At 43.4% G+C, this 1029009-nt stretch overlaps 2 protein-coding genes across 2 annotated transcripts; one reads left to right on the forward strand and one right to left on the reverse strand.

Moving 5' to 3' along the window:
- Positions 1-166331: 166331 nt before the first annotated feature.
- On the forward strand, positions 166332-750702 carry LOC144783390 (inter-alpha-trypsin inhibitor heavy chain H3-like). The gene is made up of 25 exons (XM_078662386.1): positions 166332-166470; positions 178844-178867; positions 185044-185210; positions 190958-191062; positions 208920-209082; positions 214467-214577; positions 215071-215196; positions 231198-231314; positions 269766-269934; positions 339307-339432; positions 347592-347773; positions 389960-390145; positions 454301-454440; positions 471903-472060; positions 496064-496344; positions 522189-522288; positions 541979-542017; positions 576337-576369; positions 578901-578939; positions 624709-624741; positions 628752-628865; positions 659037-659241; positions 718632-718804; positions 736299-736410; positions 750418-750702. The coding sequence occupies exons 1-25, from the start codon at positions 166345-166347 to the stop codon at positions 750554-750556; spliced, it is 3168 nt and encodes a 1055-aa protein (XP_078518512.1). The 5' UTR covers positions 166332-166344; the 3' UTR covers positions 750557-750702.
- A 52442-nt stretch (positions 750703-803144) lies between these two features.
- On the reverse strand, positions 803145-1009728 carry LOC144783434 (contactin-3-like). Its single transcript, XM_078662414.1, has 14 exons — positions 1009622-1009728; positions 1008145-1008295; positions 954945-955072; positions 932226-932401; positions 894744-894861; positions 890067-890225; positions 889823-889972; positions 863375-863445; positions 858933-859167; positions 851593-851708; positions 829319-829505; positions 828384-828496; positions 807492-807657; positions 803145-805894 (listed from the first exon to the last, which is right to left on the reverse strand). The coding sequence occupies exons 1-14, from the start codon at positions 1009719-1009721 to the stop codon at positions 805800-805802; spliced, it is 1965 nt and encodes a 654-aa protein (XP_078518540.1). The 5' UTR covers positions 1009722-1009728; the 3' UTR covers positions 803145-805799.
- Positions 1009729-1029009: the final 19281 nt, after the last annotated feature.

A 1029009-nucleotide genomic window follows, 5' to 3' on the forward strand; every position in this document is an offset into this window, starting at 1 on the left:
CCTGCCTATACAACGCAGTTTTTACATCGCATACCATTACAACGCATAGTGCTTTTGGGTGCTGGATAGTGAATAGTTTAATTTACTATTCCAACTCCAGTCCCCGTGGACACTAGGGAAGGTTATTGGATAGTAAATTAACCTATTCCCTATCCTATAGCGCCCCCCCGGAGCAATGCGTTGTAATAGTTTGCGTTGTAATGGTTGCGTTGTAATGGTAGTGCGTTGTAAACGTTTCGTTGTAAGTGATGTTTACCTTGTAATAAACTTATATTATTGTTAAATATATTTCCGCGACATTGCGTTGGGTGCGTGCTGGTGACGCGCTGGTTGCGCGACTCCCATGTGACTTTGAAAGAATCAATTTCATTGGTTGCCAAGGGTTTCCATTCTACAACTTGGAGGACCCCACCCTCTTTCGTCATTCTCTCAGCTAGATCAGAGGAGAGATACCTGCTGTGTTTTTATGAGCAATACTGAGAGTTTTTTTGGTGTTTACTTCAAAAACTTCTGCAATGGCTTCTTCTACTTCACCAATAGACCTTCCATCTGATGATGACGATTTGGGACCATCTCCAAAAAAAACAACAAAGTCTATTGTTTGGAAATTCTTTATGTTTCCGGAGGGAGAAAGAAAAGTAAATGTAAGCAAGGTCAACTGCACACTCTGTCCCAGAGTTCTATCAAGAGGCAGCGAGAAGAAGTACTCCTATGTGACTTCCAGTATGTGTAAGCATCTACAGACAATACATCCGAGACAACTTGCACAAGAACAATTGCGACATGCTCAAAAGGGCACACAAACTGACCAGGGAGCTGGTCCCAGTACTTCTGGAGGCTCAACCTCTGCATTTCGCGGTCCGGATATTTGTACAGAATTTGCGACGCTCAAACAACATTGTGTAAAATACAATGCCATTTTATGCTGTGCAATTGACGCTGTATGTTCAGCAGCAAGAAATCATCGCTGCTAAAAAAAAAAAGTTGGAATGGCATTTTGACGCTCTACAAAAAAGAAGAATAAATACAGGGCCCGATTCACAGAATGAACTTAAGACTTAATCCTAAACGTACTACTATTTTGGTATTCACAGAATGCACTTACTACTTTTGGCATTCACAGAATGGACTTACTACTTTTGGTATTCACAGAAGTTAGGATTTTGTCTTAAGTTTGTCTTAAGACAGACTTAAGACAGACTTAAGACAGATTTAAGACAAAATCCTAACTTAAGTCTGTCTTAAGTCTGTCTTAAGTCTGTCTTAAGTTTATCTTACGTCTGTCTTAAGTTTGTCTTAAGACAAACTTAAGACAAAATCCTAACTTCTGTGAATACCAGAAGTAGTAAGTTCATTCTGTGAATACCAAAAGTAGTAAGTGCATTCTGTGAATTCCAAAAGTAGTAAGTGCATTCTGTGAATACCAAAATAGTAGTAAGTTTACGATTGAGTCTTAAATTCATTCTGTGAATTGGGTCCATTGTTCTCTTCAAAACTACCTTATTTGGTTAAAAAAGAGAAATAACTGCATGCTAACATCTGGGTGATTGCTAGAGTACATGTGTAGAGCATGATTGATTCCAAGAGTGCATGGGTAGTGACAGGGAGATAGATGGCTGAACTGCATGATTAATGCACAGTTTGCATGTGTTACTGCCAGTGTTACTGTAGGAGTACATGGGTACTGACTGGATGATTACACGACTGCAAGGAGAGTGTATGGTGATTTTATAAGTGTTTAAGATTTGATTTGGCTGAGTGATTGGATTAGGACATGGGATTGGCTGGGTAATTGAAGGAGTACATAGGTAGTAACATGGAGATCACTAAACTGTAAAACTGTATAACACTCAAAGGATTGTAAAAGTGCAAGAGTTTGTTCCTGGGTAATTGCATGAGTACTGACTGGATGATTGGAGTACTGCAATGTGTGTGCATAGTGATTGTATAAGTGCCTGGGGTTTGGCAGAGTGATTGGATAAGTACATGGGACTGGCTGAGAAACTGAAGGAGTGCACTGGTAGTAATAGGGAGATTGGTAAACTCTATAGGTAGCAGTCAAAAGAATGTAGAAGTGCATGAATAAGTGCCTGTGTAATTGCATGAGTACATGAGTACTGACTGGATGATTAGAGTACTGCAATGTGAGTGCATGGGGAATGTATAGGTGCTTGGGTATTGGCGCAGTGATTAGATAATGACATCGTACTGGCTGAATGACTGGAGGAGTTCATGGGGAGTGACAGTGTGGTTTCTGGACTGCATGGGTACTACCTGGGGAATTGAAGGAGCGAATGAGAAGTGTGGAGGTCGTTAGAGGACTGCATGGATAGTACACATTTGATTGTAGCACTGCATGTCATAATGCCTGAGTCATTGTTCAAGTACATGGATAGTGACTGGATACTTAGAGTGCTGCAAGTTGACAGCATGGTGAATTTATAGGTGCTTGGGTTTTGGCGCATTGATTAGATAACGACATGGTACTGGCTGAATGATTGGAGGAGTGCACGGGGAGTGACAGTGTGATTGCTGGACTGCATGGGTACTACCTGGGTAATTGGAGGAGTGATTCAGTTCTGTGGAGGTATTTAGGGGACTGCATCGATAGTGCACATTTGTTTGTAGCATTGTACAAGTACATGGATAGTGACTGGATACTTAGAGCGCTGCAAGTTGACGGCGTGGTGAATTTATAAGTACTTGGGTTTTGGCGCAGTGATTAGATAAGGTCTTGGTACTGGCTGGATAATTAGAGGAGTGCGCAGAGAGTGACAGTGGTGTGATTGCTGGACTGCATGGGTACTACCTGAGTAATTGAAGGAGTGAATCAGTGCTGTGTAGGGGGTTAGGGGGCTGCATGCAAGTGCATATTTGATTGTAGCACTGCATGTCGTAATGCCTGCGTCATTGAACAATTACATTGATAGTGACAGAATACTTAGAGTGCCGCAAGTTGACAGCATGGTGAATTTATTAATGCTTGGGTTTTGGCACAGTGATTAGATAAGCGCACGGTACTGACTGGATGGTTAGATAAGTGCACAGAGAGTGACAGTGTGGTTGTTGAGTGCATGGGTACTAGCTGGGTAAATGGATGAATGACTCAGTACTGTGTAGGTGGTTATGGGACTAAATAGAATGTATGGGTAGTGCTTGTATCCTAACTGGGTGATTGCACAATATAGAATCAGTAAATAATTTCTCATGTACATATAAAATCACATAGTCACTACTTTTGCACTATAAATACCATTTGAACACATACATGAGTCATTCGAAACCTTCTAATTAAGTAGATACCTACAACATAGCAGAAAGAGTGAAATGTGGTGGTTTACTTTTGAGCTACACTTTGACCATTAAATATAGAAATATGCGACATCATCAAACTTTACCTCTCAACAGACTTAAGGAAGAAGACTAATAAACAACACCTTTTATGAGCATTTCTAAAACCAAACTTTAATAGTACATCTTCAGCATTATATCTAAAATTATATGGCATCATTCAACTATACCTTAGCTCAAACTACAAAAAGAAGCATAATTGACAACCCCATATTTCACCATTCTATCTTAAAACATATGGCATCATTTCAATTTACCTTCTGTAAAAACTAATAATAGAAACTTAATTATTAACACCATATATGATCATCTTTCAAACAGCACTGTTGTGCTACATTTTACAAAACTATCTATACCTATGCAGTATCATTAAACTATACCTTTGTAGAAAGAAGAAGAAATGATGCCTAATAAACCACACCCTATATGAACATCTTTGAAAACACACATTTGTAGTGCATTTTCAACCAACTATCTAAAAATAAGAATCATCATTCAGCTATACCTTTGAACAGACTTAACAATATATATCTATTACTGTACATACTGTTTTTTAAACAAACTTCAAGTACAATACCAATAATCCCAATATACATCTCTATATTTAATATTATATTTCAAGCAACACAGTTGGAGAATTGATGTTGCCTTTCCCCAAACTGCCTTTGAAATAGAAGTGGTCCAATGAATTTTGACAACAGATTGAGAAAGCTAGAAAAAATGTAAATAAAGCTGTTTCTGCTTCCCTCAGAGAACATAGAATGGGCTCCATATATAACAACAATCTATGTTCCCATATGGAGGGCATCTACAGGAGTGATGGAGTACACTTCACTGATGAAGATTCTCAACAACCTAAAGCTCTGCATCCGCACTTACATGTAGCTGCAAGAAACTCATATTAAACACAAGGGCACTTTATAAAGCCTCCCAATAACCCAACATATACCCTAGGTTTATATAAAAAAAATCTTAATTATTCTTGCTAGGAGTCGCACATCCAGCGTGACTTAGAGCTGCGCACTCATCACGTTCACACTGGGGGCCCGTGCTGAGCACTGCGCACCCCTCGCATTCACACCATATGCCCCACTGGGAGCCGTGCTCCCCTCGTGTTCACACTAGGGGGGGTCGGGCTGAGCACCCTGCACCACTGACATTCACACCATTGGCCACGCTGGGAGCCAAGCGCCACCACGTTCACACTAGGGGGCCACACTAAGCTCCATGCTAGGGTCGCAACTTCAATTTTTTTTAATTTTCCATTTTCATTATTTTACATTCCCCCAGGGACCCCATCCCCTGGACCCTGACCTCATAGTTAGGGATCGTGGGGGGGAGCCCCAATGCCCCCACAGCAATGCACTGCTGATGATGTCACATATGACATCACTCATGACATGTTCAGTGACATCACTCATGACATCACTCATGGCATTTCAAATGACATCACTGATGACATCACTGATGACATCATCTAGTGAATGTGTCTTTCTGATTTTTTTTTATTTTTTATATATGTATATCTAGTATATCTAAAGGTCGATGGAAGAACAAATGGGTAAATAAGTGTCTAAATTGATTTTTTTTTGTAAAGGCAAGGCAGCTCCCTGGGGCGTTTGCAGAGGGGCAAAAAATTCCCCTTGAATAATGGGGGTCCCTGGGGCCAACTAGCCCACCAGGAAACTTCAATATGCGCCAGGGGGCTGTGTTGCAGAGAGGTGTAAAAAAGGGCGTGGCCTCTTTACACGTCTCTGCAAGGCAGCCCCCTGGCACATTTGCAGAGGGGGAACTAATTCTCCTTGAATACTGGGCGTCCCTGGGGGCCAACAAGCCCACCAGGAACCTCCAGTATGCACCAGGGGGCTGCCTTGCATAGAGGTGTAAAAAGGGGCGTGGCCTCTTTACACATCTCTGCAAGGCAGCCCCCTTGCGCATTTGCAGAGGGGGAACTAATTCCCCTTGAATACTGGGGGTCCCTGGGGCCAACAAGTCCACCAGGAACCTCCAGTATGCGCCAGGGGGCTGCCTTGCAGAGAGGTGTAAAAAGGGGCGTGGCCTACGTCTCTGCAAGGCAGCCCCTTGGCGCATTTTCAGAGGCGGAACTAATTCCCCTTGAATAATGGGGGTCCCTGGGGGCCAACTAGCCCACCAGGAACCTCCAGTATGCGCCAGGAGGCTGCCTTGCAGAGAGGTGTAAAAAGGGGCATGGCCTTTTTGACACGTCTGTGCAAGGCAGCCCCCTGGCGCATACTGGAGGTTTCTGGTGGGCTACTTGGCCGCCAGGGACCCCCAGTATTCAAGGGGAATTATTTCCCCCTCTGCAAATGCGCCAGGGGGCGCGTTTGCAGAGTGGTGCCCTCATTTTTGGGGGGATCGACAGGGTATGCGTACCCTACGTGTATCCCGGGATTTCCCCCCCCCAACATTTTTTTTGGGCCTTGGGGGTCCTTGTAGGACCCCCTTAGCAGGCCTAAGGGGTCAGGAACCTCCAGTATGCGCCAAGAGGCTGCCTTGCAGAGACGTGTAAAAAGGGGCATGGCCTCTTTACACATCTCTGCAAGGCAGCCCCCTGGCGCATTTGCAGAGGGGGAACTAATTCCCCTTGAATACTGGGGGTCCCTGGGGACCAACTAGCCTACCAGGAACCTCCAGTATGTGCTGGGGCTGCGTTGCAGAGAGGTGTAAAAAGGGGTGTGGTCTCTGTAAGGCAGCCCCCGTGCACATACTGGAGGTTCCTGGTGGGCTACTTGGCCCCCAGGGACCCCCAGTATTCAAGGGGAATTATTTCCCCATCTGCAAACGTGCCAGGGGGCGCGTTTGCAGATTGGTGCCTTAATTTTTTGGGGGGGATCGGCAGGGTACGCATACCATACGCGTATCTCGTGATTTTTTCGAGAAAAAAATGTTTTTGGCCTTGGGGGTCCTTGTGGGACCCCTTAAGCAGGCCTAGGGGGTCAGGGTGTTTCTACCCTGCCCCCTTTTTGTGTTTTTCTCGTTTATTTTTCTGTTTTCTTGTGCCTCGGTTGTACCGACGCACAAGATGGCTGCCAACACTTCCTGGTTTCATGTGTTGACAGACAGTTGACAGCCTATCAGCATGCAGCTCCTGCTTGTAATTGTACTTTTACGGTACGCTTACCGTAAGCGTACGGTACTTCGTCTATAGATATATCTATGATTTTACTTTTGATTTTCTCAGGAACTACTGAGCGGATTTACACCATTTAACAAAAAGCGTAATCTGTAAACCGAACTCTACCATTTTGCCAAATTTTGTGTAATTCCGATCAGGTGTTCGGGCTGTAGCCCTGGCTAAAGGTCCTATGGAAAATTGCATGGGGAAAACACGTTTTGGGACCCCCCCTTTTTTCTCAGTCCCTGCTTCACAAATCACCCACAAACTTTCAGGAACGGAGCGGAGCAGAGCAGGCTATTTTCTTGGAGATTTTCACGTGTATTCGTCGACCGGCGCCAAAGTTATTCCAAATAGAATGTTGCTGATTGAAACTAGGTCCTAACTATATCTACCTACTGGCGACTACCAGTAGATAATATATATATATATCAAGTGAGTGGAATACTAACATTTCGAACTGTGCAATGAAGCTGACATTATTTTTTTCGCTTTGGAAAGGGCATCAATATAAGAAAGTTGGAGCATACAAATGTTCTTTTCATTTAACGCCTTCAAGTTTTCCATTGCGCACTCTGGAAGAGAATACGGCCCACGCTGTTCAAAAGCAGACCACGTGGGTGCAATTCAAAATACAGAGACTGCCTCCCGTGACCAAGGCCTTTACAAGCAGAAACGTTGGGATAAGGAAGCCTCTTGCCTTCGTGTTATTTCACTTAATAAATGAATTTACTGCAACCCAGCCGGTGCCTGTGTGCCTCTTTGAATGGAAAAGGGGGATTGGAGTTTATGTTTTCCTGGAAGCCTCGCACCAGCATCACTGGCTACCTTGCTAAGGTCCAGGTCTATTTGCGTGGCACTGAGGATTGATTTACTGGTTGAACCTGACCTGCTTGCCCCCTGTTTTCGGCGAGTGGCGAGTTTGGGAGCAGAAAGATGTATATCCGAAAATGCAGGCTGGGGCTGCTTTGAATCAAGTGAGTGGAATACTAACATTTCGAACTGTGCAATGAAGCTGACATTATTTTTTGCGCATTGGAAAGGGCATCAATATAAGAAAGTTGGAGCATGCAAATGTTCTTTTCATTTAAAGCCTTCAAGTTTTCCATTGCGCACTCTGGAAGAGAATACGGCCCACGCTGTTCAAAAGCAGACCACGTGGGTGCAATTCAAAATACAGAGACTGCCTCCCGTGACCAAGGCTTTTACAAGCAGAAACATTGGGATAAGGAAGCCTCTTGCCTTCGTGTTATTTCACTTAATAAATGAATTTACTGCAACCCAGCCGGTGCCTGTGTGCCTCTTTGAATGGAAAAGGGGGATTGGAGTTTATGTTTTCCTGGAAGCCTCGCACCAGCATCACTGGCTACCTTGCTAAGGTCCAGGTCTATTTGCGTGGCACTGAGGATTGATTTACTGGTTGAACCTGACCTGCTTGCCCCCTGTTTTCGGCGAGTGGCGAGTTTGGGAGCAGAAAGATGTATATCCGAAAATGCAGGCTGGGGCTGCTTTGAATCAAGTGAGTGGAATACTAACATTTCGAACTGTGCAATGAAGCTGACATTATTTTTTGCGCATTGGAAAGGGCATCAATATAAGAAAGTTGGAGCATGCAAATGTTCTTTTCATTTAAAGCCTTCAAGTTTTCCATTGCGCACTCTGGAAGAGAATACGGCCCACGCTGTTTAAAAGCAGACCACGTGGGTGCAATTCAAAATACAGAGACTGACTCCCGTGACCAAGGCTTTTACAAGCAGAAACGTTGGGATAAGGAAGCCTCTTGCCTTCGTGTTATTTCACTGAATAAATGAATTTACTGCAACCCAGCCGGTGCCGGTGTGCCTCTTTGAAAGGAAAAGGGGGATTGGAGTTTATGTTTTCCTGGAAGCCTCGCACCAGCATCACTGGCCGCCCTGCTAAGGTCCAGGTCTATTTGCGTGGCACTGTGGATTGATTTACTTGGTTGAACCTGACCTGCTTGCCCCCTGTTTTCGGCGTGTGGCGAGTTTGGGAGCAGAAGGATGTATATCCGAAAATGCGGGCTGGGGCTGCTTTGAATCAAGTGAGTGGAATACTAACATTTCGAACTGTGCAATGAAGCTGACATTATTTTTTGCGCATTGGAAAGGGCATCAATATAAGAACGTTGGAGCATACAAATGTTCTTTTCATTTAAAGCCTTCAAGTTTTCCATTGCGCACTCTGGAAGAGAATACGGCCCACTCTGTTTAAAAGCAGACCACGTGGGTGCAATTCAAAATACAGAGACTGCCTCCCGTGACCAAGGCTTTTACAAGCAGAAATGTTGGGATAAGGAAGCCTCTTGCCTTCGTGTTATTTCACATAATAAATGAATTTACTGCAACCCAGCTGGTGCCGGTGTGCCTCTTTGAAAGGAAAAGGGAGATTGGAGTTTATGTTTTCCTGGAAGCCTCGCACCAGCATCACTGGCCGCCCTGCTAAGGTCCAGGTCTATTTGCGTGGCACTGTGGATTGATTTACTGGTTGAACCTGACCTGCTTGCTCCCTGTTTTCGGCGTGTGGCGAGTTTGGGAGCAGAAGGATGTATATCCGAAAATGCAGGCTGGGGCTGCTTTGAATCAAGTGAGTGGAATACTAACATTTCGAACTGTGCAATGAAGCTGACATTACTTTTTGCGCATTGGAAAGGGCATCAATATAAGAAAGTTGGAGCATGCAAATGTTCTTTTCATTTAAAGCCTTCAAGTTTTCCATTGCGCACTCTGGAAGAGAATACGGCCCACGCTGTTTAAAAGCAGACCACGTGGGTGCAATTGAAAATACAGAGACTGACTCCCGTGACCAAGGCTTTTACAAGCAGAAACGTTGGGATAAGGAAGCCTCTTGCCTTCGTGTTATTTCACTTAATAAATGAATTTACTGCAACCCAGCCGGTGCCGGTGTGCCTCTTTGAAAGGAAAAGGGGGATTGGAGTTTATGTTTTCCTGGAAGCCTCGCACCAGCATCACTGGCCGCCCTGCTAAGGTCCAGGTCTATTTGCGTGGCACTGTGGATTGATTTACTGGTTGAACCTGACCTGCTTGCTCCCTGTTTTCGGCGTGTGGCGAGTTTGGGAGCAGAAGGATGTATATCCGAAAATGCAGGCTGGGGCTGCTTTGAATCAAGTGAGTGGAATACTAACATTTCGAACTGTGCAATGAAGCTGACATTACTTTTTGCGCATTGGAAAGGGCATCAATATAAGAAAGTTGGAGCATGCAAATGTTCTTTTCATTTAAAGCCTTCAAGTTTTCCATTGCGCACTCTGGAAGAGAATACGGCCCACGCTGTTTAAAAGCAGACCACGTGGGTGCAATTGAAAATACAGAGACTGACTCCCGTGACCAAGGCTTTTACAAGCAGAAACGTTGGGATAAGGAAGCCTCTTGCCTTCGTGTTATTTCACTTAATAAATGAATTTACTGCAACCCAGCCGGTGCCGGTGTGCCTCTTTGAAAGGAAAAGGGGGATTGGAGTTTATGTTTTCCTGGAAGCCTCGCACCAGCATCACTGGCCGCCCTGCTAAGGTCCAGGTCTATTTGCGTGGCACTGTGGATTGATTTACTTGGTTGAACCTGACCTGCTTGCCCCCTGTTTTCGGCGTGTGGCGAGTTTGGGAGCAGAAGGATGTATATCCGAAAATGCGGGCTGGGGCTGCTTTGAATCAAGTGAGTGGAATACTAACATTTCGAACTGTGCAATGAAGCTGACATTATTTTTTGCGCATTGGAAAGGGCATCAATATAAGAAAGTTGGAGCATACAAATGTTCTTTTCATTTAAAGCCTTCAAGTTTTCCATTGCGCACTCTGGAAGAGAATACGGCCCACTCTGTTTAAAAGCAGACCACGTGGGTGCAATTCAAAATACAGAGACTGCCTCCCGTGACCAAGGCTTTTACAAGCAGAAATGTTGGGATAAGGAAGCCTCTTGCCTTCGTGTTATTTCACATAATAAATGAATTTACTGCAACCCAGCTGGTGCCGGTGTGCCTCTTTGAAAGGAAAAGGGGGATTGGAGTTTATGTTTTCTTGGAAGCCTCGCACCAGCATCACTGGCCGCCCTGCTAAGGTCCAGGTCTATTTGCGTGGCACTGTGGATTGATTTACTGGTTGAACCTGACCTGCTTGCTCCCTGTTTTCGGCGTGTGGCGAGTTTGGGAGCAGAAGGATGTATATCCGAAAATGCAGGCTGGGGCTGCTTTGAATCAAGTGAGTGGAATACTAACATTTCGAACTGTGCAATGAAGCTGACATTATTTTTTGCGCATTGGAAAGGGCATCAATATAAGAAAGTTGGAGCATACAAATGTTCTTTTCATTTAAAGCCTTCAAGTTTTCCATTGCGCACTCTGAAAGAGAATACGGCCCACGCTGTTTAAAAGCAGACCACGTGGGTGCAATTGAAAATACAGAGACTGCCTCCCGTGACCAAGGCTTTTACAAGCAGAAACGTTGGGATAAGGAAGCCTCTTGCCTTCGTGTTACTTCATTTAATAAATGAATTTAATGCAACCCAGCCGGTGCCGGTGTGCCTCTTTGAAAGGAAAAGGGGGATTGGAGTTTATGTTTTCCTGGAAGCCTCTCACCAGCATCACTGGTCGCCCTGCTAAGGTCCAGGTCTATTTGATTGGCACTGTGGATTGATTTACTGGTTGAACCTGACCTGCTTGCCCCCTGTTTTCGGCGTGTGGCGAGTTTGGGAGCAGAAGGATGTATATCCGAAAATGCAGGCTGGGGCTGCTTTGAATCAAGTGAGTGGAATACTAACTTTTCGAACTGTGCAATGAAGCTGACATTATTTTTTGAGCATTGGAAAGGGCATCAATATAAGAAAGTTGGAGCATACAAATGTTCTTTTCATTTAAAGCCTTCAAGTTTTCCATTGCGCACTCTGGAAGAGAATACGGCCCACGCTGTTTAAAAGCAGACCACGTGGGTGCAATTCAAAATACAGAGACTGCCTCCCGTGACCAAGGCTTTTACAAGCAGAAACGTTGGGATAAGGAAGCCTCTTGCCTTCGTGTTATTTCACTTAATAAATGAATTTACTGCAACCCAGCCGGTGCCGGTGTGCCTCTTTGAAAGGAAAAGGGGGATTGGAGTTTATGTTTTCCTGGAAGCCTCGCACCAGCATCACTGGCCGCCCTGTTAAGGTCCAGGTCTATTTGCGTGGCACTGTGGATTGATTTACTGGTTGAACCTGACCTGCTTGCTCCCTGTTTTCGGCGTGTGGCGAGTTTGGGAGCAGAAGGATGTATATCCGAAAATGCAGGCTGGGGCTGCTTTGAATCAAGTGAGTGGAATACTAACATTTCGAACTGTGCAATGAAGCTGACATTATTTTTTGCGCATTGGAAAGGGCATCAATATAAGAAAGTTGGAGCATACAAATGTTCTTTTCATTTAAAGCCTTCAAGTTTTCCATTGCGCACCCTGGAAGAGAATACGGCCCACGCTGTTTAAAAGCAGACCACGTGGGTGCAATTCAAAATACAGAGACTGCCTCCCGTGACCAAGGCTTTTACAAGCAGAAACTTTGGGATAAGGAAGCCTCTTGCCTTCGTGTTACTTCATTTAATAAATGAATTTAATGCATCCCAGCCCGTGCCGGTGTGCCTCTTTGAAAGGAAAAAGGTGATTGGAGTTTATGTTTTCCTGGAAGCCTCTCACCAGCATCACTGGCCGCCCTGCTAAGGTCCAGGTCTATTTGCGTGGCACTGTGGATTGATTTACTGGTTGAACCTGACCTGCTTGCCCCCTGTTTTCGGCGTGTGGCGAGTTTGGGAGCAGAAGGATGTATATCCGAAAATGCAGGCTGGGGCTGCTTTGAATCAAGTGAGTGGAATACTAACATTTCGAACTGTGCAATGAAGCTGACATTATTTTTTGAGCATTGGAAAGGGCATCAATATAAGAAAGTTGGAGCATACAAATGTTCTTTTCATTTAAAGCCTTCAAGTTTTCCATTGCGCACTCTGGAAGAGAATACGGCCCACGCTGTTTAAAAGGAGACCAAGTGGGTGCAATTCAAAATACAGAGACTGCCTCCCGTGACCAAGGCTTTTACAAGCAGAAACATTGGGATAAGGAAGCCTCTTGCCTTCGTGTTATTTCACTTAATAAATGAATTTACTGCAACCCAGCCGGTGCCGGTGTGCCTCTTTGAAAGGAAAAGGGGAATTGGAGATTATGTTTTCCTAGAAGCCTCGCACCAGCATCACTGGCCGCCCTGCTAAGGTCCAGGTCTATTTGCGTGGCACTGTGGATTGATTTACTGGTTAAACCTGACCTGCTTGCCCCCTGTTTTCGGCGTGTGGCGAGTTTGGGAGCAGAAGGATGTATATCCGAAAATGCAGGCTGGGGCTGCTTTGAATCAAGTGAGTGGAATACTAACATTTCGAACTGTGCAATGAAGCTGACATTATTTTTTGCGCATTGGAAAGGGCATCAATATAAGAAAGTTGGAGCATACAAATGTTCTTTTCATTTAAAGCCTTCAAGTTTTCCATTGCGCACTCTGGAAGAGAATACGGCCCACGCTGTTTAAAAGCAGACCACGTGGGTGCAATTCAAAATACAGAGACTGCCTCCTGTGACCAAGGCTTTTACAAGCAGAAACGTTGGGATAAGGAAGCCTCTTGCCTTCGTGTTATTTCACTTAATAAATGAATTTACTGCAACCCAGCCGGTGCCGGTGTGCCTCTTTGAAAGGAAAAGGGGGATTGGAGTTTGTTTTCCTGGAAGCCTCGCACCAGCATCACTGGTCGCCCTGCTAAGGTCCAGGTCTATTTGCGTGGCACTGTGGATTGATTTACTGGTTGAACCTGACCTGCTTGCCCCCTGTTTTCGGCGTGTGGCGAGTTTGGGAGCAGAAGGATGTATATCCGAAAATGCAGGCTGGGGCTGCTTTGAATCAAGTGAGTGGAATACTAACATTTCGAACTGTGCAATGAAGCTGACATTATTTTTTGCGCATTGGAAAGGGCATCAATATAAGAAAGTTGGAGCATACAAATGTTCTTTTCATTTAAAGCCTTCAAGTTTTCCATTGCGCACTCTGGAAGAGAATACGGCCCACGCTGTTTAAAAGCAGACCACGTGGGTGCAATTCAAAATACAGAGACTGCCTCCTGTGACCAAGGCTTTTACAAGCAGAAACGTTGGGATAAGGAAGCCTCTTGCCTTCGTGTTATTTCACTTAATAAATGAATTTACTGCAACCCAGCCGGTGCCGGTGTGCCTCTTTGAAAGGAAAAGGGGGATTGGAGTTTGTTTTCCTGGAAGCCTCGCACCAGCATCACTGGTCACCCTGCTAAGGTCCAGGTCTATTTGCGTGGCACTGTGGATTGATTTACTGGTTGAACCTGACCTGCTTGCCCCCTGTTTTCGGCGTGTGGCGAGTTTGGGAGCAGAAGGATGTATATCCGAAAATGCAGGCTGGGGCTGCTTTGAATCAAGTGAGTGGAATACTAACATTTCGAACTGTGCAATGAAGCTGACATTATTTTTTGCGCATTGGAAAGGGCATCAATATAAGAAAGTTGGAGCATACAAATGTTCTTTTCATTTAAAGCCTTCAAGTTTTCCATTGCGCACTCTGGAAGAGAATACGGCCCACGCTGTTTAAAAGCAGACCACGTGGGTGCAATTCAAAATACAGAGACTGCCTCCCGTGACCAAGGCTTTTACAAGCAGAAACGTTGGGATAAGGAAGCCTCTTGCCTTCGTGTTACTTCATTTAATAAATGAATTTAAAGCATCCCAGCCCGTGCCGGTGTGCCTCTTTGAAAGGAAAAAGGGGATTGGAGTTTATGTTTTCCTGGAAGCCTCTCACCAGCATCACTGGCCGCCCTGCTAAGGTCCAGGTCTATTTGCGTGGCACTGTGGATTGATTTACTGGTTGAACCTGACCTGCTTGCCCCCTGTTTTCGGCGTGTGGCGAGTTTGGGAGCAGAAGGATGTATATCCGAAAATGCAGGCTGGGGCTGCTTTGAATCAAGTGAGTGGAATACTAACATTTCGAACTGTGCAATGAAGCTGACATTATTTTTTGCGCATTGGAAAGGGCATCAATATAAGAAAGTTGGAGCATACAAATGTTCTTTTCATTTAAAGCCTTCAAGTTTTCCATTGCGCACTCTGGAAGAGAATACGGCCCACGCTGTTTAAAAGCAGACCACGTGGGTGCAATTCAAAATACAGAGACTGCCTCCCGTGACCAAGGCTTTTACAAGCAGAAACGTTGGGATAAGGAAGCCTCTTGCCTTCGTGTTACTTCATTTAATAAATGAATTTAAAGCATCCCAGCCCGTGCCGGTGTGCCTCTTTGAAAGGAAAAAGGGGATTGGAGTTTATGTTTTCCTGGAAGCCTCTCACCAGCATCACTGGCCGCCCTGCTAAGGTCCAGGTCTATTTGCGTGGCACTGTGGATTGATTTACTGGTTGAACCTGACCTGCTTGCCCCCTGTTTTCGGCGTGTGGCGAGTTTGGGAGCAGAAGGATGTATATCCGAAAATGCAGGCTGGGGCTGCTTTGAATCAAGTGAGTGGAATACTAACATTTCGAACTGTGCAATGAAGCTGACATTAATTTTTTGAGCATTGGAAAGGGCATCAATATAAGAAAGTTGGAGCATACAAATGTTCTTTTCATTTAAAGCCTTCAAGTTTTCCATTGCGCACTCTGGAAGAGAATACGGCCCACGCTGTTTAAAAGGAGACCACGTGGGTGCAATCCAAAATACAGAGACTGCCTCCCGTGACCAAGGCTTTTACAAGCAGAAACATTGGGATAAGGAAGCCTCTTGCCTTCGTGTTATTTCACTTAATAAATGAATTTACTGCAACCCAGCCGGTGCCGGTGTGCCTCTTTGAAAGGAAAAGGGGAATTGGAGTTTATGTTTTCCTAGAAGCCTCGCACCAGCATCACTGGCCGCCCTGCTAAGGTCCAGGTCTATTTGCGTGGCACTGTGGATTGATTTACTGGTTAAACCTGACCTGCTTGCCCCCTGTTTTCGGCGTGTGGCGAGTTTGGGAGCAGAAGGATGTATATCCGAAAATGCAGGCTGGGGCTGCTTTGAATCAAGTGAGTGGAATACTAACATTTCGAACTGTGCAATGAAGCTGACATTATTTTTTGCGCATTGGAAAGGGCATCAATATAAGAAAGTTGGAGCATACAAATGTTCTTTTCATTTAAAGCCTTCAAGTTTTCCATTGCGCACTCTGGAAGAGAATACGGCCCACGCTGTTTAAAAGCAGACCACGTGGGTGCAATTCAAAATACAGAGACTGCCTCCTGTGACCAAGGCTTTTACAAGCAGAAACGTTGGGATAAGGAAGCCTCTTGCCTTCGTGTTATTTCACTGAATAAATGAATTTACTGCAACCCAGCCGGTGCCGGTGTGCCTCTTTGAAAGGAAAAGGGGGATTGGAGTTTATGTTTTCCTGGAAGCCTCGCACCAGCATCACTGGCCGCCCTGCTAAGGTCCAGGTCTATTTGCGTGGCACTGTGGATTGATTTACTTGGTTGAACCTGACCTGCTTGCCCCCTGTTTTCGGCGTGTGGCGAGTTTGGGAGCAGAAGGATGTATATCCGAAAATGCGGGCTGGGGCTGCTTTGAATCAAGTGAGTGGAATACTAACATTTCGAACTGTGCAATGAAGCTGACATTATTTTTTGCGCATTGGAAAGGGCATCAATATAAGAACGTTGGAGCATACAAATGTTCTTTTCATTTAAAGCCTTCTAGTTTTCCATTGCGCACTCTGGAAGAGAATACGGCCCACTCTGTTTAAAAGCAGACCACGTGGGTGCAATTCAAAATACAGAGACTGCCTCCCGTGACCAAGGCTTTTACAAGCAGAAATGTTGGGATAAGGAAGCCTCTTGCCTTCGTGTTATTTCACATAATAAATGAATTTACTGCAACCCAGCTGGTGCCGGTGTGCCTCTTTGAAAGGAAAAGGGGGATTGGAGTTTATGTTTTCCTGGAAGCCTCGCACCAGCATCACTGGCCGCCCTGCTAAGGTCCAGGTCTATTTGCGTGGCACTGTGGATTGATTTACTGGTTGAACCTGACCTGCTTGCTCCCTGTTTTCGGCGTGTGGCGAGTTTGGGAGCAGAAGGATGTATATCCGAAAATGCAGGCTGGGGCTGCTTTGAATCAAGTGAGTGGAATACTAACATTTCGAACTGTGCAATGAAGCTGACATTACTTTTTGCGCATTGGAAAGGGCATCAATATAAGAAAGTTGGAGCATGCAAATGTTCTTTTCATTTAAAGCCTTCAAGTTTTCCATTGCGCACTCTGGAAGAGAATACGGCCCACGCTGTTTAAAAGCAGACCACGTGGGTGCAATTGAAAATACAGAGACTGACTCCCGTGACCAAGGCTTTTACAAGCAGAAACGTTGGGATAAGGAAGCCTCTTGCCTTCGTGTTATTTCACTTAATAAATGAATTTACTGCAACCCAGCCGGTGCCGGTGTGCCTCTTTGAAAGGAAAAGGGGGATTGGAGTTTATGTTTTCCTGGAAGCCTCGCACCAGCATCACTGGCCACCCTGCTAAGGTCCAGGTCTATTTGCGTGGCACTGTGGATTGATTTACTTGGTTGAACCTGACCTGCTTGCCCCCTGTTTTCGGCGTGTGGCGAGTTTGGGAGCAGAAGGATGTATATCCGAAAATGCGGGCTGGGGCTGCTTTGAATCAAGTGAGTGGAATACTAACATTTCGAACTGTGTAATGAAGCTGACATTATTTTTTGCGCATTGGAAAGGGCATCAATATAAGAAAGTTGGAGCATACAAATGTTCTTTTCATTTAAAGCCTTCAAGTTTTCCATTGCGCACTCTGGAAGAGAATACGGCCCACGCTGTTTAAAAGCAGACCACGTGGGTGCAATTGAAAATACAGAGACTGCCTCCCGTGACCAAGGCTTTTACAAGCAGAAACGTTGGGATAAGGAAGCCTCTTGCCTTCGTGTTACTTCATTTAATAAATGAATTTAATGCAACCCAGCCGGTGCCGGTGTGCCTCTTTGAAAGGAAAAGGGGGATTGGAGTTTATGTTTTCCTGGAAGCCTCTCACCAGCATCACTGGTCGCCCTGCTAAGGTCCAGGTCTATTTGATTGGCACTGTGGATTGATTTACTGGTTGAACCTGACCTGCTTGCCCCCTGTTTTCGGCGTGTGGCGAGTTTGGGAGCAGAAGGATGTATATCCGAAAATGCAGGCTGGGGCTGCTTTGAATCAAGTGAGTGGAATACTAACTTTTCGAACTGTGCAATGAAGCTGACATTATTTTTTGAGCATTGGAAAGGGCATCAATATAAGAAAGTTGGAGCATACAAATGTTCTTTTCATTTAAAGCCTTCAAGTTTTCCATTGCGCACTCTGGAAGAGAATACGGCCCACGCTGTTTAAAAGCAGACCACGTGGGTGCAATTCAAAATACAGAGACTGCCTCCCGTGACCAAGGCTTTTACAAGCAGAAACGTTGGGATAAGGAAGCCTCTTGCCTTCGTGTTATTTCACTTAATAAATGAATTTACTGCAACCCAGCCGGTGCCGGTGTGCCTCTTTGAAAGGAAAAGGGGGATTGGAGTTTATGTTTTCCTGGAAGCCTCGCACCAGCATCACTGGCCGCCCTGTTAAGGTCCAGGTCTATTTGCGTGGCACTGTGGATTGATTTACTGGTGGAACCTGACCTGCTTGCTCCCTGTTTTCGGCGTGTGGCGAGTTTGGGAGCAGAAGGATGTATATCCGAAAATGCAGGCTGGGGCTGCTTTGAATCAAGTGAGTGGAATACTAACATTTCGAACTGTGCAATGAAGCTGACATTATTTTTTGCGCATTGGAAAGGGCATCAATATAAGAAAGTTGGAGCATACAAATGTTCTTTTCATTTAAAGCCTTCAAGTTTTCCATTGCGCACCCTGGAAGAGAATACGGCCCACGCTGTTTAAAAGCAGACCACGTGGGTGCAATTCAAAATACAGAGACTGCCTCCCGTGACCAAGGCTTTTACAAGCAGAAACTTTGGGATAAGGAAGCCTCTTGCCTTCGTGTTACTTCATTTAATAAATGAATTTAATGCATCCCAGCCCGTGCCGGTGTGCCTCTTTGAAAGGAAAAAGGTGATTGGAGTTTATGTTTTCCTGGAAGCCTCTCACCAGCATCACTGGCCGCCCTGCTAAGGTCCAGGTCTATTTGCGTGGCACTGTGGATTGATTTACTGGTTGAACCTGACCTGCTTGCCCCCTGTTTTCGGCGTGTGGCGAGTTTGGGAGCAGAAGGATGTATATCCGAAAATGCAGGCTGGGGCTGCTTTGAATCAAGTGAGTGGAATACTAACATTTCGAACTGTGCAATGAAGCTGACATTATTTTTTGAGCATTGGAAAGGGCATCAATATAAGAAAGTTGGAGCATACAAATGTTCTTTTCATTTAAAGCCTTCAAGTTTTCCATTGCGCACTCTGGAAGAGAATACGGCCCACGCTGTTTAAAAGGAGACCAAGTGGGTGCAATTCAAAATACAGAGACTGCCTCCCGTGACCAAGGCTTTTACAAGCAGAAACGTTGGGATAAGGAAGCCTCTTGCCTTCGTGTTATTTCACTTAATAAATGAATTTACTGCAACCCAGCCGGTGCCGGTGTGCCTCTTTGAAAGGAAAAGGGGGATTGGAGTTTGTTTTCCTGGAAGCCTCGCACCAGCATCACTGGTCGCCCTGCTAAGGTCCAGGTCTATTTGCGTGGCACTGTGGATTGATTTACTGGTTGAACCTGACCTGCTTGCCCCCTGTTTTCGGCGTGTGGCGAGTTTGGGAGCAGAAGGATGTATATCCGAAAATGCAGGCTGGGGCTGCTTTGAATCAAGTGAGTGGAATACTAACATTTCGAACTGTGCAATGAAGCTGACATTATTTTTTGCGCATTGGAAAGGGCATCAATATAAGAAAGTTGGAGCATACAAATGTTCTTTTCATTTAAAGCCTTCAAGTTTTCCATTGCGCACTCTGGAAGAGAATACGGCCCACGCTGTTTAAAAGCAGACCACGTGGGTGCAATTCAAAATACAGAGACTGCCTCCCGTGACCAAGGCTTTTACAAGCAGAAACGTTGGGATAAGGAAGCCTCTTGCCTTCGTGTTACTTCATTTAATAAATGAATTTAAAGCATCCCAGCCCGTGCCGGTGTGCCTCTTTGAAAGGAAAAAGGGGATTGGAGTTTATGTTTTCCTGGAAGCCTCTCACCAGCATCACTGGCCGCCCTGCTAAGGTCCAGGTCTATTTGCGTGGCACTGTGGATTGATTTACTGGTTGAACCTGACCTGCTTGCCCCCTGTTTTCGGCGTGTGGCGAGTTTGGGAGCAGAAGGATGTATATCCGAAAATGCAGGCTGGGGCTGCTTTGAATCAAGTGAGTGGAATACTAACATTTCGAACTGTGCAATGAAGCTGACATTATTTTTTGCGCATTGGAAAGGGCATCAATATAAGAAAGTTGGAGCATACAAATGTTCTTTTCATTTAAAGCCTTCAAGTTTTCCATTGCGCACTCTGGAAGAGAATACGGCCCACGCTGTTTAAAAGCAGACCACGTGGGTGCAATTCAAAATACAGAGACTGCCTCCCGTGACCAAGGCTTTTACAAGCAGAAACGTTGGGATAAGGAAGCCTCTTGCCTTCGTGTTACTTCATTTAATAAATGAATTTAATGCATCCCAGCCCGTGCCGGTGTGCCTCTTTGAAAGGAAAAAGGGGATTGGAGTTTATGTTTTCCTGGAAGGCTCTCACCAGCATCACTGGCCGCCCTGCTAAGGTCCAGGTCTATTTGCGTGGCACTGTGGATTGATTTACTGGTTGAACCTGACCTGCTTGCCCCCTGTTTTCGGCGTGTGGCGAGTTTGGGAGCAGAAGGATGTATATCCGAAAATGCAGGCTGGGGCTGCTTTGAATCAAGTGAGTGGAATACTAACATTTCGAACTGTGCAATGAAGCTGACATTATTTTTTGAGCATTGGAAAGGGCATCAATATAAGAAAGTTGGAGCATACAAATGTTCTTTTCATTTAAAGCCTTCAAGTTTTCCATTGCGCACTCTGGAAGAGAATACGGCCCACGCTGTTTAAAAGGAGACCACGTGGGTGCAATCCAAAATACAGAGACTGCCTCCCGTGACCAAGGCTTTTACAAGCAGAAACATTGGGATAAGGAAGCCTCTTGCCTTCGTGTTATTTCACTTAATAAATGAATTTACTGCAACCCAGCCGGTGCCGGTGTGCCTCTTTGAAAGGAAAAGGGGAATTGGAGTTTATGTTTTCCTAGAAGCCTCGCACCAGCATCACTGGCCGCCCTGCTAAGGTCCAGGTCTATTTGCGTGGCACTGTGGATTGATTTACTGGTTAAACCTGACCTGCTTGCCCCCTGTTTTCGGCGTGTGGCGAGTTTGGGAGCAGAAGGATGTATATCCGAAAATGCAGGCTGGGGCTGCTTTGAATCAAGTGAGTGGAATACTAACATTTCGAACTGTGCAATGAAGCTGACATTATTTTTTGCGCATTGGAAAGGGCATCAATATAAGAAAGTTGGAGCATACAAATGTTCTTTTCATTTAAAGCCTTCAAGTTTTCCATTGCGCACTCTGGAAGAGAATACGGCCCACGCTGTTTAAAAGCAGACCACGTGGGTGCAATTCAAAATACAGAGACTGCCTCCTGTGACCAAGGCTTTTACAAGCAAAAACGTTGGGATAAGGAAGCCTCTTGCCTTCGTGTTATTTCACTTAATAAATGAATTTACTGCAACCCAGCCGGTGCCGGTGTGCCTCTTTGAAAGGAAAATGGGGATTGGAGTTTATGTTTTCCTGGAATCCTCGCACCAGCATCACTGGCCACCCTGCTAAGGTCCAGGTCTATTTGCGTGGCACTGTGGATTGATTTACTGGTTGAACCTGACCTGCTTGCCCCCTGTTTTCAGCGTGTGGCGAGTTTGGGAGCAGAAGGATGTATACCCGCAAATGCAGGCTGGGGCTGCTTTGAATCAAGTGAGTGGAATACTAACATTTCGAACTGTGCAATGAAGCTGACATTATTTTTTGCGCATTGGAAAGGGCATGAATATAAGAAAGTGTGAGCATACCAATGTTCTTTTCATTTAAAGCCTTCAAGTTTTCCATTGCACACTCTGGAAGAGAATACGGCCCACACTGTTTAACAGCAGACCACGTGGGTGCAATTCAAAATACAGAGACTGCCTCCCGTGACCAAGGCTTTTACAAGCAGAAACGTTGGGATAAGGAAGCCTCTTGCCTTCGTGTTATTTCACTTAATAAATGAATTTACTGCAACCCAGCCGGTGCCGGTGTGCCTCTTTGAAAGGAAAAGGGGGATTGGAGTTTATGTTTTCCTGGAAGCCTCGCACCAGCATCACTGGTCGCCCTGCTAAGGTCCAGGTCTATTTGCGTGGCACTGTGGATTGATTTACTGGTTGAACCTGACCTGCTTGCCCCCTGTTTTCGGCGTGTGGCGAGTTTGGGAGCAGAAGGATGTATATCCGAAAATGCAGGCTGGGGCTGCTTTGAATCAAGTGAGTGGAATACTAACATTTCGAACTGTGCAATGAAGCTGACATTATTTTTTGCGCATTGGAAAGGGCATCAATATAAGAAAGTTGGAGCATACAAATGTTCTTTTCATTTAAAGCCTTCAAGTTTTCCATTGCGCACTCTGGAAGAGAATACGGCCCACGCTGTTTAAAAGCAGACCACGTGGGTGCAAATCAAAATACAGAGACTGCCTCCCGTGACCAAGGCTTTTACAAGCAGAAACGTTGGGATAAGGAAGCCTCTTGCCTTCGTGTTATTTCACTTAATAAATGAATTTACTGCAACCCAGCCGGTGCCGGTGTGCCTCTTTGAAAGGAAAAGGGGGATTGGAGTTTATATATATATATATATATGTATGTATATATATATATTCACTGAAAAAACCATAGGTTATAGACCATATATAGTTAGGAATTAGCATTTACAAAACCTTGAAAATTCACTGAAAAAACCATAGGTTATACACCATATATAGTTAGGAATTAGCATTTAAAAAACCTTATTTTACTCACACAAAACCAATGAAATTCCATATATAGTTAGTTGTACTAACCATATATCGCGCACCCGCAATCCACTGCTGATCATGTCACATATTACATCATTCATGACATGGTCAGTGACATCACTGATGACATCACTGATGACATCTCAAATGACATCACTGATGACATCACTGATGACATCTCATTTGACATTACTGATCACATCACTGATGACATCATTCATGTGATAATACGATGAACCTCTTCAGACTCTATTATAACCTTAGATACACTCAGTGTAAACAGACACTCACAGACTGTCACTCATCCATGGAGTTACTTACACACCTAGTCAGTCATGCAAAGAATCAATCATACCTCCATTTTCACAACTATACAGTTATACACACCTTACTTATTCAAACATATACTAAAACATATTTACTCACTTATACAATCCTGGATACAAGTTCACAATGATCCATACAGCCACTCACACATTCACTGGCTCTTATGCACAGACACTAGCGGACCTCGCTAGTGTCATCAAAGCATACGGGATGGGCCTGACCTCATACGCCGACGACACCCAGTTGGTTCTGGCCATAAAGGGAGATGGACAGGAAATGGCGGAGAGATTTCAAGATGGGATGATTGCCATAGGAGAGTGGATGGCAAGAAATTGCCTGAAACTTAACTCCGATAAAACGGAGGTGGTTATCTTCGGCAATCTCTCCCCAGCCTGGTCGGCAACTTGGTGGCCAGCGGCCATGGGCACTCCTCCTTGCCCCACGGCCAAAGTTAGAAACTTGGGTGTCACTTTTGATAACCAGCTCAACTTCATGGCCCATGCGAATAAGGTGGCTGCCAATGCTCACTTTAAGCTGCGAATGGTAAGGAAAATCACTCCTTACTTGCCAGAATCAGCAGCAAAAACACTGGTCTCCTCACTAGTGTTGTCTTCATTAGACTACTGCAACGGTCTGCTGCTCAATGCCCAGAACAGAGTCATTAAAAAATTACAGACAGTGCAGAATGCCGCCGCCCGAGTGCTTTAAAAAAAAAACCAGATTTGCACCCATTTCGGACACGCTTAAACAATACCACTGGTTGTCCATTCACAACCGGGTCAAATTTAAAGCTCTGTGTATTGTTTTTAAATCTCTTCAGGACCTAGGACCCAGATTCCTTAGAAAGCAACTGATCCCCTACAACCCCCCGAGAACGCTCAGATCTACCTCTCTTAATCAACTGGTGATTCAACGCAGTCGAACAGCCTCCTGGGGCGATCGCCGCTTTTCAATTGCGGCCCCTAGACTCTGGAACACCCTGCCTATCCACATAAGAACCAGTCCCACTCTTCTTCAGTTCAGAAAAAACCTGAAGACTTGGCTTTTTAATCAGTAATTTTTATCTCTGCATTTCCTGTCTAGGGTGAAACTCTAATGCAATTTCAGCGCCGAGACGCCTAAGGGTAATTGTACGCGCTCTATAAATGGCATTAAATAAATAAATAAATTAAATAAATAAATATATGTCAACTCTCACATGTACTGTATTTTACATATGTACTTACTTTGACATGTAGCACTGAGATATCCATTCACTCACCAATACACTCATGCACACAGTCAACCACCCATCCAGCTGTTTCCACATGCACTTTTGAACCCATACATCTATGCACAGAGTCATACACCTCCCAGCCACCCACACACACACTCAGTCTCCCATACAAATGCTTGGGCAACCAATCAATAACCCATATAGTTACTCATATAGCTACTGATCAACACATGCAGCAGTTTACAGAAGAACAGACATAATGATGCACAAATTAAGACAGTTTAGTCACTAACCCATGCACTCAGTGAGACACATTTAACCACTCACTCATACAGTCAGTCATGCACCTACTAAATCCTTCATCCAGACACTTATACATCCACTCATTCTTAAATATGTAAGACATATTTTAACTTTACAGAAAAATACAGTCACTGGATGTTGTCATCAGTGATGTCATCAGTGATGTCATTTGAGATGTCATCAGTGATGTCATCAGTGATGTCATTTGAGATGTCATCAGTGATGTCATCAGTGATGTCACTGACCATGTCATGAATGATGTAATATGTGACATGATCAGCAGTGGATTGCGGGTGCGCGATATATAGTTAGTACAACTAACTATATATGGAATTTCATTGGTTTTGTGTGAGTAAAATAAGGTTTTTTAAATGCTAATTCCTAACTATATATGGTGTATAACCTATGGTTTTTTCAGTGAATTTTCAAGGTTTTGTAAATGCTAATTCCTAACTATATATGGTCTATAACCTATGGTTTTTTCAGTGAATTTCATTGGTTTTTTAAAAGCTAATATCTATAGCTGTAAAATGTATTCTTCTTTAAATCCAAAAATATATTTTATATGTTTATTAATATTTTTTTTTAATATTTTTTTTGTTTCGCTCCCGGTCCGCGAACCGGAAAGCTTTCCGTTAGCTCAAATTGATGCCGCGACCCGGTCCGCGAACCGGTAAGAAATCAACATCGTGACGGTATCGCGTTGCCGCGTAATGCGTCTTATGACGTACCGCGTTAGCGCACCCGGAAGTGCTCCGGGGCGCGGACCGAGGCGCGAAACGAAGCTCCCCGGAAGCGATCCGCGACGCGTCGCGAAAGCGCGACGTATCGCGTTGCCGCGTAATGCGTCTTGTGACGTACCGCGTTAGCGCACCCGGAAGTGCCCCGGGGCGCGGACCGAGGCGCGAAGCGCAACGACCCGGAAGCTAACCGGGGCGCATTCCGCAGCGCGTAACATGAGCGTGAGAGGTCATGTGACTTGTTAATAAAACTTTTCATTGGTTCATTTCACTTTTGGTTTCATAATGATGTAAGGCTAGGTCAGGGGACCTAAAAATAACACTTTTCATTGGTTGAGAACTATTGTTTTTCCCAAATGATGAAAACCCCTCCTTCTTTCCTCACTCTGACTTTCATCATTGTGAGAGGAAGACCTTTATTACTACTACTTCAGAAATGGCTTCAGTAGTTGCTTCAGCTGGTGCACCCCCACCACCACCTCCACCTCCTCATGGGAAGAGAGGACCACCTCCCCAGGTCATGACCAACACAGAGGAGGAAGAGGAAGAAATGGAGGAAGAGGAGGGAGAAGAACCACAGTTCTTGGAAGAGGTGCCCCGGGTTTCCCATAAGAAAGCCAGTTTCATCTGGCAGTTTTATTCAATCCCTCCTGGCCAAAAAAAAGTGAATGCGAGGTATGTCACCTGCCTCATCTGTAAAGAAAAATTATCCAGAGGGACGGATAAGAAATATAGTTATGGGAACTATACTATGCATAGGCATATGACCAGGAAGCATCCACTCAATTACAGCCGGGCGGAAATACGGGATTTGCAGAAAAATCCAACATCAACTCCTGTGGCCAGATCAAGATCAACAATTTCATTGACACCAGCAGAGGCACGGGAAACTGTGCCAAACATACAAGAGAATTTTGGCCACATGAAACACACTTGTATGCACTGTGGTGCGTTGATAGCATGTGGCAATATGAGTATAAATGCTATCAACCTGGCTTATGAACATCATAATTGCCCTAACCGCCCCCAGTAATTTTTTTTTTGCTCCTGTTGAGCCCTTTTCAATGCCTGTTTTTTGTTGTTTCCCCCCTCCAAAAAAACCAAAAAAAATATAAAATCGTTCAAAAAATACAAAAAAACAAAAAATGTTCAAAAAATAAAAAATATATAAAACAACAAAAATATATTAAAAAAAAGTTATTTTCAGAACTACCTTCCCTTTCAAAAAAATTGCTAGAATGTTTAGCACTCTGGCAAGCTCTATTTCTTTTGGTTCGCTTAAGGTTCGCGAACCGGGGCGCTCCCTGGGAAGCGCACCATCAAAAAAGGTGGGAAAGTAGTTTACAGAAAAAATTAAAATTAAAAAATAATCAACAAAACCAACAATCAATTAACATACAGTATTTGAAAAGTCTATCATTCATTTTTCATTGCAGTACGCTGCCCAGAACGCTTCCCGGTTCGCGGACCGGGCGCTACCCACGCAAAAAAACAAACAAAATTTTTTTTTTTTTGCCCCGCGGGGCCCTTTTAAAGCCTCCACTTTAAACCTAGGGGGTCAGGGAGGATCTACTATGCCCCCTTATGGTTATTTCCCCCTTTGTTTTGGCCTCCTCTTGTCTCTCAATCCTACCGAGAGACAAGATGGCGGACTGTTTAGAATGTTGACAGACACCGGAGAGCCAATCAGCTTCGCTACGCGAAGTTCCGTTACGCGTAAGGTCCGCGAACCGGGGCGCTGCCCGGTCCGCTGTTACAGATATATATCTTTTTTTAAACGTTAATTTCTCAAAATCCACTGGAGCACATATATTGAGACCTACAAAAGGCACATCGGGCTACCAGTCCCTACAATTTTGCCAAGTTTCGTGCAAATCCATTCAGCCGTTCGGGCTAAAAGTGAGGCCAACCGCCCTATGGAAAACTCAATGTTAAAAACACGTTTTGGGACCCCCCTTTTTTCTCGGCCCCCCCTTGACGAACCCCCCCCAAATTTCCAGGGGCTGCTCAGAAACAAAATGTTCCATTTTCCAGAAAATTTCAGCCAATTCCGTCCACAAACGCCAAAGTTATTAGACATAGAATTTTCAAAAATCCCATAGGGAAAAAATCCTAACTATATATACCTACTGGCGACCGCCAGTAGGTAATATATATATACATATACATTTTGATAAAATCAAAATAATCAAAATAATTTCACTATCTTGTTTGTTCCAGCGAACCTTTCAGTAATTTAAACATGAGCTCAATCCCTGGGAGTGTTAACTATTAAAAGTGCCAAAACATTAAAAAATAAAAAATAAACACACACACACAATAAAAATGCTGCTTCAATTTATAGCAATAAGCAGAAAGTTAATGGACAGGCGACCATATGTACGTATAACTGGTTACCAGATACTGTTTGCAATTTATGACCAGTATTGTTGTGTCTAATGTGGTAATTTGCGAACTAAACTATGTACTAATTGGTCAGTTTGAATACGGATTTGTAGTGGGTCGCAATTTGACCTACCTCACAAGTAATATTGAGATAGGCTGGTAACTGTGACCCTGTAGGAATCACAACCTTCACAGACAAAGTAACCTGCTGGGGCCAGCAGACTACTGAGTCTGTGATTGATTTTAAATAAAACATTGTTTTTTTCTTTAATTGCCACCCAGTTTCCTTAATGGAAAATGAGAAGAGCTTAAATTTTTTTTTCTAAAGTGTAATTTTCATTTTTTAAGAGTAGGCAGTGGTTCATTGACCTACTCCTAAAAATTATTATTTGTAACATTCACAAAGGGGAAGGGGTCCCTTTGGAGCCATGTTCCAACAAACAGAAACACCTTCCAATACCAAGCCTTTGTATCCTGCTCTCAGAGATGTTTTTATACTTCATTGAAGGCTATGTACTCAGACGGTCACAGCTGTAGGTTAATGCAAATTAGCCTCCACGGGCAGTAGGCAGAGAAAAGTTAACTTTCTAAAAGTACATGTTCCTTAATATTTATTAAAAGTTCATCTTTGCAAGTTAATTGGGCTTTTAAATAATATTACAGAGAGTCCAACAATGGAATTTCTAGTTATTTCCTACCGGAGATAGCATTATTTAATATAAAATTGCATTATAGTGTATTCCTATGAAGCAAAAAATATCTTTTGGGGCCAGTTCACTGTAAGGGCATGTGTAGTATGTACTATTTTTAAAAGTGATACACCCTCCCTTATGGGCAGTTAGGCCTTGTTATGGGTCACCAATCAATATTTAATAAGAAGGTTTAGACCTGTCAAAGGGGTTTATTGTAACCGGTTAAAGTGCAGTTTCTACACTGCCATAGTCAGGGTACAATGGTAGTCCTGAAGCCAATTTCCACACTGTCACTGTAGCAGATGTCACAATATGTGCTGCAGTCCAATAGTTACATTTAGCTAACAAGTTCTAGGTACATGTTGAACCATATACTATGGACTTATAGGTAAGTTAAATATGTCATGTTAGGAGTATAACACATTTCCACACATTTTAAGGGGTCAGAGCTCGTGCCCTGGAGCCTGGTTAGCAGACTCCCATTGCACAAAAACAGCATCAATAGCCCACCACAAATGGGAGTGAAAATGCAAAAAGAGGAATTCTCCTACACACATGAACACACATACATATGTGTGTGGGGAGTTGGGTGTGCATGTTTAATTAGGTGAACAGCATTTTAGGTATGACATTTCTGTAGCATGATATTTAAAAATCAGTATTCTGGTACAATACTGTGTCTAAGGCAACTGGATAACCCTTTTGAAGCGGTTCTCTATACTACTATAGTTCCACCCATTAGCTTTTGTGGATGTTAGGGACATTAAATCCCACAGTTGGGACCTCCCTCTCAATAGCAAGTGTTATCACAGTAGATTAGGGAGGCCCTTGTGGCTAAGGTATTGTGGCCTCAACTTTCTCCAGACTTACTGACACACAAGTTTAGAAGCAAGAGGAGGATGTCTAGTCTAAAACAGGGATGTCCACAGTGGTGTATGTGGTGTTTTTAGTTTGTCCACTGTTGGTAGTTTTGAGGGTAAGTGTGATAGGAAAGTGTGATAGGAAATGACAATGTGGTCATAGAGCTGACACAAATGTTTTATGTCATTGTTTAACATAGGGGCCAGATATGAGTTATGTTGTCATATTTGTTTTACTTGCTTGCCTGTAGATACACATTAGTCTTACCTGACAGTGTTTTTGGAGGGGTCATTTACTCTGTCTCCTTGTGTGAGGGAATATGTGGTGTGTGGCGTTTCTTTCCTGACAATTGTTTGGACAGCAAACTAGGGGTCCACCTAACTGTTTGGCAACAATTGGATTACACCATATTTCCAACTGTCCGTTCTGCCTGCAATGCCAACCATGCCTTTCATATGCTGAATCTTCAAAACCTTCTCCTCCCAGGGCGTGAAGTTGAGTACCTGGGAGTGCCACCTACCTGTCCCAATAGAAATTTAGTAAGACCAGGAATAAAGGAAAATGTCTTTTCACTGGCAAATTGTATCAACTCTTGTGGATAACATCCTCCAAGTACTGAACATTGGACAAAGCGCTCACTGTCTCCAAAAGTCTGGCCTATTTTTTCCTATACTTACTTCTGGTTGTAATCTGAACCTATGCTCCTAACACCTGCGGTGCAACCTTCATTATTTCATCCATTATCATTTGCAGATCATTCTGCTAGCCATGGAGGATGTTTCTTTTGCATGTCAACTGTCTGTAACGTGATTGGTAAATGATTTGGTTTGGGCAGCTTTTTCAGGATACTCATCATTTGTTGGTATTTGATTGAACTTGTGCAGATGTGTCTTGCAAACCATCAGTCACATTATTACAGACATCTGCTGTGTTGAAATGGGCTGTTGGTTTAGTGCAGTGCAAGCCCTTCTCAAGCAGCAGATACAATCCTTGTCAGGGTGAGCCACAAAAGTGACTAAATTAACCTGTGCTTAACCCTCTTGTAGCTTGGCATAAAATCAGTCAGGCTTAACTTAGAGTCAATGAGTAAATAAATTATATAGCACTTAAAAGTAATAAAGTGAGAACAGAGCTGAAGAAAAATCCCACACCAGTTTAGTAAATTAAGAGAATGAAAAAAATATTTGACATCAAAACAACGAGTAGAGCAAGAGATATGCAATTTTAAAGATATAGGGATTGCATAGACTGTAAAATCACAAAGCAAAACCTGCGGTTATCTGGTTGTGCGAGCTGGGATGAAAGTCACAATTTCAGGCCGACCACAATGCAGTGTAGGCTGTATTCAGGCACTATATTAGTCCTGCTGAAAACGGTACCTACTAAAGTCCAGCGTGAAGAGTCCAGTTCATGATGGAGGAGGTTGCAAGTAGCAGCGAGAGCATCGCTGAGAAATTCGTCATAGTAGTGTGAAGATCCTGTCAGTCATCACCAACAGTCATGGCTGGAGCTTCTCATTGGTGGTAACCGGAGGCTGGCCATGCAGTAACATGAAGTGCAGAGCTCGCATTGCCAGTCATCTCTGGTGGTCACTTTAGTGCGAAGAGTCGGGTTGACCAGAGCTCTGCTTTGGCTGTTAGCACAGGTGGCAAGATCTTAGTGCAAATGGAACAATTTGCGATCACAAAGAGTCCAAAACTTCAAGACTTTTACGTATCCTCCAGGAGAAAGTCAACTGATACCACACCAATTATCCAGGACCTGGAAGACACCTCTCGGGGATCAGGAACTCATTCCAGTAGATGCCAACAGGGCTCAGGTAGGTCTGATTGAAGGTCCAGTCAGGTTCAGTGCAGCAGATCAACTGGACAGTTGCAGAGAGAACTCTAGAGCTTGTTGTTTCTCTGTAACATAAAACGGGAGGTCAGTCAGCTGACCCTTGAAGTCACTTCAGCCTGCGATGAAGGGGCCAGTCCAGTTTTCCTTCTCAGATGGCAGGCAGGCCTCAAGCGGCACAACAGTCCTCTTGCAGAAAGGCAGTCCTTCTTCTGTAGTATCCACAGGCCCAGTAGTGTACTGAAGAGTAGATCTGAGGGTCTTATTTTTGTACATGGTGCTAACTTTGAAATAGGAGAAGCTTCTGGGGTATTCCCCCCATAGACATGATAGGAATTTCCTACCTCTCTCTCCTGGTCCCTGTCTGTCTGCAGTAACAATAGGCTAGTGGTGTTCTTTGTGAGTGAGTGAGTTTGCTGAGTTAAGAGAGTGCCTTGGAAGTATGAATAGGGCTGTGCACAGCTCCGCCTTCATTGTGCCTTGGATAGCCCATCTTGCTAATACCCACGCTCTCCATGTGTGGCTGTCTGGGAAGAATACACAGAGTCTAACTGCCATTACACCTAGTCATGTGAGCCAGGAAACAGTCTGCAGGTACCAAGTAATTAAGACAAGAAAATTACAACTAAAAATCCAACATTACCATTGAAGAGGGTTTTAAATTACAAATCCTCATACACTAAACATGACTTTCCTATCTCCTTCCAAACAAAAGTTATCACTTATGAAATGTAACAAACCCGATTGGAACTGCACCACAATGAAACAGAAAAGTCCATAAAAGGTTATCATTGAAATTTGAAGAAAAACACAATTTTATGAAGAAAGTTGCTGCTAAGGCAAGATGTGCGATGTTTCTTTTCTTTATTGTTCATTTCATACAAAAACCATCAGCCAAAGGACTTCTTCAGGGCTGGAAATTAAAAAAATATATAGACAAGACATAACACCAATGTTGTGATCAAGTTTCACCCTCAGCAAACATTGGTACGACCCATTAAGCAACCACACCCAAAATGACATGTACACAATGTAACATAAATATTAGATTTGAAATCAAACCAAACGTTGTCATACAGATGTTAAAGCTAGACCGAAGGAAGGAGAGGGAGAGTAGAGAAAAATATCTTGAAGGGGAGTGAACAAAAGTATAAGATTCCAAAGACAATTAAGATCAAGAGGAAACATAATGCGGCGACTGATAGAAACGATAGCTGGCAAAACCAAAGGGCCATAGGTGAGTGGCAAACATCACTGCAGAGTGACCCTTATGTAACCACAGCGGGGACCTACCGATGTCGTTATATTGTAACAGACCATCCACTTGGTTGTGGCCTGGGTCAAGGGAATATATTGCTTCAAAAGATTATATCGCCTGGTTTCTGTGAAAGTAAAGCCAGAAGCCATTGTCACATAACATTATTGTCACGTCCACAATCTTGTTTGAAGCCAATGGTGAAACACATATTGAATGTTATACCTATCTATTTCCAAACTCTTAAGTTGGCTTTCTGCAGTTTAAAGTTCCTCTCAGACCTCCAACTCATCTGATGACAGACCACAGGAAGGCGCATTGCTCTCTGCCCTGATAATGGGTTCCACTCCTAGGGATGAGTTGTCCTTCTCCTACGAGTGCTGCAGCTGTGCCCAGGTCCTCTTCTTATTCCCCAATGGGATCTCTCTCATCCTCTGATGTTGCCAGCAACTGATGAGTTTTCTCATAGGCCTGGAGAGCCTACTGGACCTCTTCCTTCTTGTGGCTCCTTTTGGACAGAAGCCCGCTTTTCTTGCCGAATCATCTGAACTCAGCTGTAGTTTAGCTCTCCGGGTTGCTGAGCTCAAGCTCCATCCTCGCGCGTATGGTCACAGGCACAGTTAGTCAGGTAGAATGGGAATGAGTTTAGAAGAAGTAACAACATCCAATCAAGGTGAATTTAAAAAGAAGTTAAACCTGATATCAACTAATTGATATGGGATTTTTGTGTTACATAGCTCACCGTATGGTCCTGCACAAACATAAGTACTGGATACAACTAATAATCACCAATGTCACTAAATTAACCTCTTCTTAACCTTCTAGTAGCTTGGCAGAAATGCAGAAAGGATTAACTTGAAGGCAATGTGTAAATTATGTATGCAACACTTAAAAAGGAATAAAGTAAAAACACAACACAAGAAAAATCATTTGAATCCAAAACAACAAAGATCTAAATAGCAAAACCAGGCATATGCAATTTTAAAAGATTTGGTAAACATTGAGCTTAAAAGCACAGAGTCAACTGATGTTGTCTGGGTGTGTTGAACCTGCACAAAGTCACAAGTTCAGGCCAACCATGATGGAATGCGAGTCAGATACAGAAACAAGGTTAGTCTGTTTTCTATTCTTTTAGTAATGGACGAGTCCTACGTTTCTTTAAATTGACCTAACCAATGGCGGGTGGAATTGCATGCGAGCAGGAATCATGTGAGCACGTTACTTAACTGATGAGTGCAGCTGAGAAAAGTCTGACCTGGTGAAGGACAAACTGTTTAAAACCCGCCAAAGCCAGTGTCATAATGGGAACGGAACCCGTAGTCCCTGAATTTAATAAACTGTATAATATATTGTAATATGTGTACTCATGAGAGAGTAGCTGTATTGATGACTGTATAAAAAATTATTTAGAACAATTGTGTAGTCAAAAGTAGGTGATTTCATAGTGGGCTGACACCGCCCTCCTAGAACTCAACTAATCCCTTAGCTAGAAATTATGAATTTAGCAATTATTGTGGGACAGACATGTACTTTTAGGGTATAAGAATAGGTGCTTTAGGGGTGTGGTTTAGGCCGCTTAGGCTGAAGGTGTACAAAAGCAGGGTGCGTCGCTGTTCGTTGGTATCCTGAGAGGCCTAGCTGTTGCTGTCCTGTTCCTGTCCCGGCGCTTGAGTCTTTGATCCCTGACTCTTGGTTCAGGGGTCCCCCACTGCTACCTAGGCCTGGGTGGTTGTTTTCCCTTACAGATCCTTTGGGTTTGTATTTGATCTAACTTAGCATTGTAGAAATTATTTTGCAGTCATATTCTTGTCTTCATATCTTTTGTCTCTTCTTCATCTGTCCCTCCGATTTGATGGTATAAAGGTCGATATATTTTACTTGTATCTTATGTCTCTTCATCTATCCACTCTTTTCAACGTATATTTGAAATGATAACTTTGTTGTTGTTGTGATTAGATTTTTGCTCTCTCTCATGAGGTTACCTGTATTTCAATTTCTGTAAGATGTCGATATGAGCAATTATTATTACTAGATAAAATTATCAAATCTTACAGAGAGTCTGTGGTTATTTAGTCTGTTTTCTATAATGATTTATGTTTGAGAAATACCATTACCATCACCTTTTCAACTAATTGGTTCATCGACCAAATACATAAAAAGTCGATTATCATTTGTTAAATAGGTAAGAAGCACAGGATGTTCATACTTTGTGCTTGAGTGACAAGAGAAAGTAAAGTGAATAAACTTGACCCCAGCACATCAGGGATTTGGGTGAATGCGTTTGGGCCAAAGTATGTGATTTTTATTGAATATTTATCGCTGATCAAATATTGAGTTTGCTCTGGATCACTAGTTATCTCAAAATGATTCCCAAAGTTTTTATTTTGTCTATACTCCTTCCTTGCAGGTGAATTCCTAACATGAGATCTTTATAATTCCTACAGTTTTATTGACATTTTGCAATCAGAAATTATTTCTCTTAATGTTGATCTTACAGAGTAGAGATGCTTTTTAGCTGGAAGACAATCGCAGCAAAACACGTCATGTTTGCTGTTACTGAGCAAAGTCTGCGTTGGCAATCGTTATTTGACCTTCAGTACGGTCATCAAATAGAACAAATCTAAAGCAAATATGCAATTCTACATAAACCACTTCCACTGAAGTTCACTTAATGAGTAGAAGTTCATGCTTTACTATCTGTTATCAAAATGGTGTACTATTTATATGTTTCACTGTCGCACTGTTTGTGTACCACTGTTGAGTGACTATACTGGACAGTTTTATTACAAGGCCAATTAAATACATTTTAATTGATAACCTTATTGTTCAACATAGAAAAATACAAGCTTTCTCCACGTTCATAGCTACTCATTTGTGCAGCTTTAGTTTTTCATACATCATCGAATGCTGTCCGCTACAAAAAATATATGTGATTTTTATAGAGGTCTTGTGTTGCACAGCAATTACATCAATATCTGTACCCTCTAGTTAGATATATTATTTTATTCCGACAACAATATGATAATTTACTTCATGAAAAAAAACAATTTCTAAACATAAAAAAACTGTTATAATTTTACATTGCAATATATCATAAAAGAATATATTTTAAAAACAAGCTATCAGGACTGTCCAGCAGTATTAACATTTTGCATTGAGTCCAGCTCTTGCAGGGTAAGTTGGAGTAAGCTTTTTCAATTTTCCTGAGAAAGTTTGTTAATAAAATTCATGGTTCTATTCGTTAAGATCAAATTGGTGTGCATTTTCATATCAAATTCTCTGAAACATTTTTAATCATTTTTGACCTCTTCCACCAGGCGAAGAGCAGATATCTCGAGATTGCAAATACTAGCCACCTTGTGGTATCTTACCTAAAAATACCTAAAGCTTTACTAGGGCGTGTAAAAGATAATAAATGCTGGCAGAAATTATCCAGGTTTTCCGAAGGTCAACATAAGAGGGACAGAAGAAAAGAAAGTGATCAAGGGTCTCGGGGGAAGTATGACAGGTGGGGCACAGTGGTGTTACAGATACATTTTCCCAGGTACTTCTTTTTGAATTTAAGGGGAGAGCTCCATATCTAAATTGGATATTCAGAGCTCTTGCATGGGGGGGTTCGATGTCATCCAGAAACATTTTGAAACCAAACCATCCTTTAAGGTTTAAAAACTAGAGGTTAAAGGGCCATGTGCTTTACCTTCAATACTTTGGGCCCGATTCCCAGAACTAACTTAAGACAAAATCCTAAACTTACTACCATTTTGGTGGTGGTGTGGCTCACTGGTTAGAGGCTAAAGACAAAAAATGGTTCCGTCGGGTCAATCAATTGCTTTTACGTGAAGGCTAGGTTAGCTCATAACAGAAGGGAACAAATTTTAAGAAAAAACAAATTTTAAGAAAATTTTTTTTTAAGAGAAACCTCTCTGACAACAAATAAAATTCAAAGTATTTTTATGAAAAAACAAAGTCACATTAAAACACCGGAATTACTTCATTCCATTTCAATTCCAATTATAAGTGAAGAAGTGACTATTGGTGAACAAAGTGAATAGTGCAACAATTTCAGTGACACTTATTTACAAGTATATACAAAATTATACATGGGAGAATGGGCAAGGGGAAATATTTTGGCGGTCAGAGTTCTGATTTAATATTCCAAGGAGACAGATGGTGACTGTGCCTGTTCCCGGAGGGTTCTTGACCAATATTATGCGTCGACGTTTCGATCCTAGTGTGCCCCGATTGGTGGTCACGCGGATCTTTATCAAGACAAGGGAGGGGGGGAGAGATCTGGAAAGAGAGGTAAGTGTTGTGTCAGAGAGGGAAATAACAGTTAAGTCTAGTTATGCAGTGTGACGAGTGCATTATACTTACACAAGGGGAAGGGGGGGGGTTTGTTGTGTTGAATTCCGGATACACAGGTTAGAGGCGGCAGACCCGGAGGCAGAGGTCGGCCCGGGACCAGGGTTCGATTCCCGACGCGGCAGGGTCTTGGGCCATGGTCAGCGGACTCGATAATTCTCACCTCGGTGCTTACTCCAACCATGGGTCCCACTCAGCAACTCTGGGCATATGGCCGGGATGCCCGCCACCCCCTCCCAACACACATCCCCAAGGATGGGAAGTCGGACAATAGTTGACTGTTTTGGAAGACGGGAGGGAGTCACCCTCCCGGCCGTATTTATTAAAATATGAAACAAAATTTAAAACATTAAATTAAAAGTTTCATCATTATGCATTATGTACAATTTGACATTTATTACATTTCGATGCTGTCATGTACTTTTGGCTAACATCCTGAAAATGCATACACTCTAATTCAAATTGTACATCCTAGCATTAAGGGCCAACGGCAAGGTCTTAACCGGTGTCAGATCCCTACTACCAAACTCCCGCCTTCACCGTGTGAGCGGCGCATGCGCAGAGGGCTCTACCCTCATTGCCAACTGTAACTTCCCTTGTCCTGGTGGGGGCCCCCTTTCTACTCGACGCCATCTTAAGGGTCGTCCGAGTTCCCGTATCAGGTCTCCGTAGGAAGGACAGCGTGGACTCTCCACCCCACCCCATACTCTCTATCCGCCGTCGCGGATATCCGGCCCCCGGGAAATTAGTCAGGAGGGGCATTTAACCGCCTCCCCCCCTGGGAGGGGCCGTCTCCCCCTAGGCGCCCCATCCTTAGTGGGTGCTGCCTCCCCGTGGAAGGGGCCAATGGCCGTCTTCCCCCGGGCGCTCCCATCCATTGTGGGTGGCGCCCCACTCTAGGGACCTTTAAATTCCTGCTCACCGATTATGACCTTACCGCCACAGACCGGATAGTTGACCGACTATCCGGTCCCCCCCAACTCCTCCTATAGGTCATGCTTCCTCAAACTTCTCAACCATGCAACTACATCTCCTATTAGTAAGTCATTCCCCACCCTGGACAGGTGAACCCCATCGTTCAGATACATCTGGTCACCCCGGATACACCCATGTGGAATAACATGCAACTGTGCAGAACGGAACAATCTACCAATCTTATTATTGACCCGTTTAACTGAATGGTTCAGAGCTGACACCGAAAGGCCCCCCTGCCACCTCCTTCTAGGAATCATGTAGGACCAGGCAATCGTGCACCCCGGGACTCTTTTAGCCAACCAGCTAACAGTTGACAAGATTCGTTCAAGTAACACTCGTCTACCCAGTGTCACCAAATCGTTGCCACCCAGGTGTACTATGACTATAGATGGCGGTGACCTATGCCGCCCTAAAAGTCCCTCGAAAAATGACTCAAATTTGTCAAAAACGAGCTCACCTTTCCCATGGAAAGCCACTCTGAACCCGTATTCCCCAGGTGCGTGAATCGCGTCACCTTCTTTGAATACGTCACCGGCGCGCCTCACGTATGAGTGGCCCACGACCCATACCATCCTCTCCCCAGTCGGTGATCTCTGACCGCTGGTCACTTGATGTAGGGTCGACCTCCAATTCCGCCCTGCATGGCAGGCCCGCGAAACTGCAAAGTAAACAAAAGACAGAAAACGTGAGTGCATGTCAATTGATTACTTACAACATGTGCAATCGCACATACCTCTTAAAGCAATTCGAGGACCAACGGCCCAACTGTTTCACTTCCTCGGCACTCTGACCCCTGGCTGTAGCCTCAGTAGCAGCCCCTATCCTAAAGGAGTGGGTCCCAAAATCGCACGGGTTCATGCCCGCGTCAGCGATTGCCAGTGCCAGCACCCTCTGAAACTGAAATCTCGTCAGTGGGGTGCCATCCTTGTGTCGGAGCAAGCTCCCCCCCCAAGTGGCCGCTCTTAGCGCCAAAAAGTCTTCCACACACTTCAACGGGCAGACGGGGGACCCACGCTTGCGCTGCACGACCACACTATCTCCCATAGCCCCCTGGTCGGTCTTGGACCTGGCTATCATGATCACCATCGAATCACCCCTTATCTGGATGTGATCCCTGCACAAACCTCCCTCCATATCTCTCTTGTTCCTTGCGACAAGTTCGCTCACCCTCATGGCCCCATGGAATGCCAATGTGAACGCTGCCCGGAACAGAACTGCTTCGTAATGGGAGGAACACGTCTCATCCAGCTTTGCTAAAAGCAGAGACAATCTGTCTAAGCCGATCGGGTGCCTCGTATCTCTCTTGCAACCCTCAAGGCGCTGCCAGCCGCGAAGGGCTTTCTTCACCAAAAAAGAACCTGTAGGGTCTTTTATGCCGTGTACCTGGGCCATGAAGGAAATGGCCGCCCTATGCCTACCAGCCGTAGCCACTGATCGGCCCTCCGTGCGTAGTGCAACCAGGTACCCCAGGAAGGACTCCTCCTGACCCCAATGCAGACTCCCCACAGGACCCAAATATGTGCAATAAGAACGAAACGCTCCTTCGTATGCTTTCCTTGTCCTGGGGGCTAGACTCGCTGCCACGAGGTCTTGTAATCCGAGGCACCGATAAGCCACATTGCTTCTGGGAATGGTGCTCTAAGTCTGCTGTGGGCAGATAACCCCTGAATGCCTGCATATGTGAACGAGAGAGTGCATCAGCCGCAAGATTCAGTACACCTGGCACATGTTTTGCCCTGAACAGTACATTTAATCTCATGCACAGCAGCACAATCTCTTTCAACAATCTCAAAATCATTTTGCAGCGTGCTGCCTGTTGGTTAATGCAATCTACGACAGTCATATTGTCGGACCAAAACACCACTGAGCGGCCCCTGAAATCATCAGCCCATGTCATCAGAGCCACCGAAATGGGGAATAACTCCAGGAACCCAATGTTACCTGTGAGGCCGTCGGAGTGCCACCATGTTGGCCATGTTTGTGCCGACCATCGATCACCTAAGATGGCGCCAAAACCCACACTCCCAGCCGAGTCGGTCCATAGACCTAATTCCACCGAAGACTCTGGCGGGGAACTCCAGACGACTCGCCCGTTGAAGTCCGCCAGAAATGCCAACCAAATCCGCATATCCTGGCGAACCTCTCCAGACAGTCTCGTACGGTGGTGTGCCTCTTTGAGACCACCCATAGCCTGCGCGATAGAGCGCGAAAACGGGCGGGCCATAGGAATCACCCTCAGGGCAAAATTAAGCTGACCCACTGTTCGTTGTAACTGGTGCAGGGTCACTTTCTCCCCACTCAGGCATTGCATCAAGGAAGCCCGGAACTTGGTCACTTTGTCTACTGGTAGTCGGAAACACCCCTCCACAGAATCGAGCTCAATACCCAGAAACTCCAGTGAAGTAGATGGTCCAACCGTCTTACCTGGTGCCAATGGGACACCGAATTCATTCATGAGGATGCAGAAATCATACAGCGCCTGTGCGCAATTCATATCATTGGCTGCCCCCAAAAACAGAAAATCATCCAGATAATGCATAACATGTCTATGCCCTGTGGCCTCTGTAAATGCCCATTCCAAAAAACAGCTAAACATCTCAAAATATGCACATGAAATGGAACAACCCATGGGCATGCATTTATCCATGTAATAATTTCCCTGAAATGCAAAACCTAGCAGGCGCTGATCCTGCGGGTGCACCGGAAGCAACCGGAATGCTGATTCGATATCACATTTCGCCATCAGCGCCCCGGGGCCTAGGTGGTTCAAAATGGCCACGGCATCGTCGAACGATGCGTATCGTACCGAACAAACTTCTGGGTCTATGGCATCATTCACCGAGGAACCCCTGGGAGCCGAAAGGTTATGTATGAGTCTAAACTCCCCCGGATCTTTCTTCGGGACCACCCCTAACGGGGAACATATGAAATCGGCCACCGGCAGGCAGGAAAAGGGGCCAGCCACTCGTCCTAAACTGACTTCCTTAGCTATTTTCCTTTCTGCCACGCCTGGGTTGTGCCGTACCGATAACTGATTTCTACAAAAGGAGTTCCCCCGAACTTCCCCCACCGGGATGTGGAAGCCATGTAAAAAACCCTTCCTCAATACCCCAGCGGACACATGATCAGGGTACTTGTTTAACCACGGAATCATAACCATTAGATCAACGGGTGTAGGCAATCGGTCACAAAGGTCCACCTCACTCCTGCTTAGGTCCTCCTTTTCCACCCGCCCCGACATTCTTTGATCTACAAGCACTTTCCGGGTGTGAGGAATTCCCACAGCCGGCACACACATGCTTAAACTTGCATGTCCCCTGTGGTCTGTTACAATTGCCTCGATTGAAGCCCCAACAGACCTCTCCTTGTCCGCCCTTCCCGCCAACTCTAGGCTGATAGCCCCCACCTGTGCCTGCTCGAAAGGGCACCCCGGGCTTTTTGCGGACAACCCCGGACCCGCTCCCGCCTGGCGAGGACGTACCTGTCGCCCCTGGCAGGAGTTGCTTGTGCCATGACACCGAGTCCAAACAATCCCAAGACAGAGAAGAATCAAATTCTTTTGCTTTACGGAACTTCATGTCATAGCCTTTCCATTCTTCCCCCTCGTACATTGAATAAAAATCCATAATGCGATTCTGATAGCAAACCAACTCCGTCATAACCTCAGGTTTACGTTCCCCCATAACTGCGGTAAATACAGAGAAGGCCTTAACCCAATTCGTCACTGTCTCTTCCACCCTGAACTCGGCCATCTTGGCGCGCCATACACTAGGGTGCCACAAATCTTTCTGCGTTTTAGCATACTCCATCTCACGATGGTCCGTTAACAATGAAAACATGTTGACATACTTGTCTCCCCATATTAACTCTTTCGTGGCCAAGGGAACGTGCTGTACAACTTTTTCCCGCCTTGAGGGTATCGAGCTCTCCCCCACCATTGGCAATGCGAGCTTACCCGGATCGGCTATTGCTGCCGTCGCCTTCTCTTGACCAGCTGCTGGTACTCCTGGCGCCACCTGTGGGGGAATAAGAGGAACACTCGCCCTTGCGACATCTCTCGATTGCCGCAACTGCTTCATTAACACTCTGGCCTCTTCGGCCGGATCTCCCGGGGTCGCTGTGCCCCCCACCTTTGTTTTCAGCCATGCGGTCAACTGTGCGGCCAATTCTGGGGGCATTTCATCGTCCTCGGTCGAGGTGATCACCACTGGGATAGGCTGGCCTAAAACTGGTTCCTGAACCGGGTTACCAGCCGGTACTAGGGGGACGATGGGCGGCACCTCCGGTGCCGGGACACCCCCCGAGACTGCTCTTTCTTTGACCCGCTTCCCTCTTAACCCGGGAACCACTCCCGGCAAGGCCGGGCCTATTACCTCTTTTGGCTGACCTGGGTCGTTCATTGCCGCCAATTGTTTCTTTACCTCCGCCAAACCTCTACCGAGCGATTGGACTTGACCGAGCTTTCGGTCCATACACGCCATCCGGGTCGACAACAGGCGTAACATCTTCTCCATCTCGGAACCCTTTCCTGCTTGCTTGCCAGGCATGGTTTCGAGTCCTCCGCCTTAGGTCGATCCACGAGGTCCTGAAATCAAGTGTCGAAACTGAAAGATAAAAAACAAGATTACCACGTTCAAAATTGCTGCTTGTTCCGTCGAGGGCTCACGAGCAACGAGTGGGTGCAGCCTTCCGATCCGAGAAACAAGAGGACGATCTTCAGGGTTCCTGCTCTTTTATCCTTCTGCGGGAGGGCGTGTACCCGTCCCCGATACGCCTACTGGACGTGGTCTTCCTTCAAGGTGTCTAGGACAACCCCTCTCGGGCGGGGGGAAGGCGCGCTCTGGCTACGCCGCTTTGGGCATACCAGCCGGGCCACGCCCACCCCGCCCAAAATGGCTTCCCGGGAGGTTCGGGCCCCCATCCATACGTTCGGGGGGACCTAGCGGTCGCCCCTTTCCAATAGCTTGCTTAATCTCTACTAACGGCCCCATCAGTGCCGGGGATGCTTGTCTTCACCTTGGAGATGCCCAGGAGGGATCATCTCACAGAGAAAGCCAGGATGGGTTCCCCAGTGGTATACAGCGCCGGGACGCCCCTTTGCTGGGGCAGCTGTGCGCTTTACAAGTATACAACATTTAACATTTAACATTTATTCACAAAAGACACTTACTCCTTTTGGCATTCACAGAAGGTACTTACTCATCTTGGTTTTCACAGAAGGCATTTACTCATTCATGAGTAAGTGCCTTCTGTGAATACCAAAATGAGTAACTTACTCTTTTTGAGTAACGTACTCATTTTGAGTAACTTACTCATTTTGGTATTCACAGAAGGCACTTCCTCATTGATGAGTAAATGCCTTCTGTGAATACCAAAATGAGTAACTTACTCATTTTGAGTAACTTACTCATTTTGGTATTCACAGAATGCACTTACTCATCGAGGAGTAAGTACCCTCTGTGAATACCAAAATGAGTAAGTGTCGCCTTCTGTGAATACCAAAATGAGTAAGTGTCTTCTGTGATTACCAAAATGGTAGTAAGTTTAGGATTTTGTCTTAAGTTAGTTCTGTGAATCGGGCCCTTTGTACCCTCTAGTTTATTATGCGGAATCATTGAATAAGGTGCACCACTAACTTAATGACAGATGCAAACTTTCTGAATATGTGTATTTTAAAATGTATTTATGACATTGTGCAATTCTCTTACAGCACACACCTAAGAAACATGATAGTAAGAAACATAGCTACTCACGTTTGTCCCTGGCAATAGGCCATAAAATACATTTACATCCATGACCTCATTGTTCAACATTCAAGGCTACTTATTTTGTTTAGTTTCCGTTTGCACACGAAGACAGAAAATAACATTTGTTTTTGTTTATTTTCATACATTACCAAAAGCAAATTTGCGTTTTCTTTTTCATAGCCAATAAACTATGATCTGTACATATTAGTATATAATTGTAGAATCACTAATTATGATACACCATTCATTTGTTGGCAGATGAGATCATTCGAGAAATTCGTTTTTTTAATTTATTCATGTGATTGTGCAATTCTCTTCTAGATCTATCACTAGAAATATGCCAGTGGTAAAGACATCTTTGACCCAATGCACTATTATTGTGAATTGTATTTGGAAAGTGCGACTTTGAGCAAGTGGATTATTAGTTAGGATGGGTGGCAATTCCAAACCAGTAAATATGTCACTCTTTTTGCTAAGTCCTGTAAAGATTTCAGTAATTTAAACGTCTGGTTCAAACCATGGTTACTATAGAGCAGAGCAGATAGGCATAACTTACGAAATGTGCAAAGCCTTTATAAGTACCATAAACAGTTAAAAAGTGAAAAACACAACACAATAAAAAAAATCCAATTCATAAAAGTAAAAAATAATTTATTGAACACAATGATACCAAGAAAACCAAAACTCTAAAAAGAAAAACGGCAGATTTGGGTTTTTGAACTGTAATTTTAAAAATAGCAGCATAACCTAAGTGCCTTTCACAGTTCTCTGGTTACGCTTGACCGGGACCAAGGTGCGATTTAAGGCCTACCACAATGGAGCTTGGTCAAATACAAACACCAGGTTTGTCTTAGTGGGAAGTTTTACCTTCTGACTTAGGGCCTGATTTATATGTTATCGGTAATGATCCTCCATTGCAACTCCTCGCAATATCCTTGCCGCCAACATAATGATCCATCCGTCTGATTTAAATGCATAACTAAACCTCTCTGACAACCTGATAGAATGGCTATATGTCTGCCCACCCAAACATTTTCAAAAATAAATTCTTGTTTAGGGATAGAAAAAAAGAAAGCTGCTGACATAGCTCTGCGCCAAACAGCAACATGCATTGGAAGGAACCACCGTGACAGAGGTACTTGCCGATGCATTATAAGTAATCTACTGCTTGACAGTCGATTATAAATTTGGCATGGGGATGTAGTAATTTACTCTGCCCTACTGCTGGAACGATGGGCCTCTCACTAAATACAAAATCAGGCCCTTAGTCTCTGAAATTGAAGTAAAAAATCCAAGGCAGCAGGTTGTGTCTGAGAAGGGATCAAACTTTGCTTGCTGAACTTCTTAGTGTCAACCTTTAGTAATATGCCCCATTGTGTCTCTTCACAGGGCAACACCCAAAGTAGAGATTTCAGGAGCAAGCCCACACTACTCTCAAGTTCAGGAGCGGCCAGTGCAGGTGAGAACAGTGGGCTGGGTTGTGGGGGGGATTCAACAGACAACCAAGAGGGAAAATTAAATAGATAACTTTCCTTCATCATTGTCTGTCAAAATACCCCCACCCGGCCCCACCACTCTTACCTGAATGGGCCGCTGCTGCTCAAGTTTGAGGAAGCAACAGTTTCTTATACAGAGATAGTCTTCTAATATTATGATAATATGATAATTGCACACATATCCTTTTATGTCGCTCTGTTTCAAGGTACCTTGTTATGCTTTCTAATATGCATGTGCACTGTCATGACAAAGAAACATTGCAAGATAGAGAAGTAGATAAACTTTAAAAGATTGCAGAACACTAATACCCTCATATTTATAGAACTAGCAGGTTTATTTATTGAAAGGCTGTCAGTCAGGTTATCAGGGAAAGGTTCCAGATTTTCATTAAATGTGGCATTATCTTCTGAGCAATTTGAAGAGAATGAAGCAAATACTGACACACACGTTCCTTTGTGGATATGCGTTTTCTACCACTGCAGGGAAACCCCGAAACTAAGCACTAAAGAGAATGGTTCAGAGAGGAACACATAACCAAAGCTCATTTTCATTACTACTCAATGTCTTGCTAATCAAGTGGGTTTTCAACCTGGCTGGGGCATCAGACGCTGAGGGACTGGGTGTGGGTGAACTGAGAGTTACTCTTGCAAGCCATGTTCACAGTCTTTGATGACAAGAAGAGGGCAAATAAATAGGCATAGGTTGACCAAGAAGGTGATACATGGGGTGGGGGGGCGCTAGAGGGCGCACTGCGTGATGGCTGCTCTTTGAAGCTGCTCCGCCTGTCAGGGACAGAATCGGGCATTTATATGCTCCTATGGGTGCTTTAATCTGCTAAAATGCGCTGCATTATGTGTCGGAGTGGCTGAGTGATGAGCAGAATACACTGGCTTCATAAATAAAGCAGTACACGGTGAGAAACAGACCTGACTTGTGCCCCGGCAGGGGCTGTGCTCGGAGATCCTAAGATGCATTCACTGCGGCTCGTTCTGGCGTAGCTGAAGATCTTGCAATATCGGGCAAGTACGCGGAACGCTGCAACTGCATGAAATTGAGAGCTTGCTGCTGTGCCAAGGGTCTCGTACTCGCTCTCTGATGGAACTGCAATACCGCGCCCAGCGTAGTATCGGCGACATGAGCAAAATTGCGGGCTCGAGCTCTAAATGCGCTGTTGGTGCATACATGTGGGTATGAGGGCGAGTAGTCAACCGGGCCTGATCTGATGCCTATCCACTACCTACGTCAGACTCTCTACTAGTGCATATCCCTTCTGCAGCCGCTTTCTGGTGAGATGCCAGGGGGAAGCATCCTTTACAACGCAACTTTTACTTCGCACTACCATTACGACGCAACTATCACAACGCAAGTCATTACAACGACTTGTGCTGGAGGGCGCTCTAGGATAGGGAATAATTTAATTACAATCCAACACCTTCCCTACTATCCACGGGGACTGGAGTTGGAATAGTAAATTAAACTATTCACTACCCAGCGCCCCCCACGCAAGTTGTTGTAACGACTTGCGTTCTAAAAGTTGCGTCGTAATGGCATGCGGAGTGAAAGCATGCGTTGTAATGTCATACATCCATGCCCGGATACCGCCTTGCTTGTTGAACTCAGTGCCCCTCATGATCTGAAGAATAGGCACCAGCGCATCAGATTGCCGTTTTTCCCTCTTTGAGCGGCATCTGCTATTGTTTAAGATCCCTGTACTTTTGGCGAGAACGGGTGACCTGCACTGTAGATGCACCTCAATATAGACGGCCACGGTGGTGATATGTGCAGGTTGTGCTAATCTTGATATGACTGGGTGCCCACTCTCAATATTGGCACATGGGAGCTGGCCTGCGCTTTGTGATACCTTTGAAGTACAAAATTGATGCCTCAGGTTGTGTGAATGACAGCGCAGATACGGGGAATATTCCTACATCGTCAGCACTATTAAACAAGTTGATTGCATCTGTACCACTTTCAATTACTGGAAATTGAGATTACGCGGTGACGCTGGGCGTTTGTTGTGACTGCTTATGTGGGATCCGAGACGAGCCACATACACTGAATCACCTGATACCGTGATTGTCCAACAGAACAGAATTTGAAAATACAGCGTGATCTGCAACTCCGTGTTACTTTCATTCATTCCACCTCTATGGGTAAACCGGACAAACAACAGTCAAAGTTGTCCTTTGACACCAGACGCAATCGAAAGGGGGCGAATGCCCACTCAGATACGGAAATGGATGCAGAGCAAACCACGAGCACAGTTATGGAGAGGGCTCTTCAGGCCATACAGCAAAGTCTTCAGGCCGTTAATGGGAAGCTAGACTCTCTCACCCAGTGAGTGGACAGCATATCGAGGAAGTTGGACAGGCAAGGCGAACGGATTGATGCAGAGGAGGAGCGAATATCTGCGGTGGAAGATGAGGCCCACAGCACATCACACAAGTGTGCGGGCATGGAGAAGAACCTGGAAGCGATCCCAAGTAAAGCTGAAGATTTGGAGGCAATATTGCGACGCAGTAACATCCGCATAGCAGGTATTCCTGAAAGTACGAACACAGGAAGACTGGAAACCTATTTGGAAAATATGTTACGTGACATATTTGGAGCTGACAACTTCTCCCCAGTACTGATCATCAAGCGAGCGCATAGGTCATTGGCACCCTAGCCTCCGCCGGTCACCCCGCCGCGGCCCATAATTGCCAAGATTCTGAATTATAGGGACCGCGACACCGTTCTGAGACTTGCCCAAGAAAAACAACAAAACAATTACCAAGGCAATGATCTGGCGTTCTATCTGGACTTTACCATGGCGTTACAAAATGCTCGGAGGGAGTTTAACTCTGCCAAAAAGAGGTTACGGGAGATATCCGGCCAGATTGCGGGTGCCCTGTGAGGGACGTGTCTCCATCTTGCGATCTCCGAAAGCTGCACAGGATTTCATCAAAAAAACACTAACCAGATGAAAGAGACAAGGCGGCAGGGAAACGGATCAGGACTCTGATTAGATCACCTTCGAATATGACCTGCTAACCCGGTACAAGTATCCTTAAGGTTCAGACTTTGGTGGAATGGGGGAAAAGTGGAGCGACAACTCACGGTTGTGTCATACTCAAGAGGTTCGTTACGTTGGATGTTTAGACATAGAGTGGCTTAGATGAGACGTTTTTTGATGAACTCACGATATAGCACAGGAGCCCGGTTGTTGAATAGTTCTTGTGCAGCGTAACCTGAAACCTGTCCATAACAAAGATCTGTTCAGACGCTCATGGGCGGTAAGTCATCACCTGCATGTGTGGGAGACAGCCCTGACTATGTGACACACCTGGCTGGACTATAACCCTAATAATGGGTAGACTTTTCCAATATTCCCAGAACTGCAGTATTTGGCTGCAGGCTGGACGTGACTGTTAAACTATGGTGCCATTCGACAGGTGGAATGCTATATGGGCATTGTTGTCTGTTGCCACTATGTGTTGACCACAAGATGAGTGATTCATTGCAGACTGAGTTGATAGCACACAGATAGATAATGTTCCTTTGATGTTTGACATTATTATCGTGCGATCATATGCACCCAGTTAGTTAATGCAATACCTGACCACATCTGCCTAGGTGGATGTCGATGCATGTACTCGGCGAATCACCCAATGAGGGTGCTCCCCAACACAGTTTCTTGTTTCTTTCACTAATGTTGTTATGGGTATGGCTTTGGTATGATTGGGATGCCGAAGTGGGTGGGGGTGGGGAGAGTGGGGAATGTTTGCTGTTTTCCAAGCTTCCTATTCTGCAGGACACTACAAGGTTTCACAATTTCTGGTTCCAATTCTCCGACATACTACTCACTGTCATAGTATACGTCCAAAGCCTCCCTGTTCGGGGCGCTCATTCCTCAGGCATAGCTAGAAATATCGCAGATGGATACTTTGCAACCCTCACAATTGAATCTACTGTCCTGGAATGTCCGGGGGTTGAATAACCCCAGAAAGATATGTCAGATCTTCGCATACTTGGACAGATTGCACATACATATTGCTCTTATACAGGAGTCGCACTTAGCCCCCTCCGCTAACAGTAAAATAGGGCGAAGGTGGGTGGAGACGACTTTGACATCCTCATACTCTTCTTAGTCCAGGAGTGTATTGATTTTAGTAAAAAAGGGAATGCACTTTCATGTAGAGCATACCATGACTGATACTATGGGCCAATATATTATTTTGCTGGGGCTCCTTCGCGGACACCGTATAGGTATAATTAACATATAAGGCCCTAATGTTGATGACCCTGGGTTTTTTAAATCTTTGTGGAACAGACTGGAGGGTTTCCCTGACATAACAATACTGTGGGGCGGAGATCTCAAGTTATCGTTAATTGACCACCTAGATAGATCAGACGCCTCTAGAGAGCTGCATAGGCAAGCAGTAAATGTGATGCAGGCTATTACGTCAGAAGCCAAATTGGTAGACATTTGGAGAGCAAGATATCCACATCTTAAAGAAGCCACGTATCACTCGACCGCCAGAAATTGCTGGTCTCGAATAGACTATTGGATAGGAATGGAGGGGATTATGAATTGGACCAAGCAAATGAAACATTTGCCAAAACCCTGTCTAACCACAAGCCAGTGATGCTAAGTATTGACATTCCTCATTACACGCCACCACAATATGTGTGGAGATGAACTCTGAGGCTATAGCGCAGGCGATTACTGAATACTTCAATATCAATCAGACTTCTACAGAAGATCCTAGCTTGCTGTGGGAGGCTTTTAAAGCTACTATTCGGGGGGTCTGCATTAGTGTGAAGGCAGGCCTTCTCAAGCATATCCGCACTCAACTAACACAACTAGAAAGCAGATTAAGTGCTCTAGAGCAAGAATATGAGCAGACGAATTACATGTCCATTCTCGGTGATATTCGGACAATTTTGGCAGAGTATCAGAACTTCGCAGAGGATGAACTCAAATATATCTCAAAACGTCACGAGGCACCAACATATGGTGAGGGAGGTAGACCGGGGCACACTTTAGCTAGAAAAATTTGTGCAAAACCAATTGCACAAGGCGCAATCGGTATTTTCTATAACAGATGAGGAAGGCGTGTCCCATTATGATACACAAAGCATACTCACTGCGTTTATGGACATATATGCTGATCTTTATAAATCAAGTTAAACGGCTACACCAGCAGAGGGGATGTACGATGTTACGACGCATGGTTTTACCACGCGTACCTTTACAACGCGTTTTTACCACGACTTACGTTGGAAGGGGTGCGGACTTAGGAATTTTTTAATTTAATATTTCAACACCAGCCTACGTACAGTAGGGAAGGTTTTGGATAGTAAATTAAATTATTCCTTGTCCTGTAGCGCCCTCCAGCGCAAGTCGTGGTTATGACTTGCGTTATAAAAGACCTGTTGAAAGGGTACTGCGGAGTAAAATTCGCGTGGTAAAGGATTGTTCCCCCAGCAGAGGTTATGGCATATCTGGAAGATATAGAGCTAGCCTGGCTATCGGATGACCAGAGGGAGTATCTAGCGCAACCAGTGACTGTTGAAGAAGTCATGGACATAGTAAAGTCTCTGCCCAATGGTAAGGCCCGGGGCCAGATGCTTTACAAGCAAATTTTATAAGGCATACATTGATCTACTTGCACCCCATCTTGTCCGAATGTATGGAGATGCCCACAGTAATAACATTCTTCCCCCCCACGCTATCAGAGGCCATGATTATTGCTTTATTGGAGCCTAATAAAGACCCAGAGAAGTGCAAATTATATAGGCCATTATTCCTCATAATCACGAATATTAAAATGTTGGCAAAGACAAAGGCAAAGACTGCAGCTGTTATTACCCAACCTTGTCCTGCCGGATCAGTCCGGCTTCATTCCTGGTCGGTCCACCGCACACAATACTTGAACACTCTTTTCACTCTCTCACTATTTGGCCCAGAATATACTGGTGAGTGCTGTTTTGTTGGATGCAGAAAAAGCTTTTGACTCCATTGAATGGTCGTATCTTCATACTATATTATGCAGGATGGGATTCCACCCTATTTTCTTACCATGGATTCAAATCTTACACACAAAACCAACAGCGCATATACAAGTTAACAAATATGTGTCGGACCCCATCACCATTGAACGAGGTACTCGGCAGGGCTGCCCCCTATCCCTTTTACTAGTTACCAAAGCCCTAAAACCACTGGCCTGTAAAATACGTCAGGGACATAGATGTGCTGCTATACAATTTTTACAACGGCCACTAAATATTTCACTATATGCAGACGATATGGTGTTATATGTTAAAAATCCGGCTACTACTCTGTACCCACTGTTTCGGGAATATATTAAATTTGGGCACTATTCTGGTTTGTAAATTAATTGGTCTAAATCTCTCATTGTTTCTCTAACGGACTCTACTCTTCCTCATCAAGTAGAATACCCTCTTGAATGGCGCTCAGATCCAGTCAAATACCTGGGGGTGTAGTTTCATCGTGATCCAGAAACGGTTATTCGATCAAATTATGGTACGAAAATTAGTAGTCTGGAAGACAAAGTAGTTCGATGGATGCACTTACCCTTATCATTGACGGATCAACTGGCTATTGTGGAGATGTTCATACTTCCTAAGCTTTTGTACCTTTTTAATAACATTCCTATTACCCCGCCCAAACAGTGTTCCAAAGATTGACTGCTGTTGTTAATCGTCTCATATGGGCATTTAAACAAGCCTGCATTGAATTGCGTGCTCTAACACTGCCATTTGCTAAGGGAGGATTCAAGGCTCCTGATTTCCTTCTCTATTATTTATGTGCCCAGGTGCAGTATGCACACTTTCGGTATCCATTCCATATATGCCGCATATTGCTATAGAGGACGGTGATGCCTATCCTATCCCACTGAAAGCTATCCTCCCGCATCAGTGAGCCCGCATACATTCCCGTGCCATTAATACAATTGATACGACAAATGCGGCCTAGCACAAGATGGGGAAATTAGCAAAGAACCTACCACCATATGTACCAGCAATGCCACTATTGTGTCACCCTGAGTTATCAGTTACGCAGGAAAAAGTGGGACCACACTTGCTACATCGGGCGGGTATTTATAGGTTGGGAGACCTCTATCCTTCATCCTGGACTCCTCCTTCTTGATGACCAGACAAGTCAACGCCGTCTCCTCATCATGCTTTCACACCCTACGCATGCTTCGCAAGATCTTCCGATGGATCCCGACCGAAACCAGGAAGACAGTCACCCAGGCCCTCGTCACCAGCCGACTGGACTACGGAAACACCCTCTATGCTGGAACCACAGCCAAGCTACAGAAAAGCTCCAACGAATCCAGAACGCCTCTGCCCGACTCATCCTGGACATCCCCGTCGCAGCCACATCTCCGGCCACCTGAGGGACCTGCACTGGCTCCCCGTCAACAAGAGGATCACGTTCAGGCTCCTCTCCCACGCACACAAGTCTCTCCACAACCTGGGCCCCAAGTACCTCAACGACCGCCTTACCTTCTACACGCCCACCCGCCAGCTACGGTCTACAAGCCTCGCCCTCGCCGCCGTACCACGCATCCGAAGAGCCACCAAGAGGCAGATCCTTCTCCTACCTGGCGGCCAAGACATGGAACTCCCTCCCCATCCACCTTCGGCTGACCCCAGGACCATCTCGCCTTCAGGAGACAACTCAAGACCTGGCTGTTCGAGCAGTAGCGGACCCCTTCCCCCAAGCGCCTTGAGACCCTTCCGGGTAAGTAGTGCGCTATACAAGTGTTATGATTGATTGATTGATTGATGCTAACGGTACCTTTGTGGAGCCTCAAGAGTTGATGTATATTACTAACCAAACTCTTCTTTTTCAGTTCACCTACCATAGATTGCAGGGCGCCATTAAGAAACTGTACCCAGACTACCCTAGAGAGCCAAAGTCTCTTCATACACTACAAATGCTTATTACAACGTCAAGTAGCTCCCAAATGGTAACTCGTTTATACTCCTGTCTTCAAGAAGACGTAGATGACACTACACACAAGGCATTGGCAAGATGGAATGCTCTGCTGGATTCGCCTCTCACAGAGGAGGAGTTGGCGATATGTTGTAACATAACTAGTATGTTAACGCAAAATGGTAATTTGCGTATACTTCATTATAAATACCTACACCAAACATACTACTCCCCAGGGCAGCTATATAAACATGGGCTCCGTGCAGATTCCAGGTGAATGAGGTGTGGGGTAGAAGATGCTTGATTTATTCACCTGGCATGGGCCTGCAATTCCATTAGGACATACTGGAACGAGGTTATACAACTTTTGAGTGTCATGCTGGAAGTGTCGCTTGAGTGTTCAATTCGTATATGCCTACTAGGCTTGGTCCCTACTGTAAAATCTACGAAGCATCAATTTTGTAGCATTGCACTTCTTCTGGCCAAACGCAGAATATCATTGTGTTGGGCAAGCAAGGTTACTTAACAGGTTAAATTGTGGATTAAAGATATGGCCTACTGTAAAGACACTCTTAAGACATATGAAAAAGAGCTGCCAATGGGATCTAAACCGAGAGATTACTAGATGTATCTGGTAAATTATCTCTGAACAAACTTATTTGTATAGATGGGGGGTTGAACTGTATGTTGGAAATGTATGATCACTGCTAAGACGACTGATGAGTACTGTAATATGTACCTGTGTACTGTAAATGGAAGCTTGTGTTTTTTCTTTGTATTTATGCATTTTATGATTTCAATAAAATTCTATAAAAAAATAAAACGAAGGTGATACATGTGCATATCTTTGATTTGTACCCAGCCCTAGGTCAGGGGACACACATAGGCAAAACCTTTCCTATGCATTTTCAAACCCTATGTTCACTGCATCTTCCGGACTAAGGCACTTTCAAGGGTATGGGGGCCAAAGCAGGTTGGGTGTCACTGAGTGCACTATTCAGTTTTTTCCATATGTTCCTAGATGCCATGTTGTCAAATATCAACACATACATTGCCCACACCAAGATTGATTAGGAATTAAAAAACACAAAGGGATAATTTTAGAGGACTTCACAGTTCCCTTAGCTGATAGCTTACGTACATGAGACGCATATCTCGATCTGTCTACCCTGATGTCACAAACATAATCATGAAACAATCAATCTATGTTCAAAACAAAGTGCATCAATGAAGATGTGGACATACACAAGAGTGTTGCATGTTCAGACACAGGAGACTAAGAGGTGCTTTAGAGATGGTGTCATACAGGGTAGATCATGTTGTATGTGACATTATTCCATAACAGCCAACCTGCTAGCATGTCAGAATATTGTCACAAAGATTGACTGACATAAATGCTGTGTCCACAATATTGGCCCATTGTCTGTGAATTTTCTGCAGTACAATGGGACAATGCTTTTGTAAATGATATTTAGGACATGTTTCACATGACGTTGTGACAACTGTATCCTGGAACCATCCCTTACAGATGGAAACTATTGGTAGGTATAAACTACTCATAATCTGTTTGGATGACATTGTAGATAATGATTGTCCCCACCATCCCAATTATTTTTTAACACATGCTTACCCTATTTTAAACCTCTCTTACTTGGAATAAAACGATCACTGCAGGTAACGACCCACACCATCTATTTCCCATTTCAGAATCAAATAAGGAATCTGTCAAAGGATTAATTATCTATGTTTGAAAATAATAAGGGATCCCAGGGGACCCCTTCCCCTTTGCAAATGCAGGGGAAAATATTTTTTAGGGGCAGGCATGTGTCCCAGGGACCACTGCCTGCCCTGATAAAATGAAACCAATTTATTTTTTGTTAAATGCATCCTGGTTTCTTTTAGAAAAAACGGGCTGCATTTAAAAAAACTGCTTTATTTAAAAGCAGTTCCAGACATGGAGGTCTGCTGAGCCCAGCAGGCCACCATACCTGGGAGGGCCTGCCATTCTCAATGGGGGTCCCAAATTGCGAGTGCATCATGCATATTGATGAGGCATGCAATTTGCGACCCCTTTGAGAATTGCAAACAGTGTATCTGACATTGCTGTACATTTCAATTAGCGAGTCGCAAATTGTGATTCGCAATTGAGCACAATTTGCGACTCCCAATTAACATGGTCATACATCTGGCCCTTAGTCTTCTAAAAATACTACATAAAGATAAGCTGATCCGAGCACCCCGGCCTCGTACTACTGCAACAGTCAAATCTGAAACTAGTACTCTAATGTTTTGCCAGATTACATTTTTACTAACCTTGGAGTAGTCGAGTACAGCAGGAGGGATGCTCTCACATCTTGCCACTTACCAATCCTCAGTGAGACCCCAAAGGAACAATCCCAACCTGGGCTCCGACAAGGGGAAAGGGTCCCTAACAACCGTCTTAACCTGTATGTCTCGGGACTGGATTTATTGAGGTCAGCTCTTGTCATCTAAAACACAAATAAATTAATTCACCATGCCTCAGCCATCCAGTAATCAGTATGAAGTTAATCTTTACTGTGCTCAATTGAAACTATTCTCTTCAAACATTATGTAGTTATCTGACATACTGTATCTCACTGGAAGAGTTAGGCATTGTTTTTTACCCTGCAAAGTAATATACACAAGTTGCACTGCAAGGTACAAACACGTTGTGCAATAATCATACATAATTAAAGGTTTAAGAGTTAGGCACCTGAATTGACTTTGGTGCCTTTCTAGTTTGTTTTCTTTCATCTGGAATTTGTTTCTGTCATTGGCCTATTGCCTCATCAAAGAAACCCCATTTAAATGCTTACTCTCATAATGCGACTCTTCATTTTCACAAGGGCTTTTCTCAACCAAATTCGAATACACTATCCAGATTTTCACCTTAAAACAAAAAACTTGGATTGTGCAGTTCTTAACACTGTTTACAATATATTAGATACACTGTGGCTTACTTTCTCTGCTGCCATTCTACGTTATCTTATGTAATGTTATAACACTTTAGGGTGCGCACTACTACCCGGAGGTGTCTAGGCGCTCACGGTCTACCAAGCTGTGTCAGGCAAGCTAAATTCTAAAGAGCCATGTCTTGAGCTGTTTCCTGAACTCAAGCAGGGATGAAGTCTTCCTAAGAGAGAATGGAAGGGAGTTCATTCCTTTACTGTGTTGTAGCTGAAACTCCTCCCCCCCTGCCAATTAGTCCTTTAGACTCTGGGGGTGGGCATCAGGTAGGCATTGGCTGAATGAAGCGATCTGTTGGGAAAATACCAGCTAAAAAGGTCCTGAAGAAATCGTGGTCGTTCTCCATGCAATGCCTTGTGCACAATGCAGAGAGCCTTAAATTTGACCTGCTGACCTAGCTAATGCAGTTTCTGAATGCCTGCTCTGATAGACTGGTATTTGGGAACATCCAAAACCAGTCTAGCCACGGCATTTTGTACTGCCTGCAACCTTCCAAGCAAATTGGATTGTAAATTAAGATACAATCCATTACAATAATCCAATTTGGATTAATCAAAGGAGGTCAGTACTGTTTTTCTGGTATTTATTCTACCATCATTTGTAAAAAAAAAAAATTCCAGTTCTTACTGCAGGCTATGGGTGTAGTCACAGAAGCTGAAATGATATCTGTCAGATTAAAAGATTCTCATTGTGGGAGACGCGCAAGCGCGCGATTCAAGATGGCTGCCGCCCTCTGAGCTCCGTCGCGTTTTAAGCCCGTTTTTGCATTAAAACGCCAATTTTTAGTCAGCATATAGGCGCCAATGAGGTCGCTGCAACATTAAAGGTGTCACCTACATTGTGAGGAGTTTTGGAGTCCCTGTAGATGCCGGAAGTGTTGTTTCAAGCCCCCTTGATCCTACTCCCAGCCTTACAGCAAGGTAGTGCCTGAACTGTCTGTCAAGGGGCGGAGTGTTCATCAGGAAAGGGCCTGGCTTGGGCCTAGCCACACCCACAGTCCTTTTTAGCTGCTGCACCAGTACTTTTGTGGATTGCTTAGTATCTTTTCCTTTATTAACTCTGATATTGCTCATTTGACGTCAAATTCAGTTTTTTTTCTTTTCTTCAAAAATGGAAAATAAAAATCCTGTTAACAATAAAAGGAGATAGCAGGTTTCACCTCCTCCAATACATTCAAAAGCGGTAGAGGCATCTGAACCTTCACGGTCTTTAATTTTAGAAGAAATTCAAGCACATTGTGCTAATACTGAGACTATTGCGACAGAAGTTAAAAATGTGCGGAAAGAAATGGCATGTTTGTCTATGAAAATCTCTGATAATTGAATCAAGATACAAGATAATAAAGCCAAAGTGGATGCTTTTACTCCACTGGTGGTGAAAATATCTCCTATGTGCTCACATCTTTTGGATATGGAAAATCGCAATAGGCAATACAACTTTTGCATATTTAGTTTACCAGAAGAAGTTGATTATATTTGGAAAATCTAATTCCTAGTCTTTTTAAATATCAAATTTCCAGAACAATTTGAAGTTGACAAAGCTCACAGAATCCCTTCTCATCGCAACCCTCAGCGTACCAAACCAAGACAAATGATATTTAAAGTTTTTCGTCATCAGCATTTGGTTCTGATTAGAAAAGCAGCAAGAGAAATTCCCTCACTGATGGTCAATGGCAATAAACTCTTCATTCAACAAGACTTTGCTAAAGAAACTGTTGCAATACGTAAGGAATTTACTGACCTTCTCCCACGGTTAAGAAGGCTTGGTTTCAAATACGGCTTTTTTTGATCCATCTACAATGCGCATATGGAAAGATAACTTCTCAAAATCCTTTCACTGACCAGAAGACCTGAGACATTTTCTTGATCAACAAATACAACATTCAATGGACACTCATGACCTTACTACTTGACTTTTTTCCAGTATGATTTTTGCTGAAAAATTTATAAGTAATTCATCAATTTTTGGGCTCCAACAGTTCCAACCATGCTTGTAGAGCGGGTGTGCGTTTCACGATTCTTATTTATGTATTTTGTTTGTCTTTTTTTCTATGTTTTACATTCTCTGCTACCTTTTATATTCTCTGGAGCTACTCACTTCTTATTATATGTGCTTATTCTTACTATCCTCTTCTTACCTTTTTCTCTCTTCTTCTTCCAATTTGGCTAATATTAAAGTAATTTTATTAAATGTTAAAGGTTTGCGCCATCCAGTTAAGCGTACTAAAATTTTAGATTATTCAGGCAGTTCCAAAGCTGATTTTTTGTTTTTTACAAGAAACTCATGTTGATGATAAAATCTTAGATTATATGAAAAGAAAATGGGTTGACAATATTGTTTCTTTTCCTGCTCATGGTAAGAAAAATGGTGTGGCTATACTATTTGCAAAGAAATCTCATTGCCAAATTTTGAGTACATTTAATGATGCAGATGGGAGATATTTAATTGTTAAAGTTAAAGTTCACGACTATTATATTTTTATTAAATGTTTATGGGTCCACTGCAGATGATCCTGTTTTTTTAGAATAATCTTGCAACGGAGGTGTTAAAAATTGGGAATGCCCCTTTATTTATTGGTGGTGATTTTAATGTTATCTCAGATCCTCTATTAGATAGATTATCTCATACGAAATTCCAACCCCCTAAGGTTTATTTTGCTTTTAAAATATTTCTTCAAACTACTAAGTTAGTTGATATCTGGCGTCTCCATTTCCCTACAGAAAAAACTTTACTTTCTTTTCAAACCCACACAATTCCCATTCTAGAATTGTTTATATATTAGTCACAAGACAACTTATTAATTCTATCAAAACCACTATGATTGGAAATATTGATATTTCTGATCATGCTATGATTTCTTGTATTTTAAACCTAAGTGTAACATTGGAGAATTAATTCGGGCATAGCTCTCAATGAACATAATAAGCCAAATTTGTATCCGCCATTAATGATTATTTTCTACTGAATCCTGAAGGCTCTACTTCTATGGTTAAAAGATGGGATGCTTTTAAAGCTTATATTAGAGGAGCTACTATATCTATTATGGCTCACGAAAATAAGACCTATAATGCAAATATTAAATGTTTAGAAAACCAAATAGCGAAATATGAATGACTCTTTATTACGTCTAATGATCCACAATACAGGCATAAGTTACAAAAGCTCCGCTATGATTTTAATACAATTCTTAGTAAAAGAGCTGGCATTCAGATTTCTAAGGCCAGCTACATTTAGTTTCAATGCAAAAAAATCTAGAAAACATTTAGCAAAATACCTCAGTATTAAAAAAGATAAAACTCAAATCACTTCTATTCATGGCCCCAATGGTAAAATTAATTTATCTCATAAAGATATTGTTAACGAATTTTGGGATTTTTACTCCAACTTATATAATAAACCTGATTTTATTGATGATTCTTTGGTAGATTCTTTCCTATCCTCATGTGGTCTACCTAAGATTTCTCAATCAGATAAACTTGGACTGGAATTACCCATTACTAAGGACATTTTTTTATCTGCTATTAAATCTCTTAAACAAAATAAATCTCCGGGTCCTGATGGTATACCTGCAGAGTTTTATAAAGAATTTCAATCCCAACTCTCACCTTTATTACTTCAACTTTTTACATTGTTTGGCTCATCAGGAGTTATGTCTGGTTCTTTTACGGAGGCTTTAATTATTGTTCTTCCTAAACCAGACAAAGACCACACTCTTGTTCCTAATTATCAACCTATTTCTTTAATTAATCAGGATTGTAAATTATATGCTAACATTTTGGCCACACGCTTATCCCATGTATTAGATTCTATCATACATCCAGATTAATCTGGGTTTATGAAAATTAGATATTCGGCTAATAATACAAGAACTTTGTTACATGTTATTGAACAAGGTCATACGTTGACTAGTCCTTCAGGAGTCATGGATTTGGATGCTGAAAAAGCCTTTGATAAACTTCATTGGTAATTTTTATTTCATACTTTATCATCTTTTAATTTTGGTGACACTTTCACTCGCATGGTTTACGCTTTATATTTTACTCCTACTGCTCGTTTATTTATTAATGGCCAAATTTCAAATCAATTCTCCCTTTTTAGAGGTACACGTCAGGGGTGTCCCCTTTCACCACTATTGTTTTTAATCAGTATTGAGCCCTTTCTTGCCACTATAACAAAATGTGATAATATTAAAGGAATCAATGTTAAGGATGTTATTATTAAAACCTTAGCGTATGCTGATGATGTACTTTTATTTATCAGTGATCCATTATCCTCATTTCCTTCTTTAACACCTTGGGTGCTCATGACGAGCTCAGCTCGTCATGCGGCACAGTGGCGCTGTGCTCATGACTGAGCTCGTCATGACTGCCGCGGAACGCCCACGCGGGGATAATTCCCCTCCTGTGCGGGGCATTCCATTGAGTGGGCGAAGTCATGACGAGCTCTCCTCATCATGAGCACAGCGCCACCGTGTTGCATGATGAGCCGAGCTCATCACAAGCACAGGGGCGCCACACGCGGCCCCCCTCCCTCCCGCGTCGTGGGGGAATTAGCCCGCGGCGAAGGGGTTAATAGAAATAATAACAAAATATTCAATGGTGTCTGGGTACAAATAAAATATTAACAAAACTGGATTTTTTCCTTTAAATGTTTAAATGAAAATCTCTGGGTATTTTATTCTCTTCTTCTATAAAATCAACAATAACTTTAAACAGTCATTTTGTTTTGGATTATATTAAAGATAAAATGTCTAAACGGTCTTTATTGCATTTTTTATGGTGGGGTAGAATGGAATCTATTAAAATGAATATTGCTCCAAAATTCTTTTACACCCATGCCATGATCCTCACTCAATTTCCATTAAAATTTTATAAGGATGTTGATAAACTTCTTTTCAAATTTCTTTGGAACAAGAAAACACCGTATTAGTTATAACAAATTAAAAATGTCTAAATGTAATGCTGGATTTGATATCCCAGATTTTCTTCTTTATCATAAAGTGTTTATTTTAAAACAAAGTGCCATATGGTTTAATCAATCCTTTTTACATAATCCACCTCCTTGACCCCACATTAAAAAATCCATTGTGAAACCCTTTCCACTTCCCTTTCTGCTAACAATGTCTAACAAATCTTCATTTTTTTATAAATCTATGGTCCTCAAATCCACTTAAATGATTTTCAATGATATCGATTACATTTTTCAATATCCCATGTGTAGTACTGATGAATTATCTTTATGGTATAGCAATGTTATTAAATTGAATAGAAATATTAGTTTTGGTTTTCATGGATTAAAGCTGGTATTTTTTATCTTAAAGATGTTTATTCTAATATCGCTTTTATACCATTGGAGAATTTACAAGCAAAGTTTGGTTTAGCTAATTCTGAACTTATAAAATATGAATATTTAAGTAATTCGATTTTGGATTCTTTTTCTCAAGTTATTCCATCTAATATTCAAGCTGATTTATCCATTTATATCCAAACAAGCAGTCCGTCCCGACGTTTCCTGGAGCAATCATGGCTCAGGGCCACCGCCCGCCCTGACGTTGTGCAGCATTATGCCTCTATGTTTACTTTGTACGCTTTTGTAACCTGCCCACGTCATTGCCCACGTCACTTTTTCCTCCTGTAATGCCCCGTTTGGTACCTTCTCCCGATTGTCATTTTAGCTTTAAGCTGACCGCTCCACTTTGTACGCTTTTGTAACCTGCACACGTTTCTTTTTCCGTTTGGTACCTTTGGCTCGCTCACCGCTCCTCTCCGCCGCCGCTCCTCCCTCACGTTTGCTTTGCTCACTGCTTACTTGGCGCCATACCTCATCCGCCGCTCACCTCTCCTCCCCGCCGCCGCTCCTCACTGCCTGCCCGCCGATCCTCACCGCCTGTCCCCCGCTCATGTCCGCTGCTCCTCCGCTCGTCACTGCTCCTCCCCGCGCTGATCTCCGCCGCTCCTCGTCACTGCTCCTCCCCGCGCTGATCTCCGCCGCTCCTCGTCACTGCTCCTCCCCGCACTGATCTCCGCTGCTCGTTTATTTATTAATGGCCAAATTTCAAATCAATTCTCCCTTTTTAGAGGTACACGTCAGGGGTGTCCCCTTTCACCACTATTGTTTTTAATCAGTATTGAGCCCTTTCTTGCCACTATAACAAAATGTGATAATATTAAAGGAATCAATGTTAAGGATGTTATTATTAAAACCTTAGCGTATGCTGATGATGTACTTTTATTTATCAGTGATCCATTATCCTCATTTCCTTCTTTAACACCTTGGGTGCTCATGACGAGCTCAGCTCGTCATGCGGCACAGTGGCGCTGTGCTCATGACTGAGCTCGTCATGACTGCCGCGGAACGCCCACGCGGGGATAATTCCCCTCCTGTGCGGGGCATTCCATTGAGTGGGCGAAGTCATGACGAGCTCTCCTCATCATGAGCACAGCGCCACCGTGTTGCATGATGAGCCGAGCTCATCACAAGCACAGGGGCGCCACACGCGGCCCCCCTCCTTCCCGCGTCGTGGGGGAATTAGCCCGCGGCGAAGGGGTTAATAGAAATAATAACAAAATATTCAATGGTGTCTGGGTACAAATAAAATATTAACAAAACTGGATTTTTTCCTTTAAATGTTTAAATGAAAATCTCTGGGTATTTTATTCTCTTCTTCTATAAAATCAACAATAACTTTAAACAGTCATTTTGTTTTGGATTATATTAAAGATAAAATGTCTAAACGGTCTTTATTGCATTTTTTATGGTGGGGTAGAATGGAATCTATTAAAATGAATATTGCTCCAAAATTCTTTTACACCCATGCCATGATCCTCACTCAATTTCCATTAAAATTTTATAAGGATGTTGATAAACTTCTTTTCAAATTTCTTTGGAACAAGAAAACACCGTATTAGTTATAACAAATTAAAAATGTCTAAATGTAATGCTGGATTTGATATCCCAGATTTTCTTCTTTATCATAAAGTGTTTATTTTAAAACAAAGTGCCATATGGTTTAATCAATCCTTTTTACATAATCCACCTCCTTGACCCCACATTAAAAAATCCATTGTGAAACCCTTTCCACTTCCCTTTCTGCTAACAATGTCTAACAAATCTTCATTTTTTTATAAATCTATGGTCCTCAAATCCACTTAAATGATTTTCAATGATATCGATTACATTTTTCAATATCCCATGTGTAGTACTGATGAATTATCTTTATGGTATAGCAATGTTATTAAATTGAATAGAAATATTAGTTTTGGTTTTCATGGATTAAAGCTGGTATTTTTTATCTTAAAGATGTTTATTCTAATATCGCTTTTATACCATTGGAGAATTTACAAGCAAAGTTTGGTTTAGCTAATTCTGAACTTATAAAATATGAATATTTAAGTAATTCGATTTTGGATTCTTTTTCTCAAGTTATTCCATCTAATATTCAAGCTGATTTATCCATTTATATCCAAACAAGCAGTCCGTCCCGACGTTTCCTGGAGCAATCATGGCTCAGGGCCACCGCCCGCCCTGACGTTGTGCAGCATTATGCCTCTATGTTTACTTTGTACGCTTTTGTAACCTGCCCACGTCATTGCCCACGTCACTTTTTCCTCCTGTAATGCCCCGTTTGGTACCTTCTCCCGATTGTCATTTTAGCTTTAAGCTGACCGCTCCACTTTGTACGCTTTTGTAACCTGCACACGTTTCTTTTTCCTCCTGTAATGCCCCGTTTGGTACCTGCCCACGTCACTTCCCACGTCACTTTTTCCTCCTGTAATGCCCCGTTTGCTACCTTCTCCCAATTGTCATTTTAGCTTTCAGCTGACCGCTCCACTTTGTACGCTTTTGTAACCTGCACACGTTTCTTTTTCCGTTTGGTACCTTTGGCTCGCTCACCGCTCCTCTCCGCCGCCGCTCCTCCCTCACGTTTGCTTTGCTCACTGCTTACTTGGCGCCATACCTCATCCGCCGCTCACCTCTCCTCCCCGCCGCCGCTCCTCACTGCCTGCCCGCCGATCCTCACCGCCTGTCCCCCGCTCATGTCCGCTGCTCCTCCGCTCGTCACTGCTCCTCCCCGCGCTGATCTCCGCCGCTCCTCGTCACTGCTCCTCCCCGCGCTGATCTCCGCCGCTCCTCGTCACTGCTCCTCCCCGCACTGATCTCCGCTGCTCCTCCCCGTGCTGATCTCCGCCGCTCCTCGCGCTCGTGTACGCCGCTCCTGATGTAAGCACGCACTGACGGTGCTACTATGAAGGGACTACTTTTTTTTAACTTATATTTTTTAAATAACGTATTTATTTTAAGTTATATAGCCTATGTCCATCTAGACACCCTGAGGATTACAACGATGTATCGGGTGTGTGGATTGGCACTGTGGTTCCCGAGTTTACCCGCCTCAAAGCCTCAAAGTTCTTTCTTTATAATAGTAGTATAGACTATATCAACGAGTGCTCATGGTGGTTCTATTTTATATAAGAAATTGTCCAATACTCTAGGTAGTAACATAAATATGATTGCAACGTTCTGGAATAATGAACTATCGCTCTGCTTGTCTAATGATACATGGGAAAATATTTGGCTTAGTAATATATCTGAATGATTACCTGTTTCACTTTTCCAAACTTAGGGCCCTATTAAGATGGTGGATGGAAAACCACCCCGACCGCCATGGAGGCCGGAATCAACTGCCGGCCAGGACCGTGGAGAAACCAGTGGTCAGATTAGGAACAACCACCAAAAAAGACCGACTGCGGCGGTAACGGGCCAACAAAACCACCCTACGTGGGCGGTGATGTCCAAAATCCGACGGCGGCTGAAAAGCTACAATCCGCCACAAGAAAAGTGGAGACACCGCACAGAAAATTAGTATATCCCCGATGGTCTCGCGGTATGAACCGCTGTTTCCGACCGCCGCGGTCGCACACTGCAGTGAATAGGAGAGCCAACGGGAGAGCTGCAGCATGGCCACTGCTGCGGACAATCCTCATAAAACATGGCGGACGAAGCAAAAACACCACGACAAAGGCAAACAGTACAAACAAAAAATGTAGCCAGGCCGCCCAAATACACAAAACACTTCCAAATGAAAAAAATCTCTAAATGCCAAACAAAAACATACAAATTCCAGGACAACTCCCACAACACACCTGACAGCAATACCCCATTATGACACACCCACACAGCTGAGTATTAAACCAGCTCCTTCACTGACCACAATTCTTTGCAACACTCCAGAAGCGAAGGGCACACACCAGACCTGACAGTAGAGGCAAGACAACACAGAACACCCACCACCACCACCAACAATCCCACACCTCACACAAAAACACCACACCCACCACCTACACTCTGCACCCACAAACACTTCAAACACCACACACCATGGCACCACAGAAAATGCCCAAATTCACAGAGAGTGAGTTGACAGTCATGGTAAATGAGTTAGTGAGAGTGGAGCCACAACTGTTTGGTAGCCTGGTCCAACAGACACCATTAGCCACAAGGACACAAATGTGGGACAGGATAGTTCAAAGGGTCAATGCAGTAGGGACCACCCCGCGATCCAAGAAGGAGATCATGAAGTGGTGGCATGATCTGAAGAGGGTTGTCAAAGAGAGGAGGAGCAAGAACTGGGAGCTGCCTAACGGGACTGGCAGTGGCCCTTCCATCCCACAGAAAACATTCACACCATGGGAGGAGAAGGTGCTTGCCATACTGCATCCTGAGAGTCTCACAGGAGTATCCGGGGGAGTGGAGGCTGGTAAGTACAAATAAATGTTAACCAACACACCGATATGTACTGTCTTGCACAAACAAAAACCCACACCACCCAAGACAAATCCCACCACACACCCACCAAAAACCTGTCTCACAGATCCAACCTTCACTCACTCTCATTTACCCTAAACATAGCCACCAATATTACCATGGGAGCATTACCACTACTCCCACCATACTCCCTGGCCCACACCCCATCAGGAAAGAGCACTCCTCGACCCACAAGCAGTTGGAAGCCATTGCAGTGTTTACCCTCACCTAACAGGTAGGTAGCCATCATGCCTTGGAGGCCTGCATGTGGGAGTGAGGCCTGCACTACTACTCTCACCATGCCCTCTGTCCCAACCCCAGCAGGATAGAGCCCTCCCCCTTCCAGGAGCACTTGGAAGCCATTGCATTCCATTTGAATACCTTGAGTTGCAATCTATTAGTATGTAAGCACCCTAAATGTATTATTTATACATATACTATATATTTTGTTAGTGCAATATACGGGTACCTGATGAAGGCTTGTATGCCAAAACGCGCGTAGACATCTGCCGCACTGCCTGCACCAACTTTACGTCAACCATCATGTATCTGTGCATACTATTGTTGGTCAATGAAATTAATCCTATGTAGTTATCATAATGAATCCTATATGCACAATTTGAATTTTTTGATCTATCAAATGAATTATGAATATAAAATATAAAATAAGTAAATAAATCTTTTTGATAATTTATTATGTGTTTATTTATCACTTTGAATAGGGTGGCTTATCTCTCACATTGCAATATTCTATACATATAGAGGTATTCTAACCAAATAAGTTTCTGTTGATATCAGCTTCTAGCTATAATATTTTCTTACACTATGGACGGCTGGGATATGCAGAGTCACCTGTGAATGACAAACACACATTGTAATGTTGCACAGGCAGAGGGCAGCAGGTCACGCACTCAGAACGGCACATCACTAGGTATACTCACCCACAATCCTAGCACGTTCGGGAAGCAGATTAGCCATCAGCCTGGGCACAATGCTGTTCCTCAGAATGTAGGAGTCATGGGCTGTGCCGGGGAATCTCGTTCCCACATGCAAGGCACACCACCTGCACATTAATCGAGTGATAATGTTTTCCTTTCCTAAAAATGTGCTCACTCGCCTGTGGTGGCACCACACCAACATGGATGCAATCGATGGCAGCAACAACATTGGGGATGTTCCCAAGTGGATAGAAGTCTCCCTTCACAACGGCCAATTCTGCTCCCCATGGGAAATGTATGTATCTATCCTTATAGATCATCATGGCTGCAAATACATCCCTCAGCACCAGGCTGAACATGGGTTGCGACATCCCTGCAGCACTGACCACAGTCTCCTGGAAGGAACCTGTTGCAAAAAAATGGAGGGCTGCCATCACTTTTTAGGTTGGTGTGAAAGCAGTTGGGTAGTGGCGACGAGGCTGCAGGTGGGGCTCCAACAGATCACAAAGGGTCTTCAGGGTGGGTCTGTCATGGCGGAATTTTCGAATGATTGCAACATCCTCCAAGTTCTCCAGCAGTGTCAAGTGACGTAGGAGATTAGGCCTCCTCCTAGTCGAGAAGAACATGGACACATGTCAATGACAACCTTCATGAGATGCCCACAGCACATCCCGTCAAGGATGTCACGGAAAAAGAAAGTTGCCATGTGAAATACGTGACACTCCAGGTTACATGGTGTACATTTGTGACACACAGAGGGCACACCTCTCCATTTACCATGCACAAGTGCCGCAAACAACACATAGGTCAATGTGAATGCACACATACTGAACCCCACATTTCACATGTGCATGCCTCGTAGTGTACTATCCAGCCAATGTGTGTAAAATTAACATGACTGTCTCATATTCATCGCCTGTACCTGTCGCACCTCAATGCATCATGTAAACTTGGCACACATCCACAACACAATGATCACAGTAGGAGGCGAACTGTCATTTGTGTGCATGATCAGATATGAAAGCACAAGTAAGTAACAACACCATACAGTGAGAAGAGCCTTGCCAAGGTCAGCAATGACACACAACACATTGATTTGTTACACATTGTTGAGTCCACTACAACACTGTCATGCAGTGTCAAGGGACCACAGACCAATGTACATCACACATAGCTAACCATGGCACGTGCGTCAACCTGTGGATTTGATGGAATAATGGCATTGTGTGCACGATGATGTGCACTTAACCATGTCTCCGCTGTGTACTGTAGAAGTGTTCATGATGGACATTGCCATTGCATGTGACCAAAATCGCGGTAGCTACCGCCTGGCCTCGGCGGTGTGACACCAGCACCACCCCCTTCACAATTGCGGTAGTCATTGACATGGAGACATGGGTAGATGGCGGTGGGCATGCTCCGCCACTCAAATCGCGGTAGCTACTGCCTGGCCCCAGCGGTGTGACACCAACACCACCCCCTTCACAAGAGCGGTAGTCATTGGCATGGATACATGGGTAGATGGCGTTGGGCATGCTCCGCCACCCAAATCACGGTAGCTACCTCCTGGCCCCGGCGGTGTGACACCAGTACCACCCCCTTCACAAGTGCGGTAGTCATTGGCATGGAGACATGGGTAGATGGCGGTGGGCATGCTCCGCCTGGCCATGGCAATGTGACACCGCCATGGGGCATTGCCTACAGCCAATGGGAGGGACAATTGTGTTGGCAGGATGCAGTTTTGAATATCGCGGCAGGCGTGCTCCGCCACCACGGAGGCGGTCATTGGATGGGTTTGAAAGATGCACCATCGCGGTAGCGCACCCCGGGCCCCTGCGGTGCATCACTGCCATTGAGCATTGCCTACAGCCAATGTGAGTGATGATTGTGGTGGCAGGATGCAGTTTTGAAAATCACAGGAGGCGTGCTCCGCCACCGTGGAGGCGGTCATTGGATGGGTTTGAATGATGCACCATCGCGGTAGCCCACCCCGGGCCCTGCGGTGCATCACCACCATAGAGCATTGTCTACAGCCAATGTGAGCGATGATTGTGGTGGCAGGATGCAGTTTTGAAAATCGCAGAAGGCGAGCTATGCCACCGCGGAGGCGGTCATTGGATGGGTTTGAAAAAGGCAGACCTGGACAACCAATTTTTGCAGCTTGGCACCTAAGAAACGATCCCAGGGGGCTATAAATCTGTAGGAGTGAGTCTCACATTTCCACTGCTCACAGAGCGTGCTGCTTTCGACCCTCTCCTGCTGCCTCCAGAGCGTGCTGCCTTGGACCCTCACCTGCTGCTGCCTCCAGAGTGTGCTGCCTTGGTCCCTCTCCTGCTACTGCCTCCAGACTGTGCTGCCTGGGACCCTCTCCTGCTGCTGCCTCCAGAGCCTGCTGCCTGGGACCCCTCACCACCCACTTCCACCACAGGTGTTTCATGTCCACAGTCCATTCACAAGCAAGGAGCTGGAGGTCCCTGTGGACGAGGTGCTGGCACAGTACCCAAGGCTGTATGGGGCACCCAATGTTGTGGTAAGTCATCGTAAAGGGAGGAGTATGGCAGGGGGGTCAGAGATGTAGTTGTACTGCTGCAGTATATGCCTGAGGTTGTGGGGTTTTGTCATACACTAACAAACATGCTATCTCCAGGGCGAGGGAGTGTGTGTGTCCCAAAGTCACGGTCACCCTGCCTGCAGTTGTATGTCTGAGTGGAATGTGTATATATGCTGCTTGGATTGACAGTTTGGCCAACCGCACTCTTTTGAGAGAGTTACCTCTTGTGGGGTCCTCAATGGTTAAATTCAAGTTCTTTGTGAATAAATGTCAACGCTGTATTCCAAAGTTCAATTTATACATTGATCTTTTATTGACTGTAGTTCACTTCGTGAAAGGTAACGTTGTTGCATCACAACTATAAAGAAGTTCATAAGTTATTCTTTTGAAAATGTACATGTCAAATGATTCACATCAAATGATTAATCCACATGCCCAATGCATTTCGTGCTTGGAGGCACTTCATCAGGGGAAATACATTTCTGTGAAGTGAATAAAACATGGAAAAAATTGGTGGAGGGAAGCAGGTCACAGTCTGCGTTAAAACCAACAATGCAATACATTCAAAAATAGCTAAACAATGAATCACAATATATTGGATAGAATCAGGATTAAATAATGCTCAAATGTGGCTTAAATTGCGAAAAACGTCTAGGTTAATCAAAGGATGCAACAGTTAACCCAAATTCAGGTGTAGTTCTGAACACATTACTAAATGGAAAATACGCGCTGTCCTTAAGCTGCTGCATGTCAGTTACGCGGGTTGTTTACAAGAATTCCTAGTTTCAGCGTCTAAACTTTGCATCACAACCGTGCTGTGAACAAGAATTGTTCACTCATTCTTAACGTTACAGGTCGCTGTGTTTGCACTCACCGGGTAGTCGGATTGTAAAGGCGTCTAATTCAAAACCGCCATTCTCAGCTTCTGCCGGGTTAGGATGTTCGCGCATGCGCATTGTGCGCGTAATGTATACTTATCGGGCATGTAACGTCAGTGAATGTAAAGTGGACACACTCTGCCATGGGAACCCAATGTTCACAATCGAGTAAAGGGAAATATTCAACGTGCTTGGTATAAAGTGCTTGCTGGAATACCACAAATAAAACTTCATTAAAACCACGTTCATGTGTGTGATTTCTCAGTAATGCGCGCGGCCATCTTGAGATGGTTACTTGTGCTTATGGTGCCTATGTAAGCAGCTAATATAATGCTATCAGGTGAAATGGCTGAGTCCTGTTGAAGCTTGTAAACTCCATCCTTATAACATAAACTCCTACTCAAACCTATTGCTGAATTTTAAATGCAGAAAAAACATGATATTAGAAATTCAATAAAATTAACATAACACAACAAATGTCAAAAAGTCAGAGTTCATGATATTCCTGTAGGTTTACAGGAAACAACTGTATTCAAGTCGTTCATTAAGCCCCATGGGGTGGCAGGAATTCAACTTTTTGATCCAAAACATCTCACGTTGGATCAATCTTTTTTTGTTATCGCAGCCTTGTTTAGCAGGAACACACTCCAAAACCAAAAAGCGAATTTGGCTGATGTTGTGACCGTTGTTGATAAAATGTACAGCTACTGGTGCCTTTGTGGATTTGTTCCTTATGGTGCTCTTGTGTTCTGTCATTCGAATTTTAATTTTTCTCTCCGTTTTGCCCACATAGGCCAATCCACACGGGCATTTTACTAGATAAACCACGTTTTTTGAATCACATGTGGCGTTTGTATGCAAGTTTATGATTTTACCTGTGGTTGGGTGGTTCACAGTGTTCCCACGGATAATGTTATTACAATGCCCACAATTGGCACATGGGATTGTGCCCGAAAATTTCTCTTTTTTGTTTGATGTCTCTCTTTCAATAAGGTCTTTTATATTCCTTGATCTTTGGTAAGCGAATAGTGGTTTGTTGAAAATTCCTTTGAAATCAGGCTCTTTTTCGATCATATCCCAATTTTTCAAAATAGTTTTCTTGATTTGGTTACTTGAGTTTGAAAATTTTGATACAAATACTGGTCTGTTCTGGTTTGTTTCCTTATACTTAATTTTCAACAATTCTTCTCTTGGGATAGCTTGTGTTCTGACTCTTGCTTCTTCTAGAATTGTCACTGGATATTTCCGTTCTCTGAATTTTGTGATCATTGATTCTGCGTTCCTTTCAAAAATTTGGTCGGTTGATGAAATTCGTTTCACTCTCAGAAGTTGGGAGTGGGGTAAATGACGTTTAAGTGACAGCGGATGACAGCTGTCAAAAATCAGTAAATTGTTTCTGTCAGTCTTTTTGGAATAAACATCAGTTTGGAAACAATTGTCTTGTTTGGATACTAGAACATCCAAGTAAGGGATAGAGCCTGTACTGATGCTGTGGGTGAATTGTATATGATCATCAATGCTGTTTATGTCATCCATGAATTCCATCATGTCAGTTGGTGGACCTTTCCATATGAGAAAAATATCGTCAATATATCTCCAATATTTTTGAATCTTATGTTGCCATCTGGGATTTTTAAGAATGTGGTCGAGTTCCAGTCTGTGCATAAAGAGATTTGCGTAGCAGGGCGCTGCGCAATTCCCCATTGAGGTACCTGCCAATTGTTGAAAATGGTGATCGTTCCATGAAAAATAGCTATGATACAATGTGAAATGTAATAGTTCTAACAGAAAGATTTTTAGTTCTTGATTGATGTTGTGATTGACTAAGAATGACTCGAGAGCTTCAATGCCTCTATTATGGGGAATAGAGGTATATAGTGAACATACATCTATGGTGCAGATGGTTGTTTCTGTGGTGTCATCCAGTTCTGTCTCTTTAAGCTTAATTAGAAAATCGGTGGTGTCCCGCACATAGGTAGTCATTTTCTGGACAAGTGGTTGAAGATGCTTATCTAGATATTTTCCGATAGGTTCGTGAATGGAACCCCTTGTCGACACAATCGGTCTGAAGGGGGGTGTAATCGGATCTTTATGAATCTTCGGAAGCATGTGAATGCTAGGACATTTGGGATGGTCTTGGATCAGAAAACGTCTGTCCTTTTCAGTTATGGTGCCCATCTCGACAGCTTTATCAATGATGGTAGTCAGAGTTTCCTTAAAGATGTTAGTGGGATCATTGGGAAGTGTCATGTAAAGGTTTTCATCATACACGTGTTTCTGCACACTGTCTGTGTAATACTCCATGTCCATTACAACAATTGCACCTCCTTTATCAGCTTTGCAGCATTTGATTCTGGGATTTTCAGAAATTTGTTTTATAGCTCGAATTTCATGTACAGATAAGTTTGAACGCTTTGAGCTAGGTTTTTTGAAAAGTTCTTTTATTTCATTCAACGTGATTGTTTCATAAGAATCCAAGATTTTGTGGCTCACTGGCGCTTGGTACGTACTTTTGCTTCTTAAACCTAGTAGGGTGTCTTCGGTTTGTGAAACGGGTGTTTGTTCAATTGCTACGTTTGTGAAAAAATGCCTCAACCGCAGGGTCCTCATAAATTTGAAAAAACTCACTTCAACCTCAAGTTCAGTTGCTTTATACGTGGGTACGAAAGTTAAGCCATGTTGTAATACTGAAATTTGATTCTTGGATAATTTCTCTTTTGAGATGTTAATCACTAGGTTGTTTTGCTGCGTGTCGATTGGGCAATTGACGGACCTGAGTCTTTTTGTGTTCTTGCTCCTCCTGGTTCGACGTGTTGGCTTGGGCCTCTCCCTAAAAAAGGCCTTTCAGTTGTGGTTGATGTGGAGGTACTAGGAGAGTCAGTTCTATTGTCCTGTTGTTTGCCCCGTCTGTCAGTTCTCTGTGTTTCTCTTTGCATGGAATCAAATGATGTTGAGCTACCTTCATCCGAGGAAGGATTTTGGGATGGCCTTTGTTGTCGTCTCTGAGCATAAACCTCTGCCCAGTTGTACACTTCCCCAAGTTTATAATCAACAGTATCCCGCTTATATTTGCGAATCTTTCTGTCGTTTATTTCTCTTGTATACTTGTCGAGTTGAATGGATATGTCTTCTAGCGCCTTATCTAAATCTTCCTTTGATAGGTTATTCTCCAAATTGGTTTGAATGCGTTTGATATCTTTGTCAAGATCTTCGATAATTCTGGATAATTCTTCCACGATCAGAAGGATTAAATCCAATGAACATTTGTTCAGTATCTCAAACCACCGTTCTGTGAATCATGTCAGTTGGTGGACCTTTCCATATGAGAAAAATATCGTCAATATATCTCCAATATTTTTGAATCTTATGTTGCCATCTGGGATTTTCAAGAATGTGGTCGAGTTCCAGTCTGTGCATAAAGAGATTTGCGTAGCAGGGAATATGAGGACATTCGGAACATTACTGAGAACAGAGCAAACACGTTTGCATTTTCCACGGAGGAAACGAATAGGATTTACTCCTTGATACAGGAAGCAGACCCCACAGCTGCGGGCACTTTTTCTTCACAGAGTTTATTGAAACAATTGTTATACACTTCCAAGAGAATTATCAATCAAAAACTCCACGCAGGAACATTAATTAGATACCACAAAGATCAGAGAATACCGAGAGGGTTACGAATTGCCCTAAAGCCAACGTTGTGCAGGAACAACCCAAAATTCACAGAACGGTGGTTTGAGATACTGAACAAATGTTCATTGGATTTAATCCTTCTGATCGTGGAAGAATTATCCAGAATTATCGAAGATCTTGACAAAGATATCAAACGCATTCAAACCAATTTGGAGAATAACCTATCAAAGGAAGATTTAGATAAGGCGCTAGAAGACATATCCATTCAACTCGACAAGTATACAAGAGAAATAAACGACAGAAAGATTCGCAAATATAAGCGGGATACTGTTGATTATAAACTTGGGGAAGTGTACAACTGGGCAGAGGTTTATGCTCAGAGACGACAACAAAGGCCATCCCAAAATCCTTCCTCGGATGAAGGTAGCTCAACATCATTTGATTCCACGCAAAGAGAAACACAGAGAACTGACAGACGGGGCAAACAACAGGACAATAGAACTGACTCTCCTAGTACCTCCACATCAACCACAACTGAAAGGCCTTTTTTAGGGAGAGGCCCAAGCCAACACGTCGAACCAGGAGGAGCAAGAACACAAAAAGACTCAGGTCCGTCAATTGCCCAATCGACACGCAGCAAAACAACCTAGTGATTAACATCTCAAAAGAGAAATTATCCAAGAATCAAATTTCAGTATTACAACATGGCTTAACTTTCGTACCCACGTATAAAGCAACTGAACTTGAGGTTGAAGTGAGTTTTTTCAAATTTATGAGGACCCTGCGGTTGAGGCATTTTTTCACAAACGTAGCAATTGAACAAACACCCGTTTCACAAACCGAAGACACCCTACTAGGTTTAAGAAGCAAAAGTACGTACCAAGCGCCAGTGAGCCACAAAATCTTGGATTCTTATGAAACAATCACGTTGAATGAAATAAAAGAACTTTTCAAAAAACCTAGCTCAAAGCGTTCAAACTTATCTGTACATGAAATTCGAGCTATAAAACAAATTTCTGAAAATCCCAGAATCAAATGCTGCAAAGCTGATAAAGGAGGTGCAATTGTTGTAATGGACATGGAGTATTACACAGACAGTGTGCAGAAACACGTGTATGATGAAAACCTTTACATGACACTTCCCAATGATCCCACTAACATCTTTAAGGAAACTCTGACTACCATCATTGATAAAGCTGTCAAGATGGGCACCATAACTGAAAAGGACAGACGTTTTCTGATCCAAGACCATCCCAAATGTCCTAGCATTCACATGCTTCCGAAGATTCATAAAGATCCGATTACACCCCCCTTCAGACCGATTGTGTCGACAAGGGGTTCCATTCACGAACCTATCGGAAAATATCTAGATAAGCATCTTCAACCACTTGTCCAGAAAATGACTACCTATGTGCGGGACACCACCGATTTTCTAATTAAGCTTAAAGAGACAGAACTGGATGACACCACAGAAACAACCATCTGCACCATAGATGTATGTTCACTATATACCTCTATTCCCCATAATAGAGGCATTGAAGCTCTCGAGTCATTCTTAGTCAATCACAACATCAATCAAGAACTAAAAATCTTTCTGTTAGAACTATTACATTTCACATTGTATCATAGCTATTTTTCATGGAACGATCACCATTTTCAACAATTGGCAGGTACCTCAATGGGGAATTGCGCAGCGCCCTGCTACGCAAATCTCTTTATGCACAGACTGGAACTCGACCACATTCTTGAAAATCCCAGATGGCAACATAAGATTCAAAAATATTGGAGATATATTGACGATATTTTTCTCATATGGAAAGGTCCACCAACTGACATGATGGAATTCATGGATGACATAAACAGCATTGATGATCATATACAATTCACCCACAGCATCAGTACAGGCTCTATCCCTTACTTGGATGTTCTAGTATCCATACAAGACAATTGTTTCCAAACTGATGTTTATTCCAAAAAGACTGACAGAAACAATTTACTGATTTTTGACAGCTGTCATCCGCTGTCACTTAAACGTCATTGACCCCACTCCCAACTTCTGAGAGTGAAACGAATTTCATCAACCGACCAAAATTTTTGAAAGGAACGCAGAATCAATGATCACAAAATTCAGAGAACGGAAATATCCAGTGACAATTCTAGAAGAAGCAAGAGTCAGAACACAAGCTATCCCAAGAGAAGAATTGTTGAAAATTAAGTATAAGGAAACAAACCAGAACAGACCAGTATTTGTATCAAAATTTTCAAACTCAAGTAACCAAATCAAGAAAACTATTTTGAAAAATTGGGATATGATCGAAAAAGAGCCTGATTTCAAAGGAATTTTCAACAAACCACTATTCGCTTACCAAAGATCAAGGAATATAAAAGACCTTATTGAAAGAGAGACATCAAACAAAAAAGAGAAATTTTCGGGCACAATCCCATGTGCCAATTGTGGGCATTGTAATAACATTATCCGTGGGAACACTGTGAACCACCCAACCACAGGTAAAATCATAAACTTGCGTACAAACGCCACATGTGATTCAAAAAACGTGGTTTATCTAGTAAAATGCCCGTGTGGATTGGCCTATGTGGGCAAAACGGAGAGAAAAATTAAAATTCGAATGACAGAACACAAGAGCACCATAAGGAACAAATCCACAAAGGCACCAGTAGCTGTACATTTTATCAACAACGGTCACAACATCAGCCAAATTTGCTTTTTGGTTTTGGAGTGTGTTCCTGCTAAACAAGGCTGCGATAACAAAAAAAGATTGATCCAACGTGAGATGTTTTGGATCAAAAAGTTGAATTCCTGCCACCCCATGGGGCTTAATGAACGACTTGAATACAGTTGTTTCCTGTAAACCTACAGGAATATCATGAACTCTGACTTTTTGACATTTGTTGTGTTATGTTAATTTTATTGAATTTCTAATATCATGTTTTTTCTGCATTTAAAATTCAGCAATAGGTTTGAGTAGGAGTTTATGTTATAAGGATGGAGTTTACAAGCTTCAACAGGACTCAGCCATTTCACCTGATAGCATTACATTAGCTGCTTACATAGGCACCATAAGCACAAGTAACCATCTCAAGATGGCCGCGCGCATTACTGAGAAATCACACACATGAACGTGGTTTTAATGAAGTTTTATTTGTGGTATTCCAGCAAGCACTTTATACCAAGCACGTTGAATATTTCCCTTTACTCGATTGTGAACATTGGGTTCCCATGGCAGAGTGTGTCCACTTTACATTCACTGACGTTACATGCCCGATAAGTATACATTACGCGCACAATGCGCATGCGCGAACATCCTAACCCGGCAGAAGCTGAGAATGGCGGTTTTGAATTAGACGCCTTTACAATCCGACTACCCGGTGAGTGCAAACACAGCGACCTGTAACGTTAAGAATGAGTGAACAATTCTTGTTCACAGCACGGTTGTGATGCAAAGTTTAGACGCTGAAACTAGGAATTCTTGTAAACAACCCGCGTAACTGACATGCAGCAGCTTAAGGACAGCGCGTATTTTCCATTTAGTAATGTGTTCAGAACTACACCTGAATTTGGGTTAACTGTTGCATCCTTTGATTAACCTAGACGTTTTTCGCAATTTAAGCCACATTTGAGCATTATTTAATCCTGATTCTATCCAATATATTGTGATTCATTGTTTAGCTATTTTTGAATGTATTGCATTGTTGGTTTTAACGCAGACTGTGACCTGCTTCCCTCCACCAATTTTTTCCATGTTTTATTCACTTCACAGAAATGTATTTCCCCTGATGAAGTGCCTCCAAGCACGAAATGCATTGGGCATGTGGATTAATCATTTGATGTGAATCATTTGACATGTACATTTTCAAAAGAATAACTTATGAACTTCTTTATAGTTGTGATGCAACAACGTTACCTTTCACGAAGTGAACTACAGTCAATAAAAGATCAATGTATAAATTGAACTTTGGAATACAGCGTTGACATTTATTCACAAAGAACTTGAATTTAACCATTGAGGACCCCACAAGAGGTAACTCTCTCAAAAGAGTGCGGTTGGCCAAACTGTCAATCCAAGCAGCATATATTTTCATTGTAACAACTCCCCAAAGGGCAGAGGGAGCAGACCGGCCAGCACCTAAAGTACCAAATAGTTTGAACTTTTGAACACTAATATTGAGTGCCACGCCACCCCCCCCCCCCCACTGAGTGGAATGTGTTACATTGTCAGCCATACAGAGCCACAGGATGTTGGACATGCAGGCGCCAGGACAGTAATTGCTTGGGTGATTGTCTCTGTGTGCCCCTGTTGTCCGACTCAGCGTGAACCCAGAGACTATGCCCAGTGCCCACCAACCAAGACGAGATGACATCACTGTACTTACTGTGTCCTTACTCTTGTTCATTCACACCGAAATAAAGATATGCACCATCGCAGCCCTGTAAAATTGCACACAACCACACTTGTGTAGATGGCTATTTTGTTGGTGAGTCCATGTACCCCGATGTCACACACATTACATACACATATGTTCACAGGCCATGCTCATTGAATGCTGCCCAGTCATGCACACAGTAATTCTACACAGAAACAGGTAGATATGTGGCGTATGTAGTGGCCAGACGTGCATAGGACTGGAGATGTGTGCAAGCCACTGAGGGGGTTCAGTGCAGTCATCCTGCAAGTGTGAGATTATCAGGGACCCTCTACGCCCTCATGTATGCATGCTATCACATCTGTTTGGCCCATGCAGACTGCCCTTGTGAGGTGTCCCCCAGTTTGGGATGGAGGGAGATTATAATAGGTCATGAGTCTGTGTCTTGCTACTGTACTGATAGATATTGGTCCATAACACTGTCTCACTGATCATTTCCCCTTCTCTACTCCCATGCCTGCAGCTCAAGGTACATCAGCGTAAGGCTATGTGGAGGGTCATTGCAGCAAAGGTGCGAGCCCTGGGGGTATCCAACCAACGACGCACCCACTGCTACAAGAGGTGGAATTACATCATCCGGCTGGCTAAGAACGTGGCAGAGATGATATTGGGGCTGCTACCACGCACTGGGCGTTTGGCACGGCGCAACATAACACCACTGATGGGCCGCATATTGGCAGTGACTCATCCTGAGCTGGATGCACGTCTGAAGGTGCACCGGCAGCAAGGCAGGGGTGAGTATTTGGGGAGGGTGACTTTGCCTGGGAGCGGGTGCATATGTACAGGGCCTGTGGCAGGGGTGGCACATGTGATGTTCATGGGGTGGTGCTGTGCTGTGTCATGTGAGTGGCTGCTGGGATGGGTGCCAGTGTCATGCATTGGCCCAAACTGCCCGTACAACGGTGAGCCTCCCTGCTGTGCTTTCCCATTGCCAGATGTGTTAGCATCTACATGGTCATTCAGCATTGGGATGGTGTGGGGAATCTATTAGGAGGTGAACAGCAGTGTCCACTATCTGACTGTGACTGCATGTATGGCTACTTTGCATGCACCATGATCGGTGAGGCACACACATCAGACAAGAATGTGCCCCAGAGTGCCACATGGTCTTTGTTATGGCCTACTTGCCAATGTGGACTGTCATGTCCTAATAGGTGTGTGTGTTGTCTCCTCCTGTTCCCTCAAGGTCTGTCAGTGGTAATAAGTGGGGTCCCCACATCATGTCACCAGGTGTGTGCAGAGCAAGTTGTGTGTCTGGTACACTTCATACACGGGCAGGGTATTGTGCTGTGTGGCTTCAACATGGCAAATATTCCGGGTTACAGGCACTTTTGTGGTCTATGTAGTGTGTAGTTGTGATTTGATTGCAGGGTGTGGTGGTCACCATGTAGATTTGGGCATCTCCTGGACTGCATTAATTGGTTTGCTGTGTCCTGATGAAGACACTAACACAACCCTGCATCACTCACTCATGTAGAATCAACAGTGGACATGGAGGAACAGGAGCCGGAAACCAGTGGTGGCAAGGTTAGCACTACAGCTGCACTGGAGGCCAGTGACACAGAGCCCACCAGCGCATCTGAGGGGGACCGGAGTATGCAGGAGAAATCCCTGCCTTAGACACAGAGTACAACATCATCTGATGCCAGTGTGGATGCATCCATGTTGGAAGGCACAGGAAATGGGGACTCTGCATCATCTACTACCACACAGTGGCCAGTGCCCACCCCCCCCCCACTTCCTCTGGTGCTGCCTGTGTCCGTGTCAGCAAGAGAGGACGAGTTAGATTCACACCTGGCACTGCTGAGCCTGCACCTGTCCCCCCTGCTGCCCTCAGTGCTGAGTCTGTAGAACTCCTACGCCAGCTTTGTGTGGGCCAGACAGCCCTGCTCAATACCTTCAGTGACCATGACAATAAAATTAGGCCAGATGGTTGCCTACATGGAGGGCATACACTCTGACGTGGGTGGGCTACACCGTACAGTCCAGGCTTTGTCGTCCACAGTGATGTCTGCCCTTCAACAGGCACATGCTCCCATTCCTGCTCCAGTGCCTTTGTCCACCCCCCAGTCAGTGGCCACATCAGATGATAGTGACCACGGTTCCCAGTCACGATACAGCACAAGAAGCACCCAGCAGAAGGAACCCAAGTGTTCCCACCCAAAGACACCATCCCCCCAGAAGATCAGAGCCAGTCCAGAATGCAAAGACAAGAGCCCATCAGGAGGGAGCAGGGCAGAAAAAGCAAGGAAGCAGGCATCAGTCTCCAATGCCTCAGAGGCATCACCAGCCAAGAACTCTTCAGGCCCTAAAACTTCACGCAGAGCTGGGCGTGCAGTGTCTATGCCCACTGAGGGGGTGTTGTCTGGCAAGGGTATACTTAGGAAGGGCTCAGGGCCACATATCCCCGTCACATCAACTCTATTTTCAAGCTCAGTGAAGCAGGTGAAGGAGGGCACTGTAGGGGCTACCCCTGACAAACAGGCAAAGGAGGGCACTGTAGGGGCTTCCCCTGACAAACAGGCAAAGGAGGGCACTGTAGGGGGGACACCTGGCAAACAGGGGAAGGTGGTCCAGAGGTGTAGCCAGACAGAGAGTGCCGCAGGATCCAGCACATCACCAGAGGGAGTGCCAGTGTCTGCACCTGAAGCAACTTTGTTGGTGTGTGTGCTTGTTGTGTCCCAACCAGTTCCCATTAACCCCAGTACAGGAAAGCCATTTTGCATTCCCAAGAAGTGGAAAGGCACCCCTCCAACCTCTCCTACCCACACTGTGTCACAGGTTTGCATGACTTGGCCTCCACGCGCCCCTAGACCACCTGGTCCCAATAGCCCTCCAGCTTGCAAAGCCACTGATAGCCCTACATCACTTGGGCCTCTGTCTCCCCAGTGAAGTGGTCCCACACACACAGCCAGCTCCAAGTCTGCCTGACAGCCAAGAGTGAGTGTTAGTCCCCCTCATACACCTGTCTCTCATACAGGTGTGGTATTCCTCCTGCCCATTGATTACAACCTGGGTGTGTTGCTGGCCATGGAAGGGTACAGTCAAACACACTCACTGTGCAGCTGCTCATGCCCTGACTCCACACTTTGCCATGCCCACTGCCCTTCCTGTTCTTGCCTTGCCTGTGCAGCTTCTCATGTCCTGACTCTGCACTTCTCCCTGGCCACTGGCCTTGTCATTCACTACTGTTCTGGCCTTGCCTGTGAAGCTTCTCGTGTCCTGGCTCTACGCTTCCCCCTGGCCACTGGCCTTGTCATTCACTGCTGTTCTGGCCTTGCATGTGCAGCTTCTCATGTCCTGACTCTGCACTTCTCCCTGGCCACTGGCCTTATCATTCACTGCTGTTCTGACCCTGCCTGTGCAGCTTCTTATGTCCTGACTCTGCACTTCTCCCTGACCACTGGCCTTGTAATTCACTGCTGTTCTGGCCTTGCCTGTGCAGCTGCTCATGTCTTGACTCTGCACTTTGCCATGCCCACTGGCCTTCCTGTTCTGGCCATGCCTGTGCAGCTACTCATGTCCTGACTCTGCACTTCTCCCTGCACACTGGCCCTGTTGCTCTGCTGTGTTGTACTCTCCCCTGTGCAGCCTCTCGTGTACTTGATGTGCCACCTGCCCTGAACACTGGCCCTGTTGCTCTGCAGTGTTGTACTCTCTCCTGTGCAGCCTCTCATGTACCTGCTGTGCCACCTGCCCTGGACACTGGCCTTCCTGTTTGGAGTTTGCATGTGCAGATTATCTTGCATATGATCAGCATTTTGTGCCTTGCTCTTGTCTACGGGTGTTCTACTGTCACATTTGTGCAATATGTGAATAAAGACAGTTACTCCTGGTGTCTGTTTTGTCAGTGTCCTTGCTGATTAAAGTTATTTTGGTGTGTGCATCTGGTTGCCTGTGCCCCATGCTCTATGTGTCACTTCAACATTGCCAAGATCTTTGCCTGCATCAAATTTTTATACAGGGGTGACAGGGTCTTCAGGCCATTCAGACACTGATACTAGTGTTATCTGTGATGGGTCTTTACCTGTCATGCAGTTCTCTTCTTAGTGCTTTGCTATTGTTGGGTACATTGTTCACATGTCAGGTTGGGGTACACTGCCAGCACAGGGTGTGATGCTTTGCACAGGTGTGCATGCAGGCTGGGCACTCTCATGATGTATGTGTGTTATTCCTTTATGTGTGCCCAGCTTTTTATGTGTATGGTCATCCTGTGTTGGCCCTTAGTCCTGGGCCCATGGCCGACACGAGATGTGTGCTCTTGGGTAGTCAAGAGGTGTGCAGTGTGAAGGGTGTGACTTTGTAGTGGGTGTGGATGTGTGTGTGTGCCCCTGGATTGTGTAAGACACACATGTGTCACCCAGGAGTTATGTGCCTGTTGTTTGTATTGTTGTGCCCTGTGGATATGGTTGTATGGACATGTGTAAGTTGTCTGTTGGGCACTGTACAGTGTGTTGGTGTGTCCGTGCTGTTCTGTGTGACTCCTCCTTGTTGTTTTGGTCACTTATGAGTGTGCAAAGTGTGTGACTTGCACATCAGTGATGTGTTTGGTTGATCATCAATGTGACTTGAGTGTGTTTGTGTGGACTGTGTGGCCCTGCTGCTCCACACTGCCATTGTGGTTGTGTTTCTCATGTATTGCATGCACATGGTGCATTTTCTCCTCCTGTGTGGCATAGTGTGTGTGGTGTGATGCCATCCCTATGTGTGCAGCTTGTGGCTACCCATTGTGGGTCTGCACCCCTTCTTTTTGTCTATAGTACACCCCTTCCATGTCTACTACTGACAAGCAAGAGAGTTCACTTTGATGTCAACTGACCCCTGGTTTACATGTGTGTGTGCCTCCCCGTCACTTCATTTGTGACACTGTGCTTTGTGGTGCAGTTCTTGGGCCAGGGCAAATGTTTAAGTCTGGACATTGCCCCAATGGTTTATGTGTTGTGTTCTTGTGCTATTGATCAGTGAGGATTGCTCATGTGCACTTAAGCTGTGTGTGATTCCCAGTGCTCCGGTCAAGAAGGTTCTGCTCTTGTGTCCCAGAGTGATTCATCTGTTGTTGTTGTGCTGGATGTATGTGTGTTGGCTGTGGTATTGCTTCACTTCCTGGGTGTGCTGTTGTGTTTGTGCTGTGCTGATTAGTCTTGTGTTTGTTAAGTTGTGTCAGTCATGTCTGTGTGTGACTGTTCTGCTTGTTGTGCACACACTGTTTGTTGTGCATACAGTGCTGTGTGTATGTGGCCTTGACATGTGCATCCCCTGATGTCCTGTGGTGTTCGTTCATTTTTGATTTGATGTGCATCTGTGGTTTGTTTCATGTGGCAGTGTAGTTCTGTACTGGTGCTCTTCTTGTGTGATTTGTGGTATGTTGTGTGTGTTGTGTTCCTGTGTGATGAGGTTGTGCACTCCAGTTGTGTCTGCGCTCCCATTGCCTTTCCACAGTTTGGCTGACAGGGTCTTTTTCTGATGTGGTTCTGTGTGTGTTCCTGTAGTGTTTGTGAGTGGTTTTTGGGCAGGCATCTGTTCAGGCATCCCTGTGTGTGTGTTCTGTTTATGGCTATACCCAGGGTGTGTGTTAGTTTGTGTGTGTATGTGCTGGCAAGTATTGGCAGCCTTCAGTGTGTGAGGCACAGGTGTTGTGTGTTCCTTGTCAGCCACTCCTGCAGTGGCTGTCTCCCTGGTTGGTTGTTGTGTGGTGCAGGGTGTGTATTGTTCTTGCTTGTTGGTGTGCTTGTTGCTTGTTGCTGTGCATGGGGGTGCACAGGATGGGCACCAGGCCTGTGACTTGATGGGGTGTGTTAATGTGTAGTTGGGGAGGTGTGTCCCTGTGGTGTTTGTGCCCTGCCCATGACTTGGACTGGCCCTGCCTTGTTCATTGTGCGCATGTGTTGAACGCTGCGGTGACGTGACCGGGACAGGGACGTTGTTGCAGGTTCGCGGCCAATGTGTGTCCAGGATGCAGTGGGGTGACATGGTGGCGATGGGTCATGTGTGGGTGCCCTTGTGGATGTGTTGTTGCCCCCAGCAGGGTGTCTGTTAAGGTTTTGGACCTGTGTCAGCCTGTGTGTTGTGCGTTGTATATTTGTGTATTTTTTTTCTACCTGCGGCGGCGTCCGCGGTGGCCCATTAAATGATAGTGGTGTAGTAGGTACAGCACCCGAAACAAATGTAGAGCTGGGTCCATGGCGGTTGTGACCGAGTGGTGTGGACCGGGTCTCTGCTCTCGCGCTCCGCTGCCGAGTTTCCGCCGTCTCTGGTTGGGTGGTGTCTCCGCTGCGATGCGTCTGCCTGTTTTGGGCCATCCTAATTTGTGGAGCGTGGCGGACGTCATTCAGCACGGCAGAGAGACTACATTGGCTCCCCCCGCCGCGGTGGCAGGCGCACTTTGAAGGCAGTGTGTGGCACTCCGCGGCAGACGGGAAATTACCTATGTTTTGCTATACTAATATGGCGGACATGAGTATCGCTGCTCGTGGGTGGAAAAAGGCGATTTCCGCCCCGCCAGCACCCCGGTGGTGCCACCGCCCGCCATCCTAATGGACCCCTAAATCTTATATTTTACTTAATTGCATAAGGACCCCAATATGTCTATTTCAAGCTAAACTTCTTCAATCGGATATATGTTGGCATTGTAATTTACACCCTGGCTCACTACAACATATGCGTTTTACGTGTCCTTTAATTTCCAAATTCTGGACAGAAGTTGGGATATTATTAAAAAGATTCTAAATATTCATGAAGACATATCATTTAAAATGTTAATATGCAAATCTGTTACTTTACCACAGGATTTAAGTGATCTTGAATGTAAACTTTTTAATTTCTTAATCTCAGCTGTGTTAAAATCCATTACCTTCTGTTGGAAAGATGTTTCAAAGTTATCAGTTCATGCTTGGTGGTCATGGGTTATTTTTACAAGAAGAGGTGCACAGTTATCATTGTCTGGCGTTTGTCATAATTCTATTTCTTATTCCTCATTTTGGATTCCTGTTGATATTTATTTATCAAATTAATTATATATTTATTGCTTATTCCCCTTTTACTGTTCTTTGTAATATTAATTAATATTGCATAGTAGCTCTATTTATACATTAATACTAATTTGATATTTAATGCTTCCCTCTCCCTCCTTTCCCTTTTTAGTTTTTCTATGAATACGTTTATCCTCATATTTATTGAAATGAATACGAAAATATTGTCTTATATGTATTGTAATGGATTTTTCGAATTATTAATTTTTTCTGTATGTCTTTGCTTATTGTTTATTATGACATTTTTTTAATAAAATATTTTGAACTTAGAAAAAAAAATAAGATTCTCATTGTTGCCTATGAAGTTCTGGATGGAGCCTTCTCCTTGGAGATATTGCCTGCCGACTGAGACTTTCCTTCAACTAAAGACACATTGAAATGTAGGGTAGTGTGGCTCATGTGGCTCCAGTAGTCTCTCTTATCCAACATGCCCAGTAAGTGTTAAAACTATCCTTTAGAACGTCACAATTTCCATTCAGTTTCCATAGGGGGGGGGGACACATTGTTTGAGTCTGGGTTCAGCAAGCAGCCATGGAATCCTATCAAACCTGGACATTTCAGAAAGCTATAGATCAACCGAACTGATGGTTGTATGGCTTACATGGATCTTCAACATGTTTGGTCACTCAATTCAATAATCTTTATTCGGTTTAAAAAACCATAAAAGATACACCATAAAAAACAAGTAGACATTCAGAAAGAGAAACACCACCAGTTCAATAATCGTTTCTTTCAGCAATCGTTTTGTGCATATTCAGTGTTTGTTCTGTATAAAAACCAGACTCTTAGCAATTTAAAATTTTCTAAAACAAGTAGATCATTTACGAGTTCAAACATAAAAAAAAAAAAAAAATTTAAAAGAAGTCGTTTAGACTTCTAGGCTAGGTTTTAGGCTATGAAATGCTTGTAAAGACAGAAGAGAAAACAACTCAATGTTGGGGTCTCGACATAGATAAAGTGCAAATGCGTAAGGTGCCAAGGATGTTTACAGTTCCTTATTTCTGCAAGCAAGCCCCTGTGCAGACATATAATATATGGCTAACAAGTCATTGATTAAAATTAGAATGTACCTTGGTTAAAGTGCAAGCGTGTGTAGTGTGCAAAAAGCTATATGCTGCTCCAATGTACTACACATTTTCTCTATCAAAGAGAAGAGTCAAAACACGTATACTATATAATTCCAGAGGTATCTAAACTTCCTTAATGTTACAGGTTAGCCTCTGCTCAGGGGATTAGAGAGAGTGAGACTGCATAAATGCTAAGGCCTTATTACATGATGCTATGTTAGAATTGTAAACCTTTCTTTGTTCGTATTAGGTTAACAGAAAATAAAAATCTACTGACACTAAATACAATTTTCTGTGTAGTATCACTTTTTAAAATTCTGGTTGCATCAGAACATGATCTAATTCCCAAATTTCGGCATAGTGGTTTAATTCATTTGCTCCTAGGAACACCATATGCTGGACAAAAAAATAGTATGTGGGAGTCATTTTCTGGTGTGTCAGGTTCGCACAGCGAATAAGTTTAATTGTTTGACTCACCATTTATACATCCCCACTTAGCTGTATTGGTGCGAACTTGCAGAATGCCATACCGGAATTTCAAATGCAGAGATTTTGCTAGTTAGAGTTGGACTTCATCCAGATATGGTTCTTATAATGGGAGAGTTTTTGTTAACATAAACTGGTATGTCAGCCTTCCGTTTGCAGAGGTTAGGGAAACACTATTTTGCATGTACGCCCAAAAAATACTTTTAAGAGTCTTTTTCACATATAGTGTCATTAAAGAAGGAGTTTCCCAAAGATGTTTGAGCCCCAATTTGCAAAACCATGTTTGGTTACTCAGAATGCCCTGCAAGCATCAAAAAGTATTCCTAAAAAAATATTTCACTAATTTTCCATGGGGATAGCTGTAATATTTGGGCCTGATGTCAACCAGCAGCTAGGGAACCCCAAGGAACCTGGGCATTTCTGACAACTAGATAACCAAGGGAATTCAGGAATGAATGGCGGAGGTGGATTCCCAACAAGTTTACTTATCCAGATTAACATGCATACATCACAAATATGTCTTCAAAACCCAATTTCTACCTACTTTCCATCAGGAATGGCTATGGTATTTATGCCTCTGGTTAGCCAGCAACCAGGGAATTCTATATTCCCTGGTTGTTTCTGAAACCTTCAGACTAAAAGCATTCTAGAGTCATGTGGCTTACATGGATCCCTACAGTCTGTTTTGCCTAGAATGTTATGTTGTCACAAAAATGTGTTTGTTCATTCAAAGTTTGATGCTTGCTGGAGATTTTAGATATGAAAATATAGTGTTGCCTATTCATGTTTCAGCTTCCTGGACTGCCCCTTTCTCTATGTTTCAAAGTTTCATGTGAATGGTAGATGTCCCTCACTGTGAAGTGGCTGACATTGAGCTAAAATACAACAAATACCGACATCCCATAAAATGGTATTTGCCATTAACTTACTTGACTTTCGTTAATTACGTGTTCTGTCCCACACGATCGGCTAACCCACACCTGCTGTTTAGCATTTTTCATCCAGGGGTGTGGAAATGCTAGTTAGTAGGATTGTTTGCCATCCCCAAAGATTCCAGAAATTAACTTAACAGAATTAGGAGTAAATCTGATTTCTTATCACCAAAGTTTGATATTTACAGGGTATTCTGTGTAAGAAAAAATGTAGTGGGATACACACATGTCTCACCACCATAGGTTCCCCTCCATCCCTGTAGTTTAAAAAAATATCTGGGGTTTGTAGGTTTAGCAGCACGTATTGAAATGCTGGGTGGTACACAAAGTTGCCAATCCCTGCAAGTTCTAGTACTTCCCATCATACGAGAAGATTATTTGGTTAACCAACATTTTAATTTTAAAGGCCATTTTGTGTAAGAGAAAGCCACATCATTAACTATTTGATATTTCTATTCTTCTTTCAGCTCCCTTGGGAAATCCTTGAGCAATCTTTACAAATTGCGCTCTTGCTGAATTTAGCATTTAGTCTTGTTTTCAGAAATGTTTAGCTTTCTTCGTTTACATCTGGGTTATGGACTTTTCCCCAGTTATAGGGGAGGGGGGTAGAGCACAGCAAAATAGGCAATATTTAGCACTGCTTGGAAAATTGCAAACATTTGGTGAAAACATTATTTTGCCTACCTTGACTCTTTCTGAAAGCTGAGAAAAGGGTGATGCTAGCACAACAAATATTTTGTTGGTCATTTTAAAAAAAAAAAAACTTTTTAGTGCAACACTTTTCCCCTTTATTGAAAAAACATTCTGACTATTTCCTCATCCAGTATAGGATAAACCACACACCCTGAATACCATTATAATCCCTAACATGTGAGGAAGCTATTTTTCGTGCTAAAAAAATATGAAGTACGACCTGCCACAAATGTAAAGCATGCTAGCATTACAAAGGGGACATGGGAAAATAGAAATTAAAGGATTCTTGCTCTTTTCTCACAATGTATTTTTTAATTCCTACAACCGGCTTCCGGGAGTGAAAACATTTCGACCCATGTGGCCCACAGTGTGTTCAAAATTAACTTCTGGAATGATCCCATCTGAATCACAGGCCAGATCTGCTGCACTCTAATCCGGAACTATTTACACTCCAAAGTGTAAGTCTAAAGTTTGGTTTGAGCAGCGCAAGTGTCATTGAACTCAGCAAACATGCTTGCAATTTATCTGGTTTACCGGACGCTTTCTCTTATTTTGTTTAATGTTTAGGCTGCCCTCTCAACATCGGTTATTGATTTAATGGACTGGAAATATAGTCAGTATTAGAAGATGTTCCCCTACAGGAGATCTGTATTTGCCAACATGAATCGCCTGCTGCTGGTTTGCGCTTCATTGGCATCTCTCACAGCTTTTGTCACTTCTGATTTTTTGATTAAAGGGCCTGGGAACATCAAGGTAAGTAAACCCCCCTTTGCACTATCTTTCAGTCCACTGTAGTTATTCTTTCATCGGGATGATCCTACTAAAATACTACTAACATCTACAGACCTGACTGCAGTGTCTCATATCTGGGGAAATTAAGTAGATGGTTGCAGCCATTTTATACTAAGATGGTCAATAAAGCCCAACCATACCACTGATGGTATTATGTTTAAGGCACTGCCAGAGCATTAACGAGATACCAAATTAAATCACCTATGGCCAGATTCATCAAAGTAAAATAGGCTCGCAAAGGGCCAGATTTTGAGAATCTGGCCCTTTGCGAGCGCTATTTTTGCATTTGGGATTCATCATCCCAAATGCAAAAATCGCAATTACAGAACTCGCTAAATTGCGAAGATTCGCATTTAAGGAATATCAATTAGAGATTCCTTAACTGCTATTCATAAACCTTTTTAAAATTGCAAATTCGCAATATGGGGGCGCTATTTACCGCGAAGTGTAACTTCGTGGTAAATAGCGAAAACTTAGAAAAATGAACTTTAGTGCATTTTTCTAAGTTGTATGTTACACACACATGTCCTTTGGACATGTGTGTGCGCAACACCTGTGTACATTTGTATTTCAGGGGTGCTACAGGGTGTCCTTTGGACACCCTGGCACCCTTGAAATCGCTTTCTTATTTGCGAATCGCTAATTGCTAATCGCAAATAAGGAATGACTCCCCATTCATTCCTATGAGCCTTTAGGCCCATAGGAATGAATGGGAAAGCCATTCCTTATTTGCGATTAGCAATTAGCGAATCGCAAATAATGAAGCAGTAGAAATCGCAAAATTAATTGAGATTTCTACATGCACCCCGTTTTGCGAGTCTTTAATAACGATTCCTTAATAATCGCAATTAAGGACTCGCAAAAGAGGACGATGATGAATCTGGAGGTTAATTCCCCAAAGTTGGGAACAAATTGCAAATACAGTAATTGAGTGTGTAGCAGGAAAAGAGAGCTGCTAGAATATCTAATAAGGTCAACAGAATATCTCTTCTGAGTCATGCTCCACAAAGACCTAAGTCCTTAATAAACGAATAAACGCAGGGCTGGTAGAATGTCTGCTTGCTATGGGGGCAGATTAATCACCTCCATGGAGGTAGCGGAAAACAATCTGGCATATTTGGGGTTTTCGGCCATGACAATGAGAGGTTCGTCAAACTAGGTAAACTTGATATGGCATAAGCCTTTTAGCCGGGAATTGCCAGTATCTACTGGTTTATCTCTCCCAGATAATGTAATCACAGTAAAACTGCAAACATTTACTGCATCTACATATTCAGTCTCCCTTACCTGTTTAGGGGTGGTCCTGAACCTGTGCCGGAACCTATATTACCTTTACTTGAAATATCGATGTCATTTATGGGTCACCATGGGTCATATCTGTGACCCCTGGCTTTCCCCTTATGACCCTTGGCACTGCCTTTGTGACCCTTGGCCTCAGGGATGACAAAATGAGTGCCAGGAACACAGTGGCAGCTGCTTATTATGGACATCGGTTGGGGCTTCACTCTCAATTTTTTTTATTACACTAATAGTGAATAATGTTTCATTATTCACCATTAGTGTAAAAGAAAATGGAGTACTATTAGCTCAAATTACCTTTCCTGACAGCCAAGGTAAGTAAAAACAAATACTTTTAAATGTATGTTGTGTGCATGCTTGCGAGTGAGTCTCTGTTTACATAAGAGAGAGAGAGTGTGTGTAAGTGTGAATGTGTATCTATGTGTAACCATATGTTTGTGAGTGAAACTGTGGGGGATATTTTCAAGAACATGCGCTAAGCATAGCCAAAATAGGTCTACGTAATTTTTCATAGTGCCGTCTATCGCAGGAAATTAGCGCTGTGTTAACGTCGTATTTACAACACAATGGTAACATGCTATAGTGTCCCGATAACGCGTCAAATGTCCGCGATAAAACTACCGGGACGGCGATAACAATCTAAAGCCGAATGTGAAGAAATTGGTGATGGGCCCAACCCCAATAAAAAAATCGGCAACAAGCTGCACCAGGCCTGCAATTCACACACGTCAGGTGGGAAAAATCACTATAAAAGCAGAAAACAAAACCAAAACAACTGCGAAGCACAATGGAGGTAGCCAGAGCAAATACAGAGGACAACCAGAACCCCACAAGCCCCACAGAGGACCAGCCTGGGCCTCGCGGTCAGGGAAGGGCAAGGGTAAGAAGAAGAGGAAGACGCAGTTCAGTCCACAGGAAAATGGGATCCTGATAACGGAGGTGATAGAACACCATTAACTACTGTTTGCCACCTCCACTGTGTCATTGGCAACAAAAAATTGAATATGGCAGTTCATCGTGGACAAGGTGAATGCAGTCGGAGTACTGAGAAGGGCAATTGAAGAGGTCAAGAGGCGCTGGAATGATGTGAAGCGCAAAACCAAGCAGAAACTTGGCAACATCCAGAAGGCAGCAATGCAGACTGGAGGTGGGAGCCAGCCCCACAGGAGGAGCTGGATGAGAAGGAGATAATGATGTCCACAGTCATCAGTGTGGAGACGGTGGAAAGAGTTGGGGGACTGGACACTGCTCAACATGACCTGATACAACAGCAACAGGGCGAGTAACAACCAGGGACTGGGGGAACTGGGGGAGATGGGCACAATAGCACACATGCATGATTAAGTATAGCAAAGTGCACACCCACAATGACTCTGGATCATGTCCCTGATCCCCTTGGCACACTGCAGCACACCTAGAAACAGCAAGTAGGCCCATCGACTATGTTCCTAGAGGGGGCACTTCCCACACATCACCAATCTCACAACCAACCCATGCACATGTGCCAAACCCAGCAAAGCGGCATGTCTGTGAGCCACACTGACAAAGCAAGTGAGACTGCATGACGAATAGCATGGCTGCAGTCAATATATCATGACATGTTGCACGCAAAGGTGGCTGAGTGTGGACCACATCCATAAAGGAGCAGGTCACACTCTGACACATCCATGTGCACAAACAACCCCTGACGTCAACAACACATCTGCAGACAAACCATGCCCCAGAGTCCCAACTCCCACCAAGAGCCCAATTTACCCAAGTATGCAACATCTCACCACTGTATAGGCACAGAAGTCAAAGGTACACCGCCTGAAAGGGATAAGGGGCAGCAAAATCAGAGCTGCAGGGGCAACTCTTCCAATATGTAGCACACACACATAACATTCAGAGCACATCAACATTGACAACAATGTGGTACAAACTGCAACACGTTCACATTAGAACAGAGGACACAACTGGTGCCGCTTGTGTGTAGAAACTGGCCAATCACATTTGGCATAGCAGAAAAATGTGAGATGATAATGTACAAGTAGAAACACACATCCGGGATGTTGTCGAAATGTCCACTGTCCTGCATCAAATAGGTAGCTCCTCTCAAACAGTCACAATGTACATTGTATGTAAACCTGTACAATGTGTCAACATACATGTGAACATAATGTTAAACTGCATCTCCCCTTCACATTGCAGAGGGAAAATCAACACCTTCTGCCGAGCAGACCGAACATCTCTTCACTGATGACGAAGAGGACCTCCACACCTTCGACACTGAAGCCCTCCAAGAGCTCATGGACAGCTTCAGCACCTCACCTCCAGGAGCAGGGCAGCACCCCTGCATCGAGGAGACCTCACCCCCTGCACAGACCACACAGCAGGAGGCAACCACCACCACATCTGTCTCCCAGGACCCCCATGAAAACACATGGCCTTCCAACGCCGTGTGTTGGGGTGCCAGGAGATGACTAATCAGGTGCGGGTGGGATTCAAGCTCATGGCAGCCAAACTATATGCCAAACGTGGGTGTCTAAGTCCCATCAGGGACCACTTACAGTCCCTAAAGGACACCCACAATCCGCTCCATGCTCTCCAACGATCCATAGCTGACATCGCTGGAGTCCTGATGCTGAGACAAGAACAACTGTCTAGTCAGAGTGGCTCCAACAATGTCAGCCGGGAGTTGGGACACATGCGGAGGATCATGGAGAACATGGAGTGGATGCAGGCAGAAAGAATGGCTGCCACGGCTGCACACCAGCGAGATGTAGCTGGGTTCTTCCATGCCCTGCAGATCCTCATCATGGCATTGCTGCCACAAGGCCTGGCGCGGATGAATGCTGCTGCTAATACTCCACCCACATCTCCGCCCCTGAAGTGTCAGTGACACACAGTGCTGCAGACAATCCACCTCCAGCCACTGATGTGTCACTGCCACACAGGGATGCGGACAAAACAACAACACCCACATGTGAGGCACATGAAACATCAGAGGACGAAGATGCGGATGATTCTGCCTTAGTGGAAAGAAGAAAGAGGTGGCATTCATCTCTGCCATATGGCCTGTTTCTGCTTGGTTCTGCCCTCTGCATTATCACCTTCCACTGTACACTATGCGACACTCAACCTGGACCTCGTCATGGACTGCCATATTCTGTTTGGTTACCAAGGGCACAGCAATCAGACTTCAAACTGAACTCTTCCTCTAGCAATGAACTTGTCAATTTCTAAAAGACTCTGCCTGGCCCTCCACGGGGCAGCAAAGTAAAGTGGGGTTTGCTTGGCCCTGTATTGCTCCAGCTTCAACACTCCACCGAATGTGAATAAAACATTCTAATTCACACAGATGTGTCATGTCTATGATAAATCAAGCATGAAAGTATGGATGAATGTAGAGGCAGTGATTCCCTCTCACATCCACGTTGCTAATGTTGTGGGACTTGAGTCACAGGGTGCAACTCTCTGCATCATGGTGGTACATATTTGACCACAAAAGACACCCTGTTGTCTTTTCTTGGTCACAAATGACAGTCTTTATGTTAGGAATTTGGACACATGTGATACGCTGCTGAGTGGGATTATGTACTATCTTTGACACCCTGAAATGACATTTTGAATACGTGACACTCAAAACAGCCTCTCTGTACAGAGGTGACACACCTACCATATACTTGCCATTTGTGAGATTGTTAGCACTAAATGTTGCACTTACACTTGTCAGAGTGATGTGCTTATGCAGAGGAGTGACATGTATTCAGGGAACGTGTTGGAATGAATGTATTTGCACATGCTGAGCCTGTGGTCATTTTGTCCTGTCACATGATTGCTAAGGACAGTCACAATGTGACGTGCTCATGTGAAGAAATTGTTAATGATTGTGTTCTTTAAGGCTATTCCTGCTGCAGCGGCACTAGGGTGTGGTCCACCCGCCTGATCTTCATCATCATTGTCCGGTGCATCTGGTACTTGGATCCATGTGGCATTGGTGCGCACACAAGGGCTGTGCAACACACAATATGCAATGATCATCTTGCACACTATTTCCGGGCTGTACAGGAGTCTTCCACCTGTAATGTCCAGACACCTGAAACGTGACTTTAACACGCCAAATGAGTGCTCCACAATGCCCCTGGTGCGTTGTTTGTGAGCCGCATTGTACTGCCTCAGGGCCTGGGTGTTCGTGCCTTGAGGGGTGTCATTATCCACAGGCAGAGTGCGTATCCTTGATCACCGGTGACAGGGTAGAGAGATATGTGTCAATCGGTGGTTCTGCATTCTGTGTTGGCAGGCTTATTAGTTTAGTGGTGTGTGATGTGTGCAACTTTGGGATTCATGTTTGACATGTATTGCTTGTGGCAAATGAGCAGCATCCATGTGTATTACGTTGCCTCACAGCTGCTCCTCACTCCCCCAACCTTATTTACTTGTGTGCGCTGCACAGTTGCATCACTTGCACTCCTAAGACACACCATTGTCATGACTCTCTGCGCATTTCCACAAGCCTGAAAACGACACTGTGATATTGGCCATTGAAGGTGGTCGTCCACATGGGTGTAGGCCTATGTTCAGGATATGGCGGACACAGAGACACACACAGTATTTACTTGGTGGCCATCCCAGAAGTGAACCATGGCCAGAACCCCGGGCTATTTATCCCCACTCTTATGCTAGACTGACGTGGGCCGGCCCAGCCCATTCCGCTTACGCTTACATGGGAGGACAACATAGCTACATGTCCAAGGTCTTCTCCACTGCCTGAGGTAACATGGTTGCGTCCACTGTCCACAACACTACAGACCCCAGAGTATATGTCCACATGGACATGTCTGTGCTCTGCATACTGAAGTCTGTCCAGCACATCACCGCCACACTTGGCATTGTGTACATGCTTATTCATGGGTCACTTGCCTCCTTTGCACAGACTTGGTTCCCACCTCTCCCCGCATTCTGCAATTGTGTGTCAGAGGTGCCATGACATGGATGGTTTGTCTACATTGCTGGCCACGGTTACCACAGTTACTTGTGTTGTCGTGTCTGGTAGGTGGACATGTTGTTTGGCATGTTGTATGTGATTTTGTAGCATGTGCATTCCCACATTTGGGAGTTGAATGATTGTGGAGTTGAGGTGTGTGGTGTGTTCATTTGGTACTTACCGACGAGAAGTGCATTTCCATAGGCGTCATTCTGGAAGCGCTGGTTGATGATGGACTGTCAGAAGATGTAGTAATCATGTGCACTGCCTGGATAATTGTCGACGACGTTGATGAAGAGTCCCCGGTGGTCCACTGTTGCCTGCACATTGTTGGAATGCATGTCCTTTCTGTTGCGGTAATTGTGTGCAGTGTCGGCAGGGGGCACAAGTAGGAAATATGTGCAGTCAATTGCCCCCCACATGTGCGGGAAGCCAGCTATGTCGTAGAAGCCTTGCTTGGTCTCCAGCTGTTCCTGCGCAGTGTGGGGGAAGTGAAGGTGCTGGGGTACTCAGCTGATGATGGCTTCCAAGACATGTGGGGGGAACTTTGATAGGGCTGGGTGTGAGACTCCTTCGACTCTGGCAGTTGTTGGTTGGAAGGTACCAGAGGCCAACAGGTGCAGCAAAGCCAGCAGCTTTGTCTGCGGAGGGATGTTGGTTCTCCGCTGTGTTGGTACCGTCAGCCTGTGGCAATGTGGGTCAGGATGCGGAGGATGGTTGTCCTTTTGAGCCTGTAGTGGGCAATGACATCCTCTGCCGTTAAGTCTGGTGCATTTTTGGAAGGTCCGCTGTCTTGTTCTGTGCTGCCTCTGTGGTTGTCCGGGGAAGTGGTCCGGGGGGGTCTGGGGGTGGTGGCGGTGGGTGTTGTGGCCCTCTTGGGTCTCTGAGCTGCATGATCAGTAGCTCCATGACATGTGTTGGTCATCAGATGTGACTCCTGGCTGGGCTCCCGTTTATACTGCAGTTTGTCGTCCTGCTTAACAGCAGTAGAACAAAAAAAAAGGGGAGTGAAGAGGTTCTGCTCACAGGAGCAATGGAGGTGGATACATCCACCTCACGTCAATAGATGCAAAACATAGAGATCCACCCTCAGATAGCTGTAGAGCTGTGTACTCCCAGACTGTGCGTGATTCCTACAGTGGTGGAAAACACACAGTTTTGGTAAAATACCCTCTCACACACCAAAAGGGCCCTTGATGTCATGCTTCATCATAGGGGTCTTCCTGCCTGCTGTGGGACGGGGCGTGCTGCGACCTGCGACTACGTGGGAGCACTGTTTTTGGAGAAACAAGACTATGGGCCAGATGTAGGTAGCCTAATACCGGTCGGTAACGGCCGAAAATCGGTAATTTCGGCCGTTACCGACCGGTATTTGGACATTGAGATGTAGGTCGCCTAAAATCTACAGAATCGATAAAAATACCGATTCGGTAGATTACCGGCTCAGAAATATTTCCGAATCGGTAAAAAAAACGAATCGGAAAAGTTACCGATTCGGAAAATATACCGAGTCGCTAAATGTTCCGAATCGGTAAAATTACCGATTCGGAATTGATACCGAGTCGGTAAATGTACCAAATCGGTAAAATTACCGAATCGGAAAATAAGAAATAGAAAAAACAACACCATTTAGATGTAGGTGACCCATAAATTACCGAATTTAACGAAAATTCGGTATTTATAATTCGGTATTTAACATGGATGGAAAGCAGGTGGTAATCAGGTGCAGCCTATAAAAAAGGGCCCCAAAATGCAACACTGGAACCAGAATGGTGGGTTTCTACGTCATAGCAAGACTGCTAAGGCTACAGGCAGCAGGTGAGAGGGAATGGAGAAGGGATGAGCAGGTCTACGGGCAGAGGATCACACTCTTCCAATTGACAGAGACAGAGATACTGCAAAGATACAGACTGCACCCCCAAACCATCATGGACCTATCCAGGGACCTGCACCCACTCCTGGACCACCCAAAACCAAGGGCCCACGCCATCCCACCCCATGTGCAGGTCCTCTGTAGCATACACCTGCTTTCATCTGGGAGTTACCAGAGTGTTGTTGCTGTGGTAGGTGGGGTGTCCCAGAGCTGCCTGTCGCGTATCTTCAGAAAGTTCCTGGGTGCCATGATACAAAGAATGGAGCATTACATCCACTTCCCAGACACTGATGCGGACTTGCTCAGGACCAAGACTGACTTTTACCTCATGGCAAATTTCCCACACGTGATTGGCTGCATTGATGGGACCCACATCCCGATATGCCCCTCAGCTGCCACTGAGCACATATACAGGAACAGGAAGTCATCACACACAATTAATGTACAAGTAATCTGTGATGCCACGTACATGATCACAGATATAGTGGCCAGGTACCCAGGAAGCACCCACGACTCATACATATTCCAAAACAGTGGGATCTACACCCTCCTGACAGCGGGTGAATTCGGGGAAGGATACCTGCTAGGTAAATAACTGTGTGACACTCCCTTGATAGATAATGCAGACATATGTCAATGTGTGCCTGTGAGTAATGTATTTTTCTCTGTCACATTAGGGGATAGTGCATATGCACTCCGTTCCTTTGTCCTGACACCCTACCTCAACCCCACAACCCCAAGCCAGAGACGATACAATGTGGCACATAAATCCACCCGGAACATCGTGGAGCGCACCTTTGGGCTCCTGAAGAGCCGGTTCCACTGCCTCCACAAAAGTGGTGGGGCACGGCAGTACTCACCAGTAACATGCTGTAAGATCATTGCAACCTGTGCAATGTTGCACAACCTCGCAACTAAGAAGGGCACAGAGGTGGAATTGGAGGACTATGAAGACCATGATGATGAGCAGGCAATACCAGCTGCCAACACAGTAGGACTACCTACACCCACAGACGGAAGACAGAGACGGGCAGAGATCACACACAACTGCTTTTGAGTAAGTATATAGACAAACCACGTGTTGTACTACAATGCACGTAGTTTATTTGGCACTAAGTTAAATGTCTGAAGACACAATTGTAACATACTAGTGTGCCTAGCACTACTGGGTGGACGGGGGTTACCTCACCCTCACATGTCCAACTGAATGTGGCTGACTCACTGCTTGCGCCCCTGACCAGCACTGCGTGATGCGTGAGGTTGGCTTAGTTCCAAGTCTGCCATAGCAGCGCCGGTAGTCTGGCGTCTGCTGCTCCTCCTTATTTCTGGGATAGGGGTGCTGCTCCTGCTACTGGAAATATCTGTCTCCGCCACACCTTCTGCTCCTGTGGTGGCTGCCTGGTTTGTCAGCATCACCTCCATAGCTGTAGTGACTCTCCCCATCCCCCTCGTGAGGTCAGTACAGCAGTGCACCAGCCCCTCCTGCATCGCAACTGAACAGCGATACAGCAGTGAAGTCGTAGTTGCAAGACAGTGCATGCCCCTTGTCTGCTGTTGCAGGCAATGCCTCGCCCTGCGCCTTTGGACGCGGTCCTCACGTAGTTCCTCACAGAGTGACATCACACACTGTGACATGTCCCTGACTTCTTCGGCCATGTCCCACATGCTGTCCGCCATTGCTGTTATTCCCTTGTTCATGTTGTCCAGATTTGTGTTCACATGGCGCATTTGTCTGTGCACTGCACTAATACCTTTTGCTTGCAGACGCTGCACCTTGACCATTGTGGTCTCAAGACCACGGAATACACCCTCATCACGGCGACTCTCGCTTGCCTCCCGGACCCTACGACATCTTGTGCCACCAGATCGACTGACAGGTGTGGATGTAAGACCTGGTGCATTTCCAGTAATTGCCTCAATTGACTCCACACCCTCCCTTTCCTCATCCGAGGATGTTTGAAAGATCCTTAGCGGGGGAACATCATGCCTCCTGGGCCTGCAGATGTCTGACACCTCTGTGTCCGCTGGTGTGTCAAGTAGTTGTGACTCATTTTGTGGAGAGTCTAGGAGCACAGGAGATGCTTCAAGTAGCATGGTGTCTGTCTCTGGTGTGGCAGCTGCTTGTGTGCAGGGTGCTGTAGGTGTTGCAGTGCTGGGCCCTGCATCCCTGCCTTCTTGCTCACTCCTATCTCTGTGGGGATGTGTCTTCTCCCTCTCCTGCATTGACTTGCGTGATGTCTCTCCTGTGGACAGATATGGACAGTGTCTTAGTGGTGCTTTCACCGTGTAAATCACTATTAAATCACATTGTTATATCACTATTTCCTGCTCCTCCCATGTCTCTATTTGTATTGTGTGGCAGACCTGACATTATTTCATGTTTACTGCTCTGATGGGTATTCTTATGCCTACCACTCCCATAATGCATTGCAGGTGAATACTGAAGTCTGTACTGGATTTCCTCAACACACATAGCCACATTGGGGGAGGGACACAGGCAAGGGGTGAGGAATGATGGACACGTCCCTTACCTTTCTTTGATGCAGCTCGGGCTGAGCTGTCTGCATCACCAATCCCCACAACGCACTCTGGCTCCAGTGTGGACTCCACCAGCTCTTCCAGATCCGTGAGAGCAGGTGCCCTGTTCTTCCCTCCACCTGTAGCATTGGTCTCTTTACTCCTTGCTGCCAATTTCTTCTTGGTTATGATCCTTAGATCATACCATCTCTTCGTGAGATGGTCCATTTCCCTGGTTGTCACTCCTATTGCATTGACTTTGGTTTGGATCCCCAGCCAGGTGTTCCTCTTCACAGCCTCTGGTACCTGCAGAGACTGCTTTCCGAAGATTTTGGGGTAGTGCTTGACAACCTCCTCCACCAGCACCTGAAGTTCACCTGTGCTAAACTTCATCTTCCTCTTCCTATCTCCACCTTCCCTCTGGGAGTCTTGGGGATCCATGTGTTTGTCCTGCAGAGCTCAGCTTCACAACAGCCTGTCTCTGTGTAACTGCTCTCCTGTGTGATCAGGTGCTCTGCACCTGCATGGGTGTGGCCACTTCCTGGTTGTGGGGTGGGGGGGATTCACAGGATTGGTAGATTGCTCTGTTGGTTGGCTGAGGGGAGTGGTGGAGGAACCTGATTGGTTGATACATCAACTGCCTGATATTTTGTATCCCCGACTTGGTATTTACCGATTCGGTATTTACCGAATCGGTAAATACTGAATCGGTAACTTCAGTTCATTCCTATGGGCATCCGGGCCCATAGGTTTGAATGTGTATTTCTGAATCGGTATTTGCCGAATCGGTAAATACCAAATCGGTAAATAACGGGTCGGGGTTTCCGAATTGTACCAAATCGGTATTTTTTACCGATTTTTTACCTACATATCATTTCCCTTTTCTTAAATACCGATTCGGTAAAAATCGGTATTTAAGAATCGGTAAAAATGTGTTACCTACATCGGGCCCTATGTGTCATGTAGGAGTGTGAGTAGAAGGGTCAGGAGTGAATGAGAGAGTGAATTAAAAAATACCTGGCTCTTTGGACTAAAAAACTTTAATATTTATTTGAGCTGGTATTATTAAAGGTGGAGAAACAGGGTTGGAGGTATATTGCCTAAATAAGCAGTCCCTCCTATGTCTGTCTACATGTTTCAAAGTCCTCCCCTGGCCTCTGCTTCAGGACCAAGATGATCCCTTCTACACTCACCATATAATAAGGGGCGATGTCTATAAGGTAACTAAAAAGTAGTGTATGTACATGTAGTATTTACTACGTGATGAGCATGCTAAATAACCATGCACAGTAAACAATACCTAAATTGGTATACTACTTTGTAATCTGGAAGAAAATCGACATAATATTAAAAAGCTCAACATAGTCATCATCCATCATGATTGGTGGTGACCTGCAAGGAAAGTGATATGTGATAATATATTCCTTATCCGTACTTGCTGAAGCCAAAATTGGTGATGTGACCTGCTGTTAAAAAATGACAATACAAAGACAAACACACATTGAACAGAAATCACAGGCTCTACATCAAAGGACTGGTAATAGCGAGTCCAAGAGATGGGAAGTGCATCCTTAGAAACAAACTGTATTTGTAAATATGTATAGTGCCAAGAGAGACCGGTATAATTGGTATTTAGGTTGTCAACCTACTTGATCCCTTAGAAGATAATGCCCCAAGAGCCTTTAAACGGGTGGGAAGGGTGCCTATAGTCACACTCTCGAAATGAAAAAAGAAAATGGAAAAGCCGGTTATAAGGAATTTCTATCGACTGTTGGTCTTGTCCTCATGTAACCTGCTGGTGCTAATTGGCTATGCCTCACTGTGTCCAGCCTCCCCGCGGCCCTGTTGAACAATGTGACTGCGTGGGGTGTGCCCTTAAGTAGTTAGATTAATTAACGTTCCCTCCCACCAGATAAGTGTTGAATCGTGTGACCTATTGAAGGTACCACAGAGGTAGTTCAGATTATCTGCTTCCTGTTGTGGGGACTGTGCTAGAGTGAGGAAGGGTAGAGTGCCAACCTCACTGGTGCCGATAGTAAAGAGACTGCTCTCTCTCACGGTCAATGCTGCCAAATCTTAATCCAAATGCGTGTGCCTGTTCAAAGTCCCCAGGAAGTAGTTCAGAAGAAACACTTCCTGTAACAGGTCTTTAAGGAGTCTAACGAAGGCCAGACTGCCAACCTCTTTGGTGCCTAAAGAAGAGAGACTATTCTCGTTTGTGGCCATGGTTCATGTACACACCTGTTGGGAAAGATGCCCTCCGTACTTCCAAGGAGTCATGTTACACAGTCATGTTACACACATCCTGTCTTTTTCCTGTATTAGGAAATTAATTTTTAAAAAATCCTTATTTGTGCAGACTGGGGAATTTGCATGTTAAATAACCATCGATATTCTTAAGATCGATTTATTAACATAATATAATACAAAATGAATCATCAGCCAACGTGTGCTCTGTGGGGGCCTGTTAGACCTGGGGATCTCTAGTTGGAAGAGGTAGGTACCAATGTCCAAATAGGCACCCTTGCTTCTAGTCAGGGTAGTGGGGATACACTCTTTGGATAACCCCTGCTCACCCCCTTGGTAGCTTGGCACGAGCAGACAGGCTTATCAAAGGCAATGTGTAAAGTATTTGTACCAACACTCACAGTAACACAGTGAAAATACCACAAATAGACTCCACACCAGTTTAGAAAAATAAAGTACCTTTATCTAAACTACACAAGACAAAAACAACAAAAATCCAGCTTACACTGTTCCAAAATAAGTCTTTAAAAGGGGTTCAAAGGGTTGCACCAAAATAATCCACAGTTTGGTCACTTTTCAGCCCAAAGTACCTGTAGATGCGATAAAAGTTCCTAGCGTCAACTGCAGTGTCGAAAAACAAGCAATGCGTCACTCCTGAGACCCTGGGGAGACGATGCGACAGCCCTGCTGCATGCAGCGGGCGTGTTGTGACGAATCCGGTCTGTATGGGGAGGGATGTGATACCTTGTATGGATTTCCGAGGCGCAGGTTTCTCCGGTAGAAGCATCTCGCAAAGGCACGATGCAACGATCTTCGGGACGGCGCCGATCTTTGGTGCGGCGGCGATGCGCGGTGCAGTGTCGATCTTCTTCTCTCACTGCCCCTCGATGCGCTGACTCTGCGTGACTCTACGACGATGTTAACAGAAATGGGATGCGGTCTGCAAGCAAGTGGTGCAATGATTTCTCACAGCGACGACAGGCTCTGCAACAATACTCGCAGCAACAGGAATCTTCCATCACTGGGTGATGAGCTCCACAAGCAAACGATGCGTCGGTTCTTGACGATCTTTGCAGCGATAGGAGTTTCCTCTCACTGTTGACAATGCGCTCCACAAGCGAGCGATGCATGCAAATTGTAGATCTTCTTCTTTTCTTCTTGTCCAGCTCCCCAAACAGCAGGAAACAACTTCCAGAGGCCCCACAATTGGATCAAGCACTCTGGGAAGGGCAAAACTCACTCAGCAGAGTTCAGGGGGGAAGATGGGGGTGAAGTCCTTTTGTGCCTGGGACTTCTTAACAGGAGGCTACTCTTCTCAGGCCTTGGAGATCTCTTCAAGCAAGGGGACACAGCAACAGCAAAGTTCTTCCCCTCTCCTTGCAACTGCAGGTGAGCCTTACAGCAGGTCAGTCCTTCTTCTTCAGTCTTCCAGCTTTCTCCTTGGCAGAGGTTCCTTCTTGATTCCAGAATGATCTAATTTTCTGAGATCTTGGTAGTCCTTTTTATACCAATATTCTCTTTGTTCTTTGTGGGGAGAGAAGCCTTGGCTTAGTCAGAACCTGTTCTGGTCAGTCCTGGAGCACTTTGTTTACTTGATTTCTTCTTTCCTTTGAGAGAGAAGGGCAGGGTCGTCAGCCGCCTAGCAGGAGATGGAGCCAGCATTGTGGAAGGCAGGCACAGCCCTATTCAGGCCCAGGTGCTATTCCCTCCCACCACTCAAGATGCAGATGGAGCTATTCAGCCTAGGGATGACTCATTCAGCCTCTGGGAGCCACCCCAGCCCCTGTCACTCACAAACCAGACAGTCAATTTACAAACAGGCCAAGGCACACGGAAAGGTCAGACAAGAAAACAGCCACTTTCTAAAAGTGCTGTTTTCAAACACAGGATTTAAAAACCATCCTTCCTAAAAGATGTGTTATCAAATTCTGAGTTCAGGGATACCAGACTTTAATGTTCTATCTTGCTCCTATGGGAAGATATGCAGGTAAACATTATACACAGCATTCCCCATTATAAACTATGGGCAAGAGAGCCTTTCAATAGTGAAAAACGAAAATGGCTGTAATTCACTACCAGAGCATGTCACCCACACTAGTACATGCTCTACCTTTCACATACACTGCACCCTGCCCAGTGGGTACCTAGGTGCTTCCATAGGGGTGTCAAATGTGTACAGAAAGAGAACGGATAGGCCTGGCCAGTGTGGACACTGGTCAGGTCAGCACGGCAGTTAACAACTGCACACAGGCACTGCGGTGGCAGGCCTGAGACACCATTTTAGGGCTACTCCTGAGGGGGCACAATCAGTGCTGCAGGCCTACTAGTAGCATTTGAATCACCAGCCCTGGCACACTCAGTGCACTTTACTAGGGACCTACTGGTAAAACAAATATGCCAATCATGGATAACCAATCACAATAACAATTTACAGAGGGATCACTTGCACTTTGACACTGATCAGCAGTGGCAAAGTGCCCAAAGCATCTAAACCAGCAAAAACGAAATCCAGCACAGCGTCAAAAATAGAGGAGGTAGAGGCAAAAAGTCAAGGGAAACCACGCCAAAGATGCAAGGTCTAACAGGGTCATAATGTAAGAGGCTCCTGAGTTCTTTTAGGAGACAAGCGAAATAATATCCCTGTCTCTATAGAGTTGGTCTGTTCTGTACACTCAGAAAAGTGTATGGCACCATTGTTGAACGTGTATGGGATGGGAAGGAAACATTTCCACTATTCAGAGTTTGGTGGACATAATACCCTGACAAAGAGTGACTGAAGCTTTATTACAATTGTAACATGATGGATGGATATCTGCCCTGTGTGTGATAGAGTATCCCGTCCGCCGAAATCTAAATATGATCCTGTGACTAGAAACTGTTCAGCACCTGCACACTGTCATGGTTAAGGCGCTTTACAAATGACATGCACTGGCCTAAACATTTGTGTGACATCTTTCACTGCCTTCTCTGTCTTAATCCGAGTTTAATAACTGAAAAGCACTGTATTTCTTCCCGATCTAGCACACTCCTCCTCAAAATCATGATCTTAATTGTTTCTCCATGAATGCAAAGATGATTTTATAAACCACAATATTGTTGAATAAAAGCAATATATAACAACGCACCTAAAATCGGTGACCTTGCTAACGGAGAACAAGGGATGTGTCCTGCCGTGCCATTAATAAAAGACCAGGACAATTCACGGCCACCTTTGTAACATGCACCTGCTTTAATGCAGTATGCTACAGATGTTTAGAGGCTGTCCGTCTTAAGAGTAATTATCCAGTTTACTAAACTGTCTAAAGCAGAAGGAGACTGTATACAATTGCAGTTTTTTTAATCTCATTCATAAAGTGCACTTTAATAAGCTGTGCCCAAGGTACTGGCTTCATGGGCTTACAATTGAATTATTTGTAAATACATTTAAAGCAAGAATTTGCATAGCCTGACAAGCTGGTGCGATGGATAAAGGTACTTTTATTGCAAGTATGTACCACAAAAATTAAAGAACAAAAGAAAACGTTCTCAAAAGGTGGGGGACATATCTTGCAATAAAGCTGTATTTAAAAAAAAAACAAATAACTAGTGCATATCAATTTAATGTGTCCTCTAAGAACAAATAAAGAAACTCTTTTTAGTTTTAATAGACCTCACTGAAAATATGATTCTTGTTGGCGCAAAGAAAAATCAGTATTATCATTGATTTAGTTTGATCCGAAAGCATATTTAAAACAGTTGAGGAAGACTAAAATTATAAGCAACAATAGTACCCATCTTCAAAAAGGGAAACAGAGAGGAGGTGACATGCTATCGTCCAATCTCCCTCCTGGACTCACTGGGGAAAGTACTGGGCAGAGTGGTTCTCCAGCGTTTACAGGAGTGGATAGACGATACCGGGACCCTCTCTGATATTCAGTATGGTTTCCGAGAGGGCCATGGAACAACGGAACAGGCCCTGAATCTGTCCCTATTGATGGGGAAGTATGTCTCGGCAAAACGTGAGAGGTTATATATGGTATACGTTGACCTCTCCGCTGCCTTCGATTGTGTTAGCCATGCAAAACTTTGGTCAGTGCTGACTAAAATGGGCATGGATGAGGTTCTCGTGACCTTTCTCAGAGAACTTTACTCTAACGCATCCGCGAGGGTCTGTTTTGGAGTACGGGGTGAACTGTCAGATTCCTTCTCTGTAGAGCGTGGTGTTAGGCAGGGATGTGTTCTTGCCCCCTTCCTTTTTTCCCTCTACACCAATGGCCTCGAGGTAGAGATGCTACAGGGGGGGTTAGATCTACCCCGGGTAAAAGAGCGATTGGTCCCTGCGCTTTTGTACGCAGACGATGCGGTGATCATAGCACGCACCCCTCGACAGCTACAAAAATCTCTGGACAACTATGCAAAGTTTATGAGTGATTTAGATCTCCTCATAAACGTAAAGAAAACCTTTGTCATGGTAGCTGTAAGGGCTAAGAGAAATGCAAACGCAATTTTTCTAAATAATGAAAAGCTAGAATCCACTCCCCAATATCCTTATTTGGGAATCATGATAGATGAGAAGCTCAAGTGGAGAGCGGCCATAGAAGCTCGCAAGCACCAACTTCTGCGATCCATCGCCGCTCTTATGAAATTTGCACAGAAATTAGGTAAAAAATTCCCAGTTGAGCTACTCCAAATCTATAAAGCAAAGTGCCATTCAATCGCACTTTACGGGGCGGGCTTGTGGGGCCATAGACACACAGAGACCCTACAGGTTGAAGAGAATACCTTTATAAGATTTTTACTGTCAGTCCCTAAAAGAGCATCAACTTTTGCCTCTCATGCAGAACTGGGATTACCATACATTCAGGACCTGGCTAAAATTGAACCCATACTCTTATGGCGCAGAATTTGGGTCTCAACAAAGAACTGCCTCACTAAAACTATTGTTGCAGACTGTATGTCCTTAGATCATGCAGACACCATAGAGTGGCTAAGATACGTAAAGAATGTGTTCACTGATCTTGGAATGCCTCAGTTCTATTACCACCCGGAATCTATTAATGGAATTTCTAAGAAAGACCTTAAGGCAAAGGCGCTGAGTCATTTCAAAGAACTACGCATTACCGTGGAGGTTAAGAAACCGTCCGTACAGCATTCTCTGGCGGTTATAACAACAATGCAAATGGAACCATACTTAACCTATGTTGACTCGCAGTTTGAACGATTCTTACTGGTAAGATTTAGGCTGAATATTTTCCATAGGGTTGTAACATTCCCCAATAGAAACAGCTGGGAAGAGACTTTAATTCCCTGCCCCTGTGATGAATCATCAGTGCAGTCAACGATGCACACTGTCCTGTTTTGTAAATATTATTCCGCCCACCGAAGGCTCTGGCTATCTCCACTATTGAGAACCCTAGGCCTTAGACAATGTCGTCCTGCCATGATGTGGTTACAATTTTTAACGTCAGAGTATATCTGCAAAGTTGTCAGTACTTTTTTAAAATGTATTTTTAAATTAAGGATGAATCTTCAGAACAATAATCTTTTAAATTAATGTGTACGAACCATCATTGCTATACATTTTTAAATGGATTGATAACATGTTAGTATTGTTAAATGTTTTACAGATGTATTGTACAAATGCTTTTATGGTAACTCATGGAAATTGAATACCGAATAAAGATTTTACTACTATAAGCATTGACAAAGCCAAAAGATGTGGCTTTCACAGATTAAAATAGACATTCACTGGTGTGCACTTATGCTGCGGTGGTGACAATGGTGAAGGTGGTAATGATAGTCAATCAATCAATCAGAAATCTTTATTTCGGCCGCTAGGGCCATAAAAACACATAAAAACAATACATCTCTTCTAGACGTCCTCGGGCAAAGGGGTGTGCAATATACATGCAATACATTGCCGCAAGGTAAAGGACAATAAAGTGCATGTGCATAAACAAGAAACTAATTTTAGACGAAAGATCAATTTGATTCTGGTATGATATCTTAGGGAGACACATAAGTATTACATTGTATAGCAAAATGTGGAAATGTAGAGGAGTAACAATTTCATTTAAAAAGACAATAACAATATCAAGATAACATGTAGGAATAAAAATCCTTTTTTTTTTAAAGCTCTTATAAAGACTAATTATATACAAAGTTGAGGTATACCGGAGGGGCAATAGTTAGATATATTCAGTTTAAAAGGGGAGAGTACATAATCGTTCACTACCCTTACTGCATCACACGTAGAATGCGCAGTACACGATGAAACTTCTTTCCCAGTCAGGAGCCTGCTGAGTGCTGCTTTTCTATTAGTACTCACAATATAGCTGGGTGTCGGTCATTTGTTCCATCAGCTTTATTCAGCCTTCTTATTGGGCCTGGGGCGATGTTGCAAAAAACGCGTCAGCGCCCGATCACGCTCCTATGTATAGACATGGGGCATTGTTTTGAGCATGCGCTGCAAGTCTATGGAGTTGTGAATGTGTGAGAAGGCTGAAACGAAAAGCGCCCCTCAGGCATGCACAATTCAGAGATGGAACCCTGCAAATACCCCCTTCCCTCTACTGCTGACATGCGCAATTTGCCTGTTAGCAGCACAGGAAGTCACAGTCACAGATATAAAAAAACGAACAAAGAGACAATTTAGTTCATACTTTTCCGACATCGAAGCTTCAAAGAGCAGGTTCACTTTCTGTCAGTGCTGAAGCTTGTGGGGCGCCGCTCTTCCGCCCTCTATGCACCAGCCGCCGCTGCAAAAAGACGCATTAGCAACTGTTGGTCTCAAATTGACCTGTGAGCTCTTCTTTAGAATGGCTCTACATGTATACCACATAGAATACAAGAAGCGCGAGATGGAAAACACAGTGGGCCTATCAGTAAATGTAAATTGATACTTGTACAGCGCACTACTCACCCGCAAGGGTTTCAAGGCGCATGTACAAATACCGCTGTGGAACCCATCCTGGCTTTCCCTGTGAAGTGTCCACTCCTGGGCACCCCCAAGGTGGAGGCCTGGCATCCTTAGCGTTGTGGGGGCCGTTGTGGAGATTAAGCAAGCTATTGCCCAGAGTTGCAGAGTGGGACTCCATGATTGGAATAGGCACCGAGGCGAGAATTATCAGGTCCATGGAATTTTGAGCCCAAGACCCGCTGAGGCAGGGAATTGAACCCTGGTCCCGGGCTAGACCTCAGCATCAGGGTCTGCCGCTCTAACCATTGAGCCACACTTCTCCTCAGTGTCATACTTGAGCAGCCTAAAGACCTCTGAGCAATGTCTAGACCCCATGTTCCTGCACGGCTGTAACAGCCAGCGGGACCTCGACCTCCTGTAAGCAGGGCAGAAGAAAAATACATGCATTTCAGTTTCCTCTACATTCTCGCAAGCAGGACAATCCAGACAGCGGGCACCCAACCACTTGATGGTAAAAGATCAGAGAGGGAGTGCCTTGTGTCTGAATTGGTGAAATAGCTTCTTTGAAAGAAGCGGCTGGATGTCATCTAGCGCCAATTCTAGCCTATATTCCATTTTGACTTCCAAAAACCTAAGGGATAGGTGCCCAGGTGAATTACTCCATAGCTGGGCCAATTTATATTCTCTATAGGTCACAAGGAGAAAGCAAGTTTCTTCAGAAGAATTCCACACATTTGCCATCCCCAGAGCCTGGCAGGTGTTCCTAATATATGCCAACCATGGGAGTTTTCCCACATCCTGAAGGCTCATAACTTCTCTCAACTCATCCCTATATGAGGCTAGTTCAGGAGTACTCCAAAGGTGTCACCAAAATAAGAGGGGTCTTAAAGTTACTTCATCTGCAATAGGGCTAATCCCAAGGTCCATTCTAAGGGGAATTAAAGGGGAACTAGAGGGGAGACTCAAAAGTTGCCTGAAAAAGGAGTTCTCTATAAGCAATAAGGGGGTAGTTTGACAATGACCGCATAATTCTGCTCCGTACAAGGCAGCGCACCTTGCCTGTACCTTGAAGAGTTCAGCAGCAGGGCCTATCACTTTGTGTGCCCACTTATTATATGCCTTTGAGATACCCCCTGTGGACTTGGCTAGCTTTCTTTATTTGAGCCCCCCATTCCATTTTCTCAGTTAGTGTAATCCCCAAGTACTCAAAAATAGACACCCTCTCTAGTGCACTTTCATCTAAGCAGGGGTTTGGGCGAGTGCTGTTATTCGCATTAAAGACTATGGGCCTCATTTATGAAAAGTGACGCATCGCTGTGTGAAAACAGCGATGCGTCACTTTTCACTGCGCCCTCCTTGCGACACCAATGATGCGCCATATTTACAGTATGACGCATCATGGCGCAAGGAGTTACAGATACGGCAGTATTTCTGACGTATCTGTATGGTGCAAAAGTGACGCATTGCTGGAGTGTGTCACAAAAGTGACTCAACTCCAGCAATGTGTCCTTTCACATGGGGCAAGCCCCATGTGAAAGGGCCTGCGTCAGTCTTACGCCTGCTGTGAGGCAGGCGTAAGAAATTGACGCATTTGTGTCCTAGAAGTGGCGCAGTGAAATCTTATAGATTTCACTGCGTCACTTCCATGACCCTTTCTTGCGTCAAAACCCCCCCCTTGCATACATTATACCCGGCGCAGGTATAATGTGGCGCAGGTATAATGTGGCGCAGGGGTTTACAAAGTGACGCATCTACCTAGATGTGTCACTTTGTAAATATGGCGCAACAAGGCGCATTTTTTACGCCACTGGTGCGTCACAAAAAGTAACGCTCCGGCGGCGTAAAAGTGAGGCACAGCCTCATAAATGAGGCCCATGTACTTCGTTTTCTGAAGATTAAACTCCAGACCCCTGTTTCTACAAAAGACACTGAATGCATCGAGAACCCTTTGCATGCCCATAGGAGATTTCGAAAGCAAGAGGGTGTCGTTTGCGAACATCAAGGCAGGTATTTTGTGGTTCACTAGCCTAAGGGCACCAATATCTTTTCCAGCCAGCGATGACTCTATTAAGTCATTAATAAAAAAGGAAAAAAAGAGTCAGAGCCAAGACTCAGCCTTCTCTACTGAGAAGGGAGCTGCGAGTTCTCCATTTTTGCCATACCTTATTTGTGCAAAATTGCTTTGATGTAGGCGTTTCATCTCATGGCAAAGGTACTCTGGAGCTCTTATATCCAATAATATTCCCACAATTTATCCTTCAGGACTATATCAAATGTGGATTTAAGGTCCAAGAATATAAGATAGAGGCTGCCATCCTCTATAGTAACAGTTTTCCAATATAGGAGCTGCAATCTAAAAATGTAGTCAATAGTGGAGATCTTAGCCCTAAATCCAGCTTGGAGGGGAGTGAGTACATTACAGTGGAGAAGTGTGGCTCACTTGTTAGAGGAGGCAGACCTGGAAGCAGAGGTCAGCCCGGGACCAGGGTTCAATTCCCGGGTCAGCGGGGTCTTGAGTCCTAAAATGTCCATGGACTCGACAATTCTCGCTCCGGTGCATACTCGATTCATGGGTTCACACTCTGGGCAATAGCTTGCTTAATCTCCACAACGGCCCCTCGTGGCGGGATGCCTGGCTTTCACCTTGCGGATACCCTGCCGGGGTTATCTCACAGGGGAATACCAGGATGGGTTCCCTAAGCAAGCGCTTAGAAACCGCCTGGTGATTTGCGCTATATAAATTCCTGTACATTTACATTTACATTACACTATTCTATCCAGGACTGAAGTTGCCCCAAAAGTGCATGTGCAAATATTTTCTGACTTACCTGCAAGAGACTAATGGGGCAAAAATTGACAGGATTAAGCGGTAAACCCTTTTTGAATATTGAAATAATTTCTGCCCTGGCCCAAGTGGTGGGAATCGCCATACTCTGAAGGATGGCATTAAATGGGGACCACAAATAGGGAGCCCAAACAGAAGGCTCAGAGCAAAAAATGTCACCAGGAATCTTTTCCAACCCTGGTGCCTTTGTTGGTAATATCTTGCCCAATGCTTCTGTGATCTCCTTTAGGGAGAACAGGGCGTGTCTCAATTGGTTGGCTGTAGGTAAGGAAGGGGGGCATCCCCACAACCTGACTTGCTCCTCTGCCATTGCATATATGGATTTAAAATGGGCTCTCCAAGCTTCCTCCCCTATATTTACTGAAATGGACGATTTACCTTCAGTGGATCCTGTATTAATCAGGTTCCAGAATGACCTCATATCATGGTTATCCAACACCGTTCTGAGTGTATCCCATTTTTCCCATTCCCAGCTGCTTTTTGCCTTAGCTATGGCCGTTTTGTTGCCCTAGTTTCCCTAATTTGTGGCCTATCGTTTGTTTTAATGACAACTAAGCGGGCTGACTTTGCTGTCCTACAGTGTTCTTTGTACCATGAATGTCATGGTTTTCTGGTCAGCCTAGTCTTTTTGCTAGTGTGGAAAAAATATGCCAGGATGGAAAGCAAGTCTTGGTGGTTGTTTGGGAAGTTGGAGTACCATTAGTTGCAGAGAGTTGATACGCTACAGCAAGAAAGGGAATAATTTGTTGGTATAAGGAAGCCAGCTTGTCCTGTGATTGGGAAAATTCCCCCCAGCGTACTCTCCTCTCTACGTTGGCCAATATTAGACTGGAAACAGGTTATGATGGTATATGAAGAGAACCTCCGAAATGCGGTGGAGTTACATTTAGCACATGGGCATTATGATCACTCTTGTGGCGAGGGGTGATCTAAACATCAAGGACCCTATGCCACGATTTAGTGTCAACTAAGATGTAATCTATAATCGATGCCTGCCCTAATCTATTAAAGGTGGGCTTCCCAGGGCTATCCGATGCCAAACGGCCATTACATGCCCTTAAAGAGAAACTCAATGTAAGTGCATGCATCTGTCAGGCCAGCGGAGTCCAAGCTCGAATGGGCGGAATGTTAGGCTCTGGAATAGCCCAGAGTGAATCCTCCTCACTTGAGATACTTGTGTTGTAAACGTATCTAGGACCCTATTTAAATATTCCCGATTCATGCCCTTATGTGGTTATAACAAATCATGTCCTTATAAAGGCATAAGAATCATATCCATATTAAGTCATAGCCAATGCAGTCCAAATACGGCAAGGCTACTCCCATAGACTCCTAGAAAGCACAACGTGTTCTTAAACAAACCAAGCCTCCAGCAGCCTGGGAATTCCCCCTGCTTCTGTATTGATTTGTCCTAGAACTACTGGAGTCCTGAAAGAACTGCGAGTTCTTAGTGACGTCTTATGTCCAACGTTACGTCAGACTCGGCACCTTCCGGGTATAAATATACCAACATCTGCCCTAGCAAACACACCGTGGTTCAGCTATCTACTTGCCCGACGCCCTGCTGTGGCAAGTGCCGAAGGAAGCCAACCCTCCCATTGACGCACTGAGAGAGACGCTGTCTTTTCTCCTGCCGAAAAATCCAGCCCTAGTGTTTCCTGGTCACCCTTGCGGGTTGCTGGGAGACCGAGTCCTGAGAGAGAGATACAAGACCTCCTTCATTCTATAACCAAGGTACGGAGCTGATTAGACCCTTAGAGAATTCTTGAGTCAGATTCTTGGCAAAAACCTATCTTAAAATTAAACTGCAGCTCACTTACTCCTTCCCACGTACCAGGCTTAGGTTAGGTAGACCGGGGTAGGCGTATCTTAGAAGCACCAGTTGAGTACGTTTAGTCATGGTTTTATCTATGTATATATTTGATCTATTTTAAACACCGTATGGCTTAGAAACCATACCATGCTTTTACAGTATTATTTCATAATACTCTTTTTACTGTACGCTACTTTATAACAAGTATTGCAATTGTGGCAACTCACTTCTCTTGCATGGAAAAGAAGACTGTTCAATAAATAACCTCTTTTATTGAAAACGCCCGTCTCTATTTCCCTGCGATTCTGGTGAAACTAAGCATGCACGATTGACTGAGTGAAATAGTTATCTATTGTTTCCGCGACTCTGGAGGTATACTCCATATTCTGGCGGGAGCAAAGTTGTCATGTTTATGCGGTTGTCAGAAACTAATCCCTTCTTGTCTATTCAGGAAAGTTAACACCTTCTTGTTTACTCAAGAAAGTTTCTAGTGACCTCTGAGCTAGCTGGCATTCATAAGTAAGTCTAACATATTCAATAGAGACCTAGTCCTATCGTTTATGTTATTCCAATGTGCAGAGCCTATTGGGAATATAGGAACTACATTACATGGCGCCCAACGTTTGGTAAGGCGGTAATTTAACGCTAGATACTAGAGTAACTCAGTCGTGCTTTTCACACAGACCCCTTTTTCCCGTAAATACTCCAATAGACGTCTGGAGTGGGTGAAAGGTTAATATCCGCCAAAACTTAGTAGGAAGAGATTCCTATGTATTAGTTTTTGGTTTCGTCAACGTTGAAGGATACAGTGTTCCAAAATATTGTGCACCTAATCTTTGTTTTCTTGAAACTTGCTCTGCAAACTTTCTGCAAACACAACAATGATGGACAGAATGTGGATCAATGTCACACATTCACCCCAGTCCAAAGATCTGGGCCCAAATCCATCGTTTTTCCACTCCACACCACCCTGGGTTAGACAATGGCGATATGCAAATCAGCGCTGACCCTGTGCCCCATGGGAACAGTCCAGTCCGAACTACAAAAGCCATGTCCTTCCCAGAACGGAAACAAGCATCCGAGGACCAGCCCGGTTTCGAGGTAACACCTCTCATCAGCCTGGCTAGCTTGATTCCAGTGGTGTGGAGTGCCTGGGACTCACGTCTGAGCATCCCCAGTACACTTAGAGCGGTACCTGCAAACACAACAATGATGGACAGAATGTGGATCAATGTCACACATTCACCCCAGTCCAAAGATCTGGGCCCAAATCCATCGTTTTTCCACTCCACACCACCCTGGGTTAGACAATGGCGATATGCAAATCAGCGCTGACCCTGTGCCCCATGGGAACAGTCCAGTCCGAACTACAAAAGCCATGTCCTTCCCAGAACGGAAACAAGCATCCGAGGACCGGCCCGGTTTCGAGGTAACACCTCTCATCAGCCCGGCTAGCTTGATTCCAGTGGTGTGGAGTGCCTGGGACTCACGTCTGAGCATCCCCAGTACACTTAGAGCGGTACCTGCAAACACAACAATGATGGACAGAATGTGGATCAATGTCACACATTCACCCCAGTCCAAAGATCTGGGCCCAAATCCATCGTTTTTCCACTCCACACCACCCTGGGTTAGACAATGGCGATATGCAAATCAGCGCTGACCCTGTGCCCCATGGGAACAGTCCAGTCCGAACTACAAAAGCCATGTCCTTCCCAGAACGGAAACAAGCATCCGAGGACCGGCCCGGTTTCGAGGTAACACCTCTCATCAGACCGGCTAGCTTGATTCCAGTGGTGTGGAGTGCCTGGGACTCACGTCTGAGCATCCCCAGTCCACTTAGAGCGGTACCTGCAAACACAACAATGATGGACAGAATGTGGATCAATGTCACACATTCACCCCAGTCCAAAGATCTGGGCCCAAATCCCTCGTTTTTCCACTCCACACCACCCTGGGTTAGACAATGGCGATATGCAAATCAGCGCTGACCCTGTGCCCCATGGGAACAGTCCAGTCCGAACTACAAAAGCCATGTCCTTCCCAGAACGGAAACAAGCATCCGAGGACCGGCCCGGTTTCGAGGTAACACCTCTCATCAGCCCGGCTACCTTGATTCCAGTGGTGTGGAGTGCCTGGGACTCACCTCTGAGCATCCCCAGTACACTTAGAGCGGTACCTGCAAACACAACAATGATGGACAGAATGTGGATCAATGTCACACATTCACCCCAGTCCAAAGATCTGGGCCCAAATCCATCGTTTTTCCACTCCACACCACCCTGGGTTAGACAATGGCGAAATGCAAATCAGCGCTGACCCTGTGCCCCATGGGAACAGTCCAGTCCGAACTACAAAAGCCATGTCCTTCCCAGAACGGAAACAAGCATCCGAGGACCGGCCCGGTTTCGAGGTAACACCTCTCATCAGCCCGGCTAGCTTGATTCCAGTGGTGTGGAGTGCCTGGGACTCACGTCTGAGCATCCCCAGTACACTTAGAGCGGTACCTGCAAACACAACAATGATGGACAGAATGTGGATCAATGTCACACATTCACCCCAGTCCAAAGATCTGGGCCCAAATCCATCGTTTTTCCACTCCACACCACCCTGGGTTAGACAATGGCGATATGCAAATCAGCGCTGACCCTGTGCCCCATGGGAACAGTCCAGTCCGAACTACAAAAGCCATGTCCTTCCCAGAACGGAAACAAGCATCCGAGGACCGGCCCGGTTTCGAGGTAACACCTCTCATCAGCCCGGCTAGCTTGATTCCAGTGGTGTGGAGTGCCTGGGACTCACGTCTGAGCATCCCCAGTACACTTAGAGCGGTACCTGCAAACACAACAATGATGGACAGAATGTGGATCAATGTCACACATTCACCCCAGTCCAAAGATCTGGGCCCAAATCCTTCGTTTTTCCACTCCACACCACCCTGGGTTAGACAATGGCGATATGCAAATCAGCGCTGACCCTGTGCCCCATGGGAACAGTCCAGTCCGAACTACAAAAGCCATGTCCTTCCCAGAACGGAAACAAGCATCCGAGGACCGGCCCGGTTTCGAGGTAACACCTCTCATCAGCCCGGCAAGCTTGATTCCAGTGGTGTGGAGTGCCTGGGACTCACGTCTGAGCATCCCCAGTACACTTAGAGCGGTACCTGCAAACACAACAATGATGGACAGAATGTGGATCAATGTCACACATTCACCCCAGTCCAAAGATCTGGGCCCAAATCCATCGTTTTTCCACTCCACACCACCCTGGGTTAGACAATGGCGATATGCAAATCAGCGCTGACCCTGTGCCCCATGGGAACAGTCCAGTCCGAACTACAAAAGCCATGTCCTTCCCAGAACGGAAACAAGCATCCGAGGACCGGCCCGGTTTCGAGGTAACACCTCTCATCAGCCCGGCTAGCTTGATTCCAGTGGTGTGGAGTGCCTGGGACTCACGTCTGAGCATCCCCAATACACTTAGAGCGGTACCTGCAAACACAACAATGATGGACAGAATGTGGATCAATGTCACACATTCACCCCAGTCCAAAGATCTGGGCCCAAATCCATCGTGTTTCCACTCCACACCACCCTGGGTTAGACAATGGCGATATGCAAATCAGCGCTGACCCTGTGCCCCATGGGAACAGTCCAGTCCGAACTACAAAAGCCATGTCCTTCCCAGAACGGAAACAAGCATCCGAGGACCGGCCCGGTTTCGAGGTAACACCTCTCATCAGCCCGGCTAGCTTGATTCCAGTGGTGTGGAGTGCCTGGGACTCACGTCTGAGCATCCCCAGTACACTTAGAGCGGTACCTGCAAACACAACAATGATGGACAGAATGTGGATCAATGTCACACATTCACCCCAGTCCAAAGATCTGGGCCCAAATCCATCGTTTTTCCACTCCACACCACCCTGGGTTAGACAATGGCGATATGCAAATCAGCACTGACCCTGTGCCCCATGGGAACAGTCCAGTCCGAACTACAAAAGCCATGTCCTTCCCAGAACGGAAACAAGCATCCGAGGACCGGCCCGGTTTCGAGGTAACACCTCTCATCAGCCCGGCTAGCTTGATTCCAGTGGTGTGGAGTGCCTGGGACTCACGTCTGAGCATCCCCAGTACACTTAGAGCGGTACCTGCAAACACAACAATGATGGACAGAATGTGGATCAATGTCACACATTCACCCCAGTCCAAAGATCTGGGCCCAAATCCATCGTTTTTCCACTCCACACCACCCTGGGTTAGACAATGGCGATATGCAAATCAGCGCTGACCCTGTGCCCCATGGGAACATTCCAGTCCGAACTACAAAAGCCATGTCCTTCCCAGAACGGAAACAAGCATCCGAGGACCGGCCCGGTTTCGAGGTAACACCTCTCATCAGCCCGGCTAACTTGATTCCAGTCGTGTGGAGTGCCTGGGACTCACGTCTGAGCATCCCCAGTACACTTAGAGCGGTACCTGCAAACACAACAATGATGGACAGAATGTGGATCAATGTCACACATTCACCCCAGTCCAAAGATCTGGGCCCAAATCCATCGTTTTTCCACTCCACACCTCCCTGGGTTAGACAATGGCGATATGCAAATCAGCGCTGACCCTGTGCCCCATGGGAACAGTCCAGTCCGAACTACAAAAGCCATGTCCTTCCCAGAACGGAAACAAGCATCCGAGGACCGGCCCGGTTTCGAGGTAACACCTCTCATCAACCCGGCTAGCTTGATTCCAGTGGTGTGGAGTGCCTGGGACTCACGTCTGAGCATCCCCAGTACACTTAGAGCGGTACCTGCAAACACAACAATGATGGACAGAATGTGGATCAATGTCACACATTCACCCCAGTCCAAAGATCTGGGCCCAAATCCATCGTGTTTCCACTCCACACCACCCTGGGTTAGACAATGGCGATATGCAAATCAGCGCTGACCCTGTGCCCCATGGGAACAGTCCAGTGCGAACTACAAAAGCCATGTCCTTCCCAGAACGGAAACAAGCATCCGAGGACCGGCCCGGTTTCGAGGTAACACCTCTCATCAGCCCGGCTAGCTTGATTCCAGTGGTGTGGAGTGCCTGGGACTCACGTCTGAGCATCCCCAGTACACTTAGAGCGGTACCTGCAAACACAACAATGATGGACAGAATGTGGATCAATGTCACACATTCACCCCAGTCCAAAGATCTGGGCCCAAATCCATCGTTTTTCCACTCCACACCACCCTGGGTTAGACAATGGCGATATGCAAATCAGCACTGACCCTGTGCCCCATGGGAACAGTCCAGTCCGAACTACAAAAGCCATGTCCTTCCCAGAACGGAAACAAGCATCCGAGGACCGGCCCGGTTTCGAGGTAACACCTCTCATCAGCCCGGCTAGCTTGATTCCAGTGGTGTGGAGTGCCTGGGACTCACGTCTGAGCATCCCCAGTACACTTAGAGCGGTACCTGCAAACACAACAATGATGGACAGAATGTGGATCAATGTCACACATTCACCCCAGTCCAAAGATCTGGGCCCAAATCCATCATTTTTCCACTCCACACCTCCCTGGGTTAGACAATGGCGATATGCAAATCAGCGCTGACCCTGTGCCCCATGGGAACAGTCCAGTCCGAACTACAAAAGCCATGTCCTTCCCCGAACGGAAACAAGCATCCAAGGACCGGCCCGGTTTTGAGGTAACACCTCTCATCAACCCGGCTAGCTTGATTCCAGTGGTGTGGAGTGCCTGGGACTCACGTCTGAGCATCCCCAGTACACTTAGAGCGGTACCTGCAAACACAACAATGATGGACAGAATGTGGATCAATGTCACACATTCACCCCAGTCCAAAGATCTGGGCCCAAATCCATCGTTTTTCCACTCCACACCACCCTGGGTTAGACAATGGCGATATGCAAATCAGCGCTGACCCTGTGCCCCATGGCCATATCGCCATTGTCTAACCCAGGGTGGTGTGGAGTGGAAAAACGATGGATTTGGGCCCAGATCTTTTGACTGGGGTGAATGTGTGACATTGATCCACATTCTGTCCATCATTGTTGTTTTTGCAGTAACCGCTCTAAGTGTACTGGGGATGCTCAGACGTGAGTCCCAGGCACTCCACACCACTGGAAGCAAGCTAGCCGGGCTGATGAGAGGTGTTACCTCGAAACCGGGCCGGTCCTCGGATGCTTGTTTCCGTTCTGGGAAGGACATGGCTTTTGTAGTTCGGACTGGACTGTTCCCATGGGGCACAGGGTCAGCGCTGATTTGCATATCGCCATTGTCTAACCCAGGGTGGTGTGGAGTGGAAAAACGATGGATTTGGGCCCAGATCTTTTGACTGGGGTGAATGTGTGACATTGATCCACATTCTGTCCATCATTGTTGTTTTTGCAGTAACCGCTCTAAGTGTACTGGGGATGCTCAGACGTGAGTCCCAGGCACTCCACACCACTGGAAGCAAGCTAGCCGGGCTGATGAGAGGTGTTACCTCGAAACCGGGCCGGTCCTCGGATGCTTGTTTCCGTTCTGGGAAGGACATGGCTTTTGTAGTTCGGACTGGACTGTTCCCATGGGGCACAGGGTCAGCGCTGATTTGCATATCGCCATTGTCTAACCCAGGGTGGTGTGGAGTGGAAAAACGATGGATTTGGGCCCAGATCTTTTGACTGGGGTGAATGTGTGACATTGATCCACATTCTGTCCATCATTGTTGTTTTTGCAGTAACCGCTCTAAGTGTACTGGGGATGCTCAGACGTGAGTCCCAGGCACTCCACACCACTGGAAGCAAGCTAGCCGGGCTGATGAGAGGTGTTACCTCGAAACCGGGCCGGTCCTCGGATGCTTGTTTCCGTTCTGGGAAGGACATGGCTTTTGTAGTTCGGACTGGACTGTTCCCATGGGGCACAGGATCAGCGCTGATTTGCATATCGCCATTGTCTAACCCAGGGTGGTGTGGAGTGGAAAAACGATGGATTTGGGCCCAGATCTTTTAACTGGGGTGAATGTGTGACATTGATCCACATTCTGTCCATCATTGTTGTTTTTGCAGTAACCGCTCTAAGTGTACTGGGGATGCTCAGACGTGAGTCCCAGGCACTCCACACCACTGGAAACAAGCTAGCCGGGCTGATGAGAGGTGTTACCTCGAAACCGGGCCGGTCCTCGGATGCTTGTTTCCGTTCTGGGAAGGACATGGCTTTTGTAGTTCGGACTGGACTGTTCCCATGGGGCACAGGGTCAGCGCTGATTTGCATATCGCCATTGTCTAACCCAGGGTGGTGTGGAGTGGAAAAACGATGGATTTGGGCCCAGATCTTTTGACTGGGGTGAATGTGTGACATTCATCCACATTCTGTCCATCATTGTTGTTTTTGCAGTAACCGCTCTAAGTGTACTGGGGATGCTCAGACGTGAGTCCCAGGCACTCCACACCACTGGAAGCAAGCTAGCCGGGCTGATGAGAGGTGTTACCTCGAAACCGGGCCGGTCCTCGGATGCTTGTTTCCGTTCTGGGAAGGACATGGCTTTTGTAGTTCGGACTGGACTGTTCCCATGGGGCACAGGGTCAGCGCTGATTTGCATATCGCCATTGTCTAACCCAGGGTGATGTGGAGTGGAAAAACGATGGATTTGGGCCCAGATCTTTTGACTGGGGTGAATGTGTGACATTGATCCACATTCTGTCCATCATTGTTGTTTTTGCAGTAACTGCAAACTTTCTGTCAGCAAAATGTCAGAAGGTGAAGAGGAAAGAGAAAGAGAAGCGTTAGCAGCTCAACTTTTAGCGGAGGACACAAGTCTCCGACAAGATGACCTGGAGGCTATAATCATCCCAGTCAATGTAAGGAAGAGTGTAACTTACAAACTTATAAATAATGGAGTATCACCAAGAGGTGGCACAGTCATATTTGTGGTAGAGGCCCATGAATATCGGCAGACAGAGGCATTCTATTCCTGGATAAATTTTGCAGCAGCACATGCTGTGACACACAAGTTCCACTACTATAAAATAGAGGTATCTCCAACGGAATACATTCCATTCGAGGACATTGAAATTCCACTAACGTACCAAGAGCACCAGCTCTGGTTTAAAACATCAAAATCACTTCACCAGGCTCGGTCCACTAAGTAGACCAGGAGCCACATGGCCGGTTTTAGCCGGCTATACACCACATCCTGACATCGAAAAAATGTCAAGCGGAGAACTTTTAGTTCAGCTAAAACAAGTAATTAAAATACATAGACAATTGGTTCATTATGTCATGCGGACTTTAACAGTCCAACCAGCAATAAAAATTCCACAGCACACCCCTCACCAGGGGAACACAAATAAAATTACACCACAGACTATACAATCAGTCATTGGCAAATTACCCGCAAAACGGGAACAAATTCCGTTCTGGTTAGCTCAAAAAATTACTCAAATAGAGGCAGTATTTCCTGATACTACACCTCATGACAAACACAGAATTCTGACTATCTGTCTTCCAATGGGGATCGCACCACATGTGGAGGACTGTGACACTTGGGGCACAGTCTTTGCTTCGATATACACAAAAACACATGGTGTTCCTTCTATGGCAGTTATACCAGACGTACTAAGACAGATTCAAAATGAATACGGTCCAGAGCCTGCTTTAAATCTAGGTATGAAATTATTGAAAGACTTTAAGCAAGTCTCGGCTATACTATTAGCCAACATAAAAGGAGACGCAGCATCTGTGGCGCTCCGCCAAAAATTGAAAGAAACAGATATAGCAGAACAACCTTTTGAACTTGCCAGAATAATTGAAAATCCTATGAAGAATTAGGTAGAGATAGTTTGGGTGGGAAACCACTAAAACCAAAACTAACTGAAAATACTGAAAAGAGCTTTATTAAAGATAATCTCATTACTTCAAAAAAGAAGTGGGAGGGTAATAAACAACATACAAAAACGTGTCGCACTCCATTTTTTCACAATTATTTATCCACATAGTACTCAAAAGTGTTTATCTTCCGCGTGCTCACTGCAGACGTGCTAAGCCCGAAACAGCACGTGAACGAACAAAACAACATCAACGATCGGGGCTACCTTTGCCCCAAACTCAGTGGCGACAGCTTTTTTCTTTGTTTCGCATTTGCGAACATTTTTTTTAAAAAGTCTTTTCACTCTTAATTTTTCAACTTGTTTTCTTCGTTAATTTTCATATTCTTAAAACGTTTTGCTCCTCCTGCAAGATAGTGCAATTTTCAAGGTTTCTCATGTTATGGCCGGCCGTCCGAACCTTTCACCAATAACACGTACTGAGGCAAAGTTCATTAAAAACGCAGTTTATTTAACCCAATGCATTTCAGACCACTGGGGTCCTTCGTCAGGGGTAACTGTAACAACAATAAAACATGTTTTTTTCAGTAAATCAGCAATGTGTATACTCATTATTAAACATTATCATTTCACGAAACACGCTATTTCTTCCATTTCTTACCCTAAGCTATCTGACTCCTTTCAAAACTAGTGAACCTGAATCCTTCAATGCCTACACTCACCCTTCCCCCTCTATTTTCCATTATATACCTTTCGTTTCCCAACATGTCGTTAGCACTTTCTCCCGACCCTTAAGATGAAGCCTCTTTTTCCCCATTTCCTTTCTCACACTCTCTCCTCACTGACTCATCTAAAACTTCCTTCCGTTTCAATACAAACAGTATCCACATTTCCTATGCCCCTTCGCTCTTTCAATCGGCTTGATGGTTCGCCTTCACGCTAAAGCCTTTCTCCTACCCACGCTCCCTCTCCATGTCTCACCCCGCCTACCTGCTACTCCATCTTCGTTCTCCTTACTTCCACTGTCTCGAATGTTACCTATTCTTGCTAACGCCCGTGTTTTTAAACCCTCCTTACTCATCCATTTCCTGTCACTCCCTCCTCCCATCAACTCTCAGCCACCACCCTCTCCCCTGAATACTACAACTCCCATAGTGCACTGTAGTTGCGTTGATAACTTGGTGAACAATGCAATTATTTCTTTTCAACCAACGAGTTTCCACTTTACAATATACCGAACGTTAAGAGTCTGAACTCTCCAATGTCACTTAATAACCATCTGACTCGTTTTCATATAAACGTGTAAAAATGAACCAAGATCTTCCGTCTTGCAGGGAGGCTCCTGAATGCATTCTTCAACTTTCACATTTGTTTTTCCAAAGTGGGTGCGATACGGTGGGGCTAACAATTAGAACATCATACAAAAACGTGTCGCACTCCATTTTTTCACAATTATTTATCCACATAGTACTCAAAAGTGTTTATCTTCCGCGTGCTCACTGCAGACGTGCTAAGCCCGAAACAGCACGTGAACGAACAAAACAACATCAACGATCGGGGCTACCTTTGCCCCAAACTCAGTGGCGACAGCTTTTTTCTTTGTTTCGCATTTGCGAACATTTTTTTTAAAAAGTCTTTTCACTCTTAATTTTTCAACTTGTTTTCACCCCTGACGAAGGACCCCAGTGGTCTGAAATGCATTGGGTTAAATAAACTGCGTTTTTAATGAACTTTGCCTCAGTACGTGTTATTGGTGAAAGGTTCGGACGGCCGGCCATAACATGAGAAACCTTGAAAATTGCACTATCTTGCAGGAGGAGCAAAACGTTTTAAGAATATGAAAATTAACGAAGAAAACAAGTTGAAAAATTAAGAGTGAAAAGACTTTTTAAAAAAAATGTTCGCAAATGCGAAACAAAGAAAAAAGCTGTCGCCACTGAGTTTGGGGCAAAGGTAGCCCCGATCGTTGATGTTGTTTTGTTCGTTCACGTGCTGTTTCGGGCTTAGCACGTCTGCAGTGAGCACGCGGAAGATAAACACTTTTGAGTACTATGTGGATAAATAATTGTGAAAAAATGGAGTGCGACACGTTTTTGTATGATGTTCTAATTGTTAGCCCCACCGTATCGCACCCACTTTGGAAAAACAAATGTGAAAGTTGAAAAATGCATTCAGGAGCCTCCCTGCAAGACGGAAGATCTTGGTTCATTTTTACACGTTTATATGAAAACGAGTCAGATGGTTATTAAGTGACATTGGAGAGTTCAGACTCTTAACGTTCGGTATATTGTAAAGTGGAAACTCGTTGGTTGAAAAGAAATAATTGCATTGTTCACCAAGTTATCAACGCAACTACAGTGCACTATGGGAGTTGTAGTATTCAGGGGAGAGGGTGGTGGCTGAGAGTTGATGGGAGGAGGGAGTGACAGGAAATGGATGAGTAAGGAGGGTTTAAAAACACGGGCGTTAGCAAGAATAGGTAACATTCGAGACAGTGGAAGTAAGGAGAACGAAGATGGAGTAGCAGGTAGGCGGGGTGAGACATGGAGAGGGAGCGTGGGTAGGAGAAAGGCTTTAGCGTGAAGGCGAACCATCAAGCCGATTGAAAGAGCGAAGGGGCATAGGAAATGTGGATACTGTTTGTATTGAAACGGAAGGAAGTTTTAGATGAGTCAGTGAGGAGAGAGTGTGAGAAAGGAAATGGGGAAAAAGAGGCTTCATCTTAAGGGTCGGGAGAAAGTGCTAACGACATGTTGGGAAACGAAAGGTATATAATGGAAAATAGAGGGGGAAGGGTGAGTGTAGGCATTGAAGGATTCAGGTTCACTAGTTTTGAAAGGAGTCAGATAGCTTAGGGTAAGAAATGGAAGAAATAGCGTGTTTCGTGAAATGATAATGTTTAATAATGAGTATACACATTGCTGATTTACTGAAAAAAACATGTTTTATTGTTGTTACAGTTACCCCTGACGAAGGACCCCAGTGGTCTGAAATGCATTGGGTTAAATAAACTGCGTTTTTAATGAACTTTGCCTCAGTACGTGTTATTGGTGAAAGGTTCGGACGGCCGGCCATAACATGAGAAACCTTGAAAATTGCACTATCTTGCAGGAGGAGCAAAACGTTTTAAGAATATGAAAATTAACGAAGAAAACAAGTTGAAAAATTAAGAGTGAAAAGACTTTTTAAAAAAAATGTTCGCAAATGCGAAACAAAGAAAAAAGCTGTCGCCACTGAGTTTGGGGCAAAGGTAGCCCCGAGGGTAATAAACAAACCATTCCCAGAGAAAAACAGCTCCAGTCCAGAGGAAGGTCTCCCCAAAGGAGAATTAGATCTCCAGAACGGGGGGGGGGGCAGGTCTCCACAACGGGAGGCCTCTGAAAAAAGATACAACCTTAGAAATAGGGATGATTTAAGAAAACCTGACAGATATCAAGATAATGATACACGTCCCTCTCGATCTTTTCAGACTTCCTCACAGAAATCGGAAAGAAGAGGACGGTCAGAACATAAAGAAGAGCGCGTCAAGTGCAAAGACAAGGAACCTGCTCATCAAAGTAAAAAATTACAATTTCCCAAAAAGAAGGTAACCAGTATTAAAGTAAAACATGCCGAGGATTCTGAGGACACAACTCAAGAACGGAGAATGGGCCCAGACAATGCTAGACAGCGCAGCGGAAGTGACCATAGCTCGCAAGATCCTGATGAATACATTCAGGTGGAAACTGCAGACACCAGATTTAGTGTGCCCCATAAATTATATGAAATAACATTTCATATAGAGGGGGACAAAGCTAGGAAAATAAAAGGTCTCTTTTGGGAGAACCTATCTAAAGGCTATGATATCCTGCTAGCAGAGAAAGACTGGCCACCAGAGTTTGTCAGGGAGTGCCCACATGGTGAAGAAATGATTATGCCTGCCTTCTCAAATCACATTCCAATTCATAAAAAATACACATATGCTAGAAAATGGTCAGTGGCCCAAGCCCCTGCATTATATAAAAATCATGTAGGATCGGATGAGGATTCTCCTCACAATAAAATTCAGTAAAAAAATCAACCTACTGCACAGAGGCAGTATCCTGTTAAGCAAGAAGCTAAAAAAACAAGTCAGGGAGATCTTAGATCAACTTGAATATCATGGGGTGATTGAAACATGCACCTCACAAATGAACAACCCATTGTTTCCTGTCTCCAAACCAGACGATTCATATCGTCTAGTTTTGGACTACAGACACCTAAACTCTTGTTGCAAAACATTTGCAGTACAAAACTCACACAGTGCAGCACTGATGAATAACATAGTGCGCAAAAAATATCAAACGACATTAAATATTTCGAATGGTTTCTTTTGTTAAAATATAGCACCAGAAAGCAGGTATTTGACCCCTTTCTCAAGTATGGGGGCCCAGAGGCAATTCTGTCGTCTCCCCCAGGGATTCAAGAAAAGCCCAGGATTATTTTCAGCCAGGGTAACAGAATTACTACAAATGTATGATGATGAGGCATTATCTTATGTCGATGACATCTATCTTACAGACGAGGACCTGTAGACACACTTGAAAAGAGTAAACACCATAATACTTGGGTTTGCATCTGAAGGGTACAAATTCAACTTTATAAAGTCACGAATTGCCCACCTCACTGTCCTATTTTTAGGATATGAGTTATCAAGTGAAGGCAAAAGCCTAGCTGACAACTTCTTAGAGAAGTTTGCAGTTCTGCAAGCTCCAAAAACGCTGAAAAACTTACAATCAATTCTAGGTTTCCTGAATTTCGGAAGAACTTACATTCTAAACTATGCAGAGAGGGTTAAACCTCTATACAAATTAATAAAACCTGATTTCAAACCAATCAATTGGACTCAGAAACACACAAAAATTTTAAGATCAATACAAACAGATATGTTAACTAAAACAAAACTGCAAACACGAGCAAATAAACGCTACCTTGTAATCCGAGTCATCCCAGGAAGATGCGGATTTACGTACCTAACCTCTAATGAGGGAGAAACGGTACCAATAGCTTATAAATTACACTTGTACACTCAAGCTGAAATTAAATTCAGTTCTACTGAAAAAATTCTGACTGCGGTCCAAACTGCTGTAGCAAAAGAAAGAGCCCTAGCCCAAGGGAAGAGCATATCTGTTTTAACAGCCGTATCAGCCCTTGAGGCAGTAACAAGACCAAGCATTCCGAATGCTAAAGCTTTAGATCCAAAATGGATACAATGGGAAAATTCTCTTGCTGCAACTAACGTGAAACACGCATTTGATCCCAAAATGAAAAAACTAGAACATCTAGAATACGAACATGAATGTCCTCTGTCAACCGAAATTCTGCCTCTCAGACAATACACCTGTGTAATCTACACGGACAGATTTTCACAACACTACGTTGTGGAAAAACACGTTTACAATGCAGCATGCGCGATTGTTAAAGGTCTCTGGCGCTTAGGTAAATTCAGACCGATGGTCACTAAAACTGAATCACTCAGAAACTGTACAGTTGAGCGAGCTGAAATAAGATCTTTAAAGATGGCGCTTGAGAATGCCGATCGCGAATTCCCCACACTAATAGTGTGCGGTTCGTATTATTGCGTACAGTCTTACAACGAATACTTGCAGAACTGGGTACAAAACGGTTTAAAAGATGCAATAGGTGGCACAATCAAGCATAAGTTGCTTTGGGAACAAGTAGTTCTTTTACAGAAAGAACTACGAAAGACTCATGTGCTACATACACAGAGTCTTCAACGTGATGGCGTTCACGTTGCAGGGAATTCATTGTCTAGCAGAGCCAGAACGGCAGCGGTTCAACCGGCTTCCATAGCTACAAAAAAGCATTCTAAAAAACAAATAGATCGAGAAACCGCGCTGGCAGTAAAAGCCTCATTAAAAGGCGACTATGCAGCATTACCTCTCAACTATCCACTCAACAATACATACATAATTTTTTTTTTTTTTTTTGCGATTTCTAAAGCTCCTGGTGACCCAAGGGCATCCCCGCGCTATGTAACTTGAATCCCATTGAGAGGGTAGGTAGCCGAGGGGTATTATTTGGGGAACAGATGGGTCTTTAGTTTTTTTCGGAACGCAAGGAAGTTGGATTCCAGTCTGAGGGCGCGAGGGAGTGCGTTCCAGCCCTTGGCCGCCTGAACTGAGAATTGACGACCTCCTGTTCGGGCTTTTTTGAATCTGGGGATGCGAACTCCGTTCCTTTTGCTCGAATCCCTGGAGTGGGGGACAGAGTAATTCCAAACATGAACCGGAGGGCTTACGTGATTCAAGAAGCACACATGGGAATGGGTCTGAGGCACCAAGAGATCTTGAAATCTCTAATAGAATTACAATCACAATACTGGTGGCCGGGGATGAGCGTGCAAATTTATAACTTTGCAATGGATTGTCAGGACTGCAACTGAGATCGCAGTTGTGAACCGGACCAGACACCAGCCAAGACATTTCTATTAGACAGCATTAGGCTATCTACACGCAGACATCCACACGGAAAAATGCGATCCCATAAATATTAAGATGAGATTCATTTAGATGTGGCCCAGCGCTCGGCTGACGCCAGAACTGTACTAAAAGATTTGCGAGTCTTTATCGGCACATATGCAATTGGCATGCTACATTCTGACCAGGGTCCTGCGTTTAGCTCTCGAGCTTACAAGGAGGCCATGGCCAGCTTGGGCATTGCATTGAGGTACTCTAGTCCATTCCATCCCGAGGGAAATGCGGTAGTGGAGAGAAAAAACCATGACATAAAGCAATCTATAACAGCGAGGGTATTAGGTTCGGGTGTTGGGTGGGTCAAACATCTAACAAGTGTCCAACGTAGTCTTAATAATATGCCAAGACATTCTCTGGGGGAATCACTCCGTATGAACTTTTGTTTGGTACTAGAATGATAATCGAAGATCTGGATTGTCAGACTTCAGTGGTAGAACAAAAAACCTTTGATATCAAAGATCGTTTGGCTGTTTTACAGGACTTAAATGAAACGAGAGGAAGTCTAAGTAACATAAAACTAAAGCCAACGGCCACTGAAGAAAAACCACCGGTCCCAGCAAGACCTGTCTGGATTCCAAAGATTGGGGATCTGGTCAGAGAAAATATCGCGGTGAAGAAGGAATTTGGGCCTTCTTACAAAAAAGCAGTACCTGTCTTAGCTGTCAGCGGAACAAGATCAGTCGTACTACCGCCACTTGCTGGTAAAAAGGAGAACAGAGTTGTATCAATCGACCTGGTAAAACCACAATCATGTGGCCAATAATAAGTAGTAGGCCCAGTGGACTCCCAAGAAGTAGCAGAAGACCAAACCTTGCTACAATTCAAGAGGTTCAAACTGAGAGACTAATCACATTTGATAAACCTGCAGTGAATAAAAAAGGACTATGCAACAAAGCCATGGAACTTGTACCTCTTGAAACCCAAATTGCAACAGTTCGTCAAGAAACACCAATCTACAATGATTTTGCCCCTGACTACACAAATGCAAAGATTAATGAAAATCCGGAAGCAATTCCAACAATTGACAGAAGTGCATCTGGCTACTTCATCAATTTCGATGACTTTTCTGAAGATCCACGTGAACATGAAGAAACGCCAGCAACTAAAACTTTCAAAGAAAAAATGACTGAACTCTTTCATCAACTCAAAGAAACATATCTGATTTCGCCATGGATTGAATTATGGATTGTGTTAGGTGTACTTTTCCTCCTACTCTGGCTCATTTTGGTTTTAAGCTTGGGAAGAATGATTGAAGGAAAATACAGTACAATGGACACAGCGAGTCAGAACATCAACTTGGTCCTAAAGCCTCCCAGATCTTCTCACATTGAAAAAAGAGAACTATCATCAGTAAACATCACAGCCATTCCTATACCTGGTGGTGTAGCATGGGACGCTACTGATTACGACATATATGGCCCGGTTGAACTATATCTACATCAGTTCAAGGTTTCATTAAGTGACTTTGTATCACCTAGTACTTTCTCTGATGATTGGGACTTTGAAAATATTAATAATATGATGTCAGATTTAGAAATGTCAGCAAAATTTACAGAACATGAATATTTAGAAGGCTCATCAAACTATGAAGAAATGTATTGCTTTAATCATTATGGGCATCACTATTTGCATAAATCTGCTAATCCTAGAAATGTTTTTGCTTATAATCAATGGGAACATTGTCCAACACCGCCAAAAGGCAGCTCAAAAACATTTTATGAGAAATTCCCATACTTCTTAGTGTTTAATATCACTGATCCAGAAACGTTTTATTTTAAAATGTTAAATAAGACAGCAATGAAAAACATGTTGACAAACACTAAATTGATACATTCCACAAAATTTTATGAAAAAATGTCTACATTTGGTTTTGAATTTTGGAAAAACAACATTGAAACAAAAACCATCTGGGGTACAAAAGATTGGCAGGTACAAGGTCTAGAATCATTATTCAGAGCCTGCATGATCCCAGAACAAATAATGTTCCTGAATGACACCATTCAACAAACAACCTGTCTTGGCGTAGCCAAGATAAAGGACTTAACCAAACCGTCTATACCAAAGCCCATACCTGATAGTAATAGCTCTACAGATACGGAAATAGACGTATCCCATATTTTACACCAAAACAGAACAAATCCTGATTGGAGAAAATGTTGATCTGGCCCACAGACACTAATACCTGTCAAGATAGATTCCTGAATAAAAGACAGGGGTTCAAACAGAACAGGCCCGACCCAAGATATTCTCAGAGACAACATCCAGGGATAATTACAACATACAGGGGCTGATTCCGATTCGGGAAAAAATGCTCCGAATAGCCGTACGGAGCGTTTTTCCCGTACGAATCGTACCCTGCAATGTCCCCCGTACGTACGACGAAGTACGATTCGTACCAGGAGCCGTACTCCGTACGAGTCGTACGGAGACCGTACAACTCTAATCTCCGTACGATTCTCCCTCGGAACCCGCTGTACGCGACATCTGTACGGTTTGCGGCTGGTTTGTACAACCCAGCAAGTACGATACGTGTCTTGTACGCACCGTATGACCATTTTTCTACGGGAGCTGAAAACAGCCGTGAAAGCAGAGTTCGCGCCGGAACAGGTACGGAACAGCCCCCCTAGGTAGGGTGCGTACCCCCATGATCGCAGGTGTACGCATCGTGGGGTGTATGAGCCGTACCCCATGTACGATGGGTGTACTAGCTGTACCCCATGTACGACGGGTGTACGAGCCATACCCCATGTACGATGGGTGTACCAGCCGTACCCCATGTACGATGGGTGTACGAACAGTACCCCATGTATGAGCAGTAACCCATGCACATGAGGTACGACCCTCCCATTGACGCACTGAGAGAGACGCTGTCTTTTCTCCTGCCGAGAAATCCAGCTCCAGTGTTTCCTGGTCACCCTTGCGGGTTGCTGGGAGATCGAGTCCTGAGAGAGAGATACAAGACCTCCTTCATTCTATAACCAAGGCACGGAGCTGATTAGACCCTTAGAGAATTCTTGATTCAGATTCTTGGCAAAAACCTATCTTAAAATTAAACTGCAGTTCACTTACTCCTTCCCACGTACTAGGCTTAGGTTAGGTACACTGGGGTGGGCGTATCTTAGAAGCACCAGTTGATTATGTTTAGTCATGGTTTTATCTATGTATATATTTGATCTATTTTAAACACCGTATGGCTTAGAAACCATACCATGCTTTTACAGTATTATCTCATAATACTCTTTTTACTGTACGCACTTTACTTTATAACAAGTATTCCAATTGTGGCAACTCACTTCTCTTGCATGAGAAAGAAGACTGTTCAATAAATAACCTCTTTTATTGAAAACGCCCGTCTCTATATTTCTCTGCGCTTCTGGTGAAACTAAGCATGCACGATTGACTGAGTGAAATAGTTATCTATTGTTTCCGCGACTCTGGAGGTATACTCTTTATTCTGGAGGGAGCAAAGTTGTCATGTTTATGCGGTTGTCAGAAACTAATCCCTTCTTTTCTATTCAGGAAAGTTAACACCTTCTTGTTTACTCGAGAAAGTTTCTAGCGACCTCTGAGCTAGCTGGCATTCATAAGTAAGTCTAACATATTCAATAGAGACCTAGTCGACCTAAGTCCTACGTCTAAACTATCGTTTATGTTATTCCAATGCGCAGAGCCTATTGGGAATATAGGAACTACACTACACTTGTGGCCAGACTGTTCAGAGGTTCGAACTGGCAATTAAAATCCCCACCTATAATTACCCAATAGTTATCCAGGATTGTTAAAAGAAAGGTAGTCAATTGGTCAAGGATGGGTAAACTTGGTCATAAGAGACCGACTGTGAGTAGATATTAATCATAGCAATTCTAACTTGTAGTAAAAGATTAAACGATACAAAGAATATCTCATGATGGAGTCTCTATCTGTTTAACCTCACAGCCAAGGTGCACACCAACCCAAATACATAGTTCCCCAAATGGTCTACCCCCGCCCCCCAGTGTGGCTAGAGTACTATATGCCACGTAGCCCAATCTGTGTGTGTCCGGCTTTGCCCAAGTCTCCTGGAACATGCATAACTCATGTTGGTCTATAAATAACCACCAATCTGGAATATCCAGTTTGGAGGTGAGTCCTTCTATGTTCCAGGATAATAGCCGCATGCCTGGTGGGCCCACTTCTTTGGCTATAGTGGTCAGAAGATGGGAACAGGTCCTTGGATAGACCTTTTGTAGGTCGTTGGTCCTCACCCGCCCTGTCAGACTTTGATCGTTACCCAAGCTGCGACTGCTAACTGAAGCCGGAGGGTACTTTGCGATGTATGGTAAGATGGTCTAAGTTGCCTGTGAATTCAGTCGGGATTTATGGGACGGTAGGTAGCCAGTGGGGGCCTTTCTCCATAATTTTACTATATACGTCTCTCGCTCGTCCCCCAAACACCTTCTCCAGATATCCTTTCTGCTTCATACAACCTCCCTGGTGTACAAGCTCAGCCTGGTGCAGTGATCTGGCACTGGTCTCTATTTGGTGACTGGGACTTGCATATAAGGGCCCAGTAAGCGTTAGTCAATCAATTGAATCTAGTGGGCTATATCTATTTGAAATAGGGAAGTTATAAAAGGGTGGTCTAGGGAGATCCTGGTTCATTCTAACAGATGGCCTATTCTGATTCCTCCTCCCCCTACCAGTGCCTGCTCTTCTTTTGTTATGAGGGATAATCCATGGTGGGAAAGAAATATCCCAAGGGGGGGGGAGCTATACCCCTATCTCCCTCTGGTAGCCCTATCTAAAACGGTTTGTGCAACCTGTGTATCTCTAAAGTTTATCACTATACAATCCCCAGGGACATCTTTGTCTCCATCCCACTCACCCTACCCTGAGCATGAAAATGATTTCATTGGCGTCTTTGTAGGAGATTTGACTACGGTTGGCCGGATTCCCTACATCCCCTATTCAACTTTGGTACTCTTGTTAACACAATACCATGGGGAGTTGAGGCTGGGGGGGGAGATTAATGCATGGGAGTCCTTATTTTGGGGTGGTTCTTCACAGGGTACTGACCTCACAGGGTACTGAACCTTGTTGCTGGATAACTGGTACTTGCGTTCTTACCAGAGGAGGCCTAGGGGTGATTTCTGTTAGTTGCCCTTTTGAGGGCCCCTGGTGATGGTTACTTGGGTCTGGTCTCTGAGGCAGTGAGATTCAAAAAAACAAGGTTCTACAGCCACCTGATTGGTTAAATTAGGCCTAGTATAAATAGTCAGGGTGTTAAGTGCGGGGGATACTTGCTTGGTAGACTGGGGTGCAGTTTGTAGAACAAAAGTTTTTGTTGACTCAACCCCCTTAAGAATTGACTCTTCCTTGCCCACCCAATGGTCAACCAATGTTATTAAATTGTCAACCCGGACGATTAAAATATTGAGTTCATCCTTTACAATGGACCTAAATTGTACTTGGAGGTCCATCACCAGGTTAGTCACCCAGGGTGGTCGCTTGTGTTTTACCTGTGTTAGATCCCCTAATCCGGCTACCACCATATCACTGTTCATTACTTTGTTCACAGTTTACTTTTTCTGCTTAGGACTCAAGTTTGTAGCGGGTTTATGTCTCTCTTTTTTTTTGTTGGCGCTCTCTGAAGGCATCTCAAAAGAGTGTTTTGCACAGACCTTTGCGCATGACCTTGGGAGTTCTGGTGGTGAATCCAGCGTTAGGGTTAAAGGCGAGGAGGGACTGTCAGAATCCTGAGTGGTAGTGCATGGGGCTATGATCGGGGTTAGTGAAAGATACCTTTCCGTCCGCTCAATTTCCATAGCAACAGCTCAAATTGCCCTTTGTAGCATTTTATCAATTTAAGTTGGTTGTGAGGGAGGTCAGCAGAATTTCTCACTGTGCATGTGCGTTTACCCATGACTGCTGATGGCAGTGGCTCAAAATAATTAAGAAGAGAAAATTGGCCAAAATATTGCTTCCCAGTAGTTCGTGTTAAGATGTTGCCTAGAAGTTAGATTATTTTTTGGACTATACCAGGCTGGAAGAATACTGGCCACAGAAAGGGGAATACTCCATAGAGCTTCCAAGGATGGCAAACACACTGTTGTATCCTGCCTTTCTTTCCAGCCTTGCCACCTCTTGGTGTCTTCCTCTCTACCCCCTCCGCTTACTCCCTGGTTGAACATACCTAGATTGTCATGAGTGTACTAAGCTGCACTCCATGCGGCAACAGATTTTCCTCTCTGTGGGTTATGGATATTGGTTATTTTTAACTCATGCTTAATAAAGTTACTTCATATCTACATGCGTTTGGATTATTTCATTGGCGACGAGTTGTTGGGCGGAGGACAACGTTCTGATATCCCCTCCTGACGTTACCCATCAGAACTACATGATATTGAAAAGAAGTACACGATCTCAAGAAAAATGGGAAGAACAAGCAAGTATTTACATTTTATACAAACGAGTGAATAGAAAAATAAGGGAAAACTTACACTCGCTTCCTCTAATGAGTGCTGTTTCAGCGCATGTACTTCACCAATTTCCCTCTTAGAATGACGACTAAGTTGGCGGCTAGTGTTTTCTTTCCACTCTGTGAGGTTATTCGATGTCTTTGGGTTGGGTGGAGTTTGATCATCGCTCATGCGCTGAGGAGATTTCCTGTATTTTGCGGAGGAAATGAATCATTACCGACCCACAGGTTATTCCGTTTGGGAGCCACAACGAGAGTCAACATCAATCACCTCAGTATACAAGAAGGGCGGAACTATCATTACCGCTCATGCGTTGAGGATATTTTCAATCTTGCTGAGGAAAGTGTCTATCATTACCGGCCACAGGTTATTCCTATTAGGTCTGCAACATCCAAGTAGGTATATTCATGTCAGGAAGTACTTGCGCCGACTCACAGCATGTTCTTCTTTGTCCGTTCCTAGTGTCACAGTGTTTTTGTTTCACGAACTTACAGAAAGATACCGGTGAGTGGGGTACTGCTATGAGCATTTTTTCAGTGCGCGGAAATTCTACTGTGCAAGTAGGTATCTAGCAGCAGCTAGCATGAATCAACCCCCACTTTTCCTCTCAGAAGCTGGGGAACCTGTTGTCGTTTTTTAAACTTATCTTATTGCTATAGGTGCAAGTGGGTTTTCAGTTATAAGGAGGCAACATGTACTCTTGCATAACCTAGGAGCAGAGGGTTGGAAAGTTTTTGATAGCCTCCCTGAGTTATATGGAGAAGAAGTTGAAAAAGAGGGAAGGGATGTTTATGTTTACAGCATGAAAAAGTTAGAAATACAATTTGGCGAGAAGATAAATGTGGTTTTGGAGAGACATACATTTTTTAGTAGGGTCCAAGGAAAAAACGAGAAGGTAGGAAATTGCATTGCAAGTTTAAGGGGACTAGCAAATTCTCGTGAATTCAATGAGGTAACTGATTCATTGATTCTTGATCAGTTAGTGTGCTGTACCAATACTAAGAAGATACAGGAGAAATTACTTGTGAGAAATCCTGATCTAAAAAATTCTATTGGCATTGCGAAGAGTGTAGAACGCACTGCGGAAGGTATTGAGGAAATTAATGTAACTGTTGAGGGCAGTGTTAATGTTAATGTTCATGTTATTTGTATTTATAGAGAGCAAACTGCTACCCAAAGGTGTCCTGGCGCTATGAGAAGACCTGCTGTGAGTTGGAAGCAGAGGCATCTAGTTAGTTAGAAAAAAGCCATGTTTTTAATGCCTTTCTAAAAGGCATGAGGTTCGGTATATTTCTGATCGTTAGCAGTAGAGTTCCACCACTTAGCCGCATTGATCGTGAAACTCCTTCCGCCACAGTTAGCTTTTTTTACTCGAGGAACGCTGATAAGTTTTTGGTCGGCTGACCGTAGTACTCTCTTAGGTGTATACCAGGTAAAGAGACGTTGAAAAAATTCTGGTCCAATACCATGAAGAGCTTTAAATACCAGGCACAGGGACGTGAATTGAGTATGTTTATTGACTGTAAGCCAGTTAATTTTTTTTTTTTGGTTTAGATAGATATGTATTTAGGTGTAGCTGTTATAAGTCTGTGTAGAAAAGCAGCGTTTCTCTTGTAAATACCAAAGCTGCCCCTGCGCAAGACGCCTCTAATTCACTTCAGTAATAGTTACCAAAATAAAGAGGCAGGCGCTGGTAACTGGAAGGCAAGAACAGGTTTATTACTCCAGAGGAGAACACGTCAACTTGGACACGCAGAATGTCTTTGGGAGGTGCTCTGACAACTTCTCCGCTGCTTTCTCTTTTATACAGTATTACAGACATTTTATTGGTGGTCAAACATCCTTGGAATTCCTGCCTCCAGCCGGTTCCCACACAGACCCACCAGCTGTCGTCCCCCCTCCCGAATCTAACAGATGATTGCTATCTTGCAGCCGGACATTCTGACAGGATCTAAAAGTGTGTGGGATCGGTCAGATCTGAGGGTTCGTGTTATTGATTAAATCAGACTTCTTTGTTAGTGCTACAAGTCCTGCTGTGTGGGGGCAATAAACTATGTCTGCAGGGGTCAGTTAGTGCCTGAGACCGGATCGGTGTCCAGGTGCGGTCACCGGGTTATCAGGAGGCCTTGCTCATGTGCAGGGGATGAAATGACAAATGTGTTTTAGGGCGGGAAGTGGCTCCGGGGTTTTATCAGGCTGACAAGATTTTATGACCCTAGTACGTGTGTTCAGACTTGGTCAGAGTGCTTGGGGTTTTGATTGCGAGGTCAGGGTGAATCAAAGATGACTAATAGTGAATGAAATGGCTGCAATATCTAAAATGGTTGCTGCTTACGCGCACGTAGTGGCTCTTGTTAAGCAAGATGGCACCGGCAATGTTCACGTCTGTCGATTATATTTTAACATCTGGCTACAGCATTTTGCAGCATCTGTAGCTTATTCATCAACTCTTTATGTACCGAAAGATATAGACTATTAAAATAATCAAGTCTGGACATTATAATGGCCGAGACTACCGTTTGTTGTGCTTCCTTCGGCAACAGGGGCATTATTTTTTTGCAGGATTTGAGATTGTACGAGGTGGTGGAGGCAACATGGTTGATTTGATCCTTAAAGCTCAATTTATAATCAATCAAGATTCCTAGGTTCTTGACCTTTTTAATTGGCACAGACAGTGGTCCCAACTCATCTGGCCAGCAACTAGGAGTCCAGAAGGTGGGGTTGTTTCCAAAAAGAACAACTTCCGTTTTACCGGAATTGAGCTTCAGACAGTTCTGAAACATCCAGTCTCCCACCGCTTTCATACATTCCTGCAGTCTTGTTGTGGTTTTCTGTATGTTCTCTGGTAGTAATGTCACGACAATTTGGGTGTCGAAGGTGTAGGAGGTAAGGGTAAAACCAAAGCACTGAATTAGGGGAGCTAAAGATGACACATAAACATTGAACAACGTTGGGGCTAATGACAAACCCTGCGGCACCCCGCACATTAGGGAGATAGATTTAGGTTCAAATCCATCTAATGTCACTGTTTGGCTTCTGTCAGTGAGAAATTATTTGAGAAGCTTCCACAGGTTGGGTTTGATCCCTAACTTATTTAGTCGGTCCATCAACAACGTGTGATGGACAGTGTCGAAAGCCGCTGACAGATCCAGCATAATCAATACAGCTTTCCCTCCTTGATCCAGAATAGTGTAAATGAAGTCTGTGAAAAATTAAAAAATGTGTGTGCCATCAAGAGTGTTAGGACAAATGAGATCCCAAGAGAGTTCACAAAAGAAAGAGTTTATTCAGAAAACAGACTAAAATGCTTCCGATGTGGAAGTACGGGGCATTTAGCCAACAATGTAAATTACCTTGCAAGAACAGCCATGTGTAGACATTGTAACCGGAAGTGTCATTTTGCGCGTGCATGCAAGGATATGTTAAGTAAACCTGTTTATGCCATTGATACTAGCAAAGAAAATAGGTGCACATATGTTTTACAAGTTGATGTTGATGAAAACTGTAAGGTACATAAGATTGAATTACCAAAGTGTAAAATTGGTTTGGATGGGCTTAAACTGGAAGTCTATGCTGACTCATGTTCGCCATTTACGTTTATCAATAGCGAAACGTTTCATGCAAACTTTAACTTGGGGGAGTTATCCCTAGACAAACCAAATGTGATCCCTGTTAGATATAATAAAGACCCCATTCCACTAGAAGGAGTGGCTACTATGAGGATGACATTTAAAGACAGGAGTACTGTCGGTAAGGTGTACATAGCAAGGAATGAATTAAATCTTTTGGGATGGGCTCATCAAAAAGATCTAGGTGTGAAACTTGATCCCACAGCTGAGGTTCCCATCATGCTTGTGGAAAGAACTGTTTGTGGGTTGGAGCTGATAGAAGAGTTTCCAGAGGTATTTACAGATAAGTTTGGTTGTTTGAAAGATTACCAACACAAAATTAGATTAAAAGAAGATACCAAATGAGTGGCACATAAATGCAGGAATATTCCTCTGATGATGAAAGAACCCCTAAAACAGGAATTAGATAAATTATTAAGCCAAGAAGTCATTGAAACTGTAGAATGTGCTGAATGGGTTGCACCCAATGTCATTACTTCCAAAATCAATACCAAGAAAATTAGGCTATGCATAGATTTGATGGAGTTTAACAATAATATGTGGATCGACAGGCATCAATTGCCAAACATGATTGAATTGTTGAGTCAAGCCAATAAAGCAGAGGTCTTCACAGTGATTGATTTATCATCAGCTTACCATCAGGTGAGGCTCCATCCATCAAGCAAGGCACTAACTACTTTTATAATACCTTTTGGGTGCTTTTCGATTTCACAAGATGCCTTTTGGTTTAGCGTCCGCTGCCGCGGTTTTCCAAAGAGGTATGCAGACATTTTGGAAGGGATTGATCACGTATTGTGCTTCCAGGATAATTTGCCAGTCTACGGAAAGGATGAGAATGAGCACAATGAAACCTTCCGCAGGCTATTGAACAGAATAAGAGATGCTGGACTAACGTTAAAAAGAGAAAAATTCCAAGTTGGAGTTTGTTCAGTCACCTCCCTAGGGCACATAATTTCCAGGGAAGGTATCAAACCAAAGGTAGATTTAGTTGATGCCATCAAATTTGCGCCTACGCCCAATACTAAGGAGGAAGTGAAATTGTTCCTTGGGTTATCAGAATATTATTCGAAATTCATTAAAAATGTTGCGGACATTACTTATCCCTTGAGGAGTTTGTTAAAAAAGGGAACAACATTTGAATGGAACAAAGTATGTACAGGAGCATTTGATAAATTAAATTATCACATTGCTAATGCACCCTTTTTAGGATGATTTTACAGAGGAAAGCATACCATAATCCCCACTGATGATAGCACAAAAGGTATTGGAGCCACCCTCAGCCTAGTGGTAGAGGGGGAGGAAACAGTTGTAGCTTTCACGTCAAGAGCTTTGACGGAGGCTGAATTCCACTACTCAGTTGTTGAAAGAGAAGCACATGTATGCTTTTGGGCAGTGAAACATTTCTGAGTGTTTGTTTGGGGTATGCCGTTTACCATAAGGACGGATCACAAGCCTTTAGTAAGTGCGTTCTCTGTAAAAAAAAACTTAGAAAGAACCACACCCAGGATCTCAATATGTTTTCTTGGTCTTGAAGGGTTTAATTTTAAACTTTTACACATACCTGGACAATTAAATCAGGCAGCTGATTGACTTTCCAGACCACGCTTAGAGAACAAAGAGCCAGAGAGCAATGTTGGGGAGGAGTATGTGGTGGCGACTGTTACTGAAGGTATAAGTAAACAGGAATGGGATGAGAGTATGCAAAGTGATCCTGTATTTCCTAGATTGAAGCAACTTGTATTGAATGGTTGGCCGAGTAGGTGTTCTGATCTCAAGAGTGATGAGAATGGGCTTTGGGAAGTAAGGAACAAACTGTACTTCTGGGATCAAAATCTTTATAGAGGAAACAAACTGGTACCTCTGGAGAGTCTAAGACAAAAAAAGTAAGATTGGCACATGAAGGCCATCTAGGTTGTAGCCTTACTAAGAGTAAAATACGCCTTGATTATTGGTGGGAAATCATGGACACCATGGTTGAGAGGAATGTAAGACAGTGTTTACATTGTGCTGTGAGTGATAAGAGCAAACATGTTAGCAAGGGCCTACTTTCTGATGTGGATGTTCTCTCTGTTGCTTGGAACAAGCTGGCCATGGACAGTATTGGCCCCCTACATGTGAAGGGACTAGGAGGGAGATTCATACTCACCCTAGTAAATTACCGTTAAAAATAGATAATCTTCAAGATAGAGGACAATGTTATCACTAGTACAGTTATCTCATTCTTGCAAGAGGTATTCCACACTGAAGGAGTACCTCAGACCATAGTTACGGACAATGGCGTCCAATACATCTCCACACTCATGAAAGAATTTCTACACAAATTTTCAGTCACTCATTTGCAAACTGCATTGTATTGCCCAAGGGTAAATGGACTTGTTGAACATGTTAATCGTATGATCAAGGATTGTATTCAGCTCACTGTAAGCAATGGAACCAATGTGAGAAAAGCTCTGGATGAAATGATCTGGTCTTACCTTGTTACCCCATACTCTGTCACTGGTGTATCACCATTCAAGTCCCTCAGAGGTAGGGAACCAGGTACCAAACCCAAGCCCTATGTGGTTGGCTGGAAAAAAAAAAGGAAGGGTCGAACGAGGGAAAATTATAGAAAGAGTGCATGATCACCAAAGGAAATATGTAGACAGGTACAATGGAAAAATACAAAGACCAGTAATATTGTGGGAGGAAGGAGTTGTTCTAAGAGTTAAGTTACCTATGTTTGTACGATCAGGTTGCTCGAAGTTCTCAGACAGAAAAGTGATACGTAAAGTTTTCAAAAATGTTGTATTACTTAATGGTGGTCAAGCACTGACAGAATTGACAAGCACAACACCGAAGGTGTACTTGACACCATTTGTGCGCAAAGAGTTAATGTAAACAACAAAAAAGGCACTCCTAACGTAAGGGAGACTTTGAGAAATGTTCACCATAAACCATTATGGCATAGAGACTACGGTATGTATTCATTTGTTGCTCCTCTGTACCCCTGCCTTCCTTCTTTTCCTTATTCCCTTTATTTCCCCTAGGGAATGAGATGTGTTGTATCCTGTCTTTCTTCCAGCCTTGCCACCTCTTGGTATCTTCCTCTTTACCACCTCTGCCTACACCCTGGTTGAACATTCCTAGAATGCCATGAGTAGTCTGAGCTGCACTCCCTGTGCCAACGGTTTTTCCTTTCTGTGGTCTATGGATATAGGTTGCTTTTAACCCATGCCGAATAAAGTTACTTCATCTCTACGTGCGTTTGGATTATTTCACACAAATTAAGTGATGATAGAACTAACCTTATGTGAACAGTCCAATATGGTTAATCGCACTGTTGAATCCCTGTAGAGCCAAGAGGGGTGGCCCAGTCTCGCTGAGGGAGCCCTGGTCAGTTTTGAAGCGACTGCTAGCGCGTCCCGAATGTGAGCCTGGCGTCCTTGCCGCAAGGTATGCTGGGAGGTGTAGTCTCCTGTCCCCAGTGGTAGCAACAGTGATGGCGGCGGGGATTAGGAGAACACAGGCTCTGCGGGCTCCCCTGTGGTGGCGGCTGCAGTCAGGAAAAGGCACCCTAAATGATAGCTGTAACCTTGTTGTAGTGGTGTTAATAGTATTAAATGGTTGTGGTAGTAAAGTTGGTTGTAATGACTAGCACTTGAATCCTGACAAACTCCTTCAAAATAGAGTGGAAAATGTTACCAAATTCTTCATTCTGAGTTGACACCCAAGGTCCAACTCCTAATTCATAATGGGAATGATTTTTCAAACTTTCAGATTATTGATAGCACTAGCATCGCTAAATCCGGGGGTGGGGAAGATCCCGTCCATTTACCAAGCCACTTTTATTGAGATCCTATAGCCTATATCATTAAAATATACAATGGTTTGCGGAGTAAATTGAATTTTTAGAATCAAGAAGCCACATGTATGATTATTCTACATAGATGTCACTTGTCAGCATGATTTGTAATACGTTGCAATTAGTGCCTTCAAATTCCAATGCAATTCCAAGTTTACAGTTGTGTTTTATGGTGTCCAAATGCTATCTTACCAAATAAATGATTTGCCATTAACTATTGCACCTGCCTGGAACAGTGTTCATATAATGCTCAGCATTTTGATAAGAAGGGACACTACTTTTCATTTGGTCCACTAGAATGGGTGCTAGTGGGGTAGATTTATTATGATCCTACTTACCCCATTATCTGTCTCGAGTCATCCAGTTGATCCCTTCAAATGGCATCCACTTTTCAAGTATATTTCTAGCTTAACAATTATACCTTTTAAAATGTGCATAGACCTTTTCTGAAATCTTCTAGTAATTCACAGCATCTTCACCCAAGAGCACACTGTTGACACCCGTTGAAATCTGAGGGAATTGTATGTGGATGACGTGACAAGTAGGGTTACTGGTGAGGGGTAAAAACCCTCCTCAAGCAGCAACCACAATCCTTGTCAGGTTGAGGCACAAGCAAACCCCAAATTAACCTGTGCTCAACCCTCTGGTAGTTTGAACAAAAGCAGTCAGGCTTAACTTAGATGCAATGTGTAAAGTATTTATGCATTAAGTATCTAGGGAGAGTAAGGATTAGAGAGCTAGCCCTTATCCCCTGGGTTTAATATATTAAATCAATGAGAACTAGTCTATCATGACGTGATATGAGACTCAAAGCTGTGTGTTGTTAACGGTAAAAAGAAAAATCTTTTTTATTTTTATGAAGCCCTCAACCACCAACCTAGTTGGTGGCATGTTTCATCATTGGGCCCACCTGGTGACACTGAATGACTCCCGGGTGTGCTACAAAGCCTGTGTTACAGCGGAGCAGATATATTGCTGAGTGTGCCGTGATGGTGACGTGAAAGTGAAATTTAAAAACTGTCCAGTGGTCCCATTACCCGAAGGGATTATCTTTCATGTTTGGGCCTCTGGAAGTAGTAAAAGCAAGGCAGTGGATGTAGGTGGAGTAGTGTTAAGGGACTCCTGCATCCAGTGGGTGGTCTACATGTTTCAGCCAGGCCTTAGTGTTTAACTGGCTTTCCTCAGGACCTAGAAATATATGTGAAAAGTGTGATTCATAGTCAATATTCTGTGTAGATCAAAAAATGTGTTGCACATGCTAAGGTGCCTTATATGTGAGTAGGGAGTTCCCTCTCAAGGCAATCCTGTACATACAAACAAAAATATGACAGACAAACACACAGGTTTGGATATTTAAGCATGGTTGGCAAAATCACATCAATAAGTATGAGCCGTAGTGTCCGTGATAAAAAATGGGAAAATAATGGCAAGGTGAAACCGTCATGGTAATTTCAGAGTGGTGATTACATGTATATGTGCTACTGTGTGTGGTAAAACACATATTAGATGAGAAAAGTAGTCAGAAAATTATTCTCACACTAGCGATTAGCTGTGAATGCCCCATGAGATTCCGGCAGGGGTTCTGGCTCTAAAGAAGGGAGAGAGAAGAGAGGGGGCATCGAAGCCCTTTGTAAAAGCTGCAAAGGAAGCTCTTACCATGTCTGTAGTGGGGAAGCTGTGCCTCGTGGTCAACTTACTACATTTGTGCTCAGAACCCTCGTGAAAACCTGTGTTGCTGCATCGGTTCTCCCTTGATAATGGGTCCAAGCAGGTGTGGCTCTTAAGTACCTTGGCTGTCGGTCAGGTGTTTTTGCATTACTGGGTTCTGCATAATCAGTTTCTGCAAGTAGCATCTGTTAGGAAAAAAGACATAGACCACAGACCAAGTCAAAACTATAGTAACATCTAAACATGAATAATATGGGGCTTCTACTAAGCATTGAATCAAGTGGTGAACAACTAATAGAACATTTACAGACCTGGGTGAGCGCGAGATGGGCAAGAAGATGTAACATAATGATTTAAGTGGAGCAAACACAGTAATCATGAACAGGATTTATAAACACTACCAAAATAATAATCATATACAGGGATGAATCATACTATACAATGTCTGATGCCTTTCGGGCGGAAAATAAAGTACAAGAAAGGTATATATATTGTCCCTCCTATTAAGGTAAGAACTTCTTCATAAGGAATTTTTTTGCTTTCAATTTGAAAGCGGCCATGTAAGAGATCCTCCGAATTTCGGGTGGAAGAGAGTTCCAGATTTTAGGAGCAGATCCAGAGAAAGCTCGGAGGCAAGTTCTTTATTTGCGGAAGATCTGTGGATTCAGGAGGAGCAAATTGGCACTCCTTGACGATCTACCTCCTCCAGATAGTTCTAGTTTTTGTGCAAGGTAGGTGGAAGTTTTGAAGTGGAGGGCTTTGTGTGAAAGGCAGGCAATCTTCAGATGAATTCTAGCTTCGTAGGGTAGCCAATTTAGTGATTTTAAAACCAGAGAGATGTGTGTATTCCCCTTGGTGCCCGTGATCAGTCTGGCCGCTGCGTTCAGAGAGGCCTTTAGGGGGGCCAAAGAGTATTTAGGGAGTCCACATAGCGGGGCATTGCCGTAGTCAAGTCTCGGTAGGACAAGCGCTTGGACCACTTGCTTGAAATCTGCTTGCGGTAGGAAAGGTTTTAGATTCCTGAGTGTTCTTAGAAGGTGGTTAGTTACCTTGCACACGTTGCTGATGTGAGACTTCATGTGCTTGTCCAGAGTAATTCCTAGGGATTTAGCTGAATCGATGATGCGAGGGGGCAGCTGAAGGCGGTTAGTTGGTTCATCCATAGGTCGATTTTAGGAGAATATTTCGGAGGAGAAATGAGGAGGAATTCTGTTTTGGAAGTGTTTAGCAGGAGGTGGTTCTTGGTCAACCAATTTTGGGTAGTCAAGAGGGTAGAGTTGAGTGAAGTGATGTCCTCCGGAGAGGAGATTTTCAGATAGAGTTGGATATTGTCTGCAAACATGTTGAACCTAATGTCCAAGGAATTTAGAACGTTAGCTAATGGTTCCAGGAACAAATTGAAGAGAAAGGGAGATAAGGAGGATCCTTGGGAAACCCCCATGCTGACAGGGGATGGCTGGGAGAGTGAGTGGTTCACTTTAACTTTTTGGGTTCTGTGTTGCAGTAAGGACGTAAACCAATGCAGCACCTGACCTGAAAAGCCCATTCTATGCTCCAGAATGAATAGGAGGTTGTAATGATTGACAGTGTCAAATGCGGAGGATAGGTCAAGTAGGATAAGGAGGCAGGATTCATTTCGATCAAGCATGGTTAAGTTATCATCAAACACGTGAGTGAGGGCAGATTCAATGCTATGTCCACTACGAAAGCCAGATTGAAGTTGGTCCAGGAGGTGGTACTTTTTGATGTGTGCACATAGTTGTGACTAGACATATTTTTCCAGGAGTTTGGCAAGGGTAGGTATACTGGAGATAGGTCGGAAGTTGTTAAGATCTGTACTATCGGCTGTGTTTATTTTTTAATATAGGTGTTACCTGTGCCTCTTTTAGGCATTCTGGGATCATACCTTGTGATAAGGAAGCATTGACTATCTTTGTCCAGAAGGGGGTGATTTCGTTCTTAACTAATTTGAAGATGTTAGGTGATAATAGGTCATTGAAGTGATTAGAAGGGTTGATAATCCACAGTACCTTTTTGATATCATTTTCATTGAGGGGGTAAAGGTGTCCCAGGAAGCGTTGTTCTTGATACCCCAACTAATTGGTGTTGTCTTGTCAATAACTGCCAGTAGGGGTGTGGATTCATTGGGTGGCAATAGTGTCTTCCTGGCTTCCAGATCAGTGTTGATAAGCCTAGTTTTCTCCGTAAAAAAGGTAGCCAAATCAACACAAGAGGGAGGTCTGATGTCTGAAGCTGACTGGTTAGGGGCTGCTACCAGTCAGTTTAACCAGTTGTCGTTTAACCAGCGCGAATAGTTTCTTGGGTCGATTCGCCGCTTGGTTAAGTTGGGTTCTGAAGTACTCCGCCTTGGCTATCTTGATTTGTTTGTTATATGCAGTTCTTGATGCGCTAAGGTTTTTTAGATTGTCAGCAGATAGGGTGGTTCTCCAGGACCATTCAATGGCTCTTAGATTACGCCGTTCAAAGTTTCGGTTGCCATTGAGCCATGGTTTGGAAATTTTTGCAGGTGCATATTTTTGTTGGAGTGGGGCCATAGAATCCATGATATTGGAAGAGTTGTAGAAGTTGGTGAGAGCATGAAATTCAGATAAGTCCGAATGTGGAGAGGGCCTGATTACAGCGGGTTGCTAGTTTAGCTGTATTGAAATCTCTGAGATCCCTTTTCCAGATCTTTGGTTCAGCTTTTTGTGTCTTACTCCGGTGAACATCCGAGTTGATATGGAAGAAAATGCTATGATGGTCAGACCATTCACATGGTATAATGGAATCCACTGAGATGGATTCACCTTTGGAGATGATGAGATCTAAGGTTTGACCTTTAGTGTGAATAGGCTGGTCACAATGTTGAATCAAATCGTGGTCGAGGAAGAAGGATTGTAGGCATGAGACTGCATGATCGTTAGTGTTAGACTAGTGAAGGTTAAAAACTCCCAGGTAGATGTGTGACTGGGCTGAATCCACATTGCCAGAGATGATTTCCATTAATTGTTCATTGAAAGGGAGATTGCTGCCTGGGGGGTGGTAGAATGAGTGTAGTTTGCAAACCAGCTGATTGTGAGAGGAGATGCTGAGACAAAGGTATTCGCATGTTATCGGTGAAGATGACTCTGAAAAGGAGACCGCATGCGTACTCCGGTATATACAGGCTAGGCCACCACCCAGCTTCTTGTCTCTGTCAAGGCAAATTATGTCATGGGTGGGGGGTACCAAGAGGTCGAGAATTGGAGTGGCGAAGGGTTGAGCCAAGTTTCTGTAAGGATAATGATGTCTATCTTATTCTGTTAAATGAGGTCGAAGATCTCGGAGGCGTGCTTGCTAGCAGACCTACAATTAAGTAGTATGCATTTGAGTGGAGCCGCACTATGGGGGGGGAGGGGTCTGTGAGATATTGACTTGCTTGAGGTTATCTTTATTTATGAATCTGCAGTTGAGGTAGGATTCTCTGTTAGGGTTAGAATGAATGGTATGGATTAATTCGTTTGGGTTTGTGTTAAGGACCGCATTGGACGAGTAAGATTTGACCAGATTGTCGATTTCATTGGGTGTGAGACCGGACGTGCTTCTTGGACGATAGGCTGTGGTAGGTAGAGAAACAGATTTGGAGGTGCTAGGTGACAGGGGATGGTCGCAGGGAGGTGTGCCAGTGGCCTTGGCGTGGTCTTTGGGCCGGATCGGACTAGCGAGGAGGGGGCTTAAAAAGGGGAGATATTCAAGTGAAAGAGTTTTCATACCGTGGAGTTCGAGGGAGAGACAGTGCAATTGTAGGGAGATATCGTCCAAGCTTGCCAACAGGTCTGGGTGTTGGGAGAGGGGAGGAGGGTGAGTGTGGAGACCTGAAGAGGAGGGTGGGTGACTAAATGTGTTAGAGGGGTCCGAAGCGGTAGTGGGGGATACACTGGGAAAGGGTGTGTCCCTGAATATGGGCGGTGTTCCGGGGAGCATGGACCAGGAAGTTGATTAGGTGTGGAGAGCTGCGTAGGGTGATGGGTGCTGATGAGTGTTACCGGGGCTAGTGGCAATAATGGGAGAATCATGATGGGGAGTTGGTCACTGAATGTTAGAGGTGTGTCAGACATTATTGATAAGGAAGTTGGAAGTTGTGATGGTGATAGGGTTAGTGATTGCAAAGTAAGATTCACCAATGATTCGAGCCCTTCTGCAGCCTGCAATGGCAAGGGAAGGGTGGTGAGAGAAGAAGGAAGTGAATCTGAGGGGGGAGTGGTAGCATTGAATTGGAGTGACCTTGGAGTGGTTAGTGTGGTATCAAGTCGCCCTGGGATTGAATAGTTAGCTACCACGCTTTTGATCTTCAGAAAGAGTTTGTCAAACTGTTTTAGGTTTCGATTTGCAGCTTGAATGAGAACGATCCTGTTATTATAGAGGGTAATGGTGAGTTCTATTTTGTGGATCGTGGAGGGAGAGATGGCGAGACTAAAACCATGGGGTATTTTCCTTATCTGTGTGCCCTGGAAAAATGAAATGAGAGTTTTTCTCCATTGGGCTCTCTTAATCACGAAGAAGATTAGATCAGACATGGTGTTACCATTATACATACAGAAGTATGTATCTGTTATAAGAATTTCCGTTTTATTTTTAATTAGATTATGTTTGAATTGTTTGACGCATTCTTAGTGAGGTTAGTTGGTTAGGTGAACTTAAAGACACTGACTCCAACTTTACATAGCGAACCTTCCGTTAGATTGCTGTTGTTGGCAGCCATGGTGAGAACTGAGCTGGTAGGGATGTACTTAGTCGCTACAGAATTGACAAGGGGGGAATGAATGCAATAAAATTACCAGTGAATAAAATTCGATAAAGGTCAATCAAAGTCATACACCAGCCATCATAACAGTGTTGACAAGGGGGGAATGAGTGCAATAAAGTTTCCAGTAAATGCAGTAAAGTTATCGCCAGCAAATGACATTCAATAAAAGTCAATAAAAAATAGTCAAGAACCTTTAGTGCATTGTCACTAGACCTTTTGTAGTCCTTTTTCAAGTTTTCAGTCTTTTTGTAGTCCCTTTTCTAGTTTTAACCCTTTTTGTGGTCCTAGAACCTTTTTTTGTAGTCCCTTTTTAAGTTTTAGTGGTCCATAACAAGACCTTCACCCATGTCGGGTCTTGGTTTAGGGTTAGCTGCCATTTTGGTCTTCCCCTCCAGGCTAGAAGGGAGCCTCCCTTTTGTGAATCATTTATTGGTAATAGGGCTGGGAGTGATATAAAGGTGAGCACATCCGTGACGTCGGTTTTAGATGTGTATATGGCAAATATGATGGTTTTAGCAAAAGTTAGTGAATGGCTAAATTCAGTTGTGCGGACCCTTTAAGTACATTTTTAGCCTGTCTTCACTCTCTGCGAGCGCTGTATAGGGGAGGGCCACATTTTCTAGCGCTGTCCCTTTAAGTGCATTTCTAGCCAGCCTCTACTCTCTCTGCGAGCGCGGTATCACATCTACAGCCGAGGCACGCAGAGAGAAGCGTCTCTCTTGATGCACCCCCCTCCCGCGGGATCTCAGGTACTAGACAACCTGGGCCGCTGACTGGGACTCACCGGTAAAGTGCGCGGTGCGCTCCGAGCCTCGCCGCTCCGTTGGTCAGCCAGGGGGACCCGGCGAGGAGTTACCGGACCTGATCCGGCTCCACAGGAGTCCGATCAGAGGTCTCCGTATCTAGAAGTAGAGCCAGGCCCACCTCTAGGGCCATAGCTTCACAGAGCCACAGCACTACTGAGGGCTCGATGCGAAGGGCTCCATATTCCAGGCTTGGGTCGAGGACTCCAGCCGGTGCAAGTTCTCCGTCATCGGCTGTTGAGGCTTATGGGGCTTCTTGGAGTCGCAGCACCAACTAGGTTGGTGGGTGAGGGCTTCATAAACAGAAATAAGATTTTTCTTTTTACCATTAACAACACATAGCTTTGAGTCTCATATCATGTCTTGATAGACTAGTACTCATTCATTTAATAAAGTATTTATGCAGCACTTCAAACAGTAATAGAGTAAAAACACAACACAAAATCAATTTAGAAACATAGAGTGAAATTCAATAAATAAATCAAGACCAGAACAACAAAAATCCAATCAGTAGTACTAGAGATATAAGATTTTAAAGGTTTGATTGAAAATTGCACCAAAAAGAAAAGCCCAAAGAGCTACTCGTGGCAATCTGGTCATGTGAGACCAGGCGAAAGTCACAGGTTCAAGCAAACCACAATGGAGTGTGGGTCGGATACATGGACCAGGTTAGTCCCACTGAAAAGTTACCTTCTTAGTTTAGAGCAAACAGCCCCGTTTGTGGTGGAGGGGGCTGCAAGAAGCAGAGAAGCATCATGGGCAGTCCTTATTGCAGTGTGAAGAGAAGGCCTGATTCCTCGGATGGGCTTCGCTGTACTGCGAAGGTCCTGGTATCATCTCAAATGTGCGGGCTGGACCTTTGTAATGTGCACTCTGTAAGCAGTCAATGCTGAAGTGTGAAGAGTTGGTTTGATTGAACTTCGTGTGACTGACTGTGTGAGCAACAAGGTTTTGGCAGCAACGGGCCCGTTCACGGTCACGAAGAACTTAAAAACTTCAAATCAGCCTCTCCAAGGCCACCCCAGTGATCCAGGACCTGAAAAGCACCACTTAGGTTCAGGGGCTTGCTTGAACTTGATCTGGGTGCTGGTGCAGGTGGTTGGGAGCCTGTTATGTCCCTGTGGCTCTGAACAGGAGGCCAGCACTCTAGCCTCTTTATTCACTATAGGAGTCCTATATTCAGGTGCAGAACCAATCCCTCTGACTAAGGCAGGAAGGCAGCAATCCAGCTAGGCAGCAGTCCAGCAAGGCAGCAGTCCAGCAGGGCAGCAATCCAGTAGAGTGGAAGTTCTTTCAGCAGCACAGCAGTCCTTCTACCTGGCAGAGTTTCCACAGATCGAGACGTGTACTGAAGAGTTGGTGTCTGTGGTCCAATATTTATATATTGGCCTTCCTTTGAAGTGGGAGAAGCTTCTAGAGTTTTCCTTCTTAAGTGCACTGGTTTCCTGCCCTCCCTGCCCTGGCTCCAGACTAACTACAGGGGTTATACAGCCCTTTGTGTGGAGGCAGGACACAGCCTATTTAAGTGTAAGTAGGGATGTGCCCCGCTCTGAACTCCCAAACTGCCAGTGATGGCCCATCCAGGCACACCTAAGCTCTCTATTATGTGTGGATGTCTATGAGGATAACACAATACCCGACTGTCAGCTACACCCAGTCATGTGACCCAGAGACAGGCTACAGGCACTATATGGATAAGGCACAAAAATGCCAACTTTCTAAAAGTTATCAAAGACAAAGGGGGGTACCTGACTCCTTTGAAACTTTCTGCTTTATCTCTTTATAGCATCAATCAAACCAATGCCTTTTATGTTTGATTGGGTTATTTATTAAACCATTTCATTTGAGATTTTTTCGTATATATTTTTGGCGAAATTCGAAAGTAGGAAAAGAAGAAACACATAAAGTTCAAATTACATAAACATATAGCATATTAAACAATTAACAAAATTACATTCATGGACCAAACATTGAAGTGTGCCATCACTTATATGCGACAATAAAAAAAAAAGAAGAAACATTAGTTTTTACACCATTTCATTTAACACACAGCAAACCTTGGGGCTTTCAACTAGACCAAAAATCAAGGAAACGCCTAACAAAGGGAACTACTTTCTGCATGTGGGGGTAAATTAATTTTTCAGTCCGATTCCCTCGACCGCAAAAGTATAATTTGAAGGTTCCTCAGTGTTTAAAATGGCATTCAAAATTATACCTTGATTTCTGGTCTAATTGAAAGCCCCAAGGTTCGCCGTGTGTTAAATGAAATGGTGTAAAATCTTTTTTAAATTTTTTTTTTAAATTGTTGCATATAAGTGATGGCACAGTTGAATGTTTTGTCCATGAATGTAATTTTATGAATTGTTTAATGTACTATTTGTTCATAAAAATAAATGGCTGATAACCAAGCAGGTCAGGGCGCTCAACTATCTACAGGGATATTAGTAAAAAAAAGAGAATACTCGCAATGGTTGGTGCAGCTAGGCGAGAAGAGGGTGGTTACCAGACTACCCTAAGAGGCCAAAATGGCCATTTAATTTATAGATAAAGTATCTCACCTGCGCTCCCAAAGGTATACAATTGAGTGTACTAATCATGTACTATAATAGCTTAGAATTCAGAAGAGACTGATAATGTATCAAAAATTACAAATATCAAAATAATGGTGCAACCATAAATCATTGGTTACGAATATATCAACAACATTTCTCAAGTCCACTGATATTAATAACACCGTTGTCCACAAGCAGTTGGTTTCCAGTAGAGTTCTTCTTTATTTTCTTAACAAAAAGTTCATTACATTTCCAAAGCAGCCAACACATGTTTCGTCTGGCATATCACAGTTGCCAACGACTTCATCAGGGCTGTATATAAAAGACATCAACGAAAACTAATATCAAAGACTATTTGATAAAAGCAAGAATTCTTCAATAAAAGAGACTTCAAAGAATAGAGGGAAGGTAATTGTAAAGGTATATATGGTGAACAAGAGAAATGGTGAGAAAAGAAGAAAAAAAGAAGTGTAGTTGAGGTTCAAGGTTCTCTATTATATCCACCTTATAGCCCCAGAAAATAAGAAACAAAGAAGAAAACAGGCCATAATCACCTTAGCTCATGTAAATATATATTTGGTCCTTTTCAAATTATCTCTACGAAATATGAGACTGAACCTAAAAGGAATCATGATACCAAGAGAACAAGTCATTAGGTATATATACTAACAATAACTCATACCTCATCCGACTATTACACCTCCAATCTGGTGTTAAAAAGTTAATTGTGCTAGTGAATCATCGACTACAAGACTCACCACTAAAATATATCCTCTTTTCTTTCAGTATAAGTTTCAAAAAGCACCCATCCAGGTCGCACGCACTAAGGTCATATAGAAATTGCTCGAATCTGTATTAAACACAATCAGACCATCAGATACGAATAGACGTTATTAGCACCAACATTAGTGTAAAGAGTATATACTTCCGTCTCTTACCCTGTATATTTAAGACAATCCTGATTTCAGTATAGTACTGCTAATATCATGTAGAAGGTCTCTATAAATTCATCAATATCTAAAAGTAAATCATAGATACTGATAAACAATATTTACTCAACTAGTTCATATTACTTAAGTCTGTCAGACTACTAATGTCACTTACCTCACAGTGTCCAAAAGTAATTGCTACCCTATAAGTTTTGAAAGAAGACTAAAATAAATCATCTATAAGAGGTCATGGTTCAAATATATAGTCACATCAAAAAAAGCCAGTATCAAGCTCACCTTGCTAAGTATTCATATTCACGTATCCTAACAGAAAAACGAGAAAGAAAGATATAGTCGGGCAATAAATATAGCGCATATTAATATACGCTAAGAGACAGTAGTTTCAACAGTGTGATCGCCCCCAAACATGTTAGGTTATCCCATTCTTACCGTATCACAACGTCATTCCTATCGAAAAAATTGGCGTGCTAGTTAGTCGCCATCTTAGTACACCCTTTTATAGTAAACCGTGTGGTCGCGCCATCTTGTAGTGTGTAAAAACGGTATAACTTCTAAAAGTTTTAAAGCCCCTCAAACTCGCCAAGTTGCTGGAAATCTCATGAAGATCTAATGTTCAACTTTACATTAGTCTATTCAATCCGTAGTTCTGAGTGTAGTCGACAACGAGCGACAACGAACGACACATAGCGAGAAACGCGGAAAATTATCGCGCTCCTCTAGATATTCTTAATAACCATCAATCCTGAAATTAATTAAAACATTTTAATGATTATCCTTATTTAGAGAAAAGAAAACCAACTCTATTTGAACCAAAATTTAAGTCAAAATCTTTAATAAAAATTAAACTTATCTTATACAAGTCTCGAACCGGCGATCTCCTCGTACGTGACCGGGTCTCCTATCCATAGCGCTATCTAATAGTTGCATAAAAAGGAAGCAAAAAAGCGCTCTTGTCTATCTTATGGGATTAAGATTTATCAGAACTAGGTGAAAAATATAAAGCATAAAGTAAAGGTTAAAGATGAGGTAGAGTCTCACTAGATATATACATAGTGAAAATATAAGACAAAGTAAAAAAAGAAAAGAAAAATAAATAAATATCATCAGACCAAGATATAAGGATTGCAAGGGCAAAGGGGAGAAAAAAAAATAAGGAATTATTTTTCTACACAATTTTATACATTATTGATACAAACACTTGTTCATACAATACAACAAAGTTATTTCAGTCAATTTTTCAGTAACCATACATTAAGAGCCTCAGGAAAATACAATTATTGTTGACGTTACAGCATATTTCTGATAAAGTTATACAAAGTATGGCTTCAAAAAATGTATACAGACAGATCATCGGCCCAAAAAATACTGTAATTCAGAGTCTAAATTGAGCCCATCCTCAACCGCTTCAGTCTCATAATCCATATACATTCCCTACGTCTCAATTGAAGTGTTCTATCACCACCCCTTTTATCAGCCTTGACTACATCAATCCCATGATACTTGAATTGGTGTTTAAATTTATCATGCTGAGTCCTGATAAAGTGTGAAGCAATAGGGTATCTTGTATCACCATTTTTTAGAGCTCTAAAGTGTTCAGACATCCTATCCCTGAGTCTTCTGGTTGTACTACCTACATAGATCTTAGAGCATGAACAAACTATTACATAGACTACAAATGTTGTCTCACAGTTAATAAAGGAGTTGATCGTAAAAACACCCATATTATTGTAGTTAAATTCTTTAATTTTCCTGACGGCCCATCTGCATGAACTGCAATTCCCACAATAGTAAAAACCTTGTGGTTGGCGACTAAGCCAATTGGATTTGTCTTGAACATACAGGTAGCTAGAGCAGAGTTTATCTGAAAGGGAACTGCCTTTCCTGTAAGTAATACTAGGTTTGTCATTCAACACAGGCTTAATATCAGTATCACTTAATAGTAGATGCCAATATTTATTGAGAATCCCATATAACTGGTGATTCCCTTCTCCAAAGTTGGTGACTAGTCTCACCAATCTATTGGAATCCTCACCAATCGTTAGGCTTGCTTTTGGTTTCAATGTATCTGATCTCGATATTCTGCTAACTTTCTTTTTAGCTATTGTGATGACCCTATTCGAATATCCCCGGGCTCTGAACCTGTTCGTCATGTCTACCAGGTTATTTACAAACTCCAACTCCTCTGAACAATTTCTGCGAGCCCGCAGCATCTCCCCATATGGGATAGAATTTATCTGGCATTGAGGATGGCAGCTTTTTGCTGACAAAATTGCATTGCAACTAGTGGGTTTACGGAACATTCTACTGCAAAGTTTATCATCTTTGATGAATAGTTCTACATCTAGAAATATCAGTTTTTCATAACTAAATTCAGTTGTGAATTTCATATGTACACCATTACTATTAAGGTGATCAAAAAATTCCTGTAACTCCATAACAGTACCCCTCCAAATCATCAGGCAGTCATCGATGAATCGACCCCAATAGTAAAGGTGGTCAACCCATTTGCTGTCCTTCGGGCCCCAGATCCACTCCGCCTCAAACCAACCCATAAATAGGTTGTCAAAAGACGGAGCAAATCTGGAACCCATCGCAGTCCCATGTTTTTGCCTGTACCACATGTCTTTAAAGAGAAAATAATTGTTCTCAAGGACAATTCTCGTCATCTCCAATAACATCATAATATGGTCATATAATTCTGCTGGTCGTTTTCTCAAAAAGCTTGCAATAGCTGATATTCCTAAATCATGGTCTATATTACTATATAAAGAGACGAAGTCCAGTGAAACCAAAATCATACCACTCTCCCATGTGATATCATTCATTAAATTTAGAACATGTCTGGTATCCTCAATATGGGAAGGCAAATTATGAACAAATGGCCGTAAATAAATGTCTATAAACTGGGACAATTTCTCAGTCGGCCCATCAATACCAGAAATGATGGGTCTTCCTGGTGGTTTATCCTTATTCTTATGGATTTTTGGTAAGCAGTACATGCAAGGGGAACGTGGGAATGCGATCTTCAAATACATATATTCATCAAAGTCAAGTAACGATTTCTCGTACCACATTTTCAATTTATCATTAATCATTGAGGTTATTAATTGTAATGGATTAGATGCCACCCTTTCATAGTATTGTTCATCATTCAGTTGTGATAAAACCTCTTGTTCATAATCCACAGTATTTTGAATAACAATGTTGCCTCCCTTGTCCGCCATTTTGATAACTATGTTAGGATTAGTGGCTAGTGATTTAAGGGCTAGGCATTCTTTAGCAGTCAAATTATTGCGTCTTGGATATCTCTTATTGTTCTTAATATCCTTCCGAATTAACCTGTCAATCTCTAGATTGACTCCTTTAAAGAATGCATCTATTACATTACCCGAGGATAATTATGGGGTCCATCGTGATTTGCTCTTTAAACCACTCGATTCAATTACACTTTGGTTAATCTCCAAGTCAATAAGCAATTTTGACATAGTTAAAGGGTCCTCCTCACTCTCAGTCAATGATAGTAAAAGTTTAGTGTCTTGTATTTCTTGTATTGACAGACAATTTAATTCTGGTCTAGTGACAGAACTCAATAGCTTCGGATGATTTGCAAAATGTTTCTTTATTTTTAGCATTCTGGTAAATCTATACAGATCAATTTTAACCAAATTCCAATCCATTTTATTAGCTGGACAAAAGCTTAAGCCTTTCTTAAGTAAGGAAATCATATCTACTGTTAAATCCAATGCAGACAAATTAACAATCTGAATTTCATTCTTATCATCCAAATTCTCTACTGATTCTTCCAGGACCGAGTCCTCATGCCCTGTCTTACTTTTGTTTCTCCCTTTGCCTCTGCTTCCTCTCCTGGTCTTGTATTCCCTATGTCTCGTCTGTTTCCAATCCTGATTCGACGCACTTCTTCTAAAAAACTGTTACCCGCAACTGCAGTTCCTGTATTATCTGTAAGATCCTCATTCTCACTAGTGGCTATATTACTTGAGGAGGAGTAAGGGTCACTAACACTAGAGGAATCTCCTTTCTTTTTAGTCAATACATTCTTCCCCATCAAATGGTCAAAACGCCTGGCAAAGGTGAAAATACGACCTGTGCGGTAATCATTCTCATCCCTTTTTAGCTTCTTAGCTTTCCTTCTCTTAATATCAGTTTGTAATTCAATTAGGATTTCATCCAAAATCGCATAATTCTTCATAGTAGATTCTGGGATATTCAAAAGTTTAATCTCATCCTCTATTGCTTCAATTTCCATTAGTAGTTTCTTAATTTTTCTCTCTGCATTTTCAATCAAAATGTTAATGAGGTTCCTTGAGCTGCTAGTAAGTTCCTTCTCCCATGTGTCCAATAAATCTGGCTCTAGGTCTTCATAGGTGGGCATAATTTGAGACCTTAAACCCCTGGGGATTCTATTCAACACTAAATACTGTTTCAAGGTGGCGGCATCCCACCATTTGTTAAGTTCTGCTCTTTTGAGCCATTCTAGTTTGATGAATTTGGCTCTTAAACCTTCATTTTTCTGCTCCTTACTCGAGCCCACAGCTGTACCTATGGAGGAGCCTGCATTAAGATTAGAAAAAAGATCCTGAGCTTCATTGTCCCTATTCATTTAGAATCCCTGTGGCTGCTCCTAAGCTAGACTAGAAATTACAAAAATAAATGGCTGGTAACCAAGCAGGTCAGGGCGCTCAACTATCTACAGGGATATTAGTCAAAAAAAGAGAATACTCGTAATGGTTGGTGCAGCTAGGCGAGAAGAGGGTGGTTACCAGACTACCCTAAGAGGCCAAAATGGCCATTAAATTAATAGATAAAGTATCTCACCTGCGCTCCCAAAGGTATACAATTGAGTGTACTAATTATGTACTATAATAGCTTAGAATTCAGAAGAGACTGATAATGTATCACAAATTACAAATATCAAAATAATGGTGCAACCATAAATCATTGGTTACGAATATATCAACAACATTTCTCAAGTCCACTGATATTAATAACACCGTTGTCCACAAGCAGTTGGTTTCCAGTAGAGTTCTTCTTTATTTTCTTAACAAAAAGTTCATTACATTTCCAAAGCAGCCAACACGTGTTTCGTCTGGCATATCACAGTTGCCAACGACTTCATCAGGGCTGTATATAAAAGACATAAACGAAAACTAATATCAAAAACTATTTGATAAAAGCAAGAATTCTTCAATAAAAGAGACTTCAAAGAATAGAGGGAAGGTAATTGTAAAGGTATATATGGTGAACAAGAGAAATGGTGCGAAAAGAAGAAAAAAAGAAGTGTAGTTGAGGTTCAAGGTTCTCTATTATATCCACCTTATAGCCCCAGAAAAAAAGAAAAAAAGAAGAAAAAAGGCCATAATCACCTTAACTCATGTAAATATATATTTGGTCCTTTTCAAATTATCTCTACGAAATATGAGACTGAACCTAAAAGGAATCATGATACCAAGAGAACAAGTCATTAGGTATATATACTAACAATAACTCATACCTCATCCGACTATTACACCTCCAATCTGGTGTTAAAAAGTTAATTGTGCTAGTGAATCATCGACTACAAGACTCACCACTAAAATATATCCTCTTTTCTTTCAGTATAAGTTTCAAAAAGCACCCATCCAGGTCGCACGCACTAAGGTCATATAGAAATTGCTCGGATCTGTATTAAACACAATCAGACCATCAGATACGAATAGACGTTATTAGCACCAACATTAGTGTAAAGAGTATATACTTCCGTCTCTTACCCTGTATATTTAAGACACTCCTGATTTCAGTATAGTACTGCTAATATCATGTAGAAGGTCTCTATAAATTCATCAATATCTAAAAGTAAATCATAGATACTGATAAACAATATTTACTCAACTAGTTCATATTACTTAAGTCTGTCAGACTACTAATGTCGCTTACCTCACAGTGTCCAAAAGTAATTGCTACCCTATAAGTTTTGAAAGAAGACTAAAATAAATCATCTATAAGAGGTCATGGTTCAAATATATAGTCACATCAAAAAAAGCCAGTATCAAGCTCACCTTGCTAAGTATTCATATTCACGTATCCTAACAGAAAAACGAGAAAGAAAGATATAGTCGGGCAATAAATATAGCGCATATTAATATACGCTAAGAGACAGTAGTTTCAACAGCATGATCGCCCCCAAACATGTTAGGTTATCCCATTCTTACCGTATCACAACGTCATTCCTATCGAAAAAATTGGCGTGCTAGTTAGTCGCCATCTTAGTACACCCTTTTATAGTAAACCGTGTGGTCGCGCCATCTTGTAGTGTGTAAAAACGGTATAACTTCTAAAAGTTTTAAAGCCCCTCAAACTCGCCAAGTTGCTGGAAATCTCATGAAGATCTAATGTTCAACTTTACATTAGTCTATTCAATCCGTAGTGCTGAGTGTAGTCGACAACGAGCGACAACGAACGACACATAGCGAGAAACGCGGAAAATTATCTCACTCCTCTAGATATTCTTAATAACCATCAATCCTGAAATTAATAATTTTTTTTTAATGATTATCCTCATTTAGAGAAAAGAAAACCAACTCTATGTGAACCAAAATTTAAGTCGAAATCTTTAATAAAAAATAAACTTATCTTATACAAGTCTCGAACCGGCGATCTCCTCGTACGTGACCGGGTCTCCTATCCATAGCGCTATCTAATAGTTGCATAAAATGGAAGCAAAAAAGCGCTCTTGTCTATCTTATGGGATTAAGATTTATCAGAACTAGGTGAAAAATATAAAGCATAAAGTAAAGGTTAAAGATGAGGTAGAGTCTCACTAGATATATACATAGTGAAAATATAAGACAAAGTAAAAAAAGAAAAGAAAAATAAATAAATATCATCAGACCAAGATATAAGGATTGCAAGGGCAAATGAGTTAAGGTGATTATGGCCTTTTTTCTTCTTTTTTTCTTATTTTCTGGGGCTATAAGGTGGATATAATAGAGAACCTTGAACCTCAACTACACTTCTTTTTTTCTTCTTTTCTCACCATATATACCTTTACAATTACCTTCCCTCTATTCTTTGAAGTCTCTTTTATTGAAGAATTCTTGCTTTTATGAAATAGGTTTTGATATTAGTTTTCGTTGATGTCTTTTATATACAGCCCTGATGAAGTCGTTGGCAACTGTGATATGCCAGACGAAACACGTGTTGGCTGCTTTGGAAATGTAATGAACTTTTTGTTAAGAAAATAAAGAAGAACTCTACTGGAAACCAACTGCTTGTGGACAACGGTGTTATTAATATCAGTGGACTTGAGAAATGTTGTTGATATATTCGTAACCAATGATTTATGGTTGCACCATTATTTTGATATTTGTAATTTGTGATACATTATCAGTCTCTTCTGAATTCTAAGCTATTATAGTACATGATTAGTACACTCAATTGTATACCTTTGGGAGCGCAGGTGAGATACTTTATCTACTATTTGTTCATGTCATTTGAAATTTATGTGTTTATTATTTTCCTACTTTCGAATTTCGCCCAAAAATATACATACAAAAGGCATTGGTTTGATTGATGCTATAAAGAGATAAAGCAGAAAGTTTCAACTGAGTCAGGTAGCCCCCTTTTTCTTTGATAAGTATTACGGCCTACCTGACTCTTGTCCAAACCCCTTTAACGATTTCAACTTTCTAAAAGTGGCATTTTCAAAAGTGTAATTTTAAATCCGACGTGACGATTTTGTGTTACAATTCCAAAGACATCAAAAATTAACTGGTAACTTGTTGCCATTTGAAAGGTACAACATATGAAATGTAATAAGGTACCTCCAATGTTTTCAAATGGGAGAGGTAGGCCTTGCAATAGTGGAAAACAAATGTAAGAGTTTTTCACTCTCAGGACATGTGGAACTTAAAAGTACATACCCTACTTTTTAAATACACTGGAAGCTGCCCTCTGGGCAGTGTAGGGTCTACACTAGGGTTGATGTACATGCATCAAAAAGAAAGGGCTGGCAATATGTTTTCTTGTGCCAGGTCGACATGGCAGTTTAAATTATATTATTATTATTATTATTATTTAACGATTTGTAGAGCGCCTGGTGACCCGGAGGCATCCCCGCGCTGTAAGGACTTGTGATGACCAAGGGGGGAGAGGAGGTCCTATTTGGGAAACAAGAGAGTTTTCAAATTTTTGCGGAAGAGAAGGTGGCAGGGTTCCAACCGCAAGCAGCGTGGGAGCGAGTTCCAGCCTGAGGATGCTTTCACTGTGAAGCGTCGACCGCCAGTGCGAACCTTCCTGAATCTTGGGACGTTGGCCAGGCGCTCATTGTCCGAGCGCAGGAGTCTGGGTGCCTTGTAAGGAGTGACCATGTCTCTCAAGATCGAAGGGCCTAGGCCGTTGAGGAGTTTGTGGGCGATACACATAGCCTTAAATTCTATCCTCTGTCGCACTGGGAGCCAGTGTAGGGCCTTGAGTGCTGGTCTGGCAGAGGTTCTGTTGGGAAGGCTCATTAGTAGCCGAGCAGCCGCATTTTGAGTGCGCTGAAGTTTTGCCAGGGTAGATTCGGGGGCTCCTAGATAGACGGCGTTACTGTAGTCCAGACGCGCAAGGATCAAGCCTTGGACCAGGAGTTTCCTCGATGGGGGAGGGAGTAACGGAAGGATCTTCCGGATGGAACGCATGAGTCCGAAGCAGGTTCCTGCTGTTTTAGCTGCCTGGGTCTTCATGGATAGTTCAGGTTCGAGCCAGACTCCTAAAGTCTTAATTTCCTTCTTCGGGGTGGGTACCTCGCCAAAAACATCAGGCCAGACCGAAGGAGGAATAGTCGCCCATTTCTTGCCCATAAGCATGACTTAGGTTTTAGATCCGTTGAGCTTAAGTGATGAATCGCTCATCCAGTGATGGATTTCCTGGAGGCAGTTCAACAGATTGTCTGGGCGGTGGTCAAGATGTGAGAGTGAGATGACCAATTGCGTGTCGTCCGCGTAGCTCACTATCTTGATCGCGAATGGGGCAACTACATCCTCCAGCGGGGCCATATAGGCGTTAAACAAAGTGGGGCTTAGCGAAGACCCTTGGGGGACTCCGCTAGAAAGAGGGAGTGAGGCTGAGCGGGAATTGCCGTCCCAGACCTGGAACGAGCGGCCTGATAGGAAAGATTCTATCCAGGCAAGCGCGGTGCCCCCGAGTCCTGCCCTGGCCAGCCGGTGGATCAAAACACGGTGATTCACCGTGTCAAAGGCTGCACTAAGGTCCAGGAGGATCACTGCCACTGACCCTCCTGAATCTAAGATGCACCTTGCCTCCTCGATGACTGCAAGGAGGGCGGTGTCCGTGCCGTGGCCAGGACGAAACCCAATCTGGGACCGACGCAGAAGGTTGTTGGATTCAAGGAACTGGGACAGTTGGACATTGACCAGTTTTTCGGCCATTTTGCTAATGCCCGGGAGGAGCGAGATCAGCCTGTAGTTTGCCAAATCGGAGGGGTTCAGTTGAGGTTTTTTAAGAAGAGCTTTGACTACTGCACCCTTCCAGCTCGGGGGGACAGAGCCTTGGGACAGCAAGATGTTAATCAGCTCTGTGATAGGGGACACTATAACAGGGGCCACTGTTTTCAGAAATCTCATGGGGGCGGGGTCGCCGGGGGACCCGCTTTTCATCTTGGCCAGAGTCTTTCCCACTTCGTCCAGAGATACTGTACTAAACGCGGTCAGCTGTGGATGTGGGATGTTTCCTGTGTGGGTAGCGGACACATCAATGTTGCTGTGGTTTGACTGGCTGGGGTGAGGGAGTGAGGCCAAGATACCGGAGATTTTAGAGTCCAAGTAGGTTGCCAGTTCATCGCTTCTGCCTGAAGAGGACCTGTTGGCGGAAGGGGGAGCTGGTATTTTCAGAAGCTCTTTGGCTATGAGATAAGACTCTCTTGCCGAATTAGTGGCCTTTTTTATTCTAGCATCGTAGTATGAGGCTTTAGTGAGTTTAAGGGTGGCTTTATAGGTTCTCACCGAACTACGGTAGGCGTCCTTACTGGAGTGGAGCCAGTCCTTTCTCCACAGTTGTTCCGCTTTTTTGCATTCTTTGCGGAGAGTTCTGAGTTCCGGGCTGAACCAGGGGCCTGATCCTATCTTTCCGTTTTTATCCTCACGAGTTTTTATAGGGAGGATAGAATCAAGGGAGGTGGTAATCCACTCCCTGAAGTTTCTGTCCGCTATGACAGGGTCCTCTGAGGGGGTAGGGGTCGTAGAGTTTAAGGCTCTGATCCAGTCCTCTGTGGAGAGTCTGGACCATGCCCTGTCCCTGGTGTAAGTGGCGGGCTTGTGGGGCTTCCTGAAGACTCCTGGTAAAAAGAAAGGGACCAAAAAATGGTCCGTCCAAGGGAGGGGAAGGGGCACTTTGGTTTGGAGGGAGTGGACATTGGTAAAGACTGGGTCAAGTAGGTGGCCCTTGATATGGGTGGCTCCAGAGTTGGTCAGTTGGAGACCGTAGACCGCCAGGTCTAGAATCAAATCGACGGCCCCTATATCTAGGGGGTCGTCAAAATGAATGTTGAGGTCTCCTAGTATAGTAAAGTTGGAAGTAGAATGTGCCAGTGAAGATATTGATTCTAGGAGAGAACTAGCAAAGGGGCCAAAATGGCCGGGAGGGCGATATACTAGGAGGCCTGACAACGAGCTTGTCGGTGCTAGCTGGATGGAAAAATGGCAGCTTTCAGAGTCCGAGATGTGGGCATCATTAATTCTGCAGGAGAGGTGATCCCGGTGGAGGATAGCTAGTCCGCCTCCTCTGCCGGAGGAACGTGGTTGGGACTGGATGAGGAAGCCTGGGGGTAGGGCTAAGACCACGTCCGAGTCCGAGTGAGCAGTGAGCCACGTTTCCGTGAGGAATAGAATGTCGAGGTCGTGGTCAACAAAAACTGCACACATAGGCTGTAATGGCAGGCATGAGACATGTTTAAATAAGAGCTACTCAAGTGGGTGGCACAATCAGTGCTGCAGGCCCACTAGTAGTATTTAATTTGCATGACCTGTGTACACATATTCCACTCTACTAGGGACTTGCAAGTAAATTAAATATGCCAATAGGCTATAAGCCAATGTTACCATGTTTTAAGGAGAGAGCACATTCACTTTAGCACTGGTGAGCATTGGAAAAGTGTGCAGAGTCCTAAAGCCAGCAAAATAAATTCAGGAAAACACGAGGATTGATGACAAAATGTTAATGAGAAAACCCCACCAAGGATGCCAGATATAACACATGCACCCCCTCCCAGCAGAAAGTGGGGAGAACTAACCAACCCCCTGCAAGTTCTCATCGCTAATGTGGAAAAACATTGGGAGACCCTCAGCAATGGTGTGGTCTGTTTCAGGACGGTGTTTCACCACAAAGTGCAATTACTGTGTGGTGATGGACCACCTCACCAGTTTGGGACTCTGGCCCCTCATCTCCATTAGCCATCTGTGGGGCCTGTGGTGTGTCTGAACCCAGAAGTGAGCACCAAAAAGGTATGGTCTCAACTTCATTAGTGCCCAGATCACTGCAATGACTTCTCTTTCAATTGCACTCCACATCTGTTTCGTGGGTAGTAACCTCCTACTGATGAAGAATACAGGTTGATCCGGGCCCTCTTAATTTAGCTGTGAGAGTACAGCCACTATGCCAAACTCTGAGGCATCTGTCTGCACAATGAATTTTCGGGAGATGTCTGGGCCTAGAGTATGGGTGCTGTGCATGTGGCCTTCTTCATGGTGCCAAAAACATTCTGCCACACCTCCTAGATAGATCACCTGTTTGGGCAGCTTCTTAGAAGTCAGCTCTATCAAGTCAGCAACAATAGTGTCTGAGTCTTGGGGGGAGTCTTGTGGGGTGCCCAATCCAGATGATTTGTATTTTGGCCTGGAGGGGCAGCACCTTGCATCCTCCAACTTGGTGTCCCAAGTTGGCCATGGAAGCCTGCCCTATCCGGCACTTACTGGCCTTCATAGTCAAGCCTGACCCCCTAAGCAATTAAACACTTTATTAACAATTAAGAATGAATGGTTAATTATTGCTTAAAACATGACTAAAATACATCATGTTACACAATGTACGTACATAATAGTCAATTAACTAATTATTAATAAATTATGAATTAATTGCCAAATAGTTAATATTTCATCAACTTCCCACCCTTTACCCTACACAACAAAAATATATAATGGTTACACATTTTATATAATGAATAATCAATAAAATACTTTTCAATAGAATTATTATAGTTGTTAAATAGTTATTACTTAAATACCATGGATATCGCCATACATTGCATGAAGGAAGGGAAAATTTGGAGGTCCAATCATTTTCATTTCCAACTTCTACACTACCACCTGTGATGCAGGTAACCCTGCTTGTGCTCATATATGATCCTCTGGTAAGCTGGTCACCCTTCAGCGGTGCCAGAGCGATTCTTCCTCATAAAGGTTTTTGAACATTGTAATATTACCCTAGATGGATCATATATTGGGTGTTAGTGGCCAGCATACAGGTGGAAAAGAAATAGAAACGAATCTCTTGTTTTTCGTTATTTTGTATTTTTTTAATTCCTACAAAAGGCTCGCTGAAGTCAAAACATCTTGACCCATGTGTCCCACAGTGTGTTCAACATTTATTTCTAGAAATTATTCCAGCTGAATCACTGGCCAGATCTGCTGCACTCAAACAGAACTATTTTAATCTCCATAGAGTAAGTCTAAAGTTTAGTTTGAGACACCCATGTGTCATTGACCTCTGCAGACATGTGTGCAATTTATCTGATTTTCGCGTTTGTTTAATGTTTAGGCTGCCCTCTGAAGATCGGTTATTGATTAACGGACTGGGAATTTAGTCAGTGTTAGAAGATGTTCTCTGAAAGGGGGTCTGTACTTGCAACCATGAATCGCCTGCTGCTCGTTTGCGCTTTATTAGCATCTCTCACAGCGTTTGTCACTTCTGATTTTTTGATTAAAGGGCCTGGGAACATCAAGGTAAGCAAAACTATCATTTGACAATATCTTTCAGATTACTGTAGTTATTCCTACATCGGGGTGAACCTATTCAAATCCTACTAACAGCCACAGTTCCAGATCTTCAACCCTGTATTTAACTGAGTAAATTAAGTTATTGTTGCAAACATTTTATACTGAGATGGTCAGGAAGGCCCAACCATACCTCTGATGGTATTATGGTTAAGGCACTGTCAGGGGAATAATAAGATACCAAATTAAATCACTTCAACAAATTGCAAATATAGTAATTTAGTGTATAGTTATCAACGAGAGCTGCTAGAATAACTAAGAAGATCAGCAGAATATCTCTTTAAATCGAGCTCCGTAAAGACTTACGTCCTTAGATAGATCTTGGCTGGTAGAATGCCATAGAGTTTTCTGCCATGACATGGAGAGGTTCCCCAAACGGGGTAAACCTAGCATTGCATAAGCCTTTTGGCCGGGAAATGTCTGTTTCTATTCGTTTATCTTCCCCAGTTAACGCAGGCATAGTATGTGCATATTTACTGCATATGTATTTTCATTCTCCCTTACCTGATTAGGGGTGGCCACCAACATATGCAGGACCCTATATTACTTTTCCTTGAAAGTGTGTCATGTTTCTTGACACAGTTGTTCATGGAGGTAGCTGGGTTGTTATGGTGTTACACGAGTCACTTTAGTTGTAGTTGTTTACCTCCGCCATTTTTGCCAGAATACCTCCTGCACATTGGCGGAGAGGGTGATGAATGTAAAGGACATATTCGTCTTATTTAGAGTTTGGTGGACATGATACCCTGGCAAAGAGTGGCAAATACCTCATCGTTTTTGTATTACAAGTGACAAAAGCTTTAATACACTTGTAACATGATGGACGGATATCTGCCAGGTGTGCGATGGAGTATCCCCTCCTCTGAAATCTAAATAAGATCTGGTTTCTAGAAACTGTTCAGCACCTGCACACTGTGATGGTTAAGGTGCTTTATAAATGACAAGCAATGGCCTAAAACTAACATTTGTGTGACATCTTTCAATGTATTATCGATCGTTATCCTAGCTTAATAACTGAAAAACACTGGGCCCGATTCACAAAAGTAATCTGACACAAAATTCTAACTTTATGACTTTCGGTATTCACAAAAGGCATTTAGGAGTAGTAAAGTTAGGATTCCTAACTTTACTACTCCTACATGCCTTTTGTGAATACCAAAAGTCGTAAAGTTAGGATTTTGTCTCAGATTAGTTTTCTGAATCGGGCCCACTGTCTTTCTGACCAGTTTAATAACAGCCTCCTCCAGATCACACCTTTTATTTTTTCCCTATGAATCCGTATCCTGGTTTTATAACCCTCGGATAAAAACAATATTAAACAACGCACCTAAAATCGGTGACCTTGCTAAAGTTGTATAAGGGATATATCCTACCATGCCATTAATAAAAAATAATTCAATACCACCTTTGTAACATGTACCTGCATTAATGCTACATGCTACAGATGCATAGAGGCTCTACTTCATATGAGTAATTATGCTATTTACCAAATTGTCTAAAGCTTAAGGAGACTGTAGACAATTGCAGTTTTGTTTTACTCATCCATAAAGTGCACTTTAATAAGCTGTGCCCCGGATACTGGCTTAATGGACTCACAATTAAATTACTAGCAAATACATTTAAAACTAGAATTTGCAAAGCTAGTAGATCTGGCCTTGACAAGCTGGTGAGATGGATAAAGGTATTTTTTATTGCAAGTATATGCCACAAAATTAAAGAAGAAAATATAACGTCGGCTAAGCATGGGGAGCATACTCTTGCAATCAAAATGTATTTTGAAAAAAACAAATTACTAGTGCATATCATTTTGATGTGTACTCCAAGAAATCCTGTGACTGTTACACCTGTCACAAACAAATATGCATGCTCTACATACTGACATCCCCAGACTGATTGCTAGACTAGACTTTGGAAGGGTCAAGATTTTGGCAAAGCTTCAAAATGCCCCTACCCTTAAAACTGGGGTTTGGTTCTGAAAATAAAAAAAAAGCAGGGGCCGTGAGCACTGTGCTGCAAGGTTTTCGCCTGGAGTAGGACTCCATTTTCTTTTCCAGTTCATGACTGCTTTCATTTACATGGAGGCCTTGAAAAGGAAAAAGTGCATTTGAAGGTGACTTTATCTAGGGCATGCCATTGAATGCTCTTGACCTGGTGATCTTGTGGCAAAGGGGCAACTAGCTAAAGTCAGATGAACCTCCTATGACAGAAGCCAAAGGTGTCCCCATATACAAATGAAATGTGGCAATTGCAAGTGTGGGGAGTAAGGGTCATCCTTAATATACAATATGTCTCCTCCGTTAATACACTCTAAATTAGGTCTTTAGTCCTGCTACCCATACTTATAGCAGAGACATAGGCCTGCATATAGGGAGCTATGCCTGCAGATGGGGAGCTACATCAGACCTCTTCCATTATTTAGACTACGGCAGGTGGAATGTAAACCAGTAAAATAAGCCTATAATTGCAATGTGACCATCCACCCACTATTGTTGGAGTCCTCCATTACATGTCAGAGAATTCTCACCACAGTGCTGTAACTAAAATTACAGGAGCAATCTTGACCAAAATGTAATGCCAGCGGCCACCATGACTTAGCTGCTGGATGCTATTTCTTTCATGCTAAAAATTCCCAAAACCTGATTTTGTTTTCTACATAACAATATTGCAATGACTCTAATGGATTGTTAGGCATCTCACATTGCTTTTTTCATGTTTGTGACCACAAGATAGGATAGGACCTCTGACACTGAAATGCTAGTGGCACTATGATGGATGGGCCTCTGGCTAAACATTTCCATTGGGGGATCAGCTGAAGCTCTGCCAATGAATTTAAAGTGGATAGACTAAATGGGCAGAGGAAGCACATAATTGGCAGTGAAACCCCGTTATCACCATCCCTTAAAGGAGTCCTTTAGTAAATCACATTTTTACAAAAAACTGCTGTATCTAATATTTCTTTCAATACTGATAATATTGAATGCTTAATGAATCTTCTGTTTCTAACTTGGAACATAAGTAAGGAAATAATTTATTCCACGCATTATTGCGGGGGTTTGTTTATTTTGATTTACTGCTTCAGTGCATATTTTTGTATGTCATAGGAGAATTTATAATGTTCTCGTCTAAAATACAAAATTGCTTATTGACACTGATAGTTTGATTTTGGTACAAGCTGCCACTAGAGGAATATGTGTCTGTCTTACTCTAATTGTATTTGTTTTAATGTTGCTGTAATAGTACTCTGTATTTTATCAGTGTGACAAAAATGAGAAAGCATGTCTCTTCATGTATGAGCTTTGGTATATAGGGGCATATTTAGGAGCCCTAGTGCATCACTCTTGCACCACGCAATGTAGTGCAAGAGTGATGTAACTCAAAAAAGAGATGTATGGCGCCATGTAAGGCAGCTTTTTGGGGCCCTGCATGACTTCTTAAATCTTGAGTAATGTAACACAGCGCAAATTGCTGCATTGCATCGCCAGGGAGCCTTTTCTATGGGTGTTCCCATGCAACATCGATGGATTTTGACAAAGTCCCAGATTTACTAGAACAGGTAAACCTCGGAATGCACCAAAAAGATACAGGTACCACGCACCAAAAAGAGAAGCGTAAGGAGGAGAAATATCTTTATTTCTCATGATTCTTTTCTCTGTGTTCCATTCCGCTGCACAAATAGAAAGAAGAAAAAGCCTCTCAGGATTGTCTTTGTGCAGGAAAGTGCCCCTTCATGCACAAAAACAATCCTGCATGCAACACAGGCACCCTTGCAACATTGTGCAAGGGTAACTGTATTTATGCTAGGCAGGCCATTGTGCCCCAGTGTAAGGTAAAGGACAGGAAGGCATCATATTCTTTATATTATGGTGCATTACTGCCCTTTTACTGTCACACAGCACAGCAAGGTGACTTGCTGCATGACTTTTTTGTAAATATGCTCCATAGTATATTTGAAAGATATGGCAAGGCCTTTCAAAGTGAGTGTACTTATAAATGTTGGAGTTTGCCAGGTTTCGTTGCAGTGAGCAAAACATCCTATAGGCAACAATTCTTAGAAGATTAGCCAAATATGTGGAAAGAAAGACATACATATCCCTTACTGTGGTTAAAATCATAAACAGAGCAACCTATGAGTCCATTTTACTACTACTACTAGATGCAATGTTTGTAATAAAAATGTAGTACACATCATTGATGCAACGTAAGTGTAAGAAGTATACACTGACCTTGTATTGTTCGGGATACATCTATTTCCACCCTTTTATGGTTGAGGCTCAAGCTGTAACACAGTCCAAATTAATCAGGTCTCCATTTTTATTATCTATCTAATAGCAAAAAGCAAACTATTTCAGAAAAGCGTGCTCAAAGCCATGTTGAGGACACCATGAAGAAAATAAATATTTGTTTAGAGTGCTGAAACCTCTCTGTTATGTGGAAGGTATTGGTAAACACTTGGTGATGGCAGGCTCTGTACTGAGCGGAAGTGAGAAAACTGATGCTTCTTTGGTTTGTTATTTCGGCTGGGCATCTGCCCACCAAAACGAATAATCACAGCTCTTGTCAATGTGAACTGTTTACACCACTAAATTAACTTGAGCTGAAGCACTTGCTACTCATGACAGAGCAGACACGCGTAATATAGGACAATGTGTAACGGGTTTATGCAATTCCAAAACAGTGATAAAGCAAAGCACCAAACAATAAAAATCCCAAACCAAATAAAAAGAATTAGAGTAACATTCAATTAAAAAAAAATGACACAAAACAACAAAAAAATCCAATAAGGAGAAACAGAGAATGTTTTAGGGATTCATTTTAAGTACAAAAAGCACCAAGAAAAGGTAAACCACTGCTGACAGTCAATGGACAGACTAGTCAGGACCAAGGTTTAATTTCAGGCCAACCATGATGGAGCCTGGGTGGAATATTCCTAGTATTGGTCCCGATGAAAGGCTGGAAGTCAAAAAGTTATAATAAGTTTCTACGTCCTCCTGGTCAGAAGGAAATATTTTCAAAAGTTTGTTAACCTTGTTTTCGTGGCAAAACAACCACAGGAGTACACGTTTAAAGGTTCCAGGGTCTTGGGGGTGTGGAAACTCACAGGTGGTAGAAGGCGAGTACCAGAGTCCAGAAAAGTCCAGTTACCACTGATCTGCTGTGTACTTCCAGGAGAAGGCCTCTTGCAGAGAGTTGTGTCCCTAAATTCACACAAGAGGTCAGTCAACTGACCCTTGGAGACAACTTATTTTTCCTGGGTACAAGGGAGAGCAGGTCCAGTCCTTCAGGGGTCCTATCAGATCACAGACAGCATGTCCCATCCTCTTCTGTTCTTCCACCGGCAGGATTAGTATCTTCTCATATCTAACACTAAACTCCAGTTTCAAGCAGGCACTGTAATTACAACAAATCCAGAGACAGAAGTCTGGATGGAGAACCACAGCGTTCTTCAGTAACCAGAGAGGGGATACACATGAATTGTGATAGCATCCTATTTTCTCCTTTTCAAATGTAAGTGTTACATGTTGCTCTAGAGAACTGTCAAGCAGGATTTGACACTGGACTGTCAAATGAATGCCCACAGCCCACAGCCCACACTGTGTTCCAAGGAGTCATCTCTGCCCATTCAGGTCAGCCTAAACCTCTTTCACACTTATTTTCAGACTGAGAACAGGAAAGTAGCTGCTAGAGAGTTAATTCAAATTATCCTCAGGAACTTCAGGCAAGGGAAGAGGTAACTTTTTTAAAATAACTTTTTTTTATTATTGATTAAAATTAATACCACCATTAAATCGGAATTTTATTAGCTATTGAAAATTGTTGTTTAATTATTTTTCCAGCTGATCCCAATCCCAGGTTATAGTAATAGCATTTTAATCAATATGTTTTCTACAGCTTGGACTGCCACAGTGAAAATAGCTTTATGTGCCTTTTCACAGTAGGAACATGGCAATAATATATTGTGTGTTACTTACTAATATTTAAAAGAGAAGTTTGAATCTGACAAAACGGGTTAGGCACTGAAGAGGTTAGGCTACACAGGTGAGACCTGTAGTCATGTGTGCACCGCCCATGTAGTGGATGGCACATATGTGCTACAGTCCACTGTGGCATTCAACTTTTAAGCCATGGCTGCATTCTCCAGACCATATACTATGGAATTACAGTCAAATTAAAGTGCCAATCAGGATTAGGATATTTAACCCTAATTAAAGGGGAAACACGTGAACTTTATCCCAGGTTAGCAGGAATAAAGTATATAGAATTCTAAACTAGCAAAAATAGTGTCCTATAAAAGATGACCATGAAGAAAAGGCACATTTGCTACACTTATTCTTCAGGTAGTACTGGTTGACCACCCACCACACACACTGCTGCATAAAGCTTTCATCGATGCAGGCCTTCTCACTGCCATCCCCTAGTTGACGCCCTCCACAACGACGATGCAAGCCTCCACAATGTAGGACTCTGCATCACAGCTCCACAGCTCCACAGATCCTCTGGTGCATGAGGTATCTTTGGCACAGGACATTGCATCGCAAGCCCCTTGTCTATGCCATCCTCCACAACAATACACAACCTTGCATCGCAACCTCAGCTCCTTTGACTCACTGCTGCCTTATGCATCCTCGGCGCGGGATCTCGTAATGCTACACAACCAGGATTTAACATACTATTGTTGAGTGAGCCTAACTAGGTCCCTGTACCTGGCCGCACTCCATCACGGTCAAGCTAATATTGTCACTTTGTCCTGGTGGAGTATGACCAGATAACTATAATAAGCGCTTTGTGCTTCTGGGGACTATTCTTACCTAAAACTTTAACATTTCATATCTCTGACTTTACTGATTTTTATTGTTTTGATCTCAAATAATTTATAAAATTATACTCTATTTTTCTAAATTGTTGTGGGACTTTTTTGTTTTGTGTTTTCACTTAATTACTGTTTGACGTGCTGCATAAATACTTTACACATTGCCTCTAAGTGAACCCTAGCTTCTTTTGTGCCACACTGTGTTTAAGTACAGGTTACTTTGGAGTTTGTGTGTGTTTCACCTGACAAAGATTGTGGTTGATGCTTTAGTAGGGTGTCATACTTCTCAACCAGTAACCCAATTTCCCACACTAACTCGTAACAATAAGGGAAAAGAATTGCATCAAAAATTTGCATAGTGAAAAAAGGTGCAAATATTTTGCACAATTCTAAATACAATAAACCATCAAACACTCCCCTCCCAGAAAAGCTATAAGCGAGGTTATGGTATTCCGACCCAACAGAGGCTGCGATTGCTGCAATTTGGCAGGAATCAGCACAGAAGAAGGTCACGCAAAAATGTGCAAAATGAGAATGACACCTGGGGAGATGACTGATCAAAGTTGGTGACTAAGCAGTTACATTTTATTGAGGGTCTTTACGCACTTAATTTCAGTGTTGCGTCTAATGCCCCAGACCCCTTCCAAAACATACATGCTGAAAATCTGGTGTGAATCAAAGCACATAACCTGCATTATTGCCATGTGTGTTGAAAACATTCTTTCCCACCACAGCACCTCATGCCTCCCAACATTACCACAAAAAGTCAGGCATATGCCATTGCCATTTCCCACACATCATTTGTGCCCCTGACTGAAAGCATGTGTTGGAAAGTGGATTAGTAGTGGTGGCAGATATGCATTTACCACTGGCAATAATACCACTAACACAATATAGGTATTAGAAAATTATTTCCATGCTCAACACTTGGCAGCTTGGCTGCGAGCACACAGGCTTAACTTTAAATGCATTTATGTAAAGCATTTAAAAACATCAATTCAGTAAACAATTAGGACAAAACTAACAAAAAAAAATACAACACCAATTTACAAAAATAGGACATATTTTTATCTTTAAACTGACATCCAAATGAAAAAGATCCAATGTAGGGAACCAGGGTTATGATTTTTTTAGGATTTAGCACTATAGGGCACATTGAAATCTATAGCACTGATTGGCACATCTGGTCGTGCAAGACCGGGATGAAGTCAAAGTTGCAGGCCAACCACGATGGAGCCCAGCGTGGCTACCCCTCCTGGTAAGTCTTGGTCAAAGTTTTTACCTTCTGTCTTAGAAACTTTTCTGAAGTCTGGATTCGTTCAGGGTTTGCCGGCTTGCCTTGCGACGAGCTAGTGATCAAACTTATGGAAGTCAGACTTACAGAGCTTTCCAGCGGGATGAACCGGAGATCCTGGCCAGCTTGCGGTTGAAGGTGGGCGGCTTGACTCTCGTGGTTGGTCCGGGTCACTACTCCTATGTTTGGACTTGGAAACTTTTACAGAACTTTTCCTTGTGGGGTCCCTCAATGCTCGTCACCAGGCAGAATTCGGTGAGGGTTCGCCGGCTTGGGTTTCAACTCCTGGTCAAACTCTGGAAGTCATAACTTCATAACTTTTCATTGAGATGAACCTTGACAGCAGGCAGGATCGCAGTAGAGGGTTGCTTGCTTGGCCGGCCAGGTCAAGTCGGTCCACTTAAGGAGCTTTGTTTCAAAGTTGCTTCAAAGTTCTCCAAACTTCTAGAACTTCTTCCTGAAGTTTCCCAAAGGGTTCCAAGGTGTCCAGCACTTACTCCAAGGGTCTGGAAGCTCTAAGTTGGTCCTTGAAAGTTTGGGACTTCAGTTCCCACAATCAACAAAACCCTCACAAATCCACTGGTAGTACTCCAGGCTGAGGATCTTGGTGGTGATGTTCCTGTTGAACTTTGTTAACCTGTAGCTTGCAGTGTGTCCACTCTTTAGTCATTTTGAAGCAAAGTAATCCACAGGGCTGTAGTTCTAGATTGTGCCATAGGCACAATCTTCAGAGTGCAGGGCCTGGTTGGTGCAAATCAAACTTCTCAGCATGGACACCTCTTCTTCCTTAAGTTTCAAGCAGCAGCTCTGAGAGGTTCTGCCCTTCTCAGATACTTATTCCAAGTTCTCCGGGTCCAAGCAGAATGGCACTCCTGTCCAATGAGGTGCAGGACAACACCCCAGGGTATGACCACATCCTCCAAGTGTATCAGTATTTCCTCCCAGAGAGCAGCATTCACCACCCCAGCGCCTTGAGACCCTCACGGGTGAGTAGTGTGCTTTACAGATGAAATGATTGACTGATTGATTGATGTCTCATTTTCCAGCAGGGGGAGAATGACTAGCTAAACACACCTCCAGAATGGCTCTCCGTAGTCTCTTCCCCTTGAATCTGTCCATTCCTTCCTTAATCCTACCATCTGCCTGGGATCAAAGAGCAGAGGTGTAAATGAAACAGGCTTCTCCTGCCTTTCTCCTCCTTCCATTGAAGAATATTGTTTACAACCCCTCCCCCTGCTCTTTCATTCTCCTGGCCGCCCAGAACAGCTTTCTAACCCCATGGGCTATTTTCACCTCATTAAATGAGTCTGGCTAATCTACTTAACTCTGACCAATCAGGTCAGACCATTGGAAGGCTGACGTGTGGCTTACAGACAAGAAAGCCTTATAACTTCTTGTCTGTACACTTTAAGAGAAAATCAACAATACCATATTGTTGAATTTATCAATACCATTCTAGGAAGTCCTTGAATGGTATTTTTATGATTCTCCTAGCGGAATTATTAATTAATAATGTCTTAACCTTTGTAGCAGGGGATTTGCACTCAGAAACATGACTTGGGCCATTTTTTCCAATGCCAGGGCATATAAAAACATATTTTATAAGGACCCTGTCTAAATCTACAGGACCCTCCACCCCTGGCACACCTAGGGGAGAATTCATGGGTTCAAAATATGTAAAAATATTTCAGAACCTCACTCCACAGGGATCCTAGTACAAAAGTTGACTTTGGGAAGCACTTTACCACAATGCTGGAAGTGAAATGTGCAATTTTACCTAACCAAGGGCATCTAAAATTGTTTTTATAAGATAAGGTTCCTCCTTATAAATACCTGACCCCCATATCAGGGGAGCCCCTGGGGGTACCTAATATGCCCAAACATTGTAGTTTATCAATTTTTAAGTGTCCCAAACACCTAAGTCGAATCTGGGCAAGATCGGCGCCAAGTGATCACACTGGGACAATATAACTCAGAAGGAAAAGGAATCATATCAGGGATTACTCAGGGATTGAGCTTGAGCCCGACCCTCTTCAATCTATATATATTTCCCCTGATTAAGCTAATATTGTCCTTCAAGATCAATACCATCTAATATGCGGACTATACAGAGCTTATTCTGGTCCTGGATAATGACACTACTGAGGCAGAAGAAAACCTCAGAAAGTGCCTCTCAGCAAACTTCAAATGGATGAATAACAACCATCTGAGGTGTAATTCGGAAAAAACAGAGACCCTGCCACTTGGCAAACAAAACCCCTTTGTGCCTAAGTCTTGGTGGCCAGAAAATGCCACCCGCCCTCCTAATACAATAAACGCAGCCCAAAACTTAGGAATAAAGTTTGACTCCACCCTATCCTTCAAACAAAAATCCTTGGCAGTTGCGGGAACATGTTTTCATATCATAAAAAGTCTAAAGAAATGTTTTGACTTGCTCCCCTACTCAGCTAGGCAAACTGTTGCTGTCGCCCCTCATTACATCTAGACTGGACTATTGTACTAGCCTTCATGCAGGAACTAACAAATCAGTCATGCATAAGCTTCAGATGGTCCAGCATGCAGCTGCTTGGCTAGTATTGAAGTGGCCTTGGAAATCATCCGCCTCTGCTGCATTAGACACCTTGCACTAGCTGACAGTTCACAAACAGGTTCTATTTAAGGTCCTTATTATTACCTTTAGGGCCTTTCATGCATGTGGACCACTATATCTTCAAACTGGTTTTAAGCGCTATGTTCCCTCCCGTAGCCTAAGATCATCCAACGCAAATCTGTTGACCATTCCAACTTTTAGATTGGTGTGGAAGGGAGAAAAATCACTGGCAGTTTTGGGATCAAAGGCATGGAATCAACTGCCACCTCAGCTCCGCCAGATTGCTTCTGAGTCGGTATTCAGAAAGGCCCTTAAAACCTGGATTCAGATATACTGTGCAAAACTCTGATCTGAAGACCTAATTTTTATCTGTTATGAGCAGTAAACCAGTGTTTCCTCCTCCTCTTGTTCCGTATCAGCGCCAAGATGCTCCTTGGAGTGATAGTAGCGCTATACAAGTTTGCTTTTACATTCAATTACATTATAATGGGCATTTTAAAAGCAGTCCTGCAACCCAGGGCTGCTTTTAAACGGACCTCAGGCTTCAGCAGTGCACGCATGCAAGTGCAGAAAGGGATGCTGGCTTATAAACTGACAAGGCCTATTATATACTATGGATTTAAAGGTAGTTTTATTCCCCCATCCTATTATGTACTAGGGCCTTATAGAGGAGGTAATGACAATTATTGGGGTGCCCTAACCCATAGTGTACCCTAGCGTATGTAGGTGTTTTCACAGTATCTAAATGTCTCTTTCAGCACAGCTCTGTCCCTAGGCCTGGCTAGGCAAATTCTAGGATCAGTCAGAGTCACTCACCACCAGTATCAGTCAGCAAATCCAGCATATTGCAATGATAGGGGGTGCACAGGGGGGCACGATGATTTTGCAACAGCATATCAAATGTAATAGACACAGAAGGGCACACTTTTGATATATAAGGTTAATCAGTGATGGCAAATACTGCTTTCCACTACTATAGACAGGAAAAGAGGCAGTACACATGGTAGTAGCATCAAACAACTCTTTGAAAGTGGTTTCTATGGACAATGCATACTAGCTTGCATTCCTTAAAGAAATACCCTGAATACAACCAATACAAATTAATCTACCAAGCCTTGTTCTAAAATGTGCTCATGACAATAATTTGTGTATGTTTTATGAAACTATATATAACCCAGGAACATAAACTATTATTTTATTTATCCTTTCGCAGACTAACCTCGCCGATACATTTACACATTCTCCAACATTTTGTGGAAAACGCACTAATTGAATATACAAATCCACTTCTCTGGCTGCCAAAACACTCTAAAAAGGTCGCTGGAATTCATCTACACCCTATAAAGATATGGTTGAGTGCTCATTGTAAATCTAGGTTATCTGGCATAAGATACCACAATAAAAGTATAATTGAGCTTTTTAAAGTTTTCCAGATGACCCCAGTTACGTTCAATTTTACCCCGGGAAAATTAATCGCATTTCCTGACATCGAGTGAATAAAATAGTTTTCTTTCCACCGAAACCGTAACACCAAATGAACTGTAAACATTAGAATGTATTAAACTTCGATGAGAGTAACTTATTTGAACAGATTTTTTATAACATTCACGTGTTTTCTTTCTCCTTACAGAAACGAAGTGTTGCTCAAACAGTGGTGAGTTATTGTGGTTCTCGATTTTCCTTTTTTAAATAATTATTTTTTAAAAAGGAATGCTTTTGCATTTGTGTTTTGCATTACTAAGTAAGATTCGAGGATAACATTTCAAAGAAACAATTTTGAAGATGTGAGTGTGATCTGAACGTGTAACGCTTTGTTTCTGTGAAATGCACACACATGATGTTTGGTATAGTTGTATATAATACTCTCCTACGACTTTTGTTTCTTACTAGAAGCTGAAGTTAATTACATTGAACAATATTAAAAATCAAGGGGGAAATAATTTTTATTTCAGGCTTTGATTTGGGTAGTGTTTGGTTGTTAGTGTATTTAGAGAAATACATTGTGGAATATTTAGGACCTGTGCTAAGGAGATATAGTTAATTATGACCAGGAAACCAAAACAGATTTGTAACTGACTGTCTTGTTTAGAAATGTTTCTGAATATATTGATCTCTTACAAATGAAGCTATATCATAATTGTCATCAACTGAAAAAATAGAATGCAAAAAATAGTTGTAGTTGCGTACGTGTGCTGGGAAGTGGGGCGAGAGAACATACTCCTGCTAAAGTTGAGAAGAGATTGTACAGTGAGATGGGAAAGAGGGTGCCGGACTAGTTAGGGTTTTGATTTGGATTGAGGGAAAGGTAGCCTTAATGGATAGTAAGAGGTTCATAGGGTTTAGTAATTACCAGCGTTAGGGAGTAGTATTTTTTTAGGCTTCAGGGAAGGGTAGAGGTAAGGGATGATATAGAGTTCTTAGATTTCAGTGAGGTGTTGCATAAGGGGTAGATAAGGGTGTATATGGCTCAGCAATGGGTGGCATAAAAGGTAAGTAAGGGGATTTAGAGGTCATGGAAGGATAGCTTTAAGGAATAGTAAGGATTTTTGTTCAGGTAATGATACACTTAAGGGGTTTTAAATTGTTTTTTGGGTTCAGGGTGGTTGGAGTTAAGGGTAGTAAGGGGATTTTAGGGTTCAAGGAAGGGTAGCATTAAAGTGTAGTCATGCGTTTTTAGGCAAAACTACCTTATAGTTACCCTTAGTAGTATGCAGCAGAGAAGATAGGGATATGAAGGGCACCCCTCATATGAGCAAGCCGCACCAGCCTAATTTCAGCTGCTTCCACCCAGTAAGAGAGAGCCACCAAGCACTTACGCGTTCACCACCTCACAGTCTCACTGCCAGCATTCTACTCCCGACCTTCACACCTCCACTGCCTCCACCTCCACTTTCCTCTTCGCAGTTTCACAGCTTCGCCTCCATGCCAATTTTTTTAGCAGGATGTAATTTGTACCTGAAGTGAAATACAGAATGCTCTAAATGTACTATCGACTTCTGCTAAATTCAGGAGCTGAGGAAACCTAGCAAGTGTTTGAGTAAAGCTTTACTGACACATCTAAAAGAGGAATTAGTGGATAATTCCCATGGCAGTAAATTGGACCAATCTTGGGAATAAGGAAGTAATACTGCCACAAGAAGACTTTGGAATGCAACATAAGGTTATGAAGTCTTGTAGAGGGGTGCAAAAATACTGGCTAATTATTCCTGTCCCTTAATGATTACTGTTACAGGTACCTCATTGGGGCATTGCTCCTGTGAGAAATTTGCAGAGGATATAAGAAATGCTATTTAGACAACCGTTATTAAATGTATATGTTTTTTTTCTGATTTAACCCCCAGAATTTAATTATTCACCTATATTTGTTGAACTGGTTTATATACGTGCCTCAGAAATGAGTGCCAGTTATTCTCAGGCATCGGAACTGATACCCACTTATTTGTTAAATTTGCACTTTTTGGTATAATTATATTTTTCATTTTAAATTGCTCTTTATTGAGTTATTACATGTACGTCATACATGATGAAACTACATAGAAATGTAAAATGTTTATGCCCCTCACATCGGGAGCATACCGAAGAGTGCAAGAATACAGGGCTAAATCAAAAAATGAGACAGCAGACAGGTGAAACAGAGGGCTGGGCTTATACCCCGCTGAGGTTAAAAACAGCTCAAGAAGCACTGCAAGAGTGCCTCAGTTCCTTCCCAGGGGGCTTTCTAAGGGTATTGGTAGTGCATACTTAAGTTGTACGTGGTGTGTGGGTGGCTTCTTTGGTGATTTAGGGCCATGGTGGGTCATGGTAGTGTACGTTATCATATCAGTAGCTTATTGTTGTTTCATGTCTGACCCGGTAGCCAGTGCCAGCAAGACAGCTTCACACCTTGTGATTGATGTGGGTTTCCCAGCCTTGTGCCTTAGCCGTCTAACCACATCATCTTCAGCCTAGGCCTATTTCATGACTTCCAGCTGTCAAGTATGCATGGATAGAGGCGGCCTGGATTTCCAGTGCAGTCACACATTTTGCAAGTGAGAGTGCAAGATCAATACATTTGCTATGGGCTATGTCTGTCTTTGTACAAGGCATTCATCTTAGGAGAGACATGCTGTAGGCGTGAAAATGTGAAGCCTACATTTTATGCACCTAACTAGCTTACACATCTTGCTAGAAAGGCTTGTGTGCATTGTACTGCCCTATTTGAATGGATATCTTTAACACCTTTTTAAGCCTTTATATTTGATAGTATTAGTGAGCAACAACCAAAACTCATCTTATCTTTTCATACAAGCTTGTAGTCATATTTTATGTAGCTTGTTTCATAGGCATCAAATACATTTTTGTGTTCAAAACAAATTATCTAAATAATTTGAATGTATAATCTTAGTCAGACACCTACTTAGAAATCTCTCCTCTCTTGAGAGTGGAGACGTTTTTCCATTTATCTGTAACCTTTTACTGAACAGGTTACCTGAACTTGCTGTCTGGTAAGAAGTGAAGGATTCAATAAAAAAAATAAAACCATTAGTTCATAGTTGCTGGTAAAGTGTCAATTATAGATTCTAACTCTTCTTCTAGAAACTCACTCAGCAGCACAGCATGCCCCTGTGACCACTTGAGCTTCCTACAATTCTCATGCACACTTAACTCACCATAACAAAAGTTCCACTTATTGGTTTGTGTGCATTCTTAATCAAATTGACATTTTAGTACAAGATAGTCATTCAGTTCTGATTGCCTCCATACTTATACCTCAAGGAAAGAGTTCAAATTTGAAGATTATGAATTCCAGCATGGCTATAGAGGAAAGACTATTAGGGGTGAGGTTCAGTGGCACATCGCCTTTTTATTTTTCTGTTCAAAAATATGTATCAAAATTTGAAGAGAGCATTCATTAAAAAGTTTCCCTTTTCTTTATTGTTTTTTTGATAACCACAGTGTAGTAAAGGTGCCTCTCTTTTTTCTGTTCCTTTCCTCTCTTTAGTCAAGCTGTCAGCTCACCTATCCTGGCATTGAAACCCCCTTGGATATTTATGTTTGGTTCAATTCTCTTTTGCGTCAATTACTTTCTCTACCATGCTATCATTACTTGTGCCCCTTTAAATAAGTTAATTGAAAACCAGGATGTAGTGACCATAAGTATATTCTTAAGAACCATACTTGAAAGTTAAGACTGGTTAAGGATGTCAGAGTTTGTATTTTTAGCTACAAATGCCTATGCACACGTTCTTTTGTATATTGCAGAAACAGTACTGTGTAATCTGAATTCACAAAAAAATCAAGAAACATTTTACTATCCACACATCAAAAAAGTGAAATGACAGCAGAACATTCCAGGTGTATTGTGTTCTTATGATTTAATGAGGATCGATTGCCCAGCCAACACGTGTTTCGTCAGGGTGTGAACCCACAACTTCTTCTGGGCTTGAAGATGTACAATAGCAAAGTTTCAAAAACTCAAAAAACATGTTTTAAAATTCAGTCGACAAGTGACTTTAGTGTAATTACACTCTGGGTGACAACCCAAAATCTTGTGTGCCACCAATTCTGATGTATCGGTCCTATAAGTGATCAGAAGACATGTGATGAAGGGGTTTAAGTGACATCCTAGTTTGGTTTACAAATTTCCTAGTGCAAAGACCTTACTTTAGCTATTTCTAGTAAAGCAGTTTGGTGATTGATCTAAAATCAACATGCACATGGAAAATCAATGGGTCTAATTTCGCCAAACTAAAAGATTACATATAAGTGCAGAGTGCTAATCAACAAACATTGTGACATATTTATGCACCTAAGGAATAGGTTTGTTCGAGGATTAAGAGACAGAGAAAATATATAAATGAGATTAGGAAAAGAGAGGAGAGGGAGAACATGAAAGAGAAAAGACCCATAGTCAGTCCAGGCTAAGGATCACTTGCTAAAAGATTAGAGCTACCGATAAGAGATCTGAATCTTACCTCTATGGCAAAATACAATGAAATATTTGATCTTCAAAACAAGGAGTAAGAAGGTGTGGATCAAAATTATGTCCATACCACTGGGTTACGTTTTAAGCAAAAACCGGAGCCTGCGCAAAAAACTAAAAAACAGTATGGGGAGGCCTAACACTCCGCCGGTTGTACTTCCATTCCAGTTGGCGTATAAAGGAAATACTCAGTTTTTGTTAGGGTGCCTTGCTTAGGTGAATTGAGCATGGCCCTAATTTTGAGCATGTCACTGCCGAAGGTGTAACAAAATCCTCCTTGTAGACGTATCAACACAGGACACTGCTAAGGACAGCAATCTCTGCAACAATATTAAAATTTATATTTTCTGAGAGACAATATAAAGTCCTTGAACTGTGAATATTCTGCACAAATTGTTTTATTTTCACGGATGAAGGTTCAATTCCAGAAGTGCATTTTCATTTCCAGAGATGAATATTTAATTCACCATGATTCTTCATACAAAACAATACATGACAACCATATTTCTTCATGCAGATTAATTGATAACAGCCAACATTGTTTCTCGAATAATCACTTCTTGGGTGCTGTTCCAAAAAATGAAAAAGGAATAGAAAACCAAAACAAATAAAATAATAGAATACCATCCAATTAGTCATGACAACATTAACTGTTGTAAAATACCATTATCAATAATTAACATTGAAACGTTATATTAGCTTCCCATTGAACTAACATCTTTCTTTAGCGATCACCAAATTGTGCCTTTATTTCTATCCCATATACTACAGAATAGGTCACAGAAAATCCTATGTCTCAAGGGGCAGGTTCTGGTGTGAACCCGGGCTTCTGTGGGAATTCACAAGAGCATATTATCAAGCCCATTATCGCTGCTTTAGCGGCATCTTCCTGCCGCTAAAGCGGCGATAATTTTAACACGGTTCTTGATAATATACCCCCAAATCTTTAATGATATTCATTATCAAACATATCGAGACCATATTCTCTCAGGCTACTATTACCCTTAAGTCATATCACATTTCAACCAAGTTAATCACTGTGTCCTAAAAATAATGTATTATTATGTAGGAAGAATCATGTTGAATTGATTATGCATCTGTGCCAATAAACGGAAATTTCTGGAATTTATAATTCGTCTGTAACGATAACATGACATTGCTACAAAATATTTACAGTTAAAGGACTTTACATTGTCGCTAAGACAACCAATTATATTTTGTTGTCTGCTACATGGGGTTTTGACACTGGAAGGTGAACACTGACCTGAGATGCTTATGCCGGACGAGATATTCTTTACCTATTTATGTTTGTTATACACATAAACATTGTTGACATTTTTGCATGCGCTACCTAAACGTGATGCAAATAGTCAGAAAAGTGTAGATGTAATCTAAAAAGTTTGACGGTATGTGTTCAAAGCCGTATACTTCTTATGGTTCAGAAGATGTGGTGATTCACAGAATATTGTGCACTGCTGTTGAAACCGATACCACAGTATCAGAACTGTGTGGCTATTCACAAACAGGTGTAGTGCATTTCCCCAATTTATGGGCACTTTTTAAATTATAAGCAAATGAGCCTGGTATAAGTGGTGCTGAGCATGTGGGAAAGTGCATCAATATGCATCTATTTGTATGGCTTTAACAAATCGAACATTCTACACATATCTACAAAGGTGGTTTGAGAATAACACGACAAGTCAACTGAAATCCAAAGGTTTTTGACTACTTTTGTCACTTGGGCCTAAAATATCTTATCATCTGATATACATTTTCAGGTACAGCAAACATTCTTTAATTCACTATAGAGCCAAATGGGTAAATAGTAACATTCTCATCATTTATGTACCAATTTATGTTTTTTACAGACTCGGAATGAAGTGGAAGTCTACAGCGTGAAAATTGATTCCAAGGTGACCTCCCGCTTCTCTCACAATGTCATCACTAGTCGAGCTGTCAACCGTGCCAACACCTCCAAAGAGATCTTTTTCGATGTGGACCTTCCAAAGACAGCCTTCATCACCAATTTTAGCATGTTAGTGCCTACTTCAAAATGTTTCTTTTCTTTGTATTTTAGCATTTTGTTTTAACTACAATTCAAATGATTTTTTCTAGAAGTAGCCTTCTCAGCGTATTTGCATTTCAAATCTTAGTTCCGAAAATTTCTCTGCAATCCTAGCATTAATTTTTTTAATGTTTTTTATATGGTTATGTAAACAAAAGGCACAAACAGGGGGCAGTGTAGAGCTCAAATAATCACAGTGTTCCCAGACTTACCTTACAAACAGCGTGTTACATGCTACAACACTCGTGTGATTATGTGAGACTTCAGTGCTGATAGCCCATCAGGGACTCACCTCTATCATCCAGTGTAACAACATTTTTCACATACAAATCAATGCAAAACAGTTGCGATTAACTGGAGCAGGTCAGTGTAAAAGACTACAACAAGTAAGCCAAAAGACCAAACAAGAAAACAAGCAATAAAATAATAGTCCCTAATAAACATTGTTCCCATCCAGAGTTGCATCATTATGCCATCCTTCAACTCATGTGTACTTGTGTATCTATCGAGATATGTGTGTCATCAGGGGGTGTATCTATGGTGAAGCTGAAGAGTAATGTGTGGAGGCCCTTCTTGCATGTGGTAGGATACTTATTTAATTAGTGTCGCTCACATATCCTACCTGCTTCAGGGAGGGTGTATATCCAACTTCACTCCGACCTCTTCCAGATATGTGTCCGTAGTGTAAATCACTCATCTCTACTGCCTATACCGGTGGGACCCAACAACACAACTGTCTCCGCATTGGCCCATTTTGATACATCTATCCATCAATCACGGATAAAGGGCACGGCGGTTTGCCTTCCAAAACAAAGCAATACGTATTTTTTCTAAAATCAGAGCTAGATTTATAAAGGATCATGCACATTTAGAATGCTTAGGATGAGCCAGCATAGCAAGAATCCACGCTGTGGGTTCTTTCAGTATGAGCCTACCCATCACCTCAGTCACAACACCCTGTAGCACTTTGTCCCAAAATAGAGACACTGTGAGCAGTGCCATAACATATGCAGAAAATTCAGCATCGCTCTCATCACCTCTAGGGCAGTTAGTAGACGCCCCTGGGTACATGTGACCTACCGTGGTGAGATATGCATGATAAATATGGTTATATTGTGTAAGTCAAAACCTAAAGCTCAGCATACCCCAGACATCTTGCCCAGTTTGTCTCACTAAACGCAGTTCCCAGTTGTGGTTCCCAACAATCTTTCAATGAGCTTATGTTCACGCCAACAAGTGTAGAAGCGTTGAGTACAGGCATGTAACCATCTTCCTGAGGGGGCCACGTGTCAGCAATACTTGTAGCAGCTGTGAGGTAGTGGTCTCTACACCCCCTTATTTGCCTTACCAGCGCAGCATAATGCATACATTAACTGGGGCCCACCCTATTAGTCCTACCCCATTAGGCTCATGCAAACTAACAAAAGTCTGCAGTTTCTGTTCCTCGTACATGTCATCCCATGTCCCCAGGACCACCTCGGTCCATGGCAACTCATCTTACACACATTTTACATTATGGACAGAGTGACAGCCTTTGAGAGTCCACTAGGACTGCTCTGGGGCATAGGGTGGGGTGTGGGAGTTCTTCTATATGCACAGTTTCCAACACCAGCCTTCCCCCGGCAGTAAAATATTGTCTTTTTCCTGACTCCCATCCCTTCCACTCCAGGATTGAGGTGCCCAACAATTGTTGTGACAAGTCCCTATTCTCGGGGTCTGGCGTGTTGGGGGTCCACTATACTGTCCAACGTAGTTGCCCTGCTGCATAGTACAATGAATAATTGGGGCCCCCTAGCACACCCTCCATTATCGGGACATATAGTTGAATGATTACCGCTCGACATCTAACAGGGCCCACAATCACTAAAATGAGCAGGGGCTGTAAGTCTCAAAAGAATGGGTTTTTTAGAATCAGGGGCAAGTCTTGAAAAGGAAAATAATAACCTTGGTAGGATTAAAAAAGTTGAGATTCCGACTCTGTCCACTAAAAACACTAGTATTGATAATATGCTTGTACATACATAGACAATACTTGATCTCATATTAAATACCAGTAACCAACAAGCCGTAACAAAATCAGCAGAACTCAAGCAAGCATTCATGTCCCAGACCATTAAGCTTTCAGGCCTCAATGGACACAGCCCTCTTGGCAGCAAAATGCAAGGGAAGGTGCATCAGCAGAACATATGATTATGCATTATAGTGGACTCAAAGTGAAATTTTGCAACAAGCATTAGGGCCTCATTGTGTAATATTTAGGATCACATATAGATTTGCACCAAGGGAGCATTAGTGATGTGTATGATGTAAACACTCATATGGTTCTAAAGATGCATATTAGAGGAGCACTGGGTGGGGCACCTCAAGCACATGCCAGGTTATGTGCTGCTAAGGTGTACAAGTTCAGTGAATCATGGGAGCATTAGATGCCGTTCAACAGGGGTCGCTTAGTGATGTGCCTCACCGGAGCACTCTGTGATGTGTTTCCCTGTAGCACTGGGTTCTGTGAAACACTGGAGTTCAGTATGACACACTTGTATAAACACAGGAAGTCCCTCTTTGTTGTATTGATTGACTTAAGAAGGCATACACGCAGTTGTCCCAATTTTTGCCATCTTGTACAACTGGAGTACTAACTGTGGAGGTCAGTGGTGAGACAGCCTCTAATTCCAGCCCTTTCTTGACAAATGTTTCTGCCAGTACTACTTCGAAGCTAACCGGAGATACTATTCTGATTGCTCATGAACCCCCACCTGGCACCCCTGATCTTGAAAACTATCCTCTCCTCATTGTCAAAAATAGACCTGCAATTACCACCTCGACTTAAGTGGCTTCAATAAATGGCCCTTCTGCTCCCATTGTCTCGTAAGAGAAGGATCCTGTATGCTCCGCCCAAGATGGTGTTTTCAAATTTGAATCCACATACCAGTCTAACTTGTTGTATTCAGACAATCATATTCCATAAAATATTGCAGAGCACTTTCCGATACTTATTTATTGGCAAATTGCAGGACTAAGTGCAGCTCGCCACCTAGCTCAAGTAGTTGAAGCAACTTGCGATGTAATGCCACGCGTGGTAACAACCCGGTCGTTGTACCGACCGCTTTGTTACCTACCGTGTAGTAACAGTACACATTGGAACGTCATACATTTGCTTTTTAGTCATCAAGTGGAGGACTGTAGATCTAGAAAATGGGAGATTTTTTGCGGCCTTCGTGGACGTGAGATCTTGTTCCAAGGCCGAAACTATGAGAAACCCTGCTCAGAATACGGGTCTCAAGAGGCTTATTGATCCTAATCCAGGCACTATACACATACAATTATGCCAGGGTCAGGTGGGTACCTGCAGGAGAACTGACAGATTAAATATCAATTCATAGAGGGGTGCGCCAAGGGTGCATATTGGCCCCCGCGCTCTTCCTCTTATACATCAACGAGTATTTATCATACCTTTTCAACTGTGAGAATGATTCCCCCAAGATTAAAGATACACAGCCACCATGTTTTTTATTTGCTGACGAGATCCTGTTATTTTCTAAAAGTCCCTGGGGCTTATCTACATTGCTTGAGAGGATTTCCCTATTCTGCATAGACTACAGGTTAGAAATAAATAAGAACAAAACCAAGTACATGGTGTTTGGAAATTACAAGGGCAAAAGAAGAAGAACGATATTATTAGATGGGGAAGCCCCTGAGAGGGTCTCAGAGTTTGATTATCTGGGTGTGTGTTTGGAAGATTCACATAGGTGGCTAGCTAAATTGAGGAAGAGCACTCTGTCCTTAAAATAGTCTGCAGGATCTATAATAAGGTTTGCAAACAATGTATCTTCTTTTACCATTTCTCCTCCTTGGAAATCTATAGAAGCCAAGCTTGTGGGGTGGTCCCTTTTGGAGCAGACATCTGGGCCACTGCAACATAGAGATGCTGGAAAGTGCAGAGAACAGTTTCCTCAAATAGCTGTTAAAAATTCCCCTGAGCCCCCCCACTATCCTCAGCCCACCTGAAAGACCTGTACTGGCTCCCCGTCAACAAGAGGATCACCTTCAAGCTCCTCATCCACGCTCACAAAGCCAGACCACTCCACAACACTGGACCAGTGTACCTCATTGTACGACTCACCTTCTACACCCCGAACCGCCAGCTTTGCACCGCTGACCTCGCCATCGTTCCCCGCATTCCGTCGATCAACCGCCGGCGGCAAATCATTCTCCCACCACACCGCAAACACCTGGAACACCAGCCCCATCTGCCTTCGACAGACCCGACCTACTGGCCTTCAGGAGACTCCTAAAGACCTGGCAGTTCGAGCAGTAGCAGCACCCCCACCCTGCCCAGTGCCTTGAGACCCTCACGCGTGGCTACAAGGCTTACTAGAGGGTTCATGTGCCATTAGGATCCCTTGGTGTGCTTACATAAAGACTTGGTTATATCAGCTTGGACTAGGGTTTTTTTGTCAAACCCCAGAGATTTACCGCACAATGCCATTGAGAAGTTGAAAATAGCCTAATGGGACTATGCACTTGGTGAAATATTTTCTAAGACCGTTTTGGGTAGCCTGTCTGTTTTTTTTCCATTGAAATGAGGTTTTGAGTTTGACATATACTTAGATAAGGTTACTAAAACCCTTTACACAAGCACTTTTTTTATCAAGTTTAGAATGGGCACATTACCAATAGCTTTCTTCACATGCCTTTGAAAGAAGAAGTCAGGCATATCAAGTTGTGTTTTTAAATGCAAGGCTGTGAAGAGTGCTGGTGGAAACATGAACTGTTTAAACTTTTGCTTTTTAGATGCAAGTGGGGAAATATGCTCTTCCTGCCTGCATCCGTTAATTCTACTTGCAACTGCACAAATATGTTCTCAACAATCGCTGTCGACTTACCAAATTGTCAATTACGTCAGCCTTTGGGTAGAACTAATGTGGCTGGACCCTATTCAGCAGACCACAACTGCTTCAGGGGTTACATATTAGATGTTCAGAGGAAACAATTAGTCAAAAGGATGGATGTTGTATCTGCACAGTTATTCCTCATTATTTGTATTAGCACGAATTCAGACACTGCCTGGTGCAATAAATTCTGGCAGCCAGCAATCTCCGCATAGACTACCTCTGGGCTTATAATAGGGGTCTTTGTGGCTGTACCACTTTTGACTCCACTGTTGACTGCCAGCAATCAAATTCCCAAATTCAGAAACCTAGTAATAAAAAAGAAAATGTCATATGTTTATGTTTAAAAATGTGTTTTAATTCGGGAAATTAAATATGCATCCATTCATATATTAGATGGGTGAGTTGGAGTTGTTATTGCACATATGAAATAATGCTAGATTGTTCTGCTAAAATATGAAGGGTGATTTTAGTGATGTCTTGGAACATTGGGATGGTGGGAGCTCCACTGTGGACAAAGGTATGGTGGGGAAAACATGAAGATATAACATGCCAGGTATTTTGACTTCAATGGATGTAATGTTTAAATATTCGGGTATCCCTTTTGCTGAGTGCTAGAAAAGTAATTGATTGTCCTCCTTTAATACACGCCTTTGCCACACTTGGGAGAGGACATGTTAAAGACGATTATTAGCCCATAGCAGAGTAGTGTAATCCTACAGTGTACACTGTAAGTAGATCAACCACTTCTGTGCTAGGGTCCCTGTAGCAAACTCATTATGAGAAATCTGTAGTTTGTTGTTAATTGTTACTGTCCATTTTATGCAGGACAATTGATGGTGTCACCTATCCTGGATCAGTTAAAGAAAAAGAGACTGCAAAAAAGCAATATGACCAAGCCGTTTCTCGTGGACAGACTGCAGGACTCGTGAAGTAAGGATGCAGAACACAGTCGACATTTTTTGCAACAATTGTGTTTAGTTCAACGATAATTGCCATTTGGGAGATGGGGTGCAGCACATATCACAGACCTCTTTGTAATGGGAAAAAGCTGCTTTATGGAAACAGGCGCACATCACAAATGTTACCTGGCAAACCACTTTACAAAACTTAACCTCGATAGACATCAGATGCAACTAGCCAATGCCCCTCATCCTACAGTCCTCCCCACAAGCCCACCCCTCAGCTATTTCCTATCACTGTAGTGCATTACAACTTTTAAAACTCTCCTACAGCCTATGACTGCAATTCCGAACTTCTAAGCAACCACGCTTCCTAAAATGAACCTTGAACTACCTGCCAACCCTCCCATTTGTCCTGGTTCCATAACTGTCAACGTTTTTTTTTTTAGAGTTTTATATAGCGCAAACTAGACCCAAGACATCGGGTATCAGAGTGCTTTACATGAGCACCAGTTTTGTTGCAGAAGTATACATTAATTTTTTTTAGGCATGGGAAGATTAAGTGATTTTCCCAGAATCACAGGATGTTGGGCTTCATTGCTGATGCTCGAACCCGGTTTATCGGCTATGAGGTTGACCGCTCCAGCCGTAAGGCTACATCCTCTCCCCTAATTAACCAAACTTCTGGCAAGTTCTGAACAACTTTTAAGATACCCACTAGCACCTGTTCCAAGTAACAGTGATACAGATTTATAACCTCTTTGCACCAATCCCAACAACTAAGCCTAAGAAAGAAACCCATTAAAAGGAGATAAACCCCCTCCCCAACCTTAAAGAAAAGGGAGCGGGTTGGGAAAATGCCTAAGAGCTCCTTGTCACCAGCTTCTGGGTCACATGAACCTAAAATGATGATAGGGAGCCCAGCGTAAAAAGTACTTACTTTGGGCTGCATTGGGCTACAAATGTAGCCCAAACACAAAATGTCAGCTCATGGGCTGCACCAACTTCCCAATCTGTCCGAGGGGCAGACCTCCCAGTGGTCGGCCGCCCCCTAGATCTCCCTTTTAAATGTAAACAGTAATAATGTTTTATAAGTCCTTGGTAATATATTAATTGGAAATGCTACAATGCACTGGTTTACAAAAGTATGTCCTTAGGATGCAACCAGTGGTGTTGTAAAAGTGTTTTTCTCGGATAACATCCCAAACCTACCAACCACCACCAAGTAAGTGGAGAGTTTATTTCTTGACTGGGGTATTCTATTTTTCATACTCCAACGTGTTTTAAGTTCCAATAAGCAGTGGCAGTTTGAAAGTCTGCTGATTAGAGGGACGGTAAAAGGGTTAATACATATAAGGAAATACATAAATACAATTAAATACCTAAAATAAAAAAATAAAAAGGCACTTACCATGCTTTCTGGAGACATGTCTTGCTTGTTCCGGTTGTCTTCTTCTCCTGATATCGCGTCCAGCTGGGCTGAACCAATCCTGGCGCTACGTGAGAGCCGCTCCCGAGGACACTGAAGGTGTGTGTAGGGTCCCAACCCGGCGGTCTAAGGCAGTTGAGTTGAGAGATTTATAGTGCACATGTCAGGCTGGTTGTCGCAAGACAGCTGGCCAAAGGGACATGCACACTACAAATTAGTGCACCGTCAGGAAGCCCACCACTGCTGCCACTCAACAGGCCCGACCATGTCCAGACAATTGGTTCAGGACGGGTTGACAGAAAATAAAATGGTAATTAATTAACTTCATTACCATTTTATTTTTAGTCTCTGGGGCAATTAAATGGGGCGACACTGCTCTGCTCGGATGGATGACAGTACAACGCGATCATTTTGATCGCGGTACTTTACATTGCGGTTTTTACAGCGCAACTCATTACAACGACTTGCATTTTTGTTGGAGGGCACTGAATTGAGGATTAATATGATTTTCTATTCCAACTCCAGCCCACGTAACAGTAGGGAAGGTGTTGGAATAGAAAATCACACTATTCCTTAACCGAGAGCGCCATCCAGCGCAAGTGGTAGTAATGACTTGCGTTGTAATGGCAGTGTGGTAAAGGTCGTGCGGTGTAAACACTGTGTTATAAATGATGTTTCCCACTCTGCTCAAACAGAGGAGCCGCCTTTGCCAATAAGGAGTATTTGTGGGACGTGCTGGGTTTTACAACACCTTGGGCCAGTGACATTGGTCAAAACGGAATTGGGGTTGAGGATCATCTCTCAGTGAATTCTTCAGGCAGTGGCACATTTTTAAGCACACAAGACTAGATGCTGATAAAAACTCAGATGTGTGTACATTTATGATGAATGAACCAAGGGAGCACTATACCTTATATCAGGGGTTGGTACACAATCTACAAGATCGTGTACATGGAGTGGGCATTTCACAAATTCATTTTAAACATAGGAAGATAAAAGTTTCTGACAAGAGTCACACTGGGTTGAATCTAGCACAGGGGCTTGGATTCAAACCTATGTCTACAAGAGCCAGTGGGTCCATCCCATAGTCCTCATCTTCTCCCATATGGGGACCTTCAATGGGAATTTTGTGAGATGTTTCAAAAAAAGGGTTATTTGTATATTTGCGAAATTTTAAAGAATACTCTGGAAATTGCCATCCAAAACAGGATAGGCTTTAGAGATATTCTTAATGCTGTATTAATGTACGTATACTGCATCTGCTGTGGTTTTGTTGGTAACATGTTAGTTGTATTTTACCTCAAGATGTGGTATGATTAGTAATGCAATCGAAAAGTGTAAAAGATAATTATTGGAATGCTTGCTTTGGCATAGAAAAGGTTTTACAGGTTGATAACTCTACATGCACAGCTATCACACATAAAGAATGTTTTGGGTCATCTGTATCTTTCACTTTGGTAACCGCACATACAAGATGCTCCAAATAACTTTCTGCAAAGGGAGGCAATGGGTTCTAAGACTGTTTTGTCCAGCAACGTGTCAGTTAGTGGATCAATATTCTATGATTTCAGTTACCACTCTTTTTTGTTTATTATATTACAGTTATGTGGTTTATGTGCCACCCACAAAGAAGTCTTGTGCATGGGTTGGGGAATACCCACGTAAATGGGCCTTCTTGGATCATTAGACAGGTTTGAGGACTCATTCTGAGTTTGTTTTTTCGTCTCACTCAAGTCACTAGTGCTGGCCTGAGGCTCCAGTAGGCAGGGAAGATCAAAGGAAGTGACCACGCTACTAATACCTAATTTGACAGCTCAGTATTTGATATACCATGCAAGAGGGCATGCAGAGTACCAGGGTATTCCATAAGGCATATGTAAAACATGTTAGTGGTAAGAGGAGTGTAAATATGAAGATAAACTTTCCAGATAACATTTGTAATTTTATGTGCTTAAAAGTAATAGCAGAGAGGATGTTCTGAGTGATTCAAATATCTTCCCTGTCTTCCCAGCTGGCCCTGCATTTGAAGTTTGTAGAGACTGTAGGAGTTGCACTCGTAAATTTAGATTCACTCTAATATTTAGCTTAAAGTCTATTCTGATGAATGTTAGATTGTCATTTTGTCTTGCTTTTGGAGAATGGTGGAGGATGGAGGCAGTTTCTGGTAGCATATGAAATGCTCAGGTGTTCAGAATCCTACCAGTGGCGAAATGGGGCAATAAATAGGCCTGGGCACCAAAATAAAAACGGCCCCCATTGGCAAACCAATAGCTAAACAAGCATTGGCAAAGCCAATAGGTCTTGTCTTTGTGGGAGATATTGGCTTTGTCAATGTCTTTTAGCCATGTTGTACAGCAGAGTGGCTACTGTGGTGTGGTGTAGATGAGAGTGCAATAGAGTGCTGTGATGTGGAGTGGAGTGGCTTAGAGTGGAGTGCAGCGGAGTGTCATATAGTAGAGTGGCTTAGGGTAGAGCAGCATAGAGTGGAGTGGCATTCAGTGGAATGCCATAGAGTGATGTAGAGTGGAATGGAGTGTGGCATACAGTGAGAGGTAAAGAGTGGAGTGGCATGGCACGGAGTGCAGCAGAGGGGCTTGGAATAGAGTGTCATAGATTAGACTGGTAAAGAGTAGTGTGGTGTAGAGTATAGTGGACTGTTGTAGAGTAGTTTGGAGTCGAGTGGCATGGAGTCGAGTGGCGTAGAGTGGAGTAGACTGGCAGTATGGAAATTATTTGTAATTAAGATCATCAAATAAATGAGAGTATTATTGTTGTGTTTGTAATTACAGAAGTTATATCGAGTGTTTAAATAACTAAGACAGGTTGCATCTAGTAGATTTGATCTAAATGCAATGTGTCTGTATAATTGGAAAACGCCTACATAAAATATAATTGTATTTCTGTAGAGAAAATGTACTATGGATTTTTTCTTGCGTTGCCTAAGGATCGCAGTGGATACACAGAAGTGCTTGTTACAGGTGCCCAACCATCCCACCCTCCTCGGTCCTGGAGCAGGTGAGCTTTGTGGACTTCAGGAGGAAGGACAAGGACACTGCTGTTGTGCTGCAGGGAACGGCAGTTTCAGCAAAAGGATCTGAAGAGCATCTCCTAGAAGGTGGTCAATATAGAGCTGCACAAGTGCGCGAGTGCACAGGCCTCTCGAAGCAGTGTACAGGCTGACAATGCAGCTACTCCCACAAAATCAGAGTGCTGCCATCAGTCACTGATAGTGCAAGTATTGATTTATTTTGCAGCATCAAATACATATCACATCTACTACTAACAACCACTGCAATTTTAGCCTCCCTTCATTGATCAGACATTTACCTTGAAGTATTCAACCCAAAGACGGTGCTCAGACTACTTAAGCAGCTATAACTCAGTGATAGGGAAAACTCACTCCTAACCCTAACGCAGGCACCAATGCACGATAGTGCAAGGATGCCTGTTTTGAGGGGAAGATTGTTTATGTGCAGGAAGGTCCCCCTTCCTTCTCATACACAATATTGAAATGCCATTTTGTAACTTCTATTTGTGTTGCTTAATGCAGCGCACGTAGAAATTGCCAAACCGCTTTTATTTTTTCAAGTTATTGTTTATATGCAGGAAGGGGGATCTAGGCAATTTGCTGTTTTTATGTGTGCTGCACACAGAGGAGAAATAAAGCATTTCTTCTTGTTTCGCTTAGTTAAGACCAGGTTTTCCCTCGTCTTAATTATGGGCTCTGTCTCCTATTAATGCTGCCCTTGTAAATAGGAGGCAGGGCAAAATCAATGGGTGTTGTAGTGGAACTCCCACCACAACACCCATTGATCTCCCCTTTCACGCTAAACACAGCGTTAAAGTGTGCCTTATTTATAAGGCAGCATTAAGCTATGTTAAGTGGCTTAACGCTGTCCAGTAAATAAGACCAAGCCCTTATCGCCATCACAACGTCACTGAAAGTTATGTTGTAGTGTCGATAGGGGCTTGCAAATAAGCCCCTTTGAGTTACAATAGGTGTGTAGTGTTCCCAACTGAGGTATTTTTTCACTTTGGGTGCTGTTGTTTCTCACCGTTGATTGATTGAAATTTCAGTGTCAAAAAATAACCCATTTATTTATTTATTCTGAAACTCCAACTGAAGCAAGCATATGGTCTTAAATATTCTAAAGGCACAAAGAAGAAATATTACCAAATGGGCTGTTGCCAGAGAAAAAAGGAGGCACTGTTGAAAAGAGACAAACAATAATATCATTTGCGAAAGCAACACTAGCAACTTCTAGCCTTCTGTTAGTACACACATATAGCAAGTATTTTTATGAAAGAATTACACTGCATTTTGATACCATTGCTGTGCTTTTGGTTCCTATGTCCTAGTGCTAAAAGGGACATGGTTCCAAAATGTATTTATCTGACCTTGTTGAGGAATAATGAAGCTTTAACAAGAGGTATAGGGCAAGACTGAACGTGAAAAAGTAAGGCAGAGATTAAACAAATTAAAGGTTTCAAATTGTTTTTAAACATATATAAAACAGGATAGGAGTCTGAAAGTTAATTTCCGTTGTATATAAAGCAATGAGCACGAGTTACAGCGCACTAACGTCTAGAGGTAACTTTATTTCCGAGTTATGCATTTGTTAGAATTGACAGAATAGGCTTTTCAAAATAAGACAAAAACATTGTCAAAAGCAATGAATTTTGTTTGCATTGCTGTTGCCCTTAGCAGTTTTTTAGCTACGTTATACAGTAGTAAGGGTAAGATGCCACATGACTAAACGTATGCAAAAAATGTGCTATGGCTCTGTCTTTTTGTTCTACGTTTTTAAAAGGGAGAAGAAATTGTGAAAGTGACAAAGGAAGCATACAGTAAAGTGGGAGGGTGCATGCTGTGAAGAATTAGGGGAGAAGCAACAGCAGGCGGGGTGTGGAAAAAACAGGCATCAGCCAATGACCTTGTGGCAGGAGTTCTCTTCACTATAGGCTTTTAGTGTAACGATAACTATAAACAGTCTTATATGGATCTACAGTTCAGTACGCAATAGAATAGGCATGATAAGAAAAAAAGTAGAAGTTAGTATCCCAGTGTAAAGTGTTGAAGTCAACTAAAGCAACATGATGTGACAATGTTTTTATTCAAACATCTAAAGAAGAACCAACTATTCATGCTTTTGGGCAAATACCTAACATATGCTTCTTGGTCGGTTCATCTCTATCCCCCACTATTGTAGAGGGTTGCAATGCCTAAGTATTAATTAATAAGTCCTATTTGTAAAGCACAAACATATCACCCCTTAAGGCCTCAGGGCATCCGGGAAATTAAGTGAGCTATTGCCCAGAGTCTTATGATGCTGAGCTCCGCGCTCCAAAGTCAGCCACTATGGCCACTGCGCCACACCTCTCCCTAGGTACAATGTGTTAGTACAGCTCTCACCATTGGTCTTAGATTCAGGATCTTAAAACAAGAATTGCAAAAGGAGCAGGAAGGGACCAGCACAGGCATTCTTTCCGGGTCACAGGCATCACTTATTTACCCAAAGCAGCGTTCAAGATAACCTTTGTCACCCATCATTATTACAAGTATGTTAATTTTGAGGATGCAGCTTTAAGGACGCAGCTGTTGATATTAGAACTGTGGAGAGGTAGGTTCGAATCCCGGTGGCATCGACTCAACATACTGTTTTTCTGGGCAAATCAATTAGGGCTTGATTATGACTATGACGGTCCATTGGACTGCCATAGTTGCAGTAGCTTCTCTGGACTGCCAGACTGGCGGTCCACCTGCTGTATTCCGCCTTTGGTGGTTGGACCGCAACAGGACCTCTGCTACTGCCAGGTCAGAGGCAGCAATATGCTAGGCACCACCAAGCATATTACGAGTTGCCTCACTACCTTCTTTTCCATGGTGGTGAGCCCACCATGGAAAGGATGGTGGTGAAGGAACTCTTACATTCTTATAGGGCCCCCTGTTGCCTCTGGGCCTAGGGATGCATGCAGGGGAGCACACGTTGTGCCCTCCTGTATGTTTGCACCCCAGTTCAGCAAGGACTGCACAACATGGTACATTCCATGCCATGCAGGAACGTACTGTGTCAGTCCCACAGCGGTGTCTTTCTAAGGCTCTCCTAACATGCAAGCAGAACCACAAAAGAACGCTGTACGCAGCAGAAAAAAGCACTATGGAGGAAGCAACAGGCAGGGCAAGTGGGAGGGGAAGAAAGAGTACTTGAATCACGTTGGCAGCAGCAGACGGGCACTGATTTAGTTATATTAATCTGTACTTTGTCCCTGCTCCTCATAAGGGGTCAGAAATGACATTTGACACTGGCCAAATAAAGTGGATGCAAAGAAGAGGGACTCTGCCAACAAATGGTAAGCAATGAGTGGGCTTCAATCCATTTTCAGTATGCAATAGTTTCTCTAAAGCGAGATGCTTGAGCTAGCGTACGCTCTCGCAGGCTCAGCCCTAAAAAGTGGCCCACATTTGCAAATCAACCAGTTTTGGACTTGTAAAGACAAGCTATATAATTGGTTTTGAAAGCTATAGAAGACTGAATGGATTTATGCATGCTGCAAGCAATGCTTGAGGTAATATCAGGGAAATAAATAAAAAATGAATCTGTGCACTTGGCAAAAAACAGGCACACAAACTGTGGAAAAAAACGCCCCATAGGCTGATCTGTCAGGCCAGCCCACCAGGGACTGCCTGATTGCCCTATAGGCCATTCCTACCAACAAACTAGAGAACAGTTTCCTAAGATAAAATATACCTATTTTTGTGGGAAAGTCGACAGCTCTCGCCGTTAGGCCACATCTCATCTCTACATGTAGTAGGCTGTTAAAGAATATCTCAGTCACTCTGTAGTTGACCCTCCATGATAGACAATGTTTATGGCTGTTAGAAATGGAGTTTCTGAGCTGCATCTAGCTAGGCAGTACCTACCACTCTAGTCAGGGCAAATAAGTTACACACCAAAGGTAACCTGTGCGCAGCCCCTTGGTAGCTTGGCACAGGGCAGTCAGGCTTTTTCCCAGAGGCAATGTGTAAAGCATTTGTGCAACACAATAAATACACCACAAAAGAAGCTCCACACAGAATTATATACAAATATAAAATATATTGCACATAAATCAGAGACCAAGAACAGTTCACTAACAGAATATCAATAATAGAAATATTGTCATGCATAAATATTGTGTCCAAAATATCGAAGACCTGCTGGCAGGCTGCTTGTAAAGGTAGAAGGCCAGGCACACAATGGTGCTAGTGCACACAAAGCACTACACTCAGAGGGGGGGAATCGACAAGCCAGGCTCACAACAGTGTGAGAATATCCCAAAAACATCACTTTAAGGCACCCGCTGATAATTAGGAGTGCCCCCAAAGTGAATCATCGGTGCTTCACATACAGTGCAGGGGAATTAGATACAGGCAGCTCACAAGGTCTTATATGTTCCTGAGACCTCAGGGAAGAACAGGGGGTAAGCCAACAAACCCTTGGAGTCACTCTGGAGTGGAGTAGTGCTTGCAGCAGGGCAGAGCTCAGCAGGTATCAGGGCATCTCACACAGGCAGGACCTGGAAACAGCACAGCAAGATTGCAATCCTTTAACACAGCAGCCTTTACTCCAGCGCAGGTCCCTTCACATCCATTAGTATACTTAAAATGTGGGGTCAGAGCCCCTGTACTTATACTGAAAATGTCTTTGATCTTGGGATAACTTCAAAAGAAACTTTAGAAGTGAACAACACCTGCTTTCAACCCCATCCCTGGCTCCAGATATTAGTAGAGGGTCAAAGAGCCCTTTGTTTTAAGGCAGGACACAGCTTATACAAAACTGAGGTGCACCCACCCACCTCCCTCTCTCTCGCAGCCCAGGAAGATTATCAGTATGCCGGTGTGTCTCTTGTCACACTCAGCCTTTCCTGCGATGTGGCTGTCTGGAAGTATGCACAAAGTGTACCTATGGCTGCCCTAGACATGGATTGGAGTCAGGTTCCAAAACAAAAATTATAGCATAGAGAATATTCATTTTCTAAAAGTGGCATTTCTAAAATAGTAATAAACAATCCACCTATACCAGTAAGCGTGATTTTTCGCTACCATTCTAAACAGACTAAACATGGCAGCCCTACTCCTTTCAGATCAGGAATCACCACATAAACATATTTAAAGGAATTACCAATGCTGGTCTATAAGAGGAGCTGTACTCACAGTAGTGAGAAACAAAATAGAGTGTTTGGCCCTACCAAAACATGCCACACCATTAAGGCATGTCTCCTGCATTTTTACATGCACAACACCCTGCCCATAGGGCTAGCTACCAAGGACCTACCTTAGAGGTGACCTATATGTAGTAAAAGGGGAGTTTAAGGCTTGGCAGGTAGTTTTGCATGCCATGTCAATGTGGTAGTAAACTACGCATGCAGGTACTGCAGTGGCAGCCCTGAGACATGTTTGAAAGTACACTTTTGTGGGTGGTGCAATCTAAGCTCCGTGCCCACCAGTAGCATTTAATTTCCAGGCCGTTGGTATATGGAATACCACTGTACAAGGGACTTCAGCATACATTAAGATTGCCAAACAGGTGTAAACCAATCATACCATGTTTTAGTGTTGAGAGCACATGCACATTAGCACTGATTAGCAGTGGTAAAGTGGCCAGAGTCCTAAAGCCAACAAATAGAGAGTCAAAAAACTAGAAGGAAGAAGGCAAAAAGTTTGGGGATAACCCTGCAAAAAGGGCCAGGTCCAACAATAGCACCCAACTGATCATCTTTCCGCAGTAAGCACCAATGCAATAAGGACCAACTGGCTAAAAATAGCAAAGATTAAGGGCCTCATTTAGGCCTTGATTACAAGTCTGGCGGGCCAAGGACAGCCAAACTCGTGGGGGTGCTGTGGTGGTGGTCGCAGGACCACCTGATTACAACTTGAGTGGTCGTAACTCCATGGGACCGCCGCTACCACCAGGGAACCACCATTCCCTGGAGGTGGCACTGTGGTCCTGAGGCCGCATTAGGCTTGGTGGGACTAATGTGGTCCCACCAAGCATAATATAAGGTTTCTCTTCACCAGGATTTTTCCTGGTGGAGGGGAAACAAAGAGAGCCTTACAGGCCCCTTTTGGGGCATCTGCACCCTGTGTATGCATGGATTGCGGCTAAACATGTGCCCCCAGGTGTGCATGCATGCTAGTTCCTGCACGGCATGGGCTTTTGAGTTTATGATGTGCAGGAACTGGTTTTGGAGGTGCTTGTTTTGAAAGGCACTACCATGGGAACACCCCCAAAAAAACGCCAGACACAAGATTACCTCGTAATCTGGCAGGTGGCTGACCATAGGCTTGGCAGTGCAGCGGCAGGGCGGACCCAAACTTCTTATCAGGGCCTTAGAGTGGCACAGATGTGATACATCTGCCACAAATTGGTGGATATCATGCCCACCACACTTGCGGTTCTCTGTCTGAATTAGAGGTCAGAAAACCATCTGGGTGTAAATATTAGACACTCTTGTTGCTTTGCTATGAGAACGTTTTAGCCCATCTGCCCCAGAGCTGCACTATTTACAGCTTCTGAAAGCAATCTGCATGTAGGGCATGCCTTCTTGCACTTTTTTCTGTACATGACCACAGCGTAAGCCACAGCACTAGGGAGGAGTCAAAAACCTACGATTCACTTAAATCTGCTGCATCATAATCCCAGTGCCAATGAAGCTATGCAACAATCAGCCATAAGCTATAAATACCAATGTCCTTGAACAGCTGCTGTGCACTAGCACATAACACTTCCTTGTTGATATGTGTCCAGCATCCTCACATGTAAGTACTGTGGACTGACAGATACCTAATGGGGTTCTATGGGAGTTCCTTGGACACTCAGGATTCTTGCATTAGTTCATGCACACCAATGGTTCCTCTTCCTTCTGTGGGCCTTGGAAACACATGTATATCACTGGGCCCAACCACAGCAGTCTTCAAAGAGGAAAGAGAGAAATAGCAGGTGCTGATTCAAACAAGCTACCCTGAGCAACAAAGTGACAACATCTTGGGCCAGAATGATGTTTATTGTTAATGCAGTTGAACACCATTACATATCACTTTGACTGAACTATCTTTGAGGTGTTTTTCAGGTTTTTTGGTACAGGAGGAGTGCAGCTTTTCTTCTTCCCCTGCATTAGGTGGGGGGTTCCTCCTCATGGATATGCCTGCATTTCTCATTATGTTTTACAAATGGCCTGTGTCACGGATGGATATGGAATACTTAACAACATGAATTCTGGCTTTCAGAAGCATTTTACTGTTAGTGGAGGAGCAAGGTTGCATGAGTCAGTGACACTGAATTTGCAGGTAATTGATCTGATGGGTGTAGTTGACAGAAGAAAAGTGTGTCTTTGGAGTAATTGCCAGTGTTATGTTCAGAATATAGCTTTAAGGTCCTTATTGCTTTTATTCGGAATCTTTTGGAGCTGTAAGGGGCAGAGCAGGCAAGGTTTTGCATGAAGGTGCAGTGAGAATCTTTGGGAAAGCTGAGAGCTATGACAGACTTTTGAAGCCTACTTTATCCCTTGTATTGTTCACTAGGTGCACATATCGGTAACTTAATTTGTGGTGTGTTGAAGTCTCATTTGCTCTACATTTTGCAGCTTCCATCCCCAATGCTCTAATTGTTAAGGTTGATCTACATTTCTCTGTTAATTGCTTGCTTGATGCGGTGTCACACGGCCTTTGTTAGTTTGGATATGGCAAATAGATAAGCAGTGTCATATATGCATTATAGATGCATTCATTTGCTGCATGACTTCCACCTGGACATATGCATGCGTCTCTGATCCTGAGTGCACCAACTGGTGTGTGTGTGTGCGTGTGTTTGAGTGTGCGTGCATTTGCGTGTGTGTGTGCATGCGTGTGTGTGTTAAAAAGAAAGGAATATAAGTCTTTTTTCAGCAGAACAAACAAGGCTGTCCCTCAAATGTTCTGTGAAATAGGGGAAATAAGGTACAAAACAACAAGGTACAGAATAACTAAAGTTTAACTCCTTCGCTGCGGCGGCTATTCTGCCGCAGTGCTAACGGTCGCGGGGGGCGCGCGGCTCACCTGCGCTGGTGACAGAACCGTTCCGTCACGGCTCGCGGGTGAGCTGTGCTTGTGACAGAGCGGTTCCGTCACGGCCCCGCCCGCTTAATGAAACGCGCCGCGCAGGCGCGAAATCAGCGCCGCGCAGGTGCGAAATCAGCGCCGCGCAGGAGCGGCGGCCGGGCCGTGACAGAACCGTTCCGTCATGTGCACAGCCCACCCGAGGGGCGTGACGGAATGGTTCAGTCAGTAGCATCGAAGGCGCAATGTTTACAAATCCTGACATGCTTAATAAGGATACTAAGGAAATTATAAAAAAAACGTATAGTCTCAATTTGGGTTCCCTAAAAAAGAATGAACATGTATTACGTGTTCGGGGAAGACTAGTGCGACCCTTTTATTTAACATATATTATGAACACGCAAGGGCGTTTCTATCTCACAAGGTTTCGTCTCGGTACTTTACACTTCCTTTTTGCTTTTCCAAAGCAGGGGGGTTGGAGGGAGAAGTTACCCTGTTGCCCCTGTAATAATAAGGTTTCGCAAAATACCCTGCACCTTATCCTTTTTTGCACTTTGTATGAGGACCCAAGAAATACCTTTACTAGACCATTACTATTATCCCTTGGAACATGCTATTATAAAGAATGTTATGAATTTTTGTTATCACTGTCAACTGTAAATATCTGTAATGCTGTATTGAATTTTATCAGATCAGCCCTTGTAATCAGAAACCGATATTGAATATTTTCGATAATCAAATTTGTGTAATTATGTATTGTGGTTTTACTATAGAATCATGTAGAAATGTATTGTGATTTTATCGCAGTTCTAGTGATTTTTAAATTGATGTATACTTTTATGATTTCCTTGAGGAATCGAAATAAAGTTATTTGAATTGAATTGAATTGCATCGAAGGTGTTAAGTATATTACCCGGGTACTGAACTATTTTGCCAAAGAACATAAAAAAACTCCTCTGCTGTACAACTGCCGGCAATAGGCAACTCATATGGTTGCTGCACTTTTCAATCTATCAGGGCACTCTGGTGTAGGGATTTTGAAATGATGGAGCTTGTACACAAAGGTACAATTGGTTGTACACCTACATTTATGACCACATTTACATTTTAAGACTGTTAGGAATTCAAAACGTGATTCCTTCAGGCATAACCAAATTACATGGTGGAGATCACTACCACTATTGTAGAGATTGCATCAGCTGTAAAGTCCACACAAGGGATGGGAAGGACGCATGGGTTGTGCCTTTTGCATTTGACATGTACATTTGTTGACATTCTCAAAATCTGATCCATCCCCTTTCTACCATGTAAATGGTCAGAAATGTAGTCTAACCAAGATCTGGCATAACTCCCCTTCTGGGATTTAGGGGAATGGGATTGCCCAAAATTTGAATAAAAGAAATGTGTATTTGCACAGGAACAGGATCCTATTTCTGTTATGAGGCATACTCTGCTCTGGAGAAACCCTCATTGCACACATGAAGTGTCAAATGACCTCCCCAGGAGTTCAACTGGAAACCTGTTACAGCTTTCCAGGTACATTCCATGGAATGGTTGGGAACAGACAAAAGTAGGAAAAGCAAGTTTAGGATGAGGCCGAGATTCCCGCTCCTACCTTTTTATTCGTGATTCAGGCTTGTGCCAAAAACATATCTTTACAGCCAAATGTACCTTTTTCACACCTGCCAGATGTTCTCTAAGTGAGTTCTGGTAGGAAGTTAACCGATTTGTTGTGGTGGATCTCTCTAGCGCAGGTGCAAATATCTGTGCAGCCATAAATCCAACTCAAGGCTTGGGTAATAGGCATTCAAAGGTTTGGCATGGCTTGGAAATCAGTGAACACCCTCAGACATTTCTTTTTGGGAGCATACACCTACACCTAATAGGAACCCACATGAAAGTTACATGGCCTTCTAAGGCATATACCTGTAAATATGCACCTGCACATGAAGAACTTCAGTCTTCAATCTCAGGGGTCTCACTAATACAAAGAACTTGGCACAGAAGCTGAAATATGAAAAGACATCTTTATTAAACTTAAATGAGTGAGACTACGTCACACAGAAGCCTTAGCAACTGAATGAGGCAGTCTGAGGAGTACAGAAAACAGAGGCCTTATATATGCTTAGGGTTACAAACTCAGCATAAAATTAAGGGGCAGTCCTTGCTTTTGCAAACATGCAAAATGCCTAACATGGACTGCAAGATCTGCCAAATATTAGCCAATAGAAAAACATTTTCAAACAAAGTATCACATGACAGAAACCTCAGTTTGTAATAACCCAACCCAAAGTAAATTATTAAGAATGTCCCAAATCCAATCTCCACAAGCCGGACAAACCCATAATTGAAAGCACAATGCATGTAATGAAGAAACATAGAAATGAAACAATGACAGATAACAAGCAAGATAAGGCATGTGTAGAGAAGCTAAAAGTTAACGATGTCCTGAACTTTGACTAGCAATCTCAGATAACAATCAACCAAGGAAATTGGCTTAGTGAGGTCAGTTTCAGATAAAGGGGTCAGTTCCTTACAATGCACCTTAGAGTCAAGAAAAGGCTTAGTTAATAAGTGCATGAACAACGAAGCCCATGCAACTTTGTTCGTTTGGTTACCTCCACAGGCCTACGTGATGGCAACACAAAATGGAGGCACGAACAAAATGGAACCCATATTCGGGACAAAGTCTCTGAATACGTAATGAACTCGCTAGTTAACATGACAAATTCACTCCATATTAGCCGTACTTACTAGATATGGTACAACATCTCTAAAATTGTGACGGAACTATAACCTCACCGGACAAGACAGAATTTACAGAACTTCACACAGCTTTCCAGATATGCTCCTGTGACTATTTGGTGAATAGAAAAAAGTAAGTTCGGAAGGAGGCTAAGATTTCTGCCCATGCTTTTCATACTATTTTTGTGAATTGAGCTCAAATGTTTCGGTATTTGCTCCTGTGTCTTCGGTTGTGTCATTTGGTATCTCGGATCAGTTACAATTTAGTTGATGGAGCAGTGATCATGTCCAAACATGATCTAATATATTTCGGTTTTATGTATGATAATGTAATCTGAGGGACAGGGGTGGTTCCTCCATAAGGGTGAAGGAGCCTCAGCCCCTCCTCCCCCCCCACTGCGAGCAGGGCAAATCTAAAATTAAAATAGTAATACAATTACTTTATTACCATTTTATTTTTCATGTTGTCAGCCCAAGCTGGGTCTGAGGATGCAGCGGGTCCTTGATTCTGATTGGCACCACCAGGGAGGAGTAATAGAACTGGTAACCACTCCATGTGTGCATTTTGGTTTGGCTGGCTTGTGATGGGCAGCCCAACATGTGCAGTTTCTACCTCTCCAACCCAAGCTGTGTTACAGAGCCGGGTGGGGAGCAGAAGCAGGCAGACATTGTCTCAAGAAGAGCAGAGCCAGCCCAACACATCCAATCCTAGTGCTTTTCTCATGCTGGTTAATGCATGCCGGTTAACAGCATGAGAGGTGAGTCTGGATTGGTAGGGGGAGTTGGCTCTAGGAGTCAGCGCTCAGAGCCATGAACTGTTGGGACCAGAGATGAATACCGAGGCAGTGGTAAGTATAGTTGTTCATAAGACATGCGAGAGAGGAGGAGGTAAGCCGCCGTACACCCTCCCAGGAAGCCCAAGTTACCACAATAAGTACGGCAGCTATAGGTAGAACACGCAATTAGTAGGGCGGTGGAATGAGAGGAATGACTCACACCACCGGAAAAAGTCAGGCAAACATGTTTCTGCCCACACTAGAAGCTCATACTGCTCTGGGGCATTCCTCAGGTCCCAGGATCCCTAACTTCCTCTTGGGGGCCTATTTTCTGGATATTTGGTGAGAAGGGAAAATAGTGAAAAGTAAGAAAATACGAATGAGCTGAGGTGAGTCTTACCTGAAATGCAGAATGAGAACAACACCAGATCGTAGGGGATACCGACTTGTTAGTGAGGGGGACGGTGCCTTTGTAGTCACAGATTCATAAAAAGTCCCTCCATTATGGTTAACCAGCTCGGCAACTCCCTTCCACCACTAGTACCACAGCCCCAGCAGTTTTTAACCTTACCGACTGTACCCACTAATAAATGCAAATAGCGGGATACATGAAGCATTTTAACTAACTTATCTGGATCCCCCTATTGTCCAGTAGCTTTCATGAGAGAACTCCAGTCCAACAGGAGGTTGAGTCTGCCCAGGAGGCCTTGTCCTTCCAAAGTGGGGAGAGGTTGCATATGATGAAGCATGACACAATTTAGTGTGTAAGGCTTCCTCTTCCATAACGATGACCCTCCCTCCCTTTAGCACTTACACAGGGATCCTGCGACCATCCAAGTGGGACCTTTAGGTTGTTTATCACAAGGTAGGAATACCATTTGCATATTCTACCTATAGCTCACATACTTATTGTGGTAACTTCATAGCTACTGTTTTATCCTTAAGTACAAGTTTATTTGACCTCACCGACAGCACTTTGAGAAGCTCGCACTGCCTTAAGCTTCAACGCTAGAGCACTCAAACACGGCCTGCTATAAACACTGTTTAAAACGAACCACGAACTACAATTGAGAGCTTTGGTGTTGAGCCCATGGACGTCATTTAGAAGTCGCCAGGGGTTGCATCTGCAACACTTGGCTTGTCCCGTGCGACCCTTAGCACTACCTTTGCGAGCTCTAGCCTCAGAGGTGGCCAAATCAATGCCAGGAACACAAGGCAGCTCGCCCTTATGGGCGTTAGTCCTGCACTTTCCTTACTTTCTGTAAAACAAAATATTACACTAGTGAATAACAAAAAATAAACTATTATTCACTATTAGTGTAATTAGTTAGAGTACAATAAGCTGGAATGTGATCCTCCCTAGCATCTGTGCTAAGTAAAAATGTTTTTAAATATAACGTGTGTGTGCTTGCAGGTGAGAATGTGTGTGTGGGCAAAGAGTATGTATGAATGTTTGTGTATGTCTAAGCATGTGGGCATGAGTTAAGTAAAGATCCAGTGACATGTAATGTGGCTTCTGTTACGTGAATTGACGCCCATGGTTGAGCCTAAGGGCATTGGTGGATTCTACTGGTGCCTGTCAGAGGGTCAGATGTTCGTCCCACCACTTTCATTTGTCAGCAGCCACCTCTGCTGAGGGGTGTGTTTGTGGTTGTGTTATTGGGTAGTAGTTACTGTTATTCGCATAACATGTGCAAACATTTAGATGTTGTCGATGCTATGCTTGCTCTATTGACTCACGCCTACTTTTGGATGCATGTCGATATTGGGGACCTTCATCTTTGCATGTTTCAGAAGGTTTCAAGGTCTCAAACTCTGCCATGCATGGTCCGTTGTATTTATTTGCTTTCTTTTGGATTTGAAGGGCCTCTGGGAGGAAGACCGAAAAATTTACTGTCTCTGTGAATGTGGCATCAGAAAGCAAAGTGACCTTTGAGCTGATCTACGAGGAGCTGCTAAAGCGCCATCTCGGCAAATATGAATTGATCCTAAAAGTCAAACCCAAGCAGCTTATAAACCACTTCGAGGTAAGTGATGCTGCAGTTTCTACTTTACATTGGTCTTATCAAATTCACCAGGGTCACAGGTTTGTGGGGAAAAACATGATTTAGCCATTGATGTGTCTTAATGCCATATAAACAATACATTGGGTGCCCTGGTTCCAGTTACCCTTGTGAAATGGGTTTGGCGGCTATTACAAGCTCATCCTTCACATGCTTGACACACACATGGGACCACATTTTCAGACAAACTTGTACAATATAATCTCGGTGATCTCAGAAAGTAACCAAGTCTCTCTTATGGCAGAGGCCCACTTAGCCTGCTTACATTGAGCATAACAAAACAACCAGAGGTGCCAGTACTGATAATTATTCGGGTGACTTTACCAGACACAGAAGCTACTAGTCAGTCTATGTCTCGATTAACCAATAATCTTTATTTCATTGAAAAGCACAGTCAATATTTTAGTAAACTTTTTTCAAAAGAGACAACGCCAGTTTTAACAGGAAATGTAAAAAATTGTTAGACAAGTATAAACACCACACCTGGTGTAGAAACCAAATTGATCTATGTACAAGGAAAAAAGATCTGAAATATCATCTTGCAGCATCTCGAAGAGTCATGCCATATCTATAAAACACAGCTCCTCAAAAACACAAAGCGACACGAGCACGACTTTGGCAACCACGCACTCAAAATGCTGTGCCAACAATTTCGCCATTAAGAAACAAGGTTTTCCAATAAAACTACGTGAAACCAACTGGCTTTGCTTGCCCGACGCCCGACAAGATTAGATACAATCCGCAACTTGAGGAAGCGCAACTAATCTATAAATCAGCTAATCTGACCACTACATGACGCCACTCTGCTGAAAATTGAATTCACCACGCCCCCTTGGTAGAACTATAACTTTATTGATCATAAGGGGATCTTCTAAGTAGTTACTTCCGGTCCTGAGGAGAACCCCCCCCATAAATTAAAAGGGGTTCAAAACGCGTAGACCCTTTGGTTTTGTGTTGTATATCAAACAAATGCTCTGTCTTGACAGTTAAGGCTGGTTATGAGTTTTCAAATGGTTTTTGAATTCATCATTGTTATGTAAGAATCTGTGCACAGCCAAGCCTTTATATTGAATCTTTGCATTGTTTGGTTGTTGACCCCCCAGTTCGTTTACATTTTTGGAAAACTTCCCCCTTTGTTCTATGGGGTCATGAGTATGTGTGTGAATGTTGAGTAGGATGATTGAGGAAACGTGGTATGAAAGATGAAATTTCAGGGTGAATGAATTTGTTTTGATCTTTCAGATCTTTTTTCTTGTACATAGATCAATTTGGTTTCTACACCAGGTGCGGTGTTTATACTTGTGTGACACTTTTTTTACATTTCCTGTTAAAACTGTCGTCGTCTCTTTTGAAAAAAGTTTTATTACAATATTGACTGTGCTTTTCAATGAAATAAAGATTATTGGTTAATTGAGACATAGACTGACTAGTAGCTTCTGTGTCTGGTAAAGTCACCCGAATAATTATCAGTACTGGCACCTCTGGTTGTTTTGTTATTTACGGGCTCAGCCTTACTGATTATTTTGTGTTTTGTAGAGCGCCTGGTGACCCGAAGGCATCCCCGCGCTATCGAGTTGTGAGATCCTAGAGAGGATTAGAGCCATACCCATTGTTGTTCTTGTTTACATTAAACATAAGCACCAACAAGAAGACAATGTTTCATGCCAATTACTCCTATTTGGTTAGTCCTGAGCTACTAATATAATTCATGTAAATACTGAAACTTTGACACCTTGTGACAAGTATGCCTTTCACACGCAACCCAAGGAAATGCCAACTATCACCCCATCCACTGTGTTTGGCTCACTGCAGGCTTGAAATCCAGCCATTATATCTCACCATGCTCGTAGAGCCCGCACCACATTCCTATTAAGGACAGGACACAGTGGAAGAGAATATACCTTACTCAGGAGGCATTTAACAGCTGCAAATTACGTTTTTTTCCCCAAGGTCTTTCAGTTGTCAGAAATCCAAGCCCTACATCCAAAACCAGCTTGTCCTCTGCACTAGAAAATTCTAAATATTTGAACTCACCTTCCCTCATGTACAAGAAGCATTCTTTTAGAGCACCCTACTCATCCATTTGAGGTTGAAATGTGACTACCAAGGCCCAAGGCTATTTTCAGACCTTCTACTTTTGATGAGATTAGATCAGAAACACAGCATGCACCTCTAAGTATAATCTTTTCTGTGTTATTAAACTATCAGGGGGTTCTCCTGTATGTCTACTATTCACGTGCTCTTTACTTTGCCTGACGTTTTTGCTGTATGTGGGTTTGCCGGGTATTATCAACACATGATCTAGTCCATCGTTATAATATGTTCCCATTAAAATATAGATACTCCTTATTATGCCCAAACTTCACCTTAATATCTATCCCCAGGTACTTTGCTTTCCTAGCCTGACACCACTGCCCTACTACAGGATAACTCTACCTGGTCCCGGGAACTGACATCCTATGTCACAAACTGAAATTGAAAGGCTAATTTGCATCATCGAACGACAACGAAAACAGATCAAATGCCCCAAAGGTGCCCTTTCTATTGAAGTACAGCTATGTTTCCAAGTATTGCTAATATATGTTCAAACACTGACCTCATGTATCATTATCCACACACGATAGGGCTTAATGACCCTGCATTGTCACTTCTGCCAGTTTGGAGCCAGGACATGGGAGGCAGGGCATATTTGTACTTCTTAAAGGCATGCTTCTAGTAGCTTCTCCCCACTTCATAGGCACAACTGGGTATATGTACTGGACCTCAGACACCAGCATCTCAGTACACTTCTGGACCTGTGGGTACTCTGCAGGAAGATGGACTTGTGTGCTACTGATGGATTGCCGGTCTGCTGTCCTGCTGCTCTGGAAGAACTGCGGGGCATATTATCAAGGGGTTTTATCTCCGCTTTTTTGGCTTTAAAAGCCAAGAAAGCGGAGATAAAATTATCTCCCTATTACCTAGCTGTCGCTAACACCAGTTAGCGACAGCTAGTAGGAGATAGCGACCATCTTGGGCCCCGCTTTGCATGTCAGTGATATTTATCACTAATGACATGCAAAGTGGGCGTGCCAAGATGTTAGTGACTGGAAACAGTCGCTAACATCGCTATCTCCTATTACCAACTTTTGGAGATATTCGCTCTAAGCTAAGCGCGAATATCTCCAAAAGCTAACACCTGCCCTGAGCAGTTCTTAGCCATGTTATCCAATGGGAGGTGGATAACATGGCTAAGAGCATTAGCTCGGTAATGCATGAATATCGCTGACTTTTCAGCGATATTCATGCATTGCGGCCGTTTTTTATCCCATTTGCTATAAACCTTGGTAATACCAAGGCTTATTTGCGATAAAAATCGCCACAGGTCAGCGGTAATTTGTTGTCTCTAACCAAGCAATAGCGATAATTATCGCTATTGCTTGGTAATATGCCCCTGCTTTCCTTCTGTTCTGACCTGCTGCCCTCCTTGCCTGGGTGAGAAGTACTGGACGCACATCACTTGAACCCAGAACCAGAGTGACTGCAAGGGCTTGCCAGCTTGCCTCCTGATTGAAGTCTCAGGGACTTAAAAGACTTCCAACTCACTTGCTACAGCACCTGAACTCTGCCAGCTGTGAGTCTCCCCTGCCACATGGTGCCAACCCAGTCATGGACCCTTGGAAGTGGGTTTGAAGTGTTTCTCCAGCGTTATCCACTCATCACTTTTGATTCAAAGGACTCAGAACCACCAGTGCATCTTCTCAACTGTGGATGCATCGCCACTGTTATGAGGATCGATGTTGATGGTTTTGCCGACAGTGAAGCGCTCAACTTCATTCTCAACGTATCATCCTCGTTGCACAGCTTGGAACTGACACATTGCCTGCCTACATGTGTGGGTAGACAACAATGCATCACCTCCTCTGCACCCCGCACATTGTCTTTGACATCTAGGCAAACAAGGTACTTTGCTGCAGGCCAAGCAAGTTCCCTCTATCCAACCCGCACTCTGGTGCAGTAGGTCTGAACCTGTAAATTTGACCCGGTCTAGAGTGACCAGATAACCCCTGTTAGCACTTTCTGCGTTTAAGCACTACATCTCAGGTTATTATTTAAAAATCATACCTCCGGATCTACTTATTGGGTTTTTGTAGTTTTGCTCATTAAATTAAGCACTACTTTTCTAACCAGGTGTGGTATCTTTTTGTGCAGTGGTTTCACTGTTTTACTCTTTGAAGTGTTGCACAAATACTTTACACATTGCCTGTAAAGGTAAGCCTGATTGCCCTGTGCCCAGCTACCAGGAGTGACCGCAGGTTAATTAAGGGTGTGTTTGTGACTTACCCTGACTAGGATTGTGGTTTCTGCTTGGATAGGGTGCATACCTCTGCCAACCAGAAACCTAATTTCTAACAGCGTGTCACTGCGAATAAACACTGATAAAACTAATAACATAACTTTATCAAAGCAGAGATTTCCCAATGCTTGTTGATAAAGTTCTTGGGAAAGGCCCCACAGCCCAGAGGCAGATGCAGTTGCACACTTCGCTTTTTTACCCTTCTTAAAGATGGATAATCATGCCCCACAACATTCAAAACTCACAAGTTGCCAACAGTCTGTTGTCTGCGTGTATTTGTCTATTGATCTGCTTGCTTGAGCATCAGTATATCTTTTGAGATATAGGCACCTGTTCACCTCTGTGCATGTCTGTATGAATATGTGCCTATACGATTTCTGTCTCTGTGCACACGCTATACAAAAGGCTAATATATTGACAGTGTTTGCATTCCTTGTTATATTTTGTCTTCACTTGCAGTTATTATCGTTTACCATTCAGGAATTCAATTCACAATAGGATAATGTGTCACATTTTTCGTTCTTTGTAATGACAGCAATTTCAGGAATTATCATTCTAACTATTTTACTATATGACTCTCACACCCTGCTAGTGTTGGTGTTACTGTCTGGAGGGCAATTAACCTTGCAATTCCAAACATTTTTAATTTCTATTGTTACAATATACACAAAAACGACCACATATGCTCTATTGTTACAATATACACAAAAACGATCACATATACAATAAAAAAAGTTATTTAAAGATAGTAATGTGGATGTGCTTGCAAATAACTTAAATCGTATAAAATACTATTTTATGATTAAAACAGTTAGCTGATGCAACCTGCCTAGTGCCGGAAATTGAGATGCAGAATACTCTATAACTATCTACTTTATAATTTATACTTTATGCTTTGGAATCATAGAGCTTTTTCGCAAGGTTCAATGCAATCTATTGAATAAGCGTACAGCTATCCGAGTCATCCCACTTTCGTTTGATCTCTGAATATTTTTTCCTTTAAATATTTCAGATTGAAGCAAATATTTATGAACCCCAAGGAATCAAGTCATTGGATGCTCGTGGAACCTTCATCACCAACGATTTGCAGGAGATCACTAAAACTTCTTTTTCAGGAAACAAGGTCCTGTTTCTGCTTATATTAAATGATCTAGGGATTTGACTGTGAATAATAACTAGAGCAGGATTGTGTAACTTTGGTCCTGAAGAACCAAATTCATTCCAGTGTAGCAAGATAATCATGCCATACCATTTCTTAATAAACATTTAATCATTATAAACCTTTAACAATAATAACCATTTGAGAGATTTCGCAAACAAAAAATCTAAAAGAAACTCATTTATATAGTCAGTGGCTCTTATGAAAATCTAGTATGATCACCCTGTCTCATTAAGATTCAGTACAGTTGTAACCCAGATAGTAGTAAACAGTTGGTTTTCCACAAATGTTTAATTTATCCTGGGCTGTTTATTCATGAGCTGCGGAGTGGTGCTGACGTGATCAAAGTAAAATAGGTGCCTGACGGGTATTTTAATTCTCTTTTTTGCAAAACGTTTGCACTGTATTTTCTGTACCCTTTCTTTCCTTGTCATGTTCATTGGTTTTTCGATTTTAGGGTCACGTGTCTTTCAAGCCATCAGTTGACCAACAGCGATCATGTGCAAATTGCTCCACGACATTGTTGGATGGAGACTTCACAATTTCCTATGACGTGAACAGAGAGTCACCAGGAAATGTACAGGTAACCTGCATTTCTGTGTGCCGTATAATTTTTCCTACATCTATGAATATTTTCTACACAAACCCTTTGTTTCCAAAGCCATTAGTTACAAAAACAAAGAATGCCTTCACAGGATTTGTTTCATACTATTTAAGTTGATACAATTCAGTCACCAAACAGTGATCTTCAATCAACAAAATGCAGTAAATATAATTTATCGTGTTATTTATTCACAATTTAAAAAAACTGAAATATGGCAACATATATACTACTCCAATATTCACATTTCATTATCAGTAGTATAAAAACACTTTTCGCTCCTTCATATGGACCAATCAAAAGACCATATATCACATTCAATTTTGAATATCAATAAACCAGTTTGAGGTCATAGTAATGATCTTTATATTTGCGAAACAGTGTTTAACTGTCGACGTTTCGGTCCCCCGTTGGTCTATACAATCCTTGGGACCATCATCAGGACGGACAAGTTGCACATCAATATCTATAAATAAATACAATCAATAATAAGGAAAACCTTAAATTCCCTGCATAAGAGGTATCGTCTACTCACTTTAAAACCAACCAAGTGATCAGCACCCAAAGTGTTCCCAAATTTACCCATCTAAATATGTGCAGGGTGTGCTCTAAACCAAATGCTAATCAAACTAAATTAAATAATAATGATACCATTACCAATCACTTCCAGCCGGAAGTTCAGATTCTCCACGTCACTTTAAAATCTTTTGGTCTACTGGACATAGGGAATATAACGCAATACCAATATCAGTATCCTCAGTAGTGGTACAACACTAACACAGCCCTAGGAAAATAGCCTCTCAATACTTACACAAATCACCAATGTCTTTTAATATGATCTGTAAAGGTAAAGCAATCTTCAATCTACTACTTATATCTACAGATTCAGCAGGAGCCTTGCGTTAAATCCACTTACTTTAGTAGTTGGAGTGCTCCACGTACTCTGTCCGTGTGCTGCCAGTAACAATCAGGCGAATACACCGAAACCGGCTAACTGCGACCCTTAATCTCACTTTAGAGGAGGAAGGGGACACAATACACCTTCTTTTTTAGCCAGAGGCCATCCACCACATAGAGGACGTGCACGGAACACCAGGAGAGGGTGGTTCAGAAATCAATACACCCCGGGGTTCCGCCAGACCCGGAACAGCTATTACGAGTGGTAGACACCACGTCTGCATCATCAATCATGAACAATCCTAACATGGAGATTCTTCCAATTTTCAATTTATCATCGCACACTTTAAGCTCAAGGGAGCTTGAAGTTTTGAGCCATGGCTTATCCTTTGTCCCTACTAATCGGAATGACATTTTTCAAACACTGATGGAACTACACAGATTTTTTAGAACTATACGCCTGAGGTACTTTTTTGTCAATAAACCTGAAGTCTATATGAATAACATTAGTGGTCTCAAATGTCCTTCGACCTTTTTTCCACCAACAAATCTAATGCATAAAGACCTAATTACTTTTGAGAATGTAGTTTTAAATGAAATTCAACAACTATTCCTTGATAGGAAATATGTTAAATTTAATTTCTCGAAAGAAGACCAGACTATTCTGAAATCCTTGTCTAACCGGGATGATCTGATTGTGAAGCCAGCAGGCAAGGGTGGGGGAATAATCCTACAAGATAAGGTGGATTATGATCGTGAGACACTTAGACAACTGAATAATCCGGCACATTATAAGTCAAAAGTCAAAGTCAAAAAAAGTTTATTTGTAACGGTACTCTTTTGAGGACCACAAAATAAAATATGTGCTTTATACATTCTCATTTAATACATTTTCAGTGAAATTTTCAGAAACTTAAAAATTCTATAACAAACATATTCATTTGGGGGGTTTTTGCAAATTAATAAAAAGTCCTTTGAGTTTACGATCCTACATGACCGATAAATGGGCGTAAGACATATTAACCTTGCCTTTACTATTTCTATGTTAGGACATATAAAAAGAAGATGTTCCAAATTCTGATTGCCCCCTTGACAAAAGGTACAAAGAGCTGTCCTGTCTGATCTCCAGGAAGAGGTAAAAGTTAGTACAGGAAGTGTTCCCAGGCGCAGCATCATAATTGCACGCCTAGCACCGTGTATAAGAATATAATCTAGATAAGGCTGATATTGCTTGTATTCATGGGAGTCTACATAGGTCTTATACGAGGATAGACTAACACACTGTAAGTGGTCAATATCATAACTCAGTTTAGGGGTGAAGTTTTTTAAGAATAGTTTGAGTTGGGCTGGAGACCACGTAGACAAAATCTCCACACTAACTTTTGCAAGCTGAAAAGCCTCTCGCATATTTTTTGAAAAAGTGAGATAGGTAGAACCGATGTTAAATGTCTCAACTTTTAGTAAACTTCGTAGAGTGCCTTCTTTAGAGTGGAGAAGGTTATAGGCCCACCTTATGATGCTAGCTACAGCTGTAGCATAGGCACTCGTGATGTTACATTCCAGTCTCAACGCCTGTACTGGGGTAGATGTAGAGATTTTCAGTAAATTTTTTTGTATTTTACCTTCAGTTAAGTTCATATAGGTTCATTGATTAATAGGAATGTATTCCGAAGCATAAGACATGACCGGTGGAATCTTGGCTCGGTAAACTTGTATTAGTGCAGAGAAATGCCTATGTCCAGTAGCAGAATATAGGCGAGACAAAGCCCCAGCATGTAGGTCACTTTTCCTTTTTAAGTGATTAATTTGACTGTTGTTACTCATATTTTGTGAGAAGATTCTGCCCAGGTAAGTATATTCCTTTACCTGCTCTAGCTTCTCACCTCCCAACTTCCATTCGTATCTCACCCTTTTCTTCTGATTTGCGAAGGCAACCACTTTGGTCTTATTTATGTTTGGGAGTAAAAATAATTTCCTAGAGTACTGGTGTAAAATGACTAGGAGATTTTGAAGTCCAAAAGGTGTTAGGTCGAACAAGACTATGTCGTCCGCGTACAGCAGGGAGTGAATATACTCATTGGCTATCTTTGGCGGAGTACTTAGCCCTTGTTGTAATTGGGATGGTAAATCACTTAAATACAAAGAAAATAAAATTGGAGCCAAGAGGCACCCTTGTTTTAAGCCATTTGTTGTACGAATTACCTTTGATAGACCCTTATCTCTCCCCATTTGGACACGGCACCAGGTGTCGCTATGTAGATTCACTATTAAAAGCAATAGCTGTTCCGAAATGCCCATTCTTCTTAATTTTGACCACAGGGTCGGTCTATCTACTCGGTCGAAGGCTGTCGAGTAGTCTATGAACGCTGCATAGATGGATTGCTTTTTCCCTGATACATACTTGTCTAAAATGGTTTGGAAGATCGCTACATTGTCGGTCACTGCATGGTTTGGACGAAATCCAGACTGAAACTTAGGAATTAAACCCAGTGAAAATGCCCAAGTTTTCAGCCTATCCAGTATTTCTGCTGCAAAAATCTTCCCGGCAGCGTCCATGAGGGCAATTTGCCTATAATTTCCCGGTATGCTTCTTTTTCCTTTTTTGTAAATCGGGATAATTATACTCCCCTTCCAGGAGTTTGGCATTTTGCCACTATCGATTATATAGTTAAATAGTGGCGAGAGCAACCGTCCCCACTCTTTATGGTCGATTTGATAGGCCTTGATAGGTATCTGATCGGGGCCCGACGCACCCGTGCTTCTTGCCTTTCTAATGATCATAGAGACAGACACTGCCGACGTTATGTTGATTTTTGTATCATTCGTTCCCAAAATTTGTACTTCAGCCTCACCATTATTAGTAGACTTGTTCGGTCTATATAGCTCACGAAGGTAAATTTCCCAGTCTTCTTCTGTAACAGGAGTTGCTTCCAACTTTTTCTTGGATCCAGTCATTATTGCAATCAGGGCCCAATATTTGCGCTGGTTGTTTTGTTTAGCTGCTTGTTGGATTTCAATCCAATTAGAGTCCTGCTTCAGTTTTTTCTGTTTAGTTTTTTCTCGTCGTATTTGGTTCTTTAATCTGTTGATTTCCTTTTTATTTGTAAATGAGAAATTCAGATACTGGGCACGTATCAACCTATTAAGTTGTTTTACGACTGGTTTATTTGAATTTTTATGTTTACTACTTCGTCTGCTTTTTGCTGATTTGGTATGTTCTAACTTACTTTGTAAAGCAAATTTGAGCTTGTTTAATATGCAGTCAAAGTTCTTTATAGGATCGACTGAGTATGTGGTAGTCAACAGATTAGTTTGGGAGATTAGTAGCCTCAAATGGTCCAGATTTTCTGTCCCCCAATAAATTCGGCCCCTCGTTGCGTTTACTTCCATTTTGGTTTTATGAAATATCGGCTGGTACTGGAAAGTGGACTGTGCAATCCATTCAGTTGATAGATATAAGAGAGCATGATCACTTTCCTCATTGAATGTAATCGAAAGTTGACTCATTTGTTCTTTTTCTCCGATCCCACATATGAAGTAATCAAGGATAGAGGGAGATCCGTTTCCCTGCCTAGTGTACGATGCTGGTTTATCACCATGGATATTACCATTTAAAATTGTCCCATTAATACTAGGGAGAAATGATAGTAGTGCGCGACCTCTCCTGTCTGATTTCATTCCTTTTGGGAGTACAGGGAGTGATGTTTCCAAAGATTCCTCTTTAAAGAGAAGAGCCCATTTCTTTATTTCGCTGTTTGACATTTTTGCATTCATGTCTCCCATTATAATATATGGCAAATTAAGTTGGTCTTCAATAATGTGAGAGATGGTCTCCATTAGGCGTTCGAACAACAGATCACAGCTGTTACTGGGAGGTGCATAGACGTTAAAAAGCAATATTTTTTCAAATGTGGCTGATATTTGAGTTTTAAGAGATACCTTTAGACATTGTAGATTCTCTGTATTTGTATTGATTGTTTCCTGTAACCAAGAGTGATCTTCTTTTAGTAAAATTGCTAGACCACCCTTGGCATGCCCCCTTCTAGATCTTTTTGCCAGAGTTTCATATACGTAGTATCCTTTTTGTTTAAAGGGATTAATGGACCACGTTTCCTGTAAACTAATAATATCTGGGAAGATTTTAGTTGCATACTTCATTTTTTTGTCAGTCTTCCCAGCCAAATTCCAAGACAGTAGCGTCAGACCTTTGCTAAACTTGATATTGTTGGGGTTTAACAGATTTTTTACTATTTAAGGTTTCTGATAACCATGTCCAAGATTTTATTGAGTTCTCATTATTACTAGAGCTTGAGTCCCGGGACCATACTGACCTCTCACCTTGCTTTACTTGTATTTTAAGTGAGTCTTTTCTCGTGAAATTTGATACTGATTCTCCCCAGAGTGTACTGATATTTTCATTTCTTCGATTAGTTTGTCCTAGGATACCTTTGTTTAAATTATTGGTTATGGGATCAACTACAGAGATTACGTCATAGCCATTCTTATGTAGAATTTCCTTCTCTCTGAGTGTTATTCCAGGCAGAACTGGCGAAAAAAAGGATACCTGTACTATTTTATTATTTTCTTTTTTTGGAAAGAGTACTAGATCGATTTCTTTGCTTGTCAGAGAGATCAGGGGTGGTATTTCTTGTAAAAGGTTAAGTATTCTACCACGATTCAATGGCATCTTGTCTGTAGGAAACAATTCTTCAATGATTATATGCTTAGATGGAATTCCTTCCCATGGTTGAGAGATGATGTCATTGGGTTCTTTAATATCCTTGGTATTTCGTACTGTTGTTCTATTTTCTACCAGTGGACAGAATTCTTCAGCTTTTGGGTTCAGAAGTGTTGCCAACGGAGTTTTTTGAATTTCTGGAGAGTTCACCGAGATTATGGGAGTAGATTTTTGAAATTTAAGTTTATTCCCTTTTTTTCTCTGTATTCTCCTTAGTGGTTTTCTCTTCTTCTTCCCCCTAGCATTTTCCCTATCATTACTTTTTTCAGACATTTCTAGTTGACTACGTTTCTGTTCAGCAGTAACTCCCGATGACTCTGCTTTATTGTCCCCTATACCCTGATCTCGGTTGTTGTCTGATACTTTGTACGAAAAGATAGGAAAATGCTTATTATTTTTTCCGGTGATGTTTTCCGATTCTTCTTTAAACAGTTTTTTAAGAGAATATGTAATGAGAGGTTTTTTCTTCTTTCTTAATTCCTTAGTTTTAGTCTCGTTTTTTGCTATGTTATTCGTTTGCGTACTTGCTTCTTGTTGTTTTGGAGTCGTATTTCCATTTTTTTGGAGATCTTCAGTTTGTAATGTTTCGACTAGATCAAGTTTTTTTGATGTATCTTTATTTTGATCTTTTTTCTTTTTTTCTTCAACCAGGAATTTCAATATTCCTATTTGTACGTCTAAAGTATCGTCAGAATTAGCTAGAATTTGACCAAGATGAGTAAGTACTGATTCCAAGATTTCCTGCAGCGTAAAAAGTGCTTTTGACAAAGGAGAAGTAGTATTTCCAAAATTTAAATGTGAAAAAATTGGGTCAGTAAAGTTGGCCTGATTAGGATATAGGATAGGGGATTTTTCTGGTGAACTGGTTAAAGGATGTATTTGGCTCAGTAATATTTCTGATTTTTCTTGTACTATCTTCGTATTGTCACTTATAGACACGTCAAATGGTAAATCGTTATCCTGGATTCTTATTGGTGTTATAGGTGTTATTTGTGCCGTATCTAGGGACGATTTTTGACGTTCCCCAGTGAGGGAGATATTTGCCAAATTACTTTCAGTTATTGTCTGTCCTTGTTTGTCGATATTCTGGTCGAAAAGAGGTAACGAATCATAATCTTCCTTATTTGTAGAAAGTTCCAGCTTGTTTTGGTCTTCAGTTGAAAATGAAGATAGGGTTTTTTTCTTGGAGAGGGTAGAGAAATATGTGTTTATAGCTGGAGTACTTGATATTTGACCAGGTTTCAGTGATTTATCTGCCGACTTTCTAACAGCTGCATCAGTCCCCATGCGCCTCATATAGATTGTTCGTGAGCGAAGTTTTTTTACAGCTCTCATAATTGGGATCGGAGATCTACTTTTTGTTATATTAATCGCAGTTAATTTTATGTAGAAGTAGTGACTTTGTTTCAAGGTCTGCGATAAAGATTTGATCCGTAAAGCTTGAGATATATTTTCAAATTGGTTTCAAAGTGTGGCTTTGGTAGATCCTCAATAGCTAAACGTAAGTGGGGTGGCCCGTCCCGTCCTCGGTCGTCCCCGGACGGCCACAGACGGCCCGCCCTTTGCCCGGGCTTGGCCCCGCGCTTGGTCCCGCGCGCGTCCCGCTGCGCGTTGATCCGGATGTAATTTATAGTTATATCGCCGATGGGCGTGTCGCCTGGGGGAAGAGGAACCAGCTGGTCCCAGCAAGGGTTGCTGGTCCTCGCAGTCCCCCGGGCTGAAAGCGCTGCTCCGCCTGGCCTCTACCCTGTGGACTCTAGCTGGGAGCGGATGACAGAGCCTGCCGAATGCAGCTCTCGCTCTCACCAGCGAGTCCCCGGGGAGGCAGCAGCACGGAGTGCAGGGCGCTGTTGATTTGCGCGATTCCAGCCGCTTACAAGACCCTGGAGCAAGGATTCAGTCTTTCCAACTGTCAAAGGAGACAACAGCAAGTCCTGGTGAGTGGCGCCCGCGAAGCGGGGGTCACGAAGCTTTATGCTAATTAGGCCTGCTTCCTCATTCGCCGGTGGGCGTGTCCGTGGGCGTGTCGCCTGGGGGAAGAGGAACCAGCTGGTCCCAGCAAGGGTTGCTGGTCCTCGCAGTCCCCCGGGCTGAAAGTGCTGCTCCGCCTGGCCTCTACCCTGTGGACTCTAGCTGGGAGCGGATGACAGAGCCTGCCGAATGCAGCTCTCGCTCTCACCAGCGAGTCCCCGGGGAGGCAGCAGCACGGAGTGCAGGGCGCTGTTGATTTGCGCGATTCCAGCCGCTTACAAGACACTGGAGCAAGGATTCAGTCTTTCCAACTGTCAAAGGAGACAACAGCAAGTCCTGGTGAGTGGCACATTATAAAAAACTTGCATGTGACCCAACATCTAGAATACAGAAGGAGATACTATCTCTGACCACATTAGGCCTAGATGGGTTGTGGCTAAGTAAAAAGGAGTTCGAATATATGAATTAAAAAGATTACACCATTCCAGCGTTTTATACGCTACCTAAAATTCATAAGCACAGCGAACACCCTCCAGGTAGACCAATTGTGGCCGGTTGTCAGTCAATACTTCAACCTTTGGCTGAATATGTTGACCACTTCATCAAACCTTTTGTTGCTTTGACAAAATCATATACTCAGGACAGTAGGGATGTAATTGTAAAATTGGAAGGCCAAATGTATGATCCACTCTCTAATATCCTAGCTACTATGGATATAGAGAGTCTCTATACAAACATCCCTCAGAGGGAAGCTCTGAAGGTCATAAGTGATGTCTTAGAAGAACGCACACGTCCACATCAGGTCCCCACTGACTTTATAGTTGGGTGTGCAAGAATAGCGCTTGAAGAAAACTATTTTCTATTCAGAACTGATTTCTACAGCCAACAAAAAGGTGTGGCCATGGGCGCAATTTTCGCGCCTGATATAGTTAATCTATATGTGGCTAATTTCGAAGAAAGGGTGATCTACAACAATAACCCTTATGAGATCTATTTGAAACAGCATCTTAGGTATATAGATGACGTGTGCATGATATGGAATGGAACACATGAAACACTGCAAGAGTTCCACCACTAGCTGAATGCACAAGATGAGAATTTACAATTTACATTGGAATGTAACAACAAAATCATCAATTTCCTAGATCTGTCCATTCAAAGTAGTGACGGTACCCTATTCATGAGTCTATATATTAAACCTACGGTGAGGAATACCCTGTTGAAATATAGTAGTAATCACCCTCGCAATCTCCGGGATAACCTCCCTTTTGGCCCGCTTGCGTCGTAACTGCACCAAAATGGAGGATTATTTTCGTGAAGCAAGAACTTTACAAACTAAGTTGATCATGAGATCATATCCATACAGGCTGGTTAAGAAAGCAATGGAGCGAGCCTGGTATTATGATCGCTGCGCTCTACTTAGTACAAAAGACAAATCTGGCACAGAATCTCCACAACCACTAACTTGTGTGATGACCTTTGGGTCTGAATCCAATCAAATAACAAAAATCATCAAACACAACTGGCACCTGATACAAAAAGTGGAGCCGCAGTTAGCTAAGCCCCGCTTTGCTTTCAAAAGAGGGCGGAATTTACGTGATCATCTGGTGCGGGCCTATAAAGAACCAGCACCCATTACGATACAGACTCAGTGGGGTTTGCCACCTATTACAGGTCACTACCCTTGTGGAAGCTGCACCGCATGCGCCACAACTAGTGCAATGAAGGTCTGGAACTTAAATGGTAATGAGATAAAACTGTACCATCATTCGAATTGTCACACTAAAAACGTGATTTACTGTATACAGTGTCCCTGCTTGTTGATTTATATCGGTAAAACTACGCAAGAGGTTAAAAATAGAGTGTTACAACACCAATCCCGAATAAGATGTAATATACTTACTGCACCGCTTGTCGAACATTATCAACAAATGTCACATACACCACAAGATATGAAATGGTTTGTACTAGAAGCAGTGAAATGTACCAAACGCCATCATAATGTAGATCGCCTACTCACTTTGAAGGAAAACAAGTGGATCTGGAAGTGTAAATCAGTAGAACAGGGATTGAATTCTGTAATTCAATGGCATACTTTGGCCACACTATAATCAGAACATCAGATTCTGGGTGTTTATTTCGGTCCTGTGCTACATGAGTTGTATTGATACTTGAGGGCTGGTATTTCATCAAGGTACAGCTAGAGTTAGTGCCTGTTGTAATATCTGTCTAGGTAGGGAGAAAATATATATTTTTTTATAAACAAATCCTTTTGCTATGGATCCTTTAGGGTATGGTTCGATATAGGAATAATCCGTGTTAACAATAACCTATACACCGTTCCAAAATGGCCATTTTTACGATGTTTATACTAGGTTCGAATTTGACCGTTTTGAGGGTGTAAACAGTACGAGCTGAATGCTATTGGCCCAGTATTGAAATGGCTCTCAAGATTACGGGATTTACCAGATGTGGAAAGACATTAATATGATGAATGAATATGACCGCTATAGCAAGATCGACATTCAAAGTTGGCCGTGAGGTTTACAGTATGTCTCACGTGATCTTCTTCAAGTGAGTTTAAGGGTCGCGGTTAGCCGGTTTCGGCGTATTCGCCTGATTGTTACTGGCAGCACACGGACAGAGTACGTGGAGCACTCCAACTACTAAAGTAAGTGGATTTAACGCAAGGCTCCTGCTGAATCTGTAGATATAAGTCAAGTGTCTGTCAGGCTACTTAGAGTTAACACCTCGATACATTTTTGTTTGCAGGTGATTGATACGCTATTGTGGAGCTTTGATGTAAGTATGGTTACCAGACCTCGCTCATGCATTGATTTAGGTTGTATGTACTTTGGCAAGTTAGAGAAGGGTTACATTGAAGATTGCTTTACCTTTACAGATCATATTAAAAGACATTGGTGATTTGTGTAAGTATTGAGAGGCTATTTTCCTAGGGCTGTGTTAGTGTTGTACCACTACTGAGGATACTGATATTGGTATTGCGTTATATTCCCTATGTCCAGTAGACCAAAAGATTTTAAAGTGACGTGGAGAATCTGAACTTCCGGCTGGAAGTGATTGGTAATGTTATCATTATTATTTAATTTAGTTTGATTAGCATTTGGTTTAGAGCACACCCTGCACATATTTAGATGGGTAAATTTGGGAACACTGGTGCTGATCACTTGGTTGGTTTTAAAGTGAGTAGACGATACCTCTTATGCAGGGAATTTAAGCTTTTCCTTATTCTTGATTGTATTTATTTATATCAATCAATCAATCAATCATTGCATTTATATCGCGCACTACTCACCCGGAGGGTCTCAAGGCGCTTCAGGAGGGGGGGTCCGCTACTGCTCGAACAGCCAGGTCTTGAGCTGCTTCCTGAAGGCGAGGTGGTCTTGGGTCAGGCGGAGGTGGGTCGGGAGGGAGTTCCAAGTCTTGGCGGCCAGGTGGGAGAAGGATCTTCCTCCTGTTGTGGCTCTTCGGATGCGGGGGACGGTGGCGAGCGCCTGGTTGGTCGATCGGAGGTGGCGTGTGGGAGCGTAGAAGTTGAGGCGGCTGTTGAGGTAGCTCGGGCCTTGGTCGTGTAGGGCTTTGTGTGCGTGGGTGAGGAGACGGAAGGTGATTCTCTTGTTGATGGGGAGCCAGTGCAGGTCTCTCAGATGTCCGGAGATGTGGCTGCGTCGGGGGAGGTCGAGGATGAGTCTGGCTGAGGCGTTCTGGATCCGCTGGAGTCTCTTCTGGAGCTTGGCGGTGGTTCTGGCGTAGAGGGCGTTGCCGTAGTCCAGGCGGCTGGTGACGAGGGCCTGGGTGACCGTCTTCCTGGTCTCGGTGGGGATCCACCGGAAGATCTTGCGTAGCATGCGCAGGATGTTGAAACAGGACGAGGAGACGGCGTTGACTTGTCTGGTCATGGAGAGGGAGGAGTCCAGGATGAAGCCCAGGTTGCGTGCGTGGTCTGTTGGTTTGGGTGCGGTGCCCAGGGCGGGTGGCCACCAGGAGTCGTCCCAGGCGGAGGGCGAAGGGCCCAGGATGAGAACTTCCGTCTTCTCTGATAGATATTGATGTGCAACTTGTCCGTCCTGATGATTGTCCCAAGGATTGTATAGACCAACGGGGGACCGAAACGTCGACAGTTAAACACTGTTTCGCAAATATAAAGATCATTGCTATGACCTCAAACTGGTTTATTGATAATCAAAATTGAATGTGATATATGGTCTTTTGATTGGTCCATATGAAGGAGCGAAAAGTGTTTTTATTCTACCGATAATGAAATGTGAATATTGGAATAGTATATATGTTGCCATATTTCAGTTTTTTAAAATTGTGAATAAATAACAAGATAAATTGTATTTCCTGCATTTTGTTGATTGAAGATCACTGTTTGGTGACTGAATTGTATCAACTTAAGTAGTATGAAACAAATCCTGTGAAGGCATTCTTTGTTTTTGTAACTGATAATACCCAGCCTTGACGGGAATATTGGGTGGCTCTGTCTTGTTTGAGATCCAATGCCATTAATCATGGACTGTGAACAGCTACCACAAAATGGTAAAGATCAAAGTGGCAAATTACGAGTCTGGCGATTGTAAGACCTCCGGACTCGCGGAGGTCCGTCCACTGCAACACAACTTCAAAAGTAATGCAGAGAAGAACCACCCGAAGCGCCAGGGAAAAGTAGTTCCCTGGTGGTGACGGAGATGCACCACAATGTAAGATGCTCAGTCGGACTGGTGCAGTCCCTCTGAGCATATTACAAGTTCCGCCAACCCCGCCAATTTATGGCAGGAGCCCGGCCATTAAAAGGCAGGTGGTGGGGGTTCAAAGAGGTCCGTACAGGACTCCCATGCCCCCCTATCCATAGGTATACATTCAGGGAGGCACAAAATGTGCCCCCTGTCTGTATATCCCCAAAGTTCCAGCACAACATGGACGTCACCATCCATGCCGTGCTGGAACTTTTTGGCTGTTCCTATAGCGGTGCCTGTTTTCCAGGCACCTCCATGGGAAAGGCAAAGGACTGTCCGTCTTACACAAGTTCAACTCCAAATAAGGTAGATGGTGCTTCCGCGGATTTGGCACAGCTGTGCCAGCGGAGAACCGGTGCAACTACACCAAAGTAGTGAGATGATTAAAGGGCAGTTTTACTTACATTCCACACAATGCAGGGTAGCAAGCAACGCTGATGTGCTCCATTGTGTGGAAGGGATATGTTGTATTTCTGCTGCCTTCTATCACTGGTGCAATGTGTGCTGCCTAGCGCCAACACAGGCACCCTTGCACCATGATGTAAGGGTGTCCGTGTTAGAGGATGGGTTATTTTTATGCAGGAAGGAATATCTTCTTGCACAAAAACATAATTAGAGGCATATTTCTCTTTCCAAGTGTGCTTCATAATGCATCATGCATAGAATGAGGAAGTAATAAGGAAAAATTAGGATATTCCTCCTTGTTATGCCTCTTCAGGGAGGTGTAGCGTTATGTTACATTCCTAGGTGTATTAGCTTTAGTAAATCTGTGAACGCATCATATCCACCCATGGAATGCCTTCTCAATACAAGGTAAAGCAAGGCTGCGCTGTGTGCTGCCTTGCATTACTTTGTTTACTAAACCATGTAAAGCCAGGCAAAATGGGTTTGCATGGCTTAGTAAATGCCAAAAAGAATTTTGGTTTGGGGCAGCGCCATAAAAAATACATAACCCACTGCAAAACCTTTGTAAATATACCCCTAAACTTCCACAAAGTGCATTATAATAGCTCTGTTAGGAACCTGGAGTTTTTCTGATGATGTACTATAAGTACTACATGCAGTTGAATGTTCATTTGTAGCCAGCTAGACAGGGTTTTGAGAACAAAAGTTTGCATTTCCTGCTTGCTTATAAGCCCTTCACAAATGAGCACTCATTTCATCTGTTTATATGTCGTATCTTCTAACCAATGCCCTTTGCAAAGGTTTGATATCATTTACAGATAATGCAACAGAGAGTGAAGGGACCTTTTCCCTTCAAGGTTGAGTAGAACACTTCAGTTCTGGTTTCTGGTTTCCACTTTACCATCCTGGTGCATTGTGATACCCATACTTCCTTCTTCTTTTTGCTAAACCATGCCCAATTAATGTCCTGTTGATTGTGCTCTGTTCCACATATGGGTTACTGACTCCCATAGATATATAGACACCTTCGGACTTGCTCCCTTGACTAGTTGCACTCACAACTCCACTCCTGGTTTTCCTCATTGTGCCTACTGACTTTCATAGTCTTTTTTTTTTAATCAAGGTTACTATGCAACTTTCCCTTTATTGGTGGTTCTACTGTTTTATGACTTACAGCTACTCACCCCCAGCACCTGTGATCCTCCCCTGAACTTCAAGCTATTTCTACCCTGTGAGCCCTGTGAGCCCTGTGTGTGGTGGTTTGCAACTGACTCTGCTGTTAGGGCTCCGCTTACTCACTCTGTGCTGCTCCTTTGGTTTCAGGCTTGCTACTTAATGCTGTGAGCCAGATGTATATACATTGGATTTCCTAACAGTGATCCTAATGTATGCACTAACTTATAGCGAATTCAACAGTATTTACCAAACCAACCTATTCATAATAGGTTGGCTCACAAAATACTGAATGAAAGTGTGTTGCAAGTGGACCTATCTCATGAATGTTAATGTGGTAAGCCAAAAATTGCAATCTACTATGATTCCCAGGGATGGTGGCCTACTGGGCTCAGTATACCAACATGTCTGTGACTGCTTTCAAATAAAGCAAACTTTTTTTAAATGCAATGTGTTATCCTTGGAAGAAAGCAGGATATGTATTGAAAATAGTTATCTATTTTTAAGAGTAGGTAGAGGTCCCACGGACTACTGCTTAGTTCTAAAACATTTTTCTGACTCTTCATAAAGGGAAGGGTGTTCCCTGGGGATCCCTTCCAAATTGCGAATGAGTTACCATCACCTTTGAAGTAGCAAATAAAATATTAATGTTTTGCGTCCGTATTTTGTTTGCATAACATTAATCCATACCATACAAAATCACGATTTGGAAGGGACGTCCTAAATTTGTCTCTTCTAAATAGCAGTTCCTTATGATTTCACAAAGCATTCAGCCATTCTGTAACATGTTACCGAATGGCTTAATAGGTTCAGTACATTTGAAAACTGCATTTTCTTGTCACAAACTCAGCGATTTACCAAATCACAGGCTTTGCAATAAAAACATTGAGCAGTACATCTAACCGTATGTGCCTTAGTTATCCCTATTACTTGTTTGCCATTTTCTATTTTGCTTCTTTGGCATATCTGTTTCTGTTCTTTGCTGTTATAGCCCTTTTTTTCCCTGTTGTATGCAAACGTTTCTAGTGCGGTCTGTATTCTTCCATCCAGCCCTTGTTTGTAAGCAGAATTCTTAGGCAATCATTACGAGTTTGTCGGCTAGAGTGAGGTATTTAACAGATGCAATACATCTCATTACTCCAGGGTGAGGTGTTTACCCCACATATTGCAAATACCTCCTATTCCAAGTTCCTAAAAGGAAATTGAAACATAACATGCAGAATCATTTTTTTAACATGGCAAATTCTGCATGTTTTGCCATTTTCCCAGGCCTTTCTCCCAAAAACCTTCAGCAGACTTGACCTTTCGGAATTTATCAGGGAAAAACTGTGAGGGTGTGATAATTATCACTCATCTCGTAACTTCAATTCCTGTGCAAACGTGTTTGCACATGGATCAGAATTTAGCCCACATCTCATAATGAGGGCCTAAGTTTCTATTTCTGTGTCATTAGTTTAAGTTCTCACCTTGAGTGTGTGTGGAATCCTTTGTCCTTTATTTGAGTGTTCCTTGATCTACATACATATAGTCTAGTCCGATTCCTGTTCTTTTAATTCATTGCTGCATTCCCTGAGCCTCGTTCCTTTATTTAGTGTTTCTTACTCTATACCTTTTATTGTCTCTTGTGTTCGTGTTGCGATCTTGATAATTGTTACAAAGAGAACTAGTGAGATTCTGAGGCTTTGTGTCACTTGCACAGAGGCTTACCCAGCTCTTCCATAAGACCAGCTGGGTGCCTTGCAAGAATCTGAGAGACCCTCACAGAAAGGTCTCTTTCCACACAGTGTACGAACGCAATCTCATCCGGGTCAATGACTGGTTGGTATACCATCATAATGAATGACTCACTTCCCTCTTTACTAAAGAATGTTTTGTTGACATCAACTCCTAAATTCTCATTTGCTGCTTTTCAGATTTATATTATTACTTATTAAACAAAAGTTACCTCATAAAAACTCAGGTATTTGTTGATTCCTCATAAATATGTTTTGTATCCTGCACTAAAATGTAGTAATTTTGTTTCTCTTTATAATTTCTTTTAGATTGTAAATGGATATTTTGTTCATTTTTTTGCACCTGCCAATCTTCCAACTGTGCCAAAGAATGTTGTCTTTGTCATAGACAAAAGTGGATCCATGTATGGTCGAAAGATGGATCAGGTAACTAGCACATCTCTAAAGTAAAAATGATTATATCAGCAAATACACAAGAATATACCGGGGTTCAAATGAATGGTTCCAGACTGTATTTCCACTTGACTTAATGGGGAATTATTCAGGATGAGGAATATACTGAAGGACCTGGAACAGGCAGGTTTTCTCTATGTCAGTGGAGAATAACAGTGATATTTACTACCTGTATTGAGTGAATAGGGCATCTGAGGATTATGAAGCTGTGACCTCATGGGGTGGGGCCTTGTCTGAGCCCCCTTTGTGCTGGAGGGGAGAGCCTCTGCAGACAACCCCTTCTCCTTTCCCAGTCTTTGTTTTTATTGGTGAAGATACACACCCGGTAAAACGAGGTCCAGTCTTTCCAGGCCTTGCAATTTATAGAGCACTAGTACAGGACGTTCGGCATTGCCCAAGGAATATGGCTCCGGGTAACTTGTATGGGTCCTAAAATTACTTAAATGTTAAACATTAAACCTTTGAAAATGCAATTGGTCTTTTTTCATTGTTGTGCTGGTTCTGAGTAAATGCCTTGTTTTTAAGCTGCATTGGCCCATCCTTATGTGTATCCTGAAGTATTCTGTGTTCCGTTCCCTCCCTAGAATTACCATTACCTCGTGTTCTGGTAATTCTGTGTGAGAAAATAGAAATTCCTTTGGGTAACTTGTGTTCCAGAGTAGAATCTATTTTCATACATCACATATCCCTATATACTCTATCTCACTATCCACACATACTAAGATTGGACCATATATAATAGGGAAAACAACTTGAATACTTCATATAAAAAAAATCACATATATTTATTGTTTATATAAACAATAAATATAGGTGATATATATATATATATATATATATATATATATATATATATATATATATATATATATATATATATATATATATGAAAATAGATTCTACTCTGCAACACAACTTACCCAAAGGGATTTCTCTTATCTCAACGCTACTACTTTCGGTAAAGCCAAAACACAGTGTAATTATGTCTCACAGCTACTTGAGGTTAATCTTGCTTTTTTTTCTCGGGCCATATAATCTTTATGACTGCTTATTTTAGAACAGTGAATAATCATCTTGAGTAAGGTTCCAGACTTCAGCTTGCTCTTGATTTGTCTAAAAAATAGGGTAACATTTTATTCATAAGGTTCAAAAATACCTGTTTTAATTTGACCCCCACTTAGTTATACAAACCTAAAATTTTATTTGATCATATCAGAAAGGGTAATATAGTTGGTGGAGATCCAACGGCAAAGCATCATCTGAGTGGTGAGAATGGACATCCCTTTCTTGTGCCTCAGCTATATCAATTTCCTTGACTCTGAAAACATTCAGAATTGGACACACCCATGCCCTGCTGCATAAACCTGGAATTCTGCCTGATGGACTGGGTGGGGATCTTCCTTCTATTACGGAGGGCTCATAATACATCCCAGATCAACAGGTGATAAGCCTCCTCTTCTAAAAACAGAATTTGGCCACCAGCTGGTTTGTCTGAAATATAGGAAAAGGCTTCAATAAGAAACTGTGTCTGGGGTACCCATTGGTTGCCTACCAGGATCCCAGCTCACCAGGATCCCGACCACTTGGTCCAGTTGAGCAGCAAGAATTTTCATAAATATCTTATAATCTGACCTTAGAAGCTTGGTGAGTCGATGTCAGCTACATTGTTTCAGGTTTTTTATATGAGTTTTACCAGGCAAAGTTGCCTGTGGTTAAAGGTTTTGCAGTAGTACTTTGTGCTCCAAATATAATTACACAGAATAAATAAGTTTGAGGAATTGGCCTCTCTATGAAGACTTTATATAGTTCAATCCCAAAGCCATCAGGACTGCATCCGTGGCTATTTGATCAGAATTAATGTAAGGAACTTCTAGATGTTGCAGAAAGTTCCCTATGCTGAATATTGTGGAGCCGAACATTTCTATATATAGCGTGGAAATGTAATAATGATTTTTTTTTTTTTTTTTTATTATCCGTTATTTTTATTCCTGCGATTGCTTTTATATTTTTTTAGCTGCCAAGCTCAGAATCTTTTGGCCTGATGTTGGAATTTTCCATTTAAAAAGTGGTTGCAAGTTGTGCACTAACTTTTAATGAATGGAAAGGAATTTTGTGTACCTATCTACTAATTGGACAGTTCACAAAATTCTGAATCGTAGTAGGATGCAATTCTACCTACCTCTGTAATATGCATGAGACAGATTGCAAATTGCAATCTAGTACGGTTGGTTCTAGTCACATGCATGGTGGCTTGCTGGGATAAGAAGGCCACTATGTTTGTAATTGGTTTAAAAAAAGGCAATTTTTTAAAAATGCAATCACTGTACCTAAATGGAAAATGTTATGTGTTTAAAAGAAAAATGAAAAAGAAAAATTGTTTTAGGAGTAGGCTGTCTCCCATGGATCAACATTCTCAAAGGGGAAGGGATCTTCTAGGTACTCCACCCACTTTACAAAGTGCTTACTATAAAATTTGAGTTGGGGGTTAAATATTAGTCTTCTACAACTGAATTTCAGTCATTATTGTGTTATGAAATGTTATATCGGTTTATAGAGTCCACTAATCATGCACAAGGGTATCCAAGCATTTGAGCGAGTGTGTAGGTGTGTGGTTCCTGTAGAATTTTTTGAAGAACCAAGTCTTCAGCTGCTTGCACGATTCAAGTTGTGAGAAGGAGTCTCTGATGTGTTGTGGAGGTTGTTCCATGTTTTGGGTGCGATGTAAGAGAACAAATGGCTACCTGTTCTGCTTCTGTGTATTCAAGGGTTGTGTGCGAGTGAGAGCAAGGGTGGACATAGCTGTCTTGATGGGTTATTTCTGTGCAAGCAGCTGTTGAGGTACGCGGGTCGTGGGTTGTGTAGGGCTTCGTCAGGGAACTGGGACCCAAACCGACTGGGAACCAAAACCCGCCCTGGCAAAGTGCTCGGCCGGCCCCCCTCCCCACTCGGGGGGGGGGGGTTGGAGGTGCCGCCGAGCGCTTTGCTAGGGCCGGTTTTCGGCCGATTTTGATGCAGGGCCGATTTTGCAGCTATGCTGCAAAAACGGCTCTGTAACAAAATCGGCCCCCAGGGGCTCAAAACCGGCCCCCACCCTTGCGGCGCACCGGCGGATTGCCCGGTGCCCGCTAAGGCCAGTCCGGGCCTGGGCTTCGTACATCTGCATGAGGAGTTTGAATTGGCAGTGTTTCTGAATGGGAAGCCAGTGGAAGCTCCCTGAAGTTAGATTAGGTGTCAATACAGTGAGGAAGGTTGAGTATGACTTTTACTGCAGTGTTCTAGGTGGTCTAAAGTCAGTTCAGGAGATTCTTGGAAATTTCTGCCTACACTCCATTGCTACAGTCAAGTCGGCTTGTGATGAGTACTAGCGTGATGGTTTCGTGTGAGGTCTTATGTGAGCCACTTGAAGATTTCCCATAGCTTTCGCAGGTAATTAAAGCAAAGCAAAGCTCATTGCGTTGACTTGTCCTGTCATGTTCAACTTGTCATCCTGGATAATCCCCAGATTTCTGGTGTGGTTGGTGGGTGTTGGTGTGGGTCCTAGTTCAGTCTGCCATCTGGGGGTGTCCCATTGGAAGTGCTTGTTTCCAATGGCTAACACTTCAGTCCTGTTGTAGTTCAGTTCCAAGCAGTTGGTTCTCATATATTCAACAACCAGGGTCCTGCGTATGGTGAAACTTTTTCTGGTGGTGGGTGTTTTGTCTGTTATGTAGATGATGAGTTGAGTGTTATCTGCGTAGCAGATGATGCTGATGCCTTAGGACCTGATGATATTGGTGAGTGGTGTCATGTGGACACTGAATAGGGTGGGCTGAGGGATGAACCCTGGGGACTCTACCTACAGGGTTAATGGCCTCAGATGTGAAGGAAGGCAGTCTGACTCTTTGGGTTCTCTCTGTAAGGAAAAGGAGAAGAGAAAAGGAGCAGATCCAGCTGGTCCTTGGATACTGGGGAAGCTGGGATTCTTATCTAAATTTTCTTAACAAATTCTAGAATCCCAGGTCAGGTCGACTGAACCTTTTTCCCTGTCTGAAAAGCATGGAGGGAAGATCTTTGTTATCATAACATTAAACAACGTTACAATCCAAATTCAACCTGAGCTCAAAGCACCTCTGACTACGAGGTGGAAATCTTAAAGATTTATTACATAGCCAAAAATAATTGGATGTACAAACATCTCAGCAAAAGATTCAGGAAATATACCGGAACTAATACATACATGATCCTACGCAGGGGGCTCAGATGACTCAAGATGAAAAGCAAAATCAATTCAAGGATCATTAGACAAAGAATGACAATCCCAACTTAAGTCTGAGACTGCATTTACAAAAAGGAAAACAAATTTTGGTTAGACTGTCCCTACACTGACTCTAAGGTGACATCCCTACTTAGCATTGTACCCAGGCAAGAATAAAGGTGTCAGCAGTGATGACTTCCTAAGAAGTACATTCACTTTTTCTTAAGTAGCCTCTGCTACCGAGCTCGTTCTAAGACGCTCTTTCCTACACCTTTCCCTGCCTTAAGTTCACAATCTCCCTACATCTTGCCTTTCCTAAAGCCCACTCTCTGTCTCAAGTCTGCTCTCCACATTCTTTGCCTGAATTGCTGAGACTCTTTCCTCTTGAGGCGAAAAGCCGGAAGGGAAGAGCACGTTTGTTTTTTAAAGTGTGTTTGGCTGATTGTCGAATTAGGACAGGAAGCCTTTTTAAAATTGTACATTTTGAGTACCTGTGCATGACTTCATTCCCGGTGCCCAAAGACCTCTGCTGGTCCCCCGCAGCCGAATCACGGGCTGACACGGGCCGATATCGAACGAACACACGCCATCTTGGGGGTGGTTGAAGGGGAGCGTTCCAGCTGCCTGGCCCCTCCCTCCCGCTGATGAGCAGATAAAAATTCACCACCGTAAGTGCGCAGCACTGAATTTCTGAGACTCTTTCCTCTTGAGGCGAAAAGCCGGGAGGGAAGAGCACGTTTGTTTTTTAAAGTGTGTTTGGCTGAGTGTCGAATTAGGACAGGAAGCCTTTTTAAAATTGTACATTTTGATTACCTGTGCACAACTTAAGTTCCCGGTGCCCACAGACCTCTGCTGGTCCCCCGCAGCCGAATCACGGGCTGACACGGGGCCGATATCGAACGAACACACGCCATCTTGGGGGTGGTTGAAGGGGAGCGTTTCAGCTGCCTGGCCCCTCCCTCCCGCTGATGAGCAGATAAAAATTCACCACCGTAAGCTCGCAGCACTGAATTGCTGAGACTTTCCTCTTGAGGCGAAAAGCCGGAAGGGAAGAGCACGTTTGTTTTTTAAAGTGTGTTTGGCTGATTGTCGAATTAGGACAGGAAGCCTTTTTAAAATTGTACATTTTGATTACCTGTGCACAACTTAATTCCCGGTGCCCACAGACCTCTGCTGGTCCCCCGCAGCCGAATCACGGGCTGACATGGGGCCGATATCGAACGAACACACGCCATCTTGGGGGTGGTTGAAGGGGAGCGTTCCAGCTGCCTGACCCCTCCCTCCCTCCTACACTTACATCGGAGGCGCAGCGGACGGGCGCAGCGGGCGCGCTGGAAGCACGAAAAGGCGCACCAAAGGCGAGCCCATCTGTGCCCGTCTGTGCCCGTCTGTGCCCGTCCGTGACCGAACGGGACCAGGGGCAGGGACCCCTGGGGGTATTAAGTTTCGAAAGAACTACAGCTCTCTTGAACTTAGAAACATTTGTCCTCCGACTGACAGCATTTGCCGGCACAGTATTATTATTTAGAATGGAGACAAAAAGTGTGCACACTGCCCTTTCATGGTCAACAGACATCTGGGGTCTCGACACAAGGGTAAAATATTAAACCTTGCCCTGCTAAACTGCCGGTCCCTGGGGAAACATAAGCTGGAAATACACGAATACCTGACGGACTATCAGGTGGACGCCCTTTTCCTCACGGAAACGTGGCTAAACTCCGCGTCAGCACCAGATGTTCTGGCGGCTCTCCAACCGGGATATGACATCAAGAGAGTCGACAGGAAGAAGGGTAAGGGGGGGGTTTGTGATGAATCATAAACAAGAACTTGTATGCACCTTAGAAGAGAGGGACATTGGAAAGAGCGAGACGGGCTTCTTTTCCCTAGCAGTGCCCCTTGGATACTGTCCTAAGGGATTTTTAATATACCGCCCACCGGGACCAGGAGCGAGTTTTCCCACGCAACTGATGGACACTCTCATGCTCTCTGCCCTTACTCATGAAAGACTCCTCCTCCTAGGGGATTTAAACGACCATTTTGATGACCCCTTGAATACTGATTACAACAATGGGTGGTGATGGACAGAGTCTCTGAATTAAGCAGAATACTCTCACCCAGTCAAGAGATCAGGGCTAGATCCAACACCGTTTTTTATCTCATTGCACCATCCCAGTTTCAGAACCTGGCTGTATGCAAATTAGTCTGTCCCTGGCCCAGTGCATCATGGGAACAGGGCAGACCAGACTACAAAAGCCAATTCTTACACTGGGAAGGAAACAAGCTTCCGGGGACCGGTTTCTGGCATTTCAGCCGTCTTCGGCCCGGCTTGCTTGAATCCTGATGGTGCAATGAGCAAGGGACTCACATCTGAGTATACCCTTCCACGCTTAGGGTGGACAAAATTAATTACAACAATGGGTGGTGATGGACAGAGTCTCTGAATTAAGCAGAATACTCTCACCCAGTCAAGAGATCAGGGCTAGATCCAACACCGTTTTTTATCTCATTGCACCATCCCAGTTTCAGAACCTGGCTGTATGCAAATTAGTCTGTCCCTGGCCCAGTGCATCATGGGAACAGGGCAGACCAGACTACAAAAGCCAATTCTTACACTGGGAAGGAAACAAGCTTCCGGGGACCGGTTTCTGGCATTTCAGCCGTCTTCAGCCCGGCTTGCTTGAATCCTGATGGTGCAATGAGCAAGGGACTCACATCTGAGTATACCCTTCCACGCTTAGGGTTGACAAAATTAATTACAACAATGGGTGGTGATGGACAGAGTCTCTGAATTAAGCAGAATACTCTCACCCAGTCAAGAGATCAGGGCTAGATCCAACACCGTTTTTTATCTCATTGCACCATCCCAGTTTCAGAACCTGGCTGTATGCAAATTAGTCTGTCCCTGGCCCAGTGCATCATGGGAACAGGGCAGACCAGACTACAAAAGCCAATTCTTACACTGGGAAGGAAACAAGCTTCCGGGGACCGGTTTCTGGCATTTCAGCCGTCTTCGGCCCGGCTTGCTTGAATCCTGATGGTGCAATGAGCAAGGGACTCACATCTGAGTATACCCTTCCACGCTTAGGGTGGACAAAATTAATTACAACAATGGGTGGTGATGGACAGAGTCTCTGAATTAAGCAGAATACTCTCACCCAGTCAAGAGATCAGGGCTAGATCCAACACCGTTTTTTATCTCATTGCACCATCCCAGTTTCAGAACCTGGCTGTATGCAAATTAGTCTGTCCCTGGCCCAGTGCATCATGGGAACAGGGCAGACCAGACTACAAAAGCCAATTCTTACACTGGGAAGGAAACAAGCTTCCGGGGACCGGTTTCTGGCATTTCAGCCGTCTTCGGCCCGGCTTGCTTGAATCCTGATGGTGCAATGAGCAAGGGACTCACATCTGAGTATACCCTTCCACGCTTAGGGTGGACAAAATTAATTACAACAATGGGTGGTGATGGACAGAGTCTCTGAATTAAGCAGAATACTCTCACCCAGTCAAGAGATCAGGGCTAGATCCAACACCGTTTTTTATCTCATTGCACCATCCCAGTTTCAGACCCTGGCTGTATGCAAATTAGTCTGTCCCTGGCCCAGTGCATCATGGGAACAGGGCAGACCAGACTACAAAAGCCAATTCTTACACTGGGAAGGAAACAAGCTTCCGGGGACCGGTTTCTGGCATTTCAGCCTCGTCGGCCCGGCTTGCTTGAATCCTGATGGAGCAGTGAGCAAGGGACTCATGTCTGAGTATACCCTGCCACACCTATAGTGGCCAAAAACGATTCAGAAAAGGGGGTGGTGATGAACAGAGCTGGGATGGGGCAGTGAGCTAAATAACGGTGATGGATCAAGCCCTGATCTTTGGACTGGGTAAGAGTGGTCTGCTTAATTCAGACACTCTGTTCATCACCACCCCCTTTTCTGAACCCTTGAATACTGAAGCGCAGGAAATCAGACAGGAGCTAGCAGGCATACAGATGCTGCTAACATCAGAAATGCCTACTCACTGCCAGGGTCATCTTTTGGACCCCATCTACGCTAATTGGGACACTTTGACTGTAGCACCCCCAACTCCTATCATTTGGTCTGACCATTTTCTAGGCTCATTTTGGGTAGCGGTCCCAGACAGTGGACTTCAGAATGGGACAACCATCTCTAATAAACGCAGGAAATGGGCTAAGTTCTGCCCAGAGGAATTTAACAAATTAATAGAATACGAAGGCCCTCTTGAGGACGAGGAAATTGAATCCGCCTGCGAAACACTAAACCTACGGATACAAAAGGCACTAGATCATACAGCGCCATGGACCCAGAATGCGCCAGTTAGAAAATCCAAATCTGCCCCCTGGTTCGATACTGAATTACGAGGACAAAAAGCCACATGTAAAAACCTAGAGAGGAAATGGCGGAGGTTCTATTCGGAGACAGATAGACCCGAATATAAGAAAGGCTTAAAAGAATATCATGCCCTGATCCGAAGAACGAAAAAACATACTATTGCACCAGAATTAAGAATGCGAACAATTCCAGGAAGGAACTGTTCCTAGTATATAGGGAACTGTCTGACCTCACCCCACTGGCAGCCCCGGTAGCTGGATCAGTGAGAGCTTGTAATCAAATAGCAGAGTTCTTTGCCAGTAAAGTGGATAAAATCTATGCTGCATTTCCTGAGGCAGCTAGAGTAGGGGATGGGAGCGGGGAAACTCCCCTAATTGCACAGAATAGCAACTGCCTCTCGGAATTCCTAGTGCACTCACAGGAAGCAACATGCCAGATAGCAGGTAGCATTAAATCAGGATCACCGAATGACCCAGCCCCCCCAAAAAAACTCTATGGCAGCTTAACCACTCTGGAGCCATATATTAGTCACTTACTCGCTCTCTCATTTGCATCAGGACAAGTACCTGCTGCATGGAAGAAAGCAATAGTTCTCCCTTTGAGGAAAAAGCCGAACATTAGCCCTGCTAACCTGGAAAACTTGCGACCTATCTCCCTTCTCCCCTATTTTGCCAAAATCGCGGAGAAAGCTGTTAATAAACAGCTCTCTGCATTCGCGGAGACCAACGGGCTGCTCCACCCCTCTCGGTCGGGATTCCGGGCTCTACACTCTACGGAGTCGGCCCTACTGGCCTCAACGGAAACCCTACGGAGATATGCGGATGAAGGCCAGACAGCGGCACTGATCCTATTAGACCTCAGTGCCGCTTTCGACACTGTAGCACATCACATAATGCTACAGTGTCTTAAAAAGGGAGGAGTGAGAGGCAAGGCATGGGAGTGGTTGGAATCATTCCTTACTGGCCGCAGTTTCCAGGTTGCAAAAGGACAGCTCAGGTCTAATGAAATAAAACTCAAGCAGGGAGTCCCACAAGGCTCCAGTCTCAGCCCCACTTTATTTAATCTGTATGTGGCTTCGGTTGGAGCGATCACAGACAAATTTGGGGTTGAGACAGTAGCGTACGCCGACGACACACAATTATTGTGTCGCTGACGCAACCAGAAGAGCAGCTAATTTCAAGAGCTGCATGCAGGAACTGGCCAAGTGGATGGCGGAAAACTGCCTCCGTCTTAACGGAAACAAGACGGAGGTACTGATCATGGGCAAATCTCCTTCAGTGTGGACCTCAGCGTGGTGGCCGGACAAGCTGGGTGAACTGCCCACTCCCAGCAATCTAGTGAAAAATCTAGGAGTTTGGCTGGATAAAAATTTATCCTTCGACCACCAGACCAAACGAGTGGCAGGCACCTGTTTTCGCACACTACGGGTCCTTAGAAAACACTAGACCTTATGCCCACGCCGGTGCGCCAGACCCTAGTCCATGCGTTGATAACATCTAGGCTGGACTACGGAAACGTACTATACCTAGGAGCCAGCGAAAAATGCGTCTCTCGACTGTAACGCATACAAAACGCGGCGGCCCGCTTGATTCTTCAACTACCCAGAATGGCATCATCACAAAAAGCCCTGAGAACACTCCACTGGCTCCCTATTAGGGAACGGGTGAAGTTTAAAGCCCTCTGTATGGGACACAGGATCCTTCAGGGGAAAGGCCCTAGGTACCTGCATAACTATCTCAAGCGGTATGAGCCAACACGCCAACTAAGATCCTGTGGCGTGGGGCTGGTACAGGTCCCGAAGGTGAAAAGAGCAAGAATGGGGGAATATCCTTCAGAGCCTCGACTGCTAGGCTATGGAACAAGCTGCCAGAAAAGCTGCGCTTGGAAAACTCGGAGCTCACATTCCGCAAAGAACTTAAAACAATCCTGTTCCCCAAACTTTAGTGCTCTAAATAGGCCCTTGCTCTACAACCAGCATCAAAGGCACAATGGGAAACAACAGCAGCTACTAGCGCGGGGACACACCTGCTGGTGTAACCTAGCGCTTTTTAAAATCTATAATAATAATAATAATAGAACCCACTTGATTACATTTTCTACAATATGCAAACTCTCATTTATGATTAAGGCACTATTTTGTCTATGATTAATAAACACTCCACTTCATATTGCACTAATCCCCGGCCCAACATTACATTTCTAAACTACCTTAGTAAAAGTCCTCTAAATATGTGGGTGCTGAATACGAGTGATTATGGTGCACCGCTACAATTTCAAAGTGGTATGGCGCTCTCTCAATACCACAATCGTGGAGTCTTCTTATTAGTGTGTTGTGGGAGTCTGTGTCAAAAGTGGTGAAGAGGTTGGGCAGGATAAAGGAGTCTGTTTCTCCTGGGTCAAGGATTGTCCTGATATTGTTGGTTTCTGTGATGAGTGCTGATTCTATGCTCTGATTCTTTCTGAAATCTGATTGAAAGATGGTTAGTAGGAGGTGGGGCTCGAGGTTGCTTCTGAGTTGTTTGTTGATGGCATTTTTGAGAATTTTGTCTGGGTAGGTAATCAGTGAAATACGTCTGAGGTTGGTCAATTGGCTGGGGTCAGCTGGAGGTTTCTTGAGGCGGGCATTCACTGCTACATGATTCTAAGCTTCTGGGAAGGTGGGGGAGGAAATGGAGGTGTTCATGATGTGGGTGGGAGCTGTGCTGATTGCTGATGTGACAAGGTGACAGATCAAGGGTCTCCAACCTTTTCCGTAGTGAGAGCTACTTCTAATCAGCGAAAAATATTGTGAGCTACTGAAGGCTAAGCAACTCACGCATTGTTACCAGATGCCCCCACTCCTAGGTTAATTGACTTTATGCCAAATATCCATAGAGTCAGATACTATGATTTGGACAAAATACTTTGACTAGGAGCACTATGACTGGGGTGCCATGTGAGTAAGTGAGAGTGTGGTTCATTGGGATGTATGAACATGTGTGCATATGACTGATAGACTGTATCATATGTACTTGTGACACAGGGCATACCTTTCACATATTTGTCAATGGTACATGTATAACCCAAATGGGAGAAGCATAAAGTGCAGAAATATGTTCTGCAAAAATGTTAAGGGTATGGAACATTTTTCTGCACTTTAAATTTCACCCATTCAAAATAATGACTGTATTTTTCACTTATAAATATGGCACTGTGTTGAGAAAGCTAAACTGAAGGGTTAACTTCGTATATGATTTCTATAAAACTCATCATTTAAATATTCTCTTATTTTAAAGTGTTACATTTACAAACATCAAGCATCTTGCTTCCAGTTCCTGGCAGACTTGGTATTATATTTATAACAGAAAAATACATTTGTTTAAATTTTAAGTGAAAAACCATGCTTCATTAAACATTTAGAGATAATTGGCTTAATTGAAAGTGGAAAAAGACATTGAGACTTAGGGACCCATTGGGATGGTGGGCGGATCACCCCAGCTGGGCATGTGGTAGCCACATTTCAGCCATTTTTCTGCTTTTTGACTGTTGCCCGGTGGAGCTACCTTGATAGCTATAGTGGAGATGGACTGTGGACCCACTCCACGGCCGTCACCTACCCAGCTAGTCATTGATCAGACTTCCTTTCGTCTCTCCTGCCATTATCTCCCTCCTTCCCTCTACACCCCTCCCCCTTACCCACTATTTTTCCTTCCTCTATGCTCATTTAATGTTTTTGTATAACTGATGTAACCTGTATGTGTAATAATGTGAAACCTAATGTAAAGCGCTCTGATACCCACGGGTCTAGCCAGCGCTACATAAAACTCATTAAATAAATAAAATAAATAAAAAAATCCATGCCTGATTGACCCTCCGCCATATTAGATTGGCTTGGGGGTCCATGGCGGACGGAAAGACCATCCGCCGCTTTTTCGCCGGTCGACTCGTCGACCGGGCAGAAAAGGTGCTTAATATGATGGCGGTATCTGCAAGACACCGCCATCCATATTATGATGTAGGCGGAGATTAGCCTTTCCATGGTGGCGTTGCCGCCATGGAAAGGCATGTGGTCTTTTATGTTGTGGCCCGTTATGGGCCCCCGGGGTGTTTGGGGAATGGGGGTGCACTTGGGGGGTACCCATCGTACCCCCTACGTTTGCAAGCCACAACATGCATTTTTCACATTGTGGCAGGTGCTGCTTACAGACCCGCCCGCCGCAATGTAAAAAATGCGGGATGAGACCGCCATGCTGGGGCTCACATCCATTTTGGCATGGCAGGACTGCCGCACCTATGGCAGGCGGTCCCTTTTGCCATTGCGGTGGCGGGCGGGCTTTGTCAATCAATCAATCAATTAATCAATCAATCAATCTATCATTTGTAAAGCGCACTACATACCCGCAAGGGTCTCAAGGCGCTGGGTGGGGGGGGTCGCTACTGATTAAATAGCCAGGTCTTGAGTATCCTCCTGAAGGTCAGCAGGTCTTGGGTCTGTCGTAGGCTCAGTGGGAGGGTGTTCCATGTCTTGGTGGTGAGGTGGGAGCTCCCACCAGTGGTTGTTCTTTGGATGCGCGGGACGTTGGCGAGTGAGAGGTCGGCGGAGCGGAGCTGGCAGTTGGGGATGTAGAAGGAGAGCGTCTGTTGAGGTAGGCTGGGCCAGTCTTGTGGAGTGCTTTGGTGCGTGGGTGAGGAGCTTGAAGGATATCCTCTTGTTGACGGGGAGCCATTGCAGGTTTCTCAGGTGGGGGTGATGTAGCCGTCGCGTGGTATGTCGAGGACCAGTCGTGGACAGCCTTCATTCCTTCGTGGAAGTTGGCTTTGGCGGTGATGGGGTCCTTGGTGAGGGAGTGGATCAGCTGAGTTGGCGTAGGAGATTATGTTGAGGTCGTGCTGTCGGGCTACGTGTGCGAGCGGGCAATGTAAATGTTGAACAGCGTCAGGCTGACGGAGGATCCCTGGGGTACGCCGCAGATGATCTCGGAGGCTTTGGAACAGAATGGGGGGAGGTGGACGCTCGGGGTCCTGCCGGAGAGGAAGGAGGTGGTCCAATCTAGAGCCTTGTCTCGAATCCCTGCGTCGTGGAGGCGTGGCGTAGTGTGTGGTGGCAGATGGTGTCGAGGGTGGCAGAGAGGTCTAGGAGGATGAGTGCTGCAGTCTCGCCGTTGTCCAGCAGGGTTCTGATGTCGTCGGTGACGCCGATGAGGACAGTCTCAATGCTGTGGTTGCTGCGGAACCCTGACTGGGAAGGGTCCAGGATTTTGTTTTCTTCGAGGTATCGGGTTAGCTGTCTGTGGACGGTTTTCTCGATGACCTTGGCCGGGAAGGGGAGCAGAGAGATGGGCCGGACGTTCTTGAGGTCTCTTGGGTCTGCCTTAGGTTTTTTGAGTAGGGCGTTGATCTCTGAATGTTTTCAGATCTCTGGGAAGGTCGCGGTCTCGAGGGAGAGATTGATGATGTTGCGCAGGTGGGGTGCGATGGAGCTGCTTGCTCTGTTGAAGACGTGGTGCAGGAATGGGTCTGACGAAGACCCTGAGTGGATTGTGCGCATGGTCTTGATGGTGTCATTGATGCTCACGCTGGCCCAGGCTAGCAGGGGGTCGTGGTCGATGGTGTGCGGAGGGTCTGTTGTCTTACTGTCTGTTGGGGCTGTCTGGGTGTTGAAGCTGTTGTGGATGTCTGCTATCTTGTGGTGGAAAAAGGTGGCGAGGGAGTCGCACAGGGCTTGCGATGGCAGGATGTCGTTGGTGTTGGAGCTGGGGTTGGAGAGTTCTTTCACGATGTTGAAGAGCTCCTTGCTATTGTGTGCGTTGTTGTCAAGGCAGTCTTTGAAGGAGGTCATCTTGACCACCCTGATGAGGTGGTGGTGGTTGTAGATGGCGTCCTTGTGTGCTGCGTGGATGTCCTGAGTTTGTTCACTGTGCCATTTCTTCTCTAGTTTCCAGCAGGCTTGCTTGGAGGCTAGGAGTTCTGGGGTGAACCAGCTGGCGCTCTTGCTGGTGTCTCTGTGGGGGGGTTTCTTCAGTGGGGAGAGGGTGTTGGCACAGTCCTCGATCCAGCTTCTGAGGCTGTGGGCAGCGTCGTCGGTGTTGGAGGGTTCGGTGGGTGGGCTGAGAGCGAGGTTTGCGTGTAGTTGGTCTTCGGTCATTTTGCTCCAGCTGCAGGTGTTAAAGTTGTTGATGTCCTTGTTCATGTTGTCCACAGGGTTAGGTGGGTATGTGTGGCGGTTGTTGAGCCATTCTACTTCTGAGATTTTGCTCCAGCTGCGGCTGGGTAGGTTGATGTTGTTGGCTGCTTTGGTCTGTGGTGTGTTGATTTAGAAGTGAATGATAGAGTAGTCAGTCCATGTAAGGGGTGAGGTGGAGGGAACTTGATGTCATTGAGGTGGTGAAGGTGTGGTACAATGTGTGGCTGGCGATGTGTTTGGGCTCTGATGTGAGCTGGGTTAGTACAATGTTGGCTTAGCAATCTTAAATGCTGATGTTGGGCTGACCCAGGTTACCTTGAGCAAGAGGAGGTCCGGTACATGGTTTCTCAGCATGTCCAAGATTTTGGTGGCATGTTTGCTGACTAAGCATTACTTTCATAGCATGCACAAGAGTGCGGTTTAGCCTGTTGGTTTGCGGTTGCATGAAGTGATGAGTGGGAGAGTTTCTGTTGGGGCTGGATTCCGCATGGGGTATGAGGGTTGGTAGTTGCTGGAAAAGCAGCAGTGGGCTCAGGTGACGCAGTGCGTTTGCAGCAGGGAGAGAGACATCCCGGTTTGAGCGAGCGGAGGAGCGCTGTGGTGCATCACTGGGTGGTAGTTGGGCCAGAGTTTGTGGCACCGGTCTCGGTCCTGGTGTTGATGGGTGCAGAGGGGCTTGCCTTTGTTTGCCAGCAGCACATGCACGTCAGAGTGGGATGAAGATGCAGTAGAAGAGGTAAGGAGCGGGGGAAGATGGAGATGGGAATGAGGTGCAGTCACACAGAGAAAGAGATCTGAAGAGCAGAAAGAGGTGAGAGCAGGAAAGAGATTAAGACAAGAGCAAAATGGGCAGGAAACCGGGGAAAGAAAAAAAGAGCAAAGCAGCTCAAAGAGAGCTAAAGTTAAAACAGAAACTGGCGTGCTGAGCAAAAGAGGAAACAGTTTAAAAGAGGCTAAGGAAAAAAGCAGAAAATGGGGAGGCATCTGGCAATTAGGATCCCAAAACCACCACACATGTTTACAGTTCCTGGTGAGTAAATGAATGTACCAGTGTTACTGTTGAGGTCAGTCGATATAGCTGCATTTTTCTGATTGATTTGGGTTTCAGAGAATGTATTTTTGAGAGGTGACAATTACAATGAAAGCATTCATTCATGTAGATCGTTTTATTGCACATGCTAGGGAAACAGGTATTAGAGTCTATGAAGAGGTTGGTCTCTAGTGTATTTATTATGTTGGATGTTGAAGTATGAAGTGTCATAACGTTGTGGGGTTAGGTGTTGCTGGGGTGCTTCTGGAGAATTGCGGATCACCATATGTTCAAGGTCAGTGTCGATATATGGTGTAATTAAGTGTTTTGGGTTGACTCAAACATTTTGTAGGTCACCCGTGGCCCTGGGAGAGATACTCAGAAGAGGAGGAGAATAATCGTTGAAGGAACTATTGTAGCAGATGGTAGCACAGTGAATTTTAAATGTGACTTGGCCTCCCTGAGAATGTGAGTGCAAATGAGGTGTGGATAATACAGGTAATCACAACTCACGTGAAATTCAGGAGAGGCAATGCTTTTAACATTTCACGGAGGAACCCTCACTCAATTGTCACCTATATTGTGTGGACAAATGGACCACAAATGATACCATGGCGGAGGCACAGATAATGATGATGCTGCAAAGTTGGCATGGGCACTAATACAAGTGAGGAAAACAGACAATATTTGGGCTACAGAGGGACCCTCCATGCATTTGGCCCTCTTTATAATACCACCCACTGCAATAATAACAGCAATGCTCCAACCTAAGCTGCAGACAGAGGAATGTGTGGCATGAATCACTTAGGGCCCGATTCACAGAACTAACTTAAGACAAAGTCCTAAACTTACTACTTTTGGTATTCATAGAAGGCATTTAGTAGTAGTAAAGTTAGGATTTTGTCATAAGTTTGACTTAAGACATACTTAAGACAGACTTAAGTTAGTATTTTGTCTTAAGTCTGTATTAAGTTTGTCTTAAGTCAAACTTAAGACAAAATCCTAACTTTACTACTACTAAATGCCTTCTGTGAATACCAAAAGTAGTAACTTTAAGATTTTGTCTTAAGTTAGTTCTATGAATCGGCCCCGATGTGGTGCAGGTCTCTCTTTTTTTTTTTAATTAAAATTTATGTCAGCAGACAGACACATAGCAAATCATCCTGAGAAAAATACAAAAGAAACCAGAAGAAAACATCAGCGTACATTATCTTCAGAACATTATACAGGTTACATACATCCATCGCCTAAACACTGTAAGGTAACATTGTGAGCAGATGATTACGTGAGAAGAAGAAAGACACGTTGGCTCATATCCACATATTGCTTCATCTTAAGGACCTATTCACTTAGCGATAGGATGCCACAATTCATTCCCCTGAATTTTCCTTCTGATACCCTTAGTTCTATATAACGCCATCTCAAGATGATAAATAGACAGCAGTCTGGTTTGCCAGTTGATAAACGTTGGTGGTTCACTGTCCAGCCATTGGGATGTAATGCATAAACGAAACATAGACATGCAGATAAAAACAAACCCATGCTCAGCGGCCGAACAGCCGTACGCTGTATTTTCTTGACAGCCAAAAATCACAAGCGTGGCCGATAGTTGCAATCGTATACCCAAAATAACCGTGATGAAGAGTTCAACATCCCTTATAAATTTAATAAGCTTAGGGCAAGCAAAAAACATATGAGGGGCATCGGCAGCATACTGACCACAGCGACTACATCCAGTTCCCCGCTCAGAGTTCCATTTAGCCAATTTCCCAGGCGTATATTATATGCCGAAAATTTACATAAAATGCTGACTCTTTAAAGGACCATTAAATAAAACATTTGTTGCAAGTTCTATACTTCTTGCAAGACTGACACACTTAGTCCCTAATGTATTGGTCCATTTTGCCTCACAAGCTTCTAAGTCATCCTCAAATTTTTCCATAAATAGGTGATAAAGGTGACCCATTTTAAACCTTAATCTCAGTGCTTCAATGATCTCGATTTTTATTTTAATATAATCAAGTTCTTATTAAGTTTCTAGTCACAAAAACTACGCAACTGTAGATATATAAAGAAATCCTTTCGAGCTAGATTATAGTTCTTCTGTAAAAATTCAAAAGATACAAAATGAGTCCCCTAAAATAAATCCCAAGTTTACAGATTGCCAGAGTATGCATTTTTAACATTACTTGATCACAAAAAATCTCAGGTAATAAAGGGCAGTTTTGAAAGGGGGTATATAAACTCAAATTCGGGCCGATGCCTAATTTCTTTTTTGTTTTCCTCCATATTACATATGCAGCAATGACAGCCTTAAATTTTGTTTTCTTATAACTTGGCTCAATTATGCGATTTAAACATTGTTTTGTTTCTGAGCCCAGAAGCATCTCATAGATTGAAGGGGCAGCAAAATCTAATGTTGGATCTTCCGGCAAAATTAGCACCCCCATATGTTGCAATATAGCTATCCAGTGGTATAATTGAAAATCAGGAACACCCCAGCCTCCTCTCTCTCTGGGTAAAACACACCTTTTCAAGGCTCACCTGGCATGGCGATAGCCCCAAAGAAACTTAGAGCACATTCTCTCGATTCGGGAAAAAAATATGGCAGATATTAAAAATGGAATAGCACAAAATATATAAAGAAATTTAGGAAAAATAAGCATTTTTAAAACGTTACTACAACCAGAAAGTGATAGGTGTAAGTTGTTGATCCTTTCTAATGTTTTATTAGAAGAAGCAATAATAGGATCGAGATTTATAGGAATAATATCCTCAACTTTAGGTGTAATCTTAATACCGAGATAAATTGCCTCAGTCTTGAAATTAATGTTTTCTGGCCGACCAGCCTGTGAATGAATCAATTGCGTCTTGGCGACGTTTAATTTATACCCAGAGAGCCTCCCAAAGACTCCAGCATCCTCAATAATCTGGGGTAGTGCTTCAACCATATCCGACGTAACCACAGCAATATCATCTGCGTATGCAAAAACTTTATATAGCCCGCTATTTATCTGGACGGGTTTTATTAGACTACTAGCAGCCCATCCCGACATTGTCCGGGGGCAATGAGGCTTCCAGGTAGCAGGAACTCCCTTACCTCGCGTCATCCTCGGGGGCTGTCTCAGCCCCACGGCCCCACTGTCGGCGCCGCTGTCTTCCGTGCTCCTCCCGCCGAACACCGCATTCGTTTTCCTCCCCACGGCTCCGCACTTCAGCGAACCGGGTGTAGGTTCCGCTTCTCACGCTGAACGCCGCGTTACTTTTCCCTCCCCACTGCTGTCCGCCGCTTCTCCTCGCATGATGTCAGCACGTTAGCGCACACGACGGCCGGAAGTTCCGCTCCTCCCGCTGAACGCTGCGTTACTTTTCCCTCCCCACTGCTGTCCACGCTCCTCCTCGCATGATGTCAGCACGTTAGCGCACACGACTGCCGGCGCTACTTCCAAGGGACTACTTTTTTTTTAAGGTATAGTTTTTAAAGAACGTATTTTTTTGGGGGGTATATAGCTAATGTCACTCTGCAGACCCTGCCAATTCCAATGATGTATTGGGTGTTTGGATTGGCGCTCTAGTTCCCGAGTTTACCCGCCTCAAAGGTTCCCACTTCTTACTTTATAATAGTAGTATAGATCTTTCTCCAATGTAACTATAAAAGGATCGATATATAAAGCGAAAGCAAGGAGGAACAGGGACAGCCTTGTCTCGTCCCCCTTGCTATCGCAACCTCCCAAGAGACCTCCCCGCTTACCCGAATTACCGCCGCTGGATGGGAATACAAAGTTTGTACAGCTGTGATACATTCCGCCGGAAATCCCTTCCATGCCAAGACTGCCCACAGAAACCGCCACGAGACCCTGTTGAATGCTTTTTCAGCATCCAACAGGACCACGCCGACGGGCTATTTAGTACACTGTGACCAATCCAGCATGGAGACAATCCTTTTGATGTGATCTGTGGTATCTCTACGTTGAATAAACCCATGTTGCCTTAATGAGACTAACCATGGGATCAGATCATTCATCCTATTGGCGATAATTTTAGAGTATATCTTACTGTCTGTTTTCAATAATGAAATTGGCCTATAAGATCCCATTTCCGTTTCTTTTTTCCCTTTCTTTTTAAAAACCACAATCGTTGCTTTGGACCATGAATCCGGTGCCTTCCCCAAAAAAGCCTGTTGACACACTTCGACCAGTTCATTCTTTAGTACATTTCTAAACGTCCGGTAAAATTTTAAAGGGATACTATCGGGCCCATTGCCTTACCCTGTGCCAGGCCTAAAAGTGCCAATTCCACCTCGGTCCAATCCGGAGGAACAGATAATGTTATTTTATGATGCTCCGGCAATAACTCGGAGGTCAACTTACGTAAATACTCCCACTCTTCCCCTCCAGCCGTCTCACACCCGGATTACTATATGGTGCTTGATAAAATCCTTGAAACGCTTTAAGGACGCCCTCTTTAGTTTCTTGCAAAATTCCTTGTAAATCAATGATTTTTGGGATATCGTTATAAACTAGCTTTCTCCCTTAGCCTTTTTGCCAACAATCCGCAATCTGTTCGGCGATATTGGCGTATGCGGACGCTCTACTAATAGTAAGATCCTGTTGAACCTTTTGAACTAAAGCCGACTCCTTGCCTAAACGAATCGTTTCAGCTAACTTCTGTTCAGCGATAAAATCTTGTTGGTGCTTAATCCAGACCTTCCTACATTGAAATTTGTAAAAGCTGAGGGTTTCTCCTCTGACAACTGATTTGAACGTGTCCCAGACTATCTCCTGTGAAGCCGTGCCCTTATTAACATAAAAAAATTCCTGAATAAATTTAACCATGAATTGGCAGTACTCCTCATCTAATAATAATTTCCTGTCAAAAGACCAAGGTCGAGTACGTACTTGAACTCCAGAATCCAAAGCCAACTCTAAAACCACCGGATTAAGATCAGAGACCAGTTTAGGCTGGATAGACATGTTAGCTTTAGCTAACAAAGCTGAAACAATAAAAAAAAATCTAATCGAACGAATTTAGTATGAGGAGTGGAAAAAAGTAGTAAAACCAGGGTTATCGGGGTACAATGCATTCCAGACATCATGGAGACCATGTTCTAGCATTAGGCCCCGTAGTGCGGTGTACATTAACCGCTTTCTTCCTGTATACACATGGCTTGCTCTAACATTAACTTCAGCTGCAATATTTATGTTAAAATCGCCACACATTACCACGGGTTGCGGCCATTGGGCTATTTCAACATTCACGAAATTCAATAGTTCGGCATCGTCCAAATTAGAACAATAAATGTTACATAGTGTAAATGTAAAATGCCCAACCTTAAACTCTCCAATAGCCCAGCGGCCCCAACTATCTGCCACAGACTTAATACAAACTCCCACTCCTCGTTTTATAAGAATTGCAACCCCTCTTTTTACCCCGGTTTGTTTAGAGCAAACTACCAAGTCCATACCTAAATTTTTCAAATATCCCCTTTTAGCCCACGCAACATGCGTTTCTGGTGCAGGTCTCAGAGTAACTCTACACTCAGTTATGATGGTGCCAAAGTGGACAGGGCGTTGTTTCCTCGGAGACTAGGTCTCAAGATGCAGAGTGCATGGTACACTTTGGGGCAGGAGGCGTCAATAAATCCAATGCACAGCTATCAAGGTGCAGTGAGCACCAATTACTCCAAGGGACAGGAAGCAGGGGTGAGAGCTCTAGCTAGCTTATTAGCATGCACCCAATACCTTTCACACTGCTTTTTTGATCCCTGAAACATAGCTTGAGTGCAAGAAAAGGTTGGACAGGATAAGCCATATTGAATGTCCACCAAAGTTGAAATATATAGAAACACTTGGCACAGACATGTGCTGGTGTGTCTACCAGCTTTGAAATTAAAACTGTTCTTTCAAACAACATTCGGTGGAAATCTGTGGTGCATTAGAGTGCTATAAGGCAACTGTTAGTCGAATGGAGGTAACTTTCCCAACTAAAACAACCAAATGTATCTTGAAAGCGGGCCTAAGCACCGTTAGCTGTTATCCTTTTTGTGGTGGAGTCATTTGATAACTCTCAGGTAGCAAGATACCCTTGCTTCGGTATGGTAATCTGATACACTCAGATGTTCGTTCTGGAAGCGCCTAGCAGAAGCCTGCCTCTAGCAGGGTTTTAAAATCCTCTGACAATGCTATCTCGCATTTGGTTGGTAGAGTAGCACTTTGCTCTTGTAAGGAATTAGAAAGCTTGCACTCGGACAATTTACAGTGAAAGAAGAATGAAGAATGGAAGTGAAATCTATGGTCTGCTGCTTTTCAGATTACAGATTTGTTGTGTAATGAGGAACAGTCAGGCTTGATAGACAAATATGTTCCTAAATGTGTGCTATGAGGATCGATTAGACCAAGGATTTTATTGATTTCAGACCTTGTAATGAAAAGAAATGTCTATTTGTATTTTCCTTCTTGCAAACCGCCATTTTGTAGGGCTCATTATTTCACAGGAAGCTTAGCAAGTGTTATCAATAGTTTAGAACAAAATTAATAACAGTGTTCCGTAGTTCAAGTAAACACTATTTGTGGGATAAGAACTGTACTATAAGGTATTAAAAGTCACAAGGAAGTTCCTTAACCTTCTAGTGGCATGAGGCTGTGTACCGTCTTCAGGGTACCGATGTGACGTGCAAGGGGGTGGGGGGGGTGTTATTCCTCTACCACAGTACACTGATCACAGCCTGTCAGTGGGTAACCTGTAGGATGGATTGCCGGACAGGCCCAGGGATGCACATCAGGGTCTTGTCCTTGAGAGCAGGGCAGGCCTTAAGCATGTGCAAGCTGTGCACCTGCACAGGGTCGCCAAACCCCAGGGGCTGCCACGCCAATATATATCCTTAATATAATAATCCTCTGAGGATGGATACATATTTGCGTGGTGTCCCCAGTGGCAGGGATTTGGCAACCTCCAGCTCTGTTCCACTTCCAAACACCCTGACCCCCTTCCTGAGCTCCGGTGGGCTCCGCCCCGCCCGGACCCCCTCTTCCAGGGCCCCCTACCTATGCTCCCTGCCCAGGGCTGCTATGAGCCTAAAGCCGCCCCTGTTGAGAGGGGCTGTCTCTGAGAGAGGCTGCTGGGTAGGTGCCGATATTTACCCGCATGCGACGTTACCACACGTTACTTTACCACGTAAGTAATTACAAAGGCATGCTATAGGGGGCTATGAAAGAATGGATTGGAGGCAAGAAAAGAATAATTAAGTGGATTTACTCTACCATAAATGCCCATGACAGAGCATGCCCTGCTGGCCTGGATCCCAAGAGCTGGCTGTCGCTGTAACAGTATCCATGCCCGCAGTAGTACTGTGCGCGTGAAAAAATTGCTCAAAACATAACAAGCATGTTAAAGCGCAACATGACATGATGAACGTGGGCGTTTATCTCATGCTTACAGTGAATGCAATTTACAATTGAAAATATACAATCCATCACAGCCTATTCCCCCTTTTTTTTTTTTTTGAAACAGAAATAATATAACTCCTAAGGAGGAACCTGTTGGAAAGGGGGTTTAGAAAGTACAAAATCATCAAATCTTTTGGGAACTCCCCTAGCTTGTGGCGCTACCAAATTAGTATCTGATTTCTCAGAGACAGAGGTCACATGTTTACACACAGTACCTTCATTACTGCTCATGGGCCCTCGAACAGCCTCCACATCTTTGTCAATTGAAGGCTGACAAGGAGATTGAAGCCACTGTGCCCAATTTACATTATCTACCTGATCTCTCCTATTTCACATGATGCTAACTTGGTCTGGAGAAAGCTTTACCATCTGATGTTTGTTCCACCAACCCTTGCCCTGAATGAGCACAGCGCCCTTGCTGACTCTGTCTCCCTGCACGGGTACAAAGAATTTTGACTCACCCTTCTCTTTTATGACTGGATTTCTGATCATTACCCAATCACCATCTCTCACATCCACAAATTTAACTGCGCCCTTTCTCAAATCTCAACTTAATTTCCGCTTGCTTCAAAGTCACCAGAGCAAAACCACATCCTTGGAAGGTACTGTTTCATAACCTTTGTGTGACTTATCACACAACCACGGACACAAAGAAGTTTGCGCTTTCCTACCTCTTAGTTTAGAGAAAGTAGTAAAACTCGTCGTACAATGTAGGGATGTATTTTAACTCCATACTTTCGGGTCCACAAGTGTTGCAACATCCAGACCTGAAGCCAATGGTGTTTGAACGCCCTCTTTGATGACTCTATTGGTGCGCTCAACCAGACCATGGGAAGATGGAGAGCATAAAGCTACTTTAAGGTGCTTAACATCAGTGCTAAATACAAAAAGAACAACTGATGGACAGAATGCAGAACAATGCCATACATTCACCCCAGTGCAGAGATCTGGGCCTACATCCATTGTTTCTTTGCTCTCCATGCCATTCCAGTTTTAACCCAGCCATATGCAAATAAATCTTGACCTTGCGCCCAATGGGAACATCCCAGCCTAAACTGTCAGGCCAGGTCCTCCCAGGACTGGAAACAAGTATCTTAGGACCAGTTTCGGGGTTTCACCCCTCATCAGCCAGGATAGCTTGGCTCCAGTGACATAGAGAGCACGGGACCCACGTCTGGGCATACCCGTCCTACTCGGCGTGACAAATGCAAAAAGAACAATCGATGGACAGAATGCAGAACAATGTCATACATTCACCCCAGTACAGAGATCTGGGCCTACATCCATTGTTTCTTTGCTCCCCATGCCATTCCAGTTTTAACCCAGCCATATGCAAATCAATCTTGACCTTGCGCCCAATGGGAACTGTCCAGCCCAAACTGCCAGGCCAGGTCCTCCCTGGACTGGAAACAAGCATCCTAGGACCGGTTTCGGGGTTTCACCCCTCATCAGCCACAATAGATTGTCTCCAGTGGCATGGAGAGCACAGGACCCACTGCCAAGTACTCCAAGCACTTCGCAGAGGCAGTGTCGATGCTAGTCCCAATCTCCCTCCAACCGGTGTCTCCGCTTCTAGGAGTGAAGAACACCAGCCTAAGGGAAAAGGGGAAGTGGAAGAAAAAGATGAGACACCTTGAATTCTTCTGATACTCTCACTGGCTTTTGGACGCTGAAACTTCTTTCTGCAGCCCAGTTGTAAGCCTAATGCACAGATTGGAGATAAGCATAAGACAACAACCCACCTCTAAAACTTCACTCTATCGGACATTATAAAGCGTATCCTACCAGTGATGTTCAAGGCAATTGCTACTCTTCATGTAAGGTGTAATATTCAGCAGGAAGTTTTCAGACTGCAAGAAATAAGGGAGGCTACATTAACAGATTGATAACTCTAATTGCAATAAACTCTGGACCTTGCTTTGCTATATTATGTACCTGAAAAGCCTCCTTTTCATGACCTGAAAGTGGTTCTTATTATCCAATGGTTCTCCTTGTAATGAATTGCAGAGTAGTTCTTGTAATCCTTAGGCGCGCAAAAAGGGAAAAGAAAGGAGAAAAGGGGAAGGTAAGAATGGGAAAAGCGCAATTGGTAAGGTACAATAACTTTTACGCTGCTGGAAAGTCTGTTGCTGCAGGACTGAGAACCTCTTATGAAGCGAGTTCAAAATTAACTTGGAAGATTCCTTTCACGATAGAAGTTCCGAAAATGTCACTTACTGCAAGATGATTCATCTACAAATGTTTATCAGGTTGTAGAATTCAGCTTTCTGTAGCGTTACGTCGAGGCGACTCCTCGCTCTGACTGAAGTATGCCACAGCGGAAAATACAGGAACTCTGACTAAAGTCTTTATTATAGGCGGAGGACGCCTACCAAGCTTACTGCGGAACTTTGAATTACCCAAAACAGAATACCGAAGCTCCCGTCAGAAACGATAATGCGGAGCCTCAGAATTCACTTGCGGTTTCTTGAAGAGCTTCGTTGAAGTGCGCAGTTAGTTACTCGCGCGCTTCTCAAACACTAGCCCTAATCCCCTACTGGGAAACTAGAGGCACAGCGGCGGCCATCTTGAGCAGAGAAAATAATACCAGTTAACAAGGGGAAACACTATGTACAATGTGGTTAGCAATTAATTTAGCCTTGACAGGGGAACCAAACATTTACCTGTTTGGTTTTAAAGGTAGAGCAAGAACCTTTCTTTCTATTGGGCACACTAACACTGGCTATGCTAAGGTTCCTGACACCCACGTCTGGGCATACCGTCAGTGCTAGACAAGAAATTCTTCATGTGGAAATGGAGTATAGTCTGGAGTAATCTTATCCTAACTTCTCCCACACTTTCTCAGGGAATGGAGAGGGGCAAAGAGGGGTATTAACACTTCTCCAATATTTGTTTGATAACAGACATTTAGGGTATTTTTGTAACAACTGACTTGACCTGACTGTCCAAGGCGGGCCACCAGTGATGCAGTTTAATCTCCATGCTTGTTTTGATGCTATCTAAATGACTTCAATGGGCCTGTGCAATAATGGCATTGCATAGCTTCAAGGAAGGAACACAATGGTCACCCTTAAGAACCAACCTATTCTCCACAAATATCTCTTCTGATATTTGTGCAATAGTCTTCAAATCTCCTGCCAAACACCTCACTTCTGGTCATCCAGACACAGTGTACTCCATCCTCATCAGAGGCACTAATCCAGTCTTGTTAACGAACCACACTGTTACATTCTGCGAGAGCATCAATTAAAATAACACATTCTACATCATCAGGCCAAATGCGATGCAGCGCGTACAATGAAATTCATTTTATTTTTTTATTTGTTTACTTACCTCTGTGGGGCCTTATTCCATAGTTTACTACCCCCCACCCTGCTCCACCCCCGCCCGCCTCACCGCCCGGCAGCACTCCCACCACCGTCCGCTACTGTTCATCGGTCATTGTAATGACAACGTTATCAATCAGAAGTTGAAGTCCATAGGAAACTCTTCTTTGGAGGAGTGTGTCAAATTCCAAAAGGAACTATTCAGCAAAAGTGACATATGGTATTGATGAAACTAGTCAGATTAGTAATGAGAAACTGAAGAATGATTTGCATGACATGGTTATGGTTGTCAGTTGTCAAGGGGTTAAAGAAGGAAACTAGAGTGAATAAATCTATTGATATTCGAGTAGGAGACACATTATTGAATCTGGTTGTCTATTCTTGTGCTTGTATTAAAAACATTACCCCAGAAGTATACAAGAATAAGTGGGGCACCACACCTCTGCACCCTCCTGATCATTCACAAGTTTCATTTGAAGTGCAAAGAATTGACTTCTTTGGGATTCTTGAGGAAATATTGGAATTGAAAGGCAGAAAGACTTTTGGCAAAATGGATGTAGTGGTAAAAGGTCTTCACATATTAGGATGGTTTCACCAAGGCTTGGTTGAAATGGTTTTAAAACTACAAAAATTGTTGATTGTGAGATGATGGAATGGAGGATATTATGAATACACCTCCACATATTTTGTTTTTGAGAGTTGGGCAAACCTAAACATTTTGTTCACAAATTCAAAGTGAAGGATGGGTCTCAACCGGTAAAAAGCAAGATGAGAGGGGTCCCTTTCAGTAAACGCAAAGAGTTGGAGAATTAACTTCATTTTTATGTTCTAAAGCAATATTTGAACTGATTGAATTATCTTTGTGGTTATTACCATTAGTGGTAGCCCATAATCAGAGTGGAGAATTGAGAGTGTGTGTAGACCTTCATTGTCAGAACAAGGACATTAGGGTGGACTCAAATCTTTTGCCTAATATCACAGAAATATTGTCTAGCTTAGAGGAAGCTAAGTAATTTAAAAAGTTAGATCTGGCATCAGCCTATCATAAGGATGACTTAGGTTCTGAATTAAAACATTCCAGCATTTGAGTGACAGACATTTAAATTTTCCAAAATACTGTACTTATTTATGCTTCTAATACTGAAACTCATGATAAGATTCTTGATGAGGTTCTAGAGATATTTTACCAGTGTAGGGTAATGCTATGATATGAGAACTGTGTGTTTCTATTGGCTAAAGTGGGACATATAGGTCACATATAGTATCTCAAGAAGGTGTAAAACCTAAACCCAGTTTGCTCAAAGCATTGTTGTTGCTATTCTTCCTCATTACAGGGCTGCATCAATGTCAATTCAAGGTCTTTGTGAATTTTATTCAGGATTTCTACTACATTTTGCAGAAAAATTAAGACCTTTGTTCACTATTTTGAAGAAATGTGCGTTGTTTAAATGGAATGAAGAATATCAATGCATTTATGAATGGGTGAAGAGTCAGTTTATAGGGTCAAATGCATTAAAACACTTTGGTCCTGAATTGCCATGTTTAGTTACAATTGATGCCAGCGATGTAGGACTGAGGACTGTTACTTAAGTTTAGAGGAAGTGTCGACTATCAGTTATGCATTGTGTGTCTTGGAAGATGCATAGATTCTAAGAGTAGGCGGTGAACTCCACTCCGCTAAGGGAGTTTGCAGAGTTTTGCCACTCCACACTCTGCTTGGAACACAGGGTTTGGCAAAACTCTGCTGACCGCCAGCAGACCGGAGTTTACTGGCATGCTCAGACCCACCTAAATGCCATCTTTGCCTGTGCTTTGTTCTTGATCTTGCACTTCATGGTAATGACAACAGGATGGCAGCATTGACTTGTGCATGAAATGACAATGCGCTTTCCACAGCAAGTATTTCATGAAGCTCGTTTCAACCAGCGTAACCCCTATTTAAATGGATAAAAACAAATATGACATTTGCAATTAGGAATGATTATGAGATTTTGATAATATGATTTATACAAATTTGCAGTTAGACAACTGGGAAGTGGTCAAAATGTCAGTCCTAATAATACCTGGACAGAGAGCATCTGTGTTTAGCACTAGCAGCAACTCCAGTAAATGCTCAGTGACTTATATAGTTCTGAATATCAGCATTTAGCTACTTTCTAAGCAATTCAAGTTCTGTTAGATAAGTGAACGTTCAACAGCGACACAGTGAAGGGATTTGTCTAAGATCACACACCATGGTCAAGTTCGGAACTCGGATGATAACTCAAATCTCCTGAAACCATAATGATGTGAGCTGTGATCTGTGAGACATTATTCCCACTGTCTCCCACCCATAATCACCCATAATATTAAACTAACAAAGACTGTGAGGGATAGTCCAACTAAACAACAAATGTATGGAACTTTCTTCTACTACTTTACGAAAGACCAACACTTTACATCCTAATTAATCTAGCTAAATAATAACTATGCCTATATATTTTAACATTTAGAGCACATTAACAATTATTTTGAGTATGTGGGCTATTTCATTATGCGGGCTCTGTATGTAACGTAATGTCAATAAGTATGCAGTCTCCGCATGTTGTTTCTGTTTGCGGGCTCTGGCTCCTTGTGTGGGCTCTGTACTGTGTTTGTGTTTGCAGGCTCTATATGCTGTCTTCATGTGATGACTCTGTACATTGTTTCCAGGGCTTACTCTGGTCCGGCTCCTTTGAAGTCTACTCATGTACATATACTCTGTAAAGGACATTCTCCGACTGGATGCACGGCTCTCTACACTGTTCTTGTGCATCAGACTGTGTCAGTCTCTGTACCTCGGTACTTAATTCTTTCCCTGCCCTCTTGTTCTTATGGACTGTGGATCAGTGATGCATTCCTATGATATGTTCTAGGGTCCAGGCTCTCTGGTGGAGGGTGATGCCTAGGCCCTGTACCAAGTCTCAGTACCTGGGCATTTGGAGGAATGATTATAGCTTTCCCATCGGGTTCCGTAAAACCTGTATAGTTTAAAGCTGCTTTACCTTGGTCAGCTGTAGTTCCCCCGGTTTCGGTGTTATTGGTGTCATTGGCCATTGTTTAATGAAAGTTGCAGAGCAAGTTTCAAGGGAACAAAAATAAGGTGCACAATATTTTGGTACACTGTATCCTTCAGCGTTGAACAAACTAAACAGCTAATACATAGGATTATTGTCCTACTCAGCTATGGCGGATATTATCCCTACCCACTCTAGATGTCTTATGGAGTATTATGAGTAGGGGTCTCTGAGAAAAGCACGACTGAACTGAGTTACTTCAGTATCTAGCGTTAAATTAGTGCCTTACCAAACCATTGGGCGCCTTATAGTGTAGTTCCTATATCCCTGATAGGCTTTGCACATTGGAATAATATACACCAAAGTTTTGACATAGGGCTGAGGTCAGTATGTCTCTATCGAGTACATTAAACTTAATTACTTGTGTGTGCCAACTAACTCAGAGGTCACTAGAAACTTCTCGAATGAACAAGAAGGGATTCGTTTCTGACAACCGCATAAACATGACAACTTTATTTCCCTTAGAGTCAGAACAATATCTTCAGAGTCGTTGAAACAATAGATAACCGTTTCGCTCAGTCAATCGTGCATGCTTCATTTCTACAGAGTTGCACAGAAATAGAGAGACGGGCGTTTCAATAAAAAGGGTTTATTGAACAGTCTTATTTCTCTTGCAAGAGATATGAATTGCTATAATTGTAAGACAGAATGCAAAGTACAATATGTACAGCGTTTGCAGTAAGATAAAATAATACTTTAATAGCATTGTTTATAGCAATGACATATATTCATAAAAACACATATATAAATAACACAGGCTAAAATACTCATCTGGTGCTTCTAAATGAATCCTACCCCAGTGTACCTAACCTAAGTGCAGTACAAGGGAAGAAGTAGGTGCTGTTTAGTTATAGTCTAGTTTAGCTATTGTTGCCAAGAATCCCTCGAGTTTCTAGTCTGCTCCATACCTTAGAATGAGAGAGGGTTTCTTTCCCGGGTCTCGATCTCTAACACCCCGCAAGGGGAGTCAGAAACGCTGGATTCTTGGTGAGGAGGATGGCAGCATCTGGTCAGTGCGTCATTTGGGGACTGGACTTCGTCAGGAGTCGTGCAAGTAGGCAGTCGAATCGTGGACCGAACCATGGTTTGCAATGGCAAGTGAAGGCATATTCATACCTTGAAAGTGTTTAGAAATGCCAGTATTGATGTAAAGGTTGGGCATAAGAATGTCATGAATGAAACCCTAAGGAATAGATGTTCATGCATAATAAATGAGTTCTTGGAGAAATCAATATCCAAGCAAGGGCAAGTCCTAAAGGCTTAAGAGTCTGGTTTTCCAAGAACTTTTTGTGATGTAGATGAATGGATGTAGGTGGCCATGCCTGTATTTGGTTAGCATGAGCAATGCCTAAATAAGGGCTGGATTTATATGCCTAAATATGGGCAATGTGAATTGTACCTATATAAGGGCATGATTCGGTAAATTCATACGGAATCTAAAGCGACACACAACACAAGACAACATAACTGTGTGTCTCTGCCCCCGTCCCACCAAATCTCGGTACCTGAGTAACGTACTGGGGCTTCATAACTAGACCTGTACCTGCGCACTGTTTCAAACACTTGTGTTCTCTCTGACGCACACCCCTCATATCTGCCCCTATTTTGCGTACTTGAGCTCTGTACCTAGACTGTACCTGCACTGTATATGTTTTTTTTTACCCTGCTCTGTCCACCTTTACTCTGTGCTTGCGTGCAGTACTGGCTTCCATGCCTAGACTTCGGCCCCATACACAGGCTGTATGCCTCTGCCCTGACTTTGCTCCTGTGGTTCTGTGCCGTGCACCTAAGGCCTCATGTTCATTGTTCACTCACTTGGCTTAGACTCAAGAGTGCCCTGTGATCGACTAGCCAGGGATGGGATGGTGGGGACAGGCAATGGAAGCAGAGACATCATGGCCGCTCCTAGGGACAAGTGTCTTGGTTGGCAGTCAAAGCCAATGACACTTCAGGCTCTGCCGGTACCACATCACCTGCCCCCTGACCGAAATACATCCTCTTAAGTGAGACCACACTAACGCTGAATGGCAGACTTTGAACTAGAATCCTACTTATGAGCAACAAAGGTTGAAAGTCAGAATACGGAACCACTCAAACCGTACCCCCTTTGCCCTCAGTAACCACATATTCAGTGAGGACATTTCTTTTAAGGAGTTTAGTTGGTAAAAGACCATAATTCTGGATACACTTTGTCTCTGGGGCTGAAGCAAACAGAAAAGTATACAAAGGGGCGAATAAATGTAGTTAGTCCCGCATATCAACGAAGGCTTATGAAATAAAGTCTAACATCGAGAATGTGTCGCACACTCGAGGTAATGCATTGATTCTGAGGAGATATGAAGCTGCAATGCAAAAACCTGCAAATTTGTCTAAGCTGCAGTCGATGGGGGACTTTTGATGCAAGGGCCTGCTTCAGGAAAGCTTTCTAAAGATAGCAGTTTGGATATGAGCACTGAGTTTGATGTAGAGTCCTTGTGTTGAGAGCCCCCTCACTGCAGAGAATATCCATTGGTTCTGCTTGGGATTGTGCCACCCAGCAGAGGGGATTCATTGGTTCTGCTCGGTCCACAGATGGGCTGGCAGAGCACCGTCAGGCCCACTTACAAAAGGTCCAGGAGTGGGGCCAATTGGCATGGTAGGATTCAGATGTCAGAGTCCAGGTGCTGGTTGCATGTTTGTTGGAGATTTCTGTCCCTGGGCCCTAGTCAGGAGGCCAGTGAGGCTGTGATGTATTCCTATAGGTTCTGAATCGATCCCCCTATTCCTGACCCTATTCTGGTTAACAAACCAACAAGTTAACTAGCAGTCAGCCCATGAGGCAGCAAACCCCCATGATGCAGATACCGTTATCTGACGAAGCCACACTACGGCACAGGAACGTGTTATCTGATTAGGTCATAACGCTTGCGATCTAATTAGACAAGCGATATTCCTCCAGCCCCTGATAAGGCATACGGAGTTCTCAAAACAAATCAAACCTATGACAACCTGGAAAAACCCTGCGGCCATTGTTTTGATTTCATCGAGAACTTCAGCAAAAGAATGTGCTAACGACCTGGTCGTATGACATCTTTATTGACGTATCTATGTCCATCCTTACGTCAATCTCGGCACCTTAAAGGTATAAATATTACCGATATTGCCCTATGCAAACACACGCGGTGGTGACGAGGACGGAGCAGCCACACTTGCCGAAGCCCAGAGCAGAGCAGACCCCGCTGGCGCAGCCCCGCCTTCCTGACGCGCTGAGAACGAGACGCGCTGCTTTCTCCTGCCGAGAAATCCAGCACCGGCGTTTCCGGGTAGCCCTCGCAGGCAGCCTGGAATATCGAGAGCAGAGAAGAGAGATACCATCCCTCATTCATCCTAACTTCCAGGTACAGAACTGAATAACCCCTCACAGAGAATTCTTTAGTCAGTCACTTGGCAAAACAAACTTAACTTAAACTGTAACTTTCTATTCCCGCCCACGTATTAGGCTTAGGTCAGGTACACGGGGTAGGCGTATCTAGAAACACCAGTTGAGTACGTTTAGTCAAATGTATATGTGTATGTAATATATTTTATTCATTTTAAACCTTCATATGGCTTAGAAACCATATCAATGTTTTTACAGTATTATTTTATACTTCTGCTTCTAATGTATGCACTTTACTTAACTATAAGTATTGCAATAATATCGATCCATTTCTCTTGTACGAGAAAAGAGACTGATCAATAAATAACATCTTTTATTGAACACGGCCGTCTCTTCCTTTTCTCTACAATCTGATGAGACTAAGAATGCACGTACTGACTGAGTAAAATAAATTGCCTTTTGTTCACACGACTCTCGAGATACACTCTTGATTAGGGGAGAGCAAAGTTGTCATGTTCTATGGTTGTCAGAAACTAAATCCCTTCTTGTCTAATCAGGGAAGTTAATTCCTTCCTGAACATTCGAGAAAGTTTCTAGTGAACTCTGAGCTAGCTGGCAAACCCAAAACTTTAAGTCTAATATCGACAGTAGTAGACCTAGTTAACGTCTGGTCTAGGCCTATACTATTGAAGGTATTATTGCAATGCGCAGAGCCTATTGGGATAATAGGAACTACACTACAAGGCCAGCTAACTAGCCCTTGGAGTCACTGTGGGTTCCTGGCTTCAACAGATGGAGGTCAGGTCCATCTTAGCTAGGCAAGAGGTCAGCAGGCAGCAGGTCAGCACGGCGGGACAGCAGTCATTCCGAGCAGCTAGCTGCTCAGCAGAGTGGCAGTCTTTTCAGGAGCACAGCAGTCCTTCTTCCTGGCAAAATATCCACAGGTCCTGAAGTGTGCTGAAGAGGTGATGTCTGATGGCCAATATTTATACCTGGTGCCCTTCATCTGGAAGGTGGGAGAATCTTCTGGAAATTCTCTTTGATGTGCACAGGTTTCCTTCCTTCCTTGCCCTGGCTCAGGACTATCTACAGGAGGTGTGTCATTTGTGTGGAGGCAGAACACACCCTATTCAAGCATAAGTAGGGATGTGCCCAGCTCTGCTCTTCCATCCTCCCAGTGATAGCCCATCCGGGCATACATAGGCTCGCTATTGTGTGCGGCTCTCTAGGAGGCAGCTATCAGCTAAACCCATACAAGTGACCCATAGACAGGCTAGAGGCACTAAATAGCTAAGGCAGGAAAATGCCAACATCCTAAAACGCACAATTTATGACCAACAGAGGATTAGTCAGAGTTATAAATTGTATAGCAATTGAGGGAAAAACTTTTTTCAAATTAGATATCCTCTCTTGCATGAAATGTTAATACCCCCGTTGGATGGTTTCCCGAGTGTATTCCATTTAAATGGTGTTGACGGATATACGGGTTACCTCATTATCGCTCCTTTTTTGACTGGTAGCGGCTTTAATTGATTTGTATGTGTTTCATTCTTGATGTGATATTTTCACTTTATTTTGTCACTTGTGAATTGTCACCTTGTGAAATCATTCATGGATTGTGTTATAATTGCACTTGTGGTTTGGAACTTATGTAAATTATGAAATGTTGTAATATCTCTACTTTGTGTAGTTCTTAAATGCATAAAAATCTTCCAGAAAAAGAATCATTAAATGATGCGACCATCTTATTAGTGATTGTGGTCTTATTCTGTTTAATAGTTGACAGCACAATACCTGGTCAGCTAGATATTTTATTTTTTCAGTAACGTACTAAAAGTGGCATTTTCAAAATTGTAATGCAAAATCCAACTTTCCCATGTGAGAGAATTTTTCAATACAATTCCAAAGGCACCAAATGTGAACTGAATACCAGCTCCAATTTGAAAATTATAGTTTATCAAATATAACAAGTTAACTCCAATGTTAACCTATGGCAAAGGTCCTTGTAGTACTGAAAAACTAATATGAGAGTGTTTCATTACCGGGACGTTTAAAACTGAAAGGTATATATCCAGCATTTTAAATGCACTTCACCATGCTCTCTAGGCTGTCTGGGACCTACCTTAGGGGTGAATTATATGCATTAATAAGGAAAGTTTGTGCCTGACCAAAGGTTTATTTGGCCAGGTCAAAATAGCAAAGTAAAACTGCACACACACAGGCTTAAATGGCGGCCTCAGACATGGTTAAAAGGCTACTTAATTTGGTGGTGGCACAATGAGTGTTGCAGGCCCACTAGTAGCATTTAATTTACAGGGTCTGGGTTCATGTAATATCACTTTACTAGGGGCTTATACTTGAATTAACTATGCTAGTAGGGGGAGGTAAGCCAATGTTATCATGGTTTAGGGAGTGAGCACATGCACTGTAGCACTAGTTAGCAGTGATAAAGTGCACAGAGTCCTAAGGCTAGGTAAAACGAGATCGGCAAAAAAATAAGGAGAGGAAGGCAAAAGGTTTAGATGATGGCCACCCTTCAGCTGACATGTCTAACTGTTCCCAATAAAAGGGACACACTGAGATGGTTTAGAAAAGGAATTTAATGAACATTTGGAAGATTGCATAACAAAAACAGCAGTTACATTTGATGAATTAGTTAATTTTAAGAATGAAGATGAAGTTCTTAACAAAGTTATGCAATATTCTAAACTTGGTTGGCGAAAGGAAAGAAATGTGGACAGGAATCGTCAACCATTTGTTAAAACTGCAGATTGAATTACAGTGGAAGATGGATTACTATTAAGAGATGCTAGGTTTACTCCACCATCAAGTTTAAGAAAGGGATTTGTAGCTAAGGCACATTAGGGACAGTTCGATTGTCTGTAAACAAAACAATGCATTAGAATGTTTTTTTGTGGCCTCCTATGGATAGAGAAATTGACTATTATGGAACATTCCCAGAAGTTAAATCTGTTAATGAAGCCAGATCAGAGCTAGCAATTACATTTTTAAAGGAAACATTTTTAAAAGAAGGTTTCCAGCAGCGTTTGTCTCAAATAATGGTATCAAAAGACGTATCGGAATTTCTCACAGCAAATGATATTACTCACCTTAAAAGTTCCTAATATCATCCTCTTTTTGGTTTAAAGGAAGAAGAGAGTGTTATGTGATTGTATTCAGTGGGCTATAGTTAATAATTGTATTATAGTAAAGGAAGAAGAGAGTGTTATGTGATTGTATTCAGTGGGCTATAGTTAATAATTGTATTATAGTATATGCTATAGTACATACAATCAAAGTACCCCAAATTCTTCAACAGGAGTCTTGCCTTTTTATTGATTGTTTGAGAAGAAGGAAGCCTGCTACTAGTTTGGCTCTAGCTTGGATGTTAATACGGATAAGAAAAGCAAAGTCCATAAGTGAGCTTGATAAAAGTGTAAGAGATAAAGTAAAAAATGCCCGGGAGGAACAAAAACAAATATTATGATAACAGGCATAATGCAAAATTGTGTACATTTCAAGTGACTGATGTTGTTTGGGTGAAAAAAGAAGGACAGGTTTGGAAAGGAGATTCATAGTTTAGGGCTCCAGGTAGGATTGAAAAAGTATGTGTCCAGCAGTAATAGTGTCTAGAGTACAATGGTGGAATTTTGAGAGAGTAGTAAAAGTAGATGATGATGTAGAACGGGAAGGTGTGAAATGTGAAGGAAAACTAATTATTTGGGAAGTAAATATCCAACTATGTTGAAGTTAAAGAGAAGTTCACACACTATATTCAAAACTGCTTGTTTTAGGTAAAGACGATTAGTTAAAAAATATTCTTAATATGGTGGGTTATTTATAACCTGTTAAAGTTTTACTATAGTTTTTTGTTTATTGACTTTAGTGAATTCATGAGTTGATAATTGTATAGGTTGTTTCAGTTTATAATCATTAAAAATAGAATTGTAGGGACCTTATTACTATGTTGAGCTTTTTCTGTTTTCATCTCCTTTATTTGAAGCACCTTATTGTTCTTTCATTTTATATAAAATGGAATGATTTGTAATAACCTGTAAGCATACAATGCTCATATTTGAGTAATATATGCATCTTTAAAATGTTAGGTACAGCCTTGGCATGGTAGGGTTTGAAGTGGGGAGGTCAATTGGGGTTCTGTGACTGAGCAATGTGGTTGTAAAGCAGCTCATCTGTTCTGAATTGGAAAAAAATATTTTCACCAATAAACGCTGTTGTGTGACAAGATTACTACAGAGAGGCAGTGAATTAACACCTTCAATGCTAAGGCAATTCCCGCTGGGCGCTGAGCATCCTGGAAACCCATTGTTCATGACAAGGTCAGCTCGTTATAAGCACAGCTCCAGTGTACTGCATGACGAGCTGGCCTTGTCATTAGCATGGAAGTGGTTAAGGAAGAGGTGAGGCCAAAGGCAACATCTTAAATTAGCAGCTGCACTGGTAACACCTAAGTAGTGTGTGCAAGGGCTCAAATTGGAATTGCCGACCCACTATGCAGTCAGCTGACAGGTGTTAAGTGATTGTAGAAAAACAGTCAGGAGCACTATTTGCACTCATATCTTAATATACAGAAGCACTAAATCAGGCACCAATACTGTTTGTGTGTGTGTTTTTACCACGTGCATCGTAGCCCCCATTACCCTCTTTTGGATTTTATGACCAACCTATTATATTGGATTTTGGTTGGTGAATCTAGAGTAGAAATTCTGTGGACATTTCAATGAATGCAGAGTAACACATAAATGTAAAATTATGTGAATTTATTTTAGTAGTCTGGTGAACAATTGTTGCCTCCTGAAATTGGCATACACAAAAAATGTACAACTAAATGAATATGAAGAACCAGCATTGTATACAGTTTCCCAGGTATTGAAAAATATGGTTTGGCACTGACATACACCAACTGTGGCTGCAGATAGTTTGTCAAAGTCGATGTGTATGTTCCAATATTATGTATGACACGGTAACAAGACACAGTAGAATTAGTTGCTTCAGAAGTCAAGCCACATGATTCTATATCCCTAATAGTTTTAAAATTAAATTGGTTGATTTGTTAGGACCTAACACTTTTTGAGATTTTAATTATATTCAAGAAAACACCATAATCATATTGTCTGGCTAGTATAGATAGATTCATCATTTTTTAATGGGTGACACATACAATTTAGCAACCTAATGCCATCACGGAAAAAAATCTATTGAGTTCAACCGAAGTTGGATCTAAACAGGCATCACAGCAAGGAGATGCCTGGTTTAGATGAGAACCCCAACAACATGTTTGATTTAAAATTTTGAAAATGCAGTTATAAAAAGAAAAACTATTTGGTTTTAGTAAAGAAGTGTCATTAAGTACTCAGCAGATGCTGTGCTATAGCTGATAACAATGATAATGTGTTTGTTCTCCAGACAAAGGAAGCTCTTCTTAAGATACTGGAGGATATCAAGGAACATGATCATTTCAATTTCATACTGTTTGACGACAGAGTTGAACCATGGAATCATTCGTTGATACAAGCAACAGCAGAGAATGTAGAGAAAGCAAAGGCCTTTGTGAAAACCATTAGAGATCAAGGATGTAAGAACAATTATATTTCATTATTACGATTGTGCCTTTTTCACCTTGTATGTACAAGGATGATTCTTGAGGTATGGGGAAATCATGCATCTCACTAGATGATGTGATTTATACCTACATGTTTGAAAAATGTTTAAAAAATCAGGACACTCCCTAACCGTTGTTAGCATAAATATATATTTTTAATTCTTTAGAAAGTTATTATCATCAGTACATAAATCATGTGTTCTTGCCTTGTTTGCTTTAATTTACCAATCTTTCTGGGAGTTAAGATTTAGCAATTTATCATTACTAGTTCAATGTGTAATTCTCGCTCTGTAGTGGCTCCGACTTGAAGAGAGCCATATAAAAAAATCTTTCTTACTGATGTGTATACAGTTTAATGAAAGTTAGATTAAAAATGGTTAGTACTGGTGGTTTGGTGACATTAAAAGTGGAGACATTCTAAAAATTATAGCACTGTGTATACATTAATGGATTTCTTCTTGGAAAGGAAATGTGACTTTTTATCAATCTACTTTTGATTTCTAAATCGGTCGGTGTGTGGAGTTATAAAGATTGTCAGGGCAACTTTAGTAAATGTCCTTTTTTATTTGAGTACTTATTTCTACATATGGTTTTATGAAACATCTATGCTGACTACCGTATGACAGTTTTAGCTGTGTAGTTCAAATTTACATATGGGCATATAATGTTTTCCCTTAGGTTAAAATCATTTATTGAAAATGTCCAAGAAATATTAGTAAAGCAGCAAGATGCTGAGTATGTGGATAGCCAAGCCATTGTCTCAGCTACTTACGCCATGTAAAGCACATTATTGAATAACTGTCATCCTACTTGATTCTGAAACTTCATTATTGTGGATATTATTGTACATCTTTGTATATTATGAAATGTGTAAGCCAAAGTAATGTAATCACTCGTCATTCCCAATACTGACAAACAGCTCACAAATTTGAAACCTAAAAACTAGCAAAACTTCATACAGGCTAAATATTGTACGAATGACTTCTGCATTTTTTTTTGCACAATTTAAAGGCATCACAAAACTTCCTACATCAGTATTAACAACACAGGATTTAAATAATTATTGCACTTGAGTGTGAATAATAAACAGGTATAAAGGCAAACTGCTCCGTAGTTTTCAACGTGAGGCTAAGCACTGGCCTTTTTTTTGTTAGTATCAGGGCCGGCGCTCGGCATGGGCAGTATGGGCAGCTGCCCAGGGCCTCGCGCTCAGCTCAAAAACATGGGGCCTCGCTGGGGCCTCGCTTCGGCCTCGCTTCCATGTGAAAGGCTTCATTAAAGTCAGGCCACCTGCTCCTTCGGGGCCCCCTCCCCCCTCCCCTCTGATCACTGCAATTTTACATGTAGCTAATGAGGTGCCAAAGGCGTGGTGTCAACCCTGGGATTACAGGCATGGGGGATTGAAAGAATGGCCGGGGGTCTTGGGACAGCAGGGAAGACTATTGTGTGTGAGCAGGTCAAGGACGGGGCTGTGCTCTGTTGAAAAGGGCCATTTGTGTTTCCACGTAACAAATGGCCCTTTTGTGTTCAGGATCGGCTGAACAGTAATAGGTGAGGAGAGGCGGAAAAGTAGAAGAGGGAGAAGCTGTGGCTGAGCAAAGTTTATAGTCAGAGCTACACACCTCTTCTAAGCCCTGGGCTTCCATGCTTTGGATCATGGCCCAAGTGTGGGGCCCCCTTCTCTTGGCCTCACATCTCTTATCCAGCGCAAAGAGGCCCGGGTAGGAGAGGCCCCTCTCTTGTGCTGTGGATCAGAGCTCTAGGCCCAAGCGTGGGGCCCCCTGCCCTGTGACATACAATCATTATTCAGAACGGTGACACCGAGGGTAGGGATCCCCGCCCCATGGAACTTTGTAGCACTAAAGTATGGCTCTGAAGCCCATGGGCTTTGTGCGCATCGCGCAGCTTAATAGAACGGAGGAACTAGGTTAGTGTCCCAGCGTCTGCTGAACATCCTGTGATTCTGGGCATATCACTATTTCCACATGCCCAATAAATTAAAATATCCTTTTGTAAGGTAACTGGTGATCATGTAAAGCTCTCTAATGCCTTAGAGCTTAGTTCACATAATATAAAACTGCAAATCCCCTCACGTTCTGGAACTGTGAGTCATGCCTGACTTTACTGCCACAGTCCATGTAACACAGCAGAGTTCTAAATAACCCTGCTGTTGTTCCAAAGGTAAAGGAGCAATGAAGATGCTTTTGAAAAATTGATTTTATGTTGTCACATTTGTTGTGTGTGTTGACATCTGGGTCTGTGTTGTACCCTGCGCTTTAGGAGATAAGTGGATGGGAGCGTGCGGAGTGAAAGTGTGAAGATAACATATAGTAATGGAGGGAAAGTGGGAAGACTTCAAACGTGAGACAATATGTGTTAAGAGGACAAAGGTGATGAAGAGACATGATGTTGGAGGGAGGCTGAGAGAGGAAAGCAAAGGGGATAGTTGAGAGAAGTAATAGGAGCAACACACTCTGACTTTGGGGAAACAGTGTGCTTAGACCAGGTGGAGACAAGGAAAAGTGTAAAGAAATAAGGTACATGCCGTATAGGAGATAAAGAAGGATATAGGTGCTGGAAGTAGGAGTGTGGGGGGGGGGGGCAGCTGCAGTACCCCTAACTTTAAAATGCTGGAGTTTGGAAGGTGAATAAGCAATAAAGATGCCTGTAAATTTCAAAGACAGACATCAAATGTCAGAGGATGTGTTCTGACCAATTGCTGCCTATTCTTTTAACATAGAGATTGTTTTCTTTTCTTTGAGTGCAAACTGAGGGGACTTTACAAATTGATCTATGTGACAATCTTGCTGATGTAAAAGGAAAGGCTATAGGAAGTCATTTTTTTCTAACACACAGTCAAATTTAAATATATAATAGTGTCAGGTGAGAACAGGCTGGCTTGGAGGTTGGTTGTATGTCACTAAGGGGCTACCTGTCAAATTTCCCTGGTCCATGCAAGATGTGCTACTACAGCCAAAGTTTTTATTTTAATTTCTGGTACTTGTAGTTGTGTTTATGCCATTATAAAGCAAGACAACAAGCCCCAGAAATCAAAGAGAAAACCTGGACTGGAACAGCACATCATGCAGTGGCACCATTTTAGTTGCCAGGTCTGAAGTATATAGACCTCTGGGCCGCATGTGCCAACAATAACGGACTCGCTCAGAGATGGTAATACAAATTCTCGTGTCGAGGGTTATGGTCCGTAATCTCGCCACTGTGTGGTGGGCTTTTGTTTTACAGTGGGGAGGAGGCGGGCCCCGGAGAACGTGGCCAACAGCGCAAATTACACCATTCATCATATTAACAACATCACCGCCGGCTCTGTAGCGAGGAAGGAGTGCACGCAAAGTGGCGTGAGAATTTAGCTGAAAAGGGAATGTAAGCACGGGAAAGCCTGAGAGAGGGTAATTATGGTAGGTGACAGAGTAGGAGAAAAGTAAATATGTGGATGTGAAGCAAAGGAAAAATACCAAGGGAAACAGGAAAAAGTGGGTAACAGCTCAAGATATAATAGGGTAGAAGAGAAGTTGAGCATTTAGCAAATATAAGGAAGAGAAGCTGAGGAGGTTGTGAAGATGACGGGGTGCACACTGAAAGGAGAGGGTAAATGTAATGGACAACTAAGTAAATGTTTGGGCGGTGGCACCAGGACCGAGGAAGTGAAGGACACACTGCACATTATTTATGGTCGTCTTTAACGACCCAACCATGGGGCGGGGAACACTTTTCTTAGCTTTCGTTATGGCCCATCGAAGAATCACTGCACCACTGTGAGTGAGCAAGTGATGGATGGAGGGTAGCATGAGCGAGAAGAGGATGACGTAAGGAGAAGAGAAAGTGTGGCCAGGCCAGGGCATCTTGAGGAAGAGAAGAGGGGAATGTGATGGAGAGAGAGATGTTGGAGAAAGCCAGTAAGGAGGTAGTGAGAAGAGAAAGTCCAGAAAAGTAATCATGTGGATGAACTGGGGAGAAAGAGAGCTGGAAAGAGAGGGCAATTAGGCAAAGAAAAGGGGGAAAGGCTACTAAGGGGAAGTGAGGACGGATATTGAGATTAAGGGAGAAGAGGGTGTGAGAAGAGAAAGATATTTGGGGAAGGTTGAGCGAGAGGAAAATGTGAAGGGAGAAAACTAATAGGGGAACTGATGGAAGAAACGCGAGAGGGAGAAAACTTATGAAGAAAGGAAAGTGACTGAGAGCTAATATGAGAGGAGAAAGTGAAGTAAAAACAAGGGTAACAAATAACAAGCATTGGCCGTGCGGCTGTTAAAGTAACGCGGCTTGCACTGGCTTCAAGTGGAGGAAAGGGTAGAATTCAAGGCACTTTACTTGGCGCATAGGGGAATCAACTTTAATGGACCCTCCTCGATAGTGGCTCTTCTGATACCTTACACTCTTAGCAGTACCTTAACATCCTCCAATGATTGATTGCTAAAGGTCCAAATGATCAGATTGGGGGTTGTATCCTTCTCGCATTTGACCCCTGTGCTTTGGAATGCTATGCCCACTGAGCTCAGAAACTAAATGAACAAGACCCGATTAAAAAAAATCCTTAAAACATGGCTTTACCCCCACTTGCTCTAGGCATGTACCACCTCAGAATCCCGCTAGTGTACACAGTGATCCACTCACGCAGTACTGGGAAGCCCCCAGGCAGCTATCTGCTTAATAAATCTCCATAGAATAAATCTACATAGCATAACTTGTGGAACACTGTTACAGGGTGATAGTGAGGGAATTCATCGCGAAGGAGCTCATTGGCGAGGCGACCAACTAACATTGTCGCACCGACGGCCACCAGCACTAATACCGGCACTGGATGTCCCAAATTAGAGGGGCCTCACATCTTCCCTTTCGCCCAGGGCCCCAAAAGTCCTAGGACCGGCCCTGAATAGTATAATTCCTTCACCAAAGTCTGAAGCTTAAGTCATAATAGCATTGCATTCTGTATTGAGATTCTAAGTTTTGGAATATCTATAGGGATATTATTTGCCATTTGAGATTTTTGGCACTTTACAAGTCATCCTTCATTAGCTTCATCACTGCGGCGCGAATTCCGTTAAACTGATGTATTCCCTCACTCAAGTAACTGAAACCACTGACATTGATTCAGTAAATGTCATGACTGTAGGAAGTAAGAAAAGACACATTAAGTCTTTCTGTTCCCATCACAGCAAGTTTTTTCATATTGAATGTGATGCTGAAGCCATTGCAGGATGTGAGTTCAGAAAGCATTACAAAAATATGCTGGTTTTGGTTTCCTCCTATGAGGCACATTTGTCAGTATTACTAGAACGACATTGTGAGCCCTGGCCAAGCAGCAACAAGAATGCTTTTTAGGGTGAGGTATATATGAACCCTAAATTAACCTGTGCTCAACCCTAGTAGCTTGGCACAGAGCAGTCAGGCTTAACTTAGAGGCAATGTGGAAAGTGCATGTGTAATGCTTCAAACTGTAATGAAGTGAAGCACAACACAAAAAGGATCCCATACCAAGTAAGAAAACAGAACTTTCCTTAATAAATAAAACAAGGACAACCCCCAAAAAATCAAATTAGTAGAACCAGCGATATTCCGTTTTGAAGATTTCAGTGTAAACAGCACCAAAAAGTGCAAAGCCCCAATTATGGATATCTGCTCATGCAGGAATGGGACAAAGACACAAGTTCAGGCCAGCTGTTAAAGAGAACAGGCCAGCTACAGGGACCCAGTTAGCCCCACTAAATAAAATACCTTAAATCCTGGTCTGTGGAGCATTGTGTGGAACTGCGTCGCTGATGAGTCCTGCAGCTGAAGAAATGTGTTGGTTCTGAGATGTGGTAAAGCTGCAATGTGAGGGCTTGTGTCATTATCGAGCATCCCGTTAACAGGGCTTGCGATCCAAAGCCTGGCATTGGGAATGCAGCAAGAACTTGGGGTGAAGCGTCAGTTCTGAAGAGGTGCAATGGAGAGTCTGGCATTGTTGTCAATGCTGCTATTGATGTGTGATGTTGGGGCAATGCACCAAAGATGCGTTGCACAGTGGTGGTCCTGATGGACTGCATCAGCAATGTGGGTCTTTGCAACGGGTCAAATGCATGCAACAGTAGGAATGCATCAGTTCTGCTAGGGTTTGCTCCACGCAGCAGAGAAGATACATTGGTTCTACTGGGACCAGAGAGGCTGGCAGAACATCTTAAGCCCACTTCTATGGGTCAAGGACTGAGGTGGCAGCACTTGGCAGGGTAGACTCCTTAGGCCTCATATCAGTAGGCTAGGCAACTAGCGCTTGAAGTCACTCTGGGTTCAAGGGAGGCAGTTCCTGTCCTTCTCACCAGGCATATATATATATTGACAGATTGCTGGCAGAAATTTAACACGAAATGAAGCACCGAAGAAATGAGCACTTAACTGTGGTTTCGCTCTGGCGTTATTTTGGTTTCCACTGCTAAGGGGAACACGATGGATGGCGTCTTTCGACATATATATATATATATTCACTGAAAAAACCATAGGTTATAGACCATATATAGTTAGGAATTAGCATTTACAAAACCTTGAAAATTCACTGAAAAAACCATAGGTTATAGACCATATATAGTTAGGAATTAGCATTTACAAAACCTTGAAAATTCACTGAAAAAACCATAGGTTATAGACCATATATCGTTAGGAATTAGCATTTAAAAAACCTTATTTTACCCACACAAAACCATTGAAATTCCATATATAGTTAGTTGCACTAACTATATATCGCGCACCCGCAATCCACTGCTGATGATGTCACATATTACATCATTCATGACATGGTCAGTGACATCACTGATGACATCACTGATGACATCTCAAATGACATGACTGATGACATGACTGATAACAACATCCAGTGATTTTTTGTTTCTGTAAAGTTTAAATATGTCTTACATATTGAAGAATGAGTGGATGTGTAAGTGTCTGGACGAAGGATTTAGTAGGTGCATGACTGACTGTATGAGTGAGTGATTAAATGTGTCTCACTGAGTGCATGGGTTAGTGACTAAACTGTCTTAATTTGTGCATCATTATGTCTGTTGTTCTGTAAACTGCTGCATGTGTTGATCAGTAGCTATATGAGTAACTATATGGGTTATTGATTGATTGCCCAAGTATTTGTATGGGAGACTGAGTGTGTGTGTGGCTGGCTGGGAGGTGTGTGACTCTGTGCAGATCAATGTGTACTTGTATCAATGATTGTATAAGAAGGTAAGTATGTGTTAGTATATGTTTGAAAATGTAAGGTGCTCTATGTTTAACTGTATAGACAAGAAAATGGAAGTGTCATTGATTCTTTACAGGACTGACTAGGTGTGTGAGTAACTCCATGGATGAGTGGCAGACTGTGAGTGGCTGTATAGGTGTATGAGTGCATATGATAGTGTTGTAAAGATGAGTGATTGTATGTATGAATGATTGTATGGGTGAATGAGTGAAGGTGTGTGTAGACGTAGGAATCAGTGAGTGCGTATGTAGTAACTAGTATTGGTGTGTCAATGGTTTCAAAAATTATACTCTGTATTTAACACTGGGTGAAACAGAGGTTATATTAAAATGTGAGGAGATGCATTGTATTGTCACATGAATGATATCATCAGTGATGTGGTCATTGATGTCAAATGAGATGTCATCAGTGATGTCATCAGTGATGTCATTTGAGATGTCATCAGTGATGTCATCAGTGATGTCACTGACCATGTCATGAATGATGTAATATGTGACATCATCAGCAGTGGATTGCGGGTGCGCGATATATAGTTAGTGCAACTAACTATATATGGAATTTCAATGGTTTTGTGTGGGTAAAATAAGGTTTTTTAAATGCTAATTCCTAACGATATATGGTCTATAACCTATGGTTTTTTCAGTGAATTTTCAAGGTTTTGTAAATGCTAATTCCTAACTATATATGGTCTATAACCTATGGTTTTTTCAGTGAATTTTCAAGGTTTTGTAAATGCTAATTCCTAACTATATATGGTCTATAACCTATGGTTTTTTCAGTGAATTTCAATGGTTTTTTAATAGCAAATATCATAAGCTGTCGAATGTCAAGTACGTGGTAAGTAAAAACATTTTCGTGTTTATGCACACTGATCTGCTTTGAATGCTGCCCCCCCCCCTCATTTCTATTAGGAGTACTCTCTCTTTGCAGATAGTGAAGGGTAGTTAACGCAGGCCTTTGCCCCCGTTGTAATACGTCGTGCCTGCTTCTCTATCCAAGCATTTACTGTTTTAGAATTGGTTCTCTTTGGTTCATTCTCTATTTACAAACAAACACAGAGTCGCAATACTCTGTTTAGTCTTTGCAGATAACGAAAAATCCTGTAAAAAAACAAAAGGAATCGAGCAAAATCAGTAGGCCACTAATGGGATCTCTTTTTGACCTCGCTAAAATAGAAACATTAGGAACAACCCCTCATGACAAATACGAAACTAGTGAGATGAACTGAACTCCACACCATGATGGCTGCAATACAGCTCGGCTCCGCCACCCACACCGCCCAAAATAACGATAAAGAGCGGCTGCCATGATTGCTCGCGGAATGGCCACGACGGAGCTACGAAATGGTGGTGCTCTCATGCTAACCCCAGCTTCAGTCTGAAACATCCAGAAACACTGTAGACTACCAATTCGATCAGTTCCGGTAGCGCCCCAATGTAACCCGGTAGAGAAGAACTAGCCCTCCCCTCTTTGACTGATGGTTCTTGTTGCCTGTCCCTTCTGTTGTCATTTAACAGAACTATTTAGCCTGCTGAAAGGGGTTGTGTTCCGACCGCTGGTTGGTGGAGACATTTTGACTATATTCTGGACCTGCGTTGTCGCGTAATGCGTCATATGCGTTAGCGCATCCGGAAGTCATCCGGGGCGCGACGCGCAGCGCGTAACGTAAGCATAACAGGTCATGTGACTTGTTAATAAAACTTTTCATTGGTTCATTTTACTTTTCTTATTCTAATGATGAAAGGCTTGCTCATATGACCTAAAAATTACGCTTTTTATTACTTCCGAACATTATTTTTTCTTAAATATATGTTATAATGTTCCAGGCTAATGTACGTTCCCGGAAAATTTACAACTGTTCTGCAAGTAAAATATATTCTTTTTTCGAGAAAAAGGGCGTTTCTTCGTCCCATGACGGAGCCGCGAGCAAAAGAGGGTCGACCTGCTGTCTTAGTCGCCGATACGCCTGAATATGAGATTCTTATCGATCACTTTATGTTGCAGGAGTAGAAAACACAACAGCCCTTGACCATTTATCTTTACTGCGTTCCTGCGTATTATACCTTTTACCCTTCATGTAATTGGTCTGCTTTATTTCACTTGCCTTTTAATGATTCTAAAACAGTGACTATTATTAAAAACTTTACCAATGTATATACTACTACCATGTTTTCTTTTAAAAACCTTTATTGTGAAAATTTCATTATACAAATACGAGCCTATAACCACGTGGGCCGGCCACGGAGCAAACTGTAATCGTATATGATGAGTAGACATTTACACTGTAGAGGAACGTAACGGGCGGGCCATTAGGTTGCAAGAACTAAGGTGTCTAACAGTTGCGGAATCGGTGGACGTACATTTTATAATTAAAATACGACAGGGCCAGTTACAATAAAATTATCTAGATATACATTTGCGGGCAAGTACCATGGGTGACGTTAATTCGAACTTTCAATAGTACAGTAATCAATAACACATCAGAACTTAATATCAATAGGGATGTCGAAATATTCAATCAATTCTCGTCCCCGCCCGCCATGTGCTTCAAAACTGCATACGTATCTCGTGATTTCAAGGTTCTGCAACCAGTACACAACAAGGAGTTACGAGTCCCATTTATTCCGGCGCCATTTTGGGCGAGGACGGGCAGGTCCAGGATATAGTCAAAATGTCTCTACCAACCATCGACTATGATGATGTTCATATGCTGTATTTATTAGAGTAACACTCATCTGTCCACATGAAATTAATTTGCCACAATCTAAACATGTCATTTTAATCTTTCCAAAGTTCTTCTAAATATTTGGGACCGTTTCCCTTGCCTCTGATGCTGTCAGTGCCACTTCTTTGATGAATGTACTGGCAGGTCGGGGGTTCTCCTCCAAATCTCTCTTTTATGCAGCACTATAATTAATTGGTGCCACCTCTCCATATGACGATGCATGGTATAGTTACCATAACTATATTTTTTTTCGGTTCCTCTGGAGAGTACATCGTGGCAGATGAAGCGTGTAACGTACCGGGCATTTACCTTTTTTTGCATGTAGAGGAAAGGAAAAAAAAATCGAGCGTCCGAGTTCTAAGGTGTCCCAGGGCCATTTTAGTGGACCAGGCCCAAATCCAAAGAACAGGCCGCCATTTTGAGAGTCCTGTTGCAGCCGCCTGTCGCTGTAGCATCAAGAGCGGCCGAAACTCAGCTGAATGGCAACTGAAACGGTAAAGGGGCGCCCCACTACAGCAGACGAGCCTCCACCTAGGAAGGCCCGTTCACGCCGCCTCCCCCCCCCCCCTTCGGGCACCCCACGCCGTTATTCGGAGCAGTATTGTAGGATGGCCACACCAGTGCGGCAACTTGCTAGACATCACCTCGGTGGTAACCGAATCTCAGCGCCTTGTGGTGTCTTCTATTCAGAAAATATTGTTGCGCTGCCTTTGGCCCCATTCGCACATCGGTCCGCTACTGACGCCATCTCACAGGCTAATGGGGCGCCCCACGCCGACTTTCAGCATTGTAGGATGGCCACACCAGTACAGCAACTTGCTAGACACCACCTCGGTGCCATCCGGATCTTGGCATCTCAGCGCCTAGTGGTGTCTTCTATTCAGAAAATATTGTTGCGCTGCCTTTGGCCCCATTCGCACATCGGTCCGCTACTGACGCCATCTCACAGGCCAACGGGGCGCCCCACGCCGACTTTCAACATTGTAGGATGGCCACACCAGTGCGACAACTTGCTAGACACCACCTCGGTGCCATCCGGATCTTGGCATCTCAGCGCCCAGTGGTGTCTTCTATTCGGAAAATATTGTTGCGCTGCCTTTGGCCCCATTCGCACATCGGTCCGCTACTGACGCCATCTCACAGGCCAACGGGGCGCCCCACGCCGACTTTCAACATTGTAGGATGGCCACACCAGTGCGGCAACTTACTAGACACCACCTCGGTGCCATCCAGATCTTGACGCGTTGTGCTGCCTTCGGCCTATTCGCACATCGGTCCGCTACTGACGCGAACTCACAGGCCAACGGGGCGCCCCACACCGACTTTCAGCATTGTAGGATGGCCACACCAGTGCTGCAACTTGCTGGACACCACCTCGGTGCCAAACGGATCTTGGCATCTCAGCGCCTTGTGGTGTCTTCTATTCAGAAAATATTGTTGCGCTGCCTTTGGCCCCATTCGCACATCGGTCCGCTACTGACGCTCTCTCACAGGCCAACGGGGCGCCCCACGCCGACTTTCAACATTGTAGGATGGCCACACCAGTGCGGCAACTTACTAGACACCACCTCGGTGCCATCCGGATCTTGGCGCGTTGTGCTGCCTTCGGCCTATTCGCACATCGGTCCGCTACTGACGCGAACTCACAGGCCAACGGGGCGCCCCACGCCGACTTTCAGCATTGTAGGATGGCCACACCAGTGCTGCAACTTGCTGGACACCACCTTGGTGCCATCCGGATCTTGGCGCGTTGTGTTGCCTTCGGCCTATTCGCACGTCGGTCCGCTACTGACGCCGCCTCACGTGCCAACGTATTTTCTCCGCATTTTATACCCTATGCCGCATAACAGGTCATGTGACTTGTTTATAAAACTTTTCATTGGTTCATTTTACTTTTGGTTTCCTAATGATGGAAGGCTTGATCATATGACCTAAAAATAACACTTTTCATTGGATGAAAACTTATTTTTTTTCCCAAACGATGAAAGCCCCACCTTGTTTCTGGATGTTTCAGACTGAAGCTGGCGTCAGCATGAAAGCACCACCATCTCGTGGCTCCGTCGTGGTCATTCCGCGAGCAATCATGGCAGCCGCTCCCCACCAGAAGCCTGCAGGAGTCGGGGGCCCCCAAAACTTTTGTTGAATCCTCAAGGCGGAGGGGACGCTTTCGAGAATGGGGTCCAAGACCTAGCAGACAAGCGTCCGATTTCCAAGGTGTCCCAGGGCCATTTCAGTGGACCAGGCCCAAAAAGGAAAGAGACAAAAAAAATTCTTTTTTTTATTTTTTTTTTTATAGAAGGAATTGTGCAAGTAGCGTCACTGGTCACATGCTTAGGCGCTGCCCTCTGATTGGCGGATGAACGCCGTGCTCGCTCTGACTGTCGATAATACAATAGAAATCAAATCCATCAGAGTTGGCCCGTGAATGTTTGATGCGGGCAGGCAGCTATCCACAAATGGCAATTGTACACAGGTAAATTCAATAGAAAGAGGGATCATAAGTATTTTAAATAGAACCCGTCAAAATAGATGAAAAAAGGGGGGTTTAGGTTATATTTCAAAAAACCTTGGTTGGTACTGATATGTTGTCTTACGTCCTGACTCAAAAAACACAGATCATTTTCATTTGGTTATAGCATTCCACGGAATATCGTCATTAAGCCCTACATGGTGGGTGCCCAATCTGTAGACCCACCTTTGTTCCTTTTCGAAATGGAGAGTAGGAAGGTTCTGGGTGCCAGTTACATGCTCAATTATAGTCCAACGCAGATCGTTGGGAGTGTGATTTTGTTCCAAAAAGTGGCGGCTCATTTTGGTAGTCAATTTCTTGCACCTGATGTTGGAACGATGTTCCCCTATCCTTTGTTTCACTTTTCGGGTCGTCATTCCCACGTATCGTAGGTTGCAAACACAGGTGATGAGGTAGATCGTCGGGGTCCAGTTCGAGGCAGACGTAGGTACACTACGGGTGCCGAGCGTCGAGGGCGGTGTGCCGAATACGCTCCCACCCCCTCCTGAGACCCATGGTGTTTATTTACAACACCAAAAAAGTGCAGAAACGATCAGTAGAAGCCTCCTAAACCAGGAGTAATTAGGAATAAGTCTCTATTCCTAATTTTTGGCACTTTTTCACTTTTTTAAATTTTTTTTCACTTTCACGTCCCTAGGTTAGGGTGGGCCTTAGCGTGCCCATACCGCCGGGGTTTTCTGTACACCCAGTCCTGATGAATTGCCGGGTAAATTAACACCGTTTCAATGGCAAGAAACATGTCGACCACTTTGTAGGAACCCACCACTCAATTAAAGTGGACTGGTCCCTCACATTCCTTTTAATCTATTGTCTTTAGTGATCATTTAATAAAGCATTAATTCAGATACACTACTGACATTTTTTAACCTCCATCACTCACTAATTTTCATTTGCACACAACACGCCCTCTACTCACCATCCTGCTCCGCAGTATTTCTGGCGTCGCAGCACACCAAAGAGACATTCGGTCTCTTTGGTGGGGCCCGATGATGAAGCATGTCATCACTAGGTGGTGAGTGAGGGCCTTCCTTAACATCCCAGTGTGGTTGTTCTGATGCTCCCGTGAACGGCTTAGACCTTTTTTCATGGACACTCTTCTTTTTGTTAATCCAAAAAGGAAAGAGCCTGCCGCCATTTTGAGAGTCCTGTGACAGCCGCCTATCGCTGCACCGCAAGAGTGGGTGCAACTCAGCTGAATTGCGGCTTTTGACACAGTGGACCAAAAGCGGACGGAATGGCAACTGAAACGGTAAAGGGGCGCCCCACTACAACAGACGAGACTCCACCTGGAGAGGCCCGTTCACGCCGCCTCCCCCCCCCCCCGGGGCGCCCCACGCCGTTATTCGGAGCAGCATTGTAGGATACCAAAACCAGTGCGGCAACTTACTGGACATCACCTTGGTGCCATCGTTCTGCTGCCTTGGAACTATTCGCACAACAGTTTGCTACTGATGACCCACCCTCCGCGACGCCCCACACCGGATACCGAAATCAGTGCGGCACCCAGGCAACATCACCTGGGTGCCGTCCAGAAATCTGGACGTTGTGCTGCGTTGGGACTATTCGCACAACCGACGGCTACTTCCTTCTTTTTCCCTAAAATTTTTTAAATGTTTTTACTGTTTTTGTTTTGTTGTATATATTTATAAGTTATTAAAGTTTTATAATCCTACTACTTTGTTGGAGTGCTATATATTTTTAATGTGACACATAATTGTAAAAACTTTGATGTACAAAGAGTCATCCCTGGAATCTTCCGCTTCAGGCTCGGTCCCCTCCCCAATCACAATACAGGATGGTTTTCAGATAGTAGGAACGCGTGTGCTGTGACGGATCTCATCGAGTGTGGGCCTTGATCTACTATAACTCCTTTGAAGAGGGGTGATTCTTTACAGCTGGGGCCATAAACTACATCTGCAGGGCTAGCTGATAGCCTAGGACCGGCCTGGACCATCGGACACAGAGGAAAAGGAGTGTCAGAGGGTGCGGTAGTGAATAGGGCGAAAGGGAGGTGTCGGGCGGGCACAGGGTGTGATTCTCAGGGAAGAGCAGCGCAGATGGGGGAGGTTTATTACCCATGCATAAGACAGAGAGCGGGGGTGACCAGTGCCTGGGGGAGATGCTTGCGAGGGTGGGGAGCCATGCTAAGGATCGACAGCGTGCAGAGAGTGGGTCTGGTCAAGGCATCTAAAATGACTGCCGTGCACGACAAAAGTGTGGCATTTGAAAAAAGGCAAGATGGCGCAGACAATGTTTTTCAACACTTCCTGATTTCCTTCGAATCGAACGTTAACAGACGTTGGGGCATATTACCAAAGTTAAGCGATATTTATCCCTAACGATGCTTAGCAACGAATTTTTTACCGCTAAGCATCGTCAGAAATTATCGCAGATAAACCTTGCTATTATCAAGGTTTATCGCAAATGCGATAAAAAACGACCGCAATGCATTAATATCGCTGAAAAGTCAGCGATATTCATGCATTACCGAGCTAATGCTCTTAGCCATGTTATCCACCTCCCATTGGATAACATGGCTAAGAACTGCTCAGGGCAGGTGGTAGCTTTTGGAGATATTCGCGCTTAGTGCGAATATCTCCAAAAGTTGGTAATAGGAGATAGCGATGTTAGCGACTGTTTCCAGTCGCTAACATCTTATGCCCACTTTGCATGTCATTAGTGATAAATATCACTGACATGCAAAGTGGGGCCCAAGATGGTCGCTATCTCCTACTAGCGGTCGCTAACTGGTGTTAGCAACAGCTAGGTAATACAGAGATAATTTTATCTCCGCGAAGCGGAGCGCTGTTACAGATATATATCTTTTTTTGAACGTTAATTTCTCAAAATCCACTGAAGCACATATATTGAGACCTAGCAAAGGCACATCGAGCTACCAGTCCCTACAATTTTGCCAAGTTTCGTGCAAATCCATTCAGCCGTTCGATTATTATTATTATTTTTTTTTTTTGCCCCGCGGGGCCCTTTTAAAACCTCCGCATCAAACCTAAGAGGTCAAGGAGGATCTACTATGCCCCCTTATGGTCATTTGCCCCTTCGCTTTGGCCTCCTCTTGTCTCTCGATCCTACCGAGAGACAAGATGGCGGCCGCTACAGACTGTTTGCAATGTTTACAGACGCCGGAGAACCAATCAGCTTCGCAAAGCTCCGTTACGCGAAAAGTACGCGAAGCGGAGCGCTGTTACAGATATATATCTTTTTTTGAACGTTAATTTCTCAAAATCCACTGGAGCACATATATTGAGACCTAGCAAAGGCACATCGGGCTACCAGTCCCTACAATTTTGCCAAGTTTCATGCAAATCCATTCAGCCGTTCGATTATTATTATTATTTTTTTTTTTGCCCCGCGGGGCCCTTTTAAAACCTCCACATCAAACCTAGAGGGTCAGGGAGGATCTACTATGCCCCCTTATGGTCATTTGCCCCTTCGCTTTGGCCTCCTCTTGTCTCTCGATCCTACCGAGAGACAAGATGGCGGCCGCTACGGACTGTTTGGAATGTTTACAGACGCCGGAGAACCAATCAGCTTCGCTTCACAAAGCTCCGTAACGCGAAAAGTACGCGAACTGGAGCGCTGCCTGGTCCGCTGTTACAGATATATATCTTTTTTTGAACGTTAATTTCTCAAAATCCACTGGAGCACATATATTGAGACCTAGCAAAGGCACATCGGGCTACCAGTCCCTACAATTTTGCCAAGTTTCGTGCAAATCCATTCAGCCGTTCGGGCTAAAAGTGAGGCCAACCGCCCTATGGAAAACTCAATGTTAAAAACACGTTTTGGGACCCCCCTTTTTTCTCGGCCCCCCCTTGACGAACCCCCCCCAAATTTTCAGGGGCTGCTCAGAAACAAAATGTTCCATTTTCCTGAAACTTTCAGCCAATTCCGTCCACAAACGCCAAAGTTATTAGACATAGAATTTTCAAAAATCCCATAGAGAAAAAATCCTAACTATATATACCTACTGGCGACCGCCAGTAGGTAATATATATATATATATATATATATATATATATATGTATATATATATATATATATATATATATATATAAACAAACCCCTCCATTGCCGAAGGGAAAAGAGGCCACACGGGGAAATTTCCAATGGAAGCCCTTTATTTTAACAGTTGTCTCGCACAATGCATTTCGGCTGATTTGGCCTTCCTCAGGTGCCGCTGTTCTACCAGGTTGCTTCCCCACCTGTGTTTAAGATAGTCCTGCATCCCTTTGGTTGGTGGGAGCGCACAGTACTCCAGGTCATGTGCTCGCCCCTCACGGTGCAATGCATCTTACACTACATCTCCCAGGATTCCTCTTGCCTGGGTGGAGGTTGCGCGGAGCTGGATTCGGAGACAAAACTCCCTTCTCTGATGGTGCCTTGCAGGAAAAACACAGGTGACTGAGTGAAAGTGTCCTGGTTGCCGTATGTATTCACAAAGTGCTTCCTCGGGTCCCCTTACGCTCGAGCCTCATGAAGTTAGTGTCCACCGGGCTGTGGGCTTTCATTTCAGTGAATGAAGCCCCTCGTGAAGTCACAAGCTGCATTTAACAGCAGCCCACGTATATCCCACTTGCTGAGGCGGGCTGGAGAATGTCCGATATCTCGGGTGAAGAAAGGAGCGTTAAAAACGCAGGAGCCAGCTATATATATATATATATATATATATATATATATATATATATATATATATATATATATATATATATATATATATATATATATCCAACTCCTACGTTTGGCGCGAAGCATAAGTGGCCGCTTGCAGCAGCGGGCCAGGACGGGAGCGCCACTCCCTACGATTTCACAGCACACGTTCTCCAGTCTCTCAAGAACGACGTCCAGGCCAGCTTAGTTTTCAAAAAAACGGTGTTTATTTCACAGCCCACTCAACGTTTCGGGAACCACTTCCCTTGCTCACGATATTTAAACTTCACAGAAACAAAAAATCACTGGATGTTGTTATCAGTCATGTCATCAGTGATGTCATTTGAGATGTCATCAGTGATGTCATCAGTGATGTCACTGACCATGTCATGAATGATGTAATATGTGACATCATCAGCAGTGGATTGCGGGTGCGCGATATATAGTTAGTGCAACTAACTATATATGGAATTTCAATGGTTTTGTGTGAGTAAAATAAGGTTTTGTAAATGCTAATTCCTAACGATATGGTCGATAACCTATGGTTTTTTCAGTGAATTTTCAAGGTTTTGTAAATGCTAATTCCTAACTATATATGGTCTATAACCTATGTTTTTTTCAGTGAATTTTCAAGGTTTTGTAAATGCTAATTCCTAACTATATATGGTCTATAACCTACGGTTTTTTCAGTGAATTTCAATGGTTTTTTAATAGCAAATATCATAAGCTGTCGAATGTCAAGTACGTGGTAAGTAAAAACATTTTCGTGTTTATGCACACTGATCTGCTTTGAATGGTGACCCCCCCCTCATTTCTATTAGGAGTGCTCTCTCTTTCCAGATAGTGAAAGGTAGTTAACGCAGGCCTTTGCCCCCGTTGTAATACGTCGTGCCTGCTTCTCTCTCCATTTGATTGATTGTTATCCAAGCATTTACTGTTTTAGAATTGGTTCTCTTTGGTTCATTCTCTATTTACAAACAAACACAGAGTCGCAATACTCTGTTTAGTCTTTGCAGATAACGAAAAATCGTGTAAAAAAAACAAAAGGAATCAAGCAAAATCAGTAGGCCACTAATGGGATCTCTTTTTGACCTCGCTAAAATAGAAACATTAGGAAAAACCCCTCATGACAAATACGAAACTAGTGAGATGAACTGAACTCCACACAATGATGGCTGCAAAACAGCTCGGCTCCGCCACCCACCCCGCCCAAAATAACGATAAAGAGCGGCTGCCATGATTGGTTGCGGAATGGCCACGACGGAGCTACGAAATGGTGGTGCTCTCATGCTAACCCCAGCTTCAGTCTGAAACATCCAGAAACACTGTAGACTACCAATTCGATCAGTTCCGGTAGCGCCCCAATGTAACCCGGTAGAGAAGAACTAGCCCTCCCCTCTTAGACTGATGGTTCTTGTTGCCTGTCCCTTCTGTTGTCATTTAACAGAACTATTTAGCCTGCTGAAAGGGGTTGTGTTCCGACCGCTAATTGGTGGAGACATTTTGACTATATTCTGGACCTGCGTTGTCGCGTAATGCGTCATATGACGCGCCGCGTTAGCGCATCCGGACCGCGACGCGCAGCGCGTAACGTAAGCACAAGTCATGTGACTTGTTAATAAAACTTTTCATTGGTTCATTTTACTTTTCTTATTCTAATGATGAAAGGCTTGGTCATATGACCTAAAAATTACGCTTTTTATTACTTCCGACCATTATTTTTTCTTAAATATATGTTATAATGTTCCAGGCTAATGTACTTTCCCGGAAAATTTACAACTGTCCTGCAAGTAAAATATATTCTTTTTCCGAGAAAAAGAGCGTTTCTTCGTCCCATGACGGAGCCGTTGAGCAAAAGAGGGTCGACCTGCTGTCTTAGTCGCCGATACGCCTGAATATGAGATTCTTATCGATCACTTTATGTTGCAGGAGTAGAAAACACAACAGCCCTTGACCATTTATCTTTACTGCGTTCCTGCGTATTATACCTTTTACCCTTCATGTAATTTGTCTGCTTTATTTCACTTGCCTTTTAATGATTCTAAAACAGTGACTATTATTAAAAACTTTACCAATGTATATACTACTACCATGTTTTCTTTTAAAAACCTTTATTGTGAAAATTTCATTATACAAATACGAGCCTATAACCACGTGGGCCGGCCACGGAGTAAACTGTAATCGTATATGATGAGTAGACATTTACACTGTAGAGGAACGTAACGGGCGGGCCATTAGGTTGCAAGAACTAAGATGTCTAACAGTTGCGGAATTGGTGGATGTACATTTTATAATTAAAATACGGCAGGGCCAGTTACAATAAAATTATCTAGATATACATTTGCGGGCAAGTACCATGGGTGACGTTAATTCGAACTTTCAATAGTACAGTAATCAATAACACATCAGAACTTAATATCAATAGGGATGTCGAAATATTCAATTAATTCTCGTCCCCGCCCGCCATGTGCTTCAAAACTGCATACGTATCTCGTGATTTCAAGGTTCTGCAACCAGTACACAACAAGGAGTTACGAGTCCCATTTATTCCGGCGCCATTTTGGGCGAGGACGGGCAGGTCCAGGATATAGTCAAAATGTCTCTACCAACCATCGACTATGATGATGTTCATATGCTGTATTTATTAGAGTAACACTCATCTGTCCACATGAAATTAATTTGCCACAATCTAAACATGTCATTTTAATCTTTCCAAAGTTCTTCTAAATATTTGGGACCGTTTCCCTTGCCTCTGATGCTGTCAGTGCCACTTCTTTGATGAATGTACTGGCAGGTCGGGGGTTCTCCTCCAAATCTCTCTTTTATGCAGCACTATAATTAATTGGTGCCACCTCTCCACATGACGATGCATGGTATAGTTACCATAACTATATATTTTTTCGGTTCCTCTGGAGAGTACATCGTGGCAGATGAAGCGTGTAACGTACCGGGCATTTACCTTTTTTTGCATGTACAGGAAAGGAAAAAAAAATCGAGCGTCCGAGTTCTAAGGTGTCCCAGGGCCATTTTAGTGGACCAGGCCCAAATCTAAAGAACAGGCCGCCATTTTGAGAGTCCTGTTGCAGCCGCCTGTCGCTGTAGCATCAAGAGCAGCCGAAACTCAGCTGAATGGCAACTGAAACGGTAAAGGGGCGCCCCACTACAGCAGACGAGCCTCCACCTAGTAAGGCCCGTTCACGCCGCCTCCCCCCCCCCTTCGGGCACCCCACGCCGTTATTCGGAGCAGTATTGTAGGATGGCCACACAAGTGCGGCACCTTGCTAGACATCACCTCGGTGGTAACCGAATCTCAGCGCCTTGTGGTGTCTTCTCTTCAGAAAATATTGTTGCGATGCCTTTGGCCCCATTCGCACATCGGTCCGCTACTGACGCCATCTCACAGGCTAATGGGGCGCCCCACGCCGAGTTTCAGCATTGTAGGATGGCCACACCAGTACAGCAACTTGCTAGACATCACCTCGGTGCCATCCGGATCTTGGCATCTCAGCGCCTTGTGATGTCTTCTAGTCAGAAAATATTGTTGCGCTGCCTTTGGCCCCATTCGCACATCGGTCCGCTACTGACACCATCTCACAGGCCAACAGGGCGCCCCACGCCGACTTTTACCATTGTAGGATGGCCACACCAGTGCCACAACTTGCTAGACACCACCTCGGTGCCATCCGGATCTTGGCATCTCAGCGCCTTGTGGTGTCTTCTATTCAGAAAATATTGTTGCGCTGCCTTTGGCCCCATTCGCACATCGGTCCGCTACTGACGCCATCTCACAGGCCAACGGGGCGCCCCACGCCGACTTTCAACATTGTAGGATGGCCACACCAGTGCGGCAACTTACTAGACACCACCTCGGTGCCATCCGGATCTTGGCGCGTTGTGCTGCCTTCGGCCTATTCGCACATCGGTCCGCTACTGACGCGAACTCACAGGCCAACGGGGCGCCCCACGCCGACTTTCAGCATTGTAGGATGGCCACACCAGTGCTGCAACTTGCTGGACACCACCTCGGTGCCATCCGGATCTTGGCGCGTTGTGTTGCCTTCGGCCTATTCGCACATCGGTCCGCTACTGACGCCGCCTCACGTGCCAACGTATTTTCTCCGCATTTTATACCCTATGCCGCATAACAGGTCATGTGACTTGTTTATAAAACTTTTCATTGGTTCATTTTACTTTTGGTTTCCTAATGATGGAAGGCTTGATCATATGACCTAAAAATAACACTTTTCATTGGATGAAAACTTTTTTTTTTTCCCAAACGATGAAAGCCCCACCTTGTTTCTGGATGTTTCAGACTAAAGCTGGCGTCACCATGAAAGCACCACCATCTCGTGGCTCCGTCGTGGTCATTCCGCGAGCAATCATGGCAGCCGCTCCCCACCAGAAGCCTGCAGGAGTCGGTGGCCCCCAAAACTTTTGATGAATCCTCAAGGCGGAGGGGACGCTTTCGAGAATGGGGTCCAAGACCTAGCAGACAAGCGTCCGATTTCCAAGGTGTCCCAGGGCCATTTCAGTGGACCAGGCCCAAAAAGGAAACAGCCTGCCGCCATTTTGAGAGTCCTGTGACAGCCGCCTATCGCTGCACCGCAAGAGTGGGCGCAACTCAGCTAAATTGCGGCTTTTGACACAGTGGACCAAAAGCGGACGGAATGGCAACTGAAACGGTAAAGGGGCGCCCCACTACAACAGACGAGACTCCACCTGGAGAGGCCCGTTCACGCCGCCACCCCTCCCCCCCCCCCCCCCCCCCCCGGGGCGCCCCACGCCGTTATTCGGAGCAGCATTGTAGGATACCAAAACCAGTGCGGCAACTTACTGGACATCACCTTGGTGCCATCGTTCTGCTGCGTTGGAACGATTCGCACAACAGTTTGCTACTGATGACCCACCCCCAGCGACGCCCCACGCCGGATGCCGAAATCAGTGCGGCACCCAGGCAACATCACCTGGGTGCCGTCCAGAAATCTGGACGTTGTGCTGCGTTGGGACTATTCGCACAGCCGAGCGCTACTTCGTTGTTTTTCCCTAAAAATGTTTATATGTTAGTACTGTTTTTGTTTTGTTGTATATATTTATAAGTTATTAAAGTTTTATAATCTTACTACTTTGTTGGAGTGCTATATATTTTTAATGTGACACATAATTGTAAAAACTTTGATGTACAAAGAGTCATCCCTGGAATCTTCCGCTTCAGGCTAGGTCCCCTCCCCAATCACAATACAGGATGGTTTTCAGATAATAGGAACGCGTCTGCTGTGACGGATCTCATCGAGTGTGGGCCTTGATCTACTATAACTCCTTTGAAGAGGGGTGATTCTTTACAGCTGGGGCCATAAACTACATCTGCAGGGCTAGCTGATACCCTAGGACCGGCCTGGACAATCGGACACAGAGGAAAAGGAGTGTCAGAGGGTGCGGTAGTGAATAGGGCGAAAGGGAGGTGACGGGCGGGCACAGAGTGTGATTCTCAGGGAAGAGCAGCGCAGATGGGGGGTGGTTTATTACCCATGCATAAGACAGAGAGCGGGGGTGACCACTGCCTGGGGGAGATGCTTGCGAGGGTGGGGAGCCATGCTAAGGATCGACAGCGTGCAGAGAGTGGGTCTGGTCAAGGCATCTAAAATGACTGCCGTGCACGACAAAAGTGTGGCATTTGAAAAAAGGCAAGATGGCGCAGACAATGTTTTTCAACACTTCCTGATTTCCTTCGAATCGAACGTTAACAGACGTTGGGGCATATTACCAAAGTTAAGCGATATTTATCCCTAACGATGCTTAGCAACGAATTTTTTACCGCTAAGCATCATCAGAAATTATCGCAGATAAACCTTGCTATTATCAAGGTTTATCGCAAATACGATAAAAAACGACCGCAATGCATTAATATCGCTGAAAACTCAGCGATATTCATGCATTACCGAGCTAATGCTCTTAGCCATGTTATCCACCTCCCATTGGATAACATGGCTAAGAACTGCTCAGGGCAGGTGGTAGCTTTTGGAGATATTCGCGCTTATCGCGAATATTTCCAAAAGTTGGTAATAGGAGATAGCGATGTTAGCGACTGTTTCCAGTCGCTAACATCTTGGCATGCCCACTTTGCATGTCATTAGTGATAAATATCACTTACATGCAAAGTGGGGCCCAAGATGGTCGCTATCTCCTACTAGCGGTCGCTAACTGGTGTTAGCAACAGCTAGGTAATACAGAGATAATTTTATCGCTGCGAAGCGGAGCGCTGTTACAGATATATATCTTTTTTTGAACGTTAATTTCTCAAAATCCACTGAAGCACATATATTGAGACCTAGCAAAGGCACATCGAGCTACCAGTCCCTACAATTTTGCCAAGTTTCGTGCAAATCCATTCAGCCGTTCGATTATTATTATTATTATTTTTTTTGCCCCGCGGGGCCCTTTTAAAACCTCCACATCAAACCTAAGAGGTCAAGGAGGATCTACTATGCCCCCTTATGGTCATTTGCCCCTTCGCTTTGGCCTCCTCTTGTCTCTCGATCCTACCGAGAGACAAGATGGCGGCCGCTACGGACTGTTTGCAATGTTTACAGACGCCGGAGAACCAATCAGCTTCGCAAAGCTCCGTAACGCGAAAAGTACGCGAAGCGGAGCGCTGTTACAGATATATATCTTTTTTTGAACGTTAATTTCTCAAAATCCACTGAAGCACATATATTGAGATCTAGCAAAGGCACATCGGGCTACCAGTCCCTACAATTTTGCCAAGTTTCGTGCAAATCCATTCAGCCGTTCGATTATTATTATTTTTTTTTTTTTTGCCCCGCGGGGCCCTTTTAAAACCTCCACATCAAACCTAGAGGGTATGGGAGGATCTACTATGCCCCCTTATGGTCATTTGCCCCTTCGCTTTGGCCTCCTCTTGTCTCTCGATCCTACCGAGAGACAAGATGGCGGCCGCTACGGACTGTTTGGAATGTTTACAGACGCCGGAGAACCAATCAGCTTCGCTTCACAAAGCTCCGTAACGCGTAAAGTCCGCGAACCGGAGCGCTGCCTTGTCCGCTGTTACAGATATATATCTTTTTTTGAACTTTAATTTCTCAAAATCCACTGAAGCACATATATTGAGACCTAGCAAAGGCACATCGGGCTACCAGTCCCTACAATTTTGCCAAGTTTCGTAGAAATCCATTCAGCCGTTCGGCCTAAAAGTGAGGCCAACCGCCCTATGGAAAACTCAATGTTAAAAACACGTTTTGGGACCCCCCACAAACGCCAAAGTTATTAGACATAGAATTTTTTAAAAACCCATAGAGAAAAAACCCTAACTATATATACCTACTGGCGACCGCCAGTAGGTAATATATATATATATATATATTACCTACTGGCCTCAGCAAGTGGGATATACGTGGGCTGCTGTTAAATGCAGCTTGTGACTTCACGAGGGGCTTCATTCACTGAAATGAAAGCCCGCAGCCCGGTGGACACTAACTTCATGAGGCTCGAGCGTAAGGGGACCCGAGGAAGCACTTTGTGAATACATACGGCAACCAGGACACTTTCACTCAGTCACCTGTGTTTTTCCTGCAAGGCACCATCAGAGAAGGGAGTTTTGTCTCCGAATCCAGCTCCGCGCAACCTCCACCCAGGCAAGAGGAATCCTGGGAGATGTAGTGTAAGATGCATTGCACCGTGAGGGGCGAGCACATGACCTGGAGTACTGTGCGCTCCCACCAACCAAAGGGATGCAGGACTATCTTAAACACAGGTGGGGAAGCAACCTGGTAGAACAGCGGCACCTGAGGAAGGCCAAATCAGCCGAAATGCATCGTGCGAGACAACTGTTAAAATAAAGGGCTTCCATTGGAAATTTCCCCGTGTGGCCTCTTTTCCGTTCGGCAATGGAGGGGTTTGTTTGTATATATATATATATACACCTCTATTTGCCACCGGGATGGGATCAAAGCGGTTGAACATTATCTTAATCGCAGACCTGCATGCTTTTTGTTACATAACAAAATGTTGATTGATATGATCAAAATGTGTTTGGAACATAATTACTTCACTTTTGAAAATACTGTCTTCCAGCAAACCAGGGGGGTAGCTATGGGGGCCTGCTTCTCCCCGAGCTATGCCTGCTTGCACATGGGCTTGTGGGAGGAGCAGGTTCTTAAATTACAACATGAAGAAACTCTGAACACACATGTCCCCCTATGGCTCAGGTACATAGACGACCTCTTCCTCTTGTGGAGGGGGCCAGAGGATCTGGCCTGGGAGTTCATTAAGAAATTGAACATCAATCAACTAAACTTGGAGTTCACAGCACAAATGAGTAAGACATCAGTAATCTTCCTTGATGTTGAGGTTTACATATGTGACAATAAGATCTGTACCAGACTTTTCCGCAAACCTACCGCTGGGAACTCATTATTACATGCATCCAGCCACCATCCCCAACATTTGATCAACAGCATCCCCTACGGGGAGATGTTGAGGATCAAACGTATTTGTAGCAACAGGGAGGAATGTAAGCTAGCACAGCAAAGCTGCAAGGAGAGATTTCTCCAAAGGGGTTATAGCAACTCCATTATTGAGAGAGCTATTCATAAAACTGAGTCCTTGACTCGTGACACCACATTGACCCTTAAAATCCCTATTGTACCCAGTGACATTTCCAATAAAGTGAGAGTTATTGTCACTTACAGCAAACAACAAGGTGCAATTAGGAAGATATTGAGGAAACACTGGGATCTATTACTAAAGGACCCGGTCATTGGGGGTGAATTAATTAAGAACAATCGCACTCCTCAAATGACCTTTCGGAAAGCTAGATCCATGGGCAATTGTTTAGTAAAAAGTAACTCTGAAATCAGGCAGCCTTCCAACTGGCTTTCAAAACAAAAGGGTTTCTACAAATGCTTTGTTTGCAAAGCGTGCAAACATGCTAAAAACACTAAGGAATACACCACTCCGTTCCTGCCCCGGCCAGTCAAAATTAAACACCGTATCACATGTAAAACTGAATACGTTGTTTACATTTTGGAATGCCCATGTGCACTCCGATACGTCGGTAGCACAAAGTTACCTGTACATATGAGGATTTTACAACACCTCAGGGCAATCACGAATAAAGATCAATCATATCCGGTTGCCAGGCATTTTGAACATAAGCATGGCAGTGACAATACCCTTCTTTCCTACTTTGCCATTGACTGTATTTTGCCGACACGTAAGGGTGGGGACAGAGAAAGTGCTTTACGCATGTTGGAAACTAAATATATCCTGGAACTGAATACCAAGTCTCCGATGGGCCTGAATGCCACGGAAGACTTACACACATGTATATGAATCAACTCCTTGTGTACATTATGTCTGTTGGGAGATTCCCAAGTAACCCATGATAGAGAGTCAACTGTTTGCTTAATATATATGTGTTAATGTTTATCTGCTATTTGCCATCTTACACATTTTTGAAACGACTTGCCAAGCATTTAACGCATTATCAAATGAATTGAGATGAAGCGCCTTTCCTTTTAATATGAAGCTATGCATTTGTTTTTAACAAACACATACTTATACATTTTGTTCATATTGGTATAATTTATTTTGGATCATTTTAGATCCAACACGGGGTTCTCTACTTGTAATACACTTTTTATGTTATGCATTTTACAATTTATGCCATTGGCACCTTTGTAGTTTATGCATTCGACCACTAAATTTTTGGATATAGGTTGCCTATTTGCAGTGCTTGCCCACTTGGGCTTAATTTTTCTCTTTAATGATATACAGACTATATATGGGGCACAAGATTAACATGGTTAACTCAAATCCTGTATAGCACTATTAGAACCGTCTTTTTACTAACATTATGTTATTAATTGGTTGCATATGTAAATTATTATGCACTAGGTTCATTGTTATAATGGATATTCTAACGTTTTGTGCTTTTCCAGTTTTAAACATTTGAGCAACCACGGTATTGCTTATTCTGTGTTACTATATGTAATAATTATACCCCATAGTCTGTTTTCCAGCTTTATTGTGTTTACACACAGCTGCTGTTAATTTTGGCACTGTTCACTTTAAATGTGGCGCCTATCCATGAGTAACGCGTCATGTGATCAAGGTCCAGGTCGGACCGAAACGCGTCATGGCGGCATTAGATGCAGGGCAATAACTTTAAATAAAGAAAAGCACAAAGAATTGGGTCCGCGTGTCTATCCTGTTCCGTTGTGGCAGTGGATTTTTGTGGATAGAGTACTGCAATATATATATATATATATATATATATATATATATATATATATATTACCTACTGGCGGTCGCCAGTAGGTATATATAGTTAGGATTTTTTCTCTATGTGATTTTTGAAAATTCTATGTCTAATAACTTTGGCGTTTGTGGACGGAATTGGCTGAAATTTTCAGGAAAATGGAACATTTTGTTTCTGAGCAGCCCCTGAAAATTTGGGGGGGGTTCGTCAAGGGGGGGCCGAGAAAAAAGGGGGGTCCTAAAACGTGTTTTTAACATTGAGTTTTCCATAGGGCGGTTGGCCTCACTTTTAGCCCGAACGGCTGAATGGATTTGCACGAAACTTGGCAAAATTGTAGGGACTGGTAGCCCGATGTGCCTTTGCTAGGTCTCAATATATGTGCTCCAGTGGATTTTGAGAAATTAACGTTCAAAAAAAGATATATATCTGTAACAGCGGACCAGGCAGCGCTCCAGTTCGCGTACTTTTCGCGTTACGGAGCTTTGTGAAGCGAAGCTGATTGGTTCTCCGGCGTCTGTAAACATTCCAAACAGTCCGTAGCGGCCGCCATCTTGTCTCTCGGTAGGATCGAGAGACAAGAGGAGGCCAAAGCGAAGGGGCAAATGACCATAAGGGGGCATAGTAGATCCTCCCTGACCCTCTAGGTTTGATGTGGAGGTTTTAAAAGGGCCCCGCGGGGCAAAAAAAAAAAAATAATAATATTCGAACTGCTGAATGGATTTGCACGAAACTTGGCAAAATTGTAGGGACTGGTAGCCCGATGTGCCTTTGCTAGGTCTCAATATATGTGCTCCAGTGGATTTTGAGAAATTAACGTTCAAAAAAAGATATATATCTGTAACAGCGCTCCGCTTCGCGTACTTTTCGCGTAACGGAGCTTTGCGAAGCTGATTGGTTCTCCGGCGTCTGTAAACATTCCAAACAGTCCGTAGCGGCCGCCATCTTGTCTCTCGGTAGGATCGAGAGACAAGAGGAGGCCAAAGCGAAGGGGCAAATGACCATAAGGGGGCATAGTAGATCCTCCCTGACCCCCTAGGTTTGATGTGGAGGTTTTAAAAGGGCCCCGCGGGGCAAAAAAAGTAATAATAATAATAATCGAACGGCTGAATGGATTTGCACGAAACTTGGCAAAATTGTAGGGACTGGTAGCTCGATGTGCCTTTGCTAGGTCTCAATATATGTGCTTCAGTGGATTTTGAGAAATTAACGTTCAAAAAAAGATATATATCTGTAACAGCGCTCCGCTTCGCGGAGATAAAATTATCTCTGTATTACCTAGCTGTTGCTAACACCAGTTAGCGACTGCTAGTAGGAGATAGCGACCATCTTGGGCCCCACTTTGCATGTCAGTGATATTTATCACTAATGACATGCAAAGTGGGCATGCCAAGATGTTAGCGACTGGAAACAGTCGCTAACATCGCTATCTCCTATTACCAACTTTTGGAGATATTCGCGCTAAGCGCGAATATCTCCAAAAGCTACCACCTGCCCTGAGCAGTTCTTAGCCATGTTATCCAATGGGAGGTGGATAACATGGCTAAGAGCATTAGCTCGGTAATGCATGAATATCGCTGACTTTTCAGCGATATTAATGCATTGCGGTCGTTTTTTATCGCATTTGCGATAAACCTTGATAATAGCAAGGTGTATCTGCGATAATTTCTGACGATGCTTAGCGGTAAAAAATTCGTTGCTAAGCATCGTTAGGGATAAATATCGCTTAACTTTGGTAATATGCCCCAACGTCTGTTAACGTTCGATTCGAAGGAAATCAGGAAGTGTTGAAAAACATTGTCTGCTCCATCTTGCCTTTTTTCAAATGCCACACTTTTGTCGTGCACGGCAGTCATTTTAGATGCCTTGACCAGACCCACTCTCTGCATGCTGTCGATCCTTAGCATGGCTCCCCACCCTCGCAAGCATCTCCCCCAGGCACTGGTCACCCCCGCTCTCTGTCTTATGCATGGGTAATAAACCTCCCCCCATCTGCGCTGCTCTTCCCTGAGAATCACACCCTGTGCCCGCCCGACACCTCCCTTTCGCCCTATTCACTACCGCACCCTCTGACACTCCTCTTCCTCTGTGTCCGATTGTCCAGGCCGGTCCCAGACTATCAGCTAGCCCTGCAGATGTAGTTTATGGCCCCAGCTGTAAAGAATCACCCCTCTTCAAAGGAGTTATAGTAGATCAAGGCCCACACTCGATGAGATCCGTCACAGCACACGCGTTCCTACTATCTGAAAACCATCCTGTATTGTGATTGGGGAGGGGACCGAGCCTGAAGCGGAAGATTCCAGGGATGACTCTTTGTACATCAAAGTTTTTACAATTATGTGTCACATTAAAAATATATAGCACTCCAACAAAGTAGTAGGATTATAAAACTTTAATAACTTATAAATACGTACAACAAAACAAAAACAGTAAAAACATTTAAACATTTTTAGGGAAAAAGAAGGAAGTAGCCGTCGGTTGTGCGAATAGTCCCAACGCAGCACAACGTCCAGATTTCTGGACGGCACCCAGGTGATTTCGGTATCCGGCGTGGGGCGTCGCGGGGGGTGGGTCATCAGTAGCAAACTGTTGTGCGAATAGTTCCAAGGCAGCAGAACGATGGCACCAAGGTGATGTCCAGTAAGTTGCCGCACTGGTTTTGGTATCCTACAATGCTGCTCCGAATAACGGCGTGGGGCGCCCCGGGGGGGGGGGGAGGCGGCGTGAACGGGCCTCTCCAGGTGGAGTCTCGTCTGTTGTAGTGGGGCGCCCCTTTACCGTTTCAGTTGCCATTCCGTCCGCTTTTGGTCCACTGTGTCAAAAGCCGCAATTCAGCTGAGTTGCGCCCACTCTTGCGGTGCAGCGATAGGCGGCTGTCACAGGACTCTCAAAATGGCGGCAGGCTCTTTCCTTTTTGGGCCTGGTCCACTGAAATGGCCCTGGGACACCTTGGAAATCGGACGCTTGTCTGCTAGGTCTTGGACCCCATTCTCGAAAGCGTCCCCTTCGCCTTGAGGATTCAACAAAAGTTTTGGGGGCCCCCGACTCCTGCAGGCTTCTGGTGGGGAGCGGCTGCCATGATTGCTCGCGGAATGACCACGACGGAGCCACGAGATGGTGGTGCTTTCATGCTGACGCCAGCTTCAGTCTGAAACATCCAGAAACAAGGTGGGGCTTTCATCGTTTGGGAAAAAAAAAAAGTTTTCATCCAATGAAAAGTGTTATTTTTAGGTCATATGATCAAGCCTTCCATCATTAGGAAACCAAAAGTAAAATGAACCAATGAAAAGTTTTATAAACAAGTCACATGACCTGTTATGCGGCATAGGGTATAAAATGCGGAGAAAATACGTTGGCACGTGAGGCGGCGTCAGTAGCGGACCGATGTGCGAATAGGCCGAAGGCAACACAACGCGCCAAGATCCGGATGGCACCGAGGTGGTGTCCAGCAAGTTGCAGCACTGGTGTGGCCATCCTACAATGCTGAAAGTCGGTGTGGGGCGCCCCGTTGGCCTGTGAGTTCGCATCAGTAGCGGACCGATGTGCGAATAGGCCGAAGGCAGCACAACGCGTCAAGATCCGGATGGCACCGAGGTGGTGTCTAGTAAGTTGCCCCACTGGTGTGGCCATCCTACAATGTTGAAAGTCGGCGTGGGGCGCCCCGTTGGCCTGTGAGATGGCGTCAGTAGCGGACCGATGTGCGAATGGGGCCAAAGGCAGCGCAACAATATTTTCTGAATAGAAGACACCACAAGGCGCTGAGATGCCAAGATCCGGATGGCATCGAGGTGGTGTCTAGAAAGTTGTGGCACTGGTGTGGCCATCCTACAATGGTAAAAGTCGGCGTGGGGCGCCCTGTTGGCCTGTGAGATGGTGTCAGTAGCGGACCGATGTGCGAATGGGGCCAAAGGCAGCGCAACAATATTTTCTGAATAGAAGACACCACTAGGCGCTGAGATGCCAAGATCCGGATGGCACCGAGGTGGTGTCTAGCAAGTTGCTGTACTGGTGTGGCCATCCTACAATGCTGAAAGTCGGCGTGGGGCGCCCCATTAGCCTGTGAGATGGCGTCAGTAGCGGACCGATGTGCGAATGGGGCCAAAGGCAGCGCAACAATATTTTCTGACTAGAAGACACCACAAGGCGCTGAGATTCGGTTACCACCGAGGTGGTGTCTAGCAAGTTGCTGCACTGGTGTGGCCATCCTGCAATACTGCTCCGAATAACGGCGTGGGGTGCCCGAAGGGGGGGGGGAGGCGGCGTGAACGGGCCTTCCTAGGTGGAGGCTCGTCTGCTGTAGTGGGGTGCCCCTTTACCGTTTCAGTTGCCATTCAGCTGAGTTTCGGCCGCTCTTGATGCTACAGCGACAGGCGGCTGCAACAGGACTCTCAAAATGGCGGCCTGTTCTTTGGATTTGGGCCTGGTCCACTAAAATGGCCCTGGGACACCTTAGAACTCGGACGCTCGATTTTTTTTTCCTTTCCTCTACATGCAAAAAAAGGTAAATGCCCGGTACGTTACACGCTTCATCTGCCACGATGTACTCTCCAGAGGAACCGAAAAAAAATATAGTTATGGTAACTATACCATGCATCGTCATATGGAGAGGTGGCACCAATTAATTATAGTGCTGCATAAAAGAGAGATTTGGAGGAGAACCCCCGACCTGCCAGTACATTCATCAAAGAAGTGGCACTGACAGCATCAGAGGCAAGGGAAACGGTCCCAAATATTTAGAAGAACTTTGGAAAGATTAAAATGACATGTTTAGATTGTGGCAAATTAATTTCATGTGGACAGATGAGTGTTACTCTAATAAATATGTATGATGACGAGGAACGTCGACGAATTTACTCACTCATTGAGGAGGACATTCCCTTAACTTCCACTACACGCAACAAAGAGCAATGCTATAGACAATTACTCTATTTATCGAAACGACACATAAATCAGAAGCTCCACGCGAGCACGTTACTAAAATACCATCGGGCACTCAGAATCCCTCGAGGCCTAAGGATCGCACTGAAACCCTCCTTGTGCAAAAACTCTAAAACCTTCAAAGAAAAATGGGAAGGAATTTTAAACAAATGCAGTTTGGACCTAATTCTCCTTATCGTGGAAGAACTATCAGGCATTCTGAAAGACCTAGAATCTGAAATCAAAGATATTGACAAAGAATTAAGAGAGATGTTAACACCCGAGGATTTGAACACCACACTTGAGGATCTTAAAACCACATTGGATAAACATCAGAAAGAAATAAACGAACGCAAGATCAGGAAATTCCGTAGGGACACGCTTGATTACAAGCTCGATGAAGTTTATTCTTGGGCCGACATTTATGCCCAACGACGCCGTAACAGGCCACCCAACACCCAAACGGACACCTCATCCTCAGACAGTGACAGCCTAAATCGCCAACCAAGAAGAACAACAGCTCAAAAATCCACGGACGACCAAGCAAGTACTTCTACCATGGCACAAGATTCATCCTCTGCGGTTAATTTTTTAGAGACGGGCCCAGAGATTACCGAAGACGCAGGAGGGGCTCGAGCAAAAACAAAAGAAACAACCGCTCCAAATACACGGAGCACCACCACGAAAAAGGATCCGAAACCCAGGAAAAACACTTAGTTATCAACATCTCTAAAACTCCCATTTCACGATACCAACTGAATTTACTTGAAAAAGGCACTTCCTTCGTTCCCACTACACGTACCAATCAGCTTGAGTTAGAAGTCAGCACATTTAAATTAGTAAGAAAACTCAGGCTACGTCATTTTTTTGAGAACATTGTACCTCCAACAACAATTAAGACTGACGAACTCAGAGGTCTAAGACCATCAAGTACCTATCAGGCTCCCAGCAGTCATAAGTGCATTGATTTATTCGAAAACCTGGTTCGCAATGAGATTTCTAAAATCAATTTTCAGAAACACCCCAGGAATCAAAATCTTACCCGCAAGGACCGTGATACCCTTCATGCATTGGCCAACAATGACAGTATTAAATGCGTCAAGGCCGACAAGGGCGGCGCATTAGTGATCGTAGACACCATCATGTATAACCAAAGGCTTCAGGAACACATACGTGACACATCCACATATATGCTTCTGGATCATAATCCGACTAAGGAGTTTCAAAGTATACTTAAAGACTTAGTCATGAAAGCATTCCAAAATGGCATTATACAGGAACGTACAAAGAACTACCTATTACTAGAACATCCCAGGAGCCCCACTATCCAAATGTGTCCTAAAATCCACAAGGATCTCAACAATCCACCTTTCAGGCCAATAGTTTCAACTAAGGGTTCCATCCATGAAACACCTGGGAAATTCATTGACAAATACATGCAACCACTCGTAACCAAAGCAGCTAATTACATCAAAGATACTACTGAGTTCTTGTTAAAGCTAGCCAGCATCAAAAAAGATGAAAATTGTCAATACACACTTTGTACAGCTGATGTAACCTCATTATATACCTCCATTCCCCATCAGGGAGGCATCGAGGCCATTGAGCAAGCTCTCCTCAACAGTGACGTGGATCCAAACATGCAGACATTTCTCATGGAATTAATGGTATATACACTATACCATAGTTACTTCCAAGTTGACAATGAATGGTACCTCCAACTCACGGGAATGGCGATGGGAAACTGCGCTGCCCCTTCGTATGCTAATGTATACATGGAGAATTTTGAGAACATCAATATCTATGGCAACAGCGACATTCACAAGAAAATCACAATGTACGTCAGGTACATTGACGACCTGTTTTTCGTCTGGACAGACACCAAAGAAACCCTCAACCAATTTCTCGTTGAGCTAAACTCCAAGGATGAACGTATCAAACTTTCATGGCAAATCAGTGACACTGAGATCACATTCCTGGATGTACTCATTCACAACACTCCCAAGGGATTCAAAACCGATCTTCATCGGAAAACAACCGACCGCAACAACACACTACACTTCAGTAGTTTTCACCAAATGGCACTAAAGAGACATTTACCATTTTCTCAGATGTTACGAATTAAACGTATAGTATCAGATGATTCCATACTCAATGCACGCATGAAGGAGATGCATGATCGCTTCCTCGACAGAGGCTACCCCACAAGGATTGTCACCGAGGCACAAACAAGAGTGACACATATCACAAGACAAAAAGCTCTAACTAAAACTCTTACCAAAGAGCAACAACGCATTGTTCTTGTTTCTAAATTTTCCACCTTAAGCCCTGTGTACAAGAAGATCATTTTAAAACATTGGCCAATTCTCCAAATGGAACCCGATTTTCGGGACTTGTTCTCTAACCCTCCCTTGTTTGCCTATACTAGGAGCAAGAACATTCAGGAAATATTGGCAAGACCGACCACCAACTTGAAACATTACAAAGGCACTCAACCTTGTTTAAATTGCAGTCACTGCAATTCAGTAATCAAAGGCAACACCATCCGCCATCCTATGAAGGGCCATGCCATCAACCTCCATGTCAACGCCACATGCGACTCCACCAATCTGATTTACGCATTGAAATGTCCCTGTGGTAAACTATACGTCGGGAAAACTGAAGGAAAAATTAAAACCCGGCTGAACGAACATAAATCAAACATCAGACTTAAAAATGAGAAATCGAACATTGCCACACACTACCATGAATCTCGCCACACCATCGCCCAGTTACAGTTCATTATCCTGGAGATAGTAACCAAAAGAGAAGGAATTGATAACAACAAACTCTTACTCCAAAGAGAACTGGAATGGATATTTCGTCTTCAGACGCAGAAACCTTTTGGACTAAATGACCGAATTGAATACAGCTGTTATCTGTAATTGATCTAGCATTGTCTCTTTCACGTTTTCTTTAATCTCTTTAACTCCTATTAATTTCTTTGCTTGTGCACTTGCTCACTTTCTTCACAATCTTATCCGCACCACGGTCACTCTTTACCACTCTAAGATGGCCACCGCTGTACCACCGCACCTGTTGGTTTAGTCCTACCACTATTTCCACACTATTCACTTTACCGGCTCACAGTCACCTTTTCGCCAGCGTCTTCAATCAGACCCTGGACTTTTGAAGTAACGCGCTGCGTTACAATGGAATAGCAGTAAGTGAAATGATAACTCTCACATGGATTGCATGATGATTTTACTTTGGTTTAATGCGTCACCCCGCGACCTTGTAATATTATGTGCACTTTTCCGTTAGCTTCGCTAACATTGAATCAGTTCAGTTTCCACCAGAGCCATATACACGTCCCGTGTTTGTTTCTGTAGCACCTATTGATCGACACTTAATGGTTTTACACGGCACGCCCTCATTTGAGCATTTGTTCACACGGATATATAGTGCCCTTCTTCTCACCCGGTATTGTTCTTCTTTCCAGCGCTCCTTGAAAAAGGGCTACGCCCGAAATGCATCGGAGCCACTCATGTCGTCTATTCCTCGATAAAGTTGTTGTTGATATGAATTGAATATCGATATAATCTTGATGACACCTCGCTGAATAAAAGCATTCACAAACTGAACACAACTTGGATGAACTTTGTCTTGAGTGCCTCGTGAGGGGATGTATTTGCATTTAAATATGCATACACAACTTTAGTTCTATTCTCCTGTGTTCTAGACGGGAACACAACCCCACGGGAGCACCCCAAACTTCTTTTGCACATTATTGTCAACCACTTCAAATCGCTGTGCACTAACCCCATTTCTTAGTACTCTAATAAATACAGCATATGAACATCATCATAGTCGATGGTTGGTAGAGACATTTTGACTATATCCTGGACCTGCCCGTCCTCGCCCAAAATGGCGCCGGAATAAATGGGACTCGTAACTCCTTGTTGTGTACTGGTTGCAGAACCTTGAAATCACGAGATACGTATGCAGTTTTGAAGCACATGGCGGGCGGGGACGAGAATTGATTGAGTATTTCGACATCCCTATTGATATTAAGTTCTAATGTGTTATTGATTACTGTACTATTGAAAGTTCGAATTAACGTCACCCATGGTACTTGCCCGCAAATGTATATCTAGATAATTTTATTGTAACTGGCCCTGTCGTATTTTAATTATAAAATGTACGTCCACCGATTCCGCAACTGTTAGACACCTTAGTTCTTGCAACCTAATGGCCCGCCCGTTACGTTCCTCTACAGTGTAAATGTCTACTCATCATATACGACTACAGTTTGCTCCGTGGCCGGCCCACGTGGTTATAGGCTCGTATTTGTATAATGAAATTTTCACAATAAAGGTTTTTAAAAGAAAACATGGTATTAGTATATACATTGGTAAAGTTTTTAATAATAGTCACTGTTTTAGAATCATTAAAAGGCAAGTGAAATAAAGCAGACCAATTACATGAAGGGTAAAAGGTATAATACGCAGGAACGCAGTAAAGATAAATGGTCAAGGGCTGTTGTGTTTTCTACTCCTGCAACATAAAGTGATCGATAAGAATCTCATATTCAGGCGTATCGGCGACTAAGACAGCAGGTCGACCCTCTTTTGCTCAACGGCTCCGTCATGGGACGAAGAAACGCCCTTTTTCTCGGAAAAAAAATATATTTTACTTGCAGGACAGTTGTAAATTTTCCGGGAAAGTACATTAGCCTGGAACATTATAACATATATTTAAGAAAAAATAATGTTCGGAAGTAATAAAAAGCGTAATTTTTAGGTCATATGACCAAGCCTTTCATCATTAGAATAAGAAAAGTAAAATGAACCAATGAAAAGTTTTATTAACAAGTCACATGACCTGTTATGCTTACGTTACGCGCTGCGCGTCGCGCCCCGGATGACTTCCGGATGCGCTAACGCGGCGCGTCATATGACGCATTACGCGACAACGCAGGTCCAGAATATAGTCAAAATGTCTCCACCAACAAGCGGTCGGAACACAACCCCTTTCAGCAGCCTAAATAGTTCTGTTAAATGACAACAGAAGGGACAGGCAACAAGAACCAAGAGTCAAAGAGGGGAGGGCTAGTTCTTCTCTACCGGGTTACATTGGGGCGCTACCGGAACTGATCGAATTGGTAGTCTACAGTGTTTCTGGATGTTTCAGACTGAAGCTGGGGTTAGCATGAGAGCACCACCATTTCGTAGCTCCGTCGTGGCCATTCCGCGAGCAATCATGGCAGCCGCTCTTTATCGTTATTTTGGGCGGGGTGGGTGGCGGAGCCGAGCTGTATTGCATCATGGTGTGGAGTTCAGTTCATCTCACTAGTTTCGTATTTGTCATGAGGGGTTGTTCCTAATGTTTCTATTTTAGCGAGGTCAAAAAGAGATCCCATTAGTGGCCTACTGATTTTGCTCGATTCCTTTTGTTTTTTTACACGATTTTTCGTTATCTGCAAAGACTAAACAGAGTATTGTGACTCTGTGTTTGTTTGTAAATAGAGAATGAACCAAAGAGAACCAATTCTAAAACAGTAAATGCTTGGATAACAATCAATCAAATGGAGAGAGAAGCAGGCACGACGTATTACAACGGGGGCAAAGGCCTGCGTTAACTACCTTTCACTATCTGCAAAGAGAGAGTACTCCTAATAGAAATGAGGGGGGGGGGCAGCATTCAAAGCAGATCAGTGTGCATAAACACGAAAATGTTTTTACTTACCACGTACTTGACATTCGACAGCTTATGATATTTGCTATTAAAAAACCATTGAAATTCACTGAAAAAACCATAGGTTATAGACCATATATAGTTAGGAATTAGCATTTACAAAACCTTGAAAATTCACTGAAAAAACCATAGGTTATAGACCATATATAGTTAGGAATTAGCATTTACAAAACCTTGAAAATTCACTGAAAAAACCATAGGTTATAGACCATATATCGTTAGGAATTAGCATTTAAAAAACCTTATTTTACCCACACAAAACCATTGAAATTCCATATATAGTTAGTTGCACTAACTATATATCGCGCACCCGCAATCCACTGCTGATGATGTCACATATTACATCATTCATGACATGGTCAGTGACATCACTGATGACATCACTGATGACATCTCAAATGACATCACTGATGACATCACTGATGACATCTCATTTGACATCAATGACCACATCACTGATGATATCATTCATGTGACAATACAATGCATCTCCTCACATTTTAATATAACCTCTGTTTCACCCAGTGTTAAATACAGAGTATAATTTTTGAAACCATTGACACACCAATACTAATTACTACATACGCACTCACTGATTCCTACGTCTACACACACCTTCACTCATTCACCCATACAATCATTCATACATACAATCACTCATCTTTACAACACTATCATATGCACTCATACACCTATACAGACACTCACAGTCTGCCACTCATCCATGGAGTTACTCACACACCTAGTCAGTCCTGTAAAGAATCAATGACACTTCCATTTTCTTGTCTATATAGTTAAACATAGAGCACCTTACATTTTCAAACATATACTAACACATACTTACCTTCTTATACAATCATTGATACAAGTACACATTGATCTGCACAGAGTCACACACCTCCCAGCCAGCCACACACACACTCAGTCTCCCATACAAATACTTGGGCAATCAATCAATAACCCATATAGTTACTCATATAGCTACTGATCAACACATGCAGCAGTTTACAGAACAACAGACATAATGATGCACAAATTAAGACAGTTTAGTCACTAACCCATGCACTCAGTGAGACACATTTAATCACTCACTCATACAGTCAGTCATGCACCTACTAAATCCTTCGTCCAGACACTTACACATCCACTCATTCTTCAATATGTAAGACATATTTAAACTTTACAGAAACAAAAAATCACTGGATGTTGTTATCAGTCATGTCATCAGTGATGTCATTTGAGATGTCATCAGTGATGTCATCAGTGATGTCACTGACCATGTCATGAATGATGTAATATGTGACATCATCAGCAGTGGATTGCGGGTGCGCGATATATAGTTAGTGCAACTAACTATATATGGAATTTCAATGGTTTTGTGTGGGTAAAATAAGGTTTTTTAAATGCTAATTCCTAACGATATATGGTCTATAACCTATGGTTTTTTCAGTGAATTTTCAAGGTTTTGTAAATGCTAATCTAATTCCTAACTTTATATGTTCTATAACCTATGGTTTTTTCAGTGAATATATATATATATATATATATATATATATATATATATATATATATATATATATATATATATATATATATATATATATATATATATATATATATATATATATATATATATATATATATATATATATATATATATATATATATATATATATATATATATATATATATTACCTACTGGCGGTCGCCAGTAGGTATATATAGTTAGGATTTTTTCTCTATGGGATTTTTGAAAATTCTATGTCTAATAACTTTGGCGTTTGTGGACGGAATTGGCTGAAATTTTCAGGAAAATGGCACATGTTGTTTCTGAGCAGCCCTTGGAAATTTGGGGGGGTTCGTCAAGGGGGGGCCGAGAAAAAAGGGGGGTCCCAAAACGTGTTTTTCCAATGTTAATTTCCATAGGGCGGTTGGCCTCACTTTTAGCCCGAACGGCTGAATGGATTTGCACGAAACTTGGCAAAATTGTAGGGACTGGTAGCCCGATGTGCCTTTTGTAGGTCTCAATATATGTGCTCCAGTGGATTTTGAGAAATTAACGTTTAAAAAAAGATATATATCAGCGGACCGGGCAGCGTCCCAGGACGCGTACTTTTCGCGCAACGGAGCTTTGTGAAGCGAAGCTGATTGGTTCTCTGGCGTCTGTCAACATTCCAAAAAGTCCATAGCGGCCGCCATCTTGTCTCTCGGTAGGATCGAGAGACAAGAGGAGGCCAAAACAAAGGGGGAAATAACCATAAGGGGGCATAGTAGATCCTCGCTGACCCCCTAGGTTTGATGTGGAGGTTTTAAAAGGGCCCCGCGGGGCAAAAAAAATAATAATAATAATAATCGAACGGCTGAATGGATTTGCACGAAACTTGGCAAAATATTAGGGACTGGTAGCCCGATGTGCCTTTGCTAGGTCTCAATATATGTGCTCCAGTGGATTTTGAGAAATTAACGTTCAAAAAAAGATATATATCTGTAACAGCGCTCCGCTTCGCGTAACGGAGGTTTGCGAAGCTGATTGGTCATTCTGTCACTGGGCTATAGTTGGGCTACATCTGGCTGATATTTGGGCTACATTTGTTTTTTTGTGTGTCTGGCGGCCATCTTTGGGCTACATTGGGCTACATTGGGCTTCATTGGGCTACATTGGGCTACATTTGGGCTCCAACATATATATAGGCCAATGTAGCCCAATATATATTTTTCAAAGTTAATTTTCGTAAAAACCACTGGAGCATATATCTTGAGACATAGCAAAGGCACATCGGGCTACCAGTCCCTACAATTTTGCCAAGTTTCGTGGAAATCCATTCAGCCGTTCGAGCTAAAAGTGAGTCCAACCGCCCTATGGAAATGAAGGAAATGAATGGGTAATTTGTAATTAGCAAATAGCTAATCGCAAACTAGGAATGGTAAAGAATCGCTATTTATTCCTTAAAGTTCGCTATTTAGGAAATGCAAAAAACTTTGATGATACATATGGCGGTTCATCTCTAACAAGATAAGAAGCATAGGGATACATTTATGATGACTGGCGCATCACCAGGGATGTGTTAGTCATTCTGTGCCGCTGTTCCGTCACCTATGGTGTGCTACATTTACAATGCGGCGCATCATGGGGCAAAAACAGCACAGATGCGTGATGTATCTGTGCCGTCAAGGTGGCGCATTGCTGGAGTTGTATCGCAAGTGTGATGAAGCTCCAGCAAGGGTTGGGGGTGCCCCTGTCGCAGGGTTTCTGTTCTCACACAGAACTGTGGACAGAGGATTGGAACCTCGGCGAATTAGGGTGTCCCAAAACTCACGTTAGTAATCAAAAACTCCTTAGCAAGCTAGGTACAGTGTCACATTGGATATAACAAACTCTCAATGTTTAGACAATCCAGAATATGAACTTATAGTACCTCAGGATACGTGGAACTCATGAACAGTCGGTCGTTATATATTTCTTAGAAACCAGAACATGGAGTTAAGAAGAACACATGTGTATTTGAAATGTTTATTTACTAATGCCGTCTTCTCAGGCGTAGTATCTTAGATAATACAAGTACACATATTATCAGTAGCAAAATTACCAGCATAGTTACTAGTACATAAAAAGCGAATGGTGATAGTATGTTAACATGCTGTAAATGAATAAGAGTTAGCAACACTTATAAGCAGCCGCGGGCCGTGGAGGGAGTTACGGTGAGGCAGGGAGGCGGGGAGGGGGAGAAGCAGGGTGGAGAATACAAGTACACATATTATCAGTAGCAAAATTACCAGCATAGTTACTAGTACATAAAAAGCGAATGGTGATAGTATGTTAACATGCTGTAAATGAATAAGAGTTAGCAACACTTATAAGCAGCCGCGGGCCATGGAGGGAGTTACGGTGGGGCAGGGAGGCGGGGAGGGGGAGGGGCAGGGTAGAGAGGGCTCCACCCTGCTTCTCCCCCTCCCCGCCTCCCTGCCTCACCGTAACTCCCTCCACGGCCCGCGGCTGCTTATATCTCACCCTCCCTAATACACATATTATATTATTTGCTAAGAAGGTCTCTTTGTGTTGGTTTAGGGCGTGCCCATACTTTAGTGTCTTAGATTTGAAGGAATCACATCAGCATACACCAGCTCTCTCTTCATGTGAACCGCATCAACTGTTGTGTATGTGTGTTCGGCAAAGCAATATAAAACCCGCCTCATGCCCAGAATTGGCAGAAGTTGCACTTATGTTATGAGTATGAAGTCGTGGAGATCAGACCTCATAACAATTCTGTATCGTGTTGTTCTTGAAACTTTAGCACTCGCTGTACAGATATAGTTTAACAAGCAAAGCAGATAGTAGAGCAATAACATATTATTCTCATGTAAACCACGATGAACTACTAGGTGGAAAGCTAAAGCAACAACTAAGTGTCGTGTGCAGAAGTTGCAAAAAAGGAAAAATGGCGTTTGTGAGCCCATGCTAACTTAACACGGTGTAAAGATATCCAGGACCTAGATGACACCTCCCCATGATCCGGAAACGAACTGAATAAGATAATAGAAGTGCCATCTCATGAGAGCAGATTGCAAGTTTATATGTGGACGGTCCGCAAGGTAAAGCATTAAAAACTAGGAAAATTTAATGCTAAAGAAAAATAAAACAGCCAAGTACTTTATCGAGTCTTAAGCCAATAGGCAAGGTAAATAATAAAAACTTGACAAATAAGTCAATGAATTGTCAATGAAATGCTAGTACTCAGCATATCAAACATGAAAAAGGTCTATGACATAACTGTGTATGCAAAATAAGCTGCAACAGCCTCCAATAGGAAGTCACCGTCTTCATCCGAAAACAGTTCAGCCATCCAATTTAAAAGCGGAAAAGAACATACGTGCTCTCCCAGCACCGGATCCTCTATCACCATCAGAGGACAGCTCGGTGGGTTTTCAAGAAAGCTCTGTTCCAAGAAAGACTGTGCTGCCGGCAGTAAATTCCAGGGACCAATTAGTCCATGCATCAATGCCACAGCCATAATCCTTTCGCCAGGACAAACCAACTCGTGAGTAATGATAGGAGTCATCAGCTGATTAAAGTCGACGTCAGGAGAAACCGGTCCGCAGAGACACAAATCAATGGCCCAATCGAAATCACAGGTCAGGCAGTGAAATACAGGCTGGACACAGGTGAAGTAGGAGAATCGAAAAGATAATCCATATGCCGTGCTTAATATCGCCAACAGCATTGTGCCATAATATTCTAGCATGCGATTGCGGAACAGTGTCAGCAGCTGCAGGGTGGGAGGTTGCATAGGAGGGACATCCATATTTAAAAATGTAAAAAAGCACAAGAGCGTCCGCTGGTAATGCAAGTAAAAATGCCAATCCACGAAGCAGAGTGGAGAAAATAGAAAGAAAGAAAGCAGGGATGACTCCAAAGATTTTCTCAAATGAAGTCACGAGACCACTGGTAACAACTTTAAAAAAGTGCGCCAGGGCCTTTGTGGAGGATGCGTTAAAGATAGTCCGAACCATCTTGCTGAAATTGAAAGGCAAATCTGAATTGAAAAGGGTCTACACCTCTGTACGGGTGTTCGCTATGTGAAGCACGAAAGTTTCACGGGCCGAACTCAAGGCCACCTCTCTCTGAGACAAAAGAGCTCTTATTCTTGCCATGCCGTTGAAATCTCTCCCAAGGTTGGTATTTGTGGCCAGATTGAAAACTCCCTATGTTCATGTGTGGGAGGAAATAGAACATTTCTGCAGCAAATAACCCGTTCACTTACTGTTACGATAAAAGGAATACTTTTAATTAACTCAGAACAATCTTCATTATTGAGCATCAAATAACTACCATTTTCCAACAACTTGAACGTGGGGATGATAGCTGGAACTGGCGTGCCTTGCAACACGCAAGCCATATTTGGTCGGTGTTTGTTGCATGAACCGTGTAACTGTATGTGCCTACACATTAGTGAATGATCTGGCGTCTCAGTGCATTCCTCTCCATTCAGATAAACTTCTTGATCATCTTTGAAACATCTGTATGTGTATGGAAGCGACCAGACCTCATGAAGAAAAGCACTACCTAAAGGTTCATAACGACCTATTGGTATATATTTCATACAATTTGAAAACTTATATAAAGCAAAAGGCAGCGTTATTAAACCGTGGATAAGGCACGTTGCCAAAAAACCCGCAATCCTCTGCTGATGATGTCACTGAGCATGTCATGAATGATGTAATATGTGACATCATCAGCAGTGGATTACGGGTAATAGTATCTCTAGTTTACTCCCCTATAGCTGTCTTTCTTTTAACATAAGTGTCTGTTTCCTTCCCTTATACTTACTGTTTTTGGTTCGCTTCCGGTTCGCGTACCGGCGAGCGAACTGGGAAGCGAACTAAGAGAAATAGAGGTTGGCACAGTTCCAAATATTGTACCAATTTTTTAATAACGGGGAGGTAGTTCTGAAAAGAACTTTTTTTTTATTGTTTTTGTTGTTTTATATTTTTTTTAATTATTTTTGAATTTTTCTGAACAGTTTTATATTTTTGGGGGTTTTTCTTGGAGGGGGCAATGAAAACGATTCATTGTAAAGGGCTCAACAGGAGCAACAAAACAAAAAAAAAGTATTTATTATTTTGGGCGTTTCGTACAAACTTGCATATGATAGTCAATAGCTCTGTTGATCAGAGTGATGCTTCTTTCTCCGTAGCAAATGAATCCATCGCAAAATACGCAGATGTGTTTTACTTCACCAAATCTCATTTGTATATTTGGCACCATCTCCCTGCCCTCTGGTCCCGTTACTTCCGGTACAACAGATCTTCTGGCCATAATAGGGAGATTATCTAGGTCGTTCCGAAACTGTGCAGCACTGTAGTTGTTAGGATGCCACCTAGTCATATGGCGATGCATTGTGTAGTTTCCGAAACTGTATTTTTTCTCGGTTCCTCTGGACAGTCTATCTTGACATATAAGGCAAGTTACGTATCTTGCATTTACTTTTTTCTGACCTTTGGGAATTGTAAAAAATTTCCAAATGAAGTTTTCTTTCCGGTGAGACGTCCTGGGTTCCTCAGGCAAAAACTGCCTCTCTTCCTGCTCTTCCTCGTCTTCCTCTTCTTCCTCTTCTTGCTGAATTATAACTTGAGCAGGTGGTCCACTCTTCCTTGGATGTGGTGGAGGTGGTGGGGAAGCACCAGCTGAAGCTACTAAAGAAGCCATTGCTCAGTGATCACAAAGGGTCTTTCTCTCACAATGATGAAAGTCAGAGTGAGGAAAGAAGGAGGGATTTTCATCATTTGGGAAAAACAAGAGTTCTCAACCAATGAAAAGTGTTCATTTTAGATTATATGACCTAGTCTTACATCATTAGGAAACCAAAAGTGAAATGAACCAATGAAAAGTGTTATTACCAAGTCACATGACTTGCTGTGTTTACGTTAAGCGCTTTGCAGGGCCTCCCGGTTTGCTTCCAGAAACCTGCGCTTTGCGACTCGCTTCGCGTACCAGTTCGCTAACGTAGCACATCATATGACGTATCACGCGACAACGTGAAACGTCATGCGGACGGGAGGCGTCACGATGTTGTTTTCTAACGCGCCACTTGCGGTAAAGAAACGTTTACCGGCTCGCGGTCTATTTCGCGGCATCAAGGTCAGCTAACGGGAAGCTTCCCGATTCGCGAAGCGGGAACGAAGAAAAAAAAATATTAAAAAAAAAAAATTATTCATAAACATATAAAATATATTTTTGGATTTAAAGAAGAATACATTTTACAGCTACAGATATTAGCTGTTAAAAAACCAATGAAATTCACTGAAAAAACCATAGGTTATAGACCATATATAGTTAGGAATTAGCATTTACAAAACCTTGAAAATTCACTGAAAAAACCATAGGTTATAGACCATATATAGTTAGGAATTAGCATTTAGAAAACCTTATTTTACTCACACAAAACCATTGAAATTCCATATATAGTTAGTTGCACTAACTATATATCGCGCACCCGCAATCCACTGCTGATGATGTCACATATTACATCATTCATGACATGGTCAGTGACATCACTGATGACATCACTGATGACATCTCAAATGACATCACTGATGACATCACTGATGACATCTCAAATGACATCACTGATGACATCATGACACACCAATACCAGTTACTACATACACACTCACTGATTCCTACGTCTACACACACATTCACTCATTCACCCATACAATGACTCATACATACAGTCACTTATTATTACAACACTATCATATGCACTCATACACCTATGCAGACAGTCACACACTGCCACTCATCCATGGAGTTACTCACACACCAAGTCAGTCCTGTAAAGAATCAATCACACTTCCATTTCTTCATCTATACAGTTAAACACAGAACACCATACTTCAGTGACATCACTGATGACATCACTAATGACATCTGAAATGACATCACTGATGACATCTCAAATGACATCACTGATGACATCATGACACACCAATACCAGTTACTACATACGCACTCACTGATTCGTACGTCTACACACACATTCACTCATTCACCCATACAATTACTCATACATACAGTCAGTTATTATTAGAACACTATCATATGCACTCATACACCTAGTCAGTCCTGTGAAGAATCAATCACACTTCGATTTCCTCATCTATAGTTAAACACAGAACACCATACTTTTCACACATATACTAACACATACTTACTCTCTTATACAATCACTGATACAAGTACACATTGATATGCACAGAGTCACACACCTCCTAGCCAGCCACACACACACTCAGTCTTCCATACATCCAGTCATTCTTCAATATGTAAAACGTATTTAAACTTTACAAAAACACACAGACACTAGATGATGTCATCAGTGATGTCATTTGAGATGTCATCAGTGATGTCATCAGTGATGTCACTGACCATGTCATGAATGATGTAATATGTGACATCATCAGCAGTGGATTGCGGGTGCGCGATATATAGTTAGTGCAACTAACTATATATGGAATTTCAATGGTTTTGTGTGAGTAAAATAAGGTTTTCTAAATGCTAATTCCTAACTATATATGGCCTATAACCTATGGTTTTTTCAGTGAATATATATATATATTACCTACTGGCGGTCGCCAGTAGGTATATATAGTTAGGATTTTTTCTCTATGGGTTTTTTGAAAATTCTATGTCTAATAACTTTGGCGTTTGTGGACGGAATTGGCTGAAATTTTAAGGAAAATGGCACATTTTGTTTCTGAGCAGCCCCTGGAAATTTGGGGGGGGTTCGTCAAGCGGGGGCCGAGACAAAAGGGGGGTCCCAAAACGTGTTTTTAACATTGAGTTTTCCATAGGGCGGTTGGCCTCACTTTTAGGCCGAACGGCTGAATGGATTTTCACGAAACTTGGCAAAATTGTAGGGACTGGTAGCCCGATGTGCCTTTGCTAGGTCTCAATATATGTGCTTCAGTGGATTTTGAGAAATTAACGTTCAAAAAAAGATATATATCTGTAACAGCGGACCAGGCAGCGCTCCGGTTCGCGGACTTTACGCGTTACGGAGCTTTGTGAAGCGAAGCTGATTGGTTCTCCGGCGTCTGTAAACATTCCAAACAGTCCGTAGCGGCCGCCATCTTGTCTCTCGGTAGGATCGAGAGACAAGAGGAGGCCAAAGCGAAGGGGCAAATGACCATAAGGGGGCATAGTAGAGCCTCCCTGACCCTCTAGGTTTGATGTGGAGGTTTTAAAAGGGCCCCGCGGGGCAAAAAAAATAATAATAATAATAATCGAACGGCTGAATGGATTTGCACGAAACTTGGCAAAATTGTAGGGACTGGTAGCTCGATATGCCTTTGCTAGGTCTCAATATATGTGCTTCAGTGGATTTTGAGAAATTAACGTTCAAAAAAAGATATATATCTGTAACAGCGCTCCGCTTCGCGGAGATAAAATTATCTCTGTATTACCTAGCTGTTGCTAACACCAGTTAGCGACCGCTAGTAGGAGATAGCGACCATCTTGGGCCCCACTTTGCATGTGAGTGATATTTATCACTAATGACATGCAAAGTGGGCATGCCAAGATGTTAGCGACTGGAAACAGTCGCTAACATCGCTATCTCCTATTACCAACTTTTGGAAATATTCGCGATAAGCGCGAATATCTCCAAAAGCTACCACCTGCCCTGAGCAGTTCTTAGCCATGTTATCCAATGAGAGGTGGATAACATGGCTAAGAGCATTAGCTCGGTAATGCATGAATATCGCTGAGTTTTCCGCGATATTAATGCATTGCGGTCGTTTTTTATCGTATTTGCGATAAACCTTGATAATAGCAAGGTTTATCTGCGATAATTTCTGACGATGCTTAGCGGTAAAAAATTCGTTGCTAAGCATCGTTAGGGATAAATATCGCTTAACTTTGGTAATATGCCCCAACGTCTGTTAACGTTCGATTCGAAGGAAATCAGGAAGTGTTGAAAAACATTGTCTGCGCCATCTTGCCTTTTTTCAAATGCCACACTTTTGTCGTGCACGGCAGTCATTTTAGATGCCTTGACCAGACCCACTCTCTGCACGCTGTTGATCCTTAGCATGGCTCCCCACCCTCGCAAGCATCTCCCCCAGGCAGTGGTCACCCCCGCTCTCTGTCTTATGCATGGGTAATAAACCTCCCCCCATCTGCGCTGCTCTTCCCTGAGAATCACACCCTGTGCCCGCCCGACACCTCCCTTTCGCCCTATTCACTACCGCACCCTCTGACACTCCTTTTCCTCTGTGTCCGATTGTCCAGGCCGGTCCTAGGCTATCAGCTAGCCCTGCAGATGTAGTTTATGGCCCCAGCTGTAAAGAATCACCCCTCTTCAAAGGAGTTATAGTAGATCAAGGCCCACACTCGATGAGATCCGTCACAGCACACGCGTTCCTATTATCTGAAAACCATCCTGTATTGTGATTGGGGAGGGGACCGAGCCTGAAGCGGAAGATTCCAGGGATGACTCTTTGTACATCAAAGTTTTTACAATTATGTGTCACATTAAAAATATATAGCACTCCAACAAAGTAGTAAGATTATAAAACTTTAATAACTTATAAATATATACAACAAAACAAAAACAGTAATAACATATAAACATTTTTAGGGAAAAACAATGAAGTAGCGGTCGGCTGTGCGAATAGTCCCAACGCAGCACAACGTCCAGATTTCTGGACGGCACCCAGGTGATGTTGCCTGGGTGCCGCACTGATTTCGGCATCCGGCGTGGGGCGTCGCGGGGGGTGGGTCATCAGTAGCAAACTGTTGTGCGAATAGTTCCAAGGCATCAGAACGATGGCACCAAGGTGATGTCCAGTAAGTTGCCGCACTGGTTTTGGTATCCTACAATGCTGCTCTGAATAACGGCATGGGGCGCCCCGGGGGGGGGGGGGGGAGGCGGCGTGAACGGGCCTCTCCAGGTGGAGTCTCGTCTGTTGTAGTGGGGCGCCCCTTTACCGTTTTAGTTGCCATTCCGTCCGCTTTTGGTCCACTGTGTCAAAAGCCGCAATTCAGCTGAGTTGCGCCCACTCTTGCGGTGCAGCGATAGGCGGCTGTCACAGGACTCTCAAAATGGCGGCAGGCTGTTTCCTTTTTGGGCCTGGTCCACTGAAATGGCCCTGGGACACCTTGGAAATCGGACGCTTGTCTGCTAGGTCTTGGACCCCATTCTCGAAAGCGTCCCCTCCGCCTTGAGGATTCATCAAAAGTTTTGGGAGCCCCCGACTCCTGCAGGCTTCTGGTGGGGAGCGGCTGCCATGATTGCTCGCGGAATGACCACGACGGAGCCACGAGATGGTGGTGCTTTCATGGTGACGCCAGCTTCAGTCTGAAACATCCAGAAACAAGGTGGGGCTTTCATCGTTTGGGAAAAAAAAAAAGTTTTCATCCAATGAAAAGTGTTATTTTTAGGTCATATGATCAAGCCTTCCATCATTAGGAAACCAAAAGTAAAATGAACCAATGAAAAGTTTTATAAACAAGTCACATGACCTGTTATGCGGCATAGGGTATAAAATGCGGAGAAAATACGTTGGCACGTGAGGCGGCGTCAGTAGCGGACCGATGTGCGAATAGGCCGAAGGCAACACAACGCGCCAAGATCCGGATGGCACCGAGGTGGTGTCCAGCAAGTTGCAGCACTGGTGTGGCCATCCTACAATGCTGAAAGTCGGCGTGGGGCGCCCCGTTGGCCTGTGAGTTCGCGTCAGTAGCGGACCGATGTGCGAATAGGCCGAAGGCAGCACAACGCGCCAAGATCCGGATGGCACCGAGGTGGTGTCTAGTAAGTTGCCGCACTGGTGTGGCCATCCTACAATGTTGAAAGTCGGCGTGGGGCGCCCCGTTGGCCTGTGAGATGGCGTCAGTAGCGGACCAATGTGCGAATGGGGCCAAAGGCAGCGCAACAATATTTTCTGAATAGAAGACACCACAAGGCGCTGAGATGCCAAGATCCGGATGGCACCGAGGTGGTGTCTAGCAAGTTGTGGCACTGGTGTGGCCATCCTACAATGGTAAAAGTCGGCGTGGGGCGCCCTGTTGGCCTGTGAGATGGTGTCAGTAGCGGACCGATGTGCGAATGGGGCCAAAGGCAGCGCAACAATATTTTCTGACTAGAAGACACCACAAGGCGCTGAGATGCCAAGATCCGGATGGCACCGAGGTGATGTCTAGCAAGTTGCTGTACTGGTGTGGCCATCCTACAATGCTGAAACTCGGCGTGGGGCGCCCCATTAGCCTGTGAGATGGCGTCAGTAGCGGACCGATGTGCGAATGGGGCCAAAGGCAGCGCAACAATATTTTCTGAAGAGAAGACACCACAAGGCGCTGAGATTCGGTTACCACCGAGGTGATGTCTAGCAAGTTGCCGCACTGGTATGGCCATCCTACAATACTGCTCCGAATAACGGCGTGGGGTGCCCGAAGGGGAGGGGGGAGGCGGCGTGAACGGGCCTTCCTACGTGGAGGCTCGTCTGCTGTAGTGGGGCGCCCCTTTACCGTTTCAGTTGCCATTCAGCTGAGTTTCGGCTGCTCTTGATGCTACAGCGACAGGCGGCTGCAACAGGACTCTCAAAATGGCGGCCTGTTCTTTGGATTTGGGCCTGGTCCACTAAAATGGCCCTGGGACACCTTAGAACTCGGACGCTCTATTTTTTTTTCCTTTCCTCTACATGCAAAAAAATTTAAATGCCCGGTACGTTACACGCTTCATCTGCCACGATGTACTCTCCAGAGGAACCGAAAAAAAATATAGTTATGGTAACTATACCATGCATCGTCATATGGAGAGGTGGCACCAATTAATTATAGTGCTGCATAAAAGAGAGATTTGGAGGAGAACCCCCGACCTGCCAGTACATTCATCAAAGAAGTGGCACTGACAGCATCAGAGGCAAGGGAAACGGTCCCAAATATTTAGAAGAACTTTGGAAAGATTAAAATGACATGTTTAGATTGTGGCAAATTAATTTCATGTGGACAGATGAGTGTTACTCTAATAAATACAGCATATGAACATCATCATAGTCGATGGTTGGTAGAGACATTTTGACTATATCCTGGACCTGCCCGTCCTCGCCCAAAATGGCGCCGGAATAAATGGGACTCGTAACTCCTTGTTGTGTACTGGTTGCAGAACCTTGAAATTACGAGATACGTATGCAGTTTTGAAGCACATGGCGGGCGGGGACGAGAATTGATTTAATATTTCGACATCCCTATTGATATTAAGTTCTGATGTGTTATTGATTACTGTACTATTGAAAGTTCGAATTAACGTCACCCATGGTACTTGCCCGCAAATGTATATCTAGATAATTTTATTGTAACTGGCCCTGTCGTATTTTAATTATAAAATGTACGTCCACCAATTCCGCAACTGTTAGACACCTTAGTTCTTGCAACCTAATGGCCCGCCCTTTACGTTCCTCTACAGTGTAAATGTCTACTCATCATATACGATTACAGTTTGCTCCGTGGCCGGCCCACGTGGTTATAGGCTCGTATTTGTATAATGAAATTTTCACAATAAAGGTTTTTAAAAGAAAACATGGTAGTAGTATATACATTGGTAAAGTTGTTAATAATAGTCACTGTTTTAGAATCATTAAAAGGCAAGTGAAATAAAGCAGACCAATTACATGAAGGGTAAAAGGTATATTACGCAGGAACGCAGTAAAGATAAATGGTCAAGGGCTGTTGTGTTTTCTATTCCTGCAACATAAAGTGATCGATAAGAATCTCATATTCAGGCGTATCGGCGACTAAGACAGCAGGTCGACCCTCTTTTGCTCAACGGCTCCGTCATGGGACGAAGAAACGCTCTTTTTCTCGAAAAAAGAATATATTTTACTTGCAGGACAGTTGTAAATTTTCCGGGAAAGTACATTAGCCTGGAACATTATAACATATATTTAAGAAAAAATAATGTTCGGAAGTAATAAAAAGCGTAATTTTTAGGTCATATGACCAAGCCTTTCATCATTAGAATAAGAAAAGTAAAATGAACCAATGAAAAGTTTTATTAACAAGTCACATGACTTGTTATGCTTACGTTACGAGCTGCGCGTCGCGCCCCGGATGACTTCCGGATGCGCTAACGCGGCGCGTCATATGACGCATTACGCGACAACTCAGGTCCAGAATATAGTCAAAATGTCTCCACCAACCAGCGGTCGGAACACAACCCCTTTCAGCAGGCTAAATAGTTCTGTTAAATGACAACAGAAGGGACAGGCAACAAGAACCATCAGTCAAAGAGGGGAGGGCTAGTTCTTCTCTACCGGGTTACATTGGGGCGCTACCGGAACTGATCGAATTGGTAGTCTACAGTGTTTCTGGATGTTTCAGACTGAAGCTGGGGTTAGCATGAGAGCACCACCATTTCGTAGCTCCGTCGTGGCCATTCCGCAACCAATCATGGCAGCTGCTCTTTATCGTTATTTTGGGCGGGGTGGGTGGCGGAGCCGAGCTGTATTGCAGCCATCATTGTGTGGAGTTCAGTTCATCTCACTAGTTTCGTATTTGTCATGAGGGGTTGTTCCTAATGTTTCTATTTTAGCGAGGTCAAAAAGAGATCCCATTAGTGGCCTACTGATTTTGCTCGATTCCTTTTGTTTTTTTACACGATTTTTCGTTATCTGCAAAGACTAAACAGAGTATTGCGACTCTGTGTTTGTTTGTAAATAGAGAATGAACCAAAGAGAACCAATTCTAAACCAGTAAATGCTTGGATAACAATCAATCAAATGGAGAGAGAAGCAGGCACGACGTATTACAACGGGGGCAAAGGCCTGCGTTAACTACCTTTCACTATCTGCAAAGAGAGAGTACTCCTAATAGAAATGAGGGGGGGGGCAGCATTCAAAGCAGATCAGTGTGCATAAACACGAAAATGTTTTTACTTACCACGTACTTGACATTCAACAGCTTATGATATTTGCTATTAAAAAACCATTGAAATTCACTGAAAAAACCATAGGTTATAGACCATATATAGTTAGGAATTAGCATTTACAAAACCTTGAAAATTCACTGAAAAAACCATAGGTTATAGACCATATATAGTTAGGAATTAGCATTTACAAAACCTTGAAAATTCACTGAAAAAACCATAGGTTATAGACCATATATCGTTAGGAATTAGCATTTAAAAAACCTTATTTTACCCACACAAAACCATTGAAATTCCATATATAGTTAGTTGCACTAACTATATATCGCGCACCCGCAATCCACTGCTGATGATGTCACATATTACATCATTCATGACATGGTCAGTGACATCACTGATGACATCACTGATGACATCTCAAATGACATCACTGATGACATCACTGATGACATCTCATTTGACAGCAATGACCACATCACTGATGATATCATTCATGTGACAATACAATGCATCTCCTCACATTTTAATATAACCTCTGTTTCACCCAGTGTTAAATACAGAGTATAATTTTTGAAACCATTGACACACCAATACTAGTTACTACATACGCACTCACTGATTCCTACGTCTACTCACACCTTCACTCATTCACCCATACAATCATTCATACATACAATCACTCATCTTTACAACACTATCATATGCACTCATACACCTATACAGACACTCACAGTCTGCCACTCATCCATGGAGTTACTCACTCACCTAGTCAGTCATGTAAAGAATCAATGACACTTCCATTTTCTTGTCTATACAGTTAAACATAGAGCACCTTACATTTTCAAACATATACTAACACATACTTACCTTCTTATACAATCATTGATACAAGTACACATTGATCTGCACAGAGTCACACACCTCCCAGCCAGCCACACACACACTCAGTCTCCCATACAAATACTTGGGCAATCAATCAATAACCCATATAGTTACTCATACAGCTACTGATCAACACATGCAGCAGTTTACAGAACAACAGACATAATGATGCACAAATTAAGACAGTTTAGTCACTAACCCATGCACTCAGTGAGACACATTTAATCACTCACTCATACAGTTAGTCATGCACCTACTAAATCCTTCGTCCAGACACTTACACATCCACTCAATCTTCAATATGTAAGACATATTTAAACTTTACAGAAACAAAAAATCACTGGATGTTGTTATCAGTCATGTCATCAGTGATGTCATTTGAGATGTCATCAGTGATGTCATCAGTGATGTCACTGACCATGTCATGAATGATGTAATATGTGACATCATCAGCAGTGGATTGCGGGTGCGCGATATATAGTTAGTGCAACTAACTATATATGGAATTTCAATGGTTTTGTGTGGGTAAAATAAGGTTTTTTAAATGCTAATTCCTAACGATATATGGTCTATAACCTATGGTTTTTTCAGTGAATTTTCAAGGTTTTGTAAATGCTAATTCCTAACTATATATGGTCTATAACCTATGGTTTTTTCAGTGAATTTTCAAGGTTTTGTAAATGCTAATTCCTAACTATATATGGTCTATAACCTATGGTTTTTTCAGTGAATATATATATATATATATATATATATATATATATATATATATATATATATATATATATATATATATATATATCTATATATTACCTACTGGTGATAGCCAGTAGGTATATATAGTTAGGACCTAGCTACCATAGGAAATCCGCATCATTCTATTGGGAATAACTTTGGCGCCGGTTGAGGAATTTGTGTTTAGTTTTCCAAAATTTTGGCCAGCTCCGCTGCGCTCCTTCCCTGAAAGTTTCGGGGAGATTCGTGAAGTGGGGGCTTAGAAAAAAGAGGGGGTCCCAAAAGGTGTTTTCCCCATGTTAATTTCCATAGGACGTTCTGACAAGGCTACAGCCCAAACTGCTGAACGGAATTGCACCAAACTTGGCAAAATTGTAGGGACTGGTACGCAGAAGTGCCTTTGCTATATTTGGTGAACATTGCTCCATTGGTTTTTATGAAAATTAACTTCAAAAACACATATATATCTGGGGTGGCGCCTAACCACACATCTCATCGTCAGATCTGATTGGCTGTCAGCACTGCATCCAAGAAGTGTTGGCAGCCATCTTGGGACCAATATACATGATAGCACCTCATTAAAAATCATTGTAGTTAATAGAGGGTTTTAGGACTTTAGTTACATTATAAATCATTTGTTGATGGTACCATACTCATTTTAGGAATTGTGGTGTGTTCTAAGGTGATTTTACCATGTGAAAAAGCCTTCTGCTGGGATATCAAGAATCATGTTTGAAAGAAAACTATTATCTCATGCTTTTCCCACAGTGGTTTGGAAGGGGATCTATAAGCTAAACTGAAAGCATATTTTCTGTAAATTCACATTATCTTTCTCAGTCATGTGAGAAGTCTGACATTCTCAGTAAAACATGTACATCCGACAAGGACAGAGACTGTCAGTTGATTCCTTTGTGTTCTACTGCAGCCTCCTAGAGTGTTCTAAAGAACAACTAGAGCGCTAACAGTCCTACTTATTATAAAGGTATGGCACACCTGAAGCCAACTTGATTGGAATAAAGTGGTAACTCTTAAAACATTTAATTTAAAAAGGCACAAAATGAGGGGGTATATTTTGCCCTAGAAAGTATGATTAGTGCTGCAGAAAGAAAAATTAGGGCATATTTTCAGTGACTTCCCAAATCCTCTTCTATTTCATTAAAAAATTCTGACATGCAGTCTCCCAAGATGGCCACCAGAGACAAAAGAGCCCAAATGTAGCCCAAAAATCACCCAGATGTAGCCCAAGTATAGCCCAATGACAGAATGTCCCAGAGTGTTCTAAAGAACAACTAGAGCGCTAACAGTCTTACTTATGACAAACGTATGGCACACCAGAAGCCATCTTGATTGGAATGAAGTGGTAAGTCTGAAAACATTTAATTTAAAAAGGAACAAAATGAGGTGGTTCATTTTGCCATAGAAAGTATGATTAGCAGCAGACTTCCCTGGTGAGCAGTAGCTTTACTACAGTGATATAATGAGCAACTAGAGTGCTAACATTCAGAATTTATGGCAAATGTGTGACACATCTGAATGCCTTCTTGATTGAACCAAAGTAAACAAGCATTGAACATGCAATAGATCTCACCTTCGTTTAAGTTAAAGCCATTCTGTTTGTAATGAGGTGGCTTTTTAGCTTTGCTATTATTAGTGTTTTTAAAACTTTCATGTAAATACCATTTATGCATATATGTATTCACTGAAAAAAACATAGGTTTCAGGCCTTATATAGTTAGGAATTAGCATTTAAAAAACCTTTAAAATTCACTCAAAAAACTATAAGTTTTAGGGGTTTTATAGTTAGCTGGACATTTCACTCATACAAAACCATTGAAATTGCTCCTATATAGTTAGTTGTACTAACTATATTTCGCGCACCGCAATCCACTGCTGATGATGTCACATATTACATCATTCATGACATGGTCAGTGACATCACTGATGACATCTCAAATGACATCACTGATGACATCATCCAGTGAATGTGGTTTGCTCCGTTATTTATATATGCATTATATATATAGCAATTTGCATTGAAGAATGAGTGGATATATAAAAATAAATATTTGGATGGAGGATTTAGTAGCAGTGTAATTGACTGTTTACTTGACCAATTTATAGTGTCTCACTAAATATAGTGGATAGTGACTAAACTGTTCGAATATCTGTATCACTTTGTCAGTTGTTGTGTAAACTGGTTCTCCAGTTGGTTACTAGCTATGTGAAAGTATGTATTAGTTATTGATTTGTTAACTGAGTATTTGTATGGGAGAGTGAATGTGTGTGTGGTTCGGTGGGGGGGTGTGACTGCCCAAAGATGTGTGAATAGTTGATTCACTAGATATATGAAGTTAAAACTACATGTTCTAACAGTTGTTTGGGTGAGTGAATATCTTTATGGGTGTGGTGATGAGCAAATATATTTCTCAATGGTACATGTCCAACAAACTAGAAAAATAAAAGGCAGTGTATGTGCCAGTTGTTGTATATTAATAAGTATACATAAGACTCAATGATTGTGTGAGTGACTGTATGGATAACTTTATACTTGTAATAATGATTTTATAATTCACTAAGTATGACTTACTATCTAAATGAATATATGAAGTTGTGTTTGTATAAGTGTGTAGCTAAGTAAATATGTAAGTATGATCCATTGTTTGCATAAGTGAGTAGGATGACTTCATATGTATAGGATGTGTGCTGGTGTGTAATGTCGATTTAGGTGTATAAGTATTTTTGATAGTGTTCTATTGTTCATTGACAGCATGTATGAGTGAATCTACTGGTAAGTGATTAGATGTGTGTATACATCTATGAATCACTGAGTGGGTTTTTAGATACTTGTATTGCTGTAACAATGGATTCAAATATGATACTCTGTATTTTACAAAGAGTGATGAAAGATTTTACTAGTGTATGAAAAGGTGTATGTGATTGTCACGTGGATGATGTCATCAGTGATGTCATCAGTGATGTCATTTGTGATGTCATCAGTGATGTCACTGACCATGTCATGAATGATGTAATATGTGACATCATCAGCAGTGGATTGCGTGTGCGCGAAATATAGTTAGTACAAATAACTATATAGGAGCAATTTCAATGGTTTTGTATGAGTGAAATGTCCAGCTAACTATAACACCCCTAAAACTTATAGTTTTTTGAGTGAATTTTAAAGGTTTTTTAAATGCTAATTCCTAACTATATAAGGCCTGAAACCTATGGTTTTTTCAGTGAATTTCAAAGGTTTTTTAAATACTAATTCCGAACTATATAAGGCCTGAAACCTATGGTTATTTCAGTGAATATATATATATATATAAATCCAAAACTGTTGCAGGAACCCTTTCGGGGAACAGCCACACACAAACAAATCCTTTATTTTTCAGCTTGCTGGCAGGGTTTCAACACTGGTGTCCTCACAAGAATGCTGCCAAACGCGTTTTGAGACCCCAGGCTCTCTTCGTCAGTGGCAAAGTTCATCAGTCTCTGAAGCTACCCCATATGTAATGAGTCCCCGCCCCCTGGGCGTGTGCTATCAGGGCGGCGTTTCTGGGATCTGTAGTCCTATATTCTGGAAGAGGTTCTTTTTGCTTGAGGTAATGCTCAATAAAAACCACAGTGGGTGTGAAAGTACATCTCTGTTGTCTGCCTGCCCTGCTTCTCAGCTGAAAACGGAGTATGATGGGACACCCCTGCAGAGCCCCAGCACGTTTCATGTCCATGGTAGTCCTCTTATGGTGTCAACCTCGGTTCTGCCTCAAAGCAGCAGGCTACATCCCCACGACTGGAACGGCCGTTACATCAAATCCAAAACTGTTGCAGGAACCCTTTCGGGGAACAGCCACACACGAACAAATCCTTTATTTTTCAGCTTGCTGGCAGGTTTTCAACACTGGTGTCCTCACAAGAATGCTGCCAAACGCGTTTCGAGATCCCAGGCTCTCTTCGTCAGTGGCAAAGTTCATTAGTCTCTGAAGCTACCCCATATGTAATGAGTCCCCGCCCCCTGGGCGTGTGCTATCAGGGCAGCGTTTCTGGGATCTGTAGTCCTATGTTCTGGAAGAGGGGCTTTTTACTTGAGGTAATGCTGAACAAAAACCACAGTGGGTGTGACAGTACATCTCTGTTGTCTGCCTGGCCTGCTTCTCAGCCGAAAACGGAGTGTGATGGGACACCCCTGCCGAGCCCCAGAACGTTTCGTGTCCATGGTAGTCCTCTTACGGTGTCAACCTCGGTTCTGCCTCAAAGCAGCAAGCTGCATCCCCACGACTGGGACGGCCGTTACATCAAATCCAAAACTGTTGCAGGAACCCTTTGGGGGAACAGCCACACACGAACAAATCCTTTATTTTTCAGCTTGCTGACAGGTTTTCAACACTGGTGTCCTCACAAGAATACTGCCAAGCGCGTTTCGAGAGCCCAGGCTCTCTTCGTCAGTTGCAAAGTTCATTAGTCTCTGAAGCTACCCCATATGTAATGAGTCCCCGCCCCCTGGGCGTGTGCTATCAGGGCGGCGTTTCTGGCATCTGTAGTCCTATATTCTGGAAGAGGGGCTTTTTGCTTGAGGTAATGCTGAATAAAAACCACAGTGGGTGTGAAAGTACATCTCTGTTGTCTGCCTGCCCTGCTTCTCAGCTGAAAACGGAGTGTGATGGGACACCCCTGCAGAGCCCCAGCACGTTTCGTGTCCATGGTAGTCCTCTGACGGTGTCCTCCTCGGTTCTGCCTCAAAGCAGCAGGCTGCATCCCCACGACTGGGACGGCCGTTACATCAAATCCAAAACTGTTGCAGGAACCCTTTCGGGGAACAGCCACACACGAACAAATCCTTAATTTTTCAGCTTGCTGACAGGTTTTCAACACTGGTGTCCTCACAAGAATGCTGCCAACGCGTTTCAAGAGCCCAGGCTCTCTTTGTCAGTGGCAAAGTTCATTAGTCTCTGAAGCTACCCCATATGTAATGAGTCCCAGCCCCCTGGGCGTTTGCTATCAGGGCAGCGTTTCTGGGATCTGTATATATCCAAGACTCAGTCCGCCGTGAATGCGTGTCAGCCGACACAAACAGGAGCAGACCGCAAGTCTGTGAAAAAATATTTTATTTCATATATTGAAAACCCCACTCCAGCATTTCACACACACACACACATACACATGTAGAGACCCTATGACCCGAAAACCCATACCCACCCTAGACACTAAAAACCTATAACACCCAAAAACCCATGTCCACACTAAACCCTAAATCCTTAAAGCCTTTAGCACCCAATAGCTTATAACCATCCTAAACCATACAAACCCCTTACCACCCAAAAACCCATACCCACCCTAAATTCTAAATCCTAAAAATACCCTGGCCAACCAAAGACCCATACCCACCGTAAACCCTAAAATCCCCTTACCATACAAAAACTGATATACACCCTAAACTTAAAAATTACTCATGCCACTCAAAAACCCCTTAGCGTCCAAAAACTCATAACCTCCCTATGAAGCAATACAACAGCCTTGGGCCTGTCTGAAAGGAAATCACTACCATAGGTGGGTTATGTGACTTGTGTGAAAGTAAACTCACCAAAGTTTACAATAGCGAGGGAAGAAGTATCTTGATCATAGAACTTCTGTGATGATGTCTCATTTGTAACCACTCACAGATGCAGAACTATAAGAATTAAGTGAGTTACTTCAATACATAAGGAAAAATGTACCGCTCATCTACATTACATCAAGACTATTAATCTGGCTTGACTGTGCACATTTAGTGCAGGAGAAACAGATAGCTTTTAAGGGAATAAAGTAGAAAATGAGACAAGCTAAAAGATGCTTCATAATATTGCTGTCCTTTTATGGATTGACAGTGATCCACTATAACAAGAACTTCTTCTTTGACAGCCATGTTGAGATGAAGGGGTAGCATGAGCTCATGGGAGGGAGTACAAACACCCAGCCCTCGTTCAGGACCACACAGAGACCAACACAAGAACTATCTTCCTTAAACAGAATTAGCAGCATGATGAATCACACTCATCTACACTGTGTACTTCTTTCATAATAATCAAAACTATCTGCACAGATGATTACCTATTTAATACTAGCCAATTAAAAAAATAAGAACCGTCAAGCTAGTTTTGTCAATGTATTCAAGAGGAGTATGAGGTTAATAAGCGGGTGCCTACTTTAAGCGATAGCCATGACTGCAGCCTTTCAAGGGATCTGTACTTTCGTATGATCCTTCATGAGTTTCATCCAGCCAAAAACTAAGATATTTATATTTAGTTTTTATGATGTTCAGTTAGCTTCATTGCAAAGGCGAGACAATAGTTGAGGGGGTGATCTGGGATCGAATGTGAAATTGTTGGTACTAGTCTGAGGAATAGTTGAGGGGCTGAGTTGGGATAGGGGAGTGGCGAATTCTGTGGAAATCCTGGTCTGTGGAAATCCTGGGCTGGTGTAGTCGGGATGCGGAAGAGAGAATAACTGTTACAAGTAAGAAACGTTGATGCCATAAAACTAGACATATACAACAAGGCAATGGTGATAGATGTTAGAAATCTGAATTACATATTGCACCTTTGATAGACACATAAATGCTGCAGATTAGATGAGTTATGTTACATATTTGTAAAATAGATAGAAAACCAAGCACACTCATTTAAAAATGTGCCTTGAATGAAGAATACTCGTTTTCTGAGGGAGATGCCCATAAAGAAACAGAAACAAGAAAGTTTAACAAAATAGAGAAAGTGAATATAAGGCTTACTCAGCATATGCCAGAGGAGTACCATTCTGAAATCTGATATCAAACTAAATTACACATACTCTGTAGGTGTTTTAGATTATAGATTAATGGTATAAATAACTAGATTTGGATAGTTTAATGAAAAGCTCAACTCCAGGAATTGTTTTAAAATTCTGCAGCTTATTAGGGCATGTGGCAATAGTATACTGATATGGATATTTAATGTAAATCTCATTACAATATTGGAATGTGGGGAGCTTTAGAAGGGAGCTCCATTTAGAAGAGTCAACAACAGCTGTTAAAAAAATAAACCTGCTTCAGAATTCTAATGCTTTCGGTCTGTTGCATTCTTGTTTCAGTTTAAACATTAATCCTTTAGTAAATGGATTGCTCTTTTGCCACATTGATCGCTAAAAGCCATCTCCTAATTACAGGCCCTTGTCTGTGGCTTGAGCCTTTTTAATAGGAGAGTACTGAATAACTCACTTAGACCCTCATTAGAAGGTCCCTGTTATTTCCGTGAGGATATATTCAGTCTGGGGTTAAAGTTCCAATATTGGGGATTAACCTTCTGTGCCCAGAATTACTCTGTCCTTCACAACAGGTTTTAGTCATTCTGGATACTTTAACAGAATACTGAACGCCTGCTCTGTGCAAGTGGTCAATATATGAGAGGGGACTTGTTGAGGTTGGTTGGTTTTGGATCGTGGATCAGGGAGGGCTTTTGGGATGGGGTAGAAGTTGAAGAGACTCTGAGGGGGGCATTGACCTCTCCTCCATGATGATGGAGGGTCAGGTAGAGGCTGCTCTGTCCTTTGGTCTGCAGCCCCTATCCGCCTGCACCTTTATATTCACTGGGTTAGCATCCTCAGCTGTTAAAACTGCTCTTGTGATCCAGAAACACCAGAAAACCCACATTTTCTATGTTTATTTTTTTTGTTAAGTCAATAAATGGCATACATATACAGAATTTAGAATTAAAGATAATATTTGGAGCAGATTCTGAAAAAAAACATCCAAATAGCATTCCAGCATTAATACATAAAGTTCACATGATGTAGAATTCATTCATTCTGCGTGAACATAATAGGATACAAACAGGTTAAAATATAGTAAGAAAAAACAATTTTCTTCTGCAGTATGTATACTGTCACTTCATCCTACATGGTCTAGCATTGTGCCCCAGATTTCTATACCAAGTCTACGTTTTTGCAGCCCTTTAAGGGCGTACAGACTCTGCTGTAGATTGCATATTAGTATCACACGAAATGCCAATACTGCCAAATAACTTCAATGTACTATTTTGTGTCTTGCATCTGAATTTAAACTAAATGCAACGTAGACTTTTTCCATAGAATTAATCCATTAAAGATTTGTTTTTTATTTACAAATATTTCTCTTTTTCATATTTTTCAAACCAACATATTTTTCTTTACAAAACCATTTTTTAAAGCACAAAACAAAAACAACACATGGACATTGATTGTGAAACAATTTCCTTTCATACTTCATTCATACTGGGGGACATGATCCATCATACTCAACAAACACTCAGCCAATTATCAGTCTAAAAGATCATACAGTTTATACAATTTATATACACTTTGTTCTATAAAGCCATAGATTCTCAGTTATAATTTGACTTTCTATTTTCAGAGAGAATACATTCAAAATATCTTGTGGCTTCCACGTGTGAAACGTGATCTGTAAGGGTCTACGCGTTTCGAATTCCTAAATTCTGGAATTCTCTTCAGGACCGTAGGCTGTAAATGACAAACAGGGGACCTGTATTAATATGGGTTCTGTCGAAACTGCCTTTAGTTCAACACCCATTTCTTTGTATCTTAACCCCCTGAGTACACCGCTAACAGGTGATATACAATCTCTTTCAGAAACAGAATAAACAAGACACATTTGCAACAGTGAGTATGATTTCATGCATGTACATATAAATCTGAGAGGTGCTTTAGACTATCTGATTAAAACAAAGTCCATGTATATGTCACATAGGTGGTCCCGCTCCGCGGATTATGATGAATTCACTGAGGCACAACTAGCTGCAACTTAGAGAGGTAAGATACAAAGAAATGGGTGTTGAACTAAAGGCAGTTTCGACAGAACCCATATTAATACAGGTCCCCTGTTTGTCATTTACAGCCTACGGTCCTGAAGAGAATTCCAGAATTTAGGAATTCGAAACGCGTAGACCCTTACAGATCACGTTTCACACGTGGAAGCCACAAGATATTTTGAATGTATTCTCTCTGAAAATAGAAAGTCAAATTATAACTGAGAATCTATGGCTTTATAGAACAAAGTGTATATAAATTGTATAAACTGTATGATCTTTTAGACTGATAATTGGCTGAGTGTTTGTTGAGTATGATGGATCATGTCCCCCAGTATGAATGAAGTATGAAAGGAAATTGTTTCACAACCAATGTCCATGTGTTGTTTTTGTTTTGTGCTTTAAAAAATGGTTTTGTAAAGAAAAATATGTTGGTTTGAAAAATATGAAAAAGAGAAATATTTGTAAATAAAAAACAAATCTTTAATGGATTAATTCTATGGAAAAAGTCTACGTTGCATTTAGTTTAAATTCAGATGCAAGACACAAAATAGTACATTGAAGTTATTTGGCAGTATTGGCATTTCGTGTGATACTAATAGTTAAGGCAGGGTTTGGCCTTACTGCGTGGGAACCCATACCCAGTGGTGATTGTAGATTGCATATGGCATAAAATCTGCCTCTCCATATTTCAAATGACGGGGGTTCTTTTTGCAGCTAAAATGAGGCTATGCACAGCAGAGTCACTGCTACAACCATAAAAATCAAATACTTACATTGATACAACTCCCGCCTAATCATAGACTCATCCAGCACACCAGAACCTGGCCTTCTATGGGAATTCACGAGGGCATATTATCAAGCCCATTATCGCTGATTTAGCGGCAGTTTACTGCAGCTAAAGCGGCGATCATTTCAACGCCGTTCTTGATATTATGCCCCCTTATGTATCCACCAATATCATATATGATATAAAATAGTGGTATCTTGATTTCTATTCTACATCTGCACAAATTGAAAGAAGCTGACTGTGAACAAAACTTTGACTGAGTGTCTCGCTTGTCCCCATATTCTTGTCATTTTGTGTACAACAAAATAATATCGTACGTGACCAGAGGGCAGATTTACAAGCCCCTTGCGCCTCTTTTGCACCACTTTTGTGGCGTCGCGGCGGCGCAAAAGATGCGCCATTGTGCGGGGTATCAACAACGTGACGCATCTGCGAGATGCGTCACGTTGTAAAGCCCTGCGCCACAAGGAGGCATTCTGCCGCGGGGGGTTGGGGGGGGGGGGCGCGCAGGAACGCCTCCTAAAAGTGGCTGAGTGAAATCTACAAGATCTCACTCAGTCACTTTTAGGCCAATGCTGCGTCAAAACCCTACGCCTGCTTGAAGCAGGCGTAAGGCTTGACGCAGCATTGTCCAGATAGGGTCCCCAAAAGCATTGCTGGAGCTGCGTCCCTCGGGATGCACCAGTTATTGTAAATCTGCCCCCACGTGTGTAGCCAGCGTGTTGTGAGCGCTAGTGCATGGAAGGAAATTAGATGGCCACTGTATGAATAGCAAAATACATCAATAATCAGAGTTCAGTGGACCGTCAGGGCTCTGGGCCCTGGTGCCACTGCCCCTGCTGCCCCAATGGAAGTTACGTCCCTGTATGCAAGAGGTTTGGTATTCTGAGTGACAAAGACATTGGATACTTTAGCCGTAAAGAAAATGCATCCTCCTCTGCCTGCTTGACTCTCTTGGTTTATATGGGTGAGAAATTAAGGACTAGCACCAAAAAAGAGGTATGCAAAGAATAGAACAATTATCACAGTTGCAATATACGTGATAATGAGTTGTTAATGTTGGAAGCTTTTGTAAAGACACTGCTCGTTAATACGATCTGGAAATATATAGGTATTTTCAAAGTAAAATTATGTTTTGAGCAATAATATTTACACTGCAATCAAAATGCAGAAGTAAATCAGGGCTCTTGTTTGTGCACAAAAAATGCTTACCCCAGTCACTAAATGATTCTGAACACTTGAACAATCCTGAAACACACACAAATATAAAACAATGCAATATTTTTACACACACATGTACAGGTGACTGTCACCACCCGCTTGACAACACTGTGCTTTAAAATACAAATCCTACTAGGAAAGCTAATTATCATATAAGATGTCTACAAACCATTTCAGTATTAGATCCTGTAGATCGTGTACATCAACAAAATTTAAAGCAAGAGAAAAACATTTATCTGGAACATAAAAGGGGGTTTGTCGCTTCCCACTGAGTCTTATGGATGGCCACTAAAGCAACTATCCGGGTCCAGCTCATAAGAAATGCACCCATTTCAAACACTGCAGTTTTATAAGTGGGCGGGCGAGAATGTGGTGGACTCCCTCTATGAGGCCTTTTGAGAGGCCGATCAAACAGATTCCCTCGGCTCCATCTCAAATGGGGAGTAATAGCGTTCCTTCCTATGCTGGGGAAAGACCCCCTACTGTGCGGGAGCTACAGGCCCATCTCCCTGCTTAACTGTGATAACAGGATGCTGGATGTTTTGTTAAAGGCTCACCTCCAAGCAGTAATCCTGTCCTTTATCCACCATACACAGGTAGGGCTAGTTCCTGGTCGCTCCTTCAGAAATCACCTTTGCACACCTGCTCATGCCCTGGGGTCGGGCTATGACCTACAGGATGATGCCCTTGCCCTTTCACCGGATGCTTTGAAGGCACTTGATAGGATTTAGTGGGAATACCTCTTTGTGACCCTCGGACGGTTTGGTCTGGGGCAGGACTTTATAACCAAAATTCTATAGCTCTACGATTCCCCTGCTGCATAAGTTAACTGTGGGGGCTTTCTCTCAGACCCATTCCCAGTCTGGTGGGGCCCACCTGCCCTCTGTCCCCTTTGCTGTTCCTTTTTGCCCGTGCTGCCACTCTATGCTAATCCCTGCACCTCACTGGTATTACCATCCCCGGTGGACTGTCCACCATTCATCTTTATGGCAATGACATATTGCTTACTCTCTCAGATCTCCCTAATTTCCTACCGGACCTTTTTTACATCCTCTCTGCCTTTGGTGTGCTCTCAGGGTATAGGGTTAACCGGGACAAAAGCAAGGCACTACACGTGTCATGAGTGACCACCAGTACAGCAGTACTTGGCACAACTCGCTTACATGCTTCCCGGACTCAGGATCCACTGCAGTGGTGGAGCGCATCCTACTGAGTTGCACCCAGTGACTGCATTCACTCTACAAGAGTGGCACACCTCTGCTGAGCTCCACCAATCTAATGCAGCAAGCCAAGTTAAAATCAAAGGGCCCCCCAGCACTTCGTGGTGGATCCTCTTCTTCACCAACATGGACCTTTATGGGGTCACCCTGGCATGCGTGTAGGTGGAGAGATGTTGGACTGGGAGGCGTGGCATTCTGCAGACATCTACAGCCTCCATCAAGTCCTCCAACCAGGTGCCTATAAGTTCTTTTTGGCACTCTGCAAAGAATTTGGTCTCACATCTCATCAGTTCTGGCAATTGTTGCCTGGGTGCACAAACCTGGGTCCTTCAGCCCTCTTCTCTAGTCGCCTACCTTAGAACGGGTCGTCACCCCTGCGGGGTGAAGTCTGCCCTCTGTAGCCTCTTGAGCCATCATCTTTTCTCTCTGCCCCTTCTAAATAGACTCCATATCACATGGAAAACCAGACATCAAAAAGAATATGAACGGAGGATTGGTAGGATCTTCTGGAGGCATTGGATCATGCAGCCCGGAGACATGATTGATGTTCTGTCTCTTTTAGTCACTGCATGACTAGCACTGGGCTACCATAAAACCATGGGAGTGGACGTCGTACCTCATGCTATTGCTGCTGCTGTTCCCACAACCGATGCAACCTGATACATGTCCTCTGTGATTGCCATTGGGTAGAAACTTCTTTGGAGGCAGTTGGCACCATACTGAGCAAGACCCACTGATCATGTCACCCATGCCTCACCACCTGATCCTTCTTCTTGATCATGCGACCTCTCTGGATATTTGTCACCTTCAGGGCCATCTATTACATATGGCTTTAGCCATGGCTAAAATCTGAATTCTCCACCATTGGCGTACCCACAACCCTCACCTCCTATGATGAATGGATCTTGACAATGTACTAGACAGCTTCCTATGAGTGGGTCATATATAACCTACAGGATAAGATAGAGACCTTCCTCCTCACCTGGGCTTCTTTTCTCTGGGATGAAGCCCATTAGCCCTTAATTAAGATTGTCCTTGTCCCCTAAAGAATGACCAAATATTATATCACACTGACACTGCCCTTGAGATTCCATCTGGTCATGACACTTGTGGGTGCATGCCTACTTCCCCACTTTCCTCTTCCACTGTTACCTTTTCTACATCTTTCTTCTTCTTTGTCTCTCATCGTTTTCCTCTCTTCCCTCTTCTTTTCTTAAACACTCCCATTCTCTCTCTCCCCACAACCCCCAGGCGTGTGAATGCGAGTATAGATCACCTGTTTGCTTTTCCTCTAATTGTTTTTTGGTCATGTTATATTTTTCTCCCCCTCCCCCACCCTACTGACCATTCTGTGTACAGAGGAGGACTTGTGTGTCTTCATTCATATAGCGCTTCTTTATATTTCAAGGGCCCCTGCCTCACAGGAACACCACATATTATGCACCTAGCACTCTGCTTCATCTGGCCCTGCGTTTGTTTCATATAGCATTACTATTTCACATATGGTACCTTATGTTCTCCATCCTTCCTTCCCATATACACTGCTTAGTTTTAATCTTCCAATAAAGAATTATGAAACAAAAAATAAGTAAATGCAGCGGCAAGTTGTGAAGTAGCTGTACAGTAATTCTGAAAAGGTAATGCAGTGGCACAGAGTTGTGATCTTGAAATTAGGAGATTAGGAAAATCTGCTTAATTCTTGTTTTGGTTTTGGAGCGATGGTCTGTTAGATTATAATCTCTATCAGCATCTGGGAGCATAAGTGTTCTGAAGTGAAGCTGTATGGTTCTAGCACATTTTTCGTCAGAAAAGGAGAGGCACTTGAGCAGGACCGGAAGGTGCCACATATGTCTTAAGAGTCAGATGTGATGTAATGATAAAACTTAAAATGAAAGCACAGGTACCCAAAGGACAATGAAAAAGTATCTCAAGAGCGATTTGGTAGTGGCTGTGATATATTGAATAAATATTTTAAGAAACAAATAAGTAATAATCTTATTGGCTCTTCTGAATGTCACATGCTTTACGTTCATTATATGTAACCTCTGCAGGATATTTAGGTTCTATGTCTCACCTGAAGTGCTCTTCGTATGAGAAAGCATTGTGGGTGCAAGCGTGGAGCTCAAGGTATTATCAGTATAATGATTTCCACAGAATCTAAATACTTTTTTCTCTGCAGCGACGAACATAAATGATCCCTTACTCAAGGCGATAGAAATGCTAAATGAAGCTCACGAACGTCAGCTGGTACCTGAAAAAAGCGCTTCGATGATCATCCTCTTGACTGATGGTGAAGCTAATGAAGGTAAGTGAAATTGACGAAAAAGCCTACTAGAAATTATACAGGGTGGAAAATGTGTTCACATATGTTAGAAAGAAAGACCTTACATTTAATAATTATTATCAACAGGATAGTGCATCAATGACTTAACAAGCAAGTTACAATTTTAATACACATCACTACTACCAATCACATTTTAAGGATTATGGGCTCCTCAGGCTAAACATAAATATGGGCATGCTGCTCAGAACATCTCTAATTTTGTATCTGTTTTTATCCCCTTTACTCACTCTGTGACTTTGATCTGATCACTTACAACACTCTCCCTTGGCAAGCCTACATCTGGACACAACACCGAATCAAATAGTCTCTCTCCAGTGCCAGAAAAAAACAGGGATTAGCAGCCTGAACAAGCCTGCTGCTTGTGATGAAGTAGACTAGTGTCTGTCATTTTGGGACTGAGCATATTTTATTTTGTTTACTGCACTCCAATCCCTGTTATTTGCGTAACAGGGACTCTGAGTGAGGTGGCAATAGGCTGTGACCGCACCAGCACAGCAGTGACTCCACATGGATGGTGCAAGCATGGGGGGAGGGTATAATGCAGCCCTGCACTGCTCATTGATACGTGGCCTAACCTGTCAGAAAAGGAAAAAGTGTGGTGATTCGACTAAGCATTCTCCACATAATGATATGATAAATGGAATTTGTAGAGCGCGCGTTCACCAGTGGTTTCTTGGCGCTTTGTGGAGGTTGCGTGAACATGTGCAGCAGAAAGGCCATTAATCGTAGGCCTGGGAGAAGAGCCACGTCTTGAGGGATTTCCTGAACATGGAGTAGGAAAGGATTTGGTGTAGTTCGGGGGGTGGAGTGTTCCAGAACTGAGGTGCCAGGAATGCAAAGTCCACCATGTTTTTTCCGTTCAAAAGAATGCGTGTTCAGGAGATTGGAGCTAGCAGAGCGAAGGGCACAGAGGGGAACATAGCACTGAATTCTATTGGCGATGAAAACTGGCCCGTGGGATGACAGGGCTCTGTGGATCAGACAGCCCAGTTTGAAAAGAGTCAGAGACCTCGCTGGGCAACTGGGAGCCAATGAAGGCTCTTTTACATGGTGCGATCTGGGTTGACCGTACACAAGTCTGGCTGCTTGGTTCTGCACCAGTTGAAGCCGCTGTAGCTGATAGGCGGGGATTCCGGCATAGAGTGAATTAGCATAATCAATGCGTGACATAACTAAGGCCAGGGTGACTTGAATAAGGGCCTCAAAGGAAAGAAATCTGCAAATTTTCCGGATCCTGCGTAAGTGGAAGAAGCAAGAAGAGACTACTGAGTTGATCTGAGTCTTCAGAGTAAGGTCGCTGCTAATTGTAACACCAAGGCTTTTGACCACACTGACTGGAGAAGGTGGAAGACCCATGGAGGGCGGGCAAAAGTTGGGGTTCCAAGGGTTGACTGAGGTCCTTGTGAGGACAAGCTCCGTCTTATCTGGGTTTAATTTTAACTGATTTAGGTTCATCCAGCTTCTGATGAGCGTCATGGTAGACCGGAAGCTCTCCATTGCGGGGCGAGATGAATCAATGGTGAAAATGAGCTGGAGGTCATCAGCGTAGTTAAACATGGCTACATCTCTCCTCCGTAGATCTAAAATCACCTGCAGGATGTAGATTGAAGAGGAGCGGGGAGAGAGAAGAGCCATGGGGAACCCCACAAGTGAGTCTCTTTTTCTTCGAGAAGAAGTCAGAAAGGCGGACAGCTTGATGGCAGTTGTTAAGGAAGGAAGAAATCCATTTTAGTGGGATGCCCTGGATGCCGGCGCTCTCGACCCGCTCAACCAATAAGCTGTGGTCGACCGTGTCGGAGGCCGCCGACAAATCCAGGAGCACCAGAGCCTGCAAGATGTTTTAGTCCGCCCTTTCCTGAGTTCATCATGAACTGCCAAAATGATGGATTCTGTGGAGTGTTCGGGTCTAAATCCCGCTTGGTGTGGATCTAGGTAGTGTGAGTGTTCCACAAATGTACTAAGGCAACTTGCGACATGAGCCTCCAGAATTCTACCCAGAAAGGGTAAAAGCGAGATAGGTCGGAAGTTGCTGAGTACAAGGGGGTCTGCACCTACTTTTTATAAGATGGGTCTAACTTCTGCGGTCTTGAAACAATTGGGGACGATGCCCGTGGCAAGGGAATTGTTGAGGAGGGATAATATGGGTTCGGGGAGCTGGAGAAAGATCTCCCGGGCAATGTGGGGGGACAGCTGTCTTTAGGGGAGCCAGATTGGACCCTTTTAAGGAGGGAAAAAAGGCCTCATGAGTGATTGGTGGAAAAAGATTGAAAGAGAGAGCGTTGTGATGCACAAGGGCAGGCTCTGGTGGAGAGAAGGTCCTGGGGATGCTGGCTTTAATGCTGGTAATTTTGTCGAAAAAGTAAGTGTTAAGGGAGTCACAAGTTGTTGTGAGGGGACGAGTCTGGTGATGATGCGGTCGGGTTTCACAAGTTCATCCACGATGGAGAAGATGTCTTTGGCTTTATTGGTGGAATTAAGGACTTTCAATGAGAAGTAGTCTGATTTAGCTTTTAGGATGGCACCTTTGTACTCTTTGAGGGCCTGCGTAAAGATGGATTTTTTCATGGGGCAATAGTCCTGTCTCCACTTGCGCTGTGATTGGCGCAAGGACAGTTTCATTTCCTTGAGGTTGTTGGTAAAACCAGCGCTGGGCGTCATTTTGTCTCCTACATTTGACCTTCCTAAGGGGAGCCAGTCTATCTCTTGCTGCAGCCAGCCAGGCGTTGATGTTATCTGCCTGGACATGGAGGGATGCCAGGAGGCTGTTGGGTAGGGAGGCGGGAGGCTTAGAGGTGGCTAAAAGGGAGCAGAGCTCAGAGATGTCGACCCGGCTCCAATTCCTGGCCAGGCCAGCACCTGGGGTGGGGGGGTTTAATGATAGAGCTGGTAGGGATGGAGAATGAAATAAAATGGTGATTCAACCAGGTGCAGGGAGTGACCTGTATGTCTGAGATCTCCAAGTTGGATTTCCAGACCTGGTCCAGAATATGCCCTTTGGTGTGAGTGGCTGCCTTAATGTGCTGGGCAAAATTCATCCCGGTCAGTAACTCCGAAAAAGCTACCGAGCAGGTACTTTCATGTGCATCATATGGCCAGTAATTAAAATCAATAACCTAGCATGATTTATGGCTAGTTCGGCATAATAGACAGCTACAGTTACTATCTCAGAACGATATGGTAATACGGTGGAGACGGTTGCTTTGGTTTACTGCACTGCCTAAGCTGTAAGTTACTGGTAGGTTGGGAAGCAGCAAGCTGTTAGCGTCCTGCCTGGCAAAAGGTCCACAAGGACAGTGCAGTCACAGAAGGACCACACCTTTCCAAACTTTAGTGCACAGAAGGTGGCCCAAGCTGAATAAAGATGATGGTGTGTGCATCAGGGTGGGGACTAGGCACTTCAAAAGGCTAGAATGCTTGCTTCATCACACCCGAATCAAATAGTTAATTTGTCATAGCTTTCTCTAACTCTCAGGCAGAGGTCTTATTGACGGAACAGCCTAGGCTGGTTAAAAAAAAAAGAGAAATTAAACTGACTAATTACTTTATAGTGCTAGACAGGGTTGCAATGTTGAGAAAAGTTAACAGTGAACCTCTTTATAGGTGGGGATATTGGGCCAGAGTCTTATTGCCCATGCATTAAAATGTCTCTGATTACTAATGATATACATCAAAAACAATATGCCCGAGTGGCAAGATGCCCTCCTGTGGCCAACATCTGCAGCAAAGGCATCAGCACTACAATTAATGTAAAAGGACATGTGGCTTGCAAAATTGTTGAGGGCTACCATCTTTATACTGCCGAAAACAACCTCAGTAACCTTCTGAGGAACTCCTCAACATCATAGGAATACTCAGCCCAGCAGACTCAACCACACCAATAAGTCCAAAAAGTCTTCCTTTGTTCTTCTGTTTTGGGTCTTCCTGTTGAGTATCTGAAAGAGTGGTCCCTGTGGTAAGAATGTTTCAAATAATAATGTCAACTTTTTGTTCAGCATTTCCTCCAGGATAATTGTGCTTGGTCCTGTTAGTGAATGGTGGACATTACAATGGTATCATGTGATGATGCTCATGTGTGGAGATATAGATCTTTGAGCAAAATCATCGGCATAATGTAATGCACAAACATTGCCCATCTGAATCATGAAACCTTAGGACTGTCAAAAGAGCTACATATCAATCAGACATCAAGCCCAATAATTATGTTCCACATCCAGCACACAACACTAAAGCACCACACCATGGTTTCCTCATCCACTCACTGTCCCTCTCTTTGATCAGAACCGGCTTTATAAGCAAACATGCAGCTGCATAACAGGCCCCATAAATAACAGTACCCTTCACACACTTCCTAAAAGACACTTCTCCAACACACAACTCATCACTTATCTTCAACAAACATGTTAATGTTGAGAACACCTATGTTTATCATAACTAAGGCTCCCTGTTTTCCGTTTTTTGACTGATTTTTACAGATAAATACAGACAGAAAACCATGTATTTTCTTGTCTGCATTTATTTTTAAATGTGGATAAAATCGGAAATTGGGTGCTTTTCGAGTTTTTCTAAATACACGTTTCCATGACTGCCAGGCTAATAACTGTAGCTTGATAGTTAAGGGGGTTAAAAAAGAAAGGAATCTTGGTAAAGAGGCTTAAACAGCAGTAGCTATGCACAAGGCTGATACTGACATGTGCATATTTTCATATAAGTGGATTAATTTATCTTCTGCAGATGTTTATACCACTGAGACATGGCAGGCATTCAAGCATGAAAGTATATTTATTGGTTACATAAATTTGGAAATATACCAGTTTCAGCTTTACTTTTTTAACAAACCCCTAATAAATATGGATAAATACAGATAAAGTTGACAAAAAATAATAATGGATAAATACAAACGGAAATGACAAAAAAATAAATACCCCTAAACGGGAGCCTTAATCATAACATCTCTCACAGACTTGTAGGTGCCCTTGTCCTTATAAATATAATATTTTAATCAACCATGCTTCTCTTCAACTAACCCATATCTTCAATTTAAACCTTCTCTGCTCATACTTTTCCCAAGGAACCATTTTTAAATCCCAACATAAATTTCACATACTATTTCCATAACTCTGCAGTTACGTGCACAGTATGACACACACACACACACATACCACCTAACTTGGTGCTATCAATTACACAGGAGATACAGGTTCTTTCTACAGTTTGGAGGAATATTCACATCCATCACAAATATATATGGTATGTCCTGTCTTCTGTACTACAAGTGCATTATAGCCTATGTCAATTTTGATATGGGGGACTGGGTACCTGACACATTTTCAGGGTGTATCCCTTTCACCAAACTCTAAATAAAGCTTTTAATTTCCAAGCCTCAGTTTCACCATTAAACTTACCTCCAATGTAAATTCTCCTGAATTTCATGACAGCAATTCCATTCACATAATCATCTCGTCCTTGTAATATTTTAAATGAAATGCAATTTTCTCACAGTTAGCCTAAATATTGGGCGGTTCTTCTTTCACACAATCTTTCAATTGCAGATCAGATGAGCCTGTCCTTGTTGGGGTCAAAATAGGAATACAGAACAGTGCAGTGAAAATTATTGGATTCAGGCAGAAGGAACACTAAAAATTAGATTAGTTAATATATCAAGGATTTGGATGGCTGAGACAAGGGATTCATAAAAAAAAATATTTTACTTTTCCTTTCAGGTTGAATGTAGTGTATTTGGTGGTCATGGTTGTATTCTTTGAGTAGATGTACAATCCTCAGCATTATTGTCAGAAATATCTTGAGTTAGACAAGATATTACAGTGCATGAGGTCACTTTCACTAATGATTGGTTCTCGACTGGCCAGTTGAACCCTCATGTCAAATGGGACTTTATGACCTTTGCTCAGTGCTTTTTCCACATAAAGATGAAACAGTATTATTAAGACAGGCTTGCCAAACTTGGAGGATTCTCTTCTCTAGTATGAAGGATATTGAGGATTTTTTGTTCACCTCTAACTTTTCCACGGGGCATGATTTCAGGGATAATAATACCGAGAGCACTTCAGGGAGAGCTTCTTGTCTCCTGAACTTATCTAGATGAATGGTATCTTGATTAAGTTAAGGGTAGCTCTTTTTTAAAGTGGTGAATATTCTCAGATGCCCTGGCAGAAACAGAGAAAGGACTAAAATGTTACAGCCCAAGTTGATGTAGGTCAATTGCTTTTGAAAAATTGTACAAGAAACAGACCCTCATTATAAGGTTCAAACATCTGTGAAAAAGGTGTGATTTCATTCTGTTACTGAGTTTCATCAGATCTATCTAATGGTAAGTGGGGAGAGGGGCAGATGTTGATTTAAAATATCCCCGCAACTGTTGAATTGTACCCTTTTTACATGAAGTTTTACTAAGAGAGCAAACAATCTGTTTTAGGTACCTGATATGTGTCCGGTTCACTGCTTTGACACCAGTCAGGTCTTTTGCCAAAAGAACATATTCTTTTTAAGACATTAGGCATTGTCTACCTCTCATGTAATGCCTCCCCACATGATGCACTGGGTTGCATTACTTTTTAGGGGAAATGTGTTGCAAAGCCATGCAAATCAAGATTTGAATTGCTTTTTAAATATCAACTAATATTTTGCGTTGTGGATGAACAAAAGAAATGGTGTAACCACGATGCAGAATGTCAGTACATTTGGGCGAGAGTCTTGTGTCAGTAAGGACACTCCAGGGATTTGCCATTATGTTCCACTTTGGTTTGTTGTAAGTAATTCTCTTTGTATAGGCATATCTCTCCTGTTGCCTGGTTATGTACTTATTGAAAGTGGATAGTGCCATGTGTGTTGGCAGCCGCATTTGTTAAGAGATTAGACCCGATTTTTTTCTTAGGAGCCATCAACTCACTCAGTAGCTATTTTCTTTGAATACTAATTTGTGCAAGGGGTCCTGATAATAGAATACTATTTGCTACTTATTCTCAGCATCATCACCCTCCTAACTGCATGTTTGATTTGTTTCTCGGATCTGTTGTTGAATTGTGCGACTATTGGGCATATTTAATACAGGGTTTAGCACTATGACAAAGTATGGATGCATGACTTCTTCCTTGTCTGTTTCCCCTGTCAAGACTGAATTAGCAGATGAATAACTCATAGATCTTCTTACTCTTCTGAACAAAATTTGGGTATCAATATATATTGTGCAGTTAACCTATTTAGGTATCACTAAATTGGACCAGTGTAAATGCATTTAGTACTTGTGCTCCAATCTAGGTCTGATCTGGGCTGCTGGTGTGACTGTACTATCCACATTGGAGCAGATCAAGTTTGATTGAAACATGGCCCATTGTCCTCTGTAGTGATGTAGTGTTTACCTATGTTCTCTGTGTGTCAGTGCGATGCCCTCAGTGCAACTGACTCTGGTCTCAGGCCTGCTGTGCCATAATCCTGAAATCAGTATAAACCTTATATGTTTTCATTTTGAAGGGCTGAGGCATAGGAGTTAGAGCTGGGCTTTTCCCATTGAAGCAGAATTGGGTTTGAATTCCATACAGATAGTGCCTGTGTAGAGTGGTACAGTGACCAAAAGATGATAGCATGGAAGGAAGCCTTAAGTAAGTGCCAGTGGCTGACCCTTTTCCCAGAATTCCATCGGTAATCTGTGTATTATAGCCTACGTTGTGCACATTCACAGTCAGTGTAATCCCAAAGCTATAGAATGTATTTAGGTTGAAAGGCAATAAACGTTGGTCAGATGAATGGGTGGCAGATTAATTAGCTTAATTCATCCTTTTTTATTGCCTACCTGTTGTAGTTACAAAATGTTTCCTGCACTTTGGCATAGGTTTTGTATCCAGTCTAACCTGGCACAAAACATTGGTGTAAGCATCAGATAAATAGGTAATGATACATTTAATGTAATTGAATAGATCTTTGTTTAAGTTGCAATGTCTGTGAAAATATCCCAACTACCTAAGTATTCCAATATGGGTAAAAGAGTTTCCAGTTGTGTAATGTCAAGTTTGTCTTAAACTCAAGAAAATACTGTTTTTTTTATTTTTATTTAAGTGCATTGTTTTATTATCTCTATAATTTATTTTTCTTTTGTTTTCATGTAGGTGAAACTAATCCAGAGAAAATCCAAATGAATGCAAAAAATGCCATTAAAGGAAAATATACTCTTTACTCTCTTGGTTTTGGTAGAAGAGTTGATTATCAATTTTTGGAAAAATTGGCACTAGAGAATTCAGGAGTAGCTCGACGTATATATGAAGATTCAGACTCCTCTCTGCAGTTACAGGTATCATGGTAACCTAATTAACACAGCTTGTTTTTTTTAAACATTTGTTTATTGGTATTTCTATCACATGTTCATAGCTTCATAGTTCTTGCATCTCAATCATTACCTCTGATTACATCATTACAATAGTTTTCAGTGTGGCTTGACAGTAAATAGGCATTCAATATTTGCTTCACAACATCCCTCCACTTTGTGTTTGATGGATACCCACATCATAGGATATTTCAGCTGGGGCCGATCACTTCCTGTATTATTTGTACATTGATAGCTCGTTAGTGTGTACGTTTTGCTATCAGTTATATAATCACACAAATGAACAGAAATGAATAATAAACTTTAAGAAAAGATAACCTGTCATGACAATGTATAGAGTGTGCCAAACCTATCTCTACAGTTGGGTGTCCTGGTGTTATACTAGTGTTATTTTTGGAGGTGTGGTGGGTGGGGGGCAGGTAGGTGCTCGGAGCCTGTAGTGAATGTGACATAGCTATCTTTGATGATTCGTAGTGACCATTTGGGGTTCAGGCCATGGTATATCGGTTGCTGTGTGTCTGCACGGTGTTGGGGTATATTGGGTGCTTTTTCTAATTAACAAAGCTTGTTAATGTAACTGGCATGCATTGGGGCATAATATTTTGGGCTATTCGAACCTTCAATTTTGAACTGTCAGCTCACTAGTTAAAATTACAACTCCAAGGTTCACAAGCAATGAGGGCCCAGACAGAGTGAAAGAGAACTATACATCCTAGTACAACTAGATGCATTGTTGTTTTTATAAAGTACTGTCACAACACTCATTCATCAACTGCTGACTCATAAGAAGTGAACTTTTTTTGTTAAATGTGTTTTATTGTAATTTCAAATACAAATACTAATAACATTCCTATACATAGGCATACGATAACAGAATTGCAAATATAAGGGATAAACATATGTTTTAAGAGGATACTTTTATTTTATATGAAAAAGAGAGTGGAAAAGCAGAAAAAAAGTTGGAGGAAGAAAAGATGGAAAAGAAAAGTAACAGATAAAAAGTAATAAGAGAGAGAGAAAGAAGGGATTGGGGATTTAATGAGTTTGAGGAGAGAAATGTAGCAAACAGTAATCAATATAGATCACATTTGATTTTTTGGTGCAAATTTGAAGATGAAACTTTATGAATTAAATGTTGATCAGATATGAAAATCCACTATGTAAGTATTGACAGTTTAGAAAATTCTTATCAGCATGTTAATTACTCTTATACATTAAAGAAGTTATTGTGTAATGTGAGCAGCTTCAGAGGCGTGAATAATTTACACCAACTCTTATCCCAGAAGAATAAAGAGAATGAGAGAGATAAATCAGCCTCCCATCCCCATTCCAGAGGACTTTTAGTTCTAAGGGAATTAGAGGATAACAATAATTTTTATATGTAGGCAACCATGGGAATGGTATCTCACAAAACCATATAAAAAGGGGTAACAGGTGCAGGTTTGGCTAAGCCAAGGTCAATCGGATGCTTACAAAAGAAACATTGGATTGAAGTGAAAATCTGTTGATATTCCTTCATGAATGATTCGGGTAAATGAAGAGGTAGTTTTAGGAATTAAGAAGATAAAATAGTCATTATCCAAAAATTGTTGAACAAACATAATACCATTCTCCTTCCAATGTTTAAAGTAAAAGATCTATTATATACTTTAAGAAATTTATTGTACCAAATAGCGGAGTACAAAAAGCAATGTTGAAAGTTGAGGATAGCACAAAATAGTTTGCAGAGTAAAAAGTGTGAATATTTTAAAATAGAGGCGCAGATTTACAAGAAACTGATGCATCTTTACAGATGAGTCAGTTTCCCTTTGCGTCCTTACGAAACCCTTGCGCCACCATGGATGCGCCTTATTTACAATATAAAACCAAAGGGGATGATGGACAGAGTGTTGAACATTGCAAGTACTCACCCCCAGTCAACTGATCTGGGTTTAATCCATCATCATTCTTTAGCCAACCCCGTTAAGACATGGCCATACGCAAATCAGTCTGACCCTGTTCCTCATGGGAACAGTCCAGCCTGAACTGCCAAGCCATGTCTTCCCTGGACCGGAAACAAGCATCCTGGGACTGGTTTCTGGCTAATCAGCCGTCATCAGCCACACTAGCTTGAATCCAGTGGCCAAGTGAGCAAGGGACGCAGGTGAAAAGGACAGGAATGCGCTGTATCTGAGAGATACAGGGCATTTCAGCCCTTTTCTTTTACCATAGGGCAGTGAAGCAGGAAGGCCTGCGGTGCTATCCTATGGTAAACCCTCATATTAAAGGTAACATAGATATGGTGTAAAGAATATGCAAAACAATCATTATTTTTATGGTATTAAGTATCTTCCACCATGATAAATGTAATGGGGACCATGATAGTAGTAATGCTTGTAAAATGGATTTCAGCATTGTGAAATTGTGACAGAGTGTGTCCTTTATGGTGGGGTAAAATCAAACAGCAAGGTATTTCATTTTTAAGGAACATCATGTGAAGCTGGAATTAGCAAACATGTATTGATAGCAGAGGGAGTTCAATGGTAAAATTCCAGTTTTAATAAAATTAAGTTTGCATCCGGTGTGTCTAGAGTATAATGAGATCTCTTGTAAAAAGAGAGGTAGGGAGGACAAGGGAATAAATTAGAACATCATCCGCATATGCAAATAGTTTAACTTCTATAGAATCCTGTCAGAAGTCAGATATTAGGGTATTACTTTGTATGAATTCTGCAGTACACATAGCAAGAGGAATATGGCTCTCAGGATTGCTTATGTGAAGGAAGATGTCCCTTTCTGTGTGAATACACTCCTGCATGCAACATAGGCACCCTAGCAACATGGTGGGAGGGTGCCTGCATTGGCTCTTGGCAGCCAGAACATTGCCAGCACAGGGACAAAGGCAGGAATGCACCGTTTACTGGAGCATTCCCGCCCTTTTTGGAAAAGGGGGGTGGTGATGGACAGAGTTTCTGAATGATGCAGAATACTCTTACCAAGTCAAGAGATCATGGTTTTAATCCATCACCGTTTTTTAGCTCACTGCACCATCCCAGATCAGAACCTGGCTATATGCAAATTAGTCTGTTCCTGTCCCAGTGCATGATGGGAACAGGGCAAAGCTGGGATGGTGCAGTGAGCTAAAAAACGGTGATGGTTTAAAACCATGATCTCTTGACTTGGTAAGAGTATTCTGCATCATTCAGAAACTCTGTCCATCACCACCCCCCTTTTCCAAAATCGGTTTTATCCACACTATGTGTGGGCGGGTATACTCAGACGTGAGACCCTTGCTCATTGCACCATCAGGATTCAAGCAAGCCGGGCCGAAGAAGGCTGTGATGCCAGAAACCGGTCCCCGGAAGCTTGTTTCCTTCCCAGTATAAGAATTGGCTTGGTAGTTTGGATTGCCCTGTTCCCATCATGCACTGGGACAGGAACAGACTAATTTGCATATAGCCAGGTTCTGAGCTGGGATGGTGCAGTGAGCTAAAAAACGGTGATGGATTAAAACCATGATCTCTTGACTTGGTAAGAGTATTCTGCATCATTCAGAAACTCTGTCCATCACCAGCCCCCTTTTCCAGAATCGGTTTTATCCACACTATGTGTGGGAGGGTATACTCAGACGTGAGTCCCTTGCTCATTGCACCATCAGGATTCAAGCAAGCCAGGCCGAAGAAGGCTGTGATGCCAGAAACCGGTCCCCGGAAGCTTGTTTCCTTCCCAGTATAAGAATTGGCTTGGCAGATTGGTTTGCCCTGTTCCCATCATGCACTGGGACAGGAACAGACTAATTTGCATATAGCCAGGTTCTGAGCTGGGATGGTGCAGTGAGCTAAAAAACGGTGATGGATTAAAACCATGATATCTTGACTTGGTAAGAGTATTCTGCATCATTCAGAAACTCTGTCCATCACCACCCCCCTTTTCCAAAATCGCATTCCTGCCCTTTGCCTGTCACACAGCGCAGCACGGTGGCTTGCTGCACTACATCAGAATCTTATAGATATGCCTCATACTGTTTTATAAAAGAATTGAAAGGCAGTAGATGCATCAGTATTAAATATTGAAGAGCAGATCATTGATAACAGGGCCAATGGTTTTACATTCAGCTTCTATTGTTAAGTAGCGAGACCCTCATGAAACTTGGATAATTGTAAGGAAAAGTAAAATATTACAGGCATCAATGGTAGCAATTGTGTTAATAGAATTAGCTTTAACCAAATCATCAAGCATATGGGAAGATTTTGAGGTGAAGGAGGCAAGTTCGACTGTGTTAATATGTTAGAGTAGAAGTGAATATTAAGCATTTATATTCTTCTTTCTTCTGGCAAAAGTAAGTTATGGTGAAAGCTGAAAAAGAAGCCTTAAAACCATCCCAGTAATTAACACTAGATGTGTCCGGGGGGCGATGTTTGGACGTCGGCGAAGATGGCGGCGTGAGCTTTCACCTCCTCCCATGCCACAGCCTATATTCATCTTTTTGGGCACTTTTTTTTATGCAGCGATACTTCTACTGCCTGGAACGTGTGGCGGAACATGAGGTGAATCCATGGCACCTGTTTCTAAAGAGAAATCCCTGAGCTCCTGGCTTCTGCGGGCGACGGCCAATGCGATCCTGATCGCTCCGATCGCTCCGGAGCCTATTTGCATAAGCGGCGACAGCGGATGGGAACTCCTGCATCTATGACGGACGAGAGGAAGACTCTGTAATGCACTATTGCAGCTGTGTTGAACTCCACAAGGGCGGTGCTGCTCGGTGCCATCTAAATCATCGGGCCGACATTCTGGTATGTTGCGCACAAACGTACTTGCACCTAAGATGGGGGACATGGCGGTCTCCCTCAAAGCTCTGCAATGATCACGCTGCACTCTCCACTAAATCAGAGCACTTTTTCTTAGTAGAGGCAAGCGATTAACATACGCTGAACCCCGCTGCGGCGGCATTTAATGCATATTTCATGAGGTGATGCTCAATTACCAATGCCTTAAAATTGATATGAGAGATCATCTATAAGGACATTTGACCATTCTCTACCCTTCCTAGCTCTCATTAAGAATCAGATTTTAAGCGTTCATGCCCTCAAATAGGTCAGCACATCAGACAAGGATTTATGCAAGACTACAATCTTTCCAAGCAGCTACACATTACCCTGAACGGTATCCTGGAACCCATAGTTGCCACATAGCTGCCATACACAGCTGCCATATATGATTCTGACAGAATCCCTGTGCTTGTGAACAGTATTGTGATAGTGGCAACATACTTTGCTTACTGATCTCTGCATGATTGTTTCATGATGCCTGTACTTAAAATGGCCGTTACCTAAGTCTTCCTATTTCCAACATCAGCTATGCCTGACCTTAAGATGGCCGCAGAAATGCATACTTCAAGCTCCTAACACTGCTTTTCCTACATCTGCTATCAGCTTAACAGAAAGTGTCCACTAAGAATCCAGTGTTATATCCCTTAGGAGTTCTAAGGATACTCTACTAAATCCACGTAAGGAGAAACTTACTCTCAGCGACCCACTATTTGCATTACAGCTCAATTCCTGCAGTCTTCATACTACAAACTTCCTGCAATCTTCAAACTACAAACTACACAAGCACTTTGTTCATCGCGTACGTGTAAAATGGGAGAAAAGGAAGCAAAGAATCTCAAGAGACTTAAGGCAGACCCTCCAAATACTGACTCACCTACTAAAGGGAAAAGAGACATTAAGTTAACAATCGACACTATACTGAATAAGTTGGCAGAGGTACATGATCCGGCAAAATCGACTAGGATAGAAATCTCTGCAATCAGACAGGACATCAGGGATACCAATTTTAGACTATCTGAAACGGAAAATAGAATAAGTCACCTGGAGGACACAGAGGCTAAAGTCTGTAAATCCCTCAAACAAATGTCTATCACAACAGACTCTCTGAACAGAAGAATGTCGGAACTTGAAGACAGAAATCGAAGGAGAAATCTACGTATTTTTGGAATTCCTGAAGGATCAGAGGATTCCGTTGGCTTGTGCATCTCCTTCCTGGAATCCAGGTTTACTCAAGCATCTAACCGTTCCTTTAGCAACCCTTTAGAATTTCATCGGGCCCACAGAGTCCCTTCACGTATTACGCCAAACCAAAAAGGTCCAAGACCAATTGTATGCAAACCCCTGCGTTACGAACACGTTGAGCAAATCCTGGCCTTTATGCGCAAGAACAATCACATTCTCTGGAAAACTACCATGATCTTTATCTCCCAGGACTACAGTAAAGAGACGGTGGTTATCAGGAAAAGTTTCCTTGCTCTCAGGCCTAAGCTACGTTCCTTGAACTACCAGTTTGGGTTTGTAGGGCCAGCAAGATTCCAAGTAACAATTCAAGGGATACCTCAGGTCTTTACGGGCCCTCTGCAGCTGAAAAGGTTCCTCGATGATCCAGATTATCCCTCTATGGACACTGTAACACCAGGGACATCAAGTACAGGCACCTGAATCCCTATCCAAGTGCTTCTCTTAATCAAGCTAAACACTTGTTTACTGTTCTAATGTTTCACATAGATCATATTACTGTTCATTTGTAGCAGTCATGTGAAACAATTCGTTAAGGTTCATTGTAGGATTTGTTCCCGCAGGTGTACCTGTTTAGTTTAATTCTAAGGAATATTTCTTTATGCAGTTCGCAGTATGCATGTTTGAGTCATTGGTGAACTACCACTAACTCCTGGCTAATGGCTCACTATTGTCTAATGGCCGTCTACTAGCTCACCTCTAGACTACCTACAGCCTACTACTAAATCTCTTCTTTTAGGAGATTTTCAAAGTAAACGCTCATTACTTGCTTCTTGTTAATGTTCATATTACACTCAATTAGGTCAACCTCAGAATTAACGTAAAATGGCCCTACATTAGAGTACATGGTACCGCTCCTAACACAAATTTAACTCTTGTTAAGTACTTAATCTAGCTGTGGTTATGCAGTCAAGCTCGCTGTTCTCGGAATAGTTTTCATTTCATATGTTTAACATGACTTTGTTAGCTGTCATGGGAGGGGACCTATTTTCCCCTTGTCACCATGTCCACTGATTACTTTCTGGGTGGGTTGGAAGGGTCTGGGGAAAGGGTGGGTTGGGGTCTTACTTGTGATTTTTTATTTTTTATTTCTTTTTATGATTTACTACCAGAGTTTATCCTTGTATTGTTTCTCTCTGTGCTCTAGTAACAGATTTTAGTCCCAGACATTAACTCTGTACGTTGGCTCAGGAGGTCTCACTTACACAAATGTCATCCTCATGGTTATCAAAAAATTACTCTTAAGGTTAACACTCGCCTTGCTGCAAGCGGTCTTATGTGGTCAAGTGAAACTGCTTGATAGGATATCAAGTATCTGCAATCTTGCACAGAGACGCACACCTTGGAAGTGTATGAATTGTAGCCCGGTATACAGTACTCCATTCACGTCTAATTACAATGCCAGAGCCACATACTGCATGTACATAACAATTCCCTGTCAACACTAGTCTCTTCTGGTACCATGACACACAAAAAAAACAATCATAAAGTTTTCTTACGAAATGTAAAAGGCATTAACCATCCGATCAAATGGAGGAAGATATTTGATTATCTTTATAAACAGAAAGGAGACATTATTTTACTCCAAGAGACGTAAATCGACTCAACACAATTCAATGCACTTAGGAACAAATCATACAGTGACGTTGTGGGCTCTGACTCGCTAGGGAAAAAGAATGGGGTTCTGACTTATTAGCAAAGAAATCTGACATACTAAATAGTACTGCAGATACTAAGGGGAGATGGATCTCCACAAAACTATGAAAAGACAATAGGGAGTTTTATGTAACTAATTTATATGCCACTAACAAGGACGAAAAGAGTGATCTCCTGTATCACGTTGTCTCTAGCCCTGCTGAATAATTTCAAGAGAACAAATCTCTGGAGACTTAATAATGCAGTATTAGAGAAAGACATCCACAGGCAAACCATTGAGAAGGCAATACAAGATTACCTAATGTCCATTAGAAAGTGGAATACATCTGATCTTATACGATGGGAAGCTCTTAATAGTACCACCAGAGGCGAATTCATTAAAATAAGTATGGCTATGTACAGGGACGGTAATAACAACCTTGCACATTTGGAACAAGAAATAGCTACACTAGAGAAGAGACATGTAATCTCTAGAAACTCCCTCGTCTTGAATGAAATAATGAATAAAAAATATGAATACCACAACATAGTCAGTGAAAGAGCAGGGATATGGCTAAAAACTCAAAAGAATGCCAGATTATGTGAATCCAATAAAGCAGGCAAGAGCCTTGCCTCCTATATGAAATTTAAACTGCAGCAATCAGCAATTAAGAGCTTAACAGATCAGTCTGGGATGTCTCAGTCTGACACTGCTAAAATCGCAGATGTTTTTAAGAATTTTTATAACACTGTATACAGCAAAAACAAAGATCTTGATAGCTCTAAAACAAAAGACTAGGTAAACAGTTGCCCGTTTCCCTCGCTATCGGCCCAAGATCAATCAGAACTTAACAATCCGATCACTACCCCGGAAATTGAAATTGCAATAAAAGCACTTAAATCCGGGAAAGCCCCCGGCCAAGACGGGTTTAATGCAAAGTTTTACAAATGCTTCACTCCGCTACTGACTCAACCTCAACTCCTGCTGAAGCTATCATAACGAAGATTCCCAAAGAAGGAAAGGACCCGTCACTTCCCAAAAAATTACAGGCCGATTTCGCTAATTGAATTAGACTGTAAAATCTACGCTATGATTCTTGCGAAGCGTATCCAGAAATCCTTACCCAAACTAATCCACCCCTCACAAGTGGGCTTCTTAAAAAACAGACTCTCTAGCGATAATATGCTTATCCTAGCTCATATACTAGAAACAGCTAAATTTGCTGACTCCCCAACAGTTGCAGTCACCCTAGACGCTGAAAAGGCTTTTGATAAAGTAGACTGGTCTGTCCATCAACTGTTGTTTTTGCATTTGTCACCCCGTGTGGGACGGGTATGCTCAGACGTGAGTCTTGTGCTCTCCACACCACTGGAGTCAAGCTATCCTGGCTGAAGACGGCTGATAGCCAGAAACCGGTCCTAGGATGCTTGATTCCGGTCCAGGGAAGACATGGCTTGGGGGTTCAGGCTGGGCTGTTCCCATGAGGCACAGGGTCAAGGCTGATTTGCATATGGCCATGTCTGAACTGGGGTGGTGTGGTGAGCAAAAAAAAAACATGGATTAAGGCTCAGATCTCTGTACTGGGGTGAATGTATGACATTTTTCTGCGTTCTGTCCATTAACTGTTGTTTTTGCATTGGTCTTACTTGGAAGCAGCGCTAGATAAATTCAAATTGGGAGAGAATTTCATTTGCATGGTGGTGGCACTCTACTCCAATCCCTCAGCAAAAGTTAGAGCGGGTGGCTGCCTCTCATCCTCATTCAAACTAGAACAAGGCACGAGACAAGGCTGTCCCCTTTCCCCCTCTCTATTCCTGCTCGCTATTGAACCTTTCCTTTATCATCTTAGGAATAATGAACGGATTAAAGGGATATGATTTGGTGATTGCACGGTCAAAATTACGGCCTACGCGGACAATGTCCTAGTGATATCTGAAAACGCAGAGGCTGCTATACCGGCTCTAATGTCCTCAATAGCGGACTGCTCCATAGTGTCTGGTTATAAAACTAAATAAAGATAAGACGGAAGTAAAGCTCTTGAACAACATTGGTGACAAAGACATTATGGGTAATTCAGGCTTACTTTGGCAACCTAAATGCTTCAAGTACCTGGGACTGGAATTTGAGAGAGATCTAATCAGCACCCTAAAAACTATTGAAAACTCCCTTCACAAAAAGATATCCACCCTGTTGGATGGTTGGTCTCAGAAATTTTTATCATGTTGGGGTAGGGCGGAAACTTTGAAAATTATGATAACCCCATTAGTTAATTATCTTGTCTGCATCCTACCAATGCTACTATTGAATGTATTCATGAAGAAGGTTTATAAACTTTTCAATACATTTCTATGGCAGGGTAAGAAACCTAGAATCTCATTGAGTAAACTTCAGCTACCCAAAGACAAAGGAGGCATACGTCTCCCGAATTTCAGGAACTACCAGACTGGATATTTATGTAAATAAGGGTCTAAATGGCTTCTCCCACAATTACACTATATCCTTGTCTGGTTGGACATAGAAAAAGCGATCATTAATAACATGCCTCTCTCCGCTCTCCTCACAACTGATGTCTCTGCCTTTCCTCATTCCAAGTACATTCTGCTCAATAACAAGAGAGCCCTGCTGAGTCTAGAATGGGTATCAAAGGACAAGTTCTAAGTTAACAAGTCCAACCTAGCCTCTTTATGGTATAATTTGAGTTTAAAGGTAGACGGCAAGTCACTCTACTGGGATCACTGATCTAAAAACGGGGTAAATCTAGTCAAAGACCTATTTACAGGGTCATTGCCTCTACCCTTCTCCGACCTACAAATCCGACACGGACTTAAACCTCTGGATTTTTATAAATTTCTAAAACTCAAATCGCTCATCTCATTACGATCCATTACTCCCTCTGAACCTTCGTTAGTTAGCGAGCTTATTCAACTTGTGAAAGCTGGGCATACTGTTTCCAGGATATATAAACTCCTCTCTCCCAACTCACAAAATTGGCACAGGAAATGCGAGACGTCATGGGAAAATGAGATAAACTCTTCTAAGATCCCCTTTGATTGGGAGAAGATCCACCTGACCTCTTTCTCTAACAAAATTTCGCCTATACTCTCACAAACCAAAATAATGTTAATTAACAGATCGTATTGTACCTCGGAGAACATTTTCAAGCTTAAACTCAATGACAGCCCCACATGCTGGAAGTGTAAATCTCACATAGGTACCTTGGCCCACATGCTCTTTTATTGCCCTGCCTTACAATCCTTCTGGGATATGATCTATAATTACATACACAACAAATTTCACTACCGACCACTGAGAGATTTGTCTTACATTTTACTGGGTGCTCTAGATCCTCACCTTGCAAACATCCAAGTTCGGCACCTGATGGACCTCATGCTCACTCTAGCATGCAAGGTTATTTTAAGCAAATGGAAAGTGTCAATGAAGTCTCCTTCAGAATGTGGCAGGAGTGGCTATTTTCTTTGAGAGGTGTAGATTACGACTCCTCCGTACTTCTCCATGACGTAAATCACACTGGAAACTGTGGGGCTCCCTCGATTCTTTGCACTCATACTATGACCCTCCATAAGCCGCAATCACTGTTATGCCTAATAGGTCTCATACTCCTTACAACTTAGGAATACTTGCTTCTACCTACACATGTGACTTGGCTGTACTGACCACTTAAATGTTATCAAGCTTGTGCCCAGCGTAGCAAATTGCTTACTTCTAGAGCACTGTCAATCATTATTGTTATCATTATTATTATCGTCGCTGTTATTATCGTCCTCTTTTTATTATTATTTTCTTTGTCACAATGAGTATTATTTTACTTTAACCATTCTCATTCCTGAATAATACTAGTATCATTATTGTCATGCACTGTTTATCGTGATTAGCAATATGTCTATTACTGTCACTTTTATGTCTTTATGTATTGTACTGTTTGTTCTTGTTTTCTCTCAATAAAAATGATTTGAATTTAAACAATAGATGTGCCCTTAGGGTTGTTGAAGCAGAAAAATCTTATATAGAGTCATTAGTTTCAGTAATACATTGACTTTCAAATAACAAGGAGTTATTATATTTCCATCTTCCCCTTTTGGAATCAGTTTTAGAAAAAACAAAAGATGACAAAACAGGGGCATGATCAGAAGGAAATATGGAGCCAATTTCACAAGAGGGTAAAGAAGGAAGCGCTAATTTATTGACCAAAATATGATAAATTTGCGACACTGTGTGATGAACATTAGAGAAAAAAGAAAATTCTGAATTATCTGGGCTATTGTTGCGGATAATTGTTGAGATGAGATAGCCAAATGCTTTATATGATTTTTCTGGTTTAAATTTGTATTTAGACTTTCTGGCCAAAAAAGGATCAATTTATTAAAATTCCCTGATATAATGATATTGGAATTAGAGATATTGATTAGTTCTACCTTATTAGAATACTAACATCCTTGATCAGAATTCACAGGATGATACACATTAAACAAAGTAACATGTTTTTTATGAATATTAGCATTGACCAGCACCCATAGGCGTCAGTAGGACAATGAGTAGGACATTCAGTGGACATAACCTGTAGTGCCAGAGCTTTATGACATAAAATAGCAACACCACCCTTACGATCAGCAGGAGGAGAGAAACACCCTGCCCCATTGTCTTTTCAGTCTAACCTCTTTGCTGAGTCATTCCCCCCTTGCTAAGCCTTTTTTGGGCAATTTGGGGCTGTTTGCAGTTAGGCCCCTGTAACTTTCTCTCCAGATAAGGTATCCACGTCAAATTAGTGTCCTTTTTCCCACACCCTGAGGATTCTGCAGGTACGCAGGCTTTGTATATTTCACTGGAGAGGGCTTAGAAATTAGCCAGAATACAGCAAAATTATGTTTTTCCCTGAAAATGAAATCAACAAAGGGTTTATGATACTGAAATCACCATCATCTCAACTTTCAGGGCCAGGCAGACGTTTGTCAGAAAAACACATTTACATCTACACAGTTTTGCTATTTTACTGGCACATAGCTTATGTTTGCTGTTTTTGTTCTTTCAACCTGGGTATGGAAATGGGTATTAAAGCAATAATGGAAAAGGGTATTAAAACAATAATGGATCCCAGACAGTTATACATTTCTGCAAAGTAGACAGAATTCTGTATTCAGCAAGGGGACATTTGTGTAGATCCTTCACGTTTTTTTATAGAAACTAACAGTTGAAAATAAAAGGTATTTAAATTAGGTTGAAAAAAACAGCCATTTTTGCCAATGTTTTCACCTGTAACTTCTTCTCAGTATGACCATTAATTTTTTTTAAGCAATAACCTATTACATTTGCTGGATCCTTCAGGTTGTGGGATATATAGGGCTTTTAGGTTCACCAAGAACTCGAAGAAGCCAGAGCTAATAATTGAGCTGCGTCTAGAATGGTTTTTCATTGTGTATCGGGTATACTTCAGTTCATTTGTTAAAATATAAAGAGTGAAAAATATGTACCAAGGAAACCTATGTATTTCCAAAATGGGAATAAAATATAGAGTTTAGAAGCAATGGTTATTTGCACATCTCCAAAAGTGGGGGTATAGAAGCATGTGAATTAGAGGTAATTTTTCAAAATGACTTATTTGTTACAAATGTTCTTACATTTGGAAGGCAGAAATTCAAAGAAAGTGATTCGGTAATACCACTTGTTCTACTATTCTGTGATCCTCCTAGTCTCCCAATAAAAATGGTACCTCACTTGTGTGGGTAGGCCTAGTACCCGCGACAGGAAACATCCAAAAATGCAATGTGGACACATCACATTTTCTCAGTGAAAACTGACCCTTTTTCTGCAACATGCCTAGCTGTGAATTTTGGACACAAGCTCAGCCGGTACCCAGGGAAACCTAGAAAAACTATACATGTTTTAAATCTAGACATCCAGGGGGATTTACGATAGGGGGACTTCTTCTCCCACCAGGTTCTGTTACCCAGAATCCCTTATAAACAACAAACTTTGTAAAAGAAATACATTTTCCTCACATTTCTGTGATGGAAAGTTCTGAAATCTGTGGAGAGCCACACAATTCCAGCCACCCAGCATTACCCAAAGTCTCTCAATAAAAAAGTACCTCACTTGTTTGGGTAGGCCTAGTGCCCGCGACAGGGTATGACCCCCCAAAACATACTGTGTAGACTTTTCAAAAGACTGTGGTAACTTTTTTTGGGGTGGGGCATCGGCATGCCCATTCTGGGCAGCCCACACTTCTATGTATAATAAAAAGAGTTTCCCCTTTCCAATGATACTTCTCCCATTTGTTTCGGTGCTCGGGTTGAGATCGTCCCACGAGCACCGAAACAGTGAAACTGAAACTAAGCTTCAGTTTCAATTACAATCTAATGATGTTAGAGATCATGTGGGAGATCGTCATTAGATTGATGGAAAAAAAGTGCCTTGGAGGTTGGAGAAGCTTGTGCACATGACGGAATGGGTCCATCACGAGCACAGGAGCACTGGTGCTCATGATGGAACCATTCTGTCAAGAGCACAGAAATAATTAACAGATTCAATAGCATTACAGTGAGTTTCTTGTGAAAAGACAATTTGAGACTCAAGCTTAAATAAGTAAGAGATATTCACTTTAATGGTTCACTGGATGAACAAGACCTCGAATATTCCATGAGACAATGTTAAACATACTGGATACAAGAGGGTGACAGTATAGAAAAATGGGCGACAAGCTGCAATTGAAAACACAGGATGAGAATCAGAATATAAAAAAACATTAACAAATATCATCTGAGCACTAACAAAGAACAGAGATTAAACACAGTAAGAGAGTAGATAAAAGAACAGATCAAGGATAAACATTCTGATCTGAAATGTAAATATTAAGCAGTAGTAAGAGACGTGTCAGTCCCATTACAAGAGCAGCAGTGGAGAGGAGACAACTATGCTAATAGAATGAAAAAATCTGAAGACAACATTAAGAAAGGAATAAAAGACAACTGCTTAGAAGCAGCTTAAGACGTCTGAACAACAATATCCCTAACATGTGATAATATGCTCTGGAGAAACATTTTCAATTTCATATGAACATAAAAGGATGTAGATGTGCCTTTGTAAGTTATCTTGTATAAGTAAGGGTAAAGAATACTGTATCATATATTCAGATGTCGCATTTGAGTCCTCAAAGCCATAAACTCCTTTCTTCTGGCTTTCTTAACATTGGAAATGTCCTGAAATATAAATATATCATGTCAGACCAAACTAGATGCTGTTTGTCCTTAGTAGCTTTCAAGACACGGAGAAGGTCTGGAAATTCAAGTAAGAGCATAATTTTACCTGGAGGCTTGGAAGAATGATTGTTTAACAGACCCAGCTCATTAGAAATTGAGAGGAGGAGCGGCAGGGAGTCCCAGGAGTTCTGGAAGAAATGTCTTCAAAACTACAAGGAGGTCAGGACTTTTGAGAGCTTCAGGAAGGTCACATAGGCTTAGGTAGTTCCAATGATTTCTGTTCACCAAATCTTCTGTATGAAGTTGAAGTTTTAAGATATCCTGTTCTAGTGAAGAAACTTTAGTGGGCATGTCCTGGAGGGAACTAACATGTTGTTCCATTTTGCATCATCCTGCCCTCCATAATGATCCATGGGGCATATTATCAAGGACCTGTGTTAAAATTATCGCCGTTTTATTGGTAGGAAACTGCCGATAAAACGGCGATAATGGGCTTGATAATATGCCCTTGTTAATTCCCTTAGAAGGCCATGTTAACATCAGAACATGGGCGTCTATGGGAATTAACAAGGGCGTATTATCAAGCCCATTATCGCTGTTTTATCGGCAGTTTCCTGCCGATAAAACGGCGATAACTTTAACACCGGTCCTTGACAATATGCCCCTATCTCTCTTCAGTCTGATGCAGTTTTTCTAGTTGAAAGTGCACATAAAAGGGTGTAAGACTCTAGCCTCATCAGGAATACTATTCAAAATTGGATTATTAGAATATATGATAGCTGAAAGAGGGTCATTTTTCGCCCATTTGGACTTCATTACAGCAAGTAAGTCACTGGCTATCTTGACTTGATGCGCATTACTGTGAATACCCCCATGAGAGGATTTTAGTCTGCCCATGCAATAGTCTTGTTTTTTGTTTTTCAAAGATGTTTTTGTTTCAGAAGAAACAAGAAAACGCATGGTGATAAACAGGTGTTTGCTGTGCAGTGACAAAGCATAAGCATGTATTGGTGAAACCCTATCCCACTCTTGATAACCCTCAAGATCCGCCCTCCCCCCACCCGTTCACAGATTAGCAACAAAGTTCAGGTGATATTGGCCCAAGCATCATTGTGTATACCAGTTATAGGAGCACATAGGCCTCCACCAAATGTGTTCCAGATCCCGCACATTTAAGCCCACTTGCCCAGACAGCCTCTGCTCTCATAGATCACCCTCTCTGCCTTCATAGACCAATCCATATCTTTCTTTGAGTTGCTCAGGTTCAGTGGTGACTCAGCTTCCCAGAGTTGTGCCACATTACGTTTAGCTACCATTAGTCCCAGTGTGAGACAGAGGCAATCCATGCATGGGAGATCTCTTTCGTCTAAGATTCTTAGGAGGCACCACTTCGCTGACTTCTTCAATACACTACTACACACATTGTTGATGCAATCAACAACCACCACCTAGTGAAAACAGATCCGATCTCAACCAAACTTCTTAGGACAGAGTGCAGTGTGGTTCAACAATAATGACACCTTTAGAGAACCTTAAGCTGCATCAGGCAGAATCTTGACCTGATAGCCACCTCCCGAGGGGATGTCAATGCCTCTAGCCACTCATTGTCCTTGAGTCTTCCCAAGTCACGCTCCAAGCTTTCCTGCAAGCAGGTCGAAGGGTCTGGGAATTATTTAAAAGTGTTTTATATGTGAGTGAGATCCCTTTTCTGGGTAGTCATCTAACTATCTGTCTTCAAGTGGGGATGACTCTGGGATCTCCTCGCCCCACTTTTTGGAGAGCATGATGGATTTGTAAATAGTGGAATGCCTCAGTGGGTGCCATTTAACATTTGCTTTGCAACTCCTTGAAGGTCAGTACCTTGCCTTCTTTCCACTAATCCCCCAACCTGAACAGACCTATGAGGTCCCATTCATCAGAGTCCCCCTGTAAGGCCTGAGTACCCAATTATGCGGGCCTGTGTAATCATTCCACGCCAGACCAACACATTCAATGCTGTGTGCCAAAGTAACAGTCGCAGAGGGCTGAAGTGCATGATACCCCCATAGATGGCCTTGAGATATCCTCTGGGCTGCAGGATCCTCCTGTCCATTCTATAGGCTGGCTCATTCTCCAGCAGGTGGACCCAGTAGTTGATGACAGTGATTTGTGACACCCATTAGTATTTTTGGAGATCAGGTAGAGCTATCCCTCAATCATACCGTCCTCTTGATAGTTTCTGGATTGCTTGACGGGTAGGGGCTCAGCCGAAAAAATTGTGCTGAGTGTACTGTCTATTGCCCGAAAGTAGGGCTGCTGGACTGGGTAGGGAATGTTTGAAGTATGTGAGGAAAGGGTGGGAGGGCCATCATTTTAAATAAGGCTGCTTTCCCTAGTAGAAATAGAGGCAAGGTCCTCTACTGTTTTAAATCTCCTCACTATCGTGTACATGACAGTTCGAGATTGTGTGTGTGTAAAAAGTGTCAGGTTGGTGGTGACAAAGAGCCCCAAATAATGGAAACCACAATCTTTAGGTATGTGCGGTGCAGGCCTATGGAGGATATAAAACAGCATCTTGTTCCAATTGATGGTACAGCTAGAGTACTGGCAAACGTTTGTGAACATATTCATGACTGTATCCAGGGTAAAGGATGGATGAGAACCATAGAGCAGGATGTCATCTACATAAAGGGAGATTCTATCCATTGCACCCTAACCAAAGGGTCACTTCGAATCCAGGCTACAAATGGCTCTTGGACTAGGGCAAAAAATAGGGACGAGAGGAGGCATCCCAGCCTTGTACCCCAACGGAGGGGAATATCCCAGACATGCCTCAATTCACTGTTACTTGGGCGAGGGGGGTCAGAGTAGAGGAGCCAAATTAAGGGGACAAATCAAGGAGCCGAGACCCAGATTCTCCAAGACTGCATACATAAAGGACCATTCCACTGTGTCAAATGCCATCTGAGTGTCAAGGTATAGCTGAAGAACATCCTCACTGATATTAGCCAGCCAGCCCAGGCCTCCATGAAGTTTCCATAGATTTTGCGCATTATTCCTACCCGGCATAAAGCTGGATTGATCTGGATGGATCAAGGAGCAAATCACCTTGGCCAAACATGTAGCTAGGAGCTTCCCAGGATACATCCACAGGAGGTAAGGTGGCATTGTAGTCTCTGTGAGTTTGTAAAGCATTTGAATATCAGAAATAAGTTCACTGGATTCCTCCTCTGTGGCTATGTGAGGCAGTGAGTACAAGCAGGTATGGTAGTCTGCAAATACATCAGCCATCCCCTGTCTGTCTTTGGCACACTCACATTATTGTTCAGGATCTCCTGAACCAATCGAGACAATGCTTCCCACCTAGCTAACCATGCCAGAAGTCTCCCAGCCTTATTGATCACCTGTGTCAGGAGGTGGCAAGCCCTTGGGGCCTCTGTTGCAATATTTTTATACTCTTATTGCCTCAAGGATAACATTAATTTTATGGTTCCCTGATCATTTTTTGTGAGTTGAGATTCTAGTGCCGGGATCTCTCTGTCAATCGTTTCCAACTGGGCTCTCTTTTCCCTCTAGTGACTAGCTATCAGCCCCAGGCCCTGGCCTCGTATAACCATTTTATATGCCTCCCATAGCACCCTAGCTGAGTCCACTGAACCCTTGTTTTCTTCCCAGTAAACTACCCACGTATCTGGAGCTGGTCGTGAATCCCACAAGAGCAACCAATTTATACCCCAACCTATCCACGGCACGATATGGGTTTCTCTGTAAATGTGTCTCCTGCAGGAGAGAACCACGTCAGACGATTGAGTCTTCAGGTATTGAGGTACTGCCACCCTCTTAATTTGAGCTCCCAATCAATTAACACTCCAGGGGAGGATCTTAAACCTAGGATTTAGTAAGATGGTAGCTATAAGCAATTAGTGGGACGACAGAGTGAATAAAGCCCAGGGGTGCTAGTCCCCTGTGTATTGTTAGGCTGTACAATCTGCGATAATGGTACCAGTAACTTGGTTTCGTCTTCCACTGGGAATCATATACATAGGTGGGAGCCAGGACCTCTTTAGCCATGAGGGCAAGCCACAGGAGCAACACCAGAGCTATTGGTGTGAGTTGGTGCCCTATCAGCGGGATAATGTAACCATGATACTGAAAACTCAAAAAAAGAACAAGCAGATCAACATAAACTCCAGACGTATCCTCCTATCCTGCCTCCCTGCATGACGGACCTAATACTGCCCACCTCCCAACTCTGCAGAGTACCTGTCATCCCAAACCGTATTGCAATTAAAGAGAGGATGTGGATCCCATCAAAGAGTCATCCTGCTAGCCCCCCCCCCCACCACGGAAGCAGTCAATAAAAGGACAAACATCAGTCACAATTGCCAATGCACAGTGTCTCTTCCAGCAAGGAGTCACTGCCCCATCTGTTGCAGTAACAGGATAGATCGTGTTCGTGGAAACCTGGAATAGGCCAGAACAATTCTGTTGCATGTCGCTTGGCAGAGCCCCCAAAGAGAAGCCCGATAGACGTCCTAATCATTGCCTTGTGATATCATTGCAGCTAGCCCGGTGAGTCTTGCAATTTTTTCCAGAGTTCCTGCTAAAGAGTTTTGTCTTCCTTGGTGAAACATGGAACCCTTGCCCCTAGTCGTTCTCCAGCCACCCAGCCAATCTCGAGCCTACTCTGGGGAGCTGAAGAACTACTTTTGACCTTCTGCCACCACTCGCAGTTTTGACGGAAATAACATGGAGTATTTTATGTTGCACTCCCTCAATGCCCTCTTGACCATGAGGAAGGAGCGCCACAGTCTCTGCACATGAAGGGCGAAATCTGTGAAAAAGGGAGTGGTGGCACTGGGGCATCAAACTAGTGGCTTACTGTCAGAAGATTGCAAGATGGCAGCCCTATCTTGGTAGTTAAAGGTTCATGCCACTATGGGATGCGGAGGTGCACCTGGTCTCGGTGGAGCGCCTGGAACCCTGTGGGAATGCCCTACAGAGAAGCTTTTTGAGAGTCTCCACAATTTTAACTGTTTTAGTATGAGGTCTTCTACAATTAAGTCAACTGCTGGCCCGTCTGGTCATTCCAGGATGCCAATGATACAGATGTTATTCCTCCTAGAGCAGCCATCAACATCTTATAGCTTGGCCTCCAGGTCCTTTAGTAACAGCATGCAGTTTCCCAACTTGGGTTTTGAGGGCTTTAGTGTCTGTTTGAAGGGTGGTGATTGAACTTTCAGGGCCCCAGGTAGCGGATATCAGCATGCATTAGGGTAACCTCGTTGGAGACCAAGACTATTTTGCCCATCAGAACCGCTCGTATTCCTTGTATTGCAATGAGGGTCTGTGTTTCTTGTGTGAGAGGGGTCTGAATTAGTTGAGTTTAATGTCTCCCCACCATTTGAGTCACAGCAGTCTTTTGGCTGAGTGTATTTATCCAATTTATTCTGGTGGACTGTGCAGGATCTTGCCACCAGTCATTGTTGGTGGGTTTCTCTGAGTTCCTCTGCCAGTGTACAGAGAAGTGACAATGGAAGGGTTACAGTACTTGTCGCTGCCTGCCAGGGAGTCAGTGACGAGTCCCCCTGTGGCCTGTAGGTTTTCCTTGTCCATCTCCTCTCATCCCAGCAGATTGGAGTGGTGCAACTTGCTTGGATGAGTGAACTGTTGAAGCACCCTTTTTCTCTCACTGCGACACCATCGGTCCTGGTGTCATTTCTGGAAGTGGCAGGGCACTGTGAGGTTACCTTACTAGTGGCAGCTAATGGCATGGGAGGCAGAGTCACGGACTGGGGATGGCCCTCCCTGGATATCTTTTGGACTGTAGGTCACATGGGTTCAAGTGCTGCTGTAGTAGCACGTGGGGCTAGTTCAAGTAGTGTTGCACCGTGGTCCCTCATGTGGCCTATCAAAGAGTGCCCAGGAGGCACCTTCTTCCCCACTGCAAAAAAAGTGGATGTTGCATTTGGGGGACACTGATATGGAAGGCAGTCACTCACCAGCCACTGTTGCCGAAGGCACCTCCGGCCCAGCTCTGTATACCAGTTCAGGTGGTTGATCCCCCAACTAAGGATGGGGCATTCCAGGGAGTAGGTGGGCAAGTTTGAGGGAATAGGAGCGCATAAGGCAGTAGGTTTTATCTGGTCCTTGAACAACAAGAACTATTCACAGGGACCATCTTCGGGCAAGTGCCTTCTCGCTGGAGGGGTTTTTTCACCACAGCTGTAGTGGGGCCAATGGTACATCGGGTGCCCCACACTCTCCTCAAGTCAGCCAGCAGCGATGTCAAAGTAGCCTCAGGGTAGTAGGGTCATGGCAATCTCTTTAGCCAGGTGGGAAAATTAGAGGCCCGGCTAGACCCTCCCAGAACATCTCACCTCCAGACCCCTGCCAGTTTCAAGTCACTGTTGGCTTTGAACCCCTGGTAGCATCACAGCTTGGTCAGCGGCTCTGATGGGGTGACTCCAGGTGAGAGTGATCTTGCACCACACGGAGATTGACCCTACTTGCCCTCTCACCTTCTCGCCACTGGTGGATACAAGGCTGTGGCTTCACCATGCCCCTAAGGCGCAACAGCAGCTGCCATAAAGCTTAAGGGACACAGGCAGTGGGTTATATTGTCATGGCAAACAGATAATTGTGTGGATGGTGGGGAACAAACCAGCGGGTGGCTGGAGCCGCTTCAGAAAACAGCCCTCTTTCTTGGCAGTTTGCCATGCCCCCCTGCAATAATCTTATGATGACCCAAAAGTATAAGTAAGTGCAGAACAAATTCGGTTTGCGATAATATTTTGAAAACAGTATAAAGCAGAAAAGTTGTCATTCAATTATGTTTAGGAAATGGGGATCTTTGAACAACTATGTAGCATGAACATAAAGAAAGCAAGAAACTAACAATAGCAAAATGACGTGCTGAGTGGAGCACCTCTGTCACAACTTGGAGGGAGTGCGTGGACAAAGTCTCACAGAAAATTGTTGTCAAACAGCATCAATGTAAACGAACATTTGCAGTTCAATAGATCACACCTTTGAGACTGTACGTTTTTAGCTATGAAGCACATTATCCTGGGCGATGAGACTCTGGTGTTTTACTAACCTCTACTGGTCGTTTTCTATCAGGACAGTTAAATTGAGGCAGTTGCAAGAAAAAACAAAAAAAGAAAGTCACTAAGGAGTCCCAATGCAAAAGTGGAAACAGACAAGTCCTGGGGCATTGCTCCGAATCCCACACAAAGTGCATACAACAGATCTCCCAGACAGTGCAAGCACTGTCTAGGCTCGACCTAAAAAGGAGGAAACTTTTAATGTCAATTAAGAAAAATAAGCTGATATGTATGGTAAAAGGGAGTCATTGGCCTTCCAGCTAAGGAGCATGAAGTAGAAGAGGATCCAAGCAGTGCATTGAAAGAAAGGCACCCGCTGCCAGACTGCATCACTGAGCAATGCAAATGTGCAGAAATGAAAACTGACTGTAACTCATAAGAAGAAATATTGTGATAGGCACTCTGACAGAATGGCTGCAGCTCAATATCTAAATACACTTCACCGCCTCCTCCCTCAGAAGGAGAAAAATTAAGTAAATGGACAGCGTACCGCATCAGGGAGGTCAAACGGCATCTGCAGGCATAGTTTAAAGATGAGTAAAAGTCAGCTGGTGTTTTTTTTAGAAGAAATATGCCCCGCTGGATGTCTGAGCTCATGAGTCCGTTGACATTTTGCTCTGGGTGTAAGCCATGCCCCTATAAGAAGTGAACTTTAGGTATCATGAAAGAACACAACAGTATTGAGCTCTGGCATGTTTGGGTCAGGTTCATAGTAGTGGGTTGTGTACTGAGAGAAAAGAACAATACCATTTTATAAAGCACATGAGCCCAAATAATGATAACAGAGACCCAAATGCTGATAACCTCACAGTATGGTGAATGTATCATTAGACCGTTCCCATGATGCTTGTTTCTGGTCCTGGGAAGACCTGGATTGGCAGTTCGGGCTGGACTGTTCCCATAAGGAACAGTGTCAAGACTGATTTTCATATAGGTCGGTCCCAAATGAGATGGCATGTTTTGCAAAATAACAATGGACTATAATACGTAGTTCCCCATGGACAATTTCAGAGGGAACACATTTTTATATATTGAATTAAGATGAAACTACTCTGTCTAATTGCACCCATACAACTGGATGTGTCTGTCAGTTGACCACATATAACATTAAATTGATGACAAAATTAGACACTGTATCATGTGTCTTGCATGACACTGAGCGGCACTTCATAATTATAAACTGTAATAAAGGAGATAATTAATTTGGGTGGAAGACTTCCTATCTCAGGGAATAGTCACAACTGTTGTCAGGGAGAACCTTCAAAATCACTAATTTAACCAGAGCTCAACCCAATGGCAGGTAGGGCACAGAGGAGACAGGCCTGACTGTGTAAAATATTTTGAGCACCAAAACAGTAACTGTGTAAAATATTTTTCAGAACCAAAATATCCATACAGTCAAGTCATTACACAAGAAGAAATCCAAACCAATTTTTGAAAAGTAAAGGGTATTGTATTAAATTCAATGACTCCAAAAGGAGAAAAATGCAAAAAGAGATACTAAAGATATACATTTTTAAAGATTTGAGTGAGAATAGCGCCAAAAATAACAATGCACCAATGGTAGTCAGTGGTCCTGGTGGACCTGCACCTTAATTTGAAAGACTGGATTTCAAAAGTTCGAAAAAGTTTCAAAGTCCGAATCCAAAAAGGTGTCTTCTCATTTTAAAAAAAACAGACTCCATGTAGGACAAAACTGAAATTATGGACACTGATGTGGATCTTCTGACCGGATACTGGTCACAGGTGGTCCTGGTAATTCCCTGCTTCTTTTGCAGTTTTTGCTAGAAACCATTTCAAAGTGCTAAAAAAAGAAAGGGACTTTCAGCCACATGCATCAAGCTGTTTTGCATTCGCAAACGGTGCGAATCGCAAAATTCGTCCGTTTGCGAATGCAAAAACCTTATTTGGGATGCATCATTTTTTTTCTTTTTTCGCAATTTAAGAAATCGCAATTTTTTGCGATTTCTCAAATTGCGATAGCATTTATGAAATCACAAATTTTGCGATTTCTTAAATGCTATGCGTGATTTATTTTAATTTGCGAATTCGCAATTTGGAAGGGAAAAATTACCATGAAGTAAACCTTCATGGTAATTTGCGAAAAGTTTCAAAAGTGCAAATAAATGCATTTTTGAAACTGATATTTTACACACACACCTGCCCTTGGGACATGTGTGTGAGTAAAATGTACTTACATGACATTTCAGGGGTGCAGGGGGGGGTCCTTTGGACCCCCCCCGCACCCTTGAAATTGCATTCTCATTTTGCAATTCCTTAATTGCGAATTCGCAAAATGAGAATGCCTTCCCATTGATTCCTATGGGCCTCTAGGCCCTTAGGAATCAATGTAATGCAATTCCTTAATTGCGAATCGCAATTAAGGAATCGCAAATAAAGAAAATTAAGGAATCGCAAAAAAAGTTTTGCTATTTCTTGATGCATAGGATTTTGCAATTCCTAAATTGCAATTCCTTAATTTTCGCAATTTAGGAATCGCAAAATCCTATAATGATGCCTGTACCTGTTTGTCAATTTTGTTAGGAATACCTGAAGCCTTTCAGGGTAATGATTTGAGAAATGTAATCCAATGCCGTGGAACTGATGATCAGGTACTTTTTTTAGAGGACCCTTCGGCTCTGGAGCTCTGCGACAAAAGTGTCCACCATTTTTCCTAAAGGTTTTCCTGGTGCTCAGGCATCCATAGGATTACACTTCTATAATCCCAGGACCTCATGGCAGCACGTTGAAACTCTCTGGGTGCCACAAAGTCCAGTCCAAGTTTCAGTTGCCACTGGTCAGTGGGAAGTTCTGGGGAAATGGCCACTAGTAGCGTTTTGTGTCCCTGTAGCCACACAGCATGTCAGCCAACTGACTCTTGGAATTTAACTCAAGAGGATAAAGCAGGTTCAGTCCTCCAGAACTCCTCAGAGATTTTAAATAACGTGTCCAGTGTTCTTCTTTTCTTCTGCAGGTCCAGAAAGCTTTTCAAGGTGCCTTGGTGTGACATATTTATGCCTGGCATTAGTTAGTGTGGGAGGAGGTGATTCTTGGGCACTCCATTACCAATGTAGTAAAAGGTCCTGGGGGGAATTCTACCATCTTTTCAGCAGTTCCTGTTTCCATACCTGCAAACTGGCCCACAATGCCATGTGACAGGGCATGTTCATGATGGCAAACCTCTTCAGCCACATTAAGCTTTGGGTCTTAGAGTTACTCGGAACACTGTGGTAATCAATAGCAGCCACCTGCATCTAACACTGAGATCCATTTTGAAGAAAGGGTTGTACCGACAGCAAACCTAGAGACAGAAGTCTGGGAGAACAATATCCAGGCACTTCACCAACCAGACAGGAGAAACACAAATATTGTCCTCATGTCCTGTTCTCACCTTTTTAAGTGCATCCAAGTGTTACATGTGGCTCAAAAGAGATTTCATGGAGGATTTTGCACTGTGATGTCAGCAGAATGCCTACAGCCCCACCGAGAATTTTCTATAGAGTTCAGAGGAGTGATATCTGCCCTAGTTGCTTTCCCAATATGCAGTAGTAGTTTTGTAATCTGTACTTCTGATATTCTACGTACGACATAAGTAATAGTCATCACGGGGACATGATAATATTAGCTTTCTACCTGCCCCACTTTTAAATACCATGCACCCTGCTCTGCGGGTGACAAGACCAACATAGTGGTGACTTCATAATATTTATAGGGGGAGGCCTTTTTCTTTTACCTATAGACATATTTCCACTTCTACTGTAGTGAGTGGTACAACAGGAGCTGTAGTCCACCAGCGGGTCCAGCCCTTTGCGCACTGGCTGCACCATAAACTAGGGACATACAGGCAAGTTAACAGCAGCGGTGCGTCCATTGGGGCGTAGGGGCGTAGACCCACTAAGCCCCATGGACCCACCGCGTCGTCACGTTGTCACTATAATAAAATAAAAATATAGAATGATCGCGCTACCTGCCGACCGGGAGACACGTCTCGTGACCCGACTTTTCCGGAGTGCGCAGGGGGCTGGGCCTACTGCAGCTTGAGTGACAGTCCACTCAGCTGCAGCAGTCCTGCGCAAGTGAATTTTAGGGCAGAAACGTGCCCGCGCATGCGCAGATACTTTCCTGCTGAAGTTCCCCTTAGAGAAAGGACCAGGGGGCGGGCCGCAGCCCCCGGGGTTGCAAAGGGTCGACCGGGCGAGCAGTCATGGTGCCCTCCTAGGCGCCAGGATTGGCTGGTCCAGTGGTCCACGTGTGCAGGCCAATCATCGGGAAGCCCGCCGCTGTGACGTTGTGACTGTGACTGACTTCGATATGGAATGACTCCCGCCTCAAGTCACCGACCGTCAAGGTACAGGTGAGGTCTCTCCCACCCGCTGGCATCCCGGCTCCCAGGCTCTCCCAGCAGTGTCTGCCACTCGCCCTGGTCTACACGGGCCCGGCTCTCGGCTCTGAGGCATGGGGCAGTAGCTGCTGGTTGAAGCAGATCCCGGAGAGAGCTCCCCCTGCCCCCTGCTTCCCGGTGCCATGCCCATGACCCCCAGGGCCCCCTGGCGGGAGTGCGGCTGGCTGCTGCAGGGCTTCCTGGCACTATCTCTGGCGCTGCACCTTGTCACCCTCGGGGGCTACCTTCAGCTGCGGGCAGAGCTGCGACTGGAGTTGAGCAGCGGGGGCCAGCACAGCAGCCCCCCAGCAGCGGGACCCTGGCGCCGCCGTCAGGTGAGTTCCTGCAGCCACCTCTCTCTCACTCTCACACACACACACACGCACGCACGCACACACTGTCTCATACAGAGCAAAAAAGTCTAAACTGGACAATGTCTTAAGCCTGCAGCAACTTGCTGACACCTGTCCTACAGATCGTGTTGATTGGGAAACCCTTGAACAGGGAAAAAGCACAGGTGTGCCATGTATCAGCCATCTGCAAATTAATTGTTGCCTCAGCTAGCAAATGACCAGCAGATGTGTAACTGTCTCTTCTGTAGGGAAGTGGCGACTCCTCATCTCTCTGCAAGTTCACCAAACAACCTGAAATGGAAGCTCCCTTCTCAATAAAACATGGTGGCTTGCTTCTGTTTGCATAATTATTCCCAAATCGCTAGGCATGGCCTCTGTTTTGACTATTTGGATATTCCCACCGCTCTCAAGAAGGCTTCTTATAAATAAAGATTGTGATGAGAGGATTTAATAATGTATCACAACATATTCATATTCAATAATGCACATTGGAGAAAGAAATATTTCCACAATAGTATGTCTCCCTGTGTCATATGCATGCATGTGGGTCACATGTGTCTAAGCTGTCAAGGTCTTCGGTCCTTAATGAGAGAAATGTGTGAGCTTGAGGCCTGGGGAGGATGGAGTGGGAGGATGTTTAAAATCTGATGATTTTGAGTGGCACTTTATTGAACCTTGAAGACAGGTAGGTTAGCAAGGAGCAAACCTGTCTCCAAGAGGTGCTGAATGGTCTTAGCTAACCACGCAATACTTGGAGTACTAGCCATCCTGTTTTTTTAAGGAAAGGATTTTTCATTTTACAACTGTAGATTAGCAATGGTACAATTTCGTTGATGTGCTGAAGGATTTATCCTTAGTGAACACACAAACATGTTATGTAAGACAATTTCAGAACCCCTTTCAAGCAGGGGTACTGGGCCCAACCCTGGGGTGGAGGTCAATTACTACTGATGTCCCAGGGTTCGATTTATTATGGATTGTCGTGAGAAGTGAGTCATGACTCTTGTCTTCTTAGCACACCACAAGACTGTAGCCCCTTTATCCTCCCCAGTGTGCAGTGTGATCATTCACTAAATATTTTGTTTCCAAATGTCTTTTTCAGGCATTATTCTACTGTACTATTGCTCAAGTACTTTTGTCCATGAGTGTTCTGCTCTGTTTCCCTATATCTGTGTTTTGCTCCTTGGAAATTCCCCTACCGCCTTATGGCTAGGTTCTTGCTATATAAATACCACGTATCCATAAATAAATAAAATGATAAATTAGCACACACTTTCTAGTCCTAATCCGCCACCTCCTCCAGTTTATATGCTATACTGGGCGCTGAAAATCTTGGTGGACGTATCTGCTGCTAGCAAAATATCTTTAAACGAGGGCAATTTGTCCTGTGATTACATATTCTACGGCTAGAAATGGAGGATGGTTCGCCTCCTGTAGTAGGGCGCAAACTGATGCATTATTTGCATTTTCCAGGAGAAGTCGTGCTGTTTTTTGCTAATGAAGGGTGGGGAAATGGGAATAGGGAATTCAGATATGTTCTTAATATTCATCCCACCGACCTTTTTCAAACTCCCGTAGCCCCTCCCCCAACACACACAGAAAAGCCACAGTGGTGAGAAAATAATAACCGAAGGAAAATGAGCAAAATTGCACTGATTCCTCTGATTAAAGCTGCTACATTCACAGCCTCACACCTAATCCCGTTGCGAACAAGTGAAGATTAGAACGTCACTCTGTGCAGACAACTCATTTCTACAGCAGGCTACGGTAGATTTCCCAGCTGTCAATCACGCGCTCACACCATAACACACACACTTCCCCTCTTACACACACACATGCACCCACTACGCGCTTTCCCACCCTTTTCAAATTGTCACCTTCACAATGTTGTACCAGCAATTTCCGCAGCAAGAAGTGCACACAACACTAAGTCATGGAATCTTCGGCAGCACGAGGTGGAATTAACATGTTTCAACAAGAGTGCATGTTTTCCCTAGACATTAAGCTTTTCATTTAGAGGTTTACTTTTGAGTAATCAGGAAACTGCAGTGACATTGTATTTCCATAGAAGTAATCTGCGGAAACAACGTTTCACTAATCTTTGCGTTTTTCCACATTAATAAGTATGCAGTTTACATCCACAGTTTGCTGGTTCTAATGGGCCTATATTTAATGTGTTATTATGTGGTATAGGGGCCTCCCTATTGTGCTTCTTTCCTCCCTCTCTGCGCTCCGTTTTACACTCTCTCGTGACCGTTTGCTTCTCCCCTGCCCGCTCTCATTGCTCGCTCCCACTTTTACTTTTCCTCCTCCACTATACATTGCTCTTTTTCCCTACTGGTTTACTTGCCTCCTCCTGGTGCACTCTGTGTTGCATCCCCCCACCCTCGCCTCCCATGTCGCTCGCTACCGTTCCTGTGCCTTTCTGTTGCTTCTCCCAACTCCGCCTTGATTGCGCCCTGCCCTTTCAGTTACTTCCAGCACCACCTCCACGTTCCATGTTTCTCTCTGTCTCTCCCCATTAGATTGCTTCCATTGCCGCACCTTCCCGTTCTGGTTCTCCCCACCCATGACTCCCATTACGTTTCCCTCGTGCCCTCCTGATGCTTCCCCTACCTCCAGCCACTACGATTGTGCCACACCCCTCCTATTACTTTCACCCCCCATGCTACATGTTACTCTCGCCTTTCTCTCAGTTAGAGTGCTTCTCTCCCGCGCCCTCTGTGTTGCTTCCTTCACTCCGTGCCTCCCATTACGCTGATCATACAACTGTGGAACTTGTGTTGCATTTTATTTTGCCATGTTTTTATTCATGTATGGTTGGACTCTGAGGCGCATGCCAGTTTTGAGTGGCGGTTCCTTTGTTGAATGCATTTGTTAATTTTTTCCTGAGGAAAAGTGTTTGTATTCTAGGTATGCTTAGTGAGTGATTCAAAGTAGCTTGTAACCAATAGGTAACCAATATAAGCCTGGGGAGATGTGGGTGTGTGACTTGGCCGACACATAACATCACAGACTGTCGTGTTGTGTAAATCAAGTGTCCTGTTCAACGATCACATACAGGAATTTTGGGGGTATAGCACAACTGGTAAGAATGAGCCAGGAACAGGCCGTCTGGACATTCAGGGTTACTGATTTAGTTTTAGACAATGGCGTTTGAGTAGCTAACATGAAGAAATCACTATGGCTACCTCAGGGATTCAAATGGAAAGTTTGTGGGCTGTTTCCTGTTATACAGTACAGAGGTGAAGTCAGTGTGAATTCCATGAAGGGGTTGAGATGGCGTGGGCTAGGGAGAAGCAGTAGCTTAATTTTAATTTTCATGTCAGCAATTTTCTACGCCTCACTGTCTTCTGGGTTACTGTGTTACACGCACCCTGTTCCTGGAAGCCTGGCATCAGCCTCACATCCTGTCCTGTCGGAACCTAAATACACTTAAACACTATTATGTTAATGTTAAAGCACTTTAATCTGACTAAAGAGCACACAATGGCTGCCACAGTGCCACCATATTTTTGTGGGCCCGCTGCTTCCATCTTTCCCTTAGCCTGTAAGACTACACTGCTTCAGAGTTGGCCTTGCTACAATATTTATGGTTTTGCGGTTTTGCTGGTGGGATGTGCTCACTTTTGGGGTACATCCAAGATGTAAAAAAAGACGGACTGTAAAAACTGGCTGCAAGTACTTAGGCCTCGGCTCAAACAGCCTGACAGCAAGCTCCCTGCAGGAACACAATCTGCATGAGTGTGTGTGTGTGTGTGTGTGTGTGGGGGGGGGGTGTCTGTGTGTGTATGCTAGATCCTTTATTTGCCTTTTCAAAAGAATAGGCATGTGTGGTAGCGAGCTGGCACCTCATGTAGTGACTGTGGAGAGTGGAATCTATCTAGATATGTGTGTGTGTGTGTGGGGGGGGGGTGTCCGTGTGAGTGTGTGTGTGGATTGATGTGTGGGTGTGTGTGTGAGTCTGTATGTGAAAGCATGTCTCTGTGTGTGGGCGTGTGTTTGTAATGTAATAACTGCACTTTCACAATTGCTTTATTAACCTTCCTGCTTTCTCAAATTTGCTTGAAAATGCACGATTTTCTTCTCTTTTTTCAAAATTTTCCGAACCCCCCCCCCCTTATGGGCAGAAAGGCACAAAAAACGAGTGGGACAGAGGGCAGAAGGGCACAAAAACGAGTGGAACGGGGGCAGAAAGGTACAAAAAGCAAGTGGGACAGAGGGCTTTGTAAAGGCTGTCTCCCAACTGCTGTGCAACTTCTACTCTTAGAGCTGAGATTTTCATGCAAGTCTTATAGTCTGAATTCAGCAGCGTAATAGGACGGAATGTATGAAGCTCTGTGGTTATACTGTATAAGCAGCTACCTATGTTATGCCATCTATTTATGTAATAACTGCACTTTCACAATTGCTTTATTAACCTTCCTGCTTTCTCAAATTTGCTTGGAAAATGCACGATTTTTCTTCTCTTTTTTCAAAATTTTCTTGGGGGGGAAATCACCCCGAACCCCCCTTAAGGGGTTCGCGCGCGCTCGCTGCGCTCGCAAGCTACGGTGTTGTATGCAAATCACCCTGCGCATCACCACTTTCAAATCTCACCCACCGCACCTGCAAGTTAAATGTGCCAATCAATAATAAGACAATTTAACCTTTCTTGAAGGGGTAGCAGAGGCTCTTTGCTCCTGTTTAGCAGGGGCAACCTGCACAGAATTCTAAAGCCAGCAAAAATAGGGCCTTGAAAAAGGCAAAAATGTGAGGTGACCACACAGAAAAGACGCATTTCCGTCAAAAGATGAACTGGAATTTTTCGTTCTGGAATTAGATATTTGCCATGCTAAATGCACAATATCTCCGCTAATCTTTAAAAATAGAATGCAATGAGCTGGTAAGAGTTACAAATCCACATAAGACAGATATACTAATGTAATGTGAGATGACTTTGTGTGAAACGGTAGTGCCAGATGAAATCAGGCTGAAGCAATAAAGAAGCCAAATGTTGTGACATAGTTGCACATGTAAAAAAGCAATTTCAGCGAAAATTGCATATTTTACATGCCAGACTTTCAGACAGTCTTTTGGGTGTAGATGTTTTTCTTGATTGGTGTGCCTTGAAAACAAATATAACACAAAATATTATTCAATCACATTTACAATGTACCAAAACTCTTAGGGGCTTATTTACAAGGCTCTTTCACCACCTTTGCGTCATTTTTAATATGGGAAAAGTGACGCAAAAGTGACGCAAGGGCCTTGTAAATCTGCCACCTAGTATTTTACCAAAAGGGCATTTTTTGCGAAAACTTGGTTGCGTCTCTTTGAAAATATGAACACTGCACATTTATTTTTATTACGTGCAAGGCAGAATTATGGAACATCACACAAAAATGTGCGCCCAACTTTCAGTACATATGGGCTCGTGTTTCCACACTATAGAGCACATTTACTATCAGTTCTTGCAATGCAAAGCAGCAAGGGAACTTGCTGCGCAAACTCATGCAAAAAGGAGAGAGCAAAAATGTTCCATATTCCAAAGATATGGAGCATTTCTCCACTTATCCTCTCTCCTTGGACTGTGCACTACCTAGAGCCAATGCAGGCACCTTCCCACCTTGATTCAAGGGTGCCTGCATCATGTGCAGGATTATTTTCGTTCAGAAAGTAACACCTTAGTGTACAAAAACAATACAAAGATGCAGTAAAAAAAGAGGAAGTAACTAGGAGAAATAAGTATATTTCTACTTGTGCATACAAATGTGCAATGCGCCACCAACATCAAGAAATGATTATGTCCATCCACTGTTCTTTTAGTACAAAAAACATCTCTATTCTCCACAATCAGTAAAATGACAGCCAAACAGCCAATTCGTTTTGTCCATCCAGTGTGGACTTCATCAAGGCTTTGCAATTCAAAGAACAGTGGATGGACATACTCGTTTCTTGATGTTGGTGGTGCATTCCACATTTGTGTGAATTTGTATACTGGTCGTGGAGACTGCTCCTTCGAAACAGCAGGAGTGGTGGATATTCACACCTTTTGAGCAAAAATAGGCTCACAACTTGGAACTTTCTTTTTTGGGAGGTTGTGTGGGGAGGTGCGTCACAAATATACAGAAGTATAATTGTTATGGCTTGCTGTTTCATGTTCTGGGAGTATATTTCAACTTGTTGCATCTCTTTTGAGTAGGAACACTATTGTGACAAAAATCCATATTTACAAGTCTGTGTAAATCTGGGTTTGCATCAAAATGCATCGGTGAATGCATGGGAATGTTCGTGCTCAACCCATGTAATGCCCACTCAAAGCAAGGTATCACAAGTAAATGCCAAAAAGGATTTTGCCTTAGAGTTGCATCGCAAACGTGATGCAACCATGATGCAAATCACTTCAAATCTAGGCCTATGTGTTTTGCAAATGTTTGTGCTGTCCTAGAACTATCAATGTGGCACAGAGTAAAGGGGGTATTCACAACTAGTGGCAGTGAGCCTACCTCCTGAATGTTATTGGTGAGGAATAAAGTTTGTAAACGCTTGTGAATGACAGCAAGTTCAGAGATGAAAGTCCTCCATCTCTTCAATTGCATTCACAATATGCCAGTATCACCAACCTTGTTCCTTGACGAAGCAAGAATTATAACCCCAAATATGAAGTGGCAAAGCCAATATGTCTGACCTTCGCATGCTTGTGCAATGATCAGTATTTGCATTTATTATGCAAGAATATGGCACAAAATAATTTTAAAAAAAGCAGGCTGCCACTTATATCTTCTCAGAAGAATTGATCACCCAAATTAGCAATTATATTGCAGGCTGCTACATTGTTACAATGGCACTTAAACACATTATAACATTGTTAGACCTGTCAGCCTTAGTGTGGTCTTTCCCCAAACTTGTTGCCTTCCTCCTCCATTTCTTGCTGGCCTTAGGGCTCTGTGCACTTTACTACTGATAACTGGTGCTAAAGTACATGTGTGCACTTCTTAAAACATTGTAACATAGGCATATTCAATTTACCTCTAAGTACCTAGTAATGTTGTACTACATGTACCAAGGACCCGTAAATTCAATGCCACCAGTGGGCATGCAGCACTTATTGCGTCACCCACTTATGTAGCCCTTTAAAGATGTCTCAGGCCTGCCGCTGTAACCTGTGTGTGCAGTTTTAAACAGCCATTTCGATCTGACAGAAGGAACCATCTTCCAGGCTCAACCCTTACTTTTTAATACATATGTCTCACACCAAGGATATGCCCTGGACAGTTCAGAGGGCTGGGTGCAGTGTATGTTAAAAGTAGAGCATGTACATTTTAAGTTTTAAAATGATGCCAAGGTTGCAGACAAAGGGGCAGATTTATGAAGGCCTTGCGCCGCCGGTGCGTCACTTTTTCCCATGTTAAAAATGACGCACCGGCGGCGCAAGGCCTTCATAAATCTGCCCCAAGGTCTTTTGGTGTGGGGATGGGGCCCAAGTTCCGCAGGCTACCAGGTGTTATTCCAGAGGGTGGTATGGTTGCAAAAGATCAGCACTTTGGTCTTGTCCGTATTGAGTTTCAGGCAGTTGCCCTTCATTTATGCCTCAATGTTCTTCGTGCAATTGTGGTAGTTGGTCTTCATTGTATTGGGGTCTGCTGAGAGTGAGACGATGAGCTGGATGTCATCAGCATAGGATATGATGTTGATGTTGGGGTTTTGACAGTGTCGATTAGGTGCGTCATGTAGATGTTGAAAAGGGTGGAGCTGAGAAATAAACCTTGGGAGATGCAGCAGATAGCACTCTTGGATTGTGAGGGGAAGGGAGGGAGGCAGATTCTCTGCGTGCACCTCGTGAGGATTGATGCCGTCTTTTCATGAGTGTGTGGTAGGAAACTGTGTCGAAGGCTGCGAAGAGGTCAAGAAGGATCAGTACGGTTGATTCTCCTCTTTTGAGTAGGGTGCAGATGTCGTCAGTGGGCAACTATCCGGGTGGTCTCATTGTTGTGGTTGACTCTGAAACCTGATTGGGAGGGGTCTAGCAGGTTGTTTCTCGCCAGGTGTTCAGTGAACTGACGGTTGATGGTCTTCTCCAGGACCTTGGCGGGAAACGGGAGCTGGGAGATGGTTCAGTAGTTTAGAAAATCGCTGGGGTCTGCGGAGGATTTCCTGAGGAGAGGTTTGACCTCAGCGTGTTTATATGTGTTGGAAGAGGTGGCTATGGTGATGGATGCATTTACGATAGTGGTGAGTTGGTGGCTGATATTGTTGATTCCTAGGCTGAAAAGGCGATGGGGTCATGGGTCGGTGCTGAGTGGATGGAGGTCATTACCGCTGTTGCTCCCAGTGTGTTAAGCTGTTTCCATGCAGTGAGATGGTGGTCGAATGAGGTTTCCATAGGAGTGGCGAGGCTGAGGAAGATGGTGGGCCAGGGGTCGTAGTTCCCGTAGATGGTAAATATCTTGTTGTGGAAGTAATTTGCTAGAGCCTTGCAGCATTCCTGTGAGGAAGGGATCGAGTTCTCGTGGCTGCAGGCCAGGAAAACTCTCTGATGATGTTGAAGAGTTCCTTGATGTGGTTGGTGCTAGTCTCGATACGGTTCTCAAGGGCCTCTTTTTTGTATCTTTGAGTCGGTGGTAGTATTTGATGAGGAATTGAAGGTGGCTCAGTCTGTGTTATCTCTGCTGGTGTGCCATTTTCTTTCTAGATGTTTGCACCTACGTTTCATTGCGCTGAGTTCCGGCATGTACCAGCTGGCTTGTTTGGTGGATCTGTGAGTTTTGGCTGGTTTGATGTGGGCAACTCAGTTGGTGGCATTGGTGATCAAGGTGTTTAAGTCCTTGACTACTTGTTTTAGATTGGGTACAGCATCGGGATGGGTGGTGTTGTGGGGGTGCAATCATTGGTTCTTTGTTACTTTGCTCTAGCTGTGGAAGGAGGTGCTGGAAGGTTTGGGAATGTGGTGAGGTTGTCCTGTGATGGTGAAGTGAACGATGGAGTGATCAGTCCAAATGAGTTAAGTGCATAGCTGTATTTGACTCACTTGGATGTGAAAATAGGGTCTAGTTTGTGTCCTGCCCTGTGTGTGGGGTCTGTGACTGGCTGGGTGAGGCTGATGTTGTCCATTCATTCCAGAAGGTTGGCGGAGTTCCTGTCTATATGCTCACCCAGATGAAAGTTGAGGTCTCCTGAGGACGATGCAGTGCTTGGATTCTATAGCGAGTGGGGCAATAAAGTCTGTGATGGTGTTGCAAAGTCCTGCTCATGGTCGTGAGGGTGTGTAGTCGAGGATGCCTTTGATGGTAGTTTTGTCATCAGTGTGGAGCTGGAAATTAAGGTGTTCCATGATCAGCATGGTTTCACTTTTGGTGGTTGTGCAGCAGATTTATTGTTTGTGGATGATGGCAATACCACCTCCGAGTTTGTTGTTGTGGTCCTGGTGTTTCATTATGTGCCCATTGGACATTGCAGTGGTGATGATGGGGGCCGAAGCAAGGGTTGAGCCATGGCTGTGTAATGAAAGTCACATCTGGTGTGAGGACGGAGATGGCATCCCAGACTTCATTGTTGTGTTTTGAAAGCAATTTGCCGTTGATCAGGAGGCATCATAGAGGTTCCAGGAAGATGTCAGCCAGAGGGGTGGGTGTGTTGTGGGATTCTATGAGGGCCGGCAGAAGAACTGTCCTGCTGTGGAGCGAGGCAATGGGAGGCAGCATTTGTTGCGGTATCCAAGGTCCTAGGTTCAGAGATCTGCAGTGGAGTACCTGTGGGTGTCTAGAGGGCCCGAGTTTCTGGTGCTGGGCGCAGTCCAGGCACGGACGGTCACAGACAGGCTTGCCTTTGGTGCACCTTCGGCACGTTGGTGGTGGGGCTGCACTGCAGCCTCCATTAATAGGTCATGGAAGGGGAAAGGGCGCTGGGGACGCAGGCAGTGAGAAGCGTGTGGTGGAAAAAAAGGAAGGCAAAATAGCACTGTAGTGCAGAGGGCTGTGAGAGCCCAAACTGAAGTAACAGAAGGCTCCAATAACCTTAAAACCAGCACCTGCACTCTGCTAACTGTGGGTCCTACCCTGCCAAGTCATGCCACCCAAGTCCTGGACCCTAGAAAGTGGGCCCGAATGTGCTCTACTAGGCCAGTGCCTCATCAAGGTGGGCCTGAACTTGTGACTTTGTCATGGTCTGGCACTACCAGATATCCACAGGTGGCACTTTGTGTTTTTTGGTGCTAGTTTACATTGAAATCTTGAAACCTACATATCTTGGTTCTACTGATTGGACTTTTGTTGATTTAGTCTTGGTTTATTTATTATAAGTTTCTTTTTTTTCAAAAATGGTGTGGGATTTTTTGTGTATGTTTTCACTGTTAATGTTTGAAGTTTTGCGCAAATACTTTGCACATTGTCTTGAGTTGAGCCTGACTGACAAGCTACCTGAGAGTTGAACACAGGTTAGTTTAGGGTTTGCTTTTGACTTCACCCTGACAAGAATTGTGGTTTCTGCTTGAGCAAGGCTTCACCTCCTTCAACCACTAACCCAAATTTTATAAACATTAATTTTAAAAGGAGACAGAAAATAGCTCACTATTTTACTGGGCATCTGAAGCGCAGCAAAATAAGTAGCTGTTTTCAGAGGTAATTTCTGGTCTGACCATCCCGCTTTTCAATCAGATTTACACACAGTCCAACGTCCCTGTTTCCTAGAAAGGGAATATAATCCAACCAATATTTAAACAGGGAGATCATCCTAATCCTGGAAACTACAGATTGATATCTCTGATTGATGTAGAGGACAAGATTTATGTTTCTTGTCTCCTAGTCCAGCTTCAAGATTGGATGGACGAAAAGAACATAATTCCCAAGTTCCAAACGGGTTTCAGGCAAGGGAGGGGCACAATAACTAATTTGGCCATCTTGGCGCTCCTAACCGAAAAAGCGGTAAAAAAGAAAACACGGCTGTACGCATGTTTTGTTGATATAAAATCCGCCTTTGACCGAGTGAGTAGGAAGCGTCTCTGGAAGAAACTAAATGCATGGAGACTGCCGAGTTCACTACTGAATGCAATAATTGCCTTATATAGTGGTATCTGGGCAAGAGTGAAACTGGGCGACGGGTGCATTATAACCTGATTGCCACCCGCAGAATATGGCCAACGAGTTAATTTCCTTTTTACAGTACGCCGACGACATCGTTGTGTTGAGCCAAACCCCCATTGGATTACAAAGAGCAATAAATAGCCTTGTAACCTATTTGGATCAGGAAAACTTGGAACTAAACAACGAAAAAACTAAAATTGTTTGCCTAGTGGATTCCAAAACAACTGAGTTTAAATGGTCGTTGAAAGGGGCAACGTTGGAAGAGGGAGGGTCCTACAAATATGTAGGCATAACAATAGGGCAGGGTATAACACACAAGGAACATAAATTGGCCATAAAAGCTAAAGCACAATCGCTAATTTATGCATACAGCTTAATACGCAAAAAATTAGACTGCCCGAACTATAACTACCTGTTAAAAATAATGGCCGCGCAAATTCAGTCCATTCTGTCATATGGTTTAGTCACTTGGTGTGGCAAGGAAGCAGATTTATTAAACAAACTTCAGATGAAGGTTTATAAGGCTGTTTTTAACCTGCAAAGTCTTCCTCCCCAGCTTAGGCCGGGCTGGAATTCGGCCTCCAGAATCAGAACATCCGGGCCATGAGCGGCTTTGTTAAAGTATGTTATAAATTCCGCTCCTCCAATCCAGAAACAATGAACAGGTTATGCTGGGAAGAAATCAAGCACCAGATTGATCACGAAACACCGAACTCACTGGGAAGTTATTTGAGAACATCACTGGCTGAGTTGTAAATACAAACAGCGTGGGAAAACAGAGTAGATGGAGCAAGCGTCAGTAAAGCTGTCAATGATGCAGCTAAAAAGAAATCTTTGCTGTAAGATATAAAAGCAATTTCCAAACGCCGGCATGGGTGGACTGTCATCAACTCTTAAAACTCTTTAAAGCCACAAGCATACTTAACTGCTCATTTCAGCATGCAGTTAACAAAAAGCTTCATAGACTATTGAATGGGCTTGCATGAATCAAAATACCTACAGACTTCTTGAAAAACATCTTCCAAACTGCGCATTGCTGATTATGTGGCTTTCATAAAGAATCTTTAACTCACCTACTATGTGTATGTCTAGTAGTCACAGACCTGAGGAGACAATATTTAAAATCCATTCTCAATGAACTGAATATTTGCACGTGCAGACAAGCCGTGATATGCTGGTTGGAGTGTTCCTCCATAATCTTGGCCTGCCAGGGAGTCAAATACCTGACAGAGGTTAGAAAACTTTTACGGCAAGCCGACCTGGAGAAAAGTAAAGAAATATGACCTACTCGGCATGGCCCCAGCTGACCCATCAATGCAATAAATGGACTGAATGTAAAACATACTAAGAGACTTTTTTTTTATTTAGTAGGACACAGAAGTTGGTTTTACACATTATACTTTTCGGAATAACCACGCTTTCTCCAAATGAACTTGCCATCTTTTAGGGCTCACTAATTATTCAGCTGGTTGTTTTTTTAAATCTTGATGTTAGTAGTACATATTTTAATTCCACATTGTGCTGACTAACCGATAGTTCGTCTTTCATGTTTACCATTCAGTAGAGTGGTAGACACTACACAACAGTAAGCTTAAAGCACCCTCATGGTTTTAGCTAAGAAAAAGATGTTTTTAGCAAGTATCTTAACAATGCGTTTCATAACATTTTGTGCCGATGGATAAGCACCTGCACTTTAGCTAAACAACTAATGGGATTGTGTTAATGTTATTTGGTTTTAAATAGTGGATGTAATGATAGACCTTTATCTTTTAGTGAGGTGGGGGGAATTTGTAAAGATTTTAATTAATCATACAATAAACTATGACAATGTCAGAGGTAATTTCCAAAACTGAATAAAAAAGAAGCAAATGTAACTATTTTTAGGCAGATGTGCACAATGTGCAGAAGCTTTGTGCTACTACTTTGTGCTGTGCCATGTGATGGTCTGTAGTGGGATGAAGAAAACTGAATGAGAATTCAAAAGACCAATGAGTGAATCCAGTTGTCCAGAAGCCCCTCAAAGTGTATATAATAGTTATGTTATTTATGTATATTTTTGGAAAACAATAGTTTGAGGGCGAGCTAAAGCTGTCTCCAAATCCAGACCTATAAGAAGACATGCTGTGAAGTGCATGATAGGGAGCTTAGCAAGTGGTCCACAAGACCACTGTCGTCTTTGGCAAATACCTACAGCTGTCACTTAAGAACAGCTTCCACTTTGCAAATGTTTAGTGACTAACAAAGGCAATGAGTATACATCTAAAGCCAGATGTTTTAAATGCTGGCTGCAAAAACCTGGTCGGAATTTGTGATCCGTATCTTTGCATTCAGTGTGGTATTTTGGGAACCAACTTACTTGCTATTGGGTTGCTTCGCAAAATTCTTAATCATAGTGGGTCGCAACTTGCACTACCACATGAATATTGTTGAGTTAGATCGTAAATTGTGAACCACTATGATTGCAAGCCATCACAGTAATCATGTCGGTGATCGTTTTTTAATAAAGTGGTCGGTTTTCTTCAAAGGAAATTGGACTGTGTTTAAAAAGAAAAGCCTTTTTTTGTTTCTGAAGACTGCCTTCACTTAAACAAATGTGTTTTTTAACATTCATATTGTCTTTCTGCCTCCTCTGAGGTGTCTGTAAATGATCAATGGTTTGTGAATGTTTTTTGATTGCATAGCATTGCTACATAGAATATTGATTCAGTATCTGGAAGAGATGCCTATAATATACACCTTCCAAATACTAAGGGCCCAATTCTCAAAGGATCTTACGTGTAGTAAAGTTACAAGTGCGAAGTCTTTGCATTTGTGGTGGAGTCTCCACTCTCGTGGTGTAATCTCTGTGCTCAGGGCAAAATCTCCATATGCCACACTCTCTGCAGTGCACCTTAAGGAGATTTCGCCCCTTGTGTTGAGATTCTGTCATGAGTGCAGAGACTCCACACTTTACTACACGTAAGTCCCTTTGTGAATTGGTCCCCAAATTGATATCAATTTCTGAACACATTTCAGATTCAGAAACACTTTTTTAACTATTAAACATGTTTAGCAAATGTGTAAATGCAAACTCTATGATTTACAGCATTGTGCCTAAAGAAACCTTTGGAACCATTGATATATTTTCTTGTGAATTACAAGGATGAGGTAAAGTTGATTTGCCTTCCTCAAAGTACTCTGCTTCACAAAGTATTGTAATGTTGAGCTTCTGCAAGTCTCAGAAATGTTTGTCACTTACTGTGCCACTTTAAGAGGTTGGGGCTTTTTTTTGAGAGCCCTGCATCACTTGTGCACCATGCACAGTGGTACATGTGTGATGCTTTCAGTGGCCTCATAAATATTGAGTAAAGCAATGCAGCACAAATATTTGCGTTGCCTTACTCTACGCCCAGGAGGCGTTCCATGGGCATTGAGATGAGTTTCCTCATGCAACACCAATGGAATTTGGCGCTGCTCCAAAATTACGAAGTGATGTAAGCCTGGGAAAGCACCAAGTCCATAGGCCTCCCTAGGTGAGGCATAAGGAGGAGAAATATGTTTATTTCCCCACACTTTTCCCTCTTTTTGGGAGTGCTGCATTCTGCAGCACACATAGAAGGAGGAAACACCTCTTAGGATTGTTTTTGTACAGGACGGTGCCCTTTGCATGCAACGGAGGCACTCTTGCACTATCCTGCAAGGTTGCCTATGTTGGCGCTAGGCTGCTGACACATCGCCAGGGCAGGGAGAAAGGGCAGGAATGCACCCTATTGCTTAAATACGGTACACTCCTGCCCTTTCACTTTGGCATAGGGCTGTGCAGTAAGGTGCCGTGCTGTGCTGCCCTATGCCAAAATCCCATAAATAAGCCCTGTTGTGTTTTCATTTTCATCCCTACAAAGCCAGAAAATGCGTACAGCGCAGGCTTTGTAAGGTTAAATGAGTTTTTGGTACATTAGGCCCACTGTGTTTTGGTTCATCCTTTTCAAACAATTGTAAAACTTTAATTGTGTTATATTGGTATATAAAATAGCACACTGTACGCCCAAAGTTATTATGATTTGATGGTATAAAATTAGTTGCGATGCAATGCATAAATGTGTCTGCAATTTCTTTAAAACACAATGGGAAACAAACCATATAGCAGTTTAACAAATAGAAACCTATCAAAGTTATTTAAATTATGCTCCTTAAACTATTCCCCACTTTACTAAATAACGCGATGGACAATGGCAGCAAAATCAATTGAGCAGTCAAAAAGAACATAACAATCGCACCATCAACATAACAATAACATATTTTGTTAGATAGGAATGGTAACAGGCACATTAACAGATTTGCTAGATATCAAAGCTGATATTGTCATGCTTCTTCATTTGCATCCTGTTATTACTTCTGCAGGGATTTTATAATGAAGTCGCCAACCCCCTGCTGGTGGACGTCCAGCTTCAGTATCCTGAAAACGAGATATCTGACCTAACACAGAACATCTTCAAGAACTACTATGATGGAAGCGAAATAGTGGTTGCAGGACGAATCATTGACAATGACCTGAACACATTCACTGCTGAAGTGAAAGGGTTGGGAGTAAGTTGCAATTTACTTTATTTTCAACATATTCCTTGCTTGTGTTAACAACATCTGGAGTATATCAAGAGGCTTATTTGCAAGCCTCATGTGCCGCCGTTGCATCACTTTTAATATGGGAAAAACTGAAAACCAGTGGCCAAGGAGCTTATAAATAAGGCCCCAATTCTTCAAAAAAACAGCAGATATATTTACAAGCCCTGTGAGCCACCGTAACGTCACTTTTTTCTGACAGCATGGCACAGAGAGCTTAGCCATTTCTACAAGGCCACGTAAAGTCACTCTAAATGGCTTTTCATGGCATTGTAGAGATGGGGTAAGGCAAAGCAGTGCAAGTTGCTGCCTTGCCTCACTTTGCGGCAAAGAGGCGGTCCATGGGTGTTGCTGTGGGTGTTCCCACACAAGACCCATGGACTTTGATGCTGCCCCAGATTTACAATATCTTTTAAATCTGAGTCAGCACCAAAACCCTGGGCCTCATTTACTATATTTTGGCCTAGGGCAGCTCTGCAAGCCTTCCTGTCACGCTGCCCTAAGTGAGAAATGGTGCATTCATGTCATATTCCACAGTGCTGGTGCACAAATGGCTGCTATGTGCCAACGCAGGCACCCTTTCACTATGGTGCAACGGTATCAGATTGTTTTTGTGGAGAATGAACACCCTCACTCACACAAATTACCATTAAGCCACCCCTGGGGAGACATACGATTTTGATGCATTCCCAGGTGTACAGATTCTTGTCAATCTGGAAATGTTTCAAAAACCATGGGTGTTAGGTGGGAACATCCACCGTAACACCCATGGTGCGCCTTTCCATCGCAGTGTGAGGCAAAGCAGCAACTTGTGCTGCGTTGCTTCACACCATAATGACAGGGCCATGAAAAGCCATGCAGAGTGGCTTTACTTGGCCTTGCAGATATGGCTAAGCCCTGTGCTCCACTGGAACGTCTCAAAAAGTGACGTTGCAGTGGCTCACAGGGCATGTAAATAAGCCCCCTTTGCCGTTTTCACCTCCTTAGAGTAGTGTAATGAGGAGAAATGTTTACCTTTCTCCTTGATTTGTCCTCTTTCCACGTGTGCTGCATTTTGCAGCACACATAGAAAGAGCAAAACGTCTCTCTTGATTGTTTTTGTGCAGGAAGTTGTTCCTTCCTGCACAAAAACAATTATGCCAACAAAGCAGACACACTTGCACCATGGTGCAAGGGTGCCTGCATTGGCGCACAGCTGCTAATTGTTTATCAGAGCTGGCTGATAGGACAGGAATGCACCTTAGCTTGTAAATATGGTGTAGTCCTGCCCTTTTGATTTGGCATAGGGCAGCACAGCAAAATAATGTCGAGATAGACCGCTTACTTGGCCCAAAATATAATTCCTCACAAAGTGCTTTGTAGTGCCTGATATTGGAAATGACAGGAGGTTGGTATTTATTTATTTGTTTAATTATCTATTTCAATGCAACTTTCCCTAATGGAGTGGGTGAGTGAGGTGTACCAAATCACTTTGCATAATATTAGGTATTAAAGTTTCAATGATTCAATGAAAGATCATCAATTACAGTGCCATATGTGAAAAAATAAAAAATACATTACTCAAGTGGATAAGTGTGGCTCAATGGTTAGAGCGGCAGACCCTGATGCAGAGGTCTAGCCCGGGACCAGGGTTCAATTCCCCGCCTCGGCGGGTCTTGGGCTCAAAATTCCACAAACCTGATAATTCTCGCCTCGGTGCCTATTCCAATCATGGAGTCCCACTCTGCAACTCTGGGCAATAGCTTCCTTAATCTCCACAATGGCCCCCACATCGCTAAGGATGCCTGGCCTCCACCTTGGGGGTGCCCAGGAATGGACACCTCACAGGGAAAGCCAGGATGGGGCCCACAGCAGTATTCGTACAAGCGCCTTGAGACCCTTGCGGGTGAGTAGTGCGCTATACAAGTATCAATTTACATTTACATTTACTTGAAGAATTCCTTATCAAGAATATTCTCATATATCCAATTCAATGAATGTCGAAGTCATCTGCCCTTCATCAAGCAGTAGCCTGAAGAGGCAGGTACATTATATCTTTACAAGACGCAGGAATAAACAGCCTTTCAAGCATTTTCTGTATTATCCAGATACGAGCTATGTCCCAAACCTGGATGAAATATAGGACAAAGTTTTTGCAGCACTTCCTGTGAAATATTAAGTTTTTTCCGAAAGAGAAGATTTTCCAGACAGAAGGAGGGAGTTGGAACTTCAAAATTTGCAAAGACCTCTAGAGGGAGTCAGTCGTTGTACTAGGTAAGTCAGAGTACAAGAGCGAAGAGCTTTGGTGACAATACAACACAACTTGGAGATACTCTTAGCATCAACAGGTAATCACAGAAGTAGCCACAGAAATAAAGTGGATAAGCAGATCCCCTTGTTAAGTCTGGGTTGGACTGCAATTCTTTTGAAATCCAATTTGAGAGGCAGAATGTTGTATTAATGTTAATGTGTGTTTGTGGAATATGTTTTTATGTTTCCATTTGTTTTATGAAAACCTTGAATATAGAGCAGTCGGCAAGTAACTGCATGCAGCCTGTCATTTTAAGCAAATCAAGCCACACTTGAGCTAGCTTGAATCAGTGAGGAGGGGCGAGGGATAATAATTAAAAGAAATTCAGGGCCAGTCTTATGAAACTTCCATTTGCAAAAAATTGCCTCAAATTCGTCAATAAAAAGAACTTTGCAAACTGACTTATGAACTAATAGGCCTGTTCAAAAAGTTCCAAATTATTATGGGTCACACTCGAATTTATCTCCTCAATATTCATGTGGTATGTTGTGACTTTGCGCAACGAAAATTTGATGCAATCACAGGGATTGTGGCCTGCTGGAGTCAGGAGACCACCAAGTTTCTGATCGCATTTTAATAAAGAAAGTGTTTGTAAGAATTTGTGTTGAATATTGACTGGGATGTAAACCCTGGTCAAGTAGAAACCACAGTCCTTGTAAGGGTAAGGCACAAGCAAACTCAAAATTAGCCTGTGTTTACCCCTTAATACCTTGGCACAGAGCAGTCATGCTTAAGTTGGAGGCAATGAGTAAAGTATTTGTGCAACACTTCAAACAGTAAAACAGTGAAAATTCACAACGAAAGCAGTCCACACCCGTTTTCGAAAAATAGAGTAGGTATTAAAAAATAATACAATACCAAAAACCAAATTCAAAGAATTGGAAATATCGAAGTTTAAAGTTTGTAGTGAAAATAGAACCAAAAATCAGCAATTTGGGACATCTTGTTGTGCCAGACCTGGACAACGTCACAAGTGTAGTCCAACCACGATGGAGCGCAGACTGGCTACTGTGACCCAGTTAAACCAACTGAAGACAGTACCTTAAATCCTGGTTGCGGAGTGTTGGGTGGATCCGTGTCTAAGATGCACCGCACAGCCAAAGGGATGCTTTGGAAATGAGATGCGATGAAACTGCAGTGCGAGGTCCTGTTGTGTTGTTATAGAGGTACCAGTCGATGGAGCTTGCGATGTGTAGTCCAGCATCTGGGATTTGGGGTACAGCTGGTGATGTGTTAGTTCTGAGGAGCTGCGAGGCTGTGATGCAGAGCCAGCGTTTTGTGGTTAAAGCTGCTGTTGACAAGAGATGTGAGGACCTGGGCTGTGGATGCACCGCCAGGTGATGTTTTGGTTCTGAGCACTGCAGTGGGTGATGCAAGTCTTTGCTACTGGTCCATTCCACGCAGCAGCAGCGATGTGTCAGTTCTGCTCAGGTATGTGTTGCTCAGCCAAGGAGATGCATTGGTTCTGCTCTGGGATGTGCTGCTCAGAAAAGAAGAAGGATCGGTTCCACTGGCAGGTGCCTTAGGCCCACTTCCAAGTGTCCAGGATGGGGTGGCAACATTTGTCAGGGTAGACTCACAGACAGCAGAGTCCAGGTTCAGGTGCAAGGTAGTTGGAAGCCTGTTATTTCCCTGTGACTTCTGGTCAGGAGGCCAGCCAATTAGCCCTTGGAGTCACTCTCGGTTCTGGATTCAAGAGATGAAGGTCCAGTCCTTCTCACCCAGACAAGAGGGCAGTAGGTCATAACAACAAAGCAGGAGTCCAACAGAGTACAATCCAGCAGAGCGGCAGTCCTTCAGCAGCACAGCAGCCCTTCTTCCTAGCAGAGTATCCATGTGTACTGAAGAGGTGGTATCGGAGGTCCTTCTTTTATATACATTTCTGCCTTTGAAGTGGGAAGATGCCTCTAGAGGCATGCCTTTAAAGCGCACAGATGTTTGTCCTGGCCTGCTTTGACTCCAGACTAACTACAGGGGATATGCAGTACTGTGTGTGGGGACAGGACACATTTTATTCAGGTGTAAGTGAGACTGGTCCCAGCTCCTCCCTGCCATACTGCCAGTTATGGGCCACACATTCACACCTAAGCTCCCATTCTGTGTGGCTCTCTAGGTGAAATACACAAAGATGTCAACTACACCCAGTCATGTGACCAAAGACAGGCTGCAGGCATCAAATAGCTAAGTCAAGATAACGCTAACTTTCTTAAAGTGGCATTTTCAGAATTGTAACTTAAAATCCAACTTCATCATGTACTAAGATTTTAAATTAGGACTCCAGAGACACCAAACCTAAAAATGTAATATGGTCATCTCAATGTTATCAAATGGGAGATATAGGCCTTGCAGTAGTGAAAAAGAAATTTCACTTCCAGGACATGTAGAACTTAAAAAACTACATTCTCAGCATTTTAAATACAGTGCACTCTGCTCTCTGGGTTGTCCAGGACCTACCCTAGGGGTGACTTATATGTATTAACAGTGAAGATTTAGGCCTGGAAAAATGGTTATTTTGCCAGGTCAAATTGTAGTTTACACTGCACACACAATGGCAGGCTTAAAACATGTTTAAAGTGCTGCTTATGTTTATGGGATTTATAGAGCGCGTGACTACCCTAGGGCATCTCAGCACTGCTTCGGAGCATGACACATTAGTGCTGCAGATCCCCTAGCAAATGCAAAAACAGTTGATGGACAGGATGCAGAACAATGTCATACATTCACCCCAGTACAGAGATCTGGGCCTAAATCCATAGTTTTTTTGCACTCCACACCACCCCAGTTCAGACATGGCCATATGCAAATCAGCCTTGACCCTGTGCCTCATGGGTACAGTCCAGCCCGAACTGCCAAGCCATGTCTTTCCTGGACCGGAATCAAGCATCCTAGGACCGGTTTCTGGCTATCAGCCGTCTTCAGCCAGGATAGCTTGACTCCAGTGGTGTGAAGAGCATGGGACTCACGTTTGAGAATACCCACTCCCACTCGTGGTGACAAATGCAAAAACAACAGTTGATGGACAGAATGCAGAACAATGTCATACATTCACCCCAGTACAGAGATCTGGGCCTAAATAATGTTTTTGCAGATCCCCTGGCAGCATTTAATTTGCGGGCCCTGGCTACATTTAGTGTCACTTTACTAGGGACTCATAAGTAAACTAAATATGCCAAGTGGGTATGAACCAACATTATCATGTTTAGAGGAGAGATTACACACACTTCAGCACTCGTTAGCGGTGGTAAAGTACTCAGAGTCCTAAGGCCAACAAAAATGAATTCAGCTGGCCCTGGGAACCGCCACCCCTCAGGGCCAGCTCCTGCTATCTCCTGAGGTGTCCACCCACAGGACAATGCTGTTTACTTTTGCTTGTACAAAAGGGAGTGGTGATGAACGGAGCATCTGAATCAATCAAACACTCACACCCAGTCAACAGATCTGGGTTATATCCATCACCGTTCTTTAGCCCACTCTGCCACCCCAGTTCAGACATGGCTATATGCAAATCAGTCTGACCATGTGCCTCATGGGAACAGTCCAGCCCGAACTGCCAAGCCATGTCTTCCATGGACTGGAAACAAGCTTCCGAGGACCGGTTTCTGGTTTACTTTTGCTTGGCAGGAGCTGAGACAGCAAACACTAACTCCGCTTTAAGAAAGCTCGAGCAATCAAAATTCTCATGCTTGCAGGTAGCAGGTTTTTCATCTGTTTCCCTCTCCTCTGTCATGCATGCAGGGAAACAGATGAAATATTGCTCCTGCGTGCATTGAGCTGCATATTTAGCTGCCCCCTGCATGCAGTCGTAATGCCGGCTCCCGCAGGAGGCGGAGAGCAAGCTGGGACTGCAAGTTGATTGAGGTTTCCCCAGCAGTCCCCATCAAAGCAAAATAGGTGCCCTGGGTGGGGCCAGGGCATGAAGATAGATGTAGCTGGGCCCAAGAGGATGCGGCCCCCACCCCATTGAATTTGCCCAGGCCCCAGGGGATGGGGTCCCCTGGACTGCAATCAGCCTCAGAAGAGGGGCCACGCGGTCCCCCACCTGCCTTACATTTTTGGCATGGCTGTTCTGGCCCTGATGCTCATTTCACAGTAATTAAACCTTAACAAGAAGCACTTCCGTAAGCTGGCACAATGCATAAGAGATTGGATCATAAATATGCAGCTCCGTGATACATGGCGCAGTAACCATCCTCTAACACGTACATACTCACACTACTCAGCGCTGCACGCCTTGTATACTAGGATAGATAATACATACTGTTCAGATAATGCCCTGCATAATGTCTCCAAGGTGGATTATCTGCCACGAACATTCTTGTACTACAACCCATTAGTGATCAGTCTATCCTGGGGTGCGCAAAGACCTGATATATCGACTTGGCAGCTGCCATGCATGGCTCTCGCTGACTCATCCTACCGAGATCAGCAGATAATGGACCTGCTAAACGCTCACACATTGGTATCGAGACTGCGGGTTTATTGGTCTAAATCGGTGGTGTTCCCAATGACACCAATGTCAATGGACCAGAGACAGACCACGCCAGAAACGGTATCGGAATAGGCATGTGACACATTTAAATATTTGGGGACACAGATATACCATTCGGGGACGGATACTATAGACGGTAACTTAGGGCGTGCTATAACTTGAGCCCGGTCGACTCTCCGTTCTGGTTAAGCCTCCCTTTATCCCTATGGGTTGAGTGGTGATCTCCAACAAGCTGATCCTTCCTCAGCTATTATATTTCTTCTATCCACTCCCCTATACCCTGTCACGAAAACTATTCAGAGACCTGGAATCTCTTCTGATCTTCCTCATATGGGGACACTCTAGAGCCAGGGTGGCTTTGCATAAATTGTATCTCCCGTTATTGCCCCAAACTATGAGCGCTATTAAGTTGCAGTTCAGTTGCTATGGCCCCTCAGACTCGCCCGCATGTACCCAACATCTGTTGACAGGTGCCCCAGATGCCATAACTCAGAGGCCACATTTACACATATGGTATGGACTTGCATAAGTATACAAATATACTGTAGCACAATAGCAGCCATACTCACGGAAGCAGTAGGGGCTCAGGTATCACTGCAACCCACTAACTTCCTGCTCGGTGCTACTAGGCACTCTGCATCGCGTAAAGCTCTGAATACATTTCTGGCCCTCGCTCTGGTCCTCGCCAAATGCAAAATAGCTTAGATGTGGAAAGCCCAAGCGGGCCCCAATGTACACTCATGGCTGTTGGAACTTAGGAGGGCACTGGTATCAAAGCATACAAATCAGCTAGCACAGGCCTCGCGGGCGCTGGCACCACCGCGAAGGCCTGTTACCCAATGGAGGCAATACCTGTCGCTGGTTGAAACTAAGTTAGTCAAAATGGGCCCCCCTCTATAGGCGGGATCCGTGCCCCTTCGTCCCCCTCGCCTTCGCCCCCCATCTATCCCTTCACGACATGTTACGACATTCTCTTTTCCTCCTCTGTCTATATCCTCTCCGGTCACCCCCCTCCTCTTCTCTGTGTCATGCACCCCCCTCGTTGCTCTCCCTATTGATGCAGCCACGATGGGTGATGCATTGGGCATGGTTATCCACATCTGAAACACCCACTGACACGTTTTATTAGCTGGTACACTGTGTCTGGTGCCCATAAGTAGAGTTTGACTCATAGTTTTGTTACATTCTAAATCGTTTTACATTGATGCCTGCCTGTGACTACAAGTCGGACAAGCATTGAGTTTACACGCGAGACCATTTGTTGAACAGTAATTTGGTATGTGAGTGTGTAGGTGAATGTACTCTAATATGTACATGTGTATAATTACAAATTATACGATGGTCCTTCCTTAACGGTGGCGGGAGTTCTCCGGACATCCAACCCAAGCCATTCAAGTTACTGTTCTTGTAATATCAGTGTAACAAAAAGTAAATTGTTGTAATCCGAAAGCAAACAATATTCTGTTGTGGAAAATCAATAAACATGATTAAAAGAAACAAAACGAGAAGCACTCCCATATCTAAACATAACAGGTGCCCCAGTTGAAGTGCCACTTATGTAAAGGACACATGTTCTTGACCTCCTGGGCTTGATGAAGGCAAAGCAAGTGTGTTTTCTCAGCAATTCCACATGAAGGATAATCTGAAATGGTTTGTGGAGGTGAATGCATTATTGATCTATTGCAGTCCAATCTGTAGTGACTGTGACAAGTGGGTTCTTTCCTGTCCTTACCTGGTGGGAGATGAGACGATGTGAGTGGTTTTATGGGTCTGTGAATGTGTATGTGAGTGGATGTGTGGGTGTGGGTGTGTTTGTGGGTGTGCGAGTAGATGTGTTGAGTGGTTGTATGGGTCTGTGAATGTGTATGTGAGTGGATGTGTGGGTGTGGGTGTGTTTGTGGGTGTGCGAGTAGATGCGTTGGTTTGTTAGTGGTTCTGTGGATGATATGATCAGTGATGTCATTAGAGATGTCATCACTGATGCCATCAGAGTTGTCACTGACCATGTCATGAGTAATGTAATATGTGAGGTTATAACATAAGCAGTGCCTAGCAGGGGAAAAAATATATAGTTGTCCCAGGTAACTGTAACTACTTGATTCCACTGTTTTTTTATGACTGAAAGCTAAGCCTAACTGTAACATCCCTGTAACCTTTGTTTTTTTCTGTGAATTTCTGAGTTTAAAAAAAATCTATTTCCTGACTATAAAGTATGCATAACCTTTGGTTCTTTGAGAGAAAATATAAACACACACACATTTTGATGCTACATTTATACATCTACCAGCTGCCAAAATAAACCGCTGAGTGTAACCCAAGCATGTAGAGTCCTGTTTTATGGAGGAGGAACGGGATGTTGATGAATATATACATCTATATATACAATACCTACTAGCGGTTGGCAGTATGTAGTTATAGTTGGGATGTAGCTTCCATAGGAAGAGTGTTTTTTATTTATTTACCAATAACTTTAGCATTGCTTGATGAATCCTCGTGAAAGTTTCAAAACTAGTTTAACACACACTTCAGCTGCTGCCTTGAAAAGTTCAGCGTGATCCGTCAAGCGGGGCGTGAGGAAAAGGGGGTCTAAAAACATATTTTCCCCATGTTAATTTCCATAGGAAATTTCAAACAAGTCTTTGGCACAAACTGCTGAACGGAATTACATCCCATTTAGCAGAAAGATATCTGTAGGCCCTAAAAATTACCTTTTTATTAAATGGTGTGAATCTGTTCAGTATTTTTTAGTTATTTAAAGAAATGTAAAGTTATATATGTATGGACGCTGTAGAGCCGTAATACCCTCCCAATCTCCTGCTGAAGTCTGATTGGCTGCCAACACTTCAAACCAAGAAGTGTTGGCAGCCTTCTGGTGACTTAGTTGAACCGAGTCACTGAAAAACCATTTAAAGAAAAGAAAAGGGGGAGGGTAAAAACACCCTGACTCCCCAGGCCTCTTGGGGGCATCCCACTGGGTCCACGCAGTGCCAAAAAAGCATTTTTTTTTAGATGGGAGTCGCACTGGATCTGTGAATCCCACTGAAAATTTTAAAAAAGCGAAGACTCCCTTGCTTCATTTGTAATCAGCCCCTGGGTGGGCCAGGTTCTGGAGACATGTGTATAACATATAGGAGGGGGCGCACAGGGCCCACCTCCTTTGAGCCTTAACCACTTGGATGCTAAGCCTATTTGTTGATTCCCATGTAATTTCCATTGAAACCAATGGAAACTCCATGACGAGCTGGGCTCGTCATGAGCGTCGAAGGGGTTAAAGAAGCAACACCTCCAAGGGGCATGTTGAGCAAATTATACAGGGGTTGCCCTAGGCAACTCCTGTGCCCTGAGGACCGCCACCTCACCATGGCAAATGTAATATTTATGTGGGGGGTCCGTGTAACCCCCCCAATGCTCCTGGGGCCACCACATACCTGGGGCTAAATAAAATAATAATGTGAGTGGGAGAACAGCATTTACAATGCTGTCTCCACAACGCAACACCGTTACAATATGGTCGTTACAACGACGGCATTGTTAGTATGCAATAAAATTACGTAACAAGTCATTACAACGACTTGCTGTAGGGGGTGCACTAGTATTGGATTTAAAATCCAAAACCAACCCTGCTGTTGCGCAAACTAGAGTAGGAATAGTAAATAAGTCATTGTAATGACTTGCAATGTTATGGTGTTGCGTACTAACAACGCTGTTGTTGTAACAACTGCTTTGTAATGGTATGTGATCAAATCGCATGTGTTGTAAGGAGCTATATTTATGAGAGAGGGCTCTGGCCCTTGCAGCCCTGTGGACCACCACCTCCCCAGGGCTGTGTTCTGTAATGGAGGGGAGCTGCACGACATCCCTCCTGGAGCCACACATGGCCCTGTGGTCCTCCACCCCCAAAGTCTGTTTTCTGGAATGTCTCAGGGTACCCCACCCTGGGACACTGCAGTTTGCTATGGCAGTGCTCCTACTAAGCCATAGCAATTTCTGCACCCGCATCATGCAAGAGAGGAGAAAAATGCTGTCACTTGCACAATGTCGAGCAGAATTGCTTTTCGACAGAGGGAGCTGCATGTTCAGCGCCTCTCTCTGCCCAAAAGCAATTCTGGTTCCTGCTGGAGGGGGGAGCCAGCAGGGACTGCGGGGGACCTTTAGGCTCCCCCGTGGTTCCCAATATGAAAAACTGGGTGCCCTGGGCATCAGGGTACTCAAACTAGAGGCCGGGTCCCAGGAGATGGGGTCCGTGAAGGGTGTTGTGTGACCGCCTGCCAATATTATTATTATTTTTATATTTAAAAAAGATGCTGGGCCCCTGGTGATGGGGTCCCTGGTCGCAAATTTGGCCTGGGACGAGGGTTCTTTAATTACTTTTCTTAAAAGGCCAGGTGGCAGGCAATGGGGTCCCCGGAGAATGTGGTCCCCGGGGCCCAAAACGGGTCAGGGAACGGAGGCCACGCCTCGCTCTCTTCCTCAAAAGTAAAATAAAAATCTACGGGCAAGTTTCTGGATGCCCCGCCCCCTTTCTCCACCACTCTGAAAATGTGCCTCCTGGTGCACTGCTGGTGGGGGGAAGAAGAGGGTCCCTGAGGGCCAAAAAGCCCGACTGTTACCTCCAGTAATTCCCACACTGCGGGATTGCTGAGAGGTCTTTGGAGGCCAAGCATCCTTTCCCCACCACTCTGCAAACATGCTTCTCGAATGCACTAGTGGTTGAGGAATGTACATATATATGAATATAAATTACCTACTGGCGGTCGCCAGTAGGTAGTTATAGTTAGGACCTATTATCTAAAGGAAATCTGCAACATTCTATTTGGAATATCTTTGGCGCCGGTTGACGAATCTTCGCAACATTCTCAAAACCGGTGGGGCGCTCTGGCCTGCTCCCATCCTTAAAGTCTCGGGGTGATTGGTCAAGCGGGGGCTGACAAAAAAGGGGGGTCCCAAAACATGTTTTCCCCATGCAATTTCCCATAGGAACCTTTAGCCACAGCTACAGCCCGAACTGCTGAACGGAATTACACCAAATTTAGCAAAAAAGAAGCCCTTGGTTCAGAGTTGTGCCTTTTTGTTAAATGGTGTAAATCCATTCAGTAGGTCCTGAGAAAATGAAAAGTAAAATCACATATATATCTATGGCCGCAGAGGATCCGTGCACCCTACGCGCACCCTGCTGAGCACGAGCTGTATGCTAATTGGCTGATATCACTCCAAATCAGGAAGTGTTGGCAGCCATCTTGTGCCTCGGAAGAACCGAGGCACAAGAAGCCTAAGAAATAAACACGCAAAACGCAAAAAGGGGGTAGTGGTTTAGGGTAGTGCAGTAGTGTTTGGGTAGTGCAGGGGGTTGTGCTGGGGGTAGTGTTTTAGGGTTTAGAGTAGTGATGTGGTGTTTGGGTAGTGCAGTGGTGTTTGTGTAGTGTAGGGAGCCGTCCTGGGGTTAGTGTTTTAGGGTTTAGGGAAGTGCATTGGTTTTTGTGTAGTGTAGGGGGTCGTGCTAGGGTTTTGTTTTAGGGTTTAGGGTAGTGCAGTTGTGTTTGTGTACTGTAGGGGGTCGTGTTTTAGGGTTTAGGTAGTGCAGTGGTGTTTGGGTAGTGTAGGGGTTCGTGCTGGGGTAGTGTTTTGTGGTTTAGGGTAGTGCAGTGGTGTTTGGGTAGTGCAGGGGTAGTGTTTTAGGGTTTAGGGTAGTGCAGTGGTGTTTGTGTAGTGTAGGTGATCGTGCTGGGGTAGATTTAGGGTTAAGGGTAGTGCAGTGGTGTTTGTGTAGTGTATGGGGTAGTGATTGGGGTTGTGTTTTAGGGTTTAGGGTAGTGCAGTGGTGTTTGTGTAGTGTAAGGGGTCGTGCTAGGGGTAGTGTTTTAGGGTTTAGGGTAGTGCAGTGGTGTTCGTGTAGTGTAGGGGGTCATGCTGGGGGAAGTGTTTTAGGGTTTAGGGTACTGCAGTGGTGTTTGTGTAGTGTAGGGGGCAGTGTTTTAGGCTTTAGGGTAGTGCAGTGGTGTTTGGGTAGTGTAGGGGGTCGTGCTGGGGTAGTGTTTTTGGGTTTACAGTAGTGCAGTGGTGTTTGGGTAGTGTAGTAGGTCGCGCTGGGGGTAGTGTTTTTGGGTTTAGAGTAGTGCCGTGGTGGTTGGGTAGTGTAGGTGGTTATGCTGGGGGTAAATTTAGGATTTGGGTGCAGTGGTGTTGGGTAGTGTAGGGGGTCATGCTGGGGGTAGTGTTTTAGGGTTTAGGGTAGTGCAGTAGTGTTTGGGTAGTGTAGGGGGTCGTGCTGGGGGTAGATATAGGGTTTAGGGTAGTGCAGTGGTGTTTGGGTAGTGTAGGGGTCGTGCTGGGGGTAGAGATTTAGGGTTTAGGATAGTGCAGTGGTGTTTGTATAGAGTAGGGGTTTGTGCTGGTGGTAGGGTTTTAAGGTTTAGAGTAGTGCAGTGGTTTTTGTGCAGGGTAGGGGTCGTGCTGGGGGTAGTGTTTATTGGTTTAGGGTGTTCGGGTAGTGGAGGGGGTCGTGCTGGGGGTAAATTTAGGATTTAAGGTAGTACAGTGGTGTTTGTGTAGTATAGGTGGTCGTGCAGGGTGTAGAGTGTTAGGGATTAGGGCAGTGCAGCGGTGTTTGGGTAGTGTAGGAGGTCGTACTGGGAGTAGTGTTTCAGGGTTTAGGGTAGTACAGTGGTGTTTGGGTAGTGTAGGGGTCATGCTGGGGGTAGTGTTTTAGGGTTTAGAGTTAGTGCAATGGTGTTTGGGTAGTGCAGGGGTCATGCTAGGGTAGTGTTTTAGGGTTTAGGGTAGTGCAGTGGTGTTTGGGTAGTGTAGGGGGTTGTGCTGGAGTAGTGTTTTAGGGTTTAGGGTAGTGCAGTAGTTTGTGGGTAGTGTAGGCGGTCGTGCTGGGGGTAGATTTAGGGTATAGGGTAGTGCAGTGGTGTTTTGGTAGGGTAGGGGTCGTGCTGGGGGTAGGGGTTTAGGGTAGTGCAGTCGTGTTTGTGTAGTGTAGGGGATTGTGCAGGAGGTTATTGTTTTAGGGTTTAGGGTAGTGCAGCGGTGTTTGTGTACTGTAGGGGTAGAGTTTATTGGTTTAGGGTAGTTCAGTGGTGTTTGTGTAGTGTAAGGGGTCGTGATAGAGGTAGTGTTTTAGGGTTTAGGGTAGTGCAGTGGTGTTTGGGTAGTGTAGGGGGTCGGGTTTTAGGGTTTAGGGTAGTGCAGTGGTGTTTGGGTAGTGTAGTGGTACAGGATGGGGGTAGTATTTTAGGGTTTAGTGTGGTGCAGTGTTGTTTGGGTAGTGCAGGGGATCGTGCTGAGGTAGTGTTTTAGGGTTTAGGGTAGTGCAGTGGTGTTTGGGTAGTGTAGGGGGTTGTGCTGGGGGTAGTGTTTTAGGGTTTAGGGTAGTGCAGTACTGTTTGTGTAGTGTAGGTGGTCGTGCTGGGGGTAGATTTAGGGTTTAGGGTAGTGCAGTGGTGTTTGGGTAGTCTAGGCGTAGTGCTGGGGGTAGTGTTTTAGGGTTTAGGGTAGTGTGGTGGTGTTTGTTTAATGTATGGGTCGTGCTTGGAGTAGTGTTTTAGGGCTCAGGGTAGTGCAGTGGTGTTTGTGTAGTCTAGCGGGTCATGCTGGGGGAAGTGTTTTAGGTTTTAGGGTAGTGCAGTGGTGTTTGTGTAGTGTAGGGGTAGTCTTTTAGGCTTTAGGCTAGTAGAGTGGCGTTTGGGTAGTGTAGGGGATCGTGTTTTAGGGTTAGGGTAGTGTAGTGGTGTTTGGGTAGTGTAGGGATAGCCCTGGGGTTAGTGTTTTAGGGTTTAGGGTAGTGCAGTGGTGTTAGTGTAGTGTAGGGGGTTGGGCTGGGGTAGTGTTTTAGGGTGTACGGTAGTGCAGTGGTGTTTGGGTAGTGTAGGGCGTTGTGCTGGGGGTAGTGTTTTAGGGTTTAGGGTAGTGCAGTGGTGTTTGGGTAGTGTAGGGGTCATGCTGGGGTAGTGTTTTAGGGTTTAGGGTAGTGCAGTGGTGTTTGGGTAGTGCAGGGGGTCGTACTGGGGGTAATGTTTTAGGGTTTAGGGTAGTGCAGTGGTGTTTGGGTAGAGCAGAGGGTCGTGCTGGGGTAGTGTTTTATGGTTAAGGGTAGTGCAGTGGTGTTTGGGAAGTGTAGGGGGTTGTGCTGGGGTAGTGTTTTAGGGTTTAGGGTAGTGCAGTGGTGTTGGATACTGTAGGGGTCGTGCTTTAGGGTTTAGCATAGTGTAGTGGTGTTTGGGTAGTGTAGGTCTTCATGCTGGGAAACATTTAGGGTTTAGGGTACTGCAGTGGTGTTTGTGTAGTGTAGGGGGATTTGCAGGGGGTAGTGTTTTAGGGTTTAGGGTAGTGCAGTGGTGTTTGTGTCGTGTAGGGGGCCGTGCTGGATGTAGTGTTTCAGGGTTTAGGGTAGTGCAGTGTTGTTTGTGTAGTGTAGGGGTAGTGTTTTAGGGTTTAGGGTAGTGCAGTGGTGTTTGTGTAGTGTAGGGGTCATGCTGGGGGAAGTGTTTTAGGGTTTAGGGCAGTGCAGTGGTCTTTGGGTAATGTAGGGGGTCGCGCTGGGGTAGTGTTTTAGGGTTTAGGGTAGTGCAGTGGTGTTTTGGTAGTGTAGGGGGTTCTGCTGGGGTTAGATTTAGGGTAGTGCAGTGGTGTTTGGGTAGTGTAGGCGTAGTGCTGGGGGTAGTGTTTTAGGGTTTAGGGTTGTGCAGTGGTGTTTGTGTAGTGTATGGGTCGTGCTGGGAGTAGTGTTTTAGGGCTCAGGGTAGTGCAGTGGTGTTTGTGTAGTATAGCGGGTCATGCTGGGGGAAGTATTTTTGGTTTTAGGGTAGTGCAGTGGTGTTTGTGTAGTGTAGGGGGTAGTCTTTTAGGCTTTAGGCTAGTGGAGTGGCGTTTGGGTAGTGTAGGGGGTCATGTTTTAGGGTTTAGGGTTGTGCAGTGGTGTTTGTGTAGTGTATGGGTCGTGCTGGGAGTAGTGTTTTAGGGCTCAGGGTAGTGCAGTGGTGTTTGTGTAGTGTAGCGGGTCATGCTGGGGGAAGTATTTTAGGTTTTAGGGTAGTGCAGTGGTGTTTGTGTAGTGTAGGGGGTAGTCTTTTAGGGTTTAGGGTAGTGCAGTGGTGTTTGTGTAGTGTAGGGGGTTGTGCTGGGGTGGTGTTTTAGGGTTTACGGTAGTGCAGTGGTGTTTGGGTAGTGTAGGGCGTCGTGCTGGGGGTAGTGTTTTAGGGTTTAGGGTAGTGCAGTGGTGTTTGGGTAGTGTAGGGGTCATGCTGGGGTAGTGTTTTAGGGTTTAGGGTAGTGCAGTGGTGTTTGGGTAGTGCAGGGGGTCGTGCTGGGGTAGTGTTTTAGTGTTTAGGGTAGTGCAGTGGTGTTTGTGCAGTATAGGGGTAGTGTTTTAGGGTACAGGGTAGTGCTGTGGTGTTTGTGTTGTGTATGGGTTCATGCTGGGGGTAGTGTTTTAGGGTTTAGGGTAGTGCATTGGTGTTTGGGTAGTGTGAGGGTCATGCTGGAGGTAGTGTTTTAGGGTTTAGCGTAGTGCAGTGGTGTTTTGTAGGGTAGGCGATCATGCTGGGGGTACATTTAGGGTTTAGGGTATTGCAGTGTTGTTTGGGTATTTTTTTATTGTATTTGTTTTTTTGGTGCTTGTAAAGCGCATCAATCATCTCAAGGGACATCAGGGCCTAGGAAAGAATGCAGATGCTAGACGGTTTACTCTTGGCCTAAAATATTGGTAGTTTCAGTATCTAGGAAATAAGGTGGTTCGAGGCTGTTCCCTAAAGAGTATATTGTCGTCTGTAAGGCAAAGATTGAGTGGGAGGTGTTTTCCATAGGACCGCGGCTGCTTTAGAGAAAGATCTGTCACCCATTCTGACCTTGTTTGTGCGCTTGACTGAGGCAAAAGCCTGATAGCTTGATCTTAAGTTCCTTGAAGGAACATGGAATTCTATCCTATCTCGGAGCATGTAATGGCCTTTTTTATGCAGTGTTCTGTGTGCAAAACAAAGGAGTTTGAAACTAGCTCGCTCTTTGTCTTACTGGTAGCCAGCCAGTGAAGCTCTTTTAGGCAGCTGGTAGCCAAGCTAAATTTAATTTTATTGCAAATTAGCTTGGCGGCAGTGTTCTGAATCACCTGAAGGCAGAAGAACAGATAATTGGCCACGCCAACATAGAGTGCATTTCCGTTGTCCAACCTGCTCAGAAACAGTGTTTGAGTCACCAACTTTCTACAATTTAGGGAAATCCAAGGAAAACGTCTTCTGAGAAGTTTTAGGATAGCGCAGCCTTTTTCTTCAGAACGTGTGGAGTTGTCAATGCATAGATCCTAAGCATGGGCGGATTTTGCGGATCCACGATTCACGAATTTGCGGATTCACGGATCGTGGATCCGCAAAATCCGCGGATTTTGCGGATCGGCGGATTTGGGGGCGGGGCTTCCTCGAGTGTGTGGGCGGGGCCAAACGGACGGGGCTTCCATGCGAGCGCGCATGCCTCTTGTGTATACAAAAGGTCAGAGACCGATCAGAGCAGCAGATTAAGAGACAGAAGCCCCTGGTCACAGGAAAGGCACGGGGATTGCGCTCGTGAAAGTCAAAGATGCAAATGTCTCTGGCCAGCATCACGATTTTTTTTGACCTGATGAATGAGTCACTGCATTTGCGCTTCAACTAGTTCCAGCGACCAAGTGTGTGTTGCTATGCAATCGTGCCGAAGTGAGCAGGGGTCCCTTGATTGAAATGTCCATCATAGTGGGTAAATGGCGGGAAGACGGTGCACACCTCGAGTGTGTGGGCGGGGCCAAACGGACGGGGATTCCATGCGAGCGCACAAGGCACACCTGCCCAGCCTCCACAACGCTCACGATTATTTTTTGGCTGATGAATGAGTCACTGAATTTAAGCTGCAACTAGGGCACATGCGTCGTGCCAGAATGAACCCTGCCCTTCAGACACCATGTAAATAATTTACGATGGCGCCGGCAAGCTGCCAGCGCCATCCTGCAAAAGTTACTTAATTAGCTTCACCAGGAAGCTCCAACTGATAAAATAAAGCAGGCGCTCGAGCCCCTGCTTTATCTTATCTGTTAGAGCTTCCTGTCGAAGCTAATTAAGTAACCATTTGAGGATGGCGCTGGCAGCTTGCCGGCGCCATCGTAAATTATGCAGGCTTGAACTTTTGACCGCAAAATCCGCTCCGATCGCGGATTGCGGATTCTCGGTAAATCCGCGAGAGTTCGCGGATCGCGGATTTACCGAAAATCCGCAAAATCCGCGATCGGAGCGGATTTTGCGCTCATGCTTAATAGATCCCTGATTTCTTGCAAACTGCTCAGGTACAGGGGCGGTGCCCAAGGCCTGGGCCAACCATCTATCGTACCAGATTGTATGGGCCCCTCCGAAAAGTAGGACTTCTGACTTTTCAGCGTTTAATTTTAGGCAGTGTTTGGACATCCAACCTGTGAGTTCAAATAGGCAGTATGTGAGATTATTCTTAATATCGATATTCATCAGACGATTTGTAAGCGTAATCACCAATTGGGTATCATCGGCATATGAGCGAATTTCAAATCCCCATTTCCTACTGAGGTCAGCCAGCGATGAAACATAAGCTATAAAAAGGGTGAGGCTTAAGGTGGCTCATTGGGGGACCCTGTGTTTAATGCTTTTTGCATTAGAGGAGCAAGATCCCATTTGCATTCTTCGTGTTTGGTCTTTCAAAAATGATGCGAACCATGCCAGGGCTTTATGGCAGATCCCTTTTGTGTGCAGGATTTGTATTAGATTGGTGTGGAAGACAGTATCGAAAGCCGCACTATGATCTAGTAGGACCAATGCTATGGCTCTTCCCTCGTTGACAAGAAGTCTGATGCTGTCTGATATGGCTAACAGGGTGGCCTCAGTACTGTTATTGGTCCTGAAACCCGTCTGAGAAGGGCCTAGTAGGTCCTTAGGGGGTCACGCTGTGGTTATAGGGCAGTGCAGTAATGTTTGGGTAGTGTAGGGGGTCATGCTGGGGGTAGTGTTTTAGGGTTTAGGTTAGTGCAGTGATGTTTGTGTAGTGTAGGGGGTAGTGCTTAGGGTATTGTTTTAGGGGTTAGAGTAGTGCAGTGGTGTTTGTGTGGTGTAGTGGGTCATGTTGGGGGTAGTGTTTTAGGGTTTAGGGTAGTGCAGTGGTGTTTGTGTAGTGTAGGGGGTCATGCTGGGGGAAGTGTTTTCGGGCTTAGGGTAGTGCAGTGGTGTTTGTGTAGTGTACGGGGTAGTGTTTTAGGGTTTAGGGTAGTCCAGTGGTGTTTGGGTAGTGTACGTGGTCGTATTTTAGGGTTTAGGGTAGTGCAGTGGTGTTTGGGTAGTGTAGGGGTAGTGCTGGGGTAGTGTTTTAAGGTTTAGGGTAGTGCAGTGGTGTTTGGGTAGTGTAGGTGGTCATGTTTTCGGGTTTAAGGTAGTGCAGTGGTGTTTGGGTAGTGTAGGGGGCAGTGCTGGGGGAAGTGTTTTAGGGTTTAGGGTAGTGCAGTGGTGTTTGTGTAGTGTAGGGGGTAGTGTTTTAGGGTTTAGAGTACTGCAGTGGTGGTTTGGGTAGTGTAAGGGGTCGTGTTTTAGGGTGTGGGTAGAGCAGTGGTGTTTGGGTATTGTAGGGGATATCGCTGGGGGTAGTGTTTTAGGGTTTAGGGTAGTACAGTGGTGTTCGTGTAGTGTAGGGGATCATGCTGGGGTTAGATTTAGGGTTTAGGGTAGTGCAGTGGTGTTTGGGTAATTTTTTATTGTAATTGCATTTTTGATGCTTGTAAAGTGCATCAATCATCACGAGTGACATCAGGGCGCTAGGAAAGAATGCAGATGCTAGGCGGTTTACTCTTGGCCTAAATTATTGGTAGTTTCAGTATCTAGGAAATAAGGTGGTTTCAGCTGTTTCCTAAAGAGTACATAGTTTTCTATAAGGCAAAGATCGAGTGGGAGGTTGTTCCATAGGACCTGCGGCTGCTTTAGAGAAAGATCTGTCACCCATTCTGACCTTGTTTGTGCGCTTGACTGAGGCAAAAGCCTGATAGCTTGATCTTAGGTTCCTTGAAGGAACATGGAATTCTATCCTATCTTGGAGGATGTAATGACCTTTTGTATGCAGTGTTCTGTGTGCAAAACAAAGGGGGCTTGAAACTATCTCTTTGTCTTACTGGTAGCCAGTGAAGCTCTTTTAGGCAGCTGGTAGCCGAGCTAAATTTCTTTTTATTGCAAATTAGCTTGGCGGCGGCGTTCTGAATTACCTGAAGGGGGGATAACAGATAATTGGCTGTGCCAACATAGAGGGCATTTCCTTTGTCCAGCCTGCTCAGAAACAGAGTTTGAGTCACCAACTTTCTACAATTTAGGGAAATCTAAGGAAAAAGTCTTCTGAGAAGTTTTAGGGTAGCGTAGCCTTTTCCGCAAAACGTGTGGACTTGTCAATGCATAGATAAGGCATCATCAAAGATGATGCCCAGATTTCTTGCAAACTGCTCAGGTACAGGGGCGGTGCCCAAGGCTTGGGGCCACCAGCTATCGTCACAGATTGTGTGGGCCCCTGCGAAAAGTAGGACTTCCGACTTTTCAGCGTCTAATTTTAAGCAGTGTTTGGACGTCCAACTTGTGAGTTCCAATAAGCAGTTTATGAGGTTATTCTTAGTATCAATATTCGTCAGAAGATTTGTAAGCAGAATCACCAATTGGGTATAATCGGCATATGAGTGAATTTCAAATCCCCATTTCCTACTGATGTCTGCCAGCGATTAAACATATGCATTAAAAAGGGTGAGGCTTAAGGTGGCTCATTGGGGGACCCCGTGTTTAATGCTTTTTGCATTAGAGGAGCAAGATCCCATTTGCATTGTTTGTGTTTGGTCTTTCAAAAATGATGTGAACCATGCCAGGGCTTTATGGCAGATCCCTTTTCTGTTCAGGATTTGTAATAGATTGGTGTGGGAGAAAAGTCGCACTATGATCCAGAAGGACCAATGCTATGGCTCTTCTCTCGTTGACAAGTAGTCTGATGTTGTCTGTTATGGCTAACATGGTGGCCTCAGTACTGTTATTGGTCCTGAAACCCGTCTGAGAAGGGTCGAGTAAGTCCTTAGGGGGTCGTACTGGGGGTAGTGTTTTTTTGGTTTAGGGTAGTGCAGTGGTGTTTGGGTAGTGTAGGGGGGTTGTGCTGGCGGTAGTGTTTTAGGGTTTAGGGTAGGCAGTGGTGTTTGTGTAGTGTACGGGGTCTTTGGGGGTAGTTTCAGATTTTATGGTAGCGCAGTGGGGTTTGGGAAGTGTAGGGGGTCGTGCTGGGGTAGTGTTTTAGGGTTTAAGGTAGCACAGTGGTGTTTGGGTAGGGTAGGTGGTCGTGCAGTGTAGATTTAGGGTTTAGGGTAGGGGGCGTGCTGGGGGTAGTGTTTTAGGGTAGCGCAGTGGTGTTTGGGTAGTGTAGGTGGTCATGCTGGGGGTAGTGTGTTAGGGTTCAGGGTAGCGCAGTGGTGTTTGTGTAGTGTAGGGGGTCGTGCTGGTGGTAGATTTAGGGTTTAGGTTAGCGCAGTGATGTTTGTGTAGTCTAGGGCATTGTGCTGGGGTAGTGTTTTAGGGTTTAGGGTAGCGCAGTGATGTTTGTGTAGTGTAGGGAGACGTGCTGGGGGCAGTGTTTTAGGGTTTAAGGTAGCGCAGTGGTGTTTGGGTAGTGTACAGGGTCGTGCAGCATTAGATTTTGGGTTTAGGGTAGCGCAGTGGTGTTTGGGTATTGTAGGGAGTCATGCTGGGGTAGTGTTTTAGGGTTTAGGGTAGTGCAGTGGTGTTTGGGTAGTGTAGGGGTTGTGCTGGGGGTAGTATTTTAAGGTTTAGGGTAGCGCAGTGGTGTTTGGCTAGTGTAGGGAGTTGTGCTGGGGGTAGTGTTTTAGGGTTTAGGGTAGTGCAGTGGTGTTTGGGTAGTGTAGGGGGTTGTGCTGGGGTAGTGTTTGAGGATTTAGGGTAGTGCAGTGGTGTTTGGGTAGAGGAGGGGGCTGTGCTGAGGTAGGGTTTAAGGTAGTGCAGTGGTGTTTGGGTAGTGTAGGGGTTTGTGCTGGGGTAGTGTTTTATGGTTTAGGGTAGTGCAGTGGTGTTTGTGTAGTGAGTAGCGCATGCGCTGCGTCACTAAGCGAGAGCTAAAAAGCATTGCACCAAAATGGCTGCCAACACTTCCTGGATTGAAGTGTTTGCAGCCAATTAGAGCCAAGCTCGTGCTTGTGTAGTTAGGTCTCACCCAGATATATAAAAATATTTTTCCTTTAATATCTGTCCAGGGATTCGATGAGGACTGTCGTGCACGCCCTCATCACATCCCACCTGGACTATTCTAATAGCCTCTATGTGGGGGCTCCTGCATACCTATGCCATCGATTGCAGATTGTCCAGAACGCGGCGGCAAGATTGATATGCCACGTCCCCTATCGCCATTCTATCTCCCCTTACTTAAAGAACCTGCACTGGCTTCAGATCTCCCACCGTATCCAGTTCAAAGCCCTGGTTCTGACTGTCAGGGCATTGAATGGGAAGGGACCAGGCTATCTCAGAAACAGATTGAAGCAGGTCCATTCATCTCGTGCACTCAGATCCAACCTCCTCCGTCTCCTGCTCCCCCCACCCTGTTTCCATTGCTCGAGAAGAGGAGGCAGAGCTTTTGCGGTGGTCACTGCTAAGCTGTGGAATTCCCTCCCGCTAAACCTCAGACTGATCGAATCAGAATTTCAGTTTAGGTCCATATTGAAAATATGGCTGTTCTCCAGCTACTAACCTCCATGGTCACTACCGCTGCTGTGCACAATGCCGGGACACCCCCGGTGGGGGTAGCTGTGCGCTTAACAAATGTCATAATAATATTATTAATAATATCTCAAAAACTACTGAACGGATTTACACCATTTAAAAAATAAGGTCTCTTTCTGAAACAAGGGCTACCTTTTTGCCAAATCTGGTGCAATTCCGTTTAGTAGTTCGGGCTGTAGCCGTGTCTAAAGTTTCCTATGGAAAATAACATTGGGTAAACACTTTTTGGGATCCCCCTTTTTTCTCGGCCCCCGCTTGTCAAGTCACCCCAACACTTTCAAGGCACAAGCTGACCAGAGCGGGCCACTAGTTTTGAAAAGTTCGCCAAGATTCGTCAACCGGCGCTAAAGTTATTGGTAAAACAAAAACGCTTTTCCTATGGAAAGTAGGTCCTAACTATAACTACCTTCTGGCGACCGCCAGTAGGTAATATATATATATATATATATATATATATATATATATATATATATATATATATATATATATATATATATATATATATATATATATATATATATATATATATGTATATATATATATATGTACATAAATGTGTATATTATATACATATATATATGTGGGAATTTGTCAGTGTTAGTAGAATTAACTATAACTTGCACCACCACGACGCGCTGCTGATTTCCTCATTTCTGACATCATGACGTGTTCTTTCACATCATTCATGTCATCACTGATGGTATTATCCAAGCTTCTTTTGTACATTTTGCTCTATAAAATCTATAAATAAATGGGTATACCATTAGAGCTATGAAAGTAAGCTCAGGATATTATGAAATGTAATCACTGCTATCATTTGTACAGCGGCGATAAGTAAAGCAACCTTATGTTACGGGCAACATTGACCCTGCACCATACATTTAATAGATGACCAAGTTCATGTTGACTGTGAACCACATATGAAAGGGTAACCTATCCTGCACACAGCTGTTCAGGGAAAACCAAGTTCCTCCAGATACCGAAGCCCTGTTACATAACTAGTGCCCCAATATTGAGAATCTTTACCTGTATAAAATGTCTGACTGTCACTGAGCCTACATTGAATAAATAAGAAGAAATAAGTAGAAAAGAGGGTATTATTGACACTATTTAATTTACAGAGAGAGTTTACTCCATGCCAGTCTGCTTGCAGACAAAGGAACTCTCATGATTAATAAGCCACAGAATAATAAAAAGCATCTACTAAGAACAGTACACATTCAATGCAAAGCTTGTCCAAAGAACAACAATTCACTTAAAATAACTGAGGTCTGAAGGTGCTAACGCTCGTGCTACCTGCAGCTTTTATACAGTGGTGAAAGTTTACAGAGAGCCCAGCTTCTGAAACAAAGCAAGCACATGTACCTCATTTACACAGTCTACTACGTTAAGTAACATTTGTAATGCTCAGACCATTCCATCTGACTACTCAAGACTCCTACAATACTTAGGGGCTCATTTACAAGCCATTGCTCCACTTTTATCATGGGAAAAAAGTGACGCAAAAGTAGCGCAATGGGCTTGTAAATCTGCCCCTTAGTATTTACTACGTAAAAGCTTTGCCCTCCTGCAAACTCTTTTTGCAGAACCAGAAAACTTGAGTGGAACATAGTCAACACAAGTCAACTGTCACCTGCCCACAGAGTTACTTTTCAGTACAAAGATTTACAACATGTGCAATTCCTAGGAGGACATGCGTTTTGTAGAAACTTATACTGATTAGCTTGACACACGCTGAACAAAATAAGGTAAAAAAGTAATTTGTTAGTTATCCGCCAATATGTAAACTATTAAACAAACTAGCACACTAATTGAATGTTGTCATCGGTGATGTCACTGATGATGTCATCAATGATGTCATTTGAGATGCCATCAGTACTGTCATAAATGATGTCATAGAGCATGTCATAAGCGATGTCATATGTGATGACAAGCAGGTCATGGCAGGGCCAAAAGTTATAGTTAGCTCTGCTAAATATAACTGGTGTGAGTGTTTTTTTAGTTCAAGACATTAATGTCACTAACAAAATCACCTAACTATAACATTAATGTAATCTTTGTTTCTTTTTTTGAATTGCTAAGTGTTGGACTTGACCCTTTTTGCAGGGTCATCCCTGAACTTTTTGCCTTCCTCCTATATTTCTTCTGACCTGTTGTTGGCTATTTTATGACTCTGGACACTTTACCACTGCTGATCATTGCCAAAGTGCATATGCTCTCCCTATTGTAAATTGATGTATGGATTAGTGACTCCATGATTGGCTGATTTGGTTTACTGTTCAGACCCTAGTACAGTGCACTGAGTGTGCCCAGGGCGTATAAATCAAATGCTGCTGGTGGGCTTGCAGCACTGGTTATGCCACCCACAGAAGCGGCCTTGTAAAATGTATCTAAGGTCTGCCATTGGAAAGCCTGCGTGCAGGCTGGTACTGCCATGTTGACTAAGCAAGTGCACCCACTTGCCAGTCCCTAAACCATCCTTTTTCTTCATATCAGACACCCCTATGGTATACCCAAGGGCAGGGTGCATTGTAAGTATAAGGTAGGATAAGCCATGTTGTGTGTGGCATGTCCTAATAGTGAATTACAGCCATTTTCATTTTTCACTATTGCAAAGCCAACTGTTCTCCATAGGCTAGAAAGGGCAGTTAGATTACCACATTCTTATAATCCTAACTGACTCAGAGAACATGGTAGAAATTCAAGTTTAGTATGCCTGGACAATAAAATGCATCTTTTAGTGAAGTTGGTTTTAACATTCTGTGTTTGAAAATACCACTTTTAGAAAGTAGGTATTTTCTTGTCTAATTATCCAAGCCTGCCTCTGCCAGGCTGTGTATTCCTTATCTTGAGTTTGAGTTACGGGGCTGGGAAATTCCAGTAGACAGAATGAGTCAGCACAATGGTGAATAGAGAGATCTGCATCTAGATGGGAGGGAGGAGTTGCACCTGGGACCTGAATAGGACTGTGCCTGCCCCCCGCAGTGCTGGCTCCACCCCCTGTGTTGTGTCTGATGTATCTGCCCTGCACTGTGAAAGGAGAGAAGGAATCATGTCAGCAGAGTGCTCCAGGGATGTGCCTTTCCTCCACAATGGTGGCTCCACCTCCTGTTGGGTGTCTGATGTTTCTGCCCTGCACTGTGAAAGGAAAGAAGGAGTCATGTAAACAGAGTACTCCAGAACTGGTTTGGACTGGGCAAAGACCCCTCTGCCTTCAGAGGACAAAAGATTTTGGGGTATAAATATTGGGACCCTGATCCCAAGAAATTAGATCACTTTTATACTACAAGAAGAAAGAACCTCTGCCTGCTGAGGAGAGGAACCTGAGGAAACTGAGGAGAGACTATTCCTAAACTGAAGTGCTGCTTAGGGGATTGGCCTGCAGTGGTTACCTGACTGCCAAAGAGAGGAGAAAGAACTTTGTGTGCTTTACTATCAAATTGTGAAGGATCTCCAAGGACTTGGAAAAGAGCTTGCCTCCTGCTGATGTCTCAGGGACAACAGACTTCACCCCCCAGCTCCCCAGAGTTCCTTGAAAGTGTCTGCTGCTGTTTTGGGCCTTCTGAGGGACTGCGTGTCGCAAGGTGCTGGAAGCGCAACTCAACGAGGAAGACGCGTGTCGTCGTCGCTGCTGCTGCTGTCGCATCTCTGAACAAGGGTGTCGCTGCTGGAGCTGTCGTATTGCACCGCATCAAGAGAAGTGTCTCGCAACGTAGAAGAAGCGTGTCACCTTCGCTGCTGCTGCCGTGGCATTTCTGAACAAGGGTGACGCCGCTGTAGCTGTCGTATTGCACTGGTTCGAGGAAAGCGCCTCGCATCCCCGGAGAAGCACACCTCTGTCGGAGCTGCTACCGTCGCATTTCTGAACAAGGATGTCACCGCTGTAGTTGTCGCATCAGGCAGAAGCTTCTCGCAAACGTCGGAGAGGAGTGTCGCAGCTGAAGCTGTTGCCGTTGCATCGCTGAACAAGGGTGTCGACGCTGCAGCTGACGCATCAAATTGAGAATTCTCAAATCATCGGAGAAGCGTGCCCCATCTCGAAGATCTTCACATCTTTATTTCTTTGCACCAGAGCTTTGCCGCATTTCCATTGCTGCAACATTGCCTGTTGTGGAAGCGCAACGCATCGTAAGGTACATTGACGCAAAGTGTTGCATCTTCAGAACTGAACTGAACTAAGCTAAAACTACCATCTTAAGTATAGTATTGTGTGTTTTTGTCGTTTATGGTCTTTTGTTAAATCTATATAAAGAATACTTATTTTTAATATCCAACTGTGTGGTGTCCATCTGTAGTATTGTCACTGGGTTACTGTATTTGGTCACAAATGCTTTACACACTGCCTCTGAGATAAGCCTGTCTGCTCGTGCCAAGCTACTAAGGGGGTGAGCAGGGGTTATTTTAGGAGTGTACCCCCTTAGCCTGACTAGAGGCAAGGGTCCCTATTTGTCACACGTACCTAGCTGTGCCAACTAGAGTCCCCCAAATCTAACACTAAGGTTTTTTTTATAAACAAAGACAGATCTTTTTTATTACACTTAACTATAATTTTACTTAAATCTTTCTTTTTCTAGTGAATACCTATTGTTTTATTAACATAAAGTAATATTTAATTATCATATGTGAAGCCAAAACACTTCTTCCACATGCAGCGAGGGGTTGTCCAGCCTTTCGGCTAACCCTAATACAGGCCTTTGGCCGTGCACAGTAGGGGGTTGTCAACAGGGCCTGTCCTGCGGTCAGCCCTGTGGCCAGCCAACCTAGAGCCAGCACTGTTGCATACTGCTAACGTGGAAAGGGCAGGGCCAAACAGATGAGGCTTGTAGGTGATTTGGCACCTTTGCATACTCAGCAACAATTAAAAGGGGTAACTGTATTAACAGCAATGATGGCATTTCAGATGTAATGTTATTAATGTAGTCAATGAATATGTCATAAGTGATTTAATTTGAATGGGTAAAAGCAGGACAAGGCAGGGGCACATCATATAGTTACTTTAGGTTACAGGTTATAATTACTTAACATAGGGTGGCAAATTGAACCCCATTGTTTGGGGTGCCCCCATCTTCCCAGCCCAGAATCTGGAATAAATAGGGAATAGCTGAAATGCACCTCAGATCCCTGTTTGGAAACATCCAAAGAAGAAGGACTGCCCTGTTGAACCCGTGAGATGCACAAGAGAGGACTGTGCTCATAATGACTGCACCTGCTGCACTCTCAAGGCTTCACAAATGGAGGACTTTTCCTGGCTTCAAAGAGTGAACTCCCTGATTAGCAACAGAAAGAAAGGTGCTGGAAGAAGTAATTTGCATCATCTACAAGAACAACCCAAGTTGACCAGCTTCACCTGGACTTTACTGGATTTGAACAGGTATATTGTGGGTGTTGCAGTTTTAAACCCCAAGAGGCAGATTAGAGCTTCTGGACCCTTGGCTGGTGCCATGAACTCTCTGGACCCTCAAAATACCTTTCAGAAGACGATTAGCGAGCTTGGGAACACGTTTTTGGAAAAGGTTCCATAAGGTGACCTACCTTGATGACTAGAGTCAAGCCGGCAACTTCGAACTGCGACTCGGACTGGCTGTGTAGGTTTTCCCCACTGAGAGCTCTGGAGCTCTTCGTCATCGATGACAAAGACAAAGATCTCCATGACTCACTAAGGCATTGCACTACACCAGACCGCCGTTGTCAAACTGAAGTCCAGAACACCGAAGCTGATTGCTCAACATCAAGGAAAAAAGCTCCAAAAAAGAGGCTACTTTTGAAGGTAGAAACATGACCGGCCCCAACCACTTGATGTAACCATCCTGGCCAGCCTGAAAGTTTTTTCGTGTCATCATTTGTTATTGGTTATCGAACACAGTAGTACAGCAAATGCACAATATGGTAGAAGATCGGAATTACAGCATGGTTGATACAGCATTAGGGGTCTGGGAAAGAGATGGAGAAGTTGGAAAGGTGTAGGGGGCAAGAAAGAGGGATGCAACAATGAAGAAAAATATATAATCAACATAAACAGTGCAGTAGATCAAGCAACTTGATGTGCGGCGCTAGACCCAGTACAATGGGTGTCAGATAGAGTGCAGTGATCATTCCCCCTGCCAGCAGCGAAAGTAGTGCCCTGGATTGTGGACATCCAGAACAAGGGGGGAAAGGGATTACATGTCTGTAAGAACATCTTTGCAGCAGAGGAGGCAGGAGGGCTAGAGGGGGAATGTGGGGGGTACAAAGTTCGGGTCGGGGTGGAAAGGGCATCATGAGTCTCGAACACCAGCGGTAGGCATAGAGGGAGGAGGCATGGTGTGCTGCGGTTGGAGGGATAGTTCTATGGGTTGGTATGGGGGAATGTCAGGTGGCATTGGAGGAACAAAATGGGCAGTGTCCCTTGGGAGGAGATCTATGTGCAGAGTTGTGAATGTGCTGGGGAAAATATTTGTAGTGAGTAGGGAGGGTGTGTGCCTGACTACATGTCTGTGGAGGCAAGGGTGTGGGGGAGGGGGTGGCAGGTGAGAGGGAAAGAATAGCTTTGGAGGGGGAAGGAGGGGTGATGCGATGAGGGTGAGAAGGGTTTAAAGGAGTGTGAGAGGTGCAGGAAGTGGTGTGTGTGGAGGGGGTAGGGAAGGAGCAAGAGGGGATAGAAAGGGGGTGGGTGGAGGTGGCCAGGAGTTTCTGCAGGAGGTGAAAAGCTGGGGAGAGGAGGCCCAGCTGACTGGCTTTTGCCGCAATCAGGGCATTCAGCCACATGGCTGCTGGAGAAGACACTAATGAGGAAGCTCCTGCCGGAAGGGGCACCACACCTGGTCCAGGGTCTGAATGCCCACTTCTATACATCGGGCCGAAGGAGTGTCTGGGCGTTTATACGGATGCTGTCATTGCCCCATATTGGTGCCTTGATGTGTAGTTGGTGGTACATGCTGTAGGAAGGTGGGTATCTGACTATGGTTACCCCCAACTTTTTGCCTGGTGTTTTGCTGGTTTTTGACTTAGTTGGCCTGGGATCCTGCTATTCAGGACCCCAGGCTTCCTGCTCTCTCTGTTAAAATGGACTCCATGTACCCTAGGTACATATCTAATTGGATACTGAGTCACCTTATCAGTCCCTGTACAGTATACCTTAGGTATCCTGGACATAGGTGTACCCAGGGCCTATCAGGGGCTGAAGCATGTATTATGCCACCCCTGGCTGGCCATCCAAAACTGACACAACTGGCTGCATGACAGCTGGTGCAAGGTGGTGTAAACACCCTTTGCTTTGGATATAGTATTCCTATATCTAACCCTAAAATGGACACATATATTCCTATCAGTCACTCCTATGGCAGGCCTTATCAATCCTGAAGGCAGAGTGCTTGTAATTATGTGAAATGGTGCTCTGGCATGAGCTGTAAGCATGGGCGGATCTAGCGGATCTCGCGTACGCGAATTTGCGGATTTACGGATTCGCAATCCGCGACAATACGCGAACTCTCGCGGATTTGCGGATTTTCCCGTTTTTTGTGTTGGCGAGCGTTCGCGCGGATTTTGGGACAATTTCGCAATTGCGAACTTACTTTTCGGCTCGCAACGGCCGCGACTATGTTGTTTCTACGTCTGGTTTATCATCACAGGTTCACAGCACCCTCTGTTTCACCACTGCCACCCTCTGGGACACCCATGCCACCCTCTGGTACATCCTCACTGCCACCCATTAGGTTTGTTTATCACTGTAGTTTATGGGGGTTGAAAAAAGCAAGCACACCTCCCCTACTTCAACTGCCATGAATTAATTTGGGGTTGATTAATGTGTCAGTTATTTTGAAAGTTCCAGTCTGGCTGGCACCTGCTTCCTTCCTTATCTGTAATTTGCTTTCTGTTGCAGTGCAATTTTTTTTCACAGGACCTTTATGGTCTACTTGTAGCTATTCTATGAGCCTGCTGTTTGGGTCATAGCAGGGTCATAGAATAGGAAGCACTAGAGTGAATGTTACTAATGTTAAGTTTGAACTTTTGCACCTGCTCATTGCTTTCAGTTTAGCAAAAATCGTTTTTTCTGCAATTTCGCGCGTTTTTTGGGGCGCGAATCCGTGCGAGATCGATTTCGGAAGCCGCGATTTTGTGCGTGTTCGCGAGGCGCTTGTAGCTATACGTTAGCCAAGTTACCCTAGCGGTCGTACACGGGCGCGGCCATCTTGTTTGCGTGACGTAATTCCGTTTCCGGCCGCTATGTGTAATCTCGCAAACTGTGCTGCTCGCTAGTACAATTTTGCACGTGCTCGCGAGGAAAATCTCGCGCGAACTTACCCACGCGGTCGTGAACGGGCGCGGCCATCTTGTTTCTCATTCATTGCTATGGTTCTGGGCATGCTTTCTGTATCCTCTCTGAATCTCTGCCATCCTTTGCTTGTTTGAAGTTTATTTGATCTATTTTACTTATTATCTATCCCTCTATTTTTCTAGCTCTATATTTTTGTGTTTTCTGCTGCTTTTAGTTACTTTTAAACTACTTTTTTAAACTCTTTTCTTTTCTTCTTCACTATTCTATTTCTTCTTTATCATTTAACTTTATTTCTGCCCAGACCATGGTAAAGGGAGCCGGGAAGCACCCTGAGAAGGGGAAGGGTCCCGCACCCCGTGCCCGGCTCCCGTGCGGGCGTTTGAGGGGGGAGCAAGTGGTGCCACGGGAGATCTTTAGCGCGGAGGAGGTGGCCGCACTCATCTTCCACGTCCAGCGCCGCCTCCCCAAGACGATCCTGGGAGGCGGCAAGATCGCAACCGGCTATGGCATCCGGGAGCGCCGGAAGCGGTGGGAGAAGGTGTGCCGGGCCATGTTTAAGCTCTCTGGGGTCCGGCGCACATATAACCAGGCCACCCACCGCTGGACAGATGTCATGGACCGGGAACGGGACTTGCTGGACGCGCTCGGCGTAGAGGTCCCCGGGCTTGGTGAGTAGTAGTAGCTATTCATCACTACTCTGTTTTATCCGGCTCTGTTATTTGCAAATCTTTGTTCTTTACAAAGAGCAATAATGCTGCCGATTACATTGTAGGTAAATTATATTTCAAAATCTTCTATGCATTTCAGGTGCACTGCTCTCCTTCTCAGTAGCCTTGCTTGCTACTATGCTTATTTGTTTTGTATTTTGTGTTCATTTCATTGGCCTGAGAAATTATGTATGAGTGTAGTGTAAAGATAAGAACTGCGTAATGCTAGACACTAAGGGTCATATTTTCAATTACCGGCGCACCCCTGCAAAGTAGCAGGGGTGCGGCAGTAATTGTGTGCCATGCCACCACCACCCATTGGCCCAAAACGTCACAGAAGCCTTACGCATCTGTGCCGTAAAGGCGGCGCATTGCTGGAGTTGCGTGCCAACGATGGCGCAGCTCCAGCAATGCTCTGGGGTACCCTATCTCCCCAATGCTGCATCAAGCCGTACGTCGGCTTCAAGCGCGCAGGGTTTGAGTCATGCATCATTGTCCTAAAAGTGACCGATTGACATCTTGTAGATTTCCCTCAGCCACTTTTAGGATTCGTTCCTGCGCAGGTACGCCCTCCCTTGCGCCGGAACGCCCCCTGATGGCGCAGGGCTTTACAACTTGATGCATATATACGCCGCACCAACACCATGGCGAGTCTTTTGTTCTGCCGCTGCGTCACAAAAGTCTCGCAACAATGGAGGAAAATGAGCCGCAAGGGACTTCTAAATCAGCCCCAACAGACTGAAGTCCAGTCCTTCCTTTAGACACATGGCTATAAGAAGAAATAGTGGCCGTGGTCGGTGGATTGATAGTTTGAGTATTCACTGATCTGCAAGCAGGATAGACTTTGTCTGTCACTTCGCGTGCTACGGACTGCTGCCTGCCAGGCCTAGGCAAACCTCTTTAGTAGTCTGTTTATTGAGTTACATAGGAACTTTCTAAGTCAACGGTCTGCAAATCAGGCAATACGAATAACGTAGTATACCACATGAGATAGATCCCGTGGAATAGTTGTCTATCTATTTGCTATTTCTCCAAAATATTTTGTTATTGTTCTTTTGAAATGTTTGATTTGGTTGACAAATCTCATCCATGTTTTCTGGTCTTTCTTTCTTTCATGTTGTACATCAGCTCCCCCCAAGGGCAAGAGGAGTCGGACACAGGAGGAGGAGGAGGGTGCTGTTCAGGAGGATGCAGGCCAGGATCGGGCAGGCGAGGGCTCCTTCGCTGGCCCCAGTAAGTTTAAATTTTAATAAAGAGTACCTATTTTTTCCTAGCGTTCCTCATTCGATTTTTTCTAAATCGTCTTTGATCTTCTTGTAGACTGGATATAAATTCTTATCCTGCCTCGAATATGACTCCCTGTGGTATTACTAGATTATTCTTATTAGTCTGTCTGTGTAGCTAACTAAGATTGGACATTTGGCAATTCCATTGGACTCCCATTCTATTCAGCAATAGCTCTATGCACTGTCTCCTTACTGACTAGATAGTGTGGCAGAGTCATTTAGCTCCCGAAGTCACCGATGATTGATCCCCAATGATCTTTAGATTATCCTACGCAGGACAAGAGTACGGAGTCACAGTCAAGAAGTGTCAGAGGCACTCATGCTTGCAAAAATTCCAAAACCTTTAGCTCATCCACTCTAGTCTGGAGGACCAAAAACCACAGAGTCTATTTAAGTTTAAAAGCTTTATTAAAAGTAAACACATTTATTAAAATCAACTTTGTCATAAAACTATTTAACTGAAAACGGAAAAGTGCTTAGTGCTGACGATTAATTGGACACATTTCTTGTGGTCGAGCCGAGCTCTCACCTGGTTTGAACTTGATCCTGGACTCGTGTTCTTAGAAGTCAAGCTTCTGTCTGTTAGGAGAAAAAGTGGTGCGTGTTAAAAATAAAAAGCAAGCATGCATCAGTTGTGCATAAAAGTGCAGCAAGACAACAGCCTTCCCTGGAAAAAGGGACATTTTTACTTTAGAGTAGACAGTCACAAATTATTAGATTGTATTCTGTTTTTTTAACATTTCTTTATTACTCCTAGACCAAATATTATATAGTAGTGAGTGGTGTATTCTAACATTCTTAAATGTACTTTGTAGGTGGAACATCTGGTGGCGGGGCCAGCGCGGTGGTGGCGGTGTTGGGCGAGGACTCGGAGGACTCTGGGGAGGATGCGGTGCAAGAGCCGGCGGACAGTCCTGTGGGGGTTCGCACGGTGGTGGCGGGAACAGCTAAGCTATATATTCCTTACTTATTGAGATTGAAGACTGCATAGTGTGCTTTCTGCACGGGTGTATTACAAATCAACCAGGTAGTAGCCTCCTCGAAATGTACTCCGACTTAGCTGTGAAGTTTTTGGTGAGAAGAATCCCAATAAGATCTTATATGAACGTGATGGATGGGATGAACGAAAAGCGAAAGAAGGGTGTAAGTAAGTGGGACGCGAAATTTTATGATGGCTGGCAAAGAAGAACGATATGTGTTTGCTTGGCCCCCGAGGTGGCTGGGAAGGAAAGAATATGGTATGGTGCATGGCTGGGTCATTGATGAAGCAAGGATGGGTGGAAGGACAGCAGCCTGGGTGGGTGAAACAGAAACTGTATGTGTGCGTATACTTTGAATGAATGGATGCCTGGAGCATGGTATTCTCTGACTCTTAGATAGCACATGTGTATCTAGAGAGAGTAGATGGTCGCTGGATGAACTAAGTGTTACCTTGAAGAGCATGTACCACCGCACCCGCACGTCCGTTCCAGTGTAGGGAAGGCAAGGAAAAGAAATTGTAAATGTGTCCAATACTACCATGAATAGTAGCAGTACTTTGTATTGCAACTGCAAGCACAGCATATATCCGGTTATTACGGTGGACACTCCGTACCTCTCTTAATAACTTTAGTTTAGTTGTAGTACGTCATTCATGTGTGGGTGTATCACTGTTCACTCAATATTAAGCAAAGCACCTAAAGTCATCCCATATGTCATCAAATACGTCCCATGTGAAGTGATAGATAATCAAATTATTTAGCTTCTTCATTTTCCTTTTCTAGTACTCATTTGCACTGTAGGGTGAAAGGTAAATTAATTAAGCAGTAGCCCTTGTAACAGAGTATTCTCAGTGCCACCCGTAATAGAAAAGTAATAGCTTCACCACCTGCATGTACTGGACCGGTACAGTAACGCCAGTCTGTCTCACTCATCATGGTGTGCAACTGTTTTTCTCGGGTGCAAGTTCACTGTGCTGCCATTCTGCCGGCTTGCATAAGATAACGTACCAATTTTCCTAAACAAGAGAGAAGAAGAAGAATAAGACTGGTGTACTGTCATAGTCGACTGTAATGGAAGTCCATAGTGGTCGTAGAATTTGTTCATTAAACTACCACTAATGTTAGAGCAAGGATGCAGAAGTGGGAGGTTACATAGATACTGTCCTCAATAGTTATGTACTGTGCTTTCAATTTGCTACTTGTACTGTGACCCAACTTTCGGCTCAATCACTTTGTGTTATTAATGCTAAGGAGCATTGGTTACAGACTATGTCTTTCTTTCTTCATATAGTTGCTCCTTCCAAATCGACATCACGGAGGGAGCAGGCTCGAATGGCCCGGCAACGGAGGCTGGATGCCACTGTCGCCGAATATCGGCGGCTGGTGGCCCTGGAGGAGGAGGAGGACACGCAGTCGACTGGTGCAACCACAACATCCTCGACTGGGACAGCTGCATCCTCCTCCGTGACCCCACGGGCCGCCAGCATGCGCAGTGCTCCAGCGGTACGGAGCCGGGCTAACAAAGCCAACCGCCACCGCCAAGCAGCAGAAAGACCAGCTGCCCCCCACAGGAGCTGCAAGGCATGCCAGCGCCGCCTAGGAGTCCGAATGTCCTACCTGGAGTAGGAGGTCCTTAGGTACAAGAACTTGGTGGAGGGCCTCCGCTTCGACCTTGCCACCCTCCGCAAGGAGTATGATGCCCTGGCCGCAAAATTCACCAGCACCCTCCAGTAGTGGAGTGTCCCTTGCCCTTTTTTTAGAGACTTTTGGGGGGTGGGATTTGGGAGTTGGGTTCTTTTTGGGACTTTTCAAAGACAATCGTTGGGGTTAGGGAGGGTCTTGAGGGAGATTATTTTGTTAGGGCTACATAAATATACTTTTTTGAACTTTATCTGACCATACCTGTTTTTTACTGCTTTTCAGTCTGGTGGGTGGGGGACGGGGGTGTAACAGTAAGTTTGTTTTCCTGAACAGTCGTAGGACTTTAGTAGTACTACCGTCAATCTCTCGTCTAGTCCTAATACTCCATTATACTACCTCCCACCAAACGCTTATCTTACCTGTAATTTGTGTTAGAAATTAGGGCTAGGCCCAGGGCTGGCTCCACGTGAAATGGGGATTAACGTTGGCAATCCTGGGCAGGTGAAATTTCCTCATTGCGGTGGTACTAGTGGTGTGACACAGTGGCAGTTGCATGCCTATGGAAAAAAAGAAAACGTTTCCTGGTTTGTCCTTACTGTAGCATTACAACAGTTACGGTACGATCGAGAATATAGCAGGTGACAGTACACTAGAACAGTGCCATAATGTAGCCTAACAAATGGTAAAGTATTTGCTTGCAAGTATAACTAGTACTTGCGTTGAATTTATTTGACATTGGCTACTACTACTAGAAGAAATAGTACTGAAGCTGAGTAAGTCTAGAAGATATCCTCGTATTCCTTCACCAGCCTGTTGCTATGACCTTATCCTCCCCAGCAAATGTGTGGAATTATTGATGTCATTTTAGTCAGACATCAAGCAAAACAACACAGCCCGGGGGAAGAGGGTTAGGGTTTGGAAAATGGATGGGAATGGGGGTTTCTTTTTGGGTAGGTTTTGTTGAGAGAAGAAAAAAAATGCACAGCCTGGACAAACAATAATTGAAGATAAAGAAATCTTTGGGTACAAACTAAAGCTAAGCACATGCAGTCACACTCATAGAAGAAAACAATGGATACTGTATCTGTATTCTGTATGTTGTTGGAGTTGTCCTGTTGAATTTGGTAAGTAAGTTGCATGCAGCAAACAATTCCTCTTATTAGCGGCACTCCTCCATTCCAGCTGACGCTTCGTCCATCAATGTTGGTGACCACTGACAGAAGACACCCTGTCCACTGCCTGCCTGGCGGATGTTGACTGAAAGCCGGCCTGTAATTATTGAAAGGAAAACAGGAAGTGCTATTACAATACCACTGATAAATAAATAAAAGGTATGTACGCTGTGTGGTGCAAAAAGTCACACTTTGATTTCCCTAATAGACAGTACAATATTTTTGAAATTGCGTGCTCTGTCTGAGTCACCTTTTTAAGGATAAATAAGTATGGCCAAAATATTATAGCGGATCTTTCCCCTCAAGGTAGGTGTACTGTAAACTGTGTTTTAGAACACAATTTGACCTTCCCAGCAATGCTCCCACCAAGACCCTTACTAAAGCCAGTCGCAAAAATGTAGAAGACCCCCAATCAGATCTCCAAAAACGATGGCTAGCAGAAAAATGGTGACAAAACGTACTTTGAAAGTAACAGTAGGCCCAAATACACCCTTACCGACCGTGGATTGTATTCAAACCACTTGCAAGCAAGCAAAAGTATCCATAGCCAGCATCGCTCCAACAGTGCTCTAAAACCCCAGAACTGCATTGCAATAGAACACCCCGAAACACATGCAATCCTGCTGCTAGGGCTAACCCTAACGAACCCTAACTTACAAAAAGTGCCAAAAGGTGTTTCCTTATGGATTTTGTCCAAAACACTTCTATCCGGTATTAGACCTTCCAAGGAATGCCCCAGCCAAGACCCGCCAACCCACCCGCAAAAAAGCACGCGACAACACCCCCAAACAGCGAAAAAGCTAAATCTCATACTTACTATATCTCTCGGCCTTCGGTCCAAACGCGCTGTGCAGCTAGGTCATCATCATAACTCCTGTTTTCCACCACGGATTTCCTGAAAAGCAAATACAATCAAGATTAGACTGTCGCAGCAGTGCTTCGACAGAGACCCCGGCCGCAACCCACCCACGAACAGCAGGAAGCCCCCCAAAACGCTACATTGAGCAAGATGTCAGAAGAAATAGCAAAAAAAAGGCTTTTCCTTAAGGATTTTGTCCAAAACACTTCTATCCGGTATTAGACCTTCCCAGGAATGCCCCAGCCAAGACCCGCCAACCCACCCGCAAAAAAGCACGCGACAACACCCCCAAACAGCGAAAAAGCTAAATCTCATACTTACTATATCTCTCGGCCTTCGGTCCAAACGCGCTGTGCAGCTAGGTCATCATCATAACTCCTGTTTTCCACCACGGATTTCCTGAAAAGCAAATGCAATCAAGATTAGACTGTCGCAGCAGTGCTTCGACAGAGACCCCGGCCGCAACCCACCCACGAACAGCAGGAAGCCCCCCAAAACGCTACATTGAGCAAGATGTCAGAAGAAATAGCAAAAAAAAGGCTTTTCCTTAAGGATTTTGTCCAAAACACTTCTATCCGGTATTAGACCTTCCCAGGAATGCCCCAGCCAAGACCCGCCAACCCACCCGCAAAAAAGCACGCGACAACACCCCCAAACAGCAAAAAAGCTAATTCTCATACTTACTATATCTCTCGGCCTTCGGTCCAAACGCGCTGTGCAGCTAGGTCACCAATCATCATAACTCCTGTTTTCCACCACGGATTTCCTGAAAAGCAAATGCAATCAAGATGAGACTGTCGCAGCAGTGCTCCCAGACCCCAAAACTCACCCACAAACACCCGGAACCCCGCCAAAGAGCACCTCAAAGGCAAGCAAGTCAGCAAAAACGGCAAGAAATTTCCACCTCATATTTGGTCCAAAACACTTTTATCCATTATTAGAGCTTGACAGCAATGGGCCCAAAGCCGTCAACTCACCCGCAAAGAAGTAGAACACCCCCACAAGTGCTGAGTCTTTCTTCATTGGGCGTAATCCAGCACTCTGCTTTGAGGGAAATCGCAGTCTGGAGGAGGAGGATAGAGGAGCATGTTCTTCAGAACTTGTGAACCTGAGGAATGTAGACTGCGGCACCTTCAAATCAATAAGCAAACAAGTGAAGACAGTTCTGCTGATGGTCTTGTTTTTGGGATTAGGTGATTAAAGTTTGAATTAAATTAACTGTGCAAAACAAAGAAAGAGAGACACACAGGAATAAAAGTGAATAAGGACGAAAAAGAAATTATTGATTCATTGTCTCATTTTCAGGGCTCGGTGTCAGGGAATAAGAAGAAGATTTCGTCATCATACTCTGCGAATTCAGGCAGGATGAGGTCAGTGCCACCGAACAGAGAACAAATCCCCTCATCTACGTTGCCGTCCTCCTCGTCTTCATGCGGCGTGCTTTCTCGAACTTTGTAATCTGGTGGTATGAGGTGCTGATTTATCTTGATCATTGTCAGCCGCTCCACATTTTTGGGCGAGAAGCGGCTCCGTTTGGGAATTACAATGCCACCAGCAGCACTGAAAACACGTTCAGAAGACACACTTGCGAGTGGGCAAGACAAATAGTTTATAGCCAGGTTGGAGAGCTGTGGCCACAATTGTTTTTTGCCATGCCAATACAGCAATGGCTCATCATTAAGAAAGACCTCTGTTGAGTCATTCAGATAGTCCTGCACCATCGACTCAAGGTCATCAACGGTTCCTCCAGTTTGCTTACTTTTTGCTGTGCCTGTGACTTTTTTTCGAGAACCATACCCAAGCAAACTTAGCCAATCCTCTACAGCAGCCACTGTTAATGTTGTGTGTGGTGCAGATGATCCAGTTGCCGGTGTCTTTAACGGCTGAGAGGTCACTTGTGCCCCAGCCACAGGTGCAGAAGTGGATTCTTGTGACTGGGGATGGCCTGCTGATGCTGATGCTGATGTACTGCCTTCTCCTTCAATAACCTGCCGTTCTTTTTCAAACCTCTTGGCTGACCAGGCTAGCCAATGTTTGTACTTTTGAACATCTTCATCAGTAAAAGGAAAGAATGCTTCGCCTGCCAGCGCCTTTTTGTAGCGTGGATCCAGAATAGTAGCACAAATGTAATGCTGTTCTGACTTGATGTTTTGAAGACGTTCATCACCACGTAGGCGCTCTAATAACTTCTCAGACAAAATAAAAGGGTCTTTTTTTTTTTTACATCTTTTTCAAACTCAGAAGACACCGCCATCAGTTGGTGCTCCAGCATGCACAACAATGGGATAGCTTTTCCCAAATTACAGTCCTCCTGGCTGACTGCACGCGTGAAGAACTCAAAAGGACGAAGCATGTCTGTCAGGCTTTTAACTATGTCCCATTGCGCCGCACCCATCCGCAGGTCCTCCTTCTGAGATGTACCCTCTGTTAAGAAATAGTGATCGAGTACCGTATACTGCTCATACAGACGCTCAAGCATGTAAAAGGTTGAGTTCCAACGTGTTGCCACCTCCTGGATGAGTGCTTTCACTGGTATTCGACTTTGAAGTAGCAGCCTCCTCAGATGCTTCCGGGCCTTAAAAGAATGGCTGAAATGGTTGCACATTTTGCGGCAGGTGGCCATTACCGCGAACGCTGCACTGTCTCTATCACTCAAGAATTTTTGAACTACCAGGTTGATACAGTGCGCCAAACACGGCACTCTGAAATAGCCACCCAGCGACATGACCTTAACTACATTGGCGCCATTATCCGTGGAAACAACCAATCTGGCGTTTTTTTGGGGATAGCATTTTCGAGACCTTTTTGTTAAACTCGTCCAAAATGTTTTGGGATGTGTGACTTTTCTCCAAGCCAAACATGGCTAGTGTTGCATGTTTCCGAGCAGCTTTGAAAACTTGGTCCGGGTCAACACCTGCGTTTAGCTTTGCTTTAACACCTGAAAAAGAGACCCAGTGTGCAGTGATGCACATGTAATCAGCGCCTGCGCCACTGGTCCACATGTCTGTTGTCAGATGTATTGTGTGAACAGCACTCTTCTGCAAAGCTGCCCCAATCGCCTCCAGCACATCTTCATGTAGTGATGGAACCGCAACTCTGGCAAAATAGAAGCGGCTAGGAACCTTCCATTTAGGGCAGAGCGTTGCCACTAATTCTAGAAAACCTACCGCTTCTACAAAAGAAAAAGGGAGAAGGTCCACAGCTAGCATTTTAGCCAGCTTAGTGTTATACAGACGCGTCAGTGGGTGGTTACGTTCATATGGCACGTCTGAAGAAAACATGGTTCTAATGTTGCCCTGGACCAAGCATTTACGGGCTGATAATGACTTCGTTGACCCAATTTTGCTCGCTGGTGAACTTTTGTGTGTTGGTGTCTCACTCGCTCCAACACTCTTAGTGTACCTCACATTGGGTGTGCTGCTGACAGGGGTACTGGGTGTAAGGGAAGTGTTTGACACGTCTTCTTCCTCCTCGTCATCATCAGATGCAACATCAACGTTTTCTTGACTTCCAATTCGGGCTTCCTTGATCGCATCTAGGTGCGCAAACCATTTGACAGTGTGCTTTCTCTCAAGATGACCTCTCTGGCCTCCGGTACCATAGTTGGTACCTGACTTACCACGACTAACTGCAAGCTTACAAAGGGTACAAATGGCAAACTTTGGATTTTTTTGGCAAACAGTAAAGAAGTCCCAAACTTGGGACTTGAAGTGTCTGTGGGGCCTGGAGGAGCCGGCGATACTGGTGGTGGTGGTCATGAAGTAATGCCAGATGAAGTGGAGGATCTGGATTGCCCAACTTTTGTACGTTGTGCACTTTCACCGCCACTAATTAAGGTCGAGGTGGATGGAGGTCCCTTCTAGCCAGAAAGAAATATGGAAGCGGGACGAGTTGGTGTACTACTTAACTCCAATGATTGTGGTGTTTCCACTGCCTCCTCATCGACAACATCATCATCATCACGCTCAGCAGCTCTTCGGGCTAGGGTCAAAATGTCTGTTTGCTGCATGCCCGCTGGGGCTGCAGTGACCTTTATGATGACTGGGTCGTCGTTGGCAGAGTCTTCATCAGCAGCAGTATCCGCCACTTCTTGTTCAGCCTCATCACACTCCATAACTCTGAGACTTTGGACGAGCTTCCTTTTACGCTTAACTACCTTTGTCAGATCATGGTGTGCCTCACTCTCAGACGGCAGTGGTACTGGTTCCCAAGTTTGATCCGTATCATCAGAAGGAGGTGTGCTTGAAGAAGATGTAGACACCACCCTTGATCTCTTCCTTGCTAGGGGTGTGGAAGACAATGAATGATCATCAGGAGGAGTGGCTTCCTCAAATGATACCTCGCCTTGATTGTCGATTTCCTGATGTGCCCCTACTTCGGGAGGAACAACTATTGTGGGCACTTGTGACCCTCCATGCACCTCTGCTTGCGCATCTCCTTGCGCTGCCTCTCCTTCCACATGTACTTGGGCCTGTACTTGCACATGTGATTGTTGTTGCGGCTGTGGTTGTTCAACACTCGTCAGATGAGCTACAACAACCTGTGTTGATTGAGGGACATTGCTGCTGCTTTCTTGCGATGAGCCAACATCACTGGTCGATGGTGATTGAAGAACTATACTGGCTGCCTCTGCAGCACTCAAGGGCTTGGACTTAAGTTGGCGTGGTGGTGGTGGTGGCACTGAGCCCAATGGAGCGGGGGTGCTGCTGCCAGCTTGGTCCCCAGCAGATCCCGCTGCTGCTGCAGGCATACTTTTTTTTTTACTCCCAAAAAAAGGGGCGGGCGGCACACCAGTCTCCTTGGTAACTTGCTTCTTCTGCTCCTTACTGGCCCCTTTCTTGCTAGAGGAGCTACGGGTAACTTTTTTTGGGGCCATCTTCTTCAGAGCAGGTCAGAACAGCAGGCAGCAGTTGCACGAGTTGCAGAGTTGTCTGTGTCCAGACGTGACGTCGCGTGACGTTATGCTGCACACACACACCGCTGCAGGACTTCTTCCTGGCACTGGTGGTTCTCTTGAGTCTTGTGCACCTAAAAGCAATGGAAGACAGAGGAACATCAGTTCAGTTATACACCCCAAAAAATCGACAAAACACAGAAAAATCAGCACAATCCCATGCCATCCATGATGTTTACAATGAAGACACCCCACAGAAAGACTAGGGCCATGCAAGTATGCAACACTCACTACCCCTGGGCATAATGGATGAAAAGTAGGCAAAATAAGTGCAGGCCTCAGACACTGCCTCTCTTCAAAATGGCCCCTTACACCCCAAGCCAGTCCACATCAACAGTACACCCCAAAAAAACAGAAAAACAGCCAAAAATCACCACAATCCAATGCCATCCAGGATGTTTACATTAAAGAGAGTGAGACCACACTACATGCACACTCAGTCCATGCACCACTACCCCTGGGCAAAAGGCCACACCAGCAGCCCCAAAAAAACGACAAAAAACAATAAAATCAGCACAATCCCAGCCCATCCATGGCCTCAATGGTGTTTAAATTCAAGAAGACATCCCTCAGAAAGACTAGGCCCATGCAACACTCACTACCCCTGGGCATAATGGATGAAAAGTAGGCAAAATAAGTGCAGGCCTCAGACACTGCCTCTCTTCAAAATGGCCCCTTACACCCCAAGCCAGTCCACATCAACAGTACACCCCAAAAAAACAGAAAAACAGCCCAAAATCACCACAATCCAATGCCATCCAGGATGTTTACATTAAAGAGAGTGAGACCACACTACAGGCACACTCAGTCCATGCACCACTACCCCTGGGCAAAAGGCCACACCAGCAGCCCCAAAAAAACGACAAAAACAACAAAAAACAGCACAATCCCAGCCCATCCATGGCCTCAATGGTGTTTAAATTCAAGAGGACACCCCACAGAAAGACTAAGCCCATGCAAGTCACCACCCCTGGGCAAAGGGCCCCACCAGCAGCCCCAAAAAACGACAAAAAACAATAAAATCAGCACAATCCCAGCCCATCCATGGCCTCAATGGTGTTGAAATTCGAGAAGACACCCCTCAGAAACACTAGGCCCATGCAACACTCACTACCCCTGTGCATAATGGATGAAAGGTAGGCAAAATAAGTGCAGGCCTCAGACACTGCCTCTCTTCAAAATGGCCCCTTGCACCCCAAGCACATGTTGCCTTTACCAGCCAGCACTCAAGATGGCCACCACCACCACCCACATGGCCAGTCCACATCAACAGTACACCCCAAAAAACCCGAAAAACAGCCAAAAATCACCACAAACCAATGCCATCCAGGATGTTTACATTAAAGAGAGTGAGACCACACTACAGGCACACTCAGTCCATGCACCACTACCCCTTGGCAAAAGGCCCCACCAGCAGCCCCAAAAAAACGACAAAAAACACAATATTCAGCACAATCCCAGCCCATCCATGGCCTCAATGGTGTTTAAATTCAAGAAGACACCCCTCAGAAAGACTAGGCCCATGCAACACTCACTACCCCTGGGCATAATGGATGAAAAGTAGGCAAAATAAGTGCAGGCCTCAGACACTGCCTCTCTTCAAAATGGCCCCTTACACCCCAAGCCAGTCCACATCAACAGTACACCCCAAAAAAACAGAAAAACAGCCAAAAATCACCACAATCCAATGCCATCCAGGATGTTTACATTAAAGAGAGTGAGACCACACTACAGGCACACTCAGTCCATGCACCACTACCCCTGGGCAAAAGGCCACACCAGCAGCCCCAAAAAAACGACAAAAACAACAAAAAACAGCACAATCCCAGCCCATCCATGGCCTCAATGGTGTTTAAATTCAAGAGGACACCCCACAGAAAGACTAGGCCCATGCAAGTCACCACCCCTGGGCAAAGGGCCCCACCAGCAGCCCCAAAAAAACGACAAAAAACAATAAAATCAGCACAATCCCAGCCCATCCATGGCCTCAATGGTGTTTAAATTCAAGAAGACACCCCTCAGAAACACTAGGCCCATGCAACACTCACTACCCCTGGGCATAATGGATGAAAAGTAGGCAAAATAAGTGCAGGCCTCAGACACTGCCTCTCTTCAAAATGGCCCCTTACACCCCAAGCACATGTTGCCTGTACCAGCCAGCACTCAAGATGGCCACCACCACCACCCACATGGCCAGTCCACATCAACAGTACACCCCCAAAAAACAGAAAACCAGCCAGAAATCACCACAATCCAATGCCATCCATGATGTTTACATTAAAGAGAGTGAGACCACACCACAGGCACACTCAGCCCATGCACCACCACCCCTGGGCAAAAGGCCACACCAGCAGCCCCAAAAAAACAACAAAAAACAATAAAATCAGCACAATCCCAGCCCATCCATGGCCTCAATGATGTTTAAATTCAAGAAGACACCCCACAGAAAGACTAGGCCCATGCAACACTCACCACCCCTGGGCAAAGGGCCACACCAGCAGGCCCAAAAAAACGACAAAAATCAGCACAATCCCAGCCCATCCATGGCCTCAATGGTGTTTAAATTCAACAAAACAGTTTTATCATGCACCCCTAACCAACCCTGGTCCTACTGGATACTGTGGCTACCCACAATATAATTTATTTAATGCTCTGAAAAAGTTCCAAAATTGTACTTGCAGCAACTGTAATGCCCCAAACAAACTTACTTGTGAAAGTTGATTTCTAATCCAAAAGTGATCCAAAGACAGTCAAAAAGGCCTCAAATCCAAATATCCAGCAGCACCCACAAAAAGTAATCCTTCCAGCTCCAGATCCAAATGAAAGTGACCAGGAGATGGACAAAGCACTGGGAGGAGCCTGCTGGACAGGAACAGGAAGTTGGAGACTGTAGGGCACTTCCTTCCTCCCCCCCCCAAAAATGGACTCCTTGCAAAAAAAAAGGCCATGCAAATGTCAACCTGAGGAGTGATTCTGATAAAAATCATAATTTTCTGAAGGTTTATCCTGTTTGCTGGTGATTTTCTTGTGCAGAATTGCAAAATCTCTATTTCGCGAGTGCGAGATTGTTCCTTTCCGCCGCAACTACGTGTTCGCAATTGCGAACTCTCGCGAGGTGTGCTGTGCAAGGTGGCAAGCCGCGATTACGTATTCGCGGGCGCCAAACTCCCGCGGGATCACGCAGCAAGATCTAAAATGGAGCGGCACTCGCAAAATATGATCGAGAAAAACAACTCGGCAAACGCTTAATGACGGAAAGTGAACGCCGTGCACCACGCCGCGCGCCGCAACCAAGCAAAAAATCCGCCGCAAGCGGATTCACGGATTTTCGACAAATTCGCGAGAGTTCGCGGATTGCGAATTTGCCGAAAATCCGAAAAATCCGCGAGCGGAGCGGATTTTACGCCCATGCTTAATGAGCTGAGCCCGTTTGCAGCTTGCAGAACCAAGTCCTTATAGCTGTTCCATGATAATGCTATACCATATACTCTTAAGTGCATTATAATCCTCGCGGTTAAATGCTAACTTTGGCATAGCTTTATCAAAACATGTCGAATAAGGTGTCATACGAATTGGAATACTAACCCCTCGCCAATTCTGGCGACGGGGTTAGCATTCCACCCTTCTAGAGGGACACGACATGTAGGTAACTGTAAACCCCGATTAAAGTTAACTCAAGCCTCAGCATCACAAAATGGATGCTGCCACCACAGACACAAGTCTGACCTCCTGCTGCTGGGAGTCCTTCCAGCGAGGGTGGCTTGGACAAAGGGTTCCTGCCTTGGGAGGTGCTAGCACCACCCCAGACAGGATTTTGTGTATTAGGTAGGGCCAGGCTGAAAGGAATGAGACATGCCTGGGGCACACAAGGTGCCCTGTGCATACACCGGTTCCAACCAGTTGCTGGGGCACTCCAGCCCCAGCTCTGGTGGGAAACTGGACAAAGGAAAGGGGGTGTAGCCACCCCCCTTCCTGGTCCCACCCAGGGGAGGGACCTAGTCGTAGTGCAGCCCCCTTTAGTCGGATAAAGGTAGGAGCTGGTCCCATTCCAGATTAGATTAATCTTGACAACCTTCCACGAAGAAACTCTTGACCTTCGACCTCCTGATCCATCAGAAGACTGAAGAATCTCCCCTATGGTCAGGGAGTGACCATCCTGCTCCGCAGGCACCATCAAGCTTCTGTGCGGTTTGCTGCAAAGTCCTTCCAGCCCGGAATCCGACGATCAGCTCGACAAGACCCAGACCTACAGACCTCTCTGACCTCTACCCACATCCACAGCACAGCTGGGACCCGTGGGTGCAACGAGCAACGTTGAGACGGCCATCTTGAAGAAACCTGCACATCGCTTCCTGCACGACCCCTGAGGGTTCCTCAAGTGAGTGCATTGGGGACTGAGAAGCCCCACACCGACGCAGCTCCTGCACCAAAGACCAGCCCCCCAGCATCCCCGTGATCTGCGTGGGGCCCTTTTGCCTGGTTGCTGCACTTCCTGTTGTCTGGTCACTTGCCGGCTGGCTTGTGCCCTCTGAGACGACGACCCAAAGAATTCGACTCTGCTAGTCTGGTCCCCCAGACTGGCCCTTGCTTCTTTGTAAAAGAGGAGCACCCCGGACCCTCCTGGTCCACACCAGACGCCATCTTTGTTCCACCGCGTGGCTTGCATTAGCCAAGGCCTGTTGTCCAGATCGACGATCCGACACCGCCAACAGCAGCAGACTACGTGGGACAGCTCGTGCCTCCAGCCTGGTCATGAAGAGCAGCTCCTGGCCTCACAGCTACAGAGAGAAGCGACCCCTCCTTCACCTGAACGCGGCGACAGCATCTGGTTCCCTCCTGGTTCCAACACCGTCACTGGCTAGTGACCAAGACTCTGTCCCTTTCCTTTTCAGGACTTCCTTCTTCCTGGTTCCATCCTTGGAACCACCGGACTCCTCCATCTGGCTGCCTGCCAGCAACTTCTTGTTTCAGGCATCACCGGGATCAACGCAGCAAACCCGACACTACTTCAGCCCTATGCACCCGCAGCCTGTGGGTTAGGTAACTAAAGCTTCTAGGTCCTGAAGTCTGTGTTCACTCTCCTAGTGTCCAGGTCCACTGTTGTTTTCCCTCCATCCAGCCGGGTTCGTCCGGAATCCGTAACTTTGTAAACTGTTGTATCCATAGACGTTGGTACGCATCCCGCCTGAGAGTTTCCACTCTGCACGTGAGTCCCGTGGGCCTCCTGCTCCGTACTTCCCTAGTTTTTAGCGTAGCCCCACCGATCCTCCAGCCTCTGGATCTTCTTACAGTACTTTCTTTCCTCGCATTCCATTGTTTTGAGTATATGGTTTGTCGTGCCCCTAAGGCACTTGTGTAAATATTGTGCGAACTCGTATTTCCTTTTTAGTATTGTCATGTGCTTAGCCCTCTGATCTCATAAAGAGCTCAGAGGTGTTGTTATTAATAAATAGACTGTTTATTTTCATAACAACCTGTGTGGTGTCCTGTCATTTGGTATTCAAGGGGTTATACTATGGTAAAACAGCTGGCTTCACATGCCAAAAGAGATTAGCCTAAAAGACTGCTTTTGTCCATGCTACTAGGATAGCTGGTCTATACGGTTGACTTTACAACCAATCACCATAAGGGTTGTTTGGACTGATACAAGGTGATCACTAGAACTAGTGAGCATCATATATCAGGCCACCTTCTCACATTGGTGTGCAGCGGTTGGGATTTGAGCTTGCTGTTGTTTTACCACGCATAATCTTGAAAATATCATTTGAAAAATCACATAGGTACCTAGGTACATATAACAAGCTTAGAAATACTCTGAGTTCTACTGAACCAGCTGTTGTAGTAGAAAGGGCCTAGCAGACCCTGACTACAACTCTTAGCAAGGGTTCAGTAGGTAAACCCATAGTGTAGGTAGGTGCATCACTTACACCACACTAGAAGCATGTCTACCCATGGAGAGTCTTCAGAGACTCCCCTTGTGGTTGTTGACCCTCCACAGGTCACTTCCAGATATGCAGCCCTTAGCTTCCAGGAGATGAGACAATTGTGTACCTCCAGGAAACTAAAACAGGGTTCTAACCCTACCACTCCTTTTTTGTTAGGTCTCTTAGAGACTTATGATGCTAGAAGAGCTACTCATACAGATGGGAGCATTTCAGCCTTAGAAGGTACCCTTGGTGATCCTGACCTCCCTGAAACTGAGGAAGTAGAGGAGGAAGAGGATGAAGAGGTTATTTCTGGGGATGAGGCAGACAATGGTCCTGAGCTAGTCAGCAGACTTACTAGGGCCAACTTAGACCTACATAGGGAAGGATCTGGGGGACCCCCAGTACTGACCCTAAGCAGGCCTAACTTTGGAGTTAGAAGAGATAGGTCTCATTCTAGGGACTCCAATAGATCTGTGCACTCTCATGCCTCTGCTCAGAGGAGAATGACTTCTCCCCAGAGGAGAATAACTTCCACTCAGAGAAGAGAACATGAAGCAAGGATGAAACAGGCTAATCTGAGGATTCAGAGGGAAGAACTTGCCCTTGCCAAGGAGAAGCTTGCCTTTGCTAGAGAGCAACAGTTAAGTGGGGTAGTCCCCACTGGTGGCAGCAATATCCCTAAGGATAAAGACAGGAGTTTTGATACTAGACACCTGAGTAAAATAGTGCCCCCCTTTTAACAAGGGGATGACATCCACAAATGGATGACTGCTTTGGAGAGGGCCTGCACTGTCCAGTGCATCCCCCAGAGTCAGTGGGCAGCTATATTGTGGCTCTCCTTTGAAGGTAAAGGTAGAGATAAGCTCCTCACTACTAGAGCTGAGGATGCTAACAATTACCAAGTCCTGAAGAATACACTGATTGATGGGTTTGGCTTAACAACTGAGCAGTACAGGTTGCTGTTCAGAGACACCCAGAAAACTCAGTCTCAGGATTGGGCTGACTTTGTTGATTGTGCCACTAAGGCTTTTGAAGGCTGGCTACTGGGTAGTAAAGTTACTGATTACAAAGGATTGTATAATCTAATTATGAGAGAGCAAGTCTTAAATAATTGTCAGAACCAGTTATTACACCAGCACCTGGTAGACTCTGATCTGACCTCTCCACAAGAATTGGGTAAGAGGGCAGACAAATGGGTCAGGACCAGGATTAGGCCTAAGAACCAAGGTGGTGACCAAAAGAAGGAATCAACCAAGCCTCAAGAGAAGGGTGGGAATAAATCTACAGATCAAACCACATCAGGGCCCCAAAAATCCTCTGAGGGGGGTGGGTCCCAGAATCCTTCCAATGCCCAGAAGAAGCCTTATTGCTATACATGCAAACAGGTAGGCCACTTGAAAACTGACAGCAGTTGCCCAAGCGCCAACAACAATAAGGAAAACATACCCCCAAAGTAACACTTCCAAGCCTCCTGTTACTACTAGTAGTAATCCCCCAGGTGGTGGGATGCCCCCAAGAATTTGGGTGGATTTACTTTGGGAGTTCCTGGGGACTCTGGCCTAACCAGGTCCCCTAACTCAGATACTCTTGTCTGTGAGACTGGCATGGGGTTTGCCAACTTCACTGATTGTCCCAACACTTTGGACAAGTACAGACAGGAGCCCCTCATCAATGGACTGAAAGTTGAGGCCTATAGAGACACAGGGTCTAGCATCACCATGGTGACTGAAAGCCTAGTCCCCTCAAGGCAACTTATACCTGATGCCACATACCAGGTGACAAACATTGATGGAGTGAAGAAGAGTCATCCCATAGCCGTGGTAAATCTCAGCTGGGGAGGTGTCGCTGGCCCCAAGAGAGTGGCAGTGTCATCAAACTTGCCTGTAGATTGCCTACTGGGGAATGATTTAGAGATCTCAGCCTGGGCTGAGGTAGAACAAGAAACCCATTCTAAAATGGTAAATCATCCTGAACAGGTTAGGAGGGCTGTGCCAGGCTCAGCCCAATCCCAAATAGATTCCTTCCCTGAAAAGGTTAGCAGGGCTGTGATGGTAACAGCCCCTACCCAAACTGAGTCCCTTCCTGAAAAGGTTGGTGGGGTTGTGATGGCCACAGCCCAAACTCAGACTGATAATAGTGTTGTGAAGCCTGAAACTATGGATCACTCCACTCAAACAGAGAGCATTGAGGAGGAAGAGAAATCTCCCTCCCACCAGACTTTAGGAAAGGATCAGCCTCCTCAGGGAACTGATCTTACCCCTTGTGAAGAAACTGCCCCAGAGGTAGTCAGGCCTAGCCTGGCAGAGCCCCTGATGTCAGTGGACCCTTCCAAGGTGGGACCCAGTCTGGAGCAGGTAACCTGCCCCTCTCTACCCTGCCTCAGTCAGCCCAGGGCTGTGGAGGTCAGGAAGGCCAGTGGTGGACCCCAAAGGGCCCCCTGTCCAAAAGAACTCCCCAATCAGCAGATTAAGGGCACTGAAGCTAGTAGACCTAGCCAAGTGAAAATAAAACAAACTCCTGAGAGATCCCCCTTAAGATTAGTTAGGGACCTCCCACAGATGGACACTGTTGGGCACAGCCAAACCTGGGACCTAAGGGCCCCAAGCCTGACCTGTCCCTCCAGTTAGCCAAACAGAGGGACCCAGCCTCCAGCTTTAGGTAGCCAGACGTTGACCCTGAGAGCATACAGCAACTCAGTCATGGAAAGAAAGGCATGTATGGTGGATAGTGATTGGAGGAAGCTGAGCCCAAAATGAGTGGAGCCTCACTTCAGTACTCCATATCAGCACCAGCCTTTTTCTTTACCAAAACACACCACAGGTAGAGATTCTCTATGGTGGAGACCCTCAGATAACCTTAGGGTGAGGGATTGCTTAGTGGACCATGAGATAGGGGGTAACCATGCCAGTGCATGCACCTCCTCATATGGCCACTCAGGCAATATAGGCTTACCTGGTCAAGGATAGCCTTATCTCCTTTCGTTTGGGGGGGTTATGTAGGAAGGTGGGTATCTGACTATGGTTACCCCCAACTTTTTGCCTGGTGTTTTGCTGGTTTTTGACTTAGTTGGCCTGGGATCCTGCTATTCAGGACCCCAGGCTTCCTGCTCTCTCTGTTAAAATGGACTCCATGTAACCTAGGTACATATCTAATAGGATACTGAGTCACACTATCAGTCCCTGTACAGTATACCTTAGGTATCCAGGGCATAGGTGTACCCAGGGCCTACCAGGGGCTGAAGCATGTATTATGCCACCCCTGGCTGGCCATCCAAAACTGACACAAGTGGCTGCATGACAGCTGGGGCAAGGTGGTGTAAACACCCTTTGCTTTAGATATAGTATTCCTATATCTAACCCTAAAATGGACACATATATTCCTATCAGTCACTCCTATGGCAGGCCTTATCAATCCCGAAGGCAGAGTGCTTGGAATTATGTGAAATGGTGCTCTGGCATGAGCTGAGCCCGTTTGCAGCTTGCGGAACCAAGTCCTTATAGCTGTTCCATGATAACGCTATACCATATACTCTTAAGTGCATTATAATCCTCGCGGTTAAATGCTAACTTTGGCATAGCTTTATCAAAACATGTCGAGTAAGGTGTCATACGAATTGGAATACTAACCCTTCGCCAATTCTGGCGACGGGGTTAGCATTCCACCCTTCTAGAGGGACACGACATGTAGGTAACTGTAAACCCCGGTTAAAGTTAACTCAAGCCTCAGCATCACAAAATGGATGCTGCCACCACAGAGACAAGTCTGACCTCCTGCTGCTGGGAGTCCTTCCAGCGAGGGTGGCTTGGACAAAGGGTTTCCTGCCTTGGGAGGTGCTAGCACCGCCCCAGACAGGATTTTGTGTATTAGGTAGGGCCAGGCTGAAAGGAATGAGACATGCCTGGGGCACACAAGGTGCCCTGTGCATACACCGGTTCCAACCAGTTGCTGGGGCACTCCAGCCTCAGCTCTGGTGGGAAACTTGACAAAGGAAAGGGGGTGTAGCCACCCCCCTTCCTGGTCCCACCCAGGGGAGGGACCTAGTCGTAGTGCAGCCCCCTTTAGCCGGATAAAGGTAGGAGCTGGTCCCATTCCAGATTAGATTAATCTTGACAACCTTCCACAAAGAAACTCTTGAACTTCGACCTCCTGATCCATCAGAAGACTGAAGAATCTCCCCTATGGTCAGGGAGTGACCATCCTGCTCCGCAGGCACCATCAAGCTTCTGTGCGGTTTGCTGCAAAGTCCTTCCAGCCCGGAATCCGATGATCAGCTCGACAAGACCCAGACCTCCAGACCTCTCTGACCTCTACCCACATCCACAGCACAGCTGGGACCCGTGGGTGCGAGGAGCAACGTGGAGACCGCCATCTTGAAGAAACCTGCACGGCGCTTCCTGCACGACCCCTGAGGGTTCCTCAAGTGAGTGCATTGGGGACTGAGAAGCCCCACACCGACGCAGCTCCTGCACCAAAGACCAGCCCCCCAGCATCCCCGTGATCTGCGTGGGGCCCTTTTGCCTGGTTGCTGCACTTCCTGTTGTCTGGTCACTTGCTGGCTGGCTTGTGCCCTCTGAGACGACGACCCGAAGAATTTGACTCTGCTAGTCTGGTCCCCTGAGACTGGCCCTTGCTTCCTTGTAAAAGAGGAGCACCCCGGACCCTCCTGGTCCACACCAGACGCCATCTTTGTTCCACCGCGTGGCTTGCATTAGCCAAGGCCTGTTGTCCAGATCGACGATCCGACACCGCCAACAGGAGCAGACTACGTGGGACAGCTCGTGCCTCCAGCCTGGTTGTGAAGAGCAGCTCCTGGTCCTCGCAGCTACAGAGAGAAGCGACCCCTCCTTCACCTGAATGCGGCGACAGCATCTGGTTCCCTCCTGGTTCCAACACCGTCACTGGCTAGTGACCAAGACTCTGTCCCCTTCCTTTTCAGGACTTCCTTCTTCCGAGTTCCATCCTTGGAACCACCGGACTCCTCCATCTGGCTGCCTGCCAGCAACTTCTTGTTTCAGGCATCACCGGGATCAACGCAGCAAACCCGACACTACTTAAGCCCTATGCACCCGCAGCCTGTGGGTTAGGTAACTAAAGCTTCTAGGTCCTGAAGTCTGTGTTCACTCTCCTAGTGTCCAGGTCCACTGTTTTCCCTCCATCCAGCCGGGTTTGTCCGGAATCCGTAACTTTGTAAACTGTTGTATCCATAGACGTTGGTACACATCCCGCGTGAGAGTTTCCACTCTGCACGTGAGTCCCGTGGGCCTCCTTCTCCGTACTTACCTAGTTTGTAGCGTAGCCCCACCGATCCTCCAGCCTCTGGATCTTCTTACAATACTTTCTTTCCTCGCATTCCATTGTTTTGAGTATATGGTTTGTCGTGCCACTAAGGCACTTGTGTAAATATTGTGCAAACTCGTATTTCCTTTTTAGTACCGTCATGTGCTTAGCCCTCTGATATCATAAAGAGTTCAGAGGTGTTGTTATTAATAAATAGACTGTTTATTTTCATAACAACCTGTGTGGTGTCCTTTCATTTGGTGTTCAAGGGGTTATACTATGGTAAAACAGCTGGCTTCACATGCCAAAAGAGATTAGCCTAAAAGACTGCTTTTGTCCACGCTACTAGGATAGCTGGTCTATACGGTTGACTTTACAACCAATCACCATAAGGGTTGTTTGGACTGATACAAGGTGATCACTAGAACTAGTGAGCATCATATATCAGGCCAACTTCTCACACATGCCTAATAGGCATTGCACATAATGCCATGCTTTATGTCTGGTCTGTATCACAGGATGAAGAAGAGGTAGTTGAGGGGTGTGGTCCCTGTAAAGGGGGGCAAAACCATCGCCGCCGGCGAGGAGCGAGCGTTTCATTGTAACCCACTGCGGAGGTCTGGTGTGCCCAATAGTAGGTAAGCGAGCTGGGAGAGATGAAGGGCTAAAGAGTAGTGCCCTACAGATGGGAGGGCCAGACCACCACAGGAGCGACGAGTTTAAGTTTGGACGTGACTAAGCAGGGGCGACCAGAGCCCCAGACAAAGGCCCGTATCCCGGTGTCAATGAGGTCTGGGGCAGTTAGAGGCACTATGAAGGGTAGCATTCCCAATGTGTAGGTAAAGCACAGCAGTGTTACCATTCTTACCTCCTGCACTCTGCCTCACATGGAGAATCAAAGAAGGGACCATTTGTCAAAGTCCGATTCCATCTTTGCGATCGGGGCTGTCAGGTTATCCATGACCATTTGTTCCAGGCCTCTGTTAATCAGGACACCAGCTATTTGAGCCTTGAGGATTTCCATTGGAAGGGGTATCCTTGGATTGCCACCTTCTTGATGCCTAAGGAGAGCTGGAGGGCTTTGCTTTTATCCCAATTCACCTTGTATCCCGATAGGGCAGTGAAGTCTTTGATGACTTCTAGTATGCCGGTAAGGAGTGTGGGAGATCCTTGTGGGTAAAGAGAATGCCGTCAGCATTTAGGTACACTTTGAAAAGGCCTCCTCCAAAGGGTGTGCCCACTATGAGTAGCCATTGACAAATGGCAGAGACCAGGGTTCCATGGACAGAAAAAACATAAGGGGAGAGAGCGGGCAACACTGATGGATGCCTCTCCATATCTGAAAGGTATACGAGAGAAACCCTCCACAGTTGACCTGGGCCATGGGGCAGTAAATAAGTAAGCGCACCTTTGAGATAAACTGTTCTCCCAGGTGGAATCGTTTCATAGTGGCAAAGAGGTTGCAGGGTAGCGGAATTCGATGCAGTTGAATGATTTTTCTGCGTCTAGTGAGAGGGCTACCACATCCTCCGGTAGGTCCTTGGCGATCCATATAGTGTGAACCAGAGGCAAATCCTGGAGGAGCTGCCCTGACAAAGACTGACCTGTGTGTGTTAAATGAAGGAGGTGATGGGTGATTTTAATCTTCACATGGATAAACACAAAAACCCTAATACTACCTCCCTGTTTGAAATCAGGGCGGTGTGCAATTTGACACCGTCCATCACTGCTCCCACCCAACATTTGGGACATACTCTCAATCAGATTTTCTGCAGCACAGAATTAAAAACTGATCTGCTGCTTCCCGTCAAATGGTCCAACCATTTTCTTATCAACTTTAAGATACCTAATCCAGACCTTGGCTTCCCTCTCAGGCCTACTAGGAGAAAGCACAAATATAGATCTTTTCACAAAATATCTCTGCCTATGCTGGGTGAGGCTTTGGAATCATCAATTCCCATGCTGTGCGGTGATCTCAAATGCGATATCACCGCTCTAGAATGCTGGTTTAAGTCCAACCTGGAAAAATGCCGCTCCCCTGTCCTCACGGATCTCTAGGAGGGCTCTTCACTCCGCTCCTTAGTTTAATGAACCACTAAGAGCAAGTAAAAGGACCTGCAGGGTTCTAGTGAGAAAAAAGGTGTAAACACTATCTATTGGATCATAGGAAAATCTATAAAAGTGCACAGAAATCCCGCTACCTTCTGGTAAAAGAGGCTAAGATGAACTATCTATAAGCAAAGATGACACAGCTTAACATCTTTACTATAGTGAAATCCTTCACCTCTCCTGTGGCAACAAAGAAAGAATTCTTACAATCTGCAGAATAGACCCAGCAGGTTGCTCTGTCCCTCCATAATAAGATTACCTTAATTCAACAATCCTTCATGGAAACTATGGAAGAGAACATAGTGTCTGACAATCTCTGTCTTATAGGGCTGATTTTTGGCCGACCCCTACGTTAGTGGAGTTTCCTAACATACTATTACCCGACTCGCTTCACTATCTTAAAGGTCTTCCATCTGGCTATCCTAGTGATGACTACCTGGCTAAACTATTTGCCTCCCTTGCACCTACGATCAATACCACAGTTAACACGGTATTAAACTCCTCTCTCTCTTCTGGTAAAGTTCCACTCAGCCGGAAACAGGCGAAAATCCTTCAGCTATTAAAAGAACCTTCGGCCGACTATACTGATCCAGCCAACTATAGGCCAATATCTCTCCTTCCGGCTCTTTCTAAAGTTCTGGAAAAACATGTTAATAAAGTTATTCTAAACCATGCAGAGAGCCATAATCTGTTGCATCCTGCCCATTCGGCTTTTAGGGCTAACTTTAGCACTGAGACTGCCCTATTGGAAGTAACGGAGTACATTAGAGGAACACTGGATCAGGGTGGAAGGGCTGTCCTGATATTGCTCTATCTGTCTGCAGCATTTGATACTGTCCCGCACAAGAGACTAATTGACAGATTGAGGAATCTGGGAATCGGCGGGACAATATTGACCTCGCTTTCCTGAACGATAGAGCATCCCCTTTTTTCAGCCCCTATGCTAGCCATGGGGGTCGGAGTTCACCAGGGCTCCATTCTTAGCCCTACTATTTTTAATTTGTACTTGTCCCCCTGGCACACATAGCTGAGGCAAATGGTGCAAAGATCATATCCTACGCAGATTACATGCAACTGATGTTCACCTGCGAAAAATGATCAGACTTCAACTGTGTTAGTATCAGGGTTTGTCTCTCTAAGGTTTTTCAGTGGCTTGAGGTGAATCAGCTCAAATTCAACTCAGATAAATCCGAAATTGTGTTCTTTGGTGAACCTGCTGCCAGTAATTGGAAGACTTGGTGGACTGAAGAATATTCGCCACCGCACACCAAGCAGTCAATTGTATGAAACCTCACAGTGTTGGTGGATAAAGACTTGTTCATGAAGTCCCAGGTTTAAGCATTAGTGGGCACCTGCTTCGGCATCCTGCGTATGCTGAAAAGATTCCTTCCTCTTTTGGCACTAGAGTCTATGAAAATAGTGGTCCAATGCCTTGGTGACATCAAGACTGGACTACGCAAATGTTTTGTATCTGGGCCTTCCCTGTTACCTTGTACAGCGTTTACAGGTAGTTCAAAATGCCACAGCCAGGGCGATCCTCCAACCCAAACAAAGGTCTTCAATGTCCCCCATTCCTAAAACACTTCATTGGTTGAGACTGAAGGGGAGCATCAAATTTAAAGCTCTCATTGTCTTTTTTAAGGCTTACCACGGGAAAGGAGCTGGCTACGTTTGTAGAAGAGTCATTCATTACATCCCGGCTCGTTCTCTAAGATCTTCCTCCTACAACTGCGGCTTTTCAAAATGTACCGATGTTCTCCATGGTTTCCCCTAACTGCTTATCTGTTAGCACCGGGACACTCTTTCCGAGTAGCTGTTTGGCACTTAACAAATGCATTTCATTCATTCGTTCATTTATGACATTGCTCAGGAGTGCTACCAAGATGCTGACAAGGATTGTAATATCTCACTTTATCTCACTTTAGGAGGAATATGGGGCAATAGCTGCTGCACAGTAACGGGTCTCTCCCCAGTTTGGGCAGGACCGTGATCACCACTCTGTTAGACCGAGGTCCCAAGGAGCCCGTTCGTTCCACATCTTGCAAGGCAGCATGTAGGGTATCGATTGCCTCCTCTTCTGACCATTTATAGAATTCTGTGGGGAATTCGTCCTCGCCTGGGGCCTTGTGGAAGGGCAGCTTGGAGATGGCTGCTGTGACCTCCTCCCTACTGATGTCCCCTGCTAAAAGCTCCCTGCCCTTGTCCGTCTAACGAGGGAGGTCAACTCTCTCAAGGAACGTGGATACCCGCTCTACGCTGGCCGGCACCTATAGGTTGCAAAGCTGTTTGTAAAATGATGCAAATTATTTGATGATGTCTTGGGGTCGATTGAGAATCCCCATCTGCAGATTGGATAACGGGAATGACCTCCTGTTGTCTCAGTTGTGCCACTAGCAGGTGGCCCGATTTCTCCCCCTGCTCATAGTGCCTCTCTTTTAGACGCTGGTGGGCGTATTCGGCTTTGGAGGTGAAGAGACCATTAAGGGCCATGCAGGCTTTTTCTAGATGGCGACGGTTTGGTATGGAGGGATGTGAGGAATAAAGGCAGGTGAGGGAGGCAATTTGGCCCTCTAGCTCAATTTGCCGAAGGTACACCTGTTTGTTGGCCACTGCTCTCGTCAGTTGCCCATGGATGGTTGCCTTTGTGGCCAGCCTTAGTATTCTGCGGGAGTCTACGGATGCCTTATAGTCTGCTAGGTAGGCGGATAGGTGGGCCCGTAGCTTTGTCTTGTCCTGGGGTGAACGGCTTCTCTGCACTTTCAGGCGCCATGGTGTTCAATCCGGGGAGACAAAACCCAGGTTGAGATACAGCAGAACAGATGAGTGTTTGGAGAGAGCAGCATCCAAGATATAGGAGTCCCCAACGAGCACAATTGTGGACTGAGAAATGAGGAAGTAATAAAGTCTGGTTCAGGTACCATGGACCGAGGTCAGGAAGGTGTATTCCCTGTCTGACGGGTGTTAGAGGCGCCAGTGATCCATGAGGCCATGGTACGAGATGATATCTCCTAGCAGGGCTCTGCCTGCATCGTTCCCCCTGTCCAAGGGTCCCATCCTAACTAGCACCGCATTGCAGGCAAAATTCCTGTCTCGTCCAATGATGTGCCTTGATGCTCCAATATCGACGAGCAGGTGGTTCAGGTGAAGGCAGAAGGGGTGTTTGGTCCCTGTCGGGCATACACTGAGCCTACACATATAGGAATCTGCCTCCACTCTCAGCTTGGAAAATATGTATCTGCCATCCTGATCGGACCACAACAGCGATTTACAGAGAACTATCCCACACTGCATTTTTCGTGGTCTATGCTGAGACACTGCTGTGGAACACTGTGCCCACCCAGTCACAGTGTAGCTTGTTGTATTCTAGGGCATACAGGTGCGTCTCCTGTAAGAGGGCCACATCAGCTTTCTTTGCCTGGAGATAGGAGAGCACCTTCTTCCATTTAATATAATGCACAAGGCCATTGACATTCCATAAAAGGACATGTGGAGCGTGGGCAGTGGGCCAGGGGTCTGTGGGGCATCTAGCTGCTTGCAAAGGGGGCGTAGGAAGGGAGAACCATGGTATGCTAGGGGGTGAGGTAGGGATGTGTGCCGGGGTGCAGAAACTGTATAACTGTATAGACTGGAGGGTGATGTGGGCAGGGCAGGGAGTCTGGATGGGGCAGGTAGGGGAACGGGTGGGAGGAGGAAGGTGAGGATGGGTTTTGGGCTAGATGGAGGCTCAGTAGGGGAGGGAGTGGGGGATAGGGAAGGAAGGGAGAAAAAGACAAAAGGAAAAAGAAAGGGGTTAGAGGGAGAAGGTGAGGGGGGATGAGGAGTGAATGGACAAGGGGGAGGGGATGTAGGTAAAGTGACTACTGGTAGGCAAATGTCAGTGCTGAGCATGAGCTGGCAAGGAGCACCAAGAGCCATGTTAGAATGGGGCAGTGGAGAGGGTGAGAGTAATATAGGGAGACATGTGGGGTAGATTGAATGTAAGGAATGTGGCGCTAGGGACTTTGAGCTATACGCTGTGGGTCTAAGTTCACAGGCTGTGATGCACCAAGGGGGGGCCTTTGGTAGGCAGGGCAAACCAGGAGGAGCACTATTGCATCGGTGCAATTGTGACAAGAAATGGTATCACAGTTATGTGAGGGGCAGAGAGCAGGCACTGGAGTCTGTCAGAGGGAGCAGGGGTGGTAGGGCATCCCCGAATGTACATCTAATGGGAAGAAGGAAATGGGGAGCCCGGACAGATGGACAACTAGGAACCTGGGGATCCATCAACCCCATCTGGTGGTGATTGGCACCCATGCTGGCGTAGTGCACTTGGTGACGTAGTGCACTTGGTGAGTAATGGTAGATGTGGAAGCGAGGGACAAAGGGTCAGAGCCTTATCGTAGGCCAAGGAGCATGAGAGCAGGAGGCCTCCATCTGGGCCCCGGGAGGCTCTCTGGGGTGGGTCTGGGTGAGTAAGTGGGCATGCCAATGATTGGGGGTAAGCCCAGGTCACGAGAAAGAAGGAGTAGAGGAGGAGGACATCTAGGCCTTGAGTGGGTATGAATAAGATGGAGCATAAAAGAGATATGCATATCCAAGTCCCTCAAAGTCTAGGGAGTGTGTCATCAGCCTCGCTCGGGGTCACAGTCACTGCCAGGCCGCAGGAGGCATGGAACTGTGAAGGACAATGCAATGGGAGCACTGAGACGGAGATAGCATGGGCCATTCCCAGCCACAGGTCCCTTGCTACTGCTCACCCGTGCTTGATGGTCATTGGAGGTGTCAGCCTAGGAGGAGGAGAAAAGGGGTCTGGAGTTGGTCGGCCTGCAACGTGCAACACACCTAGCAGATAAAATACATGCATACGGCAATCGAACAATGAGAAGATAAACATTGAAATATACAAAGAAAGTCTATAAATGACGTAAGCCGATACTCAGCCATCCATCTTCCTCCACCTCCCACCCACCCCGCGCTGCTTTCCTCCCAACAGGTTTATAAGCCTGTTGGTGGTGATCTCCTTGGCCAGGGGTCCACAACAAACCCCCACATTTAAGTAAAGTATGCCCTGGGGAGGTGGTGGTGCCCGGGGCAGTGTGGAGGCTCAATCCCTCCACACTACATTTAAAACAACAGCCCGGGAAGGTAGCATTCCCCGACGCTGTGGGGGGGCCATGTGCCCCTGGCCCTAATGATTTAAGCCCTGGGGAGGTAGTGGTCCCAGGGCTTTGTCGGGGAGCTCAAGTCCCTTACACTTTCATTTATAATAAATGCAGCCATTATAAAAGCAAAAAATAATACAACATAGCAATGAAAGCAAACACCAAGCAAAAAATAAATACTAATACATTTTATATTATAAAAGATCTGGGCAGCCTGTAATAACATATGTAAACAGTTTAATTAAAGGGCTATGTGATTAATCAAGGCACATTAAATGCTTGGAAATCCCTACTGCCCTAAATGTTTCATTGTCAAGCATCTATTTCAAAAAAATAAATGACTACATGTAATTTACCAAGTCTGTAGGTTTGGTGAATGACATTAAAAACATTTTAGCTAGCTAAAAACAGGATAAAAAGAGTAAAAAGGCAGCTCATAAAATTCAAGTCATATAGCATGTTTTACATAATCAGGGAGTTTTAAGCACGCTACTCACCCGTGAGGTTTTTCAAGGTGCTGGTGGGGGAGCAGCTGCGGTCAGTCGAAGAGCCAGGTCTTGCGGGTCCTCTTGAAGATGTTTAGGAGGGGGTCGGGGGGGGCTAAATCTGATGTCGATTGGTAGCTCGTTCCTGGTCTTGGCCGCGATGTAGAAGGTTTTTCCACCTGTTCTTGCTCTGCAGATGCTCAGGGGTTCTGCTAGGGCGAAGTTTGCGGATCGGAGGTTCAGCTTGGGTACATGGAAGAAGATTCTGTCATTGAGATACTGGGGTCCGGTGTTGTGGAGGCATTTGTAGGCGTAGGTAAGTATCTTGAAAGTTACTCTCTTCTCAACGGGGAGCCAGTGGAGGTTATGCAGGTGTTGGGTTGTGTGTTTGTGTCGCGGGATGCTGAGGACTAGTCTAGCTGCGGTATTCATGTAGCTTTCATGGCTCTGGAAAAAAGGAAGTTGTCCACCCACGACTGTGTGTTTACCTTCTGGGTGTCCTTGAACGTTACCCTGTTCTTTTCTGGGGTCAGACCAAACTTTTTGACTGATCATTCCCTCATGTGTGGGTATGACCTTGCCACATCCCCCTGTAGTGTTTAGAGCCTATCCCTCCCAGCTGCTGGGAAAAGTTCCGACAAGAGTGAACCCAAATACATGGAGTGGGCCCCTCTCATCCCAAGGCAGTCGGCCATTTGCCAATGTCATCCCCCTCTGTGTACATGGAAAATATTCACTTGGGAAGTTTGGGAGCAATCCCATAACCCCTGGACATCTCGGAATCATCGTCATTGTCCCTGCCACCATTTCATCTCTATTGTTCCCTTGCCTACTTCTTCACAGTTTGGGCCAACTTCCTCCAGAGACATGAAAGCTATTCGAGCCTACAGCTGTAAAAAAAGAAGCTCCCCTGCTTCCCCTAACTGGAATCATGTACCTAGTTCTGGAAGCGATGGAGGAGCTATCATCATCATCCTCCGCCTGGAGGTCATTGGAGGAGTCACCCTACACTTCACTTTCTGGATATGTCTGTGTCCAGGCCTTAAGGGATCTAATTAACTCTGCCTTCCTAATCTGATTGTGAGCAGGTATCCCCCTAGACCTACACTGAACCCTAAGGTGAGCCACAGTATCCATTGTTTTGGGTCACATACACTTTACAAAGCAGTAATAGATAACATTTGAAAAATCTAAAATATCGATTAAAAATCAGTTTAGTAAAAGAGTAAAAAATCTAAAGTTTTGCTCTAAGTCAATTTAGAGGATTTTTACATATCTTATATTAATTTACTGTATGGTGTAATTTAAACACAAGTATGTATCCTTACCGCTGACCACCAAATGTTAGAAAGTGGATGATGAGTAGTGCCTTGCCACTAGAAATAAGGCCACAAACAAAATAAAAGGGCCAATCAAGGTCTCAATAAACGATTCCCTTGCTCAACCCTTGGTAGCTGGCAATGAGCAGGCAGGCATAACTTTGGAGACAGGTGAGTAAAGCATTTAAAACACCAATGCATTAAATAAGTAAGAACAACACACAACAAAAATATAACTCAAATTTATAAAAATAGGTCATGTTTTAATGAACAAATAGACACCAAATTGACAAAAATCCAATGTAAGGAATCCAATATGTATTTTTAAAGAATACACACTTTCTAGTGCTTCAAAACCTACAGCGCCAAATTAGGACATTTGCTTACACTTCACTGGAACAAAGCCAAAGTTTGAGGCTGACAGCCATGAAACCCAGGTAGGCTACACTAAGCAGAAGACCTGAGTTGAAATTTCACCTTTGCAGTCAGTCGTTTTTCTGGAGCGTTTCCTCTCAATGTCGAGCAAGGCTCATCTTCAGGCATGATTCATGTTGATTTTGTCGGCTTGGTTTTCTACAAGGCCCCAGTCAAAACCTGGAAGTCTGGAGCTCCAGAGCCTTCAGTGGGATGAACCTAAATTGCAGATCGTGTCCAGTGGCGTAATGAAAGTTGAGGGGGCCACCCACATGGAGGGGCCCGCTCCATATTTAACCTTGAGCTATTGGGCCTGGGTACTGTGCTGATTGGGCACCTGCAGCTCAGGGGCCCCCACGCACCACGGGGACTCTGGGGGCCTGTGTTAAACCCGTGACCGGGTCGCAGTTCTGCATTTTGCAGCTCACATAGAAAGAGGGAAAAGCATCTTAGGATTGTCTCAGCTGTCCCTTCGTGCACAAAACCAATCCTGCTTACAACACAGGCATCCTTGTACCATGGTGCAAGGGTGCCTGTTTTGGTGCTAGGCTGCCAAAACAGGGCCAGCGCAGGGGGAAAGCACAGGTATGTGCTGCATTGGATAACTATGGCCCATTCCTACCCAAGGTAACATGCTGCACTGTGCTGTGGCAATAATTTCAGAAGTATGCCCTAAAATATTAAATGTTTTTCCAGCACATATTTCAGGGAAGATTTTATCTCTTATAATTTAGGTGCTTAAACAATGCACTATTGTTATAATAATCATAGCCTTTATCTTGATTTGGATGAATAACACTCATTTGTGGTGCTTAGCATTGAGAAACACCTGCCTGGGTATTTTCTTTTTCAAGCAGCTCATATCACACCTATTGTGCTGGTCAGTTAATTTTACAAATTCACAATGATTATTTCAGCAGACATTCCATGTGCTTATAACAAACCTTAACTTTATTTATTAGACCTGTAACAACATGTTTGTGACTTCAGAATGACAATCTCACTACCTTTTAAATAGTTTTTTTTGCTTTCTTTACAGGCTAACACTTCCATGGCATTTCCTGAAAAAATAAATATTGCAGAACGAGAGGAAGCACAAAAACAGCAAGAATACATTTTTGGAGACTTCACTGAGAGACTGTGGGCCTATCTTACTATCCAGCAGCTCCTGGAAAAAAAGTAAATTACCGTATAGCCAAATATTTCTTACAATTAGCTTTTTTTATTTTTTTGAAACTGAGATATATGAACATGGCATCTATTTTCATCAAGAATACTTCAGAAAAACAAAGGGAAATGCATGTCCTTATTTAAGAAAAATAAACAGTGATTAACGATATCCTTGAGGGATATAGTATGTTACAACATGTGTTATTACCAAGCGTGGCATTACATCGCAAGTCGTTGCGCTGGACCTACTCCAGTTAGCGCAACAACAGGGATGATGTTGGATTTAAAATCCAACACATTCCCTGGTGTTGCACGCCACCTAGTGCAAGTCATTGAAATGTCTTGCGATGTAATGCCATGCATGGTAACAATGCGGTTGTTGTAAAGACTGTGTTGTTACCTACCTGTGTGGTATTGACAGCTTTGTAAACACTGTTTCCCATCCTTGAGTTATGCACTTCTGTGGCACTGACATCTATGGAGGTGAGTCTTGCTTATATAAGAATACTATTGCATGTTCTTTTGTTTTGTCTTGATACATTTTTTGATTGCTTCATGGGTTTCTGAGTGCTAGGACTCAATAGTAGACTTATGCAATCAGAACATATGAGTTTCTTTGCAGGCCATGTTGGAGAATGGTCCAGGGTTGTTCTTGACTGTGCCTGACTCTAACATGGATGGCACTACACTCCCACATCTCACCTCTGAGCTGGAACTCCTTATCACTGCAATGACAACTTCTCCATTGCATTATATCCATTAAAGAGGGTGCAAATTGTAACTCTCTCTGATTGCCTAGCTATCAATGATGTTAGCCTGAAAGGGGCAGTAGACCACCATCCCTGTGAATGTATTACCGAATGGATTTTTAAAGTAGCCCAAGTTTCTTAAAAAAACCAAAAATAAATGGCAGTGGTTCCCAGGACTACTCCTGGCTATCCCTGAAGCTACCACCATGCCTCACAGATTGTAAGGAGTCCAAGGGGGACCCTTTCAAATTTGCAAATCAGTTACCACTCCAACACAAAAATCTGAAATTTAACAATAGCTTGAGACTAGAACTACGGTCATGACCCATTAATACATTAGATACCAATTCAGAATTTAGAAGGGATGCCCATGGCACACTCCTTCAAAATTGCAAATCGTTACCATTTTCTAGGCTCTTGGATTTTGAGGTATGGAAGGTTTTTGACTGTTAAAACATTTGTACTTCTGACTCCAGATGCCTATTTAGACTAATGTGCGTGAGTCATAAATTCCCTACACCTTGACACTTTCACTCAGTGTAGGAAAGTGGGTTAATAGTTAAAAGTTGGAAGCCCCACTCAAAAAATTAACTCAATCTTTGTCAATGTAAGCTGTGCTTAATTAACCTTCTGTTAGCTTGGAACAAAAGCAGTCCGGCTTAACTTAGAGGCAATGTGTAAAGTAGTTATGCAGCACTCAAACAGTAATAATGGGAAATCACAACATAAGAAAAATTCCAAACCTATTTAGGAAAATAGAGTCAATTTAAATAAATAAAAATACACTATAAATAGCACCCAGAAGCACAAACAACCACTGGAGGTTATCTTCTGGTTGTTCTGGACTGGGTCAAAGTCGCAAGTTCAGGCTGACCATGATGAAGCAGATATCAGATGAAGAGACCATGAAGAGACCATGTTTGTCCCACTGTAGAGTTTACCTTCTCAAGCCCAAGTCCATGTGAGGAGCTGTATGTGGAGTTTTGCTTTGGTGGGGGACGCAGCGAGATCCATGTCCGCATGTTATATGGTTCCCACTAAAGAAAGTAGGACTGCTTATTGGGATAACACTACTTCAGACTGTCCATTCATATCTTCATATCATCAGAAAGTGTTGGCCCAATTCTTAGCAAGCTCGGAGTGCCTCACCCAAACCCCTATCCTTCCTGGGGTGGCAGATAATTTTGACAACCTCGAGCATGACACTCCGATCCCCAAGGGAATTATGGAAACAGATCTTACCCCTTCCGTTGTTTTCTTATGCATACCAATGGTAAACACAAGAGAGATATAAATAAAGGTTTTACTACATTTATTGAAACAATTGTAGTCTTGCATAGAGAGAATGAACTGCAATTATTAATCATATAAAACAAAGCAATGTTACCCGCATGATGACCATGGTGACAAGAATAAACAATCCAACCATGACAATCTGATTACTGTATATTTTATCCTATCACTACCCCTACTCTGAGAGCATAGTGGGTGTACCCTCTTCTCATTCTCTTAGGCTAGCCTGAACTCCACCTAGATAACAGGGAATCAACTTGAATTGTAACTGCAAATCCTTCTCTGCAGGATGGAAGATCAGGGTCAGCACACCTGCATTTCAAACACAGGATTTGTTCCAGGACATTCAGGACTATCTGTGTTCCTAGCTTTGAGCGGAGTAGACTGGTTACACAGCGAGGAAGACTTTCAAAAAACACATGTACAGTGTATTCTCAGAATAATATTGTAAAAGCAAAACATGTAAACATAACATTAGTAAAACACTGTCTGCTAAAACATGCACAATATAAAACTAAAATGAAGACCCAAAGTGGAGAAGGTCGGGAGTCATGGATGGTCGATGTGGTGGAGTGAACAGCCGGTCTTCACTGTAGCTTCCAGGTGGTGGTCAAAACGTACTGTCACAGTTTATGTGGCCTGTTGTGGCTGACGTAAATATCACTGGTAGCTGCAGGTTCATTTCGGCAGGCATTCCACGAATTGTGGTTTTTGGCATGAAAAATCTGCTTCACCGGGGCAAGGAGCACAAAACTCTGTATTTCATCTGGAGTTCAGGAGAAGTACACTATGGTGGAGAAGTGTGGCTCACTGGTTAGAGGCGGCAGACCCGTAAGCAGAGAGCGGCCCGGGACCAGGGTTCGATTCCCGACGCGGCAGGGTCGTGGACCAGGGTCAGCGGACTCGATAATTCTCGCCTCGGTGTCTACTCTAGTCAGAAACCACACTCGGCAACTCTGGGCATCAGCTTGCCTCATCTTCACAACGGCCCCCCCAGACCGCCGGGGATGCTTGGTCGCACCTTAGAGATACCCATCAGGGACCATCTCTCAGGGTGAGCCAGGACGGGTTCCCCAGCGGTCGTAGCGTGGAGATACTCCTCCGGGAGTCGATTCCTAGCGCTATATAAACCCACAATTAAATTAAATTAAATTAAATATGGTACAATCCAAGGGTCCAGGACTTTGTGGGGGGCACCTCTTGTAGATCTGGACTTATGGCCACAGAGGTTACCCCAGGCGGAAAGCATTTTCAGGTAGGTCCAGTTGGTCCTGATTAGGTGGGCATTTGCAGGGAGCTTTTTGAAAGAAGCTTGTTGTGCTTGTGTAGCTCAAACATGAGGCCAGCCAACAGACCCTTGACATCACTACAGGCTTTACATGGGAGAAATGCCTGGCCTACTCCCAAAATTGTTTTAGGTCAGTTCTTCCCCTGAGTTTGGCTCTGAACTGTCATGGGAGACCAAAGCAAAGGCAGGTCTGTTGTCAGGTTATTTTGTCTGTACTGCAGGCATGGTCCTTTGAAGTGTAATCAGGTACTTCTCCTCCCCAGCCATTCTATCAGGAAGACCACTCCCTTGATACCCAGGTCTCTTTTGTTCCCAATTCTGTTAGGAACACCTCAGGAGAGCCATTCACAGACATGTGAATGTGACCCTGGACACTGGCATAATGACACATTTGGTTAAGGCAGAAGAATTCAAACTTACTGAAAAATTGGCATTTTCAATATAGTAACTTACAATCTGACATTATCATTAAAGAGGATTTTAAATTGCAATTCAGGTGAGTGCAAACTGTAGTTACGATGTAATGAGTGTAATACAGTAAGCCAGTGTTATTCTACAGGAAAGATAGCATTACAACTTTAGGAGTTTTTCACAGCCACTACATGTAAAACTGAAGTACACAATTCCTACTTTATAAATACGATTCACCTGCCCTTTGAGGCTTCAGGTCATACCTTAGGGGGAATTATAACTGCTGAAATGGAAGGTGTAGGTCTGGAAAAATATTTATTTTGTCAGGTCGAAAATGTGGTTTAAAACTGCACTACTGTCTGCAGTGTTTCACAGTGCTACTTTAGTGGGAGACACAATGAGTCCTGCAGCCTTCTTGTAGCATTTAATGTAGAGTCCCAGGGTACAGGTAATACCATGTAGTAGGGACTTAAAAGTAAATGAAATGTGCCAATTGTGTGTTACCATGTTTAAGGGAGAGAGCACAAGCACTTTACGACAAGTTAACAAGGATAAAGTGCACAGGGCCATATTGCCAACAATAATTAGTTCAGCAAAAGTCGACAAGTGAAGGCAAAAAGAAAGTCTAGGCAAATACCAAACCAGGAATGACAGGTCTAACAAACATCACCATAGCTGAAAAAGGGGAGTTCACATAACTAAGACAAAAAAAACTAGAAAGACTACCGGCTTTGGTGTGATCTGTTCCAGGCTGACGTTTCATTGAAACATCCATTTCCTGTAGAAAGGTAGACCATCACAACAGTTTGTTGATTGTCATCCCTCATCAGCCTCAGACACCTGAGGGCTTCATTGTCTCCCTGAACCAAAATGTTTGGTCTCCTAATCTTCAATGCCAAAACCACTGCATCTGACTCCAATTTAATGTACTCAATCCTTGTACCTGTGGAAGTAGCCTCCTGCTGATGAAGGTTGCAGATTGGTCCATTAAGTGATGTCAGTCTCTTTGTTGCCATCGGTTCAGAATAGGGGAAAGAACAACTCTTGCGAATGGCGCATCTTGCTCCTTGGAAGATAGGGGGTCAGGGAAGGGCTCGCTCTCCTCCTCCTCACCACCACCAGGAGCATGGTTATTTGAGACTCCTTGAAGTGGGCTTGAGGTGGCTCCCATATAATACCCTACAGTCTTGCTAGATGTCTTGATGCCGACCAGGTCGGTGACCTTCCCGGTCCACTCTCTGACCTTATGCGGTCCGGTCCACCGGTTCTTAAAGGCTCAGTGCTCCACATGTGCCATGACCACTTTTTTTAGACAGGTTGATACTCTACCACAGAGACCTTCCGATGTACCAGTGCTTCATCACTTCCTGGCTCGAGTCCAGGTTCTCAGTGGCCTCTTTCCAGAGGCTCTTCATCTCAGACCAGGGGGCCAACATGCAGTTCCCTACATCCTGAGAAAGGTTATTGGGCGATCACTCTTACACCTCCTTGAGAGGTCCATGCACATGGTGGCTAAACCGAAGAAGAAATATACTAAATCCCACTCCTTTCTTCGGAACCTTCCTGTAGGCAAAGAGAAGGAATGGCAAGTGGACTTTCCACACACTTCACATGGGGTCTGGTTGGCCCAACGGTCTGTGGTTGGTATGGAGAGTTGAATTTGTATGTGCCCCACTCTCCTCCCACATAGACTTCAGACAAGAAGACATGAAGCTGATACCCCAGTCAGACACAGCCTTCTTTGGAAAACCCACATGGGCAAATTTCCACATCAGTGCCCTGGCTATTGTGGATGGAGTCACTGCCTTAGAGAAATAGACTCAGGTTACCATGTGTCACAATCCACCAAGACTGGGGTGAAACCGTTGCCTATGGCAAACTTGGGGTCCAGAGTACCAATAATGTCTTTACCTACTGTCTCAAAGATGTTTTTACCAATAGGAATGGAAGCAGGGAGGCCTTGTGCTTTGCTCCAAACTATCCACTGGCTTGGCAGGTTACACAGGATTTGCTGAATACACACAACTACATTCTCATCTTAGACCAATAGAAGAGGGTTACCAGTTGCTCAAAGACTTTCACCTCCCCCAGATATCCTGCTGAGGTATATCATGAGCCATATCCAGTAAGAAGTAGTACTAGGGGGAAACATGGCGGCCGCAGGCTAGAGCGGTGCGCACGTCTCTGTGAGCAGCCGATCCGGAGCCTGCAATGTTGCCTCTGTGATTCGATCTGAGCGGGGGAGAGTGAGAGTTGGCTTTCCCGGGAGCATTTCAGGAGCTTTTTGGGGGTTTTTTCCGTCGCTTTTTGGCAGCTTCGTGCCCGGAGAACCAGCGAGGAGCGGGGCGGAGCCCTTCCCGTTTACCTGCCTGTGACCTGCCGGCGAGGAGCGGGGCTCGCACTGAGGGTTTCGTGCTCGGGGTCAGAAAACGGAGCGGAGCAGAGCCTTTCCCGTTTGCCGGTATTTCTGGTATTTCCCGGCTTTTAGACGTGTCATGCTGTGTCCTGTCTTTCTGCATCGAGAGCTACAAGATTGACGGGCTGAAGTGCTGATTTAGCATTCTTCTTGGTGACTTCCCGTATTTACAAGCTTGTTTTTTGTTTCCTTGTGGATGTGCCCACCGGCAAAATTCGTTCAGCCGTTCCCTGCGTCCCGTTTATGTTGGGGGCGCGCTGCTGCGGGAATCAGACGCAGTCGTGCAGCCGCAGCACGGAGGGTGCACACAGTGTACACGGTGGTGGTGAGCGGTGGGGGGAGCAGGAAGTATCAGAGCAACCCGATTGTGAGAAGGGGGCACACAGGACGGTCCATAAGGTGCTGGATGGTGAGAGAGCAGTGGGGGCTGAGAGAAAGCTGGTCGAGCTGGAGGTTCAAGGCAACATCGACGCTCAAACAAGTAAGGTGGAATCAATTGATGCTAAGGGGGTTGTGAAAAGTGCCTGCAACACCGATTCTTACAGGGGGTTACAAGGGAGAGTAACAAGGAGTAAGGCAAGAACCTTAGTAAACGAACTACAGGGCCCAGGTTGCACCTGGGACGAGGTTCAGAGGAAAGCACAGGAGCTAAAAAAAAATCTGAATTAGCTATAAACACAAGTAAAAAACATCAAAAAAACAAGAATAAGAGTAAACCCAAGAGCAAAAGCTTAAAAGCCCCAGGGGATATAACTCCATCATTACGCTCTTACTTCAGAGCCTTACCCCAAGTGTTGCAGATCACGCAGATCACGCAAGATATGGCAGCAACTGCTATGGACAGCAATATGCAACCGCAGAGCAAGCCTGATTCACTATCAATTTCAGTCGCTGCGCCATCAAATGTGGGGGATGGGCCCGAAGCTCCAGATACCTCTCTCACACCAGCAGTCTCAAAAAACCCAACAGAGAAGGGCAATCACAGTGCAGTATCTTTAGAGGAACTGCCCTTGGCCGCATCAGCTGGAAGGGGGGCGGAACAAAATGCAGCTCTTGGTTTCGGAAAATCGCTCGAGGCTATAGTCTCCTCCATTGCAACAATGCGAGAAGAGATCAGGCAAGAATTTGCAGTCTCCAAATTAAATCAAAATGAAATAAGAGCTACTTGCGAGGAACTAGGGCATAAGGTCGATGGCCTTTTTGAAAGGACAGAGACTCTAGAAAGCTCTGTAGGATATTTAACCACTAACTTGGAGTCTGCCAGGTCAAAAATACATAGCCTCCAAAGAGATGGCGAGAATATGAAAGAACGAATAGAAGTTTTGGAGAACTTTTCCAGACGTAACAACATTCGATTGTTAAAGATTCCGGAGGGGAAAGAGAGCGGAGACCTTAAGGGATTTATAATAAAACTATTAAAGGAAACACTTAATCTGGAGGAGACGTTCGAAGATCTCAATAAAGACATTGAGCGGATACATAGAGATCCCTTTCGCTTGAACCCTGCAAGGACTAAACCTAGAAAAGTTCTAATTAATTTCTTGACGTATGCTCTTAAATTTTGCTCTGAAAGCAGGCACAATAAAAGGCCCTGACTTTTCTTTTGAGATCCGCTCTGACCTATCAAAAGCCACACTGGACAGGCAGTGGGAATTGGGTCAGCGTATGGAAAGATTCAGGTCATACGGGGCCACAGTGCAGATGAGATTTCCTGCATTTCTTCGCATCATGTACAATAATAAGATGCATAACGTTCGTACCATACAGGATGCAGATGAGCTGTTAGATTCCATCCGAGATCATGCTCAAGCTCAAGCCCATGACCAGGCTCACTCTCACAAAACTTAGGAGGAAATAGAAATAAAAGTAATCAAATAAAACTAGATATCGATGTAGATAAGATAGTTGGATCTTCCCGATCTTTCCGAGAAAAGATTGGAGAACCTAAAATAAGGGTTAAACGAATAAAACAAAATAAATGGGGGAAAAAAAAAAGAGGGGGAATGATCACATAGGTGGAAGCGATAGCATAAAATAACGGAAAAAAAACCCCATATATATATATATATAAAACTTCACTTATTATATAGACATACTTCAGAAGTATACTGGGAGACCAACCCAACCCACAAAAAAAAAAAATATATATAGTGGAGATAAAATAAAGAAGAGTATCCCCCAAAAAAAAAAACAAGAAAAAAGAGAGAAAGGGAGAAAAAAAACACAAAAAAACAAAAGAAGGAAAACAAAGAGAAAACAAAGATAGGGAAAGGGAGAAAAAAAAAAAAGGGAACATAAAAATAACATATAGCTCCTGCCCAGAATCAACTAAATACAGTTTGATAAATTTGGTATTTTTTGTTTGATCCTTTCTCACCCGCTCATAGATTAGCATAATTTTTGTTCAACCAGGTAGCAGTTGTGGCTCATGGATGGGCTGTGGACAGGCCTCAACCTGGCTAAAGATCAAGCCAGAGTAAATAAGGGGGGGTTTCCCGGGGTAAGGGTAGGGGGGGTGGTGGTAGATTAGCAAAAAAAAATCCTCATCTGTGCTCCCGTTTTGTTGTTTTAACTACTCAATTTTTACAGCTTCTACAAATGCTAGGGTTAAAAAATGTCCACATAATTTGCAAAAGAGAAAAGGTGATTGGGAGAGAAGCTACTACATGACAAGTATTACATTTTTGTCCTGGAACGTGAATGGTCTGCGCGTGAGAGGGAGACGTGAGCGCATACTACAATACTTGAGAGACTCACGGGCGCAGGTCATAGCGTTGCAGGAAACACACCTTCTTAGAACAGAGGCAATCACTATACTAAAAAAACATAGGTGGATCGACAAAATTTGCACCACAGACCATAACGCTAACATAAGAGGGGTAGTGTTCATTTTTTAAAAATCAGCAAAAGCAGAAATACTAGATTGTAGGGAGGATCACACAGGGAGATGGCTAATAGTAAAAGCTTCGCTGGATGGCCAGATAAGAACCGTGGTAGGTTATTATGGCCCAAACACGGACAATCCATCACATCTAAACGAAATAAGGAACCAACTAATAACTGTGCAGGAGCCAATAATCTGGATGGGAGACTTTAATATAGTCCTAAATCCCAAATTAGATAAATCAACAAGGATTAAAACCGCAGGCTCTATCAAATCTAGAGAAACACTTAAAATAATAATGATAAATCTGGGTCTGGCAGATTGTTGGAGAGAAAGAGTGGGCAATAAACTGGGGGTGTCATACAGGAACAGCCGGTTTAAACATAAATCCAGAATAGATTATGCCTTTTTCAGTTACTGCCTAAAAGATAATCTCAAATCGATAGATTATTTACCTTCACATCTATCAGACCATTCGGCGCTAGAATTCTCTCTTAAGTTTGACACTACAGCCAAACATCCTTCATGGTCCTTCGATAGGACACTCCTGCTTGAGGAAGACGAAGTCAGCTTCCTAGCAAAAGAATCTATAACTTTTTTTGAAATAAACAAAAACTCTGCAAATCCAACAGTCATATGGGAGACATATAAAGCTTTTTTGAGAGGACAAATTACTAATAAAGCCTCCTACAGGAAGAAGACATACTTCGATAAGATAAATAGATTAGAACAAGACATGAAGACTTTAGAGTTAAAAATGGTCTCCCCGTCAATAACAACTGAAGAGCAGGAAAAACTAGCTGAATTGAAAGGCGAATTAGAGAACACCCTGCAGGAGAGAATAAATAAGAGGTGGGAAGCAAGTAAAATTTCTCAATTTGAGTTTGGAGAGAGTGCAGGGAAAATTCTGGCCTGAAAAATTAAATCTGACAAAGCATCAAATTACATCAGGGAAATTAAGATAGATGGTGAGTTAGATACAAGAACTACCAGTCTTGAGATAGGGAGCGCGTTTCTTGAGTTTTTTCAGGATATCTATAAAGAGGATCTCCCCAACGACCAAAACGCAAGAGACAGATGGAACGATGCCATTACACTTCCTACTCTCTCATCAACCCAGACCAAATCTCTAGAGTCAGACATTACAGAAGAGGAGGTGAAAAAAGCCATTAGTCAAACCAAGAAAGGGAAGGCTGCAGGTCCGGATGGATTGCCGGGAGAAATCTATAGAGCCTTGGAGAACATCATTACACCGGTACTAACTGAACTCTTCAACGGCATTTTAATGGAAGAACAGCCAATGCCTAAGTCTTGGGGTGAGGCCACAATAGTTCTCATTCCAAAACCAGGGAAATCCCCATTAGAGTGCGGGTCATACAGGCCAATATCGTTACTTAACAACGATTATAAAATTTTTACAACTATAATTGCCACAAGATTGGCTAGCGTTATTGGTACTGTAATCCATCATGATCAGAAAGGGTTTATAAAGGGGCGACAACTAGCTGAGCTAACGCGGGAGCTAATTGGGGCTATAGATATCGCTACTGCTTTCTCTTTGCCCTTCGCCACTTTGACCCTGGACGCAACTAAGGCGTTTGATAGAGTCAATTGGCTCTACCTAAATGACGTCTTAAAAAAATTTAATTGTGGGGAAGTGTTCTGCAAAACCATAAAGCAGCTATATAGTGCACCATCTGCTAGGTTGCTGATTAACGGGTCCCTGACTGAAGCATTTAACATCACACACGGAACAAGGCAGGGCTGCCCGCTTTCCCCTCTCTTATTTGATATGTACATCGAGCCCTTTGCCCAGGTGTTAAGGGAAGAGGCAAACATTCCATCTTTTTGTTTCGGAGAGTGGGAAAGACGGATAGCACTATATGCAGATGATATTCTAGTGTTCACATCCGATCCAGGTAGGGCATTCCCAGTGGTAATACAGCGGGCTGAAGAATTCGGCCATGTCTCGGGCTATGACATAAATTCGAGCAAGAGCGAGATCATGGTATGGAATCTACCCAACTTAGATGTTGGGATAAACATCTCATCCTCAATGCGGTATCTGGGAATCAAAATAACCCAAGATGTGGGCACCCTCGCACAAACTAACTTGGAAAGAATACTTAGTGAAAGCAAAAGACTTATGAAATCGTGGATACATCTGCCTCTCTCGATAACTGGAAGGGTAAATCTAATTAAAATGTGCATTCTCCCAAAATTCACCTTTGTATTTAACACTATCCCAATTGCTATGGAAACAAAAACGATGGAAAAATCCCAAAGAGAAATTAACTCTTTTATATGGAACTATAAGACCACAAGAATAGCATGGAAGAAGCTTAGAAGAAGGAGAGAAAAAGGGGGCCTTGCATTGCCGGACCTAATGTACTCTTCATGGGCCTTTCAGATGTCCTATTCTAGAATGCTTCTCAAAATGCCATCCAATCTTCCTAATACATCCATGTACGGGCCATGCTAGGGGCGACGAACTTAGCAGCAGACGGCTTTATGTTTAAATATGGAAGTCAGACATTTTTCAAAAACATCAAACTGAAAATATTATACTCATGGGCCAAAAACTGGCTTAACATCAGAAAAAAACTGGGCTTATCTTACTATTCAAACTATGCCCCAATTTGGGACTCTCCCGGTTTACCCCCATGTCTTAGAGACAAATTGTCTACCATATTACAACATATTACAACAAGTAGGCATTATCAAATGGGCCCAATTATTTAAAGAAAAAAAACTGATAACTTGGGATGAGCTATATGATCTAGTTGGCCCGGGGCTTTCTAGGTTTAAATACGTTCAACTGGACACTTGGGCAAGATCTGAAACCTGTACAGATGGTAATATCGGGAAGATAAGTGAAACAGAACGACAAATGGTGGAACAACCAACAGGGGGAAGAGAAGTAGCCAAATGGTATTGGCTCTTGCTGGAGGAAAGCGAAGGGGAGTTTCAACTCCCGGACGAGTTATGGGGGGCAGAGATAGTGCTTCTTTTGAATTACTACGCAAAATTGTAAAGCCCTCATGGCTAGTAAGAAATCATATCTTCACGGCACATCGGGCATATTTAACACCACGAAAACTTTCCAAATACCAACCGGATAAGAAATGTAACAAATGTAATTTAGCGGACGCATGTGATATACACATGTTCCTAGAATGTCCGAATATAGCAAAATTCTGGGCAGACGTGAAAAACACTCTAAACTCCATACTAAAGACATCCCTCTCAATAACTCTCCCTTTGGTGATCTTTGGGATAGAAGACAACATCATTGGTAAGGAGAAATCATTTCTGTTCTACGCAATTCTATTAGCAAGAAGACAGATCTGTATACAATGGGTAAAGAAGACACCTCCCTTACATTGTTCATGGCTAACATCTTTATACGAGACATCCAAAAGTGATTTAAAAAGATCTGTCGGCAAGAGAAACCTGGCGTTCTGGGACCTTTTGTCCAACTGGAGATGATCCGGGTTTTTTTTCTTTTTTTTTTTTCTTTCCCCGGGTCCGATGATTATGCCAGTTAACTCTCTTGGACCAGGGCCTAGGATAGATTCGAGCAAGGTCCGGCAGGTTGAAAGATACCTGGTTGGAGTTAAAAGAAAGCACCCCATATTTTTGGTGTCGATATTTCTCTCCCACGAATAAAATGCATCACGTCAGCAATGCCGTGCACGGTGGGTGGTATTATCCGCCTAAAGGGGAAGGCAGATGAGGACCAAAAAAAAACACAAAAAACCCCCCAAAAAAAGTAGTACTAGGTGACCACCAGCACTGGGGTTGCTCCTGGCTCAGCTATCTTAACCTCACTATACATGAGATAATTTCCCAGTAATCTCCAGGAAAGTCTCCAACTGCCTGTGTCTCGGCATGCCATCAGAGGATTTTGAGAGTAGGGCACTACCTCAGTGATATCTAGGACTTTCTAAGAGATGGCCTCCCTTCAATTCGCCACCCAGTCACCTCAGAAAGGTTCAAGCAGGGCAGGAAAGTCTTCCTCTATAGGTTCCAGGGTCTCACATTGAAGATCAGGCTGAGCCCGGGCAGTGGTACTTTCAGTGGCGTGTTTACCCATACCTCATGCCCTTCATTCCCTTGCGAGGTACCTGGGCTATTTTTTCAGGCTTCGATTTCTTTTGATTCTCCAGATGGGCTGCCATGGACTGTGTGGTAAGGCACACCCACTCAGGCAATCCCAACATCTCCAAGGTGAGGGTGTTCCAGGTCCTTATCTAACAGACAGTCGACAGGGGTGGCCAGACTCATACCTACCTTTAAGGAACCTGAAATCCATCCCCATTCAAAGAGATCTAGAGCTGCTGGATAGTCGCTTAACTTGTTGTCTGGTGTCACAACCTGGTGGGCTTCATCAAGGACTACCTCCTCCGAATACAATAGATTGCACCTGACAATTGCCATACAAGTGGCGGTGTCTGTTAGAACTTCCACTGTCTGCCCCTTGATGAAGACCCAGTTCTGTATATTGTTTGGTTTTGTCACGCACAGGAGCCTTTGGCACAATATTGTTGTCTCCCTTGGACACTATTGTAACCTCTGCACTCCCTTCAGTAGTAACTGTGGCAAGCTTCTCCCTGAGCATCATAAGCGCCATTCCATGAGTCTGCCTAGCAGTGTGGGGCTGCTTCTTGCGCTCTCAGAAGGGATCCCCTTTAAAGAGCCCATACTGGCAACACTCATGGCACTTGAGCTTAAAGTAGTTTGGAGGCTTCTTCCCACAAAAACACCCTTCTTTTGTTTGGGATTGGATTTGGAATCAAGTTAGCTTGATGCATGTCCCCCTAGGTCTCTTGCGACTTGGATCCACAATGAAGATAGCACTGGGCTTTTCCACACTATGTGAATGAATCCTACTTCCACTTGGTTGAAGCTAGGGTAAATCATGTTGTCAGAGTGTGACATTTTATCAAGTCTGTGGGGTGTAAGGTATGTGTTTTGCAAGGAATTAAAATAATTAGATTTGAAGCAGATGCTACTTGAAACTGTGTGAACACGTTCCAGGGCCTGTTCCCTTTCGTTGCCCTGGAACTGCCTACTAATCGCCTCCTGCCATGTGGATGACCTTTTGTTTTTATTGTCCCTGCCTTCAAGCAGCAAATTGCTATATGAAGAAGTTTGGGTTGCGGCATGAACTTAAGTTGGGTCCCCAGTAGCAATGTCACCAGGGCTCCCTTCCATCTCCCCGATCTCAGCTAGACACAACCCAGCCAGCCAATGCACCTTCCATTGCAATTGTGCAGAAAAGTAGTACAACGGATTATCTGGAACCCCCAACCCCCCCCCCCCCACCTGGTTGGAAAACATAATGTGTGCAGAGAGAAACAGCTGAAGCCCACCCTCTCAATTCAATTCCCGTAGCAGTGAATTAAGTGCCCTGAACCAGCTTTGAGGTACCCAAACCAGTAGGTATGCAAAGAAATACAGCACTACAGTGAGAATTACCATCTTGGAGAGAGCAATTCTGGTCATCAATGGTAGATGCAGTGTGCACCAAAATGATGTGCTCCCCTTGAGTAACAATGGTGTTCTTCCTGAATTGCCTTTTATAGAGTCTGTCTCTGAGTAGTAGACTCTTGAGCCGAGATCTTTAAGGGTTCAGGTCTTCCATGTGATACCAAACCATGCCACCTCTGCTGGCATCTGCTGCCTTTCAGATGTCATGGGGGATGCATAGGTATTACGCCAATTTGTACACAAACCAGATACCCTTCTGAATTGTCCAGCAGTCCCACAATCCAGGGGATCCCAGTTTCGGTGTTTGGTAGGCATAGGAGCATATTGTCTGTGTACAGTGATATCATGCGGGTGCCATCCTTCAGAGGGATACCACTGTCCTTAATGTTCCCGCTAGTATACTTCCAAACGACTCTGCCACAATAGCAAAGAGCAGTGAGGGCAGTGTACAGCTTTCTCTGGTCCCTCGGCACACCACAATAACTACTGAGATACAGTTCACAACCATGTCCAAGAATCTGTAAACAGCAATGCCATCCATTTAGCCCATACCATGCCAGATTCAAACATTCCATGACAATCCTGAGACACGCCCAGTGTAGTCTGTCAAACAACTTACATGGATCTAATGATTGAACCACAGCATCTGGGTGTTGACTCATCAACGTTTCATCTAAGATTCAATAGTGTTTCCTAATATTAAAGGAGATGCTATGATGGAGCATAAATCCATTCTAATCTTCATGCACCAGTACCTGGAGGTAAGGATGTAGGTAATTTTCTAGTGCCTTTGTGAAGGATTTCATAGTCAGTTTTGAGCATGAACTGTGGCATTTATGGAGATACACTCAATGTATCACCTCTACACTTCAGAATTGAGATGATTAGCGCCTCTCCAGAAGTAGCAGACAGGCAACTATGATCTAATACTTATGTGTAAAGTTTGACTAACTTTGGGGACAGCTGGACTACATAGGTCTGATTAAACTCAACAGGCAGCCTGTCAGTGCCTGGAGTTTTTGCCCTGCACCAGTCCTTCAATGGCTTCAGCTTGGGCTCTGTAAACGGGCTACCAAGAATGTGGCATTCATTCTCTGCTAATCTAGCCAGCGATGCTGTGTCCAGAAAAGCGTCAATTGTAGACTCTGAAGTGTGCTCTTCACTCTGCACAGTGCCTCCTAGTGTTGGGTAAACACATAATGTATTTTGTGATGGGCAGTTCATGTTTAATTTGGGTGATCGTGGTATAGATCTCTTGAGGTTAATATCGGCAACGCAGTTATAATCCCCACCGGTACCAGTAGTGTCTCTGTTTTCAGGGAGAGGATGTGAGTCAGAGGCTCCAGATACTGCATTTAGCCCATGATTCGAGCATATATACTGCCTATAGTAATCAGTACCCCATCCAATGCCCCACCCTGTATTAGGGCATAAGGCCTGTCTGCATCAATATGAACTGCTGTGTATCCTAAAGAAATGCTTGGCTTGACCCAAACCAGAGCATCCTGGCATAAGAGGAGAGACTGGCAGCAAACATCTGTCCCCGCCATCGCTGTTTAAGTGTGGCAACTTTCCCCGCTGTCAGGTGTTTCTACTCGAAGGAGCGCCACATCTACACCCTTTTTGAATTTCCTCCCCTACTAAGATAGCAGTACATTGTAAATGTTGTAGTTAATTGGCCACTAATGAGGTGTGAGTAATTTTTGTGGAAATATTTTGGCATTACAAACGACCTACTGCATACCTCCCACCATTGCATTGCATATTATGTCTGTGGTTACCAGAATATCTTGGGCCAAAATATTGACATGTTAGTATGTATATATGTTCTACTTCTAACTTCACATCTTTGGACCTTGGCAATATTTATATGTAGTCATTGTACAGAGGTGTGAAGTTGAGAATAATACACCTATACCTACCTAATTCCTCCTCAATATTTTGGTTTTCGATATATTGGTCACCATATTGTGCTAAAATTATGTTCCAGACTACACCCCCTAGAATCCAGTAACTAAATTTTTTTTTTCTGGTGTCAGTATACATCCGAAGAAATATTGTTAGTATAGTGAAGATCATATGGAAAGAAAGAAACATGTTTATCAGTTATGAAAATGACATGTTACTCAGTAAAGAAATTAATACAAAACTACAGAACAATATTATTTTATGATTTGTTGTAATGTATTAAATTGAACTTTTTATTTAGGGTCAATTACGATGTTTGTCAGAAAGCCTTCAACGGCAGTCGGAGGCTTTCCAACTGACATCTCAATTACCAATACGACAGTGTTACCCTTGTCGGGATGATGATGTCGGTTGCCAACAGCTTTTCCGTGCCAGCCTTCCGACATCAAAAGGATGCGGGAAAGTGACTTTGAAAACCCCTAGCAGGGCCCACTTGCCTCTGGGGCCTATGGTTGTGGGCCTGGGGGTCAACTTTGGCGCCCCCCTGTAAATCCCAGCACCTTGTCACAGGCACCTTAAGGTGCAGAGATTTACACAAATTCCCATTTCTCTATGGTAGCTTGTGCCACGGCTGGTTTAGAACTTTAACTCAAGCTCCCATAGAGAAATGGGACTATGCAACCGCACTGTGTGCAGTGGCATTGTAATCATGTGGTCGGGATTCCGCTACGGTCTCCGACATCATAATCGACCCCTTAGTGTTTTTCTTGTGTACTCAGCTCCAAATTGACAGAATACCTTCCCCTCTCTACATAATATATACACCACAGCCTGTCGTTTGTCATGTGCAATGTTTAATAACAACATATAAAACTGAATGCATTACAAAGAGGTCATTAGATTTACTACACAACATTTTCTAAATGTATTTCTACATTATTTTACATATTGCGACATTTCTATTTTGTTTGAAACATTGATCAGTGTATGTATGATATCTTGGCTTTCTTTTAAAATGTTTTAAATTAGGATTCAAGCCAAAGGGGAAGAAAAGGACAACATCACTGCTCAGGCCTTGGACCTCTCTCTGAAATACAATTTTGTGACACCTTTGACTTCCATGGTGGTGACAAAACCTGAAGATGATAAAAAGGATGAACCTTTAATTGCTAATAAACCAAGTGAAGGTATCACAATGGGGATGGGCAAAATTAAACATATTCCTGTAGTATTGTATAGAATTGACAATTCCACAACTTTCTGTTGTTGTAATACAGGCAACATTTTAGTACAATGTGTTTGATTCTCTCACAAAAAGAAGGGAGTGCTTGTTGAGCATGTGTTGTATTGCTCTCCCCCTCTCTTCCCTGTGCATGGCTTTCCCCATCTGCTTCCTCCTAATTTTACAGGCACACTCATACCCTCCCCTGGATCTTCTGTTGGTTCCCCTAAACTCCCCATACTACTTAGATGTTTTAAAAACCTTCATCTATTGTATCGCTGCTACTCCGTGTTCACCACCTCTACTTATCAGCATTTATTTGATCACCCTATGCCCCCGCTCATCCATCACTGCAAAGCCTCTCCCCACCTTTTGTGCCTTCTGTTAATTTTCTAATTCATCATTTTAAAATGTTGAGGAGGGCCTGCAGCTGCAATTTGCTACCAGGATGTCATTTTCTAAAAATACTCAAAGAAAGGCGACGGCCATCTTGAATTTGTCAATTAAAAATAGGTGTTTCTGTAAAAACATATGCCTGTGCTTATGGGGTGATTCATACACATGTATATGACATCATATCTTTGCTGCTGTTTCGTCATAAAACATGCAGACAATACAATGTGTCATGAAGACTGAACACCTTTTCATCAACCCAGTGTTTTTTGGTGCTGTTGATGCTGTTCAGCATCAGTAAAATATATATCGTTTTTGGCGAGGTTGAGCAGTATCATCAAAAACTGTCAGTGCCAAAAGGCGAGGCATATTAACTTTGCAATGGTTATTTACAAATGCTAACAGTGAAGATCCCTAAGTCACAACAGCTTTAAAAAAAGATGCCTTAGTTGGTGGAAGTGAAGCTTGTCAACTTTACCCACCCCTTGCCAGCATGTAATAAATATTATAGGTGTATGTTGCAGGCCCAAATCCAAACAGAGACTGATTATGAACCAGAAACGATGTATTCAATTAATATCACATATTCCGCATTATTTAGGTATTTTTGAGTTTGAGTTTAAAATATTTCTTGAGCGCACGTACACCGAGCGGTTTCATGGCGCTGTGGAGTGCTACAAATCCTGAGGGACAGAAGAAACGGGGGCGCCTAAAGTGCAGTTAGGAAGGGAAGGCTTGGGTAAAAAGAAAGGTTTTGAGTGCCTTGCGAAAAAGAGAATACTGGGTGCAAGATCTCAAGTGAGCCGGGAGGGAATTCCAAAATGTGGGAGCGATTGTCGAAAATTTGGAGCCGCCCCATTTTTTCCTTCTAAAATGGGGAACTGCGAGCAATTGTTGAGTAGACGAACGCAGCTCCCTGGAAGGAACATAAGAATGAATTTCGGAAGTGATAAAGGCGGGGGCTGACCCAGACCGGGTATTGAAAATGATGCAACCCAGCTTAAACTGGGCTCGTTCCGGTATAGGGAGCCAGTGTAGGGACTTGAGGAGGGGAGTGACGTGGTGTGATTTGGGTAGATTAAAAACCAGACGGGCCGCCTGGTTTTGGACCAGCTGAAGACGTCTCGCGATGTACGCAGGCATGCCACAATAAAGGGCATTGCCATAGTCCAGGCGGGAGATAACCATCGCCAGGACTATGAGTTTGAGTGCGGAGGAAGAGAAGAAGCGAGAGACTTTGCAGATGGTACAGAGGGAAAGGAACGATGAGGAAACAACAAAACTGACTTGGGAATGAAGAGAGAGTTGGTCATTGAGTTTGAAAGCGAGGGTTTTTACAGAGGAAGATGGGGTGGGGTGGGGACCTAGGGAAGGGGGCCAGAAGCAAGAAGACCAAGGACTGGAGCAACCACCCGTCAGCACCAACTCCGTTTTGTCTGGGTTTAGCTTCAGGTGGTTGTGATTCATCCAGTCTTGGATGAACGTCATGACTGAGTGGAAATTGGATATCGACTGGGGGGAGGAAGATAGGGAGAAGATGAGCTGGAGGTCGTCCGCATAGTTGTAAACGGAGACCTCCAGCTGTTGAAGGGCAGAAATAAGAGGGGCGATGTATAAATTAAATAGCAGTGGGGAAAGGGAAGATTCCTGGGGTACCCCGCATTGAACTCCCCGGAAATCCGCAGAATAGTCACCCAATTGCACAGCTTGGGAGCGGTCGTGCAGGAAGGAGGACAACCAGACCAAGGCCGAGCCCTCGATTCCCGCCGCTCTGACACGGGAAAGTAAGATGGTATGATCAACCGTGTCAAAAGCGGCGGAGAGATCGAGGAGGACCAAGGCCTGGGGATGGTTGGTGTCCATGCCCTCTCTGAGATTATCAAGGACCGATATGACTACGGATTCTGTGGAGTGAGCGGGGCGGAACCGGGCCTGCCTAGGGGCCAATACGTTGTTCATCTCCACAAAGGTGCTCAATGTACTGGTTACATGACGTTCCAGTACCTTCGCCAGAAATGGTAAGAGTGAAATGGGGCGGTAGTTGATGGACAGCGAGGGGTCGGCACCAGGTTTTTTAAAAATGGGTAGGATAACGGCCGATTTAAGAGAAGAGATGACAATGCCCTGTGAAAGGAAGCTGTTAAGAAAGGTGAGGGGTGGCAGAGCACAGGTGGAGTAAATTTGTTTGAGGATATGTGCTGGACAAGGATCTAGGGGGGAACCAGATTTAACCAACGGCAGAAGAGATAAGAAGGAATCTTCCGTAAGAAGAGGAATGGATTCAAGGCGAGCTTCAACTGGGGGACACTGAGGGCTAACAAAGGAAGGGGAAGGGGGGGGGATGTTTGCTTTAATGGCAGATATTTTATCAAGAAAGAAGGAGTTGAGGGAATCACAGAGGTGTTGTGATGGGGAGGGTTTGAGTGTGGCCCTATCAGAATATGCAAGGTCATGCACAATGGTGAAAATTTCTCTGGGACGATTTTCGGCTGTGTGGATCCTGGACGAGAAATAAGCCTTCTTAGTTGTCAAAATAGAATTTTTATACGAGGCCAGGAGAGTGACATACTGATTCCTAAGAATTGGGCAATAGTTTCGCCGCCAAGATCGCTCAGCCCGACGGGCGCTGAGTTTTTGCGCCTTCAATTCCTCATTGAACCAGCGATTAGCGTCATTAAGGCGCCTGGAGGAAATACGCCTAAGTGGGGCGACTGAGTCACAGCCTGCTCGAAGCCACACGTTGATGGAGTCCGCTTGGCTGAAAGATGAAAGTCCGCGGAGGTCCGGGCTGGATGTGGAAAGTGTGGCAGACAGGGAGGCCACATCCACACGGTTCCATGAGCGCAACCAGATGTTTTTAGTGAGAAGGGGCTTGGCCGCTGAACTGAGGGATAAGGAAAAGGAGATAAGGGAATGATCGGACCAAATACAGGGGGAAATAAGCAGTGATGTGACCGGGCAGTTGAGGGACCAAATCTGGTCAAAGATATGGCCCTTGCTATGGGTTGGGGCATGGACAGCGGAAGTGAAGTTAAGAGAGCGGAGAGTTTCCGAGAACTCTTTGGATGTTGAGCATTTGGCCGGGTCCGAAGGCCAGAAATTGAAGTCCCCCAATACCACAACGGAGGCGTTGTTTACTGTTAGGGTGGCCAACAGGTCTAGAAAACACGAGAGGCAAGATTGAGGGGAAGAAGGAGGACGGTAGATAAGGACACAGGTGAGTGGGCATTTGAAAGAAAGTGAGCGAACCACTAGGCAGTCGGATGATCCAAAGGAGGGGCAAGTTAGTGTTTGAAAGATGATTTCCCTGCGAGCAATCAGAGCGACGCCACCACCCGATTTACCCGGGGTACGGTCGGCTCGAAGAGCATAGTAAGATACAGGAAGCATGGCCAGTAGGGAAGGGAGGGAGCTGTCGCAGAACCAGGTTTCTGTAAGAAATAGAAGATCTGGTTTGTGTAGGTCGAGTAAGGTAAAGAGTTCGTGATGATGCTTGACAGCTGATCTGGTGTTAAGGTAAAAGGCCGAGAGAGCGACGGGGGGTGAACAAGCTGGTGAAGCAGCGGGCGGGCAGAAGGCGGGGGGCGGGGATGCGGAATGGGGATGGGATGAAACAGATGAGGGAGACAGTCCCAGCCTGTTGATACGTGCTGTAATGATATCGTCCAGCGGCCACGGGCCTTGGAGACTAGTCAGTTGCGCAGAAGAGTATTGAGAAGGAGCGGCAGAGTAGCCTGCCCCTAGCCCCGGTCGGACGTGGACGGGCGCAGACGGGCTTTCCTTAAGCGCGCCTTTGGCGCGCAAATGTCGCGCCCGCTGCGCTCGTCCGCTGCGCGCCCGAGGAAAACACATAATTTGTGGAAGGAGGGGGCAGTGGGCGTGGCCTCCGGTAAGGGGCGTGGCCTGCGACCTTGGCGAGGCGCTCGCAAAGGAGTGTCTAGCACGGTTGTCAAACAGCGCTAAGTCCGCTGATGGAAGCAGGAAGGTAACAGAGGGTAGGTGATTTTAAAAACACAAGAAATAACAATGAAATCAATGGTTAAAAATGAGGAAACTCCCGGCTTCCGCCTCAGGAGTGTAGCACAATATAGATGGCGGCGCTAGCAGTCAGCGTCGCTTTATAGAGTGTGGCGGTGGGCATGGCCTCTGGTAAGGGGCATGGCCTGCGACCTTGGCGAGGCGCTCGCAAAGGAGTGTCTAGCACGGTTGTCAAACAGCGCTAAGTCCGCTGATGGAAGCAGGAAGGTAACAGAGGGTAGGTGATTTTAAAAACACAAGAAATAACAATGAAATCAATGGTTAAAAATGAGGAACCTCAACATTTTATAAATAATAAAGTCACTACATATCTTTCCTTCAGTTGAAAAGAGCTGTTCTTTCTATACAGTTGTGCGATGAAGTTCTCTATAGCGGAGGGACTGTTAACATAGGAAGCAAATATAAGGGTGTGCTGGAAATATATTTTAACCAGTGGTGGCTCCTCTGATAACGTGGAGAAGCATTGCCTCACTGCTTTTAAGCAGTGTAACTAAAGAAAACATAAAATGATAATAACTAAGGTATTATCATTATATTTTATCCTTGTTGCAGCAGCTTTTCGGGCGGGGAAGGTCTGCTCTGCAGGCAGAGCAGGGGAGGAGTGGTTTGCACCCCCTAAAGTGCACATGAATGTACACTTTGCATGTCCTCCACCCAGGCTGCATTACATGCCCAGGCCCACAGTCCCGGTCTGAGTGCCAAACCACATCACGCAGACCAATCCCCACACTGCATTTCAGGGTTTTGAAGCTTCAGGGGGACCTGGGTGCTTCCTGGGTGCTCTGTTCCTGTTCTGGAGATGACGGTGGAGAGAGCGACGAAACATGGCAATACACGGTAAGGAGGTTCTCTTTTTGTTTACCCCCTCCCCTGACCTTCCCGCCATCCGCCCTCCCACCCCCAATCTGTGGCAGCCACCACTGATTTTACCCGAGTCAAATATGTTGTAGTCAGAGATGACCAATTTTATTCTGAGAATTTGACAGAAAATTCATGCTTTGATTGCATACAGTACAAAAGGGGGTGGTGATGAACGGAGCATCTGAACCAAACACTCACACCCAGTCAAAAGATCTGGGTTTGATCCATCACCGTTCTTTAGCCCACGCTGCCACCCCAGTTCAGACATGGCTATATGCAAATCAGTCTGACCCTGTGCCTCATGCGAACAGTCCAGCCCGAACTGCCAAGCCATGCCTTCCCTGGACCGGAAACAAGCTTCTGAGGACCGGTTTTTGGCATTACAGCCGTCTTCAGCCCGGCTTGCTTGAATCCAGTGGCAAAGTGAGCAAGGGACTCACGTCTGAGCATACCCTGCCACATTTATGGCGGCCAAAGCGGTACAAAAGGGGGTGGTGATGGACGGAGCATCTGAACCAATCAAACACTCACACCCAGTCAAAAGATCTGGGTTTGATCCATCACCGTTCTTTAGCCCACTCTGCCACCCCAGTTCAGACATGGCTATATGCAAATCAGTCTGACCGTGTGCCTCATGGGAACAGTCCAGCCCGAACTGCAAAGCCATGCCTTCCCTGGACCGGAAACAAGCTTCCGAGGACCGGTTTCTGGCATTACAGCCGTCTTCAGCCCGGCTTTCTTGAATCAAGTGGCAAAGTGAGCAAGGGACTCACGTCCGAGCATACCCTGCCACACTTATGGCGGCCAAAGCGGTACAAAAGGGGGTGGTGATGGACGGAGCATCTGAACCAATCAAACACTCACACCCAGTCAAAAGATCTGGGTTTGATCCATCACCGTTCTTTAGCCCACTCTGCCACCCCAGTTCAGACATGGCTATATGCAAATCAGTCTGACCGTGTGCCTCATGGGAACAGTCCAGCCCGAACTGCAAAGCCATGCCTTCCCTGGACCGGAAACAAGCTTCCGAGGACCGGTTTCTGGCATTACAGCCGTCTTCAGCCCGGCTTTCTTGAATCCAGTGGCAAAGTGAGCAAGGGACTCACGTCCGAGCATACCCTGCCACACTTATGGCGGCCAAAGCGGTACAAAAGGGGGTGGTGATGGACGGAGCATCTGAACCAATCAAACACTCACACCCAGTCAAAAGATCTGGGTTTGATCCATCACCGTTCTTTAGCCCACTCTGCCACCCCAGTTCAGACATGGCTATATGCAAATCAGTCTCATCCTGTGCCTCATGGGAACAGTCCAGCCCGAACTGCCAAGCCATGCCTTCCCTGGACTGGAAACAAGCTTCCGAGGACAGGTTTCTGGCATTACAGCCGTCTTCAGCCCGGCTTGCTTGAATCCAGTGGCAAAGTGACCAAGGGACTCACGTCTGAGCATACCCTGCCACACTTATGGTGGCCAAAGCGGTACAAAAGGGGGTGGTGATGGACGGAGCATCTGAACCAATCAAACACTCACACCCAGTCAAAAGATCTGGGTTTGATCCATCACCATTCTTTAGCCCACTCTGCCACCCCAGTTCAGACATGTAATGCTAGAAACTGGTCCTCGGAAGCTTGTTTCCGGTCCAGGGAAGGCATTGCTTGGCAGTTCGGGCTGGACTGTGATGGATTAAACCCAGATCTTTTGACTAGGTGTGAGTGTTTGATTGGTTCAGATGCTCCGTCCATCACCACCCCCTTTTGTACCGTTGATTGCATACAAGCAGTCTTCATTATTCCAAGTCCTACTTTTCTTCTAAGATGGTAGTCCACTTCTTATCTGTCAGCTCCTTCCCCAGGTCTCTGGACCATTTCTCATGTAGTTCATAAGGGAGGTTCGTTTGTGCGCCCAGGTTCCCTGGTATAGTATTTTATGAGATGCGCCCTTCCCCCATTGAGTGCATAGCATGTATGAGGTAATGTGGCAGTGGTTCATTCCTATCTGGAACCCCATGTTTCCTCACATAGAGGAGTATGGAAACATGTTTCATAAACAGATTACTTGGGACCCTATTCTCCTGGGCGAAGTTCTCATGATCCATTAGGACACATTTGTTAAACAACCCCCCTAATGTGGTAACCCCCTCCTTAGACCAGCTGAGGATGTTCCATTTTGTAATCAGGCCAGGGGGCGTGGGGATTCCTAATAAAGGAGTGTGATTGGTATATGGGGAGCGCTAATGCAGTGCCTTTTTCCAGTAGTGAGTGCTTTAAACGTAGAAGCTTTGGGGCTGCTTGGGGAACCATGCTCTGGGGCAGTTGTAGGGTGTGTAGGGCTCCTCTGTTGATGGCTTGTGTTGTATACTGCAGCTCATGTAGGTTGCACCCGGCGAGCCAGTACGACACCCATTGAAGATGGTTTGCTTAACAGTAGGTGCAAAAGTCCGGCACACCCAATCCCCCTCTGTCTGCCTCCAGTTGCAGATTGGTGAGTGCCACCCATCTGCGGGCAGTATCTCAGATGAGGTCTGATACTATTATATCTAACTTTTTAAACAGGAAGGTAGGGATCAATATCGGCAAGTTTGTAAAGAAATATAACAGATGTGGGAGTACCACCATCTTAGAGATGGCTATACGGTCCATTCCAGAGAGCGGTACAGAGGTCCGGAAGATTGTCTGGGAGCGTAGCGCCCTTACTGCCCTGGTCAATTTGCCCTCTAATAGATCCTGCAAAGTCCTATACATTTGAATGCCTAGTTATTTGAATGTGTTTTTGGCTACTGAGAGAGAGAGCTGCCCGAACCGGATCATGTCTGGTTGTTCTCCAGGGAGAAAGAAGAACGCTTGGGATTTTGTTTCTTTTATGGCGAGGCCCGGGATATATTCAAAGTGTTGAAAAATGCTTGGCATCAGCTCTAGGTTGCCAGTCAGGTTGTGGGTGTATGCTATTCGGTCACCTACATATGCTGACAGCACATATGTAGTGTTTCCCATTTTAATTCCTGTTTGTCCTGCATTCTTCCACAGCCTGGTAGCTATAGATTCTAGGGCAAGTAGAAAGAGTAGTGGCAACAGGGGGCATACTTGGCGAGTCCCCATGCCCACCAGGTATGAGCGCGAAATGTGGTTTCCGGTGCAGACTTGTGCCACGGGGGCCATACACAGGAGCTTTGACCATTTGCAGGTATGCCGATGATATGCCAAACTTTTCCATGGTCTTTACCATGTACTCCAATTTGAGGGTGTCAAAGGCCTGTCTCAGGTTCAGAGAGATACATCCTGCATTCAGGCGTTCTATTGGAGTGGCCTCTATGATATTGTACAGGTTGTCTGATATTCAAAGATGTGCTGGCTGCAGGGACGAAGCTGCATTGGTCCGAGTGAATTAATTTTGGTAGGTAGATGAGTAGTCGGCGTGCCAGTATTCTGCTCCATATTCTACATTCTGTTGCAAGGAGCAACAGTGGGTGGTACCCGAGATGTCTGAGGGTGCTCGGCCTGGTTTGGGGAGGGACACCACCAAGGCCTGCATAGTAGAGAGTGGGAGGTTTCCCACGTCTAGAGCAGTTTGGTAAAGCTCTCTAAATGAGGAATCAGTTTGTCTGAGAATATGTTGAAAAACTCCATTGGCAGGCCATCTAGGCCTGAAGCCTTGTTGAATGGTGGTTCCTGGATGGCCTCTTTAATTTTAGCCCCGGTGATAGGGCCTGACAAGTCCTCCTGGGCTGCCTGTGTAAGTTGGGGACAGGTTAGGTCATCCAAAAAGACATCCGTGGACTTGTTCGCTATTCTTGTCAAGGTTTGGTATTGGACATCGTAGTACTCACATAATGCCTTGTTTATTTCTGCTGTGTGTTTGCAGTGTCTCCGCCAGGCATAGTTATTTTGTGTATTGAAGTTGGGGAGGGGAGCATTACGCAATAACCTTGCAAGGAGCAATCCTGACCTGTCTGCCTCAGCATGTTTTATCTGAATATAGGAGCTGTAGTCCATAACACAGAGATGCTCCAACAGGTCGCGTGCTGTATGTGTACCTCCTGCAGTGGTGCTATTTTAGATGTGTCACTGGCTGCTTCTTGCTCTAATTTGTTCCTGCTGTTTTCAACAGATTGAACATTTTAGTGTATTTCTTGTCTTGCCCCTGCGGTGGTACTGATAGCAGTGCCCCATATGACTGTTTTAAACGTGTTAACTATGGATACTCTCCGTGCACTGCGTTGTTTTTTTGATGATTTTTAAGGCGTATACCGTGCTCATGAGGAATACTCCCCGCTCGGGAGTATGTGACAATAACTCTAGACCGCACTGACACAAACTGTGTCAGTGTCTCCTATGGCACTGGTAGGTGATTGCTAGAAACACCAGCTGATTCTTGTAGAATGAAGTTTTCAAACAAAGGTTGTCGATATGCTTCTCGATTTTGCAAGTATTTTATTCATACTCATGACATCAGTTCAATGCAATTACTCAATTGTATTTTATAGTTATCCATCGAGTATCATAACTATTCGACTGATTGAATTTTCATATATCCAACACAATTATGTCTTCCAATGCATTTCGTCCGACTGACCTTCATCGGGGAAGTCTGTGAAACAAATGATGTAACCATCACTATTTTGTGCAACATTAAATGATTAACGTGTTACAATTATCAACTCTATGCGGTATAACATCGGTGCGTTAAATGAACATCAACAAGTTAAATAAAAACAAGTTAAATAAAAGATCACTTGTGCAATCACCAACATTGTTTATCCAACTCCTAACACTATCCTTCACTTTGTATGCCATAATGTGTCATATGTCCAACCTTATCTGGTATCTATAGCAGTCGTCCGAAATGCATTGGAAGACATAATTGTGTTGGATATATGAAAATGCAATCAGTCGAATAGTTATGATACTCGATGGATAACTATAAAATACAATTGAGTAATTGCATTGAACTGATGTCATGAGTATGAATAAAATACTTGCAAAATCGAGAAGCATATCGACAACCTTTGTTTGAAAACTTCATTCTACAAGAATCAGCTGGTGTTTCCAGCAATCACCTACCAGTGCCATACCAGTGCGGTCTAGTGTTTTAAACGTGTCCCATTCTATGAGGCGCGCTGACGTTGAGTTAGTGTTCTACGTAAAGTAATTGGTGACCACAGATGCCATACTATCCCGAAAGACAGGATCTTCCAGCAATTGGGGCAAAAGTTTCCAGGTGGGGACCGGTGTGGAAACCCTGCACCATGTAAGGGTGATCTCTAACAGGTTGTGATCTGTGAAGGTCTTCCCCAGGTAAGTGTTGTGAGTCACTTGTGTAGTGAGGGAGAGAGAGCAGAGTATTTTATCTATCCACGGGTGGAGTTGGTGGGTCGGGGAGTAGAAGGAGTATTCTCGACTGTTTGGGTTCTTTAAATGCCACACGTCTCCCAGTGCCCAGCCTCCGGACCATCTGTGCAGTGCCTCCAATTGTCCAATGGACCCTGCTTCCTGAATTGGGAGGTGAGGGCTCCATTTGGGTGTCCAGTATGTCATTGTAATCTCCTCCCAGTAGTCATGAGTAGCCCTCCCAGTCTGCTAATGTTGTGTTGAGTCTTGTGAGAAATGTATCTTGCTCAAAGTTCAGGCATATAGGGTGCCTATTATTATGTGTGTGCCATCTAGCGAGCCATGAACCAGGATATATCTGACCTTAGGATCTATACGCTGCTCCAGTGCCTCAAACGGGACCCCAAGCCTGATCCATATTGTCGCTCCTCTAGCAAAGGCTGAGTATGATGTGGTGAACACTTGTCCTCTCTATTTTTTGCAGCATTTTGCTGCTTTGGAATCAGTAAAGTCGGACTACTGCAGAAATATTACCTGTGCCCTATTCCTATTTACTTGTGCATGTATTCTGTGGTGTTTATGAATGAGTCCAGCCCTAGGTTATTTTGTTATCCGTGCCCAGCATGTGCTGGTGGTTCAGTGCGTGTTTCCTAAGCCTGCCTTATGTAGCGAGGTAAGCAGTATGCGTTGTGTGATGAGGGTACGCCAGTGATCCCAAAAACCCCTGTAACATTCAACACTAGGTCCAGCTCTGGAACTATGCTGGTCCAAACTAAGAACACAACTGTGCTAATGTTTACCAAAGTCTGGTTTGCTTTCGCAGTGAGGGGGGTGTTTCTTGTGCTGTGCATGGTGGGATAGGCAATGTGTCAGTCCCTTAGTACCCACATCATGTTAAATTGTTGCCGTTTGACTGAAGCTGGGGGAAATACATGCGCCACTGCTGGCGGTTACCTCCTTTGTCCCTATTATGTACAGTTCAGACAAGTCAGGGCACCACGGCCAGGCTCCTTTTCAGTCCAAGAAGTCGTCAGCTGTTTGGGGGGTCACGGTGTGGGACAAGGCTCAATTCTCAGTCTGAATGCATAGTGTTTTCTTCTGACGATTCCGCCGTGGAAGGGGGGATTGCAATCCCTGAACGTGGCTGCCGCAACAAGGGCCAGTTCCCTTCCTTTTAGGGCATACTCCGGTGTGGGGCTCTTCGCATGGGACTTAAAGCACGTTTTGGTGCGGCTTGACCTTCTACCTGTTGCGCTTTTGAGACTCAGGTGTGCTCTTTGCGACGAGTTCGCAGATGTTGTTGAGGGGGCGTGACTTCCAACCATTCATCCCCCTCTTCTGGGCTATTAGAAATGTACGTCTTTTGATCAAGGATGACCTTTAGACTGGCAGGGAACAACTGGGCATACTTGAGGTCCAGGGCTCTAAGTTTCTTTTTGGTTGCTTTTTTTGCATTGAACAAGGATTATATAGTCTGGAAATAGCAAGATCCGTTGATTTTCATATTGGATTTGAGATCTTTCCCTGGCCAGCTGTAGTAAAGTGTCTCAGGCACTTTAGTTTAGTATACAGGCGATCATGGGGTGCGCCTCCCCGTGGGAATCCTGTGGGCCCACTCCACACAGCAAGGCCCTCGGGGCCACATGCTCACAAATAAAAAAAATAATAATTATATTTGTAAAGCGCCTGGTTACACTGAGGCCAGTGTGTCCCCGTGCTACGGAGCAAAAGACAACAACAATCAACAGTCAGCTCAACAGATCAAATTCAGATTAGGAGGCAGGAAACAGATGCGTTTTAAGACCCTTCCGGAAGGTAGATTCAGAGCACTCTAGCCGGAGTGCCTGAGGGAGCGAGTTCCACAGCTGAGCTGCCAGATAACGAGCGGTCGCCCATTCTTGCTCTCCGGATTTTAGGAACATACACCTTCCCTTTCCCACTTGACCTTAAAAGTCTAGACGGAAGATAGGGGGTTAAGAAATCATGCAGGTACCTTGGCCCCTTTCTCTGTAAAATCCGATGGCTCACGCACAATGCCTTGAACTTTACTCTTTCCCTGATGGGGAGCCAATGTAGAGAGACCAGCGCACCAGTGGCAGAGGCCCTTTTCAGGAGCATAAGAACTAGCCTTGCTGCTGCATTTTGAATGCACTGCAAACGTTGCAAACATTTAACATTTGCGCCCAGGTACAGCAGGTTGCCGTAATCTAGGCGTGAGGTTACCAAAGCATGCACAAGGATTTTTCTGGATGACGTGGGTAGGGTGTCCAAGGTTTTCCGTAGTCCCCTCAGAATATCAAAACAGGCGCCTGCCACCCACCTGGTGTGGTAGTCGAAGGACAACTTATTGTCCACCCAAATCCCAAGATTCCTAGCTTACTCACACGGGGTAGGAGTGGGGCCGAGTGACTGCGGCCACCATGCCGAGGACCATACTGATGGAGCCTTCCCTATTACCACTACCTCGGTCTTGCTGCCATTCAGTTGTAGGCAATTATTTGCCATCCAAACAGCTAAAGGCTCATAGGGCGGGTGGCATGATATTTAAAATGTAGGACGTGTACTTAAGGTTTACATGTCCTGTCAGCAAAAAATTCCTAAAGTTATTTTTAACTGCTTTAAGGCTATTTTCCCATAGAATACCACGGAGTTACCTAATTACACTCAATGAGTAATACATTTAGATTGGGAATTGTAATTTAAATTATTTTTTTAAGGTAAACATGGATTTTACTATTCTGAAATTGACATTTTTAGAAAGTTGTCATATTTCTGCCTAAACCAACTGTGCTTTCTGCCTGTGTCCAGAAGTCACATGAGTTTGAATTGCTCTCCTCAGCAGTGTTGTGTATTTCTTACAGACAGGGGGAATAAAGGGGCCTGGGTATAGAGGCAGTGGGCTGTCCTGACAGGATGGCTGATGACGAGCAGGTCCTGCCCTGATTACACTTAAAGGGGCCCTGCCTGCAACACACAGAAAGGAATTGACACCAGGCCTCACCTTGCTTTTGTCACCCCGGACAGTCTAGATCCAAACTCGGGAAGGGGAAGAACTGACCTGAACCGGTTTTGAGAGTAGGCCACTAATTTCCCCCCTACAATGCCTGACACTAGGTATAAATGTGTATATGTAACAAGGACCCCCTGTATTCAAAAAGAATAAGATTCCTAGACCAGGGATAAACAATGCTTGAGAAATAACAATCTAGGCAATCATAGAGAACATAGATCAATGTCAATATTAAACAAGGAAATTAAGCTACAACAGTGAAGTAAAATTCAGTATTTTATTGGGAATTAAGCAAAGAATCACATTTCAAGACTTGAGAAAAGGTTCTAACTAAAAAATTCTACATTTAGAGAATTGACATAATAATAAAAACATTTTATGTATTAAAACATTTATTTTGGTAAACAACAAGTAAGGGGAAAATGAGTGGCAAGTTGGTGCTCTACGCGCGTTTCGGCGACCAGCGCCTTCTTCTGGAGCAGCCACGAATGATTATGATCGGAGTTTTTTTGGATGTGTTGAATAAGTTGTTTTGATAAGGGGATCTTTGATTAAAGAAAACTTTTTTCTTTTTGCACTTACATGAGGTGCTTCAGTCTTGGCGGCAGGACAGCGACTTCTCACGATCAACGCGGTGATGGAAATGACCATGGCGTTGATCGTGAGAAGTCGCTGTCCTGCCGCCGGAAATTTGGAGCCCTGTTATATCTTTTTGGACAGGGAGTTATTTTAATCAATAAATACCATTACCTCGCCAAGACTGAAGCACCTCATGTAAGTGCAAAAAGAAAAAAGTTTTCTTTAATCAAAGATCCCCATATCAGGAGGATACATCATTTTCACGTCTTGTCAAGATATCCTTATCTGACTCCAACAATTTAAAGGTTCCGGACGGCAGAAGTAACCTCACTTCTTTTTAGTTTATCAGTACAAACCCTCAAAATAAAGAATATCGATGTGGGTTCAGTTTTATCAAAACAACTTATTCAACACATCCAAAAAAACTCTGATCATAATCATTCGTGGCTGCTCCAGAAGAAGGCGCTGGTCGCCGAAACGCGCGTAGAGCACCAACTTGCCACTCATTTTCCCCTTACTTGTTGTTTACCAAAATAAATGTTTTAATACATAAAATGTTTTTATTATTATGTCAATTCTCTAAATGTAGAATTTTTTAATTAGAACCTTTTCTCAAGTCTTGAAATGTGATTCTTTGCTTAATTCCCAATAAAATACTGAATTTTACTTCACTGTTGTAGCTTAATTTCCTTGTTTAATATTGACATTGATCTATGTTCTCTATGATTGCCTAGATTGTTATTTCTCAAGCACTAGGTATAAATGTGGCACCTTCTGAATCTCTAATCAGAATATCACAGGACCTGGGAAAGATTTATGAGAAGAAATGCCCAGCTATCAGAAGAAGGAAGATTGGACCTGCTTTTCTTGAAACCACTCCAAAGGTCTGTTATCTGACCTCATGTTTGAGTTGCAGAGACACTACAAGCTTCCAGAGGTTTATCCTCAACTGTCTGGCTGATCTGCAAAAACTGGACCTTCCTGAGCCCTGCTGCTGACCTTTTCTGGAGTGTGTCCTGATCCTCAAGAAGTGCTCCTACATCTTGGGCCTTTAACAGGCACAGGCGTATACTCCTCCTGATCTCCAGGTGAAAATCAAAAAGTTTTAAGCTACTTACAACAGAGCAGACTGTTTGTGTAAAACAATGACTGTCTACAACACCCTCTAATGCAAATCTCCAGTGACGACTGCTGTTTGCAATCCCCGACAACTACCAAGACAGACCTCCAGTTCCTCTCGCCACAACAGTGACCGTCCTCGACACATGACTGGCTTCACCCACCGACAATAATTTCCTTGCAGCCACTGACAATGCGAAAATGCACCTGCAACTCCTGGCGTGGTCCTGAGAAGGTGAACTTTGCACCAGGACGTCCTGGTACCTGTATCTGACCCACATTCTATCACAGTCGGCTGAAACTTGTGGCTTGGACCTCGTCCAGTGCAACCAGATCACCGCAGTTTGTGCTTTGTGCATCCTGGTGCTATTTTTACCAAGAAATTGAAAAATCATAACTGAGGTTCTGCTGATTTGATTTTTTTCATTTTATATAATTTTATTCATTAGAATGTAACCCTATTTTTCTAAATTGGTTCTGGATGTTTCTAATGTTGTGCGTTACCTTTATTAATGTTTGAGTGCTACATAAATATCTTACACAGTGCCTCTATGTTAGGCCTGCCTGCTTCCATCCCAAGCAACCAGATGGTTAAGCACATGTTTATTTTGCAACTTTTGTGATTCATCCTGACAAGGATTGTGTTTATTAATAATCCAGTTTCTTGCATTGGTGTTCAGTTCTTGGAGGCAGGATACAGAGTTGGAGGCAGCATCCGACCGGGCCTGGGTCAGAGAGACCACCAGCTGAGTGTCATCTGCATAGCACAAGGCATTAATCCCAAAAGTATCTGAGATCTTAGCCAGAGGGGCAACGTAAAGATTGAACATTGTAGGGCTCAAAATAGAGCCCTGCGGCACGCCCTGTGTCAGCTTGATGCTCCTAGAGTAGTGGCTACCCTGCATGACTTGGAAGCTGGGCCCAGATAGGAAGGATTCCAGACACTTTAATGCTCTACCACCTACACCCCCGCTCTCTAAATCATGCAGCAAGGTATGGTGGGTGACAGTGTCGAAAGTGGCACTTAAATCTAGAAGAATTAAGGCCGCTGTCTGCCCCTCGTCCACAAGCTTCCGAATGGTCTCGGTGGAGTAGAGTAGGGGCGATTCAGTAGAATGAAGAGCTCGAAAGCCAGATTCGGAGGGATGGAGAAGGTTAATATTCGCAATATGTGCGGTAAGTTGGGTGTTCACAATCTTTTCTGCCACCTTGGCAAAGTATGGGAGCAGAGAAATGGGACGCAAATTATCCAGCTGATCGATACTAATATGATGCTTCTTCTGTAAAGGAAGAACCACAGCCTCCTTCCACATTTCCGGGACCACTCCTGAGATAAAAGACAGCTCCACAAGTAGTCTAATATAAGGCTTAAGTACGTCAATACTACCTCTGAGCAGCCTAGGGGTGGCTGGGTCCCTGGGAGAGCCTGATTTGATGCTAATGGCAATCTTTTTGAGAGTATCCTGGGTGGGCACAATCCATTCAAACAAACCCTGTGCTTCGGAGGCATCAATGGATTCCTTTTCCCCTCTTATTCCAGCACGTGCAGAGACAGGGAAAGAGGAGCAGATCTTCTCGACCTTCTCTGCAAAGTACTCAGCCACTCGATGGCATGCCTCATCAGAGCTAACAATAGGCACTGCGATGGATGCCAAGGAGGAGATTTCCTTAAAGATCTTAAACAGCTCTTTATTAGAATTTTCCGCAGTTTGAATCCTACCATTAAAATAAGCTGACTTTGCCTTCCTAATGAGCAAATGGTATATCTAGACTAGTTTTATATTCTGCTTCCAGATGGACTTTAGATAGAAATTTTTTCACCAGCGCCTCTCTAGGTGTTTGCAGGAAGATTTAGCGGTTCGTAGCTCTTCTCTAAACCAAGGTGCAGATTTACCTCTGTTAATAGATGTTTTGATAATCCAAAGTGCGGTACAATCCAAAGCGTCAATTATACGGCTCTCAAGATCTTTACACACCCCATTTGCATCATGACCAAAGGGGGGACCTCTTTTTAGAAAGGCCAGATCAAAAGCTCCCTGTGAAAAACCCGCCCACCTCCTTCTTTTTTGACTGGGCTTAACTTTTTCCTGTGTTTTAGACTGGGACAATGTTATTCTATATGTGATCAGAAAATGATCTGACCACAACACCGGAAGCGGAGGCTCTAATTCCAGCGCATCCCAGTTGGCAAAGATAGGGTCAAGTAGATGACCCAACTTATGGGTAGGTAGTACAGATTTAAAAATAAGTTGCAGTACTTCCAATACCTGGCGCAGCTCTTGTGCCCCCGGGCTAAATGCATCGTCAAAATGCAAATTTATATCGCCTAGCACCAATAATTTTTCATACCGCAGGGCTGGATGGACAAGATAGTCTATGAGGCTAGGTGTAAACCTTGAGTGATGTTCCGGGGGTCTGTAAACCAAAAGCCCCTTCACAACATGGTTAGTGGCAGTTCAGATAGTAAAAAAACCTGCCTCACCATCAGCTATGTCAGCTGGTGTGAGAGAGCATTAAATGTCATGCTTGTAAATGATTGCGATGCCCCCTCCCCTCCCAGACTGTCTATCGACTCTCATTATCCCATAACCTTTTGGGACTGCCTCCAGGATTTCAGGCGCAGTAATCCCAAAAACCCCAGAGTCAGTGTCCAGCCATGTCTCCGTGAGGAACATGGCATCTATTTTACCTGCCGATAGTAGGTCACATAACTCAAATCTATGCTTCCTCAAGGATCTACAGTTAATTAAGGATAGCCTAAGTGAGAGACCTCCCTCCCCCATTTCTGTTTGTGCAACCGCCCCGAACGAATAGTGGCTGCATTGCCAGCTCTCACTGTCCACCCTAATACTGTGTTTGCATTTACCCATCAGGCTAGGACAAAGGGCCCGAAGCCTCCGGGGACTATAGTGCTGCCTTTATTTAAAACCAGCAGAGGTTCTGGCCCCTAGCCCCGGTCGGCCGTGGACGGGCGCAGACGGGCTTGCCATTGTTCCATGAAACTGGTGTTGTTGGGGCCCTCACAGAGTTCTGGAAGACCCATGGTCGGAATGTTGATCCTCCTTGTTCGCCCCTCGGCATCTTTGACGCTGTCCTGGAGCCTAGACACTTGCCGCTGCATCTGTGTTATTTGTTCCGTATGTGCTTTATTTTGTGGCAGTAGCTCTGTCAAGGTTGATTTGTTGCCCTTTACTGTAGTTGCTAATTTGCTGTGATCCACTTTTAGGAGGGTAAAGCCGATGGTCAGTGAGCCAATTTATTGTTCTATTGCTTTTTGTAAGTCTCTGACCTCCTATAGGATTAAGTCCAGCTTATCCAGGGCTGACTCCATATTTGTAGGTGGGATGCAGCCTAGTCGAGCGGCTTGGGTGTTGTTGTCTGCTTCTTCTTGCTGCTGCGTATTTGTGGTGGTTGCCTCTGTCAACTTTCCTTTGGGGCTCCCCATGGTGCGACAATATCCGGTTCTGTTTAACTAACAGGCTCTGTTAGGCTTTCAGGGTAGCTGTGACATCCTGTGCACGGTCTCTTGTTTCAGCGCTCGGTCGTACTCCTTGTCACTCCAGTATTTCTGGGGGTTACTGCACCAGGAACCCCGTCACGTGTACCTGCCCTTCTAGCACATGCGATGTAGGGGGACTGCAAGATTTACTTATAGTCTTGTCTCCACTGATGCACTGGGGTGCAGCTCCGGTTCCCGGTCACACTGTGAGCATATGGCCCATTGGTGTGCATAGGTCTGCACTCCGTCCGCCTCTTTACACCTGAATACAGCACATCACTGCTTTAGTTGAGGTTTCTGGGTTTGATGTCTCTAGGACGCTCCAGTGCAGGGCTACGATTGTGATTGGATAAGCAGCAGCTGCCGCTACTTCCTGCCAGCTGGCACACTGTGTGGATTGTGCCCTACCACCCAGCAGGATCCGGTGTAAGCCAGGGGGTCAACTTATGTCGTCGGTTCACGCAAGCTAATTATGGCTCAGTTGCAGGCCTCCGTACGCTGCAGCCGTACCTCTTGCCTGCTGCTCTCAGGAGGCACCCATCTGGTTTGCTTTGTAGGCCACAGTGTGGGATCTATGCTTTGGGATCTAGTCTCAGTCCAGGTCCTGCTCATGTCCGGGCCGTGGGGCTCAGGATGGGTTTGAGCTGGCTCGCCGCACCTCTGGGTATCACCCTCAGTCCTAGATCCTCTGGCGGTTGTGGTGATTCTCGGCAGGGTGGGTATGCTTACAGCCTAGGCTGATGCTCTCCTCCACCACCCCAATAGTGCTCCGCGCTCAGTGGCACCTCTCGGGGCCTTCTTGGGGTGCTAGGGTGTTGATCCGCAGAGTGAGGCTCTGGCACCAGGAGACCGCCTCGGTTCAGGCCTCACTCCAGTTGGGGACCTAGGCTGCACTGCGGGTGGAGCGCATCAGCCGTCCCCCTGTTCCACCAGACTCACTGCACCTCAGGTTAGCTCCCCTTGTCCAGGGTCATCAAATGGCTCCTCCCAGTAAGTCTGCAAGTGGGCCAGACCACGATCCGTCGGGTCCGACCCACGGCAGATGATGGTCTGTCTCCCAGGCTAGGCCTAGTCAGGGCCAGGAAGATGCCCCAACCTCACAGTCTGCAGCCACAGTCTTTAGTTGGAGCATAGGGTACTCGCCAGATAGGTAGGATCCCGTGGTGCTGCAGCGCAGGGCAGGAGGGAAGCAGGATGCAGGTTTGCTCCGACGGGGGAATTTGGGGGCCTCCACTGGTCTGGCACCCCACCTCGACTCCCAAACCTCGGGGAAGACTAACGGCCATGCATCCCGGCATTGAAGGTGGCAGCAGAAATCATCCTCTATCCTCGCCAGTGGCGTTGTACTGCTCCAGGGCGGCACTGTCAGACCACCCCTGAGCACGTCCGCTCCAGTGCGTGTGCAGCACCTGACCTAGGCTTTTCCTCAGTATATGCCGGTGATTGATAGGACACTATGGTTGGTCAAATGACCGTTCAATGCCCCTTTTGTACTGCTACAGTATTGTGTTAGTGGATGGCCCCCAGCTTCGCTTAGTATCTCAGGATTTCTGGTCTGGGCACGGAGCTTGGCTAAGTTGTGACTGCCATGTTCGGCAGTTAGCCACGCACCCCCAACACTAATTTGTCCAATGGCACTTAAATAATCAGTGTATTTCCTAAAAAGCTCATTATACTTATACTATCCACCTCAAAAACAAGAAAGGGTAAATTAGCTGTGTCTGAATTTTAACATTGTGACCTGTCGTAGTATTTCAGTAACCATCTATGCTATCTAGTAGTCACATAATAAACCAAGCTTTGTCTCATCTCCTGCTCTACTCTTTCTCAAAAGTATATTTACTTCTGCAATAAGTGAGGCTGAATGGATAAATATGCTGTTGCACTTTGTACTCGTAGGAAAAAAATTTTTTACTTTGGAAATGTTTTATAAAATCTTTCTGAACTGGCTGAGAAAGTAGATCTAAGGGCCACAATTATCATTAGTTCAAATATCGATAACCTTTTTGCCATCCTCTATGAATCGCAATGAGGTAATCATTATTTGAATGTACAATCAATCAATCACATGTTTGTTAAGTGCGACTACTCACCTGTAAGGGTCTCAAGGCGCTGGGGGGCAGTGGGGGGGCTGGGGGTTCAGGTTCCAGTCCATCAAGGAGGGGGTCTGTTGAAGAACCAAGGGGCATATTATCAAGGGATTTATCTCCGCTTTTTTGGCTTTAAAAGCCAAGAAAGCGGAGATCAAATTATCTCCCTATCAGCAACAGGGTGCTAACTCGCAAATTCGCATGTTAGCACCCTTTTTCTCTACGTTTCCCCTTGCATCTCTAATGAGATGCAAAGGGGGCGTTCCAGAGAAAAATAATAGGAGAAATGTTGTTAAGCGACATTTCTCCTATTATCTAGGATTTTGCTAACCCTGTTAGTGATAAAAAAAAAGCAGTGCTAACCGCGGTTAGCACTGCTTTTTTTACACCGAGGGGCATATTACCAACAACTAGCGATAATTTTTGTCTCTAACTTGTTTAGAGACAAAAATTATCGCCGCACATCGGCGATTTTTATCGCAGATAAACCTTGCTATTAGCAAGGTTTATCGCAAATGCGATAAAAAACGGCCGCAATGCATGAATATCGCTGAAAAGTCAGCGATATTCATGCATTATCGAGCAAATGCTCTTAGCCATGTTATCCACCTCCCATTGGATAACATGGTGAAGAACTTCTCAGGGCAGGTGTTAGCTTTTGGAGATATTCGCGCTTAGCGCGAATATCTCCAAAAGTTGGTAATAGGAGATAGCGATGTTAGCGACTGTTTCCAGTCGCTAACATCTTGGCACGCCCACTTTGCATGTCATTAGTGATAAATATCACTGACATGCAAAGCGGGGCCCAAGATGGTCGCTATCTCCTATTAGCTGTCACTAACTGGTGTTAGCGACAGCTTGGTAATAGGGAGATAATTTGATCTCCGCTTTCTTGGCTTTTAAAGCCAAAAAAGCGGAGATAAACCCCCTTGTTAATATGCCCCCTGGTATTTTCCTGACTTAGCCATGATATTCTATGGAAGGTGGATATCATGGCTAAGTTTGTGAGCCCCCATCATCAAGCTAACACCAAACTTCGAGAGATTATCGTTGGTTTTCCAGCGATAATCTCTCATTTGGCAGTTAGCGTGAGGATTTTTATCACTTCTGAGATAAACCTTGCTAATAGCAAGTTATCTCTGCGATAATTTCTTGCGATGCTTAGCGTTAAAAAATTTGTTGCTAAGCATCGTTAGCGTTAAATATCGCTAATCGTTGGTAATATGCCCCCAAGTTTTGAGTTTTCCCGTGAAGATGGGGAGTGATGTTGTCTGTCTGAGGTGGAGCAGTAGGGCGTTCCAGGATCTGGCCGCAAGGTAGGAGAAAGATCGGCCAACCGATCTTGTCTTTCTGGTGCGGGGGACTACGGCGTAGAGAGAGCTGGGCTTATCGTAGGGTCCTATGGGAGCATGAGTTTAATTTAGCATTTCCTAATGGATCACAAATTGACCTACCTCATTAACATTAATGAGGTAGGTCACAATTTGTGACCCGTGAGGGATCGCTACAATCACAGGGATGGTAGCCTGCTGGGGTAAACAGCTCACCATGTCTGTGATTGCTTTTAAATAAAGCAATTTTTTTTAATGTAGCCCGTTTTTCTTATAGAAAAACAGGCTGACTTTTAAAAACAAAAATGAAAAGTTTTCTTTTCATTTTTCAAGGGTAGGCAAGTGATCCGGGGGACCTCTATTTGCAGTAAAAAACATTTTTACGAAAATTCACAAAGAAGAAGAGGTCCCCGCAAATTGAGCAGTTTGCAACCATTAAAAAGCATGACACATGTGGCCTTAAGCTCGGAAAGTCAGTCTCCAAAATGCCTGAAAGTAGATCACACGTGCTTGGGACTTGGACTTATTGCTGATTCTGTATCAAAATGATCAGAATTGCACCACTATATGAGTCCTCCTCATCTATGGTTTCCGATTGTTGAGCACCATTCACTGGGCACTGGTATTTTGCGAAGTCAAGCGGAAATGCTTCTCAATGGCTCATAACATTGATCTGGTAAGAACAGACATTTCGGAAGTGTTGTACATTATTAAATTGAAGCATCCTCTCTAAATTTGATTGTAGCCACCATACACAGCCCCAGAGGAGGAGACAAGCCCCTCTCAAGCTCTTAAGCACAGCATGCTCTTGCGGCTGGTGTAGCCTCTATTCACAGGACCGCTACTGTTTTCTGTCCAGTCCGGGAGAGGACCACAGCAACGGAGGAGGACACACGGACCTCTTGTGCTCTTAAACGCAGTGTGCTCCCATGGCTGGTGTAGCTGCAGTGGCAAGACCCCTGCTGTTTTCCATACCGGCCAGATGAGGACCACAGCAACCAAAAGCCCACTGATTAGAAGACACACCCTTCTCGCGCTCTTAAACAGAGTGCTCCCTTGGCTGGTGAAGCCGCTATTCACAGCACCCCTGCTGTTTTTCGTCCCATTCCAGGAGATCACCACAGGAACCAGGAGCCTATGGAGGAGGAGACAATTCCCTCTAGCACTCTTAAGTGCAGCATGCTTCAGCGGCTGATGTAGCCGCCATTCACAGGAACCCTCCTGTTTGTGGTCCCGGTCCAGGTGAGGACAACAGCAACCAGAAGCCCACGGAGGAGGAGACACGCCGCTTTGACACTCTTAAGCACAGTGTGCTCCTGCGGCTGGTGTAGCTGCTATTCACAGGACCCATTCTATTTTCTGTCCCAGTCCATTAGAGGACAACAGCAACCAGAAACCGACAGAGGAGGTGACACGCCCCTCTTGCACCTGTAAATGCAATATGCTCCCTCAGCTGGTGTAGTTGCCATTCACAGGAACCCTGCTGTTTCTTGTCCTAGTCCAGGAGAGGACCACATCAACCAGGAGTACATGGAACAGGAGACACACCTCTCTCACGCTCTTAAGCACAGTGTGCTCCCACAGCTGGTGTAGCTGCCATTCGCAGGACCCTTGCTGTTTTCCATCCGAGTCCAGGAGAGGACTACAGCAACCAGGAGCCTGCAGAGGAGGAGAAATACCCCTCTTACGCTCCTAAGCATAACATGCTCCCTTGGCTGGTGCAGATGCCATTTACAGGACCCCTGTTGTTTTCGGTCCCGATCCAGGAGAGGATCACAGCAACCAAGAGCCCATAGAGGAGGAAGCACTCCCCTCTCACGCTCTTAAGCACGAGGCAGACCCCGTCTGTGCCTGTTGGAATCCAGAGGAGGCTGATCTACAGAATGTTAAATCTAGTTACCAAGGGGTCAAGCCCTTCAACACCTTGGGCTCATTTCTTACCGGAGCTGTGGACACCATGTTCAAAGAGAATGAGCTAACTGGACGCTGGCTATCCGTAGAAGAGGTGAGACCCCCGCTACAAATTGCAGACAGAATGAACAATGTACTAATGTCTATAAGTGATGCGAGCCCTCCTCCCTACCCCCTTATGTTAACATCATAGCACAATTCCCTAATCATTTACAGGTATATGCATCAAAGTAAATACCGGTAGCAAATGGGCAGATTCTCGGAATCTGCCCCTTTGGAACCGTTATTTTTGCATTTGGGATGCATCATCCCAAATGCAAAAATCGCAATTTAAGGAATGTCTAAATTGAGATTCCTTAAATGCAATGCATGAAAGTAAAAAAAAAATGCGAATTCGCTAATAGGAGTAGCAAATTACCATGAAGTTAAACTTCATGGTAATTTGCTAAAACTTTGAAAAAAGCACTTTTGTGCATTTTTCAAAGTTTCATGTTGCGCACACACATGCCCTTAGGGCATGTGTGTGTGCAACATATGTGCAGAGATCAATTTCAGGGGTGCAACAGAGTGTCATTTTGACACCCTTGCACCCTTGAAATTGCATGAGCAATTTGCGAGTACCTACTGGTACTCGCAAATTGCTCATGCAATCTCCAATTCAAGTCAAGTCAAAAACCACTTTATTCGATTTAGTTAAAAATCATAAAAGCATTCTACAATCACAAAAAAGGGGCAATACAAATTTATGAGAAGTTGACAAGATCAATGGATCAATAGTATTTACATATTCACCTATGGGCCTGTAGGCCCATAGGAATGAATGGTACAGCATTCCTTAATTGCGACTAGCAATTTGCGAGTAGCAATTAAGGAATGTTTAGGAATTGCTATTCTAATAGCGAATCCTACATGCATAGGCTTTTGCTATTGCTAATAGCGATTCCTTAAAAATCGACATTTAGGAATAGCAAAAGGCTATGTTGATGCATCTGCCAGATAGCTTCCAGTAGAGGAGATCATGGTTCACCTAAGGAACTGCCAATTGAAAAACAGGAGGAGGAAGGAGGTTGTGCAAACCCTCTGCAGTGGATACATATGCTAGGACAGGCTCCAGTTTTGATATACTTACTGAGAACGAGACCCATTACGCTGAGATAGAACAGACTATCTCCCAGTTCCTTCAACCTTTACTTCATAGACTAAAAAGGATCGAAGATAGTTTAGCCCTGATTAGCATGTGAGGGACTGGTACACATGAGAGGGTCATTAAAGCACCAGAGGTCACGCAGGATCTATCCCTAAACTTACTAAACTGCAACACTAACTGAATTGCTACATCTCAGCAACTGGCAATGTGTGAATGTCCAGCATCTCTTCACCAGAGACAGGGTGGTTTGGGTGACTCTGTGTGGGGGGTGATTCTATTAATTTTACCCCCAGATAATATCAGTGAATTCTGTAAGATCTCTGCCTACCCTATTACCTAATTGCTGTCCCCATTTCCCTCAAAATTGCCTCACCTCCTCTCACTAGCGGCGAGGCCCCACAATCTGCTTTGGCCAGGCAGGGTCGTAAGGCCCCCCTTTGTAATTGGAACCGAAGCTACGAATAGAGTGGGGCAGTTATGATATGGGGAAACTTGGGAGGGCGCACATTGTCAGAAGACCCATTTAAATACAAATCTCCCCCCAGCAGCTTGTCCTCATGTAGTTATCTTGGCAAACACCCCTGAATTGAAATATACTCAGAGTCAACACAGCAATTGATGTTTAACGCTTTACACTGGATATCAAAGTACGATCAAGGCAGACATGACGTTTCAAATCATATATTCATGGCCAGGAGAGAAATGTGGGTGGGTAATTCTGCAAAATTGCTCACAAGGGATTGTATAGTATTACATTTTAATGATCATCACCTTGTGTGGCACTTGCTGGGCATACTCCCCAATTGCTCTTTGACTGTAACTCATATCCCTGTTTTGCCTTTAGGATTCTTTTATAAACCGTTAGGACTAAACACAAATGACACTGGTTATGGTAGTACCATCATTCCCCCCCTTCCATATATCCAAGATGTATATAGGCTTTCCTGTTTTCAGTTTCTCTTTTTGGTAAATTCTGGTGGGGTTTTTGCAGCGTTTTCAAGTGATTTCAATACCTTAAAAAATGGTGGTTATCAGTGGTTACACACTTTCACGCCATTAAAAACAACAGAAAGTGTTTTTCCGGTGTTTATGGAACATTTTGCTTTTATTATTGCTTGCGTTCTGCACTCATATTGCATGGTCTATGGCAGTGTACTCACAGTGTATACGAGGTCCAAATACATTTTTGCAAATCAAACATTATAGTACACCATAGAATACTTCTTCAGTGAGTCTTCGGTCATGTGCGCTCGCTCTTTCCTTCCCATTTAAACTTTTTTTCTGTGAAAAGGCGCTCTCAACATTTGAGACAGGCAACCCCAAAACAGCCAATATACAATTTACTAACACTGCCCACTGACATAGCTTTCCATGCCAATACTGGTGCACTTGAAGATTCAATTCTCTGGGCAGGTTGTGCAACATTTGCCTTGAACTGGGCGCTTATGCCCTCAGAGTTATTGAAGCGGTCAAAAATGAAGCAGCACTTTTGAAACTACAGAGAAGATTCCCTTTACGGAAGGGACCTAGAACTTGTACAGAGTACCGCAGTAAGGTTTCATTGACTTCAAATGCCATGGTTGGAGAAGGGACATTTCTATGCATCATTGCAAACCATTTCTCATATATTTTACGATAAAAGTTCCTGAATTTCTCTTCAACATTGCTTTGCTTACAAAGTGGCAAGCACTCTAACATGGAACATGTTGCAGTACCAACATTCACTAAAGGTGTCACCCAGCCTACTTTCAATGAGATGTTTCACATCTACACCAATAATGCTGAAAACTTGGCAGACAAAGGTGTTTTCATACTGTAGTTTTTTTAATTTGTCCACTACAGCAGTTATGTTTTCCTGTACAAATCTAAGAATGGGATGTATGACGTTACAACGCCTGCCTTTACAATGCGGTTTTTACATCGCAAACCTTTACAACACATAGCGCTTAGAGGTGCTGGATAGTGGTAAGTATAATTTTCTATTCCAACTCCAGTCCCCGTGGACACTAGGGAAGGTGTTGGATAGAAAATTAAACTTATTCCCTATCCTAGAGCGCCCCCCAGCGCAATGCGTTGTAATGGTTTGCGTTGTAATGACCGCGTTGTAATGGTAGTGCGTTGTAATAGTTTCGTTGTAACGGTTGTTCACCCTAAGAATGCAATAGAGTTGTTTTTTTCACATTACTCTCAATATGCGACCAAAGATCATCACATTTCTTGCCTTTGGCATCATCACTCAGCAAAAACTCTGTAAACGGTTGCCACATAGATAATATAGCATTCACAGCCCCTGCCCTTAGAAAGAGAATCATCAACTAAGTGACACAGTAGGGATGACTCTTTGATGCCACACAAAGTACAAAATGAGAAATATTTGGCGTTGTAGATCCCACGCATAACAAAACAGTGCATCAAAATGGACTAAAAAGCCTTCCTCATTAAGTCTGAAGATTGTAATGATGCTTTCAGCATACAATCTAACAAGTGGCAAAGATCTCTTACAGGGAAGCACTTCAGCTCAGGTATCGATTTTGACAGGTCATCACACAACGTTTTCATGTACGTAGCTGAATCACTGCAAATACAAACAATATCACTTCAATCTTTGTTGAACTTGGAAAGAACCTTTTTGCAGCAGCAGTTCAAGTGACTCGTTCCATGTTTTCCAAAAGTCTGGTGTCATGTTTTCAACACGATCCCAGTTGCTTGGTAATAGCACTCCTTTCACATATACTTGTCACTATACCTTGCATTGAATGTTTAAAGACTGGGGTGTTGGCAATCACCTACTATCAATACTGACTCACTAGAAACTGGGGGCTGGTGTATCAAGGGTTTTTACCCATTCTCTGTTGGTAGGTAAATGTGATGGCACATATTGGGAAAGCTGGTTTTGAAACCAGCCATTTTACATATCAGTGAAAGAATCAAACACAGCCAAAACATCAAATATGATTTTGATATTTCCTGATTCTATACAGTTTATAAAATAATTAAACAAGACCTAAAACATGCTTCTAACCCCTGCATCTTTAGACCAAAGACCACAAAGCTGAAAAAAGCAAAAGCTAGAAAAAACAATATTTTAGTGACATCTCTATACAACAAAACTCAAACAGAATAATGTTAGCCAGTCCTTCTTGCTGCTAGCTTATATAAGAAAGTTACATTGTATTGGCCCCTTCAGGGAGAAAAAAAAATATTCTTTCACTCTCCTTTAACGTTTTTTTATTGAGATTTAGTTTGTGCAAGTGTTTTTTCAATGTTTATATATTTACACTGGTGAGGGCTATTTCCCTTTTGGTGGGGTTTTATCAGTTTTTATAGGATTAAACCTAAAACCGGACAGCCTAGATATATATTATAGCATGGCCATACCCACAAATAACCAAATTGCTGTCTTGGAAGGACTCAAAGCATGTGATTTGCAGGGGGAAGATACGTTGGCCCAACAACCTCCCATCTATCCTGTAGCCAACCCCAATGGTTAGTGACACATCAGATTCCGGTATTGACATGAAAAGACTAATGACCTGGAATATATCGTGGTTTAAGTTGAAGTTAGTTGACCCTGAATGAATTAGGTTCATCCTTCGATGTAATATGTCTACAGGATATCCGGAAAATTGGCACAACCTATATACATGGATTTCGTTCCTTCTACACACCAGCTGTGCCTTTAAGAGCAGGAAGAGCAAGAGGGGGTCTACTTACACTGATCATAAACACTTTAAGATTTTATAATCCCTTGCATGTGGCTCAAATTCTGCCACGATGTGGGCGATTTGAATAGTGGGCAGGATTCAGCGCCCCCTGGCTGTCATCCGCACATGCCCACCGTGACGCTTGATGGCCCCTGGCCGTCCCAAGCATGCAAGGGGTTAGTACCATCTCTTAGTGGGGGGAGGCCCTGGAGGTAATGATTTGCTAATAATAAACCTTTGTAATAATAATTTTATAATAACAATTTTGAAGGAGAGATGTCACATCTCACTTACTCGCTTGAGAAGGTCATTAATACTGCCCTGACAGCACATCATCATCCACTTTTTTTACATAATTCTTATGGTATTTCATTGAACAGACTTCTGACCATAAGGAATTTGAATATTATTAACCCGATTGATGAGATAACTGGTCTCCTTGAAAAACATTTGGGACTAGTATACAGGGTTCTACTATCGATTATCTGGTGGTCTCGGCCCCCCAAAATCCTTCTTTAGCAAAATTAAAACTCTCATCACAGCACTTAGTGACCATGCTACTATAACCTGCCAACTCAAATGGAAAGAAAGCTCCATTCTTCCACTGAGGAGATTCCATGCACCCTATATAACAAGAAAGAATGGTATAGTCCCTAAATGGGTAAAGATAAATAAAGACAAACTGATACCTATAGTTGTAGGAACCACTCAAAGGGATATCATGATTTGCCTTGACCCGTGTATCGATCCTTTTAGTATATTGCAGGCCTTTTAGACAATTTTTGGGTGAAATGAGAAGCAAGCTAATACACCCCATGGCACGCACAATCTTGGCTCCTAAACCTGTGTAACCACGTTGGTTCAATGCTGCTTGCACTAAGGCACACAGCAATTTAAATGTGGCACTTAGAAGCAAACCAAGAGACACCAATATAAGGAAACTAGGAAGGCAGGTTTGAGATCTTTAAAGAGGTGGATTGGGAAAATCTTCAACACGCAGCATCCTCTAAAAATATAACAGAGTTTTGGGCTCCCTTTTTGAAACTGGAATCAGGCCCAAACCTAGATGTTCACATGGATGAGGACACTTGGGTCAAACACTATCTTAGTATATTTGGAATCCCCCCTGAAGGGGAAAGTCATCCTCCCAATGTTGAAACAAATGTCCCTCTATGCCCTTTAAAATTCTCTATGACTTAGGTGAGAAGCGGACTACTGCAATGTAGCAGCGCTAAGGCCTCAGGGGCTGATGGAGCTCCTATGGATTTCTTATTTGACAACCCTGCCCTTTGGGTGCCTCTGCTTAACTAATATGTTTAGTGCAGTAGTGGTGGTGGGCCCACCAGAATGATGGGAAAAGACTATCGTTCTTCCCATCTAGAAAAAATGTGATAATTCATTGCCTATAAACTACCAGCCTGTCCTCCTTTTGGATGGCACAGTTAAATTAATAGGCCATCTATTACTAAATAGATTGGAGGATTGGGCCAAGGCAAAGAATCTTTTAATTCCAGTACAGTACGGCTTTAAAAAAGGGAAAGGGACTCTGGACCAATGCTTAAATTTTAACCTGATTGCAGCTAAGTGCACCCTAGCTGAAAAGGGTAACATTTATATGGCATTCATAAAACCTATCAGTAGCTTTTGATTGTGTCTCGCTTTACAAACTTGGAGAATTATGAAAGGGATGGGTGTAGACAAGGCAGATATATATTTTATTTGTCAACTGTATTGCCTAGCATCGGTGTTTGTGCGATATGGAAGTCAGGGGGAATGTACACAATGGTTCCCCATCCACAGGGGAGTTAGACAGGGTTTTGTCCTGGCCCCCTTTTTATTTTCAATCTACACTAATGGTGTTGAAACAGCTCTGGCAAATTCTATAACAGATGTCCCTACGGTAAACAACATGCAAATTCCTATACTATTATATGCAGATGACGCAGTGCTAATAGCAAAACATTCAAAAAGATTTCCATATTTTTATAGAGCAGATGATATTACTCAAACTTTTTTCTTTGTAGGTGTCTTATTTATTAGCATTGCCACATGGACCAATATGGTAGCTAACAGATGTCTTTTGCTTGTAAAAAAAATGTTGTACTATATTCTCTATTATAAAAAAAATTAGAATCCAAGCCATTGGAGACCATTCAAAACATCTACTTAGCAAAAGCTATATCTGTAGCCACATATGGGGCAGGGGTATGGGGCCTGGCAAATTTTGATGTCCTACAAAGTATAGAAGACTCCTTCCTCAAAAAACTTTTAGTTGTTCCTAGCAGTTACTCTAATTTGAATACCTACCAAGAGTGAAATGCCCCTTATATATCAGATGTAGCTCGTCTAGCCCTGATTCTATTATAGCACTCACTATAGAGAAGGAAAGCTGTGGCCTTCACAAAAAGCATCATTAGGGACGTATTAACCCTTGACCAGGTACAGAAGGTTCCCTGCATTCAATATGTTATAAAGATACATTGTCTTGCAATTTTTGTTTACAAATCCAATCAGTTGCCTATCAACCCCGAAAGCACAAATCAAAAAACTCTTTTTAGCTAAAAGGTGGAACAATAGACAGGAAAGCAACCATAAAAAATGTATGGTAATGTCATATTCGAAGATATCTTTTACCTCGTTTGATGTAAACTCATACCTAGTGTTTGTCACTAATTCACAACCTCACTTTGTATTTGCAAGATTTCAACAACATTTTATTCCGCGCATGTTGGGCCATCCTAAGGGAATTTCGGGCCAGATGTAGGTAAAATCAATTTAGCGAGTCCTTAATAGCGAATTTTACCAATTCGCTATTAAGGACTCGCTAAATTGAATGTAGGTAGGAATTGCTAAAATGTTAGCGATTCTTTAATATTCCTTAATAACAAATCACAAATTAAGATTTGCTAATAAGGAATACCTACACATTCATTCCTATGGGCTAGGAGACCCATAGGAATAAATGGGAAGATATTCCCTATTTGTGATTCGCTATTAAAGAATCGCAAATAATGAGCGCTATTTCAAGGGTACCAGGGTGTCAAAAGGACACCATTTTGCACCCCTGAAATGTGCATGTGTGCACATGTGGCGCACATACATGCCCTAAGGGCATGAATGTGTGCCACATGGCACTTTTAAAAAAGCAAAAAAGTGCTTTTTTTAAAGGAAATCGCTAATTACCACCAACTTGAAGTTGGTGGTAATTAGCGATTCCTTAAGGTTAAAGTGCACTTTCTTTTGTGCTACATACATTGCATTTAAGGAATCGCAATTTGCGATTCATTAAATGCAAGAGCAAAATAAGGAATCGCAATTTTGCGATTCCTTATTTTGGTAGTAGGTTTAAACTCACCTACGTTGCTCGCAGCCCAATAGCGATTGCAAACGCTGAAATTCTGCGAATTTCAGCCTTAGCGCTCGGTATTTGGCAACCTACATCTGGCCTTTATTCCCCAAACGCACTGTCAGTTTGCCATTGCGAAAGAATTAAAGAACTTCACCACAATCTAATTTGCGCCTCATTTGTTCCTGTAAATTTCATACGGTGCATCGTAAAAAAAATATCCGTCCCCCTTACACAATGTCGGCCTGCCTTATATTTCTTCCAAATGCTGTCTGATCATCTTGTATGCCATTGCCTTGCTTCTTATCTATGTTTGTCAATAATGACTAGGAGATAAATTGACCCTCACTGATAGTAATTTGTAGACTTTTTCTTATTTTCTTCCATATTATCAACTGGACGAATGTTTTACTGTAATTGGTTTTATAGATAATATATATAAACTTACTAAGGCTTATTTTTAACGGAAATATGTATTTTACAATACGAATTTAAATATTATTGAAAGACTGTGACACTGTCATATTAACGTATGATATTCTGGAGTGATTGGCAGACCCCCGTATGAGGTTTTAACTTCCATGTTAATAGTCGTGTTTTAATTCTTTTTAACTATTCATTATCGAGTTTTGATGTAAATTTTGATCTGACACTTTAACCATGTCTTTAAGTATACACACTGACACTTTAAGAAAATGCACTCCATATTGTAATGTACTTTTAATCTATATGTTGATTAGATCGAATAAAGTGACTTTGACTGACTGATGTACACCAATTTAAACAATATAAAAATATTGTCACAGGAAATACCAACATTTCCAGTATTACTTGTTGTGCTTCCTTTCCTTTTGCAGGCCTTTTAGATTCTACCTTGGTAAATCTGGTTAACATGTACTAACTGTGTATTTTGGTTTTCCTTTTTTTTTTCCTCCTTCTGTCTTGGCGTCTTCTCTTCTTCGAGAAAAGATGAAGGTAGGGTAAAAGCTATCCATATTACAATTGTCACAAAAGATTCTTCTTTACATGTGTTTGAAAAGTGAGCTGCTAAAATGATGTATGCATTGTTTTCGCATCTTTTTTAATGCATGGCAGAATATTACTTTGCAAAGTCGGTCACTCCCCATGCCAACATGTAGTGCACTACTAAAATGTTTTTCTTCAGCTGTCAGTCAGCTGCTTTTATTCAGCAGCTAGCCATAACAAGATATATGTCAATTGTTACAAAAATATCGATAAAAGGATTTAAAAACATTAGATAAAATACGATCGTAAGTAAAAATGTATATGACAGTGACTCAGCAGTGTTATCACATTCAACGAGACACTAATTTAAGCAGGGTTGAAAATATTAATCAAAGGTCCATTCATTATTATAGACCACGGTCTGGGAATAAAACTACATTTCATAGATTCTCAAGAGTTTTTACAATTCACAGATCTTCCAATTGTCTTTGAGCAAATTGGTGCAATCCTTTTGGAAATCATAAACACTGGCAAAGCCAATAGGTCTCTACTTTCGAATTTATTGGCTTTGCCAATGCTATTTGCCAATAATTGCTACTGTCTAAATGCCATATTGTAATTGTTTTATTTTGTTTTCATATAAAAAAAATCTTGATCAATGAAGGACATTTTGACGAATTTACTTCCATGACCTTATACTTTGATGTCACTAATACAGAAAAAACATTGCCATGTCAGTTTTTTTCTCACTGGAAAGAGTTGTGTGGAATTAACTTCTCAACGTGTGTATGCCCGTAGTGGTCTACTATACCATAAGTACCTAGGTACTGAATTATTTACAGCTCAGGGACTAGAAGAGCCTTCTTTATTCAACAACTAGGATAGCCTGTATTACTCAACCCCTAAGCCAGCCTTTATTACTCAAAGACAGGACAGCAGAGGTCGTGGCTCACCAAATTAAACCAAAGATCTCAGTTTGGCGAGGTTGCTGCTTAATAACAGTGAGCATCAGTTAGCTTTATGGATAGCCTATAAATTAATCCACTTTATGCTTAGAAACTGAATCAAAACACAATTAGCTTTTTTTTACAGTATAGTTCTCAACCTGGTCCCACCCACTACTTTTGTAAAAATTGTAGAGTTTGATGTTTTCCCAATTTCTGAGTCAGGTAGAGGAGAAATTATGATCACCGGGGTTGAGGATCCAACTGCCCAACACATCGATGGGATCCACTGGTGTAATGAAACTTGAGGGACCCCCTGCTGAGTACATGGAAGGGCCCCCTTCCACACTCATTCAGGAACTCACAGGCCACGCTAATGTGCTGAAGCATAGGGCCCCCGCACTGCGGGTGCCTTTGTTATGCCACTGATGGGATCAGTGGGATATTTAGCAATCTGTCCTGCCGGTGTGTTTTAAAATAATACTGCATCACCCTGACCTTCCCATGAATACTAACTCAGTAAATAACATTACATTTCTATTTAGAATAACATAATTAGGAATACGTGTTCCACACTCACTTAGGGCCTCATTTACGGGAAATTGGCATAGTGCAGCCCTGCAAGGCTTCTTACTGTGCTGCCCTATGCCAATATGAATGGACAGGAATGCACCGTATTTATGAACTAGAGTGCATTCCTGTCCTTTTCCCCTGCGCTGGTGCACAATTGGCTGCCTAGCACCAATGCAGGAACCCATGCACAATGGTGCAATGGTGTCTGTGTTTTTTAGTAGATTTGTTTTTGTGCTGGAATGGAATGGACACCTTCCTGCACAAAAACAATTCTGAGTGGCGTTTTCCTTTTTCTATGTGTGCCTCCGAAATCAGCACATATGGAAAGAGGAAAAACGAGGAAAAATGATAATATTTCTCCTTGTTACGCCTGCTCTAGGGAGGTTAAGGTTTTGGCACTGCCCCAAGTTTACGTGATTTTTTAAATCTGGGGCAGCATCAAAAGTCATGGGTGTTGCACGGGAACACCCACTACAGCACCCATGGAACTCCTCCTTTAACACACGGTAAGACCTTACTCTATATCTATGAGGCAATGCCTATGCTTATCATTCTGTGCAGACTGATCTTAGGAAGTTCAGAGTACTCTAAGTGCTGAAAACAACAGAATAATAAGTAGATTGCCTTCAACCTTACCCTACAGCTGTTTAAAGCTGCCATGGTACTGCTCTTGATTCCTACCTTCAGATCAATGTGCTACAAGTCGAAACCCCCCGGTTCTAGGGCATCTCTGCTTTCCTCATTAAACACACACCCATGCTGCCATCTGACTAATTGTATTCTGATATCACTACTAACTCACTTCCCCTCCAATCGCTCCTATTTTTCCTTCCCTGGTGACCTATACACCTTCAATACTCCCTTTACACCACAACACTGCCAACAGCCCCCCACTTCCATCAACATGCCTACCTTAATTATTCTTCAGATCTTCAAACTTTCTTACATACTACATCCCCACTGAACCCCTTTTTAGGTTTCGCCTATTATCATTCGCTTGCGAATGTAATAGGCGAAAATTCAAGGGCTTGATCCGACTCGTGAAACCACTGGCGTTTCTTCACAGTGCATGTGAGTCAGAGTCAGTCACGTGACCACGTGACCACACAAGCACGCGCATTTCCCTCCCCACATCAAAGGCATCAGCTGCCCTCCCACAGGCTTTCCCAGCGTGCGCTCGGCCGGCCTCTGCAAAGTTCTCCTCCCCTAATTAATCACATCACTTTTTCACGGCCGCAGGCCATGACTCGACAGTCCTGCCCCGCCCCGCCCCCTGCTTCACGGCCATCTGTTCACTCAGATTTCTCCTCCCCCTCCCCAGCCAGCTTCCTCCAGGCCGTGTTCCCTCCCACCTTTCCTCCTCTCTGTCCCTCTCTCTCCGTACATCCTTTAACTTTCTTTGAAGGAATCTGGCTTTCTTCATGAACGTATATTCCTACCTTCGTTTAAGCTTTCATCGTCCCTTAACCGTGACTGTTTTTTGCTGATCTTTCATCCAAGTACTACTCGTACTTTTGGCTAACTCAGATTGTTGCCCAGTGACTCTTTGTCACACTTTCTGCCTTTCTCTCTGCTCTTCCGTGACCCGTGTAGACTTTTTTTTTGCTCTTTGCTTTTGCAGGCCGTGTCTCTTTTTTTTTACTTTACACGTTTACTCACTTCTTGTTTTTTCTGTCTTCCTTCTCCTACACCTTTTGCCTCTGTGTGTGCCTTTTTATCATGCTTGCCAGTCGCTCCTTGCTCCTTTCAAACTGCTTTCATTCAGCTCGATCACTCTCACTCTCACTCGTAATTTTGGCTAACTCAGATTGTTGCCCAGTGACTCTTTGTCACACTTTCTGCCTTTCACTCTGCTCTTCCGTGACCCATGTAGACTTTTTTTTTGCTCTTTGCTTTTTTTCTTCTTGTTGCCTTTTTTCCTTGCCTCCTTTGCTGCCTTTTTGCTCTCCATCATCCCCTTTGGTATCGCCTTTTTGCTCTCAGCACGGAGCCTTCACCTGCTAATTCCCTCCTTCTGCTTTCCGTGTTTTCTACTGCCCCCTTTTGCCCTGTCCAGCTCTGCCAACACCACAGATCCTCCTTCTACCCCTCCTGGACCTTCTTAATGGTGCCTGTAGTGCAGAAGTGCAGTGGTCACAAGCAGCGTACATGTGCAGGTGGCATGTGCAGCGAGCAGCTCATTGGATACCAAATGCATGCTGAAGGCAAGTCCAGCTATGCCTATCCACACCCCAATCTTGCCCAGCACAAGGAGCCCTGGTCCAACACCTACCCACCGCACCACAAGGTGCTACTCTGTTGTAGCTCTCCACGCAATAAACCCTGGATGCTCCTCCCCAAGCTGCACCCGAACCTCCCCATGCAACAGACAAGCTGGTACATGGACGATCTCAAACCATCCAAATACCACTGCAGACAGATGGAACGCCATTGGTGACACACCCATACCGACGCCAACAGAAATATATATATATATAGCAGCTCTGCAGATCTACCACCAATGGCTTAAGACTCACAAGTGCACTGCAATAACTGAACTAATCGAAACTGCTCGAACAACGCAAAAGTAATATTCGCCATCCCCTTGCCGTCAGCTCCATGACAATCACTGCATCAAAGGAACTCTGCACCCGTCAATTTACTCCCTCAATAGCATTGACGTCTTTGCACGTTGTAAATTAGACATTGCATATCGCAGGATCCATTGTTGTCTGATTTGAGACTGTATCATATTCACAGCACCGGGTACTTTGCTGTCAATCAAACCTCACTTCTTTGTGCTAGTGTCGGGTGTTATGTAAAGAGCGTGGCTCAGTCTCACACTTTCTGATTCCAACCACACCGCCCTTTTCCTGCGAAAATGTTCTAAAGGAAAAATACAAGAGCATACGGAACATTTTCCCCCTGAAGGCACCTGACACTTGTCGGCTTAGCTGTACACAGTGAGAGGCCTTCTGCTTTTCACAGTGTGGCTTGTACCAGCTCTCCCATGCATGTGCTTTGTATCTGTACCGATCCGCGCATCACAGATAATCTTTAACCGGCTCCGATTTACCTAACACTTAACCATGCCAGCCCGATAAAAGGACAGCCTCGCGCAGTGCTTATTAAAGAGCCTGACATTTAACGGCATGTACATGTGCGCTCTCTCGTAAAACGAACAGCAATTGCTGGCAACAGTAATTTAACTGAAAACATTCTGGCAAAGGAAATTTAATAAAATATGAATTATAACACGGTTATACTTCATACTTTAGTGTTTCATTATATGAACAAAGCTGAATTCTGCAACGATAACCACAAATCATAAGAACATTGTTTGAATGGTTCATTAGAGTCTTTCATCTGTCAAGAAAGTTATGTTTTGTGTGTGATAATGAGTTACTGGCTTGATGCTTTTTGTTAATTTTTTTGTATTTGGACAGGTGATTAATGAAAGTAACAAATGTTCTGTTAAAAGCTGGCTATTAGACTTCCGAGCAGAGTATTCGCTCTTGCCAGGTTTTCCGACACTCACCAGTCTAAATAAATTGGTCTCATCAGAACAACTCCAGATACTCACATTACAGCTCAGAGCTGCAGAATTACACAGGCCACGAAAAGCCATTGCACGATTCATGCAATTTCACATACTAAAGCTTCGTGTGGTATCCCCTGGGAGTTGTGCTTCACAGCGCACGGTGTGATCCTCTGCAGATTCACATTTGATGCTCAGGAGGGGCTTTCGAGTGTGGTTTTGACCGCAGAGCACACTTCATCTTCCTGCCCTTGTGACTGACCCTGAATTCTCCTCGATTGCAACCATACAGTAGACCACTGTGAACATGTATATCAGACATCTAGATTTCTCCCAAATAAGCCCTAACTTGTTAAGAAAGCTAGATGTGTGATAAACTAAATGCATTCTACAAACAGAGCGGCAGCCTCCCCTGGAATTGATTGCCCAACGTTGTGCTGCCTGGGAGCAACATATGCTGAAAGAAAACAAAACATTAATTGTCTCAAACTCTGTCAGAAGTATTTCTCTCTTGCCAGGGCACGGCATTGTTAGCCGACAGTATGCAAAATGCATCTCTCACCTGAAGCGCTGTGGCTGCAACACAATTTCCATAGTACCGCATATCTATGTGTTACTAAAGATTGAAGTATTTCACTCGTAAATTTCGGGCATGCTTTCTCCCCACTAACCTGAATGATAACATTTGAATGGAGCATGGGTGGAACCAGTTTGAAACTGGAATGCCTGCATTCCTATGGGGTGGAAGATCTTAACCCAGGGAGGCGTGCCGCCCGGGGAAGAATTGTTTGTGCGAGGCATGGTTCCCTAGTCAGACTCAAATGTTGCAACTCAGCTGAATAAACAAGCACTGGCGTTGCCAATAGGTTTCGCATTTAGAATGTTGGAGCTATTGGTTTTGTAAATGACATTTTATATTTATATATCATTATTGGCATTGTCAATAACAATATATAAATATAGGGCTATGCCAATGCCAATAACGATATATAAATATAAAATGTTATTTACAAAACCAATAGCTCCAACTTTCTAAATGCGAAACCTATTGGCAACGCCAGTGCTTGTTTCTCTGCTAGTTTCTTCCCAACACTCCTAATATTCCCACTTGACCCACCTTTGTCTACCTTGCCATCACTGCGTACTCTCCCACACATGCCCCCTGATACTTCCCCATGCACAGACACTCCCTTCATGTCCGCTGCCCTTCCAAAACCTCCTACACCCAATGCCACTGTTCCCTGACCCCTTAGCTAATTTGTTCAAACCCCTTTGAAGTGTAGGCTATATCTTCCACAGGTCTCTAGCCTGCACAATTGCTTCCTTCCCCATCTTCTCCCACTATTACTCCTGACATAAAGTCCCTAAGGTCCGACTCCATCTAATGTGGGTCCGAACTCCATCATAGTTCATGGAGCCCACCATCTTCTTTAAATTAGGCAGTGGAAGCCACCATGTTCCCTGTTTTTTGCAGAATCATTGTGATGCCTGCCTTTGAACACAGACCTTATATTTCTGGGAACTATGATAGCGTCAAGTTCTTTGATCAACATATAATGCAACATTCCTCCAGGTCAAATGTCTACTCCTCATCATGTCATGGTTGAATTAGAACATATACGGACATATAACCAAAATAATGTAGTCTAAATTGACATCCTTTTTGCCTTATATCAGGCCTCGGCATGAAATTCAGCTCTGTTGCAGAGTTTTTCCCACTCCACGCTCTGCATAGCGTGCAGAGATCTGAAAATCTCTTGCTCCGCCAAGCAAAGCAGAGTACTTACCTCACTCACTCATGCACACCATCGTTAGGTTGGTGAGCGTGAGCGAGGAAAATTTTACTACAGACCACCTCCTGGCAAGATTTCTCAATTTGGGTTCAAGTAGGACATCTACTCGAGCAGCAGAAAGAAGCAGCGCCCTCTTGTGCTGCACCTGGTGCCATTTGTGCTGATTTTCCAGCATGGGACAAACACCCTGTGCTCAAAATCAGCACAAACTTCGTGACCTAATGCTCTCTGCCCCTTGCAGAGTTTTTGAGTCACTTTGCGGAGTTCCGCTTAGCGGAACTCTGCCAACTCCACCCAGGCCTACCTTATATGTAACTAAGTAAACATCTGGGATGGATATCTTGATGCACATACTATATGTCAGACATTCCTAAACTTATGTCTGGAATTCCAGTTTCTGAAAAGATTTAGAATATAAGGACTGCCACTTGACCACTTGTCAAGAGAGGTTCTAAGCCCAGATTATCACATGTGATTTTGCCAGAGATGGTCACACCTGCTGCCAGCGCACTTTGCACTTCACAACTGATATATTTTGCCTGGATAATAAAGCTGATAAAACCAAGTTCCAGTGGAAGACCCACTGACTGCTACCGCAGTGGGTGTTTGCCCTTCATGAGGAACACTGTCTTCATGCCTCCACTGATCAAGATAGCGTTTGCCATTAACAAGAAATGCAGTGCATCTCTTCTCCCTAAGAAACTCTAGAATGCAAGTTGCTCTTCCTTTCATGCTCTCATAGTTTAGCGCATAGAAGTTGGCCTTAGGGTGTTAGGTTCTAGATAATTATGTAAATTACATTTTAATGATGCTGGAAGTGTTCATTTTATTCTCATTATTTATAATGTGTATTTATTACTAGATTGTCCCTCTAGTAATAAATACTGTTAACGTAAAAGTGGCCATTCTTCCTAGTATAGTGTGTGTGATACTGTGAATAGTCCCTTTATGGGATTATTACTTACCCTAAAGCAGTACTTATAACTCATTGAATAGTATTTTGCAGGGCTACAATAACTTGTCTTTCAAATTTATTACTTGTGCATTGAATTAAGTTCACCTGTGTCACCCGTGGGTGGGAAGGAACCCTGTGTAGTGTTACACCAAAGTCATAGGCTACGCAACAGTTGGTGACCAATGAGGGGCACGTATCTTGTCGATTTGGCTTGAGTAGTTTACACTGATTACATAGATTTGAACTATTTTATGCAATTTTTGGAGACGTCTGTAGTAACCATGGTTACATCCTAGTGGGAATAAGGCAGCACCTTATTCTGTTGATTTGTCATGCTTGACTCATAAAAGGGTATTCTCCATTCTGTGGGTTTTCTGACTCTTTGATTCTAAATTCATATTGAATCCATTCATCATGGTAGCACCTATTGTTAGATGCAGTGCATCTGTTCTATCTAAGAAACTCTAGAATGCAAGTTGCTCTTCCTTTCATGCTCTCATAGTATAGCGCATTGAAGTCGACCTCCATTGTGATCTTTTAGTGTCAGTTAGGGTTACACAGGAGGGGAGATGCACTAGCCACTTTAGTTCAGAGAAGGGGGTCAGGCAGGGGTGTATTTTGGACCCCCTTCTCTTTATGCTATACATAAACACCCTGGAATCAGCCTTAGGTGAGGCCTCTTTGGATGTTCCGCGTATAGGAGATACTGTAATTCCGGTTTTCCTATACGCGGACGATGCCGTCCTATTAGCCCGTTCTGGGGTAGGATTGCAAACATTATTGGATTCTTTTGGTAATTTCTTGGAGTCCCTGGACTTGAAAATAAACATTAAAACATCTCATGTTATGATTGTAGGGGTGCTACAGTGCGGCTCCAGAAATCATTTCTAATCAATACTCACCATTTCCCTGAAACCTTAAAAACACACAAATCATGCATCAGTGGGGCCCATGACACTGCGCATTTACCCTGTTCACTTACACTTGGCTTCAAGGATTCTGGTGAATCACACTAGAGAAATGCTGTAAAATTTGGTGGAGCGTCTAAACCTATTTAACTATTCATTATTTACACCTGCAGATTTAAACATTTAATCATAGTTTTATTCAAACTTTAAATTATTCAGACACACCACCATAATGGCAATGGATGTGCTAGAATGAAAATTAGGCGTAGGAAGAATTCAAAGACCAGCTCTTACTTCTTCATTTCTTTAATTTTTATTCTGAGCAACCTTTATCATGTCTGACATTTTATGCATTAGTAAATCTTTAATAGGTAAAACTTAAACTTTATTTCAAATGATCATTTTATTTGAGCTCAAGAAAAATCGCTTTATTTAGAAGGACAGTTAAAGATTAGCAAAGAACAGATAGTTCCAAAGTCATTCTCTCCTAACTTCCCTAACTAACACCCTCATCTTATCCTTCAAACCTGCAAAGCAAACTAGTAAAAATCATAAGAGTCTTACATCCAGGAATCGGTCAGCAATCGGGCATTATCTCCGATGGAAATGGAAAAACCGACCCCAACTAGACAAATCCAGGGGTTTTTATACCTTAATTCCCTAACTTAATCTATCTAAAAAGTAACTAACATCTCTTATTCGGTTTCTCATTGGACAATTTCGGGGTGGGTGAGCATCATCTCACCATTACAACATCGATTTAACAACGTGTCAGCGAAAAAAGAAAGGGGCTTTGTTTTAGGACAGTCTTTGGCCTAGGCATTTCCTTGAGTGGCAACATCCATACATCTTCCCAGGCTCTGAGCACAACATCATCTATACTTGGCACTCATCCTAGGTTCCGGGCCGTATCAGCCTTGAACTTTCTCAAGCACAGGCAGTTCACTCTGACTTGCAGGTTTTGGCGCGCCTGCGCAGTTCAGCTCTTGCTCACAGTTTACCCGACCGTCCATTTTCTGATTAGGCCTCAGAGGCCACTTTTGGAACTATTGCAAAAACAAACACAAATTAGTGATAAATTATGAATTTAAACCCATTCTGTTTACCTCCCACCTTAGTAATGTTTCCCCATTAGTTGTTACCTAGCAGATAAGCCACATAAATGCGTTTTATACTTACATTTCGACCTCTGCATCACATAAACGAATATAATAAGCACATTTAAATTGCGTTTGTTTACGAATAGTCTGCACATTAGTTCACAGCACAATAACAATACATATTAGCTGGGTTAATTTGCACCATGTAAGCAAATTAGTTCTCCCCATGTGTAAAAATAAAAAATAATGTGTGCACTTTACTCCATGGTTGGTTAATTTCACAAAACACGCAATCAGTAATTGTTATTGTTATTGTTATGGGACATTAATTTCACGAGGGGTACACAAAATCTTGCGTTTGCCACCTCACTCCATCAGGGGAATACAGTAGAAAAAAGAAAATGAAAACTTTCTTTTGCTGTGGTGCTGAGGTCAAGAAGGCAGCCATTTTTACATATTTAGGGGTCCTCTTTGACGAAAGAGGAACTTGGGGCCCTCAGCAGAAGTACAAAAGTAATGTGGTAGCTAGATCCACCCCAGACCTTATGGGATTTGCAAAGCGCTTGGGCGCCAGACCAATGGAGGCAATTATAAAGGTGTATACATCTAAATGTTTAGCAAATGCTACATAATATGCCTCTGCAATCTGGGGTTATACACCCCAAGATAGGATTCAAGTTGTTGAAAATAAATTTTTAAGATCGCTCAGTGCCACAGTCCACCCCTACCTTTTCAATTCACAATGAGCAGGGGTTGGGTTATGTTACAGACCTATTGAAAATTGCCCCACTGACTTGCTGGCTAAAGACCTGGCTTAACCAGGAAATTTCACTGAATCACTTGATCATGAAGGATTGTTTAGCCTTGGATAGAGCCAGTAAGATCCCTTGGTTGGCCTACATTAAAACAATGTTTATAAGACTAGGGTGCCCTGCGCTTTATTCCTCCCCTGATTGCATTAAGAGAGAGGACGTGAGCTGGACAAAAATTGCTCTTTTAAATATGTTTGTAATAGAAAGGGAGGAGCAGAAGTTGAAAAAACCCTTTGTAAAAGCTAACTATGTGTTAGTAACTTTTCCTGCACTTGAGCCCTACCTAAAATTGGTAGCTAGACCCTTCCATTGGTATCTCTTCACTAGATTTCGTTTTAATCTAATTAATTTAACATTGGGCTTTTTTCCGACATGGGGTAAACCAGAACATTCTAACCCCTGCAAGTGTGAACATTTTTCTGTACAAGGCACTTTACATTTTATTATGTTCTGCGAGCACTACTCAGAGATTAGGAAACACATTTTGTTGCCTATTTTGAGGGAGGCGGGATTCACACAGGTCAGGCCTGCCCTCTTTTATCTGCAAATGATAAGTAGTATCCGTGATATATTCCATGTTGCAAGTTTATTAGTGGTTGCGGTGCGGATTAAGACGAAGAGTTTATGTTCCCCGAATATCCCTGTCTGATTTTAATCATATTAGAGGATGAACATATGTATAACTTGATGATCTGTTCCCCTGTCTCAGATGAATTTAGATGCATTTTAAAGTTTTTAATGTTAAATATCTTTTGTATATTTGATATGAATTGTTAGTACCTGTGTCTTATTATGATTTTAAATAATCGAATAAAAGTGTTTTGACTGACTGACTGACTGAAGTCGGTCTTAGGGTGTTAGGTTTTAGATAATTATGTAAATTACATTTTAATGATGCTGGAAGTGTTCATTTTATTCTCATTATTTATAATTTGTATTTATCACTAGATTGTCCCTCTAGTAATAAATACTTTTAACGTAAAAGTGGCCATTCTTCATAGTACAGAGTATGTGATACTGTGAATAATCCCTTTATGGGATTATTACTTACCCTAAAGCAGTGCTTCTAAGTAAATTACTCATTGAATAGTGTTTTGCAGGCTACAATACTTGTCTTTCAGTTTCATTACTAGTGCATTGAACTAAGTTCACCTGTGGATGGGAAGGCACCCCGTGTAGTGTTACCCCAAAATCATAAGGTATGCGACAGTTGGTGACCAATGAGGGGTACGTATCTTGTCGATATGGCTTGAGTAGTTTACACTGATTACATACATTTGAAATATTTTGTGCCATTTTGGAGACGTCTGTAGTAACCATGGTTACATCCTAGTGGGAATAAGGCAGCCCCTTATTTTTTTGATTTGTCATGCTTGACTTTTAAAAGGGTATTCCCCATTTTGTGGGTTTTCTGATTCTTTGATTCCAATTTCATATTGAATCCATTCATCATGGCAACACCTATTGTTATAGGGACAAATTGCACTAAAGCAGTTCCTGAACGCCTCAAAGCTCAAGGTGTCAATGATAAGGGGAGCAGTTACTTTTGTAACTGCCTCACATCCAGCCTGTGCTTTTCAGACTTTTTACTCCTGGGTGGAGTTCAAACCTATTGATGCTTCATCAGGGCAGTCTCATGAATATAAGGTGGTAGATTCACCGGCGCATTACAGGGCATTTGGGAATTCCTTTAAATTTCCAAGAACACCAAAATTGGTTTGGTGGTTAATTGCCATACATGCAGAGACTTGTTCATTTGCAGCCTCTGAGCAATAATGGGCTATGTGGCCAGTCTTGGCTGGTTACACTCCAATTTCCTGCCCTGAAACTCTATCCCATGCAGAGGTAATAGGGGTATTAAATAACACAATAGCCTTATACAGAAGACTTGCGCAGTTTGTGCAATGTACTTTTAGCACCAGACCTTTTATCTCAGCAGGATCTGCTACTCCCATACAAATACATAACATTAGTCAAGATACCATTAATGCCATCATGAGAAAAGTGCCTGCGAAGCATTATGAAATGGCATTCTGGATTGCTTGCAAGACCAACCAGTTAGAAGCGATATATACGTACACTATCCACCAAAACAAACACAGCATACTGACTCTGTGTTCTTCTTGAGATGGTGACTCAGGTAGAGGAGTGTAACTCCTAGGTAAGCATCATAGCATGCATTTATACCAGTAAACATGGTACGCCTTCATTGTCGGTCATCCCTGATATACTTAGACAAATAGAAAACTAACACAGAGCTACCACAGCTCTGGATTTAGGAATGAAGTTAATAGGAAACGTATCTACAGTTTACTCTATCATTTTAATCAACAAAAAAGGAGATGCTTTGGTTCCAGCTTTATATCAGAGACCTGAAGAAGTTCTGGTTCAAGACCATGACTGAGAACTACCAAAGTGATTGTGGAAGTTTATACCTCTGTAGGTTGAGATACACTAGGTGCTTGTCTTGTTAAGAAGACACATTTAAATCCTAAAAATGATACAAAGGGTTCCAATAAGCAGTAATCTGCATTAGAAGGGGAGAAAAAACAAAGATAAAGGACTGACTGGGTCACCCATTTTTCAGGAATCCAGCCGGGTCAATTATAATTTAGGAGATGGTAAAAAAGTCTGAACAGTATCAGTATTCTGATAGCTGCTCTTCACGTTCTTTTCAGGACACTGAACGTAAAAGTACTAGAAGGGTGAGCCAATCCGAGTATTGAAGAAGAGTCAAGCAATCAATCAATCAGGTGGCTTATAGATTGCAACTACTCACCAATAAGGGTCTCAGGAGCTGGGGGGGAACTGTTGGTCCGTCGATAGAGCTGTGGTTCAGTCGTAGAGCAAGATCTACAAAGAAAAGAGGAGTACAGTAGGAAAAGTGAAGGCGGACATGAGACTGACATTTTAGTGTAAAGAAGTAAGAGAACAGATTGAACTCTAAACATTAGGTAAGAGGAAGAAAGTAGCAGGACTTTCCAAAGAACATGCAGATTCAACTGCAAGTTCTCTTGCCATGCAGGACTTGGGCAAGAGCATGTCTAGACAGTGCCACAGAAGTCATGATAGTACATCAGAAGCTTCAGAAGTTTCCGGATGCTTCATACAGATCGAAACTCCAGATCAACATTGAAATTCTCCTGATGGGGTTCCAACTTAAAAATTGAAGGGGACGTACCACATATTTTCAAAGCAGCCTTCTAGACCCAAGTTTATGACATCCTAGCAGAAGAAGACTGTCCTCCAGCCTTAATCAGGAAAACACCTGGGAGGAGAAAGTCATAAGGGTGGCCTTCTCTCCCATAGGTACCTGAACATATCAGGAAAATGTGTGCTAGTGAATGGGCCAAAAGACAAGCACAAGCCCTACACATAAATCATTTGGGTTGGGACAAACACTAATTCACATGTTATTCCTCTATGTAGTGAATCATGACCACAAGCTCAATAGCCCTTAAAACTAGAAGTAAAATGTGGTGTTGAAGCATTATTGGACCAATTGCAGTATCAAGGCATAATAGAACCTTGCCTCTCATCCATGAAAACACCCCTTTTTCCCGTTTGTAAATCGGACAGATCCTTTGGAATCATGTTAGACTATGGAAATTAAAAATTCACATCCATGAACATATGCAGTACAAAACACCTACAATACAGGTTTAATGATGAACCTGGTATGGAAAAATACAAAACAACCCTCAATATTTCTAATGGGGTATTCAGTCAAAATATACCACCAGAAAGTGAATATCTACCTACTTTTAGTTTTGACAGAGTGCAGTTTTTATTCTTACATTTGGCTATGGGCTATTAGAATAATCCTGGCTTATTTACAGCATGATTTATAGAGATCTTACAACCAGATACTGAGTTATTGTTGTACATTGACGATATCTACTTAACTAACGACGACTCCAATCTACACCTTACCAGGGCAGACACAGTAATGACAATGTTAACAAGGTTACTAAATTAATTTAAAAAATCGGCTATCTGATGGTGACCTACATTAAATGTGAAATATCCAGCCAGGGCACGGGACTAGCTCCAGATCTCCTCTTGAAGTGTGCTAACTTGCAGCCTCCCGACAAACTGAAAAAGTAAGAATACCTGTCGGGTTTTCTTAACTTTGGACATACTTATTTGCCTCAGTACGCAGAGAAAATGAAGTCTTTGTATGACCTGATTTCTCCCACTTTTTCTTCTAAACGGGGGCTGAGCTAACATACTGATAACTTACATGCTCTACAAGCAGACATGCTTGAGACTAAATATTTACAAACTAGGGACAACAAAAAAACAACCTAGTTATGAGAGTCATACTCAGTCACTGTGGTTACACCTATGTGACATACAAAGAAGGACAGACCTTACCCTTTGACTACAAGTCTCACTTGAATTCCCAGGCTGAAGTACAATTTGCTTCCATTGAAAAAACCCTAATGACTCTAAAAACAGCTTTTCTAAAAGTGCACCGTTGGTGCAGGGAAAACATGTCATTATTGTTTCTCCCATACCTGCACTACAGGGGGCCAGAAAAGCAAGAATTCCTAATGCTTGAGTGCTATGCACAAGGTGAGTAAAGTGGGCCTCTTATTTAAGTTCAGTGGCTGTAAGGTTTCAGTATGATCCCTCTGTCTGTACATAAGCTTTTCAGCAATATGAACAGGAAATTGTTCCGACTCCAGATATGTTTTTCTCAGAGCATAATTTTTACACGGATGGCTCTATCCACCCTGAGGTAGGAACCAAATGTGAGTACTCTGAAGCTTGTGCAGCAATGCACGGTGTAGTGAAAGATGGTGAGTTCATCCCACAACGCGCACACACACCAAACTCTTATGTGATAGTACTGCACAAAGTACAGAATTTCATGCTCTTCTACTTGCAATACAGAAGACTAACTCATCATTTCCCACACTCATTGTGTACGACTCTGCCTTCTGTGTGCAAGGTTACAATGGTGATTGAATTGATTCAAGGACTCAAAGGCAAAGCCCACAAAAATAAACAGCTTCGGGGAAAGGTATCTGTCTTACAAGACACGCTTCCCTTGGTCCATGTGAAGCACACATAGGGCCATCAGCACAGTGGTATTCACAGTAAAGGGAACTGTGCTGCTGACAGCACAGCAAAAGCTGCAACTCCAACTGCCCAAATAGTATTCTTAACTAGATCTCAAACGAAGATTGACACAGAAATTTTAACAGCCATAAATGCAACCAAGCAAGTTGGGAAACCTCCTGCAGGTTTTCCTCCCAGATACTGCCACACCCTTATTTCAGATAGCATTCCGGTAGGTACAATGCCAGAAGTGGGAGACAGAATATTACCTAATATTCTGTTCAGATTAGAATTAATGAAAAAAACAAATGCGGGAATAAATGCAACCGTAGCAATATAATAGCAACGCTATTGGTACCTAGTTTATTTAAAGAAACTAAGGACTATGTGAGACAGTGTGAAACTTGTCAGCAGACTAAACCCTCCACTGTCAAAAGACAATTGCCAACTTTACTCATGAGCTCAAATATCCCCTTGTGGGTGATTTATTTGGACCATATCAGTTACCTAAATTCAGCTAGCCTATATAAGTACATATTGGTGGCTATTGATTCATGCTCTTGATTACTATGGGTTTTGCCACACAGAAATGCAAATGCTTCAGTAGTCTTCAAAGATTTGCAGTGCCTTACTTAAAGTAGATAGTTAATTTTTTTCATTTAGCTAATGACCCTGCATTTGCCTCCAAGGCTTTTAGGGATTCAACGTTTGCTGTTGGAGTTTGTCTGCAATTCAGCACCCCATTCAAAGCTGAATTGAACTGCATTTTTGAGTTGACCATGACATGATTAACCCCTTCGATGCTCATGATGGAACGGTTCCGTCATGAGTGTCGGTTGGCCTGTGCTCATGACGGAACCGTTCCATCATGAGCCGGTAGGCTCATTAGAACCTTCAGCCCAGCACAAACATTTGCACCGCGCTGAAGGTGTTAAAGAAGCTTTGACTGCTAGTATGATAAGTTCAGGTCTTACTTGATACCATAATCTGTATCAGGTTCTGAGATCACTGAAAAACTTGTCTAGATGAGCACTAGGAGGAGCACTGCATATGAGGTTCCCTTCGGAATTCCCATGTATATACCTGGCTTAGATAATTGTGTAAAGGTGGCAGATGAAGACAAATTCTACAGAGTTTCCAAGAAGTCGGAGACAAACCACTCTGATGCCAACACCTGTGAAGAGAAGGTTATTACTGCTGCTGACGGTGGGTTCCCAAAGTTGGGGACCTTTTTTGAGAGAATATCCATGACAATCACGCTTTTGGACCATCCTACAGACCACCCATCACTGTTCTTGGGGAAAAGGTAACATAATTGTTATCCTGCCTCTGCTGCCTAGATCAAGAAGAAACAATCAGGTGTATATTCACCACATTAAAAAGCATTATGTGGCCATCCCTCTACAGCCAGATGCCGCAGACACCAAGAAAGATTCAGAGTAGTGCCTCTCAACAGCTCCCTACTCTGAATACCATACCCCAAAAAAACAGTAACATTTCTAGTGCAGGGATGATTGAACTTAACACTGTATACACTGTATACAATACAGAACACTGAGTGCAACAAACACAGTTGATGCTGCTGACAGTGGCTGCTGTCCAGCGTAATTCCATGGTCTCTAATGAAATTCCATATGATGCTACGCCATTTGAACTGGTCACTTTTTGAGCATCCTGAGGGACCAAAAATGCTAAAATTTTCAACCCCTTTCACAGTTACTCTTCGCCAAAGACTGCTTCACACTTGTCGATGTTTCTTGACAAATATATGATTCCTCCATTGTCATATGCCTGGATCACTCTGGAAAAGTGTCTTTCATCATGTGGTTGGCAATAATATTTGCCATTCTACTGCCACTCAACAAACATTTTGTCTGTGCAATAACAAATGCATCACATGTAGTTCGTGGACTACAGCCCCAGTCATCATCCTACAGAGCCTGAAGAGGTTTATATGCTGCAGACATATTATCCTGTGCCCAAGGACATAGCTTGGGAGAAATTTCAACATCTTATTATGGGACCCACAGGGACATTGTACTTGCCTTATGTGATAAAAATTTGAATGAATGATGTTAGAATACCAGGTTCACTTTCAGATGATTGGGACATTGAGGCTGTTAAAACAATAATGTTTGATTTGCAGGTGTATGGTACTTTGAATAGTGAGGATCCTTATTTGAATTCAGCAAACTACAAAGAAATGTATTGCTGTCATCACTATGCACAATATGTCATACATAGGACTAGTTATACTAGAGAAATACACAATTACACACAATGTGAACATTGTGAGGCTCTGCCTCCCAGGAGCAATTCTAATTTCTTGAAGAGATTCGCTTATTTTTAGAGTACTTACAGGTCACACTCTTCAATCTCCTGTTTCACACAGAAGCCCCAGCAGCTTCTGAAAAACCTAATCACTACCAACAACTTGATTTACTCCACTGAGTTTAGTCAAAACCTGGCTATTCGAGGATATGAGTATTGGAAAGCAAATGTTGAAAGGAAGAGATTTGGGGAACCAAGTTCTGGCAGATTTAAGGTAAATAAACCTTCTTTCGAGCCTATGCAATACCAAAAGAAATGATTTAAAAAAAAACAACTATCCAGCAGGCTATGGTCAGAGATTAGGAACAATGAAGGTTTTAAAGAAACCTTCTATCCCATAAGTCAATCAGACTATGTTAAATAATTGGCAATTGTCAATTAGGGTTGAGCATAGCTCACCGTGTTGTAGTACATGTGATTACACCCAGTTATATAAAAACTCTGTGAAATTCCGCAGAGTTCCTCCTTCCTGGAGTCACTTGTAGAAAATGCTTCTGAGGAGCCAAAATGTGTGAACATGGTTGAACACTAGTGTGAAGCCGTTGTTTATAGCTTTTGACTTTGTGCATTGCCTCCAAACATTTTTGTCTTGAATAAATCATCCGCTGGGCAAGGAGGGGTGTGAAGCTAGACTGTCAGAGACTTGCTGTCCTCATGGGGCCAGAAGCACCCAAAGAAATGATGCACACGTGGTTGTACTGGCACTCTTATGAAGTCTGGTCACTGCACATGCACTGGTTTTTCCACCAGCAGAGAATTCTGCGTCTTAAAGCACCAAGTGGTTTTCTTTTAATGACACACGAGGTGTATTTTTGGAAACAACAGTCTTGCAGGTTTTGTTCAATTCAATGATGTTGCCTCACATATCTGCTACAGTCCCCACACCACTCTTTAGTGCACACTGAGCGCCTGCATGATACATTTAAACTGTATGGAGGTGAACGCGCCAGTAAACTCCACTCTGCTGGTGGTTGGCAGTGTATTTTTGCAGAACTATGCACTCTAAACGAAGCGTGGCGTTGGCAAGCTCCCGGAACTCTGCCAGCAGAGCGGAGTTTGCCGCCCACCTTTATTTTCAATGAATATGCCTGAATCAGATCGAAACTATATGATGCAGACTGAAACCTCTAATTCAACAGAATTTCCTGTTGAAGGTTTGGCCTTATGGCCTTATAATTCTAAAACATGTGTGCAGTGTTTCCTTTCCAACACTCCTAGATCCCAACTTAATCTCTCTGATCCACATTACACTAAACAAACACCTGTAGTGGCCACTACATACGGTGTAGCCAAGTTATGCCAACTATGACTGGGGCACTGTATTCTCCCAGCCATGAAGAAACAATTCTTCTCCATTAATGAAAAGATGGATTTGTTTTAACTTTCTTCTTTGGCTACGTATTCAAAGAAACAAAAGATTTGTTGCCACAGCAGTATATGCCATCTACAATGAATTGAATGAATATTCTGACAAAGAAGCTGCAGAAAGAATTAGACAAATAGATAACAAAAACAAGCAAACAGTTTTTAAAGCTATTGAAAATGGAATGCACAAACTTTCTAAAAGAGTTTAGTTGCTAAATTGTCTTATACCTCATGAAATGAGATCTGAAATTGTTACAAAGCTGGCAGGCTCAGTTAAGAATGATTATACAATTAAATTGGTCTTTACAAACACTTAGATCAGGTTTCGTGCCTTTTCTACTTCTTAATGCTACAGCCTTATTTGAATCATGTAATTTGACACTGACACAATAAACAATGGCAAAGAAAGACTCAACATATACCCTACTAAGTATAGATTAAGTTGAAGATGAACCATTTATAGTCAGTGACACAGCGGCCATTACCTGATTAATCCATGGTATTATTTATTTACCCATAACAACCTTTCATTTTCGTTACTGTCAAAAATATAATTTGTATTTGTATTTGTAGACATACTTATAGAGCGCGACTGTCACCCAAAGGGTATCCTGGCGCTTTGACCACAAGCATTCCTACAGATGTTAATTACACTGCCCTCGGGAAAAGATACGTTTTAAGATCCTTTTTAAAAGACGAGAGATCCTGCTTGCACCTTAGGGCCAGAGGTAGGGAGTTCCAGAGCTGAATGAGCGGCCTCCCATCCTCACCCTTTTTATCTTGGGAACTGTCACCAAAAAAGCCGAGGAGGATCTCAAAAGTCTGGCAGCAGAACACCAGGAAAAAAGATCTCGCAGCACCACTGGGCCCAGCCCATGCAAGGCTCTAAAGACCAAGCAAGCAGATTTGAAACAGATCCGTTTTTGAACCGGTAGCCAGTGTAAGTCCGAAAGGGCAAGAGAAGATGAAGCAGACCATGGCCGCGAGAGCGCCAGTTAAGCTGCCATATTCTGTACCCGCTGTAGCTTCATAATTAGGGTACTGGGGGCCCCCAGAAGCAGTGCGTTACAGTAGTCTAATCTACTGAGGATGATACTACGCACCGCTTCCGTCCTCGCTGAATGAGGGATTAGTGGAAGAATCTTCCGCAGCATACGTAACAGCAGCATGCAGGTCGCCGTGGTTTTGTTCACGAAGGCGTCCAGCTGGAGACTAGGCCCGAGCAGGACACCTAGGTTACGGACAGAATCTGCCGCTGCAACAGTGCCTAAGGTAGAAGAAGGCCAGAGCCCCTCTGGCAGAGGACGAGGCGTTCGGTCTACCGAGCAATAAAGAACTTCAGTCTTTGCCCCATTAAACTGTAACGAGTTCTGACGCAGCCAGTCCGCAGCTGCGGCCATGCATTGGTGAAAGGATTCCAGGGAGACCGCATCCCTGCCCTCGATGGAAAAAATAAGTTGAGTGTCATCGGCGTAATTGATGACAGACATACCAAATGACTTGATCAAACTTATTAGAGGGCGAATATATAAATTAAAAAGGATCGGGCTGATTGCAGAGCCCAGCGGCACTCCCTGTTTTACATCTCTCACCGCCGAACGAAACGGCGGCACGGCCACAGATTGCTGCCTGTTACAGAGGTATGATGCCAGCCAGTCATGTAAATGTAAATGTATGAAACTTATATAGCGCAGGACTTACCCTGGGGCATCTCCGCGCTTGCTTAGGGAACCCGTCCTGGTATTCCCCTGTGAGAAACCCCGGCAGGGTATCCACAAGGTGAAAGCCAGGCATCCCGCCGCGAGGGGCCGATGTGGAGATTAAGCAAGCTATTGCCCAGAGTCGCAGAGTGTGACCCCGTGAGTCGAGTAGGCACCGGAGCGAGAATTGTCGAGACCGTGGAATTTATGAGCCCGAGACCCGCCGAGGCGGGGAATCGAACCCTGGTCCACGGTCGATCTCAGATTCCGGGTCTGCCGCCTCTAACCACTGAGCCACACTTCTCCACTCCAAGGCTAAGCCGGTTACCCCGGACTCCCGGAGCCTGCCTAGTAGAACCGTATGGTCAACCGTGTCGAACGCGGCCGACATGTCAAGCAGCACCAAAAACGCTGCTCCTCCCATGTCGACACGCGAACGCAGGTCGTCCAAAACGGCCACCAAAGCAGACTCCGTACCGTGGGCCGGCCTGAAGCCAAATTGGGCCACGTCCAAGAGGTCGTTAGATTCAAGGAAGCTGGACAGGACCCTAGTGACCAATTTCTCTAAGATTTTTACTGAGAAAGGCAGGAGTGAAATAGGCCTATAATTGGTCGGGCATAAAGGGTCCAAGGTGACCTTTTTTAGCAGTGGGGTAATCACTGCCAGTTTCCAGCTATCCGGGACCATGGCCGTGGTCAGTGACTGGCAGCAGATGGAATGGAGCGGAGGAAAGTGCTCTGCCTGGAACACCTTCCAGAACTTGTGTGGCAAGGGGTCTAACGGGGAACCAGATGACACGCCATTCGCCAGCAGACAGAATTCCTCCAGGGAAGGAGTGGGAAAGCAGGTCAGCCGAGGTTGTACTGCTTCCTCCACCGTCACCTCCCGAGCTGCTCCGCTGACTAATTCCAAGGAGCAAGAATCAGGATGGCTAAGTAGGTTGGGGGCCGAAAGTCCAGTCAAGATGGTATTGATTTTTTCCTCAAAAGCCGAGGCTAATGAGTCGCATAGTTCCTGTGAGGCCGGGATGGCAGATGTAGCACAGGCTGGGTTGGAGAGATTTTTAACCAACTTAAACAAGGTTTGCGACTTGTTAACTGCTTTAGTCAGTGTGGCCTCAAGAAACTTAGCTTTAGCCAACCTAATCTGAATCTTGTACTCCTGCAGTTTTTTTTTATAAAGCAGTCTATCTGTTTCTGAATAGTGTCTTCTCCAGACCCGCTCCGCCTGTCTATTGGTTGGTACAAAACAATCCATAATTCATCACTGTACCATTCATGGAAATTCCCTTTTATCCACTTCTGTTTAAATGAAAAGGAGGATGACCCTGTGTATGTCAGTACAGCACATTACAGAAATTCTCTTGGACAATCTCGTCTGTGTGACACCATATCTTTGCATGGAATGTTTAGTGCTTTGATGCAGGGTTAAGTTGTATCTTATCTGTTTTCCTCATTGCATTTAATTCTACACATCATGAACTGTTAAATAACAGCGCTGATTTATTTTTAACAAATGTTACATGCTGTGGGTGGAACCTGTCCAGCCATACCTGATAACAGTGTTATGGAGGGAGACACCTAGAATGTTATTAGGAACATCTCTTTGCCTAGTATAAGTATATAATCTATGCCTTTTGGAAGACTTGAACAAACTATTGTCTGTTCTCTTACAAAAAGAAGTTCCTTTGACTTCAGCGGTCGAAGTTTATAATCTGCAAACAGCAAGAACTGCTTCATAAATTCAGTCACCATTACACACACAGGGCCCGATTCACAGAACTAAGACAAAATCCTAAACTTACTACAATTTTGGTATTCACAGAAGGCACTTACTCATTTTGGTATTCACAGAAGGCATTTACTCATTTCGGTATTCACAGAAGTTAGGACTCCTAACTTTAGGACTCCTAAATGCCTTCTGTGAATACTGAAAGTCCTTCTGTGAATCACCGCCCGTGATCCTCAGGCCCTGATGACACCGGCACAACTAGGCGCACCTTAGGCTGGCAGCCTGCGCTGATCTGTGGCCTACCCCCAGGCGGTGTCCCACATCTTACTCTTGTCTCTGCCCGGAGTGGCTTTCGCCTGACCCCCACCAGTGGACACTACCCCTGGATAGCACACATGCCAGACGGGACGCACTAGTTGGGTCTCACAATCAGTTGGGCCTCTGCCAGCAAGCTCCATGAAGAAGTGGATGCTAGACCTGGGCGGTAAATTCCGTTCCGCTCACGGACTTTGGCTAATTTTGCGTTCCTCGGAGAATGCGAAATTGCCCAAAATTCTGTGTTCTGATCCTCCGCAATTTTTTTTGCTTGTTTGCATTCTCAAAGTGCGTGTTCACGAGATATTTCCCCCCGAGCACGCAAACATCGATTGCGAACAGTAAAAAAGCATCGCGAACAAGCAATTCCACGTGTTCGCGGAATTTCTGCATGTTCGCGGAGATTTTTTGCTGTGATTACGCAAATTCTGCCCACCCCAATGGCCCACAGCCAGGTTGGCAGCAGATGGCCCCAGGGTGCAGAGTGATGAGGGGGCACCTACTGGTTGCTGTTACTGTGCCCCCCTTACTTCTTTAATCAACCAATAAGATTCTCCCCCTATTCCTGTCAAACTGATGGTTTGTGGATCTCTGCTGCCTGTGTTGCCCCCACACCCTGGTCTGTCCCTCTCTTCCCCTGACTCGCTCTCACCACCCACTCTTGTCCCCGCACAATCACTGCCACCCTAATGGGACCCCAGACTCCACATGACTGCACCCGCACTACTCTCCCTTCAACCTTTGCACGTTCTTTTCTGGAACGTCCAAGGCTTCACACACTTTTAATAAGAAAAAGGTGCTCTTGTACCTGCAGGCCAAAAGACCGGATGTGTCTCTCCTACAGGACACCTGGACGACCTAGAAGCCAACAAATTGCGTTGCGACTGGGTAGGTAGAGTAATACTCTAACCCTGGGCGTAGTGGACGTAGCGGGGCTATGCCGAGGTCCACGGAGTTGCGAACATGGAACTCCATGGAACTCCGCTCCGCTATACCACCGGCCTCCGCCCACGCATGCGCATTTCTTGCAAGAAATGCACATGTGCAGGCGCATTTTTCTCAAGGATTACCCAGATAGCGAGTAAGAGGAGGAGGGCAGCCCAGGGATTCCGCAGTACAGGTACATGTTTTAAAGTTTTAAGTAATGTAAAATTACTTGTTAATATAGGGGGGGTGAAGGTGGGGGCTGTCCAACTCCGCTCTGCTGCAGAGTGTGGGGAGAATTGCCTTCTCCGCAGAAAGCGGTGAGGGCAAATCACTGCACACTCCATGGGCGGATCGGAAGTCTCTGCCCGGGCTTATAATACACAGCAGCACTTCAACGCTATCCACCACCACAAATAGTCCACAGCTTACATGTGGAGTAGCGCTACTTCTCTGCAAATTGTTGCCTGCCATGGTTGTGAAGACATGGTCCAATCTAGGTAGCAGATATGTGATTGCAGAGCTGACGATGGGGGATAGGTCTTTGTGTGTGGGTTCGGTGTATGCACCGACGGGGTACAAACTCGATTTCCTCCTTTAGCGAAATCGCCTTCTTGTGGAGATCAGCGCATCTAAGTACAGCATCGGTGAGGACTGGAACCTTGCTTGCGATGCGGTACTAGATTGGACAGGTCCCCTAGACCTGGGATAGAGCCTTATTGGCGGATATTACCTTTGACCACGGCCTTGTTGATCACTGGCGTCTCTTCCACCCAATGGATGAGGAGTATACCTTTTGGTCCATGGTGAATGGCAAAAAATCCAGATTAAACTACGTTCTCTTCTCCCACTTGGCAGTGGCACTCTATTGGGAATCCTGTATACTAGAAACTGCCATGTCTGGCCACTCCCCGGTTCTACTGTCTTTAGATGTGGGCCTGGCCTCCCCGGGCCACAAAACATAAAGCCTGAACGTACAAAGATACTGCTCTCCCCAGGGCAAGGGCCAACTACGGGCCCATGTCTCTGCATACATGGCGGACAACAAGCACTCCATAGACTCCCATAGAGTGCTCTGGGTGGCCTTGAAGGCAACCATCTGTGGCCAATGAATGAGGGACACCACAGTGGCCAATAAGCAGGCTTCTATTCGTAGGCAGAAGTGGAGGCACAGATCACCACCCTCAACCACCTCAACTCCACCACCCCACTGTGCCCAATCAATGTCACCTGGAGCAGGCCCATATTGCCCTGAACAATCTCTACACCTCTAAGGCAGAGTATGTCGTTCAGCGCATGAAAGGGAGACACCGGGAACAGGGGGAGAAGGCAGGCCACCTGCTAGCTGTCCAGCTGCAGCAAAGGGAGGCTGCCATGGCCATTCTGTCTATCCACTCGATGGGCGGGGATGATACTCACTGAACCACAGGCCATTGTTAATGAGTTTGCATCATTTTATTGCACACTCTACACCCTGGAGGTACCGGCAAGTGTACATCGAATCACGACATTCCTTGAGAAGGTCGACCTCCCGCATTTAATTTGACAAGGGCCCAGAGCTTCTAGCAGGGGACATTGGTAAGGAGGAGATTGTGGTAGTCATATCCAAACTACCCTACCACACAAACCTGGAAGAGAACAGTTTCCGAATTCTACCAATGGTCAGGGGAGGAGGTAATCAACCCCTTTCATGCCGCCTTCCAAGAGGCAGAGTCAACAGCCTCTTTGGGAACCCTTTCTAATAGGATGGTGATCATGGTTCATTGCTGTCTGTTTGGTACCAGTTTATCTCTAAGGTACGGTTGCTACATGGCTGCCTGACATGCAGGTCAACTGCGGAGGGTTCATCTCCAACCCCTTCCACATCTGGATGGGGCACACACCAAGGCTTCCTGCTCTCTCCACTCCTATTCTTACTAGCAATGGAACCCTTGGCCTCTATCATTCGCCACTCACTGCTCATAGCCAGCATACCCATCAGGGGAGGCATCTCCAAAGTATACCTGTATGCTGCCGATATCCTGCTCAGCCTACGAGATCTCAGCAACTCCCTTCCAGCAATACTGGAAGTTATAGACATCTTTGTGGCACTGTCTGGTTACCAGGTAAACTGGGACAAGAGTGAGGCCCTCCCACTGTAACCTGCACCACAAAGGCGGCAATCACGGATACCCCTTCCACTGGAAAACTTATCGGTTTAAGTACCTGGGGATCTTGGTCAACAAGGGCCTAACCGAGATGTTCATGGATAACCTGACTCCCTTCATTAGGTAGATGAAATGGGACTTTGATAAATGGTGCCTGCGTGTTTCTCTACATGCGGTAGGGCACATGCAGTGCAGATGGTCATGCTGTCGCACTTTACCTATACGCTCGGCATGCTCCCCGTAACGGTGCCCCTCGCCATGCTCCATCTCATAGACTCCCAGATCCAAGCCTTCGTGTGGGGATTCATCTGAATGCGACTAGATACAGGCAATCTTATGGCGTGTTGCTCCTGTGGTGGTTTGAGCTTACTATTGGTGGAACACTACTCTCTGGCCCTACATCTTTCTCAACTCACCTACTTTTTACCGGGCCCTCCACGATGAGTTCAAACTGAACGATTGCTCCTCGCTTGTGACAATGGAAATGACCTTCTCTATGGGGTCTATGCCCTACAACTGTCACACTTACACTCAGGCCACATCCAAAAGTCTGGCACTGTGCCCACAGCCTCTTCAGAGTGGATCATCGACAACATAACAGGACACCACTGTGGGGCAATGACAGCCTCCGCATTGACTGCCGGGCCCTTCAGTGGCCATGCTGGGTGGAAGACGGCATACACACCTTGGACCAGGTACTAATGGACAGTGACCTGAAACCTTGCAACCATTTGAAGAAGGAATTTGGCGTCTACCCATGATTGGCCTGGAGGTACCTACAAGTGTAACACTGCCTGCGCTGTTGCCTGGGTCCCGCCCTTGGCACTTACAACCCTTGCCGGAGGTTGAATACTGTTCATGTGGGGCCGGCACAAGGGTATGAGATTGGGGCTGTACAGAACACTCACAAACCACCTCTTCTCACAACCCCTCCCCCGCAGCCTCCACACCAAGTGACCGGACCGCCTTCAGGTTATCATTGAGGAAGAGGACTGACATGAATTTCTGGAAGCCCTGGACAGAGGTGCCAGTGAATCCTGATAAAAATTCTGCCTGTTCAAGACGCTTCAAGAGTGGTATTGAACGCAACAAAAGCTGGCCTTTTACCCCGCTTGAACTGCTGGAGGTATTCGGCTGCCCAAGATGACCTCTCCCATATCCTATGTGATTGCCCTTCATGCCAGTCCTTTTGGGCTTACGTAAGGTACACCCTGGGGGCATCCATGCCTCTCCAGCTCCCCTTTACTCCCTCCGTTATCCTCCTACACAATCTCAGAGGCGCCCCTGACTTGCCGACCACAGTGCCGCCTCCTGCATGCAGCACTGTCCACAGCCAGTTCTGCATCCTCCGTCAGTGGCGTTCACATGCACCTCCTTCTCAGAAAAGCTGGATGGTGACAATAATACAGATGGCGTCCCATGAACACGTCATCTATGGCATGCAGGATCAGGTGAAGGGGCTGACATGGGCGCCCTTCTTCCAAGATGCTCCCTAAGGTTGATCCTACCAACACTGACTGCCATCCCTGACAGGTGCAGAGGGCAATCTGACCCGACACAGTTGCATAGGCCCCTCCCTTCTTCCCTGCCTCCAAAGGTTAGGATTCCCGCATCCACACCAGTCACAGCCTCCCTCACTTACCCGTCACCTTTCTCCCCTCCTTACCTCCCTGGGCTGTTCTCACCTCCCTCCCTCTTTCTCCCTCTCCTCCATCCCTACACCTCTGCCTTCCCCTCAACTCCCCCGCTGGGCACGCTGATGTGCAGATCCTCCCCACTCAGCATGGATCCCCGACAAGGTACACATGCCTCTTTCTCAAGAACACTGTAGGCACCAACAAACTGGTAGCCTAGGACCCCCTCTCCCCCCAGCCCCGAGGTCAGCTCCCTTACCCTCAATGCAGCATTTTCTTCCTGGTTTGGGGCTTGCGGTCCACCACACCTTATGGCATAGCCGAGGACCTTCCCCCTCCATGGACTGCCTGCTCCTCCCCCCACCGGCCCCATGCAGAGACCCCCAGACACCAACTCATTGCTCCCTCCCCCCCTCTCCAGAGACATCATGGCACACAGGTCTCAATGCTGATTGTAATGTGAGAAATGCCTATGCCCACTGCACTGCAACCATTGCCCGGGGTCGGGCACACAGCGATAGGATGAAAGATCGGATGCTCTGTCTCCACTTCTGACCTGAGCCCTCACCCTTGCACTCATGTTTCTCCCCCTCCTGCCTCCCCATCCCGCCCTTCTTCCCTAAACCTCCCCACCCCTCCCCATTTGTTTGTTACTGTGCTGTTCAATCTTTATTACTGTTGCAATTATTGCATTGTTCGCTTTTAATTCAATAAAAAATATGACACAAAAAAGAAGCAATGTGTAAAGCATTAATACAACACTTAAAACAGTAAAAATAGTGAAAGCACCATACAAATAGATAACACACTTATTAGAATAGTAGAGCTTAATTTGATGGACAAAACAAAACCAAAATAACAAACATCCAAATAAGCAGAACCGGAGTTATGAATTTCTAAAGAAAATATCGGAATATAGTGCTTAAAAGCATGAAACACCAACCGGGGCAATGTGATTGCACTTCACAGAGACAAATCCATAATTTCAGGCCGACCAGAATGGAATGCGAGTCAGATACTGGGACCAACCTTGTTCTGCAAAGCACCTAAAATGTGTCAACGACGGAGCTGCGATGAGACAAGCAAAGAGGCGATGCATCACACCACAGGTTTGTGGGCGATGCATCATCAAGCCTCGCAAGACGAGCATGCATTGGGAATGGAGATGACGTGCTGCGCAGAAATCAAAATAATGTACTCTATGTTTGCGATGCATCGTTGTCAGAGATGTGCTGGTTCTGAGGGGTGCAATATCATCGATGCATGGATTTTCACTGAAGCAGCATTTTATATCCACATCCAGGGATTCAGCACTAGATTGGCAGCATATGGCAGGCCAAGACGCTTAGATCAATCAATCAACCAATCAATCAAGTAATTTGTAAAGCGCACTACATACCCGTGAGGGTTTCAAGGCGCTGGGGGGGGGATCTGCCTCCAGAAGTAGTTCTACGGATGCGCGGGACCGTGGCCAGGGCGTGGTCAGCAGAGCGGAGTTTCCTGTTGGGTACGTAGAAGGAGAGCCGATTGTTGAGATAGGCTGGGAGCCAAAATAGAGGAACTTCCCACCCACACGCATTTGTCAGCCGCGAAGGATTCTGCAGTTAATTGCGTTTACCTTTTATGGTACTTGTGGAGTGCCTTGTGTGCGTGGATCAGGAGCTTGAAGGAGATTCTCCTGTCGACGGGGAGCCAGTGCAGGTTCCTCAGGTGGGGGGTGATGTGGTCGCAGCGCTGGACATCGAGGATCAGGCGTGCAGAGGCGTTCTGGATTCTCTGCAATCTGTTGATGAGCTTGGACAAGGCTCCGGCGTGAGGGCCTTTCCGTAGTCGAGTCTGCTGCTGACTAGGGCCTGGGTGACTGTTTTCTTTGAGGTTGTCGGGATCCATCTGTAGATCTTGCGGAGCATGCGGAGGGTGTTGAAGCAGGTGGAGGAGACTTGTTTGGTCCTGGTGAGTTTCGAGTCGAGGATGACTCCCAGGTTGCATGCGTGGCAGAGTCTAGATACTGTAGGTGGATGATTGAAAGTCTTTGTTGTCTCTGAGACTTCAAACAAGCGAGGCGGTCCTGCAAGTTCTTGGAGTCACTTTGGTTCTGGATTGGAGAGAGGCTAGTATCATCCTTCTCATTCCCAGGGAAGGAGTACAACAGAGTGCCAGTCCTTTCAGCATCACTGCAGTCCCTCCTCTTCCTGGTAGAATATTCTTAGGTACAGAAGTGTTCTAAAATGGTGGTGTCTGAGTTAAAGTACTTATATAAAGTTGTGCCTTTGAAGTAGGGGAAACTTCAAAGAGGCTTTTGGAGTGTACAGAGTCCCTGCCATTCCTGCCATGGCTCCAGACTCACTACAGGAGGTATGCAGCCCTTTGTGTGGGGACAAGATAGAGCCTATTCAGGTGTAAGTGTCAGCTGGCCCATCAGTCACATCTAAGATCCCTTTGTGAGTGGCTGTCTAGAGAGAATGCAAAAAACAAAACTGTCACCCATCCCAGATGTGTATTCAGAGACAGGCAGAAGGCTCCTATGGTTAAGGAAAGAATGTGCCAAATTTCTGAAAGTGGCATTTTCAGAATTACAAATAAAATCTAACTTCACCACAAGTTGCAGTTTTAAATTGTGATTCCAGAGACACCAAACGTGGGGTCCTATCTTTTTCCAATTGGGAATTACACTTATAAAATATAATACGGTAATCCCAATGTTATCTTATGGGAGAGATAGGCATTTCAGTACTGACAAATGAGTTTAAGAGACATGTCCTACTTTTTAAATACATTGGACTCTGCTCTTGGGCTGACCAGAGCCTACTTTAGGGGTCACCTCTATGTTTTAAAAAGGAAGTTTGGGCTTGGCAAGAGGTTGACTTGACAGCTCAAACCTGCAGAAGACAAATGCTCAGCAATGGCAGGCATGAGACATGTTTAAAGGGCTACTTGTGGATGGCACAATCAGTGATGCAGTCCCTCTAGTGGCATTTAATTTACAGGCCCTGGTCAAATGAAACACACTTTACTAGGGACTAATAAGTGAATTAAATATGGCAATTGTGGATAGGCCAATGTTATCATGTTTTGGGCAAAGCGCATATGCACTTCAGCACTGGTTATCATTGGTATAGTGCCCAGAGTCCTAAGGCCAGCAAAAACAAAGTCACCAAAAATTAGAGGTCTGAAGACAAAAAGTCAGGGGAATACACACCACGGATGACAGGTCTAACACCGATAATGCCAAGAGCGACTGACTGCTACCTTAGTGGGTGTTTGGCTTTCATGAGGAACACTGTTATACAAAGCCTTTGCTTTCAACAAGGTATGCAGTTAGTCTCTTCTCCCTGAGTATCTCTCGATTGCAAGTTGCTCTTCCTTTCAGGCTCTTATAGTATAGCGCATAGAGGTAGGCATTAGGGTGTTAGGTTTCACATAATATTTTAAATTACATTTTGATAATGCTGGAAATGTTCATTTTATTCTTGTTACTTATAACTTGTCTTATTGCTCTTTTTTTGATATTCTGTGCAGTTGCTTTTTAGTACTGAGAAATAGATTATCCCTGTGGTAACAAATAATTTTAACGTTAAAGTATTCATTCTTCTTAGTCCAATGTGTGCGATACTGGGAATAATGAAATAAGGGTTCTTGTTGTGTCAACGATGCCCCTGATCCCTTTATGGGATTGGTAGAAACCCAAAAGCAATGCTTCTATGTAAATGACTCTTTGAATAGTGTTTTGCAGGGCTCCAATAAATTCTTTCACATTCACCGCTGGTGCTTTGGTCCAAGTTCACCCATGTCATCTGTTGGTGGGAAGTCACCTGTTGTAGAGTTGCACCAAAGTTGTAACTCATGCTACAATCCCCACACAGTCACAGTCCTCAACATCTCTCCCCTGATTTACTCCCTTGATTTCTACTACACTATAAAACCTTGGGCCTTATTTGGTATTTGGTGGATGTATGACATCTATCAAAAATAACAGATGCCCCATTTAGCCTACTTAGAGAATTTAGAGGCACTGAATACTCGAAATGGAGCTGAAGAGATATCCACCAACTTTTTTATGAAACTTCTGATTCTTAAATGTTCTGATAAACGTCCTTTGTTGTTGATTCCCCTTCATTCTGTCCTGCAATTATTATATAAACATCTGTGCCCAATTTTCCCAGGCACATCCTCTTAATATCACTAGCTCCACAGTCACCTAACATAGCCCACCTTCCAAACTATTCTGCTCTACACTATCTCCAGGCCCATAGTTCCCCAGCACAACCAATACTTCATAACCCCTCCGACCTATCAGTTAATTCATTTACTCCTGTCTCTAACAACACCCCACCCCAGTTCACCAGACCATCAGTGCCTTACTCTTCCTCTCTAATAATCTCTGCCTCGCTAGCACACTTTTACTACTTGGAATTTTGAAAAGTTCTGCTAACTACTTTTTTTGTGGACTTAGACTCCTCTTGGGTGAAAGTTCTCATGGAAGTGGAAAATGCAGCTGGTTTCATTTTGTAGGGAACCAGGGTAGGGATCCAAAGGATCATCAGAACTGGGACGACGACCGATGGAAGATTACGCAACAGAATATGGCCCCAACAAGTTAAAAAAAAATCTTCCAGAGAGGCAAATGTCCTGAGAGCACAGCCTATTCACCAGTAGGAGGGTAAATGTTCATATAAGGTCAGGGTGAAGGTAAATAAAGACAGCTTTGGGTGGATCTTCTCAAATTGTGTATTTTTATGATGAAAACTAAAAATGGTTTGCTCCATCAAGATAAGATCAATGACTTACACAAAACAGCAGTGACTGGCAGGCCTTCAAAGGAAAAGATGAAAATTACACTGAGAAATGGGTAGTGTGTGCAAAGGTTTCCAATCAAAAATGGGAGATTGATCACTTTTAATTTTTGTTAGAATACATTACTGGATCTTTGGTATAGAAGCTATTCAAGAGTTACACAATCATTTCAATTATTTCTTATGTATTTGTTTATTTATTTATGTAATCATTAATAAAACATAAACCATTGTCCACTTGACACAGTAGAGAAAAAGAGACAACACTGCACAAACATGTAAGAAGGCTAAGACCCAATAATACTGAGAAAAAAAAGAAGAAAATTAACTGAAATACCAGAAATCTCAATTTTAGAGACACAAATATTAAGATCCCAGAATATAAAATATCTCTAGCCAAACAGCAAGGTTTTGAGTCTTTTCCTGAACGGTAGATATTCAGTAGTATGTTTTAATTTAATTAGATAATGTGGAAGACAGTTCCAAAATTCAGGACCCACATCTCCCAGTGCTCTAACTCTAGTTTTTCTGTTTATGAAATCAAGAAATTCTGAAATATTTGGAGTCAATAGACCTTACAGTTTTATTCAGATATACTTAAAAAAATTACTTGCTAGTGGAGACTTTCCTAGATCACAGAAAGTCCTGCGATTAGGCTCAGACTATTTAATATAATCATCTGCTTGATAGAGGTCAGTGAAGACCTTTTCTAGCTCCAGAAACACTTTATTTCCCATTCATACTGAATACAATATTCAACGCATAATTTTGTATAGATTGGAGAGGTTCATAATAGTTACAGACATTTAGTAGATTACAATATTCTAGCCTAGGCAGAATGCAAACTCATTATTCAACTATGGAATTTGTGTGGGGGAAAAAACATAAAGCATTTTTCAAAGTTTTGGGCTGGAAGAAACACAGAGACAGTTAATTATCTGTCTAAAAGCCCAATCATTTTTCAACTTTTAAAGATGGCAGGGGTGGATTGGGTTACTAGATTTCAACTTGTCCAAACAACTCAGGACAGAACTGTACTCTCAAAAGATGGCCTCCCAATCTTCCTTTTGTTTAGGGGCAGCTTAGTCATGCAGGCCATGCCTAGATCATAGGTATGGGAGTCCATGTTGAGATGAAATACAGAATACCACAGCTGTCATGGCACAATAATGAATGAATGTCAAGTCATAGTTGTTTGGTAAAAAATAAATGTGTGTGAGTTAATTGCTATGAACTAATAGAATACAGCAATAGAAATTATTCAAGTCAATAAAGCACTCAACGTACAGTCAATATATAATGTATGCATTCATTATTTGTTCATTAACACTGAAAAGAACACTCATAGTGATGATCTTTTGTTTGCTATTATCAGCTAATAGGGATCTGTGTTTATCTTGTCAAATTGGTGCTCCAAAGACAGAGATCGAATGTCAGTCCAAATCTTCTGATAAATTGCTAATTATTCTTTTAACATGGGCATTAGCTTTTACTTTATTTTCTGACAGCAAAGTGAGAGGAGTTTTTAAAGTGAATTATGTGACAATCTTGCTGGAGTACAGGGAGTGGGAAAGGAGAGGCTATATGATGTCTCTTATTGCAACAGAGAAAAAATGTAAATGCCAGTAAATTAACTATATGCATTCAACAGTTAGTAAAGCAAAAAAAAAGCATATTTATTTGTAATTCTGAATTGCGCCAAAAACAGACATTTTAGTATGATCAAAACAAATCAAGACACTTTACTTGTCAAAACACAAATAAATAATCACAGAAAACATATTTTCTCATATTATTATTTTAGTGCTATGTAGTGTTATCAGTAAAACTGTATGTCTGTGCAAATAGAGTGTCATTTCAATAGAAAAAGGGTCTGTCTTTAAATTGCAGTGCGCTACAAAATAATGCTTTAATTACATTAAAAAATAGTCCCACCTCATGTCCATTGGCTCCTCAACTACAGAAGCTTTTCAACCCAGTGATGAACCCTTTGTTGACTATTTAGGGTAGTTTGTCCTTAGGACCCACAACTCAAGGTTTTTGGAAAGAAAGCAACTGTTGAAATGAAACGTAGAATAGTGGAAGAAGTGCGGAATGGGCTGACCCTGTGGTTTCTTTGTGAGAAGCAGCCTCATTCCATCTCACATGTAACTTTCTTGGGAAACATGTTCTCGATCATCTAAGGGTAACCTTTGATGGTCATCATGATCAGCGTTGCCTCTATATTCAGTCCGATGTTTACACATCTATCCAGATTACATTCACAAACATTAGCAGTATATTACCCAAAAATAAACACAAAAGGGTAATTGTATGAGACGTCTCTGCACATAGATTATACAGAGTATGAACAATTCCATGGAGGAGCTCTACATGATTAAGAACAGCGTAGGCCATTTATTTGTCTTCATTGTCCTTGTTTACAACCAAGGTATACTGGGTAGTGCTGGATTTGGAGTTCTGAACGTCTCCTGAGAGTAAGAGCCACTTAGATGAAAGTTTGCTGGAACATCAGTACCACAAGCAAAGAAAATGGTAAGGATTGTAATGGTGCCATCAGTCGTGGACTATCTTTGATTTTGTATCCAGATGTTCAGGCACACATTTCTGCAGAAAGGTTTAGCACTACACTGCAACAGATTAGGTGAGGAAGTGCTGCACAGCTATCAAATACCGAATCACCATGCATCACTGTGTTTATTGAGCAGTCATTTAATTTGTTAGTGTCATGTAGTTCCATTGAGTAAATACCCAGAATACATACATTGCTCCTATGTGGTATCTAATTCATTCCTGTTGCATACTTCCAGCATGTATGGAGCATATCAACATGAGCTTATGTATTCAGAGTTTTGATAGGATACTTGTAATCTATATCATATACTCATGTACTGCCTAGTGTTGTAATGCAAGGCGAATTGGCTTGTATCTATAATATGGTACAATTCCAATGCATTTTCTCTCACGTCTTCACTGATCATTGACACAGTTTCTCAATATGGCTGTGAAAATTCCTATAAAATAGCATATTTATCGTTGAGAAAACTTGTCTCTGCACCAAGGCTGCTGAATGAAAAGAAAAACGGATTATCATTAAAAAACAACTTGTCCTCGTGTGCGACAGACTGCCTGCCTTGACTGTCAGATATGCTATGACTGTGATGCATCCCTCACTATGGAATATATTACGGTGCTAATGATTGCCTGTCAAGGAATTCATAAAATATATGTTACCTGCTTTCATAATATTAACTGATTCTTCTTTTATAATTGCCACATTTCTTTTAATATGTGTTGCAATGTTATTGCATATTTACTACACTAGAGCGGGTTCTCACGAAACCATGTAAAATGCTAGTTCTGTGTTCTAGTGTGTGTTGTGTGTTTTCTAGTGAGGAGAAAGGGTGAAGGGGACCTCAATACGTGTTTCTCTGACAGCTCATGTCATGCTCCTAATGTGAATTCCCTCTCTTTGTTTTTATTGGAGTTTCGTGAGATGAAACATGTCTGTCGGTCACACTCTGGAAAGAAATGAGTGTACATGTCTTTCCTAAAAGCCATGGATAATCTACTTAGAGTGGTCTAGAAAGACCATGTTGTGCAATGACAGAGTGTGGTGGTAACACTCTGTTACCACCACACTTGAATGTTGATATGTTCTTTGAACTATAATATTTGCTGTATCCTTAAACACGTGTGAGGTCAAAAGACTTCAAAGAACTGGTCTGTTGATGTAGCAGTTACTGGAGAATGATTTTCATTTTGATTGTCAAATACATCAAATATTTTATATATCCTCTGCTGACATTGCCACCCCAAGTATATTAGTGTGTGTCTAAAATGAGTTTAGGCTAGTTTTCTTGCAGCAAATAATAGTTTGGAACAGAAACATGAGCATATGTTACATTAGATCAGGATGTCAAGAACATGATTTTTTTTTTTTTTTGCTTTACAGTTGCCGATCAAACCGTTGTGTCTAGGTCATCTATCCAGAGTAAGTTTCTTCACTTTTATATTTCTTCACCTGCATGAAAAATATAAGCCGCTGAAGGGAGTGAGCTGTACACCTTTACAGTAGAACTTACAACATGAAGGCAATGACTTTCAGAGGTCATTTCAATTTAATGACATGCTTAGATCAAAACACATAATCAGTTGCGTTATTGAGGTAGACAAAACTATGTTTCCACATAGTGTTCAAATTTAGATTAAAAACATGTATGAATTTTTTTGTTTGAAGATCTGTGGGATCTTGTTTAGGAGCCTTTACCATGTTTGTCATGTTTTCATTTGATGATCTGAATGTCCTCACAAGATTTATTAAGGTGGATCTTGATTTGAGCTTCTAGACTACTACGATGTGATTTAAAATTTGAGCCAAGATGGACTTGTTTAACCAATATTAATCAGAGTAATATAAAGTAGAAACATCTCTCAATTTTCAACTGTTTTAAGTATCAAAAACTTCACAGGGTTTGCATTGTGTGAAGCTCCTAATGATTCAAAAATGCGTAGGTGATATCAATGGTTGTGGTTTCAAAGTGCTAGCACAAGCAAGCACAGACAACATAGCAGTTGAGTTACTACAGCAAGTGTAAACTTACACAAAAGTTGACCTTTATGAATCCAGCCCTCATCAATGAGAGGTATCATTACATCATGAACCTGTACTATGTGTCTAGCTCTGTTGACTTTGTCCTTTAGTTATGTGATTGTTGTACTTGCTTCTGTCCGTGTTGCCCCTTCAAAGTAGAAACTCAATTACTTTCTGATGAAGCTAGATGGAAAAAGACAGGTGCTATATATGTTTTGAAAAGTGATTGGCATTTGAGATAGTGTAACCAGATTTTTTAACTGACTGTAATATATATATATATATATATATATTACCTACTGGCGTTCGCCAGTAGGTAGATATAGTTAGGACCTAGTTTCCATAGGAAATCCACAACATTCTATTTGGAATAACTTTGGGGCAGGTTGATGAATCTTCGCGAATTTCTCAAAGAAGATGGGCCCCTCCTCTCCGCTCCTTCCCTGAAAGTTTTGGGGGGATTCGTCAAGTGGGGGCTGAGAAAAAAGGGGGGTCCCAAAGCGTGTTTTCCCCATGTTATTTTCCATAAGACTTTTAGACACGGCTACAGCCCGAACAGCTGAACAGAATTACAAGAAATTTGGCAAAATAGTAAAGTCTGATTCGCAGATCACACTTTTGCTTAAATGGTGTAAATCCCTCCAGTAGTTCCTGAGAAAATCAAAAGAGAAAAAATATATCTATCGATAAGCGCGCACCGTACAAATATGGTACGTGTACCCGCGATTTTTTTCAACAAAAACAATTGGGGGGGCCTTGGGGGTCCTTGTGGGACCCCCTGAGCAGGCCTAGGGAGTCAGGGTGCTTCTACCCTGCCCTCTTTTTGAGTTCTACACGTTTTTTTCCTGCTTTCTTGTGCCTCAGTCTACCGAGGCACAAGATGGCTGCCAACAATTTCTGTTTTGGAGTGTTGACAGACAGTGGCAGCCAATCAGCACGAGCTGCATGCTCATTGGCTTTCAACACTTCAAACCAGGAAGTGTTGGCAGCCATCTTGTGCTCGGTAGACCGAGGCACAAGAAATCAGAAAAACAAACGTGTAGAACACAAAAAGGAGGCAGGGTAGAAACACCCTGACCCCTAGGCCTGCCCAGGTGGTCCCACAAGGACCCCCAAGGCCCCAAAAATGTTTTTTAAAAACCCGGTCTGTTTTTTTCAAATTACCCCCCGGGGGGACCAAATCGCGGGGGCATAGTGATAAAGAAGTGTGGGCGGGGGCCCAATCCCCCCCACACTGCCCTGGGGACCGCCGTCCCCCGGGGCAAAGCAACGCAGCCCCCTGGCGCATAGTGGAGGCTCCTGGTGGGCTAGTTGGCCCCGAGGGACCCCCAGTATGCAAGGGCAATTAGTTCCCCCTCTGCAAACGTGCCAGGGGGCTGCGTTGCAGAGAGGTGTAAAAAGGGGCATAGCCTCATTACACGTCTCTGCAATGCAGACCCCTGGCGCATACTGGAAGTTACATGTGGGCTAGTTGGAACCCAGGTAGCGACAGCATGCAAGGGGAATTAGTTCCCCCTCTGCAAACGCACCCCGGGGCTGCGTTGCAGAGAGGTGTAAAAAAGGGTGTGGCCTCATTACACCTCTCTGTAATGCAGCCCCCTGGTGCATACTGGAGGTTCCAGGTAGGCTAGTTGGCCCCCAGGGACCCCCAGTATGCAAGGGGAATTAGTTTCCCTTCTGCAAACGTGCCAGAGGGCTGCGTTGCAGAGAGGTGTAAAAAGGGGCATAGCCTCATTACACCTCTCTGCAATGCAGCCCCTTGGTGCATACTGGAGGTTCCAGGTGGGACAGTTGGCCCCAGGGACCCCCCAGTATGCAAGGGAAATTAGTTACCCCTCTGCAAACACACCAGGGGGGCTGCGTTGCATAGAGTTGTAAAAAGGGGCATAGCCTCATTACACCTCTCTGCAATAGAGCCCCCTGGCGCATACTGGAGGTTCCAGGTGGGCTAGTTGGCCCCCAGGGACCCCTAGTATGCAAGGGGAATTAGTTCCCCCTCTGCAAACGCTCCCGGGTGTTGCGCTGCAGAGAGGTGTAAAAAAGGGTGTGGCCTCATTACACCTCTCTGCAATGCAGCCCCATGGGGAATACTTGAGGTTCCTGGTGGGCTAGTTGGCCCCCAGGGACCACCAGTATGCAAGGGGAATTAGTTTCCCTTCTGCAAACGCGCCAGGGGGCTGCGTTGCAGAGAGGTGCAAAAAGGGGCATAGCCTCATTACACCTCTCTGCAATGCAGCCCCCTGGCGCATACTGGAGGTTCCAGGTGGGATAGTTGGCCCCAGGGACCCCCAATATGCAAGGGGAAATAGTTACCCCTTTGCAAACGTGCCAGGGGGCTGCGTTGCAGAGAGTTGTAAAAAGGGGCATAGCCTCATTACACCTCTCTCCAATGCAGACCCCTGGCGCATACTGGAGGTTCCAGGTGGGCTAGTTGGCCCGCAGGGACCCCTAGTATGCAAGGGGAATTAGTTCCTCCTCTGCAAACACGCCCGGGGGCTGGTTTGCAGAGAGGTGTAAAAAAATTTTTTTTTAAATTATATTAAAAAATTTAATGTAATTTAAAAAATAAAATATCTAAAAATAAATAATTTAAAATAGTGTAGTAAATCAGTATACAAAATATAACAATTAATACATTTAAAGATTATCATTTACAAAACCATTGAAATTCACTAAAAAAACATAGGTTTCAGCCACGTTATAGTTAGGAATTACCATTTAAAAAACCTTTGAAATTCCCTCCTTATAGTTAGTTGTACTCACTATAATTCGCGCGCCCGCAATCCACTGCTGATGATGTCACATATTACATCATTCATGACATGGTCAGTGACATAGGGAAAGAGGTGTGGCGCCGCGGCCAGGGCGACTGACGCTGGAATCTGGGGACCACGGTTCGATCCCCGGCTCCGGCGGCAGGTTAGCCCAGCACTATGTGACTCTGGGCAATAGCTCGCTTAATCTTCCCGACGGCCCCCAGCGCCTAGAGACCCTTACGGGTGATTGAGCGCTTTACAAATGTGGACTTTACTTTACTTACTTTACATCACTGATGACATCACTGATGACATCTAAAATGACATCACTGATGACATCATCCTTGTGAAAGAGTGGTAGATCTCCTCTCAGCATAATATAACCCTTTATACACACATTCAAAAATAGAAACTAAAATTTTCAAAAAAATTGAGATACCAATTCCAGTTAGAACAACCTATTCAGTAATTCCAAAATCTACATACACATCCAGTCATTCACTAACAGTTCTATATGGGCACTCATACATATACTCATTCATCATATGTACTCATACACCTATACATCTTATTACAAACGGACACTCATCTATAGAGTTACTCACACACAAACTCAGAAGAATCCTGTGGCTGCTGTTCTGCCTTTTTGATATGAAAAAAGCTGGAACAAGGCAGAGATCCTTCTCTCAGGAAACCAAAAGAGATAGTGAGGGAAGTGGGTGGGGTTTTTCAAGATTCTGGAAAAGAAACTACTATAAACCAATCAAAAGTGTTGTTTTCATGTCACAGGACTTTACGTGCATGCAACGTGTGCGCACGCATGCGTGCACGTTGCGCGACCATCGCATATAAATGATGTTTTACATGATTTTCGTAAAAGCTTTTAAAAATGTGAAAAGGAGACTCCTAGACTCCCTAGGCCTTCTCATGGGGTCCCTGAAAAACATTAAAAAAAAAAAATTGTGAGGTGCGCGCACGTTGCTCGCACCCTCGAGGCAGAACTGAGTCAAAAACAATAGTGGAGAACGTGAAAAGGGGGAAGGGTAGAGACTCCCTGACCCCCTAGGCCTTCTCAGGGGGTCTCTGAAGGACCACAAAGGGCAAAAAAAAAAGTTTAAAAAAAAATCACGAGGTGCGCAAACGTTGCGCGCACGTTGAAAAAAAAAATAATTGACAAATTTGACTGTTTATATTTTGATTGAAGATGTAGACTATACTGTTTAACTTTATCCAAATCATAAAAACTAGCTGTGCCGTTGCATATTACAGGATACAGTCAATGTATTACAATTTACAAAGGCAGTTTGTTGGAAAATAAATATATAAAAAATATAAAAATTGATACAGAAATTAGCATTTTAAAAACCTTGGAAATTCACTGAAAAACCATAGGTTTCACACACGTTATATTTAGGAATTAGCATTGAAAAAACCTTAGAAATTCCTAGAAAAACCATAGGTTTCACACACATCATAATTAGAAATTAGCATTTAAAAAACCTTGCAAATTCACTGAAAAAAACATAGGTTTCAGGCTTGATATAGTTAGGAATTAGCATTTAAAAAACCTTTGAAATTCACTGAAAAAACCATAAGTTTCAGGCCTGATATAGTTAGGAATTAGCATTTAAAAAACCTTAGAAATTCACTGAAAAAACTGTAGATTTTAGGGGTGTTATAGTTCACTCATTCAAAACCATTGAAATTCCTCCGATATAGTTAGTTGTACTAACTATATCTCGCGCGCCCGCAATCCACTGCTGATGATGTCACATATTACTTCATTCATGACATTGTCAGTGACATCACTGATGACATCTCAACTGACATCACTGATGACATCATCCACGTGATGCTACACCTCATCATACACTAGTATAACCTTTCGTCACTAACTGTAAAATACAGAGTACCATATTTAAATCCATTGACACACCGATACAAGTTTCTAAAAAACCACTCAATGATTCCTAGATCTATACACACATCTAATCACTTACCTACAGATTCACTCATACATGCAGTCAATGATCAATAGAAGACTATCAAATATACTTATACAACTATATCGACATTACACACCAGCACACATCCTATTCACGTATAAAGCCATCCTATTCACTTATGCAAACAATGGATCATACTTACATTTACTTAGCTATACACTTTATCTATTCATATAGATAGTAAATTTTACTTAGTGTGTCACTATTACAAGTATACAGTCACGCATACAATCAGTGAGTCTTACGTATACTTATTTATAAACAACAACTGACACATACATTGCCTTTTATTTTTCTACTTTGTTGGACATGTACCATTAATAGAGATATTTGCTCATCACCACACCCATAAAGATAATTACTCACCCAAACAACTGTTATAACATGTAGTCTTAACGTCATATACCTACTAAATCAACAATTCACACATCTTTGGGCAGTCACACACCTCCCACCAAACTACACACCCATTCACTCTCCCATACAAATACTTAGTTAACTAATCAATAACTAATATAGACTTTCAAATAGCTAGTAACCAACTGGAGAAGTAGTTTTTACAACAACCGACAAAGTGATACATATGTTCACACCGTTTAGTCACTATCCAATATATTTAGAGAGACACTTTAAATTAGTCAAGTAAACAGTCAATCACACTGCTACTAAATCCTCCATCCAGATATTTATATTTATATATCCACTCATTCTTCAATGCAAATTGCTATATATATATATATAATACATATTTAAATAACAAAGAAAACCACATTCACTGGATGATGTCATCAGTGATGTCATTTGAGATGTCATCAGTGATGTAACTGACCATGTTATGAATGATGTAATATGTGACATCATCAGCAGTGGATTGCGTGCGTGCGAGATAAATATCGGAGGAATTTCAATGGTTTTGTATGCGTGAAATGTCCAGCTAACTAAAACACCCCTAAAATCTACTGTTTTTTCAGTGAATTTCTACGGTTTTTTAAATGCTAATTCCTAACTATATCCGGCCTGAAACCTTTGGTTTTTTCAGTGAATATATATATATATATATATATTCACTGAAAAAACCATAGGTTATAGACCATATATAGTTAGGAATTAGCATTTACAAAACCTTGAAAATTCACTGAAAAAACCATAGGTTATAGACCATATATAGTTAGGAATTAGCATTTACTAAACCTTATTTTACTCACACAAAACCATTGAAATTCCATATATAGTTAGTTGCACTAACTATATATCGCGCACCCGCAATCCACTGCTGATCATGTCACATATTACATCATTCATGACATGGTCAGTGACATCACTGATGACATCACTGATGACAACATCCAGTGATTATGTGTTTCTGTAAAGTTTAAATATGTTTTACATATTGAAGAATGAGTGGATGTATAAGTGTCTGAATGAAGGTTTTAGTAGGTGCGTGATTGACTGCATGAGTGAGTGATTAAATGCGTCTTACTGAATGCACGGGTTAGTGACTAAACTGTCTAAAAGTGTGCATCAGTATGTCTGTTGTTGTGCAAGCTGCTGCACGTGTTGATCAGTAGCTATATAAGTAGCTATATGGGTTATTGATTGGTTGCACAAGTATTTGTATGGGAGACTGAGTGTGTGTATGGCTGGCTGGGAGGTGTGTGACTCTGTGCAGATCAATGTGTACTTGTATCAGTGATTCTATAAGAGAGTAACTATGTGTTAGTATATGTTTCAAAAATGTAAGGTGTTCTGTGTTTAACTGTATAGATGAGAAAATGGAAGTGTGATTGATTCTTTTCAGGACTGACTAGGTGTGTGAGTAACTCCATGGATGAGTGGCAGAGTGTGAGTGTCTGTATAGGTGTATGAGTGCATATGATAGTGTTGTAAAGATGAGTGATTGTATGTATGAATGATTGTATGAGTGAATGTGTGTGTAGACATAGGAATCAGTGAGTGCGTATGTAGTAACTAGTATTGGTGTGTCAATGGTTTCAAAAATGATACTCTCTATTTAACACTGGGTGTAACGGAGGTTATATTAGAGTGTGAGGAGATGCATTGTATTATCACATGAATGATATCATCAGTGATGTGATCATTGATATCAAGTGAGATGTCATCAGTGATGTCATTTGAGATGTCATCAGTGATGTCATCAGTGATGTCACTGACCATGTCATGAATGATGTAATATGTGACATGATCAGCAGTGGATTGCGGGTGCGCGATATATAGTTAGTGCAACTAACTATATATGGAATTTCAATGGTTTTGTGTGAGTAAAATAAGGTTTAGTAAATGCTAATTCCTAACTATATATGGTCTATAACCTATGGTTTTTTCAGTGAATTTTCAAGGTTTTGTAAATGCTAATTCCTAACTATATATGGTCTATAACCTATGGTTTTTTCAGTGAATTTCATTGGTTTTTTAACAGCTAATATCTGTAGCTGTAAAATTTATTCTTCTTTAAATCCAAAAATATATTTTATATGTTTATGAATAATTATTTTTTTAAATATTTTTTTTTCTTCGTTCCCGCTTCGCAAATCGGGAACCTTACAGTAAAAAAATGTTCAGAAAAATAAAAAAAAAAGTTCTTTTCAGAACTACCTCCCCGTTATTAAAAAATTGGTACAATATTTGGAACTGTGCCAACCTCTATTTCTCTTAGTTCGCTTCCTAGTTCGCTCGCTGGTACGCGAACTGGAAGCGAACCAAAAACAGTAAGTATAAGGGAAGGAAACACACACTTATGTTAAAAGAAAGACAGCTATAGGGGAGTAAACTAGAGATACTATTACCCATAATCCACTACTGATGATGTCACATATTACATCATTCATGACATGCTCAGTGACATCATCAGCAGAGGATTGCGGGTTTTTTGGCAACATGCCTTATCGACGGTTTAATAACGCTGCCTTTTGCTTTATATAAGTTTTCAAATTGTATGAAATATATACCAATAGGTCTTTATGAACCTTTAGGTAGTGCTTTTGTTCATGAGGTCTAGTCGCTTCCATACACATACAGATGTTTCAAAGATGATCAAGAAGTTTATCTGAATGGAGAGGAATGCACTGAGACGCCAGATCATTCACTAATGTGTAGGCACATACAGTTACACGATTCATGCAACAAACAGCGACCAAATATGGCTTGCGTGATGCAAGGCACGCCAGTTCCTGCTATCATCCCCACGTTCAAGTTGTTGGAAAATGGTAGTTATTTGATGCTCAATAATGAAGATTGTTCTGAGTTAATTAAAAGTATTCCTTTTATCGTAACAGTAAGTGAACGGGTTATTTGCTGCAGAAATGTTCTATTTCCTCCCACACATGAACATAGGGAGTTTTCAATCTGGCCACAAATACCAACCTTGGGACACGTTTCAACGGCATGACAAGAATAAGAGCTCTTTTGTCTCAGAGAGAGGTGGCCTTGAGTTCGGCCCGTGAAACTTTCGTACTTCACATAGCGAACACCCGTACACAGGTTTGCCTTTCAATTTCAGCAACATGTTTCCGACTATCTTTAACGCATCCTCCACAAAATCCCTGGCACACTTTTTTAAAGTTGTTACCAGTGGTCTCGTGACTTCATTTGAGAAAATCTTTGGAGTCATCCCTGCTCCCTTTCATTCCATTTTCTCCACTCTGGTTCGTGGATTGCATTTTTACTTGCATTACCAGCGGACGCTCTTGTACTTTTTTACATTTTTAAATATGGATGTCCCTCCTATGCAACCTCCGACCCTGCAGCTGCTGACACTGTTCCGCAATCGCATGCTAGAATATTATGGCACAATGCCGTTGGCGATATTAAGCACGGCATATGGATTATCTTTTCGGTTCTCCTACTTCACCTGTGTCCAGCCTGTATTTCACTGCCTGACCTGTGATTTCGATTGGGCCATTGATTTGTGTCTCTGCGGACCGGTTTCTCCTGACGTCGACTTTAATCAGCTGATGACTCCTATCATTACTCACGAGTTGATTTGTCCTGGCGAAAGGATTATGGCTGTGGCATTGATGCATGGACTACTTGGTCCCTGGAATTTACTGGCGGCAGCACAGTCTTTCTTGGAACACAGCTTTCTTGAAAACCCACCGAGCTGTCCTCTGATGGTGATAGAGGATCCGGTGCTGGGAGAGCACGTATGTTCTTTTCCGCTTTTAAATTGGATGGCTGAACTGTTTTCGGATGAAGACGGTGACTTCCTGTTGGAGGCTGTTGCAGCTTATTTTGCATACACAGTTATGTCATAGACCTTTTTCATGTTTCATATGCTGAGTACTAGCATTTCATTGACAATTCATTGACTTAATTGTCAAGTTTTTATTATTTACCTTGCCTATTGGCTTAAGACTCGATAAAGTACTTGGCTGTTTTATTTTTCTTTAGCATTGAATTTTCCTAGTTTTTAATGCTTTACCTTGCGGACCGTCCACATATAAACTTGCAATCTGCTCTCATGAGATGGCACTTCTATTATCTTATTCAGTTCGTTTCCGGATCATGAGGAGGTGTCATCTAGGTCCTGGATATCTTTACACCGTGTTAAGTTAGCATGGGCTCATTACCGGTTTAAACGCCATTTTTCCTTTTTTGCAACTTCTGCACACGACATTTAGTTGTTGCTTTAGCTTTCCACCTAGTAGTTCATCGTGGTTTACATGAGAATAATATGTTATTGGTCTACTATCTGCTTTACTTGTTAAACTATATCTGTACAGCGAGTGCTAAAGTTTCAAGAACAACACGGTACAGAATTGTTATGAGGTCTGATCTCCACGACTTCATACTCATAACATAAGTGCAACTTCTGCCAATTCTGGGCATGAGGCGGGTTTTATATTGCTTTGCCGAACACACATACACAACAGTTGATGCGGTTCACATGAAGAGAGAGCTGGTGTATGCTGATGTGATTCCTTCAAATCTAAGACACTAAAGTATGGGCACGCCCTAAACCAACACAAAGAGACCTTCTTAGCAAATAATATAATATGTGTATTAGGGAGGGTGAGATATAAGCAGCCGCGGGCCGTGGAGGGAGTTACGGTGAGGCAGGGAGGCGGGGAGGGGGAGAAGCAGGGTGGAGCCCTCTCTACCTTGCCCCTCCCCCTCCCCGCCTCCCTGCCCCACCGTAACTCCCTCCACGGCCCGCGGCTGCTTATAAGTGTTGCTAACTCTTATTCATTTACAGCATGTTAACATACTGTCACCATTCGCTTTTTATGTACTAGTAACTATGCTGGTAATTTTGCTACTGATAATATGTGTACTTGTATTCTCCACCCTGCTTCTCCCCCTCCCCGCCTCCCTGCCTCACCGTAACTCCCTCCACGGCCCGCGGCTGCTTATAAGTGTTGCTAACTCTTATTCATTTACAGCATGTTAACATACTATCACCATTCACTTTTTATGTACTAGTAACTATGCTGGTAATTTTGCTACTGATAATATGTGTACTTTTATTATCTAAGGTACTACGCCTGAGAAGACGGCATTAGTAAATAAACATTTCAAATACACATGTGTTCTTCTTAACTCCATGTTCTGGTTTCTAAGAAATATATAACGACCGACTGTTCATGAGTTCCACGTATCCTGAGGTACTATAAGTTCATATTCTGGATTGTCTAAACATTGAGAGTTTGTTATATCCAATGTGACACTGTACCTAGCTTGCTAAATAGTTTTTGATTACTAACGTGAGTTTTGGGACACCCTAATTCGCCGAGGTTCCAATCCTCTGTCCACAGTTCTGTGTGAGAACAGAAACCCTGCGACAGGGGCACCCCCGACCCTTGCTGGACCTTCATCACACTTGCGATACAACTCCAGCAATGCGCCACCTTTACGGCACAGATACATCACGCATCTGTGCTGTTTTTGCCCCGTGATGCGCCGCATTGTAAATGCAGCACACCATAGGTGACGGAACAGCGGCACAGAATGACTAACACATCCCTGGTGATGCGCCAGTCATCATAAATCTATCCCTATGCTTCTTATCTTGTTAGAGATGAACCGCCATATGTATCATCAAAGTTATTTGCATTTCCTAAATAGCGAACTTTAAGGAATAAATAGCGATTCTTTACCATTCCTAGTTTGCGATGAGCTATTTGCTAATTAGCCGAATGTAGCCCAATGAAGCCCAATGTAGCCCAATGTAGCCCAAAGATGGCCGCCAGACACACAAAAAAACAAATGTAGCCCAAATATCAGCCAGATGTAGCCCAACTATAGCCCAGTGACAGAATGACCAATCAGCTTCGCAAACCTCCGTTACGCGAAGCGGAGCGCTGTTACAGATATATATCTTTTTTTGAACGTTAATTTCTCAAAATCCACTGGAGCACATATATTGAGACCTAGCAAAGGCACATCGGGCTACCAGTCCCTAATATTTTGCCAAGTTTCGTGCAAATCCATTCAGCCGTTCAATTATTATTTTTATTATTTTTTTTTGCCCCGCGGGGCCCTTTTAAAACCTCCACATCAAACCTAGGGGGTCAGCGAGGATCTACTATGCCCCCTTATAGTTATTTCCCCCTTTGTTTTGACCTCCTCTTGTCTCTCGATCCTACCGAGAGACAAGATGGCGGCCGCTACGGACTGTTTGGAATGTTGACAGACGCCGGAGAACCAATCAGCTTTGCTTCACAAAGCTCCGTTGCGCGAAAAGTCCGCGAACCAGAGCGCTAACCGGTCCGCTGTTACAGATATATATCTTTTTTAAAACGTTAATTTCTCAAAATCCACTGGAGCACATATATTGAGACCTACAAAAGGCACATCGGGCTACCAGTCCCTACAATTTTGCCAAGTTTCGTGCAAATCCATTCAGCCGTTCGGGCTAAAAGTGAGGCCAACCGCCCTATGGAAAACTCAATGTTAAAAACACGTTTTGGGACCCCCCTTTTTTCTCGGCCCCCACTGGACGAACCCCCCCCAAATTTTCAAGGGCTGCTCAGAAACAAAATGTGCCATTTTCCTGAAAATTTCAGCCAATTCCGTCCACAAACGCCAAAGTTATTAGACATAGAATTTTCAAAAAACCCATAGAGAAAAAATCCTAACTATATATACCTACTGGCGACCGCCAGTAGGTATATATATATATATATATATATATATATATATATATATATATATATATATATATATATATATATATATATATATATATATATATATATATATATATATATATATATATATGTATATATACACACACACATTTTGGGGAAACTGTGGTGAAAGTACTCACATTTTCACTGTATTTTTGAGGTTGTCATAAGGATGGTGAGACCTAACCCACCTGTTGATTGGCAAGCTTGCCTGGCAAAAAACAAAAATACTGGAAGAGTTAATTCAGAATTCTGTATGTAAGGTTCCCTCAAGGGTGAATCTCTCAAGTATCTTGCACACTTGCTTTACTTATTTAGTATTCTTTAAAGTGTGTTTTTATGACCTACCACTTTCAAAGTTCATCAACCTCCACTGGATCAAAAGTGTTTAAAGAATAAAGACCAGTGCTGGTTCCTTCAGCAGATGTAGCCTTGTAGGCAGAGAAGGGATGGAAGTGAGTGTCAGTGGATTGGACTGCTACGAGCAAACAGATTGGAAAGGTGTGAGCTTCCTTTACATACATATTGATACCAGCGTGCCTGTTTGGAGGTTTTCCCTGAGTGACACATCACTCAATTCTACCTCAGACTGCAAAATACTGCGAGACCAGATGTCTGAAGAATACCGTATATCACAATGAGTATTTGCCAGAGATGCCTTTGGGGTCCTCTCCTAGATTCAAGCAGGTGGAGTCCACAGTTAATTACATTCAGATTCTCATCATACCAACAATTAAAAGAATTGGAGGGTACAACTGAACAAAAGCAAGTTATTTGATGATAGAAGGTCAATTTGTATTGAATTCCTTTATTTTGTGAACTACCTGGAATGTGTGGTAACAAAACCACCATTCTGCCAACATTTTAAAAAGATTTTCCTGCAGAATGAGCCAACAAAAACCTTTGGTAAATGTTGTAATTGCCTGGCAAACAATGAAAGTAGTGAAATATTACATTTAGAATATATTGGTTTTAATTGACTTGTTTTAAAATTGTATTGTAATATTGACTATTGGGGTAGAACCTGTGCCAACAACCTGGGTAAAGATGAGCTTGTTAATTCACTCTTTGCAGTTTGAGTTCTATGTTTGAGTCTCATCCCTTTCAAGCTTCATCAGCTGCAACTGCCAAAGTCTTGTGTTTTTCATGTGTTAGTCTACTATATTTTCATTGGGGATTTACTGGGGTTTCTTCAATTCACAATAAATGTAGTTAATCATCTAATAAACATTTAAGTATGTTTGTTACATGCGTAAGGTATTTTTTTGTGTATTGTTAATGGATGGAAACATGTGATTGTTCAGAATGCTAAAAGGTGATTTCTTACCTTCGTCCAGGTGAGATAGCATGTTCTCTAAAACCAAGGATGAGTCTACAGTGTTTGAGTTAGATGAGCTGAATCTATTATTGCTTGGAAATAATCTTACAATTCCCCAGTAGGTTATGTGGAATGCAGTTGGCTTTTACATAAATATCGGGTTGTAGTTCCTAATTACATATTTCCCATTAGGTATTTATTTTAATTATTTTATATTAGAAAAAATGAGTATTACAAAGTAAATTATCATTTGGAAATGTAAAATTAATCCACATAATTAATATCTTTTTTTTTTATTAATTCACAGAATCAAAAAATAGTATGTAGAGAAAAGTTTAAAATCAATAGATTTCTGGGACTCCTCACAGTACACATGTTGGAAAGTCCACTAAAATGCACATGCATGAATTTTCCAAAGCAATTGTTTGTGAATAGTCTCAAACTTGTGAGTTGTGCATTGCACCAGAATCACCACATTTTCAATTACCTCTCACATTAGAATGATCACCTTTTGGCACTTGTCCCTTCTAGTAAAACCATAGATAATCCTCTTGGTACCTCTCAATCTGTTGTACTTTTCTGAAAGAACTACATATTTTTAACTGTAGAGTACCATATACATTTGGTAATATGGTGTACAAGCTTCTATAAGATATGATTTTATTTATGAATGAAATTATATTGGATTTTTGTTGAGATTGGATTAGAAAATGATACTCTTTTAAAGCCCTACTTAGGGGCCGATTATGATCGTGGATAATCCGCATCCTCCGGGCCGGCAGAAGCCACCGCCGGGCCGGAGAATGCGTATTAACCGCTGCAGACTGGAAAAATACCCCCTCTCAGATTAGGATGGCTGGGGGATATTTTTTCCGTCCGCAGCTTTTCCGCTGCGGTCGCCTTCCGACACCGCCAGACATATTAGGATGACGACGTTCCTATGCCTTTCCACAGCAGCATTTCCGCCGTGGAAAGGCATTCGGTCTTTTTGTTGGGGGCCCGTTGCGGGCCCCCAGGGGTGAAGGGAGGGTGGGGGGCGCACATGGGGGGTACCTATGGTACCCCCCTGCCTTTGCGTGCACGAAGCGGCAGGTACCACGAGATGCCTGCCGCTTCTTGCATGCAAAGGTCAACATGCACTGTTTACCCTTGCGGCGGTTGCTGCTTGAAGCAGCATCCGCCAAAATATTAAATGTAGGGGATGTGACCGCCAGGGTGGCGGTCACATCCTAATTTTCGTGGAGGGACCGCCGCTGCCCATGGGGACGGTCCCTCTTCCTCGGGGGTGGCAGACGGACGCAGGTCCGTCCGCAATCCTAATGATTCCTTTAGTCCCAAATAGCTTTTTACTATAAGGTCAAGCAGAGCCAGCAGCAGTCTGTGCAGGTAACAGTTGTGGGGCGGTGAGGTCACATGGAGGGAGTTTGATGGACGATGCAGAGGGAAAATAAATAAATAAATAAGTAATGTTCCCTCTGCATCGTCCATCGAAAACCCCCTAACTCAGCCCCACCACATCACCGCAGTTACTGCACGGTCCGCGGCTGATGATAGCTCGGCTTCATCTCTCCAATTTTGTGAATCTATACATTCAATACAACCTAATTTGCCAGAACAGGCTTTGGCAAAGCCAATGGGTCTGGCTTTTTATCAGGAGAAGAGTTTGTTAGTAGTGAGGAGATTATGTGTGTGAGGCTCCCCATTGTCCAAGAAGAAAAATCCCATAATGGAGCAGCATTTTAGACTACAGAAATGTGGTAGCTGGGGCAAGGTTCCTTTACTTAAAAAACAACATTAGTAGAGTTAAGCTAAATCCTCAAATAAATGTAATGTGAAAGAGTCATAAGAAGAGTGTGTACACTACACATGGAGAAGTTAAAATAGTTCTTCATATGTACTTTGGACTAAGTGTCATTGCAGGTTTAAAAATGACCATATGCCAGCATGCCCATACTTTGTGAAACAATGAATGGCATGAATTCTAAACATGCTATAATGACAGCAAACTAAAAAAAAATGATTGTGAATAAGTAATCAGTGATTATCACTCTGCCTTAACGGCATCCAAACTGCTTGAACTTCCTGCACAAAAAAGGGCTGCTCGATCATTGGGACCCCATCAGCAACTCGTACTTGGATCGTAAATGGGACTGTGTTACTGCTTTTGAAATGCTGAGGATTTGATGGACAGTGTAAGAAATTATGGTATTGGTTGAATGAATGAATGAATGAAATAAAACTTATAAACGCGCGACTTTGCCCGGAGGCATCAAGGCGCCGTTGAGAGGGGTTGAAACCCCACTCAGGCAACAACCACACTCCTTGTCAGGGTGAACTATAAAAAGTCACTAAATCATCCTGTGCTTAACCCTCTGGTAGTTTCACACAAAAAGTCAAGCTTCACGTAGAGGCAATGCATAAAGAATATATGCATCATGTAAACAGTAGTAAGGTAAATACAAAACACAATAACAATTCTAAACCAATTTATAAAAATAGAGTAAAGTTTAATAAATGAAATGATAGCAGAACAACAAAAATCCAATCCGTAGAAAAGGAGATATTCAATGTTATAGATTTAAGTGCAACTCAGGGTCATCTGATCGCATTGGACGGGGGGAAGTCACAAGTTCAGGCTGACCTCAATGGATCGTGGGTCAGATGAAGGGGCAAGTTATTCCTGTTGAAGTGTTACCTTCTGAGTCTGGCACAAAGAGTTCCATTTACAGTGGAGGAGGACGAAAGAGTAGCACAAAGGGCAGGCCTGGCATCATGGGTTGTCATCGTTTTAGCACAAAGATCCAGTCGGGTGTTGCATTAGGTGAAGGTCAATTTTTATCAGGGCACAGACTACTAAAGCCTCGAAAAACTAATTCAGCAAACTAGAGGATAGAAGGCAACACTGTTTTGGGAAATACCATGCCAAGAATGGCAGGCCTGAATGACAGCACATTCATACAATGTCAACCTTGATAACCAGTGGTTGAAGGGAGATAACCCAAAGCCTCCTCCTATTTTCTATCTACTTCTTATTTTGTCACTTTAGTTTGAGTGATTGACTAACAACCCTGCTTGTTAGACACCGTTTAAATATTTTTTGTAAAAACTAGTTTTATGTAGATAGTTGGTGCTAAGTGAGCAAATGGATTTTCCACTGAAAGAATTAACAAAGTTACCACTTATACTAAACAAACCCTCACACATGTATGAAAACCAATGTCTCTTGTGCAGTACACATACAGATTGTCAAAACACAAAGGGACAGATTTACTAGGATTATGTCTGAGTTGTGTCATTATGTGGCACAGTTCAGACCCCAAATTATTTTTCGCATTTACTAAGCCGTGCAAGGACATGTTAGGCTCGATTCCGATGCGGTTAGACAAGCATTTCAACCTAGGGCCTGATTACGATGCGGTATGAAGGCCTCCTAACGGCATTTGCTCCTTTGAAATCGGATCGGGAACGTGTTTTCTTAACCGAGGGCCAGATTACAATGCCGTTAGGAACAGAGGCTCCCATAGAAGTCAAGGGGAGTCCACCTAAATCGTATCTGGAAGCAAACGGATGCATCATACTCGGTTAGTCGGACTCTCTTGATCTGAGTCAGTCGAAAACCATTTCCAAACTGATTTGATCAGGAAGATTTCCTAACCGCATCAGAATCGGGTCCTTAATGTGGCTTTGTGGATTTAGTAAGTACAATGTAACACACGTCATTACATAGCACTGCCTTGCATTTCTTAAAATAGGAAGGCATTCCATTGGTGTCACACAGGGATTTCCATGTATCCACTCATGGATTTTGCACATTCCAAGATTCACAAACACTTGTAAATCTGGGAATGCATCAAAATGCTATGCCTTACCCAGTGATATCTTTATTTCTCCTTGTTTTTTCCGCTTTCCACATGAGATGCATTTTACAGCGCACATAGAACCTAATTATGAGTGGTTCATTAAATTCCCCTGTTTAGGCATGTTAGACCAGGCATCCTTGGTGTGGTTTCCCAACACACAGGAAAGCACTGCCCCATGCACCTGATGAAACTGACGCAGAGCCTGTCATCGGACCAAAGAACCGCTGCACGGCATGTTCGACGCACCTTACGCACCAGTCTATGGAGTCCAAGACACCACACCAACTCCGACAAAGGCCCTGCTGAGCAGCTAAAACAAATGAAGCATCATGTGACCACAGCTGAAGAAATTGACACAGCACCTGTTTGCGCTGCCCCATGGACCTCCAGTGCATCCCAATTTCCATGCATCGTACCTGTGCCGTGTTTTTCCAACGCCACACACGCAGACCAGAACTGTTTTGGAGTCGATGCATCACACCCCTCTACAGTCCAAATTTGATGCATCACTTCATCTGCGTGCAGTATAACTGTTGCACTGCCCCCCCCAAAAAACTCAGGAACTGACACATTGCTGTGCTTCTGGTTCTTCCCTCCTTGGAAGCTGTTTTACCTTGTTGATTTTGATGCATTTGAGGTACTTTGTGGAAAAATCACACAACTATAGAACATTTGGACACAATTGCTTGAAACCTTTCAAAGTCATATGAGTTGTGTATGTCTGATTTTTGTAATTTTGGTATTGTTTGGTTTACATAAAGTTACTTTATTTTTTTATATGGATGTGGTGTCCATTTGATGTGTTTTCACTGTGTTACTGTGTGTGTTATGTACAATTACTTTACACATGGCCTTCGAGATGGGTTTGCCTGCTCGTGCCAAGTTATCCTGGGTGTGTTTCCTCTTATCCTGCCTAGAAGGAAGGGTCCCTTCTTGGACAGGGTTTATACCTCTGCCAACTAGAGCCCCCATTTCTAACATTGGTGGCAGTGGTAGTATTAGGTCTTGTGTTTGTACTTTGACATATAGTGATCAGTTTGCACTACTACTGAGTGCAGAATATTACACAACCAATACTGCTTTGTGATAAGCTTTGAAGTATCCACGCACTATGTCCCTACGTGGCGAACCAGCAAGCGAGATTACAGAATTAGTTTTTCAGATTAAAATGTTGCAGTCTTACAAAGTAGATCAGCCCAAAAAAGTTTGCAATGTTGCAAGGATCCTGTAAGCTTTGATAGGAAGGAGGAGCGGCAGATGCCCTGTGTGCCTTGTGGGAAGCAAGAGAAGCTGGGATGGCTGAGAATGGGAATATGGATGTACAAAAACAGCAGGGATATTTTTTCGCTCAGGATTTGCTTTTTGGACCATCTACTAGGAATGGCAGCAGTATGTCTTCCAGTAATCTGTCCCCAGAGGAGTTGGAGGAGTTGGAAGACAGTAGACAGGAGAGGGAGTATGTGAGAGAATTTGAGAGGCTTAAATGTGGGAGGAAAACATTTGAAATAGAGCAAAAACATTGGGAGAAAGAGATGGAGAAGGCCCTTGCTCTAGAGGGGACACCCCTTACTCTGGAAGTGAAGAAACTATTGTTATCTTATGAGTTAAGTTTGAAGGAGCTTGTCATCAAGGCCAAGCAGGCAGATTCTGGTTCAAATTATGCCAGTGTGCAGTCAGTGTAGACTGGGGAAGGGTGCACATTCCAAAGAGTTTGGTAGAAGATTTTAATAAAGGGGATGGCATGCATTCTTGGTTTGCAGCATATGAGCTGCTTGTCACATGAATGAGTTCCCTGAGAGGCAATGGGATGGGAGCCTGTGTAAACCCTTTGAGAAGGAGAGGAGGGACACGTTGACATCCCTAGGGGGAACAAAAAATGTCTTCTACTCTATCATGACAGAGGCCTTGTGTGGCAGGTATGGGCTCACCCAGTGCAGAAGTTTAGGTCTTTTAAGAAAACTGATTCTCATACTTGGTTGGAATCAGTCAATTCCTTTTGAAGAGCACTGGATAATTTGATAAAGGGCAGTAAGGTAACTGACTATCAGGGGTTGTATGACTTGGGAGTACTTATATAGCCTTTGTGTGCCAGAGTTACACCGGCATCTGATGGATAGCAAGTTGACTGACCACAGGAAGCTTTCTTAGGAGGTGGACTGCTGGATGAGTACCAGGGTCCACAAGGAGTATGTGGGAGACTCAACTAAGGGTGGGCAGGTTCCCAGCAGAAGAGTGGGGCATAAGGAAAAACAGAAGCAGTTCTCTATAGGGTCCCATTGTAGATCCCAGGGTAAAGGTTCCCATTCCTCTAGTGATAAAAAACCTTGTGTCAGTATTCCTGCCACAGATCACCTCTCTTGACTATCATTATACGGCCATGATTCATAATATTCCTCAAAACACTTATGTATGAACAAACGCCTTGTACCCTGACGTTTAACCATATTACATGCTGTTGGTAATAGCTAACTGCAGCTGGTGCTCCCCGGTTTGGTTAAAGAGGCTTAACAGCTATTACAAATGTTTTACTATGCATATGCGAGGTAAAGTTTCAGGTGCCACAGAAGCATCCAGAAAATCCACCAGAATGAGTAAACAAGCAACCGGCATAAATGACCTCAACTTGAACCTTCAGGAGAACAGCCCTCTTCAAATTGATCACGAGCACATGTTCCTTGCTATAAGCAGATAGAATGCAACCTTTGTGAGCATTCTAAAGCACCTGCTAGAAGACAGCCTCATATAATTAATCATCTGTACCTGTTCCTTTCTTGAAGCAATTAGAACACATCCTTTGTGAACATTCTAAAGCAGCTTCTATAAGGTAGGCTCATCAATATAATTATATGGACCTATTCCTTGTTACAAACCAATAGAATGCGACCTTTGTGATCTTTCCAAAGCTGTGCAGTTAACACTTACATGCAGCACAAAGACAAGCTGTCTTATTTAAAGACCGTCCACATTTTCCCCGTTCGCTTAGCCTCTTTGACAGTCACTTACCTGTTTCCCGGCTTCCAGGACTCTGACTTGCCAGCTCCCTTGTTACTCCTGCTTCGCGCCTCACAGCAAAGAATGTCCCGCATTAGTCTCGCACCTGGATGGAAAAAAACAAGAAAAAAAGGAGAGGCACATTAACAGACTTGATTTTCTCTACATGCTGAGCTTGGTCGCATCATTGTGCCGTAAACAAAGGTAACCAGTGACTTTGTTCAATTTGTACATACTTTTGGCAGGGCTCTGCCAGAGAGGACTGTGGTGAAGCTAACCTCATCCATTGTGGGTATGATGCTGAAATCATACTCACTACAATTTCGAAACTTTGATGAAGGGGCCTCTACACACTATCTAAAAAACAAACAACAAGAGAACTAAAGGTTGGTTGAGATTTTAAAGCTTTCGTGAGGTGATACCTTAAGATATACAGTTAATCTCGAATAAACCCTTATTATGTGTTTGTTTAGAGGCACCATATCTGCTGGTACCATTCATCAGTCTGGTGTGAATGCTTGCTGTAGTGTTGCTGTTAAGTTGATGAGCCGCCGCATCTTTTGGCTCTATATGCTCTACATGCTCTCTTCATCCCAACCCCCTTCTTCCTGGGATTTGTCACTGGAGCAGTGTCTTCTCCTGTAAACCTAGGACTAGTTTTAGGAAAATTCAGGAACTAGTGTCGCCACCCCATTGGACTCACCTGGGAACCAGGTAGGTGGCTTATGACAGAAGGCTAAGTCACAACACTTACCATTCCTTTCGGGCAGCACCATGACCAATCAAGATCATATATTCAGAGTCAATCTAGGACATGCCTTATCAGGGTACCTCAATGATGCCAAACATCTTCCTAAGTTAATGTCCACGGTTCCGCAAGACCAGCACTGGAGGAAGATCCTTCTTCTACCTCAACACCAAAAACCGGAACATGACCCTCCATCTCAAGCTCTCCCCATCTCTGACAAAATTCAGGAAGGATCTCAAGACTTGGCCCTTCAAATGAGCCACAGCGCCCAGTAAGACCTGCAAACCCCCCAAGCGCCTTGATTCCCTCATGGGTGAGTCGCCACTGATTAATTGATTCAATGCATTCATTAGATGCAGCAGTTGCAGCAAATCTGAATAGGTAAAAGCAGAAAATGCAACACTTAGGGAAGAGTTGCAATGAGAGAGGAAACATTTCACGCAATGGAAGGATACTAAACCTAAGGATAATCTCCCAGCCTTTACCCATCCTGCGTTTGGAGAACCATTTCAGAGAGGGGTGTTTACAACTATTGACCAGAATCTGCAGAATCTACATAAATCTGTCTCTACACTCAGTCCTGTGCCCTTAGCAGCTCCAGAATGCTTTCATGGCGATAGTACTAAATGTGCATCCTTCATTAGCCAGTGCCAATTACATTTCCTAGCTCGTAGCTGCTTCTGTGCGCTTGTGTTGCAGAATCCTCTCTAGCCCACTGATCATCTGCTGCCTGTTGTTCCAGGAATCTAAGGAGACAGGCTCCGTCACCTTCACTCGTCGGAGGCTGCCTGACAGGGGACGGGACTGCGAGACCCAGGGTACTGCGCGTGGAGACCTGAGCGCACCTGGAGTCTCTTCCCGCCCCTGCTCCGCCTCTACTGATTGCCTGCTGACATCTGATTGGACGAAAGCGCTACAACAGCTCGCGGCCCCCGCTTCGCGGGTGCCGCTCGTAGCTGCTTCTGTGCGCTTGTGTTGCAGAATCCTCTCTAGCCCACTGATCATCTGCTGCCTGTTGTTCCAGGAATCTAAGGAGACAGGCTCCGTCACCTTCACTCGTCGGAGGCTGCCTGACAGGGGACGGGACTGCGAGACCCAGGGTACTGCGCGTGGAGACCTGAGCGCACCTGGAGTCTCTTCCCGCCCCTGCTCCGCCTCTACTGATTGCCTGCTGACATCTGATTGGACGAAAGCGCTACAACAGCTCGCGGCCCCCGCTTCGCGGGTGCCGCTCGTAGCTGCTTCTGTGCGCTTGTGTTGCAGAATCCTCTCTAGCCCACTGATCATCTGCTGCCTGTTGTTCCAGGAATCTAAGGAGACAGGCTCCGTCACCTTCACTCGTCGGAGGCTGCCTGACAGGGGACGGGACTGCGAGACCCAGGGTACTGCGCGTGGAGACCTGAGCGCACCTGGAGTCTCTTCCCGCCCCTGCTCCGCCTCTACTGATTGCCTGCTGACATCTGATTGGACGAAAGCGCTACAACAGCTCGCGGCCCCCGCTTCGCGGGTGCCGCTCGTAGCTGCTTCTGTGCGCTTGTGTTGCAGAATCCTCTCTAGCCCACTGATCATCTGCTGCCTGTTGTTCCAGGAATCTAAGGAGACAGGCTCCGTCACCTTCACTCGTCGGAGGCTGCCTGACAGGGGACGGGACTGCGAGACCCAGGGTACTGCGCGTGGAGACCTGAGCGCACCTGGAGTCTCTTCCCGCCCCTGCTCCGCCTCTACTGATTGCCTGCTGACATCTGATTGGACGAAAGCGCTACAACAGCTCGCGGCCCCCGCTTCGCGGGTGCCGCTCGTAGCTGCTTCTGTGCGCTTGTGTTGCAGAATCCTCTCTAGCCCACTGATCATCTGCTGCCTGTTGTTCCAGGAATCTAAGGAGACAGGCTCCGTCACCTTCACTCGTCGGAGGCTGCCTGACAGGGGACGGGACTGCGAGACCCAGGGTACTGCGCGTGGAGACCTGAGCGCACCTGGAGTCTCTTCCCGCCCCTGCTCCGCCTCTACTGATTGCCTGCTGACATCTGATTGGACGAAAGCGCTACAACAGCTCGCGGCCCCCGCTTCGCGGGTGCCGCTCGTAGCTGCTTCTGTGCGCTTGTGTTGCAGAATCCTCTCTAGCCCACTGATCATCTGCTGCCTGTTGTTCCAGGAATCTAAGGAGACAGGCTCCGTCACCTTCACTCGTCGGAGGCTGCCTGACAGGGGACGGGACTGCGAGACCCAGGGTACTGCGCGTGGAGACCTGAGCGCACCTGGAGTCTCTTCCCGCCCCTGCTCCGCCTCTACTGATTGCCTGCTGACATCTGATTGGACGAAAGCGCTACAACAGCTCGCGGCCCCCGCTTCGCGGGTGCCGCTCGTAGCTGCTTCTGTGCGCTTGTGTTGCAGAATCCTCTCTAGCCCACTGATCATCTGCTGCCTGTTGTTCCAGGAATCTAAGGAGACAGGCTCCGTCACCTTCACTCGTCGGAGGCTGCCTGACAGGGGACGGGACTGCGAGACCCAGGGTACTGCGCGTGGAGACCTGAGCGCACCTGGAGTCTCTTCCCGCCCCTGCTCCGCCTCTACTGATTGCCTGCTGACATCTGATTGGACGAAAGCGCTACAACAGCTCGCGGCCCCCGCTTCGCGGGTGCCGCTCGTAGCTGCTTCTGTGCGCTTGTGTTGCAGAATCCTCTCTAGCCCACTGATCATCTGCTGCCTGTTGTTCCAGGAATCTAAGGAGACAGGCTCCGTCACCTTCACTCGTCGGAGGCTGCCTGACAGGGGACGGGACTGCGAGACCCAGGGTACTGCGCGTGGAGACCTGAGCGCACCTGGAGTCTCTTCCCGCCCCCTGCTCCTACTTAAGACACACCCTCCACGCTACGCGGGACGCGAGCGGGACGCCGGGCGAAGCCCGGGCAAAGGGCGGGCCGTCTGTGGCCGTCCGGGGACGACCGAGGACGGGACGGGCCAACCCATTAACATCCACGCCTCAGTAAACATCAAAAAGTGATCACCGTAGAGCCATACTCTCAAAGATAGATTACGGCCTCTCTTTTTACGTCTCCCTACGTCTAGAGTTGTGATACTAGTGGCAACCTCTTTATAAACAAAAAATGGGTCTCAAGAAACTACGTTCCCGAACAATTTTTATGAAGCGAATGGGAACCGAGGAAGCCGTTAGAAAATCCACTGACAACGGAATTAAAGCTGGTCGCAGCAGCTTGACCCCAGCAATCAGTGAATATTTCTCGTCATTGTCGGCAAAAAAGAAACCGGAAAAAACAATGTCTGCTTTCGAAAATAAAACACCAGGAAGCTTGGACGATAGATCTTGCCTATCGGCATCCCCCCATCTGTCTCATAATGTCAGCGACAATGTGTCTAATAATAATAAGTCTACACACACAATAAGAGATCAACAACCCGAAAATTCAAATACTAGTGCGGTGAAATCATCAACGCCTATAAAAAACCATGAGGGTGTACCCAAACCAGACGACTTGAGTATCCTAAACTATACAGCAGAACAAAAAAGCCTGATTTCTGAAATTTTCATGATAAAGGGTAATGGGAGCCCTCAAACACAAAAAGACTCATGTTTACTCAACCAAAAAGATGGAGTAAACAGCCCAGAGTTAAAGTTATCAAACACAGACGCAAAAAAACTCTCTATACACAAACAAGATTCCTCTTTAGATCCTTTTTTAATAGAAAGCAATAACTTTGAAAAATCGGCTATTCTCATATCTAAGGCTCTCTTCACACTACAAGAAATTCTCGAATCAGTTCTCTCCTTCCTAGGAAACATCCTTGAAAACTCTGATCAAACTTTGGATGTACAAATCGGTATTTTGAAGTTTTTAGTTGAAGAGAAAAGGAAAAAAGAGTCCTCAAAAAACACAGAAGGAAGTCAAGATGATAACAATCAACAACCAAACGAAAATAAGCAAATCTTCTGTCATTCATCTACTCAGACAACAGATGATAATTTCAAATCAACCGAAAACATGAGAAAGAATGACCATCTCAATGAATCCACTCTATTCTCTCTGAAACGTCTGTTTAGAGAAAATCCCCCAAAAAAGGGAAAACAATACCCGATATTTAACAAAAAAACGGGAAGGGGAAGACTTGACAAGGAATCTGCAAAAGAAGGCGAGGAATCAAAGGAAGAAATCAAATCAGAAAAATCCTCAGGAGAAATGACACCTAACTCTGCTAAGGATGATATGCTTAAGAAAAATAAAAGGAAGAAAAAACCTATGAGAAGGATTCAAAAAAAGCAAGCACGAAAATTAAAATTTCAAAAAAATACAATACCACAAAAAGATCTACAAGCAAAAGATGACGAGAAAAGTACTCCGCGAAGGAGTAAAAAAGAAGAATCCCTCAAAAGAACAACAACAGATAGCAAGAAAGCCTTGAACCCAAGGGCGGAGGCATATCTCCCAGTAAATCTGGTTACTACGACAATAGAAGAAAACACTGTGAAACTCTTTTCTGAAAAGGAAAATTACTGCTGGAATGCCACACAAACTAAGGTACTTCAATTTGAAGAACTATTTCCCACTGACAATATCTCTCTTAACAGAAGTAGGATTCTACACCTCTTACAAAACATAAAACCTCTTCAATCCATGACTAGCAGCGACATTGACCTAGTATTACTTTCAACGCGAGGTCAAAGTAAAATCGCAATAGTCTCTTTTTGGTCTCCAGTGATACCAAGTATCATTTTGAAAGAAAAAGAGATAATATACCGTTTTGGTTATGACATCATAGAGAAACCGGAGTATAAAGGAAATAAAGAACAACCAACCTTTAATAGTAATACGACTCTCTTTTCTTCACTTCAATTGAAAGAGGGGCAAAGACCCTCGGGGACCTTAAGACACCTTGAGGGTATGCAAAACAGAGATATAGAACAGGGAGAAGAGATACTAAGAATTCGAGTAAAAAAAAGGGGAAAGGGAAGTGTGGCATATGGAACCAAAGGAAGAACACGCAGAAAATAAGATGGAGAACTCATGGACCTGGCTACCAGGGATTTTAAACTATAATAATAAAGGTTTTACCCACCAAAAGCACCCCGTTTAACCAAGGTCTAAAGATCATCTCGTGGAACATCGCTGGAAGAACAAACATAAAAATGAAGGAAGTCCTCAGAAACCAGCCCGACATACTGACCTTGCAGGAAACCTGGGCAACAGAGCCCTTCTCACAAAAAGGTTACTATGTGTATAATATAAATGCGAAAGCCTCTAACCGGGGCCATGCCAAAGGGGGACTGGCTTTTTTAATGAGAGAGGACTACTCATGGGCACAAGAGATAGTGGAAACCAGCAGTGAGAACGTGCAATGTATGAAACTGTCTCTGAAAGCCTCTAATCTGACTATAACTAAACCAACATTGCTTTTCAACGTTTATGCTCCTCCAGGAAAAAACCACGACAGCTTAAATGACGATACCCTGCAAATTATCATACAAATAATTGAAGCCCACACATCTTTACCCTATTTAATCATGGGAGATTTTAATGGGAAAATTTCTAATACAGAAATAAAAAAATGGGGAAAAATCCTGGAAGAAGAACGCCTGGAACACGTAATCCCCCAATTCCCCAACGATATTCGATCCAATAAAAGAGGGAAAACACTGTTATCTGTATTGCTTGCCATAAACGGAACAATTCTTAACGGGAATGTGGAAGGCGATATCCCGGCAGGGTATACAAGACAAGGAAACGGGAGACCATCTATAATAGACTATATCATCTGTGGTAAAGACCAGCTTGAAACAATGTCCCATCTCTGTTCCAATTTTACCCCAGAGAGCGATCATGCCGTCCTGCAATTAGTTACCAATTGGTCGGCTCTGTCTGAAGAAGAAGGCTTGATGACCCTTGATAGAAAGGAAACTTTGGTAAGCAGCGACCAGAGACGAATCTTCTGGAACCCCACCTCGTTGAGTAAAATAACAAACTTGGTCGACCAACAACAGTTTTTAAGGAATCAATACTCAGAAGACCCTATTGAAAACTTCGAGACCATGCTCATCGAGCTTAAGGAGGTAATAACCGAAAGGAATCTTCAAAGAACTGATACAATTCCAAAAAGAAAAAATAACAACAAAACAGGGAATTCATTGACAAAGAAAACCCTAAACAAATTGATACGCGCGCAATACTTACATTTCTCTCCTATTAAAAAGAAAGAAATAAATAAATTGAAAAACCAACTCAAGAGAGAAAAAATAAGCGAGAGAAAATCCTTTGAAGACCGAAACTGGGTAGAATTACAAAACGCTGCCAAAGAACCAAACCAAAGAACGTATTGGTCTATAATAGCCAAGATATCTGGGACAAAAAAGAAATTACACGCAGTACCTGTTCCTCCGAAAGAGTGGGAAATTTACCTGACAGAACTGTACAAAAAAAACGAAGACAAATTACTGACAAACAGTCCAGATAAGGTGAAGGAAAAATCTATGGAAAAAACAATCCCGAAAACTACAACTATAATGGTTGAAACACATATTCGGAGGGCAAGAAGCTCAGGAGCCTTTGGTCCAGACCAAATCCCTATAAAGGCCCTACAAATAAATTCCAGGGAATGGAGCCTTTTTCTAACTCCACTTTTCAATCATATTTTTTCCACTGGCCAGGTTCCCAAGTCATGGCAAGGGAGCACTATAATTCCTATCCACAAAAAAGGTTGTAAAAAGGTAGCAGGCAACTACCGCCAGATAGCCCTGATGGACGCCACCGGAAAAATCTTCGCGGCAGAGATATTATTGCAATTAAAAAACTGGGCCTTTTCGATGGGTCTGATCCCTATGTTCCAGGCAGGTTTCAGACCCAAACACTCTGTCACGGACAATATTGCAATAATCCAGTTCTTTCTGGACAAATACGTCACAACAAGAAAACAGACGGTCTATATGGCTTTTATAGATTATTCAACCGCATTTGACCGTGTGGATCGTCCTACTCTATGGAAAAAATTGAGGAGTCTGGGAATTAACGAGCATTTGCTACAGGCAATAATAAGTCTCTATACAACGACATGGTGCCGTGTTCAAATGGGGGGTCAAAAAGGACTAACGAAAACAATAGACACCGAAAACGGCCTTAAACAGGGTTGTCTACTTGCACCCATGTTGTTTTCGCTATATCTTAGCGATTTGCCAATACAACTGCAAAAGGGCTCAAGTCTGCCCCCAAAAATTAACCAACAAAGAGTTCACCAGTTGCTCTATGCGGACGATATAGTCCTCTTCGATCTTACTCCATACGGCCTCCAAAAAACTCTAGATATTCTGTTTAAATATTCAAATGATAATTATTTAATACCGAATGTAAAAAAAACCAAAGTTGTAGCCTTTTCTGGGAGGAAGAAAAGTGCCAAATATATTTGGAAGCTAGGTGAGGAAAAAATCGACGAAGAGAAAGAATATATCTACCTGGGCAGGATTCTCACCAAGAATCTAACAAATACACAACACATCGATAAGCTAATGAATAAATCTGAAATACACGCAGGTGCTCTAACGAGATTATATAACGCCACGGGGAGCAGACATCTTTCCTCTCTAATCAAAATTTACAAAGCTAAAATACCAGCGGTCTTGTCTTACGCTACGGAATGTATTCCAATCCAACAATGGGGCTTCATGGACCGTCAGGAGGGTAAAATCCTGAAAAAAATAATGAAGGTCCCAACTGCCACTCCAGTTCAGGTCATACGTCTGGAATTTGGAATCACTAGTGCTTTTGCCACGGCCGTGGCGAACATAATTAGATGGGCCTACCAGCTACTTCATGCTACGGAGGGAACTCTTCGGTTTTTGTTACAAAAAGAGACTTTTGGCACAGATATCGTTAAACATACTTTCTTAGTGAACATGTCTGCGGCGTTCCAAATGGCTGAAATTTCGAGTGAAATCCTACAGACTTGGTCCACTTCACAATTGAAATTATTCCTTAAATTTTTTACACCAAGGTTAAGTTATGATTTGGACTATGCTCATAGCTATAGGCTAAAAACATTCAAGCCATTTACAACAGTAATTGAGTATAAACATATACAGCCATATATCTCTTTCTGTCTCTCTCATAGTGCAAGGAGGGTAATTTTCATGTACCGAGCTGGGATTTTACCTGTTCAAGTCTATAGAACAAAATGGTTACCCGGAGATCGCTCCAACTTATGCATGCTATGTCTAGGGGGTGAGCAGACTGTGGAGCACTTAATGTTCATTTGTCCTAACTCTAAGGTGGTAGCAGCTCGCGTCCGGTATATTTCACCGATTTACAGATCTTGCAGGCTAATTAAGGAAAAAGATTTTCTTACATTGGCCATAAATCCCCCAAATGAATATGTATGTTATAATTTGTACAAATTTTTTAAATCCATGTTAGTTTTATATTGATTATTGTGTACCTATTTTATGTAAAGTTTACCTTTTATCTTATGTTATATTTGTGGTCCTCGGTTGAGTACCAACACAAATAAAATTTTTTGACTTTGACTTTGACATTTCCTTTGTAAACCTCAGGCGATCCCGAAATGGCATTTCAAAAGTACAGTTTGTAATCTTTTATTTGGAGCGTGTATCCGTTAACTGGGCAATTCCTTTAATACAAGCAAGACGATCTCCTTTTGTACAACTATTCTGCTTTTAAGGCTGCCATAACTAAGATATTAGCAAAAAGCCAAATTGGGCATGAAGGCACACGCTAACATGCATGGAACCCCAACACCTATATACGAGGGAGGAGGCATGGTATGGTTATCAACATGATACCAATCCAAAACAAAGAGAGAGTTCACCCTAGTAGGACCAAAAGGGACCGGGCGATCAACACTTATTAAGTAAAAACAAATTCTCTTTTGTGCCATGTACACTATAATAAAATTAGTATGCACTGAACAACTCAACATGATACCTACACTAGAAGGCCCAATTAAAACTCTACCACAGTTATAGGTCCTTATGACATTATCAAGATAATTATTTCCAATCCAAGTCAAACTACGGCTTCCCCCTGAATACCCCATCCACCCAGTTTTTCACGTTGCACTGATCAAGCCATACCACCCTGCCACACAAAAAGACAACCCCACTACCCGTTCTGCTTAATGGCCTACCAGAGTAAAAAGTTCACCACATCCTGTGTGCTAAATGATCTCAGCGAAAAATATATTACTTTATTGATTTAAAGGGTTATGACCCTTCAGCACGTTCCTGGAAACAGGCCTCCTTGGTTCATGCCCTCCGTCTGGTAAGAGTATTTAATGCCCTCCACCCCATCCACCCATGACCTGTAAGACTACCTTTGGTATGGGTGACTGTCAGGATTCCTGCCACAGCTCAACTCTCTTGACTACCACAAAATATACCAGTATGATTCATATAATTCCTTCCAAAACTTATGAATTAACAAACGTCTTGTACCCTACATTTTTACCATATTACATGCTGTTGGTAATAGCTAGCAGCAGCTGGTGTGCCTGCGTTTGTTTGAAAAGGCTTAATAGCTTTTACAAATGTTTTACCTTGCATATTCAAGGATTTTCACCCACTTCTTTTGGCACAAATGCGAATGTACTCTGATGCACATTGTAGGTCTTGCTAAACTTGCCAGGCAAGTAGTAAGAGTGGGGGGTTAGCTAGGGCACCTCTTTAACCTTTTCTTGTAGTGAGTAGCCCTTTTGAGTAGGTGGAAAATGTACATTGTGGGGCCCACGAACCACAAAACAGCTCTAGGTAACAGGCACATCCTGGTCTTGGTGGAACATGCCTCCCGGGACTCGGAGGCCTTCCCGCTCAGAAGAATGAGGCCCCTGTGGTGAGCCAGGCATTGATTGGAATGTTTTCTGGCTTGGGTTTCTCCAGAGAGGTGGTATCTGACCAGGATACCAACTTCATATCCAAGTACATGATGCCTCTGCACCCACAGACCAGATCCATCTTGGAATTGACGCATCACTTCCTCCTACAGTCCGGGTTTGATGCATCACTTCTACTGTCTGCATGTAGCAGAACTGTTACATTGCTTCCCCTAGTACTCAGGAACTGACACATCACTGGATTTTCTAAAGTTTCTCTCTACTGTGGCTGTGCTGCATTGTGGATTTTGACGCATGTGAGGTACTTTGTGTAACAATCAAGCATCTATTAATTGCTTGAAACCTTTTAAAAGTCATATTTTGAGCTGTTTATGTGCGATTTTTGTAATTCTGGTCTTGTTTGGTTTACATAAAGATACTTTATTTTTCTTAACTTATGTGGTGTCCGTTTGTAGCGTTTTCACTGTGTAACTGTGTGTATTACAAATACTTTACACATTACCTCTAGGATAGGCTTGACTGCTCGTGCCAAGCTACCAAGGGGGTGAGCAGGAGTTATCTTGGGTGTGTGATCCCCTCATTCTAACTTGAAGGAAGGGACCCTACTTGGACAGGGTATATTCCACTGCCAACTAGAGACCCCCATTTCCAACAACGCATGAGACAGAATTATGAATTTGGTTTCCTTTAATGTATCTGATGATTCTTGGATGTGTTTAATAACCCAACACTCATTAAATGTCGGCAGGTTAAACCTTCAAAAATTTAACAGGGTAAGACATGCAGTATTTACTGTATCATGCAGATTTTGGTTCTTTGAACACCAAAAACTATGTTATTCCTATGTACTTATAATAGGTGTTATTTTTTGCACCCAATAAATAACCTACCCAGTAGTATCATTATTTATCAGTGGCAATAATTAACACCTCAACTCTTAATCAGGCTTGTAATGAGACATGTATTAAGGCAACTCGTAATCACACGTGAACTCCGAATCAGGACCAAGGGTAACAATATTTCAATAACACCTATTATGAGGTGTTCCTTCCTGCACAAAGGCAATCCAGCCTGTAACCCAGGCACCCTTGACCCATGGTGCAAGGGTGCCTGTGTTGGCACTAGGCAGTACAGAGTGTCCCAGCACAGAGAGAGAGCAGGAATGTGCCAGGTCTCAGAAATAATGATGCAATCCTGCCCTCTCCCTATTGTCTTGCTGAATTATGCTGCATCAAATATTGATATCTCTGACCTCTATCTTCAAACTTATTTATATCACTAACAAAGGTAAATGATAGTTCCATCTGTGTACATCTTGGCTCATTGTAATTTCTAATCAAGTGGTAAAGCCTTCACACTATTCTACTGTTTAGGAAGCATAGATCAGCACCTTCGATTGTCTAGCATTAGCCAATACCATTTGTTTTTCAAAGCAATTTAAACAATGCAAACATATATCTTTCATTAAGCCCCATTCATGTCCCTCCTGCACAAAAACAATTCTACCTTTAACTCAGAAACCCCTTCAGCATGGCACAAGGATGGCTGCATTGGCACTAGACAGCAGTTTGTCCTGTCTTTCTGTCTTTATCTCTGTCTCTTTCTCTAAAACAATGTCCTTCTCCCTTTCTCTCTCAATCCCTATTGTTCTCTTCTTCCTCTTTCTCTCTATTTTCTTTCTCCCTTTAAGTCTTACTCCCTTCCCTGCCTGCCATCCCTCTCTCTATATCTCCCTTACTTCACTTTCATTATTTTTCCCATTGTCCCTCAAGTTCTTGAGTCTTCCCAGGCTCTTTCCATACCTCTCTTCAACCTCTGTCCCTTTCCTTTCCTTTCCTTTCCTTTCCTTTCCTTCATTTCTTTCTTTCTTTGACTCTTTAGCCTCTTAAAACAACGCTCTATGGCTCCAGAGACATATTTCTTTTAGAAATGTATGAAGCCTTTGTTTAACTTGCCAAATATATATTGGTAATGATCCTAGTTATGGGTACAATCAATGCTTGGTTTTTCATCCACCTTTTACCTATTCTCCTCATAGCTTCACCAATTTCAAGCCTACATATTGGGTACACGTATTTTTATGATAGTGCAACCCCATTTAGCTAAACTCCCCACTTAACAATAAAACCAGTAACAACACAAAATATTTGCCTTTCTTAAAACACAAGTCGTAACACTTTAACAGACTTTCAATAACTTATATAGCATTTCTATTCACCCAACTACGACTAACAACAAAAAACAAACATTATTAACGACATAGGCGGAACCTAAAGCTTTTACTAATGCTTGTTTTCCCCTCTGTTCGGCAACCCTCTTCTTTCCCCACTTCCCACAACCATGTCACGTCACTGAGCTCTCCTTTCACTGCCCCTCACATAAGGTGATCCACTGCCGTCCATGTCAGTGAAGTCGCCTTGCTCGTGTTCTAATGTTGGACTTTAAATTCATCCATACGTTAATGCAGTAGGTCAAGGAGCAACCAAATAGTACCTATGTCAAGCAAAGTTCAGGGAACAAGATTTTAATTTAACAGCTAGTCTAGACCTGAGAAGTAAATCACTCATCCATCATCCTAGCCAATGTTTTAACTTCTAAAATAAAATTAGGTCTGCGTTATGTTTCTATGTCATTGGGAGTCAAAGTAAATGCAAAAGGTGGACACGAATGACTAGATGCATTATTGGTAGATCAGCATTATATCTATGTACATGCTGAGCAGATTATAAGCACTTGACATTCCTATTTCTCCACAGTGCTTTGACAAAGCAACACACATTCATTTTTATTTTGCTTAAATTGCAGGCACTTCAAATCATAATTGCTTGTTCACTCAGCTGCATGAATTAGGAGGGGATATGGAAGCAGAGGGAGGGTTATATATAAATAGGATTTACGATGATCCTTAGTTACACATGTCACACACTACACGTCACACACTACACGTAATAGAACCATGGCTTGGTGTTCTTGGTTCATTACACATCCTCAAACAATTATTCAAAACTTTAAGGAAGTGCATTTTATTTAATTCTGTTTTCTTTTCTTCTAGAGCACTATATACCCTCCCCAGCCTTACACGATGGTAAGTTCCTTCTACTTTGGATGGATGAAATAATGTAATTGAGTAATTCATTGATTCTCTTGATTTTATACTTTTAGTGTCTATACTATCAGGCATTTTGTGTCTAGGCACTGGCATGCCTTTAAAATATCAGTTTCTTAGGTGGATCGCGGGACTTCAAAGACAGTGTCTCGATTTGAAAAAGTATGAACTGTAATCAAATATTTATGATGCTGTGAGCCAGGGTGATAATAGTGACAATGTTCTAAAAGTAGTAGATGTGTCCCTATATGGTTGAAGTCACCCCCTCTCTATCCCCCAGTTCTTGCAAGGGTGTATGTTTTGCAACTTGCAGCAATATACCAGAGTGTATGTAAAGGCATGCTCTGTAGGAGTATGCTTTGGCATAGTGGATTGTCCGGTGCGAGATACTATGTAAGCAATGCATGGCCCTATGTGTTTCAGAGTCAACTTAGGAGAAAAGCAGGTGCAAAAGATTGGCCATATACCCCATTTATCAAATAAAGCAAGTACTGCCGCAGACGTAGATGCATCTGTTGATAAAAGTAGCACTACCTCTACTTTACCCTTCTATCAGGCAATAACAAACTCGTTTATCTAGGATTTAGAGATCTTTTTCACAATCCCAGAGTTTCACCAGAACGCGTATTACAATTTCATTTACACGCATTCATACAGAAATCCCTATTCATAAATACGTAAATTCTGTTTCGCTGGTAGGGAGCGCTTACCTCTAGCCACCACAGAATTTCTCTTTCGTTAGTAAAGTAGACGCAGCTCCTTTACCCTTCTAGCAAGTTCGGGTTAAGCCCTACTACTCTCCCAACAGCGAGTCTTAACATGGGATACGCCTGATCCCTATACTCTAAAGCTAAGATTTCATAGACTGTCCTCACTATGCATTTATCCTATCACACCTAAAGTCCCTAAACCAGTGATGTACGACGACACCACCTGTGATATATGCAGATACCACTATAGTATACGACGATACCACCTTTTGAAACTGACTAATGCACTGTGCGACTTCACTTGCCACACCTCCTCTGCCTGCAGACAGAGGCACCAGTTTCCCACAACCTCTGGAGTTTTTTCAACACTACATATAACACAATACAAACTCACCAAATGTTAGTTATAACTTCTGTACATGAACCTTATACACCTCTATACCTAACCCTAGCTATTTCCATAGCAACCATAACTCTGCTACCAAGCTAATAACTGTTCCAGCACCACTCCGGAAATGATTTTCCCTTTAACATTACCTTATCCCTGGAATACCAAATCATGCATTCATTCACCAGTGGGGCCCATAACAATGAACTATTATCCGTTTCACTCCATTTCAGGGATCAGTGAAACACAACGGAGTAATGCTGTAACATTGGCGGAGTGTCTAAACCTAATTTGTCTCTTCAGCTATTTACACCTGGAGTCTAAATAAGTTTTGCCATGGTTTATCAACAAATGACATATTATTCAGACACACCACCATAATGGCAATGGATCAGCTAGTAAGAAAATAGGCGTAGGAAAATATCAGACCAGCTTTAATTTTCCATATCTCTAATTTTATTAAAAGCCAACTTTAGCACGTCTGACATTTATGCATTTATTAAATCTTTATTCAAAGTAACTTCATCAAAATTAATTTTAAAAATGATCATTTTATTTAAAGCTCGGTAATTTTTAGACATTTAAAGTTCATATCAAAGTTTAGTAAAGAACAGATAGTCCCAAATTCATTCTATCCTAGCATCCCTAACTAACACCCTCATCTTATCCTTATGACCTGCAAAGAAAACAAAGAAATATTCAAAGAGTCTTACATCCAGGAATCGATCATAAATCATGCAGCGTCCCACGAGGAAATCGAAAGAGCGGTTGACTTGAAGTAAAAACAGGGGGTTTTATACACTAATTCTCAAGCTTAATCTAACTAAAAGTATCTATCAACATCAACTCGGGTTCTCATTGGACAAATTCGGGGTGGATGAGCATCACCTCATCATTACAGCATCGTTCACCATGATTCAGCAACCTAATAGAGAACTATTGTTAAGAGATAGTCTTTGGCCTACTCATTTCCTTGACTTGTAACTTCGGGCTGCTTTCTCACGTTCAGTAAAGTCAAGCATTCATATTTTGGCAGCCATCCTGACTTCCAGGGTACAGCAGCCTTGAACTTTTCATCCAAACACAGGCAGGTCACTCTCACTTGCGGGCCTTTGGTGCACATGGGCATTGCAGCACTCGCTCGCAGTTATCCAGAGCGGCCATGTTGCTATATCCTTAAACACTTGTGCGGTCAAAGAACTGGTCTGTTGATATAGCAGTTACTGGAGAGTGATTTTCATTTTGATTGTCTTATACTTCAAATATTTTGTATATCCTCTGCTGACATTGCCACCCCAAGTATATTAGTGTGTGTATAAAAATGAGTTTTTTATGCAAGTTCTTTTGCAGCAAATAATAGTTTGGTACAGAAACAAAACTTGATTATTTTTCTATTTTTTTTTGCATTACAGATGTTGATGAAATCTTTGTGTCTGGGTCATCTAACCTGTGTAAGTTTCTTCACTTTTATATTTCTTCACCTGCACGAAAAATATAAGCCGCTGAAGAGAGTGAGCTGTAAAACTTTAGAGGAGAACTTACAACATGAAGGCAATGACTTTCAGAGGTAATTTTTAATTTAATGAAATGCTTAAATCAAAACACATAATCAGTTGCGTTATTGAGGTAGACCAAACTGTGGGCCCGATTCACAGAACTAACTTAAAACAAAATCCTAAACGTACTACTTTTGGTATTCACAGAAGTTAGGATTTTGTTTTAAGTATGTCTTAAGACAAACTTAAGACAGACTTAAGTTAGGATTTTGGCTTAAGTCTGTCTTAAGTCTGTCTTAAGACAAACTTAAGACAAAATCCTAACTTCTGTGAATACCAAAAGTAGTAAGTTTAGGATGTTGTCTTAAGTTAGTTCTGTGAATCAGCCCCCCTGTTTCTACACAGTGTTCAAATTTAGGTTAAAAACATGTATGGATTTTTTTGTTTGAAATTCTGTGGGTTCTTGTTTAAGAGCCTTTACAAAGTTTCTAATGTGTTAATTTGATGATCTGAAAGTCCTCACAACATTTATTAAGGTGGATCTTGATTTGAGCTTCTAGATTACTACAATGTGATATAAAATTTGAGCCAAGATGGACTTGTTTATCCAATATTAATCAGAGTAATGTAAATTAGAAACATCTCTCAATTTTCAACTGTTTTAATTATCAAAAACTTCACAGGCTTTGTATTGTATGAAGCTCCTAATGATTCAAAAAAGCATAGGCGATATCAATAGTTGTGGCTTCAACGTGCTAGCACAAGCAAGCACAGACAAAAATAGCAGTAGTATTACTACAGCAAGTGTAAACGTACACAATGACGTTTGTGAATCCAGCACTCAAACATTGCGAGGTATCATTACATCATGAACCTGTACTATTTGCCTAGCTCTGGTGACTTTGTCTTTTGGCTATGTGATTGTTGTACTTGCTTCTGACCGTATTGCCCCTTCAAAGTAGAAACTCAATTACTTCGCCGATGAAGCTAGATGGAGAAAGATAGGTGCTATATATATTTTGAAAAATGATTGGCATTTGAGATATTGTAACCAGATTTTCTAACTGACTGTAATAAATATATAATTTTGGGGGAAACTGTGGTGAAAATACTCACATTTCACTGTATTTTCGAGGTTCTCATAGGGATGGTGAGACCTAACCCACCTGGTGATTGGCAAGCTTGCCTGGCAAAAAACAAAAATACTGGAAGAGTTCATTCAGAATTCTGTATGTAAGGTTCCCTCAAGGGCGAATCTCTCAGGTATCTGGCACACTTGCTTTGCTTATTTTGTCTTCCTTAAAGTATGTTTTTATGACCTACCACTTTCAAAGTTCATCAACCTCCACTGGATCAAAAGTGTTTAAAGATTAAAGACCAGTGGTGGTTCCTTCAGCAGATGTCACCTTTTAGGCAGGAAGGGATGGAAGTGGGTGTCAGTGGATTGGACTGCTACAAGACAACAGATTGGAAACGTTTGAGCTTCCTTTACATACATATTGATACCAGCATGCCTGTTTGGAGGTTTTCCCTGGGTGACACATCACTCGATTCTACCACAGACTGCAAGATGCTGCCAGACCAGATATCTGAAGAATTCTGTATATCACAATGTGTACTTGCCAGAGATGCCTTTGGGGTGCTTTCCTAGATTCAAGCAGGTGGAGTCCACAGTTAATTAAATTCAGATTCTCGTCATAACAATGATTAAAAGAATTGGAGGGCATAACTGAACAAAAGCAAGTTATTTAAGGATAGAAGGTCAATTTGTATTGCATTCCTTTATTTTGTGAACTACCTGGAAAGTGTGGTAACAAAACGACCATTCTGCCAACATTTTAAAATGATTTTCCTGCTGAATGAGCCCCAAAACCTTTGGTAAATGTTGTAATTGCCTGGCAAACAATGAAAGTAGAGAAATATTTCACGAGTACTTCTACAAAATTACATTTAGAATATATTGGGTTTACTTGACTTGTTTTAACATTGTATTGTAATATTGACTATTTGAAGCATTTCTTAAAAATGTACTTGGGGTAGAACCTGTGCCAACAGCCTGGGTAAAGATGAGCTTGTGAATTCACTCTTTGTAGTTTGAGTTCTATGTTTGAGTATCATCACTTTCAAGCTTCACCAGCTGCAACTTCATGTGTTAGTCTATTATATTTTCATTGGGGATTTGCTAGGGTTTTTTCAATTCACAATAAATGTAGTTAATCACCTAATACACATTTAAGTATGTTTGTTATATGTGTAAGCAATTTTTTTTGTGTATTGTTAATGGATGGAAATGTGTGATTGTTCAGAATGCTAAAAGGTGATTTCTTACCTTTGTCCAGGTGAGATAGCATGTTCTTTGAAACCAAGGATCAGTCTACGGTGTTTGGGTTAGATAAGCTGAATCTCTTGTTGCTTGGAAATAATCTTACAATTCCCAAGTAGGTTATGTGGAATGCAGTTGGCTTCACATAAATTTCCATTTGCAATTCTTTATTACATATTTCCCATAAAGTATTTATTTAAATTAATTTATGTGAGAAAAAAGGAGTGTTATAAACTGAATTATCATTTTGGAAATGTAAAATTAATCCACATAATTAAAAAGAGTTTATGGCCATTATCTTATTTTTATTTGTTCACAGAATCAAAAAAGAGTATATAGAGAACTGTTTGAAATCAATAGATTTCTAGGACTCCTCACTGTCCACATGTCGGAAAGTCCACTAAAAGACACATGCAGGAATGTTCAGAAACAATTTGTTTTCTATCATAAAAACTGTTGAGGACAAAAACATCTCTTCCAACCTACTGAGATATATAGGGCAATTTTTTTGCCTAAGACTTTTTACTGGAGCAAAGTTGAATATGTATCAAGGATGGGAAGAGACCTGCACCACAATCACCACATTTTCAATTACCTCTCACATTAGAACGATCACCTTTTGGCACTTGTCCCTTCGAGTAAAACCATAGACAATCCTCTTGCTACCTCTCAATTTGTTGTAAATTTCTGAAATCACTACATATTTTTGGCTGTAGAGTACCATATACATTTGATAATAATATGGTTTATATGCTTCTATCAGATATAATTTTATTTATGAATGAAATGATATTGGATATTTGTCGGATTGGATTAGAAAATGATACCCTTTTAAAGCCCTACTCAGTCCCAAATAGCGTTCCAATATTAGGTCAAGCATAACCAGCAGCGTTCTGTGCAGGTAACAGCGGTGGGGCCACATGGGGGGGGGTTTGATGGACGATGCAGAGGGAATGTTAATTATTTATTTAATGGTCCCTCTGCATCTTCCATAGAAATCCCCCCCAACTCAGCTTCACCACATCACTGCAGTTACCTGCACGGTCCGCAGCTGAGCAGAGCTCTGCTTCATCTGTCCAAATTTGTGAATCTATACATTCAATACAACCTAATTTGCCAGAACAGGCTTCGGCAAAGCCGATGGGTCTGGCTTTTTTATTAGGAGAAGAGTTTGTTAGTAGTAGGGAGATTATGTGTGTGAGGGTCCCCATTGTCAAAGAAGAAAAATTCCATTATGGAGCAGCATTTTGGACTACAGCAATGTGGTAGCTGTGGCAAGGTTCCTTTACTTAAAGAAAAACATTAGTAGAGTTAAGCAAAATCCTCAAATAAATGTAATGTGAAAGAGTCATAAGAAGAGTGTGTACACTACACACGGTGAAGTTAAAATATTTCTTCATATGTACTAAGTGTCATTGCAGGGTTAAGAATAACCATATGCCAGCATGCCCATACTTTGTGAAACAAGTCATAAATTCCAAACATGCTATAATGACAGCAAACTAAAAAAAATTATTGTGAAAGTGTAATCAGTGATTAGCACTCTGTCTTATTGGCATCCAAACAGCTTGCACTTCCTGCACAAAAAATACATAATCAATAAAATTCTGAGTGTCACATTGGACAGGGGGGAAGTCACAAGTTCAGGCTGACCTCAATTGAGCATGGGTCAGATGAAGGGGCAAGTTATTCCTGTTGAAGTGTTACCTTCAGAGTCTGGCACAAAGAGTTCCATTTACAGTGGAGGAGGAAGAAAGAGTAGCACAAAGGGCAGACCTGGCATCATGGGTTGTCATCGTTTTAACACAAAGATCCAGTCGGGTATTGCATTAGGTGAAGGTCAATTTTTATCAGGGCACAGACTCCTAAAGCCTCGAAAAACTAATTCAGCAAACAAGAGGATAGAAGGCAACAATGCTTTGTGAAGAATGGCAGGCCCGAATGACAGCCCGTTCATACAATGTCAAACTGTGAACAGAACTTGATAACCAGTGGTTGAAGGGGGATAATCAAAAGCCCCCTCCTCCTTTCTATCTACTTCTTATTTTACTTTGTTGTCACTTTAGTTCAAGTGATTGACTAACAACCCTGCTTGTAAGACACAGTTTAAATAATTTTTGTAAAAACTAATTTCATGTAGATAGATGGTGCTAAGGGAGCAAATGGATTTTCCACTGAAAGAATTAACATTGTTACCACTTATACTAAACAAACCTCACACATGTATGAAGACCAAGATCTCTCGTGCAGTACACATACAGATTCTCAAAACGCAAAGGGACAGATTTACTAAGATTATATCTGCGTTGTTTCACTTATGTAGCACAGTTCAGACCCCATTTTTTTTTTTATTTACTAAGCCATGCAAGGACACTTTGGGCCTGATTCCGATACAGTTAGGAAAGCATTTCAAACTAGGGCCCCATTACGATGCGGTTATGAATGCCTCCTAACGGCATTTGCTCCTTCCAAATCAGATCGGGAATGTGTCTGCTCGACCGAGGGCCAGATTATGATGCCGTTAGGAACAGAGGCTCCAATAGAAGTCAATGGGAGTCCACCCAAATTGTATCTGAAAGCATACGGATGCATCATACTCGGTTGGTCGGACTCTACCGATCTGAGTCGGTTGGAATCCATTTCCAAACCGATCGGCTTAATGTGGCTTTGTGTGATTTAGTAAGTACAATGTAACACAAGTCATTACATTGCACTGCCTTGCATTTCTTACATTGGGAAGGCATTCCATTGATGTCGCACAGGGATTTCCATGCATCTACCCATGGATTTTGCACTTTCCAAGATTCACAAAGACTTGTAAATCTGGGAATGCATCAAAATGCTATGCTTTACTCAGTGAGGACAAATAACTTTATTTCTCCTTGTTTTTTCCGCTTTCCAAATGAGATGCATTTTACAGTGCACAGAGGACCTAATTAGGAGTGGTTCGTTAAATTCTGTGTCGTGTGCAAACACCTGTTTAGACATGTTAGACCTGGCCTCCTTGGCGTGGTTTCCCAAAGCACAGCAATGCACTGCCCCGTGAACCCGATGACACTGATGCAGAGCCTGTCATCGGACCAAAGAACTGCTGCACGCCATGTTCGACGCACCCTACGCCCCAGTCTATGGAGTCCAAGACACCACACCAACTCCGACAAAGGCCCTGCTGTCCGGCTAAAATAAATGAAGCATCATGTGACCACAGCTGAAGAAATTGACACAGCACCTCCAGCGCATCCCAATTTCCATGCATCGCACCTGTGTGCCGTTTTTTTCCGACGCCGCACACGCAGACCAGAACTATTTTGGAGTCGATGCATCACACCCCCCTACAGTCCAAATTTGATGCATCACTTCTCCTGCGTGCAGCATAACTGTTGCACTGCCCTCCCAAAAACTCAGGAACTGACACATTGCTGTGCTTCTAGTTCTACCCTCCTTGGCAGCTGTTTTGCCTTGTTGATTTTGATGCATTTCAGGTACTTTGTGGAAAAATCAAACGACTATAGATTTGTTGGACAGAATTGCTTGATACCTTTTAAAGTCTTATGAGTTGTGTATGTCTGATTTTTGTATTTTGGGTATTGTTTGGTTTACATACAGATACTTTATTTTTCTATATGGATGTGGTGTCCATTTGATGTGTTTTCAATGTATTACTGTGTGTGCTATGTACAATTACTTTACACGTGGCCTCTGAGATGGGTCTGCCTGCTCATGCCAAGTTATCCTGGGTGTGTATCCTCTTATCCTGCCTAGAAGGAAGGGTCAATTTTTGGACAGGGTGTACACCACTGCCAACTAGAAACCCCTATTTCTAACATTGGTGGCAGTGGTCGTATTAGGTCTTATGTTTGTACTTTGACATATAGTGATCAGTGTGCACTACTACTGACCGCAGAATATTACACAAACAATAATGCTTTGTGATTACCTTTGAAGTATCCACGCACTATTCCCCTACGTGGCAAACCAGCAAGTGAGGTTGCAGAATTGGTTTTTCAGATTGAAATGTTGCAGTCTTACAAAGTAGATCAGCTCAAACAATTTTGCACGTGGCCTCCGAGATGGGTCTGCCTGGTCATGCCAAGTTATCCTGGGTGTGTATCCTCTTATTTTTTGACAGGGTGTATACCACTACCAACTAGAAACCCCTATTTCTAACATTGCTGGCAGTGGTCGTATTAGGTCTTATGTTTGTACTTTGACATATAGTGATCAGTGTGCACTACTACTGACAGCAGAATATTACACAAACAATACTGCTTTGTGATTACTTTTGAAGTATCCACGCACTATGTCCCTACGTGGCAAGCCAGCAAGTGAGGTTGCAGCATTAGTTTTTCAGATTGAAATGTTGCAGTCTTACAAAGTAGATCAGCTCAAACAATTTTGCAAGTTTGCAAGGATTCTGTAGGCTTCGCTAGGAAGGAGGAGCTGCAGATGCTCTGAGTGCCTTGTGGGAAGCAAGAGAAGCTGGGAAGGCTGAGAATGGGAATATGGATGTACAAAGCCAGCAAGGATATTTTTTGGCTCAGGATCTGCCTGTTGGACCATCTACTAGGAATGGCAGCAGTGTGTCTTCCAGTAATCTGTCCGCAGAGGAGTTGGAGGAGTTGGAGGGATCGGAAGACAGGAGACAGGAGAGGGAGCATGTGAGAGAGCTTGAGAGGCTTAAATGTGAGAGGAAAACATTTGAAAAGGAGCACAAACAGTGGGAGAAAGTGATGGAGAAGGCCCTAGAGGAGACACCCCTTACTCTGGAAGAGGAGAAACTATTGTTAACTTATGAGTTAAGTTTGAAGGAGCTTGTCATCAAGGCCAAGCAGGCAGATTCCAGTTCAAATGATGCCAGTGTGCAGTCAGTGCAGATTGAGGTAAGGGTGCACATTCGAAAGAGTTTAAAGGGGATGGCATAAATTTTTGGTTTGCAGCATATGAGCAGCTTGTCACATGAATGAGTTCCCCGATAGGCAATGGGAAGGGAGCCTGTGGAAACACGTTGAGAAGGAGAGGAGAGACACGTTGACATCCCTAGGGGAAACAAAAAATGTCTTCTACTCTATCATGAAGGAGGCCTTGTGTGGCAGGTATGGGCTCACCCAGAGTAGTTTAGGTCTTTTAAGAAAACTGATTCTCATACTTAGGAATCAGTCAATTCCTTTTGAAGAGCACTGGATAATTTTATAAAGGGCAGCAAGCTGACTGACTATCAGGGGTTGTATGACTTGATTGCTTGGGAGCACTTACATAGCCTTTGTGTGCCAGAGTTGCACCAGCATCTGATGGATAGCAAGCTGACTGACCACGGAAGCTTTCTTAGGAGGTGGACCGCTGGATGAGTACCAGGGTCCACAAGTAGTATGTGGAAGACTCAACAAAGTGTGGGCAGGTACCCAGCAGAAGAGTGGGGCATAAGGAAAAACAGAAGCAGTTCTCTATAGGGCCCCATTGTAGATCGCAGGGTAAAGGTTCACATTCCTCTAGTGGTAAAAATAAACCTTGTGTCAGTATTCCTGCCACAGATCACCTCTCTTGACTATCACAAATCATACCGCCATGATTCATAATATTCCTAAAAACACTTATGTATGAACAAATGCCTTGTACCCACACGTTTGACCATATTCCATGCTGTTGGTAATAGCTAGCTGCAGCTGGTGCTCCCCGGATTGGTTAAATAGGCTTAATAGCTTTTACAAATGTTTTACCATGCATATGCGAGGTAAAGTTTCAGGTGCCACGGAAACATCCAGAAAATCCACCAGAATAAGTAAAGAAGTAATGGGCATAGATGACCTCAACATGAACCTTCCAGAGAACAGCCCTCTTCAAATTAATCATGAGCACATGTTCCTTGCTATAATCAATTAGAACGCAACCTTTGTGAGCATTCTAAAGCACCTGCTAGAAGACAGCCTCATAAAATTAATCATCTGTACCTATACCTTTCTTGAAGCAATTAGAACACAACCTTTGTGAACATTCTAAAGCAGCATCTAGAAGGTAGGCTAGAAGGTAGGCTCATCAATATAATATAATTATATGGACCTATTCCTTGTTACAAACAAATAGAATGCAACCTTTGTGAACTTTCCAAAGCAGTGCAGTTAACACTTACATGAAGACTGTCCACACTTCCCCCGTTGGCTTAGCCTCTTCAACTGTCACTTACCTGTTTCCCGGCTTCCAGGACTCTGATTTGCCAGCTCCCTTGTTACTCTTGCTTCGGCCTCACAGCAAAGAATGTCCCGCATTAGTCTCGTACCTGGATGGAAAAAACAAGAAGAAAAGGAGAGACACATTAACAGACTTGATTTTCTCTACATGCTGAGCTTGGTTGCATCATTGTGCCGTAAACAATAGTAACCAGTGATTTTGTTCAATTTATACATACTGTTGGCAGGACTGTGCCAGAGTGGACTTGGGTGAAGCTAACCTCGTCCATTGTGTGTATGATGCTGAAATCATGCTACAGTTTCAAAACGTTGATGAAGGGGCCTCCACAGACTATGTAAAAAACAAACAACAAGAGAACTAAAGGTTGGTTGAGATTTTAAAAGCTTTCATGAGGTGATACCTTAAGATATATAGTTAATATAGACTAAACCCTTATTATGTGTTTGTTTAGAGGTGACATATCTGCTGGTACCATTCATCATTCTGGTGTGAATGCCTGATGCAATGTTGCTGTTGAGTTGACGAGCCACCGCATCTTTTGGCTCTACGTGCTCTCTTCATCCCAACCCCCTTTTTCCTAGGATTTGCCACTGGAGCAGTGTCTTCTCCTGTAAACCTAGGACTAGTCTCAGGAGAATTCAGGAACTAGTGTCGCCACCCCATTGGAATCACCTGGGAACCAGGTAGGTGGCTAATGACAAAAGGCTAAGCCACAACACTTACCATTCCTTTCGGGCAGCGCCATGACCAATCAAGATCATATATTCACAGACAATCTAGCATGTGCCTTATCAGAGTACCTCAGGGATGCCAAACATCTGCCTGAGTTAATGTCCATGGGTCAGTAAGACCAGGACCGGAGGAAGATCCTTCTCCTACCTTACCACCAAAAACCGGAATACCATGACTCTCCAACTCGAGCTCAATTCAGGAAGCATCTCAAGACTTGGCTCTTTGAATGATCCAAAGCGCCCAGTAAGACCTGCAAACCCCCCAGTGCCTTGATGGGTGAGTAGCCACGCTTAACAAGCACTGATTAATAGATTGAATGCTTTGATTGAATGCAGCAGTTGCAGCAAATCTGAATAGGTACAAGCAGAAAATGCAACACTTACGGAAGAGTTGCAATGAGAGAGGAAACATTTCACGCAATGGAGGGATTCTAAGCCCAAGGATTGTCTCCCTGCCTTTACCCATCCTGTGCTTGGGGAACCATTTCAGAGAGGGGTGTTTACAACTACTGACCAGAATCTACATATATCTGTCTCTACACCCAGTCCTGTGCCCTTAGCAGCTCCAGAATGCTTTCATGGCGACAGTACTAAATTTGCAACCTTCATTAGTAGGTGCCAATTACATTTCCTTTGTAAACCTCAGGTGTTTCCGAAATGGCACTGCTAAAGTACAATTTGTAATCTTTTATCTGGCGCATGTATCCGCTAACTGGGCATTTCCTTTAACACAAGCAAAGGATCCCCTTTTGTACAACTATTCTGCTTTTAAGGCTGCCATGACTAAGTTATTTGAAAAACATGTTTTTATCCAAGTAAGTGACAATGAACTATTAAACCTATGACAAGACTATAAGTACCTGCTGATTTATATCTCTACTTTCAATCAACTGTTGGCGGTAATGCGCCAGCCACAAGAGAAAAGAACATCCTTATTTTATTGAGGGTTAAGAGATGACCTTAAAGATTCCCATTCATATTTGGCTGATCTGCCTGACGATTGGTCAGAATTTATTGATCTTGTGGTTAAAGCTAGATCACCAATGGGGTGAGTGAAAGGGTCAGTAATCTTGCAGTGATACCATAGTAATTGTTCTCAAAACTGAGAAGAAGGAGACAGACAGTAAGACTGTTGACACTAAACCTTTTCAGATTGTAGGTATAAAGGGTCCACTATCTAATGAGGAAAAGGAACGTTGCCACAAACTAAACCTATGTTCTTATTGTAGCAAAGCAGGTCATTTCACATGGGAATGCTCTGCAAAATCAAAAAAGACTTAGGCTGTGGCTAATGTAAAGGTCGATCAAGAACAGGGAAACTATGGCTCAAGACCAGAAGGGAGATCATCTAATCAAGAGAAGCCGTACAGATCTCACAATATCTTAACAATTTAGGGACACCAACTCTACTGAATCTGACTATCCGAGTCACAGTAATCTTATCCCCAAAGTAATCTTATCCCCACAGTAGAAACACATGATATCCATGCTTATTGACCCACAGCACCCACTCATCCACAAACTACACACCCTTCTTCTTCTTCTCAGGACAGTATATGGCCCTTCCCTTTGATATATCAGGAGTTTCTACTACGCTAACGTAAGTCAAAGAAAAATTAGAACAACTGCATGAAAATCAAAAACACACTAGGACAAGTTTAGCAATAGCCAAATTGGGCATGAAGGCACAAGCTGACAAGCATAGAACCCCAACACCTATATACAAGGAAGTAGACAGGGTATGGTTATCAACATGATTCCAATCCCAAACAAAGAGAGAGTTCACCCTAGTATGACCAAAAGGGACTGGGCGATCGAGTAAAAACAAATTCCCTTTTGTGTCGTGTACACTATAATGAAATTAGTTTGCACTGAACAACTCAACCTGATACCTACAACTAGAAGGCCCAACTAAATTACTCAACTATTCAAGCGCAACCGCTTGACCTAACGCGCACTGTTGCAGTTCCAATTGGAATATTTTTTAAACGTAGTGCATGTAATACAATTTCATAAAACAATTTTAAGTTCAAACAATCAGCAAACCGTCACTCTATTTTGACAAGTATTTGTAATTTACTGTGTCTGCTTGTAAATAAGTAACAAAAGTTTTTTTCATTTGCATAATGTTACATCGTAAACATTGCATTATTCATGATTTTTGACAAACACTTTCGTATATATCTCATTTTACATTGCCCGCCCAATGCATTTCGGGCCTCCAGGCCCTTCTTCAGGGGCTGTATCTAAAAAATAAACATAATCAAACAATTTGTATTGTGATGTCACGGTCCTTCATACATACTCAGTGAGCAATCTCTCATTAGTTACCACTGTATTACTAAGTGCTTATTTCTACAACCAATAATCAGTGAACCTAGTGTGGGTGAACTAAGGTAGTTAATTGGAATAGTTAAGGAAATGAAAATGCCAGTGCATAGGAGGAAAATAACGAGGAAGAAATGGCAAAGGAGATGTAAGGTGAACCGTGAGTATAACCCAAAAGTGCTTGACAACTCTCCGCAAAACCTATGCGCCAAAGGAAATGCTATAAACACCCTGGTGTGCTGCTTATAAAAAAAGCCAACAACTTCTGTACTGACCTTGTTGTTAGGTAATTGCATCAAAACGGAATGAGTAGATAAATGCGTCCTGTGTCCTATAATACACCAGTACCTCGTTAGCACGAGTGATATTACCGAAAGACATTACCAAAAGACAAGAAATATGCTTGAGAACTAAAACAAGTCGTACCTTGTAGTTCATGCGAGATACATAGGCTCGTTATTCATGTGGACCGCAGTCTCCGTGGAGTTGCGGCAAGGAGATTCCTCAAACTGCAATCAATAGGGAACGCGGTTAGCATGCTTAGTGGACGGCCGTTATAAACCGCAATACAGACGTATGGGGAATAAAAACTTACCAGGAGTAATAAAAAGTGCTCTCGTATTCCATTTAACCGCCCGTATTCTAATCCGCTTCCGTGTGATGGGTCGCGCATGCGCACTCTTTAGTCAGTGTGTGAATACTAAAAACGGACTATCCAGTGGTGAACAGTGAGAAGGGTAGGAAAAACGATAAGAAAAGACGAGCGCCATGTTGGGGAGACTACCCGAGAGTAACTAAGATAGAATAATAAGTATTACCGATGTGAAGAACGTGTGGGGGAAAGTGTAAAGCATGACAGTGTGTGCAAAAACGGACAAAGAACAAAAGAATAAATAAATAATGATAAATCTTCTGTATGTATATACATTGGTTCCAATTTCCATGACTATTTACAGTTATATCAATGAATTATGAACCCACTGTCGCACGCAGGCGACTCTTGAACAATATTCATAAATAGCATCCTAGATCCACTCTATCATTGATCCCTTTCGGATCCTGAGAATCTAATTTTCTTATCCAGAAAATTTCTCTCTGCAGTAACATCTTAGTTAGGTCCTTTCCTGGGGTGGGCTTGACTACCTCTAGTACCTGGAATTTAAGCTGCGCTATGGTGTGTCTTTGATTAGCCCAGTGTACAGCTAGACTGCTATTGGGATTGTTATTACGTATTGTACTTTTGTGTTCCGATATACGAGTTTTAATTTTTCGCTCTGTCTTCCCTACGTACAATAGTCCGCAGGGGCATTTTATAGCGTATATCAGATTCATGGAATTGCAATCTGCATTATGTCTTGTTTTTATGGTTTGGCCTGTGTGTGGATGCTTCACATTATCACTCACGATGACGTTGTTACACTGTACACAATTTAGGCATTTTCTTGTTCCTCCGAAGTTTTCTTCTGTGCGCTTGGATGATGATTTCAACATTTCTTTTATATTCTTAGATCTTTTATATGCAAAAATTGGTTTTTCTTTGAATTCTCCTTGAAAATCATTTTCATTGCTCAATAGATCCCAGTGTTGATTTATACTCTTCTTTATCTGTTTTGAGCTCGTAGAGTATTTGGATACAAAGACTTGTCGTTTCGTTTTTGGCTTGTCTGCAGAAGATAGTAGTGATTCTCTGGTTTTGCTGGCGATCCTGAGTTTAGTATCCTCCAGTAGTGTTGTGGGATATTGTTTTTCTAAATATTTCTCAGTGATTATTTCAATGTTGGTCTTCAAAGATTGTGTATCTGTACATATCCTTTTTGCTCGCAGCATCTGTGAGTATGGTAAGTTTTCAATAAGGTTCCTGGGATGAAAGCTTTTGTACATCAGTGCTGTGTTTTTATCAGTGGATTTGTGGTATACCTCTGTGTTGATATGGGTTCCATCTATTTGTACTAGCACGTCCAAAAAAGGTATCATCTTGGTCTCTATGGTTTGCGTGAATTGTAAGTTCTCATCGTATGTGTTAAGTTGTTGGATCTTCTGTTTTAGGAGTTCTTTGTTGTTATGCCATATTAGAAAAATATCATCTATGTACCGACAATATATGGTTAGATTGTCAATCCATTCATTGTCTGATAGTAGAAATGTCTCTTCAAATCTCGCCATATAGGTATTGGCGTATGCAGGCGCCCCAGAAAATCCCATGGATGTACCTCTGTTTTGTAAAAAGAATTCATTTTCGTGCTTGAAATATGCGTGATACAGACAAAAATGAAGAAGTTCAAGTAGGAATACTTTATCTGCTCCAAGTTTTTCTTGTTTTAATAGAGCCCATTCTACCGCTTCAATACCTCCAGTATGTGGAATGGAGGTATACAATGCTTTCACATCCAGTGTGCATAATGTCATGTCCTCATTGGTTTCAACAGCTGTTAATTTCTGTAAGAAGTGTGTAGTGTCCTTCGTGTATGAATACCATGATTGTATGAATGGTTGTAAAAAATGATCCAAATACTTTCCCAGGGGTTCGAAGATAGTGCCGCACCCGGCCACTATTGGACGAAATGGTGGTTTATAGAGGTCTTTATGAATTTTAGGTAGCATGTAGATGCTTGGTTGTTTCGGGTGTTCCACTGTGAGGAATTGTCTGGTTTTGGTGGTAATCCATTTCATTTGCTCAGCTCGATCAAGTATTAGATTTAAGGTCTTCTTTAAATCTTCAATGGGGTCCTTATCCAGTTTCAGGTATATTTCAATGTCGTCAATATGCTCTTTCAGACTGTCATTTTAGAATTTCTGATCCATGATTACAATGGCTCCTCCTTTATCAGCTCTTTCAATGCGAATGTTGGGATTCTCGGCTAGTGCTTTCAATGCTTGTTGCTCATGTCTAGAAAAATTCGTGCGTTTTTGTTTAGATGTATTGATGTTCTTTAAGTCATTCAACACGAGCCTTTCAAATGCATCCAGTATTTTATGCGATGTAGGAGCAATAAATGTGGATTTGGGTTTGAATTCCTCATACTCAGATGCTTCTCGTGTGGTTCCAAAGTCCGGTATGTTCAAGAAAAAATATCTTAAGCGAAGTACTCGCATGAATTTAAAGAATTCAATTTCAGTCTCAAGTTGGTTAGTGTGATACGTAGGTACATAGTTGAAGCCTTTATTTAATGTCTGAATTTGTTGGTTATTGATAACTTGCGAAGAGATGTTGACCACTATGTTTGCTTCGTGCTTCTTAGGTTTGGTTTTGTTGTTTCTTTTACCTCGCCTTGTTTTCCCTTTGGTTTCCCTGGCGGTTGGCTTGTATCCCCGTCCTGTGGAGAAAAAGACGTTTTGCTGCTTGATGCTCCTACATTTGTACGATCAACTATGGTGTCTGGTGTTTTGTCTACAGTTTCAGTGGTTGGGGGTGCTCTTGTGGTACGAGTTTCGCTTTCCGATGTTACACTTTCTTGAGATGAGGTGTTGGTGGTTCTCTTAAAAGAGGTTCTCCTTTGTGCGTATACTTCAGCCCATGTGTATACCTCGTTTAGTTTGTAATCTAAGGTATCTCTTTTATACTTCCTTAATTTACCTTCTTGAATGTCTTTAGTATAAGCATCCAGTCTTGTGTTCATTTCTTCAAGAAATGTTGCCCAATCTGAGGAGTCCATTCGGCTTTCCAGATCAGTTTCTATCAATGTGATCTCTTCAGTTATTTCTTTGATGACAACTGCTAGTTCCTCGATCAGTAAAAGTAGTAAGTCTAGAGAACATTTATTGAGTACAGCGTACCATTTATCCATAAAGTCCTTTTTCGTGTGAAACCTGAATAACATGGGTTTGATGGGCATTCTTAATCCGCGGGGTATCCTTTTCGCTCTGTGATATTGCACTAGAGTGGACGCGTGCAGTCGTTGGTTCAATCGCCGCTTGGTGAGAAATTCTAGTTGTTTCAATTGGTGAGGAAGATTGCTTCCCTGTATGTTGAAGGAACGAATGTCTTCAATTAATGAATATATTTCTTTGGCCTGATCATTAGTGTATGCTAGAGTTGTGGCCCTATTATCAGTGAGGCCAGTTATAGCGTCAAAAGACATTTTTTCAATGGGTGCTCCTGCCTATGGGGCTGGAATATAACTGATGTGGTAGAGGCTGGGCACACCTGTATTTTTGTTTGAGATAATTAAACTTCTTGGCTCTAACTTATCTATGCGTGCTGCGTAGGTAGGCACGATGTCCCTCTCGTGCATGAACAAATAACACAACTATTCAAGCGCAACCGCTTGACCTAACGCGCACTGTTGCAGTTCCAATTGGAATATTTTTTAAACGTAGTGCATGTAATACAATTTCATAAAACAATTTTAAGTTCAAACAATCAGCAAACCATCACTCTATTTTGACAAGTATTTGTAATTTACTGTGTCTGCTTGTAAATAAGTAACAAAAGTTTTTTTTATTTGCATAATGTTACATCGTAAACATTGCATTATTCATGATTTTTGACAAACACTTTCGTATATATCTCATTTTACATTGCCCGCCCAATGCATTTCGGGCCTCCAGGCCCTTCTTCAGGGGCTGTATCTAAAAAATAAACATAATCAAACAATTTATATTGTGATGTCACGGTCCTTCATACATACTCAGTGAGCAATCTCTCATTAGTTACCACTGTATTACTAAGTGCTTATTTCTACAACCAATAATCAGTGAACCTAGTGTGGGTGAACTAAGGTAGTTAATTGGAATAGTTAAGGAAATAAAAATGCCAGTGCATAGGAGGAAAATAACGAGGAAGAAATGGCAAAGGAGATGTAAGGTGAACCGTGAGTATAACCCAAAAGTGCTTGACAACTCTCCGCAAAACCTATGCGCCAAAGGAAATGCTATAAACACCCTGGTGTGCTGCTTATAAAAAAAGCTAACAACTTCTGTACTGACCTTGTTGTTAGGTAATTGCATCAAAACAGAATGAGTAGATAAATGCGTCCTGTGTCCTATAATACACCAGTACCTCGTTAGCACGAGTGATATTACCGAAAGACATTACCAAAAGACAAGAAATATGCTTGAGAACTAAAACAAGTCGTACCTTGTAGTTCATGCGAGATACATAGGCTCGTTATTCATGTGGACCGCAGTCTCCGTGGAGTTGCGGCAAGGAGATTCCTCAAACTGCAATCAATAGGGAACGCGGTTAGCATGCTTAGTGGACGGCCGTTATAAACCGCAATACAGACGTATGGGGAATAAAAACTTACCAGGAGTAATAAAAAGTGCTCTCGTATTCCATTTAACCGCCCGTATTCTAATCCGCTTCCGTGTGACGGGTCGCGCATGCGCACTCTTTAGTCAGTGTGTGAATACTAAAAACGGACTATCCAGTGGTGAACAGTGAGAAGGGTAGGAAAAACGATAAGAAAAGACGAGCGCCATGTTGGGGAGACTACCCGAGAGTAACTAAGATAGAATAATAAGTATTACCGATGTGAAGAACGTGTGGGGGAAAGTGTAAAGCATGACAGTGTGTGCAAAAACGGACAAAGAACAAAAGAATAAATAAATAATGATAAATCTTCTGTATGTATATACATTGGTTCCAATTTCCATGACTATTTACAGTTATATCAATGAATTATGAACCCACTGTCGCACGCAGGCGACTCTTGAACAATATTCATAAATAGCATCCTAGATCCACTCTATCATTGATCCCTTTCGGATCCTGAGAATCTAATTTTCTTATCCAGAAAATTTCTCTCTGCAGTAACATCTTAGTTAGGTCCTTTCCTGGGGTGGGCTTGACTACCTCTAGTACCTGGAATTTAAGCTGCGCTATGGTGTGTCTTTGATTAGCCCAGTGTACAGCTAGACTGCTATTGGGATTGTTATTACGTATTGTACTTTTGTGTTCCGATATACGAGTTTTAATTTTTCGCTCTGTCTTCCCTACGTACAATAGTCCGCAGGGGCATTTTATAGCGTATATCAGATTCATGGAATTGCAATCTGCATTATGTCTTGTTTTTATGGTTTGCTTTTTTTATAAGCAGCACACCAGGGTGTTTATAGCATTTCCTTTGGCGCATAGGTTTTGCGGAGAGTTGTCAAGCACTTTTGGGTTATACTCACGGTTCACCTTACATCTCCTTTGCCATTTCTTCCTCGTTATTTTCCTCCTATGCACTGGCATTTTCATTTCCTTAACTATTCCAATTAACTACCTTAGTTCACCCACACTAGGTTCACTGATTATTGGTTGTAGAAATAAGCACTTAGTAATACAGTGGTAACTAATGAGAGATTGCTCACTGAGTATGTATGAAGGACCGTGACATCACAATACAAATTGTTTGATTATGTTTATTTTTTAGATACAGCCCCTGAAGAAGGGCCTGGAGGCCCGAAATGCATTGGGCGGGCAATGTAAAATGAGATATATACGAAAGTGTTTGTCAAAAATCATGAATAATGCAATGTTTACGATGTAACATTATGCAAATGAAAAAAACTTTTGTTACTTATTTACAAGCAGACACAGTAAATTACAAATACTTGTCAAAATAGAGTGACGGTTTGCTGATTGTTTGAACTTAAAATTGTTTTATGAAATTGTATTACATGCACTACGTTTAAAAAATATTCCAATTGGAACTGCAACAGTGCGCGTTAGGTCAAGCGGTTGCGCTTGAATAGTTGTGTTATTTGTTCATGCACGAGAGGGACATCGTGCCTACCTACGTAGCACGCATAGATAAGTTAGAGCCAAGAAGTTTAATTATCTCAAACAAAAATACAGGTGTGCCCAGCCTCTACCACATCAGTTATATTCCAACTAAATTACTACCACAGTTATAGGTTCTTATGACATTATCAAGATAATTTATCCAATCACAGCTAAAATACGGCTTCCCCCTGAATACACCATTCACCGAGTTTTTCACATTTCACTGATCAAGCCATACCATCCTGCCACACAAAAAGACAACCCCACTACCCGTTCTGCTTAATAGCCTACCAGAGTACAAAGTTCACCACATCCTGGACGCTACATGATCCCAGCGAAAAATATATTACCTTATAGATTGGAAGGGTTTTGACCCTTCAGCACGTTCCTGGAAACCGGCCTCCTTGGTTCATTCCCCCCGTCTGGTAAGACAATTTCATTCCCATCCAACCCATCCACCCATGACCTGTAAGACTACCTTTGGGATGGGAGACTGTCAGGATTCCTGTCACAGCTCACCTCTCTTGACTACCAGAAAACATACCAGCATGATTCATATAATTCCTTCCAACACTTACGAATTAACAAATGTCTTGTACCCTGAATTCTGACCATATTACATGCTGTTTGTAATAGCTAGCAGAAGCTGGTGTGCCCTGGTTTGTTTGGAAAGGCTTAATAGCTTTTACAAATGGTTTACCTTGCATATTCAAGGATTTTCACCCACTTCTTCTGGCCCCAAAGGTGAAGGTACCCTGATGCACATTGTAGGTCTTTCTAAACTTGCCAGGCAAGTAGTAGGAATGGGAGGTTAGCTAGGGCTCCTCTTCAACCTTTTCCTGTACTGAGCAGCCCTTTTGAGTAGGTTGAAAATTGACATTGTGGGGCCAATGGACCACAAAACATCTCTAGGTAACAGGCACATCCTGGTCTTGGTGGACCATGCCTCCCGGGACTCGGAGGCCTTCCCGCTCAGAAAAATGAGGCCCCTGTGGTGAGCCAGGCATTGGTTGGAATATTTTCCTGCTTGGGTTTCTCCAGAGGTGTGGTATCTGACCGGGGTACCAACTTCATATCCAAATATATGATGACTCTGTGGGAGAAGTGTGATGTAGCCTACAAGTGTACCACTCCTTACCACCTCAAAGGTAAATGGTTTCATTGAGAGAGTCAACTGAACACTGAAAGGCATGGTTAACGGTCTGGCAGACCCCATGAGGCATAAGTGGGATGTACTCTTGCCATGCCATCTCTTTGCTTATAGGGAAGTACTACAGAAATCCTTAGGGTTCAGCCAATTTAAATTGCTGTATGAACATCCTGTAAGAGGACGTCTTAGGTGAAAGAAGGCTGGGAGAAAGCTCCCTGTAAACCTCCCCAGGATGTATTTAGCTACATGCTGTCCTTCAGAAGCCAGACTGCGTGCTTTAGGAAGCTTGCTCAGGAGAACTTGGAAGCAAGCCAGAAAGAGATGAAACATTGGTAGGACCAGCATGCCACTGTGGTTGAGTTTTAACCTGGTGAGAAAGTATGGGTCATGGCCCTAGACCAAGTGGACTGAGCCTTTTGAGGTGGTGGAGCATAAGAGTATCTATCTGGTGAATTTGCAGACTCCAAGGAACCCTTTGACGTTCCTGCATGTGAGCTGCCTTAAACCTTACTTTGAGAAGTCAGAAGTGAACATGCTCTTGGTGACAGATGATGGGGTGGAAGAGGAGAGCAAACCTCTCCCTGACCTCCTGTCTGCCAAGGAGAAAGATGGGTTGGTGGAAAGTATGAACCTCTCCCCCGCACTGACCCTAGTACAACAGTGTGACTGTTGCCGCCTGTTGGAACAGTTTGCCATTCTTTTTTCCCTGACCTCAAGTGTCACCCATTGACCGGTTTAAAGACAACATCAATGAAGAAGTTTGTAAGATGTCAGCTTTATGGTTCATTGAGGGTTCCAACAGTCCTTGGGCTAGCCCAGTGATCTTTGTACCAAAGGCTGCTGCACATAGTGCCACACCTAAACTGTGGTTCTACGTGGACTACTGTAGGCTCAATGCCGTCACCAGACCTGATGCACACTCCATCCCCAAAGCTAATGAGCTGAAAGATCGTCTGGGAGCTGCCAAGTTCCTCAGTACGTTTGACCAAACGTCTGGGTGCAGGCAGATTTCCTTGACCGATGGGGCCTAGGACAGGTCTGCATTATCAATGTCAGAGGGGCACTACGAATGCTGGGTGATGCCCTTTGGCTTGAAGTATACCCCTTCCATACCTCATAGATTGGCCAACAACGTGTTGGCTAGACTGGAGGATTTACGTGCCGCCTACTAGGGTGACATTGCAGTGCTCAGTTCTAGCGGGGAAGAGCACTTGCAACACATTTGGGAAGCATTGAAGGCTCTGCTGAAGGCAGGCCTCACTATAAAGGTCAGTCAGTGTCAGATAGGTCATGGGTCTGTGGTGTACTTTAGCCACCAGGTAGGAAGCGGCCAGGTGGCGGCCCTTCAACCTAAGATTGACAATTCTGGCTTGGAATTCCCCAAGACCAGGACTGAGTTGAGGTATTACAGGAGACTTGTCAAGGGATATGACACCATTGCTTCCCCCAATACTGAGCTCACTTCCAGGAAGCAGCAAAGGAAAGTGATCTGGACTGATGCCTATCATACTGCTTTTGATTGCCTGAAATCTGCCATGTGATCAAGGAACCCAACTTTTTACAAGACGTTGTTGTCTAGACAGATACTTGAGAGCATTGTCTGGGGTTGATACTCTCACAACTGAATGATGATGGCCTGTACCAAGCTGTAGCCTTCATTAGTGGGAGGTTTCTTCCCAGGGGACAGAGGTGGAGTGCAATAGAGGGAGAAGCTTTTGCTGTGGGTTGGGAACTGAGGAAGCTAAAGCCCTCCTTGTTTGGGACTCACTTTTGGGCTTCAACAGACCACAGGCCCCTCAGATGGTTGATGCAGATGAGGGGTGAGAGCCCAAAACTGTTGAGGTGGTCCATTTCCCTAGAGAGAATGGACTTTATGGTGGGGCACTGCCATGGTACACAACATGCCAATGCTGATGGTCCGCCCAAATTCTTCCATCTTAGTGATGGATTTCCCACTGGAGGAAATACGCATTAGAACTGGCATCCTGGGTCTTGTTACTCCTGTCTTTTGGCCTCTACATCCTGTATTTTTGACTGTGTGCTGGGCTATGATTTAGCTGGGTACTCTGGGCACAGTGCCACAGCTGATCAGTGCTAAAGTGCAAGTGCTCCCTGTGCAAATTGGGATTATGATCGCTTATCCAGGATTGGCCTATTTCATTTGCTGGTAAATCCCTAGTAAAATGCACTGTATGTGCCCTGGTCCTGTAAATTAAACGCTACTATTGGGTCTACATCATTGATTGTGCCACCCACACCAGTAGCCTTTCAAATGTGTCTCAGACCTGCCACTGCTGTGTCTGCATGCACAGTTTTTAACTGACATGTCGACCTGGCAAGGGCTTCCCCTTGCCAGGCTCTAACCTTCCCATTCCCACTTGTAAGTCACCTCTAAGGGAAGCCCAAGGTACCTTTTATGATCAGGGTGCAGTGAATGTGAAAGGTAGGGCATGTACTCGTGTGTTTTACATGTCCTGATAGTGAAATGCTGTCAATTTTGTTTTTCACTATTGCAACGACTAACTCTCCTGTAAGCAATTTAGTAAGTAAGTAATTCAAATTCAAATTCCAAAAGCTTTATTCGAAATGTAAAAACAAATTCATAAAAGCATACAAATAAGATTTAAAATAAATAGTTCCGATGCTAGTTCAATGATTACAATTACAGTACATGATTAAAAAAGTACAAAGAAGAGGTACTAATTTAGATTTACATGGTGTTTCTATACCTCACGATAGCTCTCAGAAAAGAAGATACGATTCCAATAATACGATCATTTTCTAGAGATCTTAATTTATCATATGCCCTTCTACAGGACCTCAAGCCCCATGATACAAGTAGGGGTTTCAGCAATTTTTTCCTCGGATGGCTATAGAAGGTGCAAAAGAGAATACAGTGAATGTTAGACTGGAAAGAAACATCGCCACAGGGGCAAGTTCTTTTTCCTTTTGACCAGTCATTACATTGTGGAAGAAGGTCTCTAAGCAAAAACGAGTCAGGAGCATACGATTGGAAGGGGGTTGTTCGATCAAAAGGTACAACTGTGCCCCCTTATTAACAGTAATCACATTGTGATCCATGACTGTCTTCTTAGGTCTTTCTTCCCGCCATCTTTCTCTCTCTAAATTTTGTAAGAGAAGTTTTTTAAGGGCAATTCGGGACACATTCGCCATACTATCTGGGTTAGAAAAAATTCAGGATGGCCAATATCTTGCAGTAGGTCTTTAACATGGGTGAACCATTTGATGTTGGTGGCTCCATCAGATTTCAAGCAGTCCTTTATTAGATCTCTATTGAGGGAAGTCTCTGGATTAACCCATATATTGTGCCATAGCAAGACTGGGGATGATTTAATAGTGTCTGGAACATATGGCAAGGCTACTTCCATATGTGTCAGATATGTTGCCGTACTCTTTGGGGTAGCCAATAGATGGCATAAGAATCGATTTTCTACTCGTTAGATGGTTTCCACCAACTCAATCCCCCAGAGTCCAGTAGAGATACATTTGGCCTTAAAAATCTGGAGCAGTTCTCTTATTGGTCTTCCACCTAGCTTTTTTGCAAAGTTCACCAGAGCTCCAGTAGCTCTAGTGAACGCAAGACCCCTGGCAGCTACTGCAGGTTTCCATGAGTCCCTTCTCTCAAAATGTACAAGGTAGCAGAATCTATCGGTAAGCTCTACCTGCCTGCCGTCTAAAACAATTGAGCAGGATGTTCTTAAGTTCTTAGGTCCGCATGACATGGTATATGTTTTAGAAACGTTCACGCTGAGGCCTCTCCTTTTCATGAAATCTGAAAATGTCAACACCACCTTTTGTAAACGAACCTTGGTCTGGGACATAATTGCCGCGTCATCCGCGTAAAGGAGTATGGGGATGGGTGTCCCATTTACTGTGGGATAATCATGATAAACTTCAGTGAGGGCGGACCCGACCCTGTTTATATACAACGTAAAAAGCAGGGGTGCTAAAATGCACCCCTGTCTTACTCCTCTGCGGATTCTGAGCATGTCAGAACACTCTCCCATCCTGCCAAATCTAACACGTGCACCAGCCCCATTATAGAGTTCTTTGATAAAAGTGAGGATTTGATTGTCCAGACCAATGTCAGATAGTGTTTACCATAGCATTCCATGGTCGACACAGTCCAAAGCAGAGCTTAAGTCCATGTATGTTATAAAGAGGTTTCTTTTTTTGGCGTGGATATACTTAGCTGTTATTATTGCTAGATTGAGTCCCTGCTCAACGGTCCCTTTTCCTGCCCTAAACCCATATTGCAGGTTGGAAACCACCTCATGTTCATCCAACCAGTCCTGCATTTGGTTTAGAATTATCCTGCCTGCGACCTTCATTAAGCCATCGAGAAGCGAAATTGGCCGGTAGCAGGCAGGATCATTCCTATCCCTCTTTTTATAAATCGGAACTACTATGGCCTCCGACCAGGTGGTGATGAACCCGATGTTATTTGAGGAATTGAGCACTCCGGTCCGAAGAGGTGCCCAAAGATCAGGTACACTTTTGAAAACATCTATTGGAACACAGTCCGGCCCTGGAGCCTTCCCCGCCGGGCTTTCTGTGAGTGCCTTGATCACTTCATCAAGATGGAAGTAGATGCCCAATGGGAAAGAACTGCTCTGCAGCTTGGCCGACAGTGCCTCAGGGTTTTTTGATGTTGTTCCTGGGAGATCTATATCATTATAGAGACCTTCAAAGTGTGTGACCCCGTCTTGTGCAATAATAGCTTGATCTGTTTGGGGGCCCTGATTAGCTTGAAAGAACGGAGCATTGACTGCCTTCCAGAAGGCGGTATTATCCTTCAGCTCGGAGGCTGCGTGCAGGACTGACCATGCCTGCTTTTTTAGCTCCTTTTTCCTAGTTTTTAGGGCATTCCGATAGGCACGTCTAGCTGACTGGATATTATCTCTCGATTTTGGGGAAGAATGCAGAGCTTTTTTCAGGACGGCCAGCGCCTTGGTACAGTTTCCATTAAACCATCCCTGAGACCCCTTTGGTGGATTACGGGGTACTCTGGTCAAGAGTTGTTTTATATCCGAACAGATTTTTGTAAATGAGCCAACAATGGTATGAGCATCTTCATCAGTTGAAAGGCAAATTTTGAACTCCTCATTGGCGTTCCTGACAAGCTTTTGTAAAAAGTTCGGGGGTATCATCTTTTCCCATTTAATACAGATCCCGTTTTTTTATGCCAGTATTGGCGTTGGATTATATATGTTGTTACTCTTGTGACTTAAATCACCATCCCTAGCCTTCAATGTTACAGCAATAGGGTAGTGATCTCTAAGGGCGGTGTCAATGATCTCCCAGTTTAGTACCACACCTGCATAACGGGTTGATAGGAGAGTAAAACCAATAGTCGAATTATACCCTCTCCCATTGAAAGTTGGACTAAATGCTTTAGTGGGAGTGCAAAGTTCATTTATAAAAGACAGAGAAAATTGAGCCAATATAGAATTGTATAACTCCCCTAGTTTTGTGTGGGTAAAATGACTCAGGGCCCCTTCGTTGTCGTCTCCCACACCACACAAACATGCTATTCCTCGGGGATATAGGAGGCAATTAAAATCCCCCACCCACAGCAGGGTAAGTAAGTATTTTTTATTTGCATAGTTAATTAAAACCATTGCAGTACAAACATATACTTTTAAAACTAAATCTACATGCATTGGTAAAACAGTATATCATGATATGGATGTATGACGTTACAGCGCATACTTTTACAACGCATACCTTTACAACGCATTTTTTACAATGGAACATCCATTACAACGCATTCCATTACAACGAATGCCATTACAACAATTTCTTTAAAACTACCTTTACAACGCATTCCATTACAACGCATACCACCTTTTCAACACATACCATTACAACGCATACCATTACATTGCATGTATGGTAAGTATTGGATAGTGTAGGGGTAAAAATTACTATTCTAACTCCAGGGGGTGCAACAGATGGGTAAGTGTTGGATGCGTTGTAATGGTATGCGTTGTAATGACTGCGTTGTAATGATATGCGTTGTAGTGTCGTGCATTGTAATGGTTGCGTTGTAATGGCATGCATTGTAATGGATGTTGCGTTGTAAAAGTTTAGTTGTAAAGGTAGTGCGTTGTAAAATTTGCATTGTAAAGGTTGTTACCCATAATCACGGTTTTTCGGTTATTTTTTAAAATCATAAAAATGTATACTTTTTTAATGACCTTAAGTGGAAATAAATACAGTTTTGTAAACCCAGTGTATCATAAATCACAATTTTTCATTTCTTTTCAAAATCATAAAATGTATACTTTTTAGTGACCTTAAGTAGAAATAAGTACAGTTTTGTATTATAATACTATCTAAACGGCAATTAAGAGTCAAGTCTTGGCATTTTCCTTTTCACCACCTTCATAAACTTCACAAAACTACAGTTCAGCTGTGGATCGTGGGGTGCAAAGCAGGCAAGAACTGATTGTCTTCATGAGCGAATCCCACGCTTAATTAAAGCTCCTGGGCCACATCTTTACCTGGCTTTTTATCCCCATTAATTATGAGTTCCAAAAACTTTTCAATACTTGGGGATCTAAATTTACATTTAGATGATTTGTCTAATTCCACGTGCATTAACTTTATATCTGACCTTGCTGCTATGAATATTAACCTCTGTAATTCAGGCCCTACGCATAAAGCAGGACACCTTCTTGACCCCATCTTTTCCACTCTTGTTGATATTCACTGTGCTCCAGCAGTACCTATTTACTGGTCTGATAATTTCCTATTAAAGTTTACTATCACTCTTCCTTTTACTTTGATGTCCTCATTCCTCTCTTGTATGTCTTCTAAAAGAGACTGGAGAAAAATTGACTCCAATACCCTTAACAATCCGTTATGTTGTAATTTACCTACATCTGACTCGCAGTTTGATGTACTCTCGGAAAGTGTGCACACCTGGCTTTCTAATGTCGCAGATTTCTGTCTTCCTTCAACCAACAAAAAAACTTACATATCTCATCCCCCGGCCTTATGGTTCAATGATACTTTAAAAAGTTGAGAAATCTAAATGCAAAGCATTAGCACGAAAATGGCGAAGGAACTATGCGCCTGATCTTAAAGATACCTATAAAAAGGCCATACAAATATACCATAACCTTGGCAACACTGCTAGGACCAGTTTTGGTTCCAAAACAATTACTGATGCGGCTAATTGCTCAAAAACGCTCTTCAGTCTAGTAAAAAAGCTTGCTGGATCAGAAACTACAAGTAACCCCTAGCCATTAAACAAAAATCAGTGTGATGATCTTGCTCAATTCTTTACGAAAAAATTGAGAAGATTCATCTTGAAATTGGCAATTCTTCTGTAACCATGCCCTTTCAACCAAATTTGACTACCACTAATCTTATATTTTCTTCTCCTGGTTTGACTGCGACCACATCACACTCAGAATCTGCCACGGAGCTTTGCACTACCCCCCCCTCTTTTAGACTCTTGGCCCCTTCTTAATTCGGACTCTCTTACTCTTATTTTAGACAAAGTTAAGTTCGGTTCCCCTAATGACCCACTACCAATTTCTATTCTTAAGCAACTTGACTGTTCTCATATGCAGGCCATTCTGAATCGATTAAACTCTTCCCTACTGGAGTCCAAAGTTGCTCCACGTTGGAAACACGCTATGGTAACTCCTCTTTTAAAGAAACCTACTGCTGACCCTTCTATCCCTACTAATTACTGTCCGATCTCCCTTTTGCCTGTCTTTTCTAAAATCCTCGAAAGGCACATCCATTATCATCTTTCCCAGTTTATTGAGACCAATAAAATCCTTCATCCTTCTCAATCTGGGTTCCAAACTGGATTTTCCACCGAAAGCACTTTGTTGGGGGTTACAGAGAGGCTCCGCCATCACTTAGATGTTGGAGACACCGCCGCGCTCATATTATTAGACCTCAGTGCTGCGTTCAACACTATCTTCCATCCCATATTAGTCAACACACTGAGGTCCTCTGGCATTTGTGGCTCTGCCTTGGACTGGATTGTCTCTTTTTTGGTTGGCCGCACTTTTCAGATTTTCTCTGCTACAAATAGGTCTTTTTTTTTATTTTATTTTTTTAGTTTGAGTTTCAGTTTATTAAACAGTAAAGAAATACAAAGAAAATCAGAGCAGTGAAGAAGAAACAGTCAATGCATAAAAATCAATAAATTATACAAGAAAGGGAGGAAGGGGAATGGAGTATCATACAGCATGTGATGGCGTAAAAATAGAAAAACATCAGTATTCAAATACCTGAAAAACGACAAAGCAAGCAGTAAAAACAAAAAACAGACACATAAGTGAAAAGACAAAAAAAAAAGATTCAAGGTGGTTTGCGTACCTCCGTAGAGTGAACATCTTGAGTGACGGAGGAAGGGGCAGAAAAAGAAAAGATAATTCACTAAAGGGAGCCAAAGGAGATCCCGCTTAATGGCTAGAGAGACAGGGGAAACAAAATTAGTGTCCAACCTATGGTGGAAGCAGATTGCATTCCACCAGGACCGGAAGGAGACATTAGCGGCTTGTTTCCAATTGGAAGTGATATGGTGAAAAGCAATGGTGATAAAGAGATCCATTAGGAGATAGTGATTATGTGTTTGTGGGAGTGCAGGGGACAAGGAGCCCAAAAATATGTGAGCAGGAGAAAAGGGAATGCTGAAATGAAAAATTTTCTGAAGTTGCGACCAAACCAAGTTCCAGAATTGAGAAATGGGGGGAATTCAAAAAGCATGTGTTGTAAATTTGCAGATGGACAGGGACAAGACCAACAGGTAGGGAGAGTGTCTGCCGAGAAAGAGGATAAAACAACAGGAGTAAAAAGGGTACGGTTATAAATAAAGTAAAGAGTTTGGGTCGTGTTGGCAGCCCTAGAAGTTTTATGAAGTTTGGACCAAATTTTGTCCCATAAAGCAATCAACCAAATTAAAGAGAAATCCTGTTCCCATGCTAGTTCAACTTTCGATTTGGGCCTGTCTGCAGAGGAATGGATCGAATTATACAAGGAAGAAGCAGAAGGAGAGGAATCCAGAACAGAGGCTATAGCACGATGGGTAAGGGGGATGGGGTTAGAATCCGGCAGGGATGCAAGATAAGACAGAAGGATGGGTTGAAGTGTTTCATATTGAGAGCACGAACCGGAGGGCAGTGAAAACTGAGATCGAAGATCTAAGAAAGATAGGGTGAGATTATGGAAAAGAAGCTGAGAAATCCATCGAATGCCGCGAGAATGCCAGGACTTCCAGAAGAAAGTACAGTTGGGGATCAAAAGTCGTTTATTATGCCAGATAGGCTGCTCGTGTGCCGAGGAAATACAAGGATAAAAAGAGGACATATACGGAGCGAGAAGTTTACGAGAATGAGAAAGAACGGGGTTACGAAGACTATTCAAAGAGGAGGTAAAGGATAAGAATTCTCGGAATTCGAAGGGAGAAAGGAAGGAAGACTCAATCGGTAACCAAAGGGGAGGATGGAAAGGAAGCTCCGAGGACAGCCAACGAGCCGATTGTTTGAGGGAGAAGGCACGATGATAAGCTTTGAAGTCAGGGAAAAGAAATCCAGATTGATATTTTTCCTTTCGCAAAGAAGACCTTTCCACAAAAATTTCAACAGGATAGAGTCAGTCTTTTTAAAATAATAATCGGGGATATGAATTGGTATCTTGGAGATAGTATATAATAGGAGAGGTGAGAGCATCATTTTGATCGAACTCAGGCGACCCCACCAAGACAAGAAAAGCGGATTCCAACGAGTGATGGCGGATTCCAATTTTTTGGAAATGTAATCGAAATTGAACTTCAGAGTGTCTGATAAAAGAGGGGTGAACCAAACACCTAGATATTTAATTTTAGTCGGCTGCCACGAGAAACCAGAAATATCAAAAAGATGTTTTTGACATTGCGAGTTCAAAGGAATAATTTCGCACTTGTCAACATTGAGGCGATAACCTGAGACAGCTGAAAAAGAAAAAACCTGCTGCAAGAAAGAGGGAAGAGAAGAAACCGGATTTGAGCAATAGAAAAGAATGTCATCGGCATACACCAAGAGTTTAACTTACTGGGAGGCAAAATGAAAACCAGAGATCGAGTTATCCTGACTGATTTTGGTAAGAAAGGGTTCTAAAGCCAAAACAAAGGGGAGAGAGGGCATCCTAGTCGAACCCTTCTCTGGAGAGAGAAACAATCGGAAACCGCATCATTAACAAAGATCGACGCTTGGGGACAGGAGTAGAGTAGAGAGATAAGTGAAATGAACTTGGAAGGAATACCAGACCAAGAGAGAGCTTGAAACATGAAGTCCCAGCCAATCCTATCAAAGGCTTTCTCTGCATCTAAGGAAATAGCAGCAAGTGGTAAATTTAGAGAAGAAGCCTTGCTGTGGATATTGAAGAAGACTCTGGAGTTATCCGAAGAGAAGCGACCTTTCACAAAACCGGACTGCTCAGGACAGATCAAATCAGGTAGTATGGGATCCAGTAGGAGGGCTAGAATTTTGGCTAAGATCTTATAATCAGTGTTAACTAATGAGATGGGGTGGTCGTTTTTACATAAGGAGTGATCTTTATCATCTTTAGGGATTAAACAAATTAAGGCTTGTTGGAATGAACCACTGGAAAGACCGGAAGCCAAAAAGGTTTGATAGAGAGATAACAGTTTTGGTAAAAGAAGGGAAGCAAAATGACTATAAAATTCAATGGTAAACCCATCAGGGCCCGGAGCCTTGCCATTGCGTAGTTTTGAGAACGCATGAGAGACCTCAGAAAGTGTAATGTCGGCATTCAGAGGCTCGAAATTCACATGAGACGAGGGAGGAGGAGAAAGAGACTGAAAGTAAGAAAGGATATCCGCTGAAGAAGGAACGACCTCAGGTGTGTAAAGTTTCTTATAAAAAAGCATGAATTCAGTAAGGATGTCCTTATCTTTAAACAAGGTGTCTCCGGAAGAAGATTTAATCTGCTCAATTTTTGTGCGTTCCTTAAGAAATTTTGAGATAGTTAGCAAGTAACTTCCCCATCTTATTTTGACCCCCATAATATCGCGCGTTATATTTCAATAGCGAGTTAGAAGCAGCCTCAGTGGTGAATTTATTAAAAGAAACTTTGGCTTCTATGAGTTCTTTAAGAGAGGAGTCTGAATTTGTGGAATGATAGGCAAGTTCAAGTTTTTTAATATTTGCAAGTAAGGAAGAGGATTTAGCTTCGTTTGCCCTTTTCCTTCGGGAGACAAAATTAATAATAAAACCTCTAGAGGCCGCCTTATAAGAATCCCAAACCATAACATAGGAGGAAGTAGGGGTGTGGTTGAGCAAAAAGAACACAGTTGTAAATTTAGAAAACTCTGTACAAAAGATAGGGTCTAGGAGTAAAGAATTATTGAACCTCCATCTTCCAGAATGGGTAGAAAAGGGGAGGAGGTCAATGTCAACGAGCACCGGGGCATGATCAGAGATCAGAATGGAACCGATGTCAGAACATATAGCGTGTTGTGTGAGAGGTTTGCTAAGGAAAGGATAGTCAATGCGTGATTGAGAGTTATGGGCAGGAGAGTAGAAACTGTATTCTCGAAGATCTGGATTGCATAGTCTCCAAATGTCTACTAAAGCATTGTTGTGAATAGTATTTGTGAACTGAGAGTGCATTTTAGAGGGTAAAAACCTAACATTGGAGTGTCGATCTAGGATGGGGTCAAAAATTAAGTTACAATCCCCTCCAAAAATGATATAATCCTCAGATAGAGTAGAGAGTTTGACAGAAATAGAGGGCCAGAATAATTTATCAACACCCAGGGCCGGACTGGCTACCGGGCAGTTGTGTGTGCTGCCGAGCTAGGGGCTAATTTCTCTGTGGTGGGGGCTTATTTCGTTGATGGGGACCTGCGTGCGATTTGAAATAAAAAAAGCGCAACAAATTTCGTTTTGCACACGCAGGTCCCCATTAACGAAATTAGCCCCCAGCACGGCAGCACACACAACTGCCCGGTAGCCAGTCCGGCCCTGTCAACACCAGTGGGGGCGTATACATTAAACAACACAATAGGTATCTTATCGATAAGCAACCTAACTAGTACTCAGCGACCCTGATCATCACATTCCTGAGAAATAACAGAAACATTTACCTTTTTATGAAGCAAAAACAACCCTTTTTAGTATCAGTGGGAGAAGAGAAAACATGACCCACCCAGCAACGTTTAACTTTAAGGCCTCAGCCTCTGAAAGATGAGACTCTTGAATGAAGGCCACATCAGCCTTTAGTCTAGCCAAATGCGACAGTACTCGTTGTCTTTTAATAGGGTTGTTTAAACCCTTAACGTTCCAAGTAATGACACAGAATGAAAAACAATGAGGAATATATAGAGCAAGACAAAATCCTGTTTACTAAGTCAGCAAAAAGAGAATGGTAAGAAAAAATAAACACAGTAGCAGAGAAATAAGGAAAAGAAGTCGGATAGAAAAAAGATGGAAAAGACATAATAAGAGAGAAAGAAGAAGAGGAATAAAGATGAAGAGGAGAGAGAAATGAGAAAGAAGAGAAGAAAGTCAGTGCTAGAGAAAAGGAGGAACAAAAATAGATAGAGAAAATGAAGACAGTACAGTCCAAGACAGATGACTGAAAGACGTACTTAGGAGACAAACGTGGAACAGGGGGTGACGGTGCTAGAGACAATGGTAACAACAGCGAAAACAGCAACCGGGTCTCCGCCTGCATAATAGAAAAGAAGGTGAAATGAATAGTCGACATAAGTAACAGATGTAACAACAGGGTAAAACGCTTGGAGAGGAAATCTGCAAGAGGGGAGATAAAACATAGGGCAATGATAAAAGGTTAAAACATTAGGAGGAGATCAAAACACAAAAAGACGACAATGGTCACGTGGGTCAGACAAGATGGACAAAAAAGGGGACCAATCAAGTCCAAAACACATCAGGTGACTCTGGAAGTGTCCATATCAGTTGCTCCATGTCGGCGAAGGAAGTCTTGCAGGGCCTTCGGGTCCTCAAAGGTAGTTGTTCTTTGCTGATAGGTGACCTTGAGAAGATACGGGTGCAGCAGACCATACCTAGCATTGAGCGCTCTCAGCTGTGGACGCATGTCCTGAAAGTTCTTCCGGCGGTCAGCCGTGGCTTTGGCGACATCCTGAGACAGATAGAGACGATGGCCCTCACAGCCGATTTGCTTTTTGACCTTAGCGGCAGATAGCTCTTGTAAAAGGTCCGTGTACTGAAGAAACAACATGATGACGCCGCGAGGTTTAGTGGAAACTCTGGGGCCCAGACGGTGAGCTTGTGAAGCTAAGGAAGGAGCATCCAATATTTTTGCAAGAAAGGATTGGAAGAACGCAGTTGGGTTAGACCCTTCCGTGAGTTCCGGAAGACCATAAAGCGTAAGTTGTTCCTACGATTTCTATTTTCTAAATCCTCCGTCTGCTTCTTAAGTTGAAGGATTTCAGCTTCCATATTCGGGATGCGAGAAAGGGAACTCTGGACAGATTCAGTAGACTGTTCGAGAAGCAGGACTCGGGAGTCCAGGGTCGCCCATTTATCTTGCATGCTTTGTAGTGTTTGCGAAGTTGATTCCATGAAGGGTCTGAGAGCTCGCAGCTCATCCAGAATAAGATCCAATGAAGAAGGAGAAGAGTTGTTATCAGGAGATGGAGGGTCCTTTTTGTGACGCTTAGAAGAGGCCAGAGTGGTCGGAAGCCTACTGCCGTTATGAGATTTAGAAACCGCTCCCAGATGAGACTCAGGCTTAGACATTGCACCTTCTTCCATATCTTGTGAGGGAGAATCAGAATCTGAGGGGACGGAACCCATGATAGAATTGGTCAATTTCAAATTGCAAAGCCTCCCCATGTATGAGTAGCAGAGTATGGAGAGTTAATATAGCAGTGGCCACCCACGGTCAAGAATTGGTAGAGTAAGTCAATTGGGCGTAAATGTCATAAATAAGGCGAAAAACAGGAATCCAGAATGCAACCAACTGAACATGAGATGCCACTAAGAGAGAAAGTCACTGAAGGATAAAGTTATCGTAGAAGAAAGCGCTCATAGTAATCAGTCACATAAATAGCACAGCCATGAGATCAAAAAAGTCTATGCGTCACAAGGGGCAAAAACAGGAAAAGGCAGCTGAAAAGGAGTGCCCTGAGACAATGACACCAGCAAAGCGGCATAGGCCCACTGTAAAATTGAAGGCAGAGAGAAAATGTAGGAGCTCCCCTCCACTGAAAGAGAAATCAATGATAAAATGCTGTTATTAGATGTTCATGACCACAGTATGACAACTTCTCTGTGAGGGAGCCAGTGGTGAAGTGTAAGTCCCAAGGTGAGGCAGAAAATAAGCCATATACAGGAAGCACTAAAGGCGTCATGAGGAGCGAGTTGCAGATACCATGGGGGCCACTGCAATTTAATAAATGAATAAGCTGGAGCAAAGAAAGTGAGACAAAAAGAGTGCCATCTGTGAATGGGCAAAAAAGCGCTGACCCAATATAGGAAATGGCGGTCACATGGTCAAGAGCGGGACCGCAGGTTGAGGAGAACCAGAAAATGCGCAAAACTGCTGGTAGTCAATGAGAGGGGGGGCTCACCTCAATTTTGAAGGAGTATACAGCAGTTCCAATCCGCAGGCACCCCCCAAGAGAAAATAGCACAACGCGCCGAGTGCTTCGCGGTTCACCCCCTCAGAGCACAAAATGGCGGGCGGAGCCGCGAAATTGCGAAGTCCTCCAGGAAGATGACGAGCAAAGGTACGTAGAACGGAGTCTGTCACGGGAGCTCCGCCACTATCCCGCCATCTTGGCTGGCCCCTGCTACAAATAGGTCTGATATCCATCCTTCACCCTATGGGGTACCCCAGGGCTCCATATTGAGTCCTGTGCTTTTTAATATTTATGCCAGGCCTCTGGCTGACGTTGCCGAACAGGTCGGTTTGACCCTCTTCACTTACGCTGATGACTCTCAGATCATCTTTTCACTTTCTCGTTCTGACCCTGGCTCTACATCCTGTCTTCAGTTGGGTCTTAGGCGAATTGCATTATGTATGAACCAGAACTTTTGTAAACTTAACGGCGATAAAACTGAGGTTTTATTCCTTGGGAAGGAGCAAGATCTCTGGGGCCCATTACATTGGCCCGCCGAGATGGGAGCTCTTCCACAGCCTTCCAGCCACGTCCGTAACCTTGGCGTCCATCTTGATGACTCCTTATCCATGCATCATCAAGCAGTCAAGGTAACAGCCATTTGTTTTACCATCTTAAAATGGCTTAAGAAGATTATTTGGATGTTACCTAAGATCACCCAGAAAACTGTAGTCCATGCCCTTATCACCTCACTGCTGGATTACCGGAATGTTCTTTTCTTGGGTGCAAACAAGGCTGTGACCCACAGACTGCAGCTGGTGCAGAACGCTGCAGCACGACTTCCTATGCAGAGTTGCCAGAAGTACATCCACCTCTGGCTATCTCCGTGACTTACATTGGCTCAGGGTGGAAAATCGCATAAAGTTCAAAGCCCTGAGTTATATGATTAAGATCAAGTGGGGCTCAGCACCTCAGTGCATTCCCTGGCTTGCACATATGTCCCGAGCTGCCATCTCCGTTCTGCTTCTCTTTGTAAATTCATGGTGCCCAGATTTAAAGTTGCCAGGATGGGTGGTCGATCCTTTTCCTATCTGGGTCCTGTTCTTTGGAATGCTCTCCCTCTCGCCATCCGTAAAGACACCATTTATTCCTGTTTTCGCAGATCTTTGAAGACCTCGTTATTTAATCAGTAACTCCCTCTTATTTTCTCCCTTCTCCTTCCAGTTTCGTCCAGGCGCCGGGAAACCCTTTTTGGGTAACTATTGAGCCTTATAAATTCAATAAATAAATACATTTTTAGCAGATGTTTTCGTTCATCCAACAGTTTGTCACAGGAGCATAACAAATGCAGCATATCCTCTGGCGCTGTACCACATAACTGACTACGGAACCCAGCCTTATCCTTTAGTCAGTGTGGAAAATGCCGGATACAGGGTGACAGGTCTAACCTGTACTTTAAAAACCTAATTTTAACAGATTTAGCATAACCCAATTCAAGGTAGCTCTGTGGTGCTTGTGTGGGCTACGAGTTCAGGGACATCCAGACGTGTGACCTTTTTGTGAGGGATGCCTTGTCTTCAAGCCACAAAAGATGTTTGATTGTTTTCCTAACCAATTTTTTAAGTGTTATATGATTAGTGGGGGTATCCCAAAGCTGATTTTATTTAAGCAAATATTCGCCAAGCTGCTTTTGAGATACTTGGCAGCTTGTGAGGCTGAATGTTGCTCTAACTCCATCCATAAATAATCATTTAGAGTTCCTTGTTTGGATTTTCGCTCTTTGTCCCAAGTAGGTATGTACGCACCCTGTCTTGCCAGGAGCTGCTTCTGGACGCAAAACTCAAGCCTAATTTGAGCCGGTGAGGTTTGCTTGGGCAAGCTAAAAATAATCCTGTATACAGCTATGACTGTACTATCCAGAGTCATTGCATCTCTACCTCTCTGTACTTCGCTCCCATAAGTAATTGTTGGCAGGAGTTTGGCTTGTATTACTTGTACCAGTGGTAGGAGAGATGGGCCAGTAAGTTTGCTGTTTAGTGCTTTTAAAGAGATTGCTAAAGCAAGGCCTTTGCCTCTGATGCTGGTCTTCTGTACAGTAAACTTGCCACTGTTATCGATTTTTACTCATAGCTATTTATATACTGGCATATCCTCAACACAAGCATTGTTCCAAAACCAGGTAGACAATTTTTTCCTGCTCTTACTGATCGTCATTGAATGTGTTTTCTCCAGGTTTATGGTCAGTTCGTTTGCTTCTGAGTAGCCGTGTAGCATTCACAAGATGTTGTAGCCCTACTTTTGTATGGCTGATTAGGACTATGTCTTCCGCATAGAGAAGACACACAGTAATAATAGTCCTCCTAACTTGGGGGCATGAGAGTTACAGCTATTTAAGATCGGGATAAGGTCACCTAAAAACAAATTGAATAATGTGGGGGCTAAAACACAACCCTGTTTGAGGCCTTTGTTAGTAGGTATGCGTCTTGACAGAAGTAATCCGTCACCCAATTTTATCTGGACCCATGTCTCCGTGTGAAGGCTGATCAGCAAGTCTAACAGAGGCCTTGGTATCGCCCAACTATTTAATTTGGACAAAATGTTTCAATTTATGTGGTCAAAGGCAGCCTTATAGTCTATAAAACAGAAATGAATGGGCATTTTGGTTGATTCAGCCTTATCTATTAACATACCCATAGTTAGGATATTAGTAGTGGTCCCAACTGATTTAGCAAAGCCAGTCTGATTAACCAGAATTAGGGATTTCTCTGTGGCTCAGGCCTGAAACTCCTCCAAGAGTGTGCCTGCAAAGTACTTTGCCTCATTGTCCATTAGGGCCACTAATCGATAATTTTGTGGAAGAGACTTGTCCCCAGACTTAAAAATTGGAGAGATGATTAAGCCCTTCCAAAAGCTGGGCAATTTGTTAAAGTGTCTTATTTCCAGAAATTAATAAATACTAAAGCGCTGTTGCCCATTCATTCTCATCTTGTTTATAGAAGATAGGCGGAATTCCATTCGGGCCTGGCGCTCCCTCTCTTCTTCCTTTTTTAATGAGGCGTTTAATGATGTTTTCTATACTAGAGAATCCTGCATTTGTGGTTAATGTATGACCTTCTGGATTGCCGTCCCCCCTCTGGAATGACTGTACTTTATTTTTAACAGAACTTCTTATCAGTATCACATTGCCAGTTTTTGTCTCCAATTTGTAATCCATGTCTTGATCGAAATATTAACTAAGGTGGCTTGCCCATACTTCTTCGGTAATATTAGAGGAAACTCCGTCATGCGTAGGTCTTATAAAGTGGTTTATAGTTTTCCAAAAACTTGCACCATCAATCCGTTTGGTGTCAGCGTGTAATTTTGCCCACATAATGTCCTCCACTGATCTGTTGGCTTCCCATTTTGTTTTTTTCAGCATTGCCTTTTGTCTCCGTAAGTGATCATGTTTCACTATATCCATAGGATTATACCGGAGTTGTCTCATTGTGTAATAGATTGATTTTTTATACACCTGAGCTTCTCTTTATACTCTTGTGTAAAGTGTATCTTGCTGCTGTGGCCTAATTGGACTTGTGGCTTCGATCTTATAGCGTAAGCTGCCATAGATGTTATAAATTGTTCCCATTTCTCAACTTCGTTAGATCCGGTTCTAGCGTTGAAATGCTGCTTAGACTTTTCCTGTAGGATTTTGTCAGTTGCTGCTGAATACGTAATATTTTTGTAGTTGAGTGTATAAAGTGACTCTTTCAACACCAAGGATAACTCAAATTTAGGCTTGCTAATTTTGAGGACAATTTCTTGGGGACAGTGGTCGCTGTCAGCTTTTTCACCTATCTGAAATGAAATAATATATTGAAATAAATCTAGTGAAATAAAAGTGTAATCCAGTATAGAGTTGATTCTTGTTGAGTGAAATACAGAGACTGGGGGATTATCTCCAGCAAATCTTCCATTTAATGCTCTGATGTTAAAAAATTTGAGGTCCTCTAATATCTGCTTGCCTAATTTGGTTTGTTTGAAAACCTAGAGTTTCCCTTGTGATGGTATATCCGAAGCTGAATTTTGAGTTAGAATCTAGTCATCTGACGAGATTCCCATGAGATTTGAATTGAAGTCCCTGGTGAGAATAAGATCTGTTGTAGGTCTTTCCCTTATGCACTCCTCCACGCAGTTGCATAATTCTTTCACTGCCTTTGCTTTCCTTTTTGGATGGACATAGGCATTGATCAAGGTAAGGTCTATTACCCCTATTCCTGGTTTTAGTTGTCTGACTCTGAAGTGGTTGGTCCAACTTCCTTGACCACATGGGCACTTGTGGCTGATACATATCTTACTAGGCCACCTTGGAGGTGGCCGTATTTTGCCATCCTTATTGCACTGGTAAAGAAGCGCAAAAAACCCTGAAGGTGCAGGGAATCTGCTTGCCATGTTTCTAGCAATGCTATAATGTCAAAAGATCTTATATAGCTAACAAAATCTATGTCAGACATTTTGGAGGTTAGACCATTAACGTTCCATGAACATATTCGTAGATGATTATTCTTACATGATATTAGATGTGAGTCCGTATGTCAATTTGTATGGTTGTTTATCGTTCCAGTGCTCCATCTTAGATCAGTAGATTCAGTTGGTGATGACATGTCGTTTTGGATGCTTCTAATGATACTAGGATGTTGCTCATTTCTTGTTCGCATTTCCCCACCACACCTCTGAGCACCGATATTCCAGGTCTGTTTACAGAACCCTGAGCTCCCACCGTTGCTGCCGGAGTTAATCATTCTGGGTATCTTGGCTTTATATAAGGAGTTATTGTCATTTTTACTGCCTCTTGTCTTCTCCCTAACTCCCATTGTCCCTCACTTTCTTGAGTCTGCCCAGGCTCTTTCCATACCTCTCTTCAACCTTCTGTCCCTTTCCTTCACTTGTTTCTTTCTTTGAGTGTTTAGCCTCTTAAAACAACGCTCTATGGTTCCAGAGACATATTGCTTTTAGAAATGTATGAAGCCTTTGTTTTACTTGCCAAATATATATTGGCAATGATCCTAGTTATGGGTACACTCAATGCTTGGTTTTTCATCCACCTTTTACCTATTCTCCTCATAACTGTACCAATTTCAAGCCTACATATTGGGTACATTTATTTTAATGATAGTGCAACCCCATTTAACTAATCTCCTCACTTTACAATAAAACCAGTAATAACACAAAATATTTGCCTTTCTTAAAAAACAAGTTGTAACACTTCAACAGACTTTCAATAACTTATATTGCACTTCTATTCACCAAACTACAACTTACAACAAAAAACAAACATTACTAATGACATAGGCGAAACCTAATGCCTTCACTAATGCTTGTTTTATCCTCTGTTCGGCAACCCTCTTCTTTCCCCACTCACCACAACCATGTCACGTCACTGAGCTCTCCTTTCACTGCCCCTCACATAAGGTGATCCACTGCCGTCCATGTCAGTGAAGTCGCCTTGCTCGTGTTCTAATGTTGGACTTTAAATTCATGTTTTAATGCAGTAGGTCAAAGAGCAACCAAATAATGCCCATGTCAAGCAAAGTTCAGGGACCAAGATTTTAATTTAACAGCTAGTCTAGACCTGAGAAGTAAATCACTCATCCATCATCCTAGCTAATGTTTTAACTGCTAAAATAAAATTAGGTCTGCGTTATGTTTCTATGTCGTTGGGAGTCAAAGTAAATACAAAAGGTGGACACGAATGACTAGATGCATTATTGGTAGATCAGCATTACATCTATGTCCATGCTGAGCAGATTATAAGCACTTGACATTCCTATTTCTCCACAGTGCTTTGACAAAGCAACACGCGTTCATGTTTATTTTGCTTAAATTGCAGGCACTTCAAATCATAATTGCTTATTCACTCAGCTGCATGAATTAGGAGGGGATATGGAAGCAGAGGGAGGGTTATATATAAATAGGATTTACGTTGATCCTGAGTTACACATGTCACACACTACACGTCACACACTACACATAGAGAGTGAGACACTTGTGCCAGTGCCGGTCCCAGTCCCTGTGCGTGGACGCAGGGAACGCCATCGGGCGGAGCCGTGAGGGAAACAGCAGTATTGTGGCGGAAAGGGAGTGCCGGGAGATTCCCTCCCGAAGACTACAACCCCCAGCAGCCTAAGGGGCGCCCGTGACGCAAGGCAAGCGCACGGAGGCGCTTGAAAAGCAGACGTGCCCTCTCGTCCCGCGAGTCGCGCGCGGGAGGCGCCTGGGAGAAGCCCGGGACAAGGGCGGGGCCGTCTGTGGCCGTCCGGGGCAGGCGGAGGCAGGGCAGGGCCACGACCTCTGGCAGTTTGACCTTTGGACTTATTCATCTTGTAGTGAGTGCCTAACATCTTGTTTATTCAATCTTTATATTGATTCTGTCTATCGAGTAAATGGCAAAATTGCGCTCTGCTAAAACTCCAGCCCTAGTCGGGACATTGGATAATTACATGGTTAAGATGGTCACAAAGATTAATTCTGATCATCGTCTGTCGCTCAGCCGGATTAGCCCCCCCGCCTCGCCTACAGTCGACCTTCTTGTCTTAGACAACACTGAGAATGTGAATGAGGGAGCTCTATTTGCTCCTCCCCTTGTAGTGTCAGATCTTGACACTGCCTCTACTTCGGCGGATAATCCTGATAGCAATGATGTACTGTCATCTTCTCCCATTGCTGTTCCATCCTTGACCCGCCGCCCAATTAGGGCTTGTAGAAGACTGATTAATAAGCGTGGGTGGCAACGTAAAATCAAGAAAATTGCAACCTCTCAGCCTGTTCGGGCGGAGGTAACGAATGATAATAGTATTGAGGGGGGTAACGAAGCTGTTAATAGTGACCATCTTCAGCTATTTGCAGATATGTTGACCACTAAACTGGAGTTAATGATTAAACCCCTAATGGTAAAAGTAGATATGGTGACAAAAGAGGTAGCCAGATTAAGCACACTCTTATCCCCTCCAGCTCAAGTAATCACTAAAAATAGCATAAATGTAAATCAGAGTGATACCTCTGAGGGCGCTGTAGCAAATGGGTAGGGGGTTGATTACAAATTAGATCAAGTCTCAAAGGAGGTTTCTAGTCTTGGGTGCCTCTTGTCCACACATTTGTCACGGACTAAACTGCCCCAGATCATTGGACCAGGTATAGCTGCTACGGCAGCGGCCTCTGGTTCAAATAGCAGCAAGGGGGTCAAAGGTACATCCACGGGGCCACCTGTTATCTCTGTAAGTTCTGCCCAACCTCTGTCAAAGCCTGATGCCATAGCTCCTACCCTACAGAAGAAAATAGTTGCTAATAAGACAGGCGAAAATAACCTGGGGGGGTTAACGGGGAGGAAAAAACCCGTAGTCAATCTACCCCCTGATTGTGCACCATACACAGTGGTCCTAACAAATGTCCCGACAGTAGACCCAAACTCTTTTGAAGCACGGGAAGAGTTGACAAGTTCTCTAGGCAATAAAGTCATTGCTTGGCTAAATAAATATTGTGGGTTTCCCACCGCTTTCTGTAATGACATAGTGTCAGTGCGCAGGGTTGACTGGATTGGCACCTCAAGAAATTCATGCAGAGGCGACTGTGTTATTGTAAATTTAAGACACCCGCAGCACGTCGCCACTGTATTGTTAAGGGCGGCCTCCTTATCGGTCACCGAGGACAATATAAGTGTGCGCCCGTTGGGGTATTTTTATAACCATCTGAGCATGACTCCTACTCCTAATTCTTATGTTGGTCATCAGACTCCTACCTACCCCTCAAACAGGAGGCCTTTTCTCCTGGGATGCCGCAAGAACACCAACCGCTTGTGAATATGGACTCATATTGCTATAATTTGTGTAGGCCTAACCCACAATCACTTCCAATTTTGCCCTTGTTTAACCGGTTCGCCCCTCTATCATCTTTAAGTGAAAATGATTGACTGTCCACCAATGAGGGTTCCTCAAATGAACATTGTCGAATAATGACCTGGAACATTGCCGGTATCAGGGCCAAGGCAGGGATTGATGAATGGATTAAACTACTGAAGACCTTCGACATTCTTGCATTCCAGGAAACCTGGGACTTAATGAACAGTTTCTCTTTGGATGGTTACACACATTTTTCCGTACCTGCTACTAGAGGTGGGGCAAGGCTTGTTAATTTTGGTTAAATTGTCTTTAAAAGGGGTGTTAACACAACACAATTCCGGTTCCCAAAACTGTTTGATTGTCGAACTTAATCCTCCCTCTTTTTCAAATATTTTGTTTATTAATTTCTATAATTCTAGTCCTAATGATGACACTAGGCAGAATTTGGATATCATTGAATCTTTCTTGTCAGTCTATAGAACCAAGGTAAAAGAGTTTGAAGTTATTCTCTTAGGTGACTTTAATATTCATCCCTGCAATCAGTCATGCACAGGTCCCTCAGAAGAGGGGCCTCCGCACTCATCATTAACACACTTTGAGCATTCTACTAGGGGGGAGACCCTTGAATCTTACTTGAATGCTTGGAATCTGTATGAATCTAGTTGTGGGGAATTTGATAGTAGAACTCCTACCTTTAAAGGTAATGGCAATGGTACTGTAATTGACTATATATTTATGTCTTGTCAGATTTTTGAGAGGGTGGTTCACTATGGTACTATGGTCTCAGTATTTAGCGACCACAACCCTGTAGTAGCGGAGGTGTTGTCAACTGTCTTTTTGAATCAGTGCGGGTTAGGTGGGAATAGAAGTCAAGATGTGGTGTTAAAGGACCAGGGTCGCAGATTGAAGTGGTCTTCCGTTGTCCCCGAGGACGTTGTTCATGCCGTCCTTGATAGCACTGAAAATGACGTGTTAACATGTTTAGATACAAGGGCATCAAATCCCCAAGTAATGTCTGCCTTTGGTAATATCTGTAAAACCATTGACATTAACCTGACAAATACGAAAAAAAAGTCTAACCGTAGGGAGAAAAAATGGTTTGATCATGCATGTTCAAGAGCTCACACTGTTCTGCTTAAGGCCCTTAAAGCTGTCCCTAAAGACCGCCCACTAATAACTACATTAAGATCTTTATATAAAAAAGCCTTAGAAAATAGGAAGAAGGAGAACAGGGAATCTGCCTGGTCACAACTGTCTGACCCTGAGATTGTTAAAAATAGTGCTGACTTTTGGAGGGTAGTCAATCAGCCCTTCTTTTCAGATAAGGATCAACCTTCCCTTGAATTAAATATCCCGGATGGTGATTGGATCGATCATTTTGAGGCAATATATTCGAGCAATTTAGTTGATGATCTGTCAGACGGTCTCTCTTTTTCTCAGGAGGTGCAGGGTGTTGTTTTTGAGGCCTCTGAAGTGAAAAAGGCCATCGATCAGACCTTAAAAAATAAGGCCCCCGGGCCGGATGGAGTCCCTGCTGACTTCTTTAAAACAGACCCAAAGCTTTGGTCAAGGGTGTTGAGCGGTGTTTTTAATGCCATAGCTAGATACAGTATTCCAGCATCCTAGAAGGAGTCTGTAATTATTCCCGTCTTTAAGAAGGGAAGTAGGGTAGACCCAGCATGTTATCGCCCGATATCTCTTATCGATTCATCAGTAAAAATTATGGGAAGGGTCATCCTACTTAGACTCCAGGTATGGCTTGACGATAGAGGGGTCTTATCCAACCTGCAGTACGGTTTCAGAACTAAACGGGGTACCATGGACCAGTGCCTTAATCTGCAGATGTTAGTGGATAAATACACCAGGGCAAAAGATGGGTCGTTATATTTAGGGTTCATGGACTTATCTTCGGCCTTTGACCTAGTGAACCGTACTAAATTGTGGCACATCCGTGCCGATTTGGGTCTTGATCGGGCACTTGTAAACCTTCTAGCCGATCTCCACTCAGACCTCCAGGCTTCCGTCAGGGTTGATTCGGGGGGGCGACGTACTAGTCGTTTTAAGTCCAAAAGAGGGGTGAGACAGGGGTGCATTTTGGCACCCCTGCTCTTCACAGTTTATATCAATGCCCTTGAATCCAAGTTAAAGACAGCAACACCGGACATACCGCGTATAGGGGAGACCTGTGTTCCTGTCCTCCTGTACGCAGATGATGCGGTGCTTTTGTCCCGCACAGGGCTGGGACTTCAGCGGTTACTAGATGCCTTTGGCTCTTTTATGACTTCATTAGATCTTAAAATAAATGCCAAAAAATCACAAATGATGATGGTGGGTAAAGGCTCACGCTGCAAGAAAGTTAAAACTTTCTATTGTAGTAAAGCAGAAATGCAAAGAGTATCGGCATTCCCGTATTTAGGAGTCATGTTTGAAGATAAGGGGAGTTGGGGCCCCCCAAATAAGAAACAGAAATAGTGCCCTAGTAAGAACATCATCTGCCATTTTGAGTTTCAGCAGAAGGCTGGCGGCTAGGCCAGTCCCAGCCCTTATGACTATCTACAACGCTAAGTGCGTGTCTGTTGCAACCTATGGCTGTTCATTATGGGGATACGGATCGATAGACTGTCTTCAGGCTTCTGAAAACAAATTTTTTAGATCAGTTTTGTCTGTACCTCAGTCTACACCATCTTATTCGGTTCATTCTGAACTGGGGGCCGATTTTATAGCAGACAAAATTCGAGTGGCCCCTTTAATTATGTGGCTTAAAATTTGGCTTAATAATGAGCTATCTTTAAACCAGGCCATTTTGAAAGACGGTCTTTTACTTGACAACGCCCACAAAATCAAGAGGTTAACCTATGTTAAAAATGGTTTTAGCGCTCTGGGACGACCTAATCTCTTTTCCTCACCAGAGTCTATATCTCGTACTGATATTGTTAGAATCAAAAGTGATATGCTCATGAGGCTGTCCCTATTAAGAGAGGAAAAGGAGCTGATAAAACCTTTGGTTAGAGCACACCTTTTGGTTGCAACCCCTCCAGGCCCTGAATTCTATCTCACTCTGGTTAACCGCCCCTTTCATAGGTTTTTATTAACTCGTTTCCGCCTAAATATGATTCACCTGATATTAGGTCAGTACACAACTTGGTGTAAACCTGATGAATTTCCACCTTGTTCTTGCGATAGTTTTTCTATCCAAGATACTATACATTTCACCATGTTTTGTGGGCAATTTATAGTGGAAAGGAGGAAGTATATTGTGCCAATCTTAAAAAAGGCAGGGTTTCTGCAAGTCAGACCAGTACTTCTCTATTTGCAGCTGTTAAATCATCCCAGCACTGTCTTTCACGTAGCCAATTACTTGGTGTGTGCGGTGCGCACCAAGAAAAGACTCATGGAGAATGAGAGATTGGCCACATTGTTGTGAAGCTTTGTACATTGCACTTTAGTAGTTAAATATTACCATATATCAGGAACTAGGTTGACGGCGGTATGATGATTTTTAAATATTTTATGACATCGTTTTTATGAATTTAGTGATGATTTTAAAGATCTTTTGCTCTTTTGTTTTGTCTTTTATTAAACTATGATATGTGGTTTTTAAATCCAAAGATGTATATTTTTAACATTGTATAACATGTGTTTTTCTTTATGTACCGTGCCTTTTTTTTATATTGATTTATCGAAATAAAGATTTTTGACTGACTGACTGACTGACTACGCGTAATAGAACCATGGCTTGGTGTTCTTGGTTCATTACACATCCTCAAACAATTATTCAAAACTTTAAGGAAGTGCATTTTATTTAATTCTGTTTTCTTTTCTTCTAGACCACTATATACTCTCCCCAGCCTTATACGGTGGTAAGTTCCTTCTACTTTGAATGGATGAAATAATGTAATTGAGTAGTTCATTGATTCTCTTGATTTTATACTTTTAGTGTCTATACTATCAGGCAGTTTTTTTCTAGGCACTGGCATGCCTTTAAAATAATCATTTCTTAGGTGGATCGTGGGACTTCAAAGACAGTGTCTTGATTTTAAAAAGTGTGAACTGTAATCAAATATTTCTGATGCTGTGAGCCAGGGTGATAATAGTGACTATGTTCTAAAAGTAGTAGATGTGTCCCTATATGGTTGAAGTCACCCCCTCTCTATCCCCCAGTTCTTGCAAGGGTGTATGTTTTGCAACTTGCAGCAATATACCGGAGTGTATGTAAAGCAACGTACGACACGAGGGATCAAAACTCTGGTAGGCTATATCTAGGCATGCTCTGTAGGAATATGCTTTGGCATAGTGGATTGCCCATTGCGAAATACTATTTAAGCGATGCATGGCCCTATCGGCCACATGCATCAATTTTGCCGTTTGCGAATCCTTAATTGCGAAAATTAAGGAATCGCAATTAAGGATTCGCAAATAGCAATGCATGATTAATTCGCATTTTTTTTAGCGATTCGGTAATTTTCCTTAATTGCGATTCACAATTTGCGAATCGCAATTAAGGAAAACCCTTCCCATTGATTCCTATGGGCCAAGAGGCCCATAGAAATCAATGGGGAGGCATTTACAATTTGCGATTTTCAATTTGCGAATCGCAAATTGAAAATGCAATTTCAAGGGTGCAGGGGGGGGTCCAAAGAACCCCTCCCTGCACCCCTGAAATTAAACTTAAGTGCAATTTACACACACACATGTCCCAAGGACATGTGTGTGTGTAACATGCAACTTTCAAAAATGCATTTTTGTTCATGTTTGAAGGTTTTCGGTAAATTAGCACGAGGTTCAACCTCATGCTAATTTACCCCTTCCAAATTGCTAATTCGCAATTTAAAAATGATCATGCATTGCATTTCAGAAATCTGAAATTGCGATTTCTGAAATGCAATCGCAATTTTAGAAACGCAACATGATTGCCATTCCTAAAATTGCGAAATACATGATGCATTCCACTTTTGATAATTGCATTCGCAAACGGCCGAAAATTGCGATTTGCACCGTTTGCGAATGCAATTATTGTTGATGCATGTGCCCGTATGTGTTTCAGAGTCAACTTAGGAGAAAAGCAGGTGCAAAAGATTGGCCATATACCCCATCAAATAAAGCAAGTACTAATGCAGACGTAGATGCATCAAGGTAAAATCCGCTGTCAAAGGGGCAGATTCTCAGAATCTGCCCCTTTGCGACCGGTATTTTTGAATTTGGGATGCATCATCCCAAATTCAAAAATCGCAAATTAAGAATTCTCAAAATTGCGATTACTTGCATTTAAGGAATCTCAAATTGAGATTCCTTAAATGCAATTCATTCAGTTTAAAAAATATCGATTTCGCTAATAGGGCTCGCAAATTACCATGAAGTTGAACTTCATGGTAATTTGCAAAAACTTTGAAAAATGCACTAAAGTTTCATTTTGCGCACACACATGCCCTAAGGGCATGTGTGCGTGCAACATATGTGCACAGATCAATTTCAGGGGTGCAACAGGGTGTCCTTTGGACACCCCTGCACCCTTGAAATCGCATTCTCAATTTGCGAATCGCTAATTGCAATTCGCAAATTGAGAATGTCTTCCCATTCATTCCTATGGGCCTCTAGGCCCATAGGAATGAATGGGGAGGTATTCCTTAATTGCGAATCGCAATTTGCGAGTCGCAATTAAGGAATTTTAAGAAATCGCTATTTTTTTGTGATTTCTTCATGCATTGCATTTTGCTATTCCTTAATAGCGAATCGTTATTTTTCGCTATTAAGGAATAGCAAAATGGGTTCTTGATGCATCTTGGGGATAGTCTTTAGGGGTGTCTGCATCTCTGATTGCAGAGTTTGTGTTGGTCCTTGTGTGGAAAGGCATACCAGTGAGAGATGAGTCTGTGCATGCGTTGATGATCAAAATACACAAATGAGTGCATGAACAGAAGAGCGAGTGAATGTTTGAAGGAATAGGTGGATCCAGTCCAGTTTAAAAAATATCGATTTCGCTAATAGGGCTCGCAAATTACCATGAAGTTGAACTTCATGGTAATTTGCAAAAACTTTGAAAAATGCACTAAAGTGCATTTTTCAAAGTTTCATTTTGCGCACACACATGCCCTAAGGGCATGTGTGCGTGCAACATATGTGCACAGATCAATTTCAGGGGTGCAACAGGGTGTCCTTTGGACACCCCTGCACCCTTGAAATCGCATTCTCAATTTGCGAATCGCTAATTGCAATTCGCAAATTGAGAATGTCTTCCCATTCATTCCTATGGGCCTCTAGGCCCATAGGAATGAATGGGGAGGTATTCCTTAATTGCGAATCGCAATTTGCGAGTCGCAATTAAGGAATTTTAAGAAATCGCTATTTTTTTGTGATTTCTTCATGCATTGCATTTTGCTATTCCTTAATAGCGAATCGTTATTTTTCGCTATTAAGGAATAGCAAAATGGGTTCTTGATGCATCTTGGGGATAGTCTTTAGGGGTGTCTGCATCTCTGATTGCAGAGTTTGTGTTGGTCCTTGTGTGGAAAGGCATACCAGTGAGAGATGAGTCTGTGCATGCGTTGATGATCAAAATACACAAATGAGTGCATGAACAGAAGAGCGAGTGAATGTTTGAAGGAATAGGTGGATCCAGTCCAGAGTGTGCCTAACACAGAATGCCCTCCAGTCTCAATCATCAAATACGGTCCAGTCAAATGGATGGTGTGTTGGAGAGGCAGGCCAGTACCATAAAACATAAAGCATAAAATATACAGTACAAGCGATTGCAGGGAATGCAAAGAAAGAAGAAACACATCTTTAACTTGGTGAAGAAAGGTCTTGTTAGCTATTGCTTCTGGTATTGGCAAACATTCCAATAAGTTATTTCCTGAATAATGGAGGGTGTTGCTCCTGGGGTGTGTGAATAAAACGTTGCCTTGGTGTCATTTTAACCTCTTCGAGGCTCATGACGAGCTCAGCTCAGCATAACGGCCGTGGAATGCCCACGCGGGGCTAATTCCCTACGTGTGCGGGTCGTTTCATTGAGTGGGCGGAGTCATGATGAACTCAGCTCGTCATGAGCACAGCTCCGCTGTGCAGCATGACGAGCTGGGCTCGTCATGAGTACCCTGCGCCGCACGCGGCCCCCCTTCCCCCGCGCCAAGGGGGAATTAGCTCCACGGCGAAGGGGTTAAAGAGTAGGAGCGAGAAAGAGGGGTAACCAGAAAGGAAGTCTGATCTCATCTGCTGGAAACTTTAAGTCAGTGCCTCTCAATTTGCACTCAATGTGTCACCATAACCTCTGCCTGCTTCTTCGGATGTCTCTTCCTGGAGAAAGCCATGGCCTAGTTGTAGTTTTGTGAGCTTCTCCCCAGTGGCAAATCATGCCTCACTGTGTTCACCATGATATTCTCAAAAGGGAGTACTCGGGCTTCCATCACATCTGTTGCAGCAGGGCAAGGTATGCTCAGCCACTCAATGGTTCTGCTTGCTCCAGGGTTTGCAAAATGAGACCAGCCGGATCATGTATGCTGTCAATGGAGTAAGAGGGAAGGGTGGTGGGTGTCTTGGAACATAGACCCTGTAGAAAGAGATGCAATAAATGTTGTTGTCCTTCTTTCCTGTCTAGCCATTAGTGTGACTCCAGTTTGCCTTGCGCACAGGAAACATAACAATAAGTCTTGACAAAACCAATAGTGCTACTTGTTGTATATTGAAAAGTGTTCTGTGTTGTTCAGTGCGTTCGGGTGGTGTAGGGAAGTAGAAGAACATGTGCAGGTGAGTAACTGTATGTATGTTGACTTAATTAATGCAACAAAATCAGCAGTTTGCTCCTATCTCTTACACAGAAACTGTATTTTCTTCATCCTAATAAATAGTTCAATGACACATATGTCATGTGTTTTAGTTGATTCAGATCCACACTTCATCATACATGTGCAGGAGAAGAATGACTCCCTCTGCTTCAACATTAACGAAGATCCAGGAGTGGTGCTGAACCTGGTAAAGGATCCCTATTCAGGTGTGTTGTTGTCTGTAATAATCTGTGCACACTGGCATTACAAATAGTGATGTGAATGGTCTGCTTACTCCAAAACAGAGGCATATGTACGGTAGAAGATGCACAGAACCACTTACTGAATGGGCACTCAGTGGGCCTGATTCAGTAAGTCCCTTTTGAATAAGTTTACTACATTTTGGCATTCACAAACTGCACCTTTGTAGTACCTTACACTTTTGTAGTATGTCTCGCACAACACAAGGCCAGCTAATGGTACTGCATCATCCTCGTAATACAATATATTACATATTTATAATTCAATATTGCATATTTATTATGAACATTCAGAATAGGTTATTACACACGTTTTAATTAAATAATAAATATGTATTATTTTGATATGATTTGTCTCATTAACCTATATATTTTTTATATTTTGGGGGGTAATAGTTGGTTACCTCTAAAGTTGACCTTACTGCAAAAGTATAAGTTACTACAGAACTATAACTTGCTACAAAAGTGCAGTTTGTGACTACCGAAAAGAATTAAACATATTCAAAAGTGTAAACTTACTCAAAAGTATAGGTGGCCTTTTTTAATTAGGGACCAAATCTCTATCTCCTCACATCTTTCAGACACACTCAGCTACAGGAAGGAACAACACATGTTCTCAATGGTTCACACATCACTGACAATGAAGTGATGGGACACAGATCATCCAAATGGTATTTCAGCATTGCCTGAATACTGAAATTAATTTGTTGACATGACACTTGTCATCTGTACGTGCCTTTATTGGTTTTCGTCTTATTTTAAGATTCAGGGAAATGCAAATAATTTTGGTGGTTAAACCTTCTGAATGATGTCACCTACTGGCATCAACATAATTGCATTGTCATGTTTTTACATTTATAATACTAACTACCTTTACATTGCCAGTATTTACACTGTCAACATTTACACTGAAAATCATTACACAGTCATTGAATGTTTTGGAAAAGGCATAGTGGTTAGGTTTACGAGTTAATGTTAGGGATATGAGTGTGGATTCGTTTTGGTGAGGGGTTTGGCTTTGTGTAGGAGGTTGGTATTAGAGTTAGGGTCAGCTACAGCATTTAATATTAGGGTCACGGTTAGGAATTCATGTATAGTTGAAGGTTATGTGTTATGGTTAGCATAGAGTTTATGATTAGTACCAGGGGTTGGTATTAGTGTTGTGTTTGGGGTTAGTATTTAGGTTGATGTAAGTCCCAGGTGATACTTTATTTACCAATTATGATTGTTGCTTTAGTTATGATGATGACCAGTGATTTTAGAAACTATTATTTGTTCTAGATTGGCCTAGCTTTTAGCATGATAAGTTTACCATTCCTTTGATAGTAGGTCTGGTAACCTATTGTCTAATGAGTGGGAACGACTTCAGGATATTCAAAGGCTAATCTATCATCTTCCCTTACTTCCTGCAATTCCCTTTGTTAGGTTATTTGGGAGGAGGGCATGAGGTGAAGGTAATCTGCTGCCTGGAGGGTGATGGATTAGCACCCATCCTTCAATTACGTCAGGAGGGGTGAGACGTCTATTTGGATTCAATTCAAAATTGTATTTTAAACACTTTTCACCCAGACTGTGAATATTGTTTATCACTAGAGACGTACACTTTAGTTGATGAGAAGGTTTACATTTCTTTTTGCATTACAAATTAAATTATAAGGTCCATACAGACCATAACCAATTTGTTGGAACTAGCACTTTCTAGTTGGCTCAGGCAATGCCTTAGTCAGACAGAACTCACCACTCCAATCGGAGCGGGCGATTACACGCAGTATAACCTGCGCTCACCCTTCAGTAGCTTGGCACTCAGCAGACAGGCTTAACACAGAGGCAATGTGTAAAGCATTGGCACAGCACTCACTCCTGATAAATACACTGATCATTACAACAAACCTTCACAAGTGATCTATGTAAATAAGGTTTGTATTCAACACACACAATAACTAGAACAACATGAACATCATGTCATCCTGGACATAAATCACACTTGGAATTATTACTAACAGTACCAGGCCAAACTGTTTTAAAATGGCATAAATATTATGCACACTTGGGACAGATTCTATTCTAACCCCCCAGCACCCTTCCCTGGTACAACATGTTGTCAACCCAAGGTCCACCCTAGTAATTCTTATAATTCAATTCCACAGTTAGAGGGTGCACCCCGGTTCACAACAATATCAGGATTATGTACATTGAAAGAATTAAAACACTTATTAGCAGCACCATAGGCCAAGGTAAAATCAATGTTAAACATAAGGGCTGACTACAATGTTGGTCGGAAAGGTTCCGAACGGCATTTGGGTTTTCCTAACCCATGTCGGAACCTATGCTTCTGACGGACTCAGAAACATTTCTGACTTACTGATTACGAAGGATAGGTAACTGTTCGGTTATTTTGAATCAGTTCTAATTGGCATTAGAGACTCAGATTCAGTCGGAGCTGAATTGTACAGCTCAATGGACCGAGTTACAGACCGACGTATTACAATATCAGATTACATCAGCCTTTCCGAATTGGTCTGTCTGACAAGGAATGGCTGTCAGAAACTGACTTTGGGGGGCTGTAGCAGGCCCCCCTTCACCTTGAGGCCTCCAGTTGGGGGCCATGAGGGTACACAAGGGACCCCCCTTTCAAAACATGCACAATGTGGCAGACACCATGGAATGTCCACCACAGGGTGCAAGGTTTACTGAAACCATCCCTTTTTTTCAATGGGATCCTCTGTTGTCAGTCAAGAATACAGGCTCCCATTGAAGTCAATGGGATACTTTCCGAACAGTTTTCAGCACCATCATAATCGGTCACCGGAATCGCTGAACATGAGTCAGTCTGAACCGATTCTGATATGGAGTCGGTCAGTTTCCTTTCAAAACAACATCATAATCAACCCCACAGTGTTCTTCTTGCAAGAAATCAATGTGTAAAGTAATGCTGCTGGTCAGTGTCATGAATCACAGGCAGTGCGCAGACTGTCACTATGACAAACACACTCACTCTGCACTGAAACATGGTGCTATGGATATCAGACAGGTCCATACAGATTACGCTTGCACACATACACACTCAGCCCCCTAATGCTGTGCAGCTGATACCCAGCAGGTCAATTGACATCACCCTCTAGACCCCATGGCCCAAGCCTCCATCCACCCTCCAGCTCAACCCGACTGTCCTATACCCACAGATGGAAGATAACCAGCTCCCCCCTTAGTCAAGGTCCCAGGGAAGCAGGCTGGGGTAGTTAGTAAGACTACTTAAAAGACAGTCTTCGAAGGGGCGTTTGCCACCCACTTAAGAAGTTCACCCATGGGGTGTGGAGCAGAAGCAGGCAGGGGGCAACAGTCAGTCACTCAAAAGAGTTCCACAAGGGCCTTCCAGCATACGCCCAGTTCTGCGAACCACCGGGAGGAGGGTCACGCAGACCCAGTCAATCACTCTCTCCTCCTAAGTCCGTTACTGGGCAATACTACCTCCCAACACAATGTCGTGTGGGGCAGGGTGGGAAGAGGGCAGTTGGTCCACCATGCTGAGGGCCAAATGGGAGCAATTGATGAAATGGAGAATGAAGCAGGGGAGTAACTCAGAAATAGCGGGCACTCCATCAGGTACACATATATCAGAGTCGCACCCAGTTAATCCGGGCACAACATTTGGTGCGCCTTGATACGGGTTGCACCTGGCCAGTCTGGTCATCCACAACGAAGAGTTGCAAATTCTGTACCTCCCTGGAAATGAGGCACAATGTCTGGAGCGCATTGCTATGGGTTACACCAGACATTTCTGCAAAACACACAGGGGCAAGTTCAGCAATGCCTCACGAGGTACAATGAGGCACTACTATGATTAAGCCCCTACCTCCAAATGTCCCAACTTGTGAATCAAACACTGCATACAATCAGCATGCCATCGGCGTGTCACACTAGAGAGTGTGGCATGATCGATGACGTGGGCCACACGGGCCCCGCAAACAGTAAATCTGCTCACCGCCAACAAGATGCTTATGCGTGCTAAAGACCCCTCAATGCAGGTGCCACACGCCTTAGATACAGGCAAGACTTCCAGGGCTTTGCAGTCTCCAGGCACAATTCTTAGTTCCACACTCACGCCACACTACCGTTGATATCCAGCAGACGATGTGGCACTTAAGAGGGCACTCTCTCTCAAGGTGTCAAAAGTAGACAGTATGGGTCCCTCATAGGAGATCTTCGATGTCCCTGAGACCTTCAGAAGAACAGAAGGCAAGCCAACAAGCCATTGGAGAGCATTATTCAGGGTGCTACACAGAAGCAAGTCAGTCACTATTCAGAAAAAACGCACAGTCCCTTCAAATCACAGTAATCCTCATTGTTCACAACAGATTCCTCTGGCAATTTGCATCACAGAATTCTAGGGTCTATGGACCCACATCCCCACAAGTGTATCCTTGGCTGAAGCTTGGCAGAGGGGCATCTCTCGACTTCAACACAGGCAGGAGCTTTGCCTCCTAGATCATAGCCTCAGACTTATATTTATTGGCCAGGCCTTTGGGAAGACTGGGAAGGGTCACTGGACCCTTTAGAATACCAGCACTATGAGGAGGAACAGAGTGTGGACGGGTGTAAGGACCTGCATAAGGCCAGTGTCCTGGATAAATTCCCAGATGTTGGTCTGCTTTCTCCCACTTTCATGGCTATTTAGGAGGGAGCTTCTTTAACAATGAGGGTGCAGAGGGCAGCTGAGGTCCTTGAACTTCTTCTGCCCACAGTAGCATTCACAACTGATCTTTTGACAGAGGTGCTGCAATCAGGAGTCTCCACATAGGAACCATTACTTCTAATCAATGATACCCTCACTGACATCATGTTGGGTTCCTGGTCCAAACCGAACACAAGGGCGCCTGTAAATAGGAAGATTGCCTACCGCCATTGCCCCGCACCTGGGACCCAAACTTCCTGACGCAATATCCTACTCCTGAGAGCTAGGTGATCCAAGCCTCCAACTCTCAAGGTGCTTTCCCTACTGCTCCCCTGGATAGGGAATCCAAGAGGCGTTACTCATGTGGGAAGAAGATGTCTTCTTCCCCCAGCCTGGCATTGCAGTCCGTGAACACTGCATGCCTTTTGGTCTGTTATTCCTAGACTTTGGGGGATACGTAGATGGCCTGGGCTGTACGATCCCATGCTGTCACTGGTGGGAGATAAATTTCAAAGTTCACTATACGATGTGGATTTGCCATGATTAACTTGCTAGGCAGAGCCTATATCTCGACAGTGGTCCTTAGACTTTTCGGGGGATGTCCAAGCTTCTCTTATGGTCATGCCCTTCAATGGCACCTGTCCTTGGGACAAGGCAGATGCGTGAATGAGCGCTTTAAGAATCCTCATGCTACAACCAGGTGCTTAGGCCTGTCTGTTGCCACATGACCACCTCAATCTGCCTTTAACTTCTTTCGAGGCTATGGAAGGGGCTTCTGGCCACACCAATTCCCGCCCAGCCACTGCATCAGGCTCCCCAACCTCTGTGTGGCGGAGGGCATGGTATCCACAGACCTAGTGGGTTAGTTGGCCAGCGGTCTGGTCAGTCTGCCATCCCCTGCTGCAACAGCCTCCAACCCTCATATTCTGCACCATTACCACCATGGGCACCCAGTTGGGGGCAGGATACTCCACTACCTGTCCCACTGGCAGTCCATAACATTGGCAGATTGCACAAATGGGCTACTCCCGCCCCTTCAACCTTTCAAGACTACCCACACCCTCCCCATGGCATCATCTCATGACCGGCTGACAGAGGATCATCGGACCCTTCCCCGTGAGGAGGCCACGATTCTCTTGGCCAGGGGAGTCATAGAGAGAGTTCCGGTGCCAGAAGTAGGCTGTGGTTGCTATTCCTGCTACTATCTGGTTCCCAAAAAGGACAAGATCATTCATCCTATCCTCGATCTTCAAACTCTCAATCTCTTTCTCAAAAAGGAGAAATTTAAAATTCGTACCTTGACTCAAATCTTGTCTGCTCTGGATCCAGGAGATTGGATGGTAGCATTGGACATGCAGTTTGCCTATTTTCATGTTCCCATCCTGCCTGCCCATCTACGCTATATGTTGTTCATGGTAGGACACAAGCACTTTCAATTCACTGCACTCCCTTTTGGCTTTACCAGCACCTCTCACATTTTCACCAAGGTGATGGCGGTGGTTGTAGCTCATCTGCGGAGCTCAGGGATGCTAGTCCTCCCCTACCTTAACAACTGGCTGCTGAAGGGGGACTTGCCCTTGGCTGTCATCTCCTACTTCCAGACTACGGTAAACTTTCTGCATTCGCTGTGGTTCACTATCAACATGCCGAAGTCACACCTGACTCCCTCTCAGATGCTTCCATTCATCTGGGCTGCTCTGGGCACAGTTTAATTTTGGGTTTATCCTCTCATGCAGCTAGTCCAGGATATTCTGGTTATGATACCAATATTTCAACCTCTATCCTGGGTTTCATAGAGACTGACTCCGAGGATGCTGGGCCTCATGGCCTCCTCCATTCTGTTGGTGACACATGCCAGATGGCATATGCCACCGCCTCAATGGAACGCGATAGAGCCTAATAGCACAAAGTGCCACTTGTGGTCATCTGGTCATGCTAGACCAGTTAAAGTTCACACCAACCTTGATGGGGTGCAGGAAAGATAGAGGGACCAGGTTAGTTCATCTGCAAAAAGTTACCTTCTCAAAATCTGGCGCAAAGAGTCCAGTTCAGGGTGCAGGACACCACAAGGAGCAGAGAGAGCATCGCGGGTGGTCATCACTGTAGATCGATGAACAGGTTTGGCATTGTAGATGGTTATCGCTGTACTGAAGATATCTGGTTGGGCGTTTTGCTTTGGCGGTCACCATGTGCTGTTTTGGCTGTAATACGAAGTGCAGATCTTGCGTTGCCATTCATCCTGGCAGTTGTTGCAGTGCAAAGAATCTGATTCATTTGAGGGTTGCGTTGGTGGTCGCCTCTGGCAGCAGAGCCTTGGTGCGAACAGACAAGTTTGCAGTCTTGAAGAGCCCCAACCTTGAAGATGTCACCATTCTTTACAGAGAAGTGCACCCATAATGCCAGTCATAGAAAGGCATGCAGGGTTACTATGCGGGGGTCCGTTGCGCCCCCCCCCTTGTGTTGGGGGGAGGATATGTTATGTTATGACAAAATTGCCCCAGCTAAGAGGCGTCCTGGCTCTAAGCAACAAGAGAATAGCACACACATAAGGAACAGGGGGCCTACAGGGAAGGACAAAGAAATGTTTTGATAGCTTTCCTAAAATGAAGATAATGGGTGAGCCCTCGAATGTGGGCCGGCAATGAATTCCACAGAATGGCAGCTCTATTACGAAAAGAGCGGCCGCCGGCACGGACCCTACTCACACGGCTAATCATGACCAGGCATTGGCCCATCGATCGAAGCGATCGCGTGGGAGTATAAGGTAGTAGAAGATCAGTCAGAATTTGCGGGGAAGCCAAGTTCAGAATTTTATAGGCTATAAACAGTGCCTTAAACTCAATTCGCCTTGCCACAGGCAGCCAGTGGAGACGATGGATGGCACTAGTCACTGAACAGGTTCTACGCAGGCCCAGGAGAGATCTTGCGGCGGCGTTCTGAACTCTCTGTAACCTCTGTATTTCGGACATGTTAGCTCCCAAGTACAGAGATCAGGCATAATCGAGCCTGGACAAGATCAAAGCCTGAATAATGATCTGGCTAGTCGGGGCATAAAAGAAAGCCAGGATAGATTTGAGCCCACATAACAGACCGAAACAAGTTCCTGCCATCTTTTTAGTCTGAGTCTTAAAATTGAGCGAGGTGTCCATCCAAACCCCCAGGTTCTTCACTACAGGCTTGGGGACCAGGGCCATACCTAGATTATCGGGCCACCAATGCTCGTTCCATCGGTCATGGTTCCCTCCCACCAACAACACCCCAGACTTGTTGGCGTTCAGTTGGAGACAGTTGGCGGGCATCCACTTGGCAACTACCGAGAGGTCGCCCTGAAATTTCCTGGCGTCCTGCTCGGAGTCGCTCGAGAGAGCCACCACCAACTGAGTATCGTCGGCATAAGAGACCATGGTCAACCCTCTGCTCCTGGCTACACCAGCCAATGGTTGGACATAGAGATTGAATAGCAGAGGGCTCAGGTACGAGCCCTGTGGGAACCCCTGGCCTATAGGAAAAGTACAGGTGAGGTGCACTTGAGGGGTACCCATGGTACCCCCCAACATGTCACTGCACCAAGTGGCATGTCTGGCGGCCAGTCCCAACACCGCGGGGATGGTGGGCGGACTCAGGTCCGCCTGCCATCCTAATAAGCCCCTTAGAGTTTTAATTACTGACTTATGTGGCTGTTTCTTAAAAATCCAAATTCTACAGGGTAGGATTGCAATCTACCTTATAAGGGCAGGTCACAAATTGTGACTAACTATGATTGGATGCCATCACAAGAATAGTAGCCACTGGAGTCGGCACACCACCATGTCACTGATCGCATCTCAATAAAGTAATCTTTAAAAAAATAACGTGTCCCCTTTTTCTTACAGGAAACCCAGCAGTTTGAAAGGAATAAACCTTTTTTCGTGTTTGTTTGAGGGTGATCAGTGGTCACATAAACCACTGCTTACTCTTAAACAAATGTGTTCGACATTCACAAACGATTCTTTTTTAGTGGGTTGCAACCTCAATTCAGGATCAGTAACTTTTCAATGGTTTACAACTGCTATTTTGATAGTAAACTGTGATAAATATGGATGGGAAATGCTTTTTGAAAAAATAAATACAACATGCCCATTCCAAATAGTGATTCCTTATCAATTTCTAAACCCATTTTAGGAGTTAATTATCAGTTACTGACTCCTAAAATTGGTATAGTACAGTAATAAAATAAGTTTTTCAGTTGCAAACTCTGAATCATTCAAGCAATGTTCCCAAGACATGGAAATAGCATCAATTTTAACACCACTTAAGAAACCGAAGTTGTCTTCTTCTCACCCAAATAATGATCAGCCAATTCCACACATTCCATTTCCTGCCAAGATTATAGCAAAGGCACTTAATAAAGAATTGGTAACAGTCCTTGAGTCTAACCATTTGCTGGACCATTCCTAGTTCCATTTTAGGGATAAAAACAGCACAGGGATGTATGACGTTAGCACGCACACTGTTACAACGCGTACCATTACCACGCGGTTGTAACAACGCAAGTCGTTACAACGACTTGCGTTGGGGGGGGGGCGCAAATTTAAAAAATATAATTTACTATTCCAACACCAGTCCCCGTGGATAGTAGGGAAGGTGTTGGGATAGTAAATTAAATGATTTTTTATCCTTGAGCGCCCCCCAGCGCAATTCGTTGTAACAACTTTCGTTGTTATAACCGCGTGGTAATGGTACTTCGTTGTAACGCGGGCGTTGTAAACGTTGTATACCCAGCACAGAGCCAGCCCTGATAGTTGCTTCGAAGAGTTGAGAACTTCTCTAGACTGAGGATCCAACGCGTCCTTGATCCTGTTGGATCTTTTGGCTGCATTTGACACGGTCACCCATGTTATATTGATTGACAAGCTCCATGCTCTAGGTATCAGGGGCTATGATCTGGTCATTCTAAAATCCTCTCTCTCAAACAGGAAACAATTTGAGGCCCTGGATGACTTCTCCTTCAGTACTTTTCACTACCACGTGGGGTCCTGCAGGGCTCATCTTTAAACCCTATGCTTTTTAATATATATGTTACCCCCCCTTGCCACGCTAATAAAAAAATGTGTGATTTTCAGTGGTCATTTATGCAGATGACACTCAGATAGTTGTATATAGTTGTATGTAATGAACGGTAACCCAGAAGATACAGCTAATAGATTCCATAACTGCATGTTGGAGATTAGTAATTGGATGTCTAACAATTGCTTAAAACTGAACTCCGGCAAAACGGAGGTGCTCCTGCTGGTCAACAATACATTTTTTGGTATCCTACTTGGTGGCCCACAGGCACTAGGAGCTTTACCCACACCAGTTTCTAAAGCCAAAAGCCTGGGTAACATTTTTGATGACAAATTGACATTTGATAAAAGCATCAATGTGGTGACCTCCTCATCTTTATTCATCCTTAAAATTCTGTGGAAGATTTTTCAATTCATTCCACAGGACATGCAGAATCTGGTGGTTTCCACACTTGTGATGTCGAAACTTGATTATTGCAATGAACTATGTGTTAATTTTCAGCAGAGACTGATAAACAAACTACAAGTCCTGCAGATTGACGCAGTGTGATACTCAGGATCCCCAAGCATCATTCTGATTCTCCAGCCTTGGCTCAGTTCCATTGGCTACCAATCTTCAAGTACATTGACTTCAAAGCACTTTGCATCACTTTTAAAGCTTTGAATGGCCTTCTTCGAGAATATCTGAAAAATAAATCTTCCTGGTTCTTCCTGTCTAGAATCTTGCAGTCCTTCTCAGCCCTCAGTTTGATGGTTCCCAAAGCTAACAGAGCTAACTGGGAAGGCAGGACAAGATTTGCACCACGTTTTATTAATTTGCCCTAATCCAAGTATGGTAGAGGCTCAACGACGATATATAACTCCAATTCAAATTAAAGTATAATGCTATTCTAACAAATGAATTCATCTTGCTGTGTAATTCTCCAGTTGATGAATTTGTATGTTATAACCTATTTAATTTTTTAAAAAGTTTTTTAAAGCTGTTCTAAAGGTAAAATGCATAATTTTAATATACTTATACAATCAAACGCTGTATAAGCAGACCGCAACATATCGTCATTTTGCCATCTTAGAAAGAGTTTTAAAATGTTAGCTTAATTCACTAATAATGATTTTACCTTGTATTGTTGATCTCAGTCGAGGTCTGAATCAAATAAAATTGAATTGAATTGAGGCAGGAGTTTCTTCCACTGCACAGGCAAAAGATAGAACTCCCTTCCTCCTAATTTGAAGAAATGCACAGGTCTTCCTTCTTTTTGGAAAAGCCCTGAAAACATTGCTTTTTAATAGTTTTTTTTCGTTTCAGTTGAAGCGTTTGCTATAAAAAAATACTTTGTACATATTGCGCTATGTGATGCAACCTTGGACATAAAATGCTAGGCAGGTAACATAAGGTACGTGCGCAATTTGCACCCACATTTGTAACCTGCCTATTCATACATTGGACCCATGACCCTTTTTACATTTATATCTACCAATGTGGTGCAAGTGACTGTATGCACAGACTGTCCAACAGTCATTTTCTTTGCCAGTGAAACAGGCAGACACTCAGACAAAGCTGCATCAATAAAGCCTTAATCCCAGGAAAACAACATTGATATTGGATGAACAGAGATCCAGGCTAACACTTGAACTTGATGATATTAGTGTGACAGACCTGAATCAGAATTTCAAAGCAAAGTTAGAGAAGTGTACTTATAATGATAGTACTATTTGGAAACTGAGATATAGATTTCATAGAGACCCATGATTTATGCATTTATGACCAAAATAAACCCATATCTCTCGAGTCACTCCCCAACCACAGGCATTCTTGAAAGAACATTAAGCCAGCAACAATTGCCACCATATGCTTTCGAAAGGTGAGCACTAAACTACAAAGTTATTATGCTGAACCCTTGATCTCTTTGCAGGTCGAGCATTCGAGACCTCCTGTATATACTTTAGTATATACTTAGATGTGTATGTACTTTGTTGTCTCCGGAGATCAGCCCTAGGACTTATCTGCTTCCGCTTAGGGACTTTTTTTTGTATTCAACTGGCACTATTTAACTGTCTTGAAAGAAAACGACCAGGAGAGGTCAGTAAAATACCAGAATTGCTTTCCGCTAAGGGACTTTCTTTTTAAAAATGTTCTAGCAACTGACTCTATTTAACTTTTTTGATAGAAAACGACCAGCAGAGGTCAGTAAAATACCATAAACGAAATGATCTTCCACGAGCACCCATAGACAATCATTTTTTTTCAGATATTGTGATTGACCACTGAAGGTCCTGATTTTATATTAAAAAGATACAGTTCCCGCTGAAAGCAATATTTATCTCCATGTATTCCCATACCTGGTGTGTCACGCAGTTTGGTGCCTACTTTCCCTCTATGTTAAAGAACAGTAGATGTTTCAGCACCCAGGCTAATGTGCAGCATAGCTAAATACATATTAGGTCCTCCCCACCCCCCCCCACATCTTGAATAGTAAATGCCCTTCACGCAAACCCAAGTATTTTCAATGGTGCAAATGCCGATTCAAACAACAATTGGCCAAGCATTGTTAGAGTCCAAGTGAGCCAAATATGAGACAGTGAGCAAAACGCACAGTGCAAACCTATGCAAATACAAAAATAAATGAGGGCTGGGGATGGATCACAGTGTTGCTGTCAATAAAGCCTAACAGTTGTTTCTAGCACTTCTAAAAAAAGTTCGCTTGCAGGGTCTACTCTCTGCAGGGAGAACTTCAATATGCTTTCCTGCAAATGTAGCAGGCGTAAGGAAGATGCTAACCCAAGATGAGGTACGGACATTTATCAAGGAGGCTGATCTTCTCTGCTTGCTGTAAACATGGGTGCTGTCACCAGTCCTAATTGCAGGCTTTTATAGTCTACACAAACTAGCTTCTAAAAAAAAATGACTTCGGACATCCATCAGATGGCCTCGCACTTTGCCACAGCCACAGCTGCTAATCTAGACATCATCATAGTTGACACAGATTATCCATCCTTTCTGGCAGCTATAATCAAGGGCAAAACAAATGCAGGTAATTAATGTCTATTTAAACACTCACAGAAGTGGTAGAAATGCCACAAATTCATCCGTCTGTCCCTCATATCTCTTTTTGGCACTAACTGCAGAGTCTCTATCGATTAGATCATAATATCAGGTAACTTTAATATACCTAATTTAGATATCGTAGTGGATTCATCCCATAACTATAGCCTCTTTTCAGCTGGGGACATACCAGCATGGTTACAAACCTATGGACTGACCTCCCTGTATTCCATTCCAACCAGCAATAAAATCACCAATAAATCCATGCACTCATTTAGTGGCATTATAAGTGCGTTGCTACTGGCCAAATGCAAATCCTTAATCGTAACAGAACGCACAGAAAGTGATCACTATCCAGCTATAATACAATTTAACCTGGCGTTCCCCACGTACATCCAAATAAATCCATTAGGCATGTCCACAGGAGTGGTACACGCCATGCTGGTAAGGCAACTAAAGTGGGGTCAGACAAGTTTGTATCTATTCAAAATCTGTAAGAACCAACTGACAATGAAGCCTGTCAATTCTGGACACCTGCAGCGAGACTGGGAATAAATCACTGATTTAGGGTTTTGCAACATGAAGGCCCAAAGAAACACTAAGAAATTTGGATCTAAGAACGTATCAGGATAAAACAAATCAGAGTGCTTTTCAGCAGTTAAGTAACAAAAGGAAAGCTCATCACACCCTTCTGTGGAAGTTAAAGGCAAAATATGTGGAATCAGAATGGATAGATTTATATTCCCTTCTGTCCAACAATAATCAAGATACGTTATGGCTTTACATCAATACATTAAACAAATAATCTACTGTCAGAGGGAACTGTGTACCAACAATTAAATGGGTAGAACTTGTACAGAAGTTATATAGAGATCTCGATTCTTTGGTCCACCACAGCGATGTTATGTTATGTTATGTTATGTTATATTTCTTTTTATATAGCGCGCGGCGGCTCAAAAAGAGTATCCCGGCGATGCCTACACATAGCAGAAAGTAGACCAAGATACTGAATAAGAGAAAAAAGGGTCTATGCTATTCAAACAAGATTATTATTATTATTATTAATTATTAAAGGAAATTTATATGCAGAGAGCGCGACTAAACCCGGAGGCATCAAGGCGCTGAGGATGGAATCCAAAAAGCTCATAAAACAACCAGGGGGGAATTAGGGATAGGCTAGTTGGAATAGCCAAGTCTTAAGTGCCCTACGGAAATGTATGTGTGAAGAGATCCCCTTGAGGTCATTTGGGAGCGTGTTCCAGAGTCTGGGCGCAAGGAAGCGAAAGGACCTTCCACCCCATCTGGCTTTGGCGATACGAGGGACAGTGAGTAGACATTTGCTGGATGAGCGCAGTGTTCTCCCAGGGACATAATGGGCCACAAGGGCACGGATTGCCTCCGGTCCAGATTGATTCAGGGCACGATGAGTAAGGCATAAGGCCTTAAAGTTGATCCTTGCCTGCATAGGAAGCCAGTGCAGGTCTTTTCTGATGGAAGTACCCGAGGAGCGTTTGGGTGCACCTACAACAAACCGGGCCGCCGCATTCTGAACGGTCTGGAGGCGCTGGATGAGGCCACTGCTAATGCCGAAATAAAGGGCATTGCAGTAGTCAAGTCTGGAGGCAATGACTGCTATTGCTACCTGTTTGCGTGCCCCAGGGGAAAGATAATGAGTGATCTTTCTAAGAATCCTTAGGGCATTGCAAAAGGTGGACACAGTCCTACTAACCTGCTTGTCCAGAGAAAGGGAGGTGTCCAAAATGATCCCAAGGTTGCGGGCAGAGAACGTCGGCACAGGGCAAGCCCCAAGAGCAGACGGCCAACAATCCAAGGACCAGGTCTCACTTTTGCCCCCAAAAAAACAAGGACCTCCGTTTTCTCGCCATTCAATTTAAGGAAGTTCTTGACCATCCATCCGGCGACCGACTCCCTGCAGTTTTTGAAATTATGCGCAGTGGAGCTCACAGATTGGGAGATGGAGGCCATAATCTGCGTGTCGTCGGCGTAGGAGAGCACTTCCAGCCCAAAGGATCTTATAAGCTTGGCGAGAGGAGCGACATAAATGTTAAAGAGCGTTGGGCTCAGTGAGGAGCCCTGGGGGACCCCACACTTCACTGCCTTAACAGATGACATGTGCTCACCTAGCTTGACCCTTTGCTTCCGTTGGTCGAGGAAGGAGGCAAGAAGATTAAGTGCAGAACCCTTTACTCCCAGCTCACTGAGTCGGCTAACAAGAATGGAGGGAGACAGGGTGTCGAAAGCCGCCGTAAGATTGTGTTTACAAAGCCATCAAGACCATGAGAACCAACGAGGCCCCAGGTCCCAATGGCCTACCAACTGCACTTTTCGAGCCAGATAAAGATTTGTGGCTGGTTTTCCCAGCCCCTAGTTACACGATCCTGGAAGGGATTCATCTTCCATCCAATTGATAAAAAAGGGAGATAATGCCACCCCATGAAACTATTGGTTAATCGCACTATTGGACGTAGAGGCTAAAACCTATGCGGAAATCTTACTCCAAGAGCTGAGGCATGTGTAGCCGAAGCTAATATACAATTTTGTTAAACCAGATTTAGACAGCATTCATAGGCCATTGACAATATTCTTACCTTATCATATTTGAGCTACAGTTCTTTCCTTCTCCCTCGGGTACCCCTATTTGTGTGCTTTGTGGTCTATTCCTCAGCTTTTGATGGCAAAAATCTGGTTGGCAGAATGGGGTATACCTGCCATTCTACTAAAGCAATCACCTCACTGTAGTCAGACATGTAGGTCAGTGCTAAGACTGGCACAGATAACTCAGCCACCAAGCAAATTTCAACTACACGCGGCCTACAGCAAGGGTGTGTTCTAGTCCCTATGTTGTTTAACCTTCACACATCAATCTCCCAAAGTGGGGGCGTGGCTAGCAGCCGATGAGGACGGTCACAGCCTAACGAGGCTCCTGACTCTCCGCCCGAAAATCCGCCGTACATCCTGCTTGAGACCCGGGATCCCCATATACATCGGGTAGATCCCGGGTACTGTATCTGAGCCTGCTCCAGAGCGTGTACTGAGCCTGGGGACTGCTTACAACGGCGACCGAGCGTTGCGGAGGAGCTGGGCTGCTGGCTCGCAAGCTGGCGACTCCCGGACTGAGGTGCGCCGGGAGTCCCCGAGGGTTCCTCGCCGGCGCCTGCCTGCGCTACGAGAACTGGCTGGATTGAGGTCCGTGCCCTGGGACGACCTGGTGTGCGACCATCCTCCGTCTACGTCGAGTCCAGAGCGGAGCTTCGACATCGGAGGGCCGGCGGAGCCCCGCCTCTTCCGGACGGACCTCAAATTTACACCCCGGCTTTGAGGCCTACACCCTTGGCGGGAACCTCCCCCCTTCCCCGAGTTCCCGGATCCTGCCCTGCTGCATGAGGCTCCCCCATTGTGCTCACAGCGACGGGCACTGGCTGACCCCTGGAGCCCTGCCGACCGGATGGCGGTGAGTGGGCGGGAGTAGGCGGCGCTCCGCCGCTGCAGGGCCTGCCGAGAAGTCACTGCGGCCTTACACTTCTACGCCTTGGCCTGCGACTCGAGGGATGATGATGGCCCCTGCCTTATGGATTGCCTGATGCCGTGTGCCCCCCTAAGACACTGAGCGTCGTCTGGAGCTGCGGCCCTTGCCAGTGTTGCGCCCTGCCGACCGCATATGACTTCTGCCACTGTGGGTTACACGCACAGCAACCATCAGCGTGGCCCCCTGGGGGGACAGCTGGGAGACACTACCCCTGGAGCCGGGGGCTGCTAGACGCGAAGCGGAACGGCGAGAATTGCGGCAGAGACCAGGATCCCAACTGGCCCGCCGTCCTACATAGTGCAGACACCCGAGTGAGGGGCTGACCGGGAGGGCGCCTCGCATAGTCACCGCTACCAAGACTAGCGGGGGGGACTGTTATAAATCAACACATGATATTAGTTGGGTTCCTGTAAGTAGTTTTATTGGATGGTAGAACAGCTTTACATCCACAGGAAGAGGCACGTCTTCCTCCAACAGCCGCCCAGAACTAAAGCCCCAGAACACTCTACTGACATCATAAGTTCTACATGACATGTCATGGTTCTACATGACATGTCATGGAATACCACACACCTCCCCCCTTCAAAAAAAACAAAACAAAAGCAAAAAAAAAAAAAAATTTTTAACAAAAAAAACACAGCAAAAAAAAAATCAAAACCGAACAAAATCCTTAAATTTCATAGGAAAACATTTGACACGTGAACTACGACGTGAATCAGTTGACTTTTGGTCACAGGTAGGAAGAACACAATCAGAAAGGTCCGTATTAACCAAGTTATCTGCAACAATATCCTGATCAACATTCACAGGAATAACATTCTTGGTCACATCTTTACAAGAAGCAGAACCATTGAGAAAATCATCATTGGTGAAATTGTTAACATTTACATTTTTATTTGAAGACAAATGATCAAAGGCTTCGTGAGTACCACAAAGCTCAGAACTGTCGTTCACTACAGGTGAGTTATTTGAAGGAGAAACGCTAGAAAGTGGAGGGGAAGAATTAGAATGAGCGGACCTATGTTCAGAGAAGTTTCTTAGGTCATCAGATCTACACACAGATATGCGTCTCAAATTCCAAATTTTCCCATCTTCCACCCTAACAGCTTTGCTAAAAAGTTCGATGATTCGAAGAGGACCAGACCATCTAGGGGAGCCTTTACGGATTTGTCCACCAAATTTCACTCTCACGAAGTCACCAACACTTAATTTGGGTAGTCCCAAATTACGTGCTGGAACACTAGACACCGTAGCTTGGTATTTATTGACTCTCTCTCTGACAGTCTTCAAGTCTAATTCTAGATAGTCACCTTTTTCAGTACGCAACCACCAAGGCATAAGCTTCGAACCAGGTTTTCTACAGCGCAACATCTCAAAAGGTGACAATCCAGTTACAGTATTGGGGGAAAAACGATACGTCAATAAAGTAGCTTGGAGAGCTTTCCTCCACTTCAAACCACTACGCAAAGCCAACTGACAAGATTCTTTAATTACTCTATTAAAGCGTTCCACTTGTCCGTTGGCTTGAGGAAAATAATTGGAAACTCTTTTTTGTTTGATGCCACAACTGGAGAGAAATGACGAAAAATTTTCGCTAACAAATTGTGGACCATTATCGGTGACAAGTTCTTCAGGCAGACCTTCTCTGGAAAAGACTTCATTAAGGAAGTCAATAATAACATCAGAACTTACTTTCTCCACAATTTTCAACTCCGGCCATTTGGAAAAATAATCAACCAGAACGATGGCAAACATCTCTTTGCCTGATTGATAACTAAAAGGGCCAATGATGTCTACACCGAGTTTGCGCCACGGACCTTGAGCAAACTCGACAGGAGTAGGATTCACAATAATAGGTTTCACGGATTTGTCACTCAAGGAACAAGGAGAACAATTTCTTACCCATTTATCAATCATGTTGTCCATACTAGGCCACCAGTAAAATTCTCTGATCCTTCTCTTAGTGGAAGACATCCCTAAATGACCTTCATGAGCCAGATCACAAATCATATCTCGTATGCCTAAGGGGGGAATGATTTTGTCATCCCTAAAAATCATAGCACCATCATCCATCAATTCATCTTTCACCTTAAAGAAAGAAGCTAGTTCACCACTAAGTTTTCTCTCTTCAGGCCAACCTTTGTTTAAAAACATCCTTACATCCTTGAGAACATCATCCTGATTCCAAGCTTTAGTCCAAGCAGCTTGAGAAATCAGTTTGGACTGATTGTCATTGACAATGATGTTAATATCACCCATGGTAAAAGCCACATCACACTCTTCAGAATGATCCACTGTTGGACTATCCTTAACGGGAAAACGAGACATGCAATCTGCATGGACATTTTGACGGCCTGGAACATAGGTGACAACACAACGATATTCCTGCAACTTTGCAGCAAGCCTCGCCAGACGAGCAGTAAGAGTTCTACCTCCTCCAGCTGATAACATAGTGACCAGAGGCTTGTGGTCAGTCCTTAGTGAAAATCTGGTACCCCAAATAAACTGACGGAAATGTTGTGTGGCCCAGGTACATGCAAGTAACTCCCTCTCTATCGTGGAATAATTGACTTCAGAACCACGAAGAGATCTTGAAGCATAGGAGACAACATATTCTCCTGACTTATCTTTTTGCATTAAAACTGCGCCTAGGCCTACATTACTAGCATCCACACAAAGTATACATTCCTTGTTAACTGAATAAGGTTTGAGAAAAGGAGCACAAACTATTTTCTTTTTAAGAGTATCAAAAGACTCTTGCTGGTCTTTTCCCCACTCAAACTTTGCTTGTTTCTTGAGTAAGGAGCGTAGAGGGTGTACTAACATGGAGTAATTTTGAACAAATTTCCCATAAAATTCCGTAAGACCTAAAAAGGATAGTAACTGTTCCTTGGAGGTAGGGATAGGAGCAGATAGAATACTTTTGACATGGCTGAGTTTGGGCTTAATACCACTCTCTGAAATCTCATGGCCTAAGTATTCGACTTTGGACTGTCTAAATTTACATTTGGAAAACTTTAAAGTTAAACCTTTCTGTTGAATACAATTTAGAACAGAATACAAGTTCAAATCATGCTCTTCACAATCTTTCCCAAAAATCAAAATATCATCTTGGAAGGCCACTGCACCATTGCAGTCCTTTAGTACATCTCGCATGAGTCTTTGAAATACGGAAGCAGCACTGGCAAGTCCAAAGGGCATCCTTAAGTATTGAAACATGCCCTCTGGAGTCACAAATGCCGTCAATTTCTTGGAATCTTCATGGAGTTCTACTTGGTGATATGCACTCGCCAAGTCTATCGTAGAGAACACAGTGGCACCAGATAAAGATGAAATCAATTCATGAATATTTGGTAAGGGATGTTTATCAACCCAAATTTCCTGGTTTAGGCTACGAAGGTCCACACAGAGACGGAGATCCCCAGAACTTTTGAGGGATAGAACAACGGGGGAAACCCAAGGAGAGGACTCAATAGGTTCGATGATATGTTTTAAAACAAGATCATCCAAAATACTTTTGAGCTTGTCTCTGTAAGCTAACGGGACATTCCTTACTCTGTGTCTAACTGGCACAGCATTCTCATTGAGAATTATTCTATGTTTGAAGTTTGTGTACTTACCAAGGGTATCTCTAAAAACATTTGGAAACTTATTTTTTATATTACCAATGAAACCAGAATCATTCATGTCAGAAAGTAAATTCACATCAGGTTCAATAAAACACACAGGAGGATTCGCGTTAGGATCTAGTTTGATGCCTAATTCACGTTGGTGTGGCCATCCTAAAATTGCTACGCCTTTAGTGGCTACATACACTTTCCCATTGGTGACACGATTTTTAACTTGAAGTTTGGCCCAGAAGTACCCTTCTAGTTCTATTTTCTTGCCTGAGTAACCACCAGGATGAATGTCCGGAAAACAGAGTTCCCTATTGTCCCAGAAGTTTTTAAACAAATCTAACCCAATGATGGAGTAACGTGAACAAGAATCCATCATTAGCTCAATGGATTTGCCATCAACAAAAATGGGATAAGAGGGAAATTCATCCAGTTCAACCTCATCTACCGAAAGGATGCAATTGAAACTATTGATAACTTCTTCTTCTTGTGAAATATAATTTACTCTTTGTATAGATCGACAAACATTTCCAAAATGACCTTTACGTTTACATTTCACACAAACTCTATCCCATGCAGGACAACCTTTATAATTGCCAACATGGTTGGGACTACCACAACGGTAGCATGAAATGTTTTTTCTTTGGCCAAATCTGTTATCTGGATAGGTTTTGACTTCACTGGATTTTTTTTCACTATCTTTCCTCAACACGTTTTTGGAAGAAAAATTGGGGTTAGATTGATTTTTGATTAAGGCTACTTCAGGCTCGGGAACTGAGGATTTGACATTTGCACCTCTAATTTCTGATACAAACAACTCTGACTGTTCTATACCTTTGGCTATGTTAATAACAGCGTTAAGCGTAGTTTCTGTTCCAAGCCAAAGTCTCTCCTGTATTTTCTTGCTCTTCGTTCGCATCATTATCTGGTCTCTAAGAACTTGTTCGTAAGAAATTGTTTCGAATGAACAATAACAGGCTAATGAGCGTAGTGCCGAAACATAGTCTTCTATGGACTCATCTTGCTTTTGAGTGCGAGAATAAAACTTAAACCTCTCCATTACTGTGTTTATTTTTCTGCCAAAACGGACTTTCATTTGTCTTGTAGCTTTTTCAAAAACGTCAATATCACCAGCATCTTCAATTGGAGGAAGATTGTCAAATTCTTTAATTCCTGCCCCTCCCAAACAATGTCGCAAAAGAGCTAGTTTTCGTTTGGCAGAACACCCCTCTTTTTCCAAGACATCTACATAAGCTATGAACATGGGAAACCATAAATCCCATTCGATGTTTGGATCTCCTGCTGTTTGTAAAAAATGAGGGGGAGCAGCAATATTCGACATTTTTTTTTTCAAAAATAAAGTTTATGATATTTTTTCCATGAATATGTAATTTTATAGATATGTTTTCAATACCTTCAATTTGTTGTAGGATGACTGTCTACTCGAACTGTGAGTAACGCGCAAATAGTTAATTTTCCGGAGTATTTCCTTGCTCTCCGATGAATTTCGAGGAAATTAAAGATGGCGGCACGCTTGTGACGTCAGCGCGTCATCAGGGTCGAAGGTTATGGCCCACAATGCTTTGCGTCTTGCTTAGCGTCGGGAAAGAGAGGCGCGCGTCAAATAATGACGGGCTGGGAGTCTTCACGAGTCGCACTGGAACGCTCAGCCGTTTTGAATGGTTAAACGGCTAACAGGTGAGCGGTTGACTAGTACGAGGGAAACTCCGCTAAGTAGGCCAAGTAAAAGGGAAAAAAAACAGTTGAGTAGCAGTACTTTACCAAAATCGGCGAAAAGCCGTCAAATTTCTTTTGAAGGTGGCAGTTCTTTTGAAGTTGGCAGCTTCACGTGAACGCTGTTCCGCCGTGATTTTTCATCCAAATACATCCAAATTGGTTGATCCCGATCGTCGCCAGTATTTGTGTTATAAATCAACACATGATATTAGTTGGGTTCCTGTAAGTAGTTTTATTGGATGGTAGAACAGCTTTACATCCACAGGAAGAGGCACGTCTTCCTCCAACAGCCGCCCAGAACTAAAGCCCCAGAACACTCTACTGACATCATAAGTTCTACATGACATGTCATGGTTCTACATGACATGTCATGGAATACCACAGGGACCCTGCTGACTCCACTACAGAGCTCGCGGAGCACTGGCTGAGGCCCAGGAGACAGTGGGCACGGCAGGGGATCCGGAACCTCGAGCCTTGGGACGACGAACAGAGCAGAAAAATGGGGAAGACCAGAGGCACAAGAACGGAGGGGACTCCCCCCTCAGAAACACCCGAAGACCCCACGCACCCAGCGACGGACCTCCAGCAAATGCAGGACAAAATAGTGGAGGCTATCACTGCTACGAAAGAGGCATTACACAGCGACATCACACAGGTATCTGCTGGCTTGGGACTCCTGCGGGCCGACCATGCGTAATTGGCGGACAGAGTCAAGACTGCAGAGACCACCCTGAAGGACATTGTGCTGACGCAAAAATCAATGGAGGGGAGGCTCACGGAGGCGCTGGACCGGATCCACACCCTGGAAAGGCGACCCGAGGACGGCGAAAATCGCAGCCGCCGGAACAACGTGCGCCTCGTGGGCTTGCCGGAAAAAATTGAAGGGGCGGACATGGTGGGATATCTCCATGAATGGTTGCGGTCGGTGGTGGCCCCGGAGGGACTTTCCCCCTTCTTCACACTGGAAAGAGCGCACAGAGTGCCGGCGAGGCCCCCGAAACCGGGCCTCCCGCCTCGCCCTGTGGTCATAAAACTCCTACACTACAAAGACAGGGACTGGTTATTGCAGCGTGCCAGGGAAGCCGGCCCGTTTCAGGTGGACAACAGTAAGGTGACCTTGTTTCCGGACTACATATTTGAAACCCAAAAACAGCACGCCTCTTTCCTTTCTATCAAACGAGAGCTCCGCACGGAAGGGATCCAATATCGCTTTTGTTCCCAGCTAGACTCCGCGTCGTGGTGGACGAGAACACGTTGTTCTTCCAGACGTCGGATGCGGCCTGGACCTGGTGGGATACCTACAAAGCGGGCACGGATGGTGCTCGGTTCAGGGCGGAAGAGGAATGCCAGGAACATTCTCTTAGACGATCGAAGCGACACCGAGGGCGCGACCGAGGCCCTAAAAGACCAACGAACACCCAAACGGCGGACGAACGAAGAGCGGCACTGCAGGCGGTGAAGGAAGTATCGGGGTCGGCTCTGGCCCACTCGGAGAAAGACTCGTGCTCAGAGGGCCAGGGTACGGGCTCGGACGGTGAACTATCGGAGCTGGGTGGGGCCAGAGGCCCGAAAGTCACGCCGCAGACATCAGGTGAAATCATCGAGAGCTGAACCCTCGACAAGGTACCTGGTGGGGAAGCGGGGGGCTTCCGCGACTACTGTGGACTCTGGAGCAGGTGGCTGTGAGACTGAACTATTACAAGCTGTGATACGTATTACGGGGCGGGGGCCTGATGGCAGCACTCACAGGCTTTAGTAGCTAGCGTACACACCCCGAGGCCCATAAGGCCACCGTAGCTCGACTACGGAGTAGTGGTTCTGTGAGCTCGTTGCTCACTTGTTTGGATGGGAGTGTCTCTGTTGAAGATAGGTCCTATTCTGGGGGTGGGGGGGCCTGGAGCGGTTGGGGGTTCTGTGGGCATAGTTCTGGGGGGGGAAAGTGCGTGTCAGTGCCTGTAGTCCGGATGCACACTGCTAGATGTTTACTTTACATCCGATGGCACAATGGCTAATGTGGGCCCGTTGAAATGTGTGACCTGGAATGTGCGGGTCCTAAACCCAATGACGAGGAGACACAAAATTCACTCATATCTGATTCGCCGCGGAGTGCATATTGCATTCCTGCAGGAAACCCATTTAACCAAGCAGGAGGGTATCGTGCTTCAGCGTAGATGGAGGGGCCATTTATTCTATACTACCTACTCCGCGTTTGCTAGGGGAGTACTAATTTGGGTGAGAGCGGGTACACCCCTGTAGATCACTAGGCACACTGAGGACCCGGAGGGGAGGTACGTGGCAGTAGAGGGCCTGCTTAGAGGCCGACACATAGCGCTCTGCAGCGTATATGCGCCGAATGTAGACCAAGCAGCCTATTTTACCAAACTTTCCAGGGTGCTTGCCAGCTATATCTCAGGTCCAACATTAATAGGTGGGGACTTTAATTCCATAGCGGATGTTACACTAGATAGATCACACCCTCCGCTGCGCACCTCCCCAGTGTATCGCTTAGCGAAATGCAGATCTGATTGGCAAACTGCCTGGGACCTGTCCGACTGCTGGCGCACGCAGCATCCCACTGAGCGGGATTACTCATTCTATTCCGGCCTGCACGACTTACATGTGCGTCTTGACTCCTTTCTGTGTTCCCCTGCGGTTCTTACTGCGGTGCTCCGCACGGAGTATTTAGCGCGAACGTTGTCGGATCATAATCCGCTCCTCCTCACCCTGGATTGGATGACTGTGCCCCCCAAAATTCCGACGTGGCGGCTGCGGCCGGACACTCTGGATGACCCGCCCTTCTGTGTTGAACTGGAGGAGCGGATCAACCAGTACTTTGGGGAAAACGAGGGCACCACCTCCTCCAGAGCAACGGAATGGGATGCATTTAAGGTGGTGGTACGGGGCCACTGTATTGGGAAATACGCGGGAGCGCGCAGGTCATTAATAGAAGACCTGGATAAAGCTGAGTGCGCGCTGCGGGAAGTAGAGGTCGACCGGCCTGGTCACCCTGAACTACAGGAGAAAGTGTGTAAGGCACGAGAGGCGGTGGCCGTGGAAGTGGAGCGCCTACGTAGCTTTGATTACAAGACGTACCTGACAAAGACGTTAGCAGAGGGGGACAAAACGGGATCCCTCCTGGCCTGGCTAGCAAACCCCTGTAGAAATGGCCAACCGATTCTGGCCTTGCGGGGACCTGAGGGTCACGTCCACACCACACAATCCGCAATATTGGACTGTTTCAGAGTGTACTATGAGAGGTTGTATAAAACGGGGTTGGGCGACAACTCTGAAGTGCTGGAAGCCTTCCTAGGCGACCTTCTGCTCCCACACCTAGAACAGGAACAAGCTGACGCGTTGGGGGGTCCCATTACGCTGCCTGACATAAGGAGTGCAGTGAAGCGAATGGCGCGCAATAAGACACCAGGAATGGATGGTTTGCCCGTTGAGTTCTACGGGAAATACCTAGACCTCTTAGCCCCGAGGCTACAGTTGGTTTATAACGAGGCCAAAGAGGCGGGCCGACTCCCCCAGTCGATGAACGAGGCCATAATGATCCCTCTATTGAAACCGCGTAGAGAGAGCATGGATCCTGCTTCTTACAGGCCGCTAGCTATGCTAACGACTGATTACAAAATTCTGAGTACGGTGCTGGCCACCAGACTGTTGTCCCATATGCAAGAGCTGATCCATAAGGACCAGTCGGGTTTCATACCCACGAGGAACACTTCGCACAACATTCGCAGACTACTACGATTGGTGGACGCCCCGCCTCCAGAGGCGAGTTCCCCCCTGGTATTGGCCGTCGACATAGAAAAGGCCTTTGATAGCCTGGAATGGAGTTACCTATATGAAGTGATGCGACGATTTGGTCTAGGAGAGGGATACATACAATGGACTAGAGTGCTCTACTCCACTGCGAGGGCCAGGGTACGGATCGGACCGCTGGTGTCGGACCAATTCGAGGTGACTCGAGGAACCCGACAGGGATGCGCGTTATCCCCCCTACTGTTTGCACTTGCAGTAGAACCGCTCGCGGCTATGGCCAGGAGAGGAGACTACTATACAGGCCTGATCTTCAGAGGGGACCTTCATTACATCTCCTTATATGCGGACGACCTCCTCCTCTTCCTAGACAATGCGGATGAGGCGGTGGAGGGTGCTGAGAAACTCTTAGCGTGTTTTGGCGATGTCTCGGGTTTGAGAGTAAATTGGGCGAAAACATGCCTTTTCCCACTCCGGAGGGGGGAGGAAAGCCCGCCACTCCGGCCACACCTGCGATGGGAACCTCTCTGCCTGAGCTATCTGGGAGTCCACATATACCACGACTCAGCCGACCTTCTAGACGGCAATATTGGCCGGTGAATACGTGCCCTGAGGAGTTGTATGTCCTTCTGGGCCACCTTGCCCCTTTCATTAGCAGGCCGAGTGGCACTCCTGAAAATGATTGCCCTGCCGAGACTGTTATATTTCTTCCGAACCCTCCCCATATGGATTCCATGGTCGACCTTCAAACACCTGAAATCAGTATTGGTGTCTTTCCTATGGGGTACGGGCAGGCGTAGAATTGCGCTGGCGACACTGATCCACCCTAGGGATGAGGGGGGACTGGCGGTCCCGGATTTTGAGCTATACTACTTGGCGGGCCAACTGCAGTACTTTACGCAGGAGGTGGCGAGAGTGTATCGAGGGCCGGAACAGGACAGAGAGAGCGGCCCTCCTCGCCATGTCCTGGCGTATATCACCCTGCAACAGAAATTGCTATTGAGGGGACTCTCTCAGGAGGAACGGACATTCCGGCTATGCTGGAACCGGGCGCAGAAGCGAGTCGGACCCGGTCGCCCTTATGCCCCTGAAATCCCATTAGGCATGGTGACGGCACTGCCGCATGGCGGTGACTGGTCGGGATTGCGCATCTGGGAAGAAGCGGGGCTCCAAATGTTGGGCGACTTATACGAGGACGGAGTGCTGTCCCCTTACCAGACCTTACAAGAGCGTTACGACCTTCCCAGGGGTGACTACCTGTTGCACGCGGCGGTGGTGAGAGCCATACAAGGGCACTGGGGAGGAGGGCTGACGGAACCCACGACTACCCTGGCATGCCAATACACGATGATGGCGGCGGGAACATTTAAAGCCGTCACATGCCTCTACCGCAGAATGATCTCGGAAACATTGCTGCCTCTTACGTCACTTAAAAATAAGTGGGAAGAGGACCTGCAATTGGACATCCCGGACACGACATGGGCGCAGCTAGTGCGGAGGGCTAGAAAGAGCACCAGGAACGCGCGCTTTCAGCTAATACACCTCTATATCCTTCACAGGGCCTACCTTACCCCGAACAAAATCACTGCGTACTTTCAAGTAGATGATGCGGCTTGCCCTAGATGCAACCACATAGGGGCTGACCTGGTACATATGCTGAGAGGGTGTCCCGAACTACAAGACTATTGGACTACCATTGGAGAGACCTTGAACACGATCACAGACAGGGAGTTACAATATGACAGTGCGGTCACTATTTTACACTGGTTCCCCCACACAAAAAAGAACAAGTTATCAAGTAAATTTATAGACATGGGCATACTCATTGCAAAGAGAGAGTTGACTAAAGGATGGAAATCTAGGGTGGGACCAACACATAAGAGGTGGTTGCACGAATTCCTGAAATGGGCTACTGCGGAGAGCACAATTCGGTATCAACTGGCCCGCCGTAACTCAGATGATAAAGCGCAAGAAGCGGCGATGGCATGGGAAATACTAGTACAAGCTCTCAGAGATAGCACACTAGATGAAGAAGAGGCGGAAGAGGTGGGAACGGATCAGCCCCAACAACAGTGACTGGGCCTGCGACACTACCAGGGAATACACACACGTAGTAAAACGCGAGTGATCCGGATTCCCACACCATAAGTAATTACATTTGCACCGCACACAGACGCTGACACAGGGGTGGGCGGGTAGGACCGGGATTTGTAGATTGGGGGGGGAACAGCAGCGACACGTGTACATCTTCACTGGTACGACAGGGCTACTCAATCCTCTAGAAAAGATAAAAGCAGACAAAACAGAACGCTGAATCTTATCAGAGATGGACGGAGTAGCTTGTAGGGAAACCTACACTGAGCATTAGCGCCGCCCTGCCTCCGGGATGTGGGCTGAATGGCTGTGTTTTCCACGACTCAGGTAACAATTAAGATACAGTGATTCTGCACTATGTAATATTGATTATGGTCCTTCTGAATATATGTTAATCTGCAATAAAAATTGTTTGACAAAAAAAAAAAATCAATCTCCCAAAGTATAATTATCTTGTTGTCTGGTTTATGGATACAGGCAAACCGGTTGCACATCTTAAATACATCAGCAGGAAGGGCCAGGCAGTCATATTTGCCTTATGCGTATTATACCATCATCTTCAGTCTCCTGTAATGCAGGCATAGTTGTTACCCAACCTTTCTTTTGGTCATCATGCTTTTTGAGGAGTATTTTCTTCAGTAGTGGATACATTCCTTTAGGAGCCTATTCCACCTTCCAAAATACACTCACCGCTTGCTACTTCCCCCTGGAGTTTGGCCTGAATGGACAAGATCTTGAATATAAGGCTGCCTTTCTAGTAGTACAATGCCATACAACCAGCCAAAACAGATACCATATAAAGGCTCTTCAAGTGATTTGTATTACCGTGACCAACCCATGATATATTTTAGAAAGATGGTTCTGGATCTAGATGTTAACGTGGATACTCTGACGGCCCTTACTGTTCCTTACTTCAGTAAAAAGTCATTCTTGATGGTGTCTCAGGGAAGGTCAACTTAGCAGCTGTACATACCATCACATATGCAGCCCCAATTGTGAAATCATATGGGGAAACATGATTGCAACCGTACTTAAAGTCAGCACTAATCAAGGAGACCAGGCACAGTATTCTTAGGGCGTGACTCATGGTCCTTGAATTAGCTTTGAACAGAGTGGGCAGCAACATCGAACAGCAGGCCTTGTAGATTCTGCAAGTATAGAAGAGAGTCCATGATTCATCTGCTATACTGTTTCCCAGAGTTTTTGATTGCACACTGCATTTTATTAAAACCAATGTTTGGGTTGACTAGAGTCCCACCTGCAATGATGCGCTGGAATTTTGCATGATTACCACTGTCTCCATGGAATTGTCATGCTTTGGGAATTTTATTAACATGATTTTCAGTGCCATCAGGCAACTATTGCCACTGCCAGAGGACAGTTATTTTAAACTATATTCATTAATTTTACATCTTTTGCTACGGAGTCGGATTACATTTTGTTCTATTTAGGATTGCTGCTGATATGTTCTTAAATGCCTTTTTATCTTTTTTAACCAATATATTGTGATTAAATGTATCAATCTATTTAACCAACACAAATAAAATGTATTAATTCAAATCGATTCAACAACCAGAAATTAATGTTTCTGTAATTGCTTAACACTGATTTAACCTTTACATTGTATAAAAAGTCTGGCAGTGGGCTTGTAGTGGCCCTCCTTCCCCCTGGCCCCCAGACATGGGACCTGGGGGCACCTAGGGTACCCCCCTACAGATCCCTGCACCCATGCAGTGCCTGCCATGTAGTGCAGGGATATGTAAATTGTCCTTTTTTGCATTGCGGCAGGTGTTTCACCTGGAAGCACCCCCACAGTACAAAAAATAGGTATTGGGACCGCCGTGGTGGCAGTCGCTTCAAAATACCTAATTCAGGAACTACCGACATCCTGTCGGGTGCTCCAGATCCCTGATAGCGTGGCGGACTGATGTAAGTCCGCACACCATTGTAATTTGGCCCTAATTGTGGGTGGCATTTCTGTGAGAATCTCATATGGAGATACCACTACGAGCAACTCAGAATGGGGTGCTGGAGGACATTACATCCACACAGACAACCAACCTCTTTGTACCTTGATAGACGCCGCTGTCGGTTTTGCTGAAAATCAACAAACTGTAACAAACATATTATTTGTCAAACTTGTTACCGGAAAAAAAAATTACCCCCTCACCTGGGGAGCTTTTTTCCCTGGTGCGTGGTGAATTATTCGTTTTTTTCTGTCCCAAGCTAACAGGTTTTACCTGGCAGTGACACACAGAAAAAAGCGAAATCACGCAGTCGACTCTAATTGGAGTGGGTGATGTAATGCTTTGTCTCACAGCGGCTGCTCTGTTGGGACGCTGAAGGAAGCCTACCAGCAACGGTGCACTATCACATTTGCAACAGAGTAACCTGTCCATCAATGTATACATTGCCCATGTATTCATAAAATCAAAACATTATCCCAGCTCTTTTAAGACAATCTCTTCATTCTAGAAGCTGTTTTAAGGAATGTAGAGTGGAAGCTAGGCTTATATAGAATATCATTTGGTACTGCATTCACTTTTTGTAATTTGGCTTTGTTAAGATGGTATAATGTTCTGCTACCTTAATAAGACCAATTGTATGCTTTATCCCATTAGGCATAACAGTAAATGGAGAACTGATTGGTGACAAGAAAACCAGCAATGTAACTATGTCAAATAACACATACTTCGGGAAAATTGGAATCATCTTCAAATTGAATGATTTAAAGATTCAAATAACACCACAGAAAATTATTGTCCGCACGGGCAAGGAGATGATGATATTTTCTTGGCTGGATACCGTTTCCATCACACAAAACAGGTAACATTAATAGACATTGTGCTGCTGCTAATTAATACATATTAATCTGTGTTGATATGTCATTTGTAGCATGTATGCCATGACAGTAAAACTCACAATAAAGACATTATTTGGAGCAAATTACATTATAAAAACAGATTTAGACAAATATAATAACAGTACCAAGTCAACTCAAATTATGGATTTGGACCACCATACACTGGGTATTCAGACAAAATATTAGCAAAAAATATTAAAATTCAGAAATTTCGAGTTTATAATATCGTGATCCCTAAATATCGTGATGTAGGAATATAGTTGACAAGAATATTGATTTTATAAGGTAAGAAATATCAGTCATAAATATCTATGTTGTTAATATCCTTTACAAAAATAACTGTTGTAACTATTGATGTTAAAAATATATACGTGGTTAATATCATTTACAAAAAATAATTGTTAATAATATCATTTTAAAATAATTTTTATGTATTTTAGAATGTGTATTCATTGTATGTTATAAATTGTTTGTATAATTATTGTTAATGTTTTTTAATATAATTTGTACATTTTTAGATGCTTCTTAATTTCATTTAATTGTTTATTGTAATTTTGTGCATCATAGCGGTTTATACGTTTTGTAGGGGTATAGGGTGGGAAGTAATGCCATTATAAGTAATTAATAATTCAATTTTAATTAATAATAATAATGTAATTGATAAATATGAAAATTGTGCAATTCATCCATTTTTTGAGTTATGTTTTAGATGTGGTTTGTGGGGTTTGTAGGGCTACCGGGTGAGAAGTAAATAGATTTTAATTAATAATAATTATTAATTATGTATTTGATAACTAATTATGTAAATTGTGTTATCCGTTTCTTTTTTAAGTCATGTTTTAGGTATGGTTGTGGGGTCTGCAGGGGTACAGGGTGGGAAGTATATACATTTTAATTAATCACTAATTATTCAACATTTAATTGATCATTAATTATGTAGATTGTGTAATTATGATATTTTTTAAATGTTGGGCCTTATTACGAGATCTGCGACCTTAGGTCAGCGGTTCCGACCTCTCTCTCATGATCAAAACCGTCCATTTGTTAAGGGAAGCCAGTACGGTGGGCAGAAAAGGCAAGCACAAGCTTCCCTTGACATATGGAGGCTTTGAAACACCCCTGAAACACCCCTGCAATGTGTGGCATGCACCATGTTATGTCTGCCGCACAGTGCAGGGATGTTGAGGGGAGTGCCATAGGTGCCCCCAGCCCCCAAAGCGGAGGCCGCAGCGGGAAAGGGGCCCTGCTAGGGGCCCCCAAAGACACTTTTCAACTGCAGTTCCATGTATTAAAGGCCGACATGGAACTGCTGTTAGAAAGTTCCATCATAATCCCGATGGCGGACAATAATCCACCATCATTGTGGATTATGGTTGGTTTCTGAAGCACCAATGGGCTGAAAAGGAAGCCCCGCTGATGGTCCCTCCACCGGTGCCTCCGCCCGCCACATCATAATGCGGCGGACTGACCGCTGTGTGAGATGCCAGTGGATCCAACGTCGCTGTGACATCAGTGTTGGACCCACCAAAATAATATTTAGGCCATTTTGAGTTACAATTTGGCAAGTTAAGAAATACTTTATTGATAATTCCTTATTACTTTATTAGTTAATATTTAATTTATAAATATGTGAATTGTGAACTTATCATGTTTGTTAATTTATATTTTAGGTGTGGAATGTTTAGTTTGTAGAGAAATGGGGGAATGTTATTTAGTCATAAATAAAAAAAAATAATGAGGTATTGAATAAATATTTTTTAAGTTAATCATGTTATTTCTGTTACATTTTAGTTGTTGGCTGTTATGTTTGTGGGAATATAGGGGCCGATTACGATGGCGGGTGGACTTGAGTCCGCCCGCCATCGTAGCGGGATCAGGACCTCCCGCCTGTAATGCGTCGGTCCCGCACCCCTAATTTACATGCACAACTGGTTCCCTCAACACTGAGGGGGCCCGCAACAGGCCCCCCAAATCCAGCCTCTGCCAGCCTTTCCATGGCCGTTCCACCACCATGGAAAGGCTGGGTCACGCCTTCAAGGCACCGCCCCCATATTCCCAGTTTTATATGCTACGCCAGGCAATCATTACGATTGCCTGTGGCGGAACCATAGCAGGCGGGCATTGTGCCCACCACGTTTGCCAAATGAGTACCCCCGCCATCCTGATGTGGCGGGGGGACATGGGCATGCAGATGGTGGAAGGACCGCCACCTTTTAAATTTAAGACATGTAGGTTTTATATTTATAATTTTGTATTCTTGAGTATTTAATAGAGTTGTTAAATTATGTTATTTGTTTGAAGTGAAGTAATCTCTCTATACTGTACCAGGGAAAGCAGTGAGAATAGTACATTTTACCCCTTCTAATGCTATTCCTACTATTGCACCGACTAGAGTACGAATAGTATATTTTACTCCTCCTGAGTCCAACGCTTTCCCAATTTTTGCACCGGCTGGTGTAGGAATAGTTAATTTATCCTTTTCTGAGTCCAATCCTTTCCCTACTGTTGCTCACACTGGAGTGGGAATAGTACATTTTAGCTCTCCTGAGTCCAGTTCTTTCCCTACTGTTGCACCTACTGAAGTCGGAATAGTAAATATAATCCCTCCTGAGTCTAACACTTTTCCTACTGTTGAACACACTGGAGTGCGAATAGTAAATGTTTCCCCTACTGAGTCCAATGCTTTCTCTACTGTTGTACACAGTGGAGAGGGAATAGTACATTTTACCCCTCCTGAGTCCTATGTTTTCCCTACCATTGCGCACACAGGAGTGGGAATAGTAAACTTTGGTGTCCGACACGTTCTCTACTGTTGCCCATACTGGAGTGGGAATAGCATATTTATTATTCTTGGAGTTAACAGGTTTTTTTAGTATTGTTTACATATTAATTATTTATTTGATTCTGTATTTATACCTTTACTTTATTAAATATATATATATATATATATATATATATATATATATATATATATATATATATATATATATATATATATATATATATATATATATATATATATATATATATATATATATATATATCCTACTCCGGTCGCCAGTAGGTATATATAGTTAGGATTTTTTCTCTATGGGATTTTTGAAAATTCTATGTCTAATAACTTTGGCGTTTGTGGACGGAATTGGCTGCAATTTTCAGGAAAATGGAACATTTTGTTTCTGAGCAGCCCCTGAAAATTTGGGGGGGGGTTCGTCAAGGGGGGGCGGAGAAAAAAGGGGGGTCCCAAAACGTGTTTTTAACATTGAGTTTCCCATAGGGCGGTTGGCCTCACTTTTAGCTCGAACGGCTGAATGGATTTGCACGAAACTTGGCAAAATTGTAGGGACTGGTAGCCCGATGTGCCTTTTGTAGGTCTCAATATATGTGCTTCAGTGGATTTTGAGAAATTAACGTTCAAAAAAAGATATATATCTGTAACAGCAGACCGGGCAGCGCTCCGCTACGCGTACTTTTCGCGCAAAGGAGCTTTGTGAAGCGAAGCTGATTGGTTCTCCGGCGTCTGTCAACATTCCAAACAGTCCGTAGCGGCCGCCATCTTGTCTCTCGGTAGGATCGAGAGACAAGAGGAGGCCAAAGCGAAGGGGCAAATGACCATAAGGGGGCATAGTAGATCCTCGCTGACCCTCTAGGTTTGATGTGGAGGTTTTAAAAGGGTCTCGCGGGGCAAAAAAAAATAATAATAATAATAATCGAACGGCTGAATGGATTTGCACGAAACTTGGTAAAATATTAGGGACTGGTAGCCCGATGTGCCTTTGTTAGGTCTCAATATATGTGCTCCAGTGGATTTTGAGAAATTAACGTTCAAAAAAAGATATATATCTGTAACAGCGCTCCGCTTCGCGTAACGGAGGTTTGCGAAGCTGATTGGTTCTCCGGCGTCTGTAAACATTGCAAACAGTCCGTAGCGGCCGCCATCTTGTCTCTCGGTAGGATCGAGAGACAAGAGGAGGCCAAAGCGAAGGGGCAAATGACCATAAGGGGGCATAGTAGATCCTCCTTGACCTCTTAGGTTTGATGTGGAGGTTTTAAAAGGGCCCCGCGGGGCAAAAAAATAATAATAATAATAATCGAACGGCTGAATGGATTTGCACGAAACTTGGCAAAATTGTAGGGACTGGTAGCTCGATGTGCCTTTGCTAGGTCTCAATATATGTGCTTCAGTGGATTTTGAGAAATTAACGTTCAAAAACAAGATATATATCTGTAACAGCGCTCCGCTTCGCGGAGATAAAATTATATCTGTATTACCTAGCTGTTGCTAACACCAGTTAGCGACGGCTAGTAGGAGATAGCGACCATCTTGGGCCCCACTTTGCATGTGAGTGATATTTATCACTAATGACATGCAAAGAGGGCGTGCCAAGATGTTAGCGACTGGAAACAGTCGCTAACATCGCTATCTCCTATTATCAACTTTTGGAAATATTCGAGATAAGCGCGAATATCTCCAAAAAGTAGCACCTGCCCTGAGCAGTTCTTAGCCATGTTATCCAATGGGAGGTGGATAACATGGCTAAGAGCATTAGCTCGGTAATGCATGAATATCGCTGAGTTTTCAGCGATATTAATGCATTGCGGTCGTTTATTATCGTATTTGCGATAAACCTTGATAATAGCAAGGTTTATCTGCGATAATTTCTGACGATGCTTAGCGGTAAAAAAATCGTTGCTAAGCATCGTTAGGGATAAATATCGCTTAACTTTGGTAATATGCCCCAACGTCTGTTAACGTTCGATTCGAAGGAAATCAGGAAGTGTTGAAAAACATTGTCTGCGCCATCTTGTCTTTTTTCAAATGCCACACTTTTGTCGTGCACGGCAGCCATTTTAGATGCCTTGACCAGACCCACTCTCTGCACGCTGTCGATCCTTAGCATGGCTCCCCACCCTCGCAAGCATCTCCCCCAGGCAGTGGTCACCCCCGCTTTCTGTCTTATGCATGGGTAATAAACCTCCCCCCAACTGCGCTGCTCTTCCCTGAGAATCACACCCTGTGCCCGCCCGACACCTCCCTTTCGCCCTATTCACTACCGCACCCTCTGACACTCCTCTTCCTCTGTGTCCGATTCTCCAGGCCGGTCCTAGGCTATCAGCTAGCCCTGCAGATGTAGTTTATGGCCCCAGCTGTAAAGAATCACCCCTCTTCAAAGGAGTTATAGTAGATCAAGGCCCACACTCGATGAGATTCGTCACAGCAGAAGCGTTCCTATTATCTGAAAACCATCCTGTATTGTGATTGGGGAGGGGACCGAGCCTGAAGCGGAAGATTCCAGGGATGACTCTTTGTACATCAAAGTTTTTACAATTATGTGTCACATTAAAAATATATAGCACTCCGACAAAGTAGTAAGATTATAAAACTTTAATAATTTATAAATATATACAAGAAAACAAAAATAGTAATAACATATAAACATTTTTAGGGAAAAACAACGAAGTAGCGGTCGGCTGTGCGAATAGTCCCAACGCAGCACAACGTCCAGATTTCCGGCGTGGGGCGTCGCGGGGGGTGGGTCATCAGTAGCAAACTGTTGTGCGAATAGTTCCAAGGCAGCAGAACGATGGCACCAAGGTGATGTCCAGTAAGTTGCCGCACTGGTTTTGGTATCCTACAATGCTGCCCCGAATAACGGCGTGGGGCGCCCCGGGGGAGGCGGCGTGAACGGGCCTCTCCAGGTGGAGTGTCATCTGTTGTAGCGGGACGCCCCTTTACCGTTTCAGTTGCCATTCCGTCCGTTTTTGGTCCACTGTGTCAAAAGCCGCAATTCAGCTGAGTTGCGCCCACTCTTGCGGTGCAGCGATAGGCGGCTGTCACAGGACTCTCAAAATGGCGGCAGGCTCTTTCCTTTTTGGGCCTGGTCCACTGAAATGGCCCTGGGACACCTTGGAAATCGGACGCTTGTCTGCTAGGTCTTGGACCCCATTCTCGAAAGCGTCCCCTACGCCTTGAGGATTTATCAAAAGTTTTGGGGGTCCCCGACTCCTGTAGGCTTCTGGTGGGGAGCGGCTGCTATGATTGCTCGCGGAATGACCACGACGGAGCTACGAGATGGTGGTGCTCTCATGCTGACGCCAGCTTCAGTCTGAAACATCCAGAAACAAGGTGGGGCTTTCATCGTTTGGGAAAAAAAAAAAGTTTTCATCCAATGAAAAGTGTTGTTTTTAGGTCATATGATCAAGCCTTCCATCATTAGGAAACCAAAAGTAAAATGAACCAATGAAAAGTTTTATAAACAAGCCACATGACCTGTTATGCGGCATAGGGTATAAAATGCGGAGAAAATACGTTGGCACGTGAGGCGGCGTCAGTAGCGGACCGATGTGCGAATAGGCCGAAGGCAACACAACGCGCCAAGATCCGGATGGCACCGAGGTGGTGTCCAGCAAGTTGCAGCACTGGTGTGGCCATCCTACAATGCTGAAAGTCGGTGTGGGGCGCCCCGTTGGCCTTAGAGTTTGCCTCAGTAGCGGACCGATGTGCGAATAGGCCGAAGGCAGCACAACGCGCCAAGATCCGGATGGCACCGAGGTGGTGTCTAGTAAGTTGCCGCACTGGTGTGGCCATCCTACAATGTTGAAAGTCGGCGTAGGGTGCCCCGTTGGCCTGTGAGATGGCGGCAGTAGCGGACCGATGTGCGAATGGGGCCAAAGGCAGCGCAACAATATTTTCGGAATAGAAGACACCACAAGGCGCTGAGATGCCAAGATCCGGATGGCACCGAGGTGGTGTCTAGGAAGTTGTGGCACTGGTGTGGCCATCCTACAATGGTAAAAGTCGGCGTGGGGCGCCCTGTTGGCCTGTGAGATGGTGTCAGTAGCGGACTGATGTGCGAATGGGGCCAAAGGCAGCGCAACAATATTTTCTGACTAGAAGACACCACAAGGCGCTGAGATGGCAAGATCCGGATGGCACCGAGGTGATGTCTAAGTTGCGGACCGATGTGCGAATGGGGTCAAAGGCAGCGCAACAATATTTTCTGTATGGAAGATACCACTAGGCGTTGAGATGCCAAGATCCGGATGGCACCGAGGTGATGTCTAGCAAGTTGCTGTACTGGTGTGGTCATCCTACAATGCTGAAACTCGGCGTGGGGTGCCCTATTAGCCTGTGAGATGGTGTCAGTAGCGGACTGATGTGCGAATGGGGCCAAAGGCAGCGCAACAATATTTTCTGACTGACACCACAAGGCGCTGAGATGCCAAGATGGACCGATGTGTGAATGGGGCAAAGGTACCGCAAGAATATTTTCTGAATAGAAGACACCACAAGGCGCTGAGATGCCAAGATCCGGATGGCACCGAGGTGGTGTCTAGTAAGGTGCACTGGTGTGGTCATCCTACAATGCTGAAACTCGGCGTGGGGCGCCCGATTAGTCTGTGAGATGGCGTCAGTAGCGGACCGATGTGCGAATAGGCCGAAGGCAGCACAACGCGCCAAGATCCGGATGTCACCGTGGTGGTTTCATAGTTGAGAGGCACTTCATCTGCAGTGGGGCGCCGAGATCCGGATGGCACCGAGGGGATGTCTAGCAAGTTGCTGTACTGGTGTGGTCATCCTACAATGCTGAAACTCGGCGTGGGGCGCCCCATTAGCCTGTGAGATGGCGTCAGTAGCGGACCGATGTGTGAATGGGGCAAAGGTAGCGCAAGAATATTTTCTGAAGAGGAGACACTACAAGGCGCTGAGATTCGGTTACCACCGAGGTGATGTCTAGCAAGTTGCCGCACTGGTGTGGCCATCCTACAATACTGCTCCGAATAACGGCGTGGGGTGCCCGAAGGGGGGGGGGGGGAGGCGGCGTGAACGGGCCTTCCCAGGTGGAGGCTCGTCTGCTGTAGTGGGGCGCCCCTTTACCGTTTCAGTTGCCATTCAGCTGAGTTTCGGCTGCTCTTGATGCTACAGCGACAGGCGGCTGCAACAGGACTCTCAAAATGGCGGCCTGTTCTTTGGATTTGGGCCTGGTCCACTAAAATGGCCCTGGGACACCTTAGAACTCGGACGCTCGATTTTTTTTTCCTTTCCTGTACATGCAAAAAAAGGTAAATGTCCGGTACGTTACACGCTTCGTCTGCCACGATGAACTCTCCAGAGCAACCGAAAAAAATATAGTTATGGTAACTATACAATGCATCGTCATATGGAGAGGTGGCACCAATTAATTATAGTGCTGCATAAAAGAGAGATTTGGAGGAGAACCCCTGACCTGCTAGTACATTCATCAAAGAAGTGGCACTGACAGCATCAGAGGCAAGGGAAACGGTCCCAAATATTTAGAAGAACTTTGGAAAGATTAAAATGACATGTTTAGATTGTGGCAAATTAATTTCATGTGGACAGATGAGTGTTACTCTAATAAATACAGCATATGAACATCATCATAGTCGATGGTTGGTAGAGACATTTTGACTATATCCTGGACCTGCCCGTCCTCGCCCAAAATGGCGCCGGAATAAATGGGACTCGTAACTCCTTGTTGTGTACTGGTTGCAGAACCTTGAAATCACGAGATACGTATGCAGTTTTGAAGCACATGGCGGGCGGGGACGAGAATTGATTGAATATTTCGACATCCCTATTGATATTAAGTTCTGATGTGTTATTGATTACTGTACTATTGAAAGTTCGAATTAACGTCACCCATGGTACTTGCCCGCAAATGTATATCTAGATAATTTTATTGTAACTGGCCCTGTCGTATTTTAATTATAAAATGTACGTCCACCGATTCCGTAACTGTTAGACACCTTAGTTCTTGCAACCTAATGGCCCGCCCGTTACGTTCCTCTACAGTGTAAATGTCTACTCATCATATACGATTACAGTTTGCTCCGTGGCCGGCCCACGTGGTTATAGGCTCGTATTTGTATAATGAAATTTTCACAATAAAGGTTTTTAAAAGAAAACATGGTAGTAGTATATACATTGGTAAAGTATTTAATAATAGTCACTGTTTTAGAATCATTAAAAGGCAAGTGAAATAAAGCAGACCAATTACATGAAGGGTAAAAGGTATAATACGAAGGAACACAGTAAAGATAAATGGTCAAGGGCTGTTGTGTTTTCTACTCCTGCAACATAAAGTGATCGATAAGAATCTCATATTCAGGCGTATCGGCTACTAAGACAGCAGGTCGACCCTCTTTTGCTCAACGGCTCCGTCATGGGACGAAGAAACGCTCTTTTTCTCGAAAAAAGAATATATTTTACTTGCAGGACAGTTGTAAATTTTCCGGGAAAGTACATTAGCCTGGAACATTATAACATATATTTAAGAAAAAATAATGTTCGGAAGTAATAAAAAGCGTAATTTTTAGGTCATATGACCAAGCCTTTCATCATTAGAATAAGAAAAGTAAAATGAACCAATGAAAAGTTTTATTAACAAGTCACATGACTTGTTATGCTTATGTTACGCGCTGCGCGCCCCGGATGACTTCCGGATGCGCTAAGGCGGCGCGTCATATGACGCATTACGCGACAACGCAGGTCCAGAATATAGTCAAAATGTCTCCACCAATCAGCGGTCGGAACACAACCCCTTTCAGCAGGCTAAATAGTTCTGTTAAATGACAACAGAAGGGACAGGCAACAAGAACCATCAGTCAAAGAGGGGAGGGCTAGTTCTTCTCTACCGGGTTACATTGGGGCGCTACCGGAACTGATCGAATTGGTAGTCTACAGTGTTTCTGGATGTTTCAGACTGAAGCTGGGGTTAGCATGAGAGCAGCACCATTTCGTAGCTCCGTCGTGGCCATTCCGCAACCAATCATGGCAGCCGCTCTTTATCGTTATTTTGGGCGGGGTGGGTGGCGGAGCCGAGCTGTTTTGCAGCCATCATTGTGTGGAGTTCAGTTCATCTCACTAGTTTTGTATTTGTCATGAGGGGTTGTTCCTAATGTTTCTATTTTAGCGAGGTCAAAAAGAGATCCCATTAGTGGCCTACTGATTTTGCTCGATTCCTTTTCTTTTTTTTTTTACACGATTTTTCGTTATCTGCAAAGACTAAACAGAGTATTGCGACTCTGTGTTTGTTTGTAAATAGAGAATGAACCAAAGAGAACCAATTCTAAAACAGTAAATACTTGGATAACAATCAATCAAATGGAGAGAGAAGCAGGCACGACGTATTACAACGGGGGCAAAGGCCTGCGTTAACTACTCTTCACTATGTGCAAAGAGAGAGTACTCCTAATAGAAATGAGGGGGGGGGGCACCATTCAAAGCAGATCAGTGTGCATAAACACGAAAATGTTTTCACTTACCACGTACTTGACATTCGACAGCTTATGATATTTGCTATTAAAAAACCATTGAAATTCACTGAAAAAACCATAGGTTATAGACCATATATAGTTAGGAATTAGCATTTACAAAACCTTGAAAATTCACTGAAAAAACCATAGGTTATAGACCATATATAGTTAGGAATTAGCATTTACAAAACCTTATTTTACTCACACAAAACCATTGAAATTCCATATATAGTTAGTTGCACTAACTATATATCGCGCACCCGCAATCCACTGCTGATGATGTCACATATTACATCATTCATGACATGGTCAGTGACATCACTGATGACATCACTGATGACATCTCAAATGACATCACTGATGACATCACTGATGACATCATCCAGTGATTATGTGTTTCTGTAAAGTTTAAATATGTTTTACATATTGAAGAATGAGTGGATGTATAAGTGTCTGAATGAAGGTTTTAGTAGGTGCGTGATTGACTGTATGAGTGAGTGATTAAATGCGTCTTACTGAATGCACGGGTTAGTGACTAAACTGTCTGAAAGTGTGCATCAGTATGTCTGTTGTTGTGCAAGCTGCTGCATGTGTTGATCAGTAGCTATATAAGTAGCTATATGGGTTATTGATTGGTTGCACAAGTATTTGTATGGGAGACTGAGTGTGTGTATGGCTGGCTGGGAGGTGTGTGACTCTGTGCAGATCAATGTGTACTTGTATCAGTGATTCTATAAGAGAGTAAGTATGTGTTAGTATATGTTTCAAAAATGTAAGGTGTTCTGTGTTTAACTGTATAGATGAGAAAATGGAAGTGTGATTGATTCTTTTCAGGACTGACTAGGTGTGTGAGTAACTCCATGGATGAGTGGCAGAGTGTGAGTGTCTGTATAGGTGTATGAGTGCATATGATAGTGTTGTAAAGATGAGTGATTGTATGTATGAATGATTGTATGAGTGAATGTGTGTGTAGACATAGGAATCAGTGAGTGCGTATGTAGTAACTAGTATTGGTGTGTCAATGGTTTCAAAAATTATACTCTCTATTTAACACTGGGTGTAATAGAGGTTATATTAGAGTGTGAGGAGATGCATTGTATTATCACATGAATGATATCATCAGTGATGTGATCATTGATGTCAAGTGAGATGTCATCAGTGATGTCATTTGAGATGTCATCAGTGATGTCATCAGTGATGTCACTGACCATGTCATGAATGATGTAATATGTGACATCATCAGCAGTGGATTGCGGGTGCGCGATATATAGTTAGTGCAACTAACTATATATGGAATTTCAATGGTTTTGTGTGAGTAAAATAAGGTTTTGTAAATGCTAATTCCTAACTATATATGGTCTATAACCTATGGTTTTTTCACTGAATTTTCAAGGTTTTGTAAATGCTAATTCCTAACTATATATGGTCTATAACCTATGGTTTTTTCAGTGAATATATATATATATATATATATATATTACCTACTGGCGGTCGCCAGTAGGTATATATAGTTAGGATTTTTTCTCTATGGGATTTTTGAAAATTCTATGTCTAATAACTTTGGCGTTTGTGGACGGAATTGGCTGAAATTTTCAGGAAAATGGCACATTTTGTTTCTGAGCAGCCCCTGAAAATTGGGGGGGGGTTCGTCCAGGGGGGGTCGAGAAAAAAGGGGGGTCCCAAAACATGTTTTTAACATTGAGTTTTCCATAGGGCGGTTGGCCTCACTTTTAGCCCGAACGGCTGAATGGATTTGCACGAAACTTGGCAAAATTGTAGGGACTGGTAGCCCGATGTGCCTTTTGTAGGTCTCAATATATGTGCTCCAGTGGATTTTGAGAAATTAACGTTTAAAAAAAGATATATATCTGTAACAGCGGACCGGGCAGCGCTCCAGTACGCGTACTTTTCGCGCAACGGAGCTTTGTGAAGCGAAGCTGATTGGTTCTCCGGCGTCTGTAAACATTCCAAACAGTCCGTAGCGGCCGCCATCTTGTCTCTCGGTAGGATCGAGAGACAAGAGGAGGCCAAAGCGAAGGGGCAAATGACCATAAGGGGGCATAGTAGATCCTCCCTGACCCCCTAGGTTTGATGTGGAGGCTTTAAAAGGGTCTCGCAGGGCAAAAAAAAAATATATCGTTTTTTTAGTTTTTTTGCGTGGAGTGCGCCCGGTTCGCGAACCGGGAAGCGTACTTTCTTGAAAATTAGTGAAAAAGTTAGAGTAAAATAATAATTGTGAGTGATCAGATGTAGGGTAGCTCTGAGAAGAGCTTTTGGGTTTATGGTACATTTAGGTACTTATAAGTAGGTACCAATGCACAGTTTTAAATTCAGAGTGAAAATTCTGTTGCCCTCATCTGAGAAGTGAACTCCATCTCCTCTGTAGATATCTTGCATGTAGTAACGCAAGTTATTGTTGTACAGGGAGCCCATTCCATGGTCTCTCATGTAAGCTGAAACAGATTTGTTTACATGCTTCCTCGATTTCTCAATTTGTGGACAAAATTGGTTCGACCACCTCCATTTTTGTCTTTGGCATATATTTGAATATACCAAGGCAGTCTGAGGAAAAAGTGCCATCAATTGCTCAAAGGTGTCCTTTAAAAGCATTTCCAGACCTACCCCAGTCAAAGTGCCCCAATCATTACCTCCACAGTGCACAATTAACAGGTCAGGTTTTGGCAAATGCATAAAGGTTTTCACCAATGGTATCAATTGGTGACATTTTAATCCTCTGTGGCCAAACCACTTAATTTCCACTAACGTTTAAAAAAAGATATATATCTGTAACAGCGGACCGGGCAGCGCTCCAGTACGCGTACTTTTCGCGCAACGGAGCTTTGTGAAGCGAAGCTGATTGGTTCTCCGGCGTCTGTAAACATTCCAAACAGTCCGTAGCGGCCGCCATCTTGTCTCTCGGTAGGATCGAGAGACAAGAGGAGGCCAAAGCGAAGGGGCAAATGACCATAAGGGGGCATAGTAGATTCTCGCTGACCCCCTAGGTTTGATGTGGAGGTTTTAAAAGGGCCCCGCGGGGCAAAAAAAAAAAAATAATAATAATCGAACGGCTGAATGGATTTGCACGAAACTTGGCAAAATTGTAGGGACTGGTAGCCCGATGTGCCTTTGCTAGGTCTCAATATATGTGCTCCAGTGGATTTTGAGAAATTAACTTTCAAAAAAAGATATATATCTGTAACAGCTCTCCGCTTCGCGTACTTTTCGCGTTACGGAGCTTTGCGAAGCTGATTGGTTCTTCGGCGTCTGTAAATATTCCAAACAGTCCGTAGCGGCCGCCATCTTGTCTCTCGGTAGGATCGAGAGACAAGAGGAGGCCAAAGCGAAGGGGCAAATGACCATAAGGGGGCATAGGAGATCCTCCCTGACCCCCTAGGTTTGATGTGGAGGCTTTAAAAGGGTCTCGCAGGGCAAAAAAAAAATATATCGTTTTTTTAGTTTTTTTGCGTGGAATGCTATCAATTGGTGACATTTTAATCCTCTGTGGCCAAACCACTTAATTTCCACATCTTGTAAATTGAGGTTAGGTAAATTCCTGTTTTCAGCGTACCTCTGAGCCCAATAGATGTAACTATGTCCAACAATCCAGACAGAAAACATGGCGAGAGAAGGTTCTCCTGCAGTCAGATGAAGTGTGGCAATGAAATGGCAGTTGAAAAAATGAGAGTGTAAAATGAAAAAAACTGAGGAGTTTCTGTGTTAATGAAGCAGTAAGAGTGATTGGTGGATTTTGATTGCTGAAAACAGAAAGTTAGGGTGCATGGATGAGTTCGTTGAAAGATGTATTTTGAGTGGCGAAGAAAAAATCATTAAATGAAAGATTGCACTGGATATGCAGGTGCACTGAGAGTTCAGAGTTCAATTGCAACATTGTTGTGTGAACTTGGAAACACCAGAGGTCTTGCAAGAGGTGGTTGCTATGCAGAAAAAGCAGAGAGGGGGCAGAGGGGGGAAGGGGTTTGATTTGAAAAAAAGTGAGGGAAGAGTTTTGATTGGGTGACATGAGAGATATGTGTGAAGAATTACAGCATTTCTGTGCTTTTGATAGCTGCAGACTCTGGAGTGCATACCTTTTGCTCTGCTGAAGACAAGTTGGTGTGTTTCTGAGACTGTTTTGAAACTCAAAGTATTTGCTAAGGTGAGAAAAGATTTCTTTAATTTAGATAGAAAATAGTGTGCCTTAAGGAGAAAATTATGAAGAAAGTTGTGTTTTTCAAATGTTGCTTTGTCTCAAGTGTTTTACAAATAGATTTTGTTTCTTTGAGAAATTGTAATTGGAGAAAATGTGAAGTATTAGTACTGACAGGGTTTTTATGTGCATAGGAGCTGTGGAGTGTTTTCAAATTATGACTTGTAAATCGTTTTTGAGAAAAAGCAATGGTTTTAATATTGATGACAAGGACATAATGGTGTCTGCTTCTTTATAAGGTAATTGAGAGTCTCTGATGTTATTTTTCCCATTTTAATGTAAGAAGTTTGTCTGTGGAGCAAATTGCTTGCAAATATGCTCCCACCTGTGCATGGCAAATTTAGATTTTGAATGTTTGCGTTACATAGGCATGTTAAAGGTGACTGAAACATGCTGCAAAGGCAATCAAAAAACGCTTTTATGTGTCTTAAGGACATTTTAAGTCATTTCCCCATGTGCAGTGTTTTCAAATTATGAGTTGAAAATCGTTTTTGAGGTAAAGGAATGTTTTCAAAATTTATGTGCGCCATATGCCCCCAAATTTCTTTTTCAGGGGTGCAGCAGGGTGTTCTTGAGACACCCCTGCACCCTCGGAAAAAATCGTAATTTGCGATGAGGTAATTGCTAATCGCAATTTGCACCTTCATTCCTATGGGCCTCCTGCTGCATGGAAATGAATGGGTAATTTGTAATTAGCAAATAGCTCATCGCAAACTAGGAATGGTAAAGAATCGCTATTTATTCCTTAAAGTTCGCTATTTAGGAAATGCAAAAAACTTTGATGATACATATGGCGGTTCATCTCTAACAAGATAAGAAGCATAGGGATAGATTTATGATGACTGGCGCATCACCAGGGATGTGTTAGTCATTCTGTGCCGCTGTTCCGTCACCTATGGTGTGCTGCATTTACAATGCGGCGCATCATGGGGCAAAAACAGCACAGATGCGTGACGTATCTGTGCCGTAAAGGTGGCGCATTGCTGGAGTTGTATCGCAAGTGTGATGAAGCTCCAGCAAGGCTCAGGGGTGCCCCTGTCGCAGGGTTTCTGTTCTCACACAGAACTGTGGACAGAGGATTGGAACCTCGGCGAATTAGGGTGCCCCAAAATTCACCTTAGTAATCAAAAACTCCTTAGCAAGCTAGGTACAGTGTCACATTGGATATAACAAACTCTCAATGTTTAGACAATCCAGAATATGAACTTATAGTACCTCAGGATACGTGGAACTCATGAACAGTCGGTCGTTATATATTTCTTAGAAACCAGAACATGGAGTTAAGAAGAACACATGTGTATTTACTAATGCCGTCTTCTCAGGCGTAGTATCTTAGATAATACAAGTACACATATTATCAGTAGCAAAATCACCAGCATAGTTACTAGTACATAAAAAGCGAATGGTGACAGTATGTTAACATGCTGTAAATGAATAAGAGTTAGCAACACTTATAAGCAGCCGCGGGCCGTGGAGGGAGTTACGGTGGGGCAGGGAGGCGGGGAGGGGGAGGGGCAGGGTGGAGAGGGCTCCACCCTGCCCCTCCCCCTCCCCGCCTCCCTGCCCCACCGTAACTCCCTCCACGGCCCGCGGCTGCTTATATCTCACCCTCCCTAATACACATATTATATTATTTGCTAAGAAGGTCTCTTTGTGTTGGTTTAGGGCGTGCCCATACTTTAGTGTCTTAGATTTGAAGGAATCACATCAGCATACAGCAGCTCTCTCTTCATGTGAACCGCATCAAGTGTTGTGTATGTGTGTTCGGCAAAGCAATATAAAACCCGCCTCATGCCCAGAATTGGCAGAAGCTGCACTTATGTTATGAGTATGAAGTCGTGGAGATCAGACCTCATAACAATTCTGTATCGTGTTGTTCTTGAACCTTCAGCACTCGCTGTACAGATATAGTTTAACAAGTAAAGCAGATAGTAGAGCAATAACATATTATTCTCATGTAAATCACGATGAACTATTAGGTTGAAAGCTAAAGCAACAACTAAGTGTCGTGTGCAGAAGTTGCAAAAAAGGAAAAATGGCGTTTAAACCGGTAATGAGCCCATGCTAACTTAACACGGTGTAAAGATATCCAGGATCTAGATGACACCTCCCCATGATCCGGAAATGAACTGAATAAGATAATAGAAGTGCCATCTCATGAGAGCAGATTGCAACTTTATATGTGGACGGTCCGCAAGGTAAAACATTAAAAACTAGGAAAATTTAATGCTAAAGAAAAATAAAACAGCCAACTACTTTATCGAGGCTTAAGCCAATAGGCAAGCTAAATAATAAAAACTTGACAAATAAGTCAATGAATTGTCAATGAAATGCTAGTACTCAGCATATCAAACATGAAAAAGGTCTATGACATAACTGTGTATGCAAAATAAGCTGCAACAGCCTCTAATAGGAAGTCACAGTCTTCATCCGAAAAGAGTTCAGCCATCCAATTTAAAAGCGGAAAAGAACATACGTGCTCTCCCAGCACCGGATCCTCTATCACCATCAGAGGACAGCTCGGTGGGTTTTCAAGAAAGCTCTGTTCCAAGAAAGACTGTGTTGCCGCCAGTAAATTCCAGGGACCAATTAGTCCATGCATCAATGCCACAGCCATAATCCTTTCGCCAGGACAAACCAACTCGTGAGTAATGATAGGAGTCATCAGCTGATTAAAGTCGACGTCAGGAGAAACCGGTCCGCAGAGACACAAATCAATGGCCCAATCGAAATCACAGGTCAGGCAATGAAATACAGGCTGGACACAGGTGAAGTAGGAGAATCGAAAAGATAATCCATATGCCGTGCTTAATATCGCCAACGGCATTGTGCCATAATATTCAAGCATGCGATTGCGGAACAGCGTCAGCAGCTGCAGGGCGGGAGCTTGCACAGGAGGGACATCTATATTTAAAAATGTAAAAAAGCACAAGAGCGTCCGTTGGTAATGTAAGTAAAAATGGGAATCCACCAAGCACAGTGGAAAAAATAGAATGAAAGAAAGCAGGGATGACTCCAAAGATTTTCTCAAATGAAGTCACGAGACAACTGGTAACAACTTTAAAAAAGTGCGCCAGGCCCTTTGTGGAGGACGCGTTAAAGATAGTCCGAACCATGTCGCTGAAATGCAAAGGCGAATCAGTATTTAAATGGGTCTGCACCTCTGTACGGGTGTTCGCTATGTGAAGCACGAAAGTTTCACGGGCCGAACTCAAGGCCACCTCTCTCTGAGACAAAAGAGCTCTTATTCTTGCCATGCCGTTGAAATGTGCTCCCAAGGTTGGTATTTGTGGCCAGATTGAAAACTCCCTATGTTCATGTGTGGGAGGAAATAGAACATTTCTGCAGCAAATTAACCCGTTCACTTACTGTTACGATAAAAGGAATACTTTTAATTAACCCAGAACAATCTTCATTATTGAGCATCAAATAACTACCATTTTCCAACAACTTGAACGTGGGGATGATAGCAGGAACTGGCGTGCCTTGCAACACGCAAGCCATATTTGGTCGGTGTTTGTTGCATGAACCGTGTAACTGTATGTGCCTACACATTAGTGAATGATCTGGCGTCTCAGTGCATTCCTCTCCATTCAGATAAACTTCTTGATCATCTTTGAAAATCTGTATGTGTATGTAAGCGACCAGACCTCATGAAGAAAACCACTACCTAAAGGTTCATAACGACCTATTGGTATATATTTCATACAATTTGAAAACTTATATAAAGCAAAAGGCAGCGTTATTAAACCGTGGATAAGGCACGTTGCCAAAGCAGCCAACCTTTTGGATTTATACTGGAAATGTTAAAGGAAGAATTACGGAGTAGGGCCTGTAAATCTTTAATGGACAACTGAGTAACATTACTCCAACCATCATATTCCTCTAACTCCGGGATAGTAGGGGTGTTTAATTTTTTAGAAGTAGCCAATCCAAAGCATTTGGTCTGGGAAATTGTTTCATTCACAAACAACATATGATTTGGGATGAGACATGCACGGTGCAAAGCCTCAGTGCCTTGTACCTGCCAGGTTCGTGAACCCCAAACTGATGTAGATCCTGGATATCTTTACACTGTGTTAAGTTAGCATGGGCTCATTACTGGTTTAAACGCCATTTTTCCTTTTTTGCAACTTCTGCACACGACACTTAGTTGTTGCTTTAGCTTTCAGCCTACCTGCGTCAAGATCTATGCCTGCTTCAAGCAGGCGCAGGGTTTTGATGCAGCTTTGTTCTATCTGATTGTAAATGCGGCACACCGTGGGTGGCAGAGCAGCGGTGCACGTTAACTGGTGCATCCCTGGGGATGTGCTAGTTAATATAAATCTGCCCCTTTACATTTAATTATGTGCAGGGGACACAGAGTCGGTGAGGTTTATCCAAGGTTAAGAAGAGATGAGTCCTGTTCAGTGAAAAATTGGAGATAGGCTTCACCTCCTCTGCTCCTCAGCATCGTTGGACATGGTTAAATAATAGCTGCAAAATGTTACTCTTGTTAAACAATTTTACTATTATAATCTCTGAGATTTGTCTCTTACTGTGCAACATCTCATTGTGTTTATCTTTCTTTAAAGATAAAGACAACATCAACATGAGCGACAATCAGCAATCAGTTGATTTCGACCTCATCATTGAACTCGTAATTGAAACATCAGTGGATGTTGATCCATTGGATGATTTCAATCCTGAGGATGAAGAAGAACGTGATGAGGATGCAGATTTGTCAGAATTGTATGACATAGGATGGGAAGCTGACGTGCTTGAGCCTATGGAACTATAAACATTTATTTTATAAATTTATAATAAATAAAAAGTAAATATGTAAACCGTTTAATTTAAAAATAAAGACACCTTCAAAAACAGGTTATGTGTAGTGTCTTCAATAAAATATTAAAATATGGTCATAAAATTAGATCAGATTCATATTTAAAACAGCACAGGTAAAATTAATATAAATTCCATTTCTTTTCTGCTATTTCTGTATTCTAAATTTGCCATGTACAAAAAATTCTTCTATGTAAAAATGTTAAGTAGTGTGTTAAGTTTTTGATGACTGTTATTAATTTACTGTTGGGTAATAGTGGTTAATAACATTTTTTATTATATTTTACCACAGATTCAACTGCAGATTATTTCAAGATTTTAGGATGCCAAGCAAAGAAAGAGTGAGAAAGGCTGCAAAACGTCAAAGACAGCAGGTGAATGAAAAAAAGCAGCAGTCCTCTAACAAAAAGATTTGTCAAGTCACCAAGAAAGCACCGGGTAAGAGTACAAAAACATTCATAAGAAATATCTCTAGTAAAAAAAATATTACTACAGAAAATGTTTCAGTCCAGAAAAGGAGAAGCAATTCAAACGGTAAGGAAAGGCCAATGAGAAATGTTACTGCTAGAGTAAGAGATAACTCTATGCATGAAAGTAGAAGGAAACAACAGTTTAGGGACATTCGTAAACGAATGTTCCGCAACAGGATAATTGGCAATTTGTTAAAAAATATTAAGAAAGGTCAACAGAAAGTGGTTTTTTATAAGAGAAAAAAAATAGTTGAGAAAGTTATTGATCAGGCATTTGAAATTAAACGTAAGTTATTTATTTTGACAATCAATAGAATTAGGAAGCTAAACAAGGCAATTTATGATTTCAAAAGAAATAGTAGATGGAAGAGAATAGTTAATCGTAGTAATTTTTGTGAAGTTTTTTCTGGAGAATGGATGCATAGTTCAAGCTCTGAGGCATTTTTTAATGAGGAGAGTTATTTCCAGGATAATGATTTGGTGCATGCAGTTGACACCAGTGGTCGAGCTTATGAAGTGAAAGATGGTTGTCCAGTTGAAAAAGAAAAACTTGTGACAACAGAGATAGAAGAGGTGTTAGGTAATGAGGTTTTAGGGAGACGTCCTAAGGGTCCTGTGTACACCTGGAAGTGTAGTAGTATTTGCAGTGTACGACAGGATTCCATCAATTTGCTTTGTGATTTTATACGGTCATTTAATAAGAAAAGTTTGAAGCAGAAAATGAAGTTGTTGCAAGAATTAGATCCTTGCAGAGTGAGAGAAGTGATAGGTTTGCATGGTCATTCACTGGCTTGTCTTTCCAGGAGAGTATGCCAGAGTGTTTTTCATAATTTCAGGATGCTAGCAGTGCATCATAATAAAGTGAGGAAATTAGTTAGAATGTTGTATTATGCTAAGAGTCCAGCAATTATGCTTAAACAATTATGCGCTGCTCTTTTGCATGGTTCTGAAATAGATGTGAAGAATATATGTGAAGAAATTGAGTTTTGTTACTTTGGAAGTAAAGAGGAGAATGTTGAAATTGACCAAGAAGAAGAGAGTAATGTGGAAGATAGTGTACAGGTTTCCAGTACAGATAATTTCCAGAGGGAAATTGTGACGTTTGAGGTGAAATCAAGTGAGAGGCCAAATTTCACTTGTGTGTGTTGTCGACGCACTTATTATAAGAATCAGACTAAGTTAGTGGATTTATATGGAAAAAGTGAAAGGGAAAATAATAGTGAATGGAAGGATTTTACAACATACTTGATGGTAGAAAATTGTTTTGATTTGGGATTGGATCAACGTGTGTGTACTTATTGTTGTAACAAATTAAATCAAAACCAGATGCCTGCTAGAGCAGTTCATAATAATCTGGAATTGGTTGAGATTCCTTCTGAATTGAAGGATTTAAATACTTATGAATCTATTTTGATTCAAAGTATCCATCCCTTTCAGGCTATTGTAAGAATGGAGCCAAAGACAGGGAAATTGCCTCCATCAGATTTACAGAGAGGATTAAAGGGAAGAGTTGTTTATTTGCCTCTAGATTTGAAGAAAAACATTAACACAATTGGAGTAGAAAAAGTGGAAGAGGAACCTCTTGTTATCTTAGTTAATGGGGTTCCGACAAAGAATAAGAAAATATGGCAAGATTTAGTAGATGTTAGGAAAGTCAAAAGGGCAACATTGTATTTGAAAAAATATAATAAATACTATAAAAATGTATATGTTGCAGAAGAGGAAGTAAGTGAGGAAGAGGATAGCGATTTGTGTGCTGGTCAAATTGAGAAAGTAGAACCCTGTACTAGTGAAGAAATATATGAACATTATAGTGTTCATCCTTTGCATTCCAAGGAAGTCATGGGGAATGCTATTGAGTTGTTTCAAATGAAACTAGCGAAAGGGAGTCCCATTAGTGTTTGGGAGGAAAGTTTGGAAGCTCGGTGTTTCCCACAGCTTTTTCCAACAGGTCAGGGAGGAAGATATGATGAGCGACCTCATCAAATTCCTGCTTCTGAATACCGGACTTTGCGATTGTATGCAGGAGATCCTAGGTTTCGACAATGCATTCCTTATTTGTTTCATCTCCTGTTTGAAAGCGATCTGTCTGGACTGTCATATGCAGTGAACCACATCTTGAAAAGTGGTATACACATGCAAAACATCTCGGCAAGTGACTTTATGGATAAAGTCAATGTCCAAGACAGTATTTTGGATTCTCACCTGATTAATCTCATGGCGTGTCAGCGTGGTACTAATGAGTACTGGTACCGTCGTCATGGTGATTTAAAATGTATGCTGAGGAACTTAGGAACTCCCACATGGTTCCTCACTTTGAGCTGTGCTGAGTATGGCTGGGAAGACTTACTTGAATTTCTACGAGAGGCAAATGCTAACGTAGAAAACATCGAATTCAAGACACCCGGAGAACTGTGCTCTTTGGATCCAGTCAATGTATGTAGGTACTTCAATCATAGATTTGAAGGTATGATGTCTTTCATCATGAATAAGAAGAATCCACCTCTTGGAGAGGTGTTGGATTTCTTCTGGAGGAAGGAGTACCAAGCAAGAGGTGCTCCTCATATACATATGTTGCTGTGGATCAAGGATGCACCTAAATTTGGAACGGATGCAGAAGACTCAGTGATGAGTTTCATAGAACAGTATTCTACGTGTGCTGTTCCAAACGCAAAGGAGAAAAAAAGCCTAAGAGAAAAAGTTCTACGTTTCCAAAGCCATCGATGTGGAAAGTACTGTCGTCGTAAATTCCGGAACAAAGACAAGTTCTACCCCAAATGTCGTTTCGGCTTTCCACGACCGGTGATTTTTAAAGGAAGAGTGAACAGTTTGATGTCTTCGCTGCGACATAATGTGATGAAGAAATCACCTAAAAACACATACAATTTGAAGAGGAACGAAGAGTCTAAGTACATCAACGACTACAACCCGGTGATTTTGTCCATGTGGAATGCTAACATGGATATACAGTTTGTGGCTGATAACTGTATGGCTGTGGCTCGGTATGTGACATCTTACATCACCAAAAAAGAGAAGACAGAATTGAAGGATATGTGGGAGGACATTTCCCATGAAAAGAGCCTCAGCAAGAAGTTGTACAGTTTCAGTCTGAAGATGTCGCATCGAGAAATCGGAGCTTACGAATGTTCTGACCGGTTGTCTTCAGCAAGTCTCTATGCCAAGTCCAGGAGTATCGTTTGGGCGAGTGTTGGTCTTGCTGCAACGCGTAATCGAGTTCTGAAACCTGTGCGGGAAATTGAGTATTTGGCGGAAAAGGAGCCAAACAGTACCGACATTTTGAAGAGCAACATGTTGGATACATATTATCCAAATCGAAGCAGTCACCTCGAGAATGTTTGTCCGTATGAGGTTCTGCAAAATTACATATTCAAGAGGAACATCAAAGAAGATACTGAGAAAGGAGTGTATGCTGTAATAGGAAGTGAGGGATGTCTGGTCAAGCAAAGAAAATGCCACTTGATAAACCATCGAAAATTGAGTGGCGAATCTCCTGAAAAAAAGGAGTTTTTCTATTTAGCACTTTTGCAACTTTTTAAGCCTTGGCGTGCAGAAGAGGAACTGCTTGGAGATTTCCTTTGTTACGAAGACTCATTCAATGCTGCCAAGGAGACCATAGAATGTCCTGCTTTTCCCAAATATGTAGAAATGTTGAATGTGGAAATTGAGCAGGAAGCAACGATTGCAGCCGAGATTGCCAGAGACAGTTCTCAGGACAGTCAGAGTTCTGCTTCATTGAGTCAGGATCCACTAGGAGGACCTCTTATCGAAAATGAAGCTGCCACTGCTATGAATGAAGTGGAAAGAGCCATGGCACATGCTCAGGAGGATGCGGTTAACTTAGAAGAGTTGGAAAGACAACTCAACGTTGAGCAGAGGAAAATATATGACGAACTTACCATGCAAATTGATCATGGATTAAGTCATGACAAGAAAGAGTGCTCATGTACGTCGTTGAAGCCTGTCCGACTGTACGTGAGTGGAGAAGCGGGAACTGGAAAAAGTTTCCTTATTAAAGCAATTTCATGTTATTTGCAGGAAAGGACAGAGTCATCGCTGTCTTGTGTTGTCACCGCTCCAACTGGACTGGCAGCACATAACATTAAAGGGATTACTTTACATCGTTTACTGATGCTGCCAGTGGAGCATGACAACAAATTAGAATATCACAAGCTATCTGGAGATGCTTGTTTTGAAGTTTCAAGTATCATTGACGAAGTAAGCATGGTTTCCAATGTCATGCTTGCCTTTGTGCATTTGAGAATGCAAGAAGTTCTCAAAACAGAGTATGATGTGTTATTTGGTGGCAAACACATCATTGTTTTCGGAGATCTTCTGCAGCTGACACCAGTGAAAGGGCAACCTGTGTTCAAAATGCTCACGCATGAAGATACCAGGAAGTGCTTAGGGAGCATTGGCAACGTCAATATATGGTTAAACTTCAATTATGCTGAACTGCATGAAAATATGCGTCAGGCAAAGGATGACGTTTACAAGACTATTCTACAAGATGTTAGAATTGGAAAAGTGACCGAGCATGGGAAAGAAGCTTTACATGCACGATTACTGACAAATTTATATCCAGACGAAGATGTTGTGCCTGAGAATATTTTTCAGAAAGTTACTGAGAAAAAATCTGGAATATGTTTGATGCCAACTCTTGCAGAATGTGCCAAATTCAACAACAAAATGTTGCATTTAGAAAAGCAAGAGATTGTGAAACTGGAAGCTATTGACAGAGTAGAGCATATGGGATCAACAATTATTTTGTCTGAGAATCTGAAAACAAAATTGGATTCATTAGAGAAGAGTATATCTAAAACTGCGGGTTTTGAAAAGACTCTGAATGTGTGCTTGAACTGCCGTATAATTTTAAGAAGGAATTTACATGTTGAAAGAGGTCTGGTAAATGGATCAATGGGTAATGTTGTTGATTTTGTGAAATACAGAAATAGAGATGGAATTGAATTTTTAAAAATTAAATTTGATGGCATTGAGGAAGTACAGCTAATTGCTCGTTGTTCTGCTAGATTTTTGCTTGTAAAAGACTTATATGTTCGTCGTAAGCAGTTTCCTGTTTGTTTGGCATATGCGGTGACAATCCATAAATCGCAAGGTTTAAGTGTAGACTGTGCATTGGTGAATATTGGCAGTTCTGTGTTCAAGGAGGGTATGGCATATGTGGCATTGTCACGAGTTAGAACTTTATCGGGATTGTACTTGATTGAGTGTGATGTCACAAACATTTGTGCGGATCTAGATTGTGTTAAGGAATACAATAGGTTAAGAAGAGAGTATGCGCCACATTTGCCTCAGTATCCTTTGTTTGAGAAACGTGTGGTAGGCCGGAAACGAAGAAATGTGACCAATGCTGGGGAGGTTGTAGCAAAAAGACGAAAAGTCGATGAACCTGAAATTATAAGCAGAAACAAAAAGGATTCTGTTGAAGATGTTGTTGGTTTTCAATTTGAAAACAGTTCTGGTGTCAACTGCTATGCTAATGTAGTGGTTAATGTTTTGTTTTCTCTATAGAAAATGTAAAAGAAGAGATTGTGGTCAATTCTGATCAAAGATTTTGCAGTTTGTTAAATTCTGTGTTAGAGAAATGTAGCACTGATAGAACAAACATAGAAAGTGTGTCTGAAATTCGAAATCTGTTAGACAGATGTTCAGGCCAAACACAATTCTCTCAAAATAGTCAGCAAGATTGTCAGGAGTTTTTAATGTATATGCTTGAAGTATTGCATGATGAAGGTGTAGATGTAGATCACCTGTTTGGGCTTTCTTATCAATGGCAGCATGACTGCGAGAACTGTAGGGTATCAAGTACTACTAGTGTAGACTCAGAAAGATTTATATATTTAACTTTGCCAGACAGTAAATCAGTCTCTTTTAATAAGCTAGTAAAAGCAGCTGATCACAACATGGAGTGTAGCCAATGTAAATCTGAAATGATGTCCACATTATTTATACGAACATATGGCCAGTATGTCATTTTAATGTTCCAACGATGTAGGCCTGATGGAACAAAATTGACAACTTTAATTAAAAATTTTGTGGCTTCACAGTTGTCAATATCAAGAAGGACTTTTGTAACTGTGGCAATTATATATCATGATGGTCCTTCAATAACATCAGGACATTATACAGCTTATTTAAAGTGTAGAAATGGCTGGTCATTCTGCAATGATTCTGTTTTAATTTTCAAAAAAAAAAATTGCCGTATGACCTTAAAAACTCTTACCTGGTGTTTTTAAAACCAAAATTTTAGGGAAAGAATCTCGGGATGTGCTCTGAGGAATTTCAAGAAGTTCTAATGGCTCCTACACGATTTGGCCTTGAGGATAAGTGTAGTACAGAGACATAACTTCTTACCATAACACTGGATGTCATGGAGAAATACGTGCACTTTGAATGAGTTCAGAAAAACTGTTTCTTTTTATAAGCTAATTGAAGCAGCCAATCAAAACATGGAGTAGAGGGAATGTAAGTCTGCAATGCTGTCTACTGTTTTACATTGCTTTGTGATTAAAAGTGATGTAGAGAATTAAATAATTGTACTAGTCATAAAGGTAGTGTAAGTCTGCTTCATAGTAAGCAGTATCAGTGTGATAGGAAATGTAGAACATGATTGAGCAAGAAGGGGAAGATATTACTAGTCCAGGATTGTGAAAATGATCTTCAACATTTTAATTGTGAAAGTTGCGGAAATACAACATGACGGGATTGGCTTAAAAGAATTCTAAGAGTTATAAATGGCTCAGACACGATTTGGCCTTGTGGAAACGTGTGGTAGAGAGCGAGAAGTCATTTATTGTATGTAACATGTTTTTGAAAACGATGGAGGTTTTCTTTCAGAAAGTGGCGCGTTGAAAGTAATAACAGCACAACAGAGTGTAAGCTGTTCATAGGACATCCTTGGCCGTCATGGAAAGTAAGTTAACTTTAAGGAGTTCTGAATTCTGATTTGTTATGTTGTATGGGTTTTTTAAACACAATCATTTTGATTGTGTTTTTTTTTCCCCGCTGTTATATGATGAATACCTTCAAGTCACTGTTTTAGTGAAATTTGATACATTCTGAGAACAGCAAAAATAAACCATTTAACATGTATAATTAATTCTGTTCTGTTTGCATTTATGATGTACATGTAGAACTGTGTAGGAGGCATGGAGAAGGTGAGGCTTCTGTAAGTGTCAAAGTTGTTGCATACAGTGCTCATATTCTACGTAGTCTTTTATATTTCATTACTTTCACTGTTTCTGACTGATCTAAAATTTTTTTTTTAAAAAGAACAGTAAGTATAAGGGAAGGAAACAGACAGTTATGTTAAAAGAAACACAGCTATAGGGAATAAACTAGGGATACTGTTACCCGCAATCCTCTGCTGATGATGTCACTGAGCATGTCATGAATGATGTAATATGTGACATCATCAGCAGTGGATTACGGGTAATAGTATCTCTAGTTTACCTCTCTATAGCTGTCTTTCTTTTAACATAACTGTCTGTTTCCTTCCCTTATACTTACTGTTCTTTTTAAAAAAAAAAAAAATTTTGGTTCGCTTCCGGTTCGCGTACCGGGGAGCGAACTGGGAAGCGAACTAAGAGAAATAGAGGTTGGCACAGTTCCAAATATTGTACCAATTTTTTAATAACGGGGAGGTAGTTCTGAAAAGAACTTTTTTTTTATTGTTTTTGTTGTTTTATATTTTTTTTATTATTTTTCTGAACATTTTTTTACTTTTTTTGAATTTTTCTGAACAGTTTTATATTTTTTTTGTTTTTTTTTCGGAGGGGGCAACGAAAACGATTCATTGTAAAGGGCTCAACAGGAGCAACAAAACAAAAAAAAAGAATTTATTATTTGGGGCGTTTCGTACAAACTTGCATATGATAGTCAATAGCTCTGTTGATCAGAGTGATGCTACTTTCTCTGTAGCAAATGAATCCACTGCAATGTACGCAGACTTGTTTTACTTCACCAAATCTCATTTGTATATTTGGCACCATCTCCCTGCCCTCTGGTCCCGTTACTTCCGGTACAACAGATCTTCTGGCCATAATAGGGAGATTATCTAGGTCGTTACGAAACTGTGCAGCACTGTAGTTGTTAGGATGCCACCTAGTCATATGGCGATGCATTGTGTAGTTTCCGAAACTGTATTTTTTGTCGGTCCCTCTGGACAGTCTATCTTGACATATAAGGCAAGTTACGTATCTTGCATTTACTTTTTTCTGACCTTTGGGAATTTTAAAAAATTGCCAAATGAAGTTTTCTTTCCGGTGAGACGTCCTGGGCTCCTCAGGCAAAAAGTGCCTCTCTTCGTGCTCGTCGTCCTGTTCCTCTTCTTCCTCTTCTTGCTGAATTATAACTTCAGCAGGTGGTCCACTCTTCCTTGGATGTGGTGGAGGTGGTGGGGAAGCACCAGCTGAAGCTACTAAAGAAGCCATTGCTCACTGGTAACAAAGGGTCTTTCTCTCACAATGATGAAAGTCAGAGTGAGGAAAGAAGGAGGGATTTTCATCATTTGGGAAAAACAATAGTTCTCAACCAATGAAAAGTGTTCATTTTAGATTATATGACCTAGTCTTACATCATTAGGAAACCAAAAGTGAAATGAACCAATGAAAAGTGTTATTACCAAGTCACATGACCTGCTGTGTTTACGTTACGCGCTTTGCAGGGCCTCCCGGTTTGCTTCCAGAAACCTGTGCTTTGCGACTCGGTAAGCGTACCAGTTCGCTAACGTAGCACGTCATATGACGTATCACGCGACAACGCGAAACGTCATGCGGACGGGAGGCGTCACGATGTTGTTTTCTAACGCGGCAGTTGCGGTAAAGAAACGTTTACCGGCTCGCGGTCTATTTCGCGGCATCAAGGTCAGCTAACGGGAAGTTTCCCGATTCGCGAAGCGGGAACGAAGAAAAAAAAATATTTAAAAAAAAAGTTATTAATAAACATATAAAATATATTTTTGGATTTAAAGAAGAATACATTTTACAGCTACAGATATTAGCTGTTAAAAAAACCAATGAAATTCACTGAAAAAACCATAGGTTATAGACCATATATAGTTAGGAATTAGCATTTACAAAACCTTGAAAATTCACTGAAAAAACCATAGGTTATAGACCATATATAGTTAGGAATTAGCATTTAGAAAACCTTATTTTACTCACACAAAACCATTGAAATTCCATATATAGTTAGTTGCACTAACTATATATCGCGCACCCGCAATCCACTGCTGATGATGTCACATATTACATCATTCATGACATGGTCAGTGACATCACTGATGACATCACTGATGACATCTCAAATGACATCACTGATGACATCACTGATGACATCTCAAATGACATCACTGATGACATCACTGATGACAACATCCAGTGACTGTATGTTTCTGTAAAGTTAAAATATGTCTTACATATTGAAGAATGAGTGGATGTATAAGTGTCTGGATGAAGGATTTAGTAGGTGCATGATTGACTGTATGAGTGAGTGAATAAATGTGTCTCACTGAGTGCATGAGTTAGTGACTAAACTGTCTTAATTTGTGCATCATTATGTCTGTTGTTCTGTAAACTGCTGCATGTGTTGATCAGTAGCTATATGAGTAAGTATATGGGTTATTGATTGGTTGCCCAAGTATTTGTATGGGAGACTGAGTGTGTGTGTGTGGTTGGCTGGGAGGTGTATGACTCTGTGCATAGATGTGTGAGCAGTTGATTCACTAGATGTATGGGTTCAAAAGTGCATGTGGAAACACCTGTATGGGCGGTTGACTGAGTGCATTGGTGAGTGAATGGATATCTCAGTGCTACATGTCAAAGTAAGTACATATGTTAAACACAGTACATGTGACATTTGACATATATAAATAACTGTGCATAAAAGCTAATGAATGTGTGAGTGGCTGTATGGATCATTGTGTACTTGTATCAGGCATTGTAAAAGAGAGTAAATATGTGTTAGTATATGTTTGAATAAGTAAGGTGTGTATAACTGTATAGTTGAGGAAATGGAGGTGTGATTGATTCTTTGCATGACTGACTAAGTGTGTGAGTAACTCCATGGATGAGTGACAGTCTGTGAGTGTCTGTTTACACTGAGTGTATCTAAGGTTATATTAGAGTCTGAAGAGGTTCATCGTATTTTCATATGAATGATGTCATCAGTGATGTGATCAGTAATGTCAAATGAGATGTCATCAGTGATGTCATCAGTGATGTCATTTGAGATGTCATCAGTGATGTCATCAGTGATGTCATTTGAGATATCATCAGTGATGTCATCAGTGATGTCACTGACCATGTCATGAATGATGTAATATGTGACATCATCAGCAGTGGATTGCGGGTGCGCGATATATAGTTAGTGCAACTAACTATATATGGAATTTCAATGGTTTTGTGTGAGTAAAATAAGGTTTTCTAAATGCTAATTCCTAACTATATATGGTCTATAACCTATGGTTTTTTTCAGTGAATATATATATATATATATATATATATATTACCTACTGGCGGTCGCCAGTAGGTAGTTATAGTTAGGATTGATTTCCATAGGGAAATCGCAACATTCTATTTGGAATAACTTTGGCGCCGGTTGAGGAATCAGCCTGAATTTTTCAGCAACTTTGCCTCGCGGCTCTTCGCTCCTTTCCTGAAAGTTTGGGGGGGATTCGTCAAGCGGGGGCTGAGATAAAAGGGGGTCCCAAAACGTGTTTTCTCCATGTTAATTTCCATAGGGCGGTCGGTCGCACTTTTAGCCCGAACGGCTAGATGGATTTTCACCAAACTTGGCAAAATTGTAGGGACTGGTAGCCCGATGTGCCTTTGCTATGTCTCAAGATATGTGCTCCAGAGGATTTTGAGTAATTTAGGTTAAAAAAAATGTATATATCTGTAAGCGCACCCCGGTACGCGCACCGGGGAGCGCTCCGGGCGCGCCACGCGACTTGCGCACGGAAAGCTGATTGGTTCTCGGGTGTCTGTAAACATTCGAAACAGTCCGCAGCGGCCGTCATCTTGTGTCTCGGTAGGATCGAGACACAAGAGGTGGCAAAAAACAAAGGGGGAAATGACCAAAAGGGGGCAGGGTAGACCCCCCCTGACCCCCTAGGTTTGATGTGGGGGCCATAAAAGGGTCCCTCGGGTAAAAAAAAATTGCATTTTTTTTCGGTTGTCGCGGGGGGAGCGCCCGGTACGCGCACCGGGGAGCGTACTCTGGTGAAAAATAGTTAAAATAATAGTGTAAAATAATCATTTTGAGTGATTACAGGTAGGGTAGCTCTGAAAAGAGCTTTTGGGTTCAAAAGAGCTTTTGGGTTCTGTGGCTGTTTTAGGTACCTACAAGTACGTCCCACACACACCCGCACGCACACAACCCCACACCCCCACACCCACACACTCCCCACACACACCTCACACATGCACACCTCCACCCACACCTAAAAACCCCACACCCCCACACCGACACCTTATACATCCACACCTACACCCACACATTCCACACACCCACACTCATACACACACTTCACCACCCCCCCAACACACACACACACGCACACACAGATACCTCACAGACACACCCCACACATCCCACAGACACACCTCCGCCCCCACACATACACACACACCTCACAGACACACCCACACATACACACATATCTTACACACATACCCCCCACACACACACACCCCCACACACACCCACATTTCCACCTACAGTCAAACACCCCACACACCCAGACCCGCACACACACCTTACACACCCACACCCCCACCCACATCCACATACTCTATACACCTACATACACCTATACACCTCACCCCCCCAGACACATACACACACACACCTCACAGACATACCCCACCATCCTCCACACACAACTCCCCCCCCACACACATGGGGAAAACTCAGTGAAACAGTAAAATGATAATTTAAAGTGCTTAGAGGTAGGGTAGCTCTGAATAGAATTGTTGTGTTTCTTTTTTCTTTTTTGTGGGGGGCGCGCCCCGGTACGCGTACCCTAAGGACAAAAAATTGACAGAGATCCTTTAAAAATATAGGTTTAATTTTATAAATGTGAGGTAGTTCTGAAAATAACTTTTTTTTATTCTTTTTGCTGTTTTATATTTTTTTATTATTTTACTATACATTTTTTTTGTTGTATTTTTGAACAATTTTATATTTTTTGTGTTTTTTAAGGGAACAAACAAAAAACAGGGAAGTGGAAATGGCTCAACAGGAGCAAAAAAAAGAAAAGAATTAGTGCTTCCTGTTCTTGTTGCATTGGTGGTTGTCCACAGCATTATTTATTAAGGTGACACTAAGTTCACCATAACATAACGTTTTGCCACATAAAATGCAAACAATTTTTATGGTGCCAAATTTTTGTTGTATATTTGGCACCATTCGGCGTGCTTCAGGACCAGAAAGTGAGTCTTCAGTAGAGAAGGTGCTGGCCACAGGGGGTGGGTTGTTCTGAAGTTCCTGTACTTCAACGTGGGCTAAGTTATTGGGATGAATCCTCTCCATGTGGCGCATCATGGTAAAATTACCAAATGAGAATTTCTTTAGGGGATTGCCCCTGGAGAGGACTGAGCCACAAATTAGACAGGTGACTTTGGGGGCGTTCACCTTTTTTTTGTCTTCAGGAATTGAAAAGAATTGCCAAATAAAGTGCACTTTAACGTGCCTTTGCCTTGGTTCTTCATGCAGGAAGCGCCTTGATTGTTCCTCCTCCTCCTCTTCTTCCTCCTCTTCTTCTTCTCCTCCAAGGAACTGTGGTGGTGGACCTTCTTTTCTTGGTGGTGGTGGTGGGGGTGCACCAGCTGCAGCTACAAGTGATGCCATTGCAGTGATCAAAAATAGCTCTTGCTCTCTCAATGAAGAAAGCTAGAATGAGGAAAAAAGGAGGGGGCTTTCATCATTGGAGAAAAAAAATGATGAGAACCAATGAAAAGTGTTATTTTCAGGTCACATGACCCGACACATGACCCGATGCGCTTACGTTACGCGCTCCGGCGCGCTTACGATATGCGCACCGCGCCGCCCTGCGGAGCGCTTACAGGTGCGTTTACGCGACGCGCCATGAGACGCATCACATGGCTACGCGATACGTCACGCTTAAGCGATGCGTCACGATGTGTTTTTTTCGATCGCGGCAATAGCGCTAACGCTATACGCACCGGGCCGCGCAGTGCTTCCGGGTGCGTTTACGCAGCGCGTCATAAGACACATCGCGCGGCAACGCGATATGTCGCGCTTACGCGACGCGCCATAAGACGCATCACGTGGCTACGCGATACGTCACGCTTACGCGACGCGTCACAATGTGGTTTTATTCGATCGCGGCATTAGCGCTAACGCTATGCGCACTGGGCCGCGCCGCGGAGCGCTTCCGGGTGCGTTTACGCAGCGCGTCATAAGACACATCGCGCGGGACAATGCGATACGTCGTGCTTACGCGATGCACCATAAGACGCATCACGTGGCTACGCGATACGTCACGCTTACGCGACACGTCACGATGTGGTTTTTTTTATCGCGGCAATAGCGCTAACGGGACGCTCCCCGGGACGCGCCCCATGGCGCGCCGCAATATTGCGCTTACCTGTGCCTTCACCGGTACGCGCCCCGGGTTAAAAATAAATAAAAATAAAAAATTGACATAATTATACAATATAAAATTCGCTTTAAAATTTATTATTTTTTATAACTATAAAGATTTGCTATTAAAAAAACATTGAAATTCACTGAAAAAACCATAGGTTTCACACCAGTTATAGTTAGGAATTAGCATTTAAAAAACCTATTAAATTCACTGAAAAAACCATAGGTTTTACACCAGTTATAGTTAGCTGGAAGTTTTACTCGCATAAAACCATTGAAATTCCCACGTTATAGTTAGTTGGACTCACTATAACTTGCGCGTGCAATGCACTGCTGATGACGTCACATATTACATCACTCATGACATGGTCAGTGACATCACTCATGACATCACTGATAACACCATCCTTGTGACAGAGTGACAGACCTCCTTTCACTGTAATGTAACCTTTGAAACACATATTCAAAAATAGAAACTAAAATTTTCAAAAAAATGGAGATACCCATACCAGTTACAACAACCAATTCAGTAATTCCACCATCTATATACACATCCACTCATTCACCAACAGTTCTGTGTAGTCACTCATACATATATTCAGTCATCATATATAGTGATACACCTATATATCCTGTTACACAACGACAGTCATCCAAAAGTTACTCTCACACATACTCACAAATGCAAATAAACTATTGAACATCCATTTATTTGCATAAACAGCTATACACACATTACCACTTTACTTCTAAGGAAACTTAGACATACTTACTCTCTTAAACAATCACTTATAGAAACACATACTTCTTTACTCTCACATACACTCAATTATATACATCAACATTTACATATACTAGATTAAAACATAAATAGTTACTGATAAAGACACTAGTGAGACAGTCATTCACTCACTAACACACACATATACACACTCATCCACCCATACAGTCCTGCACATATGCTGTCTTCAAAACACATACAAACAGAGAGTCAGTCACTCATGCATCTATGTTCTAAGTAATACCCCCACCAAACATATAGACACTCATATTGATATTAAAAAAAAACATCTAATAACCCATATACATACACATGTAGCTACTCACCAACCCATGCAGCCACTTATACACAAAGTGAAACACTAATCCTTATATTTAAATAGCTAAACATTACTCACTAATATATGTATACACTAAGATACACTTAATAAGCCAGTGAACCAATCCATTTTTTTTAAAAAAAACATCCCTTTGGACACTTATTTAAAGATTAAAAAGACACACATTTCCTGAATGGTGTCATCAGTGATGTCATGAGTGATGTCACTGACCATGTCATGAGTGATGTAATACGTGACGTCATCAGCAGTGCATTGCACGCGCAAGTTATAGTAAGTCCAACTAACTATAACGTGGGAATTTCAATGGTTTTATGCGAGTAAAACTTCCAGCTAACTATAACTGGTGTAAAACCTATGGTTTTTTCAGTGAATATATATATATATATATACACATATATACACACACATAGGGGTGGCATGGGTAATTTTAGGGGTTAGAGTGGGTATAGGTTTTGGGGTGGCCAGGGCAATTTTAGGGGTTAGGGTGGGTATTGGTTTTGGGGTGGCAAGGGTAATTTTAGGGCTTAAGGTGACTAGGGGATTGGGGTGGAAAGAGTAATGTTTGGGTTTAGGGTGGGTAGGGATTTTGAGGTGGCAAGGGTAATTTCAGGGTTTAGGGTGGGTAGGGGGTTTGGGGTGACAGGGTATTTTTAGAGTGGGTAGGGGTTTTGTGGTGGAAGTATCATTTTAGGGTGGGTAGGGGTTGAGGGGTTGTTGGATTTTTAGGAAATGTGTTTATAAAATATATTTTACATAAATGTTTATACATATTACCTACTGGCGGTTGCCAGTAGGTGGTTATAGTTAGGACCTAGTTTCCATAGGAAAATCATTTTTTTGTTTTCCCATTAACATTGGCGTCATTTGACAAATCTTCGCGAAATATTCAAAACTAGTGGGGCGCTCTGGTCAGTTCCTGTCTTGAAAGTTTTGGGGTGATTCGTCAAACGGGGACCGAGAAAAAAGGGAGGTCCCAAAAGGCGTTTTCCCCATGTTCATTTCCATAGGAAACTTTAGACAAAGCTACAGCCCGAACTGCTGAACGGAATTACACCAAATTTGGCAAAAGGGTAGCTCTTGGTTCAGAAAGAGTCCTTTTTTAAATGGTGTAAATCCGTTCAGTAGTTCCTGGGAAATTAGAAAAAGAAAGTTTTGATATCTATGACTGCGGTGGGTTCACTAACCCTCCCGGGCATGAGCTTCACTCTGATTGGCTGCCAACACTTCAAACCAGGAAGTGTTGGCAGCCATCTTGTGACTCGGTAGAACCAAGTCACAAGAAAACAGAAAAAAGAGGTTAAAAAACAATAAAAGGGGGCAGGGTAGAAACACCCTGACCCGCTAGGCCTGCTCTGGGACCCCCAGGGCCAAAAAAAGCATCTTTTAAAATAATTCCAGCAGGGCTCTTTTAAAAAAAACCTGTGTGGGGGGACTCAAGTCCCCCCACACGCCTCGGGGACCACCACCTCCCCGGGGCACTAAATATGGGTGTAAAAAGGTGCATGGCCTCGGACCACCTCTCTGCAATGCAGCTCTGTGGCGCTTACTGGAGGTACCTGGTGGGCTAGGTGGCCTCCAAGACCCTCACGATTGAAGGGGACATATCCCCAAACGTGCTAGGGAGCACTTTTGCACAGTGGTGCAGGGAGGGAGCGGGTCTGATATAAGAAGTGTGGGACTTACTGTTGGTTATAAAAGATATAGTTGGCCCCCAAGGTTGACGTTGGGGGCTAACTACTCCTCCTGTTACCTCCCGCAAATCCCACACAGTAGGATTGCTAAGAGGTGTTTTGGAGGCCACGTTCACCTTTCTCCTACACTCTGGAAATGCGACTGGTATGCTATAGTCCAAAATTAGCATTTAAAAAACCTTTGAAATTCACTGAAAAAACCATAGGTTTGAGGCACGTTATAGTTAGAAATTAGCATTTAAAAAAACCTTAGAAATTCACTGAAAAAACCATAGGTTTCAATGAAGTTATAGTTAGTTGGTAATTGCTTATAATTTTCATTTCACCTGTTATGAAAAATGTCGGAAAATATGCCAATACGTAACCTTGCACGAATTCATGTTCATTTGACAAAATGCAAAGAACATGAATGCACAGAACGAAAACAGCCAATGTTAGCCACATTTGTGGTCCAGGCCCCATTTTTTGTGGAAATATGTCTTTGTTTCCAAAATGGGCATGAGGATGCATTTTGAGCTCAAATGCAGTGCTAATGGCAAATTGTATTAAGCAAATGGAAATTCAGCAAATTATATAACACCCTCTTTTTTAAAGCAATTCAATGAAAAGGCATCCCCAAAAAGTTAGGCAGACATATTAGACTTAGCAGAGCTACTTCAAGATACACCAATGTTAGAAGCTCGGACATCAAACAGTAGTGTTCTCTCTCAATTTAAAAAAAATATCCAGACCCTTTAAAAAAAAAAAAGAGCTGAGTCACGCTAATACCTATTACAGTTCTTTTGCCTGCTTGTTAACAATTCAGATTTACCTTGCGCATACTTGCCTATATTTTTATATTTATATCACATAGCTATTTTATTTTTAGATTTTTCAAAACCCTAACTTTTTTGAAAATTTAGCACAGCAATGTGGCAAGAGTACACCATGTCAGATCAACATGCACATTTATACAATAGGTCATAGCGGAATGTTACCCCATACACGCATCACTTAATAACAAAACAGAGGCAAAAACATCATGGGAGCACTGGAACAATGAAGGGAATCGCAAAAGAGGCACAAAGTGTGGAGGGAGAGAGGTTGGGGGAGCAAGGGAGAATGAAAAACAGAAGGGAGGCAGCTCATTGACCTTCACCGGTGGCCGCCACGGGTGGAGAGATGGCGGGGAGCGCAGGAGAGGACGCAGGGTGCGGGAGTCATGACTCAATAGGTAGGACAAGAGCGCGCCCCAGATATCGAGCGAGGGGAATCTGGCTGGCATAAGGTCCCAAAATTCGGACAGGAGAAACTGGCAGCAGGATGCATCCTTCAGCCAGAGGGCCACCTTACGAGCAGGGCTGCAACCCCAACACATGGAAACCCTACTCCGCGCAAGGACCAGTAGCATGGCGATCTATTTGCGTGAGCTATCAGGGCAAAATTTAACAAAGCCTAGTAGGCAAAGCAGCGGATCACGTTGAACCAATGAGGAGGTAATCTCAGAGATAGCAGCGCAGACTTTAAACCAGTATGCAGATACCTTGGGGCATAGCCAGGCAAGGTGGGAGAAATCAGCAGCAGACGCGGAGCAGCGCAGACATCTGTCGTTGGCGATGAGCCCCATCATGTGCAGTTGGACAAGGGTCCGATAGAACCTGTGTATATATTTAAAGTGAATAAGGCACAGACAGTAGTTACAGCCAGTCAGTTTGGGAAATTTCAACGCCTAAATCCTCAACCCACGCAATGCGTGCCCAGTCGGTGGAGTTGGAAGACGCCGCAAGAGTAAGAGCATTGATTTTAGTGACAAGCTTCTTTGGGGAGGTGCATGTATAAAGGAGGCCGACGAGAGTGTCCATCGTGGGTGGAGGCTGGGGAAACGATGGGTATAGTTTCCTGCAGACAGCTCTAAGCTGATAGTAAAGTAAAGTATCCATAGGGCCGGGGTCCGGAGCGGGTGCAAAGAATGTGTTTCCCGGGTAGAGATCGGACACCGTAGAAAGTCCCAGGGGGTTTGCATGTTTAACCATCCCAGAAGATTGAAAAGGAGGGAAGGCCAGATGGTGAGGAATTGGCATCCTATCTTCAGAGAGCATGTCCGAGACCGAAAATTTACAGAGGCCTTCCCAGGCCCAGGGTAAAGTCTCAACAGTGTCAATCTCGGCGTGTGGGCGTTTTGCTGGAGCGAATAAGGCAGTGGTGAGCGGCGGCTAAGTATGAAGAAAACTAGCCTGGGTGCTGGGAGCATAGAGTTAAAATTGGGGGTACCAAGCCCGCTGCGCGACATTGTGAGGGTCAGAATATTGTAAGAGATCCTAGGCTGTCGGCCGGCCCAGATCAGAGTGATTATCAAAGAGTGGATTCTACGGAAGAATTCTGAAGAATGTCCAGCAGTGACAGAAAAACACAGCAGAGCCATCATATTGCACTATCTCTTGGTATTAGCCATATTATCTGCCTTTAAAATGAGAAATAAGATGTGTCTGTCTTAAAATCTATATCAAATGTTGCAGCATGACCTATATAGCCTAAAAAAGTTAATGGTTTGTGGAAAAATTACCCTGCTGTACCGACCCATCTTCATCCCTTCTGATGGGCCTGCAGGAAAAAGCATGGGATAGGTAATCTGTGTGAAGTGCCAATGGAATCTATTTTCAGCCCTATAAGTAGTTGCTGGGTCTGTAAGAACCCTATGATCCTGCTTTTTTGATAACCTATTGGAGTGATTATATCTCTATGGTAGGATGTAGCCTCCTGTTGCCTTCTATGGTTCCAATGTGGACATTAGGTGAGACAATTCTATCCTGGTGGCTTTTACCTTAACAATAGTAGAGCATACTGGACCATAATTCAGGGCCTGTGCTCAGAATGAGGCAGTAAAGATAAAGAGGGAGCATTCTGAATCTTGGTAGTGGGAGGTATTTTGATGGAGCGGTAGACATAACCAAATTCCGACTCAGCGAAGTTTTTCAAAGGCCTTATTCTGACAGCAGTTTCATGTCGGCATTTCATACATGGAACTGCTATTGGAAACTGTCTTAGGGGGCCCCTAATAGGGCTCATTCCCTCAGCGGCCAACCGCTCTGGGGGGCACCTGTGGTGCTCCCCTCAACATCCTTGCACTGTGTGGCAGGCACCACATGGTGCCGGCCACACCGTGCAGGGGTGTTTCAAAGCCTCCATTTGTCAATGGACGCTTGTGCTGGCCTTTTGTGCCCACCGCATAGGCTTCCCTCAACAAATGGATGCTTTCGACCACCGTATGCGTGGTTGCATCATGATAGTGAGGTCGGAACCGCTGACCTAAGGTCGCAGACATCGTAATAAGGCCCAACATTTGAAAAAATATCATAATTACAGAATCTGAATAATTAATTATCATTTAAATGTAACATAATTATTAATTAATTAACATGTATTTACTTCCCACCCTATACCCCAGCAAACCCCACAACCCATACCTAAAACATGACTTAAAAAAGAAACAAATTGCCCAATTTACATAATTAGTTATCAAATAAATATTTAATAATTAACAACTGATTATTATTAATTAAAATCAATTTACTTCCCACCCTGTACCCCAGCAAACCCCACAACCCATACCTAAAACATGACTTAAAAAAGAAACAAATTGCCCAATTTACATAATTAGTTATCAAATAAATATTTAATAATTAACAACTGATTATTATTAATTAAAATCAATTTACTTCCCACCCTGTACCCCTACAAACCCCGCAAACCACATCTAAAACATAACTCAAAAAATGGATGAATTGCACAATTTTCATAGTTACAAAACAAGAGTCCTGAGTTTTGGCTGAGGGAAGGCCTGTTTGGCCTCTATCCATAGGAGAGGTTCATGCCAGCAATCAAAATATCAATTCACCTAAACTACAGAGTTTTGATCCCCAGTAAAATGTGTCGGAGGAAACAGAATGAACGATATATTTAGGTAAAGACAGACTTAGGTGTGTTGCCAAATGGGGTAAAGTAAGCAGCAGGTTCAAGTTGTGCAATCTAGCATTTACTGTTGTATCTGAATTATTGCAAAACCAAAGGGGATAATGGACAGAGTGTTGAACACTGCAAGCACTCACCCCCAGTCAAATGATGGGTTTGATCCATCATCATTCTTTAGCTCACTCCGCCACCCCAGTTCAGACATGGCCATATGCATATCAGTCTGACCCTGTGCCTCTTGGAAACAGTCAAGCCTGAACTGCCAAGCCATGTCTTCCCTGTACCGGAAACATGCATTCTGGGACTGGTTTCTGGCTAATCAGCCGTCATCAGCCAGGCTAGCTTGAATCCAGTGGCAAAGTGAGCAAGGGACGCATGCCTGGGCATACCCTGCCAATTCAGAGCGAACAAAGCAAAACCAAAGGGGAAAATGGACGGAGTGTTGACCATTGCAAGCACTCCCAGTCAACTGATCTGGGTTTAATCCATCATTATTTATTAGCTCACTCCGCCACCCCATTTCAGACATGGCCACATGCAAATCAGTCTGACCCTGTGCCTCATGGGAACAGTCCAGCCCGAACTGAATTATTGTTAAGTAATTGTTACTGGATGACCCAATTACAGATATTTTCTAAGGTTGAAGGGTCCAGAAGCATGTTTCCTTGAACCTCTACTTTCAAAGAGTAATAAAGCAAGGGGTGACCGTGCGCCAGGTAATGAATTCCAGAGCATCAGTATAAAGTTTCAAAGAATTATTTATTTCCAATCAAATAATTCTCATGAAATGGGAACATAACACTCAGCGTTTCATTTTCACTTGGAGAACTTCATCAGGGCTCAAATAAGACGAGTCTCCTCGCGATAATGAATTATTGGTACAAAAAGGGGAGTTCCAAAAAGTACAATGGGCGCAGTGTAGGTTGTTCAGGAAGCAGAGTCCAACTCAGCGATTCTGAAGACATTCCAACAACGGAGAGGCCGATACTTGGCCCTGGGAATTCCCGATTGCGACAGTGTTAATACCTGGAGTACCGACCCTGCATATCGTTTACATTTTCATTACTCAAGTTATTTTCTTTTGTTTATAGATTATAGATGTATTCACTGATTAGTAACTGTTCCTAAAACAAAGGACCATAACCAAGTTGGTCTCATATGAGAGAAAGTAGAAAATGGAAAGGAAGGTAGTCTCTATATGTGGTTCCCAGTTGATGAAGGTGCAGGAATTTCTCTCTTAAAGAAAACTTCTTCGCCTTCAAGAAACAACTTTATCATCAAATTCAAGGGACCAGCATGAGGAGTATGCTCGTGCCGAGTCTAGCCTGTGAGTACATGCCCAACATTGAAGCCAATTTCATTCTGGGCGAAACCAACTCCTACAGAGAGAATATTATGGTATAGCGACGCTATATCGATGACATTTTACTCTTCTGGAGAGGAGATGGGGATCTATGTACCACATTTTGCGAATGGCTGAACACCCTAGACCCCTTTCTGAAATTTACAGGGACAATATCCAAAGAGAGCATCGCATTTCTGGATCATCCTACAAGAAGAAACCCTGCTAACCATGAACTACAAAAAACCCAAGGACCAGAATAGTCCCCTGATGTACCAGAGCCACCAGCCCAAGGCACTCAGGGACAATCTCCCAGTGGGACAATTTCTACGGCTCTGCTGCAATTGCAATGCCATCTGCGAATTTGAAGAACAATCTTCCATTCTGTCACACAATTTGTCAGTGTGCAACTACCCCCAGAGCACTATACGGAAAGCATACAGATGAGCCAGGAACAACCATAGGGAGGCATTGTTGGAAGTTAAGGAGAAAGCCTGAACCAATTCACTTACATGTGTAACTACGTTCAACTCCAACAAAATCCAAAAACGGATTAGGAAAAACTGGGGTATTTTGCAACAAAAATATTTAATCCTGGACCAACCCTACTCTCCTCATTTAAATGAACACAGAACTTCAAAGACCTCCTGGTACATACACGACTGAAACAATCCATCAATACTCAACCTACCTTGTGGGCACTACCACCAGTTGAGGGTGACCATCCATGTGGTACCTGCCTTGTATGTCTATTGACTGAAGTATGACTTGAAGTATGAAGTATGAAGTATGACTTGAAGGGAGACCATTTTAACTTTTCGGCAGACAGCAGGCTCACCTCGCATTTACAGGCTATTTACCGGCGCCCATTCCACAGAGCCTACACCTCACCGCACCCGCTCCGCGGGTGCCGCTTCGCGTGCAAGGACTCAGGACACCGCGGGTGAGAGGCGCTAGCGGGGCTGCGAGCATGCAGGGACTCCAGGAACCAGGAGTCCCTGCGAGACCGTCCTCCAGCTTCCGGTCCGCTCTCCCTGCTGGCCCTCCCCCCGCCATCGAGGAGTGAAAAGCTACCCTCTTTTGCCTGTTCCGTGGGAGACCATTTTAACTTTTCGGCAGACAGCAGGCTCACCTCGCATTTACAGGCTATTTACCGGCGCCCATTCCACAGAGCCTACACCTCGCCGCACCCGCTCCGCGGGTGCCGCTTCGCGTGCAAGGACTCAGGACACCGCGGGTGAGAGGCGCTAGCGGGGCTGCGAGCGTGCAGGGACTCCAGGAACCAGGAGTCCCTGCGAGACCCTCCTCCAGCTTCCGGTCCGCTCTCCCTGCTGGCCCTCCCCCCGCCATCTACGCCCCTATAACTTTCCTTGTCCCTCCCGCAGCGCGGGACGCAGCTTGGGGCGAAGACTGGGCAAAGACTGGGCCGTTTGAGGCCGTTCGAGGTCTAAGAGGACTGGGCTGGGCCACGCCCCTTGGTTGGTGCATTATACAGTTTTATTGGTGTAATATTTTATTAATTATTTATTGGTATTTATTTCTTAATCTGTATAATGTGCTCACGGGGTAGTCGGAGTAAAACCCTTATGGCCGCGAGTAATTCTAATCGGACACTGGATGATTTCCTAGTCAAAACCAATTTGGCCATTAATGAGGAAATCAGCAAAATGCAGCACAGGGTCTCATTGGATCTTGAAGCTGCACGAAGGTTATCCGAGCATTTAGCTACTACTAGAAAGTCTTCCATGGGGAATATTGCTTCTGCCCGCACCCCCGAGCATACAGTAGGTCCGCGGCCATTATTGACAATGGCTGTCATCCATCCAGCTCCTTCTACTACCCCTCCAATATCCCCTTTGATCCATTCACCCACTCCATTGGAACCAATTAAGGATCCTGTCCCACTAACTTGCATGTCAGGCACCTTGTATCCCCCTAAAATTAATTCATCTATGAATTTAGGCAGGGCCAGGAAAACGGCAATTTATAAAAAGAAATGCATTGCCAGGGCCATTCATGCGCGGAAAAAAGCGAAAATTGCTAGATCACAGTTTTTCAATAGTAGAAGGGCACTAGGATCTCTTGGGACAAAGGATGACAGTATGAAAATTAATCCTGGCACTCTGGGTGGGGCAGCCGCTCCGGATTTAAACATCTCCGCGGATGATAGCATCCTGGTTGCCTCCCCAGGGACGAATAGAACGAATGATCCGATGGTTCAAGTGTGTGGATCACTAAATGATAGAGGGGGAGATGAAGAATTCCTCAATATAGTTTGGGGCACGTTAAAACAGCTACTTACCCCCTTGGAATTAAGGCTTTCTCGTATAGAGAATAATCTGTTAGAAATGGATAGGACCATAGTCACCTTGGCCAGCCTGAGCCTAAAGGAAATGGAAGCTAAACGTACCAGTGAGACTGATTTATCCCCCCAGATAAAAGAACCAGTATCCTTACCACTACCCTTACAAATACCTCAAAATATTCCTATGCCCTTACCAATAGCAAAACCCATACCGAAGCCACGCACCACTGTTGCAAACCAGACTGCATCAACCCCTAGTTCTGTTGCACCAAAATTATGTTCCTTGCCTAATCCAGCCCATAGGCAGAATCCTAACTTACGAGCCGCCCCACAACACGGCAAAAGGCAAAACTATCTGAATAATTTTCAGCGGCCGTCCAGTCGCCCCAATTTTCGTGGTGGTTTTATTGACCTTCCACCAGAAGCCGGGCCTTATGTCACTATACTAGCTGGAGTTCCTGAGTTGGACCAGAATTCCCAGGAGAACCACCATTCCCTGAAAAATAAAGTCATTCATTGGCTCAATTCCAACACACAGCTCCCTGTCCATCAAAGAAGCAGTATATTAATGGTCCGAAGAGTGCCATGGATAGGTCCCACACCCAAGTCCTTGGCAGGTGACTGTATTATTGTTTCTTTTGCTGACCCTTACACAGCACAGAACATATGTGCGCGGCCATCGTATGAAGTTAACCCCACAATAGTTATGAGACCCCTTACCTTTTTTTACCCTCCAAGAAATCACCATGCGAAGGAAGGTTCATGGACTATTGTCCAGAACACCGGACGGACAATAAATAGGTCCGATGGATATAGCCAGCAAAATTGGTGGCAAGGGGCACCCACTACCAACATGTTTGGTTCTCTGCAGGAGGTGGCAGGATGGTTTCCAAATAATATTCCTTTAAGAAATCGTTTTGATCCACTTGTGGGCATGGATGAGCAAGATTGACCACCACAATATTCTCCTGGTAATGCCCTGATAATAGGAGAGCCCAGCCAGAGGGAGAAGGGAGAAAGTCGTAACGATAACCCATGGGAGAATGTTCCCATCGGTGACGATCGTGCTTCCAACCCCCAAGCCCCTGAGGCTGGTATCAACATAGAAAGTGCATCAAGTGCAACTATCCAATGGCAAGTTCCGGAAGTACCACTTAAGCCAGACACAAAGATCCAAAGTGAACAAAGGATGTGCCTAATTTCATGGAATATTGCTGGGCTTGCTTCAAGACTGGAGGATGAGGCATGGTTAGATTTTGTGGGTGTCTGTGATATTTTGTGCCTCCAGGAAACATGGAGCCGTTGCGCACAGGATATTGAGGGCTTTCGAGCCCTTAATACCCTAGCGGTACCTTCACAAGCAGGTAGGGCAAAAGGTGGTCTAATGACAGCAACCTCATTAAAACTGTGTAAACTTGTAATCACCAAGATAGTTGACACCCTATGGTTTCAAGTGCTGATGTTGGTCAATTTGTTTCCTGAACCGTTGTTATTGATTAATTGGTACTATAACATCTTTGATAATAACGAGACAACTGTAATGTTGAAGTTGGAGGAGGCCATAGCCAGGGCACGTCACGAGCAACCCCTACTCTTTGTCATCTGGGTGGGAGACTTCAACTGCTCTTTATGCACCCATGGGGACTCGAAGGTGTGTGGTTTGAGAGACTCTCATGACCTTCCTTTGACACACTTTAAACACACACCCCAGGGGGACGCTTTAAATAATATCATCATTTTGAATGACCTATCTATAGTGGAACCCTGGGTTGGTCCAGACTCTGCCCCGATACCAACTTTTCAGGGAAGTAGAGGCACGATGAGTTTCATTGACTTTGTAATTATCTCCAGTGGGTATTTCCACTATGTTGATAAACTGGAAGTAATTGCTAATGCTATAGTTTGGAAAACAGGGGACCCCTACGTAAATTAAATTTGCTATAGGTAGGGCAAAAACAGTTTTGAAAAGAAATTATAGCAAACAATTAATAAGACAATGCCAAGACCTCTCATTCATATACTCATGTGTATAGCTACGACATTCACACAACCTTATAAGTTTGTGATCACAAGGAGATGTATATTGAGTTTTTTTAAAAATCTTTTATTTTTATTTTTTAGCAAAATTTGTCTGATTATTTTGAGTGTCCTATATAGGCTCTTTAAATAGATGATTATAATACACAATTCAATAATTCATTTAATGAAGATATACACATTTAAAGACAAAAATATTTTTTGAAAAATATGAACACATATCACAAAAACTAACAAAGACAATTCGGTCAATGGTCTATTGTAGTGGGCAAAAGCGGTGAGTGTTGGCACTACGCGCGTTTCGGCATTCTGCCTTCATCAGGTGACCGTCATTCACGTGTATATTGTACAGGACAACAAAGACTATAAAAAATACAAAAACATGCATATAATTATATTGAGAAATTTAAAAAAGTCGTAGCATAATGATATTTACATTTTTACATTTTGAGAGGGTATAGGTCATTATTAACATACACATATATACAATATTTACATACAGTAGCTCATAACTAGATTGGAATTAGTTATTATATATGTTCCAATGGGAGACACTGTTGTTATCAATTTCTACTCTTAGTTACAATTGGGTCCTGTATAACCGACCATCATCAACTCTAAAGGACCAATCATAATTTCTTCCAATTTTCATGCAGCTCAGATAGTCGGGTAATACGATACACATTAAGACACATTTATTCATAAGGATATATTGTGTATGGCATAAAAATAGGTTTTATCTATTTTGATCAGAGACAACCTAACATGTCTTTTACATCAGTCGTCTATATTCTAAAGTAGAGACACAATTCGTATCAGACCATTATCTAGGAGAGAACTTGCAGATATAATTTACCTGTAAATGGCTGTATTAGATATCTATATTCCAGGTAATTAAAGATTTATGATATAGTCATGTCTATTCCTGTTAAGACAGTATGGATGAGTCACTCGGAGCGGTAGCATGAGTGTATATAATAAGATCATTAAGAGGGATCACCAACCTTTTTATCCGAAAATAAGATATCACTATATAGATCGTGGTGCGATTCCTTTGAAGATTCTTATGGATTATCACGCCTAAATAAAGAGTAAGTATACCCATTAGTTACTATTTGGTTCAAATTTATGAATTGAATAGGATCCACATATATATTTACCGTTTTAAAAAAGGTTTTCTTGTACAGAAGATGTAAGATTTATGACACTCAGTCTGCACTTTTTTTCTTTCTTTTTTCTCTCTTCTCCAAAGGCCTATGTTCAGAGGCCCTTGAGTGGGAAACTTTATCTGTGGCACTAAGGAAATATAAGTACACTTATGTAATGTTTGTGTAACTCCAGTCTATATAGAGTACTTAATCTCAGAAGTATAGATTTGAAGCGGTACCTTTTCCTAGATATACTGCAAGTCTTGAAACGTCATGGTTGGGAGGCCGGCAAATGTAGTTTTGTAATTTTTTTTTTTTTTTCCTTTTTGCTGTTAAAAGTAAGAGCAAATATATATATCTATTTTCCTTCAAACATCAAAACCAGGACATTCGATGGTATAAAGATAGAGCTTAAAAGCGTGTCTGGATGCAATATTACCTTTATTTATGAAGCAGGACAGTTTCCCCGTATTTAAAACCGAGGATGACGTATATGATATGGCTTTAATGGATACACCGTGCTAGAGGGAAGGGGATAAAGCAGCAAGTTTAAACGCTAGCTCCGCATCAGCCTATGAGCATCTACAGAGCACAGTCTTGGTGCGTGTGAGGGTAGTAGCTGTAGTTTGCTTACCTTTGTTTTACAGGCTGATAGATTTTGGCCAGACTTCCCCTCGACGTGCCGGTGGTTCAGGAACAAAAAGGTTTGTAAACCGGCGGTATATATTCACATCGGGCGCGCCAAAAAAGGGAGATATAATTGATTGCACCTGGCTCTAATGAAAGTCTGGCGCATATTCAGTGACGTGATAATCTTGGGACTTGATGCCATAAAAATAGAAGACGGACTAACGCGGACTCGTCTGTGAGCAAGTTAGAGATGAACTACATATGGCAGCAGCCTAATATGTTTAAATGGTGTCCGATGTCATAGAAATAGACAACGGGCTTCCGCGGACTAGTCAAAGGGCAAGTTCGAGTTGAACTACATGTGGCAACGGCCTATATGTTTCAATATTGTCCGATAGCGCATATTTGGAGACGTAAAAAGTCTGGGAACTTGATGTCAAAAAGATATTTTTATAGAAATAGAAGATGGACTTTCACAGGCAATATTGCATACTTATTTTATTAGAGACAGTTACTGAAAACAGCCTCATATATGGATATTATTCAGGGAATTTATCTAAGGATCTGTATCTCGTCCGATCCCCATGTCAGTGTATAAGGAGACAATACATAAACGCTGATATAATTGGGGTGACCATACTAATGGATAACAAATGTATTGACATGGACTCATGTTGGTATATATATGTCCCACATAGAGATAGGGGTGAATGGGGTGACCATACTAATAGATAGCAGATGTATTGACATGAACCCATATTGGTATACAAATGCCCCAAATAGAGATAGGGATGAACTTTATCACTTTCGGGGTATTTATAAAAAATAGACTTCTGACTATATGGATATATCAATGTACAGCTCTACTGTATATCTCTTATAGTGGATAGTATATGCAATCTTACAGAATCGCTTGTTCCCATGGAATATCCTGGTTTAGGCCTTGGGTAAATGTATTCAGAGAAAAAATCCAGAATACCTCCCGTTTTTTACGGACTTTGTCTGGGCATAGGCCTTCACGTGTCTCAATATGTTCCAGGATAATCCAGCGTATATCCTCTGGTTTGTGATTCTGTTCGATGTAGTGACTCACCATCGGTGCATTTAATTTCTGGGTTCTGATTGCAGATTTATGTTCGGTGAGCCTCGTGTACAGGGACCTCGAGGACTCACCGACATAGCCCAAGCCGCAAGGGCATAGAAGCAAATATACAATGTTTTTGGTTTTGCAATTCACCATACCTGTCAGTTGGATTTTAACTCCATTGTGTTCCATTTCCTTTGCTTCAATCGCCTGGGGACAAACTTTGCATATTCCGCATTTGTAGTTTCCGGTCACTGGATCCAAATTCGTTAAACTTCTTTGGATGGATTTTGCCAAGGGAGGCATGCGGGACCTAACCACTATATCTTTGAGATTTTTATTTTTGCGATATGCAAAGAGTGGTTTTGGCAGGTTTTCGTTGGTATTTTTGTTTGTATTCAAAATGTGCCAATTAGAATAGATTATCTGGCGTACTTGGTTGTTCAGACAGGAATGTCTTGAAACAAACACCAAGTTTGAAATTTGTTTCGGTTTTGTGCCTTGTAGTAGGTGTTGCCGATCGTAGAACCGTGCCCTTTTATAGGATTCACGTACTAGGCGATGGGGGTACCCCCGCTCCTCAAACTTTTTTCTCATCATAATCGCTCGTTCATCAAAATCTTTGAGTCTGGAGCAATTCCGTCTCAGCCTGAGAAATTGGCTGAACGGGATACTGTTTTTTTGATTGGATGGGTGGAAGCTATCGTAATGGAGGATTGTATTGCGGGCTGTGGGTTTTACAAAAAGGTCCATAAATAGTTGACCTTGGTCATGTTTTATTGTGACATCAAGAAATTCTATTTCATTGTTGTTAATTTGTGCAGTGAACTTTGTGACCCAAATTTGAAGTTGCCTCCCTTGGCAAAATCCATCCAAAGAAGTTTAACGAATTTGGATCCAGTGACCGGAAACTACAAATGCGGAATATGCAAAGTTTGTCCCCAGGCGATTGAAGCAAAGGAAATGGAACACAATGGAGTTAAAATCCAACTGACAGGTATGGTGAATTGCAAAACCAAAAACATTGTATATTTGCTTCTATGCCCTTGCGGCTTGGGCTATGTCGGTGAGTCCTCGAGGTCCCTGTACACGAGGCTCACCGAACATAAATCTGCAATCAGAACCCAGAAATTAAATGCACCGATGGTGAGTCACTACATCGAACAGAATCACAAACCAGAGGATATACGCTGGATTATCCTGGAACATATTGAGACACGTGAAGGCCTATGCCCAGACAAAGTCCGTAAAAAACGGGAGGTATTCTGGATTTTTTCTCTGAATACATTTACCCAAGGCCTAAACCAGGATATTCCATGGGAACAAGCGATTCTGTAAGATTGCATATACTATCCACTATAAGAGATATACAGTAGAGCTGTACATTGATATATCCATATAGTCAGAAGTCTATTTTTTATAAATACCCCGAAAGTGATAAAGTTCATCCCTATCTCTATTTGGGGCATTTGTATACCAATATGGGTTCATGTCAATACATCTGCTATCTATTAGTATGGTCACCCCATTCACCCCTATCTCTATGTGGGACATATATATACCAACATGAGTCCATGTCAATACATTTGTTATCCATTAGTATGGTCACCCCAATTATATCAGCGTTTATGTATTGTCTCCTTATACACTGACATGGGGATCGGACGAGATACAGATCCTTAGATAAATTCCCTGAATAATATCCATATATGAGGCTGTTTTCAGTAACTGTCTCTAATAAAATAAGTATGCAATATTGCCTGTGAAAGTCCATCTTCTATTTCTATAAAAATATCTTTTTGACATCAAGTTCCCAGACTTTTTACGTCTCCAAATATGCGCTATCGGACAATATTGAAACATATAGGCTGTTGCCACATGTAGTTCAACTCGAACTTGCCCTTTGACTAGTCCGCGGAAGCCCGTTGTCTATTTCTATGACATCGGACACCATTTAAACATATTAGGCTGCTGCCATATGTAGTTCATCTCTAACTTGCTCACAGACGAGTCCGCGTTAGTCCGTCTTCTATTTTTATGGCATCAAGTCCCAAGATTATCACGTCACTGAATATGCGCCAGACTTTCATTAGAGCCAGGTGCAATCAATTATATCTCCCTTTTTTGGCGCGCCCGATGTGAATATATACCGCCGGTTTACAAACCTTTTTGTTCCTGAACCACCGGCACGTCGAGGGGAAGTCTGGCCAAAATCTATCAGCCTGTAAAACGAAGGTAAGCAAACTACAGCTACTACCCTCACACGCACCAAGACTGTGCTCTGTAGATGCTCATAGGCTGATGCGGAGCTAGCGTTTAAACTTGCTGCTTTATCCCCTTCCCTCTAGCACGGTGTATCCATTAAAGCCATATCATATACGTCATCCTCGGTTTTAAATACGGGGAAACTGTCCTGCTTCATAAATAAAGGTAATATTGCATCCAGACACGCTTTTAAGCTCTATCTTTATACCATCGAATGTCCTGGTTTTGATGTTTGAAGGAAAATAGATATATATATTTGCTCTTACTTTTAACAGCAAAAAGGAAAAAAAAAAAAGAAAAAAAAAAAAAAATTACAAAACTACATTTGCCGGCCTCCCAACCATGACGTTTCAAGACTTGCAGTATATCTAGGAAAAGGTACCGCTTCAAATCTATACTTCTGAGATTAAGTACTCTATATAGACTGGAGTTACACAAACATTACATAAGTGTACTTATATTTCCTTAGTGCCACAGATAAAGTTTCCCACTCAAGGGCCTCTGAACATAGGCCTTTGGAGAAGAGAGAAAAAAGAAAGAAAAAAAGTGCAGACTGAGTGTCATAAATCTTACATCTTCTGTACAAGAAAACCTTTTTTAAAACGGTAAATATATATGTGGATCCTATTCAATTCATAAATTTGAACCAAATAGTAACTAATGGGTATACTTACTCTTTATTTAGGCGTGATAATCCATAAGAATCTTCAAAGGAATCGCACCACGATCTATATAGTGATATCTTATTTTCGGATAAAAAGGTTGGTGATCCCTCTTAATGATCTTATTATATACACTCATGCTACCGCTCCGAGTGACTCATCCATACTGTCTTAACAGGAATAGACATGACTATATCATAAATCTTTAATTACCTGGAATATAGATATCTAATACAGCCATTTACAGGTAAATTATATCTGCAAGTTCTCTCCTAGATAATGGTCTGATACGAATTGTGTCTCTACTTTAGAATATAGACGACTGATGTAAAAGACATGTTAGGTTGTCTCTGATCAAAATAGATAAAACCTATTTTTATGCCATACACAATATATCCTTATGAATAAATGTGTCTTAATGTGTATCGTATTACCCGACTATCTGAGCTGCATGAAAATTGGAAGAAATTATGATTGGTCCTTTAGAGTTGATGATGGTCGGTTATACAGGACCCAATTGTAACTAAGAGTAGAAATTGATAACAACAGTGTCTCCCATTGGAACATATATAATAACTAATTCCAATCTAGTTATGAGCTACTGTATGTAAATATTGTATATATGTGTATGTTAATAATGACCTATACCCTCTCAAAATGTAAAAATGTAAATATCATTATGCTACGACTTTTTTAAATTTCTCAATATAATTATATGCATGTTTTTGTATTTTTTATAGTCTTTGTTGTCCTGTACAATATACACGTGAATGACGGTCACCTGATGAAGGCAGAATGCCGAAACGCGCGTAGTGCCAACACTCACCGCTTTTGCCCACTACAATAGACCATTGACCGAATTGTCTTTGTTAGTTTTTGTGATATGTGTTCATATTTTTCAAAAAATATTTTTGTCTTTAAATGTGTATATCTTCATTAAATGAATTATTGAATTGTGTATTATAATCATCTATTTAAAGAGCCTATATAGGACACTCAAAATAATCAGACAAATTTTGCTAAAAAATAAAAATAAAAGATTTTTTAAAAAACTCAATATACATCTCCTTGTGATCACAAACTTATAAGGTTGTGTGAATGTCGTAGCTATACACACGAGTATATGAATGAGAGGTCTTGGCATTGTCTTATTAATTGTTTGCTATAATTTCTTTTCAAAACAGTAATTGCTAATGCTGCCAGTGACCACAACCCTTTAACCCTATCCCTCCTTTGTCCTGTTAAACCCAAACATCCTGTCTGGGATCAACCTATAAAATACAACAGGAATCAAGGTATCACTCTTAAATGGGGTAAAATAGACGCAGCAGGTCTTGAGGCAGAGATTATAACCGGATATAGCTCAGAATATGATGCATGTCTATCACCAACAGCTAACCCCGAAAAGGTTATAGGGAATTTTGAATTATTATGTGGGCATGTAGCCGAACGCCTTACAAAACCAATTGGGAAAAACAAAAGGTCAGGGCCCAGATGGTTTGATGCTGCATGCTCAGCAACACATAGATCCCTGAAAGTGGCATTAAAACAAAAACCTAGGGATATAGATTTGGTTAGGGCATCTAGACTGGCCTATAAAGAAGCAATAAGAATAAGGAAGCTGGACTTAAAAAATCTGGCTTGGGAAGACTTAGAAAAGGCCTCTGATTTGAAGGGCAGCAGGCTATTTTGGGAAGTAATTAATCGCCCTCTTTTTATAAGTAATGGTAAGGACAATATTGTGATGCAGATCGCATGTGAAACATGGGAATCACATTTTGGGGCTATTTTTAATCCACATGGAACTTCACTTAACCAACCGTTATTGGGAGACCCTAGGGAACTGGTGGTTTCGCAATCATCTTTGTCCCTGAGCTTATCACTCACCCTGCAAGAAGTGGAAGATGCTCTGTCGAAAGGTATATCATTAAAAGCTCCCGGCCCTGATCTAGTGCCATTGGACTTTTTTAAGCACAATGTTAAGATTTGGGCCCCTCTTTTATTAAATGTATTTAGAGCAGTTGTTATTAGTCGTATTCCATCATCATGGAAGGAGGCAGTAGTGGTGCCGATTTTCAAGAAAGGCAATAGATCTGATCCCCGCTGCTATCGCCCAATCTCATTAATTGATGCATCATGTAAAATATTGGGTAGGGTTATCTTAGCCAGATTGGAAACATGGGCAGATTCGGTGGGCCTTATTGTAAACTCCCAATATGGGTTTAGAAAAGGCAAAGGTACTGTCGAACAGTGCCTGAACCTGGCATTGATTATAGGGAAACACATGAAGGCAATGAATTCTTCCATCCATCTTGCCTTCATGGACCTCTCAAGTGCATTCGACACTGTGTGCCGAAGCAAGCTGTGGAAGATGATGGAGGATATGGGTTTCGAGGAACCCTTGGTCTACTTGCTCCGTAGACTCCATGAAGCAACCACTGTAGCCATAAGGTTCGGGCCAGGGGGAGAGAAAACTAAGCCTATCCCCTCGACTGAGGGCGTCCGTCAAGGATGTATATTAGCCCCCTTTTTGTTCCTAGTCTACACTAATGGGCTGGAAAAATACCTGTTGGACCACTGCCATGATTTTCCAAAGGTTAATGGTAGGAGTATACCGATGCTTTCTTATGCCGATGATACGGTATTAATGACTCTCACAGGAAATAGTATGCAGCATTGTCTTGATGCCTTCCATAACTTCATGTTGGACCTAGACCTGAAGGTAAATTTCACCAAATCCTTTGCTATGGTCTGTGGCCCAAAGGGCACCAAAACCAGAAAGTTCGTAGTAAACAACTGCACCATTGAAAAGGTGGAAAACTTTAACTATCTGGGAAACCTTTTTAACAACAAATTAAGTTGGGCCCCGCTAATGAAGACTCGAGTCCAGAGTGCTAGTCGCTCTATCGAAGGTCTGTTTCGTTTCTGTGGGAAGTTAGGTCAAAAACCTGTCAAACATTTAAAAACCCTGTATAAAGCAAAATGCTTGTCGGTAGCTATCTATGGGGCAGGGGTCTGGGGAACTGAAAGCCCAGATACAATACAAATTATGGAGAATACATTTTTAAAACGTGTATTGGCCATTCCACTAAGTTCCTCAAATAGATTCGCCCATGATGAGATAGGTCTGAGTTATGTGAGTGACACTATTCGCCTCTCCCCCCTATTACTATGGGGCAAAATATGGCTATCAGAGGATCTACAATTGTCTAGAGACATCTTTCGGGATTGTCTAAAACTGACACACATGAATAAGATCCCATGGTTATCTTATGTAAATGAAACACTTCACAAAATAGGCCTGGGTGACATTTTTGATAACCCCGAAAACATTCAGGGAGATATTAAATCCGTCATCAAATCAAGTTATTGGAAATCCTCATTTGTGCACTCCTTGGTTAGCCCTCACGAATTTAAGGTTACTTTACAGCATCAGTTTTACTTAACCTTTACAAATCATGTGCAATGGCGATTCTATTTGACAAGGTTTAGGTTACACATTTTGCATTTTCTCTTTGCTTTTCCTAGACAGGGGAGCTGGTGTGAGAGACTGCCCCCCTGTCCTTGTAATAATAGAATTAGCCAAAGCACGATGCATGTTGTTCTTTTCTGCTCTTTATATAAGGATCCGAGAATGAGGTTTATTAAGCCGATCCTTAAGGAAAAACAACCATGCCACTATAAAGAGGGCTATGACCATTTGTTAGCTCTGTCTACATCTGATGTTTGTTGTGCAATGCTAAATTTTATACGTGTGTCACTCTTGATCAGAAAACGGTATAGTTAATTTTGGCTCCTAGAACTAGTCTTGTTGCCCAGGTATATTGTTGTTTTATGGTTTTTTTTCCTTGACTTCTAATACAACACTGATATGAAGTACTTATGATTAATTTAACCTGATCGAATAGCTATGGGCTATAACTGTGATTATTAATCAATGTATTTTATTAATTTAATGTATAAATTTAAAACTGCTTCTAAATGAATTCTAAAGTATGTTCTGAAATGTATTATCTGACTTTTATGATTCTTGTGTGAATCGAATAAAGTTTTTGAAACGAAACGACTGAAGTATCCAAACAAATTGACCAAGGTCTGGCTAGACCATGGGTACAAAAACGACATACAAACTGCAATACAAGAAATTGCATATATCTAACCACAGGTCTGTGCCTTAACCCCTTCGGCGCTGATGGCGAGCTCAGCTCGTCATCAGTTGCGCCGCTCGCACGCTGATGACGAGCTGAGCTCGTCATCTAACGCGGCTTTTTGAAAAAAGCCGCGTAGTGCGAAAATCGCCGCAGCGCGCATGCGGTTAAGCAATACGTTGGGATGACAACCAGACCCGTGAAACTACGCATAGGGGAACACAAAAGCACCATACGGTGCAAGAAGACCAACACTAAGCTACTGAATCACTTCCTAGAGATGAACCATGCTACAAATAACCTGAAATGGACCATCATCAAAGCCAATCCCATGGACTCGCACTACACTGTTCAGTCCAGAACAACGCTGGGTGTTCCGATTGAAACACGGGGATTAAATGATGACATACCATGGGCGGATCTTGTGACCTGAAATACTGAAGGGAACAAGTAAAACACCAGCACACTAAGAGAGGCTCTCCCCATACCGGCTAGTAAGGGCCACCCTACCATCCAGTAGACAGCCCGTCCACAGCACACTGTACTTTCTTCCATCATGTTATGGGATGGAGTATTTCACAGTTTGGGGTTTACAAGCTTTTAACATACACTGGTGATATGGGTAAAGATGGGACACCTGTACAAGATTACCACAGGTCATAGAATGTCACAGAATGCCCCAGTATGACCGTAATGTGTACCATAGTACAGCTAGAAAAATACATATAACATTTATAACCTCGTGAATGAAGTTTAGTGATTATGACAGGTATAATTCGAAAAATAATCTTGGTCCGCTTTTCAAATGTACACAATCCTCAATGTTGAACTTTAACTAGTTTGATACACTCCGTCTGCATAGCAGAATAAAAAATACAAAGAAAAACAAATTGTTAATATTGCGACCGTAATACACTTGGTAATATAATCATACTCACCACCCACATTGCCAATTCATTAGTTTGTGTGTTAGTCCATCATTACAAACACACGCAACATCAATTATACGACACAGGTGGTTTATGTGGCTGAACACACCATTACAATGTGGCGGCCGTCCTCAGCCAAGGCCGCCAACGATCACCGAGCAAGAGCGGTTTCCTTTAGTACATGCCCACCTCCTTCGAACCCCCGTCACTTCTGCCCGCCAGCATTCTAAACCGGGTGGACGCCGCCTTACATTCATCCGGCATCTATCCAGCGGCAGTGCAGGTAACGGGCCAGAATGAAGGGGCTTCAATGTGAGTATTACTCAGCTGATTCAACACGACAGAAATAGGTATGTCCCTCGTGCACTTGGCTTAATTTTGCATGATCGTCCCACAGTTCCCTCGAGACCGCGGGGATTTGCCAAGGAGGCACTTCATTTTCTTTGAAGGGATAATTAGCATGAGAGTCCCGAATGAGTGTGTGTGCTTTTTAGATATTATGCCTCACGTAATTTTAGAGTGTGCCCCACTACCAAATATTGGTAATGGACAGCCCGGGTCAACGCAACGCGGCAACCAACCATCGTATTTTAGACTCACTCATGGAGCGCACTTTGCATAATCGAGCAATGCTGGCCACCATGATACAAACAAGTGTTTTCTATACCACACTTGTTAAAAATACGACGTGCACAGCCAACACGAGCCCAGCGCATGAGACCTCCTCACCGATCATTGACCTAGACAGCTGTCAGACGTGCACATGTGGCAGTAACAGTATGTAAAGGCCCTTTTCCCACAAACTGCTGCAACAATATGCATGGTGAAAATCAAACGCTGCTGCTATAATTAAGTTAATTGTGGATTTTTATTCACTACGACTTATGTTTGTCTTTATATGTTTGTCTTTTGTTCCCGTTGTTATTTCTCTTCACCAGGTAATAACAGAAACACGAATGAGATGTTTCCATGAGCGCAATCACGCACTTACAGCTGAAAAGAGGTATCGTAGGAATATAGGGTGTCCTTTCCCTGCTCCTATTTTTATTCACGATTTCAAATCACACGGTCCTGGCAAAGTGCACAAGGATCCATTAGGGACCCATTCCCAGCGCGAAACATGTTGACCAACACACTCATTCACAAACACACACGAGCACTGAGAGCAGCAGAGTAATACTCAGACCTCTATGGTATTTGTTATTAGAGGTGCTCCATCTCCCCTGTGTAATTGTTTTATCCTTACCTCCGGACCTACGAATAAACATTGACCTCAGGGAACTGGTGGGGTAATTTCAACACACTTGCACTAATCTTTTTAGGTCCACACACCAGCATGCACAATTGCTACTTCTCCTAAAAAGATCTTTGAGAAAGAGCCCTCTTGCGGGGCCCGTGGGGACAGCAGCGCCACCCCCACGAGGAGCAACGCCCGATGATGAAGCATGACACTCGCAAGAGTGTGTGAGGGCACTAATTTCTAAAAGAGAAATTCCTCCACCTTCATCAACTGGGAACCACATATAGAAACTACCTTCCTTTCCATTTTCTACTTTCTCTCATACGTAACCAAGTTGGTTATTGTCCTTTGTTTTAGGAACAGTTACCAATCAGTGATTACATGTTAGTTCTTGGGAGCAATGGTACTGGAGGTAGTTTTTCGAAAATGCTCCCTGTCCCTCTTCTTGAGTGTTTTTGGTATAGATTATAGATCTTTGATCAAAGGCCGGACTCGGAAATAAAGACTTCCTTGAAACTTTATACTGATTCTCTGGACTTCATTACCTGGTGCACACCCACCCCTTGCTTCATTTAGGATCTGAACCACAGAGGAATCACTTGACGGAAGGATCTATACTAAATTGGAAACTATAGTGAAGTGCAGAATTAATAGTCCGTCGTTCAAATATGTCTTTCGTTGTTTTCAAAGACTAATAGGTCAATTGAGCTCAATATCCTGCCGTTTTTTAGGCAGACATACGTAAAGACGGAATGATGCTTTGTCACTGGGCCCTAGTCAGCCATTCACTCAGGACAGTGTGTAGTAGAATGCTAATGTGACAACCAGCTTTTCCTAAGCTTCTGATTTCTAGAATAGCCAAAAGGATGGTGATCCACTGAACATTAGATTTTGTGTTTTTCGGAGCTGATAGATTGTTAGAACTAAATAAGACTAAGTGCCAGATTTAGAACTCAGCGTACAGGTTACACCATCACATCAGTGATGGGTATCCCATCTGCCGATTTATAAATCCCATTACATCATATGGTATTTATTTTTCAGCGGACAGGATATCGAGTAACCCAGTTCTAAATCAGGCCCTAATGCCAGTTCTGCACTGAACCCCCTACTGAGGAAGGAATGGATGTGTGAATTAGGCATGCAATATATTGTAATGTCCAATTCTCTTGACATATTCCAGGATTAAGGACAGTTTGATTCCAACAATTAGTTCAGTGCCAGTTTTGTGCTATACCACATGGCTATCCATGTGCTAAGGAAATATGAGTATTCTGGGCAAAGGGCCAATGCAAACCTGCAATAATAATAATAATTGTACTGTATTTAATCTTTGAAGCTTATTATTTATGAATATGTCTTTTTCGCCCCCAGTGTGACTATTGTTATTACCAAGGAGAAGGAAGTGAGGTTGTTTGCAGCAGATGGAGCAACTTTTGTTATTCTCTTGCATCAAGTTTGGAAGAAGCATCCTCTACACCGAGACTTCCTTGGCTTCTACACGGTGGACGGTCATATGCTTTCTGAGAAAACACATGGATTACTTGGTTAGAACTTTCGCTATTTAGCTTTAACTCCTGTTATTATTATCGTAGGTGTAAAAATCTGCAGGATTCGGATAACAGTACACAATGTACAATATTCAGTGTACTGTGATCTTGCACAGTGAAACCCAGGTTTTATTTCCACTGGAAGATAAAGGGCATTCTAACCAAATGATTATTTATTTATTTTATGCGATTTTTAGAGCGCGCAAATACCCGTGAGGGTGTCTCGGCGCTAGTGCTACTGAACTCACTCTAGAGGCAAGGACTGATTTAGGATGAAAACAGCCAGGTTTTAAGGTTCTTTCTGAACTGTAGTAGGGAAGGGGCAGTTTTAATGTGGAGTGGTAATGTGTTCCACAGTTTAGCAGTTCCTATGAAAAAACATCTGTCTCCCCAGTTGGTCCTCCTTGTCCGTGGAACCATCAGTAAGTGTGCTGAAGATGATCTTAAGGTTCTTGCATGCTCCAAGGGACGGAGAGCTGTTTTTAAAAACTGCGGGCCAGGGCTATTGATAGCTTTGTAGGCTATGCAAAGAGCCTTAAATTTGATCCGGCTCCGTATGGGGAGCCAGTGTAACTTTCTGATATAGGGGGAAGTGGGAGTGAATTTGGGAATAGCCAAAAGGACCCTGGCTGCGGCATTTTGTACCGTCTGTAGTTTGTGAAGGACCTTTTCTTGGGCATTTAACAAGAGGGCATTACAATAATCTGTTCTTGAAAACACCAGGGAGCTAATCAGGGTTTTGCCCGCAGAAGGCGGCAGGTATGGCAATAATTTTTTAATCCTTTTTAAGATGTAGAAGGAAGAGGATACCACAGCGTTGGCGTGATGAGAGAAGGTCAGCTTGGTATCAAAGATTACTCCCAGATTGCGAACCTTGACTACAGGTTGAGGGGGGTTCCCCAGCTGGGGAGGCCACCACTGAGGAGACCAGGTGGGTTGCAAGTTCCCGAATGTCATCACCTCCGTCTTGTCGGAGTTTAATTTAAGACAGTTTGATGACATCCAGGAACTTATTGCCCTCATTCCCTCCTGGAAGTTGGCCGCAACTGCAATGCCATCGTTGTGTACCGATAACACTAACTGAGTGTCATCTGCATAGGTTGTGAGTGCGATTCCATAGGATTTTATTACCCTCGCCAAGTCCGATACGTAGATGTTAAAAAGCAACGGACTTAGCGAGGAACCCTGTGGCACTCCACACGAGAGAGAAAAGGTCTGGAAGGTGTAGTTGCCCATCTTAACAGTCTGTGGACGGTTGGCCAGTAATGAGGCAAGGAGGTCCTTAGCTTTGCCTCTTATTCCCGCAGCCGAGACACGGCCGATCAATGTAACATGATCGACCGTGTCAAAGGCGGCGGAAAGATCCTTAGACATTTTTCACCCACCTAAAAAGGGTTTTCCTTCAGTTGGTGATATACCTTGAAAATATTGGTTTCTATCCTACTTGGGCTACCCAACAAATGTCAGACCTGATGGGAATTGCATAATTTAAAAAAGTAGGTGCAATTCTGGTAACTCTCTGGAGCATATCATAGGGTTCTATGGATGAATGAATACGACATTTTCTCAGCACACTTAAACTTCAAAAAGAGGTGTTCCTCTGCTTCGCAAACCTCTGTACTAAAAAAGAGAAAAATGGAAACAGCAGAAATCTGTCATTTATTGAACAGATGAGATTGTAACCCTTATCTGAAGCTTTCATAACTTTCTTGGGCACAAAGGGAGATAGGCATGGCAATCCATGCTTCAGCCATCAGAACTGGCTACGATGGTTCTCCATGTCTGGCTCTTTTGTGTTTTGCTACTTTGACCAGGGATTAAGACTTTAATCATAAGGACTGCATTGGAGAATAGATTTAAAACTAAGGGGCATATTAGATAGGCGGGCGAAATGAAATTATCGCTGCTTTTGCGGCCGTTTTTCGTCCGCAAAGCAGCAATAATTTAATTGCCCTATTAGCAAGCTGTCGCTAACATCAGTTAACAATAGCTTTTAGGTGATAGCGATCGGTTTGGGGGCCGCTTTGCATGTCAGCAATATTTATCGCTAAAGACATGCAAAGTGGGCGTACCCAACCTGTTAGTGACTGAAAGCAGTCGCTAACATGGCTATCGCCTATTATCAACGCAGGCGTAGCGATGGAAATATTTGCGCTTAGCGCGAATATCTCCAAAACCTAACGCTTGCTCAGACCAGTTCTTAGCCTGTAGGAGTGTGGCTCACTGATTAGAGCGGCAGACCCTGATGCAGAGGTCTGGCCCGGGACCAGGGTTCAATACCCGACGCGGCAGGGTCCTGAGCCCAAAAATGTCCACGGACTCGATAATTCTCGCCTCGGTGCCTATTCTAATCATGGGGTCCCACGCTGTAACTCTGGGCAATAGTTGCTTAATCTCCACTACGGCGGCCCACCCGCTGCGGGATGCCTGGCTTTCACCCTGGGGATACCCAGTAGGGGTTATCTCACAGGGAAAAACCAGGACGGGTTCCCAAGGCAAGAGCCTTGATGCCTTCGGGTGATACGTGCGCTTTATAAGTCGCAATACATTTACATTTATATCCAATGGGAGGTGGATATTCAGGCTAAGACCCTATTGGCGTTAATGCGTGAATATCGCTGTATTCTCAGCGATATTCAGACATTTCAATGCTATCGCCGGAAATGTTATCGCTTTAGAGATAAACGTTGCTAATAGCACATTATCTCTGCGATAAAATCTGGCGATGCGCGATGATAAAATAATTGTCGTTAAGCCCATTTAGCGATAAATATCGCTATTTGTTGATAATATGCCCCTTGGGGACCATGTAAGAACCGGATGCCAATAAGACATCTCTGGATAACCAGTAGCCTGGGCAGCTGCCAAGCATAAGTGGATGTTTATTCACTTCTTTTTATTCCTAAAAGTATCCAGGCAGTTGCATTTTATATTAACGGAAATGTATGTACTAAATGATTGGGAAGGCCCACTAGGTGGGAATTGCAATAGTCAAGAGTTAATATTATGAGCCTTTTCTATCCTTTGTTTAATGCAGTAATTTTGCTTTGGAATGATTACTGATATTGAACAAGCGTGTTTAATCTCACAATGCTGGGTCCAACCTTTATCTGAGGATTTACTCCCTTGCACTGAGGGTAACGTGAGCTAACATGAATTGTCTGATGAAATTCATTTAATAGTGCAACCAGTTTACCTAAACAATGAGGATCAAGAATCGGTAGCCAAATACTAGGGGGTTTATTACAAATTAGTAATTAAATTCAGATAAATCACTATTAAAATTAGACAGTATAGATACAGTATGGTAACAGGAAGGTCTAGCCTCCTAAAATAACTTAAGGAAACGAGAATCGGGCAAACAAGCAGATCTGTAGCTACAATGCAAAACAAAAACATCAAGATCTTAAACTTGAAAGACAGTGTTGCGTGGTCCTTCTTAGGCATTAGCAATTTGAATCCCCCTAATACAAACTATGACACATACCTGCTCATATTACAAATCTGAAAAAGACAATAGGTATCAGGCATAAGAGTACAAGATGTTTTAGCAATAGCACTGCTGAAGCTTGGCAAGAGTTTTTATTTTGTCTGAAAATACTGGTCTAAACCACACTTATTGTGACATGGGAAATGTCTTTAAGATTTTATTTAAGGGGCTATAGGATGTGGAGAATTTGGGAAAATAGGAAACATTTTCAGGTCGAAGTCCAGAGGAAGATTCTGCTTAGAACCTGCAGAAAAATGTGAGCAGAGGAGTTCAGCATGAGGGCTGCAAAGAAGTCCAAAGTCATCTGCGTGCTCTGTCCAGGGCAACTGATGAGTTACAATTCAAAAAGTTAATCGTTTACTCCCCTTCGGGTACGTCCTCAAGAGAAATCCATTGTATGTGTTTAAGAAAGTCTGTATAGTTGCACATGGTATTACGATGAAATATTGTAGGAAATTAACACACTGAACATGGGAACATCGTCTCGATCCCCCACTCCCAGTTAAAGACAACAGTCCATTGTTTGTCTACAGATTTCTCATGTGGTCATCTCTGGAATACATTCCCAGACATCTATCCAATGTTTGTTACAAGAAATATAACTATTTCAACGAACAGTCGATGGGAACACCTGCAAAGAAAGCAAGTCAGTATAAATATAGAAACACAGTGGGTTCTCATGGGACCAACAATCCAGCCTTTAATATAAAGCAGCTCACTTAAGACATCAAGGGCCAGATGTACGACCATTGGAATTTGCAACTTGCAAATTGTGACAAATTGCAAATCGCAATTTGCGAGTCGCAAAATCCAATGTACAACAACGTCTGAGACAGTGTTTGCGATTCCCAATGAGGTCGCAAATTCCATACCTAATGAATATTAATGAGGCTGTCACAATTTGCGACTCCATTGGTAATGGCTAGCACTCACAGGGATGCAGGCCTGCTGGGGTCAGCAGACCACAATGCAGCCAGTTTTTCTTAAAGGGAAACGGGATGCATTTGAAAAATAAAAATGAAACTTGTCAGTTTCATTTTTTAAGGGCAGGCAGTGGTCCCTAGGACCACGGCCTGCCCTTAAAAAATATTTGCACATCCATTCCCAAAGAGGAAGGGGTCCCCTAGGGACCCTTTCCCGTTTGCAAATGGTTTACCACCCCTCTGAGAATGGGTTTTTGAGTCGCTATTAGGAAGGGAGGCCCTTAGCACGCCCCTAATAGTGAGTCGCTGACCCTATTTTGCGAGTTGCTAATTGATTAGCGACTCGCAAAATAGGGTTAGTACATCAGTCTGACCTATTTTGCTGTCTCAAAGGGACTAAAATCCACTTTGCAACTGCATAAATTGGTCGTACATCTGGGGCCAAATCTATAATGTCCATTTAATACACATGTGCACCTTTAAACTTATACATATATAATATTTCTTTATTATTATTATTATTATGTTTCTTATATAGCGCCTGAATCGACCCCCTAAGGGGTATCTCCGCGCTTGCCTTGGGAACCCGTCCTGGCTTTTCCCTGTGAGATAGCCCCTACAGGGCATCCCCAAGGTGAAAGCCAGGCATCCCGCCGCAGGGGGGCCGTTGTGGAGATTAAGCAAGCTTAATGCCCAGAGTTGCAGAGTGTGAACCCATGATTAGGTCAGGCACCGAAGCGAGAATTATCGAGTCCATGGACATTTGAGCTCAAAACCCTGCCGCGTCGGGAATTGAACCCTGGTCCCGGGTCTGCCTGCTCTAACCAGTGAGCCACACTAACCAGTGAGCCACACTTTAGCACTTTAATCCACATTAGGTAAATCATATAGCAAGCAATGACATTACATGACAGAAAGTATACTTGGGAACTACATTCAAAAGTACATATGTGTAACATAAATGCATACATTGATGAAATGTTATCGTTCAACCTATACTAACTTCCTACACATATAAGGATCATTTAGAGCCGTGAACGACATTTCTAGTAGTTATACTGACGAAATTGCACACATTTATGTATCAAGGGTAAATGTATCAGCAGTGAAATAAAGAGGATGGTTTAACAGTGAACTGCACAGTCCAAATGACTCAAGATTCAGTATAATCTTCATCTGCCATCAGCAGCTGAACTCTAGAAACATTACAGCAACAAACAGGTGACCTGACATTGAAGAGAATACCTAGTTCATGAACATTGGGATTTGTTTTAAGCATTTGCCCACCCAAACCCATGGAATGTGAATCCTTTTCTGATCAGCTCGCTAGCTGCAGTGGAGTCAATCAATATTTACTGTTTACACTGGGCTTTGTAAATTGAGCGTGAGGGGCGAGGCTTTGCCCTGCAGCGGGGCTGCGAGTGTGCAGCAGGGACTCCAAATCCCAGGAGCCCCTGCGTGACCTGATTCCTACACCTGGTCCACTCTCCCTGCTGCTTGCCACGCCCTCCTAAACCACTGTTGATAAAACCGTAGCAGTCGGAGACCAACGCGGGACACTTTACAAACCTTGCTCTAGACTTTTGCTCCTGTGGGACCTGCCGTCCAGGAGTGCAGCAGATCGTCGCTTCTTCCAGGGTGCCCTTTTACCGCTCGCCGGACCCGCTTCGCTTGTCCCGCTTCGCGGCAACGCGTCGAGAGGAGGTGAAACTGGGTTTTGTCAATTGAGCGTGAGGGGCGAGGCTTTGCCCTGCAGCGGGGCTGCGAGTGTGTAGCAGGGACTCCAAATCCCAGGAGTCCCTGCGTGACCTGATTCCTACACCTGGTCCACTCTCCCTGCTGCTTGCCACGCCCTCCTGAACCTTCTCCACCGTATATAACTGGCCTGATTCACCGCTGCGCGGGAGCGTCCCAGGAGAAGCCCGGGACAAGGGCGTGGCCGTTTACGGCCGTCTCAGACATTTAAGCACAGGACGGGCCACCCCCCGAACATCTGCTATCTGCCACCGTACATCTTGTGGTAAGCCCATTGCCTTCCATCGTAACCTGCCAACTATACACTGTTTCATAGAGTCTGTATTATCCTTACCCCTCCGTGATTGCAACAGTCTTCATTTACTCAAAGAATTACTAACTTTGCATATCCCTAAACATGGCCACCTCTACGGGGATAAGCAATAACATCACAGTCCAAACTTCTAAAGGGGCTGTTACTGGTACGATTGACCATTTTTTTAAACGCATCTCGATTGTATTGGAGAAAGAAATTGCCGATACAGAAAAGCGCCTTTCGCTTGACTTGTTAACGGGAAAACGCTCATCATTAGGACAAATAGCCCAAGCTCTTTCCCCGGACACGTCAAACTTAGAAGGAGGTGCTCCCTCACAGCTGTTCATCAGGGAGGAGGAAGATGACCTGATTTGCCTTACTGAAAACGTTTCCCCTCAAAATCTTTCAGGGGAGACAGACACTACGGCCTTATCAGGCTCTCCAAATCTACTTATTGCCTCCCCCCCTACGATAACCCTGAGCGGGGACCCGAACATCAAAGGAAAGAAAAGGAAAAGAAGGGGTTCCTCCCAAAAGAAAGGACGGGTTAAGTGCACAAATGCTAAAATTACACCAGGTCAAGCCCCTCCGCAGCCAACAGAGACAGGCAATCCCGCCTCTTCTAACCCCCCGGTGATATCACGTGGCCATAATGTAAAGGGCGAACTCCTATCCAAAATAGAGGTTATGGTTAGATCTCTTCTACTTCCTCTATACGAGAGAACCAGGTTGATTGATGTAAAGCTAGATAAATTAGGTGACCAGCTAGAAGGAAACAAAGCGGTTCTAGCGGAATTGGTAAAAACACAGGTCACAAAGAAAACTGGAGATCTTGTTGTGACCCCAAATTTGACTACAGTACAACCTCCAAATACTACCACCAGAGTAAATACTGGGACTACAAAGGGGAAAAATAAAGCGGTGGCAAAATTTCCAAAAGCCTTGCCCACCAAAGAAAAACTTACTCAACCATCAAAATCCCCTCCGAAACAAAGGGAGCCCCCAATCGCTAAAGAGAAAAGGGCACCTGAGAATAACACCTTTTCTAATAAAAATAGAATAGAGAATGTGAACGAGAATGGGGAACAGCCCACACAGCAATTTAATAGGCATACGTTGAGGAAAGTAGATTTACCACCTGATTCTGCCCCCTTTACTATTATATTAACAGGAGTACCAGAATTAGCAGAAGGGGTGAGGGAAAGCCATTATGCCCTAAAAAACAAAATAATTCATTGGCTAGAACAGAACAGACCACTCCCTGCCCATGTAGATGGAGTAATTTTAACAGTAAGGCGAGCCAATTGGGTGGGAACAAGACCAAAGGACAAGAAAGGAGACGTAGTTATTGTAAATTTTAAAGATCCCAGAACCGTAAGATGTATTGGAGACTGGTACGATCTGAGAGGGGGGGAATCCATCTCTACCCACTATGTTAGCTATTTTTATCCCAGAGAGCTATCATCCTTTCAAAAACCCAACCCCCTAAGAAATAATCCGTTTCAATGGAATGAAGTGGGTCACCAACCCCCCTTTCAAAACCCTTATAATTATCCAAATTGGCCGTTGTCGTATAGAGGGTTTAATAAAAACATTTCTACAGCACAACAGGGATTCAATTTCCCCACTTCTAACCGCTTTTCAATGTTCTATGGGCTAGATGGGGTGGACTGACTCACCTCGACTATAAATGGGGGGGAGACTCATGTAACAAAATCCAATCCCCTAGAGACTAATAACTTAAGAGGGGTTCACATAATGAAGAACAAGTTAAACGAGGAAACGGTAGCATATGACCATCAGCACATACCTTCTAATTCACCACCCCTAGAATTAGGTGAAACCCCGAACTCACAGAACACATTAGGTACAATAATAGACTCCGGAAGGGAGCAGAGGCAAGTGTTAGCCCATAGTTTCTGCTCAGAGGAGGCCCCCCAAAGTGAGCTACCGTATTCACATAAAGGCGGGACGGTTTCTTTTCTATTTTGGAATATAGCAGGACATCGTGCTAAGACTGAGGATGATAGTGCCCTAAATTTCGTGAAAGATTACGGGGTTATCTGCTTACAGGAGACCTGGGCTACCTCGGAATATCATTTGATGGGCTATAAAACGTATTCCTCCCCAGCAATAGCAGCTACTCATGGAAGGGCAAAGGGCGGCCTGGTCACTTATATAGCAAACACCATACCTGGGTTAAAAGTTACGGTCCTCCAAACGAATCTAATTATCAACTACTAAGACTTTCTTTTAGGAAGAAGGAGATTGTTTTCCTGGTAAACTTCTACGATAACTTAATTCCAACAGAGGCGATAAAAACAATCAGTGAGCTCCGTCAAAAACTTAGTAAACAATTAAATCATACGAAACTTATGGGCACACCGAGTACCATATGGGGAGGGGACTTTAATCAGTACCCCTGTCCTAAAATTAATACCAATCTCTGCGGTTTAGCAGAGAATCAAGACGACAGAATAGTTCACTTTAATCACTCTTTGGTAGGAGACTACCTAAATGAAACACTTTCCGACTCAGGCTTAGGGATAATAAACGAGGAAAAAAATGTTCAGGGAGGATTGGACCCAACTTACCTAGGGAGAGGATGTGAGTCAACCATAGACTACATCCTTGGTTCCATTACATAGGCAAGTAAAACTAACGATTTTAGAATATTAGTAAACTCCCTAAGTGACCATACAGCTCTGGGCGTGAATCTGTCTTTAGAACAGGGACAGCTCCAACCCCACCTTATAATGACTGCTCTTGCGCAGAATAAATTACATCTTTCTAAAATGAATGGTTACGCTTTGGCATGGGAAAAGATAGACCCAGTAGATATAACAGCCAAGGTGGTAAATGCGGCTTACCCGGCAATATTAAAATGCCTAGATACAGATATAGGGGAAGAGGAGGTTCTCCAAAATGTTGATGTAATTTTAGAAAACGTGAAAAAAACGTTAACTATAAATAAGAAAGGGACTAGGGATAAAAAAACAGGATGGTTTAATCATAAATGCACATTGGCCCACAAAAATCTAAAAAAAGCACTTTCTAACAAACCAAGAAACCAGGTAAAAATAAAATTGCTAAGAAGGTCCTATAGATTAGCTTGTATGGAAAGAAAACTAGAACTAAAACAAGCTTTGTGGAATCAACTGCATGAAAGTTCCCTAAATAAAAACAGCGAGGCATTTTGGAAAGTGATTAGAGCCCCATTCCTAGCTGACAAAAAAAATCAACCATCAATAGAGGTGGCTATAGATGGACACACATGGGTAAATCATTACTCAAAAATCTTTAGCAAAAACCCAGAAATAGATCTTATAGGGGGGTTAAATAGCAATAGTAACATCCGGCAGCCAAACTCTTTTCCTATTCCACTAGCATTTACACTAACTGAAGTTATTGGCGCAGTAATGGCCACCAAAAGCGGGAAAGCCCCTGGCCCAGATGGGGTACCGGTTGATTTTTTTAAATATAAATTAGATCTATGGGCCCCAATCTTAAAAAGGGTATTTGATTCCGCAATGAAGTGTGGTTTACTAAAATCCTGGAATCGTTCTATTATGGTCCCTATCTTTAAGAAGGGCGAAAGACAAAACGTTACTTGCTACCGTCCAATCTCGCTCCTGGACTCGCTGGGGAAAGTACTGGGCAGAGTGGTTCTCCAGCGTCTACAGGAGTGGGTTGAGGACAGGGAGATTCTCTCGATATCCAGTTAGGCTTCCGAGAGGGTTTCGGAACAACGGAGCAAGCGTTAAATCTGTCTCTAATGATGGGGAAATATGTATCAGCAAAGCGGGGTAGGTTATTTATGGTCTATGTTGACCTTTCCGCAGCGTTTGACTGCGTCTCCCATTCAAAATTATGGTCTATTCTCACGGAGATGGGGATTGAGCAGGCCCTTGTAACCTTTCTGAGAGAACTCTATACAGACGCCTCGGCCAGAGTGCGCTTTCGAGTACAAGGCGAACTATCCGATCCATTTAAGGTAGAGGGTGGGGTTAGGCAGGGCTGTGTCCTGGCCCCCTTCCTCTTTTCCCTCCATACCAATGGTCTTGAGGTAGAGATGTTGAGGGGGGACAGGATCTCCCTCGAGTAAGAAATCGCCTAATCCCCGCTCTATTATACGCGGATGACGCCGTGATTCTCGCAAGAACACCGCGAGAATTACAGAAGGCATTAGATAGGTATGCAAGGTTTATGGGAAGTCTGGATCTTCGCATAAACTTAAAAGAGACCTACGTCATGGTGGCAGGAACCAAGAATAAGGGGGGAAAAGGTATTTTCCTTGATAATGAAAGGATTGAAAAAACTGCACAATACCCATATCTTGTCATCATGATGGACTAAAAGATAAACTGGAAACCAGCAATAGTAGCCCGAAAGCACCAGTTCCTAAGAGCAATTGCGGCCCTCATAAAATTTTCCCAGAAACTAGGAAAGAAACCACCAGTAGAACTGCTCCATATCTACAAAGCAAAATGTCAATCCACTGCACTATATGGGGCTGGACTCTGGGGACACAAAAACACTAATTCTTTACAGGTTGCACAGAACACCTTTTTAAGATTCCTGTTGGCTGTCCCCAGAAGGACATCTATCTATGCCTCCCATACGGAGCTAGGCATCTCGCATATAGCGGACTTGGCGAAAATACAACCGATTATGCTCTGGCGTCGTATCTGGACTACAACGACAAATATTTTATCTAAACAGATAATAATAGATTGTATGTCATTGGACCATGTGGGAAGAATTGACTGGCTCAATTATGTAAAGAACTTCCTTACAGATCTGGGACTCAGTAAATACTATTCTGCCCCGGAGTCAATTGGCGAAATATCTAGAAGAGATCTAAAAAAAAAGGGCACTGACCCACATGGAAGAGTTACGATTTTGCACTGAGGCAAGAAAATCTTCGGTTCAACATTCCATGGCAGTTATGACCACCCTGGGGATAGAGCCATACTTGACGTATGTTGAGTCACAATTTGAGCGCTTCCTCTTGACAAGATTTAGAATGAACATTTTTCACAGATTGGTGGCATTTCCGACAAACAATAGCTGGGAAGAGTGTCTAACAGTGTTCCCATGTGACGATACATCAGATCAATCCACCATGCACACATTTTTGTTCTGCAAATTCTACTCTGCGCACTGCACTCTTAAAAAAAAATGGGCTTAAGAAGATGTCGCCCTGCCATGCTACGGCTTCAATTTATTGAATCAGAAATAGTCTGTAAACATATAGTGACTCTTTTAAAATGTATTTTTAAACACAGAGTAAATCTTTGATCAAACCATATCGCAAAATGTATGAAAAATGAGATGTTCTGGAAAACTGCCTGATTGGTCTAAATTTATCCTAAAAATGTTCATAATAAAATTGATCCAGGCAAATCCCGATAGTTTTATATTGTATAGGATATTAACTTGTTGATTGTAATGTAATGATATATTTTGCTGAAAATCTTTTATGGCTTTTTATTAATTTTAAAAACCGAATAAAGATTACATTTACTGTTTACACTACATTAAGACATATTAAACACGACGTTGTAGCTTTGAAATAGTCTCGCTGTGTTAATTGTTTTAAAATGATATTGAATGTTCCCTTAGAGCATAGATGGCATAATACATTGCATCGGAGGAGATGAGCGTTTTTGTTCACCATGTAATGCTTCACAATCACCTTATCAGGATAGAGAAAATGTGTTTTCATTAAACAAAATTAATGTTTCTAATCTCCTCAAAAGGCGTTTCAAGAATTCTAGATGATAACAGGAACTATGAGTGTCTCCATTTTGACCCTTTATAACCAAATTGCATAATGTTTCAAAAACAAAAGAGAATTTACAAGTAGGTTAGTCTTTAAATTAAGTTTGATTCCATTTGACAGCGATGCTATACTATTTAAGTGTTTCAAAAGACCAGATCCTTGGGACTGGGATGCAAACATTTTATACATGTAACCAACTCTGAGCCTCATCTAGACTGCTTTATTCCTAACTCTGTCCAATATACTGCTTTTTTAAAATCAAAAGTTCTTTTTTAAGAAAGGGTATCATGATTTGTCTATCTACAAGGCATTAGCTGTTCTTACCCACTATATTTACGATACTAAAAACATATCAATATCTACATTTTTAAGGGGGTTCTTACAGTTTCTTACAGTGCTTTAAAGACTATAACTGCTACTCTGCTCCTGAAGAGGCTTGGCATAAATACAGCAGATTTGCCCAGCTGTTGAACTCATTCCGACTCACTATTTATGTCTTGTTATAGCTATTTATCAATTCCAGCCACAAAGTGAAGCAAATGAAACCTTAAACCATGCCTAAGGTGCGTTCAGCGCACTTTAGAATATAACGCCCAAGATCAAAAGACCAGATCCTTGGGACTGGTATGTAAACATTTTATACATGTAACCAACTCTGAGCCTCATCTAGACTGCTTTATTCCTAACTCTGTCCAATATACTACTTTTTTTAAATCAAAAGTTCTTTTTTAAGAATGGGTATCATGATTTGTCTATCTACAAGGCATTAGCTGTTCTTACCCACTATATTTACAATACTAAAAACATATCAATATCTAAATTTTTAAGGGGTTTCTTACAGTTTCTTACAGTGTTTTAAAGACTATAACTGCTACTCTGCTCCTGAAGAGGCTTGGCATAAATACAGCAGATTTGTCCAGCTGTTGAACTCATTCCGACTCACTATTTATGTCTTGTTATAGCTATTTATCAATTCCAGCCACAAAGTGAAGCAAATGAAACCTTAAACCATGCCTAAGGTGCGTTCAGCGCACTTAAGAATATAACACCCATGATCAAAAGACCAGATCCTTGGGACTGAGATAGAGAGAGACAAGAGGAGTGATGACGAAGATTTTCTTAAAACAGTTTGGGTCACATTAAAACAGTTACTGTCACCCCTGGAACTCAGACTGTCACGTATTGAGAACAATCTTTTAGAGATGGATAAGACCCTAGTCTCCCTGGCCACTTTTAGCCTAAAGCAACTGGAAGCAAGTTTTCCTCGTATTGCTGAAGGTACTCACCAGGATGGTGATGATGGTATCCATCCGGCCCCAGTGACTGACGTTAGTCCCCCTGCCCCTGCAATGGTGCCCCTTGTTTTTCCTCCACCCTTACCTAACCCCACCCCAATACCCAAACCCCGGTCTAAGCTTAATGCTTTAGATCTCTCTTCATCAAAACTCTCAATACCAGTGACAAAAGGCCCTGAGGACGTAACTTTACCCAAACCAGTCCCTAAGGCTGCCAATAAGCCTAATAACATTAACATGCCTCCTATTGCATCTACAGCCAATCAGCACCATGGTCGCCAGAACTTTCGTGGGGGTTATATTGATCTCCCTCCTGACGCCGGACCCTATGTTGTTGTATTGGCTGGTGTACCAGCACTTGACCCACATTCTATGGAGACCCAGTGGTCCCGAAAGAATAAGGTGATTCACTGGCTTAATGTCAATAGGCAGCTTCCTAACGCTCTTAGGAGTAGGGTACTAATGGTTAGGAGAGTGCCATGGGTGGGTCCTACACATAAATCCATTCCCAGCGAGTGTATGAGCGATCATTATCCCATCACCTTCGGGGTAAAACTGCTGGGGGATAAACCACACGAACCGAGCAGGGTTTCATACCCATATGAGGTTACCCTAACCAAGACTAACGGGTACGTAATTAAATGGGAGAAAATGAATCCAACATCTTTCTTCCAAAACCTCCTATCCTCTTGTCCCACGGACATTCTTGCCTGCTTAGAGGAAGATACTGATCCAAAGACCAATATGGCTGCATTTTCTAACATCCAGCGTCACATAAAAAATGCACTCACTAGGAACTATAAGGGTAATGGGGGGCACACCCGTGGGTGGTTTGACTCTAGATGTACATCCACACTGAAAAATTTAAAGAAAGCTCTGTCCGCTGACCCAAAAAATAGGGTCCAAATCCGCCAGGCGAGACAAGAATATAAGCTGGCTATTAAACAGCAGAGGGCGACACTGAAGAAGGAGGCCTGGGAAGCCTTGGGGGAAGCCGCTAGGAACAAGGATAGCAATGCCTTTTGGAAAGTTATAAGATCTGTCTATAATTTAAGAGATAGAGATAACTCTGTGGAAGTAGCTATTACGGGTGACCTCTGGGCAGAACATTACGGTAACCTCTATTCTAATAATATCCAGGGGAATGCCTCGAGCCCATGTAGGGCGATTTCACCTGTAGATAGTATAACACAGGGTAATCAGCTAACTGTCTCCCCAGCATCTCCTTATCCGATTGAACTGGTATTTACTACCTCAGAAGTTGAAGAGGCCCTTAGGGAAAGTGCCTCAGGCAAAGCCCCCGGCCCTGACCACACCCCAGTGGATGTTTACAAATCTGAGCCGCATTTTTGGGTCCCTTTGCTTACAAACGTATTGAATATGGGAAATAAATGCGGGTTCTTCACCACCTGGTCGGATGCGATCGTGGTCCCCATATTCAAAAAAGGGAATAGGGACGACCCTGCTTGCTACCGTCCAATATCGTTATTGGACGGACTCATGAAAGTCGCAGGTAGGATACTGCTCAAGAAAATACAACACTGGGAAGAAGAGAAAAAGGTCATCTCGGAGTTCCAATATGGGTTCCGGAAGGGACTAGGGACACTTGAGCAATGTCTAAATTTGTCCCTATTAGTCTCTAAGTACACGCAGGCTAAGAAAGGGGACCTATTTGTAACCTTTGTCGACCTCAGCTCCGCATTTGACTGCGTGGATCACGCGTTGCTCTGGTCGACGTTGGAGGACATTGGGGTGGACTCAACAATTCTCACATTTATAAAGGAATTATATAGAGATGCGGGGGCCAGAGTAAGGTTTGGGACTAAGGGGGAATGTTCACAAAAATTTGCCATAAATAGAGGAGTGAGGCAAGGCTGCATACTTGCGCCATTGCTTTTTACCTTTTATATAAATTCCATTGCTGAGAGTTTATTAACCCCGTCAAGCGATTATCCGGCTGTCAATGGTAGGCCTGTACCCATTCTTTTATATGCCGACGACGCGGCAATCATGTCAAGGACAAAAGTAGGCTTGCAGAGAGCAGTAAACGAATTCTCATCTTATATGGGTAAAAGAAACTTGAAGGTGAACATTTCGAAAACTTTTTCAATGTCCTGCACCCAAAAGACCAATAGACCCCCATGCTCAATATTTCTGGACCAGCAAAAGATTGCTATAACAGACACATTTTGCTACCTGGGAATTGTGTTTGATAGGCGGGGAAGGTGGAAACATGCAGTGTCAGCCAGGAAACTTGCTTTCATTCGCGCCATAGGTGCTCTACGAACCTTTGCAGGCAAAATTGGGGGTAAACCCATTCAAGAAATGATACAGATTTACCGGGCAAAGTGCATATCCACGGCCATGTATGGCGCTGGTCTCTGGGGCTTTGAGAATGCGTCCTCTTTACAAATCTGCGAGAACATTTTCATTTGTTATCTACTGGGCGTATCAAAAACTACGTCGACTTTCATGACCCACATTGAGACTGGTGTTAAATATCTTAGCGACATCATAAAAATATCACCCTGTCTGCTTTGGCACAAGATTTGGACCAACGAGGAGTGTAAATTGAATAGAAACCTCATTAAAGACTGCATGGTTCTGGATGGTGCAGCAAAAATCAAATGGCTGCAACATGTACAAACGATGTTCTCTAACATTGGACACCCTGAATTTTATGATGACCCAGAGAGTTTAGAAAGCATGACTAGGCTGGCCCTTAAAAAATCACTAATTACACATCTGGAAAGTGCAAGATGGGACAGGGAGAAACTTAAAGGCACAATCCTAAGTTATCAGCAAATCACCCCCACTGAAGGCTTACAATCCTATCTTGGGATCGAAATAGCACCCTACCCTCGCATGCTCCTGACTAGGCTGCGCCTAGGGATTTTCTTCCGCATGGTCACTCTACCGAAACAGAACGATTGGACCTCGCTGAAACTAATATGTCCATGTGACGACCATTCAACACAAAGCAATATTCATATCATGTTCTTTTGTAATCTGTATATTAGCCCCAGGAAACTATTTCTTTTACCACTACTTAAGCGCTGGGGGATAAGAACATGTAAACTTGCATATCTGAAATTATTGCTTTTAGAAGATGCGGATATTATCTTTGCTGTTTCTTGCTTTTTGAAGTCAGTGATGAAACTTAGAAATTCAATATGTTAAGTTGTACATGTCAGTATTGACCAGTTGAATATGAGACCCTTTGTTTAATGATTGTTTGTAGATTTTAAATTTTAGAGAAATGTTTTAACTATTTTCTAATTTTGCTCAAATTGTTTTTTAAATTTTTGTGCATAAATTGTACTTGTATGCTTTTATGATTTTCTTGATAAAATCGAATAAAGCTTATACTTACATACTTACTTATTAAGAAATCAAATTGTATGTTGTTTTTTTAACTTACATTAATTATTTATTAATTTTAAGGTTATTTAAGTATTTTAAGTATGTTTAAGTTAATTATGTTTATTTTTTAATTATTTTTTAAGTACTTTTAAGCATTTAAAAATTTTTTATATTTTGACTAACTATATTTTTTACAACAATATTGTTGATTCGATATTTTTGTACTTACCTGTTTGGAGATAGGAATTCGATATTTTTGCATTCTATATTTGTTTCTCGATATTATGGTAGTTCTATATTTGTGTCATCGATATTATTTCAGTGATCCGAAGCTCATGTATATAAAAGAGAAACTGCTTGATCCATTCTGAAACTCGTTTAAGTGAGTGCCATATCATGATAAGTCAGAGAGGTTGATTATATATCTATGACTTGAGTACATGCAGGCACACTATAGATTTAGCAGTCTAGTTCCATTCAGTGTCTCCAAACATGATTTATGATATGGTGATTTCTAATATTTGGCAACAAAAACAGCAATATGTGTTTGCATGGGACATCATTATATATATTTCTTTCCACAAGGTCAATTTTTCCATGGTGTCGACTTTGAGGTGTTTGACCTGCATCAAACCTCCAACCCACAGAAACCCGATGCTACAATGATTGTAAAGAAGCACAAGCTTACAGTAACAAGGTATATCAAATCCTCCGGTATTTGTCTCACAGGGTCAAATTGTTTCCTTTCGAAAGGTTATCTCAGATTTACATAACATGCGAATAATCCTGCCTATTGGTTACTGGAGCATGCATCAGAGCTGGTTTCCTATCAATGAATTATTTTGTGCAAATGATGGGTCATTTTTTTATTTGAGTGAGCTCACTGCCAAAAGGTTGTATATTTAAGTAACTGCATTAATGAAGAAAACACTGTCTGATCTTTGAAAACATTGCAATGCTGTTGGAATTAACACTGTGTGAAAGGCAATCATAACTTTACCTCCTATCCCCTGTTTGCTGCTCATTTGAGACATGGTGTATAGTAGGCATTACAGTAGTTTCAGTTTCAGTTTCAAAGAACTTTATTCGGTTAAAAAAAATAACCATAAAAGTAACAGACATACAAACAAAGTACAATAATTATAATTACAGCTCATAATTGTTAGTGCAAAAAGGAAAATCAAATAGGCAGTTATCCAATGAAGTAAAATTTAAGCCATTTCAGTTATCATTTGTTTTCGTAATTTAAAAACACTTTTTAGGAAATTTAAAACCACAGTTATAGTTAAAACCATATCCATTCTCTGTAATTCTAAAAAGGCTGGGCGGCATCTGGTTAAATTCATTTCTTTTAAAAAAGGGATAATGATTTTTCTGCGAGAGGCACCATAGAGTCTGCAGAAAAATAAAATGTGGATATCTGATTGAATTGACGTACCATCACAAGGACAAGTGGGCAACATACGCTTCCATGAGTTCATACTAGGGAAGGACACCAGTCTAAAAAACATACAAAATCTAAAACGAGGTAAAAGAAAGCGATCATAGTTTGACATGGGCAGGGATAAATATGGCTGTACAGAGTTAGTCTCACAAAGAATAGGAAGGTGGGAATGTACTGATTGTTTCAGGGTTTCAGCTCTCTTCCTCTTAGCCTCAAGATGGTCCAGGCAGAGGGTTTTTAGTGTCTTCCTAGTAATGCTACCCATTGAAGATGGATCCAAATAGTAAGAGTAGCATCCAATCTCAGACAGGAAACGCTTTACATATCCCAACCATTCCACTCTATACACGTGATCCAAACTGAGGATGTCCTGTAACAAGGCCCGATTCATAACACATTCATTTGTAGTCCATACCCTGTGCCACAATAGGATAGGTTGAATTTTGATAATGTCTGTTATGTAAGATTGGCCAAGTTCTGCATGACAGTTGAATGTTGCTGCACACTGTGGGACAGCAAGGACTTCCCTCAAAAATTTATTTTCCACCACCTGGATTGGATCAACATTTGCATACCCCCACAAGCCTGAACCATAGGTGGCAACGGATATACATGTTGCTCTGTATATGGTTAACATTTCTTTTATCGGCTTCATGCCTAGTTTTCTAACAAAATTCTTTAAAGCCATGATCGTTTTCATAAATAAAAGGGTTCTAGCCTTAATAGCGTTTGTCCAAGAACCTAACTCATGGAATAAAATACCCAAATAAGAAAAGGTTGGGGTATTATCTAGCGGCACATTGTTTAAAAACATCCGTTTCATGGGTTTACCTAATTTAGGGCCACAGTTCATAGTAAAAGTTTTGCTACAGTTTACTCGTAAGTCTAAGTTCAGCATAAAATTCTCAAAACGAACTACTAGTTTTTGTAGAGCCCGGGGGGTACGAGCCATGAGTACGGCATCATCTGCATACATGAGTGCAGGGATTGCCCTCTTCCCCACCCTGGGCATATCTCCGCACTCATGCAGCAGGTGATGCTCAAGCCCGTTAATATAAAGAAGAAATAAAAAAGGTGCTAGAACGCAACCTTGTCTCACTCCCCGGCCCATGCTGAATTGTCTGGAGCATTCGCCCCCCCTACCGTAGCGAACAGAAGCTGTGGCACCACTATAAAGATCCCTCAGAAAACAGATTATAGTGTTATCCACACCCAATCCTTTCATTATTGCCCACAGTTTAGTGTGTGATACGCAGTCGAACGCAGATGAAAGATCTACAAAAGTAAAATACAAGCGTTCCGATTTTATCCTTATATATTTATGCTGCAGTAACATTAAATTAAAGCCTTGCTCAATTGTGCCAATCCCTTTTTGAAAACCAAATTGCAAATCGCTCATAATTTCATTTTCCTCCGCCCAGCTTTGGAGTCTTGCCAACACTATACGTCCCAAAATTTTTATTGATGAATCAAGAAGGGAGATTGGCCTATAACAGGCACAGCTGTTTCTGTCCCCCTTCTTGTAGATTGGGACGATGATGGATGTAATCCAAGATTCTTTTAGGCCCCCAGATAGAGCCGCATTAAAAAGTTGGACCAGCATTGGACCCCAGATTTCAGTGTCTACTTTAAATAGGTCCGCGGGAATCCCATCGGGCCCGGCAGCCTTGCCACCTTTAGTTGCCCTCAAGGCAAGCAGGACCTCTTCGAGTGTCACAACCAAGTTCGAGCTTGGATGTGAATCCGAGCTAATATGGGCACCTCCGCTATGGGTATCATCCTGTGCCTTATAGAGATCAGAAAAATGATCTACCCAATTATCTTCATTTATTGCGATCTCAATTCGCGCCGTATGGGTTTCGTAGGGGAAAGGGGTGTTAATTACCTTCCAAAATACAGCGGGATTTTTTGTTTTTGAGGCCTCGCAAAGTGAGTCTAATGCTTCTTTATTTAGCACAGATTTCCTTAGTTTCAGGGCCTGATTATAAGCGGACCTGCATGCTCTTATTTCGCCTATATCCCTGGGGCTTCTATGTACTGCCTGTTTTAAAATTTTCAGGGCCCTGGTACATGCATTATTAAACCAACTTTTTGGTCCTTTGCCTCTACGTTTCGCCTCCACCCTTAGGCTACTTTTTATGCTTGTGGCAATTATACAAAAATGCTCAATTATTTGGTCATTGTTAGAATTATCACCCAAGCAAATCATAAAACTATTCGAACACGCCTCCCAAAGTTCCTTAAAAAAGGTTGCGGGGATTACTTTGCTCCAATTAAGTGTATACCCATTTTGTTTCCCAAGGACAACATCAACCGCTGCCCCTAAAGGTGGCGCGGCCGTAGATGGGTCTGGGAACAAAACTGCTACCTTAAGGCATTGGGGAAGATGATCACTTATGGGCAGTTTGATATTTGTAACCCCCACCACTCTGTAACCAAAATTGCTGGAAGAAAGAATAAAGTCTATAGTTGACTCCAATCCTCTGCCAACAAAAGTCGGAGCAAAAGGGGTGGATTTTAGGGCTAATTCATTAGCAAACCCTAGATCGAGCATGAATAATAAATCATTCAGCAAATCTCCCATCAGGGTGTGATCGAAGTGGGTGAGATGCGTATCTCTCTCTGTCATTAGTCCACAAAGGCCCCGACTCCCTTTGGTACAGAGTGAACAATTAAAATCCCCCCCCATAAGATTACCAATTCTTTGTCGTTTTTATCGACCTCTAACTGAACTTGATCCTTTAATTCCTTCATTGCAACCACAATTTCATCCCTCGGGACATTATTATAAAAATTAATAATCATCACCTTTGCTCCTTTAAGATTTGTTAAGATTATGAGCTGAAAATAATTAGATTGTAAATAACAGTGAGTTTGTTTAATTTTAAGTTTGTTTGAAACAAACGTAATCAAACCACCCTTAGCCCTTCCGAAGTGGCCTCCCACAGCTGGAGTAAAGAAGGTTCTATAACCATTTACATGGATAGGGTCCTGCGTCCATGTTTCTTGCAGGGCCACTATGTCCTGACCGCTTATTACCGATTCCCAAGCTGGGTTAGTGATTTTTTGCTTCAACCCTGCTACATTCCAGAACAGCAATGTACAGAGGTCGCTCTTTGGCTGTCTTGGGGCTTTTCCTGCCTTTTCCCCACTCCCACTATCTTCAACTATAGCGGATTGCATCTGGTCCAGGATATCACTATCACAAGATATCATTCCATCCGGAGTGATGTACTCATGTATTGTGGACAATTCTTGGGGTAACTCACTAGGGACCTCAGTACTATTAAGGGAAACCCCACCCGCAGTAGGAACTTGTAGGACTGATGAGAGAGGGTTGTTCCCAACCACCTTTTCTCCGGGTAACTGAGCTTGCTGTCAATCAACCCCTTCCAGACCGGAAAAAGTCTGGAAACGATTTTGAATTGGTAGGTTGTACATATGTGAGAGCAATCCTCTGTTATTCCATTGTCTACCTTGAGTGGGGTTGGACTCCAAATATGGAGAATATTGATTACTAAAGGGGGGGTAATACGAGGCTTGATGCTGAAATCTAGGGTGGAAGTCCTCCGGCCTCTGAATATAAGTGGAGGGATCTCGATCAATTAAAAACGCAGAACTTTCCGCCATTCGTGGGACTCCCCTTGGACCAACCTTATCCCAAGGTCCTGCATTTCCCAACCCCTGATGTTGGTGGACTGGCTTCTTAAATAGCTGCCTGTCCCTGCCCCAGTTATTAGAACTTCTTGACGGTGCATATGGATAGAAATAAAATAATAGGTGCGTAGAGATGGAAGTGCTGTTATCAACATTAAACCAATCCCCGATGTGCCTCACGGCCCTATAATCCTTGAAGTTAATGATTATAACGTCACCGTTTCTATCCTTTGGCCTAGTGCCCACCCAATTGGCACGCCTTACGCTTATGATTTCACCGTTTATAGATGCAGGTAACGGTCTATTATCTCGGAGCCAGAAGGTGACCTTGTTCCGTAAAGCTCCGTGATCTTCCCATTTCCCTGTAGGCAGTTCTGGAACCCCTGCCATTACAATAACGTAGGGGGCCGAATCTGGGGTTAAGTCTACAGTACGGCTCGTTTTTTCAGAAGCAATGGCCATGACATTCCCTGTTCTCAGCTTAGTTGTCAACGAGTGCTTACTACCATCTTGGTTTTGAATTCCCCCTGGTTTAGATGTTTGCTCCTTCAATACAGGAGCCGTCAGTTGGGGTATAGCCAGTTGTGTAGTAGGAGCTGGTAACGTAATTACAGGGCTGACTGGTCTTATCCCCTCTGACCCAGATGTCTTTTTTTGCACAGATACTGATGGAATGGGTATAGATGGTGGAGGGGGAACTGTTACTTTGGGTTTTGCAGGAGGGTTCATTGTTACTATATTATTCGTTTTGCCTTTTTCTAACCCCTTTACCAAATCAAATATAAGCAGGGAATTTTGTTCGACCTTTTTCTCTATTTTATCTAACTGTAAACACATTTTAGAGGTCTTATCAAGAAGTGGTTGCATCACACCCCTAATGAGTTCTACTATCTTGGCCACCATTACCTCCTCATTTACTGCGATTTGGCCGGTTTGTGACTGTGATGGATAAACTGCCCCTTTACTTATTTTCTGTGCTCGAGTACCCAATGGTTCACCCCCCCTTTTTTTTACTGTTTCTCATAGTAAGTGGGGAATTAGGGGACCCAGGAGAAGGTTCAGTATAAAGTTTTGGAGTGCCCGATAATCTGGGACTATCGTTCCCTATCGGTAAGTCCATTAAGGTTGGGCTAGATGGTGTGCTAGACAAGAGATTTTCGCTTACCATAACACAGTCAGCGGGAAGACTATCAGTGTTACCTACAATCCCTGAATTTGACAGATCAATAAGTAGCACGGGATCTTTATCTTTATGGCACTTGGGCACGATGACATCCCCTATTCCCCCTAACTTAGAAAGTCTCAAGTCTGAGAATAATGGTAAGGTTCCACACTCACTCCCCCCTCCTTGTATGATTTTATGAGATGTTTTCTTTTGCTTCCCCCTTCGTCTGACTCGGGCTTTCTTAAATTTTCTGGGTGATTCCCTTGCTGCGGTGGTATATGTTTCTGAGGAAGCCGCTATACCTGATCCTATAGGGGCTAGAGCATGGAAATCCTCATCGTGCTGACCCATATGTACCATGGCAGTTACAGTAGTTACTTTGCCAGCCAGGACAGACTGTTCCTTTTCCAAGGGAGTATCCGAGATTATAACTGGGAGTTCCGGGGTAATTGTAGTTGTGGGCGAGTGTTCCAATCCCAGGGACAACCTTCTGTTGCTATTTATTAGCGCAACCTTTTTGATTAAGAAATTGTCCATGGTTACCAGCTTGGAAGACATAGTAGGAAATGATTCCTAGTAGCAATGGGGAACGAAACGTGGTTACAGGAGAATATGTTCTCACTCTGCTTAGCAGGTATCGGGCGAGGGAAAGATTATGGCCCCGACCTGGCTCCTCGGACCCCGGAGGGCCACAGAGGGCCCGCCCTTTGCCCGGGCTTAGCCCCGGGCTATGTCCCGCGCGCGTCCCGCGCCGCGGGAGACCCGGATCCGGATATAGGGACCGTTTGTGGGCAGTGGGCGGGCCACGGGGAGAGCGGACCGGAAGGTCTTGCTGGTCACGCAGGGACTCCTGGGCAATGGAGTCCCTGCACACGCTCGCAGCCCCGCTGCGCCTCGCTCCCACGCCCAACTCCAAGCTCCTCACCAAAGTCACGAAGCTGCCCCCAGCCAAATGGGGCGAAGCGGCACCCGCGGAGCGGGTGCGGCAAGCAGTGGCCACAGGAACAACAGGCTACAAGGAATCCAACAACAGCGCCTGGAACAGCGCTACGGCAGGCAAAGGCGTCCCAAGGAGCTAGTGGGCGGGAGGAGGTAAAGTACCCTCCTGTGGGCGGTGGGCGGGCCACGGGGAGAGCGGACCAGAAGGTCTTGCTGGTCACGCAGGGACTCCTGGGCAATGGAGTCCCTGCACACGCTCGCAGCCCCGCTGCGCCTCGCTCCCACGCCCAACTCCAAGCTCCTCACCAAAGTCACGAAGCTGCCCCCAGCCAAATGGGGCGAAGCGGCACCCGCGGAGCGGGTGCGGCAAGCAGTGGCCACAGGAACAACAGGCTACAAGGAATCCAACAACAGCGCCTGGAACAGCGCTACGGCAGGCAAAGGCGTCCCAAGGAGCTAGTGGGCGGGAGGAGGTAAAGTACCCTCCTGTGGGCGGTGGGCGGGCCACGGGGAGAGCGGACCGGAAGGTCTTGCTGGTCACGCAGGGACTCCTGGGCAATGGAGTCCCTGCACACGCTCGCAGCCCCGCTGCGCCTCGCTCCCACGCCCAACTCCAAGCTCCTCACCAAAGTCACGAAGCTGCCCCCAGCCAAATGGGGCGAAGTGGCACCCGCGGAGCGGGTGCGGCAAGCAGTGGCCACAGGAACAACAGGCTACAAGGAATCCAACAACAGCGCCTGGAACAGCGCTACGGCAGGCAAAGGCGTCCCAAGGAGCTAGTGGGTGGGAGGAGGTAAAGTACCCTCCTGTGGGCGGTGGGCGGGCCACGGGGAGAGCGGACCGGAAGGTCTTGCTGGTCACGCAGGGACTCCTGGGCAATGGAGTCCCTGCACACGCTCGCAGCCCCGCTGCGCCTTGCTCCCACGCCCAACTCCAAGCTCCTCACCAAAGTCACGAAGCTGCCCCCAGCCAAATGGGGCGAAGCGGCACCCGCGGAGCGGGTGCGCCAAGCAGTGGCCACAGGAACAACAGGCTACAAGGAATCCAACAACAGCGCCTGGAACAGCGCTACGGCAGGCAAAGGCGTCCAGTAAGATCATCATCCTCTGGAGTACTGACAGAAAGGTTTTCCCAGCATTTGCCATCACAATATTCAGTGCTGATCTCTAGAGAGCACAATATGGATGGTGGTTCGTTCAACAATTTGCAGTACCATCTCCAACCTGTATGGTGTTTTTAATTAATCATATAATGTCTTTTGCATGTCTCTTGATTTGATGGATTTTTCTAATTATTGTTCACCTCTCTCACACCTAATACCACATCAGAAATTGACCCCAAGAGCTCGAGCACTTTAAAACCATTCCCTTACTGAGAATCATATGCACTAATGACTTTTAGCAAATCACATTCAACAAGAGGACTAACTCGGCATCAGGGGCTAGAATGGTGATACTTAAACTGACAGTGACTGGCAGGTTAGTAAGGATGAAAGCAGATGAGCATTATAAAATAGGCTGTGAAATCCATGTTTTTATAAACGACATTCAGCCGAAAGTCACCTTTGACCAACACAAAGCAGGTTCCACCCATAGGACAACAACGTCCACCAAGTAGATAGGTATTCTAGTGCCCGATATACAAAGATACAGGTTGCACCTAGTGGTTGCAATTTGTGCACTGACTTTTCATGACCTGCTTTAATTTTGTGATTCGGCCTATGTACCAATAGTCCAAAAGTCACAAAATCTCCTGTCGCAGAATGACCTGACTAACGAATATTGGGTCATTCAACATTATGATTTCAAATATCTTCTAACCTGAATATCATGTCAAAAATGTTGCCACTATAAAAATATTGTGGACCAGAATATCTAAGTTAAGAACATGATTTAGTTGTAGTAAATGTTTATTCTTTAAATTAATGTACTATACATTGGTACATACTAATTTTAGCTGAGAGTACTATTAATCTATTTGTTTCAATTTTTGGAACTATAGTTTGTAATTCTTAATGGAAAATCTGGAGTGCTTTACCTCAGTTTTAGGTACCTCTCTGGCTGTAGTGACAGTTGAAGTGTAGTTTGTGAATAGCTATAGATTTACTTATTTGTGGGTGGTTTGATGTCCCTCATTAAACCCCTCTCGAGTCCCTCCTTATTCTGCCCTATTCCCTTTGCCGTTAGTGGTATTTCCCATTTTCGAGCCACTCCACTGTGGCATACCTACATTTACTACTAAAAGGTATATCTACATGTATGAAGATCGCAGTTGGGGCTGAAATCTCTGCAGGCAGAAACTCTGCACATAGGTTTGTGAATAGCATTTTGTAGTATGTTTTGTTACACTACAATGCATTCAACAAAATGCAGTTCTTGAAGAGTTCCCAAAGTGTTTATGATAAAAGCCTTATTGTGCAATTCCAACAGGTTGGTAACCAACTTTAACTGCCCTTTGGACACTTCCAGCCATTTGACTATACAGCCTTTTCACTTGAAATGTTTTTCTGCATCCAGCCTGATCAGTTAATATGATATGTTGTATTATTGACACATTTTGTTTTTATATCATATACATAAATTGTGCATGAATGATGCATTTTGCATTGAATAACTATTGCTTTTGAAAAATACCAGAGAGAACCATTATAGCCAATTGTGTTGTACAGCAAGTTTTATGTAAAAGACACTTGGCTGTGGATCACAGCTAACCAGGTCATGGAAGGGTTCTCAATTGACACCTTTACTCAAGTAAGAAGGAAGAGATGTCAGCCCTCTTACTAAGTTGAAGTGCTCTGTAGACCTCTTTATAAGCAAATGTATTACTCGGCTAATGAGCAAGGGACAATCCCTAAAGGTTTTTTACTCATCTCGTATATATGATGGTCCCTAGTTTATCTGGCTGGCTTTTGCTAAAACACTGTAGCCACTCCAATACCTACACCAACTTTCTGTACTCAGGCATGACAACCTTTTGGTCATACCAGTGCTTTATGAGCTCCTGGTGGGCCTCCGGTCTCCTCTTTGCTTTGTACATGTACTCTGCCATGGGAGATCTCAGGCCTAGTACATAATCCAACACATTGTCCTTGTCATCCTTGAGAGGCTTTTCACAGGACTCTTTCACCTGGCACAATGGCCTTCTTAGTGGGTGCCCAAACAACAATTCAAAGGGGCTAAAGCAACTCGTTGTGTGGGACCTCCCTGTAGGTAAACAGTAGGCATGGAAGGTAAAGGTCCCATCTCCTCCTTAATTTTTCAGAAAAACCATTGATCATGCCCTTCATGGTGTTATTGAACCTTTCGGATACCTAGATGTGAAATGCGTGTCCCTACCGAAACCACCTCCTTTGGGAAACCCATTCTAGGGAACACCCTCTAATAGGGCCCTAGCCACCACAGGAGCAGTGACTGTTCTGAGGGGTGATACTTCAGGGTATCTTGTCGCATGGTACACTACCACCAAGGTGTACTTGTTCCCTGATGCAGTTGGTGGTTCTAGGGGACAAACAATGGCCATCCCCACCCTCTCAAGGGGAGCCCCAAACACTGTCAGTGGTATCAAGGGAGACTTTGGCTTGCCATCTGTCAATCCACTGGCCTGACAGGTGGCACAGGAGCAGCAAACCCCCTTCATTTTAGCAGACATATTGGGCCATTACAAATGGTTAACCAACCTGTTCCAAGTCTAATTCTACCCCAAATGAACTGCTAATGGGATATCATGACTTAAGGTGAGCAGGAATTCTATGTATGTTCGTGAGACTACCAATATCTCTATCATGAGGGTACTTTATCATATATAAGCCATGGATACACCATCACGTTTCCCACAAACCGCTGACAACCCTGGTGCATAGCACTTTCACATGAAAAAGAGAATAACTGAAAAATGAAGAATAAAAATAGAACCTTTAGTGCAAAATTAAGATACACTAACAACCTGTTAGATAGGTGTTGCAAAATGATATCAGAAGCAGTTCAATGCAGGTCAGTTTTTTTAAAAAGCTGAAGAAGCTCAGAATTTTTTGAAACTTGCAGAAAGACATCTGTATGTTTTTGTTGGAATATGGTTTATTAGTAGAAGTAAGTAGGCACCTACCACTAGTAATAAGGCCACAATCACAACATAAAGCCTAGTCAATGTCTCAATAAACTATTCCCTTGCTCAACCCTTAGTAGCTGACTGCGAGCAGGGAGGCATGCTTCACTTGTAAGACTGGTTTGTAAAGAGTATACAAAGAAATCCATACATTAAATAAATAGGACGCAACACACAATAACAATTGATGAAAACAATACAAAAATTACAAAAATCCAATGTAGGAAACCAGAGATATGAATTTTTAAAGAATATAAACTTTCTAGTGCATCAAAGCCAAAAGCGCCACTTTGGGACACCTGGTCTTACTACACTTAGCAGTAGGGCCCGGTCAAATTCTTACATTGTGGTTGAGTCACTTTTTTGAAGATTTTTCTCTCAACATCGAGCGTGGCTCGTCCTCGAGCAGGGTTTCAAGTAGACAACAGTGGATTGGTTCAGCCCGAGGCCTCGTGAAATCTTGGAAGTCTTGATCTCCAGAGCTTACAGTGGGACAAACCTGAAATCCATCACAGGTCATGGTTTGACATCAGCGGCTTGACTCTCGTCAACAAATTAGTCACCTTGTGGAGAATTTTACCAAAAATTCTCCAAAGTTTCAGATAGTCATTTTGGGGTTCCAAAGTGTCCACAACACTAATACAAGGTTCCAGAAACTCTGAGTTGCTCTGCAGGATGTTGGGACTTTGTCTCCCACAATGAATGTAGCCAAATCCTTTAAAGTCCAGCTGAAGGTGTCCGCTGGATTCTTCTTGCTGGAGATGATGTAGGTGGAGCTCTTTTAAACTGCTGCTTTCAGAGAGTCCACTCCTTTTCTTAATAAATCAAGGCAAAGTCCTTAGGACTGTAGTTCTCAAAGTGTGCTGGAGGTGCAATAATTCAGAGTGCAGCTCTCTTGGTGAAGGCTAGGGTTCCAACAGAGCAGTCCTTCTTCTTGTTATAGTTTCAGGCAGGGATCTGACTGAGTTGCTGGGTAGCTCTCCTACATGTTTCTAGTGGTCCTGGGTAACAAGCAGGAGGCCACCTCTGGCGAATGGGTCACAAGGTGACACCCAGAAGTATGTCGACTTCCTCCAAAGTGTGGAATATTCTTGTCCCAGAAAGCACTATTTCTTTAAAATCCAAACTGAAACTCTGTCCCGGAGATTAAGATCTAGTTAATCCAACCTACTGGTGTGGCTAGGTATCCCTAACACTCCCCTTCAATCCCCTCTGCTAATTTAATGACCGAGGCTTCTATCTGGCTGGTAGTGCAGGACGTGTGAATGAGCTTGTGACATGTCTTAACAACCATTTCCCTATTTGAAGACCAGTTAGGCTACCCAGCCCCCTTTCTACCCTTTGCTCTGAAGCTACAGTTCTGCTCCGACCAGATGTCATTTGTCTCTATGCAGGCCATTTGATGCCTCATCGGAGCAATTTGGCTCAGCCTCCCAAAGGCTGGCCAATCAGGCGAGAACGTTAGAAGGCTGGAGTTAGGCTGATCAGAAAAACAAGTTCTATAACGTTTTTCCTGTGATAATTATAACAAATCGAACCTTGCCAATTTGTTTGATTTATTCTAACTCTCATTTTAAGTCTTTGAATTATATTTTATCTGGCTCCTGTCAATATTTATACTTTAATAAAGTATTCCCATGTTAGCCTATTGAGCCAATAGGCTATAGTAGGGAGAATGAAATTGGAAGTTTTTTCCCTCACCAGGGCATAAAAAAATCTTTTATGATGTCTTGCTTATAGTTACAAGGCACCACAACCTACATCTGGGCCACTTAGGGGAGACTTTAAGGATGACTTATATGTAAAAATAAGGTAGTTTGAGACTTTGGAATAATCTCCAATTCCAAAGTCGAATTTGCATGTAATGTACTTTTAAAAGCAGGGCTGCCTTTAAAATGATAGCAAGCAGCACCGCAGTGCAAGCTTAAGTTCATTACATTTGCTAGGCATCTAAACCTACGTGCCCAACCATATACTAGGGATTTACAGGTAGGTTGTCAGTCCCAAATGTAATTATACCTAATTATCATGTACTTTTACAGAGCACAGGACCTGGGTCTCTTTAGCAGAGCCCAGGACACAAACAGAGCCAAAAACCAGCATCAATTACTCCAAATGGGGGCAAAGAGGGGGGGGGGGGCAATGCAAACACGTCCTGGTTTCTCACAGTGTGGGTTCAGTTTGTGTATCTAATGATATCGCTCAACATACGCCCACTACAAGAAAGAAGATGTACAGCTAAGTCAAGCCAGACCTATTGATTTGGGAAAGCTTGTTTGTGATTTCATGTCTCTCCACACTCCCTCCCTTTTAATCCACCATCGCTTACTGCACTGTACCCCAACTTCTGTCTTGGTTCCCTCTTACTCACCCAACCTCTGTGTTACCATATTTACATCTCGCTCCTACCTATGCCCCCCATCGTGATACTATATAGCTCGTTTGTGTGCCCCACTGATCTACTTCTCATTTTTCTTGTGCTTCTTTTGTCATCTCCCTTGTTTTCTCTTCGTGCCTAAACCTTCCACCGTTTTGTGTCCTTTGTGCTCACTTTTTTATTTTCCTATATCTCCATTTCCGGTCAGTGTATCGTTCTACTCTCTTCTGCAGTTGTCTGTGCAAGTGACATGTGCAACAGATACAGCGTGGTGGAAAAGGCTGTGTTACAACCAAAGTCAAAACCATAAAGTATCGCAAGTCTTAATGAAACATATGTGAGGCAAAAGTTAAGTGTCAAGTGCTAAAAAGGAAGTAAATCATTGAAGAATGGGCAAACTGCCCCTTGTAATGCAGAATGATATGCATTTCCCAGCTCAATAATGATGCTTTTACCAGTTAAATGTAAATGTAAATGTAGGCGTATTTATAAAGCGCACTGATACTCAGGAGTGTCCTGGCGCTGTACTCATACCGCTAGGGAACCCGTCCTGGCTTTTCCCAGTGAAATGTCCACTCCTGGGCATCCCTGGGGTGCAACCAGGCATCCCCAGCGCTGTAGGGGGCCGTTGTGGAGACTAAGCAAGCTATTACCCAGAGTTGCAGCGTGGGACTCGTGCTCAGAGTAGGCACCGAGGCGAGAAATCAGGTCCGAGGAATTATGAGCCCAAGAACCGCCGTGATCACCAAGATCAGCCAAGGCGGGATTTGAACCCTGGTCCCGGGCCAGGCCTCTACACCAGGGACTGCTGCTCTAAGCAGTGAGCCACACTTCTCCACAAAGTATGCCAACCCTAGCCTGCCTCGAAGATTTTATCCTGGCCTGGAGACCATGGATAGACTTTCGCACAAATGACAATAGATCTGTCAAGTGAAGCATACATTTCCTGCTTGTTTTAGGTTGGATGTGTACTCTCATGCACTATTCAATACTAATACACTGTTTGTAACATTTTTTTCAGGGGCTGGCAGAGAGAGTACCAGAACCACCCCAAAGTTGGCGACATCGTCCCCTGCTGGTTTGTTCATTTCAATGGTACGGGGCTGATTGACGGAGTGCACACGGACTACATAGTCCCGTCCCTGTTTAGCGCCGTCTAAATCAACCAAGATTTCATGATTTTGATGCCATTTTGACATGATAAGGATGCCTTTAGGAAATTCCTGTCTTTCCTTTAGAGTTCTAAGTCATGTTTTTGAGAACACGTTCTGCTGGGCAAAATAAACTTTAGATTTGAGCACTCAAATCATGTCTTAAAAACAATTCATTTTTATTGTGTCAAAATGATGGATTTGTGCGTAAAATGCCTATTAAATTTAGAAAAATTGTTTCATCATTGTAGCGGTCTTGAAGAGTTGACAAAATGGATGGCAGGAAGATTCCTGGAGCGTAAATATTTTTATATTTTATTTATTGTTAGAGTTTTCTATAGCGCGAACCAGACCCAAGGTAGGGTATCGAAGCGCTTGACATAGTGAGCAAAATATTGGATAGCACATATAGTAAACACGTGGCATACATAAAGGTGGTCAACACAGCATCAACAATCTGTCTAATATCTCTCCATCAAACTCCGGGCATTAGGAGATAATGCCCATATAATGGAGAATAACCAGGTGGTCCTGGAACTACTGAGCCTGTCTCTGTTGGTTATACCCAATTCAGAGGACACTTCTGCTCAGGTTTATCATCTGCTCTGAACAAGTGGTACATCTAAGCAGGGGTGATCATGGCAGGTTGTGGGGCAAAGACAAGGGGTGGTCAAAGTTTCTCAACTGAAATGCTTGTGATAATGTTATATGCTTCCTCAAGGTGTTGCTTCAGGGGCCCTGACTGGCCTCAGCCAACAGGCCCAGTTCCAGGCTACCTCAAGGTTCACTGGCTAAAAATCTGCACTGATTTGAACCCTGCTCTTTGTTCTTCAACCTGTTAATCCCAAATGTGAGAACGCCAGCAACTCATATCCAGACAGATAATCATTAACTCCCCATACTGCTCCAACAGATTACTAATGAGGATCTTCATCATTTTCAAAGTCAATCGAGATCAATATTTCAGGTATGTACAGTGTAGGAAAATATTAACAATAGAAAGAAGCCTGGATGAAGATGACTGATCCACAGTGGCATCAAATGACCTTGCATTATTCACTGTGATAAGACTAATCCACCAAGTTGTCTAGCCACACTCATTGATATAAATCAGAGGTTCGCAAAATTATGCTAAATAAAGGCAGTTCTGAAACCTTTCAGATGCTCTCAAACACACCTTTATCTGCATGCTGATGAATTGCATTGCCCTCTGGTGGGCCTCACAGGTGAGTTTTACTTCCAAAGCATGTCCTCATTTCAAGACAAAGTGGAAAACAGTAATCATGGCAGTCCGGTCATGGAGGACTGCGCCGCCATCAGAATGAAGCATGGGGACACAGGATTGGAATTTTACACATTTGTGAGTGGCACAGCTGTTTTGTTAATCAAACCGAGCAAGTTGCTTTCTGAGTCCCACTGGAGGGCTTGCAATATGGATATAAATGTACTGTTACAATGCAGAACCCACTTAAGGAATAGAATTGGATGACTTAGAAGTTGGGCGTCATTACACCCCAACCAATTGCACAGATTAAGTATGCCACTTTGGCGATAATATTCCTTCATGGTAATCCTTGTATTCCTCATATTTCATCCTGTTTATTCATCACAAATTCTATCAACTTTCTTTCAACCGCTTCCTGAGTCCACACGCAGGATGTGACATACCATTTTCGAATTTTCTAATATTCCCACTGTGTCCATCCGGACCTCTTGAAAGAACACGGCTGAAGCAAAAGTTCATCTCGGACAGCATTTTCTTCAATAAAAACCCAATGCATTTATTTTTGATTAACAGAACATGTTACCTTGTCGCTTTATTTATATCTCAAGCATTTTACATGTAATCAGTCCCTCTTTTTTGCAAAGCCTCTTTTACCCCACTGTGCGCATAGCGTGCCAATATGTCAGTAATATCATTCTCCTCCTAATTTCTCCCATTTACATAGATGTTATATAAATCTTATCCATCCCTGCCCGCTAACAGATTACGTTTAATACCTTTTCGTACCCTCCATTTCACCTCCCTTATAAAGTGTTGATCAGCTCACTACAAAGGTTGTACATATTTTTTAACCATCATTTGTTTTCACTACATCATTCCACTTTCCCTTCCTCCTTTATATAAGTGCATTTGTTCCTGTCGCCCTTCAAGTGCTCATAAACTCATTACGATAGATTTGCATGTTATTTAACCCCTCATTAGTTTTCTACAATGCACCACGTAACTCTACCCTTTATTTCTCATTTATTTTTTCTCATTTATTTCTACAGCTTCTTAAGACCACTTTCACATGAACCTACGTGCTTAACCATGACTGTCTCATACACTTAACTTTCCCCAACTTTAATCTCCCTACCAGCTCTTTCCGTACCTGCCGTGAATTGTTAAAACCACCTGTGTTCCTCTGTGTATTTCAGCGAGCCATTGTTCACTTCGCTATTCCTCCCACCTTTAACCTATCGCTCCGACCCCCTGATTGGCTTGTTAATTGAATTCTCCCGCCATCCCAGTGCAGCTCTTCATTACACTACTACTTTGCAATGATGGACTCACTTTCCCATGATTCACTTCTTTAGTACAAAATACTATCTAGATTCTCTGAATGTATGTAAAACAACTTTATGTCCATATATCAATCCTTGACTGAGCTCAATTCGTGTCCCGGTCATTGTTTCACATACACTCAAGGATTGAAATATGGACATAAAGTTGTTTTACATACATTCAGAGAAACTAGATAGTCGCGGAGAATTTTAGCTGTGCTATTGGTTGGGGTGTAATGACGCCCCACTTCTAAGTTGTTGTTAGTTACAGTGTCTATTGGGCATGGCACTATACCAGTGTGCACGCACTCAATGAATAATTGTGATCAATCAATCAATCAATCATAGCATTTATATAGCGCGCTACTCACCCAGAGAGTCTCAAGGCGCTTGGGGAGGGGGTGGTCCGCTACTGCTCGAACAGCCAGGTCTTGAGCTGCTTCCTGAAGGCGAGGTGGTCTTGGGTTAGGCGGAGGTGGGTCGGGAGGGAGTTCCACGTCTTGGCGGCGAGGTAGGAGAAGGATCTTCCTCCTGTGGTGGCTCTTCGGATGCGGGGGACGGCGGCGAGGGCGTGGTTGGTTGATCGAAGCTGGCGTGTGGGAGTGTAGAAGTTGAGGCGGCTGTTGAGGTATCTTGGTCCTTGGTTGTGTAGGGCTTTGTGTGCGTGGGTGAGGAGTCGGAAAGTGATTCTCTTGTTGACCGGGAGCCAGTGCAGGTCTCTCAGGTGTCAGGCGATGTGGTTGTGTCGGGGGATGTCCAGGATGAGTCTTGCAGAGGCGTTCTGGATTCGCTGGAGTCTCTTCTGGAGTCTGGCAGTGGTTCCGGCGTAGAGGGAGTTGCCGTAGTCCAGTCGGCTGGTGACGAGGGCCTGGGTGACCGTCTTACTGTTCTCGGTGGGGATCCACTGGAAGATCTTACGTAGCATGCGCAGGATGTTGAAGCATGACGAGGAGACAGCGTTGACTTGTCTGGTCATGGAGAGGGAGGAGTCCAGGATGAAGCCCAGGTTGCGTGCGTGGTCTGTTGGTTTGGGTGCGCTGCCCAGGGCCACCAGGAGTCGTCCCAGGCGGAGGGCGAGGGTCCCAGGATGAGGACTTCCGTCTTGTCTGAGTTCAGTTTCAGGCGGCTGCTCTTCATCCACTCGGCTACGTCTTTCATCCCTTCTTGTAGGCTGGCTCTGGCGGTGGCGGGTTCGTTGGTGAGGGAGTGATCAAATTCAATTATGATGATGTAGAACTGGATGAAACACACTACATATTCCAGCATGCTTTGGGAGTAAAACATACCTGTGAGGCCCACCTGGGGGCAATAGATCTCATCAGCATGCAGATAAAGGTGTGTTTGAGAGTGTCTACAAGGTTTCCGGAGCATGTTATTACTAGCATGTGATGTTTGGAAGTGACAAGCTACTGGATAGTTGAAATCGTTGTTGGAAATAGCTCACCTGTGTTGTAAGATCCTCATCTTAATTGGGAGTTTTGTACTACCCACATATCCTAGCCCACATTGGCAATCCAAAATGTATACGGCAAATTCCGTGGTGCTGGTAACATATTTGCGAATGTGTTTTGTTCTTCGATTCCTCATGATATATCTTCTGCAGACCTGACTGTTTTTACACGCTTGTTGCTGTTGAGGGCTCCTGAAAACTATGTACCAGATGATCCCTCAGCGATCGTGGTCGCCTATAGGTGATCTGGCGGGCATTTCCTAGCAAACTGCCAATTACTGGATCAGCTGTTAGAAGACTTCAGTGTTTTTTAACGTTGTTTTAAGATTAAAAGATCTTCAATTGTAGGTGGTGATTAGTCTAGGTTTATTATCACTTGTTCTCTCCCTGCCTGAATCTCAGTTTTTAAAGAGGACATCTGTCTGTTTTGCTCCCTCTAGTGTTTTACTGGCTTGTGTTAGGATTTTTTTAGAGTAACCTCGTATGGTAAAAAGTTGTTTCGGATTATCCTTTTTTTTTAAAATGTCGTCCCTGCTACAATTGTGGCGTACCCTAAGGAATTCCCCATAGAGTATGCTGTGAATCATTGGGGCAGGATGGTGACTGGATGCATGCAAAGTGCTCTTGCCGGCCATATCTTTTCGAAAAGGAAATGTAGTTAATTCATCATTGTCAATATGTATTGCTACATCTAAGAATTCACATATTGTTCTACTTGTGGTGCATGTGAAACTTAAGTTTAGGTCATTACTTTCCAACACCCCAATGAACTCCCTGGCCAGACTCTCCTCCCTGTCCCAGATCAAGAACAAATTGTCTATTCATCTAATACAACATAGTACGTCCTCGATATATTTTTCATTGTGATCTGTCCAGACCACGGGCTCTGACAGCAGATTTATGGCGCTCCCGAACAGAGAACAGCTTGGAGGCCCCTCGTTCAAGTAGAAGCAGAATGGCAGGTGAAGTCTCCCCTGATGGTAGGTTGCTCATGGGTCCCACGCCGCAGGGCACAACCCATAGATGTATGGTACTACCGCGAGGAGAACAGCTTGGCGGCTCCTCCTTCCAGCAGCTGCAGTCTGGGAGATGAAGTCTCCCATGAGGGCAGGTTGCTCGTCAGTCCCGTGCTGCAGTGCACAGCCTGTAGATTCATGGAGCTCTTGCGCCGAGAACAGCTTTGCGGCTCCTCCTTCAAGCAGTGGCAGTCTTGCAAATGAAGTCTCCACTGTGGGCAGGTTGCTCGTGGGTATATTTTGGAGCAGCTGAGTTTGATGTAACTAACACAATTCGTATTTTTGCACATGCTTCTTGGAGTGTTGGAGTGCCCGCTATTGTTTCAACATTGGCCAGATCTGGAAAGAAATATATATATTTATATATGTAGGACGGTAGGATCCTTCGGCATGGTTACCCCCACTTTTTGCCTCATGCTAAACTGGTTATTGACTAGTCTGACTGGGATTCTGCTAAACAGGACCCCAGTCTAGCTGCATTCTCCCTAGATGGTTGTGTTCAGTACTTAGGTACATCCCAGATTGGATACTGGGGTACTCTTATTAGTCCCTAGTATATGGTACCCATGTACCCAGGACATAGGTACCCCAGACTTCTCCCATGGGCTGAAGCATGCATTATGCCACCCATGAGATACCATGCAAAATGGAAATACAGGCATGCCATTAGAGCCTGTATAAGTTGGTGCATAAACCACTTACTAAAGATATAGATTTACTATATCTAAGGGTCACTGCACTTGAAACCTATACGTCACCCCTATAGCGGACCTTTACAATCCTGAGGGCAGGGTGCTTGGTTCTAAGTGAGAGGGTGCCCTTGCATGAGGTGGACACCTTTGCAGCCTACGGAATCCATTCTCCTGGGTTGTCAGTGAAGCAGACATATACTATGTAGAGGGGCACTGCGTAATCACATCATGACTGTTGGACTTGTCCCTTTTGGCAGGTTCACCCCGAAACTTTTTGCATTTTTCATTTTAGCCTATTTCTGTAACCTGGTGCTGGCGATTTTAGGCCTTGGCGCACTTTTTCACTGTGGTCCAGTGTAAAGTCCTTGCGCTCTCTGTGTATGTGTGGTGAGCGTGGCCTGTCCTCCCATAGGAATGCATGGGGATATGTGTGTCCATGGTAGTTCCTGATGTGTGGGGAGTGCAGGGGTGAGTTTGGTATGTGTGAACTCGTGAGAATAAATGCTGGGTTGATCTTTAAAGATAGCTGGAACTCTCTATTGAAGACACCAAGGGCATGGAACTCATAGGGTTTTCGCTGATATGCCCCAGGGGACATTTGTTCTCTGGCATAATTTGCTATTGTCCGCCCAGTGCAGTCAACCCTCATTTCCAGAATTGTATTAATAATTTGTTTAATCTGGCACTTTCACATTCCCACATGGTTATCGTAGGGGATGTTAACCTTTGGGCTAATGGAAACACTGGGTCAGCACTTAACGTCCTCGTGCAATCATGTGAGAATTTGAACTTACAACAGTTGGTATTGGATCCGACCCACCAAGGTGATCACATTTTAGATCTCATTTTTGCCAAAGAAAATACAGCCAAAGTTGAGACCATTTTGCGTCTTTGGTGGACGAATCATTCGTTTGGTGGACGAATCATTTCCTTGTTACTTTTTCCCCATTAAAAACCCAGACCTCACCACCACACCTAATTATCGCCAAGGCAGGGAATGGAATAAGTTGCCTGATATTGCCAAATAAACGTCTATATTCACTGGTATTAATGTGTTTGATGAAAATAAGCCAGTGGAAACAAACTACCTGGAATTTTGCAAACAGATCACTAAGGTTCTTGATCTGATTATACTCGTAAAAAATGTAAAGAATAAGCGTAAGCCATCTGCCCCCTGGTTTAATGAGAATCTAAAAAATCTTAAAAAGAACTGTAAACTGGCAGAAAGAAAATGGAGGAAACATTATGATACTGCTGATAAGGAAGCCTTCAAGGCCACATTGAATAACTATAAAATGAAATTTCTCAAGCAAAAGCGGTGTTTTTTGCTAATTCATTTCTAGAGTCTCCTAATAAAACCCACAGGGTTTTTAAGATAGTCGGTGAATTGCCTAAACCTGACTGCTTGAAAAATAAAACTATAGCATCTCAAGAACTTTGCGAAAGCTTAGCTATTTGTTTTAGACGAACATATCAAAAATAATAACTGGGTTGTCGGTAAGTCAGGAAAATTCATATAACTCAGTATCTGAGACCTGCGTTCAGCCATTAGCCTAACATATAGAGGAAGGGGCTCGCGAGAATAGACCTGCAACTCTAAACCCGTTTGCCATACGCACGGAAGAATAGTTCTATAAACTTGCTATGAGCACCAAATCTGTGTCCCCGATGGACCCCCTCCCCCACAAGGTCTGGAAGGAGTACGGCAGGCAGCTAGTACCACAGCTCCATTGGATGTGTAGCCAATCCTTGAGCAGTGGAATAGTCCCTCCCTGCTGGAAACAGGATTTGGTGACACCTCTGCAGAAGAAACCCAGTCAACTGTTTTAATTCTACTACACATGTCTGCTGCATTCGACATGGTCAATCATAAAATTCTACTAAGGAGGCTTGCGCAACTTGGGCTGGAGGACCTACCTCTTAACTGGCTTCAGTCCTATCTGGAGAATAGGAAACAAGCTGTGTCCCTCCCCCCTTTTTCTATCTAAATTTAGAACAGTTCAGCTTGGGGTCCCCCAAGGGTCATCCGTTAGTCCGATCCTTTTTAATATGTATTTAAGACCGCTGAGCCCCACCATTAAATGCTATAATATTAAGCTGGTGAATTATGCTGACGACATGCAGCTCATCTTGTCTCTAGAAGGTAGAGAGTCTACGTCACTCAGTAATTTCCACAAATGTATTCAGGAGACTGCTAGATGTCTTATGGATAATTACCTGCAATTTAATTATTGGGAAAACGGAAATATTGCACTGCACAATGACAAAAATCCCGCGCCCGCTTCCAGATAATTTCTGGCCCATCCAGGCAGACAAGCCTCCCACACCAGCGGCAGCTGTGCGCAATTTGGGGATAGTTTTCGACAACAAATTGAGTATGGAGAAACATGCAAATAAAACATTTGGAACCTACTTCTCCCTCATCAAAGCCTTGCGGAAAAGCCTACTTATGTTACCTTTGTCAGCCAGGGTTCTAGTAGTTAGAAGTGTTATCCTGAGCCGGCTGGACTATTGTAACGCCCTGCTTCTCAGTGCATCCAATTTCCTCATTAAGAAACTACAAAGAATACAAACAATAGCCGCAAAGTTAGCTTTAAAGAGGAGGCGAGATTATTCAGCATCCGCGGCTCTCATTGATCTCCACTAGCTCCCTCTAGCACAGAGAATCCAGTTCAAAGCATTAAGAATTGTGTTCAAGGCCCTTCATGGACTTTGACCTTTGCCATTGCAGGAAAAATTTGTCTGGCACTCCCCATCACAAACTCGTCATTCTTCTACTGCTCACCTGGCTCGGACCACCAGAGCAAGAACTTCCAGATATGGAGGGAGAGCGTCCAGCTGTGCGGTAGCACAGCTGTGGAACTATCTCCCACCTAATATCAGACAAATAGAGGAGTTGTTTCAGTTTAGGAAAACACCTATAGCTTACCTCTTCCCCAGGGTGTAGTGCTTGCAATGCATGCGGTGGGTAAACTATGTGCTATGTTTCTCATCTACACGTTCATATGCGAAATATAAATATAAATTGATTCAACATACTACATAAAACAATGAGCTTTGTAACAGGGCCTGAGACACAAGTGTGCACGCATTTCATTAGCAACCCAAAAAAACACAATTATTAACATATACTTGGTATCTGTAATAGGTATATACTTACATATAGCCCATGTGCAAATTATGTCCATCGTAATTACGCCCAGTGAAATGCATCGAGCATTATACTGCAAATAACTAGTGTAAACTCAGTTTAAGCATCTGCAACTGTTTCCGAAGCACACCAAAGCACACATAATGATACAAACCAAGATATGAGCAAACAAAACTTTTCAGAGAGAGACCCCATAATTGAAGTCAAGTGGCTTGCTAGGACTTGGCATAACTACTGTCATGTGAGGTGATTTGAAGGGTAAGCATGCTGGAATAGAAAAGGGAAGAAAGAAAAAATGGGACAAACTCTGTATATATAATCTATTTGGGTAGTTTCTGTGTTATATTAAACGTATCATGCTTGCAAAGGAGGCTATTTATTATCGATTGACCATTGGCAAGGTGGACAAGATGCTAATATTGAATCAATGCTACTCCACATATGGGTCAGGGTTATGGAAGCACATCAAAATCAAATATATATAGATAACAAAGAAACTCTTCTGTATTTTGTAGTTTCCATATAATGCACAAAAAGTTCTTCATCCTGGTTAAGGTTGCCAGGGTGCCTGCCATTAAGTCGAATTATATACTCTAATTCTAACATCTCAGTGCAAGTTCCCTGTTGCCTCTGTAGGCTGGGGTTGGGGAAACAATCCAAATGCCCCTCACTAGGTAACCAGCAATACATTCTACATGACACATAAAGGATTCAACATGACATATAAAAGTTCCACAAGTGTCTTAAAGAAACAAGGTTATAAACTTGCCCACAATACCACCCACCCCCCTCCCTTTAAAACAAACAAAAAATAAAATAAATCAATAAAGAACATAGTTTTGCAATTTAGTAGGCATCTTACATGTACGCTGTCTGCGAGAGGATGCACGCCCTTCACTTGTGAAATATTGCATACTGGGAGCCCCCCCCCCCCCCTTGATTTAATCCTAAAAAAGTTGTCAACAATCACACCGAATCCAGAACTTGAACAAACTCTACTACAATCAGCAATTGAGGGACAAGGAACCATACTAGCTGTTCCTGTTGGTCTTTGATCCTGAATAGCCGAATCAACCACAAACTCATGACCAACAACAAAAGCAGGATTAGAATCATTTTCATCATCTCTAGTAGCATACATGTTGCTGAAAATCTCAACTTGACTTTCTGTAAGTTTGACTACATGATCCTTGTTCTACCAACCCCTCTCTTCTAGCAAAACAGAGGGTTTAATAACCCTAACTATTTGTACTGGTAGCCTGAATTTGGATTGACCTTTACAAACACGGCATGGCTTCTTGAACAGAACAGAATCATTTTTATTCTTGAATTGCTCTCATAAAGGGCCTGATTCACAAAACTAATCTGAGACAAAATCCTAACTTTACTACTCCTAAATGCCCTTTGTGAATACCGAAAGTCATAAAATTTAGGATTTTGTCTCAGATTACCTTTGTGAATTGTGCCAAAGTTTTTTTTGCAACAGTTGTTTGGCAAGTACTTTATCCCTAACCTGCTGTTTATCTTCCCTCATATTTCTTTTCTTGGACAGGGCAGACCCCACTGCCAAATGAGTGAACTATTTAGGCATCAGTTTCGACCTAGCTTTTCTTCCCCTGAGAGCTTTAAAAGGAGTCACTCCTGTGGTAGAATGTGGCAAAGTGAGATGAGCCCAAACCTTATCTTGCAAAAAAGTCATCCACATTGACAATGGCTGCCATGGCAGTTTGAATTCCCTCTTTTAAAAACCGATTTGCTCTTTCAACAAGCCCTTTGGAGGAAGGGTTGTACAATGTGACTTGGCAGTGCTTGGTTTCAAACCTTTCCATAAAACATGTAATCTGCCTTGAAACAAAAGATAATCCATTATCTGTAACAATGCAACAGGGTGCACCTTCAATCTTAAAAATGTTTTCAATAAATTATATCACAGCAGTTGAATTAGCAGCCTCCACAAATGAATAGTGTATCCACTTACAGAATAGTCAAAAGCTAATAATAAGTATCTTTTATCAGAGGGCAATACATTGAATGGCCCAGCAAAGTCCAGGGCTATTTTTTCCCATGGCGCTTCTGGAACTGCAACAGAAAATAGGGGTTTCTTGTTTGTCTGAAACTACACATTCAGGACAATTGCCAACACTGATGGCTACCTGTTTGTCCATTCAAGGTCACCAATAAATATCTTGATTTACTTAGAAGTGGCTGAAGTCCCCATATGTCCCTCATTAGCCATGCAAATGATCCTTTCTCTCAATAAGAGAGGAGGTACAAACAGACCATTTCTTACACAGACCTAGTTCTCAAATGACAACTCCTCACTGACCTGCGCAAAACTCAATTCCTCACTTAGACTTTTGCCTGTATGCCACTTGTTTTTAATAAAAAATTCAACCTTTCTTAAAGACTCAATTTGATCCATAGCCGTAGACCATTCCTCTTGAGTGACACTCCCATTGCAGTTCAACAGCATCCACTATGCCAACAACACAGTCTTTGTAGAAATCATCCTCCCCTTCACTAGAATCCGGAAGAGGAATGCGAGAAAGGCAGTCTGCTTGGACATTCTTTCCATCTTGGACATACTTGACTACAAGGGTATATTCTTGTAACTTCGACAACAATCATACCAGGCGTGCAGACGCCTTCCCCAACCCATTCCCTGGTAGTAAAACAACAAGTGGTTTGTGGCCTGTAAAAATGTCACAAACTGTCCCCCAAATATATGTTTTGAACTTTTGTAGTGCCCAAGCCTTCCCAAGCGCTTCCCGTTCAATGGTGCTGTAATTGCACCCAGCAGTAGTTAAAGCTCTATTAAGAACATGAAGAATGACGGGGCACCAGGGCCCAACAGGATCCCAGCACCGGTCTTTAAATTGACCTCTGACTTCTGGGCAGAAATCCTAAACCTGCTCTATAACAACACCTTCTTGACAGCCGCAATGTTGTGTGGAATTTTAGGTTCCAACTGAATTTTCCAGATTCATGCACTTATATAGGTAGAATTCACGTTGCCCTTATATAGGCATAGAAATCGAGCCCTTATTTAGGCATAGCCCATGCTACCCAGATACAGGTATGGCTACTTCCTCCGTTCACCAAACGTCACACCGATTTCTTGGCAAACCAGCTTACGCCGTTAGGGACTTCCCTTTGCTTGAATATTGATTTCTCCAAGAACTCAGTTAGTTTTACAATGAACAACTATTCCCCAGGGGTTCATTTATGACGTTCATATGCCTGACTTTACGTCAAACATGGCATTCCTAAACACCTTCAAGGTATAAATATACCTTCACTTGGTATAGCAAAGCACGGTGGTTCGGAGCAGATCGACAGCCTACTTGCTCGACGCAGCTCGCTACAGCAAGTGTCGAAGGAAGCCGACTCTCCATTTGATGCACTGATCAGGAAGCTGCCCCCCTCTGCTGAGAAATCCAGCTACTGTGTTTCTGACTCCCCTTGCGGGGTGTTGGGAAATCGAGTCCTGAGAAAAAGATATCATTCTAAGGTAAGGAGCTGATTAGAACCTAGCGAAACCTTTGGTAAATTCTTGGCAAAGAACTAAAGCCTATGCTAAACAATACTTACTTCTTCCCTCATACTAGACCTAGGTTAGGCATACTGGGGTAGGCGTATTTTAGAAGCACCAGTTGAAAATTTTAGTCTATGTTTTTATGTATGTATTTTATGGCTTAGAAACCATACTATGCTATTACAGTTTTTTTCATAATACTATTCTCGCTGTACGCATTATACTTTTCATTCTGTCTAACGATTGTAGGAGTTCATATCTCTTGCATGAGAAAGAAGAGTGTTCAATAAACCTTTTATTGAAAACGCCCGTCTCTCTATTTCTCTGCAACTCTGTAGAAACGAAGCATGCACGATTGACTGAGTAAAATAGTTATCTATTGTTTCCGCGACTGTGAGATATATATATTCTTATTCTTGGGAAACAAATTTGTCATGTTTATGCAGTTGTCAGAAACGAATTCCTTCTTGTGAATTCGAGAAAGTTTCTAGTGACCTCTGAGTTAGCTGGCAGACACAATTAAGTTTAGTATATTCAATAGAGACCTATTGACTCAAGTCCTGCGTCAAATCTATAGGATATATTATTCCAATGCGCAGAGCCTATTGGGAATATAGGAACGACACTACAACAACTCCTGACTCTTGGAAGGGATCAATATTGGTACCTATTTTCAAAAAAGGGGATTGACTCAAGCCATCAAACTACAGGCTAATAGCCTTGCTTGACCTGGAAGCAAAGGCATATGCTCGCTTACTACTGAAGGACTTAGAGAAGTGGGCCGAAGAGAAAAGCATAATACCTTTCTAACAGACCAGCTTTAGGTCACAGTCATCAACTTTGTATAACGTATTGGCACTGACTTAATTATCATTTCAGGCAAACCTGAAGAACCATCCATCACGTTTCTGCTGTTTTGTTGATTATAGCACAGCCTTCAATAAAGTGGTCCGAAAACGACTATGGTGGAAGTTAGAAAACTGAGGCATTCCACCAAACCTGTTGAAGGAAATCAGATCTCCATACGAAGATACCTGGGTGCTAGATACCTGGGTGCTGGTTAAAACCAGCGGCCACACAGTGTCCCCTAAAATACACACGGAGAATGGATTGAAGCAAGGATGTGTGCTGGCCCCCATCCTCTTCAACCTCTACACAGCAGATCTGGAGGAGGCCCTAAAAGGAGCTAGTCTAGTAGTTCCCAGACTTGGAAGTGTGAGGTTGCCGGTGCTACAATACGCGGATGATACACCAATACTGGATCATAAAAGGGTGGGCCTACAAAGAGCCCTACATGCTTCAAACAGATACAATAACACCAACAACCTGACAGTCAGCCAAGGAAAGACCAAGGTGGTCATTTTTGGGACATTTCATCGGAAGAAGAACACACAATGGCTAATGGGCAATCTATAAATCAACACAGTGGATACATTTAATTACTTAGGAGTTTAGTGTACAGAGCAGGCCAAGGAGAAGGCCCACCTGAAACAACTGAGCTCCAAGGCCAGCAAGGTCACACACCTATTAAAACAATTAAGCCACCACTTGATTAGCCAGACAGCAGGCCCAATATTAACTGTCCTGAAAGCTAAACTACTACCAGCTATCAGCTATGGCCACGGGCCTTCCCAGTCTACTGGATGGTGCCCTAAATTCAGCCCAAGTAAAGGCATACAAAGCTGTGCTCCACATCCCAAGGTCAGCTAGGAACACAAGGCTAAGACTGGAGCTAGGCGTAGCAAGGCCAGACCTGACATGTCAGAAGGGAGATTATAAAGTTATACTTAAGGATACTAGGGGCCCTGACCCATTCTTTGAAACATCACCTGAGAACAATCTTCGAAGAGTCAGGCATGGCCTGGCACATCAGCCTAGGAAAAGCTCTTAAAATACTGAAGATCAAGACAGCATTCCACGGCTGGACATCCCTCTGAATGCTTGGAAAAGATCCATAAACCAGCAAGTCAACAAAACCTCCTTTGATCTGGACATCAAATCAATCAGTTGAAGCGCCCACCTAGACCCTCTGAATAATTCCTACAAAGTAGGCAAAACACAACCATACCTAAGTGAGGCTCTTACCCTACTGTCCCGAAGTAAAATTCTCTATATGAGGCTAACTATACTAGGAATTCCCGACTTCAACCCCACATGGGCCCGCAAGCGGGAATCTACAAACTGCAGACCATGCCCCTATACGAGGGAATCCTGGCTGCATCTCCTATGCTGCTGCCTGTTCTTCAACAACGACCGTTGGCGACTCCAGCATCCAATCTGTATTACGAATGGAATAAAGTCTTGCAGCGGAGCATCAGCTTTGTGCCTAGCCGCCATTAACACAACGACAGTAGCAAAACTGGCACAATTCTCCCATCAAATCAGGATCACCCTAAAAGCTGTTATGAAAGCTACAAAACTCTGGGGAAGGGTACCGCAAAACTGGAGTAAGCAAGCTTAGCGGCCCTTAACATTCTTAGCCTGCCAGTCTTCGACAGCGCCAACATCAGCGTGGGCCAAAAGGAATGTAAGAGGTGTTGTCCATTATTCTGTATAGCTAGTTACCCAGTGAGGCTTAAAAAGGGGATTTCATGAAAACGCATAAGGCCACACATCATTGATTATAACCTCTGAGGAGGGACGATCAAATTGGTACAGGGGCGCGGCGCTCAATTTTATGTAAGATAGAGAGTTGCTTTTAGTATCAAGGTTTTTAGCTTTTATATGCCGATCGTTTTTACTGTAATGATTTTAATTAATTGAACAGTTAATACATACAAATACAGTAGTTAAAGCTATAGTGTTTTCCTGACTTTCCAACCACTGCCTGAAAACAGCACAAAGACCTTTAATACTAGCATCCACAGAATAAATGGTTTCCCATTAGATACGAAAGGGTGCAATGCGGGGGCATTGATCACTAACAACTTCACTTCCTCAAATACTTGTTGTATTGCCTCATTCCAAATACATTTAATTCCTTTTTTGAGTAGAAATCTTAAAGGTTGAACTATATGAGTATATCCTGGAAGAATCTGGTCTAATATTCACATAGGCCAAGAAATGAACGTAGAGCATCCTTGTCCTGAGGAGGTGGAGCATTACCTATTTCCTCCACATTGCAACATTTTGGCTTGATATCTTTCTCTGAAATTAGATGTCCCAAATATTCCACTTCCTTTACTAGAAGCTTTCATTTACTTTGTTTCACAGTCATCCCTTTTTTCTGTAATACCCCTACAACTTTGTGTAAGACATCAAATATTTTTCATTCCCCATTAGTAAAACCCTTCTATATGAGTTCTATCATTTCTATAGCAACACTCTCTGCATCCTCAGTATCAGGCGTAGCATGTGCAAGTATCATTAAGGCACATAAGACTCAAGTGCAAAGTGCACATTCATGTTGTGGGTCAAGCATCAGTCGTATTCAGGTTTTACTAATGTTTAAAGAGGGGGCAGTTACACAGTTAAACTTCACTTGAAATCTCACTACAGCCCAATCAATGTTAATAAAGTGTACTTTTAATCCATTAGACATGTAAATAGGATGGGAACCTTCAGAAGTCCAATTTGTGGACCATATGGACAGTGTTCTTCATGACAGAATTGGAATTAGAACAATACAGTGTTGGGAGCTCCACTGAAGACAATGAAGTGGCTTAGGGCTAATAATGGATGCTATAAGCCCTCTGCTCCAGCAAACCAATATCTGTCCTTCTGTTTCTCCCTTTCTAACTTGGAACATTCTACACCCAGTAGATGGGATGTTCCAATAGCCTTATAGCCCTTCTACCCAGGGCTTTACATGTTTTTAAAGGGCCTCGCCCCAAGGGTTCATGGCATTTACCAACCAGTATAGCTCTTGGCAGCAGATTACATTGATATATTATACACTGTATGCTACAATACATTTTTCTAAAACAATTTGTGTTTGGCGGATGTTGTTTTGCATGTAGGTGTGCTGGTGTGTGAGGGTGTTGGTTTTGATGACTGTACTGTTGAGGTGGTTGGTGTGGTTCTGGTGCATGTGTGTGTTTGTTTTGCAGTTGCATGTGGATCTGGTGTATGTTTAAATGTGTGCAGTTTCTCAGCTGTTTTGTATTTTGGTGTGTTTTTGCATTTGGGTTTGGTTGGTGTTGTGCATGTAGGTGTGTGTTTGGATGTTGGTGTGGTGTTGAATTGGTTGGTGTGGTTGTGGTGCTTGTTGATGTGGTGGTGTTTGTGGGTGAGGTGGTAGTTGTGGTGCATGTGGGTGTGTTTGTGGTAGTGGATGTGGGTGCAGATGTGGTGCTTGTAGGTGTACTGGTGCTTGTGGTTGTAGTGATGGTTGTGGTGATGGTTGTGGCTGTGGTGCTGGTGGGTGTGCTGGGTGATTGTGGTGCATGTAAGTTGGATTGGGGTGTGGTTCGTGTGTGTATGCTGGAGTTAGTGGCTACAGTGGTGGTTGTGGGTCTGGTGGTGGGTCTGGCTCTTGTGGGTGAGGTTTTGGTTGTGGTGGGTGTAGTTTCAATAGTGTATGTATGTTGTTTGTGTGTTTGCTTGTGTTTCTTTGCATGTTTGTGATTATGTGTGTTTGTGTTTGAGTGAGCTGCTTGTGTGTGTTGGAGTGGGTGAACACAAAGAAATGAGTATGCTTGGAATAGGGGTGATACTTTGTAACTGGGATAAGGAAAGGAACTGAGTTGTGGCACATAGGTGGGCTGGTTGGAAGGCTGAGGTCATTGAGGAGTCTCTCTGGACCTCTGTACCAAAACCCAGCTTGGCTCTAAAATCTGACTACTCATTATCAGGCCCTGCTATCAGCCTGCCCGTAACTTTAAAAGTAAAACATAACCCTGTGCTTATTTAAACATTTAATCAGGGCTGTGAGATATTCTGAAGGTGTCTAGGAACTTCTGGTATTTGTGATCTAGTGGTTGGTGACACCTAATCCAGGCTGAGTAGGATAATACAAATATCAAAAACAACTTCTATTTAGTATGTAAAAAAAACATATGTATCTTCTGAATTACCATAATGTTAATCGAATAAACATATATATGCATGGAAATATACACCAAATAAAATATAAGGTGTCAAACACATAGCACATAATAATGTTGTGATGTTGTCTAAATATAATATGTGTAAAAATACACACCATCATTGTTCTATGTAATTTAAAAAGAACAGAAACTTCACTTCAATCACTACACTTAACTAAGGAACTAAAAGGGACATCGTAGCCTAACCTATTAGTCACAATAACATTTTTATTTTAAACTTGTACCTGTTTCTCTGGTTAGAGAAGGGACCTCCATAGTCAGCAATTTCAGCTCCTCTGCAAAGAAGGGTAGGGCCCTGTCAACCGCTCTTCCTTGTATTGTGGCTCCCAGATGTCTGAAACAGCAGCAACATTTTAAGAGGTGTTTGCTGCAGTGTTAGGAGGTAAGTGAGCTTTTCTTGAAACAACGTGTATATGTACACGATGTAAACGAACATCAACGAAGATGGACACATCCATTTCATACATCGATTCAACTCAGAACCTCAGACGAGACGCCGGACGCGAAAGAGCTTAGAAGCCTTTTGGACCTGTGACTTTTAATTTGAAGCACCTGATCGTTGTTATTTGCTACAGAGACTTTGGGCCAGAAAGATCATGAATGTTTTGTGGGATTAAGAATTGATGGGATCTGACCCCTTATAATCCAAGATAATAGGAAAATAGTTGACCAACAGATGAACTGAGAATATCAGCATACCTTTGTATCACATTTAGAGACTGAGATTTGAGCTCCTTGTGCATTGGATCATTCCGTGCCACAGAACTAGAATAAGAATATACAGATTTGAGAGCGTCCAGTCGTCTAAAAGTGCTAGCAAGGGGTGAAAAATTGCATATGACCCTGCTTAAGTGACAGAAAAAACAGTAGTCTTGAAAAAGATGTCGTAATCATTGTATTCCATCGAAACGCGTCGACACATTCTTCTTGTACAACTCAGGATTCCAGCACTTTAGTATAATCACAGATTTTAGCATTGTGTAATATTAAGTAGGAAGATAGGATATTGAGTGTACCAATTGTATTGCACAAATTTTATGTCTTTCACGCTTCTGTCCGTTCTTGTGATTATGCAGGTCATAATCTATGGTGTATGAGTTTGACTTTACTGTATTACTTGTGTACTATTACCATTATATTGTGTATATTATTGTGTTTTTAATCTGGTATTGAATATACCTTTGTGTATTAAAGAAAATAGCTGTCCCTTTCTAACATATTGTTGATGCTGTTATCTTATGTTTGATAAACAAATGTACTTTAATGTTTAGCCAGATCAAGGGGATCTATATTTCTTAGGTGCAGTGTTAGGAGGTAATTGAGCTTTTTTTTAAACAACGTCTACATGTACACGATGTAAACGAACATCAACGGAGATGGAGACATCCATTTCATAAATTGCATTCGCACACATTAACCTATGGCTGTAACTGTCATGGAGTTTTTCTCCCACTACCTGGTCAACTTCTGCAGAGGCATCTGATAGAAAATGTCCTGACAGCGATGTCAGATGAACGCCATATCACATTATTTAAATGTGTGTTTGTATAGGTAAAGTGCATCACCACCACTCAAAATGGTGGCTAGTTTGTTTACAGATGCAAAATGCTAATGTTACTCATTAATTTACCAAAACTCTATTATGTGGTGCATTACTGTGATTAAATAGTTGCACAGTTTTGGTTATACACGCTGTTGATGTTTTTTCAGATTAAAATAAGTGTGTCAATAATAAATTTCCTGAAACCAATATTAGACATGTCAAAAACATTATTTTCATGAAAAAACACAAATAAATGTGGTATACAAATATATTCAGTAACCAATTATATTTCTACATTTAAATTATGTTTGTGTCAGATCTAGAAAAATTGTTTGTAAATTATATTTAATTATTTTCATTTTTTAATGCAGACACTTGAACTCAGGTAGAGGGAGTAGACAACAACCTCAAGTGTTTTGACCATTTGCAGTCCTTGCCATAGAAGAACAGGAGATTATCAAATAATTCAGATTGAATAGGCAAACAATTATAGATTTGTGTCATCATTTGGAGCCTGATCTTCTAATCTACCTCACAACGAGAATTCCACAGCTATAACATCACTAGTCAAAATCATGGCAGTACTTCATTTTGTGGCCACAGGATCATTCCAATACACTGTGGCAGTATCTGGTGGAATGTCGCAACCAACTTTCAGTGGTGTGCTAGAAGAGGTTCACATCAATGCCTTCATGCACATATATCCTTAATGTCACTACACGCCTGGAAACAAGTCTACAAAAATCGAAAGAACTTACATTCAGTCAATGTGCAATGTGTCCGCTTACGAAATGTGTACATCACAAGAGTGTGTGCAAATTTTCCAGGATCATCCCATGATTCGTCTGTCCCACGGAACAGCAGCATACCCCTGCAAATTACACATTGAGACCTAAGAGTGCTTGGCTTGTTGGTAAGTACAATCTGACAATATTTTATTTAGTTAGTTTCAAATTTCATGATCTTCAATGGTTTTGCATGTTTTGGGTGTTTTTTTGTCATAATAGGAGACTCAGCTTATCCTAACTGACCACGGTTGTTGGCACTGCTTTGGAATCCAACGACATCAGGGGAAGTCCGCTTCAATGAGGCCCATGGAAGAACACGGAGGCCAGTGGATCAGGCATTTTGGCTCCTAAAGGCCAGATCTTGCTAAGACTTATGGGGCCCTCCTCTACTCACCCAATAAGGTGTGCCAGGTCACCTTGGCCTGCTGTATGTCACATAATGTAGCTCAGCGACACAACATCCCATACATTGCAGACGATGGAGACCATGAACAGCTGAACCAGATGAGGATGTTAAAAATGCCAAATGAAGATGATTGTTGTAAACATGAAATAATCGACTTATTTCAAGATGTTAATGACAACTTCTTCACATGAGTGGGAGTATTTATTTAAAGTTCATTACATGTTAAGTCAACTGTTGATCTCATTAGGATGACAGTGTGTATATGAAGTGTTTTAGAAAGGCAAGTCAAGGAAAATACAGTGCAAAGATTTTGGTTGATCAAAGTTTTGACACATTTGTTCATTTACATTGTTTATCTTTGATTGTTATTAGAAAATGTGATTACAGAATTATTCACTTGTTATATGACAATTTTGTAATGTAACTAATTATTTGCTTTAAAAAAAATCAGTTTTAAATTCTTTCAGTATGTCATATTTATTTGTACATTTCAAAGTTGTGACATTTTCAGTCTTATGCTGCTGTTGCCAAGTACAATGGAACATGGGTTGATCCTGTGAAAGACATACACAGACTGAGGGTGTGCCTATGTTGCACAAAGACAACTTGCACAGTGCTTGGGTTGAAGTTTTTAAGATTGTGTCAGACTTGTTTTCTGTGCAATGTTGTCACCAAGCCAATATATGCTGCTTCAAAAAATGTGGTAGTTGACACAAAGCATACTAATCTCCCTTCACATTTGCAAAATCCTCATATCATCTGAGGCTGCTGACGTGTGTTACTGTTGTATAAGTAACTTCTTGTATCACAACACTTCAAGTTGTTTGTTACATTGCACTAGATACTGCAAACGGATCACTGACACAATATCGACTGACAGAATATCGACTTGCAAAAATATCGTGGAAAAAATATCGACAGACAAAATATCGAGTTTGTATCTACAAACAGGTAAGTACAAAAATATCGAGTACAAAATATCAATTACACAAATATAGTTTTAAAAAATATCGACTTTATTAAAAACAGTGTTAAATTAACTTAAAATAAAAAATTAATTACTAAAATATACTTAAAAATACTTAATTAAATAATCAATAAAAGTTATAAAAATATTGTTTTACAATCATATTTGTTAAAACATATATATATATTAACATAATATAATTAAATAATATCCAATATTATTACCGTACAATAGCAGAAGTGTAAAAAATACTATTCACACTCCACAGAGTGCAACTGTAGGGAAAGCGTTGGATAGCGTAGGGGTACAAATTACTTTTCCCACTCCAGTGGGTGCAACAGTGAGGAAAGCGTTGGATAGCGTAGGGGTAAAAAGTACTATTCTCACTCCAGTGGGTGCAACAGTAGGGAAAGCGTTGGATAGCGTAGGGGTTAAAATTACTATTCCCACTCCAGTGAGTGCAACAGTAGGGAAAGTGTTGGATAGCGTAGGGGTAAAAATTACTATTCCCACTCCAGTGGGTGCAACAGTAGGGAAAGCGTTGGATAGCGTAGGGGTTTAAATTACTATTCCCACTCCAAAGAGTACAACAGTAGGGAAAGCGTTGGATAGCGTAGAGGTAAAAATTACTATTCCCACTCCAGTGGGTGCAACAGTAGGGAAAGCGTTGGATAGCGTAGGAGTTAAAATTACTATTCCCACTCCAAAGAATGCAACAGTAGGGAAAGCGTTGGATAGCGTAGAGGTAAAAATTACTATTACCATTCCAGTGGGTGCAACAGTAGGGAAAGCGTTGGATAGCGTAGGAGTTAAAATTACTATTCCCACTCCAAAGAGTGCAACAGTAGGGAAAGCGTTGGATAGCGTAGAGGTAAAAATTACTATTCCCACTCCAGTGGGTGGAACAGTGAGGAAAGCGTTGGATAGCGTAGGGGTAAAAATTACTATTCCCACTCCAAATAGTGCAACAGTAGGGAAAGCGTTGGATAGCGTAGGGGTTAAAATTACTATTCCCACTCCAAAGAGTGCAACAGTAGGGAAAGCGTTGGATAGCGTAGGGGTACAAATTACTTTTCCCACTCCAGTGGGTGCAACAGTGAGGAATGCATTGGATAGCGTAGGGGTAAAAAGTACTATTCTCACTCCAGTGGGTGCAACAGTAGGGAAAGCGTTGGATAGCGTAGGGGTTAAAATTACTATTCCCACTCCAGTGAGTGCAACAGTAGGGAAAGTGTTGGATAGCGTAGGGGTAAAAATTACTATTCCCACTCCAGTGGGTGCAACAGTAGGGAAAGCGTTGGATAGCGTAGGGGTTTAAATTACTATTCCCACTCCAAAGAGTGCAACAGTAGGGAAAGCGTTGGATAGCGTAGAGGTAAAAATTACTATTCCCACTCCAGTGGGTGCAACAGTAGGGAAAGCGTTGGATAGCGTAGGAGTTAAAATTACTATTCCCACTCCAAAGAATGCAACAGTAGGGAAAGCGTTGGATAGCGTAGAGGTAAAAATTACTATTCCCATTCCAGTGGGTGCAACAGTAGGGAAAGCGTTGGATAGCGTAGGAGTTAAAATTACTATTCCCACTCCTAAGAGTGCAACAGTAGGGAAAGCGTTGGATAGCGTAGAGGTAAAAATTACTATTCCCACTCCAGTGGGTGGAACAGTGAGGAAAGCGTTGGATAGCGTAGGGGTAAAAATTACTATTCCCACTCCAAATAGTGCAACAGTAGGGAAAGCGTTGGATAGCGTAGGGGTTAAAATTACTATTCCCACTCCAAAGAGTGCAACAGTAGGGAAAGCCGTGGATAGCGTAGGGGTAAAAAATACTATTCCCACTCCAGTGGGTGCAACAGTAGGGAAAGCGTTGGATAGCGTAGGGGTAAAAATTACTATTCCCACTCCAAAGAGTGCAACAGTAGGGACAGCGTTGGATAGCGTAAAGGTAAAAATTACTATACCCACTCCAGTGGATGCAACAGTAGGGAAAGCGTTGGATAGCGTATTGGTTAAAATTACTATTCCCACTCCAAAGAGTGCAACAGTAGGGAAAGCGTTGAATAGCGTAGAGGTAAAAATGACTATTCCCACTCCAGTGGGTGCAACAGTAGGGAAAGCGTTGGATAGCGTAGGAGTTAAAATTACTATTCCCACTCCAAAGAGTGCAACAGTAGGGAAAGCGTTGGATAGCGTAGAGGTAAAAATTACTATTCCCACTCCAGTGGGTGCAACAGTAGGGAAAGCGTTGGATAGCGTAGGAGTTAAAATTACTATTCCCACTGCAAAGAGTGCAACAGTAGGGAAAGTGTTGGATAGCGTAGAGGTAAAAATTACTATTCCCACTCCAGTGGGTGCGACAGTGAGGAAAGCGTTGGATAGCGTAGGGGTAAAAATTACTATTCCCACTCCAAATTGTGCAACAGTAGGGAAAGCGTTGGATAGCGTAGGGGTAAAAATTACTATTCCCACTCCAGTGGGTGCAACAGTAGGGAAAGCGTTGGATAGCGTAGGGGTTTAAATTACTATTCCCACTCCAAAGAGTGCAACAGTAGGGAAAGCGTTGGATAGCGTAGAGGTAAAAATTACTATTCCCACTCCAGTGGGTGCAACAGTAGGGAAAGCGTTGGATAGCGTAGAGGTAAAAATTACTATTCCCACTCCAGTGGGTGCAACAGTAGGGAAAGCATTGGATAGCGTAGGAGTTAAAATTACTATTCCCACTCCAAAGAGTGCAACAGTAGGGAAAGCGTTGGATAGCGTAGAGGTAAAAATTACTATTCCCACTCCAGTGGGTGGAACAGTGAGGAAAGCGTTGGATAGCGTAGGGGTAAAAATTACTATTCCCACTCCAAATAGTGCAACAGTAGGGAAAGCGTTGGATAGCGTAGGGGTTAAAATTACTATTCCCACTCCAAAGAGTGCAACAGTAGGGAAAGCCGTGGATAGCGTAGGGGTAAAAAATACTATTCCCACTCCAGTGGGTGCAACAGTAGGGAAAGCGTTGGATAGCGTAGGGGTAAAAATTACTATTCCCACTCCAAAGAGTGCAACAGTTGGGAAAGCGTTGGATAGCGTAAAGGTAAAAATTACTATACCCACTCCAGTGGGTGCAACAGTAGGGAAAGCGTTGGATAGCGTAGGGGTTAAAATTACTATTCCCATTCCAAAGAGTGCAACAGTAGGGAAAGCGTTGGATAGAGTAGAGGTAAAAATGACTATTTCCACTCCAGTGGGTGCAACAGTAGGGAAAGCGTTGGATAGCGTAGGAGTTAAAATTACTATTCCCACTCCAAAGAGTGCAACAGTAGGGAAAGCGTTGGATAGCGTAGAGGTAAAAATTACTATTCCCACTCCAGTGGGTGCAACAGTAGGGAAAGCGTTGGATAGCGTAGGAGTTAAAATTACTATTCCCACTCCAAAGAGTGCAACAGTAGGGAAAGTGTTGGATTGCGTAGGGGTTAAAATTACTATTCCCACTCCAAAGAGTGCAACAGTAGGGAAAGCGGTGGATAGCGTAGGGGTAAAAATTACTATTCCCACTCCAAAAAGTGCAACAGTAGGGAAAGCATCGGATAGCGTACAGGTAAAAATTACTATTCCCACTCCAGTGGGTACAACAGTAGGGAAAGCGTTGGATAGCGTAGGGGTTAAAATTACTATTCCCACTCCAAAGAGTGCAACAGTAGGGAAAGCGTTGGATAGCGTAGGGGTAAAAATTACTATTCCCACTCCAGTGAGTGCAACAGTAGGGAAAGCGTTGGATAGCGTAGAGGTAAAAATTACTATTCCCACTCCAGAGAGTGCAACAGTAGGGAAATTAAATACTTCATATATTATTTCAATAAATATAAATTAATATCTATCAAAAATTAATTAAAAGTAATTACGAATTTAATATAATATAATAATTAATCAATTAAAATTACAAATTACATTTAAATATTACAATTATTTAACTATTAATACAAATTAATTACAAATTAACAATTAATAATTTAACATTTATAAATTAATTTACAATAAATTCAAATTAAATACAATTAAATAAATTGTTTTATTTAATTACTTATAAATAAATTACTTCCCATCCTATTCCCCTATAAACCCACAACCCACTACAGAAAATAAATTATTAAATTAACATAATTAGCAATTAATCAATTAAATAAAACTAATTAGTAATTCTAATTTAATTAATTACCCATAAAAAATTAATTAACAATTAATTCTAAAACAATATCAATAGATATGTTAGCATATTTAATTAATTATAAATAAATTACTTGCCACCCAATTCCCCTATAAACCCACAACCCTCTACAGAAAATAAATTAGTAAAATTAACCTAATTAGCAATTAATCAATTAATTTGAATTAATTGCCAATTAAAAGTTAATTAATTACCAAATATATATAATTAACAAATAATTAAAAATGAATAACAATAAATAAATGTACATATTTAATTAATTATAATTAAATTACTTCCCACCCTATTCCCCTATAAACCCACAACCCGCTACAGAATTAAATTACGCAAAAATTAAAAAATTAAAATGTCATTAATTAAAATTATTTATAACATAAATACACACTTTTCACACATATAATAACATAAAAAACACTATAAAAAACTTCAATATTATGAAAAATTCGATAATTTTACTACCTATATTATATACTTCGATATTTTAACTGTCTATATTTTTAACATTCGATATTAGATTACTTACCTTAAAAACGATATTTTTGATGTCTATATTCTGTCCAGTCGATATTTTGTCCATTCGATATTTAAAACTCGATATTGTGTCCAGTCGATATTTTGTAGTCGATATTTTGACTGTTCACCACTGCAAACGTGTATTGGAATGGTCCTGTGGCCACTAAATGGAGTACAACCATGATTTGAGCTATTGGTGTAATTGATGTGGGAATCCTATTGGGGCCAGGGGATCTGTCTCCAGCTGATGATATAAATCAATAATAGTTAGCCTATTTACTCTGACATATTTGATTATATTCTGTTCTTCCATAGTGGCAATGTTTAAGAAATAAATGACAAAACTGTATCACTTTCAATTTTCTAAACTACTTGTTATTAATCTGTGATTTGTGTTTTTTGGCAAATTTTTGCTAAATGTGGGAATTATTACCTACATGAAATTATTAATGACCAAACAATCATTTTAATGTTTTACATTTTAAAATGTATCATGTAAAAAAAATGAACTCATTGAGAAATGGAAACAGTCTGAATTGGTCATTTTTGTTTTATTCAACATAACCAAACCACTTATAACACAGGATGAGATTAAAAAAGTAAACCAAAAACTGAGATAGTCAATCATGGTTAATGGAACTATTTTTGCAGAGCCAAAACTTTTTGAAGTCCTCTGTCCAAAATACAACTGGCATCAGAAAAGTAAACATGTCCAAAAAAATAGTCCACAGAGCGAATGGTAGTCACACGTTGGAGGAAATTAGGTTTGGCATCTCTTTCTGGGGGTGGTGGTCTTGCTATCTTCTTCTTGTTCTACACTTGAACATCTCCTCCTTAGGGGACAGTGTGGATCCGCAGTTGCAGGGGCTGAGGTGGGTGCAGGTATTGTCTGGGTGGCAGGGGCTCACTTTCTGTGGCTGAAGCAGATGTAGTTGGGCCAGATAAAGTTTGACCATAGAAACGGGAAGACATTGCTCATAAAGCCCTGCATATATGAGTGAGAATATCATGAAGCATATCAGTCAGAAAGCCGAAAATTAGAGTTAAAATTCTCCCTCTGCACTTTCTGCTCCCTCTGCAATTGCTTCATCTCCCGAGCTCTGTCAGGACCTGGTCCATCATGTCCGGGGACTGATGGAGGGATCCTAAGACTTGGTTGATGGTGGCCTGTGTGTTAGTGCACCCAGTGGCCACATTTTGCTAACCCACAGATGCCCTCCAACGACCCCGATCCCCCCTTCTCTATGCACATCTCCCAGTATGATCCATCCCGTTGGTCCCCGGCTTATATCGAGGTAGTGGTGGTGGTGGTGGTGCATGAACAGCAGCCAGGACTGGGGGCATAACATTGGTTTGATGTTGGTTTGGACACAGGAAGTGGAGGTATTCATATTTTGAGGTAATGTAACAGCTGGGGTGGGAGGTGTAGGTATTAACCGAATGAGACAAACTGTAGCTGTCTGACAAAGACACCAAGACTGGCAGGACTATAGTCGTTACTGAAGGCTTAATCCTGGTCTGGAGTGGAGTTACCCTCAGTGAGAGATGGTTGTCCAAGTATTCTGGCTGTAGGGCCTATTCTGAATTAATAACATATACACATTTTATACATCTGGAGTATACTCTAAAACATTTTGAAACCAAAAAATGTGACCACCTAAAAGTAAAAAGAGAAATATTCTAATGAGGGGTTAGTATAATAGGTTGCACAAAGAGTACTTCAAAATACCAAGGGAAATGATGTCCAGAAATGCAATAAGATGATTAGAAAGTATACATAAAGTATGCATAAATATAGCAAACATTTAACACCTTAGAGAGGTGATATGTGAATTGAATCATTCCACGGCCTAGCAGCTAATATTCTGACATTTACACAACTTAGAAGGATATATAGTATTGGTTATCAAATGAGCATTACAGACTTACATTTTAACAAAACTAATCACTTTTATTCAGCATACAAAATGTTATACCTTAACATTTTTAAGTAAATCAACTTTGATATGTGAAAAAAATCATTGTAATCAATGTAATAATCAAATAATAGGGATTGGACAACATACACAATTAAACACAAAAATATTTGAAATCATAGTATGATATAGAGATTGATCAATACTCAGCAGTTTGACATAAGTGAAAAGAGAGAATGAGCAAGATAACATTGCAATATTATTTTACAAAACAAAAACAAAGAATTATGGTAGTTGTAGTCATTTCAATTCTACATTAACAACCCTTGCATACCTAATGACATTATGCTGGTAAAGTGAAGAGACATTTTCAATTTAAAAAACATATATGCAATATGGTATTTAGAGCAAAAGACACTTGCAAGCAACATTACATTATGTTAAAAGTTATGAAGATTGAAACCTGTAATCTTATAGTCAACAAAATACATACAAACTAACAAACATGACAATAAAAGAAAACATTAATGTCATATGTTTGTATGTTTCCAAAAGGGGCAAAAGATATTCATATTCATCCATAATCAACACGAGGAGGGACGCCTTCCAGAACCCCGGCCGAATTTCGGCTCATACTGCCGATTAAGCGCAACCGCTGAGAACGACTTATTCATTTATCTTACACTAAGAGCTGGCTCTATCTAGTACCATAACGAAGAGGGACGCCCTCGATAACCCCGCTCGAAATTCGGCTCATGTTGCCGACGAAGCGCAACCGCTGAGAATTATCAATCGTTTTAGCTCGCCCCATATCAAGAACCTAATTACTGGATACAAAACAATACAAGCTATAGAGAAGGTTTTATAACTGTCAAGTCCGTGTGGCGCCCTCTTGTGCTCCTCCAGCTGAACATAGACATCGATGCCATAGCGACAGGTTGTATGAACATTTTATGGTGAAGCTTGGAGGTCTGATAGACTTCACTAATATCACGGATCCATCTATCTAGAAACAACTAATAAGTATAAGAAATACCCAATATAAGATAAGGGTATCCTACATGACCCTACAGATCATTGATAACAAACATCCACTATTTCTACTATCCAATTATAGAAGAGTGTCGCACCTACCTTTTCTTGTTATGTATATGTCCAAGTGCAAATGACGGACTCCTGAAGAAGGCAAATGCCGAAACGCGCGTAGAGATTCCACCCACCGCTTTGCTTACTCCAATAGCCCCGTTTACCATCACTGTCATTTGATTAATTGTTTTCTTTTTCTGTTTTTCTTTAATTTCTTTTATCTATGTAGTCTCATTATTTATCTGATTGTTGCACTATCGCTATATTTGAACATGATTGTCATTTTGAAAATAATATGTACATATAAATATGAATTGTGTATCAGAACTTAAGAAAATGATCTAAATAAAACAAAAATATTTTGACTTATAAAATTAAAATAGTTATTACTTTTTCTGTTTATGCATGATTATATTTAGTCACTTGTCAGATTAGTTTCCTAGGTTGTTTTTGGCTTATTCAATTAGCTCACTAATAGGTGTGTTACAAATATAGCAAAAGATATTAGAAACAGCTAACTGAAAACCAGAAACGAGATTTAGGTTTAGTAACACATTGAAAAGCATAACTTACCAGTCTCCGTTCCACTGGGGATTCATGTCACACATTCACGATGTAGGATCTGCAAGACCTTCTCCTTACAGGGAAAACGGTGGATGGGGGGCTTGGCGAACCACAGACTGTCCTCTGGGCCTCCAGGTGATGCTTGGAGTTTTGGGAATGCACTTTTCCCTGCAAGTCATTCCACTTACTCCTAATTTCCTTCTGTGTGTGCAGGTTGTTTTGGATAACACTTACTCTGTCAACTATTCTGGACCACATTTGCCTGTTCTGAGATGAAATTGTATTTTGTACTTGGGCTTCAAACTATTGTGGCTCTACTCGAATAATTTTATCTACCATGACTGACAATTCTCCCTCAGTAAATTGGGGATTTCTCCTTCCTGCCATTATCAAACAAACAAAAATGTAACTAAATGTTGTGACCCACAAAAAATAAGTGAGAGAAGAAATAAGAGACTAGAAACAGAGAAAGCAAAACCTGGCTCAACTGGTAAAAGTTCTGGTTGAAAATGGTGTGGTACAGCAGAATGGTAAAGGATCCTGGTCTGAAATGGAGTATATTTTATAGAGTGGAATGCAGGTGGAACAATTAGGCAAAACTCATCAGGTAAGTAATGCTAGCATCCATTCAAAAGCCACAGGAATAGTGCAATTTTGAACGCTGCCAATGCCGGAATCACTCAGTCAATGAAACACTGGTAGAAAACCACCAGCATATCTGTGAAATCAAAATAGGCTTGGTGCAATCCTGCCGCCCTGACATCGATTGAGTAATGTTAGCTAGCAGAAGTCTGCCATGTCGACAGCAGTGAGCAGTTTTCATGACAGAAAATATTCTGTCGACACAGATGGTGGTTAGCCAGCCCACATCTAAATACAGAAGGCGGGATACCATCAGCTTGACTGAGTACTTGTACACTCCGCTGCAGAGGGATGACGGGAGTCCCACCAAAATCAAATTCTGGCCCTAAGTTATAAATCAAGCATAATGCACAACACTGTGAGAAAGACTGGAAAGATCTCTGGCCAAGATCCATGATAGTGGGACCAAAATGAATGATACATGTTGGGTATGGGCTCAGGGCCACTCAGACCTATGGTCCTTCACAATCTCTCTAATCAGGGAGAGGCTAGCACCTTTTACCAGAAGAGTATCAGTGGAAGACTAGACATGTTTGCACTCAGTTACCTGAATAAGTAAAATGGTAACGAGGAGAAACTAGATATGGAGTTACAAAAAGTCACAGGTATCATGAAGGATTGAATAGTCTGACTGGAAAAGACCCTTCACTATGCACTAATTTTTCCAAGAGGAACAGTGAGCTATGGAAATCTTAGAGAAAAGATTACTAGAGGAGGTTTGTTCGAGAGATACTGGAGTACTTTTCAGGAATAATTCCAGATGTCGAAGCTGGAAGGGTAATTGGGCGGAGGGATTATGAAGTATAAAAGGGAGAGTTTAAATTAGAGCAATATCATCTAAAGATTTGCTAACAAAGCTACTACAAAGCCTAGGTTAGAGTTCTCTTGGGGAACAATTGAGGATAATGTAACTGAAAAGACAAAGTCATTAACTTTGGATGAAAAGTGTTGAGCATGAAGAGGAAAGCTAGGCTTACTATTAACATCAGTAGGGTCTAAGAGTGAGAAAAAATGCGAAACAATCAGGTAAGAGTAAACAAGTGACCCAGCTTGCTGAAATTAAGTTTAAGAAGTGAAAATATTGTTACGCGTATGCCTGGGGAGAGGAGTGACATGAAGACATAAGGTCTGATTCACCAATGTAAACTTAGGACAAAAGTCTAAGTTTAGACATTAATGTTGCTCCTACTAAAGTTAGACTTTTGTTCTAAGTTTAGACTTGAAGTCTAAGTTGAGACCTAAATTCTAACTTTAGTAGTAGTAAAGTTAGACATTTGGTCTACGTTTAGACCAAAAGTCTAACTTTACTACTACTAAAGTTAGACTTTTGGCCTAAACTTAGACCAGAATTCTAACTTTAATGTGAGTGAGAGACCATACCTAACTAAGGCTGTGGAAAAGTCCCGCAGCACCAATATGGGTGGAGGTCCCACAGCAAGTGAGAGTCTCAGAGAATCAGCATCAGCCACGATGGCCGTTTCCATGATATGGCAATATCTGAATCCATATTGTGATTGATCTAGAATCCGATTCTCTTCGAGATAGGCTGTTAATTGTTTGTTAATTAAGCCTTCTAACAGTTTTCCAAAAAGGGTAGCCATGACCTTAGGAAGGTCGCTGTCCAGCAGAGAGTCCGATTTTGCCGTCCCCAAGGCTCTCTTGACATCTCTGGAGAGAGAAAGGTTTAAACATGTCTAGTATGAGAATCCTCTCTGCGACAACAAAGGCAGCACTCCTAATCTCACTACTGTTATCTTCGGTAAAATGTTAAAATTCAGGTATATTAGCGAGATTTTCGAGGGCAGTAAAATCATTAATAATTTTGAAGAGCACTTTAGGCGAGTTTACTGTAGGTTCAATTTGATCAGTAACAAAGCTCTTCCGCATAGATAGAGGTGATATCTAGACAAAGCTAGTTTATAAATATTTTTGCCCTGAGGATGTTTTGTTCTGCACCATCTTCTCTCGAGTTTTTTACATGCAGATTTTTCAATTGTTAGCCAAGCAGCAGAGGAACGCTGTTTTGTTTCACCCTTCGTCTTCAGTGGAGCAATTGTATCAAAAGCCACAGTTAAAGCCTTATTAAAGTCGACTAACACTAAATTAATGTCAGACAATGTGCTCACTGAAAGAGTCAGGTGAGACCGAATGCCTGGCTATTCTTACTATCTTATCACCTCATTTACTTTTTGCCATATTGGTTACTTGAGAAGATTGAAGTTGTAAGGGGATTATATAGTAGTCAGTCCATGTTAGAGGCATGCATACATCACATATAACTGAATCATTATTAGTAAACAGTAAGTCCAATTGATGGCCTTCCTAATGAGAATGGCCAATAATCCATTGGCAAAGTCCTAGGGTTTCCATATTGGCCATAAACTGACCATCCTTGGGTTTGGGGGATTTTCGTCATGGTAATTAAAAGAGCCCACAAGAAGAAAGGATTTGGTAGCCAGGACTTAGGTAGCGATTTCTTCAACCAGACGCTGACTAAAGCCCATCTTAGGCCCTCGCAGGCAGTAGATCAAAACTCCTTTCCAGCTTTCTGTGTAAGAGAAATACATTTTAAAAATACCTAATTCCATAATCTTGGAAATAGAGGTGTTAATCCAGGAGACATTGATAGTGTTTGTTAAAACAATAGTAATGCCCCCTCCTGTTTATAGCTGGGGAATTAGTGGCAAATTTGTCAAGTTTCCATAAGAAAGCATATATCTGGGGAAAAGGAAGTGATTAAGTCCCATACTTCAATGGGGTGCTCAGCAGAGATGTAACATTACAAAGAAAGCTATTCCTCTTTATACCGATGTTAGTGTTGGTAGAGTGAAGAGCTTGACTTGGTACTATACAGAGAAGATCAGCAGGTGGGTTGACAGGAATATTCTCCCTGCAAAATAAATTTGGTTTAAGTATAACAGAATTGATATCGATAAAGAAGGAGCTAAATAACCCATAGCCACATTAAAAATGGAAGCAGAGGCAGGCCACAGAGCCCTCATGAGCCCGATTGAAGCCATTTGGGCAGTGCAGTTTGTGTACCCTGTCTGTATTATTCACTTAGCTGGTGGATGGAAGAGGATAAGTAAGAAATACCTTCACTGTTCCGTGCATCCACGTCAGCATTAGCTTTTATACCCTTGCAAACTAGACAGTTAAAAAAAATGGCTGCCGCAGAGACAGGAAATTTGGAAACTAGAGAAGAGGATTTCTGTGGAACAAATAGTCAAGGAATGTGGCGGAATAGGAAGCAAAGGTGGCACTAGTAAAAAGAAGAAATCTGGGTGATTTTTAAAATATAGCAAAATGTAATCAACATACATGTATTGCTATGCCCCACAAGGTACAATAAACATAGAGCTTACCGTCACTGATACGTGCATCTGCACCAGCATCACACTTTATATTCAGGCAAACTAGACTGCTTAAAAAACGACTGCTAAAGAGACAGGAAAGGTGGAAACTAGAGAAGCGGCTTTCTCCTCAACAGACAGTCAAGGACTGCAGCAGAACAGTATGCAAAAGCAGTGAAATTAAAAAGAGTAAGTCAAATGTAGTCAAATGTAAAGTAGGGTGCGTTTTGACCTTTGCGTGGGTTTGTTGTTGTCAACTAGTTCTGACAACTTTTTGTGGTCTGATCTAAGCATATTTACCTCAGTCTATACTGTGTCAATCTTTATTTCCAGGGCACTTTTGGTATTAAGGATCACTTGTAAGATTTATCAAATTTCCCAGCTTGTTTATCCACTGTGGGGCAAGGGGACACACTAGCTGGAGCCACTATTCAAATTTCCATTATGCCTTTGGAGGTAGGGGCTTAGTGATTTTAGGGTTGACCATCATTTATTGTAATTTGGCAAGAGTTAATATCACAACATCAATTGCAACTGAACCTCTTGCTAGTAAGGGAATGATAGCAGTGGTCGCCATGGAGCACAGCGCCTGCCCGCTAATGGCCTCTTAAGCCACTCGGTTGGTAAACTGTAGGTGTGGGCGGATATTATATTGGGGTTAGATCCACTAAAGTGTTAAGAAAAGAACAGTGACAAATGCACTCCCTGTGTCTATATGCTCTCACTAAAGTGTCCCTTAAGAACCATCCAGAACAGCCTAAATGTTCCAGGAGTAACTCTGGACCAAAGGGGCCCGTGCAGCTTCATACTCTCAGGGAGTCTGAATTTGATATGCATGGCATTTTACTCATAGGAATCATAAACAACCCATATCTCCTTCTGTCTGTAAAAGAGTTATAAATTAGGAAAGTAGATAGATATATTAGGTGGAGGCAAATAGACATTACTAAATTCCTTAAGCACAGTGGAAAATATGGATTTTCAAATGTTCTCCTGAACTTTGTTGGTTCTGATCCATTCAAAGGATAGACATAAAACAATGAAAGGTAGGAGAACATCGACTGTGTACACATTTTGCCATATTTGCACCTTGTTTTTCAGGGTTCAATGAGTTTGACTTAAGGTGTCTGGCCACACTGGAGAGGTTATTTGTGGCAAGGCCATTAGGAGCCAAGTGATGCAGGTAGATGGCATTGAATTCCACTTGATCCTTAATAGAGAGCAAACTATAGAAATTGGAGGTTCTTAAAGTGTTCTTAGTGTAGTTAACAAATATTAAGAGCACTGTAAATTTCTGAGCCACTAGAGTTTTGTGAAAGATTTTCTAACGAGGCCCATGTGCATGATTTTGTAATATTCACCCGGATATCATCATCACAGGGACTAAGACTTTTAGTAGTGCAGCAGATTGAGAATGCCCCTGTGGGCATTTAAGAGCGAGAAGGTATTTCAGTTTGAGGATTTAATGTGAGAACTTTGTTAGACCTGGCCCTTTCTGCAGGGTCAACCCCAAACCTTTTACCCTCCACTTTTGTTTTTTAAATATTAGGACTCTGTGCACCAATGCTAACCAGTGCTAAAGTGCTTGTGTCCCCTGCTCTAAACATGATAAAATTGGTTTACACCTGATTTGCACATGTCATTTATTTATAGGTCCCTTGTAGAGTGGTTTACAATATAGCCAGTGCCAGAAAATTAAATGCTACTAGTGGGCCTGCATCATATATTGTGCCACCCACTTATGTAACCCCTTAAAACATGCCCCAGGCGTGCCATTCCTGCCTGAAGGCAGTTTGAAACTGCCATTTCAACTTGGCAATATATTGGAAACACTGAACAGGAAAAATGCTGAGTTTTGACGATCAAAGTTTGACGTCAACTTGCTTGACGCTAGACACCTTCTACAATGACTCCTCACTTTCGTAACAGATTCTAGGCTCCCAGCGGCCGTCTGACACCGTGTGATTCCTGCCTTCACCTTGCACTTCTCGCCTCTACAGCTACGGGTGTGTTCAATTACCTATTGTTGTTGCAGCCACCTTCCTACACCAGGTGCAGCCTGCTTACTCCTCTAGCCCAGAGGAGTAAGCAGGCTGCACCCAGTGTCAAGTTGACATCAAACATTGATCGTCAAAACTCTGAATTTTTCCCTTTCAGTGTTCCCTTGATGAAGGGTTTCCCGAAATGTATTGGGTCTTGTGATACTACGCGGGAAATTTGACAATGGATAAAGCACCACATATGAAATAAATATGACGCTGTTTGATTATTAATAACTTTATGAATGCTCTTGTTTACTTTGCTTAGTCTAAATGTTATCATTTACGTAATGTTTTATGTTTGAATATTGAAATCGTACACTATTGGTTTATTTCTTGTCTAATGTTTATACTGTGCAAAGTATGATTTAAATACACACCATTTGGCTTGTGAAAAGTGCACCTTGTTCATTTGAGACAGTGTCTGCTCACATCCTTCATAGTTTTACTTCCCTGACAGGAACTGGTCAGGAATACATGGTTGCACCACCAATGATACACTGGGTAATACACTATAGATTGTTGTCATTAGATGTGCAGGTTTTTTGCCATACATTAAGCAATCCCTCCACAGGCCCATTTTGGTCAGGACTTCATAGAGGTATGACCACTCCAGGCTATCAAAGGCTGTCTCTCTGTCCACAGTGAACCCTATTGCTTCTCGCTTATCGTACCCCTCAGAGCCCATCACAGCCAGGAGTCGCCTAACATTTATGTCTGTATTCCGCCCCAGTATAAACCCTGAATGATCTGTATGGACCAGGTGGGCATGTGGGGGAGTAAGCACATCGCAAGAATTTTTACTTAGGATTTTGCGATCCATGTTTAGCATGGAGAGTGGTCTGTAAGCGTGTAATCGTGTGGTTCTTTCCCTGGCTTGGGTATGGGGACAATAAGGGCCTCCCTGGCACTTTCCGGCAGTATTCCAATTTCTCAAGCCTCCTGATACATTGTGACGAGTCGAGGGGCCAACTCCTCCGTATAAGTGGCGTAAAATTCAGCTGGCAAACCGTCTGTACCTGGGGTCTTGTTTCCCACCATACCCTTGATGGCAACCCGCACCTCCCGCTTTGTGATGTCTGCTCCCAGTTCTTCTGCCTCTTCAGGGCTCAGTCTCGTCAATCGCAAGTCTGCCAGGTATTTCCTCCACCTCCGCAGGCTCACCTGCTCTCATCTACCTGTAGAGTTTGGCATAGTAGCGGGCAAAGACCTTATTGATCTTTACCTGTGTGTGGTGTTTAACCCCTAACTCATCTTCTATCTCCAACAGGGGGGACCCTTATTTACTGGATTGGTCAGCCATGCCAGGAGCGACCCTGATTTGTCTCTCTCAGCGTGAGTGTGCTCTAAATATTTCTTGTAGTCGAAGATTCTAAGCCTCTCCATCTGCTTTCCCACCTCCTCATTGGCTTCCAAGAGTGCCTGTTGCAGCCCCAGGTGCTCTGGCCTTCTGGGTTCCAACCCTCTGAGGGTTGTCTCTGCCCCCTCTATTTCTCTCATGATGACACGTCTGACTCCTGTGGCACATGTTATACATTGGCCCCTCAGGACCACTTTGAAAGCGTACCAGTCCCTGTTCAGCGATGAGGCTGTTCCTGCATTTGTTTAGAAATAGTGTGCTATTTTACCCCTAATCTCTTCCCGCAAGGCATGGTCCTCCAAGGTGTTCAGGTGAAGCCTCCATGTAGGGATCGCTGTTACTGGGTGTGTTCACTTCAAGGATAGAACTAATGGGTTATGACCCGAAATTGTCCCCTCTAGGTACTCCGTAGCGGCAACGTGACTCTGGGCATCTACTGAACACAAGAAGGCATCTAGTCACACGTGTACTTCGTGAACCACTGAGAAGTAGGGGTAGTCCCTTTCTTGGGGGTATAGGGTACTTCACGGATCTATCAGGCCCCAGCTCTGTCTCCATGTAGTGAATGAATGCATGAGAGGCATGCGCTGGTTGAGAATTTCGCTGCTTGAGAATTTCGCAACAGAGGGTGAGATCTGTCTAAAAGTGTATTGTCTACGCTGTTAAAGCTGCCCCCCACTATATTAGTACCTGTCAGAAATTGCGCTTATCTGTGCTTATCAGTTTCGCATAGAAGGCCAGCTGTACTACGTTAGGCGCATAGACACTAATTATACTACTCTCTTGATCCTCCAGCTGCCCCTTTTTGGCTACATATCGACCCTCCGGATCCACCAGCGAGTTCATCAGTTGAAATGGGACCCCTCTTGAATCCATATTAGTGCCCCCATGCGTAAGATGAGTAAGAGGTGTAAAAGGGCTGCCCCCTCTACCTTCTTTGTAGGGCTTGTCCCTCTTTTTGCGTGAAGTGCGTTTCTTGTCCGGATGTATGAGAGAACCTTGTGACGCTTTGACATTGTATGAATGCACCTGATATTCCAGGTTATACTGCAGTGCTGGAGTCTTGGTGGTGGTGTAAACGATGCCCAGATAGCCAATATCCACATTTTCACAAGGTGTAGCTTTTGAAAGGGGCAGCTGGTGCAAACAAGGAAAATGGCTGTTATGTATTTCTGGACAAAATACTGGAGCTCATTAAGCCTTGGAATGGCACCTCCCCTGTCCCTTCCCCCAGATCGAACAGTTCAACAAATACCTATCTTTGTCTCTCCCCATGGTAAAGGATGCACAGTCCTGTTTAGAGTTTGCTGTCATGCGGGCAGGAATCACTTTGACAAAAGTGCTGCAAATACAGTTTTGTCAAAGGTAAATGCCAAGTGGTCCACCATGTGGCAGTGGCCTACTCAGCATTATTTTTTCTTTCTCAGAAATAAATGGCCAAAGTGGGTGTCTGTTGCTAAGAACTTGAAGGAAACCAACAACGGTCCTAACACAGAGAGAGTTTATCCTGCTCATGGGGGCCATTCATAGTTTTCCCAGCCCGTGTCTAACATGCCTAGCGTTGTCGACCTAGTCATGGAAAATGACCATACGGAGGACCACCCTAAATATTGCATTCCGCCTGATAAATGAAAGTTAGTGGTACTGTGTTGGACAGGCCTCAGCAGCTGACCTCTATCAGAGGCTACCACAGTTTTTGCTTTTCCCAACTCTAATTGGCAGGCCCGGACTGGCCGTTGTGGGCCTCCGGGCAATCCCCGGGTCGGCCGCAAGGGTGGGGGCCGGTTTTGGGCCCTGGGGGCCGTTTTTGTTGCAGAGCCGTTTTTGCAGCATAGCTGCCAACACGGCCCTGTAACAAAATCGGCTGAAAAGCGGCCCTGGCAACGCGCTCGCCCCCCTCCCCCCCGGGGGTGGGGGGGCTGGCCGAGCACTTTGCCAGGGCCGGTTTTGGTTCCCAGTCCGGCCCTGCTAATTGGTATATGCAAACTGCCAGTTGTGAAAAGCAGGATCTTTGACAACTTAGAACAAATTCCTGCCACACGTGACCTTAAATGAGTTTCTTGTCCCTCTTTTCATTGCAATCTTTGAACCCATATGAGTAGCAAAACATATTCCTTTTTCAAACAAATAATTAGTAACACAACTGTGGTGATATTTCTATAGCAAGACTATAGACAACATTCAGTTTATCAAGTTGTAACTAAAAACAAATATCCTAATTTACAGCAGATAACAGTCTTTTCAGGATGCACCAAGGAAACAAAAATTTGGCATTTTGCTAAATCATATTTCTCTTTTTTTCCAAATCAGTCCTCTCTAAAAAGCATGAATGGCTCTCATTTCAACTCTAGTTATTGGTGGAAATAAGACACTTGCAACATGAACAACCTATAAAACAAAATGTACATCACTGTGTTTGTTCAAGACAGAGAAATGCATACGCGTGTGCTCTTCACTAAGGAAAACTATACAGAGGTCCCACCAGCCATGGTGGCTAGTCACAATCTACTATCTTGAACCACAATTTCTTTCATTTTATGCAAACCATCGCTCATTTATTTATACCAGTTCTTAATTTGTTAAAAAAGTAAGTGCCAGAGCTCTCATCAGGGGCCACTGCATGTTCTTCAACCATTGTCCCTCCAAAACTGTCACTGACAGTACCAGCACAACTACTAACCATCACACTCCTACAATTGTGACAATCCATACTATTACAAGCTCCCAAAGCAAAAAGAATAGCTTGGGAGGAGTTTTAGTCATGTTTAATAGATATTGACTTAATGTTGTTTTGCTCATCTCTACATTGGATAGACAGCACCAACATGTTGTGGACTGTCATAAGTGCATCGATTGATAGCCTATTAAAAACTACTGTTGTAAAATGTTTACTTCTAGATGATGAAACATTATTTGGCTTCAAGATGAAACAGTTGGTTACAATATTTTATTCTAATATCTTGTATCTCCAGAATTCCATACAGAGTAAGAGTACTTTGTTCATACGGCAATCTGCAGCTGTAGATATCTTCCTGTAGTAACTAAGGAAGGCCATGCATACCTTACCCTGTCTCAGCTTGGTCTCCTCTTGCATTTCAGACCAACAAATAGTCCGTCAAATTTACCAAATGCAGATGGGGATAAAAGTCAGTGTTTCGCTTGTTATGAACATGTAACTAATCTAACTACTTTCTTTAGAAAATGTTTGCACCCTACACTTTTTCCTATGGCCTTAATAAATATAGCAGTCGAATATGAAATATAAGATGTAACTGAAAATTAATCTGAGTCAGTTTAAAACAGCCACAAAAGCAAATGTAGGACTACCTACTTTGAATATTAGGTCTTGAATCTGCTATAAAAGTGATGACACAAACCTATTTCATATGACACACTTAACCTGAGCCATCCAACAATTGGCTTTTTATCACAAGCATCATTCTGCCATTGATTGAGACTATTTCCATCATGTCATGTCTGAGCCCAGAGACATAAATATCTTTCACCTAATGCTATTTGTTTTTTCATGGTATCTTTCCATTTTCATTGAGTGTAAATATTGAACAATGTGAGGGACTCGTTTTTTAACATGTGGCCACCAGGGCTAGATTGGGAACCCAAAGCAGTCCTGTCAATTATCTCAGACTAGCCCCTGGGTATGCAATGCCTGACCTAGGCAGGCTGCTAAACTGCCCCCCAACCTACCAGCCTCCCGGTAAATCACCAGATTCCTGGTACTGCCAGTCCAGCCCAGCTGGCCACTCTAGTAGCTCTTTGATGCTTATTGCTGCCCATTCCACTTTCCCCACTTGTGTCAGCTATTGCTGGCTTCATCCTACACCCTCACTAATTCTTGTTTGTTTTCTATCTTTTCCTTGTGCCCATTGCCCCTCTTGACCCTCTTTTGTGGACTACCCTCTTTTCCATGTGTGCTATTTTTAGCCTTAACATTATGGTGTGGGTTCCCCTGACCTTTTGCTTCTACCTCCTGCATTTTTGAATGTGTACTGAATTTCGTTTTTGCTGGATTAGATGCTTTGGGAAAGAGACAATTGATGGGCGGAATGCTGGACAATGGGAACACTCCAGCATGTACTGCCAAGCCAGTTCCTCCCTGGAATGGAAACAAGTATCCTGAGACCAGTTTCAGGGAGGACAGTTCGGGCTGAACTGTTTCCATGAGGGACAGGGTCAGAACTGATTTGCATATGGCTGGGTCCAAACTGGAGTGGCGTGGTGAGCAAAAGAACGTTGGATTAAACCCAGATCTTTGGGACTTGGGGTGAATGTTTGCAATGTTCGGCATTCCGTCCATCATTTGTTCCTTTTGCATTTGTCACCCAAGTGGGAAGGGTATGCCCAGTCGTGGGTCCTGTGCTCACTGCACCACTGGATTCAAGCTAGCCTGGCTGATGAGGGGTGATTTCCTGAAACCCGCCCAAGGATGCATGTTTGCTGTCCAGGGAGGACCTGCCTTGGCAGTTCCAGCTGGACTGTTCCTATGTGGGATAGGGTCAAGACGGATTTGTATATGGCTGGGTCCAACCTCGGGTGGCATGATGAGTAAAATAACAATGAATTAAACCGAGATCTTTGTGAGTGGGGGTGCATGTTTGCATTGTTCAGCACCGTAACATTCTACATGTGTGACTTTCAATTGAGAACAGCTAGAGATTTGGGGTTTAGGCTCCCGGAACTCAGAATTTAATACATCTTTTAGTAAAGGTGGTTTTCAAAATGTGAGTTTGAAAATGCCACTTTTAGAAAGTGGCCATGTTCTTGTTTAAGCATCCTGTATGGCCCTCTGCCTATTTGTGTATTACATGTCTGGTTTTGGAGTGAGAGTAGCTGGGGATACGCATTCACTCTAGACAGTCACAAGGGGAGGTTGAGGTGTTTCCGGATGTATGACGGTACAACGCGTACTTTTACAACGCGTACCGTTACCACGCAACTATTACAACGAAAGTCGTTACAACGAGTTGCGCTGGGGGGCGATGGATAGTAAATTTTTTAATTTACTATTCCAACTCCAGTCCCCGTGGATAGTAAGGAAGGAGTTGGATAGTAAATTAAATTATTTACTATCCTGGAGCGCCCCCCAGCGCAACTCGTTGTAATGACTTTTGTTGTAATAGTTGTGTGGTAACAGTACCGCGTTGTAAAAGATTCATTGTAAAGGATGTTCCCCGGTGTTTCCTGCCTTCACTGGGTGACCCATAGCCGCCCATAGCTGAATAGACATTTCTGTATTTACAATGGTGGGAGGAGTTTGCACTAGCACCTGAATAGGCTGTGTCTATTCTGCACAATGCTGTCTCCACCTCCTGTAGCAAGCTGAACCAGACTTTTTTTCCTGAACATAGAGACGCTTGCAACCAAGACTACACAGGGAAAATGGGGTATAAATAGTAGTTCTAAAAGGCCATAACTTCACGTAAGTTCTGGAATCATTGGGGAACATCTGCCAAGGAGAAGAGCGGAAGAGCTGTGAGGAGTACTGCACCTTTGCTGTGTTGGCCTGCAGATCCTGCTTCTGCCAAGAGAGGACAAAGACTGGAACTTTGCTGTGAACTTTCTTGTGAAGAATATCCAAGGGCTTGTGTGTGCTTTCCTCCTTTTCTGGAGTCTCAGGGATACAAAGACTTCACCAGCAGCTTGCTTGAGCTCCACTGCTGGGAGTTCGAACCTGCCAGGAGGTGACAATTCCAGTTATGGGCCTCTGAAGGTCATTCCTGTTGCTGGGAGCTGAAAAATCTTGAATAAACCAAGAAAATTGACGGCCTTCCAGCACTCGTTTTTCTAACACAGCACTAGTGGGTGGGAGAAATATCCACTCTGCACCGCTGTGCGGTTGAAGAATTGATGCACCGCCTGCCAGCGGCTGAAAAATCTGTTGCATGCCGAGTCCTGTGCACCGATCTTCAAATTCTGAGGTCATTGCATTGACTCCAAAGCATGTCGTGCTGTGCGGCTGAAAGAATAGACGCATCATGGGACCACAGCTGAAGAAATAGATACAGTGCCTGCTTGCTGCTGCAGCCTGGACTTCCAGCACATGCAGATTTCTGTGCATTGCACCTGTGCAGCAAGCTTTCCAATGCATCACCGGCAGACCAGAACCGTCTTGGCTCCCCATGGACTCAGGAACTGACACATCAATGCATTTATTGCCGCTTCCCTTCTCTGCAGTTGTTTGGAATTTATGAATTTCAAGGCATTTGAGATACTTTTGTGTGTTTGAAAATTCCACTTGTTTTCTTTTTAAACCATCCTGTGTGCCTCTGCCTGGTTGTGATTTCAATGCGTGGTTTTGGAGTGACAGGAGCTGGGGACTTTAGACAGTCACAAGGGGGGTTTGAGGTGTGTCCTGTCCTGCCTTCCCTGTGTGACCCATAGCCAGGCTGAATAGAGTTTTTTGCATTTAGAGTGGTGGAAGGAGTTAAAGGCATGCATCCATAGTTTGCTATGAACAGATATGCTTGAAACCTTTTAAAAGTCATCTTTGAATTGTTGGAATTTTGTTGTTTGGTCTTCTTTGGTTTAGATACACATACTTTATTTTTCTAAACTGGTATGGTGTCCATTGTAGTGTTTTCACTGTATTACTGTGTCACCAAGTGCAAATGCTGTACACATTGCCTTTGGGATACGCCTGTCTGCTTGTGCTAATCTACCAAGAGGGTGAGTAGGGGTTATTTAAAGTGTGCAGCTCCCTTATCCTGAGGGTTCCTACTTGGACAAGGTGCATACCTCTGCCAACTAGAGACCTCCATTTCAAACTATATATTACCATTTTACACCTTAGTCTCATTTCTCCCTTTGTCCCTCCCTCATTTGTCTGATTTGGTTTTTTTCCCACAATCCAAACCTACTTTTTACTACCTCTTTTCACTGTGTTTCTCCTTGTTATCCCTCCACGCATTTTCTCACACCAGCTTCTCATCAGTGCTACCATGGCCAGGTATTTTTTTCTTTAGAAACACAAATGGCATATTCACTAGTGGCTCCCTTGACATCAAGTGAGTTTTATTTTTGTTTCTTATGTCAAACAAAGTTAAGGTGGAAAGAGAGTCTTTAATATAGTTTTTCATTAATTTCTATGCCATGGAAACTAAAAAGTTAACATTAATGAGGGCACCCATGCCATCCTACCTTTGTGCAATGTAGAAACAAAAAAAGTATTCACGGTAAGGAAGACTTCGTCATAGATCAGCTTTTAATTTGTAAATTTGTTTCGATTCAATATTCTTACACTCCATGTGTTCGCATATTAAACTCAGACCGTTTGGCTTTGCTAGAGCTGCTTGTTTTTTCATCATGTATGGGATTTATCCAATGTTAATGATTAACCTTGTTCGAAAGGAAGAGGCATCCTTACAGCAGTATGTGGTTCCAAGGGAATAAAACATTTAGTGCAAAGATTCTGTACTGACTGCAGAGTTCACTTTCTTTGCATTTCTGCCTTTTCGGTCCCTATGGCCTCATGTTGGGGGAGAGTTTACTGACTGGCTGTCACATGGAGGATCACTTTAATGTTCTGTGGCCTCTTTACCACATGCTCCTCTCTGACCATTCAGGTCATTATGATATCATAGACAAAAGAGCTATATGTCACTAAGCCCACATGTGTCGTAAATGGTTCAGCAGGACAAAATTCATGCAATCTATGAACTTATATTTATTTTTTGCTATAAACACAAAAATGTTCACACAAAACGTTTTTCTTTGCCGATCAGATCAGTGTAAGCAAGGCATGGCTTTGTAGTTGTGTTTGGGTGCCCAGAGTAGAGTCTGTTATATCTGTGTCATGCTTTCAGCCAAGAATAAAAGACAAAACATTGATCTTTGATGTAAGAGAGACCGAGATACCCATCTGGTTGCTGAATTTCAGAATGGAAAACATGATACTCTGGAATCAATATGGTTTCCCTTCTTGATGAAGATGTGCAATCCTAGACAGTCATTTTATTTCACACAGTCTCCTTTCTCTCTCTAATCACGTGTGACAGTGTTGAAAATGGCCCTTTCTGCATAGTCACCCCCAAACATTTTGCCTTCCTCTTCTCTTTTTTATTGAATTTGTTTTTGTTGGCTTTAGGACTTAGGGAACTGTGGCACTGCTAATGCCTGCTAAAGTGCTTTTGCTCACACTCCTAAACATGGCTTCCTTGATGTATACTAAATTACCATATTTACTTTACCTTTGCACCCTTAGTAATGTGCACTACATGTGCCCAGGGCCTGTAAATTAAATGCTACAAGTGTTCTATCGCTCTGTAGAGAGTTTGAAGCCTGGGCTGGAAGAGAGGACCTCTGTGCACTTTAAAACTCTTCTTTGAAGACTACCCCATTTCAAAGGCACCACTGGGTAAAACAACTGGAACTAAGACTTTACCAGCTCAGTACGCTTCTGGAACTGTGGATACTCTGCCAAGAAGAAGGACTGCTATGCTGCTGAAGGACAGCCACTCTGCTGGACTGCTGCTCTAGAAGATGTGCTGCCTTGCTGTGCTGACCTACTGCCCTCTTGCCTTGAGAGAAAGAACTGTACCTGCAACCCATTGTGAATCAAGGACCCAAGAGTACTCCAAGGGTTTATCTGCTGTCCTCTTGATCAGAGCCTCAGGGACATACCAGACTTCCCACAGCTCCTGGATCCATCTTCAATGAGCCCCTGACCACCAAGAGTCATCTCTTAAGTTCTAATGCCTTGGAAGTGTTTTTTGGGTTCCTTTCAATCAAGATTTTGAGCTCTCTGCGAGAGTGAATGTGCCTGTTTGCTCCAGAACTGTGCCACTCACACAAAGGATCAGTGCGAGATGCCTCAGGTTTGTCTCTTCACACAGCAAGCATCAACTGCGGGCGAGTCTCCAGCCTACCCGTCCATGATGCCTGGTCTGCTCTTCATGGCACGCCGACCACCACCAGTGATTCTCTCCTTACTCCTGGTGACTTGCTTCCCCTCGAACTGGATTCTTGAATCAATTCTACAGAAGGAAAAACTTCAGCTGTGCTTATCTGGGGCTATGTCTGACCTGCACTCCATTGCGGCTGCCTTGACCTTTTGGATTTGCCCCGGTTTAGCATGACCAGATATCCCCAGTTGGCACTCTATGCTTTTCAGTTTAGTCTTTAAAAATTAATAATTCCGGTCTACCGATTGGATTTTTTTTGTTGTGATCTAGTTTTGTTTCTTAAATTAAGTTCTATTTTTTTAACCTGGTGTGGTATATTTTAGAGCTGTGTTTTCACTGTTCTCATGTTTGAACTTTACATATTACCTCTTAACTTAAGCCTTACTGCTCTGTACCAATCTACCCGAGGATGAGCAGATTAATTTAGGATGTGTTTGTGACTTACCCTGACTAGTATTGTTTTTTCTGCTTAGACAGGGTGCATACCTCTTCAAATAGATACCCAATTTCTAAAAGAAGGCACTTTTAAATGTATGAGTTCTGGATGTGCGCTGTTCATGAATGGATAATGAGAATCTAAGCCATGTTTAGAGTTTACATTACTACTGACTTGCCTCATGGTTTATTAATGGCATTGTCTGTGGAGGGGAGTCATTATTGTTTCTACTATGCAGTGATATAAACTGATGTACTGTAGCGAAATACTACTGTATTTTAAAGAAATACACTTTGTTTAATTTTGAAAAAACTGTATTCATTTTGTACAGTATGTTTGTTGCACAACAGACATGCCAAATGTTTGTATGGCTTGTGCACGGACTCTTAGAGCCAAGCCAGAGCCATGGCTCTGCTCACCCCATTAATGTCCTTGCATGCCTCTCTCTAGCTGCAACTCTGGCTTTGTGGATGGGGCTGTCAGGTACATGATAAAACGATTTCTAAATGTGAGGTTGGAAACATGGAGCCCTGCCTACTAGCACTGCTTTGACAACTCTACAATAAGGATTCTTTACACAGGGTCAAGGAAGAGTGTGTGCAGTGACAATATAATAAGTGATCCCAGGACAGGGATTCCATGCCATTGTTTTTTACATGACCATAGTCATGGGCTTCTGGGTAGAACTACTAGGGCCAGGTGGGATAGACAGGGGCATAGTTTATGGGTTGTTTTATGGTGTGACATCCCCCAAATGACTTCTCGGCTTGGCCGTTGGGTCTGGGGATTAAAATCAGGTCAGTTATGTCTTCGTTGGTTTACCTTATCATTCTCATTTCGCAAAGTGCTTTTTCTTTGTTAAAATTTTGGCGTGGAATCTTAAATATATTTAGTGAGTGGTTTATCAAATAATAATAAATCTGCACCCATGGAAGTACTCATTGTGCCATATAGTTTTCACCTTCCTGTAGGAAATGCACATTTGTTGGGCAGCATAAACTTTGGGATAATGCCAGACTGATTTTGAGCATCCCCTTAGGATATGTTGTCTTAAGGGCCAGCTAGCTCACAGTGCCACCATAAGCAACCCAAATCTAGACAAGTAGCAAATGTTTTTGGTATCCACAGAACATGACAATCCTGATCCCAAATATTGTAGTAAAAGAGATCAAAACCCCCTTTGCATTGTTCACTAGTACTCTCTTTCTCTTTAGGAATTTACACAGTATGCATAGAGGGGTGTTTTTCAATATTTTTTTAACCATTGTGATTCTTGTGTAAAATGTATGTGCTGCAATGATCAATAGACAGAAGCTGATAAGAGTAATTAACAGTAGTTAGCAGTGTAAGGACAGTGAACCGAATAATCAGTTCCACCATCTTGCAAAACAATGTATATATGGAAGCACATAAACTAATATATATATCATGTGATCAAAGCCGCATGTCAGGCGGCCGAAACGCGTCATTTGGACATCTGATGTTTGAATAAACCAACACTAATTTGGAACCTTGTCCACAGAGTCTGTTTCCTGGTGTTGCGCTGTTCCTGTGGATGGTTGTACCTTTGGGATCCTGTTGTGAAATGTATATAGATATATGTACAGATATATATTGATATATATATATATATTTATATACATTCCCTAACCTAAGTGCCTAGTGTGTGTTTGCATTCTGCCAAGAAACCCCTAGTGGATGATCCACTGCGGTTACCTGAAGGGAAAGAATGTAGGTCCCCATCTTAGTCACAAGTTTGACATCTCTCCTAGCAGAGGAATCAGCAAGCAGCTGGGCAGAGTTGTCAGCATGTAGTGACCTCGCAATGACAGCAAGTGCTCCTCTGCCTAAAACCCGGAAATGCTGGTTTATTTAGAAAAAACATCCTTGCTCAAAGCTGAGACCTTTAGTCAGGCCTCCATCATTTATGTTCTAAGGATAGTTGTGTCGCCACATGGATGAAGAACAAAAAGCACACATTTTCACAATGTATGTGCAGATCTGTACGGGATGTTCAAGGTGTTCTGTTCTGTTAAAGTTCTTACGAAGTGGAATTTGTAGGCAATGTAGTTCCAGAGAAACTAATCCTGCTCTGTCACACATGCACATGTGTGTTAAAAGTCATCATGTAAAAGAGAAAAAAACTTAGGAAACATGGACATCTTTAAAATGGCAGCGTTTCTCCCCAGGCTTAACTAAGTCACATGACACTTGAATGGATCTAAATGTATTGCTTTTTGGAATTCTCAAACATTGGAAGTAGTAGGTTTGGAACGCTGCACCAGTCTCAGGTTTCCAGACATACTGATGGCAATCAAATACATCAAAGGTAAAGGAATGAATGCTTGGAAATAGACTATCCATTGGCAGTCTCTCAGGGCAGCATTCCAACCCATCATTTTGTGCTCACTGTGCTACTCCAGACAGAGGCCCACCTAAGGCAAATCAGTTCCATTGTACTGTGTATGTAGGATTTTGTGTTTCTTGTACATCCCCTATCGCCACCACAACGTCACCTATATTGACGTTGTGGTGGCGATAGGGGTAGTGGGTGTTGAGATGGGGGTTCCACTGCAACACCCATTCATGTTGACGCTCCCCCCTATTTACAAGGGTGGTGTACATAGGAGGCTGTGCCAAAATTAAGACCAGTTAATAACTGGTGTTAAGATGGTGAAACGAGGAGAAATGCATTATTTCTCCTCGTTTTTGCTGTTTCCATGGATGCTGCCTTGTGCAGCACACATGGAAAAAGCACAATGTCATTGTTTGTTTATGTGGAGGAAAGTGTCCCTTCCTGTACATAAACACACTTTAAAAAAAATCCATTTTGTCACTTTCATGTGTGCTGCTTAAAGCAACACACATGAAAGTGCCAGAATGGCATTTCTAGTATTGTTTATGTGCCGGAAGGGACACCTTCCTACACATGAACAATCCGACCCTGCACGCAGACACCCTTGCACTCTGGTGCAACGGTGCCTGTATTGGCGCTAAGTTGCTAAACTTAGCGCCATCACAGGGGGAAACGCAAGGCTGCACCACATTTTTGTAAATATGGTGCAGCCTTGCGTTTCAGAAGTGGAGGAGAGAGGCGTTAGGCCAGGAAGGCTAACGCCTCTCTCCTCCACTTTCTTGTCCATATCCCCTCTAGTATTCCTTTTTTGTTGCATGTTCTTTAACTAAAGTTTCAATAGCTTTTAAATCTCTAGAAGCTGCCTGTTATTACTGGCCTGCTCCTCATGGAAAATGTCCATCCCGAAACTTGGTCATTTAACCCTTTCATCCCTCGGCAACTGTTTTTGTAGTTGGGAAATTTCAGATCCACGCTCACCCGAATCTTACTGACTAAGCTAAGCAAGCCCCTGTGTCAATGTCTACACTCAATCACTTTTGGAGTCTTTACAATGTAACTTAAAGGGAGAATTAATGATAAACTAACATTTTAAACAGCTTTAATCATGTAATTCACAAACAAAGGATTTGTAAAACTACATGTACACATGTTCAGTTGCACCTAGGGGTAAAACATGTCTTTCCTTATTTGGCTACACAGTATTACATTGGAGAATGGCCAGAATGTATTCATATTTTCTACAAGGTCAAAGCAGTTGACAATAATACAGGGTAGGAGTAAATTGTTCCATGTAGGACTCAGTTCATCTAGCCAGCATAGTGCATAATGCGTCCAGGTTTGTAGTATAGCCACAATGATTGTGTGTTAATGAAATATATATATATATATATATATATATATATATATATATATATATATATATATATATATATATATATATATATATATATATATATATATATATATATATATATATATATATATATATATTCTTTCATACCATGCTTGTACGATTGAAGAAGGCGCTGACTCCGTGAATCTGAATCCAAACTTTTATTAATAGATCAGTGTCTGCTTACATATATATATATATATATATATATATATATATATATATATATATATATGTAGGTATATATAGTTAGGATTGTTTTCCATAGGGAAATTGCAACATTCTATTGGGAATAACTTTGGTGCCGGTTGAGGAATCTTCCTGAAATTTTGCTTAACTTTGCCTCGCGGCGCTCCGCTCCTTTCCTGAAAGATTGGGGGGGATTCGTCAAGCGGGGGCTGAGATAAAAGGGGGGTCCCAAAACGTGTTTTCCCCATGTTAATTTCCATAGGGCGGTTGGACTCACTTTTAGCCCGAACGGCTGAATGGTTTTCCACCAAACTTGGCAAAATTGTAGGGACTGGTAGCCCGATGTGCCTTTGCTATGTCTCAAGATATGTGCTCCAGTGGTTTTTACGAAAATTAACTTTGAAAAAATATATATTGGGCTACATTGGGCTATATATATGTTAGAGCCCAAATGTAGCCCAATGTAGCCCAATGTAGCCCAATGTAGCCCAAAGATGGCCACCAGAGACAAAAAAAAACAAATGTAGCCCAAATATCTGCCAGATGTAGCCCAACTATAGCCCAATGACAGAATGTCCCAGAGTGTTCTAAAGAACAACTAGAGCGCTAACAGTCTTACTTATGACAAAAGTATGGCACACCTGAAGTCATCTTGATTGGAATAAAGTGTTAACACTTAAAACATTTAATTTGCAAAGGAACAAAATGAGGGGGTTCATTTTGCCATAGAAATTATGATTAGTGCGGAAGAAAGAAAAATTAGGGCACATTTTGAGTGACTTCTCAAATCCTCTTATATTTCATTAAAAAAATCTGATATGCAGTCTCCAAAGATGGCCACCAGAGACAAAAGAGCCCAAATGTAGCCCAAATATCAGCCAGATGTAGCCCAACTATAGCCCAATGACAGAATGTCCCAGAGTGTTCTAAAGAACAACTAGAACGCTAACAGTCTTACTTATGACAAAAGTATGGCACACCTGAAGTCATCTTGATTGGAATAAAGTGGTAACACTTAATACATTTAATTTTAAAAGGAACAAAATGAGGGGTTTCATTTTGCCATAGAAATGTTATATATATATATATATATTCACTGAAAAATCCATAGGTTACACACCAGTTATAGTTAGGAATTAGCATTTAAAAAACCTTTGAAATTCACTGAAAAAACCATAGGTTTCACACCAGTTATAGTTAGCTGGAAATTTTACTCGCATAAAACCATTGAAATTCCCACGTTATAGTTAGTTGGACTCACTATAACTTGCACGTCTGCAATGCACTGCTGATGACGGCACATATTACATCACTCATGCATATATTTAAATATTTAAACATTACTCGCTAATATATGTATTCACTAAGATACACTTAATAAGCCAGTTAACCAATCAATTTTTTTTTTTAAAACACTGAAAAAACCATAGGTTTCAGGCCTTATATAGTTAGGAATTAGCATTTAAAAAACCTTTGAAATTCACTGAAAAAACCAGAGGTTTCAGGCCTGATATAGTTAGGAATTAGCATTTAAAAAACCTTTGAAATTCACTGAAAAAACCAGAGGTTTCAGGCCTTATATAGTTAGGAATCAGCATTTAAAAAACCTTTGAAATTCACTGAAAAAAACATAGGTTTCAGGCCTTATATAGTTAGGAATTAGCATTTAAAAAAACCTTTGAAATTCACTGAAAAAAACATAGGTTTCAGGAGTTATATAGTTAGGAATTCGTTTTTAAAAAACCTTTGAAATTCACTCAAAAAACTATTAGTTTTAGAGGTGTTTTATAGTTAGCTGGACATTTCACTCATACAAAACCAATGAAATTGCTTCTATATAGTTAGTTGTACTAACTATATTTCGCGCACCCGCAATCCACTGCTGATGATGTCACATATTAGATCATTCATGACATGGTCAGTGACATCACTGATGACATCTCAAATGACATCACTCATGTCATTTCTGTTCATATGTATATTTGTGTATATTTATGTATATGTATATTTAAAATTATGTGAGCCGATAGGGGCAACTCTTTGTTCAATACAAGGTTGTGTTCTTTTCTTTACAAAATTCTGCAACTAGCCACCCTCAATTTCAGCCAGCTTTATCTGACCCCACTCCTTTTTCATGGCAACATTCATATTTGCATTCAGAATTTAGTTCATTGGTTTTTATTTAGCATTTTAATAAACTACAACGTTACCAGAAAGCTGCCAATGCGCTGTACACATTAACATCATATAGATGCATGGCATCAATACATAGAATAGGAACATAAACTGTAAATATTAAGTAAAAGATGCAACGTTCAGGGACACCATCCTACTCAAACAAAATTGCCTGGATTAAAAATGACTCGAAAGATATAGGAGGGAATGAGAAAAGCCAAGAGAGAAAGAGAAGCACAGTGTCACACAACTGGGACCACAAAACAACTACGATGACTTTACAACAAGATCCATTTTAAGAGGTATGTGATCTGTTTTCCTCTAATAATGGCCGGTCAAACCTGCCAAAATGCATCAGGGAAAATGACTCAGAAAAAAAGAAAAGAAAATGCAGAATTCTGTGGGATAAACATTGATTTTTCATGGTATACCTCATTTTCAAGTTGAAAACACAAAATAGTTGGTATTTCCCTCACCCAGTATATAACTCATCTAGGGTTAGGGTATTCACCATATGTTGTACACACTCCACTCTACTGTTCCCCAACTTGTAATGAGAGCCTTTGAGGAAATGTAACTCCTGCATGCATTTTTTTGAAGATGAGTATAATTACCTGCTTCATAACAAATAGCATTATGTCTACCTTTGAGGCTGGAAGGAACGAGTAAGATCTGACATCTACGGACCAGTCCACCTTGACAAGATAGAAGTAGGTTATGCTCCTCATACAATGGGCATCGCTAGGAGGCTAAAATATATCTGTGTGGGAGTGAAACAGAAGCTAAGAACAGGAACACAGAGAGAAGTGTGGTGTTTGGGTGGAGCAGGAACAACATCATTACATCCTCCAGTCATTCTCATTTCAGCAACTTGGTGCTCCCATGCTACAAAAGGTCAGAATCATGTCTAGACTTGGAGCCATTTTGCTCTCTGACTAATCCCAGGACTGTCTACCTTTCTCAAGAATGACAGGCCTCGGGGATCACCAAATCGATTGGGAAACACAACATGCACTGGCCGTTCATTATGTGAACTGGAAACCCGATCTGTTTAGAAGTTTTCCAACTAACTTTATATTTGTGTTACGTGGGCTAGTTATTGGGATGTGGAGTGCAGAGTGCTAATATGTTGTAGCACATGGTTAAAGGAGTGATCTGACAAACTACTGTAAGCATGTGCCTCCCTGAACAGATGCAATCAATGAAATGAATTAAAATGTTCATGCAGAAACTGACAATATCCGCTAAATGCTGTTAGATGATGTCAAAAAGTGATGACAATCTCATTGAGTCAATGTTTGCAACTCCCAAATAACACAATGGCTAAGAAGACTGTCCCTTTGTGTGTTGTATGTTCTGCTGACATGCTCTCTGCCACATGGCAAGCTGTCAAACCAGGCCTATAAAGACTTTTCTGAGCACATTTACAGCATAAGTTGCATAATAGGGCATATATCAATGTTGTTAGCCTTAAACTGAAGCCTTTCTGATTACTATGTAAGTTTGGAGTTCAGTCAAGGCGAGAATAAAAACTCTGAGCATGGATGTTTAGAGGCCAGGTGCCAATGGCGACTTGCAGCTCTTATTTAATTGTTGATAATTATCAATCCCCGTCATATGTACTCTTTCCTTCATTGATGAAACAGGTAATTAAGCATTGTTAACACCCATCAGAGGACTTTAACATCGTTTCAAAGTACAAGTCCTTCATTACGGTAAAGCATTGACTGAGTACACAGGTTGGGTGCTGTTTCTCCCATCTGACATCATAATGGTGAAATAACGAAATACATAAATGGATAAATTAATATTTTCATAGGCTCTTTCATATAGACCAGGACCATTATATACCCAAAAATAGAATTTACCTCAGAATTCAGAGTGAATGAACCTAAAAAAGGCAGATGCTATGAAGAACATTTTATTCCGAGTTTAATTCAACTACATCACATATTTCAGTAATATGAAATGCAATAGGTATTGGAGTACGTTTATGAACAGATGTTCGACATAAACAGTATAATAAAATGCATATTAATATTAATTAACTCGCTTCCATAGGAAGAAATATTATCTGTCATTCAAAAACATGTTCTAAAATATACCTGTTGGTACTGAAGCAGGAACAAATTTCATGAATAAGAAAATCTTGGTGTTGGATAGTACTTATATCCAAATCTTGACTCCGAGGATTCGTGGCCAGAATATCGAGGGAGGCAAATATCGATGACAACATATCAAATCCAAAATGTTGAAAGTAAGTAAATATAGATTTTTATATCAAACTCCAAAGGAGGACATGACGAAGACCTGTTTAGGTTGAAAAACGCGTTGTAGATTGAACTTCATTTTTAGCTAACAAGCTGAGTGCGGTCTTTCTTTTTGTCCATTACAGAAGACTCGCCTTAAAAAATTGTGAACCGGACTCGCACCAGTTGCCTAGCACCAGGCCCTTTTAGTGGACCAGGCTGACAGCTTTGCGGGAGACACGTAAAGAAAAAAATATATATATATATTCAGGGTAGGCATAGTACATCTAAATATCTATATATTGGTCTTCGATATTTTGCCTACAATATTCTTGTACCACAATATTCACTAGTACGATCGTCTGAGAGTACTGCAATGCGGTTTTCAGGTCTTTAAAAACTCAAAGAAAACAACTAAAATAATTAATTTCAAGCTGCTATTTTTTAAACCAACACAGCTGCTCGTTTCTGTACAACATGGATTTCAGTTTTTCAAGTATCTACCGTTGAAGAATTTAAATCGCTTTGGTTCATCAAGCACAGATTTAAGGCATGTTAGATCAATCTAAAATGATTGATTTTTGTTTTGTAACTCACACTGGTTATAAATTGCTCAAAAACTTGTCCGAATGAGGTCAATCATGCAGTTCCTCTCTTCTCTGGCAAAGATTGTCTGTTCTTTATAATAAGTATAAAAGTGACCTACAAATGTTTCATATTAATACAAGACAAAAAACTGCCATCAAAATGCAGCCAGCGTTGGAATACATATCCAGGAGAGGAGCAACCGAACCTCTGGCATCCATACCTAGAAAAAAAGAAAAGAAAAGAATCATATTTTATAAGATGGGCACCACAACTGTTTAAAATGATTGTTCATTTATATAATATATTTATATATTTGTATACATTACAACAACCTCTACTTTCACTAAACCAGTTCTTTTAATATCTGTCTGTCTATCTAGTTCCCTAAGCACCACATTTTAGTGTCCCTGTTTCCACAACAATGCCTCAGACTCGTAATACTCCATAATGTGGTTTCTTCCTATGTCGTTTCCCTCTTTTCTTCTGCCCCTTGAAACACGTGTATGGACCAAAGTCTTAGCCTGTCTTTTGATTTCAAGTCACTTGCTATGAGTTAGACAGATGTTAACAATGCAATTAATCTTGTTAATATTTAAAGAAACAGTCTTATCATTACTATTATTGTTCTGATTGCAACAATATTCATCATAATAAGAGTAACAACACCAGAAGCATAATTACGAACACTCCTATTAATACTGTAGGGATGTGGAGAGGTTGCGGTATTCCAGCTAATGTGCATATTACTCAGCCTAGGTATTTCACTTTTATGTCTCCTTTTGCACAATGAAGGTGTCCATACATATTTTTTACTTTATATTCTTGGGAGTTTAGCAGGTGATGGAAATGGAGAAGGTGCGTGTATGACTTTGCGTATTCATGCACGCATGCGTGTGTGTGTGTGCATATGTGTGTGTTTGTGTATCTGTAAATAATAAGAACATTGTGAGATTTGATTTTTAAAAAGCAGATAATGTAGAATTGTCGATAGATGACTGGGGGGCACTCATCTTTGGCCTTCATTTACTGGTGTTTTGTGAACCTCTAGACAATTTACTACATGGTCAATTTCTGATTATGTTTTGGGGCATTTAAACTACCCCTGAGTTCCAAGTGTCATGAAAACTAAATGGCAAAAGAAACTGTGGCAGTTGTTGAGACCACTCCCCTGACGCAATAAATCCTCACTCACCAGTCCAAATTTCCAGACAGCTGGAGTAAATGTCCATCTCAGAGTCAATATATGCCCCGGTCCTTTTGAAGGACCTAACTTCGCCCACTCTGCTATGCCTCACTTATGATCAGGGAAATTTCCGACAGTTTCTATTCAGGTATAAATGTACAATTTGGCATGCTCAAGGGCCACATCATCAAAAGATGTGAAACATTAGTGAAATTCCAGGCAGAAATATGTTTAACATTGAAACTTCTGCTGATATTAGGTACATTATATTTAATATCCATTAATCACTCTAAGGGTAAATGTTAACAGTAGTTTAATTGCACCATTTGTCTTTCATTCCAAACTATACATCAGCTGCATTTCAACTGCATTTTCAAATCAAGGAAATGCTTTGATAGTCAAAATATGTCTCATGTATTACTGCTCTAAATACTATTGCATATGGTTATGAATGGGGATTGAAGTCACATGTTGGGAATAACCCCCTCCCCATGAAAAGTGACATATACATGCTAGATGTTTATTGTTCAATTGTATTGACTCTGGAATTTACAGCAACAAGATGGTAAAATTCACAATGCTAACAGAAAAACCATACTTAATGACTTCAAATTATTTTGTGTACTTAACATACTTGACATTTTTGGTATCCTGATTTGATTGCTTTTTGTACCATCACCACCCTCTGTCGTTGCTACAATTTCTATGTTGTAATCTTCACTGATCGGTAAGAACAGCTCTGCTGAGGTATATTTGGTTTGTAGAATGTTTTTCTGGATGCCATTTGTCCAGTATAAAACCTACCAAAAATCGGAAATAAGTCATGAAATTACACCACACATTCAATGTAAGCAAAAGAAAAAACTCTAACTTTGGGTTCTGGATATTTTGGTCAGGTTTGTGTCAGGATTCAAAAAACACAAGAGAAGGCATTAGAATATGCCCTGATCTTCTCTTCAGTATGGTCTTCTGTATACCTGGGCCTCTGGGCTCGGAAGGCAGTGATGTGGATTTAATAAATATACTGATAAAACGTTTTATTAGAAATAAAATTTAAGATAGTTAAGGACACATTGAGCAATGTTTACATGCAATTTATTTTAAACTGACAACATTACAATGTGCAAATTATAATACATAACCATACTTATTAGTGCTAGACCTCAAAATGTTGAAAACAAGCTTCATTTTACAAGCAAGAGTTAAATGTGCTGAAATGTGCACAACATCCTTGGAATTGACCTTACCCTGATATGCCTTTAGTGAAAACTTCATACTGTATTAAAGAATGTATTCGATTAATATTAACATTTGAAATGCTTTGCTAGAAATACTTTATCATTGAATACAATAACTTCATATTATTTCATGTGCTAAATACAATGCATGAATAAAAAGTGTTGATCTTTTAACTTAACTTTCATTATTCTATAATGAAGAAATGAGATGCTGAATAATATTTGTGGCAGTTGTTTTTACTCCACATAGTCTATTGTTTGGCCTAACATACACTTTTTTTTCTTTAGATGGTTAGAATGTGCTCATACCTAAGGGAAAGGAGGTCTGAGAATCGAAAGTCTCCATATGTAGACAGTTCAAAATATGTTTTATATTTTAAGATAATTCTTAGTGAATTTCATTGTGCATAGACGTGGGAAAGACTGGGACAAGGCTGCTCTCAAGAAGAGTCAAAAGATGCTAAGAGAACTGCAACATTATTTCAACTGTTTATATAAGTGCATGTTCCTAGAGTAGGTTAACCGATTTCCCTGATGTTTTCCAGACCCATGCCAATTGTCCACACTGAAAATTAATGTTAACAGCTTTGTGCTGAACTTTGAATGCTGATTTGTCATCCTATCATAAACAACTAGAGAGTATTTCAAACAATACTTAACAAAAAGAACCATAGGAGTAGTGGTCTAAAAGAGCAGCCATCAACACCCATCAGTGCTGCAAAAAGACAATTCAGCTGTGTCACGGGAAAGAGGTGAAGTGATCGAAATCAGAAAAAGAACCCTCAGGCACCCACCGGAGGTAGGTAGCCGTTTGTCTTCATTGGGTTCTTGTAGTCAGTGCGTGTGAGAAAACATCATACCGAAAAAAAGAGTGCAAGTTAAGATGAGTTATAGATCACTCCCTCGACCGATTTGTCATCCTATCCTACCTGTTTGCTGACTACAGTTTCTACTGCTATTGTGTATTTATTTTTACTTTGGTGAACCTTTGTCTATAGGAAGGTCAACTGATACTGATTGATTGATCTCATTTGAGCTTCATGTTTTCTCTCATTCTCGCCTCTCAATCTCGATCCTATTTCGCCCCATTCTTTCGAATAGGGATTCTTTCCTTTACGGAATGTGCTGTATTGCATTATTTGATATGACTTGTTCGAACCATATTATACTATAATTTTTGTTATCTGACTGATTCTCAAACTAACTAAATAAAAAATGGAAAGAAAAAGAACTTATTAAACCTTTCAAATGAGAACAAAACCCTTAAAAAGTATATTCGACTCTCATTGACTGAACTCATAGATAGTATTGTGATCTTGATTTATGTGATGTATAGCTCATGATCGTTCCATAAAGGACTGCAAATTACTGTTACCGAGAAGTAAAGGAAACATCACCAGTAGGGATCAACCCTTTTGGTGTGAGAAAGAGATGTTAAACGGTCTTTTTTACATTGATTCCCACTCCAGCAATACTGTATATAGTATCCCTCAAGGATCATCCCTATCCTACCTCTTGTTCAAGATCTGAATATGCTCCAACTGCAAATTCTTCAGCAGTGCTAATTTGACTTCAAAATCGATATCACTAAAATCAATTTCCAGCTTAACTGCATTATGAACAGCGTCACCAACATCACTTCATGATTCAAACATGTACTCGGCTTGACAAACAATATTGTCCTTGATATTAACAGATCTATACAGAGATTACTATAGAGTAGAAGTCTGGGTGTGGTGGGGGAAGACCCCATGGGGAGCCTTCATTGATCCGGGGGGGCACCAGCCCTGACTATGAGAAGCATTATGGCTGATCAAAGTGTTTTGTTTTAAGTACAAAAATATAAGTAAGCCACTATGTAATGGGCCATCATTAACAACTAAAATCAAAGGGGAAGGCACTCCAAATATTACTCAAGCCTCTCTCCACCACCATTACTGGTAATCACACTATGGATACTATTACACTTTAGTAGGCCTGGCTGACCAGAATGGAACGTTCGTTAATCATGTATTTGATTGCATTTTTAAAACTTAACTGAAATGTTTAAACATATTTAAACATTTCTAATCTATTATAAGAAGGGACAAAATTAGTTGGGGGCAATAATAAATGAATTTTTTAAAGATGGGGGTGGGTTTAAAAGGTTTAAAGACCACTGCTGTAGAGGGTTGAAATCAAACTTTCTCACTACCCTCTGACTGTCCCAATACTCTTGACAGCGACAACACAGCGCTCACCATGTGCTGAGCTCCTGGGAAAACACTTTGGATGGCACACAGGGAGTGACAACAGGCAGGCCAGCACATTAAGGTCCATAGCAAAGTGGTAGTCCCTCCAGCAGCCCAATAGGTCAGCATAACAAAGTAGGTTGTCTCAATGACGTTTCCTTCTGGCAGTACAGCAGTCCTCTGGTGCAGTATGTAGAGCCAGCAGTATCTGGATACATGCCCCATGCAGTATTTCCAATCATGGGGCCAGAGCCCCTGTACTTATACTCATAAATGTCTTTGATATAGGGGGTAACTTCAAAAGAAACCTTAGAAGTCCACAATACTCCCTTTCAACCCAGCCCTGGCTCCAGACTTCAGTGGGGGATAAACCAGCCCTTAGTGTGAGGGCAGGACACAGCCTATACAGTTGTAAACTGTGAACGCCCTATCCCTCTCAAAGCCCAAGAAGGCCATCAGTATGTATATGAATGCAGATGTAACCATGTCACACCCAAAACTTCCTTTGTAATGGCTCACTGGAAAGTATGTACAAAGTGTAGCTGTCACCCAGACATTGATTGGAGTCAGGCTACAAAGCACAAAGAGTCATAAGGACAGAGAAATTCCCACTTTCTAAAAGTGGTATTTCTAAAATAGTAATGTAGATTCCAGCTACACCATTAAATAAGATTTCTCACTACCATTTTAAACATACCAAACATGGCAATGCTACTCATTTAAGATCAGGAATTACTACTTTAAAACATATACAGGAATTCCCAATGCTAGCTAATGAGAGGAGAAAGCCTCACAGCAGTGAGAAACAAAGAGGCTGTTTGTCACTACCAGGACATGCCACCCAATAAATACACATGTCCTACATTTTACATACACAACATCCTGTTGTTATAAATATTGGACTTCGAACACCAACTCCTCAATAAACTTCTGGACCTGTGGATACTCTGCCAGGAAGAAGGACTGTTGTGCTGCTGAAAGGACTGCCACTCTGCTGGACAGCTGTACTGTTTGCCTGATGCCTTCCTGTCTAGGTGAGTGGACTAGACCTGCATGTTTCTAATCTCAGTACCCCAAAATGACTCCAAGGGCTAGCTTGCTCAGGGCGAGAAGGCTTGGATAAACTTGAAACCAGTACTTGGACTCTTTAATCTGTGAGCACCACATACTTTGGTAGTGAATAGAGTAGTTTGTTCAAACTTCCTACATTCCAGGATCAAGTGATTGTAAATTGTTAGAGTCTTTGTTTGTCCAGAGATATTCTTAGAGTGTACCTTTTCTGTCGGCTTTTCTTAGCTGGAGATGCAGGACCAGGTTATGATTATTCCCTGTCTCTATTTTTGCCTTCTCTTTTTCCATAAGGACATGTGGTAGTGCAGCTAGAAATCCTGCTTTGCTTGTGTTTGGTGTGTAGACCGATCCCACTGTTAGTGTTGTGGCAAGAGTGCATTGTTTTATAAATGTAAAGTGACCCCATCAGTCAGTTCATATTTTAAGGACTGTATGTTGTAGTTTTTTTTTTAAGTATTGCTACACTGCATTTCTTGGGAAATGTCCCTTGATCTGGTCCTTCAAGTTGGACCGAAGGCTGTCTTGTTTTGTAGCTGCTACACACCTTTTCCTCTTCTGGTTTCTCTAAGTCTGAGGTTGTGAAGTGCGTTTCACATATCAATGCTACACTTATTTTTTTTTACTATTTAAGAGAAGAACTTCTTGCAATTATTGCCATTGTTTTTCCTTTTGGCGGTAAGAGTAAAGCGAGTGGTGTCCCACATGCCATATTCCTTATGATAAGTGTATTGTACAATTTCTGATTCTTCTCACCCCGTAGGAGCTGTTTTATCAGCAGTAATGGAGAGAGGCAAAGACCACAAATTAAAAGCAGCACGATCAGTACTGGAAGAAAAGGGGATATCATTGTCAGATGAGTGATGCACATTTTCTATTAATGCAGGGGCTTTTAGTATATAGGTAAGGCCAGCGAAAAGGGAAGGATGAGGTGTTTGGTGTAGTGCTCTCTCATTCCCCCTTGCCTAGGAACAGTCATTTAATTTAGAAATGGGAGGTACTAGTCCAGGAAAGTGACCTATTTATCAACTACTTAAACTAAACATTTAGCTTGACGGATTAACTTGTGAGTCACTAATTCCCCACTCATCCTATCCAGTGGGGTAAAAAATGTAATACAGCCGTAGAACTTTCCAGGAATGCAGAGTGGAGTCAATGCTGCAAAATTGAATTGAGTAAGACTATTGTAGCTTGGCCAAAAAGGAAAAGGGAAATAAAGAAGAAAGGAAAGGAAAGGTAAGGAGTGTGAGCCGAGCACTGAGAGTTGCCTTTGTATATTCAGCTGTGTAGAGTCCTATGGACTTGTGAAGCAATATTCTCAGTTTACAACACAACCTCTGATGGGTTCAAATGCAGATGGGCACTCAGCATCTGAGAATTTGAGTCAAATGCATAAGTAGCATATGTTTTGTATAGTGGTCAATTGAGCTCTGCAGGGTCTGGCTCTTAAGCATTCGAGTGGGTATCTGCAATTGTTTCTGTCCATGTGAGTGGGTATCTAGACTTGTCTCAATCCATAGATAAAGTTACTGTTGTCAGGTGGTCCTTATGTGATATACTTTGAAAACATTTACTATCGTTTTCCATTGCAATAGGCTGCATCATTTCCTGCATGGAACTTCCATGTTGTGGTTCTACATTTGGTGGGGACAGTGTATATAAGAATTTATCTAGGTCTACTAGTTAATTAAATTCCCTATCTTTACCTTTGATTGTCAGAAACACCCTAACCAGCTCCAGTAATCCAAACCAGATATTAATTTTCCAAAGAGCATGCCCCTGAGAAAAACCTGCTCAGATTTAGGGTCATTGGGTGCTTTAAGGTAGTGGCCCTATTTTCAGGCAGATACTTTAACCTGCAGGGCCTGACTATGCCACTGAAAACATGCAATGACTGGCGTGGAAGAATAGGAGAATGTTCGAGAGGATATTGAGCTTATTCTATCTCCCTTTGGAATCCCTCTGGAAAACCTGAGATTCTGATGTTTTTTCTGTGACATCTGACCTCTAGGTTAATGGTCTTTTGACGTAGCATTCATAATCCCTGGCCAATGTCAGGCTCATTGTCTAAGAAATCAAAGTGAGACTCAATTTTTTTTGTTGTAAACAGATTTTATTCAGGGAATTTTATTTACACAAGTAAGACAGTGGGATTAGAGCATACATCTTGTGACCATTAACAGATATCAATAAGTATGGTTGCTGGGCGTATATTTTCCACGTCAGAGTCCACCATGAATGGCCCATGTGGAAATTGTTAACAAAGTATAGTGTTCGAGTTTGAGTTCTCAGGGAAGTTATGCGCTGCGTTGTTATGGTTAGGAGATCGGCATCTCATTAATTTGCCCCAGTCCGAATTTATTTAGATCACAACAATTGATAAGAATAACGTACCCTTCACTTCTCCTCCCCCCTATGCAACTCACCCCTCCCCCAACCCCCGCCCCCTAGGCATGTTGCTCGGTCATCAGTAGTTCTATGGAGAATCATACCCAGCCAGGTTAGACAACAGACACAGTAATTCCAATAGGGAAGTATCTAGCAAGGGGAAGCCGCTATGTACTATATGTTTTCATTTTCCCCATAGGCCACAACCCAATAGGGCAATGTTGCAGCCCTCGCTCACAGGTCCACTCGCTCAGGGTGCGGTTAGGTATCATCTGTTGGGCGCTTGAGCAGCTCAACTAATGCCTCCCAAGCTCTCGCCGCTTCCAGCATTTTTTCATTATCTAGTTTTCAGCCTAAAAATACCCTCACAACCTGCCCATTTCATAAATTCCCTCTGCCACCTCGAGATACTAGGAGCACTGGCCGCCTTCCAGTGGCTTTTAATTTCTTGTTTAGCCAGGACTAACCCCAGATCTATACATTTTCTGGTAACTTTATTCCGGGCAGTGTGAGGAAACCAATGCAGCAGGCAATATCCCGGGATTAGTGAATTGTCTCTTTCCGTTACGTCACCCAGTGTAGTCAGTATCCCCCTCCAGAACCCCTCTAGCAGTTGGCAATCCCAAAACATATTTAAAAATTCGGCGTTTTCTAATTTACATCGCGGACAGACAAATTGATCGGACTCCAGAATACTCATTAATCTTGTGCGGGGTGAGATATGCTCTATGGAGAACAAAATACTTGATTTTCTGGAATCGTGCATTTCTAGAGCTTTTCCATGCTCTCTCTACTAGTGCCTCCCACAGCTTCTCAGCCAAGGTCTGTTTCCCATTTAATAAGCAGGCTCTCTAAGGGCCTCCTTATCTGCTGGGTGAGCCGCCTATAGAGGCAAGTGACTGCCTTGATCGTCCCGGCCGCTATTACTACATATTGGCATAGCAACAAGATCGGTGGTTCCACCATTCCCTTCTTCCAATGTTTACGGATGGCTGTCATCAGAGAGGCATGTAACAGAAAGTCCCTCCTGGGAAGCTAGTGCCGATCCACTAGATCGTTAAAGGGTAACAGGGTATTGTCCTCGTAGAGGTCTCCAATAATAGTGGAGATCCCAGCCTCCTCTCAGATCCGATCAAAGTGAGACTCTATGGCATAAGTTTTCGATTTAGCAGTGTCTAGCTGTGTTTGAAAATAGGCCAACTCTGTCCTCAATGATCTGATTTCAGATGTGAGGGCCTCGATGTCCTCTCATACATAGACAACTGTGGTTTTAATCACACATAGTTCCTTCATCATCATTTACATTATTATATTGTATGTTTTTCTCTTTTTCAGTAACTTCTTGTGAGAAGAGCAGTTGTCAGGATGTTTTAGGTTTTGGCATATTGCTCACCGCAAGAAATGGGACCAACCCAGTTGGTTGTGGGGGGGAGAGTTCTGAACTTTCCAAGTTCATTTGTTTCCTTCAAGCCAAGTTCAGTGGTACAGATTCTAGGTTTTTCTTGCAATCAGTCTAGCTAGCATGGAACAGTCCAGGATGTACCGTATGACCTGTACTTGTTTTTCTCCTTGAAAGGCATAGCACACCAAAGTTAGGCTTGTGAATAGCATTTTGTAGTATTATTGTACTATTAACTAAATATACTGCAAAATGCATTTTGTGAATAGGCCCCATTTGGGACATAAAATGGAAGTAATTATGCAAACGATAGTAACACTAATTCTAATTCTTTCTAAACTGGGAAAAAAGTGTGAATATTTAAACATACACACTATTTAAAGATATGCAAACATTAAACATATAAATGTATCTGTATCTGGGAAAAATATAAAAGCATGTTTAAAAGTTAAAAAGGATAATTTAAAATATTAAAATGTATAATATTGTTTCCCAATTTATTCAATCAATGCAAAAAATATAAATAATTAGATTGTAAAGCAATTTCAAATTATATCAGAAGTATCACAACCATCTATAAAATATTTAAAACATTCAAATTACAACAATAACATTTCCAAAAAGTGAAATAAATGCTAAAATCAGATCTATTTATTAAACTCCTAAGGAAAGTAGAAATAGATGAAGTGATGGGGGTGTGAGAATTACCATTCTAAGTCTAGGCCAAAAAATATACACAGGAAAGTTCAATAATATTCAAGAGATCAAATGCACTACTGTAAAAGTCCACATTTGTAAAGCGCACAATCACCCGTAAGGGTCTCTAGGCGCTGGGGGCCATCGGGAAGATTAAGCAAGCTATTGCCCAGAGTCACATGGTGCTGGGCTAACCTGCCGCCGGAGCCGGGGATCGAACCGTGGTCCCTAGATTCCAGCGTCAGTCGCCCTGGCCGCGGCGCCACACCTCTTCCTCACTGTAACAACTTTCCCACAAACATTGTATGAAATGCATAAGGGAAGGAAGATTACAAGGTGTATTACTTTAATTCCAATTTTAAATGTATAAATGTATATACATGTACATCCAGCTCAAAACATTTTTAGGGATAGTGTACACATTTGGAACAGGGTGAACTGTATCAATCTTACTCTTATTTTCAAATAGCATTTGAATTTTAAAAGTAGTAGATGATGTGGTTGAAATGAAATATATTTAAAAAGGACTTTTTTATATTCATGGTTAACATATGATATATTTTCATGAATTTCTTTAATCTAAAAACAAACACTAACATATATTAAACAAAAAACAAAGCCAAACAAAGCAATTGGATGTAACCTAACTCATAAAATAATGCATATTTTTTTTCTCCAAATTTACCAATATAATTAATAACCTCCAAATAAAGTGCTCCATAATTTATAAATTCATTTGACTTTAAACAAAAAAAGACAGTATTTCAATAAAAAAATAAAGTAGTAATCCAAAAATAACAATAAAACACTATACTCAGCCAGACCTTGAGGAAACAACATTACGCATAATTTCACCATGAAATGAACTTTTACATGCACAAATAGATAAACATGAATTTTTCAAAAGAACATTTTTATTAAATTATATGACAGAATGTAAAATAACTAATTTAAATAGTATAATTAATTATTATATTATATAATATTAAAATGAATAATTACACCTGAAAACAATTACCCCATTTTATAAAAACTTAAGCAATAAATATCATATTTATATCCAAACAAACTCCACTCACACTAGCTCCAATAAACCTCACAATCTTCACAATCTAAAACAATCTTAATTATACAAATCAAAATAAAAGAATCAGAAGATTGTTTCTTTTTTTTAAAACTCTTTTATGTGTCAAAAAAGGAGATATTGTAATCATACATTCAAGTAAGATACATAAAAAAACAACAGCAAGGGAGAGATAGAACAACGATTGAATCATATAGCATATTCATAGCATACTCATATATAACATAAATAGCACAAATTGGCACAGGGATATACATTTTTTTTCGACAATAGCATTCCTTGTTGAGCTGCTTTTCTAGGCAATAAATTAATTCATATAATTTCTTTGTTTGGGAGCAAGATATCTTAAAGCTCTCCTACTCTAAGACCCCCCACAGATATCTATATTTCCGAAGAGCCAGAACTCCCCTAACTTTAGGCAGAGCCTTCTCTCTTTCCTTTCGCCAATTTCTTTAAGAATTAATCACCATTCCATCTCCGTAGGGGGTTTAGAAGAGATCCAAGCTCTAGCTATCGCTAGTCGTGCAGCAACAATCCTTATTAACAATATAGGACCCTTCTGCCCAGCATCTTTTCTATATCCTATCATCCTCTCTGTTATTGACAGCCTAAAATCCCCCCCCTAATCTGTTCGAGATAGTCACCAGAATCTTATCCCAGAACCCCTTCAACAAAGGGCAGAGCACAAACATGTGCACAATATCTGCTGCATATTGGCCGCATTTAGGGCAATTCTGACGGGCCCTTCTCTGAGCCCCCCCCCCAATACATTCTCATCTTGAGACCATCGAGCATTTTTTTCTGGTGTATGATAAAGATGACACAGTGTCTGAAATTGCTGCAACTGTAGGGTAGTTAAATGTACAAATCGAGAAATATTATGAAAAGCAACCTTCATTTTGTCAATAGTAATAGCCTCCCCCAAATTCTCACTCCATTTAAAGTGCCAGTTTCTCACACCCATCTGTCCTGTTCTGACACAGCATTTGCTATAACTTGCTAATAGTTGCTTGCTGATTCGGACCATACATTCCCACATACTAGCTCCACTAACCATCCGTATTTCTAACCTCCTAACCAAATGGTCCCTAACCTGCAGATATTTTTTTTAAAAAGGGATTGTGGTATATTAAATGTTACGGCGAGGTTCTCGAATGTCTTCATGCCATTACTATCAAACAGTTGTCCCAAAAAGTGTACCCCATATTTGGCCCATTGAAGGACAATGTTATCTTGATAAATGCCGGGCAGCATTGGATTACCCCATATGGGAAGTTTACTATGCAGTAAGGGGAGAGAGAGTCTGGTCTCAATATTTTTCCATATATAAACAGATTCCTGTATGGTCTTAAACCGTACACGTTTAAAATAGTTGGGGTCATTAATGTGATAAAGAAACAGCCTACTCTCCGCACCCAAAATCAGCCACTGCCAAGGCTCCGTTAGATTAGAATTCAGAAGGCTCCGAAAGCGGCCAACAAAAGCCAAAAAAAAACAGAATTTAAAATCGGGTAGATCTAGCCCTCCCTGGTTATATGGAAGTTTCATTAATCCTACGGCTTTTCTTGCTTTCCGATACCCTTAGATAAAACTACTAAGAACGCAGTCTGACTTTCTAAAAGAAACGTTCGGAATATGCAAAGGAATAGACCTAAAAAAATAAAGACATTTGGGGAGTATCTTTATTTTAATGACTTGCATCTGCCCAAGACACTCAGTGGAAGTTTATGCCATGTCTTTAATTGTTTTTTCAACTATATTCAATAAAAAAACATAATTTAGACAATATATTAACTCGATTTTGGAAGAGATTTGTACCCCCAAATAAGTAGCCTTCTCACAAACACCCATGACTACATCCTCTGGCTGAAAATTTAACAGGACTTGAGTTTTATTCCGATTTAACTTGTACCCGGAAAAACACCCAAAGCGTTTTGCCTCCCTATCTATGTGTTCTATAGCCTCCTTTAGTTTCTCAGTAAACATAGCTATATCGTCGGCATGCGCCGTCAGCTTAAGGAAGGGTTGCTCAATATTCAACGGGAGGATCGCATTATTAGCCAAAAGTGGCTGAATAAAGATTATTTCAACAAGAGGCACATTATAAAAATGTAATTAAATAAATATAGTAAAATTTTTGTAAGAAATTGTAATAATCAAAAAAATACTTTAGGTAAAACATTAGACACCCTAGCTTACAAAGTAACCAGCAACCCAAAATTAGAGTGAAAGCCAAGAACGAAGAAATAAATATAACAAATCAATTATTTAATTAAAAGTACATAATTAAGCATTACAATTGCAACCCTAAAAGTAACTATGGGCCTGATTAGGATATCAGTGAACCTGCCACCGGTAGGCTGCCGGTGGTAGGTTCACCGCCATCATGAGGCCAATTACCGCTTGCCAGATTGTGATGGTGGGTGGTGTGCTGGCAGGCGGAAAGCCCGAATGCCATGGGTCCGACAGAAGCAATCGTTACCGTTGCCTGTTGGACCGCCCCACATCCACAGAATGGTGGCGGTGCCTAGCAGACATCGTTCGCCAGATTAGGATGCTGGACCCCAAAAGGCTGGTGGGGATTGACTTTAGGGGCCCATTGTGGGCCCCGCTTGTGCAGGGGAAAGTTGAATTTGAACTTGGGGGAACCCCCTACATTTCCCTGCACCAGATAGCAGGCACCGCATGGTGCCTGCCACGTAGTGCAGGGAATAGCAAAGCCTGCCCTCCTAGCATTGTGGCGGGTGCTGCAGCCAGCAGCACTCGCCGCAATGTTAAAAATGCCTTTTGGGACTGCTGTGGTGGCGGCCGCATTGTAATATCATATGTGAAACTACCACCTAATAGGCGGGTGGCCCCCATCACCGAGATGATGGTGGATGGACAGAAGTCCGTCCGCCATTGTATTCAACCCCTATGACAGTACAATATATCTGTAAATAATATATTTAACATTCATATTCATGACAAAAATTATATCTATTGGACACCTGCACACAATTGAAGTAGTAAATTCCAAGTGCAGAATCCCCAATCATTTTCTGAACAAAGCATATATTGCTTAACTTTGAATACTGTGGCTGCTTATGCTGTCATGAAGAACACTGGACAGTATACCATGTAGTTAACATTTATTTGGGCAGAAATATAAGCCACAGCATTTTATTTACTGGTATGTTTTGTTTCATCGTTTTAGCTTTTATTTGCGCTATATTTACTTTTACTTATTCATTTCAATTATGCCACACACATTGGTGATATATTTAGGAACTGATCTGTCACCCAATTCCAACTTTCTCCTCGCAATCATTTCCAGAATCCCTAACATCTTGTAAATTCGAACAACTCTATAATAGATTGCTAATAAATTTTTATATGAACGCTATTTTCAGTATTCACAATGAAATTTCTTCACTTCGGATGATTTAATAAATGGCAAGTATTTAACAAAATCATAGCAAAGAGGGAAATCACTGAAAGCATCAGTTGTAAAATTCATATCACCAACATTTGATGCAGGAAAGAAAACAATACATAAACTACTGACTTAAAGGTAAAGCAAATATATTATGGGATAGAATTTCTCGATATCACAGATTGAGTACGTAGAACATATATTGTTGTTAGCTATTTGTTTGACATAAAATGGATATTGATTTTCGGTAAAAAGGTTATTCAGAGTTGGGGGCGTGGTTTCGGCGCCGTCAGGAATGGCCGCCTCACCGAGGAGCTTGGAAGTGGCGTGAACGGAACGGGAGCACTCCGAGTGCTTCCATTGCTTTGTGGGGTGCGCCGGCCGCAATATTCATTTTAGGAGTGCCGGCTGCCTCCTTTGATGTCTTGGCCGAATTACGGGGTGAGCGCTATGCAGCGTTTTTGATGTTTTTCCCTCAGCAATGACGGTTAGCGTTTGATGCGACCGCCATTTTGATGCGCTTTTCCCCGACGAGCGCTGCACGTTTTTCCTACTTGAGCCACCTCACTAGCTGCTGGATACAACATTCTATGCCCTCAGTTGTAATCCTTTGTCTGCCTTTGATGACATTTTTGGCCCTAAAGAGGTAATTGCTCCTGGAATGTTTTTCTTCATATATTTACCTAAATTTTGCTTTTTCACCGCCAATTTGGAAGGAACCTTTCCTCTCACGCTAGCAGTTGGTCTCTCCTAATATTCTTGCACTGGGACTTGCATTGCTGACAAAGAGATTTATTATGTGAGTCTCTGCACATACACTTTCAAGAAATTTATATTCCAGGATATTTCACCTGCATTTTATTTTGCATATTTATTCGTTTTCCTGACTGTGATTTGTGAATCCTTAATACCATTTTGGAGGTTCTGATTTATCCTTTCTCTCACATTGAATATGTTTGTTTCTCTTTTTGAGAATTAATTTTTATATTCAACAAATGTTTTAGTGCTACATTCTCCTCTCAAGCTACTGACCCATTCAATCTCTGAAACTTGCTGCATCTTGTCTCAACTTTTTGCTCTTTCAGTAGCAATGGCAATGTCGCGCCACAGTCGTAATTCTGTACAACATGTTAATTCTTCTGCAATTTCTCTGGAAGATGCCAATCCCTTCAGTGTTTACAAGAGAATATAGAGGATGCAGCCAATGACTGTTCTTTCACTAAGTGCTCATCTCCTCTTCCTTCTCGCTCAAATAACAAAAGTATTTCTAAAGTACCTTCGTCGTCTGCCTCTACAGGGAAACGCGTAAAAACAAATCCTCCATCACCTCCTAACGTGACTTCTTCTATCTCTATGGAGCTTCTACTAGAAGAAATTTGTTCCCGCAAACCATACATGGAGGAAATTTGGACACTAATGCTCGTCTTCAAAGTCAACTGGTCCCATATGGAGCAAAAGGTAGATCTTCTCGAGAAAATCTCTTCAGTCCAAGTATTTACTGATCAAGTTCCGAATATGCACAGAGAAATTCAAAATCTCAAGACCCAAGTGGAAAATTTGGAACATCGCAATAGGCGCAACAATCTTCGCATTTACGGCCTGGCAGAAGGTCTTGAAGGGTCAAATCCCATATCCTTTTTTCAAACTTTTTTACCTCAGCTTCTTGGTTTCCCAGGCTCTCCATCTCTAAACATCCAGGGAGCCCATCATCTAGGTCCATCTTCTCGTACCTCTACCTCTTCGTCTTCTACAGTGAAACCCAGAGGTGTTATTTTTATACTTTTCGGAGTATACTGATCTACTCAAGGTTCTTCAACTGCCAAGCAGAAAGGGAAAATCACTTGGAATGGTGCCAATCTCTTCTTTGCACAGGATTACGCAAAGAGTACCGCTGACCATCGCAAGACGTTTTTGGACATAACACCTGTTCTCCGTTCCCTGAATGCCCGTTATGGCTTATTCCATCCATGCCTATTTAAAGTGACTTATAACAACAAGACGACCAACTATGAAGATCCAGTTCTACTTCAGCAATTTCTTGACTCTTGTAAAAATGAATCCATGGAAATTCCTCATTCATAAATACCGTGCGGAGCTTCTATATGTATTGCAGTGATGGCCTATCCCGATGTCCTCTCTGCACTTCTTCCCCTTTCGTATTTTGTATTTTGTTGTTCTGTGCCCTGTATTTTGTATTTTGTATTCTTGTATTGTTTTTTGGTTTGGTATGATCCTCTTTTGTTAACATTCTCTCTTTTGGCTTTTTCTAGATGTGGCTGTGTGACCCCTTGACCTGACCTGTTCTTTCTTCATGTTCACTTGGAAGTTGTTCCCCCTGCGCTCGTCCCTGTGGTCTCTTCAGTCCAGTGTGTTCATTTCCTCATGTGGCTCCACCATCCCAATTCTCAATGTTTTCCTCTGGGATGTCTCTTTTTTGTCTTTCTTAATTTTTATGTATTACTTTTGAATCACATCTTCGATCTCCATTACCTTCTCTTTTCGTATTTTCTCTCCCTGTTTCTCTTCTTTAACTTTCGATGTTTTCTAGTTTCTACATTACCTACTACTGTGTTCATCATTTTGCCTCTTCTCTTTACCTTGTTTTCATACTCATTCCTGACTTCACTTTTCCTTCTTATTTTCTTTCTTTTCTTCCTCTCAGTAAGAATGTTTTACCATATTATGGTATTTACTCATGTATTGTTAATATTACAGTTCATTGGCATTTTTTTTATTTTTTTTGCAGTGCTTGTGCATGTTTTTGTTAACAGTAGTTTCTTGACCTATATTGACCTATATTGATACAGATCTTTTAAGCATTCATGTTTGTTCTTTTTGACAGTATCATTTTACTGCTTATTATAATATTTGTGCATGTTTTCACTTTAATTATTCTCATTTAGAGTTTTAACTTGGAACGTTAAAGGAGTTAATCTATATATATAAAAAACAAAGTATGTCCGTTTGTCCTTTATGCATTACTACACCATTCATCTGATCAGCATGAAACTTTGGGAAGTTGTTGAGTACACTCCCGCGAAGGTTTCTGGCTAAAAAAAAAAAAAAAAATTTAAAAAAAAAAAAAAAAATTCTTAAAAGTTGTTAAGTACGCTCCCGCGAAAGTTTCTGGCAAAAAAAAAAGAAAAATGTGTTAAATATCGGCCCCCCAGGGCCCTCATAATCTTTCCAATACTGAACATTTACAGTTTATGGTGCGACTCGCTTTTGCAATGACCATCAACAAAGCACAAGGACAATCGCTGCAAGTGTGTGGACTAGATTTGGAGAATCCGTGCTTTTCACATGGACAACTGTATGTGGCCAGCTCACGCGTCGGAAAACCTTTTGATTTATTTGTGTACGCAACGTTTACAGTTTCCGGTGCGACTCGCTTTTGCAATGACCATCAACAAAGCACAAGGAAAATCGCTGCAAGTGTGTGGACTAGATTTGGAGAATCCGTGCTTCTCACATGGACAACTGTATGTGGCCAGCTCACGCGTCGGAAAACCTTCTGATTTATTCGTGTACGCACCAGACGGAAAAACAAAAATACTGTGTATCCACAAGCACTCGAATAAATAAACAGAATTAAAACAACACTTTAAAATGATTTCCATATTAAAATGAATAAGTTTCAATAAAAATGACACAATGTAAATTGAATGTTATCGTAAAAAGTTTCCTTAAATTTCCTTTCTTCTGAGATCGCAGCAACGCGCGACGGGTAAGCTAGTAATCCTATTAAAAGACAACGTGTGTTAATTCATCTAGCTAGATTAAATACTGATATTGCTTTTATTCAGGACACCCAAGTTGAAAAGAGGTTGTGTGGGTCATGGCTTATTGCTTATCAATATTATGTCATAAAAAAACACCTATTTTTAATATTACATCAGGAAAACGATCTAGAAGGTCGTTGGGTAATTGTTAAGTTACTAATTGATCAAATACCTTTAGTACTGTTCAATATTTATGCCCCTGTTACTGTTGATAATGTGTTTTGGAAGCTAATTTCAGACAAGCTTGTCATGTTTGATGATGATTATATTATTTTTGGAGGTGATTGTAATCAGGTCCTCGACCCTATTCTAGACAGACATTCCTCTGTTAAATTCTCTAACACCAAGATGCACTCACAATTCACCTCTGCAATACGTTGCAAAGCATTAACTGACATTTGGAGGATTTGTAATCCAGACCTACAGGAAAATACATGGTATTCTCCCCCTCATAACTCCCAATCCAGAATTGATAATTTTTTCTTTAGCAAATCTTTGTCCCAACTTGACTCACATTCTGAGATTGGCTCCATCCTAATTTCTGACCATGCCCTTGTTTTTGTTGACTTTGAGCTACTTCCTTTCTCTCCTCATGCTGATAGATGGCGTTTCAATAATTCACTACTATCAGATCCTAACTTCACAGGCCGAATCACATCATTTGCTTCTGAATTTTTCTCTGTTAATTCTACTCCAGATTCTTCTCCGGTAATGATTTGGGACTCCTTTAAAGCAGCGGTTAGAGGTTTTATTATGAACTTTGTTTCTCGGAAAAAGAAATTCTTTGAAACCAAAAATACCCAGCTATTAGCTAAAATTAAGCATCTTGAATATTCTTATTATCGTTCCAACTCTGAGGTTTCCCTAAAGAATCTCATTGAGGCAAACATTTATTTCAATAAGTCCTCTACAGAAGCTGCCTCCTCTTATCTTTTAAGAAGCAGTGCCCGATATTATGGAGGTCAGAATAAAAAGGGTAAATTACTTATTTGAAGATTCGTCAGGAACGGACTAAAATTGAATCCATCCGTAACAATGCTGGTGATTCACTATTTAAGGATGATGATATTCTTAATGAATTTGTTTCTTTTTACAAAACTTTATATACACCGGAGCAACAACCTTCCTCTGATGCAATCTCTTCTTACTTTCATTCGATTCTCCCCCCTCCCGCTCATGACACAAACTTTACATCATTGGATTCGGATATCACCTTATCTGAAATTAAAAATGCTATTTCAAAACTAAAAAGGGGGAAAGCATCTGGCCCTGATGATTTTGCTATTGAATGTTAAGCCTATTTCTCCTCCTTATTACTCCCCCATCTGTTTTCGCTTTATCAGTTCTTTATAAAGGATGGTGCCTCTTCAGGTTCTTTTTAAGAGGCCGTGATCTGTTTAATTCCCAAAGACAATAAAGACAATAAAGATCCCTCTTTCTGTAAAAATGATCGTCCGATCTCTTTGGTTAATTTAGATTACAATATTTTTGCAAAGCTTCTCGCCCTTCGTATTGACCCCGTTTCACCCAATCTTATTGGACCGGAGCAATCTGGCTTTGTCAAAGGCTGATTATCTTCAGACAATTCCCGGGTTTTCTTTAATATTCTTATTAAGGCCTCCTCTCTTACTTATCCCATTGCTGCTATAGCATTGGATGCTGAAAAAGCATTTGATAGAATTGGAAGGGATTTTATGTTCCAGGCACTTAAATGGATTGGGTTCTCTGCTAAATTAATTTCTCTCATTTCATTGTTATATTCAGGACCGAAAGCCTCTATTTTTGTTAATGGGAAATCCTCTGAATACTTCTCCCTTTATTAGAGTTGTTCGACAAGGCTGTCCCTTATCTTCCTTTTTATTTATAATTGCTTTAGAGCCTTTTTTAACAAAAATTAGGTTAGATGATAGTATTTCTGGCCTTAAACTAGGTAATTCACATGTTAAAATGTCTGTCTATGCCAATGACATCCTTCTTTATTGTTTTAATCCCTCTACTCCTCTCCCAGCTTTCCTAGCTCAAGTTAATACTTTCTCTCAACTTTCTGGTTACCGTCTTAACTCTGATAAATGTGAAGTTCTACCCTTGAATTTTCTATGTTTAAAGCAAGATTTTATCTCAAATGGTTTCTCTTGGAAAACAACTAGAATTAAACATTTAGGCTTATGGTTCTCTCCCACCATTCCAGAAACTTTGAAAGGAAACTTTGATAATCTGATCAAAACTTTGTCTGCATCTATTGATCGTTGGCATCCACTTTTTCTCTCCTGGTGGGGGCGACTAGATTCTATTAAGATGATGCTTTCTCCAATATTTCTTTATCTTTTATCTACGATTCCGGTCCATATACCTGCTTTTTATTTTTTTTTAAATTGATTTTATATAAAACAAATTCCTTTGGAAGAACAAATCTCCACGAATAGCTCTTAATGCTCTTAAAGCGGATACACTTTCTGGCAGCCTCAAATTTCCTGATTTTAAATCTTATCATTATATGTTTTCCTTGAGACAATCCTCTCGTTGGCTCTCTTCTGATCCAGATCATTATATTCACCCTCCTATTTGGTTGAATATTGAGAAGCACTTTATAGCCCCTTTTAATTTTAATGAATCTCTTACTTTTACTAACACTATTTCTTCGTTTCATTCTCAAGTAATTTCTCATACACGTAAAATATCAATACCTCTTCTCCCAACCTCCTACCGGCTCTTTCCTCATTAGATCACCAACCTATTTGGCATAATCATTTGTTACGTATTAAGGGCCATACCATTTATTGGAAAACATGGAGATCCAAGGGTTTACTCTGGATTTCTCAATTGATATCTAATAATTCTCCTTTCTCTTTTTCGGATCTTCAATTAAAATTTTCTTTACCCTCTTCCTGTAGGTCTCAATACGAATCGCTCCTTCTTCCTCTTTTGCAATATATTCTTTCCTTGCCATCTACTCCTACCATTCCACCCAAATGCTCTACTCTCTTTCCTTTATTGTCTTTTACTACTTCTGCCTTTTGATTGCCCTTCTTTTTCCCGTTTTTTGCTTTTAGTCTGGCCTCAACTTAATAAAATGTTTAATACCCAAGTCCCATTCTCCATCTCTAATAGCTTTTTAGGCTCACTATCACCCTCCTGGTCACACTCAACCCCCACCCCTCACTCATTGATCTGCTATTAGCAATAGCCCTTCATCTAATCACTTCTAACTGGAAATACGCTGAAAAAATCACTTGGTGGAGTGCTTTTTGTTTTCATCATAGATAAGATACTGGCAGTGTCACCCCCATCTCTTTGTGTATTAAAAGAAATATTTTATGGCTTCCCTTATCCTCATATCTAACAAACTTAGCTTCAGCATCTTCCACCATAATTAACTCTCCGGAGAAAGTTAGGAAACCTCCGTAATTTTCTGTTGTCTTTTATTTTTAAATACCTGATGATTGTTCTCCGATATCACTCCTTTTTTCTTCGCATAACTTATTTTGTGCATACTTCATAATATATTTTATGATGTTACTACTGATGTATTAGGTTAAAATGCAGGTAATGTTTACCCTTCTTGTTTTCCCCCTCTTCCTTCTCTTGCTGCCCCCTCCCCTTCCCCCCTTTTTAATAGTCATAGCAGTTTTTTATTAAATTTTGCCTTTATAATATTTCTTTCTCTGTATGTTATAATCTTTTCTTCAATAAACTTTAAACTTAAAAAAAAGGTTATTCAGAGTTGTGTGCCTCATTTTAAGATCTGCAAAATGCAACATTTAGCTGCTGAGGTAGAGGTGCCATTTCTGTCACACTGATGAGGTTGGTCTGTCTTTTTAAAGATTCCCACCACAAAGTTAAGGGTTTATTCAGAGAGCCGCTTGCTTGTGTCAACATTGCAGTGCCATTGATATGCTGTGTTTTTTATCGCAGCACATCTGGGAAAAGTTTGGTGATTCCCTACAAGACCACCATGTCTCTCTTGCAAGCATGTTATGCTGTAATAAATGGTGATGGACCAGGCATGAAGTCGGAAGTTAGTTTTGAGGACATGATAACTACCCAATGGCATTCTCTGCTCTAAGATTAGAAAGGTTGCTGTTGTCTGCTCCCTTTGTACCGCATGAAAGTGCAAAGGTTGCTGGAGTGGACGTTTCACACTTAGTGGTACAAGTAACATTAAACCACACATCTCTAAATCAGAACTACGGTTGAAGAAATAGGCATTTTCTATGGTTCTACTCACTTTGTATCCTGTAACTTCAGACTCGTTTTCAAGCGCTCGAACATGTTCCCAGTTGAGGAATAGTTTGGAGTCAGTTATATTCCAAACTAAATTTCCAGGGGGCTGATTTGGAGCTAGAATGAGATAAAAAATATTCAAAATGATAGCTCATATTTCACAACTCTGATATGCAAATTATAAATTAACAATGATTGCATAGTGTTCTGCCATTTGTCTTTTCCCTCCCAGTGACAGCCGTTCTGCACTAATCTGTTAGATGCAATTTAAAAAGGGGATCAATTCATAATCGCACCCCTTCAAAAGACCCTTGTTGTGGGTGTGTTTGCTTCTATGTAGTCCCCCGTCTGGTATAGGAATATAAAACAAGCATAAATTAGCGTCCTTGTTGGATTCTCAATTTCACTAACGCAAAAGTTGTTCAGGGTAGCACTTTGACTCCCTCGCAGGTTTTCACTGTTAAATTACAACAGGCCAACCATGCTGAAATTTAGCAGGGGAAAGACATGTCACAGAGGCAACACATGCAAAATTAGGTATATTAATTACTAGTCCTTCATGTTAATACGTAATTTTAAAGTGAAAGTAGGATGCATATCTCACCCCTTGAGGTAATAGTATTTACCACGTGTGGTACAAATCACCCCCTATTCTGCCCAACTGGTAATGAGGGCCTGTATGTATTGTAGTTAAGGTGTGGCGTAGCGGCCAGAGTGCCTGACTTCGGACTACGGGGTTCATGGTTTGGGCACCGGCCGCAGGTTAGCCCAGCACCATGTGACTCTGGGCAATAGCTCGCTTAATGTTCCTGAGGGCCCCCAGCTCCGGGACACCACTTCGAAGGTAGCTGTGCGCTTTACAAATACTGGTATTTCATTTCATTTCATCGTTATCCTTTCTTGTAACAAGCGTTATGTTTGCCCAAGGTATGTACCTACCAGGTTTTTTTGTGGTAGCATTGACAGAGGCACTAAATGGTCCAGCCCCAGCACTATTATAGGCTCGCACAGCAGCATAATAATGAGTGTTGCTCATTAGCCTTGTCAGGTTCACAGAGGTCACATTTCCAGCCACACTTATGCTGCTGGAAGTTTCATCATTACCTTCATTATTCCAATATCGGACCTTAAGTGAAAAAAAGAGGCAACTCATTTTTGTTCATCCTGATCTGTACATATAATATAACACATATGAGCATATAAAATGACAAAACATATTACCCATCAGCATGTTTTTTTGCATGTTTTCAAAAATAAATATTTTTAAGAATCTACTTGAGCACAGAAATATAGGTATTAGTTCTTTCAGCTGTATACCATATGTTATGTTAAATTGTTGCAGAGGTTTTGTACACCACAGTATACACCATTTCTACTGACTTCAGCCACTAGTTAAATTTAATTTGCCAGTAACCCTAAGTTCTTCCTAAAAATGACAGAAGAGGTTAATTACATAGATGGGTACAAGGAATTCCATACTCCAGCTAAACCCTCGACCATGGGTAGGGAAAAGAGGGGGATTGCGACATATATCCTAAATTCATCACCTTGGAAAATTCTGAAATTCATTAATAAATCACCTCTTTTTAATTTTTGGGTATGTGAGGTGGGTGAGTCATGGCACATACTTCTAATCAATTTTTTTTTTGTAAATCAGTGTGCAAACACAAAATAAAACAGTACAACGAGCGACATCTCTGAATCATAGTCTACACATGGGCAACGTACTTTAGGAAAAAGAGTTTCAACGGCAGAGCAGCATAGTTAGTTCGAAGTCCAATCCAGGAGGCCAGGCGGAGCCGAGCCAGCTGTCTCGTGCACTAAGTGCTGAGCCCATTGAAAGGTGCCATGAGCGTCGCAGAACAGGAACGAACCTCCCTCCCATCCCTCCCCTCCCTCCCCCCCGTGGTGATGACAGCCATTCATTCATACACACACACTACTCTCAGTTAAAGTTGAAATAGGTGGAGCGCGCGCACCGAGGAAGGGCAGACTGCCGAGGGCAATCCTCGTGAAAGGAATCGGACCAGAGGGCCCCAGCGAAAGATGAAGTTCTTAAAGTTCCCCAGAAAGATGTCCGCCACTCTCTCCACACTCAGGAGTCTCCACAACCTCGCGTGCCAGAGGGAGATCGCTGGAGCGGCCGGCGTCTTCCACGCCGCTGCAAGGGTGAGTTTAGCCGCCCCAAGACAGAGCCAGAGAATTTGCTTATCGGCTCTCGTTTGGTGCTCAAGGCCTGGGTCCCGAAGCCCGAGTAGGACATGTTCTAGTGAGGTAGATATTGGGTAGCCCAGGATGTCCTTGAGGTGGGACAAGATCTCCTCCCAATAAAGGCGAATGATCGGGCAGTCCCACCAGATATGGCGGAAATCCCCCAAGAACCCGCAGCCTCTCCAACAACGGTCGGAAGCGGATGGAAAGATGCGATGCAGTTTGGATGGGCATAAGTACCAGTCCATCATCGTTTTGAGGTGGGCTTCTCGCAGCACGACCGAGCGATTATGCGCCGAGACGTCCCGCCAGAGACCCGCCCATTCGGCATTGGAGATGTCTCTCCCGATCGTTTCCTCCCAATGTCCCATATAGCGTGGGCGGGGCGATGCCGCCGTAGTGAGCAGCAATTTATAGAGAAAGGAGATGGCCCCCTTCATGGTGGTAGTGCGCAGAAGGAAGGCCTCGAAGGCGGAAGGCGGTCTCGTAGCAGCATCACCCATCCCTGGGGAGGTAGCCCAGTGGAGGAGCTGGAGATGGTGGTACCTTTCAGACGGGGGAACCCCGTATTCTCTCATGCAATTAGTGAAGGTGAGCGGAACGGTGCCATGGAAGAGGTGAGTAAGTGCTCGACAGCCTCCCTCATGCCACAAATGAAAGGGACCCTCCTGCATCACGGGGGGGAAGGCCGGGTTGAAATGAATGGGGGTAAAGGGCGACGGGAACGTCGTCCAATGATCATCGCCTGAGACTGTATCCCACACTTTCCGCACCGTGCTGGTAGGGGTACTGATATAGGCATTCCTGGGCCTATCACTCTTGGGCTTCCAAGCGAGATCCCATATGGACCGTCCGGCGACACTCCTGTCCATATGCAGCCAGTGTTTCTCCGAGAGTTGCTGGGACCATTCCACTAGAACTCGCAGTTGCGCCGCTTTATAATACAGGTGCATATCGGGAAGACCCACTCCTCCATCCGACCGCAATCTGCGCAATGTAAAGAAGGAGAAGCGTGCACGCCCGTCCTGCCAGATGAAGCGGAGCATCAGGGTCTTGAGGCGTCTAAAAAAGCAAGGTCCAGCGGGATCGGAAGAGCCTGGAAAAGGTAGAGCAACTTAGGGAGGAGAACCATCTTAATGGCGTGTATCCTACCTAGCCAAGAGATGTACTTGGGCTGCCAGCGGGCTAAGTCAGCCCGGATGGACGACAGCAGCGGAGGGAAATTCGCCGCAAACATGCCCCCCACAGTGGGTGTTAAACGGACCCCCAGATACAAGAGGGAGCCAGTCGCCCAGGACAGGGGGGTCAAAGGCCGTACCCGCTCCTCCTCAGCTGGTGATAGCGTGAGGTTCAGGATGTACGACTTCCCAAAGTTTACCTTAAAGCCGGCTACCTCCTCAAATTCGGACAGTACCTTCTGAACGTGTGGGAGCGAGCGAGCAGGATCTCCTATGGACAGCAGAACATCATCAGCGAAGAGTGAGATTTTGTGTTGCTCTCCCGCGAAGGGAAGGCCCCGAATCCCCTCATGCTGCCGCACCACCAACGCCAGCGGTTCAATGCTAAGCGCAAAGAGCAGAGGGGAGAGAGGACAGCCCTGTCTAGTTCCGCGGGAGTGGGAGAAGAAGGGTGACAGATGGCCATTAACGGTTACCCTGGAGCGGGGAGTACTGTAGTTCGCCCGGATCATCGTGATGAATTTATCCGAGAAACCGAAGGCCGCCAGGGTACTAAACAAAAACCCCCAATCCACGCGATCGAAGGCCTTCTCCGCGTCCAATCCCACTAGCACCGCTGGGATGCGGAATCTATCGGCCTTTCGATCAAATGGATCACCCGGCGTAAATTATCGTGGGTCTGGCGTCCCGAGATAAAGCCCGACTGGTCCGGGTGGATGAGGACCGGCATCAGCTCCTGGAGGCGTCGTGCAATAATAGACGAATACAATTTCGCGTCGATGTTCAAAAGGGCGATCGGCCAGTAGGAAGAGCAGTGAGCGGGATCCTTCCCGGGTTTAGGAATGACCGAGACCACCGCCTCAGCCATAGAGCCAGAGATGCCGCCAGACTCTGCCATTGCATTAAAGAGATCCGTGAGATGGTCACAGATCTCGGTGGCGAAAGCCTGATAAAAAAGGGCGGTATATCCGTCAGGTCCCGGCGCCTTGTGAGGCTTCAGGGCCTTGATGGCGTCCAGAATTTCCTCCCGGGAGAAAGGGGCCGTTAAGCGTTCGTTGCGGTCAGCAGAGACTTGAGGCAGCGACAAGTCGGCCAGATATCGCCGTTGCTTATCGGGATTGTGAGCGTCACCTCTATAGAGATCAGCGTAAAAGCGGCCAAACAGGGCAGCCTTTTCCTCGTCACGGTGAAGGGGGTCCCCCGCTCCGTCCTGCATGCTTCCAATGTATTCCCTTTCCCGTTTATCTCGGAGTTGACGGGCTAAATGCCTCCCCACCTTGTTACCCTGAGCGTAGGAAGCGTGGCGCAGCCGCAGTAGAGTAAATTCTGCCCTATTGTTGTAGTGGGCCCTCAATTTCCCCCGCACCGCAGTAAGAGGGCGAAGGGTGAGCCGAGAGGGGTTCAATTTATGCTCCGCTTCTAGATCGGTCAGCTCAGCCTCCAGTTTCTCACGTTCCGCTCTCCGCAACTTGTTAAGATTGGCGTTGAGAGCGAGGCACGTGCCTCTCAAGGAAGCCTTACAGGCGTCCCAGGTCATCAAGATGGAGGTGTCCGAGACCGGGTTCAGTGCCCAGAAGTCGCGAATGGCCGTTCGTAACGCTTTGCAAGAAGTGTCATCTCGGAGTAAGGCAGCAGGGAAATACCATTTGCGCAATCCGTCGCCTTTCGCCAACCAGCGCAACCCAAGGACCAGTAAGCTGTGATCTGAGACAGAGAGTGGAAAGATGTTGGAGTCGCGGACATCGCCCCGAAGAGCTTGGCTTAGAAAAACATGATCGAGCCTGGAATAAGAGCGATGGACAGCAGAAAAGAAAGTGTAGTCTCGGGAGTGGGGGTGCAGTGCGCGCCAACTATCAATCTTCCACGCCGCTGCAAGGGTGAGTTTAGCCGCCCCAAGACAGAGCCAGAGAATTTGCTTATCGGCTCTCGTTTGGTGCTCAAGGCCTGGGTCCCGAAGCCCGAGTAGGACATGTTCTAGTGAGGTAGATATCGGGTAGCCCAGGATGTCCTTGAGGTGGGACAAGATCTCCTCTCAATAAGGGCGAATGATCGGGCAGTCCCACCAGATATGGCGGAAATCCCCCAAGAACCCGCAGCCTCTCCAAAAACGGTCGGAAGCGGATGGAAAGATGCGATGCAGTTTGGATGGGCATAAGTACCAGTCCATCATCGTTTTGAGGTGGGCTTCTCGCAGCACGACCGAGCGATTATGCGCCGAGACGTCCCGCCAGAGACCCGCCCATTCGGCATTGGAGATGTCTCTCCCGATCGTTTCCTCCCAATGTCCCATATAGCGTGGGCGGGGCGATGCCGCCGTAGTGAGCAGCAATTTATAGAGAAAGGAGATGGCCCCCTTCATGGTGGTAGTGCGCAGAAGGAAGGCCTCGAAGGCGGAAGGCGGTCTCGTAGCAGCATCACCCATCCCTGGGGAGGTAGCCCAGTGGAGGAGCTGGAGATGGTGGTACCTTTCAGACGGGGGAACCCCGTAGTCTCTCATGCAATTAGTGAAGGTGAGCGGAACGGTGCCATGGAAGAGGTGAGTAAGTGCTCGACAGCCTCCCTCACGCCACAAACGAAAGGGACCCGCCTGCATCACGGGGGGGAAGGCCGGGTTGAAATGAATGGGGGTAAAGGGTGACGGGAACGTCGTCCAATGATCATCGCCTGAGACTGTATCCCACACTTTCAGCACCGTGCTGGTAGGGGTACTGATATAGGCATTCCTGGGCCTATCACTCTTGGGCTTCCAAGCGAGATCCCATATGGACCGTCCGGCGACACTCCTGTCCATATGCAGCCAGTGTTTCTCCGAGAGTTGCTGGGACCATTCCACTAGAACTCGCAGTTGCGCCGCTTTATAATACAGGTGCATATCGGGAAGACCCACTCCTCCATCCGACCGCAATCGGCGCAATGTAAAGAAGGAGAAGCGTGCACGCCCGTCCTGCCAGATGAAGCGGAGCATCAGGGTCTTGAGGCGTCTAAAAAAGCAAGGTCCAGCGGGATCGGAAGAGCCTGGAAAAGGTAGAGCAACTTAGGGAGGAGAACCATCTTAATGGCGTGTATCCTACCTAGCCAAGAGATGTACTTGGGCTGCCAGCGGGCTAAGTCAGCCCGGATGGACGACAGCAGCGGATGGAAATTCGCCGCAAACAGGCCCCCCACAGTGGGTGTTAAACGGACCCCCAGATACAAGAGGGAGCCGGTCGCCCAGGACAGGGGGGTCAAAGGCCGTACCCGCTCCTCCTCAGCTGGTGATAGCGTGAGGTTCAGGATGTACGACTTCCCAAAGTTTACCTTAAAGCCGGCTACCTCCTCAAATTCGGACAGTACCTTCTGGACGTGTGGGAGCGAGCGAGCAGGATCTCCTATGGACAGCAGAACATCATCAGCGAAGAGTGAGATTTTGTGTTGCTCTCCCGCGAAGGGAAGGCCCCGAATCCCCTCATGCTGCCGCACCACCAACGCCAGCGGTTCAATGCTAAGCGCAAAGAGCAGAGGGGAGAGAGGACAGCCCTGTCTAGTTCCGCGGGAGTGGGAGAAGAAGGGTGACAGATGGCCATTAACGGTTACCCTGGAGCGGGGAGTACTGTAGTTCGCCCGGATCATCGTGATGAATTTATCCGAGAAACCGAAGGCTGCCAGGGTACTAAACAAAAACCCCCAATCCACGCGATCGAAGGCCTTCTCCGCGTCCAATCCCACTAGCACCGCTGGGATGCGGAATCTATCGGCCTTTCGATCAAATGGATCACCCGGCGTAAATTATCGTGGGTCTGGCGTCCCGAGATAAAGCCCGACTGGTCCGGGTGGATGAGGACCGGCATCAGCTCCTGGAGGCGTCGTGCAATAATAGACGAATACAATTTCGCGTCGATGTTCAAAAGGGCGATCGGCCAGTAGGAAGAGCAGTGAGCGGGATCCTTCCCGGGTTTAGGAATGACCGAGACCACCGCCTCAGCCATAGAGCCAGAGATGCCGCCAGACTCTGCCATTGCATTAAAGAGATCCGTGAGATGGTCACAGATCTCGGTGGCGAAAGCCTGATAAAAAAGGGCGGTATATCCGTCAGGTCCCGGCGCCTTGTGAGGCTTCAGGGCCTTGATGGCGTCCAGAATTTCCTCCCGGGAGAAAGGGGCCGTTAAGCGTTCGTTGCGGTCAGCAGAGACTTGAGGCAGCGACAAGTCGGCCAGATATCGCCGTTGCTTATCGGGATTGTGAGCGTCACCTCTATAGAGATCAGGGTAAAAGCGGCCAAACAGGGCAGCCTTTTCCTCGTCACGGTGAAGGGGGTCCCCCGCTCCGTCCTGCATGCTTCCAATGTATTCCCTTTCCCGTTTATCTCGGAGTTGACGGGCTAAATGCCTCCCCACCTTGTTACCCTGATCGTAGGAAGCGTGGCGCAGCCGCAGTAGAGTAAATTCTGCCCTATTGTTGTAGTGGGCCCTCAATTTCCCCCGCACCGCAGTAAGAGGGCGAAGGGTGAGCCGAGAGGGGTTCAATTTATGCGCCGCTTCTAGATCGGTCAGCTCAGCCTCCAGTTTCTCACGTTCCGCTCTCCGCAACTTGTTAAGATTGGCGTTGAGAGCGAGGCACGTGCCTCTCAAGGAAGCCTTACAGGCGTCCCAGGTCATCAAGATGGAGGTGTCCGAGACCGGGTTCAGTGCCCAGAAGTCGCGAATGGCCGTTCGTAACGCTTTGCAAGAAGTGTCATCTCGGAGTAAGGCAGCAGGGAAATACCATTTGCGCAATCCCTCGCCTTTCGCCAACCAGCGCAACCCAAGGACCAGTAATCTGTGATCTGAGACAGAGAGTGGAAAGATGTTGGAGTCGCGGACATCGCCCCGAAGAGCTTGGCTTAGAAAAACATGATCGAGCCTGGAATAAGAGCGATGGACAGCAGAAAAGAAAGTGTAGTCTCGGGAGTGGGGGTGCAGTGCGCGCCAACTATCAATCAAACCCATTTCACTTATCTTACGCTGCGTGGCTGAGGAGAACGTGCCGGCATCGGCTCTAAGGGTGCCTGAAGTATCCAGGGTTTTATCCCATACCATGTTAAAGTCACCGAGAAGAATCAGATGACCCTCCACAAAGTTCTCAATTTTCCGTAGCAGCACTTGTAGAAAACTATTCTGCCCTGAGTTGGGAGCATACACCACCACAAAAGTACAAATCCTCTCATACAGCAACCCCTTGACCAGCAACCACCGGCCCTCTCTGTCACTCTGCATCCCTAGTGGCTGGAAGTGAAGGGCCGCTCGAAATAGAAGGGCTACCCCCCTATGCTTGGTGGAAGCCGAGGACCTATAGATAAGCGGGAAGTGCCTATGCCTAAGGCGGATCTCATCCTTACGCGCCAAGTGGGTTTCCTGCAGACCCACCACGTCAAGCTGATGGTCTATCAAGTATTTCCATATTTTTTGGTGTTTCTGTGGCGAATTCAAGCCCTTCACATTCCAAGTAGCAATATTAAGTGACATAGAGGTAAGGGAAAGTCACCCGCTCTGAAGTCGATACCCCCACCCGCCTCCCCGAACCAGTCAGTACATCAGTTCCACTCCCCCCTTCCCTACAGCTAACAGCGACCCACACACCAACAGCAGCACGCATAACCATCCACGCAATCCTGTCATCACCACCCCATCGAACAACCCACCCAAACTCCCCAACCCCCCGTCCCTCCTTCCACCCAACAGTCCCCCCCGCCTGCCACACGTCCGAGCATCCAGAATCCAACAGCCCCCCCCCTCAGTACCCCGCCATGTCTCACCCATCCCTCCCCGTCCCAACCCAAAAACAAACAAGAACAGAAAAAATGTACTTAGCAGTCCCATCGGGGAACAGTTCGAAGTGGTCTGCTTGGGCTGGGGGTGTGGTATCCAGTGCAGGATCCCACAGGCCACGGTACGGGGTGTCTTCTCCAAAAGTACACTGAAACCCACGGTACCTGGCAGCAAGCGCCCCTCCGGCACTAGCCCGCAGGCGGCTCAAGGTTCAAGCGGCACCGGAGCTTTGCTGGGACGACGCCAAAGTCGCCGAGGCCACCTCTCTCTTGTAGGCGAGCTGCAGGGTCAGGCCGCCCACGATCAGAGGCCGGGCCTACACTCTGCCATGAAGAGGAACGTCTGCACCGTCGTTGCTGTGATCTGCCAGACCCCTGCGAAGGAGTCTCATCGTCCAGTCCCAACAGTTCTTTAGCCGCCTGGAGAGATCGAATCTGTTCAAGTCTGTTCTCCCAACGGAAGATGATGCGGAAGGGATGACCCCACGAGTAGGAGATGTTGCGTTCCCGGAGGAAGGTGGTCACCGGGCGGAATTCCCGCCGCTTCTGAAGGGTCTTCGCTGCTAAGTCCTGGTACAGCTGCGGATGATGTTTTCTGAATTGCAAGGGCGAGAGAGTCCGCGCCTTCCGTAAGATCCGCTCCTTCAGCTGGAAATCGTGCACACAGGCCAGGATGTCCGGGGGCGGCCCTCCACCCCGTCTAGGGAGACCGACCCTGTGCACTCTGTCCATTTTGATTTCCCGAACATCAGCGTCATCCAGAACGTGCAAGAAAAGAGCTTGGACATAACTCCGCAGATCACCTGCTTCTCCGTCCCAGGGTACCGCCCGAATGCGGATGTTGTTCCGGCGGGAACGGTTTTCCAGGTCCTCCGTATGGGCCTGAAGATCCAAGTTCTGCTCCATGAGCCTAATTATATCCTGCTGCAGCTGATGGATATCATTTGCCCCGTTTAGGTCATGGTCTTCCAGCGTGGCAACTCTTTCTCCGAGGTCATCCACGTCCCTCCGCACCTCCTGGAGGTCCGACGCTAGTTGGGCGCGAAGTTCAGAGATGTCTTCCTTGATGGAGGCAAAGAGCTCCGTCATGAAGGCCTTGGTTGCAGGGGCCTCATCGTCCGAGTTCTTGGGCGAGGCGCTTGGTCCAGGGGACCGTGGTTGTTGCGAAGTCTTTGCTGCGCCATCCTTACCGGCCTTCCCCTTGCGCAGCGAGGAGGACATCGCGACTCCTCCGGGTAGGGTAGCCGTCACTCCTCCGGTATTCACAAGGGCGCCTCAGCACCTGCTCTGGGGAATCAGGACGCGTACCGGCCTCCTCACAGTCGGGGCTTCGCAAGTGCAGGTCTCAGTCCGTAATCCAGGTGTCCGCCTCTAGCACTCCGCCACAGGGGGTAGCGTCGTCGATGTTGCTGCTAGGGTTCCAGGGGCACGGCTCCCCAGCCTCCCGGTCCCGGTCTCTGTCTGGCCTCACCACGGCCAGCCGCCGCCGCACAACGCGTTCCACTCACCACTCGGGCCGCGTAGCTCTCCAGCCGGGCCCCCAACGGAGGGCACCTCCACGACCTCTCAGTACCCCAGAGGCACAGGCGCGGCACAAGCAGGGGGGCACCGGGTCCCCCCCGGAGACTCCTTCCAGGCGTTCAAATCTCAGGGGGCCCGCTCTCAGGAAGGCCGTCCCAGCCTCCCACACTCTTCAGGGACGGGGCCGGTGAAAGATAGCGCCGCTGCCGGGGCCCCCAGTGCCGCTGGTCCCTCACCATGGACTTCCCGCTCCGCCCGCTGTGCTCTTCCACCTCTCGCTCAGAGCCGCTCCCCAAAGCCACGGGGGGCAGCGCAAGTCCAACAGGCCGGAGCTCTCTCTATGCCGCAGCTGCACCACCATGCTCTCGTCTGGCACCAGCAGAGCCCAGAGCCCGAGCCCGCCAAGTGCCTAGGGCTCGGGAGCACGAATCACCAGCAGCAAGTGCTCCGGGGCCCTCCTCTAGGCCTTTTCCGATCGGTGGCGATCTTCGATGTCCCCACTCTAATGCAGGGCGCCCCTAGGAGTGGGTGCAGAGGGGGGAGGTCGCGGCCGGGCCGCAGCGTCAGGTCCGCCGAAGCGTGGCCGGGGGGGAGGGGAAGCAGCGAGGGCGCCGCACTCACCCAGGCCAGCCGGTCCTCCCTAGCGACGCTCCCCTCCAAACTTCGCCTCTGGTGTGGTGTAGGGGAGAAGCGCTGCGGGCCAAAGGCCGACCGCCCGTCTTCGTTGCGGCTCCGGCAGTGCTAGCTTCACGCAGCCGCGGATCGCGGACCGGAAGTCCGGTGCTCCTCCTTACGCAAGGCCGGGGATTGCTGGGCCACAGGCCGCCGTCGCGGCAATGTCCGCCCCTGGGCTTCCACGGCCACAGCCGAAGCTCCGGGACGGACCCTTCAGTTCTAGGGGTCACTGGAGGTCCAAACGGGTGAAAGAGCAGGCCGCCTCAGGTGCTATTACAATGCGTAGCTGGGCTCAGCGCCGGAGGGACACGAGAAAGCATCTCACTCCGTCGCCATCTTGGCCACGCCCCTCTAATCAATTTTTATAACAATTGCTTTGATAACGAGAACTCAATTAGTGGCAGACCTGGATTTAGGCCTAGAGTCCTTACTGTCCTTGCATCATAAGCCTATGACAATCACTTGGGTAGGAGACTTCAGTGCACATTATTACCAATTTTTAGCCAAATAAATCTGCTGAATTAAGGATGAGCATGATGAGGCCCTTGTTCATTTTAAACATGATCCGTATGGAATAGCTTTGAACAGTCTACATGATGAAGCTAAGCCTCAGGCTCAGTAGCGGCTCCTGGAGGGAGTGCTGCGGGGCGGCCGGGTAAGGGAGGGGCAGGGTGTTGACTAGTAAACGCCGGCATACGGCAGATCGGAGTTAGGTAAATAAATAAATAAAACAAATTCAATTGCGCCCGCTGCAAAGCATTTGCCATTGCAGCGCACAAAATGTAATTCTTTTTATTTATGTATTTCCTAACAGAATGCTTGTTAAGGGCAAGTTGAAACTCTGTGCTCAGAATAAGGGCATGAGGAAAAGATGGGAGGTGGAAAATCAGGGCCGGACTGGGAACCAAAACCGGCCCTGGCAATGTGCTGGGCCGCCCCCCCCCTCCTCCCCCTGGGTGGGGGGCAGAGGGGAGGGGGGATGCGACCGAGCTCTTTAACAGGGCCGCTTTTCCGCCGAATTTGTTACAGGGCCGATTTTGCAGGTTCTGTAACAAACACGGCCCCCAGGGGCCCAAAAACGGCCCCCACCCTTGCGGCCGACCGGGGGATTGCCCGGTGCCCGCAACGCCCAGTCCGGGCCTGTGGAAAATCAGTCATCTGTTGTTGCCTATAGTATGATGTCCCCCAGGAGTGTCTACAAGCTTACCTGACCCTAGTGCCAAATGCCCAGCACCGGTTTATTCTGACCAGATTTAGGGCTAATTTGTTGCCACTGATGGTGGGGTTCCCTGCTAATTGCAATTTCTTGTCAAAACTTTCTCCATGCCCCTGTGATGGTGTGTCTCCCCTAGCAAAGGTGCACATTGTATTATTTTGCCAGTACTATGAGTTCCCCAGACAAAAATTTGTCCTACGTCTTATTAAAATATAAAACATTAAACAGTACAGCCCAGCTCTGCCATTTCTGCAACAACTAAACAAGTCACTGGTCTGCTGTGTAATGAGTTCTTATCTATGGCATATTTTAAAAATAAGGACACATTTGTAGGTGGACTCTTTTTAACCAAGTTGTAGCTTTGCATGAATATGAGTTTTATTGTTTATGAATTTTAATGTGAAAGTTTTATGATGATTGTTTTTATGTACTTTTATGTTACTGAAGAGTAATGAATAAAGTTTATGCATGGTGATGACGACTATTTTTGATCTGTTCGCACCCGGATGGAATGATGTATGCTGTAAATGTGTCTAAAAGGGTATACTCTATTTTAAAATTGGTTTGATGTTTTGCCTAAGTCCAACAGAAACTGACACATTTGTTACTTATCACTAAGGTCCTACTTGAGTATTTTGTTAGAAGAGGTCCAGTAACCATGGTTTATGAGAAGTGCAGGCTACAGGAAAAGCCACAGTATTGTGGTATAAATGGAAAATGAGGGGAGAGAAAACATGTATTTGGGATGCACAGACATAATGGAATGCTGAAATAGGATAACACTAAAGAAGAGCCAGGAACTGCAAGGAAAAGTAAGTAGGGCCAAATTAGGAGTTCATTAGACGGGTTACTCCGTCACAAATGTTGACGGATATCCTGATCCCCATATTACAAGTGCCAATGGATATAATGCACTTGTAATATGGTATAGGGGATATCCATCACATTTGTGGCAGGGTAACTCATCCGCCTTACTCTTATTCAGGGCCTTGGTAGTATAAAATCGTTTAAATGGTAGGCTTTCAGAATGATTGTAACCTACATTACATGCTACATGAGAAGAAAAAAGTTCAAACGATCGGAAGATAATAGTGGAGAGGAGGATAGAAAAACAGCAGATGAATAGATATGGTAAAAAAGAATCTTTAGGGCACGTAGGTATTGATGGTGAAAAACAATTGGTCAGTGAGGCTGAGAAAGTAGCTGATGACATAAAGCTTTGTGAGTCATCCATATAAATGGGACAGGCCAAAATGAAAATTAGACATAATGCAATAAAATAAAAGAGTGGTAGTGTAGGCAGAAAATAGAGGGAATAGTGGCATGAGAACAGTTGCTCGGTAGAATATTGACATTCTGCAGGATTTGCTGCATGCTGTTGAATAATGTCAGTGCCACCCAGGCCAGAAGCTTGGGGCTTTTTGACGAGACAAGAAGGGTTGACAGTTGTAATTTGGTTTTATATAGCACTCAAATACCTGAGGGTATCTTAGTGGTGGAGGTTAAACATCAAAGAAAAAGCAGTAAAGTGGGAGCAGGGCACTGCATTTAACTGAAATATTCAGTCAAGAGTCAGGTCTTCAGTTGCTTCCTGAATTGTAACAAGCTGGGTTGGCAGCATAAAGTTAGTGGTAGTGAGTTTCCCCCAACAAAAGCAGAAGGTCCTTCCACCCCATCTTGCTTTTTTATTCTGGGGACAATTATTATTTTAGCAGAGCTGGATCATAAGGTACCTACTGGCGGTGTACCAAGTTAACAGATTCTGAAAGTATACAGGACCAGTCTGGTGAAGCGCTTTATGGACCAAGCAAAGTGCCTGTCAGCAGGAGACTGGACTACGGCAACGCACTCTATGCAGGAATTCCAGCCAAACACCTACGATGACTACAACGCATCCAAAACGCCTCCGCCCGACTGATCGTCAACGTCCCCCGCCGCAGCCACATCACCCCCCACCTGAGAGTCCTTCACTGACTCGCCGTTGACAAGAGGATAACCTTCAAGCTCCTCACCCACGCACACAAAGCACTGCACAATGCCGGACCAGCCTACCTGAACAGCAGACTCAGCTTCTACACCCCCACCCACCAGCTCCGCTCCGCCAGCCTTGCCCTCGCCGCTGTCCCCCGCATCCAACAAACGACCTCCGGCGGCAGATCCTTCCCCGACCTCGCCGCCAAGACCTGGAACATCCTCCCTACCCACCTACGGCAGACCTAAGACATACTCACCTCAGAAGACTCCTCAAGACATGGCTCTTCGAACAGTAGCGGCCCCACCCCCCCCTCAGCGTCTTGAGACCCTCACTGGTAAGTAGCACGCTTTACAAATACTCTGATTGATTGATTGATTGAAAATGATCCTCTCCCTGACAGGTAGCCAGTGCAGGCCCTGCAATGACTGGGAAATAGATGTAAACTTAAACATTTCTAGAAGTATTCTGGCTGCTGCATTCTGTATGGATTGAAGTTTCTTCACCTGTTGCTTATGGGCACCCAAGTATAGGGCATTACAGAAATCAATTTTGGAGGTAACAATTGCCACCATCACAGTCTTTTGTAGATCCTGGGGAATGAATGGGAAGATCTTCTTAAGGATCCTAAGCAAAAAGAAGTCTGAAGAGGTGATTTGATTTATTTGTTCTGAGAAGCCTAGTTTAGTGTCAACAAAGACATCGAGGTTTCCCACTTTTTGCTCCAGAAGCGGACTGAGATCAGAGGGCCACAATAATGAGTTACAGAAGGTGGTGTCCCTTCCAAAGAGCAGGACCTCGGTTTTGTGAGTTCAACGTCAGGCAATTTCTTTGCATCCAGCTTCGATGTGAGACATGCAGCTACAAAAGTTATTTTCCTCCTTTTTGACGTCTGATGATATAGATACCACAACACTGCAAGACCATAGCTACGGATGAGATTGATCAAAGGGGTAACATAGATGTTAAAAGGTGTGGGGCTAAGAGAGGAGCCCTGAAGGACCCAACAGGGAAGGGAGACAGGAGCAGAACTAACTTCTCCCATCTCCACTAGCTGTTGCCTGTCACCATGAAACGAGCTCAAAGCCAGTGTGGAGTCCCGAAAGCCCAACAACTGGAGCTGGTTTATGAGGAGCAAGTGATGGACTGTGTCAAAGCTCTAATAAAATTAATGTGGTTTTGCCTCCCTTGTGCATCACCATCTTCAGATCTTCCCCTTGTGGGAAATGCAAGGCATCAGACTCACCCACAATAAAGTCTCCATCTCAGCTTTGCATGCAAACTCAGTATGATCTGGCTGAGACGTTCGAGGGGTTAAAGAGGGCACATCTGGAGGCTGGAATGAACAGCTCTTGAGTCCTCAGTCTCAAACTGGGAGGTCATGTTGACACCCACCATTTTCTTTCCCCTGCAGATATTGCAATGATTTGTTTAAGTGGTTTCATGCTTACAGTGCTTAAAGTGGTACCCCATACACTTCTCCTATTGTTTGTATAAAAAAGTGGGCAACGTTTCATCTGTTCCTTTTCCTTGTGTGTTCAAACAGAAGCATCTTCGTGAAGCTGAATGCTCTCCATTACTATGGTAAACATCCTGCACATCATGGAAAACAGAGGCTAACACGCATTGGTAAATGCATTAGGTTTCACCTGTGTAATTAATAATAAGCTGTTTTTTGTTCTAAGTTGCAGCTTGCTGAGCAGTTGTACAATATAAGTTACAGAAAGTCTGTTAAAGTGTTATTACTTGTTTATGTACAAAAAGGCAATATATTGTGCTGTTACTAGTGGTAAAGTGCAGGGAAGTAATAGCAACATTTTGAAATATGAAATGAAAGAGGGAAATAATAGTGTTAATTGATGTAATAGCAATGTTATGTGATCAGAGGAATTCTAACAACTTTTGGACCTGGTGCCACTGCACCTGCTGCACCATTCAAATCATGCCCCTAGTGCATGCAAGATAACTGCATTTGTGACTGCCTTTTTAGTATTAAAATATTGCAGTATATGGTGATTTAGAGGGGTTCCTAGAGCTTTGGGCCCTGGTGTCACTGCAACTGTCGCACCGTTGGAATGATGACCCTAGTGCCTGCAAGTTACTGCTCTTGTAACTGCTTTTTTAGTAGTGAACTATAGCATTATTTGGTGCTTCGTGGGGTCACAAGAACTTTTGGCCCGGAGCCACTGCACCTGCTGCACCATTCAAATCAAGCCCATTTTAACTGAAAGATAAAAGCAATTGTGTCTTCCTATAAAGTAGTAAAATATAGCAATATTAGGTGTTTAGAGGAGTTCTGACAACTTTTGGGCCCGGTGCCACTGCACCTGCTGTAGCATTCAGATCATGATGCTGATGTCTGCAAGGTAACTGTACTTGTGACTGCCTGTTTAGTAGTAAAATATAGCAATATTTGGTCCTGGAACTGCTGCACCTGCTGCACCAATTAAATCATGACCCTATTGCCTACTAGATAAATGCACTTGTGACTGTCATGTTTAGTAGTAACATTTAGGAATAATATAGGTTTAGTTGGGTCCCTAGAGCTTTTGGCCCCAGAACCACTGCACCATTCAAATCAAGTCCCTTTTAACTGAGCGGTAACTGCAATTGTGACTGCCTGTTTAGTAGTCAAATATAGCGATATTATGTGTTTAAAGGTGTTTCGACAACGTTTGGACCTGGTGCTACTGCACCTGCTGCACAATTCAATTAATGACCCTTATTCTTGCAAGATAATTGCACTTGTGACAGCCTATTTAGTCGTAAAATATAGCAATATTTGGTGTTTAGTGGAGTTATGAAACTTATTGCCCCGTTGCCACTGCACCTGCTGCACTGTTTAAATCAAGCTCATTTCAACTGCATGGTAACTGCAATTGTGTCTGCCTGTCTATTAGTAAATATACCAATATTATTTGTTTAGATGTGTTCTGACAACGTTTTGACCAGGTGCCACTGTAACTGCTGCACCATTCAAATCATGGCACTAGCTCCAGAAAGAGAACTCTAATTGTGACTGCCTGTTTAGTTGTAACACTCAGCAATAATCCATGTTTATTGGTGTACCTAGAGCTTTTGGTCCAGGTGTCACTGCACCTGCTGCACCATTTACATCAAGCCCCTTTTAACTGCAGGGTAACTGCAATTGTGACTGCCTGTTTTGTAGTAAAATATAGCAATATTCAATATTTAGAGGAGTTCTGAAAACGTTTGGTCCCTGTGCCACTGCACCTGCTGCACCATTCAAATCATGACCCTTTCGTCTGCAAGGTAACTGCACTTGTGACTGCCTGTTTAGTAGTAAAATATCGACATTTTAGGTGTTTAGTGGGGTATATAGAGCTTTTGTGTCCTTGTGTCACCACACCTGCTGCACCATTGAAATCACAACCCTCTTGTCTGCAAGGTAAGTGCAGTTGTGACTGCCTGATTAGTTTAAAATCTTAGCAATAATCTGGGTTTAGTGCAGTCCCGGGAGCTTTTGGTCCCAGTGCAGCTGCACCTTACATTCAAATCAAGTCCCTTTTAACTGCAAGGTAACTGTAATTATGATTGCCTGTTTATTAGTCAAATATAGCAATATTGTGTGTTTAGAGGAGTTCTGACAACTTTTGGGCAGGGTTCTACTGCACCTGCTGCAGCATTGAAATCATGGCCCTCTTGTTTGCAAGATAACTGTACTTGTGGCTGCCTGTTTTGTAGTCAAATATAACATAGCTCTTGAATATTAACTTTATTTTTAATGTGCAATGTTTATTATAACATTTAGATTTTTATCAGAATGACCAAAAACAGTACTTTAAAAAATAAATCAGATAATGCCTAAAAAGTACAAAGAAAAGTATTGAGTCATGAACAGGAAATGCCACAAACGTTCTAAGGCTAAAGCATCTTCTTTACACAACTGAGTAAAAAAAGCAAGCATTCCAGCATACTGTTAGATACTGTCTGACTTTTCCCTGGGAAGATATCATATCGTGACTGTGTGACTGTCATTGTCTTTCAGTATTTTTTGTCACTGTTAGCATCTGGTTTCTTTAGTGATTGTACTTTTCCCTGGGCGCTTCCCCCCACCCCCTTTTTTCACTTATGTACCCCAGCCTGCCTCTTCTTTCCCCGCCGCTGCCCAGCCCCTCGCCGCCCCAATCCCGCCTCCCAGCTGCTCCTCCCTCCCTCCCTCCCAGCCTTAAATGGCGGCCGCTGTGTGGCCGCGCCGCTGGCGCGCCGGAGGCGCACCGGAGGCGCACCAGAGGCAAGCCTGTCTGCGCCCCTCTGCGCCTGGACCGCGCCCAGTGCCAGGACCCCTGGACCCCGCACACGCCACACCTCCAGACTCCGATACGACTTCAACACCCTCCATGCTCTCAATACCGGCCGAGACCACCATTGCTTCCAGGCCGCACCGAAACGCACCCACGGAACATTCTCCTGCCACAACTGCAGCTTCACATGCGACAGAACCACCAAACCTCCGGGGACCGAACCCAACCACCTCCGCTGCATCCTCCTCAACACCCGCTTAGCACGCAAACACGCTGTCGAGCTCTGGGACCTGCTCGAGACATCCGCCCCAGACATCGCCTTCCTGACCGAGACCTGGTGGAACGACTACTCGGCGCCCGACATCGCCATAGCCATACCAGACGGTTACAAGATCTCCCGCAGAGACCTTACCAACCGCACCGGAGGAGGAATAGCCAAAGTCCACCCTCTGGGTCCACACCCTCACAGACAACTGCCTCAACTCCGCCGAACTCCTCCACTTCCGAATCCACACCAACCCCAACACCACCCTCAGAGGAACACTCGTCTCCAGACCTCTCGGACCTCGGGCCCTCTTCAGAAACTCCATCGCCGACCTCGCCAGCACCCACGCACCTCGACGGACTACATCCTCCTCAGGGACCTGAACGTTCATCTAAAAAACAACAACGACGCCAACTCCACCGCCCTGATCGACAACCTCGCAAGCCTCGGCCGCCGTCAACTCGTCACTCAAGAACTTCCGGCCCATCTCCCTGCTCCCCTTCCCGGCGAAGGTCATCGAGAAAATCGCCAACATGCAGCTAACCCGCCACCTCGAGGACAACAACATCCTAGACCCATCCCAGTCAGGATTCAGACGTAACCACAGCACCGAGACAGCCCTCATCGCAGCCACAGACGACATCAGGCACCAACTAGACAACGGGGAAACATCAGCCCTCATCCTCTTGAACCTGTCAGCTGCCTTCGACACGGTCTGCCACAGCGTACTAAGAACACGCCTCCAAGAAGCCGGAATCCAGAAGAAGGCCCTGAACTGGACCACGTCCTTCCTCTCCGGCAGAACCCAGAGAGTCTGCCTCCCACCCTTCCGATCCAACGCCACTGAAATCATCTGCGGCGTACCCCAGGGCTCTTCCCTCAGCCCAACCCTGTTCAACTTCTACATGGCCCCCCTTGCACAAGTGGCCCGCCAGCACGACCTGAACATCATCTCTTACGCTGAAGACACCCAGCTCATCCTCTCCCTGACCAAGGACCTACACTCTGCCAAAACCAACCTCCATGAGGGAATGAAAGCAGATTCTGCAGGACTCTGACTAATGGTAATACTCGTGACAACTCTTCAGTGTTATTCTGAGTCCAGGGTCCAGTGTCTGGGGCACAGCTAAAATCCTAATTCGAAAAGGAGGTACAATCCGGGCTTTGACCTAGATGGCACCAAGGCTGAACAGTTAAGGCCTGGTCCTTAAGCTTGTGGTGGGTTTAGAAATTTAGCTAGAGGTAACCCTTTCATGTAGTAAAATATAATAGGCCCCATACAATGAAATCGCCACCATGTGTAGAGATCTCAACTCTTCCTCTCTCTATATTTCATATAGCTAACCTACATAATCACAGGTGGGATTGGGGAGGTGCAAGGCAGGTGGCTGCTAGCATACGGAGGAGGCAAGAACCCATAGCTAGTAATAACTAACCTCTATGGGCAATTTAAATGCTCAGGCTAAAGCACGGTTCCCCCCAGAATGTGTACCATACTCTTTGTGCACATGGACACTGCATCCATAATTTACATTGTGTACTGGCCTGGGAGTCTGGGGTACCAGTATAAGGGACTGAATATATTATTCGCCAAATGTGAAGAGTGGGTTACACTCACAAGTAATACCAAGCAAAACATGCTTGTTTTCCTGCAAATCTGCAAATTATAAGACTGCCAACAACTGTCTGTCCCTCTAATGTCTGTCCAGTGGTGTGATGGTACCATTCCTAAGGATTACGGGCAGAGGTTTGCGTGGTCCGGGTCCCTCTGGGTCTCATTAGTAATTAAAAATGGACATTGAAACGGGTCCGTATAGAGGCACCAATGGGATCTCATTAACTTTAATGGCAGAAACACTGATCGTTTACTGAACAACGAATGTAAAAAGGATTAAGGTAATCAATGTCATCGATTTAATTTCTATTTCTATTTAAGTTTTACTTAATCTTGCATTTCCTAGGAGTGTTTGCTATTTCCAGGATGTTGTGTTTATATATATTTTTGTGTAGCATGTTACTCTTGTGAAGTTTAATCTTTGAACTAGATCATCTCCATGAGTTTCGATTGGGCCAATTGTGAGCTCTGGAGTTGAGGATAGAGCCAGTGCGAGTTTCTCCAAGAGCCTGTCAGTGGGTCATAAATAAGTTCAGCATACATGTGGTCATCCAATTCTTGGCCTTTATGGAGAGAACACATCTCTCAGTAATGTTAAAATCAGTCTCTCAATTGCCTGCTTAAGCCACACCCTTAATTACATAAGCTGCACTGCTTTTGAGAGCCTCCACTTTAAAGCCCTGGTTACGCCACTTTGGATGCATTTTCTTTTCCTACAGAGGCTGTCACTCTATTGGGTAGGAACATTCCTCACAATAAATGGAACACTTCTAAGGAAACTCATGTTGTGAATTTTCTTGAGCAGACAATGTCAAAATAGTAAAGTCAGAAGTTGTGTGAGAGAGTGAAACAGTGCCTGAGACTTCTGAGATTTCTGTAGGACACTGAATCCAGGCTCCTTCCACTGCATGCAGGGGATATTCATGCAGGACAAGAAGAGCAGATGGTCGGATGAGCTCAGAGATCTTCCTGATTATTGTGGACACTTGGGGCCCTGTTTATAAATTTCTGGTGCAGCACAGTGTGTCACCTTTGTGCACAGCATCACAAGAAAAGGGCAGGAATGCACTGTATTGAAAAGAATATGACACATTCATACTGTCTTCCCTGCGCTGTACAGTTTTGGCTGCCTAGCACCAACGCAGGCACGCCTGTGTTGTAAGGAGGATTGTTTTGTGCAGGCAGGGGTACCATGCTCACACTTCCATCCCCAGGAACCACTTATGCACCCACTTGTAGTCCATTGTCTTCAGTCAGGAGAAAGCCATTTCTGTAGTGCGGAGGCTCATTGTTCAAGAATCTAAACAAACTCAAGCAAGAAAGTTCCTTGAATCAGAGCAACTATGTCCTCTCTGCATGTTAGTTATGGTCAGAGTCTCACTGATTAATCAGAATATGATCAGAATAATAATATAACATTTACACACCATTAGACATCAAAAGTAAAATTACCTATAACGTTTCATGGGTTTAACTATTGATTTAATGGCCCAGGTGAAAATCAATAAGGCAAGTCCTCACATAAGGCAAGTCCTCACATCAGGCAAGTGCTCCACCAAGTTGATAATCATGATATACACATGGGGCGGCTCCTCCTCTGTGGCAGAGGAGCGTCGCCCCACTGCCTGCAGAGGCAAACGAAAAATAAAAATGATCTTAACCCCTTGGGCGGGCCGCGATTCTGCGCCTGTGCGGCCGTTTTAATGAGTGGGTGGGTTCATGATGGCCCCCAGCCGTCATCAGCACACGCCCACCGTGATGCATGACGGCTGGGGGCCGTCATCAGCATGGAAGGGGTTAATGCAGACCGTTTTATTTTTCATCTTGCAGCTGAGTCTTGGGGGGCGGGGCCACAGGACTAAAGCAGGGGAGAATGGAGTGGTGGGCCCTGCTGCTATGCCCATGAGGGTTTGGCTGGCTGTCTCAGGTCGGCCAAAACCTTATGTGCACTGACATCTCTCAATCCAGCTGTATTTCTGGGTGGAGAGATCAGCAGGCACAGGCCCCAGGCGGAGCTCAAAACCAGTGCACTTACCCCAATCACTACGCTGCTCTCATGTTGAGAGCAGCATCTGGATTGGCCGCAGGCAAAGCTGGAAGATTCAGCCTTTGAAAATAGGAGAAGCTCGGGGAGCAGCGGGGTGAGCGAAAGACTGGCATGTAAGTTTTCTTTTAAAATGTTTTATTTTAGCCCCTTCGGGCTGCCCCCTCCCCAAGTGTGCTTCCCTCCTCCGTGCTTTCCCCCCCACCCCTCCACATTTTCTTTACATCAGCCGCTACTGGATATACATTGCCATTTAAAAAAAAAAAGATTTTATTTTTACAGCACATACAGCATTCACAGAAGTGCACCAAACATCCACATTTTTGAAGTTGTACTGCAGAGAGGAACTCTACTTTTTAATTCACAAACTGAAATTATGCATGACACTAAAACAAACAAACAAAAAACTGAAAAAAACAATAAAAAAGCATGTAGATCCCTGGAAATAGATCATAAATTGAGATTTTACCTCATACCCTAAAGTTCGACCAGTGTTGATTTTCCATGAAATGGCTTCCCATGAAACCATAATGACCGAGGCCGATAGACTCCGTGCTGAAATTGCAGATGGTGCCACTGTGGGTTCTGTGTTTCCATGAAAAAGTAAGCACATCGGGTTTATAATAAATAAACAAAGTCGTGCATTTTTTTCAAGTAAAACAAAGGTAAATATTATTGATTTTTATTTTTATATATCAGTACGACTGCTTTGGAGCTTACAAAAGCTGGAAATTGCAGCTTTATTACCACCTCACCGCAAAATAATATTTATTCAACTTTGAAATTATAAGACTTTGGAAGGATTTCAAAGTGTGACTGAAGGTTTCATGCAGAAACCAAATACGACGCCATGTCCCTCCAGGTCATTACAGACACTGAGGCAGATTAATCAAGGCTCTGCCCAGGTTCTAAGTCATCAAAAGACAACCAAAGCAGCGTAAAGTCTTGATGATCTTTTCATCATCAAATCTTTATTTCAGCATACAGCCATAAAAGAGCAGAAAAACAATACAATTCAAATCTCTAAAAAATAATATAAATAAAAACAGTTAGTAAAAAAGTAATCCAAAACAGATTAGGATATAACACCGATCAGACGGGGATGCTTCTGTTAAGAGGACTTTATACATCATGTAAAAGACTGTGCAACTGGAAGGCGAACTGCTGAGTTAATCCCACATTCATAAAGCGCAAATTTAGCAGGAAAAAGGGGGAGGCATCAACTACCGCACGGCGCCTTGTGAACATGAAAATTAACAGCTAGCGATATGGTGCCTCAGCCTCTATGTCACCTGATTTGGTTAATGGGAAACTAAGGGGCATATTATCAAGAAATGGTGTTAAAATTATCGCTGCTTTAGCGGCAGGAAACAGCAGCTGAAGCGGCTATAATGGGTTTGATAATATGCCCTTGTGAATTCCCATAGAAGCCCATGTTCTGGTGTGAACATGGGCTTCTATTGGAATTCTCAAGGGAATATTATCAAGCCCAATATGGCCGCTATAGTGGCTGTTTCCTGCCGCTAAAGTGACGATCATTTTAATTGTTTTGACCACAAAGCAGGCACTCTGAAGGGGTCCAGTGCTGTTTCCAGGGGTGGCATAAGATCATTTGATGCGAACACGCAGAGACGTCTGAGCATGAGATCATACTTCTTGGCCTCTGAGAAGAGCGCAGGTACAATATGGCTGAGAACCCCAAGCTGCGTATGAGGACATGACCACCCATGCAGGCCCTTTGCTTGTTAATAGTAGCCTTATCAATGACAAATGATGAAAGTGTGATGTGAAAACAAAAATAGGGCTGGCTCTATTCAGCAAGGCTGAGCCTATATAGTAAGTAACAAGAGAAAATGCCAGTGCTGATAATATTTATTTCATACTAGCATTGATCAACCACAAACAGAAAATTAATTCCAGAGAGGGTATTGCTGTTTAGTCGCAATTTTATTTTGTAAAAAGTCAACAATTTTGATATAAATTTTACTGTACATTAGAGAAGAACCAAGGAAGATAATCAAAAGATGGACGGACACATTATATTACATTCAACTGAAATCATCAAACATTCAAAAATTCAGTCATATCACATTCGCAACACATTCAAACTTGACTCAAGCACACTACGTAAAAGAACCGGGCCTGCTTAAATTTGATAACAAATTGAAAACTATTTTTTGAAAATAGTACTAAACCAAAGAATTTTTTACTATCAAACTTTCATTCTAAGTTGATACACATGGTTAATGTACTCAAAAATTGTAAGGGGTTAACAAATCAAATGAACTCCTATACAAGGAAGCAGACCATAGGGATGTTAGGCCTACGCGTTTCAAATCTCCTTTAATTCAGCGGAGATTCTCATCAGGGCCTCAGGCGGCTAAAGAGAGAAAAGAGAAAACATACACATAGAATGATTTGTAAACATAAGTGCTAACAGATATGGTATGACAAGTGCAACCATTGCATATACCTGATATTTTACATAGATGAGGGGGGGAAAAATGATGGCCATGAATACTCAAGAGTACATTCGGAGTCTCAAAACTTAGTGAAACACACAGTCTAAGGCAACCACGGACAATAAAATGAAAAAGAATGGGACTGTGAATGCTATCAAGAACTTTCGGAGAGACAATCCAATCCCGGGAAGGGGGGGTTGGGGTCGTGGGTTAGCCACAGTGGGGATAACGCATTCCGGGATAACTTACCACGGATATTGCTATCCGGGAACCTGCGTGGGTCCAGAGGACCAGGGGAGCTTCTCTGAAATGAGCCCGCCTGTAATTGAAACAGAACACTGTAATGGAACCGTGATGCTAAATAGATTGACTAGTATGACTAGCAAATCATAATAATATTGACTTACCGCTCTGTAAGAATCAGGAAACACAGGCGGTAAAAAGGAGAAATGCCAGGATGAACAATCTGAAATTAGAATAGAGCAGTTCAAAAGTGGCCCTGTGCAGGTGGGGTTTTAGCACACAGTTCACAGGTGAGTCAAAACCGGCAAAGGAAGAAGAATAAAGGCAGATACCTTTCAAATTGGAGTGGAAACGCCTGGACGAGAGGCGTCGACTTAAAGGAGAACCGGAGACCTCATGGATTTGGGGGGACGAAATGTGGAATTGTCAATCCACCAGCTTATGAGCCTGGAAAATTGAAAAAGCGATAAAAACCCATTAGCGCCAGCGAGTGAGGGTTGGGGGTGTAAAGTAGTAATTCAGGAAAGAGACCTCGGCGTGTCTCACCTATGAAGGAGATTTTCGTCACATCACTTGGCTGAAGGAGGCGCATTAAATCACCGGCACAGGCAGTTAAATGGCATGTGCTGAAAAAGAAAAAGGAACGAGGGGTAAATAGCAGTACAAAGCCAAGCGGAGAAGGTCTGCGCATATGTCGAGGCAGTTAGGGGGGCTGGTGCCAGCTCTTACCGAGGAGACGTAGTCAAGGATTCCAACCGGCGTGAGGGGTCCCGGCGGCGTCAAAGCGAGTACTAATCACTCGCGCAGGCGTGTTGGCCCGCTGGATGGTACGCTACCTTTTGTACACTGCGCAGACACTGCCTCTTCAACGAGGGGGCGGTTCTGCACATCATGGTCGGTGCATGCGCGGTAGAGAGACACTCTCCGCGAGGGAAGGGCATATTGGGATAATTTACAACAGAAAGAATAAAGGGGAAGAAGATTTATGATAAAAATAAAAATAAATATAAAATATATAACGAAATGGAGTGATTAGACTGCACGGTGGATCGGGGATGTTTCATCATGAATTGAAGGTTAGCTCAGAAGCAAGGCTGGAAACCCTAATGCTAGGAGAAAAAAGACTCGAGGGTGCCAGACATGTTTTATCTGAACAGGGGTCATAATTTAAAAATTTCAGATAGCTCATTAAGACCTGACACAGCCGTGTCAAATTTCACGATTAGCATCGCTTCCCTTTTGGATAGCTGGAGGCTCAAGTCGCCTCCTTGCGGATCTTTTTCTATCCTGGAAATCACTGTCCATTGAAACTCATTGAGTCCATGTTGCATTCTAATCCAATGGTTGACCAGCGGAGCGTTGTCCACCTGTCTCTTCAGTCTCGACTTGTGTTGTGAAATGCGTTGGCGCACTTCTTGCTCAGTTTTGCCGATGTAGAGGCAATCGCAAGGGCATTTTATGCCATACACAAGGAATTTTGACTTACAATTACTGAATACCTCGTGTTTCCAGGATATTCCCTTGTGCTGAAAAACGGAACCCTGTATGGTAGTTGCACAGCATAGACATGTGCCGCATTTGTGATGGCCTAATATGGGTGCCAATCCCATCATTTGACGGAGAGATGGTTGGGTTTTAGTTGGCATGGCAGCCCTCACCAGATGGTTAGCAACGCTGTTCTCTTTCTTAAACGCAAACAGGGGTGGGTCTCTCAAACTTACATCCAGATTCTTAACCAAATGCCAGTTTTGACTGATAATGCCCTTCCCTCGCGGAGAGTGTCTCTCTACCGCGCATGCACCGACCATGACGTGCAGAACCGCCCCCTCGTTGAAGAGGCAGTGTCTGCGCAGTGTACAAAAGGTAGCGTACCATCCAGCGGGCCAACACGCCTGCGCGAGTGATTAGTACTCGCTTTGACGCCGCCGGAACCCCTCACGTCGGTTGGAATCCTTGACTACGTCTCCTCGGTAAGAGCTGGCACCAGCCCCCCTAACTGCCTCGACATATGCGCAGACCTTCTCCGCTTGGCTTTGTACTGCTATTTACCCCTCGTTCCTTTTTCTTTTTCAGCACATGCCATTTAACTGCCTGTGCCGGTGATTTAATGCGCCTCCTTCAGCCAAGTGATGTGACGAAAATCTCCTTCATAGGTGAGACACGCCGAGGTCTCTTTCCTGAATTACTACTTTACACCCCCAACCCTCACTCGCTGGCGCTAATGGGTTTTTATCGCTTTTTCAATTTTCCAGGCTCATAAGCTGGTGGATTGACAATTCCACATTTCGTCCCCCCAAATCCATGAGGTCTCCGGTTCTCCTTTAAGTCGACGCCTCTCGTCCAGGCGTTTCCACTCCAATTTGAAAGGTATCTGCCTTTATTCTTCTTCCTTTGCCGGTTTTGACTCACCTGTGAACTGTGTGCTAAAACCCCACCTGCACAGGGCCACTTTTGAACTGCTCTATTCTAATTTCAGATTGTTCATCCTGGCATTTCTCCTTTTTACCGCCTGTGTTTCCTGATTCTTACAGAGCGGTAAGTCAATATTATTATGATTTGCTAGTCATACTAGTCAATCTATTTAGCATCACGGTTCCATTAGAGTGTTCTGTTTAAATTACAGGCGGGCTCATTTCAGAGAAGCTCCCCTGGTCCTCTGGACCCACGCAGGTTCCCGGATAGCATTATCCGTGGTAAGTTATCCCGGAATGCGTTATCCCCGCTGTGGCTAACCCACGACCCCAACCCCCCCCCTTCCCGGGATTGGATCGTCTCTCCGAAAGTTCTTGATAGCATTCACAGTCCCATTCTTTTTCGTTTTATTGTCCGTGGTTGCCTTAGACTGTGTGTTTCACTAAGTTTTGAGACTCCGTATGTACTCTTGAGTATTCATGGCCATCATTTTTACCCCCCTCATCTATGTAAAATATCAGGTATATGCAATGGTTGCACTTGTCATACCATATCTGTTAGCACTTATGTTTACAAATCATTCTATGTGTATGTTTTCTCTTTTCTCTCTTTAGCCGCCTGAGGCCCTGATGAGAATCTCCGCTGAATTAAAGGAGATTTGAAACGCGTAGGCCTAACATCCCTATGGTCTGCTTCCTTGTATAGGAGTTCATTTGATTTGTTAACCCCTTACAATTTTTGAGTACATTAACCATGTGTATCAACTTAGAATGAATGTTTGATAGTAAAAAATTCTTTGGTTTTGTACTATTTTCAAAAAATTGTTTTCAATTTGTTATCAAATTTAAGCAGACCCGGTTCTTTTACGTAGTGTGCTTGAGTCAAGTTTGAATGTGTTGCGAATGTGATATGACTGAATTTTTGAATGTTTGATGATTTCAGTTGAATGTAATATAATGTGTCCGTCCATCTTTAGATTATCTTCCTTGGTTCTTCTCTAATGTACAGTAAAATTTATATCAAAATTGTTGACTTTTTACAAAATAAAATTGCGACTAAACAGCAATACCCTCTCTGGAATTAATTTTCTGTTTGTGGTTGATCAATGCTAAAATGATGAAAGTGTAGCAGCTTTGTTTGTGATACATTTAAAAGCGACATAATCCACAGGGGTGTGCCAAGCATCTTCAAACTGGGGTGCTACATTTGAGTGCTGTAGTGCTGGAAACACACAGTACTTTATGTGGGCCTGCCTTTTTATTTTCAAAACAACACTGATGTGCCAGCAAATTAACTTTGGCTGCCCTTGTCCTCTTGCAGCAGAGAATGGTGTCCTGCGCTGCGGGAATAGTCAAGTGCTTCTCAGCATTGCAGGTTGAGCCTGGCAGCTCCTTCCCTGTGTGGAATGCTGGGATACGAAGTCCCACCCCAGCTGGGCCTCAAAAATGCTAGTGTAAAGTATGTGGTAAAAAGCAGCAGAGAAGCTATTTATTTTCCAGCACAAAACCTCTTTTGTACAATAGATTGACTTTCCCAAGTTACTAACCCTGCTACCTGCCAAGGTTTTCTATGTGAAGCCCAATCTATTAAAACCTGTGTGCAGGGCTTTAGGCCAGAAAATTATACCTCCTTGAGCCAGTTGCAGGGATAGAGAAAGGGTTTCCTTTCTCCAAACTGCACCTCACATATAATAGATGGGAAAGTTTAAAAGTAAGTCTAAGTATTGAATGTTGTTCTATGTGAATCCTTCTAGTACAAAAACAAAGGGGCCCATTAGGATGGTGGGTGGATTGTCCCCGCCAGGCCGGCGGTTGCCGTAGCGGGCACTGGGTAATCCCCCGTAGGGCCGCACGGGTGGGGGCTGGATTTGGGCCCCTGAGGGCCGTTTTTGCAGCATAGCTGCAAAAACAGCCCTGTAACAAAATAGGCCGAAAACCTGCCCTGGCAAAGAACTCGGCGGCACCCCCACGCCCCCAGGGGGGCCGGACGAGCACTTTGCCAGGGCCGGTTTTGGTTCCCAGTCCGGCCCTGAATCCGCCCGCCATCCGCTCCGGAATGACCCCCCGCCATATTAGTATGGCTGGGGGGTCCACGGCGGACGGAAAGGGTTTATATGGTGGCGGTGTCTATCAGACACCGGCAGCCATATTAGGATTGGCCTTTGAAGATGCTTTTCCGTGGCGGCATTGCCGCCACGGAAAAGCATGTTGTCTTTACTATGGGGGCCCCCTGCGGGCCCCCATGGTGAAGGCGAGTGGGGGTGCACATGGGATGTAACTGTGGTACCCCCTACATTTGCATACACAATGTGGCAGGAACTTTGTGTATGCAAATACATCCAATGCATTCATAACATTGCGGCGGGTGCCGGTGTGAACACCGCCCGCCGCAATGTTATGAATCCATTATGTGCATCATAATAGCCTTGGCGGACCGCCGCTCCGATCGCGGGTGGTCTCGTTTTGCACGGGGCCATCCTAATGGGGCCCTATGTTAGAATCACGTGAACACCTTTGCACACTGGTGAAAAGATGTGTGTTTAGGAAGTCCCAAATTACACTACTGTTTGCCAAAAGAGGAGCAGCGTCATAGCTGACCTGCCATTAAAATTAGGTTTTGTAAATGAAATTCCTACGTCTGCTTCAGCAGTTCAAACTGTTAAATAATTGATATTATAGTGTATTGAACATACCTTCCTCTGCAGAATACACAGTTTCCACTGGGCTAAAAGGGCCTTCTCCTTTATTGTTATATACACCAACTTTAACTTCATATGGAGAAAAAGGCAAAATGCTTTCATTTCGGAAGACGTATTTTCCCACATCTGGAGATGTAACAACAGTCTGTATCCATGTGGTGGTGCCAGCTGGTCGAAAGGCGATAACATATCCAAATCCTTCTCCATTTTGTAGTTCTTCAGGAAGAGGCTAGAATGGTAGGTAACAAAGAATTGGCTAGTGTTATAATATCTTGAAGCGAGCAATAACTATAAAAAACGAGTAGATACATTTCTCTAGCACAGTCCAGTTGTGACTCCTTGTCTGACCTGTAGTTTAGGGGAAGACATATCCCCTACCACAAAGGATTTTTCTAGTCAAAGAATTATATGACCTTACAGAAGGAAGTTATTTCATACATTTTAGGATGCCCTTGGTCTCTTTGCTCCATCTTAGGAAAGAGAAGCAATGCTTGTAGATTTGATAAATAACTGTGGATTTTAACAATTGTAATTTGTTCTAAAATTACATTTAAAGCAGTTTATTATAATTCACTTTCAAAATAGATATATTTCGGAATTAGTGGTAAATACAAATAAATTAATGTTCTTTTAATGAACGTAATCAATAATAAACATATACATACTACCATAAATGTCTTGTTTATTGTTAACCACCTCAGTGGTACTCATTTTTATCAAGCTTAGGAGGATGGAAGAATGATTAGACCTACTGGGATGGGAGCATGCAATCATCAGATCAACAACAGAATCCTGTAGTGCAGCGTTTTCCAAACTATGGGTTTCGGCCAACTGGCGGGTTGTACGCTGAGTTTTGGTGTGTCGCAAAAGTACAAGCAATAAACAAGGATCCTTTAAGTTCAGTATTTGTCTGTCAAATCTGCTGTGGTTCAAAAACAGATGTCATATGTCAGGCTATGTTTTCTACCAAATTGCTGCTTTTTTGACATGGGGATTGGTGTTTACAAACTCCTCCCACTTTTCAATCAGAGAAAGTAAAGTGAATTATGTAACAATATTGCTGGGTTACAGGTGTTTGAAATGAAAGGCTATGGGGAGTCATTTTTTTGTAACACACACTATCATGAAAATACCTGGAAATGAACAGTACACATTTTGCAGATGCAAACATTTAGCGTATATTTTGTTATTCTGAAGTGTGATGGAAACAAAGATTTTAATAGGATCCAAACAAATCAAGTCACTTTACTTGGTGGTGCACAAATGATAAATATTTACAGAAACCCGATTTTTTACACATTTCCATTTGTGTGCAATATAGTTTTATCAGTAAAACTGGCTGCCTGTAAAAAATTAGTGCGCATTTCAGTAGAAATTCTGCTGTTTGTAAATGACATTATGCTACCAAATGATGCTTTAGTTCCATTAAATAATGGCCCACCACATGTCCATTAAAGCTAGGTGGATTGCGAAGGTTTGGATATCTTAAAACTGGCATGTGGTTGTGAAATGTTTGGTGACTACTGCTGTCGTAGTTGCCTTAGTCCAATAATAGATCAAACCCAGAGAGAATACTGTAAATGATCACAGAAGAGTAGTGAAGTGCTTCGTAGTTATAGTGAATTAGTAACCAGTTAGTAGTGAGGATATTAGATGTGGGATTCAAACCCTTCACCCCCCTTGAAGACCTAAAGACTGTAGTGCAATCCCAAGCTAGACTCTGGACTACAGTATTACAACGATCAATGGTACCCCCAAAAAACCCCAAAAACTACCTTGTCCCTATGAAATCACACTGGAAGGAGCAACTAGAATCCTCTTTGGGGAAAGCCGGTATGATCACATCACTTCCACACTTAAAAAAATCAACTAGCTACAAGTCAAAGTGAAAAGTATTTTCAAAGTGGCCTGAATAACCTACAAAGCTCTCTATGGTGAAAAACCTAACTATCTTGCAAACAAACTATCAAAAGCTGGTCGAAAGGGGCGTTTGCCAAGCTCTTACACTCTACTCCTGATTCTGCCCAAATTGAAGAAAGAAAAATTACTCACCCGTTTGCTCTCTAGGAATGCGCCTAGAATTTCGAATGCACTACTACAGAATCTACAGAATCTAAGTAACACTCAATCATTCGTACACATCAGAAAAAATCCTAAATTAATTCTCCTCAACAAATACCAGAACCATTTCTCCTGGAATAATCAACGTCCCTGGATACACTTCCCACTCATCCTTCTAAGAGCCTGAACTTCTCTACCTCTGGAAATACCTGTGCATTTACTCCTACCTCTGTAATAACCTAGCATTGTTACCTCAAAAAAACTACAGCATTCATCTGCTACATCTTCTACTGTATATTTTTACCCTGTATTTTTCTCTTATGCATTCCTTGTAATTGCTGCTGTGCAAACTCTGTTACGCACTCTGATACCTTCAGGTCAAGTTTGCACCATATAACACATGAAAATTAAATAAATAAATAGGTTTTGTAGTGTTTTTCTCCATATTGTAACAAATTGTTATGGAGGCTTTCTGTTTCTGTCCATGTTACGCATGTAGTGCAGCAATTTAGTGGAACGCCTACTGCAACACCCATTGCCCACCCCTTTCACACTAAGGGCCCGATTACGAATCGATCTCGCTAGGAAAGCCCTCCGTACTAATCAGATCCGGAGAGCTTTCCAAGCGAGACGAGCGAGTACGATGCAACTGTATGCTTATGGACTTAGTTCGCTCGGACTCCCATTGAACTCTAAGGGAGCCTGTGTACAGACGCGTACACAGGCTTCCATAGCAAAAAGGGGTGGGTGGGGAAAAGCGTACACCATATGGCACGCACACAATGGTGCCCACCACACTGTGCATGCCTGGAATGGGAGGAGCTAAGGGCACCCCCGTGACAGATTTGGAGGGCCGTAGGGTGAAGCAGGGCCTGCTACGGCCCCCCAAAGTACGATTCCTATAGCCATTTCATTTCGCTGAGACCGATGCGAAGTGGCTGTCTGAATCGTGCATCGTGCACTCTCGGAATTCACTCCACTAAGCAGTATGATTCGGCTCCGGACGAGTCGGACGGACAGATCCGGAGTCGGAGATGACTCGCCGCGCGGACATGATACTCGCATCGTACTTGCTGGTCAGGAACGGGGGGCGGTTCGGTCAGAAACATGGGCTCCAAATCGGACTGGCACACTCCGGATCCCATTCAGAGCCCTTCCCAGTGAGATCGGAATCAGGCCCTAAGTATAGCGTGAAAGGGTTCTTTTTCACAAGGCAGCATTAAGCCATGTTAAGTGACTTAATGCCACCTTATAAATAAGGCGAAGCCCATATCGCCACCACATCAGTAAAAGTGACTTTGTGGTGGCAATAGGGGCTTGACAATATGCTTCTTTGTGTTCAGATAGGCTTCCTCTGAGTCTTTATCTCTTAAATATTCTTTCCTTCTTAGTGTATGACTCCTCATCATTTATTTTATGATTCGTTATTCATTAATTCTACTGGCTACACAATATAATTTTATGTCAAGCAAAGAGAGGCTTTGATCCCCCTTTGTAAAATAGTTACCTCCCCAACTCTGGTGTTGGTGAGTGATAGAAAGTTTGCAACCATGACAGTGGTCATAAACTGTTGATACATGCTTACAAATAGAATGGCAACCAACTTTCATGCCCCTCCCTATTTGTGATTGGCAAAGGGACACAAAAGCTTTTTTATGACACTGAAATACCTTTGCGACCTATAAACGTTTTTTTCTAAACACTGTAAACAGCCTTCAGAGGTCAAAACCCCATGATATTTCAAATTACAGGGTTTTAGACTGCAAAAAGACTTTGTACACCAGGCCCAGTGTTCTCCAAACTAGCAGCATTCACACCATAATTCGGTGATGAGTGGGAAAAATAGAAAAACAACGTTGATGCTAGCCTGCTCATTAGCAAATATGGAAGTACTACAGTTTCGGCATTCACCATTTTGTATCAACACTTAGAGCAAAAGAGTTGTCCATCAGAAGGATTACCTGGCTCAGCTAATGCTACTTTGTTGGATTCATTCTGATGGACCAAAGCATTCATATGACAGGCAGGGAGGGAGTGTTTAAATTACAAATAGAATTGGGTGAACATTTCCATTTGGCCTCATATCACGTGGGTTTCATGTTATTTGCATATTTATAGACCTGTTAAGCTATCGCAGCCCCAAGCGGAGAGGGGTGCAGAATCCCAAATGCTATGCATCTCACTCCGACTCTCGCTCCATTTCTTTTTCCTACTAAATGGCTCTCATTGCCTCCACACCAGTGCCATTAATGCTCAAGACATAATAAAATAATCTTCTTAGGCTGAATAACAGCAATAAAATGGAGAAGAAAAATAATGTTCTTCATTGACATACTGGTATTGTTTCTAAAGACATATCCAAATAAGAAACTTACATCCCATGTTATAACTAATTCTGACTTGCTGCCACCTCCACCATTTACTTCGGATGGGGCCATCTCTGGTACTGAAAAAAAGAAATACAATATAATTATATTGTAATATAAAATCAGCCATTCTTCACATATTAAATTTCAAATGGTTCATTGCATCTCCTTCATGGAAGTAAAATGATAAACTAATCAAATTAATGTTCACTTTGCTTCTGCGTTGCAAGTAATGATAGATTTTATAGAGTGCTGGACTATCCAAAGATAGCTAAACTTTGCTTTTCCAATACCCTGGATGGGGAAAATCTAGGTTATGGTTTAGGGAACATTATTAGATGATATTAAAAGTGAGCAGGATTCTAAAAATCACAGATGTACAGCAGAACTGAGTGTCAAACTACAGCAGATTCCAATTAAATGTTGTTTTTCTAATTTCTGCCTTCTGGCAATGCGGGTTGGGGAGGAGACTCTCAGAAGATAAAAAAGAATGCTACAAGATCCTTCTACTGCTAGCTAAGTGAAGACATGTCAATAGGACCAAGATATAAAGTTGTGGTTTTTCACCTCAGATGGAATGCTGGCTATTCTATAAAAGGCTTCCACCCATCAATGCGCCCTGTCTTTCGTCCTTATGTGTATTTGACAAATAATGTTGGCAACATCAAACTCCAAATACAACTCACTGGCAATAAACAGCCTTTTTAGGAAGAAATGCCAGAAACCGGTCCCAGGATGCTTGTTTCCGGTCCAGGGAAGACATGGCTTTGGCAGTTCAGGCTGGACTGTTCCCATGGGGCACAGGGTCCGACTGATTTGCATATGGCCATGTCTGAACTGGGGTGGCGGAGTGAGCTAAAGAATGGAGATGGATTAAACCCAGATCAGTTGACTGGGGGTGAGTGTTTGATTTGCTCAAACGCTCTGTCCATCATCCCCTTTTGTATCGCTTTGTTCGCCCTAAGTTGGCTGGGTATGCTCAGACGTGAGTCCCTTGGTCACTTTGCCACTGGATTCAAGCTAGCCTGGCTGATGACAGCGAAATGCCAGAAACCGGTCCCAGGATCCTTGTTTCCGGTCCAGGGAAGACATGGCTTTGGCAGTTCGGGCTGGACTGTTCCCATGAGGCACAGGGTCAAACTGATTTGCATATGGCCATGTCTGAACTGGGGTGGCGGAGTGAGCTAAAGAATGGTGATGGAATGATGGATCCTTTTGAAAAATAAGATGGGAATCGCAGATCAGACTTATCGAGCAGGCACTCTAGAACAGAACACAGGGCCTCAAAATCCTTTTAGATTCATACTGCATTCTGATAGGATTCCAGAGAAAGTTCAGACTTTGGAGCACTCAGTTTTGAAAGACATTAAAAAATCCAGAGGATTAAATAATTTCCATAATTTATCTTGGGACAAGAACAGTGCAATCACAGTGCAATCAAACAAAACAGAAATAACTATCAAACCTGCCAAAAAGGGTGGGGCTTTATTTTTTTGTGATTAATAGAGCAAACAAATGTGTGAGAAATAACCATTGTGATGCACCATTAGAAACAAATATCAAACCTAGAAATGAGTAGATAACTTGTGTAACTATATTATCTCCCACCTCAAATGAGGTGCATAAAACTATTAAAACAACTAGCAAGTCAAATCCAACCAAATATCTATGACAGACTTTAAAAAAAAAAAACAAGACGAAGAGCCCACCAACATGAAAAAGGATCACCATGATCACTATTGTAGAAAGAATGAATGACTCCACCACGAGGCAATGATTGTATTTATCAATATATTTGCAGTTACAATCTTCACTTGAAAGGGTATAAAGATCTTTAGAACTCTTCCAAACGAGTGTCCCCTGCCATAATTCTAGTTGTACCAACATTTTGACGTACGCATCATAAAAAATTAATAACGTGATACATAGATAGATTGATTGATAGATAAACAATGTTTATTCTCTAAAATATATGTTTGAGCCAGCTTGATATAACAAATAAATTACCAAGATAGATGAGGTGCATACAACATATCTCCAATACATACAATGTGTTCTTTCTATGAAAAGATGTAGTTGAGCAATTTTAGTAGGTAAGAAACAAGTAAAATATATCTAATTATGGTCTCTAATAAAAAAAGAGTTCTGTATTGCTCATTAAATACACCCAAGATATCAACTGTAGTTACACGCTCCCGCTTAATAAATAATGAAACCAACAGGAGATGTGCATGCTGTGGTAAACAGTGATATCAAAGGCACTGAGACAGTGCATCACACTATGATGACTTAATGGAACATTTCCCTTAACCTTAAATACCATAGAGGGAATGTTAGACTATCTGAACTGAGTATATTTGCTCACTGAATATGATGTACTACACCAACCACTCTGAAACTTGCCTACTCCTTACAAATGCCTGCCTAGTTCTGAAGCATCCACCTTGAAATCTCAGATCAGTTAGCCAAGATCTACAGTCTTCCCATGCACTTAATCATAAAAGCATTGGAGGCCGATCAGCCCCAGGGCTCTTCCGTATTGAACTCTATATCCACCCACCTGAGACTTAAAAATAACTTCAACAAATTCAGGTAATCATTAAAATGCACCTCTTTACTATGGCTTTCAAGTAAACACATTGCCCTAGGAGAAAACATGTCTAATATACGCAAGCCTTGCTGGTCAGACATCAACAGCCCAATCTTCTGTCTGAAGCGGCCTTCGCACTTTCTCATTTCTAAGGTTTTGTCAACTGAATTATTCTCTAGTGGGACTAGTAGACTGCATTTAGATTGGGTTGTACCCACCCTGTGCATTGTCTCTTTACTCACTACCACTGGCATCCAACATAGCACTCAGAGGCCATTGAATGGGATGGTTAGTAGCGCTTAAGAAAAACGCCAAAATTGTAAATTAGAATAAGATTCTGGGATACAAAATATCTTGCAATTCAGAGAATCAGTTTTTAACTCCTTACTGGTATCTATCACACTTTTATTACTATCAGTGCACTCGAACTAATCAGTTATAGATGCTACTTTATTAAGTGCACTGTCAGTAGAATAGCACTGTAAGAAATTGGATTACTAATTAATGGAGGTGAAAGCCTTCTGAAGCAGTAACCACAATCCTTCTCAGGAGAAAGTCACAAGCATACACTAAATTAATCTGTGCTCAAACCTCGAATAGCTTGGCACCGAGCAGTCAGGCTTAACTTAGAGGCAATGTGTAAAGTACATGTGCAACACTTTAACTAGTAACACAGTGGACACAAAAGGATCTCACACCAGTTTAGGAGCATAGAGTAATTTGTAATAAATACAATATGATAAAAATGACAAAAGTCCAACCAGAAGAACAGAAGATATGCAATTTTTAAGATTTTAGTGAAAATAGCACCAACAAGCACAAATCACCAACAGTGGCTTTCTGGATGCTCTGGGCTGGAACAAAGTCACAACTTCAGGCTGATTGCAATGGAGTGTGGGCCAGCTACTGGGACCCACTTACACCCGCTGAACAAAGTACCCTCAATCCTGGTTTGCATGCATTGCAAGGATTTTCATTGAAGATGCATCACTCAGTGGGAGTGAAGTGTCGATTCCAAAGTGTGCTGAGGCTGCAATGCAAGGTCCTGCTCCATCTTCGACCATCACATCAACGAGGGTTTGCGATGTGAAGTCCGGCACTGGAGACGCGATGCGCAGTTGGGCGATGTGTCGGTTCTGAGAAGCTGTGAGTCTGCAATGAGGAGTCCAGCGTTGTCATCGAGGCTGCCATCAATGATAGATGCGAAGGCATGTGCCGGGGATGCTTTGCACAGTAGCAGTTCCAAAGAAGCTCCGCAGGCAATGCGACCCTTTGTGAAGGGCAAGATTCATGCATCAGCGCCAATGCAGCAGTCTGCTCGAGGTTGTACCATGCAGGAGGGGAGATTCATAATGTCCGCTGGATCAAAAGAGGCTGGCAGACCACCTTAGGCCCACTTCCAATGGTCCAGTAATAGGGTGACACCACTTTGCAGGGTAGACTCACAGATGGCAGAGTCCAGATGCTAAGGGAACATTTTAGAACCTTCGGTTCCTGAAGCTCTAGTCAGTTGGCCAGCCAACTAGCCTTGGGAGTCACTCTGGGGTCCTGGGTTCAACAGGTTCAGTACTTCTTACCCAAGCAATAGGGGAGGAGGCAACAAGTCAGCACAGAAAGGAAGCAGTCCAGCAAGACAGTAGTCCAGCATAACAGCAGTCCAGAAGAGTTGAAATCATTTTGGCACAAAAGCAGTCCTTCTTCTACAGATCCAGAAGTGTATGGAGCGGTTGACTTCTGAGGTCCAGGTTATATATCCATTTGTGCCTTTGAAGTGGAGGAGATGCTGCTAAAGTCCCCAGGCATCCTGCTTTCCCTGTCTGGGCTCTAAACCTAGTACAGGGGTACAGCACTTTGTCTGGTGGCAAGACACAGCCTATTCAAGTGTATATAGGGTTGTGCCCAGCTACGTCCTCCCATCTTGCTACTGTTTCGCCTTCAGGCACATCTAAGCTCTCTCTTATGTGTGACTGTCTATGAGGAATAAACAAAGTTCAATATCAGGTACACCCAGTCTTCTGACACAGGATTGGGCTACAGACACTATATGGCTAAGGCAAAAAAATGCCAACTTTCTAAAAAGTGGCATTTTCCAAATTTTAATTTAAAATCTAACTACACCATCAATTAGGATTTTACATTACAATTCCAGACACACCAAAAATAATCTGGTCACCTGCTCCCATTTGGAAATTACAACTTACACAATGTAACAGGATTACAAATGTAAGAATTTGTCACTACTAAGACATAACAAGCTTAAACGCATATGTCCTACTTTTTATACAGGCTATGCCTGCCCTCTGGGCTGTACAGGGGGTGACATGTGTATCAAAAAAGAAGGTTTGTCCCTGACAAAAGGTTTAGATTGCCAGGTCAAAATGGCAGCAACAAACTGCACACACAGACTGCAATGGCAGCCCTGAGACATGTTTAAAGGGCTTCTTAAGGAGGTGGCACAGTTAGTGACAAAATAGACTGTTTGACCCTACCAAGACATGCCACACAATAAAGGCACATGTCCTACCTTTTACTTACACAGCACCCTGCCCTTAGGGCTACCTTGAGGCCTACTTTAGGGGTGATCGATATGTAGTAAAAGGGGAGTTTTAAGAAACTGGCTAGAAGTTTTAAATGCCAAGTCAAAGTGGTAGTAAACTGAGCCTGCAGGGCCTGCAGTGGCAGGCCTGAAACATGTTTGAAAGACTACTTCTGTGGGTGACACAAGCAGTGCTGAGGGCCTAGTAGTAACATTTAATTTACAGGCCCTGGATACATGTAGTAGAACTTTACTAGGGACTTACAAGTAAGTTAAATATGACAATTGGGGATAAACCGTGTTACCATGTTTTGAGGAGTCAGCAGAGGTACAGAGTCCTAAGGCCAGCAAAAAGAGATCCTCAAAAAATGAAGGAAGAAGGCAAAATGTTTTGGGGAACACCAGTCTAAGACTAACATGCCCTAACAGGAACTATATAAATACCTTAAAGAAAATATCATAAAGCAAAAGGCAAATTTGTCTGAGGGGTTTTTAGTTAAGATGAAAGCACATATGATCTATGTAAGAATAACTTAGGACATAGGATACATCTTAGATTTGTTAGTGAAGATTGCAGATAAGGGCATGTGCTTAAGGCAAAAGAATATAGACCCCAATAACAAATTTAAGCGTTGATACAGTATACAATGTCACTAGTAAGCTCCCAAATTTACACCTATGGAAAGTGGATAGAAAATGTGATGAAAGTCGAAAATGCTCCAATGTGACAAAAGATGAAAATGGCCCCAGCTGAACATCAACTGGGTGTTAAAGAGGAATCCAACCAACGTGTTCTAAATTTCCCAATATAAAAATCTAAATATTAAACATATTCAGCTGTGTTGAAGTGCAGGAATAAGAATGGTGAAAAAAGAAATAGACAACATCTAGATACAGCATGAATTAAGAGATCCCATCTAGTGCCATTTCCCTGATACAGACCTCCAACAGACACTCAATGAAAAGCCCTGCACTGAACATGTCAAATGCAGATTAAAGAAATGACAATGTAGGTCCACAGAACATGAACCTCATCATTCAGTTGAGAAATTATAAGTGGCCCAATACTATATATGGGACAAAAGAACACATGAAAAGAATTCAAAATACGATGGTAAGCAATAGTATAGTATAGTATAAATCTTTATTGTTTAAGTTATTTAAAACCATAACAATATCATAAAACAAATATAATGTCCCTACAAAAGTATTAAAAAATGTTTAAAAACAAGAACAAGCATGTTAACTTATATAATGCCAATAGAGTCCTTCTCATGATGTCAATTTAAACTTTATACATAGTTCTTCAACTTCGTATTGTTATTGATTTCAATTTATAACACATAAAACTTTCCTCCCTCTTTTTTTTTCATTTTTACATTTCTTGTAAATTGACCATAAAATTCTAACCATTATTGTTTAGGAAGTACCACATAGTTTGTCTCATAATACAGTAAGAATTTTATTATTTTACAAGTCAGCTGAGGGTCTCTCGTGCCGAGTCCTCTAACAATTGCACCTCTACACGTTCGAATACCTCTGTCATTAAAAGCCTTTTTTAGTAATACCATGCGTTGCATTTTTAAAGTGGGACAGACACATATTAGGTGGATAATGTCTTGCCAGGCTTCACCACATAAACCACAAGATTTGACGCCACTATATTTCCACGACGGTTGTTCTGCCAGGCTTGGTAATACCCCAAATCTCATTACCATTAACTTGAGTTTCAAGTGGGGCGAGTATGTTGCTCCGAGGTATTCCGCCGGTCGAAGTGATGTATAGGATTGCAGAATCATCCAGCTGTGAGATCTTTTTGATAGAACCTTTGTCTGCCAATAATTTTTGCCGCCTTGTTTATTATGCTACGGAAGATTTGGAATGAAGGGTTCTTCGTCCATAGATCCCTCGTCTCGGTGTCATCTAATGCCTTTTTCAAAAAGTTACCGTAGCCTGAGTTTGGATCCTCCTGGGCTTGCCACAAGGTATCATTTAGCAGATTAGATCGATTCTGCCATAATTTATACCATGTTTTGATTGCTGCGTATTTTCTCCCAATTTCCTGCTTGATGAGGCCAAATTCAAGTCGGACCTGTGCCGGGGATGCTGACTGGGGTAATCTAAAGCCTTTTTTACAGGCCTTTATTTGGATTCTAAGTTTTAACCATTTTTTTTATTTAACACAATGGTTCTATACGTGATTGATGGTAGTAACTTTGCAGCCATCACAGAGATTAATGGCGTGAATGAGGGACCATATAGCTTCTTATCTATAGCGCAGAAGGCATACATATTTCCGTTTCCTTTTTTTTCAAGATATTGTTTCTGAGATAGAAAATTCAGACTTTTGTCGATGTATACCCCCAAGTACTTATAGGTTTTTACTATCCCAAGGCGTTTTTCTCCTATTTTAAAATGATACTGATGCCGTGTGCAGTTCGTGAACGACATAGTTTTTGTTTTGGTCTCGTTAATCTCCAGTGCGTTAGTATTGGCAAACATCAATAGTTCATTAAGTGCTCTTTGTAGGCCTACTCGGGTCAGGCTAAACAAAACGATATCATCTACATAACAGAGATGCGTTATGGGCAGTATTCCCAAACGCGGCGGGTGTGCATTTGCTTGATCCAATCGAGGTGAGAGGTCGGCCATAAAAAGGTTGAATAATTGGGGGCTAGTACACAGCCTTGCTTTAATCCAATCTCAGTTGGTATTTTTTTGGATAATTTAAAACCATTCGCCATTTTTACATGGACCCAAGTATGCGTGTAAAGTTGTATGATGGGACGTAATATTGTTTCCGGAAGCCCCAGGTTATGTAATTTGGTCCATAATAGCCCGCGATTCACTCAATCAAATGCCGATTTAAAGTCTATAAAACACACTTGTAGTGATCTTCGCTGGCATTTGCATTTATCGGCTATTGTAGAGAGCTAAAATATTTGATGTGGTGCCACAGCCTTTAAGAAATCCAGTTTGGTTTAATGGAATCAGGACATTTGTATTAGACCATTCCACCAGGTCCTCCAGGATTAGTGTGGCAAAGTATTTCGCTTCCACGTCCATGAGTGCAATTAACCGATAATTTGCCGGATCTGCCCTGTCACCCCCCTTGTAGATCGGATTAATGATTGACCCCTTGCAGTTTGAGGGAAGGGCATTTGTTAAGGTGATTTCATTATAAAGACCTAGTAGCGATTTCGCCCAGTAATCTGGATCTGTCCTAAATATGGCCTGAGGGATGCCATTTGGACCTGGGGAGCCATCATTATGACCCTTTTTTAGTATTCTTGCAATATCTTCTAATGCATGGTATTGACATTCCTGGGCTATGGTAATGCCACGATCTAACGATCCTGGAGGATTCTTCCCTGTATATACTGCGATTAAGGCCTTGCTGCTCACAGTAATTGACTTCTTCGTGGATGTTATATGATCTTCAAATATTTTACTTAGATGGCCTGCCCATGCATTCTCTGATACAGAGGCGTTGTTGATCACTTTTTTTGATCTGGTCTGATTATTGACTTGTTCCCAAAACAGCCTATTATTTGCTTGTTTGGCACTAGAAAGTAATTCCGTCCTGAGGCTTTCCTGTTGTACTTTGTGATCCTTCCAGATTTTTATTTTATACTGCCTCTTGGTGGTCTTTATATCCGCCATGTATTCTTTGGGATTTTCTGTGTATTGTTTTTCCTCACCATCTTCCTCAGTTCTTTTCTTAACAAGTAGGCTTTCCTAGACATATCTGTTTCGGGCTTGAGCCTGCTAGTCTGTGCATAATTAATTTTTGGTGCCTGAAGCAATAGTGTTTTCGCAAAAATAGACCAGCACTCTACTGTGTTTTTGGCTGTTGTATTCTTGGTTTCAACGATTTCTTTTGCTAATGCTGATAGTTCAGGTAGGGTTTCTGCTGACCATCGAATTCTTTTGAGGTTTGTTGTGGTCAACTGACCCAACTCAACAGGCGCCGCACTGTGTTTTATTTTTTTTTAATTTTTTTTTTAAACCTTTATTGTACAGAAAGTGCTCACAAATACGGGCCTACAACCCAGCGGGCTGGCCACCACATAGCGAAAGCATAATTAGCAGTACAAAAGTACCCACAGGATATGACAACACGAACACAGGAGACATAGGCCGAAAGCCATAGAGCAACCAGCAGGGACAGGACACTTGAAGGACTGGACTTTTAACAGTACCAGCGGTGCCAGGGAACAACACCTATAACCTTCATGGGATACCTGTTTCGGCGCACAAACTGCAGAGACACGGGACACTTCCTTCGGCGTCAAAGATCAGCGTTTATTACTGCAGGGAAACAAGAGTCATAAGAAGTACATAGGCATGTAGGTTCTGCGAGTCTGCTTCAAATTGCATATGTAGGTCGCTCTCTTTTATACAAAATGTTGCCTTTGCACAACACGTGAACAAAAGGTTACAATTCAGTTCCCACAGTAGAACTTCAAATGGGTCGCTTTCATGTGTTCAGAATCCCGGAACATAATTACAGTAGCAATGTCGGTTCCCAACTGTAAAAGCACATCTTCCCACCATTAGGCACACCCATTAGAGTTGTAAATGACCAGAAGGAAGAGACAAAGAACAGCTGCAAGGAAGTCAGACAAGTGTAGAGAAAAGAGTGTGAGGGTAATATCGGAAGCATGATCGTAGGATCAAAGAGCTGGATCCATCGCCTGCACGGCTGTCACAATAGACCGGTACAACCAGATTACCCTCAAGCTGGGCCATCTGCCTTCGCTGTGTCATTCCTCCGGCCATAAAGACTCATGAAAGGAATATGCATCTTCCGTAAGGTTTGGGAACTAGAGGGTCAGGGGGCGGACAGTTACCTGCTCGCTGACTACGTGAGGGCAAGAAACAAAATGGATGCCGTATCTAAAATGGAACCCAAGGGTTCAGATGAAGAAACCGTGATATTAGACGAACCCTGGCAGGTAGCGTAGCGAAAATACACACACTTGCCGAACTCGTCATTTACGGTTCGTAGATACCAAACTCGTCCATATTCGGTAATGCCCAGAACGCCGTAATAATTTTTACGGAACCTCAGACGGTCCTTTTGCCCTCATGTAGTCAAGCACTAGTCGGAATCATAATCGATTTCGATACTCATCAGATCATTTAGATGTCGCTGATGCATTATTCTATCCTTCAATGCCTCTTTGGTGACAACGGGCTGTCTTATACACGTCGTAGCACAAAGGCCACATAATGCAGGACCACATTGCACACAAAGACAACATGAGAACAGAAATGCCACAACAACCCCTATGATCATCAGAATTTTCCAACCCCAAGTCGATATCAGACCCCAAAACCATCCCAGAAGCGTCCAATTTCCTTCGTCCACGTGTATGGACTCCGAAATTTTGTGCAACTTAGAGATGGCTTGATAAACCGTTGGAGCGTTATCAGGTATGAATACGCAGCAGCTCGAATGGATGATTTTACAAACCCCACCTCTATCTGCTAGAACGATATCTAGAACCATACGGTTCTGCAACGTCATTAGTCTGTCTGCCTGAAGTTCGGCTGTCAAATTACCAAGGGCATTTGCAGTTATGTTGGCAGTTGATTCTACTACACGAGTTAACTGCCTCAGGTTCCTGCTATTAACCATCGGTCCCCAGAACGGTAGGAAACCCTTAAAGAAGTCTCCCGCTTCTTGTCCGGCAGTATCTTCTTTGCTAACCACACCTCTCACAATTCTAGTTCTGTGGTAATCAGAGGCCACAGTGAAAGTCGGAGGCAAAAGATTCGCAATATAGCAGGTACCCGAGAAGTCATGAGGTAACCACGTATAGGCTCGATCATAACATACAAAGTAGGTACCCTTGGCAGGCAGGAAGACAGGGGAGGAGAGCGTTGGTAAGACATATGTCTCAGTACACGCACTTTCCCCAAACTGAGCTCTCGGATTTCGACTAAGACCTTTCAAGCAGAAATTACCAAGGTGAGGTACAATCCATATCGGTGACGAGCTTTTAAGCTGCCTTTCACCCACTGATAAGCTGTACTCAGCCTCACTTAGTTCTTTATATGCTCGCACCTCTTCCTCTGGGATGAGCGATGCATCAAAAATATCTCTATCTAAGTCTGCAATAGCTCTCGCCAGAGTCTTGTGGTACGGGCCAGGACCAAAGTTTGCTGAGCGTGGTTCTCGATGGGGGTAGGAATCTAGTGCGCTACGGAACATAGTTTGTAATGCTCGAGCTGACCCTTGGGCACTATAAGGCAGAACTAAGTACGGAATACCCTTATCCATGGTATGTGGCATTAACCCACACACCCAACAATTGGTGATGTTTACCACTAACTGATGCTGATGCAAGAGTTGGATAAAAGAGTTGTTTCTGAATTCCGCACGTCTGACTTGTTCGTGTTGAGGCAGAAGATAAAAGGAATGCGGAGAGACAGTAGAAACGAAATACAGATCATGAGATGGAAGAGTAGGTGTAGCAGAAGACAATAAGAATTGGGACCCATAATATACTCCCCCTACCAGTAACATAGATATGGTGAGGAACAGTATGATCACCTGTGAGAAAAACCATTTCGTATGAAACATTTTATGCAATGCAGATCTTTGCGCCAACATTTCCTCTCTTTTCGACAGCTCAGACAATGATGATTCCATCCCCTAACGACCGTCCGCGACGTTCTTGACGCACTTCGTTTTGAGTAGCGATTACCAATTCCCAGGAGTTCCCAGAAATCGATAAAAGAAACCGACCTTGTGTCGATAGCTGCTAAACAGAAAGAAGTACCCGCACGGCCTTACGGCCAACCTGGATGGTAGGTTCTAGCTAAATAATGTTCTAGGCTGTACGATAAAAGGAAAAAGATACACAATATACAATGTCCACTGTGTTCAGAGCAAATGTAAAACCTAGAAACAAAAAAATCTTTTTATTTGTGGCTCGTTCGTGAACGAAGAAAGTATCGGCTGCTTCCAGGGCGAGTCTGATCTTCAAACAGTGGATTGGATGGCAAATGAGTGTTCAATTGTTCAGGCAATTTTTCAGAGTTCTCCAATGGCGATGGCAAAGAAATTGTTCGAGGGGTGTCAGCTATGGACTGAGCTTCGCTGAACGGAACAAAGTGTTGTGGAGTGTCTGTTTCACAAGAAGAAAAACCTCTTTTTACCCAGGTATCAGATGGTAAAGGAAGCGGGACCTTTTTGGTGTGGGTAGCATGGACCCAATTCCTGCGTCCGTGCAGTCGAACCGCCGTCCTCGTAGCTAGCTGCACCTGAAACGGGCCCACGAATCTCGGTTCAAGATTCCGTTTTCGTCCGTAATTCCGGACGAGAAGCCAATCTCCGGGTTGGAGCCGATGACCAGGACCCTCTGTTTGTGACGGCAGAGCCTCAAAGACCTGTTGATGAATCAAACTCAATTTAGCAGTCAGATCATAGAGATAATCAATCAACATAGGGTATTCGACTCTATCAAATTCTTTAGGTCTTGGGACTCCCCATACATTAGCAGGACGGCCGAACACAATCTCGTATGGGCTGAGCCCTACTCGAGAGTGTACAGTTGCCCTGGTCGACAGGAGAGCTAGAGGCAAAGCGTCGGGCCATGATAAACCAGTTGTTGCCTGAATTTTAGCCAATTTTAGTTTTAGGGTGCCATTATATCCTTCCACCAAGCCTGCTGATTGTGGATGATTTGCACTATGAAACTTTTGCACGATCCCTAAACCACGACACACACTCTTCATCACACTTCCAACAAATTCACTTCCGTTGTCCGACCATACGATCCGAGGCATTCCATAGCGAGGAAAATACTCTTTGAGCAAAATTTTTGCCGTGGATAAAGCCGTATTATCCTTAAGGGGGTAGGCCTCAATCCACCTAGAGAATGCACACACCACAACCAACACATACTTCAAGTTATTACATCGGTCCATGTGGATAAAGTCCAACTGGATGACTTCGAAAGGGTATGTAGGAGGGGCAAAATGACCAGGCGGAGTGGGGGTGCCCTTACCAGGATTGTGCATCAAACACACCATACAATTCTTAACCACTCTCTCTGCACACTTAGTAATCCCATCATTCTTCCATACATGAGACAACAACTTGCATATACCTTTCGTGTTGATGTGCGCCGTACCATGAGCCATTGTAACAACAGCGAGCACATACGCATCCGGTAACATCCATCTCTGCTTCTCTGATAAATCAACCCAACATCCATTCTCATCCAATCTTCCCGTGCTCTCTTTCCATTTAGTCCTTTCCGTCTCAGTGGCCTCATTCTGTATTCCTTTCACACTTTCAATTGTGTCTTCACACATACCAGTCTCTGTTGGCCATCTCACTGAGCTCGTAACATACATTCTGTTCGTCAAATCTTTAGCTGTGTCTTTAGCCGTTTCATCCCCAAACGCATTACCACGACCCACATCGTCCGTTACTTTCTGATGCGCACTACATTTGACTATGGCCACCTGTTTAGGCAATGTGAGTGCATCTAAAAGATCATTTACAAGCTGACCATGCTGAATCTTCGTACCATGCGACGTAAAGAATCCTCGCTCCCTCCACAGTCGCCCAAAACTATGTGCCACACCAAACGCATACTGGCTATCTGTAAACACATTCACCCGTTTAACTTTAGCCAACACACACACTCTCGTCAATGCGATCAACTCAGCAGCCTGAGCCGAATTCTGACTTAATCTTGCTCTTTCCACAATCGTTCTCAATGTTACTACAGCATACGCAGTCGTCACATCACCATTCGGCAACTTAAAACAGGAACCATCCACATATAAAGTGCCATCGGGATCTGTCAATGGAGTATCTTTTAAGTCAATACGACCCTTGGTCTCTTCTTCAGTTTTAAGATAACAATCATGTAGTGCTTCACCACTTGACTCCGTATCGATCGGCAGCAATGTTGCTGGATTCAACACATTACATCGTTTTATCCGTATATGACTGGCCAGTAACGTCAACTCATATCCAGACAACCTTGCGCCTGTCAGATGTTGAGTTTTCGTTCGATTCAATAGAGTGTCAACTGCATGCGGAACCATCACCGTAAGCATATTATCCATGACTAGACCTGCGGACTGTCGAATGGACGCCGCAGCTGCCGCTGTTGCCCTCAAACAACTCGGTAAGGCTATAGCTACTGGGTCTAAAGTCGAAGAAAAATAGGCGCATGGGCGTTGCTTGCCGCCAAAAGGTTGTGTCAGAACACTCAACGCGCAACCATCCCTCTCGTGAACGTATAGTGTAAACGGCTTACTGTAGTCAGGAGTGCCCAACACAGGAGCCGAACACAACGCATCACGCAATTCAAAAAAACTTTTCTGACACTCTTCAGACCAAGGCAATGGGGATGGAACATCCTTGCACGTAAGGGCTATCAATGGTTTTGCCAACAATGAAAAATTTGGAATCCATTGTCTGCAATAGGACGTAATACCTAAAAAGGCACGAACATCTCTTTGGCTCTTAGGCACAGTCATTCGGGAAATTGCTGCGATTCTTTCTGGGGTCAACCTTCTCCCTTCTTTTGACAATAAGTGACCTAGATAGGTAACTTCTTGACAACAATACTGTAGCTTTGAAGGCGATACCTTGTGATGTAAGTCATGTAGATAGTGTAATAATGATACCGTAGCCGTTTTGCAAATAGCTTCTGTATCAGCTGCCACTAAAAGATCGTCAACGTATTGAATCAAAGCCGCACCCGTTGGTAAAACAAAGGCATCAAGTTGACCTTTAAGTGCTTGGCTGTAGATTGACGGACTCTCACAGTAGCCCTGTGGAGCGCGTTTTAGCCTAAAACTGCGACCACCTAATGAGAATCCGAATAGGTCTCTGCTCTCCTCTGCAATCGGAATGCTAAAGAAAGCATTTTTTAGATCGATCACCGTGAACCAGGAGGCAGATGCCGGAATCATTGTTAGTAAGGCTGTAATATCGGGAACCACAGGAAATTGTGGACCCACTATTTTATTTACCTCTCTCCAATCTATTACGAAACGATACACAGGAGGTTTAGTTGGGTCAGTTCGTTTCAGAATAGGCAACACAGGGCTATTACACACGTTTCCACGAGTTTCTTCAACAACACCTTTTCCAATGAGATCATGAACGATTGCTAACAGCGCTCGTTCGCCCTCAAGAGAAATACGATATTGAGATAAACGTGGTAACCGTACATTTGGTTTCAATTGAATCACATAAGGTGGAATGTCTAACAGGCCCACATCATTGGGACCTGTGGCCCATAGGGATGCAGGGAGGGAACTCAATTCCGGTGGGAATTTATCGACCGACAAATACATGGGAGAGATCACTCTACGTCCTAATGTAAGTTCCACTCCTTCGGGGGAACAGTACAAAGTTGCATATAGTCGTTTCAACAAATCCAGGCCCAAAAGATTCTCACCACAACCTGTAGATAGAATCAGTGGAGCCGTTAGCTCACGAGGTCCAATCATAAGGGGCAAAGGACCAGAGATTGGGTTGCTAACAGGGGCGCCAGAGAATCCAACGGAAACGTTTGTTAAGCCAGACAAAGGTGCGCCAGGGAGTTTCGAATGCATGATGGAACTTTTCGTCGCACCAGTGTCTAACAGAAAAGGCTCAACTACACCCGATGTAGCCACTGCAACGTAAGGCCCACTCTGATCGACCGGAACTGATACTACTCCCTCTCTTTGTCGTTGGCTGTCCTAGTAATGGTCATTTGCAACAGTTTCATGTTCTACGTAATAATCATCCACATTATACTGTGTAGATCGAACTGACCCCGTATTCCGTTGGTCAAAACAATTATTCGTATCTGATTGATTTTGATGGCGATCAATCTGATTTTGTGGTGAACCACGACCTCTACCTCGTGATGCCTGTTGAGGACCACCACCACGGTTTCCTCGTGTCGACACACCATTCAGATGGTCCCATAAGGCCGGACAATCATATTTTATGTGTCCCTCTCTCCTACAATATGCGCACTGATTATACCCAAGTGAAGATCTATAATCAAAGTTGTCAGAGCGCGGCTGCATCCTATCGGGCTGTGCTCGTGGTCGATACTGCTGTTGTGAATCATTTTGGTTTGATCGTGGAGGATATGCTTGCTGCAATAAAACCTTTGTTTTGAGCTCCTTCGTTTTCTTTTCTACACGATCACTTTCTTCCTTTTCCCTATTCTCATAATACTGGGCCGTTGCTAGTATTTGCGCAGGGGTTGAAACCGCCCACACACTCTCTGAATTCTTCAATTTGTTGCTTAGCTCAGGCAACAAATTCGACACGAACTTGTCAACAAATAACCGCTGGCCTCCCTCAGCGCCCATGTCCTGGCCGCTGTGGTCGACAAACGCGTCCTCAAACCTCGTGAAGAAATCCGAGACACTCTCGTCTTTCTTTTGCTTACAAGCGGATAACTTGTCCCAGTTCACCTTCATCGCTGGCATGAGAGTTTTCATGAGCGTAATTATTTTCTGAGGCAAATCCAAGATCAGCTGGTCAGGCTTAGCCCCACCAACTTGTAATGCATCAGCCGCTATCAGTGCAGCCCAATCACCCCCTAGTTCAACTGCGTGGTCGGCTTGACGAATTTTCGCCCAAACTGGTTGCGGTACAACATTACCGAACAACATGTCGATGTCGGCAAGGTTCATAATAGAAGCTTCCACCAGTTGTGATAACTCCTTATAATAACCAGCCGGATTCTTACGCGGATCGGGCAAGGATTGCTTCACTTGCAAAACTTCCGATCGTTTCCATGGAAGATGTATCCATACCCTTCGAAAATGCGGTAGAACCGGAGGGACAACATTAGCATCACCAGGTACCCAAAGTGGCGGAACCTCTCTCATAGGATACTGACCAGGAACCGCTTTCCAATTCTCAGTGGTATCATCTAATGACACCCGAGAATGCGCTGTGGATCTGAACGCTAATCAGCGTTCCACGGCACATCGTACATCTTCACCTACAATCATACCGTTCGAAAAGTGACTCTGAAGTTCAATTATGTCGAGCGGTACATTATCTACATCATCGTTATACCATTCTTCCCTCAAAAAGTTACACATCTCTTCAAACACGAATCTCTGCGTAGGCTCATTAAACTGACAAAACGTGTCGAAGACCACACGTGGAGTGTAATTAGCAGGATGTCTTATCCACCTATGTGCCATGGTTACTAACGTCTCTTTCTCCCTACCACTAGGGATCTGACTCCGTCTCTGAGGAGTTTCAGATAAATCAGACGAGAATAACGGACCAGAAAGTGGTGAATAAAGGGTAGCAACAGAGTTAGGAACACGCTTACGAACAGAAGGAGAAAGAAAAGCAGGGGCAACAACACTGGAGGTGAAGGAAGGCATAGTAGGAACGGACAAGGTAGTCAGAGTAGCAGAAGCAACAGTCTGCGAAGGTACAGATACAGGGGCAGTAGGAACAAGGACAGGTGGTGGAACAAACGTAGGGTTAACAGCGGGCTGACCCGCAGCCGCTGGAGCAACAAGAGGAACAACAGGAGGAGCTACAGGAGCAGCTACAGGAGCAGTAGCACCCTGTACATAAGGAGGTGGTGATTTCATTAAATACGATAACAAGGAATCCTCCTTCGAGTCTTCTCCTTTCTTTTCTAGACTAGTTGGTAAAACCGGATAACATTTATCTATTTTCATGTGATGCAATCTAGTAGAGATTTCCATTTCCTTTTCTTCTTTTTCCTGTTTACATTCTCGTATAGTTTGCATTATCGGAACGAACCCTTGCTTTTGATCCTTTTTAAGTTGTTTGATTTCTTTCTGCTTGGCCTCTTTACGCCATATCCGAAAAGAATCAAACATAGCTGGCCTAGCTTTCTTTAAAAATAATTTAGCCTCAAGATTGTCTAAAATCGAAAGTTCAAAAGTTCCATGTGGTGGCCATCTAAGGTCACCGTCTTTCTTTGTATAGCGGATCCAGTAATCATTATATATTATAGGACCCACCCCATGTCGACTATAAAGATCATGTATCGGAGTTCCAACTGGAGGTATCGGACACGAGTCCTCCAACCGGGAATCCATTGCGCAACATTTGAAAATACGAAACAAACCACTATGGCTAGGCATCGTGCACACTAACCTAGTATCAAACTTCAAGGATTATCGAAGCAATTAAACCTCGTGAAAGTCAAAACCCTCGGTTTTTGGCAATTGCAACTGTCAAATAATACTAAGAACCAATAAATGCAATGGAACCATGCAATACAACAAAGCCTTAAGGCTACCACAAAGCTCGGAGAGCTAACCACAAAGCCTGAGGAAGCTATTACAAAGCTCGGTGAGCTATTACAACAAAGCCTTAAAAGGCTACAACAAAGCTTTCAAGAAGCTAGAACAACCACTAAGGACTGGGAGCGACCCACAAATACTTAACTCAGAACTTCAATGGCGTCATCAGGAAGGCCCGTCTATCGTCTCGCTTGTACGTAAGGTCTGCACCGGGCGTCGAAGACAGGTCGACAGTCAGGGCATCGGTCCGTCGCAGCCGTCAGGAGGCGGGAATCTTCGCAGGGAAAATCTTTGGGCCACTTATTTCGACAACATGATCGATGAAGCGGGGTGCACCTTCCCTCGGAGATTTCACACGAAGTTCCCCACGATCATCAGGCTTTGGACCGGTACCGCTGAAGTCGCCCCACGTTGGGCGCCAACTGAAGGACTGGACTTTTAACAGTACCAGCGGTGCCAGGGAACAACACCTATAACCTTCATGGGATACCTGTTTCGGCGCACAAACTACAGAGACACGGGACACTTCCTTCGGCGTCAAAGATCAGCGTTTATTACTGCAGGGAAACAAGAGTCATAAGAAGTACATAGGCATGTAGGTTCTGCGAGTCTGCTTCAAATTGCATATGTAGGTCGCTCTCTTTTATACAAAATGTTGCCTTTGCACAACACGTGAACAAAAGGTTACAATTCAGTTCCCACAGTAGAACTTCAAATGGGTCGCTTTCATGTGTTCAGAATCCCGGAACATAATTACAGTAGCAATGTCGGTTCCCAACTGTAAAAGCACATCTTCCCACCATTAGGCACACCCATTAGAGTTGTAAATGACCAGAAGGAAGAGACAAAGAACAGCTGCAGGGAAGTCAGACAAGTGTAGAGAAAAGAGTGTGAGGGTAATATCGGAAGCATGATCGTAGGATCAAAGAGCTGGATCCATCGCCTGCACGGCTGTCACAATAGACCGGTACAACCAGATTACCCTCAAGCTGGGCCATCTGCCTTCGCTGTGTCATTCCTCCGGCCATAAAGACTCATGAAAGGAATATGCATCTTCCGTAAGGTTTGGGAACTAGAGGGTCAGGGGGCGAACAGTTACCTGCTCGCTGACTACGTGAGGGCAAGAAACAAAATGGATGCCGTATCTAAAATGGAACCCAAGGGTTCAGATGAAGAAACCGTGATATTAGACGAACCCTGGCAGGTAGCGTAGCGAAAATACACACACTTGCCGAACTCGTCATTTACGGTTCGTAGATACCAAACTCGTCCATATTCGGTAATGCCCAGAACGCCGTAATAATTTTTACGGAACCTCACACTTGAAGTTTGATTTTCTATTTATGGGAACGGGAAGTACAGGATCATGACGGGCAGTGAGGCAAGCAAAAAAGGGGGGGGCCGTGGTGAGCCACGAACAGGCGATCATAGAAGGTACAGGATAAATCCGACAAGGACTAAACATATTGATAAAAACAATTCCAACGGAAGCACCACTAGGAGAGGCAATTGCGCTCGCCGTCCCGCGCCCACCCACCACAGCTACAACCTGACTTAGCAAACAGACGTAAAAAGAGCCCATCGTATAAATCAATACGTTACACACCCCAATAAAAGGAAAGAGATCCCCCACGAAAGAGGGAGGGGAAGGAAAAAGAAAAAGAAAGGGACTCCTCCTCAAACACGTGCCCCCTGGCGAACGAAACAGGAAAACATCAACCGGCACACAGCAACCATTATAAATCAGCGATAGGAACACGTAGCGAGCCGTAATCACAATAAGACCGGGAGGCCAGTGCATCCGAAACACCCCAGGGGAACACATGACAAGACGGAGTCCCGAGAAAGAGAATACTTAAGAGCCATAGAACAAAAAAAGGGGAAAAAAGGGGGGAAAAAGACCCCCCAAAGTGACAGACCCCCCCACCCACCCGCGAGCCCACCCTGCACCCCTGCAGAAGGCTATGGCCTACCCCCCCAGCAGCGTGCCTGTCGCCCTAATCAGAACCCGAAATATAGAAGAGCAAAGGCAAGACGGAAATATAAGACAAAAAGGAGGGGGGGAAAGGGAAAAAGGGAAAGAAAACGCACGGGAGAGGGCCATAGAACAGGATCAGCAGCGCCCACCCACCCGCCTGAAAAAGGGCAGAGCCCTCGGGAAGTCAAAGAAGCATAAGGATACACTCCAGGAGCACCACAAAGTCAAGCAGATTCATACCGTTACATGCCGATCATCCAACCAGTACAAGACTACCGTACACAGAGGCAAGTTCGTCTCAGCCCTGTCCTTGTTTGTCCAAAGTTGTAGTCGTTCGATTCACCAAGAACCAGACCGCGAAGAACAGAAAGCAAAGAACAGGGAGATAAAACGGCAGTCCAGATAAGATACGTGGAGTAGAACCCGGATGATCCGGAAAAGTCAGAGAACATCGCAAGCAATACAGGCACAATTTCAGGGACAGTTCGAAGAAAGCCGACCCAGCGGGGCCGGCACAGGAGCCAGGGTCGGTCATTCGAGGCGAAGAGAGGCAGAAAGAATCATCGAGTCCAGTCCGGACGGGACCCGGCCCCCGGATCAGTGGCGCAGGAGACAGAACAGGACGATGAAGGGCAGCGGAACTCCGCACACCCACAGAAGCGGCAGTCGCCGGGCCCATGCTACCCAGGATAGTTCCATCCGCACCCAGCAACGGCGAAGCCGCACCCAGTTTAGGGGGCCCGAACTGCCCGAATAGAGGATCCACCTCCAGGGTGACAGCGGGTGCGGCCACAGAAGCTCGCCAGGAGTGTAGGGCGGCAAGGATGTCCGCAAGTGTAGGAAAACCTTTACAGTATCCGGCACCCGGGCCATGCGGCGGGCCTCCAGCGCTCGTCCAGGCCCGGCTGAGACATTCAGGGTCGGCCGCCATCTTGGAAGCCCGGCGGGGCCGCGGCGTCCGTCAACCCCCGTCCGGGCAGCAGCGAGGCAAATGAAGACCAGCCGACCGGCAGCAGGGCACCTCCAGAGCAGGAAGGGGGGCCACCAGAAGAAGGGGGATCGCCGGCCCCCCAGTGCCGCCGGCCCCGTTCTCCGAGTCCGGGCGGAGGGGATCAAAATGGCCGGAACGGAGAACAAAGGGGGAGCAAGCCGAATGTACGGTCAGCCCCGTCAACGAAAGGCAGCGCCTCCACCCAAGGCCACCGGTCCGCCGGAGTCGGCCAGCAAGTCACAGCCGGCCTATACGCACAACGGCCTCTACGACCGCGTCCACTGCGCCATCAAGGGCCGATCATCGTGCTCCGCCCCGTCCGGGCGCCGCCAAGAAGATCCAGGCCAGCCCGCTCCGGAGGCCCCGAAGCGAGCGGGAGCGCCGTTCAGGATCCACGGCACCCAAGGACATCCAGAGCAAAAGGTGAGTGCCTGCAAGGTATCTGAACGCTACAGCATAGCAAAGAGGACTTCCCGGGGCAGGATAACAGCAGGATATATGATAAAAACAGGCAGGCGAACGGAGCTGAGCAAAAACGCGGCCATCTCGGACGCGAGCTTGGCTCCTCCCCCCCACGGTGTTTTTGATAACCTATTTCCAATTCGAATACCTGATATGCATGGTCACTTTGGGTGGAATATTTGATCTTATATTTTGTCACACATGCAAGTAAAGGAAGAGTTGTGATTGTATAATCTAGAATTGACTGCCCGTGAACATCCTGATAGGTCCACCGCGGAGGAGTATCCTCTTTTGTTCGGCCATTTAGGACTCGAAGGCCTAAATGTTCTAGTGTCTGCACCAGCTGTTGCCCCAATAAGTCCCATCTCTTTATTAATGCAGGTGCTTGTGGAGGAACGGACTATTGCTCGTTGCCTGCTATCAGTTGATCATCATCATCTGGTGTATAGATTAATTATGAATTAAAATCGCCAGTGATTATTATGTCCCATTCTGGATTATCAAACCTTATAGAGGCGACTAGCGACATTAGTTTTTTGGATTGTGCCTTTTTTTTCCTTGCATTTGGATGAATGTAAAGATTTATTAAAATTACTGTTGTTTGATTTTTATGCCCCAGTACCATTTTAATTACTTGTTGATCAGATGTCGTACTCGGTAATTGTTCTGTATTAATATTTAGCGCAGTTGATATGTAAGTTGCTAAGCCATCCTTTGGCCTACCATAATTATGTGTTCTGGTTGCCTTTACTTGGTGGAGTGTATAGTTGGCTACATCCTTGCACTCCATCATCCATGTTTCTTGCAGGGTGATGATGTCATAGTGCTCCCAGTATGCTGGGGCTGTATCTTCCTCTAATTCCTTTTTGGCTCCGGCAATGTTCCACGATAGAAATGTCATGGTACTATTGATGGTGCTTTTGCACTTTGTGGCAAGTCATTCCATATTCCGAACATTTAAGGCTGTGGCCATCCAATTCCATTTATTGCCGTCTTGTTGTATTATAGGACTCTCTGTGGCGTCTTTGTCGGGGTTTGTTTTTCCTCTTGCGTTATGGAGTACTGAATAAGCAGGTGCGTTCTGTTGTTGTTTTTTTGGAATGTTTGGCTCAGTTAGTAGGGGTGCGGGATATCGTCTCTTTATTGGTATTGTCATTGTGATACACCAACTTTCAAACTGTTGTCTGGCATTCATTATTAGCGCTACAATGTCTTCATTTTTCCAAGTTGATAATGTTTTTTCCATACTACTATTCTCTTCTTTCTCGAGGAATTCAATTGACAACAGATCAGAGGTAGTCAAATGCTTTAAGGTAGGAATTTCAGCTATTAGTTTTAGTAAATTCCCTCTATTGAGGAGATCTTGTTGCCTCTGAGAAATTTAATGGGGGGTCAATATGATCTGTTTATTACAACTATTTTCTCGATTATTACCGAGATGTATTCCTTTTGGTTCAGCGCGTTGAAGTACCTCTCTTTGACTAGTTCCATGTCTGTCACCTGCCCGCTTGTTGATTTTAATTAAAATGTTTTCGTTGGGTACATCTTCTACCGGAGATATTATGTGGTCCTTCTCAGTAATGCCCTTTGTTTGCACTGGGTTATTTTGATCATCAGTTGATTGATTTATTGGGGTAAGGCCTGATACTTCCCTTTGATTACTTTCATATCTATCTCCTATTTGTGTATTGATTTTAATTCTCAATTTTTCCTTCGACACCTCTTCTTTTAGGATATTTCTTCGCTCCGGTTCTGTAGTGCCTTTTCTTTCAACGGCATTACTCCTAGAACCCAAAGGTCGCTTCTCTTGAGTCTGTTCTACTGTCTTTCTTTGTTTCTTTCCTGAGAGATCCCCATGTGGATTATTGCTCCTGTTTGTATAGTTTTCCTTCTTTTCCATCTCATGTTGGAGAAATCTTTGCTCCCTCTCTGAGCTACCCGTTGTTTGAGCCAGATTATTCCTGCTAGTGGTTGATCGCTTTGCGAGGGTTCGTTTCAATGCACATAAGATTTGATGTTGATTTATCTGCATCATATTACATGATTCTTCTGTTTGTATACTATGACTTAATGATGTCAATTGGGTAAGATCTCCTTGTTGACACTCTTCCTCTACTATAGCTCTTTGATCTATTTGTATACCTTGCATTTCTGGATCTATGTTGACTTTTTTGGTTTCAAAGATAGGGAACCATTTCCTACTGGTACTCATTTCTTGTATTACGTTGGGATTATTCTTTCTGGATTTCCTTGCTCTTTTTCTCTGTCTCTTGGTTTGCCGGCATTTCTCTACCTTGCCTTGGCCTTCTTGTAAAAGCTGCTCACCGTTTACATGGGATGCGTTTTTTACTATGATCCCGAGTCCATCCCTGCTCATCTTTGGTATATCCTTTCCAGAGTTACCCTTAATATAATTGGGACTTTCGATATTAGTACAAATCATTTGAGTTTCTGCCACGGTCGGTGCTTTTGTGTCACTGGTAATAGGGCTTTGTGGGTTTGATTCTGGGATTTTTGTTAGACAGTTTGTTGTTCCCTCCACATCATTAATCTTTTTCCTATCATTTAGAATACTTGTTAGGATCGCTGGAACGTTGCTTCGCTTATCAATTATTGGGCCGCAAACACAATCTTTGCTTAATACTGTTTTTATTTCTCGATCTTCCATTGTTAGATCAGCTAGTGTTTCCAGTTTCGTGTTAATTCCTACGATAAAATACGATGGAAATTCACTAAGCCAGACAAAACAAACTCATTGTAACAAATTTGCAGTATACATTAGTCTCATGAAGCATTAACATTTTCCAGATCCACGGGATCCAGAATATGTCTAGTTTATAAAAGTGTCAGAACACTACATTTAAAGGATATAGGATAACTAATAATATCGGGGAACAGTTACAGTCCTAAAATGTCTTGAAGATGGATGTAGAAAAGAGGTTTTATTGTGTGCCTGGCACTAGACACTTAGAGGCAAATATTAGTTGTTATGGATTTCTGCTGTTGTATATCGATTTGAAAAGCGAGATAAAAGAATGTCAATGCACTATGCTGAAATACATTTGTCTTTCTGGGATAAAGAGGATAAATGGAACAGGTAATGCACGGTTGAGATTAGACACTCATAAAGAGTTGATTAACTACATGAGCTATGCAATAGTCATGTGACCAAATCCTTGGTATCCCAAAGAGTGCAGAACTCAGACTGATTGGCATCGAACTCCTCGATGCTGGGCAACATCAAACTCCATGTAGCTACAAACCTAGTGGAGGTCTTCTGACCATCATCCAATCTTAGATTAATTTTGATATTATCAACATGTGCTCCATAGTTTTAACTAATTGAGCTTTTAAGAGGCCAAGGTTTCAGGTGGACCTGCAAATTAAATAAAACAAGGTACAATAATAATCAAAGCAATGTTTGACATTAACTGGTTCTGAAAAGTATGACCCTAGGCTGATGTTCAGTTTGTCCCGAAAGACAACAGTTATATAATGTATGCCTTTTCTACCAAAGCAGACTTCTGGTGTATGATCCTGAAGAATGACTGGGTAATAGTGTCAGAAAACCTGTCTACAGGGAGGCATGTTTAAAGTCACACTCTTTGGTCTTGAAATTAACAGGAATAGCCTCAAATACTGGAGCATGTGTGCAATTCAGAAACAAAACTGTTTGCAACACAAGATTGGTAATCTTTAATATGGGTAATAGCCCTAACACAATAAATATAATTTTTTACTATTTGCCAAAATGTTAATACTGAATATATTGACCTAGCAAGAATGAAAGGTTAAGTCAGCTCTGGATGACCTGAACATCTGGCCTGCTGATAGAATCACATTCCAGCAGCAACATGTTTATGTCAGTAAGCCAGGTATACTGCATGATGTTTGGTAGGCCTCAAACGGAATATAAACATGGATTACCGCCTTTGCTTAGTTGGACTGAACACGTCGCTGTATCAGATCCTTCAAATTGATTTGAGTGAGGATCCAGGTGTGTCCCTTCAACCTGAGTTATTACAGATTCAGGGCTGATGTTAATTTGAGAGAAGAAAATTATAATGAATTTCAGTTTTCCTTGAATCAGAACAAATGTTTTCTCTAAGTTCACCCTGAAGAACTGGAACTTCAAGAGAACATGAAAGCAGGTCAACTGGATCTTAGTAACTGCTGACGATTACCTCACCCTATAAAATCTTGGTGTGAAAAGTTCTCAGGCGGAAAAGATGAAAGAACTTTTGTCTTTCATGGTACAATATCCTTAGATCCAGACAACCTCTGTTGCAACCTCTGTAGATTGTATTGCATGACCCAAGCCACCAAAATATTATCTGCATTGTTCTCTTTAATCAAACACCATATGCAGTGTTGGTGGTTCACACTCTAAAATTGTTGGCTCTGTGTATTGGGGTACATTCCGGTCAACAATGGGCATAATAAGAGGTCTCTGCATGGGCTGTGATGTGATTCAGTAGATAATATGGTATTCCTCCTCTTAATTCACAACTTTAATGTGTGTAGTTAGTTTAAAACTATATTCAAAGATTAATCATTTTAAACTTATTCTTTATGATAAATATAATTAATTACAAAAGCTCACTGACCTGCTTCTTCAGTCCTTATTTTTTCGGAAGGAACGCTTGGTATTCCATTCCCCATTTTGTTACTTGCAACTACACGAAATTTATATTCAACCCATGGGCTCAGGTCCACAGCTGTTGCTAACATTGATTTCCCACTGATTACTTCCGGAACTAAAAACAAAAAATAAAACTAAATAATCTTACTAAGTAAATGGTAGAAGTTGATATAGAAAGCAAGCTAGCAAAGAGAAGATTATTCATTTACCTGTTGCCACTGCCTGCCAGCCCACTGAATAAATGGTTCGTGCTTGGATGACATATGATGTGACTGGGCTGTGGTTATCCATGGCAGGACGCCAAGACACTGTAGCTGTGCTGCCTGTTATTTCGATCACTTTCACATCTTTAGGAGGGCCAGGGGGACCTAAAATAAAAAATAAACACATTATCAAAGTTTAAATATCATGCATTGCAAATTAGTTTCCATGGCTTTTTAAACAGTATGCCAAGCATTTGTTTTTCTAGAACAACCTCTGGCCTTTAAGAAATCATTCTTTGTTAAATAATATTCTATTAGATGCTGCAGAGTACAAGAGTACAGCAACAAATATGCATCAAAAATTATATATATATATTAACAGAGTCCAGGATGTAAAATCACAGACCAAATAATTTGATTAGAAAGTTGTGTCATCTTGCCAAGAAGACTTGATCACATCCAGGAGATATCTATTTGCTGCCAGGTAGTAAACGTCTATAAACCTACCATACTGCAAAGAGAAAACAGACAGTTATACCACAAACCCTACATACTTTAACTGAAGAAGGATCCATGTTGGAACTGCAAGTGGTTCTGCCAGTGATAGACATGTTGTGGATCAGCTCCCCTTATCAATACCCCTAAACCAGCACACAGAAGAGATCTGCACTAGTTTTATATTAAGACTTTATTATAAACCAACATAGAACATAATATATGCAGAACAATGGTAGCAGATTTCCCAATTATTGTGTTAAGAGAAAAACTGAAGTATAATATGAAGAAAGATAACATGATATTAGTTAGCATTTCTTCCGCTTACAAACCTCTCAATACTAATCCTCAGTAACTAGAAAGTCTCATTCTGAGGGGTAGAAAACATAGAAGCCGTATACCTGATGCCAAGGGGCCAGCCTTTATCAATTGACACATATCACATTCTGTTGTATTCCGGGCTGTCCAGATCTCTGAGGAGAGATGTTTGTTCCAGGAGTGCTTCTCTCCTCTCTAGCTTAGCGGTGAAAGAGTGCTACTCTAGCGTGAAGTTTGCAGACCTCTCCTTCGGACCGTCCGTTGCCCTAATCTGAATGTATCCTCAAGTTAAATCAATAGTTTTTATGAACGTGGCAGCTTCTAACCAGTCTATGAATTCATTAGATAATTAGGCATGTTTTTCTGGTCTCAACACCTTATCTCTGTCTCCATGAATATGTACATTACGAGAGAAAGTGTTAGACCTGACATCCTTGGCATGGTTTCCCCTGACTTTTTGCCTTCTGACCACCTGTTTAGCTGACTTCATTTTGCTGGCTTTCAGAATTTACCACTGCTAACCAGGGCTTAACTGCATATGCACTGTACTCAAAACATGGTAACATCGTCTTAACCACAATTGGCATATTTACTTAACTTATAAGTCGCTAGTAAAGTATGCTATATATGCCCAGGGCCTGTAAATTAAATGCTACTGGTGGGCCTGCAGCATTGATTGTGACACCCACTTCAGAAGCCCTTTATCCCCTTGACCACAGCGCAAATTTAGCCGTGGTGCTGGGGAATTAATGAGTGGGTGTGTTTCGGGCGGCCCTCGTCTGTCCTCCGCACATGCCCACTGTGACATCGGACACCCGAGAGCCGTCTGACGCACGCAACGGGTTAAACATTCGCAGGCTTGCCACTTCAGGGCCTATGTGCGCAGTGTTTATCTGCCATTTCGACCTGGCAAGTTAACCTACTTGCCAGGCACAACCCTTCCTTTTTAATACATATAAGTCACCCCTAAGGTAGACGCTAGGCAGCCCTATGGGCAAGGTGCAGTGAATTTACAAGGTAGGACATGTGCTTCTGAGTTTTACATGTCCTGCTAGTGAAAAACTGTTACATTTGTTTTTCACCACTGCAAGGTCGATCTCTCCCATAGGTTAACATTGGGATTGCCTTAAACATCTTTTAAGTGTAATATCCAATAGGGAACAAATAGAGATTTGGAGTTTGTGTCTCTAGACTCAAAATTTAAAATCACAACTCATGGTGAAGTTGGAGTCACTTTTAGAAAGTTGGCATTTTCTTACTTTAACCATTCTGTGCCTCTGCCTTTCTCTAATACATGTCTGGATTGGGTGACAGCTAGGCTTTGTGTATGTCTGCTAGGCAGTCACACACAAAGGGAGCTGGGGTGTGACTTTTGCATCCTGATGGCCCATCACCAGGCTGAGGGGCCTTCCTGAGGTAATTCGGGAGGGAGGAACTGACACTTACACCTCAATAGGGCTGTGTCTGTTCCCACACAAAGAGCTTAATATCCCCCTGTAGTGAGTCTGGTGCCAGGGCAGGAAAGGCAGGGTCCTTGCAATCTTCATAAGACTTCATAAGAAGTCTCCCTCACTTCAAAGGCACATCTGGGTATACGTACTGGACCCCTGACACCACCAAATCAGAAATGTGCTGGAACCAAGGACATTCTGCCAGGAAGAAGAGCTGCCGAGCTGTAGGAGAGTCTGCCATATTTCTAACTGCTTTAATGTGTTGGCCTGCTGCGTGCTGATTGCTGTGCTGTAGGATGAACTGCCACTTTGCTACCGGCTTTGCGGTGCTGGCCGGCTGCCTCTTTTCTGGAAGTGAGAAGGACTGGATCTGCGCGCTGCATCCTTCAACCCAAGTTTTCGCTGGCTTGCCTCCTGTTTTGAAGTCTTAGGGCCATCATAGACTTCCTTCAACTCTGCTTCAGCTGTTGGGCTCTGCCAACCGTGAGTCCTGGCCTACCAAGATGTGCCAATCCAGCCCTGGTCCTTGAAATTGGGTCCTGCAGCAGTTTTTCCACATAAATCGATGCAGTTCAGACTTTGCATTGAGTGGGAATGATGCAGTGCCATTCGACGCAGAGTCGCTACAAGCACCTCCCGGCGTGACTCGATGATGACACGGGACCCAACTGTGAGGTTCAACGCCAACGTAGTGCCTGCATCCCGAATGGTTCGACAATGACGTGTGACCGGACTGTGAGGTTCAACGATGATGCAGCGTAAAGGGTTCGACTGTGAGGCTCGACGAAGACGCATTGGCCCAACTGCATGAATCAGAACTGACGCATTGAGACTTTGACACCGACCCTTGCCCCCAAGGTACTGTTCAACAGGACCTGCATGCGTCCTGTAGCTCGGCTGCCCTCTATCATGGTCATCTGATTTTTTAATTTACCCCTGTTCAGTGCTATATCAAGTAACCTCTAAACGATACTTGCTTCTAAGCACTATATGAAGTATATTCTTTAAAATGATATCTCAAGTTCTACTTATTGGATTTTTGTCATTTTGGTCTTATTTTTACTAATATAATTACTCTCTATTTTTCTAAATTGTTGTGGAGTCTTTTTTTGGAGTTTTCCCTGTGTATTTAAAGTGTTGCCCAAATATTTTGCACATTGCCTCTTAAGTTAAGCTTGACTGCTCTGTGCCAAGCTACCAGAGGGTGAGCACAGGTTAATTTAGGCTGTGTATCTGACTTAGCCTGACTAGGATTGTGTTACCTACTTGGACAGGGTGTAAAACCTCTGCCAACTAGAGACCTCATTTTTTTAACAGCCATTGAGTGCTGAAGGACTGGGAGCTTTGGAGAACAACCTCCTCGAAATGACAGGGAGGAATTGAAGATTCACAAAAGGGTGGATCAATACTTTTATGATTTAGAACCCTACTGACTTTATAAATAATCTATGGGATCACACATAGGAAGGTGATGTACGATTACTCATAAGCAATTAGACCATATTACGGGTAACATATTAGATGTATTTAGTTTGGTGAATGTGGACTAGAGATTGACCTCTAGGCTAGGTTTCTCTGTTCATTTGTACCCAAATCAGCATAATACAGAGTGGGATAGGGGTTGGCAAGGAAGGAGCATTATATACCAAACTTATGGATGGATGACAACAAAGTTGACAGTTCAATTTTATTGGTTTCTGGATAGTTCATCCTTGAATAATTATTTAGAACAGGGTTGTTATATTCTTTATATTTCTTCCTTATAATTTGTTCCCTCTTCAGCACTTACATTTCTTATATTGTAGTGATATGAATGCTCAAGAAGCCAAATGTTAAGGCTTATGTAATATGCTAAACTAATGTGTCTGTTTTTTGTTTTTCTTGAAATACGTTGCATGTATTTTATATATTTACTTTCCAAAATCAATAAAAAATATTGAGATACAAAAAAGCGAGTCTGCCATGATTATTATCAGATGTGCCATGTGTATCATTATGTAAATTACTATGCTTGTAATACGCCCTGTCGTTTTTATATGAATTTGGCCATGCTCATTGACTGTCTGTCTATTCTAGTACATGGTGAGGGTATGTTAAACTGAGATCACCAAAGAATACCAAGGAGGTGTCTTTTCTCACCCTAAAGCGATCACAATAATATAGTTTTGAGTAAAAAAAAATCACACAGTGCCATGAGTGTATCACAAATGACACGTTCACAGGCTATAGTAGGTTGGTTTTGCGAACTACATGCCATATGTGCATTTCAGACATGGTCAATGAAATACATATCTATTGAATGAAATGTGACATTTGCATTACCAAAATGTCCCAGCTCCCTATAATTAGCAGTATAATATTACCACCATCCCTCCCCCGTTTGTAATTGAAAATAATTTGATACCAACTTAAAATGTACCTCTTACAATAAGCCGAGCAGCTGATGAGACCTTGTCGACTGCAGTCTGTACCACACACTCATAGTCTCCACTGTGCTGGAGTTGAATGTTTCTTATCATCAAATCTCCAGAAGAACTCTGCCCAAAAAAAAATACTTAATTAAATATTTCAGAATTTACTTTTAAACAACGGTACGAAGACAAAGTTCGTTGATAATGAAAGGAAAAATAATGTACTTCGGATTTTATGGCTTTTGTTTACAAAATGGAATCAAAGATATATGTACTGAAGATAAGTATTCCATTCCATTCTAACAAACTTTATTTCCGTCGATATATACCATAAAAAGTGCATGCGTGAAAACAGTTAAAACAGGTAAAAAGACATAGCATAGAGCATAAACATAAATAAGTATACAGATTACAAATTTAAATCATTCTCCTCCACTGTTAGTAGAAAAATCCTCGGACACTCCAGCATGCTCAATAAAGTTTTTAATGACACCAAACAACATGTTTCGACATTACGCCATGCTCACGGTCATAGATACACATCACTTCAATTTCATTTTATAAACATTTAAAAAACAGGGACCAAATCAAATGCCCTTCTTCTGATCTACAAATATTAGAGACTGCCACCCTCTATTGACACCATTTTCCAATATAGAAGTTGGAGTCTAAATAGTTGATCGATGGTGGAAATGTTTTTCTGAATCCGGCTTGGTATGGGCTCAGGATTTCATGCTCCTCCAACCACACGTGAAGGCATTTGAGGAGTACCCATGCAAACAGTTTCTGGGTAACATTGATCAAGTTGATCGGTGTTAGACCTGGCATCATTGGCGTGAGTCTCCCTTCCCTTTTGTCGGATTGCCTCCTCTGTTTTTGATATGTTTTTGCTGGGTATATGTTTTGGGCACTGTGCCACTGCTATTCAGTGCCACAGTGCAAGTGCTCCCTATGTTAAATTGATGTACTAATTAGTGATTCCATGATTGGGTTATTTGAATTACTTGTCAGACCCTAGTACAGTGCACCATGTGTGCCCAGGGCTTGTAAATTGAATGCTGCTAGTGGGCTTGCAAAAAACCGACAAGGGGTTCGGGCTCTAAAGCAGTAAGGTCAAGCCTCACTAAGAGTCTTAACAAAACAAACAACCAGTACTGCAGTATAAATTCACAAATGGTCCTATCAAAATAGTGAATTAAACACTAAATAGACCAGACTACTTATTCTGTCTGAAATTAATCTTTATATGTCATCTTTTTTTATATAACACTTTTTACATTTTTTGTATACATATAAACACAAAAGACACAGATTGTAATAATGAATCAATATATAACAAATACAAATTAGCTCACTGTACAACTTTCTCTCTCATACCATTCAAATCACACTCGTACTCCTATTTACACAATATACATACAGTCATCATTAAGATGCATCAGAATTCAAAACAAAATTTTTTAGAATTCAAAACAAAATTGTTTAGAGGAGCGACCTTGGTATAGGTTTTAATTCACTTTTTGTTTGTCATTTCTTCAAAGAAACCTAAGGTCGCGTGAAAAGGGTCTACGCGTTTCAAACACCCAAACTCGGGGGTGTTTTCATCAGGACCGCATATCTTAGCCCAATAGTGGCAATAGATGAAAAGGGGCGAGTTTGTGGAACATGTGCACTTTGCATGTATTCTTGGGTGAACGGATTATATTTATCTTGAATGAGCGAGTTGTATTTTTTGGACTTTGTGCGGCGGACTGTTGCTCAATGGAATCACGTAATTCATGATTCCTGACTGACAGAGGACAACCGATCCGGATTCAATCGGCGGAGAGAAAAGTGTACAATTTCCAGTGTACGAACACCACACAGACGGCAGGACGCCATTGAGCAACAGTCCGCCGCACAAAGTCCAAAAAATACAACTCGCTCATTCAAGATAAATATAATCCGTTCACCCAAGAATACATGCAAAGTGCACATGTTCCACAAACTCGCCCCTTTTCATCTATTGCCACTATTGGGCTAAGATATGCGGTCCTGATGAAAACACCCCCGAGTTTGGGTGTTTGAAACGCGTAGACCCTTTTCACGCGACCTTAGGTTTCTTTGAAGAAATGACAAACAAAAAGTGAATTAAAACCTATACCAAGGTCGCTCCTCTAAACAGTTTTGAATTCTAAAAAATTTTGTTTTGAATTCTGATGCATCTTAATGATGACTGTATGTATATTGTGTAAATAGGAGTACGAGTGTGATTTGAATGGTATGAGAGAGAAAGTTGTACAGTGAGCTAATTTGTATTTGTTATATATTGATTCATTATTACAATCTGTGTCTTTTGTGTTTATATGTATACAAAAAATGTAAAAAGTGTTATATAAAAAAAGATGACATATAAAGATTAATTTCAGACAGAATAAGTAGTCTGGTCTATTTAGTGTTTAATTCACTATTTTGATAGGACCGCTAGTGGGCTTGCAGCACTTGTTGTGCCACCCACAGAAGTAGCTTGTACAGTGTGTCTCAGGCTTGCCATTGCAAGGACTGTGTGCAGTCTAGTACTGCCATGTTGCCTTGGCCAGTGCACCCACTTGCCAGTCCCTAAACCGTCACTTTTCTTCATATCAGACACCCCTATGATAGGCCCGAGGGCAGGGTGCAGTGTAAGTATAAGTTAGGACATGCCCTGGTGTGTGTAGCATGTCCTAATAGTGAATTATGGCTTTTTTTGTTTTTCACTATTGCATGGCTACCTGTTCTCCATTGGCCAGAATGGGCAGTTAGATTATTACATTTTATAATCCTAACTGACTCAGCGAATATGGTAGAAATTCGAACTTAGTATGCCTGAACTCAGAATGATAAAATACATCGTTTGGTAAAGTTGGTTTTAACATTCTGTGTTTGAAAATACCAATTTTAGATAGTAGGTATTTTCTTGTCTAACCATCCAAAGCCTGCCTCTGCTACTTGTGTACTCCTTGTCAGGAGTTTTGAGTGACAGGGCTGGGGGATTCCAAGAGACAGAATGAGTCAGCCCAGTGGTGAATAGGGCGATCTGCATCTAGATGGGAGGGAGGAGTTGCACCTGGGACCTGAATAGGGCTGGGCCTTCCCTCCACAATGCTGGCTCCACCTCCTGGGGTGCGGCTGATGTCTCTGCCCTGCACTGTGAAAGAAGAGGAGGAATCATGTCAACAAAGTTCTCCAGGGCTGTGCTTTCCCTCCACAATGCTGGCTCCACCTCCTGTGGGGTGTCTGATGTTTCTGCCCTGCACTGTGAAAGGAAAGAAGGAGTCCTGTAAACAAAGTGCTCAAGAAATGGATTGAACTGGGCATAGGCCCCTCTGCCTTCAGAGAACAAAGAGAAAAGCAGTATAAATATTGGGACTCAGACCCAAGTTTTAGATCACTTCTGGGAACACGAAACCTTTTGCCAAGGAGAAGAACCAAGGAAGCTGCAGGAGTTTGGACTGCCCCTCTGCCAGTGTGCTGTTTGCTGGGTTGGCCTGAAGTGGTTTCTTTATTGCCAAGGGAAAGGAGAAGGAACTGTTTAAGGACTTTCATCATCTACAGAATATTCTCCAAGGGCTTGATCTGTGCTTTCCTCCTGCTGAAGTCTCAGGGACAAAAGACTTCATCTCCAGCTCCCCCCTGAATTTCCTTGCTGGGGATTCTAACTGCAGAAGCCTGCGTGTCGCAAGGGAGCTGGAAGTGCGACGCAATGACAAGAAGCGCGTCGACGCCTCAGCTGAGATGGTCGCATCACCGGAGAAGCGTGCCGCCGCTGCATCTCCCAGAAAGCGTGTCTTCGTCGAAGCTGCCTGCTGTCGCATCACCGGAGAAGTGTGACGCTATTGAGAGAGTCGCCATTGCTTCGCCGGAGAAGTGTGTCGCAGGGCCTGTCGCGTCTCCAAAGAACAGAGCCGTCGCAAGGCTGCCAGGGCGTCTACGCATCGTCATCACATCGTCACATCAAGGGCTCTATCTTCTCGCATCACATCAGAATTATCACATCGTATCGAGGCACCATCCTGCGCATCGTAACCGGCCCGCAAGCCGAGAATCTACGCATCATCCCCACACTGGTAAGGATCACAAGGCATCCCCTACTCTGCGCAAGCATTGAGGCGCAACACATCATCCCCCCCGATTACGGAACCGACGCATCTCCCCTTTTACGAGCCTTTTGTTCATTTTGCATTACGCATCCAGGTACTTTGTTGAGAACTTTGTCGCATTTATCACCAACTTGAACTAAGTAACTTTTACCATCTTTAAGTCTATCTTAAGTATAGTATTGTGGATTGTTGTCAAGTGTGGTCTTGTGTTAAGTCTATATAAAGAATACTTATTTTTATAAAACCTTTGTTGTGCCCATCTGTAGTGTTATCACTGTGTTACTGTGTATATTCACAAATGCTTAACACACTGCCTCTGAGATAAGCCTGTCTGCTCGTGCCAAGGTACCAAGGGGGTGAGCAGGGGTTATTTAGGAGTGTAATCCCCTTATTCTGACTTAGAAGTAAAGGTCCCTATTTGGACAAAGGTGAATACCATTGCCAAGTAGAGACCCCCAGATCTAACAATCGGCCTATAATTTGTGGACAAAAGGGGTGAGCCCTTTTTAGGTCGAAGGCCTAAAAGGCTGCGCTTGCGCAGTCTTAGGCCGGAGATTTAATGACTCTTAGTAGCGCAGAAGGTCCCGCCTCCCTTCCCTGTCTCTCCTTCATTGGCTGGCTTCCTAAACGGAGGCCAGCCATTGGAGGAGAGAAGCGTCACTCCGATGTAGCCCCATCCTTTTCGGATTCGGGTGCGTAATTTTTGCTGTTCTTTAGCTCGTGACGTCGTCCGTCACTCAGGACAGCAAAACCACGCCCCCGAATCCAAAAAAAGACGAAGCAGGCGGCCGCCCTTTTGCTGTGTCTACCGAGGACATGAGGTGAGTTTATTCTGCCTTCTTTCCCCTGTTTGTTGTTTTGACCCCGTTTCTTGACGTTTTTTGTGCCTTCTGTCCCTGTAGCTTCTGTCCCGGTTTTTTGTGCCTTCTGTCCCTGTAGCTCCGTAGCGCTCTCTACCGGTGACTGCAGGTTCCATTCTAGGCGTAGGGGATGGTTTCCACCAGCGAGGCGCTTCTACGCGGGGATCGGCTCTGGAACATGGTTACGACCGGCGAGTCACGAGCATTTGAGCACCGTCGAAGGTTCACATCGATTTCAGATAAGTGTGGGGGCAGAGAGAATTTTGGCTGGGGAAGTGCGCATTTTCCAACTGAGTGCGGTTGTGTCGCCCGTTTTTATTGATCGTTGGGAGCTCGCAGGGTTCGAGTTCCTGGGAATTGCCATTGACAGCATTTGGCCCGCATTTTATATATGCGCAAGGTTTGGCGTGTTGTGGCCATTGAGTGCGAATGTTATCTTAAGCAGCCACTTCAGCAAGCTACAGTTTGGCTTTGAAACGTGTAGCACATTTTTAGCCGTGGGCATCACATCGGCGGCAGTGTGTCTCTGTGTGGACACTAGCCCACCTCTTCAGAGGGCATTAATGGGAGCATATGTGTGTGTGTCACTCTCCAGTCGGTACTTCTGTAGGGGTGGAGTAGTGTAAGAACACCTCGTCAGGGGTGGCGAGCGAGGGCTGTGAAAGCACCCCTTTAGTCGGTACTAGTGCAGGTGGCGTAAGAAGAGGGCGAGAGTAGCCGAGGGTTGTGGGGGTTATTCATTGGGCTCTTACGGCTGGCACAAGGTTTTGTAATGTTTTCGCAGCAAAGAGTACATTAGCTGCACAAGACTTAACAAGCGAGTCTCAAGACATGTAGTGATCACGCCGAACTAGAGTGAGTTACAGCAGCTCTGGGCACACCCAGGAAGGGACGAGTGTACCACTTCACTTCAAACCCTTGAAGGTGCGGGCAGTAACTTGCTGGAGGACACTTGTGGGGTTTATGAGAGCACATCTCCAAAATGCGTTAGTGGTTTTGCCCAGGACTCTTTTAGAATCCCTTCTGTAGTGTGTATTAAAACAATGCATGGTATGAAGGTGAAAGTGTGCCGAAGCGCCTTCAGAAGCTTTATAGAGTGTGGGGTGGTCTCATCTTTTCTCAGGTATAATATGTACCTGGTCGGAGGGCACTCACGAGAGCATTCCCCCTTTTCTCTGAGAATGTCACAGTTATCATTAGGGACTTAGGGGATCAGCCGCGCTAACCTCCAATCATTAGGGGGAACAGGTCAGAACAGTGCCAAGGAAAAGGGTGGCAGTAAAAAGATCAATTATTGATCAGTGAAGCACGGCGGTGTAACAAAGGCCTCTGTAGTCCCAGCGGTTCAGCCCCGCCCCCATCCAGGCTGCAGCCCTCACTCCTCCACTGCACCATCACTCACTGCTGCACTCTCTCCTCAGCCTCTTACGGTACCGTCCTTCACTGATGCACTCTCCTCAGCCTCTCACTGCACCATCCCTTCACTCTCTCCTCAGCTCCACTATACCGTCCCTTCGAACTCTCTCTCACTACCTCTCTCTCTCTCTCACTACCTCACTCTCTTTCACTAACTCACTATCTCTCTCACTACCTCACACACTACTACACTATCTCTCATTCACTCTCTCTCTACCTCAATCTCTACCTCACTACTCAACTCTCTCTTTCTCACAGCATCACAATATCACTACCACAGTAACTATCTCTCTAACACACTACTTCACAACTTCACTCTCTCTATCTCACTACCTCACTCTCTCTACATCACTACCTCACTCTATCTATTACTATCTCACTATCTCACTCTCACTGCCTCACTATATCACGACACGCTCTCTCAAAAATTCACTACAACACTCTCTCACTACCTCACAACTTCACTCTCTCTCTCTAGCTCACTGCTTCACTCTCTATCTCACTACCTCACACTCTCTATATACTACCTCACTCCATTTCTCTCACTATCTCTCTCAATATATCATAACACACTCTCTCTAAAGTTCACTACATCACTCTCTCACTACCCCACAACTTCACTCTCTCTCTAACTCACTACTTAACTCTCTCTCTGTCTCACTACCGCACTCTCTCTCTATCTCACTACCGCTCTCTCTCTCTCTCTCTCTCTCTCTCTCTCTCTCTCAAATACACTAACTCACTTTCACTCTCTCATACACTACCTCACTCTCTCTCTCTCTCACTACCTCACTCTTTACTACCTCACTCTCTATCTCACTACCTCACTCTCTATCTACCTCACTCTCTATTTCAATACCTCACTCTCTCTGTATTTCAATACCTCACTCGCTCTCTATTTCAATACCTCACTCGCTCTCTATTTCAATACCTCACTCGCTCTCTCTATCTCACTACCTTACTCTCTATCTACCTCACTCTCTATTTCAATACCTCACTCTCTCTCTATTTCAATACCTCACTCGCTCTCTATTTCAATACCTCACTTGCTCTCTCTATCTCACTACCTCACTCTCTCTCTGCTAATGCAATAGGTATCACATATGCAAAAAACAAAGCTAATGTCAATACAAATGACAATGCCATTTATTTAGGGATACAAAAAAGATAAAAAAAATAATGAGCAATTCCAATAGCTCTACCTATAATATTGCCGAGACCATTGCATTGTAAATGCTTGTTAAAAACTGGGAACATTTCTGCCCCGGCCCAAGTTTTAGGGATCGCCATACCTCTCATAATGGCATTTAATATGTGCCATAGGTAGGGTCCTATTATTTTTGGTTCTGCCCGAAATAGGTCCACCAGTGTCTTGTCCAGTCCCAGAGCTTTGCCAAGAGGAAGCTTTCTTATAGCGTTTAGAACTTCTGTCAAAGTGATCCCGGCGAACTCTTCATGGATGGTCCCTAGGGGTATTGTGGATGTTTCAATCTTTGGGCCAGCAGCTTCCTCTGTGCTGTACAGAACCTGGAAGTGTTACTTTCATACAACTGCTGCAATGTTTGGCTCTAGTTTTCCTTCTCTGCTGCCTGTACAAACTATTGACCAGAACGCCTTCATGTCCCTGTTAGATAGGGCGATTTTGAGGGCATCCTATCTTTCTAATTCCCAGCTCCTCTTTGCTTGTTGGATGTTGTCTCTGTACCACACCCTCATTTGTTTAGCTAAGTGCCTGTCCTTGGCTAAAATGGCATCTAGCAGAGCTCGCTTAGCCTTTTGGCAAGTGTCATTGAACCAGGATTGTTTGCCACCTTTTCTCGCCTTGGAGGAAACCTCAGGATAAAATATATTGGCCAAACTGGATGTCAGTTCTGTATGCAATGCCGCTATTCTATCAGTGTTTGGAAAAAAGACGATTGTGGTGGCAGCCTCCTCCATTTCTGATAAGGACGGAATGATTAAAGAATAAAGTGTGGCCAGCTTGACGGATGACTGCTCGATTTCCCCCCACCTTATTCTTCTTCTATTGTTTGAAAGTATTAATCTGCTATCAAAGGAGGTACCGCAAACCATGGCATTTTCAAAGTCCAGCAACTCCAACTCCATGGTCAAGGCGTCACAGTCAACAACCCTTTGCCATAACCTGGTCTCCACCAAAATATAGTCCAGCAGGGAGGATTGGCCTGTTCTATTAAAAGTTAACTTCCCTGGTGTGTCTGATTTGGTAAGGCCATTACACGCTCTCATGAAGTGGGTCAGTGTGACAGAGTTGATCTGGAGTGCCAGCAGGGTCAAGCCTTAATCAGTGGGATTTGAGGGTCAGGAATTAGCCAATGCAAATTAATTTGACAGTTAAAATCACCCCCAATAATCACCCACATATTCATGGGGGCTGTAGCAATAAAAGTGTTCAATTGATTGAAGGTCAGGGATTCGTGGCTGAGGCTTACGGGTTTAGAATAGAGATTGATAAAGGCTGTTTTCAGTTTGGGGTAGAAACTAAGTACAACGCACTGGATATCGTTGGACAGGGGATTCAGCTTTTCCACTGTACAGCACAAGTGGCTGGCGACTCAGACACATAAGCCCCAAGATGGTCTGCCCCCTTACAAAGTCTTCCCTTACCCAAGTTTCCTGAAACATGCAAACTTTATGTTGCTCCACAAAAAAACTCCAATCTGGACAGTGCAATTAGCTTTTCATACCGCCAATGTTCCAGGATATAACCCTAAGCTTGTTGTCTGGGTTACAGTTGTCAAAAGGGGCATTGAGCATGAGTGTTAGGAATTTGGGTATCCTCCAGCTGGGCCAAGGGAAAAACTTCTGCTACTTTCATGGGAACACCTTCCCTAGGTAAACTAATGGTTGGGAGGACAGGGGTTGGGGCAGCTGGTATTCCAAGTGTCTCTACCCGTGTCCCAATTGCACCAGTGGCCATCTGTTGTGTTATAGTTTGCAGGTCCATTAGGTCTGCTCCAACCCCATAGCAAGTGGTCTGACTAGACTTACCATTGCTATACTCCCCTAGGTCCCTTCCAGACCCCGAGCACATGGGTCCAGGTGCTGGCCCCCCTGTCATTGCGTGCCTATCCACCTCTTCTATAACTCCAAATGTATTTGTTATTGGTATGGTAAATAGCAAGGGTCTAGGGGGTGGGCCCACATTTTTTGGTATTCCAGTGGCCACCTGCCTGATTCGCTAGTCCCCTTGCATTGATTTTGTCTCTTGCCCACCCAGCCAAATCCAAGAACCATTAAGATCTCCCCTGCCCTGTCATAAGGAAACTGCCTGTACCTAGCCAGCCAGAAAAGGCATTTGTTCCTGAGGACCAGTTCTTTTTCCCTCTGGCCATTTTTCATTTCTCGTTCTCCTGTCAATATAATGACATAGGGAAGTGAGGCTGGGGTAAATTTATAGTGGGCAGAATCGATGCTGGAGGCCTTCTTGCTGTACCCTCCTCGGCACCCACCCTTTCTCTCCTTTCCGTAGTCCCTATTAGAATGGGGCTATTTTTGTTAGGATCCCTCTTGAGGGATACTGGGTTGTTATTACCTTTCTCATTGTTAGAGCACCTGGAGTCAGTGACATTACTGCGGTCTTAGGCCTGCTGGGTACCTGCCCTTGCTATGGGGGTCAAAATAGATTTACATGTCTGTTTACTAAGCATGGGCGCAAAATCCGTTCCGCTCGCGGATTTTGCGGATTTTCGGGAAATTCACAATCCGCGAATTCCTGCGAATTTGCCGAAAATCCGCAAATCCGCGAGCGGAACGGATTCGGGGGGCAAAAGTTCAAGCTTCAAGCTTGTAACTATTTTAGAATGGCGCCGGCAAGCTGCCAGCGCCATTCTAAAATAGTTACTAAGTTAGCTTCAACAGGAAGCACTAATAGAAGCAGGTGCTCGAGTTTAACTGAATTCGAGCACCTGCTTTATGTTATCTATTAGTGCTTTCTGATGAAGCTAACTTAGTGACTATTTTAGAATGGTGCTGGCAGCTTGCCGGCGCCATTCTAAAATAAAACAGGAGAGGAGCAGAGGGCAGAAGGGCACAACAACGAGTGTGGCAGAGGGCAGAATGGCACAAAAACGAGTGGGGCAGAGGGCAGAAGGGTACAAAAACGAGTGGGGCAGAGGGCAGAATGGCACAAAAACGAGTGGGGCAGAGGGCAGAAGGGCACAACAACGAGCGGTCTCGCACAAAAAAAAACCGCGAACACGCAAATCGCCCCGCGAACACGCAAATCGCCCCGCGAACGCGCAAAAATTAAAAAATCCGCAAATTCGCACAAATTCGTGAATTTTGCAGATTGCGAATTCGCAAATCTGCAAATTCGCGGATTGCGAATTCACAAAATTCGCCCATGCTTACTGTTTACTATAGCCATCTACCCAGCTGTAACCCAGTAAACTGTTTGGGACCACATCCCTCAGTGCACCGGGCTTGTCTGAGTAAGTCGTACCTGCGCTATCTGGATGACAGCTACAGTCTTTCCCCTCACTAGAACTTGGGTATTATCCTTCACAATGTCTCTCAGTTGTCTCTGTAGGTCCGCTAACATATTCCGTACCCAAGATGGACAATCTATGCCTGCTCGAGGGTTGGTGAGGTGTCCTGCTGTTCCCTCTGGGTTAACTGGCTCCTCGACACTAGGTGTTGACACAATGTTTTTTTTTCTTGTGGCTCCTGCCCCACTTGCTTGTTTAAGTTTCCCATTTTTTAGGTTACTGATGATAGTTCCACCTTTGCGAGTTACTGGCTTCGGTGGAACTTCTTGGCATGGGGATGGGTAAGACTCTATTTCCCTAGATGTAGACGCAGGAGGGACAACTTGGGAAGTGGATACCTCAGACACTGTGGAGTTAGTGACAAGCAGGCTTGGGGGTGAAGTCCTTGACCCCTCCAGTGGTCCCTGAAGTCTGCTGCACAAAAACGGGCGTCCTGCGATGCGGGAGCTCTCTGCAAGATTTAAAGCGCCTCCTGGCGCTAACGGGATGACGGCAGCGGCAAGGAGCCACAAAGCAGGCTGGGGGTGAAGTCCTCTCCCATGGTCCCTGGCGTCTGCTGCACAAAACCGGACGTCCTGTGCTGCGGGTGCCCTCCATAAGATTTAAAGCGCCTCCTGATGTGAACGGGATGACGGCGGCAGCAAGGAGCCACAATGCAGGCTATGGGGTGAAGTCCTGCCCCCCTCTGTGGTGGTCCCTGGCGTCTGCTGCACAAAAACGGGTGACTTGTGATGCGGAAGCCCTCCGCAAGATTTAAAGCTCCTCCTGGCGTGAACAGGATGGCGGCAAGGAGCCGCAAAGCAGGCTGGGGGTGAAGTCCTGCCCCCTGGCCCCCTCCGGTGGTCCCTGGCGTCTGCACAAGAACGGGCATAAGTATTAAAACGTGTTCACTGCTATAAAGTAATAAACGTTCATCTTTTGATGTTTCACTGCATATTTTTACCTGGTGGATTTTTCTAAAGTGTTCTAAGCAATTTAGAATCCCAGTTGGGCAGAACTCTTGTCTCTAACGCCAAATCAGCGATGCAGCGCGCAATGTAATTTGTTTTATTTATTTATTTCTTTACTCAACTCCGTTCGGCCCTATTCCGGAGTTTACTACCCCCCCACCCTGCCCCTCCCGCGTCCCGCCCCACCACCCCGCAGCACTCCACCCCAAGAGCCGCTACTGTTTAGTTTACTTTTAAGTCCACAGTAAAGTTCACTACATGTGCCTATGGCCTGTAATTTAAATGCTACTAGTGGGCCTGCAGCACTGATTGTGCCACACGCTTAAGTAGACCTACAATACGGGGTATTTAGACAAAATATAGAGTTCAATATGTCGACCTACACAAATATCGGGTTGTAGATATCATGACACAGAATATTGAATTTAAGGTAAGAAATATTACTTTCACAAATATAGAAGTCATTATTATCATTTGAAAAAATATAGTTTTTTAAAATATCGATTTTTTAATTAGTGTTATGTATTTTAGTTTATATTTTATAATGTATGTGATGTATTTTAAGTACAAGTATTGTTTATGTCATTTCATATATGAGGTACATTTTTAGTACTTACCAATTTGATTTTAATTAAATGTAGTGTTTTTTAGTTCCATAGCAGGTTGTGGTTTTATAGGGAAATAGGGTGGGAAGTAATTAAGCTATAATAAATTGATGATTATTTATTAATATTTATTTAATTGAGATTGTATAGTGTTCAAATAACTTTATTCGATTGTAAAGATTACAATCATAAAAGTACATATCATCAACAAACAATTAAAAACAGTCAAAATGAATTATCCGGACTGTTTTTAATTGTTTGTTGATGATATGTACTTTTATGATTGTAATCTTTACAATCGAATAAAGTTATTTGAACTTGTATAGTGTTAATTGTGTTTTGATTCTATTTTGTACATTTTATGTGTGGGTTGTGGGGTTTATAGTGGTAGAAGGTGGGAAGTAATTAATTTTTAATTAATTATTAATTGGTTGGTATTTAATATTAATTAGTTAAGGCAATTGTGTAATTTGTTTTAGGTGCGGGATGTGGGGTTTATAGGGGTAAAGGGTGGAAAGTAATACATGTTTAATTAAGTAACAATTTGTTGATAATTAATTAGAAATAATTGATCATTTCTTTTGTTAATTGTTTAATGATATTTTTGGGGGTATGGGTTTGGGGTTTATAAAGGTAAAAGGTGAGAAGTTATTTATGTATAATTAATGAATAATTAGTTGCTAATTAATATTAATAAATTGAAAATTAAATATGGACATTGTGTCATTAATTTTAGGTGCGGATTGTGGGGTTTATAGGGGTAAAGGGTGAAAAGTACTTTATTTTTAATTAATAAATAGTTGGTAATTGATATTAATTGATTGATAATTATTTTGGGAAATTGTATATTTTATTGTGCTTGGGTTTTGGATTTATTGGGGTAAAGAGTGAAGAGCAAACTAATTTTACTTACTTTATAGTTAGTTGTTAAATAATTGTAATTTTTTTTCAAGTTTCATTTTAGGTGTGTGTTGTAGAGATTTTATGGGTAGAGGGTAGGAAGTTAATTAATTTGTATGTGTTTTAATTTGTTTTTTAACTAATATTAATTCTTTAATTTATAATTAATTATGTTTATCATGGAAGTCAATTTTTTTTAATCTAGGTGTTAATTGTATATTGTGTGGTGTTATAGGTAGGAAGTAAACAAACTTACTTTTTTTAATAATTAATGTGTTTGTTCATAAATAATTTCTAATTAAAAATATTTATTTGTTTGAAAATTATTTGTAAACATTTTTTTGTAATTTTATTTGAGGGTATTTGTGATATCTATTTGACATTATATTTTTTTTAATTAAATAGATTTGTACTTTAATTTGTAACATATTTATTTATTTAGTTAAAAAAAAAAAATTTGACATTTTGTTTGTTTTTAATTTTGAACTGACTGGAGTGGGAAAAGTAAATTTTACCCCTCTCCGCTATCCAACACTTCCCCTACTGTTGCACTCACTGGAGAGGGAATACAAATGTTTACTGTTCCACTATCCAACACTTTCCCTACTGTTGCACTCACTGGAGTGTAAATAGTCATGTTTACCCCTCCGCAATCCAATACTTTCCCTACTATTGCAGTAATTGGAGCGGCAATAGTAATTTTTACCCCTTTGCTATCCAACACTTGGCAGCAACAACAGACATGGTAAATGGCAATGGATCAACGTTGGGACCAGCAAGGTCAAAGGGACTTACCAAGAGCAGGAGAGTCAGAGCAGGCCCGGACCAAGCAGTGGAGCCCACTGAAACCAAAGAAGACCCTCAAGAGGACCCACAGGTCAAAGGGCACATGAGTTGCATGAGGCTCTTGAGCAACTCACCAAAGATGCAGGCGCACGGTACAGAGGATGTGGTGAGGATGAAGATGTTGACAGTAATAGATACTTTAGGCCGGAGCTTCTTGTAGAATGAAAATCCCTGGAGTACAGAGCCAACAAGCCTTGGCAACGGTAAGTTGACGCGGTGAACAGGGGTTCTGTTCCAGCGGTTCCGACAAGGGATACTGGCCTCAAACTTGCTTAGAAGACAGGGCTGGCTTCGAGGGAGTGGCAAAACCACCACTTGTGTTGCTGAGCCCTTCCAAGTTCATGGGACGTCAGGAGCAGCAGACAGGTCAGCTTTGTTCCGGTACCTGCAGATGCAAGGGAGTGACTCCTTCACTCCAAGGGAGATTAATTTGGGTGTTCTTGATGCCCACAGACCTGTAGCGGAGCCTGGAAGATGCACAGGAGCAGATGATGAAGAAGACTTGCAGAAAAGAGACCAGGAGCAGCAGGAGTTTTCCTTTGTGCAGTCTCGGTTCCAGGTGAAGTCAAGCAAAGTCCAGGTGCCCAGTCGATCAAAGTTGAAGTGGTTTTGGGTTTAAATATTGTCCAACAAAGAATCTGAAGAGCCACCCATAGGTAAGCCTTTAAGTACCCTTGACAAAGAGTTGGAACAATAAAGGAGTCTCTGCCAGAGGAGGGACTGGACAGAGGGGAGGATACTCCCATTTCCTTTGTCCAGTTTGTTGCCAGAGCGAGATCCAAGGGCTCCATGAACTGGCTCAAACTGTAGTATGCAAGGAGGGCACCAAATGTGCTCTTCAAAGCAGTCTGGTGGTGCTGGCAAGCACCCCCACCCCAGCCCCATACAACACGTCTTGTCTGGAAGGTGGTCACATCTCCCTGTGCCAGGAAACCTATTGTTCTACCTTCCCATGCTCAAGCTCTGCTCAGCAACAGGAGGGCAGAAGCGTGTCTGTGGTCGACAGCAGCACTAGATTGCTGTCAGACCCTGAAAGGATGGTACCAGCAATACATGGGGCACCCTAGGGGAGCCCCCCAATACATGGGATCCAACATTTAACACTTGAATTGGTGTTGGGGTAGGATCCAACATGTTTGATACCAAACATGATTGGTTTCGGTACAGCTAATATATAGTTAGGGATCTCGTAAATGACTTGATGTCGACTACATGTTAAATGGCTGACCGCACTTACAAAGATTGGAGAATCAACACCAGGGTTTGTAGGGGTGTCCTCATGCATGGGCACCCTCACACTTATAACCAAGCACCCTGCCCTCAGGACTGAAGATCCTGCTGTGGTGTGACTTATAAGTTTTAAGTGTAGTGACCTCACATATAAGGAAACTTGAATCTGCTTTGAGAGGTGCAAGCACCACCTCACACAGGCTGCAATGACTGGCCTGTAGTCCCAGTTCAAGTTGACTCTCCTGGGTGGCAAAATACCTGCTGCAGCCCAGAGGAGTCATCTGGTGTACCTATGCCCTCGGTACCTCAGTACCATATACTAGGGAATTAGAAGGGTACCCCAGTAGCCAATTGGGAAGGTACCAAAGTACTTACCACTGTCAGATTTAGGGAGAAAGCACAGTGACTGAGGTCCTGATTAGGAGGATCCCAATCAGACGAGGCACGAAAACAGAATAACTACAGCAAAAAGTGGGGGTAACCATGAAAGCAGATCCTGCTGTCCTACAAAGGGGTATACTATACCCAGGGTATATTAGTGGGCCTGCAGCACTGTTCCTGCCACTCACAGAAGTAGCCTTTCAAAGCTGTCTCAAGCCTGCCACACCGGGCCTGCTTACATAGTTTACTACCACTTTGACTTGGCATTTAAAACTACTTGCAAGCCTTAAAACCTCCCTTTCACTACACATAGGTTACTCCTAAGGTAGGCCCTAGGTAGCCCTAGGGGCAGGGTGCATTGTAATTATAAGGTAGGGCACGTGCCTTTATTGTGTGGCATGTCCTGTAGTGAAAGCCAATTTTGTTTCCCACCACTGAGACTTACTCCTCTCACAGGCTAGTATTGGGAATTCCCGTATATGTGTTTAAGTGATAATTCAGGAGTAGCATTGTAATATTTGGTATGTTTAAAATGAAAGTGATACATTCTTCTAACGGTTTTGCATTACTATTTTAGAAATTGCATTTATAGAAAGTGGGCATTTCTCTGTGCGTATCACTCTTTGTGCTTTGCAGCCTGACTCCATTCGACATTGAGGCCTGTCTCTGGTCCCCTCCAGACACTGCGTGGGACTTGTAACCAGATGCTGCTGGCTCAACAATTTGCACATTTCCAGAGGACTATTGTGCTGCCAGGAGAAACTGCATTCTAGTTAACTGCCATATGTGTTGGCCTGCAGCTTGCAATTTTTCTTTGTGTGCCCACCCCCAGTGTTTTCCAAGGGCCAGGACTACCTGATCTCCCCTTTGCCTCTTCACTCACAGCATATGTTGATGGCTACATGGGAAAGTTGTGGCACAGCTGTCAGAGCAGCTGACTCCAGAGCGCAGGGCTCAGGGTTTGATCCCAGTGCCTGTCGCAGCTCGGCATCATGTGACTCTGGGCAATAGCTTACTTGATCTCCCGACGTCCTTCAGCACTTTGAAACCTTAACAGGTGATGTGTTTGCACTTTACAAGTATGGATTATTATTGTTTTACATGTTTCCTGTGAGAACTGAGTGCCTTGCCTCGTGAAATTGGCACCACTGAGGGAGAGGCTGGCACCTTTGTCCAAGTTTACTAGACCAGCACATGGTGAGCGCTTGGTCTTCAGCAAGTTGGGAGTATGGGCGTCTGGCCTCAATCCCTATTCTGTGAGGCCTAGATGTTTTACATTATCAGCTGCTGTGTGTGCTACAGATACATCGGGCCACAAAATGTGCCTCATGCAAACCAATGTCTGCTGTGTTTCCTGGGACCGTATTTGGTCAAGGTCCATGCCCTCTGCAGCTCGTAAGCATTCGTTTTCTGTGCACTGAAGCATAGCATTGCTGGTGACTGCCGTTGGCTCCAGACTCCTGGCGAGCCACATCCCATGGACCACTGGCCTAAGAGCGAGTCTCTGTTCTATGAAGATGGTAGCCTTGTTCACTGGGTAACGTCAGGGAGACCATGGAAGTTAATACTGCTGAGAACCTGCCCCCCAGAATAGCGGAGATCGCCGACACAGGCCTGAGGATTATCTTGCTAGATAGACATGCCAAACTCTGACATGGATGGCCTGGCCTCTTTCAAAGAAGAAGAGAGGTTGTACTTGGGTCAGAGACTGCACCAAGCATTTGCGGGCAGCTGCCTTGAAATACCAAACACGGGAGGGGACCAAACAAGGTCTTCCCACATATCTCTTGTGTTTGTGCTTCCCCCCACAGTTAACAGCCCACCCCATGGGGCATTGTGGGTGTGCCTAATCACTTTGGGCATCTTTTCTTCTGGTATTAAGTTGTATGGGATCGGATCCTCGACAGAGGCCCCCATTTGGTTGATCTTCTAACTGGGGAAAATTACCTTATCACTTGTAGTAGGCAACAGGCTCTCATGAGGCCTACATTGTATGTCAGGATAACACAAATTACTGTAACCCTGCTACTAGGAGTGAAGGAGTTCCTGTGTTATGTGTTCTTATGATTACTGACATACTTATGGTAATAGTTTGTGATTTAAGCCTCATGCCACTAACCTAACTGCTGCATTTCATACCCTGAAGATCTAGCATATTTAGTTACGATGCCTGAACTGTCAGGATAATGCGTACTGACTCATGATTTGCATAGTATGCACAGTATTTCATGATCAATGTCGTTTTGGTCTAGGTTTTATGTACAATATGCACTATAATTCTTTATATAATCCCATGTGTGGTCTCTTGTGGCGTATTCATTGTGTTCCTGTTGTGAGTGTATTGTGCAAACACTTTACACATTGCCTCTGATGATAAGGATGCCTGCTCTGTGACAAGCTACCAGAGGGGGAGCACAGGTTATATTTGGTGTGTAACTTAATTGCCTAACTAGAGGGGTGGTTTCTGCCTGGCTTCATCGAATGCCCTAGCCAACCAGAAAGCCCATTTCCAACACCAATTTGTTAGTTGTTTTCTGAAATTTAACAGATTGAGCTCCACACTGAGATGGTCAGGCAGTGCATCAGGGCCTTAAACTTGATCTGCTCCCTGACTGGTAGCCAGTGCAGAACAGTGATAATCTGTAGAATAGAGCGAAATTTGGGAAGATTAAGCAATACTCGAGCTGTAGCATTTTGGAGAGTTTGCAATTTGCTTAGTAGGCACTGCTGGAAGCCTATATAGAGAGCATTGCAGTAATCTAACCACATCAGAATAGCCAAGAGATCCTCATTCAAAGACCGCCTGGATAACAACGCACACAACAGCAAAGAGCTCCTCAGAATCGTAAAGGAACTCTCCAAACCCAGCGCCAATGCCAACGACATACCGCCCTCCCAAGAACTGTGCAACTCACTAGCCATCTTCTTCCACCGCAGGATCGCTGACATCCATGACAGCTTCAACACCATGACCGCCCCGACTACGCCCGACCCCACCTCCCCTGTGAATACCACCAGCGCCAACCGGCTGACCTCCTGGTCCAACGTCAACGACAACGAGACACGCAAGGTCATGAACTCCATCCACTCAGGATCTCCATCAGACCCGTGCCCACACCACGTATTCAACAAAGCAGACGCTGCCATCGCACCCCAACTACGGAAGGTCATCAACATCTCCTTCGATTCCCGGAAAGCTGGAAACACGCCGAAATCAACGCGCTCCTCAAGAAGCCCAAGGCGGAACCAAGGACCTCAAGAACTTCTGGCTCATCTCCCTGCTCGCGTTCCCGTCGAAGGTCATCGAGAAAATCGTCAACATGCAACTGGCCTGCCACCTGGAAGACAAAAACATCTTGGACCCGTCGCAGTCCGGGTTTAGACAAAACCACAGCACCGAGACAGCCCTCATCGCCGCCACAGACGACATTAGGCGGCAACTAGACAACAGCGAAACATCAGCCCTCATCCTCCTGGACCTGTCAGCCGCCTTCGACACGGTCTGCCATCGCACTCTAAAGACACGCCTCCTAGAAGCCGGAATCCAAGAGCAGGCCCTTGACTGGACCACGTCCTTCCTCTCCGGCAGAACCCAGAGCGTCCGCCTCCCGCCCTTCCGATCCGAGGCCACTGACATCATCGGCGGCGTCCCCCAGGGCTCATCCCTCAGCCCGAAGCTGTTCAACGTCCACATGGCCCCCCTCGCACATGTGGCTCGCCAACACGACCTCAACATCATCTCCTATGCCGATGACATCCAGCTCATCCTCTCCCTCACCTAGGACCCGCACACTGCCAAAACCAACCACACACCGCCAAAACCAACCTCCACGAGGGAATGAAGGCCGTCGCCGACTGGATGAAGAACAGCCATCTGAAGCGGAACTCGGTCAAGACGGAGGTACTCATCCTCTGACCCACCCCCTCAGCATGGTACGACTCCTGGTGGCCGACCACACTGGGAACAGCACCGACACCCACCGACCATGCACGCTTCACGGATTCATCCTCGACTCCTCCCTCTCCATGTCTAAAAAGGTCAACACCGTCTACTCCTCCTGCTACAATACCCTCTGCATGCTCCGCAGGATCTACAAGTGGATCCCGACAGAAAAAAGAAGAACGGTGACACAGGCCCTCGTCAGCAGCAGACTGGACTACGGCAACGCACTCTACGCAGGAATTCCAGCCAAACACCTACGACGACTACAACGCATCCAAAACGCCTCTGCCCGACTGAACATCACCCCCCCACCTGAGAGATCTACACTGGCTCCCCGTCGACAAGAGGATCACCTTCAAGCTCCTCACCCACGCACACAAAGCACTTCATAACGCCCGACCCGCCTACCTGAACAGCAGACCCAGCTTCTACACCCCCACCCACCAGCTCCGCTCCACCAGCCTCGCCCTCGCCGCGGTCCCCCACATCCAACGAACAACCTCCGGCGGCTGATCCTTCTCCTACCTCGCCGCCAAGACCTGGAACACCCTCCCTACTCAAATACGGCAGACCCAAGACCTACTCGCCTTCAGAAGACTCTTCAAGACCTGACTCTTCGAGCAGAAGCGGCACCCCCTCCCCTCAGCGCCTTGAGACCCTCACGGGTAAGTAGCGCGCTTTACAAGTACTGTGATTGATTGATTGATTGATCTAACCACAAGATCACCAACAAAGTAATTACTGTATTCTGCAGATCTAAAGGAAGAGGGATAGGATTTTCTTGAGAACTTTTAGTGTGAAGAAACAGGAGGCTTTACCTGATTTAAGTGGTCGGCAAAAACCAACTTAGGGGCCGTTTACGATGCCGGATGGGCCAGAGTCCATCCTGCATCATTCTGGAACTGGAACCGAATGACCTCCCATCGTAGGTTCCTGCCCAGCAATTAGGATGTGACGAACCCTGTTCAGTCACAATTCTATACTTTGCTTTGAGAGCATGCATTCCAAAGGGAATGGATGCCCTCATAGCAAAATACTAAGGTGCTGTTCATCCCCAGGATGCAATTTGGCGGTCTTGCACCCATGGGGGCCCTGCTAGGGCCCCCAAAGCTGTTTCCCAATGCCTTTTTGTGCAAGAAAGGCTGGCACAAAAAGGCTGGGGAAACTGACATCATAATCCCTCAGCTGGAAAGAGACGGCTGGGGGATTATGTGGGCCTTCCGAATGGTTGACTGATTCGGATACCCTTCTGACCGAGCCCATTGAAATGGCTCAGTCGGAAGGGAAGCTGAATCGGTGATTACGATGCGAGCAGGAAGGCTCCGACTGATGGTCGGAGCCCTTCTTTCCCACATTGTAATCAGGCCCTATGGGGTCGAATTTGATGCGGGTCCATCCGGCATCGTTCTGGAACTGGAACCGAATGACCTCCAGTCATCAGTTCCAGCCCAGAAATTAGGATGCGACCCAACCCTGCTCCATCGCAATTCTATACTTTGCAATGAGAGGATGCATACTGAACAGAATGCATTCTCTCATAGTAAAATGCTAAGGTGCAGTTCATCCCTGCACCCCAAGGCAGGCACCTCAAGGTTCCTGCCACAGGGTGCAGGGATCAGAAGGGGGGCTCCAAAGGTGTGAGTCAGCGGCCTTGCAACCTTGGGGGCCCCGCTGGGGGCTCCTAAAGCTGTTTCCCAATGCCTTTCTGTGCCGGAAAGGCTGGGAAAAAAGGCAGTGGGAAACTGCCATCGTAATCCGGCTGGGGGATTACTGTGGGCCTTCCGAATGGTTGACGGGCTCTCTGATCCAGTCGTAAGCCATTCGGAAGACTGATTTGGATTTCAACCAAGCCCATAGAAAGGGAATCCGAATCGGTGATTACGATGAGGGCAGGAGGGCCTCAACCGATGGTCGGAGAACTTCCTGCCCGCATCGTAATCGGGCCCTAAGTGTCAATGATGACCTCTCAGTTTCTTGCTTTTGGACCAGCAATGGAAGTGAACCTAAATTGGAGGGCCGTCATGAGGTATTCCAGAAGGAAATATTGATGCCAAAAAGCAACACCTCAGTCTTCCCCGAATTATGTTTCAAGCAATAATTCAAACAATCAACAAAGGAGTGTTCTTTCAAAGACATTGGAAGAGCAAGCATGTAGTTAAACAACACAGTTGTGTATTACCTGTGAAGGGAACCAATTTAGGTTTTTTCAAAAAGCCCTCACTCACAAACCTAGTTGGTGACATGCTTCATCATCGGCCCACCAGGAGTGGCCGAATGCCACCCTAGTATGCTGCAATGGCAGTTTACTGCTGAGCTGGTTTTGTGATAGTGAAAAGTGATGAGTGAATTTAAAAACATCCAAATTGTGTCAAAAAAGAATTATTTTTATTAGTTTTGTCAATTGGATAAAGATAAAAACAAAGTGTAGGATGATGACTAAATTAAAAGTTCTGATTCATCTTTGGAGTGCGGTCAACATGTTTCTGCCTTTAGTGAGCGGTTACTCAGGCTTTCGTCAGGACCAAAAGATGTAGTGATGAACCTCGGGGGTAGGGGCGCGCTAAGGCCCACCCTAACCTGAGGTTCCTAGTATTAAAAAATGTAAAAACTAGATTAAAGATGACATCAAAACTAGAGAGAACCCGAGTTTATTCTAATTAGAACAGGACAGACAAACATATAAACAGAAAGAAACAGAAAAAGAAAAAGTATATCAGTATGTTGCTCAAGCAATAACTCAACATCCATTCAATGATATTTCTCCTGCAGGAGTTAAATTGCTAGGCTATTTTTTCGGGTTTTGGGGAGACTAATACCACTACCTGGGTGTCATCAGCGCAAGAAGGTATGAAAAGGCACATTATCTAATGAGCTCAATCAGGGGGTAATGCACACATTAAAAAGAGTGAGACTAAGTGGAAATCCATGAGGGACCCCACATAGGAGTGCAAAGGGATTATGAGGGACATTTTCTAGGAAGACAATTTGTTCATGTTTGTACAGAAAGGAGACAGGCAGTTCTAATGCTTGATCCCTGAAGCCCATGCGCACGAGCCGGTTGATCAGAAGAGAGTGGTCAACCTCATTGAAAAAGGCTGAAAGATCATGTAAGATCAAGGCCACTTTTCCTCCATTGTTGACAATGGCTCTGATTTCTTCTGTCACATTTATAACAGCTGACTCTGTAATAGTTGGGTCTGAACCCATGTTGTGAAGGGTAAAAGGTGTTGGTTGATTCCAGAAAGGCCATGGTTTCTAGGTTCAGACTTTTTTCTAGATTCTTAGCTGGATATGGGAGACAGGAGATCAGCCTATAGTTTTTAACTTCATGTGGGTCCAGAGAGGATTTTTTAAGAGTGACAGTATGGATGCTTTCTTCCAAGCTATTGGAAAGCTCCAGACGATAGTTTTTGTTTAGGAGTACTGTAAGGTGGGTTGATATTGTATTTGCTACCGGATGATAAATCTCTAGAGGGCAGGGATCTGATGGGGTACCTGATTGAGAGCTTTTGATTTATTTGGCCACCTTATGCTCTGTGAGAGGGGTGAAAGTGGTAAGCAATAGCAGCCCATGCTCATTGTTAGTGGTTATAGTTCACTCCAATGCCTAGCTTTTGGATCAGGTCTTGGTATTTTCAGACTCCTGGAACATGTTGTTGACTTTAGATAGGAAAAAATCCACTATTTTATTACACAGTGACTGGTCGGGTGTCACAGGGTTTTTAGAGCTGATCTTCAACAGGGTTTTAACTGTATTAAAGAGATATTCAGATATATTTTTTAGAAGTGTTCATTTCATCAGTAAAAAATTTGGTCTTAGCTGCTTTTATTTGTCTTTCCTAATCTTGATTCTGAGTTTCGTATTTTTTTTATCATCAGTATTGTGACTTAATCTCCACAGTATTTCCTGGTGTCTGTATTTCTGTCGATATGTCCTACATTCTTGGAAATACCATGGCACAGATGGCAGGAACTGTGAGTTGTCCTTGTTTGTGAAGGAGCAAGTTGTCTGACAGCTGTGTCAATCCACTTGGTAAATTTAGGTGCTGCTAGATTGACGTCACTTTCAATTATGGGATGAGATTCAATCAGCAAGTTATTTAATTCCATATTGTCAATGTTATTCCACTGAAGGTATTATAGTATTGTTGGTGCTTTGGAACTTGGAGGGGTTTTTATTGGATTATTAGTTTGAAAATTGTAGCCCTGTGATCAGTCCAGGCCAGATGTACAACCTTTTTTCTAAGAATGGACCAGGTATTTAGCTGAAGGGAAAACTATGCGCACCAACAGGTATTTGGTATAGTTATGCAATAGTTACACTAGAGTGGTGCTGCTAGGAAAGGGGTGACCTGTACAACCCCTTGACAATGTAATGTGCAAAGCACAAACATATACATTTGTAAACAGAAAGACCTGAGCACACACAAACTTAATACAAATTATGATAAATTCTGTAGTCTTGATTTCACAACAGCAATGAGGGACAGTTGGTAAATGCAGCAATAGTATTTATTGCGCCAGCCGACACGTGTTTCATTGGAGTGGAATGCACTCCAAATCTTCAGGGCTAAATCCAAATGGAGATAACGGGTCGTCCCCCTCGACTGGTGATAATTCCAACCCAGTCCGGGTGTAACAATCCTTCTGATGAAGTGCGTCAATCGAATGTGGAATGTACTTCATGATAAATTTCGAGGATTAATTCCGCGCTTTATGCGCCAGGAACGATAAAGGCAGTGTTCAAACAAAAAGCAGGCGTGTTGTAACAATACGCGGTGAAGCCTCAATGGGCGAGATTAGTCGGCACCGCCCTGTCGTTCCGTCTGGTCATCACCAATATTGCCGCTCACTCCGGGTACGGGTCAGATGTACAACCTTCTCAACCAGCAGTTTGGGGTCATTGGTAAAAATACCATCAAGCATGTGATTTGTCTTATGAGTCGGTGATTTACCCAGTTGTATCATACCAAAGTTCATCATAGTGTCAATTAAATATTTTGTGTTCTTATCTTCTGATTGCTCTACATGACAATTAAATTTCCTCAAGATCGTGAGGTTGGGGACAACTAAGCATGATTCGAAGAGGTTCGGTAGTGATTGAGTGAAAAGTTCCCTTGGGCCAGGATGGTGGTAAACCAGGAGGCCTTTAAAGGTGTAAGCGTTGCTGATAGTTACATTGAATTTAAGAGCTTCACTTCTTGGACGTGAGAGGGGATTAATGGTGGCTTAAGGTAATTCCGGTAAACAATTGCTATTCTGCGACCTTGCTTGAAGTCTCTATTGACTCTAGTCACATCATAGGACTCTGGGACGGCTATATTAAAATCAGAGTCAGAAGCAATGGAGGCCCACTTTTCAGTGAGAAAGGAGACATCTGGTCTCTTGAGATCTAGATGTCTGCAGAGACCCAAAAAATCATGACTATGTTTTACTAAAGACCTCGTATTTAAGAGCAGACAGGAAAGTGAGCGGTTGGAGTGCACCTAAATCGGGGCCAAGCGTGCTGAGCATGTGGTAGAGTTGTTCTTGTGTTGGGGCATTGGGATGGGGTTGAGTGCAAAATTACAATTGGGGCAAGCATATATATGGGCAGGAAGTACAAGGCAAAGAGTTAGTTTTATTTCAAATGACATTAATTCAGACGTGGAGTAGGTTTGGAGGGTGTGGTGACCAGAGGTCTTGGCACACAACGCAGTCCGGCCATGGTAGGGCACAGACAGGCTTGCCTTTAGTGCACCTTCAGCACACCCGCTACGCAGATGTGATTCTCCGTTCCTTAAGAAGGCCATGTGAGGAGGCATGGCCATAGACCGGACAAAGCGGGAGAAGCACGCTGGGGCACTTTGATTTAAAAGATATATGGCCATATGTATCAAGCAAATTAGCATTCGCAAAGGCCGAAATTCGCGAATGCTAATTTGCTAAATGGAATGTATGAAACATTTTCCCAGCAAAATAAGGAATCGCAAAATTAGCCATTCCTTATTTTGCGATTGCACTTAAGGAATCGCAAATTGTGCGATTCCTTAAATGCAATGTATCAAATAAAAATTAATGCAAAAATGCCCATAAGGATTCGCAAATTACCACCAACTTCTAGTTGGTGGTAAGTTGCGAATTCTTTTGAAAAAGCAATTTATTTAAAATCCAAAGGTGGCATATGACGCTCATACATGCCCTTAGGGCATGTATGTGCGCCATATGCCCACACATGTCATTTTCAGGGGTGCAGCAGGGTGTTCTTGTGACACCCCTGCACCCTTGAAAATATTCCTAAATTGCGATTAGCAAATTGCTAATCGCAAATTTCCCCTTCATTCCTATGGGCCTCCTGGCCCATAGAAATGAATGGGAAATTTGTGATTAGCAATTTGCTAATAGGAATGTTAAGGAATCGCTAAAAAGAAGCGATTTCCTACATACATACCGTTTTGCGATTTCTAAATAGCGATTCCTTAAAAATCGCTATTTAGAAATCGCAAATGGTGAGGATGATACATATGGCCCTTAATGGGCAGAAGAAACAAAAGTAAAAACTGAGCTGTACAATTGCTGGCAACATGTCCTGTTACACTAAAATACATTTTTCACTATTAGAAGGCCTATCTTTCCAATAGTATAAGCTTGGAGTTGCCTTATTTAATTTTTTAAGTATAATTTCCAAATGGGAATTTATGAATGATTCAAGATTTGTGTTTCTGGAATCCCAATCTAAAACCTTAACTTATGATGCAGTTGGATTTTAAATTGAAATTCTCAACATGCCACTTTTAGAAAGTTTATATTTTTTTCTGTTTAACCATTTGCAGTCTGTCTCTGGTCACATGACTGGGTGCAGTTGTGTATTTCTTCTAGATACCCACACACAATAGGATATTAAGGTGTGATTGAATAGACCATCACAGGCAGGATGGGAGAGAGGTGCTGGGGCCAGCCTCACTTATACCTAAATAGGATGTGTCCTATCTCCACACAAAGGACTGCATACCCCATGTAGTTCATGTGGAGCCAGGGCAGGGAAGTAAGGGCATAGGTGCACTTCAAAGGCATGTCTCTAGAAGCTTCTCCCCAATTCTGGGTATAGAAGAAGGATCTCAGGCACCATCTCTTCAGTACACTTTACGGCCTGTGGATACTCTTCCGGAATGAGGTCCTGCTGTGCTGCTGAAAGGACTGCCACTCTTCTGGACTGATACTCTGAAGGAAATTTTACCCTGCTGTGCTGACCTGCTGCCCTCTTGCCTGGGTAAGAAGAACTGGACCTGTATCTCTTGAACACAGAACCTAGGGTGACTCCAAGTGCTAGTTGGCTGGCCTCCTGATCCGAAGCCTCAGGAACAGGCTTCCAACGACTTTACTTCTGCACCTGAACTCCGCCATCTCTGAGTCTACCCTGCTAAATGGTGCCACCCCTGTCCTGGACCCTTGGAAGTGGGCCTAAGGTGCTTGCCAGTGGAACCAGCGCATTTTCTCTGCTAAGGAACACATTTCCTCAGAAGAGCAGCACATGGCCAAGCACAATTGAGGCACAGGGGGTCTGGTGGCTTAGTGGACTAATGCATCCACTGCAGGGGCCTGTGTTCAACTTCATGGTCACAGTTTAAAATCCTGGCGGGTCCACTCAGCCTTTCATCCACCTGAGGTTGATAAAATTAGTACCATCTGTTATTCAGAGCCTTGAGACCCACAGGTGATAAGTGTACTTTAGAAAATATATGTGTTATTTTATGTTATAGCCACTCCTGCATGGTTTGGACCCATGGCAGATACCCACATCAACTTTGCAGCCCTCGGAACTGATGCATTGCCCGTACGGCGCAGTGCCTCCACAGCCCTGGTCCTCGCATCTCTCGTAAATGGCAGCCTCAACGATGACACCAGATTCCACATCGCAGCTCCTCTGAACTGATGCATCGCTGACTGCGCACCGAATCCCTGACTCTAGACTGCGTACCGCGAGCCCTGTCGATGAGCTCCTCGGCGATGACGCAGCAGGACCTCACACCACAGTCTCGCTGCATCTCAGAATGAAAGTCTCATTTCAGATACCGTGTAAATCTTGAAAACGGATCAATGCAACACTCCGCAACCAGGATTTAAGGTAATCTATCAGTGGGCCTAACTTGTAGCTGGCAAATGCTCCATTGCGGTCTGCCTGAAATTATCACTTTGTGCCAGTCCTGCTCGACCAGGTATCCCCAGTTGGCGCTTTGCGCTTTTTTGCCGATATTTTCACTGAAAACTCTAAAATTCAATATCTCCAGTTCTACTAATTATACTTTTGTCGTTTTGGTATTGTATTTATGAAAAGTTCCTCTATTTTTCAAAAACTGTTGAGAGCTCCTTTTGTGATGTGCTTTCTCTGTTTTGCTGTTTGAAGTGCTTCTAAGTTATGCCTGACTTATCTGTGCCAAGGTACCAATGGGGTGAGCACAGGTTAATTTGAGGTCTGCTTATGCCTTATTCTGACAAGGAATGTGGTTTCTGATTGACCAAGGCTTACACCCCAGTCAACCAACAACCCAATTTCTTACAGACTGCTACAACCCATTACAGTGAAAATTGCTTCTGGGTACAGTCCCTGTAGGCACATGATCAGATTACATTATTGGATGTTCTACTTTTAAATACTAGTCACCCTACTTTTAGAGGTATATGGTCTACTTCAGAGTGACTTTTTGATATTTAAAAGTAGTGCTCTTTTTACCAAAAAGAGTTATTTTAAGAGGTTCTTCTGTATGTTTAAAAGCTAGATTCAGGCTGCACAGGGAGGCCTAAAGCACAATTTCCTTTGTCAGGCTAGTGGATGGAATAAGTTGTACTGCAGCACGGATGTGACTTTTATCTTGCCATGCCAATGGTGTAGTTCCTGACCATCATCATCATCATCAGGATTCTTTATTCGATGATTAAAAATCACCATAAAAAGTACAAACATACAGTATACACTCATATCATTAAAAAACAATTAAATTAACATGAATCCTGTTATTGATACAACTATATCCAAGTGTAATAAAAAAGAAAAAAGGACATTGTGGAACTTTAACACCAGTATCAAGAATCTCACAGTTCCCCCCCCCTCTAGTTGCCCTCAATAGAGCAGCCACTTTAATAAAATTAATAATACAGCACAATGTAAGGGGATCGTTCGCCTGTTGTAAATAGATCAAAACCTCTCGGGCGCATTTTATGTTAGATTTTCTTAAGATGTCTACCAAAAATCTACGCCTAGGTACAGAATAAAATGAACATAACAATACAAAATGAAGGGAATCCTGCGGAGACCTATTGTCGCAGCCGCAGGTTCCCTTCTGCTCAATTGTAGTGGAATACCCTAAAGGTGATCCCAATAAATATGGTAAAAGATTGAGCCTAAAACAGTTCATTAAAAATCTATCTTGTGCATTATGCATCAAGTATAAAAGGGTTCCATTCCTTCTCGGGTCTTTACAAGGTTATAGGCACATACCGTGGTTTTGGCCCTATCCAGCTCTGTTCTCAGGGTGGCTTTATGTGCCAAAAACACTTTTTTAACAATCGTCTTATGGAGTGGGGTAATTATTGCCGGGTCAGAAAAGAGGTTCCTGAAGCCCAGCGTGTCCAGAATGGACTTAACATAACTGAGCCACAGGATTCGCAACCATTTTTCTCTGCCCAAGCAATCCTTCATTATTTCCCTACTTAAGGTTGCCTCAGGATTTGTCCAGATTTTTAGCCAAGCTAAAATTGGCCTGACTGTCACCAAGTCCTCAAGATAGGGTATCCCTAGCTCCCTGTGTGCAATGGATGCAGCTAAACTGTGCGGGCTTTCAGGATGGAGCGTAGATATTTATTCTCCTCCCGCTGGAGTTGGCAAGTATTCACAAAGCCCCACACCTCTGCCCCATATGTGACTTTGGAGCAACACATGGAGTTATACAGGTTCAGCACCTGTTCAGAGCACCACGTCTCCAACCTCCTACCATAACCTGCAATAGCTCCATTGGTGACATTCATCTTTCGACAGCGTTCCTCCACCAGGTGGTTACATTTTAAAGACCTGTCAAATAGTAGGCCCAGATACGAGAATGATTTGACCTTCTCTATCTTGTGGCTCCCTATCGTGAATGTGCATTTTTTGCATGGTTTATTACCAACGGATAAAACATTATATTTTCCAAGATTAACAAAAAGATCTAAAGAACCCATAAAGGATACAAAACCATCAATTAAAATCTGTAGGCTCTTTGGTGTTCGCCCGAGGAGGACCGCGTCGTCTGCGTAAAGTAACACAGGAACATGACGCGTCCCTACTCGTGGGCAATCTGATCCCAGCTGTAAAAGATGCTGCTCTAGTTTGTTAATGTACAGGGAAAATAAAAAGGGTGCCAAAATACAGCCTTGGCGTACCCCACATCTACAGTAAAAAGAATCAGTACATTCCCCCTCCGTGTTATACCTTACTTGTGCTGAGGTGGTACAGTGCAATTCTCTTAAAATTTTAATAAGGCCGACCTCTATCCCCATGTTAGTCATCATGTCCCAGAGCTTGTCCCTGTTAACATGGTCAAAGGCAGCAGCCAGATCCATGAATCCCATATAAATGGATTCCGTACTGGCCTTAGTGTATTTTGCTGCTAGCATATAAAGGTTCAAGCACTGGTCGCTCGTGGACCGACCCTTCCTAAAACCATACTGTGTGTCAGAGATAATATTATTCGCCTCAGTCCACTCCGACAGCCGGTTTAGCATCCCCCTCCCCAAAATTTTGGCGGATACATCGATCAAGGAGATGGGGCGATAGCATTGCGGGTCATCCCTATTGCCCTTTTTAAAAATCGGCACAATAATGGCCATTGACCAGGAGGGCGGTGAGCCATGACGAATTGCAGTGTTAATGACTCTTGTCATTATAGGGTCCCATAATTCCACGGAGATTAGGAACAGATCAGGCGGGATTCCATCTGGGCCTGGGGCCTTGTTTTTAGACAGCCCCTCAATCCCGACCTTAATCTCCTTTAATGAGAAAGCTATGGGCTCGGCTTGGTCAACATTCCGTTGATCATGCGATGTACACGTTTCATGATTATATAGAGCCCTATAATGAGTGATCCACGTAGTGGATGTTATATTTGTTCCTAATTTAGGGACCGTATCCTCCTGGAAGGTGGGCCTGTTAATAATTCTCCAAAATTCGGTCATGTCCCTCTTTTCCCCCGCCTCCCTTAAATCCGCCCAACTTTCTGCTTGTAATGCCTTTTTCCTCCTACACAACTCACTCTTATACTTGTTCCTGCAGGAGGCAACTCGTGTGGCATCTCTTGGCCTTATTTTAATACTATCTTTAAGTTCCCTCAGGGCTTTAGAACAGTCTCGGTCAAACCAGCGTGGTTGGCTGCCAATAACTTTTGTCTGGGCACTAGTTTTTAACAGCCCATCTACTAGATCAGTAATATATTTAAATGCTGTAAGTAACTGCTGTCCTTCTATTGCCACATCTAGACATGCCTCAAAAGCTAACTTCCCCTTCTCTATCAGTGATTTATAGAACCTATCTCCATCAATCTTCGACCACCTGAGGCGTCTACCCTGGTCAATGGCCCTCTCAATTAATTAATTAATTAATTAATTAAGTGCTTATATAGCGCTGGAATCACTCCCGAAGGGGTACCTCCGCGCTTCGACCGCTGCGAAACCCTTCCTGGCTTCCCTGAGAGATGGTCCCTTAATGGGTATCTCCAGGGTGAGACCAGGCATCCCCGGCGGTCTGGTGGGGCCGTTAGTGAAGATGAGGCAAGCTAGTGCCCAGAGTTGCCGAGTGTGATCGCTGATCAGAGTGGGCACCGAGGCGAGAGAATTATCGAGTCCGCTGACCCTGGTCCAGAAACCTGCCGCGTCGGGAATCAAACCCTGGTCCCGGGCCGTCCTCTGCTCTCGGGTCTGCCGCCTCTAACCAGTGAGCCACACTACTCCACTCTCAATTAATACAACACCCTGGAGATCCTATTTTTAAAAACCCTTGAGTCGAGAATGTAATCAATATATGACGAGCAGGCTCTACCCTTGAAGGTGGGTGGCAAGGTCTCATCTTGCGTTAAATGCACCATGTCCATAGTGTGAACCAGGTCATGGTCATTCAAAAATTTTGTTAGAGCGTGACCTTCTAACGAGTGCTCAAAATGGGCTCCACTCTCCTCTGGGCATCGAGACCATATTTCATCTATTGGGAAAAGGGCTGGACAGAGATGACAATTGAAGTCCCCCATTACTAAGATGTTTTGGGCATAGGCCCTTGCTTCATGGGTGGGGACCTGACACAGTCTGTTCTCCAGTTCTCTAATCAGTACATCACATCCTCCACCCACCACATTATTATAAACATTAAACATTGTCAATTTAAGTCCTTTGCCATTAAACCGCACCTCTTGGATGTCATGTGACTTACAGTTTGAGGTTCACCAAGTGCCCTGGATGTTCAGGTCTACGTATATAGATAACCCTCCCACCGCCCTGCCTGGTCTAGATTTCCTTGCCGGGACAAAGAAACATTTGTACCCTTCTATGTGTAGGGAGCTATTATAAACTGCCCAAGTTTCTTGTAGGCAAATTATAGAAAATTTGGTTATATACTGTCGCCATTCTTTATTGTTAAATTTCGCGGCAAGACCCGCTATGTTCCATGAGACTATTCTAATTGCCTCGTCCACTGCCTCCCCCCTTTTGCCTCCCCAACCTGGGGGTTGCAGAAAAGTTAATTGCACAACTTCTTCAGCCATATTTCCCATCACTATATTTTGATGCCAAGACTGCTCTAAAGGAGGGACATGTGCATTACCATTTTTGCTTGACTCTACCAGTCTAGGGGGACCATTTTGTAGGGCAGCAGTGTAATTGTCTGCTACACCGAGTCAATTAACTCCCTCCAAACCCGCTAATGCTAAAAAGCGATTAGAGGTGGGCAGGGAGTGATCAGCCCCATGTTGCAAAAATGGTCTAAAGCTGCCCCCCTGCATTTGTAATGGGGGGCCAAAACCAAAATTCTGGTGACCAGATAGTGCGTCAACATAATGGCTTGTTGATGAACTGGGGGCCTAAAATTGGTTACCGGAACAAATAGTCCTCTGGGATAAAAGTAGGTCAGATCTCGTACAGTGATTAAACTACCAACATTTTGGGAAAACCCATCTACGATATATCTGACGACTTTTTCATCCTGAAAATTTATTATCACAATATCGCCTGCTAGATCCTTAGTTCTTTGGCCCAGCCAAGAAAGACGCCGAACATTGAGAATTAGCCCATTTAGATGTAAAGGGAGTGGGCAATTCTGTCTCAACCAGTATATGACCTTATTTTTCAGCCCTCGCTGATCTTCTCCCCAACCTTCCTCTAGGACTGGCACTCCGGTAAGAACAACTACGTATGGGGCCGCTTCCGGAGGTAATTCTACTTTAGGCCTCTTGGCTGGGAGGGTCCTAACAGGTTTATCTTGGCCAATGGGTTTGAGGGCATTTCCGGGGGGATTCAATTTTGGTACTTGTCTAAGTGATTTTACTATTTCTCCTTCCTTTGTCATCTTATCATTATTATTTAGCCCAACTACATTGGGGAGCAATATGTTGCGAGGTTTTGGTGTAGGCAAATTAGTAGTTTTAGTTCCGTTTTGGACTTTAGCACTGGTGACTTGAAGACGGAACAGAATTTTGGGGCTCTGAAGCTGATTTTGTTAAGTCCTTGACTGCAACTTTAATTTCCCCAATGGCCTTATCTAGTTTCTCAAGTTGGCTGGTAAGCGCCTTCATTCTCTCCTCTAGTGGTATTGTAAAAGCTTTTATTAGTTGTTCTATTCTACTCATGAGATTATTATTAGGTGAGTCGTTAGTCAGGATGGGAGATGGGTTAATCATTATAGATGGTGTGGGTACACTCAGAGTAGGTCTATTAATAAGTCCCTCATTATTGCAAGTAATCTTATTTTTATTTTTGTTTTTCCAAAAAGAGTCCCCCCTCTTTTTCCTTCTTTTAGGCGGTGGACCTTGAGGTCTAGGGGTTTTGGATGTTACTTTTGCTATATAATTTGTATCCGCTTCAGGCGGCAAAGTATCTGGCAGGACTTCAACCTCTGGCGTATTATAATTAAAAACAGATTTATTTAGAGACTGGCCGCTGACAGCAACAGTTGAGGGGGTTCTTTCTTGTAAGAGAAGAGGAATACTATCATTTCGAGAAACCTCAGAAGCCTCAGAGTCCCCTTTCACCGAAGAAGTGCTATGAATAGGAGAGATTATTAACTTTAGCGATCCCAAGGATGAACGCCTATTTTTAATCAATTCTATGGAACGACGTCTCTCCGCCCGTCTTTCAGAAAGGGCAATTTCCTTATCTATTCCAGTGTTGGGCCTCAATAAAAAGTTATCCAGCATACGCTGGCTAGCCCCTCCTGTTGGGGTTTGCTTATCCTTAATGGGAGACGACATCCTCATATGCCGTTGGGATTTGCTCAAACACGCTGGCATGCCCCACAGTTCAAACAATTGTCTTGCCAAACAACCCGGCTAGATGCGTGCACCCACAACCTACCACCACACTAGGAAAACGTATTGAACTCAGTGTGTACGGCGAAATGGGGGGGGCCCAGCCCAGTCCCCAACAGTCTCCGAGGGCCTCAGAGGGCCCGCCCTTTGCCCGGGCTTCGCCCGGCGCTCACGCGCAGCGGGGGAGAGGATCTATGAAATAGAGATTTTGGCGATCAGGGGGCGCAGACCAGATGACACGGGTCAGGCAGGGACTCCTGGGAATACGAGTCCCTGCAGCGCACCACCCCTGATTCAATCCGACCTTTCACCCCAGGCAAGCTCAGCGAAGTCTCTCAGTGGTGATCCCAAGTCGCGGGTGTGGCAAGTCGTGAGGGTTTTCAGGAAAAAAGCAGCGTCCCAGGTAAAGTCTTTCCGGCGTTTTTAAAGTTCCCGCCAAATCCAGGGAATGCGAAGATATTTATGCTGGTTGCCGTCCAGGGGGCGGGGCTCTCAGGGGGCGCAGACCAGATGACACGGGTCAGGCAGGGACTCCTGGGAATACGAGTCCCTGCAGCGCACCACCCCTGATTCAGTCCGACCTTTCACCCCAGGCAAGCTCAGCGAAGTCTCTCAGTGGTGATCCCAAGCCGCGCAGCGGCACCCGCGAAGCGGGTGTGGCAAGTCGTGAGGGATTTTTCAGGAAAAAAGCAGCGTCCCAGGTAAAGTCTTTCCGGCGTTTTAAAAGTTTCCGCCAAATCCAGGGAATGCGAAGATATTTATGCAGGTTGCCGTCCAGGGGGCGGGGCTCTCAGGGCCGCAGACCAGATGACACGGGTCAGGCAGGGACTCCTGGGAATACGAGTCCCTGCACCGCACCACCCCTGATTCAGTCCGACCTTTCACCCCAGGCAAGCTCAGCGAAGTCTCTCAGTGGTGATTCCAAGCCGCGCAGCGGCACCCGCGAAGCGGGTGCGGCAAGTCGTGAGGGTTTTCAGGAAAAAAGCAGCGTCCCAGGTAAAGTCTTTCCGGCGTTTTTAAAGTTATCCTTACTGTAAAATTACATTCACTAATTAGGAGTTAGCCAATTTTATCCTTTTTTAAGGGGCAATGCGCATACACTGGGGACTAGGGTCTGAACCTCATTGTCCCATTGTGCAGCAAGTCGTGAGGGATTTTTCAGGAAAAAAGCAGCATCCCAGGTAAAGTCTTTCCGGCGTTTTTAAAGTTTCCGCCAAATCCAGGGAATGCGAAGATATTTATGCTGGTTGCCATCCAGGGGGCGGGGCTCTCAGGGCCGCAGACCAGATGACACGGGTCAGGCAGGGACTCCTGGGAATACGAGTCCCTGCAGCGCACCACCCCTGATTCAGTCCGACCTTTCACCCCAGGCAAGCTCAGCGAAGTCTCTCAGTGGTGATTCCAAGTCGCGGGTGCGGCAAGTCGTGAGGGTTTTCAGGAAAAAAGCAGCGTCCCAGGTAAAGTCTTTCCGGCGTTTTTAAAGTTATCCTTACTGTAAAATTACATTCACTAATTAGGAGTTAGCCAATTTTATCCTTTTTTAAGGGGCAATGCGCATACACTGGGGACTAGGGTCTGAACCTCATTGTCCCATTGTGCAGCAAGTCGTGAGGGATTTTTCAGGAAAAAAGCAGCGTCCCAGGTAAAGTCTTTCCGGCGTTTTTAAAGTTTCCGCCAAATCCAGGGAATGCGAAGATATTTATGCTGGTTGCCGTCCAGGAGGCGGGGCTCTCAGGGCCGCAGACCAGATGACACGGGTCAGGCAGGGACTCCTGGGAATACGAGTCCCTGCAGCGCACCACCCCTGATTCAGTCCGACCTTTCACCCCAGGCAAGCTCAGCGAAGTCTCTCAGTGGTGATTCCAAGTCGCGGGTGCGGCAAGTCGTGAGGGTTTTCAGGAAAAAAGCAGCATCCCAGGTAAAGTCTTTCCGGCGTTTTTAAAGTTATCCTTACTGTAAAATTACATTCACTAATTAGGAGTTAGCCAATTTTATCCTTTTTTAAGGGGCAATGCGCATACACTGGGGACTAGGGTCTGAACCTCATTGTCCCATTGTGCAGATTTAAAAAAATCATCAGCAGCATCAATAAGCACTTTCTCACAGTTACCATATGCCAGGGGTGGACACTATATTCCAAGAAAAGAAACAATGTGATGACCAGGAATGTTACCTTATGCCTTGCATATCCTGTGTGCCTTCAGATCCCATGCATGCATGCACACTAGATACCAGGGTATTCATCAGATGCCAGAGACAGCTATAACATGTCTGAGATAATCAGCATACAAAATGGCGGCCATCATTTACAGTGGATGGGCATCTTCTGCAAGGAATTGATGGCACATGCCAGGGTTGCTGTCAGAAGCCAGGCAAGGCATCAAGAGGCCAGTTATGGCCACTCCAAGCCTTGGCACTGTCATTTACAATCAAAACTATAACACAGACACAAATCTGAAAAGTACGCACACGCACACAACCATCTACATGCCACTACCTTCTCTTCTCATTTAATAATTGATCTTTGATATACCACTCTGATCCTTCTTCCAGTTCTCTATTGCTGCCCGTTGTATCACTGTGGGATGATCTCTTCCCTACTGCTTTCATTCAAATCCTGAGAGTCACCCAAGGCACGTGAGAGCTGTATTTTAAGAAAATGCAGGATCTAGTGTACACTTCCAGGCAACAAATGTGACAGTAAAAGACCTTCTCACAGCACTTTCTCAGCCTCTGTCGGGCTCGGCCAATAAGGAGCACTGTGTCATATGCTCTAACATCTTGTGAATACATATGGCACAACATGCAATGGAAAATCCCATTCCTGGACAAAGCACTGCACTTACCGCCCGATCACTAGTGATGTGTCTTTGGGGAAGGTGCTCCATACTGAAACCATTTTCCAGGGCCATGAAGGGTGGTTTTGGGAAATGTTTGGTATGCAACCTGACACCTTAAAGAGCCTGCTGCTACTGGATTCAGAATATTTGCTCAAAACTTTCCAATACTTCACAGGATTACAATCTAGACTCTTTTGGGTTTTTATTTTATTTTACTTATTTGTAGATTTCACTCCCAAGGTTAAATGGGCTTATAAACGTATTAAGCATATTAAAAGTGACAATATATCTCAGTTCACACATCTTCTCATTAAATATCATCCTTAAATGAAATACATATATTTAATGAACTGCATAGGATAATCTCTACTCACCCCACCAACTCTTTCAAAATGGAATCCATTACTGTGCAAACTGAGGAGATTCCCATTGAAATACCAGGTGAATTGAGGTTCCAACAGAGGATCATGCAGGACCTGGCACGGTAATATCACACTTTCTCCAACAGATATGTCCATATTTATGGGGGCCATGATGATCTGGGTTGGCTCTGAGGAATATGAAAACAATTGCTTACTTACGAACATTTCACATCATTTTACAATTACACGTTGACACTTACTGTGAGAAAGTCATTCTTTTTTCCCTACAGTGGCTGGAATGGGAGTGTTAGGGAAACGTAGCCAAACCAGTGAGTTGGCTTAACCATATATAACCCTCCAGGAGAGTTTCTACATTTTGGAATTTGTAAGAATAGTGCTTTCTAGGTCAAAAATATGCCAATCTTGGGAGGAAGTTGTCATACACCTAGGTGCCACCCTGCACACGATTGATCAGGGATGCCGCCCTGCTGGTCCCCCAGGGACACTGAATAAAATGGAACAGCTGCCTAGGAACTCCGATCTGCTACCTGAATCAACAAGGAGAAGAAAGACTGCCCTGCTGGAACCCTGATGTACACCCAAAGGACTTCACTCTGCACCTGCTGCACAATTTGGTACTACAGAGCTAAGGAGTTTGTCTGGCTTCACAAGGATTAAGGAGTGGACTCTCTGAAAGCTATAGACAAACAGAGCCCACCTGCATCATCGCCACCAAGAAGTCTCCAGACTGGAGTGCAACCAGTGGACTTTTAAAGATTTGGCCAGGTGCATTGTGGGATTTGTAGTCCCAAACTCAAAAGCTCTCAAGCCCATTGGATTGGTGTTTTGGAAACATTGAACCCACAAAAGGAACTTCAGGAAGAAGTTCCAGAAGTTTGGAGCAACTTTTGTAAAAAGCTCCAGAAGTTGATCAGATACGTTGTGGGAGTTGTAGTGCCAGACTCCACGAGACAAACCAGAGCATCTGAACCCTTGGCTGGTATCCTGCATCAAGAAACTCTTCTGTAAGTAAGTGTAAAGGTTTTACATATTGGGTGGCCTGAACTCTGGACTTTTTACAGTTTCAGCAAACCTTTTTTAACCCTTTAGGCGCTACTTGCTTTGAAGTGCTAGATGTACTTTTAGTCTTTCAAAAATCATATCTCTTGTTCCCTACATTGGAGTTTTGTTGTTCTGGTGTCATTTCAATCATAAAAAAATTCCTATGTTTATAAATCAGTGTTGGATTTGTATTGTGTGTTGTGTCTTACTTAATGTATTGCTGTTCTTAAATGCTTTACACACCTGTCTCATAAGTTAAGCCTGCCTGCCTGCAGCCAGCTAGTAAGAGTTGAGCAAGGGAATAATTTATTGAGACCTTTAGTGAACCTTTTATTGTGTATGTGACCTTATTACTGGACACTACTTAACACTGCTAATACACAATTTTTTCAACAGGCGTCCCCAAAGGTTCATCCTTCAGTGCCACCCTCTTCAACATCTACATTACTCTGCTAGCCAACATCGTCAGAACTCACAACATCAATCTCCTATCCTACACCAATGACACCAAGATAATCCTCTTGCTCCCAGCAGACTCCGACAGAACAAAGACCAACTTCCACAACTGCATGAAGAATGTCGCAACCTGGATGAGTGACAACTGTTTAAAGTTCAACACGGACAAGACTGAAGTGCTGATCTTTGACAACCATACCTCTGTCTGGAATGATACCTGGTGGCCTGTGGAACTCCGATCCACCCCACACCAAAAGACCACACCCACAACCTCAGCATCATCCTGGACAGAAAACTCACTCTCCACATACCCTGAAGAATCTTCAAATAGCTCCCAACAAGCACCAGAAAAACAGTCATGCAAGCCCTAATCACCAGCTGTTTGGACTACGGCAATGTACTGTATGCAGGAACCACCATCAAACTCAAGAGAAGGCTCCAGATAGTACAGAAATCAGCAGCCAGACTGATCATCACCCAGCACCTGAGGAACCTCCACTGGCTCCCCGTCCAGAAAAGATGCCAATTCAAGCAACTGACACAAGCCTACAAAGCCCTCCATGACCAAGGAATAGCATACTTGAACCACTGCCTGAACTTCCACAACTGAAAAGTTTGTTATTTAGAAACACCATTAGTAAACTGTGCACAACAGTAAATGAATTCAATGTTATGTTTATGTTTATGTGATTTGTAACATGCACAGCTACTCAATAGAGGGTTCCGGCACGAGCCAGTGGAGAGCGGAACAAAGAGGAGGACAAAAGAGAGAACAAATTAGATGAAGAAGAAAGTCTTAAGTCCCTTCCTAAAGAGGTTGGGATCCTGAATGTTGCATAGTTCCAATGGAAGTTGGTTCCAGGCTACAGCCGGTCTATAGGCAAGAGAGCTAATGCCCACCATTTTCAGGCAGAACCTGGGAACATGAGCCAAAAGCAATAAGGATGAGCGAAGCTGCCTAGAAGGGACATAGGACCTGAACCACTCTCTAAGATATATAGGGCCACGCCCATATAGAGCTGCATGTGCCAAGATCAAGGACTTGAAAGTCACCATCTCTTTCACTAACAGCCAGTGTATTTTATGCAGATATTGCCTAACTCTGGCCTTTTTCAGAATGTTAAGGAGCCTTCTGTCTGATGCATTCTACTCTACCTGAAGCTTGTTCAGTAGGTAGCCCGGCAGGCCAGTTTTAAAGGCGTAAGCCTAATCCAAGTGTGAAGTTATCAGCGCATGGAGGACAGTTTCCCTTGCTGGGATAGGGAGAAGAGGGAGGAACTTTTTTAAAGACTTCAATATGCCAAAGCGTTACCCAATTAGCTTCTTAATTTGAGGGCTAAAGCTCAACTACTCGTTGAACCAGAACCCTAGGTTCTTTGTGGGTTGGCGCTCGGGGAAGGCAAGGGAAACAAATTAAACGAGGATAAAACCAAGGGTTTTATCCTCGTTCAATTTAAGCTGGGCAGACGAGAGCCAGCGAAAGACAGCTGACAGGCAGGGTTTAACAGGGGAGGTGGAAGAGTCGTTTTTCTTCCCAAGGAAGAGGAGCTGCGTGTCATCGGCATAAGCAATGACTTTGGCACTGAGGTGTTCAACCAAATGAATAAGGGGTGACATATAAATATTGAAGAGCAGAGAGCTCAGTACAAACCCTTGTGGTACCCCTGTGGTCAAAACTGGGGGGAGGCTGAATATGGAGGGATCTAGACTTGCTGCGTTCCGCCCTCCAGAGAGGATTTCAGCCACTGCCAGGCAGACGCTGATACTCCAATTTCATGAAGACGAGAGATTAGCAGAGAATGCAGCACAGTGTTGAACGCAGCCAACAGATCAAGTAAGACCAGCGTAGCTCTGCTTCCTGCATCCAAAGTTTCCCGGATGGCCTCAGAGACTTCTACAAAAGCTGATTCAGTGCTATACAAGGCTCCGAAGCTGGATTGAGCTGGGTGGAGAAAACCATGTTGTTTGACATATTCCGGCAGCTGTTTATTTCACTCACTTTTGCCACAACAGGGAGGGGGGAAATAGGATGATAGCTGGAGGGGAGATTAGGGTCCAGCAAAGGCTTTTTCAGCAAAGGGACGATTTTTGCCTGTTTCCAGGGTGGTGGAACTGTGGCTGATGTCAAAGATAGATTAAGTAGTAAATTCAGCTCCTGTCTCAAGGCAGTCCTAGCTAAAGGACAGTACTCCAGTCTCCATTTGCATTCTAGTGTTTTGCAATGCTCTCTCTGAGCTTTCAGGGAGCAGGAATACCATGGCTTGGAAGGAGGATTCCTAGGACACCTGCGTACGGTATTGGGAGTAAGGTGCTCTACAGCCTGGTGGATCCATTTAGTGACATTTTCTATGGCATCATTCAGATCATTGGTTACAGCTGAATGTAATTCCGCTAGGGCGAAACTGATGGCAGCTGGGTCAATTCTATGGGTTGGTATCCTTCGGTGATGGGAGCAGGACCTAGCCAGTTTAGGATTATTACGGGCTTGCCAAGAAAAGTGGAGCAGGAAATGATCTGACCAGGTTACCGGTAGGGGATGCTCAGCTGTAATAGGGACGTTGGAACAGATCAAATCCAGCATATGTCCGCCCCAGTGAGTAGGTGAGCCAACCCTTTGTTGAAGCTGGGCGGGTCTCAGGGAGCAAAGAAACTCCTGAGTGTCCCCTGCTTCACAAATGTCCATATGGATGCAAAAGTCCACGAGCAGTACAAAGTGAGAGTAACGTTGAGCTCACAGGATACTTAACTCATCCAGAGTTTTGAGGAAGGGGCCAGCCGGGCTGGGGGGCCTATAAATAAAGATACCTCCCAGTGAGAGATGGGGAGAGATGGTGATACAGAAGTCAAGGGCTTCCCACTCCCCTAGTTCCCCTGGCTCCCCTATCTCGCTGCACTGGAAATTCTAATTTTCCTTAAACACCACAGCCCCAACGCCCCCTCTCCCAGATTGTCGGTCAACTCTTGAAATTTTGAAGCCTTTGGGAATGGCCAATTCAATCACTGGGCTAGAGTTGTTGGTTAGCCAGGTTTCAGTGATGTAATTGTGAGCGCCAGTATGTAAATGTGAGCGCCAGTGAGAAGATCATAAATATCCTGTGAATGTTTGGAGACCGAATGTGCATTGATCATAGCTGCTTTTATCGTATACTCCCTATTTCTATCACTCGGGACCTTGGTAGGGAGGTGGGCAGGTCTTGGGGATAGGCAGAATTTACAGTGGTTGCATACAGAGGTCATATTAGTCGTGAAATCCCACCTAACAGACCCATTACACACCAAGGGATCGAGAGATAATTCATCCCTGCCATACACAGTACACACCGGTTTACTGCGAGAGCTGAGTCGGGCAGCATGGATGGCGCTGGCCGCTGACGGGCGCAGATGGGCTTGCCTTTGGCATTCCAGCAGCGCATCCGCGCAGCGTGTATCTTTATGTGTGGTCGCCTTTGGATGACTAGAGCAACCACGCATCAAAATGGCATCTCTAGTCGTCCCAACAATGGCGGAGTTACTTCCGGGAGAGAAACTCGCCCTCCTCCGCATTCAGGAAGGAGCAACGAGATTAGAACAGAGCAGTGAGAGAGACACAGTATATCAGTGATGAAACATTCAAATTCAAATTTACGATTTAAAAACAACAATACAGTATATAGCAGCAATTAGGAGTACGCCAAATTCAAATTAACAGTAATGTAATATTTAACCGCACTTAGGAACGAATACAGGTGCGGACACCGACCCAAGCAAGTCAGATTAGATCAGCAAAGTAGCAGACACCACAGGCAAGAGCATCCACACAGCGCGTATCTTAATTGCAAGTATATAGGTGTCACAAAATGCACGCATGGAAATATGGACATATGGAACCAGAGTGTGGTACACAGGAATTTGGGATATGCACATATATGGACATGGTATTACATGGACATGGTTATTGGGGCATGGTCAAACATATTCTTAGACATAGGTGTAGCGCTCTAGTGCTCCGAGGGTCTCTCCTGAGCCCCGGAAGCACTAGCACACAATGTAACACTTTCTGGCCAGGCGTGGCCAGAAAGAGATAAATAAACGGACTGGAAGTGGCACGGCACTTCCTGTCCAGACCAGCATTCTGAGTGTGTGTCCCGTCTGTGTATGGTTGCTGCACACACGTGTAGTCACCCCCAAGGCCTTGGAGGTCCACGGTCCCCACACTGGCGACGAGGGTGGGATCCACCCACATCCACGAGCGGACCAGCTGCGGGAGCGCCGGAGACGCCAAAGCCCCGAATCAGCCTTGACCCGCCGACCCAGCACCAGAGGCCAACACGAGGGACCCAGAAACAAAGAAAAAAAGAAGAAATCGCCTACCGGTAAGCAGCGTATGCAAGGAGCTGCGTGAGGGACCGGTACCGGCGACGTTCTGGAGCAAAGCGGGGAGCGCCGGAGAAAGGCCCAGCCGGCCGACCGGGAAGTGCGCGCATGCGCAGAAGAGTGAGGCCGACACAGGCTTCAGGCTCTCACCGCGTGTGTACGCGAGAGTGAGAAGAACGACGCGCAAGCCCAGCAACGCCTGACGCTGAGGGGGAGAACGAAGATACTAATAAAGCGCGCGCCCAGCGCTCTGAACAAACACCCGGCAACACGAAGTGACAAAGAAAAAAAAAACAAGCACAAGGCAACCCAATGGTCCAAACAAGCACAGGACAATACAATTAAGCGCAAAGCAAGTTAAACCGGCGCCTGCATAGTATAGAGAGCACTGCCCACGCAAGCATGTCTCAAGGCCAAGGAGGGGCCACTGGAGGGGCCACCGGAGGTGCACCACAGGTAGCAGCGCCCCCTGCAGCTCAGGCTCCAACACCCTCCACACATGCACAGTTACAGGCGCTACCGCCTTTCAGCGAGCTGATTGACCCGGGGACAGCAGCACCCCGATGGGCAGTGTGGCTGGGGCAACTCAACAATTATTTCACAGCCACCCGAGAGAAAGACAATGAAGTGAAGCGCTCTTTACTTCTCCACTTCGGAGGCACAGAACTGTACAAGCTATTTAGACACCTCCCCAACACAGGGGCCGCCAATGACTTTGATGCGGCTGTCAACGCGCTTAACGCCCATTTCGACCCCCAACTGAACCCCCATTACGAGAGGTTCAAGTTCCGACAAGCCAAACAACGAGAAGGGGAAACAATGGACGCGTTTCACGCGCGACTAAGAGACCTGATAAGCACGTGCACCGAGGACGACGAAAAGAAGGAAGTCACAGCACAACTCATCCAGGGTTGCCGCAACAAACACTTACGGACATTAATCCTGAGGCAGCCGCGGATCTCACTCGACGAAATATTGATCCTTGCACGGTCCCACGAGCTATCTGACGCCCGCGCCACCGCGATGGAGGCGGCCCTTAATCCACACCACGAAACAGGAACGGTGATCAAGACGGAACGGGTGGATGCAGTGCGCGTATCGAACCGAGGAAGCAGAGGTCGAGGGCCGACGCGAACACGACGCCAAACACCGTGCGGCTACTGTGGCAGGGAGGAACACACCCAAGATGGCTGCCCAGCACGAGGAAAAACATGCTCCAAATGCGGCATCCCCAACCACTTCGCCAGCGTGTGCAGAGGGGGATCTCGAGGACGGAACGCTTCAGGACGGCGATCAGCCGCTGGAGTAGTCAAACAGCTGTCGCTAGATGAGTCCACAACATCACGCTCCACTAGGTCGCACAGGTCGCAGCAACCACAGTACGATGACTCGTCTACAGATGACGATGACGAGTGCTATTTCGTATCCTTTGTCAGTGAGCTGAAGAAGAGCCGACGGCCGCAACCCAAGTGCCAGATACAAATCCACGGATCACCAGCGATCGGAGTCATCGACACCGGAGCCACGGTGAATGTAATGGGCATTCAGCATTACAAAGCACTAAATCCGAAACCCACACTTGTTCCATCTAAAGCCAGAATCTTCACCTATGGCAGTCAGGACCCCCTCCCACTGCGGGGCAAGATGATTGTGCAGGTCCGAGCAGAGGACCAGGAAGTCACAACCACGTTCCATGTGATCGACAAAGAGGCAGACCTGTTGGTAGGGAGCAACACGGCGGAAGACCTAGGCCTCATTGCCTTCGCAAACGCAGTACGAGCGCTGCAAGTTGAAGACATCCTACTCATGTTCCCCAAGCTGTTCACAGGCCTTGGAACCATCAAGCACCCACCTATCAAGCTACACATTGACCCGACTGTGCAACCAATTGCACTCCGACACCGAAGAGTGCCATTCCACCTGCGTGCCGCAGTCGAGCAAGAACTGAACCTGCTAGAATCACAGGGAGTGATCGAAAAGGTGTCCGGACCGACACCATGGGTGTCCCCCATGGTCATAGCCGAGAAACTGAAACAACCGGGGAAAATCCGAATTTGCATTGACATGAGGATCCCAAACAAAGCCATTCGCCGTGAGCGACACCTCACACCTACAGTCGATGACATCCTGACTGACCTAAACGGCGCCCAATGGTTTTCTAAACTGGACCTCAATGCAGGATATCACCAGCTGAGACTAGCTGAAGAAACCGATACATCACAACTTTCTCGACACACCTGGGATTGAGACGCTACAAGAGGCTGAACTTTGGGATCTCATCGGCAGCTGAGATCTTCCAGAACACGATCAAAGAAATCCTCTCTGGGCTCCAAGGAGTGCTGAACGTCAGCGACGATATCTTAATCCATGCCAAAACGAGCGAGGAACACCACAACAGGCTAAAAGCAACGTTACACAGGCTTGCACAGTATGGCGTAACCCTTCACAAGGACAAATGTCAATTTTTCAAAAAGTCCATCGAATTCTTTGGCTATGTGTTCGGGTCAGAAGGAGTTGCTGTCGACCCCCGCAAATCGGTGGCGATCAAGAATGCCCCTGCACCAACCACGGCATCAGAAGTGCGTAGCTTCCTGGGGATGGCACAATACTGTGCGAGGTTCATCCCCAACCTGGCCTCAATTGCAGAACCATTAAGGAACCTAACGAAGAAGGAAAACGCATGGCGATGGACAGAAACTGAAGCCAGAGCATTCGACAAAATAAAAACGGCGCTGCTAGACAGCACCACGATGGCCTACTTCGACACCTCCAAACCCACCGAAATAGTAGTAGACGCCAGCCCGGTTGGTCTAGGAGCTTTGATATCACAGGAGACCGAACCCGGCACATGGTCGCCACTAGCATTCGCAAGCAAAGCACTAACCCCGACCGAATCAAGGTTCTCGCAAGTTGAGAGAGAGGCCCTAGCAGTGAAGTGGGCATTCGCTCATTTCCACTTATACATCTCTGGACACCCGTTCCGCATGATAACAGACCACCAGCCGCTGATACCTTTGTTCAAGGGCACCGCTCCTCATCCACCCCCGAGGATAGAACGCTGGGCAATACAAGTGCAGCAGTACCAAATGGACCTCGCCTACCGCCCCGGGGCCAAGAACCCCGCAGACTTTCTATCCAGGCATCCAGGCCCAGAGGAGTGCCGACAAACAGAACTTGAGAGCCCCACTGAAGAATTTGTGGACATGCTGTCAGCTGCCTCATGTCCCCAAGCCCTCACAGCTGACGCCATCATACCTGAGTATGTGAACGACGCGGTCATCCACCGGGTAGCAGATGCTATACAGTCAGGGTCCTGGGAAAACTTCCTGCGGAATGTCAGCAATTGGAGCGAGGAAGACCGAACACGCCTGACACAATTCTGGAGAGTACGACATGACCTGAGCCAAGCGAGCAATGGCCTCATCCTCAGAGGCCACCGGGTGATCATCCCCAAGACTCTACAGGAAAGGGCGACTATCCTAGCACACGAAGGACACCAGGGCACCCGCCGGATGAAAGCTAGAATGCGAGAGAAGGTCTGGTTCCCAAACCTGGAGGAAACTGTTGACACCGTGGTGCGCCAGTGCAGAGCATGCCAGATAACTAGTTCTGCGGACGCCCCCGCGCCTGTAATCACGGAGGAGCATGCTCCATCACCATGGTCATGGCTCAGCCTGGACTTTGGGAGCTTCCCAGATGGGAGAGTCACCGTCGTGCTGATTGACAACTATACGAAATACCCGATTGTAGATCTTGCCACCTCCACTAGTTTTGCCAACATCCGCCCACTCTTAAGCAAGTCCTTTGCCATGTTTGGAGTTCCTCTTGTCATCAAAACAGACAATGGCCCCCCCATTCCAGGGGAGCGAATTCCAGGAGTTCCTACACAACCTAGGCATCCGACATCACCGAATCACGCCCCAATGGCCTCAAGCAAATGGTGAGGTGGAGCGGTTCATGAGGACAACCAACAAGATCCTGCGAATTGCCACTGCTGAAGGAAAAGACCCAGAGGAAGCCCTCCAACTGTTTCTACGGGAGTACAGAAGCACGCCCCACAGCACCACGCAACAATCACCATGGGCGCTGATGTTTGCCGGGCCGAGAAGAGACTTACTCCCCATGGCCGACAACTGGACACCTACACCCTACTCCCCCGGGCGCACCCAAGAAAGGCGGAGGAGAACGAATGAGAAAGCAAGCCACAAGAGGCGTGCCCAGTCCCGAAATATACGACCAGGCGAGACTGTGCTAATCCGGACCCGAAGGCCTGGAGGGAAGTTCAACACAGCGTTTGAGCCAGAACCATGGGTCGTCAAAGAAATGCGGGGTACCGCGGTCACAGCTCGCCGGGATGGAGAAGAAGTAACTAGGAATGTCTCCTGGTTCAAACAAATACCGGCCACTCGACAACACAACTCCGACCAAGAAGAACCAGTGGAGGAGGAGTCCGAGACTGGAGCGGGAAGGTCCAATGATGCGAGCACGCTTTTGAACACTACCGACCAGGGCGAAGCAAGCATCTCAACACCTAGCCCGAGAGCTGAGCAGGTACCGGCCCGAGGCAGATGGAGGTATGATCTTAGACCTAATCCAAAGCCAAGCCAGAAGCTGGCTGACTTCAGATGCTGAACTACCAATGACTATTGTTTTCAAACCCAAGTTTTCAAAAATCCAAGTTGGGGAGGGATGTAGCGCTCTAGTGCTCCGAGGGTCTCTCCTGAGCCCCGGAAGCACTAGCACACAATGTAACACTTTCTGGCCAGGCGTGGCCAGAAAGAGATAAATAAACGGACTGGAAGTGGCACGGCACTTCCTGTCCAGACCAGCATTCTGAGTGTGTGTCCCGTCTGTGTATGCTTGCTGCACACACGTGTAGTGACCCCCAAGGCCTTGGAGGTCCACGGTCCCCACAATAGGGACATAAGATTTTCAGCTCAGGGGTCTGTGCTCCAAGGTGTCACTATACTAGGGATACACAAAGCCATTTTGACACAGCTTTACCAAGATACAGGGATATGAGGGCAAGATCATGGGGAAATAGTCGATGGGGTATGGAGAAAAGGGATTAGTGGGATATGTAAAGAAGCATTGAGAGATGGGGACATTGAGACATGGTGATAAAAGTGATATGCTGATATGTTGATGGAAAAGGGGAACAACAGTACGCAGGATAACAGACCCCAGGATAAAGGAACATGGATGCAAGAAAATGGATGCTGGGACATCAGCACATTAACTTATGTACAAAGGGACAAGGAGGCCAAGGAAAATTGAGTAATGGGACAAGGCGATACCTAGACCTTCAGATAATAAAAGCCAGACAAAAGGACCTGGAGACGTAGGTATTGTTATTAGGACACATATAGTAACACAGGCCGTAGGACACAGAGACTAAAGGTGATTTAGACATACAGACATGAAACCTGAGGACAAGGAAAGTGGGGAATTACGAGTCAAAATTTTGCACGAGGGAACTAAGAAACATTTGAGCAGTCTTCCTGGCACTGGCACACTGGATATAGATACTGTGCAATAATGGAACATTAAACATGGGGACTAAGATACTTTTCAGCATACATGCAGTGAAACAAGAAGAACGGGCCACAGCTAGAATGCGAACCTGATTTACAAAGCTAATGCTATCTATAAATTTGGCTTACACACATTGGTTGCTCCACCGATGAGGTGGAGGAGCCTCCTCCTACTGTTGAAACTGAAATATAAAATGATAATAACGTGATGTTATTATCATTGTTGCAGAGGGAGGCGTGGTTTGCACTCCCTAAGTGCTCATGACTGTTGGGCCGACCCTCTGGGGCCAGCCAAATAGAATTACAATTTACATTTACAATTTACATGTCTATGCAAAGTCATACAGTAAGAACGACTCTTACATGTGCGTAATGGATCAAAACATCCGAAAGATTAGTGGGGTTGTAGGAGAGAGAGGGCCATATTATAAAAGAAAGGGCGATATATTATCGCCGCTTTTATCGGAAGGAAACTGCCGCTAAAGCCTATGGCCCAGGGTTTTTTCCCATGGGGAAAAAAGTTTTCCTGGTGGAGAATTTGGAAACGATATTTAGGATAGTACATTTACATGTTGTCTGGGGGGGTAGTTTCATTTACTTATGCAAAAATGGAAATCCCAAAAATATTCCTGGAGTATGTCTGGAAACTTGTGATAGTCAGTTTTTTTGATGTACCTCTGGAAGCTTTTTCGTAAATTCCTGAAGTTATAACTCCAGTATATTGAAACATGGAAACATCATGGGACAAGAATAATGCACAGGTAACACTGAAATCTGAGATACATTTAAACAATGGCAGACTCTCTGGCTGAAAATGGAAACTATGGAAGACCGAGGAAAAAGGCCGACTGTGACAATGAAACACAGAGAAGCGTTTGCGCAGTGATGCCCTGGAGCATAGGGAACACAGACAAAACTTGAAACGAAGCACAAATCTCAGGAATATGGGCATATAGACACAAGGCTGCATACTTGATCACAGAACGTCACCATGGAAAACAAACACACGCATCTATACAAACATAACGAGAACCACAAAACACCACAAAACAACATCTGTAATACCAAGTAAAGAGACATAGCTATAATAATACAGTCAGAGAGAAGCTAACACTCGGACATGTACAATGGTTTATATAATGGAGTGGAGGAAAACTGCTAACCAACATCAGAAATGTAATATGACTTGTGTGGCATTTCTTTAAAAAAATAACCCATTGTCAGCAAATGGAGTTATTAGTTTGGGAGGAGGTACTCTTCCAAATAATAAATCCACTTAGTTTAAGTCAAATACAGTTCTGAAAGAATCTCGTCCACCGTTGGTGGCTATGGCACAAGTAACAGGCAATCCCTAGAGAAGTGTATTTTAAGTTCAAGCAATACTAATATTTTAAAGTAAAGAACACAGTATGATAATATTTCCAAGTTACAAAACTTGAGACAAATCTAGTGAGCAAAATAACACCAAGCTCATTTGGGTAGTTTATGGGGAATAAAAGACATGAATTTGAAGAAAATTAAAGCAAAAACCACTAAGCAAAAAGTTCCATTTAAAAGTCACTGCTTATGGTTTAATTGGGTTAGGTGCGATTTCAGGCCAAATGAAATAGAGCAAACATCTTATACAAGAGGGTCATCCCAGTCAGCTTCTACCTTTGAACTAAGGGGCAGATTTACAAGCCCCTTGCGCCTCTTTTACGTCGCCGTTGCGTCACTTTTGTGATACAGCGCGGCGCAAAAGATGAGCCATGCTGCGGGGTATTTACATTGTGACGCATCTGGGAGATGCGTCACGTTGTAAAGCCCTGCATCAGAAATAGGCGTTCCTGCGCGGTGTGGGGGGGGACGCCTTCCAAAAGTGGCTGAGTGAAATCTAAGGGATTTCACTGTCACTTTTGAGCCCATGCTGGGCCAAAACCCTGCGCCTGCTTGAAGCAGGCATAAGGATTGACGCAGCATTGGAAAGATAGGGCCCCCCAGAGCATTGCTGGAGGAGCAATGCACCGCCTTTATTGCACAGATGCGTCACGCATGTGTGCAGTTTTTGCCCCATGGTGTGCTGCATTGTAAATCCATGGTGGCGGAGCGGTGGTGCACAATAACTGGCGCATCCCTGCCGATATGCAGGGATGCGCCAGTTATTGAGCGGGGCAAGAGCTAAAGGGTTGGCAAGGATCCCTTGATAGAAATCCAGCGATGGCATCCAACATCTCCACTGCAATACCAACAGGGTATCAGTCTTGACACCAACACTGACACCACAAACCAAGTGGAGGACTCACCATCATCCACAAGGATGCCATTAGATGCACCACATTCATGGACTCCAACACCCACTTTCATGTAACCATGCACTTCAAATTGCAGACGGGTGAAAGAACCACAATCAAATGAACCTTAGCCTACTCACCTCCTGAACCACAGACCAGCTTCAGTAACCAATTCATCAACCTCATTGACCCCTGTCCATTAGTTCCAAATAATTTCTTCATTTGGGTGACCTCAACAACCCCACAGGCTCTAACTCTACAGACCTGCTTGAAAGCCTGCAGAAAATTGAACTAGATCAGCTCATCCAGGGCCCAACTCTCAACTCCGGACACACGCTCGACCCCATCTTCATTTCCAGCGACAAGGTGCAATTTAGCTATATTACCCCTCTCACATGATCTGACCACTCCATTGTCAACTTCCTCATCAGAACACCACAAGCCACCCCACCAAAAAGCCAAAAGCACTGGGACCCAACTGGAAGAAAGTAATGGAAACAGATTGGCTCATTACCCTCTAAGTCGTTCAATCAGACACCACCACTGATCTAGTCAACGGCATAAGAAACATCAACAGCTTGATTATAAACTGCACCACCAGCCTGGCGCCCATCAAATACACCAAACAAAGGAGAATCAACAAGCAATCTAGCTGGTGCAATGAGGACCTCAGGGAGTCCAAGCGCTGCTGCTAGCAACAGAAGAGGAAATGACCCTGGCACTGAGAATAGAAACCAGCTCAATTAACGCAAAGAACTATTTTCCATAGTCAAAGAATTCACCACCTGCACAACTGTAACCACGACCACCCAACACAACCACCCCATTGCAAAAACTCAGCAACAACCTCTCCTACTAATTCCATATCCAAGATCTACAGCAACTTTGATCCACAGCTTAACCCATCATACCTCACTGGCCAGCTAACCACCACCACCAAGGACAAAAACCAGAAGACTGGAGCCCAGTCACTGACAAAGACACAACAGCAGTTATGCAGATGGTCCACTCTTGGTTCCCCACAAACCTGTGCTCCCCCACATTTATGACATAGCCGCGAGCAGCAAAGCACTCATGCCCATCACAAACACTTCCATTCCATCAAAGCAGCAGCCTTACCAGAGAGTTGGAAATATGCTGAAGACAATGCTTCCTCAAAAAACCTTTGGCCAACCCAGGCAAACTCAGCAACTACCGTCCCATTCCATTGCTACCATTCCCTATCAAAGTGATGGAGAAGGCAATCACCGGGCAACACTCTAACCACCTCGAACTCCAACACCTTCTGGATACAATGCATTTAGGATTCCATAACAACCACAGCACTGAAAAAGTCCTTATCAGACCGACAGAAAGCATCTGGAGCGTCCTAAACCAAGGCCAAACCACAGCATACATCCTCCTCGACCTCTCCACAGCATTCCTTGCTATTTACCAAAACACACTCATAACAAGACTTCATGTCCCAGGAATACAAAGACCGAATTTCAAGTGGTTGTCCTCATTACTCACTGGAACATTGGACTCGTGCTTCATAGTAATGAAATGTCCACCCCTTCATGTTTCTCAAAGAAAGGTTCATGAGTGATTCATGCGGTTAAGTAAGTTCAGGTGGATTTGGACTTAATGGGAGAGGTATGCACATTTCATGTTATAAATTAAAAGGAGGAAATGCTGCAAGGAGAGAGAGGGCAGACTGTGAGGTAGTAGCAGCATAGAATAACAAGAGGTAGGAATTAGGAAGAAAGAAATCAAAACTGTGTATCTATGCATGGTATACAGATAAGATTGGGCATTTAAACTTTGCATTAAAATATCACAGTAAGCCAATAAACCAATGTAGAAATCTGTTCATAACGAGCAAATGGCAGGTTCAAATGCAGGTAGGGAGATATTTATTTTCCATTAAATATTGTTGCAGTGGATATGCACTTCAATAGTCTGGAGCAGCGACAATTATGCATACACAGTTACTGTTTTACCTAACAAAGAGGCGAGTAATATCTCATTTGAATGAGAGGATCATAGGAGGACTGACCATCTGAAAAAACATAGTAGCCATGTGGGCACATGTTTTCGCTACCAGATTCTGCAAGTGTTGCATTTTCAACCATAAGCACTTTCACCTATTGGGTGGCTAAGCCCATACATGGCTTCCTTGGACCGCTATTGAATTAATATTGAAACTGCACTGAGCCATTACTGGAAGTCAGCATCCCCTGTGTAAGCATGTTTGAGGATTTGAACCACAAAACAATACACACAAATCACAGAAACAAGAATATAAAAAAAATCACAAGAAAGTTGGCGCTTTTTAAAAGTCAATTGAGGCAACTCACATTCTGTTTGATTAATGTAACACTGCTCCTATGAATCTATCTAAAATGTAACTAAATGTCTAATGAATGGTAAACGATTGGTGTTCCAAAATTTTCTTTTAATGTTCTTGTTTTGTCTTGTCATACATCCAGCAATGTCTGGAAAAAGAAAACTAAAAGAAAATATTGGAACAATTTGAGCTCTGATATGCATTACCGCGGAGCTCGGGAGTACCATTCATTATTGCTGGGAGTTTTGCTTCCCTGTGTTGAAGTGTGGTGGCCATTTTATCTCCTTGGAGCACAGTATAAAAGAACTGTTTGGAGACTTGTGAAATAAGGAACATACCTGCTTGTGCAGACATGTAGCCTAGCCGCAGTTGTAAACTTTAGCCTTCAGTTTCAAATTCCTTCACATTTACAGAATAGCTTAAAATGTTTAATTGTACATATTGCCTCTTTATATACATATTAATCCTCTGTTGATATTATTTAAATATCGAAGCATTCGGGGACCCCTGAGTAGGCTTCATGGACCCCATGGGTCCTCGTACCAGGGGTTAAGAACCACTGCTGGACCACAAAAGTTATTACCAAAAAAGCCAGGATTGAATGACAGTATCACAAAAGACATGTGACTACTCGGCAGCTATCAAAAGTTATGTGCAAATAAATCTAGGAACTTTGTCTGTAGGATACCTTTTCACTACATCTGTAGAGAGATTTTGTTATTGTCATAGATAGACTGTCGCAGCACTTTAATACAATAAACTCTGCAAGAAGAAATATTTTCCTAGATAACACATTGACGCAGGAAGTATCTGAACATCTGACACTAGTTTCAGTTTCACTAAAACATTTATTATACTTTCACCAAAACTGCTAGATTTCATTTCAGAAAGTTTGGCAAATTAAGATTGTCACACAACTTTGGGTAGTGCCTTTTTTGTCAAATTATATCACCCAGGCCTACTAGGAACCATGAAAGGAACATTCAGAAACAATTTAAGTTTTGACTTTTGAGTAAAAATGTTGACTACCATCTGCAGGGGCACCACATATTTGAATACCTGGGACAGGTGGGTGATGGAATTAGATTTAAAGTTCATTATATCATTAGACCAAGGAAGTTAAGGTGTTCAGAGTCAGTGGGTCATTGGTCTTGTGTATCCTCTCTTGAAATATTAACCCCTTCGATGCTTGTGACGGAACGGTTCCATCACGAGCGCCGGTTGGGCTGTGCTTATGACGGAACCGCTCCGTCACGGCCACGCCCGTTTCTTAGAACCTTCAGCACAGCGCGAGAATTCGCGCCGCGCTGATGGTGTTAAGACTGACCAGTTGGCTGATGATGAACTACAAACCATTTGAGTTTGCATGAATGTAACCTTCCTGCCTCTATCAAATGTGTTGCTTCACATAACTATTGTGCATATTTTCCCTTCTGCTTCCTAGCAAACTTCTGGTCCTTAAGAATTTTATTTTCAATTTAATTTAAGTTTTCATTTTCAATGTAATCTTAAAGGAAGAATGTTAGACCTGACATCATTGGCGTGAGTCTCCCTTCCATTTTTGACAGATTGCCTCTTCTGTTTTGATGTGTTTTTGCTGGATTTATGCTTTGGGGACTGTGCCACTGCTAACCAGTGCCACAGTGCAAGTGCTCCCTATGTTAAATTGATGTACTAATTGGTTATTCCATAATTGGGTTATTTGATTATTCTGTCAGCGCCTAGTGTAGTGCACCATGTGTGCCCAGGGCTTGTAAATCAAATGCTGCTGGTGGGCTTGCAGCCCTGGTTGTGCCACCCACAGAATCAGCTTGTAAAGTGTGTCTCAGGCCTGCCATTGCAAGGCCTGTGTGCAGTCTAGCACTGCCATGTCGACTGGGCCAAGTGCACCCACTTGCCAGTCCCTAAACCTTCCACTTGTTTCATATTAGACACCCCTATGGTAGGCCCAAGGGCAGGGCGCATTGTAAGTATAAGGTAGGACATGCCCTGATGTGTGTAGCGTGTTCTAATAGTGTATCACAGCCATTTTCGTTTTTCAGTATTGAAGGCTACCTGTTTCCATAGGCCAGAATGGGCAGTTACATTATTACATTATTATAATCCTAACTGACTCAGGGAACATGATAGAAATTCAAATTTAGTATGCCTGAACTCAGAATGAATAATAAAATATATCGTTTAGTAAAGTTGGTTTTAATATTCTGTGTTTGAAAATACCACTTTTAGAAAGTAGGTATTTTCTTGCCTAACTGTCCAGGTCTGCCTCTGCTAGGTTGTGTATTCCTTGTCTGGGTTTGTGACAGGGCTGGGGGATTCCAGGAGACAGGCTGGGGCAGCCCAGTGGTGAATAGAGAGATCTGCATCTAGATTTGAGGGAGGAGTTGCACCTGGGACCTGAATAGGGCTGGGTCTTCCCTCTACAGTGCTGGCTCCACCTCCTGTGGCTTGTCTAATGTCTCTGCCCTGCACTGTGAAAGGAGAAGAGGAATCATGTCAACAGAGTGCTCCAGAGCTGTATTTTCCCTCCCCTGTGCTGGCTCCACCTCGTGTGGGGCGACTGATGTCTCTGCCCTGCACAGTGAAAGGAAGAGGAGAGTCATGTAAACAAAGTGCTCAGGAACTGGTTTGGACTAGGCAGAGGCCTCTCTGCCTTCAGAGAACAACGGATTTTGGGGTATAAATATTGGGACTCTGATCCCAAGAAATTAGATCACTTCTGGAACAAGAAACATTTCTGCCAAGGAGAAAAACCAAGAAAGCTGCAGGAGTTTGGACTGCCCCTCTGCCAGTGTGCTGTTTGCTGGGTTGGTCTGCAGTGGTTGCTTCATTGAGGAAAATTTAATTTTGCCTTGTCATGTGTGCCTACGTGTTCTCCATCCTATGTTATATGTGCATGATCGATATGCATATATCCCCCTATGATCGATTAAAGACGCAATTATGGTTGTGTCCATCTCTAGTATGCCAGTTCCAGTTCTCGTGAAAGCAACAAATATTAGGCCTATGTTGCCACGTTTTACAGTGCGCATGATAATTCATTGAATTGTCCCCGTTTTTAGGCCTCAAAGGGCCCGGACACCGGATTCAAGCTCCAGTCTCCTGAACCCACTCCGAGGAGCGATGCAGCCCCCACCTGCATCCCTGACCCTTCCCTTACTTCCTGCCGCGCAGCGCGGTGCCCGACCTGGCTCTGCCTGCCTGTCTGCCAAGAATATGTTATGCTTCTAGTTATCAGTTCAGCTCTCCTTCTTCACATTCCTAAGCTAACGAACCGTATAAACAGCTTCAGCTATAGTCTAGTCTTTCTGTCTCCATACAAGAGAAATACTGTATTAATATTCATAGAAGATTCATAGCACACGCAATACATGTAGAATATATGCATGCACCAGCCTTAGTGTCAAGTAGCCTTTGCCCTGATAACTTTTAGATTCTATCAACATGTACTCCAAACACCAGATACCAGATATGCTATAGGTACATGTCGTCCTGATACCGCAGACTTTAGTCTCCTCTTCTAGTGCAGAAGTCATAGCCCTCAGTTCTCCCCGGTAACACGTCATTGCCCGTTTGCGCGCACCACTAGGTTAAAGGTTCCAGCTGCTCAGGTAGCCCCCTCCATGTTTCCGCCCATTCATGACACTTCTGTGACGTTCTCATCATATGTCTACGTGCACGCCCTGTGCACGCCTTCTTTTCACGCCCATGTGTTCTTATCTTACGTTTGTCACTTGTTACGCCTACTGTATGTAATGTAATTGTGATGTTTTATTATATATACCTTGTACTGTTCATGAGGCGTTGCAGCTGCCTCTCTATTTTATTTCAGGCTGTCCCGATCCTGTCCCTTCCCTTTTGCCTGAATAAAGCCCGTTCGACTCAGATTCCTCGGATCCTGCCTCTTATTTATTGAGCTATCTGTTATTATTAATGTATTCAAAAATAGTACCGGTAATTAATTATTTATTTACCACAATTGCCAAGGGAAAGGAGAAGGAACTTTTTTTAAAATTTTCTTTTATCTACAGAATATTCTCCAAGGGCTTGAACTGTGCTTGCCTCCTGCTGAAGTCTCAGGGACAAAATACTTCACCTCCAGCTCCCCCTGAATTTTCTTGCTGGGAATTCTGACTCCAGACACTTGCGTGCCGCCAGGAGCTGGAAGCACGACGCATCGAGAAGAAGTGTGTCGCCGCCGCAGCTGAAATAATCGCAACGACGGAGAAGCGAGCCTTCGCCGCATTTCCCTGGAAGAGTGTGTTCATCGAAGCTGCCTGCTGTTGCATCACCGGAGAAGCGTGACGCCATCGAGAGAGTCGCCATCTCATCACCGGAGAAGCGTGTCGCAGGGCATGTCGCGGCTCCAAAGTACAGAGTCATCGCAAGGCTGTCAGGGCGTCATCACATCCTCATCGCATCGCCGCTTCAGGGGCGCCATCTTCTCGCATCGCAATCGGATCATCGCATCGCATCAAGGCACCATCTTGCACACCACAACGGGCCCGCAGGCTGAGAATCTATGCATCACCTCTGCACCGGTAAGGCTCACGACGAGTCCCCTACTTAGCGCAAGCATTGAGGCAGGACACAATTGTACACCCGGATCCCAAAACCGACGCATCTCCCCTTTTGCAAGCCTTTTGTTTACTTTGCGTTACGCATCCATGTACTTTGTTGAGAACTTTGTCGCATTTACCATCAACTTGAACTAAGCAACTTTAATCATCTTTTAAGCAATCTTAAGTGTAGTATTGTGGATTTTTTGTCATTTGTGGTCTTATGTTAAGTCTATATAAAGAATACTTATTTTTATAAAACCTGAGTTATGTCCATCTTTAGTGTTTTCCCTGTATTACTGTGTATATTCACAAATGCTTAACACACTGCCTCTGAGATAAGCCTGTCTGCTTGTGTCAAGCTACCAAGGGGGTGAGCAGGGGTTATTAAGGAGTGTAATCCCCTTATCCTTACTTAGAAGTAAGGGTCCCTATTTGGACAACAGTGAATACCATTGCCGACTAGAGACCCCTATATCTAACAAAGAGTTATACGCAGTATTTCTCCAGAGTTTCACCACAGGTGCCTTGGTATTTCTGTTTTAACATTCCCATTTCTTGCAGATGCTGATGCTGATGCTATGAAATAAGTATGTAATGGACTTAAAAAATTTTTTTTTTGTGATCTGGGCTTCTTGTGGAGAATGACAGAAAGAAGTTACTTTTATTTTCAGGGTATTTTCAGTCTATTACATGTGTCATGAGAGTTGTAGGTTTATTAAAGGTATAACACTATTCTCTTTGACAGACAGAACAATCAAGGTTTGCCCTCATAAGTTGTAGGAATATATGATAATTAGGAAAGCTGTCTTAGAAGGCCCTATTTTGAGATTCAGTCAGAATATATACAAGAAACAGTATGTTTATTCTTGCCATCATTTTACACATTTGACATCATCTCTCTTTTGTGGATGTTGTCATAGAGATTACTGGTCTTCACTGATTACTCCCCCTTTTGAAGAACGTGCACAAAGCATCCTACTGTCCACATAACTAGTCTGGGCTGTGTAGCTGCCTTTGTGTTTCAGTCCTTAATACAATTAAAATGAGCATGTCTTTCATATAACGTCACCCATCACACCACTTTGTGTTGCATTGCATCACACAAAACAATAACCGCACCTCGGGTCTTATCCTGTACTATATGCAAATATTTCCCATATATATTCAAAACAAAAAATATCATTCCAACCACAAAACTTGCCTTTAAGGACCAAGACTAGACTTCTTGGAAGGACAAGGTAAGCAAAGGCACTGCTTTTATTGGCAGACTTTAGTGGGAGTATGCAGCAAACTTAGTCAGCACACTCCGCATACTGATACACTCTAGCACTGTCAAGGCAGCAACCTACCAAGTATATCATCTCTCACACTTTCTACATGAAGAGTAACAAGCCACAACCTGACTGGCGTATGCCCAACTGGTGCTTGTTTGTCTTTGGAAAACTACAAGAAGTTGTGAAGGACTGGGGTTGTCATCTCCTGCTCGGAACTAAGGATTCATTCAGCCCAGGAGAAATAGTTGGAATCTGTGAAGTTTCTGCTTGAGGGTTCCAAACCTGCTTGCTCTTACACTTTCTTCCTCATTCATGGTGTGTATTTGTTCAGCACTAGGCAGTGTGTATTCCTGTCTCTAAAAAAATAAAAGTACATGAGTACTGCTTTTTTACCAATTTCCAATCCTGCCCTTTGAACATTATTCTACTCATTCAACACCAACTCTGACCGGTGCATATTGCCATATGGATTCCCTTCTTGCCCTCTTCAGGCATTCACACATATACACGCACACACAATCCCACTGACCCTATGGCCAGGCTGGTGCTGCGTAGATGACTTAATGTTTTGGTCCTAGCTACAGTTATAATTTGTGTGTTTAGTTCTCACATATCTTTACCCATTACACAGTCAGGTGCTGCGTACCAGGACATGATAACCACACCCTGTTGGTGATCACACTTACCATGAAAACACTTCTCATATAGGATCAGAACAAAGACAACACTCTCACTGCCACACCCTCTACATAGTTTAGCTTGCTATTTGTCAGTGCCAGTCGTCCAGAGCCTCACAAAGGTGTAGTAAGAGCTATACAAATGCCACAATACAGTACAGTAGAATGCAAACAAACACACTGAACTATAAGTCTTGTCTTCAAATATATTTACCTGTTACTAGTATTCTTGTTCTTATACTTGCAGTGCCAAACTGGTTTCTAGCCACACAATTATAAATGCCAGCATCTGATTTAGTCACATTACTGATTCTTAGACTTGCATTTCCCAAGATCATTGTCCTGTAAAAAATGAACAGATATATTTCAACCATTTTGTTCTCCAAATTAGCTTGAGAAACCTACTTTTAATTAGTTGATATTAGGGGCAAAAATAGTGGGTCCAATCTCAGTAATAAATGCAAGTCAAAATAAATGTGTCAAACTTTTTTTTCCTTTTTATGGACCAGAATACACACATATAAAAAGATATTTTTATTGCAACAGAATACACACACACATTATGCACATCATTATGATCGATTAATAAATATTTAATGGTTCATAAGGATTGTGGTGCTGCTTCACCATTCTAGTGAAGAAAGAGCGAGGAGATCATCTGGAGACACACACTCACATCCTGGTTTCTCATCCAGTGGCCGTGACAAGGGGTGTACTGAAGTGCAGAGAGTTGGTTGCAACGCATGAGGTGAGGCGTGGCAGCCCATTCGGGGATTTTGTGGGCTGCACAAAGAAAGAGTGGCCAGCCATGTCTGTTTGGCATCGCAACTGTCACCTGAAGCACAGTGGGGCGAGAGGTGACCTTTTGAGCCTTGGACGCCGTATGCAAAATCAGTGGTGCAAGTGTGATTGTCGGGACTGCATGGCAGCCGCAGTGAAAACATCACAAGAGTTGCAGCCTTTCCATTGGCTAAGATCTACCAATAAAGAAAGCCGATGTATAATATAAACCAACCAGATGCTCTGTACTACATGGTTAGCAGGTTGTGCATTGAGAAAGGCAATTATGCTGAAACGCGTCTGCTGCTGCTAATAAAGGGACTGAAAACCCCATGAGTGATCCACACCATTTCTTTGAAGTCATTGTGTATCAAGCTGGACCATAACTTCCTGTTATATATGTATATATATATTTTTTACCACACCAAACTTCAGATCAAAGTAGGCGCTGACTCCGTGAATTTCAATCCAAATGATTTATTACTTTTAACTCAGTTTCTGCTCAGACGCGTTTCGGCGGCTTACTCCCGCCTTGCTCACTAACAAATGCATACTACAGTGAATTACTTATATACATAAACACCATGTCACAGGTTTAGCTGTTGCTATGGTTACCTGGTTACACCCTAATTGATGGCGTGACCTATTACATGACTTGCACATTAGAATTTCATAGCAGTCTGTTTTCACTTATCACTGAACCACATTCTAGTACATAAAAATAAAATTTTAAATTTAAACAATACAAATTGTGCTCGTAATGCATTTTACAAATGCGGTTTGATTAAACTGTGTTGAAATAAACACCTTATCACCCTTCGTTCGGACTAAACCACTCGATACAATGACACCTTTGTAGGCGAATCCCGTGTGTTACTGACTTTGCCCGTTCGTACCTGTTCTTAAAAACACTGTGATTGGCTCGGGGCTGTAACATGATTCCTGTCTAAGTATGACACTGGGCGCGCTGTCTGAAGGATGAACCTACTCAGCATACATGCTTCGGTAAGTGCTAAAGTAATGCTTTTCGCACCCTGTAAACCCCTTTCCCGGCCAGTGCCTTAATGTGTTTGGGATCCCGCTATGCCAAGTGGGACAGCGAGGGGACCTTACACGGAGTTCAGTAATTTTGCTTGTGGTGAACCGGGTGAATTATGGTATAAGGTGTGTGAAGTGAAGTGATCTGTGCGGCGCAACACTAATGCCAATACCCTTAAGTGGCATGTACGTGTACAGTGTATTTACAATGGGAAACGTTAGATGCAAGTGTTTCCAGGGTACTCGGGTAAGAACGTGAGGGCACGGACGCTGGGGGGGGGTTTAAATATGGACGCTCAGGGCCTCATCCGCATTCAAGCCTGAAGGGATCTTGGAGTTCAAGAGAATGATGCATCTTGACTCCAGGCGGCGTAAAGCAAGTTTTCGATTTCCGTCTCTCGCATTTCTGGGGATGCTGTCTATAACGAAGTACGTTAGGCCTTCTGCATTGCCTCCATGGGTCTCATGGATGTGTCTTGCCCTGGATAGGTTTGGTCCAAGTTTGCAATTGCCCTTTGGTGTTGCAGAATCCTCACATGCACGGGGTGTATGGTCGAACCTACGTATCTCTTTCTGCATTCACAAGTGAGCACGTACACGGCAAATTCAGTTTTGCATGTGAAGTGTTCCCTGATGGTATAGGGCTGTCTTCTAAAGGGCAGCTCGACATTGGTGGTGTTGATGCCATGGTTACAGGCTTTGCATTTACTGCATTTTTTGAATCCTTTTTGGGACTGTAACCAGTTCTTTTGCTTTTTAAGAACAGGTGCATTGCACACTAGTTGGTTGCGCATTGATTTCGCTTTTCTAAACGATATTAAGGGTCTTTCGCCTACTGTGTTTCCTATGGTAGGGTCATTATGAATCAATGGCCAGTGCCTTCTTAAGATTTTACGAAGGTTCGAGTGGTATCGATGGAAACCTGTTATGAGCCTAGGGGCCTGCCTTTCTTGTTTGTCTCTAACGGTTTCTTCTACCACCGGGAACAGTAGTTCCTGTCGAGTTTTTGTGCTGCACTTCACTTCTGCCTTTTTGCATGTCTCGGCTGTGTATCCCCTCTTTTGGAGTCTCGTGAAAAGGTTTTGTTTCGCATTTGAGAGTCCCTCAGTTGTACTGCAATTGCGTGTCATCCTTAGGCATTCCGCATATGGGATGGATTGTTTCAGAGGTGTGGGGTGGAAACTGTGGGCATGTAGGATCCCGTTTCCTGCAGTGGGTTTACGGTAGGTACGTGTTTGTATCTTCGCATGTTGGACAAACAGCATTTCATTCCTTTATTTCGTCTCGATTGAACCATAAAAGGTACATGAACAACAATCATAAAAACAAATAAAACTGAATAACTTCAATAAAAAGACATAATACATATCCCATTAAAATGCAATTTCATCTAATAATGAAATAATTTGGTGGACAATATTGTCAAAAGCACGATCCAATAAGATTGGTAAGGATAGGTGCTCAGTCCTTAATCGAATATCCTCCAAATGTAAATAGGTAAACCAATCCCTATTCACAAGCAACATTACAAAAACATATAATTAAAAGCAGGGCTCATGTATAAAATACTACTCACAATATAAAAACTAGGAGTTGAATAGAAACATCTTATTTCACTGCTTTCATTCTGACGTGCCATATTGAAAACAAATACCAGTGAGTAGACAATACAATAATTTGTATTAGTTTTACATAATCTTAACACAGAATGGCAGTCACGAAAACCAAGCAATCGACATAGAGGAATGATCCAGAATGACCATTGCTTTGCGTAGGCCTTTTAAAAAAAAATGTATTCCTCAGTCTCAACTGTTTGGCAACCCATCAGACATGTATTAGGTGTGATCACTTTTTTTCCCTAAAAACAAGTTAGGTCAGCCAAGGGCAGAGTACCCAATTTCAATTTTATGTAAGGTGCATGTGTAGTAGAATCAATTTCCAAATTCAAAAAGGACTCAAATTCAGGTACATCTTTAAACATCAAATAAGATTCTACAAGGTGGCCCAGAGAGACATTACATTTCTTACTTCCTAACACAATTTTCTAATAGCTCGTTACCAGTTTCTCTCAGGCATCTTGGGTGAACGCAGCAGGTTTTAACTAAAAATTGTTCAAACCCAACTTCATCAGCCATGTTTTATATGTAGAAGCCAAGGAATTTTAATAACTGATTGGCCCTCACCTAATACGTTGATACAATCCCTATATGGATCCAAGTTCTTATTTGTCCACAGCCTAATCCAATATTAAATAGCTCTCAGGGTGACAATATCAGAAATAGACCTAAGATTCAAATCGAATCTTATTGAAAGTGTAGGGCACTAGCAGGGAGTCTCTGTAGAGATTTTACAAAGGCGTATTCAGCTATTTTCACTGGAGCAATATTCCAATGACCCCACAAGTCAGCCCCATACAAGGCTGACCAAAGGCTTGACTCATATTACTTAATTGGGGGTTAAACAGCAAAAGTAGATGTCCTGTTGGCAATTCGTAGAACAGCCCCTGCGCTTTGCTTCAAGGCAATACGCTTTTCTTGATCTGGGGCTGCCATCTAGGAGAATCCCTTATTTTTGCACCCAGATAGTCAAATTCATTGACCCTGCCCAGTGTCTCACCCACAAGGACTACCTTACCCATGTTTTTTTTCTGTGGGCACTAAATACTATATATTGTGTTTTATTGCTGATTATCTCTAAGCTATGCTCCTTACAGAAAAGACTGAATTTTTCCAAGAGAGTAGCTAGACACTTTGCAGGATTGGAAAGCAATGGGGTATTTTATACCCCGTCATCTTGGGCGAATCATTTTCACAGTCACAAAGATAAGGGATGAATCCATTTCTATACAGGAGAAAGAGTGATTATATATATATATATACGTCCTACTCTGTGGGATGACTGAGATCTGGTCAGAAGTTTGCCCATTTTCACACCATTCTGAAAACAGCATTGCTACTTATAAAACCATGGAAATTCACCGACAAAACAAATTGGTCACAGGTAAGCTACAGTTAGGAATTAGCTTTTAAAAACATTAGAAATTTACTGAAAAAAATAAAGGTTAAAGGGCAGTTATACTTAGGAAATAGGATAAAAAATCCTTTGATATTAACAAAAAAAAAAAAAAAGGTTACGGGGACGTTATCTTTAGTCTCAGATTTCACTTGTACAAACCATAGAAATCCAGCAGTTATAGTTACCTCAGCTAACTATAACTTACACCTCTGCAATGCACTGCTTATGAACTCACATATTACATCACTCATGTCACGGTTAGTCAATCTCAGGAACCTAATAGTAAAAATAAGACATTTGTGATTTACAAGTTGATGTGGGAAGTCTAACATGTTCTGTCTTCCCATAAAGTCCATAGAGGTCCTTTACTTTAGGACTATTGATATGGTGATGTATGGTGGGATTCAATAGAAAAGGGCAGGATTGTATATGTTGTTCACAAAAGCATTCATATTGGCTCATCCGTGATTTTTTTTTTCTTATAGTACCTTTCACAAGGGCTATTTGTTGTTTCATTTCATGTGGTTTATTGATTTGCTTCTACCATTCAGAAAAGGTAGGTGATATTTGTGTCTTTCCATTTGTTTGCTAATGATAATCTGTTAATTGCCAAGTTATAGAAAGTTAGCCCATCCACATCAACACCCAATAAAATAGTGCTCAATTTACATTTGGTTCACATGATATTACTTAATCTTTGAACGATAGAGATCCCAAATTCCTTCAGCTTTGGTCAAATAATAAACATGTGTAGTGAATCAGCATTGTGAGAAAGGTATGTGGACACAGTTTGGTTTGTTTAAACAATTTGGCTTTTTTGTAGGTATGATTTAAAAGTCATATGTTGTTCAATATTTATAGCTTTTAAACTTCGTAGGAGTGATAAGCGTGTAGTTCATATGCAATCTGTCTGAAATTTGGTTTCCAGTGAGATCCACTGACAGCCAGTTAGACCACTTCTTTGCCCACTGTAACAGATCTTGAAGCGTATTCAATTAAGTATATAAATTAGATTTTGAAGGTGGCACATCACCAAATGTCAGGAGGGTGAGATTATGCTGAATCAGTGATTTAGTGTGATTAATTATTAGCTCAGAGATAAAGTGTCTAATTTGTCAATATTTAAAAAATCATTAGAGCGTGAAGCGTAAATGGAAGTCAATCTGTATGTTAACAAAAGATTTCACCACATGTGGATAGATCTGCAAATCTTGTAATTCCTCTTCGGTGTCACTTTCTAAAGTTGTTACCCTGAGGATATTTGCAAGTTCATCATTGAATATTAAAGGAGTTTGAGGCAATGCATACATAACTTTGACATATTGTTTAACCCTAGGCCAGTGTTTCTCTAAGGTACATATAGTCCTAATCTTGACCTTTTAAAGCACTTGGATCTTAAATTTGTCAGAATTGAATAGATTTTCAATAAGATGATCAGACAATGCACTAGATAGATACATACATTGTAAACGTTTACCCATGTAAGCCTAATCGTATAATCTCCAGCTGGTATTGCTCATAAATTACTGATAATCAGTAGTTTCCATAATCTAATTAATCTTAATGCTTTTCTGTATTGCCATACAAATCTGGAAATAATCCAATGTAGATTTTATAAATATTTGTTCATAGTATATAGTTTAAGAGCCCTGAAAAGATATAGAGATTTGGGAAGAATGTCCATTCAACTTAGTTCACTCCAATCAACTATTGAAATTGGTTAATTCTTTGCTTGAAATGTAGTTTAGTAGATTGAAGTAAACTGGAACAATTCACTAAAAATAACTCTATTTCGGAAGAAACCATGATCCCCAAATGCTATGTATCTTCTTCAGTTACCCTTACTTTCAGTACAATTTTGGTACTTACAAATGTTTAAATTTATAACGTAACGTACTTTCAAATTCTTCAGTTATTTACCCTATAACATTTAGCGTGTGTGGTAGTGAGTGGGAAAGAATAGCCACATCATCAGCATATACCACTAACAGGAAGGTAATGTTGAAGACTGGTAAAGTTGTAAGGTACCTTGTTAGCCATCTAATATATGGATCCATATATAATGCATACAGAACAGGGGAGGGAGGGCAGCCCTGTCTTGTACCTTTCAAGATAGAGAATGGACCTGACAGATTGCCAATGTGACCAATTTGACCCATGTGTCAAATTAGAAAGCAGTGGGCATTAATATCAAATCAGACAATAATGCTGCTAATAAGGTCTGTGATTCATGAACCAAGACAAGTTTAAAAGTATTGGAAAATACAACTCAACCAATAATACAATATTCACTTAATTTATGAGTAATAATTGTGTATATTAGAATAAAAACTGCTCCCTGAAATGTATCTGTTTATGTATGCTCAAATGTAACTTTTAAAAACTACCATTTGAAAGACTATTATTCTTTGTGTGCTAACTTTTATATAAACGTGGAAAGGTGCTCAATGTATTACTCCTCCCTAGCCCTTCTCCAGTAGTAATATCATGTTTATTCTCTCTCCCTTGACCCATAATGTGATCTTTACCACTTTGATGCTGTCGCCTCTTTTGTCTAACTGTCGGAAATAAAGCACAGAAAAGAGTTGTTTTAAAGGAAATTCTTTTGATCACTAACTAATTGTCAGCAGACCATTTTTAATACTTATGGTTTTCAGTAAAATAGTTTGAAACCCCTGCAATATATAAAATCAGACACCGATAAACTACAGTGAGTGGATTGCCACATGATGAATTATTTGTGTGCATATGCGACCACTGGTTCTGTATTGATCAGTATTGATCTAATCCCACGCCATACCTCTTCAATATTACCATGATTTTTTTCCCTGTCCACTGCATAGGCTGGTGAAACCAACAAGCAAGCAAAAACAATATTGACAAAAGTGCTAATGCTGACAGAGGAGAACGCTTCCTCCTTTTTGCATGATATTTCCTTGCCTGCGCTCACAGAGGAGGAACACTTTGATCTTGAACTGGAGATTATGGTTACGGAGGTTGAAAAAGCCATTCATGACTTGCAAGGTGGGAAAGCATCGGGCCCCAATGGCCTGCCCATCGAATTGTTTAAATGTACTTCGGGCAAGGCAGCCCCCCATCTCACTAAAATGTTTAAGGATAGTAGGGTGGAAGGATGCAACCCGCTGATCAGAGACTGGCTAACATAATTATGATCCATAAGGAGGGTAAACCCAACAATAAATGCTCCTCCTATCGGCCAATTTCGTTGCTCAACTGCGAAGTGAAAATACTAGCTAAGGTCCTTGCCTCTCGCCTGCTCAAGGTCATTGCCCGCATGGTCCACCCGTATCAGGCTGGATTTATGCCCGCGAGAAACACCTCCCTCAACCTGTGCAGACTCCAGGGTGTGTTGTCCCGTGAGGACACAATTAGAAAAGATGCAGTCGTCGTCTCACTTGACGCGGCAGCGGCATTTGATACCATAGAATGGCCTTTTATGTTTGCGGTCCTCCAAAAATTGGGCCTTGGCCCTGGATTTGTCTGCTGGATCCAGCTCCCCTATCACCGGCCACTGGCGCAAGTGGTGGTGAACAACTGGAAATCATCCACCTTTACTCTCAGCAAATGCACCGGGCAGGGATGCCCCTTGTCCCCGCTTCTCTTTGCCTTAACACTCAAGCCGCTGTCAATGTGGGTCCGGAAAGAGCCAGTAGTCCAGGTCCTTAAGTGGACCGCCGGATGGGAAGACCGAATATCGCTATATGCGGACAATATTTTGCTCTACTTAGCGTCCTTGGCGGCATCCTTAAACTGAGTTCTGAATATCTTTCAAGTGTTTGGCAGATAGGCCGGCTACAACATTAACTGGACAAAGTCGGTGCTCTATGTTCCTAGTGCAATGCTGCCCCCGCATCCGTGTGGCTATAGGCTCTTTGAGGCTCAAGACGGGTTCAACTACCTGGGGATCTGGGTCTCCAAGGACCAGACCAGATTCCTATGAGCGCAATGTGCTCCCACCCCTGGTACGTCTCAAGTCAGATGTCCAGCATTGGAAAACACTCCTCCTGTCTCTCTTGGGACGTGCTGCCCTATTTAAGATGATGTCCCTTCCCAGATTCCTGTATGTACTGCAAAATACCCCACACCAGGTTCGATCCTCGTACTTCAAAGAAATTGACTGCTGTATCCTTGACCTGTTGTGGGAGGGCAAGCCCCGTGTATAGCGACTCACAAGCACACACTGGGATGGTCCGACGGGGGAATAGGCTTACCGGACATGCCGAAATATTATTGGGCATCACACCTGGCAGCAAGTAACCAGTGTACGTATAGACCGCAGGGCGACCAGGCCTTCCGGATGGACAGATGAAGCTAGGCAGGGGTAGCTTTGCAGGGGCCGTGTATGTGCGGTAATTGAAGCCGGCCCTGACTGGCCCCACGGGCCATGCAGTGCAAGTTTGGAAAGCGGCTAACAGACATTTGGGGTGAGATGGTAAACTCACAAAGGCCACACCACTCTGGTACAGCAAACAACTGGGCAAGCTACATCGCTCAAAGGGATTTGATAAATAGGACCTTATAGGCATATCAAGGGTGGGAGACTTATGGAAGGCAGGTGGGGTGGTCCTGTTCACGCAATTGCAGAAGGAGTATGAATTGGCGAGTTCTGAACACTTTCGATATCTCCAGAATAGGCACTCCCTGCCTGCGGTCCTCCCCGAGGGTAGCACACTCCCTGAGACCTCCCCACTAGAGGATCTGGTACTAGCTTTATTTATTTAAATGTTTTATATATCGCTGGCTAGACCCAGAGGTATCAGAGCGCTTTACATGAGCATCAGATCATAGTTACAGGTTACATAGTAACAAAGGTTAACACAGTTATTAGAGCATGGCAACATAGTTACTTGTAAGGTCAAGATAAACAATAAGCACAAATATGTAAGGGGAAAAGCAGGCAAGGGGAAAGATTCAGGGGAGGGGGGTAGGAGCTGGGGAAGTAGACAGGTAATGAAGGTGGGAAAGAGGAGGGGAGGGTGAAGGACATTGCATGGAAAGAGGAGGGGAAGGGCGACGGGGACACAAACCGGTAGACGAGTCAAAGCAACATCCAAAGTCCAGTAAGCTGTGATCCCAGGGGAAGTGGTATCAGTTCCCTATCTCTGTTGCGGGAGGCTCCCTTTACGCAGTGGACTCTCTCAGAGGGGTCTCTGAGACTCCAAGGCCTACATACTGGATCCTTCCCCAAAAAGGGGAAATGGAGTGCTTTGGCAAGGGGTGCCATACCATACCTCAGCTGTGAGTAGCTCCCTTGGCGCAGTGGACTCTCTCAGCGGGTACGCTGAGACTCCAGAGTATAACTATTGGATCTTTCCCCAACAAGGGGAGAAGGAGTGCTAAGTCAAAGAGCACAAAGGACAGGGGGTTAGGCAGCCTAGCAGGCAAGGTGAGAGATTCAGGGGAGAGTGGATAGGAGCTAGGAGCTAGGGGGGGTTGACAAAGAGAGAAAGAGTACTAAATGGGAAAGCATTTAGGGAACATAGGGGACAAGGTGAATGGAGCAGGAAGGGTAAGGGGATAGGGTAAAGGGGTTAGAGAAAGACAGGACGTAGAGACGAGGGGAAATTATGCCCAAGGTCTGGCTGGGTAGGTGATGGCAGAGAGGGGGAGTCCACAACCCATCTTCTCTTAGCTATGTGGTAGCTCCACCGGGCATCAGCCAAATTGCTAGGTCCCCACAGTCTGGGGTAAGTTCCGCAGGTTCCAAGTCCTGTTGTGTAGGCAGGTTACGGGGTCGGTTCATGGTCTGGTCAATGTCCAATTGTTGTCCCAGAGAAGTCAAACAACGTGTAGGGGACCACTAAGGAAGCCATCTTGGGGTCAGGCAGGGGACTGTACTGTACACTGGTGGCCATCCTAAGGTTAGGCATCAGGCAGTTAAAGTCAATATCCAGGACAGCGGCTGCCAGAAAATAACAAATCCAGCGTGCACACACCATCACATGCACAGACATGCACAAGCACACACCAATGTGAGCACACACTGTCATACGAGCACTGACTCACACAAACAAGCACATAGCCGGAAACATCCAAGAACACAAGCACACATAAAATCCCATGCTCTAATACAAAATCACCCAAAAACATGCACACGCAAACACCATCACATGCACACACATGCACAAGCACACACAAATGCGCTCACTCTCATTTACACGCAGACACGCACAAACGAACATACAGAAACTATTAAGTTAAACACAAGCACACATACAATCAGATGCTCCAGAACAAAAAAACACAAGGACGTACACACAAATACATGCACACACACACACACACACACACACACCATCACACGCACAGACATGCACAAGCACACAACAAATATGCGCACACACTCTCATACGCGGACAGAGGGCGCACCTACACTTTGACCTTGTTTGAAGACTTCTTAGGTGGCATAGGGGCTATGTGGCGAAGGTCACTGGTTTATGGACAGATTTGATCGCAGGAAGGAGCTCTGGGAGGTCCCCTAGACTCTTCTTGCACCCTGCGTTGTCACAGGCCTTTCAGTGAATTAAGGGGAGCCCGTGGCCATCTTAAGGTCAGGCAGCATGAGGGAGCAGCACCATGGAGGGGGAGTAGGAGGGAGGGCGTACTGCCTACCTCTACTCCTGCGGTTGAGTGGTGTAGTCCAGAAAAGCTCTGGGGCCAGATCAGGACCCCGGCACCATCTTGGAGTCAGGCAAAGAGACCTCTCACAGTGCAGAAATCCAAAAGCAGTTACATTCTTAAAAGGCCCCAGGCTGCTAGCGAATATCGTCCCTAGTCGTGAACGACCCCATGTTCTGTGGTGTCTCTTAGGCAGTGAGCAGTGAGCCTCTGTTTGCTCGTGTGGCCCCAAGGTTCCACTTCTCCTCTGGAAAATAGAAAAAGGAACGTAACCCCGCCTAATGATGTGATGGTCCTAACAATAGGATCCAATGTATGTGGGGTGATTAACCTAGGAGTTTAGCAATGCACATAACAAAAGAGGTCAATCCAATTATACCAAACAGCCAGTTTTTAGCAAATATATATATATTTTTATTTTTTTATATATTCTTTCAGTTGATATAAAAAAGATCGTACAAAAATAGATAACATTTTAAATCCACAAAATATCAAACAACATACATTAATGCAAAAAGAGATAAAAATAAGGGAAATTCATCCTACTTTGGAGCCTACCCAGTAACAAGTCATACTTCAATCATACCCTCATGTTCTCAATTATCAAATTAATCTACCTAACATTCTATCATTCAACTTTCATTCTTCCACGCATCCCTATCGTCCTGGCGTATGCAACATAAAATTAGTGAGTTTGTTGCATAAATCAGAATGTTATTCCAGATAGGTGACATTAATACGGCTCCTAATGAATGTTAAACAGTGTGCCGTATTTTCTGGAAACACAAGCCGACGCGCGTTTCGGTGACAGGCCAGAAGGGCCACACCTTCGTCAGGGCTGGGGGTGTTGACTGGGAGGGGATGACAACAAAAATCTGAAAATAAAAAACAATATCTTAATTTTTTCGTTCTAAAAAGATACAATCATAGCATGTTCAGGCATGTACTTTTTCCACTTTTCAACAGTTTTTAACAAAAATAAACATTGATTATTAGTGATAGTATAATAACTGTATGGTTGACTTTTTGTGACTGTGCAAAGCTCGACTACCTAGTGACACTCCCTGTGACAGTCTCCCGGTTAGGTGAGATCTGTGAAAGGCATAAAGATAACCTTAACTAAGCGACCCATCGAGTACATCTCATCACATCTCTCATATATCACAATATTATATACATTCATTCTAGAGCATGTTTGACCAAGTGCCAAAGAATTTTTTTTTACAATTACTAGTGATGGTCAAGGACCCTAGGGGTGAGGTTGTTTGCTGAAGTGATAGGATAGTAGGCATAGTATCTGAATATTTTTTAGTTCACTAGTGGGGTTAGAGGACCACACGGGAACTGCGCAGTTTTTAAAAAAAAAATCTGGTTTTAATGGTGCTTAACGATTTATCCTTTTATTTTCTGAAACCCTTATGTCAAGCTTGAAAAGACAATGTATTAAGTAAGGATTTATTTTTTTACCTATTTTAAAGTTCTAGTCATAATGACACAGATGCTTGAGACTGGATGTCCTATGTGCAGAGGTTAGAATTTTCTATTTCAGCTCACACCGGATCCTGTGATGGAGAATCTATAAGTCAAATGGAGCTTAAAATAAACATTTGTTTTTTCGAACAGGAGTATCATATTTATTTGGGGGCATAGGCGGGTGTCCGTTTCAGTTATAAGGTTAACAACACTATATCCTATAGTCAGGCCAAGGTTTGAGAATGATGTATTTCTCACAGTACCTGAGACAATTTTTAAATAGTTCTTCAGAGTTGATAGGAGGTTTGTCCCCAAATATTGGAAGACTAAGATTCCTGATAAATAAAGGGAACACTCATTATAGATGGACTATCGTAATTACGCGAACCCACAATGCTTAATTAAGATGGATCTTCCATTACCCCAATGTGATGGATATCACGGTGCTAAATACAGTGAAGCCGGCTCCTAGACTCAGCAATTTATGATGGAGTCGATCAGCCGTCCTTTCTGCTATTCGGATAGGTAGGTAGCTATCAGAGAACAGTTCATAATGGAGGATAAAGGACCAGTAATGAGTATACACTATCATAAATATCCTCTAGATGGTACAGAGTCAGATGAAAAAATTGTCTGTCTTATATACACACCGTTAGGACATAAGGCAGGGTCCGCAAGTGATAAAGGTGTAGTTCCGCCGTATTTACCGCTAGCGGGTTAAGCTGATGGATAACAGACAAACGATTCCTAAATGGAGGATAAGGGCCAATAATAGGTCAACACCATTGTAGGTATCCTCTAGTGATTACAAAAAGTCAGATTAAAGGGTATACACACCGTAGGCATATGAGATAAAAAGACGCTGTATTTTCTGCAATTTGAACGGTGTGTAACTGTAGATAGCGCTACCTAGTAGAGAATGGACGATAAAACAAAGACAGTGATAAGTAAATAACTTAACACGTCAGATCTAAGGGGTAGGGTATCGGCCAATAACACATACCTTAGGAAGTAACAGATCAGTCTGCAAACAGGGGGGTTCCGCCGATTCACAGCATCGACCTTCCGACACCGGAGACAGGACTCTCAATGATTCAGAGCCTGTTCGCGTTTAAATAGCCCGCTCTTCGCATCACTGAAGAGAGGCGTCAGCTGTGTAGATTAGCAAACATTTGCGGCGGACTTAATTTTTATGATAGATAGATGGCGGCCATCTTAGAGGGGCTACTCGGAGGTAATAGAAATCAGAAACGGACCTCATTCCTTTAATTTTTCAGATAGATAAATGGCGGCCATCTTAAAGTGGTTACTCAAAGGTAATAGAGATCAAAAACGGACCTTGTTCCTTTAGTGACTTACTAGTCGCCATCTTAGAAAGGGTTATTTTCAATTAACAAGTGTGTCCAAGGGACATAAAATGTACCAGTTGTGCGCGGAGTTTAGGTGTCCTCACTTATAATGTTCAGAATACATCCCATAACAGATATTGCCAACAACAGAGATATTTCTTTCCAGTTTATACCACATTTTTTTAATATGGTGGTCGAGCATCATTGTCAAGGAGATAATTATTACAGAAATGCCTGGTGCCAAGGACATTCTTCATTAAGTCCTTGATCCACAGCATTCAGAAAAAAAATCCAGAATACCTCCCGTTTTTTTCGGAGGCATACGGGATCAGTTCCAGGGTTCGCTTTTATTTTTTCCAGAATAAACCAACGTAGTTCCAGTTCTTTATGTTCTTTTTCCAGCCAGTGTGCTACTATAGGGGCTGCAGTTTTTTGATTCCTAATGTTTGATCTATGCTCCCCTATTCGCACTCGGCACTCTCTGCCTGTCTCCCCAACATATGGGAGGTTGCATGGACACAGAATTAGGTATATGATATTACTCGTGCGGCAGTTTGTCATAGTAGCATTCCGTCGTACAGATATCGTGCGGGTGTTGGTACTCACAGTTTCTCCCACGATAGCCTGCGGACAGATATGACATGTCCCACACTTGTGGTTGCCATATACAGGTTCCATTCCGGTTATAGTGGTTTGGGTATTTTCAGGGGTTTCTCGGATTTTACCTCTTACAAGGTGATTTTTCAAATTGAGATTTTTTTTGAAGGCGAATATAGGTCGATTCAAATGTGGCCTCTCACTTTCCAAATTCAGAATGTGCCAACTCGAATTAATGGCTTGTCTAATTCTGTGGTTCATTTCCGAGTGGCGGGTAACACAGACTAGTTGGTTTGTCTTTTCATGGTTTCCTGCTGTGAACATAGCTTCTCTGTTAGTATATCTTGCCCGTTTGAAGGACTCCTTAATCAGTCTGGCTGGATAGCCTTGAAAGCGGAGTTTTTCTTGCAAGATATCTGCTTGAATTAGGAAGTCCTGCATATTAGAACAATTTCTCCTAATTCGGAGAAACTGGCTATATGGGATACTGTCCCTCTGACTCCGCGGGTGGAAGCTGGAGTACTGGAGCAAGGTATTTCGAGCTGTTGGCTTAGTGTATAATGATACCTTGATTGAATTTTCATGGTGCTCAATCCAGATATCCAGAAATTCAATTTTGGATGTACTTGTATGACTGGTGAATCTCAGGTTAGTATCAGCCGCATTGAGCCATTTGATGAATTCAGACAGTTGTTCCTCGGCCCCCTTCCAGATAAAAAAAAATGTCGTCGATAAACCGTTTCCAGTTTCTGACGTTCTCGAAGAAGGGGGCCATTTCATTGAAAATGTTAATTCTTTCAAATTCTCCCATGTATAGGCAAGCTATACTGGGAGCACAGCTAGCTCCCATGCTGACTCCGGTAGCCTGCCTATACATGGTATTGTCAAATTCAAAGTAGTTCTCATAAAGAACTATCTTGAGACATTGCAAGATGAATTCATCGTTGGTGATATCCGAATTCCTTGAGAGTATGGCTTCAATGACTTCATATGCCCCTCTTTGAGGGATGTTAGAATATAGGGATTCCACATCAAGGGTGACCATTATCTCAGAGCTCTCAGAGAATGATGTGCCTTCTATTTGTTGGATAAGATGTCCCGTGTCTCGCACATATGATTTCAATTCAGTGACCATAGGATTTAAGAATTTGTCAATATACTTTGACAATGGCTCGGTGGCAGAGCCGATCGTGGAGACAATTGGTCGCATCGGGGGGTCAGTGCTATTTTTGTGAGTCTTAGGTAACCCATATATAATGGGTATTTTGGTGTTGCTCGGGGTTAGAAATTCAGCTTCCGCCTCACAAATGTGATTTTGATTAACTCCTCTCTGAACCATGGTTAGAATACGTTTTTTCAGAGCATTTTCAGGGTACCGTGTAATTCGTATGTAATGGCCTGAGGAGGAAAGCAATTCGGTCATTCTTCTTTTGTAGTCTGAGGTATCAAATACAGTGATTCCTCCCCCTTTATCACAAGCTTTGATTGTGATATTTTTGTTCAATTCAAGTTCTTTAAGAGCTTTGTTCTCTGAAAGAGGCAGGTTAGCTTTAGGTATGGGTACATATTTAGTCATTTTATTTATTTTATTCATGACAGTCTTTTCAAAAATATTTACCTCAGGGCCTACCATTTCCAGAGAGGGTGTAAATGAAGACGGGGGTTTACAACCAGATCTGTTGTTCTCGTTGTTCGTAGGTGGTGCCTCCAAAAAGAATTTTTGAAGACGAACCTTTCTGAAGAATAACTGCAGATCCTTATTTAATTCAAATTTATTGAAGTTGGCTGATGGTACAAAAGATAAACCTCTCGTTAGTAGTTGGATGGCCATAGGATCTAAAGTTTCATTCGACAGATTAAACACAGGGAGCCCCCTTATGTTCGCCAATACTGTTGATGGCGGGTCTGTACGTACATCTGGGGTTGTCCGCGACCCTGACGGAAATTCCTCGTTTGATGTGCTCTCGAGGGGGGACGGGCATTGCCCCGGCGATTCCCTAAAAAACGATTCTGTTGATGATTATAGTTTCCATTTCTATTCCCTCGATTGGAATTGTGCCCCTGATTGGTATTGTGTCCTTCGTCATAACTAGGATCATAATCTTCAGGAGCATCACCTTCAGAATCAGTGGTTTCTGAGAAGGTGGTGACTTTTCTTCCCTGACCCCATCTGGGTGCCTGTCCGCGAGGAGCATTTTCTTCCTGGGCAGTATAGAAATTTGCTCCCAAATATGGGTATGCTCTTCTCCTCTGGCCCTGTCGAATACTGCCTCCTCCCTCACTCCAGTTGTCCCGCAGTACATCCCGGCAGCTGGTACGACCTCTGCATCCCCCGCGCTACATTCCAGTCACCTGCGGGGATGTCAGAAGCTATAAATAAAAGGATACGTCTTGGGCTGCACAGGAACAGAGATGCCTTATTTCCGAATCCCCCTTGAGCAACTACCCAGAGCTAGTATCACTAGTCTCCAAAGTCTTTACCCAAAAGGGAAGGGGAATTGGATAAAATAATAAACAACAAGAGAAGAGATTTTCTTGGCTGGCTCCTCGTGTAGTCCGACCCGCAGACCTTCCTTCACCAGGACCCTGGAACGGAAGAGCACAATTATATCTTACTCTATGTCTACTCTACTCTATCTAAACTTCCCTCCTAAACTCTCACCTACCATGTTTGCCAAGAACCTTGCCTTCTCTTCTAGCTTCTTAATTGAGTGTGTTGGCAGACTTCTTTCGCTCTTTCTTTTCCTTCTGAAATATATGAATGGGCACCTTTCTCATTAATGTGCTCCTACTCTACGTTTTTTCCTATAAATACTCTGTCCCTAATCACTTACTTATTGCTGTCCTGCTCTCCTCCTTCTTCTTATCAATTCTTATTTCTATCTCCTACTAGTCTTGCTTCCAGACTGGTCTTTATTTACAGTGTCTCTTAATTGGCATCCGTTATATTCTGATATCTTTTATCTTTCTCTATCTAGATGCAACTTTCCAGCTTCTCACTCTCCCATTTTAACTATACATTCACGAATATTGTTCTGGTGTGTCTCAGGGGTAAGTATCTATCAGGTTCAATACATTTCAGTTCATAAATTAGAGTTTTATATTTCTGTTGTCACTTATCGCTTTTCTTCCTTCCGCAGGGCTCCATAGGCAAGTCGAGACGAACTCCGGTTTCTCGTCGACTCCTTCCTCCAGACATCGGCGCTCAAGTCTTGGCTACGGGGATTACAGGAATACGTGGCAAGGGAATTCTGACAGGATACAGGGTTAGAATTAGAAAACTCGGCTACGTACTCTCGTGCGTTCACTAGGAATGGGAAAACGTTTTTTCTCAAAACGCACGGATAAACACGCTACTGCGTGACAGAAAATAACGAGCGGTAATTACTCAAGCTCGTTTAAGAAACTCTCCGGAGTCGTTCACTATTCTGAGCTATGAGGTGAACGTGATAACTCGAGAACTACAGGCTAAGACGTTATTTCTTCAGAGATATCAAAAGGCGCTCCTAACTGGGTTTGTCGTCAGGTGAAGTGCGCAGAGCTTCGTCAGCACGCGCTTCACCAGAACTCGGCTGAATGACGTCAGCCAGAAACACTAGACCGCAAACCCCTGCATTGGCCTAACGGCCTTTTTGGAGTTCCATGCTTGAATTCTTTGTGTCCACGTGTCTCTGTTGGCATGTCGTCTCGGTCTCTGATCTACCATATGAGAGATTACTGCCACTCTTGGGTTTAGGTTCCTGACAGTACCCCCCAACAAGGTAGATTCCTTCCGTCTTGGTTTCAAAGGGAATTGTTGGTGAAATTTCCTGACCAATCTGGGAGCATGAACGTCTGATTCCTGTTCCCAAGACCGTTCTTCTGGACCATAACCTTTCCAGTCTACTAGGTAAAACAGTTCACCCTTGACCCTTTTTGAGTCCAAAACTTCCTTCACCTCATACTCTGTTCCTGTTTCCAAATTAAGAGGTTTCGGAGGTAGATTTCTCCGTAGATTTCCAGGAGCCTTCTTCAACAGTGAAATGTGAAAAACAGGGTGAATTTTCAACCTGGACGGCAACTGAAGTCGGTATGACGCTGGATTAATCTTTTTCTCTACTGGGTAAGGCCCAATAAATCGGGGCTGGAATTTCCGATTACCCTTTAGCCTAAGATTCTTGGTACTTAACCAAACTGAATCCCCTTTTTCCAAATCAGGCCCTACTCTTCTCTTCTTGTCTGCGCAGTTTTTTTATACCTTTCCTTTGCTACTCTCAGACTTTCCGTTGCTTTTAGGTGAATTTGTTCTAGATGTGAAACTATGTCCCCAAAGCAGGAACAGTGACCTCAGTTTGTCTAAGTGTGGAATTGGGATGTCTCATTCAACTTAGTGTTTTGACGGAAACACTACCCACCGGTGCACCCACTAACCTTTAAGCTCATTCTTTACCTGAATATACTTGCAGTGCATCACTCACCACCACATGAATTAGGATGTCTGCCATAGTTCATGTAAAAAGGAGAGAAGCCCGTGGACACATTTATTGCGTTATTGTAAGCAAACTCTGCTGCCCACAAATACTCTGACCAGTTTCCATCCTGTTTCAAAAGAAACAATCTTAAGTATTGTTCCAGTTCTTGGTTCACCCTCTCCGTCTGACCATCAGTCTCTGGGTGGTAACTGGTAGAGTATCTCACTTCTGTCCCTAAACTCTCCATAAAGGCCTTCCAGAAATGGGAAATAAACTGCGACCCTCTGTCAGAAATCACCACCTTTGAAATTCCGTGTGTCTTCACTATTTCTGTACTGAAGTGTGTAGCTAATTGTTTGGCTGTTGGAAGTCCCTGTAATGCCGTGAAGTGTGCCATTTTGGAGAAAGAATCTACTACAACTAATATGGTGTCATTGCCCTGACTAAGGGGTAAATCCACTATTAGGTCTAAGGTGACTGTGTGCCAGGGGAAAGGTGGTGTGGGCAAAGGCTGTAACAACCCCTTCGGGACCTGCCGTTCAGATTTTCCCTGTGCGCAAATCTCACAAGTCTTAACATATTCTTCAATGTCCTTAGTCATAACTGGCCACCAGTAGTGGCGTTTTATTAGTTCTTTAGTTTTTGCTTCTCCTTTATGTCCTGCTAACTTGGCGTCATGGTATTCTTGCATCACTTGTTGTTGCAGTTCTTTGGTAGGGATGTACAACTGGTCTTGATAGTAAGGAAGTTGATTAATGATTTTTCTATCTTCTTTTTCTTGAGCCCATTCTTGCATTTCTTCTGGACTCATCACTTCTGAAATACTTGTTTCCAAACTCACCGAGGACGTCACACCAATTATTTTTTCCTCTGGAATAATTGCTTGGTCCTGTACTGGCGTTTTTTGATTTTCTGTATCAATTCTTGATAAGGCGTCCGCCTTTCCGTTCTGTGCCCCAGGACGATATGTGATCACGAAATCGTAATCAGCAAAATACAGAGACCATCTCAACTGCCTTGGAGTTAACGTTCTGGCCGTCTTCAAAAATTTCAGGTTCCGATGATCAGTAAATACCGTTACTTGATGTTGAGCTCCCATGAGGTAGTGTCTCCATTCCTTGAAGGTGTCTTTTATTGCCAACAACTCTTTCTCTGTGATGGTGTAATTGCACTCGGCCGGGGATAACTTCCTTGATCTGTAAGCCACAGGGTGCAATTGTCCAGTGACCTTGTTCCGCTGGGATAGTACTCCTCCTACTGCCTGATCTGATGCATCTGTTTCCACATAAAATGGTTCTGTCGGATCTGCATGTTGAAGAATTGGAGCCGATATGAAGTCTTGTTTCAGCAAACCGAAGGCTTTCTCAGCTTCCTCTGTCCATTCAAATCGGATCCCTTTCTTTAATAGCTTCGTTAATGGTAGGATCTTGTCAGAAAATTCATTAATGAATCGTCGGTAAAAATTTGCAAAACCAATGAAGCTTTGGACCTCCTTAACACTCTCTGGAGACTTCCAGTTTGTTACTGCTTCGATTTTTTGCCGGTCCATCAGTAATCCAGTTGGAGAGATGATAAAACCCAAAAACTCCACTTGTGTTACGTTGAAGGCACATTTTTCCAACTTGACAAATAGTTTGTTTTCTCTTAACTTCTGTAAAACTCCTCGCACTTGATCTTGATGCCTCTCCTTATCCGCTGAATAGATAAGTATATCATCTATGTACACAATAGCGCACTGGTCAATGTATTCCTTTAGCACGTCATTGATGAAATGTTGGAAGGCTGCAGGGGCGTTACAAAGACCGTAGGGCATTACCTGGTACTCAAATAGGCCGAATCGGGTTCTGAAGGCCGTCTTCCACTCATCGCCTTCTCTCATTCTGACCAAATGATAGGCCCCTCTTAAATCAAGTTTTGTATATATTTGTGCTCCTTTTACTTGGTCCAATAGCTCTGATATAAGAGGCAAAGGGAACCTATTCTTCTTAGTGATCTGATTAATGGCTCTATAGTCGATGCAAGTCCTCAGATCGCCTTCCTTCTTTGGCACGAAAAATAAGGGCGACGAGACGGGGGACTGCGAGGGCCTGATAAATCCATTAGCAAGGTATTTGTCCAAATACTCTCTTAAATGACTGTGTTCTTTTTCAGTCAGGGCGTACACTCAACTACAGGGCAACGTGGCGCCCGGCTCCAATTCGATCTTACAGTCATAGTTTCTATGTGGAGGTAATTGCTCCGCTTCCGCCTCGTTGAACACATCTTGGAATTCTGCATACTCTCCAGGAATTTCTGGGGCATTTATTACGCACAACGATTCCCCATTATGGCACAGAGCTTGAGCCAGGTTTGGTTCTTGCATCTTTTGCTTGTTTCCAAAACAGCTTCCGGCACAATATTCTGAATCCATCCTAATGGTTCTGTCGCTCCAATTTATCGTTGGGTTATGCTCAGTGAGCCAGGGTAAGCCAAGGATCAATTCGAATTGAGGGGCATCAATGAGATTAAATTGAATTATTTCCTCATGACCATTGTTTGAAATTAAATGCAGAACTTCGGTATGACTCACGATCGGGCCTGAAGATAGGTTGGTGCCATCCACAGCTCGCACGGGTTCACTCTTGCTCTTCATAATGGCTTGGATTCCAGTCCTTTGTGCGAATTTTAAATCGCAAAAATTTCCCGTGGCTCCGGAATCAATCATCACGGACACCCCCGTTAAGGTTGAGTTTCTGAACCTCACTTCCATAGATAAACTCAAGTGAGGAGCCGCTGACTGTAGGGTGTTAGCCACTCTATGCTGCTCAGGAGTTTCTTCTTCTTGAATCGCACCCACCTGTTCAACTCCAACAACAGGTGGTGCAATCAGTTTTCCTTCGGCTTATAACTTGTCTTGGGTTTTTTAGGGCAATTTCTGACGAAATGGCCTCCAGATCCGCAATACATACACAGGTTACTACTTCTCCTCTTTTCCTTTTCTTCTTTCGATAGAGGACCCCGTATGGTTCCAATTTGCATGGGCTCAACTCCTGAGGCCCCATCGTTTGTTCGACTATGTTCAGATCTGACACGATCAAATCTCGGAATTGTTGACCTGAACTCCTTTCTTTTTTCTCCTTTCCGTTCTCCCTGTCGGAAGTCTATCTCTAAGACCAGATCAACCAATGCTGATATCTCGGTGGGTCGATTAGGTATTCCCGCCAAGGCATCTTTCAACTCGTCCTTCAACCCACGATAGAACACGGCTGCTCGCTTACTCTCCGGCCAGTCTGTCTCCACCACTAGTTTGTTGAACTGCGCCAGATACGATACTAGGTCTCGATTTCCCTGCTTCAGATCCAGTAGTTCATTGTCCACCACTTGAGAAATCCTTCTCCTATCGAAGATTCGTAGAAATTCTTGTTTAAATTCCTCGTAATTTCTCAGAATTGGATCATTTCTGGTTATGAGTGGCTGCGACCAAGCTGCTGCATCTCCGCTAAGGTAGGACAGGGCGAAGGCGACTTTGGATTGCGCATCAGGGAATATTGAAGGGCGACACATATAATGCAACGAACATTGAGTCAGAAATATTTGTGCCTTTTGGGGATCCCCACCGAATCGCTCTGGGGCTGCCAAGGGAATTACCGGGGACAGTGAGTGTATAACCTGGGTCGTCATTCTATTTGTGCCTTCTGCTTCGGGGGTTTGTGTACTCTGACCTGAACCATAAGGGTGTCTAATTCGCTGCGCTAAGTCTGCTGTTTCCTTTCTAGAATTTACTACCTCTAATCTTAGGTTTTGATTTTCCTCTCTGACTGCGCTTAGTTCCTTTTGAATTGTGTCTAGGATCGCCCCTAAATTCTGCAAATTTATTCCTTCAGCCATCTCTGTTCGGGTGCAAGGTGCAACTTGGGCACTTCACTCTGTCAGAAGCTATAAATAAAAGGATACGTCTTGGGCTGCACAGGAACAGAGATGCCTTATTTCCGAATCCCCCTTGAGCAACTACCCAGAGCTAGTATCACTAGTCTCCAAAGTCTTTACCCAAAAGGGAAGGGGAATTGGATAAAATAATAAACAACAAGAGAAGAGATTTTCTTGGCTGGCTCCTCGTGTAGTCCGACCCGCAGACCTTCCTTCACCAGGACCCTGGAACGGAATAGCACAATTATATCTTACTCTATGTCTACTCTACTCTATCTAAACTTCCCTCCTAAACTCTCACCTACCATGTTTGCCAAGAACCTTGCCTTCTCTTCTAGGTTCTTAATTGAGTGTGTTGGCAGACTTCTTTCGCTCTTTCTTTTCCTTCTGAAATATATGAATGGGCACCTTTCTCATTAATGTGTTCCTACTCTACGTTTTTTCCTATAAATACTCTGTCCCTAATCACTTACTTATTGCTGTCCTGCTCTCCTCCTTCTTCTTATAAATTCTTATTTCTATCTCCTACTAGTCTTGCTTCCAGACTGGTCTTTATTTACAGTGTCTCTTAATTGGCATCCGTTATATTCTGATATCTTTTATCTTTCTCTATCTAGATGCAACTTTCCAGCTTCTCACTCTCCCATTTTAACTATACATTCACGAATATTGTTCTGGTGTGTCTCAGGGGTAAGTATCTATCAGGTTCAATACATTTCAGTTCATAAATTAGAGTTTTATATTTCTGTTGTCACTTATCGCTTTTCTTCCTTCCGCAGGGCTCCATAGGCAAGTCGAGACGAACTCCGGTTTCTCGTCGACTCCTTCCTCCAGACATCGGCGCTCAAGTCTTGGCTACGGGGATTACAGGAATACGTGGCAAGGGAATTCTGACAGGATACAGGGTTAGAATTAGAAAACTCGGCTACGTACTCTCGTGCGTTCACTAGGAATGGGAAAACGTTTTTTCTCAAAACGCACGGATAAACACGCTACTGCGTGACAGAAAATAACGAGCGGTAATTACTCAAGCTCGTTTAAGAAACTCTCCGGAGTCGTTCACTATTCTGAGCTATGAGGTGAACGTGATAACTCGAGAACTACAGGCTAAGACGTTATTTCTTCAGAGATATCAAAAGGCGCTCCTAACTGGGTTTGTCGTCAGGTGAAGTGCGCAGAGCTTCGTCAGCACGCGCTTCACCAGAACTCGGCTGAATGACGTCAGCCAGAAACACTAGACCGCAAACCCCTGCATTGGCCTAACGGCCTTTTTGGAGTTCCATGCTTGAATTCTTTGTGTCCACGTGTCTCTGTTGGCATGTCGTCTCGGTCTCTGATCTACCATATGAGAGATTACTGCCACTCTTGGGTTTAGGTTCCTGACAGTACCCCCCAACAAGGTAGATTCCTTCCGTCTTGGTTTCAAAGGGAATTGTTGGTGAAATTTCCTGACCAATCTGGGAGCATGAACGTCTGATTCCTGTTCCCAAGACCGTTCTTCTGGACCATAACCTTTCCAGTCTACTAGGTAAAACAGTTCACCCTTGACCCTTTTTGAGTCCAAAACTTCCTTCACCTCATACTCTGTTCCTGTTTCCAAATTAAGAGGTTTCGGAGGTAGATTTCTCCGTAGATTTCCAGGAGCCTTCTTCAACAGTGAAATGTGAAAAACAGGGTGAATTTTCAACCTGGACGGCAACTGAAGTCGGTATGACGCTGGATTAATCTTTTTCTCTACTGGGTAAGGCCCAATAAATCGGGGCTGGAATTTCCGATTACCCTTTAGCCTAAGATTCTTGGTACTTAACCAAACTGAATCCCCTTTTTCCAAATCAGGCCCTACTCTTCTCTTCTTGTCTGCGCAGTTTTTTTATACCTTTCCTTTGCTACTCTCAGACTTTCCGTTGCTTTTAGGTGAATTTGTTCTAGATGTGAAACTATGTCCCCAAAGCAGGAACAGTGACCTCAGTTTGTCTAAGTGTGGAATTGGGATGTCTCATTCAACTTAGTGTTTTGACGGAAACACTACCCACCGGTGCACCCACTAACCTTTAAGCTCATTCTTTACCTGAATATACTTGCAGTGCATCACTCACCACCACATGAATTAGGATGTCTGCCATAGTTCATGTAAAAAGGAGAGAAGCCCGTGGACACATTTATTGCGTTATTGTAAGCAAACTCTGCTGCCCACAAATACTCTGACCAGTTTCCATCCTGTTTCAAAAGAAACAATCTTAAGTATTGTTCCAGTTCTTGGTTCACCCTCTCCGTCTGACCATCAGTCTCTGGGTGGTAACTGGTAGAGTATCTCACTTCTGTCCCTAAACTCTCCATAAAGGCCTTCCAGAAATGGGAAATAAACTGCGACCCTCTGTCAGAAATCACCACCTTTGAAATTCCGTGTGTCTTCACTATTTCTGTACTGAAGTGTGTAGCTAATTGTTTGGCTGTTGGAAGTCCCTGTAATGCCGTGAAGTGTGCCATTTTGGAGAAAGAATCTACTACAACTAATATGGTGTCATTGCCCTGACTAAGGGGTAAATCCACTATTAGGTCTAAGGTGACTGTGTGCCAGGGGAAAGGTGGTGTGGGCAAAGGCTGTAACAACCCCTTCGGGACCTGCCGTTCAGATTTTCCCTGTGCGCAAATCTCACAAGTCTTAACATATTCTTCAATGTCCTTAGTCATAACTGGCCACCAGTAGTGGCGTTTTATTAGTTCTTTAGTTTTTGCTTCTCCTTTATGTCCTGCTAACTTGGCGTCATGGTATTCTTGCATCACTTGTTGTTGCAGTTCTTTGGTAGGGATGTACAACTGGTCTTGATAGTAAGGAAGTTGATTAATGATTTTTCTATCTTCTTTTTCTTGAGCCCATTCTTGCATTTCTTCTGGACTCATCACTTCTGAAATACTTGTTTCCAAACTCACCGAGGACGTCACACCAATTATTTTTTCCTCTGGAATAATTGCTTGGTCCTGTACTGGCGTTTTTTGATTTTCTGTATCAATTCTTGATAAGGCGTCCGCCTTTCCGTTCTGTGCCCCAGGACGATATGTGATCACGAAATCGTAATCAGCAAAATACAGAGACCATCTCAACTGCCTTGGAGTTAACGTTCTGGCCGTCTTCAAAAATTTCAGGTTCCGATGATCAGTAAATACCGTTACTTGATGTTGAGCTCCCATGAGGTAGTGTCTCCATTCCTTGAAGGTGTCTTTTATTGCCAACAACTCTTTCTCTGTGATGGTGTAATTGCACTCGGCCGGGGATAACTTCCTTGATCTGTAAGCCACAGGGTGCAATTGTCCAGTGACCTTGTTCCGCTGGGATAGTACTCCTCCTACTGCCTGATCTGATGCATCTGTTTCCACATAAAATGGTTCTGTCGGATCTGCATGTTGAAGAATTGGAGCCGATATGAAGTCTTGTTTCAGCAAACCGAAGGCTTTCTCAGCTTCCTCTGTCCATTCAAATCGGATCCCTTTCTTTAATAGCTTCGTTAATGGTAGGATCTTGTCAGAAAATTCATTAATGAATCGTCGGTAAAAATTTGCAAAACCAATGAAGCTTTGGACCTCCTTAACACTCTCTGGAGACTTCCAGTTTGTTACTGCTTCGATTTTTTGCCGGTCCATCAGTAATCCAGTTGGAGAGATGATAAAACCCAAAAACTCCACTTGTGTTACGTTGAAGGCACATTTTTCCAACTTGACAAATAGTTTGTTTTCTCTTAACTTCTGTAAAACTCCTCGCACTTGATCTTGATGCCTCTCCTTATCCGCTGAATAGATAAGTATATCATCTATGTACACAATAGCGCACTGGTCAATGTATTCCTTTAGCACGTCATTGATGAAATGTTGGAAGGCTGCAGGGGCGTTACAAAGACCGTAGGGCATTACCTGGTACTCAAATAGGCCGAATCGGGTTCTGAAGGCCGTCTTCCACTCATCGCCTTCTCTCATTCTGACCAAATGATAGGCCCCTCTTAAATCAAGTTTTGTATATATTTGTGCTCCTTTTACTTGGTCCAATAGCTCTGATATAAGAGGCAAAGGGAACCTATTCTTCTTAGTGATCTGATTAATGGCTCTATAGTCGATGCAAGTCCTCAGATCGCCTTCCTTCTTTGGCACGAAAAATAAGGGCGACGAGACGGGGGACTGCGAGGGCCTGATAAATCCATTAGCAAGGTATTTGTCCAAATACTCTCTTAAATGACTGTGTTCTTTTTCAGTCAGGGCGTACACTCAACTACAGGGCAACGTGGCGCCCGGCTCCAATTCGATCTTACAGTCATAGTTTCTATGTGGAGGTAATTGCTCCGCTTCCGCCTCGTTGAACACATCTTGGAATTCTGCATACTCTCCAGGAATTTCTGGGGCATTTATTACGCACAACGATTCCCCATTATGGCACAGAGCTTGAGCCAGGTTTGGTTCTTGCATCTTTTGCTTGTTTCCAAAACAGCTTCCGGCACAATATTCTGAATCCATCCTAATGGTTCTGTCGCTCCAATTTATCGTTGGGTTATGCTCAGTGAGCCAGGGTAAGCCAAGGATCAATTCGAATTGAGGGGCATCAATGAGATTAAATTGAATTATTTCCTCATGACCATTGTTTGAAATTAAATGCAGAACTTCGGTATGACTCACGATCGGGCCTGAAGATAGGTTGGTGCCATCCACAGCTCGCACGGGTTCACTCTTGCTCTTCATAATGGCTTGGATTCCAGTCCTTTGTGCGAATTTTAAATCGCAAAAATTTCCCGTGGCTCCGGAATCAATCATCACGGACACCCCCGTTAAGGTTGAGTTTCTGAACCTCACTTCCATAGATAAACTCAAGTGAGGAGCCGCTGACTGTAGGGTGTTAGCCACTCTATGCTGCTCAGGAGTTTCTTCTTCTTGAATCGCACCCACCTGTTCAACTCCAACAACAGGTGGTGCAATCAGTTTTCCTTCGGCTTATAACTTGTCTTGGGTTTTTTAGGGCAATTTCTGACGAAATGGCCTCCAGATCCGCAATACATACACAGGTTACTACTTCTCCTCTTTTCCTTTTCTTCTTTCGATAGAGGACCCCGTATGGTTCCAATTTGCATGGGCTCAACTCCTGAGGCCCCATCGTTTGTTCGACTATGTTCAGATCTGACACGATCAAATCTCGGAATTGTTGACCTGAACTCCTTTCTTTTTTCTCCTTTCCGTTCTCCCTGTCGGAAGTCTATCTCTAAGACCAGATCAACCAATGCTGATATCTCGGTGGGTCGATTAGGTATTCCCGCCAAGGCATCTTTCAACTCGTCCTTCAACCCACGATAGAACACGGCTGCTCGCTTACTCTCCGGCCAGTCTGTCTCCACCACTAGTTTGTTGAACTGCGCCAGATACGATACTAGGTCTCGATTTCCCTGCTTCAGATCCAGTAGTTCATTGTCCACCACTTGAGAAATCCTTCTCCTATCGAAGATTCGTAGAAATTCTTGTTTAAATTCCTCGTAATTTCTCAGAATTGGATCATTTCTGGTTATGAGTGGCTGCGACCAAGCTGCTGCATCTCCGCTAAGGTAGGACAGGGCGAAGGCGACTTTGGATTGCGCATCAGGGAATATTGAAGGGCGACACATATAATGCAACGAACATTGAGTCAGAAATATTTGTGCCTTTTGGGGATCCCCACCGAATCGCTCTGGGGCTGCCAAGGGAATTACCGGGGACAGTGAGTGTATAACCTGGGTCGTCATTCTATTTGTGCCTTCTGCTTCGGGGGTTTGTGTACTCTGACCTGAACCATAAGGGTGTCTAATTCGCTGCGCTAAGTCTGCTGTTTCCTTTCTAGAATTTACTACCTCTAATCTTAGGTTTTGATTTTCCTCTCTGACTGCGCTTAGTTCCTTTTGAATTGTGTCTAGGATCGCCCCTAAATTCTGCAAATTTATTCCTTCAGCCATCTCTGTTCGGGTGCAAGGTGCAACTTGGGCACTTCACTCTGTCAGAAGCTATAAATAAAAGGATACGTCTTGGGCTGCACAGGAACAGAGATGCCTTATTTCCGAATCCCCCTTGAGCAACTACCCAGAGCTAGTATCACTAGTCTCCAAAGTCTTTACCCAAAAGGGAAGGGGAATTGGATAAAATAATAAACAACAAGAGAAGAGATTTTCTTGGCTGGCTCCTCGTGTAGTCCGACCCGCAGACCTTCCTTCACCAGGACCCTGGAACGGAATAGCACAATTATATCTTACTCTATGTCTACTCTACTCTATCTAAACTTCCCTCCTAAACTCTCACCTACCATGTTTGCCAAGAACCTTGCCTTCTCTTCTAGGTTCTTAATTGAGTGTGTTGGCAGACTTCTTTCGCTCTTTCTTTTCCTTCTGAAATATATGAATGGGCACCTTTCTCATTAATGTGTTCCTACTCTACGTTTTTTCCTATAAATACTCTGTCCCTAATCACTTACTTATTGCTGTCCTGCTCTCCTCCTTCTTCTTATAAATTCTTATTTCTATCTCCTACTAGTCTTGCTTCCAGACTGGTCTTTATTTACAGTGTCTCTTAATTGTCATCTGTTATATTCTGAAATCTTTTATCTTTCTCTATCTAGATGCAACTTTCCAGCTTCTCACTCTCCCATTTTAACTATACATTCACGAATATTGTTCTGGTGTGTCTCAGGGGTAAGTATCTATCAGGTTCAATACATTTCAGTTCATAAACTAGAGTTTTATATTTCTGTTGTCACTTATCGCTTTTCTTCCTTCCGCAGGGCTCCATAGGCAAGTCTAGACGAACTCCGGTTTCTCGTCGACTCCTTCCTCCAGACGTCGGCGCTCAAGTCTTGGCTACGGGGATTACAGGAATACGTGGCAAGGGAATTCTGACAGGATACAGGGTTAGAATTAGAAAACTCGGCTACGTACTCTCGTGCGTTCACTAGGAATGGGAAAACGTTTTTTCTCAAAACGCACGGAAAAACACGCTACTGCGTGACAGAAAATAACGAGCGGTAATTACTCAAGCTCGTTTAAGAAACTCTCCGGAGTCGTTCACTATTCTGAGCTATGAGGTGAACGTGATAACTCGAGAACTACAGGCTAAGACGTTATTTCTTCAGAGATATCATAAAAGGCGCTCCTAACTGGGTTTGTCGTCAGGTGAAGTGCGCAGAGCTTCGTCAGCACGCGCTTCACCAGAACTCGGCTGAATGACGTCAGCCAGAAACACTAGACCGCAAACCCCTGCATTGGCCTAACGGCCTTTTTGGCGTTCCATGCTTGAATTCTTTGTGTCCACGTGTCTCTGTTGGCATGTCGTCTCGGTCTCTGATCTACCATATGAGAGATTACTGCCACTCTTGGGTTTAGGTTCCTGACAGGGGACGATCCGCTCCTAGCAGTGCTGCGGTGTACCTCGGGATCATCCAGGCAGCTGTCGATACTGCCTCTGAGGGGGAGTGGGGGTGGGGGAGGGGGACAGCCCGCAACTATGTGCGCCCCGCTCCTCGTTGGGCCACAGTCCAATCCTCCTCCATAGGTGCAAGCCGGGGCTCCGAGTCCCTCTGCTGCTATTCCGACCCCTAGATCCGCTCGCCGCTGCCGCTCTCCGCCACTCTCCGCCGCTCTCCGCCGCTCTGGGTTCCGTCGGATCACTCATGCCGCCATTTAGGTATTCAAAGAGATTCTCAGAAGGTATAGCGACCCATTGAACAAATACAAGCTTCCAAGGATCTTTGTTCAACATCGTTTCGATTTTTGTCAACTTATCAACCGGTCAAATAAACTGTTCTCAGTCTCCTCCGTTTTCTCATCATCTTCCTTTTGCCTTTTTGGGTCCCGCTTCAGCAGATTTATAAAGAGGCGTGGTAGAATCATTGGCAGGTATTCCATTATCAATGAGAATCGAATGGCTTTATTAGCATTCATTCCTGTGCAAGACGTTTCAACATATTTCAAGATGTTGTATCCACCTTTCTCTGGATCCATCGTTGTTGAAAATTCTTGCAATATGTTTTCCAGGTTATGGAATGTCAACAATAATTTTTGTGGAAGCCACTTTGCTTTGAATTCTTCAGGAACGCTGCACTCTGTCAAAAATAGTGGCAGTATCCCCATTTTTATTGGACCAAAATCAGTGCGTAAAAAGTAGGAAGGAATCCCCTTCATGTAGTACCTCGAATGAATAGGTTTCACGTACACACGGTCTTCCCACCATGGTCCAAGCAATGGAAAATGCCCCCTGACTTCAAATTTCTTTTGCCAAATTTGATAGTCTACTATAACTGTGCGTCTCCGACAGTAAGCTGACTTCAGGACGACTCCCCCTCTGCTCATCTCCTCTGCGTCCAGGTACTGCGGCTCTTCTTCCTCCTCATCGGGGCCGTCAGCGTCCTCTGAAGACTCATCGTGGCCCAGTTCGGGGTCCTTTCGAGAGAGCAGGGTGCCCCCCACCATCTTTAGTCCAGCCCGGCGCCCAATCCCATTTACCAGGTTCCTTGGCGCTTTACCACCCGAGCTCTGATGCCTGATCACCCGCTGGCTGGACTACTGGCTATTTCTTATATATAAGATGTTGGTCAACAACATGGGTGACCCTCTGACCCTCCTTAGGGCAAAATAGGACCATGATGTGGAAGGGCTTGAGGATGACGAGTGGCTGGCGGTGGTGGCCTCCCCCAGGGAGGTTGCAATCACCGCCATGCTCCGACTGGTGCAGCTTAAGATTGTTCACAGATCCTATCTGCCTGGATCAGTGCTGGTGCTTATGGGGGTTAGCACTGATGGGGCCTGTGACAGACGATGCGGGCAGGAGGGGACCTTTGTCCATACACTCTGGGAGAGCACGGTCATTCAGGGGTACTGGCTGTCAGTAGTGGGGCTAATCGAAAGAGTACTGGCGTTGACCATTGACTGTAACATAATATTGGCCATCCTGAATATATGGGATCCCACTGATTTAGGTACCAAAGACCACATATGGGTCACTTTGGGGCTAATGGTAGCGAAACGGAAGTCGCCGACCGCTCCGACTCTTGTGGAGTGGGGCAAAGACATGGGCTGGTGCATGATCTCGGAAAGATCGGTCTATGAGGCCAATGGGTGCCCCAATTAATGGACGCAGGTCTGGGAATGCTGGAACAATTATTGGGGAGGGCTGTGTACACCTCCCAGGACCAGAGATGATGTTTCAAATGAGATCTGAGCAGGCCTCAGTGGGGCACGGGGAATATCTGCTGCAGCAGCGATGTTTTAAGATATACGTGAATAATAAGTAAACTGCCAATGAATATGTCATTCACTTTAATGGCATGCCTGTTGTTTCAATAAAAAGATTTATAAAAAAAAAGAAAGTGCTAATACTGGCTGCATTTGTCTTGAAGTACCAGCAGTGATCCTACTGCATCCTCTCCCCGATGTCATACTCACAATGCCATTTGTCTGTAGCATTGTAATCCCTTTCACTTTAAGGGATCGGGTCGCGATGAAAACACATTTTGAATCTTAATTCTTGAATGAAGGTGTGCAATACTACCCTGAAGATTTTTATCCTAGCATTCACTACTTTTCACAAGGAGTTGCAATACAATTCTTACTTTATTCAAAGTCATCGGGTTGGTGGGTCACAACTTTTTGCAAACTGAGTGGCAGATTTACAAGGCAGTTCGGGTTGGACTGTTCCCATGAGGCACAGGGTCAAGACTGATTTGCATATGGCCAGGTCTAAACTGGGGTGGCATAGTGAGAAAAAGAATGATGGATTTAACCCAGATCTCTTGATTGGGGGTGAATGTTGTGATTTTTTCTTCATTCCTTCTATCAATTGTGTGTCTTTTACAAGCCCCTTGCGACATTTTTGTGCCCTGGTTTGCCTGAATTTTTGTGACGCAGCGCCTGCGTAAAAATGCGCCCCAATTACAACGTGACACGTCTAGGGAGATGCATCACGCTGTAAAGCCATGCGTCACATTATACCTGCATCAGGTATAATGTATGCAGGGTGGGCGTTACGAAACATAAAGAGCCTCGTAGAAGTGACACAGTGAAATCTACAAGATTTCATTGTGCCACTTCTAGGATGCCACTGCATCAAAACCTTACGCCTGCTTGAAGCAGGTGTAAGGAGGATAGGCCTTCTCAGGCATTGCTAGAGTTGCGTCATGCTTATGACACGACTCCAGCAGTGTGTGACTTTTGCGTTAGTACTTCTGACGCATCTGTCAATCCTTGCGCCATGGTGCGCCATATTGTAAATATGGTGCATCCATGATGGCGCAAGGGTTTCTAAGCATGGCACAGGGAAAGTGGCGCATCACTTTCTTGTAAATCTGCCCCTGAATACGTGCATTTTCTTTGCTTTAGGCCTTTGTTGTACTGTAAGTGAAGCAGCTGGCTACATCGTAATGCAAAATATCACTGAGATCATCCACGTTTGTGTATTAGCAATAGGCTTATGAGCAATACAAATGCAAACTGCTTACTTTTACTATTATTTTATGTTTTGTAAAGCATTTACATATTACTTAAAGTCGTTTATTAGTGCTGTACATAAAAGCTACTACATGTGGAATTTGTAGAATTATTAACCTAGTGAAGAATTACATTCGAGAATTTTTATTTTATTTTACTATGTTTCATTCAGTGTTGAGATGCACTAAAATGAACAATTAGATCCATAATCGATGGGGGCTGAAATTCTTCAATAATACATATACCATATAGCTGCTGTAACCAACAAATGCTAAAAGCTAAACAAAACAAGAGTCAGGGATAGATAACTTAGGAATATGTAGGTCCAGGAAAAAAAGTGGTAGATATTTAGACCCATATTCATGAGACTGGTAGCGCAGTGCAGTCCAGCAAGACACCGTGCTGCGCTGTGTCACAGGGAATGGGCAGAAATGTGCAATGTACGGTGCATTTCTGTCCTTTCTCCTACGCTGGCAAACAATGGGCTGCCTAGCACCAACGCAGGTACCCTTCCACCATGGACCAGAACCAGTCGCCTTGACACAGACCTCCATTATAAATACTATGTATTCTCAAGACTACTTTCCCAAAAACTGAAAAAACGCCTCAATACTGCCTCTGCGCAAGAAATCCTCCCTGGACCCTAAAGACCCCAATAATTTCAGACCGATATTGAGGTTCCCTCTTCCTGCGTAAGTGGCGGAGAAACTCATGAACACACAACTGAGTATGTTCTTGCTCGAATCACAGGCTCTGGATCCCTCCATATATGGTTTCAGAGCGGGGCACAGCACAGAGTCAGTCCTTATTAAGTCCACAGAAAAGATCAGGATTATTCTTGATCGAGGAGGCAAAGTGGTGATGATCATGTTGGATCTCTCTGCGGCCTTTGACACGGTCCACCACGATTTATTGATGGACCGTACGCGGGAGATTGGAATCCAGGGCTGCACCCGGAAATTACTAGATTCCTTTCTCACTAATAGAACTCAAACAGTGGCGCTTGGGGAATTCTCCTCTAAACCGTTCACCTTGCCTTGTGGAGTCCCTCAGGGCTCCTCTCTGAGCCCAACACTTTTTAATACCTATGTCTCGTCACTGGCTCCACTGATTGAATCAGATGGCTTCTCTCTAACCTCCTACACCGATGACACCCAAATTGTGGTATCGTTGCTGCCAGGGGCACAGCATCACATCTTCAAGAGTGCATGTCAGCCGTAGGCAGTTGGATGGCTCAGAACTGTCTCAAACTTAATTCTGGAAAAACAGAAGTGGGGTTATTTGGTAATGACCCCAGCTTCTGGACTCCTGCCTGGTGGCTGGATTCTCTGGGTCCACTCCCCCCCCCAAAAAGCAAAAAACCTTGGGGTTTTGATTGACAAAAAATTCAGCTTTAAAGTCCAGGTGAATGCAGTAGCCTCCTCTCCCACCTACATTCTCAGAGTACGCAGGACAATAATACCATTCCTACCCAAAGAAAGTATACAAACAGACATCACTACTCTATTCTTGTCTAGGCTATACTACTGTAATGGGGTTTATCTCACCCTGCAGGAGGGGCTCATGCAGAAAGTACAACTTCTTCAGAATGCAGCTGCCAGACTGCTTACAGGAACACCAAAATATGCCTCTATCTCGGCTGAGATCAAAAGGCTTCATTGGTTGCAGATAAGAAAGCGGATACAGTTAAAAGCCCTATGTCTAGTCTACAAAGCCCTCCAGGGAACCTGCCCCGAGTTCCTTCAACAACAATTTCAATGGTATTTACCAAAAAGATTGTTACGCTCAGCAGAAGCAAAACTGATATCGGTACCCAGAGTGCGCAAAGCCAGCTAGAGGGGTAGAAGTTTTGTAACCTGCGCAGCGAAGGCCTGGAATGGCCTGCGGCTACATCTTAGATCCATGACAAATCTACTCTCCTTTAGTAAGGCATTAAAAACTTGGCTTTTCTCTTCTTAAATTTGTGAATAGTCTCCTTTCCTTAGGCCGCTAAAGGACTTACACAGAGCCAGAACACCTCTGGGTAGCTGTGCTCTCTATAAATAGCAATAACATTAACATTAACATGCAGAAAGAACAAGGAGAAATAAAGATATTTCTCCTTGTTACGCCTCACCTGGGGAGGCGTATCTTTTTGGTACATTCCCAGGTTTACCACATCTGATAAATCTGGCAATTCAGTGAAAAACAATGGGAGTTGCGTGAGTGCACCCGCGCAATGCACATGGTATGCCTCCCTCATCCAAAGTAAGGCAACACAGCAATTTGCGTTGTATTGCTTTACTCAAGATTTATGACGACATGCAGGGCCAAGCAAGGTGGCCTTTCATAACTTCATAAATATCCTTTTTGAGTTACGTCACTCTTGCTCCATGTTGTGTTGTGCAAGACCGATGCAACTGGGTTTATAAATATAAGGATTTGATCATTCTTCGTTTGTGCACCAATTTCTAATGCCAACATGCAGAGAGGCTGGGTTTCAGTTTTTTTTTGTAACCTAATACTTTGAAAGAACGGTTATATTGGCAACTAGTAGAACTATCACTACTGCCCTTGAAATCAATTACATACCCATTACGGCTATTATGTAACAGAAGTAAATCAGTAGCAGAGGTAGGTGAATGCAGAGAGTTCCCAGATCAATTCATCTATTTTTTTGCCAAAATCTGGCAAACATAAACAACAGTGTTTTGCTGATTCAGTGTGGAGTTCTGGACTTTTTGGTTCCGTCCAGAGGTGTCAGGGATAACACCCGAAGACCCCGGAGTTCAACCTGCCTCGGTGCACAAACAAACAGAAACACGGGCTTCTCGATGGTGGCGTCAAAGACCAAAGGTTTATTACTGCAGGGACACAGAAGTCACAGAAACTACACATGGGCAGTATCTAGGAGCCTGTTCAATTTGTACAAAGAGGGTTGCTCCTTATATACTGAATATTGGGCTTCAGGCAAATTCTTTACATGTTAGCACATTCCAAAAACCTGTGTATCTTGTACAATAAATATTTGACGTTGCACAGGAATCGTCAACAATATCTGATGTCAAAACATTACGAACAAGGGGTTCCCACTATTCCATCATAATCCCATGTCAATTTCTCATTCAAGACCCGGACCGCCTCATCGTAAATTTCGTTACCTCCCCCTAATAAAGGCCCAGAAGGAAAGGAGCAGAGCCAGGTGCAGAAGATAGAACAGTAGGATAAGAGATGTTTGTGGGTCGTAAATGGGCAAGGCTACCAGCTTCGGCCGCCTAATCATGATCAGGCCAACGGACACGAGAACCAGTATAGCAGGACTGGCCTCAGGCTGGGGAGGCAGCTCTTGCTGAGTCATGCTGCCACAGCGTTGCTTGCCTAAGGTGCACGTGTCACTAGCAAGGTGAATTGCCGGCTAAGGCCTACGTGTCCTTAATTGAAAGAGGTTATTGCGTGTTCATTGACTATGTGAGGGCAAAGAATACAAAATGGCTTCCGTGTTCTAAGATGGATGCCATGGGTAGAACAGAAATGTGTTTGTAACAGGAGTGCTCTTGCTCGTAGCATAGCGAAAACACCAGGATATACTAAATGGATCATTTGCGGTTCATTGATACCAAAATTATGTATTTGCGACAATGTTAAAAACACGGGGTAAAATCGTCACGGAACCTCAGACCCTCCTTTTGCCCTTACATAGGCAATTACTCAGTCTATGTCAGAATCTAACTCTATGCTCATTAGGTCAGTGACATGTTGTTGTATCATCATCTTGTCTTGTACCTTCTCTCCAAATGTAGGTGGTTTTCTGAAACAGGTTGCTGCACAGAGACTACACAAAGCGGGACCACATTGGATAATAAGGCAGCATGAGAACAGAAATACTAGGATGATACCAATGACCATCAGAACCTTCCATCCCCACGCTGATACCAAAGTCCAAAACCACTCCATGAAGGACCAGTTTCCCTTGTCTACGTGTATTGAGTCGGAAATCTTGTGTAGCTTAGAGATCGCTTCATAGACGGTTGGAGCATTATTGGGAATAAAAACACAGCAGCTCGATTGGATCATTCTGCATACCCCACCTCGATCTGCAAGTATTACGTCTAGAACCATACGGTTCTGCAACGTCATGAGACGATCCGCCTGAAGCTCAGCTGTTAAGTTACTAAGGGCACCAGCAGTTTCTGTAATAGTAGATTCAACTACCCGTGTTAGTTGACGTAGATTTCTACTATTGGCCATAGGCCCCCAAAACGGAAGGAAACCTTTGAAGAAGTCTCCAGCTTCCTGACCAGCGGTATCTTCCTTGCTGAAGACACCTCTTGATATTCTGGTCTTGTGATAATCTGAAGAAGCAGTGTATGTCGGAGGTAACAATCGAGCAATATAACATGAACCTGAGAAGTCAGCAGGCAGCCATGTATACGCTCTGTCTTGACAGATGAAGTAAGTACCCCTAGCAGTAAGGAAGGCAGGGGAGAAGTTAGACGGAAATACGTAAGTCTCAACGCACTCACTCTTCCCTAGCTGAGCTCTCAGATTTCTCCCATTTCCTTGCAAACAGACCTGACCTCGGTGAGGCACGACCCAGACTGAAGTGGAGCTTTTACGCTTGCTTTCTCCCAAACTAAGGCGATACTCGGTAGAGTTCCAACTCAAATACACCCGTAATTCATCTCTAGGGTAAGATGGAGTATTATTGACGTCTTTAATCATGTCAATAATTCCCTGGACTAAAGCTTTGTTGGCTGAGTTGTATTTAGTGGACCGTGGTGGACGCGGAGGATAGGTCTCAAGGGCATAGGAAAAAATGGTCTGAAAGGCCTGAAATGATCCATTATAGCTGAAAGGCAAGACTAGATAGGGAATGCCTTTATCCATAGTGTGAGGTATCAAGCCACACACCCAGCAGTCTGTAGTATTAACTACCAGTTGGTGTTGATGCAAGAGCTGTACAAATGTATTGTTAATAAATTCAGAGCGTCGAGCTTGTTCGTGTTCAGGAAACGAGTGAAAAGAATGCATAGAAGAAACCGTAGAAGTAGTAGGATCAAGGGGAGGTACTGTAGTTACCGGCATAAAAATCAAATGCACACCAAAGATGATTCCACCCACCAACGTTATCAAAACAATTAAAAATGTAACTGCACATTGCATTAGAAAGCATTTGCTGTGAAGTATTCGGTACAGTCTATTTCTGCGAACATAAATTACATTCTTTCGTTGCAGCTCAGGAAGCTCCATCTTCTACAATCCGCTCGTGACCACTGATGATGTGTACGTAGATGAAAATGCCTCTATCAGCCCTGGGAGTTCCCAGAACTAACAGAAAGATCGACCTTATGTCTGACCCCCGCAGATTCAACTAGGCACACAGCCACGACCCTACGGCTACCCAGACGGCAAGGCAAAATTTAAAACAACAAAATAATAGCAAACTTCCTGGCTGGAGGCAATGTATCAAAAATTCAAATGTGAAAATAGGCAGTTTCCTGCTTTATTTGTCCATATTGCGAGGTCGCAAGTTGTATCTCAGTTTTGCAGGAGTTGTCTGATCTGGAAACAATATATTTTCAGCCGACGTTGCAATGTTCGCGTTTGCAGATGACAAATGTTCTTTTGGTGCAGATGGCAAATGTTCAGGGTTCAAAAGAGCAGTTTCAGGAGGAGAGTCAGAGTTTGATGTATCAGTGATCAGTTCTGCATCACTGAAAGGGATGAACCTGGGTATTTGTTCTGCTTCAGAGGCACTGATTCCTTTCTTTACCCAGTTGTCGTAAGGAAGTGGCAGAGGCACACGTTTGACGTGTGTCGTGTGGATCCAATTCTTCCGTCCGGCCACTCGAATAGCAGTTCTCGTCGCCAATAGGACTTGGAAAGGGCCAGCGAATCTGGGCTGAAGATTTTTCGTTCTTGCAAAATTCCTAATGACTACTTGATCCCCAGGTTTCAGCTGATGACCTGGACTCTCCGGTGGCTTTGGCAATGCATCGAAAACCTGTTGGTGAATAAGGCTCAATTTAGCAGTCAAGTCGAAAAGATAATCAATTAACATTGGGTATTCCAGCTGCTTAAATTCTTTCGGTCTAGGTACCCCCCAAACATTTGCAGGACGACCAAAAATTATTTCATATGGACTAAGCCCTACTCTAGAATGTACAGTTGCTCTTGTTGATAACAAAGCCAAAGGTAGTGCATCTGGCCAGGGCAAACCCGTGGATGCTTGTATCTTAGCAAGTTTCAGTTTAAGGGTGCCATTGTAACCCTCCACTAAACCCGCGGACTGGGGATGATTCGCACTGTGAAACTTTTGTCTAATCCCTAGGCCGGCACACACACTCTGCATAACTTTCCCTACGAACTCACTTCCGTTATCTGACCATACAATCCGTGGCATTCCGAATCTGGGGAAGTACTCTTTAAGAAGGATTTTGGCAGTGGACAAAGCAGTATTGTCCTTCAGTGGGTATGCTTCGATCCATCTGGGGAACGCACAAACTACCACTAGGACGTACTTTAAATTGTTACAACGGTCCATATGAATGAAGTCTAACTGAATCACTTCAAAAGGGCAGGAAGGGGGGGCGAAGTGACCTGCAGGTGTGGGGATTCCCTTGCCAGGATTATGCATCAAGCATACCATACAATTTCTCACCACTCTCTCTGCACACTTACTAATCCCATCATTCTTCCAAACTGGAGCCAGTATCTTACAAATCCCGTTAGAACTGATGTGCGCTGCTCCATGTGCCATCGTTACTACTGCAAGTACATACGCATCAGGCAACATCCAACGCTGTTGTTCCGACAAGTCAATCCAACACCCACTCGAGTCCAATTTACCCGTGCTCTCTTTCCATGCACGCTTTTCCTCCTCAGTCGCCTCTTTCTGAATTTCTTTCACGCTTTCCACTGTGTCCTCACACATTCCAGACTCAGAAATCCATCTTGCAGACGTTGCAACATACATTCTACTCATCATATTTCTAGCTGTCTGTTTTGCAATCTCATCAGCAAAAGCATTCCCACGACCAACATCATCCGTGATTGCTTTATGAGCACTGCATTTCACAATCGCAACTTCAGTCGGCAAGGTTAGAGATTCCAACAAGTCATTAACTAGCTGACCATGTTGGATCTTAGTCCCATGAGACGTAATGAAACCTCTCTCTTTCCACAAACGGCCAAAACTATGGGCCACACCGAACGCGTACTGACTATCTGTGAACACATTCACTCTCTTTCCCTTAGCTAAAACGCACACTCTTGTTAGCGCGATCAATTCTGCAGCCTGGGCAGAATTCTGACTCACTCTTGCAGTCTCCACAATCGTACGCAAAGTTGTTACTGCATAGGCAGCAGTCACATCACCATTCTCCAATTTGAAGCAAGACCCATCAACGTACAACGTGCCATCTGGATCTGATAACGGAGTGTCTTTTAAATCAATTCGTCCTTTTGTTTCTTCCTCAGTTCTGAAACAACAGTCGTGTGGTTCGGAATCACTCGACTCTTGGCTAGTCGGCAACAATGTTGCTGGATTCAATACATTGCATCTTTTGATCTGAATATGACTCGCTAGCAATGTCAGTTCGTAACCTGATAATCTAGCACTGGTAAGGTGCTGCGTCTTGGTTCGGTTCATGAGTGTATCCACGGCATGAGGAACCATAACCACTAGCATGTTGTTCATTACTAAACCAGCAGATTGTCGAATGGAGGCTGCAGCTGCGGCTGTAGCTCTCAAGCAACTAGACAACGCTCTAGCTACCGGATCTAACGTTGATGAAAAATACGCACAAGGGCGTTGTTTATCACCAAATTTCTGTGTCAAAACACTCAACGCACAACCTTCTCTCTCATGGACGTAGAGCGTGAATGGCTTACTGTAATCGGGTGTACCCAGTACAGGAGCTGAACACAGTGCATTTCGTAACTCAGAAAAACTCTCCTGACATTCGGCAGACCATGGCACTGGACTCGGAACATTTTTCCCAGTCAAAGCTACCAACGGTTTTGCCAAAAGAGAAAAATTTGGGATCCATTGCCTACAATATGAGGTAATACCTAAAAAGGCACGTACTTCTCTCTGCGTGCTAGGAACATTCATCTGTGTAATTGCTTTTATTCTCTCTGGGGTCAACTTCCTTCCCTCCTTTGACAAGAGATGACCTAGGTAGGTCACTTCTTGGCAACAGTATTGCATTTTTGAAGGTGACACCTTGTGATTCAAATTTGACAAATGCTGCAATAAAGAAATTGTAGCTGTTTTGCAAGTTTCCTTGTCATCGGCAGCCACTAGAAGATCATCGACATATTGTATTAAAGCAGAACCAGGAGGAAGTACAAATGAGTCTAACTGGCTTTTTAATGCTTGACTGTAAATGGATGGGCTTTCACAATAACCTTGTGCAGCACGTTTAAACCTGAAGCTTCGTCCTCCTAGAGAGAAACCGAAGATATCTATTCTTTCCTCGGCTATCGGAATGCTGAAAAAGGCATTTTTCAAGTCTATAACCGAAAACCATGCTGCTGTAGCAGGAATCAACGTTAACAATGCAGTAATGTCTGGAACCACAGGAAACTGTGGAATCACAATTTTATTAACCTCTCTAAGATCAATTACAAACCTATACACTGGAGGTTTTGTTGGGTCAGTTCGTTTCAGAATAGGCAGTACAGGACTATTACAGACATTACCTCTAGTTTCTTCTACAACGTCTTTCTTGATCAGATCTTGTACTATCAGTAGGAGTGCACGCTCACCTTCACTCGAGATCTTGTATTGTGGTATTCGTGGAAGTTTGGCATTTGCTTTCAAAGTTACTACATAGGGTGGAATTTCTAAAAGACCTACATCATTAGGACCAGTCGCCCAAAGAGTATCAGGGAGAGACCGCAGCTCTGGTGGGAGCGCATCCATCGACAAGTACATCGGAGAAATTATTCTTTTACCCAACGTAAGCTGTACTCCTGCCGGAGAACAGTACAATGTCGCGTACAGGCGTTTTAATAAGTCTAAACCAAGTAGATTTTCATTACAACCTGTCGTCAAAATCAAGGGAGCTTTCAAGTGGCGGGGTCCAACAGAAATGGACAAAGGACCAGAAACAGGGTTGTGAACAGGGGCGCCTGAAAAACCTACTGAAACGTTTGTTGAGCCAGACAAAGGTGCGCCAGGGAGTTTCGCATGTATGATAGAACTTTTTGCTGCACCAGTATCCAACAGAAACGGTTCGACTATACCTGATGTTGCTACTGCGACATAAGGCCCACTCTGATCTACTGGAACTGATACTACTCCCTCTCTTTGTCCATGGCTGTCCTAGTACTCCCTTGGCTGAACTTCCTCACTAGCTTCATAGTAATCTTCAACATGATATTGTTGAGACCTATTTTGCTGGGCAGATTGTCCACTTCGCTGATCGAAATGATTGGAAGGGCGATCATTTGTCTGTGGAGGCATAGCACCTCGTCCTCGACCTCTAGAGTTTTGTATAGAACTACCACGACCTCTCTGAGCTGTCGCAGCATTATTTTGCGCTAAGACTGGACACTCAGTCTTATAATGGCCTTCCATTTTGCAATAAGTACACTGATTCCATTGGTACTGTGGCCTCTGAGAATTATACTCCGTCCTTTGATATGACCCTTGCTGTGTATGAGAATTATTCGTGCGAGGCGGATATGCTTGTTGTAAAAGAACTTTAGTTTTTAAATCTTTCGTTTTTTTATCTGATTTTTCTTTCTCCTCTTTATCCCTATTTTCATAGTACTGGGCAGTCGCAAGTATTTGCGCAGTCGTAGAGACAGCCCACGCACTTTCAGAATTCTTTAATTTACCACTAAGTTCTGGCAACAGATTGTGCACAAATTTATCAACAAATAATCTCTGGCCTCCTTCTGTGCTCATATCCTGACCACTATGATCCACAAAAGTCTCCTCGAATCTTGTGAAAAAGTCGGAGACGCTTTCGTCTTTCTTCTGTTTGCACGCGGACAATTTGTCCCAGTTAACGCGTAATGCAGGCATCAGGGTTTTCATTAAATCGATTATTCTACCAGGCAAATTAGCAATTAAGGGTTCAGGTTTAGAACCACCTATTTGTTGACCATCCGCTGCAATTATAGCTGCCCAATCACCACCTAGGGCAACTGGATGATTCTCTTTACGAATCTTAGCCCAAATTGGTTGCGGTACTACATTACCAAACAGCAGATCTATGTCAGCTAGATTTAAAACACAGGCGTCAACTGTCTGAGCCAACTCTTTGTAGTATCCTGCAGGATTTTTACGCGGATCTAGCAAGGCCTGTTTCACTGCTAATACTTCAGCTCGCTTCCATGGAATATGTATCCATACTCTCTGGAATTGAGCTGGAGCGGCTGCAATACCAAGGTTTGCATTAGCTTGCACAGCTTCACGCCAAATTGGTGGAACCTCCCTCATTGGGTATTGACGATTCTGTTTCGTACTACGTTTCTCTGACTCCCTCGGTGAACGAAGGGATGGGTCATTCCTATAACTTAAAATCAGTTCCATCGCTTCTTTTATATTTTGACCAACTATCATACCTGCAGCAAACTCTTTCTGAACATTAATTAATTCTTCTAGATTTGATTCAGGGTCATCCTCTTCCAATTCCTCACGTAGAAGGAAGCACATTTCATCAAACACATATCGTTGTGTCGGTTCGTTCCATTGCATAAATGTATCTAATACATCTTGTACATTATATCTTCCAACTTTCGAAACCCATCTAAGAGCAGTGGAATCTAATATTCCTCGCTCTTCAGTACTAGGAAGCTGACTACGTCTCTGCACAGAGTCAGAGGTAGGAGTCTTAATCAGAATTTTATAAAAGGGAGATAAAATATTAGAGACAGAATCAGTGATTCTCCGACAAACAGAAAGCGGAGTCATAATATTAGCAGAAGCAGTAAATAGAGTAGCAGTTGGAACAGATAGATCAGGAGCAGTAGGAGTAGCGGGCAAAATAGCCTGTGAACTAGCAGGTGTGAGCGATATAGGTATAGGTAAAGAAACCGGCAACCCTGGAAGAGGGGGTGCCGAAGGAACATTAATATTGACCACAGGAGGTACAGGAACTTGATTCAGAGGAGCAGGAACACCAGGTTGTCCAGCAACCGGTACTTGAACATTCGGTATAGGTGGAGCCGTAGCACCCTGTGCATACGGTGGGGGTGATCGTAACAAGTAAGACAACAGGGGATCCTTTTCAGGGTCCTCTACTAACTTAGCTGCACTCGATGGCAAGGCAGGATAGCACTTGTCTATCGCTAAATTACGCTCTCTATTGGCCACCTCCATCGCCTTCTCAGACTCGTTGAGTTGTAGCTTCTTAGCAGACTGTTCTAAAGTCAACTCTTGCTCTTTCTGTTCTTTCTTCAACTTTTTAATTTCTCTCTGTTTAGATTCTTTTCGCCAATAACGGAAAGAATCAAACATTGCCGGCCGGGCTTTCTTCTTGAACAATTTCGTTTCTAAGTTATCAAGAACTTGAGGTTCGAAACTACCATGCAGTGGCCAACTAAGGACACCATCTTTCTCTGTATAGCGGATCCATACCTCATTATAAGAGATAGGGCCCACACCAAATTTGCAATATAGATCATAAAGGGGAGTTCCAATCGGAGGAACCGAACACGAGTCCTCCAACTGGGAATCACTGTTGCAACTAAAACAAGACAACATACAATTTTTCCGACTTACCATTTTATAATCCGGAACACAGAACAGACAAAACACAAACAAAAGGTGCGCACTCGAACCAAGAACTTAGGCCTACCAAAACGAACAAATGTATCGATACCCAAACTAAACCAAATGATTATCTTAACCAGAACAACCAGTGATAATCTTACGAAACCAAACCAAACCAAAAACTAAAAGGATTATCCAAACAGGAGCAACCCTTACGAAGTAACCAACTAGCAACCACTTAATACTTAACTGAGGCACTGAAGACGTCACCAAGGAGAAACCCGTCACGTCTCGCCGTACTAAGGACTGCACCTCGGGTCCAAGACAGGGCGACGGTCAAGGCAACGAACCACTGCAGCCGTCTGAACGGGAACCCTCGTGGAAGAGAACGTCGGGCCACTTTTGCGATATGCCGGGATCGATGAAGTGGGGCGCCTCCCTCTGAAATCTTCACACGAAGCTTCTCGAACTCTTCAGGCTTTTGGACCGGTACCGAATGACGTGGCCCCACGTTGGGCGCCAAATGGAGTTCTGGACTTTTTGGTTCCGTCCAGAGGTGTCAGGGATAACACCCGAAGACCCCGGAGTTCAACCTGCCTCGGTGCACAAACAAACAGAAACACGGGCTTCTCGATGGTGGCGTCAAAGACCAAAGGTTTATTACTGCAGGGACACAGAAGTCACAGAAACTACACATGGGCAGTATCTAGGAGCCTGTTCAATTTGTACAAAGAGGGTTGCTCCTTATATACTGAATATTGGGCTTCAGGCACATTCTTTACATGTTAGCACATTCCAAAAACCTTTGTATCTTGTACAATAAATATTTGACGTTGCACAGGAATCGTCAACAATATCTGATGTCAAAACATTACGAACGAGGGGTTCCCACTATTCCATCATAATCCCATGTCAATTTCTCATTCAAGACCCGGACCGCCTCATCGTAAATTTCGTTACCTCCCCCTAATAAAGGCCCAGAAGGAAAGGAGCAGAGCCAGGTGCAGAAGATAGAACAGTAGGATAAGAGATGTTTGTGGGTCGTAAATGGGCAAGGCTACCAGCTTCGGCCGCCTAATCATGATCAGGCCAACGGACACGAGAACCAGTATAGCAGGACTGGCCTCAGGCTGGGGAGGCAGCTCTTGCTGAGTCATGCTGCCACAGCGTTGCTTGCCTAAGGTGCACGTGTCACTAGCAAGGTGAATTGCCGGCTAAGGCCTACGTGTCCTTAATTGAAAGAGGTTATTGCGTGTTCATTGACTATGTGAGGGCAAAGAATACAAAATGGCTTCAGTGTTCTAAGATGGATGCCATGGGTAGAACAGAAATGTGTTTGTAACAGGAGTGCTCTTGCTCGTAGCATAGCGAAAACACCAGGATATACTAAATGGATCATTTGCGGTTCATTGATACCAAAATTATGTATTTGCGACAATGTTAAAAACACGGGGTAAAATCGTCACGGAACCTCAAGTGCCCACAGTGCATAAGGAGCTGCTCCCATAACAATTCACCTCCTAAGTTTTCAACTCCCTCTTGCAGTTCAGTCCACTCTCACTGGAAGAGACCAAGCAGGCTATTTTGAACTGCAAATCTGTTTCAGCAAACAATCCTTGCTCTCCCAGACTATAAGACTTGGCGTGAGTGTTATCAACTAATTTTTGAACAAGGAGGTTAACACCTTCTGTAACTGCCACTGATACCACTACTGAGGAAACCCTAGGCTGACACAGCCAACCCTGCTACTTTCAGCACTATCTCTCTATTGTATGCCTCCTCAAAATTGCTGAAGAAAGGGGGGCATGACGAAGCCTGTACTGGAGCTTATGTGTAGTCCGGAGCTCCTGTCCAGGCCGGGGCACAACTGGAGCTGTATATTGGTAAACTTTGTTGGGGTACCTGCCACTTCCGGGGATCCCTGTTGGTGACCATATTTTTGCTGTCTTGGCAGGATGGTTGGCCCACGGCAGAGTGAGTGCCATGATGTAAGATGGCGGCCCCTTGGTGTTCTATGGGGGCCACCGGGAGAGAAGTTGCCAGCCCCACACTGAACCTCTGCAGACTTTTCAATAATCTGGCCTCTGAGACCTCCTCCTCCATCACGTCAGCTACTGTTTTACTGGAGGATAATCAGACTTTCAACTCCATGGAGCGGCCATTTTTTTTTGGTGTCCTAGAAAAAATGGGCTTTCGCCTCAAATACAGGAGATGGGTCCAGTGCTGTATGAAAGACCCAGTTGAAGGTAGAAGGTAAATCAATGCACCTCCCGAGTATTCTGGCTGTACAGAGGCACGAGATAGAGCTGCCCTCTGTCGTCAATGCTCTTTAAGCTATCGATAGAGGGCCAGGCAGAATTTCTCCACCTAATCCAACTTAAGATTCCCCAAAGAATTTATTACAAAAGTAAACTGCTTTGCAGACAGGGCAGGGTAACAGAATCTTAGTATCACAGAGGGTTTGGCCAGGAGGGCATTTTCTATCATACGCTCTGGGGCTGTCCAAAAAATTGGGGACTTTTTGCAGGTAGTACGGGAAACATTGGAAGGTGCAATAGAGAACCCCTGGGCCTTCAACCTAGACTTACTCTGTTGGGTGTGTGGAGGCAGACGAACCATTTGTGATACCACAAGCTGTTAGTTAACATAGGATGCATGGTGGTGAAACTAGACATTGCCAAGAAATGGGGTTGGGGACTGTTCCTCAGCATCATGAATGGCTGGATTGCATTGATTATTGTAGAATATTGGAAAAGTAAGTATTTCAAAGCAGAGGCTGTGAACAGAATCTTGAGAAATGTGGGGTGGATGTGTCTTTGGGTTTGGCTGAAAGGAGTATTTACAGGGAAGATACCTGCTGACTGGGGTACAGTTCAAGAGCCAGTAGCTCAAAGATGATCCTGTATCATGATGAAATGTCCATGATTATCTCATGGATAAATGGATGCATGTATTGTGGTGTGGAGGTGAAGGAGGTTGCATTCTGTTATGGTGTTTTTGTTGACATTGCAATACCCTAATAAACCATTTATAAAACAAAAAAGCTGGAGAAACTGGTCAATGTCCAACTATATAGATACCCTACTCTTGTTTTTGGCCAAGCCATAGGACTAAAACAGATCTGTTAGGGTTGTCCGAATCTAACAAGGCTTTTGTAGATCAGGATTAGGCTTCTGCTTTAATTCTGTTCGACGTGTCAGTGATGTTTGAAACAGTCTTCCACAAGACACTTCTACAGCGACTGTAAGACACTGGTGAAGGCATCTCTCACATGGTTTCATTAATTTCTTTCTGACAGAGGACAATCAATATTCTTTGTGAAATTTCCCTAAAACACTTAACCGTGGCCCCCCATATGACTCCTCGATGAGCCCTACGCTTTTCAATGTGTATTTAGCCCTGTATCATCAAATCCTGCACTATACATGTGATCTTTCATGTCTATGATAATCTGCTTCTCTCACTTGGAAAAAAAGCTGAAATCTACCCTTTCCAAGTTACCTGGTACATATGTATGTGTGGATAGGGAAGAGATGCTTGAAATGCATCTCCGATTAAATTGTGGTGCAAATATTTGGTCACAACACAGAAGATTGGACCAAAGACTTTTTTTTTTTTTATTACATTTCATAAAGCATGAACAAGACCCTTTCGGGAAACAGAGGGGCATATTATCAAGGGGGTTTATCTCCGCTTTTTTGGCTTTAAAAGCCAAGAAAGCGGAGATAAAATTATCTCCCTATTACCTAGCTGTCGCTAACACCAGTTAGCGACAGCTAGTAGGAGATAGCGACCATCTTGGGCCCCACTTTGCATGTCAGTGATATTTATCACTAATGATATGCAAAGTGGGCGTGCCAAGATGTTAGCGACTGGAAACAGTCGCTAACATCGCTATCTCCTATTACCAACTTTTGGAGATATTCGCGCTAAGCGCGAATATCTCCAAAAGCTAACACCTGCCCGAGCAGTTCTTAGCCATGTTATCCAATGGGAGGTGGATAACATGGCTAAGAGCATTAGCTCGGTGATGCATGAATATCACTTACTTTTCAGCGATATTCATGCATTGCGGCCGTTTTTTATCGCATTTGCGATAATCCTTGGTAATACCAGGGTTTATCTGCGATACAAATCCCCGCAGCTCAGCGGTAAAATTTAGGGGCATATTACCAACAACTAGCGATAATTTTTGTCTCTAACTTGTTTAGAGACAAAAATTATCGCCGCACATCGGCGATTTTTATCGCAGATAAACCTTGCTATTAGCAAGGTTTATCGCAAATGCGATAAAAAACGGCCGCAATGCATGAATATCGCTGAAAAGTCAGCGATATTCATGCATTATCGAGCAAATGCTCTTAGCCATGTTATCCACCTCCCATTGGATAACATGGTGAAGAACTGCTCAGGGCAGGTGTTAGCTTTTGGAGATATTCGCGCTTAGCGCGAATATCTCCAAAAGTTGGTAATAGGAGATAGCGATGTTAGTGACTGTTTCCAGTCGCTAACATCTTGGCACGCCCACTTTGCATGTCATTAGTGATAAATATCACTGACATGCAAAGTGGGGCCCAAGATGGTCGCTATCTCCTACTAGCTGTCGCTAACTGGTGTTAGAGACAGCTATGTAATAGGGAGATAATTTTATCTCCGCTTTCTTGGCTTTTAAAGACAAAAAAGCGGAGATAAACCCCCTTGATAATATACCCCCTAGTCTCTAACCAAGGAATAGCGATAATTAAATGACAGAGTTCACAGGGGCATAAGTAAGTTTAAACTATAATTGTAGTTATAAAAAATTTTAGAAATTGAGATGTTGGTTGACCGGGATGTAAGCCCTGGTCAAGCAGCAACCACAATCCAAGTCAGGTGTCAGGCATTCGCACAGCACAACGAGAGCAGCACAGCTAATACAGTGGCCTGTCTGATTTGCCAACACCTTTGTGGCCTTTATACAAACCACATTGCGGTAATTGCCTGAATGTATCCTTGTATTTGCTGCTGCTAATGTTTGGTATATGCCCTGAAGTAGTGCTGCCAATGCTTCTTGTTTCCTATGTGCAGTGTGTTTTATATGACCTGCTTTGTTTATTCATTTTATTTATGCAAAACAAAAGTTGCACATCGGCTTTGTTTCCTGGTCTCCAGGCCAGTCAGGTGGGAAAAAAACTTCAGCAGGCACATTGCTACAACTCGCCAGGCAATGCCGTTGTATTGGCTATAAAGAGCCACACCCCAGGGCGTAAGGCGCTTGGCTTTCTTTCTTCTTCGCATCTGGACTTCTCCTGGAAATTCCTTCTGCGAAAGTCTCCTGCCACGTCAACAGAGTCTTCAGGGTCTTCCCTAATCAACAGGATTGCCTCATCGAGCTGACTTCAACTCTTCACGTGTATTTGCAGGACTAACACTAAAAGCTAAGTGAACATTTCTTCAGTTCAGATTGTGTGCACAGTGTGTTCTGCACTTTGGCTGTCAACTTCCATAACTACCAATCGGTCTGAGTGTAATTATTTCCTTTTTTCAAGGCCTGACTGGTGAATAACCCTTTTAGTAAGAACTTTGCTGGCATTGGACTCTTGACATCGTTGATTGGACATTTGGATTGTGGTTTACCCAGCACATTACCAAGGCACATTAAATGTGCAAGAGAATTATCAGAGCTACTCTTATGCTAGGTGGATAATTTTTTCTAAAAACATTTAGGATGGGAGCCGTCCTGAGTGAGGGCATACTAATACTTTCCACAGAAATGTACATGGCATTCTAATATGTTTCACTCATTGTATCTTACACACACCCAGTTGCTTTTTGTTTCTGCATGTATCTCCCCCATGTTCCTGTGATAAGAGATTGCTTGTGAACAAGAGATATCGTGTGCATCCTGTTATAACAGTATTTAACAACATCAATGTTAAAGGTAGCTCCCTTGTACCCATGGGGTATAAGCGTTTTTTAGTTCGTTAAAGTGTCACAATTGTTAGCAAATTCACAGGTTCTTGTTCTTAAGGTAAAAGACGAGCAATACTTTTGCTCCCCCAGAACTCAGATCCTGGCAGGCCCAGGTGGCAGAATGTAGCTGGGTCTTTCTCTTCTCATTTCTCTCATCCATATCCCCTGAGAGGTCTTCTGGGAGGATTGGAGAAATGTCATCGCCCCTGCAGACGGTCCTGGATTTCAGATGAGTGGTTGGGCTCACACCTAACATCAGGGTAAGGGACAGGCAAACCTATTACCTATAACCAAATTAACCTGTGCTCACCCTCTGGTAGCTTGGCACAGAGCAGTCATGCGAAACCTAGAGGCAACTTTCTAAAAGTGGCATTTTCAGAATTGTGATTTAGCTTGGCACAGAGCAGTCATGCTAAACTTAGAGACAACTTTCTAAAACTGTCATTTTCAGAATTGTGATTTTAAATTTGACTGCACCAGAAGTGTGGACTTTAAATTGTGATTTCAGGGATGCTAGAAATAAATAAAATGTTATAAGGTAATCTCAAAGTTATCCTATGGGAGGACTAGGCCTTTCAGTAGTGAAAAATGAAGTTGAGGGGTTTTCACTGCAAAGACATGTAAAACTTAAAAGTAGATATCCTTCCTTTTAAATACAGTTCATCCTGCCATCTGAGTTATCCAGTGCCTACTTTAGGGGTGACTTACATGTATAAAGGGAGGGTTTGGGCCTGGTAAAAGGTTTATTTTGCCTTGTCCACTTGGAAGTTTAAGTGCACACACAGGCTTTGCAATGGCAGGCCTTAGACAAGGTTAAACGACCACCTAAGTGGGTGGCACTATCAGTCCTGCAGGCCCACTAGTAACATCTAATTTACAGTCCCAAGGTACAGGTATTACCACTTTACTAGGGAAGTGTACGAATATTAAATATGCCAGTTGGGGATGAACCATTATTACCGTGTTGAGGGGAGAGAGCACAAGTACTTTAGCACTAGTTAGCACTGGTAACGTGCGCAGAGTCTAAGTACCAGCAAAAATGAAGTCAGAAAAGTGGAGGAGGAAGGCAAAAAGTTGGTGGAAAGACCTCACTAAGGCTGTTCGGTCTAACGGAAAAGCAAGCAGGTGAAATGTTTAAGGGTCCATTGTTTAATGCTGATTGTCTCGAAATATGTAGATGTGGGGCATATCACTATTTGTTACATTTTTCACTTCATACTCGGAATTAGATTCAAATGTAATGTTCTACATATATGTAAGTATCACCAAAGCTATTGGTACTAAAATGATTTTTTCTGGAAATAGATTGATTCCTCCTGATAAAATATGTATCTAACAATCTATTTTATATTATTCAGAAATGTGTGCATTGTGTATCACCATGCTGTAAGTATGCTGCATTTCAGGTCACTGAAATCAGGCAAAGCCATATTAAAAGACGAATTTACTTTGAAGGTAATGAGAATATTATAACATTATACGCAGATAGTATTATAATATGTAGGTGGGAGCCAGGGATCAGTTTGTGTTCAGTGATGGATTAAGTGGCTTTCTTTGTAAAATGATCTGGATTAAATATTGACTGAAATAACTCATATTTCTTCCCACTAACAACTATGGTGGATGAGCTAGGTGAAGGCAGCAGTGTTTGTCAGGCTGATATTTGCTCAGCCAGACAGACACCCTTCATGTTGTATAAGAGGTGGAGGGTGGGCCCCCTCTGCCCTTAAGGGGTGTCCGCTGTTGTGACAGCATTTTCTGTAACAAACTATTGATACATTTCCTGATGAATCACAGTGGGAGGAGAATCACTCTTAATTGTGATTCATAATGGATCTCAAAAGAGATTTTGTATAAAGGAAAGGCTTTTCCAACTTGGGAAATAATGTTCATGCTTTCTTCTTATATTTGGATGATGCAAAGCCTGGTATTTTGTGAACCCCAGGCTTTGTAACTGCAAAATTCTATGAAACATCACATTCAAGACAATTCACCTGAATCATGACAGAGAAAAACCTTCCTTTGTTCTTACCTTTCATTTTCTTTTACAAGCTCTTCTCCCTTCTTCCATGTGCAGATCGCCTTTGGTGAGGCTCTTGGTTTGCACTCCAGATGAACCACACTGCCAATCTGGACCTGTATCAGAGTCTTCATGGGGCTTTGGGAAAAATCAGGAGCCAATGCTATTCACAGAGAAAACATTTTAGAATATAACTCCTTTGAACAAAAAAACACAATGTACTAAAAAGGTAATGCAGATAAATACAAAGTCCGAATTTATTTAGAGTAATAATCATCTGTTTTCAGTCCTTTTATGATGCAGTGTATCACCGAGGTCGAAACCTATGATTCTCTATTGCGCTTCGTTATTGGAATGATAGCCTCCATTACCTGATATCCACATCTCAAAAAGCTCATGTTTGGACAATAAATTAAGTGTTATTAAACCAAAGTTTAAGCGAAAGAGACAATAAGAAGGAAAATAATCTATCTGACAGGATTTCTGACTCCTTTGCCTCTCCTATTATCATAAAGCAAAGTGTCAATGGTTATTAAGGTCAGTCCTCCCACCACTGACTGTTCTCATCCGAAAACACCTGGGCCCATATTATCAAGGTCACGCGATGAATCCCACTAATCGCGCTTAGCACGTTTTTCATTATCGCCCTCGATCTCTGAATTACATCGCCGTATTAGTGGCGTATTAGCAATGCTTTGCTAACAGAGGAAGTGCAATCCAGCGATAGACTGCGATAATCATCATTAGCGTGTGAAATCCTGTGATGATTTCACAGCGCTAATAAAATGCTTGTTTATAGGGGACTGTGTACCTAATCACACAATCCACCTCTCATAGGCAATACTGCTAAGTCAGGTCTTTTTCAGGCGTTAGGAACGTGCGATAATGGGGGCTTAGCGCACGTTTTGTTATCGCTTCACTGTTCAGGGGCAGCATTGTTGATACAGCGATGTTGGTTTTGCGCGCAATTCACATGTTGTCTTAGAAGAGAATACCTACTTTGCATCTCATTTGGGATATCCATTGCTGTCATGAGATGCGTTACGAAATACGCTGCTAACATGCTCTAATGCATGTTAGAGGTGCCTTGATGACACTGAGATAAAAAATAGCCACTTTTTCGGCGCTATTTGCCAAAATAGCAGCAATATATCTCTTGATAATATGGCCCCAAGTCTTTACCTTTCTTGTGGGGGAGGGTTATGTTTCCCCCTTTGCTCATACATATGATAGTCTCATTGACATCATGGGTGATGTTTTGTTAAGTGAGATTACATCATGGTTGTTGACGGACCAAAGTTGAAGTGATAGGATGTGAGAGAACCAGCTGCAATTTTGAATCAGCATCTGCCATCTTTTCACTTCATCTGAACATTGAGCATTTTCTTAATGTTATTATCAGCAAGTACAATTTTATTTCTACACTACTTTTACAGTCAGTTTATTAATGTGTAAAGTGAAAAACTGTCAACAAAAAAAACAAACTTACCTAACACCTTTAGTTCAGCACTGGAATATATCACGCCATGTTTGTTTTCTGCCAAGCACTGATACATGCCGGAGTCAGACAGCTTCAAGCTTCCTATCATCAGAGCTCCATTCTCAAAATGGATCCGCTCCTACATGGCCAGAAGAACAAATGTGTGAGTCAAAATCTAAATGTTACTAGATGCACAGAAATTGATTACATTAACATACAGAATCTAAAGTTACATAAAACACTAATTTTAATATATGAACTCTTTTTGCATTGCTCTCTACAAATCAATTAGCACACTAAATTTCCTCCAAAGTAGATGTATCAATATTAGAATCATTGAACATATGTCGATTCACATAAAGTCGATTTAATATTGTTAAATAAAAATGAGGAACAGGAAGATCAATTGTTTATTGGCAGTAGGTGGTGCAGAAAGACACAGAGGGCCATATTTAGATCTTAGCTGAATCGATCCGCCCTTGTTGTTCTATTGGATTTCCTGCCCGCAAACTAGGTGGTCCACCCACTCTATTTAGAAGCTGGCGCATCAACGGACTAAAGACCATCCGAGTGCTGCCGACTCCTCTAGATCTGTTCACCCACATTTATGGTGCCGTGGGCAAAAGTGGCTGTTAGAGGGATTAGATCCCATTTCTCCACCGGGCCAATTACAATGTGCCTTCCCGCTGAGGTAACTATGCTGGTCAAACTTCCACACCTGAGTTGGCGGTGTTGAAGGTATATAAGTTAGAAACGTTTTATTTTATTTTCCCGTCGACATGAACTTATCATACCAGGCCACTGCTGCTGCTACTTGACCATGAAGTGAATCAACCCCGTTGTTGCCTGAATCAATGGTAAGCTTCCTTTTCACTTATTTCAGTTTGCACTGTCTGTTTTCATGAGATCTGGATTAGTGCATTTCAAAACCTCTCTTACAACCAATATTTAAATAATGGGCAATGCATATTGTGTAATGTTGTTGTTTAAGAAATGTAAAGAAACACACCTGTATAACGTTATTGTAGATCATCCTTTATTCTTTACTCGGCAAATGCTGTCATAAAAGTTCACATAAATACATTTGAGGTAAAAAACAGTAAAAACAGTAAAACCAATACAATAAAAAAAGAGGTAAAAGTTATCATAAAGCCATTTTGAACAACGCTTAATCAATAGACATGGCTTGCCTTAAGATTGGATGAAACTCGCTACAGCTATATGCCTTATACTTCTGAAGTATAGTGGAGAATTATCAGCTCATTAAGGAGAGCCATTGGGTTTAAAGGTGTAATTAGAGTATTTGTCTCGATCACATTGCTAGCAGCAGTGGTGGGCAGTGCAATACAGTATTCAGGACCCTATATTGCCCTGTCTGATTCTCCATTCTCCTATTAAGAAGTGGGAAAGAGCAAACACAATCAAGTGTGATGTAATTGATGTGAGGATTCTGGTGACAACCTTAAAATCCCCTATCCCCATGCTCCGGCAAAGCAGTAATATCCACATCTTCCTGTGAATAATATAGTGCTTGCAAAAAAAGAATATGTGTTTTATACATTCCTTGTTCTGAGGGAAGAATGGCAGGACAGGTCTAGGTTAGTGTCATGTTGCCCCCATTCAGCAGTAAAGGGGCGCAACACTATGGTCCCAAATCGAAATTTAATGTACACATTTTTTGACAAAGGGGATTCAATGAAATCCATAAGAATCTTTGAAATCCAGGAAAGCTAGTGTCAAAATACCAAAACTCCTGTTTCTGCTCAATTCGCCATCTATGTATAACTCCAGTAGATCCCCTTAATTGCTGCCTTAGACACACTGGAAATGGCTCCCGGGTTAGTCCACAAATGTTTGCATCCCAATTTTACCAAGTAAGTCCTAATGTACTCTAACTAGGTTATTCTGGAAACTCTAGACTGCCTGAGTAGCTCCTCCAAACCCACCAGATACAGGACAAGGTCTGCTGATGCCCATAGATATCACCAATAGAGTAGAGGTCTAAGGGCTGCTTTATCAACGATGGACCTGTGGCTTAGAATCAACCGAAATGGCAGGAGTGGGGTACTTGTTGGAAGGTTCACCAAAGATCGCAAAAATTGGTTCTCACCCACTTCCAATGTGGTAGTCCTCTCATGTCTCCATATTTCTCCCACATACAAAGCCCCGCCTGTTGCTTGTAGGTTGAATATATGGATGGCTGGAGAAGCTGGCTGGAAGCTAGAACTCTTAAAACCCCTCAGGACACCTCCTGCATATACCCCCTGTATTTGTAAAGTGTGTGCCAGCTGCCTTCATGAAAATAAACACAAATTGACATCAATCAAAAAAAATAAAAAGTGAAGATACTTTAGTATTGTTCCTAAACTGCTAAACCATGAACATGTGCATTACACGTTATTAGGATAATTGAAATTTAATATAATGTAGACATTGCCCTATACAAGGTGTAAAGTTTTGTTTTAATATCTGTAAAATAATGTTACATCTAAAAATGAAACACTTAAATATTTATCAATGTAACATTTCCCCTTGTCTACTGCTTTATCTGTATTTTAATACATTTCAATTCCCACAATATTTTTTAAGGTTTCATGCATATGTGTTTTTCTTAACCACTTGCCAAGTTAGTATAAACACACCTGTATTAACATTTACATTTTTTCCAAAAGGTTTATTTTGGTGTAAGTGTCCATTATCTTGATAAATGCTTGCACCAAAATTACTACGTCCATTGACATTTTTTATCACTAGTGTTAGTACTGCTCAAAAATTGTTATAGAAAGAATCTTGGGTCCGCTGTATGTTTTCTTCATTTGGGTGGGTGTTTTTGGCAGGTGTTTTTTGTTCAGGTGAGTGTGCATTTGGTTTGGGTTGTTGTGGGTGTAGGTGTAGATGTGTGTGTGTGTGTGTGTGCATGTTTAGGTGGGTATGCTGTCGAGGTTGGTTGGTCTGGTTGTGGTGCTTATGGGTGTGCTTGTGGTGGTGGCCGCGATGCTTGTAGGTGTGGTGGTGGTTGTGGTGCTCCTGGATGTGCTGGTGGCCGTGGTGTGGTGTTGGTTGGGGTGCTTGTGGATGTGCTGGTCTGTGTGGATGTGCTAGTTGTTGTGGGGGTGGTGGTGGTGGTGGTGGTTGTGGGGGGTGGGTATGGTGGTAGTTGTGGGAGTGGTGATGGTTGTGGTTGGGGTGGTTGTAGTAGTGGTTGTTGTGGTTGGGGTGGTGGTTATAGGTGTGGGAGAGGGTGTGTTGCTTGTGGGTGTAGTGGTGGTTGTAGTGGCTGTGGCAGTGGTTGTGGTGGCTGTGTGTATGTAGTGTCAATAGTGTCTGTGTCTTGTTTGTATGTTTTCTTGTGCTTTTTCACATGTTTGTGTTTATGTGTGGGTGTGAGTGTGAGTGTTGTGCTTGTGTGTGTTGGAGCAGGTGCCTACAAAGCAGTGAGTGTGCTTAGGATTATGGTGGGAGCTTGTTATTGGGATGAGCATGGGAACCATGGGAGTTGGGACACATGGTTGGGCTGGTTGGAAGGCTGCAGTCAGTGCGGAGGCTAGTCCTGTAACTGATCTCTGAAGGCCAGCCATAGCTCTATGAATGCCTTCCAGGTATGCTACCATTTGTTGCCTATGGCAACTACGGCCCTGGATGGCAGTCAGGAGTGCAGTCTGGTCTAGAGAAATGCTATGTAGGAGGTCAATAGTCTCCTCCCTCAGCACTGCCAGGGGTAGAGGAGCAAGGGGTGAGGTGCCTGTGGCAAAGGGGACCCAAGTTCTTTTAGGGGTGGGCATGGCTAACTAGGGTGGCAGCAAGAGGGAGGGTGGAGATGGCCCTCTGGGTGGCAGAGAAAGATGCAGGTGGTTCAAGGGCCTGTAGGGTCCGCCAACACTAGGGACTGCTGGCTTGTGGAGGCCTCCAAAGATGATGATTATGATGAGCTGGTGGCCCTTACCCTCCATGCCACTGTATTCTTTTTGGGTCTGTGGTATTATCACCCGAAGCACAGTCGCCAGCTGCTTCCTCACCTTCGTGGCCACTGTCCCATTTGCATGCTCCTGAAGATGCTGAAAAGACATACACAATAATTTTATTGTATCTGAGTAAATCGAATTGATCGTCAAGTTTTTCCTCAAAACATTTTTACAATTATCATAATTCACCTGCTTCTAGTTTTTAAAACTTTGGTACATTTTTATCATTATCTTTCGCACGTAGGTAACATCTCCAAAAACCATTTGGTCATAAGTTTTGTAATGTCACAATTTAGCTCCTATATCATTTATGATCTTTTTAGTCACCTTTTTAAATTCTCTCCAGTAACTGTTTAATACCTCTGAATGGTTCAGATTTGTGGTATTGGATAATGAACTTATGTCATAAAGAAACTTACAAAGCAAAACTACCTTTGCACTTTAGGCACACATTGGTACAACACCAAATAGTAAGCAAATCACACAATATGCAACAGATTAAACCTTGATGCTGTTCTACAATTTCCTCATGAGTCTTGTGTTGAGCCTAATTTGGCATTTTACAGATGGAATTCTCCAACATAAATTTGATGGAACATGCCATCTGCCAAAGTCCCTTTAAATAGCTTATTTATTTTAACATTGATACATCCTCTGGACATAAAAAACGAAATATAAAAAAGTTATGTGGTATGTGTTACTCTGTCACCAATCTGTACACATTTCTCTCTGGTTTATCAAAAAATGTATGCTTATCAATTGTTTTTATAAAAAATAGCCTGGCTTACATGCACATTTGTTAATGACTAACACATCATGCAAATCTTTGACTTTTAACCTAATTTAAAATGTATTTTTAATGCAAAACATATTTGCATATTAAACATTAAGTTCACTTAATCATGGATGTAACTTTCCTTGTCGATTTTTTTCAATGTAATAGAATTCAGAAATATCATTTTATTCATAGCTCCAAGATTGAGTTGACATGGATTTTTATTTAAGAGTAAAATTCCTCAGTACTTCACTTGTTCATCTCTGTGACCCGCCCTGGCTCAAAAATCTTACTGATCACTGCTGATTACCAGGCCATGCCCTCTGCAGCCTAATGATAATAATGGTAAATGAACACAGCTGTCCCTCAACTTTAAAAGTATAACATTACCATTTGCTTATTTAAAAATGTGCTCAAGGCTATGAGCTAATTTGAAGGTGCCTGGGAGCTACTGGTAGGTCTTGATCAACTGTGGCATAATACAAATAGCAAAAACAACTTTTATTTGGTATGTGAAAACAAAAAATACATGTTAATTTGTACAGAAATGTAATATATTTTCTAAATGAACATAATGTTAATTTAATTGATTTAACGTGAACATATCAAATATACATGTGTTTACATAAAAATACACCCCAAATAAAATATAGGGCTTCAAACACACAGCATATACTAATATTGTGGTGTTGTCTAAATATAATGTGTTTATAAAAACACGTCATCCTTGTAATGTGTAATTTAACATGAACAGAAACTTCACTTTAATCACTACACTTCACTCAGGAACTGAAAGGGACATTCTAGCCTGTATTAAAAAAAAAAAAGTTCGTCAGAATAACATTTTTATTTTGAACATGTACCTGTTCCTCTGGTGAGCCACAGCATTGGCTGTACGGGAACAGGAGCTCTGTAGCCAGCAATTTCAGCTACTCTCGTAAGAAGGCACATCGTGGCTCCAAGAGGTCAGAAACAGCAGGAAAAGTTGAGGAGGTGTTGTTGGCTGCAGTGCTAGGACGTAAGTGAGCTTTTTTGAAATGCTGCATACAAGTACACAATGCACGCAATCGTCAATGGAGACTGATACATTCGCTGGGTTTTGTACATTGCTTTCACACATGTTAGCTTATGGCTGTGTCCGTCGTGGAGTTTTACACCCACTACCCAGGCAACTTCCACTGATGGTGAGGTTAGGGGGCCGTCTTTTAGGTTGTTTGTCTATGCAAAGTGTGTCAAATTGGTGGCTAGTTTGTTTACAGATGCAAAATGGTAATAGTAATGTTAATCATTATTATTATTATTTTTTTTTTAAAACAGTATCATGTAGTGCGTTATTGTGGTAAATTGCCATAGTTGGCGGCTTTGTTTATACAACCATTGATGGTGTTTAGATGAAAAATAAATAAATAAATAAATAAATAAAGGTGTAAATAATACATTTAAAATGTAGTATTTACACCTTTCCTGAAAAAGAATATTAGGCATGTAAAAAAAAAATATTTTCACAAAAATGTGTACAGATATGTTAAGTAACCAACTATATTTTTATGTATACATGACATTGTGTTAGAGCTAGAAAAATTGTTTTCAAATTATATTTAATTATTTACCATTTTTCAGACCTTATAATCATGGAAGAATGAGATATTATCAAGGAATTAAGATTGAATATGAAGCCAATTATTGATTTGGGTCATCAGCTGGACCCAGATCTTCTGCTTTACTAGTCAAAATCATGGCAGTAGTTAATTTTGTGGATGCAGGTCTGATCCAATGCATTGTGGCAGTATCTGGTGGAATGTCACAACCAACGTCAGTGTTGTGCTTCAAGAAGTTCTTTCTTCAATGATGGGTCACATCAAAGCCTACATAAACATTACACATAATGAAGATTTTGCCAACGTGAAGGGAGATTTTTATGCTTTGGGTCACCTACCACATGTGGTTGGAGCACTTTATGGCACACAATTTGCCTTAGTGTCATCACATGCCAGGGAACAAGTCTACCACAATCGAAAGAACTTTCATTCAGTCAATGTGCAAGTTGTCTGCTTTCCTGATTTGTACATCACAAGCATGTGTGCATGTTTTCCAGGATTAATCCATGATTCCTTTGTCCTACAGAACAGCAGTAGACTGCTGCAAAAGTCCCAACTTGGACGTGAGTGGGCCTGGCTTGTTCGTGAGTACAATCTGTCAATATATTGTTTTTTTAATTTCAAATTTCATGATCTACAATAGTAATACATGTTTTGACTCTTTTTGTTTTGGTCATATAGGAGACTCAGTTTATCCTAACCGACCATGGTTGTTGACACCGCAGTGGAATTCAACAATGCCAGGGTAAGTTCACTTCATTGAGGCATGTGGAAGAACACAGAGGCCAATGGAGCAGGCTTTTGGGCTCCTAAAGGCCAGATTTCAATGTCAGGATAAGACTGGTGGAGCCTCCTCTGCAAACCCGATAATGTGTGCCAAATCACCATGGCCTGCAATTTGCCTTAGTGTCATCACATGCCAGGGAACAAGTCTACCACAATCGAAAGAACTTACATTTAGTCAATGTGCAAGTTGTCTGCTTTCCTGATTTGTACAACACAAGCATGTGTGTACGTTTTCCAGGATTAATCTATGATTCCTTTGTCCTACAGAACAGCAGTAGACTCCTGCAAATGTCCCAACTTGGACGTGAGTGGGCCTGGCTTGTTCGTGAGTACAATCTGTCAATGTATTGTTTGTTTAATTTCAAATTTCATGATCGACAATAGTAATACATGTTTTGACTCTTTTTGTTTTGGTCATATAGGAGACTCAGTTTATCCTAACCTACCATGGTTGTTGACACCGCAGTGGAATTCAACAATGCCTGGGGAAGTCCACTTCAATGAGGCCCGTGGAAGAACATAGAGGCCAATGGAGCAGGCTTTTGGGCTCCTAAAGGCCAGATTTCAATGTCAGAATAAGACTCGTGGAGCCTCCTCTGCAAACCCGATAATGTGTGCCAAATCACCATGGCCTGCTGCATGTTGCACATCATAGCCCTGCAATGGAACATCCCATACATCACAAAGGATGGAGGCCATGAAGAGCCACTGGATGATGATGTTGAAATGCTAAATGAAGATGATAGAGGTGAGGAAGGCAATGTGATTTTTTGTATTATATTATGTTCTTCCATGATGACATGGTGAATGGCACTGATGATTTGGATTATGCGTAATTTGTAATGGTTTATGTAGACCATGACAAATATTTATTTCTTAAAATGTAGTAAAATACATTAGTTTGTGCTATTTGTTCTTTTTTGTCATTTTAGGAGAATGTGAGAAACATTAGCTACATGGCATTTATTTATGAATAAACAATTATTTTCTTTTTTCATTTTAAAATGTGTGATCTAAGAAGAAAATGATGAAGTAATTATAAAAAAAATTACATCAGCAGTCTTTGGCTTTTTTAGTTTTGGTTTTATTCAACAAAATCAAAAACCTAAAACAGGATGTAAACAAAAACAAAAAGTTATAAAAGTCAATCACGGTGAATGAAAGTATTATTGAAGAGCCAAAACTTTCCAAAATACAACAGGCATCAAAAATGTGAATGTGTCTAGAAAATAGCCCACAGAGTGAATGGGGGTTACATACTGGAGGAAATTAGGTTCTGTGTCTCTTGGTGGTGGTAGTCTTGCCATCCTCTTCTGGTGGTCCGGATGAATGTGTGCTACTGCAGGGGGCTGGTGGATCCAAAGTTGCAGGTCTGAGGTTGGTGCAGGTGTTGATTCTTGTGGCAGGGCCTCTTTTTCTGTGTCTGAGAAAGTTAGCCCAGATGTTATTGGGCCACAAACAGAGGAGGATGGTGCTGGAAAAGTCCTGCACATATCGGTGTAAATTTCAGGCAGCACCCGGGTCAGGGAGCCCAAATTGGAGTTCAGATTCTCTATCTGTACACTGTGCTCCTTCTTCACTTGCTTCATCTACCTGAACTCTATAATGACCTGGCCCATCATGTCTTGGGACTGATGGAGGGATCCAAATTCTTGGTGGATGGTAGCATATGTGACAGTGAACTCACTGGCCCCACTTTGCTGGCCCACAGATTCCATCGTATGCCCTCTACCCCCACTACCCTGTGCTCTTGACCCAGTGTGCCCCATCCCGCTAGTTCCTGGCTGAACTGGAGGTGGTGGTGTTTGTTCAACTGCAACCAGGTCTCATAGGAGCACAAGATTGAGTTGATGTTGGTTTGAACACAGGTAGTGGAGGTATCCATAGGCTATGGGGTGGTAATAGCTGGGGTGGGGGTGTACGTGGTGGCCAAGTGGTATTCACTTGAGCTGTCTGCCCAGTCACACCAGATGGACCAGTCTGCCACTCATCATCAGAACTTTCATAAGTGGAGTCCTCCCTGAAGGCTTGTTCCTAGTCTGGAGTGGAGGTATCCTTAGTGGCAGATTGGTGTCCCTGTACTCTCGGTGTTGGACCTATAATGAATGTAAAAGAAACAACAAACGTTGTAAAAGTCTGGATCATATGTAAAATGAGTTTGAAGCTAAAAGTGAAGAAGAATAAAGGAAAAAATGTAATTAATATCATGAATGTATCTTTCAGTGGTATTATAATACAGTATACAAACAGTTTAAATTACACACAAAAGGACTTCAAAAAGCAGGAAAACAGATGTCCAGAAATAAAATAAATAGAAAGCACACATAAGATATATCAAAGATTCAACACAATAAAGTAGAGAGAAGAAATGTGACAAAAAACATTCCAATACCTAACATGCAAACATTCTGACAATTTCACAACGTACAAGGATATATAGCATTACCTATCAAATAAACAATGCAGAGTAAATGTGTTAAAAAATAAGACAACTTATATTCAGCATACAAAATTACATACCGTCACATTTGTAAGTCAGAAAACTTTGATTTGTGAAACAGATATCATCAATTCAATGAGACACCAAGGCTAGGACAATCTAAAACATTACACATGAACACATTTAAAAACATAGCATGAAATAGAACTTGATAAATTACATAACGCTTCAACATATGTGAAAATTTGATAGAAAAGAGAGAATGTGTAAAATTACATTGCAATATTATTTTTAGAAAAAGAAGACATCGGAGCAGTTGTAGTCATTTCAATTAAGCATGCACAACATTTGCACAATTGTAAGTTAAACATACATAGTGAAGATATGCAGTAAGAACAAAAAACTGAAAATTAGAATATGAAACACATATATGAGATATGTTACTTGGTGTAAAAACACCATTACATCATGAGAACTGTACAGAAGATTGAAACATGTTCTCTTAATTACAGACACATACATTTAAATAAACAAACAAGCAAAAGCAATTATACTGATATATCTAGGTTTATATGTTTAACAAAGGTACAAAACACATTAGCAATAACTAAATTAAAATGAAAAATCACATTTACATTTACAACACATTCCAAAGTATAACTTCTCTACTTCACCAGAAATTTCTGTCAAGCCTGCATGTTGTAGGGTCTGCAAAACCTTCTCCTCTCAGGGACAAATGTGTAAGGGGGCTGGGAAAATCACCACCACCACCAGTTCTCTGGGCCTCCAAGTGAAGCTTGGAGGCCAGGGAACACACTCTCCCCCACAGGTCGTTCCAGCTCTTCCTAATTTACTTCTGTGTGCACAGGTTGTTTGCTTTAGCATTCACTCTTTCAACTATTCTGGCGCACACATTTGCCTTTTCTGAGATATGGTTGTGTTTTGGAAGTGGGCTACAAACAATTGTGGCTCTATTGTAATAATTTCATGCACCAAGACTGTCAATTCTGCCTCTGTAAAATGGGGACTTTTCTTCCCTGACATTATAATGTAATTAAATTAAATGAATTTGTAAACCCACAAGTCAAAGAAACTAAAGTGTAAAATTCACAAGTAACAGAGGAAGCAAAAAAAAAACAGAATACTCTGACATAACTTCTCCACGAAAATGTTGTGTTGTGGAGTGCTGGAATGGCAAAGGATCATGGTCTGAAATGGAGTCTGTTTTATAGGGTAGTATGCCGGTGCAAACAATTAGGCAAAACACATCAGGTGTGTGATGCTAGCATCCATGCTACATCCACAGAAATAGTCCAATGTTGACCGCATCCTGCAACGGAATCACTCAGTCGGCAACCCACCTCTAAAACACTGCCTGCACAACTGTGGAATCGAAATAGGCTCAGCGTAATCCTGCAACCCTGACAGGGAAATTTTAGCCAACAGAGAAGTCCACTGCGTCAACGCCAGGGAACCGTTTAAGCAACAGGAAATACTCTGTCAACGCAGACTGCAGTTCAGGGATGTAGGGATTCTGTCAGCTTGTTGTAGTATTTGTATACTTCACCACTGAGGGACAATGGTAGTTCTGCCAAGATCTAAATTAGTCCCAGAGTCCTAACATATATTAATTGATATTAGTTAGTTCCTTAGTTCTGCAATTGAGCTAAAATCATTTTAGAATTATTGCAGACTGCTGAGTTTACAGTGGAACTGATTTTGGTTCTTTTTTTAATCTCTATTAGACATTGCATGATACATGTTTGGAACATAATGTTTAGGCTTTTGGATAGCAGTGCATAGAGCAGATTGGTTATGAGAAATAGTAAAAAGTGATGGATTTATGTGAAAGCTGAAAGGCATGTACTCCATACATCCCAGTGGCCCTGCTAAGACTATAACCCTCCAAACTGTATTTTCCCAAAACAGCCTTTTAAGTCCAATATTTCCACTATAACACCCCAAAAAAGTATTGCATAGGGTAAGGAGTTGTGAGGAGTCGAGCAAATATAACAACATTTTAATTATAACAGTGCAAAATTATCCATTTATTTCAAAAGTAGAAAACATTGTTACAAAAGATGGTTTGTACTATTGTTTCTTCCGAAACGTCTCTATTTAAACACTGATACCACATCCCTCAAATTCATTATTCAATTCCTATGATTATATTTTTTTATTTGAGTCCTTAATTAATGGTCATCAGCAAGTTCATTGAAATGTAGTCCACATGAAAATCCACCTCATATCAATGATAACGAATAAATCTGCTGGGGTAAATGCAGTGAAAACAGCCAACACGTGTTTTGCTTACTAATGTAAAAACTCAAGGCCTAATACAGACTAAAGTCCCTACACAACAAATAACCCAAGTAGGTCAGAGTTAGAAATATTTTAAACAAAAATGACAAATGTACCTAAGACTCATTGTCTGGTTGTAGTTCGGATCGATACCACTGAGATAATGGTGTTATTTATTATATTTATTTTTATGTTTTATAGATCGCTAACGTGACCCGTTAGGGTATTAGAACGCTTTACAGGAGACATAGCAATGAACAACAGGCTTAGAATCAAAGAGTACACAACGATTAGGAGGGGGCGGGGAGGTGGGTATATAAGGGATAGAAGGACACTTATGTACAGTTTACGATTGATCAAGGCAGGCCCCAGGTTTCTTGGCTGGTTATGCTGGCAATCCGGGGGAGGCAATAGTCGGGAGTTGTTCAGGGTCTCTGTGGTGGTTAAAGGCGAATTCTAAGCGAGGAATTTACCCATAAGGAAGGTGTTGGCATCCTTTTTGACGTGTGCCAGAAAAGGGATTCCTCTGATGGCGGGTGGGAGAGAGTTCCATATTCTTGGTGTGGTCCCAGAGAAAGCCTGATTGTTATGAGTTATAGTCCCTAGAGCAGCTCATAATAAAGGGCTTTATTTAAGGCTGAGAATCGAGTCCATTGTACATAACATTTCTGCATATATTTGTGGGCCACTTTGTAATGACCAGGGTGGAGGATGAGGCTGTGTTAGTGGATGTTGAGAATGTGAACCTAATTTACCGTTGCATTTGTAAGATTTTGTGGAGCTCTGTTTACTAAAACAGGGGCACATTGTAAACAATGTCTACAATTCCAAAGCATCCGCTTGGAATCAAATTGAAGCAATTCTTCCAGGGTTGTTGCTAAAGGGTCAGTCAAGGAACAAGGTCCTCTTATTGATTTTTATCTGCAGTCATCCCCAATTGCTTCTCTTAATTATATTTCTTTTGGGGATCAGATCTTTAAATCATTGTGAATTGTAGATGTGTTAGTAAACGGTTTCTAGGTTTAAAAAAATTACGCAATTAGTGTGTTTGAGGACAATAGATTGTTAACCGGGGAGAGCATGTTACAACCTTCCATGAAGTTAGTGAATCTGTGTCTTTTTAGGTAAATAATATTTCATTGAGTAAAACTGGGCTTACCCTGATTACTGAGGAACAGTCTTTGCCTGTGAAAATATATGTAAAGTTTTTAAGTCACACAAAACAACATTAAGCTCAAGAAATCAATAAGTAAAATTCACAAATGAAGGTTGTAACAAGAATAATACTTTATTTTGTAAAACAAGGCCACTGCTGAACTAAAAGCTAAAAACAGTGCTGGGGAGTGAAAGGGAAAGGGAAGGGTCAGCTACATTATAGGTGGAGAACTCAAATTCTCATGAACATCTAAGGTTGCTGTTTCTTTTTCTCCTGGTTACTTCTAAAGGTCTGAATTTTTGTAGGAACTGCTTCCTATATACTAGAAGTGAGAGGCAAGCTCAAACATTCTATTCAGTTAAGGTTTCATCACCATCCCTATTTCCTACTGGCCAGTTTTCTGTTTTGCAAAGAAGCCATTCTAGTCATGTATCTATTCATTTTATTCTAAAGGCTATGTGAAGGGAGCCGTTCTTCTCGTAGTCACTGTCTGCTGTTTGCTGATGAGGCATAACTCTAGCCTAAGAAATTTCCCACATTCACTTCAGTTCTGTTTTGCAGTACATCCTGCTCCTTTAGTCACCAAAAGTCCCAGAACAGTCCTTTTTGAGGATCTCGCAAAATGGCAGGAACAGCTAGCCTCTGTGTAAAGGTCACCCACTCCCTGAGGCTGCATAGCAAAAACATTATCCCCTTATCTCCTACCCTACCAAGGTACCCTATGTTTATGGGCCCCTAGACAATTTGTGGTTACTGGAGAGAGCCTGATTGTAGGCTGCCCGACTCAAGAGGAGGGTTGACACCAGAACTCTCTAAAAATGCCAAATATTAGGGGTTGTGCCCATTCTTTCTAGTTCTTTTGTGCTCTTTCATCTACCCTACCCTAACCTTTCTTGATAAATGTAGTGTAATGTTCCTGTAATTAGTCTCACTAATTTTCAGTAATCTCCCATCAGGGTATTTGCATCCAATGATCCTTCATTTATTTTGAGGGCTCTTTCACACCTTAGGGTGTGAATTTTCTATTTTTCATGTTTAGAGCTTTCTCAATAAAAGTCAAAGGGTTCACCACCACCTCATAGACCCCTTCTCAGTCACATCCTGCTGCCTTATCCTACTGAAGATATTTGACTTCTATTTCAGAGACTAAGAGCTCCATTATGATGTCGGGCGGATTGCCTCCGCCAGGCTGGCGGTAGCCACCGCCGGCCTGGCGGAGGCAATCCGCCCGACATCCATTGCCAAATTCCCCCCCGCCATATTAGGATGGCGGGGGGGACCGGAACCGTGATAATCACCGGCCGCCTGTTTTCCGCCCCGGTGGCCTTGCGGCCGGGGCGGAATATGTTTAATATGGTGGCGGTGTCTGTTAGACACCGCCAGCCATATTAGAATGCGCATTCTGGCACGCCTTTCCGTGGCGGCAATGCCGCCACGGAAAGGCATGCGGAGTCCCCTGCAGGGGCCCGTTGCAGGCCCCCAGGGACTCCGTGGGGGTGGGGGGTGCACATGGGGGGTACCTATGGTACCCCCCCGCATTTCAAAGTGCAACATGGCAGGCACCGCGCGGTGCCTGTCATGTAGCACTTTGAAATGCACAACGTGCACGTTTCACAAGGCGGCGGGCGGAGATTACTGCTCCGCCCGCCGCAATGGCAAAAATACAGGATGCGCCCGCCTGTGTGGCGGGCGCATCCTAATGCACATTTCGGGACCCCCGCCCTCGGTCCCGTTTCCCGATAGGGTGGCGGGCGGGCAAAGCCCGCCCACCATCCTAATGACCCCCTAAGTCAGAAGTAAAACTTCTAACTAAGAAGAATTTAGTTTCTGTTATCGACCCACAGTCGTCCAAAATTGTGCCTAGGTCCTGGTCAAGCATAATCAGATGACTGAGTTTGCCACTTAACTCTTTTGGGTGCTATTTCTATTGATAACTTAAGAAATCATGTTAGAAATGGGGGTCTCTAGTTGGCAGAGGTAGGTACCTTTGTCCAAATAGGGACCCTTGCTTCTAGTCAGGGTAAGGGGGATACACACTTTAGATAACCCCTGCTCACCCCCTTGGTAGCTTGGCACAAGCAGACAGGCTTATCCCAAAGGCAATGTGTAAAGTATTTGTACCAACACTCACAGTAACACAGTGAAAACAGTGAAAACACCACAAATGCACACCATACCAGTTTAGAAAAATAAATATCTTTCTCTAAACTAAACAAGACCAAAACAACAAAAATCCAACATACAAAATCTCAGTAGAATATCTTTAGAAAGGTTGTTGCAAAAATAAACTTGCAGATGATAAGATGCCTCACTTTACTCACAACGTACCTGGGATGTGTAACGTAAAACACACAAAAGGGTCAAAGAGAAGGCGATGTGTCGATTCTTCCTGCACTCCAGTTCTGATGAGACAAGATGGCGCCTCGATGCATTGTGACAATCTGGTGCGATGCGAGAAAATTGTGTCTTTACTGCGATGCAACAACGTAGAGGCGATGCATGCACACTCGACAGCCGTGCGGCGAACTCAGTGGTTTTATCAGCCGCAACAGCCCGTGCAACATGCTTCTCCGGTGATGCAATGACACCCTCGGTGACGGCGCCACACTACTCCTGTGATACAATGGCGAACAGCGGCAGCGGCAACACGCTTTTTTGATGATGCAACAGCAGCCGCTGCAGCGGCATCACGCTTCTATTTTGTTGCGTCATGCTTCCAGCTCCCAACAGCAAAAAGGCCTCACGCAGAGTTACAGGCCCTCCTGGCAGACTGGAACTCCAAGCAAGGAAGTTCAGTGAAGCTGGGGGGGAGTCCTTTTGTGCCTGGGAGTGCCTGGGACTTCAGAAACAGGAGGCTAGCTCTTCTCAGGCCCTTTGAGACATTTCTTCAGATGGACACAGCACACAGCAAAGTCCTTCTTCAAGCATGAGACACAGCACACAGCAAAGTCCTTTAGTCCTCTCCTCAGGAGAAACAGCAAACTGCAGGTCAACCCCAGACACACAGCAAGGGCAGTACTTCTCCTCAGTCTCTTCAGCCTATCTTCTTTGGCAGGGATACCTCTTGATCACAAAGTAGTCTAACTTTCAGGGTTTTCAGCTCTCATATTTATACCCCAAAAGTCTTTGTTCTCTATGTGGGAGGGGTGCTGGACCCAGTCCCAAACCAGTTCTGGGTGAATTCTGCCAGTGCAAAACGTCATCCTTTGTTAGTGTGGGCCACGGTCATCAGACGCACCACAGGAGGTGTAGCCAGCATTGTGGAAGGCAGGCACAGCCATATTCAGGCCCAGATGATACTCCTCCCACCACTCCAAATGCAGATAGGTCTATTCAGCCTAGTGTTGACTCACCCAGACTCCTGGAGCCACCCCAGCCCCTGTCACTCTCAAACGAGACAGTCAATCCACAAACAGGCAGAGGGCACACAAAAAGGTTGAACAAGAAAATAGCCACTTTCTAAAAGTGCTATTTTCAAGCAGCGAATTTAAAAACCATCCTTCCTAAAAGATGTGTTATTAAATTCTGAGTTCAGGGATACCAGATTCCAATTTTCTATCTCACTCCTACGGGAAGCTATGCAGGTAAACATGTTACACGGCATTCCCCATTCTGTCCTTTGGGCAAAATAGTCTATAGTGAAAAACAAAATTGTCAGTATTTCACTATCAGGACATGTTACCCACACTAGTACATGTACTACCTTTCACATGCATTGCACCCTGCCCAGGGGGGTACCTTGGGCCTACCATAGGGGTGTCCAATGTGTAGGAAAAGGGAAGGGTCAGTCCTGGCAAGTGGGTACACTGGCCAGGTCAACATGACAGTTAACAAACTGCGCACAAGCACTGCAGTGGCAGGCCGGAGACCTCTTTTCAGCGCTACTCATGTGGGTGGCACAATTAGTGCTGCAAGCCCACTAGTAGCATTTGAGTTACCAGCCTTGACACACTTAATTCACTTTACTAGGGATTAGGGACCTACTGGTAAGACAAATATGCCAATCATGTATAACCAATCACTATAACAATTTACACAGAGAGCATATGCACTTTAGCACTGATCAGCAGTGGTAAAATGCCCAGAGTTCTATAGCTAACAACCACAGGTCAGGAAAAACAAAGGAGGAAAAAGCTAAAAGTTTAGGGATAACCCTGCAAAAGGGCCATATCTCCAGTTCTCCTACTAGATTCTTGCTATTTTGTCACTAAAGCATATTCTGTTTGGGTGAACTGGGGTTGGGTTTTTATTTTGTTGTGTTTTCAACTTTTTAACTGTTTAGCTCTTCTAAATGTTTTACATATTTTCTAAAGTTAAACCTGTCTGCTCTGTACCAATGCTACCAGGGGTTAAATCCAGGTGGAAATTACTGTAACATTTAATGACTCTGACTTGAGATAAACTATCATCCTCACCATCTAATAAGCACTTTCTCACAGCTACACAAAGAAAAGCTATACAATAAACAACAATTTAAATTGCCTTATGGAAAATGGCTATTTAATTTTCATACAATCGCCTAATTTACTCTGAGGTAAGCCAATATTGTTTTCCTCCTCATTAAAATTTCACCATTCATGCGCCAACTGAAATAGCTCATCATGCTGAGCAGTCCACATAATTATCTCAGGTTAAGCTTATTACAAGATTTCACCTAACTGCTGTGCAGATACGTTGGCCCTCCTCTTCTCACCACAATAAACAGACTACTAGCTAAAACTTTTCATGAACAGGAGGAGAATTATATCTCAGCTGCTGTCATGGACACAGGCTGCTTTCTAGAGCATGGGAACTCCTTTTCTCAAGCGCAGCTCCCAAACATAGCTCAAGAACTACCTAATACTAAGCAACACATCCCCTATGCTTCTATTTCTATAGCAAATCATTCTTTCACAAAAAAGCTGAACCACATGTTCTCATTTGTTTCCTACTTTATGTCTGTGGTCAGAAAATAACATGACCACTTGTCATGCAGTTCCAGTGAGAGTATACATTGCCAAAAATCATATTGATGGTAGTGTTCTTTCCATTAAGTGAGCCAAAAAGCCAATATCAATTCCAGATGTGCTATTTATGTAAACTTAAATATTTTTGTATAGTTTTATAGGGTATACATCAGTGATATTCATTGTATCACTTGGTAGCTACTCAACCTGCCTGTATGTTAAATGTGTCCTCCTGGTGAACTGCTATACGTGGTATATATTTATTTGATTCTGTACTAACAAAGGGTAAAACATTTAGTTACACATTAACCAAAGTAAAGAAAAAAAGTGAAGAAGGTGTGCACTATTTATTTTTAGAAACCCCTCATGTATAAAGACATTGTCAAACAAACATTTAGTAATATGAAACAGTGTATTCAAAATTCAAAAAAGTGCATGTCTCCATCAGGGGGAAGTGTTACACCTTATTACAAAATATTATATCATTGCATTAAGTGGCATTCGTTTTCAAACCTAATCTTAGGAACGTTCATGCCCTATTCCATCTCTGACAGCAATGCCATCATTGGACCAAGAGACATGTCAGTTTTTTGTTTCGTTTTTTTTTAATTGAGCAAAGCAAAGGGCATTAAAAGATATTTATATCAAGAACAATACCGTTACAAGGGTTTTTTGACAATTTTGAGTGAAAATCAAGTAAAATCCACCAATTCATCATATCTTAGCACATTCAGAAGTAGCCATAATTTTACAAATTTTTATAAAATGCAATAAACATAAAAAAAGAAAAATATATCTCCTAAAGTGCCAAGTGCATTCTATTTCCTAACGTAATTTCACTATCACAGTACTCCAATACTGAAAGTGCAAAGTGCATTCTATCTCCTAACCCAATTCTACAACCACAGTTCTCAAATAAGCCTAATTCAAATCATTTTGATCTTGCCCGTGCTACTAGTATAAGATCCCAGACCAATAAGACGTTAACCTCTCTTGCCTTGACTGCTAGTATTCATAAAGTGTCTTGTGCTAAAGTGCTATAAGTATAAAAACCTCTCACAGTCCCAATACTTCTAATACACCTGTTGAGAGCTACTTTCCCATGGGCCAGACCCAACAAGGATGTTTAACTTATCTGATCTGAACTAGTAATATTCATAAAGTGACTTGTGCTAAGGTGCTTAAATGCGCAATATACCACAGTACTCTGAAAAAGTAAAAAGTTGAAAAGTGCAAAATATGCATTGACAAAGATTACCAACTTTTTTTTCCCCTATCCCACCTGTACTTCAGGCTTGGCATGTTGTTACTACTAAGATACTACACGGAGGTTGTGGACTCACTGCTATTAAAATACTTCCAATTTTTAATACATTTTCTCGTCGATCCCACTCTTTTAGCATAGGCCTCTTCAAAAAATGTTGCCAGTCCCA

Source organism: Lissotriton helveticus, chromosome 9 (genome assembly GCF_964261635.1).
Source record: "Lissotriton helveticus chromosome 9, aLisHel1.1, whole genome shotgun sequence".
Lineage (NCBI taxonomy): Eukaryota > Metazoa > Chordata > Amphibia > Caudata > Salamandridae > Lissotriton > Lissotriton helveticus.

What these genes read in the sequence shown, in the direction of transcription:
- LOC144783390 (XM_078662386.1), top strand. Translation starts at nt 166,345, where the DNA reads ATGTTCTCTGAAAGGGGGTCTGTACTTGCAACCATGAATCGCCTGCTG. An exon ending in GTCTGGGTCATCTAACCTGT is followed by an intron (nt 578,940 to 624,708) that starts GTAAGTTTCTTC and finishes CTTTTCTTCTAG; the next exon opens with ACCACTATATACTCTCCCCA. An exon ending in GGTAAAGGATCCCTATTCAG is followed by an intron (nt 628,866 to 659,036) that starts GTGTGTTGTTGT and finishes TTATCCCATTAG; the next exon opens with GCATAACAGTAAATGGAGAA.
- LOC144783434 (XM_078662414.1), bottom strand. Translation starts at nt 1,009,721, where the DNA reads ATGATAGGAAGCTTGAAGCTGTCTGACTCCGGCATGTATCAGTGCTTG. An exon ending in AACAAGAATACTAGTAACAG is followed by an intron (nt 932,402 to 954,944) that starts GTAAATATATTT and finishes CATATTCCTCAG; the next exon opens with AGCCAACCCAGATCATCATG. An exon ending in AATAAGGACTGAAGAAGCAG is followed by an intron (nt 863,446 to 889,822) that starts GTCAGTGAGCTT and finishes TCTTTTTTTCAG; the next exon opens with TACCAGAGATGGCCCCATCC.